The sequence below is a fragment of the Bacillus rossius genome, chromosome 6, assembly GCF_032445375.1.
Source record: "Bacillus rossius redtenbacheri isolate Brsri chromosome 6, Brsri_v3, whole genome shotgun sequence".
In the NCBI taxonomy this organism is placed as follows: domain Eukaryota; kingdom Metazoa; phylum Arthropoda; class Insecta; order Phasmatodea; family Bacillidae; genus Bacillus; species Bacillus rossius.
Genome location: NC_086334.1, coordinates 30,424,665 through 31,560,277, shown reverse-complemented (window position 1 = coordinate 31,560,277; position 1,135,613 = coordinate 30,424,665). Strand labels below are relative to the sequence as shown.

Sequence of the window (1,135,613 nt, the reverse complement as noted above, 5' to 3'; positions counted from 1 at the left end):
CATATTTACTTCATTATTGCAATTTCATGACAACTGGGTACACAGGTACTTTACAGTTCTTTAATTAGTACAGTAGTTTTGTTTACTTACATTTTACATAATAATTGCCAAATGGAAATGTGACTGATATTACTTAGTGGACAAATGTGGTAGTAATATAATACCTGTTTATTACTTCAGAAATTGTATTATCCAGTGCATATTTTACCCTTCTGGGGGGAGGGGCATGTGCTTTCGTGCCCCTTTCCCCCCTTTAAAACCGCCACTGCCTACCATCAGCACTGTCCTTGTTCTGGCAAGTGCATTTGTAAGATATTCTAAAAACTTGAAGTGGAAATTTTGGATATCGTACATTTTCTAACTGTTGATCATAGAAACCTGTATCTAATGGTATAAATTTCCCAGCCTCAATACCATTTTTAAATCCAAATTAAAACTTAAAGGTGCTTTAAGTATTTTCATGGCAATACTCATTAGAACAATGCTCTTCTAAAATAACTTTTTCTTTCTACTGAAAAAGAACAAAAATTACATTACACTTAAACAACACTTGCTGAAGTAAATCTGTAAAGGAAACATGAACTTTATCTTTCACATAGTGCTCCTTGCATCATCAATATGTTTTCTTTTCTGCAATTTAACAGATGTCGTTCACATTGTCAACCTTCACAGCTGCATTTTCTCAACAAAGACTGGAGGTCATTAGAAAGAATAATTTTAATATGTATTGATAATAGGAAAAGAATGTAACCATTGACCTCTACCACCACTATTCTTGTGCAGTGCACGTATTGTAAATTCTTTGGGTTATCCTGCTATGTCTTACGTATTGTTATAACCATTATCATTGTAGCAGGCCCTATGTAGTTTGAAAAGTGCGGAATCATCTTGCAAACAATCTCTTTAGTGCAACCAATATATCAATGTTCATACCCAAGGTACAGATATTCACAATGACTATATTTAAGGAAGTTTGTTGGATGTTAATGAAAAGAACAGCAGCAAGCATTAACTTAAGCAGTGTAAACATGATTACCGGCATACCATTGTAATGGTGAACTTTGCAATGGGGATACCAATTTTTATGCATGGTATCTGGTTATAAGAGAATTGTTAAAATAAATGGACGTTTTTATTTTGTGTTCAAATTATTATCAATAAAGAAATCAAGAATTCCAAATTTTTCTTTTTAAAAACAGGTTATCAAAAAAAGTGGATGAATTAAGTCATTTTTCTAGCTTAGTTCTTTAACTTTTTTGCAGGTCAGTTAGCCACCCTGTGATACTACTGTTGGCAAGTTTAGCATGGTACTTCTCACAGATGCTGTTACTTTCATTGTAAGCTAATGTTTGGTAGATTATAAAGAGGAACACAAATTCTGTTTGTGGCTGTGTTTGAATTCGCTTCAAATTTAAAATTACGTTTTGGTTGTTCAAGTTGGGTGAATTGCTGTATAGCATCCAATAAAGTTAGAACTACAGTTTTTTTCTCTCAGTGTTTGTTACTTTGCAACAGATCCGTAAATAATCATTTTAGGTATCTTATATATTACTGTGACCTATTGATGAAATAAAATGTTTTATTATGTTGAGCTTAATTTAGAAAATTTCTACAAAATTGTAGAACTCTGAGGAATTATATGCTATTCTAGCAGTGTAAACTAAGACAAAAAAAAAAAAAAAAAAAAAGAGCAAACTTTGTTATGAGGTTGATTTAGGCCCTAAATTGTGAATTCAAACTCAGCGTACCAATTTACCAATAATAATGAAACATTTGATGCCAGTTACTGATCGTAAGTCCTTGTAGAACTCATTGTAGCTGTATTTATTGTTTTCCTTCCAGTGTTAGATGGTGTCAACTTTGTGAGAATCAAACTTGAATTACTACATTTAGACCATTTGAAATGCATCTAAAGACCACGAGTCAAGTGACTTAGACTAGCATATTAAACTGCATGCTACACTGAAACTAGTCAGATTAACATCATTTCAAGAAGGTACTATGCTTGCAAGAAATGTCCCGCAGGACTTAACAATTTGTTACATTGTTAATGGACTGTACGTTGGAGACACCGGTTTCTTGTTTATACTATACAAGAAAATAAGCCATTGTTTTCCTAGTGCCTTTTCGAGGTTCATGATGTGGATGAGTGCAAATAATGTGAATGTAAATTATGGTTTGGGTGTCTCAAATATATGTGTACTCGAACCAAGAAAAAAATGTGCTGGTCTCTTGCCGGGAGACCCAGATGTAGATAAATAAATGCTTTTGAAATACATTTCGTTCACTTTGATGGATGAAGAATTAAATAAGTGTTGTGATTATTTTGTGTTCAATTTTATCAGTGCTGTCAACGATAATTGAAGTATGAACAGCTGTATCAATTGTATTTAATATCAATATATTATTTTGAATATATTTTATGGTATCTGAATATGTGGTTTTATATTTTTTTTTTCTCAATTTTATAGCCCGTTTTAAAATTCAGGGTTTCTAATTTGGAGCTACAACGCTATAGGTGTTAACTGTGGTACTGCATTGCTGCAACTGAATTTGTGTGGGAGTGGGTGGGTGCACGCACACAAAAGTTAAGAAGTGGGTTTATTATCTAATCATTAGGGTATTGCCATACATAACGTATCTTTTAACTTTACCCTACAAGTCTCATACTATTCACGAATGTTGGTGTTTCACATTTTATCTTCATGTTTGAATCTGCATGGTTTTCAAATGTATCTATCATAACATTCTAATGAAAGTTACTTGAAGGCATGACTGCACATTTATTTGCTCTTGAAATGAACCAATTAAAATTCTGGGATTGATGCCTGTGGTTGGTGTTAAGTTAATTAGCTATGGAGTAAATATGACTGGACTGATTGTGTTTTTGTTCATGAATAATTGACTTGTGTACCGACACATCATGTTTGTTATGTCATTTTTATTATTTAAAGACTATTCCTAACAATATATTACAATGTTGTCAAGCTATTTATATTTAGCACACTTTAATTTATTGTTAGGTGCAAATATTTGTCACCAGATTTTTTTTTACAATGTTACTTGTTTGCTGTAAAATGTCACACAAGTTATTAACACTTGCATGACATTTTACAGCTGTTAGATCACATAGTAAATACCTGGTGACAAAATAAAATGGAAGAGAGCCACCATGATAAGTTTAAAGAAAATATAAATTATTTGATTATAATGACCACAAAATTAAATAACAACTTGGTGTGAAAAACAGAGCCTTAGACAACAATTTATCAGATTTTATGTTAAAGAAAAGGATGAGGGTGAAAATATTATCTTTTTTTGTTTACTTTTTTAAAACTTTTGTATCCCATTTTCACAGTGCACTGATATGGTAATTTGGGGAAATTTTACACCCTTTTTTTTTTTTTTTTTTTTTTTTTTTTTTTTCAAATTTTGTAAGTAGTTTAAAAAGTACAATTTTGGGAAATGATTTAGTATATCTGGGGGAGTGGGGGGGGGGGGGGAAAGTGAATAAATACTTCCAAATTAACACATTAAAGTCTAGCAGACACAAAATGAGGAAATTTAACACCTGTGCTGTTCCAAGTACAGTTAATCCTCATATATCCAGACTAACTTGTATCAAAGGCAATGCGGACACTTGAAAATCCGGGTAATAAGCAAAGCAAAATCCTTAAATAAGCAGAATTACCTTTTATTACGTTTAAAAGTTTTGTAACAAAAATAGTATGCATGCCCTATATTTTATAAAAGACATTATAAAAATAATCTTTACATCAAAGAATTCATCCACTTTGTTCCATTTCAAACATGTATGGTGTTTGAATGGAACACAGTCGCACTAATGCTTTATCATTAATAGTTCAGCTGGAGTGATTTCTGGCTGATGCTACAAGTATGCCATAGGGTTTGTCATGGTGCGCTTGCTCAAACGTAACAAAAAATATTTTATTACTGTAATTTTCTACCATCTATGCAGGAACTGTACTTGAATCAAACTAAAAAATGAATATTTGGCATACTTAAACATTCTTGCTAACATAGATAAAAAAAATTTATGTGAACATTTAATAAAATGTCTACTAATCTGATTTGGATTATCCAGAGATCCAGATAAACTAGGTTTTGCTGTACCCAAGTGCAGTTATTAGGACAAAGCCCTTCAAATAGGGTGATGGTAATTTTAAATCATTCTGATTTACATGTAGGCGCATGTCAAAGCATGGCTACCAATTAATATATAAACATGTTATATCTACTCAAAAAACAAATCTGCTCCACATTGATATCAAGAGAATATGCAGATAAAGGGCATTCCTGAATACCTTTGTAAGGGTCGCTTTAGCTGCAAGGCTATTCTGAAAGTTAATCTTTGTGAATGTCTGCCATTTCCACTTACCTTTTCGTTATGATCCTTCTTTAAGAAACAATGATGCAGCCTCTTGTAAAAGTGTTGTGTATGTAGGGTAATTGTGGACTGGTGACAAATGTGGTGTGTTGGCACCACTGTTTAGGAGGCGGAGTTGGTGTGCTTGTTGTGTGGAAGACAGTTGAGTGAGGATGCATGATGGCGTTCGTTATGTATCGTGTTGTGTTGTAAACTGGCAAATAAATACCTACAATAAGGAATAAAATGTGTAACAGTAAACTCAACATCTGGCGACGAGGATGGGATTGAAGTGCCCCAGTGCTTAATGCATGCGTCGGTTCGCCCTAGTATTTAATTAACGAGTCGTTATATCGGCATCTCCGCAATGGCTTCTTTGTTAGGCAACATAGAAGAATTTGATGTGGCAAATCCGCAAGGTTGGGATGCCTATGCAGAGCGTCTTGAGTTTTACATGCAAGCAAACGAGGTTATAGGCGAAGAGAAGAAACGTGCAGTGCTTCTTAGTGTGTGCGGTCCGAAAACGTATGCGGTAGTAAGATCGCTTAATTCTCCAGCTTCTGTGGCCTCCACATCATATGCAGATATTATGAAAATTTTGAAAAATCATTTCTCCCCTAGGCCGTCGGAGATTTACCAACGGTTCAAATTTCATCGTCGCGATCAAAAGGACGATGAAAGTGTAGCAGAGTACATTGCAGAATTGCGTAGGCTAGCAGAACACTGCAACTTCGGCGCTAATTTGGACCTAACTCTCAGAGATCGATTTGTGTGCGGGATGAAGGACGAGACAGTGCAACGTCGGCTATTAGCAGAAACGGCATTGACATTCGCACAGGCACAGGAGAAAGCCCTTGTTGCGGAGGCAGCAAACCAAAATACCAGAGACATCCGGGGGGCTGTGTCCAAGCCGGTGTACACTGACTACGTAGGGCAAGAAGCACCACAGGGTAATGGGGTGCAACAAGCAGCGGGGGTCGACAGGGTGAGCAAGGTTAAGCAACCTCCCAGATACAATCAAGGGGTAAGATGTACTGGATGTGGTGGACAACATTTACGAGCTGCTTGTCGGTTCAGGAACGTGGAATGCTATTTTTGCAAACGGCCTGGCCATCTGGAAAAGGTATGTAGACAGAAGGTACGTGAGATGAACTCTAAGGGTAATGTTCACACAGTGGAGGAAGTCCCGGAGGTGCAGTTGGGCACAGTGACAGGTAGTACTGAACCAGATATTTACAACTTATGGAAGATAACAGCAGCAGGATGTGAGGAATTGTGCACAACTGTATTAATAGATGGTCAGGCTGTTGAAATGGAATTAGACACAGGGGCTGCGGTGTCAATTATAGATGAATTGACTTTCCAGGCAATTTATGCAAACAGAAAACCTGCACTGTCTAGAACCACTTGTGTGCTGTATGACTATAGCAAAAATTCTATTGAGACATTAGGCTCGTGCAGGGTTCAGGTGACATATGGTGGGCGGAGGTGCATGCTTACATTGATAGTTTCCAAGGGGCGTCATCGCTCTCTGTTGGGCCGAAACTGGATGCAACCGTTAGGGATTGAAGTGAAGGGGGTGTTAAAAGTAACGGGGGTGCTATCAGAGTTAGTCTCAGAATTTCCCGAGGTATTTAGTGAAGAATTGGGCGAATTTAAGGGACAACCTATAAGATTCCAACTAGACTCTAGTGTGGCTCCGGTGAGGTTAAAACCTCGTGCAGTACCATACGCCCTGCTACCGAAAATTGAAAAAGAACTGGAAAGATTAGTAACACAAGGGGTATATACGCCGGTCACGTACTCAGACTGGGCCACACCCATTGTTCCAGTCTTGAAGCCAAATGGTGATGTGCGAATATGCGCTGATTATAAAAGCACATTGAATAAGGCATTGAAGGAGGATCTATATCCTGTTCCACCAATCAGCCAACTGCTTGCAAAACTATGTGGAGGCAAAGTATTTGCAAAAATTGATTTGGCACAAGCATTCCAACAGTTACGAGTGGATGAGAGTGCGGCAGCAGCGCAAACTATCATCACACATAAGGGGGCATTCAAAGTAAATCGTCTGCAATTTGGGGTGCGAGTAGCACCAGGGAAGTTTCAACGATTCATGGAAGACCTACTGGCGGGGCTAGAGAACGTCGTGCCGTACTTTGATGATGTACTAGTGAAGGGCACATCCATGGAAGAGTTGCTCATCAATGTGCGACAGGTACTACAGCGTTTCAGAGATGCTGGTATACATGTCAAGGCAGAGAAATGTGTGCTGGGGGCTTCAGAAGTTACATTTCTAGGCTATGTGGTGGATCAACATGGGTTACGGCCCACCCCCGACAAGGTGCAGTCCATTCACGATGCACCAACACCAGCAAACAGAGATGAATTACAGGCATATCTAGGTCTTCTTAATTTTTACCATGCATTTCTGTTGGATAAGGCTAGTGTAGCAGAACCTTTGCATCAGCTTTTGAAGAAAGACGCTCGCTGGGAATGGACCACGGTGCAGGATGCAGCTTTTGCGGCTACAAAGGCTCTGTTAACCTCAAACTCTTTACTAGCTCACTACGACCCACAAAAGCCACTTATATTAACGTGTGATGCATCTCAGTATGGAATTGGAGCTGTTCTTAGCCAACCGAATAATCAGGGGGAAGAAGTGCCAATTTGCTATTATTCACGAACCATGACGTCAACAGAGCGGAAGTATGCCCAAATTGACAAGGAGGCTTTAAGCATTATAGCGGGGGTCAAGAAGTTCCATAATTATGTTTATGGTCGGCAGTTTGAAATACGCACTGATCACAAACCATTATTAGGACTGTTCACGACCGATAAAGTCACACCAAACATAATCTCGCCCCGAATGCTTCGCTGGAGTGTAATACTAAGTGGGTACGATTTTGTGTTGGTGTACAAGCCAGGATCTAGTATTGCGAATGCGGATGGCCTCAGTCGGCTACCAAGAGCAACCCCAGAGATGGAGGTACCAGCACCCATGGAAGTGCTGCTTCTGGAAGTGTTAGACACTCCCCCCCTCAGGGCACATCACATTGCAGGTATGACTAGGAAAGATCCCATTCTATCTAGAGTTTGTTCGTGGGTGGGAACTCGTTGGCCAAGTGACAAGTTAGGGGAAGAATTCCAGCCATATGTGAGGCGGCAGCATGAGCTATCACTGCACCGTGGATGTTTGCTGTGGGGATCGAGGGTAGTCATCCCAAGTGAGGGCCGAAATCCCCTTCTGCGAACTTTACATGCTTGTCACCAGGGAGTAGTAAGAACAAAGGCATTGGCTCGCAGTTATGTGTGGTGGCCAGGACTGGACAAGGAAATCGAAGAAATGGTACAGCAATGCGAGGTTTGTCAGTCCACGCGCCATGCGCCACCAAGGGCCCCAAACCACCCCTGGGAATGGACCAGGCAACCATGGTCACGCCTACATGTAGATTTTGCTGGCCCTGTTCAGGGGCAGGTGTTTCTGGTCGTCGTTGACTCGTATTCTAAATGGCTAGAGGTGCTTCCAGTGCCATCCACAGATGCTAGAAGCGTTATCACAGCAATGAGGTCTTTGATGGCTACCCATGGAATTCCAGACACGATTGTGAGTGACAATGGAACAGCATTCAGTTCGGCGGCATTCACTACCTTTGCAGATAACAATGGGATCAGGCTTATTAAAGTTGCCCCGTACCATCCATCATCCAACGGACAAGCAGAAAGGATGGTACAGTCGGCAAAAGAGATGTTGAAGCGGATGAGCGGCAGTGACCTTTCACAGCGTTTAGCTCGGATGCTGATAACACAACATGTAACACCTACAGCAGTTACAGGGACAAGTCCAGCGGAACTGCTGATGGGGCGTCGGCTAAGAACATGCTTGGATAAAGTGCACCCAGATCTGGCAGAGGACATGAAGCAAAGACAAGAAGACAGCATGACTACATCTCCACCAAGGAAGTTCAGGCCACAGGACCTGGTGTACGTCAGAAACATGGGGCGTGGGCAGAAATGGTTGCCTGCTAGAATCATTGAAGTAACCGGTCCATTATCATACAAGGTAATCACCAATGATGGGGTGTTGATGAGGCGGCACATTGACCAGTTACGGTCCAGACATGCCCACCCTCCGGAAGAAGCCATAGAAATGACCCCATATGCAGGCAGTGAAGTAAGGTCACCAATGGCAGTAGAGGAAGAAAAGGACCAGGCCGTACAAGGCCAGGGAGCGGAGGAGAGAGCAAGTCAGGACCTACCACCACCGTCTCCAGGTGAAGAAGCAGACTTCAAAGGGTTTTCGCCAAGAGTACCCATGGCTGCAGAACAACAAAGCACCTTCCAGTCTCCACTAGCTGCAAGGGAAACAAGCGAAGCTCGTACACCAAAACGGACCAGACCGGCCAGAGAATCTGTTAAGCCAGGCTGGATGAAGGACTGTGTCATGTAAAAGGGGAGGGGTGTTGTGTATGTAGGGTAATTGTGGACTGGTGACAAATGTGGTGTGTTGGCACCACTGTTTAGGAGGCGGAGTTGGTGTGCTTGTTGTGTGGAAGACAGTTGAGTGAGGATGCATGATGGCGTTCGTTATGTATCGTGTTGTGTTGTAAACTGGCAAATAAATACCTACAATAAGGAATAAAATGTGTAACAGTAAACTCAACAAAAAGGGTAAGTCATATCCTTGTGATGATAGTTGAACCAAGTATGGTCCATATTTAAACATATTTTTACTACTCAAAATTGAACAAAATACACTGGTAACTGCCTGAAAATAAATTGTAAAGTGCATTCACTAACCAATTAACAATTATTGCAATAATTGTATTTCTTTGTTGTTAAACTTGGACATTGTCAAAAGTATTAGGCTATCCTATAACAGTCAATTACATACTGACGAAGCCTAGACTTTTGGGTTAATGCTGCAATAGATATCATTAAAAACAGCCAGTTTATCAAAGCACATGTATCACTGGTCACTACGGTGGTGTTAAGTCATATTTGAATCCCCAGTTAAGTGGTTTATGCCTCCAGTAGATGTTTTCACAGTACAGTTTTTCAGTCATTTGAAAAGTCTCACTTCTATATATGTATATTTGTAAACAGCATAATATACAATTCCTATAGGTTCAACTAATTGAAAACTTTGTTATCCCGGGTAAGAATTAAAATTTCTGCTACTAACTTTATCACACACTGTAATATTTACCTCCACATACATTTAACTGCATATCTAGCCTATTTTAAGTTTCTTGAAGATAAACTTGTCATCTGTCAAGACATTTTACTGTGCTTAGTTTTTTCAACATTCTCGTATTGACTGGTTTAACAAAAAATACTGGCAACATCTACATTCCTACATAAACTCTAAGGTGCAATGTTTATTCAATTTTACTTCTAGGCTTGGTCTTATTCAGTGCAACTATACTCAACCAATGCCAAATCTGTTAGATCTGTGTTCATCAAATTTCTCTCAATGTTCAGTCAAAGTCTTGAAATGCTTATCAAAGAAGTAATTTTTCATCCTCCATTAACTGTTAATATATCCTTAGACTGTTTCCCCAACAGCTTGATACATTCACTGTATTAAGGAAAACAAGTACTTAATAAATCATGACAAAATCCAATGGACCCAAACAATCAATACTAAGTGCAATCCAAAAACAATTTGGCGTTAAGTTAATAATGTTCGCAGGCTTTCACGGCCATTGTCTGAAGTAGCTTGGCTTCTGGGTTGTAGCAGTGTCCTTGGCGAATAATTCACCCAGAAGCCAAGGTACTTCATTATGTTAAGTTAATGGAAGACTGATTCTATGAACAAATCTCACTAAAAACTAACGGTGTAACTTACAGTGACCCTATGGTGTTATCAAATGTTTCTGCTGAGTATTTTTCAAATGTACCTACTAATCAAGAAGTTCCTTTTAATGATACATGTCTTGAAAAATTAATCTTCCTATTATCACTGAATGTCTTGTTTCATGAGATTTTAAAGCCTTAAAATCCTAATCAGCCGGTCCTGATGGGATACCAAATTTTATTTTGGAAGGCTGTTACAACTTACTGGCTCCTCTTTTGAAACACACATATAATAGCCTACTAGTCTCAAATCTCAAGTTTTTCCTTACAAATAGAAAATGGCAAAAATTATTCCCCTTCACAAAAATGACTCTAAATAAACTGTTTCTTATCATCATCCAATTTCTTCAATCTATGGTTTTTAAAAAAATTTTGAAAAAATTATATTTAAATTTTGAATTTAGTAATAAACTATCACATAATCAACATGGTTTTATACCGGAAATGTCTATATCCACTAATTTAATTACATTTCCTAAATCCAATTTACACTGAAGTCACAGATAGGGGTCAGGCTGATGCTTGCTATTTCAATCTAGCATAGGCATTTGATAACGTGAATCATTCTTTATTACTTCAAAAGCTATTTTGGTGTAAATGTCAACTATGTTATTTGGTTTTCTGATTATCTTGAGAATAGAAACTTTTTGGTATTTATACATAATCATCATTCTTCTTTATTTAATGCAAGTTCTGTAGTTCCGCAGGGTGGTACTTGGTCACCGCTACTATTTAACATCTTTATTAATGACTTAACCCATGTTCTTAAGTGCTCTTCTGGTGTTCTGATGATCTTGAAATATTTAAGAAAATTATTGTTTATCACTCCAAAATGATATTATTGAAGTTAAAAACTGGTGCACCAGGAATATGGTTACTCTCAATATAATACATATTATATATATACAAACACACACACACACACACACACACACACACACACACACACACACATATATATATATATATATATATATATATATATATATATATATATATATATATATATATAAAGTTTACCCGAAATCATCATCCTATCAATTTGTGTGACGTAACAAGTCACAGCAGGATATTCAAAGCTGTCAACATATTTTATTCACCTATTATTTGTTTTCATATATTTTATTTATAATTCATTGATTATTGGACATTACACTGCTCTCTGGACTGATGGACTATGATATTATAACAGAAGCATATCAATAATGGTTTAAACAATATTCATTATTATAAGGCGGCCAATCAAAATCCCGCATTTGATTTTGGCACCTTTTTGAAAGATTTGTTTGGAATTTAGAAAAAAACTTCTGGTGATGCCATATTAAAATTGACATTCAGTTTTCTTGGTGCGTATGTACATTGAGTGCAATCATTTTGAAAGTTGTTTAAAAGTGTTATAAATGTTGATTCGGACGACGGAATGTACGAAGAAGTGAGTAAGCCTATTTTAATAACAGTAAATACACTTAAATCGGTAGTGCTTTACGTCCGTAAATCCATGAATGAACAGCCACTTACGATTGCAAACTGAGATTAATAGCTAGTAAACGTACTTTTGATGCAGGCCATAACACTATTATCAGAGTTAATCCTTTTCCTATCTCCCCAGAGGTCTGAGAAACTAACAAGATATCAAATCTACCCTGAGCTAAGCCTAATGGAAACAATTTAGGTTAATTGAAAATTTAACGTAAATTTTGCATTGTCTATAATATATATATATTTTTTTTCAAGCTGATAGAACTGTCCCTCGTGTGCATAAATAACATCAAGAACTTTTTCAATCCATTATTTGTTGTGATAATCAGATACAGAACATTTGCAGTTAAATCTGCACACGCCGTAAATTTCCGGCCGATTATCAAGTTGAGGCTAAACAGTTTTGCTGGATATAAATTTGTATTTTCTTTTTAAATATGTTTGTATATTTAAATAATATTAGTCAATACTGTCAATCAATGCAGGTGTTATTAAATTACACACGTTTAAGGTATGAAATCTGTGAGTTTGTTTACAAAAATAGATAACAGTAAACGGTATCTAAGATACCTGGTGCCCTAGCAATATTAGAGAGAGAGTGTGACTGTGTGGTAGGTTATGTATACACAATACTATTAAACCTACTACAAATCAGTCATGGAGTTAGTAATGTATGTATATGTATAGTAGTATATAACAGTCGCGGCATATGTTTATAAATTACATAATTTTTTAATTTGTAAAACATCCAGTATCAAAGATCTTGGAATCATTTTAGTTTCTAAATTGTATTTCATGTAGAATTTTTTATATTCTTCTTCTTGTAGAATCCTTTCCCTAAATAAAATTATAACTTTTTATGCCATTAATAATGAATCAATCCTTTCACTTATTTAGCACTAATCAGAACTAAACTAGAACAATGCTCACACAATAAAATAATTAGTTCTAAGAATCTTCCAAATTCATCATTGATTTTCCTTTCTAATGTATAATTCATTAGATGTTCTCTTTATGCAATAATTATATATGTACTTGACAATACTGGTACAGTGACCCTCAATTTAATAATTGTTTGCTATCTTTCTCCCTCCAAAGGAACATTGACCTAATTTATAGATGTCACAAACTTTAATAAACAAATAATGCAATTTAGTTAAGTAGCCTATTAATAATTATGCTTTATTGTTATTCACTACTCTGTTTTTGTTTTACTATGTAGTAACTTTTTGGTTGTAATCTCTGTAAATGTTTAGTTTTTCTGTGTAATTTTTTTTTGTATACAAATTAATGTATCTGTGTGTTTTGTCTTGTCCCTTTTGTGTTGTCCTTTTGGTGTTGTCCTTTTGTAGATGTCACGTCTTTGTAAATTTGTTGTGCCTGCTTCTTGAGTTTCGTACTGTTGGAAGGCATTTTACAAATTAAAATAAATTATAATTGATATAAATTATATATTAAATAAATTATATTGATAGTACAATAGAATGATATAGGCGAAAATATTAGTTTGTTTCAGTTTATGATAATTGCATGCCTACATGCAATGGTTCATTAATTTATTGAGATGTTTTAATGAGTTTTAGTACATGACATTTATAAATTTAAAAATAACAATGTTAAATTTTTTTAAGAGACAAAAGGCATTAAATAACACCTGCTCTGTAATTAACATTTGAAAAGTTAAAATACTATATACAGTCTCACTCTAGATTGCAGTACCTGGCTTATGGCGCACACTGTTGCCAAATCTCTCAACACACGAATTTCAAAAGATGTGTTAATGGAATTCTGATTGCACAAGAAGCATTTTAATAACTCATATTGTAATTTATAATTTATACTATCATACTTATCAATTTGTAAAAAAATCACTTTTTTTACTCTAACTTACAACAAGAAACTGTTCTCACACAATTGTTGGTACAAATTCAAACAATAACTATAAAGTAAACATGTAAAAAAATTAATAATAACACATATATATTTTAATCAATATCCCTACCGCTGACCTAAGTTGACCAAAGCTTCCTTTATTGATCTGTTCAAATTTATGTTTTTCAAAAAAAAAAAAAAAAAAACACACACTCTTTCAACACAATATTGCGCTCCTTCCTTCATTACCTACCAATGTAGTTTCTTTTTGGTGTAATCCACATAAAGGCAGAAATTAAACTCACAATTAACATCACCTGTAAAAAAAAACTGTGACTAGTCACCAGACACAACGTGTCTCTTAGTCGTGAGACACTGCACTAACTGGCATGCTGGTATTCAGAAATGTGTCGAAGGAAATAGATAAACTAACAAAGCCTTTATCTTTGAACTTGCTTGCAGGGCAAAACTCACTTCTCCAAACACATGGCCATGTTTCATCTTACAACAACAGCCTCTATTACAGCGTGCTCTTGTGTTTATAAGACATTTTTACAGCTATGGACATGAAAAATGTACAAACAATTGAGATGGTGTTGCTTTTAAAATCAAATGGCAGTCGTGAACATCTTTCATGCTTTCGACCCCATCTAAATTTAATAGCAAAAAAAAAAAACTTTGCAGCTGATCAACTTTTTAATGTGTCAGTTTCTGAGGAAATGCAATAAAAAAAAAATGTAACTGAAACAAAGAGCTTTTATGTATCGAGATTTATTCGGTGGCGTTCTAAAACAAGAATTTATCAACAAAAAAATCTGACTCAAATACAATTGTAGATTAATTTTTTTTTTATGCGTTACTTTTTGGAATACTTCAATACAGTTCCATTGAGGAAGTAACTTTTTTCATTGTTTTGGCTCCTTAAAATGCCATTGAGTATGCAAAATATGTATCACTTGATGCATATTTTGATGCTCTACAAAATGTAAAAAATTGCTTTGCCCAAAACATATAATTTTAAATTAGTATTATCAATGGCAAAAGCACACGAAGAAACCGGGACAGCGCTTCCAGCAGTCAAAGTGTGTTTTAAAGAGAGAGAAAGTGCCCATTTAGTTCCACACTGCAATCTAAAGTGGGATGTTCTATAGTAATGCACAACAGATTTTCTCCCCAGCTGTAAAGTAATCTACCCTTTCTTATAGGTATCTAAGTTCAAAATATATATCACATTGACTCTTCTTATAGTACTTAATAAAACTGCATTTATAACAATGCTACAGGGCCACAATTTGTATTCATATATGACCTTACAGCTGCAACAAATAGAGAATACAGCACAGGTTTTGAAAGCCTAAACAGCCTAGTTACATCTAGCTCTTTATGAGGAAGGAATAAAAAGTCTTGTAAAGTCGATACAGCAAGAAAAACACTTGGTTACCAGTGTGTACTACAAACATAAAATAAAAAACTAATAAAATAGTCACTGCATCATTCTGTAAAATTACCAAACAATATTCAGTTCAAAAAGTTTAACCATTAAGCCTATACAAGTTAACAAGCATTTATGAAATCCTTATCAGGTTAACTCAATCTGTGATGGGTTTAATGATTAAGCCAAGAATCCTGTGTTCATTGACTATCATCTACCAAAAAATCATGTGTAAGTACATAAAAAAAATCACTAACATATTTATGTCTATTTTTCTTCAATAAATCAGACCGAAGTTCTGTATCATGTACCCAAGTTTATCCCTTGATCCTGATGGCATGATCCTGTGGTACACGATGCTTGCTGTTTTAATTTAGTACGTCAAAAGATCCTGCACATAACAAAAACTTGTGATAACAATAAGTTATGACATTAAGTTGAATAAAAAGTAAAATATATTTTGTATTCAATTTAAGATCATTATTAATTATTATACCACAAGTTTTTTTTTTTTTGGGTCAGGATCTTTCAATGTACTAAATTAAAACAGCAAGCATCAGAACAAGACAATCAACAAATTCAAGATCATGCTATCGGGATCAAGGGCTAAACTTGGATGTGTGATTCGGAACTTTTACCTCAATCATTAATTTTAAGAGCAATGTCATGCAAAAGATAGTCACCAAGATGTCAGTCATGCTTTTTAAAATGGACATAATTCATTGGATACTTTAAGTAAAAAGGGCTTAAAAAGTCAGCATCATTACTTTTGCTTCTCTGTATACAGTTACATACGATAAACACTTGTACAATTTGTTGAAGGAAGAATAAACTTTTCGGAAATAATTACCATAAACAATATATGCTTAAAAAATAGTTCCATGATCTACCTTTTTCTCAAAAAAATTAGGATGAAATTCAAAATCATTATTTATGAGTGTACTGTAGGTATACTCAAAATCTCACTTTAAAGAATTCATGCTGCAAGTACATTTCTCATGGCAGTCATACCATTAATACCACTATACTTACAATCTATTTAGTCACATAAGTGTCACCAAGTCATTGAACAAAATACAAAAACCAGCACTATTATGTTACAAAAAACCTAAAATTAAAAGTAATGACATCATTCATGGCCAAGGTCTGCAGTCTTCACCTCTGCCTGCCTCTCACCACACAAAACCTAACTTTCGATATGTTCATTGCCTTTATCTTGGTCTTTGTCTCCATCAAAAAATTCATTTTCTGGCTCAATACGCTGATCTTCTTCTGCTTGGCTGACCCTTACATCTGGGTCAGGCTCTTCTTGGCCAACTGAGTTCCTTCGTGGAATATCTTCTAAAATATCATGCATCTGAACACTAGGAGAGTGCTGACACATTTTCAAATTGTCGTACACATGTTTGGTTATCGTTTCCAAATATTGTTTACTATTTGCATTTTCTTGCCTTGTAACTACATCTGGATGCAGAGTGAAATCTGGGGCAAAGTATTCAAGATATTCTGTGTAAGGAAGCTCATTGCTAATTGATTCATCTACGAGAAGAGAAGTTTCATACGTCCAGCACCTGGCAACGTTACGCAATGTGTATCCACCTCCGCCAACTGCCAAGAGCGGAACATTCAAGTCACGCACAAATTTTACGCACTCTCCGTGTCCTTTTGTGCTCAAACTGAAGCAGCCAAGGCGATCATTTGCCAAAGAATCAGCACCACACTGCAACACAATTGCTGTTGGTTGATAAAACTCCATTACACTAGATATAACTGGTTTAAATACTTGCACGTAACTTGAGTCATCAATCCCTTCCTTTAGAGGAACATTAACTGAATAATAACGCCCACTTTCTGCTCCTATTTCATACATATCACCTGTTCCAGGGAAAAAAAAGCTTCCATACTTGTGGAAAGACACTGTCATCACACGATCTGTAAGGTAAAATGCTTCCTGAACACCATCACCATGATGAACATCAATATCGATATACAGTACACGAGCATGATATTTCAGTAACTCTAATATAGCTATTACAATGTCATTCACATAGCAAAATCCTGATGCTTCAAACTTCTTTGCATGATGAAGCCCCCCAGACCAATTAATTGCAATGTCACAACAATTGTTATTAAGTTTCATCGCACCCTCTAATGAAGCACCTGTGTACATTGAGCAAAAATCAAACAATCCTTCAAATACTGGACAGTCATCACCTACGTTAAAATGGGTAAGATATTTTGTGTATCCTTGTAGATTCTGGGGCGTCACTTGCTGAAGGAACTCAATGTATTCATCAGAATGAAAACGACACATGTCATGAGCACTAGCTTTATACGGTCTATATATTTGCATTTTTTTGTAAAGTCCATAATTTAAAACCAAACTGTGAATTACAGATAATCTATGAGGCTTCATTGGATGCCCAGGCCCGTAATGAAAATTTCCAACATCCGGACTGTAAAAATACGACACGACTTTCTTGGACGACATTGCAAAACATAACCAATAATCTTAAATTTAAGGAATATTCGAATCTACACACATTCTAAAGAACGTCAATTCAACAACTACGCCTTCTACGTTACATTCGCATAATTTTAAAAAGTCAAAATGCATTTCCAGATAAAAGATAATAATACCAAAACTAACTTCAGTGCAAAACTTTGTTCACGTTGAAGGTACGAACTACAACATAATAAAACTGCAAAAATTGGTATGTTCGTGTTACCAAAATAAATTGAAATATACATTATCTATTCAAAAGATTTAAATCAATTAACAGCTTGTAACAAAATATGTATTTCACCCGCACTGCCATTATTATACTTACCGATAAACATTTTTATTGTAAACTAGCTTCCATAAAAAAAATCTGGCTATACTATATTTCGGACTACAGCCACCAAGAGTTAGTTTCATGAATTTCTATCGCGTTGTACGGGAATGCTGTGAAATAAATATTAATGATTTAACATAAATTATTCATTAATAATTAATGTACGAACTTAGAGCCACTCTCAGTTTCTTGTTATTAAAATAATTTCCGAATAACGGAACTTTAGCATCATTGGTGCGAGAAAAAGCTGATACATTCCTTCGCGCCAAGGCCAAACCCGAGTAGGTACCGAGCGACTCGCGGACCGGGACGGATGTGCGTTCCACAGGGAGCCATCATCCTTTGTTCACACTGAACAGTACTTCTGGTAATTAAGGTCATACAGCCGAAACCTATTTTCTTCGTCTACGTTAACTCCTCGTGCGTCCCCGGTCCTTTTACGGTGTAGGGGCTAACCCAGCCACTTAACTTTAAACTCCCTGCACAAGATATTACGTGGGGTAGTTCACCTTACAGCACGGGCCAACTCCCGCTACCAATGAACTTTTATTCAATGTCGAGTGCACAGGCGCCCATAACTACGTGCAAACTGTGTATCTAATTTCACTGCGGGCCGCGGTTCACACAGGTGAATACGGGCGCCGCCAAATTAGCAATTTTCGGGATTGGCCGCCTCCAATCAAATTCCCCCTTGACCTCAGTTGGCGTGAGGGCTTAACTAGTGACAGTGTGTCAAAGCACTCATATTGAATCAAGTGTAATTATGTAGGGTAATTACTTGTACAATGTGCAAGTGTAATGTCAGTGTAATTTGCGACTGTAATCGTCACCTGATTAAACGACTACTCCGCAGCCTCCAGCCTCCGTGCGCGACGTGTCAGCGACAGTATAAATATCGAGTTCGTGTTTGTTATTGTATTGAGTTTTCCTACCCCAGCTAGAAATCAGTGTATTATGCTGCACAGGTCCTGTGATGTGAGACCAACTAGGGGCCCCTCCAACCACGAACTTCGCCAACGGTCCTAGCGGGCCATGCAGGGGCAACGTACCCACGAAACCCAGATTTGGTTAGATGCTGAGCTAACCTGGCGCCCTCCCGGAACACAATTTCAATAAGAGCTAGTTTCCTGCTAGGATACATGCCCGGACTCGAACACGAGAACCCGGACGACGGCAAGGTAACGAAAAAGCATCTGTTTTAATAACCTGTGCCCAGCACGAGGCAATAAACAAATTAAATTGCATTGTAGCAGACATTTGGCAACCATCGATACAGTTGCTACATTAAATATCAAAAAGATAGAAGCACAATCGCGTTAATAAAATGCAGTCCAGAAAATTTTCCATGTCATACATTTTTATTTAGTACAACATGCTTGGGACATCCCTGCTATGAACATAAAAACTTACTATACACAAGTTAATGGTGCCAGATGCGGTTTGACATCTTCCCGACCATGGCCTCTAAGCCCGTGCTCTGCATGCTAGTACCAGATCCCGTTTTCGGAGCGCACACCTAGCCCAGTGGGAATGCGCCTCAGGCATGACCCCACTAGACTCAAATAAACTTTAAGTCACGAAACCCCGGGGGCTAGACCCCATAAAACAATTAAGGAACAAGACATTAGGACACAATTATTAATTCACAGGCATTAAACAAGTGCGTCGTAGCTACTGCGGGCGAGCACCGCAAGCACGGAGTAGACAACGAACCTCATTACCAGTCACCGCGGCCACTGGCCTTAATTAAAGGGCTCGTGAGAATGATCGAGTCAGATTAGGAGAAATCTAACTAAAACAGTTCACAGTGAGACAATATGTTAATAAATTTACAGTCGCCAACTTGATGCCACAATTAAAATAATTAAATACTCCAAAACAGTTGTTAAGCCTTAAGCACCCAATTACCAGGTGGTACCTTTTAATTGAGCACCTGGAACATGTTTTTAGCGTATAATAGAGCAAATTAAGCAAGTTGATATAAGTTTTTGGCACCGACTCACAAAGAAGATATAACTTTCCCTCCCTTACGAGGCGGCCATGTTCGGCAGTCTCCAACCACTCCTCGCCGGATCAAGACGTGTGTCCGTGAACAGCCTTCAATTTTGTTCCACCGAACTTTCACTCTGCACTTGATTTAATAACCAAACTTTTTTAATTCATTGTTGCTCACATAGACTCGGCGTGTATTTCGCGGACCTGGGCTTATCTCGACCGTTTCATTGGTGATTCCGCACCGCGTCGCGGACCACGCAATTTACGGCACTGGCCGACTCCAGCCAACTCGTTTTAGTTAAGATCGCCGCGCATACACCTGCCGACTACAACCTCACGTAAATGTAGAATCGAAGTTAGGACCACACTCATTGAGCCCTCCTAAGACAATTAATTTTCGGTGCTGATCGCTTCCAGCGAACTAGTAATCACGTCCCCGCGAGACTGCCACGGCAAATTCACAGTATGGTAGTGTCGTGTTTTGTAATCAGCGTGTGTTAGTGTAATAGTACAATGGCTCAGATGCCACAGAGCGCATTATCCTAGCATTTGTAGTGGTTCTGCCACCGTGTAGTGTTTGTGTAGGGAGTAGAACGTACCTATGCATACCACTGGAGATGTTCGTGGATTAAAAGCCAATTAAATATAAACTGTGTCGTCTACGATTATTCCGCACCATTCTGGCCTCCACATGGCCGAGTAGGGAGTTTCAGGGTAGATTCCCAGCTGCGTACCTGGCAAGGCACGCGACCCATCACCAACAGTCTAGTATCCCAAAACCCCCCCCCCCAACCCGTATACAGCAGCACCGCGACGCCTGTAGCACCCGTCAGGTACTTTCCGGGCCTTCTACAGTGGCCGGGTAATGGCAGGTTCAGCAATTATTAGATATTCTTTCAGAAACTTAATTTTCTGTCATTATTTATTTGCCTTTAAATGATAAGAAGTATTAGATAAAAAAAAATTCTGCAAAAAATTGTAAATAGTTTTAGTTTCCAACAGAAATAAAGTTTACTTTTTCATATAATCATAGATTATTCTGTTCCTCAGGCATGAACTATTACATATGTTTAGTTCATGAACTAAGGGTCTTTACCTATCTGAACTATTATTCAGCAAATAGTCTCTATGGACTATTATCTGAACTCAGGTGTAATCAGAAATAATAATATTATAAATAATAAATATTAACAGTAGTTCTCTCTCTGGTTATTAATTATTATGATTATCAATACACTGTCGAGTATAAACTCTTTGGTTATTTTAATTTTGTATCTGGGCGCCACTCTTATGCACAACTTAACTTCCTTATGACGCCAATCGCCGGTGCTCCCTCTGGTCCGCAAAGGTCGTTATGCCACAACAACACTTGCCCCTAAGTGCATCGAACACGCCCGAGCGTGAGTGTATGAAAGTGCGCCGCGACGAACACCTAAGCGACGTCAGCGCCCGGCCGGGTGTGTCAATGCGCCTAACTAATTATATATAATTATTTGTCAAGTTAAAACAACTAAATTAATAACAATTTAAAAGAGGATTCATGTAAGGGAAATTATGTCTAATTGTTTTATATGCATATATTTTGTAACTTGTCTTTAAGTCCAAAACTGGCCGGGTCGGTTTTCCCGCGTTTCACGTGGTTAGGCGCGAGGCCGCAGGGCGGTCTCGCGTTCAGTTACCGTTCGGGGCTCGAAGGGGTCGGACGCTCCGCGAACGTCGGGTCATCAGCTCTAGCATCTCTTCAACATTTCAGCAATAGTGTAAGTTTTCGGAAACCTTTAATTAACTCGGCGCCGACCCCAACCCAGTCGCACGATATTTCGTGCGGCTCTTAATTAATTTAAATTCTTCCCACCAGGGAACTTTACTTTTCATACGTAATCCATGTCCAGTTTAAGGACCGCGTAGTAGTGGTACGCAGTTTTCGGCTAATGAGCCAATTAATCGTTATCGTCGCAGATCCTCAGTAATAAGTGTTGAGAATAGCACTGACTAACTTTCGTCTTGTAACTTTCTCCGGTTTTATAGTGCAAACTGTAACGTGTATTTAAGTGACTAACTTTTATGTGTAAGGAACTTTTACGTGTACGTCTTCAGTCGGCGTGCCCACGTAATTTCAGAGACGTTAATTTTCGTAGCATTTTAGACTGCTAACTATCCTGAACATAGCATCTTTTCTACGTATTTACGTGCCAGCCTAAGTTGTGGCATTAACCATTCCTTTACATGCTAAACCATACATAGAGACGTGAAGCCACCGTCTCAGCTTGTCAATATAACTTTGCAATCTATCTTGGTCGCGCGAACCGATACGCGTGTCATAGCGGTCCGACAACGGACGCGGCCAGTCTCGGGGCGTATGAGTGTATTGATACTGAATAAAGTGCAGTGTCCTGTAAACCGTTTTCCATTCATTTACGAGGCGTCCTGGGTGGCCTAAACAGCCCAGGTAATTTTTGAACGTAATTTTCAAACTCCGAGACGCGCTCCTGCCTGCAGCCACGAGGCCGAACCCCCGCAAAACCCCTGAGATATTTCACATTATTAATAATTAAATAAAAGCTAAAAACAGGCAGCAGGAGTGGCGTCACTTACTAAGATAGGACTAATGTAGTGTGGTACATAAGAGAAAAATGAAATAATTTCACACTTTAAACCTATAATGGGCATGAGATTGGCAACATGTAATTTGAGATCATTAAGAAAACAAACATATACAAAAAGAAATAATAACAGGTGACACCACTCCCGCTGCCTGTTTTTAGCTTTTATTTAATTATTAATAATGTGAAATATCTCAGGGGTTTTACGGGTTTCGGCCTCGTGGCTGCAGGCAGGAGCGCGTCTCGGAGTTTGAAAAAACGTTCAGAAATTACCTGGGCTGTTAAGGCCACCCAGGACGCCTCGTAAATGAATGGAAAATGGTTTACAAGACACTGCACTTTATTCAGTATCAATCCGTTGTCGGACCGCTAAGACACGCGTATCTCTAAACGTGACGGTTCGCGCGACCAAGATAGATTGCAAAGTTATATTGACAACAGTGGCGTCTCGTCAGGGCAAGCAAGGCAAGCAGTGCTTGCCCAGGCAGTTTCCAGACATTGTATTTTTTAAATAAATATTTTATTCAGAATAGTATTTTACTTTGGCTCGTGCAGTTAGGTGTATGTATTTTTTACACTATCTTCTTGGAACCCAATACTGTGCGCTGTGCGCTATAAAAAAAGAACTCGTTGACACAAAAACATGCTGTTTTAGAAGCGTTGCTAGGTTTAGAAGAGCTGGTAGGATCGCTTTCAGCAGGAAGGCTGCCGCAGTAGTTTCCTTTCGGAAGGGGGGTGGCGTGGTACAAAGGTTCAGGGAGGGGACTGGCTGGAAAAATACGTGGTAGAAGCTACGAAGGTAACGCTTTCTTGCCGAACTGGAGCGAACATGGCCGAAGCAGACGGCGGAATTCTTCCGCCGACTGCTTCGGCTATGTCCGGTACAGTTCGGCACGGCAGGTGGCGATGTCGCGTTTCAGTCGGCGGTCGTCTCTCGGGGCGCGCGCATTTCTCCCGCGGGCTGTTGGCTGGCAGTGCGTGGGGGATTTGTGGGCGTACGATGATACTACACTCCCACTTAGTATATAAGTAATGTAGAGTAGGTATTTTACTATCAGAATAATGTAAGTCAATCATTATTTTTCAAAAATAATGTATTTAAAAAAAATGTCAATTTTTCTACCTGTGGAATAGTCAATGTTCAGTTAAGAAAACTACTTAAATAGCACCATTTTGTACCTTGAAATCCATATTTTCCCGGCGGAGGGCCCCCAGACACCCCCCCCCCCCCCCCCAACTTCATCATGTTTTGGTGTGAACGGAGTTATTGCTTCCCCTCATGTAAACCTCACGCCTCGCCACTGATTGACAAGCTGAAACAGTGGCTTCACGTCCCAATGAAAGGTTTAGCATGTAAATGAATGGCTGTTGCCGAAACTTAGGCCAGCACGTGAATACGCAGGCAAGATTCTATGTTCAGGATAGTTTGCAGTCTAGCCTGCTACGAAATATTAACGTCTCTAACAAAGACGTGGGCAAGCCGACTGAAGACGTACACGTAAAAGTTCCTACAAATAAAAGTTAGTCAGTGCTATTCTTAACACTTATATGGAGGATCTACGACGATAACGATTAATTGGCTAATCAGCCGAAAACTGCGTACCACTACTACGCGGTTTAAACTGGACATGAAATTACGTATAAAATGTAAAGTTCCCTAGTGGGAAGAATTTAATAAATTAAGAGCCGCACGAAATATCGTTCGACTGGGTTGGGGTCGGCGCCGAGTTAATTAAAAGATTTACGAAAACTTACACTATTGCTGAAATGTTGAAGAGATGCTAGAGTTGATGACCCGACGTTCGCGGAGCGCTAGACCCCTTCGAGCTCCAAACTGTAACTGTGCGCGAGACCGCCCTTCGGCCTCGCGCCTAACCACGTGAAACGCGGGAAAACCGACCCGGCCAGTTTTCGACTTAAAGACAAGTTACAAAATATATGCTTATAAAACAATTAGACATAATTTCCCTTACACGAATCCTCTTTTAAATTGTTATTAATTTAGTTGTTTTAAATTGACAAATAATTATATATAATTAGTTAGGCGCATTGCCACACCCGGCCGGGCGCGGACGTCGCTTAGGTGTTCGTCGCGGCGCACTTTCACACACTCACGCTCGGGCGTGTTCTATGCACTTAGGGGCAAGTGTTGTTGTGGCATAACTACCCTTGCGGACCAGAGGGAGCATCGGCGGTTGGCGTCACAGGGTAACATAGGATTAGTCAAATAATCTTTAATCAAATAAAATATAGTTAATTAATGGTTGGACCAGTGGTATACTATTATGTATAACAGGGAGTACGTTGCACACATGATAAACACAACAAGAGTTCATACAGTTCAAACTCGCCGTCGTCCGGGGTCTCGGGCTCGAGTCCCGGTGCGGCTCCTAGCGGGAATGGCTGTTGTGAATGTAAATTGGACCGGGTACGCACGGAGAGATAAGTAAACAGAGGTTTCGAGGAAGTGACTATAATTACCAGAAGTGAGTTCAATGCAGACACTAGACGATGTCTCTCCGTGGGACGTGCGTCCGCCCCGGTCCACGAGTCGCGCTGTACTGGCGTCATGTCATGGCGTCCGGCCGAGGCTCGGTGTCCCTTGCCCCAGGGTTGACCTCATTACGTTAGTTTCTAATGTGACATGTTAATAAGAGAATTTAAGGGCGTTAAATTCTTACATTAACTATTAAAGCAGAATCAAGATCACTCGTCCCGTCTACAAATTGAAGTTAGTATGTTTAGGAATTATTTCATTTAAATGTTACGTCACACCAGCGACTGTACGTCTCTTGCCGGACTGCTCTGGTGGGGGCAATAACGCAACACAAGGGGTTAATAATTATGTCACATGGATTAATTGACTAACTTAGGCAAAAGGCCGCCAGGGGGACACACACACACACGCGAGTGCCCGGGCACTCCTACGTCGCACTTTCGTGAATCAACTTTTAATGTATACATAATATTGTTTAATATTCTGCGTTTGTTTTTTGCAACGTGGTCGGCTGTAATGTCGTCTGTTTTTTAGGGGGCCGGGTTCTACCTTGGTTGCTGGTTGCTCGCTTGACTCGGGTGGGCCATGGCTAGGGGCGCGTTCCGTTAGCGGGGTTTAATACTGGCGGTTGCAGGTCGGGCTGTAGGGTGGCCTTCGGTCGGACGACGTTAGTCTTTTAGAGCCTTGTCTTCTTAATAGCCTGGGAGACAAAGTGGATCGGGTCTTTGCGGATACTTGAAATGTTTTCTACTCTAAGTCTTCCTTTGATTAATGCTACTCTCTCTCTGACACTCTTTTGGACTTGCCTAATTTGCAATCTGTTTGTGTGACATCAATACCACACTTACCTGGTACAACCGTGCCTGATGTGCTTAACTTGCACGACTCCTAAGTTGTATTCTTGGCCAAAACAGGGATTTAATGTGGGGGATTGAGCCCACGTTGATCATTGAGCAAAGCTTGAAGCCAGCAAGGCCTTAGTAGCACGTGCCGGTTCACGTAACTCATTCCTTCCTTAATTATGTCTTTTCACCCACCCTTAAGTGCCTTTCCCTCTGTGCAGTCACCCTAAGTTCTGATAATAATTGTATCCATTAGTTTGGAATATTTAAGTTTGAGAAAAGGCAAAACCCCATAATTAGAGATATTTCTTACAAATTAATATAGAGCAATTACTTATTGTTGTGTATTTTTTTTCTACAATACACCATCTAAGAGATAAAATATGAAACTTAACAATTTAGAAGGTGGGAGAATTTAACTAGGACCTTATAATATATTTTAAGTTTTCAAAATTCCACTGCATATACTCTTTAAAATGCAGCTTATATCAAACAAAAAAATAACTGATCTCATGAAAAACCTAGCAATATTTTGTAGTCTTGCATGTTTACAGTTTCACTCACTTCATAAAAAAAAACACAAAAATATTATCATACATATCCATTTCAAAAATTAATCTACTTACCTAATAATAAAACCATGTCTTATCATATTACACATTAGGATTACATTGGAAAGAGGTCAAATCCCAATTTTATTGATTTTGGGGGTTAAAAAAATAAATATAAATTAAGCCAATATAAACACAACCATTTAAATGTTCACTTCACAAAAAAAGTTCCCTAATTCCTACTGTAATTCAATTAACACATTAAATATTAAAAACAAAAAATCTTAAATGAATGGTAATAAAAGGTACTAGAATAAATTAATTTTGTGAACATTGCCAGGGTTGAATTTATGAAGTAAATAAATTTACCCACATATTTTTCTTTAAACTTTTCCCTTTAATCTCAAAACCTTTCACATACTACAAATTTTATAGTATTCAAAGATTCAACCCAGCCCAGATTTTATGTACTCTCACATTTACAAATTGGCCAAACAAAATATTATACTTTAAAGTATATTTTGTTTTTTTAGCAAGATGTTTCTCAAATTTGGAGTTGCTCAAACGGATGTAAAATCTGAAATTTGGATAACAGAAAAAAAAAAAAGGCACCACAGATTTCAACAGGCAAATCTTGCTTAGGCAATAATGTAGACTTCCTATGATACACCCCTGTAGGGGGACATATTACAGTAGAACCCTGTTATAATGTTCCTGCATATAATGTTTTCCTGCTTATAATGTCATATTTTTAAAGTCCCAATATTTCCCCCATAAGGACAATGTATTTATTTCCTGCATATAACGTTCATAAATAGTGTAATTTCCTGCTTATAATGTTTGCTTTCTAACATTCAATAAATGGGGAAAAAATGTTTTAAAACCAAACTATTCCAACACTTACGATAAAAAGTTTCCTTTATGTATGTTTATGTTTACAATCACTGCCATACAATACATGAAGTTTGTTAAAATACAATTTTATGCAATATATTGAAGGTACACAATGTTCATAGTTACGTGTCAGTTGGCACCCTTAGTCAACTCTTCCCTTCCTTGCCATTCCAGTGGGTATTCAGATGCACGTACATAGTCCTACGATATTTAAGTTGCCAACCATTGAGCGAGGGCATAACTAAAAGTGTTTTCTACTGCTTACAAATATTTTTTTTTTTTTTCATTCATACGTAGGAATCCCAAAATTAAACATTTTCCGGTGGCGAAGGAGTAGACGTTCTCACTCTTAATGTTATCATGTATTGTGAGACAATTTTACAAAAAATGTGGCAGTGTATCTTTAGACAAACAAAATTTAACCAGGGAACAAGACGAAGTTGAAAAATTGTTGGCTTGTTTCAGAAAATTAATGTATCAAGTATACTATCTTTGGTTTTAACATTAAAGTTGTTTACATAGCTTTGTGAGTCCATTGGCACAAAGCTCGAACATTGTTACGAGCTAAATTGAGATTTCCTGCTTATAACGTTTTCCTGCCTATAATGTTTTTTTATATTGCATTTCTTTCGAACTTCCCATTAAGCCAATGAATAGATACTAGTGGTGCACCGATATGACTTTACCGATTACCGATTCGATTATCGATTATGAGAGCAATAATAGGCAGATACCGATTATAATGAAGAAATTTTTTAAGTGTAATAATGCACACAAATTTTTTTATTCCCATGTGAATTTAATAAAAAGATTAGGTAAAATTGAGAATACAGTTATAATAGTATAAAAATATATAAAATACACTATTAAGTAATTCCATAGTGTAAATTAAATTAACTTCTATTTATATTTGTTATTGTAAACAACTTGAACTACAGTCTAATAATTGTAATTTACAATGGGTAAGTTTTTGTAGCGGAAAACTAGCATTATTATAGACTATCACATAAGGTTGCATCAAGAAATTACCGTTTAGCAATGTAAACATGCTGCTTTATTTTGTTCACTTGAGTTTATAGAAAAATGTTTCCACACTTCACTTTTGTTCTCCCTACTCGCCATCTCACTATAATTATATAAAAATGACTAAAAACCAATTCTAGCACATGTGATTTTATTTATGTTGACTGAATATATAAAATTATAAATACTTTTTCACTTTTCACGTCACATACAAATAACAAACGGATAATATTACCAAAGACGCCCATAACGAGTTTGTAAAACGCAGTGATAAAAATTAGAAGGTATCGGGACCACGATTTTGAACCGCTACTACGACTCGAAAAGATCGATTGTCATAGAATCCACTGCAACTGTTTGTGGTATTTTGATTGCGTGCCATCTATTTTACGTCTCTGGCTATAGGTAATGTACAAGGCCACTAAACAAAAGACAAAACGTAAATAAACGTGTAGAAAAAATTTATTTTTTATTGTTCGAGGCAATGAGATTTATTAAAGTTAACGAAATATCTATAATTATTATATGACGGAGTTAGATGAATTTTGTAATGTATACAAATATTACCGTATTTCGTCCTAAAATGTGTAACAAAATATTACACGGTAAAAACCTACTTTACGCCGGGACGTAAATAATCGGCAAAGTAATGGTTAAGATAATCGCCGATTACGATTAATCGGTAAGTACCCATAATCACCAATTACGATTCATCGGTATCCGCATCGGTGCACCACTAATAGATACTATCCACCAGAAGGAAAGATACAACCCAGAAAGTGTGTCAAACTAAACTGTATCTTTGGCGATTGGATATTGTATGGAGGTAAACTTATAATAGTTTTAAGAACTGAAACTGAACCAAGAACAATGGCAATCGTAAAACCAACACATCAATAATTAAAATACTTTCAATTATCAAAGTTCAAATTAACAAGTATACACTGAAATAATAAAATTGTTATCACAAGCCAACTGAGTGTAACATTCATGTAAAACTATTTGAAAGTGCATTTATTTAGTTAAATTACAAAAAGAATCATTTGTTCTATGCTACACACACATCAAAAGGTACTTTAAAGCAAAACACCTTGAGAAAACGTCCATGATTTTAAACACACATTAAAATTTTCTCTCTACAATACATAGAAAGAATAATCATAACACATGATTTTGAATAATGATGGTTCTGGAATGCTGTTTTATCAGTATGGTTTTGGGCGATCTCTGCCACCACGGTCACTGAAACAATACAAGAGACAATTAAGGCAAAATTAATCTGCTCTAGTAAATGTACATCTGATCAATAATGCATGTTTTTCAACACAGATGACGTACCCTCCTCTCATTGGGCCACCACGGCCACGCCCTCGGTCCATTCCCCCACCTCTAGAGAAACCACCGCCGCCGCCACCACCCCTTCCTCTATCACCACCTCCTCGACCTCTAAAACCCCCACGATCCATTCCGCCACCTCTGCCACCACGGCCACGGCCTGGAACACAAATACACAACACTATTATAAAGACTTCAATTCTGATACCAGAGACAAGTCACTGCCCAGTACCATACGCTGCTAAAAAGAATAATAAAAAGGAGAAAAATTTTATTGTGTTATACGGAGAAGAGTAAAACTATCTTGAAACTGCCAGCAAACAGACAAAAGTTTTAAACGTGTCTGTAAAACATTGCACATCACTGACCTATTTTCGTTCAAAATATGGCTAAGAAAATTGGATCAGGTAGAAAACACATCCAGCTATGAACATAAGATATACCGTATTTACTCGTGTATAGCGCACCCTCGTGTATAGCGCGCACCACGATTTTTGCAACAAATTACAAAGAAAAAAAATTGAAAATTTTTTTCCCCATAAATAAATTTTACTAACATTTTGTGGTACCTGATTATTTAAATTGATGTGTGGTGATGCGTCAGGAAAATACTTAAACTCTGCTGTGTAGACGGAAGATAATGAAGCGCTGTATCGTCACAACTGGTACATGGGAGGGAGGGAGGGAGGGAGGGAGGGAGGCGTGCCCCGCTACGTTGCTAAGCTGGCGCTACGTTGCTAAGCTGGCGTGGAGAACTAGATGACTCACCGGTCGCTGCTGGGACGAGGAATGGAGGAAGCGAAGAAATTTGTCAAGGGGGGGGGGGGGGGAAACTGGTGACAACATTCTCTCTTTTTTTTACTAGCTTCTGAGCTGGCTTTCTGTAAAGGGGGGAGGTCTAAAAATAAACAAGAGACCATGATGTGCAAGCTTGCGCGCGCACGTGTATGTGTGTGCGAGAGACCAGGTTGTGAGTCTGTGTGCGCGTGAAACAGAGGCCTTGTTGCTTGTGCGTATGTGTGGGGGCTGGCCAGAAACGTCACCCTGTCACCCGGCAGTTAACGACTTCCCCCAAACTTTTTTTCCCGTGTATAGCGCGCATCCTTATTTTTTCCCTTTACTTGTGGGGACAAAAGGGCGCGCTATACACGAGTATATACGGTACGTAGGGCCATGCAATTTTCGCGATCGCGAAAAAACGACGAAAAACGTGAAATATTCATTAAATCTGATTTTCCCACGAAATTCGCCTTTTTTTGACAATTCACGATAAAACACGCGAAAAACGCAAAAAATATTTATTAACTCCTTTGTTCAACACAACAGATACAGTGCCAACCTTACTACGAAAATAATATGCAATACGATTTATAACGGTAAACACGGCAAGAAATTTCAACAATCCTTAAAAATCTGACGTGAGTAGAGTATTAAACTTGTATTCTCATAAATTCATGCGGTAAGGGATGTGGATCGGAAATCAAACGGTATTTTTTTCCCCGTAGCAACGTTACCAATTTATAATATATTTTTTCTAACCTCAGATAACTTGTCGTATGTATAAAGTTGTCGGAAAAAATTAAATAGAACCATCCGTCGAAACGATCGTGATAATATATTTTATTAACGAAGTCACGCGCCATCTTCTTTGTTGATACTGCAAATTTGACCAAAGAGTCACAGACTCTTTCTATGCATAGATGTGTCCATCCAGATGTAGAAAGCCGCTCACCCGAACAGTTTCGAAGTTTTCCGATCGCAAGTAAAAAAGCACCATAATTAAAGGATTAAAATATTTTTATTTTATGGTCATTAAGTATTTTAAATAACGCCAACCTAACCTAAGATAATGTTTAACTTCGGAAGATTTCAGGTTGTGCTTGTGGTTTCTATTTGAACTGTAAGTTATCCATCCAATACAGCACAATGTTTTTAAAAGGCAATATCGCCACTATTCCAAAATGGCGCCGTTCTGGAAATGTTCAGTATTCACAATGAATGCAACACATTAGGTCCTGAAATTAAAAAAAAAAATTTCTTGGAAGTAATTAATTGTTGGTTAGTTCAACATGCCAAAAACGTGTAAAGGAATTTAAAAGTGATGGCTTTTCTTATTTTTGATGAAGGAAGTAAAATTATGATGTGCAAGTATTGCACAAGTATTGTACCTATATAGTGTGGAGTGGCTGCGAAAAGACTTGATTCCTGTAACTGCAGTCTGATACTTCAGGCCAACCATTTCAAGCCTACAACATTGTTGTACATTTTAAATAAATTATCAATATAAATATACCTATATATGTATATATTTTTAAAATTTATTGCAAGGTATATGCATTAAGTGGCTTGCATATAAATGCATTATATATTATATGCTAAGTTAATTAGTTTTAATATGCTATTCTAAAGTTAATAAAGTGTATATATGCATATTTGTATAGGAAATTCAATGGAAAAATAATTTTAAAAAATAATATTATTTGCAGGTATTTTTTTTTTTGCCAATTTTCAACACCACTTTTCAGTTTTTTTAACGAATTTTTATACCGCTTTTACTTGTTTATAATGATGAAATACCTCATTTTTATTCACCACTTTCAGGTGGCCCTAGATATACGGTATCTGTTATCATTAAATGCATTCCTTCACATGTTTTTCTACTAGATATTAAAGATTTGACTGGATACACTGGCCTAATGGGAAGTTCGAAAGAAATGCAATATACAGAGGTGTATCAACAGTTCCTGAGAATGTATTCGTAAAATTGTTGCTTCGTTACATCAGGGTTCTAATGCATTTTACATTATACATCTAATACAAAAACATCAACAATTCACAATAATTGTTGCAGCCAGAGCATTGCTGCTGGCTGAAGGGGGGGGGGGGGGGGGAAACTAATAAATAATAAAGAAAACCATTATAAATTTATCTGTAAAACAATTTCATGTTGACCTAAGCAATTATTTATTCGTCAGCAATAATACCAATGAATTCTATGATACTGTTTTCTACCATTTTACAACCAACATTTTATTGTCCTTTCTTACCACTATTACTTTTTAATCAGTACACGTTTCTTACCTGGGGGGTCGCCACCACCAACTCCTTCTGGTCGAGGTTGGTTGCAACGATTGCATTCTGTACGCCATGAAAAGTTAGTATTGCCACAATCTGGGTTGGGACATTTCCAGTCTCCATCACGACCAAAACCTGGAAACAGTACATTCAGGATTGATCACTGGCTTCCATGATTAAATGTGGAAAATGTGACATATGTTTTAAATTACTGTGTGTTTCTAGCTATAGTAGAATGGGGAGGAAGTCACTACTCAATTTATTTTTCTTCTTCTCACACTGCACACGGTTGCGGTTGATACGCGTCACAAGCCGGACTTGTCATGATGTTTCCGCTGTCGCCGGCAGGCACCAGCGAGCCAGAAGAGTTTAGTGCACTCCCACTTCAGAACAGTTTTTTTTTGTAAACGGAATGTCAGATTTTTTTGTTCTTTTTGTAGTATAATTGAGAGTATTAAAACCCATATGAAAATATGCTGTGCATCAAGCCTAGTAAATCTTCATTTAAGGTACACTATTGATGTCTTTCACTTTACCACCGGAGATGAATGCATACTAACAATAAGTAATAATGTCGGAATCTCAAATGAAAAAAAAAAAAAAAAGGCTACAAGTATTATGGCACATATGACAACAGCAGACCTGCCAACTTGTAAAGTTGCTTATCAGTAAGATTTTAAAATTTTCCGAAAAGTGCGTAAATAGGTCGCGGCATTTCATGTCAGTTATACACACCAGTTGTTCACCATAAATAAGTGGGAAACATGTGTTATACACATATTTACACACAAACATCACATATTATGCAAATGAATGCTATTCTCCGTAATTTAAACAAACAAGATGAAAAGTAATTTTCAAAACTTAATTTTCTTATGCTGAACATAAAATTCACTATTTATTTTAAGAATTCTTGAAAACCAACTTACCTACCAATCTTTTGTATGATGTTTGTTATTTTCCCCCCTGAATTTTGCCACACTCAAGTTAAAATTATGCCAATGCAAACACTTGTAAAACCTTAACAAAATATGTCACCACGAGGGGATAAAGTTTGGAACAAGAATCTGTGAAAGGCAAAATGACCCATTTTGCAAACAGTCAACAATATTAGAAACTACATCTAAAGCTATTTCATTAACAATGGCAGTTGTCTTAGTTCTACCACAGCTATATTGTTTAGCCACATCACACTTAGGAAACATTTTTCTAAGCAGTGGGCCAACATGATCTGCAATACTGAAGGGTATGTTGTGTTCCACAAAAGAACCAGTGAACAAACACTCAGCCTGAATAACCTCATTTTCAACACTATTTGTACCAAAGTAAGTGTTATATCTTTTTATTTTCCTGTTGGTATTTGAAATTACTTACATGTTTCGCACACTTGATATGGATAGTGGGTAAATATGTACTTAAGTGGTATTTGCGAAAGAAAATTTTAAAAATTTGAAAATACTTTAATTATATGCTCTTTAAATTCCTCTTTTCATTAAAGCCGGCGAAGATAAGAAATTCCAAATACTTTATGAGATATCGCCGTTCTTAATTATGCTATAGAAGATGTGTGTAATCATTCGACCGTTGCCATTTTTGTTATTTTGCCGTGTGTTCGTGAATGCCTAATTAATTAAAATGGTCCGCTGGCTTTAATGAAAAGAGGAATTTAAAGAGCATATAATAAAAGTATTTTCAGATTTTTAATATTTTTTTTTCGCAAATACCGCTCAACTACATATTTAAGCACATTTTATACCTTTTGTTGGCACATAAGTACTATTATTAAGAAAAATAATCGACGCCTTGACTCAAACAACTTTATTTCTTTCTCGCTTCACTACACAACGAAATGTATGTGAAACTCAAATACACTCCCAAACATAACTGTATCGTAAATATTTTGCTTTAACTGAACCACTTTAGTTTTTAATTAATGTACACCAAACCACTATTTGTTATCAAACACAACACTACACGCGTGGACATAACCTGCAATCTCGTACACGACGGGCCCATCTACACCAGTCCGAACCTGTGGCCTCTGGGTGGTCCGTGTCCTTATCCCATAGATAAAGGTTACTATCTTAAAGTGAATGAATGACGTCACATGTCGCACATACGACTGTCCAGTCTATAATTACGATGTCTGATGTCTGAATCTAACGATTTCTAAAGTATTCACCACAGCGCAGTAACGTGGAAGCGCGGCAAAAAATGTCGCCGGGTCAGTGCAAATATATGGTATTCTGTACTGTAAACTACAGTACATGTACCACAAAATGCGGTTAAAACAATCTTGCAGCACGTTAAAATCGGTACTTCCTTTCTTCTTGTCGTAAAAACCATTACAAAACTGTGGTATTGTACGTGACATTTACGGCACTGTTCCAACAAAAATACGGTACAAAAACTGTATATATGGTATTTACCGATGCAAGTACACTATTTTATGGCACGAGATTGAAAACGCTAGCCCGTGCCCCGTGAGTCAATGTAGAATTTCAGGCCAGAAGAAACGTAATGCGTAAAATTAATGCCGCTCCCCGTGAAAACGTAAGAACTGCAATCACCCGTACAAATTACGGCAGAATCGTACAAGTTGGCAGGTCTGAAACAGCCTTCTAATATCTCACCGCGTGTGTACTACATGCATGTGTTTGAAGTCAGAACTAACCTCCACCCCCACCGCCGCCACCTCCTCCTCCTCGGTCGTCTCTGCCGCCGCCCCCTCCTCTACTTCCCCTGTCCATGCCTCCCATACCACCACCTCCTCCGCCTCCCCCACCACGGCCTCTGCCACGGCCAGCAGTATAGTTGTTCTTGTGCTGGGCCATTTGAACCTTAATCACTGTCCCCTTGAAATCCTTGCCTGAAACACATCAACACAATAATTAAATATCTTCGCATTCAATTCCACAATTTCAGGTATAAAAATCAAAGGGGAAAAATTACCTTATAACTAACAAGTCAATTTCCACAACATACTTTTCATGCTAGGGCCATTGTGTGTTAGGAGGCCACGGCCATACAACTACAGTAAAACAATGCTCTCTTCTGTGAACAATATATCGACTGCTGCAGAAAGCTCAAGTTGAAAAACATGGCATTGCCAAAATAAAACACAGTATACTTGGTCACTATTACAACAAATAAAAGTTAATAACTAGAGTTTAAAATAAAAATGTAAATTTTAGCTGGTGACAAAAAAAAATTACCATCAAACCAATCAATGGCAGATCTGGCTGCATTTGCATCATCGTAAGTGACTGTCGCTTCTCCCTTGGGCTTGCCAGACAACTTGTCCTTGTACACCCATATTTTTGGTTTCATTGTCCTCTTGTCCATCTGGAAAAGAAAAACAATATGTTCAAACTGCAAGTCTTTTAACTGAACACATAGACAAATACATGCTATAATTAGGGACCCCAAAAAATAGTGGTAAGTGAAATTAGTGAAAATTATGAAATTATTAAGTTTCTAAAGCTTTTCACTAATATCCAAACAAAAATATTTAAGATTTAATGCATAGGCTACAAAATACAAATCCTAAAAGTACAAAATTTTTACAATGATGATTTGCACCACCTTATGTTTTAATAGACAACACCCCCCCCCCCCACAACTTTTATTCAATTTTATAAAATATTTTCTGGGATCCTTAGCCATAATTCATACAGCACACTTAACATTTTCAGTAAAATATTTTTTGACTTCCAAGTTTATGCACTATTCTCAAGCAGGCTTGCAGAGTCATGACATTGAGACAAAGTAAAGTAATGTTCCTGTAAAGCTTCTGGTTACTTGACTGCACATTATTTTATTTTGTGCAAGTAATATTGGTTGCTTAGGAAACCAAATTCCCCCACTTCACCAAAATAATTTTTTTTAATATAAATGATGTCCCTGTATTAATTACCTTGTATAATAATAAACTATAAGGCAACAAGAGGTATAACAACCTAAGCAGACCCCACTGTCACCGGGCAGTCACATGAGTGCATTGTGAAAGAGGAGGGGATTAGATGCCACCAGGCTGATGTCACTGTTCACGCAAGTATGTCTAGAGGTCCAAGTTACCCTATCCGATTTACAGAATGGCTTCTTCATTGAAATTTAAATCACTTCGAAATTTACAATAACCAACCTATTGGAGTGAAATTCTGATGTACTATGTTGGTGAAAATAGTGCTGCAATAGGGTTTACTATTAATAGAAAAAATTGTGATAGAATAAAAGGCAATGACACCCCAGGTAATGAAAACTGAGCACAGGATAGTAATTATAGAAGACTGAGAAAAATCAGTAGTTTTATTCTCTACAAAGAATCAGTCCCAAAAATAAAGTAGTTTGCATTGTAAGAACAAAGCGATTTGAACTGCAAAAAAATAATTAAGGAATTGTCTAGTTTTTCCCTGGAAAAAAAAAGGTCAAAGAGGAATATTTTGGTAAAAAACCTGAATTAGGAGTATCTCAAAAACATACAAACACACAAATTTCGTAACAATGAAGGTACCGTAGTTAATGTTGACAAAATAAAGTGCATACTACACAGTGAAATAACTTGTCAGTATGGAAATTGGCATCACAAAATCCATTGGACAGACACAAAATTAACGGTTGTGCATGAATATGGGGAGAAGGGCTTTGTTCTGAATGGTTAGATTATTTTAAAGTCACAGCAAAAGTCTGGAGATAGCCCAAATAATTTATTATTTATTATTATTTATTATTATTATTATTTGAGTGCCTACCAACAGTCAAAGCCTTTAACAGGTAGGCACTTAACAATTATTACATAAAGAAACAACAATAACATACACAAAACACAATGATAAACACAACAATAAAAATGGGACAACACAAACATAAACACATGACAAAGGACCCTTATAAGATTAAGTAGCTAAATTTGTCAAATTTAAATTAATTCTTATCAATGAAATAACAATAAAACATTATTTACATCAGAAGTTATCTTAACTGCAAGAAAATTAAGAATTCAAAATATCTTTCATAGAGAATTTTGCCCTTTGGAAAGGGTCTAAATCTTTCAAAATATCATTACAATTATCAGTACACCGTTTTGATAGCTCATTTTTTATGTGATACGTTCGAAAGGGTCGCATTGTTCTATGATTGAATGAAGGAACTCGAAGACCAATTTTGTTTAATATTTCAGTGCTGTGGTAAACATTTATAAAACAATTTATTACAAAAACCGTATCAGAAACTTTCCTTCTAAACTGCAGTGTATGCGTGTTCAGGGTTTCAAGGATTAGATCGTAGTTAAAATTCTCTGAATTATCATCTATTAAATTTTTGTTATAAATGTATCTGAACAATTTCTTTTGTATATTTTCAAGTCTATTTGAGTCAGTGGTAGTTATAGAGTTCCAGATGACAGAGCCATACTCTAATCTCGATCTTACTAAGGTAAAATAAAGACTAATTACAGAATAAAGAGAGCTAGCCAAATAAGTTAAATATTTTATAAGCCCAATTATTTTGTTTGCACTTGCAATTAAATTATCCACATGGTGATGAAAGTAAAATTTTGAATCTAAGAGAATACCTAGATCACGCATACAATAAGTTCTCTGTATCATGTTGTTGTTTATTACATAGTTAAAATTTTCTGTATATGTTTTCCTAGAATATGATATTATTTTAATCTTCTTAAGATTTAATTTCATTCCGTTAGTTTGACACCACTTAGTTACATTATTTATATCTTCTTGCAACAATAAACAATCACTTGGTGTTCTAATGGTACTATATATTTTTAGAACATCCGCATAGAGCAAAGCTCTCGAATGCCGAATAACATTAACTATGTCGTTTATAAAAATTTTAAAAACTTTTTAATGTATGTCAAAGTATAATTTTCTGGAGAAAGTTATATAGTGTTTAGTTCAACAAAAACCTACAGCAATTAACAAGGCATTCAAAACTAGTTGATAACCAACAATGATAAAAGCAAATTTTTTTAAACAAGCATGCCAACAAAATAATTAGTGTTATAATTTTTTCTTGTTCACACAGTGGTAAATGCTTCAATGAGTTAATAGGATACTTGAGAACTTCAGTAAAATATTTATGCAGTTATTTTTTAACCTATGACAATTATATTTTGTCAATAATACATAGTTTTTTCAGCCATTCCATTGCTAGGGGCTTTCATGACTATCTGAAAGAAGTTACTATATGTATTTGTATTACCTTGATGATGCCTATTGACCCAAAATGTTGTTGAATGTCATCTTCAGTGAGGTGTGGAGACATCCCAGACACAAACACAGTATCTTCCTGAACAATCATGTCACCACGATCACCAAAACCTGCACAGCACCAAAGCTGACTAAGTTTGGAAATATAACAAGGGAAAATAATACATCTGCACAACACTTACATGCCAAAATACCTTAACTTCTTCTACCCATGATTCACAGCAGTCTCACAACTAAACAGCTACCACGCAGGTAAAACTGCCCTGTTAAGGATGTCTAAACAAGCTGTTGAGATATTTTTACTATCCCCACCTCCCACCTTATGACTCCTAGACTAGAGATTTCACTGTTCAGGTTAGTTGATTAAAGCCTACTAATGTGCTTGTTTTAGTAGCTTAGGTTTCAGTGGTTTTTTCAATTTTCTTTATCTTCATTAGCTATAGCAAGGCACAAAAAAAGTCCAAGAGTAAATACATGATGAACCATAGCATAAAACAGTGCAACAAATTTCAGAAAAGATGAAAGTGACAATGCAGGATCAACTGTGGACTTTAACTAAGTACTATATTTAGTACTAAAAGTAAAGTGGTTCTGATGACCAGGATGAATGAATTAAATATTAGATGTCAGATTTGTGACAGAGGAACTGAAAGGGCATATCAAGGATGTAAAATTGAGAATGATGAGAAAACAAGCATTTATTTGGGCACCATGTGCAAAAACTCTTGGAAATACAACTTCTGAATAAAATAAATGCTGGAAACTGGAAAGATCAAAGCAGTAGGTACAATTACAATGAGAACAATCCTTGCAGTCAGTCAGTATTTCAACACTCTCATAGTCTGCCACCATGCATACAAAAATATATGACGTGTTTACTATTTAAAAATAGTTGAGTTTTCATTTACCACACTTTTCAATTTAATGTCACAGTTTAAATTAACTATTGGTTGAAAAATATGGGAATCCTTGAACTTTACCTTGAGAGATTACTGTACCGTAAACGGAAATGAGGCTGTGGCAGTAGAATGCAAACAGAAAAGTTTTTAAAGAATGGGCTAAAACATGGAGTTCGCACTTTAAAAGAATGAAAGACGATCATTAACAGAACAAAATAAACTGAAGCAATGACTTTCAAGACACACGGAAAAGTGATTAAAAGCACTTTACGTGGCTGATACAGCATGGTTATAGCAGTACTGCAGGCTGCCATTATAGACATGAAATTAAACCAATACATAAGAAAAAACTACACATAACTGACTTCTAAAAACTCAAATTTAATGACCAATTAAAACTGAACCACTTCATGGTTTTTAAGCATGATTCACAAATTACAATCAAATCACCATACTGAGTTGATCACTTTCCCCCTACAAATTTACCCCACAATAGCTTGTGTTACTATGTACTTATAATTAAAATTATTAAAAGTACAGCTTAATATACACAAGCCCAGGGAGTACTGCATGTACTAGCCAAGATAAAATTATGTCTTTTTCTTACAACTCATTACTTAAACACAACTTAAGTGTCACTGCCTCCACATACCCAACATCAAATTTTCTAATATAAAACTTGGCATTAAAAAAGGGCCCAAACAATATAAATATCACATTAATCTAAAATACTAAATTTAAGGTTTTTATTATTTCTCATGGGATTAATGCAAATGATTATTCAGAGGTGTCAGCCTGCATTATGTACGTAACTTACGAGCTAAGACCCAATTGTGACTAGTTAACTATTTAATAATAGAGTATGCTTCAAAAAAGTAAAGTGAAATCCCTCAAAAACATTTTCTACACATAGAATTTTTCCAAAGATAATATTTGTGTAAGCAATAAAAAAAGTGGTTTGAAGAGAAACTAGAAAAATGTATTTACACAGTGTTATACATTTCAAATATTTAATATGAAACTCATACAAATGCAATAGCGATTGCAGGTTTTTAAGGATTCATGAATAACAATGACACTGAAACTTAATAGTTAAAAAGGATTTTTTTTAAACCAATTGCAATACTTAGAAATTATTAAGATTGTGCAGCATACTTGGGGCATATACTAATATGCTGCACTGGTCAGAATAGAAGTCTGTAATTTATTGGAAACTTTCTCTGGAGGAAAAGAAATGGGAGGGGGGAAACAAACTAGCATTCAATCAAACTGCAAGCCTCTGAAAAAAAATATTTACAACATTTTTATGATATTATGCAACATGCTAAATGTGTAACAATTATCAAATTTTATTTTTTGTAGTGCTGTGCTTCCTTAAAAGTCAAATTTGCTCCACGAGTCAAATTTTAGGGCTCTGTCTCACACCATGTTGATTTAATTTTTTTATTTACATAATTAAAAGGGCTATTCCTGAACCAAAATAAATATAAAATTACTCACGAATATAGAATACTTATAAGATACTCCCAGTCTTCTATAAAACACCATAGCTCTTTGGAATTTGTGCCGCGGTCATAAATTTTGTCACCAGATAAGTTATTTATCAGTTGCAAAATGACCCTTTTTTTATAACTGAATAATTGCATATATTTTAACCTATATTTGACTAGACTTAATAAATATCTGATAGACCTATGAAGATTAACAAAAATATTTCAGAAATGCCAGCGAACTGTCTGTAAACCAGGAAACATCACTATGCTAGCTCGATGGTGAGGTGGCGAGCTTCATTGGAAACATTTATATATCTGGTAGGAAAAAATTGGGTCATAAACATAAAGAAAAACTCAGACATCTTGATATTCTACGAAATGTATATTTAAGTAAATATACATAGACCATCCCGATGCACACCCAACCCTACCCCTTAGCATTTAATTGCCGCTGGCAATGTTTATCTTGACAGCTTGGGCAGCTACAAAAACATCCACTCCTTTTAATACAGCACTGCACTTTCTGTACAGCTGACTGGCCTGTCCCCTGCATTCTCCCATTTGAAACATTCCAATGAAATTTCCTTAAATTTTTCCTATGAAATCAGAGCCAACTTATAGCTTGTTAAACATGTAGTGTGCTGTGTTAATGCTCACTTTGGTAACAAAAGGCCTAATAGTTTTTTTTTTAACATATTTTCTTTTCGGAAGTTGTATGCCACTATAATAAATTTATATTTAGTTAGGTAACTTGTCATTTTGTGTCAGACGAATGAAAATGACTTGGCGCATAAAAAGGTTTATTTTGATGAAGAGTGGATGGGGTGGGACAATTGCTTCAAACTATGAGGGGGTCGAAGGAATGGTGTTTCACTGTATTTAAATAAGAGTTCGTTTACATCACTATTTAGCAAACACAGTAATTTAAAAAATTTCACGCACTCGTGAAATGGAATGGATTTTGCTGTATTTTTGGTTTGCAAAAATATTCTAGGTCAAAAATGTAGAACAGCTGGTTTTAGAAAATAAGGCTAATAAAAGTTTAAGTGAAAGTTTTGTTTGGTTAACTGCATAAGAACTGTATCTCTTTAAATAATTGAAATATTTGAACATTTTACATATAATTATTGTAGCTAACTTAAACCAACCAACTTTCACTTCAGTATTACTTAATTTTCCCAAAAGCCACATTACATTTTTTTTCCCTTTTACTTTCATTAAGCAATTCTTATTTGAAGTTAATATTTTTTTTTTAAAACTGGATTCAAACAATTGTTCTGACTGCAAATTTGATATTTGTATTCGAGAATAATTTCGTATTCGCAAAGACCTAATATGGGTTAAAAACAGTTTACAACAAAACATAAAATACAAGAGAGCTAAATTATAATAAAATTACAGGAGTAGCCCTTAAATAATGGTAATGAAAAGAAAATAATTAAAATGGACGAGAGACCAAGCCTTAAGTAATTAAATGTCTAGAACTATGCACATTTTCATAATCACAAGGGTGTTAATTTTTTATGGATTACACAAATATACTACCCAAAGAATTTTTTTTATTACAACATACAAACAAGCATATCGCAGACAATCATAAACACATTAAATTATTATACCCCCATGTCAGCCATTGTGAGAGAATATCACAACTGAGAAATATTTATGGAGAACATGAGCAAATTACCTAAAAGATCTTATTTATTTGTAAAAACCTTAGGTGCCATTAATTTACTAAATTGGTGACATTACAGCTGTAAATATAATTCATACATTGGTATTTTAATAAAAGTTAATTATTGATATGCACAAGCAAATTAAAACACCAATTCATTTACAGTATCACAGCCAATGTGCACTAACCAAAGTATTTACAGGCGGCCACCATTTTAAAATCAGACAAAAAAAATTTTCAAAAAAAAAAAAAAAACTCATATACTAATTCCATTCTCAATTGAAATACATGCATGTTTTCCATTTTCTTTTATTTACAAATTTCAGTTACACATGTAGTTGCCAAAAGTATTATGTATATAAAGGTAACAAATTTCTTGGTGGTTAATACCAAACACAATAGCTGAAATGAGAGGGCACCATTAACGAATAACACATATATATCAGTTTTTAGAAAACCAAACTCTTTTCCTTCCGAACCCTAGCATCATGATGTCAAAATTAGTGGTGCACCGATATGACTTTACCGATTATTTTAAGTGTAATAATGCACACAAAATTTTTTATTCCCATGTGAATTTAATAACAAGATTAGGTAAAATTGAGAATACAGTTATAGTAACAGTATAAAAATATATAAAATACACTATTAAGTCATTGCAAAGTATAAATTAAATTAACTTCTATTTAAATATTTGTTATTGTAAACAACTTGAACTACAGTCTAATAATTGTAATTTTCAATGGGTAAGTTTTTGTTGCGGAAAACTAGCATTATTATCGACTATCACATAAGGTTGCATCAAGAAATTACCGTTTAACAATGTAAACATGCTGCTTTATTTTGTTCACTAGAGTTTATAGAAAAATGTTTCCACAGTTCACTTTTTTTCTCCCTTCTCGCCATCTCACTATAATTATATAAAAATGACTCAAAACCAATTCTAGCACATGTGATTTTATTTATGTTGACTGAATATATACAATTATAAATACTTTTACACTTTTCACGTCACATACAAATAACAAGCGGATAATGTTACCAAAGACGCCCATAACGAGTTTGTAAAACGCAGTGATAAAAACTAGACGGTATCGGGACCACGATTTTGAACCGCTACTACGACTCGAAAAGATCGATTGTCATAGAATCCACTGCAACTGCTTGTGGTATTTTGATTGCTTGCCATCTAGTTTACGTCTCTGGCTATAGGTAATGTACAAGGCCACTAAACAAAAGACGAAACGTAAATAAACGTGTAGGAAAAATGTATTTTTTATTGTTCGAGGCAATGAAATTTATTAAACTTAACGAAATATCTGTAATTATGATATGACAGAGTTAGATGTATTTTGTAATATATACAAATATTACGGTATTTCGTCCTAAAATGCGTAACAAAATATTACACGGTAAAAACCTACTTAATTAAGCCGGGACGTAAATAATCGGCAAAGTAATCGTTAAGATAATCGCCGATTACGATTCATCGGTATCCGCATCGGTGCACCACTAGTCAAAATCATTGCTCATGCAATTGCTTATTCACTCTATAAAAAGTTCACGATATTGTAGAAATAAAAATAACCAACCAAATTTTATCTCCTCCGCTTTTCAAATGTTTTTTCAATACACCATCTCAGGTAAATTGAGTTTATTTAGTTAACATAACTAAACAATTATACTTCTTTTTGAACTTTTGCACCCAGTTAAGTTTGTTATGGTTATCCGTTCCAGTAGACATCCTTTGTTTATACTTATCAGATAAGACACAAATAACAGATCCCCTCAATATGTTTTTTATTGCAGTGTTTTATTGCATAATCATTGCATATTTTATAACAAAATCAAGTTAGAAAAGTAGGGATGCAGTAGTTATGTGAAAAAAGGCACTTTTTGTTAGATAAAGTTATTCATAAAAATAAAACCAATTCACGGAAAGCACGTTTATTTAAAAAGTAGTGTATACAAAAGCAAGCTAAAAAATTTAACTTGAAAAGTGTGAGCTGGAAATAACGCATATCTATCGTCATAGCACACACCACAGAGTGCAGGCTATCAAATGTAATTATAACCAGGCACTAGAAAGAGTACACGCATTGCATGCAATTGGCGACCTATCGATGTTGATATTTGAGTATGTGCGCGCACTCTATACTGGAAACAACATAAACAAACATGAATGATGCCTACTAGAGCTGGCTACATTTTATAAGCGGTAAGCAGTGAAAGCATTGACAAACAGATAAAACGTATATCGTTTGAAAGAAAATTTATGCATCAGACAACTTTTGTGTTTCAGTTAATTAAATAAGTAAGCTGTAATACCTGAATAAATATCAGATTTCAACTTAAAAAAATAAATAATCGTATAAGGGAAAACTACCTATGCAAAGCGCTCGTAATTAAACAGAGGGACCAAAAACGTCATGCAACGTTTATATGCGATTAAAAACACTGTGTATTTCTACTTCAGTCCTTACCACTGTATTGTGTGGTCAACTAGTAACAAAACGTATTACTGTCACCTACCACTTCTTATCCATTTATTGAAGGTCCCACAAAATCATGGGTGTACCTTTATTAGTGAGAAGGGATCATAAGTGTGACACTCACTGGTACTTCTAGCGTACTGTCACCTCAAAGTGCAAGACTCTAAACTAGCACGCAGTTTTCGGGCTGTGCATAGGACAACTATGAAATTTGAGCGGTGACAGCAACATTATATTGCGGAAAAATGAAGATAAAGGTGTAATTCAAGTCCCTCAAGTGCTTTCAAGGCTCTCTACTGGTTGTTTCATGCATAAAAATTACTCTGAAAACACCCCTTTCAGCCATTTTAACTCTTCTAAAAATTCAGTTTAAAAACTTAATCAGGAAACAAAACTACCTAACCGCCGTCAGTGAATTCTTAAACAGACCCTACTAGGATATCTTGAGTAGTTTTGAAATCATGTGGTTTTTCCTGAAGCTCCATGCACAATGTGTGTGTTCCCGGGTAAGCAGGGCCCTCAAGAATGCAAACTCCTAGGATGAGCTCTACTGTTGTATTTAGCGCCAAGCACCTTTCATTAAAAAACTTAATACTAACAATGTCCACTTCTCTACTGACATATATATACTCAAGACAGCCTTAAATGTTAAATCTTAATTTTAACAAGATGCACACAGAAAATTCAAACCTAATCAAGTCAGCCAATATTTTAGCTTTTTTTCACATGTGCAACCATTAGCCAATATTTGTCGACTGTTTACTTTTGCATGGCATAATTAGCTGTTGACAGGAAAATGAGATTTATCAATATAATTAATTAAAACAGAAAAGGGTATTCAAAGTACGATTCATTACGAATGCAGATAGATACAAATAATGTAAAAATTTGCAGATACAGTATTTAAAAAAGTTAAATTATGATATTTAACAGTGATTTATTAAATATTAGGATTGCAGGTTCAAGTAATTGCATAGGAAATATGCATTTATTTTTCAAAAAAATAGAGGCAAGATTGTTTCTTAGGGCTCAATTGTAAGATTGAAGAAGCTGTGACAAACCTGATGACAGAAGTGATTTTGCAGATATTCTATCCATAAAATGTTGGTCAACATTATCCTAGCATAAAAGTGGTAGCCTCAACTTAATGATAAATAGTATTTTCCATTAAATGTTAGCAATAAATCTGTTGTAATGCAAGTAATTCATACATGTGCGTGTAACTTTTTCTTGAGAATAAAGCTTTCTGATTAATTGTTGAAATTAACTATACCAAATGATACATTTATTTTGGAATGGAAAAACATTGGAACAGCGGCAAAAATATGTACAGTAAGTCCTCTATTTACGTCGTACCAATTTACGTCGTTTCGGATTAACGTCGCTAATGTTTGAGTACTCATGTTTCAATTTAAGTTGTCGCCGATTCACAATAACGTCGTTTACAATGACCGTAAATCTTTATTTTAACCAAAACACAGTATATAATTCGTTTATAATTCTTTGTTTCTTTCGGTAGTTAATTTATGCTATGTAGCGTAAGCTACACGTTCACCGCCTTATCTTATCATACATCATGAGGGACGCTTCCTGCTCTCCGCTGCTCTCCGCGCGGTGATGCAATACTACCAGCCCGCCCGCTCGGCCACCCACGTATCTTGCACGTAGAAGTGTTATCTACTTCCCGCAACGACACAGCATTTTCTCCTACCCCTTTTCGTCCAACTCCTTGGCACTTCAGTCGCTATGATATCATTGAGTTGGCCGGAGTTTTAAACGTGCCGTTGTTAACTTTATCGTTATTAAATGCGTTTGTAGTAGGCCTACAGTATCAGCTCACTGCAATTTATGATTTTTTCTTCATAAGATGTCTTCCAAACGACTAAATTTATTTTCAAACGTAATTTCAAAAAATAAGAACAGAACACATGTTTCATTAGCCACGAAAATGGAAGTTTTGAGACGTTTTGATTCGGGCGAGAGGGCTGTTGAGATTAGTAAAGTGTTAGGTCTGCCACCTACCACAAATCGTACAATTAAATAACCATTCTATAAAGCTGAGAAGTACTAGTTGGACTTGTTTCCCACGCTGTCGGTTGTCATTTGCTGATAAAATTGCCCGTTGTCACGTCTGTATGCCAGCGCTTCCGGCCGACCTTGGGCCGTGGCCGGCCGGTGGCATGAAACATGGCTCATTTTGCGTTGTTTCTATTTACGTCGCGGTTTTCAGGAACGTAACCCCGACGTAAACCGAGGACTTACTGTATCAGCACAACCCTACTTTGAAAGGCACAATATCATGTATTTTGTACGTCTTCATATCCACTCTTTAGGACCGGGATAGCATTATAATACACATCTTTAAAAAAAAAAATAATGCCTTTTATGTAAAAGAGAAGAATGTAAAATTTAATGCTGCTTTACCAGAACTATTTCAAAAGTGAAATAATGTTAAAGGCTGACCAACTTTACTTTAATTAATCCCCTCCCCTTACCAAACAAAGGTAGGTTGATTAATTAGAAAAAATAAAATATTTCTTCCTGATAAAGTATATTTGGAATTGAAAATATAAAATGCTTTTGTATACTTTTTGCATCATATTTGTTGACTGTATTAGTGTTATCACATACACATTTTTTGTTCTGTAACAAAAACTTTATATTGCCAACATATTTTTTAAAACTTAATTTAAATAATTTAAATGAAAATTGAACAATTCAGTCACCAAATGAATATTCATTGTTGCCAAGATGTAAAACAAATAATAAATCCAAGATTGCAGCACTCTTAATGACATCAGAGTATGTAGAATTAGGCAATGCCTTTCCACCCCGTATTTTGCTTATTACTATTAAATAAACTCTCTGAATTTAAAAAATATATTTATACATGATTTGTATCTTAAAACCAAAACGTTGATACCCTTCATAGTTAACTCGTGTACTTCTTTTACACTAAATACAATGTCACACCATCAATTAACCTTAGTAAGCATAAGAAATCATGTGTGCGACCTAAATTACGTAATAAAAATAACAAATGGCACCAGGTTTAGACCTAGGTGCTTTTACCTTTGTTATAACCACCCCTGCCGCCACTGCTAAAACACAGAAGCATACACACTGAATCAGTACTGAGGTCGATCCCAAGTCTCTTCAATACAAGCAGGTCCATCTTCACTCTCCACAGCTCCAGTCAAAGTCACAATGTCACGTCATGTTATGTCAGTCACTTCCTAATGCTGGCGCTACAGTATGTTCACAGGCAGTCAAAATGCGAAGGAAGCCTTGTTTAAACTAACGTTTTCAGGTGTCTACCGTCTGTGATGTCAGCATATTATACCTTTACCAGGGGTGGCATTATGTACTTCGTTTTCCAACGGATAATACTTTGTTTACCAACGGCTAATACTTTCGTTTACCAACAGTTCTTACCACTGTTACAGTTCTACACTATTTTTACACCCGTATTGATACCTTACACACTCATTTGATATACCATTAGACCACTTGGTCTATCCACTGTTAGTACACCTTTTTAGTACATAATTTGGAATTCTGATTGCACCTGTTATATTTTACACGACAAACTCATTGGCTTACCAACAGACCAGTAAAACCATAATAGTACAATAACCCGTTTCCAATGTCATTTGCAAGGCTTACCATCCAAGATACCATTGGAATGAATTTTCAATAACCCAAGACATTCTGTACACCAGACGTGACCATGAACTTAACCAAAAATTACCCAATTTTAATTTTTTTTAAATAATAAATTAATTAAAAAAACTCTGGACCTTGAAATTTACATTAAAAAACCAGCCATAAAATGTGGTTGTGAAAGGCAAAACCAGTTTAAAATGCCCAACAACCACTTAAAATAAAACCAGCCTCTTTTTAAATATTTAACCATTAACAGTGACCTACTAGTTCTCATATGTCAAGTCAAAGAGTGATTTATGGAACCTGTTGAAATCTGACACAAGAAACAACTACTTGTCATTAATCCACAAATAAGTGCGCAATGCAGATAAAAATAACACCTCAATAGCAAGGCAATTCTTCAAAGAAATATCATATCTACTCACATCCCTCTTATCTTACTCTAAATTATAAAGCATAAATCACTCATTTATACACTATTTTAATGATAATCAACAAGTGATGAGTTGAAACGCTGCTTATCAACACACAACACTATTAAAACGGAGTTCATAATGTTTTTCCATAGTATAAAACAAGATATTCAATGAAATTGTCACTTATTTATCAATCTTGTTGAAAAATTCCTGCAATTAAGTCTGGTATAAGAATGTGCTATTTATTCATTACCTTCAAATATTGCGTGAGTAAATATGACATTTGTGAGTATAGAAAGTAACATGCAAATTTTTTTATATATGAATGCGTTTAAATTGTTCAAAATACACATTAGGCAAAGAGTTTACTTGTTACACATTGTTAAAATAATAAATCAACTTAAAAAATTTAAACAGAGCTGCAAATTATTTAATGCTTGAAAGACTAGTTATAGTAACATTTGAGAGCTTAAAAATCACAAAATTGATACCATCAAAGTTAATAGAAAACACTATTGTGGCCCATTATTCGGAATTAATCCTGCACTTATTTTCATTCTTCAGAAAGTGTAAACCTTACTTAATTGTACTAAAGAAATATAGGTACAAAAACAATTGTACCTTAATTGGTAAATGCACAGAAGCCTACCGGGAAAAAAATTTCTAACCCCCCCGCCCCCCAAAACCTTTGCTCAATTATCTACATCCACTATGTATGGAATATACTAATTCTGTATATGGAAGGAAAAAAACTAATAGATAATAATTTTAACCACTTAATCATACAATATTATTTTAATTAAAAAAATTACTTAATTAGACAAGTAAAGAATTTGGAAGTCTTTCATGCACAAAATAAGCAACAGCAAATGTTTTATATATATTTATCATTATGAAACTTCATTAAAATGTATTCCAAGAATAATTAAGTAGGAAAAACTAAAAAAAGTAATTTTCCATATATACTTGTGTACCAGTCATTGATATTTAAGTCATAAAAATAAAAATTTGTAAACAAATATATAGTAAGACAAACAAGCCATTTACAAACAAGAAACTAGAAGTATGTTTCTTATCAGTGATTCCATAACAAAAGAGTATCTACAGCATTATCTATTAGCCCATACACCAGAATAAAGGCCAATGTTTTTATTCACAACATAGGCTCACAAAAACATAGGCTAGTCTAGAAATCCACACCAAGGAAAAAAAGAGAAAAAAAAAAACATAAAAAAAGCAAAAGAATATAGGTGTCCATAAGATAGCATTAATTTAATTTCTTACATTGAGTTACCATGTGCATTGATTACCTCTAATTAATATATTGTAGTAAAATTACTCCCTTTATGTATACTACCAAAGGCCAACATAAACCATCCACTGATTATCATGCTTTTAACATAGGCAGATATGGCAATTTAAAATTAATAGTAAACCAATTATCAAGAAACATATTCCAGCCTACTCAATGAATAAATCTTTATACAGTTGTCAAAAAAATAAAATGTGCTATGCAAAATGTGCATGCAAAATGCTATATGAAATGTTTATGTAAAAAATTTAGTATTGCTGGTACCCAAGTAAATATGACAGTACATACAAATGAAACCTCTTACCTTTGATATTTTATATACAGTGAAACCCCTTATTACCATTTTTTTTAGACCACTATAAAAAAGTGTAAATTGCATGTTAATGATATCAATCATCACGCTTCTTTGTTTTTTATAAATAAAAATGTATTCTTTTAGGTATTATAAAACTACAGTGAAACCTCTATTTAACAAATCTCAAGGGACCAAAATTTGTAGTGTTTGTTGTACAGGGGTTTGTTGCCCTGTACAACAAACACTACAAATTTTGGTCCCTTGAGAGTTGTTAAATGGAGGTTTCGCACAATATATTTCTAGTCACCATAAAGCTTCACATAAATCGCTAGAACTGTCTTTCTGACTGTTTAATACGATATGAGGAATTAAACATGAAAAAGTACATAGAATACACTTGTTTAATGGCCAACCATTTGATGCTTGGAGATTATCAATTCCCATCCCCAGTGCTTCCTGGCATGCCTTTGTTGATGTTTGATGCCCTAGCCTCCATTAACAAGTCAAAAAGTATCTTGTCCAAATCATCATTTTTACATACTTTCACACGTTTTAGATTTGTCCCTACCAGAGAAGCGTTGTTTTCGATCTGTTCCCGGTTGGATAATATGGTCGAAAGTGTAGACGCCGGGATGTCGAAACGTTTAGCTATATCACTTTTTTTCCCACTTTCATCAACTGCATTTAAAATTTCTAATTTTATTTTAACGTTAATCTGTCTCCGCTTTTTAGGATTAGAATTCATTTTACAGTAATAACGTGTTGATTTCCGTAACTACGTGTGGAAATAAATAAACAACAGTGAAAACTGAAAAAAAAAAAAAAAACGGAAATTGTACTACACCATAGTTAAAAATATTTGCGTGTGCGCATCTTTAACCATAGAAACGCAAAATACACTAGTTGTTCGTCTTGCCAGAGCGATGGTACGAGAGGTTTCCGCCACTAGCGCTAAATGTACCCGCCATTTTGAACAAAGTGTGGCATGTATACACGACGTGTGTTATCCATGATGCTTTGTTTATTTATTGCCTTCCGCGATGCTGCTTATTATTTTAAGGTTATACACACGTATTTTTAAGCAGTGATTGCAAAAAAATTAGTGGATGTCTTGTAGGAGATGTTTATTTTTGCGTGTTTTTCAATAGCGGCAGTTCGTTGTAAAGGGAATTTCACTATTTCGGAACAAATAACATTTGGTATTTAGAGGTTAAAACAGCATTGATCTTATGGCGGTTCGGCGGGACCAAAATTTTATTTCGTTGTATGGGGTTTTTCATTAAATAGAATATTCGTTAATGGAGGTTTTTTCTGTATCCTGTTGGCACTTTAAATCACATATTCATCTACAGTCAAACCTCTATCGTTTTTCAGGGGACCAACAAAAAAATTCAGTAGATGCGGACATTCAATAGATGGAGAATTCACTCTTAGATTTCGAAAAAAAATATTTCAACCTCAAAATTAGTGTCAAAAATATATCAGTTATTTGTCATTAAAGTTTAATCAATTGAAAAAAAAAAAAAAAAAAAGGAAGCATTTTACTTCATTCAATTTACACTTAAAAAAAAAAACATACTCTATGCACAATAGACCTACAATTCAATTTCAATTTCTTCAATAATCCTAATTCGTTCATCAAGTGTTCTCACCTGTTTACTATGCCGAGACATTTTAATCGCTCTAAAACGTTAACCTCACTTTTGCACTTTTTATTAAGTCAACATTCACACACATGTAAAGGACACACACGTGCCAACAACACAGGAAGTAACATGTGCCATAGATTAGGATAGCATGCCCGAACAATGAAATACCGGCCAACAGAAATGCGTTCACGATGCTGCACAGGAATCAATAAATTTTTTCAATGCCACAGCGGACGCCATATTGGTTTCTTTGTACCTTATAAACGAGACGTCTCAATGCTCAGTCATAATAAGGGACATGTTTATTCTTGAAGTGATTTTATATACAGCGAAACCCCTTATTTACGTTACCGTTATTTACGTTTTCCCGTTATTTGCACTATATTCTTCAGGTCCCGTTTGGTTCCCATATAGTCCAATACAATACTTTCCCGCGAATTACGTCTCAAAAATCGAATCAATCCCGCTATTTACGTCACGTAACAACCATAAACAACCAGAAAATACCGTGGAGCTAGTAGGCAATGAACATTTTAAATAGCAAAATATACATATTTTATAACATGAAAAGTTGCTTTTATTTCTAAACATGTAATAATTTAAGCCTAGGCGTGTAAAAGTACGAGTAATTATAGCAGGAGACAATCTAAAATGCACGAGGGGAAAACGTAAACTCATGAATGTACAAACATGGCTGCTTGTAAGTTCTGATACTGTATTTATGTCACAACTTAGCCGAAATACTGGTACGAGACATAAACTTCACAAGATAAAATGAGCGGTGTCTTGGTAACTGTTTTATACGTCTTTTATAATTTGGGAAGTATTGTACAGTTGACGCCATATTTTTTAAACTAACCATTTATTTCTGGGGATCGTAAATAATTAATTATTGGTATCAAGACATCATGATAAACGTAAACTTGAACATGTCACGGCAGCGAGAAAACTGGTGCGTATACCAATAAACTGGTATTAGAACTGGACAAAATTGGTACACGGGAGGTGGAGCTTATATTTTTTTCCGCTAAGCTCGCATCTATTGGTTGGCGGCTGATGGCGTCATGAGTCTGGGCGGAGCATAGAGTGCGCATGCACCGCCGCGTCGTTACAGCAGCTGACCGAGTACAATGACCTTTCTCCGCGTTTGGCGCGCTATTGACGGTAAATATTCATCAATTTGCGGCCTTTTCTTAAAAAATTTTTTACTGTGAGCAATGTGTATGTAGCCCGTATTTGTTATAAACCCTGCCGGTTGCAACTGTATTTATAATTTGGAGAGGCAAATAATCTCCTTGAACAGCCAAAAAAGCAAGCAGAAGAAAATTTCAAATTTATTTTTTAGGAAGTAATCAGAAAAACATTTTGGCTTTCATTCTTTTTTTATTTTTGTCAAATGTGGTAAATTAATAATTGATTAAATACTAAAGTAAAATTTGTTGTTAGTGTGTTTGTACCTGCATTGTAGTATGTGCTATTAAACAAAAGGAAAAAAATTCTAAATAAGGTAAACTGTACTCCTTTTTATACTTTTCCCTTTATTTACACTTTCCCGCTTTTTACACTTTTTTACTTTGTCCCCATGAAAAGTGCAAATAAGGGGTTTTGCTGTATGTACGGTATAACATGTTTTGTCTTTTACGTTACCATTTAAGCCGACATGAAAAAGTTTCGCACATAAATACAAGTCAATAGTGTGGCAACGTTTCGTGATGAGTCGATTTCACGGAAATATGGCACCAATGTTAGCCAGCTACTGTTTGTTGACAGTTTACTCGTTGCTAATATAAAATGGCTGCAGATTTAAGGCGATTTTTACTACTTCTGTATACTATTGTTACTGTTTTTATGACGGTTAATTTCTAAGAAATGGTTATTTCTGCAAAATATTTATGGTTAAACAATCATCTATTATAATCTATAGTGACAGGACCACATATTTTGTACGATCAATGTGGACAAAACGATAATTCGAACATCTGTACAAGTGGACCTTTTTAACCTCAGTTGTATGGCAATTTTGACGGGACCGTAGAAAGTATACGATAAACACGGACAATCGACACATGCAAGTTTGTTAGGTAGAGGTTTGACTGTATTATACAATACGGTTTAAAATATGCATTTACATCTTTTTAACAAAAACAACACATCTTATACTTTACCTAAATAATCAACAATATGATGCTATAAATTTTGTGTTCCTAAACAAAGCACAAACAACAATATTCACTTTGGTGCCATACAACATTTGCACATTTGACATGTAAAATACACTTAACCCTATTAAACTGCTTAAATTGGAGGACAATGAAAATTTTGAGAATGGAAATTAAAGGTTTCACTATATATAGTTTCTTAACACTTACTTTTTGCCTGAATTTCAATGTTAATTATTAGGGTGAAATGGGCAATATATAACTAACAATAAGCTAGTTCACACCAACAGGTATGTACATCTCAAATTTACCGGGAATTAAAACCCACAACCTCTATCAAAACCACGAAATTAGCACTTGCAAGGTAAAATTGCTAAAAGCCAACCAAACATGGTAGAAATACAACCATCATTAATACGAGGCTTGTCTGTTTATAAGTTTTCAAATGAATTTATTTTTATTTTAAAGAATGGGCTGGGTAAGTCTGCAAAATACAATTGAAAATAAAACATTTGAAAATCATTTCATTTGTTTCTACAGCCAGTAAAAGAAAATCACTATTTAAAGATGTGTAAATAATTGTTGAAATTACTCATAACTATATCTATAACCACAGAATTTTTTTTTATCCCTGAATTTCAACAGCCACAATTAAAATCTTTTCTTTACATTCTTAATTTTTTTTCAGTAACAGCACAAGCCACTTGTAACACAGTAACTCATTCAATAGTTTTCTTTTCCTCAACCACAGAAAGATGAACTGAATACTGCAAGGCAAAATATTTAATTTTAACTTAGTTTGCAAGAATTAGATTTTGGTACAGTTTAAAAAATGTATTTTTTTTTTAAAATAAATAAGTAAATGGATAACATAAAAAAGATACATGTATATTATGAAAGTGCATTTTATTGTACAAACGTACTTGTAAAAAATTACAAGAGAAATTTTGCTGGGTAAGAGCTGCTGTTGTTTTAAAGATAATTGGGATTTAACTAATGCACAGCACAAATTATATCTTTAATAGCCATAAAATAAACCGGGTGTTTGCACAACATTCTGTAAATTTGATATTATTACAAATCCTCAGTGTGTTTACAAATACAGAATGAACCAATTTCAGCTCTTTTTACGAATCTTCCTTGTTTTATAAGTTTTACATAATCAAATGGTCATTTTTAAATACTATACAAACACCATTATAAAAAAGAAAAATAAACCCAAAAGAAAACTATTGCAAAAGGTCTACTGAAAAATAACAAAAATTTAAGTGCCTTAATCTTACTACAGAAATACATCCACTTAATATGTCTGGAAAATAGTTAATTGTTTAATATTAATAATAATGAGTAAAATTTATAAGTTACAAGGACCAACACTGCATAAGTGCACAGTATTAAAATTGGATTCAATTTTCACTCAACTAGTACTGTCAGTGAACAATACCTAGTAAATAATGGTCAAGATATTATGACTGGTATTATCTAAGAATATCGCAATTATATCTTATTTAAAACTACACTTAAATTAAATAAAACATAAAATCTGCGGAACTTACCCATATCCTCCACCCCTTCCACCCCCATAGCCTCCGCCGCCCCCACCAGGGTGTGAGCCTCCTGAAAAATACATTTTCCTTGACATTCGCACATCAAAGTATACAAAATAGGAATAAAAATTGAGCGAACATTATCAAATATAGTAGGAAGTAACAATCCACACCAATAACACACATCACAAATTTCTTTCTCTATGCTATTAGAGGTCAAGTTGGAACACTTAGGTATGTTTTTATTATTTGTTAATATCTCAAGCTTTTGCAGTAGATTTTATTAAATAATTATTTATTTTTTCCATGCATTTTATTAATTATGACTTTATAAACAGTATTTTGCTTTGAAATGTAATCCATATCTACGAAACCAAGAACTTATGAATATTGTTTTTTGAATGTCAACACAAAGTAAAGCACAGACCCCTCTCAGACCATTGGCCATGATATTTGTAAACTGAAATAGTTTTATATTATGAAATGTTAACACTTTTTTAATCTGTGTTATTTAATACTTCTCATCTTTGTTGACAGATTCTATTGTTGTATTGATTTGTGAAAACGTCTAATCTCACAACTTTCCAGCCAATCAGAAAGTAGCATTTTGTTAATTTAGGAACATTTTAAATTATTAAAAAAGAATGTTTAAGCACCCAATATGAAGTACAGTATTATGTGTGGTGTTAAATCTACTGAATTTTATGTGCAAACAAGGATTTTGACTATTAGAAATAATGGCAAAGTGTTTTAGAGAAGTTGTCAAATGTTTTCATATAAAACATTGTGATTATCTGCGATACTTTCGAGTGAGCGGCAATTTCCGCGAGTACACTGTTCTGCACGTCACCTCACTTATCCACATACGGACTACCACCGCTACAGCTAGCCGAAGTAAACCCCATTACTTAAAAATATCCGTAATCTATTAACAATGAGTTGTTATTTTCGAGGGCTTATAAACTGACCTAAATTGAATGAATGATTGCTATTTTTAACGTGTCTGACCAATATCTAGCAATTTACATTATAAAAGTAGTCATTCAGCCATTAAATAATTATTGTTTTAGGTATTGTGTGTAAAGGTTATATTGTAAATTTATTACATTGAAAGCAATACACATAACATGTTTAAAAGAGATCTAAAAGCCTTGTTTGCACTCTTTTTACAATAAATGTGTATGTTAATTATAAAACAATGTAATTTATTGTTATGTTCTCAACAAGGGCCTAGTATAATTTCATGATATCGGTTTTGTTTTTCTTATTTGAACATATAAGTTGCAAAAAAATATGTTTCCTACATGATAACATATTTAAATAAGTTAATCTTAAGTTTATTTTCTTCCGGAGTCTATAACTTGTATTCCGTAGTTGTCCATGCGCACGCACTCACACACACAAAATCCCCAATTTATTCCAGCAATTTAGTAATTTTTACAACCACTTTCTGTTCAGATACACACTATGATACTATGACTGATTGGTCAGACATGAAAACTGCTATAGAACCTGAGAGAACGCAATATTAGGAGAGGTGCAACTATCCAACTTGAACAAAATACAGCCATGCCTGGAGAGACGTCTCGTTATTGCTATAACAGGATTTGCACAAGCAAATACTGAATCACGCTTAGTATATTGTGTTTTATCACATGATCATCGCCTACAATATGTAATGTAAGTTTGATATGTAGGGTGCGCATTATGCAAGAAAAGCATTTTTTGTTGGAGTTATATTTTTCATTAAAATGAAACATTTTGCATGAAAAGTACTTTAAATTAAAAAGTAGATTATACAAATGCACAATTAAAATTCATTAGTCATGTAACAAAAACAGTTTTCAGTAAACTTATAATAGAAAACCAAAAACCATTACCAGAACCTGAACTAATAGTGCATTGTACCCATAACCATGGTCATAGTACACACTAACCATGATAGAGTGCAGGCTATCCAATCTAGTTTACTTGGCACAAGACAGAGTGCGTGCGTTGCATGCAATTGGCAATCTATCGAACAATGATATTTGACTATGTGTGTGCACTCTATATGGGCATCAACATAACCAAACATGAATGCTGCCAACTAGCACTGGCTACTTTGTGTTAAGTGCTGCATAGCAGTTTAAATTTAATAAGTAACCAGGGTGGCCACTCTTCTGGGATAATAAAATTACTGGTTTTTTCCAGGTTTTTTCAAGGGTGGTTTTTATCAATATTTGCATACAATTTGCATTTTTGTTACACAAAGCACACACAATATGATGTTTTATTGGCGTTAAACAATAGACAACTTACCTATAGGCTTAAAAATTAAATCAATGAACTTGCTTAAAACAAAACCTACCACCAACAAAAAATTTATAATCTCACGTCACAAAAATTACTTGACACCAAACGCACGTGTTTTGCCTCTCTTGCGTGGCTGGCTAATGCTGTTCTTCCCATCCATGCTACCGATATTGATTTTAACATTACACAAATTGCAAATAGCGTGTGTCCTGCACTTTGGATCTTTCTCCACCCATTCAAACTCTTCCGTATATTTGCCATTGTACGTGGTGACCGAACTCGTTGACATTGTGATAGTCTGCGCCAATTACATGTTAGATTAAAAAATTCAAAACAACGTCCCACACAACTAAACTTTTAAAAAAACTCTAGAAAAGTAACAACATGAGCGCAAAGTAGAAACAAATATACATACAAAACTAGTGCTACCAACATTCCGTGCGAGAAATTACTACCACCCTACAACATTTTCAGCCAAAATGCTGTTGCTTTTGAATACAGAAACATAATAAGTATGGAAGTCTGAATTGTTAACGGTTTCTTACGTACTACAAAAGTTTTTAAATGCAATATGAACAAATTAACTTTCACAAAATATAGCACACGAGCACGCTGTCGTGCTTCGACGGGTGGTGAACGTGATCATTTAACAGCCGTATGTTATTGCGATCGTTACTTCATAAAAAAATTCCCGGTTCTAATAAAAATTCCTGGTTGATTCCAGGTATTCCTGGTTTTTTTTAAGAAATCCTGGCTATTTCCCGTATTTCCCGGTTGGCTGGTCACCCTGGTAACGCGTAATATTCTAACGACTAATGGATTTCAGCTTTAAAATACATAATTTTTCACAGGAAAATAAGTTTATGGGCAACATCATACACGAGAAAAAATAATGCAAATCTTAAATAAGTTTTTAATTATTTAATTACTTTATTTTCCCATTATAACTAGTGATGCACCGATTCCGATACCGATTAACAATAATCGCTGATAATTACATTTTACCGATTAATCGTTATCACCGATTATTTAAATACTGATACCGATGTAAGTTGTATTTTACGCATCCTTTATTTTCTCGTCAGATTTCGTAGACATATTTCGCCGCATATCTTACGCCAGATTTTAAATAATAAAAAATTAGGCGCACACTCACTATTTTAATTTAGTATTCATTCCCGCCGCTATTTATTTTGTAAACACGCAACTAAGAACCATAGATACCTGCATACAGATAAAAGTTGTACTGCCAACTTTAGAATAAGACAGCATTTAAGTGGTTACGATTACGATCAGGTTTAGCAGCGCTAGCGATCATAGTGAGAAATAATGAAAACGTCCGAAAGGAGAGAGCGGTTGCTTTAGCACCAAATGTTTGCGTCTTTGTTGACATCATATAATCTATGGAAGTATTCCGAAGGTGTTGTGTTTTTAAACGTAAATGTTTATTATTGCGAAAACGTATTTCTGAAAACAAGACTGTTTTAAACAATGGCGACGCGGGAAAAGAGAAGTGAAGTGTGGAAACATTTTACTACAAGCCAAGAAGACGATAGTAAAGCAATATGTTTATATTGTGGTGCTGTTATATCACGTGGTGGTTCTTGCCGATCAAGCTACACAACCACCAACATGTTGCATCATGTTAAGACACGGCATCTTCAGCAATTTGCATTTGCAGAAAGTACAAGCCAGGCGTGTTCTACTGAGAGGGAACATTCGGTTGCTGGCCCTTCTCAGAAGAAAGTTAAAGTAAGTCTACTTCAACCAACACTGCAAGACGTAGTCGAAAAGAAATTACTGTACAATTCCAATGATCCACGAGCTCAGGAATTTACCACATTGATTGCTGAAATGATATGTGTAGACATGCAACCATATGATATTGTGAATAATGATGGTTTTAGGCGTCTCATGTCTAAAGCAGTTCCGAGATACAACATTCCTTCAAGGAAACACATGGCCGATACAGTAATTCCAAAAATGTATGAGAAAGTGAAAAATAAAGTTAGAGAGAGACTTTCTAATCTTGACAATGTTGCTGTCACAACAGATTTGTGGACAAGTGAGGCTTCGTCTCAGATGAATGATTTCATTAGTGTCACAGCCCATGGAGCAGAGCTGTCTCAGAAGGTACATTTCTGCCTTGAAGTTTTACCTTTTGATGGTGATTTGCACACTGCAGTAAACATTGCAGACAATCTCTTGCACATATTTGAAGACTGGGAGATAGGCAATAAAGTATGTGCAGTTGTTACTGATAATGCATCTAATATGAAATGTGCCGTAAGAGATCACCTCAAACTGCCTAATATTCCATGCTTAGCTCACAGTGTTCAGCTTGTACTCAAAGATGGGCTGCTGAATCAACGTCCAGTTCGTGAACTGCTTGCGGCATTCAGGAGCATTGTAGGGCATTTCAGTCATTCAACAGCAGCCAAAAAAATTCTTGTCAATGCACAGAAAAAGGTAAACGAACCTCAGCACGTACTTATTCAAGATATTGCGACATGATGAGACTCTACTCTTCATATGTTACGACGTCTTGTAGAACAGCGTCTTTCCATCACGGTTGCTCTCCAAAATTGCTCGAAGTTTAGGTGTCAGATTACAGCTGAAAATTGGTTGCTTGCCGAGCAATTAGTAGATCTTCTTACATACTTTGAAGATGTGACCAAGACAGTCAGCAGTGAAAAAGCATCTGTAGCAGATGCTATACCACTAGTCAACAGCCTAAATCACATGCTGGAAATGAAGATAATGGAGGTTAAAGCCGTTAAAGGTGCCACTAAATCTTTTGCAGCCGATTTGAAACATTCACTCGGCTCACGTCTTGGTGAATTGGAAAAGACTGAGATTTTCCTAGTAGCTACGATGCTTGATCCTCGTTATAAACACCATCCATTCCAAAATCCAGACAGCATTGAAACAGTGAAAAATAGTTTGAATGATAGCATGACACTGCAAAAATGTGATCAGACTTCTGAGTCAACTGGCACTTCTAGATGTGCCATTTCTTCACCTGGTCCTTCTGCTACACAGAAGGGAATTTGGCATATGTTCCAGAAAATGGTTGATAAGTCTATAGCTGCTACAACAGCTTCAACTAGGGGTAAGTACCACATACACTGTGCTACAGTCAACAAATCTTATTATTTAATTGCTAAACCAAATATTTGTCATTTTGTAATTTTATTATTTACAGGTAATGTAATTGAAGAACTGGACAGTTACATGAAGCAGCCAACACTCGATTTAGGGACAGACCCGATTGAATTCTGGTTAAAAGATGTAAATTACCCACATCTGAAGAAGGCAGCACTGAAAAATCTTATAATACCCCTTGGATCTGTGTGCTCAGAGAGATTGTTTTCATCAGCAGGAAACATTCTCCAAGAGAAGCGCAACAGGATGTTGCCTGAGAACTTAAGAAAGCTTGTTTTTTTAAATTCAAATTTGCCAGTGTTGAATTATGACTACTAAATGTCAACTGCGTGTTTCACATGATATATTTACTTTTAAGAATAAAAATAAATAATATAAGCCTGTGAAGATATTTTAATTCTTTGTATTGCTTGATATATTATTTTTGTTTAATTTAGCTGTTGGAAAATGAAAATGTGATAAAATAATCGGTAATCGGTTTGTATCGGTATCGGCCGATGTTTATGTTGGTTATCTGTATCGTTTCGGTAATCGGTAAAGCCTTATCGGTGCATCACTAATTATAACTACCACACAATTTGACACAACTTGAAAACTGATTGCTGTTGCATGGTGCTTTGACATGTGATCTAGGAATGGTCATGTTTACTAACTACACAAAGCATTTGGAATCTAACAGCAGATTTTTCCCCTTTCTAAATTTTGACGCCCTAAAATTTAGCTTTTTATGCTTTAAGTTCTGGAGTACTGTATGATAGAAATTAAGTTTGATGATTGCAACAAATAATTATTTGTTGAAATGATTTAAAACAATCCCAAACTTCTAGTTGTAGCAACATGTACTTATGTGATAAAAATCATGCTGCACCATGTATCAGAGATCTTGGTGGTAAAAACTGTCAACATTATCCATCAGACAGCAAATACTGTAATCATCATTTACAAGGTGCTAGCTGAAAAATTTATTTAATAATCTTGATCTACTTGACTAATTAAAATGTCATAAAATTGAACACTATGCACATGTGTCACATTTAGTGCTTAGAATAAAACACTTCTCAGTCAATAAGTTGGTTACAATTAGGAAACATGCTCTCTAGTCAATGTGGAAACCTTTTTGATAGAATTGCCACGCATCTCTCCTAAATCAGTTTGATTTGCATATGAACAAAATCAAGATTCCGCCCATTTGCACTTAACAGGCATGAAAATATCATGACCAAAAAGACCACCAATTGTTGCATTAAATTAGCCAATAAGCAAATAAGATTTAAAAATGCATACACGGTAGTGATTGATTTAAAGTAGCACTCTTTTTAATTTGAGAATTGTTCATTTCCATGCTGACAATTACAAAATAATCACCAACAATTACTTACAGCAGAATGACACCAATGACATGTAACATACACACACTTTTCTCTCTCTACGCTCCAAACACTCTTGTAAAGTCAAGATGGAACAGTCGAGGATGATGATATATATTCTCAAGCTTTTGCAGTAGATCTTTTAAAATATGGTTAAATACTAGGTTGTATGTGACAGAAAAAGTTCAACAGCAAAATAAAATGTTTGTAAATTCACCAGGAAATGATTTAAAAGCTTTTACTAGAACTTTTACAGTACGTAAACATGGAACAGTTGTTTAAGGGAAGTTTCCATGAACCAGATGATCATGATCTTGCATTTTTTGCAAGAAATTTCATTAAAGAAATGTAATTGTCATATCACCAGGAACATTATTCACCTGTTTTTACTGTAGCTACAGTAAATGCCTGTTAACTTTTCCAAGATATTAAGAAATTAACAGGGTTAAATAGTATGTATTTATAGGCTAAGTGCTAAATTCATTACAAAAATAATGCAGGAAAATTTAAGTGGATATTTCTCAAGACAGATACACTGCATTTACATAATTCATTGGCCATAGATAAATTCAACACGCCAGCATTGTCATGAGTAAATAATAATTTCTTGGTTAGTTCTGTACACAAGTAGTGTTACCACGTGAGATTACTGCTGAAGTATGTTCCTCTAGTTATGCCCACATTGACTTGGCAGTGCACCATGCATCAGAGATCTTGGTGATATAATACTGTCCACATCGTACCTCAGATGGCAAATACTATAGTCATCATTTACACGGTGCATTTGCATTGTTGGTAATAATTCAGTCTATGATTAGCACAATGTACATATTAAGTAGTCTACATTGTTGCACACCTTCGCATTTAAGGATCTAAATGTAAAAAAATTAACATTGTGCCACGACATTGGTGCCAAATTAATGAGAAATAGATAAAAGTAAATCTCAATATTTTTTACTGATAATACACCAAGCATGAAAAATTAAATGTCAAAATTGAAGTTAAACTTAAAGAGCCCTGACCACTGCTTCACATCTACTGTCTCCATTTTGTTTTCCATGTAGACGTGTGTGCCGTTATGCTACTCTCCGCCTGCCCATCGGCCCGGCATGTGACCACAGAGTGATGTGGCCGACTACTAGGCATTTGGCTGGAGCAAACGATCCAGAAAAAAAAGAAAGAAAAAAGCACCAGAATTTGTGGAGACAATTTTCACAGTATTATCTTGAGCAGTGTTGCCAACTTTCACTCTTCATCCATTGGAAATGACAGTGAACTAGCAACGTACATTCTGCATCTATCACGACAGATTTTAATAACGCCAAAAATATAATATTTTCTCGTAGCTTTTTATTTCCCACTTCATGACCAACACTGCAGCCATGGCTACACAAAATGTGCACGTATTGCTGCATCTATCTTTGATTCATGGAAACTTCCTTGTGTTAGGTCCGTAAAAGCACGCCTCAGAGCACTGGTGTATTGTGTAGTGCTACTTATTTATTCCTACAGCCTGGCACAAACCTGTGATAGGACAAGAAAGAAAAACTTGTCGCAAAGGGGTAGAAGAATTAAATACAAGGAAGAGTGCATAGGAATGGGTAACTGCCCCCCCCGGCCCCTTTTCACGCAATTAAGCAGACTAAGAAAAACAGCATAGTGTGACAGTGCCATATTGTTTACGTTCCAATAAGGTGAGAGCCAAGACAGAGAACACAAATACTTCACTTGTGATCATAATTCTACTGAAGACAAAATATATTGTTACATGCATGCTAGGAGGCAAGGCCACTCTTGTAAAGTTTACTGTATTTTACTTAAAACAAAATGTAAAATTTATCAGTACTGGAATCATCCAATGGCTAAAACATTTTTGATCATCTAAAATTATTGATAGAGATGTCAACACATCCTAACCTGTACACAACAATAATTAACCAAGTGTATAGGCCTGCTGTACTCAAGTGCGTAAAGTTTTTAAAAATACTGTTTTGTTTATATTCTCTAGAAATTAAATAACTTAAGATAGGTGAATGAAATTTAATATTAAAATATTTACACAATCCATAAAATAAAATATTACATCACTCTCTTTGCATTTTTACTACGTGAAAAACTAAACTTAAGCAGGGGTTCCACAAGTTTTCATTCAAAGAATTATTTTGTTGAAATAATTAGGCTATTTGGTATTTATTGTATTTCTGTAATTTTCACACAGTGCTACAAGATATTTGAGGGTCTAATCTTTCACTTGCTATTTGTACAAAAAAAATTATTTACTACAGTTTATATAGTGCAGTATGGTTTCATTAAATGTCATGAAGAGCACCACACACTCTGACAAAACAATATCATTGGTAAGGTATGAAAGCTGATATAGAATGTGGCAGAAAACAGTCAAGTTGCAATTACTTGGAACCAAACCCAGCCACACTCAAGAGGCCAATGCCATTATGGCTGCAACAAAATCCGGTATCAACCGCTGAACATGTTGAGGTAGCTTCACATCTTTTGCGCTTAAAAAAAGAAATTGACAAGAGTTTTATTTGACACTGAGGATCTCAATATTATGTCCTTCTTCACCAGGTAAACACATGCTCACACTCTGCATTGTGAGGTATTGTGAGAAAGCCTAACATTATTTTGCAGATTCTTTCATACTTCAGCATGCCATCCAATCCACAAACTTTGGATAACCGAGCCCATATCATAACAGTATTCTTCTTCTTCAACAAAGGTGGAAATATTCACTTGCAAAGCTGAGAACTGTTTTTGAGCCTCATCCATTGCAGACTCGCATGTTTTCATTTCTATAACTACAAATACGAATGGAAACTAGTGTACAAAAAAAATCTAATTGAGGAAAATTCAGAATTTTTAATCTCATTGGGCCTGGCAACCTCTGCATGTTTCAGCACTTCATTCTGCAGAGGCTACTTGTTTATAATGTAATCACAAGATGTGACAGTCTTATTCAACAGAAAAAATAGAAGAAATAGAAGAAATTTTTGTTTATTATTCAGCAATTTCACAAAGTTCATTTTGTTTTGGGTGGAATGTTACTTAACTTCAATGAATGGCAATATTCTTCAGCACCTTCCGCATAAATATTTTTAAGAGCCATTCTTCCAGTAAATCTAAAAGTATTTCTCTCAAAATGTGTACATGTGGTGATGATCGTTGAAGAATGACGTTTACTTTTTCAATGAGTAAAAATGCACAAAATAAATTTTTCTTCACAGTTAACACTGGGTTTTATGGTTTTTTTACAAGTCAAGTTCTGCTACCTTTTGAAGTGTAGACAACTTTCACGCTGACACGTGAACCTGAATCTGCATCTGCAGGTTACTTGCCGTACTTGTTAACTTCTTTCCGTGAATTTGAAGTGTGTGGAATTTCATTTTAGGAATTTTGTAAGTTAGGAGAATAGCAAACTGAAATGATGACACTTCCTCCTTGAAAAACTAAGCAATGGTTCCCAAAAGTCAAACTTGATAAGCTGCTACCATATTTTCAATACTTTTTTTGTTTTGTTACAATAAAGTTGTTGAAATTGTAGCAATAATTCACTTTGCTTTAAACTTATTTCCATATAATATATATAACAAGCACCTCAGCAACTTTTATTGGAAAACTCTTAGCAGCCTTTTCAGCAGTTCAACTTATCAAATGGCACAATATATAATAATTATTTATTATTAACTCTTTAAGTGCCTCTCTACACAGCTGCTACTAAAAAAATGTAGGCAAACTAATACTTCAGCACAAAAGATCTAGGCTAAGTGTAATATTTTAAAAGACTAGTAAAAAAATTTATTATTAAAAGATTATTCTTTTTTAAAAAAAAAGCAAAAGAAAAGAGTTTCAAAATGTCCCCCGTACTTCAAAAACCAATGTCCTTGAATAAATTATAGATTTTATGTTTATCCAACATCTCAGCCATCACCATTTCGCAGCATATTTACTCCTAATGCAACGATCCCAAGCTGACAACTAATAAAACAAAATGTAATGAAAATAACAACCAATACTAAGTAAGAAGTGCCTTTTGCCGAGTAACATAATACAATCATTTTAAAACAAAGACACTTGGCACGACAGTTAGACTGCCGCTTACAGAAACGCCTCTTTCTAATGCAAGTAAAAAATGGCAGACCAAATGACTCTAGCATACTAATACAATTAAGAAATTTTAGGCCAGAAATTGGTGAAAGTATTAGTATGCTTGTGGGAGGAAATTGGTTAAAATCACAAGACTACATAATTCATTGAAATCACCTACAAAAAAATTAATAAAATTAACGATGCACAATGTATCAGAGATCTTGGTGGTATATAGCTGTCAACATTATCCATCAGATAGCAAATATAACATTCATCATTTACAAGGTGCAGACTAAACTAAATTTTTTTAAAAAGATATATACTAACTAAGAAACAAAATTTATTTTTTCTAAAATGGGAAGGGGGTAAAAATACTTTATAAAATATTTTGTTGCCACTAAGACAATGGTACAAACCTCCATAGCCCTGATTTCCATAGCCTTGTTGGCCACCGCCCCCATATCCACCAGAAGGCTGACCATATCCTCCGGACGGCTGGCCATAGCCGCCGCCACCTCCTCCTCCTCCTCCCCCACTGCTCGGAGGTGGCTGATTGAATGATGAGTATCCACCCCCACCACCTCCTCCGCCGCCACCCCCGCCCCCACCAGCAGCTCCAGGCTGGTCATACGAAGGCTGCTGGGACGGATAATTCTGCTGGTAACCCTGTTGCTGGGTAGAGCCGTACGACGGCTGGTCGTAGGAAGGATAGGTGTTACCTAAAACGAGACGGCAATACTCGGTTGACTTGCTCGACAGGTTTGGGACATTTAAGGGACGTTTATGAACACTGACTGGGCTACGCTACTCACTTGGTGGCTGACTACTGTAATTAGGCTGGTCTGAGCTTGAGCTTCCATAATTGCTGTAGCCTTGCTGACCCCATCCTCCCCCCTGCTGATTGTAACTTGACTGATCGTAGCTCTGGGCGGGCGGGTAGGTGGGGGCAGCTGCAGCCGGCGGGGCCACAGCAGCTACGGGCGCTGGTGCCGGCTGAGAGTAGCCAGTGTAACCTCCGTAACCCCCACCACCACTGCCATAGTTTCCGTACTCTGTGAACATGCAGCCCAACCCCATTAGCGTACACATCAGTTCATCAACATCTTCCACTTCAACACAAATATATTTCTAAAAATATAATCAAACAATATTGCTACAAAAATTATTATTCCCACCAATCAGAAATCAATACCCCCTAGTTGGCTATTAGATAAAAAAAGACAATAACTTAAAATAAGTAATAAGCCCAAAAATGAAAATACTATCACCATAACACTATCAAAACGTCGACAAACAGACAGAAGTTTTCACAGCCACTCTTTATCTTTTACAGTTAGACAGAAAAAACCCACGGATATGTACATTAGCACATATAAAGTTAACAATTAATGGAACTTGCATTCTAAAAGATGACAAAATGAACACGCAAAATCCATCAACAATTTGGATTCAATTTGATAACAGCTCCAACAAATCTTGGGCCAAAACACCACAAAAGCAGACAAAGCCTTTAATAGTTAAACTATAAATTTTTCGTCAACTTTACTTTGTTTTAAATGTACAATAACACCCCAAGCCACATAAGCTGCAACTACTTAACTGTTGCAGTGATGAAAGCCTGGCCATCTGACCCATCAGCATGCTTGAATACTTCTGCTGCTTGTTATCTTGACTCATGTAGTTCACCTAGTTACGCATGAGCAATTTTTTTTGGTTAATTTGCATTCTCTGGAAATGCCAAATTATTTTTCAAAAGAATAAACGTGACCGGAAAACTTTTTCCAAGGTAATATTGATCTCAACATCCGTACTACCCAGGTGTAAGAACTTACAAGGCGAAGGTGCTAACTTAGCCGATTTTGACGTCCCTTCACGATAATAAAGTACTTCCCAATAGCCATCTACCATGTAAAGAAGAAAAATTAACTCTTAATCATTCTCTAAAAATAGCCAATCAAAAAACAAGACAACTTATATACCAATAACATTGCATTCGAAGTTAAGGCAGTGTGGCCCAGTAGTTATAGTGTGTCTGATTACTGCGCTGGCGAATCTGATTTGATTCCGCTTCGGCTACTTTTTAAATTTTTATTGTTCATCAATTAAAAATATATATATATTGTCATCTATTGAAAATAGAATAAAAAATTAATTTACCACAACATGGACAATCAACATGAAATTTTTGTGTGTTTCAATAAAACTCTTACTCTATTACAAGAACGGGAAACAGCATCGCGTGAAAATTCAGCCAGAATATCATTATTTCTTAACCAATTGAGCACTCTGTAAAGTGTAGTTCGTGTTACCGAACTCCACTTCTTTGCCGTTGTTAAAAAAAAGAAGTGACACAACACTGTCACTTTATAAAATACGCATGTGAACAAAATATTTTTACACGTTTTTATAAGTATAACACGCAAGTGTGCACCAAAATTGCAGAAAATGACTGTGACAGCAATGCGTAAATACTGTCAACCTTTGGAAAGTGTTTCAAAAATAAATCATGTTGTGCATTTAATGACAGCATTTTGCTTACTACAGCAGTTGAACATTTGCTGTAAAAAAAAAATCAATAACGAAATGAATTTTCAAATTACAAATAAAAAATCAATAAAAATAATAATAAAGTATCTATCCTAGTATCAAAAGTACAATTGTAGCATTGTAAGGTTCCTGCCTACTTAATGTTTTTTGGTGGTAACAAATATTATTACTGGTTTGGTTTTTACAATATTATTATACCAATTATTATTCCATTATTATTATGTATACAATAATCATAAGTTTTTTTCTTCAATGTAATTATTTGTTGATTTTGGAGAATTTTGCCATTAAATGTTAAAACAAGAGCCTTAACTAATACTCTACACAAGCGTTAATTTCAGCGATGAAGTGATTCACAGCAAGTTAATGTTTTGTGTATTTGGACAGTTATTTTTATGCATCAAAGTCTAGAGATTCAAATATTAAGTCCAAATTTATAAACTCTTTTTTTGAACTCTTTGTAAACTATTTTCAAGCGTAGATATGCATATATGACTGAATTCCTAGGAATTGTGAATCCTCATGAGTGAAAAATTTTTATTCTGCACATATGTAGATGTGATTTTAATATTTTATGTGGTGGGAGAAATTATGTGAGAACCATGTCAGATGCACAGTAATCTCAACTGCCAAGAACAAAACAATCAGCAAGTTTTTTTAAAGTGTAAATGATGATGATGAATTGAATGTTGTCAAGGCCAAGTGCCTCTTAATTTCTTTTTCCATGTAACATAATGTTCCACTTAGTGCTGCTGACTATGCAAGTTCGTTGTTTGGAAAAACGTTCCCTGCATTGTGGTGCAGCAAGTTAGAATCTATCATTCCTCCCATCTGTTGAAAAAAAGATGACTTTCTTCCAATTAAGATTGATTTTCAACAATCCATTATGTTATGATTAAAATACCAACTGATATTAAGACAATAATTAATATTTGACATTTAAAAAAAATTACTAATCCAGGTAAGTAATTAAATATTGTCAATATCCCCACATTTTCCAGGTTTCGAATGTATTATTTCAATTCCTTGAGTTTCCCCTGTTCTTCAGATTTTCTCTGCAGGAATCCTGCTCATTATCACAAAGTCTCATTTATGTCACCGCAGTGCTATAAGTTTATTTTCTGTGGCTTCTTACAATCATATATTATACATATATAAGGATTTTTAATAGATACATTTAAGGAATAAAATCACAGCAAAAGAGCAAATAGACATCCTAACATGTTGTGCCCAACCAAAATTGGGGGTTATCTGCAACTCTACTACCTTACTTGCAAAATGGAGGTATAACTAAGTGAGATAAGCTAACCATTCCCAGGCCAACTCTAAAAAAAAATGTATAAGAGACTAGTGTAGAACTAAAAGCCACTACAATATAATGCATGTATATGCCTGCAAAGCAGGTGGTGGCAAGTTCTTTTACCAAAATATTTTATAAACACCAATGACAGATTTCAAATTAAGTAATTATCCAATTTAATATTATGGTAAAAAAGAAGCGCAACTGCAAAAAAAAAACTTTTTCAGTTTAGGAAACCCGTTGTTGATTAATGTACATCATAATAAATTTTTATGTGCAAAATTTTTGGGAGCAAATGTGCCTATTGTGGGGAAAATACAGAAATGGTCAGCAGTTTTTCACATGTTTTTTAATACTCATAGGAACTTTTTGTTTATAATTATTGTTGTTGATTAGTGTTTTCAACATTAATGAAAATGGATTTCAATTATTAAACTGTAGCTCATGTGTATTTGTAGTTGCCAGAGCCATTTTATAAATGTCTACACCTTCAAAGGCTTAGGAGATTTTATGTTACGCAAATTGCATGGGTTTTATAGTGGTACTGATTATTTTTTAGAGCAATTTTTATATTTACTGCGATTAACGGAACATTATTTCAGTGTATCTATGTAGTTTTATTACATTGTGCAAAAGTTATCACGAAGAGTCTTCACAGTCTTCCAACATTAAGCACCCACTGCATTTCTATTTTAATTCAGAATTAATGTATGTATTAGGGTTATAGTGGGTATTTGATTTCTTAAGTTAGGTAATACATTTAAGAGGATAAAAATACAGTAGATAAATTGAAGGTGGAAAATACAGTAAATTTCCAAGGTTAGGTAATGCAGCACATTTCTGAGGGGGAGAAAATCCTAGGTTAAGTAATAGTCAATTTCCGAACTATTTTTGCACTCAATGTAGTAAAAACAAAAGGTAGGTTGATTAAGTGTCACATTAGAAGAGCCACGTTAAAAAAATCCTTGAAATTGAGCAAAAAATTGTTTTAAAATGCCAAAAACAAGTTTTTTTTAAATTGATTCTAGAATACTCAGTACAAGATAATGACGTTGAAATAGACAAAACTGACAGTTCACCAAGTTAAAAACAAGAATACATGGTAAATATGTAGTTGGGCGGTATTTGCGAAAAAAAATGTTAAAAATCCGAAAATACCCTTATTTTATGCTCTTCGACGTCCTCTTTTCATTAAAAGTGGCGGAGGTAAAAAATTCCAAATACTTGAGGAGATATCGAATTTTTAAATTTCATCATATGTAGTTGAGCGGTATTTGCAAAAAAAAATGTTAAAAATCCGAAAATACCTTTATTATATGCTCTTCCACTTCCTCTTTTCATTAAAAGCGACGGATATAAGAAATTCCAAATACTTTAAGAGATATCGAATTTTTAATTTTGCAATACAAGACCTGTGGAACCATTCGAGCGACGCCATTTTTGTTATTTTGCCGTGTGTTCGTGAATACGTGAATCGTCAATGCGTAATTAATAAAATGGTTGATTAGGTCAGGTCAGTTACATTATTAATACTTTCAAACTAAGCCGACATTAAAAATAATGTGAATTAATTTTAATTATTCTTTAGTTTTAAATTATTTATAATGTAACTGACCTTACCTAACAAACCCGTAACAAAGGATGCACAGTAACAACTCACGTAAATTTTTTTTTGTTACTTATTACTTGCGCAACAATATCAAAAACACAAATAAGACTTTAAAATTAGAAACTTTAAAAACTCACCTAAATTGGAGGCGGTAATTAAACACCGTTTTAAATAATAAATGAACTAAATAATCACGTATTCGTTCGTTTGAATTCTGGCCTATCACGAACAATCACGCGACATCATTATCCAATAAAAAAAGTAGATACTCGTACATCGTACGTAAACAAGAAGCAATGTTAACCGCCACATCACGGCACTGGTATTGTGATGAAATTTAAAAATTCTATATCTCCTAAAGTATTTGGAATTTCTTATCTCCGCCGCTTTTAATGAAAAGAGGAAGTTGAAGAGCATCTAATAAAGGTATTTTCGGACTTTTAACATTTTTTTTCGCAAATACCGCTCAACTACATAGGATAAAATTAAAAAATTCGATATCTCCTAAAGTATTTGGAATTTATTACCTCCGCCGCTTTTATTGAAAAGAGGAAGTTAAAGAGCATAGAATAAAAGTATTTTCGGATTTTTAACACTTTTTTCCGGAAATACCGCCCAACTACATATTTACCGAATACATTTATTAAAAAAAAAAATTTAATACACTGTAATTTTTTGGAGCAATTTTCATAATGCTTAAATCAATAATGACCAAGTCAGTACCATATAAAACCAGAATAGAAGGAATTAAAATGTCACTAAGATATTTTTACCAAGTTTCAATAACTACAATAAGAGCAAAACAAGCACGTGAATGTTCCCAGTCAAAAACCCCAATATTCTCATGCTTGTCCCGTACTTAATAATGTAGGAGTGGTAATGACATGAGCACCTCCATGTCGGTGATGTCTTTAATATTATAGCATCAGGATCTAGAATGCCACCAAAAGTTTAACCTCATGAATGGAATGCATTTAGAATTGATATGTGAATGCTGTTAAACACGACATTGTAAGAAGTATAAATCCTCAATAAAATTTTAGTGTCTCTGCTTTTCCAAAAATAAAATTCTGAAAATTTAGTTTTTCAGTACTACATAAATTCCTGTTTATCTTGAAAACAGAGTTTATAAATTCCTTCTGGTTTCTGAGAAATTTTTGCTTATAATTTATTTTACAAAGCCTGTGCATTGACGTGGTTGTTGCCATTTTGTGCTTTAATATTGTCACCGATCCTGTGGTTCTTCACACACACACATGAACATGTATATTTTGTATTTGATTTTTTTGATGCAGTGGAAGGTAAATAAAATTAAAAAAATATGACTCCCTATATAGCACTCAATCCCAAGCATTAATCCTTGACAGAGATGTTTTTGTGGAGCGCAGACTTACATGTGATTGCAAACATAAGGTACAAAAGGAGTTATGTTTGTTACTTGCAATAAAAATTAATTTCTTTTATGTACTATAGTACGTAACAAAACAGCGCTTTTCACCTCCATACTGATAAAAATCAGCCACAGATTGACACTTTGGTTTGGATGCATAGTAAGTACTAACTCCTATTTTTTAAATTTTTTATTTAACTTCCACTCCATCACAAAATCCAAAATATACATGTACTTATACAACGAAAGCCTTTATTTTTTCCCTTACAGCACGCTCTTACGTTCTAGACTCATCACAACCACACCATGAATCATTACATTGAAATTCACACATACATACTAACCCAGCCAACCAAATGAAGAATCAGTAAAATATAAATACAAAACTGCGACCTTGAACTTACATATTCATTGATCTCTTCTGAATGATCAAACATAATATTTATTTCTTTAACAAATACTTGAAAAAACTGGGGAGGGCAGGGTCCTTCAACATTACATTATCAGGGATATTTTTTCGTGGAAATACTTCGGCAAGTTTCTTGGGTAAAGTTCCTTATCATGTATCCTGATGGCATGATCCTGTATAATTGATCCTGTGGTACATGATGATTGCCATTTTATTTTAAAGATTTTGGACATAACAAAAACTTGTGATGTAAGAATTAATTATTATAATCATTAAATGTATACAAAAGAAACAATTTCCACAAAACCTGACACAATTTGTTTTTATTGCAATGTTCAATTTTTATGTCCAGCATCTTTTAAATAAATTAAATTAAAATGGTAAGCATGTACCACTAGATAAATGCATATAGAACATACTATCAGAATCAACAGATAAACTTGGATATGTGATAAGGAATAATTACTGTTATACAAAGGCAAGTATTCTGGCACGTTGGAAAGCCTTTATCCAACGGCGGTGTGGGAACCCTATGTGGAGAAAGAAATTGAGGAGTTGGAGAGGGTGCAGCGCAAGGCAGCGAGATGGGTGACATATGTGGAGGAGAAGGGAAGGCGAAGGCAGGATGGGGGAAACACACAGACCATCATCGGTGATGATGAAGGAGCTGGGGTGGGACACGCTGCAAAAAAGGAGGAAAGTAGAAAGGCTAGTGAGAATGCATAAAGTAATTAAGGGGGGGGGGGGGGGGGGGGGGAAGCTGGGAGCTAGGTTGAACAGAGGGCTATATCGAGGAAGTAGGGATCATGAGTGGAAGATTCAGACAGAATGGAGACGGACAGAGAGAGGATGGCAGGTATTCCTTGTGAGGACGGGGCAAGAGTGGAACGAGCTTGAGGGGAGGACACTGGATGTGGGAGGAGGGAAGTTTTTGCGAAGGAGGCTCCAGAGGGGGGAGTGAGGGTGGTTGGGGAATGAGAACTCCTTGCCACCGGGCGGATGCCCAATTGCAAGTGAAATATAAATATATTGTAGTTTTCCCAGAAGAACACACATACAGTTAACATAGCGCTACTGATATTCTGTAGTTAATACATCACTTCACAGACCGGAAGTAAAAATTTGAATAGAATTGCTAACGTCATTATTTTTCTGAGGAATGTGTGCTGTGCTCGTAAGTAGTAGACCCATTGAAATTTGCAGCATTTCCAAGGAATTCTTGGAGTTCAGTCATCGATAATTCTGTTTTTTGTGTTTTGATATGGCTCGTGTTTCATGTATCCCAGTTTATCCCTGGATCCTGATGGTACATAATGCTGACTTTTTTTAGTTCAGTACGTCAAAAGACCCTGCACATGAGAAAAATTGCAAACTAAGAAATAAATTGTGATTGTAGGTTGGAAAAAAATCCTTTTTATTCAACTCACGATCATAATTCATTAAGACAAATTTTTAATGTACAGGATCTCCAACGTACTGAATTAAAACAAGCATCATGTACCACAGGATCAAGCCATCAGGATCTTTCGATGCACTGAACTAAAACATCATATACCACAAGATCAAGACAACAGAATCATACCATCAGGACCAAGCCTACAGGATCCAGGAATAACTTGAACATGTGAAACAAAAGAATTAGTGTATTTCTTATTCTCCATAATTCGCCACAGATGTACTAAACAAACAGATGATACGCAATCACAGGTAAATATTGTATGGCGGCAGCAGTATGAAAACACAGGTATTCTAATGTAAGCTTTAAACCATTTGTTTTTATGAACTAGTAGGAATTAAAAAACAATCACTTCAGGGGAAGTGTGTATGTAGTGTGTGAAACCCATGTTTTCAGATTATTTCTTACCATTCTAAAAAGCTACAATGTCCAAGTATTACCATTTGTTGAAATTGAGACATATTTTTCTCAGTATTACCCAGTCTAGTTTATTTTGAATTATTTTGTTCCTCATAATTAATCACTTTTCTGGCAACTTTTATTTTTCAGCATCATTAATATTTGTAGCAAGTGAACCTCCACATATGTCTAAATACGTAATTTCTTTCATAACAAAATATCGGTATTGCAAAAAAAGTAGTACAAGTACGAAGGATAAGTGTCTAGTTTAAATATTAAAAAAGCAAATTACTTGGGAAAAAAGAGTAATATTAGAAAATTTCTCTATCTTGTTCTCCGGCCAAACATATATTCCCGCGCTTGAGGTGGTAATGACGAACGCCATCTTGATAACGTATTCAGTATTATGGAGTCGGTCTAGAATAGTCCCGGCAATGACACTGTAAGATGGGCATTTGATATAAAAAAAATATACTAAGTTTTAATTAAAAACTGTATTTTGGTAACACATTAAACAAAAAACCGAATTACAGAATACAGTTTCACTCATTTTCGAAACTATTTCAAACAAAAAAAATTGCCAAAATTAAATTATTGGAAAAAAATATTATATATATTAAACTAAACCAGAAACAAAAGTTTTTAAAACTAATAACCATGCCAAACTGTTTACACATAAAAAAAACCGCATCTAATTTTCGGTATTCAGTTTTCACATTTACTCAAAACAAAGTAGGATATGAAAATTATTTAATCAAACATAACATATATTCATTACAAAGTCAACGCAGTAATTACAATCTTCCATTGCACACAAAAAAATGTTACATTTATGTTAAGATTACATAGTAATAAAATGATATAATTTACTTACGACTATCAGCCATTTCGATGACAACGTCCCTTAAAACCGGAAAACGGCATAGATGCGAAAGAACAGTAGTACTCCTTGGGAATAACTATATATTATATAGTTATTTACTAACAACAAAAAAATTCTAAGAGAAAATTTAGTTACAAAACGAATTTCAAAAACCTTAAACTCTGAAATATTAACAATTGGATCTTAACATCTTTAATTTTTTTTTCTCTTATTATCCTAGTTAAACATATAACTATTATTATCCTAAATAAACATTTTAATGGTCTTACATCATTAAATACACTATTCACGCTGAATTTGGAGGTACATAAGTATCAAACCAGAGGATTGAGTAAATTACACATAAAGCATGGTAATACATCATCTTTTGGTACTAATAGTGTCACAAACAACCTAGTTAAGATTTATAATGAAGTATCTAAAAGCTTCTATAAAAAACATCACATGTCTCAGAAAAAAAAGAGATTATCTACTTGAATGTAACATTAACTGCAATAGTGACTAATAATTAAGAAAAAAACAAAAACTTAATAATTAAATAGTTTAATAATTATAAAAAACTAATGAAAAAACAGAGAAAGGGTTCTATTTAAAATTAATATTTTTGAGTATGATATGTGTTATTTCTAATGTAACTTCTTATGACTAATACCACTACATATTACTAATAATTTTATGAAAACCTGAATATGTTTGTAATGCTACCGCCTTGCTGCTTAACTGCCGAAACAGTGCGATTAGCAACTTTTCCCCACACTCATGCCCCAAGGCCAACCAAAAGTAAATGGGTACCTCTCCGCTTATTCCCCAGGCAATGTGTAAGTTCCATTTAAAAAAATAATAAAACAATTAATTGCAGTCATTATTTACTTTCATGGCTATTACTCATTACCAAGGATTACAACCCCCCCACCTAAAACATGAAATACATAGTTATCTTACCAAAGATATACCAATATATATATATATATATATATATATATATATATATATATATATATATATATATATATATATATATAATCTTTAGTTGAAAGATACTATAAAGTTTAAGAGATAAAGTTTTTATCAGTCCTGTGCGCGCACTGTCCCTAAACTCATTTGCTTGTGGGTGATACTGCAGTCCTCGTAATATTCAAACAAAAGTACGTGGACTGTCTCCATGCACTCCATCCAAATTAGTACCATGCGGGCCCGACTAAAATAACAAGTACATTAATGTTCATCCACCAAAAAAGTATTGACCGGCCCCGAGTAAAGTCAAATTACGTTGCTAGTCACAGTCTACTTCAGCAAGCATATTTCACAGCCCCGAGCTTCGCCTATTCTGGCCATAACAAGTATGAGCGTCGACTCCTTACTTTGAGCATGTTGACTGGGGTCCCAGCTGGTGGTAAATGCGCCTCTGCGCTGCTGCCACACCAAATGCCAGACGGTCTCACCGAACCATCCTCCTGCCGTGGTCTCTCGCTAGCAGGTCCCGTTCCGCACACTCGTGCGCCACAGCTGAGCGCATTACTCGGCTACGTCACCATCGAGCTTCTTCGGACGTCCTCGGGTACGCTCGTAACAACCAAACCCACACATCACTAGGAGGCTGTTGAGCAAACGGTTTCATTTTCTTTGTGTCCTCCTAATGCAATTTAATAATAAAAACCGAAAAACATAATAATATAAATTATTAATAATTAAATAACAATAACAAAAACAATAAATAAATAATTATTTACAAAAAAAATTCAATAATTATATTCAAAACTTAATAAACGCTTCTTAAAAAAACAAGCAACAGCCAACTAAATCGCAAAGAAAGTAACCAAAAATGGTAACAGTAATAATCATATTTATTACTATTATTAGTATTTGATGTGTGTGGTAAAACATAATAATGTATGTTGACGTCGTCCGGCTGAAGGCCACCCTAAAGCCCGACCTGCAACCGCCAGTATCCGACCCCGCTAACGGAACGCGGCCCTAGACATGGCCCACTCAAGTCAGACAAGCACCGAGGAACATAGGTATTATCAACGCCCTTAACTTAATCGGCAAGACAAACCGAGTCATGTACATGGTAAATTCACTACACTTTAATGAATACGCCACTTTGAATTAACAACACCGTGCAACACAAGTGCGACGTAGGAGTGCCCGGGTCACTCACCAGTAGTATTTTTTACTAAAACAGCTGTGAGTTCACCCCTTGCGGCCTTCAGCCTGAAATCAATAGTGTAATATGTGACTTAACTAAAACCGCCACAAATTACCATTTATCATTCGCCACTGGAGCAGTTATCAAGCAACGAACATTCTCCAGTGTGACTCTGATAATTCAAACTTATTTTATACAAACTTATTACATGTCATTTCTAAAACATATATATATATATATTAAGTTAATCATTAAGTTTTACTGTGTGAATTTAGAGCCACTTGCATTTTGTTATTAATATAATTTATTACAAATAACGTAACTTTAGAAACTCTGGCGGGACAGGGAGCTTACCACTCCCCTCGTGCCAGGGCCAGACACCAGTACAGCGCGACTCGCAGACCGGGACGGACCCACGTCCCACGGGGAGCCATCATCTCTTTGTCTTCATCGAACTTCCATCTGGTAACTATAGTCAGACTCCGAAATCTTTTTTAACTACTCCCCGTTTGCGCCCGGTCCTTTTCCGGTGTAGGGCCTAACCCAGCCGCATCAACTTAACACGCCCAACACAACCGTGCAATATACGGTACGGGCCGACTCCCGCCACAACAGACTTTTAATTAATCGCCGAGTGCACAGGCACTGGCTACATCTGATCGTAGACTTTACTTAATTTAATAGCGAGCCGCGATCCACACAGTTGGGCCTGCGCATCGCCATTCTCCAATTACGGGATTAGCCGACTCTAATCAAACTCTCTCCCTCAACCTCGACTGGCGTGAGGACGTAACTTTAATAACGGCACGTCAGAGTGTACTTATGTACTTTATGTAGGGAAATCGTGTGAATGTAATTGCAAGTGTAATTTGCCAGCGTAATTAAATGTCCACTCCGCACACTCCGTGCGCGTCGTGTGAACGACAGTGCAAAGCCGTGTACGTTATTTCTGAACCTCACCCATCCAGTTAGGGATCAGCGTCCTATGCTGTGTAGGGCCAGTGGTACAGCAGGCATTAGGGACCCCTAACATCATCACCACCGCCGCCATTCCTAGTGGGCTACGCAGGGGCTTTCGGACCTCACGACCCACCTGATGGCTAACCACCGTGTTAGCCTGGTGCCCTCCCGGACATGTTTACCCGCAAGAAAACAGCCTTCCCTCTAGGAACAACGCCGAGTCTCGAACACGAGAACCTGGGCGACGGCAATGTGTATAGGCTATTTTGTTATTGATAACCATATGGATACATGTGTTTACGTTTTTGTTGTTGTTGTTGATGTTCTTGTATATATGTTGTACATTGTATATATAGTCCCCCAGCATGAGCTTTCAGCTCTTTAGGACAAATTGCAATAAAGATGTGTCGACGTTAGGGCCGTTCCCGTGGTTCGGAGTCACTGCCCAGCTGCTCCGGTAGAGAGGGTACGTGCCACGTGGCAAGGGAACTACCCTAACTTGGGTGAAATAAAAGAGTTTATGACGTTAAGCTGGGTTTAATGCACACGTCACACACTGTACATGGGCTGTCACGGCTCCCCTCTGTGACAGTCCATCAGGGCGAGGCTCGGCTCCACGCACTTTGAGCGCGACACGACACTACCAGTGACCTGACTGGCAGTGACACGACAGTGACGCGACTGACAGTGGCGTGAATGATGGTGACGTGACTGGCAGTGACGCGAATGACGATGACACGAAAAACTGACGTAACTGCCGACGCGAACGACAGTGACGTGACCGACGGTGAGGTGATTCACGGTGACGTGAAAGACAGTAATGTGACTGACAGTGACGCGAATGACGATGACACGAACGACTGTGACGTGACTGACGGTGACGTGACTGACAGTGACGCGATTGACGATGACACGAAAGACTATGACGTAACTGACAACGCGAATGACGGTGACGTGACAACGGTGACACGACTGACAGTGTCCGTTCAACTCACACTCACAACTTCGCGACCGCACTCTCTCGTGCCACTCAGGTGACTGACTCGACCCACGCTTCGTGACATCTCAGCGGCCTCCCACCTTGCCACGCGCACATGAATCCCCCCTCTTCCCTTCGTGTGCGAGTGCGTAGAGCCACATGGTCACAGGCGGGGAGACGCGACTCAGACGCCCGGGAAACACATCTACAGGTACACAACAAGACAAATAGATATTTACACCCTCATATAATTACATAAACAAAACCTTTGTTACACTTTTGCGCACGGGCGCCGGCGCACACGCAAGCCTGAAGCAGCAACGGGCAATAATGGCCTCAGCGAGCCGGAGGAGCACTTGGGACGACGTCAGTTGAAAAAAACTACCTGAACCTATTGGAAATGACGCCAGCCTCCGATGCTCCCTCTGGGTCGCACAGGCCGTTACTTCCCAACAACACCTACTCGAATTGCGTGTGCAACGATGCGTGATGCGTAATGTGCGCCGCGACGAATGGCAAACCGACCAAAGAGCCCGGCGGGGTGTGGCATTGCACAAGTATGTAACTAAATAAGTAATACCTCTCTTCAAAACTAGAAAAATAAGAATTAATAGATACTGAAATAATATGAGAATAATGTGAAATTGTAAAATAATCATGTAATATCAAATTTAACAACTAAGTCCAAAACTGCTCGGGGCTGTTTTCCAGCACTACACGCGTCTTGGCGCGAGGTCACGCGGCACTCTAGCGCTAGTTGCCTTCCGGCGCTCACCAGAGACAGTTGCTCTGCACCCGTCGTGAATACATCAACGCGCCAAAGCCAGCATTTAGGTGACATGACGTAAGAGTATCTAAAGTAAGGACTTTTGTATTCACAATCCAGCCGCATCACGACAATCTACAGTAACTTTCATGTTTTAGCATTTATTATGAAGTTAGGCCTGTCTAGGTTCATAGTTTAACGTGTCCCGGCCACACGATTTCCCTACATAAAGTACACTGTCAATTATACATTAGGCACTCTGATGCGCCGTGACTAACGTTACGTCCTCATGCCAGTCGAGGTTGAGGGAGAGAGTTTTATTAGTGTCGGCCAATCCCGTAATTCGTGAACGGCGACGCGTAATGTGTTGTGCGGGGCGTGTTAAGTATACGCGGCTGGGATAGGCCCTACACCGGAAAAAGACCAGGCACACGCGGCTGACGTCGTACCGACCATGACCGTTTAGCCCGTGCTCCGCACCGCCAGTACCGTATCCCGTTTTCGGAGCGGGCCCTTTGCCCAGCCGGAATGAGTCAGGCGAGCGCCTCGGGCGTGACCCCAATAGATGTAATGAAACTTAAAGGTACGGAACCACGGAGGCTCGAACCCATAATTCAATTAAGCGAAAATCCATTAGTACGAAATTACTAATTACCCGACATGTAATAAGTGCATCGTAGCCACTCCGGGCAAGTACACCACGCACGGAGCAGACAACAAACCTCATTAACAGTCACTGCGGCCACTGGCCTTAATTAAAATGCCCGTGACTATGATCAAGTCAGACTAGGAGAAATCCCTCTAAAACAATTCGCAGTGGGACAATATGTTAGTAAATTTACAGTCGCCAACTTGATGTCACAATTTAAATAATTAAATACATTAAAACCATTGTTAAGCCTTAAGCACCCAATTACCAGGTGCTAAATTTTAATCAAGCACCTGGAGAATGTTTTTTACTCATCATGTAACCAATTAAATTATTATAAGTTTTTGGTGCCGACTCACAAAGAAGAAAAAGTTTCTCTTCCTTGCGAGGCGGCCATGTTCGGCAGTCTCCAACAACTCCGTGCCGGGAACAGACGTGTGTCCGTGGGCAGCATTCAAGTTTGTTTCATTGATTCTTTTTATTCTGTACTACATCTTTAAATTTAAAACCTTTCATTAATTCACTGCTGCCCACGTCGACTCGGCGCGTATTTTGTGGAACCGGGCCTATCCCGACCGTCTTCAGTGTGATACCGCGCGACATATCGTATCACGGAACGTACGGTACTGGCCGACTCCAGCGAAAGTGTTTTTTAATTAAGGACGTCGTGCATATGCCTGCCAGCTGCACTCACGTAAGTGTTTCTCCGAACTTAGGAGCCCGCTCATAGAGCCCCACCTGCACCCGTTAACTTTCGGTGCTGGCTGTCTCCAGCGAGCATCGACCCACGTCCCACGAGACTGCCGCGGTAACAATTAGTGTCGCGTAGTATTGTGTTTTTTTGTGTTAATTGTGTAACCGCTAGACATCGCCAAGTGTTGGTGAAAGTTTTTGTAGCGGGACTAAATTAAAGGTAATTCTCACCAACTCGTGTACAATAATTTTCCGTAGTCTTCCGTCCTCCACACTGCCTAGCGGCATTCACAGTCAAGGGGGAATCATTCAGGTTAGATTCAAGCAGTGTTCCTGGCGGGGCGCGCGGGGGCAGAGTACCCACGACCCAACATTAACGGCCTATCAGTCCGCTAGCCTGGCGCCCCTCCGGACAACCACAGCATCGCGATGCCCGTAGCGCCCGTCAGGTACCCCCCGGACCTTTCGAAGAGGTCGGGTGATGGCATGGGGAGTAGTTAAAAAAGGTTTCGGGGTTTGGTTATAGTTACCAGATGGAAGTTCGGTGAAGACAAAGAGATGATGGCTCCCCGTGGGACGTGCTTCCGTCCCGGTACGCGAGTCGCGCTGTACTGGCGTCTGGCCCTGGCGCAAGGGGAGGGGTGAGCTCCCTGTCGCGCCAGAGTTTCTAAAGTTTGTTATTCGTAAAAAATTATATTAATAACAAAAAGCAAGTGGCTCTTATTCACACAATAAAACATAATGATTAACTTAATATATATCTATATGTTTTAGAAATGACATGTAATAAGTTTGTATAAAGTAAAAGTGGCGTATTCATTAAAGTGTAGTGAATTTACCGTGTACATGACTCGGTTTGTCTTGCCGATTAAGTTAAGGGCGTTGATAATACTTAAGTTCCGCGGCACTCGCCTGACTCGGGTGGGCCATGGCTAGGGGTGCGATCCATTAGCGTGGTCGGATACTGGCGGTTGCAGGTCGGGCTTTAGGGTGGCCTTCGGCCAGACGATGTTTAACGCCCCCCCCCCCCCCCCCAAGAGAAGCACAACCTTGCGCCTTTAGTGACCTCGCCAAGTGGGGGCGCCCCTAGCTTCGGCAGCAGCTTCATCTAGGTGGTGCTCGCGTGGCCGCAGCGTGTAGGTTCTGCGCTCCGGTCCCAGGTCAACCCACATCGAACACCTGGGTGCTGGCCTGTTGGCATGGTCCCTCGGCGCCTGGTACAGCATGGATGGGTACAGCCTCCTCTCCCGTTCCGGTATGCCGTGCGGGTTTGGAGTAGAGGCCTCCTCGTCTTCGTCGTCCAGTTCCGTCACCATGGGGGTGGTGTTGGCGTGGTCGTTTTTCGGTTGTGCCCTAAGCACCTCCCCGGACTCGTTCTCAAGGGGTGACAGTTGTTCCGAGTGTGTCTGCGGTGTCTCGCAGCAGGCGGCGGTGCGATGGTGGCCAGTGTGCAGGCCGGCAGGGCCGGCGGCGACCAAGGTCAGGTGGCTCTCGGCAGGCGCGCAGCAAGCTTGGGCGGCACTCGGCACGGCCCGGCTCAGCCTTGCCGACATGCAGGCGTTTCGCGGCCCGTCGTGCCAGACGGATGACAGGTGTCATTGTCCGAGTGACGGTCACGTGTGGTGGTGGGGCGGTCGGGCGTCCAGGTGCAGTGGCGTTGACCTGCTTTGAGTCAGGCAGATGCAGGGAGCTCAGGCGACCCGGTATCCACGGTGACGTCACGGTGTGGTGGCGCGGTGGATTTGGGGGCCAGATTGCGCGATGCCTCGGTGGCTGTTGTGGCAGGCTGGCCAAGGGGCGGCGTGGAGGCGCCTGTGGCGGCCGGAGTGCGCTTCGCCTCGGTGGCTGCTGTGGCGGGCCGGCCAAGGGGTGGCGTCGTGGCGCCTCGGGCGTTTCTGATGTCGCCTCAGGTGGTGACGAAGACGGTGTCGGCGTCGTGCGAGTCTGTTGTTTTGTTCTGGCGGGTTGAATCGACTGAGCTTCGAAGCCAGGCGGGCACTGCGGGGCGAATCCAGGTGTCGGGGCCTCGCACAGGCGTCTCGGCATCATGGCCCTGGGCGTTTCGTTGTCCAGCATCCCTTTTGAGACCGCGTACTCATGTGGCAGTGACGATGGCTGCATGACGTTGAAGCTAGGCGGTGGCGACGGTGTGGCGCGACGTGTCAGTGTCGCGTCTGTTGGCGTCCTGGATGAGGCGTGTGTCAAAGACGATGCAGGTTGCGTCGGAATGGTTTTTCGCGGCACTGTGACAGTGATCAGGTGCGGTGGCGAGGCCATACTGGGGTCGTGAGGTGTCTCCGACACGAGGCGAGTTCGGGACAGCGGGATAGACTGCGGTGGGACGTTCGGCATCGGGCGTCGTTTGCACGGCTTTGGCAGGTCAAGCATCGTCACAGTCGTGCTGAGTGGCGTCAGGTCTGCGAGGGGTATTGAGGTTGATGGCTTTGGGCCCGGAGGCGGAGGGAGCAGGATTGGCGGCGAGAGGGTGACGAGCGTCGGTGTCGGGACGGAAGGCGTCCTTGGTACGTAGTGCGTCGGCATGAGTGGCATCAGGGCGATGAAGCGTGGTCTCGCTGGTGACGATGTTTCCGGACTTGTGTTGGGAGGTGTCAGGTCTACGAGGGATGCCGAGGTTGGTGGCTCCGGGACAGGAGGCGACGGGAGCGGGATTGCCGGCGGCAGGATGACGGTCGTCGGCGTCGTTAACATCGTACATGACGAGATGGATGTCTTCGGAGCATGCGTTTGTAATACTGGTGCCGGTGGCACGTCTTGCGTCGGCGTGAGTGGTGTCTGGATATCATGAATCGCTGTGGCGTATCGTAGGGGAGGAATCGTTAGCGTCGCTGCCGAATACTGCACCTGGGTGGCTGGTTTTGTGGTACATTGTGCGCACGTGAAGGTGAAGGACTCGCGTCGCAATGTCCCTTCACGCTCGTTGGTACAGTCATGATGCCATAGGCCGGCACACTCGTCACAGTGGTAGCTCACGCTACTTCCGCCGGGACATTACCGGTTTCCACAAATCATCACCTGATACATGCGGTACTCTTGACAATAGCCGCACTCGTACCCCGCGGCGGTCCTGCCATATAAGTACCAACTCGGGCAGGGGTGGTATCACCCAATGCATTCGTCCACATACATCTCTTGTTATGGTGCGTGTTTAGCTGTGTTGATTCGTCCTTTCATTCGTGGCGTTGTGCGCGCGGGTAAGTCTGCGCGCGGGTTCGCGCTCGCTGGTTGGGCAGGTGCCCGGATAGCCACATAAAGTGGAGGCTTAGAATGGCCGCGTCGCGGGCGGGGTTGCGGATGGGCATGCGAGGCGATGGCCGAGAGCGCTTGGACAGCCGCATAAAACGGAGGGCGGAAACGGATGAACTGGAAGGGAGGGAGTGCGGATGGGCGTGCGAGGCGATGGACGAGAGCCCTCGGACAATCGCACAAAGCGGAGGACGGAAACGGGCGCGATGATGGAGGGGTGTGGAGGGGTGCTGTTGGTGACGTTGGTGGTCTGCGTCACGAGCTGGGCTGGAATGTTCGCGTTGATGAGGGGGGGGGGGGGGGTGGTTATAGCCCCTTTGTCTCCTTGCTACGTCGCGCTGGTCTGACTGACCCTAATTCCCTTTTCTGCGCAAAGGGCCGTCCTGTGTCCGCGTTGTGACCGGAAAGAAAAAATGGACAGATAATGGCTAAAAAAAAATGTTGTTCGGGAAAGTTTTCTGTAACGCACGTGAAGTAAGTCTTGAATTTTCTGTTTTCGTCCCACGCAGTGGGTGCTAAATGCCGTCGCCTGGGTTCTCGTGTTCCAGACTCGGCTGTGTTCCTATCGGGAAGGCTATTTTCTTGCCGAGAAACGTTTCTGGGAGGGCACCAGGCTAACGCGGTGGTTAGCCACGAGGTGGGTCGTGAGGTTCGAAACCCCTGCATGGCCCACTAGAAAGGGCGGCGGGGGTGATGATGTTAGGGGTCCCTAATGCCTGCTGTACCACTGGCCCTACACAGCATAGGATGCTGATCCCTAACTGGATGGGTGAGGTTCAGAAATAACGTACACGGCTTTGCACTGTCGTTCACACGTCGTGCACGGAGTGTGCGGAGTGGACGTTTAATTACACTGGCAAATTACACTTGCAATTACATTCACACGATTTCCCTACATAAAGTACACTGTCTTTAAACACTGTGCGCTCTGACGCACCGTTACTAAAGTTACGTCTTCACGCCAGTCGAGGTTGAGGGAGAGAGTTTGATTAGAGTCGGCTAATCCCGTAATTGGAGAACGGCGATGCGCAGGCCCAACTGTGTGGATCGCGGCTCGCTATTAAATTAAGTAAAGTCTACGATCAGATGTAGCCAGTGCCTGTGCACTCGGCGATTAATTAAAAGTCTGTTGTGGCGGGAGTCGGCCCGTACCGTAGATATTGCACGGCCTCACGTAATGCGTTGTGTTGGGCGTGTTAAGTTGATGCGGCTGGGTTAGGCCCTACACCGGAAAAGGACCGGGCGCACACAAGGAGTAGTTAAAAAAGGTTTCGGAGTCTGACTATAGTTACCTGATGGAAGTTCGATGAAGACAAAGAGATGATGGCTCCCCGTGGGATGTGCGTCCGTCCCGGTCTGCGAGTCGCGCTGTACTGGTGTCTGGCCCTGGCACGAGGGGAGTGGTAAACTCCCTGTCCCGCCAGAGTTTCTAAAGTTACGTTATTCGTAATAAATTATATTAATAACATGATGCAAGTGGCTCTAAATTCACACAATAAAACTTAATGATTAACTTAATATATATATATATATATGTTTTAGTAATGACATGTAATAAGTTTGTATAAAATAAGTTTGAATTATCAGAGTCACACTGGAGAATGTTCGTTGCTTGATAACTGCTCCAGTGGCGAATGATAAATGGTAATTTGTGGCGGTTTTAGTTAAGTCACATATTACACTATTGATTTCAGGCTGAAGGCCGCAAGGGGAGCACTCACAGCTGTTTTAGTAAAAAATACTACTGGTGAGTGACCAGGGCACTCCTACGTCGCATTTGTGTTGCACTGTGTTGTTAATTCAAAGTGGCGTATTCTTTAAAGTGTAGTGAATTTACCATGTACATGACTCGGTTTGTCTTGCCGATTAAGTTAAGGGCGTTGATAATACCTAAGTTCCGCGGCGCTCGTCTGACTCGGGTGGGTCATGGCTAGGGGCGCGTTCCGTTAGCGGGGTCGGATACTGGCGGTTGCAGGTCGGGCTTTAGGGTGGCCTTCGGCCGTACGACGTCAACGTTAATATTACCTGCCTGTTTGTTATGGGTAACTAGCCACTGGAGCAGTCAGCAAGCGACGAACAGTCTCAGGGTGTGACTCTGAACAATGAAACTTAATTTACACATATTAATCAACCATAATTATTAAAGGCCTTCTGCCAATCAGGTTAATTAATAATAATTAATGTATAAATTTATAGGAGCACTCAGCTTATTATTATTAGAATAAATTCCGAATAACGGAACTTTAGCAAATTTGGCGCGAGAGAACGCCGAAACCTTCCCTCACGCCAAGGCAAGATGGCAGTACCGAGCGACTCGCGGACCAGGGCGGATGTGTGTTCCATGGGGATTTATCATCCTTTGTTCTACACTGAGCAGTATTTCTGGTAATTATAGTCTACAACCTAAGCCTGCTTTATTCTTTTTGCGTAAACTCCCCATGTGTCCCTGGTTTTTTACAGTGTCGGACCTAACCCAACTGCTTAAATTTAAACTCCCCGCACGAGCCATCACGCGGGGTTGTTCACCTTATGGCACGGGCCGACTCCCGCTACCAACGAACTTTTTACTTAATGTCGTGTGCTCGGGCGCCGACGACAGCTACGTGTAGAAAGACATTTTATCTAATTTAACTGCGGGCCGCGACTCACACAGGTGAGCACGGATGCTGCGATACTAGCAACTTTCAGGATTGGCTGTCTCCAATCAACTCCTTCCCCCTAACCTCGGCTGGCGCGAGGGCTTAAACTAGGGACAGTGCGTCAGAGCACTATTATTTAACCAAGTGTATTTTTGTAGGGTAATTCCTTGTGCGCCGTGCAAATGTAAGTGTAATTGCGACTGTAACTGTCCACCTGATTAAACGTCCACTCCGCACACTTCATGCGCGACGTGTCATCGACAGTATAAATCTTGAGTTAGTTTTTGTTATTGTATTTATTCTCCCTAACCCAGCTAGGTACCAGCGTATTATGCTGTTACAGAGCCTGTGATGTGATATCAGCTAGGGACCTCTCCAACCACGAGCTGCGCCGATGGTCCTAGCGAGCGACGCAGGGGCAACGCACTCACGGGACCCAAATTTGGTTAGATGCCGAGCTAGCCTGGTGCCCTCCTGGAACACAATTTCAACAAGAACCAGTTATCTGCTAGGATACACGCCCGGTCTCGAACATGAGAACCCGTACGGTGGCAGGATATCACTAAGCTCACTCCGGGTAAGCTTACCCTGGGCGCGGAATCTGAGAATTTAGTGATGGTGACCTGTATCTATATTATCTTTATAGTCAATTTTGTATCTGTTATACTTATAATACTATTTATGTTAATTTTTTATCGTTTAGTTTTAATATTTTTTTTTCTATCATTAAAATGAATTTTTTTGAAGTGTCCTAAACCCCTTTATAAGGACTTTTATTTTGTCAAATGTACGAATTAACATAAACAATGGCACACGTGTCACTGAACACAACAATTTTTAGAATATAGAACATATTATTACTGGATAATTTCTTAATTGCATGTATTAGCATCTATTTATTAAACACATTGTGATCTTTTATGTGTAAATGCCCGCTCCTAGCGGCTAAAGAAGTACTATTCATCTTGACTTTTTTCGATTTTAAATGCGATTGCTTGGTTACATACTTGTAGACAAATCCTTGCAAAATTGCGAACTCAAATCGAAATATTCACGTGGATATACGCATGAATGGTATTGAATTTTGTGTTCAGGCAAGCAGATTGTGTGATTTTATCCTTTTAATATATTTTTGAAGAAGAACGTGTTTCTTAACTTACATACGTGTTCGTGATTCGTAAGTAGCATGAGATTGTTTTGCATACACTGTTTTCGCAGTCAACTTTGATATTAGTTTTAACAATAATACATTCAAGTAAACAAATACTACCGGTATTTGACATTATGAAATGGTTTGGGTTGTAGGTTTGCATTTGGATTAGTGATTTGCTAGATCTTTGTATTGTATATATTACTATTTCCACCCAATACCCGGCTATTGGCTGATGCATGTGTGATTTTGAAAAAAAATATAGGCTTTATGTTAGTATTTCGTTTTTCAAGCAGTATTTGTTGAATTTCAATAGCCTGTCGCGTCCGTCCATCATGTGTCCACCCGCCACCCGTTCGTCCGCTTACAAGTTGAGCGATTTACAACACTCACACCTCTATCGTACATTTTAATTATGATGGTGCCTATTGTAAAGGTTAAGGTAGTTTGACGATTATGGAATACCTTTTGCACATGACGTAATTTGATTGGTAATTGATTTATGTGTAAGTTGTGCATTGTCAGATTGGATGACCACACAATGTCACATTCAGTTGCCAATTGATTAAAATCAGCCATCCACACTGCGCTATTTCACTTCCCAACTTCATTGCAACTTTGAAGCAGATGAAGAGGGCGTTGCAAACATGCCTACAGTTGTATCAAATAAACAAAATCTTGCGTTGGTATTAGGGTTCACGGTTGATGCCAAAGAGGACGAAAGAGGAAGAAGAACCTGGACAAAATAGTGACTCTCAAAAGAAAAAAAAACTTGGCCACATTAATCTTATAAAAGTGCTAGAATTTGAAGAATTCAAACATTTATCTGAATGAACCATGGTAGCCCTTGTAAGTTTATTTAAATTTGTAAAACCATATATTATTAATCAGCAGTGGGGGATCCAGGATTTTGGTTTGGGAGGGGCTTGACCCAGCTGAGGCTAGGCTTTATCGAGGCAAACACTTAAACAATAGTGGACCCAGATGCTTTTGGGGGGGGCTTGAGCCCCTTAGCCCCCCCTCTGGATCCGCTACTGTTAATCAGGATACAGACATGTGGGAAGCAATTTATGGGGTGGAGCGAGTAATTGTAACACTGAAATATGTAATGTCAGTAATTATTCCCAATACATATGAAGGTACGTTCACCAATACCTCCATCCCTTTCATATACAGCATTGGGTTGTTGAGACAAAGCTGGGCAAGTAGAAGTAGTTAATACATAGCTATAGTATTCATCATTGCATGAATTACCTGGCTTAGATAAAATAATAGGTTGTGTTTCGTTCTTACCCCAATTTTCTGGTATAGGTAAAATAGACAATGGGTGTTTGAATGAATCATTTCAGATGTTAAAAGCTGTCTGTTATTGTAATCTTTTGGGCAGGGATTGAATATGTGAGGCATTGTTGCTTACATAAAATTGCTTTTGGGTGCATACTGTGATAGTCCTTTTTGAATTAGGTATGAGAGTTAGTAAAATTGATACTGTTTTGGCAGTTCCTGTGTACCCTGGGGAAGAAGAAGGCTTAAATGTATGCGATGGGAATGTAGTTGGCCTTAGAATTGATTCTGGGAAAGGAAAATGGAATTCACGCTATGGAATGTATGTGGATGTTGTATTACGGGACTGAGGTCTGGGTGATGGCATTGATAATGATGAAGACTGTGGGGAAGATGATGGTATGAATATTGGTCTTTGAGAGTCACTATTATGTAATATTGGAAGAGGTGTTGGTGTTAACAATAGAATTAAAACTATTAGGTATTGTTTAACGATATGGTTGACTGAACTGTAAGAAATTCTAGCTTTATGTAGAACAATACTTTTGCAATCATCTTTTCAGCAATGCATCTTTGTAATTTAGACATGCCTTTTAATTGACTTGCAAAAGTAGTGTTATTAGTCTGCAAAAATATTTAATGGACGCAAAGGAACTGAGTCAGTGATATGACAACCTTGGTTTCTATTATTAATATTATTAACCAAAAAAAGCATACTCTTTACAAACATTACAAGGATATTGTAAAATACTCCTCTGAAAGGTATATTGTTATCATTCTACTTGAATCAATGAACAGAACAATATTTGTGCCATTAAACACTTAGCACATCACAACTCTTTGAACAACATCGAAATGACTCTTTTATTACCGTTGGAATACCCATTATCTTTAAAACCCTGACGTGACAAATTTACAGAATTTATTATTGGACAAGCTTTAAACATTAACATCCTGCTAACACAGGCTATTTACAAGTTATAATTAAAAGTTAATTATTTCTTTAATTACAAATCTTTACATTAAACTTGCCATGAAACTGTAGTATAAACTTTCTCTTTAACGAGTTTACTTGTTGACTCCAAGGGGAGTCTTCTATAAACTTATAATACAATTTACTCGCCACTGAAGGCTGTGGCTGGTGAATAAAAGTTTCTACTTGCCTTTTTTAAAGCGTCTGTCATCAACTTCCTCGGCAGTCCACGATACTCCAGGTGCGCTGGGTTTCCTCTTCCCAACTTGCTGCTTCGCCTTGACTCAAGGCCTGCAATGACTACTCTGCTATCGGCTACTTCACTCCAATACTCCTTCGGTCAACTCCTCCAGGACTCTCGTCTTGGAGCTCTGCCTGATGGACACCACACGCTAGCACCTGCAGGAACTCGGCAGTTGCAGTGACGAGTCATTGTTCCAAGTTGTCTCCAGCAGGAGAACTCGCACAGCGAGTTTGCATAGTGATTGTCAGCCTCTGGACACCTCCATGGGGCACCTTGGGTGAGTCAGTGACAGCATCAGTGACCAACAGTTGCAGGCTGCGAATCCTTTCCGCATTTGCTTAATTAGCTGGTAAATGGAGGCAACCACAGCGAGTTGGCATCCAACTTGTACTAGGTGGCTGCACGGTTGAGAGCACAACTTTTAGTAGACTGTACCAGTGATGTTGTTTAACTTGAACTGCAGCTCACTCGCCCAGCGAGTGCTCTACTTGGTTGCCTTCGGCTCGTAACCCACATGGCTGTAGTTTCAAACATAGGTTGATTTGATGCAACTCGTTAAGCTCACTCATTCAGATACTCGAAGCCTTCTCTTGTTGAATCGCAGTTGTCATTTGTGTAGTCTCATCATTGATATCTGGTGACTTCCTGTAGACTGGCTGAGCAATACCACAAGCATGACTGTCCGCCTGGGTATGATTGTATAGACTCTGTCGACTGTACTTTCTTCTGTACTGTGTCGTCCCCGCCAGCTGCGCCCATATTTTTACCTTTTCGCCTGTTGTGGTCAATTCGTCCTAGAATGTTACCCTGTTTTTTCGGCCATTGTGGGTTTCCACAAACTTCACAGGCTCAGGGGATGTTTACCTCTATCCGCACGTCAGTGGCCCTCTTCGCACGTGTGGTGCTAACATTCACTGACCTGAGATCAGCGAGTGGTTCCTCACATGATATGGGGAAATGCCCTGTAACAGAATCCTGAGCTAGAGTGTCTGTAGAATTACTATTGGATTACACATTTTTAACATCATAAGATCTTTTAATTTTTGCTGTAACGTCATACACAGCTTATTTCCATTTGTTTTAAATTATTTTTCAGATACCCGAAACAGAATTAGAATAGTTAGCAGAGACAAAAGAATGTGAGAATATGTGGCATTTCCATCACTGTTGGTGCAATGGATGGCAACCACATTCTTATCGCAAAGCCTCCAGATAGTGTATATTTTATAATTACAAGGGCATCTACAGCATGGTTTTGTTTGCGGTAGTTAATGCCAGTAGAATGGGTGAGTTGAAAAATTTACATATTCCACATACCTATGCTTGAAATATGTATTTTTTTCAACTCATCCATTCAATCACAAATTCCTTTACGTTCATACAGGAATTAAGTGAAGCACATCTGATGGCGGAATCTTAAAAAAATTCTAAATTCTACGAAAACTACCAAGAAAATCCATTTTACTTAATTCAAACACTTTAGCTATGTGTGTTTCCATGGTTATAGACGAAAGTGCATTTGGCTAGAATGCACACATTTTGAAGCCTCACCCACAAAAAAAATTTAACAAAAGAGAAGAAAATTTTCAACTACTGATTGTCGTAGGGCTAGGAGAGTTATGAAAAATACATTTTTGACATCCTGGCAGCACAATTTAAAATATTATAGAAACCCATGTATTCAAACTTTGAGAATTTTGACTAAGTTGTGATGGTCAGCTGTTTCCTGCATAATTAAATATTGAAGGCAAAAATCAAAGAGCTCTATGACGTCTCTATGCATGGATTACAAAGATATTGAAAATGGATCATTTCGTGAAAGAGAGTGTGGTGGCAACATCCACAATTATTGAATCTTCATCACACCCAAAGACAAATGGAGGTTGGCAAACATGTTCATAATATTTGTATAGCTTATTTTAATGTACCAGGTAGAGTACATTGTCAAGAAAAATGTTTTAGATAATAGTGGGAATAAAAGACAAACTTTCATCATCCTATGAATTTTTGTTCCCTATTGTGTCCATTACACTTTTTGACTTATGATTTTCCACAAAAAAAGCATGTCATAGTTCCACAATGTTGGCATATAAACACTGTCGGTTCTTGCACCCCTAGATTTGCTACTTTCCACTTGTTAATAATTATGTACATAGTAATTGTAATAAATTAATATTTAACAATGCCCAATAATACAAATAAATAAGTTAAAACAGTTCAAAATAAATAAGTTAAAACCGTTCAAAATAAACTTTTAGTAATATCAAACATTATTATTGTAAAAACTTAAGTTGTAGGCAGCTAGGTAAACAAAATTGTATTAACATACATACCTACATTATATGTGCATACAAAAACATGTTATCAACTTGCACTATTTAATAAATAAAAGGGTGTAAAAACTCACTATGTATATTTTGATGCACTTAACTTTCTTCCACAAACTATCTAAACAAATTGTGCACATATTTTCTAATTTCTTTTTAACTGTATCGAGGTTTGCATTTGGGTCTATTTCTTTTCATCTTTGTAATAATATTGATAGGGCTTCTTGCCTCACATTTTTTTCTGTGATACTGCTCGTTAGAGGCAGCCCACAAACACGGAAAGTCTTAAAAATCTAATACATCTGTAATGACAGTACTTTCCAGTTTTCATAACAGCCTCCCCACCGCAGAAACAATAAAATTATAACTTACTCTTGCAGCATTCGCACTGTGACTGTTGACTGAAAATTAACAATCAATATCCACACCACACAATCTGATTGGACCAATTTGAAATGACGTTCAATTTTTAGATTATCTTCAACTTCTCTCCACATGGTACAATTTGATTGACAATTCAACCAAATCGTCAGTTAAATAATTTTATGTGGAATAGGCCTAGGACTTGCACTTATTACCCACTAATCATAATTATTTTTTGATCTTATATTTATTTACTTATTTTTTTACAGTTAACATATGTATTGGATTACTCTTCTGTCTTTCATGCAGTTTCGTTTTACTTTAAAGTGTGTTCTAGTGGAAGTTAAAAATATGTTATGAAAGCTGCTAAACAAATAATCAAACTACAGGTAATACCTTGCAATAATTTTGATGGTTATAATTTCATAATATGCAGGTCACGTGAATTCTGCTTTAATGTGAGGCAACTGTATTTAACATTTAAATGTGGAAAGTTGTAAGATTCACAGAGACTGAATGCCAAAATTTATGCTAGGAAAGTACAAATATATATATATATTTTTTTTAAATAAGTACTTCTACAACATTAGGCCATTTATTTGTAATCTGTTGTCCCATGTAGTTCCAATTAAGTATGTTATGTCATATTGCAAATAATTTTTTTTTTAGGAAGGATCTACAGGATATTTACATGAATCAATAGCCCTACCTATCTTGTAGGAAAATTATTTAATTAAATAAATTTTCAGGCATTTAAAACTCTTACATAATGGTTGTGTATAGCAGTCTCTACTGTGTGATGTGAAGAATGTTAAATTGTCAGCCACCTAAGTTGGCAGTGACATACAGCTGCTTGAAGCAGAAGTCAATCAAGTTTTCTTGTACCATGTTGGTTAGGAAGATTGCTGGAGTATGTGGTTGCTGTATGGGACTTACATCTGGTGACTGAGAAAGTGCAACGAAGACTGGTGATGAATGAGTACATGAGAACACGGAAGGTGTGGCGAGGGATGCACACAGAATATCTGTGCTGGCTGCAGACCTCGGGTGGGGCACATTTCAGGGTAGAACAGCCATTCCGGTTGTCACGGATGTTACATTAGTACTAATTTTAAATTCAATATGTTCAAAATAGAATTTATTTTGCATTATTTTATTACTGGACTCCATGAAAAATATCTTTATCTTCATACAGCAAAAATTTTGTTGACTATATTTTACAAATTTTGCAAAAAAATTAATAAAAGGCTGTGTCACGGATGTTACAAAATTTGTGAACTCACCTCGGGCATTGTCAAATGAAATAAAAAAACTCTGGTCTCTGCCTCACACAAGAATACTTTTTTATCCATAATGTTTGTCTGAAAGCTATGGTAGTTTCATAACTATCACGAACGCAAAGAAAACACATTCAGTAAATATTTTATAGCTCTTTTTTTCATGTCACGGATGTTACACACATTTTGTCACGGATGTTACAGCTGGTATTATTATCCTAAATTTTCCCAAATTTACAGGCCAATTTGAAAATTCTAAGTAAAAATACTGAATATAACTGTTATAAACATAAAGAGACTAAAATTACTAATTTAACCAACTAAAGAAAACACATGCCAAGTATGTATACTTACACATTTAAAGCATTTGAAGTGTACAGAAATTTAAAGACATAATATATTGAACTGTAAGAACATCACATCACAAACAAACTTTGTCTTTGAATCTATACACCACTCTGCTTCCTATTTCCTTAATGTCTGGGATCGGAATAGTACATACCACCTGATTAACATGTACATCTCTCTCATCGTCTTCATCAGGAACAAATAGCTTTCCACTTTTACCATACTGTTTCAAGAAGAGCACACGTAGATCACCATTTACATTCAATGCACTTTGACATATTGCAAAATAATGATGGCTAGCTTTGGACTTTCCATGACCAGTAATGCATACTTTTACATACATACCAGCAGTAATATTTGCAATGTTAATGGGTCGATGATTGTCATCTGTGTTTGAGGAATGAAAGAGTTCAGTAGTATTATCTTCACAAGATTGCTCAAAATCTTCAAACTTTGACTCTGCAACACTGTTGTCCGTATCAGAAGAATACACATCACTCCACCTACACTTCTGATTTGTCATCGCTGCTTTGCCTCTGAAAGCAACTTGAACTTTACTTTTGGCAGACGTTGAGTTAAACCCAGCAGCAACATGCAAGTCATCGATTTTCCTGAAGTAATGAATTTCTCTTATACCCGTCGTACCTCTCACTTTCTCCCACCGATTGTTCAGAAACACTGAAGTCTCTTCTATTTCTTCTTTGCTTACGTAAAGTACCTCAGTGGACTTGCACTGAGCTTGAGCTACATTGAAGAATTCTCCAGCATTATTGACTGTAGTACGTCGAGCCTTGACAGTTGTCCAAACCATTCTTTTTACTTGGCCTCCGATGGCATCTACTGCACCCTTTCCGTGACCAGCAGCAAAGAAGTTCCACTCTACAGTCTTCACATTGAGATCGTCAGCCAAAAAGCACATGTTAAAAACTGTATACTTGCTCTTAAATTGGGAAGAACAGTTGTCTGAAAATATTATAAGATCACACAAAGACACATTTGGGTTCTGCTGAAAGTGAGAAATTATTGTTTTTATGAAAGTCCAAGCTGACTGTTTGGAATGGCTCACATCGTCACTTACTACCACATATGAAAATGCCATGTCCTCAAACTACAAGCAACACGTAAAAATTGTCACTTGGGAAATGATGCTGTAGTTCTCAGAAAAGTCTACTTGCATCACAGCTTCTCCTTTCCTTAAGTTATTCTTTTTGTCCTCAAAGTATCTTGCTTGCTCACATTTTACAAACACATGCTTCTTGAAATTGGGGATATATGTATTTAGTTGTGTTACAAGGTTTTGTAGACTTGAAGATACCTTTTCAACTACCAACTGACCCTCTGTTTTTATCCATTTATTCCATTTCACCTCCCTTGAAAAGTCAGAATGTGGTTCCAGCAGACTTTTTACATCATAATGGCAAACAGAGCATTTATTAGTCATGCATCGTTCTTCATGTGTATTACAACACATATTTGAATCAGCGATGTTGGTGTTAAAGAATTTCCTTGATAACCAATACAAAAAGGAGAGATAGCCTCAGCTAAAAATCTGAAATTTGCATGTTTAATGCATACACAAACATTATGTGGAGTATCTTTAATGGGTTTTACATGTTTTGGGCGCATTTCAAAGAATTTAGAACGAGATATGTGTATTTCAGGGTAGAGTTCAGAAAACTTTTGGTGAGCTTCAACAACACTCATCGTAAGGAAACGTTTTTGCTTCTTTTCTTTCTTTCCTGTGACTTCATTTTTCACTGTTATGCAGTCTCTTTTCCCAGAAGTTTTCCAGCTAATGTCATCATTCTCAAAAAAATTTCTTGCAGTTTCCAAATCTTCTTTTCTGTACAATTTTCCCCTGGGTGCTAGAAATTTTTGTGCTTTAAAAAGCTCATCCTCTGGAGTTGAAAAACTTTCTTTCATCAATTGCCTAACAACAGCTTGTTTCTTCGTAGGACTATTTGGCAAGTTCTTACGTGCCTTGTGGACAGCTTTACGAAGTGTGCTGGTAGAAGTGTAGGAACCCAGTGCTGAAAGGTTTGTAGGCTCCTTACAAATGTTGGTTACTAGTCTTTTCTTCTTCCTCCATTCCTGCACTCTAAGTCTTGTTTTTTCTCGTTTAGTGTTTAATAGCTTCTTATCATTAATGCACTTCTGTTTTTCTGCTTGCCTCTTCAACCAATTTCTTTCTGTCTTTTTTCAAATATTCAGCCCACCTCTCTGTATTTTCCGACCATTTCTGCTCTCATCTTCGCTGTTCTTGCAGCAGATGTGACAGGTGCCATTATCTGCAACAAAATGGGATAATGTAGGTTATTTACATCCATCACATACTGAAATATAGGTTATGTAGGTTATGATGATGTAGACTAAAGCCCAGAGACATTCTGACATATAAATACTGGTGGTAAAAATGCTAACACCTTAAATGTGCAACATCCGTGACACTTATTTTTTAAATATTAAAAACTTGTATAGTGACTTAAAGATAGTAGGCAGTCAGCACCTGACCTAGATGCCAACATGGCCTAATTGTTACAGAGGAATGAAAGTCCATTACTGAAAAGAAAAACATTTTCAAGTTTTCTGTCACGGATGTTACATTACAAACATGTACTTACTGTTTAATATATACATTTTGAATTTACTCACCTGTATCAATGAAATTTCCAGTGCACACACTTAAAACATCTCTTGAACCATAGCACCTTTCAAAACTTTGTTAAAAGCTTATCTTTTTATTCAGTAGGTACTACCAACGCTTAGAAAATAATGTAGTGCCATTAAAAAGTCAACACCACTAGATTCAATGCTTGTAAATCATGTTAAAATTTGTTTATTTCTTAAATTAAACAGTGTTATCCTTAAATTTTAAGTATTATCTACATTAAAAAAATTTATACATATTTCTTGAAAAAATAATTTTTTTTTAAAAGAATTCCCATTTTGGCCGGAATGGCTCAGAAGGCAGTTGGAAAGTTTGTGAATTCTATTCAGCAGGGTCAGGGAGAAGGGAGTGTTAGGGCAAGTTGGGAAACAGGGGCACATTAAAAAAAATATGAAAATGCATTTGTGTACTATGTATCATTTTTTCTAAATATTCTGTTAAAGGGCAAAGTGACAATTCTATTATTTCATTAACTTAGGCAGAATTACTCAACTCTTGGAAATAAAACAAAATATTTAATGGATTAAAAAACAGAATTTTCTGAATTAATTTTTTTCAGGTGCTGTTACTTTCATCATTTTCTACAGCACAGACACCATCCATGTTTCTTGGACCCAGTCATTTCTGAACAAGATTTTTTAACAAAAATATTTGATGATGTTTTCAAAACCATCTTGTCAGAAATCAGGTCTCCAGCAAGGAAACGTTAGGCCCCATGGCAACTTGGCACCAGGGCTTTGTAGAGCCCTGACTTAGTCTTATATGAAAGAGTTAATCAACATCATCTTTAACATGGCAAAACTCATTTGCAATAAATATTGTAAAAAAAAAATTATAAATTTGTAACATGTGTAACTGTTACAGTGTGGCAGTGTGATTTTCATGTGAATATGCTCACGAAGAGTTTACGTTAGTGTTATTATTATATAATTCTTGAATGTTCCAACTAGACACTCACTTGTGTATCAGCATTGTGAATCCATCATCTTTGTTTTGGATATTACAAATGTAGCATCACACATACAGTATTAAAATATAAAACTAAAACACAAAGGAGAAGTTAAAATTCATTGTTTTTCTGTTACCCCCTCTCCCTTTTTTTTATAATACCAGATTTCATGTAGGTGAAAGGAAGTGTATTACAGATAAGGCAAGAAATTGTCCATTTAAAAATTTACAATTTTTCAGAATAAAAATAATAAAAATCCAAGATTCTTTGTAGAAATATGTGCCTCACAGAATAAAAAAATAATTTACAGATTTTTAGTGAGTCATTTAAAATAAATTTAATAACTGGTTTTTAAATTTATGTACACAGAATTTAAATAACCAGTTATTAAATTTAATTGATTTTGCTATCACCGGTTTTTAATGTCAAGTATTGATTGATTCACGTAATGAAACTATTCATGAGCGTCTTTGCCATCTTTTATCAAGTTCAAAGCAAAGAGTTTACTATTAAAAAATTCAGTAGCATATCTTTAATTTCTATTCATTTTATTTAAGTTTGTTACGTGCTCACCAACAGTTGGGTTGTTTTTAGGTTGGGTATGACAAAATTATACAGAGGGCGACAGTGTAAGTTGGTGTAGGAAAACACAACCTGTAGGTAAAGCACAACAGGTGGGCACCGCAGCAGATAAGTACCACCCCAAACAGGCACCACACGGTTCCTTATAATTTATCGTGGCCAATAAATTCCCCATTATCACAGCAGTGTCTCTGAGTTTGCTAAAAGATTATAGTTCTCATAAAAAAATCTTGCTATGAGATACAATAAAAAAATACTTTTAGGAGAATATTCAAAATCAAGAAACATATGTATATTTTTGATTACATCTTTTAACCCATTATACAAATTTTACTTAATGGCTGGACTCTCAATTTTATGAGTCTGCAACAGATTTTTGTTTCGAAAAATATTCACTTCTCGATCAACTGTGTACATATTTTGGTTAATGAGTCATTAATAAATAAAATAAAACACACTATTTTTCAAAATCCATAAACTTACCTTATTCCATTGAAAAGTTACATTTGGGGTTGCGTTTTTTAGAGGACGCAATTTTATTTTTTTTTATGTGTAGGGGGGGTCAGTGTAAAGCTAAAACCAAGTTTGTGGGGTCGCCACCCTTGTCCCACGGCCGCCATCTTGAAAATAGGTGTTGAAATGGTTTTTACGATATATCTCTTAAACTATTTATTTGATAAACAAAATTTGTTAACATTTTTTGTTGCAAATTAAATTCTCTACAACTTTGGTCCAGTAACTGTTTGTCGTAGAACTATAAATAAAAAAGTTATAAGCGAAAATCTTAAGAAATTCGAGAAAAAAATTTATATTTTTCGATGTAACTTTTTTTTTATCATTTTACTAAAAAATGATATCTGACCATTTTTGTAGATCGTTTTTTGAGGAACAACTTTTATTCACAGCATTTTTTCATTAAGTCAATAGCTAAGGTATTACAGCGCTCCGAAGTGAGTACTCTTAACTATACCTATATTATACGTGTGTACTAATAATATGTCATCAGTTATTGTTTTTATTTTTTTTAATTAATTAATGTTAGCAAATTTTGTTTATCAAATAAATAGTTTAAGAGATATATCGTAAAAACCATTTCAACACCTATTTTCAAGATGGCGGCCGTGGGACAAGGGTGGCGACCCCACAAACTTGGTTTTAGCTTTACACTGACTCCCCCCTACACATCAAAAAAATAAAATTGCGTCCTCTAAAAAACGCAAGGTAAGGCCTAAAAAATGTAACATTTCAATGGACTACCTTTTAACTGGAGGTTTACTGTCTCACATTTATTATTGTGCATAATTTTTATGGTCAAAGAAAAATGTTCCCCATTTTCCAAATGTTTTCCAATTGTGAAATTTAGATCAACAATATAGAAATATCTTTGTAGGTTACACTTCACTTTGTAGCTTAAACTTCAATTAATACTTTTGTTTTATAAACAAACAACATTGTGTGCAGATCCCAAAGAATTAATATTTTTCTGATTAGTTGAAAATGGCTGTGCCTCACCAGGTGTATGGGTACCGTACTGCACTTAACTTCACTTGGCCAATGAGCACATTACCCTCCCCACCCCTACCCCTTCTCTATTCCCCCTTACTTTTCCTGATAGTGGGCTTTAAAATAATTTATAAAATATAAAAAAAACTCAATTCATTGTTTATTTTTCCTTGGAGAAAGTAATGTGACTATTATAGAAGAAACATTTCATTTACAGTCATTTTTTATTATTATTTTACGAACAGTTTTAGGACAGAGTAAATAAGTGAGTTTTTATACTGCGTGTATACAATTTATGCCCACTCGAGGCCGAATTCAGTAAGTGATAGACTTATCTCAAGCTTGTGATCATCTGATTACACTAGTGTCCTTTTTACCGAAAAACTGTTATCTTTTACGGAAGCCAAAGATTCACTGGTGATCAGTTACACTCCCGAAAGATGCAATTTTGATATGTCTAGAGATCAAAACTTAAGTGAAGATGTGGTTAGGTCAACCACAATTAGAATACAGAAAAATTGTTATGCTTCCCAGGAAACACAATTCTGAGTTTGCATGGTGGTGGTTTTCGGGTACGTAACTGAAGGACCAGTTAACCTGAGACTATATACCTTATCTCTTATAGTTGTGAAAATAACACTCTACATGGGTCCATTATAATATAAAAATATATATTAAATGAGATAATAACAAGTTGAACAGAGGAGGTTGTGTGAACATTATTATGAAAACCAAAATCTATTTGGATTAAATTTAAGCAATTAATTCAATAGCGAAATAATGAACTACAACTCAGTATAACGTAATTTTTCTCGAGTTGGACGGGTTTAAAGTTCGCCTAACCTCCCCTCTGTACTCCCCCTGCATCACAACTGCGTGCGCCTGTCAGTTTCACTGTTGAAGCTGAGTGTTGGCGAGTGTTTCGCCGCCGTGCTTTTACAACTCGCTCACGAATTCCCCTCTCACGACGTCTCTTTTTGTTATTCCACTTCTATCCCGTCTTCGTTTCTTTTCGTCGATGTACACCATCGTCTGCAACGTTTGCTGGCACCCGTGCCGCGTGTTGACAAACTATTTTATATATATATATATCCCTAACCTAATTTAAATCTAAGTTTTAATATGTTGAGGAGGGGTCCGGGTTAGGCAAGGAGCTAAGTACGTCTCAGGCCTAAGGCTATACGCCGTATGAGGCTGGGTATCAACCATGCAAGTGGCTTGCCATCGTGTGCGTTGTTTGGGCATTGGCAATTTCTTTTCTCGTAACCTAAGTAAAACTAAGTGTATTTGTTAGGGAAGACTAAAGTGCGTCTGAGGCCGAAGTCTATACGCCTAATCATGCAGGGTTTCAGCCATGCAGAAAGGGTAGCATGCATCATGCTTTTTGTTTGGGGATTGGCTAGCCTCGACAGCACTTACCCCATCTTAAATCTAGACTTATAGTTAGGTCAGGTAAAACCTGGCAGCAGTTGTATCCGTGACCAACTCGCCTATCTTAATTTTAAACCTGCGTAGACACAGGGGAACAACGTGGGTTCGGTTTTCTGGTAGCAGTCTGGTATAAGAAAGTTAGTCTATATTAGGTGCATTTGTGCACCTGGAAGTGACGCTGGAATCACAGTGGCGCATCGCGTTATGTATGGAAAACACGAGTTTCTCACCCGCGCGACCAACGAAAATAAACGATTGAAAATAAAATGTTTCGTGTCATAATAATGCGCAACAAACATACAACAGCCATAAACGCTTTCAAGTTTTATTTTAATAAACAAGCATAAACACCAATTTAAATATTTATAACTTGAAATTAATGAAAAAACTTTCATTTTCAAATATACTTTCTTGGTGCTCACCTACGGTGTATAGGGAACTCCTGTTCAAAATTTCATGCTTCTAGACCTACCGGTTTAAGTAGTGCGTTGTATGTCAGTCAGTGTTAAGAGTTTTATTAAGTAATACTTTTAGCGTATAATTAAATCAGCAAAAGCAAATTTAAGTTCCTGGTGAGCTCAGAGTTTGTCTAATTTTCCGAACCCCACTTTTTTTTTTTTTTACACTTGAGGGGCGAGGGCTATTCTACATCGTCCAGACCCCTCGGTAAGGATGCTCTCCGAAATATTAGGGCCCCGCTAAAAGTAAACAGAAGTTGCGTGGAAGATGGTTGAGGTGAACGCCAGCGCTCACGCCAAGTGGTTTGCGGAAATGAGCCGAGCTGCGGCGCGGGCGTCACTTCTGGGCGGGGCGGAGGGAACTTTCCCCCCTCCCGGGCTCCGGCCGTGTGACGGAAAGCAGGTCAGCCGCAGAAATGCGCCGCGGAGCGGTGAGCTCGAGTTACCTTCCCGTAGCGGCGCGGCGGAGGTACAGTCGGTCTCGAGTAACTTTGCCCCGAATTTGACCGTTCTCTGGAGCTGGAGTCACAGTGCCACGACGGACACGACAAATCCGACTGGGCTTCGTCCAGCGTTCCAGCACGACAAAAGTGAATAGCGCAGCGTCAAAATACCACGACCGATTCTAATAAATATGGCTGTCGGCAAGTCTTCAGTATAGAATGCGCTCAAAACAGCGCAGGCCCTTTTATTTCCTGCTCACAGTTGAATTGCATAACAATATAACATTTAGTCGTCTATTGCACAAAGTTAGATTGAGTTTATTTTAGATTCAAGGAAGGAAGCTATAGATAGGTATGTTGATAGGAACAGAAAATAATTCTGCTGTTATCTATACTAAAAATTAAAAATAAACGTAAACAAAACAGTCGAAGGCACACTGCACATGTGAAAGTATACCCAAACGTAAAAATGTATTCCGTTTTTAGCATAAAGATTTACCAAGTAGTTAAATAATTATTAAGTTCTTTAGAGTTCCCGTCGTGCAGCACGACAACGCAATTATAAATGGAATCCACTTCATGCGAGCCGTCGGGGCGCCTATTTCGTCGTGCTGACGTCACGGCGACCTTGTATTTCATTGGCTGCTGAGCGTGTCGGGTCGCTTATAACTTTTTTATTTATGGTTCTACGACTAAAAGTTACGGGACATAAGTAATAGATAATTTTATTTGAAACAAAAAATGTTAAATAATTGTTTTGTGAGAACTTTAGTTTGGCAGATAAACCGTAAAAACTATTTGAACCTCTTTTTCCAAGATGGCGGCTGTGGGACAAGGGTTGCAACCCCACAAACTTGGATTTAACTTTACACTAACACCCTCTTCATATCTAAAAAATAAAATTGCGTCCTCTGACAATCACAACCCCAAATGTAACATTTCAATGGACTATACTTCTTCTGGACACAAACCATTCTGTTCGTTTGGTTATTAAGAAACACCAGATTCCAGAAATTGGACTTGAAAAATTTCTCTAATACCCCATGTTATGAAAAAAAAGGGGGGGGGGGAGATATATGAATTTTTAAATATGCGGGGCCGCTGTGCCATTGGAACATAGTGTTGCTAGCCGAAGAAAGTTAATAAATCGGTATCGCAGCGACGCCCTTGTCGCGGTTATCAGTGCAGGAGATAATTCGTAAACGATGTTTTTTACCAGCTTCGTTCAGTACGACGGAAAAATATTTTCGTTGGTAGATGGTGGCAGGGAAAGCGCGTTTGGCCCTGTCTTTTGTCGTTGGTGTTAAAAATCTACTCGAGAATTGTTTGTCAGGAAAAAAAAGACATGTATTGATAAATAAGTGGTCATTATGCAATACAAAGTGGGAATTTGTTAGTAATTAAAATTGAAGAAATTCTAAGTGTCCTGAATTTGATCGATTTTAAAGTATTTGTGATCAAAAAAAATTCTTTAACTTTTTTTATTAGTATAGAAAATATTATTTACCATTCCATCGTCGTACATTACACGCAGAAAAGGTTGTATTGTCTTGATTGGAAATCACGTATCATTAATCGCACAATTTTGTTCTTTGAAATGTAAAATAACGAGATATTACATTAACAATGAATGATTGAAGTTATCTCGTCAGTAAATTGACAGTACTTTTAACAACCCGATTGCAGTTTCACATGTTACTAATACAAAGGATTCTAGGAGTTCCAAAAGCTGACATCGGCTGTTCGGTTCTGGGATAATTTTTTATTAAAATTCTTAACGTAAAAATGTTGGACTTACTGCATCAAAGTCGATTTTTCGTGTCGAGCGTCCATGGGACAGTACGATCAGAAAAGCATCGTCGTAATGCGATGTTCACACGGTACCGGCACCCATTCCTTAATTGACTTCCTTACCCCAAACAGGTACAGAGTATATAGCCTATCACTTGTGCGACTGATCGCTATTCTCAGAAGTGATTTAGCTATTGTTTGGAAATGTGAGGTTCCTGACGCCAGTATCTCTCGTAAACTTCACGCAGAATTCTTATAATTATAGCTAATCGCAAATCAAATATGTTTCTGGCGATTATGAAATACTCAAGAGCCGTGGTTTTTAAACTATTCAATGCTAGTTTATGATTGAGCACTTAAGAATTAACAGTAGGAATTAGTCCTGTCCTTAAACTATAACTGAATATGCGAGTGAAATGGTTTATGATCTTCGATGACATGACCATTCCATTAGTATACAGTCATATTTTAAGCACAGGACTAGTTTTTACTGTTAATTCTTAAGTACTAAATCGGAAACTAGCCTTAATTGCTAAAATAACCAAGGAAAAATAAAATTAAAATAAGTTTTTTCTTAAATCATGTAAAGTCGGTTGGGGTTTCCGGGTTTACTTTAGAATTGTAGCAATTATTTAATTACTTTTCTATATCGTCTGTTCTATCCTAAGTAAGGAGTTGAGCAGTCTCTTGCATATTAATAAGAAGCCTTAACGGAACACGAGCTATGGTTGGAGCAGAGCAGGGTTTTAGTCGAATCACTCTGAAGTGTCTACGCCGAGCAGAATGCTGATTGGTCGGTGCGCCGCGCCGCAATCGTGACTCGATCTCGATCCAGTGTGGGTCACGGCTGGAAAGTAACAGACGCCAGTCATTGGTCCACGAGAAGAAATTGTGACAGCCCGAGGTGACGCATCGATCTCGGCCGACGTGTGGATTGGGAGCGGACAAATTTCCGGCTCGTAATGAAATTCTGATCACCTGTTGCAATTGATTCCCTCTTCTATGTACGCTGTGATCATATTTCTGCTGTGTGGTTTCATGCTACGTTACTACCTTAAAAAAAAGTAAGCCGTGCTACGGTAGTTGGGTGGTCAGATCTTGCGTGGACGATTCTGGTTCGGTTCCGGAATTTTTCGGCAATCATGAAACGCGGCGGACGTTGCCTTGGGTTTTCTCTAGGTACTGCCGTTTTACACTAACATAGCATACTCTCTTATCCTGCATTTACACTATACTTAACCCCTTGAACAATGTAGACGAGAGGTTAGCACTGATTCATTCGTATCTTATCGGCGAAGGCTATGAGATGTTTGAGTTAGGACAAGTCTACAAATGAACCGTCAGTGGTTGAGAGGGTAGGTGGTAGGGATCACAACCAGCACCAGTCTTAACAGCATATTTAATTTCCTTTGTAGGCAGTATTATTTTTTTTTTTAGTAATCTTAACAAGTGTCGATATTTTTATTAAACCTCTTTGCTCTGACATATTAGGATACACCACTGTGTGTTGATTATTTTTTTACACGCTTTATTTAAATTCTTGGTTATGCTAGTGTGGACCATCAATCATGCATGGCAGATTGCGCAACACCCCTAGCTGTTACACAGTTGCATGTCGGTGTTACGTGCTATCTGGCGCCGTATGTACAGTTCACTTTTCACTTACCACCTATCACCTCGTGTTTCAGGAGCGGCCTAGCTGGGTGAGACGGCGGAGAGACGCGGGTGAGTCACGTACTACGTCCTCCGCGCAGTCGCAGTCGTCAACACTTGTTTCTTCATTGTTTTTAAAAAAAGTTTTATATCTGTGCAACAAAAAACCCGCGTTGTTATTCCTTACGTTCTCTGAGCTAAACCCAAGGACTCTTAAGCCCCCCGCCCACATGGGAAGACATACGGTGTGCAGAGCTTTAAAAGAAACCACGTGATTTGAAAACTGCTCAATACACCCGAGTGGTGTATGTTTACGAAAAGAATTTAAGAATGCGTTGAGGACGGATGGGTAGTTCTGTTTCCGAATTTAGTTGTCAAACTGTATATTTAGAAGACTGGAAATGGGGGGTTGGGGGGGAACGTGTGTAATAATTCTTGGACGTGAAACGCCTGTTAAAGATACTTGAAAACACCCAAGGGCCTTGCATTACACCTTTATCTTCGTTTCTCCGTCGTGTCTAATGTTATGTTCACCGCTCAAATTTAATATGTCTTATGCACGACGAGAAGCCTGCGCGCCAGTTCAGAGCCCTGTGATTAGAGGAGATAACCGCGCTATAAACACCAACGAGCGTCGCGCTTATCATCCCTCATCACTAACACAGATGCACCCCTGACTAGGTGGACCCCTTAACGAAGTGTGTGGTACGAACTGAAAAGAAGTGCTCACTCATTTTTCTCATATGTTGGGGCACATTGAGCTTAAAGTGTTGTCACCGTTTAGCTTACTTAAACGAATGAACTAAACTGTATAGTTCTCGTATTTTGTTCGTAAGAGTAACTATCTTATTCTTGTCTGAAAACGTGGAAACGTACTCTTCCCACTATTATCTTCTTAAGTGTGGTTTTGTATCATAAAAATAACTCTTGTCTTTTAAAATACTATTAAAATTTTTCTTAAGTAACTAAAAAAATCACTGCTGCTAATAGTTGAAACATTAAAATAAATAGTTTTCCTGTTGCTTGTATTATTGTTTTTCATTGACATGATTTGCAAAATTGCATTTTTTTTCTTTATTACTGCGGTCCGCTGCTCTCTTAATTTAAGATAGTAACAATTTGAGCAAGACAGTTGTATCCATGAAACTGACTCACAAACTGCTCTCTTAGTAAAAATTATTGGCCAGGTTGATCACGAGACGTGGCAGACAAACTTAGCGAAGTAGAAAGTCCTACTACGTAGGTTTCGGTAAATGCAAATGCTGGGATGGTTCTTGATTGAAGGCTGTGTGGTCTATTTCTTAACAGTGTCCTATGATGTGCGTTGCTGTGTGATTTAACCTATGATGACCTTAATTAAATACAAGCTGTAAAAGAAGCCGAATAAGTACAGATAAAGCGACCAATAAGGGTAACAAAGGATGGTAACCCTAATTTATTACTGTGATGGGAAGCCTACGTACAGAGCCTCTCCCCAATCCTCTCGAATCATTTAGTTGTGTGTATATATATATATATATATATATATATATATATGTCTCTAAAGAGTATACTACGAGTATACTTTCTACTCGTCTGCGAATAAACTTGCTGGAATGTGACCACGCTGACTCGTTAAATCGACGCTCTAGCAAGATAAGTTCGAAGACTGGACGGTTTACTTTTCTCACTTTTCACTTGCCATTTCTGTGTTTTGATTGGTTGTTGGTCTGAAGAAACATAGCATGACATCACCCAAAAAAAAAATATTTTTATTTAAATCTGAACTTAAATAATAGTAACAAATAAGTGGAAGCAGAAAAAATATCGTTATTCAAGAATAAAAACTAATGCATCACAGCAAACCTGTTTTGAACCAGTAAACGAGTATCACCTGTGAAATCCAACACACTTCGCAGGAAAGTAGCCAGTGAACTTGCTCAATCAATGTAATCTGCGCATATAGTCCAGCCATCTTAGTCAAAATTAGGCAAGTATCTCGGAATTTGAGATACCCAGCTATAAACTCGTATAAACTTGTATTTTGACATCCTAAAAGTTGTCTCAAAACCTACATATGGTAGGGTGTACGCGACTATTAAAATCTTTAGGTCAAAGGTCACAAAAATAGATTTTTTGCACATTTTTTTGCAAATGTTTCCTATGGGTTTTATCGCTATTTGTATTTATTATCAATATTGTAGAGGATTAAATTCCCTACAACATTTGTTTCAAACAATTTTTTTATACGTTGAATCGTTTTCGAGATAGAGGGCGGAGAGCGCGTGGTTAGAGCATCATTTGTCAACCGGTAGTCCCGGTCAAAAACACGCCATATATAAGGGTATCTCATTTTCCGAGGTGAACATACTGAGATGACTGGACTAATAATGGACCTCGTTGAGAACGACCCGTTACAAGCCGCATTCACACGATTGCCAATCGATTACGAACACTACCCACGGCGTCTACTTAAGTTTGCATTGCGCAGTGTACTGGACATTCACTCTTTCCAATACACGATTTCTGCCATTAGCGCCGTCCTTCGGTATGCACTGTTGCCAGATATAGGTCATAGAGCACAAACTTTTACACACAATTTTATAGTGTTTCAGAAAAATAAAAAGTTTCTGTAAGTTCATGAAACATTAAAAAATATATATATATTGTATGTTGTACAGACCTTGAGAAATAATTCATCTTTTTGTATTTCGTGATGCATAGTATAATATTTTAGTTGTAATGAGACAATATAAAGTTGCAATCTTTGATTCAAATGCCTTTGTTAACAACCTTTTTTGCATTTTAATACTAAAATTCTGGCTTTTTTTCGAGCATAGTGCATGATTTAATGTAATTCCCTTTTAATTGTGACAGTAATTTACAATGGCGCACAAGATAAAAGTTTTAGTGCAAACAAGGCATGTGGTTAATTATTGTTAATTCAACTAATCTGTGTCGCCGAGTAGTACAACTCTGGCGACAGCGCGCGCCATTTACTCTGGACTGCATAGCGCAAGCTAAGAGAGACGCCCTTTACCTGTTGACGCCTTCGCGGCTGTTTCAGTGAGAGCACAGCGCGGGCGCCAGGACGTGTGTTCCGCTTGCGCGCTCTTCCCTCTCCTGGGGAGTTCTGGTTGCGTCGACTAGACTCCCCTTCTCTTCTTCGGGGAAGCCTACATTTCACTGAACCCCGGTCTGCCCCGCACATTTCGCCGAACACGTCGCTCCTACGTGAGACTCGTTGGTAGAGACCTGCAAAATTCGCGGTTTCGATGGCCTTCAGGATAGACTGCACATACCCCTGTACACTCGGGCAAATAACGCAAGTTCATTGGCTGCCGATTTGTAAGTCGTCTCAGCTGGTTCGTCTGTGATTCGTTCCTTCTTTGGTTGAGGGTTATAACTGGTTGAGATTCGTCCAGATGAACAGTAAGCCAATAGCAAAATTATCTAAGAGGTATATGTGGTTGAATTCTAGCCTATCACCGAATGAATCCGCGAATTTTGCAGGTCTCTACTCATTAGTTGAGATTCCATACATTTCCACGATTTTATACCTTTAAACAGAAAAAAAATGTATGTGTGTACTTACATACGCATGTTAGAAGTTTTTCTTTATTTTTATGTGTAACAGCTTAGCTTTCTGTATACGGCATTTGGTGGAAGTAATTTCGTGAATGCGACGGCAGGCATAGAATGTATGTACCTAACAACCACGGTGCTATCATCTGTGGCGGATTGCGCGAACCAAAGTTCATAAAGACGAAGGGAAACTTTATAAAGAACCAAAATTCAAACTATAAGGGTTAGGAAAAGAGGGTGTAGTGGTTTTTATAAATCTCATGTGGACATTGAACATCCTTTCCTCCCCCCCTCTTTCCCGTAACAGATGTAGACAGTAATATTACTCATATTTTGGACGTCAGTTGTGAATAATTTCACCAAGAAGTACCAAAATTCATCTTACATGCATGGGTAGGTAGCCCATACGTGCATGTCCAGGTGAAATAGGCCGACAGTCGCGCAGGCATATTATCGTGTGGTCGTGTTGGTGTAGAAAGAAATCGACGAGGGCTAGCAACGAGTGGCTGCACTAGGTACGGATACTACTGTGTCCCCAAGCAGTCAGTAAAAGACAGGGCGAGCCAATATAATGTAGAAATTTCTCCCTCAAGGGTAAGCTAGCAGTAGACCTGGAACAGAAAAAAAATTACAATTTAATGCTATGTGCCTTGCGATGTGTACGTCGTGGGCGACACTTGAGTATAGCAGATAATCTTGGGAGCTGATTAGTTTGGTTAAAGTTCGTGAAAATTTGTTGCGGACGGTAGAGGAAATTTATCCGATCTGCAAGGTTATTTCTACTAGTTGGGAGTTGTAAAATTAACAAGTATAAGACTGTTTAGGTATATTTGGGTTTGTTTGTTCGGTGGATCGGAGAGCCCTTGTCAATATTATGTGTACTTGGTTTTAATTTTAATAATTTTTGTTTGATTTTATAAGTTTTTTCAATTATTTACATTTATTTAGAAAATCTCACATTGGAGGTGGAGGCCGGCGTCGTCTTATGTACCCGAGAAGTCGCGCCCTGGAAAGGTCTCGTAGCCCTCGGAAGTGTCGCGTCGTCAGAATTCCCGACTGACACTCGAAGCTGCGAGAACAATGGCGTTCTAGTAGCGCCACTTCACGCATACGGGGCTCTTGGGACGCGCAGAATGTACCAGGCAAGACAGTAAAGCGCCAAGACTATTTGTAAGGCTATGATGGATTTGTGGAAGGGGGGGGGGGGCACTACCTGCGTCGCAGCGGGCATTCCTTATAGATAAGCGCGGCCAGCTATAATTTATTTTTATGACACAGTTCATTAAATGCATTCCAGAATAGTTTGGTTATCTCAAAGATTTATCTGGCACACCGATACGGTTGACGCGTCCCCCTTATGTTCAGTAAGCGGATATGTACAGGTTCGTTATTGTAGGTTCCACACGCATTCGGCTATCTGGACGACTTTGGCACGTGGGTACAGCAAAAACGCGCGTGCGCTTTAGATCTCACGTTACACTTTCGTCCGTGGTGCGCGCGCACTTTGTTATTGCATTTCCGTTGCTTGCTTAAATTTCGTCCTCAACGCGCTTGAAGATATATAATGCTGGGATCACAACGTGGCGGCGCGATGCGAAGATAGCGATGCGACGACGTTCAGCAACATATCGCGTTATTGTGAACATTCAGTTTTCATCCGCGCGACAACCAAAAATTCAAGATTGTATATCAAATGTTTCTTGCTGTTACATGCGCACCAAACATACGGAAGCCATCCATTCTTGAAGGGGTTATTTAATAGCCATGTTTTGAGAGAGTAATTTGTTTAATTTAGATTTAAAAGTGAATTTTAAAAATCACTTTTAAACACATTTCATTAAATTTAGTAAACTAAACTTCAAAATTGTGAGACTCATTTCAGTAACACCGCGTCCGAGATGCGATGGAAATAAAAAAAAATATTTCTTATCAGGATTCTGTATCTTCCGCCAATTTTTTGTCGAGCTGGCGTCATATATGTGTCGAACTCATATGCGGATTTAGAGGGGGCCACAGGGGTACAGGGGCACGTGCCCCCCCCCCCTCCCCAGAATGGTAAAATATGCACTGGATAATACGACTTCTGAAGTAATAAACAGGTATATACCAGGTCGTCCAACCTACCGGTGTCCCACCCAGAAGTCAATCCTGGATCCGCCCCTGGTCGAACGTGATTGGTTAGAAATCTCCGTGTCGCCACTGTCGTGCTATCGTGATTCCATCATAACTTTAAAAATTCGAAGAATTACGAACACGGATTACATGGCGTCTTGACTCGGAGTGAGTGAATAGTAGGTTCCTTTCCCCCTCCCTGGATGCCCCCTCCTTCTCTTCTCCCGGTCGAGGCGCTCGACGCAGCGCGCATGCGCAACGAGGCCACGTGGTTCGCGCCCGGTCAGGCCCGCCGCGGTGCGCGCTGTCGGCCGCAGACGGAAACATCTGGAGCGCGGAGCCACCTCACCTGAGCCGCGTGTACGCGTGTGCAGTCGACACGCGATTTTCAGTGTGCGCTTTTTTTTTATTTTCTCCCGCTGTTCGGTTCATCGCTAGGAACAAAATGTGCCCGTCGGCGAGCTGCGATCATGTAAGTGTTGTGGCTTGTTGTTCGTTGCGCAGCTGTGTTTGAGAGCTGCAGGGTTTATTGACACCTGTGTGCTCACGCGCCTTGTTTGTGTGCATGTACCTGGTGCTGGGCGAAACGCTGAGTTTAAACTTTTTTTTTGCCCCCCCCCCCCCCCCCCTCGTGGTTACGAAACGAACCTGCCGGCGGACGGACGAACCGTCGACGCTGTCGGAAATGCCTCGTCCCCTCGTGGGTTGTTTTTCTCGCGTGGTGCTGACGGCGGCATGGGGTCACCGCGGCGGGTCGACACGAGCGACCGCAGCCGCATTCCCCGGCTCGGGAGGCTTTCGGAAGTCGTCCATCTGTTGGGTCGGCGACCACGTGGCCGCGCCGCGGTGCGCTGGCCTCGGGTGTGTCACGCGCTGAATGCCATTCTCATTGCCAGTCTCCGAATACATTTTTTTTTTAAAAGTACCACGAAGAGCTCATCTTTAATGATGTCCGCTAATTTTTGTTGAGCATCCGAATAGTTGCACAGCCTTTCGTGAAAGAAAGAATCATCGACGTCCTTTCACGAATCCTCGTGGCTTTTGAAGTGTTTGTAGCGTGGGCTGTACTGAAGTCGCCATTTCAGTTTCTATACAGCCCTGCGGCAGTTTATGCACCAGCGCGGAATAAACTCATTACACGCTCAGCATGTAACATTACTATTATAGTTTATTTTATCTAATATGAAACACTATGGAATCTGCTTTTTGACAGTCATTCCCGCATCAGCCTTGCATGTACATAATTCAACTAACACAGCCTGACTCGATCCTGTTACAACTGGCAACGTATTAATACATATATTGTCTATAACGCCTTCCTGCTTTAAATAAAAAACGAGAATTCATACGTGTTTAGATAACGTGGAAGTACTATAGCAAATAATTTAATGTAAGTTTTTCTTTACAGTATTCGAAGCAATAAGCAACGTGTTCAATGAACCAAATTAGTATTTTTTTTCCTCATTGCGTCTTTAAGAAAAGTAAGCGTTGACATAACAGTGCTTTGATGGGTGGCATTGCAATATTTAAACCAGTTACCATAATACCGTTACGTTTTTTATGTTTCCAGTCGTTAAATAATGCATGCTTTGCTAGCTTCCGTAGATTTTTTTCTTTCTAGGCTTCTTCGCTTCAAAATACTGCTGGTGTACATATGTATTAATGTATTGGTTGGAAACTTTACAAATGTACCCTGCAGTATGTCATGTAATGAAAAGCAGTGCCATTTAGAAACATGATTCATTTCGGAGGAAAATTTTTCTTTGGCCACGTGGAGATAATTTTATCTGGGATCAAACGTACACACACGCGCTGAAACAGTTGCCCACGACTGTTATCGTACATATCTTATGTAATACTCAGGCAAGTAGTTTACAACATTTTAAAAGGTCCGTATGAAATTGTATAAATTCTATGCTGTGATGTAAACCAAACTCGTAATTCGCATGGAAGTAAACTGTATGGTCGCGGTCCATTTGGCATTTTCTGGTTCTTTCATCTTGTTGGAAACCGGGTTTTAAAAATAATAGTTTAAAAAAAACTAAACCTGTTTTGTTGTTTAAACCACATTTTAGATAGATTTCGAAGAAACACTACCTATTGTAGCCGTTACCATGGTGTGACTTCCAGAAAATTTTTATATAGTTTTTCGTTTCCTGGTCCATAGACCCCACACCCACTGTCTACTCAAAAGTTGTATGTGTATATATATGTATATATACATATATATATACATACATATATATATATACACATACATACACACACATATAATCACAATTTTGTGGACACGATAACTACCGCAATTTTTCACAAATCTCTTCCAAACTGATTTATGAAATCTAATTGTGGAAAATTTCGGTCGAGTGACAATTTCCGACCAAAGGGGTAGAAATGGGGAAGGTTTTTTAAAAGCAGAAAAATCGCTGTAACTCCCATAATATGGAAAGTATCACATCAGTTTGAACGTATTATAATTCGTAGGAGTAATACCAAAAGCCTTTCTCTAAAAACATTTTTGATACGACCAACCATAACTGCAAGGGGTGGAAAAATCAAGGGCTGGAAGACAAAAAATTCATAACTCCCTTAGTAATTATATAATCTAATTAGTTCTATTTGTTTGTAAATCTTATAATTTTTATCTAAAACTGTTGTCTGAAACATTTTTTGATAAGATGGACTCATTGCTGCAAGGGATTGAAAAATACAAGGGTAGAATTTAAAAAAAATCATAATTTCCGTACCATGTACATGATCAAATTCGTCCTAATTTTTTTAAATACCTTTAATTATTATCTACAACATTTGTCTGAAATAATTTTTCATACGACCTACAAGTGGTGGAATAAACAGGGGTCGATTGACAAAAAATTCTTAAGTCCATTGTTAAGCACAGTATCAAATCCGTTCAAATTGTTTTTAATTTTTATAATTTTTATTTTAAACTTTTGTCTGTAACTGTTTTTGATAAAACAAACTATTATGGCAAGGGGTTAAAAAAAACCTGGGGTTGTAATAAGAAATTAAATAAAACTTTCCTACCATATACGCTACCGAAGTAATTCTTATTTTTATTTAACTTTCTAAATATTGACTAAAACCATTGTTAAAATAAATTTTTATCCAACCAACCATTAGTGCAAGGGGTGGAAATAAAAAGGCTTGAAATTAAAAAAAGAGCATTAAGTACTTGTTTTAATCGATTTACTATCAATCCGTTATAATTTAGTGTATGAATCCTAAACTTCATCTTAAAATATGGCTGAAACAATTTTTGATAAAACGAATTACTACCGTAAAAACAGGGGTTGAAATTAACAAAAATAATAATTTCTTATTATCAAAATCATTCTAATTTATTTTGAACAATCTTAATGAACAATCTTAATATTATCTTAAACTTTGGTGCAAAGCAAATGTTTATACGACCACATTATTAGTGCACAAAAGGGATGAAAAATAGTGGTTGAAAGTTAAAACAATAAAATAATTACCTTATTTTGCCTATAAAATGAAATTCGTTCTAAGTTATTCAATTGGGGATACATTGAGTTAAAAATAGTTGTAATATTTTCGCTGCATGAAAAATGAGGAAATAATCGATCATTTTGTAATATTGGAGAACATAAATATGTTATGTACATTAATTTCTTAATTTCCAGAAGTTAATAGAAGTTTCTAAAATATTTCTAGAAGAAATAGGTACTTCGAAATCTACCTACGCATGTAGGCTGTTCCGAAAGGGATTTTTTTTTACATATTTTTTTACGTTGTTTTGGTTCTCAGCATGTACAAAGGACAGCCACAAAACATCCCGCTTTCTGCCACTATGTTGGAACCAGATAATGTATAACATAAAAAAAAAAAAAAACTCAAGTCCCAACAGATCTGCACAGAAATTTAACTTTAGCAGCTAATTACGCAAAAGTATGCTATACTTTTTTTTTCACTTTGCGAAGGTTAGGCTAACCAAAAAGTAACAAGATGAACAGTGTTTGACATAATATTGATTATATGATGATCTGGAACGGGACCTTCTTCCGTAACGTTTTATGTGACTGGTCTTCTGGCGTGAGATACACACACTGGTGCGTTTGGTACATTGAACGACGAATGTGTTGTCGGTGGGTTATTCCGCGGAGGGGAACATTCAGATACTTAAGAGGAAATAAAATATCGCGGGCGAGGTCCGTGTAAGGATCCGGCCACACCCGATCCCATTATGTCACTCGCAAGTGGTGACAGGACACGACCTCGCATTCCAGAGTAGAAGGAATCTAATCACGTTCTTGCTATCCTGCCCTGCGTGGTTTCTGTTTTCCATACCTTTCCTGAAATCACCCCAGGCTATTGCTGGCGGTTGTTGGCTTAACCACAGTATATAATGGTTGATTTATTCCTAATTATTTATTCATTTATTTTATTGACCAATTTTATGTGGAGAAGTTAAGGCACGCCTTGTCTTCCACTTAACCTCGTTAATGTTTACAAAATAAGCGTAGATTGGTTAAAAAACTAAATGTACAGTACTATGTATACCTAAATGAAAATAATATCCAAGAAGAAGAAGAAAAAAATACAATACAAACTAAATAAACAAAGTACTAGTAAGTGTAAACAGAGTAAAAATTAAAACTAATAAGATGCCAAAAAGGGTTTAACGTAGCCTATAAATTATTAAAAACTAAAAGTAAAGAAAATAATTGACATAACACAAGATTCATAAAGAGAAAAAAAACTACTACAATTTTAACTATAGTAGATATGTTTTGTAATGTCCTTGCTGCAAAGATGTAAACCTTGTTAAAAATAAAATACGAGCGGAAAATTAAATGAACAGAAGACATTTGAAACGTTGAATTAGAGTTAGGTAGCTACCCTAATCTACGTCCCTTACAAAGGTAAAAAACGTGAAAATGGTTTGGTCTGTGTAATTGCCTAGCCACACATCTCCCATCCTCTCCTCTTCCCAACATTTTTACTCTCTTTTTCGTAGGATAAAAATTATTATTCGCTGGACTTCTAATTTTTTATATAGTGTAGTGCTGCGAAATATTTAGGCATTTAATAATCGAAACGCAACTTTCAGTTCCTGCCCTGAAATCGGAGATGATTTTGCATTCACCACCGAAAGCTTGTGTCATAATTTTTACCAGCTCAAGAATACATAATCTACTGGGTATACAGCTGTGCAGTAAGTAGTAGAGGAGAAGGTCCAAAAACGAGCTACCACTTTTATTTTTTTACCTACAGATTTACCTGCTCACTAAAATGAATTATTTTAGTGTCAGTTACTTCTAAAACATTCCTGAAAGTGATATCAATGTTCAAAATGCAAATTAACAGTTTTATTTATCCAAAACCACATGTTTATACAAAGAGGTAAAAAGGTTAGTTTTTCAGTGGTGGTCCAAATATGGGCTACTCCTAAAGAAAGAAGAAATAATCACATAAAAATTTAAAAAAAAACACAATTTTTGTTTAGAAACTCTATTAACTACTGTCTTTAAGCCACTAAAAATTTTAATTAAAAATAAAAGCACATTTTTCATTTTTTTTACTTGCAGAAGTCACAGATGTATATGTCTTTTTCCATTCCAGCACAATAAGAATGTGCCCAATCTTCACAATTGTAGCACTGAATCCACACTTCCCCTCTAACGTCATCTGAAAAGAGTCCATCACAGAAAATACATGCTGCATTGTCGTCACCAGGTTAACCCCCAGAGGAACCGCTAGCTGGTCATCACCACTGTTGTCATCAATTGGAGGGTGCCTGTGGTCTTCTTCCGAGTCCGACACATCTTGTTGAGCTTTCCTCTTTGACCTTTTGGGTTGGCTTGTTGCTTTTGACTTCTTTTTCTTTGCTTGAGCACTTGATTCCACGTTCACAATTTTTCGACTGTTGTTCAAGGCTGCACGCTCCACACTTTTCTTCAGTTCTTTTTTGTAGGGAGATCCAGTTATGATGCAAGTCTTTGCACTCTTACGACCTCGATTGCTCTTTTTCTTTGCGACAATGAGAATCGGAGCTACTTCATATGGACTAACCTGTTTGGATGTTGAAGCTTGAGGGTTTGGTTGTTTATCCGGGGTGCTAAAAAGTTGATGCTTATTTATTGATCGTTGATCCACTTTTTGTGTAGTGGAAGGGTCAGGAAAATTGACAGAAGTTGCCGCAGAAAGTGATGGGCTGCAAGTTTTATCAGCTTCCTGTGCAGCAGCCAAAAATTCACTGTCTGAGAAAATATGCTTATCAAGAGGGTATATCCCCGTTGCTCTGAAACCATTCACAGCAATCTCTCCAGTCTGAACTTTCAGGTAGGCTTTGCCAAAGAGCTCCATTGTGTCATTTGGTGTGACAGGGCGGTTAGAATGCCTTAACCATTTTATAATTTCCTCACTGTAGTGAGCCTTCAATGGACCCATGAAACTCTTGTCCAGTGGTTGGAGTTTATGGGTTGAGTGAGGAGGGAGACACACAATGGTCACAAAGTTAGCCCTTGCCAAGTCAATTACTTCAATATTTCGCACATGGCTGTAATGGCCATCCAATACAAGAAGCACAGGGGATTGTTCAGTTGGTTTAGTGCGTTATATAAATAAAGACAGCCATTCGGTGAACAGATGAGTTTGCACCCAGCCAGATGGGTGGGCCCTTCCAATAGTCCCAGGAGGAGCACCTTTCATAAGTGTTGTGGCCATATTCACCCTTGGGAAAATCACATATGGAGGAATGAAAATCCCAGAAGCACTCATGCAAACAATAACTGTGATGGTGCTACCTCTTTCAGCAGATGTCAAGGCAGCCACTTGTTTTTTACCTTTTCTTGAAATGACTGAAGGATTTTTACTCTGAACTATTGTCAAACCGGTTTCATCAACATTGAAAACTCTGTCTGGGGGAAACTTAAATTTGTCATAGAGCTCTTCCAACATATTGAAGAAGGCTTCAACATTTTCTCGGTTGAAGCCAAGGGCTCTAGCAAATGAGGTCCCACATGGTTTTCGTAGAGATAAACGATCTCTGTGTCTTTTCATGAACAAATCAAACCATGACCTACCAGCTTCCTCAGAATCTTTCCAGGGTGTTTCCAGGCCATTCCGAATGGCTAATTCAGAAGCCAGACGCCTCAAATCTTTAAGAGTGCATCCAAAAAAATTTTTCTCCATGTCGAGCAAGTAATCCACAATCTCAAGTTCCAACTCTTCCCCTAATAAGGTTTTCCTGCCCAGCTTGGCTTGAGCAGCTTGGGCGGGCTCAACATCAATTTTTTTACTCAAAGTTTGGAGAGTAGTTCTAGGAACATTAAAAATTTTACTTGCCTTCAAAGTTCCCATCTTGCATTCACGAACAGCTATGATGGCTTCCTCCATGTTGTGTGCATCCCATTTCAACCTCACATTCTTTTTTTCATATTTGTCCTTCGTTCTGGGCATCCTAAAAACAGAATTAAAAAAAAATTAAAAAAGTTAATTCTCCTACTTTGTGCTATAAATTGATTGTAACAAAACATTTTTTAAAACACAGATTTGTCTATATTTGCTCAGAATCGAAGTTAATATTTTTATATTAATTCAAGTCAATATTTTTTTGCCTTCGAATTCATTTAAAATTTGCGACTGCATGGTCTAAAAACGGGCTAACATTGTTGGTCCAAAAACGGGCTAGCCTGATTTTAGACCATCAATGATAGCCCGTTTTTAGACCATCCACTACTTCAAGTTGGAATTAATGGCAGCCATTAAAAAACAAACATATCAAGCACAGCAGCTGCTCTACAAGAAGCTTAGATCATCTACTTTCAGATGAGGTTGAATTAATATACCTAACTGAATAATTAAGAAAAAGAGAAATTTAAATTCACCTACCTTGAAAAGTTTGGAGTTCCTCAAAAGTAGGTTTTTTGATTAAACAATTCGCTACAAACCACGTGGGCCAAGGGCCGCGGCCATTTGCTCACTACTGTTTTCCCGCTTCTTACTGTTTCTTTTAGTGCCATTCCCGCGCATGCGCACAACTCTCTTCCCCCACTTTCAGCAGGTAGCCTGTATTTAGACCCTAGCCTGTTTTTGGACCTTCTCCTCTATATAATAGGGCATACTGGCCCGGGTTCAAGGCTCGGTATTGATTTGTCTCCGCCATATAAAACTGGAGTGCCCTACTCACATATGTTGAATTGTTCGTTAAAATAGAATCTTCCACGATATTTAATTCCGACATCACGTCCATCATCTTAGATTATGTCTTTACAGCCACTTTCTCGATTCTGATGTCGCAGCTGCCATCTTGTTTTCGTTTGCTCGAGGCCAATCTCTTGGATGATATTGCCGCCATATTTTTTTTTTTTTTTTGCTGGAGGTCGTCCTCTTGAATGATTTCATGTCCACCATCTTTGTTTCTGCTGATTGTTCCTAGAAAGCGCCAGCATCGCTCGGTCGCATGCGCTTAAGGACGAGGTTGCATTACCTAGCATTGTTGCTATGGTCTTTATTGATATATTAAATTAAATTTTTTATTCAAAATACATCGGAAGCACGGTGATTCGAACCACGAGAGCTCGTACCTCTGGGTTGGAAAACATACGCCTTTGACTACGCGGCTATAGAGACATTTACCAGTCAGAGAATTAAATAAGGCACATACAAAAAACATACATATTCGGACTTGTAAATCTTTTTAATTTGAAGAAATAACATCAATCATGTGAGACCAAGCTGCTGTCTTTATTTTCAGTACTTGCTCTGAGGATCGCTAGTACCATGTACACATATCGTCTGCTAGAGAGTGATGCCGCCACTTGTTTTCAATATTCAATACTATGAGCGTTAGTGCCATGTAGTAAACACATCATCTGCTAGAGGGCGCTGCTGAGATGTTGATTTAATTTTTACGGCGGCTGCTACATCAATCGAATAAAGTGGCTGCGATGTCATAATCAAAGATGGTGAAAGTGATGTCAGAAATCATTATGGCGGAGGTTCTATCGTAACGAAAACCGCAACATATGTAAGGCACTCGAGATGGCGGAATCCAAAATGGCGGACGAGGTCAAAGGTCAAGGTCTAAGTTTAAAGTTACACTGGTTTCCGTAACGAAAATTGCAACGGTGACAATTCAAGAGTCCTCAGTGTCGTAAGAATCAAGATGGCGGCGACAATCATCAGTCCCGAGCCTTGAACCTGGACCAGTATGCCCTATTATACCTTTACTACTGCAGTAGCAAATGCGAGTGTTTTTTTTCCCTTTGGTATGACTAGGCGTATTTATAAAACTATTAAAATTAATAATACCAGTGTAAGTTCAGAGAAACAAGCGTGCTTTTTAATTCATATATTATCTACCACATATAATTAGTTGCATATAAGAAGCAGCGATTTTGCTTTCCTGCTATGCACGAAGTAACCCACACATCGCAATGTCTTAGTCCGGTGTTCTATACGTTTCTGCCCTGAAACTTAACGTAGCTTTTTTTTTTGGCTGAATATTCCTTCCACCGCTTTTATCAGGGTGCACAATGCATATTTCTCAAGAATGCTCTAAGTAAATTCATCAAAATCGAACACGTAAACAATTGATGTAGAAGAAATCACCTAATATATACTGGTAAACGCTCCTGATCAACTGCATAGTAATGTTATTTTCGCGTACTGCGCGTTTTGACTGCAGCTAGTTGTTCGTCACGTGTGCCGTAGCATGTTCGAAGAGTTGCTACGCTCAGCGGAAAACTGCGTCGAAGGACGATCGGGACTCGGAAACTCGCAACTCGTTTGCGATTTGAGCTGTTTGGGCAGCTCTTCGCGAAACACGCGATGGTAACCTACCGCTTCGTCTGACCCGTGACTCCGCCGAATTCCTTTCTCCCCCCTGCCCTTTCACCCATCACTAGAGAATGGCAAGGTGCCCTTCGGAGCCCTGCGTGAAGGTCGTTCGCTCAGATCTGTCGAGTTACTGCACGCTAATGGCGTGAGATGGCAAGAATTCACTCAATGTCAACTTTATCCTTTATCGCTTCAGCTGTGAGGATCAAAAAGGAAAGGTGGGTAGGGGAGGTGGCGTTCCGTTTTTTGAGTTAATCTAAAATGACCACGTTCGGAAAAATAACGAAATATCTTAGAGACCAGAGTATTAAAAGTAATCTGTTTAATTTAACAAACATATCAATATAACTAACAATACTCTGTGAAAATATGAATATTGTCATATGAGTACTTTTATAATTATTTCACTTAAACACTTACAAAGCCGTGTTTTGAAATACAAAAAAACTTCCTTTCGGCATGTGACTGTAACCACACGTCGCGACGTTATACTGGTATGACGTCATGTCCACCATCTTGTCTACATCCGCTGGAGGCCACAATCTTGTTTTCATCTGCTAGAATACGCTGACGTCATGTTAGTTTAATTCTTACCTGCTAGAGTGCAGTAATAATTTATTATAACTGTGACGCCCACCGTCTTGTCATTTGGGTGCCATCTTGGAATTGTGTAATTATTTAGCTACAAATTCGGGAAAAATTCCAAAATTCACCAAAAAAAAAATTACAATCAATTTACAAATTGATTAGATCAGTTCCTGTCCTTGGTTAGATACTTGATCGATGCAATAATGTTTAATTTTATGTAAAAAATAATTATTTCAATAAATTTTCAATAAATAAAAATTCTTAGATACTTTAAATCCTCTACTACCAACTGACGATATATGCCTTAGTATTGGTGGTGGGAGGTTAGTCTGCCTGCGGCTACCGTGAAGGAAGTATCTGTCGACGAAATTTTTTATTTTTGTGCTTTCCAGGTTCGAAACGAAAACTGAAAGGAAAGAGTGCATTTTGAAATATTATTTTATTAAAATTTGATTAATAAATTTTTATTATTTTTTGAAATTTTTTCCAAATTTCTAGCATAAAAATTGCAGTTTTTCAATATGGTGGCCGTAACAAAAAGTGCAACATTCTAGAATCCAATATGGCGGATGTAATTTAAAGTGTAACGATGATGTAATAGTCATCCAAGATGGCGGGCATTACGAAAAATGCCAAATTTCTAGAATTTAAGATGGTGGTCGTAACGATATGTGCAACAGTGTTTTTTTTAAAAAAAAGATTATTAAAAATTTTTTAAATTTTTTTATAAATTTTAAAATTATTTTTCATTAAAATCGGATAATAAATAAAGATTTCCAATATGGACATGACATCATACTCGCTGACGAAATATATACCTTGACGTAAGTGGTGGGAAATCAGTCTGCCGGCGGCCTCCGTGGGAGAAGCACCTGTCGCCATCTTTTATTGACCTCGCCGGGTTCGAACCGATGACTCCCGAGCTCCATGGCGTAAGCGTACATTTAATTTTTTTTTATAATTTTTTAAATAATTTTTTATTACATTTTTATTATTCAATTCGATTGAATAATTTTTTATTAATTTAAATTTTTTTCCATTTTCTAACAAAAATTACGGATTTTCAAGGTGGCGGCCGTAACGGAATTTGCAACATTTGTTTTTTTTTTTTTTTAAATTTTTAATCAAATTAGGTTTTTAATTTTTTTTTATAATTTTGAACCCTTTTTTTCATTAAAATCAAATAATAAATATTTTCAAGATAGCGGCCGTAACTGAAATTGCAACGGTGACGTCATTCTATGATGACGTCAGGCTTATCGGAGGCTGTAGACATGGATGCTTAAGCCTATATATGCACATTTCTAGCCGCTGGTATTTTTATGGACTAAAAACGGGATGTTTTCCCTCGAAACGGGAATTTTTCTCTCGAAAAGAGAATTTTGTTATTTTTGTAATTTTTTTTTTAGATTTTTGGCGGGATTTTTTCCTATAAAAATGGAATTTTTGGCAATTTTTGAGGAATTTTGGCAAATTTTGTAGGTCAAGGTCATCCAAGATGGCCGCCTTGACGACAGAATCCAAGATGGCGGTCGGATCCCGGCTCACGCGGCAGCGCCAGTCCCAGGAGCCCCTTTTCTATACTACTGTCGTTAAATAAAATCTAGTCATTTTGCACACGCCTATTTGTAAAGGCTAAACGACGAACGTAAACTTCGGCTGAACTCGAACGTCCATTTTGTTGCCTGCTGTGCATTCCAGCTAATCTGGACGCTTGGGATCAGCTTTCGAAAGTCATCACTGTCCACAGCTACACAATGGTATAACTGGAAATAAGCTTGCAACGTAACGAGAACACTTTAAATCTATAGATAAGGAACTAGGAGTAATTAGGCATGGAATGAACAATAGTTTTGTCTCGTGCAACTAACCTCGAATTTGACACGTCTTTAACTTCTGCTTCTGTTGTTGTGTCGGCAGTTAATGTTAGTAATTTCTTATGGTTGTTGTCGGTGTTCTTAAGGGGGTCCGCTAAGTAGGGGTTTATTTGTGTTAGTGAGGCAGGATATCGCGCTTACTGGTGCCTAGCGCGATATCGCCTCTAAACGCAAGGCTGTGGAATGATGCGTAGTCTCTCGTCGTGCATAGGGAAACACAGATATGAGTGGTAACCATGACCTATGGCGGAGAAATGAAGATAAAAGTTGTATTCCGAGTCTCTTGAGTGTTGTCAAGAATATGTACCGGATGTTTCGTGCCTAAATATTATTTTAGCCATTTTCACTCTGCAATAAAAGTTTAAAAACTAAATGCGTAAACAGAAAGAACTACTCAACCGCCCCCAAAGTATTCTTAAATGCTTTTCGTAAACAGAGGCTCCACTCGGATGTCTTGAGCAATTTTTCAAATCGCGTGTTGTTTTCCTGAAGCTATGCATGTGTGAGCAGGTATGAGGGGCCTTAAAAAATAACAGTTGAGAAATTTGTGATAACTGTCAAATTTGAAACAAGTTACTTGAGTCAAATTTGATAACGCGATTTACGACTTCCGCCATTTTTTTTATAACCAGAGAACAGAGGACCCATGCCGTGCGGCGGTGCAGCTCTCCGGAGGCTTTTTCTTTCGTTTTGCTGCTCGCCGCTGGCCACGGAGCGTGTCCGCGTGGTGGTCTTGCCGGCGGCGGGCTTGGCACCTGGCCGCCGCCGCCGCCGCCACTACTATTTCGGGTAGCCGGCCCCGGCCCGCCGCCGAGAGAGCGCGCGCGCCAGCAGTGCAGCAGTGTCTCGTGTGCCGCTAGCACGGGGACGGCGTGGCGTGGCGTGGCGTGGCGTGTCGTGTCGTGTGTGTCGGTGGATGTCTGCCCTCGCGTTTCTCCGGTATGTTTGCCCTCCCATCTTATTGCAGTGGCACCTTTCGGGACCACGATTACCGAACGTCGTCATAGTTTCAAGGGAATGCCGGATGTGATATGTAAACCGCTCTGTACAGAAATGAAAAACCGACAGTTACGATGAACTATGAGCGAACCTGAAAACTCCGGCGGTGCAGCGGCCAATGTCGACTGGCAGATTCGAAAAAAAAAAAAAAATGTTCTTTTGGTGCCGGATTACAGAATGTGCCGAACCATAGAATACCGGATTATACTGGGGATCACGTGCTGCTCAGTTGTGTGATGCGGGGGAAGACTCAAATTTCAATAACCCTCGATCAGTCCCGATCGTTAACCCTAACAATAGCAAATAAAAATGCACGATCGCAGTTTATACGAACGTTTGACTCGGGGCCAGTTAATAGTTGGTTTTCCGTGATGCTGTTGTACGACCACGCGGGCACTGTAAATAATTTCTGATCAAACAATAGAAGTGACGGTTAATGCCCCCGATGATCTGCCATAACGTGAGGCAAAAAAAATATCAACTCTTTCTCAACTCTGGGAAAAGACCGTTTTCTACTTATTAAAGGGTAGAAAATCGCAATTATTTCTCAAAAGAGAGAGTGATGAAAAACTTTTGTTTCCCGTTTGTACCGCAGAGAATTTTGAGTAGACTACGCGTGCACTGTGACGTTTCTGGTATTTTGTAGACGTAAAATAGCCATTTACGTAAAAAGTGATTTGTGACAACATAAGAATGGGCGGTACGGCAATTAAGATACCTTTATTCTATCTTTGGGGCCCTTTTTGGCAGGAAACATTTATGTAAGTTTGCTTGGGGGTGAGGATCGGGGAGCAGTATTAGAATATGTACCTATATGTGTGTCTTTAAACTAAAATAGGTACCTATGTTTTTCATGTCCTTTAGTTTAAGAATAAATAATATATTTAAGAATACATAATATTTTTATTGACCTAACAAAACTAATACCTTTAGGCTCTGTTCTCAAACATTTTGCCAGAACGGAACCTTAAATCGTCAATATCCGCTCACAAGTCGTCGGGAAATCTTAATATTAATACAAATGTTTCACTTTTGAAATTAAAATCTTTCAAAATGCGTAGCTTTGTTTTTCCTCGGCAACGAAGTGTACGAAGTTTGAAGTTACGTATTTAATGTATGCAAGGTGTCGGGGTGTTTTTTTTTTTTTTTTTTCCGCGAAGGTAAATTTGGCCACTGCACGTCGTAGACGACCTCCATGACTAGTGCCCGAATAACAGCGGAATCAGGCCAAGGATTAACCCTGGCACAATTTTAAAACCTAAAAATAAGCCATTTAATTAGTATTGGGTAGAGTGTGGTTGGTTGCATTTCATACGTTTCATAGACGTTAAACGTTTGATAATTTCGATGAGACACTATATTGTCGGTGATATTTTCGCCTTCGACGTGGCTTCAACCCATAATTGAAGCAACAACACTTTAGATTTTTAATTTTTTAATCATTATGAAAATAATATATATTTTTGATCGCAACAGTCGAACAATTGATTTAAAACATGTTGATAGAATAAACTATGTTCTGCGTGAAGGCTAATTTTCGACTAGTGGTATGTTTTATATGCGCCTGCAATATCCTTGGTTATCCTACTAATCTAGAGGTAGAGCACGGATGGGACTGCTCAGTAGCGAATTTTTGTGGGCTTTACCTACCGTGCCTACAAACTTGGGACATGCTTGGTTTAGCAATCAACGTTACATATCAGATAATGATGTGTTTTATCTTGCAAATGATGTGTTTTATCTTGCAAAAGAAGTCATCGGAATACAACTTAAAACTGCTTTAAAAACTCATGTTATCTTATATTAATATTTTACCACCTAAAGAGAGGTCTACAAACACTCAACACTTTAAAAGTTTTATAGACCCTGAAATATACCTTATTTTCGCATACTGGCCTCGGATATCATCGTCGAAGGATTAAGAGTGGGAAAAGTTTTGTCTATACAGTGACCTACATCTTAGCACAGTGCTCAGAATTATAAACACACACTGTACCAGTCACTCCGTGCTCAGCAGTTTCTTGACCCTTCTTTCTAAGGTGTTAACGCGTCTTAAATTAGCCTACGCACGTCAATTGGACGGCGATTAGCTATGTGATCCAAGTCCCAGCAAGATGTGTGTTGTAGTGGTTGGTTAAGTGTGAATAATTATTGCACTTTCTGCTAGTTTTGGGAAATGTGGCCATCGTCTATCTCCTTTCGTTATTTTGGCACTTGGATCACCACTACTAATCGCCGCCCAAATGAACAGTGGTCTCTTGCGTCGCTTCTCTTTCCGTCGTAGTCCCGGATGCACGCTCTCGGGAATTTCCGTTTGCGTGACAAGTTTGTCATCAGTTATTTTTATCTTACAAGTCTTCTAATGCCTTTGGAATGATTTCATGTTTCGTTATTTTGTAGAACTAACGTTTCGATTGGGTTTTGCGTAGTGTTTGCCTGATTGTTCCGTTACTATATCCGTATCTACGTTTCTTGTAATTTTGGTTTAGAATGACACTCCAGATTATCTTCACTTTTGTATGGTTTCTTTTATGTGTACTTAAATGAGCATTACGCCTCTAGTCTTAACGTGCCGCTGTTAGTGCAGCCCTTTAGGGCCCGTGTAAGTTAGCGCCGTTTAAAGTTTTAATAAACACGGAGTTAGGTTATTTCTCGTAGGCTAACGTTTTAATGCGCCATTTTGGGAGAGTATTTTTTCTGCTGCTGAGTATTTTACGTGCCAAATAACTTTTGCCTTGAAATTATGCATTTCGTTATAACGAATTTTTTTCTAAATATTTTTAGCGCATTTTTTTCCCGTTCAGTTTTTATTCCACATACGTTCTTAATTGGTCTCTTCTAGCTTTACATACTTTGTTCAATTACCACAATAATTATTTTTGTTAATGTCAGATTTACGATGGCACTCGCAAAAACGAAATTATTTTTTTCTTTTCTTTTCGAATATCCGTTGTGTCGTCTGTGGTTAGTGTCGCTTATAAAATTGATACACCTGTTGAAATTATATGTAATGGGCTGGAGGTTATAACTAACAAAATATATTCTGTCTACTAGCCGGCCGTGAGTATTTCAATGTTAATAAGTATGAAAAATGTGACAAGACTTAACGTTTTCTTGAAACTTGCTGCTATCAGTTTACATTGGATTTTTATTAATAACGCAGTACCTATCCATGAGTGCAATTGATTATTTGCCATTTTAGAAGATTTGCCATTTTAGAAGATTATTTCTAAGTGACATAAGTAGTGGCAATAAATAAAACTGTAGTGTAATAAAATCTTTAATTGGGCTATCCTTTAAGAACCTGGTAAATCGTAACAATATTGTGTACATACATTTTTCCCCCATTTGTATGAGGTTGGTATAAAAACAATTTTTTTTTTAAACACCATGTGCTAGTTCAGTGTCACTGTAATTTACGTCGGGGTAACAACTTAATGTGTTGGTGAATACGACGTTATTAAAAAAATTATGTTTCTGCCAACAGCAACCCATTTTTCAAGGAAAGGCACTTACTGTTTTAATAACTCCAACTCCATAGACATCATCGTTCACCCGTTTGTATAGCCTTTTTCGCCATGTGTTCCGTTTTCGGAACTTCTGGGCTCATTAGTGTGTTGTCGCTTCATAGCATCACTCTACATATAAGGTTTATGAAGCTCCACATGCTCTTCGTATGTTCTTTGCTGTACCTAAACATCCCTCTGTCAATCGTAAATCCTGCTCTCTAAAAAAAAGGAAGTTATAATTTTACACCTATGTGTGTGTGGCAACACTAATGTTAGTGTATTTTTAAACTACATATGTTGTTTCTTTTCTCGGAAATTATGGTTGATCATTTATTTAATGAATGTTCAATAATTATTTTTACCCTGAAAATATTAGTTGCACAATTGAATTAATAAAGTACTTCATACAGTTGAATTAGGGCAGTTTTGACAGTATTTAAATTACTCACATTAAAAAATCTTCTGGGACTGTTTGGAAAAAAAATGACATGTATAATTACTATTTACATGCATTAATATAAAATTTGGCTGCTATAAACATATGTATTTCAGTGTGAACTATTTGGCATCACATATTTAAATTGGGTACATATGCTCTCAAAAGGTTCACGAATGCAATATTAAAAAAAACATAGGTAGTTATTTAGTTTTTTTTAACTTTTTTGTAAGATTTAAAACATGTTATGAATCATAATATAGGCAAGTTGCGTATCATATTAATCTAAAGAGAATCGCACAAATTCCAGCCCTCTCGCTCAAATAGTTTTAAAGATAGGACTTTTTAATGAATTCAAAACAATGCAAAAATTATTTTCTCAATTTTGAAAATTATTAACTCAAAAATGGGGTGTCAAAAATTCTAAATTTTCGTATTTTTTTTTAACAACGTAATGTTAGATACAAGATATATTGTGGGTGCAACAAATATGAAATTTTCTGTAGTCATTCACGAGGAACAACATGACTATTTGCTGGACACTTTTTGTCTAAAGAAGGATGTTGTATGACAGTATTGGGTGTTTGCCTCGAACAACACTGAAACAACTGTCCCGCGAAGAGCGAGAAGCACCTCACACTGAAACAATATATTATCTTATTTTGAGATATGAAGGTTCAGACCATTGGTTGATTTCACATGGACTGACCATCATATGTATTAAAAACAAATCCCGTGGTCTGTGGCTATCAAATAGTAATGCTGTCGATAAAATAAAATATAAAAAAATGTAGGGGGATTAAAATCTTTCGTTTGGGAAACGGGAGGGAATGTCGGGAAATGCGAGGAAGTAATGTGATTTGGAGGGAAGTTTTGAGCGAAATCTCTGGGCGCGTGGGACGAAAGACGAAATAGATATTGCATCGCGTGTCCATCGCGTGACGGTCCCTTCCTCCATCGATTGCGAGCTTAGTGTTCTTGGGTCTTCGGCGGCCCCAATCGCTTGGCGGGACGACGACCTGTTCCGTCGGCACTGGCGCCGCGACACGACAATCAGCTTGGAAGTCACGCCTAGTACTTGGTGTCTACAGGTCCCGAAAGTCGCGGAAAAGACCCGAAACAAACAGAAACGCTGCTAGAAGTCCCGAAACGTTTAGAAGTTTCCAACAGCCGTTTACTAACAAGCATTTTTCTGACGCCCCACTTCAGTTTTCTTTTTGTCATACATTAAATAGTCTATAAATATTTGGAGACTGTTCACTTATATCACGAGTGAATTATCTCTGGAAAAAAAATTTCGTTCTTGCATAAAAATCGTTACATTCGTGACACAAAAAGCTGTAGGAAAATTTATGGAACTGTCCCGAAAAAAGTCTAAATTGGTTTTACTAGATATTTGTGGACACACTGTGGTAGTTATGCTTGTTAATACAAGGTCTCAGTACTGACATGGTTTTTGTTCGCGATCTATGGCCGAAGTATTTCAGGCATCTTGGGTTCATATCCCGGACTACACATTGCGAAAATTTCTGATTGGACCCTGGCAGAAAATTACAGTTTTCATAAGTAAGTGTAATATAATGCTTCCCTATATCTCTGCCCCTGTAAACCTTCCAGCATATAATGCGTATTGCTATTTACAATAAAATAAAGTATCGCGATTACAAAACGCTTGCGGTGCTCTGTCCAGCCATTGCCAAGGCCCGGGCGTAATCGACATGGTATTTGCCAGTCCCCAGATTCTTCCCCGGGGGGGAGTTGTTGCGAGTTTACGTAACGCAACCTGCGCTGGCGAAAGATCGGCAGGTATTGCAGTAACTGAATCAACCCAGCCCAGCTCCAAATCGCGGCGTTGCGCAAGTCTGCGTGCGCCAGTTACCCCGCCATCACCTCTGGTGTGAGACGGGCTTCGACCGGCGTTGTTGCTACACGAGCGGTATTGCTGTGATGTGATTTCTGTGCTGGTCCATAGAATAGTCACGTGTAAAGATATATACAATTTATATACTAATTACATCATCTTAAATTTATGAGGGTTGTTTAAAAATTTGTAACATTTCGTTGTATAGTTGCTGACAATTTTTTTTCCAACCAGTTATAAAAAAAAGTGGTTGGAATTGAAAATAATTTTGTGCAATCGGCGTGAAATCACAATAATTTCAGACACCTGTGCATTATTTAGGCTTGCGGAATACCTTGTTTACTCTCCAATTGCTAGTCGTGGTTTCAGCGAGATTAAGACTGTTAGATAAGATGACTTTTTGACAGGTGATGCAAAGCCCATTCAGAATTGAACAGCTGGATGTTCTTAAAAAAAAAATTAACAAAACAATTATTGATAAATGTAAATCTAGTATGTGGGTACATTAATATGTTATTACATTACAATATTCGGCGCACAAATTCTGAATATTTTTCGCAGCCCTTTAAATATGTCTCACCTTACCTTTGAACGGAGTGTACGTACCATGGAGCCGGTTGCGATGGATCGTGTGCGACCCGGGACGCGGCATTGTCTGTCTCGTGGAAAAGCCAAGGAATCAGACTACCGGTACCTGGAATGTAGTAAACCTTTGTGTAAGCAACTCGTTCGATTGTTGGTACAAATAGTTTTCATACTTTCCGAAGAGCTGCGCTAGTCACGCGTCCGTAATAATTCCCTCATACGGGAAAATAGTAAAACGGTGAAAGCGTGCATATTTGCAAAGTTCGGCGGTGGTTTAGTATTACAGAATTATATAAAAAAAAGAATAATTAAAATATAATGCTTTTAATAGTTTGTTAAATTATTTCACAAAAATATGCCAAACCAATTTAATTTAAATAAGAAATTTCATCATACATAATCCTTCATGTACTGTGAAATTTAATACAAGATTAGTAACAGGAATCAGTGGAAATAAAATGTTCACGCCTATCTTTCCCCCTTAAACCTCTTGTCTCGCACGGAAATTTGCTACTATTAACGTAAATATCAACATATCTCTCTTGGATTTGTTGTCACAAATATTTTCAACCGAAATTCACTAATTGTAATACAATGTGTGTATGAAGTCGTGTTAGTAATTATTACTTGCTCAAAGAGAATAATTGTTTGTAACGGAACAGCAGACGTAAGAGCGGCATCGTGTTAAATTTACAGAACTAGCCCTATAAATGATACGAAAATAAAAGGAAAAAAAAAATCAACGTGGCGTGTTACGTTTTTCCCGCGTCGCTCGCTGCCTTTCACAACTGCATTCTTGTATCTCCCGTTGGAGTGCGCCCGAGGCGCGGGAGGGGCGGTTGGCGGCCTCCTGAGGTCGCGTTGCTCGGCTCGTGTGGGCTTTGAATATATATACTGTATAGAAGTCGCGAGTGCATAGGATTTACTCTACGTTTTTCAGGAGCGTATGATGAGCAGCTTGGGAACTTCACCGCTGCAGGGCGCTGCCGTAACGCCCTGTATCGCATTAGGTTGTTATTTACACGTTAGAGCGCAGCACTGTCGCCCGCTGTCATTCCCCCGCACCCCCCCCCCCCTCTCTCTAATCATTCACTGCAGCTCAAGGTCGTTCAACGGGAGGGGGAAGGGGTGTTTGAAGAGTTCGACACTTGTCCGCTAGGGACCACCACAAGTCGATGACCTAGAGATGGTGGCGATTGCGGCGGTGAATTAACCAACTACCTCAAACCGTATTAGAAATTTTAACCTGGGCTGGCGACTTATATACAGTATATATATTCAAAGGTGTGGGGGAGCCGTTGGAAATTGATCGCAGTTGACGCAACCTTTTCTGCTCAGCTTAGCGAATTCTCCTCGCGTGCGCTTGGTCGGGGATGCGGACCACTGACGCACCAGCTCCGGAACGCGGCCGTCATTTGTTGATTTTTTTTCGCCTTGTGTTACTAATTGGGGGGAGGAGATGGCGAGATACAGAAACTTAAGAGCATAACTTTTAACACATTGATTCGCTGGAAATAAGTACAAAATTTGTTTTAACTAGATTATTGGTTAGGTTTCGTCGGGAATTAAGTTCCGCTAGTAAAAAAAAAAGGAATGTTCTGATGTTAAAGGCCTATGTGGGCAATTTTATTGGTATGGTTTGCTATTAACTTATTTGCTGCCAGAAACAGATTTTTAAAAAAAATCCACACAATGTTAAAATATTTCATGTGTATGAATTCCATGCATACTTTAGAAAGTTCCCTCAAAACGTTTTACTTTCATTAATTTAACTCGTAAGTAGAATTGCATTTCGACAATGTGCCATCGACGGTGGTTCGATAAAATAATTGATAGTAGTCGCCTCTTGCAATGGTTGCAATGTGGTATGCGCGTGAGTCGTGATTTTTGAACTTGCATTTGTTGATGGTTATTGGCGACCAACAAAAATATCAGTGGTCAGGGAAAAAATATTTTTTTTTCCAAACCTGGAAAAGTCGGGGAATTTTTCATGATGGGTTAAAATTAAATAAGTGATGCATAGAGACCTGCAAAATTCGCTGATTCATTGACCTCTAGGATATACTCCACAGTCCTTTAAATACTCGCGAAAATGACACCTGTTCATTGGCTACTGACGCGCGAGACGTCTCAACTCGGCTGTCCGTAATTCGGCACTTTCTTGGTTTAGTTTTTCCCATTGACTCACAGTTCCCCGGATGAAATGTGGGCCAATCGCAGAAGCGGCGCGAAGGTATAGTAGTTGTTTTTGATGCTAGCCTATCGCGAAACGAATCCGCGAATTTTGCATGTCTCTAGCGCCTGATGCGATACGGCAAGGCTTTAGACGAGTATGTGCGACAAGCCCACGAAGCCCGAGGCACGTGAGAACTACGGAGAGCCGCGATGAGGACGGTCCGCCGGGAGGGGACCTTGGGGAACGCTGCAAGCGGTCGCGCAACAGCTCGGACCAGCGCGCCGCCAGCTGCCCGCGTGGGTCAAGGCGCCGATCACGGCCGCCGCGCCATTATCTCGTCGCCGCCCTCCCTGCCGGTCGCAGCGTTGCGAATGAGCGTCACACGTCACACGTCACAAGTTTCCCGAGGATCCGGCTCTCGGGGTGTCCCCCGAAGTCACTCAGGCATATGACTTCGCTAAGTAAATATGGGCGCACAATTGAAAAAGTGACAGTAGGTGGTGCGCACAAGATTTGAAAACCCATGTTTTTCGAACCTCCTGATTCACAATAGCTCATGGAATGACGTGTGCATGTGAGAGAGGTCGTGCGCACAGGAGGGAAATGGAACATGTTTTATTTCTGTTACGGGCGCATGGCGCAACAGCCAATGAGAGTAGAGTAAGATGCGATTTTGGCGGGATTAAAGAACTGTTTGTAATTAACATTGTGGGAATAAATTGTCGAGATAAACATTAATTATTGATATTACTTATAAAAAGTCCCAAGTAATTAATGTAATTAAAAATAAGTTTCGTGGGTAGAAAGGTAAAGTAAAAATTCTACCTAAACCAAATTAATTTTTATGATGAAAAACTGTGTTCACAAAGTGCTGGTCAGATGTTTTGGGATAAACATTTTGTAAATATAGCTACTTACTATCACTACCAACAGATGTCGGATATGTCGCGAAATTTCATGGCTGAAAGTAACAGTTAGATTTCAATTGTGAACTGATTTCGCACAGGTCGTTTGCGTCTTGCGCTTGGCCTGCTATGCACTCGCTTATGTTTTAAAATTGTGTATCCAGTTTAAGTTTCTCAGTGTCGTTTCCCCCTTCCTTAACACACTATGCATGAACGTATAGTGTGTTGAAACTTATTTGAACATATTGTAATCGACTCGGTTATTTTTATCAACAGTGGCACAAAATTCAGCTCTTAACGTAACCTGTCACAATTAGAATGAAAAGAGAAATGGGTGCGTGTACTTATGTACGCGCGTGAGAAGTTATACTTCTTTGGCATCATTAAAAATAGTTTTTAATTGCATGTAAATAATTGTTTACAATAAAATAATAAAAGGGCTGGAAAAAGATAGTCAACACAGTCAATAAAGTTCAGTTTAAATTTGAAAAATTAAATAAATAAAATTATATATATGACATAATTATATTCAAAAATTTAATTTGTTTTCATTTTTTAAATATTTATTATTTTCTTAATCTAATATTCACTTTTCATTTTTATCAAAAAGTTTTCATTAAATTTGTTCATTTATTTTTATACCTATTTATTATTTATTCAATTTAATATAAATATTAAAAATTTATATTTTAATTTGATGTTCGATTTAATTTTTATCACAAATTTTTTATTTAATGTTTTATTAAATTTATTTCTTTATTTTGTAAATATTAATAACCAATAATATATACTTAACATAAATAATTTAATAATATTTAGTAGTAATTATATTAAATACTAATATTTTAATTTATATCAATAAATAATACATACGGATAGTTAACCTCAATTATATTGGAGCACTTGAAAAAGTATAAAGGCACAATTTGTTTTACTAATATTTACGAATAGTAAATAATATTAATCAAAATATTCTATTTAAATCACTACTGAATATAATTTATTAGCACATATATAATTCGCACTTGTATGAAACTAAAACACGTGTTGTGAATGTAGAAACTAGAAACATGTGGATAAATATTATAAATATGAAAACAGTGATCAGAGGCGACGAGCGTGCCAACATGCGCGACTAATAGAGGTGCTATTTATATTTTGTTGGTAGCTTTTTTTCGAGACTTAATGAGCGCTTTAGCGGGCAGCTTCAACATGTTAATTTTGTGTTACAGTAATGCGCGCGCATCTTAAAATTTCACTCTCATAATTTTTTCATAACGTAAAAATACCGCGGAGTTTTGAACCACGGCCCTTCAGCATATTGACCGCGCAGTATAACCACTGCTCTGACAGAAGGTTACGAGGAAAATGTGTATTATATTTGATGTAACACCAAAATAATGTGTTTTTTTTTAAACCTTGGAATTTACTCTTTACTATGACTATTTTAGTTTACCAAAATAAATTCCATGGTAATTTCACTATCACAAAGTTTCATTTGGCACACCAATACGTTTGGTATGTCCCCTAATGTGGGTTTATATTCATACACGTGGGTCCGCCATCTTCCTGTGAAAATGTCGTCACATGGTGCGCGCGCAGCTTCAACCTGTTAATTTTGTTACAGTGATGCGCGCGCATCTTAAAATTTCACTCATCATTTTTACATAACGCGCCTAAAGAAGTATTAACTTCAAAAAGAAGATAAATTGAAATGTTTTCCTTTCAGTTGGAATGCGTCCATATTTTTATCGAGCGACATATCTAGTTTATACATGTTAATGTTGGCATTGAGCTAAGACGTCGTCTCGACACTTTTCTTTTAAGTGTAATAATCAAACGTTGTTTGACCACTAAAAATAGGATGGCGTTTTGCAGGCAGAAACACTGTGTTAAAACTCAAGTCCACGTGTGGTTTCAAGACTGTACTTGGAGGTCAGTGACCAGTGATCAACGTAGCGAATAAAACTACCTCGGTGTTGAACACTCTCCGAGGTTGGCCACCCCTGTGCTTGTAGCCGCCGACACACGACCTGTGCCGAGTCGACACGGACGAGACGAGGTCTGCAAGTGGAGCAACGGCGCAGTAATGAGCGGTTCGGGGGAAAACTGGGAAACTCACCACCGCCACGTAATTTACACCAGGGGAAAAAAAAAACTCGGAGTCTGGTTCGCCTTGCCGAGAGCAAGAGAAGTCGTGGCAGCGATGATGCACAGAATATTTTAAGAAGTTTGGCCCTCCGGTATTGTAACGGGCTCGAGATCAATCGATGCACGGAAATCAAGATGCGTCATAGGTTTGACTTGACACGATGCGCGATTCGTATAGGCAACATTATATGGTGGATCGCGATAAAACCGAAATACTGAAGTCAATTCACCGCAAATGCAAGGCAAAACACAATGCAGTGAAATTAACCTGAATTACCTCATTTTGTCCGTTAAAACATAAAACTCATTTCAGAAATCTTTAGTTTATGGTTTTATTAAAAATCCTAAAATATTATGCACCTACAAAGATTTTTTTTTTTTTAGATTCTATGTACAGTTTATTCATACCTGATACCTTACAGACATGGCTAAAGGCATACAAAGAAACATTACAAGGAAATTTATAAAAAAGTAAATATAATGATCTGAGGCTTTTAATACTGAATATAGATTTTTTGATTCATATAAAGAGTATGGAAATAATAAGATGGTGACAAAAACTATAATTTAAATTTGAAAATATGTTGGCACCCAAAATAAACTTAGATCCACATGCTAGCTCCAATTTTATTTTAAAGCTGCTTAAATATCATTGTAGGTGTACTAGTTGCAATAAAACCATTTCTTGTTTCGATATATATATGTTATTTTACATATTAATGCATAGTTCCTGAAAAAAATATATAGTATGGACACTGAATTCGATAAAAATGCTGGCAGTAATTTTTATTTGTATGTTTATAACTTTTTTTCGTAACTAAGGAACATTGCAGACAAATACTGAATGTCTTAGTTTTTTTTAATTTACTCTCAATATTCATATTAAGTATTGTTTTATGTACACATTTTAGGTATCTTACTAATAAGAAACAGTTTACATTGGTTTTGCGTGTTGATAAAAAAAAGTTGACAAGGCAATAAGACTTGGGGCTTATACAGCAAGGGCAAAATTAATTAAGAAATATTCTGATAAAACTAATCACAACTGTGTTGATTTTGGGAATTCTCCGATACGCGGAATGAAATGAGACAGATTCCGCGTCGTAAAAGAAAATCAAGTTAACATGTACAGCAAGCAGAAATATAACACAATCCCACAATCCTATACCGTAAATGTTAATGGATAGATCTCAAATGAAACGTAAACGATGGCATTAACAATGCTATCAATCACGAAGCATGACCGTTAGATAAGGCAAAGATACACCACAAGCAACCAAAAGTCTTGGAAATGTGTCATTTATATAGTTTACAACTGTATATATGAGCTACATTAGAGATATTCCACAGTATTACCTTATCTTTCCTGAAAGACTAAATGTTACAAGTGCACTTAAAAGTTATATAGTATAATGTAAGTACTGTATCAGTGTTCATAAAGAAAATTCTGCTAGCATAATTTATTATGCCTTTAGCTGTCCAAATGTTTATCACAATCTGTGCTAAACGATGTAGGCAACAGAAGAAAGCCATGCAATTACCTGCGTTCCTTTTATTCGTTTGCACTAGCCATTACTAATAATACTACATAAAGCACGGAGCGTTTTATCAAGGTTATTCTTGGACTGGGCTTAATAGAGGCTACTTCATACAAACTCACACGTGTAATGAACGTCGTAATCTTCTATAGTTAATTTTTAAAGTAGTTATTTTACAGCTAACAGGAAAATAAGTACGCAGTTGGACATGTAATTGATTCTTATAAAGTTCGGCTTTACCTGCTGTGTAGAAATGGTTTTGTTATTTTTATGTATTTCAAATATATATACATACATAGGTATTTATTTATACACACGCATGCAGCAGTCATGCATACCCAGCCATGGAAACCAAGAGAATGAACTCATAGCATTTTGTTAGACGTTTTACAAACAACATATAACGTGTAGCAGTTACATGGTAACTCACTTTGTTACAAAACAAAATCGCGGGTGTTTACATTCCAGAAAGTCAGGAAGTGTGAGTTGGTCAGGGAACACCAGGAAAATTATTTGACAACGTGGACAAGACATTTGAATTTCCAGTGGTAGTAATTTTAGGGGAAAATTTCATTCTGCAATCTGTCATCACTGAACTGTGTAAGATTTTTTTTTTTTTTTAGTTAAGTCATGCACTATAATATTGCGTAATATGCAAAGTTCTTTTTGAATTTTCATTTTTGTTATATAATTCTAGGTCAGCGATGGGAATGGCGGAGGCTGTATTCTCGTTATTTCAGAAATTCACAAAAAAAAAAAAAAGGAATTATTATAAAAAAAAATGTCCTCAAATACAAATAATGGCATCGAAATGCAAATAACCCAATATTTCGGGCGAAACTGTTCCTATCACGTCCGGAATTTTTATAAGATTGGCGCAGATTCCAGTTCAGACGTATTATTTATTTTATGGCTAGAAAATTCAATCGACCTATCATTTGAATCTTGTTGAGGTCATATTTCGTAACCTAGTGCAAATCATACCTGTATGTCAGTTCAGCCATTCGCGCGTGAAGTAATAAGTTATTTAGCTCTCAGTGGTATCTTAATTGATACCAGACGATTACAGCGTAAATAAAGCTTGGCCGGATAGTATGTATGCTTAGTGCCTAATTAGTGTATCTGAATCCCAAAGGAAAATAGCACAATTTCCATTTATTTTTATTAGATGGAGTTGCCAACGTGTCCACGGTATACATGGTGATATAGGGCACTATGTTCAGTTACTATAAATATAATTTAAAAAAATGAATAATACGTCCATTTTCGTTCGGAGGTAGAGAACAACATGCGGACGTGTCTCGAAAATTTTTATCTCCTGGAAAAATTTCAATTTTGTGACGTGGTGTTCTTCGCCTGCGGGGTTGCGGGGTTGGACCAAGTGTCGCCGGATGCAGTAACGACGGGCTGTGTCCCGCCCTTGAAGGTGGCCGTTCGTGCAGGCGCGCCGCCGGTTGGGTCCTGTTGGTCAGCGGCGACCTCGGCCGCCGCGCCGGCCGGTGGAAGGTTCGGCCTTGGGGACACTCGCGACTGACAACGAGAACCGTTACCTTCCTTCTCCTCGCCGGCCGCCGTCTTGCATCATACTGTCTGTACGTGGGCGTTGCCGATACTAACGGAACAGCCAATCTGCATAAATACAGGTGAGATACCTAAGATTTCACTTACCATGAGTCAGGCGCCCGTGAAATACGCGTACGTGACGGAGGGATTTTTTTTTTCTTTTGTAAAAGTAAAAGGATAAATCTTTGCAAAAAAGTTTTTTATTATTTTATTTTTTGGATGTTGACTGTAACGCCAAGAATCGGCGACATTAAAAAATACTCTAAAATCGTTTAAATTTATCAATTCTAACAGAATGGTGTCCCCCTTCCCCTCGTTCTACCAAGGTCGCGAAGTTGCATAAGCGAGCGGCGAAATTGTATGTCCGCGACTGTTCGGGTGAATCATAAGCTTCCCCATATGCAGGTGTAGGGAGTGCTGAGTTCGTTGTGCCGGTGCGATTGAAGAGTTGTGTCGTGGTTTTCAATTTAGACATTGTAAAATGCTGGGGGAAAAAAAATTAATGAGCCTTAGTTAACTGTAGAAAATGCGATATAAATAATGGTGTACATACCTACATACTTGCCTACAAGTAAAATTAATTCATTTTCGACGTAATTACATTTTTGTTGTTCATAAACGTGTAAGTAGATGTTTGGTTTACTTATGTCGGCAAGGTCATTAAGTGACCCTCCTAGTCGAGGATACTATAAGCGTGGCGCACGCTAGCTTCTCGTCGTGCATAGGTCAACTAAGAGATATGAGCGGTAACCTTGAACGTTATACGGCAAAGAAATGCTGATAAATGTGTAAGTGCCTAGAGCTTTAATAATCTTTACCGAGTGTTTAATGCCTAGAAATTATTATGAAAACATGAGTTTTAATGTTTTCACTCATCTGAAAATACAGCCTAAAAACGAATTACATTCATTCGCCCTCAGAGTATTCTTAAATTCTTTTCGTAAACGGACACTACTCGGATATCTTTCAGTTCTCAAATTGTTTGGTTATTTCTGAAGATCTGCACACTATGTGTGCGCAGGTAGGCGGGGCCCTTAAGACGGACAGGGATTTTGGTCAGTGCCCAGCATATGCCTGGAGTGATTTCGCTGGGCAATGGAAAACCGAGATCAGGGTGGATAACGGACGTGGATTCGAACCCGTGCCCCTCCCAAATGCTAATTTGACGTTCAACCTTTGCGTCACCTCGCTCGGAATGAACGTGTAGTAACAATGTCTAGTAACGTACGTAGTAGCTGTCCGAGAAAAACTAGAGAGTTGCTCATATCTTCTATGAAAATTATAAGTGAACACTAAAAATTCGGTCTTAACTTAGCATACGTAGCAAACTATAGTATGTCCACAAAAGAATGTCCCAGTTGTGAAATTTAATAGTATCAACTGTAAGCGTTGTAAGAGTTTTGGTTCAAGGTCGCACAGAGATAAGCGCCTGCGCGAGTACTGCTTTGTTGTTTTCTCGCTTTTAGCGCCACCCACGCAATATAGCGACTCTGGAGCTTAAAGCATTGTGTGTTCTGCAATTTGCTAGGAGTGAATCTGTAATTTCAGGTTCGAGCCCCTCCCCATTGGAGTCTCTTTCTTGTACGAGAGTGGTTGAACGTCGAAGTCCTTGACCGTTGGATTGGTAGTAATGGTCGAGACGTCAGAGCTCTTTTTCCGTGGCCTCCACGTTCAACTGACATAACTTCATGCGATTTTTTTCCCCTTGGGACTTTCTGAAAGATCGTGCCTACGTTCAGCCGCTACCTAATGATTTGCCAGAGTTGAGACACAGAACTGAACAGGCTATTTGCTTCCATTACTCCGAATTTGTTAACCAAAGTGTGGGAGGAATTGGACTATAACTAAAAGTGCAAATATTGAACACTTGAAAGAAAAAAAACTTTGATAGTTTACCTTCAATTTGATGTATGATTTGTTGTAAATAGTCTAAATTAAATTGCATCTGGGACATTATTTTATGGACATCCTGTATTAAAGCTTTCGCGCCTTAAAAGCATCTATCTATTCTGTCAAGTAAAACATTTCCACCTTGCCCTCTTTTATTGATTTTTTTTTTTGCAATGTGATGTTTAAACAATAATTTTTTTTTCCTTCTTTCTATTTTTCTGGTGAATATCACAAGGCAAGATTTGTGAAAAGAACTTAAGTTCATATGGCTCGCCAGTATTCATGTGATGCCAGTCTCGTGAATCATTTTTTCGTTGCGGTAAAATTTAACTGATTTCGAGCACTTTTTAATGTTAAATCATAAATACGTTGAAATGCTTTGGCTGTTTTTGAGATTACTTTTGAGAGAAATTGTTCCCCAAGCGATGAAGCTAAATTTGAGAATATGCACTTATCGAGCCGCCGGCGAGTTTCTGGGCCACAAATTCTGAGCAAACTAAAATTAAAACAAGCGTGGTTGAATATAGTAATATTCTCATTGGCTTTGATGTTTTAATATTCTATCTTAAAAGTAAGTTTCTAAAGGAATTGAACCTAGGTTGCAGGTGAAGTAGTATCTTTCAGAGGACCTTCAGTAATAAGGTCGAGATTACGTCACCTCGCGAATCGCTTAACGATATGTGTGCTCGTTCTCGTGTATGAAACAGTTGAGCGTCTCGGCGACCATATCATGGTGCATCAGACCATATCACAATTAATCACGTGATCACTTATGACTGATATCTTGTAGACAATGCGAGTAACACAAATGATACGCACATGTTGTTTAAAATTGGTTGTATTTCAGTTGAACATTGTCCTGGTCCGATAACTGTTGCGAATGTGTGGTGTTTTTTCAAGCCACGAAAAATCGACTCGACGATCAGATGGCCTCAATGCTGCGCGCACACGCACACACGCAGCGACATTATTAGTATATTTGATATTAAAAAATTAATTCGACCTTGTTACGTGTTTTTTTTTCTTTATGATCATTTGGTGGCATTTTTTTTTTTTGCCATTACGAAATTACGCGCTAAACACGAAATAATAGAAACAAAATGATTTGGGATACTAACTACCCCCGTAGGTTCTAGGTCGTGACCACGACGCTATGGAATATTTGCGTGGCTCTTCACAGATAGCAACGAGAACATGGCACCAAAATTTGGTACGGAACGCAAAATGCATTGATTACGCAGTGGAACATCCGGTCGGAGACGTGCCTCGTGCAACCGTCGGCGCGAAGAGGTGGGCGGGCGGGGGCAGTAGTGGGTCCTGCCGAGTCGTTGCTCCTCGCGAGACCTTGGGGGCGGCCATCGAGCCCCGCCGCCATTGAATATAGAGTGCACCCGTCCCTGTCCCCTGTACCCTGTACCTGTCCGGCGGCCTTCCCCGCGGTACGTCGCCTCCCGTCTTGGGGTCATCGCCGCGATGCCGGACTCCTGGACGGTCACGCCTCAGTGGCCACTGGCTCGACTTGTAATACAGCATCCAGCCACGACGATACATTGTCCATTTAGTGGTCAAGCGAACATTTTTAAAGAACCCGTATCAAGTGACAGCTTCACTCGCCATTTTGGATTTTTTTTTTGCCAATTTCGTATTTCTACAAAGACAACAGTTAAAACACGAGTAGGTAAAATCAATTTTTTTTTGTGTGTTACTCAGCCGTGGAAATTTAGAATATGATTACTAATGGGCGTTTCCGCGGACAGAGAAATTTCTGGAAAACAGGGTTCACTCAGGGAACTGAAAAAAGGTGTTTTGAAAACCTGAAATAACAGGGAAATGGACAAACTGGAGTGGTATTGTGTTTCTTTAATATTTCAAAACCAGCCTGTGATTTAATCACAAGTTAGTTTGTAGCTAAAAATCTGTTACAATCAATCTTTATATATATATTTCTTGTGTGCGTGTGTATGTCACTGAACTCCTCCTAGACGGCTGGACCGATTTTGATGAAATTTTTTGTGTGAGTTCACGGGGATTTGAGGATGGTTTAGATTCACAATTGGATATTTTATCTCGATTCTGAGTTAAGAAAAACTAAAAAAAAAAACACGCTTTAAAAGCAAAAATTGCAACGCATTATTAGAAGCCATTAAGTTTTGCTATTGTAAGGAACTAAGTAGAGAGTAAGAAAAAAATAAAGATCCTGACAGTTTATAGCGTCGCCATATTTGTTTCAAATTTAAATACCCTTTTTGTATATTACAATTTAAATTGCAGAAAAAAAATCATGTTTCATAGCCACACAAATAGTGAGGATGGTTTAGATTCACAATTGTATATTTTATCTCGATTCTGAGTTAATAAAAACTAAAAAAACACGCTTTAAAAGCAAAAATTGCAACGCATTATTAGAAGCCATTAAGTTTTGCTATTGTAAAGAACTAAGTAGAGAGTAAGAAAAAATTAAAGATCCTGACAGTTTATAGTGTCGCCATATTTGTTTCAATTTTCAATACCCTTTTTGTATATTACAATTTAAATTGCAGAAAAAATCATGTTTCATAGCCACACAAATAGTGAGTGTGTGTCATTTCTCTATGTCCACGAGGTCGTCTCGCCGCGTCAATTTTCTCCTTGGAGCGAACCCGTCCGCTTAATTAAATAAACAGCTTTTATCGTTGAATGATTTCATGATTTATTTAATGAAAATATGCTCTCATAAAAAAAATTAGTTAGATAGACATTCAATTGGTGACTCACTCTCTCTCTCTCTCTCTCTCTGAAATGTATGTAGCTTGCTCGCGGGTCAGTAATGCAGACAATCTTTACATTCTGACTCGAGACGGAAAAAACAGTAAATGTGGTTTACAAAGACATTTTATGAAGTGTCTTCCCGTCATTACATTTGAAAGTAGAAACATATTTACTCAAAATTTAGGTAGTAACATATTTTTATTGCAAAGACTGAAATAGAGGTGAGAAAAATTATCATTTGTGAACATAAGAAAACTACTACAACTGTATCAACTGTTATGTTATAATGTTTAAATTTCTAAATGGTGCAAGATAATACAAAATTCCATGCGGAAAAAGTCGTGGGCAGCAGATACGTATAGTTATAGGTGTGGGGCTATGCATGCTGATTTTTTATATACTGCATGGATGCGAACATGTAAGAATAATCTATCTATCTTACTATAATAAAACAGTACTTTTTCTGTCTGTCTGTTTGTACGCGATTTTGATGAAATTTTGTGTGTGAGTTCACGGGGATTCGAGGATGGTTTAGATTCACAATTGGATATTTTATCTCGATTCTGAGTTAAGAAAAACTAAAAATACACGCTTTAAAAGCAAAAAAACTAAGCATTGTTGATAATTAGCCTCCATGGCAACGGGCTTTTGCATTGTTGTTGCCTTCTGCGTAACCATGGGAAATGTTTTTGGTAACGGCAGTGGCGTGCCCAAGAGGAGGGGTATGTATAATGAGAAGATACAAAATGTCCAGCGTAGAAATACTTACCGCCATATCCATATCTCACAAAAAGTACATTTGGGCAGGACAATGTCTGTCGGGTCCGCTAGAAAGATATATAGAGAGATAGAGATATAAATAGAAAGATAGAGAGAGTTATAGAGATATACATAGAGAGATAGAGAATTAGAGAGATAAAGAGAGATGCTTAGTATACGTTTAAAAAATTACAAAAAAAAAAAATTGATTGAGGCATTGCAACGCATGCCGGGCATTATCTAGTTAAAATGTAAGAACCAACACCATTGAATCAACTGTGTATTGATTTAATGATTTGAATCAAGATAAAATATCCATTGTCATTTACATGCTCGCAATACTGTAATGTTTCAAAATAGATCAAATTTTGTGTTTTTAATATTACAGACTTACAGCGTTAGTAGCATAGCATTGGTGGAAATAGCAATGCAAAATGTGTATGGGGGAAAATGTTAAATGATATAACATGTTACATGTAGTGGAAACGTGTTTTGATACATATTTTTAGTGTAATTTATTTATGTTATCCAGCAAAATTTATTAATAATTCAGGGGAAAACGTTTCGTCAGATAGGGATACAAGGAAATTGTGTAAAGTAAAGAGTATGGTACCTACTAGTGAGTGACCATGGCGTTATTAGTCTGCACAAATTTGAATATTTATCTAACATATAAATAGCCTCATCACTGACTCGCGAACTTCGTAATGTTGTGTGAATTCTTTTTAATGCACCTACGGTGAAAAATTTTCATCGCTCTTTGCTAACCTGTTCCTCGTAGTATTGCTGTCGAATCCGTAGAGCAAAGATTATATGCATGGGGGCGTCATATTTTGACAAGGCCTATAGTTTCAGTATGTTTTCAGTGATAATTAGCGAGCTGTGGCTTAGTTTGCCATGTTTAGACCGCGTATATCTGTTTAATATAATTCAAGTTGTTGGCCTCCACTTGCAAGTATGAATGTACCAATACTGTTGTGTCAATTTTCCAGCACTAATGATAGGATTTGTTTGCGAATATATGATAAAGCAGATTTAACTGTAGCATGCTAATGTTGTTGCGAACTCTATTCAGTTGAGCACCATTATACGAATCGCACTGCCAATATGGTTGCCATCCTGGTGTATATTGTGTCTAATTCACAGCAAGGAAGATTATTGAATTATTACCAGAGAAAATTATCAAGCAATGTATTTTTTCAAGAGGTTCTTCATTAAAAACAATTTTTGTCAATTTTTTTTTCTATCTCGTGTGTGTGTGTGTGTGTGTCAGAAACAATTTTCACTTGCACAATATTAAAATTTAATTTTTAGTAAATATTTCGAAAAAAAAATAAATTAAAGTGTTGGTTATATACATTTTTTTTTTCAACGGGCACATTAGGCGTCTTACAATAAACTAGTTACGAATATCAAAATGCAACGCTTATATAGTGAAACTTGCCTAGAAATTCTACGTGATACAATAATTTTGGGCGTGAAGATTCAGTAAACCATAACTTAATTAAAAAGCCATTTATTAAAATGTACTTGCAGTTGGGCGTTACCTTCCGCCAAACGAGATGATCGTAACGGGAGTTGGCCAGACGACTCGTGCCTATCCTAGAGCGACTGGGTGTTGAAGGTGTTCTCGGTGTGTTTGCAGAAGGGCCGCCCGCCGGCTTTCAGGAGTAAAACAGATCTCCTAGAAATAGCGCGCGTACGTGCCTCGCCGCGCGGTTTTTGTGACCAAGATCCCTTTTCCCGCCGTCCACTGCTCGCCCCGTCTCTCGGTGGAGCGAGGTGGCGTGGTGGTAAGCCACTCGACTCCAGAGGACGCCGGCCATCCTGGTTTCGGTCTTCCGAAACCACTCCAAAGGAATGCTGGGATGGTTCCGTACCACAAGCCATGTTCGATGGGAAACCTAAGATGTACATCAAGCTCTGTCCCTGCCCGAATATTCACCTTCGGCCAACCTCGGTATTTGTTTTATTTTTGCGCAGGAAAAATGAATTCAAATATTAAAAGTGGTCGGTTAGGTTACGGTTATTTAGGTGAGTATAGCTACATTAAAATAAACAGAGAAATATAAATATATATAAACGAACCCGAGGTTGGCCTAAGGTGAATATTCGGGCGTGTTCGGGCAGGGACAGAACATGATGTACATCTTAGGATTCCCATGTTCGATTGCTTCCCCAGTTTCTCGGACTTGTTCCAACACAAAATAGATTAAAAATATATTATGATGCCAGACTTTCCTGGCTATTATCATGGGAGGCTAGCTGCATCCGGATGTATAGGGATGCGTCCACGGCACACACATTCCTACAACCCTTAGCAAATGCTGCCACAATGTAGAGGGATGGAATAGTAACCGAATACTTTCACTGCTAGCACCACCTGTTGGCAGTTCGTCTTACTAATGTGCACGTAGCAATTTTGAGTTGTGATATCTACGAATTTTCAGCAAAACGTAAATAACGACGACCAATTAAAAAAAAATACACGTAGTGAGACTGTTATAAAGGTCAGCGATTAAAATAAAATTTTGTTATGATTCTCAAAATAATAAAAAAAAATACTTAAATTAGAATTAAATACCCCTGTGAGTTATAAGTTCGCTTTTAGGTAATTTTATTAAGGTTTTTGTCCCTATTTGAGTTTTCACTTATGCCTATAACGTTTAAAAAATATAATGCCAAACGATTCCGAAGCTAATGGATGTAGGAACGCATTTGCGGGTGCGAGTGTCGCAACCCTAGAAATCCGAGTTTAGTGATCGCACGTTGGGCATCCCTTGTGAGGATCCGGAAGCAACGAAAATATTGCCGCGTATACTAGACGCACTTCTGGTGGATCTCTTGGCGAAGGTAATCCGTTAGGCTAGTATTCGGAATGCAGCTTCTGTGTTTTGTTGCCGCGATGATACTGACTGCGAGGTCCGGCGCAACGTCGACGTGGAAGCTGGGACACTGCCACTCGGGGCCTCGGGCCCCGCCGTGGGGGGGAAGTGTCCCCGGTCGTCGAGGGTGAGGTGTGATGTCTGACGTAGGCGCGCCGTTCTGGGCGCGGCGTGGGCGCGAGTCGACGACCGCGCAGGTGAGAATCCCGCGTCGCGGCGTCCATGCCAGGTCTCGTCGCGCCTCTGGGACGACAGAATTGTATCCCCTCGGAAAGGATACCTTTCAGGATTTTCTGTACAGTGACACTGCAGAAACTAAATTGGAAAGGTGCCCTTTCCGATTTCTTAAAATGCATATTATTTTCTGCTTTAAAATCGTGAAAGTTATCCCCTCTAACGTAACTTAACCTAACCCAACCTAACCTTTCCGAGCGGATACCTTTCCAGTGCATATTTGCATTAAAACTAAAACATTTTAAGAAATCGGAAAGGGTACCTTTCCAGTTTAGTTTCTGCTGTGTCATTGTACAGAAAACCCTGAAAGGTACCCTTTCCGAGGGGATACAATTCAGCCCCCCCCCCCCCCCCCCCCCCCCCCGTACCACGCGCCTCTCACGTTTGGCAGGGTAGGCTGTTCGTGAAGCGCGCGGCAGATGCCTAGTGCATAGTTTAAAGACATTGGTTAGTCCTAATTGTTTTTGATGGTTTTGTCGCCATAGTTATACAATCTCGGTACTGGTGTTTAAATATCCACCAGTTGTCTTAAATTTTCTACCACTATTGTCTATTCGTTAGGACAGGGTCGTTATGAAAATGAGAAGAGAGCACCCATATTTTTTTTTCATTAAAAAATTGTTTTATTACTTGATTCTTATTTTTAGATTATTAAAAAATTCATTTTACAGAGTTGTAGTTAATTCTGTCGCTGTTGAACAAATTGCTTAAATTTACCTTTTTTAAAAGTTTTTAGTTCGTACAATTAAAGCGTGTTTTTTATAACCTTTTTAAAATCTAATTTCATTTAGGGAAACATCCGACACTTGGTTTGACCCCACGTGAAGGACACAGTGGTGGCACACTGAACTCCTGGGTCCTTGTGTACGTGAAGGCGCGACGTAATCGCCGCGACAAAACAGGCCGGCAAACAGCGTGAGGTGGCGCAGCGCGACGGCAGAACACGTGACTAGCATGAGGCTGGGTGCATAAACCACGCCAGGAACGCAACGACGTAATAACGCAACACGCAACCGATGCAAGAAAGTCACTTTCTTTTATAAAGCGCGGAAGTCGCAAGACGTCACCTACCCTACAACTTCAAATAATTGTAAAACGGTAAAAAACTAATATCTTACCCGGGCTTCTTTTGTTGATTCACGTTTCTTATAAAAATGATGCGTGCGTTAGAAGTTATATCGTACTTACTTGAGTAATAAAAAAACTAACTTTAATTTTGCGTGCAAATAATTAATAGGAATAATAAAAGGACTGGAGTGATATAAATACAGTTGATAAAATTAAATTCAATGAAATTAATTATTTAACTAGTAAAATAAAAATAAATATTAGTTAATAATAAAAATCAATATATATTCTAAATGTTTAACCTGATTTATTAATTTAAAATATGTATTAAATAATTTATAATGCAAAAAATCACATACGGGAACATAATCTCACTAATATTCACAATAAATAAAAGTTTGAATTATGTGTACCAGCATTCAATATCATTCATGAATATGTTTTAAAAGTAAATACATAATTTTCTTTAAATTGTATGTACCCTTTTTTTCATCTTGTGAAAATTTCCTTGGATGGTGCGTGTGCCATATAAAAATTCGCTCTTTTTTTTTATTTTATAACGCGTCTAAATACGTTTTAACTTAAAAAATACCTATATGACTCTGTCAATTTATTTAAAAGTGTCTTAAAGTTTGTAAAGTGAAGACTATATATAATTAAAAAAAACATTGTATCTATTTATGCACATAACACTCCAATTGAGGAAGGCGGAAACGCAAGAAGTAGAAAGTCGGGCGATCCTTGCGTTGCGTTTTTTCGTGTTTGTGGTTTTAAAACGAGGATTCGAGAAAGAGTCGTTACTGAACTTGTTGCGTGGTTCGTAAAACCCCCCGGTGTCTCGTAAGTAGGCTCGCGGCCACATCCCGCGGGCGCGCGCGCAGCAGACCGTGTGTCGACGAGACTCGAGACCGCGGCGCGCCCTCGGCTGGAAGTTTCCTCTCCTCTCTCTCTTCTCTCTCTCTCTCTCTCTCTCTTTCTCTCTCTCTCCCTGCTCTCCCCGCGAGGGCGTGGTCACTCACCTGCGCCCGCCCGGCCGGGTGGCGACTACTCGCTGCCGGAGGAACCGGTCCGCGTGGCCTGCCACTCGGTTGGCCAACCGCCGCCTACACAAACCCGCCCGCATGCCAGTCATTAGTTCTCTCTTTTTTTTTGCTTCTGTCACTCCGCCCGAACTAGATTATTATTATTATTTTTTTATTTGTTTAGGTCCTTGCCACGAAGCTTGTTCTGCTTCGCTCAAAAGCCGCAGGAGGGGGCGAACTACGTGGTCAGCGAAATAATTAAGAGAGATAGCGTATGTACGGACGTGAGTTCAACGAACAGCAGGACCCATGTGGGTGGTAACACTCAACTTTTATCGACTTCAGTTTTGTACACAATCCCAGTTTATTGTTGTGACCGTGCAGTCGTTATAGGCTAAATCATTCTGAAATGGTGTGCAACACACAAATTTTTTTTTTTTTAGCACACAAAGAAAATTAAAGGAAATCTGTTCCACGCAGTTTTTTTTAAAATATAGAATTGTTTTAGTCTACTACTATGAGTTCGCGGGCTGAAGTAATGCCGACACATGTCAGGTTGGTGTGCATTTTGTAAGTTAGTGCTTGACATACAACGTCGAAGCAGGGAGATAAGTGATTTATTACGTGAAGCGCTTGAAAGTAGTTGCTGAAAGTTCAACTGTTATTCACACGTGACTTCAGTAAGCTTCCTGCAGTCAGTCGGCCAACAGTATTTTGTGTCCACCCCAACGTTTCGAAGAAATGTGAAGAGCAAGGATAGTGGTGTAGCTAGGATTTCTTTCTACGATGAGCGTTACTCCCACCTTCAACCTATTGTAAAATTATATTGGTGGCTTTGTATTTAAACATTTAAAAATATTATTTTGCAGTAAAAATACGTTAAGTATAAAAATTGGCACGTGTGTGTATACACACACACACATTCACACACACTGTGGTATAAAAAATGTAAGAAATCGATAGTTAAAGGTCCTGAAATTCCTGGAATTCAATAGCCAGGTATTTGTAGACATCATGGTGTATCAACAATTATATGAACAACTATTGTACAGTAATATTCTAATTTTTTTAGTACCTTAGTAATGTTTCGTCGATGCAAGATAAAAGTGAAATACGAAATGGCACGTGGACGGCACTCATGGAACGTGTGGTGTTGCTACCGGAAGTATCTGCTTGCGCAGCGCGCGAGGTGGGACAGAGGAGTAAATATTGCGTCGACCTGTGGCGGTAGTTCCGCACGTTCGGCGTGGAGACGTCAACACGGCCGGGTTCGGGCGTGACGGAACGCGCCACCCACCACCGCCAAAGGTTCGGCGTGCACGCAAACAAATGTGTCTCGTTGCCCCCTCCTTCGGGCGGGGGACGGCGAGCGACGTCTTTTTTGCGTGTCGTCGTGGGAGCAGTGTTAGCGGTCGTGACACGCTGTGTTCGCCATTACCTCTTCTTTGCGCACGGTTAGTGTGAGGTGGTGCCAACATTGCGCCTGATTGTTTTAAAACAAACTTCACGGACGTACGCCGCCGGATGCCACAGAAAAACATCAAGAACAAACAACAATATTGAATACGTAAACACACGGAGAACAAGCCAATATCAGCTATTGTTAAATTCCTACACAGCTCAAATCACAGCGGGCTGAAAACGACGAGATAGTTGCAACAAGAACAGCGAATACAAACTACGTTGGACAGAATAGCGACAAAACAGACTAAAAACGTTATATCTCCTGATGGATCTAATAAGTACTGCAGTGAATTAACGAATTATTGCCCTACCTTTTTTTAATATTTTTTTTTATGCAATGCACATTGCAGTTATGTGGTTAGCGTGTTTGACTTGAAAGTTCGATTCCGACCGTGAACGGTGTTTTTACACTCGGACGCTGCTCCACCGTTCTCATTGTGTGATCCGTTACTTGCAGACTTCAGTCTGGAATTCCCGGAACCCCGCAAGGTTTATTTAGAAACCAATAATATGGTTTGAGTTTTAAACGACATTTTTTGTGATTTAACATATATTACTGTGCCTTAACAGGCGATGAATTATGGTAGAAAAAAAGCATATTCCAAAAATACGTGACAACATTTTGCTGATGAAATCGGATTACGCGGCCGTTTCGTGCACGAGGCGTGCCTCGGTGCCAGTCACGTGTCGACGCCGGCGAACAATCAGCTGACGCGCGTTGCCGGCGCTGCCCTATTTGAGCAGCGTCTATTGTAGGGCCGGACCGGCGCGGTATTATTAGCCGCGTCGCGACGCGCTCGTGGGCGTCGACCGGGGCTCTCGCTCCCTTCGTCTGCTCATTTGGTGTTTTGGCGCGCGCCCCTCCCCTCCCCAGCGCTCACCTTACCTCGTGGGTTACACCGCGTTCGTTTCCCGGCGGGGTCCGACCTGCACTTTTCGACTTTTCCGCAATCCCTCCCCCAATCCAGTAGTTCCGCCAGTGATTCTCACATATTCTTTGTCTACAATGACCCTTCTTTATTGACGACCATCATCTTCATCGTCTACAATGGATTTTCTCCCCTCCCTTAATTTCTCCCTCTTCGGCGTAGACGGAATTCCTTCATTCGTTCACTCCATTCGACACTCGCCTGTTTCAATTTCGTGGTCCTGACTTGTGAATTCTTTCGAAACGCTCAATACTTGGTAAATATTCATTTGAAGCTCTTCCACTAGGTGAAAACTGGCATTTGCACAATGCCGTATCTGAAAATCATCTTACGGAACAACCTTAGATATATATACACACCGAGAACCAACCAGCACGCGCGCTTGTAGACGCAGGCTTCCCTGCTGCCCGTGACAAGTGTTTTGCGTCGCTTGTCTGCGAATATCGTCTGATAAAAAAAAGTTTTCCTCCGTCTCTCCGTCAGCGTGGTCATTGACGACGGAAGAACGTGCAAGCACTGGATCTGGGATGTATCGAGGAAGCAATCGGCCGTGACCCGCGTTCAGGAACCATCCCAGCGCTTGCCAGTAGCTGTTTCGGACCCGGTTATTACCGACCGCGTGTCCAGTGTTCCGTCGTTGCGCCACCTCGCGTGGCATCGAATTTTTTTTTAAATATCCGCGTGCGGTCGATGGTTCAAGGTCGGGTGGGGTCGCGAGCTGCGTGCGGCTCTTGTCATGGGATGTTTGCGGCTCTGCAACTCACTGCGCCGCCACAGCACAAAAAAAGAAGCAGAACACAGTCAAACGGCACAATCACGCCATGTCCTCGACCTTCGCTCCCAACCCTTCCATCGCACCGCCCCGCCTCCACACTCACCCGGCTGCTCTTCATTATAATAATTAACTAATTAAAATAATTTAGGTGTTCTTGTTTAATCAGTAGAGCTGTATTAATGACTACCATATATATTTACATTTATAGATTTTTTTTCTTAAGTAGCATTTAATTTTAAGACCTTATGTTGAATTTGTGAATAAAATATTTTTATTTTGTCTCGTTTTTTTAATTGCCTTAAAATTCTGTCTAGATTCAGAGAATATGCATGTTGCGGCTCTAAAAAAAAGAGAGAATCTGTTTACTTAATATTTGGCCCATCTCACCCGAAAGTGTGCCGACCCCTTCTCTAGGCAATTAAAACATACGCTGCAGTGGGTCTTGTAATTGGAGGCTCTGGCCCGTTGTTTTCTGTGGTAATTGATGTGTGCGGAGGGCTTGTCGACCTATTCTATAATACATAATTATAGAAGAAATGAACAGAACAAATCTCATAAACATTTGAGACATTCAGTTAAAACAATCAGTTGTTATAAACAGATATAAATAAGTACATATTCAATAAAATAAACAGTGCGCTCCATGGTCACTGGCGAGGATGTTTGGTTCTCGCCGGTTTGAGTGCAGCTGCGATCCAGTGGCGTGCCATGCAGTTCTTACGCCACGGCTTGCATAACCAAAGTAGTGCTGTGTTACGTCATGTTGCGTCCAAAGTCATGACATGTCATTACAATTGCAGGCTATTTTTATATTTACTAAAAATGGCTTCTTAATGTACCCTGGGTTAAATTTAATTATATATATATATATATATATATATATATATATATATTAAACGTGTGATACTCTCATCAGTTCGTAAATTTTAGTGTAGTTACCATTCGCTGTAAGCATTTGAAGGCTTGGGGAGCAGTATTTTCTGTCGATAGTTTTCGAAGCCCTGATTCCCCAAACACCTCACCGCCGTGTCTTGTCGCCAGCTGCTGCTGTGATTGCACCGTGTGGCGGCAGCAGCTCGGGTCTTCGCTACGCTGAGACTGCGCTCAAGGCCATTCAACATGCAATAAGAATCTACTTCCTCGCGCGGATTATTTTTTCTCACGAATTGCGGAATTTTTTTTTATCTCGCGAAAATAGGACGGTTTGTTATCTTTCATAACGCCGTGCATGCAGAAAAAAAATTACGAACTACACGCGCAACAATTCTTGTTGATGTTTGCAGAGAGGCGCGGAGATGGCGGCGCCTGATTTGCCTAGCGCCGCCACGTTCATGCTCCGGCGTCTATCTGGACCAACTCTAGAAGTATGGTAATTGCTGTGTGCGGAGGGCTTGTCGACCTAACCCCCCCCCCCCCCCCCCCCTCCCAACCCCCTTTGTAATCCGGGCTGCGTTTGTGGACGAGTGACGCGAGGAAGGAGAAGTAAAATACTCTAGAGTAGCGGTCCCCAAACGGTGGGTAGCGACTCGATCCTGAAACCATCAGAGACCATCAATAAACCATCAGAAGAGATAAGAAAAATCGAAACTAATTTAATTGTGTGCAAACACATATGTATTGTTAAATAAATAACTGTTTTGCTACGAAGTACGTATACTTTGTCAACCATTTTCAAATCAGAAAACAAATTGTTTATCAATAATCAATCGGTATCTAAAAATAAGCATATATAAGTATATATGCAATATTTGGTGGTAAATTATATATACATAAGGAAGGGATACGATACAAATAAGGTTTTTTACTCCACCGTGGAGGTATTCCTATAAGGAAAGGTGGGTCGCCAGCTGAAAACGTTTGGGAACCACTGCTCTAGAGACTAATACCGGACATCTCCTTACTAACAATACGGATGGGAGAGGTGTTACTCCAAAAAAAACAAATTGATTATGGATAAACTGTCACTTATATTATCTTGTTTCAAACATGAGTAACCCCTTTTTAAGAAATTTTAAGCACCGGAGGTATATTCCCCTTCTCTTATATCTATATATATAATTGTAAAAAAAATTTCAAGTGTAAAGAAATATATTTTCGTTGTCATAATGTTGGTACCACTTGCATTAAACTGAGATACATTGTTCATACTGGGAATACAGCCTGTCTGTCACTTATTGGACTGACGTGAATACGTTAGGTTTTCACACAAAACTCTTGGAGTCGTCGGGCGTTGAGTCTCTAGTGTACTTGGTAGCACAGTATTGTACAGTATGTCAGGGGTGCCCACAAGGGGGGGGGGGGGGGGGTAACGACGCAGACTGCGTCATTAAAATTTCAGGGGGGGGGGGTGGTGGTTAAAAGACGAGAAAAATGTATATATTATTTACATAATTATAGCTTCTAATGTGAAAATACGTTTCTGGTGCTTTGATAATTGAAAGGGACCTTGTAAATCAAATTGGCAACCCCGCACTTTCCTCAACAAAAGCAGTTTGGCATCTGTCGGTTCAGGATGGAAATATTACTTGATATGGCCAAAATTATTATTATTATTAGAAAATCAGTTTTAATTAATGCAAAATGTGATAAAATATAATACTAAAAAAGTATAATATAAAATAATTGAGTAAATCATTGAGAAAATGGCATAAAAATTTCGGGGGGGGGGGGGGGGGGGGGGGCACCTCTGAGAATGTAGTGTAGTATTCGCGGTCTTCAGCCTCGGTGGCCGTGACGTCAGGTTTGAGTGCTGGCACACCCGCGGCCCCCGCCACGTGGAGAGGCAGGGTGGCCAACCTTTGCGTGTTGCGGGCGGTCGAGAACAGACATTTCCACTGCCCGCGGCCTTGGCGTGCCACCGCTTCAAAGTAACCCCACGCCATCTTGTTATTCTTTGCGCGTCCTCCCGAGTGTTACTCGAGTTAGGCGATCTTAATGGCGGCAGCAATTAAAAATTTCTATACTTATCACGGGTTCTTGAATTAAACTCTTCGCTTACCATGCGTTCGCCGTTCTCTCAACTTGACCTGAAGTATGAACCTCTGCCCTTTCCTTCCCTCTACCCACTAGGTATTGGCTTCAGAGAAAAATTTTTTACCGAAGAAAATATTTCCTCAGAAAAAAAAATCACAGATAGTTTATTGATCTTGTAAATGATTCAGATTAAATTGTTTGAAAGTATAGTCAGCTCAGATAAAAAAAAGTAGCAATATTCTCGACGGTCAAAATAACATAAAATTTGTTAGAGGCCCAAATACCTTGTCTTAGAATTTTTTGTTACATATTATGGTTTAGTTGTCTACAAAACGTAAACAATGCAATCATCACATATTAATTAAATTCGCTTCCAACAGTAAATCAGTGAATGGAGTTATATCTTCAATGCTGGTGTTTAAAAACGATTGGTTTTAAGCCTTTCACGTTACGACTTGAGATTTAAAGTTAAGATAAAACTTAACTTCAACTTACAATTTTGGACTGTACGGGAAAAAAGAGTGTAATCCACAAAATAGCCACGGTGGGATCAAGTCAACTGTCTGTCTGATCATGTGGTCTTAGTAGTATAAGTCAGCAGTAATTAGTATTTGTGAGATAACATTTGGTTGTAGACAAGGGCGTAGCCAGGAGGTGGGTTAGGGGTTCAAACCCCCCTCCCCCTTAGCACCAAATATTTAATTAATTTCTTATTCATCACTCAAACAAATTTCATATTAAAATTAATAAAATTTTTACCATTACAATATTTAAATTTAAGAACCGAAAACTGCTAAAATAGCACTATTTTACACCTTAAAATCCAAATTTTCCCGGGGGAGGACCCCCGGATCCCCGCTTTAATACGCGGTTCCATGCTTCTTAACACCCCCCGTACACAAATCCTGGCTACGCCACTGGTTGTAGATAGTTTTCCAATCCTATAGAGAAAAGTAGTTTTAAGTCAAAACTTGTCGTTCTCTTCTTTTTTTCTTTCTTTCCCGGTAGCCTGTAAAGAACGACTCGGGTTAGTTTCAAGTGTGGGTCCGAACCCAGGACCGCGACTCGAAGGTGACCCGCAGCTACCTCGGCCATGGAACTGGCCCCGCTCCAGATATACGGAGGAATTGCCGGACTGCGAGCGAGGGTTCGTTTGCAGCATTACCCTCTTTGTTGCGAGTCCTTGGTGGGCTACGGGATACGAGTCACGCTCGCGGGGCTAAGGAGCTTATTATTACCCTAAATACACGTCCGAGCCATCTCGTAATGCGGAGATGATTGCTGATATCGAAGTGCTTCGCTAGCCCGTGAAATGAGGTTACCGGGACATGGGGCGCTCTTGTTACTTGGGTGGAAAGAAAAATTGCGATGCGATATTGATGAGCTCTTGTTCAGTGCGCACTTCATTTTATTGCGTAACCCGAATGCATGCTGTATTATCTGACGTAGCTTACGAAACTTCTTGTTTTGTCACTTATCTTAAGATAAGCATGGCTGCAATTACCATAATACTTAAGGCTCAAATTAGATTAAGACATGGGATTGTAACCACGTGATCTATTTTGAATCCTTTAGATTTTAATAGGGTTTTTTGATCCAAACAGTGGAGGGAAGAGACTTTTATGAATTATTCAATGATGGCGAGAGCACTTGACGAAGAGATGGGGGAAAAACGGGGTAATGAGGCCGACCTATCATGATAAAAGCTGTAGCGATCTACGTCGTAAAAAAACATAACTTACGTAGTATTAATGTATAAATAGTTTTATTTGTAAAATGGTTAAAAATTGCGTACACGTGCAATCATCGTAAGGATATCAAACCCGGGGAACGTGAAATTAAAATTTTAGATTTTGGAGCAAGAACCGCAGGATTGAGACGTAGACGAGTAAGTTAAAGGGAATTTTCGTTTTCGATTTGTGGCTACGATTATAAAGGATATTTTTTGTGTCGCTGCGATAGTTGTAAACAGGTCACCCAGCCCATTGCTGGTAGTGTGTCTTTTCACCATGTTTGTTCTGGATGTGGAACTTGACAGCGAGGTAGTCGGCAACCGGACACATACTTCTCAGTTCTGGAATATTCGAAGAATATAGGGTGAGATGCGCTCAAGTTTTGGTCCATGAATTGTAACTTGCAATTTTATTTCACAAGGAACTTGCGCTTTGGTAAAAAAAAAAAAAAAAAAAAAAAAAGTCGCGGGGGGTAAATTATATTGATGAGTAATTTTTTTACAAGCCATTGGTTGTATCCAATATCATTGAACTTAGTGCACAGTAGTCTATTTTACGAAACTCATATTTCGTTGGGATAGTTTAGTTTATTGTTACGTTTGGAAAAAAGGTCCAAAAAGGATAGCCCAATTAATTAAATACAGTTATATTTTTTACTACTATTTACCTTATTAATTAAATTTCAACACTTCAAATGTTTGTCCACAAATTAAATCAACTCTTTCGTTTAGTCCACAGTTCATTCTCCCCACTGGAGCTCGACTCGACAGTAGCTCTCTAACTGCTTCTTGGCTTTTGTGTAGATGCCACGTCCGTGGTAATGTTTGCCCGACGTTTCGGCTCGCCTTGTTGCAACCATCTTGAAGTGCTGAAAACACAGATGTGCAAGCCAAGAAGTAGTTACGCACATTGAGAACGTCGTACAGTACATTATCTCCAACACTGGGTTATCAGTACAAACGGAGATACTTTGGCTAATACAAACACAGCAGGCATTGCAGACGTGTCACTGTGTCTTAAGAGTGACATGTGTGTACATTAATAATTAGTGTCGCTACTCTCGCTGGTTATTTCCGGTCGAGTGCTGTCTTCAGGCCTGTGACTACGTTTTTTTAGAGTACATATCAGAAAGTTGTCACCTTATATATATATATATATATATATATATATATATATATATATATATAAACACTAGTTACACATTATTCAGAGATCCTCGTAAATTTACGGGTACTGAGGATATTTTCTTTGAACATTGAACGTGACTTACCATAAATCATCGTTGAGTGTTAGGAAAATGATTTTAAAAATTGTATAATTGTGCAACATACGTGTTTTCCTTCTACGTGCTTTTTTTTTTTTTTACGTTTTTTTATAAAGGAACGCAGAACTCGAAAATTGGAATACGGAGTATTTTTTGGAAGGCTCGACTACTAGTAACCCTTAAGTTTGCTTTTAATTCTTAGCTGTAAAGTCCATAAATTTGTTATTTCTAACAATGTCGTTGGCTTCGAATACAAACTGCAAACAACGAATTTTGAGCTAACAAGCTAGAGCAATAACACTCCCCGAATATTAGGTTATTTTACTGGCAGGTCGGCCGAATGTACCAGGACCAGTGTTCGGCAGTCCAGTTTTGTTGGCAGACGAACTTCACTGATTTTATTTTTTAAGTGAAAGGTATTTACGATCAAATAGAATGTTCGGATGAAGCAAATGATAAATGTGAACTGATGTAATTTGGTGTCGACATTTGCGGAATTAAATTTGTTCTTTGTTGCCGCGACGTGATTTATTTCCTTGTTTTTCATGTCGGGATTTTACAAGAAAAATACGTCTCTTCGAAATCCATTTAGTAATTTTTACGAGTTGGTGGAATATACAACAGTCATAAAAAAATATTGATTTGAGTATTAATTATTCTAAATATGTCCCATATTTAAATGTTTTGCTAGGTACATTCTATTTACCTTAAATGATTTCGTTATCTGTAGATGTTAACGGTTTCCGTGTAGTAAGCAACAGTATGTCTGAGGTAGAAACGGACAGAAGTGTCAGTTATTTGTTAAAAAAATTATTAAATAAAATAGTAGCTTTGGTGATCGTATGTTCGCAATATTTTATGTACTCCATATGCTCGTGTTTGTTTCGGCGTTCACGTATTGACCTGTTTATATTTACCGACACGTGCGTGCGATAAGGCGCCGGTTATCTGTGCGCAAGCCGTCGTGGCGACACGGGAGTAGCGGCGGAACGTCCAGTATTGCGGCTTGCGAGAATCTCTGGCATCGCTGTTGCATTCAAGTAACTACGTTTGCCGCGTACGAAAAATGCTGTAGGACTGGAGTGTGTGTGTGTGCGTGCGTGCGTGCGTGCGTGTTTTCGCGCTTCCTGGAGTGCGGATTCCGTATCTTTTCGCATATTCAACCGTTTAAGGCAGCAACGGGATATTTGGCAGGTAAAAAAAAAAAAATGTATGGCAATCGTAGCCGTAAGGAGCTAAAACTACATGGATTGGTTTCTTGATTTCAGTGATTCGAAGTGTCACAACTCCTGCTAGGGTAATTTGATAGAGATGGGCAAAATCGTATAAATATTACCAATATTCTGATGTGTATATTGATTCACGGGAGAGAAATAGTATTACACCCTCAGAAATGGGAAGTTATTTTTTTATCGCTATTTCTATCACCTACAAGCATAATTTTTCACGCCAATTTTGTTCGTAGTGTATTATTATTTTATGTAATTGCTACTAATCATATATATATTGTTTTTTGATTGCTTAACATTTTGAGACCACAGAAATTATTTTTTCGTTTATATATTTTTAAGAACAAAATCGTTTATGGTGGCGGTAGTGGGCCGGGGGCGGGGAAAGAAAAATAACTTTTTTTTCTCCAAGAATCTATACATCGATTACTGAGCGAAGGTTGATGCATCTTTTTTTTCTATAATGATTTTGGCTAGTACAAGTTTGGGAGGCGCGGGTTTATATTCCCCAGGCTGTCGGACTTGATAGGTAGTCTGATGAGTGAGTTAGTATGTAAGCAGTCTGCCAAGAAACCTGCAGGCTTAGTCTGATGACATAAATAAGCCCTCTTGAATAATCTCGCTTGAAAACTTTCTAAATGGGTGTTAGTTACACAAGGAAACAGCGAAGTAATGTTTGAATTGAGTAAGAATTTTTAGGTAGTTTAGATTTGAAACTTAACTAACATAATATTTGAGCATAAACCTAGGTGTATTGTTGCGATTTACCGGGTTCGTTACACACACAGTTTTATTTATTGCTACTATTTACATTACTAGCAAATAATCTAAAAATGCCAATTAATCAGTTGCACTTAAAAATGTTGCTTCCCCAGTCACTCGTTTTTACACACCGCACACCTCGCTGGGCCGCACCTCTGGCGCAACTCTCGCCGCAGCACCCCTCGTGGGTCTCCGCCGCGGGACTCCGTCGCCGCCGACACTTGCCTTCGCCGCCGACACTTGCCTTCGCCGCCGACACTTGCCTTCGCCGAGGATCCGCTTGACGCCTCGCTCGGAACTTCGCTCGGGACTTCTCTCGGGACTCCGCCGCGCCCGCGACACTATCGCCCGGAACTGAACTCTCTACCCTGGAACCTTCGTCCAGGGACTTCGCCGTTGTATCGCCCGGAAACTCCGCCGCGGGAGAACTCCCGACTCCACTATTACTCACTCACTCCCTGCCCTGGAACCTTCGTCCAAGGACTTCGCCACTCTGCCGCACCCGCGGCACTATCGCCCCGGAAACTCCGCCGCGGGAAAGCTCCCGCCTGAACTCCCACTCTGAACTCTCCACTGCTCTCGGAGGCCGGCGTCCCGGGCTTATGTATCACAGGCGCCGCTTCTCGAATTCACCAGCGTGGCTGGGGCCAGTTGCGTCATTCCGCGCCGACCCGGCGCGGCGGCAGAAATCTCTCGAAACACGTGTCGGCGGCTCGCGTAACTCCGCAGCTGTGAGGTGTCAGGTGTCTTAGCTATCAGTGCCGCGCTGGTAGCGGGTGGTGGGAGGGGGGGGGGGGGGGCGGAAGAGACAATCCTTGTAATCTTCCAGGCGCGCGAGGCGCATATCATGTTGCGGCAGCCGCCAGCCAGCTCTGCACCTGCACGTGTCGCGGCCTTGCTCGCGTTCGTAACAGTATGTTGTACTGTGTAGATAAAGTATGTAGCTAATTTTACATGATAAGGTAAATTAGTACCCAAGGTTAGGATAAATTTACGAAGCAAGTTTACGTCTTCAATGTTACGCTATTTTTACGAGGCTGAGTTACTTATTACATAGGTAACTGAAGTTGGCTCTTAAAACGTGTAGTAAATAAGTCTGCGCAGTGATGGAAATGTATTTTCGATTAATGTTTTTGTTAATTTTTGCCGTGCGGAATTTCTGATCATATGTGTATTTGCAGATCGGTCGCAAAAATTCGCAGTGCAATTTTTTTAATGCGTGATTTTCATGTAGACATTTAACGAATTATTTACAGGTACCCGCCCTAATGGTTGTATTTTATATTAACTGATATATAATAACTGTACAATGGCTCAAAAAATTGTATTTACATGAAAAAAACATTTTATATGCTTTAAATTTATATTAATTATTTTTCTAAAGTTTTTATGCTGATGTTAAATTAAAATTACAAAGTAAAAAATAAAATTTTAGAACACTGTTTCATTAAAAAAATATATATACACGTCCCTGTTTCGCTGTTCATTCACATTGTGTTAAGTAAGGTCACGTGATGTTACATGGTAGAAGTGCCATGATAAGAGCACGTCTGTAACTACCCGGTAAGCGTTGCGCCACGGACGCCGTAGCTTTCGGCGCGGCGTCGCGTCGGCAGGAAGGGGGAGCGAGAAGACTTCTGGAAAGTGGTGGATGACATCACCCCGGTGGCGTAGTTTCTTCCACGGGGGGTTGGTTCTCTAGGGTGGGGGGGGGGGAGGGGGCAGGGCGTCGTCGGTATCGACTGGCCTGCGGGCCGCGGTATCGACCCGCGCGCGCGCCGCGAGGCGGGCGGCAGTGTGGGCTGTGGCGCCGGACCGCGAAGACCATGTGAGTTGTTCTGCCTCGTCAGTGTGCGTCCTGCAGGGTTCAAGGTCAAGGTGGTTCGATCGCGAAGTAACGTCGCGCTGAACTCAGTTTCACCGCCAAACGGATCGAAATTCAACACCGTGACCATGCTCATCTTTGAGATGGTTTTATTTAGAAAACTGTGGTCTAAACTGCTATGGTTTTATGCTTAAATGGGTATTTTACAGTTGCCTTAAAATAATGCTCAAAAGTTCTGAGCTTTCGTCATTTAAAAATAAAATATTGTCTCTGTAGTATAATTAATAATAATAATTGTTTTAAGCAGAAAAAAACAGTCGTCACCATAGCTGCAATAGTTTTAAAGTGATTGTATTAATAAGACCGTAATGCTTTTCTCACTGTGGGGCTGCAGAACAACACCCTTTAGTCTTATAAAATACGTGTTTCATTTAGGCGATAGGTTTGAGATCCAATTAATTTTTACCCTTGTACTGTTTGTACGTGGAGGGAACTGTGAACAATGAATATAATCACTGGCAACTTACTTGAGACTTCTCATGATGTCAACGTGCGAGATATCTGTGGAGTCTATTCTAGAGATCATCGAATTCGCGAATTTCTCCCGTCAAGCAACTTAAAACTTGGCTTAAGATTTAAATTTAAAGAAAAGTGAGCTAGTCTTTCAGTACTACTAAGTAATGTGTAACATGTAACCTCGGTAACGAGCAAATTCACGCGTTATTATGATGCAAATACACTATAATACGAAACTCGGTTACGAAGAATTGTTAAAATAATGCCGAGCGTGTAAATATTAGCAAATAGTGTTTTCAGCTACATTTCTGGACGCGAATCAGACGTATAGTCTCCCTTTTTCAATGTGAATTCTTGTTCACGCCATCTGCCACAGACGGCAGCACCGTGGTTGTTACACAATTCCGTCGCATTCACGAAATTACTCCCACCAAATGTATATCGAGAGCTAAGATGTTAATACATCAATAAATCGTAACTTGTCGTGGTTTGGGGCCACGGAATAAGCTCTCTGGTATTTCTATTGGTATTTAGCGACGCACGTAATTTCTCGTGGGAGATAAAAAGAAATAGAACGGAATTAATCATATTCTTGTTGCTCGGATCCGAGTGGGCAATGCTCGAAGGTTTTTCTCTGCTGCGATGGTTTGCCATCGTCATTCGCAACACGCTGGCAAGACACATCACGACACAGCCCCGAGACCGTGAAGTAGATTTTTCTAACAAGTTAAAATAAAAGTTAGACCTGGCCCGGGAATCGAATCACAAGACCAGAAGGCCTGGTCACGATTTCCTACATATTACCAAATTAACAGGGCACAAACATGGATAGAAAAAATGCCTTTGGGTGGTTTTGCCCGTTTTCTGACATAGTCTTATGTTTAAAACAGGGGAGTAAACAGAATTTCATGGGTTTGAGCGAAAAGGGTGAGGGGGGGGGGGGGGGCTATAACCTTTTTGGTTTTTTGTGTGCTTTCAAATGGTTGGTGGGAATGATATATATATTTTTTATTTGTTGCTATTGGGAGGGGGAATTTATCTATCCTCTTCCCATCTCTACCCCCCTCCGTAAGTCCCTGATTAAAAATTATTTAAGTTAGAATTTTCAGAATTTAAATAATAAGGGCGTGTGTCCGCCGTGAGACGTTGGCGCAGGGCGTGGTCGTTTCGCCGGTCGAACTCACTGCGCAACACGTGAGTCTCCGCTCTCGCACCTGCCTATCTGCCTCCCTTCATTCGCCTCCTAACTTTACACCCCCTCCTCACTTTACACCCCCTCCTCACTTTACACCCCCTCCTCACTTTACACCCCCTCCTCACTTTACATCCCCCCCCCTCGCTTTACACCCCCTCCTCACTTTGCAATCCCCCCAACCAATGTTCCCCTTCACATGTGCACACAGTGGCGACATGATTTTCCACTAAATATGAGAAAAAGGTTTTTTGTAATTTGCATTTTGTCAACTCCAAACTTCCAAAATAACACCCAGTTAGTTAAACCTTGATTGGATGCTAAATTAAATACAAAGTAATGGCTTTATGAGCATAATTTAACATATTTGTCATAAATGTTATTTCATTAATAAGGACCTTTGCTTTTTTTTAGATGTATATATGTTTCTATTCATTATTTTAATTTTAATAATATTTTGATCTCTTTATGTTGATATAACAACTAGAAAATTAGTGTTATTTTATAATTTTTTTACTTAATTTTTAACTTCAGCTGTATTTTCCAACCACCAGTATGACAGTCGAAGCTTTCCAATTGAACACAACCTCTGTAAAACATTTGTGTGTTAGATGTTGATACCCAACATTATTGTAGCCATCAAACCTATTATTGCCCATTATTGCAGTATTAACATAATGTTTGAAAATTAAACTTAAACTATTTTTATCTCTTTATTTTCTGTGGGCTGATGTGTTGAATGAGATTTTGTATGGGGAATACCTTAACATTTTGGTTGCAGAGTACCTTAGTATTAAATACATTTGTTACCATTGAATTTCAGTTAGGTAATGCAATTTAGGAGTGTTAGATTGTAGTCATTCTAGACCTTCCAAATTAATTTCTGCTTAATCGTGTGATTAAGAAAAATTTTATTTTGTGGTATTGTTGGTGGGGTGAGAACAGTAAAATCAACAGCATTCTTAGTACTTTGAGAATTTTTTTTCTAAAGTGCTACTCTTCAGTCAAACTGTGTCAAAGTGTACTGTCTTAAAAATAAGACTGAAATTTTATACATTAATTAAAAATGATATATTTATGGATATTGTAGGCCATTTTTCTGGTAAGGTAAATTATAAGACAAGTCGGATTTTTAATAAGCAAATATGACCTCGATGGTGTTAAGAGAACCTACAACCTATTTAAAGTATCCTCACTTCTTTGAAGTTTTGCTTAAATTCTACTTTTGGGCTTCCCACTGTTTGTTCTTGTCACATCTAAACTCTGCCATGTGACATCTTTTTGTCAACTGTAAAATATTGGGGATCTCAAGCTTTCAACGCTATTGTCATGGCAGTATTGACTTTTGGTTTGAACCTGTTATGGTTTTGCGATGAATGGTTCGACTTCAACCCAAAAACCAAAACTGTCTTGTAAAATTTTTACAATGTTATGTATTTTTTGGAGAACAAGATGGTATGCCCATGTTATCTAGATGCATTGACTGTTATAAGACCTCAATTAAAATGAAACATGTTACAAGGGTGCAACTGAGGGGATGGTACTAAAACATATGTTGCTGCTACCAAAATCCTGAATAATGGTCTGGAAAAACACAAAAATTTAATACTATGCCACTTTTTATAAATATTATTTTTGTAATTGGATTTAATATTTTATCTACATTTCAACCTGTTCAAATATTAAATATTTCACTTACTGAATGTCTCAATTTCCCACCAGTTACTTGTAAATATTGCGTACCCAATTTTAAAAGAGCCCAACTTATTCATGATTTAATCATATTCTGACCTGATGAAAATTACCTTACATAATGGGCTGATAAACTTAATCCTTAATTTAATTGCGTGACTTTTTTTTTATAAATTCCTTATTGATCTAAACAATATCTCTGGTGATACGGGCATCCACCAATATTATATTGTCATTGTGACCTTGATATTTTATAACTATGTTTTAAGGTCATTAAATGTTAGTTTTTGATGCTTTCTGTTAAAACATTTTCTCGGTGTTGGTTTACAACCTATTGTACTAGATCCCAGCCTTGCCATCTGAACAGCAATAAGTTCGCTGCTTGTCAGTTTTAAAAGATCACATTGAAACCAAATGTGTGTTCATGTGATAAATTGACAATTTTATACATGTTAGTTTCATTCTGAACAGTGAAGATAATCTAAACATACATGTGAACATAGCAAATACAAGCCCAAATAGTATGTACTACTTGGAATTTTATATGGATGCAGTCTGGACATATGGTTACATAATAATCAGAATTACTAGTATGACAACTACTGAGTGATTTGTGATATACTATCTGAACAGATGAAATTATTTCTCAACGGTGGTGTTGATTGTAACCCTGAACGCTACTAACACAGTATCATCTCAGTTGCACACTCAAAATTTTGAATGATTAGGTTCTTAATATTTTATCATTTAAGTTAACTTCCATCCATAAACATGTTGTGTAATACTTACTATGTATAATGAAATAGCTAGAAAGTATGTATTTGTTAAATAATACTTATGTGTTTCTTAAAAATAGTTAGTAATTACACATTCTCATGCCCTTCTATGTTATTTTTAACATAATGCATTGAATTATTGATAATTACAATAGAAGACATCCATTTTGCTTTATGGTGGTAACAAGTTTTTAGATTTATGTCCATCGTGAGCCTTGCACAGAATATGCACTTTCTTGGTGGGACTGGACTTCAAGGAGATTCTGTATGTTAATTCACTCGCTCAGGGCTGTTGTGAGAATCCAAGGGCTCGGGGGTAAAGAATTTGTCGGGCCCCCTTGATATTATTTAATGTACAACTTAAAAAAACCCATATATTAAAAAAAATGTTAAGACTGTAAACTTTATCTGCACATATCTTATAACTTGTAACGTTTCCTATAAATTCTTCTTGCAATAGATAGTGATTTCTGTCCCATCGGGGTAAACCCAAGCATCAGTTGTATTTTTTAACCTTTGGGTGGTTGCCTATCAGCTTTGGTGCCATTGTATGCCATTTAACACTACAGTTACACGCACAATAAACTCCATTGCAGAAGCTTAACTTATTAAATAATTTATTAGAATTTGATATTGTCGGATAGTAGTGCTATAATTTACACTTTTAGTAATGTTTCTTTTTTCCTTCAAAATTTTTGTTTATTTTTTGTTACAGGTTTCAAGTTGCTGTTGGCATACGTGTCAAAGTGGAGAAAGAAAATGGCACCCAAGCCTTCTTATCAGTTACTAATTTGGTCAGTACCAACCGTTGCATTGCTGCTGACTTGCTTGTGGTATCGCAGGAAGAGGAGCTCATTGCGAAATGACCCTGGAGGAACAGCTAGTGTTGACTTAGCAGCTTTGCTGTCAAAGCGACGTGATCACGGTAGAGAACCAGCTGCCGCACAGGGTGAAAGTCAGTGCGAGAGCACTCAGCAAGTCGAAACGACTGCCACAGAAATAATAGAGCACAAAGAAATTGGCTCAACAAAAGATCAGTGCAAAAAAAGTGAATCTGATTCAGTTTCTTCAATTCAAAGACGAGACCTGTACACATCACAAAATAAATTAGATATAAAAAATAAAAGTTTGCTTCTAGAAAACAGCTTAGAATCACATCATATAGTTTCTTATTTGGGCTCAGAACCTCTGATTCTCAAAACTAAAGAAGTTGATAAGCTTAGTGAATCCAGTAAAGTATCTGGAGGTCAGGAGGAGATAACAGAAGAAACTCTGTGCAAAGGAAAAAGTGAAGAGAATAGTCAGAATAAAGAAATAATTGAATGTAAAGAAAAAAGTGACGAAACTTGTAAGGCTGAAACCGAAGATACTGAATCCAAGGTTGAAACTACGGATTGTGGTGCAAGAAGATCAGAAGAAGTTGTGTCAATTAATAATATAACAGTGTTATCAGAAGAGTTGTCTGAAGATATATCTGATAAGAGTATAGATATTTTAACTAATCAACAAGTTCAAGAATCAAATTCTGTCACCAAACCTTGCAGTGGCACTGTTTTTATCTCTGACAGTCTTTCACCCGAGCAGCCAGCAGAAGAAGCGTGTGTTTTCTCCAGTGACGAATGTGGTGTAACCAGCGGTTTAGAACCTGAAAGCTTACAAAGAGATCTCGAATGTACTGCAGTCCAGTCTTCTCTGTGTGAGAGTTGTAGTGTTAGTGACATAGTGCCAGCGAAACAGCGTTTCGAAGACAGTGGTGCGGTGACGTCTGCCGAGAGTGCCGTGAGCGCTAGCGGGTCGGTGGAGGAGGCAGGTTGCAGCAGTGGTAGCGTAGCAGGGAGGACTGTCATGGCGCGCAAGTCGAGCACAGACCTCGCGATGGAGAGGCCCGCGGACTCAGACGGAGCGGCACAGCACCGGGAATCCAAGCTCTCCGCGTCCGAGCACAGTGTTCAAGCGGAGAGAGACTCGGCCAATCACAGCCCAGCTGATGTGATGCTGGGAAGTCCAGCCATCAGCAACTATTCAGATGCTAATAGTGAGGTGAGTGCATTAAACACCTTAATGCTTTAGCCAAGGGGGTTTTTTAGGGGTTCAAAACCCCCCCCCCCCCCTCCCCTTAGCACCAAATCTTTAATTAATTTCTTATTCATCACTCAAATTTCATATTCATAAAATTTTCACCATTACAATATTTAAATTTAAGTACCGAAAACCGCTAAAAATAGCACTATTTTACACCTTAAAATCCAAAATTTTCCCGGGGGAGGACCCTCGACCCTCCGCTTTAATACAGGGGGGGGGGGGGGTTGCATGCTTCTTAACACCCCCCATACACAAATCCTGGCTACGCCACTGGCTATAGCCACTTAAATGTAACCTCACCATTTGGTTGGATCATATTTCCATGCCATACATATATAATCACACACAAAAATTTAATTATTGGAATGTAAATGAATGTTTTTTTTTTTGCAGAAAGTAGCTATGAACAGAATTTCATAAATAATACTTAAGCATGGGACATTTTAGCTGTTGTGTTTTAAGTCTGGTTTTTACTGGAATGTAATTAATTGTTTTAAAAATAATATTGTAGCATTATTATTACTATTATTATTAAGGATCTAAAATTTTTAAGTAATGTATTTTATATCTTAAGTACTCCATTATGCTATGAAGTGATAAAAGGCTGACTAGTCATCAAAAGTTTGGGTTACAGTAATGTAAGTAGTATAGGCACATTTAGGGACCTTAATTTTTAATCTTCTGCCATTAACTAAATCATTGCTTAAAAGTCCCAGAGAGTTGCATTACTAATTAGAAGACTGCATACCAGTTCAGTGCCTTGCACGTAGAGGCATGTGATGCATGGACCAGTGGTTCACTTAGCCCTCATGGCAGCCTCCTTGAAATACTAACAATTTACATTCAGAACATTAATCATTTTGCCACAGTTGCGTGAACACACACAGAGAAAGTTGACACTCGCAGTCCGGAACAAGGAAGGACATGCATGCACATCAAAACACAAGTGCATTGTGTTGTCTTTTTCATGTTTTTGGTATGTTCTCTCGAAATTATTGCCAAATCTATGTCAAATGTTTCACTATTTTTTTTTGTAGTTGTGTAGGAAAGTAGTGCATAAATATTGCCAATGAAACTCAACCACGTACCTCTAATTTTTTTTTCAAATTGATTCTGTGGGTCTGGTTTGTTCTTGTTTTCTTTTGATACTTCAAGTTTTTCCCAAACAAAATAAATTGGTTATTAATACACTGGAATAAAAATACACACAACTTTTGTGGAAACACCCTTCATTATTATTATTATCATCTTCCGCTAGATAGAAGCATGTAGCAGTGCTACGTAGGTTGCCTGAATGTGAATTATCACCACCACGAGAGAGAGAGATTAAAATATACTAAATAAACTTATAATTGTTACAGTGTTCTTGAAGAAAGTACATAATAAAAAAAATTATAATTTAATATTAATAGATAAAAAATTTGTTTAATTTTTTAAGACTTAAAAATGAAATTTTTATTTTGGGCATTGTTTTTTATACTAGTAAACAGAATTAATAAGCCCCTCACTGTCTGGGGCAATTGTAACTGTGAAAATTGGGATGGTGAATGTAATAACACCAAAACTATGTTTTAAGCTAACATTTTTGTTAAGTTTTTTTGATTGCATGCATTCATATAGGTCTAAATCCCCTAGTGAGATGACTTGCGAGTTAACCCCCACACACAAAACCCTTGGGTTATAGGTTCTACTTGCCCTCTCATGCAAATTTTTGAGATTTGCACCACTGCTTGTAGCCAGTCCAACAGAGTACAACCAGCTACAATGTCACTTTATGACACAATTTTCCATTGGGAAGGATTACATGTTACCACACTATTATGTTTGCCAAAAGATCTTATATTTGTCACTATATCTGCCAAATTTTAGTGAAGGTGAAACCAACTTTATGAAGGAACAAAATTTGAGAACCCCTGTAATTATATAAGTTGAGTCCCATTCACTTTTTTTTACTGTTACAGGTTTACTAGTCTTTTTATTTTTGTACTTTTAAATCTATGTTATCGCTGAAGTGTGTGAAGCTATAGTGGTGTTTTCTGTACAGCTTATGCCCGTATTTGTGTTTGGTAACAACGTAGCTCTTCCTACTTTCTCTGAGGAATGATTTTTGAGTGCTCTAAGATATGATGCTTACAACCTTTGATACCATTTTTATTTTAAACCAGAGTTAACTACTTAATTGAGACTTTTTTTTTTTAAATGGTGCTTGAATCCATTCTAAGCATTACAGCTGGGGAAAAGGATAAGTCAAGAAATTTGTAACTGCAGTATTTTTTTGCTGTTAATAAGCTGATAAGAAAATGTTTTGGGGACGTACGTGTGCAAGTTTGAGAATGGTGTGTTGAAGGGCTCAAGTGACAGTGGGAAGGGTTGCAGCGACATGGCAACTCCTCCCCCGCGTACGCCAGCCAGCGGCAGTTCGCTTGCCGGCGACGTGCCCTCCATCTACGAGTTCGTGCTGCCGCAGCATTTGGTCGGCCGTCTCATCGGCAGATTCGGCGCCTTTGTTCACCAGATCAAGGACAAGACGAATGCCAACATACTCATCAAAAAGCATCCGGACACGACAAAACTAAAAATATGCGCTATCGAAGGTTTGTTTGGTTTTTTTGCAAAAAAATATAATATAATGCAATATTGTTTCTTCATAATTGTAAATAAAATGGAATAGAATGTTTTTAAAATACGGACACAAATTTTTGCGGGTTATTTTTTTTTTTAAACTGAAGTAAAAATAATGAACAGCAGCCCATTTTCCAACTCAAATTTTTAAATCTGTATTAACTCTTTAAAAAGGGAGATGGAGAGGGAATTGTAAAATGAAACTGTGGGATATTGTGACAAATATTTTTCGTTGTAATTTATTTTAGAGGAAGCTATCCAACTTCATTTACATAGCAAAATCTTTGAGATTCTCTGAAAAAAATTCCAATTAGTCAGGAAGTAGCAGAAGCATTTAATTTAAACCTGAAAATCCCGGTGTGTAACATATTTAGTTCTCCTTATTTGTATATCTCTAATGTTGCATAGTTTATTTCGATAGCTAATCATGGAACATGTTTTATTTAAATAATTTTTTATAATACTTAAAAATCAAAACATTAAATATTAATTGTTCCATGTTAGTATTAAATAATAAACTAAAAATTTACTTTGTGCTCAATACATCATCCTACTGTGTTTCCAGGGAACCAAATGGGTATAGACAGAGCATTAGAAATGATTCGTGACAAATTTCCACAGAAGAAGTACCCGAATGTGACGTTGGAGCAAGTGTGTTTTGTACCAGCTACACCTGTTTTTCCTGTTCCTCAGTGTGTGCAGGTAGGTTGTAATTATTTATGTAACTGCAGTTGCACATTGTGATTATTTGAATACTTATTGAATCTAGTTTTATAGAGTTAAAGTAGAGTGTGCATATTAATAAAATGTAATACTTCAAAACAAAATAATACGTAATAAAATGGCAGATGCCAGGTAGATAATTCTACTTATTAAACTAGAACTGTTTTTTTTTAATTGGCTGTTTCTGAACGCCTAATCAACCACAGTTCTGATGTACATGGTGCCAAAATAAAATTAATAAACAAAATTTTGGTTATCATGAAGTTTTGTTTCACAGTTAATTCTTTATCTGCCATCTTCTTGTAATTAATGTACAAAATTTGATACTGAACAATGTAGTTTCTAAGGTGCCAAGAGTCCAGATCATTTTGGAGTAATTTTAGGTGGTGCCTTCCCACTCTCTCTATTAATTACAGTTTTTTTTACTTCTGTTTTGAATATTAAGTGCAACAAAAAGTTGCAAAAGTTATTTTAGCATGTTTTTTTCTTAAGTAAAACTACCATAAAAAACAGTATAAAATAATTTGTGCTTTCCTTTTGGATTAATAGTGCATAGTTTTTAGAGATTGGTCGAAACCACTTTTTGTCAAATATAAATCACACATTTGATTATGAAGATTGCATTGAATCTGAATCTAGATCCCAATAGACATAAATAAAACAACATATGAAAAAAATGCACAAACTAAAGTTTTGAAAAAAAAATTTAAAACATTTTACTTTTATTTTAAAATAAAAGAGTATTTTTGTGTTCAAGATGTAAAAATTTTCTCAAATGTTTCCTGAAGTGGTGAAAAAACATTCTGAGCATTGTAGTTGGTAGTACAAAAAAATATTTCTCCGAGTGTTTCTATAGCTAGATAAATAATGAAGTCCTTGTAAACTACGCAGTTGCTAGTATGTATTTGAATTTCAGAATTTCACTTCCACAAATATTTTCCTCCGAATATCTTTCCCCAAGTATAAAATATTTGGGAGAAAAAAGATTTGACTGGCACATTCCTAATGTACAAGTTTTAAAACTTGGATTTATTAAAATTTTTAACTAATACATAAGGGCATTTATTTATCACGAAATAATCTGACCGCTCATTAGACTGCAATAAGATATACGCAAGCTAACAATTGTTTCCTTGTAATTGGCAGCCATCTGCAAGAGAAGCCATCGCCCCGTTTGTCCAGGCCATTCGAGACGCATTTGCTTCCGCACTGGATGGTCACGATTGGTGTGCTGATGGCAATAAACATGTTCTTGAAATAAACTCGGTCAACCACAAACAAAGACAATGTTACAAAGTTTTAACACACAGGTCTGGAAATATGTTCGCGAAAAAAGTACATGGCCCTACTAGTATGTCCAGGGGCTTAGCCAGGAGGGGGGGAGGGTTAGGGGTTCAAACCCCCCCCCCCCCCCCCCCCCAATTAGCTCCAAATCTTTAACTAATTTCTTATTCATCACTCAAACAAATTTCATATTAAAATTAATAAAATTTGTACCATTACAATATTTAAATTTAAGTACCGAAAACTGCTAAAATAGCACTATTTTACACCTTAAAATCCAAATTTTCCCGGGGGAGGACCCCCGGACCCCCAGCTTTAATACAGGGGGGGGGGGGGGGGGGGGGCGCATGCTTCTTAACACCCCCCATACACAAATCCTGGCTACGCCACTGAGTATGTGAAGCATGCTTGTATGCGGTGGTAAGGAACGGTTGGTGCTGGTGTCGTTGGCAGTTGCGGCTCGTGGAGGGCGTGAACAACGACGTGATAGTGTCGTACATGGTGACGCCGGCGCACGTGTTCCTGCAGCAGCCGACGCACCCCACCTTCCTCAACCTGAGCGCCCTGGCGGCCTTCATGCAGACGTGCTACTGCGAGCCCGAAGTGCCCGCCCTGCCTCGGCCCGTGGCCGGTGAGACTCCCCGCACGCACGCGAGATGTGCAGCTGAAAGGTCTTTCACACCAGTGTTCTGTGGTCCGGCGCCAATCCACGTGCATTCTGGCCCGACAACTGGTCACCAGGTGTCCTCAGATCACTAAAGTCCCGAAAGTCACGGAAAAGTAAGGAAACTTGAGGACTGGTCGGGCAAGTCGAGATACGTCCTCAAATAAGCAGCAATGGCGATGGAAGTTGCGAAACTTAAATTTCGAGCAGCCTTTTGTCAACTTAACATTTTGTTTTGTTTTCAGACGCCTCACTTCAGTTTTGTCACGTGTGAAATCATCCCTGAAAATGTTGTAGGTTTTTAACTTAAAAAGTCGGTACGTTCCTGCCTGCTCATGTTTAATTTTGTTCATCTGTTTCGATTTAAAAACCACTTTTTGATAATAAAAAAAAAACTTGTAGGATAAATTTTGTTAAAACATTCTGAAAAAGTTCTGGAATTGGTTCACTAGGTATTTGTGGACTCCCTGCATTAATACACTGCCAACATTTTTAGTTCCTTTGGAGTTTGCTGTTGGTTTTCATTTCAGTACACTGTAACCCTTCTTCCTCCTTAATTGGAAGAGGGGTTGCGTCCCCGACTCACTCTGGGCGCGAAGGGAAAAAATAAATATTAAAACCAGGCATAAAAAGCTAAACAATATAAATTCCCCACACCACTGCCCAGGGGTCAGGCCAAAAAATTCAAAGGCTATAATAGCAGAGTACCCATTAAACAAACAAGAGGCAAGACTTTGGACGTATGTTATTAAAAAATAGAAATTTGCAAAAATAATTTTTACTATACATAACCATACAAGCTTAGTTACAAAAGCTGACGTTAATAATGGCAGCATCTTATCCCCATTTACGATACTAACAATAACCTTTAAAAAATCGTAAAAATATAAATACTGATAACAAGTATAAAAATATATAAGGGCGTGAGGCGTGGCCACTATAAAATATCAAAATTTACTGACTGCCCTAATACCAAAAATCAAACAAGACAATCAATACAAATATATAAGAAATCTACAAAAATAATACTGAAGTACAAACAAATTATTTAAATAAAGTTCTTAAACTCTCAATCAACGGTTTAGTCTTTCTTCAGATGTTCGTTGCTAAAGACTTGCCAAAAAAACAAAGTTAATATCCTAGGCGTGCGCTGGCTTCCTGACCTTCCTCACCAACTCCAGAGTCTAATGCCACGCCGGGCCATAGGTACGAATTCACAAAGGCGTGAACGATGACCAAAAAAAAATTATCTTATTTTTTTTTTTAAGGGAAATGTAGCAAAAACTCTTCACGTAACATAACTATGTTACCACCGAAGTTTTTATCATATACTTCAAACAAAGTCTTACTTCTTTATTAACTTGCCAATGATTTCATAAAAACGTAGAATGGCCGCACCAACCAACATCAGGCTGCGCATGTAGTCCAATACCGATCACATACTTTTAATAATACTGCACAAGCTGATATATTAGCTAAATGCAACTTTAAGTATGCCAATTCCGAAGACAAACTCTCAAAAACAAATTGCAAAATGTTCGTTTCTTCCAAACTTATACTTTTATTACAACTACAGGCAAACGGGCGACCTTTTTTAAAAAAATCCCACACTGGAACAACGTGTGAAAACAAATGGGCCTCTTCACCAAACTGGCTAATAAAAGTTCCGTCCAAATAAAATTTAGTATGGGAAAATACACAGTTCACTAGGTTTGCCAAAAACCACTGCAGCACCACGAGGGTAAAAATCAAAATTGCGGCCTCTCTTTACCTTGATAAGTTCAGTATCACAGGGCAATCCATTGCCCTGTCACCCAGCGTGGAGCCTCCATCCCAATACTCTTCGTCGCCCGTTGCCGTCCGGCACACCAGTCCGCTCCGTCACATGGCTCTGTCCTCGACGGTCGCTCGGCACGCACTCCCCGGCCCAGCTGATTTTTTCTTCCCGGCAAGCCGAATGTCTGACGTCATCAGCCAACCGCCGGGCGCTCACCAAGTGGTATTTACGTGAAACACAATCGATATTCTTAAACTCATAATCGATAGCTACCAAACTGCGTATAACTAATTAACAGAAACAAATATAATTAAAAAAATTTACAGATAAATTAACATTAATTAAAAAAAGGCGTAAAAATACGTGAAATAAAAAACCATATAAAACTAGAGACCAGCAACAAAAATAAATTACAAGTAAAAATGTGGCCCTGCCGGCCACAACACTTAAAATTTCACAACGGGTACAGTTCCATGATTTTTTTTATATAAGAAAACCAATGCTAATAATTTATTTTCTGTAGAAAACTTATTGCAAATTACTTTAATTACTATTGCACTGTATATTAATTTTTTTGTATTCCAGTTAAGACTTTATAGATGTTTGATGATCTGGCATGGTCGTGGTCCAGAACATACAGAATTAAAGACCTTTTGCTGTACTTCCAGTTATCCTTTTGCCACATGTTGGAGTAGCAACTTGAGTGTCTTGACCTGTAGGCATGTGTTAGCTAGGAAAAACTGTTGCATTGATGGGAACATTAAAATGTTGGCTGTTTTGGGTGAATCTTATTCTAATGTGCATAAATTAATATTTTAGCAGCCACCAATTTCAAATATAAATCCAATGATATTATAATTGTTCGAACGCAACATGTGCTAGTAAAAGTGGAGCTAAGCAAATCGAACCGTTGCCAGGCAACGACTGCATTTGGTTTTTTCTTAATGCGCTTCAGTTCTTGGCTTCACCCCCCTTGCCTACTATCGAACTTTTTGCTACCTCTGTGGATAAAACATTTTACAGAACGTTAAGTTGAGAAACTATTTTTCTTAATGTGCTGTAAACCTAAAATTGTACATCAGTGTGTGAACACGTAATTTTATTTCCCAATTACAAGCAAATATTTCTTTAACCCAAAAGTTATTACTCATCAGTAGGGACAGGAACTTTTCGGTGAGTAAAATTAGTGAAAAGCGGTGAGCAAAAATGCCAAAAGCGGTGAGGAAAAAAAAGCGGCGAAATGTATCTACGCGTACCTTTTTTAAGAAAAAGTTAAATGAACTCAGTAATGAATAGTCAAAATGTTTAGAACTAATATTTAGAAGTGAAAACCCTTCAAACTTAAAAGTAGCTACTCTTCCAGAATGTAAAAACTTTTGGGTTTAGAGGGAAGTTTTGTCAATAAAATATATTCCTAACTCAGGTGGTATGCTAGGCCAAAAAGTTAGGTTTCTTTAGTTTTAGGTTTGGTTGGTTTAGGTGAGTCTTATTTTATATTTGGTAAGTTTAGCTTAGGTAGGCCCTAAGTTTTAAAATGCTCATTTCCAACTAGCTTAAATTGGGTTTGGTTTTGAGAGCTTCTAAATTTAAGCCACTCCATGATTACAGATATTGATGTAGGCATAAATACAAAACTTCAACATATTTCTTCATCCAGCTTAAAATACTGGGGTCCTGAGGTTTATGAAGTGGGATGTTCGCTTTGAGGAACACCTCAGTGGTCTCCATAGCAAAACGATGCACTTCAGTTTTCCTTTTTTTTTTGCTTGCTGCGCACAAACACCACTAGTATGCTGCAGTGCTACAGTAGCGGGGGAAGAAGTGCGTGACTTTTTGTGCTTTTCACTGCTCATGTGCTTAACAATTGAGGGGTTGTTACCACAATGCCGAAATACCACAACGCCAAACGTACAATAACGCCGAATGTCAAAATTGACCACAACACCGACAGCTAGAAAACTGCTGTGTACCATAACGCTGAAATAACAACTGAATGAATTTGTGTGTGTTTCTTAAATGTACCCTAACGCTGAAATACCACAATCAAACCTAACCTTACCTAACCTAGCGTAATATAACCTAACCATACTTAACCTAGTCTATCCTAACATAACCTAGTCTAACCTAACCTAGTCAAACCTAACCTAATCTAACCTTTGTGGAAGTCCTGGAATGACATTTTTCGGCTTTTATGTATTTCGACGTTGTGGTAATTCGGCGTTGTGGTACACAGCAGTTTTATAGCGTGCCGGTGTTGTGGTCAATTTGGCATTCGGCGTTATTGTACGTTTGGCGTTGTGGTGCGTCCCTCAATTGAGTGTCTACGGTTCCAATTGACTCTGCAATAACAGTATTTACAAAATAAAACTGCCTTATCTGTCGAATAGAGACCATCAGAAGAAAATTCTTAGGCCCTATCTAGTGTGTTTATGTCATACTTCGTTCAGTTACCGCAACGAATAGCCACCGAACAATAATAAATGCACGCATGTGCAGTAACCTAACAACCGAAGAAAAAAAATCACATACATCCATCAATTTGTTTGTTGCAGTTTAAAATTGCCTAAAGTATTTTATGGTTAAGTAAATTATGAAGAAAAAACACTTGTCATTTTCGTTGATATCAAAATTTACGCGTTCTGAACGCGGTATTTTTTTTATCTACCGAACACGCTTGATTGTATGATTAAACAACAATTGATTGTTCGTAAACGTTCATGTTCTTTCTCGCATTCTCGTACTGCTACGTTGGTAACACGTTTATTGAGAAACTAGTTTTATTTTGATAACTTCATGGCACGAGAAACAAATGTTGAAGCTTGTAATGTTAAAATGCAAAATATAAATGGTCCTGGATTACCGTCATCTGTGGTCGTTAACCTCGCCGTGATTTATTGCCACAGAATGTGGTTTTTGTGGTTATGGTTGGAGAAAATAAATTGTTTACCTAGTTTTGCCTAGTAATGTTGCCGGCACGGTGAAATGTATTTTTATGTAGTGTTTTATTGTTTTATTTTTTATTGGTGCGCTGGTGTTACGAACGGAAGATGAATTATATCTAAATTATATGTGTTTGTGGCAATTTAAGCTTCAAATAATGAAATTTTGTCCAAATTCGCGACGAAACAGTGGAAAATCGCAAGATTCACATTTTCGTAAAAAAAAAAGAGCCAAATTCGCGAAATAACGACTGTGATTCGCGATCGCGAAAAGTACCTGTCCCTACTCATCAGGTAAGCTTAAATGGAACGTTCATTTCATAATTCATTTTTGAGGTACTTGAACTATATTTCCTTTGCCATTGCCAACTAACTATTGCTTCAAATTCATCCTGAACATTAGATAGATATTACAATAATAAATACATTTATATTACTGCACTAATCTGAATAGAAATAAGGTTTTTATTCATAAAAACTGCTCGCAAAAACACAGGTTGGTCTAGAGTTGCGCACCAAGAAAAAAACCTGAGTTGACTTAAACATAAATAAAACAAAATTGTGTAAATATACTTGACTATCCATAAAATAAGCATTAATTTTATTTTTATGCTGCTTGACCTTGTGTCTTGAATCATATTAGATATTAAGTTCCCAATCAAAAATCAATTGGTATTTCATGCAATTTTGTCCATAGAAGATTACTGTTTCTTGATGTGCTGCTAATAATTTCTTATTTTCTATTCCTTTCGTATTATATCTTAACTTGATCTCCTTAAGCAAACAGTATTTTGTGCCAGTAACACATTCTACTGTGCTCAGATTGGCGATTTCACATAATTCTTAAGAATTTCTGTTATTTCTGTTAATTCTTAAGTCAACAGCTGTCACCGACAACCAGACACAATTTTACTATATGTTTCATTATTAGCTTTATTTCGAGAATGCATTTTACACCCATGTCTTTATCCAGGACTTGAACCCAGAACCCCTTGCACCGAAAGCCGGTGTTGCACTATAACGGTTGGCAAAATTCCTAGACGACAATCATAAACAACATTCAGTAGTATAAATAGTAATATCTTAAGGATACTACTATTCTTAATGTTATTATGTTCTCAATCCAAAACTAGCCTTAACCAACAAACATAGAAAAGGATATGGCGATTGAATTAGGAGGTGTTTCATTACTTTTAACCGTAAGTTTCTGAAAGAAAAGCAAATAGAAGCACAAGTTTTTGCTTATGGTACCTAAAGAAATGTTATCTATAAATATTTCTCTTTTTGGGATGCTTGTCTACGCTTCAAAATATTTTCCTTCGTAAATGTAACATTAAGCTGGATTGTATGATTGGCATGTATTGCTAATCAAAAATTTACATTGTAGTTTATTGGAAGATCTATAATTACATACCTGTTATTTGTGTCTGTCACAAAACTTGGCACATCTGCATCTTAGGTTTCAAAAACAGAAAAATCTCTTTTCAAAAGTACTGATTACAAACTTAAAGTTGTAAACTATGCCAAACAGACTAACTACTGTGCAGCAGCTTGCCAGTATAGATTCTGCGAAAGGAAGGTGGAAAAATAAGTTGATTTAGAAAAGCGAGTGGGTGAGAATTCTGATGTAGAGGAAGAAATTTTTATTTTTATTTTTGGTAGATGGGCATTAAAATAATGGGGTGTCCTGGGCTTACGATAGAGGCAGTATTATAATATTCAGGTAAGTACAGTAAGTTTGAAGTCCCAAGATATCTGTGATTCGCTGACAGAGAAGGTCCAGTATATTTTTTGTTTTGTGATGTTGAAAGTGTTTGTAAGTGTTGAGGGTGTCACACAAAATCATTTCAAATCTTACTGAGAGTAATACTTTTTTTCCCCCTAGTGAAAGTAATGCATATTATTTACTTAAATTTTTTTTAAAATATTGAATACTTTATTCAATTATATTTTACTAATTAAAAATAATATATATATTAATACTTTACACCATGTAAATCAATTATACTTCTAATAGTTTTGTGTATTGCATATTTTATTATGTGCCTAAGGGATATTCATGTAAATTTATCATGATTGCTCTCTTATATACATTAAGTTGCAAATATTCTTACCAGTTTTGTTCTAAACAGTATTTGCAAGCTTTAAAATATCACTCAAGTGAGCTATGTACAGAAACTTGTGTGACTTTTTGTTGCTTTGAAATGTATAGTGATAAAATTTTTGGTGGAAAAAAAATTGAAAGAGATTTTTACAAATTTTTACAAATAATAAGTGACAATAAAATAAAATAATGAACCTGGTGTGAAAGACAGAGCCTTAAAGTACTGCACTTGGTAGTTATTTCTAATCTTTATTATCGGCAAGTGGCAGGGAAGTACACAACCTGATTTTCTGTGGATGTTTGTTTGCAGCGGATGTAATCTGCGTCGCTCCTGTGATGGGTGACTGGTGCAGAGCTCAAGTGGTGACGGACGAAGCGGAAGACGGCACGAGCACCATCCGTCTGCTGGACTACGGAGGTTACGACGTAGTCGACTGTTCCGTGCTGCGGCAGATTCGCCAGGACTTCATGCTGCTCCCCTTCCAAGCAGCTGAAGCCTACCTCGCCAACATAAGCCCTGCAGGAGGTGAGCTGCATCTGCATGTTGCATTTTGTATGTTTATTTTCAGGATGTAGAACATGTTTGGTAGTAAAAAAAAAACTTCACTATTTTACGTACTCTATCTGGCAGATCCACAGTACTGTTGCACAGGTTAGGTAGAGTAGTTTTGTGTCCTTACGTCTTATTAAGAATGAAATGGCCCAAATATGTGGCTACTTTGTGTGTTTTTTTTTTTTACTTTAAAACATTAAGATAGTAACTAAAATAGTAACTAATTTATATTTTCAGTTCAAATGATATAAACACATTGATACATCAGATGCCTTTATTTCACACACATATACATACGTTTTTTGTTTACAAGCATCTGTTATAAATGTTTAACTTTTACAAGATATATATAGTACGGACTGAAGCAAATATGATTATTCTTACTATGACATTCTTTCCTCGCAGACTTCCCCTCCGCTGCTGGGATGGCTAAAGGAAGATAAGCCAGTCCTCGGTTCTCTTTCACTGTACAGCCCGCCTGGCCTAGAACTGCTGAGGGACGAGTTTACATTCTTACTACATTTCAACAATCCATTTTGTGTATTAAGGATTTCAAAGACGTTTGCTGCAATAAGTCATTATTAAGTTAATGTTTTTACAACCCGCCAACTAGTCATGCTCTAGCGTGGACAGCATACAATGAATTGCAGCATTTAAGAGCCAAATAAAGAAGGAATGTTGTCTCAAAAATGTAGTGTGTGTTTGATGGAAAACTAGCAATTCTAACTGAAATAATGTATTCAAATAAATTCTAATTCTAATTAAAAGGGCATTTTATCCCTCCTGAAAGTAGGAGAACCATCTGTTCGCTTGGTTCCATTGAATATTTGCCTCTGGTTATGGTAGTTCCTTACTCTATACATACTCCTTCCCTAGTATGCCCGAATTGTGCCGTGCATTTTCATCTCTAAAGATCATGCTGTCTGTGAAACACAAGCTCCTATTCCCTTGTAAATAGTTAAATGCAGGCCATATGTGCTGTATGTAGGTCATTAGGCCTGTAGATGTAGTGTATTATTTATTTATTTATTTATTTATGTTTCCACAAGTCTAAAACAGATTTATGGCAACCTAATAAAATATGAAAGCTCATTTCTTAGCATTACTTTTCCTTGTAAATAGTACATTGTGGTTAGATGTGACATAGTTTTTAATAAATTGTGATTTTTGTTAATTTTTATATTTTATGCTTAACATAACTTTGACATAGGTACCTGCTTTTCTAGAATGTAATTTAACACTAACAACCTGTATTAAAATATCAGTATTATAATTAATGGATATTATTTTGAAAAAAACTTGTCTGAATAAAGTCAAAAGAATGCAAAAAAAAATTACTTTGTTTTAATGTGTGGCATGTACATAAATAATTAGTTTTGTCATCCCATTTCAGAACATAATTTGGTTATTGAAAAATAGATTTCAAGGTTTAAGTTTGTTGGACAAAAGTATTGTGTTAACATGTGATGAAATAATACATTTTATGTATTTGAATAATTTTGCTCTCTGTCTTTTCTCTCTTTCTCTCTCTTTCTCTCTCTCTCTCCCTCTCCCCATATAGGTGTGTATGTATATATATATATATATATATATATAATATTTGCAATTTTTTAAATGTGAGAGGTGAAGTTCCTTCAATGGTGATACATAACATACTGTAAGTGCGCAGTGAGATGCTAATTTTATTGACTGTTTGTGGCAGGTGTAGAAGAGGAATGGAGCAAAGAAGCATTTGATGTTCTGGAGGAATTGACCAAGGGTCAGGTGGTGGAGGCTCAGGTGGTAGGCTATGCGGAGAACAGTGTGCCCATTGTCTACCTGTTCTCTATAGTGAGGTCAAAGGTGAGTGTTTGCCATAGCTGTAGTTCAGAGTGTTCGTTAGTGGTTCCGGTTTCAATTCTTGTGTTTGCGGTTCCCTGCTTTTATCTGATTCCATTAACTTCCGCAGTCTTTTAAGATAATGCTTGTAAAAAACCTCATCTATAAACGTGGATACAAAAACATGTTTGTGATAATGCTTGTAAAAAACCTCATCTATAAACTTGGATACAAAAACATGTTTGTTATTTTACGATTGTAATTTCAGTTGATGTACGTATATTCATTTACAGTTACGAATAATAATACTAATAGGAAGAGTATTATAAAAGATAGTATAACTTCAGTTACTAGAGAGCCCCAAATCAACTTGCATGTTATGTTCACAATACAATTACTAACTTATTTGTTCAAAAAAAAATAATGTTCCAAGTGGATTTTTTTTACCATTATTAAATATTTCTCAAGTTATCATATGGTGACCTAATTTTAGACTGGTTATCTTTAGAGAAATAAACAATTTCTGCAATAGGTATTGTTTTTTTTCATTTATTACTATATATCCTAAAAAATTTTAAATAATTTTTGATATGTGCTTTTGTATTAAATATATTTTCAGATGATGGTTGTTTCATTAACAAATAATAATTTGAACCACTTTCTTTAATACCAAAAAGATCATAAATTATCGTTACACTCCGTGAAAGAGTTCAATTTTTTTTTTTTATATATAAATTGGTGACTGGTCCTGTGGGTATGTAGTAATAAAGTATGAAAAATGTAAATCGACATGTAGTTTCCTGCCTGAGGCAGGGTCTACATGGATGGAAAAGGGCTGACACTCATACCTGTAGGAGCTGGGTGCCCTACCTGAAGAATATACCAGTGTTTCCAGCCAGTCTGAAGAAAGCATGATAAGAGATGAGATAGGGTATGGATTAGTGACAGAATGAATAGATGGGGAAAACGGGAGTACCCTGAGAGATCCCACATGTCATGGAAACGTCCACCTTGTTTCCCACTTGTGAAAAATCCTGCCTGGAAAGGAACACCTGTGTGAGGATAGAGATCTGACCACTCTACCACATCATCTCTTTTAGTAGTGAGGTTATGTTGTTTCGTAAAAAGTAATTGAACATCTGCATTTGTGCATTGTATCCCATTGACCCTTTTATCTGTCTGCTTGTCTCATCACTTCATTGAAGTTTAATTGTTTGTTAAAGTGAACGTTTTATTAATTTCTTGTGGGTGCGTGTGTGTTTTTTCCCCCAGGCTATCTTTGTAAATTACGAGTTGGTAAAACGTGGCTTGGCGGAATGGACAGAGGGATTCACCATTATGAATGGAAGCGGAATTGCATTGGATGGTAACGTTGCAGAAGAATGTGGTCGACCAGTTGCAGCTGAACAGTGACTTTTCCTCATTTAACTGTTTTTACGCATTCAGAGTGGAAGATGTAAACGCAAGCACTCACAGGCGGGTGCTCTGTAGATTGGAGTGCACAGAGAAAGGCAAAGGCAACACGTTTAGTGCACTGTCGTTATGTTTCTCTGGTTGAATCATCTTTAGGCATGCAGATTACATGTATGTGCCTGATAGGAGAGTGCAAGAAAAAATTATTATTTGTTGGGTACCGATGCAACATGTCTGCTGCATGTGTGTCTCGAAGTACGTGCATGTGAGTACTTGAGTTTAATTTTTGACTTTAATTCAGTAGCCTAGTGGCCTGTTCTTTTGTTTTTACATATTATTAGTGATATGATACCGATTTCAGATGTGTGTTGATTTGTTTCATTTGGTATTATGATTTTTACTATATATGTAATAAAACAGTAATTTGTTTATAAGCTTTTTTTTCGGCTGTTAGCATAAAGTATGTTAGAAAATGTGGTGATAGTGCTCCAGAAGTGAATGGGGTTTTCTTTTTATTTTACCATGAATAACTACTGCTTGAGTGTTTGTCATTTGCAAAATAAAACTCTTGGTTTTTAGTGCAAATATTGTAAGTGCCAAACAGGAGGTAGCATCAATTTGTGGTAATCCTAACACAGATACGGCTGTTAAAATACTGTAGGAAATTTTACTACATCAGAACTAGCTATTTAGACGTTAGCTGATTAAAGTATGTTGACTTGTATGTATATGTTATCACTTTACTTTTATAAATATCACTGTGATTTTTATAAAAACTTCACCTGTGTAATTTTGCTCCCACATTCCATATAATTTCTTTGTCATTGGTGGTGAGCAGATGGTGATGAAAATAATTATTACATATTAATTTATTTTATAAATACATGTAAATTCTTCTCCTGTGTATTTGCACATGCATATGTTCTTTGTTGCTTAACCATAAGTACCAACAAGAAAGTTGTGTTTTTTGTCGTAAATTAGGTAATATCAGTTGTTTCTTAAGTTTTGCTAAGATTGTAGTTTTGTACATGATAATTGTCATTTTGTTAACTGTGGAAAACTTTTGTTATGATTGACAGTGTACAACTATGCATTTTCAATTTTGATGTACATAATTGTCAAATAAATATCTAGTAAGTTGGTTTAAATAAATGTGTTTTCTGTTAACTCATTTAACTTATCAGTTTATTTTCTTGAAAAAGGCATATGAGATACTTTATTAGTAAAGATACATTTGTGTCCTCTTCTGTTAACATTATAATTGAATAATATAGTGAACCCCAGTATTTACGTTAACGGTATTAACATTTTCCCGTTATTTACCTCCCTTGTTTTTGGCCCAATTTATTTTCCATAAGGCGGTATATGTCGTTTTTACGCTTGTTACGTCGGAAAAGTTTCTTCATTCCTGTTATTAACGTCTCGTTCAGCATTTACAAACATCTAAACATGGCCGCCATAGAAGAAAGATACATCAAAAGCTGCGAATGTGACAGCGTTCGCACCGTGAACAGTGCAAGTAACCTTGCACAATTCACAATGACTTCTATTTCCACAGCTTTCTGCTACGAGCGCTGGTAGTATCATTGACTATAGCGGTAAATGTATTTGACACATCGTTAACTCTTTGAAGTTATCTGTGAGAAAATGGAGAAAGTGAAACTGCGAAAAACTTATCACCATTGCCAATAAAATTAAAATAATTGCTAATTTCGACGAATATGTTGGATCACGTGTGGACCTTGCGAAAGAACTTTCAATCCCTGGGAGTATTACACTTAACACCATCATCAAAAGCCGAGAAATCATCACTGCAAATGCCGCACAATGTGGGCCAAGTGCTAAAAAACGTAAATATGTGAAGGACTCGAAATTCAAACAGCTGGAAGATATTCTTCTTAAGTGGTTTTCTGGTGCACGTGCCGCAAATTTACCAATAAATGGTACAATGCTGAGAGAAAAAGCACGTGTTATTGCCTCTTGGCTGGGAATTCAAGATTTCTCAGCTTCCAATGGATGGATTGATCGGTTTAAGCAGCGTCACAATGTTGTTTACAAGGTGGTTTGTGGTGGAACATTGGAAGGAAAAGCTACAGGAAAAAATTGCTGGGTTCGACCCGAAAAATGTTTTCAATGCTGACAAAACAGGGTTGTTTTTCAATGTTCTACCAGACAAAACCTTTAGTTTTAAAGGGGAAACGTGTCACGGAGGTAAGCTCAGCAAGCAACGGATTACTGTGTTATTGCTTACCAATGCAGATGGAAGTGAAAAATTCCCCCTTTATATCATTGGCAAAGTGAGGAAACCTCGATGTTTTAAAAACATCAAGTTACTCCCAACAAAGTACGAAGCAAACACCAAAGCCTGTATGACCAATTCTTTGTTTCAGAGCCAGTTGCATGCATTTGATTCAAAAATGGCTTTGCAAAATAGGAAAGTTCTTCTTTTCATAGATCAGTGCTCTGCTCACAAAGCAACCATCCAGCTTCGCAACACTGATATTGTCTTCTTCTCAGCAAACTGCACGAGTGAGCTACAGCCCCTTGACTTGGGTATCATTCAGGCATTCAAGTTTTTCTACCGCAGATACCTAGTTTCAAGGGCAGTAACAATGCTTGATGTTGGAAAAGACCCTTCTTTGATGAAGATAAATCTGCTGACTGCATTGCATTTTAGTGCAAGAGCCTGGAAAGAAGTGAAAACATCAACAATTCAAAACTGCTTTGCAAAAGCTGGATTTATGTTCCCAGAAAAGGCTTACACTCTCAGTGAAGATGATTACAGTGACATTGAAGATGTTGAAGGACATGAGAGGGTGTTGCAGGAGAAATTATTTTAAGATTACGTGGATGTGGACGTGGACAGTTAGGTGATCTCTTTGGAAGTGCAATATATAGAAGATATTGTAGAAAGCCATGTCAGTACTTCTCAATAGGATACTGACGAAAATGATGATGATGAAGTGACAACATCCACGAGTAAAGATGCTCTTGCTGCTCTTCAAACTCTGCGAGACTACATTGGAGTATCTGCTGGTGAAAACTGTGATGGTGTTTTTGATAATTTTTATACTTTAGAGCAGCAGATCATGTGCATGAACACTCAAAGATGCAAGCAAACCAAGATTTCTGATTATTTTACAAAGAAATAGGCCTAAGTTAGGCTTGAAAGTTTTTGCATGTAAGCCTACAATACGTTTTTTATGGTAACATTTTTATCATGGCACACATTGCTTCAATGCTGTATTCACACAATTTTATAAGTTATATGTTGTAAATTTATTTTTGTTTACATAGGCCTAATGTAGGATTTTTTTAAAGATATTTCGTTCATGGTGTCTTTTTTTGATGTCTCTGACTACTGAAGTAAAAGGAGTGCATTAAACCAGGTATGTTACATTTTAAAAATGTGTTTCCCTCAATTAACACTTTCCTATATTTACACTTTTTGTCTCTGTTCCCCTGAAAAGTGTAAATAAGGGGTTTCACTGTAATTTCTTATGTTAGTTGTGACTTCTGTAGTTGGTGAAAATTGATCAGTAAGCAGTAACTCTTAACTGGGATCAGAAATAGCATATTATGTATAACTCTCAATATACTTAGTGCATAAAAATGTAACTAGCAAAAAATGTTATTTTTATCGTTAGAATAACCTAATACTTGTATCAAAGATATGAACCTTTTGTCTATTTGATGAAATTGGGTTTCACACTCTTACTTGCATAATTTAGCCTTTTTTTAAGTAGTAGGTATTCACTTTAAAGTTTTTTTTAGTATTTCCCATAAAAAAAATTGGTTTTAAATTATAAAAAAACTTGAGTGAATCCTAAAATTTAAATTCTTAGGCAGAAAATGAAATCCCAACACCAAGAAAGAGTTGTGTTAGATAAACAAAATACCGGAAGCATGTTGACACATCTGAAATGCAGGGTTGGCACGTTTAAAACAAAATGTTTAAAACAATATGTTCAAAATTGTTTTAAACAATACACTCTGAATAAAACAAGTTTAAAACACAATGTTTAAAACATTCTGTTTTAAACATGTTTTTTTATGTGTATTTTAAAAAAAGTTTTATTCCTTACGAAAACGAAAACTGCATATTGACATTTTCATCGCAAGCATCACTGTCTCATTGTAAGTCACCAATTGTGATAAATATCCAGACTAGGATAAGAAGTTTTGAAGTGAAACACATTCCTCACGTAAACATAAAATACCAGCACTGCTTGGGGTCAAACCAGTCATACCTTTTAGGGTGCCAGTTCCACAGAAAACAGTTACAAGTTTGGCAGCCTTCTCTGTTCCTAGCCGGTTCCTTACAGAACTATGCACAAACCCGAATGTGGAGAAAAGACGTTCAATACCAGCTGACGAAGCCACTGCACTGTGTATCTGATGTGCCAGGTTCAAAGTTGCATGATGAGTACTTTTCTCCAAAGCCATCCACCATACTAGAGGTTTAATCTCTTTTAGTGTTACAGGACTGAATAAGTACTCCTTGAAAGGTGAACTTTTTGCCTTTTACTTAATAATATCCGGAATGGCTACAGTCAGGGAAAACCGGGCAATGTCAGGGAATTCCATATTCAAAAATGTGTAGCAATATACCTTACACCTGATGGGACTTCTGCTGAAACCATATGTGCAAAACATATTCTGGTGGTTTTGATTAATATTAATAACAAAAAAATGTTAAACTAAAAAAAAACTCTTTAAAACATGACAAACTGTTTAAAACAAAAAAAAACAGTTTAAAACAAAAAAAACAGTTTAAAACAATAAAAAACATGTTATTTGATTTTTTTTAAAAAAAAACTGTTTTTTTCCCAACCCTGTCTGAAAGATGACACCTATTCAAATTTGCGCGCTAATTGACGAAGAGTGGTGCTAAGAGTGCCGCTATAACTTTGCTTTAAACATTCCCTGTTGACTTGGTGAGAGTCATTGTCTGTTGGTGAAGTTATGAGGTAAGTGTGAGTCAAACATGCCTTTAAGGAAATGAAGAGGCAGTATCAGCAGCTTACCGAGTTTGAACTAAGCCGTTCAATAGGGCTAGGATAAGTTGAATGTTCTTTCTGTGACGTTGCAAAAAGATTTTGCAGGGAATATCCACTATGCATCAGTGTTGGCAACAATGGTGATGGGAAGGCACCGTCTCAAGAAGACCGGAGTCCGGCTGCACACGGGCCACTACAGAGAGGGAAGACCACAGTTTTTGCCGCATGACTGGGGTGGATCGTACTGAATATCTACAGCAGCCAATAGAGATTCAGTTGGCACCAGAGTGATGCAGCGAACTGTTACAGATTACTTGAGGGACAGCTCTGAGCCAGACATTCTGTATAGTTCATGCCACCAACTCTAATCACTGCCAATGGTGACTTGAGTGGTGTCAAGTTAGAGTTCATGAGAGGCTAGAGTGGAGATCTTTTGTGTTCTGAGATGATGGCCACTTCTGTCTTTGTGCCAGCTATGGCCGTAGTTTGGTAATGAGGCCAATTGAGCCAATCAACACTCTGGACCTGCACCAGGAGTTCCTAAGAATGGAAATGCAAATCCTGCAGTCTAGTGGTGATAAAATTAAGATAATTTGAAGGATTGTGTTGAAGATAACATTCACTTAAAAATATGTTATTATTACTATACAATGTTTTTAACATCTTGAATTTCAAACAAATTTAATAATTAATATATATTTTGGGTTTAACTCAATATATTTTGTGAGAATGTAGAGTAATTTGTATTTCAGACATGATGGAGCATGGCAAACGTACGTTCAAATAATTGAATGTTAAGTGGGAGTTTCATGTGACTTTGTACCAGAGAGAAAGACCATTAAGGTTAGCCTTACTATTTTCTCTAACAAAGTGCATCTGCAGTTTTGTGGCCAAAACACAATTGCAGTACAAATTTTTAGGTTAGTTTTTTTTAAATGTAAATTTAGAATGTATTGCTGTTAATGAAAAACAAGATTTTTCTAAACTTTTGAATTTTTTTTATTCACAGAACAGTTGCATATTATACTTGCACAATTGTTAAAGTTCTTTGAACACCTCATAAAAAAAAGCCTTGCCTGGACCAGGAAAGGACTGTCATGCAGCAACAAAACAATTGTCAATAAATATTCACTACACATTACTCATGATGGTAGATGTTTTATCAGGAATATTGTTCGTAGGGGCATTCTCATGGTCAGCATGGATTGAAATGTCATGGAGTGTGAGTGAAGAATTTCTAGATTATGCCCAAAAAAAAATTTGGAAGTATGGCATAGCACAGACCAAGTGTTAAATTTTCAGCACTGCAATATTTGAAGATTTGTAATGAGCCGTGTGATAAGACTTGCTGGTTGACCCGCCAAACAAGTTACACCCTTATAGAAGGTTACCACACCAAATATTACATGCATCTACTCTCAAAACTAAAAATCTGCATAAATAACTTTCAAGAAATTTTTCTCCATCAAGTTAGTGGTTTGTTTATAAAAAAAATAAATAAAATCAATAATGGTATCCCAGTTAGCATCAAACTCTATTCACTACGTTTACAATTCAAACATCTTCAGTTCTCCACTAAACTCTCCCATGCTTCCACACACATTCTCCACACCACTTTCTCTCTCACACACACTCACTCACTTGTCAGAATTGCCAACTCTCACAGTTTCACTCTTTACAATTTTGATCATCTGCTTATCAAGACTTCGACCAATAAAAACATATTGGCAAGCAATTCTAATTACATTAGCAAGTTTGCTTGAAACAAGTGGAGTCTCAGTAAAATAGCTAGTTAACTTGCTCGAAAAGCTTAAGCAACCAAAAATTTTACAGGGTGTCTACATTTTGGAAAGTCAGGGCAGTTGAAATTGGTCAGGAAAAGCCAGGCAATTCACTTTAAAACCTGGAAAAGTCATGTAAATTTCTCAGTGATAGTAATTTGAGGGGGAAATGGTATGCCTTCACCTAGACTTTAAACACATTCTTTTTTTCCAGACGGTGTTTTAGAGTATTGTCACAATCCCTCTAAAATGGTGTATGTAAGTTTCTATTTGAACTAGTACAGCTATAGGGATGGAGGAGGATGGATTGACTTATTTCTTTTAGAAAATTACAAAAAATGTAAATTATTTTACAAATTTGTAATTTTGAACATGGGAATGTCAGGGAAATTTTCTACAGATTTGTGAGGACACACTGAGGAAACCTATGTGGCACACAATGTAAAATGCAACCTTGTAAGTCAACATCGAGTAGAGTAATTTTAAGTTTGTACCTGATGTTGATGACCAAATACGTATATAAGTGCTGCTTTTTGAACTACAGAGATTAGTATAGCTGAGGGACTCTAGAAGTTAAGTCTTGCAATTCAAAAATTTTGCAGCTTTGAGTTAGCTACATATTTCACATCTGTAAATTTAAAATAATTGTTATTCACAAATTTTGACTCTCTAGCTGTAACTGCATAGATAGCTTTGTTGCACGAGTCTCACTTAAGTTTTCAATAAATGGTTAAAATAATTTGGCCATACGTCAACTAAGAACCCTTTTTTCAAAACATGATGCAAAACAATGAACCTTTCATTAAGAGGCAATATGTGCTTTAAATGGCTAGAAGGTGTCAAATGATTCACTTTAATACAGTCTTAGAAAATTTGTAATGAGTAGCACACATGAAGGCATTATGAAGGAAAGACAATTAATTTCTATCTTTCAACAGACACACATTCAGAAAATTTGTAATGAGTTGCACACATGTTGATGACATTGTGAAGGAAAAAATCAACAATTTCTATCCCTCATCTGAGACACATTCTGTTAAAATAAAAATCCAACAAACATGCCTAGCAATTTATTTTCACTGTATGGACTACAAACTATAAATAATAAAAAGATAATAGTCAATTATTTAATATCTTCTGGGACTCCTATGATGATTAATTTTTAATCCTCTTTTCCTTGCTTATAAAAGCTTCTAAACTAAGGTGTATAAAGCTGAAATTTTGAAACTGGTCACAAAGAATAAACACGTATTCATAAAATGTTTTCACTTACCATTGACAGCAGTTGATTCATTTTCAGGCTATTACCCACACTTTACATTAATCTTCGTTCTAATGAAACCTTAAGTATGAACCAAATCAGAAATTACACGTTCATTTTTCCTATAAGACTGTCACAGTAACACACAGCACTGTGTAAAGGAAAGGAAACAAAATCGCTTCCCTTACAAGCATGGGAAACATGAAAGTATGCAATTTTCAACTTCTTGATTTTTGACAATAGCATTCATATATATAAAATCTTTGTTCAATTTGTTTTATGGCCATCTGGGCTGTCTGCTGTTAAAAGTTCTCAATGAATTCAATCTCTATCAGTGTTACTGGAGCTTTACAGAAGGTACACTATTTGTTTATGGTCTCAGTCCATTTTAACAGCATGCAACTACAAATTATATAAAACTTAAATGCTTGCAAATATGGGCTTTAATCCCCAGGGGGTGGCCTGGGCCTCCCCCCCCCCCTCGAAAAAAAAATCCAAAACCTGAATGCCCACCTTTGCGTGCAAAATCTTAAATTGAAATGGGAATAATAAACATCCTATAGATTTGTTCCCATGTTTGCAAATAAGTATATTAAGCACTTATTGAAGAAAACCTAGTTTCAAATTCCTACCAAATGCTTTGTTTCATGGTGATGACAATAGGCATGACAGTGCGTCTATTTCTACCAGTCTCGTCGGCAAGACATTGTAAGAATAGCACAAACACTAGTAAGTATGTGCCACATAAAATTGCCATCATCAGTTTCACGTACTATGCTTATTTTTAAACTATTTTAAAACTACTATTTGTATCCAATATCAACAGTGAAAAATGTAGAAATAAGCAAGTTTATAGCATCAGATGGAGATTTGTCACCACAATCGGAAAATATATCTGTGTGTGTGTGTGTGTGTGTATTTTTAAATATGTGCAAATTTACGTCAACAGAATCTCAGATAAGTTGCCATTTCAAAATAGTAACATTTTGACTAGAACAAGTAAACAATACCAACAAATAAATTATACTTACACATCAGTTTTTGTTTATAACTTGACTTGAGATTACTATATTTTGCTTGCCTATAAACAAACGCATACAAAATCGTGAATTTTGAAATTGTTTAATCCAAAAGATATTTGATAGTTTTGACATAAAACATTATCAATATCTAGCAGTTAAGTTACCACAATGCATTTATAGCTGTGCGGACACAGTATGGCATTGTCTACTTTCAGGCATTATGTAATGTGCTGAAACTTTAGAATCCCTGTATTTGCAGTCAAATTTCAAACGTTTTCATTTTTTTGGACAATTATTTTTCCTAAAACTGATTTCAAGAATGAATACTGCTTCTGAAATAATAAAACATGTTGAACATTACATCTATACATTCTGTATTGATATTAATCATCCTTAAAACTTGATATTTAAAGGTACAAATTTTTAAAGTAAGAATTCTCTTGAATTTTAATTTACGTCAGCTGTAGTATCAATTGCCAATGTTTTTATATAAATCATAACAAACATCTATATTTGATTGAAATAACATTTTCTTAATGGTAACATCAAATGTTCATACATTAAAAAAAATGGTTTCAATATGCTGTGATATGCATAAAATTACTATTGTAAATATATATAAATTAAATTGCAAATACCCTAATGGCCTGAACTATCTGTAAGCATAGTATCTACATCACCTAATAAATTTATTTTTAATTGTTAGTTTGATGTATAGGCTAAAAGTGATAAATTCCAATATCATGGCTTCTACCAAACTGTAGTTATGAAACACTCAGCCTTTACCGGATAATTTGTTTTATTTCCCCCAGTTATTTGTAAGACTGAAGTTACGTATGTAATAGATGAGCATATATAACGCTGCGGGTCACACGTGATGAAACAGGTCATGGTTGTACACCACAACCCGTTCAGACGTCAAAACACACGGACGGACAAGATGCTGTATTGTAAACTCAACATGTAGTATGCCCTGTGGACTAAACAGGACAGTTGTTAAAATATTATATTTTGAATTATTTTAAAGATTTATTAAACTAGTAGTATATTTGCACAAACTATAAAGATCCATGTTTGTTAATTTTAATTCATTTCCCCCTCACTCTCTGAAATAAGTCCTAGTCACACCCATGCCTAGAGCACATTTAAAGACTTGCACCTAACTTGTATGCTGGCGGGCAAACAGCTCATTTATTCTAGCTAAAGGTTTCCACATGCGCAGGTCAACACGACATGTCGCATTCTTCATGACGGACCGTAACGTGTAGACTTATTTATTATTAACTGGATCTATGAAAACATTGCAAATGTAAATATTCATAACATTGCAAATGTAAATATTCATCGGGTGTAACCTAAGTGATATCTTTAATTTAAAATCTAAGTCATCACTACAGTTAGGATTGATTTTGTGAAGGTTTGAAAGGAAAGATTTGTTATGCCAATTACGCATGAGCCACAAGCACCACTGGTAGCCTTGACAATGATTATTTGTATTGACATACTTAGATAAATGTTGTAAAAGGACAAACCAGAAAAAACTCATCAGTCATTAGTAATACGATGCGCTGACCGCAAACAATTGTTATGTTTAATTCTCAGTTACACAGAAAACTAATATTCAAAGACCTGTTATGACCCTCATGTTTCTGGGGAATAGGTTCATAATAAACTTATGGAGTGATTAACTCACTCCCAACCCCTATACATCAAAATGAGCAATTTTTCACATCAAGTCTGTATTGAGTAATCTCTGGCACGAAGTCGACAAGTTTTCAAACTGAAATATAAATTAATTTTCATAGCAGACATCTTCTGAAAATAAAATATATCCAAGAAAAGCACACTGGACCACTAACAGACACCAAAATGAGCATAAATACGGCGGAATGTGTGGAGCAACTGTATCTTTTAATGAGTGCTAAGTCCATTTGCTACAAATTTTATAAAGAAAATGAAATAAATTTTTCTTAAAATGTTAGTTAATTAGATGTGGGTCATAATTATATACCAATCCAGAAACATTAAGAAGATTAAGCACCGTGGCATTGCTTCATCACTAGCGACCTTTTTTGTCAACTCGGGGGAAAATATAACTGTCTTAGCTGTCAACCGGTGGCTGTTAAAACATTAAGGAAGAAGGAGCGGGCGTGCATCCAGATATTTTTCTATCGCAATGCATCCTATGCATCACACCACTATGATTCCAGCAACATGCATGCACACACAAAGAAATTCACCATTGGCCTGGTAGCGTGTAACAGCAAAAAAATGAAGCGGCTTAAGACTCACCCGCCATAAAAAGGAAAGCATTATATCAAAACACCATTCCCAGAATTATCTATAAATTCACTTATTTTCCCTCTGATTAGTTCCTGGTAACATCAAATTCCCCCAACCTTCCCGGTTTTTTTTATGATTGGTAAACACCCTGAATAAATTTATAATACACTACATTGTTTTTATTTAATTTTGAGTATAATTTTAATCCTTTATTGCCACATTTTGATGCAATTAAAATTACACCAGTCCTTCAAAGTAATGCTGTTCAAATTGTGTAACAACATTAATGAATTAAGATATTATTTGAAGTATACAGTCATAGATTCCAAGTAGCACTTTTTTTTGTCCACGTGAATTCTTAACTTCCAAACAGGCACAATGCAAAAACTGTTTGCTCTGTCTCCAATAACTATTTTACATTATATGTGCAATATTAAAACTTGGTAATGTGTGTCTAAATCTATGTATTTTAATTGGCTCACACAAAGGTCCCAAATAGAAACTTTTTTAAAGCAAAAATATAGTTACATGCAACCAAATTATGAAAAACGCAGTTGTGCAAAACATTTTAAGGGCAAATGAAGTTACTTAGTCAAAATGCAGTTAAGCACAGCAATATTAGGCAAAACAGAGGTATGACAAAGACAGGTAGGTAGGCATAAAACCAGTCTGTTTCAGAGTAAAACTGTTAGGTAAAATAAAATTAGGCTAAACAAAGTTAGATAAAATGAAATCAGCCAAAACACATTTTCCTTGATTCATCTACGAAAACTAAGTTTTAAGAGCATTATTTGGCAAAAAATAGCTAAAGGAATCACAGTTATGCACAACACTTATACAAAAAACTTTTATGAAAACACAGTTACGCAAATTGCTAACGGAGAATGGTGTGTAATGCCAAAACTATAAATAGGTTAAACACACTGTCAAGTTTGCAGAAAATTATGGAAAGTAGTTTCTCATAAGTTATTAATGGAATAGTTTAAGTTTTTAGCTAATAAAGTAGTTGCTTTTTTGATGTAGATGCAGGGAGTGACATAGTATGTTGTATGTCTAAACGATTTCACTCTCTCAAAGGAGTGATGTGTAAAAGTAGTTTATTCCAGCTAATATAGATATTTTGAAATTAACTTCTGACAGATCATTCGTGTCAAAAAATGCACAAAAATTCAATTTGGCCACAGCTTGGTTTATACCTCTTTCAACTGACAATGTACGAGGGCTTTTGTTTTAACTTCCGATGGGCTATATAAAAAAAAGACAAATTTACATAACATGATAATTTTATAACCAAAAGTTCAGCAGGGTCTTACTTATTTTGCTACATAATTGCCAAAACGATTGAGGCATTCGTCAAATTGTACCACAAGCTTCTCACCAGTGCCTGGACTCTCTCCCCCTTACGACGCTGCCGTGAGGCAATTAGACTAATCGCGCGGTGCACTGGCTCCAGCGTCAAGACGTATTGCAAGAGATGCAAACAGTGCGGCAGAGAGGGGAGGATGTGGCAGGGGCAGCAGCGACACTTCTGTTTTAAGTTGCGTTCTGGGGTTTCAAGACTTTAGGTTACTGTGGTCATAACTGTAAATGTGAACTGCGTGTATTCTATAACAAGTCTATTACCAACAGACATGTAATTTCACACTACTATAAGGGTAAACAAGTGAATTTAAAAAAATCTTGCAACTCAGACAGACTTCTTTGGTGCTCAAATCCTGGGGATTTTCCCCTTTGCCCCTCCCTCTTAACGGCCCTATTTACCTCTACAGAGTTGTCTCAAAATTGGTGGAATAGCCCAACTTTACTCTTCTGTTAGAAACTCTTTCAGAAAAACAAGAATGTGTACATTTGTGATATTCTGAGAAAATACTGCAAAATATGAGATTTTAGCACCTAAAATTGCTTGAAAAATAACGGTCATGTGAAAATATAAGGAGCAAATAAAGCATAACAGACAAGCAACCTCTTACTTACCTGTACAATGACTGCCAGTAGTCAGGAAAAGTTCTATTGCCAATATAAAGAATTTTAAAGGTATTGATTTGCCATGATAAATCATGTTTGTTATGAACAAATTTTTTTTGCGGTTTAGTAAAAAAAAAAATATATATTCGTCAAAGATGACATACTTAACGTAACCTGCACAGTTATACTCAGAAAATGGGAATTGCTTTCATTTCTAGAACATATATTTTTTACAGTACAGTGGTTCAACTGAATTTGAACCATCCTATCAGGTCAAAATTCTAAAAAAAAATTATTTTTAAATTTATTTTAAATACCTGAAGGCAGATTGTTTGGACATTACTGTTATATTGTTAAAGTTCCGAAAAAAATTGTGTTTTATTCTTTCTTTCACAAATAGAAATGACTACACACTAAAAGTATGACAATCATTTGTATCCTTTTAAAAAAACTAAAAAACAACTGGCCTGCTAATACTAATTACATTTTTATAGGGCAAATCGAGTTTTAGTGCGTTGAAGCAGGGGCGTAGCCAGGGGGGGGGTTTAGGGGTTCAAACACCCCCCCCCCCCCTTAGCACCAAATCTTTAATTAATTTATTATTCATCACTCAAACAAATTTCATATTAAAATTAATAAAAATTTTACCATTACGATATTTAAATTTAAGTACCGAAAACTGCTAAAATAGCACTATTTTACACCTTAAAATCCAAATTTTCCCGGGGGAGGACCCCCGGACCACCCGCTTTAATACAGGGGGGGGGGGGGTCCATGCTTCTTAACACCCCCCATACACAAATCCTGGCTACGCCACTGCGTTGAAGAACACAAAACAGAACAAATCAAGATATTTAAACTTGGTTGGTGAAACCAAGAAAATGCATATCACTGCAAAATCTACTTTATTACCAATTTTCATTAAGTCAAGGCTTGGATATGAGAAATTGAACTTTGAATGCCTTAATGGGAGGCTATATCACTATGCAACTGTGCCCTGATGGTAGTAGGCCAATTAATGAAACAATTGTGGTTATTACTGTGGATTCATCCTGTAGAACTTTGCAAGGAAAAAAAAAAAACAGGTTTGTATAATTCTACATTTTGCACTCTTTTGCCCTTCATATGGAAGTTTGCCAAGGTCATTCCCATACACAAATAATGTTTCCAACTAGAGGCCTATATCTTTTAACTTAGTTAATAATAATAACAACAACAACAACAACAACCATAGCCTTCTCCGAAAAATTCCATATAATTACATTTGACTACTAACTGAAAAATATACCTATCTCTAGGTGGCATTATGTTAAGATCTAGGTATTTTACTTACTTCTAAGCTATATTTTCACCTTCATATTAAATCACTTTTGACTTACTTGAATAGAAAACTTGGTCTCAAAGTTTATTACATATAATACTTTGAATTTGGATTCAACTCTAGCCCTTTAAATAGCTCTAAGTTATATCCAAACTTGAATATGAATCAAAAATTTGGAACAGCATTAATAATTCTGATATTGAAAAACTCAAAAGTATCCAAATTAAATAATTTTTAATGCAAAAAAAAATAAAACACTAATAAAGCAGATTTAAATTACATCATAAATTCTCTTTCAGCTAAATAATTGTTATAATCTTAACTTTAATTGCAGTTACATTTTGGAAACTACGGCACTAAAATTCCATCTTTTATTAGTCATAAAGCACTTCTTCTATGTACCTTAAAAAATAATAATATTGTACACACTTATTAATCATGTCAACTAATATGTTTCTTACTGCAAACTGGAAATAAGATAAATCCTAAAAAAAATTCTATCTTCTGCCCATAAATAAATATATTTGAACTATCATTTCCCAAATTTATTTTGTGTTAGATTTTGTAATATCATCTTCAACTCCTGAAATGTTTTTCATAGAAATGTTGTTACTATTTTGTGTAGTGTTAACCAAGTTTGTATTGTTTAGTTTATCTGCTTATTGTTGTTGCCTGCCTTTCAGTACCAGTCTTATTCTGTTGTCAGTTTTTTTTATCTTGCCATTACTGCTTGTTCATTGTTGTTTTTTTACTACCACTATTGCTATTTTTTCTGTTTCTGTGTATATTGTTGTGTCTGTTTATGTCTACTACCAAGGTTTCAAATCCATTCGTAGGCATGTGACAAATAATGATTATTATAAAAATAATTACTTTCCACCTGTAAATTTTTCTATTTCCCAGTTGTGACAAAAATGGCCCTATAACTTTATCATGCATCAGGGCACACCACAGGTTTTTCTTAGGGGTGTTACATTCGTACTAAACGTAGGCACCAGGATTTTCAGCGACCCATATTCGGACGTTACGGCGATGAAAATGTCCACAGACATGGAATATGGCCTATTCGCAAACACAATCTTCTACATAAATTGTTCATCGTTGTCAATCTCACTAAGCATATCTGTAACAAACATGAAGCGTGTGGATCTGTCCGCCGGTTTGATAACATGCAACAGCTGCATTTTATAACATGAAAAACGGAGACGTTTCTTTGAAACCGCACGAAACGTAGTCTTGATTAGGCCTAATTCTGAAACAGTCATTAGTTTTTGACTATATTTTTAGTATTTAATTTTACTTTATCTTTGTTGTTATAATTTTTTGGGCTCCTTAGGTAGCTCTCCCGTATAGCCTCTACACACTCGTCACTTACCGATGGCCTACCAGAATAGGGTTTGTCCAAAAAACTGCCGGTAACCTTGAGCTGATTATCCCACAGATTGTTATTCCTATGTGGTGGCTCTTACTTGTACACACGACAATATTCATGTTGAACTTTGGCCACAGTTTCGATTTTAGCAAGCCACAGAACACACTGAACTTTCCTTTGTACCGTTCACATCTCGACTGACGTGACCTAATCCACTGCTGCTAAGCAATTCGTGGTGTTCGTAGTGTTTCATCATCGTGTTCGCGATGTTGCGTCATTACCTGCACGTGCACACTTTTGCACATCATACTACAGAAACTCTGCGATACTGTCCAATGTTGCACAAGTTTCAAGCTTTTGTTTCATTTCTGCTCACCACAACTGCAGCTTGACTTTATTATGAACATACTGTAGATGCTCCTACTTGATGTGTAAATGACTATGAAGCGCCAAGTTAAGTTGTGTTTTTCTATGATATTTCACAATTATTCAAATATGCAATTCCATATTTGTCATATATTTCCAGACAAATACTAGTGTTTGGATAATTTTGGGATCAATAATTGTCTAAGGATTTTTACATCCTACAAAGTGTATAAGTTTTTGTAAGTTTCTTTACCTTGCTAAATCTTGTTTACCTTTTCATTTTGCATTGCATTCACTAGCTATGGTTCTTCCACAAAGCATACACAATTCTACGGTTGTGTCCTGCGGTTCCCTATTTAATGGAAGAGATTGGTTAGGTCGTCAGCCTAATTAAGAATCACTACAAGCATGATTAAAAGCCTGCAAACACATGTTTTTAATTGCAACTGGATTCTCAAAAAAATAGCAAATAGAAAATGGCTATGACTGAAGCTTGTTAGATCAGTCTAACTGAAAAGAGGTTTTTAATCCTGACTGGAACCTAAAACTACTTGCGACTATGGGCAAAAAAAAGGGGGGGGGGGGGGGGGGGAATTGTATTGTTAGATACATTAATAAACTAACATTAAAATTCTTGAAAATTGCTATAATTAAACATATCTATAACATTATATAACTTTAGAAGAAAAATAAATTTTAATAAAGGATTTTAAGAGAAAGAAAAGAATAGTAATTGGAACGGTATCACAACTCTACATCACTCTGTTTCTCGAATCACAATCAGAGAGTGAGCACAGGCATAACCACCAACTTGTAGCATATTATTTTTTGTTCATCTTTTAAAATAAATTATTAAACAAAAGGGATAAGAAGGGATTAAAAAAGCTACAGGTAGACATATTTATACTCTTCTCTAGCTAATATTCACACTATTACTATTATCATACACATTTAAACAACTGCTAATTTTAGCTTCCCCCCCCCCCTTTCTTAGTTTCCAAATTCAATATTTTTATGAGAGGCAAAAGTTATCTGCAATGTCACATGCCTAAAATAATGAACCATTTGTACTATGATGACTAAATATGGTAGGGGCATGTAAGTTGATAGACTTGTGATGAAGAAACCTGACAAAATAATAACTATCAACTTTATAACTGGTAGTGCCTTGCAAAATATTATGGTCAGCAATGTCCCATACAGGATCCTTCTTATTTTATTTAGAAAACTTATAGCCTGATGCATTTTCCCTTACATAAATATCTCAGCCTTTTGATGTTAGAAGCTATGTAAATTTTCTAAGTACCATACTCTAAACCTATTTAGCTTAGCTTTAAAAAAGTTGATAATTTAATATGATTACTATAAAAGCTGGTAAAAAAAGAGTTATATACTCACATGTTTAAGGGTCACGAATTAGCAAAACATTAATTTGACAATCATACATAATTACTGCTAAAATTTAATTCATATTACTCTAACCTCTTTTATTACTGTTGATCCAACAAAATATTTATGTATAAAACAAAGTTCTAAAGAAAAAATTATGAAATACACTCACACCACCAACATAACACACACTTATAATGTTTATGCACTTTAAACTTACCGACAGAATCCCTGACTTCACTGGCACTGAAACCTTAATTACCACTGAACTCAACTTTTTGTAAAAAGAACTTAGTCGACACACAACTTACTTCCACTTGTTACACCTTACGAGAAGTTTTACACTCTATTAAGAGTACAACACCAGTGTCTGAAAACTATAATTTTCACTAAAATGCAAAACTGAGGCTAACCCAATGGTGTTAACTCTGTAGACACACTGCACCCAAACAGAAACATCGCACACCGAAAACCAACTAGTCATAACATTTTGGATTCACTTCTGCCTAACACTCTCACTGGACACAATATTTTCTGCATCGTAAAAAACAATTTAATTAAATTACAAAAAAAAAAAAACTTAATGTGGCTGAACTGAACATTTTAATCCAAAATGTTACCTCACCAACACACAACAGTCTTCTTTTCAGAGGCACTCGCTCACTCTGTAGCTTATTGAACTGGCGTTAATTAAACCCCTAAAAAAACTAAATTTCACACACCAAACTTAAAAGCTCACCAGGGAAATAAAATAACAAATTTCAATGCTGCAAGTAATATTTCTATTTGACACAATACCGAACTCACTACACTGTTCAACACTGGAGCCAAAAAGAGCTTTTACAGGCAAGTCAGACATCAGATGTATTTTGAGGCAAACAAAGCACTTGTCATTGGTGAAAACAAAAAAAAAGCACAAACTTTGTAATGGTACACACAACACTGATACACCGCATCATACGTTAACAAATATTTTTCAAATTAGGTCCATAATGTTCAAGTTTCACGCCACTCGCAAGTTCACTCATTCCCTCAAACAAGTTGGCACTACACACATTTTAAATTAGTTCTGGACACGTGGCTGTTGTCCCATGGAGCCTGGCTGATGCTAGGTAACTTGGGCAACAGGCTCAACATTTACAGTACATACTTGCAACACTGAAGAACATTTACAATCATTCACTACCACTTCCAGCACAACAGTTCACTAAGACAAAAATGAAACAATAAGAAAACATAATTTAAAAGTCTTGTGCTTGTTAACCAACAATGTAAGCATCCATACGTAATTATCATTATCACAAATGGTTAACCATAAATGTAACTAAACATGTGTTCAAAAATATGGCATTAACTTAAATTTTACCTCTGACTGATAAAAGATTAAAAATAGACTAATTTGAACATGTTATTAAATTAGATTATAATGTTCTTCAGTCTTACAAAAAAATTTATCTGATTTAAAATATTTATCAATATCAAAGATTTCCACGCTCAAATTGTTTCTCTATATTTAATTAACCATTGCAAAAAGAAAATTTAAATAAGCCCAATTTTTTGTAAACATAAAATTGCTTCATGTTAGTAGTTAACATGTGTGTAGATAAACATTGCAAGTAATACTCAAAAACATTGTATTTTATAAAGAAAATGAGACATAATTACAGTGGTAATATAATGAACATTACACCTAAACAAATAATCTAGCTACCTGCACCAACCAAAATATATACTATCTATTGTGCTACATTTTTTCAAGAATAGGTATAACAATACCCGAAGCATTATGCTTAAGATGTAGACAAATTATTGGCATATAAAAACATTTACTTATCAGCAGTTAGCAAGTTTCAACTTAACATGTGTTAGTAGTATTACGATGCATGTAAAAATTGTAATTAGGCAAATGTAAATGACAAGAGGATACCTGTTGCCTATGCACTGCCCCCTCGTACCACTACTATGACCAAGTGGTCCTCCTTCAAGCCCTCTTCTGACAAGTTGGGTGCCGTTCGCTTCAACAACTCTGTAGAAAATGCACATGGAGGAAAAGCATATAACACTCCGGTTGCATCCGTATCTTTATTTAGCAAAGAAATTACACCTGCTGCTTCCTTCTGTTTCAGATAAGACACAAGATTTCTCAATGGTCTGGTTTGAACAGTAGAATCTTCATTTGTTACAGAAGCAGTGGACCCAGACAAGCCTATGAAAATGGCGTGCGCACTTGACGATGCAATGCGTTTAGAAACATCTTCCAGTTTAGGCGGATCCAATCTCAGCCTCTGAGTGATTCGCAAATGATGTTTTCCTTCTTCATCTTTCATTAAACTCTCCACAATGTCTGCATCACCATCTGTAAGGTGAAACTTGGCAGGAAACAGCGAATTCTTCAAGATGAGCGCTCCATGCCACACCGCAGCACACTTTCTTGCTAACTCTGACAAAGTGCGTGCAGATCCCAGCAATCCATTGCGTCGGCCATCCGAGCCCGAATCGCTTTCTACAGAATGATGTCTCGGAGAATGCGACCTTGAACGATCAACACCTGGTTCTGCTGAGCCGGATCTCCTCGGAGGGCGCGGCACTTCAAACTCTGCATCTGGAGGCGGCCTCCTAACGACCCAATCAGGTTCATCTTTCATGTACATGTCCCCAGGATAACCTCCCGGCCTGTACATCCCCCGCCCACCTCCTCTACGATCGTGCCAAGGCATACCACGGCCTCTGAAACCTCCTCTGGGTGGCCCGTAGCCAAAATCTGCTTCTGGCCAAGGTTCATAAGCTGGATCATAACCAAAATCATCTCTACCTGGGACTCTTACTCTAAAATCCCCACCTGCACCCATGTCATCTTGAAAAGGCCTAGGCTTGTACACAAATGGTGCAACATCTGCAAAATCTGCTCGTAATCTGTGCTCTGGGCCCCCCAAAGGAAATCCGCGCATTTCTTTAACTGCTGCCTGGGCAGCATCAATAGAATCGTACAGAATGTACGCACACGTGTCTCCCTTCACGTAATCAATTTTTTTAATAGCACCAAACCTGTCAAATTCTCTCTCCAACTGTGAAATTGATGTCCATGGTCCAAGACCACCTATCCAAATTCTTGTAGTTGGAGTAGCTTTTCCGAAACCAATTTTGCACTGAAATTTACCAATGTACTGCCCTGAAAGCTCCACTTTTGCTCTATGAGCCATGTCAAGATTCTGAAAACGAACAAAAGCATAAGCATTTCCAGTACCAGGAGGTGGCCTTTTTATATCAATGTCTTCGACAACCCCGTAACGACCAAATATACGGCGCAGTTCTTCCTCTGTGATATTTATCTCCAAATTTCCTGCAAACAATGTTCGCGTTGCTAAGGGGTCATCCTCCGGAGGTACATGATGCAAATAATTTGGAAACTTATCTTTTTTGTTATCAAACTTATCAAAGTGAGGATGAGGTTTAAAAGCACCAGGCATCATGTGCCTAGGTGGCCCATAATGATGTGGTGGACCTGGTGGAATATGTGGAGGGCCATGATGGACAGGAGCCCTCAAAAAGTCATGATGTGGTGGTGGCGGACCTTCTCGACGAAAATCTCTATGAGGCAAACCAGGCGGTGGCCCATACGAGCGCTCATACCTGCTTTCACTGGGTCTATGCCTATCCGGTCCAGGAGACCTGGACCGCTGATGGTAATATCTGTCATAGTCAGGGGTCAAACTTCTTGGTCTACTGCTACCCCTACGATACAAATCACTTGCACTTCGACTTTCATACACTGCTTCAACCAGTGCAACCTTATCATAAATAATTACTCTAGGTTTACTATGTTTAGCATCACGTGCGTCTTCCGAGCTGCGAAAACAAATGTAAGCAACCCTTTCATCAACATCGTGAGATATTCTAATGCTAAAATCTCCATATTTTTTATATTCCCTATACAGCGTATCTTTAATAACATCGTCACTAGCTTTCGGATGTAAAGCACTCACACACAAAACCTTATAACTAGGATAACCTCTATCAGATATATCTCTCGAACGTCCATAATCATCCCGATGAGAGCTTTCGGCGTATCGACCTCTTGGGCTTGGTGATCTACCACGGCTGCGACGCCGTATTCTCTCCGGTGTAATCCTTTCATCCGAGCTGTCGTCGTACCTTCCTAAACTTGAACGAGATCTTTTGCTCCGTGGAGGTGGAGTATCACGATCAGAACTTCTTTTCATATTGAGGATTTTCACACAAATTCTTTAACCATTAATTATAACACACAAACACAAAACGGCAATGGCCGACAATCATAGAGCATAGAAAAGTAACTCATCATTCCAAAGCCATAGAACACTAACGTTGTCAAACGACAGTATTTGATTGTAAAATGTTATTGTTGGCTGTTATTTTGGAATAAAATTTATAGATTTCAAATTAGGAAACCACCCTTTGTTTTGGTTTATCAATTATTTTTTAAAACGTGCGTTACTGTGTGTTTGTTTAGGTTAATTTTAGTTTGGAATATAGACATAGTTAAGTATTCTAATTTTTTTGTTGTATTTAATGGAGAAATTTGTGTCGTCCCTGAAGCGATGCAAGAATGATGCTGTATTGTTTCATCCTCTTAGGAAAATTAAATACAATCAACTTAAAACAAAATTAAAGTAAGTGTCGGGTAATTGTTCTTCATTTGGTATCCAGTTTATATTACAGTTTTATAATTCATTTTTTCAATCAAATATATTTTTCCTATGTTACAGTTTTACATCACAAACACATTCAAATAATTACTTTATTTTAACATTTTACTTAAAAATGCAATTGGTTACGTTACACGGATCAATTGTTCCCGGGAATTATGTTAGTATACAGTGAACAGTGTACAGTTTATATCAAAACTTTATAATACATATCTTAAATTTTTTTTATTTTTATTTTATTTACATTTTCAAATTACAAACACAATCAACTATCAACTGCTTACTTTTTAAAAAAAAATTTCATTAAACTACAATGTGATATGTTCCACAGAACAATTATGGAGAGTATTCTAAATCACAATACCATAACAATATCACCATTAACACCTCTACATTCTTGCAGGACAAGCATGGGAATGTGGGGTTTTGGGTGGTGAGCATTTACATGCTTGTTTTGCACAAATTATGTTTATTAAATTAGCATTTGGGCATCATATTCTATACTACATCACTACTTATTTAAGTACAGAACATGATACGGAAGATATATTTCCCACATTGTGCTTAATAGAATCTCACGCAGTTAAATATATTTTGCAATACCACATTTTATAATTTAACTCTTTATTTTAAAAATTATTTTAACATCCCAGGTATTAAGTATACTATAGTCCAAAAATTTCGGTAAATATGTAGTGTACGGATTATCGTCAAAAAATTTTTTTTCAATCTGAAATAACTTTTATTATATGCTCTTTTACATCCTCTTTTCATTACAGCCTGCGGAGATAAGAAATTCCAATTACTTTTAGCGATATTGATGTTCTAATTTTGCAATACAAGATTATGTAATAATTCGATCGCCGCCATTTTATATTTTGCCGTGTGTGCGTGAATGACTAAATAACAGAAATTTTCCATTAGGTAAGGTTAGTTACATTATAAATACCTACTTCAAAATAAACGGAAATTAAAAATAATATCAATTAATTTTACTTGTATAGTTTTAAGTATTTATAATGTAACTGACCTGACCTAACAAAACGGGACAAAGGTAGATTAGGTCAGGTCAGCTACATTATAAATACTTTGAAACTGAACGGACATTAAAAATAATAAAATTAATTTTAATGGTTGTTTAGTTTTAAAGTATTTATAATGTAGCTGACCTGACCTAACAAACCGGGACAAAGGATGAACAGTAGGAACTCAGGTAATTTTCTTTTTACTTATTACTTGCGCAACAAATAAAACATTAAAATTTGAAACGTTAAAAACTCACCTAAGTTAGAGGCGGGTACAATTCCTTTGCCATTAGTAGAAAATGATGTAGTCGTTCACCTACGTCGCGAAAAAGAAAAATCATACTCGTAAACAAGCAACAATATTGAACTCCGCATGAGTGCACAGGATGAAAATTAAAAAATGTGATATCTCTTAAAGTATTTGGAATTTCTTATCTCTGCCAGGTTTAATGAAAAGAGGAAGTTAAAGAGCACAGAATAAAAGTATTTTTGGAATTTTAAAATTTTTTTTAACAAATATCGCCCAAATATGAAAATTAAAAGATTCGATATCTCCTCAAGTATTTGGAATTTCTTATCTCCGCAGGCTGTAATGAAAAGAGGTCGTAAAAGAGCATATAATGAAAGTTATTTCAGATTTTTAAAAAAAATTTTGACGATAATCCGTACACTACATATTTACCACAATTTCTTGTACGTACATAACACAATACCTACTGTTCATATAATATTTACAGTATATTCTACACTACATTCCCACTCAGTTTAATATATTTTGCATATCACATCTGTACATATTAATTGTTTTTTTTGTTTTTGTTTTTACTATTGTACTAATACAGTAGTACAGAGATCTAAAAACTATTTATTTATGTTCATTTCATCATTGATTAGCTACCAGCTGTGGAACTGCCTAGTTTGTTCACCTTGTAAACCTAATTTCTGAAAATCCTTTTATTTTTGCACAATATTTTTATATATTTGGAGCATTTAAGAGCAGTTCATGTAATTACACAACATGTGTTTTATGTCATTAGAGGCCGTTTAGGTCTCTGGTGATGTTTCTGAATGGCATCATGTGATTTTCCGTCGTTCCGGCAGCGTGGAGCTTCAAGCTTGCAAACTATTACATTATTTGAATCTTTGAGGCATCTGGTGAATTGCATGATGGGATTTAGAACACCATCTGAAAAATTGTTTGGTTCATCCCAGATGAGCAGCCTGTCTCACCTGGCAGTGAAGCAATTAAGCAGGGGTGCCCACAAGGGGGGGGTAACGACGCAGACTGCGTCATTAAAATTTCAGGGGGGGGGGGGGGTGTTAAAAACGAGAAAAATGTATATATTATTTACATACAGGGCTGCAACTAGGGGGGGGGGGGCAAGCGGGGCATACGCCCCGGGCGCAAAGCTGTGGGGGCGCCGAAATCGCTTGCACTGTAATTCCTACTACAACTGGTAACTAGTAAAACGTTTTTTAACTTGCATGCCAGAAATGTCTAATCTGATTTACAATATAACGTCTCAACATATTTAATGAACAAGTCTAGTGATTATACTGACTACTTTATGGACATAGTGGGTTCATGCATGGAAGTTACAGTAGCACAGAAACTGTTACACGTAGGTATGGAAAATGCTTAAATAGCACCATTTTTCCTCCGTGGGAGGCCCACCGGACCCCCCGCTTTATTGGTGTGGTATGTGCAAAAAAAGAGTGGTAAAGGGGGGGGGGGGGGGGGGCTCATGAATCCATTCATGCCCCGGGTGCCAGAGACTCTAGTTGCGGCCCTGTTTACATACTTATAGCTTCTAATGTTAAAATACGTTTCTGGTGCTTTGATAGTTGAAAGGGATCTTGTAAATCAAATAGGCAACCCCGCACTGTCCTCAACAAAAGCAGTTTGGCATATGTCGGTTCAGGATGGAAATATTACCTGATATGACCAAACAAAATTATTATTAGAAAACCAGTTTTAATTAATGCAAAATGTGACAAAATATAATACTAAAAAAGTATAATATTATAAAATCATTGAGTAAATCATTGAGAAAATGGCATAAAAAAATTGGGGGGGGGGGGTGGCACATCATTTGGTTAGGGGGGGGGGGTGAGTCATAGTGTTTGGGGGAGGTGGGCACCTCTGAATTAAGGACCTAAAATACTTAATAAAGTGTGCAAAGAGACACAAAATGTGTGTAATAAGTTGCAGTAGTATGTACATATGTGTGATGTGTACGTAAAAAGTGTGACATATACGACAACAGCGGACTATTTATTGTTACAAATCATGTAGTTAGGAATTGCCAGGAGATGGCATGCTGTGATGTAGGTGAAGTCCCTTTTTAACCTCACTATTACCATGTTGTACATGCCCAAAACAATCCGGAAATGGTGTTTGACCATGTCTGATGATGGTTAGTAAGTATGAATTATAATCTTTGTCATTAAAAAAAAGTCACTTTCACAAGAAAGTCTTTTAAACTGTTTCCACACTGCAAATACTAAACTGCAGCCAATTTTTTTGGGCATTTAACCAATGTGGTGCAACAATTAGCTGAAGGAATACAAAAAAAAAAGACTTCATGCAGTTAGCATGTAATCATGCAGACATGACCACCCCCTGTTACAAATAGAACTGTCCAGATGTTCAGTTGAAATGTTGAAAAGGTAGGTAGGCCATATTGGACAACTGTTTAAAACTGATTTTAATAATGCAAATTGGATTTAAGGCATTTATCACATCCGGATGCACATAAAATTGTGTTCAAACTCTGCCCAAAACCTCAATGTTGTGTTTTAGATTCAAGTTTTATGAATAGTCCGGTTATTTATTTATTTACCGTACATACAATATATCCACTTGCACTAACTCTCAAGACTAGAGATCTGCGATGCACACACTCGTGTGTCTACCAGTTTATTTAGCCTGGAAATTGATTGAAATTATTAATAGCAGTGAATTTAACTGATTTAAGTAACATTTTTCTATGTACCTGAACACAGATGTGGGCGAATGAGAATTTTTCTTGTGTTGTGTCCAGCAAACTGGCAATGATAGATAACAAATAAAATTTTAATTTGCGTATTATTTTTAACAGAAATAATGTTGGAATGGTTTCAATTAAATGTTTATTTATATAATATATATAAGTTGAAATAAAACTTTATGCTATGCTGGCCCCTAGTTGTGGTAGCCACTCTAATAAATCTCCTTGCCTTGTATTATATGGTGTTAAACACTCTCTAATTAATATGGTGTGTTCTCACGGGATTCTTGGCGCCTACCCTCGTCGCAGTAAATACCAGGAACGCTGCTACTGGATGGTCTGCCCAGACTGATAGTCCAGCTAGCACGTCACTGCCCTGTGTTACTGTCCAGAGAGTAATTAAGTAATTATTAAAAGGAAATTTGGTATTGTTGTGTGACTAGTGGAACTTTGCATATAAATGAAATAATAATAACTGAAAAACATATGATTTTAATGGGTTCTTGAATATGGGTGTGAAGTTACGGTTAACATGTGATTAAGCGAGAACAACCAAGGTGTCAAACCTAGGTGTCGGTAATTAGATGCAAATGACGTCACTGGAACACATTGAATAACATGCCGGGTCTAGCTATACGTTGTCGGAGGCTTGAGGCTCTCTTCACAGGACCTCCAGGTGATCTGCTGCTACACTGGAACACTGGATGCTGTAAGCTGTAATTGGCGAACTACAGAAGCTCTGAGGTAGCCGGGTATCTGGCTGAAGACTCGATTTCCCTCTCGTCCTAGAAAGTCTGGTTTAATCTGGATCGGTCTCACCAATCGTCGTGGCCGATCGCAGCTGGCGCTGACCTCAGTTGTCTGGAACCACTACGGGACGAAAACGGGACCGACGCGGAAGTTGGCACTCGATGTCGCCGATACTCCCTATCTAGGACTTATTTAGTCCAGATACAATTCTCTCAACTCGTAGAGCGGAGAATTCTAAGTAGTACACGATCGCGGATGACGCGAATCTTCTATTTCTCGGGCGGCAACCAAGGCTTTGGTTCGCCCCAGCCCGAGAAACGTCTTCCCGCTGCAAGATGGCGATGGCGTCTCCCTTCTTCCTCCTTATAACTCTTTACTTTCAGTCCCTAGCAACCAAGGAGCTATCGATATCAGCAAACATAATAAACTGCATAGTGAAATAAAACTTGGATGTTAGAGTGTAAGAGAATCGAACTAAGACCAAATGAATAAAGTTTCCAAAGAATAATTCTTAGAAGACCCTGAAGTTAAAAGTGTGTTATCTATGGCAATAAGATGTGTTATATTTGTTATACCTTGGTTGTTCTCTTTACAATAAAATAGTTAAATACATAATATTGGCCCATGAAATATACAATTAATGTTACAATAATAATAAAAATAATAATAATATAACTGTAAACAGTTGGACTGGTTACAAAGTAATATATTTTTCTTTTCCAATGTCACTACTTCACGGTTAATAAAAACTGGTTATTTTGGTATAAGTAACTGTTTGTGATTATTTAGTAAACAAAGCCAGTCAACCCTTTTTATAATTTATCTTTGTTTTTTTACAAGCTCAGAGTTATGTAGATGGTGCCTGACTACACAAAAGTACCATTATAGAAAGTAGATATTATTATTATTATTATTATTATTATTATTATTATTATTATTATTATAGTATTTTTATTCACTATAGAGAGAGATAGAGTGTGTGTGTGTTCACTACTGTTATATAGAGTGAAGGCACACACTATTACATTACTCACTCATTCACAGAGTACTGATCTATACAGAGTAGGTATTAGATGCATAGTAGCAATCTTCAGTTACTGTAATATTTACATTATGAATTAAATTCTCAGGTATTGTAAAGTATGCTTCAGCCTTACCTATTCTAGTGTAGAACACTATACGGAAAATATAGGTATTCCGTACTCTAATTTAATTTTCTCAAAAACAGTATCTTGTGCAAAACAAGTATGTTGAATCTTCCCCGTCCATAAAAGCCCATTTCCGCGCTTGTACCATAAGAACGTACAGGTCATAATTACTTTTGCACAGCCTTGATGACTCAATTAATATCCCTACCATATTGCGATGTAAACGTAATTAATTTTTTTATTAGCTGACTTACCGTTACCCAAACTTTCTCTTCATTTTTATCATTTCAACACTTACAAAACAATCCTATAAGAAGACGAGCTGTTTTTACATTACCTACCTAATAAATTTAATGATTCACTTAACCAAAGAAAATATTTTACCTAACATTGCAAATGAAACACACACAACACACCTCATACAGCAAAAAAAAAAATTCTCATCAAAAAACTATAAATCACAAACATTTAAAAGCCATAAAAACCACTTACTTTTTTTTGGTGTTATGGCAATAATAGTTTATTTTCAATATTTCTCTTGCATATATTAAATTTATGCCAGTAAAATTTTCCATTCTCAATTTAATTAATTATGTATTGTGAAACATGAACCATCGTTTTCCTGGTCACTACTACGATCACAACCACATATTTTTTCTCTACCATTATATTAATTTAATATTAATAAACACAACCTTGCTTTTTTATCATGATTACTACACTCATTACCACAAACATCCGTTATTTTTTACTACCTACTAATTAGGTACTTATTGTGTATTTATTTATTCACTTATTATAAAGATACTCCATTTCTCTTTTACTTAACTCCTACTCGTACAACTGCTGCTATTATCGCTCCAAAACTCACACAGTCATTTGTATTTATTTTTAAGGCACCATTTGACTGTCACTGTTGCCAATATTACATACCATATTTTCCTTCGAGCCTCCATTCAAGTTTGTTACCATCACCCAACTTCCATGATGTCAAACATTTCCTCATCTTACTTTCCAACCAATAGTAAGTATGGTATCGAGTTGTGAACTTGACCCCAATTATGTTCCTCAAAGTTTAATACATATTTTCAAAATTAAATATTTTTTCGTAATTATACATGTTTGCATCACAAACACATCCAATTCCTTTCTTTATTTTAATTTTTTATGTTAAAATACAAAACTGGATATGCAATAAGAAACAGTTACCCAAATATCATAAATTGCTCAAAATCACTTTTGGAAACTTATTTCATCTTTTCTCAATTTATCTTAGACTTAAATAATTTTGGTTAACAAAAAAGCATTCTTACTCACAGCTTGTTATGGCCAGTGATCTAGCATCATCAAACTCAGAAACATGTGGAATGGTAACAACAATTGATACCTTATCATATTCTTGTTTCTTTCAACTTCGGCATGCATTCAAACTTAGCTCACAGGGCCAAAAATATAGCTGATTAAATAAGTAATAAAAAATAAATAGATAGTGACAATTAAATGTACTTTCCAATCTCCCGTGATGGCTTAAAATTCTTCCAATATTAATATCCAATGAATAACTTTCCTTGACTGCTTATTGAAAATAATGCTACAATCTGCCACCTGTGTAGTACAATGCATTCATTTTTTTAGTTAGGGACAAAACTTAAGTAATTGTTAAGAATAGTAACTCACACTGGAAAAAAAAAAATAAAGAATTTTTTTTGCTTGATAATTACTGGATAATTTAGCTTCTTAATTATTTGGAATTTCATGTGAATTTGTGCTTCATATTAGAAAAATTTTTAGATGGGAGGGCTGTGAAAATCAGAAAACTCTTCGTGAAATTTTGAGTGTTTTTGTCATTTTTGTTTTGTGTTTGTGATTATAGTTTAAACTATTTTTGGGTTCTATCTTATGTATAGGCCCAACACATTGGTATGTCCTCTTCTCAAAAAATTACCAACAATCAGAACTTAAGTAATTTACATAGTAATTAAGTTATGTCATAAATAGTTTTTGAATTAAGATGTGAAATCTCCTGTCAATGGTAGTAAATTTATATCCATCAAAGATACAATTTAATAATTGTTTAAATATATTTTTTATTTGTCACTGCATTTATGGAAGTGTTTATGATGTTCTTTTATAGGCCCAAGTCACATTTGCCTATTTATCTTGATCAACTTATAAATTTTAGTAGGTTTTCAATTTAATTTCTATAATTATTTATATATATATTTAACAAAAAAAATCTGAATAATGTAGCTGGTAACTGGAGTGCTATGTCAGTTTTAACATGTTATCGGTGATGATGGTTACTAAGGTATCACACTTTAGGACTACAGCTACAGACCTACTCCTAGCATGACTTCTATTTTTTTGGGTAGCTGTCAGTGTCAGAGTGGTTCTGAGCTCACTGTAATTCTGTAGGTTTCTTTGAATGAAGTCTTCTGAATGTAAGCATGCAAGGTTAAAATCCTGCCTTTACTTAAAAATTTGTTTTAGTTTTATTATGGTGGGGTTATTTAATATATATTTTAATTTTTTTTTTATATTTAGGTCAGTGCTGAATGAAAACGTAATTTTTGGACAAGATGAAACAACAGACAAAAAGAAGAAGAAATCTTATTCTAATTTACAGCTAGAGAAGATTAAGAAAAGTAACTTACAGGAACTTGTCACTGTTGTAGAAAAAACACCCAAAAAAAGTGGAAACAAAGTCTCCAAATCAAAAAAGAAAAACAAGAATTTGAAGATAATTGACCAACCAGAGGCTGTCATCAAGAAACAGAAAGAGAAGTTGAAAAATAAGGTAAAATCTTCAGGTACTAATGTTAAGAAGAAAGAAAATGCAAGAAATGTTTCTGATACTAATAATGCAAATATTTTGGAAGTTCACGCCCTACAGAAAATTTTCCAGGACAATGAGTGTTTCACTCTATTAGACACAACAGCAGACAGTAGTGTTTTAGATGAATATTTGGAAAATGAACAGTCTTCGTTCGTAAACATGTATAGTACAAGTTCACCAGTAGTTGTTCGGAATAAGCGTAAACCGGCTGTCACTCACTGTATGTTACAAGACTTTAAAAAGAAACAGAAAAAGAAAGTAAAAACTTCAGGTTCTAATGTTAAGAAGAAAGAAAATGCAAGAAATGTTTCTGATACTAATAATGCAAATATTTTGAAAGGTAACAACAACCTACAGGAAATGTTCCTGGACAGTGGGTCTTTCAGTCTACAAGACACAACAGCAGATGGTAGTGTTTCAGATGAGCATTCAGAAAATGAGGAGATATATTTTGTAAACATGGATACTACAAGTTCGCCAATAGTTGTTGACAGCAAGAGTAGACCTGCTGTCACTCACCGTATGTTGCAAGAATTTGGAAGGAGCTCAAATATAAATCAAAATGATTCAGATGAGGAATTCTCCTCCGTTTTGTCATGTTTCCGCAAGTTTAAAAATAGCAGTAACGTTGTTCTGGAAACTTGTGAGTTGAGTCCCTCGTGCACCATACAGGTTAATTCCGCTCCGGATGAACAGAGTCCAGTTACGAAAGTGAAACAACCCATGGTAGTTCCAGACAAAAATCCACTGCTAAGGTTGCACAGATTGCCGAACCGTAGTTGTGCCATGACGATGAAACATCCCTGCGATGTGTACGTGCGAGGGCAGGTGAAAGTGACGGTGTTGAAAGGAGCTGTTGAGATACTGGGATTCAAGGCCACGCCGGAGAACAGCGAGAGTGGTCTGAACGTGTTCAGCCCTCAGAGGTGCATGTGTGTGAGTATAGTGTCGTGCAAGCCGCAAGAAGGGGCACAAGATAACAGCTACATCAAGAAGCTCGAGGCTCTAAAAGCGAGTTACAGCAAACTGCTCAAGGAGTGCGTTGCTAGTGACTGTGTGCTGTTGCTGCAAGAAACATCCAGTGTTCTCACCAAGTATCTGAACAGACATTTCCCCATTGATTTATTCCCAAAAGTTTTCTCTGGCAATGATAGGAAATTCTACAAGGAAGAAAATCTACTGCAGTGCCAATTTGAGTTGCCGGGCACTGGTGTGAACGTAAGCCATTTAACCAGGAAAGACGAGTGGGAACAAGTTATTTCAGATTCATTACTTTTTGCTGGTGGATCAAAGACTGGTATGTATATTTTTTATTATGTCTTATGTTACAAACAAATTAATTGCTGCTAGATGGGGATGCATGATTTTGACATGAAGTATGTTAGTCTGATTACTGCTGGTATCCAGCAGAATTTTAAATATTTCCCTGCTCTACAGGTAGTCAGCCATTAGAGTGCGTCTTTTTCAGAAATGATCAGCATTTATCTTCTCCTCCCTCAACTTTTTCTCAGACTGTACTTCATCAGAACAGATGTTTCTCAAATTATTCAGTACTGTAGACATACTGTGTTATTCATCACTCTCTACAGGAAATTTCATTTAAAATAGAATTGGGTAGACTCATAATGAAAATAATATTTTCTATCTTATGTAACTCTACAGCCATGCTATTAAAATAAACATTATTACAACATATTAATGGCACAAATTTTCTTTTATATTTATCTTTAAATAATCACATTAGGTATTCTCGAAATGAATTTTTGCAATTTCGGATAAGTAGGCCTAGTATTAAAAATTTTAGTACACATTTGCAGAGTTTATTGGTGCATTGCAGAAAAATTGGTTGGGTATGTAGTACCTGTTTTACATAAGAACATACAAACTGAACAAATAATTTCACACTAAAACCTTATGTAAATTAAAAAAAATTTTTTTGTATGATTTAATTAAGTCTATTGCCCTGGTTGCTACTGTATTCATGAAGTTCTTAAAACTAAACACTTTGAAAATTAGTTTTAAAACCTAAATTATTTTAGTTAAAATTGTTAAAAATTATCTCTTAAAGTTGAGGTCACACAGAAAGCTACGCTGTGTTCGCGATCTTCACAATGTTGGGATGTTCACTGCGTCAGGTAGTTAGACAGAATAGTCTAGTTCGTGATGTCGGAAAGATGCATGCCGTGGGATTCAAGTGATGATTACAACAATTATGATATTCTACTGACTCACACAGTATGTAAATGTAATAAGAAATAGGTTCCATGAAGTTAATCTAAGAGGAAAAGAATTTCATAATTTGATGATGCAGTTGCTTGAAGAAATGAAACCGAATTTATGGATTATTTCAGAATAAATACAATTCATTCCCTTGAAATCAAATTCCAGGCATTGTCCTGTATATCCTGCCTTCTATGTTTTTCCATTGATTTATTACATAAGCATGAACATTTTCGTAATCCTTGAATGAACAATTCCATCCACATGACTATTTAAAGCACATTAATGAGCACATTAAACTTCAAAAAAGGAAAAGTAGAAGTACAGCACAATTTCACACCAAAACATATGTTTTTGGTTATCTGCGCAAACACAAAGTCAGCAACATTAAAAAAAAATAGTTGAGAACCAAACACATGGCAACATTTCCAGGATCGCCAACATAGCAAACATAGTGAACACAGCTTGGTGTGGCCAGTGACACCATAGATGCAGCTGACTATATTTTACTTCGCGTAGCGAACATAGCAAGCTTAGCACCCTGTGTGGCCACGGCTTAAATCTGTCATGACTGTGATCCCTTACCAAATAATGCATATTAAATTAAAAAAATTAATTCAATAAATATAAAAAATTAATCTTTTCAGTTACAGGTTATGGCCATAGGTCATTCTGCAATTTGGTGTATTATTACTAGAGAATTTTGACAGGAATCTTAAATATGAATGAAAATAAAAACCACAAGTTTTATTTTTACTCTAGGCAGAGTTAACGAGATGGTATGACCTACTCTAGGGGCAGACCTTTTTTTCCGCCCAATCCAAGGAATGGATGAAGCATGATAAGGTGGGAGTGGAGCCAAATCACCTAGGGAGATTCAAGTGGTTCAATCACTACTTTACAGGGACTGTTCTTGGGTATAATGTGAAGTTTTATTGTTATGTTTCATGGGAGTTTTTTTTTTTCTCCCCTTGTGAGACAGTCGTACTAGGAGGGAAAGGTGTCGGGAAGTCAACATTCCTACGCTTCCTGGCCAACTCCTGGTTGTCGAAAAACGATGCTGTACTGTGGCTGGACTTTGACCCGGGCCAGGCGGAGTTCACGGTGCCAGGCTGCTTGTCTGCCATTTTGGTGAAGAAACCTCTTTTGGGTCCCAACTTCACTCATCAGACCACGCCGATCAGGTCAGTGCAGTTTATGCAGCCCATCAGAGTGTGAGGACTGATTTGCCATTGAAATGTACTCAGTTGTTGTGAAAACACTATTTAAGAGGCTCGCCTTGTCAGGTGTTGGTGAGGTGGTAAGATAAGTGCGACGCTAGGTGGTGTTTCAAGCACAGCATATCCTCTAAGCGCAAGGCTCTTAACTGGCGTGCAGTCTTCTCGTCATACATAGGACAACAACGAAATTTGAGCCATGACCATAACATTATATGACAGAGAAATGAAGGTAAAGATGTTTTGCAAGGCGCTTGGGTGCTTTCAAGAATCTTTGCCGAACTTTCCATGTGTAAAAATTATTCTGAACACTTGCGTTTTAGCCCTTCTCATTCTCCTAAAAATACAGTTTAAAAACTAAATACGGAAACAGAACTATCCATCAGCCGTCATAGCATTCTTGAATACTTTTCGTAAATAGACCCACTCGGATATATTGAATAATTTTCAAATCATGTTCTTTTCTTCCAAAGCCTCACACACCACACTGATTTTTTTTCCTATTGTTTTTATTTAAGACCTATTTCAAAAATTTTAATTTGGTATCGTCGCTGCATTTGGTGTTTAGTCACAAAAATATTTTCAACAGATGACGTCAGCCGGGGCTTTGCCTCGTAAGCCTGGTCCGACTCCAATGTCCAGCACCCCTCCTTTCCGGCATTTGTACCGCCGACGTACGTGCGCAGTGTTGTTAAAAGTACTCGGAAAAAGTAATTGGGCTCAATTACAATTACTGTGGTGACAATGTAACTAATTACAAGTAAAAATTTCTTTACATAGATGTAATCAGTAAAATTACATTTACAATTACTTTCCGCTACCATTTTAAAACTGACTTACAATTTTTTTTTACACACTTACATTAATATACACAGTGTTGTTAAAAGTACTCGGAAAAAGTAATTGGGCTCAATTACAATTACTGTGGTGATAATGTAACTAATTACAAGTAAAAATTACTTTGCATAGAAGTAATCAGTAAAATTACAATTACAATTACTTTCCGCTACTATTTTAAAACTGACCTATGATTCAATTTTTTTACACTTTGTTACATTAATAAACATACATATATATTTTTTTTAAAAAATGATTTCATGTAATGATTAAATTTATTATCTTTAATTAAATGAATAATATTTGAGGACAAACTTGTTTGAGTAACATCAAAATACTTCATACAAGTAGCTACCTGTAATAAAAGTAACACTCTTTAAATTTTGGAATTGACCTTACAAAACAATTGCATTTTAAAGTTCTCATCAGATAGATTCCCTCTCTTGATGGCAAAAACATCTTTACCAGCACTAAAAAGACGCTCAACTTGACGGCAGCGATGTGTTAAATTTTAAAAATGCAGATTTTAGGATAGGGTAATGTTGGAGACACTGCAAGTCACTTTGGCTCTTCAGTTTTGATTATAGATGTTGTGTATATGATCGTAGTACTACAAGCGTAAAAATATAAACTTTACTAATACAAAAATGTATGTTCTTCTTGTTCTTAATTGTATTCATTATACGTTCCGAGAATAAAAGTAACGGCAAGTAAATATAAAGTATTGATTACCTTATGTATCGATTACAATTAATGTTATGTATTCCGATTACAAGTACGAATAATTTTTTTTAAATGTAACTCGTTTCAAGTATAAATTACTTGAAAAGTAATCGTTACAAGTAATCCGATTACTTGTAATTCGTTACTTAACAACACTGTACGTGCGTGTGTTCAAATTGCGCGCCACGGATTACCGCAAGAGGACGCTTAGCGGCAATGCGATGTCACCCGAAACCAATAACAACAATTATTATTTAAGTATTAATTTATAAAGTAGCGAGTGTTTCATATTCTGAGTGTGTGTAAATTATAAGAGTGTTTTATCTCTTCTTTAAAACCAACCCTTGGCGCGGGGTCACAGAGGAAGCTGCCTGCTGCCCGCGCGCCCAGTTCTTCTTGATCACTAGCCGAGACCAGACGTGTGCGGAGTTACTAGAGACGTGTGGCCACGTGTCGCCCACCCTGTGGTATCCGTATGTTAAGTGGTGTGGCGTGCCCGACGCCTAGAGCAGGCCAGAGCTTAATAAACTAGCGCTTTCAATTAGGGGACAAGTATCTCGCCTCACACGAGCCACGTAACTCCCTGACCGGGAGTCTCAGCCGGGTCCTTAATATGAAAAAAAAAATGAATTAACGCTTAATGTCTCTTTGATGTAGAGGTATTCAGAGATGTTGTGATAATGGAGCGTTGATGGAATAAATGTATGAGGGGAATGGGAGTACCCCGAGAAAACCTATTGGCTCACAGCAACTTTCGCCACCTTTCCGAAATAAATATTTGGGTACAGGCTCACCAGGAATCTAACTCAGTTCACCTCAGTGGGTGGCATGTGATCTGACCACTAAACCACCGTTGCCACTTGAAAATATTATTTAAGGATTTGTAGAGAGGCTGCAATTCAGTCCTAAACCGGAGTACCTACGATTTTGGTTTCCTTACTGTAATGGTGTATTAACGTGAAGTTCTTGAAAGCAGCTGTCAGTGTAATTGTGTAAATTACAAGAAAATATTATGTTATGTTCGAGTAAAGTTTTTGGAAATGTGGAAGTGATTTCCTGTTAGTGTAGCAGGTTACTGCGCAAGCCTTTGTGGGCCAAAAATGGCCTGCAGGCAGTGGGTTGGCCGCCACTGATATAGGATTTTGCATTGCCATAGAAATAATTTTTCTCTACATATTTTGCAGAATGGTGTTTCTTGGTGATATTGACGTTTCAAGATGTCCATCAAGGTACAACAGTTGTGTTGAGCATATTGTCCAGTACTGTCTCTCTCAACCAGACTTGCAAAACATACCTTGGCTCATAAACACTATGGGATACAGCAAAGGTAAGATTCTTGTATTTGTCACTAAACTACCTAGTTCCAGTTGTATGCAATGTAAATTATATTAGGGTTAAGTTTTGACACTGTGATAATAATTATATATTTTTAGTGTTTATTTACTGATATTTATTAAACCAGGTATTTTAAGTTTGTTGACGTGTCTTTAATATGGGCATCTCTTTCAGAAATATAGGGTCATCGGAAATGATTGCCAGGGTTTTAAATGGTTCTTTAAAAAAGTATTTAATGTGTATACATTTGTAGCATCTCAGAATGTTGAAAAAGTTTTTAAAGTTTTAGACCTAGAGATAGAGACTATGCCAAATAGATTTTTTTATGTGCTGAAGTATTTTCTTTTATATGTACTGGATGTTTTTTTTATTGTCTGAAGTGATGTTAAACCAAGATCTATATAATGGGCTTAGATTGGCTACAAATAATTTAGTGAGGAGTTAATGTCAAATGCCTTTCCAAAATCAAAGTTTTATGTATCAGACAAATCATTAAAAAAAGTCACTGGTTAGAACTAGTAGTGTTTATTTTTTTCACAATTAAATATTATTTTTAGTATATTGTATTCTGTTCGATTTATTGTTTATGAAAATAGTGTGAATATGTAGAAGCTGTTAGCTTTATGCTGTAATGAATTTGTAAAGCTTGGAGGTAAGCAAAGTTTTGCTAGTGTTGAAGAGTAAAATGATTTTGTTATCATTCCAAGGTCTTGGCGTAGAACTAGCCATCAGTATGATTCGTGTTCTTCGCCCAACTACTGTGATACACATCGAGAGCCAGCGCAGAGCGCAGAACTTTGCCCAGCCGTTGAGGAGCGGCTTTGTCAACAACCACGTGTCCATTTGGAAGAGTGGTTTTACTGCGTGTGACTTGGACTATGCTACTTTCATCCTCCCAAGTGCAGTCAAGGACAACTCTAACAGTTCACCGTAAGAGAATATTACACCATTGGGGTTTGAAGTCTTTGTTTGCAGTCGTGGAAGCCAGCACTGTAGAGATTCTTTCAAGATAACTTTTATAATTTTTTTTCTAACTGTGACACTTATTTTAGTATAGATGTTTAAATTGTTGCACCGTGCCTAATTAGCATTCAAAAATGAAAATTTGGAAAGACAAACAACTTAGTTGCTAATCCAGCGGCTGTGGTGTTGAACCTACTGGATCAAAGGCCTTTCACTGTGTATGAATAAAAAGAAAAAAATTCCACCTTTTTGACTATGCAGCTTACTTACATGCAGAAATGAAAATACATTTACCAAAAAAAAAATGATAAAAGGAATCGGTCAGGCACATCAAAGACCATACGTAATTTGCTAGTTTTGGAAGTGCTAGTTTCATGTGAGTTATACACAAGTGCTCACAGCAGGGTGTTTGTGTTTCAGGGGCTTGAAGCCGCGCGATGGCCGCGAGCTCGCGGTCTTGGCGTACCTGAGCCAGGTGGCGCGCCCTCCGCGCTACTCGCTGCTGGACGCCGTGCCATGTAGCACGCCCCTGGCCCGCCTGACACTGGGCATCTGCCACGAAGCCGTGCCCCAGTCGCGCGTGCTGGGCGCCGTGAACGGCGGCCTGGTGGCACTCTGCGCCTGCGACACCCGGCCGGTGTGGACCAGCGGGGACCCCGACATGGCCGGGGTCCTCTTGGAGGCCCCGGTCGTCCCCTGCCTCGGCTTCGGTGAGTTCGGTTGCGTTGCAATTTCCCGAGTCACTTTGCTGTCTCGCGCACCATGCTGGGTTTCATCATTTTATTGACATTGTTATTAATTGAGGGCTTTTAATTTTTTAATTATAATTTATAATATCCCTTTGTTTTATAGTGGTATTTCTATGATACCACTTTGAAAAAAATGTTACTATTCGCAATGTTTCAGTGGTACTGCTGAAATACCTCGCGCAAGCCTTGTGCTGCTATCTGGCGATCATAACAAGAACAAGCAACATTTGCTACTTTAATTTTTCCTTCCGCCATGTCTGCTAAAAGTTACACAATAGATTCTAATTTATTTTTTAATATATTTCTGTGTGCCTCAAAGGGATATATTACAATAGCTCTCTTGCATTTTATGTTTTGTCTCAAAATTTTCTCAACATATATTTATTTATTTAAGTACTAGCTGAAGTACCTACCTGGTGTTGCCTGGGCTGAACGTTAAGTGAAGGGAGTATTTTTTAATCGGATGTAGACAGTAATAATCTTCTTAATTTGAACATCAAGTGTGCAGATTTTCATCGAGAGTTGCCCAAATTTTGTTTCAAAGGGTAGAAAAGGGTGAAGTTTGAGGGGGGAGGGAGTATTTCAGAATTGTCATCACTATAATTCTATCATATATCTAATTTTCTCTTGCTTGAAAATTTGGGATTATTTTTATTTAATGTTTTCATCCTCATATATCGACTGATACAATTGTACTACTAGCTCGCTGTAGGAAAGGTTTTGATGGAGATTAAAAACTGACGAAAACTAGCTTCTACTGCACAGCTTAGGTTCCCCCCTCCCTTCTTTGCGACAGAGAATTTCCGTCACTCCCCTCTCTGTCGCAAAGAAGGAAGGGGGGAACCTAAGCTGTACAATAGAAGCTATTTTTGTCAGTTTTTAATCTCCATCAAAACCTTTCCTACAGCGAGCCAGTAGTACAGCCACTTTTATTGTATGTGTAAGGAAGTTAGAACTCCCGAAATTGGGTGATTAAAGTTAAACCTGTTGCAATTTGTGATTAAACTTTAGCTTAAGTCATGAAATTGGGCCTAATATAAAATATATCATAAGAAATTTATGACAGTCTTGTGTTTTACACATTGAAAATACAAAATGTGTACCTATGATTGAGCAACGTTTAAATGGAAACTATTCTATCGTACCAGGTATCGTGCGGGGGATTGACATGGTCAATAAAATGCTGTACTTGACAACTCCACTGCCTGTCAACGACATGTCAAGAGTGAACTGCCTCCTGATGGGTGCCGTGAGCCTCCCACCGTGTGTCAGCCTTGCCGTGGAATCGGGCTCCGGACAAGTGCCGTACGTCGCCAAGGGAGGGGAGCAGCCCATGGGCCGTGCAATGCGTCGCGCTTTCAGGCCTCATCTAACCACCGACCCTAGCACTGCTCCGTAATTGTTCTGTGTGTACCTGGCTTCCGTGCAAGGCACGTAGCAGCGCTTGCCTTCTTGTGAACATGCCTATGGTTCATTTTGGGAAAGAACCAGGAATTGGGGCAAAGCAAAAATTAAAAAATATTTAAAATTACAAAAGAACGTATGTAGTTTTTATTAGTGCCTCGCTAGATGTTTCTGGTACAGCTTTTTAACTCTTAAGACTTTTCTTGCATACAGTGTCATTAGGTCTTCATTTCTGTCCTGATAGTTTTTATGCTCAGTTTTCTAGACTGAAGACTTCAGGTGTAAATAGTGATAACCCTCAAAAGAATAAAATTCCAGTTTCAAGTGGTGTTGCTTGAAGGTTTCTATTTTCTGACTATTTTACAATATATGTAATGGTTCTTGGAAAAATGCAAAGATCAAAGTTTCATAGTAAATTGGTCACTGACACTGTCCATAATTTATAAGAAATTTTATTGTCACTATTTACACCAAGGAATTAATATTATTGTTAAAACCTTCATGTGAGAAGTTTGGTAGTAAAAGCCATATTTAACACTTGTTTGGGGAAGCAATGAAGATCTTTATCAGCTATCCACTTTTACAGAGAACCAGCAATGTCAATAAACATAAAAAATCTATGCTTTTAGCAAAATTATCATAAAGTTGAAGGGACCACTTTCAGATTCATACACTTATTTTTTGGCAGTACTTAGTGGTTTATTTTTTTGTAGCACAGACCAGACTAGCCAATATGTCTTTCATTGCACTTGCACATGTGTTATAATTGCTCCTTGCTGGCCTGCTGCTGATTGCAAGATACAAGTTTGTCAACTCAACCATTTTGAGCCAATCAAATTTAAGGATGGTGAGCACAGTGGAGGACTGTTCTAATTTTAGCAAGCCTTTTATTTAATTGGTGCATATATGTGAACAAGTTGTGGGATCACATTTGCAGAAGTTTCAAGAATCAAGAGTTTGTTTTAATCACAGTTGGACCAAAAGTGAATGTAAAACCAAATGAACATTTCAGTAATTGTTTCTTGAGTGTGTACACTTAAGAGCATGTAGAATTTTTAGGTTTTAACTGCTACAGTTTATATAAGCAATACTTTTAAGGTGATATTATTAACTTAGTTTTAAAACCTTTTTCTTGTTCCAAAATTGATTTGAAGAATGTGCAGTGGAATTGAAGGGAAAAATTTGTCATATTTATGGAGTCAACCTTTTCAATGTTTCATCTAGCACCTGTTATCATTTCTATACAGTAGAAGCAGAGTTAAAATGTCCATAACACAAGGAATTTTTTTTTATTATTAAAATAGTCTGATTCAATTTTGTGAAGCGAAAATAACGTAGTTAAAATAGCAGAAAACTTGACCTTGGTTGAATAGGATTTTGATTGAGCTGTCATCAGCTGGTGTGAATTAAAAACGAACGGTTCTGTTCCCAATCCCACCATGACAGTCATAGTCTCATGAAAACAGTGTGTGTTGGAACATTACCATGATATTATTTGAAGGATTCTTAAAAACTCAAACATAAGTAATCTGGCATGTGTGGGATCACAGCATTTTCAGATTATTGAACATAATATAGTTAACATGAATATGAAATGTAAAAATATGAAATGTATTCCTCTATAAAACAGGAAACTGTACTGAAATGATAAACTCGGAGTGTACTAAATGCGCCAGCAGCGCATCAATGTAACCATTAATCAGCATGAAGAAATCTAGGCTGGATTGGTGTGTGGGCCAGGTAACATCGATAAAGTGATGGCTTGGGCAGTTCAAGTAGACAACATTTGTTATCTAAGTTAGGAATCTTGTAGAGAAAGGTGGATAGTAACAGCTAAACCATATAAAGCATAGTAAATACCTTTCATTATATATATATAAATTACAAAATACAACAGTGATTTGGGAATTAGAGGTGAATAAATGGGCAAGTGCCGACAAAAATTCATGGATAGAGTAAAATTGGTTTAACATGTTAACCATTAGGCTAACTAAATGTTTCTATAACATGTTTTGTATGTTTAATTTAAGTATCATGTATCTGGGCTAGAAAGTGTACTTAGAAGTGATAGTTTACTATTTCTCATTTGAGCTACATGATGGTATTGATGGTACAAATAAGAAAGTATTTACTCTCGATGTATAGTAATAGCCAAGACACTATCTAAAATGTGGGGATGTAACTTCAACTAATGTAGTGGCAAGCGCAAGTAACATTGCACTGTATTACAACATAATCTAAATTTATTAATTATGTCATGGTACAGTTTGTTTTATACCACAAAATAAATACAAAGTGCATAATATTTCAACATGAAATAAAAAAAATTACATGATCAAATGTTAAGCTATATCAGTACAGGACAAAATAATATATAACAAAATTGGACACAATACGAAGAAGAAAAATACATCTCTTTGTTTAGCATTTTATGAATATTTATATCACACACTTATTTTATCACTACTAGGAATTATTTTAACAGATATAACTGCATGGTTGCCAACTTTCTATGTCCACATTAAAATTTTATAAAAAAAAAGTTTGATCATCAATAATTCAGGCCAGGAAATAATTTCAATCAGTACAGTTTACACATGCTTTAGAGTTTTTTTAACATGTTTTATGACAGATATTTCACTTCCATTATGTGTACCTCTCATACACACAAATAAACTAAATAATAGTTCAAAGCCTAAGTAGGAAAGTATACATACAATGTTTGTGGTAACTTAGCATAACGTTTCTATGCAACATGTGTTTACGGCAGGTGTTCAAATGTTTTCAAACAAACCACATTTATGTTCTTCAAAGAAATTCTTGAAACTAACTGTAGAGTATCTTGAATGCTGCTCCGGTATCATACAAAATACTATTCACTTTCAAAAAAAAACTACATCAGAAAATCAAAGTCTCAATTCATTTATAAAAACTTACGTTAGTTTCACTATCACAATGGCCAACATATACACATAAAAAAGTCATTGTTTTGCATACACGAAGAGACATTTGCCCCCGTCCTGGCAGTGGCACCAACACTACACTAAATGTGGAATGAAGACAACTTGCAGTATTGTCGTGGATGGGGCCAAGCGGTGGTACGTGGAAGGCACCGGGTGATCATCTCCTCGTCTAGTATAGGGACTCGTACGTGTTAGGGAGGTACATACGGGGGTGGCTTGCGGTATATGGGCGTGGGCATGGGGCGGTTGTGACGGCCAGAGTCTCGGTTGGAAGTGAAGGGCGGGGGAGGCTGATAGGGAGCATCGTCAGAAGGAGGGTCCCCTCCCAAGAGGGGGTGTGCTGCCGTGGGAGGGGGTGAAGCCCTATCCTCATTTCCTCGCTGGTATTCGGGCGGTGGCAAGGGTGGCTTCTCCTCTTTCATGATCACCGGACTCTTGTTGCCCGGGTCTGGGCGTTCTTCCAGCTCGTCTTGGAAGATGACAGGTATGCCCTTGTTGCGGAAACTTTGGCGTTCATCTTCCTCCCCCACGTTCATTTTGCCGGTGCGGCGTCTCCGGTACAGAACGCAGGCCACCGCTCCAGCCAGCAGTAGCATGGCAGCTATTATCACCGCTGGAACTATGAACGTCACGAGGTATTCTTCGGAAGAGCTGACAGGTTGGGAGTCGTCAGGTGCTGTTTCGTCAACTGGCAAATTCCTATCCACTTCAGGTTCATGAACTCTGGTCGAGCCTCCTTGGCACAGTCCCATCGGTACGAGTTCCAAGTTCACGACGGGAAATTCCTGACCCATGACAATCGCCACACGTTCGGACGTGCTTCCATCGCCTTTTATGAGCATCTGTTTCAACTGCCGGATTTCCGAATGTGGACAGTGGTCCACCGGAAGTGAGCGATTGAACCACGATATGACCGTACTGCCTTGAGTGATATTTTTCAGTACCACTGTGCTCGTGTTGTGGTCGTCGAAAAGTTCACCAACTTTCTCGACAAACTTGCGTTTCTGTGCAGCACTCTGTACAAAAGATTCGTACGGAATGTTCAGTTTCATTCGGAACTCAACATTGTACAGCGACGCAGGGGCGGGGTGCACGACCACCACCAAGCCATCATTGGCCATCAGCCCTGCACTGTCCTCGCAAACCTGAAACAAATATCCAAAGAAATAAATGTTAAAATTTTGGTGAAAAGTGAAAAATTTTTTCTTAATGTGCTGAACATAAACAAAGTAAAATCAAACACATATGAACGACTCTACCAATAACCAATAAGTGGGACAAGCTCTGTCACATTTTGCTTGTAGCACATTGCTAATTAACAGTACCAGTGATTCAATATGTAATTTTATTAAAATGAAGTGCTTGTTTCTTTATCAACTATTTTGATAAAATAAAGGAACTAATAATATATTCAAAGGTACTGATAATTTTTAAAAAAAATTTAGATTATAGTTGCCCAAAATTTATACTTTTGCACTAAGTTAGTTTTACAAACCATAATGATTAAACTATTTGGATTCCCTAAACACAAAAACTGTGTCTAAAGGTGCCATGCTAGGTGGCCAGACAGATCAGTCTAGTTCACGATGTCGGAGAGACGATATTGACTATTATGATATTCAGCTAGCTGTCACAGTATGTAAATGTAAAAAGAAATAGTTTCATTAAATTAATATGAAAAAAAATATGAAGAATGTCATTATTTGATGAAGCAGTTGTGTGTGAGAGAGAAGCCAAAATTATTGATTATCTCAGGATAAATACAACTCAGTTGATAGCATTGACCTGTATATTCCTGCTTTCTATGTTCTTCCATTTATTCATTCCATAAACATGGATATTTTTGTACTACTTCAATGAAAAATTCCATCGTACAAAAGTACAACCCAATTCCAATCAAAAACAGAATTTTTATTTACTATCTGCACATGCACAAAGTCAGCTACTTTTAAAAAAATAGCCGAGAACGAAACACCTGGCAACGTTTTCTCGTAAGCAAAATTGTATTGAATGCTGTAACCAGTTTACATTCTATTTGAAAATTTTTAAATCTTGCAGATAAAATGTTTTAGAAGTTAGTAGTTACACAAGCAAGATGTAGTAAGTTAAGCTCAAAAATAATTTTTTACATTTGCCTGTAGATTAAAGCAAACCGCTCTACACATTACCAGTTGGTATTCTCTCCTGCCCTCATCATTTCTGGAGGGTATCCCATAAAACTCTTGGTTCTTGGCATCAAACTGCAGCCAGTGGGTGGGGTCGATCGGCATCCGGTTCATTGTCAGCAGCGACAGCTTCAGGTGACGGGCGCTGCCGTCCTCGGGATCATAGAAGGAATCCTGAAACAAGTGATCATTGATTGGTAAGTATCTATAGCAAAATAAAATGTCAAATTGCATCTCGTTGGTTAAATTACTTATGTAAATAAGAAATAATAGAGGAATAATTTTACATAAAGAGAAAGGAAAACCCATTTATTGATTAGTGTGACCAAAATTTTGATAACTTGATAGTTGAACTTATCACCCTGACTCTTGTAAATTATTTATTTCAAACTGTAAATTATGGAATGACTAAAAAAATTGTTACTCTCATACTGTAACAGGCGGATTGCCTGGTCCCCTGAGTTTCTTCGTACTCTTACCTTTGTCTTGACATGGAATTGTTTTTAACAGAGTGACTATAATGATGATATAGGGTATGTGTGAACCATAAAATGTTTGGGCCAAAGCATTTATACACAGAAGTACATAAATTCTTACCGTATTTGAGAAAGTAAATAGCAAGACAGGAACTATGTGCACATCTCTGCCTCCTAGCCCAGTTAACTACTACTTTCACTCAAACCACCCAGACAGTGCTGGACACACAACAAATCATTAAAATTCTCTCGACTAACAAAATTTAATGTGCCCAATTACTTTTTTAAAAATTCTCTCAGGTAAATATATGCCTATTTCAGCACATGAGAATGCTTCATGGTTAGAAAGCTTGAAATTCATTCTTGTCAGTCAAACATTAGTAAAAACTAACTAAATAGTAAGCAACTGGACTCGTTGCAAGCTAATGTTTTTAAGATAAAGAAAGGGCAGTATGATGGGTCAAGGGTATGTGGAAGAAGGAAAAGGCAGGGGGCAAGAGACATAGTTAGGGACACACATTTTTCGAGAAAAGATTTAGAGACTAGCTGAAAGTTAAATCACTATAGTATCATCTGTGTTTCATGTTTGTTTGAATTCTTCAGCGTCTAGTGGCTCGGTCAAATAAGGCAATGGCTTCTCTCGCATATGATCGCTAATTACATGGAAGAAACCGTTGGTATGGGTACAGGTACCGGCAGATATTTGTGCATGCGATTCCCCCTCCTACTTGCTAGACAAGTTCATCACGGCCCAGTCTGTGGACAGGCGACAACAGTAGGGCCTAATGACATATGCATTTTGGTATTTGTTCTTGAGTAACAACAGCAAACATTAGAGAACAGTACAGGACACAGAGACATTTATTAGGGACAACATATCTAATAGTGCATACATATCACTTTATAATTTTATAAGAAAAAAGTAAAAAACAGATACAATCAAATGAAATTTAAGAATAATGGTTTTGAACAATAAGACTTCTGAACACAATTTTCTTTAAACATAAACCATACTAAAAAAGAGTTCTCTTGTCGAAACTGTGAGGCTCAATACAAATTTTTGTTTTGTGTATGCGAATAAATTTTTTCTCATTACGTGAAATGCAACAAGAAAAAGTAAGTATCGTCAAAATGAAATTAAATGCAGTTATGATAAACATATCTTAGAAAGGAGAAAAGGACAAATTAATATTTATTTTCTATATTGTACAGAAATTATATGGATACAACATTCACGCCATCTAAAATATTTTTCAAATTAAAATGTTACCTTGCTCATAATAACTGCATTTTATTAGTGTGCATACTGGTTAGATTATTTCAACAAATTTGGTAGTGAATCCCTGCAGCAATGGCATTCAGCAAGACATTTTAAACTTGAATTTTTAAAAAACGAATACTGGCGGTGACTTAATTAAGTTTAATATAATTTTTTTTGCATGATTTAGACAATTTTTTCACTATATCATGCTTTTTCCTGGGGTTGTTTGAGGCTCATTTGACTGTTCTCTACTTGCTTTATGAATAATGCTCATGGCTCTTTCATTAACGGCAGTATATTTGGAAGCTCTTAATGTTGCCCTCTGAAGCGACTCTAAAAAAAGAACCTTTTTTAGCCTCTTCATCACAACACTGTCACATACTTTATAATTACGTGTTCACTGCTGTGAATAACTTACCCGTACCAGTCTAACCATCTTTTATACTTAACAGCCTTCCACGCAACTGAACTCGCCATAGCTGATGTTTGTAGAACAGCTGATAGCATCGCCTGACCTGCGCATGCATCCATCCCCCCCCTCGAGTAGCTTACCACCGATCCCTCCGCTCAGGTATGAACAAACGTCTGCCGGTACCAGTATACCTTGTTTGATGTAATGGACGTTAAAAAGATTTGTTCGCAAAAAATTCCAGCCCCAACACATAGTCTATCCATGATGGTCAAAGATTTGGGGTGAGGGATAGGTGAGTGAGGTTGTACATGGAGAGAAACTGGGAAGCTGGCTGCATCGAGGAAGAAGCGACCATGAGTAGAAGATGAAGAGGGTGCGGAGGAGAACGGAAAAGAGGTTAACACTAGTTTTATGAGCAGACCTGGTGGGAGTGGAACAGACTCGAGGGTAAAGTATTGGAAGTGAGGAAGAAGCTGAAAGGTGTAGAGTAAGATAGGATGGAAATGTCTCCTTGCCACCAGGTGGAAGCCCAACTGCAATCTGTTCAATCAAGCATATATGGACGTAGTTATACAAAAAGGAACCAACCCACATGAAACCTATTCTGAGTATTTTGACGTTAAAGTTAATTATAAATTGTAATTCTCCTGTTGATAATATAATGTGGGTATAATTTTAATGGTCTAGTATAAATACTGATATAATAATAGCAACGACGGTATGATCAACCTTGTATTATTTTAATTTATTTTCTAATAAAATATAAAAAAATTGTGGGTTGGTTCCTTTTTGCATAACTACGTCCAATTATAATCCAAGAAAGTTGCTGCCCGTGTAGCATCTGACAATCATCGGGAAATAAACGAGTGAGAGGCACGGCGTCCTACCTCGGGCACCTTGAACACCAGGAGCTGGCCGACCGTGGCGTTGATGTGGTCCACCTGGTTCCTGGCCACGGGGGGGAAGTTGTCCTGCGGAGTGCGGGGCGGGGCCGGAGGGGGGGCGGGCTCACACTGCCCGAGGCCGCGGTAGGTCACCTTCTTCACCCGCACCGACGGCAGCAGCGCGTCCTTGAGGGCGGTCGACGGGTCCCCATTATCGTTCAGCACCATCACCTGGAACCACATCCGGAGTAGGGTTTAACACAGTGCTGCCAACTTCCAGACACGTCAATCGGTAATCACATTTCTGCATGCAATTCAACTCGCACTACACAAACACTATGAATTGTATGCTAGATGCTAGATTACAAAATAATTAACACCACTTCTATACAGTAAATTATAATCCATCCATTAAGTAACTTAAAGAGGTTTATAAACAAACCCCTTAGTAACTTAAAAAATAAAATAAGATTCGGGATTCATATTTATGTTAAGTACTTTATGAAATATTTGTTTTATACACGAGCAATACTATTTACTGTAAGAAACGTTGATTTTGAGACATACATAAGGGTCTATGTTTATTTAATAAATACATAACATTCCTTAGTTCCGTAACTGGATGTCTAAATCAGTAATAATTAATGGAAATCAATATTACTTGGCAGTACTGGCTTGAACACATTGTCGAAATTGGTTCATTAGAGACAATTGGAGCATTGAGTAACCTGAGAACTCACAATGGCTTATTGCAACATTCGTTAACTTTCCAATCTGCTAACCATAGCACCAACGAGAGCAGGTATTTACTACTCAGTTCGTGGGTGATACACTCCAGAAAAAAGGTATTGTTTATTAATACTTCCCATTCCTTTTAAAAGATTTCTTAAGAGACAGAAAAATTCATATTAATGACCAGAGAAACTTCGTAAATTTTCAAGGTACTAACAGTTTGTACAAAAAATTATTAAAGCTTCTTCTGGTTCCATGTTGAGCACATTCAGGTGATGAGGAAGTTGAACCAATCTGCAGTATGTTAAATGATTCCTAATTCTGAATAAAGTGTGGGTTCACAACTCACTAAAACCTTAAGTGATGTCCCACCCTGTGCCTTGGCTTTTCATTTCATAAAGGTTTGAATTCATTTGTTTTGAACAAAATACATAACAAAAAAAAATTATAAAATTATCTTGGCTTTTGGGTGAAAATACATATTCTGTAACTTAGGCAATGGCAAAAAATATGGAATATATAATAAAACATCAAATGGTAAAATCATAAAAAGAGACTAGCACCAGAACTTGACTACTGTGTTGTTTATTCTATTGAATTGTATACAAGTTATCTTGAATTACTAAAATTATTGTGGCTCTACAAACATAAAAACTGAGTACACACACTATATAATACATTTTCAGCAGATAAAAGAATATAGAAAGTCACCTTAAAGAGATCATCAATTTCTTTTTTTGGGCAGTGGGTCCGTGGCAGCGAGTCATTCGTCCAGGAAAAGATGATGGGGTCCACCTGGAGCGAGACGTTTCGCACGGTGATCTGGCTGGTGTCTGCGTCTCCGTACAGTCGCGCCAAGCTGTCCAACACGTGCATCTCCCAGTCGACCACCGACGGGAACTCAAACTTCTTCTCCAGCCGCAAGTGGAGGGAGAACTCGTGGTGCACCGCCCTTGAGCCTTTATGCTGCTGGACCCAGACCACCAACTGCTGGGAAGTTTTCGCTCCTTCCCTGTCCGTCGCCTCCAGGATGTACGGCCAGCGGGACACGTTCTCATCGAGTGGCCTGCAAGGAAAAAACTTTTGTTTGGTAGGGTTTTACATCGTACAGTTATGCAAAAAGGCCTAAGAGCTCCAATGTACGAGTACCATAAATTTTTCAAAATTTATTAAAGGTGGTAGCAGGGGGAGCATTCCAGTCCAGCCATGCTGGTAACTATGGTACACCATACTGGAATTATGGTGTGCAATTGTGAAAATTGTTGTATGTTGGCTGTGAACAAGTGAGAAATTGTCATATGAAGTATGTGAGCAAGAAAGAAATTATGGGATGCCCTCCCCTCACTCCACCCAGTTTCGTCTGCTGTCAAAGACCACGTTGTATGATGTCATGGTCGCTGGTAGACACCGCTAGTGAACCAATAACTAGGGCCACCTGAAAGTGGTGAATAAAAATGAGGTATTTCGTCATTATAAACAGGTAAAAGCGGTATAAAAATTCGTTAAAAAAACTGAAAAGAGGTGTTAAAAATCGGCAAAAAAAATTACCAGCAAATAATATTATTTTTTAAAATTATTTTTCCATTGAATTTCCTATACAAATATGCATATATACACTTTATTAACTTTAGAATAGCATATTAAAACTAATCAACTTAGCATATAATATATATGTAATGCATTTATATTCAAGCCACTTAATGCATATACCTTGCAATAAATTTTAAAAATATATACATATATAGGTATATTTATATTGATAATTTATTTAAAATGTACAACAATGTCCCTAGTATGCTTGAAATGGTTGGCCTGAAGTATCAGACTGCAGTTACAGGAATCAAGTCTTTTCGCAGCCACTCCACACTATATACAATACTTGTGCAATACTTGCACATCATAATTTTACTTCCTTCATCAAAAATAAAAAAGCCATCACTTTTAAATTCCTTTACACGTTTTTGGCATGTTGAAATAACCAACAATTAATTATTTCCAAGAAATTTTTTTTTTAATTTCAGGACCTAATGTGTTGCATTCATTGTGAATACTGAACATTTCCAGGACGGCGCCATTTTGGAATAGTGGCGATATTGCCTTTTAAAAACATTGTGCTATATTGGATGGAGAACTTACAGTTCAAATAGAAACCACAAGCACAACCTGAAATCTTCCGAGGTTAAACATTATCTTAGGTTAGGTTGGCGTTATTTAAATTACTTAATGACCGTAAAATAAAAATATTTTAATCCTTCAATTATGGTGCTTTTTTACTTGCGATCGGAAAACTTCGTAACTGTTCGGGTGAGCGGCTTTCTACATCTGGATAGACACATCTATGCATAGAAAGAGTCTGTGACTCTTTGGTCAAATTTGCAGTATCAACAAAGAATATGGCGCGTGACTTCGTTAATAAAATATATTACCACAATCGTTTCGACGGATGGTTCTATTTAATTTTTTCCCGACAGCTTTATATATACGAAAAGTTATCTGAGGTTAGAAAAAATATATTATAAATTGGTAACGTTGCTACGGGGAAAAAAAAAAATACTGTTTGGATTCCAATCCACATCCCTTACCGCATGAATTTACGAGAATACAAGTTTAATACTCTACTCACGTCAGATTTTTAAGGATTGTTGAAATTTCTTGCCGTGTTTACAGTTATAAAACTTATTGCATATTATTTTCGTAGTAAGGTGGTACAAGTTGGCACTGTCTCTGTTGTGTTGAACAAAGGAGTTAATAAATATTTTTTGCGTATTTCGCGTGTTTTATCGTGAATTGTCAAAAAAAAAAAGGCAAATTTCGTGGGAAAATCAGATTTAATTAAAAATTTCGCGTTTTTCGTCGTTTTTTCGTGATCGCGATAATTGCATGGCCCTACCAATAACATTTAAAACGTTGCACTTTTCTATGATAGTTTTGTTTCATAGCTTTTGTTTTTTTTTTACATTTATTATTTAAAGGTCAAATGGCTAAAACTAATATTTTCACAATTTATTTTTTTTAGAATTCATTATTGTTAGTAGAATAAGGATTTTCAGAGAGCCTTCATATTCAATGTTATAGCATAAAAGCATAGGGTCACCGCTTTGAGCCTTACAGAAAAACATTACTACTGTGAATATTGTATGGCAGTTCCATGCCTGGCATGTGTGTACACACACTTTTAGAGTGCATACACTTAACCAGGCCTCCAAGATTACAGTGGGCTTCGAACCACTAGGATACCGGCTAGATATTCGTATATTTGAGTCATGCCGGGGTGTTAGGACTGAGTCCATGAGAAATAAGCATGAAGCGTTATGGATTGTGGCCACTGAGAAGCTTGTGAAAATGAAACAAGTTTTTAACTTAGTCAACTATGTACACTTGTTCACTAACTGTTATCACTAAGAATGTGTAACTGACACGAATAATGCACTTCATAGTACTCACAGCATTTGCAACATGCAACTTACATGAAACTAAAATTACAAATTTTTTTAATGCCACCACAAACTGCGAATTACTTAGTGATGGGTTTGTTTGGAGAAAATTATTGTTATTTCTTCATTTGTCTGGCTCAAATCCCTCTTTACTAGCAGACACATTAATAATTTGTTTTAATTATGCAGGCTCACTGAAGTTTCACCAAATGAATAATAACTATTGCTTGGTGGCATGTCTTAATGATGATAAAAACTCCACAAAACTGTTGTTGCTAACACATACAAACCATTTTGAGTGCACACAAATTTAATGAAAATTAGTAAACTAACATTTCAGTAAATGTCCGTTACGCAGTACTATTAGCTAAGCTATGATATTTAACATTTGTAAGCAAATATCCAATTAAATACATATATCTGCCAACCTACCAACAATAAACAATTGTACTTACAAACCATAAACCTCTTGGGTTTCTGGATTGAATTGAAGCCAATTGTTTGGTGAAATGGTACTGTTGTTAGGAGCCAAAAATGTAAGCTGGAGATTTCTTGTGCTACCATCTTCCAAATCTGAGAATGCATTTTCTGGAATAACATATCTGAAAACATAATAATAGATTAAGCAACAGATTTCCCCAAAGAATTCCGCTAAACATTTTCATCAAGAAAGATAACAGGAGATACTCAGAACATCAGTACTTATTGTTACATCTGTTTTGAAGAAAAGTTGAAATTGGAGTTAAATTATTTTAAACACCTAAAACTAGTATAAGAAACAAATTAATTTTTGTTCTTTTTAGTTTCATATTTAAAGTCACAGTGTCACCAAATAAATGAAGATTCCTGTTTTGATCCTGCAAATTAAAATAATCATAGCTGATGAAATTTATTTAGCAGTCACTATTACTTTTAGATGTTTGATTAAAAAAAATTACCTAGTACAATCACTTGTGATTTTTGCTGGATGTATAGCAAAATATGTTACAAATTATAAAACTATGTAACTTATGTTAAAAAAAAGTACCAGGAATTATGGATGGCTTAGATGCTGGTAGTTTTAATACCTAGATGTAGTTTAAGTGCTCACGCCTGTTTATTAATCTCACCTGATAGCTTTTCCAGCTGTGACCGGAAGACGGGGCAGCAAAGTGCCTGTGTTGGGAGGTATGTTCTTAACTCCAAACACAATCTCCTCATCAGGGCCAGGAGGCGTCGATGTTCGATGCGTTAGCGCCGGAGAGGTATTCGATGATGCCTCCTCGGTAGTTGAAGACTCCTCAGTGGCAGGCAAATCTTCTGTTGAGACGGTGGTAGTGGTGGTTATTGTTGTGGTTGTGGTAGTAGTGGTACCACTGCTGGACTCAGCTTCACTGCTGCTGACGCCACTGCTACCAACTGAAGGGAGTGGCTCGGTGACCTGAAAAATATGCTGGTATTTAAAATTTTAATTTACTAACCACAATATAACAAGTTAAGTAAAGAAGGCAAGACTTTATGTAAATTATCAAACTCACAATGTAACAAGTCTTAATCGTGCCTGGCTAAGACGATTGTTACTTGCACATACATAAATTTATTCTTCTTACTATGACAAACTTACATATTCTTTAAAAAATAGGTCCAACAGAAAACATTTTCGCCAATCATTACTCAGTCCTATGCCCAAACAAAATAATGTCCTTAGCGACTCCATCATCTAGGTACAAAGATACACGGGAAATAAATCCAGGTGGACATGTCTGGGGCCTAATTTCCAAATAAAATGTCATAAAAAGATAAAAACTGTGGCTAGTTTTGGCTTGTTGTGTAAAAAATCTAATTTTTTAGATTATTTATTGTTCAAGTTTAATTAATTCTATTTGTTATTTATTTTAGGTTTCCTTTAACAGATGTTTTGTAACTTAAGTTTTAAAGAGGTTTAGTCATAATTTTTTCTAAAAAGACTTTAAATTTCTTTTGCGTAAAAGCAGAACTTTATATCAGTAAGTGGGAGCTTAGCGGGAGTCACGGGTTCTAGGATGGACCATATTGAAACTCTATTGTGAGTGGTCGCAGCCCTTTGGTGGGCTGCGCTTACCCTGCAGGTGGAAGCGATACTGAGACACTGGGCGAATGGTAGTGGTGTGTGCAGCTCCGAGGGTGTGCTGTGACGTGCACATGCGTGCGTGTGTGGAGGATTTTGACCTGTGAAGTACGATGATGACCTGACTTGTGTTCTGACCGCGGCTAGAGTAAGGCGGACGACTGCCGCATGTGTGTGATGACGGCCTGCGAGCACAACTGCTCAGCCTTGCGGGCTGCGATGGAAACGAGGTGGCTGACGTTTACCGCCCATATATGATGGGTAGTGTGAAGCTTAATATTTTAAGCTTTGGCCTTGGAAGTGCTGTGGAACAAACTGAAAGTACTGTCTTGGCCATTTTTAGATGGTGTTGGTGCGTCAGATTTTGGGCAACTCCGCTTAAGAATAAGTAAATTGATTTTGGTGTGGAGTACAAACTCAAAAGAAACAAAGGGAATTTGTGAAATTCTTTGTGGTTACAACTTTTTTTTTAATAAACTTTTATCATATGCATCTAAAAGAAGAAGCAGACTTTTATAGCAAGCTAAAGTTGTCAAGAAGTAGACAATTAAGCATGCTTAAAAAAGCATTGAAGGCCAAAAAAACTCCCTGTTACGAAATTCATTTTAAGAAAAATTTTTAATAGAAAGTTTTTTATGGTCTTTGTTATTTTCTTAAGAATGAATATTTCTTTTCTATTGCTTGAATTTATGTCTTTTTTAATATTCCGCCACTGGAAATTTGTTTTAGTCTTAATGGTATATTTAACTAAAAATGGATGAGAGTACTTACTGTATCTTGCGGTAACTTTACCTTGTAATTATATTGACCTAATTTAGGTAACATTAATAACCTTATCAAGATTAGTCATGTTTGCTTCAGTTTGTAATATTTTTTTTTCAACCTTTAGCTTGATGTTGGAAGTAATAAGTAAAATAAATTTGTATTTAAAGTTTAATCAAAATATTATCAATTTGATACAAACCCCAATTCGAACCAAATTTTGCATTGAGTCTTTGTTTTGGTCGAGTTTTAAGCCAATTCCTAGTGTAGGTATTCTGATTAAAAATGTGGAAATTATTTTCAATTTATTAAAAATTATATTGGAGAATACTCACAGCTTGGTGTTCGAAATGTGTGATCAGCCTTTACAAGAGGGGAGGACACACAAAACAAAGGTTAAAACTAAATGTGACATGGCAGTAACACCCAGACATGAAAATGTCTTCCTCTTATTAGCACTCATAATATGTATTTTTCTGAACTGCCGCCCCCACACGTCCTTTCAACACAGTACTTGAACAATGACTGACGAGACAAAGCACACACCCTACAAGAACACACAGAGTAATAAAAACTGGAGACTTCCCCGGAATTGCTTCCTTCCTATTGGCTACAATGATTACTCTTACAGTTACGATTATGTGATTCCGCGGTCAGACAGCCTTCCCACGGTCCTGGCCTATGTCTCTGTCTCTAACACGCAATATATTATCTGTCATTTCGGCACCTCAGCGTCACACCTTTTTCTTTCTTTCAGAGAAACTACTGTCCAACATTCTCAAAACATCCCAAACACGCAACAAAATGTGTACATAAATATTATACCTAAAAAAATATTTAAATGAAATATTGAAAAATTACATTTACATAAATACTAACCTAGCATAAAAATAAAAACCAGAAAAACATCTTTTAAAGTCTTTTCAAAATAAAATAATGAACTATGAATGTTAATTACAGGAAATTTTAAAAAGGGAAAAATGCAAGTATAAATAACTAGGGTCACCATGACCCTGAACCATATAAATATAAATCAGCTGTAGTAGTGATAAATATAATGACATAAGAATACCCTGCAAAGCTGCGGAGGGCAGGTGTCTTGCAACGTTAAAACATGCCTCGAATGACACACACATACATACAGAAAATGGTTTGAAACTGGAAGAGTTACTTTACGTAATTAAATACATAAAATGATATATGGACTATTAATCACAATAATATATATTATTTATAAATATATAGAAAGTGTATGTACATCAGTATTTACAAAGGAAGCGAAATCTACACGTTATTGCAGATGGCTTCAAACGCCAAGCTCCCACCTGCATTGTAGGCTGCTCAGTGGTGACTGTGGGTTCCACCTCTGTCTCCAGCACCGGGGTGGCGGACGGAGTTATTTCTGCAAAATTGTTGTAAACTCTGGTTGCCTCCACAAGCACTTCACTCGCTAGCACCTGTGTAGGACGCACCGGGACCTGCGCAAGTTTCATCAACAAATAAAACGCTTATATTTTTGCAATAAAATTGCACACAACAAAGCACATTTTTGTAAGAGCATGCTAAATTTTTTGGCTGCTCTACATTTAGACACAGAGAAAACTAACAACCAGTTCTCAATACAGTTCCTTAATACAATAAATGTTTTTCAATCCATCTCCTGAATTCTAATAATAAAGTCATTCACTGGTATAAAATGAAGGTTCTTAATGACTGTGTTTGCTAAGCAATTGTTAATCTGTTTCAAAGAACTATTTTTACTTCCAAAAAACTAATAGTAGTCTATGTTCAGTATAAAATAGATTAGAGGTCATTATTCTTTCTTCTGCATTGCAAAATCATAAATTATTGAAGTTTTTTTTATTATTTAATTGTTTACCACAACCTGGGTATCACAGTATCCAAACCCATTCAAACAAAATAAAGTATATTTGCCTAATGAGCTTTACTGATGTAACTAAAAAAGGTTTAATATTTCAATCAGATAACTGTTTTAAGTTTTTGTGAGAAAGTAGGAAGCAGAAAATAGTTTCTCTTGTAATATGATTAGGGTGATCAGATTTTGAATAACTTAATAGAATTACTTGAAATATAAAACAATAGTAAAATTTTTTATAGTCTCAAATGCTATTGGTTTGCATTCTATTCCTTAACAAAGGCAAATATTGTAAAAAGAACAATAAAATTTTATAATGACGTAAAAATTTAGAATCCAAGATGGCATCTTTTGGCTTCTACATCCTCTCCATAAGATCATAGAGGGGTTATTTATTCTCATAAAACTGAATGCATGAACCATTATTCTCAAATTTATCACGATAATGTCAATATGAGATGAACATCAGACTGCATTATTAATGGTTGTTTTAAATTTGTAAATTGTTTTTATTCTGTAACCGTGTTCCCAAAAACACTACAACAGTATGTACTCACCAAGACTGGTGTAGGCAGTATAGTCCCATAAACTGGACTGGTAGGCAGGGTGTACGCAACTTCACTAGCCGACGTTATTTCCGCAAGAGTCTTTACAGTGTCATTAGGAGATTCTCCGTGATGATGCCTGTGCAAATGAGGCATGTCTGTTGGTTGTGGGTACGTTGGTGAAGACATGGTGGGGATGATTCGTGGTTCGGGCGTCACATCCGGTTCAGTTGCACTTTCTACGTCATCGCCGTAGTCGTAGTATTCGTAGTCATCTCCGTCACCAGACCCAGTCTGAAGGGGAAACAATAAACAAAGCCCTTACCACCAAGCACATTTGCAACAAGCACAAAATTTTCCAAATATGTTCACAAGTACAAGAAGTTGATGGAAACAAAAATAAAACGAATGCCATTTTTTTGTTGGTTACAGATCTTTAAGAAAAGTGTTTTTAAAATATGACCTTTAAATGCAAGAAAGTTGTATGCAAGTGCCCAATTTGGAAAAACAGAAAAATAATATAAACAGACAAAAACTAACAAAAATAAATAATGCTTTACACCTAAACATTTGTAGCGATTACAATAAAAGTTCTTTAAACCGGATAATCGGAACCACGGCCATACCACAACAGCGATTTTAGCAGCAGGCTCATCAAATGTCAACACAACGTACAAGTTTTAACGGAAATACAAAAAAAAAAAATTAAGAAATAATCTGCAAAGTTAATGTGCAGGCCTAGGCCTAATAAAGAAAATAATCTTACAATGTCGAAAATATTTATTATGATCATTAAATGGTTTGTGATGAAAACAATGGATTGTTTGTAACTGAAACACTGATCTACTTAAATAGTACAGTACTTTATTCTGAGCAGATTGGTACTTTAGAAGGGATGCACAACATCTCTGGTCGAAGATGGATAGTCGACGGAAGGCGAGGAAGGCAAGGAAGGCGAGGAAGGATAGGAAGGCGAGGAAGGCGATGGAAGGCGAGGAAGGCATGGAAGGCATGGAAGGCGATGGAAGGTGAGGAAGGCATGGAAGGCATGGAAGGCATGGAAGGCGAGGAAGGCGAGGAAGGCGATGGAAGGCGAGGAAGGCGATGGAAGGCGATGGAAGGCGAGGAAGGCATGGAAGGCATGGAAGGCATGGAAGGCGAGGAAGGCGAGGAAGGCGAGGAAGGCTGACCTGGACCTCTCGTCGGCTGCGCCGCGCGGCGGCCGGCTCTGTCCTGACGTGCCAGCCCACCACCGGCTGCTGCAGCACCTCGGCGAGCGTGCCGTCCTGCGCCTGCAGCTTTAGCCGCTCCAGCGCGCGCGAGTGCTTCCTCCAGACGTGCCCGTCGCAGCCCACCTGAACACCCGCACACACACGTCCCAGTACAGTCTCCAGCCACGCCCTGCGCCACAGCCTGCTCCACCGTTGAGGGGGGTTCGCCCTGCTCCACGCCAATACCTATTCCATACTTGCCCCTGAACACTTGTTTAAATTGTAGATTTCACTGAATGGCTCAATCTAAGAAACAGGGCCGGTGCAAGGTAAATTGGCGCCCTAGGCGAAAAACCTTAATCCCCCCCACCGGACACCCCAAAAAAAAATTTTCCTTGCCTCAAAATACATCACGTAAGCCTAAGATTTTGTCAACAATCAAATTTAAGCAGGTTTGTTTGTTTTTTTTTTTTACTTTTTTTACTTATTACAAATCATAAACCGGTCACCGTGGACTTTAAATAATTACTTATATCAATATAAACATTCCAAACTGTTACAAAAATCCATTTTCATCTAGTTTCAATAATCGTTAAACATATTATATCAGCTGTTATGTGTCGTGCTGTGCCGCCCCCAGCTACTTGGCACCCTAGGCAGTTGCCTAGTTCGCCTGTATGGACGCGCCGGCCCTGCTAAGAAAATAATTATATATCTAACATAGAAAAAATACCTACCTGCCACTGAAGTGCTGTAGAATATTTGCTGTTCTTTTTCCTGACGTTTCCTGGTCCAGCCATGAGCACGCCACTCCCTTGTAAGTCCACGCGAGATGGCATTGCTTGCAGGTGAAACAAGCTCTAAGTGGGGGAAAAAAAAATAACAATCCTTTTGTAGACAATAAATACCATTTTAAACCAAAATATAAATTCAAACATCAATTCAAAATTATACAAGGCAAAACCATTTTACACATATGCTAATTCAAACCACATGATTAAGGTTTTTTTTTATTTATCACTCCTTTAATGTAATCTAAGGTTATTTAAGTATAAAGGGAAACAGATCACTTGAAATTAAATCAAGGAGTGAATATGGGGGATAGGAGGGGAGATTAAAGAATATACAAGACACAAATTGGCCTGATCAATTTTTAGATTTTTGTATTTCTTTCATATGGATTGACACTCTGCAATAGGGCATCATTGTAAAATAACTGACAAAACAAATATGAGTACAAAACTTCTGGTGATGACAAAGTTAACTTGTCCCTACACGGAAAATAAACTATCAGCCAGTACTATGTAGAGCTTTGATGCCTACTGCCTTGATGGAAGTGGGATACTGATAGTGGTTGGGGTGACTCGCAAAGCACTAGCTAGTGAGGAGCCTTGCACTAGCCCACAGCGAACACGAGGTGGTGAATGTCCTTAGGGTCATGACGTCACCAATGGAAGTGGCTTAGGAAGTAGAGTTGTCACCCAATGAGGATACGCTGGATGTAGGCACCTAGGATACAGCTAACTAATTAACAAAGATAAGAACATGGGTTGAATGGTCGGAATCTAGCACAAAGGCTAAGTGCCTCGCAGGCGTCTCTGTCGAGAGTTGCGAACACTGCTGCTGTGCCTGAGGTCACCACTGACATCGCAACCCTTCAAATGTTCGTGGATTGATTCATTGTCGCCTTGTGACAGTGCATGTTCCCTCGACACACTATGCCTTGCTAGCACTGCGCATTTCACGTGTGTCAGTGGCTTGGCTGCACTCTGATTGAGAAAGCAACAGGTCATAACTGCTTCAGTGGACTCAATAGGACACATGGATCAATGTCAGCTTATTTAATATTCAATAAGTTAATTCGAAGTGAGATTTACATTCCCCATCACACCAATGCATACTGAAAGGGCTCAGACCACAAGGCAGTCCAAAGATGATGAGCTTCAAGCCACCTGGAAACAAACTCTGTACACATAAAGTCATGAGTCATGCAGGAAGTTGGATGCAAAATATCACTAGCCATAATAAGTATTAGATGTAAGCAGACGCTGTCAAAGTCTTACGTCATAAAGACTCTGTAGAAATTCTCTTTGCCACTTCAACACTTATCTAACTACAAACAACACACATTATACAAGGTAAAAATTATTACACAGTAAATTTCTTACTACACTTTCCTCTTCCTTGTGCCTGCATGCTCCATTTCCCTCTTACTCATTTTGAGGTTTCCTCACAGATATTCCCTTCTGTACCATGAAAGGCTAGAGGAAGCATATTCAACACTATTCCCTTGCACTGTACAATCCAGGCGGCCTAGATATAGCACCAATTTTTAAAATTTTAACACTACATTTCACGACTTGAATAAACAGATGTGTGATCTGGACAACGGATACTGAAATTATGTGCGAAGATCAATGTTTTAAACAACAAGCCAGTGGGGGTACCTACAGCAAATTAGTATTTAATTTTTTTTCCTGCGGAATTTTACAATTTAGGTATACCATCATTGTCTCATAGTTAAATCTTTTTCAGTTAATAAAGTTTTTTAAGTCTACAAGAGGTAGTTTGTAGCGCACTCCAGTGATCTGAAACGGGTATACACAGCAAGCTCACCTTGGGCTGCACCTTCGCCCTGGCTACAAGACAATGAGGAACACTGGAATATCACCCTTTTAAACGCTCTGTATGTTTTTGGACACATTTTTGGCTGTTTAAGGGCATATATCCCATTAAAGGACATTATTTTATTTTTACATTTAACACTGTTAAACTCGTGGATTTTTTGAGTGGTTGAACTTCAACAAGAGATGCTGAACAGTCCTGCAGTTTCTAGTGCACAAGTGCGTACTACGGAGAAGCAGTTTGTTTGAGGGGGAGAAAACAGTCATTTCCACTCGTTGGTCTGGTACACTAGGTCGCCTACAAACACAACCCAGCTTCTGCGCTGCATGCCAAACAGTCTGCTGTGAATGTGTTACGTAAATAACATATCGCATTCGCTACAACTTTTAAATAACTAACGTATGATTAGCAAATGTGTGGGGAGTTGACACATTCTGGTAACTCACCAGCTTACCAGCCATTATAGAAACTCCCCTTCCCTCTTTCACCTGTCTTCATCATGACATGTTGGTTTCATGAGCACTTCTACTCAGTGTCAAAGTTAAAGAATACATTTGGTGGTATCTAGCATTAATACTCACGTGATGAAGACCAAGAAAGCCAGAGAGGTTCTTGATGGCGGAGATGCGTTGCTTTGGTTTCATGTGTTCAAACTTGCCATCCATGACTATTGTTAACAGGGCTGGGTCTTCCCCCACATCACAAGTCACCTATTGAAAGCACATACATGAAATGTTTACATCACCCTCGTATGCAGAAATATCACGTTTTAAGGGTATCTCGTTCCAGGTCATTATTTTATTTTTATGTTTAACACGGTTAAACTTGTGGACTTTTTGATTAGCAGAACTTAAACAAAATGGATATTGTTGTACATCTGCCTTGCTCGTGATGGTTGGCATCACTGATAACAGGTGAATGTCAGTTCCGGTTATGGCGCCTGTATATGTACCACGGTAAACGGACAATAAAGAATATTAAGTGCTAACTACATGCACTTGCTTATCTACAACTTAAAACCTATGATCTCAAGTAAAACATGGCGCAGTCGTGTGGAATTGTGTTCATATTTCAGTTCGTCCATGTTCGTTGGATTTGTGTGCTATAGGTGATATAACCTGTAGGTGTGCGTTTGTTTGTCGACACGTGTTTGTCGGACGTCGGTGGTTAATAGTGAATATCGAACAATGTTGTTGACAGACTGAATCGTATAGTTTTTTTCTGTTTGTGCCATGGCAGGCCTCAATCTTGTAAAGCTCCCTGACTCTGTCGACTTGGAGAGTCCCACGGCCCGAAAAGACTGGGAAGTGTTTGAAGGAGATTTTGAAAATTATTTAATCGCAACGGGCCAGGATGAGGGCCCAGATAAGGTTAAGATCGCCCTACTCAAAAACATGTTAGGCTCCCAAGGACGAGCCCTTTTCGAAACTTTCGACATCCCACCGGAGGACAAGCTTGTGTATTCTAAAGTAAAGGAAGCGTATCGCGTGTTCGTGGCACCAAAAACAAATCCTTTGTATGAACGGTTTGTTTTTAACCAGCGTGTGCAACTTGAGGGTGAGACTTTTGATCATTTCTTGACTGATTGCCGCCGCCTGATTAAAACATGTGGCTATGAGCGCCCAGTTTCGCAGGAAGAGAATATGCTGGTTGACCGCATCGTACAGGGCATCAGAGATTCGTCCGTTCGGGAGTCTCTGCTGAGGTTAGACAATGCTACTCTTACTAAAGTTGCTGCACACTGCCGTCTGATGGAACAAAGTCAACAACAAGCAAAGGAGATTCAAGCTCGGAGTTCTACTCACGATAGTGTAAGTTGTGACTTTGTGTCCACTAAGGATAGGAAGTCGTCACGCCCAAGACAAAACAGCAAGTTTGGTGATAACGGTGAGTACAACTGCTCAAGGTGCCAGACACAGCACAAGGCCAGACAATGCCCAGCATATGGAAAAAAATGTGCCAAATGTGGCATTATGAATCACTTTGCTGCCTCGTGCAGAGTTCGGAAAGTTCGGGAGGTAAAAGCAAAGCATTCTTCTAGTGAGAGTCTATACTGTGATGCGGTGACAGTCAATTCTGTGTATCCTAGAGGGACTAGAACAACCCACATCAATGAGTGGAGGGAGCGTATACTGATTGAGGACAAAGCAGTGAACATAAAATTGGATCCCGGTTCTGAAATAAATATTTTGCCACTCAGTTTGTTCAGGATGGTTGACAAACAGTTCAAGGTCAGGCCAACATCCCTAAAAATTGAGGTTTGGGGTGGGACCATTCTTGCAGCAAAAGGAGTAGTTAATTTGTGTTGTTCTGTCAAAGGCCAAGAGTCTTATGTTGAATTTGTTATAGTTGACTCTGACAGCACTCCTTTGTTAGGGCTACAGTCTTGTGTTGACTTCAATCTTGTGAAAAGGGTTCACTCAGCTTGCCACGAGGCAAAGGACAGATTCATTAAAGAACACAATGAAGTATTCACTGGTTTTGGCTGTTTCCCCCAAGTATGTAGAATTAACATTCGCGACCATAGCAACCCTGTTTGTAAGCCTCCAAGAAGGGTCCCTAGAGCAATCAGACCTGCGTTAAAACAAGAACTGGACAGACTCGAACAGAAAGGCATTATATGTAAAGTTGACAAGCTCAGTGCTAGCGCTTGGGTGAGCAACCTAGTTGTTGTGGAAAAGTCAAGTGGGAAGTTGAGGTTATGTCTTGATCCGACTGACCTCAATAAGGTGGTGATTCGAGACTACCATGAAATACCGACATTGGAAGAAATGTCCGAGAAGCTCACAGGGAAAAAATTTTATTCAGTGTTTGATCTTAAGGAAGGGTTCCACCAAGTGCAACTAGATGAAGACTCGTCTCACAAGTGCTGCTTCTCGACACCATTTGGGTGCTATCGCTATCTACGCATGCCATACGGCATTGCCAATGCCCCAGAAAATTTCCAGAAGTTTATCGAAGAGAACTTTGCCTCTATTCCTGGAGTGGTGACATTCTTCGATGACATCCTCTGCACAGGCGAAACAGAAGGTGACCATGATACGTGTGCTCAGCAAGTGGTGGAGCGTGCAGCCAGCCTTGGCATCAAGTTCAACCCAGATAAGCTTCAATATAAGGTTTCCGAAGTAAGGTATGTGGGCCAGATCTTCTCCGTCGCAGGCATGTCACCTGATCCTGAGCGAATCCGAGCTCTAACTAGTCTACAGGCTCCCAGCAATCGCAAAGAACTTCAACGTACTTTGGGGATGTTCAATTTTGTTCGCTGTTATATTCCAGGTATGTCTAGTGTGTGTTCCCCATTGTATGAACTTCTTAAAGCAGATGTAGACTGGTTGTGGCTCCCGTGTCATGAAGAGGCTTTTTGTAAACTCAAGTCGCTCATCACTAGTGCCCCTGTTCTGGCAACTTTTGATCCCACAAACCAACTTGTTATACAGTGTGATGCATCACAGAGTGGGCTTGGTGCTACTTTGTTTCAGGAGGGCCCAAAGGGTCTCCACCCTGTGCACATTGCCTCCAGGTCCCTTACAGCAGCAGAAAAGAGCTACTCCCAGATTGAGAAGGAGCTCTTAGCAGTTTCTTTTGCCTCAGCTAAATTTCACTACTATATTTATGGTAAGCAGGTCCTAGTGCAATCTGATCATAAGCCACTTGTGAATGTTATGGTCAAACCAGTTCATCATATAGGCTCAGCACGCCTTCAGAGGTTACGTCTTAAACTGTTGAAGTATGACCTAAACGTTACTTACCTACCTGGTAAACTCATGTATTTCGCAGACCACCTGTCGCGGTCATATCTTGCAGACAAGGTATTCGACGATCCTGCAATGGTTGAGGTAGTACATTCCGTCAGTAAGCACTTGCCTATGTCAAACAAACGCTTGCTTCAGTTCCAGTTGGAAACAACTAAGGACGCGGCTCTCTGTCAAGTGTCCCAATTTTGTCAGTCAGATTGGCCCCCCTACAGTAGAGTTCCTCAAGTATGCAAACCTTATTACAAAATGCGGGATGACTTGTGTGCTGAAAGTGGTTTAGTCTTCCTCGGCGATAAGGTTGTTGTTCCTGAGGCTCTAAGACCATATGTTCTACAGCTGCTTCATGAAGGCCACTGTGGAGAATCGAAGACCAAGTCCAAGGGCCGTCAGTTGTTTTACTGGCCATCTATGTCAGTTGATATTGTGCAGTTCATTCAAAAATGCTCTGTGTGTGAGAAGTTTCGCCCAGCCAACTACAGACAGCCCCTCTGCCCACATCCCATTCCAAAGCTGCCATATGACACAGTAGGTGCAGACATTTTTGACTTCGCTGGGAAAGATTATTTGGTTCTTGTGGACAAATATTCCAAATGGATAGATGTGTGTGAACTTCCCAAAAAGACTTCCTCTGCCGTCATCAGTGCCATGCAACAAGTATTCAGCACTCATGGCCTCCCACGAGTGCTGATGGCTGATAACATGCCATTCAATTCTCATGAATGCCATCAGTATTATGCCCTGAGTGAAATTGAGCTACGAACTAGTAGTCCTCATTATCCACGCAGTAATGGGTTGGCAGAAATGGCAGTAAAGATTAGCAAAATGCTGCTACGCAAAAGTCAGGGCACTGATTTCAGAAACTTACTTCGTGAATATAGAAACACCCCTCTTCCTGGCTTAGACTGGTCCCCCTCTCAGTTACTATTTAATAGGAGACTTCGGAGTAAACTGCCTGTCTCATATAACACCCTCAGACCTAGAGTCATCTCCCCAGAACACGTGGTGAGAGCATTAATGTCAAAGGAGAAGCAGATGAGAGACGTATACAACAAAACGGCCAGGCGACAGGAGATAACATTCGTTAAGGGGGAAACTGTGGTTGTCAAAACCCACAAACATGACAAGTGGGAGCCGGGAGTCATTGTGGGCAAACACTCATCACCTCGCTCCTATTGGGTGCGAGGATCAGGTGATAGGATAGTGCGTCGCAATGTGATCCATCTGAGAAAAACCACTACCTCGCAGAAGCCCCACCAGTCAGCTCCACGCCTGCTCGAGGTTCCCAACACCAAGACTGATGGCGAGGAGGGTAACCGCCTGAAGCAGACTCCACGCACCTCATCATTGGAGCCTGACTTCCGGGGGTTTGAGCCTCAAACTTCGACGAATGCAGTGACTGATGTGTCTACTGTGCAGGGTGATAAATCTCAAGAAGCAACAGACAGCAGTGGTCATACCTTGGCTACCAAAAGTGGAAGGGAGGTGAAGCCTGTGAAGCGCTTAAATTTGTAATGTTGTCTGCTTGTCAATTAGTGTGTTGTAAGTGAGTTGTGAATTGCACATGTGTGTTTCATGCAGTATACTTGTTTTCTGAATTATAGTGTGTACTGTTAATAAGCAATTGCACAACTTTGTACGTAAGTTTGGTCTCAACAAGTAAACCTTAGAACCCTAGCAAGTGGTCACATGTCTCGCAGTATAAAGGGGAAGGTGTTGTACATCTGCCTTGCTCGTGATGGTTGGCATCACTGATAACAGGTGAATGTCAGTTCCGGTTATGGCGCCTGTATATGTACCACGGTAAACGGAAAATAAAGAATATTAAGTGCTAACTACATGCACTTGCTTATCTACAACTTAAAACCTATGATCTCAAGTAAAACAGATATTATATATATATATATATATATATATTGCATATTTTCTGCATAATTAGATGGCAAGGTTTAATTTTAATTTTTTTTTTTGCAGTATGGATAAGGAGAGTCAAACGGAATAAATAAATGAAAATTTTTGTTTTTAAAGGCAATGTTGGAGGTTTAAAATCATAATAATTGTGATGATTTTAAAAGACATGTAAAATGATTTTATTTTATTTTTAAAGAAATATAACCATCTCACATAGCAGCCAATAAAATTGACTTTAAAACTTAAAAAATCCAGTTTTATATTCCATTTTACTCTTCTTATCCATACTGCTAAAAATGTTAAAATAAAAAATCTCAGAAATAATAAAATGGCTGCTTTTGATTTAAACAGTAAATGTAAACAATAAAAAATTAATTGAGTATGAAAACTTGCTATTCATAGATTTTTAAATTCATGCCTGCCGAATTATTAATAACTTAAAAACATATTTGAAATTATGTAAGAGAAGTTTTAACTTGCAAATGTATGACGAAATACAGGATATCTCCTTACAGTTTTCTTTAATAAAAATGTTTGCAGAATGTTTGCAGACATAGTTAAAAGCCACTCTCTCTCTCTCTCACACACGCGCACACACATGCACACACGCGCACGCATATTTAAGCCAGGCTACTATCGTTCATTTGAAGGGTTTACTTTATCACACACTTTGTGAACGGTAACATAACACTGTCTTACCTTGTGACTGTCCAGAGGAGCAGCGAGCGCTGATATAATGTTATCTGCAGGGGACTGATCAGTCACTTCGATGGAGAACACGTCTTTGGCCCAGTTGTGGGGATCAGCACCGAGCGCCCTCACCGTGATGTATACTTCTCCCTCGTCCTTGGGGCTTGGAACACCTTCAAATATGCCCGCTGACCGGTCGAACGAGAGCCACCGTGGCAAGGGGGTGCCTCGAGGTCCGCTTGCCTGCAAAATAGTCACTCGGTCACATTCAAAATATCAAACTCAATGTTTACAAAAACAAATTTTAGTTACAATTATTTCTTAAATGGTTATATATATATATATATATATATATATATATATATATATATATATATATAAAAGTTGCGCGTGAGATTTAAAAACTTGATCAGTTCAGCAGATGCAACTGGTTTCAGAAGAGAAATAGAACACTTTTTTAAATCCCAGATTTGATATTTTCCTGCATTTTACACACTTTTATATAGAAACATTTTAAACTAATATGGTTCCTGAAATTTGCTTAATGTGTGTATTTGCATTTTTTATAGTCCATTGATAAAAATAAAAAATGGGCATCAATATGTAAGAAAAAATCAAGACTGTCTAGGTTATTTTATTTGCTAGGGACAAGACTATATGGTGAATAGTGATAAAACTGAAAATACACTATATAACCCCAAAATTCAAAATTCAAGATAATACACCAAAAAGCACTGAAATGCAACTAAAATCATTCAATTAATTAGTATTTTTAATCAAAACTTAACTCATACCACAAAAACATAATCTTCTAATATAGTTAATTCAATTACTATAATTTATCCAGCATGAAGTTTGTACAAATTAGATTTTAAAATTTTACAGTACTGATCTTAATTTTTTTTAATGATTCTAGCAATGGGAAATATTGATTTAGAACATTTTGATTGACACATGTCATTGCTAGTTTTCACAGTATGTCATAGAGAAACCACAGGATGGCCAAGGAATATTATTACACAAACACACAGTAAAACATGCCAAAATCAGCCAATGTCTCTACATTCATGCATTTTAAATCAGCCGACTTGTTTTTCCGTGTCTTCGCATCCTCAACTTTCTTGTACATCTTGTGGTCTCTCTATGACAAACAGTAAAAACCAGCGTATGTCAAAATGTTCTGAAACTGATGTTATCAATGCAGGGGCGCAACAACTAAATTTTCAAAGGGGGGGCAATATACCTTTTTATAAAGAATCATCGATCCCCCCTATTGAAGCGGGGGCTCTGGGGGTCCTCCCCCGGGAGAATTTGTATTTCAAGGTGGAAAATGGTGCTATTTAAGCAGTTTTATTATCTAAAAATTGATTACACAGCACTTTCTTTGCCCCCGTTTGCCCCCACTTCAAGGTTTCAGAGGGGGGGCAAAATACCCTTCCCCCCCCCTGTTGTTGCACCACTGTATCAATGTAATCTTACGATAGGCTAAGGCGGGAGCTTTGAATATATATACTGTATAGAAGTCGCCAGCCCAGGTTAAAATTTCTAATACGGTTTGAGGTAGTTGGTTAATTCACCGCTGCAATCGCCACCATCTCTAGGGCATCGACTTGTGGTGGTCCCTAGCGGACAAGTGTCGAACTCTTCAAACACCCCTTCCCCCTCCTGTTGAACGACCTTGAGCTGCAGTGAATGATGGGTGGGGGGTGCGGGGAATGACAGCGGGCGACAGTGCTGCGCTCTAACGTGTAAATAACAACTAAGACGATACAGGGCGTTACGGCAGCGCACTGCAGCGGTGAAGTTCCCAAGCTGCTCATCACACGCTTGTGAAAAACGTAGAGTAAATCCTATCCGCTCGCGACTTCTATACAGTATATATATATATATATATATATATATATATATATATATATATATTGAAAGGTGGGAGTATCACTCATTGTTGAAGAACCCCTGATCTGGCCCGCGAGGCAGCCGGCAGAAGGCGACGCACCTCGTAGCGGTCCACGTCCCCCTTGAAGGCGTCGTTGGGGACGGCGAGGTGCAGCAGCTTCCCGACGGGGGCGAAGGTGTCGGGGACCCCCCACAGCCTCTGCACGAGCGCCCACGACGGCCGCGGCCGGCCCAGCGGCACGGGGAAGTCAGACTCCTCGCTGGTGGACGGCTCGAAGGCGAAGTCCTCCTCGGAGGTCTGGTGGGACGCGGCGAGCGCGAGCAGGGACAGCAGGCCGAGACAAGACAGCCTGAGGGACGCCATGGCTGCGGTCACTCCATAGCAGTCGGCTGCAACAACAGCACACGCACGCTTAGCCCTGCAGCCGACGAGACGTGAAGAGACATCATCAGTGGCGGATGCAAGGGGATTTGGGGGGATATTTATCTTCCCCCGAAGTTATGAAAAAAATATGCAACATATCGGTGAAGGAGCAATGTGCAAAGTGGCTGTTAAAACATCTGGAACTACAAACAACACATAAAGTGATGCATGTTAAGAATGATAATGTAACTGTCCATACTCCTTACCGGAGTAAGTTTTTTTGAGAACACAATTAAATATTTTTTTTAAATAACCTCCTGGAAAAAAAAAATCTTGTATCCGCCACTGGATATTGTTGAGTAAACAAGTTCACTACTACTGAGTGCTAGAAAAACATCAGTTAAAAAACCACACATTCAAGGAAATAATCATAATTCACCATATTCTGTCAACAGCAATTGTTAACAATATAAAGAGGTTTTAAGTGTTTTTTTTAATGATACTAATGTCAAAATCGATGCAAATGTCATGACACGGATTATACTTATTTTAATACCTAAGCCTACGCGACTGATACACGCGGTCGGCAACAGGCCATTTTCTCTTCGCGTCGGTTAAGTCTTGTAACGAGAGCAGGACGAGACCACAAAACTGCTCCCCCTCTCGGGCCAAGCTGCCGAGAGAAAGAGAGAGGGGGCGATAGGGGCCTCGGGGCGTGGCGGGCAGTTCACGCTCGAAATGTCAACACAAATGCCACCCTCTCCCCTTACCGCCTCACGACCCATCTCCCACACGCAGCGCTAGATTACTTCCGGCCCTACGGGGGAAGAGCAGAGACTTCCGGCTTCGCCAGCGCCGTCCTTTAATAACCATGCATTAGGCGTGCTTCGACATCTTGATGAGCTCGCGACCCGCTTCTGCGGCGATACGGCGAACACCCGCACAATGTGTCTGCAGACACGCGCGTTTGCTGAAGATGGATGACCGCAACACGTGAACCGTTGCGGCGCCGCGGTGGCAGAGAGATATTCGAGGAAAATCACACAACGAGTACGATGACAAACGGCTGGCTGTGCTCACTAATGGCAGTTGTAATCGAGCTTCTTCGACATGGATGTTAATATCACTAGGAATATCGCATTTGGAGATAATTTAAATTAAATAAAGGGTACTGTCACGTAGTGTGCTTTCATCCTATTTGTAATTTTTAGAACTAAACGTGCCTGGTGCTATGTGCACAAATATGAATTTTTTTTTTAGCGGTAGCATTCACCATGTTGCTCTTATTCTTAATTTCTTATGAATGAATATTTCGAAACACAGACTATACCTAGCGCTTTTGTTGATCGCATTACTTTGCTGTGAAAACACTTAATATATACTTTTAAAACGTGAACACGATGCACTTGTTAATATGGGTTCGAATTCAGCCAAAGAACACTGCAATGACCTATAGTCCCCATTCCCAGGTGCATCTTTGCTATCAAATAGCTACCCTTGGCAATCTTCGTAAATACATCAAAGTATTTTCTAAATACCTAATAACGCATTATATTAGTTTTAATTTAAGTGCTATTAAAAAAAACCTTAATTGCGACAGGACAATTGTTTATTGCTGCTGCTTTAGTTCATTATTCGAGCAAAGGTAATAAAATCAAAAACAAAAATGTTTCTGAGTGCTTACAACCAACACGGAAAAGATAGGACAAAGCATCGACGACAAAACGGAGCATGGACTCTGGTTTCGAACCTCAGTTCGGTCATCCTGATGTAGACTCTCCGTGGTTCACCGAAATCTACCTAATTATTTCTGTCGCCTTTAACTTTGTTTATGGTTTCGTCTATATAATGAACTTTTTTAAAAAAAATGTAAGTTGCGTGTACTTATGTACGCGCGTTAGAAGTTATAATTACCTACTTGGCGAGATAAAAACTAACTTTAATTTAGGATGCAAAAAATTAATAGAAATAAAATATTAAATGGACTGGAGTGATATCATAAATGCGGTTGGTAAAGTATAAATTCAATCAAATTAAAAAATAATAATACTCAGTATTCAGTATTAATACAAGCAGGTGTATAAAATTATTTATAATTTTGATTAAATAATAGAGATAAATTTTAATTAATAATTAAAATCAATAATGTGCTGAATATTTAATCTAATTTATTAATTGTAATTTATTAAAAATAATTTAATAAATTATTATAATACATTATGCATACGGGAACATAACCTCACTTATATAAATACACTTGAAAAGTTTATGAACACAATTTCTGTCACTGAAATTCGCAATAAATATGTTTTTAATGATATGAACCACTATTCAATATAAATCACTTAATTAGGTGTAAGATTTAAACTCAAATACATATATTTTATTGGTATAAAAACATTTTTGTATGCAGCTTTTTTTTATCCTGTGAAAACTTCGTTGCGTGGTGCGCGCGCAACGTAAAATTTCACTCTCCATCATTTTTTTTAATAATGCGCCTAAAGAAGTATAACTTAAAAAAAAAAAGGAACATACGATACATCCTAAAACACTATTCCGCAAAAGCAAATATTTTTATTGTTGCAAAACATTTCACATCCTAAGAGCATACTATCAGTTATTAACATCAGAATATCAGGCTTCAGTGCTTTCTATCAAACAAATTTCGGCACGCGTTGGAATACACAATGTAAGTAAGAACTGTACACTTGAAACGTCCATGAAAGTTTCCGAGTCGTTCGTTGTAGACACACTGGGTATTAAAGATTCACACTTCGCAATCATTTTATTTGAGAAAAAAAACGATTGTGCGATTTCTTATATTCGATAAATAACAATTTAATCTTATTCTTCGAATCAGATATACTTGTTGCGACGTCACGATAGCACGCACCAGTAGCACGCCTATCATTCACGAATCACACAATAATCGACGCGTTATTTCATTAACGTGATAAATGAAGCTATTTTCCGGCTATCCCACCGGGCGTGCGCGCACATCACTATCGTTTTAGTGCAAGAAAGTGTTCATTCGTTGAGCGACCTGGCGATGTAGAACTTTTCAGAGTAAGCGTTCGGCTATATAATGTTGCATTTGAGATGCCGTACATAACCTCTAACTTTTTTTTTAAATTTAAAGCTACAAAACAATGTAATATATACAATGGTATAGCCGAGGTATACACCCATTTACGTCATAGATATGACCGCGGAATCGAAATAAAAAGGTGGCAAATGTGGCACCGCATGGACAGTCGACTGCCGGATCGAGAAGTCCTCGCACGATACGCACCCCTGGCGGTACAAGAATGCGGGAACCAGCCCCCAGGCAGGGGCGCTTTTGTTAAAAGAGGGTGGACCCGCGAGGAAGAACGGGAATAGCAGTCCAAGGAGGGGGATAAAAAGGTTCCCTTGTCTGAGGCAGTTGGAACACGACCAACAGCATCAACAGCGCACTGCAAGAAATAGTTCAAAATTTTACCATACCGATGTATGGGCGAAATAAGAAACTAAGAATGGAAAATATATAACTAACCCACTGCATCTCCTCTAATTTTTTTTTAGAAGCTAAGTTTATGTGATTGTTACACGTAATCATACATACTTATCTTACAATTGTTCTCATTATGTAAAATTAAATGAATGTGCTCATGTCTTGTGAATTAATACATTACGTAAGTCAAGATATTTTTATAGCGATCAAAACAACTCGATAAAAACATTAAATGCGTATTCTCATTGGCGTAAATCCCCCCCCCCCCTCCCCAGAATTAAGATGCCCCATACTGAAGGTACCGTTTGGGCTTGCAAATCGTTACTGTGAAACGGGAATAATAAGTCCACTGTGAATCCTACAGATTCTCGCCCTACGTGCTTTACAACTTTTAAAAAATGCGCGTGTGTTCTTATGTACGTGCGTTAGAAGTAATACTTACTTGGCGTAGTAAAAACTAACCTTAATTTTGCATGTAAATAATTAATATAAATTAAATAAAAGGACTGGAATGATAAAGAAGTATAACCAAACCTCATATATATAAATACTCTTGAAAATACACTTGCAAAAAAGTTTATAAATACAATTTCTATCACTACTATTAACAATAATTAAAGTTTTTAATGATATGGACTAATATTCAATATCAATTACTAAAGTATTGTTACGATTTATAATGTGGGGAGAACTGGGTTCGTAAGGGATAGCCCAATTAAGTTGTATTACAGTTTTAATAATTACTAATATTTACGTTAATAATACATAATTGTACTTAAAAATGTCCGAACTCAAATCACTGGCACTTAAAAAACGTTTATTCTCAAGTCACTCAATGTCTGTCAGGTTCTGAGGTTCGCACTCCACACTGGAGCTAGGCTCAACAGTGGTTCTCCCCTTACCACCGCCTGTCCACACACACACACACACACACACAGTCTCGCGCCACTCAGTCGCCGCACTCTCACGATTCAGTCGAACTCCGCGTCGCGCCACTCTCAGGGGGGGGGGGGGGTTGCGCTCACCCTCTTCGCCGATGTCGCACTTCCCTCCCTCGGAATCCGCTCGCGGCACTCACCGGTCCTCGCCGCCACCAGAAGATGTCGCCAAAACTGTCGCGGAGGTCGGCGTCGCTGCTCAAGTAGGTTGTGGCACCCTTCTCGAACCGACGAGAGCAGCTGTGACAAGTAGCGTCATCCCGGGCCGAGAATAGCGTCGCTTGCTCACGCGACTTCACGCGGCGGCCCGCGGAATTCCCAAGGCCGCTCAGCGATAGATAACGGCGACGTGGCAATACGTTGCACGGGGTGCGGAGGGGGGAGGGGGGGGGGGGAAACGACGACACTTGTAATCCGGCCAGGGACGCGTGGCATGCCTTACGTCAATGGACAGCGCATGACCTAGCGCGCGTCGCGGTCGTGTCTGCGTTCGTAACAGTATAATATTTAAAATACACATACATAATTTTCATTTGTATGTAGCCTTTTCTTCATCCTGTGAAAATTCCGTTGCATGGTGCGTGCGCATTGTAAAATTTCACTCTCATAATTGTTTCATTACGCGCCTGAAAAAAAGTAAAACTTATATTTTAAAAATGGAACTATTAGATTCGTAGGAATTTCGCCACATTTGTACGATAAATTTCCCATGCAATGTATACGTTTAGGAACTTCTGTTGCATATTCATGAACAGTAACGTTTTTTAAATTTATTTTTGCTGTATGGGCGTTGGGATATTTAACTTGTAAAAGAAAAAAAAAGCACACGCAGTTCCTTGAATGCGGCAAACCAAATACCTCCCGCCCACGCGCGGCCGACTTTACGCGCGCTGTCTCCTGAGCCGACAGCACAACTCACGCCGCTGCTGACAACACGTCAGTCACAGTAGCCCGCGCAAACAACTTGCCAGCTCTCGCGCACAGCTCCAAGTCCATCGACACGAACACAGCTAGGAGCCACCCAACTCGTCACTGTGACACACGTGGAGCTTCATGTTCGTTACAATCCGTCATTAGTTAATCCTTTTTTTTTTTGGTTTCCAAAGTTGACCATTTCAGCGGCCAGTAGGTACAGGCCGAGGCAATATAAAACTCCGCTTGAATCACGTCACGTTTGGGCGCAGGACTTTTCGAGAGAAAATTAAGAGCCCGGAAGCAAATAAACTTTTCGGTTCACCTTCTTATTACTCATTACACAAAATTTTAAAACCCGCAATTTAAAAAAAAATTAAAGACTGTAAACGTTGCCATGACAATAATTTTAAATATGATCTGCGCGTATCGCATAATTTGTAAGGTTTCCATTAAATTCTTTCTGCAATAGACTTGCAGTTTACGTGTCGTCCTATCAGGGTAAACTCAGGAATATATTTAAAAAAAAATAAAATTCTCGGAACTCAACCAGGACTCGGGGATTTTGTCTTCCCCCCCCCCCCCCCCCCCAAAAAAAATATTATTTTTTGGCGGCCCTGGTGCTAAGTATTGCTTTAAAAATAAATTTTAGTTCGAGTGATCAGTAGGGCAGGTAGTAGATATGAATTGTGACAAGTGATAAGATACACCATGCTTACAACACGCGATACTACAAGAGTGGTTCGTGACTTCATGATTAGCGCCTGCATTGCATCATTACACTTCTGTCAAGAAAGATTTGTCCGTAATCAGTGTGCGCGCTACAGATAACGGGCTGCGACCTTGGCAAGATAGCGTCAGCTACTGTCGGCGTGTCACAGAAACCAGGAGCAACACAGAAATCTCAATCTCCCCCCCCCTTTTTTTTTTGTAGAAATAAAGATTTCGAACAATTCATTTCGATATACCTTCTTTATATATACCTATTACCTATACATAATATTTTGCTCGTAGCGGGCGAGAGCGAGTGGGCATGCATTCCACGCGATGTGTGTGCAGGCAATTGTGGGAGGCAGCCGCTGCTAATACTACCGTACTAGCTCCACTACTTATTTTTAAAATTAAAAACTATCTAGGAGAGCAAATGTTTCCTAGTCAAACAACGCTAGTCAAAGCTGTTCTATGCCTCTCTTTTTACATCAACAGAAACTTTATGATTTTTTTTTATTTAGTGCTATTAAGAAATATTAAATTAAGAAACAAATTACAAACTCATTTGGTTTAATGAACTACTTTTAACAAAAAAAAATCATATATTCAACACCTACAGATTTTACTGTTTCAAAACAACAGAATTGAGAAATCTGTGCTGAAAAAATTGAATGAATACTTTTTTTTTTTTTTTCAAACGTGAGTTATGACCCTATAAGTGTAAATATAATATTAAATAACTGACAGTTTCATATACTATAATAATTTTTATTCCTATAAAAGTTTTTTTTAAATACTATAAATTACATAGTATATCAATAAAAATGTGAAAGTGTAAGAATTACTTATCTGTCAGAGACGTTTACAACACTAAAGTAGAGTTTTGGTTTTTTTCTTTAATATGTTTTTTTTGTTCGACAGACGTAAGGGTGTATCAATATAGTAAAAATGTATAAAAAGTGTGAAACAATATAAGATAACAAGCTAGTAAACCTGCCAGAGAAGGTGGGAGATGTGTTTGCAAGGGGGAAGAACCCCCGGGGCGGGAGGGAACTGCTCATCGTCGCGGACCACGCGGTCTTGGCGTGCTTCCACCGCGCCGACTGCCCGGTTGTTTCGACCCCATTACGTTCGGCGGTCGACACGAACATCTTCCGCTTTCATCTCGAAGGCTCCCGGCGACGGCGCTTCGCTGCGGACTGGACTGTGGACCACGGATGACGTCAGCACAAGGTCAAGGCCACTCCGTGCCGCGATAAAAAAGAAATGCTGCAAACGCTCTACACCAGCAGGGGGGGTCCACACACTATAACTGTTATAAAATTTCCCCGATCTCCCCATGAAATCCGGACTATTTGAAATTACACTTCTTTAGGCGCGTTATCGAAAATTGTTTTATGAGAGTGGAGTCTTTACGATGCGCGCGCACCATGCAACGAAATTCTACATACAAATGAAAATTATGTATGTGTTTTTAAATATTATACTTTAGTTATTGATATTGAATACTGGTCCATATCATTAAAAACATTTATTTATTTTGAATATTAGTGATGGAAATTGTGTTTATAAATTTTTACAAGTGTATTTCAAAGGGTATTTATATAAGTGAGTTTATGTCCCCGTACGTATAACGATGTCAGGTTGCTTGTCGCTTCCATTGTCGTTGGAAGGGAGTGTCTGTGGAAGGTTTAGTATTCTCCTGGCCTTTTTAATGTGAGTGTTTCTGAGGTATGTTCCCGTATGTATAATTTATTTGCATTAAAAATTATAACGTTATTATTTAGTAAATAATTGAAATTAATAAATTTGAATAAACATTCAACATAGTTATTGATTTTCATAATTAATATTTATCTCGATCATTTTTTTATAAATTAAATAATTAATTTTACGTGTTTATAGTAATATCGAATACTGAATATTTATGTAAATTTTAATTTAGTTTTTTATTACGCCACGTAGGTACACGCACACTTTATTTAATTAATATCCAATTTGCAATTTTCTGAAGGAAAAAAAAAAAACTAAATCCAGTCTTCATCATTCCCATAGCTGGCCTATTTGAAAGAGAATCATTTCATAAACTTTTTATAGTGTGTAAGACAGTGCACTAACAATAACATACCATCTGAAGGGGGAAAAATGTTTTCACAAATCTGGATAAATGTAGACTGCAGCACGAAATTTCCCCCTCAAATTACTAGCACTGGGGGGTTGTCCAAGAATTTTCAAAATATTCAAGTAAGTTCCCTGACTTTCAAATATGAGGCCACCCTGATCAGTCACGATTTTATCTTCCTCGACGCTACGGGCGCCTTGATGACGTATTCCTTGGCACATGTTGGTATTGTGTCCTTGCCAAGTTGAATCAGAGGACAGAAACAGTTTACAGAGTTAGTGACGGTAAATCAAGTGGTTAGGAGTCCATTAAATCATTCCAAGTCCATTCGTCTGAAAACTTTCTAGTAGAGCCGTACAACTACTGAAACTAACTTTTATCAACTAACTGAAAGTAAAAAAAAAAAAGAGAAAAGTTTACTCGCAAAGCAAAAAAACTTTCTAATTAGACCCCATTAATAGTTAGCGTAGCGGGGAGACGGTGAAATCTGGAACGTGAATTCTTCAGTTCTGTTTGCACCTTGAAGCAATTTTTTTATTTATTTTTTTATTTTTTAGAAATCAGTTAATTTTCTACCGATCCTTAACCACGTCTTATCGATAATATCCATGGCAACGGCTATCGACACACTATTGCTGGTAACATAAAGACGGATTTGAAGACCCTTGGAATACTGCTGAATGCAAGCTGGCGTTTGTATTTCTTCTCAGTTATATCAATTCTAACAAGTTTGTTTTATGAGTTTATTTTATCAAAATTCTATTCAGTTCATTCGGGGCGCGGCAGTGGCGTACCCACGCAGAGGGGGCGTGTGTAATGAGAGTTGTTCTACCGTAGCGAAGCGAGGGTGCGCCAACTAGTGGTTTAATACGACTGCTTGAGCCCAGGTCTGTGAACGACACCAACACTGTCGAAGGTCGGATCTGTCCCAGTCCACTCTCGGGCACAAGTCCGGGGGGGGGGGGGATAACTTCACCGCCAACCGCTGCTGAAATGTCGAAGCGCCGCCGGGCTTGCATCAATAAAACTCCAGCGTGACCCATTAATGCAGCATAAATGTCAAAGTCGCAAGCTTGGGCGTTGAAAATCTTTCGCAACTTCAGTTTGCAAAGCACAGCAAAATAGGAAGAAATGAAAACCAATTCAGAGGTTTTAAATAGACGAGATTCGGTAAAACTAAACTTTGCAGGCCAATGAACGTCCCTAAATAAGAACAGCGCTGTGTTCCACTAAATTCCCAGATAGTAAGCAACGTATGTACAGGTATGTAGAAGATTGTAATTTTGAATAAGGAATAGTTGTTTCTTCCAAAAATGGAGACGGAAATATCTTATCCTACGCATCCTTAACGCAGTTTAAATACGAAAGTCTATTCAAACATCCCTTTCTACACTTTACACTAAAAGACACGTAGTAATTGCGTACTTACGGAAATGGTGGATTTTATTTGCGCTGAGCTAGACAAAAATACCGTGTCAGAAGCTTATAAACATCATTATACTATCATGATTTAAATTAATTTAATAACACTCATATTTCACACCAGAAAGCTAACGAGGAAGCGGCTTATTGGACTACTCCTAAAAATGGCAAACATACGATGGCCATCAATTATTACAAGCTCTTTTTTTTTTAATCGACATGCTTAGAGAAATTCATGATTAAAAATTTAACATTTATTTATAAAATTCTCTGTGCGTGAACAAATTTAAGAGATTTCACTGAAAAACTTAAGTTACGAAAATCGTTAAAACTATAGGAATAGTGATATTGCCAGGGCACCAGTCTAATCATCTTTCGAAAACCACATTTTGACATGCGTTTCAGTTGTAACGTCGGGACCGCGAAATTTGTCGCGCTGACGTCACGGATGTGCCAAACGTGATTGATTATATATTATATATACACACACACACACACACACACACACACACATATATATATATATATGCGTTGCGCCCGTCACACTATTGTTGACTCCGGCTTCAAGAAACCCGTCCATCTAAGAACTTAAGAAAAACCACTCGATTTAAACGCTGCTCATGATGTTCCCGTGGGGAATGGTTATGAAAAGCATTTAAGAACTCGGTGATGGCGGATGAGTAATTCTGTTTCTGTATTTCGTTTTTAAACTCTATTTATTTGGAGAGTGAAAATTGCTAAACGCGTGTTTTCAGATTAACGTTTAGGCATGAAACATCTGGTACAGATTCTTGAAAGCACTCGAAGGATTTGCCATTACACCTTTCAATTTCTCAGTCATACAATGCTATGGTTACCACTCAAATCTCGCATGTCCCTATGCAAGACGATAAGACTGCGCGCCAGTCAGCCTTGTGCTCAGATGAGATGCCGCGCTAGAAGCACCAGCGAGCGTCGAAAAAAATATGCCTATGAGATGACCAGGCGAGCCAACCTAGCTTCATTGCGTTCAAAGAACATACTCTTAGATTGCAGTACAGAGCAAATGGCACCCACCGTTGCAAGGTTGATACTTCCCAGATTGTTAACAATAATTTTATTATTTTGCAAAATATAAATAGTTAACTATAAGTTTTTACAAATTTTAAATTTTACCAATTTGCGGATTTTTAGACCACAAGATTGTGCCTTTTGATAATTATTACAGTAGTTTCGGTATGTTAAGAAAGAAAAATATCCTAAACACCAATAATTATTTTACAAGAGAAACTATTTAGCAGCCGGTCACTATAAATAACAAGGCATTAATTAAAGTATATGGTCCAACAGAGGTCGTATTTTTAATATTGAAAGATATTAAAAAATCCATGACAAAAATGGTTGAAACCAAGATGACGTCTTTCTGATCAATTTTCTTAGAAGAGAAAATTGAATTTTATCAGAATATGCTCTTGTAGAAGTACAACAAGAAACTGTATTTTCCAAAAATATAATTCCTAATTTTACCCTTAAAAATGAAATTTTTCTTTAATACATTAATTTCTTTAAAATTATAAAGTTGTGTCTAAAACGTTTGTGCTCTTGTAGGTATCTGGCAAAAGAGCACACTGAAACAAGGACAGCACGGGTCGTTACCACAACGCCGAAATACCATAACGCCGAATGTTAAAATTGACCACAACGCCGACAGCTAGAAAACTGCTGTGAACCACAACGCCGAAATAACAACTGAATGAATTTGTGTGTGTTTCTTAAATGTACCTTAACGCCGAAATACCACAATCAAACCTAACCTTACCTAACCTAGCGTAATATAACCTAACCTAACTTAACCTAGCCTATCCTAGCCTATCCTAGGCTAACCTAACCTAGTCTAACTTAACCTAACCTTTGTGGCAATCCTGCAATTACATTTTTCGGCGGTAGTGTATTTCGGCGTTGTGGTAATTCGCCGTTGTGGTACACAGCAGTTTTCTAGCTGTCGGCGTTGTGGTAAATTTGGCATTTCGGCGTTGTGGTATTTCGGCGTTGTGGTGCGTTCCCGGAAGGCACTAACAGCAGACACGGTGCTCTGGGAAGAGAGAGAGTAAAAGCGCACTGCAGTCTGTGAGGTACCCGCGACGTCAGCAGCGGGTGCGATCGGCGCCACGCCACTTACCGCCGTCGCGTCGACCGACGGGGCGAGCAGCGCACCTGCTAACACGAGGTAACCAGCACAGGTGTGCGCTAGAGGCGCTAGAGGCGCTAGAGGCGCGGCGCGCAGCTGGCGGTAACAACAGCTGCTGTCGGCTCGCAGTGCGCATGTCCGCCGCAGGTATCGCACAGCTGACAAGTCTCGGGGCCAGACCTAACCCGAATGCGTCTACGTTTTTCTGTCCGAGCTAAGCCTGGTGTGGTTATCTGACCACGGACTTCAGTGGCGCAATCTGCGAGACCTTGTTGAGAACATGGCACGTCCATGGTAAGTTAGTCTCGTGCGGGCTTCCGCGAATCCGTTCAAGTTACACGTTTAGCACACTCCCGGGTCCAGACATGTTCCGATATAGCTTATCGGTATCCAACTTAGATAATTAGATAGATAAATGAACTTCCTTTGTGTATTTTTTTTCTCTCGTTGCGAATAAATACGTATCAGAAACTTCGGTGGGTAAATACAGATTTGAAAAGCAACTGTACCCGTCATCATTAACATTTCATCGAACGAATATCCCAGGAGAATATCATGTGACAGTTCCGTATATTGTGTTACAAACTCGGATCTTCTAGAATTCCTACTTATTAACTTTAAAAGGGTACGGAGAGAAAAAAACAGATGGCACGGACACGAAATCAACAATGGCTAGATTTTTGATAGTGACATTTCTAGGGCAGTGCACAAATGGCACTGTTTGAGGCGTAAATTGATAATAATATATTTTTTAAGATGTTTGCTGTTATGATTTAAAATCACCCAATGTACACTGAGAGACTTTGCAAGAAAGTGTTTGCGGAATGCATGGAATGCGAGTAGAAGATGGCGGATTGAACAGCCCGAAGGCTGGGGCGTATTAGGCGAGGTGATTCTGCAGTGGTTTTCCCTTGCCTTCCGCAGTATGGATGTGAAGCTATGGCGCAACGCGAGTCCTGCGACTCGAATGAAACACGCCCGAGCTAGGCAGGAGTGGAACCCGGAGCCTCTTGCCTCGCCGGCGGGAGCGTGACAACCCACGTCAGCGGTGTTTTGACTCTTCGGAAGGGGACTCTTGAAAATCTGGTTCTAGCCCTAATTTTGCTCATTTCATTGAATGTGACAGTTCGTGCACTAACGCGCCAGAATATAAATCCCTATTTTCAAGAAGCCGGCCCCTTTCAGCAACAACGGCGGTCCTATGGAGAGGTGGTGGGGACAATCTCCCCCCCCCCCCCCAAAGTAACCACCCTAACTAAAAGTAACTGGCATTATAGAAGAAAAAAACTTTGAAACAAGTAAAAAATGCGTTTAAGTATAACCTAACGAGCCATTACGAAGTTTCGAAATTCCTGACTCCCCATTTATCTGGGCGGTATTTCATACCTTCCGCCCAAAACCCTCAGGTCATCCGCTTTCCCTCCCTCCTTTTCCCTCAACCCCTCCCAATCATCCCTCCCCAAATTCTAAACTATGTCCGCCCTGAACAGCAACACAAATATGGCATAAGTGCGTTTGAAATGCGCCTAGTTCACGCGTATTAGCAATTACGGTCTTTTAATGATTAAGGTGCGAAAAAAGGGGGGAATTATAAAAGCCACCTTGAACGGAAAGTCGCCAAAACAATAGCGGGAATAAATGGACGGCGATTATCATTAGTGACCCGATTATCATTAGTGACCCGAATGCCAAACCTTAACTATTGAGAATTCATCGCCGTGCTTCAAGCGCGGAGGTTTTAGTGGTTCGTGAAGTGTAAATAATTACTTTAATTTCTGCCAGTTTTGAAAAAAAAATTGCTTTTGGGTACACAAGTTTATGATGAAAGGTTCTGTTATAATCTCAGTTCGTGATTTGAGCCCTTGAATCACTATTGCTAATCTCCGTCCAAATGAAGGAATAACGCTACTACGTACAAGTTTTTGCGAGTACGTTAATGCTCACTACTGTCACATAGCTGCAATAATGTTGTAACTATTTTGCTACGAATGAGAAAATTGGACTGATTCATGGTCCATCACCGTCCAAAACATTTCGAAAGCCTAAAAAATTTCTTACAAGTATACTGATTGGCAGTGCTGCAATTACGTTAGTAAAAATTCTCATCCATTAAATAATACTAAACTATTTGCAAAACTTTACAATAAGTTACTTCATCAACTAGATCCTCCTGCCATACTCGAGTACGTATATCCAAATCGTAAAATACACCTACCTCATAATTTGTAAGTCAACAGATTATAGCCTAATAAATAACTGACATCAGGAGTTAAAATGGCCTGAGGCTAGAAATCCTTCATTTATATCTTGCGGCTATTGATGTATTTTAAATAACAGCGAAATACGAGCTTGAAAAATTATGAAAATGAATATAAGTGATGACGGTTAAAAAAAATGCACTGAGTTAATTTTATACTTAAATAAGATTAGTATTTCGAAAGAGACTGCAATAAAAAGCATAAAAAAATTATACACACTGAAACAGTTTAATATAGGCTGGCCAGATTTTCAAATTCAATACTTGACAGAAACATAATTCATTGTAAAATATTCAAGAAAGATTGTCACAAATATTCTGTAAACAAATATAAGTAGAACATTAAGAAAATTGTATTCATTAGAATGAGTGGCACTTAGCAAAGATATTAAAAAAAAAAAAAAAAAAGGCACAGGAAATCTTACCAAGACAAGTTAGTGTAAAACCTACATAATTTAGGTTTGAGCATTACACTCTAAATATGCGAATCAAACTGGCCAACTGTTGAAAATGATCCAATTTAAATCTGTATGGAGCAGTTTAAAAAAAAAAAAAATTGCAGAGAATTTAACAGTTGATATTTTAGAGTGTGCCGAGTATTTCCTAACTATTGTTGATTCAATTTATACGTAGAGGCTATTCGTACTTTCATTAACGTGATATTACTGTTCCAAAAATAGTATAAATTATTCTGTAGTGGTACGTATAAAAAAACGGGGTTTTTCAGAAAACTTGGGTAAAGAAAAATAGTACTCGAGCGTGTAAGACCTTTCTCCTCCCGAACGACAACCCTGCAACTGTAGTCAGGGGCGCAACAACTAAATTTAAAAAAAAAAAAAAAAAGGGGGGGGGGAATATACCTTTTTATAAAGATTTATCGATCCCCCTATTGAAGCGGGGGGGGGGGGGGGGGCGTCCGGGTGTCCTCACCCAGAAAAATTTGTATTTCAAGGTGGAAAATGGTGCTATTTAAGCAGTTTTATTATCTAAAAATTGATTACACAGCACTTTCTTTGCCCCCGTTTGCCCCCACTTCAAGGTTTCAGAAGGGGGGGGGGGGCAAAATACCCTTGCCCCCCCTGTTGTTGCGCCCCTGACTGTAGTGCAAAAGTAGTCAGTCCCTCGCACTCCCATTTGTAACGGCTCTCCCGAGAAGACTTTGGACCCGAGCGACGATGGCTGATAACCCATGGCGGCGTCGGTCATCGCAGGAGGTTACGTCCGCGGAGCGAGGTCGGCGATGGACGTGCGACTGATGATTCATCGGCACCGAGTTGGTACCGACGTGCTAGAACCCATCGCGATGTAGCTGCAGTGTGCGTTTACTCTCTTTTTCCAATGCACCATTTCTGCCATTAGCACTGTCCTTGTTACTGTTTGCCATGTTGCCAGATATACACCAGAGAGCAACAATGTTTTAGACACAACTTTACGTGTTTTGTAAAGTAATATTTGGAACGAGGAATTTAGAAATAAATTTTCCTGTAAGGGCATCATCTAATTTATAAGTTGTCTTAACTGAAAGACGCCATATTGGTTTCAATTGTTTTTTTTTTAACGATTTTTAACACATTTAATATTAAGAACGTTTGCTCTCTTGAGCGTATCACATAATTTTATGGAATGCTTTGTTATTAATAGTGATCGACTTTTTAAATAATAATAATATGTTTAGCTTTGAACCTTTATTTGTCAGAATGACTAAAATTGAGAAACAAAACCCGTATATTAACTCTACTTTACGGTCTAAATAATTAAAAAAAAAAAAGTAAAACAAAAAAAAATATTATAACTAAATATGGCAACAAAAATATTTTAAGAAGCCGGCAGGTATCAATCTGGCAACAGTGGTCGCCACTTACTCTGTACTGCAATCTAAGCGTGGTTCAGACGTTTCAAGTCCGCGGCGAACAACCCGGCGGGTGAGTCCTAGAGCATGGGGGAAACTAAGGGGCGACGTTCAGCAAGTGTTTTTGTAACGGCCTGTACACAAGTCACGAACGTCAGCTACGATATCCCGAGTCAGGTTTCAAGGTTCAACGAGCAGGTCGAGCCGAAGGCTTGCGAAGAGACGGGAGAGGGGCCGAAGTCTGACTTACACAGGATGAAACGACCATTTTGTGGGTGCAGTTAGATGCCACGAACGATTGACATTTTCTCACAGCTAACTTTCTAGACGTTTTTAGTTCAGCAGCCAAAGATTCTTCCAGCGGTTCTGACCAGCCTAGTGCTTTGAAAACAAAACACTTTGATTTATTTAATCTAATAATTAGCATGGAATTACAGCATAATGAATTACACTAATTTGTAAAAAAAAAAGTAATCGTTCACGGCATACACAAAAAAGAACATTAATTTTTGGAATCCATCTCACGAGCTTCTGGATCCGCCACTGAAACTCTCATTACCAGCGGCGTACAAACCTCTTTCTTATATAGCTGAAACCTTTTCCCGTCAATCATATCTGTAAATCTCTGTACAATAATAATTTAAACAACCCAGCGTGACACCCATTCCAATTGATCACACGCGTTGGGACCAGTAATTTCACACTGAATTGACTTCTGACGGAAGGAACATACTTGGCAATAAATCAAAGAGTGTCCAGGTTAGCTGGGTTGCACTGCAGCGGGGGGCCAAGTGCTCGTGTGGGCGGGGAGAAACCAGATGTCCGCCCCCCCCCCCCCCCCCAGGCCGGACAAACTAGGCAACCGGGACGAGGAACCCAGAACCCAGAACCCAGGTGTGCGGCGCATGGACATTACTAAAACGGGACCGGTTTGCTCGGCTCCTCCCGTTGTCGCGAGGGGAGCGCATCATCGCACGCGCACACGTGCACGGTCGAACCGCCGCCGAGGCGTCCTCGCACTCGCTCAAACACGTCAGCACTCGCCACTTCTCATCCCTGGAGATCACGCACGTGGAACACACACGCTCAGCACGTCGATACGTGAAACATCCGCGGCTGTAGCTCCGTCCGCTACTGCAGAAGCCGTCAGTTGCATCTATCACAGAAGTCTTGTTCACGCTAGACAGACAGCCTCTTTGTACAAAGTTCCACCGGAACACCAGCCTTTAAATTCAGGTGTTAACTTTCGTTTTCCTAGTTACGAAGTCTAAAATAAGAAGCGGCGCACAGTTAAAACAAGCAGTCGCGAACGCGTTCAAAAACACACGTAAAACATCTACAAGAGTGGAGAAGAACAACTTACCAGCGAAAACTGGCTAATAGATCTGAAGTGTTGCGGTCCAAGCGCTTCGGAATACGCCGCTAATCCTCGGAGCGTGGATGCTGCAGAAACATTATTTTATATTCCCGTCACGCGCAGACAGACCAGACCACGGCGGACCGCACACAGTCACTAGCGCGCTCGCCAGCGTCCGGACGCACACTGTCGGAGGAGGGGAGAGCGGCCTGTCGGGGCGAAACATAAAAGGGAGGGGGGGTGAGGGGCGGCGAGGCGGGGCCGGACCGGCGCGCCGACTGGCGGCCGCCGCGCGAGTTACGGGCGGTGCGGGCGATGACGATCGCGTCACGCCACTCCCCTCGCGCGCTTCAGCTGGAACCGTTCCTCCGCGAGCGCTCCGCTCGACGGTGGCTGCGCCCGGGACTAGCACTCGCGTTATTAGCCGGGACCATGGCCGCGCGGACTAGCGATAATGCCGGAACTTTCAAATTCACTAAACATAGTTTCAACTAAAATAACGAAGAAAAATTCATATGATATGAAGTAAAACATATATTTTAAATAATGCTGCTCTACAGGAACAACAATAAACATGAGTTTTACAGTTTAAAAAAGTCGTTGATATCACGCTGCGTCAACCTAAATTCACCCAAAAATTTTTGAACGTTAGCGGATGAGCCGGAATAGTGCCGAAACCGACGAATGCTGAATCAGAGAGCGCACACTGGCTGAGATGCACACGATTATACACTTGAATTACACTAAAAATAGTAAATAATACTCTCAAATTATAATTAGGACTTATTTTTATAAATGATGTTTTTTCTTTCGTTATTGCTTATTATTGTGTGGCACCACGGACTCTTCTCCCCCATGAAATATATTGAATTACGAACAATTTACCCTCCCCCTCAAATCACCGGTTCCTTTTCCGTTTTGAGCTGGACACGCCCTTGGCTTTATGTACGGAAGAAAACCCAGGCGTGCATTCGGAAGTGACCGGACGGCCCGCTACAGACGCGCGCCTGGCCGAACTTCAGCGCTGCAACCCGCCGAGCAGGCGTGCGTCACTGGGCAGCGCGCGTGCCAGGCGGCGGAGTCGCGTCGCGCGTCGCGGCACTATTTTGGTCGCGGCCCTCACGCACGCACGCACACACTGCACCACGCATGCCTCGCCGCCCACCGAGGATTGCTCGCCGTCTGCACGCCCAAAGCTCGCGCCGACGTCCGTCATCGCAACAAAGCTAAATCATACCAAAGATTGGACGGCAATTTGTAATAGCGGAGAAGAGGGGTGGGTGCTATCACAACTTACACTTAATTTGAAATCAAACAAGTTGGAACATACAATTTGATTCTGTTTAAAGTTGTATGTTTTAAACTTAGCATAGTTCTAAAGTTTCGTGTTTCTAAGCTGTGGTTGTCTAAGTTGTGTTTCTAAGCTATGATAATTCCAAGCTTTCATTTTCTAAGTTGTGTGTGGGTCCCCAATAGCAATCCAGTTCGGCGTTGCGTAATCCTAAGTTACGTTTTTATAACTTATTATAGTATGAGTTGTGATAGTTCAAAGTTATAGTCTAGGTTATGACGTTTATAAGGTGTGTAGTTCCGCGTTGTGTTTTTAAATTACGTGTTTCTAAGCTATAACAAATCTAAGTTGTGTTTCTGGGTTGTAACAATTGCAATTTATGATTTTCTATCTAAGTGACGAAGTTAGTAATATATAAAAAGGAACTCCGTAAACTGAAGCCGGGGTGACAATTGGGATTGTTGGTCTTCATCTTGAATAGTGACGTCACGTTCGACATACTGGGTGACCTTGACCTTCAAAATGTGTAAATATTCGCCAATATTGGCCAAAAATTACCCCAAATTCACCTAAATTACTCATAATTTCCAGTGTTTTAACAAAAAAAAATCTAAAAAATATGAAATTTCAAAATTTTCTATTTTTGAAGAACACTTACAAAAAATATATACAAATTCGAAATATTAAATACCTCAGAGTATGTTTCCGTAAAATGAACTCAGTATCCTAAAAAAAAAGGCTTAAATATCTTTTTAAAAAATTTAAATTCAAGCCTCTGAGGCCATGACCTTGACATTGAACTGGCAGCAATGAAATACCCACGGGGTCAGGGGTGTGCCTACCTGTAATCACCTCCCGCAAGCCTCCTACTTACTGGTGGAGGAGGAGGAGGAGGAGGGAGGAGGGGGGGGTTGTCCTACGAGTGAGGGCACTCCCGGCGCGTTCTCGTCGACCGAGTAACTTGCAGGAACTTGTGCATTACCCGGACGAGAGGCCGCGAGGCGAACAAAAACAACGTTAAGGGGAAAGTTACCGCTCCGGGAAGCCATGGAGGTGCCGGGCAGAACTTCTTGGTCTTAAACGACCCGCGAGGAGAGACGAACCAGCGCATTAAAAAAAAAAAAATCAGGCAACCGAAAGAAAGTTCTTTTGAAGTTAAAAAAAAATCAGGCTGGGAAAACAAAGAATCCGAAGGGGGAGAAAAAAAGTTCGTTGTCTTTCTACGGCCTGGATGCATGGAAAATCGATTCCTTGTACCAACACACAAACCACGAGGAATGCCCTCTCGGAAGAAGAATTGGTGTCGCTTCTTACGAAAGAGTACACAAACGAACAAGTCACACGACTCAGCAACTCACCCACAATTCGTCACCGTTAGAGTTACGTACAGACAGGGTCTTGTGGTTGGTAGCCTAGCGCGATAAGGCATTCTAAGAGGCGCGCTATAAGATAAAAAAATATTTACTTATACGTACAAACAAATTATTGAAATCTAAAAATTTATTGAAACAAGTTGCCAAAAAGTAATTTATTACTAAAACATTTTAAATATGAAATAACGTTTTACCAAAGAGTATCATTTTTGTTTCAAAAATGTTCCACTGGCATATTCAATATGTCTCAGACTAAATGCTGAAAACAATGTGACATATCACTATATGATAGCTAGATCACTAACAATTGATAAGTAAGTTTTCCTGACATGATTATTGACGTCCTCTCTCTCTTCCCCCCCCCCCCCCCTCTTAATCGATAACACGCTTCTATGAGAACGTTTAGCACTGACTGTGGCTATTAGGCCTATTCGTTGAAATTCTGATGAAGAGTCCAATGCAGGTCTCAACACGTATTTTTTCTTAGTACATACGTTTTCAAATACAGTAGCTAAACAATGATGTTTTTTTTTTAATGTGTTCTAAAAAGAAGGTACGATAGGCAGAGCATTTTATAAGTTGTCATCTAGCACCGTATGAAATGTGTTTATATTTTCGTACGGAATGGAATTGTGAATATGATTACTAACAGTTAGTAGATGGAAACGATGCATTCGGAACGCAGTTGGCGTTATAATCCCTTGACGCTGTCACTTGCCGCCGCTGGGGCGCGGCTGCTCCCGTCCCGCCCCCGCCCCTCCCAGCCCGCGAGCAAACAGCGTCCCTCCCCGATAACCCCATCTGCAGTCCATCCCCCGGGTCGGGTCTTTCTCTCCACGTCGTCGAGAGATCCGAGGAGGAAGGGGGCGTGCCAGTCGCGGCGAAACCCAGCGAAGCGGTGAAGTCCAGATACACCGTACTTACGGCACACGTACCACACTATTGATTTTTTTTCCTACCGGGTATCACAATTTCGTCTCAGTCTTTATGACTCGCTCTCACACGCCATGATAAAAAGAATTTTTCATTACATGTATTTAAGTGCTATTTATACAATGTTAACTCGATACCTACTTTGAATTTGTCGTTCTGCCACAATATTTTCACCAGATATTCACGTCATGTAATATCGTGGGTGTAAAATGGCGCGCAAGTCTTTGTGGTTATCATCACTTGCGCGAAATTTTACACGCAAGATATCTATTGTTGCGGCCTATGTAATGTGGGGAGAACTGCTGGGTTCGTAAGTGATAGCCCAATTAAATTTTCGATTTCAGTTTTACTGAATACTAATCTTTAGATTAATACATAATTGAAGTTAAAAATGGCCAATCTCAAATCACTGGCACTTAAAAATGTTTATCCTCAAGTCACTCAATGTCTGTCAAGTTCTGCAGTTCGCACTCCTCACTGAAGCTAGGCTCAATAGTGGTTTTCTTTCCCCTTACCCGCCTGTCCACACACACAGTCTCGCGCCACTCAGTCACCGCACTCTCACGATTCAGTAGATATCCGCGTCGCACCACCAACAGGGAGGGTCTCTCACCCTCTTCGCCGATGTCACACTTCCCTTCGCTCGGAATCCGCTCGGAACTCTCGCCACATTGTCGCAGAACTCATCGCGGCTCTCTCGCGGCACACTCCGCCGCTGAACTCTCGCCGCACTCGCAGCACTCACCGGTCCTCACCGTTGCGGGGACTCTGTCACCAAAACTGTCGCGGAGGCCGGCGTGGTGCCCTTCTCGAACCGACGAGAGCAGCTGTAACGAGTCGCGTCATCCCGGGCCGACTCGACGCCCGAAGCATCAAGAATAGCGTCAGCTGCTCACGCGACTTCACGCGGCGGCCCGCGGAATCTCCAAGGCTGCTCAGCGATAGAAAACGGCGGCGAAGAAGGACGATGCGCGGGGAGCGGAGGGGGGAGGGGGTAGCGACGACCCTTGTAATCCAGCCAGAAGCGCGTGGCATGCCTTACGTCAGTCGACCGCGCGTGGCTTTTCTACCTTTACGTTGGAGAACTGAAGTCCACGCGCAGGCCTCAGCTGGACTCGTGACTAGAGACCTGCTAGAATTTCCTTAATATCTGGCACCAGGATAGACTCCTCAATATTGTGCACAACCGCCTGTCTACTGACGCTTCCACATTTTAACCTCTATCAGGACTAAATTAGATTCGTTCCTGTGATTTACGTGATTTTGCTATTCGCTTCTAGAAGCGAAGATAGGAAATGAGAGTTCTAGCCTAGGAACACACCGCCATCTTGTGTGGCCTTTAACTTGACCCTCGAACCTAGCGCTTGCCCTAGAACTCGCCTATTTCACTTCACTCGTATAACAGTTATAGGTTTGTATTTAACCTTCACACACTTATGCTATATTCATGGATATTTATTTAGCACAAAGCTGTATTTCAAAGAAACTCAACAACATCCAGCTGAGAATTGCGTGCAAACTCTATAGTGCGCTGATAAAATTAAGGCTTTCAAAAACGATAAGAACCTTTTTTTAGATTTTCAAACTTTAATTCCAAGGGCATTTTTACCAATATTCAATAGAACACAACCCCAGGATTATTATTATTATTTTAGTTAAAATTTGATGTGGTTATTGCGGGTATACAAACTCACTAGTTCTAAAGACGCCATGCCTAAAGTGGAACTAAAATCCAAGAGTTTCATAGTCAGAAGGTACGTACTCCGACCACAACACCACAGACACCAGCGCAAGACAAAGAGAGAAAAATCACTACGCAATGCAGATACCTCGTGTACGTCTGCATTATACATTAAAAAAAAAGCAGAACAGTGACATGCAAATCACTCGCTACTTGGGCAGGAGGGTACTTCACATGCAACTGCACACGGCTCTATGGGTACTGACTTACTCGCGTGAGTTCTGCTCGAGGCAGTAGCGGATCCAGAGGGGGGGTTAAGGGGCTCAAGCCCCCTCCAAAAGCATCTGGGTCCACTATTGTTTTAGTGTTTGCCTTGATAAAGCCTAGCCTCAGCTGGGTCAAGCCCCTCCCAAACCAAAATCCTGGATCCGCCACTGGCTCGTGGGTTCAGGCATGCGCCGGTTGCGAGCGCATTCATTCGAGGAACTACGCATCGCAGATGATTTTTAGGCGCGCACGCCCCTCCAACGCAGCGCGGCAACGGCAGATACATTTCAGGATGCGGCACTTTTACTCCCCCTCCCTCCCTCCCTCGAGCGGTAAATCCGGCAGTACGCAAATGGGACACGGGAGCCGCAACCCGCGCACACGGCGCGAGTGGAGAGGCCACTCGACCGCGCGTCCCGGAGCGACGCCAGCGCTCCGCCGCGCCGCGGCCAACCCGCGCACTACACTCTCTCGCTCTCTCCTCCCAAACATCACTCTACTGTTGCCACATGCACACTGCCCGGCTTAACTTTACAATCATTATTTTGTATACTATCGACAATAATAAATGTTAATATCACTTTCATTTTACTATTTGTAATTATTATAAGACAATAAAATAGTGTTCTTTGGTATTATTATTATTATTATTATTATTATTATTACTACTAGCTGCCCGACCCGGCTTCGCACGGTTATACCAATTGAAAAAAATTAAGCCACACCTCCCATTTACGGTAATGGTAAATAAAAAAAATTCAGTGAAAATGTATTACAATGCTGTATAATGTACCGGAGAGAAAATGAATAGCACCGATGGTTTCCCGACTCGTGCACGCAAGGTACAACTGATGTACCCGTACTTCGCTACGGCAGTCTACAGGCAGATCACTCTTGCGCCGCTCATTCTACATGCCCCTCCTTGTGGGTACGCCACTGCCGCGCGATGCCCGTTGCCATGGAGATGCAGAAGGCATGAACAATGCAAAATCCTGTTCTCATGCACACAAAGTACCCACTGTTGCCTTGTTTTAACCACCCATGGGATCTAATTTCGGAAAATGTCATCCTGTGTAACATAAGGAACATTACTGTGAAGTTACAAATCTGTAAAATATATATACTTGAAAAAAAAGGGCAATTTTTGATATTTAAAGTACCCGCAAAATTTCAACGGTGATGAGGACTGCACTAACAATGAAATTGTCTATGCCATAGAGACGAATGAAGCATCAACAAAGCAACAGCCGTTGCCATGGTGATTTCCTACCAAAAACTGGAAATTTTGATATATTACGCCCCCGAAACTCCCCTTGGGATCGGATTTCCACAGAATCTGTTCTTAGTGAGCGTCTACATCACAAAATGAGTAACTATGCTAAATTTCAAGTCAATCGGGTGTATAGTTTTAGAGATCTCGTGATGAGTGAGTCAGTGAGTGGTATTTCGCCGGCGCCATCTACTTAAAATGTTGGTTTGTCCTGAATTTTTCCTGAATTTTCTTTGCTATAAACCTCACGGAGCCCGAGACCTTTCCAATGACTGCAAAACCGTGGAAATCGGTTTGTGCGGTCTGGTGTTATAGCGTCAGGAAGGAAAACCCGACTTATTTTTATATAGTAGATTACCGTAAATGGGAGGTGTGGCTTATTTTTTTTCAATTGGTATAACCGTGCGAAGCCGGGTCGGGCAGCTAGTACAGTATATATATTCAAAGGCGTAACTGAAGTCCAAATATAAAACCGGTACCGTAAAACGGGGTGAGAATGTGACTGCATGGGTGAGAATGTGACAACACACATTTCTGTCCTTGAGTGCACTCCTGGTGAGTCACAGCAAAGTTATTTTTTCGATCGATTAATCGTTGAATTCTTTAGATTTCGATACATGCGATGGAAGTGTTTTTGTTGTCATACTATCTATGGCCTATTTGTATGAATTTTTTCTGCAAAGTTGGGAAATAAACGTGTTGTTTAAATATAGAAAAAGTGTTCCAGAAAAGGGATATTCCGATGTTTCATACATAAAGGTAAAATTGGTTTTTGTTAACTACAATTAATACCAAGTTATTTGCTGTATAAATTATCTGAATATTATGAAACTGTAATTTTTGAAAGAAGGTTAAGTAAAAAATGTGCATTTGAAGGGGTGAGAATGTGACATCAGTGTCACCAATTCCAATTTTAAAAAGTCACAAAATCCCTCATAACATAGACAAGATATTCAAATTATCAGAAAGACTAACTAAAATAAATAATTTAAGATTTTAGAAAGACTTATAACTTTATGTTAAATGCTTTATCAGCGACATTTTGTAAGATTGTTTATTTATCAATGTTCTTTGGTATTGATGTTTTTGTTCATTCTTTCAGAATTACCTACAGTTTTTACCTGGTAGTTGTTTCCAGTATGCCACGCAATTACAAAAAAAAAGTTGGCGGCAGAACGTATCGTAATTAGACAGATGACCAATTAAAGGCTGCAATTGAAGACATTAAATCTAAAAGAGAGAGTCTACGTTCAGCTTCTGAAAAGTCTGTTAACATTTGATTTCTATCATAATTAATTTTAAAGTTATTGTATAAAATATTAGGAGCACAAAGATAATGTTAATCGTTTAAATTTTCAGATATGGGATCCATAAAAACACTTTGTGGAAAAAAATGCATGGCGAATTGTCATCCAAAACAGGCGGACAACCTGTACTAACAGAGGAGGAAGAAAACGTAATTGTTGCTCATCTCATCACTGTTGCAACTTTTGGCTTCCCCTTCACCATTTTGGATCTTCGATTGGTGGTCAAATCATACCTTGACAGGTTAGGGCGAATTGAAAGAAGATTCCAACGTAACTTACCAGGTAAAGATTGGGCAGATTTGTTTTTGAGACGCCATAAAAAGGAGCTAACTCAGCGGACAGCTCGTCCCATTTCACGAGTTCGTGCTGCATTAGATAAGGATGTTATTGTTGAGTATTTTAACCATTTAGGCAACAGTATTGATGGAGTGCCTCCTTCTCATATATGGAACTATGATGAGACGAATATAACGGACGACCCTGGAAATAAGAAAGTACTCGTCAAGAGAGGAACCAAATATCCCGATCAAATTAAAAATTCCACTAAGGCTTCAGTTTCTGTAATGATGTGTGGGAATGCAGCAGGGGAAATGGCCCCACCTTATGTCACCTACAAGGCTGAAGGACTCTATCAAAGTTGGACTGAGGGAGGACCACGTGGCACACGCTATAATCGCTCGAAAAGTGGTTGGTTTGATGCTAGGATATTTGAGGATTGGTTTGAGGGATTGATGCTCCCTATACTAAAAAAGCAAGATGGTGTTAAAATTTTAATAGGAGATAATTTAAGTTCTCACATAAATTATCATGTTGTTGAACTGTGTGAAGCTAATAACATAAGGTTTGTAGCATTGCCTCCCAATTCCACACACTTGTTGCAGCCATTAGATGTAGGGTTCTTTAGACCAATGAAGGGAGCATGGAGGAACATTTTAAATGAATGGAAAGAAAGTGACCAAGGTAGGAAGCTGAGAACAATCCCCAAAGAGAGTTTTCCTGTTTTTCTAAAAATGTTAGTTGAAAATCTAAAAGAGAAGAGCAGCCAGAATTTAAAATCAGGTTTTCAAGCATGTGGCATAGTTCCTCTAAATCAGGACGCTGTTCTCAAAAAAAATGTTGGCAACGAGATGGCTTCAAGTGATCTCCGTGAACATGTGGCAGAGTCCTTTCTGAATGAGATGGAAAAGAAAAGAAAATCAGTTGTTTGTGTTGTGCAAAGGAAAAGGAAGAAAATTGATGTGCCACCTGGAAAAGGTTTCACCACCGCTGACATTCCTCACATGATCCAATCTCAACCTACCACTCTGATGGAAATTCAAGAGCAGCAACCTTCCATCTCTGGAGTAGTTCAAGAGATTCAGCAGAAGCCTCGTCAAACGAGCGGGACAAGGAAAAGGAAGGCCATAAAAAGGAAACAAAAAGATTTCTCATCTGAAGAGGAAGAGGAGAGTGAGAAAATAATTGATGATGAAAGTGAAGACAGCGTAACAAGCAATTTTTTTCAAGATTCTTCTAATTCTTCTGAGGAGGACAAGTCTGAGGATGAACAAGAACCCCTCACTCCAGCACCTGTCTCTGAACTGCAGTACGTAAAAGGAGATTATGTAGTGGTGACATATGAGGGAAAAAATTATCCTGGTATTGTCATTGACCTGGATGATGATGATATTCATGTATCGACTATGATTCCCTGTGGAAAGTACTGGAAATGGCCAGAAAAAGTCGATTCAATTTGGTACAAACGTCATGCTGTTTTATTCAAAGTTCCCCCACCTCGACAAATAAGTAAAAGAGCAGTGTTTTGCATAGACATGAAGCCTTAAATACACGTTGATGAATTGTAAACATTTTGTATTAACTTTATAATTGTATTGTGTCAATGTATGGTCTGTATCAGTAAATCACTGTATCGTAGTTCATTGTATTAAGCTAAAATGTTTTTGTGTATGTTTAACTTTATTTTTTCTTCAATGAACATGTGTTTTGTGGTCTAAAATACATTGATTACTTATTTTTGTAAAGCAAAATGTAATTTATGGGGTTAGAATGTGACACTACTAACTTAGCAGCAAATATAATACAATATTGCTAACGTCACATTCTCACCCCACTCATTGGGGTGAGAATGTGACAAACAATTGTTTTAATAAAAACATTTTAAATCCATTTTTGAAAATTGATATTTTCAGAAAAGTAAGAAAAAGGTGTTATCCATCATAAATAAAATTTTCAGTCCATAAATATAAATACTGTAGTTAGGGCAGGTCAAAAACTAAGAAACCTGTCACATTCTCACCCCGTGTTACGGTATAAAACATCCGTGTCGGGTCGACCATAATTTTTTTGTACACCTCCCGACATTAGAAGAAACACGAGTTTCCCGCAAGATAGCTCACAGGTATTACCAAAAATCTGATAACAAAAACGGTTGAAACCAAGATTACGTATTTCAGTTAAGTTTCCTTAGAAGTAAGAATTGAATATTATAAGATGATGCCCTTGATGAAATACAACCAAAAAATATATTTCCAAAATTCTTATTTCAAAATTTCCTCATAAAAGTAAAAAAAAAAAATTAAAAATTCAATACATTATAAAGTTGTGTCTAAAACGTTTGTGTTATTTGGACTTATCTGGCAACAGAACACACCGAAGCAAGGATAATGCTAACAGCAAATACCGTGCATTAGAAAGAGAGAGTAAGTGATCATTAAAACGCACAACGAAACCAAGGATGCGATTCAGCGGTGGACATGGACCGCGCTGCGCAGTAAACAATTGTGGCGCCAAAAACTGAACGGTTTATCTTCCAATATAACTGTCTAAAACGTGTGTTATGGCTGAAGCAGCTGGCGCGGTATTGGGGTCGTAAAACCTCACAGTAACTCTGTATGGACGAGTTTCAAAGGAAGTAGGTTTTTGAGTATTTCATAACTGGTGCAATTCGATATTTTCTGCGATGAATTACTACTTTACATTTAATAACTTGAACAGCCCGAAGAGGGCCTCAAGAAAGAACAAAGACGAAGTGGGAAGAGCAGATAGTTCAAGGAATGCACAAGAGGGGAACCGAGTGAAGGAGGAAGAATAGTGGAGGGACAGAGGAAGATGAAATCATTTTACTTTGCTAGACAACAAAACCATGCATTTGTTGGAATACAGTTCTTCAAAAAAACACATAGGTACAAATCATAAGACAGTGTTGGTCCCGTGCGCATAATTAGCCATACTTTCGATACCTAACAGACAAAAAAATAATGTTGATACTGAATTCACTATGGTGATACGCAGTGAGGCTAAACAACCATCGCATCTTTGCTTTCTGACAGCAACTTACGTTTTATGAGAATACCTAGGGAAAAACCAGGAAGTTTTGAACAATACTCCTCGTCTTTTTCCGTCAGCTCCTACTTCACGATCTTCTGGCTCCGCTACCGATTATAAGTGACGTAATTATTAGAGCCGATTTCGCCTGACGTGCTGAAGAATCAATAAGGCGAATTTGTCTGATAAGGTTGTAAGTGCCAACTACCGAAGCGTAAATAATTAAGGCTGGTCAAGACATTAAATCATTTCATGGAATAAAAAAGTATGGAACTCCTAGTTGATGTATACATGACACACATTTGTTTGGTGTATGCATTAAAAAATTTCAAATTTTTATAACATTAATTTTTTTGGATTTATTAAATTTTCAATTCTGTAATTGAATTCGTGCAAATGAAGAAAAATATTTAACTTCAGATGACAAGAAAATAGAATCTGGTGTACGATATTGTTTGCGAGGGTGATGTCAAATTTGTATTCAGTAAAAGCCATTAGATCATTTTTGGCATCATATTTAGTGTTACATAATTTTTTACAGAAAAGTTTGGGCTATATTCAACCTACGTTATAAAATTAATTGAGTTTTATTTCCAATTAATATTTAGCCATTGCCCTAGCCTCGAAAGTATAATTTCCAGTGGTATATGGTTTGTAAATGTACGAGTGAAAACGTAGTTGTGGTCCACGAATAACCGGAGGCATGATTGGGTCTCGCGCGAGACTTGGAAATCGCCTCCGTTACCAGCGCGCGACCTGTCAGCCTGTGACTGTACGCTGGCGCTCCAAGCGAGATGTCTTGAAACTACTACCAGCTCTCGCTTGGGCAGCCAGTCTCCCGGGAAAAAATTCCACTTTCGCGCGCATTTTGTGAAGTGTGAGTCGTACGAAGTGGTTTTGTAGGCAGAGTGGATCTGAAACTGTAAAACATGTCCAACAGAAAAAGGCAGCCGAGAAGCATTTTGAAGAAAAGTAAGAAATCTAAAATCATGCGGCAGTTGTGGAAGAAGAAAAAAGCCAAGGCCGAAACCGGAACATGTTTTACAAATTCGAGTTAAGTCATACGCTCGTTTAGGTGTATATTTATTCATACATTATTCAGGGTTTCAGTATGCTAATGAATTTTGAAAAAAAAAAGTTTTCTCAGCCAATAGCCTAATTTTCTTTTGCAACTGTGATTCAGGTGTATCGTACTTGTAAGTTTATAAATTATATAAAAAAAGAGAAACTGGAAATGTTTATGCTATATTTCGTAATTTTCTGTATGCAATAAGAAAAATAAATTATTCGAAATTTAAAAAAATTATATTTTAAGAAAGATGTAAAGAAACTTGAAAATATTCCGAATACGAGCTTGTAACTACCGAAATTGTAGAAAAATTATCTTTAAGTTATAACACAATCTCACTATCTAATTACTCTTAATAAATAATTAATTTATTCATTGAGTAAACTGCAGTTATATCTTTTTTTACCTCATTATGACAGTACTAACAAATCGCGTTATAATCTCTGCTAACTTTTTCGGGTCAAGGTTACGTAACAAAAAACTGGACAAAAAGTTACTCGTATGAGGTATCCAGTTACCATGTTTCCATTTCGTTTTCTAAACGATTTCGAAACACTTTTCGAATTGAATACGCTCATGTATACAGTACCTATTTAAATCGAACAGTCAAAGTCGGGCATCCCAAAAATGAGTAAATACCAGCTCGACTAGGGTGTTAAATTTACCTAACTCATTTGGTTATCGTATTGAAATCCTTTTGAAACTAAACGCGTGCATTTTTTTGCGTAAAAGATTTACCTTTAGCCATTAAAAATAATTTAAAAATAGATACTTATTGAATATTATTGAATATTATTGAAGTTTCACGTCATTTTCTGTCGTAGATAACAAAATACAACCGTGACAAACAGAAGAATCAGTACATTGGACGACAGTATTGAAACGTTATCAGATCAGATCGAAATTTCATATGTGAATGGGTATCGTACTCAGACGAACGTGAATAAACTATTTTTAATGCATGTAAATTTAGTAATTAAGCGCTAGTTTCGAGTTTAATAAACTGACAATTTACTAAAAATGGTCTAAAAATGATTTTGAAAAAAAAAATACAAAATTGCACAGTTTTCGTTACACAAGCAGATACAATTTAGAAAAATCCAGGCTTCAGGTTGCAAATCTAGAAGATAATGAGTTTGCAGCTGCAGCTAAGGTGATACTGAAATTTCGCGACCCATTACAAGGCACATGTGCAACAGTTGAAAGAATTAATCTTGCTGCTCCATTTAATGCCAATGTATTTTTCATGTCAGTGTAGAAATAATGTATGTAAACGCAATACAAGATACCCTATCTATGTTATAGAATAATCTGTCCAACACAAAGTACTATTATGTGTACTTCTATTTTTAGTTTTTGGTGTAAGGATAACAATTTTAATCACTCCACTGTACTACAGTCATGTGTGGTTGAAATTGCACAACTGCCTAGCCATTCGTTTGAATTTTTCGTCCATCATTCAAGTCAAATTTCCCTTGGCCAACGACTCAGTCTCATAATATAGCTGTGGGTTGGCTTGTAACGCGTAATGGCCTAGGTCTCCGCGGCGTGAATGACCTGCATATCAGCTGACGCCGGGTAGGGGCTGGGCGGACCGCCTCTCAAGGTCACCGTGGCAAGAATTACTAACCCCTCCCGTTGCAAAAGTTTCGTGCGGGAGAAATATTCACACCAAAATGCGCTCTGCTCGTCTCATGACAACGAAAAAAGGAGTTTTGGGGAGGAGGGGAGGGCGCGGCGGCTTTGTCTTGAATTATTGTGTTACACTACTGAGTATAAATACAGGAATCTTTAGAACTGTTTAGCTTGAAACGAAATTATCCTGAAACTATAAAATAAAAGTAAATACTGCATATTTTCTTGGCATCGTTTGATGTTTCGTTACTTATTATGGTGCGCGTTGTTTGCTAATGAATCGGATTGCCCCTCCCCCCCTTTATCCTTTTGTAATAAAATAATTATGGTGAACAAAAAATAATAAAAAGGCCGCGTTGGCTGGCGCTAGAACGCAGGTTTACCATCTATGCAATCCAGGTTAGATTCCCGTCGCGGCTTGGTCACACGGATTTCCGCATGTAGCAATCGCTATTGGTCGGCGGGGTTTCTCGGAGATATGCCTGTTCCCTGTCCCTGCGTCACGGCGCTCGCACCCTGTGCACCTCGACCATCTCGGGCATTATTCACGATTGGCTGGAAGCTGCAGGTCTTTTCCTCGCGTGGGTCGGCCCGCCTCACTAACGTGCCAACCTCCATTCACTGCATCCTTAGACTCCGCATCAGGCTGTAACTACAACACGATTTTCAAATTTAAACCGAAGTATTTGGTAAAGTGTAATAAAGACATAATTTTCATTAAAACATTTTATTTTTGCTGACTCTTGCAGTAGTTTGTATTGTAGTAATTACTGCGAAATCGTTGTTACTGTTTATACCCAGCAATTAGATTATTTTTTAAAATATTTGTGTTATTCTATTAACTGCATTCCTTTACACAGAATAGTTTTCTGATTTTGTTTTTTTAAGGTTAAATTGCAGCATATAATGTACTTGTACGTAAGTGTGTATCATCAACTGCGTAACTTCATTGGTTTTGTGTCCTCCCAAAGAAAAAGCCTTTATATGCCTCTGTAAAAAGGCAAGCTACACTCATATAGTTGCTGTAAGAATTTTGAAGCCTAACACGCACATAAATGAATAACGCAAATTTTCGTTGTTATTTTTTACCTCAATGTTGGAATGTACTTTTTTCTAGAAATAATTTTTTATTGGAACGCTTGAATAATTATACACCGTTTCTGTCACATTTATATTAACTTACTAATTTTTATCACTATACAGGTCAAACGAAGAATTACGCAGCGAAGAAACAATCTTGTCACTTACAAAAGTTTCTCTTGAAGAGCAAAAGCAGTCGTGTGATAATCAATTGAGTTTACTAGAAAGTAGTGGCTTTGAATATATATACTGTATAGAAGTCGCGAGTGGATAGGATTTACTCTACGTTTTTCAGAAGCGTATGATGAGCAGCTTGGGAACTTCACCGCTGCAGTGCGCTGCCGTAACGCCCTGTATCGTCTTAGTTGTTATTTACACGTTAGAGTGCAGCACTGTCGCCCGCTGTCATTCCCCGCACCCCCCATGCATCATTCACTGCAGCTCAAGGTCGTTCAACATGAGGGGGAAGGGGTGTTTGAAGAGTTTGACACTTGTCCGCTAGGGACCACCACAAGTCGATGCCCTAGAGATGGTGGCGATTGCGGCGGTGAATTAACCAACTACCTCAAAACCGTATTAGAAATTTTAACCTGGGCTGGCGACTTCTATACAGTATATATATTCAAAGGTAGTGGTGAAGAAAGCGAGTTTCCTGATTTTATTGTTGAGCACGACATTAATTACATTTTCTTGGAAGAGAGGCTTCGAGGAAACAGATGTGTGAATATTGCCCATCTAATGAAAGAAATGGCTCTACTGGAAGACCATAAGAAAATATGTACGTTAGGGAAATTTGTTTTCATGTCAGAAAGTCGCAGTGGCCTCTTTTCGACTTGGACATTCCAGTGTGATACATGCAACCAAACCAAATAAATTACATCTCACGAACCGGAGTATTGTGACGACATCAATGATGCTCTGGTTTGGGGTGCTATATCCATAGGGATTGGACACAGCCTAATCAAAGAGCTACCATCTGTGATGGACGTGCCTAACATTTCTGAAGAAAAATTTCGATCTCACGAATCTTCAATTGAAGAGGTAAGATTAAAATGTAAAACAATTCGCGTAAAATATTATTTTTCTAGAAAGGATGTTTGTTTTTTAGTGGTGCCATGTTATTCATTATCCCATGTCACTTTTTTATTGCCACATTAATGTGGTAGGAGGGCAAAATAGGATGCTCAGATATAAATACGTAGTTCTATAGTAGTATTGGATATATATATATATATATATATATATATATATATATATATATATAGAAATGAATGTTTTTAATTTCAAACAATACTTAGTTTCACACACTAACATGTGTTTGTTCTGTCCGTTCCTTTGTACGAAATAAAATATTTTAAAATAATTTCCTTATCCAAACATCTGTTTGGTTGTTCCTACATCATCGACATCGCGCGTAATAAACATCTTTGCAATAACAATTACGTACATCGTGGTAGAGGCAAATAAATATTTTGTTTTCAGTAAATAACGAAGCACCCTGTTTAGGGGTTTTGGTGACAACCAAATCAGTTTTATGAGTACCGGCCTGCATTTACATGGAAATAGTATTGGTCATTTTAAGTATCTTGGTTCGGATAGGCCTTTACACATTGAAGATTTGTTCGGAACTTCTGTGTAAATAAAAATTATTTGTTGTTTATTTATTTAAAAATTATTTATTGTGTTTGTCGATGTTTTTATTTAAACTTCATTAAATAATAAAATGGGAAGATGATATAGTTTCTACGAAAATAAGATAATAAATGAAACGTGGATTAACGTACACACGCTAATACCATTTAAGCGATAATATACATCCATTAATAACATTAAATTTTTAATAAGCATTTTAAACCGGCATTATCTCTTATAAACTGACTCCTAAACACGTGGTCCCAGACTAGAAGTTCGATTAAACATCCTACAGTTTATTTTTATAGTGATGCAACATATAAGGTTTATTTTACACTGTGTACGAACATGTATGGCCATGTTCAAATCCTTAATATTTTATGAGCATAAAATTATTTGTGAATGCAGCCATAAACATCACCTAAGCTGTGTGAAAACAAACATTCCATTTTTGGGGCAAATCATAATTTAATTTAAACAGCAATATATTTATTTCACACAATTCAACGTATTATTTTGTTGATAGGGAAAATTATGATCCTCGAAATCATTTCTTTCTCTCAGTGATGGTCAGTATTGTAGGTCCCATCGTTTTCCATTGCACATAATCATGCATGCCATGTAACATTGACATTTTTACTTACATTTAATTAAGTTAAATAACTTACGCTATATAGGCCTATGATAATAAAGTACTGACAAATGTAATTCTAACTGGAATCAACACATAAATAACATTAAATACGTCTGGTGTGTTTGGTTAATAATATATATATATTTTATATTTGTTATCTCTTGTTTGTCTCTTCGACGTCAGTAATAGCGTTTTGTAGTACATCTTGTGTGTAGGGTGTTTCTTTTCATTCTTTTTCTTTATGTTATCTGCATTGTGGGAGGCACTTTTTGTCTCACGCTGTTCAATGGCACCATATATCATAAAATAAATAAATAAGTGATTATTATTTTATCTGTGTTGTTTCTGCCATATTTGAATTATGCGGTTTGAGGTGAAAATGCTGTACTAATGGTTATTATCAAAGTTTTTCTACGTAATAAGCAGTTTCCACATGTACATATGTACATATCGCGTAAAACATTTTAATGTACTTGAGTTATTCCCTAAAAATAATAAAACAGGATCTAAAGAACTACTAAACTCATTTACAAATATCGTTATTAGTATCATTGCGCATGCGATGCTAAAAAAATTACAAGATAATTACAAGAAATCGCATTTGTTTAAAACAACGAGGTCTAATAGTTCAGTTAAATATTAACTCTCTTTAAAAATATGCTGCAATATTTTAAATGAAGCAGCATAACAATGGTAATATGTTCGTACAATTTAATACTTTTTAGATATTTTATTCCTTCATGGATTCGTTGCATGCTCATCAACTCAGAATTGTCACAGGCTATATTTAACTACCGGAAGGTGTCTTAGTGGAGCTACCCTTAGCTCTAAAACAAATTACTTACCATGAAACAAAACCATCTTTTAAACACATGTATATTGGAATATTCATATCTATTCCTTTCTTTTTACAGGCCATGCAGGAAACAAGATGTTTTAGTTGAGCCATTGCTATCCAGTAGTGATGTCGGGCATGTGTCGTTTTGCCTAAAGGCGTTTTGCCTAATTTTAGGCAAAACGCCGTTTAGGCAAAACGCCGTTAGGCAAAACGCCGTAACGAATTCATGTTTAGGCAAACCACCGTTAGGCAAATCGCCTGTTACTCGTGATGTCGGCTAAGAAATTGTTGACACAACAGAAAATGGGCACAATGACTTATCTGAGGAGTCTGATGGTGACTTACCTAAGTTGATAGTTGAAAAAGACGACTATCACATTCCTGTCACCAAACAGCTGTGTGATAATAGATGTGTCGATATTGCACATATAATCTAACAAATGGAATCACTTAAATCCCACAAAAAGGAATGTACCATGGGAAAATTTAATTTCCACAAAGAAACCCGTTCGGTTTTTTTTATACATGGCAATTTGTATGTGCATCCTGCGACCAAGTTCAACACATAACTTCTGACAATAAAAACCAGGCTGAAGATATCAATGATGCTGCTGTTTGGGGAGCTGTGACCATTGGAATTGGCTACAGTCAACTCGAAGAGATATTTTCCGTTATGAACACTCCCGTTATGACATGAGACATTTTGAAAACACGAAACTTCAATTGAACAGGTGTTACAATTATTATCAATGATGATTACGTTTCTTTGCCTAGTGCATTGCACACGTACTTTGCGTTTCCATGAAAGAAATAATACCAGGTTACATTCCATTGCATTATATTGTAGAACAAATATCACCAAACTACTAAGTGTAATAGCCTCAGCATTAATAAATAACGACACACTAATTAACACGAATATTATGAACGTTAAGAATAAGCATTACTTATATGAACTTAAATAAATGTAGTTAGCCAACAACAGCATTATATTTTCCTTCAATACTGAAATCATTTTTACTTTGATATTAATGACTTTCAGGCCTGGGAAAAATATCTGACAGCAAAAATGAACGCAGCAGGCGTTCAAAAAAATTGCTGAAGAAAACGGCCAAGATTTATCTTGCCAGTTATCCCAAAATAAGCAGGAAAAATATCAGTACCTCACTTTGCAAGTATGATCACCGGTTTTCCGTGTGCAGCACAACTATCACAGAGGGGAAATGTTGAATTGTCTGGTGCATTTGTTTTTTATTTACAATATATTTTCTTACTTAAAATATTTGTCAATGTGCCACTCTATATTAGTGTTGTAGTGACAACTACAAAGTACTTTTAATATTTTCAAAACGGCGCTGACGAGCGGCGAGATGCAAATGATGCGTCACCGCTCAGACTCACGGCGTTCACCGCGTCTCTCAAACACCAAACATCTCAAGTGGTATTTGTCCAGAAACCCGGATTGCCGCTGAGAGATGTCGGCGTGCTATGTGTAACTGACTGACACATCAATGATATCTCTAACTACCTTATTACATTAAATATGTAATGTATTTTCGTGTTAGCTTGTGCGCCATCCTCTAAAAATAGTTATTGCATAAATCGGGTAACGTTAATAAAACATGATTTTAAAAAAAATGTCATTACATGTATTAGCGTCACCCTGCTCACCTAGGCTAAATGCGATGACACCTCTGTAATATTGAATGTAGACAAAAAGCAAATAAAGAATTTATGCCTATAACTATAAAAGTTATATAAGCTTACATATTGCACAGGCCGTATGCGTGTGGATGAAGCATCATTAAAAAGAATCTAGGAAGTATGTGCGAGATGGTAGGTGTGGAGCAGGAACACGTGTGAAGCCGCGCACTGCTGGCCAGCGAGCCAGGCCACGACACGACAAGGCGACCAGCGATCAGTGGGCTCTGAGCTCCGAGTTGTTGTCTGTCACATCCTCCCCCACCCCTTGGCCAAAGGGCGCTCCCACAAGCCAGCGCGACTACCTGCTCCCAGCCTACAAGCAGTTAGCTTTCCCTCCGCTAGGAGTGATACTGTCCATTTTCATACGCGCGTCGTCTTTCCATTGTTCGGGAGCGGAGTGACACACCCTCCCCCTTTGGAGGCTGTCTCGCCACTGAATGCCCAGCGGCGCGACCCTGAGTCTTATACAGCGCTGTCAGGGTGTTCGGCCATCAGTTTTCATGCTATTGTGAGTGATGTATCAGTTTGAAGTCATTCTGAAGTAGGGACGATTTTTGGACCTCTTGAACAGCCTTAAACACAACTTACGGTTCACACTCGTTTTTGGGCTCGAATCTCCTGTTGTCTTTGCTTGTTGCTAACTTACTGATAATGATTCGTCGTCATAATTAATGTTTCTTGTGAATTTCCATGGTATCTTGTGTTTACATTTGTTTCTGTCATTTTTGCGATGGCTACTTCACTGCTAGGATCTCTATTGATTCCTAGGCCTTTCTGAATTTTGTTTTGACCTGTGGGTTTTAGTTACAAGGACGTAGAGAAATTATGTTTTTCCTTGGAATTTTTAAATGGTAACTGTACATTTTTGTGAATTACAATAATGATTGCAGTTTAAACTAGGTTACTCTCTAGAATTTACTCTCCTACTAAGAAACACATTTATTGGTAGAGAAAATTCCCAAGAATATAATTTTTTTTACACTTTCATTAGACCGTACATTTTACAAGTTGCATGTTAGAAATCTCAGTACTTTTCAACGGATAATGCGCCTCAAACAAACGAAGGCTTCTCCGGAGTCACAAATAACCGGATCTTTGAATAATTTACGCCAGATTCAGAAATTTGAGTTCCGTGATCTTGTAAAAATAAAATAGTGAACACGCATGTGGAAGGAAAATACGCAAATATTATTCTTGTTAATATTTTGATGGTTAATCCGTGTGCTTGCGATCATTCCTGCGGTTTCGGTCAAAGTTCAAGGTCGCACTCATCCATTATGGCCAGTTTTTTAGTTGTTTTTTTTGTAAATGCACCAATGACTATGATTGTTGTGGCGTTGAGACCACGTCGCTGGACAACTGGCGATGGTTCGCGAACGAGCTCCGGCGAGACTCGCCGACGACAGCAGTCGGCGCCCGGGCGGTCCCTTGCCGACGTGAGTATCGGAACACCCTTCGACCAAGGACTTCCAGCGCAAAACCTCGTGTTCTGCCCTCGCAGACACAAAACAATTCAGCCGTCGACAGTTTCAGAAAAGTCGGCCGGCGTAAGCACTCGGCGTGAGGCCAGAGTCGCACTGCAGTTCGGGAAAGAGTCAAAACAATATTTTTTTACAGAAGACCCACGTTAAAGTTGAAAAATAAATACATCTGTGTGCTACATTCAAACAATTTTGTTCTTAATCAAAAACAAGTCTTTAGGATTTTAATTTTGTTTTTTAAAAATAATCTTTGTTTATTATTTTGATACACGCAGAGTATTTGCATAAACAAGTCATTTATTTTTATTTCATTATGATATTACATGTATCAACTAAAATGTGCTGACATGTGCTAACATGTGTTGAGTAAACAACTTTTTATTGTATTTTACGCTGACTAATGCTGAACAGTCAATTAACTATCTAAGAGCTAGTCTGAATTATCGGAAAATAGATTACGTCACTATTTTTGTGAAATTCCCAGTGTCAGTCACATGTGTAGTTTTCTTCGCAACTCCGTGATAAAGATTTAAAAAAACCGGTTGCTCCTAATCTTTAAGACGAGTACATGAAAGACTACCATAATGAGAATACTTGGGACAAGTATACCGACTATTCAAGCGTATTTTTAGAACGTTGTCAACATTTGTACTGACAACGGTGTGGAACAAGGACGCAAATAGAGGACAGAAGGGAAGGAAGTCGCCATGGCCTGAGATTACGTATTTCAGTTAAGTTTCCTTAGAAGTAAGAATTGAATCTTATCAGATGATGCCCTTGATGAAATACAACCAAAAAATATATTTCCAAAATTCCTATTTCAAAATGTCCTCATAAAAGTAAAAAAAAAAAAAAAAAAAAAATTAAAAATTCATTACATTATAAAGTTGTGTCTAAAACCACAGCAACTGATGGGGGTGATTGAGGGGAAGTGGACCAATATTTGAATGCGGGGCCTCTATAACGCGAGTAGAGTGCCGATGCGTCGACTGCATTTGAAGAGCACGTCGCGTCACAGTTTCAGCGAGTGTCAAAGCACACAGCGCTAGTGAAACTCGTTTACTTGTTCACAGGAGGTTTGCTTTCAGATTATATATTTTCATTATTGAATCATGTTTCATTTTGCTGTTTATTACAATTTTGGACACAATTAAAAAATACATAATTGTTAGAGACCGGAAAAATTCGCGGATTCATTTCGCGATAGGCTAGAATCCAAACTAGTTCAATTTCTTGCTGCTTCAGTGATTGGACCACAGATTACCTTAATGACTCTAAGCCAATGAAAAATCCTCACAAAAGAAACAGCGAATCACAAGCATTCCAGTTGACAGGTGTCACGGATTAGTAGCCAATTCAGCAGGTGTAATCTGCACAAGTAGGTACATAGAGGATCGTGGAGTCTATCCTAGAGGTCATTGAACCCGCGAATTTTTCCAGTCCCTAATAATTGTTTATTTAAAAAAAATTATAATTTCAAATATTTATTGGAACTTAAAAAACAGTGCATTGAGAAGCGAGTAGCGCCGGAGCGAAGCGAGTGACGAGTTTGCGAGTGATCACACACTGAGCGAGTAGCTAAGTAAGCTCGATCAGTGTGATCGACGCTTTACTACAGCGCTACCTCGTCCCGTACGTGTACGAGTAGGCAATGAGCATTCTCGGCAGTGACATCGAAGAAAAAAAAAAAAAAAAGCTCACCGTAAACCAAGAGTCACTCCAAAAATATTTTTGTCAATTTTTTTCAAAAGGAAGCATAGTTATAAACCGAACATTTCAATTCGTAACAAAACAAAATAGTTAGGCTATTTTTTTCCACATAGCTGCCACCGTAATGGATACATTTGTCGGGCCGTGAAATCGATTTCAAGAAACCCTCCTGAATAAAACCATTGCCCTACGATTCCGAGCCAGTTGCACATCTCCTTCTGGAACCACTAATCCCACGAGCCCAGCCATAACAGCACGCGCTTCCGTTCGAGACCACACTTTCAGCGCACGACCGCCTCCCATGCTGGCCTGCACTCGACTGAGCCCGGGCACACAGGTCTGCTGCATCCCTCTGTTGTCGTGCATTCTGCGCATGCGCCATTCCTCCTCTGCTCTCACTCATTCCGCCGTGAATTCAGGAAAGACAGCCTTTTTTTTATGGCAAAGAAATTTCTCACTTTTGTGGTACAGCTTCCATTTATAAGTTACTAATCTTATTTTCTGAATGTTTCTCATTATAAACGGCACGTGTTAACGACGCTGTTCGAAATTACTCTTCAGTTACGAAGTTTGTTTGTTTCAAGAAATTTGTTTTTCATAGTTATAAAATAACTGGAATTTCGTGCAAAATATGCCAAGTTCTTGCTTCTGAGTTTAACGCAAGGGTAAAGCATGTACGTGGAAGGTAGAATGAATTTTTTTTTCTTCAAATTTCGACTTGGCATTGTTAGAGGGTTCTGCTAATTAGTTTAAAGATGATTCTTGTTGAGTTAGTGTTGAAAGTAAATTAATTCGGTAGGCGGCACTGGATAGTTCTGTGTTGTTGGTAGACCTCGAGTGAAGATGCTCGCCACTGCGCGGAGCCGCGAGCGGTGCTATCGGCCACGCCCCCCGCAGTCCCGGCTGGCTCTGCACTCGACGGCCACGCGCCCGCGCGCGATTCGCAGTAAATTTCGATCACGCGATTCGTCACGCCGAACTTCCCGCCCGCGTAAACAAACATCCTGGGGAGACGAATGCTCGCCGAAGAGAAAACGAAGAAAAATGAAAAGAAAAAAAAACTCGCTATCTAGCTTCCAAAGAAGTACCTCCCTTTGCGGTTCTGAACAGATAAGGCAGTGTCGTGGAGAGTTTAGTAGGTCGTGGACTTTTCGGGAAATCTCCCCCCCCCCCCCCCCCCCCAACATCCACCCTTGCGAGGAAAACACCAACTGCGCATGCGTGATGGAACCTCTTCCAGAAATCTCCGGAAGGACACCGACCCAGCAGACGTCACGCCATTGGCAACTCCGCACTCGGCGCGAACCGCTGACGGGCGGGCGATTTCAGCCCCCCGCCTTGGCCGCTGTCCGTAAACAGCGTGCACGCAAACTTTCCTCGAAGACAAAACTTACACGCTTGCGTGAGCTCTCGCTAGCTGTCTCGACAACTCTGGTCACAGCTGACTAACTGTCTTACAAAGAATTAAAGTAAAACAAAAAGTACACATAATCAACAAATATATTGAATTCAAGGAAACAGCATTACCTTATTGGTAATGCAGGCATACTACGTGCAGATCTTATACAGCAAGAACTGTCACAAAATACGTATGTTATAATTACATGAAAAATCACCAAATATTTTACTAACAAAAACCACTTTGGACTACTTAACCACCGGTGGCGTATTCATAAAGATCCTCAGACCAACTGTAACTGAGGAGTAATTCAAATGCTTACTGTGTTGATCTTGAACTAAAAAATAATACGGTTATAATCAACTCATTAATAATAAATTACTATATTTCATTTTGCATTTCGAATTTCAATTTTCCCCCCCCCCCACCCATGTGGTAAAGGTGGGTTCAGTTTTTACTTATAATGGCCAAAGATATCACCACAATGTTGACAAACATTTTAAAGAAATCCACTAATATGTAAGGACACAAATTGATTTTTATAACATAAGTACATTAAAAAAATTACAAGTGTTTACCAATTCATTTAAAATTTATTGCTAATAAAGCGCCAAATGGGAAATATTTGATTATATTAAGGCTCTGGAAGCTATAACCCACACGTAACCAACTATATTCTTACAGTTCTACCGACAGACACTGGCACGAACGAGCAGTTTTACACTAACCACTAAATTAGTTTATCGTTACCATAGAAAAATATAGCAGGGTTATAATGCTATACTTTATCTTGTATTTAAATCAATTGTTCTTTTTAACTTTAACATTTACAAAAAGTTATGTTAGAATTCTTAAATTATTATTATTTAATTTTCATGTTACAAATTTTAAAAGTCAAAATACCGCACGTAGATTAAAGTGACTAGATAAACTCAAGCTTGCTTTTGTGAGAGCTAAATTTTCCTGTTTAATTTAGTGAATTGTAGTCAAAGTGTAAAAAAAAAAGAGGAAATATAAATTTATTATTATTATAAATATTTTTTAAGCGGCTACAAAAACTTAGTTTTTCAGTCCTCCAGTAATCATATATATTCGTGGCTTAATACGAACGGCGAGCAATCTTCATGAAGACAAAGGCTTCGCGTTCAAGGCTCCTCTGCAAAGCCTAGGTCCGGCCAGGCGGCGCACATTGTCCGTTACTCCGAGAGCGAGTGTTTTCGCTGTCCTCAATTGCCGAAGAGTTCGCTAAGGGTAGGTGTGGAGGGGGGTTCTTGCTGTTGCGGCGCCTCACCCGAGGCGACCCAGTTTGCGTTTACGATGCCTTCGCCGCTCCGAGCAGCGACTCAGCTCCCGCGACGAGACAACATGGCCGAGGCGCGGTCACGTGACGTCGTTACAGCAGCGCGTAAAACATCCTCGCCGCATCGAGTCCCCCGGGGGGTGTTCGCCCCCGCGTCTCGCCGCGGAAGTTTCCACGATAACTCGTTTTCTCACCGGCGAGTAATTATTTTTAGTGCTTTCATTTACGTTCTCAGACTTTGGTGACGGCAAGCTTAAGTATAGAGATGGCTTATGTCTTTAACTAAGCTCAACCTACCAAGTCCGGAAGCTTAGAGTCCAACGTCCATTTTATTAGCAATCAATTTTAAATGAATTGGTAAACACTTGTAATTTTTCTGATGTACTAATGTTATAAAAACAAATTTGTGTCCTTACATATTAGTGGATTTCTTTAAAATGTTTGTCTACATTGTGGTGATATCTTTGGCCCTTATAAGCAAAAACTGATACCAACTTTGAAATTCAAAATGCAAAATGAAATATAGTGATCTAGTTAGTAAAAAGCTTGAAACCTTGGATGGGATACAGGGAAGAGCGCGCAACCGAGTTGTGCAGAAACTAAATTTTGGTCTCAGAATCGAAAGTTTCGTTTACCAATAGGACATTAAAAATCGCGTAGTTGACTAACATTATAGTTAATTAATTATTAAAGCAATTTATCTCTACAAGGTTGTGCACAGATCTCATTTATAACTAAAAAAAAAAAACATCGTAAACAAGTATTTAAAAATAACTATAAATACATAACACGTATCATGTAGTTTGTTCCACAAAACAAAGCTTCCATTTAAAAGTAACTTTTTTTTTCTTTCAGCTATAATTACGGCACAGTTGCATTTAAGTTTAGAGGAAGTGGTTTTTTTTATAGTGTGGGTCCGTAGGAATATCAAATATACAAAACGCAGACATTGTTTGACATGATAGGTTGGTAATACGCAGGCCAATTTTAAAATATACGCAGAAGACGAAAACCATTCTACCTCATCTCTGGACTTATTATTTGAAACGGCGCGTTCGAGTCACTCACTGTACCAACTTCACTTCTTCCGACAGAAGCATTTTGTCAGTTAAAAACTCGCAAGCTCTGGGGACCATAGACTCGCAACTGCCAAGAGAACCAGAGGGATTTTGGTAAAACAAAAATGTGTTACGACACGATCCCTCGACCCTGTTTTTGTTTCACCTCACGTCCAGTGTTTTAGCTGGCGTGCAGTCGCGCTGACAGTACGCAACACTCCTCTCGCTGCCTCTGTGCTACTCATTCCGAAAACGTCGACTGGCGCTGTTTGTGTACGTAATCAATTCCATTCCTAATGAAACGAGTGTGTATTTACAGCACGGATTACATGCGATAAAGCAACCAGCATGTCGATCTGCCTCCGCCTTGGCTGTTTTCGCTAAATAATTTTAATACAAATTTGTGTGACTGTTTCCATTTGTAGGATTTTTACTTTGTGCGCTCAATGTAACTACTAAGCATGTTTAGAAGATATATTTAATTATTATTTTAAAAATATGTATATTTAAAGTTTAAATCATGAAAATTGTAGTTTTATATTTTAAGATTGGTCCAGTTGTAAAGTGAACAACCCAATCCTTAACAATGGATGTTTCATTTTGATTTAGTTTAGTTTGGTTTTCATATATAGATTTGCATGGTTCGACAGTTGCAGAATTTTTGAGACATAAAGTAGCGAGCCGCGGCTTAGTTTGTCACGTTTTGGCCTCTGACGAATCCCAAGGTACAAAAAATGTTACACCACAACTGTATGTGGCGCAAGTCAAGTGAAGGTGTACACTAAATCGAATCCACAGCAAGGAAGATTATTGAATGACCAGCGACAATCAACACTCAAGATAATTTTTTTGAAGAGGTTCTCCATTTAATCATTTTTTTTTCAAATATTTTTTTTGTTATCATTTAGTGTATATCGGAAATAATTTTTATTTGAAACATGTTAAAATAAACCGAACTTTTAATAAATATTTCGTGTACCTATATTAAATTAAATTGTTTGTCATTAAGTTATTTTCATCATTTTTCAAAGGGGCGCCTTAGGAGTCTTAAAACTAACTAGTTAACCATAAATAAGCATTTTCACATTATGCACAGTATAAAAATAAAATAAAAGCAGCTATAAAGCAACATGATCTGGACTGAGCTGGCGGGGTCGGTCGACTGAACGACGAGAGCGCGTGGAGGTGGTCACGTGTGCTGCCCGGCTGCAGCGACCCGGCACGTGACTCCGCTCCGGGTTGCGGGCGGGCGGGCTTCCAGCACGAGGAACTGCGGGTCGCGGGCGCACGAAGAGGCGGCCATCTGCAGCAGCGCGGCTCCAGCGGCCGGCGCGACCGCGCGGGGGTCGCAGCTGACGCGCGATGCGGTCATCTCCCGTCGCGGGTCGCGGCAGATGCGCTTCCCCCGGGGGACACATGGCACCGCACAGCCCCGGGGGAGGAGGAGGGAGGGAGGGAGGGGTTCCCTCTGCGCGCCAGGAGCCTGCTCGCAGGGAGCTGGCCGGCCACGACTACGATCTCCAAGCCTACTGGCGCGAGCGCGTTTGTTTCAAGACTAATTTATATAGACAGCGAGGAACATTCGGGGGAACTTAGAGGAGCCCGCCTCGTCAGGAGTGTATGTGTGTTAGTCAGGCGGGATGATAAGCGCGATGCTCGCTGGTATTTCTAGCGCGGTATATAGCCTCTAAGCGCAAGGCTCTGAACTGGCGAGAAGTCTTCTCGTCGTCACAGGATTAACCGTGGAATTTGAGCGGTTGCCGTAACATTATATGGCCGAGGAATGAAGGTAAAGGTGTAATGCAAGTCCCGTGAAGTGCATTCAAGAATCTGTACAGGTTGTTTTGCGCCTAAAAGTACCCTGAAAACATGCGTTTTAGCCGTTTTAACTCTTCTAAAAATACAGTTTAAAAACTTAATCCGAAATCAAAAGTATTTTTCGGCCCTCAACGAACTCTTAAATGCTTTTCGTAAGCAGACCCCACTGGGATATCTTGAGCGGTTTGGAAATCGCTTTGTTTTTCCTGAAGCTCTGCGCACCGCGCCTACCCAGTGGTGTGTTCGTGTTAGGAGGCCGGATGATGATAAGCAAAAGCCCTGAACTGGCGCGCAGTCTTCTCGTCGTGCACAGGGCAACTGTGAGATTTGAGCTGTGACCATAACATTATATGGCGGAGATATGACGATAAAAAAAAAATAATAGTCACATGAGTGCTTTCAAGAAACTGTACTGGAAGTTTAATGCCTATTTTTTTCCCCTAAAAAATAAAACTCGTTTTAGCCCTTTACATCTCTCTTCTAAAAATACAGTTTGAAAACGAAATATGGAAACATAACCACTCATCCGCTACTCGGATATCTTGAACAGTTAAATAATCGTGTGGTTATTTTTCCAAAGCTATGGTCACCAGTTGTATGTCGTGTAGGCGGGGCCTAAAAAGCCTGTCGGTTAGAATGCACAGTCACGTGAGTACTGCCATTGAATATATATATATTATACATTATATATACAATGGTACTGCGCACTCCTCGTCAGTGGCCGCTATCGCGACGATAAACACATTTCACTAGCGGATGCAGATTGTTAACTTAAGGGGTTATTTTGTGACTGGTTTGTATTGGTTCAAATTAACTACGAACCGAAAGGTTAAAGAGGAAAGAAAAAAAATAAACGTACAAATATATGTGAGGTTGTAAATTTCAATAAATGAGCTCGTGAATTTTTATACCCTGCTCAGTTGTTTCCGATGAGATATGACTGCCCCACTAATAGATTTCAGAACGAACCATGTTATGAAGTCCAAATCAGGATATTTAAAGCGGAAATTAACGTTTTATTTTTCAATTTCAATTTGTTCTGCGGAGTCTGCGGAACCATCCAGTGTACCTGAACGATTGTTGAACGGTTCCAGGGCAGTCAAATGGAGGAATTACGGCTTAACGTCTCGTCAGCATCGAGGTTACTACAATGTCCATTTTATTTCGTAAATGGAACAGAAATATTTTCATGCAAAATTACAGATATTTTTAAAATATGTACATTGACGTTAAAACAACTGAATCACTAATAAATCACGTTCGCTGTAATACTGGGTTCGGATTCTCACCCGAGCATTTATGTTTTGTGTTGTCCCAGTACCTCCAGTAGTTAAACTTAGTTATAAACCGTTCTCTGAATAGCTTTTCAGTATTAACTGGAAACATTAATAAGCATGATTAAACAAAATAACGTCTAATTTTTAAATATTTTTGACACGGTTTGAAACATTTATGCTTGTATGAAACATCAATCAAAATTTAAAATTATATGACCAATTTTCGTAAGCGCAGCAAAAAATATTCAGTATTTTTCTTTAAATAACTTATTTCATACATACAAAAAGGGTTCAAGTGATGTGAATAGAGCATTGACGGAATACATGGGTGGGGAAAAAAAGGGAGCACCCCTAGAAAGCCCACCGGCACACCGCGACGTCCGCCACGTTTCCCACTTGCTGAAAGTTCCGGGTTACTTCAGACGGCCTTGGCACGCAGTTGGAAGTATGCACGTCACTTAGTCGTGCGATGAAAACATCACAATGCAGCTACCTCCTGGATCAAACTGGATTCAGAACCACTTGCGAAACCAGTGCTTGCAAGTTATGAACCGGTCCGGACTCGTTATAGTCATTACTATGAGCCCTCAAAAAAAAAATAAGTGCACGTTCAAGCGTTCAAGTTCAGCTTCAGATACGCATCTTTTGAGGCGTGAATTTTCTCGCGAAAAGATCTCGAGACTAGCTGAGAGTTAAAAAAAAAACTGTAGTGGTATCGTCTGTGTGTCGTTGTTGGTCGATTTTCTTCAGGTACATTAATATACGCTCAGCACACCAATCACAGTTATTCATTGCGGAAGCAAACGTGTCCTGAATGGCCTGGTCAAATAACGCAATGGCATCGCTTGCAGACGGCCACCAATTAAAAGGAGAAAATAGCTAGAGCGGGTATACCATCAGATTTATTTATTTATTTTTTTGCTAAAAATACCTTCCCCTACGCATCAAGTTTAGGTCTCACACGCAGAGTTAGTTATTCCATTTTCTTGTCACTACGATTAATCGAGGTCTTTTCCTGTGATTGTATCTCAATAGCTGTCTTTTATTTTATGTTCCGTCTCAAATCTTCTCAAAAAAATATTCAGTAAATACTAATTAATAGCAATAAAAAAAAGGTCATGCTAAATTATAATTTACGCGACCTTTTGCAGGTAATAAATTTCCGGTGAGAATGTTTGTGGTCCAAAAAAAAATTCAAGAAAGAGCTATCGTACTGTTACGAACGTGGCTGGCAAGGCCCGAAGCGCGCCAGGTGCCTGGCGACCCCGCACGGCCACTGACGTCACGCGCGCATTCCTTCCAGGATTACAGCGGCCCGGCCTCGCCACCCCCACCCACCGCCCCCGCGCCTTCCTTCCTCGGCGCTGCTATATTTCCCCTGGCGGGCCTGGGAGTTCCGCGTGGAGTGGCATAAATAAGCGTCGTGGTTCTGGATGCTTCCAGCGTGGGGTCGGCCTGGGATGACGCGACACGGGACAACCACTCCAGTCGGTTCCAGAAGGACTGCCAAGGGTATAAAAGCGGCGACGCCGGCCTCCGCGGCAGTTGAGTTCCAACAGGCGAGTTGAGCGAAGCGCGAGTTCGGCGAGGAGGACGAGAGACCCTCCTTTGCGAGTGGCGCGACGCGGAGTGACGGGACCGCGCGTGGTGTGACCGAGTGGCGCGACTCTGTGTGTGTGGACAGGCGCGAGGTAAGGGGCGAACCACTGTTGAGCCTAGCTCCAGTGAGGAGTGCGAACTGTTGACCGGACAGATACTTAGTGATTTGTGAACAGACAGTAAGTGTGGTGATTTAATTAGTAATGTAAATATATGTAGTAAATAAAATTGTATCAAAATTAATTAGCTATCCTTACGAACCCGTTTTCCCCACTCGTGACAGTATTAAATTATCAGAAAAATCCCTTTATTAATAGTAAGTACAAGAAAATGAAATAACAAACGGAGCCTTAAAATGCCGATAAGGAAGTAAAACGAAAATTGTGAGATTACGGACTTGTCAGCTTCATAACATCGTACCGCGGCAGCGTAGCTACGTGGAATTGCGGTGCTTGCAGCAGAAATAGTGTCGGTGGAAGTTACAAGAGCGGTAAATAATTTTCGTCGACTCAGATAACCCTCCGCACGAATTCTCTCTTTCTCCCCTCCCCCACCCTCTAACATGAATATCTTATTCCTTTTGAAACCTCCTCCATATCTGCTTTTTACATAATTCACCGGCACGCTCCCCAAAGGCAATACATATTCAGATCCTTAAGAGAGGGGTTGGCAGCGCGTGGGGGTTGGAACGGAAGACACGTCTGCAGGCCGGCCAACATTTCAGACCTCACTGACGTTTCCGGGAAGCAGCTCTGCGGAATATTGTGTCGGTGTTACATATGCAATCGTCCACTACGGGATTTCCTTGTCATGGTCCGCAACTTCTTGTGCAACAAAAATTTAAGGAGTTTTTAAGGACCCCTTTACTTCATCAACTTCACCACCATCAAGAGGTAAAAAAACTATTTGTAATATCATTAAATAGCTCAAGAAAATAACAATGTTAAATACTTAATGAACAAAAAAAATTTAGTGGGTTGGTTCAATTCTTACACATAAGCCCCTATTGTCTAGAATTATCCTTGGAACACATGTCCAACCCCCCAAAAAATGCAATCTGTGTCTATATGAAACTTATTGCAGTAACATTAAATTTTATAACTAATAAAATTTACTTCATAAGTTCAAATAATACAATAAAATCAACCTTTTGATTTTAAGGTGAACTAAAATATACAAAACTAATTATAAATAAGTATGTATAATATTTAATCCCGTGGCCCTAAATTTGCTAATTGTATTGCGTATGCGCAATGTGTTGTTTTCTGCTAATTCAAAAACAAAAGAACATTAAAATACATGTGTTTACCATTACTTGCACATAACCAGTCTTTGTTAAGGAATTTTATGGATTCTTAGTGATATTTAAGAACTTTATAGGGCCGTTATTAAATGTAAGACAAATTAAGGAATTTTTTTTAAGGATATGAAGGAGGTGTACGAACCCTGCGTGTAAATTTATTCCGTTAGCTATCTTGTATTTCTTGTAGAGTAACAAAATTCTCTCCCCAGATATTTACTAGTTATTTTGACAATTGTAATTCGCCACTTGTGATTTCCCACTTCCTAAAAATACGTGTTTTACCCCCGTCGAGAATCGGACCCAGGTCGACTTGATGGGAGGTGAATGAGTTGGCCGCATAGTTTATGTCAAACTGATTTAAGGCCCCCACACACTATCAGTCCAGCTTCCAGTTTGGACTCTTCAGTCCGAACTGTTAGTTTGGATTGAATTGAGGCCCTATGCACACACGATCAGTCTTGTGCTTGCTGTTGCTGTTGTATGTAATCATTTCATGTTAGAACGTGGAAGACACTTTGCAGGCTGCAGTTGCAGTTGCACTTTAAGTTAGACAAAGGAAAATAAACCAAAGAGTATAAACAAACATGTCTGCCACTACACTCAGCTGATGGACTGACGGACTGATTGTTTGGACAGACGGTTTGGACTGACCCAGACGCTATTCCCATGCACGTCAGTTCAGACTGAGGGCTCCTTAACCCACAGGCCGATTTCATGGGAAGCCATCAGTTCAGACTGATCAGTCCACCGTCCTCGCACACACATGGCAGTTCCGACTGATAGGTCCGAACTGTCATTCGGACTGATCGTGTGTGAGGGCCTTTACTAAAAGCGAAAATCCAACTCAGTCACCTCTGAAAGTTTTCTTTTGTTCCCGTGTGTTTTAAAGTAATAATGCGCACATTAGCACCCGCACAATGAAATGGGATGAAAAAGTGAAACAATGTTCAATTAACTGTGAACCAACGATACCACGTTAACTCAATTTACAAAAAAGGAAGAAAGAAAAGGGCATTACGAGCGCTGGTCCTTTTTTTTTTTTTGCGAGACTTGTGGGGCGTCGCGTGGGACGGGACCTTCGCCAAATTAAACCTGCCAGTTCGGTAGCGAAGTGCGAGCGCATGGCGAGGGGGAGGAGGGGGGCGTTGCCGAGTTCGGACACGAGACGAATGCGTCCGACAGTGACGCACAGCAAACGAGAACCAGCCAGCCAGTCAGAGTGCCTTGTCCCCGCACGGGGAGGAAAAAAAATATACTATTCACTGACATGGAGTCAGATGTCCGAGTAACCAGCATTTTTTTTTTCATTTGTAAAATTAAAAGTTAGATTAGGTATTAATGAAATTTTCGCGAATTTTTGTTCTTTAATGATTTTTTCCGGGAAGGTACGTTTTTCGCTCGTCTAGAGATTCTTTACTAAAATAAAAGGTTGGTTACATAAATAGTACCGTAAAATCGTGGTTAAAGTAATTAAATTCTCGCAAATATTAGTTTCTTTTTTCGAAAGTATATGTTTTAGCACGTATAGGTGATCATAACTAATATGAAAGGTTGCTTTGGAGGTGAGCAACATTAAAAATAATACTCTAAAGTGAACTCTCGCAAAAAAAAAAATTGTGTATGTACACATCTTAACCCTCGGTATATGGAATATAGTAGGAGTAATTTCGTGAAAATGTAATGGAAATCGATGAACGGAAATGTGACACAAATATGGCGGACCTACATGTAGCAACATAAACCGGTATATAGTCACTTTTGTCAACATTATGGTACATACCAAACGTATTAGTGTGCAAAATGAAACTTTATGATAGTGAAACTACCCTGGAATATATTTGGTAAACCAAAATAGTCATTGTAACAGGTAATTTCACTTTTTAAAATACGTAAATAAACTAGAAAGTTGTCTGTATAGTCCCTATAGATCAAATAATTTTTAAATCAACAAAATATGAAAATGCTAGACGGGGGTATGTCTCGTTTATACTTAGTTTTATAACTGTTCAACTAGGAGACTCTGTGAGTGACTCAAATCTCTCAAAATCATGAGGGATGTTTACACGAATAAAAAATAAAAAGTATTTTTTTTTTTTTAATAATTTAAAACTATATCAAGAAGTAGAAAGTAGCATTTTCTTTTAAACAAACAAATTGGTTCTGCATCTCTTTAGTTCTCATTTGTACGTCACAAAAAAAGTTTCAAATGCAACTTTGGCATCTATTAATGCAATATAGTATTTGCTTCATTTGTTTAATGATATGGCAGTAAAAATGCCTAAAAGTGTAACACTGTCTAACGTAAACAGACTTGGAACAAGACGCACCCCCGAGCGTGAACCCAGAGACATCATCTTCACAGAGGGCATAACCTCGCCGCGGTGGCCAGGTGACCTGGTAAGCCCCTCCCCCCCAAACCCCTCCACCGGCCAGGGATGTAAACAGCAGACCTCGGTTAGTTTTCACGACTCGCTTATCGCGATTTTCTGCAGTCTGCCAATTAAGGCATACTCTGCGCTAATTGGACCGACCATTACGCTGCATTATCCCACTATTCTGTTATTCGCGCGCTCTCTCTCTTTCGCTCTTTCGCGCTCTTTCCTCTTCCCTTCCGTCCGCCGTTTCCCGACTGCGATGACGGCGTTAACGGACGTCATTTTGTCGACGAGGCGCCAACGGATTACTGCAAGAAAAAAATTTCCCGTATAATCGGCAGAAACTGTTTTAAAGCCATCGGGCTCGCTTCAGAAATAGGCCACTCGCCTTGCTGCTGAGATAAGGGCATACAGTAAGCGAGGGAAGTTTTAAACCAGGTTTAAGATCAAAATAAAACGAAGGGAACTGAAAGCCGAGATTAGTTTTGAGTTTTAGTGCCAACTCTGCCTAGTGCTGGATAGATAATAAACATCATTACACTGTCTTACGTACCGTACACACAATTTAATTAAATATCTGATAATGCGGCGCAAGGCGTATTTTTTTTTAAGTAGCGCACTGAATAAAATATGTGTACGAACAATTTGAAAATTTGATTCTGAGTGTCTTTCACTCAAAACTGGCTTTTTATACCATGTTAAAAGATCAAGGTGATGGTTCTCTGAAAAATTCTTAAACTATGAAAAAAAAAAAAAAAAATAAGGAAAGTATGTTAAGTACAAGTATTTCAAATGTTTGATTAGTATAAGCTGTATACTGGAATTACAGATAAATAATTTCGGAGTTATTGCGGATGTTGGCTCATTTAGAAATCAAGTAACATGATAAAATGTAATTGCCAGCGTTTTTACTAAATTCTGACTAAAACAAGACACTCAAAAACCAGATTGTTGAGGGTAAGAAAATTTTAAGTGATTGGTTGCGCGTGAAAGCAGAGTTGGGGACACGCCCCCCCCCCCCCCCCCCCCCTCCTCCCCGGCCCGAATACACACAAACAAAGGTAAGTAATCTCTTAAGACTTTTAACCTGTGATAAAAAAAATAAACTCGAAAGTATCTTGAATGGCTTGGGAAAAAAATTACTGTGATTAATTTTTTGTTGTAAAAGGAAGCGCACCTCCCGATGAGTCATCTGCGCCCGAGCCGATGTTTGATGAAGGAATTCCATCATCGTCCTGCCGAGCCGGTGGCGCCCAGATCCTCCGGAGGGCTGCCAGGATACTGCCAGTGGTCTCGCAATAATACCCAAGGAAATAAATAATTGAAATCGGCCAAGCCGACCCGAAGACCAGCGCAGTCCTCGATAAATCGTGTGTCTGACGAATCGCCGGCATCGAGACGTGACGTGTTCTTGTCACACGAAACACACACACACATACATGGCATACAAAAAGGAGCAATATCTCATAACGTCGGCGAAAAAAAAAAAGTAAAATCACAGGAAACAATTCCACTGTGTTTGTAATAGCTTTTTTTTTTTCTGAGCAGGAAGCTGTGCACATGTTGGTCGGGACAGGATATTCGCGGTTCAGTTTCGCGTTCAGATTAAATTCTAACACTTTGTTTGATGTGTAAACATCCTAGCTTTCGGTGCACGGCATTTGATAGGAGTGATTTCGTGAAAATGGAACGGAAATCGATGAAAGGAAATGCGACACAAGGATGACCCACCCACGTGTAGCAAAATAAACACGTATATAGTCACTTTTGTAAACATTAGGGTACATACCAAACGTATTGGTGTGCCAAATGAAAATTTACGAAGTGAAACTACCCTGAAATATATTTGGTAAACTAAAATAGTCATAGTAAAAAGTAATTTCACGTTTTAAAATCAGTAAGAAAACTGGCACTACACTTATTATAATGCTTATTCTCTTAGTCATATACTAAGGGGCTCGGTAGCACCTCGGTAGAGAGCACGCTTGTTAACCTCAAACGATGTACATAGTTTGAATTTCGTCCCGGATTTTTTTTACTTTCTATAATAAGATTATAATATAGTGATATTTATTACTTAATTTCTATTCTACTACAGAAACACTTGCGAAAGTAAACAATCTTACAAACATTTAGGTCTGCATAGACGTGAAATAGCTAATTCTTATCTCCAAACGGTTTATACTAGACAGAGACATTCTCTTGGTCATCGAACGGAAACCATATAAACAGTCCAGCAACAAGTTATAATTTAAAGGTCCGTACGTTGTTACTTCATCAGTAAGCTGATTATGATCTGCCTGATATCCTCAAGAAAAATAAAAATGTCTTTGGCTCCAAATGCTGAATCAGCTCCACATGCTCAATTGGCTCCAAATGCTGAATGAGCTGCAAATGCTCAATCGGCTCCAAATGCTCCAACAGCTCCAAAGCTCCAACAGCTCCAAATGCTCCAACAGCTACAAATCTCCAACAGCTCCAAAGTTACAACAGCTCCAAATCTCCAACAGCTCCAAATGCTCCAAAACTCCAACAGCTCCAAATGCTCCAAAACTCCAACAGCTCCAAAGCTCAAACAGTGCCGATGCTCCAACAGCTCCAAAGCTCCAACAGCTCCAAATGTTCCACAGCTCCAAATCTCCAACAGCTCCAAAGCTCCAAGTGCTGAATCAGCTCCAAATGCTCCAACAGCTCCAACAGCTCCAAATGCTCCAAATGCTCCAAAGCTCCAACTGCTCCAAAGGCTCCAAAGCTCCAACAACTCCAAAGCTCCAACAGCTCCAAAGCTCCAAATGCTTCAAAGCTCCAAAGCTTATCGAACTCAACCAAGATGGCGGGCGTTACGAAACATGCAACATTAATATAATCCAAGATGGCGATCGTAACGATAAGTGCAACAGTGGTTTTTAAGTAAAATTTTATTAAATTTTTATTATTTAATTAGATTGATTAATTTTTTAATGATTTTTTAAAAAAATCCCGATTTTATAACATAAAAATTACGGATTTTTAAGATGGCGGACATGACGTCATACTAGGTGACAAAATATATACTTTGAAAAAAGTGGTGGGGGTCAGTCTGCCTGCAGCCACCATGAGGGAAGGATCGGTCGCCATTTTTATTTTTTTTTGCCCTCACCAGGTTCGAACCGAGGACTCCGAGCTCTATGTCATAAATTTATGTTTTTTTAAATATTTAAATAAATTTTAAAATAGTTTTCATTAAAATCGGATAATAAATAAAGATTTTCAAGATGGCGGTCGTAACGAAAATTGCAACAGTGACGTCATAATCCATGATGACGTCAGAGGCTTATCGGAGGCTGTAGACATGGATGCTTAAGGCTCTATATGGACATTGTGTTCTTTCTAAGGCAAAATGACTTTTGAGATTTTTCGTAATCCTAATTTTTGAATTTTCGAGGAAGTAAACGAGAAATTTTCCCTCAAAACGGGAAATGTTGAGTCATTTTGAGTCATTTTTAAGGAATTTTGAGGAATTTTTGAGTCCAAGATGGCCGTCGCGACGTCATCGGAGATGTAGGTTCCAAGGCAGCAGAAACCGCCACAAACCACACCCTGAGCACTGCGCCAGTAGCCCCTTTTATATACTACTCTCAAGTTTCTATGATTCTATAGTAAATCAATAAAAATTAGGTTTTCTCGAAACCCTGAGTAAACTCAGGTTTCTATAGTTCTAAAGTAAATAAATAATAATAATAAGGTTTTCTCGAAATCCTAACTAAACTCAAGTTCCTATAGTTTTGGGAAAATCCTCATTTTCATTGATTTATGAACTAAATACTTAAAAATAAATGGCCTCAAGTCTACAAAGTTAACAAAAGATTTCGCCCTAAATTAACTAAGAATATCCAGGGATTTATGAATTTCTTCTAAAATTTACAAGTTTAGTCTACTAATGTTGCCAGTGGCGGAAGAAGAAACATTTTTTTTCGGAAGGGGATCTTAGAAAAAAAATTAAACTATGATTTGTGTATTCAAAAAACTTACGTATAAAGGGGGTTTGGAAAATTACATTGTCGTTTTTAACATGCAACACTTTCTGTGTTGTTTGTAGTTCCAGGTATTGTAACAGCCATCTTGCATCATCCAAAATAACACACTGCCTTCACAGAGATCTCGCTTTTTTTCTATAACTTCAGGAGGGGCGGGGAGTATATACCCCACATAGTTCTCCCCCCCCCCCCCTTCTGTGTCCGTCAGTGAAGGTAACTTACTGAATATGAACTCAGACGAAACATATTGAAGTAAAAAAATCATTCAGAAAAGAAATCCTCAAGTGCTACAGCGAAAACACTCTTCTTCCTTCCATGTGGCTGTTTAATCTGGGTGCTACAGAACACAGAACTCTGAAGTAGGTGAAATTTGGCGTATTTTATGCGGATATCCAGTCATATGTAACTACGGAGAACGCTTCGTTTATCTGAGGTGCAGTGTTCGTTGCAAAATCCGTAAATTTAGCTGTGTTTCATGGGAAAGATACTAGATATATCTATATCCTCCCCGAGATTCTAAAAAAAAAAAAAAAAAAAAAAAGGAAAGAATTTGAAAGCAAGCAGCGGGCAAAGTGCCTCTGTCCCCTCCCCTTGCCAAGATGAAATTCACGGTGCGCTCTCGGTGGTTTGTAACAATCTTACCTCGCCGGGATGCGAGGCGAAGAGGCGTCTCGGCAGTTGCACACGCGTCGCACATGACATGATGCCTGCACAGACAACTACACTGTTAAAAATTACAGAACATTTACGGACCTTTCAACGATGGATTCGCTTCAACTAATCGAAGAGTTCTTCGTAACTTCACGCAACTGGATCTTCGTAGACGCTACGCCTTATTTCAACTTCCGGAATCTGTTTTTTTCTGTATAGACAGACTAAAAGCGCACGTGGAAGAAAAAAGTGTATTTTTACATGACTCTTAAACAGTTTTTGAATGTTTTTTTATATACAAATATTATTCATGTGGGTCCGTGTTTAAAGTAAGTGAGTGACCTTTGTACCCGTAAATTTAGATCACGATAAATTTATGAAGATCCCTGGTTAGTTTGTAACCAGCTTTATTTGTAAATTTAATACCTCCCACTGTTACGCTTACACTGTTAGAAATTGAAGTAAATTTACGGACTTTTTAAAGGAAGAAATTACCTGAAATGAAGAAAGTATTCTTCGCAATTCATGGTAACTGAATCTTATTAAAAACTGCGCCGTATTCCCACTTCCTAGCCTCGTGCTCCGCCGTACACAAAAGCAAACAGGCAAGTGTAAGGAAGAAGGGTGGTCTTGCTGTTGACTTTAAAGTTTTCGATTATTCTGCGGTACATCAAGAATATTCTTGTGAGTTCGTGCTCAATTCAAGTGAAATAGCGTTCTTCGTAAAATTAAGGTGAACATTTTTAACAGCGTAGACGCGCGGTCCACGGACACACGCACTGCGATGTGAGACACGGTAAATAACCAAGGTCCTGGGGATCACTGCAGCAAGAAGCTACGCGAGTTCGAACACGCCACCATTTTTAAAAAAAAAAAAAAAAAAAAAAAAACACCTCCGACTACTGATGACGTTGTGCCGGTATATACCGTAACCTCTGAGATGGTGTTTGTCGCACCGCTGTCACGTTATATCCCACGAGCGTATCAGTTGGTGGGACCTACGCAACTAATAAAATGTTAGCGTTGTAATTAACTGTAAACTGTAATAAGAAGGAAATAGCGAGAAACATAACAAAAACGGGTTTCTTTTAACATGGTTGTGTGTGTTGAGGAGGCCGAAAATATTAAAAATTAAAGTTTAAAGTAAACAATGTTTGAGGTCAGGAACTGTAACTGCAGTAGTTTGGTAACACCTCCGACTACTGATGACGTTGTGCCGGTATATACCGTAACCTCTGAGATGGTGTTTGTCGCACCGCTGTCACGTTATATCCCACGAGCGTATCAGTTGGTGGGACCTACGCAACTAATAAAATGTTAGCGTTGTAATTAACTGTAAACTGTAATAAGAAGGAAATAGCGAGAAACATAACAAAAACGGGTTTCTTTTAACATGGTTGTGTGTGTTGAGGAGGCCGAAAATATTAAAAATTAAAGTTTAAAGTAAACAATGTTTGAGGTCAGGAACTGTAACTGCAGTAGTTTGGTTTTGTTGATCTGTAGTTTCATATTAGCTGTGGCAATGCACATGTTCAGAATCATTGTCGACAAAAAAAAATGTGTACTTCATCTCTAATTTACATCAATATAAAACATACCAGCGAAAACATTAAACGTTTGAAACAATTGAATTAAAAGCTTAAAAATAAAAAAAATTATGAGTTAAACAAAACAGTTGTGTTTTACTGAGAAAAAAAAATAGTTTATTCAACAACCGCTTGGTTGCCCTTTGACGTCATTGGTCCATGCCGTGGGTCACAAGTCTCCTCAAACGCACACCGCATAATGGTCTGTAGTCATGGAATGCGGCATGTGCTCCGACAGTGCGCGGGAACACACCGTGTCTCCGCCAGAGTTCGCAGTCAGTCCGCTGTAGTCGCGACTGGGAGCAGGAAAACGGAGCTAGGAATATCCAGGAGACGACAATCCGTAGAGACCGGAAAAATTCGCGAATTCATTTCGCGATAGGCTAAAATACAAATAGTTATACCTCAGTGCTGCCTCTGCTATTGGCTCACAACTCACCTGGATGTCTCTGGGCCAATGAGAAACGCCCGACCAAAGCTTTATCGAATCACAGGATGCTACGTTGGGACGTCTCACAAGACAGCAGCCAATGAGTGGGTGGCATTTGACCGAGTGTACGTAGAACTATGGAGTTCATCCTAGAGGTCATTGAACCCGCGAATTTTTCCTGTCCCTAACAATCCGTGACGTAGTTGAAGTCACTTTTTTTTCAACTAACCATCGCCGTTTTTTTGACGTCCAAGACATTGCGGAAATGGTGCTTGACCACGTCTGATGATGGTTGTTGGATTAGAATCTTCGTCGTCAAACACAGTCACTTCCATAAAAAACACAAGTTCTCTAAAAAAATGTTTCCACGATGCAAACAATACAGTTCAGCCAGTGTTTTTGGGCGTCTATTCGTGGATTTATTTGGCGACAGGCTCAAATTCACAGTCCTATGTGTTCTGTACGCTTAGCTATTGGCTGATTTATCATGTGGACACTCACTCCCTTGATTTCGAATTGGGTCGATGTGACTCAGTTTCTCTATACTGCTAACTGGTGGCTGACTGGCGCCCAGTCGAGTAGGGGGGGGGGGGGGGGGTGTGACGGAATAACTGTGAACCTATAATAAAAAAAAATAAAAGGTGTAGGTGTTTGCAGTCCAACTGGCGACCGAAACATTTAAACCGGTCACCATGCAACCACGCAGACGTGGCCAGCCCCTGGAACCCAGGACGTGCTGGCGGTAGCAATGGCGGCCGAGTTGCCTGGCGCAATGATCCCCTCGTGCGCACAACTGAATCATCAGCAAGTCGTGATCCGACCTTCCTGATTTCGGTGTTACATGTCTTCCCGAAAACATTCCAGGAGAACACTGGGATGTGGGTCCTTACAATAAGTCATGGCTAGAGACCTGCAAAATTCGCGGATTCATTGACCTCTAGGATAGATTCCACAGTCCTTTAAATACTCGCGGAAATGACATTTGTTCATTGGCTACTGACGCGTGAGACGTCTCAACTAGGCTGTCCGTAGTTCGGCACTTTCTTGGTTTAGTGTTTCCCATTGGCTCACAGTTCCCCGGATAAAATGTGGGCCAATCGTAGAAGCGGTACGAAGGTATAGTTGTTTTGATGCTAGCCTATCGCGAAATGAATCCGCGAATTTTGCATGTCTCTAGTCATGGCCAATTCCTGCTCCAATTACTCTGATTTATGTTTTGTTTGTTTTCCTTTATAATTATACCGCATCAACCTCGCTGTTCACTTAACGTTAAACTCGATAAAAAGTATTTTTTTAACTTGGTTTGTTTTTATAAAAAATGTGATGCGACTATTCAGTACTCGCCGGTGATGTGTAACAACTAACCTCGCGGTAACGAGCAAATTCATGTGTTGTCATGTCGCAAATACACATATAACACGAAACTCTGACGATAAATTTAATTTAGAATTCTTAAAAATAATGCCAAGCCGGATAAATATACGCAAATTGTGTTTTAAACTATATTTATGGACGCAAATCACACGTAGTTTCCGAACCCGCCGCTAGAATTCGCTACCGGAGTAGCTACGTCGACTAGCTAAATATTTGATTTGTAGACCAAATTTTAAACTATATAATGAAACGGCTCCTATAAAAAACGATAAAGACTTTTAAAAAATACTAATCCCCGGTTTTGGACCTGATTCGACAAGGAATTTTTATTAAACTACCGCCTATCTTGTTCAAATGTACTAAACAGTTAATACTCTAAAGTTTCCCTTGGTCTTTGTGAATTTTGGTTCGCGCCATTCACCACAGATGGCAGCACCGTGGTTGTTACACATTTCCGTTCCTTGACTTCCGGTACATTCACGAAATTACTCCCACCATATGTCTTTATACTGAGAGCTAAGATGTTCCACACATTAATTTTCAAACACAAGACCTGCGAACCCATTTTAACAACATACGCTCGGCACCGTTGTATTCTTTAAAAAATACTTTTATATTAGGTATTCACGCACTTTTTATTTTAACTTTTAAAATTCACACATGTCAACTTAAACAAATCGTGATACGCAGTCAATTAAGTGATTAAAAGTAAAGTTGGGTTTTTAAAAACGCTGCTCGGTTATGCAAGAAAGTTTCATACGACCAAGATTAAAGTGGCCTCCAAAACGCTTGGGACATTAATAATAGATTAGGATTGCACCCCCTCCCCTTCTCAATTTCTTAACGCCTCATAACGAAATCCGATTATTTTTCGGTGATGTATGTACAAACAACAGGGGCGCGAATCTGTATGTTTCGCATGTGGGGTCCGTGCAATTAATCATCACCATATTCCTGTTATGTTGACCATATTCCTGTTATGGAATATTATGTGGTGTATATATCCTGTTGACAACAGCAATTTTTGCTTAATTTGTGTTTTTTGTCTTTTGGTTTTTTGTAGTTTTCTTCTACAGACATACATGTGCTTAGCAATGGCGTATGTCCAAAAGCTTACATCAAGTCATGCACTTCCATTGCACAAATCTTTCAAAGATAATACCATTAAACAGTTACGATTTTGCAAGCGCAATCTCTCTCACAGTATGGAGCTTTTTGAATACAGCCTCCCTTCCCTGTCAGGGGATCTATGCCCATGCAAATGGCGAATTAGTAACTTATTTGTATTTTTTAACTACTTCACCGTTTTAAGCGGGCCTAATCGGCGTTGAATACAAATAATTAGTCCCATAAGTCAAGTTGCCAATAATTTTTTCTGCAGGTTTTCGATACCACTGTCTCGATTTGATTAGGTTGTTTCTAACCGCGTTGAAGTTTCGGTCAAATGGCGCGTATGAAACATTTCTTTTTCTTTCTTTCAAAGCTACTTGTATAGTTAAATATGTTCACCTCTTTTCGACAAAAACTTGCAAAAATAGGAAGTTTTATAAAGTATGCTAAGATGTGTACTCATTCACAAAAAAATAATATTTCAGTATTACAGTTCTTAAAGATCAACCTAAACTCAAATTTTCCTTTTAAACCACAGAGATACCACAGTGTAAAACATTTAAAAATATGTCAAAATAGATTTTTCATGTTTTTTTTTGTTCTTCAGGGATTTAATATTGAAAACTTAAAAAAAAAAAAAAAAAAAAAAAAAAAACAAGGCGAAGGCATGATAGCGGCAGACTGTACAGGCAGTGATAAATACCGCCGAAAATAAATTTTCCTGGGACAACACACCAGAAGAGCCCGGGAAAATACCCGGCAAGTAGTAATCACCAGAATAACTGTCCAGGGCTGACACGACGCACTCACTAAAAAAAAAAAAAAAAAAATTACCGTTATTACTCTGGCGCCACGCAGCTGGTCGGTGGAGAGCAGCCGCGCACGATATTGCAACGTCCCCTCGCGATCCATCACGTTAAGTAACACTCCGAACTGATGTCGGCGCATACCCCCCCTCCCCTTCTCTATTTCCGCTCCCGTTGCCAACCGAGCGGCGATGAACACGTGACCGTTACGGCGTGGGCCCCGCGGCCGAGCTGGTGAAAACAGCTACCTCGTCAGTCAAATGCAGAACTAATATAGGTACCTACGGACTGTCAACATCAGGCTGCTGCTTCAAATTAATTAATTAAAATTTTTATTTGTCGTATAACAAGTACACATAAAAAGGGTGGTTCCGAAAATTACATGTAGTCCATGAAATCCTGTTGCCATTAAAAAAAAAAATGTTGACCCATATACTGAATGTCTATTATAAAATAGTGCTTGGATGTATATTTTTTATGCTTGCAGAACGGTAAAGTATAGTTATTTTCCGATTTTTTTAAAGTTAATTTTAAGTGTTCTGTAACGTGCTCATGTTACTTTGTGTGTGAGAAAGTTAGCCGTAAAGCAAAGAAAAGTTACAACCCTGAAAATTAGAAATATTATTTGAGATCCGTAAAACTAAATGGAGCTATGCTGATCGATGCATTACACAATTTTAACTCAATAAACACACACACACACACACACACACAAAACTGCATCACACGGAAAAATAATGATTTTATAAAAAAATAAAGAGTTTTAATGCATTGACATATTTTTAAAAAATGTTTAAAACTCGGATTGCGAAGATGAATTTCCAGGGCGAGACTCCAATCAGGATTACGTACAAAACCTAAACAAAAAAGTTTGCGGGCATGCAAGAAAGACAAATGGTAAAACTTCTCCGCGATCGTGTTCCAAGCAAACAACAAAGAAAGTTTTTCGTGGCCGAGAGAGTCGTTAAACAACTCCAATCCACGAGGTTCCGAGTTAGAATCCTGAGCCTTTTATATGGAAGCTTGAATACAGATAGCATGTGTACGCCACTTCCTAATTGGAGGGTAATGACGCCATAGAGAACTAGTTACAAAGTCCTACATGTTGCATACCAGGGCTTAGGTAAAAAATGCAAACTCATTTTGCCAACATCTTTAGTTCTTATACTTGGTTCACTATGACATACTTCAATTTAACTTTTTTTTTTCGAGAACTTCACTTTTTAACTCGGTCTTAATTTGATGAAACCACGACACTAGAGGCAAATAAAATGCGCCGACAACTCCGCATAGACAACCAAGTTGTGCCCAAGGTGATTCTCGGAGCTGCCACGCCTGAAGTTTCTCGAAGCCCGTGGCAATGATCGCCTGCGGGGGAGGGGAGGGTAGGGTTACAAACTCTCGGTTCTGTCTTTGAATATATATACTGTATAGAAGTCGCGAGTGGATAGGATTTACTCTACGTTTTTCATAAGCGTATAATGAGCAGCTTGGGAACTTCACCGCTGCAGTGCGCTGCCGTAACGCCCTGTATCGTCTTAGTTGTTATTTATACGTTAGAGCGCAGCACTGTCGCCCGCTGTCATTCCCCGCACCGCACATCAATCCATCATTCACTGCAGCTCAACGTCGTTCAACAGGAGGGGGAAGGGGTGCTTGAAGAGTACGACACTTGTCCGCTAGGGACCACCACAAGTCGATGCCCTAGAGATGGTGGCGATTGCGGCGGTGAATTAACCAACTACCTCAAAACCGTATTAGAATTTTTAACCTGGGCTGGCGACTTCTATACAGTATATATATTCAAAGGTTCTGTGGAACTCGAAGCCTCTGCCATTAACGTGACGCGCTTAGCGCTGGCCTGCCCCACCCATGGGAGACGCCACGCCGCCTTCGCAACTGCAGCTATCAGTTACGCGGAGATCTCCGGAGATGTGTAATCCCGGCGGGACCCTCGTTCATCAGGGAGGTAGAGCACATGATTTGGCTACGTCCAGGTTACACGAACAAAAAGAAGCCCTGTACAGATTGGTTGACATTAATAAGAAGACTGTTCCTGGTTGCTCGCCCTGGTACAAAAATATTTCATTCTCCAGGGAAACACGGTGATCCATCCCTGTTTCTTCGCGCATATGCATTCCGCCAGGCTCCATCCTCATCTCACCGCTTCCCATAGTCCACAGTGATCAGGGGTGTGTTTGTGTTGGTGAAGCGAGATGATAAGCGCGACGCTCGCTAGCGCTTCTAGCGCGGGATCTCCTCAAAGCGCAAGGCTAAGGACTGGCGCGCAGTCTTTTCGTCGTGAATAAGCCAACTATGAGATTTGATGTAGTAACCGTGACATTTTATGGAGGAGAAATGAAGAGAAAGGTGTAATGCAATTCCCTTGAGTGCTTTCAAGGATCTGTACCAGGTGTTTCACGCTTAAAAAAGTATTTTAAAACACGCGGTTTAACAAGTTTCACTTTTATAAAAAAAAACGTTTAAGAACGAAATTCTGAAACAGAACTACTCATTCACCCTTAACTTAACCTTAAATGCTTTTTGTAAATTAGACACCAGATGGATACCTTGAACTGTTTTCAGATCGCATGTTTTTAGCTGAAGATCTGCACACGGCATGTGTGCCCGGGTAGGCAGAGTCCTTGAGCTACAACCAATAAATTATATTTTCCTTTCTTCTCAATCGGTGTCACACAGCAATTTAGAATTTATGTTTTGTTTTTGTCTAACAGATTCACTGTGCACGCCGACACACGGGTGTATCCAGCGATCGAGGTTAAGGCAGGCATTAAAAGGAGCTAGTTAGGTTTTTCTAACTCTACAGTTCTTCCTGAGCAAATGAGTTTCAAAAAGTCCATCGATAACAAGAGAGCATGTAAAAAAAATTCGCTTTCGGCACAGCCTACACGGGTAGGTATAAAAAGTAAATCATTTTGTCTTTCTACCTTAGTTGTTTCCACCCCTTGAAGTAAAAGTTTGTTACATAACATTAACTTTAGACAAAAGTTAAAACAATATTTCAAAAGTTAAACAAAAATAAACATTAATTCGATAGAGTAAACGGTAGGGGAGTTTTATTTCACCAGGTTCTTTCAATCCCCTGCAGTAATGGTTTGTATTATCAAAAATTGTTTCAGACAAAAGTTTTAGATAAAAATTATAAAATTTACAAACAATGTGAACGGATTTGATGGTAAGCCTATTAAGGGATTTATTCATTTATTTTTTGTATTTTAACTCCTCTTTATCCACCCTTTGCAGCAATGGTTGGTTGTATCAAAAATTATTTAAGACAAAAGTTTTAGATAAAAATTATAAGATTAACACACAATCTGTACGAACTAGAAGTTGTGCCTACGAAAGGAGTTTGATCTTTCTTGTCCTCCATCCCTTGCTTTTTAACCCCTTGTAGTTATAGTTGTCGTATCAAAATCTTATTCCAAGAAGGAATTTTGGTATTACTCCTACGAGTTATAATACGTTCAAACGGATGTGATGTTTTCCATATTATGGGAGTTACAGTCCATTAACAAACTCGACCGAGATTTTTCACTACTAAATTTTATGTATCAGTTTGGAAGTGATTTGTGTGTGTGTGTGTGTGTGTGTATGTATGTGTATATATATATATATAAACAAACTTTTGAGCTGACGATGATTTTGAGGTCTATAAACCATGAAATTAAAAACTATACAAATTTTCTTTTCTGGAAGTCGCACCATCGTAACGGCTACAATAGGTAGTATTTCTTTGAAATCTACTTAAAACGTCTCCGTAGTTTAAAAAAATTGAAATTCCAGACGTATTTCATTATGCTATGACTATTTCAGCCTTTTACAAATTACTGGAGCAATAATGACAATACGCAGCCCATTTCGCAATAGCGATTTCCCTCCACAATCAACTCTCCGTCTCTCATAATATCGAAACCTATCACGCATCGCCGAAACATGCACGCAAAACAGAATCAATCAATAACGAGTCCTTTGAGCAATCAGGAAACAATCACGGACCATAACGAACCACTCCCACGTACATGCAATACAGGATACTTTCCCACAATAACACGAACCGTGTGGCAAATTGAAGCCCCTCCCTTCTGATCGTTTATTACACTGGATATAATTATGTTTTCCGATAGAAAAAAAAACTAATGAATAAAATGGTTTCTGAACACGATTTTTTTGGATCCGCCAGCGTGCCCAAGTACGCACTCGTTATCACAACAGCATCCTCAGAAACTGAGTACGAGCACGCACACACACACACACACACACACACACGGCCTAGTCTTACAACGTACTAATAATTTCTCAGACCCAAATCGAACTCCGCGTGTCTCTAGAGCGTAGCTGCTCAACCGCTAAGGCTTCTGTAGGTGTGTTTGCTATATTGTGGTAAATAAATATTATCTCTTTAAAAAATTGATTTGTCTCCATAATAACGGTTTTAAAAGTTTGAAAACCAAAATTCTAAATGTAAAAATAACAATGTGTAAAAGTAGGCACAAAACTATATAGAGTGTTTCAAATTACATCAATTGGTATTTATGGTGCCGTGATCCATAAACAAATTTGTAAAACGTTGCTTTAGACTATAAAAAGTAATATATATAATTTTTGCCTGTGATTTTAATCTAATCAAAAAAAATATGTTTTAATTGTTTTATCACGTAAATAAATTATATTTATTACTTTTTATAGTCTAGAGCAACGTTTTACAAATTTGTTTATGGATATATATATATATATATACACACACACACACACACAAATTAGGAATCCACCCTCTTAAGTAGCCTTCATTTTTGAAGCCGATACTGTCCGGAATATTATTTTTTCTTTTGCCGCCTCTGTAGCTGCCTAAAAAAATGACTCTCTTCCCCCTTCATGTTCCGTCAAGTCATAATTGAACAAATCGAGGAAGTCTGGGGGAGCCATTATTCATGGAGCGTCTAGCCGGGTATATATAAAAAAAGGGGGGGGGGGGGGGGGTCGGAGGGGAAGCAACTGATCCGGAAAGAGGCTGCGGTCCCGCCGACCGAGGCAGCTGTCACTCCCCCGCGCAGGGGGGGGGGGAGGCGCTGGTGACCTCCGTGTAGCCGCAGCCTCGTGCGCCAGACATGCTTCGCGCCGCAGTGAGGGCGCAGCAGCGGTGCGGACAGCGCGGACTGCGCCTGCCAAGAGAGTTCAGTCCTCCGACCCGCTGTTCCGATTCAACGCAATTTCTCGGACATGCGCCATTGCAGTTCACGCAGATAAGAATCAAAAAACGAGAAAACAAAGAAAAAACCCACAGAGAACAACCCTGAATCAGCTGATCTCAAGCGAACCTAAACATGTATCATGGACAAAACACAACGAAGACAGCACAGACGAACACATTCAAACTGAATATCGGACAGCACAAGAATTCCGTGGAAGGGACTTAGTAATGAAAAAAATAAAAAAATATTAACAGCACAGTTCGTATGGAGTATGTCCAAGATATTGTATTAAATCAAAATTCCCCATTGCATGAACCTCTTGAGCTATTGGTTGGTATTGTCAAATATACTTCTAAAAAAGTTTTTGATTAAACACTTAAAATGTATAACAACTCCTAACGGATGCAAAGATGTTTCATTTTGTCGCGTTCCTAAAATCTTAGGCGCGGCCGTCTTTAAATTTCTGTGTTTCTTGGTGTAGGCTCTGTGAGGGTTGCCACAGCTGCAGAGTGGCGCAGCTCGGTGACGGGAGCGCGTGGCGGGCCATGGTGGTGGTTGTGCTGTGGTGTCGCACATGCCGGTGTGTGGCGGCGCTACCCCGTGCTGATTGATGTTTCTGGGTCCCTCTGTGGTGAAGTTTTCTTAAACGGCCCTGGATCAGATTATGGATATGGACTCGTGGTGGCAGTGGTGCTCCTATCGCTTGGAGCACACTCAGAGGAGTCCCCGCTCTGATGACGAGTGGCAGTCGTGAGCTACTTTAATGCTCGGGTACTAGCCTGCAAAGCTAGCAGAGGAGGGTAGACCTCGGCTGGATCACGAGTATCTGGGTGACCGAGGGGTCCCAGTGATGTGAAAGGTATCGGCCGTGTCGGTACTCACCAGGCCCACAGTGGGGGGGCCTTGCACTGGTGGTGTCCTGGGGTATTCGGCGGCTGGAGGTCTGCGGTGGCGTAGCATGTTGGGATGGGTTCCTCAACCTCTGTGCGTAGCCGTTGGCCTCCAGAACTGTGCCGCGTCTGAATAACGTAAATATTCCAGGTCCATTGGGGCCCATGGGAGGACACTCCTGCCATGTAAAAAAGATCCACCTCGGGTGTCCCTCCGATTCAGCCCTTGGGGAACAGGTACGGAGCCTCAGGTGCGCGCAGCTCATAGATCTTGTGAAAAACTGTGGTCCCTAGCGGCGTGGGGTCCACTCAGGTAGTTTGCACCCTGATTGTGAAATTTAGTATCAACTGGGCTGAAACCTTCTGGAAAGTAGGAGTGGCCGAGAGTTTTTAAGGAGGAGTTAGAGTGAGCTCTTTCCTGGTAACAAGTTTGAAGAGATGCAACGTGTTAGGCTCACTGGGTGGGCTCCTGCCCGTCCTGGTAACGAGTTTGTTAGTGCGTGACCTACGAGATGTAACTTGCAAGTCTGTTAGGCTCAATGGGCGGGTTCCTGCCTGTCCTGGTAACGAGTTTGTTAGTGCGTGACCTACGAGATGTAACGTGGTAGGCTCACTGGATGGGCTCCTGCCCGTCCTGGTAACGAATCGATAGAGTTGAGTCAGGGATGTAACTGTCAGGCTCACTCCTAGGGAGAAGATGAGTTTCGCGTTTCGTGATGTAAAGTTTTACAATGACTGGGCGGGCACTGGCCACCCAGGTATCTATTTCGTTTAAGTTCACGGTGATCAGTGTTGAGATGTGAAACGGCAAATCTAATCCACAATGAGAACAGCGGCTGGGAGGCCCCAGAACATACGAGGAGTTCCAGTTCAAGGAAGTTTAAAATTTTTATTTAAGACTCAGTTGATAGTAACCTTATAATTAAGTATTTAGTTTTAAGTCTCTCTAAACGAATAATTTAGCAATGTCTACTTTACTAAAGTTCTGGTACTCCCTTAATCGTAATTGGTACCGTTATCGATAACGTAATTAATGAATGTAGACACCTTAAGTAATTTTTCCGAAACTGAAACGTATAAGACTGTTATTTTTATAAAGCATTATCTCTGTTATAATAAATGTTTTTATATCATTCAGTTTTAAGTTATTCTTTAATAGAAACCTGGCGATTAGTAAGTAGTCATACCTCGGAACCTCCTGTAGAGGAGGGAAATAGATCCCTCTCCATAAGTATAATGTAAATCCTCTCGCAGCTCTACCTTAATAATGTTTTAATTCTTTTTGTCCATAAATTACACGTTTTCTTTTTTCAAAGGAAGATACTAACTGTTCTTGTGTATCAGGTTGTAGTTTTTTGCTTGATTCTAATCAACCCCCAGTTTTAATTCTAAGCCCTGTTACATTTGGTGTAGGTTGGATAATAGTTCTCGCTTCTTATTTTTCCGTGAACGTATTCTGCGTTTGGATTCAAACGTATTTTACTTTATAGTACCCTGCAATTTTGTTTGGGTACACCTCAGTTAAAAATCCTTCAAACCCTTTCCGATCGACAAATCCTCACGCCAAAAGGATTTATCCCTCAACCTACAACACTGATCCCCACACGAATGACGCCACTCTGCCGCACACGACGCAGCCGAGCTACCACTTCGGTATTTCGAATTCACTCGCTAAAACAGCAATAAATTCACCCCTTGCTTGCACGTTTTGAGATTAATTGTGTTTGGCTTCGGTGTAGTTTTAAAACCCGTTAGATGACAAAAAAAAAAAAGAAACGGTCCCATAAATCAATAGCGTATATTAAACTGGATTTCAGGGATTTTTTATTTGACTGGTGGATTAAAAAAAAAATTAAACGAAAATGTTGAGAAGTATTCACCGCATGCACACACACACCAACATTGGACTTTAAATACCGATTTTTCCTTGATATCATTTTTTTTACTAATTATACAATGTGATTTTTATCTTATGATGTGTGAAAATGTGATAGGATGATATTTTTTTAAAAAATCTATGGTGTTAGGATAAAACTTGGGACAAGTTCATTGACGTGATGGTACCACGCGGATCAATCGGCGCTCTCCGTCCGGAATGGGTGGTCGGGATGTGGCACTTGTGTGTGGTCGGGGAGGGGGTGTAATGCGGCACTGCGGCCCGTCAGCTGCGCCGAAGACGCCGACGCGCTCGCTGCCACCCCACGAGGAGACGCGGGAGGGGGGGGGGGGACAACCATCCCTCATCGGCGGTCCCGCGGCAGAGGGGCGGAGGGAGCGGGTTCGCGCTCGGGGGGTCGTCCTTCACTCGCGCCATCCCCCCCTGGCCGACAGATCCATCAACATCTCCTCGGGACGGATCGCCCATCCATTGCTGCGCCTCCCACCGGCACACCGGCACACGCGCGCACACCTACCTCTCTCTGCCCGCGGATGGAAATGGCGTGGTCGATAAACCCTCTCTATCTCCCCCTCCCCTAGATCAGGATGGCTGTCGTTACCGCGACTATAAATCTACCCCCCCACGCCGCGGTGCGCCGGATACGGCTCGTGTGTCCGAGTGTGTCTCGCTGCAGCGGCGCGGTTCCGAATTGATTAGTAATGAGCGGTTACCGGCGTGTGCTCTGCTCGATGCACACGTCCCCAACAGCTGAGTTACCACCGATGATAACAACACCTTCCAACGTCCATCCCAACTCAGATGAGCACAGGACAGTAATTGAAAACTTCGCACTTAAAAAACACGGTAGGGCACAATGAAACTGACAATATACAAGACCGGGACTTTCGTTCCACAAGGGAATATTTCTTTGCATTGTGTGCCGAACGTTCACAGCAGCATTTACCTAAGGTTTTTTTTACATGAATTGCTTTTAATTTAATATTAGCGCTAGTTACAGATTCCCATGACAGACACTAAGACGCATTAAAATGACCCCAGAAACGTTTTAACTATCAAACTTGGCACCAATAAGCATGACCTTGCAAGACGCCTTAAAATGTGTGTTGTTGCAAACAATTCATATTGACGCAATAAATTAAAATTCTACAATTGGCGATCGCAAATGACTTACCTGCAAACAATTTTATTTTTTCACTGAGTGAAATGCGTCGTACAATTTTTTTTTATTTAATGCATCACCTCGAAGCAAATTACATAAGGATTTTTTTATGTAAAATACTCTAAAATTTTTAGTTACAATCCGAAGAAATATTACCTAATGTAGTTTTTTTGTTTCATGGTCCCAAGATACCACAACCATCGCGTACGTCAGTCTGATACATACAAAATAACAAATGGAAAAGCTCGGTAGTGTTCGTTAATGGATAAAATCGAACTCAGGGCGTGGAAATGAGAAGAGTTCTTTTTAAATCGAAAAAAATTACTATAAATATCTTAAAGTGAAAATTTTTGCATCCGTCAGATTTTATTGTTAACCTATTAAACTGAAATTTTGTTTGAAAAGTTTTTTGATGACATTAAACATTATTTCAAAGGGTTGGGAAAAAAAATAGAGGTTGAATTGCAAACAAATTCATAACTCCCTAAGTAGGCATATTATAGAATATTTTCCTGGTAACTGTAAAACTTATATATATATATATATATATATATATATACACTAGCTGATTCAGCCGTGCTTCGCTTCGGAAGTTAACAGGTATAACACACTCGCACTGCTCATTATGCATGCCCTTCCTCGTGGGTACGTCACTGCCACACTTCGAATGAAAAAAAAAAAAAAAACATAGCTGAAAAAAAAAGGTTAAGGGCCTTCAAAATCACATTTATTTAACACGCACACCCACACACAATTGTGGTCCAATATTCGTATCTATAAATGTCCGGAATCATAATATTGTAGACTATCTGCTTGGGTGGCAGCGCACTTGGAGGCGACGAAGAATGCCGACCGAGAGGCTGCGCCTTTGGACCACAATGGAACGGTATTTTTAAACGGAAATTTGCAAGGCAGCGGGAAAGCACGGGAGAGGCCCAGTGAAACTACCTGCTCGGGTAAAAAAAAAAAAAAAAAAAAACGTCTGGAGCGGTCTGCAGTTCCGGGAAAACCCGCGCCGACAAAGCTAGTCCGCTCCATCGATGGCAGTTCTAACATCTGAGGTGGCCGACACAACGGGTATTCACCCATGGACTTCTTCTTCTTTTTTTTGTGAAGGTACAGTCAGTGCCATGTAAATAAAAATGGTCCACGTGTCCTCTATTTAACTGTTGTTCTGTCAATAGCGTTAGTGAACAACTTCACGCGTTTGTCAGCATGCGTAAAAAAAAACATAACACGTTGTTTTGCAAGTGACATTAAGGATATGGGTACCACTGTTAGTAACATTTCAGAACAGTCGAATTTTATGCAAGTTACATGGGACATAACTATACGAGTAGCGACCTGGAGCCAACAGAAAGAATCTTTAGCTGTCACAAAGGACAACCTGTTACACATTCAAAATGCCAAAACTGGACACGCGACGAGGGTAAAGATACCTGCGCAAGACCAAGATTACTTATCTTTGATGAAATTAATAGTTTCAAACAATACGAAAATTTTCAGTTTCAAAGGGCACTAAGACTCATCTGTCAAAAAATAATGTAGGACTTAGACTACGAATAAATACAGCTGGTTTTGTTACATTATATTGTTTATTTTGTTGTAAAATAACTATATTATGCCAACTCAAACATATATATATATGTATATATGCATATATAGCTATATATAAAGTATAATTGAGATCTCGTTATAGGCTATTCTTGAAACGTTTCAACCTTACCGCGTTCCACATTTCTCAACCTCAACCCCTATTCCCCCCAATTCCCACTAAACACTCACAGATCAATTAGGGGAAGATCAGTGGTGGATATAAGAAATTTTTAAGGGGAAATTTGAAAACACTAGAAAAAAATTAGAACTCGTGTGTTCTAAAACTTACGTCAGAAATAATTTTATGAATCACTTGAGTCACTTTATGTGTAGCTTGTTTTGTTCCACGTGTTGAGACATCTTACCCTGCATCACCAAAAATAACAAACCACCTTCACCGAAATTTCGAAATATTTCTCATAGCTTCGGGAGTATGAGGGATATAGCCCCCAAATTCCCCTTACTTTTTTTTTTTCCAATTGCGTCCACCACTGCACTGTCAAAAATGTTCACCTTAAATTTACGAGGAACGCCGGTTACAACTCATCCAGAGATCTTCGTAAATTTACTGCTAACTTCGTAGACTTACAGACACTGAGTTCGCTTAGGTACTTTGAACATGACTACAAAATCTTGGTATATTAAAAAAAACATTCAAAAACTGGTTAAGTCTACAATAACAACACTCTCTTATTTACGAGAGTGGTTTTACTTTTCTTTAAAACAAACAAAACACATGGGTCGAACAACAGCCTAGTTTGTACGAAGATCCAGCTATCCGGAATTACGAAGAACTCATCGTTTAATTTATCTGAGGTGAATTCTTCGTTGGGAAGTGCGTAAATTTGTTGTAACTTGTGACAGTGTGGGGAGAATTCACCCCGGTGTTCTGACGTCTCTGCGGTCCACAGACGGCGCACGATTCCGGGTTCAAGACCGACGCGCAGGCAGTGACGCGCGACGCATCCTTCACCCGCGCGTCAAGGGTACGCGCGTCACGGCGCCGGCGCCGCGCAGGTGTCGTGACGTCACGCGGCGGAGCGCGGCGAGCTGTCTCGCTCGTGGGGCGAGCACGGGTGTATCGCCAGTTCAGCTTCTGAAGAGTCACGTTTCACGAGATATCCCCCGACGTGTTGCTGGTTCCCCATTTGGGGTAGGCAGAAACACGACAGTACCTCGGTAGGCAGTTGCCATCCTGAAGATGGCGACTACAATTTCGACCGAAACGTCGGAAAATATTTTGTCAAACTCGACTATGACAGTTTTTTTATTTTTATTCATATTTTAACCGAGCAAAGCAAGGTCTGTTAACACTCGTTTTCCTTATATTGCGTGTTTGAAAAAAAAATCTTTTCTATAGATGAAATTTGAGTATAAGATTTTAAAAAAAAGTTTAAAAATAGTTTTATTGTACCCTACGTGGTTACGTTCGCACGAATGCAGAAGCACGTTTTCTTCGCCTGTATCCTTGATTCTTGTTCGTCAAGGGAAAATGACATCCAATCTTGAAAGCGCGGTGACAGAGAGCACCGCTGTGGAGACACAAGAAGTATTTTCGACGTGGTTCAAACCTCGTCACTAGAAAACTCTTTACTGGATATTACAAATTGTGCTATAAGCAAACATATATTAATAATTGTTATTTGTTTATCTAATTGCAATTACAAAAGGTCTAAAGCCTTTATTTTTACTCAAACAAAACTAAATAAAATGTTCTCAAGTAGTTAAAAAATAATAATTCTCTAATCAAATCACCAAACGTTTACTAGGAAATGAATGCCAATTAATTATTACCGAATAAACTAACACTTAATTGGAACTCCACACCTGTTACCTTAGATAAAAATGCGAGATGATTTTCCTTTACTTAAAATTTAAGGTTATTATGGGAACCACTGCTGTCTTAAACTACGTGTGTTTCTTTGTCTTACTTGAAAACAAATTTATAGTTACAATTTCTCAAAGAAGTCTGATAAGTTGGTAGGTATTCAATTAACATATTCAATATACGTGAACACATAGCATTTTGAACTCGTAGAATGAAATTAGCACAATTAACACTATGAATTAGCTGGATGAGCTGTCTTATTTTATTTAGTATTATGAATAAACCATAAATAAACTACATTAAGGAAACCCCACATTATACGGCTGTTACTTTGTTGATGCTTCATTCGTCTCTATGGCAACGACTATTTCATTGTTAGTGCAGTGCTCATCACCGATGAAATTTTGCGGGTACTTTTAATATCATAAATTGCCCTTTTTTTCAAGTATATATATTTTACAGACTTGAAACTTCACAGTAATGTTCCTTATGTTACGCAGGATGACATTTTCCGAAAATTAGATCCCATGGGTGGTTAAAACCAGGCAACAGTGGGTACTTTGTCTGCATGAGAACAGGATTTTGCATTGTTCATGCCTTCTGCGTCTCCATGGCAACGGGCATCGCGCGGCAGTGGCGTACCCACAAGGAGGGGCATGTATAATGAGCGGCGCAACAGTGATCTGCCTGTAGACTGCCGTAGCGAAGTAAGGGTACATCAGTTTTACGTTGCGTGCACGAGTCGGGAAACCATCGGTGCTATTCATTTTCTCTCCGGTACATTATACAGCATTGTAATAAATTTTCACTGAATTTTTTTTATTTACCATTACTGTAAATGGGAGATGTGGCTTAATTTTTTTCCATTAGTATAGCCGTGCGAAGCCGGGTCGGGCAGCTAGTTGGAATATAAACTACAAATGCAAAATATAATGTACCTATGTTACATGTTTTAACAAGCATCCGTTCAAATATCTACAACATACAAGCTTATTTTAAACATCACTTATATTTCTTAGAGGATTTAAAAAGAGAGAAAAAAAAAAGAACATTACAACACTTAAGTGGAATTACTTTGAACGACTTCCTGGTAACGCGGTTTTACAGGAACTTTCTAAAAGGCTATTCCTTAAACTTAGTTAACGATAAAGAAATGACACTGACAGCAGCGAATTACTAAGCTGTGTTTGCCCTTCCCCCCTCCACCGGGGGTGATCTCGAGGCGGGCTGAAGCGGCGTGGTAAAAGCACAAAAAGCCGTTTTTACTAGCGATGACTGCCGTCCACAAGGAACACAAAATACCGCCGGCAAAAACTTAAATACCCTTCCTTCGGTCAACGGAGCACCAGAAGCTAACCCCCCCCCCCCCCCCCCCCCCCCCACTTCACCATCAAGTTTTCCAGAGCCGGAGGAAGCTGTCCATCTGTCGCCCGAGTGGCACCAGTGCTCACTGCCAGTGAGTGGTGATTGAGAAGGGGGGGGAATGGTGGAGTGAAGAGGAGGTTGAGTAGGAGGGTGGAGGGGAGGGGGAGGGCGGTATCGCGGCGCAAGTGACGTCAGAGGGCGGCTGTTTGCTGATGCCGCGGCCATTAAAAAAAAAACCTCGGTCTTCGACATCTCCCCGACAAACAGCGAAACGGGGCTTCCCCGTCGCGGCGAAGCCTCGTCCAAGGTTTTTACGTAACGTCTGCCCCGAGAGCCGTGGCGGCCAGCGCGACCATGAACCAGCGCTTGTCTGTTGCGACACCGCGGCGTCTCCCGAGGTCGCCGCGGCAACAAGCTGAACGACCGGGAAGTGATGTCTCAGCACCACCATCACTCCTTTACAAACCATGGAAAATAGAAAAAAAAAGATAAAATTACAACTAAATTATAATCCACAATTATTCACATATATACTAGTTTTAAAAACTCAACTGTTTACGACAAAGCGAAACTCTTCTGTTTTTTGGAAAACTATTGTGTTTTGTTTCGTCTTTTCGTTTTGTCGTGTTTTTGTCTCCTTTCAACTGTTGTGCTGAATTTTTTTGGGTTCAATATTTTTGTGCTGTCACCATTTGTGGGAGTTTTTACGTTCTGTTTGTCCATTTTTCTTTGTTTTTCTTTGGTTTGTTGACCATATTCCTGTTATGGAATTTTATGTGGTGTTTATATCCTGTTGACAACGGCAATTTTTTGCTTAACTTGTGTTTTTGGTAGTTTTCTTGTACAGACATACATGTGCTTAGCAATGGCGTATGTCCAAAAGCTTACATCAAGTCGAAACTCTGTATTCTACACAAACATTCACCGAACTCTTGGACGATGGTTATCCCCGATATTATATACTACAGAGTAAGTGAACGTAGCACCGTTTCTTGTCGAACATAGCGGTAAATTTACGCAGATCCCTGGATAATTTGTGACCAGAGTTCTCCATGAATTTAAGGTGAAATTTTTTTTAACAATACATTTCATTATACCCAGCAAAAGTTTTGCTATCCTGGTGTGAAAAGGGAGGTGAGGTTTCGTTCTCATTTTGGCTTCTATAATTAAGTGAAAAACATCGCACACACCCACTTCTTAACTCCATGGTTTGGATACCACAAAAATAAAGGCGGTATCCCACTTTCTGTGTTTCTTTGTGAAATAAAATGCCGCAAAGAATATTGAAACTTAATTTTTCTTTCGACGTTCAAGCATACGCAAACACTTCTGTTCACAAATGGCTTCACCATTCCAGAAGGTCTGTTGCACGCGGTAAAGTTTCAGGACGAACGACATGAGCGCCTGCAACTTGAGACGAGAAAAAACTAGATTTTTAACGGCTAATACAAGACGTGCGGTGCATTCTTCGCCGAGTGACATACTGACGGCCGGCACTCTGACCAGATACACACACCGGATTGTCATCACAAACCCACATGCTATTGCGCACTCGGCATGTGTATCATGTGTATCATGGTGCGGGATCAGCTAGAAAACGGATCTACTTCTGCCGCTGTGAAACTCACGCAATAACAGAGTTTTTTTTTCTTTCAATGAATGGTGAAAGAAACTATGAGCCACAATCCTGTGTTTTTTTTTTTACGTTTAAAGTGTTTTTATAACGCTAATCGTATTTAAAGTTTAATATCTAGGATTTACCCACAAAAACCTAAGCCAGTGTCAGGGCCATGGACATAAACCAAGGACGGGGGGCAAATATTTTTGTTAACCCTATTATTTAATGTACAACTTTTCAATACCCCTACATAAAATTTAAAAAAAATCTAAAGACTGTAAACGTTACTGTGGTAATAACTTATAAATGTGATCTGCACGTATCGCATTAAAGATAAGGTTTACTGTGAATTATATGAACAACAGACTTGTTAATTTCATCCTAGCAGGGTAAAGCTAAGCATTAACCCTTTTAGTCACACTTTGTCATTCCTAATATATACCTAATTTTAATAGTTTTTATTGTAACTAAACTATTTTTGGATTTTTTTTGTGTGGTAATAATCTTGCGCTATAATTATAATATTTATTTATTGCATAGCCTTAAAGTATGATGTCCACTAGAATTTAGGTACACATTAAACCATACATTCAAGGTTTGATATAAATCCCATGTTTAATTGAGATATAACTTGTCTATCTTATTAGATGAATACACAGGGGCTGGTTATCTTTGTGGCAGCACGCGCCGAGCTGCTGAGAATCTCGCTTCTCACGCAAAGCCGCGACATCGTCAGCGAAACCGTTCCAGGTAATGAGATCCCGGGACACCATATGAAACCTTGAAAATTTTCCCCTGAAGGTTGCAGGAGAAGGGTAAGAAATGCGTCCAATTTTCTTCGCATAGTTACCTCCCACGCTCGAGGAGAAAAGGAAAACATTTTCCTCGTTTTCGCTGGGGTGCCTCTGCGGCGTGTATAGAAAAGCGACGAGGCCCTCCCCCGGCCCAGGACCCGGGGTACTCGTCGTCGCTAATGAATATAAACACGTAAGCGACCCCGCGAACCGCCCCCGTCGTCTTGTTTAGGCGCCGAGAGCCGCCCTCTCCGAGGAAACGGGAAGACGACGCGGCGGGCAACCCGGGGAGGACAAGCGACGGCCGCTTCCGGCGCGCTTTCGTACAAATTTAATGAGCACGGCGGGAGAGCGGGCAAGAACGAGTCAACCCGGGAGCCATCGCGAGGGTAGGGACAGAGGGGGAGAGGCGCGCGCAGACACGGGGAGGGGGAAACTGTCCGGATTAACAAGTTAGTTCGTTTATGCACTGCCAGGGGCCCCCCGACGCTTCTTTGTAACAAGGTGGGTCTCGAGAAATAAAAAAATAAGGCTTGGAGCGTAAAATTGACGAGAGTGTAGACTGCGAAAGAAGCTTTATACTGCCGAGGGAGGGTTAGCGCGAGGAATGTCTGAAAGGTACGAAGAAAGGCTGAAGAATGACTTTCCTTTTCAGATGTCTTCTCGAAAGCTTTTGGCCAGTATTTAGTTTTCCGGGAAATCGTTTTCTGGGAAATCAGCTTCTGCCGTTCTTCATTAGCGAGGATAAAATTTGATGGTACAAAATGAAAGTGCTTGAAAATGAGGACCATTGCGGAAGTATTCTCAAATTAATTAAAATTGGCACCAGAGACAACTACGAAAAAATGTAAACCTTCTGTCAACTGATTCGTTGCTTTCACCAGAAGATAATATACATGGGAAATCATATGAATAAATATAACGTTTGGCCTACATTATTTTGATAATTTAATACGAGTATCCGGATATCAGAGTTTAAATATTCATTACAGAATTCGTCGAATAAGTGACACCTTGTCTCGAACAGCGTGTGGCTGTGCACGTTAGGGCGCAACGCCAGGTGGTGAAACGACACGACCGGTAACGTTTCGCGTCCAAGCTACGGCGTTGGCGGTTTTTTTTTCATATACTTCGGAATTACGCATAAACTCAACGTGAAATATGTTTAGCAATCACATCATAGAGTAGGCCTACTAGTTTATAAAACACGCAAGGCGCGATAACGCAGCACAAGTATCGTTCAACTTTCAACGTCCTTGCCTTTTTGCTTGCGTTTCCGACGGCCATATTCGAAGAGAAGTGTTCCGAAAACTTTTAAAGGCGGCACTCTTCAAGAATCGTAACTCGTTTATCCATTCAAGTATTCGTTACGTCTGGGCAGCTGGCCTTGTCGCCTGGTGGTGATCGTAATCTGATCGACTCAGATAGCTGAAATTAGAGATGTCTAGTTGTACAATCATTGTTACAAAAAAAAAGTGCGTGAACACAGCTCTCACAGATAAATATTGTAAACAAAACCTAGACAATAGATGAATAATAATTGCAATAACGCGATTTTTGATGAGTTGACAATATTCTCAATACCACCCCTTTTCTTTGATTAGTTATCTTTCGCTCTTGTAAACACGCTCACGCTACAATTACTGATTATTATGTCTTCCGACGTCATGAGTCACTTTACGAACGAATCAGACAGGCCGCTTCACTCCTCTCGTTCTCTCTGCGTTTTGTATTCTCCCGTATCGTGTTCACCTTTCGATCGATCGACTCTCAAAGAACCGATTCCATACATAGCGAACGAATTATATGCTTTAGTTCGCTCAAATATTCGTTCGCTTTTGGACGAATCGTTCACGAACGACACATCGCTACTTTCCTAGCCCCTGCCCGTCCTTCCACCGCGCCCTCTGCTCTTGTCTGCCCCACCAGCCCTTACCAGCCATTACCAGCCCTCGCCAGCCTTGACCAGTCTTAACCAGCTCTCACTAGCTCTCACCAGCTCTCGCCGACCCCGGCGAAGCATGATTCCGCCAGTCTGTCTTCGCCGGTCCGCGTCCAATTGCGATCAAGAACATTTTCTGATTCCTTTCTTTTTCCGGAACACCGTGAAGCTACCGCCAATCGTCCAAATTAATTGATTGTTTCACTGAACATTAAAAGTAATCATTATATGTGTATTTTTTTTTAATAAAACCACCAAACAAGTTAGTTGATGGAAGCCAATCCGCGTGTCGTATTCGTGAAACTATCAAAAACATTACACTTCCATGCACATTCTCTCTAAACTAAGGTTTGCCATCAACAAGTGTAGACCAGGTTTTGAAACGTCCCAGTGTATTCAAATAGGATTGAATGTTACTTTTTGTGGTTAATTTTCGCGCCACTTATTTTTCCACACGTTATATGCTATTTGTGAAGAGTTAGGCAAAGGCTCCTGACTGAAAATTTTACCTGAACAGCTGCGTTTACCATCCCTCGTTGTAAGTTCTTTTTCTGTTTTTTCCCACAGCTGGATAACGCAAAAAAGTTAAGGCACCCCGCCTAACGAGGCACACAAACGGTGTGCAGGTTTCAGAAGATAAAAAACACGAGATTCTGAAACTACTCAAGATGTTCACGAAAAGCATTTAAGGGGTCCGCCTAGTCAGGAGGTATATTTATGTTGGATAGGCGCGATGATAAGCGCGACGCTCGCTGGTGTTTCTAGCGCGGTATCGCCTCTTAACAGCATAGTTGTCATTTGCACGACGAGAAGACTGCGCGCCTGTCCCCAGCCTTGCGCTCAGATGCGATATCGCGCTAGAAGCACCAGCTAGCGTTGCACCATCACCACCCTGCCTCACCAACACTAATGCTAGGGTCTTGACTCAGAGCAACATGAATGAAGGACCAGCGAGCGAGCGAGGCATTGCGTCACTGCGATACAATCACAGTGCAAGAAGTGGGCGCTCGGTGTGGGTTGCAAGATATCTCGGAGGATCGGCGCCCCGTGCCGCCCACTCTTGTACCACACCTCCCCTCTCCAGCACGCTAGTTGGGAGGGGCTTATCTACACACGGGGTTCTCGTGCACGCCACGACAGCGCCACACGAACGGAAGAACGTACCGCGCGCTTTCGAGTTGGACGCATCACCAGCTCAGAATTTTTTTTTTAAGTTCGTACATTCTATGTTCATGGTGAAGTGCTACAGTGCAGAGGCGAGTCCGATGAGTTGAGAAGAGAGGGGTTTAAGGGAATGAACGCAACACTGTATAAAATTATGTTTAAAAAAATGTAACATTGGTTTTTGAGAAAAATATCTTCCTTCCAACTTTTCATTCATAAGATCTAGGATCAGTCACTGCTGCAGTAGTTGGCTGGTTCGTGTGGCCCTACTCACAAACTAAAATTATTATTTTTTTTATATCACGAGAAACAATGAACCATTACCATAAAGCGGGTTCAAGAATTATGTACGTCGTGATTAGGTTTGATTTGTTTATATTGTACGTGTTGAGTAGGTAATGCAATTTTTTACTCTAACATGATGGGATTAATCCTAAGTATATACCTCTTACGGAAGGACACTGGTGCTACAGGAAATCTAACAGTTTGCCATTTTTTATAACTTACTCTGTGATCCGTGCCGTGATCCTGTACCGTAGGGCGAAGAGGAACATCTTCAATTACTCGCTCAGTGACGTGTGCTACCCCACACCAATAACTACAAACACACTACACCCAATCATTCCAATTTCTGAAATTTATACTTGAGGTAAAGACGAATATATCACACCTTCGCGCAAATTATACTTACGTACACAGACATAAAAATAATTTTATTTAAAATGCAGGCATAACAATTTATTGCTAGCTTAACTTCGACTAATACTCCAGGAATGCATCCTTGGACAAATAAAAGGTGAATTTCCTGATAAACGAATATCGCTCTCATTAAGATAATAAATTAGTTCTCATAACAAACAAGCTCTTTTTTGTTCAAGCTGAAATGTGCCTACTCAATATTAGATCACGAACTTCGTGACAAGAAGCAATACTGCCACAAGCTGCAAGGGCGGTTATTTTTATTTTCAGTTTCGTGATAACGTTACTCTGACATTTGGGGCTTCATTTAAAAATAATAATACATTACCTGATAAACGTAATGATTGGATTGGAGAGTTGATAAGCTTTAAGCCATGTCGAGAACTTATAAGTTTCACATTAATTCTGCAGAATTGTAACATTAAAATCAACAATAAATAATTGTATTTAACTTAACTACGGTGTATCTAACTATTTACTTTAGCACTAGAATGCTCTAACGGTCAAATGCATTCGGCAGTAAATATATTGGTAGGTAGGTAATTGTGATTGTATGTCTCAACTGCTTTAACATAATACATTACGGACAACGTAAAATACAGCTAAAAAGCCATATCTGACAGCATGGATTACACCTATCCCTAATTGCGGATATCCGCAAAAGACTTGTTTAGTTTTTTAAGATTCCGAACACTAAAATACGAAACACATTAGTTGCCGCGTACTTTAACTCTTTGTTTGTTGCCTGTCGTCTGTCTGGATGTCTGGATGTCTGTCCTCGGTCAGAGGCTTCTAGCTCGTAAACTATTTTGAAAGTGAATGCATTAGAAGAAAGACACTCTTATCTACCAATAGCTATGGAAATACGCTAGGATTATATATATATATATATATATATATATATATATATATATATATGGGGATTGGCGGTTTATAAGTAAGGATATCGTGAAGTGCTTGAATACAAACGGTTTTTTATGCGAATGTTTTATAAATATCTGCAAATATTTGTATCTTTAAATTCTACTCTACGCTTTCGCCAGCTCGTTTATTAAACAATCCCTGTCCGTAGATCACGCAGATAGAAGTTTTTACTAAGTCAGGAAGATTGCTGATTATCCTGATTACGTCAGCTTGCATTATAAAATAAAGTGTTGATATAAATAGTCAGGCCATTTAATAAAAAATAAACCAAAACGAAAACACGCGCGGCTGCGAAGCCGCCACTCTGAGTAATTCCCAGTAATGAGGGCGCAGACGTTCGGGCAGTTCGCCCAGCAGCCGAGACTCTACAGCGATGGAGAGCTGTAGAGTAAACAAGGCAAGTAGGTGCCAGAGGGCCCGGACCGGATGCAACAGCGGGGCGGCGGAAAGGGGCTTTAAACTCCATGTTGTGAGGGGGGAAATGTGGGGGGGGGGGGGGGGAGAGAGAGGCTGCAGAGAGCGCAAAGCCGTTATCGGGCGGGGACAGCGCAACGCGTCTTCGCAAGTTCAATATTTGTTTAATTGTAATCTGCGGAGCGACCAGGCAAGGGGACAACCTCCCCTCCTCCTCCCCTCCTCCACCACTCCCCCGGCGAGCGGCGAACGAGCTGGCGAGCATCGGCGCAACAGAGGAGGGTTGCGGCGGCGACTCCCTCCAAGTGATAACGTCAACATGCGTCGACTACACGCGCGCACAACCGGCCCCCCCCCCCCCCCCCCCCTTCAGCGGCTGCTAATGAACGATTTGTTTTTGGTCTCGATAAATTGTTTGCGTGCGGTCAATCAAATTGTGTAGCCACTGGCGAATCCAAGAACTAGTTGGGAGTGAAAAAAAAAAACTCGTGTTCTGAAAGTAATGACACCAACCCCCTTTTCCGTCTCACCCTTCACCCAACTCTTTATTTATCCCAGAAAAAGTTATTTTAAACAGAGTAAGTGGGATCCGCCAAATATTTAAAGGCCACATAGTTTACCTTTAAAAAAAATTCCGTCAAACTCAAATATACAGAATTAAATTCTTCGTAATGATTTTTTAAAGCAAAAAAAAATTAAACATAAATGTTCGTTTAGAATCATACAGACATGTAATTCCAATTTTTTTATTACAGCTATTTGTCTTGTGTGATAAAACATAAAATTTTCAAATATAACAAGGGAAATCTATTTTTACTATTGGAATTTATTTTGTTGTAACTTCGACATATTTTATAACAAAAGATCATTAACAAAAAACACTCATACATACACACAAACATGCAGGTACATATGAAAACGCAAAAATTTAACTTTAAAATTAACAGTCCTAATCCATTTTTATTAACTTGAGCGTGTTTTTTGCTTTCGACTCCACCCCCGAGATTTTTCATTAACCGTCAATACACAAAACAATTTCAAGGCCCTATCACAGTGTCAAAAATGTCTTTAACTATATTTGACAATAGAGTTGGAGAGGTAGTATTGGACTGAAAATGACTTCCAATTTTCTCCATAAAATAAATTTGGAACACATAACCTCAACTATTTTTAAAATCGTGTCACAATATCAAAGTTTATTTTTAATCTGAGCTATCTCAGACTTCTCAATTTTAATCCAAAATAATGCATCACAGTGCTGGTTGGAATTTTTAAATTTGTTATGCTATTTGGGTGGTATTTTTTTTTTTAAATTTTTAAACATGAGTAAATTTAACTCACAGTAACATCCGTTTTATAATATAATAAATATTTAGTCATTTTTAAACATATTTTCTTTTTGCACGTAAAATTATTTCTCATACGATATTCATACTATAGTTATTTCACTTTTATAACCTCTTTAATCAACCACGTGCTCTTCGCCATTTTAAAGATTCGTTAACGGATGTCATTTTCCGTTTTCGCTAGACACGATTTTGATTGGCTGATTGCAGCCAGCATCCAACATATTTTAGAACCCGCCCTACGTGCAAAATATTTGATTTGACACTCAACTCATCCAACTTGTCAGAAACAAAAAAAAAAAAAAAACATGGCTGCGCGAAGTGACTTTTTTTTTTTCGATGACGTCATAACCCTCCAACTTAATTCAATAGAACATATTGGTGGGAGTTGGAAGATAAAAGTTTGACGGGGGGACGGGCGAGTTTGCATACCACCTGAAATTTATTCAATATCGAAATCGCTTGGTTCCAGAGAAGTCGAGGTATTATTCTCCCCCCCCCCCCCCCCTCACCAACCACCCAGTCATGGCTCACATTCACGTGGCACGTGGAGTGAAGGTTCCGAGTGTCGACCGCTCATTCGAAACGCTATTTCCGAGCTCGAGCAAAAAAAAAAAATGATAAAAGCGCATTGGCCGCGGACGGATAATTCCGCGCTGTCTGCCGCAGCACCGGGCGGGAGAGGGGTAGGAGGTCAGTGGGGAAGAGCGGAAAAGGGGGGGGGGATGAAGGGGTCGGTCGACCGTGACGGCTAGGCGAGCAGGCGACGCCGTGGCGCGCCCGGCGGCGATAAGCTCAACTAATAACCGCGGCTGCTGGAAGGCGCGCGGCCGCGGGTCGATGCCCGCCGCTTGCATTCACGATATAAAGTCCGCACTTTTTTCGGACGCGAAACCGCCGCCGCCCGCGAGCCGATAGCTGCTTGCTTGAATGCAAACAGAGCGCTGGGACTCCCGTGTCCCCCCCCCCCCCCTCCGACAGAGTATCGCCTGCGGTCGTGATTCATGTTAACGACCTCCCAGGCGCGCGTGCTTTAGGAACGCCACGCCAACCAGTTGGAGGTAGAAGGGGGAAAGGGGGAGGGGGCGGTTTTTCGGAAACATCGCACAACAGATTCGAACCAAGCAGCGAATAATTAACACAAGTGATTCGGAAACCACGATAATCTCGGATTCGCGACCTCTTCCCTTTGTTTGAGCGTCAGCTATTTTAATAGCTTAGTCTTTTTTTAAGTGATCACTTCTTTGTTCTGCTACTTAAGGGGCCCGCCTACCTGGGCACACATACGGTGTGCAGAGCTTCAGGAAAAACAACGCGATTTCATAACTACTCAAGATATCCGATTGGGGCCTATTTACGAATAGCATTTAAGAGTTCGCTGAGGGCCGAAAAGTACTTTCAATTTTGGATTAAGTTTTTAAACTGTATTTTTAGAAGCGTTAAAATGCCTAAAACGCGTGTTTTCAGAGTAATTTTTAGGCATAAAACAATCAGTACAGATTATTGAAAGCACTTAAGGGGCTTGCATAACACCTTTATCTTCATTTCTCCGCCATATAATGTTACGGTCACCGCTCAAATTTCACAGTTATCCTGTGACGACGAGACGAATGCGCGCCAGTTCAGAGACTTGCGCTTAGAGGCTATACCGCGCTGGAAGCACCAGCGAGCGTCGCGCTTATCATCCCGCCTCACTAACACCATTGAATATATATAATGTATAGAAGTCGCGAGCCCAGGTTAAATTTTCTGTCCGGTTTCTCAGAAGAATTGTTGTAGTTCCAAGCTCCGCCGCTGCGATCGCTTTCATCGCTGGGTATCGGCCGTATACGCCCCTGGTGGTATTTGGCAGAACTAGGTTAACCAGCCAAGTCGTGACATCATCCTTTCCCCCCTCCCCCCATTCCAGCCCCCCTTCGAAAATCCAAGACCAACGATTCAAATTACCCGGCAGGTCTTATCAGCATCGTTAGGCGACCTTGAAGAGGAGCTTCCTTTACCGTCGTTTGCGAATGATGAAATCCCAAAAGAAGCTAGCCATGGAAATCACTGAATGATGGGATTCTGTACCCGAGTGAAGTGAAAATTAGCTAATAAAACTTTGTACTGGTCAAATAGTCAGTGTTCCGTTCAAAATATGGTTTTATTTTAAAAGTAAAATACTTATTTAAACTATATTTCGCGTTTGTACAAATTTACTTTTAGATATTGGCAAGGAAAATCAACATACCTTAAACATTCTTCTCTTATTCAACGTTATCTATTAAGTAGTAAAAGGGGTAAATATTATTTTTAAAAAAAAATGGAACCCACTAAATCAGTATTCAATAATAAAATACGCATATTAAAATTTTTTGTATTTAACTTTTTTCGGTAATAAAAATTCAGGATGATTTTGGTTTAATTGGTTTACGTATATTGCTATATTTTCTAAATCACATAGAAAAGGGAAAAGAGTAGGTACATCAGTGAAAATTCCAAAATTTAGTTTAAGTAATACTAGCCATACAAAAAAATCAATATGCGAGATAAGAAATTTGGTAACTGCTCTACATTTCAAATAAAAATGCATTGGTTTCATGAATACTGAAATGTATGCGTAATAAGGCATATTGTGTTATTATCCTAAGCATGACTATAACTAAAAAAATTACCGTAATTTAAAACGATGGCAGTCTTAACATACAATAAGTGCGCGAGTCTTAGTTTATATTTTAATTGGCTTCTTCGTCAGATGGAAAAGAGTTAAGATTTCATCAAGGAAAAATATATTCTCAAATTCACTAAACCGGGAGATAGAAAATAAGGTAGGTACTTAATTTTAAATAAAAGTTAAAATAGGCTTACGCTAAAACATTTAAAAATAAGTCGTAAAAATATTTTTATTTATTAAATATTTTCTATACTTGACAGTTCTTTGGGTATAATTCTTCAAAAATCTTTGGAATTTAATACATACTTTTCTTAAAATGGTAGAGTATCAGCAATACCCGGAAATTACGTGAGCAAAGCCACGGGTTATTAGATATACTTTTACTATAAAATAAAAACAACTATACATTTGTAGTTCACGAATGTGATATTTTGTTTATTGCTTCACAACATTCATTTGCCAGTCTGAAATTTCATCGTACCACTTGTCAGAAATGTCACCAAAAATGATAGATAGATTTTTTTTGACGAATTTCAATTACGAGGAAACCTTTCGCAAGATTTTTTTCTTCGCAGTAGTCACTGGGACACCATTAATTTAAATCCACTAAGATAATAAAATTGTATGTATAATGATTTGTTTTTGTATATTTATATAACTTCCCAACCAATTTTTAATGATTTTCATGTGAGTAAAAACTTGTAAAGCAATTTAATTAACTGTGTCATAATTCTTCTGATTAGATGGAAATACAAACTTTTCATCCGTAATATACGATGATAAAATATATTTATTATTGCAAAATAATATTCACTGTTCAAATGCAAATTTAAATAGATTATTCATACATGTTTCCTGCTAATTAATGGTTTAACATAATAATTTTTAGTATAAAATCCTTTTTCTCTTGTGTTAAAATGGGTTGCTAAAATGAGGAATTATAAATATATCACTTACTAAGTCCGTGCACAGATTTACACAAAACAGTGAATGTAGATAATCTTTAATGGTAGTTTCTAATTTTCTGCCCTGAATAACATGAATTCGGTTGAATTCATACTAAAGTGAATTTTTTGAACAACTTAAATTGATGTAATAAATAAATATTTATTTTTTATTAAAAATCCACAAACTGTTTTTAAAATATAATATTTATCACGCCAGATCGAATAATAAACAAAAAATAGCTCTTATATGTTGTCTGTGTTTAAATAATTGTATTATATTTCATGGAAATAATATTTACCTTTCGGTTATTAAAAGAAAATATATTTGTATTCAAAATACTTGCGCATCGTTTTTACGAGCATAACTTGTGTATCTAACCTCAAAGCAAGGAATATAAAGAGTGGCAACTCAATGCTATAACAAAAACTCTTATTTTCTTTGGAGATCCGGGAAATGTGCGTTATTTATAAGCAACTTAACATAGTAAATCGTTAACTTTTCATATCAATGTTGGCAAAATTGATTTTTTTAGTGGTCATTCGTTACTGGGAATATTCACCATATAACGTTTAAGATTATTTATTTTGAATTACGAAACAACCAAAACATTATGTAAAAATGCTTCATCTTATGTTAAAAAAATTATAAACTGCATAGCCACAAAGTATGACATCATACCATTAGTTTCAGTTACTAATAACATTACGTGCACGCGTTTGAACAGTCATCGCAGCCATAGTTGTTTCATAGCTACCAAAATCATTCAACGTTGTCAAGCATTATTCCAAATTGTGTTTTGCCATTTTACTCAATGCGCCACTCCGTTAACACATTTTATAAATTCTGAACTACGAATGTCAGTATTTTTTTTTTTTTTTTTTACGTTATTACGTTTAAGAAATTTCTGTAGTTTTCTTATAATTAAAACTTAAATTTTGATGTTGGCATCTTTTAACCGCACTTTTTTTTTCGGTGGCCGTACTCCTCCAATTCAGTTGCGCCCGCCCGTATCTAAGCGCTCGGATTTCAACAAACGGCACCGCCTCTCGATAGAGTGAGACAGAGAATTACGCGCATGACCTTGAAAAAAGCGATGCTACAGCGCTCTAGCGTGGAAGCTGGTAACTACGAGTACCCTCTTGTGGAAAGAAGAGCTGTCTAGCGGCGGAGCTAACAACTACCACAGTTTTGGATCCGAAAATTGGAATAATAAATCCTATCCCCTCGCGACTTCTATAAGTTATATATATTCAATGCTAACACACATACACCCCTGACGAGGCGGGCCCCTTAATGTTTATTTTTATTTGTAAAAGTAATATATGTTTATAAATTGTATACATTGATATATTTTCTGTGGTTAAATATAAGAATGCGGTGTTCGCACGTGTAAAAATTAGACAAATAAAAAAAAACAAATAAAATAAAATCCTAGCCTTTGCAAGTCCTCAATGGAACGAGCGCGATGAGACATGAGGCCTAAGGCCGTGTTGAAAACTACGCTAAAATCGCAAAAAAAAAAAAAAAAAAAAAAGTTTATAAATTACTCAAGACGAAAATGCACGTGCTAATTTTTATGGTGACACTTATATTTAATCGTTCTTTTAAAAAAAATTATTTTTGTAAGCAAATACCTTAGATATAAATCGTGGCAATTTTATTCAAGTATAGGGACCGTACTGAATTTATTATGATAAAAAATAAGTTAACTTACTTCTGGACTACAAATGTTTGGACTTTAAAAATCAGCTAGTTGATTCAAGCATGCAGTTTTAAAATTTTGTCTTTTTAATTTGTATGTTATGTAAGTGATTTTTTTTTTAAAACAACTGCTCTGTGACGAGGAGGAAAGTTTGTTCTTTCGAACGACGTAGTAGCATTGAATATATATAATGTATAGAAGTCGCGAGCCCAGGTTAAATTTTCTGTCCGGTTTCTTAGAAGAATTGTTGTAGTTCCAAGCTCCGCCGCTGCGATCGCTTTCATCGCTGGGTATCGGCTGTATACGCCCCTGGCGGTATTTGGCAGAACTAGGTTAACCAGCCCAGTCGTGACATCATCCTTCACCCCCCCCCCCCCCCCCTCCCGAAAATCCCAGACCAACGATTCAAATTACCCGGCAGGTCTTATCAACATCGTTAGGCGACCTTGAAGAGGAGCTTCCCTTACCGTCGTTTGAGAATGATGAAATCCCAAAAGAAGCTAGCCACGGAAATCACTGAATGATGGGATTCTGTACCCGAGTGAAGTGAAAATTAGCTATTAAAACTTTGTATTGGGCCAATAGTCAGTGTTACGTTCAAAATATGGTTTTATTTTAAAAGTAAAATACTTATTTAAACTATATTTCGCGTTTGTGCAAATTTACTTTTAGATATTGGCAAGGAAAATCAACATACCTTAAACAACCTTCTCTTATTCAACCTTATCTATTAAGTAGTAAAAGGAGTAGATATTATTTTTAAAAATAAAAAAAAAAATTATATAACTTACTAAATCAGTATTGGCAAGATATATATAAATTCAATATTAAAATACGCACATTAAAAATTTTTGTCATTAACTTTTTTCTGTAATAAAAATTCAGGATGATTTTGGTTTAATTGGTTTACGTATATTGCTATATTTTCTAAATCACATAGAAAAGGGAAAACAGTGCATCAGTGAAAATTCAAAAATTTAGTTTAAGTAATACTAGCCATACCAAAAGATCAATATGCGAGATAAGAAATTTGGTAACTGCTCTACATTTCAAATAAAAATGCACTGGTTTCATGAATACTGAAATGTATGCGTAATAAGGCATATTATGTTATTATACTAACCATGACTATAACTAAAAAAATTACAGTAATTTAAAACGATGGCATTCTTAACATACAATAAGTGCGCGAGTCTTAGTTTATTTTTTAATTGGCTTCTTCGTCAGATGGAAAAGAGTTAAGATTTCATCAAGGAAAAATATATTCTCAAAGTCACTAAACCGGGAGATAGAAAATAAGGTAGGTACTTAATTTTAAATAAAAGTTAAAATATACTTACGCTAAACCAATTAAAAATAAGTCGTAAAAATATTTTTATTTATTAAATATGTTCTATACTTGAGAGTTCTTTGTGTATAATTCTTCAAAAATATTTGAAATTTAATACATATTTTCTTAAAATGGTAGAATATCAGCAATACCCGGAAATTACGTGAGCAAAGCCACGGGTTATTAGATACACTTTTATTATAAAATAAAAACAATTATGCATTTGTAGTTCACGAATGTGATATTTTGTTTATTGCTTCACAACATTCATTTGCCAGTCTCAAATTTCATTGTACCACTTGTCAGAAATGTCACCAAAAATGAGAGATAGTTTTTTTTGACGAATTTCAATTACGAGGAAACCTTTCGCAAGACTTTTTTCTTCGCAGTAGTCACTGGGACACCATTAATTTAAATCCACTAAGATAATAAAATTGTATGTATAATGATTTGTTTTTGTATATTTATATAACTTCCCAACCAATTTTTAATGATTTTCATGTGAATAAAAACTTGTAAAGCAATTTAATTAACTGTGTCATAATACTTCTGATTAGATGGAAATACAAACTTTTCATCAGTAATATACGATGATAAAAATATTTATTATTGTAAAATAATATTCACTGTTCAAATGCAAATTTAAATAGATTATTCATACATGTTTCCTGCTAATTAATGGTTTAAAATAATAATTTTTTAATATAAAATCATTTTTCTCTTGTGTTAAAATGGGTTGCTAAAATGAGGAATTATAAATATGTCACTTACTAAGTCCGTGCACAGATTTACACAAAACAGCAATGTAAATAATCTTTTTTGGTAGTTTCTAATTTTGTGCCCTGGATAACATGAATTTGGTTTAATTCATACCAAAGTGAATTTTTTGAACAACTTAAATTGATGTCATAAACAAATATTTATTTTATATTAAAAATCCACAAACAGTTTTTAAAATATAATATTTATCACGCCAGATGGAATAATAAACAAAAAATAGCTCTTATATGTTGTCTGTGTTTAAAGAATATTATTATATTTCATGGAAATAATATTTACCTTTCGGTTATTAAAAGAAAATATATTTGTATTCAAAATACTTGCGCATCGTTTTTACGAGCATAAAGGCCGGGATACATTCGCAATAGCACGCAAACAGCACACAGATAGCACACACGCACAGAGATAGCACAGAGCTTGATGCTACATTCACGCACAACACAACACAAAATAATACCGGAAGCATTCAAAAAAGTTTTTTAAATGTAAAACTCCCGTTCACAATTTTGGTCACTGAAGTTGGCATACGTGACGTTTGTTTAGATTCGTGTGTTGTTATTGTGGTACGGTTTTCGTTAAACCCAGAAATATTTTAAATATTTCAAAGTTTACGTACAAAACACAATGAGCATTCAAAAATATATATCACTGTTTATTTCAAATCCGGCTTCTTTAACACATTCAGACACAGACTTCCAAGCATTTAATTTAGCTTCTTCATTTTTGTATCCTGCGGATCCCCTGTCATACAAAATATTTTTACTTTCTATTACAGCTATCAAAAAGCTATCAAATGTGCCTTCCATTTTTATGTTATCGCGTGTTTGAAAACAATAACAAACTACTCAAGTCAAGAGCACCAATACTTTCGTGACAATTGTTCTTTTATAAGCCCACTCGAGTAGTACTTAAACTGTTTGCTGATTGGCTACCACCATGGTCGCGCACAGAAAATAACCTAAAAGTTAAAAGTTAATGAACTTTCTGTGCGCCGATCCTGTGCTATTTTTCTGTGCGCGTGCTATTTGCCAATGTGGCAGCTCATATCTAATAGTGTATGTTGAACTTCTGTGCGTCTGTGCTGTTTGCTTGTTATTGCGAATGTAGCCCGGGCTTAACTTGTGTATCTAACCTCAAAGCAAGGAATATAAAGAGTGGGAACTCAATGCTATAACAAACACTCTTATTTTCTTTGGAGATCCGGGAAATGTGCTTTATTTATAAGCTACTTAACATAGTAAATCGTTAACTTTTCAGATCTATGTTGGCAAAATTGATTTTTTTTGTGGTCATTCGCTACTGGGAATATTCACCATATAACGTTTAAGATTATTTATTTTGAATAACGAAACAACCAAAACATTATGTAAAAATGCTTCATCTTATGTTAAAAAAATTATAAACTGCATAGCCACAAAGTATGACATCATACCATTAGTTTCTGTTACTAATAACAACACGTGCACGCGTTTGAACAGTCATCGCAGCCATAGTTGTTTCATAGCTACCAAAATCATTCAACGTTGTCAAGAATTATTCCAAATTATGTTTTGCCATTTTACTCAATGCGCCACTCCGTTAACACAACATTTTATAAATTCTGAACTACGAATGTCAGTGGGAATGTACACTATACTATACATTCCAATCTGATACGCTTTAAGAAATTTCTGTAGTTTTCTTATTATTAAAACTTAATTTTTGATGTTGGCATCTTTTAACCGCACTTTTTTTTTTTTTTTTTTTTCGGTGGCCGTACTCCTCCAATTCAGTTGCGCCCGCCGATATCTAAGCGCTCGGATTTCAACAAAAGGCACCGCCTCTCGATAGAGTGAAACAGAGAATTACGCGCACGACCTTGAAAAAAGCGACGCTACAGCGCTCTGGCGTGGAAGCTGGTAACTACGAGTACCCTCTTGTGGAAAGAAGAGCTGTCTAGCGGCGGAGCTAACAACTACCTCAGTTTTGGATCCGAAAATTGGAATAATAAATCCTATCCCCTCGCGACTTCTATAAGTTATATATATTCAATGGTTTCAGTCAGTCCTCGTCCATTTTGAGCTGAAATATGTATAACACGAGTGTGAAGAAGTTTGACAGAGAACTCCAAATAGATTTTAAGTCGCTTGCAGATTCTGCAAAGGATTTATAGTATTTCTCCGAGTAGAGAAATTAATGAGGTTCGTAGGAGTCGTCGGTGGTGAAGACACACTTTACTGCTAGCTCAGTACGCACACACTGCAGGAAAACTACTTGTACTGATTTTTGAGCTGCAACGTCGAGTTATTTATTTGAAATTAGCAGTGTCCTCAAGAAATGATAGCGATTGCCAAGTTACAACCGGAAATTATTTCGCGATCAAGAAATTGGTGTCGTCAGCAATATGCCAAATTAAATTATAATCTTTTGATAGGGCTTGGACATTAAAGAGGCGCTATATATTATAACCAAGACTCGTGAATATACCGTCAGCTGTAATATGAGCGTGTAGTGTTCTATATGACCACGGAGTGCAACTTCCGCAGCTGATCAAGTTGAAATCGTCCCTTGGAAAAGTCACCTCGACGAAACTAAATGTCTAGCCGAGACTGTGAGAAGGACTACGATTACCAGGTTTAGTGGTAAATATTATAAGAAAAACAATTCAGGTGAAATTACTGTACATAACGTGTTTTGTTTAGTTATAAAAAAGTGTTAAAATTTATTGATAACATAACACTTGAAACATCATGTTAAAGAATGTTTTATTTTTGCATACGCATATGATTTTTGCTTTCATTTATTTTAATCTGCACTAACTTTATTATTTGTCAGAGGTACCTGTTAAGTGTAAAGAATCTCAATTTATTATGCTCTATGACTGTGCATAGCTTAGAATAAGTTTTATTTATTTTTTGACTTTACTAGAAGATTGTTATAAATGAAACCAATAAGATTAGCTATGTTTTCATCTACCTTAAATAAGTTTTTCAATTTTGGAGTTATTTTGGATGCTATGACCAAATAATTTGTTTTTCACCTATCTATATTTATAAACTGGGTGATTCGGCCTAAAAAAAATTTCACAGTGCATGTAGTGTCACAATGTCGATAGTATTGATATAATTTGCATCGCCAAATTATTATTGTCAATTAAATTTGGACAGATCACCTCAAATATGTATTAAATCATACCACACTATAAATTTCCTTTTTGTTTCGAGCTATCACAAACTTTTCCATTTTAATCTTAATTTGAAACAAAATAATGCATTACAGTGCTGGATAGAATTTTTGAACTTGTTATTCTAATTGATCATTTCTAAATTTTTAAAACATTTATCATTTTAACCCACAATTATTACCAGTTAAGTAATAAAATTAATGTTCAGTGATTTTTTAACTTTATAGACACATAATGTCATATTTACACATAAAATTATTTCGCACACATCAATATGAATAATATTTTAGTGATTTGAACTTCATAACTTATTTAGTGGCCCATGTGTTCTTCGCTATTTTAAAAATTCGTTGTGACGGAAACGGACCTTTTTTTTCGTTTTCTCTTAGGACGACTTTGATTGGCTGATTGTATCCAATATATAGAATATATTTAAAGCCCGTTCTACATGTGAAATATTTAATGTAAAATCATGTCATCCAACATGTCAAACAAACATGGCTGCGTTAGTGACATTTTCCGGTGACGTCATAACGTCATAACCTTCCAACTTTAACTGACACGACATCTTGAACGATGTTGGAAGAGAATTTTTTGACAGTGTGACAAGGCCTTTAGAAGCAGACCACACATAGGAGACGCAAGAACGTTATCTCTTTCTTGAAAATAAGTTCGCGAGTCACGCACCAGTCGGATTTCCAAGAAACACGATTCGACGTTTATCTCTTGTCGAGCGGGGAGAGCGCGAGATAGGAGCCGACGCGTCATCTTTCCGGCCGCTTGTCACAGTTATTTACAGCGGGCTCGGCAGTGTTTACACAAGAGCGCAGCTGCGACGTGACGCCTGTAGTTGTACCCTGTAGTTGCCGTGGTCACGGCGCCTGTGCCATCACCGAGCCTCGCGTACCTTAACGTAACTTAACAGTTGACCACGAGTTATGTAATTTTTCATGTGTAAACGTCTTGGCTCTCGGAATACAGCATGTATATTGCTATGGCAGCCATTTTGTTTTTGTCTGCTATATGGCGCTGTCACCATATTAGTTTAATTTTTCCCCACAAGAGTGCAGTATTCATTTATTACTGTGGTGCCTGCCATCTTGGAAATCTGTAATTATTAAGCTAGAAATTTAAAAAATCCATAATTCTTAAAAAAAATCAATTTGTTTAAATAATGATTGATTTGATAACACCGTTTTAAACAAAAATAATAATTTAATTAAAATGACTAATAAAATGACAGTTTCCAGAAATAAAAACACCACAAAATTACCAATAAGAAAATTATTACATAAAATATACACATACAAAACAAACAAATTACTAGCATTTCTCACTATAAACATTCTTCTTAGGGTATGAAGCAAGTACTTTGCATTTCTTGACATGTCTTTTCAGTGTAGTTCCTCATGACAGTTGATTACCACATTTTAAACACAGAAAGAGTTGTCAATTCCGTTAAAAGGGCAGTGATATATTTCATGATGCCTTGCAAGTTTTATGCATACAAATGTTTTGCCGCAGAATATAAGTTTGATTCTGATGATTGTTTAATCTGTCTCAACAGGCAGAAAAATGTCCAACTTTGGTTTTGCACGTGCAGACGAAGCGACTGCTTTCTCGATATGCTGGCTGGAAGGATCGTCCGCGATCTCATGTGATACACGGCACAGTTTCCAGGTTCGCAAACAATCTAGCAGCTGATGAGTCCGTTCGTAGGACACTGGAAAGTGCGAAGACCACCAGTGCTGAGCGCCTTCCTCACAGGTTTCCGTATATGTGCGCAGATATTCCGGAGTCCCAGTAGCTGTACTCGACACTGCTGAATCTGGGTCTTACTCTCATGTACATGCTGGCAGGATGAAACGAAAACATATTCTTGCAGGTCGGACGACAACTGAAACTGCGAATCGTTGCACGTCTTATATATATGCAGGCTCTACTCACACTGCGAGTACCCTTTCCGCATTAGCCGCACATACTCGTTCAGACTTGTATGGCTGCCCATCATACATTGCACTAAGCTTGCGCTTAACCATACCTGATTTGGGTTGGGTTAGGTTTACACCAAAGCATCGTAGTTGTTCCGAAACTACCCGGAGCGCATCAAATGCCCGTCTTTGGAAAAATTGTACTATTGGAAGACTAACTCATTTTATTTTTATGAAACGAGGAAGTAATTAAGTGGTTATTTAAAGTGGGCAAACAACTGGACTCTTAGAGCAGCACTGAGTCATCTATAGCTGCCCGCGCAAACTAATCAGTATTTCTTCCCAGCTTACATACGGGAACGAGTTAATTCCTGCCGTACTACATGCATACATGCTATTAGAGCTATTTGATTTATGCTCCACCACGAAAACAAATCGAATAAAAAGACTCGAAAAAAAATATAGCGAAAAATTGTCAAATCCAACATGGCGGGGGAGGGTAAGCTTAGTAAAAAAAATATGTATACTACAGTTGGAACCTCAAGCACGACCGCAAGAGGTAGAAATGAAATAAGAGTTCTCGAGAGAGAAGGGAGATAGAGGAAGAGAGTGATGACGTGAAGAGGGGGAAGAAAGAGGGGGGGGGGAGAGATGGGGAAATATTTGATGGAGAGAGGGTACAATATGGTGGGGAAAGAGGGGGAGATGGGGGAGAGACAGGCCAGAGATGAAAGTTGGAGAGGGGTAAATAGATAAGTGAGAGGGGAGAGAAATGGTAAAGAGAAGGTGAGAGAAATGTAGATGGATGTTGAGGGACGGAAGATAGGGGACAGAAAAAGTGAGAGAGTGAAGTGGCGTGTAGAGATGAGGATAGAGGGGATGATAGAGATAAGGGAGGGAGATGAAAGGGAGGGGGAGTTAGGATAGGTAGAGAGTTGGAGGGGGGAGGGGGGAAGTGTGTGTGTGAGAGAGAGAGAGAGAGAGAAAGAGAGAGAGCAGAATCGTGCACTGTTGCTGGAAGCGGCCGGCAGCGAGCAGGGATGTCCGCGGCTAATGTCGCCCGCGGCTACACGGGGACTGATGGCACCGCGTGTGAAAGTAAGACCACGCCACCCCCCGGGGTGGGTAGGGGGAGAGAGAGGCGCACCGTCGAGCTAACACGCGCGCGTGCATCATGCAGGTACAGCCCTCCACGCCTACCCGGGGTCGTGTTCCGCGCGTCGCGGTGGCGATGACAGGTCCCGCCTCCACGCGGTCGAGTTACGACGGCACTCGGACCTGTCACCACCCCCGCCCGGGAGCTCTGCACACCGGGGGGACACGCAGTACCGCAAGGTCGACCTTCACGTTCTGACATGGCGCCTCCTCGCCTTCATGACCGGCGACCGTAAACGTAATGCTCATTGAAAGAGATCTGCTCTGGATGATACAAGAAAATGCTAGATGGAAACATACTTTATTCCCCCCCCCCCCTCTTCTTTTTCTCAAAGCAAAGAGATGAATCGCTTTTTACTTGTTAAATTACATTTAATATTTTTCGAAGTTAGCAAACTGTTTAACCAGGACAATCGACACACATAAAATAACACATGTGTCCATGTTATACAGAATTCACTGCCGTAACAAATGGTTGGATCAACCTTTGGCGACAAAGAAATTTGTACTTATTTGTCGACGCTTTGAAAACGGTATAAAAGCTACTTTAAGCAGTTTGATATCTGAGGTACTCAATGAAATGCAAGGGAACATCAGTCCCCAAAGCAGTAGAATTCACTATGTATTAATCATCAGAAATAAAGTACGTAAAATTCAATTGACGTGTGTATATATATATATATATATATATATATATATATATATATATATATATATATATATATATAGTCACACAGTAGCAGTTTCAACTGCTTTGTTTACAAACTAGACTGATTTTAAACGTAAATGAAAAATGACTTTCCCGAAAACGAGACATTGCCAGTAACATCAACGCTGGTCAATTAGGTAAGTCACCAAGTATGGCCGAGCATTTCCGAGTTCCCTCGGGGTGCTGCCGTTTCCTCCACGACTACGCTTCGTCACTGCCCCCGTCTCTTTTCCACTCGTCACTCGGCTCTGGTGACAGCGATGTCCAGGGGATATTCTCGACTTCTAATAGGGTTCCGCCACGACACGTGAGCACCAGGCAGGCGGTGGTCGGGCGGCGTATACAGCCATTTTGTCAATGTAAGAGGGAATAGAGACCTCGATTCTGCTTTGCATGACCGTACATATAGAGGCTGTACCTGTTATACTCGGGAATTGCTTCCGTTTATCGCTGACTCGTTGCCCCGCACGAAGATATACACTGGATACCTGTAATTTGGAATTACATATGTTTATTTATTTGTCTTATTTTTACATGTGACGAATTTAATGCGTGGACACCGTCTTGTCTTAGACATAACCACACATTAAAATTAAATACATTTAAATAAATATGTTACTTTTTCAAATAAAAATAAACATTAAATAGAAAATAATAAATGATCCCTTCTAAAAAAAATTAACACACTAAGAAAATAGCTCACACTTAAACTACGGAAAAAAGTATAATTAATTAAATAATATTTTTTTTCAATATCTGCTCTTAAATGGTGGCCTAATTTCTTACAGAAAGAAGTGCACCATATAAGTATAAAATAAAAAAAAAGATAAACAATAACAAATATTATAACTTACAAAAAATAAAACTTATGTTAACTAAAAGTATTACTTTTAAAACTAAAAACTATTCATTTAACTACACATATTTAGCCAATTAACTTATCACATAAAATGTATAGGTCAACCAAACACACACACACGAACCTGAAGTTGCTTAAAATGTAATAATAAATTATCACATTCACTACCCATATCAAGTTACGATTTTTTTTCTCATATTTAAAATACAAAAAGCTCAGTAAGCTGAGTGTGAAATGTGTTGCCTTGCTGGCTCTTCGAGTGCATTCCGAGCACGCGCGCAGTCACAGAGAAGTATTTGGAACATGCGCTGGAGTGTGGCAACGGCGCGGCGCTCCTGTGCGTAAACACACAGGACAGTTAGTTGTGTATGTTGCCGATATGGTATTCCGTGCATACAATGTATCCCCTCGTACGTACACGGCCACAACTCTAAGCGGTAAACAGAAACATTTACGCACATTTGTTCATTGTCGTTTCTGCCTCCTCTACACGCCCTGAATGTGTACCCAAACTTTCGACAAACATTTGAGATACAGCTAAAGGTATAAATATCTAGTCATATATATTACAAGTGTGTCTAATATCCTGGTTGAACAATTTATTAACTTAAAAAAATTCTACACGAGGAAAGAGTGACAAATTAATTATACATGAATTATACTTCTGCATGAGCATCTTTTAAGCAAAACTCCTGACTGATGTTCAGGCTGGGAAAGCGGTAACATTTTGCCTGGATGTCCGAGGAATGTACAGTTGGTATCCCTGGGAGACGCGAAATCCTCCCGTCGCATGAAGAGGAGGTGAAGGAATTGGGTTGGGGAGAGACAGAATGAGAGAGTGAAACGAGACAGGACAGGAGTAAAGGTGGGAGATAGTAGCGCATATATAGTCTGTGGCATGTAACTTCTCAAAATTTGACATTTCTCAAAACAAGTACCAATGAATGGTCTACGTATCCTTCTGCCACCGCTGTTCTGTCGATGTCGTCATGAGGTTGTCAGAGTTGGTAAACAAACATCATGTGATGCTTTGCAAGTGAAAGTTCGGAAATGGGTACTTTGGAAACATTTCGCATTTGAGTCAAGTTACACGACCCAGACTATACCAGCGAAGAAGCGGTAAAGGGACGGGACAGTTTTACGACACGAGTATACGTCCAGCAAGATGAGGCAACCCAAGAGTCTGTTGGAGGAAGGGGCAAGGGGGGAGGGGGAGGGAGGAAAGTCGGCGCCGGCTGGGAGTCCAGTTGGCTAACTTGAAGAACACACAGTTTGCGAGATTGGCCGGGCCTCAACTGCCATGTTGGAGTCTTTTTTTTTACTCCAAAGTTAAGTCGTATGTATTACCCAGATGTTGAATCACAGAAAGTAAACGTGAGTGATCCCGAGTTATGAAATTATGCCTCACTCGTTACTAATACAAGATAAAGTGAGACTTTTTGTGCAGAATTATTTTGTATCAAACATTTGTAGGAAATTTCTTAAAACAAAAATGAAATTAAATGAAAATGCAATAAACCAAAGTTGGATAGATCGATCTTTGCTTTTCTGGTAGTTTTCGCGAGTACAAAACAGCTTTATGTTTGAAATTAGTTTTCCTTTGAAAAAGAGAATTAAATCCTCGCAGAAACCAAACATATCAAGGAATTAATTATCTTCTTTTTTGATGTACAACAAACAGGAAGAAAGGATTCTGAAGGAAGCTGAGACGGAACACTAGGAGTGACATCAATGGGTTCAGTTAGATTGTAATATTGCTGATCTCTATTACGCAGCTCGATCCCAAGCTGTGGCAAATCAAGAATTTCCCAGACGCGATATTTCATTTAGTCACGAGCACGCTTGTCATTAGGCATTTCTTCTGGATGTCCTATGTCCTGCCTACCTTCAATGCACCATTCTGCGACACTCCTACCATACTTTAAAAGCTTACACCTTCAAGCTGATTAGGCAACTGCAAATACTGCAAATAATGCAAATCCATTAACATTGTTTATTCGCGCTGATCCTGCCTCCCGTGCAAATCGCCAATGATTTTTACTACTTATATTCATTCCCGAAAGGTCTTCGTGCAACTATTTTCCCGCTGTTTGAAACTGGAGAAATCGCTGAAAAATTATTACTGCACTTAGTACGCCTAACCATTCACATGCCTAAATTGCAAAATTCCAAAATGCATTAGGTAATCTAGAAATAAATTCGCGAATAGCAAAAAAACTAATTTTAAAATAACTATACATCATACATAATAAATAGCGGAGGAAAAAGGTATGCATGTTTTAACACTCTCAGGTGTCCACTATATAAAAAACACATGCATCTAAAATTATCCTGGAATCACGGCAATGAAGCCCTTCTAGTAGGCAAGTCGTTAGGCAGCAAAATTATTGTCTTAATGATTGCGACGAAGCATAAGGAAATCCTAGGCACGTCCCCCAAAACAAAGAAGAAACAACGCGACAAGCGTAAACATGAAGCATAACATGGCGTGTATTACTTCGATACAAAACCTTAAATGTTCGGGAACACATCAAAACTACATGCCCACTGGAAAAAAAAGGTTTATTATTTGGTTTTTCCAAGGAAAATAATAGTAATAGTTTTATGCCATGTTATTGAACTGTAAACATCGAGAACCTGAAATAGGTAATAACGTTTTCAGTGAATTTTAGATCATATTCAATAGCGTTTTCTGACATTATATTACATTAAGTAATTTGTATGAACAAAGTTTCATATATGATTTTTCAGCCTAGTGATTGTTTTAAAGCTGGCAATGGTACAATTATGCTACTTTTCGTCAGAAGTTGTGTCTTGAGTTGTATGTATTTTACGGAGTGCCATATGATCCAAAACAGCTGCAAAGTGCGAAGCAGCGAGAGGAAACGAAACAGTCGCAATGCAAATGAGACGGTTTGTCCACAGGAAGTATAAGAACCACCAGAGGCACAATTATCGGGAGCGCGTGTTCTAGGTTTGTTTCAAGGCCTATCTCTGTGTTATCTATGAGTGACGGCTCCCGCGGAGAACAAATAAATCCACGAGAGCTTAGACGTAACCGCGCGTGAGGAACAGGCTAAACTCGTCACAGACCATTTAATTTATTTATTTTAATAATGATTTATGTAATTTAAGTAATTTAGTGGTAATTTATTCTGTCTGTGAATTATTCATTTGTTTTACTTAATATTTAATATAAATATTCCGTTGCGCTACAGCTTGGCAGAAAGAAATCTACGAAGGCGGCAGTCACGGGACAAGCTCCATTGTCACGAGACGCCCTGCTGGGTTGCTCTGCCACGCTGGACCTGACCCGTTACTTTCTTTCCTGCTGGCAAATGGCAGGACAGTATTTTGATACTAGTTAAACATGAAATTTAAAACTATTACCCGAAGTTTTCAATAAATGTTAAGTTTGATCAAATAATGTCATGTAACAGTGTTTAAATGTAACCAATACACAAACTCAAATAATTAACAATAACACTCTGTCCACAAGAATGAAATTCTGCTGCGGGGGCGGAGCCTAGGAGTTCGAGGGGCGCTGGTTGGTGGACCTTGGAAGTCCGGGTGCACTGAACCGACTCCCGCGAAGGGCATTGGGCGAAGGAGGAGGGCAGTCTGGATACCGCCTCGAAAGCGTGCTAACGTGTCCGACCTTCGACGGGTCACGACAGAAGCGAAACCGCCGGCCCCGGAGGCAGTGTATCAGCCAATGGAGAGCGTGGCTCGTTTTGAGCAGAATCTTAAGTACGTCCGCGATTTGACAGAACACATCAAACGTAATTAGCATCATGTTAAATTTGTCATTAACTGAGCCCCAGCAGCCAAGTTCAACTGTTGGCCATTTCCTAATTTAAATTGTGTTTTTATTTACGTCAGTAGCGCAACCACAGTATCGTGTTTCTGCCCCGAGCAGAGCCGCGGCAAGGACTGGAACAGTTCGAGAGACGAAGCGGACGTCTCTTCCACCAGGGCGGGTTACGCCTTGTGAGGAGGCGCCGCCAACAACTGGCTGTCAGGCACGGACTGAAACAAGTGAGGCCGATATTCGCCGTGAAACAAATGATGGAAATGCTGGCAAGATAAACGAGGGCGCCCTTGTAAAAAAGGATAAAAGGAGGGGAACTGTAAAGTCCCACCGGCCAACTGAAACATTTCCACGTATCCAACATGAAATGAATTTCCTTTTAATGTGACCAAAATTTCGATTTATCTTCTCCAGCTGTCAAGCTACACAATAAATGGAACAATGGGGGATGGAAGTGCTTCTGAACGCATTTAAATAATTCGAAGGAAAACATATGTCTGGGCCACGTTTGTCTTTTCTGACCATCCGTCAGTTATTAACTGTCAGTTATTAACTGTAAGTCATAAACGGCGAGACCCCGCTACGCGATGGTTGGAATTTTGAAACATTTACTGGACTTCAATAATAACATGTATTTTTAATTATTTGATAATTGAGGTCATTTCTATTTTTAATTCGGTAATTTTTATTTTTTCCTTATGTTTTTTGGGTTTGTTTGTTTTTAATTTTTTTAATTTATCGCGTTAAATTTACTATCGTAAAATTTGTTGTAAAGTTTGGTATGAGTTTTAAATTGATTATCTTTTTACAATTAAATAATTTACTTTAATAGTGAGCTAGGATTTGAACTTGAAGTTTTAAAAAGACTTTTACCAAGTGTCCGGTCTAATTAATTAGTTCACTTCACGGCCGCCAGAGGGGTGGCGTAGGGGAGTGATGACGTAGAAACTAGGACGTGTGAGTGCGATGTTTCGGCGCGCATTATAGTAGCCATCTAAAGAGCAACAGCAAGCTGTTTTCGAGTCTCTGTCTTCCTTTCCTGCCTTCATGTACCCCTGGGTGTCCAATCAGGAAGCAGTCCACCCCACTGTTAGCTCCCTGAAGATGGCGATTGAAATGTGCGCCGAAAAGTCGATCATGAGCGACATCCAGGCAAGGCTAAATCCCAAAAGACTATTGAGAATGGCCGTAAACGTCTGCGAACTGAAGTTAGATTGTATTGTAAACTAAGCCTGTGCAACATTCCATCCATGCGAGTGCGGAATAAAATAAAAAAATAAATATTATTATAAAAAATGATAAAGTTGCAGCGTGACATATAGGTTCAGAGTTAGAAAAATGAGGATTTATCACTGAGTGTTAAGTTGCGCCTTCGTCACGGAAAAAAAAGCGGCAGGCAAGGGGGAACCATTGCGGCATCATCGTCGGGCTCGGTACGGCAGTTGCTTGGTCCACCTTCAGCCCGCTATGAACATCGCGCCAACTGAGAACACAAACTCAGGATTGTTCTGACCTGGTAAAACAAATAGTTGCAATGTGCACTTCTTGATTTTTTTTTGTTCCACAGAACTTCACAAGCTTAGTATCACTGATAACTTATCACTTGAGATAAACACACTGTCATAACTCGAAGGTCAGCAAGTCTGTATGGTTTTTCTATAGAAGATAGTTTTCAAATTTACCTAAATTATTTTATTAAATAAAAAAAACCTTGTTCTAATTTTGAGGGAAAAAAAGTAAATAATTTTTATATGTAAGATCTTAGCTCTCAGTAAAGGGATTTCGTAAGAGAAACATCGTGAATGGAACGGAAGTCGCATGGAACGGAAATGTGTAACCACGGTGCTGCCATCTGTGGCGGATGGCGCGAACGAAAGATCACAAAGTGAAAGAGAAACTTTATAGTATTAACTGTTCAATGAATAACAAGATGAGCAGTATTTTAATAAAATTATTTGTCCAAAATCAGGTTCAAAGCCGGGATTGAGCATTTTTTAAAGTCTTTTTTCGATTTTATCGGAGCCGTTTCATTATACAGTTTAAAATTTCGCTCTGCAAATCTAAAGATTCAATATTTTGACGCAGCTGCTCCGACAACGAATTCTAGCGGCGGGGGCGGAAACTACGTGTGATTCGCGTCCAGAAATGTAGTTGAAAACAAAACTTGCGTACATATTTATCAATCACGCTCGGCATTATTTTAAAGAATTCTACATTAAATTTCGTGTCGGAGTAAGAGTATTAGCATAATAAGAACAAGTAAATTTGCTGGTTAACGAGGTTAGATGTTACACGTCTCTGCGGGAGTACTGAAAGTCTCACTCGAATTTTTTTTTTAAAGTTCCATTATTTTAGTCTTTTTTTTTCCGCTCCTTGTTCAGGGTGCGTGGTGATGACGCTCCATATGAAGCCCTAACCCGGGGCGTAAAGGATGGCGTCGAGGCTGTCCGCCCCCTATATTTCTACTAGACACTTCGCCAACTCCCCCACCCTCACGAGGACCCGGGGCAACGCGGGGGCCGGCTCACAACAGATCGTTGACGGGCCGCGGAGCGAGGGGAAATAAGCAGGATTAACGAGCGAATTAGCGGCAGGTGGACTCTGAATGCCGCGCGCTAATTGAAGCCCGTGCGCCCGGCCGCGCCATTGTGCCGGAGGGGCCGTCTGGGTCCGCGACGAGCGATGTGCATCCCCCGCAACCCCGCTCGCCCGCGGCGATGTGCGAGGCTCCTCCAGAGCAGCTCACGGCGAACAGCCTTCGTTTGCACGCTCGAAAAAAAAAAACACAAACTTTCGTAAATAAAAGCTCCGTTGCCCCATGCAAAACTCTCGGCTCAAATTACTTGATGCAGCACGTGGCATCAGCCAACTGTAGTTGGTGTCCGCGAGCCAAACGGTCGAACACACGGGTGTGGCACTGCCAGAAACTTAGTGCTCTATGATACTATTATGTCTATTCGCGATTAAAGTGCCACTAATTTAAAGACACAGTTTAAGCAATCCGCAGCGTACGCGACAGGATGCACGGTGCATTTTGCCCAAAAGTGTCTCATGCCTCCGAGGTACATAAATATGTAATACAGATTTGTAAAACTTACCTGCGGCAGTTAGTCAGCTCGAACCAACAGCTATTTTTGTTTTTGTCGAACCGATTAATGTTTCGCAGAAATAACGGTACTCAGTCAAAAATTAATCCGCGGTTATCAATAAATTTAAAAAATTATACTCTGTGTGTTAGCATCCTTTCTTTTTACCCCGTACGCTACGTGGAGGAAAAGAGGTCGCGTACACGCAAAAAACAAAACTAATGTTGCAGTTAGATATCGCGCACGTGCTTGTGACCGACGCTGTATACTCGGTCCCAGATCACGTCGCACGGAAACTGGCGTCGTAACGAATTGCGCCGCAGATGTTCGGCGCTACCAATTTATTCGACGCCGCGCCGAAGAAAAAGCGATCGAAGGACGAGCCACGGATGGGAGAGTCTCTCACAGCACGTGTCGCCTCGCAGTCGCGGCTGAAGCGTGTTTTACAGTAGCGCCGTGCGATGCGATGTGACGCGACGAGCGTCGAGTGCGTTGCACGAACGTCGGACACAATAAACAACGGATAGGCTGTGCGTATCTTTTCCACGAAAAAAAAAAGAGAACCTCGCGAAAACTCAGGGTTGGTTAACAAATGCTTGTAATTTAACATTTGCAGAGACAAATGTTTGTCCGATGATTAGGCACATTTAAATCTTATTTTAACCGAGACATCGTGGAAAGAAAGTACGAACGAACTTGGACAAAATTTCGACGTGAGAAGCATGATCCAAGATCAAGAATCTAGAACAAGGTTAATGGTAGTGATTAAAGAAGACCCTATACAGAAAACCAGTTTGAAGATTAGAACACGTAACCCCTATTTATACCCTAACAGGTCTTAGATATGGGTGGTGCATCAGGACGTGACATTAATTTGGGAAAATCTGTCAGAAACTTAAAATACTTCCGCAAGAGAATGGTCGACCACACGGTACCCTTCACTGGCCGAGAGCGGTGATTCATCGCAATTTAGTGAAACAATTGGAGGGAGGGGGGGGGGGAAATTCAGCAGGGAATACCGGCGTCGGGAACATCGCAACGCATCGCGACGCGTAATAGTGAAGCGTGCTTCAGGGACAGTGCAGTTCGCCGTGTTCGTAACGACCACTTCGGTGTCCGCGTCGGCCCGCCCCGGCCACGCCCATCCACTCGCGTTTCCCCGCGCCCCTCCCTCCTTCTTCCTCGCGACACTCCCTGCTCCCCCCCCCCCTCCAGAGGCCATCTTCCAGCCCCCGGACTGTTCTAGAGCGCTCGGAGAGCCAACACCCGAGGATCCTCCTTCCGCCGGTATCACGCCAATTATATCCCGTTCCCGTGCTGGACCTAATGCCGCTGCCTTGTACCAGGTCTGGTTCAGTGAAAATTATAACAGTATTTCAACATTGAGACAGTTACAGTAGGAAAATATTTTACAAATGTTGCTCTAGATCTAGGTAAATAAAATTAAATAATAATCTAAACAGAAAAATAGGCCGTATTAGAAAAAAAAAGAGCCCTTGATAAAAATTTAAAACAAATCGTTTTATTTTTACTGAATGAGATTAAAAATATATTTATGCGTTGTACGGAAAAAAAAGTTTTTTTTTTTTTTATCTGTGCGGGACGCTAGTGTCGGGTAGTTGCGTAAGACATACTCTTCTGTAGGCTAATATTTCTGGTAAAAAAAAAAGAAAAAAAAATAATGTAAGGTCAGCGGGAAGCTGCGAGGCTCGACCAAGATGACGCAGTACGCTCGACGCTCTTGTCAGCGGTCCACCACGTGACCACTCCCGCTCGGGCGAGTGAGAGAGAGGAGGAGGAGGCAGGAGCACGCTTCCTCACGAGACGTGGGCCGGCGGCGCGAGTGACTCAAGGAGGGCGACCTTCCCGGCCGGGCTCCACATGGACCGCGCGCGCCGCCCGCCGATAAGCCTGCACTCGGCGCCCCTGAGTCACCGCCGCCGCGCGCGGACCTTGGCCCCGTTCACACGCGCTGCAGCAGCGCCGCGTTGCGTCGGGGTGTCCACAGTTAGTACTTTCCTACTAGATCCAGTACTTTCAGAAGTTTTTTAGTGGTCTAGTACAGATCTAGTACTTTTTTCTTTAATATAATAATATCATAGTAACTCCAATATGTTTTATTATTAAGCGTAATTATTTTTAAAAACTATGGAATGTATGTGTGTGTTTGGTGTGATATATTTAAGTTAGAGCATTGGAATGTCATAATAACTTCCTAAATTGTTAAAACCATAACAAATTATAATTTAGTACTTTTTTTTCTTCAAATCTAGTACTATTTTCTCGCCTAAGTTGGTACGAAATATTTTTTTTCCTTGTGGACACCCTGGACGGGAGCAGTCTTCGTGACACGCCGCGACCAGCGACACGCAAGTCGCCGCTTCACGAGCTGCATGCTAGCAGGGACATCGGAACAGAACCTTGTTTGTAATGTACGTGTGTGTGTGAGATTTTAGAAAACTAATTATTTAATTGTGTGTTTTATTGTACGGAACCAGAAGCACTAAGATATTCAAGTATTATTAATATTTAATGTGTGACATAGATAATAATAATTTTTTTAAAGAAATGAAATTATGTATACTCAGAGAAACTAAATTAGCACATACGTTATCACCATTTTTCATTATGCATTTCCCCTAAACAAGCAAAACGTCTTATGTGATATTTTTGTAACTTTTAAAAATAAAAATTTTTTCCTGAATTTTTTTCCAAACATATTCTGCACATAATATATTATTGTTGAACACACAGGATCTGTGCAGTGCCCAGCTTCGGTACAATAAAATAGTGGCTTCTCCTTTTGTTCGTCGTTTCGCAGTAGACGATAACATTTTTAGGCTCGATTCACGTGTCATTTATAAAGAGAGTAACTGACCACACTCGTGTCGCTGGACGAGCAGCGCTAGGCGTGCCGAGGGGGTAGCTGCTCAATCTGCTCGACAGGTGCGGGCGGCGCCGTCACTATCAGCGACACGCCTCGCGCTGCTCCGCGAAAAAGCGACGCGACGTGACACTGTCGCTATCGCGGGTTGTGGCCCGGCCCTGTGACTCACGGGGTCAAAGTCGCGACGTGGCTGTCGCCGCGACTCCCAGGGCGCCGCCTCGCTGACAGCGGGGAACCAGACTCCCGCAGCTCGGCTCTTGTTACAAAATGCAGCGAGATGGTGCAGTGGTAACACCATTGAATATATATAATGTATAGAAGTCGCGAGCCCAGGTTAAATTTTCTGTCCGGTTTCGCAGAAGAATTGTTGTAGTTCCAAGCTCCGCCGCTGCGATCGCTTCAATCGCTGGGTATCGACAGCGCACGCCCCTAGCGGTCTTAGGGCGTACTAGGTTAACCAGCCAGTCACCCTCCCAAATACGGGAAGCTGGTATCAGCACCGTTCGGCGACCTTGACGATAAGTATTCCTTACCACTGCCTTTGAGAGCCACGAAACCCCGGGAGAAGACAGTTACTGGGATCACTGTATCGAGGGATTGTGTACCCTAGTAAAGTGAAAATTAGCTCCTAAGAACTTTGTATCAGGCCTTCAGTCCGTGTTGAGTTTAAAATATGATTTAATTTAAAAGTTAAATACCTACTTATTTTAACTTTATTTCGCATTGATAATTTTATAATTTCAGACATGCTGAAGGGTAATAAATGTGCGTACACGGGTTGTCAGAATACGAGGATCGGTTCACAAGGCACATCAATGTTCCGTTTTCCAGTTAAAAATAATGATAGGGAAGTTGTGAATTATAACTTGCCAATTTTGTTTTACATTATTTATCAGTTATATACTGTGTAAAAAAAAGTTGACGCAAGTATGCGAGGAAAGTCCTAATTATTTAATATGAATTAGTAAAGAATTCTTTTCTATTATATTTAAAATAGCCACGTTTTAATTACTTTAAAAAACTAATTATATTACAGCAACCACATATTTTTAATTTCATCATTTTGACTAAAACCGAGTGAACGCTAGTTAATTTTCGATGTAAATTTTAATAAACGCAAAGTTTTAGCCAAGTATTACCCACGTCGTCTGTCATAAAATGCATTTGTTTGGCAAGCGTTTCAACAAAATTTTAAGATAGATTGCAAAATGTGCTTAAGAAATAACTAAACAATTAATTATTTGTGAGTAGATAGACTGCAGCTGCATTAGTATTTTTTTGTTTATTACTTTACAATATTAAGATGTTAGTAGCTTAATGATCGCTGTCAAAAAACGTCATGTGAAAAATTTTGCGTTTATTTACCAGAGAACATACTTTTTAAGTGGATTAGTGTAAGAAAAACATAAGTTCGAACTTTTGTTTTATACAAAAATAAAAACAAAAACGTGGTAAACATTGATCCACACAACCACCTCCGTACTTTTTTTAAGTAGATAAAACTGTTTAAAATACTTTGAATTCTACCGTTATTACTTAAGTTATGAACAATTTAAATTCAAAAATATTTTATTATGTATCCAGAAAAAACATTCACCTGGAAGACACTTATATTGAGATTCTAAAAATTAGGTACTCATTTAAACACGAGGTGTTATAGACTTCTAGCCCAGTCAAAGTATATTTCAATCCGATGTTTATGATTTTGTGTTTCAATTGTTCAGTGGTCTGCACGGAACGTCACATCAACAGTCATGATAAATAGGAAATGATAATGTAATTGACATATTTTGGGCAAATAGAGGAATCAGTACCTCTTATCGGCTATATGACTGTGTAGTAAGAATCCACCATTAAGAACAAAGTCAGGGTTCTCCAAGTCCAAATTCTCCCTCGTCACATAAAACATGTACAGGGTTGCTTTCTTGGTTTTGCGTATCCCAGCTTCGTCAAAGAGAGCTAAATGAAATGGAGCCAACTCATACTGCATATACATGATCAAGTCATCCTATTTTTCTTCACTTATCGTTATCCTCTGGAAAACTAACAAATGATAAATGAGCTATTACAATTGAATGTAATAGTGAAGCTAATATTCGCCCGAGGGAGAGCTTGATCTTTTCGTGACAATGCTTGATTAGAATTTTTCCAACATTACTCTGTATTGATTGCTCGCCGATTACTATAGATTGAAAAAGGTAACTGTGGCATCCCCTACTAGTCCAGTTGCTATATAGATGATTTGCTGTGTTCCAGGAAATGGTGGGTGATTATTTAGCTAAGCAGAGATCTTATATTAATCTGTGGCATCCCTACTTCTTCGATATTGTCAGAAATCTAGTTGTTCAAAGATATAAAATGAGTAGCGCATAACTCTTCAATGATGAGCAGATGCAAATGCAGTCATTCCCAAGGTCCACTCGCTCAAGAACTTGTCAGTGAATCCTCGTCCTCGTGTGAGGCTTCCAACAATTTTCATGTTACGCATTTAAGTCTGTTCTGTGGTCTGTCTGACCAAACGCTATCAGTTCTTTTCTTTGAGAAGTAACCCTGACATGTAAACATGTTTAATTCTGGGGTCATCATGGACTCTAGTTTAAACATGTCTTGTAAAGTCAAGTGACAGCATTTGGCATACAAGAGGCACGGTTCACAAATATATAGGTCAGTTGCTATAGGAAAAAGGTTTGAGATAAATAAAAAAAACTCATTTTTTAAGTGAAACTATCTCAAACAATATTAGAAAAATGAAAAAGTGAAAATAATTTTTATAGGATTTTTAATACTCTTTCATTTTTTATTAAAACCTTTTTTCTTTTAAGGTTACTCATTTACGAGATATTGTTTTAAAAATCAAAAACAAATGCCTTTTTTTATAATCCTTTCTAGTTTCTGACTACCTCACTTCCTATTCATCATGACTTTTGATTTTAATTCCCCTGGACACTACTGAATACGTGCAAAGTGTAACAAAAATATCGGATTTAATCCGAGTACAAGCGAAATGTTAGCATATTTTGACTGGGCTATTTATTCCTTCATTAGAACTATTGCTAGTTTGAAAGCTTTCAACAAACGTTTCTGACAAATAATCTCAGTCCTGACATATGACAGTTGATTATTCCTCTGCGTTTTACACGATCATATTTTTACATATTTCACAGATGATGAAACAAACACGTACATTTTCTAACGAGTCATTGATTTATAAACTTTCCTCTATACGGGTCAGTGATTGCACGTGTGTAAGTCGTTTGCTAAAGCTCGACAATGAAATATTTTACTTAACGTATAAAACGTATACGTAACGAATACCTAGGGACAATAACACAATAGTTTTGTTAAATGTCATTAGATGGCATTGTGCATGTTTCGTATCGTTAAGAATGTACGGAAGTAAAAGGTAAAAATTTTTATACGCAATGGAAGAGTTTTATATACTGATATTTAGAATGAAATAATTCTTTGAAATTTATATTGTACTCTGTTTTTGTTTTTTTTAAGTTGTTAAGTGATATTTAAATTTATTATGCATATACATATAATATAAGGTAAATACAGCTGTGGTACATGGGAACTTGCACGATTACAATTTCGCTCAAAATTACTGGGCCTCATTTAGCCACAGTTTGTTTCACTTAAGATGGCTTTAGATTACATTTATTGCAACGGATTAAGTCTTTGGCCGCTGAATATTTTACTGTAAAATAAACAAAAGTTATTAATACATGATTAGCTAGTCTTGCACTACATGAATATGTGTTAGTTTTGTTTATTGCTTCACAAATTCTTAATGCTTCATATAATTCATATGTCAAAGTCACAAATTTCGTTGTACGAACTGTCAAAAATGTCACCTACTATGGTAGGATAATTATGTGGCTTTTTTTACATTGAAAGTTTTTGTGCATGTAAATAAACTCTTCAAACAACTCTAGAATACAGAGAACTGTTTTTCGCTAGAGTTTTATACACCAACTTAACTCAAAGTTACTGGGCCCTCATTATTTGTAAATTATAAAGATGATAAAATAGTACGTATAATCATTTGTTTGTGGTATTTTTATTTTACTTCCACCCATTTTTAATTTTTTTTTTATTTGACTTGAAACGCAATTTAATGCACTGTGTTGTATAATGCTCCTGAAGGAGAATTTACAAACCAACTTTACTTCTGAAAAGTATAGGTAGTAAATATTTTTAAAATTTTGTATAAACTTTTTTTAGATCTAGCCATGTTAATAAAATATTAATTTATCACTGCAAAATAATATTCACTGCACGTATGCGAACATAAATATTATGTATGTACATGTTTACTGTTTAGTTATTTCTTTGACATACAATATTTTTCCCCGATAAAAACGAGTTTCTTGTGTTAGAGCTTACTAAAGTTTTTATTAATGCATGACTAAGTTCGTGCACAGATTTACACTGATCAACTATTTATATAACAGTGTCTGGTATTTTATAATTTCCTCTTTGCGTACATTTGGTTGAATTATATTAAAGTGGATTCTATGAGGTACTTTAATTAATTTGGTGAATAAAATATTTATTTTATTTCCAATTGGACCGATTTTTATTCAAATACAATATTTATTACACCATCTGGAATCCAACACCAATGAAGTACTGATATATGCGGCTCTTTTTAAATAATTGTGTAATATTTCAAGGAATATTTTTTTTGCTTTCGGTTCTTTAAACAAAATACATTTGTGTTCAATATATTTACGTATCGTTTTGACGAGCATAACCTCCCGCCTTGTCAATGCGCTGGCCCTCCACACAGCAACGGAAACAAAATACAAAAGATAGAGAGATAGAGAGAGAGAGAGAGAGAGAGAGAGAGAGAGAGAGAGAGAGAGAGAGAAAGAGAGAGATAATACGCGCGCGACCTTGAGACAAGCGATACTATAGCGCTCTAGCGTGGGAGACACTAACCACGAGTGCCTTCTTTTCGAAAGCAGAGCTGTCTGGCGGGGGAGCTTGCAACTACCTCAGTTTTGATTCCAAAACTGGCAGAATAAATCGTATCCCCTCGCGACTTCTATAAGTTATATATATTCAATGGTAACACGCTTGACTCACGCTTCAGCAAACCGGGTCCAGTTCACCCTGGTTTTCTACTCCCCGCGCGCCCCTTAGCCCCCCCTCTGGATCCGCTACTGCTCCGCGGTGTCCCTACATCACTCCAGGCAACTGCTGGGTTGGTATCCCTGGTCTGTGACGAGGTTCTTTACCGTCTCCCAAGACCTAGCCGTCGACGAGCAAAAAAAAAAAAGTTCCAAAAAGGTTGCTCTACAAACTAATGCCAAACTAAATCAATAACACACACGATATAGTGAAAAATAACCAAGCGACAAGATGTGCTATTACGTATATTTGTAAACCAGTTATAGCTTACATATTTTTTATCTAGTGACGTATACCTACATTTAACACTCATAAAGAACTATGACGTAAGAAAATTTTATTTTATCACATCAAAGTAGAACATTGATAACAAAAGTTTTTTCTTAGATAAGGGGATTATGTTGGTACCATATTGAAAAAAAAATGCATACTTAATACTCGGTAATATTTACCGGCATGGCATGACGACAAAGCCAGGTTTTTCTCGCAAGCAGGGCTGACAAATTTGTATTTTTGTATGTTCAAAATCTTCGCATCTCCTTTATTTCCTAATTTTACTCAGTAGTTAGTTTTGTTATTAAACATAAACAAATGCATGTGTTATTTTTAATTTCAATTCACATAACAGTCAAATAGTGATTTCCTGTTAATGTAGCCGGCCACTGCTCGAGTCTTGGCTGCTAAAATAAACAAACAGACAACGTAAAACATTTCGAGCATTAAATAATAAACTTCAAGGAAATTTTTGAAGTTATACTTCTTAAGGCGCGTTATGAAAAAAATGATGAGAGTGAAATTTTAAGATGCGCGCGTATCACTGTAACACAAAATTAACAGGTTGAAGCTGCCCGCTAAATCGCTCATTAAGTCTCGAAAAAAAGCTACCAACTAAATAGAAATAGAACCTCTATTAGTCGCGCATGTTGGCCGCTAGACGCCTCTGATCACTGTTTTCATATTTATAATATTTATACACGTTTCTAGTTTCTACATTCACAACACGTGTTTTAGTTTCATACAAGTGCGAATTATATATGTGCTAATAAATTATATCCAGTAGTTATTTAAATTGAATATTTTGATTAATATTATTTATTATTCGTAAATATTATTAAAAAAAATTGTGCCTTTATAGTTTTTCAAGTGCTCTAATATAATAGAGTTTAACTATCCGTATGTATTATTTATTGATATAAATTAAAATATTATTAATAAATATAATTAATATTAAATATTATTAAATTATTAATGTAAATATTTATTATTGGTTATTTAATATTTACAAAATAAAGAAATAAATTTAATAAAACATTGAATAAAAAAATTGTGATAAAAATTAAAATCAACATCAAATTAAAATATTAATTTTTAATATTTATTATTAAATTGAATAAATAATAAATATTTATAAAAATAAACAAATTTAATGAAAACTTTTTGATAAAAATGAAAAGTGAATATTAAATTAAGAAAATAATAAATATTGAAAAAATGAATAAACTTAAATTAAATTTTATTTATTTTCTTTTAAAATATTAAATAATCAATAATAAATATTTAAAATTAAGAATCTTATAATATTTAGTACAAATTATGTCATATATATTTATTATTCTCTAAATTTTATTTATTTAATTTTTCAAATTTAAACTGAGCTTTATTTACTGTGTTGACTATCTTTTTCCAGCACTTTTATTATTTTATTGTAATTAATTATTTGCATGCAAATAAAAACCATTTTTTAATGATGCCAAAGAAGTATAACTTCTCACGCGCGTACATAAGTACATGCACCCATTATTTTTATTCATAACATATTTATTTTATTTAATAAATTCAAGTAACATAAAAATCCAAATTACTAAGCGATTAAATTATATGTAGCAAAAAGTATAAGTTTGAAAATTTAAAGCAACAAAAATTATTACGTACATAGCAAAACGAAACTAAGTAGGTGTGTCCTAGAATCGAAAAATTTTCAGGATGTTCTCGATTGTAAGATGCACCCAAGTTTTTTCTAGTTCGAAAAAGTGTTTTTTTTTTATAATCGAGTATATTCGCCACTGGTCTGGTGTTGGGTACCAGATCCCCGGCTCCTTTGTTCCAGCATGGCGGCCGCGGTGGGGACTCCTCGCCTCGCCGTCACAGCCCGGCAATATTGGCATTCCGAGCGTTCTGTCCGCGCCAGCTCCAGGGATGGGGGGAGGGGGGGGGGGGGGCTCTCGAGCACTAGACGTCAAGAAATGTTTGGAGCCCCGCATACTGTTCAATGTTAAAAAAATTTCATTTCAAAATTTACGAAGAATACTGGTTACGAAACTATAAAATGCAAGTGTTGTACAATACTTACTATGTGATGTCTCCATAGTCAGATACTTGGACTGTAGATAAGAGAGATGCTGGGAATATCATATCAATATCAATGAAGTTTATGAGGAGTATGCAGTTAATTACGAGACGAGACAGGACCAGGAATGAGATGATGCAAGCAAGACCAGGAGTCCAGGACTCAATTAGAACATGGAAGAAGCAAGAATGAGATGGTATGGCCATGTGCAGAGAATAGGAAATGAGAGGCTGTCGAGGATAACGATGGAGTGAAGTACACAGGAAGAAGACCCCCAAGTAAGTACAAGGAGGAGATGGGAAGAGAAGACAGTTAAAGGAGTCCAGGAGAGAAGAATATAATGGAAAAAAGTGAATGAAAAGGAATGGTGGAAAGATAGGGGAAGATGGAAGCATTCTACTCTGCTGACCTGGTCGCTGGCTGGAAGCAGTTGATGATGATGATGATGATGATGATGATGATGATGATGATTGGTTACAAATTATCCGGTGAACTTCGTAAATTTACGGATGTCTTCGTAAACTTATGTGTTCTGAGTTCGCTAGCTTTGAAAATGATTTCACAAGAACCATCACGGAGTTTAAACCAAATCTTTGATGTTTTAAGGTTCGGTCTCACGCCCATGATGATTTTAATTTTTTCTTCATTACTTTCTAACGGGCTATTTACAAAATTTTAACTCGAAACCTTCCTTGAATTAATTGTTCCGCCACAAATATTTTCAACAGATATTCACTTAGTTTAATATAATAGGTGTAAAAAAGGCGAGCAAGTATTTGTAGTTATTACCTCTTGCGCGATATTTTATACCAATAATATTACACTATGTGAATATCTGGTTACAATATTTGTGCCAAAAAAATGCAAGGGAATTATAAGAGTGAAAATATCATAAATAGCCCTTAAAACATGTAATGACGAAAAAACTCAAAAATCAACATGGCGTGAGACAACGAGCCTCAGGTCTAAAAACAAAAATACTCTTCTCACGTCAATGTGCATGTCCACCCTAATAGGTGATAATTAGACGCAGTTTCTACAGGGATCCAGTTATCTATGAGCATGAGCACCCTTCGTTTCTTTAAGGCACATTCTTAATTGAAATGTCCGTAAATGTACTATAATTCGAATGAGTGTACGCGCTGAGTGTGGACATGCATGGGTAGCTCACGCTTAAATGAAAATTTTGGAAGCCCTCCCCTTGGCTTCGCCCGCCAAATTGTAATTTTTTTTTTGCTGACTCCGGTATGAATGAAGAAATATTTCAAAAATGTTACTATGAAAGTAAAGTTTATGCATTACACAGCAGTGCAAACACACAAAATGAAACTTTTGTGAGTGACCACTATGCATTTATCAGGCAAACATTTTTACGAATAGTAGACAACGCAATGAAAATATTTCGTGTAAAAAATTAACAACAATAAGGAATTTGCAATTTAATATAGTGAAATATCCGTAGGAACTGAAATAAAACAACAAAATAACGTTAAAAGACAATAATTAACATGGAGGAAGTAAATATGACTGTCTTGGTTCTCCTAATTATTTTTGTTTGACCTTAAGGATATGTAGGTCTACCACACATTATACATTATGTAAGAGCATAGACCGCTTGTTATGGCAATACTGAATGCACTGCAGGTGGGATGAGCGATAATAAATACTTAATGTCTGGAATAAAGCTGACAATTTTTTCAAACTCCTTATACACAATGCATGCAAATTCACTATTACGGAGAAAGTTATCATACCAACGCATAATTAGGAGTGATGTAAATGCTTAGATTATCATGTGAATATTTTTAGAGCTGGCACAACTGTTTTAATTTCACACGAACTGATATCAAAATTATTTACTTTACAGAATATTCTGTTTTAAGATTTTTGTTCAGGGGGGAGATAGTAACCGAAATAACCCTAAATGGCTTCAAAAAACATAGTTTCCATTGACAGTATTATTTAGCTGTAATCATTTACAGATATTAATTTTAAGCTAAACGCTAATGACTTCTCAGGAGAAACTGTTTGTAGCAATTCTGCCATTACGTTAATTTATATCTATATTAAGCTTTAACAAAGCCAAATTCTGCAAATCAAGCGATAGAAAACTGCTGTGGACTAAAAAAAGTTTAAACCAAGATGGCGTCCTTTGGTTCTAATCTCACCTCCTTAAAGTGTTCAAAATATGCGCAATTCCGTTTCTTTGCTTTGTTCAGAACCAACGTACCGCGCGGTTGAACATCGTAAAGGTTTACTGCATTCCTGCTGGTATTTCCACCGCAGATAAAAATACCGCTACGTTCGTCGGCAACTGTGGGTGTGTGCATTCGGGCGTACGGGTGCTGCATGGAGGAATATCTGTAAACGGTTTGACGTACTGGCATTATTTTGAGGAATTTTCGTCCGCGAGATACGGCCATCCAATTCCGTCCAATTCCACGCTTTCGTAAACATCCCGAGAGGATTTGCTAGCGTTGAACGAGCAGCCGCCCGCTCCGCCAACACCGGTGGCAGGGGTGGCCAAACACGCGGGCAATCCCGCTCGGCGAGCGACCTTCGGATACATACAATCTGCACATCAGAACAAAACAAGCCTAAGTCACGACTAGGCAACTTCACAGTAGAGGGGAAAAAAATATACTTTATAAATGATATTGTTTCCTCAACCAATATCCATATGCATGTAACTGGCAAGATGGAACTTATGATTGATTTATTCCGAACGAGGGACTTTTCCGACAGTCACACTGAAACTGGACTTATGTTCAACGAAAGCTTTGGACTTTGTACTGGATGCTTTAGAACAATTTTTGAGTGAGTTAAGATGTTATGGTTCGATAGAAAACTAACTTTCAGAACTTGGCTCTGAGGTACAGATATTTCTGAGTTCTCGTTGAAAGACATGTATTAAAAGAGTACCGCGACAGTTAAAATAACAATGAGCGGATTCATTTATGAAGATGCGAGGCCTTGGTTCACCGCGAAGAACCAATATGTGTAATGATATAAAGGCTAATCTGCTCGGGAATCAGACGCAACCACGCACCGAAAGAGTGCCGAAGGCTCCGGGGCAGAGGGGACGGTGGAGTAACAGAGGGGCTGGCCCTACAGGACCAGTTCCCGAGGCGGCTACCGTGCCAGCTCACGGGCTGACAGACCCTACAAGCCTGCAAGTGCATGGAGAATCCAGGCAGTAGTGCGGGACGGCCCTTGTAGATGCTGGGAACCCCCCTCCCCCCTGCTGAGGTTCCCTCTACCGGCCCAGGGTCGCATTGTGAGCTATCGCACTGGCAGTTCGCCGCCTGAATATTGGAGTTTTCTATGTCCACTTTTTAGGTTTTTTATGCTATGGACACGAAATTAATATTAGTATTCATTTGTACTATATCCACACTTGTATACGCACGTAAAAATGTTTGTTCTTGATTTAAGACCAATATTATTTTGCTCTATGTCATGCTATTCATAGTTATTTGAACTTTCAAATGCTTATATCTCAGTTCCTACTTCAATGTACATAGAACACTCCAATTCTCAGGCGGCGATGTTGGTAGCTATAATCGTTTGGAGGACGCCCAGAGAGTCCCCTCTCTGACTTCGGAACGGACGCGGTAAGTGCCGAAACAGCTCCGGCACTAACTTGGTAAGCTAGCAGAAGTTTGGAAGCACTTCGGCCAGATCACAGGCTCTCTGGGTTGACTAACGGGTCCCAGCGATGTGGTGTAGGCCTACTTGGTTAAGCACCTTGTGATACTCTCAGTCAGCCACAAGTTAGCCGAATTAGGTGAAGGGGGGAGTGGATGGCAATGATGCTGGGATGGGCTGCCTCAGCCTCTCAATTGTAACTCCTCTTCAAACACTTCCAAACACTTGCGATTCCACGTGGCTCTTGGGAGCTTGTGTCAGTGGCGTTCCAGCCCTAACGGGAGTACATACCATCAAATTCGGCACGTTAAACCACTTGTGGCTTGTAAGCCAAATGATTGTTCACGAGAAGTCAAGCCTAAAAAATAATAATAAATATATAAAAATCTACAAACAAATTTCACGGCATTCTCAAAACTCTTTATTTCAGATCAAAGCGCAACATTTCACAGTCAAAACTAACAAACCTCTTCGTCCATAACACATAATTGACAAAATATTTTCGCAGTGGTCACAAAAGTGATCTATTCGGCGTTGAAATAGAATCAGCATCCGATTCCGTAGTTTACAAACCTGACTTGAACTAAGAGTATTGGATTGGGAGTGGCCCGGCTTCGGGAACACTAAGTGATGCGTCTCGGGTCAAGAGTTTACGCCTTATCATGCGGGGTTTCAACCGCAGGAAGAGTAGCACGCATCGTGTGCTTCACTACGGATTGCTCAGCTAAGGCAGAGATTGATGACATTACTCCCATGCCTTTAAGGATCGGTGTCACAAAGCCGAATTTGTTGTTTCATTTTCTTGTCATTACTGTCAGTTCAGATATTTTCTTGTAAATGTATTCTGATAATTATCTTGCATTTGTTGTTGGATAACAAATTTTCTCATTAGTAGGGACCGGAAAAATTCGCGGATTCAATGACCTCTAGGATAGCCTCCATTATCCTCTGCATTTCTCAAGTAAACACGCGTGTTCATTGGGTTCTAAATTGTGAGGCGTCTCCACTGGATAGCTTGTGATTCGACGCTTCTTTGGTCGATAGTCTCTCATTGGCCCAGAGAGCTCCAGTTAAACTGCGAGCCAATAGCAGAACCAGCAGAATTGTACACATGTTTGAATTTCAGCCTATCACGAAATGAATCCGCGAATTTTTCCGGTCTCTACTCATTAGATATTGAATAATAATTGTTTTTCGAGCTGTAAAGTGATCATGATTTTGCACTACAGCGTGATGGTTTACCACTATTAGATGACATTGGGTAAATATCTGTTGAGAAGATTTGTAGACGTAAATACAACATGAGAGGACGGCCCAGGGCTGGGGCAGACAAGTGTGTATGTACACCATGCAGGGGGTCGAGCACTCGGACCTTGCGGGGCGCCTCTTGATCATCGACATCTAGTGCTGGGATGGGGGGGGGGTGAGAGGGGAACCAGGGGAAGAAGACGTCGATGACGCACGCGGCCACCTCGCACACCCCTGAGCTGACGCACGAGCCCGGCATCGGTCCGCAATATTCCGGATAAAGAAAAATCCTAACTCCCCGAGGGGAGACAGGCAGACAGAGAGAGAGAGAGAGAGAGAGAGAGAGAGAGAGAGAGAGAGAGTGGGTTTGGGGGTAGAGTCGTGACGTCGCTTGGCCCCCCTAACCCCGCAGACCCCCCCCCCCCCCCCCTCTCTATCTTTCCCTGACATACACACTCGAAGCGCGTTCCACGATATTAAAATTCTCGGCCATACTCGCCGAGGCCCCAGGGATGCAACCCCGCTGCCAGAGCTTCTACTCAATCGAGAAGGATTTTCTCGGCGAGTTATATGGACGTACGTGGAGGGGGGGATGGAGAGTGGTGACCGGGAGGTTATACGTAATTCCCCCTTTCATCTGGGCTTAAATGCCCGGCCCCCGGTAGAGGGGAGGGACGAGCGGATTAGCAGCAGGAAGCAAAAGAAAAAAAAATTACGCGATAGGGCGTCCGAGAGGAGGCGGGAGACTTCCCATCCGCCGACGGCGCCTTATCCGAGCAAATAACCTGCACGGATCGGCGAGTGTTCTCTCTTCGACGGCGACCCCCAACCGTCCGCTTCCAGGAATTTAAAAAAAAAAAAAAAAGGCGGGAAATACAGCGACGCCTGACGGGGATTTCCCGCGCACGCTCCTTCCGAGCCGGGATCGCGCGAATGCAAAATTCATGCGGGAACCAAAACCCTTCAAAGTCTCAAGAGAGATCCGCACGATCTTCCCTTCAACGTTAGATCTCGCGAAGTATCGACGATGAGTAGAGGCACGGAGATTTCACGGATCAATCCTGCAGCAAAGTAGACTTGAAACACGTATACATCTGATTCGATTTGATGACTGACCCACATTCACATATACATGTGTTGGAAGATCCTGAGTCAGTAATAAACATGGAGGCACAGTTTTTTGTACCTCAGAACCAAACGAGCCTATGCCACCATTATGTTACATTATAGGAGAGTAATAAAAAGCTGCTCGTTAAATGATACTGGTTTTATTTTCCATCAATATCCATATTTCACTAACAAGGAGAAAATTATGGTTGATTTCCTCCAAATAACAAACCTTTACCAACAGCCACAGGTAAATAATATTGTAACTGTACGTGGTTTGTCTGACTCAACTAAAGCTTTGAATTTAGGCTCTTCCAACTACCCTTAAAAGCTCTGAGAAATATTTTAGTAGTTACGGTGTTATTGTTTGATAGAAAACGAACTTTAAAGACATAATCTAAATATAACAAAACGAATCACCAAATTTTTCACTAAGACCTATTTTTTAAAGGCCGGGTAAATTCCTCAGTTGTTTTGACTCGCTCTGAGGATAAGTAGTTAAGGCAAATAATAATAAAAAAGGATAACTGAAGTGTCAAATCACATTCAAGTCATTCAAGACTGAAATTTCTTCTGTCGAGGACAGTAGCCAATGAACAAGTGACTAAGGTCCGTTAATACTCAGCGCCATCAAGTTTAGACTTCAAGTCAGTGACCCCGCGAACTATCGTCTCTATGCAAGATACGAGTTCAAATGATCGGCAACGTATTTTACAAACATTTTGAAAAATTCAGAACCTTCTAAAACACACAAAACTAGTTGCAAAAATTAAAATTTAGTTATATTAAAATCCAGTATATTACATGCAAAACTCTAAGCGAGATTCTCAAAATTTTTAAACGTTTCAAGAAAGTCTCAAACGATTTTGTCTGAACCATAAAGCTCATTAAGAATTTATAAAATTATGCAAACAGAATCATTATCATTGAACGCTGAATAGGTACCGCTTGAGGATGGATAAAATGCCGTCTAAAATAATGACGGAGAAATAACCTTTTGATAGCCAAAGGTAAATGATTTTACTGAGCTGATGAAAGGAGATATATTTACATACATGCTCAATTCTTATATGATTATGTTTTAATGGTTTACGTAAACTAATCCTAAACCAGATGAATGAAACTACGCAATATTCGCAAGAATACTGCGAATATTGCGTTATTTTGTTCCGTAAATTTCTTAAGTAAAAATTACTAAATTGAACTTACTTACACAGAGACATCAAAACATCAGCACTTCCGTACCTGCAACAAATGATCAACAAGAATTAGAGGATAATATACAATTTCAACAGAAATGTTACAAATAACAGGTATAATACAAAGAATATTTACCTACGTTACTTTATACAATAAGTTATAGATATAATTTACTGCATAACATTATGTGCTGATAATTATAAATACACATTTTAAGATTCTATTTTATCTAAAACTTAAACTCACATATTTATAGTTTGTTTTATATTTTGAAATACTCTTAAAACAATATAATACAATCATGATAGCGATCTGCATTACTTTTATATACGACTAGCTGCAGTACCCGGTATTGCCCGGGCTGAATACAGGGTGATATATTATCCGCGAGTAAAAGCAAAATGGATAGCGCAATATGACAGTGTGGCGTACATAGAGAAACACCACACAGTTACTGTTTGTATGTCTATAAGCTATGATTTTGTTTACCCATAGCGATCGGTTTAACGGTTTAGAAGTTGATGCCCTGCAGCGCTATCTGGTGGCGAGTTACAAAAAAAAACACTTCGATGTGCCAACTTTCATTACAATCGGTCAAACATACATACCAACATCCAATTTTATGTATGTGTGTGTAGCGTGTGTGTGTGTTAGTAAGTAACTTAACCATGCGCACAGCAAAAAAAAAAAATATAGGTAACTGAGCGTCTGAAAGCATGGTCTGATGGTGCTAACCCTACAAATATTATAAATGCGAAACTGTGTTTGTCAGTTTGTCCTTTCACACAGCGACGGAGCAACGGATAGACATTTTTTGCAATTAGATCATTTATGGACCGGAAAGTGACATAGATTACATATAATTACGAAATTCCATCCAATTCCATCCTTAAAAAAAAGTGAAAAAGGGGTGAAATCAGTTTAATAATAGAAAATCACAGGAGGTAGGTTATACACCGAAACAGTAAGTTTGTGTCATTTCTCTATGTCCGTCACACCGTCATAAGGTAGGGTCTGGCAACTTCCTATCCTTCTCCTTGGCGGAAACCCATCCGCTTAGTGAAGCTCGCGGCTGCTAGCCAACTGAAGGCGCTAATAACAGTTTAGTTTAGAACTTTACAGTCAGTAGTGATGTTACTTATATATTAAGATGATTTTGTCCCGGGAAACGCCGGGTACTTTAGCTAGTTATATATACAATAAACGGGGGACTGCTTACAGCAACGGAACCAAATACAAAAAAAAAATTTGATGGTATTCGAGGATTTGTTTGTTCCATCCCTACTTGTAACGCCTTGTAATGCCTTCTGCAAGTGTCGGGGAATCTGCACTGAGCCATTCCCTTCCCTCTCCCCATTAATACCAATGGGCTTGGAAATCGTGGCGCGGCATGACGCAGCTTTCTCTGAAAAGTAATTTAATGCCGAACGGCGGTGATTACCGTGGCGTGTGAAAATTCCTTCTATTTTTAACGTGCGATTTTTCCTTTCCCCCTCCCGCCTTCGCTCTTCGACCAACCCCGGGGCGCCTGCCCAGCCCAACCAGCACACCACCCCCTCTCTATTTATCTCTCTCTCTCTCTCTCTCTATATATATATATATATATATATATATAAATATATATATATATATATACACACACACACACACACACTCACACATAAATATATATTTCTCTCCCTCCTCCCTCCTCCTAGCTGATGCCACGATGAAAAGAGCCGTGCGGGTTTTTAGAAAGAAGTTGTAATTAATTTTGAAAACTACTGAACATCCAACCGTGTCTACATCAAGTTAAGTATGAAGGGGCCCGCCTAGTCAGGGGTTAGTACATGTTAGTGAGGCGGGGTTTTAAGTTAGACTCTCGCTGGTGCTTCTAGCGCGGTCTTCTCGTCGTGCGTTACACAACTAAAAGATCTGCGAGGTAACCATAACACCATATGGCGGCGAAATGAATAAAAAGGTGTATCGCCAAGTCCCTTGAGTGCTTTCAAAGAATCTCTACCTGGAGTTTCATGCCTAAATATTATTTTTTTTCTAAAAAAATAAAGTTTGAAAATGCACTACTCGTGCGCCCGCAGGGTATTCTTAAATGCTCTTCGTTAACAGACCTCAGTCGGATGTCATGGTTTCTTCTGAAGCTCTGCACGCCTTACGGCGTGTAAACGGGTAGGCGGTTAAGAGCTTAACACATAACTCATCACGTACCAGTTTCGTTACTTTTTTTTGTGACTTTTGTGACCTGTAGACAACCTGAATAAATTCCTTCACGCTAGTAGAGGAGAGATTACAAGCAAAAACAACACGGTATTTTCCTCGGAACTCAAAATGGGATTATATAGGCTGAGTCTGAATTCGACCGAAAAACTTAGGTTTCCCCACAAAAAAAAAGTTTGAAACACCTATGCGACTTATGGTTTCAAGTGCTTTCCAAGGCTGGTATACGTAAATGAAGATGGGGCTGAACAACAGTTTTATTGTAAATAATAGATAAAGTATCTCAGATAGAATACTGAAAGTCTGAATCATGTTCAATTGAATTAAGTTCTACAACCACTGCGAATTTTGTGACTGTAACAAAATTATTTCATTGAAATAATTGCAAGTAAGACTGTTATTATCTACATTTTTATGTGACAGATACCAACCCAAATTATTTCAAAGAAATTATTTAGCTACAACGACACAATTCACGGTGGCTGTATATCTTCGTTCAATTAAACATAATCCACGGACGCTTAGTATTCTAACTTAGGTACTTTCTCTATTGTTTACGATAAAATTGTTGTTCGGCCCCAACTCCAAAGACGTCTACCAGCCTTGGGAGGCACTTTAGGCCGTAAGTCGCGCGCATGTTTGCGACTTATTTTGTCGTGGTGAACCTGCAGCCGAAGACTGTCGGTCGAATTCGGACTCTCGAAGGCCGCAGCTGACAGCGCAGTTGCGCAGGACTACGCCAGCGCTCCCCGCGGGGAACAACCTGCCGACCTCACGCACGCTCTTTGGCCATCAGACGCTCCCCGCCAACTTTGAGGGGGTAAAAAAATTCGCGAATTTCGCCGGGGGAACCCAGGGTGGAAAAAAAAAGGCTCGGGGGGGGGGGGGGGGGGTCTAGAGAGAAACGAAGCGAGTTATTTACGAGTTCCCCTGAATTATTCTGTGGCGCCGCGGGAATTTCGGTGCCCACGCCAACTTAGCTGCGGCACCATCCCGCTGGCTTTTTGGGCTCGTTTTTACGCCTGGCGAAATGAGATAACAGGGAGAGAGAAAGAAAAAAAATTCCTCTCCCACCGCGAAAAAAAAAGACACGGAGGGAGTGATAAAAGGGAGGGAGGAGGAGAAAGAGAGAGCTTACTCTAATATTTTCCTTTGCTTCTCCAAGCTCAGTTTAGAATTCATGCTTCCCACCACCCCAGGGCCACAGACGCCTTTTTTTTTTTTTTTTTTTTTGCGTTGTTAGGGGTTGCCTCATTCGCTAGCTCCACCCAAGACAGTCGAAATGAATTCAGAACGGCCTCGTTTGTTTACACGGCACCCAGCGAGGCGACGGCGGTATCAAGCGGTGGCGCGGCCAACTGCATTGTTCGTCCCTGCTAACGTCATTCCGGGATGGGGGAGGAAGGGGGGGGGGATATGCCTTTCGCAAAAATTAGCGAGTTCCCACTATAAAAAACAAAAAAATAATTCTACTGCGTTGTATTTTTTTTCCTCCTCAGCCTGAAGCTGTTCTAAAGAACGCCAAGTTTACGCATGAACAGATATGAGGCGAAAACACCGAGGGGAATGCTAGTGTAATCAACGGCGAAGGCATTGTTGTGCTTGCGTGAACAGTATTTTACGCCCGAGAGATCCCAAGCTACGATAAGCGAATACTAAGCTACGATAAGCGAATACTGCCTCGTAATCAACTGAGACAGATTTTTTTTTTTTTTTTGGCTGCTCGAACTACATTATAAAATACTAACGCTTAAATACAATTTTTTTTGTTATATATATTTAAGTGCATATAGATTTATTAAGTTGCAATGTGCTAGATTTCTTTCTTTCCTGAATAAACAGTAAATGACTAATTTCGATAACAACGTTTAGTCATATAACGTATTCAAATTGGAAGAAAGTACAAAAAATAAGTTTCAAATGTCTATTTAAATTTTATTTTCATATAAATGGACACGATTTACTTATTTTTAATCGCCTTTCCCTAATTCTATATAAGGAATATAACGCTTTCGTATGAAGTAATTGGGCTTTATTTACCTTAGATAAACATTTATAAATATCATCAATTTCAATATTTAGCGTGTAATTGTGTCAAAAAACTAAAATTGCAATCAAACAGGATTGCCTAATTTATTTAGGTTCCAAAATATATTAATTATTCATAGAATTCCTGCGAAATCAAAACAAAGATTGCCACACGACAATTCTATATCAACCTATTTTTTTACCATCAGAGTGAATGATTGGACTTAGATGTAAATCGAATAATTGCACTCATCCACGTTTAATAACTTGTCTATTAATTAATTTTCAGTAATTCAATATAATTTCACAACGACATTAAAATTTTGGAGACAGGAACCACAAAAACTCGCAAAATACTCATCGGGGTATAAAAAAAAACGCGTGGAACATAAAATGTGTTATTATAATGTTTGCCACTTTCTAAACCCTTGGACAGTTTACAGAATAGCTATCATCTAAACACGAATTTTTTTTTGTACTTGTGCTCAAGATTCCTTTGCAAACCAGTTTGTCAAGCAATAGTTTGTACAAGAAAAATAATCTAAATTTGTACAACACATTGCTATGGTTATTTTTTGATTTATAAAATACGTTTTTTTTTTTTAACAAAACTACATATATTTTGTCGCGTTTACGAATATTGGCGTATATTTTAAATTTTGATATATGTTTTTAAACAAGCATACATTTTTTTTAACAATGGAAAAGATAATTGAATATTTAAAAATTTTACTTTATTTTACTATGCTTGTATAATGTGCTCAGTTAATACAGGAAAGATATTCAGAGAACGGTTTACAAATAACTTTTTATATATCACTGTGACTTTTTTTTGTAGTGAAACCGTTGCTTTCATGCCACCTGATATCTCCAACCCACCCTCGGGTAGGGGAGGGGGAAGGGGGGATGAGATCATGCGAAACTCGGCTGGAATGTGTAAACCGAGGAAACCTACCGGACAACCGGCTTCGTCCGCCACTTTAACACAACGTGAAAATTCGAGTCTGATCTCGGCGCAAACCTAGCCGGACTGCTGTGGTGGGACAACTACCGATGTCACAATCACCCCTGGAACATTCGAAAAATATTACGTAAATTATTATTGCTCTCTCACATTCAGTCTCGATGTCAGTTTGCCTTTCTAAACATTGATTCACTTCCATTACGTGTGAGCTCCCGCAAACTGGTAATATTTACGCTAATAATGATTAAGAAATATTTAGGATAAAAAAAGTACCTTTAAAAAACCCACTTTCTAAATATGAAACGGTTAGAATTACTGTAAATCAGTTTTTTTTTTAAAAAAACGTAGGATTTCATTAATTGTAATTTATTTATAGTAGTTTTAACAGTTTTCCAGTGTACTTCCACGGAATTTCAGTAGTTTCGTATTTAGACTGCACACGTGTGAAAATAAATTTATGTCACGTGTAGCCTACTGCTAGTGAAATGGGTGACTCACAACACTCGATCACGGTGAGTAGCGATAAACGATGCTGAGCCTCCTCCGTGGGAAATGGAACAAAGATGCATGCAGCTGCAGAGTTTAAGCAATTCATATGTCGCTAAAGCAGGACGCATAATTATCCGTCGCGTCCGTTCGTCAACCCGTCCGTCAGTCAACAAGCCGAGCGATTCACAACGAATCGCACATAACATTTATCTACTCGGATGCTGCCAACAACTATTAAGGCTTATATTTTCGATAATTATCTCTTTTAAAGTTTTACCAGTCTGACGATCACGTACGCTAAGCACTTATAAATGATTAAACAAACTTTAAAATATTTATTTAAAATATATTTTCGAGTTACGGTGCATGAATAATTTATTTTGTGTCTCAAGACGATCATTGTTTCAAATATAAAACTTAAAACGCGTCAATAGGCAAGTTAAGAACATAATACGGAAGCGCCTACGTCAGTTTCCCGAGCACGTCGAGCCTGCAGCAAGCCTGAGCACACACGCCGCTGTGACTGGCGGGGGGGGGGGGGGGCTGGCTCAGGAGTTGTACGTTATTGTCCCGACCACCGTGTTTGCTTATCGTTACGCTGATGCCAGCCGATACTCGCGGCCCAGCACCCGTGCGCAGTTTAGGCCACGAGTTCTCCAGGTAAGCGTGTTTGCCCTCCTCTAACCATCTACAAAAATATTTTTAATTATCACTTGGCCTACTGTCCACCGACAACGCCGAAAATTTTTTTCTTCAATTTTTTGAGATAATAATTAACAGCATTTCGATTCTCAAAAAAAAAAAAATTATTTTATTTAAAACACGCAGTTATAATTTTTTTTATTAGAACTCTTTGCTATAAACAAATGCAAACGTCGACAGATTTCGACCAATTGTACGAACTGGCATTACGGATCAGGAAATGGCAAAATATATACGCGTAAAAGCAAACACTTTTCACGTGTGTGTGTGTGTGTGTGTGTGGCAGCCAATGGAAAAATGCACACCGAAAGTAAAAGTAACCTAAATATAATTTTTAATGTGCGGTATTTTTTTTATGTGCTGTATCTATGAATACCGCCGGGAGGGAAAATAGTGCGTGCACTGTGGACTATGCTGTGCGTGAAGCTTTCAGGAATTTCCGACTAGCATTTCGAATAAAAAAAATCAATCAAAACGAATAAGGTTAAATGATATTTGTTATCTCCAAAAATCTTCTTTAATGACATTCAAATTTGAGAGTTTTTTTTTTTAAACGGAAATGTAAACATACCAGCTGAAATAAAATGGAATAAACTATTGACAGTCGCACACGTGCAGAAAGCATATATACGTAATGAATACAGCAGGACAAAGCTTTGCCCGTACGACTTGCTGTTTTGAATAATGAGCTGAAAGTGTTGACAATTCCCACAGGAATAAAATCTTACAGTTTCTCAACTTCTCGCAACGAACCTCTAACCAAGTGTCTTCTTAACGAGTATATGACGCGTACACTGAAAACGAGGCCAAACAAATATTTCATCCCCAGCTTATCATGAACGGCAAGGCGACTGCACGAAATTAAGAAGAGCATAAAATAAGCATACAAAGTAGACGCAGGGTTGTGGTCAGCTTTTAACTTTAGGAAAACATAGCATGGCGTGAATGAAATTATTTTGCAAGCACTTACCCGACGCAGGCATAGATAATTACGTGGAATGTAGATAAATGTGAATGTTTAATGTGGTTACGTGTAAGAAAAGGCGTATCGCCTTAACTTAGTCACAAATAAAGACTATAAATAAAATTTAATAAATAGTGAGAGATGATTAGCCTACCACGAAAATGTTGCGTGTTAATATGGACTAAAAATACTGTAACTATTTCGTAAAATGTCGGTTTATTGAAATACTTTTGACATGATGTGGCTGTTTCCAGACTTTTGAAGCACACAACCGCTGTGTTCTCATTGGTTAGTATGAGGGTCATACAATCATCTTTAAACGGACATATAAAAAAAAGGTAAACAGATTGTGCAAACAGAACGAAGTGTATTAACACCTAACAAACAGTCAAATTTTTTTCAACAAATAATCATTTAGAGGGTAGACATTTTTTCGCGAAAATAATATGAACCACCATTAAACCACAAGTAGGTATCTCCGTGTCAGCGGTTTCTTCCTCGTAATTGGCGGCCGTTTGCAAGAGAAGCCACTGCCTTATTTGGCCGGGCCGTTCAGGATGTATTTGCTTCCGTACTGAAAAATTGTAATTGGTGTGCTGACAGTAGACATGAACCTAAAAGAAGCTCGACCAATCACGAAACACACTGGGTTGCTACAGTGTTTTAACTCTCAGTTGGTCTCGAAATCTTTTCGCGAAAAATACATGCCCCTAATAATCATAAATCATAATTCCTAACTATAGCGGATTCCTGCTTATGTGGGCATTTTTTTTAACCAACCTCTGACAGTAGTTTGTTTAACAACAGCACAGTATTGAACGTCTTACAATACTTTCAACTGAACATATTAATTATGACAAGACTTTTCATAGTTAGAGCCGCTATTATTTTGCGGATTCAATGGGTATCAAAGTAGACTTGAAGCACATATACATCGATAAATTTGCTTCACGTTGATGATTGGACTACAGTTCTCTCTACACACGCTTGATGACCCTGAGCCAGTTAGTTAAAAACAAGGAGAAGAAGTGGTTACCGAATAACGTGTAGGTAGCCCGTCAAAGTGACGTGATTTTGTTATCGACCAAGGCGCTTTCATAAAAGGTAAAGACCATGGGGAGGGGGGAGGGAGCGGATTACACTGTCGAAGTGCCTCACAAGTAAACAGCCAGTGAACAGGTGATGTTTGCCAAAGTATACAGAGATTCGTGGAGTCTACTCTGATCCCGCGAATTTTTCCAGTCCCTTCTAAAAGGGCTTGATCGTTCACAAGGCAAGTTATGTTTAGCCTGGAGTAATGCATTCGCGAAATTAACCATGTCTCTATTCGTAATAGGTTGCAATCTCGACTAAAAGAATACACTGTTGGCAAGTGATCCAAGGAAGAATAGCTACAATAATGTATTCCGTCCCCATTATGGCCCGACGTACCTCACACACAAAAGCGGCATTAATAGGGACACCTGTATTTCGCGAATACATTTCGTGTTTAGGTATTTCACAAAATACTGTAGCTTTTCTCCTGTGGTTATTGGCTGAGGTCGGTGAGAGGTGTCGTCCCGCTCTTGACGGGGCCAATGAGAATGTGGTCACCGTACTGCTGCACCCTCACAATTTGCCATGACTCTTAGAAAAAGCTACAGTGTTTTGTGAAATACCTTGACATGAAATGAAATCGCGAAATACAGGTGTCCCTAGGCATTAATTGTTTTTCCAAGTAGTCAAAGTGTAACTGTAAGCATGTATTACAAAAAAAAACTTGACATGCATGTATCATGTATTTAATTAAATACGTATAAGTATGTGTGCATTTATGAACTTCTCAGTTTCTTCAAGCAGAATCATCAATAAAATTGGGACTCGTGAAGAAGGTTGGGGCAAGCACGGGATCGCGCGACGGAACGCGACGGCCAGCGAACACGAACACGGCTCCGACTGGGAGGAGTTCGTAATCGGCGCGACCGCGGAGTTGCAAATCACCCGAGTCGTCGCCGGGTGAGTCAGGGCGGGCGGAAGTGACGGCGGACTGGGAACTCGACCCCACCTCAACAATGCGGGGGGCGTCGACCCGTCCAAGGATAGCCGCCGCGCGCCCTGGCGACGGCGAAGCTGTCGCGCAGTGAGGACACTGTCATGGCGAACAATGGTGCACTGGCGCGGAATAACCCGCTGGTACACTTTAAAAATTAAAAAAAAAAAATTAAAAAAAACCTATATTAAAATTCAAATCACGTTGAGTCAAATAAGTGGCAAAAAAAAAAGATATCCCACTAGTACCAAATGCATTGAGACCTGAAAAAATTCGCGGAGTTCATCTCGCGATAGGCTATCATCCAAACAAGTATGTCTTCATGCCGCTTCTGCGCTTGGCCTACAATTTTTCTGGAGAACTGGGAGCCAATGGAAAAAAGTGGCCGAGTTGCGGACAACCCAGTTGAGACTTCTCACGAGTCAGCAGCCAATGAACGGGTGTCTTTTCCCGAGTAGGTGTAAAATGAAAAGGACTGTAGCGTCTATCCAAGAGGTCAACTAACCCGCAAATTTTTCCAGTCCCTGAAGCCATGTATTTAATCTCAAGTAGGGCTGTCATTTCTATCATCTTCACTGCTTACGGAGAAAAAAAAAGATTTCTTATTTAAAAAAAAAATATAAGTTATATATCACATATTTATCTACAGTTCAAAACGTTCGCATCACTTACAAATACAGTAGAACCTTGATTAACCGTGGTAATTACGAGGGGAAGGGGGAAGGTCGGCACGGATAAGCGAAAATCACGGATAATCGTATGCAAATGTATTTAGGTTATACCATACAGAAAAATTTTGTAAGTAATTTAGACAAAACAAATGTACAAGTATTACTGACACTAAATATTATTTTTTTTAAATATGCATGACTGAAATTATTTGTAATGACCTAAAACACACAGTTACAATGAGAAATATGAATTATATTTGCAATTTGATAAGCATAGGTACGTGCAATTACACTTCGTGTTTCATTTTTACACGCTTTATATTAGCTTCACCTGTATGTTTGTTTGTATGTTTGTAACCGACTCCTTTGGGTGTGGTTTTGACCCACTTTAAACAGCCATATTTCATTCAAACTTTGTAGATTTATCGAGGACCGATGACAATACACTAATTTGATAAGATTATTCCATTATTCAATTTGCAAAATAAGATTTTTGTCAATTTATATAATTTCACAATATTTAGCAGGCTTTGTTTATATCGCGCCAAAAGACAAACTGAAAGAAAAGAGTTCGCACATTGTAAAGAAAACCATTTCGCTCACGTGCGTACTCTTTCCTTTCAGTTTGTCTTTGGCGCGATATGAACAAAGCCTACTACTGAATATTGTGACATTTAATTGAATGAAAAGTGAGAGTGGGTTATGATTATTAATTGAGAACTCAGTTAATGTAAGCGGATCACGGATAGTCGGAGGTTCTACCGCATGTTTGAGTTAATTCTCGCCGTCTTAGCTATGACACGATCGCGCGCCGCGGTGCAGATCGCACGCGGCACACGTGCCATGATAACGGCACATCCGACGACCCTCGGCTCCGCGCGGAACGCGACACGCGGACGGGACGGCGTCACGGGAACCCCCGCGCTAAGTGAGTTTCCCCGTAAAGGGCGGCGCATCACAGGCGCGACGTTTCGCTGGGGTAACAGGCCTCGTCACGCCGTCAAACTTTCTCTTTCAGGCTCCTGCCAGCTGTACGAAGTCGGATGTTCATGACATATAAGAAAACACCGCAGCTATGTTTGTTTGAAATTACAGTACACTCCCGATTATCCCGCGAAATTAAGTGGCAGGGCCACCGCGGATAGTGAAAATCGCGGATAATCCGCAAAGAACCGAAAATGGGGAAACAAAAAAAGGAAACATTCATTTCAACTTAAAAATCTAAAAATTTATGTACAGTAAACGTTACAATTAACAGTAAAAAAAAATTTTTACTCATGCTAATTTTTTTGTATTTTACTGAATAATTACGCATGCCAGCCTACTGTGTGAGTTCCGAGAAGGACTGTGGCGTTTTACTGTATACTGCACACAATACACTCGTCAGTACAGTTCAAATTTGCTCACTTGTAATAAAATACAGATTTACATATTTGCTGTATTTTTTCGTAGCATGTGCGGATCATCCGCCCGCGGATAATAGAGAGTTTACTGTAGTTCCAATTTTTTTTAGGGGCACGTATTTTCCGCGAAAATATTTCGAGGCCAGCTGTGTGTTAAAACACATATAGTATCGTGATTATTTCAGTTGCATTTCCACCGTCGGCACAACATTCGCAGCCATCCGGCGCGGAAGGCAACACTTTCCTGAATGGCTCCGGCCAAACAGGGAAATGGCTTCTCTCGCAGAAGGCCGCCAATTTAAAAGGGAATAAATCGCTAGCACGGGCATACCTTTTCGCAGTCTAATGAGCGGTCAGATTTATTCGCGAAAAAATGCCTGCCCCACACATATTTTATTTTTGCATAAGACAAACAGGAAAAGTTGCTTGCTGAGATAAGCCATCACAATCGCGCCCCGCAAAACCAGAAACAGAAGACGTTTACCTACTACACGGCGAAACTTTAAAAATGGTCACGACACACACGTTAAAAAAATTGCTAACGTTCGTACGAAAGTTGCATGTTACAGTGATTTCGCTGAAAAACAAATTTGAACAATATCACAAATTTTTTATATCGCAAAAAAAAAAAAAATTCACTCCAACACCCAACGAGAATCTATTTTATTTAAAATTTCAAAACACGTTAAAATCTTCCATCTTGCTCTGTGATGGACTTGAAAATTTAAACACAGAACTGGCTAAGTGTGACAGTTTTATTTACATTGTTTATGTTATATGTCCACTTTCGTTAGGTACAAAAATGTTTCGTGAAACACACTTATAGATGAAACTTCAACAGTGCGAAAGGGCCTTAAGGGGATTGGTGCACCAGCATCGTATTAAAAAAAACAATATATTTGGTAATTATTCAGCTGCTGGAGAAGATTTGAACCATTCTGGTGTAAATTTTTTTTTTAATTTTTTTATTTTAATTAAGTTATTGCTGATTTTCGGGAATTTTTAAAATTCAAGCTTTATTAAAAAACTATAAAGAATTCAGTGGTAAAACTTTCGCAGATAAATTTTCAGACACGGGAGATATGACTGTGACCATTATTTTATCTGTAATCATTATTAATTTAACGTATCTACAATTTGAATTTTAATAAATGAGCTGCTACGAAATTGCATGATATTCATTTGCGAATTTAATAACATTCGCGTTTTCATTTGTAATTCAAACGCCTACATATATGTCGGCTGAATGATTGACTTTATTTTAGTCTTTAGCTTATTGCAGTCGGACCTAAAGTAAAAACGTAGCTGTAGAAATTTGAGCAGCGTGCAATCTCGGATACGAGGAATTATGGAGCGCGCTGGACAGTAGTGACACCTTGCGACAGTTTCTCTAACTTTTTGCAGCCTGCCACAGCTGTCTGCTGTTTACGAAGGGGAGATGGGATTTCGCGGGAAACTGATATGAAGGTCAACGTACTCATTTTCAGTAGATAAGAGAACGTGTTTGGTCTAGCTCGGCGTATAATTGAATGGTTATTCTCTGTTATTATTTAGCACAGTGATTTAGTTAGATGTTTTTTGTTGTAAGCGTGAGATTTATTCAGGAATAAAATGCCGAAGAAACCTCCACCAAGCAGAGTACACAAAAGAACAAAACTATCGAAAGCCATTATAGCACTTAGAAAAAAGAATAAAGAAAGATAAGAGATTATTTTATTATAGCTTTTTTTTTATCATACATTTATTTTTCAGAGTTGCGTATGTACAACGCGATGGACGCGATGCGACAACAGAAAGATGTGTAAAATTGTAAACATGTTTTTTTATTTTCAGCAATGCGTGAACCATTAATAAACTATACTCAACATGTATCCGTATAATTACGTTTGAATTTTTTTTATGACAGGCATCAATGTTAACAAGTTTATTAAGCCACAGACTTTTTTCAGAAAAATAAGTGTAGCAGAAAACACTCAACATAGTCTCACACAAAATCAGTTTACATGAATGCAGTTTTAAGAAGTAAGCTACGTAAATAATAGTTAAACATTATTTAATATCTGCTGGTAACGTTTCCAAGTATCAGCTTCGCCTTCATTCACGAACAATATTCGTGAGCTTATTTATTTATTTTGCTGGCGTTTCGTTGGTGACTGTTAGGACTGCAAAATTAGTAAACATTTTTCACCCTATCCTGAGTTAAATCTAAGTGTGCGCGGTTAGATGAGGACCTAGATATGTCTCAGGCTTACGCCTTTACACTCTACTCATGCATTAACCATGCGCGTATGGGCGCGTTGCCATTGACCTGTAGGATAGTCTCAACAATCCTCTACGGACTCGAAAAATGTCACCTGCTCATTGGCTACTTGACTTGTGACAACTGTTTGTTGTAATACCGGTGATTCATCGTTGATTTTGTTGAGGAGTTTTCAGTGATTCAGAGCCTCCCATTTAATTGTGGCCGTATTGAAGAAGCATTACACATGTTACATGCTTGAATTCATAGCGAATGTAAACCACAAATATTTACTGATGTAGTGGTTGGTAAAAAAAATAATATTATTCGTATCGCGTCCATCGCTTCGCGCCATGTTGGCTCCTATATTATATGGATTTACAAAATATAACGATTCATTTACGACACTTAAGATAAAGTGTGTAGGATTTTAAGAATTCACTTGAATTAATATTTAAGAACATATTTCAGGATAACTTGTGAAGACGCTCGTACAGACGGCACCGGTTGTGATGACTCATTGTTACCAGAGCAGGGGCCATCTCGTGTACACGAAGTGGCATGCGAAACCTCAACACAACTCGAAAATCAGTGAGTGTTACATTGAAATGTGTCCGCTACAAATGTTCAGGAATTATAATTTTGAAATCGAGTAGAAATATTCCTGCAATTAGCATTAAGTATATTTTAATAGACATTGAAAGCGAATCATTAAGTAGCTTCAAAATCCAAATACCGGAATACAGATAGTCTGTAACAATACAGACCTCACCGACTAGATATGGTCCAGATTATTAATACTAACACATTTTAAAAAAAACTGACTAGTTAATGAATATGTTGAAATTTTGTAAACCTGTTACTTAAGATGATTGGTTATGTAATAATGTCTCTTGGAAACTACATAAGATTTTAACTGCTTTTATTTCTCCATAAATTTGCAAATCACCATGGCGGCCATTTTACGATCACGATTTAGTTCTTAAAGCACTAAAGCGATCCGAGCCGCGTAGTGTATACTACTGCGAGGTTGCCGAAGTAGGCTCGGGTCGGCACGAATTTCGCTGTGAAGAAACAAAGGTTTTTAATACATAGAAAATTATCCCAAAGCCGAAATTTGTACAGTAGTAGAATGAACATTTCTTAGTAACACGTCAAAAGTTTAAGTACTGCCGCAAACCTTGTGTGTCACACCGAAAACGAGCAGTTAAGTCCAAAATGAATTTTTTTTGCAACGATCCACAATAATGGATATTGCAAATGCAGTTTATGGAGTAGACCGTCAGTATGGAACCCAAAATAATCTAGAAACATTGCCCTATCTGAGGATAGTGATAAAAAGCACAAAGTTTAAACATGTTTCTATAAAATAGACCTTTTAAATCATTAAAGTTAACGAATTCACTTTCATTCAATTTTAAGGAAATATAAATACATCTTACATAAACTTAAAGAGCCCAACGTGGAAATCGCTTAAAGTAATCGTTGTTGCATATTTATTCATCTTTAAATTGGTATATTTTTTAAGTGTCTCATACAATTAGTCTGACCACTAAAGCGATCCGAGCCGCGTAGTGTATACTACTGCGAGGTTGTCGAAGTAGGTTCGGGTCGAGACGAATTTCGCTGTTAAGAAACAAAAATTTTTAATACGTGGAAAATTATCCCACAGGAAAAATTTTGTACAGTAGTAGAATGAACATTTCTTAGTAACACGTCAAAAGTTTACCGATGAAACCTTGTGATCACACCAATAAATGAGCAGTTGAGTCCTTAATGATAATTTCTACAATGATCCACAAAAATGTTTCGTAAATGTAATAACTTTAATACTTTTTTTAAGTCGGTTCTCATTATGGCACCAAAGTAATATAAAAGAATTTCCTACATGGTAACTGTGATAAACACCTCAAAGTTTAAACGTCCTATTATTAAATCATAAAAGGTAAGAAAAAAATATATTTTTTTATAGAAATTTGACTACATGTTACATAAATATGTTGAGCGTAACGTCAAAATCACTTCATAAATATTGTCTGTGTTTTTTTTTTTTTTAAGGTTTAAATGTGTATATTTTGAGTGTCTGGTACAATAGTCTGACCACTGATGTATTTCAAGCTGCGTAGTGTGTGGTTGAGCAGTGTTAAAGTCGCTCGTGCTGGGACGTTTTTTGCTCCAGAAAACTAAGGTTTTTAATGTATGGTAATTCCAGACTGAATTTTACTCTGAAAGAATAAAAGTTTCCTAACTGCAAGTGATTTTTGCTGCAAACGTAGATAAAAATCTTCCAGGATGCAATTTGCTTAGGTAAAAATGTTAGTATGATCGACTCTTTAATTTCAAAATTATAAATAAATAACAACAATAGAACTTTCCGGAAAGTTGTGATAAACTGACGATATTGCGCGAGTAGCAGACCCGTACGTGACTACAGAGAAAGGCTATTTTCCTTGACCGTTAGGATTTCTGGGACGAACACCCTCTCACAGCTAGGGTCATAAAATACGGTCAAACTCCTGCAAAAACATCCACCACCGCTCTTTGCCACTAGCAATTCAACGAAGTAAGCTAGGCGCAGCACTCCAATGAATTAACTTAGAAAAAAAATATACTAAATATGTAATTCTATCAGTACATTTTACAACACAACTTATGTATTATTTATTTTCTGGAAAAAAATAATATTATCATACGAATTATGTTATAAATGTGACAAAACTCAATAAGCACATTAACGGTGTATCGTTTTCTTCAATTGTTATATAGTAAACTAATTTCATACAATTAAATATATATATTTTATAATATAGGCTACATTAAAATTTTGCACAGTTCTGATCTAAAATAATATAATGTATTAGAAATAAAAAATAATTATATTTTTTGGTATTAAAATAATTTTTAATAATAAAATTTTTGTAACAAAATACGAACACACATATATAAAACAAGAGGTCCTCTAGAATTTTGATTTACAAGTTCCAAGCAAAAATTGTTTATTGTTAATTTTATTGTATCAAAAATCATTCATATATAAAAAAAATATGTATATCTCAATAGATGTAACATGAATACACCCTATCATATGCATTAAATATATTTTAAGTAATCCCTAATTAAGACCAAGTTTATTGAGTGTCGCAGTACGCAGCGTGTTTCAAAGCCCGCCGGCCGTGAAAGATCAGTACGGCCGCAGTACACTGCAACGCTCGGGCAGCTTTAATGAGGCAACTAATTATGCTAGACTCTTTATAAATATACTATCTTAAAGCTAAAAGTATAATTAAAAACATTTATTAAGACATTTTTTCGCATTGGGCTCTTCAAATCGGTGTAAATCGTATTTTTATCTGGGTGGCAAAGATAAAAAAAAAAATATGTCGTGAATTAATCGCTTTATATCATATATATTAAAAATTTAAATTTTTTCTAACATTAATGGGTGTATTACAGTTTCTAGATTATTTTGGTAAGTTTATGGACAGTCTAAATTAAAAACTGTATAAATGGGTAGCATTTTAATGGACTGATGCAAGTTGCTGTCACCTAGGACTTAAATGCAAATTTTCGGTGATAACGCACAAGGTCTACAGCGGTAAACTTACGGTATGTTATTAAGCATAGTCAACTCTACCACAGTACAAAAATTCAGCTTTGGACAAATTGTTCACAGGTTGTCTTGGTTTCCTGGAGTAACACGAAAGTCTACGCGGGGAAGGGCGGCTACCTGATCCGAGAATGAAGGATAGGGCGAGATGGGAAGCGATAAGAGCTGGTTGGGTGTCCGTGTTGGAGAGAGAGAGATAGAGAGAGAGAGAAAGGCGATATTGTGGAAGACCTTCGAAAGATTCCCGCTAGATGGCAGGCCTCAGAGCTGCAACATTCGACAACCTCCCCTCACAGAAGCTCTCTCGCCACTAACTTGCCAAATCTCACCCGCTAGCTTATATACGTGCTGGCTGGCCATACAGTAGTACTAAACAAGCATTTATGAAACACTTAAGCTCATTTCCAACAAATTCTGACGAATGACTGTTTTTTGTCCTGCACCAATCCCCTTAAGAGAAGCAGGATGACAGGAGAAGTAAAACCAAATGACTTGGCAGAAAATATGGCTTACGTACGGGGAATTCGTGGTACCCACGAAGACTTGTTGGTTCATTTTCATGTCGTCGTATTTGTTTTACACAACACACAGAAATTTCTATAAACTGTATTTTATGTTTAATTGCAAAGTTATTTGTATGCTAGCTGTAAAATGTCAGGAATGTGTCCATCATTCAAGTTGACGTAATGGCAGTTGCGCCAAAAGGCACACAATTAGTTCATTTAGTCTCTCCGAAGCTGGTTAAAACTTAGCCTACAACAAAAACTATGAAGTCTCATTTTTAAAATTTTTCCAAAGAACTCTGAGATTAGTAGAAAAAAAATTACCAACATGGTGGGTAAGGATGGGCCATAAACTGACAGTCCAAAAAATTGACATATATAGAGAAAAAAACTATCAGCATTATTATTATAAGTAAAGAGCACTTTTTGACCATTTTAAAATATCAGCAAGCATTTACAGGCTACACGTCTTCTTACTAGATCGCCTGTAGTATCCGATTATTCATGAGTGAATGCAAGTAAACTAGAAGCCATCACAGGAAATGTGCACGATCCCTGCGAGCGTTCAAATGATAGAGAGAAAAAAAGCGGATACGAATCAAGTAAACAAAACGAGTTAACAGGATATGGATGAATTTTTAAATGTTGCACGCTTTCAAAACACGGGATTAAACATTTAATTAAACTAACACATCCTGGCCTAGGGCTATTGATTGTAGGATTTTTTTTATTATACCTGGATTTATTTTCCGTTATTTTCCGTTTGGCGCTTTTGTTTATAAACATCATCAAAACACGAAAAAGTGGTGATTATAATTTTTTTTTTACATAAACATAAAATTCATTTACCAAATCATCGCTGATAAGAAATTTCCCGATACTAGCAAAATTTCGCACGGTTATTTGTAAATCTTAATTTTGAAACCTTAATCAATAACGTATCGAAGAAAATTAATATTTGTACAGTTATATTTTTTTTTTTACCTTTCGCGTTTCGTCCACGACAAGGTTTCTTGATTTTTTTTCCCTCCTCCTCCTCCTCCTCCTCCTTATTCTTTCTTTCTTTCTCTCTCTCTCTCTCTCACACACACACACACACACTCGCGGCTGCTACCTTTCGTGCGGACGTTTGAAATGACTCTGACCCACGCAGTGCTGAGCCAACCTGACGCGACACAGCTCACAAAGGCGGGCCAAGCTCTTGGAGGCTTAACAGTGACAGAAAAGGAGGTGTTGGGGGGCGGGGAGGAACACCGACAAGGAAACGGTCATGAAAACGGGCGGAGGCGCAGGAACAGCTCTCGTTCTTCTGCAGGCGAGGAAACCTCTCTTATTCCCGGCCAGCTGACGGTGCGGGGGGCGGTGGTCGCGGAGGGGAAACACGTTCTTCGCCGACCCACCGCGGGTGACGTCGATCTTCCGCCGCGGAAACTAGCTCATTCTCACGGCCCGCGCGCGTTACTTACTACATTTAAGGAGGGCGGTGTCCCGTTCCATTGTCATTATTTCATTTTTACTTAACACGGTTGACTGGTACACTTGTTGAGTAGCCGAACTTCAACTTAATGAAATTAAAAAAAAATACTGCATATATTGTTTGCATAATTAGCTGGCAAGGTTGGATTTTTAAAATATTTGTGCAGTAGAGACCAGAAAAACCAAATGGAATAAAAAAGTGAAAATTTTGGGTTTCAAGTCAACTGTGTTGTATGATTTAAAATTATTTAAGATAAATTTATTTAATTTTATTTAGCATTTGAAAATCGATTTTTTTTTTGATATTTTAAAATTTCAGGTAAAATAAATGATTTTTCTCAAATAAATCAAAACGTATCACATAGCAGCCAGTAAAATTGAGTATGAACCTAAAAAGTTACAGTTTTATATTAGGCTATATTTATTCTCCTAATCCAAACTGCACAAAAACGTTAAACATGCAACTTGGACATCTAGTTATGTCAAAATTATGTGATATATACATTTTTTTCGTTTTGGGAAAATTCAGCCACTCAAAAAAGTCGATGAGTTAAACCGTATGGAACGTAAATATAAAATAATGACCTATAACGGGGGAAATACGCCCTTAACGACAACTCGTACTGTCTCCGTGCACAAGACTTTGCTATCCCTATTTCCTAGAATAACTAGCAAAGCTGAAATATTGCATCGTAACATTGCCATTTGAATGTTATCGTTTTGCAGATGGATAGGTGTGGTGATGAGGTAGTAAATTTTTGCTCGAGGAGGAAGTTGGTGCAGTGGTAACACGCTGGACTCGCGCTCCAGGAAACCGGGTCCGGTTGAACCCTGTTTTTCTACTTTCCATGGTGTCCCTACATCACTCCAGGCAACTGCTGGGTTGGTATCCCGGGTCTGTGACGAGGTTCTTTACCGTCTCCCAAGACCTAGCCGTCGACGAGAAAAAAAAGTTCCAAAAAGGTTGCTCTACAAACTAATGCCAAACTAAATCAATAGTGACATAGTAAAACATAACTAAGCGTCCAGATGTGTTACTAATACGTATATTTTTTTGAAATAAAAAAGTTAAATCAGGTATAGCCTACATATTTATTTAGTGACGCATACCTACGTTTAACACTCTTAAAGGCACATGGGAACATTGATAGCAAAAGTTTTACTTAGATAAGTAGTTTATAAAGCACGATAGTCGCGAAACGTCATCCACTTTAAAACAATAAAAGTCTAAAAACATCCCTGGGATTATTTTCATAATTCATGTTTACATGAAAACGTGTGATATTTTTAAAAATAATTTGAATTAAAACTGATTTTTTTTCTTTGTGCATTTAAAAAGTGAAAAAAGTGAAGTATATAATACAAAAAATAATATTGTATCCAGATTGTTATATACATAACGTCTGCGTCATTAAAAAGTTGTCAAATATGAAAAAAGGAAACGCAGGAAGTCAAAACTTTCGTTGAGTAATTTTTAAACATGGTATTTGAAAATGTCGTTATTTTAACCTCTCGCGTATTTCGTTTCTTGCATTTAATTTTTTTTTTCAACCCCGGAACTAAAAACCAAACCGGAGTAAATGTTTTGCTCGTTAAGAGAACTGCGAATGTGATGAAGTGATTTGAGACGACTTAAGCCCGACTGCCGCCGTGTCACTTCTCGCCGCGGACTGTTCGACGCGGCGCGGCGGCCAGGCTTCCACGGTATCGACCGCGTTTTTTATTTCAGCTTCGACAACACCGACAGCTAGAAGAAGAGTGGTGGGGCGGTGAGGATGGGGCAAGGAGCAAGGGCGCCTCTTCGAACAGGCGAGCGAAATCTGAAACGCTTGCAGCGCTCCTTGCCCACTTGCCCCGCGAACACTCGTAACCCCCCCCCCCCCCCCCTCACCCAACTGCACTCCTTCAACGAACCACAGCGTCTCGCCGGCCAAGCGATACGCGAGCGGCAACAAAGCCAGCACACTCATCTGCGGTTTTTTTTATATTCTAAAACTGAGCTCCATCTGTGTTTTGAAAGTACCAGAGTTGAAAGCACGACAAACTGAACGTGAAGCTCTTAGCCCGCAGGGGAAAAAAAAAAATCCGGAGCAATAACAACAAATAACGTACTCTATGCCGCATCTGACCTTTTCAGTTGGAACAAGGTATTTTTTTGTAAAGATATACATTTTTCCCCCGTTTGTTTAGTACTACTGTATTGTGTGCACTTTAAACTTTAGCACTCTCAAAAATAAGGTTAAAAAGAGAATTTATTTATTTATATATATATATATATCAAGACGTCAGAAACGCGTTAAATTACTTAGCAATATAAGGGGTAATTATTTTTAAAAATTTCAGTCTCCCATTTAACTGTAAAGTATTCATACCATCCCAAAACATTCCACTCAAGATAGACATTACACAAGAGTTGACGTAAATTCCTAAACATTTTTTTTTTAATTAACAAGTCACTGTGAGATTTTGCATATTTATTGTTTCACTGTTATGACATTTTATAAATAAGTTACTTGTGTTGGGGGGGGGGGGGGGGGGGGAAGGTATTGTGTGCTTCACCAGATGAAAGTGAACAATTTACAACGAAAAGTTGTTAGACGGAAATTCCGATTACGTTTCGCATATTCATGAATATTTTAACCTAATATCTCGCGTCAAAATACTTTCAGGAAGTTATTTAATCAAGAAGTACGGCACCACCAGCTTCTACAATATTTCTTTGAAACACAGCATTAATCTCGTTTGTAATTACGGTTTAACTTCAGGCGATTCCAACATTAAATTTCAGAGAAAAACTCGAAAAAAAAAAAAAAAAAAACCACAGGCAAACCAAATACTAAAGGCAATACATAAAAAACTAAATCATCGGCCAGATTTTTAGCCGCAGTTATAAACTTATGCCTAAGGATCGTTTAGACGGGTAGAATAAATGGGATAGAACCTAGGGCAAGTAATGCCATCCCATTTACTCTACCCGTATAATCGATCCTATTACTTGCTTTAGTTTCTATACGCTCATTAAATCGTTACTTTGAAACAAGTTTAGTTAGAGATATTAGTTGAATATTTGAAAAATCACCTAAAACAATTTCAAAAATATTTTAACATCAAAGAACCTTTTAGCTCTGGTACTCGGCTTCGCAAGGGCAGATAAAGACTTTTAACAGACAAAATTTTCTTGAATCACTATAAAAATGTTATTAAAATTAATTTCAAGTTCCAATAAACTTTTATTCCGGTTCTTATCTTCAAATCCAAATTGATTTAACCAATAATGTGAAGATATTGTTACGATTTACTGCGGATTCGTAAAGGATAGCCCAATTAAAGATTTATTTCACACACAGTTTTATTGATGGCCACTACTTATGTCACTTACAATTAATCTTCTAAGATGGCAAATAATTAACAACACTTAAAGAAATGTCTATTCCCCAGTCACTCGTTTACACACACCGCACACCTCGCTGGGCCGCACCTCTGGCGCAACTCTTGCCGCAGCACCCCTCGCGGACCTCCGTCGCAGGACACCGTCGCCGCACTCCGCTGCCGCCGTCGCACTTCCCCTTCACCGAGATCCCACTTGACGCCTCACTCGGAACTTCGCTTGGGACTCCGCCGCACCCGCGGCACTATCGCCCAGAAACTTCAAAGCGGGAAAACTTCCGACTCACTCACTCACTCACTCACTCCCTGCCCTGGAACCTTCGTCCAAGGAATTCGCCACTCTGCCGCACCCGCGGCACTATCGCCCCGGAAGCTCCGCTGCAGGAAGGCTGAACTCTCTCTCTGAACTCCGACTCCCTGACCTGACGTCCTCGGGCATATATATAGGCCCCAGCGCAATTCCAGAACTCACAAGAGCGGCCGGGGCCAGTAACGTCATTCCGAGCTGTCCCGACGGCAGAAATCTCTCGAAAACACGCTTCGGCGGCTCGCGTAACTCCCAGCTGTCCGGTGTCAGTTACGTGTCAAAGGCAGGGTGCCGCGCGGGGAGTGTTAGAAAGGAGGGGGGAAAGCGACAATCCTTGTTATCTTCCAGGCGCGCGCGGTGCATATCATATTGCGGCAGCCGCCAGCCAGCTCTGCACCTGCACGTCCCGGCCAATGTCACGTTCGTAACAATATGATGGCAAATATAATTACATAATAAATATAGTTTAAAAAACTAAAGAAACATGCTTTTAAAGATTATCAAACTAAAAAGTAAAAAATAATTTTAAAATTAAATTTATGACAATAGTATATAAGCAATACTAGTATAAATGAGAAAAAAGCTTGAGGCGCTTTGTGCCATATTTTTTGAATATTAAGCACCCCATGCTTTTTTCTCATTTATACTAGTATTGCTTATATACTATTGTCATAAATTTAATTTTAAAATAATTTTTTACTTTTTAGTTTGATAATCTTTAAAAGCATGTTTCTTTAGTTTTTTAAACTATATTTATTTTTAACTTTTTAGTTTGATATTCTTTAAAAGCATGTTTTTTAGTTTTTTAAACTATATTTATTTTTAACTTTTTAGTTTGATATTCTTTAAAAGCATGTTTTTTTAGTTTTTTAAACTATATTTATGTATAATTATCATAGGGATATGAGTTACCGACACTACCTATTACCATCTGAGATAACTATTTGGAGTTGCAACGTCACAAAGAAATGGTAAAGTCTCTACGAATCATTTGCAGTTAGATGTATGGATATAATATTAGAATTTACCGGGGAAAAAAAAAAATTTTTTTTTTTTTCGGCGTGGCCGGGAGTAGAACCACGATCTTTGAATCCGAAAGCTGACGTCACAGAAGTCGCGCGCCTTAGACCGCTCGGCTAACGAACGTAATGAAATGGGTGGGACATTTTACTGTGATGAGTCACTCACTCTTATTCGAAAGAGTTACAGACGGACAGACAGAGTTACAGACGGACAGACAAACATACAGGTGAAGCTAATATAAAGCATGTAAAAACCGGATTGATATAGCGAGTGTTTACAACGTATCACATAACTCGGCGTAGTTTATACGAAGAACCAGTAATTCGAGATATAGAAGAAATGTTCGTTAATTTCGAGTTAGTTCTTCGTTTAAAATTACCGTAAATTTGCTGTAATTTATAACAGTGTAATGAAATGCGGTAAAATGTTTCTATGTTTCTTAAAATAACCTGGAATAAAGGGGCGTGTGGTTCTCAGAGTGTAGATCCTAGGCCTGGGTCTACATAACCACAGTCAACGGCTGGGGCTCCAGAAGATGCCGACACGCAGCGACACTAGCGCATCCTGGTGCGCGTGCGGACGCATCAACAAACAGCACTCGAGACGCGCGCCAGCCTGCTTCCCTCTCGCATCACACGACGTGTAAATAAAACCAACCGGTTCAATGAACCCAAGGATTAGCCGCCCGTCGTCCCCCCCACTTCACTCCAGCTGTCAGGAATTTCTCGCCAGTCCGATCTGCTCGCTCTTCAAATGTCTTGTTTGGATCGACGTCGCCTCCGGTTGTTTACATCACTCGCGCGGAGAACGCAGTCAAGAGACACTTGAACTTGGCACGCCGTGTGAATCCAAACAACACTAACCTAGAAGGCGAGTGTTTGTGCTGTGTTACAAACAACCGTGAATTGCAGCACTGCTAGCTAACAGCAAATTCTTTGCCCGATCTTCATGTGGAATTCACGCACACACTTTTACTTGCCATAAAATATTTGGTTAATCTGAAAGACGCACTACTAATCGTTGATATATTCAGACTTCTTTGATTTTGCTGCAGTCTATATAATCGAGATAAAAATCTAACTTTAAAAAAATTATAAATATTTTTGTAGCAACATCATCTTAAAAAATAATTAATCTGTTGTTTTTTTCACTCTACACCAATATTCATCCTGATGTCGCGTAGAGAGCATCGTCTGCAACCACTTTATTTGCCAGAGGAACTGTCAGAATCGCGTGTCATGGCGGAAGCAGTCGGTGCGTTGGTGACATCGTGTCTCTTTGTTTCTCGACACAACTAGTAGAAGTGGTTTGAAACTTTGACCATGAAATCCTATGATTAATATTTAAACATCCGTGTAAGTAGAAGATAGTTGCTGATTTCAGATAACTGGACAAGCCGAGCTTCTACTCAGCATAAATACTGATTGGCCAGATCGTCATCCAATAATGGCCACTTGCAGGGAATAATGACATCTCGCCTCTCATTGGCCCTATATTAATGCTTTGCCAGAAGACCACGCCTTCATTTATTCATCGCCCTTGAGAATGGCTGCAATATGGCAAGCCGAAACGTCAATAATTCATTATTTCATCGGACGTGGACAAAAAAAAAGGGCCAATCAATAGTTTAACATAGCTAGTGTTTGATATTTCATTACTGGTGAATTGTAATATGTTCAGCGTCTAATTGATACTTAATAGTAAATAACTTTAACAAATTGTTGAAATATTATTTGTTAAAAAATCGCACGTGTCACTGTTTACACACGTGATGTTGACAAGTTCTGATGGCAGAACCCCTCATGCGCATTTGATAATAATCCGTATATCTGATGCACTGAGTCTAAAGATGGAATCAAAATGACATGTCGCGTCCGTTCTGATTCCGTCCATCAATCACGTGACCTCACGCCAATTAGAAGGGCCTGGAAATTCCATCCGTCCGTCCGTCAAAAGCTTCCCAAGATTTAACTTTCTGACGGACGGACAGATGAAATTATAACCTCTAGTTAGCAAGGCATTGTTGGGAACTTTTTCTATCGTAAAAGGTTTTGAAGTTTATTTGTCTAACTACTTTCATTGAGAGTTTTTTAACTTACGTTTGAAAGCAATTTTTAAGTTTGATGTTTGGTACAAAAAAATTATGAGACATACGCGTGTAATTAATTACGTACGGCAAAACTGGAAACATATTGATTAATATCAGAACGAAAAAAAAAAAATAGTTGAAATATATAGTCTTTATGTTTCATGATCGTCATTCTAATTTCCTATACATAATATTTTTTTCACCACTTTTCAAACCGTGTAGTGAGTTGTAGCATCAGAATGAAAAAAAGTATTTGATGGACACGTGAATCATTGTGATTCGCTTGATTTGCTGACGGACGGACGCACGGATTACTGAGAGTCCATCTAACGGCTGCCACAGTGCACGGCCGTGCCATCCCTGGCCAACACGGCTAATCCGACCTACAAAAATAAAATTATAATTTTGATGTGTAAACATATTAGCTCTCAGTATACGGCATCTGGTAGAAGTAATTTCGTGAATGGAACGGAAGTCACAGGGAACGAAAATGTGTGACAACGGTGCTGCCATCTGTGGCGGATGGCGCGTACCGAAGCTCACAAATTCAAAGGGAACCTTTATAGTCATAAATGCTCAATGAATTTTAACAAGAGGGGCAGTATTTTAATAAAATTTCAGGTCCAAAGCCAGGTTTTAGTTGTTTTTTTTGTCTTTTTTTTAAGATCAGTTTCCTTATATAGTTTAAAACTTAGGTCTGCTAATCGAATTATTCAATAGTCGACGTAGCTTCTCCGGCAGCGAATTCTGGCGGCGGGTGCGGAAACTACGTCAGATTCGTGTCCAGAAATGGAGTTGAAAACACAATGTGAGTACATTTATCACGCCCGGCATTATTTTAAAGAATTCTCCGTTGACTCGCTCTCGTTCCTTTTTTCTCTGAGTCAGAGAAGGGGAGGGGAGGGGGGCGCTGGCTCGTGCGCAGCCTGAGACGAAGTCCATCTCTCGGAGACAGAGGCCTCGCTCATCACTAACACTCCCACGTGGTTCATGAAAAAAAAAATTAAAAAAAAAATGGTTGTCTGTAAAGTCGGTTTATGGACGATAGTTTAACGTGACAACGTCATAGCAAAACATTGATGAAATGATTGCATAATTTTATGAATAAAATTGAATCATTTTTATTGAAATATCACTAATTTGTATGGATACAAATAAGGAGTGAATTTAAATCTACAATTTAATTGATAAATTTACTTTTATTTGCACTCATTAATTCAAATATGTTTATAGTCCATTGAAATGTTACATGAGCTTTGCATTTTTTAGAGGACGCAATTTTATTTTTGGGACATGTGTAGGGGGTCAATAGAAGCTTAACCTCAAGTTTGTGGGGTCGCCACCCTTGTCCCCCGGCCGCCATCTTGGAAAAAGGGGTGCAAACACCTTTTTCGCGATATCTCGGAAACTATACGTCCTACAAAACATTTGTAAAGACATAATTTGTAGCAAATGGCTTTGCCTACAAATATGTTTATATAGGGTAGGGTGGGGCTATTTGAGTACCCTAATATTAAAATCAAAAATTTAACATCATATATCGATTTAAAAAATTTATTTTTGTTAAACATTGTAATTGCACTTATTGAATTACATGTATCTCAGTTATAGAAGTCGTATCTATCAAAATGCATAATACAGAAATCAAATTCAAACCCATTGTAAAATATGACAATAATAGAATATGTGGGGCTATTTGGGTTTCGCAAGGGGCTATTTGAGTCGCTAAAATTATATTTAATTCTGGAGTAAATGAGCTGTTAAATAACATAAATTGTGCTTCGAAGTTATCTGCAAGTCCCTTTAGGCAATATTTCGCGTACAAATGTTTCCTACTAAATAAAATGTCCACTAAGACCATGTTTAAAAAGTAAACAGAAACACGAATTTCCATAGGTATTAAATGCATTTCCCACAAACAAACATTTTCTGACCGACAGCTTCAACACAAACTTCATGATACCAGCGAGCACATAGCTGACAAGCTATCCCGTCACCTTTATTCAGCGATTCCAAGGAGTTATAACGTAGGCTCCAAAAACTACACGGTGTGTTATCAGTTCCTTCGCAGTGCATTGATACTTCGTTTGGATCATCCTCAGAAGATGAATTTGTAGATATTTCACGTAAATCTTCAGCTGGACAGTGAACACTTCTTGCACTAGAATTTTTCTTTTAGTTTCTTGCATCGTTGTCCTTTCAATAGTTTTATTTGCCTCTTTGCTCTACAGTCAGAAATATTATCTTTTGATGTCAAAAGTCGAGATTTTTGTTTTCTGCTTCCTTGTTTTTTGTTACTATTTGTTTTAACTGGCGTTGAGAGAATCTGTGAAAAATCTGGAGACTTTGAAGACAACTGCTTCGTTGTTAAAGTTACAGTAGATATCTCGGAGGAAATACGATATTTTTGTGTAGCAGCAGATTATCCAGAAAGTGGAGTCGATGGAATAGAGCTCTCTAGCCCAGGTGGTTCTTGCTGTGTGTAGAATAGTGTTGATGGTAAAAATTTCTCTTCAGGGATTATTTCAGGAATGTATGGATGTATTCCTGTGCATTTAAAACCTTTTTCTGCAAGAGATGAAGTTGCAGTTCTGAGCCAGGCCTTTTTGAACAGTTCCCCAAAATTGAACTTTCTGATTTTTCCACCTGCTTGACTATGGATATACTGCGTGGCTTCAGCATGATAGTGTGTTTTGAGAGTCTTAAACACAGTTCTGTCCATGGGTTGAAGCACATGAGTTGTGTGTGGGGGCAGACAAAGAAGTTCAATGTCATTTTGTTCACAAAACTCCAAGCATTCGAGGGAACAGTGAGAAGAATGTCCATCCAGCACGAGCAGACATTTTCAGGGAACCCTAAAAACATTAAAATGTTTTAACCAGAAGAGAAATATTTCCTCGTTTATGTACCCAGACTCCGACATTTTAACTACCGTTCCTGATGGCATGTGCTCGTTATACTCTTGTCGGAAACGAACACCCTTAAATATCACCATTGGTGGAATATACTGACCACTTGCACTGCATGCTGCAACTATTGTAATATTTTCCTCACGTACTAAACTGGTGATAGATGTTACTTCTCTTTTCCCTTTTGCAGCTACAACTTTGATGACTGGTCTATTGTTCATAGGTAGGCCACTTTTAACAACATTATAAATGTTCTGAGGTTTACAGTTGACTCCAATTTTAAGAGTTGTAGTTTGAAGCAAATAATAAAAGTCATTAACCGCACCTTTATTCACCCCTGCAGCACGAGCCTTTGAAAGTCCTTCGGGTTTTCTCAACGATAATTCAGGATGCCTTTTCATAAATGAAAGGAACCAATCTTTCCCTGCAATTCCAGATTCTCCCCATGGATGTTTTATACTATTTGACACAACATACTTGTAAACAGCACGACACTCTCCTTTAGAATCACATCCTAATCCTCCATTGGATAAGTTTATCAGTCTCAAAACAAGTTCCTTCTCTTGTTCGTCACTTAACACTGTTGGGTGGCCCATTTTTTTTAATTCTTGAAAGATATTCTTGGAGGTGATGCTCACAGTACGATTGTCGAAGTCTTTCTGTATACACACTTCTCCTCAAAGTTTCATATGGTATGCTGAAATGAACTGCTGCCGCTCTCACGCTTAAATGGCACTCCAAGACAGCTTTGGATGCTACATTAAGCTGCTCACTTGTCCACTTTAAATATGCACCAGTCCTTTTGTAAGTGCGAACCATCTTTAAAAAACAGTGAGATAAAATTACATAATATGGTGTGCAACAAAACTTTTTCATATAAATGTAATGTAATATAATAAATATTAGCAAAAACCATCTTTACATTTAATAAATGTATCCTTGGTATCACAACAATCACTTTTGTGTTGACCCAAATAGCCCCGTTGTTGACCCAAATAGCCCCAGAAAAACTACTCAAATAGCCCCAATTACTTTAAATCACAAAATTAGCAAAATATTCAATTCATTAAAAATAATTCTTGCTTTGAATATACTAAGAGACTCACAAATTCTTCTTCTTTCGTTTGACATATAACACTTACGATAAAGTTTCACGTTACACTTGGATATCACTATTTCCCCGGGTATTAAAGTTAGAGTTTAATTTTTCAAGACAGTGAGATGATTACCTTGCACCATTCGCCGCCCGTCCGTACACAAAATATCACATAACATCCGCACACAACATGTCCGTCTGCTCAGCACAACCTTCTTCTCGCTTCTGAAGTCCTGTCCGTGCCGATGATGCGTGGAGTTATTGCGCAGTAGCCGAAAATCTTATTTCGACTCAAATAGCCCCACGACCCAAATAGCCCCACCCTACCCTAACCTTTTGCCCTAAATTTAAAATTAAAGAAGTTATAAGAAAAAACGTAAGAAAATTTCTATAAAAATTTTCGTTTTTGCTCTATAACCTTTTCCCCCATACATTTTACAAAAAAATTACCTCAGATAAATCTTGTAGATCGTTATTTAAGGAAAATGTTTCTCTATATTTTTTTTTTTAATTTCATTCATTTAAAACGCTGTTACAGCGCTTCAAAGTTGATCGGGTTCGTCAATGCTCATGAGAATCCGGTCAAAACGAAATGTTTAACTTAGTTTGATGATTTTTTTATTATAAATATATTCTTAATAATTTTTTGTTAAATCCCTACCTACAACTTTACTTATTCATTGCTAACTCTTTTTCCCGCCACCTATGAGACAGTCTGTAGGCGCGTTTTTTAACTTTCCGCTAAGAAAATTGAAAATTTTCAAAAATCGGGAAGTTATTGGTTTTACCCAGTTTTTAGAAAAACGAGTTGTTATCAGATCTCGACGTTTTGAGGCCCTAGGAAGCTTCCCTGAATGTTTTCCCTCGTTTCCCTGTATGTAACCCTCTTATAACTTTTGAACGGCTTGACCAATTGGAATGAACTAAGTGGGGTTCCAAAGAATTCTACTAAATTTAGATTTCCTAAAAATTTGAACCGATTCGGACCAGTAGATTTTGAGAAATCTCAAAAATAAAAAAGTTGAAACACTTTTTTTGGAATAACTTTTTAACTGCTTGACTAATCAGCTCTAAAGCTTAAAAAACTACGTCGATCACTGCAAACCGGGTCAAAATCGGTTAATTCGTTTGTGGTTATCGTCGTTAAAAGAATTCGAAAAAACTGATTTTTGGGAATAACTTTTAAACAGCTTTACCGATCGACTCAAAAAACTAATCAACTCTTAACTTTAAAAAACAACGTTAATCGCAGCTAATCCGGTCGAAATTGGTTGATTCGTTCGAGAGATATCGTTGTCGGAAGAAAATCAAAAAAAGTGTTTTTTCGGAATTGCTTTTTTTCGGAATGTTGTACAGATTTAACAAAAAAAAATTAAAAAATGTATTTACAATAAAAAAAAAGATCATCAAACTAAGTTAAACATTTCGTTTTGACCGGATTCTCATGAGCATTGACGAACCCAATGAACTTAAGAGCGCTGTAACAGCGTTTTAAATGAATGAAATTTAAAAAATAGAGAAAAATTTTCCTCATAAGACGATATACAAGATAGGTCTGAGGTAATTTGTTTGTAAAATGTATGAAAAAAAAGTTATAGAGCAAAAAAGAAACTTTTTATAAACTTGTTCTTACTTTTTTGCTTATAACTTCTTTAATTTTAAATTTAGGGCAAAAAGTTATACAAACATATCTGTAGGCAAAACAATTTGCTACAAATTATGACTTTACCAATTTTTTGTAAGACGCATAGTTTCCGAGATATCGCGAAAAAGGTGTTTGCATCCCTTTTTCCAAGATGGCGGCCGGGGGACAAGGGTGGCGACCCCACAAACTTGAGGTTAAGCTTCTATTGACCCCCCACACATGTCCCAAAAATAAAATTGCGTCCCCTAAAAAATGCAATATTCGGTCCTTAAATTGTAACATTTCAATGGACTATTATTACTTTAACGAAGAGATTATTTTAACTATAACTTTTATACATGTTTGCTATTTAACTTCTTCCAATATGTGTTATTCTGTTAAGGATAGGACGATGATAGGAAAAGTAGGAAACGAATGGGAGTGTTTCAAGGATGATGTGAAGGAAACTGGCTTACCCAACACCAAGATGCAGTCAAAAATAATATATTTACGCCACGGACTCTGCAGCAATGCTAGGAGGAACGGGTTAGCAAAGAGCAATGGAAATGTTACATTGAAATGCATGAAAACAGAATTACGCCACGGACTCGGTCGCAATACTAGGAGGTTCAGGTTAGCAAAGAGCAATATAAAATGAGCGTAACGGGACACAGCAAAACGGGACAATGTGCGTAACGGGACACTTTTTCATGCGTGCAGCAGGTGTTTATCGATTTATTAGACGTTGTCACGTCAAAATATATATAATAATTCAAAAGTGATTCACAGTTAAAATATTGTGAAATGTTGAATGTACATCACTTAGAACCCGGTCTCACAGGCCATGTTGATTTTTTTTTGTCATTAATCTTCTTTTAAGGACTACTTCTAAAATTTTAACTCGTGACACTTGCGTGCCTTTTTACCACCATGATATTACACGAAGTTGAAAATATTTGTGACATAACAACAAATGAAGGGCGGTATCAAGTTAAAAGTTTTGAAATAGCCATTGGAAAAAAGTAACGAAAAAAAAGAAGGAAAAAAAACTTTTTTTAAAAGGCCAGGCCTTAAAATAATTTAAAAGCAACTATACTCAACACAAATAGTTTCAATTGTAATAGTTTAATTATTTAAATAATAGTGAACCAAGTATCGTATCTAACCCAGATTTATATTTATAATAAGTAAACAACATACATACAGGTTTATTTTAAGGGGTATAACCAATGTGTAATGTAAAGAGTTTCATTAGATACAAAATTAGAGGAACGAACCGGCGGAATAGGACACAACCGTTGAACTCACACACAACAGGGACCACGTGGAGACGCAGGGATGCCGAGCCGGCAGGCGCGCGGTTGCCGGCGCGAGCAGTCTGGCAACGCCGCCCTCCCGCGGCGACGGGCCGCCCGCCTCGCTGCTATTTACAGCTCCCCGCTTTGATGTCAACTGCACTCATTCACTTGGTCTTTTCGGCGTGTCGCTCCACACCCCCGAGCGTTGTTGCGTCGTCTTGTTCTCCCTGGAGGCCTAGAGTGAACGCGCCGACGGAAGAAAAAAAGACGCGCTGGGACGGGCTCTTCAGTGCAAGAGAGCGGCGAACATCCTATTGTGAAAAAAGTGTTTGCAGACACACGAAGCATTCTCAACACATCTTGACATTTTATAACAAAAAAAAAAGGGTTTGTTGTTTGATTGTTTTACCGCTACTGCACTATACAGAATGAGCCAGAATTCGGCCCACAAACTTCGGCTACAGGCTCATCACGTAAAAAAGAAGGGGGAAAAACCATAATTAGTTTAAAACATCTATGTAACAACACTTTTATTGCAAATAATGGAGAAAATATTATTTATTAATTTAACTGATTTCTAAAACCACCACAAAATTTATATCTCAGAAATAATTGGACGGTAACAATACGTCAGAAAAATGGAAAATGAAAATGGAAAATAAAACTCCAATTATTTCCGTGGAATTATTTTCGAACAGCAGCAAGTTCAGCGGTGGTTGTAGAACTTTTTCCAATTAAACATTATCCAGACGCTTAAGGCCGCTCGCAGAGGCAGGTAAGTAAAATCTAAGCAAAAACTTTGCAGGTTAATCAAATGGAGAAATACTTTACTTTGCCTCAAGTCATGACTGTGCAAACCGGTATATATAATTCTTTGCTGTTCATCTTCGACTTCAAAAGTTTAACCAGTATTGGGAAGCAATTTAGACCATAAGTCGTAAAATGATTTGAACTTTTTTTTTGTGATGAACTTGCAACTGAATTTTCTCGGTGAATTTTGACTTACTCCATAAAGTTAGTCCAGTCAACCCCGTTTTATTAAGGGTTAAGCCTTAATAAAATTAAAATCAAAACAGAGGAGTACAAAGAAAAAGTGTTAAAGACACTTAAATAACATTTTTTTAATTATCGAGTAAGATTAAGGCACATATTAATTAGTATTCACCAGAGAAATATCGGTGCACACTGCTGGAAGGAAGGCTAGTCGACTTATCTTCGCTGGGCGAGAGCAGAATCGTCGTTTGAAAAATTCCCTGTCAAAAAATAATAATAATAATATTTTACTCAGACACTGTTGTGCAAAAGAGTGGTTTTAGAAACGTATTCACGCCCTGAATTGGTTAGCGAACAACACATTTATAGTTTTAACTAATTTAAATAATCACGTGATTGATGCTTGGCTGCGATAATCGCAAAGCTTTTAAAATTAATCATAGCAATGAACCAAAATCTCCTGATGCAAAAACAATAAACCACGTGGGTGAATGACGGTTAAAATCTTTCCCGTGATCATGCACTACATGCATTTATTTTGAAAACTGGCGAAGTAATAAAACTTGGGCTTGAATACACGTAGTTCAGAACTACCTACATAATGTATTATTGAAGACACGAAACTGTTTGCAGTATCCACTTATATGCCTTCCAGCCCACAGATGAAGCTCATCACAAAACATTTTACTGCTAAAAAAAAAAACCCTTATTTCATTTCGAGAGTGCACGTGAGGTTAGAGCAAAATAGAAGAGCTTCTTTTTAAACTCGCGGTATCTCTCGGAATGTATTAAGACGTAGAAAAAAAAAGGACATTTCTCAGGGCTCATTCTTTAAGATGTAAAAAACTTGAGGATGAAAAAAAAAAGTTTAGGATGACTCTACTCTCCAGATTAAATTCTGCGCGGGATGTATCCCACACACCCTGCCCTCCACCTCTCTCCCTGCAACGCGCGCACAAATTGCTCTCGCGTGCGCTGCACACACAGGGGAGAATCACAGACACGTCGTAGCATCACTCACGAGGGGGGGAGGGGAAGGGGAGGGGGGTTCCCGCTCCTTTGAGGAGCAACGGGGTTCCCCCTGCAGCGAGGTCAGCGGGCGAGAGGGCGATGTCTTCCGACGACCACGCGTCTCTCGTCGGTCACAACACTGCTAACAAGCCTCAAGTTTACGAACGACTCTGGTCACATATCATCCGAGAACCGGGAAATGATTTCTCTTGACTCCGAACACGAACTAACAATGAAATCGGAGTACTAAGAAATTCAGAGTCTCTGCGTGTGTGTTATTTGTCAGTGTGGCATTCTGGTGGCCAGAACAGCCGGAGTAAAACCCTTCGTTCATCATACCTTCTGAACACCCTAACTTGGCCTTTAGGTGTCAAACCCCTGACCCTGAGTATTCTAGTGCCCCGACTGTGTGCTGGAGCACAGTCAGTTGTATATTATTCTCCAGCTGGCGCCCAGTAAATAGTAACTTAGCTCTAGGAACTTTAAATTGTTAGGGGAGGTAACAACACACTCTGAATATGTGCACCATTTTTAACTCTAGTGATGTCTAGATGGTAGTCAATCTACTGCACATCTTCTGAATTGCTGCTGCTTCCCTCTCATTAAGATGCTGGTAGTCGTTATTTTCTTAGCGTACATGATTTTTTGTGAAGTCTGAAGTCTGAAGTCTGAAGTCAAAAAAACCATTATTTTTCCTCACAAGTGCATGTTTTTTTTTTTTCCCCTGTTGACGATGGAACACAAAACACGGAAGTCGGGCTACGACGTGGTTTTCATGGAGATTCAGGTATCCGAATTTACTTAAAAACGCTTAGTTTATTTGAGATGGGTTCTTCGCTGGAAAAAAACAACAGTGAATTTACTTCAAATACTAACAAATCATCCAGGCAGCAATGTAAGAGCGAGGCATTCGTAGCGTTGCCCAAGGTCAGCAAGTCATTCATTCATTCATCTTGGGGACAGTAAAGTGAGAAGCGTGTACGGAGAATAAAGTGCCTCCTCTAAATCTTCAGTTTGAGCGTGGACAAAAAAAAATGTGAGCGAGTCATTCTGTACTCGCCAGAGATGTGTAACATGTAACCTTGGGTAACGAGCATGTTCATGTGTTCTCATGTTGCAAATACACTTATGATACGAATATCGTAACCTACATTTAACGAAGAATTCTTTAAAATAATTCCCAGCGTGATAAATAATCGTAAATTGTGTTTTCAATTACATTTCGTGACGAGAATCACGCGTAATTTCCGCACCCGCCGCTAGAATTCGCTGCCGGAGCTCCTACGTCAATTATTGAATCATTTGATTAGCATATCGAAATTTTAAACTAAATAATCAAACGGCACCTATAAAAGCGAAAAAGACTTGAAAAAAAAACTAAACCTTGGTTTTTGATCTTAAAATTTTATTAAAATTCTGCCCATCTTGTCAAAATGCATCACACAGTTATTACTATAAAGTTTCCCTATGGCTTTGTGAGCTCTTGGTTCGCGCCATCCACCACAGATGGCAGCACCGTGGTTACACATTTGCGTTCCACGTGACTTCCGTTCCATTCACAAAATTACTCCTACCAAATACCGTATACCGAGAGCTACGATGTTATACAAAAAAAAAATTGGTTGTCTGTAAATTCGGTTTACGGACGATAGTTTAACGTGACAACGTCATATCAAAACATTGATGAAATGATTGCATACTTTTATGAATAAAATTGAATCTTTTCTATTGAATTATCACTATTTTGTATGGATACAAAGAAGGAGTGAAATGAAATCTACAATTTAATTGATAAATTTACTTTTATTTGCTCTCATTAATCGAAATATGTTTATTACTTTAACGAAGAGATTATTTTAACTATAATTTTTATACATGTTTGCTATTTAACTTCTTCCAATCTGTGTTATTCTGTTAAGGATAGGACGATGATAGGAAAAGTAGGAAACGAATGGGAGTGTTTCAAGGATGATGTGAAGTAAAATGGCTTACCCAACACCAAAAATCAGTCAAAAATAATATATTTGCGCCACGGACTCTGCAGCAGTGCTAGGAGGAACGGGTTAGCAAATAACAATGAAAATGTTACATTGAAATTCATGAAAACAGAATTACGCCACGGACTCGGTCGCAATGCTAGGGAGGTTCAGGTTAGCAAAGAGCAATATAAAATGAGCGTAACGGGACACAGCGAAACGGGACAATGTGCGTAACGGGACACTTTTTCGTGCGTGCAGCCGGCGTTCATCGATTTATTAGACGTTGTCACGTCAAAAAATCTACATAAATGAGCATTCAAAGGAAAAGTTAAGTATAAAGAAATGATAGATAAAAGTAAATGCAGAGGTTTACGTCTAAAGGTAATGCACAAAGTATTAACAGCGAGAGTCCGAGCCACGCCTCGGGAGCCCAACACTTCCCTTTCCTTCTCGTTCATGCTCGAGCAGTCTCCATCAGTGGCCGTGAAAGAGGTAGAGGTGGGGTGGGTTGCGATGAGATGGTTCCTGAGTGCAGTCTCATGTTTCTGAGTATAATACCGCCATAATTCACCACACTGACTGTCTTGTCGACTCATCCAGATAGTATGTTTCACTGCTAGTCCAGCATAGGTTAATATCTACAAGTATATTATGCTGTTTTTTTTTTCATTTTCTTAATCATTAAATATGTTACTTGGACCTATTTATATGTAATGTATTAGCTAAAGAATTTTTTTCTTCTCCTCTACTTCACCTTTTAGAATTGTCTTTTACTTTCAACTTTCTATAATTCTCTAAAGTAAAAATTCCAATACTATGTTTTGTAAAACATACTTAATATGCTCGAAACCCTCCATCAAGATACGTTTAATTTTCCTATCTCAATGCATGCCGGGACATTTTCATAGGTACATCAAAGGTAGAGCTTGTTCATCAAGTTCACAGAGAAAAAAAAAACATAAGTCTGACAGGTAATTTAAAAAATACTTTCACAGGGGCCCTTTACGCTGAATTATTACTTTTACTAATTATTGTCTATTGCAGGTGTCTCGCGGCTCAAAAAAAGCCGCACGTTGCTGGTTCAAGGTTAACGAAGTCCACGTGCATTGACTGGCATGGGAACGGTCGAACACTTTCATAAATCGTAGCAGCTGACTCGTTGCCTGACGCCTTTAAAAGGTCATGACGGGACCGTCTAAAAGGCTCTCTGGCAATTTATACCCACAGCGAAGACTGGTTCGAACAAGTGACCTCAGTTGGTATCCCATTTGTGAGGTCCTTTTAAGCAGCCACGCTTTCTTTTAAGGGTCAACATGTCCATACGAACACACGCAACACACACAGGCGCGGGTAACATTTCACAAAATGGAAGGCCCTCCTTACCTTTAAAGGAGGAGGCGACCTTACTTACGTCCCGTCACGAGCTACGCGCGACTTCCTTGGACGTAACCTTATTTTCTTATGTAATCCTCGCGAACGGTGAAAGCTGCCGAGTTCTACTTCTGTATTTACGAGCAGCAACCTTGACCCACTCCAACAGAGGCGGAATATCCATCAAAACCACTTTCTAACGCTGTCGCCAGCGACGAGGGCATTATTTTTTACACCATGAACTTCGCAAGAGCAATAAGAGTACGTAACAAGATGAATTGCACCGCACACATGTGGCACGTGTTTCGTCTTATTCAACGCTCAGGATAGCAGACAGCGCTACCTGTTTATCTGATAACTGAAAATGCCGGATCTCCTTTTGGCGCTTGCGAAGACCCAACAACAGGAGTAGTTATCAGCAATAAACCAGGGTATAACCTTCCTAAAGTGCTTGCCTCTAACCGCAATACTCTGAACTGACGCGCACTATTTTCGTCGTGCATAGGGCAACTATGCGATTCGAGGTCTAGACATAACATATGGCGGAGAAATAAAGATAAAAATATGTAATACAAGTCCCTTGAGTGTTTCCAAGACTACGTACCGGGTGTTTCATATCTTAAACATTATTGTGAAAACACACATTTTAGCCATTTTTACTCTTATAAATGTACAGAATACGGAAACAGAACTTCTCATCCACCCTATACTATGTTTTTCATAAACAATCCCTACTCTAATATCTGGAGTAGTTTTCAAATCGCATAGTTTTTTTTCTGAACTCTGCACACCATATGTGTGCCTATAAGTTGGCGGGGGGGCCCTTAACATACGAACAGCGCTATATTTTTCCTGGAGTTATACCACATGAGCATACAAGTTGAAAGTCACATGATCCTCGTGGGATAGATAGTTAACCTTACTGCTCGTCCCCGGAGTATTCAACACACACACACACTCTCTCTCTCTCTTTCTCTCACTCTCTCTCTCTTTCTCTCTCTCTCTCTCTCTCTCTCTCTCTCTCTCTCTCTCTCGGCGGCAGTTAACAACTCGGCGGACCTGTTCTCTGTTTATGGAGGTGGTCATCAACCTGCAGTACCACGAATTAATCTCCGTGTTAATTAACACTCCGGCGCTTACGTATCCAGGATCTTAACGCAACTCGTGAACCTCTCCGGGACAGCTTCCGTACTAAATGATTAATTGGAAAACCGTCAATCATGTCTTTAATAGGTGGGCAGCAATTACGAAAATAGTGACAACTCACGATAAAAGTTACGTCGTATGGTGATGCACATAAAAAAACGAACCCGACCCCATCTTCATTAAAGTACGATGGGATCCAATTTCAAACCTAAAAAGTACTCATTAATTTCAAGACCTGACGAGGACTGGCTTCAAATAATAATCGGTTTAAGGACATTCGGATTGCTGGCAACACTGAGAACGTTACAGTCCCGTGAAATCTCCGTGTGGATGCATTATTCTGCTCGCCATCTCGCAAAGACACTACTTTCTGGAAAACCACTTCCAGCGAATAACTTCCTGAAAAAACAATTCGCTATAGACCACGCCGACACAGATTCGATCACACTGGATTGTATGCTTATTTGTGTGAGGTAGGTGTAGCCGTTTGATATCGCAATCGATGCATTTAGGTGCTTGGCACGCTTAGAAGCTCTATAAATAATACCGCAGTAAACAACGATCCAATCAAGACTGGGCTGTCATAAGTCAAATTTTGTTTATTTCTCACTTTCATAAATTGGCTATCAATTTATGTGATGTCGTTAGGGTATTTGTAAAGTAGAACTTCCAGCTTTGGATTGCAGGAGGAGGTAAGCACACTCCGTCAAAAAAAAATTAATAGTTTTTTTTTCAAGCAAAACTTATGCTGGTAAAATTAATAGTATACAATTATATGACGTTTAAAAATATTACAAAATATAATGAAAGAAGACTTTGACACAGCTGCACTGAAAAAAAAAAACGGTTTTCTGGTTTTCTAATTGCAATGACATGATATGTATTGACCCTGCAACATGTTTGATGGTAACACCACTTTTTGTAGTAACCACAATGTGAAATAGTTTTGGGAACACTGCGAGCAAGGGCGTACGCATAGGAGGGGAAGAGGGGGAGAGATTATTCCCCTTCCCCGAAAGTACACACTCACACACTATATATATATATATATATATCCGTTCCACCAAACAAATGGAAATAATTTGAAAGCAAACAGTAGGCAATGCTGTTCTATCAACCCCTCTACCTGCCCCCCCCCCCCCCCCCCAACCGAAATTAAATAATTCCCCGCTTCTGACTGCGAGATATTTTGTCGTCGTCCCAAACTATTCAACAGTCTCGAGTCTGCGGGCCGTGGACGGCGCGCCGCCAACCCGCCTAGTCAGGGGCGTATCTGTTTTGGTGAGGCGGGATGATAAGTGCGACGCTCGCTGGGGCTCCTAGCGCGGTATCGCCTCTACACGCAAGGCTCTGAACTGGCGCGCAGTCTTCTCGAAGTGCATGGGCCAAATGTGATATTTTAACGTTAACCAAAAATTAACTTAACGGAGAAATTAAGATAAAGATGTAATACAAAAAAAATCCCTAGAGTGATTTCAAGAATATGTACCTAGTGTTTCATGCCTAAAAAAACTATTCTGAAAACACGGGTTTTTAGCCATTTCCACTCTCCTATAAAAAAATACAGTTTGAAAACGAAAAACCGGTAACAGAACTACTCATCCATAGGGGCAGGCATTTTTCGCGAAAAGATCTGAACACTTATTAGACTGCAACAAGATATACCCGCATCTGTGGTTTCTTCCTCGTGATTGGCGGCCGTCTGCGAGATAAGTCGTCGCCTTGTTTGACCGAGCCACTCAGGACGCGTTTGATTCCGCATTGAATCGCTGGGATTGGTGTTGTTACAATCGATGTGTACCTGGGAGAAACTCTCCCAATCACGAAACACAGACGGTGCTACAGTGTTTTAACTTTCATCTGGTTTCGAAATCTTTTTCGCGAAATCTTCATGCTCCTACTCATCCACCCTCAGCGTATTCTTGAATGCTTTTCGTGAACAGATAACCACTCGGATATCTCGGGCAGTTTTCAGATCGCGTGGTTTCGCCTGAAGGTCTTCACGCCGTGTGTGTGTGTCCGGAAAGGCGGGGCTCGCGACGGCGAGGAACCCGAACCACGCAGACGTGACGCAGCCGGCGGCCAGCCGCGCGGAAGAAGGTGCCCGTCAGCGACCGCTCATTGTCGGCGAGAAGGGGGAGCGGGGGACGGCATCTCTTCCTCCGACAAAAGAAAGGGGGGCAGGCTGCCAGCGTCCATTCTTCCGCCGCGGCCGCCGACGCTAGCGGGTTTTCGCCCTCCTAGAGAAACCCCCCCCCCCCTCCCTTCCGGCGTCTTCCGAGAACTGCCGTCGGGAGTCGATACATCTTCGGGAATCTCTCTCCCCTTAGCAACTAACTGTCCCCCAGCTCGAGCCATCAATAGTATTACGTGGAACGAAATGTTTTGGACGAATGCCATGGCTGAGTTTCGCAAAAGACCCTACGTGTGACAACTACACACGCATACCTACACCCGAAACTAACTAAAACACATGGAGAGTCCCGAAAACGAATCAAAGACAAAAATACTAAAAAAAAAGGAAATAAGTGTTTTTTTATATTTTGTAATAGATGCATTGGTTTAAAGTACGCGGTTAAAAAAGCTCACGTTAAATTTACAAATTACAAATGTTACAAATTATGCAAGGATCTTCGTAAATTTTGGTAGCTAAGTCTTCATAAAATTTACGAGAACTGAAGTAACTAACTACTTTATCATGAACTCACAAGAAATGTGGGAGTGTTTACAAAAATTTACATTCCTTTTGAAGACTAGAGTCAAAACACTATTTTATCCTTCCGATATAGTTACTACGTTCGTAGAACCCGTCATAAAAGAAATATGGCTTATAATCTCCAGATAAGGCTTTAAATATCCTTGGAAACATTTATGGTAAAAATACTCAAATGGCAAAGATAATATTATATTGGTTCAGGAATTATTTCTACCGCACAAGCCGGAACAAATCATACCTAACGCGAAAAATTTTACAACGCGAAAATTTCTCACGCGTGATCAAGATACCGCTTTAAAAAAAATCGCTCAAGGCACGTGGAGTGCTGTTGACGCATTTCATTAATCAAATCTAAGATTTTTTTCCCTTCTGTTGTAAGATGCAGTACATGCTAATAGTATTGTTCTCTTGAGAGGACGCTGTGTGACTTTCTCTCTCTCTCTCTCTCTCTCTCTCTCTCTCTCGCCCCCCCCCCCCCCTCCAACCCGCCCACGGTTCCCACGACGTTTTGACATTTTAGGGGCTACCGAGTTTTCATCAATATCCGTTAAAGCATTTTTCCTCCAGAGGCAAGAAATCAGCCACTCCCGTCTCGATGGTTGCACCGACCTACAGGAGTATGTATGAATGCAGTGTCAGCCCCGCAGACACAAACCACGAAGCGGGATTCACGCACGCACGTAAACGACGCGCGCGCCCAGGCAGGGCGGGCGGTTAGCGACCGGCGGGCACGTTCGTCCGCGACCTCGGCGGGCGACGCGTGCCCCCAGCGCCCAAACACGCGGCGGCCGTCCGTCCCCGCCGGGCACGCGTCAGATCGGGGGACACCGCCCACTCGACCCCCCGCTGTCGCCAGTTCAACGTGAAACCGTTTATCCATCCTCTTCCACAGTCATCGCCACAGTGATCGGGCCTTCACTCCTCGCACACGACGAGTTAGTTCACTACACACGGACATCCAACTGCAGTGTGAATACTATTTTAAAGTTAGGATAGAATAGTGAAATTTATACGATGCAAGCGCAGCATGCAGTGAAATTTTCACAGGATGAAAAACGGAGACATCTAACGGATGGCAACTGAAATAGCACGAAAAAAAAAGGTTACATACAAATGTTACGATTTACCGCGGGTTCGTAAAGGATAGCCCAATTAATAGATTTTACTACACACTACACAGTTTTATTTATTGCCACTACTTACATTACTAGCAAATAATCTAAAATGACAAATAATCAATTGCACTTAAAAATGCTGCTTCCGCAGTCACTCGTTTTCAAACACCGCACACCACACTGGGCCGCACTTCTGACGCAACTCTCGCCGCAGCCCTCGTGGGTCTCCGCCGCGGGACTCCGTCGCCGCACTCCGCCGCCACCGTCGCACTTCCCCTTCGCTGAGGATCCGCTCGACGCCTCGTTCGGAACTTCGCTGGGGACTCCGCCGTGCCTGCGACATTATCGCCCGGAAGCTCCGCCCTGGAACCTTCGTCCAAGGACTCCGCCACTCTGCCGCACCCGCGGCACTATTGCCCCGGAAACTCCGCCGCGGGAAAGCTCCCGCCTGAACTCTCTTCTCAACTCAGACTGACTCTCGGTCGGCGACCCGGGCACATATACATAGGCCCAGTCACCTTCCAGAACTCCCGAGCGCGGCTGGGGCCAGTCGCGTCATTCCGCGCCGACCCGACGGCAGAAATCTCTCGAAACACGTGTCGGCGGCTCGCGCAACTCCCAGCTGTCCGGTGTCAGTTACGTGTCAAAGGCAGGGCGCCGCGCGGGGAGTGTTGGGAAGGAGGGGGGAAAGCGACAATCCTTGTTATCTTCCAGGCGCGCGCGGTGCATCTCATTTTGCGGCAGCCGCCAGCCAGCTCTGCACCTGTACGTGTCCCGGCCTTGCTCACGTTCGTAACACAAATAAAATTTATATATGTGCTTTTAAATCATATACTTTAGTGATTTATATTGAATACTGGACCATATCATTAAAAACAATTATTTATTGTTTTTTGTATTAGTGATATAAATTGTATTTATAAATTTTTCAAGTTTATTTATGTAAGTGAAGTTAAGATTACGTATATATTATTTATGTGTATTATAAATTATTTCAGTATTAATATTAATACTGATTATAGGGAACTTTGCAAAATTGTAATGGCCCAACTCAAATAGTTACGGCTCAGAAGTAATTTATGTAAATTCTGTCATGTTTCATGACCTACAGATGTGCAATTAGAAAGACAGCGTGCTGAATTTTGGCATTATAGATTTTCTTTCTGTGGAGAATGCAGAAATGCCTTATTTGAAAAGCTGGGTCTGGTATATTTTTTACAGCTGACTTCCGAAGTTACAAAAAAAAACTCTTCAACTCAAATTTTGTCATATTTTTAATGAATTTTTTTAAGAAATAACATTTTAAGGTTTCATAAATCACCTACAAGTTTAAACAATGCTGTAGTAACAACGCTCAGGAACATTATATATATATATACATCGATAAAGTGAAAACTTATTATTTTTTGGAAGCAAAATATCTAATATGGGTACTCTCCAATTTAATTGTGATTAGTATAATTGAAAAGAGCTGGTTTTCAACTTCATGGAACTTCTCATGCCGTCGTGGATCCTGTAGCTAGAGGCCTGCAGAAGCACTTTGAAGATGCTATAGATATACTCATTCATGCGCAATGTGTATTTGACTTTTAATCTCCGCTCAGCTGCAGATTCCATAGCAAGGAGGCTCTAAAGAGTCTGGGTTTCGACGGTCTAAACTGAAGTATTATCTGCTTCATGTGCGTGGCCGACTTTAACTGGTGTGGCGGAGGCAGCAAGACAAGCGACGAGCGAGGACATCTGTCCTCTGCAAGCCATTCACTCGTCTAAAAATTGCCCTCGATTGCTGGTGGGTATGTTACAAATAAATAAATCCAATAAATGAGGAACGTCGAAGAGTGTCTTTCGCATAGTTAGTTAAACACATTTTGTCGTCACGATAAAATAATTTGTGTGCACTATTAAGTGAAAGAAAAAGACTGTGTGTGGTGGTGGAGGAAGGGAGAATTTACAGTATATAAAATATACACGCCAGTACGGGCTGAAATCCTGCTTCGGTTTGCTATAGTTTCTCGAAATCGCGCCGTTGAAAATGCTCAGGGATCATGGCAGATTCCTTCCCAATTACTCTGTACATATCCGTAACTAATGACCTCGTTACCAATGAGACGTAAAGCCTATTTTGCTGGTTCGCGGTATACAGCCGGATCACGAATGTGCTCGCTCATTAATAGTAAACCGCAGTGACTTATTTCCCAGGGGATGAATTCTGTTCGGATTGGTGATAATACGCTGTTAGTGATACATGCGGCAGAGATGGCTTCCGCCCAAAGAATGAATGACCTGGCACGTAGACGCGATATACTGGCAAGAGCACACTTAGAGACGTAATGGTTCTGTAAAAGCAATTCCAGCAAGTGGCTGGTCTATTCACTAGCTCTCGCGAAGCGGACGTCTGTGATTCGCAAGGCCCAAGGAGCCTTTGTGACTCGCGGAAATGAAGACCGAGGTTTGAGTCGAAGAATAAACTCGGTCACAAAGAAGGAGATCGTCACGCGACGCACGTCCCTACCCACCAGTCGCGGTCAGTTTATAACTAGGTCAGTCGCACACATCGATAGTTCTTGATCACTAAATCTCCGAATATCCATTATGGTACGTGACATACAATGGACATTCCCGTAGAGTTCCACGGGGCTTCACCTGTTTTATCTCTCCTCTGCATCATTATCTCACTTGGACCAATACTACTGTGAAGATCACATTAGTCAGTTTCAAATATTGTAATCTCAACGTAAGTTGCGTCCACCCCACCTCTGAAGGCACATTTCAGCGGCTAAAGTTGAGGACTGTTCAAAAGGGTTAATTTTTCAATACTTCATGACACAAAAAATGTATGATTAATTTAGTCTTACACTTTTTGATTCAGGTCGATTTTACTTAAAACGATATATTATTATTGGATAAAGAAATACAGAGCATCAGAGGCTTATACATTATACCTGTAAGAAAAATAACAGGATATGTATGACGGATATGTATGACGCAAGACCTCTCGAATGCGAGAACGTAGCCAAACACGTACGGCAGTTTTTTTTTTTTTCCCACACGGACCTATTTCAATAGCCCGTTTTCTTGTTTTCAAGCCAGCCTTGCACGAGATAAATATTTCAGACGCCAAAATATCCACTACCACGTCACGTACACCTTGGGAGTTACGTGAAGCGCACGAATTCACTCACCGAAAGTCACTTCACATCCCGTAAAAAAAAAAAAAAAAAAAAAAAAAAAAAACATTTTGTTGAAACATCCCGTTTCTGCGTGCGCACTTAGAATTGCTGCGTGCATGACAGCTTAGTAACTCCGCAGCCGAAGACGAGGAACACCGTCTGCCGTGTCCCTGGGTTGACCGCGACGATGCGAATAGTGTTTACACATGGAAGCAGGTAAATGAGTTTCCCTTGTCAGTATGAAGCTTCTGACGTGGGAAGCCTACGATTCACTCATCCTTCTGGACATACCCGAATACTCACGTTGGCAAGCCTTCTTTCAACAGACGAGAGAGCCAAACGCCCGATCGTGCATCTTCGGTTGTTTTTTTTTTTTGGTTCATTGTAACTCATGATAACTAATGGTCGATTAGGTTAGGTTAGCTACATTATAAATACTTCAAAACATTGTGGACGGTTGATTTGGTTAGGATAGCTACATTAAAAATGCTGTGAAATCATGTAAACAGTTTCCTAGCGTTGGATAGCTACATATTAAAAAGTTATTTGCTAAGCAACCGTAAAATGATTTTACAGTATTTTTAATGTAGCAATACTTACCTAATATAACCAACCATCCACAATGTTTTAAAGTATTTATAATTACTTCTTGCTAATTTTAAGAATGACATCTTATAAGTTAAACCCGCGCATTTGGAGAATAAATGTCCGCGAATTCCCCCCCCCCCCTAAATAAATAAATACGCCTGTTGTGGCACGGAAAAAAAAAAAGCGAGCATGAACTTGGGAACATCGTGTTTGGCTCTCTTCTCGTCTGTGAAAAGAAGACTTGCCAACGTGAGTATTCGGGTATGTCCAGAAGGATGAGTGAATCGTAGGCTTCCCGTCTGATGACTCGATCATAAACAACAAACGCGTGTGACTGACAGGTTTTAAGATGTAAGTTTTCCCGCCGACACAGCCGCGAGCTCCTGGAGACGCGCGGTCCCCGAGGCCACAGTTCGGCGGAAGTCACGCGGCCAAGTGTTTCCTCGTCGCCTGCGTCACACGGCATCCGCGCGCCGTACCTCCGTTCCTAAACTCAGCTCGGGTCAGCAGCGGTGCTCACTCGACTCCGTGAAAAAAAACTTAACTCTGGACAAAATTAATCACGTATCGAGTTGACACTCTAAGTTTTTTCCCGATCCACAGCAACGTCTTTTCACTCTTGGCACATTAACATTCCTACAACGTTCTCCTTGCTGTTAAAAAAACTTTTTTTTAACATTCCTTTCCTTTCATTTCACGTTCCTCAGCTTTAGACAATCCCTATAAATGTATCAGGCAACAATTTTTTCCCCCTTTTTGTTCCTACACTCATTACATTCCATCATCCCTCATTATTTTACCTTTTCTTTTTTGCTGTATAATATTTCAAAGCTTTCGCTGCATTGGTGTTTTCTATAATGACCACACACATACACACATAGCCCAAATCACATTGAAACATTAGTTTAATACTTTACGGTAGAAAAAAATATGCGAACAAAATATGTTAACGTCGAATGACATGGAATGGAAGCAGTATAAAAACAGTAAGACCAAAATATCAATGGAAGGGTGGTTAATTTTGAATTGGGGCATGAATGTAAAAATATTGACTATAGTTAAAAAAATGTCCGGAGCATTATCAAAGTTTAGTATATTTTGTATATTATTTCAATATTTCTTTAAGGAAACAAAATAACAATTTCGAACAGTAACTAACACAGACAATTTTAATTTGGGATATTTACACATAGCTCACAGCTATGGGCAGATATTTATCGCGAATATATCTGAGCGTTCATTACTCTGCCAAAAGGTATGGCGATGCTAGCTATTGTTCCCTTGTAATTTGTGGACGTCTGCAAGAGCAGCCACTGTCCTATTTGGTCGGGTCAGTCAGGCCGCATTGGCTTCCGGACTGGATGGCTATGATTCGTTCGCCGACAATGAAAGATTTCAACCAATCAAGAAAAACACCCACGATTCTGCTGTGTTTTAACACACAGCCGGTTATCGAAAGACTTTCGCGGAGAACACGTGGTCCTACTCCCAGCTGCGCAGCCAGTCCAGAGGAAAGGTTTCTTTGGGATCGTCCATTAATCACGTGAGGCTCGAAGGGGGGGGGGGGGGGGGGAAATCACGAAATATCACAAGGTGGGAGGTGTAGAGAGATATCACGTGTATTTATTTTTTCGTGCAATTTCTACTAAACCGAAAAGCGACGCGTGAGGGCGTGACCTGACTCGCCGTAGCCAGGCAACAATAATAGCCCCGCCCGCCGCAACATGAACCACCCGGCTCGGCTTGCCAGTCGCCAGTAAGACTGTGATTTTGGCGCCGAATACATGCGTAAATCACATATAAGCCTTTCCTTTATTATTTTTATGCCAGTGAGAATAAACCTGCAACCTTAATGTGTGTCTGGACATTTTTATCACTGTGCTTAATTTTACAGAATTAAATTAGATCATACCTATATTTAAAGATAATATTCTGAAATTTTTAAAAATATTTCGTACCAAAAAAAATACACGTGATTTATTGGAGGAGGGGGGGGGGGTTAGTCTAAACCTCACCACAAATCACTAGGGGGGAGGGGGGGTTAAAAATTTGCTAAGAAAACATCACGTGATTAATGACGACCCCTTTGCGACTGGAGTTAAAAAGAAGAAAAAAAATCCACGCAGAAGTAAAAGCCGAGGATGGACTAATGCTGGCGGAGAGACAATGTGGGTCATCCGAAGGCTTCGTGGCCCAGGTTGTTTCCCCATCGGGCTATTCAACAGACTTCCGCCGAAGGGGAACACGAGACCGCCACGGTGCAGCTGGCAGCGACACAAAAGCCCGCGGAGGTCGCGGCTGACCACGCACGGCTGAAGAAAGCTAGGGGAATTGGGGGTTGACAAGGGGGCGGGGCAGTAGCCGCAGCTGCAGGGTCATCCGAAAGAAGCAAGCAAAGAAGCACGTAAGCTTCTAAAGAAACGACCCTCATCTCATGCCCCAAACTGATACGAAAGCTACGTGCGTGACCAACGTCAAATCTGAAATTGTGCTCTGCGCTTCGGAATTTCTTCAAGAAATACCACCAGATATGTTATTGCTGTTCCAAACAATAAAAATAAGACATGTTGAATCAGCCGTAAAAAAAGCTGCAAAACACGCTAAAAAATTTCAGACATATAAAACCACAAGCTTCGTGCCAAAATACTGCGTAAAAGCAAACCTATCTGCACTCTGCATGTAGTGTTTTCCTTTTGTTTTCGTTTTAACTATAACTCAACACACTAATGGAAGTAAAATTAATAACTGTGCTCCCCGGCTTCATTGGATGTAAATAAACACAATGTCAAGATCCAAGAGAAGCAGAATCGTCTAACTCAAGTTTTCAACCTGATCACGGAACCCGCTAATAGGGAATATCGAAATTTTGTAAAAAAATAATAATAAAAAAGACAGGCATTTCCTTCTTACTTACTCTTGATTTCCATACTTCAGCTTTCGTAGGACCGCACAGTGACCGCAACCCAAAAGCACAAAAAACATGCGAAAAACACGAGTGAGCGTCTTGTCACATGAACGGCGTGAGGTTGGACACACAAATAATAATAAAAAAATTAGGTTATGAAAACTAAAACCATAGGAACAACCAAACCAGCTAAGAGATTTAACAACTGTATACATTATTTACAAGAATAATTAACGTGCATACATTGAAATATCATACTTAGTTTTAAAGCAACAATTTTAGGAATTTCGAAGATTTTCTTTTAGGCATGTTGTCGTTATTATGCAGTTACTGTGACTATAGCTTTAAAAAAAATGACACAACATTTTACAGACAACTTTACACAAATATTCAATAAAATAAAAGTTTGAATCTATAACCTACATGAATTGCACTAACTTAAACTAGCCGGCGGCGGTGCAAAAGCCAATACCCGTTCCGCCGGGAGATTGAACCCAGGCAGCCAGATTAAGCTCAAGTGCCTTACCCCTCTCGACTTCAAAGGCTGCAGCTGTAGTGATAATTAACGCACGGACTTTTGATTGGTGGTGGTAGACTACCCGTTTAATACCTCACAAGACTGCCAAATGAATTGCTGGAAGGCAATAATGGCGGATATGCTCTGTAACCGTTGCAACGCGATAATGAGGCTCCGTCGATTTGCAAACATATTGCTCTCGCGCTCCGACTGCGAATTCAATCCCAATAATGGCACAAACAATTAGTCTTATTGGCATCGATTGTAATCAACTACGTCGCAATTAAGTAGGATTGGCTGGAAAGCCAATAACTTTTCACTAAGCCATCGTCCCATTTCCTCTTTTTCAAAATAGCTGAAAACAATTAAGTAATATATCGGTAATTATAATTCACCACTTGTCTCATTTTGTCGCCTATTGCCAATCTCCCCCTGTAAAAAAAAGTCCATAAATTTAAAAAAAAATGTCGGTACAAATTAAAAACTGCTTAAAGTTAAGTTTTTAATATCGAACCATGTCGGACTCACGACCGCACAAGCATCACAGTATAGTTTTATCAATTCGACTTTTTAACCGTCTCGCCCTTACAGAACTGCCGGGTGGTATTCTGGTTGCTCACAGACAAACTTTCTTGTATGCTAATAATTCACAAAATATCCTTTCAAAAATTGCGAATCAAAAAACACTTTAGTAATATTAATTTAATTTTTCAGTTTGCAACGCGGGCGGGTTTGCGTGTTTTCGCACAGTCGCTTCGCGGTTAACTTACACAATTTTTCACGTTTTTGCGTATGATTTTAAATGCATTCATTATGCAACCATAATTAATTGTTCATAAAAAATTTAACTACGAAAAATCCTTATCTTATATATATAAATTGAAGATGTTATAAATGACGTTGATAAACTCCGATATTGTTTGATAACCATGAAAGTTGGCACGCAGAAGTGTTTTTTTTTCCATGGAGATAGTTTTAATATATCCATTTTTTTGTAACTCTCCACTAGATGGCGCTGCAACGCATCAATTTCTATATCGTTCAACCGATCGCCATGGGTATATTCATTTTTGTAACAAAGAATCATAGATCATAGATATACAAACAGTGACGGTTTATCATTTCTATATGTCCGCCACACGGTCATATGGAAAGGTTCGGCCCAGCTCGCGGCGGCTACCAAATGAAGGGCGCTAATAACAGTTTAACTTTGAACTTCACCAATAAATGGCCCATACGACAATTCCAGACCAGCCCCCGGGTTGGTCAGCCCGTCATCGTCCCTACGAAATGCGAACAAGTAGAAGTTGTGGAGGGGGCAGTAGGTCGCAAGCGCGGAGTGGAAAAACGTGAATCCTGACTCGGATTGAAAAATAACCGCACACGAAAATTCCATCGGCTGACCAACGACGCCGACGGCTCCTCATTTTTTCACTCGTTATTCACGTAACACTTTTCCCCCCTCCGCCCTTTCACAGTCTGGATGTTTAGCAAGAGCGCGCGGGAACCTCTAAATAGAACCGTCGGGGTCCCAATTAGTGTCAGCTGTCACCTGCCCGTCACGGCCTTGGCATCGAACGGGAGAACGACGGACGGAAAATCAGCGTCCATACGAAACTGAGCAGCGGATTACATTATGGCTTTCGACCAGTTAGCACTGGACCTAATTTTAGCTACAAGGGGAACAACACAAGTTTACAGAAAGAGTAAAATCAAAAGAGAACAAAATAGGCCCTAAGTATAAAGTTTTATCTCCCGAGCAAAAAGGCACAATAAGACAGGGCCTGGTGCATAATAAAATGCGCCGCTAAAAATATCAGTGATGCATAAATTATGCTCTATTATTTCTTAACAAAACTTTAAATGAAAATCTGATAGTTGCAACCATAAAATGTTTTAAGGGTCTCTTATTTAAATGCACAAAACATGACGATATTTAAAACACGCACACAGTTAACAAATAATTCGGGCTGTATCCATGGCGTACACGTCTCTCATTATTTGTCGAACACCGCCCAATTTCAGTCTGCAGGGCCGTAAAAATGAAAAAAAAAAAGGTAAAAAAAAGGGGGGGGGGGAATCTTTGGGGCCAAAGCACCAAGGTAGAATTCAGAAATATTTTTCATGCTTTTGTTTATCCTGATACCAGGACAAAAATTACAATTCCATTTGCTAATAAAATTCAATCGAAAAATTACAAGTTATGCATTATTTTGTTTTCAGATCACGTTTACAGTTACGGCCACGGAAACTTTAGGTCTTTCGATATTATTTTTTAAATCGTGGAGTTTTTTTTTTTAAATTGCACAAAAAGGTAATTGGGAGGGGCCGAGACAAAAATTATTTTCCCTTGGACCATTTGTGTTTCGACGGGTCTTGCCGGTCAGAAGTCTGAACCAATCGGGACGTTAACGGCCGTGCGTACGGAACGTACGGTCGATTGACGCATCCCGCAACTGCACAGTTTCAGAACGAGCAGAGACACTTGAGGAGACCCGGGCGCTCCGGGCCGACAGAGAGGGAGAGGAAGAGGGAGAGAGGGAGAGGGAGAGAGAGAGAGAGAGAGAGAGAGAGAGGGAGAGAGAGAGCCGTTGACCCCCGAACGCGGCGCGGGCCAGCGGCGGCGGGTGACCTTTGTAAATATAGCTCGTTCGGCGCGAGAGGGCGGGCTGCTGGCCGCTCTCGGGGGCCTGGGAACACTCGTCCCGGGGTTACTCCCGCCGGCGGCGCGGCGGCGGTGCGCATGCATACTGCAGCGCCGTGCATTCTTAAACCCGCCCGCGCGGCCGGGCGAATCACGCCCGCACTCCCAGGGGACTTGCTCTTCCCTCCCCGCAGCACTCCTTCCCAGCCATCTATCGTCTGGCGTTCCACAATGTCCGAAACTAAACCTGGGTTTCCTCCTTCTTTCTTTTATTTTAACAGGAAAGGAGCCAAGATAGGATTGTACGTATTTTCTTTGATGTTCTTTGAACAACTTAAGAAAATAGTAAAAATCGTGTTTTTTTTTTTTTTTTTAAAGTTTTCAAAGCGTCACGAAGAGATCCGAAACCACACAACACCTTCCGTGCTCCGTTGCAAAGGTAATACGTGTTTAAAATCACATCGCCACGCATCAGTTTGAAGAGTTCGCGCGGAAGCATCATGCCCTTGCCCGCTACTCGCCAATGCAGTCGTCATCCCCGGTGCAAGGTACAGCTGGATCAAATGGTGATCGTTAAAGACGGACGAGGAGTCTATATCTGCAGGACTGAACACCCGTGGAAGAGCATTGCTAGGTATGTTTCCATCTCACCAGACCGTTATTACATATTTGCTTGTGTCTGGTAAAGGTTTACTCGCAAGCACGTAACTTACTAGGACACAATCCTACACCAACATTGCCCATAATCAGCAATAGTAATCACGGCGATGGCTCCCTGACATTTTTTTTCCTTCAAAATATCTAAACACTTAAATGTTATTTGTGAAACGGTTTCAAATAAGTTTATAATATATAATACTGAACTAATAAAATACAGAGAAGCGCTTCGAAAATTTAAAATTTGAATACTGCAAAACAATATCGAAGAGTGTCCTATCCCACAAATGTGAACACTTTTGGCATCAAAATTAGAAGAATATTCTAGTCGTGAAAAAAAGGTTATGTTCGGCGTGTTTCAATAGCAACCGAATTTCATAACAAACCTGACAGTAACCTCTACGCAGAAGTTACTGAAGCGCGGTCCGTGAGTTGCTTATCGCTAGAGATCGGAAAAATTCGCGGATTCATTTCACGATACGCTAGAGTCCAAACAACTGTACCTTTATATTGCTTCTGTGATTGGCTTACAGTTTATCTGAATGACTTTGAGCCAACGGAAAACCTTCAACCAAAAAAAAGTATCGAATCGCAAGCGTCCCAGTTGACAGGTGTCACGAGTCGGTAGCCAATGGGCAGGTGGCATTTGCCTGAGTGTGTAGGGGGGTTGTGGAGTCTATCCTAGAGGTCATCGAAAACGCGAATTTTTACAGTGTCTACTTATCGCGTGGTCTGAGAGCGCGCCACGACCAGCAGCGCGTGGGAGTGTGCTGCTATTGGCCAGCTCGACTCGAGAGGGCGGGGCAGTCCCGCCGATGCGCGGGGGGCCTGTCCGCGGGATCCCGACACCGTCTGTCCCCGGCACTCGGCGGCAATTACCCAGCGCCAGCCACTTCACAGGAAATTGCGTCCGCCCTCGCCTCCAGCCTTGTCTGGCCCGGTCAATACAATGCGCAGTTTCCGAGTGCTAGCAGCCGCCATCATTATCTACCCTGCCCCCCCTTTACCCTCTTCCATTAGCCTTCCGCCCTTCGGGGCACAGACGCCGCCACGACGATGGAACCTCCCCGTGCACGCCTCTCAGGCAACGCCTTCCCCCCCTGGCCGACTCCCTTTAATTATTGTGCCAACACGCCTTAAGCTGGTTTGATGTTAGGTGAACATTTCCGAAATCCCGTCTCCGCTACCTCTCTCCGAACGAATGTTTACTTTCCCGCCGAAGTGCAAGAGTAGCTAAAATTATGATGCGTCAACAACGTGAAACTGTTGCCAATATAGCCGTTTCACTACTGCACCCACAAGAATAAGGTTTGGTCGAAACAAACATTTGTTTGTGTGCGCCGTGTGTGGGGAAACCACCAGTTTCTGACACCGTCTCCCCCTTTTTTTTTTCATTTACCGGCCGTGCTTTCCACAGTTTCTGTATTCTCCACTGATAACACGTACAGTTTCTTGCGTAAAAGAGTCAACTATTTCCTTCCAAGCTGTTAGACGCTGGAGCCTGTTAATAATATTGTCGGACTGCAACACATGGAAAGAAAAAGGGGTGAAGTAAGAAAGCTTAGGAATATATTATTCGTACTCTGCCGTGCAAAAATATTTCTGCGAAAAATTCAAAATGGAAGTTACGAAAAACATTTAAATTCCAAATTGTCGGCGAGAAAGATGGGTATAAATCAAAATAAATCATCTTAAGTTCAAAAGTGTTTTTTTTTATGTAATTATAATTTTGTATTGCTTTTGAGTGAAAATTTGCCTTTGTTAAGGCAGAGAGCATACATTACGAGATTTCCTGAAACTATGAAATAGTGTCTATTGACAATATCATTATAGTTGGGTTAGTTATTCTCAAAAATGAATTTAATACGATCCCGCCAATGACTTGTCAGAGGTAACTTTTTGTTGCAACCAGTCACTAATAACTTAAGGTAGTCCATTATACTATGCAATTATGTACTTTGCTTTAACAAAGCTCAATTTTCCATACTAAAATATAAAAAAAACATTGTTTTAGCCTAAAATACTGTTGAGACCAAGATGGGTACGTTCTGTTCCTGTCCGCCCCACTTAACCACAAAATAAATAATTGCACAACATAACGAGGAGCGAAGACTTTCCGAAGCATGGCTTTGCTGTCTGGCAGATTGCGAGCTATTCACGTGGAAGCTGCATCTTGCCTTCCTTTCGTTGTTATTAAACTGCAGAAGAAGACAGAAGGGAAGGGAAGGGAAGGGATGGAGCTTCGCTACCGTCGCCTAGCAACGCCCCATTCTCCCAGCATGCTTTGTTTCCCGCCCACAGACCGCCGCATCTGTTTGCTTTGGCTCCTCAGGGTAGTAATCAAATGCTTAAGGCATACATTTTTTTCCTAACCCCCCTTCGAATAAATATTTCCATTGCCCGCGGTTACTTCTACTTGTTACTTACGCAAACATTAACAAAATTGCGGCAGAACCGTTACACGAACTATCCCGAGGCATGACGCATTTGTAAAAAATTTCGAAAGCCGAGTTTTATTTGCGAATTTTCCAAACAGAAAACAAACAATTGCAACGAATCCTGTGGGGAAAAAAAAGGGGGCATTATTTGCATCGGTGTGAGTAAATAAGGCCCAGTTTTACCAGGCATTTGAGTTGCTCCATTTTTATGCCATTTCTATTTATTCAGGACCATTTCTCCGGATTTTTCACTATTCAAGCTTTGCATTTGGTCTCCAGGTAAGTTGCAGACCCGCGCAAATCGATCACTGAAAGTCCGTATTAAACGGAATACAAGTTTTGGATTGGTAAAACTGTAAAAATTAAGGTTTTGGAAGTGAAACTTCTTTGCTGAGGCCTCTACAATTTTAGAGCGTTACGAAAATTCCGATCTTACGAGGGGAATAGTTAGGTACGTGGTGGGGGAACCGGTAGAGGAGGAGCCGGTAGGGGAGGGTAGAAATGACGCAACATGCTGCACAATTTACACTTGCATACTTGCACACACATACTTTCACTATTACATACTTGCACAATAACATAAATTAGCGTTCGCATACTTGCATATATTTTTTTATCTGTGACCTCGTCCAAAGAGAATTATGTTTCCTATAACTAATAATATAATAAGAGTTTCACTTCTGTAGGTTTTTTTATAATTACAACTTTTCCTAAATATTAGTTTTTTTTAATAGTATTGTATACGTAGGTCTAAGTATTTAACCTACGAAAATTAGTAAATCCTGCGCCACTCCTACACGCTATCTCACCTTTCTTGTGTTTCTAAGGTCAAGTGTGCAAAATTTCATAGAGATCGGATGAACGATGCGTTAACAATGAAATGGCGAAATATCGTCAAGAATAATTAAGTTCTAGAGGATCATCCAAAAGTATTAAAATAATTAAACCCACCAATAGTTTGGATTCAAATATTAGCTAGTAAACAGAAATAAATATTAATTCTTATTTACCAAAAAAAGAGTTTTCGATGTTTTCTTCGTTATTCGACGATCCCTTTGTTGCTCGGGCGTAGTGTATACGCAATATTTCACAGCGAATATGGGTTTACTTCCTTCTCAGACTGCAAACTCGAGAAAACACAATAAAGAGAACATTTTATTCCTCTCAGGAGAGCGAGCGAGTCTCTCCCCCCCAGTCCTCGCGACGACCGGATTAAAATTCATTAATCATGAAATTTCCGGCGTCCCAACGCGTAAACACACAAATATATCTGACATCTCCGACTCTCTCCAATTCACTCCCGCTTGGCCGTGTTCCCGCGGGCATTACGCCCCTCTCTCGGAAATATTTTTAGACCGCACAATGTCTGGTCCGCGACCCAGTTCTGTCGCAGATGAGTTTCCCGCGAAGCTCCCTTCGCCTAATTCATCTTCGTCCGCGACTGAAAAAACGACGAGAGGAAAATAGAGACGGCAACAGGAAGCAGTCAGATCGAACATAAATCTTTGCGACCAATTTGTCAGGCTGGATTTATGCGCAATGCAAAGTGACGGTATTTGCATCGAAACAATAAAAAAAAAGTGCAGTTGTAGATTCAGCGATTTAAAAAAAGAGGAAGTCATTGCGTAGAAATACGCGTTGAGATTTATTTTATTTTGAGTTTTCATTTCTTTTATAAGAGAACCAATACAATATGTATTGCATAATATAAAATCTGTTTACGTTATTTCAACCTTTTCCGACCATGCTATAGAAATTTTCTCTGAGAATTGCGTATTATTTTAGCGTATTTCTTTTTCAAGTTTGTCCAACATTACATTTTTAATTCATGTAAGAAAAAAGAGCTTGCAGTTCAATTTCACGAGCTTATTATTATTTTTCTTTTGAGGAACCAACAGAACACACAGTTTTAGTTGGTTGAAATGAACAATTTGTTGCACTTCATACTTTGACTAACCAATATAAGTTTCTGGGATCGTTTTCGTTCTCCTCTTTGTGCAATGTTTCGTCCCCCGGCCAAAAAAAAAAAAAGAGATCAATAGAAATAGACGAACGAAAGAATTTGTGTGCGCGCATGAAAATAGATACAGATATCCTATACAGTCAGCGCGCTCGCGTTACTCCTTTCTTTTTCAACCAGCTTCGTAGAGAGCACTGCTGAGATAGATAGTCCCTGCATTTCCCGCACAGATAGCGCTACATGTTATGAATTTCATATTTCGTTCAGAGATTTCCCGTGTTCCGAATTGCAGAATTATTTGAAGAAGCAGTAACGCGCACAGTTGTTCTTTGTGGTGTATTTCAACAGTGAGTAGTATTTATTGTTAATTAATCATTATTATTTATCAATCACGTGCGCGAATATTTTGCAACATTATCTGTACTGTGAATTCGACTGGCCAAATAAAAGTTATGTTGGTACGAAAAATATATAAATGTTCCTCCGTGCACGCGACATGACATCTGGCCAGAGCAGGCTGCGCGACAATCTCGACGGACACGGACATATTATCGTCGCCTGAGAATTGGAGTGTTCTATGTCCATTGAAGTCGGAACTGAGATATAAGCATTTGAAAGTTCAAACAACTATGAATATCATTACATAGAACAAAATAATATTGGTCTTAAATTAAGAACAAACATTTTTATGTGCGTAGACGTGTGTGGATATAGTACAAATGAATACTAATATTAATTTCGTGTCCACAGCATAAAAAACCTAAAAAGGGGACATAGAACACTCCAATACTCAGGCGGCGATATGTCGGCAGCAGTCGGGGCGACGTGGCGGGTCGAGAACCCGTGGACCTAGATTTTTTTTTGTTTGTAACCGACATATTCCAAGAACACAAATAAAAGTCCGTGGCGTGAAATTAACATTTTTTTTTTTAGCATTTTGGCCATCTACCCAACCTGAGAACTGCAACAAAAATATTCCTACATTGCTTGTTCCCCCCCCCCCCCCCCCTTCAAAATAACCGATTCCTGCATAAAATAATTCCAGTTTCTACGGGGGCGATTATAATCACGTAGCGAAGTTTCAAGCAAATTTGAATAACAACTACAAAAGTTTCACTTGTGTACTCCTTAATTATCGGTCCACAAAATATTACAAAAGTAAAGTGACTTAGTTCACAATTAGTTATGAATATATATATTTTTTAATTCCTGAAAGGTAATAGAACATCCATAATGCCCGATAATACCTGCCATCTTTAATTTATTTTAGTTAGATTCAGATATGTCTTTTTTTTTGTAAATGGGACCATAAAAGAAAAGTTATGTTCATTATCACCAGTTGTGGAAACACAGAAAGTGAACCTGTAGTGAGAGACTACAAAGCTATTAAGCTGGGGAAAATTTTGATTATTAATTATTTTAGATTTTTTTTTTTCAAATAGAAGATTACGCGTACAACATATCTCACAAAAATTTAAACTGCAAAAAAAAAACAAAAAACAATGACGTGAAAAAATGCAGTAAAGCGACACCGAGGGCAAAGCCGAATCTTAAGGCTCGCTGTCACATTAAATGCTGGCTATATATGTTTTCATATATGTATGCATTATCTTAAGTGCTTCCCAAGACTGGTATCCGCCTTCAAATTGAATCTGAACCGGTCATTTATTGAAAATAATAAATAAAAAATGTATGATGGGACGCTTAGTGTCTGGATATTGTATAATTTAGCAAAGTTCTACAAATGCTGCCAATCTTGTCAATGAATTAAAATTATTTAGTAAAAATAATTTAAGGTAACACGCTTATTTCCGATATATCAGTGAATATCTGCATTGGAAATACACGAGACGGAACAAAAAAAAATTCAAGGGAGTTATTGAGTTGGAATTTCATGTAAAGGTCTTAATGACGAGAAAATGAAAGGGAAAGGAAAAAAAAACAGCTTGGCGTGCGAGTGAGACCGGGCGAAATCTTGGGCCAAAAGACGGCAAACAGCAACAGGAAGAGGACGGATCGGGAACAGTTTTCAATTAACCGGCAGGGTATCTCGGGAGGCCGGCTGGATCGACGGGGACAATTGGGGGGAGTCCCGCCGCTCGTCTTAGGGAGCAGTTCTCCCGCCGTCTCTATTTCCAGCCCGCCCTGCCCGGAGCTGTTTATCACAGATAACTGCCGGGCTACGTGCGGAGGAGGGGAGCGGGCGCAGTAAAGGAGGAGGAGGAGACGGGACATTATCCTCCCTCTCCCTCTCTCTCTCTCTCTCTCTCTCTCTCTCTCGCTCTCTCTGCGCCGCCAGTAAATATTTCGAGAGAGTTTCATAAACCCGTAAAATAATATTCACACGGCGGCGCGCTCAGGAACGTACGAGCGGCATAAAGTACATCCTCCCCTTCCTCCTTCTCTTTCCCTTCCTATACCCATCCTTTCGCACGGGCGAAACTCCCACCGGCAACGCACCCGGGGGGGCCACCCACGCACGACTCACAAGAGTGTTCCGAAACGAGAAACTCCTGTGCGCACGGTGCGGCGGGTGAAATACGCAAGTCGTTACGGCTGCGTGCTCTCTTGCACCCTCGCACTCTGAAAACGTTTTTTTTTTTTTTTTACCTTCAGTAAAAGAAAAAGGACCCTGCATGCAGATATGCCGTCATTATCATGTATGGATCTCAATTCACCACGACACATTTTGAACGATTTCGCTAATACGCACTCGAATCTCAACCCGGAAGAAACAGGGATGCAACATAAACATTATATTCCTCTGTGAAGTGATATTTCCTTGCAGCAGGTTTAAGTAGAAGCGATGGCGTCATCAAAGAACAATAAAAAGTGCGTGACGAAAATGGCAGGCGAATCACACATGGCAACACTTTTACGGGGCCAGACACACACACACACATATAATGGAAAATAATAGGTTTGGACATGCTTCCCGGCTAATATAACACGTGAAAAAAAAATATCGTCGAAGAGAAATTTAATAAAACTACACACTTTGTGAAATTTTGTAAAAGTTATTACTGTTTAGCTCTGTAAGCGCATTAGAACAGAATCCATACTGCTTTACAGTCATAGATGAGCGTATTAATTATATTCCTATATATAAACTGAGAAGCGTTGGCTCGCTCATAGAGGGTCGTGTCTAAATAACTGCGATTCAATCATGAACAAATGCAAAAGTATGAAGTTTTAAATTCTAGCTTGCGACCGAATGAACCCGCGAAATTCCTTGTACCTCTACTCATCGGTCAAACTCTGCTCTACACCCGCTGTCGACCTTCTCTTAGGCTTCCAGTGCTAGTCCGTTTCGAACTCGAAGGGTCTCGGTGCTGCTCATTAGTTTGGAACCAGCCTCAGAGCTCGTGCCGCGGGAACGACTCTCCGCGCAAGAGTGACTCACGTCGGAAGAGCCGGGCCCGCGCCGCTAGCCTGCAGGAAGACACCCGCGGGGGAAATGTGGGCGAAATTAATGAGCGGTCCCCACGCGAGCTGATAAGCTTTGTGTAATTAGCCCCGCCCAGCCGCTGCGGGAGCTCTGAAATGCCACAAGAGGTTGGGGAGGAGGGGAGGAAAGAAATAAAATGAATTACGCCACATAGACTCAGGAATTTTATCATCAGCGTGAACACCAGCTTGGTTTACAACAAAACTGGCTGATTGCGATAGCCAAGGCGAGAGAGAACTTCCATTTTATTTAGCCATTCGACCGTGCAGTCGGAAAAAAAAATTTATAACCCGGCTCGTTATATATTTTTTTCCTTTTTTTACCTGTTTCCGGAGTGTTTTGGCGACCCGCGAATGGCAGCTTCATTAGGGGGGACAAAAAAAAAGGGGCAATAAGGGACGTGGGAATGAAAAGGACGCGACGATGCGATTCCGAGAAATAAAAGCAGGGGCAGAGATAGTCGCCATTTTTAATGCGTAAACTTTTTCGCAATAACTTTTTCTCTACATCGAAATTTTAAATTTCGCCTTCGTTAAGGCAAAGGAAATTACATTAAATAAACATTCAGAGATTGTTAAGAGAGTGTCTGTTGATAAAATTGTTAAAGTCTCACGAATTCCAACTTAAAAAAATTATGAATTATCTGCCGATGATTTTTCGCTACTCAGTTTCACCATTGGTAGGGACCGGAAAAATTCGCGGATTCAATGACCTCTAGGATAGCCTCCATTATCCTCTGCATTTCTCAAGTAAACACGCGTGTTCATTGGGTACTAAATTGTGAGGCGTCTCCACTGGGTAGCTTGTGATTCGACGCTTCTTTGGTCGATAGTCTCTCATTGGCCCAGAGAGCTCCAGTTAAACTGCGAGCCAATAGCAGAACCAGCAGAATTGTACATTGTTTGAATTTCAGCCTATCACGAAATGAATCCGCGGATTTTTCCGGTCTCTAACCATTGGGCATTCCAATAAATTACACACTATTCCTAAAAAATTATAATGAAAAAAAATTTACAAATTATTTGGGGATAGAAAAGACCACGAGCACCCGGCAGTTTGGCCGGACTGCAGCTACAGTCGGCCGGTCGCCGGACGACGAAACAGCCGGGTGATTGCGTAGTAGTAACTATACTGCGCAGCAGTGGTGCGTTCACACTTCCCTGCAGTATACAGGACAATTCGTCCGGTGACATTCTTCAACTCGAGTGAAGCGTTGTTCCAGAGTCGTATAAAATATGAGTGAACTTGACAGTGATGTCGACAAAATTAATCTGTTTCGTTCAGGAAAAGCCTGTTTTGCGGGATAAAACATTGGAGATTTACAAGAACAGAAATTGCACAAAAGAAGCATGGCATCAATTTTCACCGAGTTTGTTGAGATTTCGAAGGTACATTACCTAACGAAAATGGTTATTTTTTCTATAATTATTAATTTTTTATTATTAATAATATTTAAATATTAATTTTGGTTACGACTAGCTATTTCTCATTTATATTTATTGAAATTCTTTTTGAAGGCGTAAAGATTTTTTTTCTTTTAGAATTTCAGTTTATTACCTATAAAAAAAACATTAAATGTATTTAGACACACATTATTTTATGAGTTTTGTTACTTTAGTTTGCAATGGTACTCGCCGGAGTCATACAGCTAGTATTTATCTGGGCTGAATACAGCTTCGTGTTTTTACGTTGCATATTAACTATTGAGAAGACCATGAAGTCCATTGAATGTTGTCACTGACATACGAAAATAGTTTAAAAAAAAAAAAAAAACTATTTTCATCTTGTCTCAGTTCTGAAATAGAAGATACCTTCTCATTACAAGCGGACGTGCCCAAAAACAATATATTTCGTTGTTTTTTTTTTACGTCTTGGGACCAAACTTAGCACAGCGCATAGTTTTTTTTATCTTCTGCCCATGGACGTAATAATAGATGAAATACCGGACGAATAATGTGAATGGTGGAAGGGACTTAAAAAAAAAAAATTCTTTACCCGGCAATATTGCCGTACGGTTCCCGAATGACAAAAAAAAAACCGATAGTGTGTAAGGAGCCGGGTACAGGTGTAGCACATTGAACAATCAAACCATTATTTATGTGTCTTGGAATACCGGCCTCAGAGACTAGAAGCACTTATTAACACAAACACACCCCTGACCAGGCGGGCCGGGCATGTTTCGTTTTGCCTAAAGGCGTTTTGCCTAATTTTAGGCAAAACGCCGTTTACCAAAACGCCGTTAGGCAAAACGCCGTTAGGCATAACGCCGTTAGGGAAACGCCGTTAGGCTAATTGCCATTAGGCAATTCGCCGTTAGGCAAAACGCCATTTGGCAAATCGGAGTTAGGCAAAACGCCGTTAGGCAAATCGCCATCGGGCAGAACTCCGTTAGGGAAAACGCCATTAGGCAAATAGCCGTTAGGCAATTCGACGTTAGGCAAAACGCCCTTAGGGGGAATGACTTTAAGCAAATCTCCGTAACGAATTCATGTTTAGGCAAACCGCCTTTAGGCAAATCGCCTGTTACTCGGCGGGCCCACCACCAGCCGCGGTGTTCCGGGAGTCGACACACGGCGACGGCGAGGTGGACTGCGACTTCCAACCGTACCTCCCGACAATGCCCCGCTCCGTGGCCGCAGCAGCGGGGCGAGTCGAGTGCAGAGCAAACAGGCGGGGCGGCGGGGAGAGAGCGCGGAGGTTGCTGTGTTCCGCGGCAGGACGGCGACGCACGACGCACCGCCACGCCGACAGGTAAACACTGCCAAACGTACTCGGCTCACAAGCCCCCGGTGCCACGCGCCTTTTTTTTTAAATTCGATTTTCGATTTTCGATATCACTCAGTCGATTTCATATTCCGGTTTCGTAAACAAATGTATAATTTGTATGTAGTCTGTTTTCATCCTGTGAATTTTTTGCATGCTTGGGGCGCATCATAAAAATTCACGCTCATCATTTTTCCATAATACGCCCAAAGAAGTATAACTTCAAAAAAACATTTTATTAAATTTGAATTTAATATTTAATTCCTTGCATAGTTTTAGACAGCTATAGGGCGCCATAGGCACCCATGGAAAAATGATGAATTTAACAAACACTTGAATTTAATATACCTACATTAAATATTTATTAAAAATTATATTTATTTTGATGTATTTTAATATACTGCAAGCGCATTAATTGTCTGGTGATTCAATATACTTGCTGTTGATTAATTCAATATACACTTTCACTTGACTAGCAACTCTTGATCGTAACAAAGCCACATGCAGTTGGTCGTATATGTAGTCTACGCCATTCTCTGGCCATAAACTATCAATATGGAAAAAAAATGTCGATTCGTTGCTGCGTGAAAGAATGACAAACAGACAAATACAGTTTCGCATTTGTAATATTAGTACGGATAAGTTACAGCGTCAGCATCAGTCTGACATGTAACCTGTCTCAAAAGTGATAGTACTCAAAAGCAGTACTTAGCAGTTGTACACAGTTCCTAAATTTCACTTACAAATCATGAGACGATGTTCTTTAACGAATACTGACAACCATGTGATTTTTTCACAAGCACTATTGACCGAACAGCAGTGGAAGTAGAATACGTAGGCCATTGGTACTAATTTAGAGACATGTAAAATTTGAGTCAAGTTACACGAGACAGACTAAAGGCGTTAAAGTTTAAAACTGCTAAGCAGATGCATTATTTCTAGTTTTAAGTTAAAATTCAAATGTTATATATCAGCGCGCTCCTCCATCTCCGTCAGTTGTTTATTTATTTTATTGTCTTATTTTAAGTGGCCAAGTTACACTTAACCACATACATCTTTATTAAGTAGGTACACGCAAGATTAGCTTTACAAAAACTATAGCCAAGAAAGACGAAAAATACTTAAAAATACAATAAAATAAAAACTAAATTAACAAATCACAAGAAAATATAAAATTAGCAAAAAAAATAGCAAATAAGATAAAATATAATTTACCTAACGTACAATATATTGAAGATAAAATTTAAAAAAAAATGTGATTATTATCTACTTAATTCTATAGTTACAACGGGTTTCTTTAAATTATTAAATAATACTATTTTAAAAGAAACTAAACCGAGACAAATTTAAATAATTACAAATTTTAAAAATACTAATACATTTTCTTACAAGTCCCCAAACATGAAATGTCCTTTAAGTGATCGCCCGGTCGATTTAGAGCCCTGAATGAGGGATTTGAATTCGAACACGGCCCAAGTGTTCCGCGCACCGGCCCGGGCCCGCCGCTATCAATCACGCGGTATTGGCTCGGCCGCCATTTTTCCCTCCCCTTGCTGCGCCTCCCGCGAGACCACAACCCCCCCCCCCCCCCCCCCCCCGCCACCCATTCCCTCGAACAGCGCCGATTCATCACCGATCGGTCACGTTACCCCGGCCGTCATTAATAATGGATTTACCGGCTGTTCGCTGGAGAGTAGGCCTCGACAAGCCTCGCCTTTAAAAAAAAAAAAAATTGCACTCACTCTCTCTTCTTTAAAGAGGCTAACAAAATATTCTTGAACTCTCAACCTCTTTCTCTCTTCAAAATGATGCTGATAAATTTTCAAGCCTTGAGATCTCTAATGTACCTATTTAAGTGTATCAATACAACGAATATTAATATATGATAGTATTTATTTTTCGTGAGAAGTAGAGTCTAAAACTACTGGACCAATTTCAAAATTTCAGCACTGTTATAAAACTACATTATTCCACATGAGCACAGGCTATGTTGTATTAAAAAAAAAATTGTTACGCGATAAGTAGCAATATCTTTTAAATAATACCCGAAGGAAACGACCAAATCGACTGCTTTATTGGCGCACGCCGATTAAAGAGTTAAAGGTATAACATAACAACCACGTGAGCCAGCACGTGGTGTCACGTGCGTTCTAAATACGAAAACTCATAAATACTTATATCTTATGTAAATTTTCACAAATAAACATAATAAATTTTCAGATCTTAATCCAGTATTCCTGTAAGTAATTATCATGGCCATCATATCAACATATTATTGGTTAGATTCGATTTTTAAAGCCATGAACAAAAAAAATTGTTGGAACTTAACATAAATTAAATATCAGTTTTTTAAAGCCAGTCTCGAAAGAAAACAAAAAAAGGGAGCCAGTCTTTCAGTACTCGCCAGTTATGTATAATATCTAACCTCGGTCACGAGCCTTCAAGGCTTTTAACTCGTGAGACAGCGATGTAAACGTGTTGTTTTGTAGTATATTTTTCACATAAGTAAACAAATAAAATGGTCCACCCTGTGACTTGTAACGGGTCATGGCACAAGCAGGCCTAAGATGAAAATGTTTTCTTTTAGCAATGATGGTTCGAATATTGTTGAGCTAGGCGTGTCAACGACCAATGGGGTTCCCATGCCCTAAGAATTTTTTAATACAACACTTATAATATTATTCAACTTATATTATATATTATAAATTGTTATTTCACAACGTAGTTATAACGTTTTAGAAAATACACATGGCAATGCGTCACGCTGTTCAAGACTACTGTTCAGCGTAACGAACGCTAAACAACTTAATGTTTTCTCTTTTTTCTCTTTCTCCCTTCCTCTCTCTCTCTCTTTTCAAACGCCATGGAAATGTTTGCACTCGCTGATCCGCTGCAGTACAAGAGCCAACTGTAGGTCCCACAAAAAAAAATTGAATGGCACGCGCTTCTTCCTGCTTCCTGTTACACATTTCCGTCGCATTCGTGAAATTACTCCCACCAAATGCCGTATACCGAGAGCTAAGATGTGGCACATCAAAGATGGCCGAGCTAAAGACCGAGCTAAAGACCGAGCACCACAGCTAGTCTGTGATTGAGTGAGTGACGCCCCTCTGGACTGGACTGACCTCCAAGATGACAGTGGGCTCAAGACCCACTTGGATGCCGACTCCGTGATAAATCGACAAGAGTCACGAGCCATCAATCTCGCCACGCAACATGGGTGCGGCGTGTCGGAGGTCAGGGACACCACGAACTGCACCATGCGTTACACTAGACCCGCACGGCCGAACGGCAGGAATTACATAGTTTTAAAACTAACAGTGAATTTTCTTCCACTTATATCAGCCAAGCCAAGATGAATTTTGTACCTGATAAAATTTTAATTTACTTGTTTCAGGGTCATTTTAAATTAAGAGCCTTTAATCGACCATTTAATAAAAAAAAGGACTGTAAACAGTTTCGATATTTGGAATTATAATTTACGGATGGGCGTACGTTAACTCAGCAATACGCTGCGTAAAGATGTCTATCGCTATTTACCAGCCAAACGTTTAACAAAAAAAAAAAAAAAAGGCATAGAAATAATGGCTGATACGTGATCACAACTAAAACTAAAGTCTTGACGAACTTCATAAAACATTTCAAAATTCATAAATATTTCAGTGATCACCTAGGCCCTAGGGTTTTATTTTGATCCAAATGAATGACTCTTTTTTATCCTTCATGACTCGAAATGAGTAGGTACTTACACTAGAAATTACATTTATCAACTCATACACAAAGTTTTTTATTACAAAATATTGTTGTTGATTTATATTTCAAAAAGTACTCAAAATATTTAATATCTGTGAATTAAAAAACACATGTAAACTTCATTCAAAAATATTTAAAAATATAATTAACTACTTAAATTTTATTGAATAAAATATACTAAATAAATTTTTATAACCACTAAACAAAATTAAGTGATATTTATTCAACATTTTTTATAAATAATTGCACCCGTGATTAAAATTTGCAGTGCTTTGTAGTTCTTAAAAAAAAATTCTGAAACTTAAATGTTTCACTTTTTTACTATAATTTTTTTTAAAAAAGATTTTTGAATAATTGATTTTAAGAGTTGTGGGATAAACGGCTCTTTTATAGAAACTTTTTTCTTGAAATACAGTAGTCGGGTTTGAAACCATCACCTAATGAATACGAGTCAGATATGCAGCAACGTGATTAAGTGAACAAACATTATATGAAATCAATTAACATTTTAGCGGCTGCCATAAGGCCTTTCTTTCTTGACATTTTTGTTGTTTCACTCCGCAGCAGAATGAAAGACGGAACGGCAGTTGGTAATTCTCCAACGTGCTGCGATTATTCTTAACTTGTATGTGCTTTGAAAATTAATTTTTTTTTTGCAATAGTATCGTGGTCTAGAATGCATAGTCAGGTACGTAAAGCGCAGAATATCGAACTGCATTGCTATTTCCAAAATGTTTACTCTAAATCTCCCGTGCATTTTTTTTTACTCTACCACAAATATTTTCAAGATATAAACTCACTAAGTGTAATGCTTAGTATAATTATATCATGGGTGTAAAATGCGGGCAAATCTTCGTAATCACCATCATTTGCGAGACTTTTAACACCCATGATATTACAATAATGTAAATGAATGAATATTTGTTGAATATATGTGTGGCAGAAAAACAAATGCAAGAGGGGTATCGGGTGAAGGAATTTTATAAATAGCCCTAAAATAAAAGTAATGAAGGTCGAACATGGCTTGCGAGAGCACACGTTTGGGCCGCCCGTGTGAGCTCGGGGACGACAGTCGGTCGTCGACGAGTTGGCGCGAGCGACGCCCTTGGCTCGGGTCTCGGGACACGGGGGCGTCTTCTCCCTCCCGCGACGCAACAAGCGGCCGCAGATGTCACGGCCGTCGGAGGTCTGCGCGCCGCAAGCAACCAGAGGAACAACCGCAGAGCCGTCATCATCTCGTCTCGTGAGTGGACCGTGTGAGCTTAAAGTCCTTGCGGTGTTTCCGGGTCGCGTCGCTCGGCGTTGAACAATTACACTCCAGCGCGCGACACACACATTCCTGACGAACATCAACAAACTTGTTTAGGCCTCGCCGTCATGCAATCACAAATATTTCGATACCTACCACTTGCAATAAAGCTATTATGCTAATTTTTTTTTGGTTTGACATGGCATAGGACTTGGCTTTGACTACTTATTGAAGTCAACACTCGTGAACTGGTGTGATCATCATGATAGTTGTAGTCGCCCGCGTGAAATAATAAGTTATTTCCTCGCGGCGCTTATAGACTAGAGCCTGTTAGTAAATACGTGGTTGCAAAAAGGTGTAGAAGGTATGGGAGATATCATTTACGCCTTGACATGCCAAAATTTGGGATAGATCAAAATTAGAATTATAGCAAAAAAAAATTATAGAAAAATCCAATATGGCGGAGCCTAACACTCCCCCTTAAAGTTTCATACAGACTTCATGTTTCTCACTGCCAGACATAGCGAGTAATCATTTCTTCTCGCACACTTGAACTATCAAACTGTTAAAACTACTCCGAGTCAGTGAAACACACTGGGAAAAAAAAATCTGTTTGGAGCAGTTTTTACGGTTGTTCAGTAAAATTCCACTGATTTGCAGTCGTTTTTGAGAGTTTCTCATAGGCTATTTAAAGTGCAACACGCTGCAAAATCTGATGTATCCTTCTCAAGCAGATTTCGCACCAGTCTCCGATGCAGCACTAAAAGAGTATCGAGACAAGATCCCGTGAAGCACTTAGTTCTTAGTACTTGCTCTGTCTGTCAGGAGATAGAGAGTTGTTGACATATTGGTTAGTGAACACGACAGCTGAGCAAACTCAGAAAAATCGCACTCCCAATATAAATCCCATAAAACTACGCTGTGTTATAAGTACTTTTCACGCAGTCCGCCGGAGGATATGTATATGTTTTTTTATCAACTGCCGCCCTCGGCTAAATTGAAGTTAGCAAAGCAAGAAATCTAAGACTTCTGCGTTTTGTCGCTGGGCTACGCGTTCGATGTAGGGGAAACGTGATTGAGTTGTCCTAATGATTTTTGTTCAAGTAAATTAGAAATAAAAAAACTGTTGGCAATACCTTTACGTGAACTTGTTTACTAAAACATATCCGAATTGTTTTGGTAACGTTCATATCAATTATCAGATGTTACTAATCTTTATATTGTATGGAAATTTACTATACGTGTATGGCCTAAGTTTAATATTCTATTAGTTTAATGTTTTTCGTCAACAACTATTGAAGAGGAATATTTTCACTGCTACTTAAATCTTGCTACTAAAATACATTAGTACTGTAAATATTCCATAAATTTCTTATGGATAGATGTGCCATTAAACTTGTTTGCAAATTTGCATTATATATATGAATAAAAACAATTATTACACAATACTTTCAAAACTACTTCCTAAACCTTTAACTTAAAAGAAAAAAAAACACTAGTCTCTAATGTAATATGTTTAAATTGCGTGCGACCGTAAAAATATAATTTGTTCCGAAGTTCCATATGATATTTGAAATGCTTGAAATGATTTATACTTTACAGCTATACAACTCGGTATGATAAGACGCATGGATACAAGACGCTTGGGCCCATATTAATTTAAATGTTAGCATGTAACGAAAAATTCAAAGCGAGTTGAAAGAAGGTCGTTATCGTTCGTTTCTGCTTTCGAAACCAAATTATTCACCCCTAACGAGCACCCAAAATACGATTATGATTCCACTTTGTTGAAACGCTACGTCTGCAATTCACTGAAAGAAGCGTATCTGCGTAAGCGCGTCAGGTTTATCTTCAGTTAATAAGGCCATTAGCGCGCGAAACATTTTGTACCGAACATAACTAATGAAGGGGAGGGCGAAAGCGGGAGGGAGGATAGGAACGCGAAATTTGCGCTTCCGCGAGTTTACACGGCCATACATCAACGGCTCGGGTTATCTGAGCAGCATCGATGGCACGTTTTTGCCGACGTCTTCGACAACAAATCACCGGGGACAGAGCCCCCATCCCCCCCCCCTCCAAATCCCCGTCCCGCCCCTTTCGAGCTATGCGCATTATCGGAAATCTATTTATGTTGCTATCGGTGTCCGGCGAGGTCAGCCGATGTTTGGCGCGAACAAACGAAACGCCGCCGGTAATTCAAGGGCGCTGCAAGGGAAGGGAATGAGAATGCGTGGACGAGGGCAGACAGGGGGAGGGGAGACGTGGTTCCGGCCGCGGCAGATGGCGAGGGGCAGTGTTGCCAGATGGCGGTGATCAGATTGTTACCAAGCACCTTAGAATACCAGGGTCACTCAAATATAAACCAGAATTCAGGGTCGGGCAACCCGGGCAACTGTCCAGGGCCCCTAGCCGACCCGTTTTATTTCCGTTTTCCTGGTTTGTCTGGCATCCCATGAAAAAAAAATTGGAAAATAAACAATTAAATTGAACTGGCATTTAATTTTAAGTGCTGGTCAATTCCTTCCGATTTCAATTTGGTTTTCGTGATTTTGTATTAGAAAAAAAATCTTCATGCATCGTGTAATTGAGGCCTTACTTAAGGCGCTCGAGTTTGAAGTCGGAGATCGCAGAAGGGAGTACCAACTAAATGCAGTGAGAAGTACGGTCCCTAGGCAAAAAAGAATGACCTGGATAATAATTGAAAACATCACTGCCTGTTTCTATTTAATTTTCCCGCTTGGCATTGGCTTGGTACATTGAATACAGAACCATTTACACAAATCTGCAGATCTAGATCTCGCATTAAAGAAAAGGACATATAATGTAATCACTCATTACAAACACCATATTACGGGTAATTTTACAAACATTAAGAAAGCATTAGTTTTCCCTAACAGGTCCGTTGATTACAATCCTGGATGACGTAATTGTCTATAAATGTTGTTTAGGCACATTCCCAATATTTTGGTCAAACCGGTCTCTCGTTATGACGTAATTATGCGAGTCTAACATCCCGCACCACAGCAACGTGTTAAGTCTGGCTTGCAGTTTACGTAGTTTCTCACGTAGCGTAAAAAAAAGTAGAGTTTAATTCGCCACATCACGATTCAGGATGCTAGCAAGATAATGAATTTGAGTTTATGATCACTCAAGTCTCTCTGCTCATTGTTTTTCCTTGAAAAAAACCAACCCGGTCTCCGGTTGTTAATAACGGTTGCGTCGAGGCTTACTTGTAGTTGCGCAGCATGGTGGACGATAACCCGGGCTGGGCACTGGTCGATGCGTAGGTGAATGGAACAGCCTTTCCATTTTAGCAGCGGCGCAACACGCCTGCACCCGCGAGCCGAAGTCGACTCCCCCAGCCGCCAGCACCGTCTCCCCGCTCGCCAGCCGCAGACCGTCGCAGGTTAACGCCTCACCATGACGTCATAAGGCTCAGCGCGCAGCGCGGTGTTGGCTCGCGGAAACACACACACGCGCAGCGCCGCGAATGTCCGTAATGCTTTTGTTTTAATCAATCTTCAGGGCGAGAATGAACCAAGTGCCAAACAATCTATCATAACATATGATATAATTAATACCAAATCAAAAGGACGTTAAAACAAACAAATAATAAAAGTGAAGTTAATGGAGGCGTGGCAAACGCCTCATAATTACTCAGTTTCAACAAAGCTTGATCGCTAGATTTTTTTTTTTTAAACTAACCCCGAGTATAATTTATCAAGAAAGAATATTTAAAAATCTTAAAACCAAATTAGCAAAACCATGATCGAAATTTGTGTCCCGTTTTGGCTTAAGTATGTTATTTCAAAGAGTCGTCTAATTTGAAAATTTGTCCAGGGCAAGGCCCGAACATCAATTTCTCCGGGAGCTATTTCTTCCGCCTTACCATGCCCCGGTTAAGGCCTCTTTCCAAAATACTGAGGCCCCCTCAAAAGTAAATGGGCCCCGGGCTCCGTGAAGTCTGGGACCGCCACTGCCGGAATTTGGTTCCGACTGCAGCAGTGTGGTGAGCGGCGCAGTGGCGGGAGAATGGGGAGCAGAGCGCGCCCCGCAGGAGGGGGGGGGGATCCCGGCCGCACGCGCGCGTCTGGGGACCAGGCCCCTGCGGCGAGGCGCCTGCCCCGGGGGGGGGGGGGGGGGTTGAGGGGGACCGCGCGGCGGTTATTGTTAATCACGCCGTCCGTCGCCGGCGGAGCACGAGCCGGCACAACGTTAGCCGAATCAGAACGCAGTTAATTATGCGGTGTCGTGCCGCACGCAAAACATCGCGTTGCCAAGTGGAGTATTGGGCCGGCTGTGGAGCCACGCCCCGGAACAAGATAGGCACTGTTAGGGGGAGGGGGGGCAGTGGCAGGTCGGCTCCCACCGCCCGCGGCCCGCGAAGGAAATAAAAAAAATAAGAGAAACAAACCAACACAGGCTCTTTTCGTGCGCAGTGTCTAAAATACGACCAATATTCGTCCGTTAAAAAAATAAAAAATAAAATAAGGCTTCACGTATTTTACATAACAGACGTCGTACCGGAGAAGCCGCGTTGCTATTACGGCGGCGAGTGAAAGAAATATTCTTGATCAGCAGTTATTTACAGAAAGGCGACGTACGTAGCTATCAGTGGCTCGAAAGTCTATAGGCTAGCATCCAAACAATTGTTATTTCAAGTGCGAAAAATCCAATACGATATTGTTGGTTAAAAAAAAATTTATTATGATAAAATCTTACAGATTATTCTTCAGATTTGCTGTACATTAAAAAGGAAATTAAAACAATATTATAACTTACTCCGAGAATTAACTCATTTTCATCAATTTATTAAAACACATATTACAAATAATAAAAACTTTGGTGTTCTTTCCTGTTTATAGTTTGCTATTTTTAGCCTTGGCCATGGTGTAGCAGAACTTACATTTGTTTTTTAAAAAGTGACCAGTAATTTAAATAAGTTTAAAAAGTAATTTATAACACAGACGTTTTCGTCAATTTTTTTTTTCTTTGGCCAATACAACAACTGCAAACTCTAGGAGATTCACAGCCTGCCAGCGAACAGCCGGTGGACAAGCGACCTTTTCTTAGGCGAGTACATCAACACGTCGAACCCAGAGCCAGCTTTTTTTGGGTTAGCTTTTCAATGATTTCGCGTGGTCCCACCACTACAGGCCATGGTCAGTAACTTTTCAGAATTACCTCAGTAGTGCCGCTCTATGGACGGCTTCCACGGACAGGCCAGGAAAATATGACATATATTTTACAGGTTCATAAAATGGAATAACGCTTTCCTTTGCTTCTCTAATGACCTTGCTGTGTATGCAAAATAAACACATAAAATATCAAGAATATACAGACTGCAAGTAGCATATATATTATACTCTAGGCGACACTGAAAGATAAAGAATAAATTGAGAAAAAAAAAAGCTTCTGACGCTAGAGTTCGATAGGTTGAAATGTGTACGATCACCATTTTAAAGCTGATCAATTATTCAGTGCAGCGCAAACATGCACGCGTCTGATAACGGAACAACATTTCGCGGGCTCGCGAGTTCCTGCTGTCTCGCAGCGAGGAGGCTACAGAAAGAATAACACACCTCCCCTCTACTTTTTACTTTATGTATCCTGGTCGATAGAAACTACGACCTCCTGAATGCGAGTGACGCATGACAGTGGCCAGCCAGAGCACGGCGAAGAAACACGACCCAGGCGTCCGTCCTGGGTAACGAGCGTTGTTTGCACAATCCCTGGATTACAGACGGCAGTCCTGGGATCGATCCGCGCGGGCAGGATAAAAGAAACTCGACAACAAAGAGATAGATCGATAGGACGGGTCGATTCTTCTATCCCAGCCCTCGGCATAGCTCGTAATAATTTAAAAGCGGCGAGTAGATTCCACGTAACGCGTACGTATTCCAATATACTATTGTAGATACCGTTATCTCAAACTTTTCTCAGCATAACCATGCGATTTAAAAACCAAAAACTTTTATTTTTATTTTTTTATTTAAGCTGTCATGATCAAAACAACTATGTTATATAATTATCAAATAAAATCTGAATATTTCTTTAACTCAACATTATTTTTTTTATCTTTTAAGTTCTTCACATGATCGTATATAAATATAATTACGGCCGCAGCGCAAAAAAAAATCTGTTAATAAAATAGGAAGACAAATTCTTTCTACCAAATTTAATTCCTACCCTAAATTGCAAAACTAAACAATATGCTAACCAAGTATAAATTCTTTTAGAATATAATATAGCCACGCAGTCGCACATTCACATATTTTGTTAAAACACACACACAGAAGTGTTTTACTTGCTGTGTTTAGTGAACAATGTGTTCACGTACCCGGTATTCAAGGCACAATTAAGGGTTTAGGTTTTGGATATGTTACACTTGTACCCTAACCATATTCCTAGTGCACAGTGGTACATGGCCAGTCCCTTAATTTTAGGCAATGGATTTTGGTGTCTTATCCGTTGCGTTCTGTTGCCCAAATTCCGCGCATACGCAGAGCTTAATTTTTCGTTGCTTTCCTCCGGATGGCTGAACCGTGTCTCTCGCCATTAACTCGTATAAAGTCATTTTTGTGATCATCGGGGGATGTAAAAAGCGAGTTGGTTAGCCAAATTAAACTTTATGATAGCGAAACTATCCTGGAATACATTTTGTACACTTTAATGGCCATATAAACAAATAATCGCCAATTTTAAAAGTACTTAGGAAAATTAAAATTACACCATTTAATTCGCGTGATAGTGCTGATATCTATAGGATATTTGGTTTAGCAAATGTATCGATGGTTTCCAAACGTCCGCTAAAATGCAATAAAATCAGTTTCTAGCCTCGTGCGGGGCACAGTTTAATTAAACGGTTTATTTTTCGTTACCTATCGGCTATCAGGGATTGGGTTTTAACACGTTCTGGTATAAGATCTGTAAGTTAAGTTACGGGTTTATCCAACAAGGTAGTGCTTGTTCGCTAACTTACCCGAATGTCTTGGAATACCGTCCTTAGTAAGCATGAAGCCACGAACAATGCCAGCAAGTCTGTTTTCTTTCCGTAATTGGTAGATATGTAACCGAACTTATGAATAGAAATAAAACAACGAAAACGAATTACGGAACCACCGATCGCTCATGTTGATTTCATAACTTTCCGTAAAAGTTTTTAATTACGAACAGCTTGGACGCTGAGAAACTGCTATTATATTAAAGTTGTGCGCAGGTATTTAAGATTAACCAATCTTTCCCCCCCCCCCCCCTCCAAATCAAAGCCCAAACCCCCTCCCAACATTTCACATAATTTTTTTAAAAGATACGAGTAGTTATCGAATTGATTCGAAGCACTTGATACACGTGAAGAGCCGGTTGTTATCCGACTATATTCATGTGTGGTAAATACCCTGTACATAGAGACGGCGATTTTTCGCTAAAGCATGTCGTTACTATCTGTACGCCAAGAAACACTGTAGGATTGTCTAGGTATCGTGATTGGTTGAGTTTCAATCAGAAACATTTATACTTCAACCAAGTAGGGCAATGTTTCTTCTTGCAGACAGATGCAAATTACAAGGAGAAAATCTGCAGGCCCGAGCTTACCTTATCGCAACCAACTAAGAGTTCAACAATTCTTTTTTTTTAAATTACTGCCCCCGCCTATATAATTTCACGTTTCCTATCATATATGCATAGAGAAAATTGTGGTATTTTGCGAGTAAAAATTAATTATTGTTAGAATTAAGACGTATTTAATCAAATCTGCAACATTTCTTCTTTTATTGGCCATGATCGGCGAGAGGGAATGTTTCTACACCTGGCTCGTTCGTTGAGAACACAGTCGCTGTGCAACCAGACGGCCGTGGTGCGTCCAAAAACACTAGGCCCTTAAAATTGATTTTACCAAACAATTAAATAAATAAGCTACAATGTTTCGAAACTATCTTGCCACGTAACGTTATAATGAAATACAACTCTCTCTACACGGTAAGAAATTGTTCGGAAATTCACTATACGAATATGAAGGGGCAATAGTAAATACATATGTTAATAGTACATATTTCCCATAAATCCGTGGCATAAATGTCATATTTGGCTAAGAAAAAGTTAAACAGAATCATCATATATATTGTACAATAAGAACTCATTTTTTTTAAGCAAACCCCAAGCGATTAATACATAAAATTTGGCATCACTATGTAGATTTTTTATTATTAAGTAAAAATAGTATGAATTTTTAATAGTTTATTATTGAATATTTTTATTGATTTTATATATTATTATTGAATATTTCTCTGAAAATTTTTGTGTTTAAAACCTTATGATTATAATTAAAAACTGGTCTAAATTTTATATCGCTACAATGACGGAAATCAGAGATATAAAAATAAAACCACTTTTTTTTTCACAACCAACACCCACTTCTACAAATTACTACTTGTACCACATACACAATCTAATTTATTTATTCTATCACAATCAATAACTATTCCACGATTGATGATAACTTTATATAACATGATTTGATAGTTAAAGAAAAAAAATCACCGTGCGACTATTCGCACGGAGACACACACTAGTCGTTAACTTATTTTTTTTTAATATAGAAAACTAAACATACAATGTGCAGTAAGTAACTTCCAATGCATGCTTGGGAACAGTAGCAACAAATAATTTACAATTTATATCCGAGCCTGACCAAGTATTTGGACCCACAATCCCCTCTGGGGAGTGGTCAGGATTTTTTTTCGGAGCTTACTCTCAGCGATGTTCGGCAAACTAGAAGATGACAGACCGGCTCTGCCTTATCCGCGCGCTTTTTCATCCCTCGCCGCCTGGCAATGTTCAGATAGTGACGAGACGCGCGCTGCCATAAATTACGGTTATTTATAATTCCGTCGCCGCTCCCCTCCTCCCAGTCTGTTTTTTTTTTTTACGGTCCAGCACAGCCCGCGCGCATATGAATGCCAGCGATTATTGCATTCCCCGCTAGCGCGTCCTGTTTCGTAAGGCGCTGCACTGAGCTCAGGGCAAGACGTGGCTCAATGTCACAGGCAAAAAAAAAAATGGTTCAATCATTAAATTGCTTTAAAATCGAAAGCTGAATATATATTATATATACACACACCTGTCACAGGCAAAAAAAAATGGTTCAATCATTAAACTGCTTTAAAATCGAAAGCTGAATAGATATTAGGCCTATATATACACACACCTGTCACAGGCAAAAAAAAAAATGGTTTAAACATTAAACAGCTTTAAAATCGAGAGCTGAATAGATATTATATATACACACCTATGTATATCCCTACTTAATATTATAAATGCGAAAATGTGTTTGTCTGTTTGTCCTTTCACGCAGCAACGGAGCAACAGATGAAAATGATTTTTTTTTTTTTGCATTTAGATAGTTTATGGGCCGGAAAGTGACATACTATGTATAATTATGAAATTCTATTCCCTAAAACAGTGGAAAAAGGGGTACATTCAGTTTAATAATAGAAAATCACAGGAAGTAAGTTATACACACAAACAGTTAGTTTGTGTCATTTCTCTATGTCCGCCAGAAGATCATAAGGTAGGGTCTGGCAAAAAACTATCCTTCTCCTTGGCGAACCCATCCGCTTAACTAAAGGCGCTAACAGTTTAGTTTAGAAATTCGTCAATAGATGGCGTTGTCTTGAATTTGTAACGTACTATCGTTTTGTGCGTCCGTCACGTCTTGCCCAGGGGTTACCTGCCTTCCCTCAAAATGAAGCTGAAAATTGGCGTCCCGGTTTTACTGATGCATAGCCTTAATGCACCGAAATTGTGCAATCCATGGGACTTAAAATCATAATATCCCGTTTATCAAGTGTATGTCCTGCAAACTTGAAACTCGGTAGTGATATTCCTTATATTATGACGTCTTTAGCCCAGGAAACGCCGGGTACTTCAATTCAGCTAGTACTTAACAAAACTCCAAAACTGACTGCCAGACAACGCACATCTTAAACCTGTGGGCATATATATTTGAAATTTGGAGGAAATAATCCTTGAATACTTAACGGGTGCACTAAGGGGGGGGATATTTTTGTAGCTCCATCCCTAAAGGGGTGAAACGGATAACGTTTGTATGAAGCGAAATACCATTCAATGACTCACTCATAACGAATTCTCTGGAACCATGAGTCATACAGATTTGAAATTTGGCAATTTTATTCCTTTTGCTACGTAGACATCCGCTTAGAAAAGATTTCTACAAAAATCAGCTCTTAAGGAGGGTTGCGGGAGCGTTAAATATGAAAACTTCCCTATTTTTCAATGCCATTGTATTGTTGGTGCTTTCTTCGTGTCTGTGGCAACGACTATTACATTGTTAATGCCTCCTTCGTCTCCTGGCGGCGTCTTTTACATTTTAATTATTTACTCACTTTCAGATCTTAATCAGCTACCAAGACGGGTTGCAGGGGCGTTTAAGATTACAAATTACCCGTCTTTCAAGCGTACGTCCTACAGACGACTTGATGTGTAGAACCCGGGCAGCGCGGGGTAGTGCAGAGAGAGTGTGTGTGTGTTAAGTGTGTGTGTGTGGAGTGTATGTGTGTTTCTCGAAGCTAGCTAGTCGATAGCAGGTGGACGCCAAGGAGGCAACCAAAGGCTTTGGTCGGTGAAGCGATCTTCTGGATCGCAGAAGAGGGGAGCGGGGATCGGAGAGGATTGGTACACCCCCAACGGAGGCTGGAGGCTGGACGCAGATGTTCCAGGCCACCACAGGTGAACCACGAGGCAAGAGACGCCACAGCTCAGAACATAATCGTATTAACCAGAGCTGCAGGTAAGCGTATACGAGTGATTATAATTAGTTCAGCAAATTTTAGTGAGGAGAGTGCGTATTATTTTCCTGCATTTATTTATAAAAAAACATTCTCTTTAGAGAAAGTTTAAAGGGAAGAGATGGGAATCTGAAGACGCCACATTGGTCTCAAAAGTTTTTAAGCCATAACCATTTTTAGGTTATTTAATTTTCAAAATTTGGCTTCCTTGTAGCACACTATATAGTTGATTAGAATGCATAAAGTTATAATGTGACTGGCTGCTACAAATAGTTTCCCCTGCGAAGTCAATGACATTTAGTATAAAATACATTTGTTAGAGATAATTCAAACTCAAATAATACTGTCAGTAGACACTATGATTTGGCTTTTGAACATCTTCGAAAGCGTGGTTATCTGGGTTAACGAAAGCAAAATTTCAATATTAAACGATACAAAATCATTATGGCATAAAACTAATTGAAACCATGGGCGTAGATCCCGGGTGCCTCCCCCTCCCCACCTTCGTGTAACTAAGAAGTCTCTCACCGAGGGGGCTCGATTGCGATTGCAAAATGTTGACTGTGAAATGAGGTTGATAAACGTAAACGTCAAAACTTTGTTTTATGGGAAACTGTATGTTTTTAAGTTTTCTGCTTTTTGTGTGCATAATGGCCAAAATATGGTCAGTATTCAACACCGGCACCTATACAGAAATGACATGTGTCGGTTAAAACCCACGCCCAAAACTTTAGCTCCCTTCCCCCCTGCGAATTTCCGCGCCTCCGCCCCCCCGCCCCCTTCTTGTTGATCTACAGATTTGTGCCCCTGGTTGAAACGAACACGGCGTCATATCTTTCTCTTTTTTCTATTTAAAAAAAAATGGGGGGAGGGGCAGCGTTTCCACTTCAGCTGTTATTGATTCGAATGACGAGCACAGCACGACTGCCGAAAGATACTGCAAGCATTGCGGAAACGCAAGGAATTCGCGTGGACGCGTCCACGTCATCGAAGACCATGGGCCGCGAAGCGGATAAGAACGACTTGACGTTGGCCAATCACGGAGGAGCGCACGAGAGAGGCCAGATGACGCGCACTCCATCGTTGCCAACGCCGGAATTTCACTGTTGGAAATTACGGTACATTTACGGCCTTTTTGAACGAAGAACGGACCTCTAGTAAACGAACAGTACTTCGTTATTTAAAGTAAAAGAATCCTTGTAGAATCTACGCCGTATTCCAAATTTTTTTTAAAAAAAGGTGTTTCGTTGTAAACGAGGTAAATACACGCCTTGAACAGACAAGAGTGTCTTATGTGACACAAAGATGGCGGACCCACGTGTAGCAACATAAACCCGTATAAGGTCAATTTTGTAAACTTTAGGGGACATACCAAACATATTTGTGTGCTAAATGAAACTTTATGATCGTGAAATTAACTTGGAATATATTTGATAAATTAAAAGTCACACTAAAGGTAATCTCAAGTTTTAAAATATCTAAGAAAATTAGCATTAAAATGATTATAATACATATTTGTACTAAATGTGCCCTTAATTCAGCCAGTATAAATTTCTTTGTAATAATGAAAATAAGGTGTTTGTATCAAATTATATGTAATTCATAACTGCAACAGTGACAAATAATCCTTTAATGTTGAATGAAAAAAAATTAGAATGCCAGTATAAAATTACGCCATAATAGGCCTTTTGTAGGCTGTAATGGTGTTTTAATCGTTCTTTGCTATTTTAATAGTGAATGATTAAAAACAGACCTTCATGCCCAATAACTGATAATGTTAACCATCTAAATAACCAGTTATTCAATCGAAATCCTGCTATTAAAATAACCATTTCGCTCATCCCAATCAGACAGTGAATTCTACGGCGAGCGCAGGAAGAATGTGTGAGATTAGCATCCATACATCATGGTTTTTGAAAAGCGAATATTTTATTTATCAGTTTATTTATCACGCTCGGCATTATTTTTAAGAGTTTTAATTTAAATTTCGTGTCCGTTTTTCATATTATAAATTTATTTGCAACGTGAATAACAGGTTTACACATCACTGGCGAGTACTGATAGACTAGCTCACTTTTTTTTAATGCTTCCTGCTGTTCAATTTATAAAATCGTACAATCATAATTTATATATTTTTAATGATATTTACAGGAATCAATTTATTTTCTACAATTAAAAAAAAACACTTAGTTTCTAGAGTGTTCCAAGAAGTTGTAGAAGCTTCTAGAATGTTCGAGGGTGTAGGTACTGCCGGTTCAGAATAATCTACATGGGCATATAAAGCTGTATTTGTGCGAACCTTCCTTCAGTACAGACATGCAGTCTAAGCCGAAAGGTTTTTTTTTTATCTTGTAGTCTTAAGTTTTTCGTAGCTCGTTTCCAACCAACATAATTATTTCGAGACAGACCGATAGAGGAAAGAATTCCATATCGCAGTGGTGAAAAGCTGGCCTCCTATTCGGGGGACAACCAGTCTAGTGACGCACATTATAACGTGGGCAATGAACAGCGCTACGACGCAAGCAGATGACCTGCTGGTATCTGGAAATATGGGCCATCAGACGCACACGGAAAGCTCCTCTCAGCTGCGCCTAAAGTGGCGAAAGGAACTTCAAATGGCGCAGGTCAAATGGTTGGCCGTACATCCAATCTGCCAGAACGGTCTCACGTGATTTATGTCGTCCGTAATGTACATGCCCTAAGACGAACCACGTGACAAACGTAGATATTGTTACGAATATAATGTGAGGAGAACTACTGGGTTCGTAAGGTATAGCTCAATTAATTACTACAGTTTTATTTATTACAACTGTCTAAACTATAAATTCAATAACTGCACTCAAAATTTCTGTCCACAACCATTAGTCTTACACTGATCATTGAAACATTAACACTTTCCACTGGAGCTTGGCTCGACAGTGGCTCGCTCTTCTGTCCGCCTCTGTCGGCTTTCTTCGCACACTCACCCACGCCGCGCCGCAGCACAGTCCTCGACTATCGCTCGTCGCGCCCGACTGGCTCGCCAGGCCTTCTCGTCGCAGTTATCGCCTCCCGATAGGTCCGGTTCGCTCAGCCAGGGCCGCTTGCCCTCTTCACCGCTCGCTGATCGCACAGGTATCGCCAGTTATCACTCCCCGACGGGGAGACTCTCTCCGCTACTTACAGAACTCTCCGAAACCCTGGGAGCTCCCGCTGCGGCCGGCGTCGTCGCTTATATACCCGTGGAATCCTTCTCGAAGGGACGAGAGAGGCTGTGACGTGTCCCGTCATCCCGGGCCGACCCGACATCCGAAACACCCATAACAGAGACATTTTTTCACACCATTCCTCACGGCGGCCTCTGTAAGCCCGAGATTCCTAGGCCGCTAAAGGTGACAATAGCCCAAGGCAGGACTTTGCGCGAGGAGCGTAAAAAGGGGGGGGGGGGGGGTTTCGAGGGACCTTGTAATCCGGCCAGGCACGCGAGGCATGCCTCACGTCAATGGACGTCACGTGACGTCAGTGGCCGCCACCCGCTCCGAACCTGGCGCGCATCGCGGTATTGTCTCTCGCGCTCGTAACAATATGTACATCGACACATCGACGCATCGCACTGATACATATTTGGCTTAAGACACGGGATTTTCAATCAAATAACACTTGCAATTTTTAACATTCGTCAAAGCTTTTAATACATGCCTTATTAAATTGCAGAAAAATAATCTTTCACTTATAAAATCTACCCTGTAGTCAGATTAAAATATTTTTAAAGAAATAGTCGAAACAATTGTTTTCTGATTTTTTTCCGAAAATCAATCCAATTACATATAAAATAAAATCAAACAAATGGAAAATGAACACAGTGTGATTACAGCATGTTGTTTTGAAAATTGTTACTTATTTTTTTGGGAATGGTTTGAATCATGGTGGTCATTTTATTCGTGTGTGAGACAACAGTAGCAACCTTGAACGTTCTAGGGTTTCGCAGAAAGCGACACGAACAGAACTGCAGAAAGATAGTTGCGCTACTGAAATTGCTCGGTCACGAAACTGGAAAAGCAAACGCTGCGCCGACACGAAACACCACTTTACGTCAACAGAGAGGCAGAGCAAACATTTCGCAGAACAACAGAGAAACTCTGCGGGCTTTGTTGGTAGTCGACGAGATATCTCGGAGCATGCCCATTCTCTAACTCGGGCGTCCCGACGCTGCTCATATGACATGTCCTCGGGTCAAGGACGACGGTCGCCTGCAGCAAATAAATCTGACGACGACAAGGACTCCTCGCGAAGACAACGTCCTTCTGGTCAATGCTGCACCGTTAGGAATTAGCTACTACAAATACACGGGCGTTCATCGAATAATGCTACTTAAGGTTGTATGTCCCATTTCACGTCATTATTTTTTGTTTACGTTCCACGGGTTAAACTTGCCCAACTTTTGAGTGACTGCACTTTCACAAAACGAAAAAAATATATAAGTAGATTGAATACTTTTAGCACAATTACCTGGCAAAGTCGCATTTTTAACGTTTTTGTGCACTATGAATCAGGAGAATGAAATGGAATATAAAACTGGAACTTTTTATGTTTATAGTCAATTTTACTGACTTCTATGTGAAGTTGTTTAATTTCTTTCAGAAAAAAAAATTTAATTTTACCTAGTCTTTCAAAATCCTCATTAAATAACATTTAAACCATACCACGCATTAGCCCCCAGAAATGCCTTTAAACAAAAATATTTTCAGTTATTTTTTTTTTGTTTTATTTATCCATACTGCACAACAATGTTAAAAATTCAACTTTGCCAGCTGATTATGCAAAAAGTATGCACTACACATATATATATATATATATATATATATATATATATATATGTATATAGTTTAAGATCAGCCACTCAAGTCCACAAGTTTAAGCATGTAAACGTAAAAATACAATAATGTCCTGAAACGATACATACACCCGTAAGAAACGCATCCACTTGCCCACACACACGGCATGCAGAGCTTTAGGAAAAAAAAAAACACGTTATTTTAACATTTCTTAATATACCCGAGTAGCGTCTGTTCACAAAAAGTATTTAATATTACGCTAAGAACTGATGAATATCCCTGTTTCCATATTTGGTTTAGTTTACACAGTGTATTTTTTAGAAGAGTGAAAATGACCAAAACGTGTTCCCTCCAGACGAATTTTTAGGGATGAGACCCCAGGTACAGATTCTAGAAAGCACTCTCAGGGGATCTGCATCACACATTTATCTTCATTTCTCCGCCACACAATGTTATGGTTGCCAATCAAATCTCATAGTTATGGGCAGGCATTTTTACGCGCTAAAAAAATCTGAACGCCTATTAGACTGCAACAAAGTATACCGGCACCAGAGGTTTCTTTCTTGTGATTGGCGGCTACGAGATAGCATTGCACGAGTGGCAGGGGGGCGCCCCCTCTGGAATTAAGAAGCCTCTCAATCAGGGGACCCCCTTGCACTTGCGAAATCGTGACTGTGAAACGGGGTTGTTACACGTAAACGTCAGAACTGTGTTTTATGGAAAACTTTCTGACTATTTAAAACTTTTCTGTTTATTGCATGCATATAAACCAGCATATGGATAGTAAACAACATAAGTAGTATGTGAATGGAACTCCGGGCACAGGCGCCAGGCGGTGGTTTGTGGCAGTTTCTGCTGCCTTGGAACCTACATCTCCGTTGACGTCACGGCGGCCATCTTGGATGACCGTGACCTTGACCTTTTACCTTGACCCCGGTGGCCTTTTTAGATCAGCCATCTTGGGTCCGCCATCTTAGATGTCATTTTTTCATGTCGAACATTCCGCCATTTTGAATTATGACGTCACCATTGCAATTTCTGTTACGGCCGCCATCTTCAAAATCTTTATTTATTATCCGATTTTAATGAAAAAATGTTAAAAATCATTAAACAATTATTTGACCAAATTTAATACTAAAAATTTATAAAAAAACAATTAATTAAATTTTAATAGAAAATATTTAAAAAACATTCATTTACGACATGGAGCTCACAGTCCTCGGTTCGAACCTGGTGAGGGCAAATAAAAATAAAAATTTCGACCCATCCTTCCTTCATGGTGGCTGCAAGCAGACTGACCCCCCACCACTTTTTTCATAGCATATATATCATCAAATAGTATGACATCATGTCTGCCATCTTGAAAATCCTCAATTTTAGTGCTAAAGATTCGGGAAAAATTCCAAAATTCATTAAATAAATTTGTAATCAGTATACTGATTGATTCGATCGATTCCTGTCCTTGATTCGATCCCTGGTCGATGCAAAAAATTTAATATTATGTAAAAATAATAATTTAAAAAAATTCTTAAAGAGGTTTGAAATCCTATACTACCAGCCTCCAGTAAGCCGTTATGTCCACCATCTTGGAAATTTGTATTTATTGACCCATAAAATCAGGAAAAATCCAAAAATTATTCAAAAAAGTGCAAAATTCACCCCCTTCCCCTTGAGAATTTACACCCCTCTCCCCCTCCACAAATCGAGAATCTCACAAATATGCGCCCCCGGGTCTGAGCCACATCACGAGGTCGATGCGTCGAAACCATCGAGACCGACCTACAAGTCGAACTGCCATCGACGTGTGGAAATACGTCGTCGATCCGACATTTAGCTATCGACGTCATCTCGGTTATCGTTCACGTCGAAAGAGGAGGAAGATAGGGAGGGGAGGTGGGGTTGTAAATATCGCACGTGGTTGTTATTACCGCGGCGGGAGACGGCACAATGCGCGCCGGTCGCGGGAGGGGCGACTCCCCGCCCAAGTGCGTGCGCGCGGCCAGGGAACAATAGAAGGCCGGTGGGCGTGGCTGGCGGGACGTCCTGCCCGCGCGCTCTTCCCTGGTCGGGCCGCTAGGACAGGGTTGCCATCGTTCCCGGTAAAAAAAAAAAATTCCCGAGCTGAATTTGTAATTGTCAATTTTCATTGCAAAATGTTCCACAACATGTAAATGAGAAGGTCATATACATATATCCGCTCGCCAATGGGAGCAGGAGCATAAGGGAGAAAAAGGGATGATGAAACCCTTTTCACGTTGTTTACTTTCAAATTCTTTCGTTTAGTTGGTGGGAATGAGAGATATTTGTTTTTTTAGGATTTCGGAATACCAGTGATATATCTCCCATCGCAGCTCCCCTGCTTAGGCTCCTGGACGGGAATATATATTTTTGTGGCGTGTCGTGTTTATTTTTAATTAAGGATATTACTGAAAAAAATCGATACAAATGAAGAATTGTCGCTTCTGACAGCAGGTTGTATGTAATACAGGAGTAGCGTATTTAGTTTGTATCTTACTAACTAAAAAAAAAAAATAAAAAAAAAATTAAAATAAGCACGAAGGACGCCCTATGCATATGAATGATTCTTAACTGATAAAAAATCATTCGTCTAATTATAAAGCTGGACTAACAATGATCCGTCTCAATTGTCCGCCCGTCAAGAAGGCGAGTGATTCACAATGATCCACACGTCCGATGTAATATTTTTCTACATGGATGCTGCCAACTAACTTATAGCGATAATGTACACGCTAAGTACTTACAAATCTTCTCACTAGCTCTGAAATATTTATTTTAATATATTTTCGAGTCACAGTATGCGTTATTAATTACTTTTGTGTCTCAGTTAATTTAATGCGTCAAACTTCAAACTTAAAACGAAAGCAGCTAAATAAATAATAAATAAATAAATAAAAATAACCTTTTAAAATAAAGGCAATGCGTTTTAGACATTTTTTTTTGAGACTTATAATCTCATCAGTCCATCCGTCGAAAGTCGAAGTCCTAGTAAAGTTTTAACGGACGGACCATCTAACTGGCGGCAGGTCCCGTGGTTGCCTGGTGGGAACCCCAGGGAACGGGACAGACTACTCGACGTGGCAACACTGGCGTGGACGTCGGAGCTCCTCGCAGCGACACTCCTCCCCGCCGGCGGTCCGCCCACGACGACTGCGCCCGCGTCCCACACCGTCCACCGCTCGCATTGAAGTTTTATCTCATTTCCCTCACCGCAACAAACGTTGATTCGGTTTCGCATCAGTTTTTGACGTGACGTCTGATAAATCGATGAACGCCGGCTGACACGCACGAAAAAAGTGTCCCCGTTACGCACATTGTCCCGTTACGCTGTGTCCCGTTACGCTCATTGTACGCTTGCGCCGCATCTATCTCTCTTCCACTCGATTGGAACAACCATCGATTTTACTTTTTTCGAGGCACATTAAACTTGAAACACTCCCATTCGTTTCCTACTTTTCCTATCATCGTCCTATCCTTAACAGAATAACACAGATTTGAAGAAGTTAAATAGCAAACATGTATAAAAGTTATAGTTAAAATAATCTCTTCGTTAAATTAATAAACATTTTTGAATTAATGAGTGCAAATAAAAATAAATTTATCAATTAAATTGTAGATTTCATTTCACTCCCTCTTTGTATCCATACAAAATAGTGATAATTCAATAAAAATTATTCAATTTTATTCATAAAAGTATGCAATCATCTTATCAATGTTTTTTTATGACGTTGTCACGTTAAAATATCATCCTTAAACCGATTTTACAGACAACCAATTTTTCAGCATCGGACTGCTCCGAAAATATTGAAACACACGGATAAGTTCTTAGTTCTTCAAATAAGCTGCAGTTAAACCGAACTCTCTTACCATCGACCACCTGTCCACATTGGCAGGTTTTCTGGAGATAAAAAAAAGATCTCAGGGTCCTAAGACAAATTCATTTCAAGTTTACTGTCAATGTCAATGTCATGCATGACCTCTGATGGGTCTTCTGAGGAAAATTCCCCTCTATGAGGAAAATTGCCCCCCTCTGAGGAAAAATGCCCCACTCCGAGGAAATTTGGCCCCTAAGGATTTTTGGAGGGAAAAAAAATGGATATTTTCCCCTCGAAATACGGATTTGTTTAAAAGTCATTTAGGATATATTTGAATTTTAAGGAACTTTGATACCAAAATAGCCACCGTGATGTAAAAATCTAAGATTTCGAACCGGCGGCGCAGCCTGAAGCTTGTGTTCAGAGCCCCCTTTTTTACATTACTAGCGTGAGTTTTGCATCTGCAGTGACGTTATCTCTGACGTACTTCTAGTCGGCAATGAGGTAAGGATACTAGTCAGGAAGATTGGGGAAGAAATCTGCCATAGTCTACAGTAAGGAAGCATCCCAGACTTTCCCTTCGGGTGATTTCAGGGGAAACGTAGAGAACCGAAATCAAGTTGGCTACACCGGGATGCGAACATGGAGTCCACCCGCACGGTGTCGAAAATGTAAAAAAATTAAGGAAAATTTTAATTTGGTACTCGTTCGCATGGAAATAATAAACACACTTTCAAACAAGCAAAAATAACAATAAATTAGAGGTTAGGACCTTGCTGCTATACCAAGGCGATTAGCTGTGAACTGCAACTACCAAGGTGCCATTATTTTATGGAAACTTGTTTTTTTTTTACACGCTTTATATTAGCTTCACCTGTATGTTTGTTTGTATGTTTGTTTGTTTGTATGTATGTTTGTAACCGACTCCTTTGGGTGCGATTTTGACCCACTTTAAACGGCCAGATTTCATTCAAACTTTGTAGATTTATCGAGGACCGTGACAATACACTAATTTGATAAGATAATTCCATCAATCTATTTGCAAAATAAGATTTTTGTCCATTTATTGGTAAAATGAAACAAAGATATATATGTAAAGAACACCATTTCGCTCATGTGTGAACTCTTTTCTTTCAATTTGTCTTTGGTGCGATATAAACAAAGCCTACTAAATATTGTGACATTTAATTAAATGAACAGTGAGAGTGGGTTATGATTATTGTGAACAATATACTTTCTTGAAGAGAATATTATCTATATTTGTAAAAACCCCATATGCATAACCTCAATAGCTACACCTGATAAGCAGATTTTTGAAATTCCACTCGAACACCAACCTGCAAATCTACACCAAGCAGTTACAAATACTCCAAACTATGCCAAGGTCAGTAAATCATTAAATAAAATACATCAAACACGGAAAATATGAATAAGTTTGACAGATGATATATCCAAAAACATAGTTGGATAGAGAGCAAAACTTACAGTTTAAGGAATTTTACCTGGAAGAAAATGAGGAAAAAAAACACTTTTATAAATAAACCAAACTAAAAAGTAGAAAATAAATAATAGTTTAAAAAACTAAAAAACACGCTTTATATAGAAAACCAAACTAAAAAATAGAAAATAAATTTTAATAAATTTGAATTAAGAATAGTGTAATTTCTTTTATAAATATAAATTAATAATAATGTAAATAAGAAAATAATGTATTTAATTTAAAAAAAAAAGCGTGGGGTGCTTTTTAAGATATTATCGAAATGATAATCCTTCTACCCATATCTGTTAATAAAATATTTATAACTATTGACAACATGCACCCCACGCTTTTTTTTAAATTAAATACATTATTTTCTTATTTACATTATTATTAATTTATATTTATAAAAAATATTACACTATTCTTAATTCAAATTTATTAAAATTTATTTTCTATTTTTTAGTTTGGTTTTCTATATAAAGCGTATTTTTTAGTTTTTTAAACTATTATTTATTAGTAGGACCAGTCCATTCGAGAACGTTTCCTTTGATCTGAATAATACTCTTTTTAAAGTCGTTCACAATAATGCGATTACTGATACATTTAGCCGATTATGAACTGGAGAGCAAAACAAATATTATTTTGAAATGTTTCATAAAAATTCAATCAGAATGCGATTTTCATTCGGTATCTCTACCAAATTAATCTTTCTATGGTTTTTTTTAAGAATCTTAAAAGCAAAGTTAATTGTTGATTCTGGCAGATGGTGATAACGAACAAACATAGGGGAAAAGCAAGTAAGGTCACAAAAAATTCTTTGTTAAAAAAATAATTTTTCTAAAATGGGAAAAAGTATTTGGATGAAAGCAAATCTACATGCCCTTTTGTACCAATTTAATCAATATTGAATATATATATATATATATATATATATAATTTACCTTTTCTCCAGAAATCCCAAGATTATTTGTCTGTTTTGAGTGGGGGGGAAAAAACCAGAAAAGCTTACTGCCAACTCTTGTCACTCACGATGGATGGGCCACAATTCGCGATGCGAGAATCGTGCACATTTTCGTTTCCCAAGCGGGAGAAGCAGCTTAGTTCAAGTTACGAGAAATAAATATCTTTTACTTTTTATTTCTTGTTGCGTAGCTCCCCAGCCCCGCTTGGAATGCAATGACGTGCGCCACACAGAGAGAGGAAAAGAACAAAAAAAAAAAAACGAGTGTTGAAACGTCAGAAGAAGCAGTCCATAGCGTTCGGGCTGAAAACATCTCCCGCCATGCAGCCACACAGCAATAAGGTAACATAAACATTCACGTGGGCTACCTGCTAATGAGGTATCAACTTAAATTATTTTACAACGGGGAGAGATGGTGAAGTGGTAACACGCCGGACCCACGTTACAGAGGACTCCGGTATAGCCATCATGATTTACGCTTTTATTGTGGTTTCCCGAATTACCTTCAGGCTAATGTTGGGTAGCCGAAACATTCCCATCCAACTTGACTATTACCCGCATGGTAACGTGAAGATCCATCTCATTATTTTCCATGGGTTTGTGTTGCGAATTTCCATCTCCAATTACTTCGTTGTCGACACTGGCGGACGTAACAGAAGGATAGAGGGATTGCCCCCCCCCCCTCCTTCAGAAGTTATGAAAAAATATGTGAGATCTCGACGAAAGCAGTATGCTATCATGGGTGATGCAAGGTGAGCTGTTACAATACCTGGCATTCCTTAACCACATATGAAGTGATGCATGTTGAGAAAGGTAATGTAACTGCCCAAACTCCTTGTTTCTGACGTAAGTTTTTGCACACACTTTTTTTTATGTGTAAACATCTCATCTCTCGGTATACCGCATTTGGTAGGAGTAATTTATTCGTGAATATGACGGAAGTCGATTAAGACGTAAATGTGTTCCAAAATATGGTACTACCATCTGCGGAAGTGTCAGAAATCTGGAAGAAAAAAAAATGGAGGACTCACGTGATTCATCCGTGTATATTAACCATCGTGAACATCGGGGATGTACTAAACTTTATAATAGTACAACCATCCTTTCATACTTTATGTTATAATTTATACTCATAAAACTAAATGACAACTTAATACGCATTACAATTATGACAATCCTTAGTTGACAATGAAATGTCGAGATGGCGCAGCGTTCGTAATACTGTCGACACACAACCTACATATATTCGACGCCATTTTGAATAAAAGAATTTCGTGATTAAATTTTTATTGTTAAATCTAAATATTGAATCTGCTCAATAAGGTTAAGGTTTGTTATGTAGGAAGTATTACATACATTTCTTTCATTTTAGCAAAAACAAATATAAGTACATATACTTACTTTTAGAACATGTGTTTTTAAATTTTTCAGGTTAATTTAGTTAAAATGTATCTATAGGACTGCAACTTTTAGTTTCAAAAATTACTTAAAAGATAGCGACGCGTTCATGCTGCTTTAGAGAACCTAAAAAATGTTAAATATCTTTGACAGCATATTTGTTGCAAAACAATTTTCCTGGCTATATTATATTTTGTCATGACTATACAAATTTACAGTATGTACTCCAGGATAGTTTCACTCCCATAAAGTTTACTATGGCACACCAATACGCTTAGTAAATTCCCCAGTGTTCACGAAATTTAATATGTACGGATGCATGTTGCTGCTAGTGGGTCCACCATCTTGAGAACTTCGGCTCGTGGCTACAGCAGTTTCTGCACGCATGTGCGTTGGATTTTTAAACTGTCAAGCTTCCGTTGTGTAACACGCGCTTATTTCATTGCGTTTCTGGTGCATACTGAAATTTCACCCTCAACGCGTTTAAAGAAGTACCTATAACTTCAAAAACGCAGGCGATGATAATTCCGGTCTACGGGGGAAATGTCACATGTTTAGCGTCGAGACATTCACATGCGACGCGTTCGGTGCTCGTGCTGCTCGGCTAGTCCTGAGAAATCACTAGTACCACCTTGTTAAACAGAATTATAAACAGATTTCGAAAAGGAGTAAAAGAAAATAAAAATTTGACGTTCGTATATTTCTCATTCTCGACATTATTTTTATAAAGAATTCTACTTTAAATTTCATGTCCTAGTTTCTCATAATTTCAACATGAAGACACACGAATTTGCTCGTTGTACCGAGGTTAGATGTTTACACTTCACTGGCGAGTACTGGAAGACTCGCTCACGTGTTTATTTTTTTTTTAATTCTCATCCCAAAAAAAAAAAATCATGTATCCGTCGTTGGTTGTTGATGCCACGTTTAGCCAGCCTGATGCAGAAAAAAAATTGGTTGTGTGTAAAGTCGGTTTACGGACGATATTTTAACGTGACAACGTCATAACAAAACATTATTTAAATTATTGCATACTTTTATGAATAAAATTTAATAATTTTTATTGAATTATCACTATTTTGAATGGATACAAAGGAGTGAAATTAAATCTACAATTTAATTGATAAATTTACTTTTATTTGCACTCATTAATTCAAATATGTTTATTAATTTAACGAAGAGATTATTTTAACTATAACTTTTATACATGTTTGCTATTTAACTATTCCCAATCTGTGTTATTCTGTTAATGATAGGACGATGATAGGAATAGTAGGAAACGAATGGGAGTGTTTCAAGTTTAATGTGCCTCGAAAAAGTCAAATCGATGGTTGTTCCAATCGAGTGGAAGAGAGATAGATGCGGCGCAAGCGTACAATGAGCGTAACGGGACACAGCGTAACGGGACAATGCGCGTTACGGGACACTTTTTTCGTGCGTGCAGCCGGCGTTCATCGATTTATGAGACGTTGTCACGTCAAAAAAATAGGTTTAGAGCTATTTCGTCATTAGGTGACCCGCCGTTGCAAGCTGTTACTGAAATAGGCGGGCAATAAGATGACGAAGCCACCTCCGCCGGTCCGAGGACAGGAGGCCGGCCGAGCGAACCCGGCACCGTGCGGGAGGGAGGCTGCGCCAGCCGCACGCCGCGTGGTCCGGCGTGCGCTACAATTAGGGGCCGGCATTTTTCGCGAAAAGATCTGCACACCTATTAGTAGGGATAGGAAAAATTCGCGGGTTCAATGACCTACAGGATGAACACCATAGTTCTACGTACACTCGGTCAAATGCTACCCACCCATTGGCTGCCGTCTTGTGAGACGTCCCAACGTAGCAGCCTTTGATTCGATAAAGCTTTGGTCGGGCGTTTCTAATTGGCCCAGAGTCATCCAGGTGAGTTGTGAGCCAATAGCAGAGGCAGCACTGAGGTGTAACTATTTGTATTTTAGCCTGTCGCGAAATGAACCCGCGAATTTTTCCTATCCCTACCTATTAGACTGCGACAAGGTATACCCGCAACCAGCGGTTTTTTTTTCCCTCGTGATTGGCGTCCTTATGCGAGAGAAGTCGTTTTGCCTTATTTGGCCGGGCCATTCAAGACGCGTTTGCTTCCGCACTGAATTACTGTGATTGGTGTGTTGTCACAATCGACATGTACCTGGAAGAAACTCACCCGATCACGGAACACAGACGATGCTACAGTGTGTTTTCACTTTCGGCTGGTCTCTGAATCTTTTCGCGAAATGTGCATGGCCCTAGACCATGTAAGCGCGCGCCCCCCATTCGATCCCGTTCGCCTGCGGCAAGCGCCCGTCGAGGCGCGGGCCACGGAGCTGGTCCTTCACCGGGCAAGTCCGGCAGCGACCGTGCATCATCATTAGAGACCCGGAAAATTCGCGGTTTAAATGTCCTCCAGGATACACTCCAATATCCTCTACACACTCGGGCAAATGCCAACTGTTCATTGGCTGCTGACTTGTGAGACGTCTCGACTGGGTGGCCTGTGATTCGACATTTCTATGAGTGAGGGTCTCTAATTGGCCCTCAGTCCTCCAAGATTAACAGAGAACCAATGACAGAAGCAGCACTAAGGTATAATTATTTGAATTTTAGCATAACACGAAATGAATCCGCGAAATTCACGGGTCTCTAATCATGATTAGAGCCACGGAATTTTCGCGCATTCACTTAGTCGCAAGCTAGAATGCAAACCTCCACACTGTCGCACTGTGTTCATGATTGGACCGCAGTTATCTGGACACGCCCCTCTACGACCGTGAGCCAATGATGCCCAGCTAGGAGAGAAGTAAGCGAATCAGATAGTGCCAAATAACAAGGATAAAAATGTTCTCGCTAAGAAATCAATCAATGGGAAAGTAAAGATGGGTCGAGCACACCTATAACTTTGAATTCTATCCTGAGGCCAGAGGAATCCGCGAAATTTCCGGGACTCTAATCATCATCCCTACGAACATGCGAGGGCTTCGGCGTCTGTGGGCAGAACACACAATGCTCACACGGTGGACAATTCGTGGAAATTTGTCCTACATAGTAAATAATGGCACGTAAATATAACCGCCCTGCATGGCAGTTCGAACTGATGTGTAGAGACCTGTAAAATTCGCGGATTCATTTCGCGATAGGATAGAGTCCAAATACTTTTGAGATTATTTTGCTTCAGTGATTGGGCCACAGTTTATCTGAAGGACTCTGGGCCAATGAAAAATCTTTAACAGAAGAATTAGCGAATCACGATCATTCCAGTCAACAGGTGTTACGAGTCGTAACCAATCAGCAGATGTAATTTGCACGAGTGCATAGGGGATCATGGAGTCTATCCTTTAGGGATTTGAAATCACGAATTTTACAGGTCTCTTCTGATGTGCTTTCAAAAGCAAGCAAGAATAAAATAAATCACGTCAAATATGTAACCACTTTACATATTTTTTATTAAAATTATTTACCATTGAAAATAGACTTTGATATTAATCTATAAAACACTAGAAATTCCACTTATTTGTCCTACAATTGTTTACAAAATATGCATCGCATCAAAACCATTAACAATAAATAATTCAGAAATAGAACAAAAACCGATGTTTAGTAGCTTTACTTAGTTTTATTTTACTGAATAAATTTTTGTATGAAATGCATTGCCATTTTGTGGTAATGTTTTATTCATAAGTAAAAATATAAGTAAATATTCGTTGAAAATAATTACAACTCTACATAAGACATAAGATACTTTTTCTCTCTAATAACTAAGAAAAGATGAATCGCAACTAAGACACCATAGTAGGAAAAAAAACTTTTGACTATACAAATTGTTTGAACTGCTGTGGTTAAAAAAAGAAAAAGAAATTTTAATCACATTCAAAACACAAACTGTCATTTAAACCTTTATCAGCAAGAACATAGCGCATGCATTTTATTTACTGATTTTCCGTGCGAGATTTATTTTTTCCCCCAGCGAATTTCGTAATTTTTTTTCCCACATCGCAGAGGAAATTCGCTCATCGCAGCAAACATGTAATGCGTTATCGCTGATGTTTTCCGCTGCGCAGAAAAAAAATTAATAATAATTAAAGTTCCACTTTCGCACGCGTATCCTCTGCGTTCGAATTTTTTTTTTGTCGCCCCGAAGCTGCAGCGATTAACTCGCTGATTCGGAGCTGGCGGACCGCGCGGTGCGTGGCGACGATTTGCAACGCGAGGCCGGACCCAGAGGGCAGCAGCTGTTGCTAGCCGTGCGAGGAGCAACTCCGTGAAATTGTTCCTCCCTGGCCGGGGGCCCTCCAATAACCACGCTTCGTGAGCACACTCGCAGGCCAGAACTGACACGCGAAATTTACATAGCAAGGCTAAAGGCTATAGCAGCTCGCGTATATCGCCAGCGCCCACGTGGGGTTACGCTGTTTTACACGTACAATAATTCGTAAAAGTACTTCAAAATAATTGTATTTCTCTTTCTAAAAAAAACAAACATTTATTTTAAGTATTCTACAAATGCAAATATTATATATACATATATATATACACACACATACATGGATACAGAGAATTGTTGGGAAAAATTTAATTTTAACGATTTCACAAATTCTTTTACTGTTATACTGTATTATGGTTCTTTGTTCCTCCCTCAAACAAAAACAGCTAGCTGCAAACGCGTAATATTTTTATGTGGCTAGTATCAGTAATGTGTGATTTAATACAAGATGTGATGTATGTAAATTATTGTAATGAAATGTATTACAATTTTTTGGGTAGTTATGTCTTTGATTGGTTTTACTAAATCATATGAAAATAAAATTTTATTATAGTTAAAATTATAGTATTAGGTAGATTTAAAACTATTCTCTCCCCCTTTATGAATATTATCTGAAACAATAGAATTTTTTTTTTATTTAATTGTAAAGTTTTATGCGTCCAATAATGTTTAGTATCTTATGTTTCAATATTTACCAATTTTATACTAGCTAGCAATTTTTAATTTTTATATTGTATTTGTAAGTTGACTTCATTTTCCTGGTTATTTGTTATTTATATTAACTTAGTTGTATGCGTTTTGTGATATTATCACTTAACATGTACCTACTTTGTTAACATGTGGTAGCACATAAAATAAGTTAATAAAATGAAATAATAAATACAGCTATATTTTTACAGTTGAGCATAATTTATGTTTTATTTGAAGAAAAAAAATGCTTTCGTAATATTCAACAATAAATTTACATAAAAACGGAGGAAAACGACATAATTGACTGCACTCTTGATTTCGCTTACTCAACTGTTAAAGATATAACAAAATAACTCTGTTGCGTTAGCGATGTGTGCGTTCGAAATATTATATAATATTACTATATAACTTAATTATCTTACATCTACATGTACACATCAATTTTCGGATCTTAATCCAGTATTTCTGTAAATATATTTTCTAATATAGTGACATAGTTTTGGTTTTAAAAAATATAAATTTGGAGGAAATATACAAAAAAAATTATCTGGAACTTAGCATTAGTTTATATATAGGTATTTAAGGTAATTATAAAAATTAAATTTGCTCTGATGAAAACCTTTATCCACCCGTGCAAAGCCGAGTAGGTACCACAGTTAGTAAAAATAAATTAGTGAAACATTAAGTACCTCTCAATGCTAAACCGGCTTCAGTTAAAAGAAAATAATGATGTGATAAGAACAGATAAAATGAAATCAACAAGACTATAAATATGCTAGGTCAAGTAAGGTTATCGGGTTCGAGTCCCACCTCAACGACTGGTAAACGTGACCTTCGTAAACTTATGAACCCGTTCCTTAGGAGTCGGCATAACATAACATGGCACCACGTCTAAAATATAATATCTTCATTGTAGCACTATTATCCGCACGTATTCACGAAATTTTCATCCTTTAATGTAACCCACCCTTCAGTTGACCGATAAATTTAATTTTCAAAAAGTTAAAAATAAAAAAATGCAATTTAGCTTGCAACGACACACGGAATTTCATAATACTACTTATATCCTAAAATATACCATCTAGAAAGGATTATACGTGTCTGCATTAGTTGCCTGATTTGAGGTTAACGCTCAATGTAGTTATTTATGTAGTAAGGTTAATGACAGTGGCGTGAGGTTTTACTGGGCTCCGAACCGCTTGGAGTTGCACTCAAACCCGCGACCCTGGACCACTCGAGCTTGGCGCGTCACTGATCACGGCCACTGGGGCACCGACTGCCTTAAGACTCGCAACAAAGACTCAGCGGTTGAAAATGACAGCGTGCACATTTAAAGTCAATTCGTTCAGACAGAGTCTTGCACGTAAATGGCAATAGTCCAGTGGATGCACCGGCAAGCGCAAGGCCATTGGAGTCCCGTTTGTTTAGAGCACTACTTGGCATGAATGTCCAGCTAGGAGAGATACTTTACACACTAAAAGCTTTAATTTATATAATTAGTATGAAAAATAATATTAACAATGTAAATTTTAGTTTGTTTAAAACCTTAAATATCCAAAAGTTCTTCACCGATTGATTTTAAGTTGTGATACAACGTTGCATTCGAATACATGCGTGTTATATATATATATATATATATATATATATATATATATATATATATATATATATATAGCAATATTTTGTGGACACAATAACTGTCGCAATTTTTCTCAAATAACTTCAAAACTGATAAATAAAATCAAATATTGGAAAACCTCGGTCGAATGCGTTAATGGGCAATATCCGACCAAAAGGATATAAATGAGGAAGGTTTTAAAAAAAAATTCTTTCTAACTCTCGTAATATGGAAAATATTCCATCCGTTTGAACATTTTATAACTCGTAGGAAAAAAATTATAACTATGTTCGTAGGCATAACATTGAATTTGTAAAAATTATGTATTAATCTTATAATTTTATCTAAAACTTTTGTCTAAAACAATTTTTGATAAGACGAACCATTGTAGGGGGTTGAAAAAATAAAGGGGTAATTATAATTTAAAAAATTCATTATTTTGTACCATGCCAACTGTTAAATCCATTTTGTTTTAATGTAAAACCTTAAATTATTATTCACAACTTTCGTTAAAAATATTTTTTTTATACGAACAAACATTACTGCAAGGGGTAAAATAAACAGGATTGTATGACAAAAAAAAACACATAAATCCTTTCGAAGGCACAGCATCGAATTCGTACAAATTGTATATTAATCTTATAATTTTTATCTAAAACTGAATCAATTTTGATTAGACGAACTATTGCTGCAACGTGTTGAAAAAATGAGGGGTAGAATTAAAAAAAAATCATAACTCCCTTTGTAGGTACACTATCAAATACGTACAAATAGTTTGTAAATTTTATAATTTTTACCTAAAACATTTTTTTGAAACAATATTTGATAATACAAACCATTACTGCAAGGGGTAGAAATAACAATGGTAGAAAACAAAATATCTTTACTTTTTATAATACATTTACTTTTATTTCCATTAAAATTTATTGTAAAACGCCTAAATTATATCTAAAACCATTGGCTGGAAGAAGTTGTGATGAAACGAACTATTAACGTAAAAACAAGGGTTTAAATTTTTTAAAAAATAAACGTTTTTAGTATCAAATTTGTCAGAATTTATTAATAACTATCTTATTATTACCATAAACCTTTGTCCAAAAAAAATTATACGATCAAGTATTGTGAAAGGGATAAAAATAGTCTTTGAAGATTAAAAATAATTACACGACTATCTTACAAGGCACATTAGACATTAACGATATTACTATGCATATTAAGACATTCATGTTGGAGGCATTAAGTTAAACATGAAAAATATTTTCTCTGCGTGGAATATGAGAAAATGTTAAACCAATATGTTTTGAATATTGACAAACATATAAGCTATTATGTCGGCTACATTAAGTTTTTTAAATATTCCATGATTTTATAGAAGATTCAAAAATATTTCTAAAGAAATAGGTACTTCGAAATCTACCTACGCCTGTAGGCTGTGCCGAAAGGGAATATTTTATATACCTATGTCACACTTCTAACAAGTGAAAAGATAATTCAAAATATAGATAGGCAACGGTATTTTTTAAAATTTTCATTGCTATAGAGTGACATTCATAGAGATGTATAGATGTAAGTATATATAGTATATAGATAGAGAGATAGAGATAGGTAGATATAAGGTACAAATACAGAACGATACAGAGATATAGATACATACATAGATATAGAATTATAGAGAGATATGCTTTGTATATGTGTACCTACTTCAAAAATATTACAAAAAATTGATTGAGGCCTTGAAACCCATGCCGGGACTTAGATAGGATAAAATAAATAAGATCACCGAATGTATGAGAGCTACAAAAATAGACATGACTCATGTGTAACAGAAAAAAAAGAAGAAGAAAAAGTGAGTCTAATGAAATGGGTTTCTGTGGAAGCTTGAAAGTTTACAATCACAGCAGATCGACAATTGCGAAAGAAAAAAATATATATAGCGGACAGTATTTTTTTTTTTTTACTGCTAGAGGAACGGAGTTACAAAGGGAAAGAAACAAACCTAAGATGTTATCGTGTACAATTTCTGGTTGCCGACTGATAGGTAGGGTCAGAATCCCGTACGTCAGAGACGGCGTATCTCGTCGTGTTTGGTAGTTTTCGGAAAGCGGTCGCGGGGCCCACAGACCTCAAACACCGCTTCCCCCCCCCCCCCAACCCAACCAAGAAGGAGAGAGCAGGAGGAGCGAGCGGCGATAAAGACGCGCCATCGCAGTTCACGGGAGAGATACAAGCCCCCATCAACATTCTCCTCGACTGGCGCGGTCTTATCTGAATGGCTGCAGCTGCCAAATGAAAAACACTTTACCGTCGGCATTTTCCCCCGATCCTCTCGGAATCCCACCCCAGCAGGCGTCTTGCATCCCCAAGTTTCGGGAGAAGCGCGACTATCCGAGACGCGCATCGGAAATTCTCGCGTTCGCCCGAGACGCTTCTTTTACCTTCTTTCCCCCGCTGCTTCAGCCCGTAGCCTGCCTGCCCTTCTCTCTCCACCACGACTTCCACGACGGCGACACTCTTAATGCACATTCCATGCTGCTTCTTTCCGCCTCTTGTTTATTTTTTTCCCCTGGCGCGACGCTTGCACCGCGACTGAAAACACGCGGACGCTATAAAAGCAGGGAGCCCGCAGTGCGACACGCCCAGACGCTGCTGCCAACTCTGCGCAGTAACGCCCAGTCCGTCGCTCGACCGCAATCATAGGAGAGTCGAGGCAGTACCGCCGTGACGTCAGCAGACGAGATCGGAGACGAACTAGTTTCCTCCCGGAGTTAGAACTCATACCTAGTCTCCCCCCTTTCCCTTTTCTTAACCAACCAAACAGAAATCTTTCCGACAACACCTCATATCGCCAACACATTTTAATTCCATAATTACAAATATCTCTGATTCAAGTTAAATGATTAAAAAAAATTTATTTGCAGTCATTTAATAACACATCACTATTAGGAAACTACGCGAATAATACCAGTTTTTAAATATTTGACTATAGGTATACATGTGTGTATCTCTCAATACAAATAATTTATTTTTTTTGTTCTAACACTATGATATTCACATAAATATCTACAGTACAAATTACTCTGCTAGTTTAGCGTCCGTCTCTAGTTACGACCCTGAGCGAGATGCGGCTGAGTGAACAGACAAGTGAGCCCACATTTGCGCAGAAATTCACTTGGAACTGTTACGCGCAGAAAAGATTACGCCTTTTGAAATTGTAAAGACACCGCACCAACCGCACGTCGAATTGATTGACCCCATTCATCTGCTGTATGTAGTGAAATTGTGTCTTGCCAAAAAGACACGCGAGTGAAACAATCTAAAAGTTACCACTTTTTGGCTTTTGGGTTGAGCCCACAAGCCTATTCCAGAACGCAAGGCCTTCAGTTGTTCATCGCCCTTGAAGATGGCTTTCAAAAGACACGCCGAAAAGTTGAGATAACCATAATTTAGCATCCTAAATTATTTTTCTTCTAATATTTCATGATTTTGCACATGATTTTAAATTATTTCATAGTATAGCCATATTTAAATTATCTTTACTAAAGTTTTTTCTACCAAAGAAGTCTTTATTTAATAATTTTTATTTACTAAAAAACAAAATTTTGAGTCAGGCTTAACCTGTACGAAATCATGTGACATACAGTTTTGGATTTACCGTTCTTATGGAGCCTTCGCCTTAAAACTCTTTAGGGTTCCCAAAATCATATGAAACCGAGTTTTTCAAGGTTTTATGATTTCAGTACATGTAAAAACTGACATAACATTTTTTTTTCCTTTCAGCTAGTAAAAACAATTAAATAATAGTTTGTGCAGTAGGGAAAAAAAACTTTTTTATAAACAATTGAAAATGGTTAAATTAAGAATTTATTTAAAATCACGTGCAAAAACTGGAAATAACTAGAAGAAAGATAATTGATGATACTATCCTTCGACTCTCGCGGGAGCTGTAACATGGGTTATTTCGTCCAGCACGATTTAAGGACGCGACCCGTTCCGAGTATGCCAGCGCGAGGAACGGCGAGTGGGTCAGGGGGGCTGAGTCCTGATTTCCCCGCTTAGCGTCAGCTGCACTCGCTAAGCGCGTACGTGGCGACGCTGAGACCCCCTGGCACAGGCGTGACGGGCTTCCCGGCGTCAGTCCCGTTACAGTTCATCCCGCTAATGTTACAAATGAGAAAGTGTGTTTGTTTGTTTGTTTGTCCTTCTTTCACACAGCAACGGAGCAACGGATCGACTTGATTTGTTTTTTTTGCATATAGATAGTTTATGGGGAAGCCTTCTCTTCACAGACGAGAGAGCCAAACGCCCGATCGTGCATTTTTTGTTCATTGTAAATAAATACGGCGGTGTTGATAAAAGGACACTAATGGTCAATTAGGTTAGGTTAGCTACATTATAAATACTTTATAACATTGTGGACGGTTGATTTGGTTAGGATAGCTACATTAAAGATACGGAAAAAAAAACTTGAAATTCGGGGAACTTCGGGTTTTGGCTTTCTCGTCTGTGAAAAGAAGGCTTCTCTAGTTTATGGACTGAAGAGTGACATAGATTACATATAATTATGATATTCCATCATCCTAAGGAAGTGGTAAATTCAGTTTTATATCAGAAAATCACAGGAGGTAGGTGTCAGTGAGCTTGTGTCATTTCTCTATCTCCGAAACACGGTCATACAGTTAAGTCTGGCAACTTCCTATCCTTCTGCTTGGCGAAAACCATCCTCTTAGTGAAGCTCGCGGCTGCTAGCGAACTAAACGAATGCAACTTTGCCAGTTAATTATGCAAAAAATAAGCTATATATATATTATTTTGGGAAAGTTCAGTCATTCAAAACGTTAGCACATTTAACCTTGTGGAACGTATTTAGGTATAAAATAATGACCTGGAAAGGGACATACGTCCTTTACGAGAATTACATAACGGATGCATTTAGCTTTGTGTCATCTAAGCATTGCTCCATTATACGGATGGTCACCAGGTTTAATGAGAATTAGTCTATTATGTGTTGAAATATTCTCGCTACCTACCATTAATTTTATTTCCAATTACTTAAGAACTAAAATTATTAGCATGCATAAAATAAAAATACAGTAAAACTTTGTTGAGACGTTTATTAAGATACTAGCAAATTTAGGATTCTTAACCAGGTAAACGTCTCACTCAGAATGACAAAATCAATTGCAGGGAAAAAATATATTTGAACTTGTTAAGCAAAATGACTTCTCATCTGGGACAGAAAATAATTCCGACGTTAGCCATGCTAAAAATTAAAAATAAACGTAATAAATCAGTTGAAGGCACACTATACAAATGTGAAAGTGTACCCAAACGTAAAACTGAAATTTCGTTTTTCAGCAAAATTATTTACCTAGTAAGTAAATATTTTCGAAGTTTGGTTCTATAAGGTTTCCGTTTTGCTTCCCGTCGTGCGGCACGACACAACGAAATGAGAGATAGGATACAATTCAAGCGGGTCGTCGGGGCGCGTATTTCGTCGTGTTGACGTCACGGCGACCTCGTATTTTATTGGATGCTGAGCGTGTCGTGGCCGTCGTGTCGTGTTCGTCGTGGCATTGTGGTGAATGTATAGCTAGTCTTGGCAGACACGTGGCTTGCGGCGCATTTCACAGGGAATTACTACTCGACTGTTAACTAACTAAAAATAAATTTAGGTAACTCACTTTACACGAAATGTATATTTTCAAATTATAGTTTTCAGTTGTTACAGATTAAAAATATAATTTCACTATTGAACTGTCAGTTGCTTGTATTTACGCAGGCTACGTTATGTCGCAATTCAAAACGTTAGGAAGTTAGGTTTTTGATCTTGATACTTAATAGAACATAGAAGAAACAAATTGATCCGTTTGATTGAATTTTTTTTTTCCCCTGGGTCCTGACTAACTAAAGGCTGGCCCTCTTGGTCTAGGGTATAATGCACAGTGGGCGCCTCAGCGAGCATTGCCCCCGAGGGTCCTATCTGTGATTAGCAGCGAGGATGCGCCCCAGATGCGCGTGAGGTAGTTAGGCCTGTCGGCCACAAAATCTATAAAAAAAAAATGGGTGTGTGAACTTATGTACACGCGTTTTAAGTTATACTTACTAGGCGTAATAAAAAACTAACTTTAATTTTGCACGCAATAAATAAATATAAATCAAATAATAAAAGGACTGGATTGATGCTATAAATAAGGTTGGTAAAATATAAATTGAATCAAATTATAAAAAAAATTATTCTTCAATATTAATATAAATACATGTACAAAATTAATTATTTATTTTAGTAAAATAATCAAGATGAATTTTAATTAGCAATGAAAATCAATAAATATGCTGAATGATTATTATATTTATTAAATTTAATTATTTATTAAATAATAATGTGATAATTTATAATGAAAATAAAATTTACATACGCGAACATAACCTCACAAACACTCCCGTGAAAACGGCCATCAGACTATTGTATTAAACCTTCCACAGACACTCCCTGCCAGCGACAATGGAAGCTTACAAGCAACCTGGCATCCATGACCTCACTTATATAAAAAAAAACACTTGAAAATAGGTTATCAACTCATTTATACCACTACTATTCACAATAAATAAACTTTTTTTTAATTATATGAACCCGTATTCAATATCAAATACTCAAGTATATGATTTAATAGCACACGTATGAATTTTATTTGCACGAAGCTTTTTTTTCTTCTTCATCCTGTCAATTTTTTTTTGGCATGCTGCGCGCGCATCGTAAAACTTTTATCACGTAATTTTTTTCTCATAACGCGCCTAAAGCAGTATTACTATAATATCTAAATTTGTAGGCGAAGATGGTTGGAAACACCAGACCCTGATGGCAGGCATCTGCACGCCTCGTGACTCGCTGTCGTGCCCGCGGCTGATAACCTCCCGTGGGGGCGGCGGGGGCGGCGGGGGTCTTCGGGGAACGCCAGCCACAGTCGCTCTATTGTCGGGGGCCGCGCCGCTCAGGGCGCAGATTAATGGGGAATCAAAATAGATGTTTTGCCATTACGTCCCGGGGACTGGAGCCGAGAGAGGGGGCGGGAGGTCCACGGGATTAATATGCAAGCCCACAACGCCACAAAAGCCAACTAGCCGGGAGCCCGCCCAGCTAACAGGGCGAGTGAAGGGAGGATGAGGAGGAGGGAGTTATGGAGCGGTCAGCGCGCTTCGCCGCGCAAGACGGAACACGGAGCAATTCCTTTCTGCGCCCGCCGAGCGGGAATCTGACGGGAGTCGTTTAGAAGGGGAGCGTTGTGGTGGCGCTGGAGAGGGTCGCTGGGGCGGGCAGGGGGGGGGGGAGGGTGTTCATTTGGCCGAGTTCCCATGGCAACTCCGCCCGGCGAACTTGATAAACTACCAGCTCTCCCCTGCAGCCGGAAGAGATTTCCCGCGGCGCCCACTACTCGGGGGCACTACCACCCCCCCCCCCCCCCCTCCCTCCTCAGCCATTACTCGACAAGGCTAAGGGTTCGGCCGCGCACCTCAACTTCTTCCGGACCCTCCGGAAAGCTTCCACGACAACTATCGGACGTGTGAGGAACAAAACTCTCTCCCCGTACGAGCACTTCTCGAACTCCATCCTTTTTTCTCCAGACACATTTTTTTTTTTTTTTACGCTTGCAAGAAGTCTGTTAAGAATCCGCTAAACTTCTGGACGTTACGGCAGAGGGGAAGACGAACCCAAAAGTTATTTTGGCATAGGAGCGCTCAAATGTTTGGAAAAAGTGTGCGTGGAGCAAAATTTAAAAAAAAAGTTTTCTCTCTTTCTACATACCTATCTCTCTTTAAATATCTCTACTTACATATCGCAATGTCTCTCTCTCTCTCTCTCTCTCTCTCTCTCTCTATATATATATATATATATATATAAATATATAAATATATATATAAATATATATATATCCCTCATCTGCCAACATTTCTCTCTCTACACATCTTCCATCTTCATATATCTCTATTAATTTATCTCTACATCTATATTTGTTATCTCTCTAACTTCAACTATCGCTACATCTTTCACTACATATTGTTACGATTTACCTGCGGGTTCGTAAAGGATAGCCCAATTAAAGATTTTTATTACACACACACAGTTTTATTTATTACCACTACTTGTCACTAACAATTAATCTTCTGAGATGGAAAATAATTAACTACACTTAAAGAAATGTCTATTCCCCAGTCACTCGTTACACACACCTCGCTGGGCCGCACCTCTGGCGCAACTCTCGCCGCAGCACCCCTCGTGGGTCTCCGCCGCGGGACTGCGTCGCCGCACTCCACCGCCGCCGACGACACTTGCCTTCGCCGAGGATCCACCCGACTCCTCGCTCGCAACTTCACTCGGGACTCCGCCGCGCCCGCGACTCTATCGCCCGGAAACTCCACCGCGGGAAAACTCCCGACTCCACTGAGCTCTCTCACTCCCTGCCCTGGAACCTTCGTCCAAGGACTTCGCCACTCTGCCGCACCCGCGGCACTATCGCCCGGAAACTCCGCCGCGGGAGAACTCACTCAGTCACCGACTGACTGACTGACTCAGACTCAACCACCTTATATAGCCCTTGGGTTCCCGTCCAGAACAATCGGGCATGTCTCCGAGATATCGCGCGACCTTCGCCGTCGAAATGCCCAGAAACGCGTCGTGAGTCCTCGAAGGACGCGGTGGCTGCTCAAAGAACGCCGATAAACGTGTCTGAGTCCTTTTATTCCGCAGTGCGGCCTCTTTTAAGTAACTCGATCTGAGGCAGGTGCGCGCTGCGACGGTCAGGATGTTGCGAGATAGTATGGCACGAGATACCAGGGAGAGGATGCAGGTGGAAGGGGGCGCAGACAGGCCGTACGAGCGCGGCGATGCCAAGCACTGCAGCCAAGCGCGATCGGAACATTATTATCTCTACATTTCTCTCTTTATCCCTCGCTGAAAATATCTCCAACTCTCAATATCTCCCTCCTGGATTGTACTCGTAAGTTTAGTTGGAACAAAATTTTAAAATTAGGGTATATTTTTCCTTAAAAAATATGCTACCCCGGGAATTTACCGAATTGTCAATGAAAACTAAAAAAAACAGTATCTTTTATAAGATTGTAATGTCTATTTTTCGAAATAATTTGTCCGGCATGCAGCAATACAAGCTTCCTAACTCTCGTCTCGAAACCTGGTGCAAAGCTGCACTGCACAGTTTTACCGGAATTGCTACCGAACTTTCCGCCAAACGCAAGACTTGCTGCTGCCCTAAAGATAGCGACGGCAATGACAGTCGAAACCTGAATAATTTGCGTCTTATGTACAGTATAGAAGCGGCTTGGCTACAAAATCCAACGTTCACGTGATGGCCACACGAGTCTGAGGATCTTATCCATTCACTGATATTTTACTTCACCAGTTTATAGCATCCAAGTACGCTCTGAAACTGTATTTAGTAGCCAACATCACTGTTCAGCTATAAACGTTTTGAGGTGGAAACGACCTTTCCCTACATTCCAATCATTTCTTTTTTTCTCTCTCGTGATCCGACGAGTAAACTCCACCTCTAAGATAAAATACCTGGTGACATAACAGAGTGCAAACGAGTAAGTTATTCTCATCCTAGTACTGGTCACAGAACTTTATTTTGAAACAATGAATTAATAACTTTTGAAAAGAAAAAAAAAAGTTCAAAAAGGAAATGTCCTGTTCGAAGGTTACTCCAATTCAATTTTAAAGCTCTTCAATATTTTGCAGCATTTATAAATAAAATAAAAACCTTTTACAATATTTTCTATTGCATTTTTTTATTGTCGTTTTTAAAAGAAAGCGGTGGCTTATCAAACGGAACCGGTTTTATGGATGGTTCATGTTTGATGATAAAATAATAAATAAAAAAACAAGAAAAAATTCAACGACAAATGACAAAATTAACCCAGAATACTCCTTTATAAAGAATTTCATTTTGGAAAGCAATCTGTTCGACAGTTTGAAAAAAATTTCAATTTTTAATTAATCTGTTAGAGGAGGATTTGGAGGGGGGAGAGAGACAGACAAAGAGAGTGAGAGAGAGAGACAGAGAGAGAGAGACAGGAGCAAACCGCGCCTGCTACACCATTCAGTAAAAAAGAAAGGAGCTCAACTGGCGCCTAACAAGGAAATACTTTTTAATTGCGTTTTCTCACTTATTGGCTTTTTTTTTTAATTTTTCTTCTTCCTGCGAATATAACTTAACTTTGAAAAGTGCCCAGCAGTGCTATTATGTTCACTTTAAGAGTTTTTTTGTTCTACCAACAATAAAGAATTGCTCAATGGCACGAAAAAACACTTGATTTTACCTATTTTATTTGCGAGATAATTTTCAAGAGTTGCATAAACCAACGATTAATGTTGCGTAATTTTTGTTTAGTTTATATTAGTAGTAGTCAGCTATCTTTCAAGCGATCATTAAAACTTGAATTTATTTAATTTTAAGACGCAGTAATCGATAGGTGTCAAATAATTTAATTTTTAAAAAGCATTCATATGAACAAACACAATTACTGAATCGTAACGCACGCGTGTAGTATATAAATAAATGTATGTCCGGCTACGGGTGCTGATGCGTGGATAAATTTTGTCTGAAAATTACCAACGAACAGATCTTTAAAATATAACTTGTGGCTGGACTGTGCATTTGGCAAACCATATCCGTTAGAGAACAAAACGAAGAAGTGCGCATTCAAGACAGTGAATACTCTCTGTGAAGCAGTCTGTTAAATACAGTATCGCGAAAAAAACTCTGTCGAGAAGAAAAATACTATGTAGGAAAACTGGTAAATTGACGTGATATTTAATTAAATTCTATTTTGCATTGATCGAACCAAGGCCAGTAATGGATCGAATCAATCAGAAAATAAATAAAAGAATATTTTGAAGATGTTTGGAATTTTTCCCGAATTTCTAGGTGAATAATTACAGAATTACAATATGTAATTACTGGAGACTAGTATCAGAGGAATTTAACCTTCTTGTAGAATTGCACCATATTTATTAAAAGTAATATTTATTACATTTTTTACATTTTTTGTATCGATCAAGTATCGAACAAAGGACAAGCACCTATCGAATACATCAGTATATTAATGAGTGATTTTTAATGAATTTTGGTTGTTTATTTTTTCTCGAATTTCTAGGTGAATTATTACGAATTTCCAAGATGGCTGCCACGACGACTGACAAGATGGCAGCGCCTTGGCAATAAATACTAATGCACTCTAGAGGATGAAAATTAAACTAATATGGCGGCAGTGTACTCTGGCAGACGATGCGTGTGTTAAATGACACTAGTGCTCCTTGTATCGAGTACTGAAAACAAGATAGCGGCAGCACTGTCTAGCAGACGATGTGTGTATTTCGTCACACTAGTGTTTCTGGTAGCAAGTACTGAAAATAATGATGGCTGCCTCTAGCAAAAGAAAACTATATGGCGGACGTGATGCCATATCCAATATGGTGGTCTCCAGCAGACGAAAACATGATTGGTGTGATTTCATAATCCAAGCAAACTAAAACAAGATGGCGGACGTGACGTCATATCCAAGATGGTGGCTTCCAGCAGACAAAAAATGATTGTGGGTGTAATGTCATAATACCGTATGGTGGACTCCAGCAGACGAAAACAAGATGGCGGATGTGACATCATACTATATGCCTAAATATATCCATGCATTGGTTTTAGTGGTGGGAGATTAGTCTGTCGGTCGCCTCCGTGGAGTAAGGATCCGTCGTCATTTTAATTTTGTCCTCACTGGGTTCGAACCGAAGACTCCGAGTTCCATGACGTAAGTGCGTTTTTTAAATTACATTTTTTTATTAAAATTGTATTGAAATATTTTTTTTTGTAATTAACATTTTCCATGTGTCACTGTGAACGATCAAAACATTTTCACGGAACGCAACTCAGTAAGAATGTTAAGCACCAAAATGATTCTAGCTCTCAGCTATGCTTACAATAAGTAAACACCACGTTTTACACTGAAATTGCTAGATCAGTCATTAAGCCGAACGTGCTGTCTACTTCCCGACTAACAACGTAAGGTTTAATTAATAGGTAAGGTTATTTCCTAAAACAGCGATAAGTTCAGTAACAAAGTTGCGGTAGGTTTTACTGGCTTTTCATGAAACAGTGTTTTGGACACACGAATAAAAAACACGCACCTACCTGCATTTACCACAACATGAACGAGAAAACAATCAACATGAAATTGCTTGGAGTTTTCGTGTTCCCCGTGTGTTCGATGCCAAGGTCGCTACCCGAAAATTGTCACTTCCGCCTGCACGTTAGCGACAAAAAGGGACAAAGCCAATCTATATAACAAGGGTTGGTTTTTATCGGTACAGTGAAAAGTGAGGACACAACCAATTTCCCTCCCCCCCCCCCCCCTCCATTTTTTTTCTCCCACACCACAACCACCACCCGAACCCTGCGAGCCAATTCCCCCTTTTTTTCCCCCTTTCACAACACGGTAATGTCAATCGATGCACAGCTGGGAACAGCGCGCATGTATGTGTATAATCAGTTTGTGTCCGGGGAAGACCTGGGAAACGAGTCAACAAAGCTTCAGAAAATTGCCCTAGCGAACAAAAAAAAAGTATTTATGACTAGCCCGCATGCAGACCTGAAAGCGAATTGCGCACACGGGCCAGTACGTAAAATTAAACACTTTTGAGACGTGCAATGTACGAGGCGTGTTTCTTAAGTACGCGCCGTTTTGTAATTCGGCCGCTGCATCTGCGGTCGGCATTCTGCGCATGCGGGCTGCATACCTCCATCTGTTGGCCACCCACAGGCGCCATTATGCCTCCGCCGATTGAGCATCCCGCCGACTGTGAAATATGCGATGTGATTGTTTTCTTGGTGCCAAAGACGTGACAGCGGATAAAATTCATCGTCAGAAAGTGAAGTGTATGGAGAAAACATTCAGATAATGACGAAAACGTACAAAAAAAAAAGTCTGTTCTCTTCACTTTTTCGACAACTTTCAGCACAAAACCTTCAGTAATGACAGAAGATCGCCCACTTAGTTCATAACGAATATTCGTGCGGCCATCTTTTAAAGCTCCAACCCATTTCCGTACCATTCCACTGGTCATGATGTTTTCTCCATACACTTAACTGATTTGACGATGAACTTCAGCAGCTTTCACGCCTTTATCACTAAGAAAACGAATCACAGCGCGTATTTCACAGTCGGCGCGATTCTCAGTCGACGGAGGCATTTTAAATACAAACAAACAGACGTTAAAAACGATCGAATGTTTGCGTAGTGGCGTCTGTGGCTGTCCAACAGATGTAGGGGCACAGCCCGCGTGCGCTGATGCCGTCCGCAGCGCTGCAGCGGCCTAAATTCAAAACGGCACTTTCTTCAAAAGCACGCCTCGAATAAAAGTGTGAACCAAATTGCTGGTGATTCAGTAAGTAAGGGTACAAAGTTGTCCCTTACCTTATAATGATTATTTCTTCAAATGAGAATAGCGTAAGGTGTATAATAGTTTTTTTTTTGGGGGGGGGGGGGGGTTTGGAGAGAAAAGTATGTTACGTTTATATACTTATATGTTATTTTACATTATGACTAGTTTTCGAAGTAATGTTTAAGTTTTTAAGAACTTAGTAGGTCATATTTATTTAAATAAATTGTGTTCGCGATTGACTATCAAGGAAAAATTACGTTAAGAAATGAATATTACTGTATGTAATATAAAGCTTTATCGCAGCCCTGTAAGCCCTTGCTAAATGCGCCGTCAATAGAAATAAAAATGAAAACGTACTATCACCGCAACGTTAATCATCTGGCTCTAGAAATAGTTTTTAGCGCCTTCTATTAATCTTTTTAATGAGTCCGTTAAACAAAATCAAACTATTTCCAACGCACGTAATAATTACTTTAAGTGTTCCACTTTTACATTCCAGTAATTTGGCGTTTCGATTGCGACTGCTGAGAACGTGTCTAAGCTCGGTTGTGAATAGCTCCCGGTTTTTGCCTTATCTTTCTACCCGCACGACTTAGTGAGTGCATGGTATGTTACGTAACCTAGTTGGTATTTCATTTAGGGTTTCGACTATACGTGTTATCACTTAATTGATTTTTTTTTTTTTAGATTTTAATGTTTAGCATTTTCTCATGTATAGTGAAGTGAAACAATACCCGTCGACAGAAGAAAAAAAAATATGGGAAAAAAGTTCGTTCTTCTGATTAAGAGTTGGTTCAAATTTAAATTGACGTTAAACGTGCGAGGAAGACCACGTCTAAGCACGTCATCGCCTATGTGAGAAGCGGTCGCAGCCCTGCTATCTGTGTGAACTTTCAAGTTACAACGGAATATCATATTGAGAACTCATTTTGCGCTTAATTTCTGGAAAGTGATGTAAAATTTTTTCTTGGAATCAAAAACTATTTCAGTGAGAACTGCATCATACATCGATTTCATCGTTTCTTAAACCAACAAAAATTAATATATGCAGGTCTAAATATTTAATATTTGTGTAATAACGTATTATAGCGTCAGTAGTATCTAAATGTATGTCCGAGCAATGGCTCTTGGCTGAGGTGCTGGCTTCTGACGGAGGTACCGGATGTACAGACCGTTCTCTGACGTCACGGCGGCCATTTTGGTGTCAAATTTCATCAAAATTCCTAAAAAAATGACTCAAAATCCGTAGTAATTTATCTGTTCCGAAGGAAAAATTTCCATTTTTAAGAAAAATTTTCCATTTAATTCATGAAATATGCCAACAGCTTGAATATTCTTAAAAGCGGCTTAATACTCGTAAACGCAAGCCGCCCTAAGCCGCTGATATCAGGACCTAGACCTCAAGCGTCATCGTTGCACTTTTCGTTACGCCCACCATCTTGAAAAAAAGTAAATATCATCCGATTTTAACGGAAAAAAATTATAATTTTTAAAAATATTAATTACTTAAAATTTTAATTATATAACTTCCGCCATCTTGGATTATGACGTTACGGCCGCCATATTGGACCCGAAATATTGTTTTTGTCAGCTAGATGACAGACCGCATCTGTGTTAGCCGAAACGGCAGAAACGCATACGCACAAAAAATAATAATTTTCTGTACTTTTACGAAAGATTCATTTGTAAACTAGTTGCCAAGAAATAATTTGTAATGCTAAAAAAAAAAATATTGTAATTTTTTACAAAACATGGCTATGGTTATTTTTGCATATGTACCTTTTTTTGAGATAGTAATGAGTATTTCTTACGAAAATTGGAGCATAATTTTATATTTTAATTGATGCTTCCTTCAACCATATTTTTTTGTAAACCATGACTTTATTTTGTTTTATTATGCTTATTAACGTGCGCAGTTAATACTGTAAAGCTATTCAGGGACCGATTTACAAATAACTAACTATTGGAGGTACTGGGATATCTCAAAGCATAAATGCCCGGGTAAGAATCGGAACCCAGTATTACCGCGAAAACTGTTTTTTTGGTGCTACAGTTGTTTTCGTGTAAATGTACAAATTTACAAATACCTGTAATTTTCCATGAATATATATTTTCCATATACACAATCAAAATTACATTGTAGCTAGCGCGGCACCGGTCTAAGCAAAACCCAGCAAATGCATACTGTATATTTTTGAACTAAGAATTGTCGGTGTAGCTTCGAGACAGCAGTGCAGACGGACACATGTCGGCCGCCTTTGTCTCACGTTGTTTCGCTGTCACGTGTTCGTAACTCAGAATCACACATCACGTTCCGAAACAGGAGGAGGGAGGGGAAACGAACACTGTGGAAATATTTCGTTCGTTAGCCATTAACGGCTCGTGAACATGAGACTCTCACAACCGAGTTTTGTCGTGCGAGAGAGAGAGATAAAAAAAGGCGGACCGTTTGCAGTTAGTTCCCACACTGGGAAAAAAAAAACGAAAAACAAAAAAAAACGTATGGGGCGCAGTCATTAATTTGTCGTGCTCGGTTATACAACACCCTGAGGTCTCGCCATATATATATATATATATATATATATATGTGTGTGTGTGTGTGTGTGTGTGTTTGTGTGTGTGTGTGTGTGCGCGCGCGCGTGTGTGTGTATGTGTGTGTTTGCGCGTTTTCCAAGGAATTTCTTTGGAATCAAATTGCCAAAATTATTGTATTGAAATGCTACGAGTAAAATATTTTATATTTTACATTTTCTAACACACTGCTGTGGGATATACAAATAATAAGCTGTAACTCAGTGATCATCAGATCGTAAGAGACTGCACTTACAGTTATTGCTAATGGGGATAAATCATTATTAGGGCAGGCATTTTTCGCGAAAAATATCTGAACGACTTTTAGACTGCGATACAGTATGCCAGCGCCAAAGGTATTTTCCTTGTGATTGGCGGCCGTCTGCGAGAGAAGCCATTGCCTTATTTGACCGAGCCACTCAACACGCGTTGGTGTTTTAACATAAGACATGTATCTGTACATGCCCTTAAATCATCATTGGATAAAGTGATTAAAGGCGGGGAAATCTGACTGCTTGATAGGCTTCGAAACACTCTGTCCGCAATAGCAACATTTTGTTTCTTACTGGCTCTGATCGGCGAAAGAGGTTTTTGCCACTCTTAACTCAACCAACGACGAAACACGTGCTGCAATACAGAACATGCGTGATCAAGGGCGACTCCAGGAAGACTTCTCGAGAGGAGCTGTCCCACAAAAAAAGTAGGCAGTTACAAAACGTTACATTAAATAAATCAGAGATTGCCCATTGGAATATTTATAAAATCCATGGCCTAAATAATTCAACTTTAACAGCCCCATACAATTGTTTCTTGGCTGTAAAAATCGTAACAAATTTGAGAATATTGAAATGCCAGGTAAAATTATTTAATATTTTCTGAAAGAAATTCAAACCATTTCTTGAAGTAGCCAGTGGCATTGCAGTTAAACCTAAAAAGTTTCAGTTCTGCAAAAAAATTAAATTCTCCTTATTTGTAACACCCAAAAACGTTAAAAAAGTAACTTTGGCAGCTAAGTATGCAAAACGTATGCGCTGTATATATGTTTCATTTCGTGAAAGTTAAACAATTGAAAAAATCTACAAGTTTATCTGTAATTACTAGAGACCTGCAACATTCGCGGATTCATTCGGTGATAGGCTAGAATTCAAACACATATACCTCTTAGATAATTTTTCTATCGGCTTACTGTTCATCTGGACGAATCTCAACCAGTTATAAACCCTCAACCAAAGAAGGATCGAATCACAGACAAACCAGCTGAGACGACTTACAAGTCGGCAGCCAATGAACTTGCGTTATTTGCCCGAGTGTACAGGGGTATGTGCAGTCTATCCTGAAGTCCATCGAAACCGCGAATTTTGCAGGTCTCTAGTAATTACTGTAAATATAAAATCTTGACCTGAAATGGTAGGCACACCCCTTTAACTGTTTAGTGAATTTTAACAATACGAGAAGTGTTTTATTAAAATTCCTTGTCGAAAATTAGGTCCAAAGCAGGAGTTTAGTATTTTTTCAAGTCTTTTTCGCTTTAATCGAAGTTTGTTCATTGCACATAGTTTAAAAAATGTCTGTCTGCTAATAAATAGTCGACGTAGCTGCTCCGGCAGCGAATTCTAGCGGCGGGTGAGGAAACTATGTGTTATTCGGGTCCAGAAATGTAAGTACTTGAAAACACAATTTCCGTACGTTTATTACTCTCGGCATTATTTTTAAAGAATTCTACGTTAAATTTCGAGTGTACGAGTTTCGTATCATAAGCGTATTTGCAGCATGAGAACACATGAACTTGCTGAAAGAATCGCACACACACACACACACACACACACACACATATATATATTTACAGTAGACGCCATATGCGTTGTGCGCGTTGGAGAGGAATGCCTTTCCCCCCCCCCCCCTCCCGCGCTTCGTTAATTCAAATGGCGCGTGCAAAAAGAAAGAACAAAATTTAAAAAAAGCGACGCCACGCCGGCCGGCGCGTGGCAGGCGGTTGTGATTTACTGAAGCGCACACATCGCCCGCGCTGGTCGCTCCGCCGCGGCGGAGGCCAGGTAATGACCACCCGGCTGCAGTCGCCCCGCGCCGCGGTGCATACCCAGGTCTGGAGCTCGCGGCAGGGGCTCGTGTCGCGTGTGCCAGCCTCCCCCGTATCCCCCGCTGACGCAATCACCAACAGGCACAGCGACGCAAAAACAGGGGGCTCAGAATGAACACACGCACACTGTCAACGAATAACATACTTTTTTTAATTTTTAACATTAAACTCGGCAAGAATTCCAAGTCAAATAAATTGAAAAGCGATTCTTCAAATTTATTTTCACATGGCCAAATACACTTCACACACACGTTTACAAGGAAAGTCCTTGGAGACTCAGTTGACAACCTTATCACTTGAAAAACTGCAAGGCAGAGCTTTGTACCATTTGTAATTTTACCTAGCTCTTGCCTTGCAGTTTTAACAAGTGATATTATTGGCAACTGAATTTTCAAAGCTTTTCCTTGCAAAAAATTTTCTTACGGTGCATCCTTGGCTGTTTTTCAATAATTGGAACGTGAGAAAATATTTGCACTTTGAATACATCACTACATAAAAAAAAACAACCAAATACTAAAATATTAAATATTATGACAGTTACGTAGGTACTATTACGATTCAATTTAAATAACATAAAAAATACATTAACAAAAATTTAATGTTATCTTGAGTTAAATATATATATATTTGCAGTAGGAACGTGAAAGTGAATAAATGTATGACTTTCCCGTTAGTTCATTTCATGTAGGTGAAAGAACGCTAGTAGATAGATGCATGAAATTGGAGTACCTGAAACCGTTCTTATTTCTCGTGTTGTTATAATGAACGGAACTGAAGCTGACAAGAATGTCTGTCCCATATTTTGAAGATTTTTTGTCTATTACTATTTCAATTGAGTTGTTAAATGGTCAGGGGCAAGTATTTTCCGCAAAAACTATTTCGAGACTGGCTGAAAATCAAAACACTGTAGCATCGTCGAATTGTAGTGATAGGGTTATTTTCTTTCAGCTACATGTCTACTGTTAGAACACCAATCACAGTAATTTAATGCGTAAGGAAACGCGTCCTGAGCGCCCAAATTGGGCATTGGCTTCTCTTGCGGACAGTCACCAATTACAAGGAAGAAACCACCTGCAGTCTAACGTGCGTACACATTTTTTGCGCGAAAAATACCTGCCTCTCTAAAAATGGTAAAACATTTTATTTTTCATGTTCAGCCATTTTTCTGTGCGCAGGGCATTAGTTTTATGGTCCTGTTTTCTTTTGCGATTTTGTTGAGTTGTTCCGATATAAGTAGCGTAAACAAACCCGCGCAGTATAGTTAAATAATGTGCAGTGTTTCATCATAACATATATTACATTAACCACGTAGCCAGGTCGTAGCTACGGCCCAGATTGATTAAAAAAAAGAAACCAAAAAAATACGTGGCATCCTCAGTAAACGAGAAAACAAAAAAAAAATTATGGGGGAGGGGAGAATGTTGGGAAGTCTTTCAGTACTCGCCAATGATGTGTACCATCTCACTTCGGTAACGAGAAAATTCATGTGTTCTCATGTTGCAAATACACTTATAATACGAAGCTCGGACACGAAATTTAATGTAGAATTCTTTGAAATGACGCCGAGCGTGATAATATACACACCTATATCGACCATCAAAACACGAAGTGGCGTAACTGCAAAAATGCCGATGTTGAGATATACTGGCTACAGACATATCTTTACGTGGTCTATCATGTCACGAAGTGGCGTAACTTAATTCCCAATGGTTTTGAAGATATAATGCTTTTTCATTTCGTCGTAAGTGTTTTGGAGACTATTCAGCAAAACACGTACTGACTTAAGTTAACTTACGCCTGTTCGTGTTTTCCGAAAAAAAAAATTGTTGACTATTTCTCGTTTTACACGAAGTGGCGTAACTACATGTGGGGCGGTCGGAAAATGCAACCTAATTGTTTTGTTGCACAAAGATGGGAATAGAGGGAAAACACCGGAAGGAAGACTGATACCGCAATACCGCACTATCTATATACTGATCTGCACCACTATCTGCTCGTCTGTCCATCACAACACATGCTTTAGATGTAGAGCCCAGGTAAGCATTTGGTTAAAATATTACTTATTAGGCCTACAACCATAACTAACCCTTAACCACAGACGTGAAACTTTTGTGCGTATATACAGGCGTGAGGTCCCACGCTGCAAATAATGCTGACACTAACACAGACGTGAAGTCAGGTGTCAGATAACCACTTATCGCTCCGGCGGCAGAGAGAAGACTGAATGGTAGGAAGGTACTGAAGATCATGTGTCCACGAGGTTACTGGTTACTGATGGCAGAGGGCGTCAGAACGCTGTGTGGTCCCGGGGACCTCATGTCTGTGGTTAAGGGTTAATAAATTAGTCTGCATATAATTTGTACATCAAGAACACTTATGTTCACCTTTAAATGCATTGTTTGATAAACTGTTTATTAGTGAATTATTACTGCAGGTAAAATTAACTCTAGGCTATTTTGAAGTGGACGTTACAACATACATTGCAAGTTTAATTTTGTATATTTATAATACATTACTTATTGTATCTTACAGATCGACGTTGGAGTTTGCATGCAAGTAAGAAGTGGACTAAAAGAAGATGGACGCTTTAGTGAAGTGGACTGACGGCACCCGGAACGTGGTGAGATTAACTGATTTAATTCCAGTTGATAAGGGCAATGCTTTTAAAAAAGGCTCCAAAGTTAAAATGCTTTACAATAAAACATTTTATTTTGGAACAATAATATTGTTAGAAAACAGTGATTCAGATAGCATGTCTGATGAAGACGAACAGGCATTGGCCGAATTTGTGCCTCTTTCCCGCCTTAAGAGCAATAACAGAGATACCGAAGCTGATCACAACCCCAACACTTCATTTGGAAATACAGATATAGCCTCTAATGTAGACTTAAATTGTTTTGGTAGTGAACCCGATGACAGCGACGCGGATCCAGATTTTACAGAACTGTGCGAATTAAAAAAATGTAAACTAGTAGGTGTTCAAACATGTTGTTGTGGATTGCTTGTTTGCAAATCCCACTGGTCAAAAAATGAATGTGACCATATTGTTTTAACTGATAGCAGCGATGAAAGATTCATTGCTAAATCTCCAAAGAAGAAAAAGAAGAAACCCCAACCTAAGTTTGCAGAAAAGAATAATATTGATAATACAGATCCCATGCATTCTACATGTACTTCCAACGGTTGTAACTTAGAGATTTTTGCAGCTTGTGTGAGATGTCTTGAGTTACTATGCTTTAGACATTTTGAGGAAAGTGATGAGTGCAAAAACCATACAGATAATTTAGAAAAATTGGAAACGCTCATCGAAGAGCCAAGAGAGCCAGAAGATTTTGTTACAGAAGGGTCTGCACGAGAATTTCCCTTAGAAAAACGGTACAAAATAAATAGACAGAAAGAAAGAAAACAAAGGAGAAACACTGGTCACGGCTATACACAAGAAAAGTCTTACAATTTAGTTGCTCCAAGAGAAATTAAAGACCGTTGCATTGGTAGATTCTGTGAGAAAACCAAGAAGTCTTGTAGTAAATTTACAGATGAAGACAGACAAAATATTTTCAAGTCGTACTATGCTATGGGTAGTCTTCAATTACAACGAGAGTTCATTGCAAGACACATAGTGTCAGGGGCAACAAAACGCAAAACTACAGTTGGCGACAGTCGTAGAGCACAGTCAAAACAGTATTTTTTAACATTAAAAAATGAAAAAGAAGCAGTGTGCAAAAAGTTTTTTCTTAATACTCTTAGTATTAGTGAACGAACAGCAAGAACAGCTGTTGGAAAAGTAGCAGAGACAGGTGTTTTAGAACCAGAAAAGCGTGGAGGAAGACAGGAAACCCTAGCAGCTAGAGATGCAGATATTCGTAAGCGAATGACCGATCACATCAACAGATTTCCAAGAGTAGAAGCGCATTACTGCAGGGCTAATACAACCAGAGAATTTCTACATGATGATTTGAATATTAAAAAAATGTTTAACCTTTACCAAAGTGAAGATCCCAACGCCAACAAGGGCAGCATCGGGTTATACAGACTTATTTTTAGAAGTTTAAATTTAAGTTTTCATCATCGTAAAAAAGATATGTGTACTCTCTGTATGACTTACAAGACAGGCGATGGAGACACAAAGGACAGAATTAAACAGAGGTATGACCAACACATTGCGGAAAAAACAAAAGTTAGAGCAATAAAGGAAAGGTGTAAAGCAGCAGCAATTGAAAACAAAACTAATGTTTGTTTAGTATTTGACCTTCAGCAAGTAATCTTCTTTCCGAAAACCAACGAGAGCGCCGTATTTTATAAAAGACGCTTATCAGTGTACAACTTTACAATATACGACTTGGGAACCAAGGACTGTCATTGTTTTACTTGGAATGAGTCAATAAGTAAAAGAGGTTCATCTGAAATTGCTTCTTGCATATTCCTCATGCTTAAGGAGCATGATAAAAACAACGTAGGCAAAAAAGTGACTTTGTTTGCTGATGGCTGTTCTGGCCAGAACAAAAATAGTATTCTGCCTGCAATGTTCCTTTACTTTTTGTTCAATAGCTCTAACATTTCTGAAATTAGTTTGAGATTTTTTGAACCTTACCATGGTCAAAATGAAGGTGATGCTGCTCACAGTGCGATTGGCCATGCCATAAATCAAGCAGGCGATCTGTTTGTTCCTTCCCAGCTGGTACCAATAATTAAACTCGCCAGAAGGGCGCATCCTTACATAGTCCATCAAATGGAAAAAAGGGACTTTTTGGACTTTAAAAGACTCTCCAAAGAACTGCGCATTCTCACCATTCGAGAGGATAACGAAAAAGGACAACCCATAAATTGGCCTAACATGGTAGAGTATGCTTTTAAGAAAGACCATCCTACAACAGTTTTTTTCAAGAACAGCCATCTTGATGAAACGTACAGGTCATTTACTTTAAAACGTGATGCTGACAAGAACCTGAAGATGCCCCTAGATCGTCTCAACGTTCTACCGCAGGCTATAACAAAAGAAAAGTTCAAGGATCTGATATCACTTTGCAAAGGACCTACTCCCGTTGTAAGGGCTGCAGAGTTTCAGAACTATTACAGGTCCTTACCTAATTAACTTTTCAAAGATAGTTGTCTAGAAGAGATGAAACTTGAATATCGTTATTAGTGTTTCTTCTTTGTTATTGATATTTTATCAATCAATATTATTTAGTTAAGATAAGTTTTTTTATCATTTTGTATGGTTTTTAAAGCTAAACAGTACTGTTTTTATTGAAATTGACATCAGGTTATTTTATTTTACTTTTTTTTAAAACAAATTTTTTATTTTATGAAACCAACAAAGTTGAGTATCACTAAGTGGATATTGTAGTTCTGATAATAATTATTTTGCCTAGTTTTTGTTGTTTAGAAATTTTTGTTTAAGAGTGTAGATTTTTCAATGTATACATGTTAGTTTCACTATAGTAAAAATTTTTATGTAAGCAGTTTTCAAACCTCTACTTTTTTAAAACCATAACATATTATGTGAAGCTACTCGATTAAAAATTTTTTTTAATAATACACTGTGTGAAGAAGGCCCAATAATTAATGCTGAGTGATTGAGTTATTTACTGCTAATATGATATACTTTCCTAATAACCTTTAGTGTTTGTACTAACAAACGATTTGTATTGTTATAAGTAATAAAACTTCAACATTTTTCATTATTTAAATGTTTTATTTCGCGGCGTAACTCTGCAATGAATGAAAACAACAAAACACGAAGTGGCGTAACTACAACATTTTTTATATTTTATTATAAATCTTAAAATATAAATTTGTAATAAATAAAGTAATTATAGGTAACCCAAGTCAGACATCTTAAATATATATAAAAAATTAAATGAAGGGTTTTCTAGTTTGGGATTGTGCGGTATAGCACTTCAAACATAGGTGCTTTTCTTATTTTTGCTCTCCTGAAAAGTTGGCATTTTACAGATACGCCACTTCGTGTTTTGATGGTCGATATATACACACGCGCGCGAATTGTGTTTTCAACTGCATTTCTTGACACGAAGCACACTTAGTTTCCGCACCCACCGCTAGAATTCGTTGCCGGAGCAGCTAAATCAACTATCGAATCATTCGATTTGGAGAGCAAAATGTTAAACTATATAATGAAACGGCTCCGATAAAGGTGGAAAAGACTTGAAGAAAAAAAAAACCGACATTGGTGCTGATTTCTGAAAAAGAATTTTATTAAAAGAAAGTCTATATTGTTAAAATTCACTAAATAGTTGATATTATAAAGTTTCCATTTGGTTTTGTGAAATTTGGTTTCTCACCATCCGCCACAGATGGCAGCTCAGAGGTTACACATTTACGTTCCATTCACTGAATTACTCCTACCAAATGCGCCGTACACCGAGAACTGGACATACTATATTTGATTGGCGTATCAGGTTTAGAGACATGAAGGGGAATTTCATTGGCAGCTTGGCTTCAAATGACGGCGGAGCTCCAAATACTGCAACCAAGCGGGAATGGCGCTGCTGTCGAGTGTCAACAGAAGGAACTACGTGACGGGAATGTGTAGTGGACAGAGCAATAGCCAGCTCAGTTACGCAGTTCAGATACATCACAGCGGCTACTTTTATTTTATTTTTTATTTCTGCACTCTCGTCCTCATTTGTTATAAACTTCCATGATGTACCGTCGACAGCAGAGAAAATAGCGCTGTCACCACCGGGTCACCAGCACTGCGTGACATGTCCGCGTCAACGTTCAAATCCATTCGCGATGATATCTAACTATAGCGCATTTGTTTAAAACTGAAAACTATATACATACATATATGGCGTGCCGACTTCTAGACATTTGCCACGTAAAAAGTTATACTATCACATTTTTTTTAATAATAATAAAAATAAAGGCGTGACTTGAGTAGCTAAATAATTTTAAGATTCTGTACCTAAACAATGATCCCAGAAAACACTAAGTTTATCAGTAGCCAAATAAAAAAAACAATAGAAATAAAAAAAGGAACTTTTATAACTCAGGAAGTAAAAGAAACGTTTCTTGAGGTCTTACAGTTGGGAAGCCCTAATAAAATTTACCTCTTATCACCAAATCATTGCGCATTTTTGGTAATCTACGTGGCTGACACTCCTTTTTACTTCTATGAAAACTGTTTTAAAGGACTATTTACATAGAATATGTCGTGAGAAACTGCTTAATCGTAAAATACGTTTTACTGACCATATGAATACAAATGAGTATAAAAAGGTTTCGACAACACTAAACTTAACTCCTTTTCGATATTCGTGCGGACATTATCGGCGACTGGACTCTCACAGGATGAGTTTTAATACATTGCATGTGACCTTTTTTTTAAAAAAAGTTTAAATAAAAAAGTACAATAAAATGCTATTTAATGACCACGCACTCATCGTGGCTCCCACTTTCAAACAAAATACACCAACGGACACAACCTCAACGTGACAACTGACAACGTGAAAACGTTGAACGGTAAGAGTAAAAAAACGGAATTCTCTTGATCAGCAAGTTGTTGGTCGTAGTGCGAAATTCAGCCACCAACGCCACTTTGTGTTGCTGTTCTTTTTTCACTTTTTTTTCTTCGAGATATATACTATAATTTCATGCCCTCAAAAAAATTTCTTAAATAATGTAGGTACCTACCCGCTAAAAAGAAAATACCCCTAAATAAATTTACCACCTAAAAAAAGTCAAATCGATGGTTGTTCCAATTGAGTGGAAGAGAGATAGATGCGGCGCAAGCGTACAATGAGCGTAACGAGACAAAGCATAACGGGACAATGAGTGTAACGGGACAATGAGCGTAACGGGACAATGAGCGCAACGGGACAATGAACGTAACGGGACAATTAGTAATCCTTTTTCGTGCGTGCAGCCGGCATTAATCGATTTATTAGACATTGTCACGTCAAAAAACATTTACATCTTGGTTCCACCCCCAAGTTGGCATCCCTGGTGGACGGCGGAGGGTGGCGAGGCCACACAGAGAAGCCCCGGGCAGCCGGGCCAGGTCGCACTGACGGACCCACCCCGGGTCTGGCCGCGGTAATTGAACTGTCCGCCGCACAAGGGCGCCCTGCACGGCCTGATCACAAACACCGCCGAGACACTCGACGATCACGAACCAACATGCGGTTAACGATTCGCGAGACTTGTAAGCCACGGTGTGAATCAGATACGTCAAAGGGCCAGCAAACACTCAATAATTTATTACCGTGTGCGTTAAATAAACTTTTTTTTTTCAGTGAAAAATGAAAAAAAAAAAAAAACATTGTTTCACTGATTAATTAAATACATATATTTTAAAATTTTATTTTTACTTCGGGCATTTAAACTAGTGGACATTTGTTTGATAAATATTTTATTTAATTGTGGAGTAAAATAAATCTGAGTCGTCAATGTTGCAATACCTGTGTACTGTCAAAGCAAACACAAAACCATAGATCAAAATACTATATATCGTAACAGTTCGTAATCTCAATATATTCTACCCGAAATCTTTTACTGTAGTTTTAATTTGTTTGTTTCTTAACCATTTTGATTATTGAATTTTTTTAAGAATTACATTGTCAGTTTAATGTTTAATTTGGTCTGCAATCTGTTTATTTCCTTAACCGTGGTACGAGAGCATGGAGTGTGGAGTTGACCAAGTTTAAAGAACAGTGAAGACAAAAGGCAACACCACAAACGTGCATGCAAGGCGTTAATCTTCCCAGAAGCTGCAAGTATCAAAGTTGCGGATGAAAGACAATCTAAATAAAAACAGAAGAAAATATTTTTAATGACATACGTAAAATACTAATAATTTTTACAACGATGCAGTATCATCTGATTAAAATTCATACTTAACGTAAAGCTCAGTCTCATTAGCCGTGTTACGTATTTTTACGCGTAATTTATTTGAGTTATGGCAATTCTTGTAAACTTCTCGCTACACAGAAATAACATTTTAAGTTTTGTTGCTTATTCTGTGACACAATATTAACATACGTTATGTTCTTACAGAATAAATTAAATAAGATATTTTTCTCAGTAAATTTTTTCCCTCTTGTTTCGTTCCACAGATAGGAAACGCAAAAAACTTAGAATCTATACAGTAGCGGTTTTGAAATATATTTTCATTACTGTCTGGGGAGGAAAAAACAACATCGTAGGTGAAATCAATCCTACAAGGTTAAAACTGCAACAACGATAAATTTACATGTAGTTTGTTTTTGTGAAATATTTTGTTAAATAACCCCTCTAATAAACTGAATCGTTTACTGAAATCATATTTAAAACCAAAAAACACTATTTTAAGAAAATAAAAATCTAGTGATTGGTTTTTGACACTTCGTTTGGTAACACAAATGTAAAAAAAAAAAAAGTAATTCTCTACATATAAATTAAAAAAATAAACACAACACAGATAAAATGAAATATGAAAAGCACTGATATGAAAATCACAACTGAATCTGGGTTACCTTTCTCCCATCCTCCACAAAAAAACCACCACGATACTACAGACGTTTTAATTGAACTGTCAAATGAGATATACTGCAGATTTAGTTCTCTCCGCTTCCATTCGAAAGTGAAATTTAAAAAAAAAACTCTTAAGTAATTATTTATAAACAAACATTTTTATTTTGAAAGCGAATATTTGTAGGCTTATTTAAAATATAGAAAATTATATAATATAATTGTTCTCATAGACGAGTATTTGTGAATAATTATTTTAAAACAACAATCGGAAAAAAGTTTAATTTGTAACTTTTTAAATGTATGTGGAAAAGTGTAGCATTTTCATGCTCGATAGACATTATACAGAATAGATTTCAGGGTTAAAAACGTCGGAATATAGCCAAAAATGAAAGATAAAAAAATATAAAATATAAAATTGGTAGTTGATTGCAACGAGGGCTCGCTTAAGCAGCAGAATGTTTACGAATAAATTTACATTAGACAAAACAAAAGTGCGTAGTAGCCCTACTAAATAAATATATTAGTATTTACCACACGTTACTCAAACCTTATAATTTTAATGGCGTTCAAATAAGCTAAAAATAAGGCCATTTATTCAGAAGGGCGTTGGCGAATAGAATAAAACTTAATTTAAAAAATAATGTATATAGTAAAAATTTTCACGAATTTCTCTAATTATAAAAGTGTAGTGATAGGTAAACGTTTGTCTGAATGGTATGAAAGTGATTGTTTGACTATTACTTTAACTTTTTTTTTGCAGGACGTTAGAAAAAACAGAGAAAGCACCCAGCTGATAGCAATGTAAATTACTGTCATTATTACTATGCTAGCTTTAACTTGTAGCGCAATGTATACGTTACAGCTATATCCTCGCATCTGAATATTCATTATGGTTATTCGTTTACCGCAATAATACATTAGAACGTGTACATAAATAACATGGTATTTTTCTGTTCATGTTGGCGTGCGTGTTTAGGAAAATTTTAATTTCAAATGTTAAGAGCGATTACTTGTTAAAAAAATTCCTCTTTCCCTCCAAAAAACAAGCACTCCTATAAATAAAGCTCTCTGAACGACCACGCAGTAGTTAGCAGGTTCTGCAGGGGTTTTCATTCCAGAGAAACAAACCACCGTGCGCGGCTTACCTCGGGTTGTTTTGTTCCGTCTGCCCCTACCCCTTCCCCTCCTTATCTTTCTCTCACCGTTACCTTCCTCAAAATCTGTGCGGGCACAATCCAAGTGCTCTCTCTTGTAGTTAAAACCATTTTGTGTGTCTTTATTATATACCTGGTGAATAATCTAGGCAGTAGTGTCAACAACAGTGTCCAAAAGTAAACCAGCACACTTGCAAATTCAGTTTGGATACATAAACAAACAAAACTTAGTACGCTTTGTATGACGCAAGTGTTTTTATATGTTATACTTAATTTCAGTGCATATGCAAAAAACTGTGTCCATTGAGAGCACAGAACTGCTGAAATAAGTCTGTAAATACTTCCTACAAACCCCCCTAACCATATCGAGCGTATTAAACATTATTGTATAATATTTAAAAAGGCAAGAAAAAAATTACCGGTGACGAGATTTGAACCTCGCCCCATATGAATATCAAGCAAGCGCTCTGCCGCTATGCTGGTAAGCCTCTCGGAATTTAGAATGCGAATATGTATTATAATTATTGTAATGCCAGTTTTATCAGGTAATTTAAAACTTGAGATTACATTTTCATACAACTATTTTAGTTTACCAACTACTCCAGGGTAGTTTCACTATCGTAAAGATTAATTTGGCGCACCAATACGTTTGGTACGTACCCTAACGTTTTGCGAAATAGACCACGTGCGGATTTATGTTGATAGACGTGGCATTCGCCGTCTTTTGCGTCACACTTTCGTTCGTCGACTTCCGTTCTGATTTTACGAAGTTACTCGTACCAAATGTCGCGTACCGAGAGCGGAGATTGTTAAAACATAAATAATAATAATAGTAATGATAATATTTTTAAGTTAGGCGCGAGACTCCGTCCAGCCGAGGCGCTGCTGTGTACATTCAAGCGCTCGAACCACCTTGACCTCGGGCCGTATGCAGATTCGTAACGCGCGACATTGAGCCGCGACGCGCAGGTGAAGGACGTGACGTGGCCGGGCGGGGAAGCCTAAGATGTACACCAAGTTCTGTCCCTGCCCGAACACGCCCGAATATTCACCTTCGGCCAACCTCGGGTTTATTTATGTATATTCATATCCCACTGTTTATTTTAATGTAGCTATACTATCCTAACTAACCGTCCATGGTGTTTTAAAGTGTTTTAATGTAGCTAACCTAACCGACCACTTTTAATATTTGAATTCATTTTTCCTGCGAAAAAATAAAACAAATCACGAGGTTGGCCGAAGTTGAAAATTCGAGCGTGTTCGGGCAGGGACAGAACTTGATGTACATCTTAGGCTTTTCGGCCGGGCGCGCGCCGGGACGCAGTCACGTGCTTGCAGCGCAACGACCACGCATCTGAGAGACTGCCGAACTCGACGCGTGCAATGATCGACTGCACTGCCGGCTACGAATTTACAAATGAAGAAGTGCGTGACAAAATAATAATTATTGAAAAATCTAATTTCAACGGGTTTATTTATTTTTTCACTTTAACGCAGGTACAACATAAATATCAGTCTCGCATAGTAGAGTATTAATAATAACAAACACCTCAAGACTTGTTTATTGTCAGGATCCTCCACACAACTTCAGAACGCTGAAAAGGTTTTTTTTTAAATTCGTTATAAAAACGGCATTTCTTTGCATTATGAACTATGTTATAGCTGCTCATTTTATTTTCTCCAGTTATTATAGAAGCAATCAGGTGGTCACACACAATCGTAATATTCATATTTTTAATTCAGTCATAAATATGTCAATTAATATTTAATTATAAGTATTAACGCTCTCTCTGAATTTATTAAAGAACTGGTTAGCCACAGAAAGGCACTAGCGAGTGTTTCCTTGTGCTTGGCGGCCGCCTGCAAAAGAAAGAAGCCTTTGTCCTGTTTGGCCGGGCCATTCAGGACGCGTTTGCTTCCACAACGGCGGGGCGACGGAAGACTACCATAATCGCAGTATTCCGCCTGGCCTCTTCGAAAAAGACGGAAATGTACCATAACGGAAATCTGCCATAAGTCCAAAGGACGAGACGGAATTCTGCCATATTTTCTTACACCCTCCATGGAATGAGTACAGCAGCATTGTCCTCGAAGTAGTGTATAGAATACTCGGTAGGTAGCGCTGTCAACCCTCTAGTTTCTCAGGTTAACTTTAAAGGTACAGATAGCGCTTCAGACGGTGATAGTTGCAATAACATCACATCTCCAGATCCAAAAATGTTATATAGGTAGCACTGTATTCTTATTACGATTAAAAAAAAAAAAAATACATGTGGTACCTAGTATTCCATTCTGCCAAAATTTCTTATACATTCTACGGAATGAGGAAAACAGCCTTACTCGTAAAATTTGCACACTGGAATAAGTGCAAATTCAACGCAAATATTTAAGGATTTTCTTATGTAATGATTTTTCTGTGACTGAACACAAAAAACTCAGGTGTTAAGGTTTTTAATGTATATAATAAATTATTTAAAGTCTACAAAATGTGTTTTTAAGATGCTAAAATTCGAGGGAAATATTTTTGTGTAGTGTAGTTTGATGGCACAGGGCAAGCAGCACAGGCGCTCTATAGCCCGTCCCAAACTTAGATTGCAGTACACGGCTTATGGCGCGCGCTGTTGCCAAATCTCTAACACATTACGAATTTCAGGAGATGCGTGTATTTGTAATTTGGATCGAACAAGAAGCATTTTAAGAAATCATATCGTAATTTATAATATTTTATACTATTACACATATAAAATTGTAATAATACCACTTTTATGTAAATTTCAAATAAAAACTACCTATAGTAGACGAAAATTTCTTATAGTTTGCTTTTCTGTTCTAAAAATCCCATATATATATATACTAGCTGCCCGATCCGGCTTCGCACGGTTGTATTAATTGGGGGGGGGGGGGGGAGGGGGAAATGAGACCAAATCTCTTATTTACAGTTATAATAAATTAAATAAAATGAAAATTAATTAATTTTGACAAAAATTTAATACAATACTTTGTAATGTACCGAAGAAAAAACGAATAGCACCGATGGTTTCCCGACTCTCGAGCACGCAACGTTGTCATGGAGACGAAGTACCCACTGTTTCCCGGGCTTAAACACCAATCAACATTGATGATCAGTTTATTATTAATAATAAATTTTTAAGACCATTGATCGAAATAAAAACTACCCTATCTCTCAAGTTGGAAAACATTACACATAAATGCCCATTTTCATCGAAATCAGTTGACTTGGTGAAGGGGACCTTTTTAGAAATCAGATGTAGTTAGTAATTGTCTTCTTAATTTGAATAATTTATATCACTTTCAAATCCCGACCGACTTTGTTCTACCAGTGTATAGTTATTTACCTGTATATATATAAAAATTGGTGGTCTGTATTTAATGAGTGATGAGGACTACACTAACAATGAAATAGTCGTTGCCATGGAGACGAATGAAGCATCAACAATGCTACAGCCGTTGCCGTGGTGATTTTCTGCCAACTCATACATACATCACATTAGAAAACTCTAAAATTATAAGATTAAGACCATTAATCGAAATAAAAACTATCCTATCTCTCAAGTTGGAAAATATTACACCTAAATGCCAATTTTCATCGAAATCGGTTAAGTGGTTTAGGAGTCCATTGAGGACAAACATTGTGACACGAGATTTATATATATATATATATATATATATCACATTTTCATGGGCCCGATAAATGCCGTATTTTTGGACAAGTCATGTCCAAAATGATAAATAAAATACAGTAATGGAAATTCTCGGTCGAGTAAGTTATGGGAAAATTCCGAACAATTGGTTCGAAATGGGGAAGATTTTTTGAAAAACAGGAAAATCGCAACTCCCATAATATGAATAATATCGAATCCGTTTTAACGTATGATAACTCGGATTACCTAATGCCGAAAAATGTTTTCTAAATACATTTTTGATACGACCAGCCATAACTGCATGGGTTCGAAAAAAATTTTCACCGGACAAAAAAACGTAACTGCCTTAGTAGACACCTTATGAAATCTGTTTAAATTGTTTGTAATAATATCATAGTTATTTTCCAAAACTTTGTCTAAAACAATGTTTGATAAGATGCTTGGTGTTGAGAAGGATAGAAAAGTAATTCAAAATTTTGTACCATGATCGCTATTGAATTCCTTCGTATTTATTTCATACATTTTACATATTATGTTCAAGAATCGATTATAATATTTTTTGTTGACTAAGGAAGCCATGTATTTGAAATTGCTTGTAGGACAGGACCCCACTTATCTAAACACACGACCCTGTTTTCTCTTACGACGGCAGCGCGCGCTCTTGTACTGATAAGACACATCTTTAACAGCTATTTCCACGGAAACTGTAGAAGCAATTGAGATGGGGCTGCTTTTAAAAACTAATTCAATTCATTGTGAACATTTTTCTCGCTTTCGTCCTCCATCTATCTTTAATAGAAAAATTTTTTTCCGCGGGTCAACTTTTTGATGTTTCAGTTTGTGAGAAAATGCATTTCAATATATTAAAAAAAATATTTAAGTGAAACCTGTACAGTTTTTGTCTTAACATTTGTTCGGTGGCGTCCTAAGGCATTAATTTACTAATAAAAAAAATCTGAATGAAATACACATGTAGGTTTTCTTTTTTTGATGTGAAACATATCGGAATACTTCAAAACAGTTCGCAGCGAATAAGTTATGTTTTTTAATTTTTTCGGACACTTAAAATATTGTTAAGTATTCAAAATAAGCATTGCCTGATGCGTATTTTGATTCTATACAATATGAAAAAAAGCTTGGTCCAAAAATTAAAATTTTAAATTTCGTTTGATATTTGGCAACAACGCACGAAGAAACAAGGACAGTGCTAACGGCAATCGGCGTGTGTTAGAGAGAGAGAGAGAGAATGCGCCCATTTACTTCCACACTGCAATCTAAGAGTGGGATGCTCTATAGGAGAGACATAGGCTCGTACATTTCGAATGTTGATGGGGTTTGCACAGGCTTGCAGTCTTTCAAAAATAAACTATATATAATATATAAGGTATATAAAATAAATTATTTTTTATATTAGAAAATAAAAAAAATTACTATGCGTAGCATATTACCCTGCTTCATTAAAACAGTCAGATATAATTGAAATTCAGTTTTTGTGCCTTACAGCACCTATAAACGATTTAAAGCATAAAATAACAACAAAAACACATTAACACAAGATATACACTGATACACATCAATGCGACAAAACACGAAACAACACACAGATAGATAAAGATTGATAAAGTTCAGTTAACCAATTGGTTACTTTGGTTTTCACAAAAATCTTAAACCGAAACCAAAATTGTGTAAACAAAATAAATATGTAGATTACAAAAGTTTTACCAATGAATATTTGTAGATTATTCAAAAGGAGTTATAATTTTTTACACATATTATAGTTACTAATGGTTTTAAAAGTGTCACAAATTCTGTAATTGCAAGTTGGAATTCTTAATTAAACCGAGTCATTATGTCTGAAACAACAAAAATGGTAATAAAATGTTCATAATAAAAAGTGAATCACAAATAGAACGTATAATAAATAGACAATGCCTGAAATTTTTAAATATTAATTTAAGAACTTTTTCTGCATACTTTCAATTCTTTTCTAATTAAAATATTTTGATGCAGAGAAAGTTTTAAATTTAATAAGACCTAAAGATCTTCATGTGTTGCTAATAGTATTATCTACATGTTGGTGAAAAAAAGCTTGGGATCCAATATAACTCGAAGGACTTAAAAGAGGACACCACGTTTAATGTCATTACTTACTATGTGATAATTCTGATTAATTAAATTAGTTTTTTTGACTAAAGGTTATACAATAAATGCTATCGTAATTCAGAGACGTTTGTTAACTTGAAAATCAGATACGGACAGCTGAAATATATTGCTGAATAGTACAAACATATTTCCCAATTATATTTTTTTTTCATCAGCATCTTTTCTTGATCAATTCTGATTACAGTTGGAATATCATTTATTAAATATTAAAGAATAGTTGAGATAAACTACTACTTTGCGGAACACCTAATATCATGAAATTGCATTGGCAAATTTGACTGCAGAGCGTCTATTTGTAAGATAATTAAAACATATATACCATATAGCGTGTGTTTAACACGATATTCCTGATTGAAAACTATGTGGTTTTACAGAAATAATATTTTTAGGAATAAAATTCATCTGCCTATAAATATTGTTTTGTCAAAAACTGCTAAAATTCTACAAAACAAAGGTTTCTGACTAGTTTTTAACCGTCAATAATATTTCAAGAAAATATAAACCCATAAATGCTTGAACACACACTGACTGATGCACACTTAAATGAAATATTTTTTTTTTTTTACAAAAGTAAATGTCTTTTTAATGTTTTAAATGTTCGAGCGTTATTTATAACTTGTTGGAATGATAATGCTACAGTTAATAAAAACTAAAACGCTACAAACCAAAAAAAATATTTTTGCAAAACTCCGTTCCCCCGGAGAAACCCCCGGAATGGCCACCGCATGGGGAGCCCAAGAAAAGAAACGGGCTCCCCATTTGGAAGCCACCTGGAAGGTTTTTTTCTGTTCCACCCACCGTTTCTTTGGGAGCCTGACTTGTTACAAGGGATTGTATTCCTACCAGAGAAAATGCCACCATTTTGTCTGGGCAATCCGCCTTGGAGGAGCCGGGGCGCGAACCCGGGTCCTACAAGTCACAAGGCAGGCGCTCTACCCCAGAACCAGAGTGGTAGAGCAGATACTTGCAGTCTTCTTAACATTGACATGATGTTATTCCACGAGTTTACTGTATTTTCGTGTGTCATTAACACGTGCAGTTCGTGCAGTAACATCTAACCTCGGAAACGAACAAATTCGTTGTTCGTTCAGCATGAATTATTAACTGGAGATTTGCAAATTCAGAGGTTAAATAATAGTCAAAGAACGTAATAAATCGAAAATCGAGAATTGAAAAGAAGAGAAAATAAATGTCATCGTCATCTACGTGCGAAAACTGAACTCCAAGTTCAATTGTTCTATTCTCAGCAATGAAAAGCTATGAATAAGGAAAAAATATTAGATAAGATATAAATTTTAATTTATAATGTAGTGACAATTATAAAAAATATACTAGGTTAGCTAAAATCTTCTTATTTTTTTTTTTTCAAATACGTAAGACGCTGATTGAAATCAAATGCTGATGAGTTTATATACAAACAAAGAAGTGTGGTTATGTTTTTTACAACGCTTGTTCAATTTCTATAACAAAAGAATATTTCTGTCAACATCAGTAATCTAAATTGAACCCGAATAGAATCCTACATATTTATTTTATTATTCATTATAGCCCGAACTGTATTAATATATATTTTTTTTACTTTCATTATAACGCCCCCGCAATCCCCTTCGTGGATGGAATTTCGTAAAATTCGTTTTCAGTTGAACTCAAGATTACAAAAATAATAATTTCGCCAAATTAAACATTTGTAGGAGCTATAGATTTAAAGTTTTTTTGAACGCCCCCACGTGGCCCTTTGTGGGTGGAATTTCATAAAATTCATTTTTGGTGAATTTTAAAATGCCAAAAAGAATATTCCGGCCAAATTTATACATATAAGATCTTAAGTTTGAAAATATGGATTTTTTAAAATTAACTCCCCCGCAACCCCCCTTGCAGGTGGAATTTCGTAAAATTCGTTCTTAGCTGACCTCTACTCGGCGAAAGGAATATTCCTACGAAATTTCAAGTCTCTAGGACTTATGGTTCCAGAGACATCGTGATGAGTCAGTACATAGGTTGAAATCTCTTATATACACACATATATATATATAATGCAATATTTTACTTACTTAACCGTCGGTTGTCAGGGAATTCTGATTTTCGGTCACTACATTGCATTTCATTTAAACTAGTGACCTGGAGTTAAAATATTAACTAGAATTTGTATGTTTCTTATTTATTCAAATTCTTTTTAAGATAATAGACATAATTTACTCATGTCGTTCGAGTATTAAGACTGTATTGTCACGCTTTAACTTATGGTAGTTTTCTGTCGCCCCCAGACGGAATTCTTCCAGTATGGCAGTCTTCCGTCGCCCCACCTCCCCCGTCAAAACACGAGGAAAAGTACCATATTTTTATTTTTACAGATCGCGGCTATAAGTATACAGTGCTGCTTCCTATAACCCATTTTTTAAAACATTTGTTTCTATTAGTGCGCTGATTTATGACTGGAACTACAGAAAGTAACCATCAGAAGTGCTATCTGTAGCCTTTTAAGTTAACCTAAGAAACAGTTAGGGGGTTAACAGTGCTACCTAGCGACGTATTCTATACACTACTTCGAGAGTAAAGCAGCTGTACTCATTCGAGTGTATAAGGAAATTGGTAGAATTCCGCATCGTCCTTTTAACTTATGGAAGATTTCCGTTATGGTACTTTTCCGCCTTTTTCTAAGAGGCCAGGCGGAATACTGCCATTATGGTATATTTCCGATATGGCAGTCTTCCGCTCCCCCCCCCCCCCCCCCCCCCCCGCACCGGATGGTTATGATTGGTGTGCTGACAGTAGACATATACCTGAAATAAACCCAGCCAAACACGAAATACAGACAAACCTATAAAGTTTTAACACACAGCTGGTCTCTCTGCGAAAAGTACATGGCCCTACACACATGGACTGGAAAAATTCGGCAGTTTCAATGACCTTCAGGATAGACTACACAGTTTTATGTATAAACGGGAAAATAACGACAGTTCATTGGCTGCTGACTTGTGAGTCGTCTCAACTGGTTTGCGTTATTGGTTTATTGGTTGAGGGTTCCTCACTAGCCCGGAGTCATTCAAATAAACACTGGGCCAATAGGTAAAGCAGATTGCAGGTATATGCATTTGAATTTTGGCCTACCGCGAAACCATTCCACGAATTTTTCCGTTCTCTACCTACACATGCCCCTAGTTATGTGTTTGCAGAGGGTACATTCGCAAGCAGTGATATTTGGGTGTTTCAGAACTTTGTTTCGGAGTGAAAAGTAAGGCAGAGAAACAAATAGATACAGACTGAAAACATTCGCAGGTTCAATGACCTCCAGGATGAATTCCACGATTCTCTACATACTCGGGGAAACGTCACTTGTTCATTGGCTGCAGACTTGTGAGGCGTCTCTACTGGGTAACTCTTGATTCGATACCTAAATTATTGAGTGTCTTTAATTGGCCCACAATGCTCCAGCATTAACAGTGAACCAATAGCAGAAGCAGCACGAATGTATAATTATTTGAATTTCAGCGTATTACGAAATGAATCCGCGAATTTTCCCGGTCTCTCAAACGGAACCTTTGAGGCCACACATGATCGTGTAAAATGCACCTCGCCCATACTACTTGGAAAGCGTATATTAGCTACGCCAAAATCCAATTTTCGTATTCTTAGATCATCACACAGCAGTAGTTTTAAAGTGTCCACTCCTCAATCATAATCCTATCCAGAACTCAATTATAAAAGCAATCGTGCATTCGTCATGCCTACCGCGCCTGCACTGATGCGAATACTGCACTTCAATGCGCGCGCTGGCTCGTCTGCGATGGGCAGATGTGCAGATGCGCAGATGCGCCCAAATGTGCGCCCGGCCTACTCTGCCGCTGAGATTCCTCGCCGCACGCGGAGGTGAGGTCGCCGCTAACACAGCTCCGGGCAAGCGCGCTTACCTGCAACAACAAACAAACACTGATGAGTGTTTCACATTTAAAAAAAAAATTCTTACGAAGCCAATACAACATACAGATATTGATTATAAATCAAGTTACACAAGAATCAACATAAATACAAAAAGTGATTTTTTTTTAGGTAGGAAAAAAATTGTTTCCACTCATTACTGAACCAGATTGCTTGCCATGTTGAACTATTGTGTGCAGTTGGTTCATTAACACGAAGTTAAGTCGTGAAACTACTTTTCTCCGTTCGCTGCCAACTGGAAAGGATGGAAGCAAAAAAAAAAAGTGCATTATCTTATAAACGAAACAACAAAGAAAGTTAGTAAGCACCTATAACTGACGGTGGAAATAAAATTAATCTGAATGTGATGGGTAGAGACCTGAAAAATTCGTGGATTCATTTCGTGTTATGCTAAAATTCAAATAATTATACCTTAGTGCTGTTTCTGCCATTGGTTCACTGTTAATCTGGAGGACTGAGGGCCAATTAGAGACCCTCGCTGATAGAAGTGTCGAATCAAAGGCCACCCAGTCGAGACGACTAACAAGTCAGCAGCCATTGAACAGTTGGCATTTGTCCGAGTGTGTAGATGATATTGGAGTCTATCCTGAAGGTCATTGAACCCGCGAATTTTCCCGGTCTCTAGTGATGAGTAGAGACATGCAAAATTCGCGGATTCATTGACCTCTAGGATAGACTCCACAGTTTTTTTAATACTCGCGGAAATGACACCTGTTCATTGGCTACTGACGCGTGAGACGTCTCAACTAGGCTGTCCGTAATTCGGCACTTTCTTGGTTTAGTGTTTCCCATTGGCTCACAGTTCCCCGGATAAAATGTGGGCCAATCGCAGAAGCGGTACGACGGTATAGTTGTTTTGATGCTAGCCTATCGCGAAATCAATACGCGAATTTTGCATGTCTCTAGTGATGGGAGATCATAACAGTGTATTGCAAATATTAAAAAAAAATTTATGATTGGCATCCACGTACGACAGAAGTGAAACTCCTTGCTAATTAGGTATAGATAGATATATTTTATTTGTTTTTTTTATAGAATAAGAGATAATAATTTAGATAATAATTTCGAATAATTTAGCTTTAGATAATACGGATGCGGGTATGATCTCAAATAAAATAACTCTTTTCCACGCGAATAAATAATTTAGATTCTTGAAACGAGTGAAATGTACTAAACTTTTATATCATACACTTAAAACAAACTTGCAACAAGTACAACTAAATTTTATTTAAAATAATTTTTAAACTGAAGCTTACCGATGATTAGGTAGTTTATGCAGCTTAAATAATTGTCCATATGAACGCGTGGAGTCTGATGTAGGCCTCTGGCATGTGAAAGTGATAACATGGCATACGAACAGCTCAATGCTACTTTGTTGAGCCACAGTCACCCACAGCTACACTCCGATGGAGGAAAAAATTCACGCCTCTTAGTTTGAATTAATACATTTACACGCTCCTGGGCTCTTAACTATAATGGAGTGTGTGTTTCAGTTAATTAAATAATAATTCGTGACAAATAATTACCCATGTCAAACTAAAGCGTAAAAAGCATTATACCAGCAAACGTATTTAGTTACACAGCTAAACCAATACTCACATAACACTGTTCAATACTTATTTTTCACAAGTAATTAAAATAATAATACGTACACGAGATAATTATTTTTATTGCGATTATTGCCCGTGGCGCGGTACACAACAAGAAGATCGAACCCCGTTGTGTTGCCCTCTGTTCAAATACTCCTTAACGACAGGGTGGCGTCAGGCGCAGGCGGGTCCCTACCGCCGCGACCCGCCTATCCCTGCAGCATGGCGGGGTTCAACCTGAGCCGCACGCCGTCACGTGGAGCCCGCTCAAGGCTGCTCCAGCTATCACCGACCGCACCAACGGCCCCGGAGTGGGGATAGCGCGACGCGCCATCCCCAAGAAAAACCGCGCACGTGTAGGTGCGCATGCGCGCAAGTGCGCAAGATAACAAGAGCGCAAGCGTGCAAGTATGCTACGCCATTTCCACCTTTCCCTGCCGTCCCACCACGTACCTACTACTCCCCACCTCTCCCGGTTCCCTCACCACATACCTAGCTCATTTTCGTAACGCTCGAAAATTGTTGCCCCCTCAGCAAAAAGGTTTCACTTCAATAATGGCACATCAAACTAACAATGTAGTTGGTACAGTCTGTCTCGTGTAACTTGTCTCTAGCTTAATAGTTCCCAAAAAATAACCAGTGGTACCCATTTCTCAACTGTCACTTGCAGAGCGTCACGTGGTGTTTGTTTGAGAACAACATGGAGTTCACAACCACTTTGACGGAACATCTGGAGGCAGAATGATAACTGTAATATATCAATACTAATTTTTAGAGACGTATCGAAGCTGAGGCAAGTTAACACGAGACAGACTATAGCACGGGGCAGACAGCTGTTCCCGTGTCTGTATGCCTCGGGAGATACTCGAGTCTGCCCGCAGCTGTTCCAGACTGTGGCCCCAGGCCACAGAACCACTGGCCGAGTGTGGACGAGCGCTGACCGGCTCAAAGCGTAGTCACTGAGCGACGTACCGGAGTGCCGTCAGCCGCGAGGTTATCTGCACGGCCTGCTGCAGGGGTGACCAAACCTTTACTCACAAGTATCACAACATACAACGGGCCAGTCTTCTAACTTGTATCGTATTTTAAGGAATTCTAATTTTTTTTTTCTCTCCCGATGGAACGTGAATGGGCTAACAGCAACTGGGCAATCAATGTGTCGGAAAAAATCACGGCTAGCGTCAGTGGCATTTCAAAAATTGTAAATTACAAATTGGAATATTGTAAGTAAATTATGTTTTAAATTTATTTAGCCGTGGAGTAGAGTACTTGTGCAGTGCGGCGGATCACTTCTCGAATTGTCGGGCCGAAAATGGCCCGCGGGCCGTGTGTTGGCTACCACCGCCCTATGGTTACACACCACAATGCTAGGCATATTAGTAACCATGGGAAAGGGGGGGATAGAAGGAAGGGAGCTGTCTATGGAGTCCTCACAACTTTACATATGTTAAGAAAATATTCTAGCTGTGAAATAACTGGACGCAAACTACATCAATTGTAATGGAAAATTTTCCATAGAGCAATAACACCTTTTTTTTTTACGTGACAAATAAGCAGAGATTACTTTTAAACAGAACTACACGAAGAATGTATGCGAAAATTCAGTAATTTGTAAGATTATATATCCTATATTATCAGTAAATATACTGAACAAAGTTAAAAATTTAATCGCCATGTATTACTTTACCATTAGAACTATTTGTGTTTTCCTTAAATAGCCCACAGTGATAAACATATTTTAAATTTCACACTTACCGAAAGTGGGATTCGATCCACTAACATTTTTAGGATTTATATGCGAGTGTGCTAAGCACTATAATACGAAACGTTTGTTTATAAAACAAATTGCACTAACAGTAACAAAAATATTGAATTAATTCAAATTAACATCAATGAAACATTCACGAGAATGTCTAACTATTTTCAAGGTTTTAAAATAAATACGATTCAATAGCTGACCACATATTTGTTGATGACCGTGATTCACAGACCCTGAAACGTATTTAGTTTTGATTTTCTAAGTATACAAGGTGAGAGTAGAACTATTTGTAGAATTAACACCCCCCCCCCCCCCCTAAAAACGATACGGCACTGAGCCAGGCGTAATAACTCACTAACATTATTTAAGAAATTAACAGTTTTGTGATTTGCTTAAATTTTTAAGGGAATTAAAAAATTGTTTCTGTCAGTTTTTAAGTATATTTTAACTTCAATTAGGGGCAACAAAGTTATTTAATTGTATTAGACAAAAAGTGGTAAGATTATTCTTTTAACATGATGAAAATGAATAATAAACTAAAATTTCAAGACCACAGAATATTTTTAAATCTCTTGATACAGTAAAAAAAAAACTTCCTTACTTCATTTGACTAATGAACCATTCTAAATGAAGAATTAAGTAAAACTAAATGGTAAAATAAACCACGGTTTTACCATCTGTGTATCTCCTTTTTGTATTGCTGTAGCAGCGTGGCTCGCGATACGCGTTGTTTCTTGTCATATATCCGCCGTGAACTCTGCGTTACACAACAGCAGGAAAACTTCCCCCGCGCTGGACGTGACCCAGTGGAGCGGCGGCGAACTGCGGTTCTTGTTTGCGCTGGGACTCATAGCTGCTCTCCACCGGATACGAATTCGTTTAAGACCAGAGCAAGGAGAAAAAAAAATATACACGTCGTTGCCAACTGCGACGCGCGTAAAAGTTCTAACGTAGTTACACGAACGCCGCAGGGTTTTTTAACAAACCAGAACGGAAGAGCGAAGTCCCATTCCGTCTGCCCCCCCCCCCCCCCTTTTTTATTTTCATTCCGCCTCCTTTCACCCGGTGGTTTCTGCCGCTGCCACAAACATTTTATACCGAGACCTAAAACCACATTAATTTTTTTTTTCCACCGAGCGGTAGAGCGACCCAAAACCACTCCCCCCCCCCCCGACCCCCCACCCCCGTAGAATGGTTAAATGCTGCACTCGAATTTGAGAAAACCCGAGCTCCAATCCTGGTAACAGGCATACCGCTTGTGGTCTTCCATCATCGTAAAACCCGAAATCACGCCAGCCCAATGTTGAAATTGTTCCTTACCCAGAGGCCCTTGTTCAATACACGCACACACACACACACACATATATATATATATACACACACATATATATACATATACATATATATATTTCCAGTTACTCTGGCATAGAGTGGAAGGATGCAACTCTAGGTACTGAATCGTCGATGAAATGTAAAATTTAAAGAAAAATAATTATCTGCACGATACCGACAAATTTATACTTCGCATTTCTAAGTTACTAAAAAAAAAAAGAATAGTTCAAATTTGGCTTTGTTTGAGCATTTTATATAATTTAGCAAAAAGTCGGAAGTTGATAGTATTGGCTACAATAAATAGTTTTATATTTCCTTTGAAGTAACTGGCGTGTAGTGTTGAATTAATTTTTGGCAAATACTTAAAATATAATAACACTGTAAATATACCTACACTATCACTATGTTACCGGCTTCGTAAATATCTTAACGCCTTACTGTCTTAAGGTAAATTCCCAATTTTAAACGCTGAAAAAACTGTTATTTTTTTAAAACTCTTGAATCCAGTACGGCGCATTTCTGATCCCATCTCTCCCCCTTAAGATAACAACTCATAATCGATTGCCTTAGCTTGATAATAGAGTTCAATGTTGCTCGCGATCCACAACAACTTGCATATTCGTAACCGTTCTCATTAAGAAAAGGCGCCAAAAGCAACTTGACACGCGCAAGCAGCAAGTCACTATTGTACTGTATCTAGGCTACGATGCCTCTTTGAACAAGTGTCAGAAAAAGCACGCCCAAACGTTCATGTTCGCAGTTGCTCCTTGTTCGACACAGGGTTTCATGCATGATTTTTTTTTTTCATCTAGCTTATCAACTTGTTCACAACGAGGTCTGTAGATACGGACACCAAAAAAAAAAAAAAAAAAAAAAAAAACGCAACACAGCTAAGGAAAAATTGTAAATGACTCGGCCATAGTTTGTACCATACCAGAATTTGCTTAAAGTGACTTCAGGGGAGACAAAAGAGAACCACCAGAAACGGAATGGCTTAACTCGGGATTTGAACCCGTGTCCTCTACAATGCGAGTCCCGTGTCTTACTGCTTGTACGCCATGCGCAGTGACGTTTGCGAGTGATCCGCCTTGTCACAAATTTATATACAATTTTTTTTATTTTCTTAAAAGAATGTTGATAAACAGCGAGGGAGTGAGACAGAACGCATGGGTGTGAATTTAATGTTAATTTGCTGTTAAATTTATTTTCTTGGCATTACCATTAACCAAGAGATTTGCTCGTAACTGAACATTTACTTCCATAGCTCATTTGAATTGGTTGTTGGGTCACAAGTTTTCTAAACATAAATTCAGTGAACGTTATTTTCCAGCTTTGATCATAATCGCACGAACTCTCAGCACTATTATTAGACTATAATAAGTAAACATCTGTTGAGTGATTGTGAGACGAAACACAAATTGCAAGAGGGCTGTAGAAAAAAAATGCACGGTGTAAGTTCTTTTAACACGAGGAGGAAATTAAACAACTGACTCGGCGTAAGAGAGTAATATCATTTTCTTTGTTCCGTCCCGGGCAATCCCCCCCCGCCGCCACCGGTATAACTCGAGGTATTAACACAGAGGGCGTTCTGGAAGCCGGGAAGCGAAGCACAGCGACTGAAGCCGTCCACAGCGCGTGTGTCTCCGAGGCCCGCGGGATAACCCTCCTAAGACTGTCCCGCGGGCGGAAATTAAACGAGGAAGGCGGGGCAGCAGACGAAGGAGAAGGAAGGGGGGTAGGGGTAGACACGAGATCGATATCCGGCCAGGTGGGACCAAGAGCAGCGCGTGTGCACCCCCCCCCCCTTCCCCCCTCGCCCTCTGACACGCTTCTGCCCGCGGGGACGAGATTCGTGAAGTTGGCCACCCTTCGAAGATACCCGAGACGAGGTTCAAGCTTCTTCCCCGTCTTCTTCTGCGCGATGTCCTTGACGACGCTGATGCGTCACAGACTGCCGTCGCAGCAGTCGAACATCACGTGGTACAAAGAACACGAGAGGGTCTGTTTGAAAAAAAAAAAAAAAATACGCGTTGAGACGCACGCCACGCCGCTCACTCGCCAGTCAACTGCGTGATAGCTGCGAGTCGAAAGATCACGGCAAATAACGTTGCACAAAGATCGTTTCTGATGACACAGTAAAAGAGATGAAGAGTTCATTGATGTTACCAATGTCAGACATTGTGGCATAGTTATTTTTAAGTAACTGTACTGAAAAATTACTGAATTATGGTCGTTTTAGAAATCTTTCAAAAATGGATAGTTGTAAAAATAATTTAAAAATTAAACTACTGTAGGCGTTTCTGGAACATTGCAGGCACTCGTAGCATGATTAAGTGATTTTGGTACTGGGTCATGTACCCACTTGGAGTAGTTTGTCGACACGTTAGCCAACAGTATAAAAGAGCCATTAACAGGATGCTTTAAAACTTCAGACAAAACGCTCTAATACTTCCTGAACTCAACCATCTCCCTCCCCTAAATACTTAGTGCCGAGAGTTTTAGCAGTTGCATCGGCAAAAAAAGCCGTAAAAGCCGAGCTCAAATGGTTGTCACTGTATAGCCCGAATGTTCAGTTTATGGATGCGAATATACTGCGTTTGCACTTCTGTCCATCTCTCGCTTAAGGCGGAAGTTTGGGAATCGAAACACGACAGCTTGGTTTCGACAGATATTAGGCATATTTTTTTTCTATTGTTGGTTTTTCAAACTTTAACTACGTTAAAGCTTAGTATATATTTTAAGAGAAAATTTGAAGCTAATAGTGTATGGCTCCTGCAAATAGTAATTTCCCCTGTGACGTCATTGGCATTTAGTATTGATTAATTTGTTTTTGGGGATATACGAAAACTGTAAGTAATAATACTGTCACTTGATACTATATTATATTCTTTTTACATTTATTAATCTGTGATCACTGCATCTACGAAATAAAATTTTAATATTAACAGCACAAAAATTGTTATGGCATAAAAAATGTTGAAACCAATAGAGACATTTCGGTTCCTATCAGGAGCCCGAGACAATTAACAAATTGCCTGCTATAATTTGGGCAGCGGAAGAGATTGTTTCAAATAAAACATCGCCAGTAAATGAAAATACGACTTTTAAACAAAATATATATATATATATATATATATGTAATACACGACGAACGCCAGAGAAACGCGAAAGAAATTTCAAAACAATTTGCGCAAAGCGTGTAAATGGAGAAATATGACGGTTGAGTAGAAAATTATAATAAGTTGTGAATAAAGTGACAAAAGGAAATTTTTAACTATTAGGTATATTTGTGGCTATCGCAGAATATTTTGTCATTATAGATTGTACCAAATGTTTTCCAGTGACGTCAAAATCATTTGCACAGTCCAAAAAGTGGATTGTTAGTGAAGGTAATTAATTACACTTAGCTCCACTCAGAAAAACTAACTTCTAGTTGTTCCACAATAATCAATCGCTCATTAAAATCCGGAGTGAAATATGAATTCTTGGTCTTCCATATATTAACAGAGTTTTTTTTTATAATCAACCCTAACGACTGAAAGCTCGCAAACCCTAGCTAAACGTTTCTGCAGGAACTCATTAAATTAATCTTGCAGTCCGTGTTAGCACTTACTCAGAATAAGCTTTCTAGACGGTCCTTTATTCTGTTTATAGTGCTTTTCCGGTTAATTGAGCGCCTCTGAAAATATATCCTGTCCTTAATTGCACGTAATTTAACTTAAACGTTGCCCGGTATTCGCTAAGCTACTGTGAGGAAAGGAAGCAGAGAAATGACTACAGGATTAAACGGATTACAAGGAGGCAGTAAGCAAACTTAAGTACTCGCTATTTAGTACAACAATTAACTTAGGCTACTACAGTTCTACGTGTTTCCAGTATAGCCTAACCTAGAATATTGCCGTCTCCATAATAACCGTCTTGGATAGTTGCGGCTACATTTATTTGGTTTCAACACTCTTTTTATTTGCCACAGTTACTGACGTAATATTAGGACCTTAACAGTTTTAAGTGATTGATGTGTGACTGTACGAAAATTATAAACGTGCAATATTAATTTGACATGGTATGTATGGCTTATATCTCAGAAAGTTAACTCCAAATAAAAAACGGTTACAATTTTTCCCTTTTTGGAAATCTAAGTTTGCGTCACTGGGTATCTTTGATGATATTTTGAATTTCGTACTTAAGCCCTTACAAATATCTTTGGTTTTTTTTTTAATTTTTTTTAATATGCTTATATCTTTGAAGTTTATAATTTTATTTAAAAAACCGTTTGTATTTTTGTCTTTTATATATATAATATATTTTTGTATGTCCAAAAGTTTTTTTGGCAGCTTAGCTTTATTGTAAATATGCCCTTAGGCGCCTTACATCCTTCTAGTATCTACATAACCTTGATAATAACATTTTAGATAAGTACCTACCATGCAAAATTCCTCTTTAATAAGGCAATATGTATAATCGTCTTTTCACACTAAAATCATTTATTTTCTTCTTTTCGAACAACTAAAGTAATTTAACAAAACAAAACAAAATGTAAAAATTATAAATACTAATTGGCAATTTTATCCGGTAAAAACAAGAAAAAACACTCGAAGAAAATTATTTTGATTTGTCCTAATTTACGGATGTTCATGTATAGCAACAATTAATCATTCGGATTACTGTATAAAAAATGACGCTTTTATACATGCCCTGGCGACCCTGAGCTGGGAATAAACAAGGAGACGTGTTTTCCCAATTGGGAACGTGTAACAGGCAAAATGATGCGACCTTGGTATCGGCGAATGAGGACTTTGAAAAGTTTTTTATAAGAACAGGACAGTAATTTTAGTGAAATAATCGTAGCTCTACTTATACACTCCCTACACTGAATTTTTCACCGTAATACTTATACACACTTATAATTCACTGAAGTTCTCACAGTAATCTATAAAAAATAATCCTAACAGAGAGAATGTTCATTCACGAAGTTATCGTGCGAAGAACCGCGAAGAAGGGAAGGAATGTCAGCATGGAAATGTTCCCGGAAAACTCAGGGCCAAAATGGAGCGAGTGCCGAAAGTTCATCCAGCAGAGGGGGCGAGAAGGGAAAAATTGCAGGAACTTTCGCGAACACTCTCCAGTGCAAGTGAAATTGGTATCGGAAGTTGAGACCGTGGTTCGGGTAGTGCTGGGTCGGGGGAAAGGGGAAAAAAAGGGGGGGGGGGGGGGGAGGCGCTTCAAAACCCGAGGAAAAGTCGAACGAAATCTCCATAATTATTCACTGCTCAACAAACACGGCTGTCTCCGCTGCCGAAAAGACGTTTAATTCATTTCCTTGACGAGAAGTTGGCTGTGCAGTCCGGGCCCTCCTGGCGCGCCGCGGAGGGGCGGGGAAGTTTGTCTTCCCGTCGCGTCGTCGCGGAGGACGACCGGTCGCCCCCGTCGCGTCGTCCGCGGCAGCCTGCGGGAACACAGCGGGATTCTTCTCGTCGTGACGTCGGACGAAGACTGATGGACCAAAGTTTCGCGGGAACGTTCGCTGCTCCCGACCCCCGCGGGCCCCTCCCTGCTATTGTGCCGCCGGCGCCGGCTTCGATCAATTCCCGGGTCAAGCGGCTCGCGGGGGACACGATCCGTTTCCCCCGCGACGAGCACCGCGCGCACAGGTGCTGCTCGGCGAGAAACGGAACCGACGTTCGTGCGGCGAACGCCCTACACGGAACGACGAGCTTCTCCCCCGCAAAGTGATTAATGTAGCGTTCTGCAACAGGCTGGCAGCCTAGTGACGGACTTGATGTAGGCTTTTGGACATACGCCATTGCTAAGCACAGGTATGTCTGTAGAAGAAAACTACAAAATACACAAATGACAAAAACACAAATTAAGCAAAAAATTGCTGTTGTCAGGATATAAACACCACACAATACTCCACAACAGGAATATGGTCAACAAACAAAGAAAAAATAAAGAAAAATGGACTAACAGAACGAAAAACCCCCCACAAAAAATGACAGCACAAAAATACCGAACCCAAAAAATTCAGCACAACAGTTGAAACGAGACAAAAACACAGCTAAACGAAAAGACGAAAACAAACACAATAGTTTTCCAAAAAACAGAAGAGAACGAAAAAAAAAAAACCACAAATGATGACAGCACAAAAAAATTGAACCCAAAAAAATTCAGCACAACAGTCAAAACGAGACAAAACAAGACAAAACTAAAAGACGAAACAAACACAACAGTTTTCTTAAACAGAAACAATCGACGTTTCGGGAACTGCTATCTGCTCCCGTCCTCAGGCAGAGACGCACATGGTACGAAAATACAGATGCGACTCTGCGAAACTGTTGTGTTTGTTTCGTCTTTTCGTTTTGTCGTGCTTTGTCTCGTTTTGACTGTTGTGCTGAATTTTTTTTGGGTTCAATTTTTTTGTGCTGTCATCATTTGTGGGGTTTTTTTCGTTCTCTTCTGTTTTTTGGAAAACTATTGTGTTTGTTTTCGTCTTTTCGTTTAGCTGTGTTTTTGACTCGTTTGAACTGTTGTGCTGAATTTTTTGGGTTCGGTATTTTTGTGCTGTCATCATTTGTGGGGGTTTTTTCGTTCTGTTAGTCCACTTTTCTTTATTTTTTCTATGTTTGTTGACCATATTCCTGTTGTGGAGTATTGTGTGGTATTTATATCCTGACAACATCAATTTTTTGCTTAATTTGTGTTTTTGTCATTTGTGTATTTTGTAGTTTTCTTCTACAGACATACCTGTGCTTAGCAATGGCGTATGTCCAAAAGCCTACATCAAGTCATGCACTCCCATTGCACAAATCTTTCAAAGATAATAGCCTAGTGACGCCAATACGCCGCGGCTATCCTCTTCTGGAGCGAGGCACTGCACTTGCAGTCCATCGTCCCGGGTTCTGGCACCCGGTCAGACCATCACGGTTTACGGTTAGATCACTCCAGGCAAATAATCACAGTTTTCGTTTTTTTTTTCTTTCATTTTTTCACCGAAATCACTCCAGGCAAATACTGGTCTGTGATGATTAATTTTTTTATCGACAAAACGCGTCCTATTTCTTCTCCATTTCCTTAAACTGACAAAAAATTTCTGTAGCATCCAAGTAGGGTTTTCTTTTCCCTGGTAGCATATTTACATGTATTTTTCTTTATCGTTACTTCGGCTTTAAATATTACTCATTTAATTTAAGAGACAATTTTACCTTACTTAAAATAAATTTGCAGTTTTGAAATTTTTTGTAATTAAAATTGTTGATATATTTATATATTTTGTTAATTTGTTTTGTATTTTAATGATTTGTACTTTATTAAGATTGTTGTTCTTCATTATATGGAAAGTAAAGTTGAAATATCTCACGCAGAATAAAGATGTAAATAGTACTCGTTAAAAAGTTCGCTTTTGTGAGTGTTCATCAATTCCTGAAAAACTAAGTATGATTGGTTAAAAGATGAGAAAACAAAAGGGGAAAAAAATAACGTATCTAAATTTTGGTGTCGAATGTATCTGTCTCCAATTATTTTGAACAAAGAGACGTTACAATCGAGTAAAAATAATTTAAAAATAAAGGCGATTCGGTTTCGACTTTCGGGGCAAGTCAAATCCAGATTAATCCGTGAAGGAGGAAATTTCCCGAGAGCGTGTGGGTTTCCTCAGGGTGGTACACCGCTGCTGGAAGTCACCTAGGCACGCCACGTCCCCGCCACGCGGACCAGGAGCTAAACGCCAGTTAACGTGTTCATTGAGCCGCGGCACAAAAGGACGACGCGCGCTCAAACGGCCCGAGCCGGCGAGCGGACGAGGCCCGTAGACGGCGCCCCGGGAGATGGCTCATTGTCCCCGACCGGCGGCCTCCGCGCATGCTGATGTGCGCACGGGGGCGTGGTCACGTCCGCGCCGCTGCGGTGTTCCGGTCCTCTCGGCTGGGGACGCACCACAACGCCGAAATACCACAACGCCGAAATGCCAAATTGACCACAACGCCGACAGCTAGAAACTGCTGTGTACCACAACGCCGAATTACCACAACGCCGAAATACACTAACGCAGAAAAAAGTCATTGCAGGACTGCCACAAAGGTTAGGTTAGGTTAGACAAGGTTAGGTTAGACTAGGTTAGGTAAGACTAGGTTAGGTAAGACTAGGTTAGGTTAGACTAGGTTAGGTTAGACTAGGTTAGGCTAGACTAGGTTAGGTTAGACTAGGTTAGGTTAGACTAGGTTATGTTAGGCTAGGTTAGGCTAGGATAGGCTAGGTTAAGTTAGGTTAGGTTATATTACGCTAGGTTAGGTTAGGTTAGGTTTGATTGTGGTATTTCGGCGTTACGGTATTTCGGCGTTGTGGTAACGACCCCTCTCGGCTCGGCGGCGAACCAGGCACAACATGCTCTTTGCAGGGCGTTGGCATCCCGCCCACCCGGACACGCGTACAGTGTGCAGAGCTACAAAGAAAAAAAGAGCGAGTGCAACTTGGTACACGTGATAGAAGTGAATCTTATTTGGCAATTGAAACCTCGACTCATAATTATATCGTAAGGGGAGAGAGAGATAATGAGAGAATGATGATTTTTTTTTCTAAAAATAACACGACGCGGTTTTTTTTTAAGGTGTTCATTTCATTTTAAAGTATTTATAAAACCTAAACTTTTTTTGGATTAATTAGAAATTTTATTCAAATAAAAATAAATTAATAAACACGAATTAACAAAATAACTGCTGAGAATAACAATAATTATTTACCAATCAGTAATGATTAATGAACAATAAATATTACTCAATATTGAAATACACCGTAAAGAAAAGAAGAAAAAAATTGTCATTAGGAAAACGCCAAATCTCTGAACGAAATATGATATTCATAACAGTTAGCGCTATCCATGTGGGAATTGCAGGGACTGTCTCAACAGCGGTCTCTGCGCTGCTGGTTGAACAAGGAGGAACGCGAGCGCGCTGGTAACAAATACAAAATTCAAGGCATTCACAGCTCTGACTGTACAGGATACCTGCATCTGTTTTCTGAAACAAGCGCATGCGCACAATCTGTCTTAGTATTTAGGTTCTATTTTTTTTTATTGCGGGGGACAAATCATCACACAAAAAGTTTCAATTAAAAAAAAAACACATGATTTGAAAACTACTCAAGTGGTGCCATCTAACGAAAATCATATAAGAATGTTGTTCCCGTATTTAGTTACTAAGCTGAATTTTATGAATAGTGAAAATGGCTAAAAGGCGTGTTTTTAGAGTAATGTTTAGACACGAAACACCCGGTACTGATTCTTGGAAGCACTCAAGGGACTTGTATTACACCTTTATCTTCATTACTGCGCTATATAATGTTATGATCACCGCTCAAATATCACATTTACCCTACGCACGACGAGAAGATTGCGCTCAGAGTAGACACTGAGCTAGAAGCACCAGCGAGGATCTCACTTATTATACCACCTCATCAACATAAATACACACCCGACCAAGCGGGCCTTTTAATAACTGCACACACACGTTTTTCACTTTAAAACTTCACTGTTACACTTCTACAAATAGTGTTAATGTTTTCCAAAAAAAAATAAAAAATTGAAATAGTTTGTAGTGAGGTTCTCTTTAGGACGTGACTGGGACAATGTGCTACTAAACATCACGTTTCATTTTAGCAGTTTTAATATGAGCTCTAGTGTTTTAAAACATACCTTGATACGAAATATTTTCGTGATATTCGCTTATCTATATGAATAACGATTGATCTACCTTTTGAATTGAATGATTTTATCGTAAGTAGAGACCGGTAAATTTTGGGTTATTTTCTGGTACCACGAAAGACTACACAAACATCTTCATTATCAAGGAATTTTTTTATTGGCCACTGCCATATTTAAGGATTTTTTCCAGGTCACACATGATTCGGTCAGATAATGTCTAAAGATGTTGGCTTCTAGTACTTCGGAATGTGAACATCTTAATTTTACACAATTAATAGTTTCCAAAATATTTTTCAAGGAAATCTGAAATTAAAAGAAAGTTAATTATAAAACACAATTCTGTGGAGTATATTCAAATATAAGGTTAATCTGAAGAAACAAATAACTATAGTCTCATGAATTACCATGACATACATACCAATTAGTTACAGCCTATTTTTTCAAGTTCCGCATTAAGGTGTTATTAAATGTACAATTTATTTTCCCTTGTAGCACTAAATTAAATTATTTGACAGCTAAGATTAAAATAAATGTTTTTAATTATACGACATGTATTTACTATCAATCCTTAAAGCAAATGATTTAAAAAGCACCTATAATTTTTATTTGAACGAAGCCTTTTTTTCTTCATCCTGTCGATTTTTGTTGCATGCTGCGCGCGCATCGTAAAAAAAAATTGGTTGTCTGTAAAGTCGGTTTACGGACGATAGATTAACGTGACGTCATAACAAAACATTGATGAAATGATTGCATACTTTTATGAATAAAATTGAATCATTTTTATTGAATTATCAAAAAATAGGAGTGAAATTAAATCTACAATTTAATTGATAAATTTACCTTTATTTGCACTCATTAATTCAAATATGTTTATTACTTTAACGAACAGATTATTTTAACTATAACTTTTGTACATGTTTGCTATTTAACTTCTTCCAATCTGTGTTATTCTGTTAAGGATAGGACGATGATAGGAAAAGTAGGAAACGAATGGGAGTGTTTCAAGTTTAATGTGCCTCGAAAAAGTCAAATCGATGGTTGTTCCAATCGAGTGGAAGAGAGATAGATGCGGTGCAAGCGTACAATGAGCGTAACGGGACAATGTGCGTAACGGGACACTTTTTCGTGCGTGCGGCCGGCGTTCATCGATTTATTAGACGTTGTCACGTCAAAAAAAAAAACCTTGTTGGACTTACGAACTAAATGTCACGTCTTCATGGGATGTCTACGGAGCCAATCTCGAGCGTGTTCAGACGCAGGGGCGACCGTGGTCGGCTCGGACGGCCCCGCCGAGGTCCGCGGACCGCTTAGCCGCTCCGACTAGGGCGACAGGCGGCGGTGACCTTGGCGTGTTTATCATCGGGGAAGCACAAGACGTGACCCGGCTGTCTCGCCCGGCACGCCTCTCCCTTCCCGACGCCCCCAACTGCACACTCACTCACTCACTCACTCACTCACTCCACAAGTTTCCCATGAACGTCCCGAAGTCTCTTGACGTTCGGTCTCGACTCCGTGGACACAGCGTGTGGCGCGGGCCTATATGAACAGTTCATTTTTTCGAATTGCGCCGTTTTTTTTTTTTTTGTAAATTGGAATTTAAATATTCGTGTAAAATACCAAATTTTTCGTAAATATTTACATGAAAACAACTGCATCGCCACAAAAAGGTGTTCGCAGTAATATTGTGTTCGGATTCTTACCAGGGCATGTCTTCTTTGTGCTGTCCCAATTTCTCCAGTGGTTAAAGTTATTCGTAAACCGTTCTATGAATCGCTTTGCAGCATTAACTACGCACATTAATAAGCATAACAAAACAAAATAAAGTACATACAATTGTTGAATATTCATTTATATTTTCCAATGGCTTGAAAAATGATGCTCGAATGATACATAAATTAAAATATTAAATTATTTTTTCTAGTTTTCGTAAGAAGTACTCATTATCTTATATATGCAAAAAATAACCATAGCACGTTACAAAATCTTTCTCTTAGTATAATAAACTATTTCCTGGCAAATGTTTTTCTAAGGAATACTTTGTAAAAGTACAAAACATTTTTTTCTGTATTACATAATTTTTTTCTTCAAAATGTTAAAATACCAACAACCTACCTGTTTGTTGCCAAGTTATTAAAATTTTGTTTATATATATCAAATCTTCCCACTTCGAAAGGGAGCAGCTGCCACTCCCCCCCCCCCCCCCCCTCTTTCCCAGGAGGGTCGGGTCAGGCACATTTGGATACGTCCTTGTTATTATTTATTAAATAGCAAGTTATTAAGACGCAAACGTTCGTTCTCTATCAACAAATTAAATTTTTTTGTTAATTACAGATTTTAATGTCGAAATATTTAAGGGAAAATAAGTCAAAGGAGCAAAGTTGCTCGTATTACCCACAAGGTGAAAAACATAAAACAATCTTCTGGTGAACCCGGAAAAAAAATTAGGCTAGGCTGTGTCGGGACATGGCCGCAAGTTTTTAACGTAAATATTCTTACTTCGTGCAAACTGAAAGTTCAAATCCACTGTTTACAACGGCCCATATCACTGTTAGTTATACCTGCACTCGTATTAGGCCAGGCGACGTCCGCCATCTAAGCTTTCTTCCTCTCCCTGTGGAGTCTGGTGAGTAGCACCTTTTTGACATCGTCACAAACTGTTCTTCTTCCTCATCGTCGTTTCTTGCAATTCAGATTCTACAAATTCGCTACATGCCTTGACAGTGAAACTCTTCTCGCACTATTCTTCGTAATTTCGTCTCATAGATGTTAGGACAAAAAAACATTTTTATAACTTTTCAAACGTGGTTTAAATAGTTCACTATTTTGTTTATTTTATTTGATTCAAATTGGTTAACACGACTGTCCAATATCTGCTATCAAAGAAGATGAGTCATCCGGAATCGAACGATCGAGGAACTTGCCTGTTACTGTAAATAAACAAAAACGGTTTATGATGGCGCATGCGTAAACCCTTACCCTACCTATAGGCCTATGTATGAGTGACTCAAATAAGCTAAGAAAGACCTTTTTGTATTTTACGTTTAAAAATCTATCCTATTTTCGTTACACTCCACTTTTAAACTGGCATTGCGATTTATAAGACATATTCAAGTCAAAACAGCAAATAACGTAAACAATGTATCTGAAGCAAATAATTATTATAAAAGTAATATGCAATAATCCTTTATACACCATTTGGCGAAAAACAGTTTGTAATATTAGGAGAAAAATATGGTAAATTTTTACAACACATTGCTATGGTTGTTTTTGCAAATATATATATGAAATGTATATATGAAATACGTTTCTGGAAACAATACTGAATCTGTCTTGTGGCGCTTACGAAAATTGGCGCACACAATTTTAAATTTTGAGTGATGTTTTATACAAGCATACATTTTTTAAAACATTGAAACAATAATCAAATTGAATTTTCAATAATTAGACTTTATTTTGTTTTATTATCCTTATTGATGTGCGAAGTTAATACTGAGACGACACAAATCATAAATTCCCGGGAAAGAATTTGAACCCAACAATACTGCGAACTTTTTTTTAAGTGATAAAATTTATTTCATGTAATTGTACAAATTTACAAAAGTATAAAATTGCAAATGGATATTTCAGTTCTATTTACAGAAAATTTTCACAGTGAATATAGTGAAACATCCGTAGGAATTACCGAAAAATAAAAAAATAAAAAATTAGCGATGTAAAGCTGTGATAAGTAATAACCCAAAATGGCGGGCGAAGTCGTGGGGCATGGAATTCGAGGATTAATAAATACACTTCGTAAGGAATGCAGGATTCCAGTCGAAGCCCCGGCGCTGGTTGCTTGCTGCACGGAGGACGAAGACAAATTCTCAATATGATATAATGTAAAGGCACGGGATTCCTGTCGAAAATGCTGAACGCCAGCTTGGAGATAATCTCACGTGCGCCGTTCAGTTTCTTCGTAACGGGAACAAAATGAATCCGGCAACCCTCTGGCAACAGTAACATATTTTCAGCAGCCCGTCAAATTACATAAATCTTTTTTAACATAAGAAAAGCCAAACTGGTATTTGCATTAAAGAGCAGACAATAAAGAAATGTAAACATGCCCATCTGGTCAATTTAAGCGCAGTGATGCAAACTGACTAATGTAAATACAATTCAAGCATGCCAACAGCTCCACGTGAATTTTTAAACATCCACTCAGTGCTTACTTAATAGCAAAAAAATGGCGAGAGGGATAAACATGCAAGTCATTTGCAATGCTAAAAATAATTCCCTGTTGCCTTATCTTACAAAAAAAAAGAGCGGGTGATTATTAATAATATAGAAAATCCTTGATTATTTACGATATAAAACAAACCACGCCTTCTGCTTGTTTTAAATTATAAAAGTACACCAGGAGGTATGCATTTTAATTAAAATCTTTTATTTTTAGGAACAAAATTTTTTATGTTGATAGTATTTTACTTCCACGTACCAAACTCAATGAACAAATTCCCGTCGTTGCACTTATTTTTAATAAAAACTTAATTTTTATTTCCTGTATATATACGCTCATGCATATATAAATAAATATAAATGTATATTCGTATATATGAGGTAACAGTTAGTCCCATTTTATGCAGACAAGGTAAAAAGCATACAGATTAAAAATACTCTTGATGCGCGACGAATTAGATAAAATCCGAAAAAAAAAAAAAAAAGAACAGCCAGAACTGGAAAGTGGCGGAGAAAATTTCAGCTGGAGAAATAAACTTTTAAAAAAGCCACGCTAAAATGGTAATATAAAATTAGAGACAGTGCAGAATAATCATCTAACCAGCGATAGCTTCATAACATAACTTTTGGACTACCATTCTCCATCGCTATAGCACATACATACATATGTACATACATACATACCTACGAGCGTATGCCAAGATGGGAGAGAAACACTACCAAATGAAAAAATAAATATTTTAGGATGGAAAATTTTCCAAAAATTTCTGTCTTATGCTATTTTCCAAAATGTGTTTTTTTCCCTCTCAATAATACACACACACTCACACACACACATACACACACCAAGTTGCTAATTTTTCTGTTTTCACAGCTGGGTAGTTTGTACTTAAGCACCAGGCGTATAAAAAAATATTTCTTTGTAACAATTTGGAACCACAAAAAGAAAAAAGTACGAAAGAAGAAAAACTCCTTCACGACATATTCTGGCACCTAGCCACGCGAGACCGAGCTCTGCGGTGGACCGCAGGAAGGATCGCCGGGGAGCCGCGGCCTCGGCGACTGATACGGCCAGAAGGACCTGGCGCAGTTTTAATGAGGCGCGGAGGAGGACCGTGGGAGGGCGGCGAAGGCGCGCGCGCGCTGCTCTCTGGCGGGAACGCGACCGCGCGGGTCGCGACCGCACCGACTCGCGGGAACCGCAGGGCGACCCCGCGGGGGTCCTTGGGGGGGGGGGGAGGAGGAGAGGAGGGCAGTGTCCGAGCCAAAGTTTTAATGAACTGCATGATGTATGCGGCCCCGGCGTCGAGGTGGGTCTCTCGTCGGCGGTAAGTTTGGGGCTCGCTCGAAGCGCGGTGCACTCCAGCCTCATATGGAAAACGAACAAATTTTGTCGACTTCCCAGGTCATAACGCACTGTTAGACATCGCAGTAAAAAATTATTCAATCTGAAATAAACTAACCTGAAATAACTGGATCTTCGTGAAAACTACGCCTGACTGCGACTTAACAGTTAGTTGGGTGTTTCGTTGTGAACATGGCAAACACAGGCGTGGAAGGAAGATATAAGGTGTTTGCTGTAAATTTAAAAAAAAATTCTGAATGTTTTGTTAATTAATTTATTTTATTTATTTAAATTTTTTTCCATACCCACCAACAGTCCAGGGACTTTAGCGGTGGGCACGACAAATACAAAATACACACACAAATACATGAAATAACAACAAATAACTAGAAACAAAGGATAATACATACACAGAGACAGCACAAGGACAAATATAATAGTATAAAGTGCACAGTAACATGGCAAGCATCAAGACATTAATTTAATAGCGTGCAATAATGTTTAACTTGAAAGTGAAAAAAAAAAATATGTTGACTATCAAAATTCATATAAAATTTATGAGAATTTAAATTTAATCTATAAATAATACCGTTGCAATTTTAAATTGTTCACAAGGCTGATAAAAGGCGAATAATAAAATGGGGGCACTCTAAGGTCACTATTATCTAAAATATATTTGCAATTGATTTTTGAATTATAATAATTATATGCAAAACGTGAATCTAAATAAGTTGTACGATCTGAAAGGGATGTAAAATGTGGGTCGTGGGAAATTCTTTAGAGTTATTAACCTTATAATTTTTTTAAAATAAGATTATAATTGTTGATTCATGTTCAAAATACGTTATCTCAGTACCATAGATTTTCGAAGTTAAGTATTAAATTTACTAAGATCCCTGGATAATTCGTAGCCAGCGTTTTTCTTAAATTTAAGGTGAACAATTTTTAACAGTGTAGCTGTGTGAAAGGTGCCCCAGTGACAAAATGTATTGACTAGACGGGGCTATTCATTCCGGGATTTTTGGGCAAGTGGTTAGATGGTTCAGACGACCAAATGTGAGCCAAAGTGGATAACGTGGCTTTATTCCTGGGCGATATGGTAGCGTAAATGTACTTCACCTCAAATACAAATAAAAATTACAACCCTATATATAACACGAAGTAATTTTTACCGATGAGTAACTTGCTGATGGTGCATTCCAGCCGAACATTTTGGAATCGTCTTGTAACAATTACCCCGGTACATATGTGCCTAAATCTAACCTAAACATAGATGATCTTAAATTATACCCAACATACAAAATAAGACAAGTGGTTTCACATTTATCGCCTTCTTTACTGAAATAATACATCATTCCGATCAGCTTAAACGCACTATACGAGATGTGTTCAAAACGTTACGGGAATTTTGATTTTTTGAAAAGAAGTTTATTTATTATTCTATATTAATCCCCAATATCCCCTTCAAAATATTCCCTATCATACATTTATTCCAGAGCTTTTTCCAACCCCCTAAACACTTTTAGAACTCGATCTTTGGGATAGCGTTTAGTTTTTTCACCGATGCTTGTAAAACGACGACCATTGTTATTATTGGGAACATAAAAAAGTCCCGCGGGACCATGTCTGGCGAATATGAAAGCTGGGGCATCATTACAGTGTTTTTTTTTTTTGGCCAAAAATGTACGAACGAGCAATGAAGTGTGAGCAGGTGCGTTATTGTGGTGCAAAAGCCATGAATTGTTTAACCAATTTTTTCTTCTTTCGGAATGTTTCACGCACACGGGAAAAAGTTTTTTTAAAAATTATAAAAAAAAAATCGTATAAAATTGTTTTAGCCAATAAAAAAAATTAAAAAAAAAACGCCGATGGTACCAACACAAATGTAACCTTTTTGATGGCCGATAACAGACTAAACATCCAATATGGCCGACAATGAACACGTACTTTTCGGACATACATGTTTACCAACACAACGAAAAAAAATTGCGCGAATCGGGGATCTAATAAAATACTATAAATCCCCGGTACCTCGTGTGCAGTGAGACGCAGTGCTAGGCGCACCAGCACTCCGCTAACCTTGCACTGAGTGTACGTGCCGATAAGCCGCCTCGGAGACCGGACCTTTGAACCCGCGGTCACTTCTCCCGCCGAGTCACGGGGCAGAATACGCGCCCGGCTGCAGACCTCTACTTCTAAACCAGTTACGACAGAACGGGAAAAGAAAGGAAGAATAACTTATTATTTTAGTAGCGCCACCCCCCCCCCCTACCGCAAAAAACGTCTCCAGGAAATGTTCCATAAAAAGTAAACGTCACAGTCGCAGCTGTCCCGAAGTATGGTCCTGAATATCAAGTCGCTCACGTGCGTTAAGAGCTTTATAGTATTTCTGCATTGGCAGTTGTACAGAATAATAATCTATTCGTGAGAATTATAGCGCGGAGCCATCACGCAGTATGACTGCACAATATTTCGTTTCCTTTTTTATAGTAAATAAAAAACGGAGCAACTGCAATGCCCTTCCATAAAGTTTAATCCGGTAAGCATGTATAATACATCAGCGTGACAGTTTTTGAGAGATTATTTGGCAGTCGAATATAGTCGAAGATAGGTAAAACTATTTCAGCAATAAATTATAACTATTCATAAGTTAATTTTATGCAAAAAATTAAAAAAAAAACTTTATTATCCTTGATTTATAGTTTTCGTGCATTCTTTTTTCTTTCTTCTTCTTCTTCTTTTTTTTTTTTTTTTTTTTACTGAGGAATCAATACTATGACTACAAATCAACACGGTCAGGCAGGCTACCTCATGAAGTCAAGGGATAAATTTCACTATTGGGTAAAAATTTTCATTTTCTACTCTTAAGGATTTTTCCCTATGTTTTATTTTGTGATTTATCTGTACAACAAAACGTCATAACTAATTGGCCTCCATTATGTTAAAAATAAAATTCCAAGAACATAAGACAAGAAATATTAAGTTATGAAATTACATCGAAATGAGTAAATTTAGTCTTTTTTTTTGCACATTTTGTGCATCGATTTTTCACCGGCTACTCATTAACAGAAAAAGAAAACTTCAAAAACTTAAAATTAAGGGCTCGGTTCAAGGTCACGGTTGTGATTCTGTCCCGCTGGAGAGCGCTAGTAGTCACGATCAGTTGAACACTCGTTATCACAGACATATATTCTTCCCGGGCGCCGCTGTCATCCGGGTAGAAGCGGGGGGGAACACGATAATTACAACGCGGTGTTGCCAAGCGTTATCTGACACGTGACGCTCGCACCAAGGGCTATGGGCTACCGAAGACAGGCGGTTCCGCGGTCGCTCTGCTAGCTATCCGAGGGCAGCTAGGCAGTGCCTTCTGCTTCCGAATGGGCCCCAATTGGCGGCGTGTGCTATTTGCTTGCTGGTTTAACCATGGATATATTGAATAGCAGTCCGTGGACCATTTGGCCGGCTGGTGGGAAAGGCAGTCTGGTACGATTAAGGAAAAGTTAAATAGAATATTACCTACAAAATTATATTCAAATAAAAAAACACAGAACTAAGGGCAAAATCCTAATATAGTGATTCAAGAATTAAAACAGAATTATTTTTTTTGTGTATTCTCAGTTTAAAGTTATTTCCATAAAGGATATATATATTTATTTCAATGGTTTCGATTTTAGCAAACAATATTTTAATAAGTTAACGTAACTTTTTTTAGTTTCCTGATATCATCATCCAATCGGTACAATAAATATTTGATACATTCAGCAAAATACGTACCGTTTGTTTGTTTTAAATGTTACTATATTTATATAAATTTGAAATTGTACCGTATTAAACTAACACTGGATTGAAAAGAATATGTTGTGTGACAAACAGAAATTATTCAGTGCAATATATACTAATCCAGGCTAATACTTTTTTACCAATAAAAAATTTATATCTTTGAGGCATATTGACTCGCGTTTTGATTAGGCTGGGACAATGTGTTACAAAACGCAAGCAGAATTAATAATAAATAAACATTTTAGCATTTTTTCTACAGTTTATTTTCTTCTCGTGGTTCCGGGTTATAAATGTCCAGAACATTTAATGCAACACTTTACTTGACCCAATATTTTTCACCCAAGATATATGTAGCCCGCGATTGCCTTGAGATCCTTACAATCTGGAGCCTCGGATTATAACTTATATTGGACACAAAAATATTTCCTTCATTGCTGCGATGAACCTCCCCGTTTTTCACAGTCATTCGAAATGAAACTTGACATTTGACTACTGTAAACGTAATCACTGCTTTATATTAACATAATTCCATGTAAACAGTTTAGTATTTATCGAAATAATTTAGGCATTAAATAAATAACGCCCAAAAGTACCTCCTGTACTTTGAACCTCCGGAAAATCACGAATTCTACTCATTGAAAACAGAGACTTTACCACTCGAATCGGAACTACACATGCAGGTTTTATTTAATTCCAATAAATGTTTGATAGTAACTTAACCACGCAATGTTATGATTTATTTTCATTACCTACTTTCATTTTCTTACTAAATGATTAGCAAATTTTTACTTTTATAATGTTTTTATTGGCAATTCCCTATTAATCCGACATTTTAACCATCCGACTTTCTGCTGACCCGTTTATGTCGGATAAGCGAGACACTACTGTACCACGATACCGGGACGGCCTCTACTGGGTGACTGAGGGGTCCCAGTGTGATGTGGGCGCCAGCAGTGTTGCTCTAGGGGCTAAGCTGAGCTGAGCGAGCAGGGGGCCGAGGTGGTGGACATGCTGGGAAGGGTTCCTCAGCCTCTGTGCATAGCCGGAGCTCTAGCGGCTTTTCCGATTGCGTATATGTCGCATCCATATCCACGCCAGTGGGGGCCCGGGGCGGCAGGGCCTTATGGCTAAGAGCGCCGGGTCAACAAAGAAAAGGGGGGAAACCCCTGAAAGGTCTATGTACGACCACACCAAAGATGTATAATGATTTTGTTATAGGTATTCGATGAAACTCAAGCAATATTTAGTTTCCCAGGTAAACTTGTAGAGTTACAATGTAGATCGTAAAAACAATATATATTTCACCATGGTGCAATTTTGGTTTGTGATTATTTTAAGTATCACAATTGATTTGTCTACTATTTATATCAAATATGATGTATTAATTACACTAGCTTTATGCTAAGTAAAAAATTGGCATTTCAAACATATAAACTCTCGTCAGTGTTGTAATGTTACACAAATTTAGGTAAGTAAATATAAAGATTTACCGTGATAAATGTTTCAATTTTTCAAACATCATACATTTCACTGATTACAAAACCTAAATTCAATCACAGAATTTGATTTAGTCTCATATTACAATACATACAGCTACAGCTTCCTTAAAAATAGAATAATTATGGTAATAGTTTTAAGTTGTTTTCTAGGAATTGTAAGAGGCCTGAATCGGTCTGCACTTCAGAGTCAAGATAAATCTTCTACCTGTGTCGCTGTAGTTACTTCGGGATCAGGAGGCTGGAAGTGGGGTCAGTATAAGAAATACTGGAAAATTCGTGAACACAATGCACAGTGATACAAATAAGGCCACAACTGTGATTAATTAATTGCACAAGTACTGCAGTCTTCCTTACTTTACTCTCTAGTTTTGAGTTCATTTCAAAATCGTACTATATGGTAGCAACTCAATTAATAAACGTTACCCAGTAATTTTGTGAAGCTACGTAGTAAATAATCAATATCCATGTTTAACTTGAGTAAGTCCTATAAAGAATACATTATTATCAGTTAAAAGTAATAGGAAATAAATATTCTAAAGACCATGACGAATTTCTTTTTTGAACTGAATGGTTCCTGCAGTGCACTGTCTTGTGTGCTATTCTTGTAGGTTTAATAAATATGGTATTACATATGAGGGTCTGAATATCCTGTTTCCTTGTAAATTTATCCATGAAGAACTCTCAATTTGGCTGTTTTCAACAATGAGGTTTGGTAAATGCTCATTAAAATCTTCACAAACAGCCGAACTGTAAAATAAAAATAAGAATAAAATGTGCTTAACAATAATAAAATAAGAAATTAGTACAAATACATATTTTAACTAAATTTTAAATACATTACTATTGTTAAGAAAGCATGCTTATTACACAGTTATGATTTGGCATTTGATTCGGAAATATTGTTTTCAGACAAATACGTGTTAATGATGCAAAATGGTCATATGTTAATGAAATGTATCGCTACAAAACCTCGATATTGTATAATTCTATAATCTTATTAAACGTTTTTAGGGCTTAAAAAAACAAACTTTTTTAAAATGATTATTAGGTCCGATTTTACTTAAAGACTTTATTATTAATTAAATGCTCAGGATAACATGCTATATTTTGTTCTTATGTTGAGAATGACAATGGAGAATATTCTGTATGAAAACTAAAATTATTCATAAAATGTTTGTTCACATCGTAATTATCACTGGAGACAATAATGATTCATTTAAGTGCATTTAAAGTAAATCTTAATTTCCGCATCGTAATAATGTAAGATGTAAACTAGCCCTATTATGTTAAAATTTTCCGTAGCAGGTTTCCTTTTAAAAACTTACTGAGAAGTACATATAAATAGCCTTAGTTAAATATTTATAATTTTTTAAGTATTTCATGTATTAAAAATAGCAAGACGAATAGTGGAACGATAATAATGCTGTGGCTATCAGTCCTCGCGTATCTTTACATTATTACTTTTCTGTCGAGGTTTTCCCACTTCTATACCGAAACACACAAGACCTTAAAAATCACAGTGAAAACCTACAGCTATAACGAACATTTCTCTACTTCTTAAAAATAAAAGTAACTATTTTGTAGTGTTTTCTTCTGTGTATAAAAAAATTAAGAAGTTGTGGTTCCCAGATAAAAATGAAATAGCTTCACACGAATTCTTAATTCACACTTTTTTCCAGCTCTATTTAATTCTATTTTAGCTTTTTAACTAATTTCCTCAACTCTTTCAGCTCGAATATGTATTGCAGTTATATTTTGTATGCGCCGGCTTGAATATATGTTCTTTTTTGGGGTAAATAGTTATTTGCACTGATCTGACCTGAAGAATAAAATTAAATATACATTTAGATTTTAAATGCTCAGGCACATTATAAAATGTTCATAAACTAATTATATCAGTTAAATAGATCGTTCATGTTTATCTTTTTCAAATACATGGTGAATAGCGTGCGCTGTGGATGTTATAAACAACATTTATTATTTTATTTAACAGTCTTAAATAAAAGATGGAAATATTCAGTTTACATATATATTTACAATATTAAATGAGTTGTACAATTTAACTTGCTTTACATGTCATTTAAATGTTCAGTATTTTGAATATTATATATTCATAAATTAAGAGGTAAAAAAATCGCTGCTACTAATAACTGTCCAAGCAATGTCACAACGACTCATCCATCTAGTTGCTCACTCAATGGTCCTCAGAAAAGCACTGTTCACCGTAGCTTAAATTGCTAACAGCTCGGCTGTAAGCAGACTATTACCAAGATAACGACTGGACATTGAGTCTGAAGTTCTTTGATGTGGTAATGCACAACATCGTGAAAATTCGGCCGCTAAGAAGTTTGGCGCAAATTATACTGAAGATTATGGGAGAAAATAAACGTAATTGCAGTTACTAAGTGACCGCTTCACTACATAAACTTAAATGTAATATATATACATATTTATTCCAGCCTCATGAACCATATAAATTAACTTACAATTAACTTTCTTTAACATAGGCCTAATCAATGGCTACCATCTCGAAATTATTTTCAAGGGCCTGTCGAATTACTACAATTTCGTAAATATAGTATGTAAAGAAAAATATTTTTTTCCTGTTGTTTGAATCAAATACAACCATGTTATAAAAAGAGCAACATAATAACATTGTGCGTATTATAATTGTAGTCATTGGCATGATTGGTATTAAATTCTCTTGTAAGTAAGAAATTGTTTAACTGATAACAATGCATTAATATCCTAATTAGTAATATTCATTTTAAAACATCCAATTTCAGCACTGACTAGTTTAAACAAATTTAATACCTTATTTTATTTTACAGGTTCCCGTGTGCCTGCGGGTTTGTTAGGGCTCGGCGTATCAACTACCTAATCTTAGGAACACTAATGCCTAAATTTATTGGCCAATAAATGCACGACAATGGCCGCGAAAGCCGGCGGAATCTTTATTACTAATGCCTAAAATTTATTTCAAAATCTCTGATCCAGATTTAGACGTCCATAGGTTTTTTGATAGTTTAAATAGTTTCATCGCATTTTTATGCAGTAATTAAGCTTAGATAGTTTCTTGTGAAATTGTTGCTTTTCAACGCTCGCTCTTTACGTCTGCCAGTCGGGGGCGGATGGACAAATAAATTATATAAAAAAAATTATACAATTTTAACTAAATTCATGGCACACCCGAAATTCTGATCCAAATTCCTTCCAAAGGTACATAGCGACTTCAGCTACGGTCACCTGAAATAATACTGGGGAATATCGCATAGAGTGGTCATTTCATGTTGCACATTTAAACTGTATTCTTTCAATCTTTTAAAAAGGCTTGCTGAATTTATAGGCAGGCAAAATAATAAAACTTTAAAATGTGTATTGTTTTTCTTGTAAGGCTGCATTTACCATGCACAACCTATAAGGCCAATAAAAACATTTTACGAATGAAATATACATTTCCCGCTGGAAACCTTTAGCCCTAAGCCGGTTGTTCACTACAGAATTATATACTGTACTGACTGTGTTGATTTCAAAAGCATACTCTAGCCGTAAAACCCATAAAAATCATATGGACGAGTGGCCGATATGCGCGTTAGAAGTGATGTATCAATATATGTAAGTGATAGGGGAATAATAATGTCTACGAATGTGTGGATTGTGTGCAAGTATGCAAGTGAGCAAGTAGACAAATGCGCAAGTATTCATTTAAGCGAGTGTGCTATAATGCAAAAATTCCATTAAGCACCTCACTCCTGAGCCCCGTTCCCCTATCCTCCTTCGAGTACGACACTGCTGATAGTTACCCTGTAAGCGTTACGCTTTTGTTATGCTGATTACAACATCGCCTCATCTTACTTTACCAGCTGTAAAAAGGTTACAATTAAATTTTCTTAAAATAATTGTTGCATAATATAAATATATACCATTTACTTTGACGTTTAGGTGCTAGAAGAAGCTTCATTCGATTTTTCATGGACTTTCTACGGTGAGATAAAGGTCGCGAGATCTTGGAACACTTATGCCAATTTCTTCCCATGGATGTAGCGTAGCAACTGGAGAATTGAACCGAGGAACAAAAACACTTGAAGTGCGGGTTTACTGTCACGGGACAGCTGATGATAAGGGGTGGATGAGGGGGAGATAGGCGAAGTGGCAACCAGGCCGTTCCTTCTCTCATTCCACGCGGCCCTTATCTCTTGTCCGCCGCCGGCGGAGCACGTCATATTACCAGCGTGCATTGCAGCCTATACATCAGGCACTTCCACAATATACATTTAAAAATTTTGATGTTGCTTGTATATTTAACCAGATACATTGCCAAAGCCAAGGACTTTTCGTGAGATTGAGATGTGACAAACGTTGTTACGAGATGATTAAGGGGGTAGAACATACTGACTGATAATTGTGACAAAATTAAAACTTAATTTTACAATATCAACCTTAAAAAATTAAATTAAATTAAATTTTTTTCGTAGAAATCTGTATGCTTATAATATCTACAATCTGGTGTTTGTTTTAGTTTTCTATTACAATAACTGACGGAATCGCGTGCATTTAAGTTTAACCTGTAAATCCCTATCCCGCCATTCGGCTAGCATGGGCGTGAACCGAGCCCGTAACTCCACACTGCAGAAAGCGCTCTTTTGCTTACAAGCTCCGAATAACTCGACTCATGAACGAGAGAACCCGATGAGTGCTGCTATCTGTGTGATAACGGACGAACAACTGTCAATGTTGTGTTTTGAATGGGAAAGTAACCACTCGCCCCGATCAACAACTAGCCCCGGTCTCCCCATAAACTAGGAAATACACTGGCCATGGTTAACAAAAAAACTCGTTCCCTGCCAATGCTATAGGTCAGGGGTTGCCAACCTTGAAACGGTGTGGGGGGGCAGTTGCAAAAAAAATTAACAATTCCAAGAGCCAATTTGAATCTTGTTTAGTCACACAATTCCACCTTATGTCCATTAATTTATGCCATTTTGATTAGTAACGTAACGTAACAGAGGACGTTAAAATAAAACCAGTGTTCACTACACAGAAATAAATTTTCTGTACTTTTACAAAATATTATTTTGTGCAAACACATAGCTATGGTTTCTTTTTGCATATATGAATACGTTTTTAGAGATAATACTGTGTTTCTTACGAAAATGGGCGCATAATTTATATTTTAATTGATGTTTCATTCAAGAATATTTTTTAAAACCATGGAAAAATTAATAGAATATTCAATAACTTGTGCCGAAACATAGGCCCAGATTGTTTGTTTATATTTACGTTTGCAAACATTAAATTTAATATTGTGAATCATTACAAAACAGTATCGAGTGTCAATGTTATTTGATTATAAACAGAAAGCATTTATCTTTGTGAATGCACTCTATGACTCTGTGGACCGAGTCGTTTGTAACAATACATTTAAAAACTTATTTTTTATTACAACATTTAATAACACGTATTTTTCCTTGGTTAAGTTTTAGTTTGAAAAAACATTTAATATTTCGGTTATTGTTGAAATTGAAGAGGTGGATTCCAAAAGGGGCTAAGTCAAAAATTTCCTTTTTCCAGGAAACAATTTTTTTGGTGTGAATGTGTATTTTGATAATGTCAAGCACAAAATCCACATAATGCTAATGTTTTACATTAAGAAAATGTTCTCAGGCAGTTATTGTGATTATGAGTTCAATATATTACCTGTAATTAGGTTAAGAAAACGGAACATCAGTGACTTAGAGCTATTTGGAAAACTTGTCAGTGACTAAGAGCTTTTTGAAAAACTTGTCAGTGACTGAGGACCTTTTGAAAAACATGTAATTGAAGAGTATTAGTCCTACCAGATTGACAGGCCTAAGTGTGATGTTTACATAATACTGAACAAAATATGTATGTAGACTTATGTATAGTACAAAACAAAAGCAACAATATGATCTTTAAAATGTGTCAAGTCTTTTGAGTGAACATTAAGGTTACAATGTTTAAAGGAATGGCTCTTCTTCATCATATAGTACAATATTGTTGTCGTTATCTCCTTCTACATTGTTAGTCAGAGCAGTTTGGTAAAACTGTCTTGCACATTGACTGAGTGAAACAAACTGCAGAAGTTTCTTCACATCTTGTCGCTTCTTTTCACTAATATGGTTTTCTGCTGGCGAAACAGGAACGTTTGTGTACGCTTCTTTCAATACTGTACGTGATTTAGTCACCTTGACTGTTGTTGGCAGACCACAATATGTGTTTTGAATGTCAATAGTAGTGTCATGCATTCTTGAGTAGATGAGAACACGTTGATCACGCATTTTAAAGGGAAGTCTTTTTACTATGGCCTTCTTTGAAGCTTCCATAAAGTTTGAGACCACCCAATCTATGCCTAACACATTTACTGTAGCACCCGTCGCAAATACCTTGTGATATTCACTAGGCTCTAATATTGTTTCTTTTTTCCGTAACTCCTTTTCAAATCTTCCAAATACTCGGTCAGGGGGCATATAGCTATAATAGCTATGACCTCTGATTGGAAAGTAATATTCCACTTTTGCAAAGGTTCTTGATTTGGCAACGTAGTTGAGTAAGAACATCATAACATTGGTGTTTTTATTTTGCCCACTGGAGGCAACTGAAAATAATCTCAGAGTCAAAAAGATTTTTGGTACATTTGCCAATTTTTTCTCAAGATTTTCCAAAAAAATGACTCAATGCCGAACATACTTCATTAGAACCTCGACCACTTTGGTCTTCAGTCCAAGTGTACACAGATGTGTTGGAAGTGTTTTGTTGGTTTTCCATCAAAACAAACGTCAAATTGTACAGCCAGATTTGTCTGGTATAAAAGACCTCCCCAATGCTTAATTTGGCAGTGGTTGGTTTTGTTCCATGTCAAATGAAACACTTATTATATTGTTTTCTTGTTTCTTCATGATTTCATAAATTTTTTTAGCTCTACGAGTATGTAGCCTACACTGAGTCATTAATCGAGCCTTTTCAGCAAGGTCACGTGACGTCTTGATTTAGTTCTTAGTCTTGTAACAAAATGAGCACACATCCGTCTTTGGGCTTCCGAAGCTGAGATTGAAGTTGTTTTGAAACACCTTGAAAAACTTAGATAATGAAGCAATTGGTTTGTTTTCTATTTTTTGGTTATCTTTCCACATTCGCCACAACTTTTTAATAGAAAGTTCAGGATTAAGATAACCACGAACACTTTTTCCTCGGCCATAATGGCTTTCATTGCATCTAAACGTTTTAATGTATGCAATCATTGAGTCTTTTATCGCAGTGTGTTTGGATTTAACCTAGCCCCACCACGCCTTTCATGTGGGCATTCCCCATATACTTCCATGTGTTTGCTTAAGGTGTTTATTCTTTTACGAGAAAATCTCGTTACAGACAAAAACGTTTTGTTACATACATTTAGAATACGACCGCTCGTCTGTCGTATGAAATATTTAGTAACGGTACGGCTTCTAGGCTTATTTTTGTTTCTGGGCCTACGCTGTTTAGGCTCTTGTGCCACAATATACTTGAAAACAAAGCTATTCTGTTCAGCAGCTGTTTTGTGTTTATAGATTTTGTCATAAAATGCACTTATATCTACTGTAGACAGAAAAGCAGCCTTACAACTATTACCACCTTCTTTATGCGTGCATGCAACCAAAGGAGCACCATGGGCCTCACTGCTGTTTCTGGCAAACTTTTTATGGTTTTTAACCCACTTATCTTCATTTCTTGCTCGTTTTCGTGTACTACTTATATCTGTTACAGAACATGTGCTATCTTGTAGTTCACTTACATTCATTTTGGCATTTACTTATACATTAACTACTGACAAGACAAACCACCACAATAACAATAATAAACAGACATAACCTCTATGCAGTACAAAACCATGACAATACTTTCACCATAGAGTAACTAATACCTATTTATGCATGCGCATATCGGTGCATGACTAACGAAGGCTTGTTTGGAAAACACTGCTGACTTAGGACGTTTTGGAAAGAAACTCAGATTTCTCTACCGCATAACAGCTATAACTTAAGCGCTTTTGGAATACCTGTTACAGCCATAGATGCGAATAGTAAAAAGTTAGTTATTCCACATATAAACACAAAATCGCTAAAATGTGACTTAACCCCTTTTGGAATCCACCTCTTCAATTGTGTGTAATTGTTTTGGACTTAAAGCTTAAATCTTACGATTCGTACGGGCCAATAGGAATGCGCCATATGGACGTTTTTGAACGGGCTGGCAACGATCGAAAGAATGTTGGGGACTTTTTGAAGACCGAAGGACGCTCGAAGTTAAAGCCAATATAGTTTGTTAAATAAATATAACAATTGAAAGTAAATAGGATTGTGTGTATTTATGACACAAGTAGATGTGCAAAGCTACGTGTGTAAAAAATGTTTTAGGGAAACATGTAAAATTTTATTTAATTGTGGATAGAAATTGCGATTGTCGCCGATACCGTAAGTCACGCCATTGTGGCGCTTATTAATTCCCTGATTGTCACCGCTACCCAAAACACACATCTGACTTTTATGACCCTATAGACAAATGAACCCTAAAGAACTTAATAGAAATTCGTGACATAATTTTTATAAACATTATTTTTTTTTAAATTTATTACAAACTTCATTATCTCGTCTAACCCCAGGTGTCTTGTTTTTAAAGTTATCTGCTCACCCTGAACTAGCTAGCCAGCGCATTATAAATAGACTAACCAGTTAAAATAAAACTTTCAAGTGATGAAAATATTTGGTGACATAAAATCTATCAGGACTAACGAACTTTTGGTTTATGTGTGTGCCCTACATACCTCCGGAAATTACGAATTTAAGGATGATCTGTTAAGCTAATCTACCACTGCTACAGTTTTTATTCTGAAACCCTAACAGCCTGATTGTTGTACTAAAGTTGAAATTATTTATGTGGGATATTTGTCTAACAGTGAGGGATAAAGTTATTAAAAAATATGTGCAGTTTTCCAAACAACATAACTACATAGTGTGTTTTTTATTTGTCTACTGTCATTATTGTCCCATGTTTTTATGTGGTTTAAAATTGTCACCAATACCTCATTTGAAAGCAATAATAAAATTATATAGTCCAATAATAATGTAAAACTAGAAACTGGACTAATTTGTTTTAACTTGCTTATTAATGTGCGCGTTTAATACTGTAAACATTTACAGGGAACGGGTTAAAAAAAAAAAAACTTTACTATTGCAGGTACTGACTGGGACAACACAAAGCATACATGTCCGGGTGTGAATCCTAACGCAGAATTACAGCGATAAATATTTTGTAGTGAGACATTTGTTTTCATGTAAATATGAACATTTCTGTTCCACTTGCAAAAAAAAAATCACAGCGTATATTGAAAATTTAAAATTTGCCAAGAATTATTCAATATCTTTGATTTCAATTTATTTAGCATTTGATTATCGACTTCTGTTGGAGTGGCGGGCCACTGCCCGAAGCTTGCCTAAAGAGTACCTGGTTCATATCTGGATGGAAGACTGTCAAGGCCAGAGTCACTAAGGCCCAGTCTACAATGAGACAGAAACAGAGACGGATCACCTAAACGGAGACGGATCTAACGGAGCAGAGTTTATACAATTTTCACGGGGACGAAGGCGGACCCATACAGATTAGCTCGGCAACGCTCAACTCTTACGTTTACGTTGCTCCGGGCAACCAATAGAAACCGAGTACTTGGCTGCGGTGGTAGTCAGTCATGTTTGTTAATGTTTTAATTCGTTAAAATTGTTTTCAAGTACACTAGTATCTAGTGTTATATTACTAGTTTGTCGTTTAATTTTATTATTTATGTAAATTCTGCGCGTGCTATGGCTTCAAAGCATAATTTTTTAAAGTGAAACTTCTGTGCTGAAGGGGTAACAATTTTCGAGCGTTACGAAAATTTCGATCGCATGAGGAGAAATTATGTGGTGGGGGAACCGGGAGAGAAGGGGAATAATTAGGTACGTTGTGGGGGAAACCGATAGAGGAAACGGCAGGAAAAGGTAGAAATGACGCAGGCAGCATACTTGCGCCCTCGTGCACTTTCATGTGGCGCGGTTGTTTCCTGGGGGTGGACGTCGCGCTATCCCCACTCCGGGGCCGTTGGTGCGGTCGGTGATAGCTGGAGCAGCCTTGAGCGGGCTCCACGTGGTAGCGTGCGGCTCAAGTTGAACCCCGCCATGCTGCAGGGATATGCGGGTCGCGGCGGCAGGGACCCGCCTGCGCCTGACGCCACCCCGACTTTAGGGAGTATTTGGGCAGAGGGCAACACAACGGGGTTTGAACCTATGGTTGTGCACCATGCCACGGGACATATTCGAAACAAAATATTGTTCTTTAATGTATGTATTATTAATTTATTACTTGTGTAAATCGGTATTGTTAAACAATGTTATGTTAAAGGATACATACGGAACGGTTAATCGCAATTTGTACACCACGTGATTTTATGCTTTCAGTACATGCTACCACTGACATGATTTTTCTTTAAGTTTATAAAAACAATAAAATAAGATCATGATTAGTTAGAAAGTCATTAATAAACAATTAACAAAGGTTGTATTATGAATTAATTAAAATTAAAGTGGGGAAAAAAACACGAAGAAGTATGAGGCTGCTACTACTACTACTACTACTACTACTACTACCCCTTAGCACAAGGGGGCGACTGAATTGTTGCCCATTGGAAGGGCAGCCCTTCAGGATTTTTCTGACAGTGGTTTATTTGCACAGAGACTGGAAGGGCAGCCCATCCAATTTCTGAAAAGACGCTCCTTTAAGAGTTTAAATAATCCTGAAAACTTGCCCGTTGGATGGGCAGCCCTTCAGGATTTTTTCTGACAGTGGTTGGTTTGTAAAGTGACCTAACCTAACCTAACCTAAACTAACCACTGTCAGAAAAATCCTGAAGGGCTGCCCATCCAAGGGGCAACAATTCAGCTCCCCCAGCACGAGCACGTGCCAAGTTGGCGGGCGGGCGGCGCGAGTGAAGCACGCTACCCCCGCCCCGGCGCGTGATCGGGGAGCCGTTGCGCGCCGGCCCGAGGCGACTAGAGTTTCCGGGATAGTTCCGGTCGCCCGCGCCACTGCCTAACGAGGCGACCCGCCGGATGTTTACCCCCTCCCCAACTTGTTTTTTTTTTACCCCCCTTCAACCCCCCGTGCTGCGACGACCCCGCGCCGAACCCAACAACAACTCCGGCCCCAGAGGCGAGGTGTGGATTTTTCTCCTGCCCCACCGAAACCCCCGAGCCAGCCCCAAACTTTCGGCTTGCTCCCCGCTGTGGACTTCCAGGGCGAACTTGCTTGCGTTCACGTCCCGCACATCACGCCAAAAAATACCAAGTACTTACTTGTACGTAAGTAGCTCAACATCATCATGGAAATTACGATGGCCGCGGCCGACTCAAAGCCTAATTACCAAGGATGCTAACTAGCTCAACAAAGATTCCAAAAAGAACATGGCGCAAAAAAAAAAATGCAATCCCTTTCGGCACAACCTACATGCGTAGGTAAATTTCCAAGTACATGTTTATTCTGGAAATATTTTGGAAACTTCTATGAACTTCTGGAACATTTTAAGAACTAAATGTACATAACATATTTATGTTCTCCAACATTACAGAATGATGGATTAAATATTTGATTATTTTCCATGCAGCGAAAATATCACGAATATTTTTAACTCAATTTATCCAGATTATATGCCAACTAAGGTAATTATTGAATTTTTTTTTACCTTCAAACAGTACTTTTTTATTTCGTTCGTGCACCAATAACGTGGTCGTAAAAAAAATTGCTTTGCACCTAGGTTTAAGATAGTATTAAGGTGGTTTAAAATAAATTCAAACGAATTTGATACTACGAAAGTTTGAATTTTTTTTTTTTTTTAATTTCTACCCATGTTTTTACGGTAATAATTCGTTTCATCAACAAATGTTTCAGCCAAAGTTCTAGATGAAATTTAGGATTCATACAATTAATTATAACGGATATGATAGTGTATCTAAATAAAAAAGTAAAGATTTTTTTGCTTTCAAATCTTATTTCCATCCCTTGCATTAATGGTTCGGTAAACAAAAATTTATTTTAACAATTGTTTTAGTCAATATTTAGAGAGTTGAACAAAGATAAGAATGGATTCGATATTATACCGTTTAGGGAAGTTTTTTTTTATTTTCTCATTCCTACTCCAGATTTTCTCAACCCCTTGCAATAATGGTTTGTTGTATCAAACATTATTACACACAAAAGTTTTAGATAAAAATTATAAGATTTACGAACAATTTGAACGGATTCGATTGTGTCCTTACTGAGGGAGCTACCAATTTTTTTACTTCCAACCCTTGTTTTTTCCCACCCTTTTCAGTTATGGTTGGTCGTATAGAATATTATTAAAAAAAGTTTTAGTTAATATTTATAAGGTCTACAAACAATGCAAACGGATTTAACAGTACGCATATTAAGGAAGTTATGAATTTATATTGTCTTTAAACCCCTGTTATTATCCACCCCTTGCTCAATGGTTGGTCTTATAAAAAATAATGGATTTAATAGTGTAAACAGTACGGATTTTTTTTTTAATTTCACACCCTTTTTGTAATACTCCTTGCAGCAATGGTTTGTATTATCAAAAATTGTTTCAGGAAAAAAGAGATAAATAGTTTAGAAAAAAATATATGATTTACAAAATATCGGAACGAATTCGATGTTGTGCCTACGAAGGGAGTTGTGATTTTTTGTCCTCCAACCCTTGTTTATTAAACCTCTTGCAGTAATGGTTGGTCACATAAAAAAATTGTTTCAGACCAAAGTTGTATATAATAATTTAAGGTTTTACAGTAAAACCGAACAGATTTAACAGTGTTCATGGTAAGTACATAAATTATGATTTTTTTAAAATGCTACTTTATTTTTTCAACCCATTCCAACATTGTTCGTCTTATTAAAAATTGTTTCAACAAAAGTTTTAGGTAAAAATTATAACCTTAATACAATTGGCATTTCTTTAAAATCTACCTAAAATATAGCCACCAAAGCGTAGGTATTCATACTGGAAATGATTTCAACAAATATGCTGTAAATTTTGCTTATGATGACTCTTCATTCTTAAATATATGTTATTATTTATGTACTATATATATATTATGAAATGTACTTACTAAAATAACACTTCAATAATTACAACGCTAACATTTAATACATTTAAAATTCACAAATAAATTATGTTACTGTAATGTAGATAAAAAGTTAACCCTAACTCAATTATTTATTATTTTACCTCAATAGAAGATGTGTGATTCTTACAGGTTGTGCAAGGCGGTAGATGCGAAGACACATACGTGAGAAAACACTTGCCCCGCTAAGTAATATCCTTCCAAAGTCCAAACACCTTCCTATGGCGGACAAAGTGTACGTGCCAGGACATAGGCAACGACCAGAGCGTGCGAAGAGCCAAGGGCATCTTTGTGGCGTCCGAAACCTCCAACTGCGCCACATTCCACATCCAACATTGACAGTTGAATCATAAATCGACACTCGTGAGCGAAATAATTTAACTTCAAGGAGTCGGTGCTACAAAAATGGTTGTGGCACCTCGCAGGCTCTGGGCATTGTTAGGTACCGGAAAAATGCACGTATTCATTTAGAGATTAACTGAAATTCAGTGCTGCCTCTGCTATTGACTCACAAAGAATTTGGAGGACTCTGGGCCAATGAGAAACACTCACCCAAAGCTTTATCGAATCACAGGCTATTATGGTAGGACGTCTCACAAGGCAGCTGCCAATGAGCGGTGACATCTTCCTAAGTACACGTAAAACTGTGGAGTCCATCCAGATGTCATTGAACCCACGAATGTTTCCGTTCCTTGGCACGAAAACTTAAAATTATATTTATTTGATAGGCGGGCACTTTATTCGTAATATATGTGGTAAACAACGTAATGTACATTGACTTATTGTGTTAAGGGACGCTTGTAACCGGACACGTAACGATGCTGAAGCTTAGTACTTAAGGGGCCCGCCTCGTCAGGGGTGTATGTGTGTTAGTGAGGCGGGATGATAAGCGCGACGCTCGCTGGTGCTTCCAGCGCGGTATAGCCTCTAAGCGCAAGTCTCTGAACTGGCGCGCATTCGTCTCGTCGTCACAGGATAACTGTGAAATTTGAGCGGTGACCGTAACATTATATGGCCGAGAAATGAAGATAAAGGTGTAATGCAAGCCCCTTAAGTGCTTTCAAGAATCTGTACTGATTGTTTTATGCCTAAAAATTGCTCTGAAAACACGCGTTTTAGGCATTTTAACGCTTCTAAAAATACAGTTTAAAAAATTAATCCGAAATTAAAAGTACTTTTCGGTCCTCAGCGAACTCTTAAATGCTATTCGTAAATAGGCCTCACTCGGATATCTTGAGTAGTTTTGAAATCGCGTTGTTTTTCCTGAAGCTCTGCGCACCGTATGTGTGCCCAGGTAGGCGGGGCCCTTAACGAATAAGAACTGACTGCCCAGCCGTGAGATATACTTGAACTGCTACGGGCGGGAATCACATGCAATGTCTCGTGAAAGGTAGAGTTGCATGGTGAAGGATCTTAGTGAAGAGTGTAATAACTGGACAGAAGCTGTACAGACAACGCACATTATGAAGAGCGCAGGTCGATAAAAGCAGGGAGCTGGCAGCAAGATTATTAATGCACCGGAGCCAAGGGACAAAAAAAAAGTACGAAAGTACTTTTTAGTAAAGGAGGGGGAGGAGGAGGAGGAATAGAGAAAAGAGCAGGGAAAATCCCAGGACATAAAACGGTAGAGGAAAAATAAGGACATGCGGGCAACCGTAATCACAATATGAACCCTACCAGATGAACACAAGGGTATTAAAAAAAATGGCAGTGAAAAGAAATGGTGAGACTAACGATATTAAAAGCAACTTGTTAAGCACGGCTGCGTTTGGCTAAATGTTTCAAATTTAAATATAAAATTATATTTGGTGTTATATTACTCCACGCAAGTCTCTTACTTTCCTTCGGCCGTTCAGATACATATAAATTAGGTAGATATTCTTGCGTTAATGAATAAATGTTTGCAGATGAATTCTCATTGACACGAAACAAATAAAAACAAATAAAAATTATTTTAAAAGCAAGTATGTATGTATCATGTTGCGTGTTATAATGATTTAAAAGATTTTTCATAGGCATACGCAATTGCTGGCTTTAACTGTATGTCATAGAGAAAGAATGGACATGAAATATAAATACACAAACACACAGAAAATCAGCCGATGTCAAATGTTTAACACAGTGACATAACAGAGAGAATTTCGTGGAAGGAATTAGTCGAAGAAAATATCACAGCACAGACAGCACAGAGGGCAGACAACGAGACAGTTGTTACAAGAACAGAAAATACAGACAAACAACAATCTTGGACAACACATCAAAAAACACACGAACCCAACGATGATACAAGACAGACAATGTGGACAAAGCAATGAAAACACAGCAACGCACTGGCGAACCCAGCGATGAAACAAAACAAATATTCTGGACAAAGAAAAACTATGACAGCACAGACTAGCACAGAAGGCTTCCTAAGACAAGCAGTTGCGACGTTTTGGAAACTGAGATCTGTTCCCGTCACCAGACACTGTACCCGAAACGACGTTTCACTAAGCGGATGAGACACGCCAAGGCAAAAGATAGGAAATTGCCAGAACTATCTATATGACCGCGATCCAGACAGGTTCGAAAGAATGTCGACGCTGCCGTTGAAGGCACAGAACGTCTCTCCGTCAACTTTGCACGCGCACCAAAACTGAGTTCTTGTAGTTAAGTTCACCCCTGCGCATAAATCCTTATACGTGGAGGCACGAAGAATTCGCAGATTAATTTAGCAGTTAAGGATCACGTAATACATTTGCGTTTTATTTTATTCATTTATCTGGCTTTTTTGGCGCAGTTAGAATGTGTACGTGTACACTGAATTATATCGCATAAACAATAGACATCAAACATGAAACTACATAATTACAAATTACAACAATTACTGATAAATCATCCACATAACATCCAAGTTTAGTACCAATACAGAACACGCAAAAATTTGTTCAAATTAGAAAAATAATAAAATATTATGAAAAAAATTCTTCTTTATGATATTAACCATTCACTCACTCACGCACATATTTATTCAATATTTCTTTTATTATATACTCATGTGAATTTAAAAAAGCTAATGTTTTTATTATTTTTTTACTAATAGCTTGGTAGTCAGTTCATGTCGAGAATCCTGTACCAGTGTTCTCGATATGTCCCGGACAATCCTGAGCCAGTAATAGACAGGGGGGAAGACCTGTTACACAATTATGTAACACACCTAAGTATTCAGCTTTGGTATTGTTAGGAGTGGGAAAACGGTTTCGTAAGGATAACCCAATTAATTTCATACAGTTGTATTTGCTAGTAATTAAATCACCACAATTAATATCTGTTCACAAAGCACTAAGTATCTGTCATATCCACAGTTCACACTCCTCACTGGAGCTAGGCTCAACGGTAGTTCGCCCCTTACCCCGCACCCTTACAAACACACACACACACAGTCTCGCGCCACTAGGTCACACACGCAACGTCCCGTCGCTTCGCGCATGCGCCTGTTGGATCGCAACTCCCACGGGGGCCACTGTCCCGGTTTTTCTTTACCAGTTGGCCATCTTTCTGGAATAGACTGGAGTGGTTGTGACGTTCGCGTCATTCCGGGCCGACCCGACGCCCGAAGTATCCAGAAACGCGTCGGAGTCACGTCACTCCACGCGGCGGCCTCTGTAAGCTCGCAGGATTCCCAGGCCACTAAGGGATAGATGACAGCGCCGAGGAAGGAGGGGGAGCGGGGCAAGGGGGTGGCGAGGTCGGGCCGCTCTAATCCTCAAAGGTATGCGCGCGTGGCGTCAAGTGGCCGTGCGGGACCGCCAGGCCAGACCAACGCTGGAAAGCTCGCTCAGGTACCTGGCACGCGTTGCGGCATTGCTTCCCAATTAGGGATGGCAAAACTTTTCAACATATCGTCGATATATGGTTTCTTTCGATATATCGCTTGAATTGTATCGATACCAATAAAATATCGCTCTGAAAATATCGATAATTTTTTATATATCGGTATATGTTAACTCATGGTTTACTTATTATAAAATTATTATTCAATACCGTTTGATATATCTAAGCTAGCATGAATAAAAAATCAATTACTAGACATACGTCCACGTATCTACTTCCACGTCACCGGCCGCTGCTCTTGCCCAACAGTCGACCTGTCACTGCATTGCAGTGCTTTAACTTGTCAATCTATGGGATTCCCTACTGTGAACTCCAATATTTACATTTATTTCCCTTCCTTTTGAATAATAATTTGTACTTTCCGAATACGGTTCACAAGATTATTTTTTTCTGCAGAATTGTATTTACAAATAATTTTAATGAAAATTTTTTTACGTGAAAAATATTATTTTGTACAAATTAAATATTATCGAAACAAAATATCGATATCAAAAATTATCTTCATTAAACTATCGATATAAAATATCGATATTTTGGACCTTAAATAACAATATTTCCGTCGATACATCGTTACCATCCCTGTTCCCAGTGCGCTCGTAACAGTATCGGCCAATAAGCACTCTGAAATACTTGGTTATGAACAGGACAGTTGAGTCAAGCGTGGAGCGAAACGAATCAGCTAAATAATCGTAGATCTATGCACACGAGAAAGATTTTCGGTACTGTTCAAACACCCCACTACTTTGGGCAAGAAAAACACGATTGTCGCTTTATACTATCCAGCAAGGCAGCAGAATGACACTGATTTTCAAGCAACATTTACAAATTCATAGTCGAGCCTGTACCAAATACTTTCGTATACACATACGCGGAGTGCTCACCCTATGCAATTAAAATAAAGAAGGAAGATAAGGGAGAAGAGGGAACAGACAGACGGGCTTCGTTAACTGGAAATAATTGTGGCCGTTCGGAGATGAAAAAGAGAGAGAGTGTGTGAGTGTAAGAGTGAGATGCGAGATTGCGAGAGTGCGCGCGTGTACGTGTTTGTGTGTGTGTGTGTGTGTGTGTGTGTGTGTGATAGGGGTGGGTGGGTAGAGGGCAAGCAGGCGGACGGAAAGGAAATGGAAAAAATAAAATCAATCTGATTTTCCTCTCCCCACTCCGCAGCGGAGGTTTGCAAGACGGGTAGTGCGACTCGCCTCACGTCATGTGGCAGTTTGTTCAGACGCGGGATAAAAAAGGGGGGGGGGGAGGAGGACACACGACAGCTGACTGCTTCGGGGGGAGCTAGCACGCACATGCCACAGCAAGCAGACGGCCAGGGTTGTTACACGCACTGGCGGATCCAGAGGAGCGGCCATTGTGGCATGGCCCCACCTGAACCCTGAATATATATATTTTTTTCATTTTTCTCCTGATTTATTATCACTGTTCGCTAAATTTTACTTCAGTAATATTTCACTGCAGTAATATAGACTACACGACGTTTTTTTAAACCATAAATCAAATGTACTAAATATTTCAATACTAAATTTGGCCCTCCCCTGACCATCATTCTGGATCCGCCCTTGGTTATACGTAACATCATCACAATACTGTAGCATGTCTTTGATCCGGCATTATATGGTTCCGCACATTCTATAACGCTTTCGGGTTTTCCCCCGACTGTTGACCCAGTCCTAGGCCGGTGGGACGCATTGCTGCGCTGTCGGCGTTTATAGTTCGCTCAGAGCTTACAGTTACTGACCGTATTCATCCCAGTACAGAGTTTTCTGTTTGCACACTTGGTATTCCGATTAAAACTATACTGGCGTTCGATAATCCGTCAAAATCGCTAATCCAGCATGTTCGTGGAACTGAACATGACGAATTAAAGACATTTTACTTTACTTCTACCGTTATTGGACTTTGCGTACCCTTTACCTCGACGAATTCATAATCGTACACAAGTGTGCCATTAGTTTCCCTCAACGAAAATAAACAGTAAAAACTAAAGACTGAAAACGATTACTCTTGGAATATACTAGTATGGAATTTAATAACATTTTTTTTACAGTGACATGTTTGAATCTCCCTTGAGTACGTTGAGGCGTTATAGATTGATAATTTCAGGACTATCACATATTTTCCTACTTGCATGTTAGCTTTCCGAGACATGTCACAGCGTTAAGTGCCACAGGAATGAGAGAAATACTCAAAGAGAAACGCAGTCCGCGTTAGAATTAACTTAAATTTCTCGTCATATTAGTTTTTTCCAGATGCACAGTTATTTTGTGAAAAGATATGTTGTGAAAATGTCACATACTGAACATCTCATTAATTATACAATCAAAAATTAACAAATATATTAATAAAATCCGCTCGGCATTAGAAACTTAGCCACGTAAGAGACTCAGAATCTTTATTTACAGGAATTTGTACACGTTCGGATTTTCTTGCACATGGGCCGGAACAGAGCATTGCCGTAATTGGTACAGTTCCAGATTTTTAAGTGCCTCATTATCAACGCGGAAATCGTTCCAGAATCCCAACCTTCCTGAATGTCACTATTGCGATATTTTTTACATCGTCTTTGCAGGCACCATAAAAGCCACTCGAATTCCGTTTAGCCGGAATCGACGGAGTTAGGGATTTTGTCTTCACAAACCGTGGTGATTTTACAGACCCGTTAGGAAATGTAGAAAACAAGAATTTAGATAATTCTTGTATGCTCTTTCCCGGATTTATTTAGCTTTATGCACCGCCGCATCACACGAAGGACACGGCCGCCGTCGTATCAAAGAAGCTAAAACGAAGATATCATTTTTTTTTAAATATGGTATTATTATTTAAAACATCTGGTTTATTAACAACCTTATCCCATTTTATTCATGGTAATGATGGTTGATATATACCTTCTTTTTTTTTCCTTGCTGTGGTATATGTAAAGCATAATAATGTTTCCACTAAACCAGTCTACTATCTTAGTTCTTATCATCGGCGTAAAACACGTGGTCTTAAAAAAATAAAAACAAATGTCGGGAGAGGTTTGCCGATTCAAACCAGTCACACCGTTAAAACAAACCCATCGTCTGTAGCTAAACTAGAAATGTCGGCGCGGGCTCATTGAACAGTCGCTACATTCAGCGACGAAGTTTTCCTGAGTTGGCAACTCTGATAGGGATCGATCTCCGCGGGGCCGCACAACGGGGGAATGCGCGCGGCGCGCCAGGGTTGCCAACGGGCCGCACCTGGACCCGGAGGAAACGTAAATCTCGCGTCTCCTGCCCCGACTGGTGAAAGGAAGAGACGGAGGGGAAGAGAGAGAGAGAGAGAGAGAGAGAGAGAGAGAGAGAGAGAGAGAGAGAGAAAGGTAATAGCTATTCAACCATATCCTCGTCTTCTTCCCTCTCTTCAGAGCCCTCCGCTGCCGAAGGATCGGCGCGAACACTTTTGTTGTCGACAGCTGGTTCGAGCCAGGGCGCTCAAGAGAGCTCGCAGTAACATAACCTACGCGCAGATGTCCCAAGCTGCAGATGCTATAAGGCAGGTGGAAAGTACGCGTGTATATCCACATGTATACATATATGTATGTGCAATTCCTTATAAATCGCTCCAACTGCACGCACAGAATATTTCAAGTTTAAGCACGGTATATAAATACTATTACAGATTTTCTGATATTACTAGGAGCAAGTATTTTCCCGCGAAAAAAAAAAACTGACCGCTCATTAGAATGCAATAAAGTATACTTACGCCAGCGGTTTCTACGAGGTGATTGGCAGCCGTGTGCAGGATAAATACTTGCCTTATTTCACCAGTGATATGATTGGTGTGCTGACAGTTTATACGTGCCTGAAATAAAATGAACCAATCACGTAACACAAGACGATGCTTAAGTGTTTTTACCACACAGCTGGTCTCAAAATACTTTCGCCAGACATTTATGGCCCTAGGTATTGGAAAACATTGAGTGACTTCCATTTTTTCAACTTGAGAAATAATTAAAAACACAAAATAATTTTGTTTTGATTATCGGATGTAACGTAGGAAACTGCAGCTTATCGTCTCGAATGTCAAATGAAACGTCGCAATACAGGTTGTCCACAAAAGAATGTCAGAGTTTCAGTGGTATATTATAACAGTTTAATTTAGACTATTTACAACAAACCAAACATAAAATTGACGGTAAACTAATCTAGTTTTTTCTTACAAATGTTCAATGTGGGCCTTTAGTTATACAGCACACATCGAACCTAAAGACCAATTCTTCCCACAGTTTGGTTAACACGTCCGGAGTAATGGAAGCAATGACTTCTTCAGTTCTGTGTTTCAACTCTAACAAATCATTAGGTAGCGGCGGAACGTAGACACGATCTTTTATAAAGCCCCAAATGAAAAAAAAAACAGCATGTCAAGTGAACGTGGAGGCCACCGAAAAAATAGCTATGTCGTCTCGACTGCCCATACAATAGGCGAATTAATTTTTTTTTGCTACGTGGGGGATCACAATTAAACTTTAAACGAAACGCACATTGAACTGAAATTACAGATTCACTCTCAGAAAATTGCAGAACACAAAACGCTTTACGCTCGGGAGGCGTCATTTTGCGCAGATGGCTATGCAAGCAAAAAAAACACAAAAACAAAAGCAGTACTCGCGGCTGCGCTTATCTAAAACTGCTTGAGTTACTGTTTAATTGTGACCTTGAACCAACACTCTACAACGCTTTCAGTTGATACTATTATGGACATACTGTATTATGAAGATAAGGATGTAAAAAAAACTAAGGGAGAAAGAGAGAGAGAGAGCGGACTGATCTACCTGCGGTCAGATGGAAAGGGGGGCCTAAATAAATCTTCCAAGTCATTCCCAAAGCACAGCAGTCAACAGAGGCATAAACAATGATCCGGATGGCGTCGAGCAGCCGACAATGAAGAAAGGATGGAGCGAGGTGGCGCGGTTGTACGACATTTCACTGGCATTCCAGAGGGACAGGGTTCGAGTCCTTGTTTTGGGAATCTTTTTGGTTTACCCACAGTTTCACGAAATTACTCCCAGGCAAATCCTGGGATGGATTATCACTGCACTCATGACTCGGTTTCAGCAGATTATTATTTTTTTATGTGTAAATATCTTAGCTTTTGGTATACGGCATTTTGTTGGTGCAATCTCATTAAAATGGAACGGAAGTCGATGAACGTAAATGTGAAACAAATATGATGGACCCACGTGTGGCAACATAAACGTTATGTTATAATTTATAGTCATAAAAAGAAATGACAACTTAAAAAAAATTCAATACAATTATGACAATCATTAGTTAATGTAGATATAGCGCAACGTTAGGTACTACATTCGAGAGACAAAAAATGGTTAGTTTAAATATATTCGACGTCGTGTTTAGTAAAAAGATTTTGTGGTTAAATTTTTACTATTAAATCTTAAATTTTGAATCAGCTCAATTACGTTAAGTTAGTTTGACGGACATATTTTTTTCTGATTCCTAATGTTTGTGGCAAAATATATTTCAAAAAACGAATTTCTGAAGTAATGTTGTATGCATTATCCAAGCTATGGAAACAGATACAATTAAAATGAACTTAAAGACGAGCAAAAATTTTAATTGTGAATATTTGAGGACGTTATCAAATGACGAATAAACGTGCAAGTATAATATATATGGTGAAAAAGGAAAAAAACAAACAAAAAAAACGTAATATTCAAAGACTGGACCGCAAAGCAAAAGTTATAAATGCAATTAAACAAAAAGTTACAAGTAAGGTAATTTGTTCAAATAGCACACGACATATTTAACTCCAAGTATGCAGAATTAATGAACAAGGGTAATTAATTTCCTTTAGTTTCAGAATATTATTAGTCAGTATTCAATAATGTTACAATATTTAGATGATACTGTTTTTGAAGTAAGATTGTAAAATAAACTAAATTGTGTATTTATAATAGAAAATGGAACTTTGCTTTATGAGTTTGTAACACAGTTTTTGTGTGCTTTACGTAAAAATCGAAAACGAAAAGAAAAAAGTTCTTGGTAATTGGTGCTCAGAATAATTGGCAAACCCCCCACGCCCACTACCCAAGGTTCAATAAAGATTGCAAAGTTTAAAATCATCGAGAATGCGTTGTTCCGCGATCACTAAGGAAAGGTGGAGTTATTGAGGCGCGAGAACCGAGAGAGGTAATGCACTTCAAACTGCTCCACATCATTTGAACATGGCTGCGATTCAGCGGAAACTGTTCCACTAGAATAATTGAGATACTGCTAAAATGTTTGAATTGTATGAGTTCATTAATTTTGAGGAGATTCAATTAATCTCTAGGCAGGAGACGGCGGATCCGGAATGTTAACCTGCGACTCCAAAAAGTCGGAGAAGGAAGAACCCAAATATTTGTTAAACATTTCCTCTTCACAATATAAGGAAGTAATTAAAGAAAGTAACCAAGTACATTCGAAACTTAAATTTATAATAAATACTAGCTGAATTAACTGGCGTTGCCAGGGCTAAACACATCATAATATAATGAACATCACTATACCGAGTTTAAAGTCTGTAAAACGTACACTTGAAAAATGGAAAATTTTAATTTTAAAGTCCCACTGATTGCAAAATCTCGATGCATCAAGGCTACACATCAGCAAAATCGGGAGGCCAATCTTCAGCTTCATTCTGTGGGGAGACAGGTAACCCCTAGGCAAGACGTGTCGGACGCACCAAACGATAGCACGTTACAAATTCAAGGCAACGCCATCTATTGACGAAGTTCTAAACTAAACTGTTGTTAACGCCTTTATTTCGCTAGCAGCCGCGAGCTTCACTAAGCGGATGGGTTTCGCCAAGGAGAAGGCTAGGAAGTTGCCAGACCTTACCTTATGACCCTGTGGCGGACATAGAGAAATGTCACAAACATACTGTTTATGTGTCTATGACCTACCTCCAAATGGTTTTCTATTATAAAACTTAATTGACCCCTTTTTCACTCCCTTAGGGATAGCTTTTCATAATTGTATGTAGTCTATACCATGTCACTTTCCGGCCCATAAACTATCTATATGCAAAAATCATGTCGATTCTTTGCTCCGTTGCTGCGTGAAAGGACAAACAGACAAACACACTTTCGCATTTATATTATTTAATTTATAATATTATTATATTTTTGTATATTATATTATTATTGATTTGGGATGTACTTTTCTCCCATTGTAAATAGTTCAAGTATGAGTAATGTGGAACATTTCTGAACATTCTCAAAGAATAAATCATGGGTGCGCCCGGTGAATTATCTTTCGACAGCTTTTTCTTACATTGCACAAAAAGGGTCTTTCAAGAATTTATTAAATAAATGTATCAAAAAATAAAATGTGAACAACCGATCTACAAAAAAAAAAAGAATACAACTGCATAGTGTGACACCATCCTATAGCCTCCGTGCACAACCGTGCTAGATAAAAACACTCCTTTTACATCTCCCCCCCCCCCCCCTTTTTTTTTTTTTTCCACGCAATGATATTTTCGTTTTCAGGAAGTGCAAAACTGTACAGAAAGGAACTATTTGCCAAGCGGTAGGCTGCAAATTCCTCGAAAAGCAAACTGGGCGACATATTTTGGGACACAGCCAGGAAGGTGCATAGGTACAATTTCATTTCGAAAAAAAAAAGGGGGGGGGGGGTAGGTAGAACTTACTTACCTGCCGCTTGCTTTCAAATTATTTCCTTTTTGTTGGTGAAAATTATAGATTTTTTCGGGATTTCTTAGGATTCCCTTTCTTCCCCCCCCCCCCCCCTCCAACCATGTTGCGTACCCTGTGTGTGTGACCGTTAATGTCCCTTTTTTGTTCGGGCTGTCCATCCGAGGGAACAGTGGGTTTCGAACCACTTGGTACACCATCTCGGTGCTCGTGAACTTGTTTAATAACAATTATTATGTGTTTATTGCTTGTATTAACGAAAAGTGATCAAACACTGACTTGAGAACCAAATATTAAAGATAATTAAATAAAAAACCAAAATATAAAATGCTCCGTTTTCTTTCTTTTTTTCAGGCTAAATTATTACTTAAATTTCTATGCGTAAGTGTTAGAGTTTTCTTAAAATATGCTATTCCCTGTGATTTAAGTATGATAGATAGAGACCTGAAAAATTTACGGGTTCATTTCGTGTTATGCTAAAATTCAAATAATCATACCTTAGTGCTGCTTCTGTCATTGGTTCACTGTTAATCTGGAGGACTGAGGACCAATTAGTGACCCTAAGTGTCGAATCACAGGCCACCCAGTCGAGACGACTGACAAGTCAAACAGCCAATGAACAGTTGGCGTTTGCCCGAGTGTGTAGAGGATATTGGAATCCATCCTGGAGTTCATTGAACCCGCGAATTTTTTCCCTGTCTCTAATGATAGATAATCAATTTTCTTTTGAACTTCAACTACGAAGAACACCTACTCATGATATGGTTGTTATGCCGAGCCCCCTCCTTCAGGACGCTGCACGCCGGTGTGTCGGGATCGAAACCCGCGACCCTCGCCTTGCCGGAGGGGGGAGGGGAGGGGGGCGCGAGTGTCGACGGGCCGTCAGCGTCGCGGTGACGCGCGGGGGGAACCGGAAGTCGGAGCTCGTAACTCCTCCTCCCCCACCTCCGGGCGGGCGACGTGAGGCCACGGCGAGCTTTTGTCCCCGCGGCGGCCGTGACGTCACGCAGCCAGGGAGCCCGCGCGCACCGACGAGTGCGGCCGGAACCACGTGCCGGCGCCGCGCGCACGTGCTTCTTCGCTTCAGTCCGCTGCAGAGCGCGGCGGCAGCTGTCCGAGTCAAGCCCGGGACACACATATCCGCACCGTGTCCGCACCGCATGACGGCCGTATGTAGGACGACACACGGAGGAAAAGTAAACAAGCAGAATTGTACCCGTCAGTCCCCACCTTTCCGTGCCGTCACCCCTCCGCGTCATTCCTCCGTGACCGCACCGTGTCCGCACCGTGTCAAACTAGTTGAGTTTAGTTTTTACGCGGACACGGTGCGGAAGAAGGTGCCCTCGACGAAACAAAAACAATGGACGCAGAAAAATTAATTGAAGAAGTCAGGACGTTTCCAGTGCTATACGACCAGTCGAACTTAAAATACCGAAATGTTGAATATAACATTGTAACCTTGAATTTGTTGGGAAATAGTTTCGAGAAACGTGCAAACTGAGGATAAGTACTTTGTCTGTTTTCAACTCTCTGGAAATAGAGTAACTCTCCTATATTGGACCAGTTTTCAAGATGATGTTATTTCGTGTAATTAAACATATTCTTTCAAGAATATTATGCATGGTTATTATTAAGTTAAAATTTGCACAACCAGAGTTGAAAAACATCAGTCAATTTTGCAAAAAAAAAAAAAAAAATTCAAGAACCTGCAATTGGATCAATTTAGGGAACCTGTTTCCCAAATTGGACTGCCGGTCTCTCTAATTGACCCGTTTACATAATTATATTATTAATGTTTTTAAGTTATATTATAATTATAAAATGGTTTATTATCTATAACCCGCCCCCAAAATACTTTTTCGTTGATATTCTTAAAGTTTAACAAATATTCTAACATTGAATTTGTTTATATTCACATTATATAATAAATGCTTTTATTTATATTCACAGAGTATTTCTCGGTGGCACTCCTAGACCTATTTGCTTCGTCATCCACAGTCCAGTTGGTTGAATGTGTACATCGACATTCTATAATATTCGTAAAACTTCGTGTCATCACACTTCAGATGAGGCAGCAGCGAGACAAATTCCCCTTCAATGACCCTTTGTTTCCACGCATTGTGAACCCACATTTTTCTTCGGCGAAGATTTCGTCTCCAATCAATATCTTCTTCCTCTAATGCCAATGCAGCCATTCCTAACTCCATATTTGTAAAACTTCTCAACATGACTAACGTCTTGGAATGCAACACGAATACTGACCCGTCTGCACGGCCAACACTCGGAACAGTGTGGCCTCCCATCTCCGTCACCGTCACTCGGCCGTGTTGCGGAGACGACTCGGGGCGAGTGCGGTACGGACACGGTGCGGATATGTGTGTCCCGGGCTTCATCCGTGTCGGGCGAGACCGGCAAGCAACGGCACCCCGCGGGCCAATAGCGTTCGGGAAATAGCATTTCACCAAAATACGAAATGTTGTATGTTGCTTGTTGCACCGTATGTCATGGAGAAATCTCAACAACGGAGGTTTCTCTATGACACGCTGTGTAAACACTTCTAATAACGAAAATTGGCTCATATTTTTTATTTATATTTTATTCAAGCATTATTTTTTTTAAAACTATGGAAAAGATAATCGAATATTAAAAAGTTTGCCTTTATTTTGTTTTAGTATGCTTATTAATGTGGGCAGTTACTACTGGATAGCTTTCCCTGAATAGCTTTCCAGTATTAACTGCGCCCATTAATACGCACGGCAAAACAAAATGAAATCATAATAAATTGTTTAATAATCAATTATTCTTAAATGGTTTTAAAAAAAAATATACGCTTGAAAAAAAATCATCAGTTAAATAAAAAAATTTCTGCGCTAATTTTCGTAAGAAATACTCATCATTGTTTCGAAAAAAACATTTTCACGTATGCAAAAATATCTTTCTTGTAGTGTTACGAACAATTCCTTGGCAACTGGTTTCCAAAGGGATCTGTTGTGAAAGCAGAGAAATAGTTTTAAAAAAGGGTATTTGAAAAAAAAGTCGTATCATAAGCCCGGCCCGTCACCTTGGAGGTATGTCAAAAGGGGTTGTGAGGGGGGGGGGGGCACGAGGAGCCGGCAGCAAAGTTGGCACAGCTGGGGTCGCGCGGGGAGACCGCCGCAGCGCTACACCGGAGGGGTTGAGGGGTGGGGTCAGGGGTGGGTCAGGGGAGGGAGCCGGTAGGGCGCCGACCACACTGCGCTCACAAGCACAAAGGTGACCCCGCTCTGCAGCACAGAGGAGGGGGAGAGAGAGAGAGAGAGACTGCCTCACGCGGCACCGCAGCCATGTGACACTGGAGAGAGAGAGGGGGGGGTGTGGGAGGGGACCCACGAGTGGTATCCGCGCTTTTTATTGGCGGCCGCATTCCGTCGTCGGGGCGGGCGGACGCCCCGACGCGTCCAGCGCCGCTTTGAGCAGCTCGGAGAGACTCCCCTCTCCACCCTCCCAAGAGACCGACATCGCGACATTCCTCACCCCCCCCCTTCACCTTTTCCCTTCTCAACCACACCATCCCTGGTGGCAGGAACACTATTACAGCACAGCTCCGTGCAAAACAGCGCCGTGGTTCGTCCCGGCTAGCTCTCAACACTTTGGATCAAACTCCGGAAACGTCTACAAGAGGCAATGAAGTTTTCATTAAGCTTACTTTGGGATACGTCTACCACTGATGACAATGTGTTAGAACAGTTAATTTCATACTTTAACTCTTTACTGGCGGAAAAATAAAAACAACGCAAATAAAAGTGATTTTAAACATGTAGTAACTTTTCTTTAGCTATAAACTGAAAAAAAAAAAAAAAAATTGGTTGTCTGTAAAGTCGGTTTACGGACGATAGTTTAACGTGACGTCATAACAAAACATTTATGAAATGATTGATCCAGAAGAAAAGGAAATATCATATTCGGCCTGAGACTGAGCCGTAATAGGTTTTTGCAACCAAACCAGTTAGGCATAAAAATATTATATTCTTTGAGGAAGAATTTTTTTTTTAATTTTTATATCTTTTGTATGATAAAATCTACCTCTGCATACTTTTATGAATAACATTGAATCATTTTTATTGAATTATCACTATTTTGTATGGATACAAAAAAGTGAAATGAAAAGTAAAATTTAATTAATAAATTATTTCAATTTGCAATCATTAATTCAAATATATTTATTACTTTTGAAATGTTGCGTGCGCCGTATTTATTTTTACAAGTACAAAAAAAATTCGCAGCTGCCGAGTTCGAACCGACTTCCTTAGGATTGGACGTTAGCCTTGCTGACCGCACGGTCACGAGGCCATACTTCATAACGATAGTTTCAGTTTTTATATACATATTTATAAAAAATTTGTTCACGGTAGGGGAATAATATTATTTCGTTTTTATAACACGATTTTATAACAAATACGCATCCCAAATACACCAAACTTATTTATAATGTGTTACAATATTTTTTAAAACATTGTGCAAAAGATCCCGGGTGTAATTTGAATTATTATGTATATCTGTACAACACCATTGTTGGTTCAAAACGTATTTGAATACTCAACATTACTTTTAAATAACCGTACCGATTGTGCTGAAAATCGGTGGAAGATCGTTAAATTACATAATATTAATAATTCAAACGACGAAAATATGATTGAAAAGTCAAATCGATGGTTGTTCCAATCGAGTGGAAGAGAAATGCCACGCATGCGTACAATGAGCATGAAGAGAGATGCCACGCATGCGTACAATGAGCAAACAAGGCACATCCGTAGTGGGACATCCGTAGTGGGACACTTTTTCGTGCGAGCAGCCGGCGTTCATCGATTTATTAAACGTTGTCACGTCAAAAAAAGGAGTATCTACATTTAATGGAACTACTAAATAAATTTTCCTGGGAAAAAAAAAATATTTTACGCTTAAAAACAAGTGGCGTAGGAAGTCACATTGCGTTACAAGCAAAATCTATCAGTATCAAAATTCTGAGCAAGACGCAAAGTGAGAAACTAAACAAGGCGAAGAAAAATTAAAACAAACTAGAATAATAGTCATCCGTTTACCCCTGACAAAACTACTACAAGCTAAAGAAATAATCCAGAGTAAATATATTTTAAATGTGCTACGTACTATAAGCGTTGATAAAATAATTTAAATTGGAACTTTCACTTACGTATCTACTCTAGTCATAGCAGGCGTGCGACTATAGCCCAAAAAGTGAAAAAAATATGTACATTTGATACCTCCCCACCTTTTTTTCGAAGTTCGATTTTTAACTTTGTAGCTTTAGTTTCACTTTTTAATTTGCGTGTAACAAAATATGCAATAAAATACAGTCCATTAAATTTATAATTTTTTAATTGACACAAAGAGAGCACGTACAACTATAATGAAGTCGGTTCCAATTATTGGAGGAAATCACGTGGAAAAGATACATTGGATTGTCGCTAGATAAAGCATAATTTATTAGTAAAAATTATGCTTTTAATTGGCATACAATACACCTGAATGAATATTTGACAGTGCTGAAAAGAGGATGGAGTTGGTATAATTATCACATCGGTGGTGGGCCTACATAATTATATGCACTGGACAACTAAACGAATTCTGTCGGTAACCAGTTATACTTCAAAATGGTACACTCACGTCACCTTTGTAATGCAACGGCGATCCGGGTTCCATCCCCAGACCTTTGCATGTGGGAATCGTGCCAGATGATGTCGCTAGTCCGCGGGTTTTCTCGCTCTGCATCATAACACGCTTCGATAAAAGTATCCTCAAAATGCAATGTTTAAAATATAATCTTGCAATGAAAAAACTAAGAAAAGGAAACAAGCTATCAACGAACCAAAAGGCCATCGCCGATAATCCGTCTCGGTTTCAGGAAACGTGAGTCGATACTTTTTATCGCTCGCATGCCTGCTCCGCATTCATTCAAGGCATTGAATATTATATATATTCAATGTTCAAGGAGTTGGGGATAGAAGCAACATATCTCCACAAATAGATGTCCTTTTTTCATGAGAGAAAATATTTAAATTATTGAATTTTGATTACTAGTTTTACAGGATGATTATTATTCAAGTAATGTTCAGGTTGCAAATTACTATAGAACATGGTAAAGTGCGAGTCTAAGACATAGCTTTCTGTGGTATTTATGCTGCATTTGTTAACTGGAATCAAGAATTTATTTTAAAAGTGGCTGATTTTCCATATTTTTTTATTTAGATATTTCAAATTTTTAAAAAAATATGAAGTCTCAGACAGTTATGCGACATTATATTACTTACTTCCAAAAAGTTTATGGCTTTAACTTCATTCTCCCAAAAAAGATAAACAGCGGTACACATGTTTCCCACTATTTAAAACACCGTACCCAGCGGCCTTAAATATCTTTGTACTGTATATTATTATCTATTTAGGATTTACCCGTTAAAAAATGCATTGATGTTGCGATAACTCCAAACGTACCGGAACAAGGGGTCTGCCTGGTCAAGGGCGTATTTGTTGGTGAAGCGGAACGATAAGTGCGAAGCTTGCTGGTGCTTCTAGCGCGGTATCGCCTCTAAACGCAAGGCTGTGGACTGGCGCGCAGTCTTCACGTCGTGCGTAGGGCAACCATGAGATTTGAGCGGTAACCTTAACATTTTATGATGGATAAATGAAGATAAATGTGTAATGTAAGGCCCTTGAGTACTTTCAAGAATCTGTACAGGATATTTCATGTCTAAAAATTATTATTAAAACATGCGTTTTAGCAATTTTTCCCATTTCTAAAAATTCAGTTTAAAAAACCAAATTCGGTCTCAGCGTATTCTTAAATGCTTTTCGTAAACAGAGACCACTCGGACGTTCAGTTCTGAGCACTGAAGGTGGAGGGGTTCTAGTCCTGCCGTCATTCTCCTACGTGACGGCAATCTCCTTGAGAACGAATCCGTTTTGGCTCTGAAAACCTTTCAGGTTGCAGTACATTTTGACGCTAGCAATGCTCGGCCGTATACCTAAATTAATCTCACAATCAGCATAGTATTTATGAGAGAATTTTCACAAGCTTGTCTCGGCAGTTGTATGACGCAAGTCGATCTTGAAGCATCAGACGAAAAGCATGAGTGTTCGGTGGAATATTTGCGCTCGTCGATATCTTGCTCATACAGTCGATTATGCTTGCTCCCGTTTAGAAACGTCGAGCACCGTTAACGGAGCCTTGCGCGTGTGCCCGGGTAGGACCGGAGGCTGTGTGTGACGCCCAGGGACGGAGACCTGCGGACAGGTCTGGACAGGCTTCGCCCGCACAAAGGGACACTCCTCGCTCGGAGCTGCAGGGGGGAAGCTTGCGGTCGACAGGCGAACCAGCGACGATCCCAGCCTGTCTCCTCCACCCGCCGGAGCTGCGGGTCAGAGGTCGTGCCCAAAAGCGATGCCTGGCGACCGATCAGGGCCGCGGTCCGAGAACTGCTGCTCCAGGGGGAGATAACCGCACCCGGTTCGCGCCGGTGCGGCGACGAGCTGCCCCTTGCGTCGTCGGCAATTCGCAACACAGACGCACTGAGCGGGTTGCCCACACAGCTTACAAGGATGCACATCGCTTTCATCGCTTGCTTCACTGAAAACAAAACCTCGCGGTAAAGATACGACGAAATTTCCGCTTACAGGTATCACCCCGGGTTAGTTAGTAAGTCGAGATTAGCACATCGGCATATTTAGCTTTATATCTGAAAAAAATACAGAATATCCAAGCTATAAATTTTAATAGTATTGTGTTGGTTCAAGGTCACAACTAAAGAGTAACTCAAACCGTTTCAGATAAGCGCATGCGCGAGTACTGCTTCGTTTGTTTTTTCGTTTGTTTTCTCGTTTGCAGCGCCACCTACGCAAAATGGCGACTCCTGAGCGTAATAAGTAGATAGTCAACCTGTAAACTTTATTCGGCAACAGGATGGAGCCCCTCCCAATTTTAATCACTTTGTACGAGAGTGGTTGAAGTTGAACGTCGAAGTCTCTGACTTGGTCGTAATAGTAGAGACGATAGAGATATGTTTCGCTATCCTCCACGTTACCTGACATAATACCATGCGATTTTTTTTCCGTTGGGGCTTTATATTAAAGATCGGGTATACGTTCCGCCGCTACCTAATGATTTGCCAGAGTTGAGAACCAGAATTGAAGAGGTCATTGCTTCCATTACACCGGACATTTTAACTTCTTGGTGCATTTAATATGATCGCAAATCCAACTCCATACAAGTACCAATAACATCTCATGGTCCCATACTTCGTATAATGCAACAGCCTCCAATTTGTTACAACTTGAGGATATTACAATAATATTAGAATACAAATACTTAAAGAAACATATTTTTAATACTATCAATATTTACCATTAAACACCCCTTGCACGGCTACTCAAATAATATGAATACATATCATTTATAATGCAAATTAAACGATGAAACAATTAAATTGATAAACACCTACAGCACCATTTTTATTTAAAACTACAAAAAATACTTGATGCACGTTCGTTATAATGTAAATTTCACATAGTACACAAAAAAGGTTTATGCATTTAAATTTATCGCCTTGCGCTGCCTTTTTAAATGTTCGCAAAAATTGGCCAATGTAAAACATAACAGTTTAAAAAAGGTTGCCTTTATCGAGTCCCGCAGTTCAATGCGGCCGAAAACCTCCATATGAGTCCGCAGCGGCAAATTAGTCAGTAAAAAAAAAATTACGTGGCCATAAAAATAACCGTTAATTCGGCTTGTAAATGCACTCCTTGGTAACGTCGTGCTAAATGTTTTACCGGGACTGGGCGGTCCCTTACTTGAAGATGCGAAGGGAGTTGCGGCGGCGATCCTTGCCGCGGTCTGTAAAAAATTCTCCCCGCAATTTTACTCGTAGACGTGCACGTCACAGCCTCGCCTGGCACATAAAAAAAAAGAACGTGTCTTGTAGCTGAGCTGCTCAGCTGACGATTCACGACGAACACCGCCGGAAAATTTAAGGCAAATCAGCAAACCGCCAAATTTCCGATTATTTTCGTAGCCGGGCCCGTCTCATACTTTCGTAAATCTATGTTTTCGACCTGAAACCAGGTTACTCTAAGAAAAAAAACTTCAATGAGCCACCAACCACTCCAGGCCTTACGTGCAGGGTAAAAACGTTCGCACATTCGATGGCCCGGTCTACTTACGTCATGTTGTGCAAGAACTTAACTCCGCGCGCGGTCTCGCCTCACGCAAGCCCTCGCGGACACTGACTTGAGTTTTTTTTCTTCTTCAGCTTATTTTTTGTAAAATAACTGAGCTCAGGAGCCACGGGTCGGGTTCATGACCGGCGAGGTCCTCAATGGGAAGCGCCCGGCCGGGATGGCGGCTCCAAGTCCTCGTGTTGGCGCGGCGATGGGGCAGGAGGACGGCGGGAACACGTGTGTTCGAGCCGTTAAGTCCGGCCGCTTCCCCGGCTGGATTAGGGAGTCAAAAGGGCCGTGGATTGCGGGTCGGCGGACCTCTTGCAGATGAACGGCGCCACCTGTTGGCATCCCGGACAGGAAGGCGAACCAACACCTTCTCGTCTCCCCCCCCCCCCCCTGCCCGTCTCCAACGACGCTTTGATATCAACTGCCGAGTGAGTTAACGGTCGGGGGAAGTCCCAACGGTCGAGGGTGCGTGGGCCCCCAAGTGACACTTCACGCGCCAATAATAATCTATTTGAACGGTAGAACCGAGCCGTGTTCCAAACACTTCTCTGTGACTGCAGCTCGTGCTTGGAATGCACTTGAAGAGCCGGTAAGGCAACAAATCAAATCACACAATCAGCTTACAGAAGGTCTTATTTGAAACATTAAAAAAATAATAATAATATCGTAACTTGAAATGGGTAATGAATGTAAAACCAATTTTCATGTTTATTTTAATCAACTTCAGATAAGAGTGTGTGTATGGTTGCCGTATACATTTTATGTGGTAAGTTAATTTGCTTAAAATTTTGTTAAATTATGAATAGTTTATTATTATTTTTTAAGTAATGATGCGTAAATGGACACGTGGCATGTAGAAAAGTGTTATGGGTGTAGCCTTGACGTGTTTTCGAATGTTTGGTTCATTTTCCATTAAAATTCTTGCGGATTCATATTCAAAATAAGTAAACCAAAGTACTCGTAGATTTACGAAGATATCCGTAAATTTACGAAGATCCCTGGATAATTTGTAACCAGAATTCTTCGTAAATTTACTGTGAAATGTTTTAACAGTGTAGCATAAAAGTGTTAGACACAACTTCATAAATTAATGAAAAATATGTTTTAATCTACAGGACGGGTGGTATCAATATTTGCTGTGTACTGCAATCTAAGCGTATAGCAGTGCCGCCCGTGAAAGCAAAAACAACTCTAGGCTTGAAATAAAACCCCTACTCGAAATTGATATAGTCGTTCTTTGGCAAACCTTCTACGGCATGTTGGGTATATAATTATCACAAGTTTTAAGGCATTATTAGTAGCCCAAGGAAGCACACAAAAACAAAAAGTTTTCGTGGCTGATATACCCTGCCAATATTTTTTTTGGTGATAGCCAAATATTAATGTGTTTGGCCATCGAAACCATAACTTCAAAAAGTCTAACAAAAACACAATTATAGGTACCTATTAAACACTAAAAATAGCTTATTTAGCTGAGTGAAATCCCGCAACACAGTTCTGGCGTCGATAAGCATACCTGCTAACTAGCTAGTATAAATGTTCTTACGAACAGGTTTCTCGCTACATGTCCAAAACATAAATTATTATCTGAAGCTAAAAAAATATTAATATCTATATACAATAACCACAACCACGCTAGGGGCTTATCGTACTGTAGCTACCAAATACGACTACCAGGAATTAAAAGTAAACTTATGTTTGTATAAAGAATTTAAAAGACTTAAAGTATAAAATGACAAAAAATTCAAAAAGAAAGAAAGAGAAACACACAAAAGGGATGAATAATTTATTGCAACACTAACCCTAACCTAAAACAATATAAATATGTATCACAGCGTGAATCAAGCTAATGAAGTCGCAGTGTATGTTATAAGAATTAGGGCCCTATCAAAACTTTAATTATAACGTATCAAAAAGTATAATATGGTGAAACGAAGTTGGATACTCGTGGAATTATATCCAGCATGGTGGATAGAGTTAATAAAAATCATAAAATGAAGAAAAATAAATAAAAACACAAACTTCTGCAGCTAAATGAAATTCTGAATGGTTTGACATTGAAATTAGTGGTAAAAAATTCATATTTGTTTAATCTTTCACAATAAACAAACAAAAACAAATCAATATTTTTTTTATAAAACTCTTACGGCTGTTAAGCAATAAATATGTCCAGTTAAAAATAATACGTATAAAGTATTTTAAAATCCACATATAAATATAATGGGGTCAAATACGGTATTAAACCATTATAAAAGTATGTTAAAACGAGGGCTCCAAATGTCAAACAGAAATTTTGTGTGTGCATTATTATAATAATACATACGTAATAAATACGTTTTTATAAACAATGCAGATACAAAAATCCATTCATTTTAATCCCACTTTTCACATACTAGTAGAGTTTATTATCCTAAAAACGGGTTTTCAGAGGGAACAAAACTATGCCAAATAGAAATAACTAGTATCAGTCCATGCAGTTATTGAAAACATTACATAGATTCTCAGCTAATCGGGACATACTGTACACTGTAAATACATTTCGTAACGTTTGTAAACATATGATGGAAGTTATAAATTAACCTACACAACGTACGGAAAACATTTCCATGCAAATTTCGTACATTTATTACGCAATCAACATTTTCCTAAACCAATGTTGTAGATATATATGTTATGGATTCGTGGGGAAATCCTTATCAAATGTATACACACAGAAAAGATTTTTTCTACTTTAACAAAAGATTCTTTCTATGTCTAATTTTGTATTAATTAAATAGGTTTTTGCACACAATACTAAATATTTCTTGTCGCGCTTAAGGAAATTGGAACAACATTTTATAGTTTAAAAATGTTTTATACTAGCATTAAATCTTTCTTAAACTACGGAAAGGTAATCGAGTATTAATGCATTTGACTTTATTTGTTTAGTATGCTTATTAATGTTGGCAGTTAATACTGGAAAGTTATTCAGGGAACGGTTTACAAACCGGTACTAGGACAAGACAGAGCATAAATGAATGCCCGGGTAAAAATCCGAACCCAGTATAACTGCGAACATTATTTTGCAGTGATATTGTTTTGTTTTTTTCCGTGTAAATGTACAAATTTACAAATCTCTGTAATTTTACATGATTTCAGTTTCATTTACAAAAAAAATTACAATGCACCGTTAGAAATAACAGTACGTTTATGGCCTTATAAAAGCAGAATACGTCTGAAATAAATGTAGGAGTTTTCCGTGGATCCATATAACTGGATCTTCATATAAACTACGACTATTCCGACTTACGAATTCTTGCTGTAGACACAAGAATGATTTGAGGGTTTTGTCAACACTACAAGTTTAGTCTTGTGAGTTCACGACCAAAGTAAGTTAGCTCAGTATCAATAAATTTACGAAGGCATTCGTAAATTACAGAGGATTTTAACAGTTTAGGTTAATAATTTCCGTTATATTTAGGAACGCTATTAAATAATTTTTACAGTGTAAAATGTTTCGATGCCAGTTGTAATTCGACTTTCCTTGAGTTTCGAAATCGAAAAAAAAAAAATGCACGTAAAAGTTAACCGCCATTCTCAGAAACGAAGTGAAAAGCCATGACAGATCCGAAAGGAAAATCAATTGGCTTTACTCCAGTTGAAAGCTTTGCGAGTTGCGAGATGACAGGTAATTTGATGCGCGTAATAATCTCACGCTTCTCCGAATAACCTTTGTCCTTCCATTAAATAAGCACCTTTGATAGGGTTCATTGCCTGAGTGGGTACTGTTAGTTTTACGATGTGCCATTACTTGTAAGGAAAGGGGGAAAAAGTTTAGAGGCTGCACTAAAATCATGAAAACATCTGTGCTGACCTATCAAAGAAAAAATAAAAGAAAATGTTTTACACACTCAAAGGTGCTAGGAGTCCTATTATTCTTGAACATGAATACATGTATAAAGTAAAAAAATTACCTTAAAAACACCAAAAACTTTAAGAACTCGCGATAAAAGGTATACAACACGCATGTATATAAAAAAACGAGGAATTTAAAAGCACATATAGAACAAAAACCTCACCCACCCACCCACAAAGAAAAAGGGCACAATCACACAAATCGATTTCCCAGATATGGATATGTAACAAATAATTGTGCAAAACTTCAGTGCTGCATAAGTGCCAATATTATGATTCGACGATGTTTTCAGCACAATTCATAAGGATTGGGTAACTAACGGCTGAATATCTTGTCGTCAAGGTTCACCCCTTTACTGCTCATATAGCAATCACGTCGACGCGGTTTAATACGATTTACAACAATAGGGAATGATGGTGATATAGTTCGTATGCAAAAAACAGTTTTGGAAAAAAAAGTACTTATAAAGTACTAGAACTTTTTGCTCCTTTGTCGGTTATTGCGTGAATTTAGATTGTTAAAAAATGCTGTAAATTTTCGCTACTCAAGTATTTTTTATGCGTATATTACGTAAAAAAAACTGTCACTGAACTTAACGAATGCGGATGTGTCGTTCAAAAACTAATTTTCTTTCTTTAATACCAAATTATAAGTAAATGAAAAAAATTACTATGTAAATACTGTATTTACATAGTAGTTAGTTAGTCAAAATATAACAAGAAAAAGAAAATTACAAACAAATGTTTTTTGTAAAAAAATGAATAGTTAATTATATTTTAAAAAAGCATTTTTTTTGTTACCATGTTAGTGCAACAAGATGCACATACAAGCACTGTGTTGCAACCATTTACTCAAAAACTGCATTAGAGCCAACGTATTACTTTTAAAACTGCAATATACATTAGAGAAAGGTGACACAGAAAACCATGATGAACTTACAAGTGAACTGGAATGCTTATTTTCTTCTTCCTCTCACTTATCCTACAAACTATACCAATACATGTGCAGTTTTATGGGTTTCTGTTCGTCTCCTGAGATTTCAAAGGGGCGACTACTTTTATTTCGGTTGGAAGCTGCGGGGAAACTAAACCCGAACCAAGCTGACATTCACAGTTACCAGCCCTTTTAATCCACGGAGGTGTTAGTCCACAGGGTGGATGTCTGTTCTGAAGATGGAGTCACTCTGATAGGCAATTGGTTAGTAAAACTAACCGTAGCTGAATAAAGGCTAAAGCTAGAAGATTTTCTAGTAGCTTGAAAAGAACTCGCTAGGAATAACATGAAGTTGTAATATTCCCATTTAATTTATTTAATTTTATTTTGTAATTATAAATGTATTCAAGGTATCAGTAGGGACACCTGTATTTCTCGAATAAATTTCGTGCCAAGGTAATTTTACAAAATACTGTAGGTTTTTTCCTGTGATTATTGGCTGAGGTCGGTGAGAGGTGTCGTCCCGCTCTTGACGGGGCCAATGAGAATGTGGTCACCGTACTGCTGCACCCTCACAATTTGCCATGACTCTTAGAAAAAGCTACAGTGTTTTGTGAAATACCTTGACATGAAATGAAATCGCGAAATACAGGTGTCCCTAGGTATCAGGTATCATAAGTTTCATTTCAAGATTTCATGTAAAATACTCAGTAATTCGAACAATGAACTGCAGCTTGGCCGGACGGAATAGCTCTAGTTATCCACTGTCAAGGAACGTCCTGCTGGGCTTATTGCAGGAGCTGCGGCGAAGGTAACGGTCCCAGCCAGGCTAAAACCGTCTCTATCTTTCCTCTTGGCCAATGGAGAATCTGCATTTCAAGGATAGCGGAATATCAAATTCGAAACTATTTTCTAAAATAAAATACAAACAATAATTCTAATGTAAGAAATTCACGTGTTTAGTATATAAATGTAACAAATAAAAAAATTCAGAGATACAACGATAAAACTTCGCCCACAAATATGAAATTTGGTTTTGGGGGGGGGGGGGAGACTAGCTGAGAGTTAAACCACTGTAGCATCGTCTGTGTTCCTTGATTGTATGAGTTTATTTGGCACATAGGCCTATCTTCTGTTCGAACACCAATGAGAGTAATTCAGTGCGGAAGCAAACGCGTCCTAGTGGCTCGGTAGCCAATCACAAGAAATAGCTGGCGCGGGCATACTTTGTTGCAGTCTAATAGGCGTTAAAAGAATTTTTTTCGCAAAAAAGAGCGATAGTTAGGGACCGGAAAAATTCGCAGGTTCAATGACCTCTAGGATGAACTCCATAATTCTACGTACACTCGGTCAAATGTCACCCACTCATTGGCTGCTGTCTTGTGAGACGTCCAAACGTAGCAGCCTGTGATTCTTATAAAGCTTTGGTGGGGCGTTTCTCATTGGCCCAGAGTCATCCAGGTGAGTTGTGAGCCAATAGCAGAGGCATCACTAAGGTATAACTTTTTTGTACTTTAGCCTGTCGCGAAATGAATTCGCGAATTTTTCCGATCTCTAGCGATAGTGAGATGTTCCGGGAGATCATCCGTATCCGTTTCAGTGGCACTGCAGAACGGACCTAAGCGGGCGGAAAATAAAAGGGAAGCTACCAGATCTATCTGTACACCCGAGCTCCTGACAACTCCCCGACTCCACGGAGGCGGCGGGCTCGTTTTTATGCTGTCTCCAATAACGAAGAAGGCACGAACCACGCGCACAGACAAAAAACAGCCGCGCCGGAGGACGACGGAGGTGGATGCGGTCCGTCGCCGGGCCTGACGGCGTGGACGTGCCTCGCGTGCACGAGGTCGACCCGGGGGGAGACGGTTCCCGGAATGCGTCGTCGCCACGTGCGCCGGGCAGCTCGCCTCGACCGCTAGATGCACGACGTGAAGCGCGCGGCGGTCGACCGGCCGGGAAGCCTACAACTCACGCAGTTTCGGTTCCCTGCAAGAATTTCCGAAGATTTCCCGAAGTTTTGCGTTTTGGTACTAACGCCACTTCAGCCGCTAAATCAGAAGTTTCCAATGAATACAAGCATGTTGTGACTGACCTAACCTAACCTAACCCTTCGATATATTTTTTTTTAATTTCAATTTTTGAGAGAAATCCGAAGTTGCACGAACGTGGTAGGGAACCGAAACTACGTGAGTTGTAGGCTTCCCGTCGACGGCCAGACGTCGCGTCGCAGACTGCCCGGACACACACGCGGGGTGCAGGGCTCCAGAAAAGAACACGCGATTAGTAACCCGCAGTCTGTTTACTAAATAAATATAAGAATACATACTCCAAGGGCAGATGAGTAGTTATGTTTCCATACTTCCTTTATAAACGGTGTTTTTTTGGAAGGCGTGTTTTTCAAAATAATCTTAGCTCTCGGTAAACGATATTTGGAAGGCGTAATTTCGAGACTGGAACATAATCAGAATGAACGGAAATGTGTTACCACGGTGGCGGACCCACGTGTAGCAACATAATACCCATACATAGTCACTTGAGTGAACACTAGGGGACGTACCAAACGTATTGGTATGCCAAAATAAACTTGATTACAGTGAAACTACCCTGGAGTATATTTGGTAAACTAAAATAGTCACAGTAAAGAGTAATCTCAAGTTTTAAAATACGTGACCGAAATGGCATTAAAATGGTGATGGTAAATATTCTTCCTCGGTGGCACAGCTGCAGAGCGCGCGCTTGTAAAGCTCAAAGGCTAATTTTTTACGTTGTTCAAAACTCGTCACTTGAATTATTTTATTTTTTTAATCACATTATAAAATAATTGCATTATATAACCAGAGAACAACCCGGGGTTGTCTTGGCTTACCACATCGTGAAGAAATTAATTTTAGTCAAATTCAAAATTTATAAATACAACAATGCAACAGCCGACACTGTGCCAGCAGATATGCCCAGCATTTTCACGGACTTTATGTAGGCTGATTTAATCAAACGTAATTATTAGAGTATTATTTAAAAAGCGAAAAGTATCATAACGCTTTGCGAAGAAACGGAAATAAAACCAGTCAAAGACAGGTGCCACAGAAAGTATTTCATACAGGGAAATAAAATTGGGATACATTTAATCCATATATAACTCCAAACCATTCATGTTCTACTCTAAATATTTTTTGAGACGTTTCACAACATGTAATTAAAATTATTAATTAATACATCGAGTGGTTAATTTACCATTTAATAGAGGGGAATTTTCTATGGAGTCAACTTTTTTCCTAGACAAATAAAGGGTAGAAATCGTAGATTCATTGAAAATACATTTATGATTCGTAAGTTATTACTACTGCTATAGACAAATATGACGAATTTTCAAACACTTTCTTGCGGTATACAAAAATAATAATATTTTGAAAAGATAAAACAAGCTAGGGCTGGATTTTCTTAAAAGAGGTTTGCGGAGTTGTCAGAAACAGAAAGCAGCAGGTTTCGCACTTCCTAATTTGCTCTCAACTGCGAAGATTTACATTCGTAGTTTGCCGGCAGTAACTCAGGACAGCAGAGCGCCGCGGGGCCAGGGGGGCGCAACTCCCACAATGGCGACGGCGACCCGACGCGGCGCGAGGCCTCCAGCCCCCCCCCCCCTCCCCCCCCCCAAAACGACTAGCTCCCCTCCGAGGCCGCCGACAATAACCGCCGGCGCCGCGCGGTAAATCAGCTTCCGGGCGCAAGTTCAAACTTCCCGCGAACACCCGGGTAAACAAACATTCGCGCGCGCCCGAGATTTGCGGTTCGGTTCCCGGGGGCGGTTATGGACGTCGCAGTTGCAGTTTCACAAACACTACCTACCCCCCCTCCCCAAACAATCCCAAAACCACTCCTTATCCGGGCGCGAAACGAAAGCGACCGGAACTCCCCGAAGTTCCCCGAGCGGAAAAGAGTTGAAACTTCTCGCGCGTCGGGACAAGGAAGGCCCCCCCCCCCCCCTTTTTACACCATCCCTCGCCCTAAATCCCGCGACGCGCCGACAAAAGAGCCGCGGGAAGGAAGACGGAGGAAGAGTTTTCGCGGACGGCGTAAATTATTCCTGAGGCGCTCGCATTCGAATTTGCATTCGTGTGTTCTTCCTCCGAATTGTTCGACCCTCCTTTTCTGGTCCCTTCCCGGGTTACCTCATCCGACCCCGGACCAGCGCTGAATGCGAGGCTGGAGACCCGCGGAACTCACCCTCCCCCCCCCCCTCCTTTCCACTAACCAAACATACGCACAGTTCTCAAAAAGCTGTGGGGAAGGAATGCCGCCGTTCGTAAACAGAACGCGTCTTCCGAGACGTTGTGACTTTAACTCCCCCAGGCGGCTGCTACGGACCAGAGAGAGAATATGGGCGGACGGAAAACGAGTTAGGAAATTGAGGAGGTAAAAGGGAGGAAGATACAGATGCCATACCGTGCTACCGCAACGGAAGTAATAACAAAAAACTTTACATGGAGAGAAAAAATTTTTTTTTCCGCTTTGACAAATGAAGATGCTTTTTTTTTTTCCAAGTAATCCTAGCACACAAAATATTGCTGGTCGGATATTCATAAATTTACAATATTTTCCAATGGAAACTGGGAAGTAGGGATTTAGCGTAATTCCCAGTGTTTATTAAAGCGCTCGAAAACCACCTGGAGACACCATTTATAAAATATGATTTTTTTTTTCATTTTTCTTTTTAAGTTCTAATAATTATAAAGCAGCAACTTCCCACCGCAAAAAGCTAACTCCTACAATTACTTTACTATCTGTTTTTAGTCTCCTCCACTATATGTACACTCATTAAAAAATATTTATGCACGCTGTTATCTGTTAAATATACACCCTCCGAGCAAAATTAGCTTGACGCTACACAAGACCGAAAAATAATAATTTTTCAGCTTAACTCTTGTGCTGTGAAAGTTTAAAGGTTGCACATCGTCCACCATGTTAGTTTATTGCAGTTCTGCGTCATTATTTTTGTTTCATTGCAATTAATACGGACGTTTCAAGTCACCATTTTTTGCTTGAAATCTTTTGGCCGGATGTATTTTACACGGTATGCTATTCATAAAAAGGAAAGACAAATGTTCATAATTAAAATGTTAGCCTATTAATTACGTCACTAGGAGTTCATTGTCTGTGTTCCCATAGCTGGGTAATGTGTTTACTTTACTTCTACAGAATAACGAAGAATTCGACCGACGATAAACTTCAGCTGAAGGTTCATCACGAAAAAAAAAATATATATATATATATATGTTGAAAATATACATACGGCTTATGGTCTAAAGTGATTCCCAAGGTTTGTGTACATTGAAGTTAGAGCTAAACAACTTACTTAATGCAAATAATAGAGAAAATTTTAAAGACGGTACACTTAGCATCTGGATACAACTATCTACAACCCCAGCAAAAATTGTCGCTTTCGTAAAATGATTTCATTGAAACAAATAACCAGAGTTACCCTGGCTTCGCCCAGACAAAGTCAGCCAACTCCTATCAAACACGAAAACAGAAGTCCCTTCGAAGGCCAAATATTTCTGGGGCATTATAGCTCATTATCGAATATCCTGAAATATGATATAACATTATGGAACATTCTAGAACATTCAAGAACATTATAGAATTTTCAGGAACATTATAGGACTTTCAGTAACATTACAGAACATTCAGGGACATTCTAGAACATTCAGGAATATTCTGACCAGTCATGGCCACATCGGCACCTGATTCCCATCTTCTTCACCGACTTCCCGTAAGAAGTCCATTGGTGCGATGCCCTCTTTAACCACCCATATCTCCGAACCCAACCCCTGAAATTCCAAACCGAAATCTTCTTCATGGATGGGGGATGGAGTTAATAGCGGCACACAAGGACAAACTACGCTTACATTATTTAGTATACATTTTGAAAAGATGTAATTCTCTGGCGGTATGATGAAAGGTATCACATTGTTGTGCCTAACACGCCAGCCTCTTGATTTACTGAAATCTGTAAACCATGTAGTAAGTTTGACTACTGAAATCTGTAGTCTACACTAACCTGAAGAGATCCAAGAAGATCGAAACATGGATGCTTACAACATGGTTTACAGATTTCAATAAATCAAGAGGCTGGCGTGTTAGGCACAACAATGTGATGCCTTATACATGTTGACTTGGGGTAACACGATGTCTAGTAACGACCATTTTAGGAATATTTCTTCATAAATGTATAGAACTAGCAAAATTAAAACCAAAAATGTAACACGTGGACTTGTTGACCGACTAGCACGGGGCAAAGTGAGCGAGGCGGCGCGGTTAAGTCAGGCGCAGTTTCTCACTGAGCGACAGCTCGGTGGACCCGCAACACGGCCCGGGCTTCCCCTCGGACCGCGTCAACACCGGTGGGCCACTCACACGCACGCGGCGTGGCGGGGTCCAAGTTCACGCCGAGAGGTCGTGACCACCACTCTCCCCTGGGGCTTATCGCTCCGGGCGCACTGGCGCGGCAGAGAGAAAGAGCGTCCTTGTCTCTCGACTTCCCCCCTTTCCCATCCCACCCCTCAAAGAGCGAGCATCCCTGGTCCACGCTGACGGCGTTGACAGCAGCCATCTCGCGGACCCACAGCACGGCACCGCGAACTCCAGGCAAACATGTCTTCACTGCACTCCGCCTGCACTCTGTTCGTGCTTCAACTGCCAGCTGAATATATGTATTGTCCCATTTTCACTGCTGCAGACTAAAAGATGCAACTCCCACACCCGGCCCGGGTTTGCGTCTATTTTGCACAACATTTCTGATACCAAAATTTATTTAAATGGTGCGAAAATTCTGACTTAAAACCTATCATATTAGGGTGTAGAAAAATTTCAGAAAATATGTATAGTTAAAAATTACTTTAAAAATATTCTTGCAAAAAAAAAGGGAAAAGTTAGGTGTTTTTTGAAGCAGCAGTCCACACAAGATTAATGACTTTTTTGCATTTTATTTTTAAACCGATTTTTTATTTTATTTACAAACACTAAACTCACTAGAAAAACATAATTTCAAATGTAGAAATAACGTACCGCGAGCCAGGTTTCCTACATATATATAAACATTCATAAAAATTATATACGTAAATATATAAAAAATATATATAAAGGCTATTATTACAAGGTTCGAAGCATATCAAATAATATCTGCTAATACATTCACGTAATTCTACTAAAACTTGGCCACGCATTTAATACTAAAATAATATTACGATAAATTACAATATTAATGAATATGCACATAAAAACAATAATAAGGCCCAATATCAAAAATCTGGGAGCTTCTTTACTATCGCAAAACGTCTCGCTACTAACGTAATTTACGCCACAAAAAATTATAAACATTACTTTCTCTTTTGAAAAAAAAATCTGGTAACAGTTCTGTGCCGGGCAAAGTCTAAGTTCGTTAAGCGTGCCGTCAATCAGTTCACAAGGGCCGTGACGTCACTAACTCCGTAAGTTTATGGGCGCGTTACCAATGCACGGAATACAATCGGGCTAAGTGTTCCAATATTTGCATTATGTATACGAGCTTGGACTGCGGGATTTTTTGACAAAATCCAAACACACAATTGCGCACCACAACTTGTTCAATCAGTTTGTTTTATCACCGGGCTACCGACCCCGGGATCCAAACAACCATTACGTAGTGATACATAAAAGAAGCACATCTTGATGTAACACAGGACTAGCTAATCAAGCATCAGTAATTGTTTCGTTGAACAATATAATTAATATCCATCTGTCAAGGTCCGAATGCTCCTTGCAGCGATTGTCAAAAAGAAAGTGTCACTTAATCTTGAATTGAGTGCACCTAGAGTCATCATTATTTGGCGCGATGTAAGGAAACGCTAAGGACGACACCACCCTCTAGGCGCACGATAGTTGAGCGGAGGTGCTGTATAACAAAGTTCTTGCACACGCTTTGAGTTGTTTCACCACTATTCTGTTTTAAGAGTCAAATGTACACCAATGTCAGCGTATTGATACACCTGCGCGTGTAGGCTAAGTTTTTTTTTATACTAAGTGCTCCGCCATAGTCGTTGGATGTATATTTCCTCCCTGCTGTTTAAATTTTTACATGCAATGCGTGAACAATATTTCCATAACTGCCAGTTTATTATTACTTATAAATTTAATGAATTTTCACGGACTAAAAATTCGTAAAATATTTTTTTTTTGTTTATGTAGCTTATTCGTGTGAATCAATGGAGCATACTTGTTTAACTGTTGTGGATTAGTTACTCCTGGCTGAACTTACGAGAGCCAACGACTCTAAGCTTGCTCATGCACGGAAGATGTTGCGCAATCTTTGCAATGTTTATAATTGAAGTCAAAACTTGAAAGAAACCCCCCCCCCTTTTTTTTTCCAATTTGGGAGAGCAAAACATTTGTGGTTACAGAAAATTTAACGTTGATTACGTCCTGATATTGACGTGATAACGTCTTATAAATCCATGAACGCCGGCTGCAAGCACGAAAAATCGTCACGTTCCGCCTGAGCCGAGCGTGCAAGAACCGGCCAACCACCGTGCGAGAAAATCTTCTATAATATCAAACAGGTTAAGGCGGAATTTTTAACTAATTGTTCGTGATTATATTTAAACAAGTCATTTAAATTAAATTTGCAAAAACTGTAAATAATATTTGAAAATTAAAAAGTATGCAATTTTTCATCAATGTTTTCTTATGGCGTTATCACGTAAAATTATCGTCCGTAAACCGACTTTACAGACAACCACCTTTTTTTAAAAAAAAAAAAATCTTTGTTAAACAATAATTACTTCATGACGAGTTCTTTTGCCAAACCAATTTCTAACCAGTGAGTCTTGAACTAACACCGCCAATATATTTCCAAAATAAATAAATAACTCCAAAACCAAACGAAACGTAATCCGCCGGCCACAGAAATGTTTCCGACCACGCTGGGACGCACCGCTACCCCCCAAAACGTCCACGGCCAGCCCGTGACGGGTCAGATTACCAGGGACGGTAAGGCAGGGGAAGGGGGGAGGTTATGTTCGAGGACGATAAATCCAGAACGCGGGCAGGTAAGTCCCGCGAGCGGAGCGGGTAGGTAGGGGTGCCTACCTACCTACCTACCCGGTGCTCTAGCATTTAAATCCCCGACTAATGAAATCGCAGCGCCAGAGGCACACAAAGAGATCCCTGGCCGAGGGTGAGAAAAGTGGGGAAGGGGGTGGGGGGCCTAATCCCGGCGCAGGAAGTGACGTCACGCGGGGCTTTGCAGCGGTACAGTGCGCGCCAGAAGCTCGGGTAGCCGTGCGTTTCCACGCGGCGCTCCGTGTACCAAGCGATAACCAGGTGTGCGCCCCCCCCCCCCCCTACACGCCTCCTGAAACCGTATCCAACACCACTCCCCGGACGACATTCAGACTTGCTTTATTCGTGAGTTCGTGCATCGAGATATATACTGCTTTCTAGACTGCCACGCCAGCTTATATCGTCGTGACTCGGGGCAAATTAAAGTATTACTCCTACTTTGGGTATTTGCACAAACAATTATTAAGTAAAAAAAAATTAAGATAGGGAACCTCGTTTTAACTTTACATTGACTGAATTTGGACACGGTACAGGGGAAAATTTTTAATAATCAGCCTAGTTTATTTTTCAATATTATTTGCACCTCTCTTTTTTTCGTGCAAGTATTCCAGGGTTCAAATCTCGGGTAGAACAAAGATACATCATAATCTATTTTTTTTTTCAAATGGAAGTTAGGGATCACTTCTCAAATAAGCTGGTTCTACCCGCTTCAAAAGGTTACCTGTATAGAAAAAATGTATTAACAAAAATACGAAGTCTTGGAGGAGAGTTGTGAATATTAAGTAACAAAATCTATGGCAAATCACCAGGAAACTACCAAATAATACATAGAGCAGCCACACCAGCTTGAAACCATCGCTGTAATAATGCATGCTACACGCCTCAGCAAAATCACTCGGCAGTATCACGATATCACAGGGAAATTATACTTTTTTTGAGTTATAAACACGTCATTCTAAGTCTGCAATACGTACAGGTAAAAACCAATGGCAGGCGTACAGGCCAAGCGTCTCCGAACCATGACGCCGCTGTGCGCATTTACTGGGCATTATTTACTCTTACGATAAGATCCATTTCCAATAGACAACACAAGATTCTCTGAACTGTCAGGCCTACAATATGTTTACAACCTGCCGTGCTTAACCAATATCAATAGCTTTATTACAAACTTATAGACACTAGATAAGCATTGTTTACTCTTGCTATAATACAAAGTTTCCCTGAAATAATTTTTAAGCTTACAAGCGCAAGAGGCCCTGAATCATGATATACTCAATACTTGACTACGTACAATACATAAACATCATGTAGGACAGTGGCGCAGCGTGCCATCTTGGCGCCTGGGGCGGGAGACCCATTTTGCCGCCCCCATTCTATAGGTGCTTAATTAAAATTAGTGATTTCGCAGTTTTTCTTTTAAATAAATATTAAAAAATAGTTGGTGCGCAAAATTTTAGATAAAAATGGAACATTATAGTGTGTCTGACACATGTAATGAATGAATCATAGATCAGATCTCAACCCGCTTCACCGGTGACCCGCCCCCGCGGGCTGCCGCCCGGGGCGGGCCGCCCCCTCCGCCCCACCCACGCTACGCCACTGATGTAGGACACACATTTATCAAAAAGGTGAAATATGTGGACACACGTTCAACAAAAAAGACGTACATTCAACAAAAATTTCGCACATTCGTCACCTTGGATGCACATTGAAACTCGCATTAATCAAAAAGGAAGTACTTATAACTAAATGACGCATATTCATCAACACTTACGCCCATTTGGACGCACGTTCATCAAAAAGGACGCAAATTAGAAAAAAGTACGCACATTAAAATAACAGGACGCAAAATTGAATGCACGTTCGCTATTATGAATAAGCATTTTTTTAGTAGCGCACGAAAAAAAAAACAATTGGAACACTGATTTAATTATTTTTTTTATTTAGGAGTGGTGTTCGTTGTTTCTTCACGATTTACTCGTCAAATTATTGGAACTATGTAACTTCGTGTCTATCCGCCAAGAACGAACTCGTTACCGACAAGACGTAATGACGACGCGTTAAAAAAAAAATAAAAATTGCGTTTGCAAAAGCTCAAGACATCGCTGACCAGCACACTGCGCACTCTTGACAGAGAAATCCACGTTGAGTTTTTGGCAAAACTTCCATTTAAAAGAAAAAAAACAACCCCTAGACGTCATGCGACTGACGACCTGCCTGAAACCAAGTTCCGATAAAACCCGGCTCGGCTGACGGGCGGGGAACACCTTGGACGCACCTTAACGGGGCCTTAGCGCACGCCGCCCGTGTTGACAGTGCTGAGTGCTCTGCGTCACGAGTGTGCCGTGGGCGGGCGACGTCAGATGGTTCCGAGTAAATGCCAGTTACCCCGGCCGCGCGCAAGTCAAAGAAAGAGCTTCCCGCTGTTCCACACGCCATTGGTGGAAAGTCACGACGCGCCGTACTTTCTCTGTGCAGCTGTAAAGCGATTGGTATTAGAGACCTGCAAAATTCGCGGTTTCGATGGCCTTCAGGATAGACTGCACATACCCCTGTACACTCGGGCAAATAACGCAAGTTCATTGGCTGCCGACTTGTAAGTCGTCTCAGCTGGCTTGTCTGTGATTCGATCCTTCTTTGGTAGAGGGTTTATAACTGGTTGAGATTCGTCCAGATGAACAGTGAGCCAATAGCAAAATTATCTAAGAGGTATATGTGTTTGAATTCTAGCCTATCACCGAATGAATCCGCGAATTTTGCAGGTCTCTATCGATTGGTTGAAAGTTGCCGGTATATATAATGAATATAATAACCAAGGGTGGGCACTTTTGAACCCGCGCCTGCGGTTTCTTCCTTATATAATTGGCGGCCGTCTTCAAGAGAAGTCATTGTGTTATTTGACAACGAGCCACTCAGGACGCGTTTGCTTCCACGACCGAAATATCGTGATTGGTGTGCTGACGGTAGACACGTAAATGAAAGAAACTCATCCAATCATGAAATACAGTTGAAACAACAATAATTTTTAACTTTCAGCTAGTCTTGAAATCTTTTCGTGGAAAAAAAATGCATGTCCCTAATAATAATCAATACTTAACCCAATTCCTTTAAGATATGAAACAAATCTTCATTAATACACATTTGCCGCGTTGGTTTGAATAGACAAATATGGAATACTTGCCAAAAAAAAATTCCCCCCTCCCCCAAAAGATCTCAATCATGAAACCCTTGTGTCTTCTATTTCAGTTCAGAGGGTATTAAAGTACTTGACTACCTATAAACGTAGGCATAAATACAGCCTGTTTGGAAAATTCCCTTCTACAGAAAATGACATTAAATTTCTGTCGAAATAGGTATATAAACGCAAATCATTCTAATGAGACGGCCTGTACATGACCAACTATAAGGTTATAAAATTTGTTACTTATGTTGGTTCAGCAACACTTTACAAAAACAAATCTTGGAGTGAGAATAGTTAGAAATTGTCATAAGGCCCAAGGTAGTACACAAAAATACTGGAAAAAACATACTGGAAACTATTATCTATATTTCGGTATCGTATGTATTGTTTCATGGTAAATCTTGTTTTGTTTTATTTTTTGCCAAATACTATTTTTAAGAGAATTAGTTTCCATTTATGAATCACATGCGAATTATTGTATTTAATGGTAGTTATACAGAATAATACATTTAAAAATGTGCACAAGTCTTTCAGTACTCGCCAGAGAAGTGTAACATCTAACCGCGGTGACGATACAATTCGTATTACGAAACTCGAACACAAAATTTAAAGTACAAAGTATAATTCTTTAAAATAATGCCAAGCGTGATAAATATACGCAAATATCATGTTTTAAACTACATTTCTGGACGCGAATCGCACGTAATTTCCGCACCCGCCGTTAGAATTCGCTGCCAGAGCAGCTACGTAGACGATCGAATCATTCCATTTGCAAACAGAAATGCTAAACTATATAATGAAACGGCTCCGAAGAAACAAAAAAAAAATACTTCAAAAAAAGATACTGAAACCCTTGTTTGGACAAAAATGTCAACAAGGAATTTTATTTAAATTCATTAAACAGTTAATACTACGCAGTTTCTCTTTGGCTTTGTGAACTTCAGTTCGCCCCGTCCACCACGGATGGCAGCATCGTGGCTGTAACACATTTCCGTTCAATGCTCCTACCAAATGCCGTATACTGAGAGTTAGGTTGTTACAAACAAAACAAAATTGTTGTAAGGTCTTTAATACAAATTCACGTGTGTCTCTGGTCGTCGCATTAGTTTCATAGTTGATTATCTCTGGTCTTCGAAACGAGTGACGTTGTTCATCTCTGACACACGGTGTCGAGCACCTGCAGGAAGTGGAACATGACGTCACAGATCTCCTGGAGACACTCCCGGTTGTTCAGCTCCCGCTGGCGACGGCTCTTCGCCCGGAGAAGTATCGCCTCGGAGGCCATTTCGCGGAGAGACCGCTCTTTTTCCTTCCTTCCTCCTCTTTCGTACCCGCTCGCCGCCCGCGACCCCTGTTTTAATCATCCTCCGAGGTCGACGCCGACAATGAACCCGTCGCCCCGCGCCGCAGTTTGAGCAGGGCTGCGAAGCGGCGGCGGCGCGGTGTTTGGGCAACAGAAGAGCAGCGGTAAGTGGCTGGGCGCTGGTGTCGCCTGGGAGACGACTGGACGATGTACAGGATATCCCATAACTTACACGGGCGCCGTCTGTCCGGGCACACATACGGTGCGCAGAGCTTCAGGGAAAAAAAAAACGCGATTCCAAAACTACTCAACACATCTGTTTACGAAAAACATTTAAGAATTCTCTGCCGAAAAGTAATTTTTATTTCGGACTAGCTAAACCCGGCCACGCTTTGCTGTGGCACAGTTTAATATTAATTCATTGTTTAATTTAATATTTTACTGTGCATGGCTGTGGAATGTAATAGAAGAAATAAAAATGTGTCTAGCTTAAATATTTTTATTGTAAAGCTAATGGAAGGACTACATTCCTTGTTTTCCCATTTTTTGCATAAACATATAGATCAGATGGTTTACCGACTCTGGAGCACCCGACATATAACTGTCCATGAGAGAAGCATTCATTTTCTAAATTCAAACCGCACACTTGCAAAGATTGTCCTTGTGCTTTATAAGATAAGAATTATTTAATTTTCAAATGTATTGTACGAAAAGTATTTTTTAATTTAAACGTATTTTTATCAATAGAGTCGAAAGAATATACTTTCAAATTAAATAAAGTTTTTTATTCTTTCTTGAAATATATATATATATATATACATATTTGTGTAAATTATAGTCGTCAAGGCACAATGGTCGAGTAGCCTGATGTGCTTGAACTTCGACAATATGGTACAGCATCGTCGAGCGTGGTCACAACTAAGTTGGGTGACCATGATATTTAGTTATAGAAACTTTTTTTTCCGACTTTTCCGGTAGATTTTCCCAAACTTTTATTTCATATAAACACTCTTCTGTTAAGATGCAATGTTCTGTAAAAATTTCAATCCAAACCATCGTATACTTTCCGAGTTTTGCGGCCAAATACATACGGAAGCTAAATTTTTATATTTCATTTTCATTTCATTTCATTTCATTTATTAGCGTCCTATATTTGACAGTACATATGTCCAGGTTTTGTCAACAACATTATAAATAAAATACAACATCATAATACACTAACAAAACAATATATAAAAAAAATACATTATAACACAATAATATATGATACAATAAAAAATGATAATATAAAACAATGCAGCAATTTATGTAGATGAACTGAGGAATTCATTGACAGAGTATGGAGCTATTCGTAGTAGGTAATCTTTGAGATGTCGTTTAAATATGGTATGTGATTGGGATGCTGTATTTAACAGGGATATCGGTAGAACATTTATTAGTTTAAGGCCCATGTAAAAAGGGTTCAATTCGTATTTTTTTGTTGAATGAAAAGGAATATGATTCTTATAAATGGATCTGGTAAAGTGATTATGTATTTCATTATTCTTTACATACTTAATATTTTGAATTACATAAATGACAACCGAATATATATAAATGGCTGGAAATGTTAAGAGTTTGTTATTCAGGAAAATAGGCCTACAAGAATCTGTGTTACTAAGATTATAAATAATTCTAATAACACGTTTTTGAAGCTTAAATATCTTTAGCCAATTTAAGGAATTTCCCCAAAAAATAACACCATATCTCATTATTGAATATATGTTTGCATAATACATAGCCATTACTGCTTTATGTGAAGTTACAGTATTAATAGTTTTTATGGCAAAACAAAGAGAACTAAGTCTACGACACAGAAAAGATATATGATTATTCCAATTTAGATTCTCATCAAGATTCAGTCCCAGTAATTTTGCTGTTTTTACAGTATTAAGAATATTATTGTCAATAGTCACTTCAATATTATTTAATATATTTATTTGAGAGTTAAAATATATAATCGAAGATTTTTGAATATTTAGAATCAGTCTATTATCAGTAAACCAAGTTTGCATTTGGTTGAGGGTTATGGAAATTCTTTTTTGTAATTCCTGTAAAGTCTGGCCTGTTACTATAATGGAGGTATCATCTGCAAACATGATAGTCTGGCCATAATCTAGAAACAAAGGTAAATCATTAATAAAAAGCAAAAACAAAAGTGGACCGAGAATTGAACCGTGGGGAACACCAATACCAATTTTCAAAATTTTTGACCTAGAAGTAGTGGTAATATTATTATAAGTCACATTAATACTAGTAATTTGTGAACGATTTGATAAGTAAGATTTTATAATATTGTTTGCAACACCTCTTATACCATATTTACTTAATTTTTCTAATAAAATATCATGGCTTACACAATCAAATGCTTTGGTTAAATCTACAAGTATGCAAGCTGTCAAGACTTTATTATCTAAATGAGAATAAATACTATTGAGTAGAGTGAACAATGCTTGTTCCGTTGACTTGCCTTTAACAAAACCATACTGATTACTGGTAATTATATTATAACAATTTAAGAATGAAAGCAACCGTTTTAATATAATCTTTTCAAGAATTTTTGAAAAATTTGGTAATAAAGCAATTGGTCTATAATTATTAATGCAGGTAGTATCACCCTTTTTATGTAGTGGAATAATTTTCGCAATTTTGAGCCTATCAGGAAATATGCCATTTTCTAAGCATTTATTAAATATATAGACAAGGGGCTTTTTAATGTGTTCTGCACATGATTTTATTACAGAAATAGGAACATCATCAAGACCAACAGAATTTTTATTTTTCATACCTCTTATTATTTGAGTAATTTCATTTTCATCTACTGGTGTTAGGTACATTGAATGCAAATGCAAATGAATATCAAGTATTCTAGGTGATATTCCTGTATTTATAATGGTTGAATTGTTTTTTATTAAAGAGGCTGCAATTTCCGTAAAATATGCATTAAACTTATTAGCAATTTGGAAACTGTCAGTGATTGTATTATTATCATCATCAATTAAAGAAATGTTATGTTTATTATTGAAACATTTCATATCATTATTAATTATTTGCCACATTGTTTTACTTTTATTGGTGGAAGATAACAGTTTATATTCAATATAAAATTTTTTAGCATCTATAACAGATTTATAAAATTGTTTTTTAAATTTTTTATAATCATCTCGAATGTATGAATTTTTGTTGCGGAGAAGCTTCTCCTTATAATGATTTAAAATTTCAAATCCAGATTAATTTTTTAAACTGAGTTTTTAGAAGAGTGAACATGATTAAAAAGGTGTTTTTTCGGAGTAATTTTTAGGCGTAAAACTACCGGTACAGATTCTTGAAAGCACTTAAGGGACTTGCACTACTCCTTTATCTTCATTTATCAGCCATGTAATGTTACCGTCATCGCTCAAATTCCACAGTTTTCCTGTGACGACGAGAAGATAAACGGGCCCCTTAAAAATGGTCCGTACCCTCTTCTGCAATAAAAAATCAAGGAGTTTTTAAGGACGCCTTTACTTCAACGCCTTCACTCCCATCAAGAGATATGTCACAAAATCCCTCAAGAAAACATCAGTGTTGAATAGCCCATGCAAATAAAATATGTTGCTTAGTTCGATTCTTGACAGATAAGCCCCTACTGTACAGAATTATCTCTATAAATTCAATGTAAGTTGTAAAAAAAATTTTTTTAGTTTAATATTGATATCCAAAATACCCACAATAAACTTTAAAAAAAAATTATATGTAACTTATTATCATGTGGTCCGAAATTCGCAAACTGTACGGTGCAAATACAAACGTTCTTTGCTGCCAAGTTTTAACTTTTTTTTCAAAGGTTTTAAATCTTCACTCTGCACCAAATTATTGGATACTGTGACTAAACATTGTTTTCCTATGCAAACATAAACAACCCTACTATTGATATCAATTCAAAATAAAATCAAACACAATGTATTTGGGGGGAGGGATTTTTTTGCACGACTTATGAGACAACAATTTTAATCGGGTAACTTTGACTAGTTACACTGTAAAAAAATTACTTTGCTAACCAAGCAAGTATTTAAAAAAGGCTTATTAAAGGTTTTTAAGTTTCGCAAACAATTATTTTACAATGTGAACGATTAAAGTTGCCAGATTAAAGTATAGCACGCTTGATTTTATTTCAAATTGTTAACAATATTAGTTTCGTTACAATCATTTCTAGCCACAGTGTCTTATAAATTAGTGTAGGGTAAGGAGGATTTAAAAACTTTTGAAAAAAAAAAATTGCCGATACTCGAAAACTACGACACGTTTAGAATTCAAGGTTTTTTTGATCCGTAGCCGAGATTAATTGCCTTATCAACTGTTCTCGGCTCGACGTTGAGTTATGGGACACCCCTTATATAAAAAATGTAATCCAGCAGGCGGCGCGCGCGGCTGCAGAAGCAGGCGGCGATGCCGGCGGCAGAGGGCCTTGACCCTCGCGCCGCTATATATAGGACCATCTGGGCAGCCGGAAACACATCTCCCGGCCACACTGCCGCTGTCTGTGCTGTCGACGACATTCCCCGCGGGAGAGGCGCGCAGTGGCGTGGCCGGGCCCGCGGGCGGGAGGGTCACTGCTTCGACAAGCGAACCGTATCCTTCTGCCACTAACTGCTGAGACTGAGACATGGTTTCTGAAGTAGTTTTGGGCCCACCCGCTAGATTCGTTATAGACAGAGACTTGAAAACTTCGCGGGTTCATTTCGTGTTATGCTAAAATTCAATTAATTATACCTTAGAGGTGCGTCTACCACTGGTTCACTGTTAATCTGGAGGACTGAGGGCCAATTAGAGACCCTCACTCATAGAAGTGTCGAATCACAGGCCACCCATCCGAGACGACTCACAAGTCAACAGCCAATGAACAGTTGGCATTTGCCCGAGTGTGTAGAGGATATTGGAGTCTATCCTGGAGGTCATTGAACCCGCGAATTTTTCCGGTCTTTAGTTATAGATAGTAGCTTTCATAATATATACTAGCATAGCTACCTGGATTGTGAGACGTAATGCATCAGATTTTATCGGGAAAACATACCGTTGAAAATTAATTCACTTCATTATGGTAGCCACATATTTTGTGGTGTGGCGTACTAGAAATACTGCATCTCATACTCATTTATATTGGACATATTTTTTATTGCAAAACAGTATTAAGTTGATTTCCGCACAGTTTAAATTTCTTATATTGAGCAATTACTCGTCAAAGAGTTCAATTATCATTATAAAGCTAACACTTTGGATATGAACCTTACACCCGAGTTCTTCTTTTTTTTGCGTAGGGTTTTAGTTCGGGGTCACAATTAAAGAGTAAACTCAAACAGTTTTAGATAAGCGCATGAGCGAGTACTGATTCGTTATTTTCTCGTTTGCAACGCTACCTACGCAAAATCGTGTTCTGCAATTTGCTAAAAGTGAATCTGTAATTTCAGCTCAACGTGCGTTTAGTTTAAAGTTTGTCGAAGTCCCTGACCATTTAATTTGTCTTAATGGCCGAGAATCTTTTTCGCTGGCCTCCACTTTCATCTGACATAACGCCATGCGATTTTTTTTGCTTTGGGGCTTTATAAAATATCGTTTCCACGTTTCGCCACTACCTAATGATTAGCCAGAGTTAAGACACAGAACTGAAGAGGATATTCCTTCCAAACCTCCGGACTTGTTAAACAAAGTGTGGGAAGAATTTGACTTTAGGTTGGATATGTGTTGTGCAACTAAATGTGCACAAGTTGAACATTTTGTAAGAAAAACTACGTTAGTTTACCTTCAATTTTATGTGCGATTTGTTGTAAATAGTCTAAATTAAACTGTTATAATTAATGATTGAAACTGGGACATTCTTTTATATACACCCTGTGTTTTCCGCAAAACAATCAGAGCGCTCGTTAGACTGCAATAAAGTATACCCGCGCCACGAGTTTCTTCGTTGTAATTGGCGGTCGTCTTTAAGAGAAGCCATTTTGCACCTTTTACCAGGCCAACCAGGACAAGTTTGGTTCCGCACAAAAACCGCTGCGGTTCGTGTGTCGACAGAAGATGTGAACCTAAGAGAAACTCAACCAATGACGAAACAAAAGAAGATGTTTTTTAACACCCAGCTTGTCTCGAAATCTTTTCATGAAATATGCATGCCCCTACTTATACAAAATTAGCTTTGAAGATCTCGTTATTGACATTCTGAAGAACTTTCCATAACGACAGCTAAATATATTAAAGAGCTGTAACTTTTTGCGTTAAAAGCCAATGCTGATATCTTATTCATGGCATAATTTATTTTTTCTTAAGACTGTATTTTTTTAATAGGAGGCAAGAGATCAAAAATAGAACTTATACACTACAATAAAGTTTACTACATTTTTAGCTGGTTCGATGTAAAATCATTGCTTTTGAATTATTTCTGATTTGTTTCTTATTTTTGCGATCATAACGCAATCAGTCAACCCGAATATTTTGAATGAGAATACTTGCAGGTAACGAAAAAACATTTCTGACGACAATAAAGGAGAAAAATGGAGGGGGAGGGGTAATTTAGGAACGATAAAAGTAACCTTGGTTTCCAATGTTTTTATTATTTTATTATGTTTATAGTTTCATACTGAATGTAAGGCTCTGTTAATTCATAGTACATAATTTAATTGTCTGAAAGTTAATATAGACTAACTGCAACAAATAGTTTTGGGCCTGTAAAGTCATGAAGACATTGGCGTTTAGTAATGAATTTATTTATTAGAATGACCGCAACTGTAACAGTGGTTACTGCTTTATAGCGACAAAAAATCTCTTAATGTTTTATCTCAACCTAAAACAAATGGAATTTTAAAAGAACAAACATTGTTATAGCATAAAAATGGTTAAAAACGAAGGTGGCGTATCTCTGTTCCTGTCTCCCCAATAGTATATATGGTGAAAAATCAGTAGTAATTGTACTAAAGAGAAACTAATAATTAAGTGAAAGTGTAATAAACAAAGATGGCGAGTAAGCTTGAAGCCTCAAACTTGCTTTCCATTACTTAAGGCCACAATCTCCCCCCCCCCCCCCCCCCAACACCACATACTTCCTGGGCCCACATACGGTAGGCAGAGCTTCAGGAAAAAAAACACGCGATTTAAGAACTGCTCAAGATATCCGAGTGGTGTCTGTTTACAAAACCTATTTAAGAATACGCTGAGGGCGGCTGAGTAGTTCTATTTATAAGTTCCGTTTTTACACTGTATTTTTAGGAGAGTGAAAATGACTGAAACGCTTGTTTTCAAAACAATTTTTTGGCACGAAACACTCGGTACAAATTCTTGACAGCACTCAAGGTTCTTGCATTACGCCTTTAACTTCAGAATGTTACGGTTACCTACCGCTCAAATCTCATTTGTTTCCCTATGCACGACGAAAAAAAAACTGCGCGCTAATTCACAGCCTTGCGTTTAGAGGGTATATATACCGCGCTAGAAGCACCAGCGAGGGTCGCTCTTTTGTCATCCCGCCTCACCAACCCAAAGTAAACCCACGGATGCAGTATTTCTGGTATGCCGCACCACAAATATGTGGCTTCCACAATAAAATGAATTAGTTTTCAATGGTTTTGTTTGTCTGATAGGAAGCTGACGCATTAATTCTCACAATCATAGTAGCTATATTAATACACACAGATAGAGAGAGAGAGAGAGAGAGAGAGAGAGAGAGAGAGAGAGAGAGAGAGAGAGAGAGAGAGAGAGAGAGAGAGAGAGAGAGAGAGAGAGAGAGAGAGAGAGAGAGAGAGAGAGAGAGAGAGAGCTTACATTATTTTAGTCTCATACTTTTATAGCTTGACCATTCTGCGGGATTTTTTATACCAGGTTGCCCTTCAAACAACTGTGTGTTTCTGACCTAGATAACTTCGAGACAATGGCAACTATAGTTCTCGGATGAACGAATTCTGTGCGGCTCAAATCAAAGAGGACGTTGTGGCATCCTTTGAACAATTCACCATTTCTCGAGCAAGTTTATTACATTGCGCGCATATGTATTTTAGCCTGGTAGTCAAATATACTGCTAATGGTGCGGTTTCTTACGAGTTAATAAGCAGCAAAATAAAAAAAAAGTGACTTCATGCCTTTCAGTGCCTTGCATGAGTAAAAACATTATGAGATTTTATTTGCGTCTCACTATCGCTCTGATAACATTTCCCTCTGTGTCACCGAAAGCAGAACCATTTAAACAATGACTGTTTTTAAAGTCATTTTTAAATGGACATTAAAAGATTTAAACTTAACAGATATTGCCTAACACATTTCGGAAACAATGTTCAGCTTTGAATTTTATCAACGCCAAATGTTTATTTACAAAGGCTAGTATTTAACTGCTATGCCTGTGGGTTATTTGTCTTCAACAAACGTTTGCAGATTGCTTGTTTTCTCTGTAAACAGTCAGAGAGCTTTCGCGAATGACATGCAACTAACAGAAGCAAACAACACGGTTTAAAGTTTGATTCCAATTACAAATTAGCAGCGTCGCGATTAATTGTACTCGGCACAGTGGTTGGTAGCGCTATGGTGAAGAAGATAAAGCTACAGCTTTAAATAAAATAATGTTTAGATAAAAACACAGGCACAAAGGTTACAAAGTCTACACGAGTAAACAAATGATATATCAGCTTTCAGAATAATGTTAAGGGAACGCTAAGTTCCCTAATGAAATAAATTTTAAATACAACATAAGTAAAATTAATGTATGAGTTTTTTGAAGACTCAAAATTGTTTGTCTAACGTAGTTACTAAGTTCTATTAAATAAAGTATCCGCACATATATGTGAGTGTGACGTTGATAAACTCCGACACCGTTTGACCGATAACCATGAAAGTTGCCACAACGAAGTGTTTTTTCATGGAGGTTTTTATTTTGCTATAACTCGCCACTAAATGGCGCTGCTGCGCATTAACGTCTGCACCGTTTGACCGATCGCCATGGAAATGTGTATATGTAGGTATTTGAACATGGAGAATATTTTCACATTATCCATTTCGCTTTAACTCGCCTACTAGATAGCGCTGCAGCGCATTAACTTATATTCTGTTCAACCGATCGCCATGAAAATTGGTTTATTGTGATTTTTACTGTCCATAATACTCTATAACAACAAATAGTGATTGTGACTGTGATTAATATTAGTCGAGTGAGTTAAAAATGGAATACCTTTTCAAACGCTTTATAAATTCTAGATTACTTACAAACCATTTTTTTTATATATACAGAGGAAAATAAATAAACACTGGCAGGACAATGTCTGCCGGGTTCTGCCAGTGTTGTATAGAATAGCTTGACAATAATTCTAATGAACATGCTGCTTATTTAATTTTGTCATTACTATTATTTTATGTTATTTCCTGTGAATTAATCACAATAGTTTTCGAGCAATTTGTGTTTCAACTCATTTACTTAACATAACCTCATATCGGTAAAAATAAATAAAGAGTCACGGAAGTGTTCACAATTATTTTAGCACTTGTGCTGCAATAATGTTTAGTAGTAAATATCGGTGAGAAAATTTGTGACCTAACAAAATATGCAATAAATACAGTTTTTGGAATAATTTTACAAAAAAATTACAGATTGTATGGTAACCACAATAAAATGAAGTAAGCTACTCGTCGTGTGAGACCAAGCGCAAAGCTTTGACGCCACAATGAAAAAAAAAAATCATGGCACAAAGAAAGCTTTGTCTTGCAGTGCTACACGTGATATCGTTGAAACTGAGTTCCCAAGGTATTTCTTTTAAGAGTACTTTTTTTTTTTTGCTTCAGCGCAGAGCTGTAAAAATCAGCTGATGTAAACAATTACACATGCTTCCTTTGCAAATGGCACACCAACAAAATATTTCTGCATTTAAACTGCGAAGTGAATATTTAATAACCCGAAAAAGGCGCTGACTGCGCATGACGTAGTCGGTGGGATTTCTCGGGGTACTCCCATCTTCCCCTTTCAACTGCTCTTTTAGCATATAATTGCCTTTCGTCGTCTCTAATGGCCAACAAGTCAACAGGGCGTTTAGCTCAATCAATTTCCGTAAGTGTGTAGTTCAGGTAAATCACGTGTTCTGATTGTATACCTACATCCTACATTACTCATACTTTGGTGAGTAACACGCATGCGAAGCATTTTTTTACTAATGAAATGATCATAGACTACTAAATTTATTATTTAACCAAGGCGACTTTGTTGTAAACTTGTTGAAATTCAGAAAAGGAGTTTGCGGTAACTTGTTATCATGTCTTGGACTAATTGTAGTGGAAGTTCCAGAGGACGTAATTCACACATTTCTTAGCGAACAAAGATAATTTCAAGCAGACTAACTTTCAAACATTTCGCGACGTACTCGCTGCTTTTGGTTTAACAACGCTGCAGTTAGGGGTCCATTAATTCTCATAAAATTTTACTCCTCAGTTTGTAGAGGCAGCCAAAAATCGAATATTACAATAACATTCTTAAAAACACCAAAAATTAACGGCTTGTTTGTTCTGCGGATGTTAATTTTTTTTAAATTTGGAATCTCATTCGTGCTATCATTTTTAATTTTCAACGAACATGCCTGGGAGGAAAATATATTTTCTATATAAGTTCTGAAGTTCACGGTACAACACGTTTTGCCTAAGACGAAAGTTTAACCAAGGAACGATTTTAGCAGGACATTGGTAACAAATCTAAAAATATATAGCAAACAATGGCCTTCAATTTTAACCCTCAATCATCTCCTTTGTGGAGCCATGAAGATATGACCAAAAGACGCGGATAACATTTTTTTTTTTAAACCAAATGCACGTGAATTTGCAATCAATAAATTTCCTTTTTTAGGCAATTCTAAGTAAATTCTGAGAATGTGCTTTTATTATTGAGGTATAAACATTTAAACCAAAGTATAGAGTACAAAATTTGAATTTCAGACAAACACGCCGGACGATACTTCGTGAATATTTTGAACAACAGTTTACACCTTGGCTTCTTGGTGACGGGAGGAACGGGTGATGGGGGAAGAACAAAAGTGAGAATGTCTTCAGCGTCCGTTCCACGGACTATCACACCAGCCGCTCAATCACTGAAACGTATCTCACTCTTCGCCAGAGGTCCAGCCTGACAAGTCACGTGAACCAATAGAATTTACACCGAAAACTAACCCACTGCAAAGTGTTCTTTTTTTAAATTTGGAGTTCATTTGAGGTAGTTACAGCTGTTTAAAAATCACGCATTTTAAACAAGCGAAAAAAAGTAGGCCTACCAACCAGGTCACTGCTTTTACAGAACGCGGAAATATACAAATATTATTGGTAACCAACTGGCGATCTGGAAGAAAAAAATCTGGCTGGACGTACGGCAGTATTCCAGATCCATAATCACAATTTTGTCTACCTACACACCTTCACACATACACACACACAGAGAAAAATCTCTATTTTACAAAACTATGGCAGCACACGCACACTGCGTGATGTTTACGTAGCATAAAATATATTCCATACAGGTAGCGTAATCCGTTAAAGAATTATTCATTCAGACGAAACACACGAAACTCCACTCACAACTTTTACGATGGTATTTACTCCAATGCTTGGAAGCTTCTAATATATAAAACTATTATTTATCGAAGTTATACTTCTTTATGCGCTTTATGAAGAAAAAAATGATGACAGTGAAATCTAACGATGCGCGCGCACCATGCAACGAAATTTTTACAGGATGGAAAAAAAGGTACATACAAATAAAAATTATATATGTGCTTTTAAATTGTAACCATTAGTGATTGATATTGAATATTGTCCTTATAATTAGAACCACTTATTTATTGTTAATATTAATTATACAAATTGTGTTTATTATGTTTTTTGAAGTGTATTTATAGAAGTGAGGTTATGTTCCTGTATGTATAATTAATTTGCATTATAAATTATTACATTGTTATTTAATAAATTATAAATATTAATAAATAAGAATAAAATTTCAGCATATTTATTTTCATTATTAATTAATATTCATCTTGATTATTTTACTAAATTTAAATATTTATTTTATACTAATGTTTAAACTAATTTTGAATACTGAGTATTTATTTAAAAAAAAATATTTTATGAATTTATACTATACCAACCGTATTTATAATATAACTGCAGTCCTTTTATTGTTTTATTTTTATTAGTTATTTGCATGCGAAATTAAAGCTAGTTTTTATTACGCCAAGTATAACTTCTAACGCGCGTACATAAGTACACGCACCAATTACTTTATACTTCGCACTCCTAAAACATATAATTGTTATTATTTGTTTGATATTTACATAATTTTTTACAATATTTCAAATACTGCCAAGGTAAAGCCTGACACAATAATCCGTATTATCCGTCCGTCAATGACGTGACAGTAGCCTAAGCCAATTTGATAATCCGAAAAATTCCATCCATCCGTCAAAATATTGCCAAGCTTTAACTTTTGACGGACGGACGGATAAAATTTTAACCTCACAAATTTCTGCAAGGCATGGTCTTTATTTTAAAAGGTTTTTATTTAATTTGTTTATTGGTTAAGCTGTTTCCGTATTATGTTTTGAACTTGTCTATGAACACGTTTTGAGTTTGACATTTGAAACAAAAATTATCTGAGACACAAAAGTTGTTAATAGTGCACCATAACTTGAAAAAATTATATTTAAATATATATTAGAGTTGTTTAATAATTAATAAGTGTTTAACGTACATGATCGTCCAACTGGGAAATCTTTACAAGAGAAATTTTCCTCAAAAATATAAGCCTTAATAGTTGTTTGCAGCATCCGAGTAGAATAATATTATGACGGACGTGCGGATCATTGTGAATCGCTCGGCTTGCTGACGGACACGGCGGATCATTGTGAATCCAGCTTTACGTCCTAGAATTGATAATTCAATTAATACAACTGTTATGGCGGGACGGGATACGAGGTTTTAATGACATCGTACTGGCTAATGACCTGAAACAATCAAAAGCCATTTACAGGCAAGGCTGCGTCATATGCTTTACTTATTTACTTATTTAAGAGAAATAAATCAATTTCATACTCCAGAATGACATATCGTGTCAAAACGGGTAGAGTGGTATAAGAAGTGGCCTCTTTTTTCTTCCAATACCAGCAAGGTGGAATGTGGGGCGACAGGAAATTGCGAGCTCGACGTAGACTCCAAGACATGGTGTCTTCCGCAGCACGTTTAAAGTGTGATAAAGGTATAGAGGGGAGGGGAGGGGAGGGATGGGAGGGAGAGAGAGAGAATAGGGACAAAGGTTATCGACAGGGATGTGCAATACCGGGGAGGAAAGCACTTGGAGGGCGGCTGGCTTGCGTGGCAGCTGTCACCCCGGGGCTGTCGCGCGCACTAGCTCAAAGTTCAAGAATGGCGGTGCTCAAGAGGGATGGCCTAACAAGGGTAAGGAGAGCACCATTCCTCCTTCCATTCAAGACTCTCCTGCCACTTTCTACATTCGTCCTCGCCAATGGAGGTGTCAAAGGAATGCCTTCCAATGCAGAATCCAACAGTATCACGGAAAGGGTGCACAGAAGCAAATGTAAAGCCTTTCCGTAACAAGACAACTCACTTCCTCCTTGTAGTACCAAGAGTGTTTACAATGAGCTACGCCGGGGAGTCCTTGTCCCCCGACATCGTCAGATGTTGTGAAAGAGGTATTTGGTGAGGGGAAAAGCCCTCTCTGCAGGCAACGGCAGATGGTTCGGAAACTTTGCCTGGGCCTTCAAGCCACCGGGTCCCAAAGGCCTTGGCTAGTATGAAGAATCTATGGCGTAATGAGAAAGGCTGGTCTGGGTGTGGCTTCTCCAACCCCTTGAAGAACGGACGCAGTGAGCGGCGAAACAGTTCCGGTACTAGCCCGGAAACCACTTCGGCCAGATCACAGGCTCTCTGGGTTTTCTGAAGAGTGCCAAAGATGTAATAGACTTGGTTAAGCGTTGGTTGCGATGGAACTGTGTATCCGTTTTTCTGTGGCTCAAGGGAGCTCATGTTGGTGGCGATAGAGCCCTCACGGGAACAACTGCTATCAAATCCAGCACATTAAACAACTGCAGCATTGCTGAATAGCTCTATCCTAGCCACTGCTGGTAAAGAGACCTGGCTCTTTCGGGAAAAGGTGCTAACCTGTGACGCATCAGAGCTGTAGCCAGCGCTAGTATCTGAGGAATGCATTTTTCATGACTCGAAATGGGCGCGTGAAGCGAACACATAGCCTCTCCCGCCCACTGCAACCCTAGCCTCCTCGTAGCGCTAGTGGTGTTTACATATAGCGCACTGCCAGAGGGTTGCCACTTAGCTGACTCCTCGACGAGACTCGAACAGGTATCTGGAAGGTTAGTTAGTTGTTTCCTGGAACTAAACCAGACGCGCCAAACAACCACAGGGTGGGGTTTATGGAATCCCAAACCCTCAGGCTGTGTGTCTCAAGAAGGCACCAGGCTCAGTGTGAATAACCGCGGTGCATATGTTACTAGCGATGACAGGTGGTCGGCCTAGTGGCGGCCCTGTGCTGGGTCAACCCGAGCATTCATTGGTTGTTGTAACATGTCTGCTGGGAAATACTGAGGTGAGTAATCACGGGCTCAGGGCAGCCGTGGGGTCGGTTAGCAGAAGTCCTGGAAATCACCTGTCTTGGTAATATGAAGAGTGACACGGGTCTGATTCGCGATGTGACAGATCCCTCTGAGGTTTCCTCCATATGCCCTGGATAAGATAAGTGTAGGTCTCGAGGTTGGCAGTGGTAGCTCCAATGATTGGAGCACACTAATCAGGAGTCCTCACTCCTATGTCGAATGGCCGTAGTGATAGACTTAACGCTCGAGTACTAGCCCGCACAGCGAGTAGAGGGTGGATGGTCCTCGACTGGATCACGGGTTCTCCAACCGGGTGGTCGAGAGGTCCCAGGGAGAGTGTGAGAGGCATGATCCTGTAGCCCCCCCCCCCCTCCTTCAGAGCTCTTGTGGGGGCTATGCACTTGACTCCACTGGATGTAATACAACAGGCTGGTTGTGTTTCAGTGACATTGATGCTGGGATTGGTTTCCTCAGCCTCTCCTCAAATCTGGGCTTTTAGCCATTACCCTTGCTGCGACGAAATAGCGTATATGTTTCCCAATGGCTCGAGGGAGTCTGTGTCGCATGGGAGCCGGACCAGCACATGAAAGACCTGCTGGCTTAGCTCTGTTGGGTTGTACCAATAGTGGGGCAGGTACCGAGGCTAACCCCAGCTCAGCCAAATAGATATAGGAAAGCATGTCCTTGCCACTCCAGCTAAGTGAGCTAAGGGGTTCTCGGTAGTGACGATGCTAGGATGATTTGCCGCAGCCTCTCGTCATAGGCGAGGCTTTAACGGCTTACCCGATTGCGAATGTATCTCCTGGATGGCCCTTTTTATCTGAGACTGGTGGGACCTGGGAAGGTGCAGCCGGCCTGTGATAAGTGTAATGGCCAGTACAATGGGTTATGCTGGCTGGAGGTTTGATCTGGCGAAGTTTCAGCTCCATTCCCACCTACTAACATTCCAACGCTAAACTGATGGCGCCAGTTTTCAGGCTCTTAAGAGAACTGGGATGTTATGACGACCGTTATTTCCCAGTTCTACCCAAATGGTGAACAAACTGGGGTCCAGTTCTGTTAATCTTGGCGGGCAGAGATGGCCCGATATCATGTTCGCGCCACTCCGCGCTCTTCTGACGGCGTAGGTGCCTCCGCCAGGGACGGGGGGGAAAACGACGAAGTACGATCTGACGAAACATCCACTCAGGATGGTTCCACCGACACAAACAACCGACGACGTGAAGAAGGGGCAAACGTGACGGAATAACGAGTTGGGAGTGGGCATCGCTGGCGGGATTGCTACGCGCGGAGCTGTCGCAAGCCAAGTGCGCAGAGAGGCAAATGTTTACGCGCTGGGGCCGATGGGGGGCCCCGGGTCGAGGCGGCGCTCGTGTGATCGGCGCCGCTGTAAACGTCTCGGCGGCCCGGCGCAGTCGACGGCAAGACATCTCGAACCCGTCACAGCTGGCTGACGTCTGCGCTCGAGACACGACTGTCAACATATCTGCAGAGTTTAACGGCAAGATCGATCAAGATCTACACTGTAAATAAAATACGTAAATATACATATAAAATGGTTTAGTAATTTCACATTTTTGTCGTATTATTTTGGATAAACTAGTACAGTAGGCGTAACTTGGCAAAAAAAAGTGTTTCTAGAAAACAAAATTACAACGACAACCGAAAGCAAATAAAATCTTCTTGGGTCCCCTTACAAAATTTTACTTTCATTGAACCTCCAATTAAATCATGAATGCAATTTTTATTACATCACGGCCACCAAGGATTTGAGATTTAGTTTCTGGTGACAAAATTATGTTCACATAAATAATTAAACTTAATTTGTTTTTATGAACAGACCGTGTGTGACATAAGCTAAAATCATTACTGCATGTAAACATTTGTACCTACTACCATTGCCTAAAGGAACGGAAAACAGCCACGATGAAAGTGAAATTTCTCTTTAACAATTATTTCAAACTCATTACCTTATGTAAAAACAAAAAAAAATTAGGAAAGAACAATTTTTTTAACCTATTATATAGGTTGCTGTAAGTAGCTAAAATACATCTGGCGATACATCTCTTATGTATTACTTCACTGATACCCGTTGCATATAAAAACTCTAGTGGGGAGAATGGAGAGTGATAATTTGTGGATAGACATTTAAATTGTTATAATTTAACGAATAGTGTAAATATTACGTAAAATTTTTTTATTAATTATTTCCCACTCGTGAAAATATAAAGGACTTAACGGTGTAAATTTCTTCCCAAAGCTGGTATACTTGCGCATTTAAAGTTGGAGAGGACAAATTTTTTAAAATGAAATAATAGAGAAAGTTGAAACATCGAGTGTATATGTGTGTGTATATATAAATATAACTATATATATATATAATTTCATTGAAGAAAGTTCTAAAACAGCGGCAAACTTGTCGCCGTCGTAAAATCCTTTCATTCACATAGCAGTGGGTAACACCTTAATTAGTCATTCTTTTTTCTGAATTGTATATCCCCACACATTATTTGAAAGAAATCCTTTTTTACGACAGTGAAAAATTTTGCAATGGTTGTAAGAATTTGTTCAATTAAAGACTATAGATATGCTCAGTGTTCCATCTCAAAATACTTTATCTATTATTTGCAATTCAAAAATGTTGAAGCTACGCCTTTAATTATGTATACCAGCTGTCGGAAGCAGTTTAGACCATATATATATATATATATGTGTGTGTGTGTGTGTGTGTTTTCAACGTATATTATTCGTAATGAGCTCGACGCACGCTACACGCTACACTCTAAACATGAATGTGTTAAAACTACGAGGGATCTGTGAGATTCCAATTATCCTCAGTACCGATAGGCAGAGGCAGAGAGAGAGGTAGCATGTTTGTAAAAGAGGTATAAGTTGTGACGAAACATTTTGGTGCCATAAAGTATAGGTTCCACTAATGTTTGACTCCAATTGCCAAAACTTAAGTAGAGGAGCTCGTTTTGATATTATTTTTTTTAATGATGTTTCTTGGCGGTAGAGGGGAGAGGTGGGAACAAGGCAATCGCCCACTTCTACCACCCCCCCCCCCCCCCGTCTGCCCCTCAAACGCGTCCCTGGTAGCCTGCCGAGTGCAGGCCGGAGTAGCAGACCGCCTCCTCCTACTTGTCACGCGCTGCGGCAGATGTAAGTAATTGTCCGGCCGGTGCAGAACGACGCTTCCACACAATTCGCCGAAAATAAAGGTCCCGAAGAAAATGTCAGAAGGAGAGAGGGGGATAGGGGAGTAATTTTCACGGAGCGATCCATTATGCGCGCGACAAGAGCCTTCATCTCTGGCGCCGGATGCCGCATCCGAGATTGCGCGAAATCGTCGGTTGCGCTACACCAACTCCCCCTCCACTCGCCCAAGCCCCCTTTACGGGCCGGGCGGGAGAAGGAAGGGGGAGGAGGGGGGGTCGAAGCGTCTCGGCGTCCGTTAATGGCCGCCCCTGCCGCCGCGCGGGCCCAATCTAACTTTTAAATGGCGCGCGCGTCCTGCGGTTCGCGAGGGAAGACGATGTTCCCCCCCCCTCCATTTCCCCCTGCTCCACCATCCGACATCGTCACACGAGATGATGATCCATCGCTAAAGATCTGCGAGGATTCACGATGTTTTTTCGGCAACAAGGCACAGCGCATTCGAATGGCATCACCCGGCGGCGGATAAGGGTCACATGGCACGTCCTGAAGGAATATATACATTTTTAATTTGATAGTGTTTCACGTCGCACGGTCACGCTCAGAGGCTTCGGATGACGGGACATTTAACACTATAGTGCGCTCCGAACTACTTGGGAATCGAATCAGTAGTAGGCTTATCATAGATTTGAGCCATGCCATGCCATGGTGTGCGACCATCGCCTCACAGTCACAGTCAATCTGAAGTGTATGTTCAAACAAAAACAATATAACTAGTATTGCAATTTATAAGTTCTATAGGCCTTTTCCCCCCACGAATATTTTAAATCAATCATTTAAAAGTGTGTTATAACTATGCAAAAAAATATTTCAATATTTCAACCCCAGTGAAATATACATTTATTGGTTTATATAATTATAGTATGTATTGGTAGATTTTTATGGCAGGGGCATGTATAATTATAATTATACCCCCCCCCCCCCCCCGCCAATCACCGAAAACCTAAAAAGTACAAATATTTTGCCACCAACAAAAGTAAAGAATTTGAAAGTAAGTAGCGGGCAATGTGGTTCTAGCCTCCCTCCCCCCTCCTTTTTCCTACCGAAATAAAATTCTGCGTACGTTCTTGCTTGACGAAAGATATAGAACAGTTTTAGGGAGGGAAGACCCATAGCACTACAGGCCTATCTTCCCCGGGACTCCTCATTTCAATCCAGCTTTGTAACAATAACCTACATCGAGGTCCAAGTGGGAGGGCGGTTCTCTGGATGACACATGTTTCTCGGCGGTGCGGAGACGCCAAGGCGTTGGCAGCCGGGGGTTCGACGACGACCGCAGGGGTCAAGTGCTCGAAGTGGAGGGTCAAGTCGCTCACAACTAGGCGTAACCACAAGCCATCAAGGGCCGCGCCGCCTGCCGACACGCAGCCTCCGTGCCGCGAGCTCGTCGTCGGGCTACATTCCCTAGGATGACGTAGTGCGGAGCCCCGCGCTCAACACTTCTACTAAACAATACCATTTAATAACCACAGCACTTTCCTATGGCAGTTTCGTTTCATGCTTTCATTTTTACAAGCACATAATGAACAGCGAAAAAGGCGAAAACATAGGCTTTCATGGGCGTTTAAATTGTGTGAAATATTTTTTGCACAGTATTGCTAGTGGTATAGGTACATCAAGGGAGACTTTATCCTTAATACTGCATCGAGATCTTATGAAATATGTCAAGTTTTGTCTGGAATAACTGTAATAAATATAATGAGTGTTTCCGTAATTTAATCGCACACAGAAACGACAAGTTAAAAAATTCACAACACAGCAGGCGCGTTATCGACGCGAAAACTGCACGCCAGTTCGGTGACCAGTGCGTAGAGGTGACGAAGTGTGTGATGCGCGAGCCGGTATCGCCCCTAAGGACGCCGTCTGGTCGGGGTGTATGTGTGTTAGTGAGGCGGGATGATCAGCGCGACGCTCGCTGGTGCTTCTAGCGCATATTCGCCTCTAAGCGCAAGACTCTGAACTGGCGCAGAGTCTTATCGTCTTCATAGGAAAACTGTGAAATTTGAGCGGTGAACGTAACATTACATGGCGGAGGAATGAAGATAAAGGTATAATGAAACACCCTTAAGTTCTTTCAAAATCTGTACCGGTTGTTTTATGTATAAAACACGCCTTTTAGCCATTTTTACCCTTCTAAAAAAAGTTTACAAACTTAATCCGAAATGAAAAGTACTTTTCGGCCCTTAGCAAATGCTTAAATGCTTTTCGTAAACAGACCCAACTCGGATATGTTGAGAAGTTTTGTAATTGCGTCTCTTGGCGACACAGAGAGCAAGCACTGACCACCAAAGAGCCGCAACAGACGTGCAGCTAAACAGGAGCTAAAAGCCTGTTCAACAGAAGCTGGATGTGTCCACATACTTTCCACATCAAAGGTGAGGAAATGTCACAGTTACAACAGTTACAACAAAGTTTACTATCAGGTGATGAGATAATAGAGATTCCGATACAACTGATAGTTATAAATTGAAAATCGTGTACTACAATGTTGCAGGAGCCAAGCAAGAGGCACTTCTTTATTCCATTTCTACGTTCATTTTTATTTTAACAGTGACTAGAAGTATGACATCATTGTCACCTTGTTCCATATCACCCAATAAAACAAAAATATTAATACTTTTACAATAGTGGGGAAAATTGGGTTCAAAGGATAGCCTGATTGGTTTTAATCTGGCTTACTATTCAATAATATTCACACATGTTTTCTTCACTATCTTGCTTAGCTACACACTTAGACGCAAGCTAAAATCAGCTCAAAGTCTGTCCAAATAGTAATATTAGCATGATTAGCATTGGCTTAGAATGAAATCCAGATATATTAATATATTTTATTGCATTATTAGGTAGAAAAAGTCGTATCTCAACTACTAATTGCCAGCCAAAAAAAGACAATAAAAACTTACGTTCTGCGCTCTGCAGAGGAAGAAAAGCACGTAAGTTGCTGGGCTCCACGCATAATTTATGAAGTTTGTGATTTATAAGACACGAAAATTCATTCTAAACAAGCCACTGTAGACCGACACGACAGTAACTCACACTCTTGGTGATCCTTGTCTCTGCACCGCTGTTTCGTAACACACTTTCCCCGTTACCCACTTGCGCGCCACGTCAGAAACGTCTATCTCCAGATGCGAAGCCGCCCTCGACAGCCGAGCAGTCTTCTCTTCGCCACGGAACTGCAGTCGTCGCCAATACCCACACGCAAGGATCGCTAAACCAAAACGCGGAATCGAATGGGAAATCGATCCCGTAGCCGACCGTCTGTGCTGTGTACAAATTCCATTTACCTGCGGCCCGGAAGCTTCCAGAGACTCTGCTGTCCAAGGTCGTGTTGCCTGGGTTGACGGTAGAGGTGGGTTGCAGAGTATCAATCTGCTACTTTGTAACTGATACACGCCTGTATCAAGTACTGCAAACGAGTACACTATTCAAGTATCAAGTACTTTAGTATCAGTTTATAATTCACCTGTAACAACACCACGGCCAATGTGCGCAGAACTCGATCGCAGATGACGGTCACTTGGGCGGAGCTTGTGAAAGGGGAGGGAGCGGCACGACGAATAAGGGATAAAGAAGGGAAAGAATGTAGGGGAGGGGGAAGCCTAAGATGTACATCAAGTTCTGTCCCTGCCCGAACACGCACGAATATTCACCTTCGGCCAACCTCGGGTTTATTTATATGTATTTATATTTCTCTTTTTATTTTAATGTAGCTATACTAACCTAACTAACCGTCCATAGTGTTCTAAAGTGTTTTAATGTAGCTAACCTAACGTAGAATGAGAAAACTGATACATTTTTACGAAGAACGTGGAAAGAGAAAACTGATACCTTTTTACGCTGGTGATGACGGCACGGAGGATGTGTAACCTGTAACGAGAATGCTGATACCTTGTTGCTTCCTGGGACCGCTACTGCTTAGCTGATACAGAAGTATCAGATACTTGTAACCAGTACATTACTGTATCAGTAACTGGTTGGAACAGATACCGAAAATTGCTGTAACAACCCACCTCTAGTTGACGGTGGCCAGACATCTCGAGGGCGAAGGCGAGGGCGAGACACGGCGGCGACACGAACACAGAACGGGAGCTAGCATACTGGGGCGGGACCCGCCACCAGGGATAAGGTGTCTCAAAGACAGCCGGCGCCCCGCTGCGTGCGACAAAGGGAACACGATCGCCCGGCGAACAAACAGGGGCGTCGTGCCTCTCACGCACTGGCCCGTCGCTGGAAGTTTCGTCTCGCCACACTTATCGTCGTACATTATAATAAAGCAGTTGTGGTCAACGGACTGGTTTTTTGGAGACCAGCAAAGCGTTCTGCTGAACTGAAACAGGACGTTATTCATTTTCGTGGCTCCGAACCAGCGACCCTCGTCACATGAACGAGCCACTTTCTCACTCGTAAGTCGCCCCAACACTGGTTACAATGTTACCTACACATGTGTAACACTTTAACATCTCGTATGAAACCGGATATTGAAATGGTTGTATAAATAGAAGGTCGTCGAACCGCCAGCAAACGACCCCTTTCCATAATAGACAGTTCAGACGGAGAAGGAGTATTATTATTTTTAGATCATAACTCCCGCTATAGATCACAGCACGAACCAGCAAGTGAAAACGCTGAGCACCATACACGCCTGTTGTTGGCAATACGGCGGGAAACTGTTTCCACAGAGTTGTCGGAAGTTACGACCTAGATTACTACCGCGCTTGAGCAGGAAGTTCCGAGCTAAACGGTGGTTCCTGACTAAGCAATCAGCAGCCATTGACAACTTCTCAACCGCTGGAACGTGCGCCGCTAGTTTCAAGGACCTGACCTTGCAAGCCTGGGTCTGCCACGTTTCGTGACTGGTTCGACCTTCGCATCCTGTCGCTAAAACTAATACTAGTGCGGAAAAGACACCAATTAGAAGACTCCATGGCAATTTCCAAGGGGGAAAAAAGTAAAATTTAAACCCCGTAAAAATTGTACATTAAATGAAACGTCATATGCCTTGTCATTTTAACACGTGGTCTGACCACAATAATGTATGGCGGTCACCACATTACTGCATACACTGACGCAGACGTAGACTATAGCAATAGTCAGCCACATTTTACATGAATTAAATTATTTAAAAAATTAAAATTAAATTTAAAGCTTAAAAATAACCAATCAATCTGCAGAGAAATATTTTTTTTATAACAGAGGACATTTCAGGAGGGTATCAACGCCCCACTTAAATTGTACGTGAAGAGAAGCTGCTATTAGCACAAAAAAAATCCCTAATATTTACAATATTTCTTTAACAAAAACATTATTTAAAACTATGACTCAATTTCGACTACACTTTTTGTTTCAGAAATGCAATTAAAAATTTGGCTTTCTAAATGTAAGTTTTAGGATAAAATCATACGTATCCAAGTGTTAAAAATGATTTATTAAAAGAAATCGTCTTCAAAAAATAAGTGCAGCCAATCAAAAATCACATTCTTTAATTCTATATAAAGGGAATTGCTGTCACACCAAAAGTCAACTGAATATTTTTTTAAAGTTTATTATGCACATAATTTATATAAAAGTATTTAGTGGGTAACAAATCAAGAATCTTCATAAAGCGAGGCGTCGCGGCTTAGGGTCGCAACACATGACACAAGTTTCATGAGCAACCATTCGGCATCCAAGTCATTCAAAGCCTCCGCCATCCAAGTCGGATTGTTTTTGTTTTATCGCAATTCCCGCGAATGTTTTACTACATAAGCATTAGAAATTACTTTTTTGTTGTTATTTTTTCCGCTGGATATATTCCACACGTTACGTGCTATTCGTAAAAAGAATATGCCAAACAAATATTTATAGTTAAATTTTGCCCGAAGTAGCGTCATGGTAATTATCTTTAAAAGGGGTTCACCTAAGTCAGTGGTGAATCTGTGTTAGTGAGGCAGGATGATATCGCCTCTAAGCGCAAGGCTGTTTACTGACACGCAGTCTCCCTTCGTGCTTTGAAGAATCTGTACCAGGCTTTTTCATACCTAAAAATAATTCTTAAAACACGCGTTTCAGCCATATTCGCTCTTCTAAAAATACAGTTTAAAAACGAAATACGGGTCATCCACCCTGAGCGATTTTCTTAAATGTTTTTCGTAAACAACCTCTATTAGGATATCTTGAGCAGTTCTGTAGTTCCTTCTGAAGCTCTGCACACCGTAATTTTTTTTTGTGCGCCCTAGTAGTTTGGGTCGCTTGAATACAAAAGTTTTTTTTAGACCTCTTAGAGTTTAATACCAGAGCAAATCATGAAGGGGACCCTTTTTACGGGGTTTGTGAGAGCCACGTGAGCGAGCGGGAATCCGATTGGACGACGTGTGGTGAAGGCGAGGCGAGGCGAGAGATGTCCAAAGGGCACTAACCTCGCGCCCCCCCGCCAGGGTCGAGGGCGGAGAAATGGCTAGCGGGAGCAAGAGGGGGGGGGGGGGGGGACTCTTAAGCCCGAAGGCGAAAACGAGAAATACATGGCGACCGTGGCGTGATGAGGAGGGAGGATGTCAGGAAAGGAAGGTGGGAATAGTGTAGTCCGAAGGGGAGGGGGTGAGGTAATGAGAATTCCTCTCGGGGACCCCAGTATGCAAACTGTAGGCGAATAGGACGAGGACCTGGAGGGTAGCTTAGAGTGTGCTCTTCTCGACCGAAAAATAAACATCTACCCAGAAGTCACGTGTAATTAATTCTCTTTCTCTTTCTCGCCCTTCCCCTTTCCAACCCCATTCGGAAGGTGTTCCGCGCCTCCACTGACAATTCGTCGTTACGTGCGGTGGGAATTTACAGCCGTCACGGCGAGAGGCTGCGTGTGTTCCGGCAGAAGAAAGACTACCGCGCACGCGCCAGGGTATTCCAAAGTGGCAATCATGTTCCTCGAGGAGGGAAGGGGGGGGGGAGGTGCTGGAACAGAGCTGTTCTCCTTCCGCTAGACTGCGCGACGCTGAAGATCCTGCGAAGAAGGCTTCGTTCGCGTCTTCCCCGGGTGTCGAGAGGCGACAATGGCCGCGTCAACAAGCCATTGCCAGAAGACTTCTTGCACTCTCGAGCCCATCAGCTACCTTGACAGCTACCTAGATTCTACATCACACAGATATTTCAAAGAAACAAAGTCGCGACGTTATTCGCGAACTTCCAGTGTGCATCGCAACAAACATAAATAATTTCCTATTACGGTTGGCTCATGGAAACGAGACAAACCCAATATATTATCCATTATCTCAGTTTTCTCAGCTGTTTTTTGGACATACTACATTGCCGTTTAGCACTGTTTGTCATGGAAAAATTAAAATTAAAAATATGAAGATAAAAAATTACAGAAAACAAGACTGATTCAGTCCCTTCTCGGGAGGGGCTGTCATGCAAAAAGAAAGGATGCAGTTGCAAACACATGACACTAAGACTATGAAACCAAACAGAACTGTTCACACTGAGTGGCGCACTCAAGCCAGCAGTGTCCGGGGGTAGTGCACACTGGCGCGTTTATAATCAAGCCTCTTCCTGCCGTACAGCTGTTTCTTCGAGTGATTGCAGAATGAAGTTTCCACACCGAACGGTTTATTTTAGAAGTACAGGAAGGAATCGCAATATGTGACATGCCTCAGAGAGTTGGGAAAAAAAAATATTGCTTAGAAATCGTTATTGCCAAACAAAGAATCGCATAAATTAATACCTTCTGTTTTTACGGCATTTCTTTTTGTGTAACAACACAAACAATGCACTTGCTGCCTCCGAATCCATTTTTTATACCAGCAATTGTAAATTTGGCGGAGTGGTGCGTACGCAGTGGCTCGAGACGATTCTTGCGCGTTTTTTCTTACGTGCCACGCTCCGTGACTGTGGCGCATTTTGTGTGGCCTGGTGTAAAGGAGCCTAAGTAAGTCAGGGATAGGCTTGGCATATTTGCTAATTTATGGTCTCAAATATATTCATTACATCATTCATCCAATTTATATTCATTACGAACCTCCACCAGTTATTTTTCTATCGTACTCTCATCCATAGTATTTTTTTTCCCACCAAAAGAATCTTTTTTTCTAAATTTTTTGTTCCGGAATATTTTAATTTTACATTTTCGACACCTGGTTCCGTGTTGCAGAATTTGAGGGTTCGACAGACTCACTCTGCACATTTTATTACTATAGTGTCCAAGAGACTTCGCAGATTCATTTAACGACTATTTTATCTCAGACCGGCTGTATGTTAAATCGAAGACTTCAATCGGGCAAAAGGCTGTTTTATCACGCCCAAAGATAATTAAAACCCGACAGGAAAAATAAACTTAACAGTGGAATCATTTTCGGGTCTTTCAACAATTCTATCGGGAACAGCAGCCAATGTGACCAAAAATCGAGAAAACAGCGCCAGCCTGCCAAATATCCGGGCATCAAATTAACACATAAGGAACCTAAGTCCATTGGATTTGCAACACGTCGCATCAGAAAGAAAGTGGCGTGGACGGGCGGTTCTACAGCTGGTTTCTGGGAGGGATAGGGAACCTTATTGGAAAGTCGTCAGAGCGTTTAGGCACGAATGCGGAGAGCTGTGCGAAGTGGCTGGAGTAGCCGAGATTTTGTGGAACTTCGTTAAAGGTTCGCCTCAAAGAAACACGCGTGGGAAGAGTGCTGTGACGAAAGCCTGTACTTTGCGAAACACCGTCGCATCACAAATAGCTGAACGATTTCCAGCGAAATATGCTTCTTAAGATCACAACTACGGGACAAAAACGAATCATGAACGCTGTACCCGCCTAGTCAGGGTGTGTGTGTTAGTTTGGCGGGATAAGTGCGACGCTCAATGATGTTTCTAGCACGGTATCGCCTCTAAGCACTAGGTTGTGGACTGGTGCGCAGTCTTCTCGTCGCACATAGGGAAAATATGATATTTGAGCGGTAACAATAACATTACATGGCGACGAAAGATATTAATAGTGTAATGCAAGTACTTAGAGTGCTTAAAAAGTCGGTACGGTTTTTTCATGCCTATAAATTAATCTGAGAAGACACGTTTTTAACCATTTTCACTCTCCTAAAAACTACAGATTAAAAACTAAATCCGGAATTCTTAAATGCTTTAAGTTGACAGACCTCACTCGGATATCTTGAGCAGTTTTCAAATTTGGCTGTTTTATCCTGAAGCTCTGCATACAGTGTGTGTGTCCAGGTACGCGAGGCCTTAAACGCCCACGCGATGTACACAGCCAAATAAAGCGTGTGATATGGCGTCACTATGGAACAACGATGGGATAAAAGCTGGGGATAAGTTTTGGGCATCTCTTTGTTTACGAACAGAGACCCGTGACAAGCCTTACGAATGCTCATTAAAAATTTTCTGGGGAAATCAATGTGTAAATAACTGCGTGGAAATTAGTTTTCAGGAGCATGTAATAAAAAAGACAGAACTCTCCAGATGAGGGAAGCCGCACAAATCAAAGAAAGGCGTGTCCGCTCATCGGAGTATATTGCATCTTATTGGAACGGAAGTCGACGAACGGAAATGTGGGACAAAGTTATATATATATATATATATATATATATATATATACATATACATACATATACATATATATACTAGATAATGCCCGGCATGCGTTGCAATGCCTCAATCAATTTTTTAATTTATTAATAATGTAATTTTTTCAACGTATACTAAGCATCCCTCTTTATCTCTCTAATTCTCTATCTCTCCATGCATATCTCTATAACTCTCTCTATCTTTCTATTTATATCTTTCTACATATATATCTCTATATATCTTTCTAGCGGACCCGACAGACATTGTCCTGCCCAAATGTACTTTTTGTGAGATATGGATATGGCGGTAAGTATTTCTACGCTGGACATTTTGTATCTTCTCATTATACATACCCCTCCTCTTGGGCACGCCACTGCCGTTACCAAAAACCTTTCCCATGGTTACGCAGAAGGCAACAACAATGCAAAAGCCCGTTGCCATGGAGGCTAATTATCAACAATGCTTAGTTTTTTTGCTTTTAAAACGTGTTTTTTTTTTAGTTTTTTCTTAACTCAGAATCGAGATAAAATATCCAATTGTGAATCTAAACCGTCCTCGAATCCTTGTGAACTCACACAAAAAATTTCATCAAATCGGTCCAGCCGTCTAGGTGGAGGAGTTCAGTGACATACACACGCACACAAGAAATATATATATAAAGATATATATATATATTAGTTTATGTTGCTACACATGGGTCCACAATCTTCGTCTTGACGTTTTTGTTCGCGACTTGCCCAATTCAGCCGGCTACAGTGAGCATCGGTCCCATCTCGAAAAAAAAAAAAGACCTTGCTTCACGCAGCAATGAACACGTGGTTTTTAATTACCGACGTTTCGCACGAGCTGTTTCCGCAGGCACGAACCGACGTTCTCAGGCCGGGTAGTAGCTCGCTGTGCAACGAGGCGGCTAAGCACCGCGCCCAACGAGGCGACTCCCGGCCAGGTGCAAGGTGATGTCGTGAAGGAGGGGAGAAGTGGAGGGGAGGGGCGGTGCTCCTCTCCTACCTCAGTCTCCCCCTTATCCACAAACAACCCACCTCGGGCAGCAGTTTTCACACACGTGCCCGGATTCGGGTACACGTACCTAAATTACTGTGTCCAAGCCGGTACCCGCGAAAATCCGCTCGGGTACGCAAATATACCAGAATTTAGGACAGAGAAAAAAAATTAACACTACAAAAAAAATAACAATATTCGCTTGGAATGGAAAACCAATCATGGTGGAAAACAATCTTTGCCTTCGACGTAACGCACTGACATTAAACATTCTTGCCTTTTTGAAAACAGCTGTAAAAGATAAGGAGTTTGTGTGGTATTATTGACTTCAGTCTAATTCTCAGCCGGTTAGTAGCCGGGACTCGGAGCCGCGCTCTGAGTAATGCAGTTATTAAATATGTAGTCACGACTACAAATTGTCAGAAATTAAATGAATGAATTTCGGTAGTGTGGGTTCGAATTCCCGTGGAGAGAGTTTCATTCGTTCTGTCATTCACACATCAATTTTGTCACGTATACGTCTAAACGCCTTCCGTTTTTCACAAGATTATTTCTTTTTTTAGATTTTTCTTTCCTAACCTGACTAAGACTTAGTGTATTTGTTTGAGAAGGTCCGTGTTAGGGAATACTCTTAAGTGCGTCTCAGGCCTATAAGCCTAATCATGCTGGATTTCAGCCATGCGGCAAGGGCAGCATGCATTATGTGCTTTACTTGGGGACTGGCCAGTCACGGCAGCGATTTGTGCAATGAATGCCTCCCGTATCTTAAAATTATGTAGATCTAGACCATAAAGCCGACCCCACACGATGCCCATTTTCTGCTATAACTTCTGTTATACCCATGGGTATAAAAATTTTCATAAAAATTTGTATAGCAGAACCGCAGAAAGATTTCTTAACTCCATACACACGATACCTAGAATGCTAACAGAAAACCAGCCAACGCAAACATATCAGGGGAGGATAAACCTGTCGAAGTCAACTTATCAAAATACTGAAAAAAAAGTGAAAGTTACACCTGTTTGTGTTAAAAATTATGTAACTTGCGGAAATATTATTTGATATTTTATCTTATATTTTTCATTTGCAAATAAATAACAAAATTTGTTTAGTATTTAAAAACAAATTAAGAGCAATTTTGGAATTACAAATATATTTTTAAGTTGTAGGTTAATTTCAAAATCTAAAAATATATAAATTTAAATGATACAAGGGACATTGGGTTTACTAAATGTAGTTTATGTACGGTTTAAATTCTAATATTAATTTAATTATACAGTTAATCAAGCTAATTTCATTGTAATAGTAAAAAATGCTACCAATTCATATATGTTATATATAAGATTTATTGATTACTTATATATTTAACTACATAATTAGAGGAATTGTAACTAATATTTTTTGTAACCCAGTGAGACAAACACGCACATACCGCGTAATAAATTTAAATCTTAGGTGAAGAAAAACATTTAGCATGTTTTTTTTTACCCTCACAGGTGTGTCGCTATGAAGTATCAGTTTATTCATTATTAATTTATGGACACTCGTTTCTTAATAAACGTTGGCGTTTTAATTATAAAATTAACTTTTGGTTTAAATTATTTGTGAACATGTGATTTTACTTTACTTTTTTAAAAGTAAAAATAAATCTAGGTACGTAGTACTATGAATAAAATCAATGGACTGAGACACCTAAATGTAGTTAATAATATTATATCATAAATTAATTATAATAAATTATATTTGCAGAAAGCACAGTATGTACAATTTAATTATCTGTTATTTAAAAAAAACCAAAAAAAATTGGACTGATGAGGATTCGAACCACACTCAAAATCACCCTTCTACCGTTACCATCGTGCCCTTCGCCACTACGCTACCGCAACTTCTACGAATGTGATAGGAGATAATGGGTAATATAGAATGCAACGTATTTTCATAACGTGTTTTAAAATTTCCGATTACTTCTTTCTGTGGCAATTTCAGCTTAACAAATATATTCCCTAGTAGTTTTACTATTATAAAGTTTCATTTGGCATACCATTACATTTGTTACGTCCCTTAATGTTGACAATACAGACTATATACGGGGTTATATTGCAACACGTGGGTCCGCCATCTTGACGGCTCCAGCTCGTGGGTATAGCAGAAAAATAGAACACGTTCTATTACGGTTTTGGCTAAGACTTCTGTTATGAAAACTTTTATACCCAGAGCCAGACCCCTTGGAAGGGTGCTGAAATGTTACCCACACGGGAGCAGGCGCGCTAGCATAAAAATTACATGAAAACTGCTAAGGAAATGGGTGTCGTGTGGGGCAGGCTTAACTAGTTAAGTTGGGCCAAGGTGAAACTTGCATAGACACAGGCAGGGAAAAACGCTGATCATAATCGCTTACCCCCCCCCCCCCCCCAACAGCTTGTTTTCAATCAAGCGTGACGGCCGCTCCGCCACCTGCCGTCCCAGACAGTTGTTTACTGCACTCAATATGCAGGTCCACATTATTGCAGCCTCGGGAAACCTAAAAAAATATTCACAGATCCCGAGTCAGACGCCCGACGTTCGAGCACTCAGCATTTTTTTAAATTTAATTAATGTTTTTTTGTTTAAGTTAAACCTTTTTACAGTTAACAGAGCAAGTCGAGACTATGACTCATCCGAGGGTAACGAATAGTGCAAAGTCGCCTCACGCCTCACTGTCGGGCAATCTTTAGTGAAGCGACGCTACCGTGCTGCATTCCCGTTACGTTGGAAACGGAAAAAAAATTGGTTGTCTGTAAAGTCGGTTTACGGACGATAGTTTAACGTGACAACGTCATAACAAAACATTGATGAAATTATTGCATACTTTTATGAATAAAATTGAATCATTTTTAATTGAATAATAACTATTTTGTATGGATACAAAGAAGGAGTGAAATCAAATCTACAATTTAATTGATAAATTTACTTTTATTTGCACTCATTAATTCAAATATGTTTATTACTATAACGAAGATATTATTTTAACTATAACTTTTATACATGTTTGCTATTTAACTTGTTCCAATCTGTGTTATTCTGTTAAGGATAGGACGATGATAGGAAAAGTAGGAAACGAATGGGAGTGTTTCAAGTTTAATGAGCCTCGAAAAAGTCAAATCGATGGTTCTTCCAATCAAGTGGAAGAGAGATAGATGCGGCGCAAGCGTACAATGAGCGTAACGGGACACAACGTAACGGGACAATGTGCGTAACGGGAGACGTTTTCGTGCGTGCAGCCGGCGTTCATCGATTTATTAGACGTTGTCACGTCAAAAAACTTTTCTTATTTAAAAAAACAATGATATTCAAAAATATGGGTAGAGACATTTCCAGTAAAAAAAGTCGTTTCATTAAATTAAGAGGCACTATATTTTAAATAATAGTTTGCTGTTGAGACATGTCCGTTATCACATACCAAACCTTACATGAAATAAGTTTGTAGAACTCCTCCGCTATGCACTTTGCCCTGCTGACCGCCGCTCCTTGCTGGAAACACGGCGACACACACACACTCGGGCCTTCCACCAGGTGCGCATTCCGTACACATGATGGTATTAAGTACGTCATTGTGTATTTTATTCGTTAGTTTTATTGTTCATGTGAATCATTAAATATACCTACTGTTTTATCATTGAAGCGAAATAACGAAGTGTGAACTTCCACTTCTAACGGCCGTGATAGCAACCCTTTTTTTCTCTTTTTTTTAAGTTGGATGTAGGTTAGTTTAGGTTAGTTGTGTTACACAGATATTATTCTAACGATTTTTTTTCTCAGGGAAAGTAGATTTTTCGCACGTCAAGGTGATCGTAACCAAAATGAAAGGTTGGGTAGATTAGGTGAACAACATTTAAAATACACTAAAATTGTGGAAAAAAAGGTATAAAATGTCACAATAATGTAATTTTATTTTAATTTCCGACTAAGAGGTTGCGAGCACTACTGATATGTTCGGGGACCGATCGGAGGTCAGTGAAACATAGGCTTCCCTTATAGCCTCTCACGGTCTCTCACGCTTGAGCGCCCCCGATCCATTCACCCCGCTACACTCCTGACCACTTATGTCGCACATGCTCCGGCCAGGGTTACCTTAAACATTTTTCAACTTTACTGCTGATTCAAATCGAAGGCCGCTTTCTGACGCACGTGGCGAAACTGCGATTCACTTTGCGTTCAGCGGGCGGCTTGCCAACCGTGTGTTACGAAGAAAACATTTGCATTCGACCAAAATAAAATTAAAAAAGTTGTAGGAGGAAAAACTCGTGCCAATGTATCCAACGACTGTTTAACCAATAGTCCCGGTGAGATCCATGCGCCAATTAGTTTCTGTAACGATGCATAATGCTGTGCAGTAAAATTGCTCCAGTTTGTATGAAATGATTTCAGTTACCTACACATTCAAATAATACACTTTTTAAAAGCGTTAAGAAATGAATTTACGTTTAACTCGCTGCCTAGTCAAAGCTCGTATCAGACAGAAATGCATTATCTCACTGCTGAAGTACAATTATTTGATTTTAAATGTGAATATGTAGTTAACAAAATAATTATATAAATTTTGCTGAGTGGAAATAAATTCAGACATATGATAAATAACTACTCTACGAACAAAACTACACAGAAAATGTCACGTATTTAATTCTTTAGTTAGCAAATATGGGGAAAATGTGGAAACTACGACTTTCAAAAAATAACTCGCGGTTGAAAATAAAAACTAACGATTGTAAAATACGTACAGGAAAACAAAAGATTGGTTAAGCTCCAGTCATTTGTAATTTTAATTTTTTGACAGTAAAAATTTTCTTAAAAATGGGCCTTCAGTTCATAAGCGTATTTTGCAATACTTACAATATAACCACATAAAAAACTATACTTTTCAACGAAGTTACCACAAAATTACTAAGATTAAGTTGTATTTAACAGAAAATCTTTAACATTTACATTTTTAAGGCTGAATGTGAGTTGTAAGACAAAATACAAATAAATATCGATAAAATAAAAACCTTCCGTAGGTATACCTTTAAAATGCAATACTCGAATCAACTGGTTTCCAGCTAATAAGTAATATAATAAAATATATTTTTTTTGCTAGAAAATTCGAAATTATGACACATAATAATGATTGTTTGTATTCCTTGAAAAATAAGTTTTAACTAGATCAACACTAAATTGTAAACTTTTCGCTTGAACAACATACGTACCTACACAATTCCAGTTTTTTTTCTTCTAATGTGTGAACTTGCAGAATAGAGCACGATGATAATTTATAAAATTCCATATTTCACTTATAATCAAGCATTTATTACCTTAAAGTTCAAAAATATAACATGTTTTCGTATCTTGCTAGCTGACCGCATTTAAGGCACAAGGTACATGGGAGTAATTAAAGGTTGAATAAAAGGTATACCAAACACTTGTGGAAAGTTCGACAGTACGTACGTTAAAAAAACATCTGGCTGATTACATGTTTCACGAATCGTTCACGAACACACGGGCGTGCACATTCGTGACTGCGAGTGCGATAAAAGCCAATGTACAGTCCGTGTCTGCAAATGTCACCATCATCGACGACGCGTACAGCAGTGGAGTGTCAGCAGAAGAAACTGCGCAACAACGGCCTTGGGACGGGATCCGATGGAGCAAGATCGTCGCATTCGAGGGACACTAGAACACGCGAAAACTACAACTCACGTAACAAAAATACACAAGGGAGCGTTCTTCATTTGCACAGTCATGAACGACACCAACATACTCTCCCGCGACACTGATCTCACCGCGGAAGCTTTGTTTTGATCACGCAATAGCACGCACGCTCCACAGTCGTTGAGGAGTCCGACATGGTTTTCCATATCAATATAAGTGGCGGTTGTACTATTTACTGACAGTAATATTTGTAACCTTTCAAACTGAACCACTTAGTGGCTTATCTCACAGACTGTTCTTTTTTGAGGTGACAACGTCTAATAAATCGATGAACGCCGGCTGCACGCACGAAAAAGTATCCCGTTACACACATTGTCTCGTTACGCTGTGTCCCGTTACGCTCATTGTACGCTTGCGCCGCATCTATCTTTCTTCCACTCGACTGGAACAACCATCGACTTTTTCGAGGCACATTAAACTTGAAACACTCCCATTCGTTTCCTACTTTTCCTATCATCGTCCTATCCTTAACAGAATAACACAGATTGGAAGAAGATAGCAAACATGTATAAATGTTATAGTTAAAATAATCTCTTCGTTAAAGTAATAAACATATTTGAATTAATGAGTGAAAATAAAAGTAAATTTATCAATTAAATTGTAGATTTCATTTCACTCATTTGTATCCATACAAAATAGTGATAATTCAATAAAAATGATTCAATTTTATTCAAAAAAGTATGGAATCATTTCATCAATGTTTTGTTATGACGTTGTCACGTTAAACTATCGTCCGTAAACCGACTTTACAGACAACCAATTTTTTTTTTTTAAAAGTGAAGAAATGAAAAGAAGCTAAACTAATCAAATAAATTAAAAAGCAAATAAAAAACCGGAAAAACTAATTATGAATGTATTCTTGCCAGTCAACGAAAAACCATGTAAATGAATCGATTTTAGCTTCAGTTGTTAAAATAAACACTATTAAATGGCGTGAACAAGAAAGGGCTACACAAATATTTCGAGGATTATTTCACGCACCATATAACAATCGATTCTTATAGTAACGATAACACAACACATGCTCAAGTGTACCTAGCATGTTTACTTTATTTGCTTCGGAAATTCCAACGACTCTCATGTTGGAATAGTTTCTCCACCACAAAAAAATTAATAACAGCAACGAAAGCCTAGCCTTTCTGGGTTTTTCTTATATTGGGTGTTCCGCGCTGCTTGAGAATTCATTTGTATTGCCAGGGTCGCCGTTAACAGAGATTGCCGGTGCTTAAACTAACGTGACGAGGCGATGGTGTTTCAGTCAAGTCACGTCAAGTACAATGGTTGGGATCGAACCCACGGCTCTCGCCACATGAGAGTCAGCGATCTGAGTCACCCAGGAACTCGCGGCTAGTAATAGAGAAAAAAATAAAACCTGCTATTCATTGACTTCAAAGTCAGATACCAAAATAATACGTATTCGTACATCTTCGGATTATTATTTTTTTTTTATGTGTAACATCTTAGCTCTCGGTATAGGGGCATTTAATTGGAGCAGGGGCGCAAGAACATGGGGGTGGCAAGGGTATTTTGCCCCCCCCCCCTCTGAAACCTTGAAGTGGGGACAAACGGGGGTAAAGAAAGTGCTGTGTAATCAATTTTTAGATAATAAAACTGCTTAAATAGCTCCATTTTCCACATTGAAATACAAATTTTCCCGGGACCCCCCGCTTCAATAGGGGGGATCGATAATTCTTTATAAAAAGGTATATTTCCCCCCCCCCCCCCACCCGCCTTTTGGAAATTTAGTTGTTGCGACCCTGAATAGGAGTAATTTAGTGAATGGAACGGAAGTTGCATGGAACGAAAATGTGAAACCACGGTGCTGCCATCCCTTGTACTAACAGACCAGTGTTTTCGGGTGAAGGACGTTCGGGCTGTTTTTATCAGTTTGGCGTGCGGAAATGGCATAAATGACATAAAGATGCGAGCGCGCTGCGTGGCCGGGAAGATGAAGGGGATGTTGGGGTGGAGGGGAGAGAGAGGGGTGGGTGGAGAGAGGAGAGAGGGGGAGAGAGGGAGAAGGAGAAAGAGAGAGAGAGAGCGCTAACGACGCCGGCGTAATGCCGATCAGAGGCGCTGGGCCGTATTCCAGGCACGGACGGCACAGGAAAGGGATGTTAAAGGAGGGAGAGACGAAGGAGGGGTGGCCACAACGGTGGCGGAGCTCTTGAACCAATATTTTATATCGCATTACCCTCAACGAATACATACTAATAATAAATTTTATCAGGATCAAAAGTCTTATTTACATTACTTAGAACTCAAAAGTTATAGTTTATAGAATTATTGTATGTTATTCTGTTTAGTATTGCATCACACAAAAATTAAAAACGGATTTAATTAAATATTTTGGTTAGTATAGACTTTTGACTAACTTAAATACACTTGCACTGTTATACATTATCATAAAATTGCACCCCTTACAGAGTTTTAATAACAATTTTGGGAATTACAAGATTAGAAGTCTGAAAGGTGCAGGAAATGAGACGCTAAGACTGAATAACATGCATACCAGGAAGTGGGCATGAATAACACTCACAAAAATTGAACCTATCGATTTTATGTTTTACTATTTTGTAATTTTCATTTCTAATGAAGTATAATGGTTGTTTTAGTTTTATAAAATTTAAACATATGTCATAATGCACTTATCTTTGGCATTATTGTAAATTTAAAGTAAATGAAACTTTACTACCTAGGGTTTGTAAAGTATCCGAGGTGGTACAAAAAATTATAAGAGTTATTACCGAATCCACTGAAACGAGTGGTGGTATTAGTAATATTAATTTAATTTATATTAAAAGAAACGTTAACCTCTTTTTTAATTTCATGATTGTCAGGAATAGATGGATGGAGTGATGAAAATATTTCAGATTGGTTCATTAAGTCTTAACGCGTTAACAATTCCACTAAAATTAAAGTAAAATATTACATTGGTTTAATCTACGTTACGAATAAAGAAATATACGAGTGTTCCACAACTTCTTAAAAGTGTATTCCTAATGAAGAGGGAAAAAAAGAAAGTTTAATTTCATTAAGACTATGCAAATAGCCAAATAAAATAAAAGAGGAAGTGTTAATGTTAGCACTATCTGCATTAAAAAGGAAAGACTGGCTGTTGTTTTACTTTTTTATTCGTTCCTTATTGGGTAAAAATGAGGTGTGATTACATCCGGCTTAAAACTGGTGATATAATTGGGACATGCAATTATACAATTTTCTAAAATCCAACCTTAAATTTTCTTTGTGAATTAAGTCATACACAGACTTGACATTTTATTGTGTCTATAGTTTTACTCAAGAGCAAGTGAAATTGTTCAGGAAATGTCCCTACAAAGTTACAATATCACCACTATCCTAAAATTTGAGCGAATGGTTAGCCAGTAGATGAATGAAATAGAGTTTTGAGTCGTCAACTCAAAGATAATTACAAACTGATGAGTAGTAAAATGTGAGGGTGCAGCGACAGAACGGCAACATACGCCACGTCCACAAGTACCTATATTTGAGCTCTTTAGCACAGAGCTAAGATGCTGAGAAGAGAAATTCAAAACGAAGCACGTCATGTGCTGCGTGATTAGAACCAAGGGTTTTTAATTATCTTCCCTGGGCAGCTAGACGAGAACACTTAATTTTGTTTTCTACGTTTGTTCGAGAATTTTATTTTGGTGGTTCGGTGATGAACGTTGTCAACTGTTATTTAATAAACTTTATTTGCGACCTGGTAAAATTTCGTGCAAGTGAACATTTGTGTGGCTCTTTATCTATATTATTTTGGCGACGAAAGTTGTAACGAAATATAAAATGCAAAAGAGCTGTCGTGATAATTTTTACAAGAAAAGCCCTTCAATTGCGGTAATGACAAGAAAACTGAATAACTCACATGGCAAGAAAAAACCAACTCTTAAGGTAAATTTATTATGTCTGGCGATGACTTTTTCCACCTTCAGATAACTAAGTGATGTTCATTACAATGTGGCTACTACCACGGAGAAATAATAAAAACCGCCTCCGCGTGACCAGCGAGCCGGCAAAGTCAGTATTTGTTGCGACTCACCCCGAATACGAGATGGAACGTTTCCCGGCAGCGGTGCCGTTTCACTCGGAGATAGGGCCGGTGCCGAGAGAGCAGCCGACAACAGCACCCTTTCACGAGCCTAACGGGATAAACAACCCAGCGGCGATGGGAGCGAACGTCCGAAGGTGACCTTGAGACGGGACGTCGGGGAGGAATGCAAACAAACAGCGACGAGAACCGAAGAAACCTCGGTTGACAGACCATGACTCAGTGGCGGACACTGCATCAAATTTTTTGGGGAGGGCGGACGACCAAAGGTTTTGGGTGATGTATCTCCCAGTTAAAAATTAGTCACTTATTTAAAAAAAAACAATAGCCTCTTTGGAAAAAAAAGTGCGCGTACTCATGTACGCACGTTAGAAGTTATACTTCTTTTTTATTTATTTAAGACACTGAAATATTTTGAAATTTACAGTAAAATAATAATAATATAACTACTCAGTATTCAATTTTTATATACTTTATAATCCATCATTTACTGAGTGAGTAGCTTTGTCTCAGGCATGCTTGGTAAGTCTAGATTTATGAATTTCGCCTTTCTTTATGTTATTTTTGTGCTCTTTAATGCGTGTTGAAAGGGTTCTGACATTTTCACCGATGTATATGCATCCACACTCACAGGAAATCTGATAAACACAGTAATTGTTTTATTTTGGTAACCATGCTTTTGATAGTGGAATATAATTTGAAAACTGTTTTTAGTCCGTGTTTGTTTCCTAATAGTCTTATTTGTTCTGAGAGGCCGCAGACATAAGCAATAACCAATGTTCCAATTGGTTTTTCGGCCGTTGCTTGTGAATGATGTGGAATTTGTTGGCTGTCACGTGCTGTTTTATGTCGCCAGGTGGGTAAACATTTGTTAGGCGTTCATTTTGTTATACTAGAAGTTCATTACGTTCATTATCAACTGATTTCTTGTCAGAACAAATTATTTCTGTTTGGTTAATCAAAGTGTGAATTATACCAGTTTTGGTGCTGGTTGGACGGTTGGAATTGGAAGTGAAAAGTATTTGCCCGTATGTGTCGGTTTCCCGTATACTTTACTGGAGATTTAGCAGTTTTACTTGTAGATTAAGGCATCGTGGAAAGGAAGGATTCAAAGTAAAAAAAATAATTAATTGCTCGGACTACTAAAATTCGGCAAACTTATTCAACTACGATAAATATCAAGTCACAGCGGAACACTTTGCACATGGAACAATTCAGATTAAGTTACAGAACAATAATAAACGTAGTTTCTACATTTATCGACCATGAGCTGGTTGAGATTATCCTATGACAAACGAAAACTTAAAAAAAAAGGTGGGTTCAAATGTATGCGAACTATAAATTACGAAGTTCACTTCGCAAGACGGTTGCGGTAGGAGAAAATGTGGAATAAGCGGCGGCGCATTTGTACTCGCTACGTGGAATTTTTTTTTTTTAACTACTCAAGGCGGTTTAATTACCTGAAGCACGGAGGGAAGAAAATTTACTTGAAAATCTCGCGAGGTCATAAAACTGCAAATGTCGTGTTTCATTAACGAACCTGCACGATTCTTCAGAGAAACTTTATGTCCCTCTACTCCATCCACGTTTTCCACGGATCTAAAATTAACACGGCAGAACTAGGACACGCTTACCTGGAATTTACGGAACTTCATTTGGAGCTGGTCTTGAAGCAGCGAACGTCCGTTGTTTAAGTATAAAAAAATCCGTAACCGATATTAAAACCCATAATTAAACATCGTTTCTAATAAACATAGTTAATTGATGATGAGTGTTTAACTATTTACAGATATTACTTTACTGAATACGCTATTCCGGATACAATTTTAAAAATTTTTATTGCTTTACAAAGTTGATTCTAAATGATTTTTGCTCACTGGTGTATACCTGGCAACAAGCACACCGAAACAGACACATAGATAATGGCAAAAAAAAAATCATGCTTTGGAAAGAGAAAGTTTAAATGCAATTTCTTACCGACGCGACGAGACCAATTATTATATAACTATATCAAATGTAAGCGATTAACGAACGTATCTTAGGAGTGAACAGATACGTAGTTGCTCTGCTAAGAACAAAACTTTTTTTTTACAATGCACGGGTTACAAATTGCTTTCAGTCACAACAAAATAAAAATTCACGGTGTGATGGTTATAAAAACCAGAATCAATAAAAAGTAGCAGAACATTTCAAACAAAATTACCTAGGTTTTATAATATTATTTTAACGTAAATTTTTTAAAGTTATTTAAATTATCGCTTTAGGTCATTGAATTCTGAAATTAAGCCAAAATAACGATAAAACTGAGAATTCAACCAGTTTTATAACCAACACGCAGTTAAGCAATTTGAACAAACTAGTAAATTTTGGCAGTCAAACACCTATAGTGATGGCCGATACCGTAAGTCCTGCTTCTTTGTTCAAAGCTGATCCCAATACATCTCAAAATAAAAAAGGGCTAATTTCATGCAAGTGCTCTTTAGACTGTCTTACTTAATTTATTCTTCCAAAAACACGTTTATAACATAAATATAGTTGCAGATAAGTGCGTTAAAATCTTTCAAATTAAACATATATACATAATGAAACCTAGAAATGACTTCATTAAACCATATTTATAGAACAATTTATGAAATGGTTACTTAAAATAATGTCTACTTTCCAAAATTAGACAAGCAACAAATATTTGCGCTGACATTACATAAAAATTTTATTTTCTAAAGTATGTCCAAATAAAAATTCCCAGCGCTTAAATATTCTTCAAAAGAATTTACGAACAGATAATAATATTTAGCGAATTAATTAGAAAAGCTATCAATTGCGTGCGAAACTGAAAATAAATTACGTCTTATTACAGGAAAAAAATAAAAACAATTTTTAAATTCACAAACTATCGTGACAGCAAGCTTATTCGCTTCAATGGAAGATAAAGAAAACAATAAACATATAGTGCATTGGTAATCTTGAATATAAGACTGTTCCAGCTTTATATTTGATAAATAGGAAGAGGGGTGAATAAAACAGACGTCAATGCGCGCGTAAAAGCCTTTACACCGACGAAGCACTATTAAGAATACTAAAATTTAATAATTTCGTATAAATTACTGGCTTCAAACACGTACAGTGTAGGCGAAAGATGATTGATCAAACAGTTGCAGTCAGAGACGCCGTTACACGAAAGTTTTGAACGAGAAGACTCGCTTAAAAACGAGTGGAAGAAGCAGAGGACGAGGAATCTCGGCATCAGGGATTCGGAAGCTGTTTGACTTGGTTAATGAAGTTCTCCAGCTTTGGAGCACGCCACACGAGTATCTCATTACACGAACCCACTCGCTTCTGTTGCGAAACTGCGAACCAACTTCAAAACTCCATCGCAGGAAGGTCGAACAAACAAAGAGCGCGAGCAAACTTGGTTCACGTCTCGGCGAAAGATATTCTTGTTTCCAATATTTGCAATTCAGTTCAACAGATGTTAAGTTAGCGAACGTGATAAGCAAAATAAAAAAAACACAATAAAAAAACTTAACACATTAATGTAATCCATGATTACTATCATATCTGGCCATGTTCCTAAAGTGCACTGTTACGTATCAAAAGTTTTAATTTCTATGAAAAATTAAACGCAAACTTTTTTAATTTGCAAAATTTAAAAAATATATATTTTTGTTTCGTGAAGTTTTGGGGAAAACTGTACGTCTGGCAATGTTAGTTTGTAAAAGTAAACAGAACCACCAGTGAGAAAAAACACAGGCTTTTATTTTAGTAATTTGCATTCTATTAACTTCCATTTTTCGACTCAAAAGCGCGCATGTATATAGACCTACCTATGTAAGTATATGTATGTATGTGCAATAAATATTTAGTAAATACACAGAATACATAAATATAATGCATAAATAACATAATAACTAATACACAACATAAAGAAAAATTTCATTTAAGACTTATCACTGAGAAGTTCTGCATAGAAAATAACATTCACATTTGCTTTGCAGTACGATGATTTATAATATTTAAAAAAAACTGTAATCAATTGTCAAAGAGCGAACAGTCAATAAGTCCGTAGGTGACAAATAGTTACGTTTATATTCGATAAAAAGAAAAGCTCAAATAACATCTTACAATAAATGCACAATACAGAACGAAAGCGATACTAAACCTCGAGTATTTCTTTCTTCACTCACTAATCATGTCGTAGATTTGAACTCACAGGACGACGTCAACGTACCTGTAACCAAAAGTTAAAATTCATTAATTATATCAATATGATCGTGTCACAAGTATAAAAAGCAGTACCATATAACACATTTATACAAGAATGAATAAATATCACTTTTAAATTTAAAAAAATTATCGCATTTTAGGTATACATTTTTCGCAATAGTGTTTAGTAAAATGAAAAGTTTGATGAGTGCCATTTCCTGCGGTTTTTAACAAAAAAATTTTTTTAGATGATACCATATTTACCAAAAATTTGAAGGAAAAAAAATCAAATTATTACATTTCATCGAAATCGGTTACACAAGGGAAATTTGATAGCCAAAAGTAAACACACATGATACAAAATACACTCAGACAGGGTGATTTTATAAGATTTGTTAAAGAGATATTGGTCTTAGAGGATAATAATTCTCTGCTGTGACACTATATAACATCACACTGGAATAACTATTGTCTATTGTCAATCATCTTCTGTCTCGGTGTATTTTGTGTCATGCGCGTGTCTACTTTTGGCTATAAACTATTCTCCCGCGTAACTGATTTCAATGAAATGTAATATTGTGATGTAAAGCAGTTATTTTTTTTTCAATGTTTACGCAAAATCTTAAATTTAAACTTCGAATTGTATTTTTATTGATTGAAAAGTGATATATATATATATATATATATATATATATATATATATATTCATTTCTGTTTAATTTGTTTCCTCGCGCTTGTTCTTTTTTTTTTTCCTCTCTCCTCATTAGAGCGATACACAGTAATCCTATCTTCAACGGATACGACCGACCTACAAGAATATAACAGAACATTCGGCTCGCACTCAACACAACAATGACACCAACCAAAACATCCCGTCATAATTTTGGCCATTGAGTCAGGAAATTTAATTTCCGGTTTATTCGGTGCCGAAGTAAGAAATAAACCTCGCTAAGATAAAAAATTAACCCCCCCCCCCCCCCCCCCCCCGTTTCATCTTATGTTTTTCACGGACAAACGGACAATCGCGTAAGAATCTGGCGTGGTGGCTTTCCGCCTCTCCCCCCCCCCCCCCCCCCACCCAAACAACCGACGTACCGCACAAATGGCGCCACGCAGAACTCAATCATGTGTGGCGCATCAAAAAGGACGTGACTCCAATTCCGGAAGACAGCCGTTTTCGGGTTTCGGAGCACGTAATCGAGTTCCGGGGCCGCGCGGCTTGTGACCCGCCCGCGGGTCGCCGACGAGGCAGACCGCGAGATGTTTGTCCGGGTCGCGACGGTCGTGCGGCGAGGCCCGGACCCTGCGGCGGAGGGCAAACAGGAGGGGAGGGTTGGTTCCTTGTTGACAGGGCGCCACGACGCGAGGCCCGGAGCTCCGACTCCGGCAACCCCGCGGCTCGCCGATGTAGTGTAGTGCCCTTCTGTGGACTGCCGAAGAACCTGCGGCCTACGTGGGCTGCCATCATGCTTTCACTTACATCCACTCCTGAGCTAGATATCGTTATGTGTATCCCTACTTGTTTGTCCTCCTTCTTTTACGCAGCATCGGAGCAACGGATCGACATGACTTTTTCCATATAGTTTATGATTTTCCATCCCTAAGGGAGTGAAAAAGAGGTAAATTCAGTTTCATTAGGGAAAATCATAGCAGGTAGGTCACAGACACACAAACAGTGAGTTTGTGTCATTTCTCTAGGTCCGCGCCACACGGTCATAACCCACCCGTTTACTGAAGCTCGCGGCTGCTAGTGAACTTAAGGCGCTAAAAAAACAATTTAGTTTAGAACTTTGTCAAAAGATGGCGTTGCCTTGAATTTGTAACGCGTCCGTCACGTCTTGTCCAGGGGTTACCTGCCTTCCCACAAAATGAAGCTGGAGATTGGCGTCCCGGGTTTCTAGATGCGTAGCCTTGATGCACCGAGATTGTGCAATCAATGGAACTTTGAAATGAAAATTTTCCCGTTTTTCAAGTGTATGTCCTACAGACTCGAAACTCGGTAGGGATGTTCCTTATATTAAGATGTGTTTGGCCCGAGCAACGCCGGGTACTTCACCTGGTATATTCAAAATAATAAATATTCCTGCCGGCTATCCCTCCGGCGTTTTATAGTAACATATGCCCAGCTGGTTTGTGACTACTGCCGGATATTACAGCAGCGTCTCCGTCACACACACGCAGATGGACGCCGGCCTGGAAGGAATTCCTAATTGTCGTTGCGTTTCAAAAGATTGAACTTAGCAGTCCTTCTGCCAATGACGTCATAAAATTCTTAGCAAACATGTTTACGCTACAAACAATTTTCAGTCACAAACATTCACAGTTTAAAAACCATCATTATTGAGATTGTTATTTCTTAGATAAAAATATATTTGAAAAATTGTGCTTTTACGTGAAAAAAAAAACTGTATCACTACAAAATAGTGTTCGCAGTAATACTGGATTCGGATTCTTACTCAGGCATTTATGCTTTGTGTTGTATCAGTACCTCCAATTGTTTTATTTATTTGTAAACCATTTAATTTATTTGTAAACTCTGAGTAGGTCTCCCGTATTTACTGCGCACATTAATAAGCCTAACAAAACAAAATAAATCAAATTATTAAATATTCTATTATCTTTTCCATGGTTTAAAAAATAATGCTTGAATTAAACATCAAACAAAATATAAAATTATGTGCCCATTTTCGTAAGAAATTCTCAGTATTATCTCGAAAAACGTATATCATATGTGGAAAAATAAACCACGGCCTTGTGATGTACAAAGTTACAATATATTTCTTGCAGTACGTGGGTCATTCAAATATAAACCGGAATTATTTTTTCATTCGACTGCAGTAGCGAGGTGAGCGGCGCAGTGGCGGGAGAGCGGGGAGGGGACAGGCAGCACACGGCCCTCACACTCACGTCCATGTCAGTGTCGCGGGACAGCACCAGCGTCAGTTTCACAGCGCGTCGTTATTAGTTTTCTCGCCAACGAAGGTGTGAAACCGAGTTAAACTGTGAACAGACCCCAAGAACAGTTCAGCGATGGTACTCTGAGTAAAACCCAAGAGTTCGATCGGGCCCAGAAGTTTCGAGATGGTCGAGACAAAGTGTAAATTCAAAGCCATAAACGGCGACCAGCCTCAATGAAGACAATATTCAGGCCGCGCGGCAGCTTGTGGTAGGTCCGCTGAAGGAGGCATCAGGAGAGGAAAGATTTGAAGACGACGCTGCGGTCGAACAGTACGTACGTGTGCAATTGGCTACTGGGCCAGTCATCTTCTTATTTTCAGGAAGGGATCAATAAGCTGCGTATGCTGTACAGAAAATGTATTTCTGTTGAAGAAATCTATGTAGAAAAAACAAGGCATTTAATTTTCATTTTCGTAAATCAACAATAGATCTGTATAAAAATGTATTCCGGCTTATACTTGAATGTCCCTCGTGTTAACACACAATTTCTTGGCAAACTGGCTCTCCAAGGGAAACCAGTTTCCGAGTGTGATACCTTTGAATATATATATATACTGTATAGAAGTCGCCAGCACAGGTTAAAATTTCTAATACGGTTTGAGGTAGTTGGTTAATTCACCGCCGCAATCGCCACCATCTCTAGGGCATCGACTTGTGGTGGTCCCTAGCGGACAAGTGTCGAACTCTTCAAACACCCCTTCCCCCTCCCGGTGACCGACCTTGAGCTGCAGTGAATGATTGGTGGGGGGTGCGGGGGAATGACAGCGGGCGACAGTGCTGCGCTCTAACGTGTAAATAACAACCTAAGACGATACAGGGCGTTACGGCAGCGCACTGCAGCGGTGAAGTTCCCAAGCTGCTCATCATACACTTCTGAAAGACGTAGAGTAAATCCTATCCACTCGCGACTTCTATATACAGTATATATATTCAAAGGTGATACTGACGACCTATGCCACATTCCCCGGACAGCAGCGGCCCAGCCCCCTTCCCCCCGCGCCCTTCGCCCTTCGCCCTCGGACAGGACAGCCCCTGGACGTGGCGTCGACGAGCGCCCGACATCCTGCCCCGCGTGTTTGCCCCGGAAGGGCCGCCCATCAATCGTCTCCTTGTGTTCGTGTTTGATGAACGGGAGAGAGACTGATAAGGGGTGGAGAGGGGTGCGCACGCAACACGCACCGCGCTTATCACCTCCCCGACTCCCGCAGGATGTCGGGGATGACTCGAGCCCGTCCCTGAATTCTCCTCCGCGTCATGTCGCCTCTGCTTGTCGCAGGCCCGAGGTCGCCGGACGCGCCATTACATTGGCACTTGCGCCATTATTCCACTGCAACACCGTGTACAAACAAACCGTTGAAAATGTGTTTATTTTTCTCATTAAATAGTGTTTAAAACAATGATGTCAGCAGTTCAAGTTTACTCAGCCCACGTGAAATAAATACAATTCTAATTTTTTTCATAATCAAAATGCTCTCTGAATGCGGCATTTGTTAGGAGTAATTTCATGAAAGTGGAACGGAAGTCGACGAACGGAAACGTGTCACAACGATGGCGGACCCACGTGTAGCAACATAAACCCGTAAATAGTCGCTTTCGTAAACATTAGGATACATTCCAAACGTATTGGAGTACAAAACTAAACTTTATAATAGTGCAACTATCTTGTAATGTTTTATGTTATAATTTATAGTCATAAAAATAAATGACATATTAAAATCACGCAATAAAATTTTGACAGTCTTTAGTTAACATTTAAATATAGAGACAGCGCAACGTTTGTCATACTATTGAGAGACAAAAAAATTGTGGGCCCAAATATATTAGACGCCATGTTAAATAATATAATTTCGTGGTTAAATTTTTACTGTCAAATTTTAAATGTTGAATCAGCTCAAGATGGTTAAGGTTTTTGTGTAGGAAGTTTTTACACACAAATTTATTTCTTTTAAGCAAAATAATATAATTACACACAGTGATATAATGTGAGTTTTAAAAATTTTCAGATGAATATTGTTTTAATATATATATATATATATATATATATATATATATATATATATATAATTTGTATTTTATCTCAGTAATATGTCACACCGGCGACCACCATCAGTTAGCGCACAACCATAAAAATTGAATATACGTTTATATAACATGACACAACTGTCGGATGTGTGCGTTTATCCAGGAGAACAGCAGTGGGCTCGGAAACATTGGGCACCGACTATGGACTTAACAAATCTATGCATGACGTCGCGTCGGGAGGACCTAGTGGATGGAGCCACGGCTCTCCCTACCTCCTCGCCCGAGGATCGTAGCACCTTGACATCCAAGGTCACAAATAACTCACAGGGAAATGTAGGATTACAGTAAACTTTAAATAATTACGAAACCTATAATCATACTGCGTTCGAGTTAATGTGATCACTTTTGGATTCCTGCTTGGTGTTTTCTTTCAGACGAGAAGTCGTTCGATCCCAAAATGACCAGTTTGGCGACGGTACATACACACTAAAAAAAAGTTAGCGTTTATTTTAGTCTTGACAATTTTAATTGAAGGCCATCATCATCTGTTTCCAGCTTGCGACCTCTGTACCTCTACCGTTCCTCTTATTTCCCTCTCTCTCGCACTCCTTTTGATACCTGCTCGTCCTACCTTCACTTTGGTCTTCCTTGGGGCCTTCTTTATGCGTACTTCAACTCCATCATTTTCCCAGGCAGCCACTCTTTTCCCCAATTCTCTGCACATTGACACGCCATCTCATTCTTGCTTTTTGCATGGTACACGCAAGTCCTGTACTCATGCTCTTGCTTGCACCATAAATAATTCATCGTACGTTTTGAAGGTAGTTTCATTAAAATACAGCGTGCCTGGTCAAACGAAACGAGATTATTTGGGCCCCGGTTTTCGAAGCGAATGTTGAGTAACCTAATTCAGTTTCGCGTTTAACAATAAATATTATGAAACATCGGGACGGGGGAAAAAAAAAAAAAAAGGAAAAGGGAGCGGAGTCAATGGTTCGCGACCATCTACCAATTCGGCACCCAAGTCATATTATACCTTTCTTTGCACAACGAAACGTTCGATGTAAATCTTAACCTCATTTTCGTATTTATTGACTATAGCAACGGTCCAGCACTGAGTAAACTTTAATCTTCAATCAGTAGAGTAGTTGGAAATAGGGGGTTCAAGAACAGGCGGAGGATCGAGGATCCGGCGGCCATCTTGGATGACGTCATCTAATCCGTATGCTAATCCATGCTAATCCGTATGCTAATCTATGCTAATCTACGCTAATCTATGCTAATCTACGCTAATCCATGCCAATCTATGCTAATCCATGCCAATCTATGCTAATCCATGCCAATCTATGCCAATCAGTATGCCAATCTATGCTAATCTATGCCAATCTATGCCAATCCGTATGCTAATCTATGCTAATCCATGCCAATCTACGCTAATCTATGCTAATCCATGCTAATCTGTATGCCAATCCATGCTAATCCATCCGCCATTTTGTATTTCTAGAAATTTCCACCAACTTCGAATCATGACGTCACCGTTGCACTTTGTGTCACGGGCGCCATCTTGGATTTGAATTTTTTTTTTCGAACTTTGAAATTCGATGTAAACATCAACCGCCATCTTGTTTTCGTCTGCTGGTGGCCGCCATCTTGTTTTCGTCTGCTGGTGGCCGCCATCTTGTTTCGTCTGCTGCAGGCCGCCATCTTGTTTCCGTCTGCTGGAGGCAGCCATCTTGCGACGTCATATAGTTCTGTTGGTCGCCACCAGATAGCAGCAGGGATTATTTTATTTTTTTTCTTTAACTAAAATAATTTCAGTGACGAGGCTGGGATTCGATCCATGGGACGTGAAAACGTCCAGGATGTCGTGGTTACGAGGCAGACACCTTGACCACTAGACCACGAGACCAATTGGGATATGGTGGAATAAATAATCTATATATGCCACGTACTGACGTCAAGTTTTATGATAAAAGGGGGGAGGGTGTCTTTGCCTTCCCAAATGCATGAAATTCAAATTATTATTATACCATCGCCATCTTTAATTCCAGCACAGACTACCAGATGGCGCCAAATTCAAATATTAGTTAGGGAGTCGGCAGGCAGGTGTCGCATGCCGCCATCTTGGTTCTCAAGTTGGCTGGTAGATGTCGCTAGTATCGCGCGCCAAATTCAAAAATTAGTTGCCAGAGGCGCCGCCATCTTGGTTCTCAAGTTGGCTGGTAGATGTCGCTAGTATCGCGCGCCAAATTCAAAAATTAGTTGCCAGAGGCGCCGCCATCTTGGTTCTCAAGTTGGCTGGTAGATGGCGCCACCGTCACCATATTTTAGTTCATACAATCGATACCAGATGACGCCACCATCGCCATCTTTAGTTCCTAGTGTTGCTACCAGAGTGTGCCACCGTCGCCATCTTTAATTCTTAAAGTTACCGCCGGAGCGCGCCACCATCGCCATCTTTAATTCATAAAGTCGCTACCGGATGGCACCAGAAATTTTTTCAGAGACCTAACTCACAAGTAATATTCTCTTCTCATGTTTGCATACTCGTATTTAAAAAGCTGCACGGAAGCAGATATTTTTATTGTCTGCGTATAATTACATTTTACCATTCTCTAAGACATTTATAAGTATCAGAACATAAACTGAAACAGAAACTATACAACAAAATGAAAACTATAAAACAAAAAATGGAAACTATACAACGAATAGAAACAGAAACCAAACTACCAAACTATTTAAAAAAAAACTATTTACAGAAAAAAAAAATTATTCGTCGCCTCCGATATAGCCGTGGGGGACCGTGCGGATGCCGTCTTCACAGATTAAACGTTTGTCATCCTCCCATGTTATGGCTAGCTTATTGCTGTATTCGCTATACAGTACATGCTTTCTCGACCGTATGGCTCTAACACCTACCCTCCTTGTGCGATGGTCTTGCAGGGCATCCAGGTAATCACCGAATGTGATGTGGTTTTTGACCACACAACGCTGGATGCCCTTAGCCTTCTTCTCGACCTTGCCACCGCACCTGTATGCATAGAGTTTGGCCCGCAGACTGACAAACTCGCTCATTACTTCTCCCCCACATTCATCTTTGAATTTGCCAACAACTTTCTTGTTGATGGGGGAGAAGCATGGGTGGTCAGGAGGGTAGCAGCTGGTGTCGAATTCAGACATGAACTTAGGGTCGGCTCTTAGATCATGGTAGAAGTCCTGTGTCTGAATCTCATACACAAAGCTGTCTGTATCCATATATGCCAGATGAATATTTTCCTGGTATTTCGGTTTCATATTATTATAGTGGAAGTCGTACATGAGTGTTTTTGATAGATCAAGTACTGCGAGTCCGGCATAGATCGGCTTGTCGAAAACGATGGTCTCATGGTTCAGGTGGACAAGACTCAAGTTTGGCTCATACATCGTGCGGTCCTTGAAGGACGGACGGCACACCAACTTCTTAAATCTCTTCTCAGAACACACCAACTCCATTTTGAGCCTCCGCCTCTTGTTTTCCATCAGTTTGCCAAATGTCGAGTTCACAGCGAGCTTGAAGAACTCCTTCTCGAACTCGTTAGCTGCTTCTTTGCGCTTGTTGGTGTTCAGCCGAATATAGGGCTCCAACCATGCCGACTGCTCAAACTGAAGAACTTTATGTATACTTATGATTTTTAGACCATGCGATACTGCTTGCTGTAGGTTTTTGTAGTGAACGATGTAGTGCTCTTTATTTTCCAGCGTTGTCATCAGCTTTGATTGCTTTGAGCCGGGCGGACACTGATTTACGGGAAGAAATGGCAGGTCTTTGTGACTTTCGTGGAGTTCGAGAGGGTACTCCACATCACACTCGATAATGTAGCCTGGGGTGAATTTTCCGGAATAGACATGACATCAATTGATGTGTCTGTCCATTGGAAATGACGAATGGGGAGCGGCAGAGACATCGCCCACCCGTACAAGTTGTTTGCATCAATGTACTCCAGGAATGTGGATGGCTTGGAAGCATCATGTGTTTCTGGTACGTATGCGTTATTGGCTACGCAATGACGTTTAATGCTTTGTGCTACACCACCACGAATACCAGCCTCCACAAACATATACATGTCATAATCTGTGAGTAGCTCTAGCTGTACACCTGTGGTTCGAAGCATCGCGTCGAAAGCGAACCCAGGACAAGAAATGTAGTGAGACGGATCTAAACTATATGTTTCCAAGCAAAGACTGCGGAAATTCTCGAATATGTCCGCCAAAATCAGAACATCCGTCTTCAGGTACAAGTCAGCGTACTCCCCTAAGGTAGCACACTGAAACTTGTCCCAGACATTTTGTGCGTGAGCGTAATCCGCCTCGGAAATACCAGAATCAGTCAGAATATTAAAGAACTCATCGATGGATGGAAGACTAGTATCGTCTAGTCGAGCAAAAGAATCAACGAAGTCGTAGGGGAAGACTCCCTTGCGGGTAACCAACTCCAACTCATCAGGAGCGAAAAACTCAGCAGTACTTATAAACTTGTCTGCAGGCAAGAACTCGGCGAGCGAAGCAAGACCCCGACTCATAAAACGGAACGTATCGACAAACTGAATGCTGAACTTATCATGTAACTTTTTGGAAAAAGTTATCAGCTTCTCCTCTGAATTCGGAATGATGAAGATGTCTTTACTATCATACCCCAACTTCCTGATAATGAAGTTCTGGTCGTATGCCAGGTTGTGGAAGAACACAATCAACTTTTTTGGTCTGCGCCTGAGAAGGTTGCAGTCATTACATGCAGACCCAATAAATTCGCCGGTGAAGTGATTGTGGTCACGAACTTTCTTTACAGCCCCTCCAAACTTTCCCCCACAGTAGCAACAACACCTTGCTTGCAGAAAAGCAGTGTTCTGTGCATGTGTGAGCGGAGTCATAGGAACAGACGTAGAAAAGATTTTCTCGACATCCTGACCGATTTCGACAATGCGAGAAATGAATTTATCTTCTGCATCACACCCCCTGTATACTTCAGGCTGTGAAGGAAGTGAAGAAGTGAGGTGTGCAGGAATGACTGTATTATCTGCTTTCACGTAAATGCAGTAGCTGTATGCCTTATGCTTTTGGTACTGCAGCGTACATGACTCATCAGGATTCGGGTGACACGTATGGATTTTCTCCAGAATAGCTTCAAAGTCGCAATATACCACGATGGGCATCTTATCAGCATGATGGAAGTTTTTGAACTTCAGAACAGGAGGCAAGCCATTTTGATCGAGCGATGGCATTTCCATCCTAACAGCAGCATGCTGTTTGCAGAACTCACTGTGTTTTGCCAAACACTGAAGACCAGTGAGCCCACTAACCCTTTCCCGATCATCATAATGCTTGAAGCATCTTTTACAGACATGAATAGCATCATGATGTGAAGTGATTTGGGACCGAACCAGGGCAGAAAAATTAGTGATGTAGGTGAAATGGGACGAATTGTCATTAACCAAGAGCAGAAGATCGAAATGATGTTCTTTTTCTTCAGGAGCGACTCGTGCAGGTACAATGTTCTGGTTCTCATCGATACTGTAGAGGTTGATTGAGACTCCAGGGTTCTGTTTTTCGAACAGAGGTATTTGCCGGATTGTAGTAGGAAACTCGATGTTGTTGAAGTTGAATTTCTCTTCCAAGTCATGGTAACGCTGGTTCACACGTTCAGGATGCTCACCTTCCACATACTTGACCAGGATCGCCCACTTAAAGCACATGTGGTCTTCAAGATTTTGCGGATTTATCACTGCATGTTTTGTTTCGATGCATGTAGGTAATTCGATGTAGGAGCTTGCACGGAGTGGATCGAGCTTGTTTATTCGTAGTTGAAGTCGCTTAACGGCCGACAAAGTCCATCCGGACCCCTTTCCCAAGTATTCTTCCTCCTCCTTGCAGATCTTAGAGATGGACACAGTAACTGCCTCCTCCACCTCATGAACTGTGTAGAGGGGAACATTCATGGTTTTGAAGGCCCTCTTGTCTTCACTGGCATCTACTGGTTTTTCGTAGTCGCACTCGAGTACGATATTGAATTTGAGAGGTCCGTTCTCTTCAATCTCCTCCACAAGTTGGTTTATTATTTTGTTCTTGATGGAGTCCATGTACGTACAAATGTCCTTGGCAGAACTTGACGTATTAACAGCAATGTAAGTCTTCAAATTACCCTTGAATCCTACTTCAGCGGTGATGAAGCCATGGGTATTGACCAAACCCGTGCCGGTCACCACCTTTGTTCGGCTGGTCGATGGTTTAGGCAGTACTGCAGGCTTAACTGCTGCCATCCTCTGCTTCTTTGTCGGAGGCGGAGCAGGCCCCTTGCACACCTTGATGTGGGCTTTCAATTTGTCAGCCCTGACGAACTCCTTGGCACAGTTGTCACAGGTATGTGCTATGCGGTTAGGGTTGAGACCACAAGCAGACTTCTCATGACGTCTAGCAAAATCAGCACGGGCGAAGACCTTATAGCAGAAACTGCACCGCATGCCTGATGTCGTGGCGACAGCTCCAGCACATGTTGACAGGTGCTGCTGCATCTTGTCGCTGCGTGCGACCATCTTGCCACACAGATGACACTGCTGGAAGTCACGCTGCATGTTGTCAGCACACTGACGTTCGTGACGGTAGCGGTTGTGGGCCAGCGAAAACACGGCAGGACAGAAACGACATTTCTGCATGGTAGATGCCATCACAGCAATCGGTAGTCCGGTCTCAACGTACAGAACACGTGAAGGCAGCTCGATGTACGGAGAACTATAACAGAAGAATTAAGAATACAATGTAGCTAGCCATTACACGAAAACAAACATAACCTCAAAACTCTAGCCCTCAAGCTTACTAACCTAAACTCTTAGCAATGTTACTAAATATAAAAGTTGCAAAAATAACCTCAAAACTCTAGCCCTCAAGCTTACTAATCTAAACTGTTAGCAATGTAACTAAATAAAAAAGTTGCAAACATAACCTCATAGCTGCTCCTTCATGTACAATCCAAAAAATGGTATAATATTTAAAGTACTGGTAAAAGTTAAAGCTGAAAAAGTATTCAATGTTAACTAAAAATGATTGATTACATAACCTCAAAACTACTCTAATGCACAACCCAAAAATGCTAGAATATTTAAAGTACTGTTAAAAGTTTAAGCTAAACAATTCCTGTTTACCCACACATAAGTGTACAGAGAAAAAACTAGCTATCTTATAACCTACAAAAAAGCTGAGAAACATAAAAATATTAACGAAACATGTAGCATACCTCAAAAAACGATGAAGTAGAGCTGCAGAAGATGATGTAGCGTTGGCGGTAGGAATCGTGGTAGCAGCGAAACTCACACACGAACTAACTTACTCAATCTCTAAGAACACACTGAAGCTCCGACAGCTAATCCCGGCCTTTTATAAGCAGTTCTGCTTTTCAACAACAGATGACACCAGGTGTTGTGTTGAGTCATAATTTATTTAGTTCTTTTATGTGGTATGCAGGATGCTCACTAACGTTCGCAAAACAAGGATGGCTTCGCTAGACATCAAGGAGAAGGAAGTTTGTCTTTCATGTTAATGCTTCTCAGCTGTCTCAAATCATATTATTTGTCTGAGTAAAGTTATTATTTTTTAAATCCACCTGATAAAAATATTGTATGTTCTGATTTATTGACAGAATTTCACTGATTAAATGTAACTCTGAATAAAAATGACATGACTCAGTAAGTAAAAAATTCTCCATGCAGAGATATATCTCTAACAAATAATCAGGAGCACTCGGTGAAAACCATCAGATGTCTAGCCAGGAATAATCAGAAACACTTGGAGAAAGCCATCAATATAATATCAAGATTAATCAGAAGCACTCGGGGAAATCCATCAGATGTCTAGTTAGGTATAATCAGAAGCACACGGAGTAAACCGCCATAATATTGTCAAGAATAATCGCAAGCTCACGGAGTAAACCGCCATAATATTGTCAAGAATAATCAGGAGCACACGGAGAAAACCACCATAATATTAACGATAATAATCGGAAGCACACGGAGAAAACCACCATAATATTGACAAGAATAATCGGAAGCACACGGAGAAAACCACCACAAGTTTTCTTTGATATCATAAAAATACAGAAAAAAATATTTAATAAATAACAAAAAAAATTAATAAACAATTTTAAATGACAAAATAAAATACAAAAATACATAAACAGATTCTGCTAGCTTGTGAACTTCTCATTGTTGAGCAAAGATATAGTTCTAGTACAAGCCAGAATTTTATGTATTTTTGTATTTTATTTTGTCATTTAAAATTGTTTATTAATTTTTTTTGTTATTTATTAAATATTTTTTTCTGTATTTTTATGATATCAAAGAAAACTTGTGGTGGTTTTCTCCGTGTGCTTCCGATTATTCTTGTCAATATTATGGTGGTTTTCTCCGTGTGCTTCCGATTATTATCGTTAATATTATGGTGGTTTTCTCTGTGTGCTCCTGATTATTCTTGACAATATTATGGCGGTTTACTCCGTGAGCTTGCGATTATTCTTGACAATATTATGGCGGTTTACTCCGTGTGCTTCTGATTATACCTAACTAGACATCTGATGGATTTCCCCGAGTGCTTCTGATTAATCTTGATATTATATTGATGGCTTTCTCCAAGTGTTTCTGATTATTCCTGGCTAGACATCTGATGGTTTTCACCGAGTGCTCCTGATTATTTGTTAGAGATATATCTCTGCATGGAGAATTTTTTACTTACTGAGTCATGTCATTTTTATTCAGAGTTACATTTAATCAGTGAAATTCTGTCAATAAATCAGAACATACAATATTTTTATCAGGTGGATTTAAAAAATAATAACTTTACTCAGACAAATAAAATGATTTGAGACAGCTGAGAAGCATTAACATGAAAGACAAACTTCCTTCTCCTTGATGTCTAGCGAAGCCATCCTTGTTTTGCGAACGTTAGTGAGCATCCTGCATACCACATAAAAGAACTAAATAAATTATGACTCAACACAACACCTGGTGTCATCTGTTGTTGAAAAGCAGAACTGCTTATAAAAGGCCGGGATTAGCTGTCGGAGCTTCAGTGTGTTCTTAGAGATTGAGTAAGTTAGTTCGTGTGTGAGTTTCGCTGCTACCACGATTCCTACCGCCAACGCTACATCATCTTCTGCAGCTCTACTTCATCGTTTTTTGAGGTATGCTACATGTTTCGTTAATATTTTTATGTTTCTCAGCTTTTTTGTAGGTTATAAGATAGCTAGTTTTTTCTCTGTACACTTATGTGTGGGTAAACAGGAATTGTTTAGCTTAACCTTTTAACAGTACTTTAAATATTCTAGCATTTTTGGGTTGTGCATTAGAGTAGTTTTGAGGTTATGTAATCAATCATTTTTAGTTAACATTGAATACTTTTTCAGCTTTGACTTTTACCAGTACTTTAAATATTATACCATTTTTTGGATTGTACATGAAGGAGCAGCTATGAGGTTATGTTTGCAACTTTTTTATTTAGTTACATTGCTAACAGTTTAGGTTAGTAAGCTTGAGGGCTAGAGTTTTGAGGTTATTTTTGCAACTTTTATATTTAGTAACATTGCTAAGAGTTTATGTTAGTAAGCTAGAGGGCTAGAGTTTTGAGGTTATATTTGTTTTCGTGTAATGGCTAGCTACATTGTATTCTTAATTCTTCTGTTATAGTTCTCCGTACATCGAGCTGCCTTCACGTGTTCTGTACGTTGAGACCGGACTACCGATTGCTGTGATGGCATCTACCATGCAGAAATGTCGTTTCTGTCCTGCCGTGGTTTCGCTGGCCCACAACCGCTACCGTCACGAACGTCAGTGTGCTGACAACATGCAGCGTGACTTCCAGCAGTGTCATCTGTGTGGCAAGATGGTCGCACGCAGCGACAAGATGCAGCAGCACCTGTCAACATGTGCTGGAGCTGTCGCCACGACATCAGGCATGCGGTGCAGTTTCTGCTATAAGGTCTTCGCCCGTGCTGATTTTGCTAGACGTCATGAGAAGTCTGCTTGTGGTCTCAACCCTAACCGCATAGCACATACCTGTGACAACTGTGCCAAGGAGTTCGTCAGGGCTGACAAATTGAAAGCCCACATCAAGGTGTGCAAGGGGCCTGCTCCGCCTCCGACAAAGAAGCAGAGGATGGCAGCAGTTAAGCCTGCAGTACTGCCTAAACCATCGACCAGCCGAACAAAGGTGGTGACCGGCACGGGTTTGGTCAATACCCATGGCTTCATCACCGCTGAAGTAGGATTCAAGGGTAATTTGAAGAATTACATTGCTGTTAATACGTCAAGTTCTGCCAAGGACATTTGTACGTACATGGACTCCATCAAGAACAAAATAATAAACCAACTTGTGGAGGAGATTGAAGAGAACGGACCTCTCAAATTCAATATCGTACTCGAGTGCGACTACGAAAAACCAGTAGATGCCAGTGAAGACAAGAGGGCCTTCAAAACCATGAATGTTCCCCTCTACACAGTTCATGAGGTGGAGGAGGCAGTTACTGTGTCAATCTCTAAGATCTGCAAGGAGGAGGAAGACTACTTGGGAAAGGGGTCCGGATGGACTTTGTCGGCCGTTAAGCGACTTCAACTACGAATAAACAAGCTCGATCCACTCCGTGCAAGCTCCTACATCGAATTACCTACATGCATCGAAACAAAACATGCAGTGATAAATCCGCAAAATCTTGAAGACCACATGTGCTTTAAGTGGGCGATCCTGGTCAAGTATGTGGAAGGTGAGCATCCTGAACGTGTGAACCAGCGTTACCATGACTTGGAAGAGAAATTCAACTTCAACAACATCGAGTTTCCTACTACAATCCGGCAAATACCTCTGTTCGAAAAACAGAACCCTGGAGTCTCAATCAACCTCTACAGTATCGATGAGAACCAGAACATTGTACCTGCACGAGTCGCTCCTGAAGAAAAAGAACATCATTTCGATCTTCTGCTCTTGGTTAATGACAATTCGTCCCATTTCACCTACATCACTAATTTTTCTGCCCTGGTTCGGTCCCAAATCACTTCACATCATGATGCTATTCATGTCTGTAAAAGATGCTTCAAGCATTATGATGATCGGGAAAGGGTTAGTGGGCTCACTGGTCTTCAGTGTTTGGCAAAACACAGTGAGTTCTGCAAACAGCATGCTGCTGTTAGGATGGAAATGCCATCGCTCGATCAAAATGGCTTGCCTCCTGTTCTGAAGTTCAAAAACTTCCATCATGCTGATAAGATGCCCATCGTGGTATATTGCGACTTTGAAGCTATTCTGGAGAAAATCCATACGTGTCACCCGAATCCTGATGAGTCATGTACGCTGCAGTACCAAAAGCATAAGGCATACAGCTACTGCATTTACGTGAAAGCAGATAATACAGTCATTCCTGCACACCTCACTTCTTCACTTCCTTCACAGCCTGAAGTATACAGGGGGTGTGATGCAGAAGATAAATTCATTTCTCGCATTGTCGAAATCGGTCAGGATGTCGAGAAAATCTTTTCTACGTCTGTTCCTATGACTCCGCTCACACATGCACAGAACACTGCTTTTCTGCAAGCAAGGTGTTGTTGCTACTGTGGGGGAAAGTTTGGAGGGGCTGTAAAGAAAGTTCGTGACCACAATCACTTCACCGGCGAATTTATTGGGTCTGCATGTAATGACTGCAACCTTCTCAGGCGCAGACCAAAAAAGTTGATTGTGTTCTTCCACAACCTGGCATACGACCAGAACTTCATTATCAGGAAGTTGGGGTATGATAGTAAAGACATCTTCATCATTCCGAATTCAGAGGAGAAGCTGATAACTTTTTCCAAAAAGTTACATGATAAGTTCAGCATTCAGTTTGTCGATACGTTCCGTTTTATGAGTCGGGGTCTTGCTTCGCTCGCCGAGTTCTTGCCTGCAGACAAGTTTATAAGTACTGCTGAGTTTTTCGCTCCTGATGAGTTGGAGTTGGTTACCCGCAAGGGAGTCTTCCCCTACGACTTCGTTGATTCTTTTGCTCGACTAGACGATACTAGTCTTCCATCCATCGATGAGTTCTTTAATATTCTGACTGATTCTGGTATTTCCGAGGCGGATTACGCTCACGCACAAAATGTCTGGGACAAGTTTCAGTGTGCTACCTTAGGGGAGTACGCTGACTTGTACCTGAAGACGGATGTTCTGATTTTGGCGGACATATTCGAGAATTTCCGCAGTCTTTGCTTGGAAACATATAGTTTAGATCCGTCTCACTACATTTCTTGTCCTGGGTTCGCTTTCGACGCGATGCTTCGAACCACAGGTGTACAGCTAGAGCTACTCACAGATTATGACATGTATATGTTTGTGGAGGCTGGTATTCGTGGTGGTGTAGCACAAAGCATTAAACGTCATTGCGTAGCCAATAACGCATACGTACCAGAAACACATGATGCTTCCAAGCCATCCACATTCCTGGAGTACATTGATGCAAACAACTTGTACGGGTGGGCGATGTCTCTGCCGCTCCCCATTCGTCATTTCCAATGGACAGACACATCAATTGATGTCATGTCTATTCCGGAAAATTCACCCACAGGCTACATTATCGAGTGTGATGTGGAGTACCCTCTCGAACTCCACGAAAGTCACAAAGACCTGCCATTTCTTCCCGTAAATCAGTGTCCGCCCGGCTCAAAGCAATCAAAGCTGATGACAACGCTGGAAAATAAAGAGCACTACATCGTTCACTACAAAAACCTACAGCAAGCAGTATCGCATGGTCTAAAAATCATAAGTATACATAAAGTTCTTCAGTTTGAGCAGTCGGCATGGTTGGAGCCCTATATTCGGCTGAACACCAACAAGCGCAAAGCAGCAGCCAACGAGTTCGAGAAGGAGTTCTTCAAGCTCGCTGTGAACTCGACATTTGGCAAACTGATGGAAAACAAGAGGCGGAGGCTCAAAATGGAGTTGGTGTGTTCTGAGAAGAGATTTAAGAAGTTGGTGTGCCGTCCGTCCTTCAAGGACCGCACGATGTATGAGCCAAACTTGAGTCTTGTCCACCTGAACCATGAGACCATCGTTTTCGACAAGCCGATCTATGCCGGACTCGCAGTACTTGATCTATCAAAAACACTCATGTACGACTTCCACTATAATAATATGAAACCGAAATACCAGGAAAATATTCATCTGGCATATATGGATACAGACAGCTTTGTGTATGAGATTCAGACACAGGACTTCTACCATGATCTAAGAGCCGACCCTAAGTTCATGTCTGAATTCGACACCAGCTGCTACCCTCCTGACCACCCATGCTTCTCCCCCATCAACAAGAAAGTTGTTGGCAAATTCAAAGATGAATGTGGGGGAGAAGTAATGAGCGAGTTTGTCAGTCTGCGGGCCAAACTCTATGCATACAGGTGCGGTGGCAAGGTCGAGAAGAAGGCTAAGGGCATCCAGCGTTGTGTGGTCAAAAACCACATCACATTCGGTGATTACCTGGATGCCCTGCAAGACCATCGCACAAGGAGGGTAGGTGTTAGAGCCATACGGTCGAGAAAGCATGTACTGTATAGCGAATACAGCAATAAGCTAGCCATAACATGGGAGGATGACAAACGTTTAATCTGTGAAGACGGCATCCGCACGGTCCCCCACGGCTATATCGGAGGCGACGAATAATTTTTTTTTTCTGTAAATAGTTTTTTTTTAAATAGTTTGGTAGTTTGGTTTCTGTTTCTATTCGTTGTATAGTTTCCATTTTTTGTTTTATAGTTTTCATTTTGTTGTATAGTTTCTGTTTCAGTTTATGTTCTGATACTTATAAATGTCTTAGAGAATGGTAAAATGTAATTATACGCAGACAATAAAAATATCTGCTTCCGTGCAGCTTTTTAAATACGAGTATGCAAACATGAGAAGAGAATATTACTTGTGAGTTAGGTCTCTGAAAAAATTTCTGGTGCCATCCGGTAGCGACTTTATGAATTAAAGATGGCGATGGTGGCGCGCTCCGGCGGTAACTTTAAGAATTAAAGATGGCGACGGTGGCACACTCTGGTAGCAACACTAGGAACTAAAGATGGCGATGGTGGCGTCATCTGGTATCGATTGTATGAACTAAAATATGGTGACGGTGGCGCCATCTACCAGCCAACTTGAGAACCAAGATGGCGGCGCCTCTGGCAACTAATTTTTGAATTTGGCGCGCGATACTAGCGACATCTACCAGCCAACTTGAGAACCAAGATGGCGGCGCCTCTGGCAACTAATTTTTGAATTTGGCGCGCGATACTAGCGACATCTACCAGCCAACTTGAGAACCAATATGGCGGCATGCGACACCTGCCTGTCGACTCCCTAACTAATATTTGAATTTGGCGCCATCTGGTAGTCTGTGCTGGAATTAAAGATGGCGATGGTATAATAATAATTTGAATTTCATGCATTTGGGAAGGCAAAGACACCCTCCCCCCTTTTATCATAAAACTTGACGTCAGTACGTGGCATATATAGATTATTTATTCCACCATATCCCAATTGGTCTCGTGGTCTAGTGGTCAAGGTGTCCGCCTCGTAACCACGACATCCTGGACGTTTTCACGTCCCATGGATCGAATCCCAGCCTCGTCACTGAAATTATTTTAGTTAAAGAAAAAAAATAAAATAATCCCTGCTGCTATCTGGTGGCGACCAACAGAACTATATGACGTCGCAAGATGGCTGCCTCCAGCAGACGGAAACAAGATGGCGGCCTGCAGCAGACGAAACAAGATGGCGGCCACCAGCAGACGAAACAAGACGGTGGCTGATGATTACATCGAATTTCAAAGTTCGAAAAAAAAAATTCAAATCCAAGATGGCGTCCGTGACACAAAGTGCAACGGTGACGTCACGATTCAAAGTTGGTGGAAATTTCTAGAAATACAAAATGGCGGATGGATTAGCATGGATTGGCATACAGATTAGCATGGATTAGCATACAGATTAGCATAGATTAGCATGGATTAGCATAGATTAGCATACGGATTGGCATAGATTGGCATAGATTAGCATAGATTGGCATACTGATTGGCATAGATTGGCATGGATTAGCATAGATTGGCATGGATTAGCATAGATTGGCATGGATTAGCGTAGATTAGCATAGATTAGCGTAGATTAGCATAGATTAGCATACGGATTAGCATGGATTAGCATACGGATTAGATGACGTCATCCAAGATGGCCGCCGGATCCTCGATCCTCCGCCTGTTCTTGAACCCCCTATTTCCAACTACTCAGTAGTTCCTGCGAACGGTGTTTAATAACTTCCGAACAATATTAATTACAAGTATTATTAAATAGAAGCTTAAATAAGGCAGACCCAGCTTCGAATTATGTTACGGTCGATTTGGTGGGAATTTGGGGTGGAAGGGGGGGGGGGGAAGGGTGGCCGGAAAGTTTTGGTGGTATGTATGAAATACCACAGAGATAAATGGGGAGTCAGAAAGTCCTAAAAGGCTATTTTAATTAAATTCTGACGTCTTGAAAAAAAAACACACTATTTTTATGTTTCCAGTATTTTTTTAGTTATTGGAGGGGGGAACGGCCCCCTCGCCAGTCACATAACTCCGCTACTGAGCTTAAAAGACGTTGATTTACAATATTTATAAAATTAAGATTAAATATTTGTGAACTCCGTTTACTTGAATGAAGGAACTAGCATTAAATTATCGCTGTTAATAGACCCAATGGTTTGAAATAAATTGAGATTACCACCCTATATCTGTTCGGCAGTTGTGTGAACCGACGAATTTATTATATTTTCTGCATCTCACAAGTAACAAAAAATTCTTTCGAACTACTTGTCAAGACACAAAGTAAAATGATGGCGGTCTACATGTAAATTTTTATTCACGTTACGCTTAAATATTGCGAAAACAGTGATACAAAAAAACACGCACACAAGTTCAGAACACATTCTCAGTTTCACGTCGGTTAAGTCAGTAGGCCAATGGCGATGTTGGAGTTGGGTAGTTGACTTGACGCGAAAGGATAAACAACAGAATAAAGCGATAAGAGAACAGCGCGGGTTTTTAAAAATACTAGGTGACCCTATGATCAAGCTCTAACATTTGTTTCCGCAAGCGCCAAGTGTGTAGGGGAAAGAGGGGGTAGCGAAGGAGAAAAATAGAAAAATAGAGGGGCGAAAAAACATACAGAAAGAGAGGAAGAGAAAAAGAGAGATAGATAGATAGATGAAAGAGAGAATTAGAGATGAAAGAGAGAAAGAGAGTAAGAGAGAAGAAAGAGATAAGAAAGGAGAGAAAAATAAAATAAAAGTGAGAAAGAGAGAGAAGAAAGAGAGACAAACGAGAGCAAGAGAGAATAAAAAGAGAAGAGAGAAAGAGAGAAGAAAGAGATAAAAAGAATAACGAGAGAAAAATAAAATAAAAGGGAGAAAGAGAGAGAAGATAGATAGACAAACGAGAGCAAGAGAGAAGAAAAAGAGAAGAGAGAAAAAGAGAAGAAAGAGATAAAAAGAAGAACGAGAGAAAAATAAATAAAAAGTGAGAAGGAGAGGGAAGAAATAGAGACAAACGAGAGCAAGAGAGGGAGAAAGCAGGCACGCAATAGGCGCGCACTTGTTCGGACTCGTAACGGCTGCTGCAACTGCCCCCGGCCATACGTCGCCGCGAGCCACTGCCGGGCTCCCAGTAAATCACGCGCGCGGGCCACAGGGTAAACCCTGCAGGACGGCGGATGCCGGCGGATGGAGAAGCGGAGAATAGCGCGCCTTACACCGGAACACACGCCCAACTACTCGTTGATCAGCGTGTCGCCTTCGGTTCAAAGAGTTTCGGAATGTGTACGACCGGTGAAATCGGAACTATTCTCTCCGCAGAGGTTTGTTTTCGATATCATCAGACATAATCAAACGAAACAATACAGTTAATTCTTTTGAATGTTTCACAAAAATTCAATAAACACCTCAGCTATTTTACGATGCAGATAGTGAGTAGAGGGAAAAAAAGGGAGGAAAAAAAGAAAAGAAAAGAGGCGCATTTACAACTGAGCGTGTTCGCTAGCTGTTCGTGAATCCGCGGGCTTATGTAATCCCGCCCGGCAAAACCGACCTTTCGCGAAAGAGAGAGATATAGAGAAGGATAGAAGAGAGATATGCGAAGCGCGAGAGAAGCAGTAATGCGGAATGAAATGAAGGGATAGAGAGAGAGAGAGAGAGAGAGAGAGAGAGCGGCCCTGTCCGCGACGACCTGCGATCATTTCAATGTCACGCGCGGCGCCAGGAGAGAGAGAAAAAAAAATCTCCGCCGTCAAGTTGTCAGCGCAGCATCCTTGGACCGCATCTTGTTTCTATCCCCCCCCCCCCTTCCGCGCTTCCTTTTCCTCCCCAGGCCCGCAGCGTCACCTGCATCTCGTTTTAATCCCGCGCCGGGATCCTGGACTCGTTTCGGATGATCCGGGAGAAGAGGAGATCTCTCACGCGCGTCGGATTACGCGCGTCCGTCTGTGCGCAAGGCGGCTCCGACTGGAGCGCCGCCTGCGGCGGTCGTGAGAACTTAGAGGCATTTCTTAGTTCATCTTGGATTAGCGGCACGTTTCAATGCCTTTAATACTTAGACTTTAATGCCTATCTCTGCGATATAATTACTACCAGATTCTTTAATAATAGCTTAGACCTACATTTAACTCTGCAATTTGTCTTTTAGTTACACTAAAGACGTCATATTAAAATTGAATGAAGCAAAGTTTAATTTAAATACACGTAACATATAATATTCCTATAAATATATTCATATGCACCATATGTTGGCAAATAAAAAAGTTGGTGAAATTCACGATTAAATTTTGATTTTAATGCCACAGAAAACAATTTTGTTAGTACCAAATAACACCATCTATTAACTTACGGTGGTTAAAGATCTTAAATAATATATTAAAAATTGAATATTCTGTAAAAGCCCTCTTTGGGTACGAGTACTTGAAAAAAAAAAACACATTCATATATTGCTTAGTGTTTTTAATTAATTTACTCAGTTCATTTATATAACGAATTTTTAATTATGGCGAATACGGTTAAACAAGGGAGGATTGTAAAACAACAAAAGAGAAACTTTTGAATGATATGTATGGTATAATGAACCCTTTATCTTTATTTATATTTTACAAAGCAGGATTACAGTTTTATTGCTTTTCTAACTACGTACACGTGCTGGTCCAAAGTTGCGAGCACACTCAAGAATATCACTGCAGTCGGCATAGAAACACTTTTTTTATTTGCTTGGGGTCTTTCATCTAAAATAGTAGTTACCGGCATTTCAAAATAAATGAAATGAAAATACTACAACTTCAAACTAACTAGTCAGACTGGGAAAACCGAGGCAATACCGGAGAAGATAAAATATACAAAAACAGCAGTGACAAAAACTGTGGTAGTAAGGAAAATTCTAATAATAGAACGTTTTAAAGAACAAAGGATGAGAAACTTGACAAAATATGAAACGAGATAGAAATTTATCTAATATATGCAGCAAACGCTCAATTATTTTGCTTCAATGATTGAGAAGGTTTATCTCACGATTTTGAGTAATTCATTATAAAACTATCATTGATTCTTTATAAACGGTATTAACAATTCATAAAGTTTTCATTTAAAGGGTTTAAGATTTTTAAAAACCTACTTACATTGGGATACTAGCATGAACTGAGATCATGTATCGTGTAGTACACTGCTTTGAATTAACCGTTTGTATGTAGCCTTTTTCGTACAACATTTTAATTCTAGTATATCATTTATAGAGAAACAACAATCTGGTATTCTAAAACAATTCTGAATAACTAAGGTTTTTTTATATTATTTTTAGGAAACCAAATATGTTTTGGTTTATGACTGATATCCTAAATATACGAGTTGTAAGAGAAAACCATCACGTGTACGATTTGTTTAAAATTATAAATCACACAATTACATGAACTTAGTTCATTTTAGGGTATTATTCTGAAGAGATATAATAACTTTATACGGATGTATACATGTTTCGTATTAAGGGAATTATAGTCTTTTTTATGTTATTTTTTAACCTTCCCCATTTATAACCTTTTCGTCTGACTGGACCGAGATTTTCCACTAATTTATTTTATGTATCAGTTTGGAAGTGATTTGTGCAAAATTACGGTAGTTATCGTGTCCATAAAAATGCGATATAATTTTTGAGATGACGATGATCTTAGGGTCTATGGACAATGAAACGAAACACTATGAAAACATTTTCCGAAAGTGGCATCAAAGGATACTATTGGTATAGTCTTTTTTCGAAATCTACCTAAAATGTGCTGTTTCGAGATCTCGTAATAAACTGGTTTCTAAAAGTCCGTGTATTTATACGTACTGATTTTGTAACACGTTGCCCGTTTCAACAACTCGAAATAACGGCTTAATTTAACGCAAATTAATCTTGCGTCCGTGCATTACTAGTAATTTTATACCAGATGGCTCAATCGCAATTCTGCGCACATGCGTTTGAGCCACTGAGTCCGGCTTAGGATTAAAATACAATTCAGATTCGAAGTGGAATAAAAACATCTGCTTTAGTCCTTTAAAGCATCGAATACTCAGCTTAAGGGTGTGTGCTACATTTTTCACATCATCATTCAATAAAAACGTGAAACAATTTTCAACTTGTACAATTTTCAATAGACTTAACTTCAATGAAATGGAAAACAAACAGTTCATACGCTGTTTTTTTATTTGTTGTCAAAGTCACGTTTTTAGCATTTCAGAGGACGTCCGAATTGCGGAAATATAGCAAAATTACATAACCGATTTTTTTTTTTCAAGTTTCAATTCAGGCTACTTAGATTTTATTCTAAAAATTATTATTCCTTATTTCAATGTCAACATTCTCAATATTGCTATTGGGGGGGGGGGGGGGGGGGAGTGTGTGAGTGAGTGAGAGAGAGAGAGAGAGAGAGAGGAGGAAGTCAAATAAATTGGCGTCGAAGAAATTCTATGTCATAAAGTAGCAAAACTTTCATATCTACGAGTATATAAGCTTACATACACATTAACACACAAGAATGCCTGCAAGGATGATGTATAAACAATGAAGTACAAACGAAATTACTGTCGTATCATAAGTGCAAAGCTTTCCGCCCACTGCACGTTTCGCAACAGCACGAACCACCCTGTACGTCTCCACCGCGCTGCCGCGCCCGGCGATCCAAGATGGCCGGGACTACGTCTGTCTCAGCGCCGATTCAGGGCTTCTCAAAGCCGAGAGCCCGAAGGAAGGCCTGGATCACGCTTTTTTTTCCTTCTTCATCTCAGGGAGGAAAAAGAAAATCTTGGAGAAAAGGGCTTTCCTCTACCCGGAGCTGAAGGAGACAACACTTCCCCCTGACGGCGTAATGAGCACGCCACTCACTAGGAGCGCTGCCGTCGCTCCAGTGCCGGCAACCAAACACACTCAACTCTCAGAGCACAGCGATAGGGCGATGGGACGGCTAGGCTAAGCTATGCTTTCAATGAGCAAAAAAGGAAAGTTTTAATAAAATTTCAATACGCATTTTAATATGTATTGGTTTTATTAACGATCTTGCCCAGCGAATTACAATATCATGCATCATGAATATGATTAATAAGCTTCAATTCATAATAGATCAAAACATTTATTAAAATATGATGAAAATAAATTAACGTGCATATAATTGAAAGAGAATGCCAGTTTCTTCTTATTATATATACGCTGTTAAAAAGCATTCATAATCACATATATTTTTTCAACTCACAATATTTGTTTGTACACCGTCGACAAACATGCATTTCATTAGCAAAATAACAGTGTAATGACTAAGGAAAAATTTATCATAAAACATAATATGTGTGGGTACTAACTAAATAAATCTTACATTAAATCAACGATAATATTAAATAACTAACGTAATAGGTACTGAAATATTTTTTTTGTAAATATTTGATATATTTGGACAATAATATTTATTTGACGGCACAAGTGTCTAACAAAATGCCAGTAATTCATTAATTTATAGTTTCGTGATTAGGTGATAAACACGTCAGACGATACTACGAAAATTATAAGGCATTTTTTAAATAATATATTCGATTAAATGTTGAGGCATGTACCTCGTGTTATCATTTGCTATCCAAACACCTTAAAGCATTATCGGTCATGCGTTTAACCTTTCTGCCTACTGTTTCTTTTCTCTTATTATTTCCAAGCCCATTCTTACGTTTCTCAACCGCTCATCTTCATAACCCGTTTACATTACGTTTCTGACTAGTCACTGCGTGTGTAGGAAAAATAAATATTATCTTACCATTGTTTTCTATTCCTTCTGGGAATTATATTTTCATCGTCCCGATTGTTCACAGCAACCCTTCGAAATTCCTGCGCTCACTGTTATTTTAAGGGCTATTTCTTGGCAAAACAAACGAAAGGTAAAATTATTGTACAAAATTGTCAGCCATTGCTATGAAATACACTTGCTTACCTCTGTGTTCTTTTATTCGCGTAAATATTTATTTTAAATCGTCACTTAAATGTACGATTACAGCTTTTATTTAAGTTATATGAATGTCACAAAGATAATGATTTGAAAATACTCGACTCACCATCCATAATTATCAATACTGAACTTTGATATAATTTTATTTCTTTGCACAAACGCGAGTCTAAAAACAGTTAAAATAAAATAAGTTTCTTTGATCCGTTCTGAAATCCTAATTTATTATTTGTTTAAAATCACAGTCCAAAATTATTGATAAGAAAACATCCCTACATTTGTTTTCTACACTTCAAAATTCCATTACAAGTTTCTCAAAATAAGCAAATTTTTAAACTTTCTACACGTAGGTGCTATTTACACTGATCACGTACTACAAAAATATTAAACGCGGCCTTGCACTGGAAAGGTTTTGGACAACTGGACGTTCGCGAAGGCGATATCGTCCACCAAAATCAAACGCACATCTTTTTCGCTCACGACGCCGAAATGAAGTGGCAGCCTTTCCACAAAGAGACATGCACCTATCGTTCAAACTGAGAACTAATGTGTTATTTGTCACGAAGTCTGCAGGCAAGCAGAGACTACAGTGAAGTCGGCCGGACGAGTCTCAGATCCATCTGCTCAACCTGATATCCGTGACAGTAATCTGTGATGGCTGCCGCTGGCCGTGTTTGAGGGCAACACAAGATAATGTTGGATGTCCCCGCAGGTACGCTCAAAAAAGCTCGACCAAATTCTCTCTCCAGACGAAACTATCGCAGGATAGCCTACAGTTGGCAAGGATGAAAACCACGACCACAACCCGAACAGTCCCGAAGTTTACCGAAGTAAAATGTTAGGTTAGGTCAGTGTAATAAATAATTGTTCTTTTTTTTTCCCCCGGGAGGATAGGCTAGGTTAGGTAAGGTTATCGTAACTGAAGTGAAAATTATGTTATGTTAGCGTTATTTAAAATACTATATGACCGTACTTTTAAGATTTCAAATTAATTATGTTAGCAATATACTTGTAATTTAAGTCTTAGGGGAAACTCACGCATCAGAGATTATGGAAATATACATTTGGAGCATAAGGTCCGATTCTAGAAGGGGAGGGGGGATTAATCGTATCATTACATTTGTATTATGAAGATCCTTTTTTGGACGTTACACACACACACACACACACGCACCACATATATAAATATAATAACCAGTAATATTTTGACCTAATTTTTTCGCAAACAGCTTAACTACAGTCCTTGACAAATACAGGCTACAACAGCTGATACGAATATAAACAAACATGAGGAAAAAAATGGGGAGGGGGAAATGTTTCTCATCTGGCGTCTATTGCTCCATCTGCATCCTTTCCTCTGCTCTCGGCGGCCCTGCCGACAGGGGTATCGAACCCGGCCCCGCCCGGGTCACGAGCCCGCGGATCTAGGTCCTCGTCCCGTTAGCGCGTCACGACCACCACGGGTGATAAGGGAGGGGGGGGAGTGATGGGGTGAAGCTGCTCGACCACCTGCGCCACCGCGCATACGTACCTGCGTCAGGGCTTTGAATATATATACTGTATAGAAGTCGCGAGTGGATAGGATTTACTCTACGTTTTTCAGAAGCGTATGAGAGCAGCTTGGGAACTTCACCGCTTCAGTGCGCTGGCGTAACGCCCTGTATCGTCTTAGTTGTCATTTACACGTTAGAGCGCAGAACTGTCGCCCGCTGTCGTTCCCCGCACCCCCCATCCATCATTCACTGCAGCTCAAGGTCGTTCAACGGGAGGGGGAAGGGGTGTTTGAAGAGTTCGACACTTGTCCGCTAGGGACCACCACAAGTCGATGCCCTAGAGATGGTGGCGATTGCGGCGGTGAATTAACCAACTACCTCAAAACCGTATTAGAAATTTTAACCTGGGCTGGCGACTTCTATACAGTATATATATTCAAAGGTCAGGGGGACCCCACTGAATAGGCGGGATAGGGCCACTAAAATATTTGTGCGGTTGTGAAATGCCAACTTCAAAAACTACGTTTAAAATGTATGGAAATCTTAGAAATATCTTACACATGATGACTAGAGACCTGCGAAATTCGCGGATTCATTTCGTGATATGCTACAATTCAAATAATTATACCTCAGCGCTGCTTCTACCACTGGTTCACTGTTAATCTGGATTAATGAGGGCCAATTAGAGACCCTCACTCAAAGAAGTGTCGAATCACAGACACTCAGTCGAGACGACTCACAAGTCAGCAGCCAATGAACAGGTGGCATTTGCCCGAGTGTGTAGAGTGTAGTAGAGTCTATCCTGGAGGTCATTGAACCCGCGAATTTTGCAGGTCTCTAATGATGACTTAAATAAAAAAAAAAGTAATTTTACAGACATTATTAGTTCAGAATTCATGGAATGGTGTATTACCGAGGTAACGTATTGGGTATAATTGCAGACTATTATATTATGGAAATTATTCTTTGACAATGTTTGAATCATCAAGCTCTTGGTAGCAATGACATAAGCACGGCTGACATGTGCACACGTGGAAGCGTGTGCTCGATTGTATTATTTGGAATTCAAACTGAACTTATGATTTTCAACACTTATACCTTGCGGTATATGCAGTTATTAATAAGTTTTGAAACAAAGTGTTTGGGTTGTTCCGTATTGGAAGACAGAAAATATGAAACATTCATGGTGAATATTCCCAGCAACGAAAGACAAACAAAAAAAATTCAAGGTAGCCAACATTTTCTTTCTAAAAGTTACGACCTTTAGGTTGTTAGGCTGCTCATAAATACCACACAATTTTCTGATTTACAAAGAAAATAACAGCGTTAGTTACAGCATTAAGTTGCGACTTTTTTTTATCTTCCTTGCTTTGTGAGCCAGGAGGCCGTGACGGTTGGAGCGGCAGACTCCACACACAACAGACAGACCACGCAAGACCGTAGCAAGGAATTTGTGAAGGAGGGGTTCCGGTAAAACAATATTATATATATATATATATAAAGTTATATATAATTATACATGTATATTTTTTCTTTATTTATGAAATTTAAAATAAAATCTAAGGAAATAGCAAACTTTTAACTCCATCCTTTACAAGTAGAAACTTAAGCAATGAATTTGTTTGCAGAAACTGAACGTTTCATATTTTGGTTTTCAATGCTTTGTTCTTAAGTCAATTATTTGATGATTTCTTTTAAAAATAATTCATAAATATACATATACTAATGTTATTAAATGCATGAAACACACGTGCCAATGTATGATAGTCATGCCCTCTAGCGACTTTACTCGCCGACGAGCAGCTAGTCTGATCGAAACATAAGGGGGTGAGGCGTCTCCATTGGGTAGCTTGTGATTCGACGCTTCTTTGGTCGATAGTCTCTCATTGACCCACAGAACTTCAGTTAAACTAACTGCAAGCCAATAGCAGAACCAGCAGAATTGTACATATGTTTGAATTTCAGCCTATCACGAAATGAATCCGCAAATTTTTCCGGTCTCTACTAATGGCAAAAAGCTCGCGAGACCTCGAAACATGTAGCTTTTTCCTTCAAGAACGGTGGCGAGTATGAGAAACATTCTACCTCCCGCTTTCCTCTCCATCCCACCTTTCCCTTTACAAGTCTCTCTCTCTCTCTCTTTCTTCCACAGTCCTTACTCAACACGAGTGGGGTTGACTCGACAATCCGGCAGTGTTCGCTCTTCTAGGTATACACACGCCTCTAGAGGATGCCTGGTGTCTTACACACGTTAATACAATAATTTATTGTTTTGGTGTCCGCTACTGTGACGGCACTTCCGTGTACCGAGATGACCTGTTTCATTTCGAATGACTTCTCCTCGCTTTCAAAAAAAAAAAAACAACTGAATTATTTTTCCCCCCTTCCTGAAACGACGATCAGGAAATTAACAACCGGGGGAAATTTTCAGAGACAGGTGTGCGCCGGGCCGAACCAGCGAGCCTGATTGAGCTGGTAGCTAATCAGTGCCCCGGACGAAGGACGGGGTGATCAGCTGATTGACCGGACAGTCGCTGCTGCGAGGGGTGAAAACGCAGCCCGGCGAGGTCACGTGCCGGCGGCGGGGGACCCCGGGCGAGAGGCAGAGCGGCCGCGGATTCGCGGACTGACGGGGCGATAATGAATCAAGGTCCTGCTCGGGGTTCCCCCTCCCCCCCTCCCCCTTACCGCTGCGGCCGGGGGGCAAACATTAATGAATTAACCGACCATTTATTACCGGGACCTCCAGGGTCCCCTCGTGCCCGAGGGGGGAGATGAATGGCGCGTCCTGGGCAGAGGTGCGGGTTACCACGGGACGAGCCTCCTGCGAGCTGCAGAGACCTAACCTCCTGGGACGTGCGCGCCTGCCTCTGTCCAGACCTCGCCGTTGGTTCCACTGTCAAGAGCGAACCACACAGCGCGGGCAAGAACCTCCAAAGCTATTTCGAAAATCAACCTGTTCAACTGTTGTTAAATTTGTAGCACCTACGACGATAACTGTTAAGTTACTAGATAAAAAAATAATTGTTTTTTTTACATATCATGCAAAAAAAACTTCATGGAAGATAACTGTTGCGAAGTTATTTTTTTTTTAAATTATTTCCAAAACAAAAACATATCAAAGGTATCTGAGTTATTAAACATTAACGAAGAGTTAGGAAATAATACAAACGCTATATAAGTTTCTATTTTATGTTTCATGAGGAACTATATTATATTAGTCAACATTACATTGATGTAAGGAAGCTATAGTACGTTTACTTCTAATATAACCGTAGAAGTACGTAATCAACTCAGGCATAAACAGTAGCATCCTAAAAGTACTTACATATACACGTGAAGTAATACCATTTTTTTAAAAAAATAATTTCGATGGTAGTAAAAGTTACCAAACTGTTACTCCATGAATCAGAAAGGTCACTTGCACAACTTCGAATGTTTACTAAAAAATTACGGAGCCTTTTTCGATTGAATATATTATTTTTATTTAAAGATGCCCACAAACGTAAAACGATGAATCTGATAATAACTGTGTTCTAATCAAGTAAATCAAAGTTGAAATAAGTTTCCCGCACTTAAAACAAATTAATTAAAAAATACAGACATTCCTTATTACATGCACTAGCGGCTACCACCAGCAAGACAGCAGTTAGGTTAACATCAACAAACTCTTGTCAAGCACGAAGTATTCATAGTATTTCCCACGCAGTTCTGGCCAAATGCTTTATTTATGGAAATCCAACAGCGAGGGGAGAACCACTGAGCAAACATAATTACATAAAAAAATCAAAAACATGTTCCAACTGACTATACCCCAACATTAAATTAAACATATAAGTATTTTTAATCTTCATCCAGATTGTATAAAACAAACGCCGTATAAATCTTGAGGAGAAAAAATTATTCAGAAACATCAGCATATTTGTCAAAATAAAAAATAAATTAATTTTTTTTTTTTGCATTCTTGTACTTTTGTAACAAAAATTAAAACCTTTATTCGTATATATATAGTTTTGGCTGTAAGATTTTGTCAATCATATAGCTTTGTTTTTATTTTTGTAATTTTTTTCTTATTGAAACTGAATACCCACCAAGCAATATTTATTAATTGTGACGTGACGTAAATATTTTAAATCATATACACTAGGGTGTAATTCAACTTTCCCCAAGGTATTTTATATTACAGTGTTGTTGTTAGAAATGTTTAGATACATTTTATAAAAACGTTTAATAAAACTGAAATCGAATATATTGTGACATGAAGTAACATTATTTCGCAGTTTTTTTGCAAATTAAATAGGCCTGCAGTTGTTGAGGGTTGCCTTACAAATTTGAATGCAAAGCAACTCAATATTTTTAACATATACGGAGGACAAATTCTAAAATTTCGTTGCCCATTAAGAGCGATTAGGCCGCTATATTAAATTTTTCCGTCGTTTTGCTATAATTCTAATTCTAAAATACTTATCCCTATTTTTGGCTTGCAAAAGCATTACTAATATCTCCCAGTCATTCTATACCTTGTTGCAACCACATATTTACTAACAGGCTCTAGTCTGTAAGCGCCGCGAGGAAATAACTTAATATTTCACACGCGCGCGACTACAACTATCATGACAATCACACCAGTTCACGAGTGTTGACCTCAACAAGTGGCCAAAAGCTAAGACCTACCAGTGTTATATATATATATAGCAAGTTTTTTTGCAATCGGTATCAAAATATTTGAAATTGCAAGATGAATTAAGGGCTGTCTATTTACTGTAAAACAAAAAAAGGTTTGCGCGGAGTTCACGCGCGCAAGAAGTGAAACTTCTTGCTTATTATGTTATTAGGTATAGGAATGTATAATAATACATAGTTAAGCTGAGATCGCAGATCAAACAATATAATGCAAGTATGCGAGCGCTAAATCATGCTATTGCGCAAGTGTAACGTGTTCAAGTATGCAAATGTGCAAACATACAAGTATGCAAGTGTAAAGTATGCAAGTATGAAAGTCTGCAAGCATGCAAGTCTGCAAGCATGCAAGTCTGCAAGCATGAAAGTGTGCCAGTTTACTGCGTCATTTCTACCTATCCCCTGCCGTCTCCTCCTCTACCGGTTCCCCCCACCACGTACCTAACGATTCGTCTCCATGCGATCGGAATTTTCGTAACGCTCGAAAATTGTAGCCGCCCTCCAACAAAGAAGTTTCTCTTCAACTGTCGACAGCAAATTCGATTAGTCTCTACTACTGCAAAAGCGTCATTACATAGTTGACACACGAGAACACAAAAACGTAATTTCCTTCCGTGTGCAGCAGAGCTTGCGGAGCTTACGTCGCATTGTGACGGGACGAAGCGGAGCGCGGGACTCGCGGCCGGCGCAGATAACCCTTGTTACCTGAAACAAGGCCGACGCCCCCAAGAGGGGGGGAGGAGGGAGGATGCGAAATCCGCGCGGACCATTGTCCGTCGAAAAGGTTCCTGGATCCGCGCTCGCGCTCCGACAATCCGCGGCGCAGACGAAATGGAGGTCAAGCCGATTACGAGAGTCATAGCTCGCTTCCACCCTCAACAGACACGGATTAGTATTTGGGGTTGGTGTGGGGGGGGGGGGAGAGAGAGAGAGAGAGAGAGAGAAGGCTGGCGTGATTACCCGCCCTCCCATTGTTCCGCCGGACTGGCGCTTGACACAATGTGATATTGTTACGGCAGGCAGCCCCCGGTCCCGGGCCCCGAGCTGCGCCAGAAAGACCCCGCGTCGACCACCCCCGCAGCTCGATCACGGGCTCGATGTTCGTTACCGATTGTGCACATAGAACCAAAAATTACATAATGCTTCGCTAACGTACACAATGCACGTTTCATGAAACGATACGAGAGAGAAAACCCATTACTATAGAATTATGAATTACGCACTCAAAGCGATAATGAAACATCTTCGTACTCCGATTTTTTTTTTCCTTTCCCCATAATCTGGTAGCGAAATGTATTGTTATCTGCGTCGGGTCCCTATCGGTTTAGTGGCTAAAGAGTCTACGTTACGTCAATAGCCGGTTTGAGGACTTTTCACTTGTAGATTTTTTTTTTTTCCCACCAAACTTCAGGACTATCCATTCTGCGGGTGTGAACGGCAAACTACTGCGTTTTCATTCGAGACCCTGCGCTCAACATTGCGAAAAAAAGATCATCACTACAATTCATAAGAGGTTGTGAAAACTTAATTAAATGGCTACATTACGATTAGAATATGTTACACTTCAAGACAGTCACACATTGATTATATTAACCGGTCTCCATATTTCTTCAAATAACTAATATTTTTTTTTCTTTACTAAACCTAACAACTTCGCGAAAGTTTGTACGCGAAGTTTCAAAAAAAAAAAAAAACCTTAGTCACAACTAAAATAAATACGCAAACGCTTCACAATGTTGCCATGAAGATAACCAGAGTTTTTTTTTCCACAGATACGTCACACAACCCGTTAGTTGTTCTAGCAGCATTCCCAAAACTAAACTATGAAACACTACACTCCAATGAAACAGTAGCGCACCTTTCTTTACTCGTTTACATTGAACCAATTTAAGAGAAGCAGAATGAAGTACACACATGGGAAACATGAATTGGGAATTGAATGAAAACAAAAATTACATACATACGTTTCCATTTACTGCAAACATTTACAAACAGCTTCACTGCAAATGAAACGAGATCATAAACTAATAATGAGTAGAAACATTGTCTGGCTAGTAAATCTCGCAAATGAAATTTTGAAGTGATTAAACAACCACAATTTCACATAAAATTACTTTCTAATTTATGATACCAAACCTAATAATCAAAATTTCACTTAAAATTTAAACGATGTAAATGGAAATTTATGTGTAAACAAATTCTAATGAGATAGTCATTTTTAAGAAAAAAAAATTGGGTTTACAAAATCGACAAAAAAAACGCTATTTTTCTATGCAAGTGCACCTCGTTCGAATCCCATACACCTGGGCGCGTGTGTGCCGATTTTAGCACCAAGATTGTGAAATTAGTTAGCAAACTGCACATTTCATTCATCTCATGTAAGTAGGAACTTTAGACATTATAATGGGTTAAAGGTCAAGGGGGAAAATTTTCACATCACAGTTTTCGCAATACAGTTTAAGTACTGCAGCATGCGTAAAGTAAATTTTTTCCTCCCAACGGTTACATATTGGACTTCGTTAACTGTTATCAGACTGAATGAACCCAAAGATATTTGAAAGGAATATTATTTTTTCCTTGTTATGCTAAATATTTTGCAGAAAAATTTACAAAGTATAAATTACAGTGAAAATTTAACTGATTTTTAACTTGAATCAACGGAGTGTCTACCTGCGGATACCACGGGAAATTTGGGGGTCCAGCGCTCCCTCCCTCTTCTCAATATATACAGCCGCGGACACTTGACAAACTGTACCATTTTCTGACAGCAGTTCACATAAACAGCGAACCAAGTATGCATTAATTTTTTTTTGTGAATTAGTGTCCTACATAACACTGTCAGAACTGTCTGTTCGATCAACCCATTTTCATGAAAGAGTGGCCTATATGTTTCATGAAGCAATAAAAGGCAACATTTATACATAATTTTACATTTTTTGTACCTCATATCAGCAATATAACGTTTTGATAATTTAAAAAAAATAACATAATTTAAATATCATATTGATCTTTTCCACAAATGTACAGGAAAAGCTCTTGAATTCGGCACTTTCGGGACCATGGTCGTGCTGGAATACAGATTATTACAATCATCTAATAATTATAAATGAAAAATTTAAATGTTCGTTCGTTCAAAATCTTAAATCTCAGAAAGTAGTTCAACGATTGCTTTGAAATTGTGACACAACGTTGCATTCGATTATGCGCGTTTTATTTTATGTACGTATGTCACACCTGTGACAGGTAAAAAGACAAATAAAAAGATAGGCAAAACTTAGATTTATAATATTTTCATTGATATAGCATGACATTTATACAGATGTAGAGATATATAGAGATAGATAGAGAATTAAAGAGAGAGATGCTTTGTATATGTGTACCTACTTCAAACAAATTACAAAAAAAAAAATGATTGAAGCATAGCAACAGATGCCGGACATTAGCTAGTGTAAAATACAATTTTAAAGAGAATAACATAGAAAAAAAATAATATAAGTACAGTGGTTTTTAAAAAAGTTGTAATAAGCTTCTTTGTGGCAAAAAAAAAACAACAAACAAACATGAAGTTATTGTTTAAAAAAAAGTATCTGACATCACGTAGGTCAAGGTCAACAACCACCCGAATTATTCTGAAAAAATCCGAAGGTGTGCAACAAGATCGGTGCCGGATTAAAGAGTGCACCAGACCGCAGAATGCCGAATGAAGTGACGCTATACGTCAGGCACCGAGGAAGCACACCGCGACCCGCGAGCAGGCAGCGGCAGCTACCACTCCCGCCGCGCGCCGACGCCTGCCTTATCGCGGCCGAGAAGTGGGTAGGGGCAAGGGCAAAGCAGCACGCAACGACCTCCCGCACGGCCGTACATCACGGCATCAAACCCAAGCAGCGCCGTGTCGGAGCGAGGGAGTCCGGCATGCCATCTCCCACCAAACACGTATGGTCATGATACCCAGTTCAGGAAAAATGAACACTGCAACACTGCCTTGACTGTCAGGGAAGATGAACACTCTCCTGAACTGTCAGGATAGAGGAACACTCCCCTGAACTGTCAGGAAAGAGAAACATTCCCTTTAAATGTCAGGAAATAGGAACATTTCCCTTAAATATTAGGAAATAGGAACACTCCCCTGAACTGTCGGGATAGAGGAAACTCCCCCGAACTCCCAGGAAAGCGGAACACTCCCTTGAAATGTCAGGAAATAGGAACACTCCCCTGATCTGTCAGGAAAAGATCAGCATGATTTCTGTGAAAAGATGTCCATTGAAATGAATCCATACATTTTAATCGACGTGTCAGTGACCAGTTAACTGGGTGCAAAACTTAAAATAATCTTTTAAAAAATCATAACCAATTAGGCAAAATAGCATAACTAAAATCTAACCATTATCGGAATTGTGCCTGACCATGTCACTATAATTGTTTACATATGGTTTAAAGACCAAGATTTGACACTGTCTGACTTAAATATATCCAACCAGAAGAAGAATAAGCCAAAGAGGAGGGGGTAGCATAGTTTTCACGGTACGAATTCAGCTTTCATAGTCCCAACATACATTCTAAGCCCTTTGGTTGTGCACACACATTAAAACGGCAAAATTTATTTCAAACACCTTGTCTGCTGTTTTCATTTTCATTAAATATATTCTGCATTTTCACTAGCATTTTAAGTGTACGCGTGTTTAGTTCATATTTTAACATCTATAATACTAGCAACCTAATGCATAATTATATAAAAACGAATTTTTCTTAAAAATTTAGCCTTGGATTTTTTTTTTAAAGTTTTTGCTAGGTTTTTAAAAAACAAAAGTACAGAAAATGTTTATTGTACAGTATGGCCATAAAACAATGCCACAATTAAATAGTAGTCTAACTCAAACGTTTTAGGTAAGCGAATGCCAGAGTACTGCCTTGTGGTTTTCTAGCTTGTAGCGCCATCTACGCAAAACAGCAAATCCAACGTAAAGCGATTTGGGTTCTGCAATTTGCTAAGAGCGAATCTGTGATTTCATTTCAACGTGCGTTTCGATTTAAGTTTAATTGTAATCCCCCATGTGGTAAAAACATCCGCCGATGGGCGCAATGACAATAGCTCTTTTTGGCTTTCCTCCGCGTTCTCCTGACATAACGCCATGAGATGTTTTCCTTTTGGGGCTTTATAAAAGATCGTTTTTACGTTCCGCCGCTACCTAATTATTTGCCAGAGTTGAGACACAGAACTGAATAGGATATTGCTTCTATTACTCCGGACGTGTTAACCAAAGTGAGGGAAGAATTGGACTTTAGGTTGGATGTATGCCGTATAACTAATGGTGAACATATTGAATATTTGTAAGAAAAACTAGGTTAGTTTACCGTTAATTTGATGTATGGTTTGTTGTAAATAGTCTAAATAAAATTGTTATAATGTACCATTGAAACTGGGACTTTCTTTTATGGACATCATGTATTAGAAATGCTGTGACTACCACCTAGCTCTTATATTAGGATATCACTGGTATTTGAGTTTTTTTTTTCAATTAACAGATAAGTAAAGAGTGTTTTTCGCGGTTTAAAAAAACTTGTAATGAGTACTTTACCACTCAGATGACTGTACTAGCTTACAGCTCTAACAATTACATCGTATAGCTATCACTAGAAAGCCGATAACGTGCAGGTTCGTAAGTTTTACATAATTAAACAATATGGTAGGTGATTCACAAAAATAAAATTTTCAAATGTTAAATTAGTGCAATCTTAGTTAAATTAAATCGAAAGCTTGAATAAATTATAAATTGGCTGATGTAGTGAGTACTTCTACAAAGGTCCTTTACATAGTGATAAATAAATTTGTTTTAAGCGTGCAACCTCCACTTTCACATTAAAATTCACAGTTATTTAATTTAGAACAGGGTTTTCAGGATTATCTGTTTCTCAAAACCTAGTTAGGAAAAAATACGAGGGAGACGTGATAAAATCAAACATACATAGACCTTAAACTTAATCGAAGTTGCAGAAATTCAAAAACTCGCTGCAGAGAAAAATTTCATATACAGTCGAGCCGCAGAAATATTTTCTTCGTATTTCTCCCCTGACAGCTGTCTTCTCGGAAAATGCGGACTTGCCAAAAAAAAAAAAAAAAAATACCCAGAAAAGAAAGTTTCTACGAAAATATATTTCTAGTAACATGAAAAAGATTGCACAAACGACATAAGTCACTCACAATAACGCCTGGAAACTTTCAGTCCGCAACGAAATTCATACAGCACACAGCACACAGCACATTCAACTACCTCGAAAAAAGCGAAAGACTCGTAATTTTTAAAGACATAACTTACTGCGCTGGCTCCGTGTGTGACCCGCTGTACACAAACTTTATCTATACACGAGAGTCGGTGAAAGTGGAACAGAATATTTATGGGAGGCAATATCAATATCAATCACCCGACAGAACCATTCGGACGCAGAATATTTGTTCACAAGAGAGGCTGCAGCAAAGAATTGCGAAAACGCATTCACTTGCTATACATGAGAGGGAGAAAACTCTACGAGAAAAAAGAAAACTACAATTGATCACACCAAACTGGTATTAAAAAGCATTATAACAATCAGCACTACAACAACTGTGGACTCACAACAAGAAACGCAACGCCTAACTTGCGTGAAGTACATCAATGGGAGAAGCGTAATCTACACGGGTTATTTGCAGTTTTTGTTTTCTTAAAGTGGTGTTTTTTATTTTGATTTTTAAGGGCACACAACTCTCTTAATAACCAGTTTAGAAAAAATATCGTAAATATATTTTCGTTTGGTTTTCTCGTAAGAAATATCCTGGCTAGCGTACTTGTTCCGGATACCCTGCACAATGACTACCGTATATGGGAGAATCTACTTCACAGTGAAAATTATATGAAAAGACCGAGCCTTTAAAATCCATCTAATTTTTTTTATGTTGATAATAAAACGTACTTTTTAATGTTGCCAAGCAGTTTCTTTTTTTTTTCTGGTTGAGTGAGAATTCAGTTATGTCGTAAACTCAGGAGCTTCCAAAATATTTAGCTAGCTAGTAATTTAGTACAAATTATTTTAAACGTAAAACGCTTAAACAATACACAACTTCAATTTTTCTTGATAGGCTACGTTATATATATATATATAATTATCTTTTCCAACATCAATACAACTTCTCCGAAAATTCTGTGCGCTTTTACGTAAACTGTTGTGCTAGTTTGCGTGCGTCCCGCCTTTATCCTGTGAAGCACAAATGTTGGAGATATACACACACATTGTTTTACGACATCGATTTCATTAATAACTGACAAACAATGGACAAGTCAGGAAGATATAGGACTCGGTCGCGGCCTATTGTAAGCACCCAGCCCAGCTATTGGCGGGAATTATCCCGGGATTCGAACATGCGTCTCCTCGAATGCGAGTCCAACGTTTACCTGTCGCGCAACCTCACTCCGTGTGAAATGCACACAAATGTTATCACACGGCTCACTGCTCTTCTTCCACCTCTGAAGAGATTTTGCGTTTCTAATTATTTCAGCAATTTTTCATTTTCAGACGGTATACGTTATTACTTTTTAATTATTTTATCAAAAGCATGTATGTGTGTTACCCGTGAAAAAATAATCTTGATATTACTATTTAGGCCTAATAACACAAAGGAATATTACAATGTCGAAAAATGTTTGTGAATTTTATAGACAAGCAATCAGATTAACGAAATCATAGCATAAACAATATGGGAAGAGAAGTTGAGGATGAAAACCACGTTATTTATGTTGACGTAATGTATTATTACTGCGATGGTTTTTCAATATTACTCACTTTAGTTACAATATGTTACAGACCAACATTGTATTTCCTTATACTTACAATAAAAATAGTACTGACTGACTTTTCAAACTGGCAGCATATTGAAAACGTTACATAAGTGCACAGAAAACCGAGAAACATAAATGAAATGAAAATGAAAAATTCAAATTAGGTTTGACTCGAGTTTATTTGACGCGTGTCCAAGCGAGTTGTGAAACTAGACGTCCTTTTCCTGTGGCAATCTTCAACACACAGCATGTTTTCTCGAGCGAGGGTGGAAAAAAGCTAGGGGGAGGGAGGGGGAAACATATCATTAACTTGTTCGCTTCACCTTGAGTTATTTCCTCTGTACAACGAGCGATAATTTACCGCGTCGATGCCGGCCCGACAAAACCGAGCAGCCCCCCGGGTCGCGATGAAGCATTGGATCGCAAACACGCCGTAGATAAATTAATGCCGTGTTCGGCGGGCTTGACGCGGGGCGCGGGGCAGGGACATTCGTCACGGGCGGCGGGTGATTTCTGACGTCACGCTGAACTGTGGTAGGGTAGCGACGGTGCTGGAGGAGAAGGGAGGAGGGCTGAGCCACGCCCCTTGTCGCGAAACAAACTCGGGGGTCGCTGGACGGTAAGTTAATGCTGTCCGCGCTAGTGGCGTGGACCACTATTTACCACGGGTTTAACCCCCTACATCCCTTTTTCCCCTTTCCCACATACCAAAGTACACGGCGTGTTAGCTTTCGATTCGCGACGCTGCGGGAAAGGAAAGGGGGAGGAGTAAAAATAAAATAACCTACCGGCCGGGGGTTTGAAAGATTATCCGTCGCTAAGCACAATTTGCTACCCCTGCCGCGCACAGCTGGTGGCCGGCCAAACCCCAAGCCGCGAAACACACAGGTAACGCCACTTACAATGTAAAAATAGACTAAAATACAAACGTAAAAAAATTGTAGAACCTAAAACCTAAAGGCTTCGGTGGAGGAAGGGGTGTACATTTACTCTGTCCTCGTGGGTATGTCAGTGTTTATAAACTACACGCTACGCAAAGCATAGGCGGTTTATCAACTTCTTGTTGCATTTATGATTGCGTTCCCTCATTTCCATATTCCCGTGTTCCGCAACTTTTAAAGATGTACACGTCCTGTGGATATAGAAGGCTGCGATTTTATTTTTATCACACGTATTATGTTTCCACTCATTTATACCATACCGTGAAAACAAAAGACATTTTGTAAATAAAATATCACACGTTTTAGTGGAATATAATTATAAGAAAAATCCCAAAGATAAATGAGGTTTTTACTTTTTTACAATTCCATGTCGTAGGGTTGGTGATGGCTTGCTAATATAATACCGTGATTTTCTTGCGTTTGTCATGTGTTGCGGCCATGCGCTCTTGCGCTCCCTGCATTGTTTATAAACCCGGCCTAACGACCGCTATTGGTTCCAGATTTGTTTTTCCTGTTTCCATTAATTTATTGTATATTATTGAAAATTTTCCCTCGTTAAAGAAGAGGGCACACACTAAGACATTTTCTGAGACTATAATCTGAGACTATAAAATAGTGTCTATTAGATGTAGGTATTATTTTACTTGTAATCACGAATTAAATTTAATACTAAACGACAATACCCTACGATTTCGGGGAAGGAGGGAGGTTGCATATTTTGTAGCCAATGGTAACTTTAAACTCCAATAGTCAATTAAACCATAAATTATGCCTCATAAAAGTCAGATGTGAAATAAAATTGTTGTGGCCTAAGAACTACCTAAACAATGATAGTGTCTTTTACTTCCTATCTCTTCGACTAATGTATTTATTTTATTTTTACGTTTAACACAGTTAAAATTGTACACTTTTGCAGTAACCTACATATATATATACACATACACACATATACATATATAGTGCATACGTTTTACATGATTAGCTGGCAAAGTCGAATTATTAATATTTTTGTGCAGACCACCTGTGATCACATTAAAAAAACACCGAGATGAAAACACAGTAAGAGAATCACAAACGATGCATATTTGTTTAACAATAATTCTCGCCAATATTTGAAGGGGAAAAAAACGTTCGTTGGATTTTGAGCAACAGACTTCCCCTAGGAGAAAAAAAAACGAAGCGATAAAACCTCTATTGAATGGGACGAAGTGTTGCGTTCATGATGATTGTCTTGCATTTAACTATACACAGTAGGCCTATTTTGTATTTAAAAAGTCTAAAGCTTAATTTACTAGTATTAAATAGTTTGGGTTTTGTTTAAACAATACTTGTCCAAGCGCAAAGTCTAATCACCGTTTAAGCTAGCGTTGGTAAAGAAGAATAAAATAAATAATACCGATTACTTTTAATATTAACATTTAGTGGCCAGTCACCATAGGCTTATATGTGTTTTTGGTATTGCAACCACGTGCGCTGGGAGATATCGAAGCCAATGTTTATATTAATAACTATATAAAAAAACCTTAGATATAAAATGTTGTGGCAACACCATTTCCCTGGATAACTCTCGAGACACCGAGTGAAGAACAAAAAACAAACTAAATGCACGAAAGTTTAACCAAGTCGCAAAAAAAAGTGCTTTTGAAGAACATAGATCACTCTTCGTGATATAGTACGGTAAAAGTTGTAACGTATCTACTTCCTTCCACCACCACAGCTGTTACCACTTCCGAAGAGTATTCGAAATTCACTCTATATTGAACCCTCTTCCCCCCCCCCCCCTTATTTTTCATTTCATTTTCTCTCTTGTCTCTTTCTTTTTGCTTATAACTTAGAAACGTGGTCGCAAACAACAATTTACTAAATGGAAATTCTCTCAAACCTCCAGTGTTGAGTACGAACTTTCTATACAGTTGCAAACTACGTAGTAACGAAAGAAAAAAAAAACGCTAGTGATTGAACTAGTCCCTCTAGCGTATGTGACAAAACTGAATTCTTCAAACAATGTGATATTACGTTTTTGTAGCCAAAATATTTGTCTCGATGAACCAACAAAATAAGACCATAAAATCGCTGCCTAAAATCTTAGGAGAGTTCCAGGTTCGATGTCCGGGCGGCCATTATTGATACTATCGCGTTTTTAGGCTCCAACGAAGTATTTTTGTGTTGTTCATTATTGAAAATTTTACTTCATTTTTTTGGTAGTGTCCTGCTCGTCATGAAAATTACATTGTTATCAGTTAACCATTGATTTATATATATATATATATATATATATATATATATATATATATATACACACACACACACACATACATACATACATACATACATACATACATACATATACACACACGGAGTTTTTTTTTACTCCACTAAAAAGGCCTTGAAAGTACAATGCAACTTTTGATAAAGTAAACAATCTGAAATCATCATCAAGATAGTTGGAGTTTTACCGCAGCAGCGCATGCCGTGACGTCACGCTCACCGCGCCGGTCGGCGGTCGATGCCGCCCGCCTGGCGCGCGTGAATACTTCACGACCTGTCACCCGGACGACGGCCGCGAGAGTGCACTCTCCCCCCCCCCCCCCCCTGCTCTGTCGCGCCCGGCATGCAGTATGCACGGGGCCCCGCGCGACGCGACGCGGGAATAGCTGAGCGCACTGCGGCCGGGGCCAATCGCCGCTCGCGAGACGTTAAAACTGCGCCCGATCGATGTCCCACGTGCATCTCGCACCCGCTCGAAACCACTGCGGCGTTCCTCCCGAGACGCAACCTCTAGCACCCGTGCTGCACGGGGGGACGAGTGCTTCTAATGGCGTTCCAATGTTCCTCCGACGTCTCGTGAACCTATCTCCGACATTTGTGCCGCACGGCACAAGGGCGGGACGCACGCAAAATCACGAAACAGTTTGAGGAAACGCGCAGAGAAATTTTCGGGGATGTTACTATTGATGTTGGAAAAGAGAAATAAATATTTATAGACTGAACCATGCTTATACCTGGTAAAACTTCGAAAGAAACAAAATTCACTTCATAAACAAGAAGTCAAGAGCGAGGTTGCCAAACACACTCCTACCGACACGCCATCTTGAGAACAACTGTTTCGTAGTGGGAGCAAAGTAGGGAACCATTTTAAGTTAACCATGTATCGATGCGCACGGCATCACATGCACCATTCTTATAGTGTTCTCGAGTAGAAAACACGTTGCATACTAAACTGGTACTATTGCTATCATATAAATCCAAAAGGACGATTTCCATTGCCTAACGTAAGTATAGGTACAGAATTAAGGATCGACAGGATTAATGCCTTAAACCCATATTACAAAACCCGAGCCATGGTCACTTGTGCTGTGCTTTCATTCCTTATTTTTATACTCTCATGTTACGCAACAACAACAAAAAAGGGCAACTAAATTTATGTGATAGTAGATTAAATATAACCATAGCGAATCACTTTCATCAAACATAAGAAAAAATTGTGTGAGTTTTAAATTACCTAGCACATAATTAAGGACTGTCTGTAGTTGAGAGTGACTTAATGCTCTCATCTGTAATTTCGCTAACCGAATGACTCCAGATCACAAATTTGATGTTAGCAACAGCAGCCAAATTTGAAAGTCTTAAAAAAAATTCTATTCCAGCCAAATTTCAAAACTAAATTTTAAACAAAAAAAAATAGTATTATAACGATAAACGTGTAAATGCAACGTGGCGACTACCTGTCCTTCCCATACTGAAGCAGGTCTGTTTTGGCATCTGGTGCCGGCTTCTTCGAACCAGCGAGGTCAGCCTTACATTTCAGGTTATATGTTCAGCGCCACGTGCAGCAGCGCATGCGGCCAGGAAAAACAGGTCGCACGCCACGAAGGACCGCACCCAGCGACCGACAGGACTCTTAACTCACGGGTACCGAAGTCAGCGTCCAAGTTCTCCTGAAGGTCGCGTCTTTATATAACTGCCTGGGCGCAGCTGGGTCCTTGCTTCAGCTTTCTGTTCGTTGACGCAATACGTATATTGGTTACACGTTTGATTTAACAGGGGACGCACCACAACGCCGAAATACCACAACGCCGAACGTACAATAACGCCGAATACCATAACGCCGAATTCCAAATTGACCACAACGCCGACGACCCGAAAACTGCCGTGTACCACAACGCCGAATGACCACAACGCCGAAATACATTAACGCCGAAAAATGTCATTGCAGTACTGCCACAAAAACAAACTCAGAAGAAAGTCACTAAATATACTGAAAGAGAATTCAAATGTACAACAACGCCGAAATACCATAACGCCGAATGCCACAACAACGAATCTACAATATGACCATAACGCCGAAACCATTATATGACCATAAGGCCGAAACCATTATATGACCATAACGCCGAAATTCTAATATGACCATAACGCCGAAATTCTAATATGACCATAACGCCGAAACCATAACTTGTTGCCTACCTGCCAGGCATTGAAATTCTGTATTCGTAAGATAAGCGCACTCTCTTGCAACTGTGAAGCTAAACATACAGCCAACATGTTTATCTTTTTGCACATTCAATATCAGTACTGATTTTTCCCCTAGTTAAAACATAACACTTTATTATTTTTTATAGGGCAAATGGAACATTGATCGAAATGAAATATAGTTTTGAAAGAATAATTTTTTTTTTTTTACAATTGGACCCGGATCGCCTAGGTGGGAGGCTAATGCTGCAGCTAACCTCCACTCTTGCAGTTACTAATATATTATTCGATTCAGACTTACGTAGTTATAGCAAAAATGATAAGGTTACCGCTTAAAGTCCCGTAGGTACACGCTGCACAATGAAAACGCTGCATGCTCGTTCAATTGCTTGTGCGTGAAGGGCGACTCAGAGTTGGAGGCACCGAGGATAAGGGCGGTATATCGATTTAGTGTCTCATTCACACAAGTCACCTGTGAGTGGACGAGCGTCTTAAAACATTTGTCTCAATAAGTGTAGTAGTTTGTTGTTCGTAATTTACACATAAAGTATTTGATGTTTATTATAAATATCGTTAATTCTGTATACATTAGTTGTAAGCAAAGTTTGCATATTTTTCTCAAAACAGCTTGTTAAAGACAAAATATGCATGTTACACGAGCATACAATAAGTAAAAACCAATATTAAATTATTCAGAATGAAATTACATGCGATAGGCAATATGCTGAAATATACCCATAACGAAATAATTTCTTCTTTTTTTATAATTGCTGAGTTTTCGAATTTTTTTGTAAAATACGAGGTTCTTCTGGTATTCATGTGATATCTTTGGGTTATTATATCCAGTTACGTGAAATTATTTAAGGAGGTTGTTTAGACCGGCCACTATAAATACTGTGCAGAGCTTCAGCAGTTCACGTATCACACAAGTGTACCGCGTGTGTGCTCGGCACTTGCTACCAATACCACTTAACATATGTTACACGTGTTCCTAGACCATTGCCAGCTTATACAATCCTCTATATAAATAACCTCTTTTGGAAGCTGAAAATGGCTAAAATGGTTATTTTCACCGTCAATTTTAGGTTTGAAAATAAAGTTTCACTGACTTTAAAATGGTGTAGGAACGTGCAAAAAACCTTCACATTTAATATTTCGTCATAAAATGATAGGATCCCCACTGAAATTGCCTTAGAGGGGAGTCTTCGACAATGTTGCTGCATGTCAGAAGACCGCCTGGCGGATATAGGCGTTAGGACCTTGATGCGCGTGTCTGTATCGCTCTTAGCTCTCCCGCCCTTCCCACGCCTCGAACATTAAAAACATACCCGCTATCAGATGGCCACCTTAAATCGTTGCGCAATATTTAGGATTCCTGCGTAGAACTGTTTCACAGCGGAAAGTTTTAACATATTTATGTTGAAATCATCTAATAAGATTATATCTTCATATTTTTCTAACATGTTAAATAATTCATTTTCAAGGTAGGCCGTTCACGGTAAAGTGGACACTTTGAAAATCACTACTATTTGAATAACCTAACAACCAATATTATATTTCGTAGAGGTTTCGGACATATAATTTTTGTTGGGTTGAAAAAACAGACTATCCTGAATAGAAAAATATAAATATTTAGCATAAATAAGTAGTGAAAGGATACAAATTTATCGAGAGAAAAAAGTAACCAGGTGCTCAGAAGTGTTAAATTTACCATGAACAGTCTTCAGTTTAATTAGTATATGGAATATACCTACATATTATTTTTTTTTTTTGCTTGTACAGGACCCTTACGGCAATATCCCTGTGCTTATGACGTACTTCTGCTGATAAGTATTCATGCCTACCTGGCATGAGAAAGTCTAAGGCAGTCACTTTTATGCTTTTGTGTATATATATCGCTATTCCTACACCTGATATTCCAGTGATTCATTCTCATTTATGAACGTCTTTAAAAGCGCAGAGGGCATGCTAACGTTCCTTACACTGGACACATTTAAAATACACTTTCTTTTTATTGGTATGTTATTTAAAAATCAATGCTCAAACGATACAATTACATAAATGTTACAAATACACAAAAACACTCCTAAGTGGCAGACTAAGTACTAATATAAAAAATTACAATTCTATTACGTTCATGAACACTCACACCCACAATTATACAGATCTGAATAAACATTTTGCGTGATGTCAGTGTCATCCCCTCAGCCATGGGATGACTAATCTGATGTCGGTAAACTGTTCCAAGCTTATGACAAGGCATTGGTGGATGACTTTGAATATAAATTAGTCTTGCATAGTGGTGTTAACCATCTATTGTCACTAAGAGCGGTGTTTACAAGGTGAAAATAATTCAAATATGAAAATATTTTTTTTTTTAAGTTATCAAGCGTGGAAGAATTTAGTATTTTAGCGCCAGTGGTATGGCAGATCACAACCAGCATTCAGTATTTGCGTAAATCTGTAAGTATTATCATCATCTTTAGTCTATTATATCCCTCACATTGTTGACACACTACTAAATGAACGTTTATAATAGTAGTTATAGTACTTAGTAGTTGATGGTAGACGTTGTTTGTTTACAATGTGGGATATGTACCACCCCGCCCCTTCCCCCCACTTAAGTCCCTAAACAGGTTTATGGTAGTGTGAGGATGGTTCAACCAAATATTTTAGGACAATATAGGAAAGTCGTCGAAAAAACGGGCGACACTTTCATTAGCGCATTCTGGCGGCCTAGCCTGGACATACGTTGTAAGCGCATTTGAGACAATGTTATTTTGATAATTTTGAATGGACGTTTTTTCTTTGTTTTCTCCTGTTTAAGTTATTTATAATGACTGGAAAAGTTTGTGCAATGTTTGGTTGCAATAATTACGATGTATCTAGCTTTTAGAAGTCGTTTTTTAGTTTTCCGAAGGCTGAAACTATAGCCAAATATCTTAATAGGAACTACAATATTTGCTATAGCCATGTTTACTTGTGTATAGTTTAAATCAAATATTCCTTTTCCACTGTTTAAAAATGATAGTGTCTTATTGGAAACAATGATGCATATTTCAAAATTCAATGTTTTAAAATATTTTTTAATCTATTTTTAATATAATTTTGTTTTTAAATTTTTATTGTATATTTTTAAACCAGAGCATTACCTAAAAAATAATTTAAATATCCTCAAATTTGTATTTTTGCGCTCCACTCATTATGCTGAATGACTTAGTTGTCACTGTAGTATTTCAAGCAGTTTACCTAAATTATTGATTTCAAAGGTTTTATGTTTGGTTTTCAACATAAAAATAATGTAAATTAGTTTTAAGTGTTTGGTTATGTTAAATAAATTAAATTAATCTCAATTTTATAAGTGTTTGGTTGGTTGACTTCAAATTAGCAACATTAAAAATACTTAATTTTGGTTCGGGACAATTCATATTCAATTTTTAAGTTGTTTTTTTCACTGTAAGCAGTTCCTCGAGGAAATTTTTTTCAACTTTCACGGAATATTTATAAAATATGTGATTTATAAAATTTCAGGTTTAGAGTTAAGTATGTTTCATTATTAAAAACTGTCTGATTTGCGTCATTTGGTTGTCTGTTATGTTTACAGTAACACTATATTTAATGGTCTTAAAAATCAATATAGCTCTGTAAATTGGGTAACTGTTTTGAAATATGAATACTCTGTTTCAGTAAAAATATATTGACCGTAAATTTATTTCACGATAACAACAATATTTCAAGAGACGAGAGTAAATCTGTGCTGGTATCTCCCATTGTAATGCATGGGAATTTTAATTTCGCGGGCGTTCCTTTAGGCAAAGCCACCAGGGTCGCTGCTGTCGGGTGTCGCCAGCTTTCACCATGTTAAAAGGCTCGAATTTCCTATATTGTCATTCTAAAATATTTGGTTTAACCCTCCACCACCACCCCCACACTCCTACTACAAAACGCTCATTCCGCACAGTGACCTTGACTATCCAGGGTGGACGGCATAACCTCCCGCAATTTGTTTTGATTTATTTTTGTAAAATTTTTATTTTTTTATTTTTATTTTACAGAAACAAAATGTAAACAAGTTTTGTGATTTAATTGTTCGTGTGTTTTTCGTCGTGATGAATTTTAACGAACTGCTGATTTTCATGGTAAAATATTTACTATATATATGACAAGTTGGAGAAAAACTTTAAAATGAAATGTTTAAACGTAAGACGAGGAGATTTATGCCTTCCATTATTTCTGAATTCCTTTCCAAATGTCTATTTAATATATTTCCAGATATACTACCGTACATATACAAAGATTTAAAAAGTAATTAATTTGATACTCTTAGTTTTATGTGACGCCACGCTTGCTATTTACCGGCTGTTTTTCTTACGGGTCTGTGTAGTTGTAGAAAGAGAAAAATACGGACGGAACGGAACAACGATCCGTTTTCGTTTTCGGTTCCGTCTGTTCCGTTACCGTTGTATTTTAGAACAGGCCTTACTAGAAAAACGTAACGATTTTTCACTATACGCACAGTACCTACTGCATCACGGCAACGTAAATTTATGGCAAACCCAATAAAATATCTGACCTACGCTTTCGAACTGAACATACATATATTTAGTTTACATAAATATTCACACTGTCGACTACGAAGTTGTCACGTTTTGTGTTCTGGACTTTCCGGCGCACTTCGTTCACTTGGAAAAGAACAGACGAGTAAGTGACAACAGCGCGCCTTCCTTAGCACAATGGCCGCGCCAAGCACCTCTAGCAGAGCACTCCACGCATTCTAGCGGGCTCTTCGGAAGCAACGTTTACCCTCGCGGTATAGAGAATAGTTAGTTCTTGCGCTCCTGCACAAACCAATTACCTTTCTTGAACGCAGTAAACTTACGAACGGGACCTAACTCTAGCTCTATCAGTTTACATACATGCTATTTTACTAATTCGTCGCTACGCTTTAATAAGATAAATTTATAATTAGGTGCATACAATTTACAGTATCCAAGTAAATAATATTTAATTTATTATTTATTGCATCACACTAATTTCTATCTACGCTAGGCTCAAGATAAAGCCCCTGGGAATAAAAAAAAACAGCAAATATGTTCGCTAATTATACTTTCATAAAATCTGTAACATAAATACGAATGGTTCAAGAAAAAATTATTAGGTGTACTATGCTTATTTTTTTTGTTAAACACATTTATATCGCATTTAAGAACGCATTTGCGGCTAGAACAAGATTTATTCTTAACATGAAAAAATTCACAAACCCCTACGATATGTAAGGAATTTATGAAATGTAATTTTCAAGACCCTAAAAACGCCCGAATATCTCAACCGCGCCATTTCAGCATTATCCTTTCGGGAAACCATTGAAAACCGGAATCAATGGTTAAAAGTTGGACATTGTTTGGTACAAATATAAAACTACAACTATTATTGCGTCCAAACCACCTTAATATAATGCATAATTATGTTATGTAGTCATCTTGCAAGACTTAAATGTTTTCCAAGCATTTGAATAGCTACTTCAGCTATATGTACCTCCACAGTGCACAATGAAACTTAGGCATGCGGGTTAATAATGATACATGGAAGTGAGTTTAAATGCTATCATGAAATGATAACGAAGCATTAACTGAGGAGACAGCTCGAGAGGAATGATTTTATAAATAACTATTCCGTTCACCAAGTATCCGGGGCTACTAATCATCGCTAACAATTCATATAATAACTGACAATTATAACTTACTTTAATTAATTGTGCCACTTTACAACTACAGATAAGATTCTAAACTTTGCTGCTTTCGTTATAAAGAAAATAAGTTTCCAAATACTGCGTTTAGGTTCCTGGCTGGTAGGCAACACGTTAGGGATTCGGCGCTGTGGTCAAATACGGATTCGGCGTTGTGGTCAAGTATGGATTCGGCGTTATGGTCAATTTGTATTTCGGCGTTATCGTCAACATTTAATTCTGCGTTATTGTCAATTACCGATTCGGCGTTATGGCATTCGGCGTTGTGGTATTTCGGCGTTAAGGTACTTTTGAGAAACACACATAAATTCATTTAGTAGTTTTCAGTTTGCTCATTTGGCACTCCCGCAGCAACATTTTTCGGCGTTATGGTCATTCGGCGTTGTGGTCATTCGGCGTTGTGGTACACAGCAGTTTTCGGGTCGTCGGCGTTGTGGTCAATTTGGAATTCGGCGTTATGGTATTCGGCGTTATTGTACGTTCGGCGTTGTGGTAATTCGGCGTTGTGGTAACGACCCGATTTAACACTCTTGTGAATTGATTCACATATTAAAAAAAATAGTTTTGCAATAAGCTGTCGTTATAAATTTCCACCTGAACGTAGTTGCAAACGTTGTCAACTGAAGCACGTCGAAATCACTGTCACGAGTAAATAAATCGATGTTATGTTTGTGAAAGTTGCTTGGCTTTAGGGGTAAACCGCGTCGAGGCCAAAGTGTTGCGACGTTTCGGTCGATGTTGCTAATCGCCATCTTCACAGTAGCACCTTTACTGATGATGGCCACTGCAATGCAGACCAAAACGTTGCGTTGGTGAAACCTTCGACCCTCGACGCGGCTAAACCATGCAAGCCAAGACACTTTCAGACAGTGGGCGTGAAAGCCTTAGATCTTTGTTGCGTTGTGGCTACACGTCACTACAGCTCAGGACTGCAGCGGTCTCCACTTGCCTGCAGCTTCTTGCTGACCTCCGTGAAGCTATGGACCGACCTCGGTGCGAGAAATTCTAGGTTAGCACACCTGGCACGGCATTTTAAAACCATAACACCTCTAAACAAACGGTAAATTACATTTTATTTTTGATGTGTAAACATCTTTGCTCTCGGTACAAGGCATTTGGTAGGAATAATTTCGTGAACATAGAACGGAAGTCGATGAACGGAAATATGTCACCAATATGGTGTACCCACGAGTAGCAACATAAACCCATATATAGTCACGTTCGTAAACATTAGGATACATACCAAACGTATTTGTGTGCCAAATGAATCCCTATGATAGTTGAAACTACCCTGGAATATATTTGTTAGACTAAAATAATCATTGTAAAAAATAATCGCATGTTTGAAAATACCTAAGGAAACTGGCATTACAGTGATTAGGTATAATACATATTTCCCTTATTATTTCCAATAGGCTAAGTAGCACAGCGGTAGAGTGCGCGCTTGGTAACCTCAAAGGTAGTGGTTGAAATCTCGTCACTGGAGTTTTTTTTTTTTACTTTTTTAATAAAATTATAATATAGTAATGTCAAATCAGTTTAAGGTTAAGGTTTGCTGTAGGAAGTATGTACACACTAATTTCAGTCGTTTAAGCAAAAATAAATAAACAAACATATACTTAGTGTTATAATATGTGATTTAAAATGTTTCAGGTTAATACTTTAGGTAAACCACAGTAGTGTAACTTCTAACATGTGCGGAAACGTTACAGTATTAACTGATTAGTGAATTTTAACAAGACTAACATTATTTTAATAACATTCCTTGTCGAAAATCATGTCCAAAGCCGGGGTTTAAAGAAAGACTTTTTAATAGTTTAAATTTCGGGTTGTTTCGTCCTGCTAATTACTATCTAAGGGCGATGTTGACAAGTAACGTTTACGATTTAGGGAGTTAATTCTAGCGGCGGGCGCACAAAGTACGCGTGTGATTCGCATACAAAAATTTAGGTATTGTGAAAGCAACTTTTTTACCGAAAGCGACTATTTATTTATTTTATCGGCTACATTTAAAAAAAAAATTCTACGTTAAATTACGTGTCGAGTTTCGGTTTATAAGTTGATTTGCACCATGAACAACATGAGATCAAATGTATTTGCTCGTTACCGAGGTTAGATATTTACATCACTGGCGGGTACTGAATTTTATTTTTAATTACGAACGGGCTTTAAAATGCTCACGCTTTTGTGCCGGTTGGCTGATCAGCGGCGGGTGAGAAAGAAGGGCTTACGAACTAAACTACATTAAACTCACAATTTAAAATATAAAAAAAAATTCTCCAGGCAAATGCTGAGGTTAATATCTGTACGGAATTAAAAATTAGCGTGATTTTTACCAAGGATTCCTTTAGAAACTAGTTGCCAAGAAATTGTAATACTACAAGAAATATATTGTATATTATAATATATAGGTACAATATATATTATAATAAGCCGAGCGAATTAAAAAAAAGTACTTGCAATGTTATTTAGAACAATTTTTAATAACAATTTTTTTTTACACACACCTGTTTCACTGTTTATCTACACTGCCTTCAAATAATGCGTCATCGTGGCACAAGGATCGATAATGGTACACGTACGATTATCACGTACCGTGGTAACGGCACGAAAGCCATGACAATGGTACACTAAGGATTCAAGTGTCAACGCGTGTGACCGTGGTAAAAAAAAAAAAGGGAGGGGGAGGGAGGCGATAACTTTCATTCGCCCTCGCGGACGGTTGGACCGCCGACCCGACCCGCCCTCCCCGCTGCCGCGAGTCGTCGAGCTGGCACCGCGGGTCGGAATACAACCACGTGACACGGCGCGCGTGTCTCCGGGCCGCGGTCAGCGCCGGGGCAGTTACGTAAAAATGGGACGACCTGGTTCCAGGCTCCGAGCTGCGCCCGCGGGGGCCCTCGCTCCGCGGGGAGGGATGTTAACCGCACGAATGCACGTTTTCACCATTGCGAAACGACGCCGCAGGATCGGAAACGAAGCGGAAACAATCCGCCTTGTTGGCAGTTGCCAGCACACTCATACCTGCCGCACACTGAGACAGTACGCGTACATGGGCGTAGCCAGGGGGGGGGGGGGGTTAGGGGTTCAACCCCCCCCCCCCCCTTAGCTACAAATCTTTAATTAATTTCTTATCCATCACTCAAACAAATTTCATATTAAATTTAATAAATTTTTTGCCATTACAATATTTAAATTTTATGTACCGAAAACAGCTAAAATAGCAATATTTTACACCTTAAAAACCAAAATTTTCCCGGGGGAGGACCTCCGGACCCCCCCTTTAATACTTGTGGGTGGGGGCCATGCTTCTTAACACCCCCCATACACAAATCCTGGCTACGCCACTGTACGCGTATAGTGTATTGCTAGGGGGCATGCAGATTTCGCGAAAAGATTTCGAGACTAGCTGAAAGTTAAAACACTGTAGCATCGTCTGTGTTTCGGTGATTGGGCGAGTTTCTTTCAGGTACACGTATTTCGTAACGACACCAATCACGATAATCCAGTGCGGAAGCAAACGCGTTCTGAGTGGCTCGGTCAAATAAAGGCAACGACTTCTCTCGCAGACGGCCGCCAATCACAAGGAAGAAATAACAGGTGCGGGTATACCTTGTTGCAGTCTAATAAGTGTTCAGATCTTTTCGCGAAAAATGCATGCCCCTATGTATTGCGTGTCGAACGTCTTGCGAAGAGAAAAAAGGACCACACAAAAAACGGGCGGGTGTATGGGAGATTCTTTCTCTCTCCCCCCCCCCCCCCCCTCACTCTTTGCCCAAATCCTAAACGTCTGTCTCATTCCCACCAACAAAAGGAAATAATTTTAAAGCGAACAACGGGCAAAGAGGTTCTATCATCCTCCCACGAAATGAAATTCTGCGTACGCTCTTGGAGGGAGAAGTAAGATAGAAGGGGGGGGGGGGGGAGGAGAGTGAGAGATAAGCTATAAGTAAGGAGAGGAAATACGTATCAGTGGGGCGCAGCCAAGAAGGATGAAAATTCTCCTTTGGCGCAGTCTTTTTCTTAGAATGCTTTACTCGTTCGAATACTGGATGTCCATAAAAGAATATCCCAGTCTCAATGGTATATTATAACAGTTTAATTTATACTTTTTAAAATAAATCATGCAACGTATTGGGGGTGAACTAATTTAAGTTTTCTTACAAATGTTCAATATGTGAAACTTTAGTTATACGGCACACTTCCAACCTACAGTCCAAATTCTTCCCACATTTTGGTTAACAAGTCCGGAGTAATGGCAATAGCTTCTTCAATTATGTGTCTCAACTTTGGCAAATCACTAGGTAGCGACGTAACGTAGACACAATATTTTATAAAGCCCCAAAATTAAAAAAAATATATCGCAAGGCGTTATGTCAGGTGAACGTGGAGGCTAGTGAAAAAGAGCTCTTGTCATTGCGACCAACAGCGGATGTTTTTGCCACTTGCCACATGGAGGATAACAATTAATCTTTAAACGAAACGCACGTTGAACTGAAATTACATGTTCACTCTTATAATTGAATATATATATTCAAAGCTCTTAGCCAATTGCAGAACACAAATAGCTTTGCGCTCAGGAGTCGCCATTTTGCGTAGGTATAGAGCTGCGAGCGAGAAAACAAAGCAGTATTCGCGCATGCGCTTATCTAAAACTGTTTGCGTTTCTCTTTGGTTGTGACCTTGAATCAACATTCTACAACACTTACAGTTGATACTATTAAAATTTATAATTGGGGCATTCTTTATTGGACACGCTGTATGTTCACCAAGAGTGCGTAACGACCTATGGAGCCGAGCGGAAAGCATAGAAAAAACAACAATGTTTTTAGAACAGCCGACGTGTACCCTGGCCGTGTCGGGTTGGCACTATTTGGTTCCTTAGGCCAGTGTCACACTGTAAGGTTGTCAGCTTCTACGCTGTGATTTCTCCCAGATCAATAGTTAACATGCTCGAATTTTGATACATTTACTAAGTGCATTCTTGAGAGTGTGCAATGTGCAATCGAATTTCAGGTATTTTAAACTACTTCGGGGAAAACTGTGAGTATTCTCAGGTTTTCGGGTAAAATGATGGTATTTTTGTACCATAATAAATAACACTTTTTTTAATTTCGAAACAAAGGAAAAGGTTTCTGCCATAACCATTGGAAGTATGTCTCCCAGATCTAACATTTTCAATATGCATAGCTTGAAAATTTATCAGTGCATTTCAGCACAGGTGGTAATCATTTAGGTATATAATATATATGATTTAACTACTTAACCTCGAGCTATTTTAACCAACTTTTTGACGTTGACAGCTTTCAGTTCTTATAAAACAACCAAAACAATTTCACATAATTGGCTAGACTAATTTTAGATGTATAATAGTTTTGTTTATTTGATAAGTATATACAGCTATAAAAGCATAAATATATGTTCAAGAACTGTAAAAAATCAGTACATCTTATCCTCATTGAGTGTACAATTAATTTTCCATCCTTTCATTTGCATTAAGCGATCATAAAGGTGTAAGTCCGAAAAAAATTAGTTTCAGTACTACTTTGTTTAATTTTTGCCTGGCGATTTTTTTTAGAAGTGCGGGTAAAAGCGGGTATTTTGGGTTTCGCATAAAGGTATAAATGAACAACTGCATTGGCAACATTGCTCAGAAGCCCACGCCACCACGCGTGCTCTGCAGTGTAAGGCGGCATTTAATTTGGCGAAGTTTTTGGCTCAAAATTCAAAATTTAAGTTGTCATAATTTTTTTAACGACAGGGCATACACAATTTTTTCATGAGCTTCTAAAGTAGTTACATTTTGATATTTACGAACCGGATTCAGTTAATAACTGCCGGGAGGAAATAACTGGTTAGACAAGTGTTCATAATAAAAACATGAAGTCCATAAACACTGACTTCAAAGGATGTCCAAAACAAGATACCGTGCCCTGTCGAGGCATAAGATGCTGCATGGAAGCTGTATACTGCCAGCTGTGGCTTAAGAGACCCGCCGAGTCAGGGGTTTATGTGTGTTTGTGAGACGGATGATAAGCGCGACGCTCGCTGGTATTTATAGCGCGGTATCGCCTCTAAGCGCAAGGCTCTGAACAAGCGCGCAGTCTTTTCGTTGAGCTGTAACAATAACACTATATGGCGGAGAAATGAATATAAAGGTGTAATGCAAGTCCCTTAAGTGCTTTCAATAATCCGTACTGGTTGTTTTATACCAAAACATTTTTTTATAAACACACGTTTTTCCATTATAACTCTTCTAAAAATATAGTTTAAAAACTTAATCCGGAAACAAAACTACTTATCGGCCTATTTGACCAAACGGGTAGAAATGGGGAAGGTTTATTGAAAAACAGAAAAATCTCTGTAACTCACATAAAAAGTAAAATATCACATCAATTTGAACGTATTATCACTCGTAGGAGTATTACTAAAATCTTTTGTCTGAATACATTTTTGATTCGACCAACCATAACTGCTAGGGGTTGAAAAAACAAGGGTACGAGGGCAAAAAAAATTGTAACTCCCTTCGTAGGCACAACATCGAATTTGTACAAACTGATTTTTTATTCTTAGAATTTAAATTAAACAATTTTTGATTAGATGAACCGTTGTTGCAAGGGGTTAAAAAATATAAAAAGGTAGAATTTTTAAAAAAAATCATAATTTCCGTACCAAGTACACTATTAAATCAGTTATGTTTTATTGTAAAACCTTCAATCATCATCGACAACATTCGCCTGAAATAAATTTTTATTTGACCATCCATAACTGCAAGGGGTGGATAGGGAAGGGTTAAAATAAAAAAGAAACTAATTAATCCCATAGTATGCATACCATCAAATCCGTTCACATTGTTTGGAAATCTAGTAATTTTTATCTAAAACTTTTGTTTGAAACAATTTATGATAATACAAACCATTACTGCAAGGGGTTGAAAAAACCTGGGGTTGAAATAAGAAAATAAATAAAACTTTCCTACAATGTACTCTATCAAATTAATGTTTATTTTTGTTTAACTTTTAAAATATGGTTATAACTTTTGTCTACAGCAAATGTTATGTAACAAACCATTAATTCAAGCGGTGGCAATAACAAGGGTAGATAGACAAAATGGCATTTTTAAAAAAAAATAGATATACTATCAAATCCATTATAACTTACTGTAAAACTCCTAAACTTTTTCTAAAAGCTTTGGCTGAAATAATTTTTTGTGAAACTAACTATTGCCGTATAAACAGGGGTTGAATTTAAAAAAAAAATCAAAACTCAAATAGTATAAAATTCGTCTGAATTTATTTTTAACAATTTTAATATTACCTTTGTCCAAAAAACATTATATGACTAGGAATGAAAATAGTGTTTAAAGGTCAAACATAATTGCATAACTACCTTAGTAGGCATAATATGAAAATTCTTTAAGTCACGGAATGCTGGATTAATTGAGTTAAAAACATTCAAAATATTTTCGATGCATGGAACATGATAAAATGTTAATCGATCTTTTTTGAATATTGGCGAACATATAGTATGTTATGTAATATATTAAGTTCTTAAAATGTTCCAGGAGTTGATAAAATTTTCCTAAAATTTACATAGAAATAGGTATTTCGAAATCTACCTACGCCTGGAGGCAGAAAGGGATTTTTTTTAAATTAAGATGCTTTAAATAACATTTTGAAACTATCTGATGAACCTTAAGTGCAGTTTGCAAAACTTTAAAATCCTAAATGTAAAATGTCAGTGCATGTTTGAATATAAGGCTGCATATATAAGTTTGCATTTTCAATGGCTCTAATAGAATGTCATTTCAAACTGGTTAGTAATTTTCATTATTATTGATAAATAAATACAGATTTAGATAATGGGGTTCGGCACATCCCTACCCCTCCCTGGTTACGCCCATGTGTCCAAATGTGTTTCAAACGGAAACATTTCAGAGACCGCCAGAAAACTGAACAGATTAGTTTTTTTTATTTGAAAGTTTGGAAGCCAGCTTCTCCAACAGCGCCCTCCACCCGCGACAAAATCGACAGGAACAGATCGATCGTGCGATTCAAGTTCAACCGCCCGGCCGCATTGCACTCGCTGCATCGGTCGGTGGTCACGAGAATCTCGCACTCGCGCGTTTAACCCCCTCACCCCCCCCCCCCCTTTTCCCCACCCACACGGCCGCAGAGAAATGGGAAACTGACGCTCGACCCCAATAACTCATCACGAATGCGGCGCGTATGGGCGTCGGCGAGAACCCCCCCCCCCCCCCCTCGATCGATAAAAAAAAAAAAAGAAGTAATGGCTGGCGAGCACGCGTGACCAACTTCCCTCGCCGACGCCACAACTGACAGTAGAGTCTAGAGGTGTAAAAGTAACGAAAAAATGTGTACCCGTATGTATTCGTTACTATAACAATTAGTACTCGTTACTTTCGTATCGTTACTCGTTACTTCTGATACCGCATTACATGGCATATGCTATGTTATGTAACAGCATCGAATCGAGTCGTATTTCGCACGCGTACAGTATGACGTCGCGTAAATACAAATAAATCGAATATAAACAATTAAAAATATTTGATAATTAACAGCTTTTGTTAACCAAGAAACAATTAACTCTCATTAGAGCGGCTTTATTATAATATATCTTTTAAGATAAGAACATAAAACGTGAAAATACGCGATTATAAAATACAAAAACATACATATTTATAATTTGTAAAAAATACTTTCTTACGTTGTTTCTGTTCGAATCTAAAACTTTGTCTATACACACAATACCTTTAATAAACAGTAAAAAACTTGGACGACGAATTTCCAAATTATACTTTTATTAATAAACAAACATCGTTCTTTGTAACGAATACGCGCGCGCATGCGTGAAACATACGAAAGATGCGAGTAACGAAATGCATTCGTGTGTAACGTTTCGTTACTCGTTACTAGATGCCGCACCCGTTACTCAGTAACGAAAACATACGGTTTGCTACAGCTCTAGTAGAGTCGATAGAACACGTTCCTTCCGCCGAGCGCAACAGCGCCAGGATTGCCCGTGGTTGTGGGGAGGGGAGGTGCACACTGCACCGTGATTTACCGTTGACTTTGCTCCCGAAGCGTGTTTTCTTCGGCGTGAATTTCGAGGTCTCCCACACAGTACGTATCTAACTAGACTAGTATTCCTCCCGGGGCGAGAACATATCTTGCCCCCCCCCCTCCCCCCTTCCTTTTTTTTCTTAAGCGAAACAAACGAAAACCTTCCCCGATTACACCTCATATTGCCACCACACATTAATTCCGCTATTTCAAATAATTTTTATTCGACTTAGATGGTAGATAAATGGATTTATTCGCTGTCATTTCATTTTTAATACATAACAAGTTGGATAGTACGCGAAAGATACCAGTTTTTTTTTTTTTTTTATATTTGACGATTTGCATGTATGTATCTTTCAATACAAACAATTCAGATCATCTGCCCTACAAAATTATTTTGTGTTATAATAACACTAGCTACGATGTTCAAGTAAATATCTATAGCAAAAAATTATTCTGCCAGTTTAGCGTCCCCCAAATGCGGCGCCCAGAACACGATAACCGTCTGCCCCTCCCCCTTTTTTCTAGTTACGTCCCTACCCACACCCACGCGCTGGCGTCACAATGTCACGACAGCCCCGACACGCTCAGCAGCCAATGAAATGCAAGGTCGCCGTGAAGTCAACACTACGAAATACGCGCCCCGACCTCCCGCAAGAAATATATTCTGTTTCTAATTTGGCCGTGTCGTACCCCAAGACGGAAAGGCAAAACGGAAACATTACAGAACTAAACTTCAAAAATATTTACCTACTTGCTAAATTTTTACGGTGAAACACGAAATTTTTGTTTTACGTTTGGGTACTCTTTCACATTTTCACATTTGTAGTGTGACTACAAGTGATTATCATTATTTTTAATTTTTAGCATAGTTAACAGCGGAATTAATTTCTGTCCCTTATCAGATTGCATCCTCGTATCTAAAATAAAATTAATCTCACTTTTTGCAACAGACGACAATATGTTATATTGTTATAGCACTTCAGCTATCAAGAGTAAATAAAGAATTCCTATTGGGCCTACATTGTTTTTGGCGCACTAAATGCTGCATTTTTTTATGGACGGATTTGGTTTGGATTGATTTGCCGACAGCCATATTAGAGTTCGTCGTGTTAATGTTGCCGTGGTATTGTGACCCTACGCTATTAACTCTGTCGTGCTGGAACGACGTACGACGCCTAATCGTATTTGTCATGACGTGTTGCTTGTGGCACAAGGAATTTTCAATTGAATCTTAATATTCATTCGACTGACATCATCATTTTTGGAGCTAAGATAGCCATCATGATTCCTAAAGTTGTTGGTGATGTTCGGGAAAACTTTCTTTTCGAGATTTTCTATTGATGACTGAAGATGAGAGAAGTTAAGTTGCGTGTGATAAAAAAATATTTAATGTTTATTGACAGAGATAAGACGTCCAAAGATAGTTTGGTTGCGTGTGATACAAATTTCATTTGCCTACAAATAAAAGAATAATTGTTATTTATAGCTGCAATAAACGGCGTTGCCCGGACTGGACACAGGGTGATAGCGATATGTGACAGTGTGGTGGACATAGAGAAATGACACACAATTACTATTTGCATGTCTATGACCTATGATTTTCTGTTTACCCATGGCATTCGTTTGGTTTAGACTATAGCGCTGCAGCACCATCCTGCGACGAGTTACAAAAAAAAATGGATAGCATAAAAACCTTCTACATGAAAAAATATACATACACCCCCAACATCCAATATGTATATATACATATATATAACCACTATATTTAATTAAACTGTGAAACAATACGTTATTGTGCACGCGTGAATCAATAACAACATCTGGTTGAGCTGAAATTCATTGAATCGATATAAAAGTTTATTCATAGATTGTTTCTCTTGCGTTTAATTAAAACAGATGGGTTTACAACGAATAAATCTGTGTTTGAAATACAGACTGAATTTAAGATATCAAAGGAACCCACATGTCTTGAAAATTACTAATTGAGTTCGATAACTAAACATTTTGTCAATTTTTCTTGTTTCCCACGTTTTGACCTCACCTTTTAATTTCTAGAATCATCCCCAGTTTCCCCGATGTTCCCTGTCTTTTCGAAATGCTTGTTAGACGATAGAAACAATTGCACACGCATGCTGGGTCAGCGCAGCGTCGGTGTCTTGCGGACCGTGTAGCAAAGACCGAAATGAAAAGGGACGTCATAGCGACAGCTGTCTTCAGCTCATTCGCCCACATCCTTGACAGCTGTAATTGAAAAACGCGACTTGCTCGTCGGTTCTGTCACTGCGTCTTTTTGAAGTTATACTTCTTTAGGCGCGCTATGAAAGAAAAAAAAGACGTGCTATTAAAATCTTATACTTTAGTGATTGATAATTAAAACGGGTCCATATCACTAGAATTTATTTAATGTGAGATATTAATGATAGAAATTTCAATACAAACTTTTTCAAGTGTATTTAAATTATATATGTGCTTTAAAATCATATACTTTAGTGTCTGATATTGAATACCGGTCCATATAATAAAAAAAAATTCGTTTATTGTGAATAGTAGTGATAGAAATTGTGTTTATAAACTATTGGCAAGTATATTTACATAAGTGAGGTTATGTTTCCGAGTATGTAATTTATTTGCATTATACTCTATTACATTTTTATTTAATAAATAATTAAAATTAATAAATCACAATAAACATTCAGCAAAATGTACTGATTTTTATTATTAATTACAATTTATCTCGATTGTTTTACTAAATTAGATAATTAATTTTATATACGTGTTTATATTAATATTGAATGTTGATTATTCTTATTTTAATTTGATTGAATTTATAATTTACAACCGTATTGATAATATAATACCAGTAATTTTATTAATTAATTTCTATTAATTATTTGCAAAATTAACGTTAGTTTTTATGACGCCAAGTAAATATAACTCCTAATACGCGTGCATAAGTACACTAATTTTTGACGTGACAACGTCTAATAAATCGATGAACACCGGCTGCACGCACGAAAATGTGTCCAGTAACGCTCATTGTCCCACTATGATGTGTCCCGTTACGCTCATTGTACGCTTGCACCGCATCTCTCTTCCACTCGATTGGAAAAACCATCGATTTGACTTTTCAATCATGTTTTCGTCGTTTGAATTATTAATATTATGTAATTTAACGATCGTCCACCGATTTTCAGCACAATCGGTACGGTTATTTAAAAGTAATGTTGAATTTTCAAATACGTTTTTGTACGAACAATGGTGTTTTAGTTACAAATAATAATTCAAATTACACCCGGGATCTTTTGCACGATGTTTTAAAAAATATTGTAACACATTATAAATACGTTTGGTGTATTTGGGATGCGTATTTGTTATAAAATCGTATTATAAAAACGAAATAATATGATTCCCCTACGGTGCTGCCATCTACGGTGACGGACGCGAACCGAACGAATCGCGCTATCTATCCGCTTCCGCGGCAACCAGGCACTCGTTAATACATATTTACCTGTGTTTATCGCGAAGGGCGTTATTATTAATGAATTATAAATAAAAATTCGTGCCCGGGGCCACAATTGCATATCATTTTGAGCACTGGAAGACATAAAAACGTAAAATATTCTCGACGAATTTTAATCTCGGTCCCAGCGCACCACGAGCGTCTGGGTTGGAGATTAAAGCCGAAATTCTTTCTTAAACTTACTAATACTTATTTTATTAACTGCAAGGGCATTTTTATTCAATTCTACGTTTAATTTCACGACGAACAAACTTCGTCGTTAAATGTGTAATTGCGAAAAAGCGTAAAACATTCTCGACGATCTTGAAGTTAAATAGCAAACATGTATAAAAGTTATAGTTAAAATAATCTGTTCGTTAAAGTAATAAACATGTGTGAATTAATGAGTGCAAATAAAAGTAAATTTATCAATTAAATTGTAGATTTCATTTCACTCCTTTGTATCCATAAAAAATAATCATAATTCAATAAAAATGATTCAATTTTATTCATAAAAGTATGCAATCATTTCATCATTGTTATGTTATGACGTTGTCACGTTAAACTATCGTCCGTAAACCGACTTTACAGAGAACCAAAATTTTTTTGTAAGAAGACTCCGTTTAGACATTCAAATGCCGAAAAAAAAAAAAATAATCGTGAACACGTTCCAAGAAATGATAACACAATACTAAAATTCACATTCGACAAATAACCTATCCTAAGAATAATCGATTATGTTCGAAGCAATAGCATTAACCAGACCGCACATGAATGAGTGACTAAAAAACTGAAAACCATTACGTTACAAGCAGATGTAAGAAATGAATCAACTTTTCCTCGATTCACATAGTGAAACTAAAACGCCCATATGTTCAGACCTTTAAGACATAAACATTCAGTTCGTAATTAAAAACTAAATTTTGAAGAAAATCCATGGAGTATAAATAATATGACGAAAAAACTTAAAATTTACTGATCCGCTAAAAATTGCACTCCAAAAAAGCTCAAATGAAAATTTTAAATAGCTGTTTAGGTAATAATATCGAAATAATAGCGAAAATACATGATGCTGGGAAACAGCAGCGAACTCTTCATCAGCACAAATTTAACCCAAGTTCTCGGTAGCAATTGTGGTACGAGTCTATCTTCAAAGAGTAATGAATAATTTATACTTTAAACGAATAACAGTAAAAGGCTTTTCCTAGATATAGATTTGTTCCCATCGTTCTTTCACTTTTAATTTTTAATTATTTATGGTGCAAAGTAAAGTACTTTTCGACCTGTCATAGCTGAAATAGGAGGCGGGAGGGGGAGAGAAATAGAGAGAGAGAGAGATAGAGAGAGAGAGAACTTCATTGGTGTTGCTACAATAATTTATAAATTGAAAGATATTTCAGTCTGTAATGCATTGAATTCCTCCGGTACGATTCTTCGGTACGACGATACAAACACTCTTGGAGTCCAGTATGTTTTATTATCCTGGATAAGATTAGAGCATAGGCCTATAGGCATCGTAAAACCATGCGAAAATGGAAAAATTACATTTCTAAATGTCAAATTTCAATATTTTAAGATTAAGTTTGTATCCCAGTCAGTAGTGATCAAAACTTCACCGACTAGGGTACGTGGCGATGTGCACAACTAAGTGAGATATGTACTCGATAACCATAGAAATAAAAAAAAAAATAAAAAGTAATTTTTATTTTGCTATCACAGAATTGAGACCAATTCAAGAAATGGTAGTAGAAAAATATATACGTAATATAAACTCACACACGACTATAGAGCACAATATTTTTTAGATACAATTGATTTTAGCTATAATTGTATTCATGTATTTAATGTTAGTAAAAATATTTTCTAAACATTTTATTCAGCTTTTGTGATGCTAGTCTGTTCTACTACACATAATATCAAACTTAACAAGCCAAGAAAAATAACACAGTACGTTATGCTTGGTAAAATGCGTAGCATTTCGTCACGGTAGAACAACCAGCGGAATGATAATAATTTTGTTTTAGTGGTGTCAGGTAACTACTGTGTTGACTGCCTGGTGAATACCACTCCGCATGCGCTTGGTAGTTTCCGAACAGTCACCCAATGAATCCATTAGCGCAAGTTATTTCCACGCACGTGGCTCTATTTGCTTAGCTCCCGAATTATATCGCAAGGGATGCAGATGTAGTCCTCCCAGCCAAGCAAGCACACGAGGTCGTGGATTTGGCATTTGCATTCAGCGGAAGCGTCTGTGAATCCATTAGCTTACCCGCAACCTATTTAAACACGAAAGTTTATTTGCCACTTTCCAAGGGCGAAGCATTAACATGGAGAGGAGGGGGGATGGGAAAAAGCGTTGCGCTTCTTAGTTTGAAAGAAGGTATTTTCTACCACTTTATTTCTGATTTAAGGGGCCCTTCTGGTCGAGGTGTATGTATGCTAGTTGGGCCTATATAATTAGAAAAATTATAAGCAAGACGATACACACCTTTTCCTCAGACTTTTTCTTATACCCATATATTTCGCTGTGATTTTTTAAACGTTTCACGTCTAAATGATATGACAATTACCAGTCGGGATTTGAACCTATGTTCTCTGGAATACGAATATAGTGTCTTACGACTCGGTCCATAAACTTCGATAGTGTATCTTTTCTCATCATCATATTGCCTTGTAGTGATTCCTTATGCTACAGGCATGAGTGTACGATTATTGCATAACATTACAAAAACTTATTTTCAGACTATAGTAGGTACTCCATGTAAACTATCATCACATGTCTTGAAAAATTATAGACATCTAATATTATAAGTAAAACTATCAAATATTACGGTCTCCTAAATTTTAATTCACGTCTTTAGAGTATATCATGTTCTCGTGCGTGTAACTACATGTGATTTTGTTTACACATTTACCATGGGTGTAGACAGTATTTGTGGAAGGGGAGGGCAGAAGCCAGTCCCTCCTCCGGAAACTCTTTTACAAATATAATGCTTGAAAATACATTTTTAGGTTAGTTGACGATCCCTTAAGTACTTTTTAAAATTCCTACCACTGTAATTTTTGTAAAATTAAATTCCTTGTCTAAATAAATCTGGTAACCCTACTTTCCCCCTTTTTTTACTACGTTGTTGACACGTTTTGTTACAGAAACAGGTTCCTCTTTTGAGTAAGCTTCTCTGCACTAATACCTGTGCCTTGTTAACAGAAGTGTAAACAAATATACACATAAAACAAACAAAACACAAATCTTTTTAAAGAAAGTCAGTATCTATGTGAATATCAACAAATTCAGTATAGTTCATCAAATAAAATTTCCACTGACAAACAACATTTTAAATAATAGGTAAATTAATTCAAGATCTAGTTTCGGACAAACGCCATTACTAATTAAACTGTATGTCATGACAAACATCAGTATGTTTGTGCCCTAAGATCTTTTTACCGAAACGTCGCAACTGTTCTCTTAGGAATCATATACTGTGTTAGTCTGCGCTATCATCATTGCGGTTTTCAAAATATCTGTTGTTTTTTTCGCTCAACTGTTGCTGTCATCACTGTTTCTTCATATCGCTTGGTTCACCTGTGCATCTCTGTATTGTCGTAGTTTTTTCAATTTTTATCTGTTAAGTTTCATCGTTGATTTATTCTGTTTGCCGTTGTGAACCGTAAATTTTCTTTGTAAATGGAACAGAAATATTCATGTAACCTTAACTATTTGTTCATTTACATGAAAATAAACGAATCACTATCAAATAGTGTTCCATTTAAGGTTCGTGTTGCCCCAGTACCTGCGTATTTAGTTATTTGCATACAGTTGTTTGAATAGCTTTCCAGGGATTAGCTGTGCCTGTTAAGCACGATAAAACATAAGAAAGCCAAAAGTAATATAAAAAAGTTAACTTTTCTATGGCTTTAAAACCAAATAAATAAAATGTTTATACAATAACTTCATGCTTGTAACCACACGCATATTTTAACTAAACACACTCTTTTATATCTAACATGTATTTCAAATTAACTTTACCATCGACAGTGCAAGCTCTGTCTACTACTCTATCTACTGTCTACTAGTCTATATTTCAATATAATTATTGTAGAGCGGGATTGTAAGTTTGTTTGCAGTAAAGTAACTAAAAAATTGCCAGACTAGTTATACAAATTATATTTCACTGTTATGAAATTGCATAATTCATGCTGAACGAACAACATAAGAACACATAAATTTGTTCGTTACCGACGTTAGATGTTACTGCACGTGTTAATGACACACGAAACTACAGTAAACTCGTGGAATAACATCATGTCAGTGTTAAGAAGACTGCAAGTATCCGCTCTACCACTCTGGTTCTGGGGTAGAGCGCCTGCCTTGTGACTTGAAGGACCCGGGTTCGCGCCCCGGCTCCTCCAAGGCGGATTGCCCAGACAAAATGGTGGCATTTTCTGTGGTAGGAATACAATCCCTTGTAACAAGTCAGGCTACCAAAGAAACAGTGAGTGGAACAGAAAAAAAAAACCTTCCAGGTGGCCTCCAAATGGGGAGCCCGTTTCTTTTCTTGGGCTCCCCATGCGGTGGCCATTCCGGGGGTTTCTCCGAGGGAACGGAGTTTTGCAAAAATATTTTTTGTGATTTTGTAGCGTTTTAGTTTTTAGTAACTGTAACATTATCATTCTAACATGTTATAAATAACGCTCAAACATTTAAAACATATTTACTTTTGAAATTTTTTTTTAATTAAGTGTGCATCAGTCTGTGAGTGGTTGTGTGTTCAACCATTTATCGGTATATATTTTCTTGAAGTATTATTAACGGTTAAATTTTAGTCAGAAACCTTTGTTTTGTAGTATTTTAGCAGTTTTTTACGAAAAAATATTTATAGGCACATGAATTTTATTCCTAAAAATATTACTTCTGTAAAATCACATAATTTTTCAATCAGGCATATCGTTTTTAACACGAGCTTTTATCTGACTAGAATTTAACCGTCAATAATACTTCAAGAAAATATTTACCGATAAATGGTTGAACACACAACCACTCACTGACTGATGCACACTTAATTAAAATATTTTTGTACAAAAGCAAACATTTTTTTAATGTTTTAGCTTGGTATGATAATGCTACAGTTACTAAAAACTAAAACTCAACAAAACCACAAAAAAAAATTGTGCAAAACTCCGTTCCCCCGGAGAAACCCCCGGAATGGCCTCAGCATGGGAAGCCCAAAAAAAACGGGCTCCCCATTCGGAAGCCACCTGGAAGGTTTTTTTCTGCATATATATACATATATGTATGTATGTGTGTGTGTGTGTACCAGTATAAATCCAGAAGTAAATAAAATATTATATTTATTTCAACATGAGCATAGCCTTTGATATGTTCCAACATTATCTTATGATTAAAAAATTGTCAGTTTTAGGCCTCGTCTAGCAATGCGTGGTATACATGTTTTAATTATCTTAAAAATAGACGCTTTGCAGTCAAATTTGCAAATGCAATTTCATGGTATTAAGTGTTCCGCAAAGTAGTAGTTTATCTCAACTACTCTTTAATATTTAATAAATGAAATTCCAACTGTAATCAGAATTGATCAAGAAAATATGCTCAGAAACAAAATGTAATTGGGAAATATGTTTGTGAAACTATTCAGCAAGATATTTCAGCTGTCCGGATCTGATTTTCAAGTTAACAAACGTCTCTGAATTACGATAGCATTTATTGTATAACCTTTAGTAAAAAAACTAATTTAATTAATCAGAATTATCACATGTAAGTAATGACATTAAACGTGGTGTCCTCTTTTAAGACCTTCGAGTTATATTGGATGCCAAGCTTTTTTTCAGCAACATGTAGCTAATACTATTAGCAACAAATGAAGATCTAATTAAATTTAAAATTTTCTCTGCATCAAAAGATTTTGATTAGAAAAGAATTGAAAGTATGCAAGAAAAAGTTCTTATATTAAAATTTAAAAATTTCAGGTATTTATTTTATTTTGATTATGCTACATTCCTATATAACCTTTTTTGCATTTTCTTTTTATTAGACGTTCGATCAGTGATGCACTTTTTATTATAAACATTTTATTACCATTTTGTTGGTTCAGACATAATGACTCGGTTTGGATTAAGAATTCCAACTTGCAATTACATAATTAGTGACCCTTTTAAAACCATTAGTAACTATAAATTGTGTAAAAAAATTATAACTCCTTTTGAATAATATACAAATATTCATTAATACACCTTTTGTAATGTACATATTTATTTTGTATACACCATTTTAGTTTCGGTTTAAGATTTTTGTGAAAACCAAAGTATCCTATTGGTTTATCTATCTGTGTATTGCGTTGTTTCGTGTTTTGTCGCATTGATGTATATCTTGTGTTAATGTGTTTTTGATGTTATTTTATGTCATAATTCGTTTATAGGTGCTGTAAGGCAGAAAAACTGAATTTCAATTAGATCTGACTGTTTTAATGAAGCAGGATAATATGCTACGCACAGTAATATATTTTTATTTTCTAATAATAAAAAATACTTAAATTTTAGCAAAGTATTTTTTGAAAAACTGCAAGCCTGTGCAAAGCCCATCAACATTCGAAATGTACGAGCCTATGTCTCCCCTAGAACGCCTGTGCTGCTTGCCCTGTGCCAACAAACTACACAACACAAAAATATTTCCTTCGCATTTCAGCATCTTAAAAACATATTTTGTAGACTTTAAATAATTTATTATAGACATTAAAAACCTTAACATCAGTCACAGAAAACATTTCATAAAAAAATACTTGCGTTGGATTTGCACTCATTAAATAATTATCTACAATTACTTCAATTATTCCAGTGTGCAAAAATGTAAATTCTATGAAGCTAGTTACATTACAATTTTACTAGTAAGGCCGTTTTCCTCATTCCTTAGAATGTATAAGAAGTTTTGGCAGAATGGAAACTAGGTACCACATGTATTTTTTTTTTTTAATCGTCGTAATAAGAATACCGTGCTAACTATATAACATTTTTGGAAACATTTCTATATTCTCGTCCGCGAACAGCTAGAAGGTTGACCGCGTTACCTACCGTGTATTCTATACACTACTTCGATGACAATGCTGCTGTACTCATTCCATGGAGGGTGTAAGAAAATATGGCATAATTCCGTCTCGTCCTTTGGACTTATGGTTATGGTACTTTTCCGCCTTTTTCGAAGAGGCCAGGCGATTTGGTAGTCTACCGTCGCCCCCCACAGTGCCGTAGCGTTGTCGCCTGGCCAAAGATCGAGCCGTGAACTCAGTCTAGCCAGTGGCAGAGAATTCACTCAAACAAAAGCAACGTCTGCCCATTTTGCTGCCGGTAACTGTACGTGCTTGATCACTCATGATGCATATTGTTCAAGTATTTGAGACAAAACTAGAAGTATAACCCGCGCAGATTGTCATGAAGGCCACGCTTATGTTGGTCACACTTTAGTTTTAAACAAGTCAACTGGTTGTACAATAGTACGAAATAAGGACTCTTACTAAAATATTTATATACATAATTCTGATTCTGTTTGTTGCACTAGCGGGAATATATTTGACATTAGATACCGGAACAGAAATGAACAGAAGATTCACTTGGAAAGGTTGTTAAATGAATGTTGCAATGAAAAAAATAATCATTGCCCTGACAGGATTGGTGTGTACCAGGTGGTGATACGCGAATAAGCACTTTAATTGTTGAAAATTAAAATGTAATCATTCGGACAGTAATATTGGTTTCACTGCCAGTAAAGGATGGTTTGGAAAGGTATATAAGCACGTATCTCCCGTTACGCGGTGTCGTATTTGTAATACAAAGTGCGATGGGATGCATATAAAGATTAATGGTGTGACATAGTGATTGTTGAGTGTTATTCTACGCATATATATTACGTAAAGTATATTTTCCTACACAATTTTGGAACACATTAAATAAATTAGCCTTGCTAGTTATGGAAATGTATGCTTCAGAATACGCGATTTCGAATAACCCGAGCATTTTTAGGAACGAATTAGTCGTGCTAACTGAGGGATAGGTGTACTCCGAAAACACGCCTTTTGACCTTCCACTCTTCTAAAAACACAGTTTAAAAACTTAATTCGGAAACAAACCCACTTTTCGGCCCTCAGCGAATTCTTAAATGATTTTCGTAAACAGGCCACACTCTGATATCGTGAGTAACTTTCAAATCGCGTTATTTTTCCAGATGCTCTGCGCACCGTATGTGTGCCCGGGTAGGCAGGAGCACAGAAAGATTATGCCAGTGTTGTTTTGGACTTAAATTGATGTCACGGTTATATTTTCACGTTAGCACCGCGTTTCCTGACTCATTTATTTCCTTATAAGTTATAGGAAGAACGGGAGTTCAATTTTTTTCAATTACACTGCAGCTCGTACACTCGATTTTTTTTTAATTGAACAGAATAATTCATTTATAATTACAAATACTTGTAAATTTGTATATTTACAAAAAAACAACTGCATAAATACAAAATAGTATTCACAGTAATATTGGGTTTGGATTCTTGCCCGGGCATTTATTAATGCTTTGTGTTGTCCCAGTACCTATATCTATTAGTTAATTTTATTTGTAAACCGTTCCCTGAATAGCTTTCCAGTATTAACTGCGCATATGATACGCAAAATAATGTCCAATTATTGCATATTTAATTTTACTGTCAATGGTTTGAAAAAAATTATGCTTGAATGAAACATCAATTAAAGTATAAAATTATGCGCCGATTTTTATTATAAATACTCAGTATTGTCTCGAAAAAACGTATTTCATATATGCAAAAATAACCATAGCCTTGTGTTGTACCAAATTACGATATCTTATTTGTAGTATTACAGATTATTTCTTGGCAACTGGTTTTTAAAGAAATCTTTTGTAAAATTACAGAAATTTTTTTCTGAGTGTGGGGAAAAGTTGCTAATCGCACTGTATGCGGCAGTTACGCAGCAGAGCGGTTGCAATGTTTAAACACTTGCAGTGTTTTAACGAGAATAAGGCAATCCGACTACATTGGACGCACTACTAAAAGTCTTCTTAAGAACATGCCCCGGCAAAAGCAGCAGGGTTCATTCACTCTCTGGCGACGTTCACTTAACTTTTTTTTGTGGACTCGGATGGCTAATATGTTTTTTCAGTACCCCTCTCACTCCTAACCACTCTTCTTCCGGGACGTTTTACTTCTCCCGGGTTCCATGACCTTCTTCGTCTTCCTGACTACGTACATGTCTGACAACTATAGTGCATCCCTGCTAACACGAGCACTTTGAAACAATTACTGACAGCCATCCTTGTTCACTACGGATCAAAATTTAACTTAAACACACAGCCTGGCTTAGGCCTTAACCGAAAGATCAAATTATTAGGAAAGGAATTTTCAGACTTTAAGATCCAGTAAATTAAGTCAAAGACTTAATAATTAACACTTAACAATTGAAAAAAAAATTATAATATATATTGGCATAAATCCACTATTTGAAAACATATTTGTATTTTTAAACTTACAGAAAGAACTCCCATTTGGTATGTAAGATTCTCCTCTTCCTTTCTTTGTTTCGGGCATTACACACGTTACACCAAGTATATGTTTGTATATTTGTTTTTGCTTAAACAACTGAAATCAGTTTGTAAATACTTCCTACAAACAAATCTTGATTTCACAGAGCTGATTAAACATTAATATTATAAAATATATTATTATATTATAATGTTACAAGCGGAATTAGGTACCCAGCGTTTCCCGGGCTGAACACAGTATGAAGGAGTTTATTTTCGAAATCGGATGTAGACAGAAATTGTATTCTTAATTTGAACGTCAGGTGTGAAAAATTTCATCAAATTGTTAAAATTATGATTTAATGGGTTACAAAAGGTAATGTTATAGGGATGGAGTGTGGATAGAGACAAGACGGGGGACGGGAGGAAAGTAGTGTTTCAAATTCTCATGTTTCAATTTATTTTTTTGTTAAAATCATATGTAGATAGTAGTGTTCATATTTTTAAAGCAAAGTGTGAAATTTTCATCTAGGCTAATACAGCTTTAAGGGGCATGAAAGGAAATGGGGGTTGGTTTATCGTAATCTCTTGTTTTCAGTGAACTTATTTGTCTTAATTTCGATGCTGACGATGAATTCCCCCTTTTTTGTACATAAACTGTTCAACATTTCACCCGTTCTTAACATACAGACGACGGTTTCTATTTATATCAATGTTAAGTTTGCACGTAGAATTTTTGTCCCATTATTTGAAACGACACTCTCAAAAAATATAACGAAGAAAATGTTATTTGAGTAAAATATGTTTCTCATGATTACCACAAACACGGATTTGGGGGGGGGGGGGGGGGGGCGCGGAAACATTTGTGCTCAAATTTCATATCGTACAAGGGCGAGATTACTAAAAATGCATGACTGAAACAAAATTTAAAGAAATATCACAATGAGATGCCCGAAGTTATTATTTTGGTCCATTATTCTCAACTGTCATTTCTACATGCATGCGTACACTATCCCACGCGATGTGATTAGCATTATAGAGTCTGTATAATTTTGGTTTGAAAATTCATAGTGACAAGTAAATGTACATATTACATTAAATTGAGAATGCCCACTCCCATATAACTCGCACTGCAGAAGTGCATTATGTTTTGCATACTTACTAGGCAATGATTGGTTTTACGATCTTGGGAATGGTTTGGAGCTGTGTTACCCGCATAAAACCGATATGCCTTGAGTGTTCACATTCAAGCTAACTTTCAGTCTCTACTATATGTAATGATAGAGCTCTTTTTCTTTAAAAAAAAAAGTCATAAGTGACAAGTAAGCGTTCAGGAAAATCAATAAATTAGAAGGAAAATAGTAATATTACAATTGTTTGTATTTTTTTTCCTTGCTACAGTTAAAACGTTCCCTCACTTGGCCATTTTAAAAAGCGTTTGGTTACAAAAATATATGCAATGTACAATTTACTAAAATATTTATGGTTAGCAATTTAGCAGCGTTATCAGAGTTAAAATGGAGTAAAAATAATTTAAGATTACATCGTTTAAAACTTTTGTTGTTTCTGTTCACCTAAAACCAATTAAAAGAGAAAGCTTATAAAGACCATGAAAACATGCAGCTGTACAAGTGAGGTCAGAAGTCAATAACGGAATAAATATCTCAGCATAGTGCCCAGAAATGTCAAAGAGTCTGTGTCGCTTTCCCGATTTGGACAGCAACAAGGCAGAATAAATCTGAAACAAAAGAAATCAAGCAACTGAAAACATTTCAAGACCTTCAAATCTATCGTATCCCGACCGCACTTTCAACTTTGAAAAATTAACGTGTCTTATTGCTGAGTCGCCATTAAAGAAATAACGATCTCAGGGTGTGCATTAATTCTACAAGTTACGCGCAAAACGCATAAAGGCGAGTGGACTACGTTATTATATAAGGCGATAAACTCTCATTTACCTCGTGGTTGTGGCCTTGGTAGTTTATAGACCGTTAGTTCGAGTCCCACTCGGACATGGTGAACTTTACATTAGTGAATTAGTACTCCGTCCACTACTAAGTCTGCTGGTATAAGGCGCAGACAAATATCTATTAAAAAAAATTAAAGGGTACCTGATTCACTAGACCGAAAAACGTAGCTGACACGCTTCTTGCAAAATTCCAGGAATATGAAGAAAAAAAATTGCTAAGAGACAGGCAAGATTTAATGAATTCGTTTGAGTATTGCACGATTTCTAAATTATTTTGGAACTAATCGGAGCAATCTGCAAAGGTTTTTACTTTAGAGAAACTTTTTCACAATGTTCAGGAGCGCGCGCAGGGTTTCGCAATACGGTGCTCATAATTATGAGTCATGACGAGAGATGCGCTGCGACCACCGTCATCATCTCCAGCAGCTCTCGTCCTGACGCCGTGACAAGAACGCCCGTTTGGCTCATACACAAGAATTTGGCGTTGGCTTAAGGGGGACCCTGCCAAGGCGATGGTTGGTTCCTGAAGATGACAAATGATGAAGGACGACCTTCGCAAGCGGGTGCATGGAATGCCACCTCGTCTTCGTTTGTGGCGCACTGCAGTCACGTTCAGTAAATAATGTTTCCTCGCAGATTAGTTTATTACAAAAAAGAAAATTATATCTGCCGAGCATTGTAATACAACTTCAATATTTTACAACCTGACGGCTGCTAAAATCAAAAGGAAAAAAAAAGTTTTAATGTATGTCATCTGTCGGGCTTAGCATAGTTCGTGTTTAAAAATTACACACTGTACGTACACAACCGACGTGATAGGCCCACATACATCCCTCCTTTCTCCACACACTAGAAGGTTTTTGCAGTCATTTCTGTTGGGGGTTTAACCGTGATAAAGTCGTTGAGTACACCGAAGTTTCAACTAAGCCATATTTAAATTGGAACTTTTTTTTTTTTACATAAAACAGTCACGAGATCAGATTTTTCGACAAAGTCTGAAACGTATTTTCGCAGCTACATGTTTTCTTGGTCTTTAAGTATAAGCTTGCGTTTTCCATTTCGTCAAATTTTGAGGTTTGTACTCAAGCTGAACCTCCTGATCACAAAGCAAGATGCGAACAAAATACGATCGAAACGTTCCAATCGGAAGCTTCAAATACACGAAACGCAAAATGCAAATTACCGAGAGCCAAACCAGTTCGCATACGACCTGAAATAGCAGTGGTCAATTTCGAGTCAATGACAGTCGGGGTTCTAAGTTCTTCCTCTACAGACAAGGGCGATTTCGGCTCAAAACGTAAATGAAGGGGGGGGGGGGAGGCATTTTTTCGTAGAAGCTGTAATCTAATGAGGAATTTTACTTGTTGTAGTTCTAATAATTTCTCATAGATGACGCTGTTTACATTTCGTGATTAGTTTCTTTCAAAGTGTTGAAATACCAACAAAAAAATTGCAAATATTTTTTTTTCCTTAAATATTTTCCTTAATAGGAAAGGGCAGCAGTGACTCCCCTTCCCTTCTTTTCTCTAGCCACCTCCTGAATACGCCTCAGACTACAGACTTTCAGTTACGTAAGCCGGAACGAAACGGCACCATCCGTCAAACAAGCTGCCAACAGTCGAGACCAGCATGATGAAATGTGAACGAGCAGAGTTATAAATAAGAAGTTTCAATTTCAGAGAAATGAGAACAAGAAGTAATTGTGGCGAAAATAATCTTCCGAAAACAAAAGCTAACTTCCCGATTCATCTCCACGATAGGTCAGCAACAAAGGGAATAACTGTGCGAGGCAAACAACGGCGGTATTCAAAATATGCCAAGGTAAAAGGGCCTTCGGCACTTAGTTCACGAGTTTTAATGGGAGCGCAAACATCTAGAAAACTTCAAAATTAATTATGGTAATCTTTCTTTGTCGTGCCACAAAAGAACCTGGGAGAATATAAATTTCAATCTGTCAGATCATAAGATAAAATAAATTTTTGAAACTACACTTTGCACTGCGTCTTTAATTAGCAGTTTCTTCACCGAGTTGTTAGTGGAGTTCACTACAAGGAATAAGTTAATGATTAATTAATTTGATATCTGCATTATTGTAAGAGGTAAAACTTAACATGCTCCGACGTCATAAGAAACTCGTTTATAAGTAGCCAAGAAACGAATAAATTATAAATAAATAAGTAAAATCTAATGACTAGATATAACATCCACCAAATCAATTAATTTTTGTCAGCAGCCAAACAAATACGGATTAAACAACAAGCATGTATTGAACATTTAAAATCATTTTGCCTACTAAATTATATATAACCGCAGATAATGACACTACGTCAAATTATCCGTGCGGCAATACAAAAATTCCGGCAGAGTTTCGTTGCCTCTACGAACGCAAAATATGCAAAACCACTTAATTACAAAAATCAACGAAATGGCTACCGTGCAATTGGTTTTAGCATGGAGCAAGCCAAATGGAAGTCGGGTACATTTCAAAATACGGCACTATATGTTAATAACCTATATTACCGGGCGAGGTGGCTCAATGATAAAAAATTGTACTAACATTATTTGGGTCAACAAAATTCCTATTTCGTTTATCCATATTTTACCGTAATCACTACACGTACAAAAAAGCTTAACCAGAATGTCCACACAAATCTGTGAAAAACTTTCCTGTTTTCCATGACGTTCCATAACCAAAATTACAAATTTCCCCGTCATACTATTTTTTAAAAAATAATTTACCTATTATGGAATTTTCTAACAAATAGTCAATACAGCCGCCACCATTCCTATGGCTGTATTAGTTCAAACATAAACTTATATACGCCATTTTACAGTTTGTATGACTATGCACTATAACACCATCTGGAAAAAACTGTGTCCTGTGAGTCTAGGCAATGGCATACCGGAGCATTTACACTTCCCCTTCAAATTACTATCTCTGAGGAATTTCCAATACCTTTCCCGGCTTTAAAGTACTTTCCCTGGCCAATTTCAACTCCCTGACTTTTCTCTGGCTTACCCTGGCTTTCCAGAACGATGGACACCATGTTAGAAAGTTTCTTACCAAGGCCACGAAATATTCCTTCCCCAAATTTTCACTAATAACCTCGCTGTCGACGCGCAAAGCCAAAATAAATAGAGCTATATAAAACCCTTCGTCGTCGTCATCGCAGTTCTGCACATGTGCCAGTTGCTCACAAGCACGCGCTACCTCCCTGTTCGACCGGTTGTCTGAGTGGTTGCCGACCTCCGTGGCGCAGTAGGACGCTCGCCGCCATCTGTGCGAGTTGATCTAAGTCGAGTCCCAGGTAAGGTAAGTGTGTCAAATAGTATCATCTTCATTGGTTAAAAACAAGGGTCAAAGTCTATGAAACTGCCCAAACAAAGTGTCAAACTGTCAGGCACAAGTAATTAAAAGAGGGAAGGAGGACGATAGTTGACTCGATGAGCTAAGCCTTTTTTAAAAAAAAATAAAGTTAAAGCTTCTGGTTAGTGAGCCACACCAGGGTTAGACTCTCGGTCGAGTCGGAAATTTTCCACATGTAGTAAACGTCCTACCCGGCCGAGTCGGGATCTTTCACTTGTGGAAAACCTCCTCTACCAGGCCGAGTTGAAGATTTTCCACTTGTAGTGAACTTGCTAACAGGTCGAGTCGGGATCTTCCATTTGTGGAAAATCTCCCTCTTACCCGCCAAGTCAGAGATGTATCACTTGTAGGAAACCTCCTACTCAGTCGGGTCGGGATTTTCCACTTGTGGAAAACTTCCTACCGAGGTCTAGGTTTTAAAGTCATGGTGTCCCTTCACCATCACGGAAGGCAATGGCGAACCATTGCAGGATCACCTCGCCAAACCAGTATCCGGGGCGGAACGTCGCCCAATCAGCGACCATTGCCATTTCAGCCGCGTCGCCCCAAGGACGGCAGAGATGGCCGCGCGGCTGCGGGAACAAGTGATTGAGGAACCGGGCGGTGGTTTCTGTGATTGCTTAATGGCGACGCAGATTGCGCGACGCCGGGCCGCGCTGACCTCGGGCCGTCGCGGCTCGCGGGATTGGCGGGGGAACGGCGGGGGGGGGGGGGGGGGGGGGTCGCGCTCACGTGACCGGCCGCGCAGTGGCCGAACATCTACGGCGCGACGTGATGAACTCAATTTGTAATAAATACCACTCAACCAGATGTTTACTTACCTCACCGACCAAATGTTACAAGTTCTTTTTAAAAAAATATAACTGACTTGCGGTGAATTTAAATTTATCCAAGTAACTAATCGTATCTAGTAAATTTCACAGTTCCGTATATATGGAAATCCAAAGTAATACCTTAATTTACTAATTTAAAAATTAAGAAATAAATGACCTGTGGGTTGTACAATGACACTTTTTCCTTCTCCTACCACTCCTTCCGCCCTTCTTCGGGGGGGCCTAAAGTAAAATGCGAGTCGTGGATGAGTTCTTAGAAAGATGATGACTCTTGTATCGTTGCAAAGCAAAATACGTAGCGCATCGAGTCTGCCAGGACGAAAAAACGCCCGGGAACTGTCACCGTTAAAGGAAACGCCGAAGGGAGGACAGGAAGCGAAGAGACAAAAAGTTGCAGAAGCTGAGGAAGAGAGATTTGGGGCAAGGGAGAAGTTACTGGCTGGATCCGGGAGGCGAGCGCAAGAACCGTCTCCGGGCCGCCGTTTTCTGATGTTCGACGGCGGGAAAGTTGGCAACAGTCCTTTTGTAATTAACTCCCCCCCCCCCCCCCAAATCGCCCTCCCCCCTGAGTCGGCCACCCCAAACAACCATCAACCCTCGAGGCCCCGCGGGAGGGAGAGACGGGCAAGTTTGCCGCCGGCAGCTGAAAATATTACCGGGACGAGCCTCGGCGACCAAGTTGTCGTGACGAGGGGGCGGGGGAAGGGGAACTAAGGGACGCGGAGAAGGGAAGTTCGCCTCACCTCTGGCCGACTTCCGGGAATACCTCCCCGCTCTTCTGATGAAGCCGGCTAATTGCCACCTCGGCGCGTTGAATCATTGACTAGCAGCCGGGTACAGTTGGTCGCTCGCGAACACTCCCGCGTCCTGCGGCCGGAGTCATCTCGGGACGGAAGTGACCCTCGACGAAACAAGTGTCCCCCAGCAGTCACTGCTCTGCAAGCCGCGCCTACCTCGCACATCGCCTGAATCGCTGGAAGGCCTGATTGGCGTGCGGTTTCCCTTCCGCAACATTGGAAATTTCAGGTTGAAAGCATCGCGGTTAAGCAAAAAAAAAAAAAATACAGATAAGCCAACGACGTTGGGACTTTCTGGTTATATCGGGCTTTTGTCCAAGCTGAGTCGCTGTCTGATAACCCAGCTCCTTCTAACCACAGGCTAAAGAAACATCTCTGGTACACCTACTCAGCGTGATCCCTTAGCGGCTTACCTACTGTAAGAATTGGTGTGTGTGTGTGTGTGTGTGTGAGTGGTATTAATTAAACACTATCTCAATTTCTCCCACACTGGCAAATAACGACTTTTAACCTTCAATTACATTTCAGCAGGTGTTTGTGTCAATTTCGAGTTAGATTTGGATTGGTTTTCTGTTCATCTTTCAACTTTTTTTTTAATATTTAGTTAACATTCGAAGTTTGTTTTCATATAAATTATATTTTGCTATGCTTTACTATTTTATTTTTAATACGCAATGCGAATGAGGTTAAGAGTAAGAAAGGAGTATCGCCAATAAAGTCGACAAATAAAACTAACCCAGATGGTCAGGCGAACCAGTTACTTACTCTGACAACCTTCATAATCCTTCTCAAGGTTTTTTTTTTTCAGTCAAGAATGCGTGTTGTCAGGTGTAAAACAGGCTATGACTGTGTAGTTGTTGACATGCCTTAGTGTCGGAAGTCAATTCCAATACGTGTGGATAACCTGGGCTATTGTTCTACATCGTCCAAACGATCGCATAAAGCCAAGGGCCTAAGTGTTCCGGCAATGCTGCTCTCCCCCGGCGGGACACCGTGAGAGACTGCCCGAGGGGCGAAGTTGGCCCACCCCTGCTCGCTTCGCCGGTCGGCCATTCGCACCGGGAACAAGTGTGAGTAGCAGGAGGAGGAGGAGGAGGGGGAGACGGCCAGCGACCAGCAGGCGGGCGAGTTATTGACCAGCCCGCCCGCCCACCGGGTGCCGCCGGCAGCAGGGACCACCAGCAAATGGTCGCTCCACACGCCGCCCGCCGCGGCGCGTCACGAAGAGGAACGAGATGGGGCGGGCGCAGTGCTTCCTTTATACCGCTGCACGGGTTTAATTGCCCGGGAAAAGTAACAACGCCGCCGCCGCCGCCGCCGCCCGGGATAACTGCAGCCGACGACGGCGAAGGACTGTTCCCATCCCCCTTCTCAACCGAAGTCCTTTCTCCCTGCTGGTCCCTCGGTATATTGCAGCCGGACCCGTGGGGCAGGTTCGTTTCTAAGTAACGACGAAGCAAGAGGACGTAACACGGAGTTGGTTGACACGCAAGCCAACCGGAAACTCTCCCTCTCTCCTGAAGAACTGCCTCAGGCAACCGACAGAAAAAAAAAAAAACCGATCCAAACCATATTTTTTTTATATACTTGAGGGATAATATGCTGCGCTGGAAATTGTTGCACCGGCGTAAAATGACTCGAAACCAAGGGTAACTGTTTCTTGACGTCAGCGCTGGAGGACTGAAACAATCCACGCTTGGATTCAAACACGTTTTTTTTTTATAATCCCACTCATTTATTTCCTCACGCTTATTTATTCATCAAATTGCCCTCAACAGCAGGTGGGTTCGATTCCCTACCGCGATCCCGCAAAAAAAAAATAATTAAACAACTAAACACCTTAGAAGTAACTCCAGTATCGTGTTTTTTTTTGTTTTTTTTCCCCACAGACATCTACGCATAAACTCTATGTCACAACCAGAGGCAGTGGGCGGCATTCCGCGGCCAGGGAACTCCTCGCGAGTCCTTGGTTCGATGCCCGGTTCTGCCACACGGACCACGAGGTCCGCTATAGCTACAGTTTGGGGCATACCGTGTCGCAGTGTTGTCCGAGCAGCGCGGAGTGCCCCGCGCCCGAAGAAGCTATACTCCCAGCCAACTGAAACCAGAATCGGCAGCCTCGTACCCGACCCACGGGTTTCCAATTGGGTTTTTATTCAATGAAATCCAGTTTACAAAAAAAGTTTATGACCCACCTGGTTTTCATTTTAATACTGATAAATATAAATATTTTAATTATAAAAACTAACAAGTTTTATTACAATCTAGAAAGTTCGTGAGTAAATTTCAGATGCACATAAAAGTACAAACCACGGGCTGATTTCAGGTTACTAAAAATAACCCCTTAGACATTCATACATTTAACAGATAAATAATATTTAATTTAGATAAATAAGAATGTAGACAACTCTACATGAGGTTTTTGATAGGCTTAATATTAACAAATTTATTTTTTGAAAAAAAAAAAGAAGAAAAAAAAACATAATTTTTTTTATAAAATCAACCGAAATGCAGACTTCTGAAGAAGAAAAAAAAAAGGTTTATGTCGAAAAACCAGGTGTTATTGAAAAAAAAAAATTAAATAGGTTGGTTTTTTTCTCAAAAAAATCGCGAGTTTTTTTTTTCCAACCCTGATTTAAATTTTCTAGTTCCGCCTTTCCTGTCCCCACCCTGCCAGACAGCCATTCCGAGAGTCTTCCCCTTTTTCTGGAGCACAGTCCACACGCCAGCCACCAACAAAGGCGCGCTGATTTACGCAGTCCATATATTGCTTACTCCTGGCGGGAGTCCGGGAACCAAGGTTTTCGCAGAGGGCACTTCACAAAAATCGACCCTCGGCTATTAATCCACCCCCCCCCCACCCCCCACCCCCACATGCCTTATAAATATTAAGAGCATTATTACGGACAGACGTCTGCCGCGGGACCTTTATTCAAATTAGGAAGAGGAGAATTATTTTTTTTTTTTTACGGCTCCGACCTGTCAGGCGAGGGGAAATTAATTGCCGAAGACGTACAAATAATACCCGTCGCGGTACGTATTCCCCGCTTACGATAAGAAACAGCCTTCCACGCCGTGGACTAGATTAACTGCTGCTGGAATAATAATAACAAAAAGACTGTTCTCTTTTCACGGAATAATACAATATTTTACGAGTAGCGAAAAGCTGTAGGTACTACTGATACCTGAGATCACACTAATATTGTAACACATTATATAAAACAACTAGCTTCTCAAGATATAGGCCTGCATGCATGCATGCAACTGCAAAAGAGTTCGCTGACGTCACAAAAAAAAACATAAAACATGTGTATATTCGTCTCTCTCGCTCTACAGATACCGTTTTCTTAAATTCTATGTAAATGAACAACACACTTAGTATGAAACTGGGAAAACTACTGCGAAGCAATAAAATGAAGACTAAATATATGTTAAAACTTCTCCATTAAGAATCACTTTGGAGCAGTTTCTTTACAGTTTTTTTTTCAGTGAAACGGCTCTGGTTTTCAGTAGTTTTTTTTTAAGTTTATTAGATTAAAAAAGATCGCGTCCTGGTCCTTACAAATAATCGATCTTTTAAAGGAAAAAAAATAATATCCCCACTGTGTGCGTTTTATTCCTGCGCTTCTTGCATATGTGCACAGGTCCCTACATGCACTGTACACAGACACGTATGTGCGAGTTGTTAAGTAACCAGTTACAAACAATAATGTTCATTACAGCTCAGTAACGCTGGAAGGGAGAGCAGAGGCTAAGCCGGCGAGTGAAGGAATGACCGAGATGCCACGGGGCTGGACCTCCGATATAGACACAGCGACGCGTCGTCGATCTGACCTTTGATTATCGGGTGACTGACATCGCTTGCCTCCAATCAGAACACAAACAGCCCGGACAATCTGCCGGCGACGAACCGGACTGTTAGGAAAGCCACGGCGAGGGAAGAGACCCGCACACTCCAAAGCACGACTCGATGGAGTCCCGACAACTTCGACCAGACGACATGGGTGGCTGTTGTCTCTACAAGAATGCGATCCAGCCGAAAGCGAATGAAGTCAGTCTCTGCCACGCCCTTTCTAACCTAGAGCCCTTGGTGATACTCGACATTGCGATCTATTGAGTTGCTTGGCTTGTGGGTTGTGGCCGCGTCGAAGGCGAAGATATCACAGATGTTTCGGTCGACGTTGCAGTCACCATCATCAGAGAGCAGTTACCTATAACTCTTTACTCGCGCTCTCGCTAAAATATAACCATGCTTTATTCCTTAGTTCATAGGATTCGCAAAGGGGGCCAGCGAAAATTTCGTGGGGAGGGGGTTGGGGGGGGGGAAGGTTTTGCGCGTGGGGTCAACCAACACAAGTCATCTCCGGATGGACAGCTTGTGTGTTGTTTTGACGTTTACGTCTACGCAACGATTCAGAGTTACAATTTTGCACGGGCGAGTCCTCGCAGTGAGGGGTTTCTTAGTTCTAGGGGGGCTCGGGCCCCCTGTCCGGCCCCCCGGATTTACGTCCATGGTTAATTCTGCCCAATTACAACTGCATACGTCCTCCAACGTGACCTTCCGTCACCTCAACGCGGGCTCACGCGCGCTGACAGTCAGCCTCCCTCGGCGGCTGCCAGAGGGGCGACGAGCTCAGAGCCGACGAGGCTCGCTCGCCCAGACTACCTTACAATGAAATCCAATATTCAGTTCCCTTACAATGCCATTATTTCACTTCTCCGACCAGCAAGTTAACATGTCATTCACTCCACGCCGTGACACTCGCTTTATTACTTGAATCGTAATCCTAAAATGCGACAAGCACACCTGAGACGAAAAGTAGCCGGTACCCTCAAATAATTGAATATATTATAAAACGTACCCACATTATAAATATACTGTCGCGGGTTGAAATTTTGCAGGGTTGTTGAAATCAAATTTAGGGACTTTACTGACGGGACTCTGGGCTGGCTGCTCTGTTCACTAGTCAGCGCAAGTGGCGTGACCATGTAATTGGGGCACGGGGCCGGCGCGGCGCGCTGCGGGCTTGCAGAATTTTGTTTGTTTGTTTGGCCGCGCGCTGGCGCAGCCACGGGCCGCAGTTACTGGGGCGCGCTGTCGTAACAAGCCGCGCGGTGTGGCCTGCACATTGGGGTAGAGGGGGGGTAGTCTTCCCAGATGTTCTAGTTAGTTGTTTAGTAAATTTGACTTCAATAACGAGCTTTTGTTATGGTAGGCGCGGCAGGGCGCGCGAATTTAAGCGCAAGTGATTGGTGACTCGGGGCTCACTCAGGCGGAGGCTATGCGTCTCACCTGTGGTCACGAGTTGTTAGTTCGTTCGTGATGTAGGAATTCAAGCTTTCGGGCGGAAGCTATGGTCGACGCCAGAGGCCACGAGTCGTTTAATTTAAGTTAGGTCATAATGTAGTCATCTTCAAGCTTTCGGGCGGAGGCAATGGCCCTCGTCACTAGTCGTTTAGTTATAATTTTTAAAATGTAATGTTCGTTCGGATTTTAAGGGCAGGAGAGGCCCCTACGTTAGTTTTAAGTAATCGATCAAGAAAGGCTTTTCGGAAAATGTGAGTATGGACTTATCTTTGTTTTAATTTTAAGTATTAATTATGATTTGAGGTATTCGGAAGGACTAGGGAAGTGTTTAGTGAAGTTCTCTCATTCTCTCTCTTGTAAGGTCGTTCAATCGTTAAGGAAGTAAAGAGATTATTGTTTTAAATTGTAATCCCGCTATTTAAATGTTCTTTAAAATGATGTTGAGTATTTGACTTTAAGAATAAAATAATTTTAATTAAGTATTATGTTATTTTGCAAAATCTCCTTAGTTCAGCTCTCACCAGACATCCTGTACGGGATGACGAACCTATGATCCTAGGTACAGTAAAGTATTTTATGAAGTTAAGACTAGTTGATGCCAAGCGAGTTGTTTCTATGTAAAGAGCTACGATTCTCGCCCCCCCCCTCTGAAGGTGGATCGTGACAGAAATGGTAGAGTTCGCCGGATAGGTTCTATTTCTGGAGAGAGAGAGAGGTAGATTTTTATGTTTATTATTAAGTTAGTTTCAGCTTCTGATAGCAGGTTATTAAGAGTTTACTTGAGGAGAGGATTACGGAATTTTAGTCTATAGTGGAGGAAGTCTTTGAGATTTTTTTTTTGACGTAACAGATGTTTATTTGAGGATACTTGTAAGGATAAAGTTTATAGTGATAAGTTGTTTTAAGTCGTTGAATTTATTGTAGATTTATATCGGGGATTATTACGTGAGGAGAATACGTTATAAGTTAAATGCTTATTAGAGATAATGCAAGTGGTTTAATTTAATTGAAGTTCATTTTAAGATTGTAGGTTAAGAGAATTATAATTTAAAATAAAGTTTTTTGTCGTAAATAGGAATTATTTTCAAGAGAAGTTTGTTTTGTTTTCGTGCGCGTAGGAGACGAGACGTACGAATTAAATCAGTCGAGGGAAGGATAAACGTTAGAAAGGAATTAAAGAGAAAACGAGAGTTTATGTAAAAGAGAGTTATAGAATTTATAGTGATGTTTTGTTTTAATTAGAAAAATGTTGAGAGTTGTTTCAGAACGACACGTCAGTGGACGTGGCAGAATGAACACGTGACGGGGAGGTGCTGAGACCTAGCGGAGAACGGAGGAACCGCAAGCGAGGGTTGGCGCACCTGATGGAATTCGGTGACGTCACGGGCTCATACGGAGACGTGGACAGGCCGTGACCTTGTTTTGATCAGCTGTACGGTAACTTAGCGATAAGAAAATAGACTATTGGTTAAATACATTTAAATTTAAGTGTGTTTTAGGAGAAGAGGAACTTTCAGTATGTAAGTAATTTAATTTAAGAAGTGTATGATGTATAGGCTAGAAGTGTTTCGTTGTAAGTTGTTTATGTTTTTGTTAGTTAAATTCTACCTCGGTTTTAAAAATATTTTTTTGGGATTTGTAAACATTATTAAGGAGGTACACTATAAAATCGATAAGCATTGAGAAAACTGGGAAGGCTAGATTTTGTGTGTAGAGGGAATTTACTCCAAAAGAACAGAGAGACAAAATTAATGTTTTCATTAGGGCGAGGGACCCTAAGGTGAGGCGTTGTGTCCCTGGGAAGAAAGGGAATTGTAGCGCAGACCATAGGAGATGGGCTAACTACGGAATTAAGGGTCAGGAGAATCCTGAGAGTTGTGAGTAATTGGGGCAGGAGTTCCCCATGGTAGTACCGAAGTGGCTATCCTGTATGGGATAGGGTACCATTTCAATGAAGTTTGTTGGTGGGGTTAGAGCCCCCTGTGTAGTGGGCCTATAGCAGATAGGCACTACAGTGAAATTTTTGGTTATTTTGTGAGGTAAATTCCCTGGAGGTTAAGTAAGATTGGATTCAGTTAGGAAGGAGGGAAATGAGAAACATTGCTGTAGAGAGTTAGTGTACTTGCCTAATGTGAAATTGAATTTTACTAAATTAATTTAGGAGAAAGTTTTGTTCGGTAAATAAATAATAATGGAAGATAGCTAGATAATTAATTAATTTTTTTTTGAGTAAGGTGTTTTAAGTAATGAAATAAAATAAGGTGAAGTAATTTGAATAATTGGGGAGGAGTTTCTTTAAGAGTTTAGATAATTGTTTTTGAATTTATTGAGATATTCAGCCAGTGAAGTTTGAGTGTGAGAGATACAGTGAGATTTTAAGGAAATCGGTTGTTTATTAATTAGGACAAATGAGATTTTATGATTAAGAGTCAGTAAGCATAGTTAAAATTTACGACATGATATTTGTTGACAGTTTACAGTTATTAAGGAGAAAACAGAGTAATCTATTTATTTTTATTTTAATGGTTTGAAGATAAGATTATGAATTTTTTTTGGAAGTTTCTTTGGCATGTTGGAATAATTTTTTTTGATTTTTAGAATTTACAGAGAAAATTTAATTGATTTACATTAGTTTGGAAGTATGGAGGTTTAATGTTCGATTAGCCCTAACTTGATGGTCGGATCCCAAAAGAATGCCGTAAAACCGATAGCCAATTGAGAGGAATGCGGTAGGCGCTTGTGTAGAGAGGGGTTGTGGGAAAGCTCCTTGGGACTGATGGCAGATCAGGGGCCCTAAATAGTGTGTGATGCTGTAAAACCAGTGCAGGGAAAGCCTGGTATGCTTAAATTTTTGGGCACAGGTTATGTAAACCTGGGGTTCCATGGGATTTAGTCATGTTAGCTGCTGTGAGACATTAAGATTTCCAGGCTCCATAGTAAATTCAATGTAAATTTTTGTTTTCTTAAAATAATAAATTTGTTTTTAATTTTTTTGAGATATTTGATTTGTAACAGTGAATACAGACCCCGAGGAATAAGAGTTGTCATGCTGTGAGAGGAGAAGGTGGTAGGCCTAAAAGGGTACAGGCACCACAGAGGTTATGTGCATTGCATAATTTAAATATAAGGAAACTTGAGAATTTGAAATTTTGTTGTTGGTTTGTACACCCATAAGAAGAGTATAGGCAGAATTTTTATTGTTATGAGATGTCTAATTTAATTGAAAAGAAGAAAGTTTAAAGATGCAAGGTAACATTATTATTGTAATAATTGAAAGAGATTAAGAGGTAGAGAGAAATAGGCAGTTTTTGTTTGTAAGTACTAAAGTTTACATATAGAAATTTAGTAACTAAGAATGAATAATAAGTTAAGTCTAGTGTAAAAGTTTTTTTTTAAGTTTGTTAAGTTAAGAGTCACAAGTAAATTTTTTTTTAGAGAGAATGTCTTTGATAGGAAGTATTAGAAACTTATGGGAATTTTAGGGTAACATAAATAATGTAGGTAATGAATAATAAATAGATGGTAGGTCTTAAGTTAGGATTAACATTTGAAGCAGAATTTAATTAAGAAGAAGGAAAATAAATAGGCCTAATGAAAAGAACAAAAAAGGATTTTATGGTAAAGCATTTTTTTTAAGTAATAAACAATGAATAATAATGTTGTTTCAGGGTAATGTGTACTAATAATACAATTTTTTTTTTAGGACCAAAGAACAGGAATTATGTAATTTAAATTAACATGTATTTTTGAAACTGTTACAGATTCCTTAAGATGAGCTGAGCAGCAGTCCAGTTTACAAGATGACAAGAGTTCGAGAGACAAGATACAAGATCACTGAAACAAGAGCCAAGACTGAAGATTCAAGAGAAGAGAAAGCTGGCAGCCATGGACTTACAAGTGGAGATTAATAAGGTCATGTAAAGTTTTATTTTTTTTTATGGAAGACAGTAACTGGAGTTTTTTTTTGTTATAAACATTATTTACAGAACTTTTTAGGTTATAGTAATGTAATGGAACTAGTGAGTTGTGGTAGCTGTCAAAAAGAACTAATACCTTAAGTTTAATTTTTAAAGTTAATTTTCTTAATTTACAGAGGGATTAGTAGTTTTTTTTAAAACCTTATTTAGGTTGGAATTTAAATACAATAGCTTATTATAAATGTGTACGAACAGTTCAAGTTCACAGTACTGATAGGTAGGTCAGATGATCTTATTGATTTTGATGATTTGTTGTTTTGAGTTGATTTTTAAGTGTTGTGAATTAGACAATGAAATAGTTCTGAAAACTTAAATTATTTCAAGCTAAGAAATAGTAAAGTTAATTGTAACTCAAAGGACACCAGAATTTAATTTTTTTTTGAATTAGTAATGTTTGAAAATTTTATACTTTACAAGAAAGGTTATAAACAAACAGATCGGATGGAACAAGGATGCAGTAAATCACAATTTCATTTAGAATTATTGATTAGCTTTTGAGGTTATGAAGTAAAAGTAATTATAGTTTAAAAGTTTGAATAAAAAAAAATGTTTTTTTTTATTTGTTTCAAATAGAAAGTTTAAAAGTTAATTAGTCATGATCTAGGTGGGTGATGGGGTGGGAATTGGCCACTCTTTTTCCCTATAACCTCCCTAACATGGCCTTCTATTACAACTAACAGAAATAAAGAAGAAGAAAAATGAAGAATTATTAGTTAGAATGTTTCTTTCATGAAGATACCTGATGAACTTTTACTGTTTGGAAGAATAGAAGCAAGGTTAGTCAGATATTTTTACTCAGAAGAAGAAGAAGATAAAGCAGTTTTATGACTCGACAAGCCAGAGATTGGTGTTTCCCCTCTGCGCTTCTATTGACTACGTTGTTTACTCTCATGGGATAGCTGGTTCGGCACCATGGAGAGAGATTGGTGGGCATTGTGGTTGCCCCCAGAAGAAAAGAAGAGTAGAAGAGGTTATGGGTGGGTCATGTGAACTGACCTTCAACCCAGTTACTTCGTGGGGACTATTTGCTGTATAGAGAAGATCAAGACTCAAGAGTTAGGGAAAATCATTGGAGGTCATGTTTCCCTTCCTTAAGTTTTTCCTATCAAATTATTTGCCTGATTAGATTATGCTAAGGGTGGGATACTTTATGTTAGCAGTTGAATTAATTAATTTTATTTTTTTGTGTGTTTGCATCCTTGCCCATCGATTGCAGTTTAGTAGTTAGTTTTGTATTTGGCAGGCGTGATGGTAATGCCTGTTGATGATGTTTCAGAATTGTAATCTGTTCGTGATGAGGATGGCACAACTCCGAAGCAGATGTGGGGAGAAGTTGTGAGCTGCCCTGGAAGCCAGTCCAGTAGCTGTTGGAGTTGAGTGGTGTTTGCTGATGGCCAGCCCAGGGAGCTACTCTTCTCGACAACACTGACTTCGAGGAGTTGCACCAACCTTCACGAGATAAGAGTTTAATTAATTGAAACACTGTAAGGACACTTAATTTTTTTTGAAGAACGAAAGAAGTATGGTAATAAACGGAAACCGAAAAAAAAAAAATAATAATAATTATCAAGAATTTGCACATTGTTTAACGAATACTGAGAAACTAAGAACAGTAATTTAATTTGTAAAGAGAGCTTCACTAACAGAACAATTTTTTTAGAATTGAGAACTCGAGCCTCTGAAGGTTCCTGTGAGAACAAACCAGATAAAAGTTTTACATTTAATTTTATGAATACTTGTTGTTTTAAAATAAATCTTATGCAGAATCTAGATGTATGTTCAGACAGCAAGGAACTAAGAAAATTATTATTTTTGTGAAATGAGGAATTTATAGTTATGGTTTAATGGAAAAAGACAATTTGTAATTTTGAGGTAGCTCGATGGGGCTCGAGCTCTGTGATGGGAGGGTTATGTCGCGGGTTGAAATTTTGCAGGGTTGTTGAAATCAAATTTAGGGACTTTACTGACGGGACTCTGGGCTGGCTGCTCTGTTCACTAGTCAGCGCAAGTGGCGTGACCATGTAATTGGGGCACGGGGCCGGCGCGGCGCGCTGCGGGCTTGCAGAATTTTGTTTGTTTGTTTGGCCGCGCGCTGGCGCAGCCACGGGCCGCAGTTACTGGGGCGCGCTGTCGTAACAAGCCGCGCGGTGTGGCCTGCACATTGGGGTAGAGGGGGGGTAGTCTTCCCAGATGTTCTAGTTAGTTGTTTAGTAAATTTGACTTCAATAACGAGCTTTTGTTATGGTAGGCGCGGCAGGGCGCGCGAATTTAAGCGCAAGTGATTGGTGACTCGGGGCTCACTCAGGCGGAGGCTATGCGTCTCACCTGTGGTCACGAGTTGTTAGTTCGTTCGTGATGTAGGAATTCAAGCTTTCGGGCGGAAGCTATGGTCGACGCCAGAGGCCACGAGTCGTTTAATTTAAGTTAGGTCATAATGTAGTCATCTTCAAGCTTTCGGGCGGAGGCAATGGCCCTCGTCACTAGTCGTTTAGTTATAATTTTTAAAATGTAATGTTCGTTCGGATTTTAAGGGCAGGAGAGGCCCCTACGTTAGTTTTAAGTAATCGATCAAGAAAGGCTTTTCGGAAAATGTGAGTATGGACTTATCTTTGTTTTAATTTTAAGTATTAATTATGATTTGAGGTATTCGGAAGGACTAGGGAAGTGTTTAGTGAAGTTCTCTCATTCTCTCTCTTGTAAGGTCGTTCAATCGTTAAGGAAGTAAAGAGATTATTGTTTTAAATTGTAATCCCGCTATTTAAATGTTCTTTAAAATGATGTTGAGTATTTGACTTTAAGAATAAAATAATTTTAATTAAGTATTATGTTATTTTGCAAAATCTCCTTAGTTCAGCTCTCACCAGACATCCTGTACGGGATGACGAACCTATGATCCTAGGTACAGTAAAGTATTTTATGAAGTTAAGACTAGTTGATGCCAAGCGAGTTGTTTCTATGTAAAGAGCTACGATTCTCGCCCCCCCCCCCCCTCTGAAGGTGGATCGTGACAATACAGTACTCGAATTAAATGACCGATAGTGTTCGGTCATGTGGCTATGAGAGTTGAGTGACAAAAACAATGTGATTTCCATCTTGTTATCCCTACCACATTATTGTAGATACGGCACCATTTTATATTTTCGCACAAGTAAAATCAAATATTCCCAGATTTTTTTTTTCAAATCGATGCTAAATATTATTTTCAAAATGAAAACACACAACTTTGCGCACGTTTTTTCAGCTAACTTTCCAAATACAACCACGTAAAGAACGGTTATGGCCGCAGCATTGAATTTTCTTCGGTTTACAGAATCCTGCCGCCAGTTTTCGCGCGAGGCTCCCGAGCTCACGCCACATCGACCTCGTCCATTATAAAACACTTGCATCGACGGCACATGTCGGGTCTTACGTCGTGCGCTTATGCAAAGCTCGGCTTTAAACAAGGATTTCATCCAGGATTACGACGGGCCCCGAACTACTTAATCACCGGCTTGAGAATCACAATTTAAAACCATCCACAACCTCGTCTCCGCTGCACCACCATACGACGCCCCGACGACCGCGGCATCAGAAATATTTGTGGGTTAGCTTAACTGACACATTTTCCCTAATACTTCAACATTACATCTGAAATATATTATTACTAGCTTTTACCCGCGGCTTCGCTCGCGTTATGTAAAGATCACTGCAAAGAAAATAAAATAATATGGGAATTGTTTTTTTATTGCGTGACTGGAATCATTAGTATTTAAAAATTCTAACATCCAATTTAGCTTTAAAAAACTGAAAACATACTTTATTGAAATATGTTTCACTATAACAAAAAAATTTTAAAATTTTAAAACGTTGAAAGTATTAACATAGAATAAAAAAAAAATATTCTGCCCCAATTGTGTGATCCGAAGCCTCGTTCCATTACAAAGTCGAGGAACATCTAGATTTCGTATAAGCTTAACTTGTGCATTTAGTTTCATTTGAAGTTTATGTGAGGTACACCCGAAAGTTCAAGTGAATTTAAAAACTCCGCAGGATATGAAGTGCTTTGTTCTGTATTCATGATTGTATCTATTGACAAATACTCCTTAATTTCCTCTTGCACCTCTTTGAAAATATAAGTGTAGATTTTACTAACGATATAAATTTTTTGGCGCCAATATTTCCTTGCGTACAACCACCGATCACTATTCAAATTTTTCTGCAAGTCCGGGAAAACTTGAGTAATTAGATCCACATCATTTTCACTGAATTACAAAATTCTCTTGAAAGTAAAATATAACCTTCAGCATCAATGTCCAAACAATAATCACCGTAGAAAAAAGACACCTGACTTCAAAAATTAATAAGTTTAAGTATTGCTTGGCGGTGACAGAAAAATAAAATATTATATTAATAAATTGGCGAATTATTTAATTTACTTATTGAAACGCCAGATGGCGTTAAATTTCATTCAAATTACTCAAACTCGCAGTCGGAGGATCAAACATACAAAACATACAAATATTTTTTTTGCCCTTCAGAAAAAAAATATTGTTTTTTTTTTTTTTCAATAAAAAGTATCCTCTGTTACTTCTAATACCTCCAAGAAAATGTGTACAAAGTTTCATGATGATCGGTTAAGTAGTTTTCGCGTGAAAGCGTAAGTAACAAACTTACATTCACATTTATAATATTAAGTAGGGATTATTATTATTATTATTATTATTATTATTATTATTATAGTATGGATTCTGGTCATTTCCCACTATTGCGCTCAACACTTTTCACCTCAGTTTTTACGAGATTAGCTAGAGTAAGTAATGTCCGCTGTGAAGTGTATATACGCAATAAGGCTTTTCTTCAACCTATGTTTTTTTATGAGCGAAACATTCAGAACTTTCCAGAGATGTGTAACATCTAAAATTGGTAACGAGCAAATTCATGTGTTATCATGTTGCAAATACACTTATAATATGAAACTCGGACACAAAATTTAACGGATAATTCTTTAAGATAATGCCGAGTAAACTAGATCTCTGGACGTGAATCACACGTAGTTTCCGCAACCACCGCTAGAATTCGCTGCCGGAGAGCTACGTCGACCACTGAATAATATGATTAGCAGACCGAAATTTTAAACTATATAATGAAAGGGCTCTGTTAAAAGCGAAAAAATACTTTTTAAAAATTACTAAAACCCGTATTTTGGGCGTAATTTTCGACAATGAAATTTATTAAAATACTGCCCATCTTCTCAAGACCCACTAAAAAAATGATAATATAAAGTTTCCCTCTGGATTTGTGAACTTTGGTTCGCGCCATCCGCCACAGATGGCAGCACCGTGGTTACACATTTCAGTTCCATGCGACCTCGTTCCATTCATGATACCACTCCTACCAAATGCCGTGTACCGAGAGCTAAGCTGTTACACATCAAAAAGGCATTTGCGTGTGTTTGACAACAAGACAATTAACCATATAATAGCGCCGATGAATGGGTGTTTGTTAAAAAGAGAACCGTTGTAATGGAAAAAATGTTTGACTCGATATAAATTTAGCGCTCGTCGCCTGCGATGCAACCACCCAGAATGCTGTGATGGTATGTGGGCGGCATATCCACTAGGCGTTTCTAGAACAAACAATTACGTCACTTATTGTAGGGTCGATCTTCATCACGACACACATGTACGCTCCACCGTCTAAACAAAAATAAAATATGTACAAAAAAATGCCTGTTTATGGCAGTGCACTCGCGATAAGATGGATCTGTAGTTCGAATACCGGTCCACTCATCTCTATTTTTTACCAGTTTTTCCGAGAAATCAATTCATCACTAATATTCAGAATAAAAAAAATATTTCAATTATATGACCGGTATTCAATATCAATCACTAAATTTCTGAACGCGACTCACACCCGCCGATAGAATTCGCTACCGGAGCAGCGACTTGACTATCGAGTCATTCGATTTGCAGAACAAAAGGTTAAACTATATAATAAAAGTATATACATATACGTATAATATAAAAAAACTTGAAAATATAATAAATCCTTGTGTTACATAATTTTCTGACAAGGTATTTTACTAAAATACTGCCTATCTTGTTAAAATATTGTTAAAATTTATAAAAAAAAACGTTAATACTATAGAGTTTCCGCATACGTTATACGACTATAAATTTATAAGTATTAAATGATAGTTGTACTATCATAATGTTTTATTTTTCATTACCTATGCGAATTCATGGAAATTCAATTCTATTATAGAATACAATTAACAAATAAAATGTATATTTGCTTAAAGTACAATTTTTATAATCCAGTAATCTGTAATTCAAAAACAGTAAAAAATATTTCCACAGCCGAGTCTTGAAAACACGGTCCTTCCATTATAATCCGCGCACAATACCACTGCGCCATGAAGCCTGACTAAAGGATGTATGGAGAACATGTCAAATAATTGTTGTAATACCATTATAAAAAATGTTTTTTTGAAACTTTAAATTACTCTTTACTAAGACAATTTTAGTTTACCAAATATATTCCAGGGTAGTTTCACTAACATAAGGTTTAACAATACGTTTGGTATGTCCCCTAATTTTTTATGAAAGTGATTATATATGTATTTATGTTCATACACGTGGGTCCGCCATCTTCCTGTGAAAATTTCGTTACATGGTGCGCGCGCATCGTAAAAATTCTCTCTCATAATTTGTCCATAACTGCCTTAAAAATTATAACTTAAAAAAAAAAAACAATCGGCTATCACGTACGGCTTTATGCTGGAGTTGACTTCCGGGGAAATAAAGGAAAACAGACACCAGAATGGCCGTTCCGGAACTCGAACTCTTGTACACGGAAATGCAATTCCAGTGTTTTTATCACTCGTTACTTTTTTTTTTTGTGACACAACACTGCTCGCGGTTCCGCTGCATGCGCCCCTTACACTTTCCCTCTCCAGGGCATGACTTGGCCGATTAGCAAACATCACATAATTGGTGTCCAGTTACTATTAACTCGCAATCCTCCTCCACCCCTGGCGGGCACGCCACCAAACGCACACCAGAGGCCGGCTCTACAACTCATTGCATTGCCACAGCACAAAAAAAAAAAACCTAACACAGTCAAACGGCACAATCACCTGCGCTCCCAACCCTTCCATCGCACCGCCCCGCCTCCACACTCACCCGGCTGCTCTTCATTATAATAATTAACTAATTAAAATAATTTAGGTGTTCTTGTTTCATCAGTAGAGCTCTACTAATGACTACCTTTTTTTATAATAATTTACGTATTTTTTTTCCTAAGTAGACCTTATTTTTAAGACTTTATGTTGAATTAGTGAATAAAATATTTTGATTGTATCTCCTTAATTTTTAATCGTCTTAAATTTCCAGGCAGATACAGATAAAAATGAACGTTGAGGCTCTCTAAAAATAAAAATAAACTGGATAATCGGTTAACTTAATGTGTGGTTGAGGTCGCTCGAAGGCGCGCCGACCCCTGGATAGTTTTAGGAAAGTTGGCCCGCGAGTTGGACCGGCGGCGCCTCGCAGCTCCGCCCCCGCGTGCTCGCCGGTGACAATCGCGCGACACGACCGCCTTCCCCGCGGGCAAGTTATAATGCCAGGGGGGGCTCCCGCCGGTGATTAACAACCAGGGGGGAGGGGAGGGGGGGGGTTGTTCCCCCGGGGCTCACCTACGGCGAACTTGAGGGGCTGGCACTAGAGCAGGGCCGTCTGGCGGAGCTTCGAGCCGCGCAATTTCGCCAGTGATTAATGGAGACACTCGGCAGCCCCCTCGCTGATCCCTTGATATAGTGGATGCTGGATTACACCTGCCACCCGCCATGTGCCTTCCCTGCCTCCCCTCCCCCCCCCCCCCCTCGGCACCAACCCGGGGCCAACTCCGCCCGTCACAACGGCTCGCCGAGTATTTCTATATTCGAAGTGGCTCGGCTTCTGGGTTGCAACCGCGTCCAAGGCGATTATATATCACCGACGCTTCAGTCGAAATCGCAGTAGCCATCATCAGGGTAGAGTTACCTACTGGGGTTATTACAAGTTCTTCTGCCTTGGCTCGGCCAATCGGAAGATGAGAGGCCACTGATTTGCCAGCACCCCCCCCCCCCTCCTCCTTTTACCAGCCAATTACAGACGCCCAGCTCCGATTGGCCAAACAAACAAGGCCAACTATACGAAAGGAAAGGCTGTGACTTGCCCACAGCTGCAGCCAACAGGCAAACACTCCTCTCAGGCGAGAGTATTAAAGGCAGAAGAACTTGTATAATAACTTCAGTAGATAACTCTACCCCTGATGATGGCGACTGCAGTGTCGACCGAAACGTCGGTGATATATTCTTCCCGGACGCGGCTACAACCCAGAAGTCAAGCTACTTCAGACAATGGCCGCGAAAGCCTGAAATCTTTATTTTTATATTCCCTTCTAAGGGACCTGCCTCGCAGAGTGAAGAGAATCTACGACTGCGCTCGCTTGGAAGACGAACTGGAGTGGAAACCGTGTTGAAAGAAAAGGCGCGAACAAAGCAGGCCACGGCGAGATTTCAGTCGACGACCTACCTACACAGTTAAAAATGTTCACCTTAAATTTACAAAAAATTCTGGTTACAAATTATCCAGAGATCTTCGTTAATTTGCGGTTATCTTGGTAAGATTACGGAAATTGCACTGAACATAAATCAGGAAGAACCATCTTAGTATACCACCAAAAACATTAAAAAACTTGTTAAGTCAACAGCAAGGACACCCTTCTTCCTTACATTGCCTGTTCACCTTGTTCACAGTGGAGCACGGAACTAGGAAGTGGGAATACGGAGTAGTTTTCACGAAGCTTCAGTTATCTGCAATTTCAAAGAAGTCTTCGTATATTTGTGGTTATTTCTTCGTTAAAAAGTCAGTAAATTTACAGTTTTTCTAACAGTGTATAAAACCTGCTAAAGTATAGTACGCTCGCGTCCTTGCAAACTTGCATTAATTAAAGTGGAAACTGTTCACGCGAGCAATTCTTTTGCGAAGATTACACTTGGAATGTTTCTGACTAAAGCTTTGTATATTATAACATAATTACTCAATATTTAAATTATAATAACTAAAAAAAACATTAATGGGTTTATTCTCTATGTTCGATTCACTGCATTTTACAAATTTAAATAGCCAACATGGAAATTTTAATCGAGTTTAGATAAGGGTGTAAATATATGAAAATATATGCTGTGCAATGCACGCAGGCCAATAAAACAACTAAAATTAAGTGCTTGGATTGGAAGGTGAAGCTGCGTGTTTCATCAAAAAAGTTTAAAGGTAGGAATTTATTAACAGTCTCCTATTAGTCAGCACCAACTGAATTTTTCTGTCGCACACATCCACAAACGCAAAACATCATTCACCAAGCATTAATGGCCGAAAGGGTAAACTAATAACTTTGGGCATCGTACTTATCACAATAAAATTTGTTATTAGTTTTGGATAAACAAATCCATATAATACTATATATATTTTGGTAAACAATTAAAACATGTGGTATTTAAGAGGCTAAAAAAAATTACTAACTAGGAATTTTTTGTTTATAATGGTGAAAGAAAAAGAAAAATGTAATATTTTAAGAACATAGGTAAGTATTGAAGATAGTTTTAAATGAAAACCTTGTTTTACAGACGTTAAAATATAAATTGCAGATGATCTGGAATGTTCTGCACGTCGGAATGCCGTGGTCGTGTTTGCTCGTTCGCCTCACGGCCGTGGACCGCCATTTACTTTCCTCCAACGGCACAACAGGTTGTGCGTTTAGCATAAAGAAGGAATTTTACGAGCGCTACATGGAACATTAAACAGGCCCTAGCAACATGGCTTTTTAACGAACTTCCTTGGTAAAATGCTCCCGAGATCCTTCCAGCCTGTATGTTCTACCGAAACTAATAATTAAAGTAAAGCCGAGATTTACACTCTTTTTTTGTCATTTTATCCTACGCATTTCAATGGATGCCAAAAGTGTTTTGAATAAAATCCGGAAATGAATCTTGAAGTTCATACACGAAAATTAGTACAACTTAACCATTGTTACAAAAAAAATCATCAACGCTTTTATCAATTTTAAACAAAATTCTGTTACAGATTTTTTTAATTTTTAATTTTTAAATAAGAAACAACCCCTCAGAGGTAAATGGCGGAATAGTTCCTTACTGAACACCACATTCACTTTATTTTGGAGGTAGACAGATCGTTATTTTGTGTGCAGTCATGATTACGTTTTTTTTTTTTAAAGTTAATTTGAAAAGATAGGATTTCTACAGAATGTCAGAATGAAATCCTCTAATTTTATGTTAATAATTCGGAGTTTATAAAATATTAACCTTCTTTTATTTTTATTTTATAGTAAAATAGTTGTTGATAATCCAATAAAATGTGGAAACAAAAAGTATTAAATGTTAACCTGTTTTAAGACAAAGTGATTAAAAAAAATTGTAATTACAAGTTCCAACTAGCAGCGCATTAAGAAAAGTAATTTGGATATTTTAACGCCCTCTTAGCAGAAAGAAAACACTTCCCAATAATTCGAAAGCTTTCAGATTATCTTTAACAGAAAATACACAACAGCAGACGAGCAATTCTGGCATTAGAGAGTGCTTCTCCAATGCATTAAATTCTGGTTCTATTTGGTTATTCCATTTTTTTGTCATAGCTTTTTTTTTTCAGGGCTTATCCTGTAATTTTCTTACCTTAAATTCTCGTGATTTTATGTTCCATCTCTCAAAAAATATTTAGTAAATATTACGTATCTGTTAGCGGTAAAATTTCAGGCAAGTGTTGACAATAATAATTCAGAGCTCGAAAATGACTTTTAGTACAAATCTGGTGAGAAAATTTGTTCTGACACGACAAAAAATAAATAAATAGAAATGACAAGAAAACTAATTTTTTTCAAATGAGCGAGTGAGACCGGGTCTTAAATTTCCAATTCGAAAACGGCTACAGCCATGGGCGTTGATCCGGTGGGGTGGGGAGGGGTAAGGGGGTCCGAGCCCCCTGAAATCATAAAGCCCCTTTCTGAGGAGGCCCGCTACAAAATCGTAAATATGAAATGGGAATGATGAACGTTATCCTTCTTCCCCCCTCTTCGCGGAAACCTAAAGATTTTTCACCCATGGTACAACCACTTATTGGACTTTTACCTAATTTTGTTATTTTATAACACTTTAATATCTTAATATCTTCGGCACTGTGCCTAAATATTTGAGTGTCGCCGTGTGGCGACCGTGACGGTGGACTGTAGGTTCCGGAGCTGTTTTTAAAAGCAGAGCTGACCCCGCGAGGCGGGATCAGGGCCGCAACTATAGTCTCTGGCACCCGGGGCATGAATGGATTCATGCCCCCCCCCCCCCCCCCTCTTTTTTTGCACATACCACACCAATAAAGCGGGGGGTCCGGGGGCCCTCCCTTGGAAAAATGGTGCTATTTAAGCATTTTCCATACCTACGTGCAACACTTTCTGTGCTACTGTACCTTCCATGCATGAACCCACTATGTCCATAAAGTAGTCCGTATAATCACTAGACTTGTTCATTAACTATATGTTGAGATGTCATATCGTAAATCAGATTAGGCATTCCTGGCATGCAAGTTAAAAAAAAACTTTTTACCAGTTACCAGTTGTAGTAGGAATTACAATGCAAGCGATTTCGGCGCCCCCACAACTTTGCGCCCGGGGCGTATGCCCCGCTTGCCCCCCCCCCCCCCCCTAGTTTCGGCCCTGGGCGGGATCCATCTCTCACGTGTCGGGCAGGCCTGGCGCCGGCGAGCGGGAAGGCCACGTGTGTGTGACGGTCCTGGTTGACGTGGCGGCAGGAGTAGAAGGGGAAGGGAGTTGAAGGATCGATGCGTGGATCGTGTACGCAAACTGTCGCAGTCACACCCGACAACAACGACCCACCGGCGGTGACAGGAGCGTTATTATTTTTTTTTAAATTACCGTGCGTTTAAGATACGGTAGTACCATATATATATATATTTCTGCATGATTGAATTTATAACAATATAACCGTAAAAAAAACGGGTGGGTAAAGTTTTTTTTTTTTTTTTTTTTTTTAAAAAACCGTGAAGTGTTTATGACCAATTATTTATTTTCGTATTTCAACTTTGAATTCATCCAACCAATATTTAGTCGATATTATGCAAATATAATAAGAGAAATGCTGGATTAAGATTCGAATATTGTGTTCACTTGCGATGTATAGGTAAGTATATGATGGCGAATTTTAAAGTCTAGCACGATGTGGTTATTTTGTTATAAATGTAATAATTTAGTTAGCATAAACCAATAATGCAGTCAATTTAGTTGTTTCATTTCGGTTTTAGTTAGTAATATTGCTATATCTTACAGAACCATAATTTTATTTAAATAATTCATAGTCTATGTCCATCTGTAATAATGTGGCTTTATAATAGTGAAATAATGTTTGAAACAGGTTCAGAAATTTTAGAGCTTAATTCTTACAAAAAAACTTATAATGAAAATCATGCAGATCATTAAAGCGGTTCAGAAACTCATAGTACATCAGCGTACGAAGGGGTAGCACCTCAGTATGTATATCTTAATCTAAGTGTATGGGCCGCGATAAGCGTTCTTGTAACGTGAGCACGACACTCGTAGAAACGAAGTATACCCACGCTTACGACATATGTACTCACTAGCAAAATGCTCACGTGTAATGTAAAAGTCATCACAATTACTTCAATTTTACATCAATCGATATCCGTTTTCTGTGATTCCTTCATCTTTATTGTGACTCACAGTCGATTTTAAGTTCATTTTGGCATAGGCTTATTCATTATCGAGACGATAAACATATTTATATATATATATATTTCTTAATTGCCTATACATTTTTCTCTAGATGAAAAAAATCATTAAGCCCCTCAATTTACACTTTACAGCAGTTACGTGGACGAAAACAGAGAACAAACTGAAATATAATATAAGATCTCATTCATAATCATTTTAACACACTTGCTGATTTTAGAAGTATTTACACAGGAATAAAATACCACTGCGATTTCCGAGCAACAATGAGTATTTTCTGACCACGCGTTGTTACCCGCGCAAAAATATTCCTTTTTGGGTTTGAGGCTTTTGAGGCACACGAGTGCGGCTACATCCGCAAAAACGTGATCACGCACAATGTACACGTTTGCAGAGTGTGCAGTCCGCTTGTTGTTCTGCTTTGCCGACCACTTTGGTCACAAACACAACCACGAGGTCCTGACGAAAAAAGAGGCAAATAAATAAATATATACCTCATGAATATGGGAAAACTGACAGCGTTCAAACTGCCCCGTTTTAACATTAGCTGGATTACAAATCACGCTAAGTGGATTGGCTGAGAAGCAAAAAAGTATACTCCCGACTTAATTTACTATTCGCGAGCACAATAAACGATTTAAGAACGCAAAGAGCTGTTCAAAGGCTACAAAGACTTAAAAAAATCTTTACACATATTACATATTTTCTTGTTTATCACCAGGTACTAAAAAAAAATGCTAAAATAAATATTAAATTTCCCAAAAAAATTTTTTTTAGAATATCTGTCTTTATTCCCAACTTTTCCCTGTCATTTTCAGGCCCTAAAAAAATGTAAATGTGAACGGAACAAAAATTAATACATAAATGCAACAAAACTTTTATTAGACAGAAAAGTTTTCAACGATTGAAAATTAGTGAAAACACAATCTGAAATATAATAAGCTAGTAAATTAATGTCGTAGTAATTGAGCACAAACTGCCAAATCATTGCTTTAATGATTTACACTCCAAGTGCACCTGGAAATAAAATAAATACGGAAAATATAAAACGGAATACATGGCCGGATAATGCAGTATTAAAATCACAGTACATTTGACAGACTTTTCAACTGAGAATGCAGCCAAAACAATGGTAGTTGTAGATAACTGGAGCTCCGTATAGTGGTTCTTTTAAAGAACGTGTACAGTATTTTTTATGACTTAAAAGTTTTTTCTGAAAACACGCGTTTTAACCATTTCAGCCCTTCTAAAAATACAAACTGAACACGATATACGGAAACAGAACCACTCAAACGCCCTCAGCGTACCCTTAAATGCTTTTCGTAAAGAGACACCACTCGGATGTATTGAACAGTTTTCAAATCGCGTGATTGTATCAGAAGCTCTGCACGCGGCACGTGAGCCCGGGTAGGCGTGGGCCTTACCAGATCTCAAAGAACAGTTTGTCCATAAAAGAATGTCCCGGTATCAGTGGTACATTTACAACAAATAAAACATCAAACTGAAAGTAAACTCATCTAGTTTTTCTTACAAAATGTTAAACATGTGCACATTTAAATACACGGCACACATCCAACCTAAAGTCAAATTCTTCCCACACTTTAGTTAACACGTCCGGAGTAATGGAAATAATAGTCTCTTCAATTCTGTGTCCCAACACTGGCAAATCAAAAGATAGCGGCGGAACGTAGACTCGGTCTTTTATAGAGCCTCAAATAAAAAAAAAATCGCATGGCGTTATGTCAAGTAAGGTGGAGGCCAGCGGAAAAGAGCTCTGTCGTCTCGACCAATACAAACAATCCAACGATCAGAGACTTGACGTTCAACCTTTTTCGTACAAAGAGATACCAATTGGGAACGCACGTTGAACTGAAATCACAAAATTCACTCAGTAAAAAAGCAGAACACAAAACGCTTTATGCTCGTAGGAGTCGCCATTTTGCGCAGGTGGCGCTGCAAGCGAGAAAACAACAAAGTGGTAGGTACTCACGCATGGGGTAATCTAAAACTGATTGTTCTACTCTTTAATTGTGAACTTGAACCAAAACTCTACAACGCTCACAGTTGATACTGTTAAAATTTATAACTGGGACATTCATTTTACGGACATACTACTGTATTTACCCTAAGACCGTCCAAACACGGGGTATATCCGTTCCATATCACTTCCTAGGCGAAGAAGCGGGACGACCCCCCCCCCCCCCCCCAACCTAACGGGCCAGGATGAAAGAAACCAACTCCACTCACGTGATCAGGGCGACAGGGCAACCTGCAGTTGAGCGCAGTCCGTGCGACGTGATTCTCAATTCGGCGTGTCATTTAGGATCCGCGATGCCGTGGAAGAACATGGAATTTTATATTTCACTCTCACGGAGTATTCTAGGAAATACGTGACACACAAAAGGGGCGTGGCTTCAGGTGGCAGCAGAAGTCAAGTGTGTCTGGTATGAAGTGGTGTAGGTGTGTTGATAGCTTGAAAGGCACGAGTTGACTGGAAAAAAAATGTTGCCCCGTGTGCGAGTGAGTGCCCTTTTTTTCTCAGTTCACCGATATCGCCGATGTCACCGATATTACCAACATCATCCATCCACTTTAACTGCTTTCGAGTTTCCCCGCGTGTGGACGGCCTAATATGTTTTTTTTTTTATTCACTTTCAAAGTGAACTTAAACGTTTGAGGAGATATCGGTTAATTTACTAAGATACCGTGATGATTTGTCACCAGTGTTCGTGGTGCACAAACACGACTTGTTCGCGGACAAGCAGCTCGAACTCGCCGGCTGAAACGGCGCGCGCTACGGGCGGAACGTCGGAATGCGCCCTATTTTAAATCGACCGCCGAGGCTTTGATTGCCTCCGCGCAGCGTCTGGTTCTCGTCGACGCAGCGGCCAGCGCACGGCGCGCGGGCCGATAAACAGGCTCCGGAAATACGCGCCCGCGTCCTCGAACCGCGACACGCGGTCGTGGCAGGAGGGAACTACGCCAAACACGCGTTAAATTTCGTTTCGATTATGAAACCTCTTGTTTATCGTCACTTGAAAACCGAAACAAACAAAAAAAACTAGAATAATAACTTATTTTTTATTACGTTAAGATTATTGTTTTGTGCCATTTATAAAAAAAAATTGGTTGTCTGTAAAGTCGGTTTACGGACGATAGTTTAACGTGACGTCATAACAAAACATTGATGAAATGATTGCATACTTTTATGAATAAAATTGAATCATTTTTATTTGAATAATAAAATAATAAATACTTGAAATTATACTAGTAACAGATTTTTAAAATGCAAGAATAATTAACCTTTTTTTGCCGAAATTGTTGTTGTAATAAGCAATGAAAACCACATTAACTTTTCACTTCACTTTATAAACAGTCGACGAAACAGTTCACGTGTAGATGTAAGTTGTGTGCTGCCGCTGTCTTTTTTCTCCTCGGACGCATAGGCCAATCGAGTGGAAGAGAGATAGATTCGGCGCAAGCGTACAATGAGCGTAACGGGACACATCATAACGGGACAATGTGCATTACGGGACACTTTTTCGCGCGTGCAGCCGGCGTTCATCGATTTATTAGACGTCACGTCAAAAAAACACGTGATAATATCTTTCAGTACTTGCTAATGATGTGTAACATCTAACCTCCAGTGACGAGCAAATTCGTGTGTCTCATTTTGCAAATATGACTTACAATAGGAAACTTGGACACGAAATTGAACTTCGAATTCTATTAAAATAATTCCGAGCGTCATAAATATATACGCAATTTGTGTTTCAAACTACATTACTTGACGCGGATCACAAGTAGTTTCCGCACCCGCCGCTATAATTCTTTGCCGGAGCAGCTACATATGTCGACTATTTTATCATTTGATAAGCAGGCCGAGAGCTTAAACTGTATAATGTAATGGCTCCAATAATAGCGAAAAAGACTTTGAAAAAATTACCAAACCCCGGCTTTGGAACTGATTTTCGATACGGAATTTTATTAAAATTCTGCACATCTTGTAAAAATTCATTTAACACGTAATAATATATAGTTTATCTTTCGCTTTGTAAACTTTGGTTCGCGTCATCCACCACAGATTGCAGCACCATGTTTACACATTTCCGTTTCATGCGACTACCGTTCCATTCACGAAATTACTCCTACCAAATGACGTATGCCGAGAGCTTAAGACGTTACACATCAAAAACAACCTAAACCATCAGGAAATAGAAACAAAGAAAGTGAGAATAAACTGTCTTAAAGCATTTTTTGACAAAAACAGTAAGGAGTTCAATTTAATGCTATAAAATAACGCGATAATCCCTAACGCTTTTAGATGCATGTTTACTCACTTAAAATCTTGAACGTTAATAACTGGTTTGCAACCACCTAAACACAACCCTGATAAAATACACCGAAAGCTCAATCTCTAGCCAAATATATGAAGTGACTTGAACAAATAAAAGTTATTTTGAAAACTTTACATTATCCTTCCAACTTGGAAATTTTTTGGGCTAACGAAAACAGAATAACTTATTTTCATTTTTTTCCTCTCACGTCCTATAACCGTTTTCTAGCTCACCTGGACAAAAAAAAACATAGGGTCAACTTTCCAAGTTAAAAAAAAAATACCCTGTGCCCGGAACAGAACAGGAAAAAAAAAGTAGGGAAATAAAACACAGTCGCTCATTCAGTCGCCATTCCGCTGACTTGTACACGCGGGACCGGTGGTACGATAGACTCTTCATTTCCGCAGGCGACAACCGAAAGAGGTATGGAGAGGGGGGATGGGGAATGGGTGATGGGGAATGTGGGAAGGGGTGAAGGGGCGAAGGGGTAGAAAGGGGAGCACGAAAGAATCGATCACGCCAAGGACGAAATTGGTGCAGAAAGACACCCTCAGGGTGTTTTCAACTACAGAGCGCCATGCACTCAAAAGTTGAAACTCAGTTCCGCGGAATAAATGCGACACCTTCACCTTCCACGTGCCAAGGTTAAATAGAAAAAAAAAAAAGCCCTCCGAACTACAGAATACTCTTCCAATTTTGTTCGTGCAAACAATAATTCCTTCAGGCAAATGTTTCTATGTGAACTGAGCATATAAAACTCAACTATATTTTGTGACGCCCGGCATAATTTTATAGAATTCTAAGTTAAATGTCGTGTCCGAGTTTCGTATTATAAGTGTATTTGCAACATTAGAACACACGAATTTTCTCGTTACCGAGGTTAGATGTTACACATCTCTGACGAGTACTGAAAGAATAGCTGACATGATTTTGTTATTAATGGCTCAAAACAATAACCTTAATACAATAAAAATAATTTATTCTTCTGGTTTTTGTTTCATTCTTAAGTAAGAGATCAAACATTAAGAGATATTTCAAAGACGATGTCCATAACACAGTGCCTATTGACTGTGGAGGCATTCCGAAACATGAATTCAATACTATACGCCAATAACTTCGCAGAGGAAACTATTTGTAGCAGCCAATACTATGACTACAGACATTCTACTTATCGATATACTATGCTTAAACGAAGTCAAATTGTGAATATTATATGACAGAAAATTGTTTTAGCATAAAAACTATTAAATCCAATATGGCGTCGCTTGGTTCCTATCTCTACCCCTTAAGGGTACATGCTCAGGTTATGATCTTTCTGATCGGAAGAATAAACTCAACTATTAAATTAACTAAGATTTTGTAGCCAATGCTCAATATTTTCGTCCAGTGTTTCCCGTTTTTCCTACAGCTATGTCATTTTTCCAAGTATGAAATAAAAATATAATTTTTTTTGTTGCCACTTTACGTTGAATTATTTTTCATGTTTCCTTGAAATCACATACATAGCAGCCTTTTAAAAATTATAACTATAGATAGTACTTTCCAAATCCCACAGCATGGAAAGGGATTTTTGTACGTAAAAATACATTTAAGGGGGATATTTCTTTTCGATGTGGCCATCGCGAATAATAGTGTACGGTACGATGGCAGAATCTGTAATAGGAATCGGAGTCAGGTGATGGTGCCAATGTCAGCCATCTTGGATTGTGACGTTACGGACGCCATCTTAGATGACCTTGAGATTTGTCCTCACCTCAAATTTTACTTTCAAAATTCGCCAGAATTGAACCAATATTCGCCAAACTTCTCAAAAATCTTAGTTTTTAAAAAAATATTTTCACAAAGAAATCTAATATATATATATATATATATATATATATATATATATATATATATATATATATGCAATTTCAAACATTTCCATTTTCGAAGAAAAATTGCACATCAAAAAATAAAAAAATCTAAATATTAAATACCTCAAAGTGTTTTGCCATTCAAATAAACAACTCCCCTAAAACGAGGCTTAAGTTTCCTTGACCTTTGCCCTTGACCCAGGCCGCCATTTTGGATTTCGTAATTTTGTTTTCTAGAATACTCCTAAGCTGAGGAGTCGAAAAGTCCGCCGGTAGATTAAGAGTAGGCAAATGGACTTCACCTTTACAGTTTTTTTCGTATGTCGTCTCAAATTATCAATAAAAGTGAACCAAACATGGCACTTACCCCAGCAAAACTTCATATGAGTAAAATTATTCCCTCATTTGCTCCTCTCGTGTTTTCGTGGATCAGGTGCAAATGCAAACGACATATCGCAGTAGCTGCAAGGATGTCTAGTGAAGCGTGAAGAATCCTACTGATATGAAGTTTTGCTTCGATAAGTGCCATGCTTTGTTTACTCGTATTGATAATTTGAGACGACATGGGAAAAACTAAATGTGAAGTCCTTTTGTATACTGCTGCAAATTGTTAAGGAAACTTATGCCTCTTTTAACATATTTGGGTTCTTTAAAGGCAAAACATTTTGAGGTATTTAATATTTCGATTTTGTTTTTGATGTGAATAATTTCCTCGAAAGTGGATTTTTTTTCTAAATTACAGATTTTTTTTTAGATTTTTTCCAGGAATTGGTTATCTTGAAAACAAGATATTTTGAGTCAACTTGGGTTAATTGTGGCGAATTTTCAAGGTCCAATTCACGGTCAAGGTCATCCACGAAGTCGGCCGTGACGTCACAGTCCAATATGTCGGCCCCTGGCACAAACTCCTCACTCAGACTCCAGCCGCAGGACTGGCTATCGTATACTCCCGCCTAGTCATGGGATGTATGTGTTAGTTGGGCTGGATGATAAGTGCGACGCTCGCCGGTGCTTCTAGCGCGTTATCGCCTCTAAGCGCAAGACTCTGTACTGGCGCGCAGGCAGAACTACGAAATTTCAGCGGTAACCATAACATTATATGACGGAGAAATAAAGGAAAAGGTGTAATGAAAGACTCTTGACTGCTTTCAAGTAATTGTACTAGGCGCTTCATGTCTAAAAATTATTTTTACAACACACGTTTTAGCCCTTTCTACTCTCCTAAAAATTATAGTAGAAAAACCAACAACGGAAACAAAACTACTCCTCCGCCCTCAACACATCCTTAAAAAAATATTTTCGTAAACAGGCACCACACGGATATCTTGAGCAGCTTTCAAATCGCAAGTTTTCTTCTAAAGCTGTGCCGTTTGCGTACACAGATGGGCGGGACCCTTGATCGCAGTTTAACCACCATCAGAGGCGGCGCGGGGGCTTTTCATTTATTTATTTGTGTTCGTCAAGTGTTCTTTTAAAAATATGGACAATAACGGGAAATGGAAAATTAAATTATTGTTATATTGTAACTTAAAGGCTAGTCAATACCCATTTCAATTCATTATTTCGTACTAGAAAAACTTTCAGGTATTTTATTGCCACGTGTAAATGATGTGATTATACCAGAAAATCGATCTTAAACATTTATAAAACCGACCCGAGGATAATTTATTAGGAAATGATGTCAAAATGTTCCAAGATAAATTTAAATGGAATTTTTAGATCCAGGTTGGGTTAAAAGTAGTTGGAAGGGTACATTTTTTTAAATATTTCGGGCGAGGGAGGGGCCCAGGGACCCACAAGGTCCAGGGCCGCTACTGACCAGCACACGAGAGCATCAGAGGTCGGAGATGCGTGTCTACGCGGCAGTGGCGGATCCAGGATTTTGGTTTGGGAGGGGCTTGACCCAGCTGAGGCTAGGCTTTATCTAGGCAAAAACTAAATTAATAGTGGACCCAGATGCTTTTGGAGGGGGCTTGAGCCCCTTAGCCCCCCCCCCCCTCTGGATCCGCTACTGCTACGCGGGGACTGGAGAGGGGACCCGCAGCAGAAGCGACGGGAAGGTGCGGGAGAACACCCGACGGACGGCGCTGCTCCGCTCCCATTCTCGCGGGGAGGAGGCCCGCAGACTCCGCGGAGACGCCGCGTCCCGCACCAATAAACCCGGCGGTGTTTACCGGAGCCCCCCCCCCCCCCCCCCCCCCCGGAGGCGGCGATAACGACCGGCGCCGGCCGTCGCCGAGAGAGTTACGTCGCTGCCCTCTGGGGGCACGACACACCCGCTTCTAATCTCCCAGACGTCAATTTGCTCAACAAGTCGAGGAGGGGCGGAGCGCGATAGAGCCATCGAACGTGCATGTTGGAAGAGGGGAGGTTTGAGGAAGCCCGCACCCTCTTCTCCCCTCCTCAACTCGCAGGAGGGGGTCGACGCTTTTTTTTTCCTTCCCTTCTTCTTGGCCCCGCCAACAGACTACATAGCGATAGGGAGAGAGTCAACAACGACACTGCTTGCGCCGAGCGTGAATGGCGTCGGCGGATAAGGGAAAGTGATTGGAGGGCAGGGTAGCAGCCCCGAGCTTTGTGATCGATAGGGGCTGCATCATCCCCCTCGATCCCTTGGTAGGAGGGAGGCAGGGGGGTGGGCGCGCTTCCCGTCGACAATGCGTCCCTGGGACGAGCTCGGGGAGCACACACGAAGCCGAGTGTGTAGCAGCAGCTCCGTCCAACCCTCAGCTTCTCCTCTGCGCGGAAACCCATTTCCAGAGGAGTGCTGCTGCCTCGTCGTCGTCGTCGTCGTTGTGCGGCGCGACACACTTGGCTCGTCTACACGTCGAGTCTCTCTGCCGTAGTGGTCGAGTGGCCTTCCCAAGAGACACGCCAAACACTGCAAGGACTCGACGTGCCAGCCTCGGTGGCGTAGTCGGGTGCACCCCGGCTTTCGATGCGAGGGGTTCCGGGTTAGAGTCCCGGGTAAAGGCGAGGCCGCACAGGAAGCTAGGCTATGTTCGCGATGTTCCCTATGCTCGCTATGTATGCAATGTTTCGCTGCGCCATCACGTGGCCAGGCAGATAACTCCAGTTCGCGATGTCGGAGAGACGCATGCCGTGGAGTTCAAGTGATGGTTCCGACGATTATGATATTCTGCTGGCTCTCAAAGTAGTGAAAACGTAAAAATAAATGGGTTCATGAAGTTAATTTAAAAAAAAATGTGAGCGAGTCTTTCGGTACTCGTCAGTGATGTGTAAACATCTAAACTCGGTAACGAGCAGATTCATGTGTTCTCATGTTGCAAATAAACATATAATACGAAACTCGGACACGAAATTTAATATAGAATTATTTTAAATAATGCCGAGCGTGATAAGAAAAGTATTCATTTTAAGGAAAAACTGTAAAAAATGTTTTCCCCTCTTGAAACCTAACTCTACTTCCGCTTAACAAGACGGTAATAACCTAACCGAACCGAGACCACCCAGCCCAGGTAGGTTAGGCTAATTTTTATATATTTTCTACGATTTTTCTCAAAGTCGGTGCATTTGATGCGCTTCGGGTAGTTTCGAAACAGTTATGATGACGTTCGTGCGCTGGTGTAGGCAGGATGGCTTGAACGAACAAAAAGTAAAGTTAGTCCACTTGATGCGCTACAAGTGGTTTAGGAACACTAACGATGCTTTGGTGCACTTGGTGTTGGCAAGTTGTCTAAGTAGAGTTGGCTCGATTCTGTTATCCATGCCATGCGGAATTCTACTCACAAATGTCTCAATGGTCAGCGGGGAAAAAAAAAGATCATATAATATTTGTATAGCGAAAATTATGAAATCACAGAATTTTTCATGCAACAATTGACAAGCAAGTGCGCAATAATAACTTTAAAAAAAACATGCAAATTAATGCCAGATTCGAAAAGAATAAATAAAAGTGACTCGTGACATAAAAATAGAATTAAGGAAGGATATGTTTAAATGCAGGTTAGGACTACCTTATCTTGGTCTACACACAAAACCGTATGTAGTTGGTAACAACACCCGAACTAAAACTTCGAACGGACGTTTCCGTGAGACGGTGGGATTTCTGAGTGTATTTCCCCCGCTCCCCTTACACACACACACACACACATTTACTCCGTCAATCACTATTCTCATGCCATCGCGTCTAAAATAATCCCGATTTCGACGAGAAATTAAGCTATACTTCTTTCATTCATTTTTCCGAAGATGCCGCACAGTGACTGTTCAGTGGTAACAACATTTCACGCATTTTTTTACCGTGGTATTGAGACAACTTATTATAGTCACGTGCCAGTAATGTCTAATTCAGGAGCGTACGCATAATTTAATTTCAGTTATGTTTGGAGAAAACAAAGTAAACAAGCAACATTGCCCGAGCAGAAACAATTTGAAACTCAGAGAAGTGTCGTAGGTATCTAATGAGGCCAAAAGTAGCCGAGAGAAATGAGCCAGTGGGGCAAAACGAGCCCCCGAACGAGGCGCGAAATTTGCGCTCGAGCGAGCCTCAGCCGTCCACCTCGCGAGAAGCGACGGGGAATGCAGACAATTGTTAGGTAATGGACGTGGATATTCTCTCTGATGAATCTGATGTTGATAAGGAGTCAGTTGAGCCAGTGGTTGTGAACAATGGGCCGAGTTTTGTCGCGTTTTGGTATCGCAATTTCTCTGGCGTGGCCGCCACATAAAAAAAAAAAAAAAAAAAAAAAAAAGCAACATCAGTTTTTTTTAAATTATTTTATTTATTTCATACACAACATTCCTGTTCAGTACGATGGGAATTCATGAAACAAACTCTGGCGGTTGTAGTCTAAAATACAGCCTACCTAGAATTTTTTTATTAAAAAGATGTGTTATTTTACATGTTTAGTGCTACTGCACTGTGCTTATTTTTGTAACCTAGTAATATTGAAAATAAAATAAACACTTGGTATTGATAGAGACTTTTCAAGACGTCAGAAATGCGTTAAAATAGCATTTTAACAAAAAAAATTAGTCGTAGAAAGAAAATGTTAAAACAAAGTCGATAACCGAAAGCTGACCAGTTCGTAAAGTAAGGGGAGGTTGGCAACTGAAAACGCGACAACAAAGGACTGTGATGACGTCACCGGTAGCTGGGATGGTCGGCTTCGTCCCCGGCCGCGGCTGGCAACACAAGTCGCGCGGGGAATAAAACCGCAGGCTGCGGAGAAGAAAGAACTCGCTCTGTTCTCAGGCCCTCGCACGCCGCCCCTCCTTCCTTCCCGGCCAAGCATTGAGCCCGCAGTACTCAGGGGGCCACATGTCGGGCAGATGTTCGCGCCCACAAAACCTCCCCCCACCATCATCTCCAAGGGCTAGAGCAGGGCACTCCCCCCCCCCCCTCCTCAATTTAAAAGTTCGTCCGGCGACCAACAACACTGCAGCCCTGCCGCGGCAACGAGCCTGATGACGGCAACAGATGTCAGTTCCCGAAACGTCACGAAAGTTTTGTCATAGGAAACCTACTGTGTTCGTCGGTGCTATCGTCGTTGTGTTGTCCGTAATTCCTGTTTATTTTCATCTTTGTGTTCGTTGGTTTACTACTTTGTCCCGGTTTGATGTCTGTCTGCATTTACTGCTCTTGTTGAAACAGTCTCGTTGTTGTTAGCCCACTGTGTTTGCCTGCGCTGTTATTTTTGCATCAATAAATTCCTTTTACTGTAGGTACTGTCTGATATTTTCTGTTTGAATGTGTTCGTCTGTACCGTCGTCGCTGTTTTGTCCATAATGCCTGTTTAGTTTCATCGTTGGTTCCATCTGTTCGACATCAGCTTATTTAGGCTCGATCACTGTGGGTTTACGTTTTTTATGTTTATTTCTTATTTTGCATTCTTGAAATCTTTCCGTGACAAACAGTGCAACACTGCAATGGCGTACGTTAAAATAATTATATTAAATCCAAATTCCCAATTGCATGAATCAGTTCAGGTACTCAGTTCAGACCGAACAGTCCGAACTGACACTTTGGACTGAACTGAAGCCTCCCCACACCCGATCGAACTGACAGTTCGTACAGATAGTGTGTGGGTGCCTTTAAGGTTCGGCTTCACCTTTCATATTAAATATTTGGTTTTTCGCTCATTGCAGATTTCCAAAAAGAAATTGAAGGAAAATTAGATTATAGAAGCAATTAAGCATGTGTTAATCAGCTATGGAATTTTAGAAAAGCAACTTCTCGTGAGTGACCGCAACGCAATTAGTTGAACAGAAATTAGAAGTATATATATTTGTTTGCCTTTTTACAGAAGGCAGATAACCAGGAGTAGGTATATATTTCATGATAACATTCGATACTGAAAACAAAATGCAATGTCTATATAATGGAACATTTGAGCGAATCGGCCCAGATAAAAAAAAAATATATATATGGCATGAAAATGAGAGAACACGTCTTGAGGGGTAATCTCACATACCATGTTGATTTTGTTTGCGTTTATTTCGTCATCAGTTTTTTAAAGGGATATTTCCAAAGTTTTAACTCTATACCTCCCTTGTGTTTTGTTTTTCTGCCACAAGTATTTTCTACAAATATCCACTTAGTACAATATCATAATTGTAAACTGTCAAAGGTCGTGCAAGTGTTGATAATTATAAATACTTGCGCGCCTTTTTACAACCATGATATTTCACTAAATAATAATCTGTTGAAAATATTAGGACAGAACGACAAATGCAAGGTCCTTTCAAGAATCTTTACTGGGCGTTTCATGTATAAAAATTGCTCTGAAACCTCGTGGTTTAGCCCTTTTCACTTTCCTTAATAATAATATTTAAAAAAAAAAAAAAAATGTGGAAACAGAAACAACCCATTCGCCCTCAGCGGCGTGATCCGTTACCCACACCCATGAGAGCCCCGGGGCTTGGACAAGCACCGGGTTATAAAATAAATTCCCCCCTGATTTGGAGGTGAGGCATTACCTCAAACCAAGTATACCAAAATATAAGGACATGAGAAACCCCGGAGGGCTAAGACTAAGAGGGGTCAAAGAGCCATTCTTTCTTCCTTTCAGTGCATTCCTAAATGCTTTCGTAAACAGACACCACTCGGGATATATCGAGGAGTTTATAAACCGCGTGTTTGTTTCTGAAGCTCTGCACACAGTTCGCGGGAGCCTTTAGGAAGCCGCTGTTCGATCACTCGCTTCCCGCGCGATGAACCCTGGTTTTTTTTTTTTTTTTTTTTTTTTTTTTTTCGGCTGTGGAAACGTAGTGGACTCTTGACGTGCTTTGAGGGGTTTTCTCGGGATTACCCCTTCCCCCAACCCATGATTTCAGTTGCCGTTTCCTGTAGTCACCTCCCCCCTCAACCCGCCCATGGCCCTTTTTTTCCCCCATTTCAAATCCGTTTCTAAATACCACGATGTCGACGAAAAGTTACAGCTGTGTCATTCATTCATCCAAACGCATACAAACTGTCACAAACCGAATTGCATCTGTCGTAAGTTTAGATTTACGCACTTCGCAATGAATTTTTTTTATTATTATTTAAAATAGTGGCAACTGTTTTAACGATTATCTTCCCAGCTTTAAACTCTCCTACGGACTTGAAAGTTAAGTTACTCAGTTTGAAGATCTATCGCCCAGCTATCACAACATGCACGTCGAATTCGTCGCGCGCTGTTAACAAAGGCGATGTGGCAGCTGATGCACGAGGGAATCTCGCACTTATTACATCCCGGTAACAGGTACAAATAGTTCTGACGTTCTGAGCAACTGGACCAAGTAAAATAAAAATAAATAAAAGTTATTGTGTTCAAACTAATGTTTTATTTACTGATGGAAGGTGCGTCAGAGGTATATTTTCTGTCGTAGTTAGGCATTCATAACGAAAACAATCGAATTGCAAAAAAAAAAAAAAAAAAAAAAACGCGTCAGTCGGTCTGGGCGGTCATGATTCCACAACCACTCATAATAATTTGCCACTTAATGCACTGAGGACGCGCACTGAAAAAATCTGACTAAATAAATTAACGGAATATCTTTGGCGAGTTACGTTTTAATTAAATTTCTGAGCTGTCATTCTAAGAAGGTTCTGTACGGTGTATAAATTATTTAAAGTACCTACTGCAATCATTTCACGGTACCAAAATTCTTGCTGCTGTCAAGTTCACATAAAGACAACCAAAAATTATTTTGCTTGCACGCCCTACGCGCAGCAGTAATTTTAACTTACGAATAACATCCTATTTAACTCAGAAATATTATAAAAATTATGTGGCAGTAGTTACAGTAATTTTACTATACATAGTTTAAACGAAACAGACTTAAGTGAGTTCGCTATCAGCCTGCCATCTTTTTGGCAATCAACTCTCTCACTCTAACATTTTTTTTTTTTAAATCAACAAATTTAGTTCCAGGAATTTACAGTTTCACAGAAATACCATTTCATATTAACTTGTAAACGTACCTTGATACAATGTGAGACACATGAAACCTGTTCTATCAAATTTATGGAGCAGATTTATTAACAGCAGGGATTCCATCGCTATTCCGTTCTGCCAAATGAGTTTCTTTTCTGTCGCTACAAATAAGCACGTCCATTGAAGCACAAAAATGATTTGTCGTTTCGTAATTTTCAATTACGTGCGTTTTAATTCGAACAACAGAACAGTCCAACACTTCTTGATTACAAACATATGTTTGTGTACTTACGTGGCGAAAAATGCCTTTGACACACTGTGGTATTCGTATAAAGTTATAGCAGAGTAATTTATTTTACAATATGACCAAAGTTAAAAGAATAAATAATACACGCGATATAAATTTTATTTTCATTAGTTTTGATTATTTTATACTCCTTAAAAGTAAGATTTCTGTTACTTGAGTGTCTACTGGCGGATCTATAACTGCTCTAACTTTAAATAAAGTAGATACTCGCAGCCACCCTCTTAGATGAGACTATAGCTCACAGCCTCTACGTTGATAGGACAGGCATGCTGCGTCGGAAATGACAGTAGACCTAACGTAATATGCCTATGGTGAGTATGGCTTCTTGAAAATCCAGCCTAGAATAATCCAGATATGCTTATAAAAATCGCATATTCGATCCCCACCAGTTACTTTGTACGTGGTTTTCCATCTCCTTTTCCAAATGGTGGCGATACACTACAGTTTTTTTTTAGTTATATTTCTTTAATTAAAAAATTATAGACATGTTTATATTAATATTTAATACTGAGAATTTATTAAAAAATTTTAAACTTGATTGAATTTATATTTTACCAACCGTGTTAATAATATAACTCCAGTCATTTAATTATTTTATTTTTAATAATTATTTGCATGGAAAATTAAAATTAGTTTTTTTTATTACGCTAAGTAAATATAACTTCTAATGCCCGTACGTAAGTACACGCACCCATTTTTTAATACTTATCCTTTTTTTCTTGGTCCGATTTTGCTTATTAACAAACTCTACCGAGATTTTTTATCTTGAGGTAAGTTTTTTTATTACGACAAGTATAATTTCTAACGCGCGTAAATAAGTATACAAGTATACGCAACTATTATTATTATTATTATTATTTTTTAAGTTTTAACACATCGGAATCCGCGCCCATAAGTTTCAGACGCAGATTACAGTAAAATAACACTTAGTTTTTACCATACTCTGCGTAGTTAAAGAAGTGGTATTAGCAAAGGCCAAATCATAATTAGAAGGGCCATGCATATTTCGCGAAATGATTCCGAGACTAGCTGAAAGTTAAAACACTGTAGCACCGTCGGTGTTTCGTGATCGGTTGAGTTTCTCTCTCAGGTACATGTCTATTGTTAAAACACCAATCACAGAAATTCAGTGCGGAAGCAAACGCGTCCTGAGTGGCGCGATCAAACAAGACAACTTCTCTCGCAGACGGCCGCCAATCACAGGGAAGATATCGTTGGTGCGGCTATACATTATTGCAGTCTAATAGGTGTTCAAGTTTTTTTTTTCTCGCGAAAAATGCCTGCCCCTACTAATTATCCATCCAATGTCAATAATTTCATCATTTGAAGTTTTTTTAAAAAATAAACTTAGATGTAACGTACACGAAAAATACTTTTGAAATGAAATCATGATAATAACATTAAATATGTTACACGTAGAAAACATATTTATTAATTTTCTATTCGTGGGGCACATTTTAGGATAATACATCAGCACCCAGTCCCCCAATTTTTTTTTTTCAAGACGCAATATCCAGCAGATTACAGTATTTTAAAGTTTTTTTTTTTTTTGCCTAACAACGTCCATCACTTTATAAAACACACTTCAATTTTATATCAGCCTTGCACACATTAGTGACAAAATAGAAATTCCAATATTACTAAATAAGTCTGAAAAGCTAAGTTAATAATTCGATTAATCACTACAGTCGATATCACGAATGTCGAAATGGCTAATACGCATTTTATGGACAATTATAGGCAAATGTAGTCAAACAGGCTTAGAGACATGCTGTGGTGCTTTATCCTTACAGATTGTAGGTGGCTTGGGATGATACGAGAATACATTTCTGTTCGGCTATTGAAAAAGAACATGATAGCATGTTAGGAATATAGTTGACGGTAGGTAGAGGGTTCACCACTCACCTCTCACTAGAAACATGGTGGACGTTGACGTAAACTCGCCGGGATTATCCCTATTCGCCCACAATCTGCACCAACGCATTGTCGCCGTTTCACACCCCCACCACCCTCTTTTTTTCACGGCCACCACATACCTACCCATAACAAAAAAAAAAAAGTTTGTAGCTCGGAGCCACTGTTAAACTTCAAAATAATTACCACATGAATAATGTAGGCTATAACTAAATTAACTTTTTTTTATATACATATTCTTTCTTGTTTATATCATGCAATTTTATCTTACTCAAAAGGGGGGATAGGTTGAACAGTTTCGTAAAAAACTCTTTAAAAAATTAATACCGGTACAGGAAATAATTTATGCCTCTATTATTAAAATATGAAATATCAAAATTATTAATATACGTATATTCGTTTCATAGAAAAAGACTTCGTGTAAACACGTCGCATGTTCTTTCATATTTTTACCGGCAAAGTAGCAGCGTACATTAAATTCATTATAAACCACCCTACGTCCCTTTTCGTAAATATTCCCGTTCCTATCATTTACAACAAAACTCAAAAAATGATGTCAAAACTTGTGATATCAATTCACCGGTAAGCGATACTTTTAATTCAGTATTAAACAAAACGGCACAAAATTACCAAGAATTCTTGCCTATAATACCTTTAAATCGATACATTTTTTACATAAAAATAGAATTTTCATACAAAATAATGGTAAAATGCACTTCCACCTTTGAAAATTGGCTTAAAATAATTATTACTAGTTAGTACATTTTTAAAATAATATAAATATATAATAATAAACTTCAATAAATGCCACTGTACATAAACAACATACAGTAGTTGTCGCTAACCTTAAACGTGATGCAAGGTATTTCTGTAGACGAACACAATTTGGCTGATTCTGTTCATCTATCACACAAGGCACTACAAAGAACACTCTTTAGTAGTAAATCATCAATCTCCTATTCGAATGTACACCCCTCCCAAATTATACATCCAACACATAAATTCGAAAATGGCGTTTATGGAGCGCTGACGAAGAACAGGTAGTGACATCTATTGAGTTAAAAAGAACTACAGCACAAATTTACCCACCAACATGATAAAATAATAAAAAACATATTTACAAAACAATTTCCCTTGTAAGGTTTTGTATAAAAGAAAAAAAGTTATGTAAAATAATATTATTATTGCGACAAAAATTAAAGAAAATAAAAAGAGAAAGCTTTACAAAAACCTTACAATGCCAAATGAAAAACGACCCCGGAATTGCGGTTGATTAATATCTCTCCAGAGGTTGGGTGTTCAGCAAAATGGCGTCGTGATGGAGAGTACATTTTTCACAACTTCTAAGTCGTGGATAATTGTAAGTTGATTGATTGTTTGAAACTACAGTTTTCCCAGAAATAATTTTTTTGGTTAAAGTTACAAATGATAAGTGACAAAATATTTAAAAGATACTAATAAATAACCCTGTCCAATAATTATCATGGTACTCTTTCGCAAGGATGGTCCTCGAATGTGACATTTAATACTGCTCCCAGTTCAAAAGCAATTAGACCAGCCATTATGCTACAGAAACTAAGGCTGACTTTCATCTTTGAGGCCATCGGTAGGGCGATTACAGATTTGATATTACCCCAACATAACTTAAAAGTATCATATATTAAGAACATATTACAGAGAAATGTGATTTGCGATCGCCTTAATAATGACATTACATCATAATTTATGATACTCAATTTCGATGGTCATAAATAAAAAAGCATGTCTTAACACAGAGAAGATTTTCCTGAGTGTTTTATTAATATTTGAATTTATTTCCCACAAAATTAATTAATTAAAACAATTATAATACCTTACAGTCTCGATACAAAACTGCGATGTGTTTATACTCCATGATTAATGTGATTTTCAGGGATTATTTTCACTTTTTGGTGTACAAATATTATTAATACATTAAATTATTATAACATTTAAACTCGAATTTTATTACAAAGAATAACAGGAATAAATTGTATGTGTTTTTTCAACGAAGAAAACTTTGTCAGTGAATAATCGGAATAGCTTTGATTACATATTGTGACCTAACCTCATATCGTGCTTTTTATATTATATAGTAATTTCGTCAAAGTTGACGCCGACCGCCAATGCTCCTCTATGTCGCATATACCGCTATACCTCATCAACGTCTCACGAAAGCGTGTGCACCGAACGCGCTCGGGCGCACACCGGAGTGTAGGAAGTGCAACGGGGCGAACGCCACGCAATTAGTGCCACGTCGGCGGAGGAGACCGGCTGGGTGTGGCATATCCCTCCGCCGAACTACAAGAGTGTTTATGTATTTTTTCCACAGGAACATATTAGAATTTATTTTCATTGTTTAACATTTTATATTTTTCAAAATTATGTTTCACCATGCGCCTTGTCCCGTACCTGGCCGGTTCAGTTTCCCGCGAAAATCACGCATTTTGCGCGGGAGGGCTGGCGGAGAGGAGGGTCGCGCGCAGTGAGAGGGGCAGTATCCTTCCGGAGCCCATAGAGGCCGGCAGCCTCCGCGCGTCACGGGCCCAGCAATATCTTTATTTTTACCGACATGTAGTTTACCATAGTTAAGTAATTCTAAAACCTTTTCCTTCAGTCCCGTGGTCGGTCTCGATTTACCATATAGTATGTAAATTAATTAATTAGTGCTCCAAGACGAGCGTGCTACGTCATACATAAGTACCTTTGAATATATATACTGTATAGAAGTCGCCAGCCCAGGTTAAAATTTCTAATACGGTTTGAGTTAGTTGATTAATTCACCGCCGCAATCGCCACCATCTCTAGGGCATCGACTCGTGGTGGACCCTAGCGGACAAGGGTCGAACTCTTCAAACACCCCTTCCCCACCCTCCCACAAACATGCTTTGTCCTCCACCCACCCTCTACCACACCTCTCATCCCTACAGTATTGTGATGCACAAACTCCCATTGAACGACCTTGAGCTGCAGTGAATGTTGGGTTGGGGGTGCGGGGGAATGACAGCGGGCGACAGTGCTGCGCTCTAACGTGTAAATAACAACCTAAGACGATACAGGGTGGTACGGCAGCGCCGTGAAGCGGTGAAGTTCCCAAGCTGCTCATCATACGCTCCTGAAAAACGTAGAGTAAATCCTATCCACTCGCGACTTCTATACAGTATATATATTCAAAGTAAGTACTGTGAGAGGACTGCGAGATGGTCCGTCGGTGCCTCACGCAATATCTTAGCCAGTCGGCTACTTAGTTTTAGCCTGCACGAGGCAGCCAGTAGGCACCACGTAACCAACACTTTCTAACGCATCAGTATCTGGGACAATTCCAGTACTCATGTAGCGTCACCGGAGTAGCGGGCCTACACGATCCTAGCCTAGTGTAATACGTAATGTTATTGTGAAGTGTGATCTTACTTAGGGTTCCAGTTGTGTTTTGTTTAGAGTATGCATATGTAATCGTCGTATCGTGTCAGAACTGAATGACCTTACCGGGTATTAAATTCACGAGCCGCCACTGAGGGAGTGGCCGCGCGTGTGACGATTCGTTTCGGGACAACCATTACGACCAGGAGGGGTAGCACCTTGTAAAGGGCTGTGCCGGATTAAATGAATAAGTTTTAACACTGTGTTTTCTTGGACTTATCAGGCGTCCCGAGTGGCCTAAACAGCTCGGGGGGCCCTGCTGCGGCGAACCTCTGCCTCCCGCCACAAGGCCAAACCTACCCCGAGATTCCGGACAGAACATAATACTCTTAAATTCGCACGGAGGTAGCGGGGTTGGTGTCAAAGTGGGTTAGATTAAACCATGTAAGATGAACTAAAAGCCACTCTTCCGGCAGTGACCCTGCTGCTCCATGACGAGCTATAGCAGTTTATGCGCTTTTGCCGACCCACCTCGGTGGAGGACTTTATGCAACAAGCCATAACCACCGAGAGAAACTTGCATAAATTCCTCTTCTAGTAAACACCTGGTCACGAACCAACCAGACGGGGCACGCGGGCTAACCTATCCACTTAGGCGGCAACATGCATTGGCCAACTAGCAACCACAGGAGCGACAAAATGACCCGCAACAACGGAGTAACACACGACCACCACAGTGTCAATGGGGAGTCCCGCTGGAACTTAACACTGCCATTGTGACTGCCCTCGACAGCCACCACAGCGCCAACAACCACTGGCATCACTGTCGGGAAACGGAATGCAAAGGGCGCGGAGTTAGGAAACCCGCCCCTCGCACCAACTGATCCAGCAACTGGAGCTGCAGACGACACAACACCAACCTTGGGCCAGCTGTCTCGAGCTTACGAGCAGCTGCTCCTTGTTCCAGTGGCGGTGAATGGCAGACCCACAGCAATGTCAGTCAACACTGGCACCAGCTAAGTACATGTTTGTGAACCTGGACATCATACTATCTGACATGCTGCAACCTCACCGGGCTGAACTGCTTCTGGCCACAAGCACCCAAACAGGCATGACGATGGGCTCCGCAGATCTGGAGCTGTGGGACTTGATCACTACAGTAACAACCCTTGTAGTAGAGTATTTCCATGCATGATGACATTGTATTAGGTCAGCCATGGAACATGATGGATGGTAGAAATTAAACTGACCAGTGTATGTCTATGCCATGGGTCTCGAACCCAAGCCACCTGGTGAGATATTGATTTGAAAACAATTCCGTAACAATTTTCCTCCCCAGTACCAGGCAGCTCAACCGTGTATTGTGCGAGCGGCAAGATGTGTTTACTATGGCTAACCCGCTGCAATAAACCAAAGTAGCAGAGCACCGGATTCTGACTACCAATGACAGAACCGTTCGTGAGCTGCATCGGGACAATGTCTTTAAAGAGCAACGTACCATATGGAAGCAGTCTTGGAAATACTGCGAGATGGCATCATTGAGCCTTCTAAAAGCCATTACAACACGTGCGTCATGTTATAACTGAAGAAGGATGGCTCATTGTATATTTCTGGATTGACTTCCAGCCATTGAACGCTGTTACAGTCATATCTCTACCCCACAGATCAATGTTGAGCCCACCATAGCAGGTTTAGATCGGGCGAAAGTGTTTAGTAAACTAGACCTCGAAGCAATAAGCAATTGGTAGGTGCCCATATACTGAGAGGACCTAGAGAAGACAGAATTCACCATGCCAGATAAGCGGAGGTTTCATTTATGAGCCATGCCTTTCGGCTTGTAATGTATCCCAACCACCTTTCAGGAGATGATGACTCGAGTATTGAATGGCTGTGTGAGACAATTTGCAATAGCCTATCTAGATGATATTATATTCTCCGAAACGAGGGAAGACCACATCATACACTTATCGCATATGTTAGAGCGATTATCTACCCACCATTTCATAGCTACAATTCCAAAATGTAATTTAGGAACACGAGTTGGAATTCCTGGAACATGCCTGAGTGGGATAAGAGAGTGCGGTCGCGAAGTTGTGAGTGAGAGTCGAACGGACACTGTCAGTCGTGTCACCATTGTCACGTCACCGTCATTCGTGTTGTCAGTCACGTCACAATCAGTCACGTCACCGTCGTTCGCGTCGGCAGTTACGTCACAGTCTTTCGTGTCATCATAATTTGCATCACTGTCAGTCACATCACCATCAGTCACATCACCGTCGTTCGCGTCGGCAGTTACATCACAGTCTTTCGTGTCATCATCATTCGCGTTACTGCCAGTCACGTCACCGTCATTCACACCACTGTCAGTCGCGTCACTGTCGTGTCACCGCCAGTCAGGTCACTGGTAGTGTCGTGTCGCGCTCAAAGTGTGTGGAGCCGGGCCTCACCCTGATGTACTGTCACAGATGGGAGCCATGACAGCCCATGTACAGTGTGTGACATGTGCAGTAAACACAACTTAATGTCATAAACTCTTTTATTTCACCCGAGTTAGAGTAGTTCCCTTGCCACGTGGCACGTACACTCTCTACCGGAGCAGCTGGGCAGCGACTCCGAACCACAGGAACGGCCCTAACGTCGACAAAAGATACTGAAGTAGTATGAGAATTATGTGCAATTGTAAAATAATCATGTAATATCACAAAATTTAACAACTAAGTCCAAAACTGGTCATGGTTGTTTTCGTGCGCTACACGCGTCTTGGCGCGAGGTCGCACGGTGCTTTAGCGGCAGTTGCCGCCGGGAGCTCACATGGGTCGGTCGCTGTGAACGCAGAGCCTACAGATTTCGCGCCACTTTTCCAGTTCACCGCCATAGTCGTAAGTTTACCTAATCTTTTTCAATTAGCTCTGAGCCCGACCCCACTTAGCAGTACGTTCTTAAGTGCGGCTTTTCGCTTAATCATTTAAATCCCAACAGGGGTATTTCGGCGTATTACGTAAATTTAATGTTCAAAGTACTCGAGCAGCGAACTTGAGTCTTACGCATTTCTCCAGGCTTCGACACCAGTTCACCGTCGTTTGATTAGGGCTTCTGGCAAGCCTTTAGTGTCATGGTGTTCTTAAACTTTAATAAATGTGTTTTCGATTTAGTTAACTTTGACTGTGTAATATGTGTAATATTTGCAATCTACCCTCGTAATAAGAACTTTATCAACCTTTAAGGAGCTACTGTGACTCTAGTATAATTTTCATCTAGCTGCGCTTATGCAAAAGCTGAAACATTCGTATTGTTGTAGGTTAGATTGCACTCATGTTTAAGAACTTGGGATCGTATACATTTGCCATTTTGTGTTTAACATCAATTACAATATAAATATAGTTGTAACCTATCAGTTCCGCAGTAATACACCACAGTCTTAGTTTTGTCCAGTGGCTTAGCCAGGATTTGTGTATGGGGGTTGTTAAGAAGCATGCCCCCCCCCCCCCATATTAAAGCGGTTGCAGTCCGGGGGTCCTCCCCCGGGAAAATTTGGATTTTAAGGTGTAAAATAGTGCTATTTTAGCAGTTTTCGGTACTTAAATTTAAATATTGTAATGGTAAAATTTGTATTAATTTTAATATGAAATTTGTTTGAGTGATGAATAAGAAATTAATTAATGATTTGGTGCTAAAGGGGGGGTTTGAACCCCTAAACCCTCCTGGCTCCGCCCCTGGTTTTGTCAGTGCTGGCCTCAGGATAGAACTTTATACACGTGTTTGCAGCCTAACCTGTTCGCATTCAACGTCAATGTGTTAAACCGATCGTGAAGCGAAGGTCTGACGACAGACTCGGCCAGGCGTTGGACAAGCAAGTGTATCAAGCAGTAATAAAGTACAGTGTTTTCTCAGTCATTTTCCTTTTATTTCAAGGCGTCCTGGGCAGCCTGAACAGCCCAGGTAGTTTAAACTAACGACACACTCCTGCCTGCAGCCACGAGGTCGAACCCAACCCCCCCCCCCCCCACAGATCATTTTCAATTCAATATTTATTCTAAACATAATCAGGCAGCGGGAGTGTCATCAACCCTGTGCCACAAGCTGGCCCAAGTCGACCCCGAGAGATGTCTATATTTACAGACATATGCGAGCATCATCAGGGTGGGAGCAGTATTGTTTCATGTGAATTCCCAAGGGGATGTGCAAGTCATGGATTATGGTAGCGTGAAGTTTAGCCAGGCAGAGCTTCATTATCACACTAACGAACAAGATTGCCTAGCGGTCGTGTAGGTGATAAAGCAGTACCACCCACAATTGGAAGGAAAAACCTTCATGCTATCTACCAACCACACCTGTCTGATATGGCAGCACACTATGCAAAAACGAAAGGGATAACTGATGTGGTGTTCATTGTTCTTACAATTCTTTGACTTTGATGTCGAACATGTTCCTGGAATGGAAAATCACTTGCCCGACTTGTTAACACATGAACCTGATGAGCACAACGAGATAATCGACAGCGAGGACTGGGAGGATATGCTACCCCCTGTCCACCTGACAGACGAAGTGACTCACACCCTACCTGCACACAAATTACCACCGATTTGCAATGGGAGGAAGACCCACCCAGCACCTCCGTGGAGGTAGACAGACACGTGCTCTAGGCTAGAGGACCTCGCCAGAAGCAGACCGGTGGCACCAGTAGGCAGCCGCTGGACCTCAAGACCTGGTGCATACAAGAAGATGTGAAGATGAACCATACACCCGGGGAAAATGTGAAGTTGAAGACATACGTTCTACACGAGGCAGTACTCAGGTTCTTTCATGACCACGATTTGGCCAGCCATTCCGGCATGGACCAAACCCGATGTGCTATCTGCCAGCGATATTATTGGCCCAGCGCTGCTCGTGACGTAAACGAATATGTGCATGAATGTGAGATATGTCAATCACGAAAAGCGTGGAGATGAAACGCGAAAGAACAACTCTCATGAGAGCCCCCATGGCTTTTCAAACAATAGCCATGAATGTAATGGGCCCATATCCATGGAAACTCCATGGGTAAAGGTTCTTCCTAGTATGTAGTCACGAACCTGTTCACAAGGTGGACAGAGGCATATATCCATGTGGAAACGTATGGACTTCCATGATCATCATCATGATGCGGGAGTTTCTGCCGCGCTGCGGCTATCCACAGTCCATCCTCTCAGACAATGCCAGTCAGTTCCTGGGAAAGCAATGGAGAGTGCGGTGCGATAGCCAACAAATTGAGCTCCATATGATGCCCTCTCATCATCCATAGCAAATTCCACAGAATGCCAAAACCAGGATTTTAATGAGCAACTGCAGATACGCCTGGGAGCGGACCACACCCAGTGGGATAGATACATAGCTGATGCACTGTTTTGCGCCTGTCGTGTGTAAACACAGCCGACAGAATGATCTCTGTCGAGATAGTGCAAGGCCACAAGATGGCATTGCCCAACGAGTGGGTGACTCACGGAACTCCCCACACTGGCCGACATGCCTGCCTGCCTACCACTGCCTGGCCTGCTTGCCTGCCCTGCCTGCCTGCCTACCCCAGACTACTTGCCTGCCTGCCTGCCTGCCCCGTCCGGATGACCAATTGCTGGTTGACAGAGAGGTTAAATTGTAAGAACTACTCACACACAGTTATTTCTTTATTATATTATAAGGCACGGAGAATTGCCGAAACAAAACACATACACAAAACACAGACAAAGTGTTAGTTTACGTATCTTGCTCGCCGTCCATGATGCAAAAAAGATACAAAAACACTAACGATTTACATAAAGCACAAACCATAAAACATAAATAATAAGAAGAAAAAAGAGAGGATTGTGTGTCTCACTACAGCATCTGGCCTCGACAGCGTATCGCAAAAGAACCCCTGAAGAGAACGAAGAGAAAATGACATCATGTACAATGCCGTGATGCACTGCGACAAGGCTGGGATTTGGATTTTAATAGTGGCAAGAAGGTATTTTATATATATAGATGCCGCCAGTCGGTGCTCCCTCTGATCGCGCAGGCCGTTGTGTGTCCTCATCACCTGACTAGGACGAGTGCAATGAACGCGCCTGCGCGTGTCGTGTGGAACGAGTTAGGGCATTGTGCTAAACGCCCGGGAGTAATCCCAGCTTGCGGTGTTGTGTGATGCGCCCGGCCGGGTGTGGCATTGAGCTGTCAAAACATAGTGCCCACGTAATTTTATGTCAAACAAAAAACAAAAACTTTTTATATTCTTAAAAACTTTAATTAATAAAATCATGTTGATTCAGGCGCGTTTTCGTCATAATGCTGGCCGTAACCATCTTCCCATGCTCCGTATCCTTCCGCGGGAGGTCAAGCCCTCCTTGGCCGGGTCGCCAGGGAGCGGCAATGGCAGTCAAGCACTCATCAGAACCGGCAGCCCTGCATGCATTGAGCATTCATTTTCGCGCCAAAACCAACATGTAATGTTCAATAGGTTAATTTTTTAATCAGTTTTCATCTGTCCCACAGCCGGCCCAAACCGACAGTGAGATATTTCGCGTGGTTCTTAAATAATTGACTGTGGCTCAGACATGAGCATTTTCTTGTGTTACGTAATTTCTCTTTGTTAAGGGTACCACGCCAATGGGCCCGCGCTTCATGCCTTAGTAAATTCGCTAGGAGTCTGGACTTTGCCCATGTGGGGCTGCTTAGTAGCTAAACGTGCTCAGCGACATTTATTAACGTCTCAATTTCTGGGATGTGCAGCGGTCGCATGTGAGTTCTTTGTGCCTCCGGTACCGCCGCGTCTGCGCCCAGCATTCGTGTCTGCTACGCCACAGCGAGGACAGAACTCTGGTAAATATTTCCAATCTAACCTGAACTGTACTTCTGTAACGGATTCACTTCGCTCCTCGGAACGCTTCCATGTCAGGCTTTAGTCATAAGGTGGTAATTCTAGTGTTAGTTTCGGCAATCTTCCGCATGTGTTGTCTGCCTGTGCCAAGGGCGTGTTAAATGTGGAATCATCTGCCACATGTACCTTGCAACTTCAGAATTCTCTAGGTTAACTTATAGGCATTTTAATTATTTAGTCTTGTGTATTCATCTGCTCCACCGCCCGGCGAGTTCTTAACATTACCCTCCCGACGCGTCACGCGACGCCAGCTTTCGTATCACTAGTCTCAGGACAGCCTGCAACCCCTTGTTGGGTATTTCGCTACTTTCCGCAAAACTTTGACGTCGTCTGGCCGACGACCACCCCAGAGCCCGACCTGCACCCGCCAGTATACGCTCCCGCTAACGGAACACACCCCTGGCCATGGCCCACCCGAGTCAGGCGACCCGAACAGCAATTAAAGACAAAGCCGCGGAAACCTGAGTAGACAAGAGAAGAACCGTACCCATTCCTCCTGAAACATTAAATGAGGATTTTAGCGACAATAAAATCTCTTCCAGACACACCCGTTTGGAGTCTAGCGTAATGAGGTCACGCCTGGCGCGAGAGAGGCCGAGCCTCCCTCGGACGCCATGCCAGTTCGGCAGTTCAGCGCAGCTCATGGACCGGGGCGGACCTACGTCCCACGGAGAGGCAACATCCTTTGTCTACATTGAAAGTAACGTCCGGTAACAATAGTCACTAATTAACCAAACCCCTTTTATTACTTAACCTCTCCGTGAGTACCCGGTCCCTTTTTTCGGTCCCGGACCTAATCCGGCCGCATCAACTTAAGGACACCCCGCACCACACTTGGTCAACGGGGCTGCTCTTCAGCATACGGCACGGGCCGTCTCCCGCAACGTACAGAACTTTGTTTAAGGTCACGCGCACGGCGCTGACCACAAACCCGCAAGGGAACTTGGACAAACTTAATTGCGGTGCGTGTTTCACCACAGTGGGCACAACACCCGCACCGAGACATTTGCATACGGGATTGGCCGTCTCCAATCGCCCGCCCCTTAATTCAGTGTATTTTTGTATCCCGTATTTTGTACTGCTAACTTACGTTACCCGAGTAACGAGTGCCACGTAACTTGTGCGCGCCCCCTTAATCCAGTGTATTTTTGTATCCCGTGTTTTGTATTGCTAACGTACGTTACCCGAATAACGAGTGCCACGTAACTTGTGCGCACCACCTTAATTCAGTGTATTTTTGTATCCCGTATTTTGTATTGCTAACTTACGTTACCCGAGTAACGAGTGCCACGTAACCTGTACGCGCCCCCTTAATTCAGTGTATTTTGTGTCCCGCCTTTGTGTTACGAAATTACGTTACCTACGTACCCAGTGAGACGTCTGAGACATAACAGCATCCGAGGCCACGTAACGCGGAACACAAACAATAAGGCGCCACGGAATAACAAGTAAAAACCCCCCGGGGACCTCTGTAGAGTGTTGTATCGTGTACGACTCGCTCCTCTGAATAAAAGGTACGACACCACCACCTCAACTCCACGTCTCTTATTTAAAATCATCTCACGCAACACCGCCGCCGGCCCTAGTGGGCCACGCAGGGGCACATACATCCACGACCCCAAATTCACGACTAGAAACGAGCTAGTCTGGCGCCCACCCGGACAACACAGATCAAGAACCGCCTTTTCCCACTAGGAGCCACACCGGGACTCGAGCCCGAGACCCCGGACGACGGCAACGTTAATCAGTGCCGCCATTCGAGGGCTGCGTGTGTGGAGATTAAAAGGTAGACGATGATACGGCCAGTTGCATGACGGCGCCATGTACCATGTGACGTGTTAATAAATTCAGTTGTAGTCAAGTGTTTTCTCTGAATCATCATGGTGTCCTGGGTGGCCTAAACAGCCCGGGGAGTCCTTTGTCGACGCTTTCCTGCCTGCAGCAATGGGGCAAAGAACCCCGCCCTCAAGTTAAAATTCTAAATTCATTAATTCAGGAATCAGGCAGCGGGGACGGCGTCAATATAAAGCCAACCTAACCAACGTTAAATTTTTGTTATTATTTGGTTTATTTCCCAGAAACTGCTTCTCTGTGCATTAATATTAAAACATTATAATGTAGAATAAGTAATATTTGGATAAAGGTATATTTAAAATATAAACTGAATGTATACTCCATATTCCCTTTCCTACAAAAATGGACACATAATCTACTTCGGTTTAAGAAGACATTTTCTATGAAGAGATAATTTAATGATTTAACAAAAAAAAATTACCGTAAACATAGTTTATCAAATTAATATTGTCTTTTTCAAGGCAAAGTACCTAATTGTTGTTATTATAAGCTGCTAATGAATTCTTTACTTTAAAAATAAATCAACGAATATGTTCTAATTTCTTCTGATGATTTATCAACCTCTGCCTTAATGTTATGCCTCTAAATGGTTGCTGAGGGAGCCACTAGATTTAAATAAAAAATTTGGTCAACTAGTCTACATGTAGGCAGAAACTTGTCTCCAGGAGTGACATCGCCAGATGACTGAACTGGCAGCAGATGTTAAACGGGCAGAAGTCCCAAGGCTGTTGCAACCACCGAGGACACTTGGCTACTTAATTAAATTACAGTGACTACATTCCTAATATAACTGATTTTGTTAAACCCTTTGAGGTACACAGAAATATATTAAAAATAAGTTAGAATCTATTGTGTAACTTTTTAAGGAAAAATTAAAGCAGCCAATGTTACTTGTTCTTGTTAGGATCACCAGATAGCAGCACAAGGCTTACTCACGCGAGGTATTTCGGTAATAACACTGGAACATTGTAAATAGTAACATATTTATAAAGTGGTATCATAGAAATACCACTGTGAAACTGCCGTCGTCCGGGGTCTCGGGCTCGAGTCCCGGTGCGGTTCCTAGCGGGAGTGGCTGCTGTGGATGTAATGTGTCCGGATGGCCGCCAGACTAGCTCTGGTGCTAGTCGGTAGGTGGGTCGTGGGGTCGATTGCCCTGCGTGGCCCACTAGAACCGTTGGCGATGTTGCGTGGGTTTAAGGAATTCCCTACTCGGCGGTGGTTGGGAATCGTAGGGTTAAGTAATCATATGCTGAAATGAGGCAATAAATGATGTGCGTCATTTACTCAGGCGACTGTGGTCTGGGTGTAATGCCATTGGTTATACGCCACGTCGTACAACAGGTGACGTCACAAAATACAAAAAACTACACAATTACACACAAATAAGTCTGAAAGTTACTTAATAAAACATGGCACAAGTTTACAAAAGAAATGTTACACGAGGGTGCGTTGCACAAGTTTATGAATGATACGCGGAGGTGCGTTGCACAAGTTTACAAACGAAAACGATCAGTTTCAAGGCGCAGTACAAAGTCACTAACTATTACTTATGAGCGTGGCACTAGGCGTTTCTGAGCCTGGGTACTCACACGAGGGGTGAGGGTGATTGGAGGCGGCCAATCCCGTAAGTCTACGTATCGAGGCGGTGTTCGCGTCCACGGTAGTGGAGCGCGGACCGCAGCTAAATTCGTTCAAAGTTCCCTTACAGGTGGTGTCAGTGCCGGAGCGACTGATTTAAACTAAAGTTCTGTTCCTCGGGAGACGGCCCGTGCAGGATGCTGAACCTACCCCGCGGACCAGGTGTGGTGCAGGGGGGTTTTAGATTTATGCGGCCGGATTAGGTCCTGGACCGAAAATTGGACCGGGTACACACGGAGAGATAGTAAAAAAAGAAGGTTTTAAGAAGTGACTATATTTACCAGAAGTGAACTCGGTGTGGACAAAGGATGATATCTCTCCGTGGGACATACGTCCGCCCCAGTCCACGAGTCGCGCTGTACTGGCGTCATGTCATGGCGTCCGGCCGAGGCTCGGTGGCCCTCGCGCCAGGGTTGACCTCATTACGTTAGTTTCTATGTGACATGTTAAATAAGAGAATTTAAGGGTGTTAAATTCTTACATTAATTATTAAAGCTGAATCAAGATCATTCGTCCCTTCTTCAAATTGAAGCTATTATGTTTAGAAATTATTTCATTTAAATTTTACGTCACCCCAGCGACTGTTCGTCTCTTGCCGGATTGCTCTGGTGGGGGTAATAACGTAACACGAGGGATGAATAATTATGTCATATGGTTTCACTGACTAATTCAGGCAGAAGGCCGCCAGGGGGACACTCACACACGTATCGACGTATTACACACGTGAGTGCCCGGGCACTCCTACGTAGCACTTTCGTCAACCAACTTTAAATTAATACGTAATACTGTTTAATAATCTGTGTTTGTTTTTATAACGTGGTTGGTTGTAATGACGGTCTGTTTATTTGGGGGGGGGGGGGGTGGGGGCGGGTTCTACCTTGGTTGCTGGTGGCTCGCCTGACTCGGGTGGGCCATGGCTAGGGGCGCGTTCCGTTAGCGGGGTTGAATACTGGCGGTTGCAGGTCGGGCTTTAGGGTGGCCTTAGGTCGGACGACGTCAAAACAAAGGGTTAACACATGTCCCTCGTACACATTGTTGCCTCTGACATGATCTGTCTTATGCCTAGATCCATAGTTACTCGCAGCATATAATTGGTTCCACAGTCGAGGTTATGCTGTCAACATTTGCATAATGGCCTTCTGTCCTTAGGCTTTGTAGTTGATTGTACAGGTGCATACAATGCGCTGCCTAGAATTGACAAAGAATAAAGTGCATATTTGCACAGGAGCAGCGTGTCTCATGCATGGCTTGACCGAACAACAAACAAAGAAACTTAAGCTCAATGACTATCTACTAGCACATATGCAAACATGAAACCCTAAATTACATAATTATTGGAATACAAAGAAACTCACTTGAAGTGTGGGCAATTGATTAGGCAGAATGCATAAGTTATAATATAACTTACATATTATGTAAGTATATTAGAAAAAACACATGGGCTTAAAAGTGGGCCCTATAATTCATCAGGCCATATTAGAGCTAAACTGAGTCCATGTCACTATTCACTTAACGCGGTGGCCCCATGCAGGTAAAGCTATAAAACTTCTAGATGACTAGTCATTAAATGAAGTCTGGAACACAACTAGAGACCAAACTAAAATTAAAAAATTACATATGTAAACAAAATATTCTCGCATGGGTACACATGTATAGATAAAGCAGTTGGTGAGCTCAAGCCAACTGTTACGTCTGAGCAGGAGGTCCCTAATCAAGGTGCCAATGAACAAAGATTCAGAAAACTTACCTATTGCAGAAACTGTGTAAGTGATAATCAGAGGTTGAGAGACCTCCTGGTGCAAAAGCAGTCTATACCCAATGAAAGCATAAATCGAACTGCCCAAGCTCCGAGATATACCGTGCCGCTAGGAGCCGCCTTTAGGCGCCAACGTACAGTGAATAGCAGAGTATGCGTGACCATGTTTTGGGCATGATCATGTTAATCCAAAGAGTGGTCATATGTTAATACATGTTTAATGCAGTTAAAAAAATTCTAACATACCTTGATTAAGTAAAATAACAATCTACAAGTACATTTACAACCCTAGTTGATTGCTGCTTGGGCCACAGTGCACCCCTTCATGGGACCTATTTGGCCGCTAACACATCCCTGTGATGCAGCAAGGTGGCAAAACAGCCTGTGTGAGCGGAGGGAGTATCAATGGGTGTCATCTAAATGTACCTCAGTATTCGATTAATTAAGGGTCGAGGACTGTGGGTACTTGCCACATAAGTTTCCCTCGTGGCATGTACCCTAGTATTGTTAATGTCCGAACACAAATATGCTTTATTGTTCTTGATTTCAGTACCACAATACCTTGAGTGTTCTCACATCCGCATTAGGCTGTGCCACTGTTAGTTGGTTCACCCAATGCCACACGCACCCAAATATAGGACATTTGTAACAACTTATTACAGTCCCGTGCAGGGGACGAGTACCTATGTTATACAAGAATGGGGAGTCAATAAATTACTCCTACCAATGCATTGAATATATTTCGTGTTTTAGAAGCATCTCGTGGGATCTTGTTTGTAATACCCTTCTTTCTCACATGCCACGTTGTGACATCATGTCCCTAGCAAGCAGAATATTTATGCTCCATAAGTTGGCTCCTTGGTGAGACAGCACACCAATTAATTAGCCTGTGTGGGCGGGTCCACGTGTGGCCACTGTGTGGGCAGGTCCACGTGTGGCCACTCAGCTTATATCATGCTCGTGTGTGGTTTTGTTGCAATGCTGCAAATTGAAGTCCGTCGTCGTTTGCCGGTTTCTGCTGACAATCGAGATTGCTGGATGGAGGAAGGGTGTCATAGCAATGCTGCAAAAAAGTGAAAGGTGTTGCGGGTCATTCTACAAAGGAGAGTGCAAAAGTGAGTGTTTGGTCTGGTGCGGGTGGAGTGTGGAGAATGGTCTGTGATGACTTATGGCTGGGTAGCTCACTCTGCTGGTATTTAGCCAAAATATAATTATCTGGGGGCACCAAGCTAATTCATTTTTCTAACCAAAGTTATACAGTTCATGAGCTGTCAACCCCTGCATACTACCTTACATAATTTGCCACACTAGATAAGTAGATTTATAAAATAAATTCATGAACTCTGAGTGCTAAAAATTTTAATAGTGAGAGCCATGGAGTTCTATAATCTGCATGCAGGCTGACTTTGCACTGATGACCTGCAATGGCGTAGAGACATGCATATTTCGCGATTGCGATAAAACGAATTTTTATGCTAATTTGAGTACATTTTAAAGAATAACGCGAATTTTTCACATTTTGAATAATAACGCGAAATCCTTGAATTTTCGGCGAACAGTCAGAACATTTTTCTCATTCGAATACGGCAATTCGATTTTTAAATACAGTAACAAACGTGAAACAACAACAAAAAAACAAAGATAAATACGCACACAGTTTAACAAGTTGACGATAGAGGTGGGTCACAGAGTATCAACCTGTTACTTTGTAACTGATACACGCATGTATCAGGTATTGCAAACGAGTACACTAATCAAGTATCAAGTATTTAAGTATCAGTTTAGAATTCGCCTGGAGCAACATCACGGCCAATGTGCGCAGAACCCGATCGCAGATGACGGTCACTTGGGCGGAGCTTGTGAAAGGGGAGGGAGCGGCCTTTACGAATAAGGGATAAAAAAGGGAAAGAATGTAGGGAAGGAAGCGCAGGGGAAGGCATTGAAGGAGAGGCGCAGAGCGAAATTGTTATGAGTGGTTTTTTTTATTGTCCCACATCAAAGTACGCTCAGTGTGCAGTGCGTGCTTCTTGCGAAGACTGAAGACTCTAGCTAGTACGCTAATAGCGATACAAGACCAAGGACACTGGTTCTAGATCCATCATCCTTAGGTGAGATATGTGGATCTACGATCTAGGGAGCAAAGCTAAAACACAGTCTCGTTTAATAATAAAACTAATGAAATTTTAATATTAAAAAGTACATTAATAAAAGATATAATATTTATATTTGTGCACCTAACAGCTATGAAAATGCAAATAAATTCTCAGTTGACCCTAATAACAGATGTAATCAACACATGGACTTTCTTTTTTTCAAAAACAATTAGTAACTAGCGTTTTCATACATTAAAAGATTACGATTTTATCAAAAATTAAAAATAAAAAAACAGACAGGTACATTAGTGAGCATACTGTATCAATAGACATTTGAGTTACATCAGGCAGATAGCAGTGCCAATATCGATAAAAAAACAAACACTTTGCAAGTTCAGTCACTATTTAACAAATAAGTATTGCATTATTTTCTTAACTTACACGTTTGATTTTCGGGAACATCGGTCAGACACAATAAGTCAAGTTCAGTCACTATTTACAATATATCTTATTGGCATTTAGAAAAACAAGTTTCTTGACTTTCTCGCTTGATGTTCGGGAACGTCGATCAGACACAATAATTCCAGTTTTTTAAAACAATCGTTAACAAGGAACAGATGTAGCAACTGTAGCAAACTTCTCTAGGACTACTCTGTTGAGATGTGGATAGTTGTACGAGTGTCGATCATCGCTCCTACTTCTGGACAGTGATAGTGATAAACTATCTTTATTCTGATCAGGTAACTGTACAGTTGGATGTTTACGTTTCAAATGTTTCGTCAGATTAGTCGATGATGAATTATAACTCAGTTTTTGTTTACACAAATTACACATAGCAAACTCATTATTTTCCGTGAAAAAATTCCACACAAATTAAGTATTTTTCCTGCACTTATCCATTCCTTATTTCACTATAAAGATACTAACTACAAAGCATGACAGCCCGCAACAATGTGAGTATCTGTGAAACAAATTAAAGGTGTACAATAAACTTCGGCTAAAACATTAGGCCTATTAAAATGCCTAAAGTGTCTGTAACTGCAAAACAGCGAGACTCTGAATTTTCTCAACATGGACTTTATGCTAGTGATTCAACCACACTTTTTTTGTCGTCACTGCAATGTCACCGTCTCTTAGGATAGGAAAGATTCATGTGAAAAACATGTAGGCAGTGAAAAACACAAGAAATGTGTCTCTTCATTGCAAGGCTCATCTAGTACGTCTGAACGCCAGTCGTCAATATCTTCAGTGTTTCAGACAGCAAAAAATAATGTCCAAAAAGACAAAAAGTTGGAATTTATAAAGAAAACAACAGAGACCTTTATAAAGGCAAATATACCCCTTGAAAAGCTTGATGATTCTAATATCAGGGCATGGCTGAACAAATACATCGAAGGTGCTGGAGACCTGCCACTTGCGAGAACAGTCCGTGAGAAATATGTAGGGGACATAGCCAAATCCAGAATTTAAGATGCCAAAACTGCTGACGTCGTCCCAAGTGCTCCTCCGGCTCGCTGAGGCCATTATTGCCAGTTGCTGCTTCAGGCTTGCGTGTGCGCCGGCGCCCGTGCGCAAAAGTGCAACAAAAGTTTTGTTTATGTAATTATGTGAGTGTGTAAATATCTATTTGTCTTGTTGTGTACATGTAGATGTGTTTCCCGGGCGACTGAGTCGCGTCTCCCCGCCTGTGACCATGTGGGCTCCACGGACTCGCACACGAAGGGAAGAGGGGGGATTCATGTGCGCGCGGCAAGGGGGGAGGCCGCTGAGACGTCGCGGAGCGTGGGTGGAGTTAGTCGCCTGAGTGGGATGAGAGAGTGCGGTCGCGAAGTTGTGAGTGAGAGTTGAACGGACACTGTCAGTCGTGTCACCGTTGTCACGTCCCCGTCAGTCGCGTCTTCTTCGGTCATGTCACTGTCATTCGCGTTGTCAGTCACGTCACCATCATGCACGTTGTCAACCACGTCACCGTCAGTTACGTCACCGTTGTTCGCGCCGGCAGTTATTTCAGTCTTTCGTGTCATCGTCATTCGCGTCACTGCCAGTCACATCACCATCATTCACGCCACTGTCAGTCGCGTCACTGTAGTGTCACCGCCAGTCGCGTCACTGTCGTGTCACTGCCAGTCAGGTCACTGGTAGTGTCGTGTCGCGCTAAAGTGCGTGGAGCCGGGCCTCGCCCTGATGGACTGTCACAGATGGGAGCCGTGACAGCCCGTGTACAGTGTGTTACGTGTGCAGTAAACACAACTAATGTCATAAACTCTTTTATTTCACCCGAGTTAGGCTAGTTCCCTTGCCACATGGCACGAACCTTCTCTACCGGAGCAGCTGGGCAGCGACTCCGAACCACGGGAACGGCCATAACATTGACAAAATGGTGCCTAACTAGTGTGGCTGACCATGAGCTATTACATAGAAACGGACATGAAAAGTGCGGATTTTCAAATTTTCGGGAGCCGCGAGGATGCTGCAGGGAGTCGAGCGGGGACATGAGCGGTTTGGGGAGCGGAAGCTGACGCGCCAAAATGGTGTGAGATTGCACCGTCAAGCGATAAGAGCGCGTCACACAGCTATCGGGTTTCATTCGGCCATGCGAGTGAGTTCACTCTTCCCCCTTTTCCCCTTCAAGGGATCACGCCGGATGAGCGCAGGCGAATTGCACCCTTCGGGTCGAGCGGGAGCCGAGTCCACCGAGCGACGACGAGTACAGCCGAGTCGGACCATTCAAGATCACCGTGCCGCCGGGTCAACTTCTGCGGGGCGAAGAGCGTGCGGAAACGGGACCTCCGACCATGGAGGAGGGGAGGCGGGCCCCCCTGCCTGTCTTTTCCCCGCCACCTGACGTCCCGGTCCGCCGCTCGGGCCGGTCAGCCGCGCAGGACGCGGAATGTTACACACCTGTGCGCGTGAATATGGACGGGGTCTGCCAGGTGTGTCATAAGCCATATGGGGCGGGAAGCTTGCGAGGAGAGGGCACTACGCTTTGGTGCTCATGTACCCCTAAGGAAAAGACTGTAAAAAATGAAATATATAACCATGACACAGAGCGGGCCGGGATAAGGGAGCGCGTGACGTGCGCGATGGTTGGCTGTCCCGGGCGACCAGGCGAGACGGCGCGGTGCTATGTGTGCGGCATTGTCAGACACTGGATTTGCACGACTGCACGCGAATTCGCTAATTTCAGGGATGGACTATTTATATGCGCAGCCTGTAACGACGGTGTGCGGCGCTATGGGGAGGCACAACCGGAACCGGCACCGCGAAATGCAAGCATGGTGGTGTCACTGTCTGTATTCACGGGGCGAGCACATGAAGATCCAAATACATTTCTGCAAGCATGCTGGGACAGACTATCAAGACATGCGGTGCCCGAGGACGAGTTCACGGACAGAGTTAGTGGACAACTCCGGGACAGTGCCCAAGCCTGATGGCAGGCGAATATCGGATGTCTTGGGCCGAATTCGTTACCCGGTTCGAATCCCGTTTTGATGACGCGCATTCTCGTGCCAGCTGTCGGTACCAGCTGTACTGTCAAACACAGTGGGCCGGGGAAAGCGTGGAAGGCTTTATTTATCAAAAGCTACGCCTCCACCGACTTCTGACGACAAGCGGCTCCATCGCCGAGATTCTGCCATTGATCTTGGAGCTACTGTCACCGGAATTACGACCTTTCATGCGTAACACTGCGGGGAGAAGCATGGACGATTTCCTAGCCGTGGCGAGGGAAACAGAGAGAGACATCCAGGCCATACAGAGTGCAATGGAGACCACGATGCAGTGGAGGCCCAACCCCACCCCGGCGGTGCTGTCACCAGAAGATGCTGGAGCGGTGGTGCGGTACACTGGCCCGCCAGCACCGCCGGACAGATCCGCCCAGTCGCCGGGGACGCGGGGACGCAACCTTGAGCCACAGGGCCAGTCGCGGCTGACCTGGCGGCAGGCCGACCGAGGGGAGCGACGTGGAGGCCCGACAGCCCGCGAAGAGCGGCCTCACCGCTGCAGGTACTGTCCAACAGAAATGTACCACTGGCATCGTGAATGCCCCGTCAAGGCCGCCGGAGAAAGGGGAAACGGAGATGACACAACACTATCGGGAAACGCCTAGGTGAGGGCGATGAAACAGCTGGGCCCCGCTCTCCGAAACTCGAACCAGCCCCGCCGCCCCGCCTACCTAACGTCGGTGGGAGCGGTCAGCTTTGGCCCGACGGGCCGTGCACCGAGTCTTCGGCGAGCTCTACCGCTCGCCCCACATCGTCGGAGTCCCCGCCAGCAGCTGCGGGTGCCAGTGAGCTACCGCCTCGCCTACCTGACGGCGGGGGCGGTCCGCGCCGGCCCAACAGGCCGTGCCCCGAGTATTCGGCGAGCTATTTTGCTCGCCCCACGTCGTCGGTGTCCCCGCCAGCTGCTGCGGGCGCCAGTGAGCTACCGCCCCGCCCACCTGATGTCGGCAGGGGCGGTACGCGCCGGCCCGATGAGTCTCCGGCGAGCTCTCCCGCTCGCCCTACATCGCTGGGGGCCTCGACAGTAGATGCGGGGCTAGAGGACACGCTGTCCCGGCTCGGGCGCATGGGTCCCGAGGAAGGCAGTCTACTGCGCATACCTGTCCGGGTGGACGGCCGGGAACTGGAGGCGCTGGTGGACACCGCCGCCAGCCACAGCTATATTGCCGCCCACCTCGTCGCCGGTGCTGACGTGACGGCTGAGGCAGGGACAGTCCTGCTGGTCACCAGGGGAGCTTGCGTGCCTATGTCTGGGCGCGCCCAGGTAAAAATCCACATAAGGGACCATGTTAGCCAAACAGATGCCATAGTGCTGCATGAGCTACGAGAGGAGCTGATCCTGGGAGCCCCCTGGCTGGCACAGGTCGATGCTACAAAAGAATCCGTGCCGGGTGCTTGCACCTTAGTACCCTCGGTCGCTGGACTGTCTACGATATCCAACGGCCTATTCCATCCCCACCTAGCACATTTGTAGGTTTGGATGAGCTGACCGACGGAGTTCCAGCCGAGCACCACGTCGACATCGACGAGGTGAGAAGGGCTCGTTCGCAAGTGTTTGCAGCTGCGGACCAGTTACGGAGGACAACAATTACAGAGCATTGCATACCCCTGGTGCCCCATACCCCTCCGTTCCAGAAAGTGTTCGGGTTCGGACCCTGTGAACAGGATGCCATACAGGCGCAAATCGAGGAGATGCTGGCGAGTGGCGTAATAGAACCTAGTAATTCACCTTATAATAGTCGTATCATAATGGCCACCAAGAAAGATGGAACGCTGAGATTTTGCGTAAATTTCAAAGCAATAAATCACCTCACCATTCCGGCACCACCACCATTAATCAACATTACGGATGCCCTCGCTGGCTTGGGGAATGCCACCATATTTTCAAAGCTTGACCTCAAGTCGGGGTACTGGCAAGTGCCAGAATGCCCCACCGACCGACCCAAAACAGCCTTTACCGCCCCGGACGGCAGGCGCTTCCAGTTCTGCTCGATGCCGTTCGGACTGATGGATGCTCCTGCGACCTTCCAGACCATGATGGTACGTGTTCTGGATGGCTACATCGGCAAGTTTGCTCAAGCCTACCTGGACGATGTGATAATCTGGTCATGTTCGTGGGAGGAACACACACACCATCTGGCCTTGGTGTTTGAACGGCTCGCCAGGCATGGGCTGACGTGCGCCCCGAGGAAGTGCCACATTGGGGCGGAGGAGATCGAGTTTCTGGGCCATATTGTGGACACAGAGGGTTGCCGCCCGCTGCCCAAACAGCTGTCCATTATTGAGCGCAAGCAGGCACCCAAGACATGGAAGCAGCTCCAGAAACTCATGGGGCTGTTGAATTGGTTGAGGTCATTTGTTCCCCACTTCGCCTCGATAACCGCAACCATGACCGACCTGCTTTCACCAAAGCACAAATTCCGGTGGACCCAGGCTGCCGACCAGGCCCTGGGCGAGGTAAAACAACAGCTCCGCAACTGTCACACCCTGTCGCGACTGGTGTCGGACGAACCACTGTTCGTGCAGACCGATGCCAGCCAGGAACGCATGGGGGTGGTGCTGTACCAGTGGGACGGCCAAGGCCAGAGACGTATCGTCGAGTACGCAAGTGCCAAGTTTGGGCCAGCGGGAAGACGATACCATGTCAATGAGCAAGAGTGCCTCGCTGTGGTGTGGGCACAAAAATATATCCAGAGCTTCCACTTCAGGGTGGAACATGTTCCCGGCCGGGAAAATGTGCTCGCTGACGAGCTTTCCTGGCACCCGGACCCCAGAACCATAGTCTACAATGACCAGGGGTGGGACAACCTCCTGCCCCCGGTTCCGATTACCAACTATTCGAACCCGGCCCCCGACAATGCCCTACTGTACACGCTGCCTGGGCCTAGCACACCGGAGCCGGTCACCCCATTCGCCACAATGGCAGAGCTGGTGGCTCACATGCATGACGCCCAGCAGGACGACCCACAAACGCGAGCCCGACTGGCCGAGTGTGGCAACCAAGCATTTCCCCATCAGCGTAGTTTCGATGGCATGCTTCAGACCCGTGGTACTCGCAGAGGTAGCCGCTGGAGCATTCATGCACCCCCTGCTGCACGGCCAGCCATCCTACTGTTCTTCCACAGTCATGAGCTGGCGGGGCACCCTGGGGCTGAACAGACCCTGCGAGAAATCCACAGGATGAACCACTGGCTGGAGGTCATGGCCGACGTCAAGCGGTTCGTGCGTGAGTGCCAACGCTGCCAACAGTGTAAGGCGCGTCGACCTGATGGCGTGGAGCAGCAGGTTCCCCGACGCCCTGACCACCTGTTCCACGAGGTGGCCCTTGACATTATTGGCCCCTACCCACGCACCTCCCAGGGAAAGCGGTTCATCATTGTAGTCACTGATGTGTTCACACGATGGACCGAGGCATTTGCTGTCACCAATGTCAAGGCAGGAACAATCATCGCCCTACTGGACCGAGAGGTGTTCCCATGGTATGGGTATCCGCGAGTGCTGCTCACGGATAATGGAGTCCAGTTTACAGGTCACAGCTGGCGAAAGGCATGTGGGCGGTGGGGGGTCCATCATCACACCACCCCTACCTATCATCCCAGATCAAATCCCACTGAACACCGCAACAAAGACATTTAGACCCAACTCCATATCCGCCTTGATGAGGATCACACTAAGTGGAACATTCACCTCCCCACCCTCTTGTACTGCCACCGCCGGTACACGAATGAGGTCCCGGGATATTCTCCAGCTGAGCTGCTCCACGGTCACAATTTGGCATTGCCAACCGAACTGGGTGTCATTCAAACAGAAGAACCTTTCCCGGTAGAGTACCTACGGGCTGGGGCACGCGGGCATCAGGCCCAGTTTCTGGATCATCGAACGTCCCAGTCCTTAAATCAACCCCCACATATCATTCCAGGCCAGTTTGTGCACGTAAGGCTCCAGCATCTGTCGGCAAGGGGCCGTGGGTTTTGCGCGGGCCTCACGCCCAAGTGGTCCGAGCCCAGGGAGGTGGTGGCTCCGTTGGGGACGACCACTTACCTGGTGCGGCAGCCAAATGGCCGAACGGCCAAAATACACTGTGATGCCTTGCGGCTAGCCACGGTCCCGATGCCGCAGCAGCCGTCAACCGCAGGAGCCGCGGATGGTTTTACAGACCGGGACAGTCCCAGTGACCAACCAGAGACACCGCGGGGAGGCCGTTGTGCCAATTCTGACCCGATGCCCTTAGACACCGACCCAGGAAGAAACCACTGCAGTAGGGAAGGAAGGAGATCGGACTCACCTCAGGTGCCGACGAACTTCGGTGACGAAATGGTCACTGGCAATACCAACCCAGCGGGTTGCGAGGTTTCTTTAAACCCCGAAGCTCCAGTATTTTCCCAAGAAGCTACACCCACCCAACAAGCATATGGGTATGAGCCCAACGGTTTCACCATGGACCACCTGGATGAGCTTGCTGACAGGCTGGACTCCAGGGATGCCAAAAACTTTGTCGTTAACACATCCCTTACCCCAATCCCTGATGGAGAGGACCCTGAATTACCAGCCATTGACACCATCCCTAAAATCGTATTCCCCGAGGAAATAATGGAAGGGTTAAATGGGGATGGGTGCCACCACCACATAGGTTAACCACCTGAAGGGCCCTGTGGCCCCGAGGAAGGGGTCATCATTGAACTCCTTGATGAGGTGAAGGAAGGGGACAGATCCCCACCTATGCACCCAGACACCGCCCCGAATTCCCAGGTTCCGGAAATAGCCTGCCATTTCACTCATCACCGCAGGCCTCCCTCCTACCTGCTAGACTATTGGCCATGGGTTCCCACCCAGCGGGTTACTCCTACTTCCGCCCATGAGTCACCAATATGAACGCCCAAGTGCACGAATGTTAATGGTGAAGTGCGTGTGATCGTAGCATCAGCGGGCAAAATTGCCTCGAGGAGGGGGGGGGGGGGCATTTGACATCGTCCCAAGTGCTCCTCCGGCTCGCTGAGGCCATTATTGCCAGTTGCTGCTTCAGGCTTGTGTGTGCGCCGGCGCCCGTGCGCAAAAGTGCAACAAAGGTTTTGTTTATGTAATTATGTGAGTGTGTAAATATCTATTACCCTTGTTGTGTACATGTAGATGTGTTTCCCGGGCGACTGAGTCGCGTCTCCCCGCCTGTGACCATGTGGGCTCCACGCACTCGCACACGAAGGGAAGAGGGGAGTTTCATGTGCGCGCGGCAAGGGGGGAGGCCGCTGAGACATCGCGGAGCGTGGGTGGAGTTAGTCGCCTGAGTGGGATGAGAGAGTGCGGTCGCGAAGTTGTGAGTGAGAGTCGAACGGACACTGTCAGTCATGTCACCGTTGTCACGTCCCCGTCAGTCGCGTCTTCGTCGGTCATGTCACCGTCATTCGCATTGTTAGTCATGTCACCATTATTCGCGTTGTCAATCACGTCACCGTCAGTTACGTCACCGTCGTTCGCGCCGGCAGTTATTTCAGTCTTTCGTGTCATCGTCATTCGCGTCACTGCCAGTCACGTCACCGTCATTCTCGCCACTGTCTGTCGCGTCACTGTAGTGTCACCGCCAGTCGCATCACTGTCGTGTCACTGCCAGTCAGGTCATTGGTAGTGTCGTGTCGCGCTCAAAGTGCGTGGAGCCGGGCCTCGCCCTGATGGACTGTCACAGATGGGAGCCGTGACAGCCCGTGTACAGTGTGTTACGTGTGCAGTAAACACAACTAACGTCATAAACTCTTTTATTTCACCCGAGTTAGGCTAGTTCCCTTGCCACGTGGCACGAACCTTCTCTACCGGAGCAGCTGGGCAGCGACTCCGAACCACGGGAACGGCCCTAACGTCGACACTGCATTTACCTCCTCAGACCCAAACACCTTTTAACTAATAACACCTTCTCAGTCTGAATGTACAGATTAATATACATATATCTTTGAACAGTTGAAACACACATTAGAAAAATTTCCATGAATTCAGACCAAATGTACCCTATACCATACATGTATCATTGAGCTAGTCCTTTTGTCGATAGTGTTTTGTACTTGTTGGCTTTGTTTATTTGGTTTATTAGGTATACGATCTATTAACTAAATAACACTTATGATTCCAGAAAATATATTTTTGTTATTTGAAACAAGTGAAATATGATGTACACTATCATGTACAGTCGGTCTCAGCTGCAATTTGTAACATTTGACACTTAGCAGTCTGTAGGTTATGTTTGTTTATTGTGTACTTGAGACGAGAAGTATATTGTGATTGTTTATGGCTCCCAAGAAGTTAACTGCATCACAAATATTAGATTTGATTGAGAGTGGTGATGTGTCTGATGTTTATGGGCTAAGTGGAGAAGATGATCCTGTGATTGACGAAACAGCTGTAGTCAACGAAGATAGCGAAGAAGAGGTTATAGAGGATGATGAGAACTTTTCAGTGTTAGATGTACAGAATGTAGAAGAGGTTGCAGGTGAAGATGTTCATGACGATATTAGAGATATGTTGGAGTTGACCACAGCAAAACAAAATATAACATGGGGAAGTGGAATTTTTACCACCCGAGAACCACCAGAATTTCAAACTCAAGTTCCAGAACCTGTTAGAGCCCTACGAGTACTTCCAAAGGTTCATACCACTGGACTTTTATGAGAAGGCAGCCACGTTCACCAATATATATGCGCTTAAAACAAAACTCGAGCCTGCAACAGCAGTTAAGTAGAAATTTTATTTGCATTTCACATAGCTACAGGATGCCTGAACTTCCCTAGGATCCACATGTACTAGGGGTCTGTGTTAGGTCTAGGATTGTTCCAAGAGAATATGATGAGGGATTGTTTTTTCCAACTACGAACCAATTTGCATTTTGTAAATAATTTAGAAAAACCACTCGGATGCACTGACGTTTTTTTGGAAAGTAAGGCCAATTTTTGATATTGTTTGAAGTCGTTGTATACAGCTTCATGTTGAGCGTGAAATTGCTATAGACGAGCAAATGATTCCCTTCACTGGGAAACTTGGTGTGAAGCAATATGTAAAGGGAAAACCTAATCCATGGGGAATAAAAAATTTCGTGCTTTTTGGGACATCCGGTTTAGCATACGACTTCGTGCTGTATCAAGGTAGTACAACTGGATTTGACAATGGCATTCAGAAAAAATTTGGTCTGGGTTCAGCAGTAGTCCTCAAGTTGACGGAGAGATTGGTACAACCAGGACACATCCTCTTTTTTGACAATTGGTTTACTTCCTACAATCTCCTTCAACTTCTAAAATCAAAAATTATTTTCGCAGGTGGAACGACTCGTGAAAATAGATTTGCTAACCCACCATTCACATCAGACAAAAACATGAAAAGGAATCATGTAAGGGGCTACACTGAAGAGCTATTTAGTACTGATCATGACATAGTATTATGTAAATGGTTGGTTAATAGAACTGTCACAATGGCTTCCAATTTTTTGGGTATTGGGGCTGAAGATGAAGTGCGCAGGTATGAAAAGGCCACGAAAACCTATATCCCAGTTCGTAGACCTGAAATCGTAATATCTTACAACCAAGTCATGGGTGGAGTTGACCTGTACGACAGATTTGTGAGTTTTTACAGGATCAGTCTTCGTTCGAAGAAGTGGACACTGAGAATGGCATTCCATGCCGTGGACATGGCCATGGTAAATGCCTGGCTGGAACACAAGCATGACTGCAAGGGAAACAATATCCCGAAAAACAAGATTTTGGATCAGTTGGCCTTTTGCTTTCAAGTAGTTGATAGCCTGCTGAAAGTTGGTAAAACAGTAGGCAGGAAAAGGGGGCGGCCCTCTTTGGAAGATGTGCCAGAACTGAATGTCAACATTCCACGGGTCAAGAAGGAGAAAGCTCCTAGTGCCAATGTTCAGCTGGACAGTGTTGACCATTTACCCATTCATAACCAGAAGAAAGAGCCTACGAGATGTAAGAACACAAGATGTAACAGTAAATTCAGGTCTCACATCATGTGTCAGAAGTGCAAAGTGTACCTTTGTTTGACTCGCAAAAGGAAATGTTTTCGTGACTACCATACACCCAAGTAATGAAATGTTCAAAATAAAATTGAAAAACTATGATTTATTCCAAACTGTACATACGCAAAGTTTTTAGTTTACTGAACTCTTGATATGTCTTTCTTCAACTGATGTGTGTAAAATCTATTTAGCCAACTTTTATTGTAGTTTTATTATGCAATTGCAAATATATATTTGACGTCTATTGCTATTGATAAAATATTGTGATTGATTTATGCAGTGCAAGTTATACTTGTAGGCCTAGCATGCAACACTGAAACAGGGTATTTTTATTGCAATTTGTGTGTTGTATTTTCATTCAAATTTATTTCAAACTATAGGCTATTACACCTAAGTTAGTTTACTGATCTAACCCAAGACATCCAAATTAGTTTGTAGCACACAACACTAAAACAGTAATATTTTATTCCATTTTGCATTTTGTGAAACAAAAATTTGACAGTTTTCATAAAATAACTGCTGAGTCTGCTTGTACAGAATAGTGTACATTAAAAAAAATTATGTCCATATAAAAATATATAATGCATCTGGGTACTTTTGTATTATTTATGAGCTTACAAAGGCTAAAACCTAATAATTCAGGCCTCAAGTGTAGCTATTTTTTAATGTACATAATAGTGTACATAGGGTTTGAGGAGGTTTTAAAGTACAAAAAAAAAATTGACGTACTGTGCGACGAAACAATAGATAAAATGGGTAGGTGTGTATTTGTTGTTTTATTTTGAATTCTGAATCTTCAACAGGATAAACCAGAAATATTTGTTACAGGAGTTCACTTTCTTGAAGCTGCTAATGCCACAAACTGTGTGAGGGCAATTTTAGATTCACTCAAAATGTACAATGTACAGTATGGTGATGTGCTCTCAGTAGTAACCGATGCTGCTCGTTATATGACCAAGGCTGTTAGTACTCTCGAAGTAATCCTTGGAGACAAGTTAATGCATGTCCAGTGCTGGGCACATAAGTTAAACCTTGTTGGCAATGTCTGGGTGAAAGAGTTGCCTGAGTTGAACAATACCATGAGCAAAATAAAAAAATGTGTTCAACAACACCAGGAAAAGAAGGCACTTGTATGCTAGCTTTCTTGAAGAAAAGCATGGAGAGAAAGGTCTGTTGTTACTAGATGGAATTCCTGGTTCAACAGCATTTTTTATGTAGCAGACTACATACACGATGGATGCCTTCTGCAAACATTGACTGTGAACGATTTTTGTCCTCATATAACACAGTCCTAACAGACTGCAGGACAAATTTAAATGAGGCCAATTTGTGTATCATGGCTATTTTTGCTTTCGAGAGCTAAAGTTGAGGATTTTGTCCCATGCGTTAATGTCACTATTTTAGAGACTTCATATTTATTCTTGCTGGTTTAGATACTAAAATATTTTCAATTAGGTACTGTATGTAAAAAGTGATGTGTAAATTTGATTGTAAATTACTGCTGCTAGTGCAAATGTACAATGCAAGAATGTGTCCAAAATTTGAAGGTATGCTTAGCTTAATTTTTTAAATTTATAGTGCTAAAACTATTTAAAAAATAACAGCTTTTGATGTATGATAAACCACTTTTAAGGGTAAATAACAACAAATTTTGCTATAAAATAAACCCCAAAACTGCATGTCTCTAAATTGGATGACAAGGGAGTAACCAGAATATGAAATAGAGGGAGGCAGCCTTAGTAGTTAGGGAAGGGGGTGGGAAAAAGTCTAACACTCAATATTTTGAAGGAAAAAAAATTAGTCACTATTAATATATATTTTCTTTGTTATAGCATGCTGTAATTTTTTATTTCAGGTACCTACAGTTTTTTTTTTGGGCTAAAAATTTGTGTTGTGCTTACAGGAAATGTTTTAAAACTAAATTTTTTCTCCCATAAGTAATCCCACATGTCATGTTCTGCTGTGATTATATCACCCCAACTCTTAAGAGGCCGTGTCACAAATTTGCGCTCCTATCTATATCAATGTTATTTTAAAAGGCAGTTTTTCTCAAAGTCTATAAGAGGTAGGGGCCAGAAATTTTGCCTACTGAAAGTATACAATACATTTAACATAACCGCTTTTTTCAAATTTAGTTATCATATCATATATTATTTCTGTGATGAAAAAAATATAATCAATATTTTGATTTGTCCAGATACAGTGGAATTTTGCTTATATTTATAATTATTTAGCAAAAACTGAAAAGGCCATTGAAATGTATTGTACATCACCTTCCGATCAGTGTCTTCATGATCATGATGGGTTTAAAAACCTGGTTGTAATCAAGTCTTTAACTATTTCATGACAACATTTATACTTAATAATTTGGAGATAGGCCTTTTCTATCCTAAGCCCCTGAGCTTTCACTATCTGGTCTGGCGACCGACCTGACACTCTTCAACCACCCCAAGGGTCTCCGATTGCACATCCGATAAAAAAAAAAGCTGTTCGTTCATTTGTTTTTGTGTCACAGACTTCACACATTTATGCCAAGGGAATATTCCGCTGATGTGACGCCATACGAATGTATTATTCGCGACCATACAACTTTTTTGTTTGTCATCGGGAAGAAATGTTCATTTTGAATTGAGCATTTTTAAATGTCAGCGTAGAATATGCTTATCTGCCCATTTTGTTTCTTTCCATAATAATGAGTAAAGTTAACATTGTCATAGACATTTTATTATATTCGTTTGCCGTCCAAGTAAACCTGTCACTATATCGCACGTAATTATATATTTTACTAATTTGTTAGTTGTCATTTTATTTAAGTTACAAATAACAGTAATCAAAAACTATTACTTAATAGTCCAGAAAAGAGATTGAGTTATTATTCATTTAATAGGGGTTTAAAATATGGTACTACATACATATTATATATATTATATATATTATACATATTATATATATTATACATATATTATCTTGTTGTCTTCTTTGTAACTTTACTGGAAGAATGGCATTTGGTATGTATGTTAACTCACAATGAAAATACTTCAGAAGTACTTAACAGTGAACAACCTAGGCCCTATACTAATTTCATTATGTTCATGGAAATATAATTAAAATTACAAATAATGAACTGTATGTGTTTCACGTAGAGATATCGTACGAACTGTATGTGGTACAGACCAACACTTGCTAAGGCTCTGAAAATACTTAATTTCAGTTAATGTGTGGAGAATATTAAAAGTTAGAAATAATGATATATATAAAACAATGCAAAGTTATCAGCATAAAAATAGAAGTTATTTTTACGTAGCGCCTATTGGAATGAATATTTTGTGTTTAATTATGTGGCATGATTAATATTCTCTTATGGTATGTGTGTTTTGTTAAAATCTTATAAAACATAACTTACTGTTGAAGGATTTTCATTTTTTTTTGTTATGATCTTATTTAAACAAGTTTTAATTATATTACACATGTCTATTTTAAAATCATTTTAATGTATACTTATAGAATTGTAATAGGCTTTATAAGGACTCTCAAAATGCATGTGAGTATCTATAATTATCTACATCACCATTATGGCCGTTTCACAAGATCAAATATTTATTGAATTCAATCAGTTGCATTCATTGTACATGATTTTCAATTTGTACATTGAATTCAATACAAATTGAAGATGTTATTCAACTAAGCTTATTAACTTATAAGTATTTTGTTTGTCCAGTACATAAAAGTAAAAGATTCTTTATTATTTAAATAATGAGCATCTATAAGCAATAACGTTTTCTAAATATTTACATAAACATAATGAAATCTAATTTTTCAATACTTTATATCTACGATCACATCAACGGCAGTATTATGTAATCAATGAGGTAATGAAATATCTTTAAAAGATATTTTCTCCTCTGTAAAGTAAATTTGTGATACAGCCCTCTTAATGTTAGTCTAGTGAGTTATTTCGTCTTCTAATATGCTACAACAATATATAAAACTAAGTTTTGTTAGTGTTTTAGTTTTTTGTAATGTTAAAGTGTAATGTAATCAATTCATTTTTTTTTTGTAAATTCTTATTCATAAAGATACATATCATAATAAGATAAATAGTAATATTTGTAAATTTAGATTCTTTGAAACAACATCGATAAGAGGTTCTCTCTCCTACCTCTGTTAAACTGTATGATGGTGCATTGTAAAAAAATTAGGTAGTCTGACTTAAGTGAGATTGTATTTAGATTGTGTGTAATGCATATGCAATATCTAAGCATAAGAATTTATGTTATTATCCTTTTAAAACGTTACACTATGAATTTCGTATTCTTTTTAATGTCAACTACCATTATTTTTCACGGAATATTACATCCAGATAAAGAATAATTACCACATGTTTGAAGATTAATTGTATTCCGATACATTTAAAGTATTAAAATTTTTAGATACGACTCATACTACAGTTGTAAATGTGAGGTTTCTTGATTCTGAATTCCTGCACCGCAATTTCCTAGTGAGCCGCCGGTCAGATTGTCATTCTCTCAGATTGTCGAGGAACCAGATACATTTTTCGTCGAGTAATCTGGCGGTATAGTAGTTTTATCACGCGCTGCGGTTACAGTTACTTCGGTTGAATAAGCCACTAAATCTCACTGTTAAAAGAGAGAACTTCTAGACCAGAATATTGGAAATAAAAATTTACTGACACGGCCTCTTAACACCCAATGAAAGATTATGCAATTTTTTATGAGTCCCCAATACTCACTTTTAATATGTACCGAATTATGGGTTTTTGCTAAGGCATGCTCTGGGGGTATTTTCTTGCGAAAATTGAATGTTTAAAGATGATGTAAGAGAATGAATAGATTGTTTAATTAAAGGGCGTCTCCATTAATCATTGTCACAATCTGATGAAGCATTACTAACGTGTTTTGGCTTACGAGCAAGAGGAGGAACAGCAACTTTTACTTCCCCTTTCACTGCAACGCCCTGTGCTTTTTGCAGTAATTCATTGGTGACTTGGTCAGCATCCTAGCCATCTTATTTGTGTACCTCTGTCAAGAATTCATTTAACATGTTTTTCCACCAAAATGAGAAGCTATGTAAAGTGCAAACGTACCAACTGCAAAAGTATGAAGAGCCTTGCAATCATGTTGCAAATATGTTGCTATGTAGCTCATACATTTAACTATAAATTATCAAATAAGCTTCTTTTAATAGTTATAAAACTTAATATTCAAAGAATTTATTAAAGAATAAAATTGAACCTAAAAACAATTATGTTTTCTTCATGGAACTAGAACATTTGCAATTCTCCTATCTTGTTGTTAGCTCATAAGAACATTTTAATGATCTCATGACTTCAATCATAATAATTGTGTTAAAGATATAATTATTTTTTCACAAGCTATGTAACTATGTTATGAAATTCAAAACTTTGCCTTGGTAAATAAATATAATACATTATTAGATAATAGTTTGTGTATTTTATTTAAAATTACTTGCTATGCGATGCGGTGTTTACTCATGTATGGCTAGCTGATGTATCAGTGTTCGCTACTGATAGAACACTCTTGCACTGCTTATAATCCATGAATGGGTCAAAATATATATTGTGCTGTTACAGTGACTACATGAACCTATGCTAACTATTAAAACCTTTTTTATTTTGATATACAGTGATCAGTCAGTGAGTGCCTGCCACACTACTGAAGTCCACCTCTGCCCTTCCTTGTGGGCACACCACTGGCCGTTTGTATGTTACTACCCATTGATTGTCATCGGTACGCCACTGCCCATCCTCGTTGGTACACCATGCCTCGGTCATCGTTGGTGCGCCACTGTCCGTCCTTGTTGGTACGCTAGTCTGTTCTCCTGGGTATGCCACTGTCCATTCAAGTTGTACTACTCTGCCCCCCCCCCTTATGGGAACTCCACTGCTCCTGCTTGTTGGTATGCCACTGCCCATCCTCGATGATACGCCACTCTCCGTCTTTGTGTGTCCCCCACTACTGCACTACATTAGTTTCTATTGCAGTCAGTGAGTTTGACATGCTTACCAAGTTTTGTATCGTACATAAAGGTTTGCTATCATCTTGCAAAAAAAAAAATTGGTTGTCTGTAAAGTCGGTTTACGGACGATAGTTTAACGTGACGTCATAACAAAACATTGATGAAATGATTGCATACTTTTATGAATAAAATTGAATAATTTTTATTGAATTATCACTATTTTGTATGGATACAAAGGAGTGAAATGAAATCTACAATTCAATTGATAAATTTACTTTTATTTGCACTCATTAATTCAAATATGTTTATTACTTTAACGAAGAGATTATTTTAAGTATAACTTTTATACATGTTTGCTATTTAACTTCTTCCAATCTGTGTTATTCTGTTAGGGATAGGACGATGATAGGAAAAGTAGGAAACGAATGGGAATGTTTCAAGTTTAATGTGCCTCGAAAAAGTCAAATTGATGGTTGTTCCAATCGGGTGGAAGAGAGATAGATGCGGCGCAAGCATACAATGAGCGTAACGGGACACAGCAAAATGGGACAATGTGCGCTACGGGACACTTTTTCATGCGTGCAGCCGGCGTTCATCGATTTATTAGACGTCACGTCAATAAAACTAATGAAAGTAGTTTTAGGACAGTATTTATTTGTTGTTTTAATATAAAATATTCCCTATAATACAGTTGTATTTAAAGTGAACAGCTACCATTGTTCTCCTGTTACAGCCCTCAATTTAAAGGTTTAAAATCCAAATTACTCTGTCTGATGTGGTTAACATTTCAAAGAAAAGTTAATCCAAACAATATGAGCTCTTTACAATGATATGCCACATGCCTAAGATAATTTTCATTTTACTTTGCTTTTACATACATGAAGTATACCCCTTAAAATTATACCTTATTTCCAACAGAGTTTTCAAGTACTATACAAACTTATTTATATACATTTTGTTTTATCATTAAGTACTTTAAATTTCATTTGTAAACATTTGTGTGGTAAAGTAGGTAATTAAATTTTCCACAAAGAAATAAGAAATTAAAATAAAAACCTGTTTTAACAGTGGAGGTAGCGTGGGCAATAGCCCCTGTATTAATCATGTGCAGGCAGAAACTACACCTCTTTCCCACAACTTTTTTCCTCCTGTAATATTTTCCTCTAAAACCCATTGTATAACAATTAATTTATGATCAGATCTTGTAGAGTAGACTTGGTGAGGTTTTTTGAAAGCTCATCTTTGACTTTGGTATGAATAATAAAGTTATCTTAGCAGTTTTTGTTAAAATGTTGTGAAGTGTAATGTTTTAGTAAGGTATATTACCATGGTAATAAAAATAATAATTTATCAACTGTATGTTAATGTTTAAAGTCTCTTCCATCAGAAATAATAAGTTTGGCTTTTGCACTTTTCTCTAACTTTCTGACAACCTGGAACAGAACCCTAAAAATCACAAGTTTAAAATTAAATAAAAATTTCACTGTAGTTTGCACTCAAAGAATGTTCACAACAAACAACGCAACCACCTTCAGAACCTCAAAATTTGCAAAACTGCAAGAATTTTCTTCTCTGGGAAAGTCTGAAGAATTCATGTAAAATAAATTTGATTAAAGTAGAAAAAGTCAAACATTTATTTTCTTCAGCACAAACTACTTTTACAACTTTTCAATAAAATATACAAGCTAATGAAACTTTCCATTGGTGATTACTTTCAACATAAAGATGAATGTTCACTTTTGATAATTAGCTGTTATGAAGTAAACAAATCACATTTAACTAGACAGGAAACTAAATTAAGCTAAAAATATTTGTTTTGTGATATTTTTTTTAAAAGATATTCTTCAGTTTCTCCATCCACAATCTTCTTTGGTAAAATAACATATTTTCAGTAAAAAAAAAAAAAAACTTTTTCATTCTTAATACTTGAAGAAACTGAAATAATTTAATATTGCTTTATAAAACAATTATTTGTATGAAAGTACCATACGTAAAAACAATGCTCAGATACAACAGTCTTATAAACATATAGAGGGCTGCCAAACTTCCCACATTATTTAAAAATGTATTTTACACTGATAACAATAAAAAAGTTGGTGCTAATCTTCTACATACTATTAAACACTAGGAGTATAACAATGATATATTAAGTACTCCATGAATGAGCTGAAATAATAATAATTAGTTTACTATACATACGCACACATATATTTAGTTTATATGTAGTGTTTACAGGTAAAATAAATAGAATCAAACATTGTGTACACCTTATAAACATGTGGCACCCTACTTAAATATAACTACTGCAGCTTTGTATTTTCAACATCGCCCAATGAAACAATATGAATATACATACCATTATTTACACATGCTTGAGCTTACAAGGCAATTTCAAAAGACACTGTAAAACTGAATAGCCTTTTCATAATGAATAACATTATTTTAAAACGTGGTGCTTTTAGCAAACAACAAAGCTTATTTAATCAAGATTTGTATCTCTTTTTAATATGTTCTAGATTACTATATAATTTAAATCCTGGTAGGTTCCTAAACCAAAAATATTTGTGATATAAGAAAATAAATATGTTTTACATCCTACTTCATAAAATAATTAACTTAAAATAAAAATAAATAAACAACAATACTGCCCCCATGATCTAAGAGGTCTGGACAATAACCTTTCACTTCTGGGGTCACTAATTTGAAAATAAAATATCTAGGTTTTCTGTGGTCTATGAAAAAAGAAGTGTGAAGATTTTTTTATTTTTTTATTTTTTATACTCGCAAAGTTTACATGTGGTTCACCACTTTTGAAGTGAAACCTCTTTTCTGAAGGGGCTACAATTTTAGAGCATCATGAAAATTCCAATGCATGAGGGGGATAGTTAGGTACGTGGTGTGGGAACCGGTAGAGGAGAGTGCATCAGCACTGATGTCGCTCCAACACATGCACTAGCAGTCGAATGGGAAGACAAAAAATTGGAAGGGGGATAGGTACGTAGCGGAGTATGCTATATGCTAGTTGTAACGACCGAAAGGGGAGTCGGCAGGGGTAAGGTAGAAACGACACAGCAGTGATGCTACAGAATTATTGTAACGCAGCTTGTGTTTGTCTTCTTGTCAGTTTTCATAACTGCTAATGGTTGATGCTATCATATTTATTTTATTTAATTTGAAGTATCTACAATTTATTTATTTGTGTGGAAAAGAGTTATTGATTGTGCAATTTAATTTATAAGTATTATTCTTTTTTATGTGAATAGTATAATTGAAAATGTAAATAATTTATGTATACCTAATAAGCCAGAAGTTTCACTTTTGCAATGTGTGGACTCCACACACTAGGCCTACTTTTTTTTTCCATCCATGTGTGATTGTGTCAAAAACACAGCCTGAGGTCAGCTTCAAAGAATCCTGAGAACCCACTGTAATACCAACATTTGTTCTTACATTTATCTACAATAAATTCTGGAAGCAGAGAAAGAAGGATGTACATACGGTGAAGACTGACTTTGTTATCTGAGGCAGTGAGAGCAGATGGAAGATCAGATACAAAAATCCCTAATAACGGTCTTTCCCCACTAGATATGGTTCTTCATAATCCAGCTTCCAACTATAATTATTAGATGTTTGGCTTTCTGAGAAAGTGATCACATATTGCTATGCATTATGCTTCTTAAAAATATCAGATCAGTATTTACAGATTTTTTTTATATTTTAAGTTCTGTTGTTTTTCTAATAGGTTTCCTATTTGCTATTCAGTTTAAATAAGTTTGGTGCAGACTCTAGTGTTGTCAGGTAACAAGCCAATTCTTGGGTTTTTGGTGGCCAGGATTTTCCAAGCTCTTATGTATATGCTATATACATATATATAAACAGAGTCTTTCAGCACCTACTCACCAGTGATGTGTAAACTTATAATATGCGTTCCTTACATTTCTTGCAAAGTTTATAAACCTGGCCTTAGAAAAACCACAAGGCAATGCACCGTGCTGTTCAATGCTAAGCATGATAAATATTTGCTTGCCAAGTATATGTAGTTTCTCCACCCACCGCTAGAATTCACTACCTGAATTGTAAACATTGATTGACACCATCACACCAGTGGCGTAGCGTGCCATCTCGGCGCCTGGGGCGGGAGACCCATTTTGCCGCCCCCATTCTATAGGTGCTTAGTTAAAATTAAATTTCACATGCAATGAGGTACCTTTTATTGAAGTTAAAATAGGATGAGTGGTTTTACAAGCGGATTCTACGGGCCTTATGAGCAGCGAAGTCAGAAATAACTTTGTCAAAATCAATATTAGCAGCCAATTCTTGTTCAATCGACAATATAGCCAAGTTTATAGTCTAGCGGAGCTCATAGTAGATCTGAGGTAATTGTGCCACTGCCCCGTTGACCCTTTAGACCCCTGGTGCGAAACTATAATTTGTGGATTTTTGGGATTTAAATTAACGGACTAATAAAACTGAAACTGGGATTTTACGTTCAGCGTGTTTCATCCAATCCCTGCATGACCTAGAAGAAAAAAGGCGTCGACCGTTAGAAAATGATTTAACTGAGAAGGGCTTGTAAACCCATAATTTGTAATTTGCTAAATTTTTGGTATATTTATTTGCATGTTAAGGTGTGTCAATTTTTTGCTAGATTTCGCCTATGTTAATTAGTATTTACAGCGGTGATACGCCCGGTGCGTATCTATATTTGTATTTGTATTTGTATTAATATGTTCTTATATATTTTTAATGCCTTTTTGGTAATTATATTTAATTTTTGGAGCTCCGAAGTATATGATCAAATTATAATTTTTTCGGGGAATTGTTAAAGTATTTTTTTAGTATTATTATATAGCTATTTTTTTATAAGTAGTAATAGGGTAGGTATTTTATGATGGATGCGCCGATTTGTGATGAAACGATTTTATGATATATATATATTTATTAAATGTTTTCATATAAATTTTGCGTCTTTTTAACTTGCTGCCTCCTCTCACTGTTCGCAACCTTATTAGTATTTTTTAAGCCTGCTATTAGTTTGGGTTTTAATATTTTTTTGGGTTTACCTGCGCTCGCGGTACGGGGCAATATAGGAGTTTTACTGTGTCCCGGTTCGCGGAAGTTGTTTGGTTTGCCCTGGGTTAAGGTCAAACTTTACAGTACAATGCGTAGTACTAAATTCAATGAGTGCGAAAGAGAGGCATCGACACGGGCCGACGCGTGAAACAAAAGATTTTGTATGAGTAATTAACATAATAAGGAGTGCCGCTCAACTCGGCTCGCGCGCCGGGCGGCGCGGCGTGATGCGATGTTGCCGTTCGTATGTAAACAAACAAACGTTATAAAGAGCTCTGTCAGTGATTTCGCAGTTTTTCTTTTAAATAAATATTAAAAAATAGTTGGTGCGCAAAATGTTAGATAAAAATGGAACATTATAGTGTGTCTGACACATGTAATGAATGAATTATAGATCAGATCTCAACCCGCTTCACCGGCGACCCGCCCCCGCGGGCTGCCGCCCGGGGCGGGCCGCCCCCTCCGCCCCACCCACGCTACACCACTGCATCACACACAGATAGCAGCATTACACAGCACAAAAAAAGAAGGAAATTTTAAACCATATAAAGAAACGGCTCCGATAAAAGCAAAACAGACTTGTAAAAAATTTCAAACCTAACTTTGGACCTCATTTTCGACAAGGAATTTTATTAAAGTACTGCCCATCTTGTTAAAATTAATTAAACAATTAATACTATAAAGTTTCTGGTCATGTTAGGTAACTAAATTGTAAAAAATATTAAATAATAAGATGGGCATTAATTTCCTAAAAAAGGAATTAAATTTAATTTCAAGTAAACTTAAAGGATGTATGCTTGCCTAGTATGAAATAAATCAGTCTAATGGAGAACTATGTATTTAATAATATAATAGCAATAAGATAAACAAAATTATTTCATACATATTTGCTTGAAGCACAATTTGAATTAACCTGTAATCTTCTGTTATTAAAAAAGAAAGTAAAAAAAATGTTATCCAGTGATAAGGTTTTAACCACATCACAAATTACTGCGTGAGCTCATTAACTGTACATTCTGCCACTGCCCTATCGGAACAATTGGGGTTATGGAAGGAGGCTACGTATTATCAACAGTGTAATGTCAGATTTCTTAGGTGCTTTAAAACTTGGGATTACTTTTTACTATGACTATTTTAGTTTACCACATATATTCCACGATAGTTTCACTATCGTAAAGTTTAATTTGGCACAGCAATACGTTTAGTGTGTACACTAATTTTTGCAAAAGTGACTGTATACGGGTTTATGTTGCTACACATGTGTCAGTAATCTTTGTGTCACATCGACTTCCATTCAATTTTCATGATATTTCTTATATTAATTATATACTGAGAGTTAGGATGTTTACACATCACAAATTTGATACAAATAATTTTATTTAAATACAGCTCTTCTTTTTTTATTTTACTGTTAATATAATATAAGAATACATGCACAAACTTAATGTAGTCTGCTCAGTGTTGAAAACATGTTCTCGGAAAAGGTTTCTGATTTCCTACTGAACCCCTTTCTTTACTTTCGAAAAATGAAACAGTAAAAACACTTTCTTGGCCATTTTCTATTTTGGGGGGAGGGGGGGGGGGGAATTGGATTCTTTAAGCACTGAACGAGTGGTCTTGCAAAGCCTACTTGTCTTTTTTATCCTTGCCATTGAAAAAGAAAAAAATTCTCTACCTTTTAAAGTTCGAAATAATACCACACATTATATGGAACTTTTAAGTAATACACATTATGAGAGAAATTGATCTTGCCTACTTTGAAAGATATCTCTTAGATTTTAAACCTTCCAGTTACGTTATACACGTTACACACAGCCGTACTTATTTTGTTAGTATAATCATTGCTGGGTTTGCTTTGGTGCATAATTTTACTGAGACTCTTTGTAATCAAATCCTATTTTAACACTCTTTTAATTGTATATTATTTGACAATTAAGTAAATATTAACTTATATGGCACTGCACTAACCAAACAATTAAAAAATTTAGGTTGTGTCTATTCAGAATTGATGGTTTTTAAAACTATCCACAGTAAAATTGCAATAAGTCACATTGTGATTAGTGAAATTTGCATCAATAAGGTAAAACATATTCCTAAGCACAAAAATCTGTGGAATAAAAACATCACTTATTATCTGTTGACGATTAATGACATAACAACACAAACTCTGCCAACTCACAAAATTACTGTCAGTATAAATAGATCCGAAGCTTTACAATGTGCCAGTTTGGAGTAAATTTAAATGGCTATTATAATTAAACAGAAAATACATACTGTCATCTGGCATGTAAATCTTAACTTTATAAAATATTTTCAATTTAAGTTATTATTTCTTTGCTGCTATTTTGTTTTTAATCATTTAAAAGCAATAAACTAGTATGGCCCTACATACTGATTGATTACAAATATAGAGCAAATTATTCTGTATCATTTCCTGATCAGTAGAATACATGTCAGTATATTATTCTACAGAAATTACATTAGCTAGCAGCAGTCAAAGTAGAAAACAACCATGCCATCTCCTATATTTGTCCAAGTACGTTGTAGATGTAGTAGGTACCTTAGGAAATTTTGTTTGGCAGAACATTTATCACTCACTAGGTACATCAAAATACATTTAAAATAAAAATTATAACATGCATACATGTGGTAACAACACAGTTTTAGAGATCACCAATTTCTTTATTTTCTTAGTTTTTCCACATAGGGCTTCTTTCCTAAATTGACAAAAAGCTTCAAATTGTAGAACATTTAAATGTTTGTAGAATTCAAATTGGAGGTAAGTTAAAAAGATCAATGTTTAAAATGAATAAACAAAGAGTTCAGAAGTGAAAAAAATCAACTATAAAAAAATTGTTATAGATTATAAAATCTTTCCAAAGAGGTTATATTAATTTTCAAAGGAACCTCACTAAATTATCACTTAAATTATATCAAATTAAAAATAAACCCACCGTGTTGTTTTGTAATCATTGCTTTTATTAAATAAAGTTTAAAAATTAAATAAAAACAATGTATGAAAACAGTTCACACTTCACTAAAAAGATTTGGTACATTAAACACTGCAGTAAAATTCTTGAATTCTTCACTGCAGTAAAATTCAGAACATTGCACAGTAAAGTCACATCAAGATCTTGTCCATGAGAATATTTTTTTTTTTTTACAAATTAAAACCTTTATAAAAAAAACAAAGCCTTTGCATAAATACAACAAACTTGACAAGCCGCTGCAGCAGATACCTTCAACATATCCGCCATCCTTCAGCAGGGAAAGTTTATCCCGTCGTACATATGCCCCACACACTCTCAAGACACTGGCCGAACAGTCTTGTGACGGCGCGGGCGGCTGTCTGCGACACGCGATCACGTCATGTGAGTCCGTGTCGTCTGCGCGAACAGAACACCCTGGTACATGGTCCCGTTCAGCTCCATGCTGACCACTAACGAGTTGTCAGAACCGCTGCGAGCATCGCCTGCAATGCAGAAAGTGGACATCAAGCAACAGGATCAGATGATGTGCCTAGCTAACAAACCTTGCAACTCCCCCACTTTTTGACAGGTTTTACTTTTCTGCATAAAAAGGATAGGAAAGGTCACTTTGCGCATGAATGACGAGAATGTAATAACAATAATAGAATCTGAACGTCTTGACAGAATTAAATGGGGTTGTTTTGTTGGTTTTAAATTTTCATTACAAAGACCTGAAGGTACAGGAATAGTCAATAAAGTGTATAATTAAAAAAAAAAAAAATTGCAAACAGTTTCATACAATAAGTGCTTGATATCACAATATAAAAGAATATGTATAAAATTTGGACTGTAAAATTATTAAAATCACATAGGATAAGCTTCTATAACAACCAAATCTTAAAAACAAAATATATTTCAATTTTAAACAAATTTGAACTTATTTTAACATTCTATTTTTCAATTATAAAACAAAATAATTGAAACATATTTTGTTATAAGATTTGGTTATTATAGAGGTTTTTCTTAATAATTTTTTTTGTTTCAAAACCTTATATTATAAAAAACAGTTAACATTTTTTTTTTTTTTTTTTTTTTTTAACACTACAGGTATTTAAATTTTCTGTAAATTCAGGTTGCTGTAATTAAAATATCTAGCCGACTAAACCAAGCCCATCAAATTCTGTCAAATTGTTCAGATTCTTATTTTTTTTTTATATTCTTGTCATTCGTGAACAACACAACATTTCCTATTTTCTTAAGTTTCTTAGAATCATGTAAGAAGTATTCTTTCGAAGCCTTATAACTGATAAATTTCTCTTTGAAACACATTTCCCATTTTAGCACATCTCTCAACTCTGTCTAAAACAGTGAAGATAACCTTCACTCTTTTCAAGAGCCAGATATTTATGAAACAAAACCAAGGGCCTGACACATGAGTTTATATTAAATGTATTACAGCAAATTTTTAATGTTGAGTAACCAAAAAATGCAATATAGGTAGTCATAAGATTTTATGGTTTTATTTTTATACCAATTTTGTTTTTAAAACAAGAGATTTCTATGTTATTGAGTTTACGAACTCTGTTTATTTATAAACATAGCACAATTTTCTACAAATATGACACTTACTTCACAAAAAAAAATATCATTTTAACTGAAGGATGATGCACTTGAACAATATACTAATAATTTTTTATACACATGACTAAATACTGGGGGCAATAATAATTAATCAGCAAGTATACATGCGTTACTTCAATGTTCCAATGTCGTAATGTAAAAATTAGTTACTTATAACAGTAGAAATATAAAAAAAAATAGGGAAATTTTCCAATTTATTTAGTACATAAATTTTGTTACTAACATCATGCTAAATAATGTACATTCATTGAATTTAACATATTAAAAGATGACATTTTTTTCTAATATTTGTTGAGTTTTGTTTAAATATGGTGATTAATTTCATGATTTTTTGTTGCATTTCAGTGTTATATGGTGTACTGACATGTTTTTTTTGTGTTATTTCGGCTTCATTCCAATTCACTTTATAATCTTGTCCCTAAATATAGGACACTAGCTGCCCGACCCGGCTTCGCACGGCTATACTAATGGAAAAAAATTAAGCCACATCTCCCATTTACAGTAATGGTAATTAAAAATATTCAGTGTAAATTTATTACAATGCTGTATAATGTACCTTAGAGAAAATGAATAGCACCGATGGTTTCCCGACTCGTGCACGCAACGTACAACTGATGTACCCGTACTTCGCTACGGCAGTCTACAGGCAGCTCACTCTTGCGCTGCTCATTATACACGCCCCTCCTTGTGGGTACGCCACTGCCGCGCGATGCCCGTTGCCATGGAGACGCAGAAGGCATGAACAATACAAAATCCTATTCTCATGCAGACAAAGTACCCACTGTTGCCTGGTTTTAACCACCCATGGGATCTAATTTTCAGAAAATGTCATCCTGCGTAACATAAGGAACATTACTGTGAAGTTTCAAGTCTGTAAAATACATATATATACTTGAAAAAAAGGGCAATTTTTGATATTTAAAGTACTCGCAAAATTTCAATGGTGATGACTGCACTAAAAATGAAATAGTCGTTGCCATAGAGACGAATGAAGCATCAACAAAGTAACAGCCGTTGCCATGGCGATTTCCTACCACCAAAAACTGGAAATTTTGATATATTACGCCCCCGAAACTCCCCTTGGGATCGGATTTCCGCAGAATCCGTTCTTAGTGAGCGTCTACATCACAAAATGAATAATTATGCTAAATTTAAAGTCAATTGGGTGTATAGTTTTAGAGATCTTGTGATGAGTGAGTCAGTGAGTGGTATTTCGCTTAATAAACTTCTAGCGCCTGCGGCAATGTCAACACACACTTCGTACGTGTACTGCATGTTGTATCTAACCCCCACCAACGCATTTGATTCTAAATTGGACTTTTAGTACGGATCCCTAATGTTATTGATAATATAATATAGCCTATAGCCTTTCTCGATAAATGTACTATCAAACACTGAAAGAATTTTTCAAATCGGCCCAGTGGTTCCTGAGATTAACGCGTTCAAACAAACAAACAAACAAACTCTTCAGCTTTATAATATTAGTATAGATATCAAGGGAAAAAAATTGTTCTCCTAAAAATAATACTATCTAAAACACATAAAATCTAAGTAGTGGTACTGACGTGTGTGTATGTGTGTGTATATATATATATATATATATATATATATATATATATATATATATATATATATCTGTGTGTGTGTGTGTGTGTTTTTTGTTTTTTTTACCTTTTTTCTGTAAGTATTTCTGTGAAAATATCTTGGCTTCAAAGGGTGTCTTGTGACAGCTTATACACGATAATATTTCTTTATTGTAAGGTGTTGTAGGGTCTTCCGGTGGCCCACGTGAAACGATGCTGCGGGCCAGACACAGCTGCCATCGGCAATCCCCTATTTTCCCAACTTTTTAAAGGGTTGATATTAAATTTTAGTTTGGATTCCTAAAGGTCGGCTTCACCCATAATGTTGATTTTTTTTTCTCTTTCAAATTCATCTTGTAACAAAGAAATTTTTTGAATGTTTAGTCTATGGACACTGTGAAAATGACAAAGGTGAGAGAGCTCTAGTGGCCACTCTGTGCGGTTTTGGAATATGTCACTTCAAATACGGAAGGTGGAAAAGCGATACTAAAATGCAAGAAGCAGAAAGTTGGCTAGATCTTGCTTTGCCTTTTTTACATTTTGCACGAATTAAAAATAATTATTATAAAAATGTTACTTTACTTTTGGATCTTGTGTTTCTTGGTTGATTTATTATATTAATCTGCTCGTCAATAATTTTGACATGTATATAATAACATGTTATAAACAAGATTTTCATTTCCCTTTGTTTTATTTATTTAAAATATTACCTTGTGATGGTTAAACACATTGAATTATTTCTTTCATAAGTTGGATCAACTAAGCAGTGTGAATCATTGAAAAACAAAAATGTTCTAATTTTGACCTAGGTTTGCTAGCAATTTTCATCACCTGTTTTTAAAACTCATGTACATTTACTTGCATTGCAACTACAAAAATTAAGATAGCTTTAATTGTGGTCATTAGATCTGATTTTTTATAATTACACATTCAAATTAGATTTTTTTTAATGTTACTAATAGCATGGTCAAATAAAATGCCTGGTTCCTTAGAAACATATTAAAGATAGCTTTCTATTTTATAGTTTCACTTGAAGAAATACAATTCACTGTATCAGTTTATCGCTATTATTTAGATGTGGCGAGATTTGTTAATCATTATTTATTTTGCATATCGATGGCTTAGAATGAAAACCTTGTATCTCATAAAATGCAAATTTTACAGCAGAGACAAAAACCGTGCTACTGATATACGTGTTTCTTTTTTTCCCGATAGAAAGCAGTAGGATGCACATTTTATTTCTTTCAGCCAAACATTTTGTGAGATACGAGGTTTTCCAGCCAAAAACATAAAAAAGTATTTTCGTCCAAAAATTGAGATACAAGGTTTTCATTCCAAGCCATCGATATACTTTTTATGTCAAACAGTTATGTCTACACTCCTTGTATCAGTTTGATCAAATCTTAATTTTGCATTATGATAGTGTTACGATGTGTATAGCTGTAACGTCCTATCCCTAACACCATGCTGCAGTGAGACCAAAACATGGGTAGTTCTGGTGCAAAGGACTGAATAATTTGCTTAAAGTAAGTTGTACAAGGTAAGCTGGAACGCAGTGACAAGCAGCAAACAGATGAATTCACCGCAGCTCCGTAAGTATATAAACCCGACAAGCTGGCAGTGACAAAAAGGGGGTCCAACACCAGACCTAGGAGCGGTCGGAAACAATAAGACTAGGGCCTGGAGCGAGCAGAGGCTGTTCGGACCTAAACTCGCTGGGGGAGTACACAAGCAAGTGTTGTGACTCGCTGCTGCCATCCCCGTACCCAGAGAGTAACGTGACTTGCTGACGCCATTATTGCACCGGACAAGTGAGGTGACTCACTGCCACAATTCCCGTACTGTGCAAGTGGGGTGACTCACTGCCCATATCCCTGCACCGGACAAGTGAGTCGACTCACTGCCGCCATTCTCACACTGTGCGAGTGAGGTGACTCACTGCTGACATCTCTACACCGAGCGAGTAAGGTGATTCGCTGCTGACATCCCCACACCGATTGGAGTCTCGTGCTAGCAGGATGCTCGCCGAGTGCAAGTACCATAACAGGGACTAGGACACCTCTGTGAATGCAGTGGATCATGGCGGAACCAGGGGACTCGTCAGGTCCTGACAACCCATGAATAGAGTAACAACACTCGGAGCAGCACAGAACTTGGAAAACAAGTGTGATACTCGCTACCAATCTTCACATAACGAGGCCAGCATTAACTGTTTTAAATTCTCCGCCCTCAGCTTGTGCTAACCATGGCTTATGCCCAAGACTGTAAGTAATGGAGTGAATTAAAAAATTCAGATATTTGGACTTTGTTGTGAAGCAGAGGAGTTTAAAACTGCTGCATTAAAGATTTCTTTGAATGGACATGAAGTAAGTTTTGGGCAGTCATTACACGGACTCGAAAACACTTCCCATTCTAATGGGAAGTTTTTACGTCCCATTCTAATGTTCACACTCAATAATATGAACCTTATATAATGTTGAAATCATATTTTTCACACTGCTCATAGTTTTTGTCAATACTAAAGTATTTATTAATATGTTTAGTACATGTAGGCATGGCAAGTATTGCAGACGAAAGACCCAGTTACTGCCAACTTGTAAAAAGGCCTACACTTGTCATGATTTTTCATGTTATTATTATATTTACATTTAAGAAACTGAAGTTGCCTTAGATTGCTTGTAACCCTGTCTTTTACCAAATTTGTTGCTTACTATTCCAACAATTATAATTGAAGCCAAATAAAACTGCAATACTAATTTTTCTTTTAATTTGGTCTGCTGTTTGCCATTAAGTAAAAATTAAAATATTGATTTTTAAATCACATTTTCATAGGATATATGTATATTTTAGGGTGTTTAATTGAATTTTAAATTTACTAAAGATTTCAAGGAAATGAGTTTTTTTTAACGACTCTGAATACAGCTGCATGAGTCTTATGCATTTGAAATTATTTGTCAATTGAGGTTGGAAAAAAAAAAAATTATTAAAATAAAATGTATATAATGTGATTTGTTTTATCAAGATACCAAACACTAAATTGCTAAAAAAACCAAAACAAAATTTGTCAATATAAAATTGTTTTTTATCTAAAAAATGTATCATCTTACACTATCAGTTAAAAATAATCCCTGTTTTGTAATGGTACAGAACTTATACAGCCCTTACATGTTATACAAAACCTATTGAATTACTTAATAATAATTTTTTGTATCAATAAAATACATTTTTTTTAAACTATGTATTATAGATATACATTCACGTTGAGCGACAGGGAAAAAGTGCGACCTCACCTCTACTTGCTATTTTGATGTGGGTGCCAGTGACCGGCTTCAACCCTTCATCCTCGTCGGCCAGCGCCCTCTTGGCCGGGGGCGCGGTGCGGGGCTCCTCCCTCTCCCGCTTGACCGCGGAGTCCCGCGGGGCGGCCCGGGACTGCTGCTCCCGGACCCCCAGGTCCAGCGCCTCCCTCTGGGGCTCCGGGGGCGGGGGCAGCGCGGCGGGGGGGGCCGCCCCGTTGCCGTACAGGTTCCACAGCGTGAGCCGCGACATCTCCACGACGCTCAGCGCCGACTCCTGGGGCGAGGTGGACGTGGGGGGGGAGTTGGAGCCCTGCCGGATGCCGGGAGGCGTCGCCGCGGAGCCGCGGAACTCCTTGTGGATCATCTTCACGTACTCGGCCATCCGGCTCTCCAGCTCCGACGCCACGAGTCCCGGGATGGGACCTGCTGTTCACACGTGGCAACTTACACATGGGCCTCTTTCTTCAACATTTAAGATAAAACTAAACGTGAACAAGAAAGTGAAACTAATTCCAATTCTAACTAGTACACAATAAAGATACATCGACAAAACACACTATTCAAGTTTATGTTGTGTTAATTTCGGGCTAGATTACGAATTTTGTAACAAATTAAATTTAATTGATACATGTTTATTCTCAAAATGGGCTGAATTTAACATGTAAGAAGTAACAAATGTTAATTTTTTTTAATTTTGCTGATAAGAAACATGCATTTGTTTGTTTATTCTGAACCATCCCTATATTGTACCATCTAGTACATACAATTCCTTGGATACTACTCGCTGCCCATTTACAGGACACGTTCCCTACAAGTTCAGGTGTACAAGAAGGGGTACAAGGAGACCCGTGTGAATCGACTTAAAAAAAATCCAACTCATATAAAATGTAACTATGCTTTGTTCTTGTTCCTACATTAGATAACTGCCACTTACAAAGTTCCATGTGAGACCACTTTGTCAAATTTGTAAATGTTTGATCTGGTGGCCATCGGAACTAGTTTCTGTTTCAGAAAAATTAGAACATCAAATATTCTTACATTTATATGTTTGTGTTTCTAAAGAGCCTCTTTCTCTGATTGCATTATAGGGTAACTAAATTATTTGCGCTGTTGTCAGATTAAATTTTTTGTGGAAACCTTCTTATCTGAGTTATTGGTTGCATAAATAGTAAATTATTTAAAGTAACAGCTTAAGTATATAGCAAATTTTCGTAAGTTATAATTCTAAGGATCTAAGTGATGCCTGATGCCAAATACTGTAAGTAATCATATAAACATATGTATGTATTAAATTACTATTTACTAACATATACTTACATACCTTACTGAAAAGTACTTAGAATAATAATGATTCATTTATATGACTCAGTAATTTTTTTTGTAAGGGCTTTACAATGTTCATTTGTGCTTAAAGGCTTGGGTACTGACAAAAAGAGTGTCCTGCTCAAAACAGTTATTGGAGGGGGGGGGGGGGGGCATTTTTAGGTATTCAACAGAAGGGGAGCATGTTTACAAATTCAACCTCTTTCATGGGTGAGAAGGATCCAAGGTGTTATGCATTAATAAACAATAATACAAGGAAGAAAAATATCATCATCATCATTATGAAATTTTTTCTAACTACAGCTTCTTTCTCCTTGTTTTATATATTTTTCATTTCGTAAAGGAGGGCAGCTGCTCTCTCTCTCTTTCTCCCCCTTCCCAGATAGACTCTTGGTACAGACTGTCTTCATAAATTTTGAATCATGCCGGGTGTTGGGATCGAACCAACAAGCATTTAGAACTCTGGAAGAGTGGAACTCCTATGTTAAATTTGAGTCATAGAAGACCTCCATAGAGCGAAAGCGATGCATCCATGGTCCCATTGCTAAATTAGAACTAGCATACTTGTGCACATATAATTTGTCCAGTTTTTTTCTGCAGCCATCGGCTGTGGCAAATTAGTGTGCACGCAAAATAGAAACATATTCAGTACAAAAATATTTTAGTTGTGTATGCATATTTATAGGATTTGGTGAGTGTAGATAATATGTCTTGGTTGAACACTTTTTCTGCAGTTAATATAATTCAAATAAAAAGAGAATGAAATCAAAAATTACAAACATGTTTTTTTTTGTAGGTACCATGCTGTTTCTCTACACTTATAGCATTTGAAATAAATTTTTGGAAAATTCTGTATGACTTATTTGATTTTAGCAACAGTTGAAACTTTGTAGGTAACATTCATGGAGAAATGTTATTTAAAAATTAAAGCTTAGACACTCTTGAACACTCTTAAGCTCTTTTTAAAAAAGTTTAATTAACAATATTGACATTTGCATGACAGTCTGTATTAATATGCTTCCGTAAATTTACATTTTCAGCTTTTTAAACAATTCCCCACTTAATTATGAAGGGCTTCTTACAGACATCTCAGGGCATGCATGACATCTGTGGTGTCTCCTACCTTACGGAGCCATTAGAAAAGTTCGGCTACAATCTCTTACTGGGTAGGTTACGATGTACAGAGTGTACGTGTATATTAATTTCCTTTCGACAGATGCATTAATTTATTAATTACTAACGGCACTTTTTTGTCATCAATCCCAAAAACAAGAATAAAAATGGCCATACTTTATGTTTGGAATTACATCCAATGCTGCATATTTTCGTTTATATTCATTTTTAACATATGCACAACTCTAAATCACCTCACAAGTGAATATATACTACCACTTTCAAACAAACAGTTATTCAAAAACCAATCAGTGTTGTTACAAAAGTTTGGTTTTTTCAATTTTACAGTTATAAATCTCCAAAATTTCGCACACACAAACAAAGTACGGTATCATTTTACTAATATCATTGATAAATTGACTAAACAAATTCAAAGTATATTTGATGTGCTATAATTAGTCTAAAACTAAATGTAAATAATATATCAGGTATTCTGAGATTTGCTTACTCCTAGCAATTCTTCTATCTCATGAAAAAAAAAAAATTGGTTGTCTGTAAAGTCGGTTTACGGACGATAGTTTAACGTGACGTCATAACATAACATTGATGAAATGATTGCATACTTTTATGAATAAAATTGAATCATTTTAAATGAATTATCACTATTTTGTTTGGATGCAAAGAAGGAGTGAAATGAAATCTACAATTTAATTGAAAAATTTACTTTTATTTGCACTCATTTATTCAAATATGTTTATTACTTTAACGAAGAGATTTTTTTAACTATAACTTTTATACATGTTTGCTATTTAACTTCTTCCAATCTGTGTTATTCTGTTAAGGATAGGACGATGATAGGAAAAGTGGGAAATGAATGGGAGTGTTTCAAGTTTAATGTGCCTCGAAAAAGTCAAATCGATGGTTGTTCCAATCGAGTGGAAGAGAGAGAGATGCGGCGCAAGCGTACAATGAGCGTAACGGGACAATGTGCGTAACGGGACACTTTTTTGTGCGTGCAACCGGCGTTCATCGATTTATTAGACGTTTTCACGTCAAAAAAAAAAAAATAAGAAAAAAAAGGTGCATTATAAAATTAGTTTCCCCTACTTGGATTAAAAGGATTAAATAATGTCACTTCTTCATAACAAAAAACAATAAATAGGTATATGCAAGCAGTTTTCAATACTATGGTGCTGTAACTAACCAATATTCTTCCCTTAACCAGACAAAACTGACAATATATATTTTAACCTTTATTCATTTAATTTAAAACAGGGGCTATATTAGGAACAAAATATTGTAAGCAAAACAATACAATACTATTTCATTGAATTATTTATCCTTTAGCTTTATTTTCTATTTCAGTTTTACTTTTGTTTTAATATAATGGTGTTTAAGGATCTTATAGAAGAATTTAGCTTTTTAAAAGGTACTTTATTATTTTTAATATGCTATTTGTTTATTTTTGTGTTTTTCACTCACTTTGATTCGTTATGCTGGAATAAATGTTGAAGTTGAAAAGTAATAGTTAAAGCAAAAAAAAAAAAACATTGTACCTAACAATGGCACATCATAATAATAATATTAACATTTTTGTTTCTGAAGAATGATTGCAAAATAAGATGCATAATAATTTTGGAATTCACAACTTCATAATGTTTAGTAAGTATGGAATTTTAAATTTTCTCCGACATTAAAATACGGATTCCAAATGTTTTATATACGTTAGTGTCCAATCACTGCCAAAATTAACTAAGCACAAGACGGAAAGGATAGTAGTTTTTTAGCTTGTATCCTTAAGAGGCCACTCCAGTGTTTCAGGGGCACTACGCAACCCGCGTAAACCTCATAAGATTCAATGCTATTTTCATTTCGCTTATAACTAATTAACTAATATAGATCTCAAAATGATGCTTGCTTGATATGTAAGACAACGATGCTCTTATCAAAGCCCCTTTCTTCAAAAACGTGCATAAATTATGGTTCAAACCTAGACAATACACTTTTGCATATTAGTAAAGATTAGTATAAAACCATAATTTATGCACGTTTTTGAAGAAAGGGGCTTTGATAAGAGCATCGTTGTCTTACATATCAAGCAAGCATCATTTCGAAATCTATATTAGTTAATTAGTTATAAGCAAAATGAAAATAACATTGAATCTTACGATGTTAACGCAGGTTGCGTAGTGCCCCTGAAACACTGGAGTGGCCTCTTAAGTTAAGAATATTATTTTTTTTAAAAATTTCAAGTTAAATGCTGACTAATGACTCACATAATTAAAGCAAATTTAGAAATAAAACCTGTGACATATCTTTTTTCTCATCATTACAAGGATTAAATTTATTACAAAAATGTGTCATTACTAGGCACCTACAAAATTTGTGTCATTACATAGGGACAGCTGGACCCTTGATAGAAACTAAGGGCTCGGAGGCAAATAATTTTGTCAGGCCCATTACCCATTACATAATAATAAAATAAATGATATTGTACATAGACTAATTACTCATTTTAACAAATATGAGAGCTTCTTACAGCTAACTAGTAATAAGATACAACTTAAAATATTTTTATTAGCAGGTCATCCATAAATTTAAAATTTTCATACTCTTTAATACTTATCTTATTGTATTAATTAATTTTAATCATGTCTACTAATGTTTATTTTGTTTACTTATTATTGATATCTGCTTTGCAGAATCAGCTTTATAATAATATTATTCACTGTGTTTTGTTGTATGTTTATTATTGTTGTTTTTAGTATTTGTTATTAGTACTTGTTCATTATTTGTTGTTTTGTTCTTTTTTATTGTTTGTTTTTAATCTTGCTGTGGTTTCGTGTTCTTTGTGCCTACCACCAACGTTTATACTGTTCGTAGGCATGTAACAAATGATAATAATTTAATAAATAATAAATGGAAAACCTTTCAACCCCCACAATAAAAGAAAAAATTAAAGATTAAATCATCTGCATGAAACACATAACTTGTAAGGTTTTCAATGAATTCTTTTTTCAAAAGACTTGTAATTTTTGTGCTATTAGAGGAAAATCTGGAAACTCAAGCAGGGATTTCGACCCCCTGCCCAACCCTCTCGTGGACCTGGGGACAAGCTGGAATCAGGGGAGGCTTCAGGCCAGGCAAGACGGGCAATCGCCCAGGGCTCCGTGCAGACCCCTTTATTATCGAAGCATCCGTACAGTAAAATGTATCTCATTAAATTGTAGAATCCAATTATTTATATAACGTGATAGTAAATTATTCAAATTTTAATAACACCATCTTAATTGCTCTTAGCTGTACTTTTAACATGTAAATAAACTAGCGAAAAAACCATCAATGAAATTATTTAGTTTCTGGTTTTCGTACAAAAATTATTTAAAGAGTTTGCTTTTAAAATTTTCTGTGGGAAGGGCCTCCGAGCCATATTTTACTCTGGGGGCTATTACACACACCCCAGATCCCACGGTTAAGTCTCTTCTCCAAAATATTAGGACTCTGCAAAAGTATATTGCCCGCAAAGACTAGGGGCTATGATATATACCAATATTAATTTGCATGGCATTATCATAGTATCAGGGGTAGTCTGACATGCCATAGAAGAACAGGAAAATAATACAAAATTCATATTAAGGCCCAATTGTGTGGAATTCCGATTAAACGTAAAATGATAGAGCAGCCAGTCAACAGAAGTCGTTTAAGTAAAACTTCTTTACATCCTGTAAGGTAAATCAAGGCAATGACTCATCAGAGTAACAAAAAGCATTAAGCTCAGAAGTAGTGCACTATATGACATTGATGGGAAAAGGACAAATGAAGCAAAGAGTCAGACAACTGTAACAAACAATCTTTGACGATTTTTCATTGCCAAATTTGTCACAATTGTGTACCTCCATTGTGTAGTTCATATTTTAGTTTTACCATTCAAGAGAATTATTGAAGTTTGAAGTTTAACCTATCATTAGAGACCGGAATAATTCGCGAATTCATTTCGCGATAGGCTAAAGTACAAATCGTTATACCTCAGTGCTGCCATTGCTATTGGTTCACAACTCACCTGGATGACTCTGGGCCAATGAGAAACACCCAACCAAAGCTTTATCGAACCACAGACTGCTATGCTGGAACGTCTCACGAGACAGCAGCCAATGAGTGGGTGGCATTTGACCGAGTATACGTATAATTATGGAGTTCATCCTACAGGTCATCGAATCCGCGAATTTTTTCCGGTTCCTATTTATAGTGTGCATGGCAAGCACGTACAGATTTTTTTTAAATGTTAAAGTTTGCGCAGCCCAGTCTGGTACCAGTAAAAATGACTAGAGTCCCGGAAATTTCGCGGATTCCTCTGGCCTCAGGATAGAATTCAAAGTTATAGGTGTGCTCGACCCATGTTTACTTTCCCATTGGTTGAGTTTTTAGCGAGAACATTTTTGTCCTTGTTATTTGGCACTACCTGATTCGCTTACTTCTCTCCTAGCTGGACATTGTTGGCGCACTGGGGCGTAGAGGGGCGTGTCCAGATAAGTGCGGTCCAAATCATGAACACAGTGCGACAGAGTGGAGGTTTGCATTCTAGCTTGCGAATAAATGAATCCGCGAAATTTCCGTGGCTCTAAAAATGACATGAGTTTCAGGGCCGGTGCAAGGTAAATTGGCGCCTTAGGCGAAAAACCGTAATTCCCCCCCCCCCCCCCCCCCTTCGGCCCGTACGGACACCACAAAAAAAAATTTCCTTGCCTCAAAATACATCACGTAAGCCTAAGATTTTGTCAACAATGAAATGTAAGCAGGCTTTTTTTTTTTTTTACTTTTTTACTTATTACAAATCATAAACAGATGACCGTGGACTTTAAATAATTACTTATACCAATATAAACATTCCAAACTAATACAAAAATCCATTTTAATCTAGTTTCAATAATCGTTAAACATAGTATATGAGCTGTTATGTGTCGTGCTGCACCACCCCTAGCTACTTGGCGCCCTAGGCGGTTGCCTAGTTCGCCTACATGGACGCGCCGGCCCTGGTGAGTTTTGGAATGATCGCTCGCACCTGTGCCGAGGGGCTGGCTGAGCGGCTGCGGGTGGGACGGGTGGTGCGGCGACGGGTGGTGCGGGTGGTGCGGATGGTGCGGATGGTGCTGCGGGTGGTGCGGGTGGTGATGATGGTGGTGGGAGTTGCCGTTGACCGCCGCTCGGCCACCCGTCACCAGGCTCAGCGGGGACATCTGCGAGTGGTGCGCCGGCGGCATCCCGGGCAGCGACCCTCGCTGGATCATGTCCGTGTAGGAGCCGTAGCTGGTGCGCCGGCCCTCGCGCCGGTTGCCATCGATGGCCGCCTGCAGCTCCGCCGGAGTACTGAGCCGCCGCTTCTCGCACTCGTACGGGTACAGGTACTTCATGTACCTGTGAGCACACGAGTCGGCGCTTGAGCCCCGGCGCACATGCTCTCCAGCTGATCCGAACCTTAACATTAGTTATTATTATTGGAGACCTGCAAAATTCGCGGGTTCATTCGGTGATAGGCTAGAATTCAAACACATATACCTACCTCTTAGATAATTGAGCTATTGGCTTACTGTTCATCTGGACGAATCTCAACCAGTTATAAACCCTCAGCCAAAGAAGGATCGAATCACAGACTAACCAGCTGAGACGACTTAGACTACAAGTCGGCAGCCAATGAACTTGCGTTATTTGCCCGAGTGTACAGGGGTATGTGTGCAGTCTATCCTGAAGGCCACCGAAACCGCGAATTTTGCAGGTCTCTACTTATTATCGTTCATTCCAGATTCATGGGTCATTAAGGCTCTGCCTTGACCACTAGGTATGTGGGACATTTGATTTTATGTTAATTCTACATACTTGTTTCATGTAGACCGATTTTGAAAATGGAACTATAGAAGTATAATTGCAGCCATCACCCAATGACATTAGACAAATTTTCAATTATGACAATTGACTGATTTTTAAAAAGAGAATACATACATTGAAAAATTATCTAAAAAATAATTTTTAGAACTGCCATATAAGTTATGGTGAAAAAATGTGTAGGAATTTCAATAAAAAACATTAAAAAATTCCAATGATATAACATGGAGGTGAAACAGTTACTTAAATTGTAATTTCACACGAATTATTCCATTAAATAATAATAAAAAAATTTCCCTTCAAAGAACTAGGATAGCCCACTATATACCAGTATTTTTACACAGGAACTATGGTGGAATATTCAGTTGTCAAAATAAAAAAAAATAGGTGAATTTACCTGTCAAGAAAAAGCACTAATTCTGTGGGCTATACTATAAGGAGGTGGCGTTTGCTTTCAGTCAAAGTGGTATTAAAAATATAGGTACATTTTTTTTTTGTTCCTGATACAGTGAGACACGGTATCTAGCAGAAATCCTTGACTTATCCAGATCTTTTATAATTTTTCACTGACCAAAGCATGTAATATTTTAACAGAGCACACAAAAACAACCAATATAGAATTTGGCGCTTGGTACTAATTAACACTGCCATAGTAACAATATACTTACGCTTTTAATTATGTTGTGGCAAAATTGTTCACCAGAAACAAAAACTTGCATTACACCATCAGGCACCATTATAAACTGAATTTAACCTTTTGTGCCAAAGAAAAAATACAACCCAGCTCAAACAATAAAGACTGAACCCAAAATACAATAAATAATGATTAGTTCTGTTTTGATTAAGAAGTCTTTAAAAATAATTTTTAAGATTTTAAATAATTAATAAATGATCTTCAATAAAATTATTTTTATGCATATTTCACAATAAGTAAAAATAATATTATTCAAAATTCACTGCTTCAATTTTCACAAAGAAACGAGACAAACAAAGTGCATGTATGAAACATTGCTTGCAGCTAAAGTCTAAAACAAAAGAATGAAAAATCCACACACATCACACTGTTAATTTTTTGTTTTAATTTCTACACTATAGTGAAGCTGCCCAGAGTAGTCAGGGATCGAACTGGGGAACAGCCTGCAGAGGGGGAGGGGATTACAGGCTGAGGTCAGATCATGGGTGGAAGCTCCAGAGAGTTTGGAAAAGGACAGGAGGCAGATAGAGAGACACACACACATACACACACATGCACACACACTCTCTCTATCTCTCTCTCCTCTCTCTCTGCACCTCATCCTCCCACTCTACCCCCTCACCATCCCTCTTCCACTGCTCACCCTCTCTCTCTCCTCCTCTCTCTGTGAACTATGGGTTAGAGTGGCTTGAGCTTGAAGGGAAGGTTGTAGAGATTAAGGATTCGGGAGTTAAGGAGAAGATCGAGGAAAGTAATTTTGATGATACTCCATTGCATTGAAAATAAATTTTCAGGAAGTCAGGAATTGGTTAAAATAGCATTTTAAAGGGCTTTCATGGAATCTGTGTCCACCCATGTGCCAGAAGTAATCAGATTGTAAGTTGGGGTGAGAGACATGAATGAACTTTAATTGCGAGGGAGTGGTGGAATGTAGGGAAGGACCGCCGGGCAACAGGCAACAAACTCTCCCCCCCCCCCCCCCCCCTGGCAAAAGTTGAGTTTTGAGATATTTTTTTTTACTTCTTGTGTTTATCCTGATGTTAGGACGAAAATTACAAGTAAAGTATGTCCATAAAAGATTGCCCCAGTTATACATTTTAATAGTATAATAGTATCAACTGTAAGCCTTGTAGAACTTTGGTTCAAGGTCACAATTAAAGAGAAAATCTTAACAGTTTCAAATAAGCACATGCACGCGTACTAATTTGTTGTTTTTCTTGCGTGCAGCGCCACATACACAAAATGGCGACTCCTGAGCGCATTTTATGTTACCTGTACAATTTGCTAAGAGTGAATCTGTATTTTCAGGATGGTGCCCCTTTCCATTGGAATCTCTTGGTACGAGAGTGATTGAACGTCGAAGTCCCTGAGCGTTGGATTGGTCGTAATGGTCGAGAAGACAGAGCTCTTTTTCGCTGGCCTCTGCGTTCACCTGACACAACACCATAAGATTTTTTTTCTTTCCCTTTGAGACTTGTAAACCAAAGTGTGGGAAGAAGTGGACTTTAGGTTGGATGAGTTCCGTATAGCTAAAGGTGCACATATTGAACATTTTTAAGAAAAACTAGATTAGTTTTCCTTCAGTTAAATGTCTGATCTGTCGTAAATACTCTAAATTAAACTGTTACGATATACCATTGAAACTGGAATATTCTTTTATGGACATCCTGTAAATTACTGACACAACGAGTTGGAAACTTTACAAGTGATGTGATACGTGCAGGGCACGTCTAAAGTAAAAAATAAATAAAAAGGGGGGGGGGGGGGCGTGGTTGCACGGGGGGCGTGGTTGCACGGGGTGGTGGCTCTTGATGGCCTGGAGTGAGGGGAGGGGGAAGGGGCATTGGTTGCGCGGGAAGAGAGCAGCGTTTTCAGAGCGCGAGGGCGGTGACGTCATCCCAGCGCGCGTCGCTGCGGCAACAGGCGGAGGTGAACGGCGCGGCTCCACGTGAGTCCCTCACCGTCCAGACCGTTAGCAAGTTTGAGGTTAAGCGTGTAGTTTCCTTAATTAAAGACTTTTTAGGATCTCGGGGGGAAGGGGATATTCATCCACAACCCCTTTCCCGAAATCCTACAAGTCTGTCATTCCCACCACAAAATAGAAAGAATTTAAATAAGCGTACGCTCTTGGCTGTGGTTGACAGTTTACAAATGGTTTGTTCAATTATATAAATCAATAAATTAATGGTTTTAAGGACCTTATATACCAATATTATTATTTCAGCCCTAGTATGAACTGACAGAATGAAATCGTGTCGTGCACAGTTCTGAATTAAATGTACGTAAGTCTTTGTAGCAAAACTCTTTGTTTTTAGTATATAAATCGCAAATCATCAAAAATTAAGCTTTTACGACAAAAGCTACAGACAAACGGTAATTAAAAAACGGCATACTACACAATTTAATGTTCTTTTTTAATGCCTGGGTTGAAATATAAATTTCTACGCTTGATATAATTTATAACAATTAACCACACTTAGAACTACGAATTTATTCACAATCTCGAACAAAAATATCAATTATAGACTAAAAATAAATTAGCGTACCTACCTACTCCCTACCTCATTAAGGTGACTATCTATATCCTCTCCACCAAAGAGTTTTAAAATAATTTTTCGTGATTTATTTAATTTAATACAAAAAACAATTCAACATAACATATGGAACGACTTAATACACTCGTCTGGTATTCGTCCAAGCGAGATAAAAAACCTACCTACGAGTATTTTTTATTTAATTACGATAAAAAATAACACCTAATTTCATATGGTACATCATGAACGACGAAAGATGCAGCTATCTTTGACTAAAGGTGAGAACAGGGGTTCCTTGCATAAATTCGCAAGCAACCTTGGTATTAATAAACATATTAAGTTTTCTTTTCAAACATCCGTGTTTTGTAAATAAAACAACCAGACTCAATTTGAAATGCATAGTTATTCTTAAATACTCTCATTACCAACGCACTATGAACAATAAATACTGGAAGTGCACGCTGTCATTGCATTAATAGCTCAACGGAAGATCACTAACTACACTGAACGTCAGTCAAACAAACATTTACGAAACGCGCGCACATAAATTTTATGTCGTTAATAAAATGGGCATGAGTGCAGGTGTTCGTGGAAATTATACGGCCAGTGCATGTCAAAGTAAAATAATGACAAAAGGTAATTAATAAAAACGTCAAGAATAGATGCACAACGCAGAAAAAAAAATCGATGAGATTTTAGTTCTTCAGTTAAGGCACTTTTGTGGTCTTAACATTCGTCCTTTAACAGTCGCTCCACTGAGAATTACGACTATCGAGTGTCGAGGCCTGTGTTATTTACTATCGAACTCTTGCGGGCGTGTCTTATTTCTCTTGCAGGACCAATGCGAGCGACAGTTTAACGTCTTCGAGGTGTCACACGACGCCAAACACGCGAAAATATGGTTTATTGTATGGTGTGACTCTAACACGTGACTCCGGTTATGAACAAGACTTCAACACAAAACAAGCCCTTGGGATCATAACTATAAATATTTGAATAAAAACATTACCTTTCAATTGAAATTAAAACTGTGCCTGTGTGAGGCTAGAAACTGGTTTCAACACATTTGAGCGCACGTTTCGTAACCACGGATACAATTGTTACAGAAAAATACACAGCCTCTCTAATTTTTCAAGTAATTTTAAAGTTGTGATTATATCTTGTTATGACCATCAAAGTGTACAAAATGTATTACAGGATAATTTCGCTATTACAAAGTTTCATTTGGCACACCAACACGCTTGGTACGTACCCCGATGTTCACGAAAATGAATCAATACGTGGTAGTGGCGTCTGATGCGATTCAGCCATCTGTACGAAATCAACGAAAAAGTGAGCTCTGCAACAGATCGGCAACGTATAGGACACCAAAATCCGTTCCCTGATAATAAGGAACTGGCCGTGTCCTATCGTGCACTAGAAATACAGTTAAGGTACAGGTGTAGCATATTGAACACCTAAACCCTTATTTTTGTGTCTTGGAATACCGGCCTTAATAACTGGCTTAATATAAACCAGACTTAATGTATGAACGATTGGGAGCGTAGAGCAACAAGTGTTGCCTACCTTCTCGGCATCGCACTGTCTCACGAGGCAATCTGTAACACCTTCTGAGGTCTGTCCCGTCGTACTTTACAATTTTCTACCAGGGACTACTCTCTCTCTCTCTCTCTCTCTCTCTCTCTTTCTCTCTCTCTCTCTCTCTCTCTCTCTCTCTATTAGCCTTCAAGAGTCTGAGGTGCTAAGAATTCTGGAGGTGAAGACAAGCAAGCAATAAAACAGGAGGTGGTGGGGAAAACAAGACACACTGTACGTAGAGACCGGAAAAATTCGCGGTTTCAATGACCTCTAGGATAGACTCCGTGATACTCTCTGTACTGGGACAAACTGCACCTGCTCATTGGATACGTGACACACGTCAACTGGGATGCTTGTGATTTGATACGTCTTTTGTTGAAGGTTTTTCATTGGCTTAGAGTCATTAAGATAAACGATGGTTCAATCGCTGACTCAGCATAAAGGTGTACGAGTTTGGAGTCTAGCCTATCGCGAAATGAACCCGCGAATTTTTCCGGTCTCTAACTGTACGTCCTGCTGCGAAACTGCTGCGACGTTGCGGAAACAACAGAGGCGAACCACGCACGTGTGACCGGCAGGTGCGACACCCAGGGCAGAAGTGCGCTGCGTGACAGCGCGTATCAAACCTGCAAGGATGGAGCGAGGTGAAAGCAGTTGTTATAGACTCCATGGCCGACCATCGCGATTTACAGCCTTCCGTGGTTCACCGAAGTCGCGCCAGGGAAAATGCTGGGATGGTGTCTCCCCCAGTTTCCTAGAATAATTTTGGGGTTCTTGGGTTTATCCGTCTCCGATGACCCCTCAACGAGCTTTCGCGCTTTTGTTGTTCTGACCCCAATATTGACAACTTGTATTCTTTAAGTGTAATATAATAAGCGTAAAAAGTCGTGAAAGTGTTTGCAATTATCATCACTTGGGCGTCTTTTTACATTAATTATAATAAACTTAGTGAATACGAGTTAAATCATTAGTGACAAAACAAAATTAAAAGAGGCATCGTGTTAGCATTTCAGAAAGCACCCGCTAATAAGCACGAAGATAAAAAAAAGAAAAAGGAAATTAAAGTGGCGTGTGACATCTAGCCTTAAGCCTAGGATAGAATAAATTGTGTTTCGTTATCCATGAACATCAATCATTCTGGACTAGGATGATGCAGGGGCGATGGAATGAAGCGTGTATGAATCGGTAGCACCCCGAAGAGGAAATCAACGTGCACGAAATTTTCCCACGCGGGGAAATAAATTCTCAAGAGATGGCCCGGAAGTGGATCTCGGATCGCCGTGTCGCGAGCCCGGCGAGATATCAGCGAGGTCGGTGTTTGAGAGTGTTTGAGAGTGATTGTCACTCTCGGGAAGAGACCACAGTAAATAAGAGCACGGCAGAGGAGACGTGATAAATACAAGACGCTGACCGTGTCGCGCTATTTATTTCCCGTCGTGTCACCGCGGCGTGGCGTGCGGAGAGAGGGGTTTGCTATCTGGTCCAACCGGGACGCGGTATCGTGTTGGCGTTGGCCCGCCCCCAAGCCGCCGCCGCCACCGCCGCCGCCTCCACCTGGGGCCAAGAGTCGGAGGCCGAATTAATCAGGGACGGCGCGCTGAAAAACAGCCGCATGATTGATGGCGCATGGCGCGCACAAAAGGAGTATTTTTATGAGGCGCTGGTTCGAGGGAAGGAAGGAAGGGGGCGGGCGCTATCCCGTGATGATTGTGACACCGCGAGACGGGGGCCGGCCGGAAATAGACCCGTCAAGAGCCGGGCGACGTCGCCAGTGATGGGGCGGATCCGCGCCTGCTGGGGTGCTCCCGGCCTCGCGGTCGCGCGGTCGCGGGTTCTGGCCTCCGCGGGGCGCCACACCCCGCCATCTCAACGGGTCGTTACCACAACGCCGAACGTCAAAACTGACCACAACGCCGACAACTAGAAAACTGCCGTGTACCACAACGCCGAAATAACAACTGAATGAATTTGTGTGTGTTTCTTAAATGTACCTTTACGCCGAAATACCACAATAAAACCTAACCTAACCCAGCGTAATATAACCTAACCTAACCTAACTTAACCTAGCCTATCATCAGTAGCGGATCCAGAGGAGGGGCGAAGGGGCTCAAGCCCCCTCCAAAAGCATCTGGGTCCACTATTGTTTTAGTGTTTGCCTTGATTAAGCCTAGCCTCAGCTGGGTCAAGCCCCACCCAAACCAAAATCCTGGATCCGCCACTGCCTATCATAGCCTAGCCTAACCTAACCTAGTATAACCTAACCTAACCTTTGTGGCAGTCCTGCAATGACATTTTTCGGCGTTAGCGTATTTCGGCGTTGTGGTAATTCGACGTTGTAGTACACAGCACTTTTGCTGTCGGCGTTGTGGTCAATTTGGCATTTCGGCGTTGTGGTATTTCGGCGTTGTGGTGCGTCCCCCATCTCAACTATAAGCAATTTCAGCTATGGTTCAAGTTTTGAAACATCTTAACAAAGATCGCAGGCTTTCTCGTCCACTGTCTCGAGTTGTTCGGCTTCTGGATTGTAGCCGCGTTCGAAGGCGAATACATCTCCGACGTTTCGGTCGACGGTGCGGTCTTCTTCATCATCTGGGCAGCAGTTACCAAATGTACTCTGTAACTGCTACCCTGATGATGACGGACTGCACCGTCGACCGAAACGTGGGTGATATCTTCTTCTTCGACGCGGCTACAACACCCAGAAGCCAGACAACTTGAAATATCTACTCTACTTATTGACACAAGGATGAACTAATATCTTTCTTAGCTTTTTTTTTTTAAACCGGGAGGAAATCTCTGACGCTGTTGTAACATTCACACTAGGTGATGAATGAATACTTCCAACAAGGGTCCAAAGCAAGATACTGTGGTTTGTTCAGCAAGTACATCGGTACTTCAAGTTTAAGCAGGGTATAACAAGGGTTCCCACTCCCTTCCTCTAGAAAATTTCCCCGAGTTTACTCTGTGCAACCAACCATAATTTCCCTAGCTCATCAATCAATCTTGCATGATAACTTGAATTTATCAAACCACAAATACGTATCCAAACACATTTCAAACACACATAACACATGTCAAGCTGACCATAACAATTTTTACAGTTCAACACACAGTTTGCACTGCTAACATTTCCATCAATGCTATGCAACCAACTTTGCCAGTCAGTAACAATAAACCATTAAATTTGATCAAACTCTGAAATAATACATTTTATTGTGCTTCAAAAAAATTAAATAAATCATTGATTGTTCTTTCTTCGTGATAAAAACAGGTGGTTCTCAAATACGCATGAATTTGTGATTAAAATACAGGCTGGTTTTAAGACATGAGAGGAACATTGTACTAGTATTAAAAATTACGTATCCAGTTTGGTAACTGATATTTGGCTATTTCCATTGTTTTCCAGGTTTTGAAGATTTTTTCTTCAAATTCCTGAGTTCTCTCCCCCCCCCCCCCCTTTTCTCTCTCTCTCTCTCTCTCTCTCTCTCTCTGGGAACCCTAATAGTCTCTCCTTAATGTCATCATAGACTAAAAATACGTGTTTTGAAAGGTATGGTTTGGTGGGCACTCGCCCTGACACATTCCACCAGCTGATCGCGCGACATTAAACACGTTGACTTGATGTAAGTTTTTGGACATACGCCATTGCTAAGAACTTTTTCTGTTGAAGAAAAACTAATAAATAAAATAAATAAATAAAAATAATTTTTTTTTGAGTATTTTTATTTTTATTTATTTATTTTATTTATTAGTTTTTCTTCAACAGAAAAAGTTCTTAGCAATGGCGTATGTCCAAAAACTTACATCAAGTCATGCACTCCCATTGCACAAATCTTTCAAAGATAACATTAAACACGTTGCGCTGTCATTCAGCGAGCGCCTGTTGTTTTACAATTGACGTGCGCGGGAGGCGATGAAGGGAGTTATTTCTGACACGCCGCAACATTGGCAAGGGACGTAGAGCTGCAGGCGGCCTCCGTGCAGCTGTCGCGACCGCCAACAAAACAACACAACGCTCGGGGACACGCTCTCGCGCGGGTGGCAACACTGCTTCAAGCAACACGCTCACACGCTCGCGACAATGCAGTATGGACACTACAGGGAGCAGAGATCGTGGGGTTAGGAATATTGTCAGGCTACTGCGTGCTGTGGACATAGTTGAAGTCGCTTTTTAACCTCAACGTCGCCATAACGTTCCGCCCAACGGGAAGCCTTCTTTTCACAGACGAGAGAGCCAAAACCCGAAGTTCCCCGAAGTTCATGCTTTTTTTCCGTATCTTTAATGTAACTATCCTAACCAAATCAAACGTCCACAATGTTTTAAAGTATTTATAATGTAGCTAACCTAACCTAATTGACCATTAGTATCATTTTATCAACACCGCCATATTTATTTACAATGAACAAAAAAAAAAAACCGAAGATGCACGATCGGGCGTTTGGCTCTCTCGTCAGTGAAAATAAGGTTTCCCCCACCCAACACATTGCGGAAATGGGTGCTTGACCACGCTTTGTGATGGTAATAAGCATGAATTAGAATATCCGTCGTTAAAAACAATTTCTCAAAAAAAAAAAAATCATCTAGAACTGTACTGCAAACACTGCAACTCATCCAAATTTTGGGCGTCTAGCCAATATGGCGCAACAATTGACTGAAGGAAAAACGGCTTCACACACTTACCATGTAATCATGCGGACCTGGGCCCCCTGGCAGTAAGCCAGTTTTTCTAACAGCTCAACGCAAAATCGAACATTGGAAAAATAAATAAAAGTTTTCAAGCTCTTGTATTATTTTACTTATATTTAAGGCATTAAATATATTATATTAATTTACATTTTTATAAAACCCTAAGATTGTTTTTACTTTTAAATATAAGAAATATAAGTTTTATTAATTATTACTACGTGTGGCACCCGTTAAATCTTGGCAAAACGAAGAAGACAACATGGCGCGATGAAAGTGATGGGTGTGCTAGCTGGAAGTAATTTAATTCAGTGTTGATTTTTTTTTTGTTGATATATGCGTGAATTGTATATGTAAAGTGACAGCACACTAGAAAACATTGATACGTTTTTCTTTAATTTCCCAACGTTATATCAGTTATAAATAATATGTTACGTAGCTAACTAAAAAAAAATCCCCAGTTTTCTCAGAGATCTTATGTAGGCCTACATTTGGACTTTTTATTGTATACCTACATAGAAGGCTAGCTTTTAAACATACATATTATGAATGATACATATAATTTATTGATTTGCAACCCGTTTATTTGTAAATCAAAAGCTTGGAAAAACAGCATTCATGTTTGTCAAGTTTCCGGTATTGTAGAACAATCATAAATAAAAAATGTGTGTGGAATACACGTGTGACAGAAGTGAAATCACTTGCTACCTTATCTGCTTCTGCCTTTTTATAATTTTTAGGGATTATGTTAAATCACGATCTCCAGCTGAATAAAATGAAAGAAAAAACAATCTAATCTCACACGTGTGTAAGTCCTTTTGACATTTAAAATCACAGTGTTCACATAACAAAAATAAATTGCACTTATAAAGCTAACCTTTGAAGTCTATACGTCTTTTATACATTTTCAATCACAATATTCATATAAAAGTAAATGATACTTATAAATTTAATTGCGCAAATCAATAATTCTTTTCCACACGAATAATTAAATTGTAGATACTTCAAATAAAAGAAATATGGTAGCATCAATCGTTAACCGTTACGAAATCTGAGGAGTAGACATATACACACACACACACACACACACACACGACAGTGAATTCTCCTGCCAGGACAGGGACTTTGGTAACTGCACACGCGGAGGCATCAATTGCGCGTGTTCGCAATTAGATCATTACCGTATATAAATATTATTTTCGTAACATAGTTACAGGCCGTACATTAGTCATGCAAGATGAGACGCATGCGCACTTCGCACGATATACGAGGCAGTTTTAATTTAATGTGCCACAGTCATGAATGTTTTGGCACATACGTCGCATTAACTGCAGTTTACGGCTAGGTAAATATAGCCGTTGGCCTGATAATTACCTCCAGGGGTCGCAATAAAAATTTCTACTGCATTTTAAATAAAAACGAATCAAAGGTAACCATAAACATACATGTTTGAACTACTTGGACAATTAATCATTTCAGCAAGCTAACCAGAGTAGGTAGGTAGGTAGTGCTTCACCCTTGCGCCGACAAGATTATGGGCCTAAATGTAGCAGAAGGGCCGAATGAAACGCACGGTAGTACGACCAAATTAAAGAGTGCATACAATAAAGTTGCAACATGAAGCTATAAGTCTACGAAGTGGGTGTCTGTTCTAAAGCTGAAGTCACTCTGGTAAGCAATTGGTCAGCAAAACAAGCTGTGGCTGTAGAATGGCTAATTACTGAAAATTTAATAGCTTGGAAGGTAGAATCGTACCAAATGCCATCGTTAAGTAGAGTATTGTTAAACGAAGATGTTAACAACACATTAGTATGGAATTAGCGCTAAGCTTCGTTATAATGAAAAAATAAATGTTTTGCTATTTATATAGTTTACATGCATCAACTCCTTAACTTATTACATCCATGAGATGCAGCGGGAATGATTACCATAATTTCCGAAATTGAAAAAAAGAAAAAAAAGTAGCTCAAAATGAAACCAAGAAGACTACAGCTTTTCAAAAATAATATCGTCTGTTTTTCAGCAATTACCTTATAACACGAGAAAAACTAGGGCCATTCAGACTAAACTTCTTTCAGCCATTAATATTAAATTTTGTTTCTCACTGTAATTAATTTTAAACATAAAATATATTTTGATCTTTCATGCTGTTTGATTTTTGTTAAAGTAGTCTTTATATCGTCTAATCCTGTCGGGTTAGATAAAGGTTCGCCTTGAAGCGTTCTCGAGCACTTTACCGCAGTGCGTCATCTTTCAACATCCATACATCTATGAAAAATAACTGATATCACATGTAATTCAACTGTGAGATACACTCGTCTGTGAGCCAAATGATCACGCGTCAAATACGTCACAAACATTATTTCTGATCTGACACTAAAAGTGCACAGGGAACTAATAATATAAATATTTTAAGGCTGAGTTCACGAGAATTTGTGTGCATCATACTCTACAAATAGGTTCAAGAAACCGTTATTTATTTTTGTTATTGGGGCTTAACTTCTCGTCGACATCGAGGTCATTGGTGTGTGTATTTGTGTGTATATATATAACATTTTCTCTCCAATCAGAGTACATAAATAAATAAATAAATTAAATATAATGCCTTGTTATTCAAACTGACCGACTGCAGCAAATAGTTACTCCTGAGAAATAATATTGGTGTTTAGCTTTTTTTCCACAATAACTAAAACTGAAATAATACTGTCGTTGTGTGTTAATTTTTGGTCTTTGAAAAATCAACAAATAGTCCAATTAAAAAAAAAATATATCAAAACATATCATAACTAACCATGATTTACAAAATAATATGTCTAATGTTAACAAGCCGGGTATTATCGACGTGGCAACATTTACTCTGTACTGCAATCCACGGCTCAGCGAGATCGACGCTCGCAGAGAGCATGCCGACCAGCTGGGAGATCGATGCCAGCACAATCGACCTTTCCGCGACATTTCCTTCTCCCCCAAACGTCCGCAACGCCCCCTCGCGCTGCGGGGAATGTAATCCGGCGGACGAAACACGGTGGACAAGCGATTCCGAACGAAGGAGACACGCTTCCCCCCCCCCTCCCTCAGCCATGGGGCCAAGTGCCGGCGCTGGCCGAGGGCTGACGGAATCTTCAATATCCAGAGGCCGGCACGCGAGCCCTCCCAGATCGGGGAGGAGTGCATGGGGGGGGGGGGGGGCAAGGAGCGGAGTGTCAACACACAGCCCCCAGTGTTATGGTAATGCCGGACGACGGGGGGGGGGGGGGGGGGGGGGGAGGGGGGTCCCTTGTTCAAACCCGGTCGACGTGAGGCGGGTGCTAACGCGCCCAGGAATGCGCGCAGGGCCCTGCCTTCGCTTTTCCACCGCGGACAAGAGTCTAGCGGCAGGAATGCTACTACTTGCGCTGCTCACGCTCGCTCCGGGGCCGGCGACGCGCTCCGGACCTCGAGCGAGCACAATCATGCGCATGCACGATCTGGCGCCACACCGTAGTCTTCTCGATTTAGTTTATACTCCGCGTCGTCAAACACTGCCCAGTGTGTTGAAAAAAAAACTTTATACGAACATAAAACTAATTTTTAACAAAAAATGTTTAAACCTATTATCAGCACAATGTAAATAAAAATTAACTACAAAATGTATATAGGTAGACATGAAAATGTCATTCACTAAACACGTGACTTCAATCATAAAAAAAATTATGAATCAACTAAGTTGGAATTTTAACCTAGGATATGCACCAAAATAAAGCTCATTGGTTACCCTATACAAATGGATAGTTATAATTTGAGAAGTTTAGACCTTCAAATAATAACTTAATACTGAATTACGATGACTTCAGTGTAAATGTTTAACAAACTGAATAAATAATATGAGAACTATTAACATACCACTGAACGTATTAAAATTATTTAACTGAGATAAGTTAGGTTTGACACTTCAAATGAGATATCAATGTTAGTTGTTGTGCAGTAATGATACTGCGATGTCTTGAATCTCTGTTTCATTTGGTTTCGAAATTTCAGCGCGAAGAATCACTTTTCTTAGTTTTGTAGAAAACAAGTCTTCTTTGTGGCACCATATTTCGTTTGAGTTGATCTCTTCCCGGAAAAATTCATGTAAAGTTGTTCCAGCCCGCGGTTGGAACAGTACCAAAGACACTCGCTATACGACCCTATCGCATCAGAGAACAGGACCACGGTTGACCAAGATGTATTCTCATATTGACTGCTGTTCTTCAAGTAGGCTTACGAGCTACGAGCGAATAAAAAAAAGTTATATGTCTGTAAAGTCAGTTTACGGACGATAGTTTAACGTGACAACGTCATTAAAAATTGATGAAATGATTGCATTCTTTTATGAATAAAATTGAATCATTTTTATTGAATTATCACTATTTTGTATGGATACAAAGGAGTGAAATAAAATGTACAATTTAATTGATAAATTTACTTTTATTTGCACTCATTAATTCAAAAATGTTTATTACTTTAACGAAGACATTATTTTAACTAAAACTTTTATATTTGTTTGCTATTTAACTTCTTCCAATCTGTGTTATTCCGTTAAGGATAGGACGATGATAGGAAAAGTAGGAAACGAATGGGAGTGTTTCAGGTTTAATGTGCCTCGAAAAAGTCAAATCGATGGTTGTTCCAATCGAGAGGAAGAGAGATAGATGCGGCGCAAGCGTACAATGAGCGTAACGGGACACAGTGAAACGGGACAATGTGCGTAACGGGACACTTTTTCGTGCGTGCAGCCGGCGTTCATCGATTTATTAGACGTCACGTCAAAAAGATCTGCGCTTGAAAATTATCCTAAAACTCATAAAAATAACTATAGGCTTCTTATATTACGACTAGATAATGTAAAACCGCTACGAGACCAAATAGGGGACTCGGAAGGAAAGTCCGAGAAAATTCCGTAACTCGGATAACACGTCACTTCGAGCGGTCGTCATGCTCCAAGAACCGCCGAGCGAACCGTAACATGACTTGCCTTCCCAAGTAGGTTGTGATACGACCAAGCGTTCAAAGTGGCTACGATTTTTTTTCTAAAGTTTATTTACGACTACAGACACATTGAGAACAGTCATATCTGTAACCACTGCATGTAAGAATACGTGCCTCACACCAAAACAAGACGTTCGTTGTTAACAGTTATACCTACATGTGATCTTTCTTCTAAGTTTAAAGTTTTCTCCCAAGACTCTAAATTTCAACAGCTTGTAGGCAGCACTATAAAATTATGATAAACCTAAAATATCACAATATATATCTAACAATTTTTAACAAATCGAAACAACAAATTTAATTCCTTACTAATGTGTGTGTGAATGTGAGCCATGAATCACGATTGTTCTAGATCTTTCAATACAATGAAAAAAGTTGACGAATTTAGCTACGCAAAAAATATATGTGCAGGAAGAATACATAAAAACAAATAACCAATAAGTCTAACTATGCAAACGATTTAAGTTATAAAAATACCTCCAATTATATAGTGCACCAATGGATTAATGAGTTCTTAGTTGCAAAAATGCAAAAGAAACCAATAAATTGAAAGAATCATAGAAGTGCCTACTCCTTAAATCTGAAACTTAGTTCTACACTTTGAAACTAATGTCGGTTCTGAAGACTTAGGGCGCGGTTACACGGGAGTCTGAACTACTTCAGGTGAACATGTTCAGCTGTTGAGTGCGGTTACACACAGTCTGAACATGTTTCGTTCGAGGCCATTTCCCATTTAACTTAAACAGGTTGGCAAAGTAATTCAGATCGACATATCTTCTACATTAGCCTCTGATTGGCTGTTTAGAATATAAAGTCCTTTGCAGAAATTCAAGATGGAAAGTGTTCCTGGCACAAGTTCGAGTAATATTTTACCGAATGCAAGAAAAAAAAAAACCAACTGGTAATTATATATATATTTTTTTAATTGATCCTGACCTTAATTTTATTAAAACTGAGATGGGTACTCTCGCTCAAAAAATAATAAAAAATAAGTTTAAGAAATTTTACTGTGCATATTGTTTAAATTCCCGATTTGTAAAAAAAATATTGAGCAATATGAAAACACATTCCATTTCTGCTGATAATACTGTATAAACAAGTGAGGAATTCCCGCGTTTTCTGGATACAAAATAGAGAAGATCAACAACAGTCATTCGTTGACAGTAGACAATCGGTTTTAGAGCTGAACACACTTTTCAGCAACTCCGTGTAACCGTACATTTTCGCGTTTGTAAACGTGTGTACTTAAACATGTTTACCTGAAGTATTTCAGGGTCCCGTGTAACCCGCGCCCTTACACTGTTCAATACAAAAGTAAACATATCTTAAACAGAATTTTGAAATCAATGAGTTTATAACAAAAACTACTAGCAATAAACATAAGTGATCAAGTCCACAAAACCGGTATAATTTGAAAAATAACTGCGAATCATCGATTTTAATTGTCATGTTTTTTTTCTTAACCTAACTTTTATTAAGTTCTATTTCTATAAAACTGCGTTTTATTTATTATCTTTACTGTATAACATACTATCGTTGAAACGTAAATACATTTACTTTGGGAACAGTAATAAATAGTGGCAGTTGGTTCACGATGGAAAAGCCAGACACACGACAACTTTAAAAGGTTTTTCTCCGTTACATGCCCTCAATAATAAAATAATGTTCCATAAATGTCTATAAATGTCATTAATTTAATTAATTTGCAAGTAAATCCACACAAAACATGTTGGAGGCAGCATTAACGCTTGTAATCTTAGTTGCACTTGTTTGGTAGAGCAGGCTACAAGTTATTAACCTTTTCTTGTCTCAACAGTGTTTGTTGAAAGTTGTAGCCTTGTGCAAAGCTTTTGAGAACAGGTAGTACCAGTCATCAGCAAGACCATCTATTATCTGGTGCTGAGCCCTCCGAAGAAAGCAGTTTCGTGCAGATATGACTTACGATGACAACACCTCCTCCCCCCCCCCCCCCCCCACAACCAATTTGTCGGATCTAAGAGCACGTCTTAAATGCGCACAGTACAAAAAAGAAACGAAAAAAAAAAAAATTCAGGAAGACTATTCAAATCGCGTTCCCCCAAGAATGTACAAAGTTGCCCCGGTTGAACGGCCGCCACAACACAATGAACTTTAATAACTATTAACATGAGTTATAAAACTAGACATCGAGCTTTACAAACTGCCCACTGCCCGGGTCCTCTTTCCCCTTTCCACCCTCAACGACTTCATATTTTATGCGCCTTTTTTTTTTTTTTTTAAATTTAATATCTTTTCCTCTGCTTCTTGGCGTTTTCCTCTTCCTCCTGCGGGCTCGCACAATGCATTATTTTAATACATCCTGCGCTCACATTTTTTTTTTTAAATTAAAAATGCGTTTTGACCTCGAGCGCCGTGTGTTCGAAATGAGAATATTGCCAGCGCGGGCCGGCGCGCCATCAAACCGCGCAGTTTAATGCCGGCTGCAGACCGAGGCTGAACAGCCCGGGGGCAAGACGTGTGAAGAGGGGGGGGGGGGCTGAGAGGAGAGAAGCCAACCATTCGACGGGTTTTATTCCCCGAAAAATTTCTCCTGGTGGGAGAAGGAATAGACGGAAATTGGGGGAGGGGGGGAGTGGGGGTGAAGCTCGCGCATAAATCACAAAAGCTGCTGCGCGGCCCGCCATTAGCTGTCACGCCGATAAATTGGTTCCGGCCGCGCAATCAAAATGGCTCCCGCAAGCGACGCAGCGCTGCAGCGATCGCGTCCGATCGCCGCGCGACGCGCATTTTAACAGCATCACAAACAGGGGCGGGGGATATAAACGGACGGACGCGTAATGGATTTCGGCGCTCCCCCCCCCCCCTTACCACCGCCCTTCAACAAAGCAGCTGACCGGCCCTGTGGTCTGGCCTGCCTGCTCGAGTGTGAATGCCGCGTCTCGAAATATTTCTACCAGTGATAGGTCGAATCCCAATTTTCTCGAATCCGAATCTCGGAATTGAATCAGAAAGTAACTCAAACATAAGCCTCGAAACAGCATCTAGGTGACAAAGGACAAGAATAAAATAATTTACAATAAATGAAAAAAAAAAAAAATTAAACAGGATGTTGAAAAATTCTACCCTTTAAATGTTTGTTTCACAAACTAAGTTTCCGGAACAAATACATAATGTAATTTTATTTTTAAAAATTACATGTTAAAAGTACGATAATTTGCGGCAAAGTAACAGGATAGGTACGAAGGAAAAACTTTAACCTAGTAAACTTACGAGGTTATCAGAGATGAATTTTCGATTTACTTCATTTCCTTTAATGTTTTTACTCTAATATTTTCTTCTAATATCGAATCCTTCGAATACTAAGGATTATAGTACCTATATTTTTGGATTTGTTTTTACCATTCCTAATTTTTATTAAAGATTATCCAAGAGGTAAAAAGATAGAAAATAACGTTTAATAAATACCCTGTGAGAAAATGTTGAAACCCAACCACACAAACAATAGTATTATGGTAATACAATTGTGGAATAATACCTTAGTAAACACTCATGAAGGAAATGAAATAACCAACTCAGCATGTGAGACCAGCCTACATGGGCACACATACAGTGCGCAGAGCTTCAGAAACAATCCCGCGATTTGAAAACTTCTCAAGATATCCGAGCGGAGGTCTGTTTACGAAAAGAATTTAAGAATACGCTGAGGGCGGATGAATAGTTTTGTTTTCCGCATTTCGCTTTTAAGCTGTGTTTTTAGGAGAGTGAAAATGTTTAAAATGCTTGTTTTCAGAATAATATTTAGACATGAAACACTCGTTACAGATTCTTGAAAGCACTCAAGGGACTTGCATTACGCCTTTATCTTCATTTCCCCGCCATATACTGTTATGGTTAGTGCCCTAGTCTCATAGCTGCCAAACGCACTACGAGAAGACTGCGCGCCAATCTACATCCTTGCGATTAGTGGCGATACGGCGCTAGAAGCACTAGTAGGAGTCACACGCATCAATCCGCCTCACTTACACAATCCCACCCCATTTCTACAATGACACGCAAACGGAGACGGATCTCAAGGAACAGAGTTTCTGCAACAGTACGTAAACAGAGACCGTGCGACCAATTGAAACCCAGTATTTTGCTCACGTTTATGTTCTGAATACGTTAAAAATCGTTTCAAGTATAAGAACATCTAACGTTGTAACCAAATAAATCATTGGAAAGGACTGAAATGCGTGGAAATGTTGTCTACTTGAACATATTAATAGTGAAATAACCGAAATAATCTTAAGCGATACCAATGGAAATGAAATAAATCCACATATACCGAAATGAGTCGGAAACCTAATGCATCAAACAAAATCACCTGAGTTCTATTGTGTGTAAATTCTGCCCGTGCTATGATCTCGGCTCACAGATGTTATGTTTTTTTTTTGTTGAATTAATATTTGGAAACCTCGATGTTGCCGTGCGCTGTGGGAGCAGGGGGAACTCACTGAGTGCGGAGCGTGAAGGCGGCCGTGGTGATGGAGGGAGGGGGGGGGTAACTCACTGAGTGCGGAGCGTGAAGGCGGCCGAGGTGATGGAGGGAGGGGGGGGGAACTCACTGAGTGCGGAGCGTGAAGGCAGTCGAGGTGATGGTGGGAGGGGGGAGCGGGGGGAACTCACCTGAGTGCGGAGCGTGAAGGCGGCCGAGGTAATGGAGGATGGGGGGGGTACTCACTGAGTGCGGAGCGTGATGGCGGCCGAGGTGATGGAGGGAGGGGGGGGGGAACTCACTGAGTGCGGAGCGTGAAGGCGGCCGAGGTGTTGGAGGGAAGGGGGGGGAGGACTCACTGAGTACGGAGCGTGAAGGCGGCCGAGGTAATGGGGGGAGGGGGGGGTAACTCACTGAGTGCGGAGCGTGAAGGCGGCCGAGGTGATGGTGGGAGGGGGGGACTCACTGAGTGCGGAGCGTGAAGGCGGCCGAGGTGATGGAGGGAGGGGGGTACTCACTGAGTGCGGAGCGTGAAGGCGGCCGAGGTGATGGAGGGAGTGTGGGGGACTCACTGAGTGCGGAGCGTGAAGGCGGCCGAGGTGATGGAGAGAGTGTGTGTGTGTGTGGGGGGGGGGGGTACTCACTGAGTACGGAGCGTGAAGGCGGCCGAGGTGATGGAGGGAGTGTGGGGGACTCACTGAGTGCGGAGCGTGAAGGCGGCCGAGGTGATGGAGGGAGGGGGGGATTCACTGAGTGCGGAGCGTGAAGACGGCCGAGGTGATGGAGGGAGGGGGGGACTCACTGAGTGCGGAGCGTGAAGGCGGCCGAGGTGATGGAGGGAGGGGGGACTCACTGAGTGCGGAGCGTGAAGGCGGCCGAGGTGATGGAGGGAGGGGGGGGGGAACTCACTGAGTGCGGAGCGTGAAGGCAGTCGAGGTGATGGTGGGAGGGGGGAGCGGGGGGAACTCACCTGAGTGCGGAGCGTGAAGGCGGCCGAGGTAATGGAGGATGGGGGGGGGTACTCACTGAGTGCGGAGCGTGATGGCAGCCGAGGTGATGGAGGGAGGGGGGGGGAACTCACTGAGTGCGGAGCGTGAAGGCGGCCGAGGTGTTGGAGGGAGGGGGGGGGGAGGACTCACTGAGTACGGAGCGTGAAGGCGGCCGAGGTAATGGGGGGAGGGGGGGGGTAACTCACTGAGTGCGGAGCGTGAAGGCGGCCGAGGTGATGGTGGGAGGGGGGGGACTCACTGAGTGCGGAGCGTGAAGGCGGCCGAGGTGATGGAGGGAGGGGGGTACTCACTGAGTGCGGAGCGTGAAGGCGGCCGAGGTGATGGAGGGAGTGTGGGGGACTCACTGAGTGCGGAGCGTGAAGGCGGCCGAGGTGATGGAGAGAGTGTGTGTGTGTGTGTGTGTGGGGGGGGGGGGGTACTCACTGAGTACGGAGCGTGAAGGCGGCCGAGGTGATGGAGGGAGTGTGGGGGACTCACTGAGTGCGGAGCGTGAAGGCGGCCGAGGTGATGGAGGGAGGGGGGGATTCACTGAGTGCGGAGCGTGAAGGCGGCCGAGGTGATGGAGGGAGGGGGGGACTCACTGAGTGCGGAGCGTGAAGGCGGCCGAGGTGATGGAGGGAGGGGGGACTCACTGAGTGCGGAGCGTGAAGGCGGCCGAGGTGATGGAGGGAGGGGGGAGGTACTCACTGAGTGCGGAGCGTGAAGGCGGCCGAGGTGATGGATGGAGGGGGGGGGGTACTCACTGAGTGCGGAGCGTGAAGGCGGCCGAGGTGTTGGAGGGAGTGTGTGTGTGGGGGGGGGGGTACTCACTGAGTGCGGAGCGTGAAGGCGGCCGAGGTGATGGAGGGAGGGGGGGGGGGGTACTCACTGAGTGCGGAGCGTGAAGGCGGCCGAGGTGATGGAGGGAGGGGGGAGGTACTCACTGAGTGCGGAGCGTGAAGGCGGCCGAGGTGATGGAGGGAGTGTGTGTGTGGGGGGGGGGGGGGTACTCACTGAGTGCGGAGCGTGAAGGCGGCCGAGGTGATGGAGGGAGTGTGTGTGTGTGTGGGGGGGGGGGGGTACTCACTGAGTGCGGAGCGTGAAGGCGGCCGAGGTGATGGAGGACGGCAGGTGCAGTCCCTTGATGATCTCCTGCCACAGCTTCTTGTTGATGACGTCGACGAGCCCGCCGCGCGCTATCACCAGGTTGTACAGCTCGTACAGGTCCAGCACCGACTTGGCCATGATGGGCAGCCGGTTGATGGGCGTGCCTGCGAACACAGCGACAACGCGACCTCGTCAGCGAGCTGCGACCTCGGTCCGCGCGCCGCCACCGCATCAGGCCCCGCCATCTTGTGCTCTTACGTTTATTTCCTGTGATTATAATTCTGTGCTTGTTGCGTAAAAGGGGTTAAGTCCAAAAAAAAAATATTTATTTAGAAAATGGCAATCGAAAATTATCACTGTAGAGACCTGCAAAATTCGCGGATTCATTTCGTGATATGTATGCTACAATTCAAATAATTATACCTTAGCGCTGCTTCTACCACTGGTTCGCTGTTAATCTGGAGTAATGAGGGCCAATTAATTAGAGACCCTCGCTCGAAGAAGTGTCGAATCGCAGACACTCACTCAGTCGAGACGACTCACAAGTCAGCAGCCAATGAACAGGTGGCATTTGCCCGAGTGTGTGGAGTGTAGTAGAGTCTATCCTGGAGTTCATTGAACCCGCGAATTTTGCAGGTCTCTAATATCAGGTTTCTTGAAGTCAGTTTTTTTTAGCTTTATTAACTGCTTTATAACTTTGGAAATTCATCAATTGTTTTAAAATAATGTCTCTAAACTCCCTTATCAATTTTAAAAGTAAATAATTATATATATATATATATATATATATATATATATATATATATATGACTTAACCCCCTTTACGCAACAATCACAGAATTTTGAGCTATTTATCCCATTTTTTTTTTGTCAATTCAAGGCATAAATCCTAGCTCCCAGAACCACCATACATTGTTGCAAACACACATTACCTGACAGGTTCTAGTCTGTAAGCGCCGCAAGAAAATAAATTATTACTCCACGCAGGTAACTACCACTACCATAATAATCACACCAGTTCACAAGTGTTGACTTCAACAAGCAAGATAAGTCCGTTGCCATGTCTAACATGGAAGCTTCATTGCAAGCAGTAGGTATAAGAATACTTGGAATTGCAAGATGGCGGGGCCTAATCTCACCTTAAACGGTCAATTACTCTCTCTTTCAATGCACTTTTTCCGCCATTAGCACTGTCCTTTTTTCGATGTGCTTGTTGCCAGATATACGTCAAAGAGCACAAAAGTTTTACACACAACTTTGTAATGTAATGAAAACTTGTTTTAATTTATCCGAAACAGTTTATTTTGTAAAGTAAAATTTTGAATGAGTTTTTTTAAAATTATATCATGAGCATCTTCTGATTACATACTTTTTTTTATTTCTAAAGAGACTTAGTTACAGACGCCATATTGGTTACAGTTGTTTTGTTACTAATTTTTATATAAATTAACATTAAAAAGTTTGGCTCGTTTGATCATAACACATATATTTATAGAGTACCTTGTTATCAATACAAATAATTTCTCTTGTGAAATAATAATCGATATTTAAAATTGAATTTATTTTTCTGTAAAAATGACTACAACTGAAATTATAATGTCAATAGACACTATTTTATGGTCTTAATAAAAATCAAGAAATAGCAATATTAAAATAAAATATAAAAAATAATTAAGGGTGGTAAAAAAATTAAAATTGTAATGTTAATAAGGCGGAGGTTATCAATCTGACAACGGTGTACGCCATTTACTTTGAACTGCAATTTAAGCGTAAACCAAACTATTTTAGAGGTTTTATTGGACATTCGTCATTGCTGGTTACACTGTACGTCATAAGAAACCTCAGTAACGGACAAAAATATGAAAATTCAAACCTACAGAAAACAAACCAAATCATCCAAAGTCAAAAAATTAAAAACATAACACAAAAAACGCAAAAGAAGGAATTAGGCAAACAATTATTACAGCACAGACGTACACAAAGGGTTGACAACGACGATTAGTCTTCCTTGAGTTTTGCATGTACGTGAATTACAGCCAAAAAACAAATTACAAAGTTAAAATCAAAAAGAAAACTACAATAATATATTTTAACGTATTTTTTTAATAAGTTGGCGTGCAATGTAAGTTAAATTTATTGAGATTTCTTGGAGAAGGTGTGGGTGGAGGGGTTGCGTGATCTGGAACCCTAACTCCGAAGCCATGCACACGCCCGTGAGAGCACCTTGAGAAAACCCCATCGGCTCACGGCAACGTCCGCCACGTTCCCCACTTGCGAAAAATCCCGGGTTTGACCGCGCCAGAAATCAAATCCGCAATTCGTGGGATGCTATAGGGATCCAACCACCTTGCCCTGAATGGCTTATCTTCCAGCAAAACAAATAAAAAAATTTATAATTGCGGACTGCAGTTTGACGCGCTGAGGTTATACAATGGAATTTCATTGCGGTAGGGTGTTTTGTGCTTTATTATTATTCAAACATGCTCTACTTCTAATTACCTATTAAATTTAGACAGTTTGAAAAAAAAGTTCGTGTTCCGTGACGTATAGCCTGCAAAACAAATGCAAATTTAAATGTTAACACCAGATGGTTTTGACAGTTGTACAGGCAAGTCTCAAAAGTAACCCAATGACAAGACCAGGGACGTCGGAACAGGGGGGGGGGGGGGGGCAGCAGGGGCGAGTCGCCCCCGTGCTGTTATGCATGGGGGGGGGGGCGAGAGTATCATTTCGCCCCCCTCCTTTTTCCAGAATAAATGTTTGGTCCTAGTAGTATTTTTCTCAACCGGTAGTTACAAACGTTGCATTGGTGATCACATTGATAAGAAAATCAAATTTATGATTGTCAATATACTGCAAAATGATTGCAAATTCTAGATGGTATTTTATTTAAATTGTACTACATATACTGTCAAGAGTATCAAGCCATTCCATGACCCAGAACAACAGAGCTGCGATTTGTCGAGAGGTCGAGATATAGGGATGAGCGTTTTTTTAACGTAGCTGTTATATTTTAACCATCATACATCAACAGTTACATTATTGTTCTCATCGTTCATCATAACAGTTACCTCTTACACCAGTTACACTTGGATTTCAGTCCGCTGGAACTCATATCGTAGTAGTTTCAAATGTAGTAACATATTATTTAAGTTGAAAAATAAAGATTCAGTAAAAAATTTATTTTGAAAATTCCTCGAAATAATATGTTCAAGCTACCAATGTTCACAGGTTAAGGAAACAAAAAAATATATATTGACATTGAATTCCAAGACCGAAGCTAAGGGGTAGATCACATGGGTTAGGTTATTTGTCACCCACTACCCACGATATTTAAATCCATATTTAATACATACTACGTCATCAAAGTTTTGGAATGGTATATTTAATATTTTGGTTCGGAAACTCATTAAATAGCACTATTTTAGCCCCCCCCCCCCCCCACTCATGAAAACGTTCCGACGTCCCTGGACAAGACAATAACCGGTCCATAAGCATGATACATGTAATTTGTCTCAAATCTGAGTCCTTGAAAGTAGGAGCAGTGGTACCAAATTCCCAACTGTCACTTGCATGGCAAAATAGATTATGTATGTTTACGATTACCCAACACTGGCGGTTTTATGAGAGGGACGATGGAGGTGCTCCAACCCCCAAACCCACTTAAAAAAACTTTTAGCTTAAACAAAACTGGAGCCATAACAAAAATAATCTACCCCAGACCGCACCTAACTTTTGAAGTTCGATATTTTTTTTTTGTAAAATTATATATCTAAATATAAATTTCTTGAAGTTCTACTTTACAGTGGACAATTTTTTTTTTAAACTTTGTAAGGCGTCAGAAATGCGTTAAAACAACCGTTAAAGTGTATATTCCCCTCCCAATAATTTTTGAATTATTATTTAGTGGGAGGTATTGCCCACCTAAAGACCCTCTGATGCACGTGCACACCCAGTTTTCTACAGAACATTTATTTATTTTGTAGAGTTAAAAGTTCCTTTTTATCTACTTTTACCAGTGGCAGCTACCAGAGTTACACTCGTCGCTTTGTTTGCATCTGTCACGGACGTCTGTTTTTATTTTTTCGATTGCGGCGATACGGCAACGCTGTAGTGTTCACAATGGATCTGTGCACGAAACGCGCTGCCTGCATGCCTGCCTCCGCCCTTTTGCGCATGCGCACGAAGGAATTACGTCACCTCCTATGGGACATTTAACACTGGACGAGTGCACGACTCTGGTGTGCTCGTGATTGTCCTGGCGTTTCGTTGACCTTTGATGGAGTTCCAAATTTCAGCACGCACAGCAGCACTGATCAGAGAAGTAAGTCATAACTTATGAATCAGCCCGGTAGATGCCAGTATTGTCCACTCCAATACTATCACCCCTAACCAAACAAACTTTTCGTTTTAGTTTTTTACGTCCAGTGGAAACAAGTAGTTGCGTGTGGTTCAATGCGAGCGTAAATATCTTTAAATAATTAGTGTGCGTGTGCGTTTGTAAAATATTTTTCTGTGCCTTACGCAGGACAACATTTTTCTGAGGTATGTTTTAAAGTTTCCCTTTGTTGTAAGACTTTATAACTGTGAAAATGTGACTGTGTTATTTGGCGCGTACCGCAAACATGTACGATTTTCAAAAAATCGCCATAATGAATTCCGTACAAACAATTTTGGCGAACAGAAAACTTACGTACGAGGAAAAGTTAACAATTAAAAATTTAGGTCCTGATCAGCCTCATTTAGAAGTAACTACGGAAACAAAGTCACAAAAACGTATTTTCAGACGTAAATTTAACAAAAACATTTACACAAAACACAAGTGGCTATGCGGCTGTGTAAAAACAAATGCTCTGTTTTGTTTTCCGTGCCTGATTTTTAGTGCAGAAGTTAGCGCGCGGACAAAGTCAGGTTATAAGGACCTCGTACATTTGGGCGAGAAAATTAATAAAAATGAAAACTCTCTTGCTCACAAAAATGCCAATATTGAACTTACATTGTTAGGTAGAATAAACATCAGTACACAGCTGGACAGTGCTTACAGAGAGTCTGCTTTCAGGTGCAACACTTTGATAAACTTAAGCCCAGCCACAAATTTGAAAAATCAAGAGCATCAAACATAATTTGTTATTATTTATGTGAGGCTTTATCAGCGATCCACCATTTTGAATTACAATTTAAAATCTCTTAAAAAACAACTAGTCTGCTCAATAATCTTCGTTGTGTTAATTCGGGCTACAAATACAGACATGAGTTTGTGTAATAATAAACGAAATATATCTTTCACGACTCCAAGATAAGCAGTAACTGCTACGGTGCCGCACCAACACAGATAATCTGACACCAAAACAGGCTTCAAGAACGCAGTAAGGTAGGACGTCTTTTTTTCTTCGTGAGTGCTTATGTGTTCGCATGTGTGTATGTATGAATGTGTGAACACCCATAATATAACATCACCGGCCGCTACTGCCCTCTGGTCACCCGCCGCTCCCCTCAGAACTCGAGGTTGGGTCGGCCGCCGCTACTGACAACCACGTGAAGCTGTTTGCAAACACCGTCGGGAGAAGTGTCCGGTCCAGCCCGGGACAAGCCGCAGGACGCAGGACTGCAAACAGGCGTGTCCGCGGAGGGTCCGCGGGCGCCATCTTGCCGGGAGGGATAGCAGCGGCCTGGTTGGGCGGGCGGGCGCCGCTGCCGCCTGATTGATAACCCGCGCGCGACCCTCCGGGCGAGAGCCGCCTATGTCCGCCGCTTCTCAGCACGTAGCCTATCCGTGCTCTTTCTCTCTTAACGATTCAAATTCAAATTTTTCATAAAAATTTCCATACACCTATTGTTATCATGCGAAAGATAATATATATTCGATTGTGGTTCAAATAAGTACAGTATTTTTTTTTTCGTATTTCTTAAGTTTAATCTATTTCATTACAAAACACATATAGATTAACGGCACACTTGTGAAAACCTTTTCATAATGTAATTCCCCTTCAATAATGAAACAGGAATGGCCAACCATATTTTACTACTACGAGAAGTTCATAAGTGGAAATCCTAGGCAAGATTCGAGATATTCGATAAACATTTTCTTTCATGGTCAAATTGGAAAATTTTCCAATGGATATAACAATTTTCATACTTCCAACAGAAAGAGAACATAATTCCCAGGCTAGTATAGACTATTTTCTTAGGAAAAATGTTTCCTCATTCTAAAAAAAGTGCATTTTAACTACACCACTACTCAATTAAATTTATATTATATTATATTTAATTCAACATAAACCTTAAGAGAATTATTCATATATTAATTCAACAAAAATTACACTATCAATGTGGGTTGTCAATTGCAGCACATACATGCCATACTAGGTTTAAGTAGCAATTTATGCTGTTACATTGATAGCCGTTACTTTTCTATAATCATTACAAGATGCTCAGTTTGGCTACAATGCACAGTACGTATATGTAACCTATTCTAACGGCATGGAAACTCTTTATAAACGCTGTTTTCTAATAGTAATGAAACGTCCTTTAGGCCCGTTCAACAATGGAACGTAAACCGCGACGGGATTACGTAAACGGAGACGGAAACGTTTTTATGCATATTTTCATTAAACCATTACTTATGCCATTACATTCTGGGAAGGGAGAGAACAGCCAATAAATAAATGCTATTCTTGCATTACAGAGACTGCGAGATAAGAATTCGACAGGATTGTGGACTTGGAGACCGTGGGAAACACGGACTGATAGGGATTCCAGCACAAATACGGGTGAATAGAATAATGCAATTTATGTGTGGCCGATGCAAGAATCCTACTAAAGCAAAAGAAAAAAAAAAATTGGACAAGCCTTTCAGTACTCGTCAGTGATGAATAAACATGTAACCTCGGTAACGAGCAAATTCAGGTGTGCTCATGTTGTTCACGTTGCAAATAAACTTATAATACGAAACTCTGACACGAAATTTTAAGTATAATTATTTAAAATAACACCGAGTGTGATAAATATGATCTATAAAATTTCACTTTTCAAGCGTCAAATATTCTATACGCGAATCACAAACTTAACTTTCTACGCCTGCCGCCTGAATCGTAGGACGTCGCTTCCAACCATCATTCACAAATAGCAGCATGAAAAAGCCAGAAACTTTAAACTATTTGCAACAGCTACGATAAAAGCTAAAAATACTTTAAAAATCCTGAAACCTGGCTTTAGCCCTGATTTAAAAAAAATATATATTACATTAATGTTCATCTTGTTAAAATTAATCAAATGATAATGCTATAAATTTTCCGAACACGTTAGAAAGAATACTGCTATGACATTGCTAAAATATTAACAAAAAACATTTTAAAACATACATATTATAATACTAAGTACATGTTTGTATATTTATTTTTGCTTAAACGACTGTAATCAAACTGTAAATACTTCATACAAACAAACCTTAACCTTATTGAGCAGATACAACATTAATATTACATAATATTATATAATTAAAATATTATTAAAAGTTTTCTAGTGACGAGGTTTGAACTACGTCAAAAATTCATCCATGAGCTTTACAGGCGCCCGCTCTACCACTGGCTACTGAACCTATAGATACTTTAAAAAGAGAATATGTAGTATCATCATTGTAACACCAGTTTTATAACGTATATTCCAAGTTAGTTTCACAATCATAAAGTTTCATTTCGCACACCAATACGTTTGGTATGTTCCCTAATGTTTACGAAAGTGAATATAGGTATACCGGTTTATGTCGCTACGCCATTTTTACGACTTCGGCACCGTGGTTACACATTTCTGATTATTCGACTTTCGTTACATTCACGAAATTACTCCTACCAAATGCCGTATACCGAGAGCTAAGATAAAACGAAAAAAAAAAAAAAAAAAAAAAAACTCTTGGCTAGGCTTACAGGTGCATGCATAATATTCTTGAAAAATCACGTACAAAGTACCTTTCATTTTCTTCAAAATTCCAAAGGGATCGATTCTAACTTATAATTTTATTATCGTTGTAAAATATTACGTAAAATTTGTCTTACCTTAAAACATATGTTAGTATTAGTTTATTTACATATTTCACCAGTTACTTTCTGCAGATAGATGAACGCCTCGATTTAATTTTTAAAGTAGAAATTAACAGCAATGTAATATCGCGGCCATCTGTTGCCGCCATATGACTAATGAACTTAAACAGTTCCCGACTCCCGTCAAAATGACACCCTCTTCTGCTCTCATTGGTTGTTACACCACGTGCCCATAACACATATAGAATATATTCCCTTCTATGCGCGCCACATCTCTCACATGCACATGACCGTTCTATGCTTGATTATTGATAAGTAGTTTCGGAAACATGGTCGTTAAATCTTGAGCAAACTACATCATGAATTTTTAAATATTTTTGCTATATTTATAATTTTGAACTATTTACCCCAATTTTTGACATGCCAAGGATATCAATCATATTTTCCAGAACCTCCACACATGGTTGCAACCACATATTTACTAACAGACTCGTGCTGCATTATATACAATGGTTTTATGTTTGCTATGGCAATACACAGGTATTGCAACGGTGACCACGAATTTATTTTACTCCATCTTTGAAATAAATAAATTATTAAACAAATCACCGATAGTTTAAATGACCGAAATAAAAAAATCTAAAAAAAAAAGTATATTTAATTTATAAGTGAAACAATTTTTTTTTTTTCACCGACACTACAGTTTATTCATCGCACACGTTAATTATTCAGAGGTTGCTTACCCTTTTGACGTCACTGATTTATAACACGGCTCACGAGTCGTCGCGGACAATAACGTAACACCCGCGCCGCACGTTGGTTCCCACTCACCGGACGCGACACGTGTTCCGGTGGAGCGCGGAAAACGTCGCTAGTCTCCGAAGGCTGCGTGTCCCAGTCAGGGGTACCCGGTGCGACGGTTCCGGGCTCCGGGTATCCCACCTAGTCAGGGGTACCCATCCGGCGCGACCATACCCAGGCACCGATGTTCCGTGTGCTGCCTGGACGCGACAGGGAAGCCTTCTTTTCACAGACGAGAGAGCCAAACGCCCGATCGTGCATCTTCGGTTATTTTTTGTTCATTGTAAAAGGTTAGGTTAGCTACATTATAAATACTTTAAAACATTATGGACGGTTGATTTGGTTAGGATAGCTACATTAAAGATACTGTGAAATCATGTAAACGGTTTCCTAGCCCTGGATAGCTACATATTAAAAAGTTATTTGCTAAGCAACCATAAAATGATTTTACAGTATTTTTAATGTAGCTATACTTACCTAATATAACCAACCATCCACAATGTTTAAAAGAATTTATAATGTAGCCAACATATCCTAATCGACAGCAAAATTTAATGCCACACCGGTTTATACAATACGATAGAACGGAAAAAAAAAGCGAGCATGAACTTCGGGGAACTTCGGGTGTGGCTCTCTCGTCTGTGAAATGAAGGCTTCCCGAAGCGACCCGCGGGGGACCCCGAGGCACAGGAAGCGGCGGGCAGCTCATGGCCGAACGGATAACGCGGGCCGCGGAGCGAGACGTCGCGCGCATGCGTCCCGCTCGCGGCGTGGCGTCGACGGCGACTGCGCACATCGTCCCCGCGACCTGGCTCTGCCGGCTCTGCCTGCGTCCTCGCTGTTGCAAACGGTCGCTTTTACAACCGGGAAGAAGGCCGGTTACTATCATTTACCCGGGGATCTTTGCAAACTTGCGGATTGTTCTCGTAAATTCTGGAGCACACAATAATAGTCTATATACCCATAAAACGGTACCGCGATTGACTGACTTGCTGACTCACAGACAACGCACACTTAAACCGGTGGACCTATAGACTCACATTTTGGAGGAAACATTCCTTCAGTACTCTAGGGGTGCACTGATAAGGGATTTTTTTTTTTTTTTTTTTTTTTTTTTTTTTTTTTTTTTTTTTTTTTAGAAATTCCATCCTTAAAAAGGTGAAAAGAGGTAGCAAAGTTTGTATAAAAAAATACTTTGATAAAATTCGTAAATATACTCTTCAAAGTAGAAATAAATGAACATGTGTTTCATTAATTTTGATAATTCATCCACTAAAAGCTGTAAAAATTCCATACATAGGTATCTCGCTCGTTTCTACGTGCGGTTCCAGCCAGCTATAAAACAACTCTGCGTTCAGCGAGCAACAGAGTTAACCAACGATTCGCTAGCACGACAAGAATCGTCTTAAATTAGAGGCCCCCGCGTAGCAGTGTAGCTCGTTTGTCGTAATCGCGCCCAGCCTTTTGAAGTCTGATGAGCGCCTGCCAGCCTTCTACCCGCCCGACAATAAAAGTTTTGATCACATAATAGCCTTAATAACGTTTGCAGTTTATTGCGCCGGGGCTGTAAATCTCACAAGAAAGCAACAACAGTCAGCATCGGGCTTCATTATAAAATGAAATACACCCAGCTAACAAAAATTGGTTAATAATTTCCGTGCGCGTCGCATGTAAATAATAGTCAGGAAGGGGGGAGACGGCTCGGGAAGGGTCTTCGAGGGGGGTGAGGAAGGGGGCTAGAGAAATGTTTTCAGGTAGGACGACCGCATGAGTTGGTAATGCAGGTGCGCGATGGGAAATTGTTACGGGAAAGTTGGCAGATATACAAGCGGGCGGGGTTTTGCCGAGTCAGTACTGCACACGTCCATTTCACATGGGTATGCACAGTTACTCAAAGAAACATCTAAAGATTGGCAGTTTACGAGTCACGTAGCGGGAAATATACAGCAAGCAGTGTGAGAGATACCATAAAAGAAGGAAAAATAAAATAAAAATAATTTCTCGTCTATTCCGCTTGAACCATGGTGTTGAGCGTGGAATCAACTTAAGGCCTGTTCACAACAGCTCGAAGGTTAACTTCAGGCTCTTGTGTCGAGGATCGTGGGTTTGATACCGACACCCCGGAATAACTTAAATACTCGAGTGCGAACACGTGGACGCACGAGCTCTCAGAGCGCGGGGGGCGTTACGGGCGACATTGTCTCGCGCATTACCCGCCTCTTCGCCTCTACGCGCCAGGCACAGAACTGGCGTGCAGTCTTCGCTTCGGTAACGCGCCTCCGTGGGTATTTGAACGTTCACTCTATAGTTTTATGGTGAAAGATTAAAGATACAGGCTCTTCCCAATACCACTTGCGCAAAGTCCGGATAAAATAACGGGCATCCATCTTCGTTAGTGCCTGAATAGCTTTCCAGTATTAACTTCGTACATTAATAAGCACATTAAAACAAAATGAAGGCAAATTATTGAATATTCTATTATATTTTACATGGTTTGAAAAAATTATGCTCGAATTATCTATTAAAATATAAAATTATCCACCAATTTTCGTAAGAAATACTCAGTATTATCTCAATTTTTTCCCCTTCATATATGCAAAAATAACCATGTAGCCATGTGTGTGCAATGTTACAATTTTTTTTTGTAGTATTACAAAATATTTCTTTGCAGAAAGGTTTCCAAGTTTGTAAAAGTACAGAAATTGTTTATCAGTATGCCTAATTTGTTTCTTGCTCAGCAAACTACGCCAAAGAGCCTTCACAAGGAAGACAGGCATTAGACCTTCATTCAGAGGCATGTACACACACCATTATAATTATTATTTTACTATATTAATTTGTTTCAGTAGGTATTTGAGGATGTAACGCCGTGGCTGGCGTTTCACCCCCCTCCCCACGGGCAGATAGCACACGGCTGCCAACGCTCGGGCCGCTAGGGGCTGTCCCCCGGCCAAGGCGTCGCGGAATGCGATGGAGTGATGGATGACGCCTACTTGTGTTCTCTGGATCGGATCCAACAGGAGATCCGTCCCACCGACCCACGCCGCACAGAAAGGGAAAAAGTGTAAAAGGGGGAAAGAGGAGGGGGGGGGGGGAGACGAGGCAGGCGGGCGTGTCTCAACGCGAGCTTGGCAGGTTATAAAGTCGCAAGTATGTGCATCATATCGAGTACCAAAAATACTTAGTCACCTCCTCTCCACTCCTCCTCTGCCGACCTGGCGCTTCACGCGTCTGTGCTCGCATTATCCCGGGGTTCCGCCGCTCTTTTACGACGCGCGGGGAAGGCCGGCCACGACGCAACAGGAGGGGAGCGGGAAGAAGGTGATGCTTTCCTGGAGGGGGGGGGGGAGAATGTTTTGGGGGCGCTCACCTTATTTACAGCCGCTAGCTGGCAGGACGTAAGGCGGGCGTTGAAACACAAGCGTCTCGGCCGGGAGACACCCCCGCCTCTTCACTCGCCGTTGTCAAGGGGGTGACCTCATACCACCAGGTGTGCGAGACGTCCCTCCCCCCCCCTCCTACTTTACACTACCCCCCTCGCTGTGTGAGAGCTGGTCTCTGTTTTACCCACTATCATGATCTATGGCATTTCAGTGCCGTTATTTTTCATTGCCGCAAAATTATTGTTCAGATGCATGCTGCGCTTTATTTGGTATTTGAGAGGAAAAAAAACTTTCAAAAAAGTGGGAAAAAAAAACATATTTGTCTCGCTAATTGCGTCATGATAACTCAACAAAAAAATTTATTAGCAATGTTCCGCATAATCGCAATGCACACAAGTTATCATATTATATGATATTTCAACAGAACATCCCAAATGTAGCAAAATAACTGTATTGTGACTGGCCGTCTGGCTAGTCCACCAACTGGCGTGTGAGGCCACAAAAAAAAAGGGTCAATATTTATTAACTGTGCAGAATACCTGGTTACTAGAGACTGGAAAAATTCGCGAATTCAATGACCTCTAGGTTAGACTCCAAGATCCTCTATGTACTAGGACAAATTGCACCTGTTCATTGGATAATGACTCGTGACACGTGTTACCTGGGATGCTTGTAATTTGATACTTCTTTTGTTGAAGGTTTTTCACTGACTTAGAGTCCTTCAGGTAAATATTGGTCCAATCTCTGAATGAAGGTGAACGAGTTTGGAGTCTAGCCTACCGCGAAATGAATCCGCGAATTTTTCCGGTCTCTACTGATTACGAATAGCATACAAGAAGCATTACATCTACCTATATAAGTATTAGTTTGTTTGAATTTTTTTTCTGGACAGTAAAAAAATAAACACGGGTGTTTTCCCAAACGTTTTAATGTACACTATAAGAAGTATTGACAGGTGCATGTCCCCCTTGCTATTGAAATTAAACGATCGCGGCTCAACATTTCATACAGGTTTGGATTTCGAACTCCCAATGATGTTCGTTGGCGACGAAACTAAAGCCGTGTTTTTCGCCGGGCGAAGGGGCGTATGATGCGTGAGCTGTGACACACGAATCAAGCAGCGATGAACACCTCGGAGTGTTTTTTTTTTTTTTTTTAAGTGGAGCCACTGGCCGCTGCAACCCCTTCTTCCGTGAAAATTCCAACAGAAAAAAAATCACTTAAAACAGGTGTTCCTAACGTTTTAACAACTGCGTACCACTTGACATTTTTAGAAACGCTGGTGTGTGTGGAACTAGGCCTATTTAATATTTTTGTTTTATAGACTGGTATATAAACTAAGATTTTTTTTTAATTTAGGAAGAAAAAAATGTCTGTTGAAAAATGGCAGTTTTATTTCTAACACGTAATTCTGAAAACAAACAATTACAGACATTAACCGGTTGGGCAACCCTGACTTATAAGATTACGTTTCTGGGAAGTAGTAACCCCTGAGGTGTCGCGAAGCAAGTTTGCCGAGTCAAATTGAGCTGATGTAACGAATGACAAGTGCGTTGGTTTGCAAATTGTACTTCAACATACCGCATTTGTTTAAAATATTCAATGTATGTATAAAAAGTCACCAATAAAGACGATAAACAAAGTACTAAGTTCTATGTTTACGCAAAACATTAGAGTATTTTAACGTAGCTTCTATTCAGGAATAAAAAAGTTACTCCATCGAAACATGCAAAGTCATACACAACTTTTAAACTTCGAAAAGGTGCCAACTCTGTCCGCCATGACGTGCTACGACGTTGATAAACTCTGACACTGTTTGACGGATCATCATGAAAGTTGGCACATCGAAGTCTTTTTTTTTTTTTTTTTTTCGTGTGGAGGTTTATATGCTATCCATTTTTGTAACTCTCCATTAGATGGCGCTGCAGCGCATCAACTTTTATATCGTGCAAACGATCGCCATGGGTAAATTCACTTTTATAACAGAAAATCACAGGTCATAGAATTACAAACAGAGAGTGCGTGTCATTTCTCTATGTCCGCCACACGGTCATATAGTAAGATTTGGCAACTCCTATCCTCCTTGGTGAGAACCGTCCGCTTAGTGGAGATCGCGGCGGCCAGCTAAAAATGTACACTGGCAGAACAACATCTGACGGGTTCTGCCAGTGATGGCAATTATTTTGAACACTTGACGTTCAAATTAAGAAAGCAATTACTTCTACATCTGATTTCGAAAATAGTTCCCTTCACCCTGCGTTCAGCCTAGCCAACGCCGGGTACTGCAGCTGCAACTTCTGACCACTATTGCAAGTGAATAAACAAATGACGATAGATGCGTCCCAATTATTAAGAAAGAGTAACACTAAATTAAAAAAAAAAATGCGAACCACCAATTGCCAAAACAGTTGGCACGCGGCGTTGCAGACGCGTGGAGTGCTCGAGCGTGACAAGTGTGTAGAGGAGGAGGAGAGGGAGGGAGGAGTGACGAGGAAGAAGGAGGGGAGACGCGCACAGGGGCACCAACCCTCCGAGCAGGTCCGCGCACGAGCTGCGCCGAGAAAGGTCTAGTCCTCACGACAATGGATTGCGCGCGCGCGTCGCCTCTCCAAACAAACATGGGCTATATAATGTTTGGTTTGGGAAAAGGGAGGAGGAATATTCCAGAAGAGAGTAACGTATCTCCCCCCCTCCTTGATCTGCTTCTGATACCATTCACGGCCCGCGGAGGCAGGCGCACACGCGCCACAGAACTACAGATTGCAGCACTGTCGCAAAAAGGCAGCCGGAGGGACCACGCGACCCCGTGTTCCTTCCCCGGCCCGGTCCATTCATGGATCCGACCCCGGTGGCTGTCGGCGTACCAGTAGGCGGGTGGGGGAAGGGGGGATCGAATTAAGCAGTCCCGACCAGACTACCTGCGCGAGGCAAGGACATGGAGATGGTCCCCTCAGATTACCAAGCGATTATCACGGGCAGGGTCGGAAGGCAATACCTACGTCAAAAAGTTTCGAAATCATCAATGAAAGCGACTTACACTATTTGTCACACGTGAAAAAAAAAGCAAGGCGAATATTTTTATATATTCTTGAAATCTGGTTTTTAATATCTACGCACCAGCAGCTTAGGGTGATTGTGTTATTGTAAAATTTTAAATTTCAAGTGATGGGCCTTTGATTGAAACATCCATGGCTTTAATGTGCCCATGGTCTATTAGTTGTAAATAAGTAGGTAACGATTTTGAATGAGCCCTAAAGTTTTTTTTGAGAGCTCTATATTTGCTCGCGAGGCTAAAACAAGTTGTTGAAGGTACGGCTCAAAGTACTTTGGTATTTTTACTATAAATTATATTGGTGTGAATTTCCGTGTTCTAGTCAGAATAGAATGTGGCTTAAATCCCTACTTCTTACCTTGAGTTTATCTACTATTGGAGGCTGCTGCTACCAATCTCACAGTAAAAAGGAATAAGTATTACCTTTAAGGAGATGTTACATAATGTGTACGGAGTATTGTTCTTTTTAAGAATAAAATTTTATCTGAAAACGCACTCCCCACTCGTTCTTTAAGCTGTTGAGGTTAGGTTCACCCCCTCCCCAACAATTTAAAAGCACATATAAATTTTATTTGTATGTACAGTAGCTTTCTTTATCATTATGTGAAAATTTTGTCACACGGAGTGCGCGCATCGTAAAAAAATTATTCTTGTAATTTATTTTAATAACGCACTTAAGAAGCATAACTTAAAAGAAATATTTGTAGGTATATAATTATAAGTTTTGTAACTTATATTGTTATTTCAACGACTGTGAAGACAGGTAATATGTGTTCACAAATTAATAACTCCTTCGTCCATTTCACAGTTCACTCTCCCCACGCGAGCTCGGCTCGGCAGTGGCTATCCCCGCGGCTCGTCCCTTAACCACGCACCTCCGTCGAATACACGACCCGCACCGCGACACAGTCACCGACACGCCAGTCTCCGCGCGCGAAGCCCGTCGCTTTGTCATCCGGTCATCGCTCGCCCTCTTCACTTCACTCTCCACTCCACTGGCTGGTGTCTCCGCTTTTGTACCCCTCAGACCCCCCTCCTCGTTCTGGAAGGGTCTCGCATCCCTCTGACGTGTCGCGTCATCAAGGCAGACCCGGCGCTCGAAGCTCCCAGAACAGTGACGTCCTTGTTACGCCGCTCGAAGCTCCCAGAACAGTGACTTCCTAGTTACGCCGCTCGACGCGGCGGCCTCCGGGAGCCCGCAGAACCCTCCAGGTGGGTCGCGGGATCGAGGACAAGGCGCCGCGGGGGGAGGACAGCGAGGCCAAGCCGCTAATCCCCCCGAGGAATGTGCCGCAAGTCACAACACCCCACCCGGTGGCCTAAGGGTCAGCTGACCGCTAGCAGGACCACTGGCATGCCTCGTGTGCGCCCGTAACACTATATTATAATCTCTAGCATAAGAGCAATAATTCATGTACAAAAATTATATCAACTTAATTCGTGGTTGAAGGAATATCTACGGGCTTTAACCCATCCAAACGTGTTAGTAAAAACTCTAGCAGTTTCTAAATATCGCGAGGTCTTTAGAAAGTACGCACAGTGGTTCGATCGCCACGGACAGCTTGTCGCTTGCTACCTTATAGTGCTTTCAGACTAGCCTGAACACTTGCTATCAACTTTTTATAACTATTCCCGTCAAGGTATTTTCACTTCTTGAGTATTTTTTATTGCAATTCCTAAGGATATTTCATAAATGAGTCTTGCAATTTACTTTTGAACTGTTAGTTTTTGCGCCAGATAGTAATAATCAATGTTTCTGCTTGACAAATATCGTGATAACTCCATTGATGTTAATTTACCTGTGTTCCGTAAGCTAGTAAAGCAAAAGGCCTTCAGCATTACTTGTAGAGTCACATTTAGAAATATTTCTTCGTAATTATCAGGGAATCAGCAAAATTTATTAATTATATTTATTATTATTATTTGAGAGCCCGCCAACAGTCATAGAACTTAAAATATAATACATTTTGATATATTACAGAGACAAATCACAATAATGAACATAGGACAACACAAATATAAAATATGATGACAGACATACCGATCCCAAAATAACAAAAATTAGCACCATAATCATTAAGAGTAAAATAATAATAGTAACAATAATAACACGGTGGGTGAAGCCAATCTATAAACATAATCTGGCACCTGGTGGTAACATTGACAATTAGTTTTGTATTCTCGCGTAACAAGGGTTTCGAAAGTGTTGAGATCCGCTGAATCGCACCACATGTACTCGGGACCCTCTCAAGAGTTGCTATCGCACCGTCGACCTGGCGGTGGTCTCGAACCAGCAGCCTGCCGCTGGAGAAGTGTTACACGGGGGAAGGGGGGTCAGCAGGAGGAGAGAGTTTTACGAGCGAATGCGGCGGGAGGACGTCGTGGAAGAGGGAGTTGTTGTCGGGGGTAGGGGGGAGGGAACTGATCGGCTACAATGTAGACGGTTGTGTCTGCGGCTCGGCTCGCTCAAGTCACGTCCCCGACTGCGTATTTCAGGCGCAAGGGCGCGCGCGAGAGGGGCCGTTGGGCGCAACTGGTCCACACGAATTCCTAGTCGGCCTCTCCCCCTTCCACCCCCTCTCATCTACCAACTGCACCACGCCGTCACACCGCCGAGCCGTGTGTACCCCGCGGGCTATCGTATCACGTTTACTGCCTCCTCCCCCCAACCACCCGACTATCCAGCGCTCAGCTCCTAGCAGCAACAACGCAGCACTCTCGTTTCCGGCGATGAGTTACGCCCCACAAACACCGCGCTTTACGATATCCAAAGAAACAGCCCCCCCCCCTTCTCCCCCCCCCCCTCGCGCGGGCGTAACGCACAACGTTTCAAAACTGCGTGTTACTGTTGCCTTCTTATTTATTGTCCGGCGGGGGGAGGAGGGATGGCGGACCGAACAGCCTTCGCCTCCCATCGCTCGTTCCTGCGGCTCTCGCAGTTCACTTTGTTCTCCGGGGCGTTTCTTTTTAATAATGCCCGGGTTTATACGCCTGTTATTTGGGGGACTTACGTCCCATCTGTCAGCCGACGAGGGTATACACCTCCGGGGCCGGCGCTGGCTGGGTTCACGGGAGGGGAGTGGGGAGGGAGATCGTAAAGTGTCCCGTATTTTACTATTTCCTTGTTTTTAATGACCCCCCACCACCACCGAGGTGAGAACTAGCTCCGAGGGCGGCCTGTGTCGAAGAAATACCCCCGGTGCATGCGCTGAAGTCGAACCCCAGGCTTGCTTGCCATTGACAGGTGTAGATCACTTACATCAACCCCACTTATTCACCCCTTTTTTTAAAAATTATTTTGAAAGTACATAAATGTCTAAGACCTTCATGGCAACAGGCTTACGGGCTTCGGCTACAGGAATTTATACTGCTGTGGCGCTTTCCGGGAAATCTAAACCTTTATCGCCTCTACCTGAACTGGCAGTGTGCAAATTGAAAATGGGACAATTTTGAGGAAGGGCCTTAATGTATGTATTAAACTTCCACGTATATACCTTTGCTATTTTCACAGTTTTATGTATTAATTTTGTATCTTATAACATTAAGTGATCTAAAAATAATATATATAGGTATATATATAAACAATTTTAGCCATGTTGTTGGTTGTAGCGTAAATTTTTAATCACTCACCGTGTGTGTATAAGTATTTTCTTTTAGTGGATACACATTTGAAAAATATAGGTATGTAGTTGTGTCACAGGGCGGGAATTTTTTTTAAACCACTTTACAACGCACATAAAGAGTACGTCGGTTGTCCTTGTTAAAATTAGTTAACCAGCTCAGAAGCAGCGACACAGGCTTAACTCCTGCATATTTCATACATTACAGACAACATTTAGCCGTACGATCTGTAGTTACGTTCTTATCATTTTAATCTAAAAAATTGTAAAATATTACATGAATACATTGTAGGGAAACCAAATTTAAGTTTCTTAAGGACTATGAATTGAAATGCGTGTTCTAAGCACTCTATAAAAAACCAGGACATGACAGAAATTGGCGTATTTTGTCTCTCTCTCTCTCTCTATATATATATATATATATATATATATATATATATATATACACACACATATACACAATTGCTACGCAAGCCTAGCAAATTACGTTTTGTTGCAAATTTTGTTATCAAATATTAGCTTTTTGCTACAGATAATAATCCGTTGCTAATCACTCCTTGTTTTACTAAATTTCATCGTGATAACTCAATTTGTGTGTTTATGGAGTCTGGTAACGCATATAATTTAACACATATAATCGTATATTGAACTTGTATGTCTAACTAAAAGACGGTGGCATGCTTCTGCCGTCATTTTACTTCTTTGTGCGCCATTTTCTGCAAGCGCAGCTCAATGTGGTGGTGGGGGAGGGGGGGGGGAACAAACGCCTCTCACGAGACCGAATCATAACAATTTGTTAATTTTAGAATGTACTGATGTCTACTTAATCATTAAAATGTATGTGTTAAAACATTTTTTTTCCGTCAAAAATTGTATAGGAAACTGTTAAAGTATTTGAGACCATAAATTTGTAAGTATATTCCTAATCCAATCTCTGACACGCATCCTTTCTTTGTGCGATAGCCCCATTCGATAGCCGCCCCTGGTTCGCTGGAGCGCGAGCGGGGAGTTGAACGCGAATGCAGAGCAGGGAACGAGAAGTGCATCTCAGAAGGGTGAAGAAGGGACTCAGACAAAAGGGATGCGAGGAGAGGGCTGCGGGCCGGTCGTAAACCCGGCCCGCGCGAGATGGAGGCGCGGAAGGGTCGCCAGGACGCAGTTAGCTGCCGGGGAAAGGACGCCAGATGTCTCCTCCGCGTGTGTCTCCGCCCCCCACCTACCCGGGGCAACTGTGCCCACATTGTAGCAGAAGTCGCCCGACATCAAACGGCTCTGGCGGAGATAAACCGCCCCGGGCGCCTTTTATTAACGCACTCCCCGACACGTTCGCGAGAGATAAACCGCCAACCCGCCTCCCCCGAGGCCGTACCTCTCTCGAACCCGCGACCCTCGTGTGGTTTTTACGATCTCACGAGCGCGCCTCGGTGCGGGTTGTTCCCCGCTCGAGTGTCGTTCTGTGACGGCACAGAGACGGAGACGGATCCGCAGGAGTGTTTCAGCACCGCGTCCGCTGCTTCCGCGGTCCACGGATACCTAACAAATGGCAACCAATGAGATTGAATTTAAAGGTTACGATATATTAATCTAACTAAAAAAAAAATTGGTTTTCTGTAAAGTCGGTTTACGGACTATAGTTTAACGTGACGTCATAACAAAACATTGATGAAATGATTGCATACTTTTATGAATAAAATTGAATCATTTTTATTGAATTATCACTATTTTGTATGGATACAAAGGAGTGAAATGAAATCTACAATTTAATTGATAAATGTACTTTTATTTGCACTCATTAATTCAAATATGTTTATTACTTTAACAAAGAGGTTATTTTAACTATAACTTTTATACATGTTTGCTATTTAACTTCTTCCAATCTGTGTTATTCTGTTAAGGATAGGACGATGATAGGAAAAGTAGGAAACGAATGGGAGTGTTTAAAGTTTATTGTGCCTCGAAAAAGTCAAACCGATGGTTGTATCGAGTGGAAGAGATATATGCGGCGCAAGCGCACAATGAGCGTAACGGGACACATCGTAACGGGACAATGTGTGTTACGGGACACTTTTTCATACGTACAGCCGGCGTTAATCGATTTATTAGACGTTGTCACGTCAAAAAAAAAGAAACAATATTATGCTTTGAGATCATAGGACGGGCTGAATTTACACGTAATATATAAAATAAAACGACAAAGTGATAATAGAACCCTAGATATCCTTGTACTTGAAATAATTTTTAACATAATGTAGAAATTAAAACAAACATGGCTGCCACCGCAGCCAAGTACTCGGCTACGATTGGTCGCACGGAACAGCGTAAACGGAAGAGCCTGGCATCGCCGAGCTGACCCGTTAGCGTGCTATTATAGAAACTGTTTCCCGCGAGATCCGTCTCCGTTTACGTGATCCGTCTCCGCTTCCGTACCTTACTTAGTCCGGGCTTGTAAATTACCCAATGTGCGCAACGCAACAACACGCAACCAACGCAAGAACGTCACAGTCGTCTATGAAGCACGCAAGGCGCAAGACGTCACTAACCCTATAAATTAAAAATGTAAAACTGGGCTTCTTTTGGTAATTAATGTTTATTACTGAAACAATATACTCAATAATTTAATCTCAAAAAAGGTATTCTCTATCACAGTGTGACATTTCAATATACGTATATATAATATACGATATACGTATATAATAAGAACAAAATAAAAAGAACATTGTAGACTTCTATGCACATAATGTCCTCGTCGTTAAAATATTCAAATATGGCCGTCAGAAATGCAGGGAAAAAACGGAAGACAGTTGGAAGTTAAAAATACTTGCGATATTGCGCCTTGCGTAGTTTACAAAACCTATACTCTATAATGTGATTTGTTGCACAGTTGAGTTTCTTACGTAGTTTATAAATCTGGCCTTACGCTGGGTTTATAAAGATAAGGCCGGGGTGCCACGCCACGCCCGAGGTTCTCACGTCGGAGTGATCCTGCAGCGGTTCAATGTTGCCTTTCGCGACGTGAAGGTGGCACCCTGGGATCTTGGACCTATCAGCCAGGCCAAACGCTGCCGGACTAGTTGTTGGTATGTGATCAAATACTGATCTAAGTGCTTAACTGGTGCATCACAAAATAAAATGTATTGGAAACTCATTGTTTGTAGCAATATAAATAAAAATGTAAATGTTCGTTCAAATTCTTAAATCTACGAAAGTTCTTCACCGATTGCTTTGACAGGTAAAAAGATAGATAAAAATATTAATATGTAAAGATACATACATAAATTAATGTGTATTCGTCTTCTGTTTCATAAAGATAAAGGTAGGAAGATACAGCGATAGAGGAACTGAGCTACACAGATATATAGAAAGATATTGAGAGATAGTGTGGTAGAAATGCTTTGTACATGTGTACCCACTTCAAACAAATAATATTTTTAAAAAATTTAAAGAGGCATAGAAACGCATACCGGGCATCAACTAGTATGTTTATAAATGTACAAGTAAAATGTTAGAAGTGAAAAGTGGTTTAATGAATTTTTTTTATCTTCCATCAGCTATCAGGAGTTATTTCCGGCCATGTCGTGTACGGAAAGAACTTTGTGTCGAGTTAATAGCTCTCTCATTTTCTCAATGCAGTGCCGTCCTGAAATGGCGTTACTTGGGCACGCATTCGGTGTGCAGAGATTCAGAAAAAAAAACTACACGATTAGAAAACCGCTCGTGATATCAGATAGGTGTCTGTTCACAAATAAGCATTTCAGATTACGCTGAGGGCGGACGAGTAGTTCTGCTTCCATTTTTCGTTTTTAACTGATTTTTTTTTTAAATGAAAAGGACTAAAAACGCGTAATATCTAAATAATTGTTAGAAATGAAACGCCCTTGGAAGCCTTTGCATTACACTTTTAACTTCATTTCTCCCTCATATAATGTTATGATCTACGCATTACGAGACCACGCGCCAGACAACCTGGCCACGTGATAACGGGAGATCGTATCTTCCCTCTGGACCAGTTAATGCCTTCATGAGATATTCACGTACGGTTGTAAAAGCCAGCGGCGGTTGCCCGCTGGCCACAGGCGTTCATTCCTTCCTATAAAACTCTTGGCGAGACAAGCGCACCGAAAAAAATATGAAGAAAAAAGGGGGTTGTCTGTAAAGTCGGTTTACAGACGATAATTTTACGTGATAGCGTCATAAGAAAACATTGATGAAAAATTGCATACTTTTTAATTTTCAAATATTATTTACAGTTTTTGCAAATTTAATTTAAATAATTTGTTTATATATAATCAGAAACAATTAGTTAAACAGCCCACCTTAACCTGTTTGATATTATAGAAGATTTTCTCGCACGATGGTTGGCCGGTTCTTGCACGCTCGGCTCAGGCGGAACGTGAAAATTTATCGTGCGTGCAGTCGGCGTTCATCGATTTATAAGAGGTTATCACGTCAAAAAAGAGGAATTTAATTATTTGTTTATTTATTTATTGACTTAATGGAGAAGTTAAGGCTTTTAGCCTTCTCTTACACTTAACCATAGTACTACACAATTACACAAAAATCATACTTCATAAACTTATAATACTAAACTAACCTAAACGGTAGAAGCACCAGCAATCGTCGCGCTTATCAACCCGCCTTACTAACACAGATACGCCCCTCACTAGGCTGGTGGTACAGGGCTGGTACCTGCAGCGAAGACAAGCCCATTACACAAATAAGTGCAGCGGCTTACACCTCAGCAGCAGAGACCACGCTGAGTTAGGTGCTTGTTGAATTTCACCACGGGAAAGAAAAAAAAGTATTTGACGCGAAGACGGTTTTTTTTTCTTTCCTTTCATGTTCAAACGTAAGGTTGCGAAATAAATTGTTCAATGTCGCCAGTGATTCCACAACAACCCGCTTATGTGTATATGTAATGTTTGTAAACACTTGTATATCTGCTGTATTCCTGTTTTAAGTTTTTAAAATTTTTAATGTTTTTTTTGTTGTTAATGTTCTTTAATAGTGCAAATGTCTGGATTTTAGTTCTTAAGCTATTAGTTATGTTATTTTAGTATTGTTACGAACGTGAGCAAGGCCGGGACACGTGCAGGTGCAGAGCTGGCTGGCGACTGCCGCAATATGATATGCTTCGCGCGCGCCTGGAAGATAAAAAGTATTATCCCTTTCCCCCCTCCTTCCCTACACTCCCGCGCGGCACCCTGCCTTTGACACGTAACTGACACCGGACAGCTGGGAGTTACGCGAGCCGCCGACACGTGTTTTCGAGAGATTTCTGCCGTCGGGACGACTCGGAGTGACGCGACTGACCCCGGCCGCTCTCGTGAGTTCTGGAATTGCGCCGGGGCCTATATATATGCCCGAGGACGTCAGAGCAGTGGAGTTCAGAGAGAGAGTTCAGGCGGGAGTTCTCCCGCAGCGGAGCTTCCGGGGCGATAGTGCCGCGGGTGCGGCAGAGTGGCGAAGTCCTTGGACGAAGGTTCCAGGGCAGGGAGTGGGTGAGATCAGTGGAGTCGGAAGTTTTCCCGCGGCGGAGTTTCCGGGCAACAGTGTCGCGGGCGCGGCGGAGTCCGAGCGAAGTTCCGAGCGAGGCGTCAAGCGGATCCTCGGCGAAAGCGAGTGTCGGCGGCGACGGAGTCCCGCGGCGGAGATCCACGAGGGGTGCTGCGGCGAGAGTTGCGCCCGAGGTGCAGCACAACGAGGTGTGCGGTGTGTGAAAACGAGTGACTGGGGAAGCAACATTTTTAAGTGCCATTGATTATTTGCCATTTTAAATTTATTTGTAATTGACATAAGTAGTGGCAATAAATAAAACTGTGTGTGTGATAAAAATCTTTAATTGGGCTATCCTTTACGAACCCGTGGTAAATCGTAACAGAATTATAAGTTTATGGAGTTTATAACTAACATTCTGAGAAAAGTTTCTAGACGTTAAACGGCACGGAACCTAGCGGAGCCCAGCCTAAGTTTCCTCGACATTACGAGGCTTGGAGGTGAACAAGGGACTAAACGACGTTTCTGAGCGAGAGAGTCTTCGCAGTTTTTCCGGCGTGGGAAACAAAAATGGGACAAAAGAAAGGCGTCGAGGAGAACTGCCGCCCTCCGCGGCGGGGGCGCGGCTGAAAGACACTGGACGGCGGGTGACGGATGCGCCGGCCGCGACCAATCCGGGAGGGGGCCATCCGGCGGACAGTCCCCTCGGGCGGGACGAGCTGATTTACCGCCTCAAGGCCGGCCCGCGAGCGACAGTGAGTTACGGGCGCGGCGCGTCCCAGCCAATAGCGACACCTGTAAGGCCGGGTTTATAGAAAACGCAAGAACGCAGAAACGCAAGAACGCAGGACGCGACAACCGCAAGAAATTCACAGTCGTTTATAAAAAACGCAAGGACGCCGGCCATCACAAACGTCAAAAAATAAAATTTCAGGAATAAGTCATGATTATTTTTAAAATCTTTGTTGTATTTATCGTACAGGCAGGGAAAATTTTTGGATAAGCTGAACAAGAAATTCATCAGCTTCCTCCATTGCGCTGTATTCACTAGAATAATGCCAGCCCAAAACATAAATAAAGAAACACAAGCGTAACGATTAATTACACTCGCAGAGCCTTCTATATGCATTACATGACAGTTTTAGTTTCCACATACTAAAGCAATCAGTATAGAAGGCCGAAACGCAAGGAGAAAACGCAAGAAGTAGAAAGTTGAACAACTGAGTTGCGTACTTGCGTTATTGCGTGTCTTGCGTTTTTTATAAACGTGCTGGTAGAAGAGTTAAGGTTGGACTTTTACCGTAGTTGCGTTTCTTGCGTTTCTGCGTTCTTGCATTTTCTATAAACCCGGCCTAAGTCTATCCGCGGGCGTCTCCCAGCTCTCACCACAGCTCTTCAGCACACAGTGTTTGGTGGGAGTGATTTCGTGAATGCGACGGAAGTCTAGGAACGGAAATGTGTAACAACCGCGGGTGCTGTCCATATGTGACGGATGGCGCGAACCAAAGTTCACAAAGCCAAACGTACCCTTTTAGTATTAACTGTTTATTGAATTTTAACAAGATGGACAGTATTTTAATAAAAATGTATTGTCGAAAATCAGGTCCAAAACCGGGGTTTAGTATTTTTTTTTTCAAGTCTTTTTAGATTTTATCGCAGCCGTTTCATTATAAAGTTTAAATTTCTGTCTGCTGATCCAATGATTGAATAGTCGATGCAGCTGCTCCGGCAGCGAATTACAGAGGCGGTTTCGGAAACTGCGTGTGATTCGAGTCCAGAAATGTGGTTAAAAATAAGATTTGTGTATCTATTTATAACGATTGGCATTATTTTAAAGAATTCTACGTTATTTTTTGTCCGATTTTCGTATTATGTGTTTTTTTTTTCAATATGAGAACACTAATTTGTTCGTTACCTACGTTACATGTTACATTTCACTGGCGAGTAGTACTTGAAAGACTCGTTCACATTCTTTTTTGTGTCAGTTAACATATAATTCTGACCCATAACATCGGTCACTATATTAACATATTTTTAGAAGAATAAGTTTTTCTAAGACTTAATTAACACAAAGCTTCAAAATATCTCAAATCCTATAACTAAGAACTTTAATTATCAGAGTGACTAACGCAAATGTATGATAAAAAATTACCAAACTTAACCCCAAATTCTACGTCTTTGGAAAAAATTTATATTATTTAGTCACCAATAACTATCAAAAATTCAAATATAAATTCGGGACTCTTAGGCATAAACACATCACTATTGGAGTAGAAACTACCAATCATTTTATCGTTCTACTGTCGATAGCACTTGTAAATAAGCATTGTCGAAAAGTCCGAACAATACAATTTATATTTTAAAAAACTAATAAAACAAGCTTTTTGGTTTTACAAACCAAAAAATAAAATATAATCTTTAAATGTAAGTAATTTGTTCAACAGCGATGGAATAAGCAACAACTCTGTAAAACGTATTTTTTTTAATACGCTTAAAATAAGAATAAGTCATAAACCAAAAATTATTTAAATTTATAAAAAGTGAGGTTATCTCTTCTTTAATTTTTATACGATGTCCTAAAGAATAGCCTTTATTGGTAGAAAATTTATGACACTTCATAGAATAAATTATTGCATTGTCATCCAGATAACATAGTTACAATTGAAGTTAATAATAAAAAAAACGTGTTATTAAGGAATGAGAGGAGAACATTTTGGAAAGGGTTGGAAAGGGGTAATAAGGATGCGTACGGTTCTCCTAAAGTTTTCAGCTTTCCCCTGTTTGTCCTGTTGCTAGCCACTCTGATTAACACGTGTAGGCATGTAAGCACAACCATAAATATAAACTACAGTATCCATCTAAGGCCTTGAACTACAGCATTTTAATGCGTTTAATGAAATAGTCAAACTGTTGCCGCTTCAGAAATTACATGCTGCCTGCCTTATGTTTATAATTCATTATAATTGCAGCTACCAATAACGTATAATAATGGATAACGATGAATGCATCAAAGCTTGGTTCAAGGCACACGACAAAGAGTTGGTTTTTTCAATTGCCTTGGTGGCTGGGGGTGTGATCGGCTCACCCCTGGAGCGGGGGTTTATAAAACACTCTGAAGGGACGATAGGGGGCTGAACCCTTCCAAGCAGCTATATTTACACTAGGGGAGTGATCACCCTTCCAACAAACGAAAAAAAGGCAATAAAAAGCAACACAAGAGTTGCTTCCTTTGGGGATGTTGTATCTGCCATTAGCATCTCATCGCGCCCGCTCCAACACAATGGAGTATTACGGAGACGATTTGTCTCCCTTCGCGGCCCGTGTCACACGAGGCGAGCCGTCATGTTCCAAGCGCCAGGTAGTACGGTACAAACGACCTGGAGATATTTACTTACCTCAGCTTCATGTCGCAAAGTTTAGGAGTGTACTCCTCCCCCTGCACCGAACCAGTACTTAACAAACGAGATTTAAATGACACGAAATAATAACAATCATTATTTAAATGGATTAAAAACTAATGAATTATAACCATTACTGATGTTACTAGTGGCTACCTCAAACATTTAAGTTTCGTACTAAAGTAAACAATATTATTTTTTTAAATTTTTTAACAATATATTGTGGTTAAAATTTAGATTTATGATATTGCCTTTCAGACACTTACATCACTCACAATTCCGTTGGTTAGGTATATACGGATTTAGAGTACCAACCTTGCAATAAGTTCTGTTTGAATATTCGGTGGACCTCGGTGGCCGAGCTTCTGGTCGAGTCTGTTCCAGAAACGAGATGCAGCGACAGTGACTGATTTTGACACAATTTTGGTTTTATGCAAGGGCATTAAGGCCAGTTGTTCCAATACTTTACTGGCTGTTGCACAAACTGTGGAAGGAATAACTGGTCGATCACCACAGAATCACCTCACCCAGTCTGTCCAGACCACTCCGTGCTCACGTGACCGCGACGTAGACAGGGGTGGTACAAGTTCACCTTCGATAAGACGCAATTTTTTTATTGCTTCTGAACTGGTTTTACGATTGCATCTATTACCATGATTTAAAAACGGGGGAAGAAAAAAAAACTGATCAGCTGTTTCCAGGACATAACTACTTACATTGTCTCACGATAGGTACGGCCTACCAACCATCAGACAGCGTCTGTCTAGGTTAAGCGCAGCCTATGGGAACGCTCGCACCCTCGCAGACGGACGCCAACCGATGCTAGGGACGCCAGCCTGCGAAGCTGCATGCTTCGGCGGTGTCGGACGAATCTTCGCAACGTGTAACAGCGCACTTCACTTCACCGGCGCTGGAGCTAACGGCGAGTGGCGAATCAAAAATAAAAACTTTGAAGCTCTTGAAACGCGAAGCCGAGTCGAAGGAATAAAAAAAAAAATCTGCAGCTCGAGGTTCGCGAATGGCAATGGCAACACCGCACGTGCGTACAAGAAGAGGCGGAGTGCGAGAGAAGACGATGCTGGTGGGGTGGGGGGAAGAGAGGCGAGGCGGTGTGCGATATGAGAAGGCGACTGCTTCAAGGTCTCCCCTCGCCCCCCTGAAGCGAGCCGCGAGTGCAACCTCAGGGGAAGGCGTCGATCTGCGGTCGATCTGGTTTCCAGCCGCGTGGGTTTCCGTCCCGTGCGAATGGCACATTGTTCTGCCGCCGATAAACAACGCGAGACCGCAGCGGGCGAGCTCTGGCATCCATCGCCGGCCCTGTCTTCGTCTGCGCGGGGAAATGCAACTGAATAAATTATGAAGGGTTACAGATATTCGTACAATTGTATACCTACTTACATACATGAAAGCAACTGTATCGATACAAAAAAAAAAAAGTTCGCCCGGGAATATATGCTTTGTGTTTGTCCCAGTACCTACATTATTCAACTGTTCCCTGAATAGCTTTCCAGCATTAACTGCGCACATTAATAAGCATAATAAAACAAAATAGAATCCAACTGGCGAATATTCGATGGTTTAAAAAACTTACGCTCGTATAAAAATTAAATCTACATTTAAAATCATACGCCAATAACCCGCAAAACCCGACGTAAAAAACAATGTAATGTTTGCAAAAAAAAAAAGTTTTCATCTATGTAAAAATAACCATAGCAATGTGTTCTGTGTACATTTACAGTACTTTACTTCCAAAAACATGAATTTATTAACAAAAAAATCTGACTGAATGCACCTATACATAGGTTAACTTTAAGTTATTACATTTTGGAATACTTCAAAACATTTCCTAGTAAAGACATTATTTATTTTTATCTGTATTTTTACAGGCCTTAAAATTCCCTTAATTGTGCAAAATATATATTCCCTGAATCATATTTCGATGGCATACAATATGCAAAAAAAGCTTTGCCCAAAAAATACAATTTTATATTCGTATGATATATCGTAATCATGGGGGTGGGGGGTTTGTTGTTTGTCTGGAGAAAAAAAAAGTTGGAGGGGAAAACTGCCTTCTTTCCGAAGAAAGTAAGGAAAAAAAAACAGAAAACATAAAAATATGACACTGAAAAAAAAATACTAACAGGTTGTTTGTTGGTATTTCAATACTTTGAAAGAAACTAATTACGATATAGTCACACTGCGTCATGAGAACTATGACATTAAAAGTCGTTGAATTCCGCTGCGAGTTGAATAAACCCTTGGACCAAGTGATGCATACATCTACTATCTTATAATTTGTAATTTAATGTCTTAAGTTCGTTTTATTTTGCTCGTTAGTACTTTTAAATTATCGTATTTTAAGTTATAAGATTAAATAAAATTGGCTGCAGTACTGTCGCCAGGATCACTTTATATAAATCACCTAATGTTGTGGTGATGGTCGAGTATTATGTTGGTTAGTGAGGCGGGATGATTAGCGCGACGCTCGTTTTTTTTTTTTTTTTTTTCTTCTTCCCCCCGCAGTATAGACTCAAAGCGCAAGGCTGTGAACGAGCGCGCAGTCTTCTCGTCGTCACAGGATAAAAGTTAAATTTGAGCGGTGACCGTAACATTTATGGCGGTGAAATGAAGAAAAATGTGTAATGCAAGGCCCTTGAGTGCTTTCAAGGATCTGTACCGGTTGTTTTACGCCTAAAAATTACTCCTAAAAAACACGCGTTCTAGCCTTTTTTTTTTAACTCTTCTAATAATACAGTTTAAAAACTCAATCCAAAATCAAAGGTACTTCTTCGGGTCTCAGCGAATTCTTTAGATTCTTTTCGTAAGCAGACCCCTCTCGGATATCTTGTGTAGTTTTTGTAATCGCGTTTGTTTTTACCTGTAGCTCCGCGCACCGCGTGTGTGCCCGGGCAGACGGCGCTCTTATGGAGGGAGTTAAAGAAGGGAGTGGGTAGATGAATTTCAGGCGATGAGGAGGGATATGCTGTTCCATTGACCGCACCGCCGGGGTAGGAACATGGCCAGGGGGGCGGGAGGGAGGGAGGGAGGGAGGGAGGGAGGGAGGGAGGGAGGGAGGGAGGGAGCGAGGGAGAGAGAGAGAGAGAGAGAGAGAGAGAGAGAGAGAGAGAGAGAGATGGAAGCGTCTCGCTCAAAGCGGGCTGCGGGCAACAAGGGTATCGAGTATCGTCGTCTCCCCGACCCGCTACTTCGTTCCGGCCAAGTCGCCACGCGGTGGCATCGCGCCGCGTATTAATTAATTACCAGCCGATTAACAAGACGCCTGCGCGTGCCTGCGCCAACCGCGGACTCCAAGAAGAAGAAGAATAAGAAACCATTCGCCTCCCCCAACCTTCACATCTGCATGCAGCCCGTCAGCGTTGTTGAGATCAAGTTAACAGCATTCCACATACAAATCTGCAGTAAAATTTCCCTACTTTCCAATTAAAAATATTTATAATTTCTCGGAATATGTATATATTTGAAATAAGTTAGCTATTTTGCTGTATCCTAAAAAAAAATACACCAATAGCTGGCATAGAATTATATTAAAGTATAGTGTGAGTGAGTCCTCGTGCGAATAATCGCACTGTAATTTTTTTTATTTAATTATCACGTCATGTAATAAAAAAGTTATCATAAATCGTGAAAACGTTATTGATCGTGATAGAATAAATAAATAAAATTATGTATATGGTACATAGTAGTCGTAGTATTGGTAGAAGTGGGTGTTGGTATAAATGGGAGCTCACATTTAAATTGGTTGCACTTGGTTGTGAAAAAATATTGGCTTTATTGTTATATCTCTGGCACCCGTCATCGTAGCGATAGAGTTTACGCCAGTTTTTAATTTTAATCATAAGCTTTTAAGCACAAAAAATTTCATCAAAATCGGTATATTTGTTTTTTTACACGAAACTCGAATAAACAATCAATAATAATAATAAAATAGTATCTGCATAATGGTACCAAATTAATATGAATTAACTGCGTGGTTTTATGCTAAAAAATGATAAATACATTTGATTTCTTATTGTATTAATATATATGATGACGATTTAAAAACAGAACCTTACAAAATGTATGAGTGTATGACTATGTACTAAAACACCATCTGGAAAAAAAAATTCTTTCACAATCTGGGTGATGGCAGAATAGGGCATAAAAATTTCACTTTAAATGACTACAACCACTGAGTAATTTACATGACTTTTACATGATTTTTAAGTTAATTCCCTGATCAATTCCAACTTCCTTCCTTTTCCCAGACTTAACAGTGTCTATGTGTCTACCCTAATTAAGGCTCCCTTTCACCCGCCGCGTTTGATTACTGCATTTTGATGTCATTATTATGGATTTTTCGGAATTACTACTGAAGTTTCAATATATAAGCCTTGAAAAATCATTTTTTGTGTTAAATTTTACGCCAGACTTATTACACAAGTTATATAAACATTATTCAACGGTTTGGCGTAAATTCATAACATTAATTTTCTCCTTATAACGTCATTGTTACTCATGAGATGATTTCGCTCTATTGACACACAGCTGGGTAATGCATGCAATTTAATTCTATAGTCCGATTTTCAAAAAACGCCTTCAAAACTATCCGGAACTGGCAAACAAAAAACGGGGGTTGTCTGTAAAGTCAGTTTACGGACGATAATTTTACGTGATAACTTCATAAGAAAACATTGATAAAAAATTGCATACTTTTTAATTTTCAAATATTATTTACAGTTTTTGCAAATTTAATTCAAATAATTTGTTTAAATATAATCACGAACAATTAGTTAAAAAGCCCGCCTTAACCTGTTTGATATTATATAAGATTTTCTCGCACGGTGGTTGGCAGGTTCTTGCACGCTCGGCTCAGGCGGAACATGACAATTTTTCGTGCGTGCAGCCGGCGTTCGTCGATTTATAAGACGTTATCACGTAAAAAAAAATTCAGCATGGTTGGTGAAGCTGTGCCTTGAAGTTGGCGTTTCCACTCAGACGACTATGAGCAAATATGCTTAAGTCACACAGACGTCATTATTTAATATGAATAAATCAAATTAATATTTGTACTTTGTGGAACCAGCATTTCTGACGACTCCACCCACATCGAGTGATGGGTTACGCCGCCAGACAAATGTTTAAATCCGGGAAGAAAGATAGCGTGATTCTGGGAAACGGAATTAATTACAAAGAACTAATGAAAATAACTTTGAACTACTAATGACGTTTGTGAGAATACCTGTAAGAAATAAGCAGCATATGCCGATGTAACGGTTGATCGTTGCGTGCGCATCCGTTATACCACCTGAAAGCTCCTAATGCGAATGTTCTGACGAAAACCTTTGCACATAAAGATGAACGAACGTGCAAGAAAAAAAATAATAAAAAGAAACATTCGCCGCGCCTATCCGCCTCGTAAAGTAGCGGAGCCTTTAATTACCCAGAGTGCACGCGCAGCAAGCATCATGATCAAAGCAGTCGCAATAGTCTCTTCGAGGAAGACTATACCTGGTAGCCTATGCCAAGTTCTGGGTTTGGGTCTCTCTGGGTCACCCGCAGATTCAGAAAGTTTTGGCGCAGGCATTGCCGATGGCGGAGATATAGCAGTATTAGAGATTCATGTTGACGTTGCCTCAAACCACAAGCCGAGAAACAATGACAACTTCTGAAATTAACTACCCATTATATTATTATAAATTTAAATTTTAAGTATTATCTAAAAATTAAGAATTTTAATAATAAAAATATTTTTAAACAGGAGATTTATTAATATTTTCACTTATAATATTTTTGGCCATCAGTGAGAATCGAAACTTAACTAGCTTAAATAGCTAGCTCGGGTGAAACTTAATACGTAAACTGTGCTAAAATTTTCAAAGGTTTTTTTTCTCGGGATCGGATGGCCAGTGGGTTTTATTATTTAAGTGAGGGAGGTGAACTCCTTAAATGTATACTAAAAATACACCTGAGTCTCATCCCGAAGTGAATTTCCCAAGTCGTGCCCTCCCCTCGTTAGTATGGTACCAATACCATGGGATGTTCTCTCTCCGAATAAAGGGCAGCTAGTTGCTTGACCAGATTCTGATCATGTAAACTTTTTTCTGGTGTGAACATTAGTTAAATTGCAACTTTCTATCTCTTTACGAATTTTCGACTAGTGACAATTTTAATGTTGGTATAATAGTGTTTATGTTATTTATTTACGTATTTTAATTTCATAAAAATAATTCAAATGAAAGACAAATGCGTGTGAACTTAATTTTGAACCCCATAAAAACATTAGGTGAAATAAATAAGTATGTAGGCCTATATTTTGGTTGAGTACGCAGTGGAGAAACAACAAACGTTAAGTCAAACACACAGATTATTTTTTGATCGTAGGACAGGAAGAGCCGGGAGAGGGAGAGACCTGGTTCAACCGCCCATTATTGGAGGTCCTTACTTAGAGAGTGCGCCATCTCGGAGATTGTTAAAAGCACGTCGCACCGGTCGGTGATGAGCATTCAAGTAGCTGAATGGGCGAGGGGAAACGTGAGCACTCCGAGAAAACTCACCAGCTCGCGGCACATGCGTGAAAACAGACACAGAAATAACATAAATTTACCTAGGTATTCCTCTATTTCATAAAACAATTTCACGGAGTAAGTGATAATTTTTTCTTCCAAGTTGTGTGGCTATTCTTCCTGCACAATTAAAAACAACAAAAAAACTATTTTAAAATAAAATAGTCAATTTTTAGCTGTATATTTTAGCTGATAAAGAGATTTCTTTAACATTTAAGTAAGGTTTCATATACATACTGTTGTAGCTTATGTACTTGTACATTTTCCTATAAATATGTTTTTTTTAATGTATAGAACTTACTTCAAATTAATCTTGTATTAAAATTAATTGATCTTCATAACTTTCGATTTTATAAAAAAAACGTATGAAATATTTCTAAGTTATTATTTTTATTTATCAGTTTTTACCATTTTTGACAAATACCGCACGTAGATTAAATAGACTAGATGCAATCACAAACTTGTTTTGGTGAGTGCTAAATTTCCTGTTTAATTCAGTGAAATATTAACGAGTAAAAAAAAAAAGAAATAAAATTATATACCTATATATAATGTTGCTGACCCCGCCGGGAGTCGAAGCTCGGATCGCCTTGGGTTTGAGAAGTGCTTCCACTGGGGCGGGAAGGGTCTGACCCCTCTGACCACTAGAAAACCAGAGGCCCAGACCCCCTAGATTTAAAAACCCACTAACTCTCTGTTCAGGCAATAAATTGTAATTGTGAAATAGGGACGATGAAACGTAACTGCGACACCAAACGAATGTTTTAAGGAAATTTTTTTTTTTTTTTTTCCCAATATTATAAAGTTATCCGCTGTAGACCAGGTGACAGGGGAATCGAAAAACCTAGCTAACTTCAAACACAGGCTGCAAAAAAAAAAAAAAAAAAAAAACATGTTTGGAACAACTACTTACCATGTTCACTTCGCGGCTTATCTACTGCTTTTAATCTGTGTATCAATGACTGGTTTTAATCTAATACTTCTTAGTATTATCTTGTTTTGGAAAGGCCGGATTTTCTAAGCGTTTGTTACTTGCCTATGCTTAGTTTAAAGTTAACTATAAATTAGGTTTTCAGCTAATTTTTTTAATGTTTACCTTTTTATATTTGAACATTAAAGTTTAATTCTGCTTTCTTTCTAATTACCTTTTTTATCATTTATTATGTTCATGCTAAGCTTAGGCCTATTTTCTGTAAAATTTCAATGTATGATGTAACAAAAGAAAATGTGATTAAGTGCAATAAAATGAGCATAGTCTTAACTTAGCCCACAGTAAAGACGATAGTAATTGAACAAACAGTATAAATATAGGCGTGGGCCGTCTAAAGGCTTGGCCCAGGCTTCTGGCCCTTCGGCCGCAGTCCGCTCCAAGCCCGGGAAGTACGCAACCCTGCGGGGAGACATTCCCCCAGTCTCCAGTGAGGCCGTTTGGAATTGATAATGGTGAACCGCTCCTGTGGCCCTTCGCAACCTTAAAAGAGGCGGAGGACGAAGAAACGGAATAAAATCAGTATTAAACTCGGTCGCTTCACAGATCATAACTAGTTAAAAACGGCCCGTAAAAAAATATTTTTTTTTGAAGTTATAAAAACTTTACAGCCATTTTTTTTTACTCTTTCCCTGCTTCTCTCGTCGTCGGCGGTGGAAGTTGTTTGTGGGAGAACTGTGCTTCTAATCATAACAACAATATGAGGAACGCCTATAAAAATGGCTAAGATCTCCCCCCCATCCAAGATCCAATTATAAATGCGCTCCATTCCCAGAATCGGCGGGCGTAGGCAAGCGGTGAATTTGACGGCCCAGGGGAGCAGAAGAAACAGCGGGGAGTGGGGGAATAGGGATGTTTAGGAGACAGAATGACTTCTGGGAAAAGAAATGAAGTTAGAAGAGCGGGGCTGGGAAGGCGAGGGCAGTGGTGACCAGGGGTGGTCGCAGTGGGGGAGGGCAACCCCCAAGGCGCCACACGCATCACCTCTTCGTCGCTTCCTGCGGCTTTCCTCCCTTCCCGGAAATCACTCATCTCTCCCCCTTCCCCCCCAGCGACGCGATATTGAGCCATGTTCAAATCGGCCCACAATGGAGCACGTGGCGAAGCTGTTCCCCCAGGTATTTCCGGGTTTCAGGGTCTCCGTTTACGAAGATAAACTAACTCGTCAACTATCCAACTCGTCTGCTGCTGTACCTCTATACGAACAAATTATTCTAAATTAAATTTAAAATTAGGAGGTGGTTAAAAAAAATAATAATTTTTTTTCTGTTGTTACCACAGTTACAAAGCAGCTTCGAACTAGATTTGATTGTAGTTACCCGCTGCATCGTATCTAGCGGAGATATGCGACGCAGAACATGTTTACGTGCCCTGAACAAGGTCGCGATCCCGAATCGCCTCGGTGGAAGGCGAGTGATCTCCGATCAACGAAATCTCAACCCCTTTCACCCCCCCCCCCACCCCTCTTTTTTCCCAAATAATTATAAACTCAATAAATTATCTAAATGAAGCAGTCTACTGATTTCTATCCGGCTGGTGGGACACATATGTTATGGAGATCAACCGATATTAAAATTTTCATTTGAAATAGTTATGGCTGTTGCTGTAAACAGCGGCTAACGTCTGCAACTGTACGGTACATTTGACTTAACTCATGGGAAAAAAAACAATGCGGCGCTTGTCGGACCGAGGCGAGTTCATTGACCTTCCCGAAAATTAAGTGCGGTTTCGAACATACTGAGAGTCCAACATTTCACGCACAACATCACATTCGACACTGAGTTGAATGACGTTCAAATGGAATCAAATGTTTTACTGGAGTTAGCACGCTGCTTTCTAAGCAAACGCAAAATTTTTTCTCTGGACAATCCCTACAGATTCTGATTTCTCAAAACTCTGCAATTACTACATATCCCCCTCCTTTTTTTTCCTCCACTGTTAAGCTTTGAGTGAATAACCGTTGTGACTTGACACCCCAACGGTAAAGATATATTGCTGTACAAGGTTCTAAAATGTATCCCGTTAAATTTTTGAATACATCGTGTAGAACATTCCCGTAACAAACCATTTCTGTGTTCAGACCGCTCGAGAACGCATTGTGCAAACGAAGATCTGGAGATATTTCGCGGGACATTCGACGCCAGGAGCAGATTTGCACTCGGCGTTCAGTCACACTCTCTCAGATTCACGACCGACTCCCTCCTCCGAACCCGAACACACCCCCCCACTATTACTACAACAAATGAGCGCGTTGTGCGGGCGGAATTAGTGGGAGCCGGCCGCCACGCGCGTGAAAGACCGCTTTTGAACCGCGGAGCGGCGGCGCGCGGGGTGACGTCACCCGTGTTAGCGAGTTTTCCCACAACGGGGAGATTATGTTCCCCCGACACCTCCGATCTCACGGGTGCGCCGCTGCCGAAACCCGGCGCCAGGTGAAGTACGGCAACACCGCACACAACACACACGTTGTGATTATTCCTGGGCAACAGTCGGCAGGAGCGCGCAAAGAATTACATTTGGGGGGGAGGGGGGGGCAAGGGATAACAGAACCACTTTGCTCGCTGCTTGCTTCCAAATTCTTTCCACTTATTGCTAAGAATGATATATATTTTTTTAGGATTTAGGAAGGGAAGATATTATATCCCGCACTCATCGCCCTCTCCCCCTCCAGCGCTGACAGTCGACACTCTTTAATCCCACATTCTGTAATACGGCACCGGCCAAGCCGCTTGCGTCCTAATTTTTGTTGATAAATGCTTCTTTTTTTGTTTTGTTCCATATTGGCTGTTTTTTGATGTGTAACATCCTATCTCTCGGTATACGGCATTTGGTAGGACAAATTTCGTGTTTGGAACGGAAGTCCCATGGAACGGAAATTTTATACCACGGTGCTGCCATCTGTGGAGGATGGCGCGAACCACAGTTCACAAAGCCAAAGGGTAACTTTATAGTATTAGCTGTTTGATTAATTTTAAAAAATTTTAAACTATTTTAATAAATTTCATTGTCGAACATCATGACCAAAACTGGAGTTTAGTATTTTTCAAGTCTTCTTCACTTTTATCTGAGCCCTTTCATTATATAGTTTAAAATTCCCTCTGCAAATCGATGTTCGATAGTCGACGAAGCTGCTTCGGTAACGAATTCTAGCGGCGGGAGCGGAAACTACGAGTGATTCGCGTCCAGAAAGGTAGTTGAAAACACAATTTGCGTATATATTTATCACGTTCGGCATTATTTTAAAGATTTTTACGTTAAATTTCGTGTCCGAGTTTCGTATATAAGTGTATTTGCAAACTTGAGAACACATGAATTTGCTCGTTACTGACGTTAGATGCTATATAGATCACTGGCGAGTACTGAAAGACTTGATCACATTTTTTATAACAAAATATACAAATCACAGACGTAACGGGATATCATACCTTTACTAAACAGTTCGCTCATGCGCGTTTGCTCTTGCCATATAGCATCTTATTACACTTGTTTGGAATATAATTGTACTGTACCTGAACCCTTTTTTTTTTGACGTTATAACATCTTATAAGTCGATGAACGCTGGCTGCACGCACGAAAAATTGTCACGTTCCGCCTGAGCCGAGCGTTGCAAGAACCGGCCAACCACCGTGCGAGAAAATCTTCTATAATATCAAACAGGTTAAGGCGGGCTTTTTAACTAATTGTTCGTGATTATATTTAAACAAATTATTTAAATTAAATTTGCACAATCTGTAAATAAAATTTGAAAATTAAAAAGTATGCAATTTTTCATCAATGTTATCTTATTACGTTATCTTGTAAAATTATCGTCCGTAAACCGACTTTACAGACAACCCCCCCCCCCTTTATTTGTATTAGAATTAGCAGCCTTAGATACTAAGAACGTGTCTGAGTTCAAGTATACGGCTATGTACTTCGACTTCGCATTCTTCACTTCCATCGCGGTTCGCTAGAGCAGTTCGGTAGGATATAGGTACAGTTTCTGGCCTCTAGAAACGAAACCAAATTTAATCTGCAATGCTTACGCAGTTGGAATTCAACGGGGTGTTACAACAAGCGAACGTGAAGTGCAGTAGCCAAAACACAGCGTGTGAGACCGAGCCTTGACGGAAACTACGTGCCCAAGTCTGATACCAGCGGTTGCACCAGCGGACCACCGAGGCATGCAAGCAGTTTCGGCCGGGGCAGCTGCGAGTTTCTCGAGCCGTCGACAATGCCGCTGTACTCACCGGCCAGTGACATTGCGGGCAAACCAAACTTGTGTTATGTTTTACTTCAATTCAAGATGATAAACAGCTGTGTGTACACATCAGTTAAAATTGTAACATTGCTCATTACACATGCCTCACCTCATGGGTACGCCACTGCTGAGCCTCGAACGCAAAAAAAAATATATATATATAATTTTTAAAATAAACTCATGAATTTTTTTTTATAAAAACGAAGACAAACGGGAATAAATTACATATTGAAAAAGCGATCTATTTAAGGACCTTCAAATTCGCATTCATTTAACCAATACCGTGACGATTCGATGGCAAAGATAATCACAGAAAGACTGGATTACGATGCGAAAGCGGACGAGGCACCAACGTTGTGGCACCCGTTGCCATGGAGACGAAGAAAGCATCATCAATAATGTTACAGCCATTGCCATGGAGACGCAGAAAGCATCAACAATGTGTACACATGTACACATCAGTTAGGATGGGCTATTGTTTAGGGGGGGGGGGGGGGGGGAATGAAAGACCACATATTCCTGTTGAATACACTTCATCAGCGAAGTCAAGCGACATGCAAGCTCTGATAGTTCGGTGACTTCATGACAGCACATTCGCAACTGTTTTCTATATATGATTCTAGTTAGCACCAACGTTGCTAGTTAATTATTTTTTTAAATTTGAAGCATTTTAACGTGGAAAACAGTAAGTTTATTATTTTTTACGAATTGTTTGGAGTGGAGTCCATGCCTATTTATTCACTAATAGTTTAATAAGAATATTTGTTACACTACCTTGCTATATACACTTCACTCTATATCTTTAAATATATAACTCAGTACTAAATCTTACAAAAAGGAACAATAACTTACATGATTGTTCACTACTATTCACTCATGTCACTTGAGTCCGACTCCACAGTATGAACACTTAAAAATGTCCTGAGTCCAACTTATTTCTAAATGGATTGTTTGCAGTGTTTCAGATATCGGTTTTAAAAATACCCCCTTATAAAACATTCTAAAGCCCTAAATCCAATACAGTGATGAGTTGTATTGAAATTTAAATTGGCCCCACATAACTCCAGTTTGAAGTTTTTTTCGTTTTTTTTCTTATTTCCTGTAAAATTTTGTTCTTCGGAGACAGGGCTGTCTATGTTACTTGCGTGTCGCGTTGCAAAGTCGCCTCAGATCTTGCTCTCCTCCGCCGACGCAACAGTCGCTCGTCACCTCGCCATCGCAGTCGTCGCCCACACTTAAATGGCATGTCATGCATCGCTAAACCGAAATACTGACTAATAAGGGTTACTGATGCGCTTATATAGCTTTATAGTTTAAAAGGACGCAAAATGCTTTCAATTATTATTTTCATTTGTTTTTAATAAACCAATTTTTTCTTAACTGTTTCGCATTAACATGTTTCCCGAATTTAATAATATTAAATTTAACTGGTTGAATACAGTCAATTAATTGAAGGAGTGGAAAATACCCTTCCTTAGCCAAACGGTGCGACTATACGTTTCGTACTTGCAACCAATAAATAGATTCTAATTTTTAGTGAGACGTTGAAAAAAGTTTTAGAATTTTAAACGAGATGAAGTAAAAACTTTCAAGGTACATATTGTAATCTTTAACAAGAAAGGAATTTATTTTCTAGGAATATCTTTAAAAAGTGTTTCTTTAGAAGTACATAAGACAGCTATTTTTTTCTCAAAAGGGTGTACACGTTTGTTATGCTTCCTGGTTGACGACCTAAGCACGCGCAAAGAAAAAGAAAACCGTATCCTCGTAATTATAGTCTTATTTTATCACGCACGGCATAACACGTTTGTAATAAATTTTCCGCAAAATTAGCGTAAAACCATCTAATATGTAATTTAAGTTCGTATAAGGATGTGGGCGATTCGCGACAGTTCGCGCAAATTTCAGTAATTACATTATCGAGGCGATAAATATCCCCATAAAATGTAACGGAGGATTTAATGAATACGAAAACGCTGAAGATAAAACGCTAAATAATAACCATCAGAGGGGTTAGGGTGATAACGGCAATTGGTTCTGAGAAATGCGCGTCGTTTGAAATTGCAAATGACGACAAAGGCTGGCTCGTTTCATTGCGGCACTTCTGAACGCAAGGATCGCCGTTGCCACAGAAATTACACACTTATCGCGCCAAAATGATGCGCTATCTCATTCGACGGGAAACTTGTATTTCCCGTTTGTTTTGCAACTGGAAAGTGAGCCAAATGTTGAACACATTTGTGGTATAGTGACCCGTCATGTTGGTATTAGGACTAGCCGATTTGAGATAAACTTTTAATTTTCTGATGTTTTTTTTTTTTTTTTTTTTTTTTTCCGGTGTGTGTCTACCTGCTTCACCGTATGTAGCCACTCTGGAAGCTATTTATCGACAAAATTGGTCCAGGCTTATTTTTTACCGGAAAAAAAGTTGCATTTAATTTTTAAAAAAATTGGCCGAAATAACGCCTTGGAAGGAGTTTTATGTACTTTTTTTGTTTTAATTTCACACTACACTGGCAGGAAATTAAATAAAAATATTAGTTATGTGGGCTTCATGAGTGATAGAAAAATGATTGATCAAAAAATTTACCACATGAGCTTATTTACCTCACGAGCGTAATAAGAAAATACGAAAGGTAAAACTAAATAAATAAACGCGCTTTTTATCGAGGTCATGATGAGATGAAGGAATCAATCGGTTGGGGGAAAACTTGAGCACCCCGAGAAAACACACACCCTCAAGACAAAATTCGCCTCGTATACTAATTCCAAAATATTCGGGTTTGACCATCGACCTTCACGGAGCCGCGCGAACAATAAAGACACGGTGTCGCACTTGCGTGAGTTTCGGAAACTGCCAGATCAGTAGGGGATGAACGGGTTGTTGGTACGGTGAACATCGCATAGAGAGCGGCGTGATGCGGTCGCAGAAAAGGTTCCTGTTCGCTGGGGGAAGCGTGGCGCACCCCGGACCCAAACACGGCATCTGGAGGCCAGCTGCTCGCTCCACCCTAGGCCCGCGCAGAAAACCAGCCCCTGTTACACGGGCCGGGTCGGAACTCAACGAGAACAAGACACGCTTCGACCGCAGGTTCACCGCGGAAAAAAAATACCTTGAGCACATATACATACATCCGTATTGCGGTCTTAAGTCCCTTCCCCGCGCCTATGAAGTTGGAGCTAAACAACATTTATTAAAAAAAAAAAAAAAAAAAAAAAAAAATTAAATCAGTCGTATGCCCGATGAGTAAATATTTTATCCTAAACCTTGATGAATTACCAAACACGCCGATACAACTGACATTTATTCACAAACTAGAGCCTAAACATCAATTTCCATATTTCTAACTTCAAAATAATGACCAATTTCCCTACAAACTTCCATCCCCTATTTAACATCGGATTAGTTAAAACTTTCTTGGTGCTCACCTACTTTATATAAGAAACTCATATGCAAAATTTAATGCTTCTAGACCCACCGGTTTAAGCTGTGCGTTGTCAGTCAGTGTTAAGAGTTTATTTAAGTAGCCTACTAGATATTGGATAAAGTATTTAATATTGTACATTGGGCGTCTGAATGTTTATGTATATATATTTATAATTTTGTTAAGTTTTTAAAGGAAATCCTGGAATGAGCTAGTTAAGGAGTTCTTTGGGTTTTCTTTATTTTAATTGGTTTTCGGCCAGTTGCGCCTAGGGAAAGATACAGAGGATGAACTCCGTGCTATTGCATTGAGCGAGCGTCAATTACAAAGCGATGGTGAAACTGGTTTTATCCCTCACGAGAGTTCTTCTGTACTGTTAGGGCCTTATATAAATAGTTTTAATCTTAAGCCACGTTGCTTACTGTCTGTTCTTGTTTTAAGAAATTTAGTTTAGAATTAATTTAAGGCTACCTCTGTTGTACTTTGATAGTTACATACCATTTTCTTTTTTTGATTTATTAATAGGAGTTAAAATGTTTGCTACTAGTTAACCAATTACGTGGAGTTACTGGATTTCCTTATCACTATTTTCATTTTAAGGAAATTCCTTAGGATTTTCCACTATTTAAGACCTAGCATATTATCTTTTACTGCAAATTATGTTGCAAAATATATGCTGCGAGCTATTTGTTTTGTCTGGAAAGTTTAGGTAAGAATTCGCAATTTAATTTTTGGCTGGGTACGTCACGACCACTGACTAATAGTCTTTACTGTATTTCCACAACTGGGTAACGCATACAACTGAAATTATATAGTCCCATTTCAGAAATATTACTTACGGTGAATATTTAATTAACAAAAAACACAGCAATAAAAAAATTATGGGTCGCTGTATTTTGGACTACAGCCGCCAGGGGTTTGTTTCATGAATTTCCATCGCGCTCAACGGGAATGTTGTGAATGAAATAAATAAATAAATAATGGTAAGTGGCCTTGAAGACTGTAATAATCATTTGATAAATTTTTTTGTGGACTTAATCCATCAGCCTTTCTTCCATTGCCTCACGGGTCTCTTTTTCGAGAGTTTGGCGGCTCACGAAAATATTGCGATACCAAATCGCGACAAACTCCGCCCATCGTTGGCACCCACTGGCGTATCCACGTCCATTACCAAAATTACGCGAGGTAGACGGCGTAGGCTCGCTCGGGGGCTCGTTTTGCCCCACTGTCTCATTTCTCTCGGCTACTTTTTTGTCTCATTCGATACCTACGACACTTATCTGCATTTTCAATTGCTTCTGCTCAGGCGATATTGCTTGATTTCTTTCTTTTCTCCAACATAACCTGTTTTCGCTTAGGCTTTTTGCAATCAATGGCTCCAAAACCAGAGTTTTTGAAGTTATCATCCTCAACCAGCACCACGATCAACTTAAAGTTTAAATCACGCAAATCGGTCTATTACTTTAGGAGCTACAGCTCTCACAGACTTCTACGCTCCCCACCAACGCTCTTTACGTCATCTCTGCGAGTGTTAGCCAAGGGTGAGTCAAACGTACCGACCACGAGAAAAGTCTGCTCTACTAAGATGTATTTACTACAACTCTGTAGCTTTCGTAGTTTACGAGTTTTAAGCGGTGTCGAATCCTCAGCCGAAGTGACACCCAACCCGAGATTAAGAGGCCGTGTCACAAATTTGCGCTCCTATCTATATCAATGTTATTTTAAAAGGCAGTTTTTCTCAAAGTCTATAAGAGGTAGGGGCCGGAAATTTTGCCTACTGAAAGTATACAATACATTTAACATAACCGCTTTTTTCAAATTTAGTTATCATATCATATATTATTTCTGTGATGAAAATAATATTATCACTATTTTGATTTGTCCATATACATTGAAATTTTGCTTATATTTATAATTATTTAGCAAAAACTGAAAACGCCATTGAAATGTATTGCACATTACCTTCCGATCAGTGTCTTCATGATCATGATGGGTTTATAAACCTGGGTGTAATCAAGTCTTTAACTATTACATGACAACATTTATACTTAATAATTTGGAGATATGCCTTTTCTATCCTCAGCCCCTGAGCTTTTACTATCTGGTCTGGCGACCGACCTGACACTCTTCAACCACCCCAGGGGTCTCCGATTGCACATCTTATCAAAAAAAGAAAAAAAAGCTGTTCGTTCATTTGTTTTTGTGTTCGAGCGAAGGTTTACTTCTCCATAAGTGCCACAGACTTCACACATTTATGCCAAGGGAATATTCCGCTGATGTGACGCCATACGAATGTATTATTTGCGACCATACAACTTTTTTGTTTGTCATCGGGAAAATGACGCCGCAGTTTGATTTTTTGTGGTGATATAAAATAAATTTTCTTGCTAGGGAATGTTCATTTTGAATTGAGCATTTTCGAATGTCAGCGTAGAATATGCTTATCTGCCCATTTTGTTTCTTTCCATAATAATGAGTAAAGTTAACATTGTCATAGACATTTTATTATATTCGTTTGCCGTCCAAGTACAAATGTCACACTATATTGCACGTAATTATATTTTTTACTAATTTGTTAGTTGTCATTTTATTTAAGTTATAAATAACAGTAATAAAAATTATTTTTTAATAGTCCAGAATAGAGATTGAGTTATTATTCATTTAATAGGGGTTTAAAATATGGTACTACATACATATTTATATTATCTTGTTGTCTTCTTTGTAACTTTACTGGAAGAATGGCATTTGGTATGTATGTTAACTCACAATGAAAATACTTCAGAAGTACTCAATTAACAGTGAACAACCTAGGGCCTATACTAATTTCATTATGTTCATGAAATATAATTGATATTACTAATAATGAACTGTATGTGTTTTGCGTAGAGATATCGTACGAACTGTATGTGGTACAGACCAACATTAGCTAAGACTCTGTAAATAAGTAATTTCAGTTAATGTGTAGAGAATATTAAAAGTTAGAAATAATGATATATATATAAAACAATGCAGAGTTATCAGCATAAAAATAGAAGTTGTTTTTACGTAGCGCCTACTGGAATGTATATTTTGTGTTGAATTATGTGGTATGATTAGTATTCTCTTATTGTAAGTGTGTTTTGTTAAAATCTTATAAAACATCACTTACTGTTGAAGGATTTTCATATTTTTTTTGTGATGATCTTACTTAAACAAGTTTTAATTATATTACACATGTATACTTATAGAATTGTAATAGGCTTTATACGGACTCTCACGATGCATGTGAGCATCTATAATTAATAGAGACCGGAAAAATTCGCGGATTCATTCGGCGATAGGCTAGAAGTCAAATACATATACCTTTTAGATGATTTTGCTATTGGCTTACTGTTCATCTGGACGAATCTCAACCAATTATAAAACACCAACCAAAGATGGATCGAATCACAGACAAACAAGCTGAGACGACTAACAAGTCAGCAGCAAATGAACTGCCGTTATTTGCCCGAGTGTACAGGGGAATGTGCAGTCTATCCTGAAGGCCGTCGAAACCGCGAATTTTTCCGGTCCCTAATCTACATCAATATTATGGCCGTTTCACAAGATCAAATATTTATTGAATTCAGTCTTTTGCATTCATTGTACATGATTTTCGATATGTACATTGAATTCAATACAAATTGAAGATGTTACTCAACTAAGCTTATTCTTATTAACTTATAAGTATTTTGTTTGTTCAGTACATAAAAGTAAAAGATTCGTTATTATTTAAATAATGAGCATCTTTAAGCAATAACTTTTTCAAAATATTTACATAAACATAATGGAATATATTTTTTAAATACTTTATATCTACGATCACATCAACGGCAGTATTATGTAATCAATGAGGTAATGAAATATCTTGAAAGGATATTTTCTTCTCTGTAAAGTAAATTTGTAATGCAGCCCTCTTAATGTTAGTCTTGTGAGTTATTTCGTCTTCTAATATGCTACAGCAATGTATAAAATTAAGTTTTGTTAGTGTTTTAGTCTTGTGTAATGTTAAAGTGTAATGTGATAAATTCAATAATTTTTTTGTAAGTTCGTATTCATAAAGGTAGGCTACATATCGTATTAAGATAAATAATAATATTTGTAAATTTAAATTCTTTGAAACAACGTCGATAAGAGGTTCACCTACCTCTGTTAAACTGTATGATGGTGCATTGTAAAAAATTAGGTAGTGTGACTTAAGTGAGATTGTATTTAGATTGTGTGTGATGCATATGCAATATCTAAGCATATGCATTTATGTTATTATCCTTTTAAAACGTTACATGATGAATTTCGTATACTTTTTAATGTCAACTAACATTATTTTTCACGAACTATTACATCCAGATAAAGAATAATTACCACATGTTTGAAGATTAATTGTATTCCGATACGTTTAAAGTATTAAAATTTTTAGTTTTAGTTTTAGATACGACTCATACTACATTTGTTAAAGTGAGGTTTCTTGATTCTGAATCCCTGCATCCGCAATTTCCTAGTGAGCCGCCGGTCAGATTGTCATCCTCTCAGATTGTCGAGGAACCAGATACATTTTTCGTCGAGTAAACTCGAGCTGTCAACCTTCCCACTAATCCTGTGATAAGGGTATAGTAGCTTTATCACGCGCTGCGGCTTCATTTCCTTCGGTTGAAAAAGCCACTAAATCTCACTGTTAAAAGAGAGAACTTCTAGAGCAGAATATTGGAAATAAACATTTACTGACACGGCCTCTTAAATACATTCATATTCCTGTCGGAAATTCATGCCGAAAAGCGAGAAGTGAGAAGAGAATCTGAATCTTTACCCCCGCTAAACAAAAGCGAGCAGCTTGTACACTCACTCGTCCAACGCGCTCGACGCTTCACGGCGGGGGGCTCCTGAGCAGGGCCCAGGGCCCCGCGACCAGCGGGATTTTTTTAAATTTTTATTTTACTTGTTCGTCTAGTGTTCATTTTAAAACACGGACATAAATAAAATAAAAAATATTATCATGTTAATTAGTGCTAGTCAAAACAAAATTTCTATTCGTGATTTAATTTAGGAAAAAATAAAACTTTCAAATATTTTATTGCCACGTAGCCTATTATTACTCGAATCCACAGGAATTTGATCGTAAGCAATTATAAAACTGACACGAAGATAATTTATCAGGAAAGAATATCAACATTTCTTTATTTAAATTAACGAATCCATCGTTGAAATTTAAGTTCCAGATTGGCTTGAAAATTTCGTTTGAAAACAGTTTTTTTTTTTTCCCCAAAATTTCCGGAGGAGGGTCTCGGTAAAATTAAAAAGGCCGGGACCCCGCAAAGTCTAGGACCACCACTTCTTCACGTACAGTGGTGATATGATGGCTAAGGTGGCTGCCCTGCACGGTGCTGTGATTCGGCTGAAATTAGCAGTGTAATCGCCAATGCGAGGCTAAAGGACTCCTTGTCAAGCAAATTATCGCGTGCCTTCAGTTCCTGGAAATACTGCAGGTAATCCTCCTGGGTAAGAGTGTGTTTGTAGAGGTAAGAGGGAAGGCATTAGGGGCAACACAGCAGCGTCTAGAACATTGTAGTCGCGCATAATATAGCAGACTTGCTGGCAGGTAATTAAGGGCTTTAACCAACTTAATCAAATGGTTAATACGGTCGCCTGGGTTTGTTACAACCTTATGTTGACGTCTGCATATAAATACATCCTGCGGGGGTTTTGGAATCATTTTGCGACACTGAACGATGTATTTCGCAACATCACGTTCAAACCTTGGGAGCGTTTTTGCACCCTGCAACTCTGAAGAAAAGCCAGTGAAATGGTTGTAATGGTACTGCGTTTTTTTTTTTTTTTGGACGGGAATATAAAGAAGCTTTGTGGTCAGATTTTGAGCGTGAAGTTGAATCCGACAAAAAAATGGTAAAATAAGTTGAGAGTTCGATCTGGGAAGTGGGCGGAGGATGGCTGCCGCGCGTGGCGGGGCTCCGGGAAGTGTTGCGCCAGCCACGAGGCAACTGCACAGCCTGTAGCGGAGGGCGCGCCGCGGACTCGCACGACTCCAATTAAAAGGCCGGCCACCCTCCGTACCCTCCCCCGCCGCGGTTGACGGATGTGCCCCGGAATAATTTAATGTATTTGATTTACCGCCCCCCCCCCCTTTTCACCCGCCGCGAACCGCACGGCGCACGCGGCGCGGCTGAGATGTAATCTCGCTCGCCCAGCATCCCGGGTCAGGAGCAGGTGAAGGGGGTGGGGTGGGGGGGGGGAGAGAGAGAGGTGCGCGGGCCCCGTGAGCCCTCGGTGCACGCACCGATACAGCAACCCCCACCCTCCTCGCAGGAGGCCTGCCCGACTCGGCGGGGGTGGACGAGGGCGGGTGAAGTGGGGCATGCCTCCTGCGCGCTCACGAGGAACAGGGAGTCCTTATGGTCGGACAACACCGCTGCGATACTCTTATCGTCACTGCAGCACGCGGTCCCGAGTCCCCCCGGGCCGTCTAACCGCGGGCCCGCCAAAAGTCCCGGGTGACGCAATCGATGCCCGCCAGTCATCTCTGAAATAATAACGAGGTGAATCTAGGTTTTCGTGGTGGTGCAAGTTGCTGCTGTTTCTGTGTTCAGTTGAAATTAGCACTGGTAGCACTAGCGGGCTCGAACCCGCGCTAATTTAGTAGCAAATCTGTTACTCAATTGGGGAGTGGTTGGGCCAATATTTGAATTATTATACCCTGGAGTGTTGGTTTGGAACCTTGTGAAAGCAGCCGTACCTATTAGGGTGGGACCAAAAAAATCGATTATTCTAGTTACGAATTCTAATAGGGCTCTAAATTTGCCTATTGCATTTTAATCAACGAAAACATAATGTAATTCAGTTCGAGCAAAGCGCCTACGATTTGCAATGAAGTACGAAAACCCTAAATTTAAACTTAACGCTCAAAATATTCAGGTAACATTTTTGTTTTTTGTTTATAACAGTGTCCTAAGTACTTCATGTTATTTACCCGATAACATACAAAAAATTACAAATCATGCGCTTCAGTTTGAGTTCGTCCTTAGGGCTACAGTTCTAGTAATCTTGATGAGGAAAAGAGGAGGTTCACTATTTTAAAACCAGACGCACGGTGGCATTATAAATTATAAAACGCCAATTTTGTTAATAATTCATACATGTGGGTAATTTTATACATTCTATTTTGACAACAGTGCACAATTTGCAGCTCTTTACATATTTCCCAATTATTTATGAAATGACCCAGAGTTCCACTAACACCACACCGAACCAGTTAGTGTGTGATAAACCATGTTGATTCGGTTAAGGATAATTTTTTTCTGAAATTCATATATTTTTTTAAAAAACAAAATTTTGGTTTTGGGATCGTCTTAACTTAGAAACACGAAACTTTCCAAGTTTACGACGGCAGCCCGGCTCTGAAGACGTCACACTGCCTAGTCACACACTGCCGAAGATTTCCGAAGTTTTGCGTTTTGGTATTAACGCCACTTCAGCCGCTAAAATCAAAAGTTTCCAAATGAAAACAAGCATGTTGTGACTGACCTAACCTAATCTAACCCTTAGATTTTTTTTAATTTCAATTTTTGAGAGAAATCCGAAGTTGCACGAACGTGGCAGGGAACCGAAACTACGTGAGTTTGTAGGCTTCCCGGCCGCAGACGAAGTTTCACGTCAAGTCGATTGAATAATCGATCATTGCGACGCGACGGTGGGATTTTCGCGCGGGCGCGGGGCAGCGGGGCCCGGGCGCGCGCGCACAAATCACGCGCGGAGCCCGCGACGCCCGACGGTCCGGCTGTCCGCGCCGCCCGCCTCCAGTAATTACCGGGCCTAATATATTGGGGGAGGGGCAGCGCCCGCTCGGGGGAATAAATCACGGTCCGGGCGGCGCGGCATCTAATAAGATGTGTCGGGGGAGCGCGCGGGCCTCCATCGCGCGTGTGGCGTCGCAGGGGGACTCGTTACCATCACACTCCCCCCCCCCCCCTTCCTTAGACAGCATCCGGGGGCTCGTGGTTTACCTGATTGCCTCTCGCGCCGGCCGGCAACCTCCCATGGCGACCCCCCGCGCGACGACCGCCGCCCCCTCCCTCGGCAAAGAGTGAAAACAACGATGACCAGAGGACCCGGTGGTGCCACCTCGTCCGCGATACACGCACTAAAATAAATCAGTGTCATTTACGGGAAACAAAACGTGATGAATTGCTAATGCAGGGTGTCCACACACATCTTTTTCCTGATTTTCCTTAACCAAAATTTTTGAATTTCCCTAACTATTTTTTTTTGTGTGTTACATCTTAGCTCTCCACACACGGCATATTTGGTGGGAGTAATTTCTTGAGTGGGAAGGAAGTCGACGAAAATGTGTAACGACGGTGCTGCCATCCAAGTGGCGTAATGCGCGAAGCGAACCAAACTTTGCGTTGTAGTTGGCTTTTAGCGCAACATTCGTCAACACGACCAGTGCCCCGCGCGGGAGTGTGCGTGAGTGGTCAGCTGTTCCGGGCCTGTGGAGATGGCCTGGGTCCGGTTCCCGAGCACGCGCGTTCGTGGGGGGCTGCACAGAAGAAACTGAACAAGTAAGTCTTGCCCTATCCCAGTGATATTTTGAACTAACAACCTCATTGAATGGCGCGTTCCTTATCACAGATATAGCAACTCACGGACAGACGTATTATTTTCATCCAGTGGTTCGGCACCGTCGCGAGACTTAATGGGCCAGTTTAAATTTAAACTTGAATTTTTTTTATTGCTGTTTGAGAAGCGTGGAAAGTTAGTTTATTTTGGGTTGAAATAAACGCAAGAAATTAATTAATCATCCCGACACGTGAATTATTTGTTAGTTGAACTATATCGGCCATAATCAATTTTGATATATATATTTTTTAAGTGTAATAACGTTTATTACTGCAGTACTTTCTTTTTCGCGGTAAATTGTATTTTGTGTTCACGTTAAATTTTACGGTTTATGCTTAATTATATTTACGCAAATAGTTCAGTGCAGTTGTGTTAAGCTGTTTGGTCCGTGCGAGTTTTTGTAAACACAGTGTTCAGTTTATTTTGCAAATTAAAAGTAAGCAGCCTAGGGCCTCCTCCCTCGTATTTCTGCTAATTGATTGAATTTGAAGTTACGTATTTATTTGTTCGCCACAACCAGTTGTTAATGCTCAGAGTCACAATCTGATATTTCATGCGTATTTAACTACTTGGTGGCAGAGTACAGGAAAGTCTGATGGCGCGCGTGATAACCGCTACTCCCGGCGAGTTGTGGACCGTGTGGTCAAGTGCCAGGAGCAGGGCTTACGTCACACGACTTTCCTCACTGTGGACATCCTGTAATGGGGCATTTGACGGAACGGTTGTTTGGTGGCGAAACAGGAATAATTGCCCGAGAAAACCCACCTGCGCAAGGAAACATCCACCGCGTTTCCCCCGTTTTACGAAGGAAAAAAAAAAAGAGCGGAACGTCTTGGCAACATTTGTTATTCAGCCGTGTCGTGCCATCAACTAGAATAGATATTTGAAAGCAGAAACTCAGGTTTTCAGCATTTTTTTTTTTAATTCAGCCAATTTCACTGAGTTTTTGAAGTGAAAAATTCTTAAGCCGCGTTGAGCGAATTTGGTAGGGGCAAAACTTATGGGTTCGCGACACCGACATGCTAGTGACGTGTTGCGCCAGACTGGCGACGCGCAGCGGCCTGTGTACATGTATACGCATATATACACTAATACATTGTATATACTCGACTGTATCATGTGCGTGTTGGACTCTTTTTTTGGATGGGTAAAATCTTGTGAGTTCGCATCACCGACATGCTGTAGTAGCAGTAAGTGAAGTTAATTTGACCACGTGAATACATGACCTAGGTCTGACATCACTGGTAAGTCATAGCTAGGTAATGAATTTTTACGTAATTTTAACATACCACTGACATCTGTTGTGACTAAAAAATGATGTAAGGATAAATGATATCATGCTGACATCGTACTGACATAATACTAAAATAATTTTCTTACGTACATCTGACGTAGAAAATATGTCATATTACACATTTAAAAACAAAGTTTTAAGTTTTCTCTTCTGTCGACATACCCCATGACTGGTTTTTTTTCTTGTCTGGGCGTATTATCTAGCAAGATGACTGACATGGGCGTAGATCCAGGGGGGAGGGGGGCAGGGGGACACGATATCTCCCTCCTGATAAACGGGGTTGATAAACGTTAGCGTTGAAACTATGCTTTATGGAAACATTTCTGTATATTTTTTAAGTTTTCTGCTTATTGCGTGCATATAGGCAACACTTGGGAAGTATACAACATACAAGCACCCTATAAATACTTAAATACAGGTATTTAAAAAATATTCCCAACATGTGGAATCACCTAGAAAAATTTTACAGCACAATACAATATACAGTTGGAACTGTCTGGTTATATCCAGTGATAATACCAGACTGATAAAGGAATTTTATTTTATATTCAAACTTTAAAATGATGGGTTATTATTGGGATCGGGATAATGATTATAAATATATGATTGTGCATCTGTAGTTTGATTTTGGTAAAAATAAGATCCGGATTCTTAATGCCACCGAATTTACGACAAAAATACAACTAGATTTTGAGACATTAAGACACTACGTAATAAGAACTACTGGTACTGTTCTGTAACTAAGATTTTGTTCATTTCCCTGTATTTTCAAGGTTATGCAGATACATTTTCGATTCCAATCTCCCCCCCCCCCCCCTTTTCCTATTTGGATGTGTAACATCTTTGCGCTCGGTATATGGCATTTGGAAGGAGTAATTTCGCGACTGGAACAGAAGTCGCATGGGACCCAAATGTGTAACCGCGATGCTGCCATCTGTGGCGGATGGCGTCACAAAGCCAAGGAGAAACTATATAGTATTAACAGTTTAATGAATTTTAACAATATATGAGTATTTTATTAAATTCATCCGGTCCAAAGCCACGGTTTTGGGTTTTCCAAAAAATTTCGCTTTAATCGGAGCTGTGTTCATTATAAAGTTTAACATTGCAGTCTGCTAATTCAATGATCAAATAGTCGACGTAGCCGCTCCGGCAGCGAATTCTAGCGGCGGGTTCGGACACTACGTGTGATACGCGTCAAGAAATGTAGGTAGTTGAAAACACGATTTGCGTACCTATATATTTATCACGCTCGACATTATTTAAAATAATTCTACGTTAAATTTCGTGTCCGAGTTTCGTATTAGAGGTAAAATTTTCATACATGAGAACGCATGAATTTCCTCGTTACCGCCATTAGATGTCACACATCACTGGTGAGTACTGCCGCCGATCCATCATATTGCCAACCGGGGCAGTTAGTGTGTGCGAGACCAGAAACCGAAGTTTCTATAACTCGCTTAGTGGGTGTAAATTCAGTTGCACCCCACACTTTTGTAAAATCACTTGGATCAACGGGCGGGGCGTGTGTCTTGTGGGATAAGTTTGGCACACGGGCCTGTGTGTGCGCTGGTAGGTGGTGTAATGCTTTAAAAAGTTACGTGTACCTGTCACATGCGGGGGAGAGAAGCTCCCCGCCAGTTAGATCGGCTAACTGGCGTGATGTAGTGTCGTGTTGGTGTGGGCGAATAGTGACAGACTCGCTCACGTTTTATATCCTCCCCTCCCCTTCCCCTTGTGGAACTACGCAGTCCAAGAAACAAACAAACAAACAAACAAACAAGATGGCGCGGCGGAACAAGGCGTCAGGATGTGTGTCAACGTGGAGTAAACGAACGACCGCGCCCCGGAACGGCACGTAGCGGCGGCGGCGGGCGTGGAGGCGACACGACCGAGCAGCAGCGCCGCCGCCGCCGCCGCCGCCGCCGCCGCCGCTACGTGCTCCCGCCGCCGCCGCGGCGCTCCGTCGAGCAGGGGGCGGCGCGCGATAACCCGCGGCCCCCGCAGCTTCCCACGTCCAGAGGTGCTCTCCCCTCTCCCCCCCCCCCGGTCGACACTAAACCCTAGCTCACCCTCAACGCTTAGAGGCCGCGTCTGCCCCCTGCGTGTCTTATCTGCGGCCCCTGGCGCCTGTCTGTGCGCTTGGCTCGTGAGTAGCGCAGACAAGGTTTTCAAAGTTACGCTTCTTTAGGCTCGTTGCGAGAGAGAAAAGAAATGAGAGTGAAATTTTACGATTCGCGTGCACCACTCAACGAAATTTTCACAGGATGAAAAAATAATCTACATACAAATAAAAATTATATATTTGCTATTGAATATTAGTGATTGATATTGAATACTGGTCTATTTAATTAAAAAAAATTGTTGTTGTGAATATTAGTGATATAAATGGTGTTCATTAACTTTTTCAAGTGTATTTACAAAAGTGAGGTTGTTTTTCCGTATGTTTAATTTATTTGAATTTTATATTATTACATTACTATTTAATTAATTTTAAACATTATTGTTTATATTAACATCGAATAATGAGAATTTATTTACTTTTTTAATTAGATTGAATTTATGCTTTACCAACCGTATTTTGTAATATCATTCCAGTCCTTTTATTATTTAATGTTTATTAATTACATATTTGCATGCAAAATTAAAGTTAGTTTTTTACTAAGCCAAGTACATATAACTTCTAACCCGCATCAAAAGTTCAACCAACCATTTATTTTACGTGAAAACGTAAGTTTAGTCAAAATTTACGTTGCAGCGAAACTAAGATACAATCCACGAGACGATACACTTTCTGAAGAAAAAAAGAGAGAGAGACAGGCAGTTCGGGTCCGCACCGAAGATGTTTCGTGAAAACGTCAGGATAAATTCATGACAAGGAAGTGTTTTGAATTTTTTCATTTCCGTTTCGACGCCGAGAGCTACGGCACAAGACTTGTCCATCGCTGTGACGAGCGAATAGACGCATTCACGCCAGAACAATAAACCAGATTTGATTAATTCACACAGAATTGAAAACTCGTAATTTCGCCACAAAATGTGACGAAGATACATCCACAACCAAAGGAAACTGCAAGATCAAGAAAATACTTTTCAAGATGAACACAAACAAAAAAAAAAACAAAGCCCTCGCCGAACAATCTAGAGAGAAGCGGGAGCGCCGAAAATGATGAGCGGCGGAGGCATTTCTAACTGGCAGCGAGCAGCCGCGACAGACTACGAAGACGAAGGCGACAGACTACGAAGACGAAGGACTACGCACAGATGAGGGTCTCGGTGTCTCGGAGGGTCTCGGTGTCTCGGAGGAGCTAGAGGCGCCAGAGCCTGGCAGAGCTCGCCAGAGACTGTCAGAGCCCGCCAGAGACTGTCAGAGCCCGCCAGAGCCCGCCAGAGCCCGCCAGAGACTGTCAGAGCCCGACAGAGCCCGCCAGAGCCTGTCAGAGCTCGCCAGAGACTGTCAGAGCCCGCCAGAGACTGTCAGAGCCAAACAGAGCCCGCCAGAGCCTGTCAGAGCTCGCCAGAGACTGTCAGAGCCCGCCAGAGACTGTCAGAGCCCAACAGAGCCCGCCAGAGCCTGTCAGAGCCCGCCAGAGACTGTCAGAGCCCGCCAGAGACTGTCAGAGCCCAACAGAGCCCGCCAGAGCCCGCCAGAGACTGTCAGAGCCCGCCAGAGCCTGTCAGAGCCCGCCAGAGCCTTTCAGAGCTCGCCAGAGACTGTCAGAGCTCGCCAGAGACTGTCAGAGCCCGCCAGAGACTGTCAGAGCCAAACAGAGCCCGCCAGAGCCTGTCAGAACTCGCCAGAGACTGTCAGAGCCCGCCAGAGACTGTCAGAGCCAAACAGAGCCCGCCAGAGCCTTTCAGAGCTCGCCAGAGACTGTCAGAGCCCGCCAGAGACTGTCAGAGCCCAACAGAGCCCGCCAGAGCCTGTCAGAACTCGCCAGAGACTGTCAGAGCCCGCCAGAGACTGTCAGAGCCCGCCAGAGCCTGTCAGAGCTCGCCAGAGACTGTCAGAGCCCGCCAGAGCCTGTCAGAGCCCGCCAGAGCCTATCAGAGCTTGCCAGAGCCCACCAGAGCCCGACAGAGCCCACCAGAGCCTGTCAGAGCTCGCCAGAGACTGTCAGAGCCCGCCAGAGCCCACCAGAGCCTGTCAGAGCTCGCCAGAGACTGTCAGAGCCCGCCAGAGCCTGTCAGAGCCGGCCAGAGCCTATCAGAGCTTGCCAGAGCCCACCAGAGCCCGACAGAGCCCACCAGAGCCTGTCAGAGCTCGCCAGAGACTGTCAGAGCCCGCCAGAGCCCACCAGAGCCTGTCAGAGCTCGCCAGAGACTGTCAGAGCCCGCCAGAGCCCGCCAGAGCCCGCCAGAGACTGTCAGAGCCCGCCAGAGCTCGCCAGAGACTGTCAGAGCCCGCCAGAGACTGTCAGAGCCCAACAGAGCCCGCCAGAGCCCGCCAGAGACTGTCAGAGCCCGCCAGAGCCTGTCAGAGCCCGCCAGAGCCTTTCAGAGCTCGCCAGAGACTGTCAGAGCTCGCCAGAGACTGTCAGAGCCCACCAGAGACTGTCAGAGCCCAACAGAGCCCGCCAGAGCCCGCCAGAGACTGTCAGAGCCCGCCAGAGCCTGTCAGAGCCCGCCAGAGCCTTTCAGAGCTCGCCAGAGACTGTCAGAGCTCGCCAGAGACTGTCAGAGCCCACCAGAGACTGTCAGAGCCCAACAGAGCCCGCCAGAGACTGTCAGAGCCCGCCAGAGCCTGTCAGAGCCCGCCAGAGCCTTTCAGAGCTCGCCAGAGACTGTCAGAGCTCGCCAGAGACTGTCAGAGCCCGCCAGAGACTGTCAGAGCCAAACAGAGCCCGCCAGAGCCTTTCAGAGCTCGCCAGAGACTGTCAGAGCCCGCCAGAGACTGTCAGAGCCCAACAGAGCCCGCCAGAGCCTGTCAGAACTCGCCAGAGACTGTCAGAGCCCGCCAGAGACTGTCAGAGCCCGCCAGAGCCTGTCAGAGCTCGCCAGAGACTGTCAGAGCCCGCCAGAGCCTGTCAGAGCCCGCCAGAGCCTATCAGAGCTTGCCAGAGCCCACCAGAGCCCACCAGAGCCTGTCAGAGCCCGCCAGAGCCTGTCAGAGCCCGCCAGAGCCCGCCAGAGCCCGCCAGAGACTGTCAGAGCCCGCCAGAGCCTGTCAGAGCCCGCCAGAGCCTTTCAGAGCTCGCCAGAGACTGTCAGAGCTCGCCAGAGACTGTCAGAGCCCGCCAGAGACTGTCAGAGCCCAACAGAGCCCGCCAGAGCCTGTCAGAACTCGCCAGATACTGTCAGAGCCCGCCAGAGACTGTCAGAGCCCGCCAGAGCCTGTCAGAACTCGCCAGAGACTGTCAGAGCCCGCCAGAGACTGTCAGAGCCCGCCAGAGCCTGTCAGAGCTCGCCAGAGACTGTCAGAGCCCGCCAGAGCCTGTCAGAGCCCGCCAGAGCCTATCAGAGCTTGCCAGAGCCCATCAGAGCCCGACAGAGCCCACCAGAGCCTGTCAGAGACTGTCAGAGCCCGCCAGAGCCTGTCAGAGCCCGCCAGAGCCCGCCAGAGCCCGCCAGAGACTGTCAGAGCCCGCCAGAGCCTGTCAGAGCCCGCCAGAGCCTTTCAGAGCTCGCCAGAGACTGTCAGAGCTCGCCAGAGACTGTCAGAGCCCGCCAGAGACTGTCAGAGCCCAACAGAGCCCGCCAGAGCCTGTCAGAACTCGCCAGAGACTGTCAGAGCCCGCCAGAGACTGTCAGAGCCCGACAGAGCCTGTCAGAACTCGCCAGAGACTGTCAGAGCCCGCCAGAGCCTGTCAGAGCCCGCCAGAGCCTTTCAGAGCTCGCCAGAGACTGTCAGAGCTCGCCAGAGACTGTCAGAGACTGTCAGAGCCCGCCAGAGCCTGTCAGAGCCCGCCAGAGCCCGCCAGAGCCCGCCAGAGACTGTCAGAGCCCGCCAGAGCCTGTCAGAGCCCGCCAGAGCCTTTCAGAGCTCGCCAGAGACTGTCAGAGCTCGCCAGAGACTGTCAGAGCCCGCCAGAGACTGTCAGAGCCCAACAGAGCCCGCCAGAGCCTGTCATAACTCGCCAGAGACTGTCAGAGCCCGCCAGAGACTGTCAGAGCCCGACAGAGCCTGTCAGAACTCGCCAGAGACTGTCAGAGCCCGCCAGAGCCTGTCAGAGCCCGCCAGAGCCTGTCAGAGCCCGCCAGAGCCTTTCAGAGCTCGCCAGAGACTGTCAGAGCTCGCCAGAGACTGTCAGAGCCCGCCAGAGACTGTCAGAGCCCAACAGAGCCCGCCAGAGCCTGTCAGAACTCGCCAGAGACTGTCAGAGCCCGCCAGAGACTGTCAGAGCCCGCCAGAGCCTGTCAGAACTCGCCAGAGACTGTCAGAGCCCGCCAGAGACTGTCAGAGCCCGCCAGAGCCTGTCAGAGCTCGCCAGAGACTGTCAGAGCCCGCCAGAGACTGTCAGAGCCCGACAGAGCCCAACAGATCCCGCCAGAGCCCGCCAGAGATCCACAGGCGCCACGGCGACGAGCGTCGGCGCGCGCCGTCTGTCACTAAAATCATGTAAAGTTATCGAATATCGTCACATTTTCACATAAACTCCTTCGTCTTGGACCAACATCCCCCCAGACTACTTTATGAAAGTCCCTGTAACCTCAAATAATACCTATGTAAAATAGAATTTCTGTAAAAATAACATTTCTAAATAAAACGCAATAAAAACGAATTAAAAAACACTCAAAACTGAGTAATATAACCGCACGTCTATCTACAAATGATTGCTTGCGACGCGATTTCTGAATGTTTGCTGCAATAACTTATGGTCGCAAGAGTAAAAAAATTTGACAAATACAGTATAATATGAAAAAAATTAAAATGTTTCAAATTCTAATTTTTGCAGGAATGACAAAGATTAAGAAAAGCCCGAACACACTGTGTTTCTTTAAAAGACGACGTACATTAATTAAATAAATACATGTATCCATACAAATGGTTTGAGTAAGATACAAACTAGCAGACAGGCTGCCTGCTTTATTTATCTAGCATTTTCATTTCACTCTGGTCCTGGCAAAATGACCCTCAGTCCAACTTTTTTTCTTTCCCCCCCTTTGCACGAAAACTATCAATCTCTACTTCAACCAATGAAATTTTCCTGGAACTGGGCTTCCCTGCAGACCATTCCGGTCATTTATTTGGCGCTCTCGGAAGGTTTTTCTTTCCGCGGAGAAAGGGGAAGGGGGATAAGAGGCTTCCAGATCCTGCCGCTCCCCCTTGCGAGCGGTCACTCAAAAGAAGTTTCGCGCCAGCCCCCAACTTACACCCCTCTTTAACCCGGCAGGGGTGAGCGCTTTAGGAGGCGGGGTGGCCTCGATCTGGCGCCTTCAAAGGAGGACCTCGCTCAGGGGTGGTCAGGCTCCCCGGGAAAAAAAGAGGAGAGCGCTGAAAGAAAAGCTTTGGCGCGGAGTGGAAACCAGTGTCCAGCGATGGCCTACATCTTTTAAGAGTTTTCGTTCTCGGGCGAATAAAGGGGACAAATTCTTGAAACTGAATATACGTCCACAGGAACCCCCCCCCCCCCCCTTCCCTTTCCCAACGGGCAATCCCACAAGAAAAACCCAGTGCTGAGTGAATCAGAAACATTTCTGGCATGACGAAGCTAGAAGATCTAATTAGTAATTATGAAGCACATAACAGAATGCTTCCAAGATATTTTAGATAGAATTTAACGTGCCACACGTTTCCGTGGCATCCAGGCGTCCTTTAATTAATTTATTTTTTTAAACAAAACCAAATATTATAATGTACCCACGAGTTGGTTAAACGTTTTTTTTTTACCTTGTTATCTTTCAAGAAAGTACAATTATGTTTTGTCTACATAACTGTAAGGAACCCTGCCTGCCTGAAAATTATAGAGGGAACTGAGTGGTAAATTTTCTTTTACATTGAAAAGCATAGGTGAAAAATTACTGTATTATTAAAAAAGAAAAGCTAATTGGAGTACAAAAAAAAAGCAGTACTAAATATCCAATACTTGATATTATTATAACCTGGAGTATTACCTGAAATACAAATGCATGGAGTACGTGGGGAATAAATAAATATATACCTATATATCGCTAGGTATTAAAAAAACACGATGCTTTTCTTAAGAGGCCAGCACGCCATCTAGGAAAGAAACGCACAACTGCGGCTTGGAGCGTGCTTCGCTTTATCGCGCGGCCATGAGGAGTGTGATCGGCGAGGAAAAAAGTCACGTCATCAATTAGCACCGCGCGAGGGGAAAATTTCGCGATGTCGTGAGTCACCGGCGTGATGTGCGCATGCGCAGGATATCGCGTGATCGCCCGATCAGACGTCGCCGCGTCGACGCTCGGCTGTCGCCATCTTGCAAATTACAAATACACCGATTATACAATTTGCAATAAAGCTCCAGTGCTTTTAATGTTGGTTCAGTATGGCATTTAATAATGTTCGTAGGCTTTCACGACCATTGTCTGAAGTAGCTTGGCTTCTGGGTTGTAGGTAACTGCTCCCTGATGATGGCGACTCCAGTGTCGACCGAAACGTCGGTGAATTATTCGCCAAGAACGCGGTTACAAACCAGAGGCCAAGCTACTTCAGTATGGCATAAATGTCTTAGCTTTGGCTGTTTGTTGAAAGTCAACGCTTGTGAACTGGTTTGATTATCATGATACTTAGTTGTAGTAGCCCTCTAAGTTATTTCCTCGCGGCGCGTACAGACTAGTCTGTGAGTAAATATGTGGTTGCAACAAAGTATAGAATGAGGTACCTATATTACTCATGCCTTGACAGGACAAAAATTGGGATAAATAGTTCAAAATTAGAATTATAGCACAAATATGGGGAAAAATCCAAGATGGCGGAACCTTATTCTCCTTAAGGCCGCTGTCACACTGTGCGGGTGAACTAGAAACGTCACCAGTTTATACTCCGTGACTTTTTCACATCAATATTACGCATGTTCGATTTTGATACCTTTACTTAGTGCACTCGAAGAAATGTGGTCGAAGAAATATTTAGCAAAAAAAAAAAATAATAACGTTGCGGAAGTTTTAGCGTCAGTGGCAGGAACTCATCCAGGATACCCATACTCTTACATATTACTCTAGACAATTTCCAAGAGTTGACCCTGTCTATCAAAACTTCTGTGTCAATTAATCAATTTTGCAAGAAAGCATGAACATATTTCACTAAATATACCTATTGAAACCCGTTTCACTTAACATTGTAATCATTCCCATCAATGCTATGAAAACAACAGTGCCAAAATGTAAAATAAAACCACTTATTTTTTTCTTTCAAACGTTGAAACAATGTATTAGCATTATTGACTGCGGCATTTGATCGTGCTTTAAAACATTTAATAAATACCCCGTTGATTGACTGTTTGTTGGTCTTACGTTTAATTAACGATAACAGATAGGTTTTCACTTACACAAGAATTTAACATAATATGTATACTACCTTCTGAATGCCCCCATTTCTTTATATTGAAATACGTACCACTAACTATCCGCATTGAGGAGTGTTTACAACCGTGTGCTGTTTTGTCCAGAGTACGCTGCCTTGCAGTGTATAAGAGTTTATTGTTGCACTTGATAACAGAATATTTGCATAAGAACAGCAAGCAACACGGTCATATTGCTGCATTTGTTAGCCAGAGGGTCTGGGTAGCTGTAGTTGTCGTGTATACTCAAAATAAGCTGTGATTCAGGAACAAAACATGGTCTTCAGACATACTACGCACAAAAACGAAACATAAAACACATTATCAGATTATATATAAAAAATATTTTGCAATTTCAGTTATTACAGTACTAATAGAAAACTGGCGAACCAGTCACAAAAACCAATTCAACAATGATTACATGCAGCACGCAGAATCATTGTATGCCAGATAAAACGCCATTACAAACATGCTAAGGGAAAGTAAGGCTGAAACTAACACGTTACGTTGGGTTTTTATTTTACTTTTTATAGTTCCCGATAACTGTGTTTAAAACGAAAATAAACAAGGTAATGTAATTAGTTGAACAAGAAGTTTTATGTGCCAGCAAAAAATATTTAGTTACACAGCTAAAACAATACTCAAATAACACTGTTTAACAATACTGATTTACGCGAGCAATTAAAATAATACGTACTACTTGAAAGAACATAATTTTCTTCCGAATATGGCCAGTGGCACGGTGCACAACAATAAGCTCACCCCCCCGTTGTGTTGCCCTCTGCCCAAATCCTCCCTTACTAGATGCCAGCAAGTCGGGGTGGCGTCAGGCGCAGGCGGGTCCCTACCGCCGCGACCCGCCTATCCCTGCAGCATAGCGGGGTTCAACCTGAGCCAAGGGGTGACCATGCATACATCGCTACATGGACACTGCCTGAAGCCGCTTCTCATCCAGGGGAAGCCTAAGATGTACATCAAGTTCTGTCCCTGCCCGAACACGCCCGAACACGCCCGAACATTCACCTTCGGCCAACCTCGGGTTTATTTATACATATTTATATTTCTCTATTTTAATGTAGCTATACTAACCTAACTAACCGTCCATAGTGTTCTAAAGTGTTTTAATGTAGCTAACCTAACCGGCCACTTTTAATATCTGAATTCATTTTTCCTGCGCAAAAATAAAACATCCCGAGGTTGGTCGAAGGTGAATATTCGGGCGTGTTCGGGCAGGGACAGAACTTGATGTACATCTTAGGCTTCTCCTCATCCAGCTGATAGCCCGCGCCATGTTTGCCGGGCGCATCGGCTGAAGCGCGGTGTTTGCATTGTGGAAACATTATTAAAATATTATAGCTTATAGAAGTGACTGTGTTTAAATTTGGATATTCTAATTTGCACTTATTAACTACCATCAGACGTGGTCAAGCACCATTTCCGCAATATTTTGGGTGTTGCAATATGGCGATAGCGAGGTAAAAACGTATTGAACTACGTCACAGCATGTCTCCTAAGTTCTTTGTTCGATTCTTTTAATGGGGAATATTGATTTAAGATGTTTTTTTTTACACGCCCATCATTGGTTTACACTGTTTGTTACAGAGAAACCTCAATAACACATAAAAGTGCTTAGACACCACAGAATTAGAAAAATTTCCACAGCACAGACAAAAAAAGAGGGCTGACAGTGACGAAACAGTTGCAACAAGAACAGTAAAGACAGTCTGTTTGTGCCTGATGACGTGAGCAGAGGTCAAGATCACGAAACTTCGCAACTGTTTTGTCTTAGCCTTTTGTGTTCTTTTGTGGTTTCGTCGTTGTCGCGTCCACAATATATGTCAAGAAATTATCGTTTTGTTCATCTATTCGTCGCTGCGTTGTCCAAGATCTTTTTTTTTGACTATTTGCTCTTTTTGTTGCAAATATTTCGTCGTAGTCAGCCCACCAAGTTCGTCTGTGGTGTAATATTTATCTGACAAATTCCTTCCACGTGCTGTGCTGTCTATGCACTTAACTTTTGGCTTAGGCAGATTTTGGCTTGTTTTCTGTGAGTTTGTGAGTTCATCTCATTTTTTTTCCGTTATTGAGGTTTCACTATGACATAAAATGTAAACCAGCAAGGGCGTATGTCCAAAATAAAAATATTTTAAATCATGCCTTCTACTGGCAATGCTTAGGGGTGCGGTAACCGGGACCCTAAACTACTTCACGTAAACATGTTTCTACTTCTACGTGCGGTTACACACAGTATGAGCATGTTTCGTTCGAGGACATGTCTTATTAAACCTAAACGGGTAAAGTAGTTCAGAACGATTTCTCTTCTGCATAAGCCTCCGATTGGCTATTCAGTATTGTCATTTGCTAAAAAAACGCAAGATTTAGAATTTTCCTGGCACAAGTTTCGTGCAATATTTTACCAACTGCAACAAAAAAAGATTAATAGGTAGATATTTAAATATTTTAAAATTGATGCTCACGGCATTTCTATTGACAGAGGTACAGTTGCACGAATTCATTCGATGACGGCAGACGTTCGGTTTTGGAGTTGAACATATTTTATACCAACTGCCGGGAAAGCGTACACTTTCGTGTTTGTAAACATGTTCACTTAAACATGTTCACCTGAAGTAGTTTCGGTGTTCCGTACGACCGCGCCCTAACTCTGCGGAAACAACCAAAAATATGGCGTTCTCGTTCTTGGTTCCGTGTCGTGGAGTTACGGAGTTCGGTGGTGACTTGCGGCGACGAGGGTGGAGTCGAAGAAGCCCACAGCTCCGCGCACTGTCGCTATCGGGAAGCCTACGATTCACTCGTCCTTCTGGACATACCCGAATACTCACGTTGTCAAGCCTTCTTTCAAAAGACGAGAGAGCCAAACGTCCGATCGTGCATCTTCGGTTTTTTTTTTTTTTTGTTCATTGTAAATAAATATACAACTCATGATAACTAATGGTCAATTAGGTTAGGTTAGCTACATTAGAAATACTTTAAAACATTGTGGACGGTTGATTTGGTTAGGATAGCTACATTAAAGATACTGTGAAATCATGTAAACGGTTTCCGCCAAATAAATACACCTGTTGTGGTACGAAAAAAAAAAAAAAAAGCGAGCATGAACTTCGAGGAACTTCTTGTTTGGCTCTCTCGTCTATGAAAAGAAGGCTTGCCAACGTGAGTATTCGGGTATGTCCAGAAGGACGAGTGAATCGTAGGCTTCCCGTCGCTATCACACGCCCACGGGCATCCTACTGCGCTTTCACAGACCCAGAGTCATAACACCGAACAAACCGCGTTCAAGGATTCTGTCAAATATATATTTTCCCCCCTATAAAATATTTAATGAGTAAAACATCTTAGCTCTCGGTATACGGCATTTGGCAGGAGTAATCTCGTGAATGAAGCCGAAGTCGCATGGGACGAACGTGTAACCACGATTCTGCTATCTGTGACGATTGCGCGAACCAAAGTTCACAAAGCCAAAGATAAACTAAATACTGAACACTGTTCATTTTATTTTAACAATATTGACAGTATTTTAATCAAATCATTTGTCGAAAATTGGTACCAAAGCCGAGGTTTAGTATTTTTTTTTCAAGCCTTTTCCGCTTTTATCGGAATCACTTAATTATGTAGTTTAAAATTTATGTCTGCTGATCAAATAATCCAATAGTCGATGTAGCTGCTCCGACAGCGAATTCTAGCGGCGAGTGCGGAAACTTACGTGTGATTCTCGTCAAGGAATATAGGTGAAAACATAATTCGCGTACATTTATCACGCTAGGCATTATTTTAAAGAAATTTACGCACAATTTCGGGACCGAATTTCTATTATAAGTGTATGTGCAACATAAAAACACATGAATTTGCTCTTTACCGAGGTTAGATGTTACACATCTCTGGCGAGTACTGGAAGACGCTGCCTTGTCCAACCCCCCCCCCCCCCCCCCCCCGGCATCATTCATCACAGGATTCCAAGAAAAATAAATGCAACATACAGAAGCATAAACTAAAAAGGACAGAAATATATATGAACCATAAAACTGGAGTAAAAACAAGAAAAAAATGGGGACTGCATTTTTAACTGAAAAAAATTTTAAAATTGTTTTTATTTTATAAAACGGGTTTTTTAATAATGTGTTTTTTAATAATTTTAAATTTAAAATAAATAAAATAATAATCACATATTAATTGTTACATATAAAATGCATGCACGTTTATTGGTAACAAACAATTTAAAATAAATATTACATTCGAAATGTTAAATCGTATATCAAATTATTCACGAATGAAATAATTTTTCGAATACTCGCCAACTCCTACCGCTAACGGGCTTATTATTTTTTTCCACCCTTTTATGTTGTAAAAGGAGAACGTTCATTGTTTTGGGTCGCATACATAAGTAGTAAGATAAAAATAGGTAAATTATTACAATTCATGCAAAACATTTTACTTTTTTTTTATCGGGAGTGTAGATTTGCGCACGTGTAGGTGAACATAACTAAAATTAAAAGATGATTGAAATATTCTAAAACCACGAAAAATACGGATTTACGCCAAACTTTTTTTTCTTTTAATATACTCGTATTACGACTACGAAGTTGCGCGGGCGGATATGTTCGGGGGCTGATCGGGGGTCAGTGAATCGTGAAGCTTCCCCACGTCCACTCGACGGACGGATCCATCATCCACTCCACGGGAGAGGACGCCCTCGAAAACTATCGCCTCAGCGATGAAGCGACGACTTCATCTCCACCGCGAACAACACTGCTGCCAACGCAAATGGGACGGGCTTGCGCTACCAACCATGAAAATCGAAGAGCTTCAGCTACGCACGCAGACGCAGGAGGCACCCACTAAAATCAATCCGTACGATATATATATATATATATATATATATATATATATATATATATATATATATATATTAGAACATTGATTAACCGGGGGTAGGGGGGAAAGATCAGCTCGGATAAGCAAAAATCACGGATAATAGAATTCTAATGTATTTAGGTTATACAATACATACACCAAAATAACGTTAGAAATGTATATAAAACTAATTTACAAGTATTACTGACACTAAGTATTAATTTTTTTTAAATTATGTATGAATTAAATTATTTTTAATGACCTAAAAGACGCAGTTTCAATGGAAAAAATTAATATATTTACAATTTAATACGTAGTTTTAGTTTTTTGTCCCTTCCCTAATGAATTACACTTCGCGGACTTCGTTGTCCCCCCCCCCCCTCCAATAAATGTTTAATTTTTAAACTGAGAACCCGTTTAACCGAATGTCCGGTTAATCAGGTCACGAATAATCGAGGGTCTATTACGTATATTAAAAAAAATTAAGTAGGCTTTACGTCTTGTCAACTAACTACATTACACACGCCATTACAGTCGGCAAGACACGATAACACAAATCAGTGATATTAATAGGTGCTCGGCTATGGGCAATGGTAATTAACCATCCCAACTTTGACCCAGGCAGCGACCTAATCTTGACAAAGGGGCGTGGTGTCAGACACTCCCACTATATTATATATATATATATATATATATGTATATATATATGTATATATATATATATGTGTGTGTGTGTGTTGGTGTGTGTGTGGAAGAAAATTTCAGGAATTTAGCCACATAAGGTGACAGAGAGATTATTTTGGCAGGTTTTGTAATTCGTAATCCTTATTGGGTTACAATAATGTAGGTATTTCCTCCCCATTATAGCCCGACATGCCTCACACACAGAAGCGGCTGGAATTGTGTTTTCAATTTGCCTGTTTGCACGCGTGTTACTGTAAATATGTCTTTCCATAGAAACTTGACAAGAGTGTGTTCATGTATTTAATAACATTAATATACTTATCAAAATAAATTGTGCTGCGGCCAGAGAGAGTGAGCACAGTCATCAAGATGTCCAGAAGGGAATATTTTTTATTATTAATTTAGTTTTTCCCCCTTTATTATAAAATTTACATAAATACTGTGTTTGACAGGAAATATAACCTTCACTAAAACTAGCGAGGCACTCCGGCATGAAGTTCCAATGCGTTAACCACGGAGCCACAGTGAGTTGTTAAACCTGGCTGGTGCCTCGAGACGCATTCGTGAAGCCAGCCACACATTATACCCATTTCCTTAGCAGTTTTCATATTCATTTTCTGCTAGCGCCCTGATCTCGTGCAAGTAATATTTCGGCACCCTTCCAAGGGCTCTCGCTCTGGGTATAAAATTATCGTATGTATTAAGTAACTAATTCTTTCTTTTCGTTTGATGTACAAACTTTTATGTCCACTTTTATACCCATGAACACAAATAGGGCATCATGTGGGTGGCTTGGACTACCTTTCCTGACTTTGGTTCTCCCGATTTACCGAAATGCACTCCCTGTGAAATTCCGCGATGGTTACGCACGCACGGTAGGCCGAAGCATTGAGCTATGTATTTGGTATGTCTGTCTTCAATGACCTCATCGTAGGCGACTAGATTTCAAACTAGGAAAGAAAAAAAGGGAGCGAATCTTCCAGTACTCGCCAGAGATGTGTAAACATGTAACCTCAGTAAAAAAGCAAATTCATGTGTTCTCATGTTGTTAATGTTGCAAATAAACGTATAATACGTAACTCGGACACGAAATTAAACTAGAATTCTTTAAAATAATGCCAAGCGCAATAAATATACGCGAATTGTGTTTTCAACTACATTTCTGGACGCGAATCACACGTCGACTATTTAATCATTCTATTTGCAGAGCGAAAATTTTAACAACATAATGATTTGGCTACGAAAAAAAGCAAAAAGGACTTTTGGCCTGACTTTTTAAAAGAAATTCTATTAAAATACTGCCAATATTGCTAAAATATATAAATAGGGCTTCTATTAATTACTTGAAGCGATTTTTGCTATTTTTAGATCCCCCTTCCCCCCTGGGTGAGTTGTCGTGAGATTTAGCTCATCACCTCCATCTTAATCACACGCGAGATTTTTCAAAATTCGTATTTTTAGTGTAAATACGTTAATCTGTGCTTGATTGCGTTGGATTTAAAAATAATACCTAATTTGCTTAATTATTTGTAAATGAGTGCGCCGCAAAATTTGATTATTCATTTAACTTGTAAAACTTGTGTGAGTTCATAGTTAGTTATTCGGCAAGACGAAAGTGAATACTAATTAATTAATTCTTATCACACGGCCAAAAATGATTTCGTGCGTAACCCTACGGCCTTCTAGTCTTTCACGATAATATTCCTGTTTCTCAGAAGCTTGGCTTCCTATCACACAATCCATGCCTTACTGCTTAAGAGAGTATTTTTGAAATGGGAACACGAAACCGTAACAATAACGAGTGTTTTTTTTCTTCTAGGCTACCGAAGGACACATGCTGAGGCAGAATGTTCAAGGTGACCAACTTATTCGGAACACTGTTCACACCAGGGGCGCAAATCTGCAGGATTCTCAAATTGGGGAAGGGGCGAAAATTTCCTGAGAAAGGCGGGGAGAAGCTCGAGAGTTTGGCACGTGGGGTTAACCGACACGTTATCTCTGGATACGGTGCTTGTATGTTGCACACTACCCATATGTTGACCTATATGCATGCAAGAAGAAAAAAAATGTTGTCTGTAAAGTCGGTTTACGGACGATAGTTTAACGTGACAACGTCATAACAAAACATTGATGAAATTATTGCATACTTTTATGACTAAAATTGAATCATTTTTATTGAATTATCACTATTTTGTATGGATACAAAGAAGGCGTGAAATTAAATCTACAGTTTAATTGATAAATTTAATTTTATTTGCACTCATTTATTCAAATATGTTTATTACTTTAACGATGAGATTATTTTAACTATAACTTTTATACATGTCTGCTACTTAACTTCTTCCAATCTGTGTTATTCTGTTAAGGATAGGACGATGACAGGAAAAGTAGGAAACGAATGGGAGTGTTTCAAGTTTAATGTGCCTCGAAAAAGTCAAATCGATGATTGTTCCAATCGAGTGGAAGAGAGATAGATGCGGCGCAAGCGTACAATGAGCGTAACGGGACACATCGTAACGGGACAATGTGCGTTACGGGACACTATTTCGTGCGTGCTGCCCGTCGTTCATCGATTTATTAGACGTTGTCACGTCAAAAATAACAAAACAAAATAACTTTTCCATAGGACATAGTTTGGACATCAAGCCCGTTTCACTGTCACATTTTTGCGAGTGCAGGCAGGTTCTCTTGGTTGGAGCGGGTGCTCGGGCCGCTACGCCCCGCGGTCCACGCCACGTCCGTGACGTCAGAGGGTCGATGATCAGCGTCCGCCGGGACACAACACGGGCCGCCGCCGGCTGCAGACGGGCCGGGCAGCCCCCGTGGCGCCGCCTCCGGCCGGCGGCGATTAGCACCTCCGCCGCCGCCGGCTCCCGCCTCCGCGCCGCGCGGTTAGCACCTCCGCCGCGCGCCCGCCGGGCTAACGAGCGATCGATGGGAAACTCTCCCGCGGGGAGTGTACACAGATAAGAGGGCAGCGCCGCCAGGTAGAGCAGACGCGCCGACCGCCCGCCTGTTCTAACACGTCCCTCCGGCGCTAATGAAACAAGGCCGGACTGCGCCTGCGCAGACCCGCTGTCGGCCCGCCGCTTACCGGAGTCCCCGGGTCCGACAAGTAACAAACCTGTTTCACAAATTACATTAAGATGCGACACTTAAATGTTTGGAATCTAGTTTCTTACAATTAATTTAGCCACCACACACTTTCTCATGGTAATCAACACTAAGAACCATTTGCCAAGTCAGGTAAGTAAAATCCAAGCCAAAAAACTTCACAAGTTTTTCAAATACAAGAATGATTTTCTACACGACTGTGACGGCCTTGGTTCGGAAACTTAATATTAAGCTGGTTGATTAATCATGTCTGTTTTGTTTAAATTAAAATTATGATAGGCCTATATATACACACACACACACCCACACACACACACACACACACACACACACAAAGCTTCTACGTTCACACTGAAACCAATTTTGAGTCAGAAACAACTCAGGAGGTAAGGAGAGAAGCGCGTACGAAAACTCTCCTGAAAAATTTATTTAAGTTCTTTTGAAATAGTGATTTATACAGGCAGTTCCAAGGTACAGATCTCAACATGCAATATGAGGACATTATGCAATTTTGTTCCACTTGTTTACTGTTTATAATTTACAAAAAAAAACATAGCAATAATTCTAAATACTTAAATATTTTTAAACATTTTGTTATGTTTTGTCTCATAAAAAAATGACATGTAAAAATTTTAATCCCGTAATGTTTTGCATATGCCGGCATTTTAGAAGGATGTAGTTATGAAATGTAACATGTTTTTGCTTCTTTTTATAACTGGGAAGAGCGTAAGCAACATGCGGTAATTCACACTGTCGCAGGATTGGAGCGAATGCGTCTCCGAGCACTTGCAATGCGTCGCCGCTTCACGGACTGGAACAGCCCGCGCAAGTCGCGGGCCGCGCTCCGCTCGCCTCCGCGAGACACGCAATCACCTGTTTACACACTCGACGGGAAACCTAATGATATTGACTCGCACGGGGCTGTTACTTTTGTTGCCAGGCTGTCGTTTACTCGTGGGGCGAACAGCTTCAAACACTGCTCAATTAGGAGCTGGGCCCGTCGCTTCTTCTTCGCGAGAGATGTCGCTGCGCAGTAAGGGGGCATGTCCCGTTCCAGGTCATTGTTTCATATTTACATTCCACAAGGTTAAAACTTGCTCACTTAATGAACTGCTGGACTTCCACAAAATGATAATCAATATATATTGCAAACGTTTTTGCATACTTATCTGGCAAAGTCGCATTGTTAACGTTTCCGTGCAGTATAGATAAGACGGATCAAATGGAATATAAAACGGGAACTTTTTAGGTTTAAAGCCAATTTTACTGGCTACTATGTGACATAGTTTAATTTATTTCAGATTTAAAAAAACATTTATTTCACCTAGCCTTTTAAAGTCCCCAGAATTTTTATGATTTTCAAATCTTAAAATAAAAAATAAATAAAAATCTAAAAGAATTAAAATTATATCACGCCGTAGCCACCAACATTAACTTTGAACCCAAAAATTTTCAGTTATTTATACCATTTGGTTCTTCTTATCCATTCCGTACAAAAATGTTAATAATTCAACTTCCCAGTTAATTATGCAAAATGTATTATATTATTTTGTTTAATTGTGGTAAACTGCCGAACATGATCAAAAGGTATTAGTTTATATTGTTATTGGCCTAATCGTTTTATACCATCGTAAAATAGCATTTTCAATGAAAAAAATAAACAATTGCGGTAGTACTATTATAGTATTTGTAGGTTTTAATAAAATGGTAACCACACGCCGACTTATTTATTTACAAACATGTGGAGTTCATCCCGGTACCAGAAAAAAAAAAACAACGAAAACTTTTCAGGTCTCTAATGACGGCTCAACAACGGCACAAGCGCCGTGGATGATGATGTGGTCCGACAGGCGCGGAGCGGTGACGTCAGCGGGATTATTAGCCCGCCTGCGCGCGGAGCGACGAACACTCGTAGCAAAACCTTTTGATCACTAATACCGTAGAGACATGCAAAATACGCGGATTCATTTCGCGATATGCTAGCATCAAAACAACTATACCTTCGTACCGCTTCTGCGATTGACCCACATTTTATCCGGGGAACTGTGAGCCAATGGGAAACACTAAACCAAGAAAGTGCCGAATTACGGTCAGCCTAGTTGAGACGTCTCACGCGTCAGTAGCCAATGAACAGGTGTCATTTCCGCGAGTATTTAAAGGACTGTGGAGTCTATCCTAGAGGTCAATGAATTCGCGAATTTTGCAGGTCTCTACGAGTAATACGTAATACAATGTTGTTGCCATGATGAAAATTTAGTTGTGTGGGTGTCACTTGCAGTGCGTGATAGATATAAAAGAACGTGAAGGGGAAATTAAATTTATGTTCAGGCTATTTCTTTCACAATTTATTTTCAAAAAAGTTATTTAATTTCAATTTAAGACGCGAGTCCCATTCATTCCTTCGAACGCTACTTCCCCCCTCCCCCACCCAGGTCCGACAATGCTTGTATTATGACGTCCATTACGCTTGACAGACAAGATAAATCTCTTCATTGAGAAAGTACGAGTAACAAAAGAAAAAAAAAATCTTTTAAACGTTTTATGTGGCCGCGCCAACATGAAAAAGTTTGAAAACTACAGTTGCCAAGAACTACCCCCCCCCCCCCCCTTTTTTTTTTGAACTATGTAACCAATCAACTAATGGGCCGGCACAAGCCAATCAAAACACGGCGGCGCGCGCGATGGGACACGATTCCCGGACCGTGAGACTTGCAAGCTACGTGCGCTGAACACTAGTCCATCGAGGCTCGCAACTGATTAACTGTACGTGCGCTGAATACGAGGGCGTATCAATAAGTAACGCACATAATGTAGGAAAAAAAAGACCAAATAAGAGTACTACTTATTTATTACTATTCCACATTACTTCCATGCATGTTAATTTTCTTACCGCCGAGGAACTTCTTCATGGGGTCCAGACAGGTGGAAACTGAAGGGTTACAGGTCCGGGATGTAGGGTGGATGACCCAAAAACGTCCAACCGTATCTCTGAAATATTTCAATGCAGTCTTCTTCGTAAACTGCCATCCTCTCCGAATAGATCCCTCCAACTTTATTTCCTTTTGCAAAGAGAAATTATCTCACAGCTTGTTCCTCATCCACACTAACGCTATTTTACCGGTGACTGACCCGTACGCTATCGGTACGCGGAATCACGAGATCTTGCATTGCGTCCAGTTAGTAGAGCCCTCTTTAGTTCCGTTTTCAGTGGCCCGACTAGTCAAAGGGGTAAGCACAAGGCTGTGGACTGACGCGCATTCTCGTCATACATAGGACCATTTGTGAAATTTGAGTTGCGACCGTACCATTATATGGCATAGAAATGAAGGTAAAGGTGTAATGCAAGATCCAAGTGCTATCACAAATCTGTACAGGTTGTTATACGCCTAAAAAGTATTCAGAAAACGTCTTTTTGTAATTTTTTTTTAACTCTTCTAAAATTACAGTTTGAAAACTTATGTACCCCAAATGAAAAGTTATTTTCGGCCCTCAGCGAGTTCTTAAATGCTTTACGCAAAAAAACCTCATTTGGATATTACGAGTATTTTGAAATCGCGTTGTTTTTCCGCATGTACCGTGCGTGTGCCCGGGTAGACGGGGTCGTTATGTAAATAATTTAATTTTCACTCATTGTTTTCCTACTTAGAAATGGACACGTGCGTTACTTACTGATACGCCCTCGTACAACATAGTACGTTTATATAGTAGAGATGTGAGTAAAACATAACGGTCTCTGACGTAGCTCTTTCCGCCACCCTTTTGCAAAGAAGCGCGCGAGGTTGCAAGGAGACTGCGAACTGCCGAGCGCGGCCCCGTGGCGCAGGTAACGGAACGCAGGGTGAGCCGGCGGCCAGGATCTTGTGAAGGAGGGGTCCCAGCAAAACCATTAACCCCCCCCCCCCCCCTTTTTTTTTTTAGTAAGTTTTCATTTTAATTGAGTTTAAAAGAAAATTGTCGCACTAAAATCTCAGGGAGCAGTAGACTTGTAGAAATCCAACGTACGCACGTCCAACGTTTACGTACCTAATGAAATTACTTGAGAAAAGAACTAAAATTTTATACTTTGGTTTTTATCTAATTGTTTTAAATACTTCTATAAGTCAGCTGTTTGACGTTTTCGTTAAAAAAAAGTCTTAAATACATATATAAATGCTATCTAATACATTAAAAAAAATGGCCAATTTTGTATGAAAGTCATACAACTGACAAGTGTGCAAGCCGGGTTTGAATATAGACTTCTTGCAAACCATTCGTGTGTATGAGGCACGCTGGACTAGATGTGGGAGGCAATGGCATTTATCTGTAGCCAACTAATCCTTCCAAATAAAAGCTCTCTGTGACCTTATGTAGCCAAGCAGCTGTAATGTTGTTATTCTGTCCTGGACGGGCCCCCGCGGAGCCCCCACCTGGCTTCGTCGGCGGGCGGCCATCACTACCGCCGCGCGCGCGCGAGGCTATCGTAAACGGCGACAAACGAGCCACGAGGAGCTGCACGTTTTTGTAAGGGACTATAAAACACTTCTCTATCAACATTCGTGGAGCATGCTTGCGGGGTGTAGGGTGGGGGTATCTCCTCCCGTAGTGTACAAGCCTCGGGGAGGGGGCGCGCGCGTTATGAGACACACCGGAGATAACAAGAATTTTAATGGTAAAGAGCTTCCTCCCCTCCACCCGGACGAGGTGGGGGAGGTCTTTCTATCCCCCCCCCCCATCCTATCCCAAACACCCAAACGAGGCTGATGTCACCGCTCGCAGTCAAGTTTCGTGAACTGATAGGTTTACGACACGCGCCAACTGATTACCGTCGCCGAGTAGGTACGTCTCGTAAACACGGCGCCCGGCGAGCGCCCAGTGTTAATATTAATGAACGCCCGACTATAAAACACGCGCGCGTTATGGACGTGGCCGGTCGCCTCGAATGGGCTGAAAAAGGGTCGGGGGTGGGTGGGGGGAGAGAGGCGTAACGAGCCTTTTATTCTAATTCCTCTGTCTCGATAATTGGTTATTATTCCGGACGAACGGCGAGTGGCGCCCCCCCCCCTCCCCCCTTACCAATGATAGAGGGAGTGGTGGGGGGTAAATTGGAAAATATGGCCCTGCAGTACTTCTGTGTGGCATTGGCGTAACATCGCCCATCTGTCCCAACACCCCTACCCCCCCCCCCCCCCCCCCCTTCTTCGCTGTTTGCTTGTTGCTAGTTCTCGTAGAGTTACGACCAGTCTCGGCGTGGGGAGTAATAACTGATGGCCCACTCATTTCGTAGTCGCAGTAGATACGGCGAGGTTTATGGGATCGCGTTACTTATCCCCAAAACAATACACGTGTCAAGTTCAGCTACAATAAGACTACACGTTATTCAACACGTTTGCAATTCCTGCTTCATTCCTTTCTTCCAAATATTAAAATGCCCGCAGAGGTTTCATATATGCATAGTGTGAAATCTTATAAGTACAGTATGCCAGGATTAATAAATCATCTCTAGATAAATGTTACAAGATTTTCAATTGGCGCCTCTTATCTATAGGTGTTGAAAAAATTCACATAGTGAATGAAATAAAATGGTAATGTTAATCTTTAATCAAATAACATCGGAGCGTGATGTGTATATAACGAATGCCATGAAAATACATTTGTCATAATTTGTATTTTAACTCATATAAGATACCATGGCACAAAAATCCCTTATATTAAAACATATATGCAATTTTAGGAGTCATTATAATACGTTAAAAACCTATATTTTTGACGTTGCATGAAAGATTGCAGTTGATATACGTGATACCCGGCCAGTTTTATAAGTAATTTCATTTTAGAAACTTGTAACCCATGTGCTTATATATAGATATAATATATGTTATGTCGTAGAGACCTGCAAAATTCGCGGATTCATTGACCTCTAGGATAGACTCCACAGTTCTTTAAATACTCGCGGAAATGACACCTGTTCATTGGCTACTGACACGTGAGACGTCTCAACTAGGCTGACCGTAATTCGGCACTTTCTTGGTTTAGTGTTTCCCATTGGCTCACAGTTCCCCGGATAAAATGTGGGCCAATCGCAGAAGCGGTACGAAGGTATATAGTTGTTTTGATGCTAGCCTATCGCGAAATGAATCCGCGAATTTTGCATGTGTAACAGAATGTGAAATAAGATGCTCGCAATATTATTACTCGTAATACGTGCACGTTGCTACATGACCATGCTCAGAAAGAAATGTTCTAATTTAGGAATTCCAAGCTGAAACCAAATGGTGCCTATTCCGCTGAATTCAAGCGTGACTGTACATCTATTTATTGGAAAAATAGTTTGATTATTCACACCAAAAAAAAATCTAAATTACCAACGTAAGCGAGAAAAAATATTCGCGATAATTTTCGTTTATTTTATAGGGTAATAGTTATGAAACATCACAATTAACGCTGATTAAATGAATTTGCAGAAAATCAGACTTGATTATTTTACTTCCGAAGATTTTTTAAATTTTATTCATAAAAATGTCAAGCTAATTAATGCTTGAAATAGTTTTTTTTTTTTTTTTGCGTAGTGTTTATTTAAATCGCGATATCTGACTTAAGAGCGCCTGAAGGCCGAAACTCTTCACGTTTATACTCTGTGCGCGCTGCGTGAACTACTGGAGACTAGAACGCACCTGTAGACAGGAAGCTCCGAACATAAGCGGGAACAAATGAAGGAATCTGTTATTCATCACGCGGTGTATTCGTCGCCATGACCCCGCAGTTACAAAAGGCGCAAGGGGTGACGGGCGTGAGCCGTGGTCACCCATACAGTTAATACAGTCTGCAGGAAATCTTGCTCATTGCAGGGAGGAAATTCTTATTTGTCTCGGGGTTGAGCGTCTCACGATCATTCACGGTGGTCACAATGGCGGCCGGTCGTAAAGTTCGCTGGCTTGCAAAGCGACTGCGACAGTGCGACGCTGCCACAAACAGCAGCAATCAGTGAAAGCAGCCCTGCGTGAGTAGCCATTTCATTACTCGCAACCGCTATCCACGTCTCCGGACAAAACTACAGTAGTCTATAGGCTTTTCATTGCATATCGTCAAATGTTGCAAAATCGAATGATTCTCCAGATTTATATTGGCAATAAATTTGTTTACTTGGAGTAGTCACATAACTAGTTTTAAATTTCAAAAATTCATTTATTCGCCTCGCTTCAAACCATTTTTTTTTCTAACAAGAAATACTCGCAAAGCTTAGCAAAAGTAAAATAGGTAACAATAACTTTCGTATTTCCTTATTATTTTGCCCAAAAATTTCAGCACAACAGTCAAAACGAGACAAAAACACGACATTGTCACACGGGAAACTGCCCATGTTGCTATGTCCTGAATACTAAAGTATTCACTACGGTGCAGTAAATGTTTCTTGATTGTTTTTGTTTCTTGTTTTCATGCAGTTTTTGTTTTGTTTTGAAAACGGGAATAGGAAACCCAAATATCATGTCAAATATGTATCTAAGCTACCAAAGGACACAGATTGGGACGAAAAGTTAAAAGTTGACCAATTGAACATTAAGCTAAAATTTTAATTTGTTCTTTTAATATTTAGTCAACATCTGCTTATATCATGCTTAATTTTTAATATTCAACTGTTTGATGTAATTGCAGAAAAGTGGTTAAGTGTAAGAAAAGGCGTACCGCCTTAACTTCGCCACCAATAAAGACGATAAATAAATAAATAAATAAATAATTATTCGGACCCGGGAAATTCGGACTGTCACCCACACCACGGCCTGACGTCAAGAGAGTCACGTGGACAAATCAGCGATCAGTGTCCGTTGGACACAGTTTAGGACAGGGGTTCCCAAATTGCGCACCGCTTCGCTCCGGGGCGCTGTGGAGAGCAGACACGGGCGCCAAGAGGCCTCCTCGCTCTGCTCCGGAACTTCACTTACTTGTATTCGCAATAACACAATTCAAATCGCGAGCAGCATGCCCCACTCGCTGCGTTCGTCGGTACTCACGCTCGGGTTGCACTCGGAAATGAGATCACCAAGCTCACACGTCACATTAACTAACTTGACACTGTAATGTTTAGTATTTTCTGTAGTGATAATATATTCTTGTGTGTCAATTTTAATATATACACACACACATATACACACAAACACACCTATGTGAGCCTCATACTGTGGTATGCGATCATCAGATTGTAGTTGTTTTCATTTCTGTGCCTAGTGTCATAAAAAAAATTATCTTTATCTTTTTGGTCATCGTGCACTAGTTGGGGCGCCGCCATAAAAAAAAATACCAAACCTGTAAATGCGCCGCGAACTGAAAAAAGTTTGGGAAGCCCTGGTTTAGGACATTGCCAATGTAGACGGGCCTTAAGGGGCCTCCCTAGTAAAAATGTTTAGCGCGGTGGGCCACTGGCCACGTGCTACGGCCAGTGGTTGGGCGGGGCGATATACCTGAGCCTGTCGCCTGCGCCGGGGTGGAAGGGGGAGAGGGCGTTTCAGCGAGGGGGGGGGGGGGCGGAATAATGGGAGGGTTGTCATTGTGTGGAGTCCATTTACTACTTATACCTGCGTTATCTGCGAACAAGATCGTGGCAAGAAAGGTGACTGTTTTTCCCTTTCGCTACATTCAACCAAAAGGATAATGTTCTCGCATTGCCTTGCTTGCTTCCTGACAGTGTTTATTAACTTGAAACATTAAATTAGTGTTGCGATCCAGTCCATATCCATGAAATGCAAACAATCGTCAATTCTGTTTAAAACATGTATTTTTATTTTTTAATTAACGTTCTACATAATTAAGAGATTTACATACATTACAAAAAATGCCGTCACCAACAATCGATGTGTTAGCTTGTGTTTTCAGGGGGGAAAAAATGCAAAAATTATATCATTAAAAAAATTTCCAACATTATACTTTCGAACTGACATTTGTGTGATGAATGGTTTTGCACGAACAGTTATGCTTTCATTCATAAAAGTATTCCGCACCGCGACGAGAAATCACGTCCTACTAATAATTGAGTAATAAAACTGGGAATAAAATGATGAAAATAATATTAATTATTTTTACTCTTAGACACAAATCAACTTTTTAAATCGAAATAAAGACTAATAAATTTTTAACTTACTTCCTGAATAAAAAGTGCATGTCAAACTTACTTTTAAATTCTGTAAAGAAAAAAAATGTCAGGAAGAAACAAGTTTTCCCACCAACGACACATCGTCAACTTTGTATTCTAGGGTTCACGTCATATTTAGTTACACTAAATATTACTGCATATTATTATTTTCTGGCTCTTATTACATGTTTAGCATTTTATTTTATTTTTGCATATTTTTTTAATGACTTTAACGTTGCATAATATGATGAATAAGTATACACGAATGAACTGGAATCCCGTTTCGAGTTACATACAGACTGTTCACTACGAGCAGTGTACATTTCTTAGCTGTTGCAACAGCGGCCTACAGGTGGATTCAGACTGCAGGCTTAGTCAGTCACGCTGAATCCACCTGAGTTCAGATTTTATCGAAGACAAGTGCGGGTGGTATGGAAGAACTAAGTGTGCACTGACTGTTGTGCTTAAGGTGTCAGTGAAATGTATAGCTGGAATCACGGGCGAAAATTTGTAGGATTCCCATGAGGCCCACGGGATAACGTGAAGATTTTGCAAATGCAAGCGGGCCCCCTCAGACGGACTTTTTTATTTCAGGGAGGTTCGGGCCACCCTGAGATTCTCCCCTCCTCCCGGAATCTACGCATGCAGCTGGAATTAATTTTTAGCCAAGTACGTCATTTGGTGCTGTATTTAGGCTGTCAAAGAAGATACGAAATATGGCTGCTTTGATAATTGACGATAACTCCTTTTAATTGTGGAATAGTACCCATCTACAAAGAAATCCCTAAATATACCACCACTACTGTTGGGAATTTTCTATACAAACTATCAAAATAATTTTGGTTTCGTCACTGTCACTAGCTATTATTGTATCATACGAAAACATGTATGTTTTGTGTATTAATTTACGGTATTCATCTCTGTCAAAAAAAAATATTTTTCGATAATAGAGTGTAAGCAAGGTAGAATACAATGGCTAATTTTAAAATAAAAATGGAATAAAGTATTTTTTGCTTGCAGTAGTTCAAATTTTTGAATTAATTTAGTTGTTTGTTTAAAAAACCCTTCTAAAATCAAAGAAACTACCTACTTCCTAAATAGATAAATAGTACTTTAAGATCACACGCTTTCATAAATATTTAAACGCCAACATTTAAAATGTAGATTTCACATAATGATAAAATCTTATCTATTTTCATGGTCACGCCTAATGGAAATAATACACAACAATTCGTCATATATGTTTTTTATGCTTTTAATAACTACTCTACACATGAGCAAATTTCAATATACATAAAACTGAGGAACTCTGCATTACATTTTTAATCTGTGTACGACACTAACAGAAATTGAAGCATAAAACAACATTTTAATTTTTTAATTAATAAGTATTTCATCAACGTGAGCTTTGCTTTCATCTCAATGAAGCCACTCTACATAGAGGAAGTGCACATGTATTCAGTCTTAACATTAGACCCTCCGGATCACAGAGTAAACGAATGAATGGAATTCATAACATTACGCAGGGTTTTAAGACATATTTTCCCTTTTACTCAATCGCAACATCTCACTTAGCGCGTAAAATGGTTTCAGTAAACATAACATAAAAAATATTCGCCCCATGTACAGTAGAGGAAACTAAAATGTTTGGAACACTGTAAACTAATTGTATTGTCACTTCTGTAGTCGCTCGAAGTGGCAAACTATGTATCTTTGTTCAATAAAACGAAATATTAAAACAAACAAACAATAACATTACGTTCAGACAATTCGTTACGTGAAGTGAATGTAATAAAATACACAAGACAGTTACACACATCATTACCAAAACACAATCCCATAAAAATCATAATATTACATGTCGACTTAAAATTATTATTATTCACCATGATAATTTCTTGCGGGTAGCCAGCAACAAAGGGACACAATTTTTATTCATTTAATTAACTTTGACAAAACTTGTAAAACCTGGCATGAGCAAAGTAAGCTGACTCACAATTTTATTTTGCGTCAAAATATTAAACATCAACTAGTAATGAATTAAGAGTATGCTTCGCTTGGTAGAACACCGAATATAGTCATCTCCAGGTATTAAACTGAATTTTGAAAGAGGGACTCAAGTTTCTGAAGAAGTTGTTAACTTTCCTGATGATCCATCGACAGTTCGTAAACGGTCTCATCGTCGGGATGTCGAGCTTGGGACCTTTTTCCTCACCATAGACCCGTGGTCTGTTCTACCATTCGCACAGCTATCCCAACCTATACAAATAGCCGAGTGCTACTACTCCCGTTGCTTCTATCATGGAGCTCGCCGCAGTCATACTTCCCTATCCAGCCTGCGTAATACACGCGTCCTACCTGCTAGCCGCCAAGAACGCGTTCATTTGTGAAAAAGCCTCACCTGCCAACAATACTAACTCATTAATTATAATATGCAAAACATAAAAACATTACATATGCGATAAAACAAAATTTGCTGCTGTCATAAGCCGAAGAAAAAGAATCAATTTGAAATATAACATAGACAGATAAATCTAAAATGGAGTTATCGATAGTAATGTTTTAATAAACAGAATAATAAATGTCGTATTACACTAAATACGTGTTCTTACTGACAACCGAATTTAAAAATAGATTAAATTACTTTTTTTTTTCTTTTTAAACCATAACCGCATAGAAGAAACAATACTTTTGATACAATTTTTTGCATAACTATACGACAGGACTAAAAGTACATTGTACGTAATAAGTATTTGCTTATAGGAATTAATGCTGCAGAATATACGAATAGATTCAAATGCATAGAATTCAATATATTGTCAAATTTATTTGGAAATATGCATGTAACAAAAGATTGAATTTGAAATGAATTATCTGTTTTTAACTACAAATATAATTTTATCATATCTCACTTTCATTCAAACTTAAGAGTGTCATTTTCAACAACAAAATAGCCACAACTACACTTAAAAATATTTTAACTTGATACTTACATTGTATAACTTTTGATGAAATTAAATGTTAAGAGGTTCATTTAAGTTTGTAAGGAAACATAAATACAACGTTCAAAATAAATAACAAAAATTTTGTGTAGTTAGGAGCTCCGCGTCATGCAAATAAAGGAAAGTTAAACTTTTCAGTATACGGCTGCAATAATTATAGAGGAAAATGTTATTTATTCTTTACTTTTAATTCCCGTTTGGAGAAAATAAATCGAAAAGTGCTATACCGAAAGTATAAAGTTGAAGTTCAATATCGCTTGTCAAGTAAGTTCAAGAACAAAATTAAAAAAAAGAAAATTTGTTTTCTTGAATCTACTTTTTTCAGAAAAGTATACATACATACAATATTATTATATTATAAAAATAAAATTTTTTAGTCCTTAAGTATAAATTACTGAAATATTTTTTAGTTAGTTAATTTTTTCATGCGAAGAAGTATTTAATTGTTAAAATCACGAGAACATAATTTATTATATTTATGTATTCCAAAAGCTTATGTTAAAGCTCGACTATATGCTATTCAATTTGCCCAAAAATTTTACTGAAATAGGAGAGCATTACAAAAACACAATTTAACTAATGTAGGTATTATAACAATAAGTTATGTTCATAAACTTTATTAATGGGAAACAAATATTTATCATTTAATGATATGCAACTATTTTCCTTTGAGGTAAAAATTGAGGTATATTTAATGTAATAAGTAAATCCTCTCATAAAATTTACTGAAACTAATATTCTTCATTGTCCGTCATATTACGATTCCAAACAGTTTAAATCAACTGAAACATGAAATAAAATAGTAAGGTTAACCATGAGGTGTGGAAGAAATTAGAGATTACTTTGTAAAATGTTTTAAAAATTTCTCATGAAATATTGTGATTATTATGTTCGTACATAATGTAAAAAAAAAATTCAATACATGAAATTCAACACATACTTTGTATTGCAAGTTATTAAACATATATTTTAAAAACACATGTGCGTATCTAAGTCGAATTGTTATGTAATACATGATAAACATTACCGATACAACTTCCCTTACAAATAACTTTCACCCAAAGATAAGGCCGCGGACAAATTAGGTATACACGCTGGTCGCACGAGGAGCTGAAATAAGTCTTATAAGAAAGCCGTCCGGAGTAATTCTTTTCAAGCCAAAGCTAATAGTAATGGATGTTGTTTGTCTAAAGCAGGCAGTGAAATGACATACAAGTTTACAGAATAGCCATATAAGATCTTTGACGCTTCTAATCCCGTCAGTGGACTGTACGCGAAGAACCAACTGCATCATGGCCCGCCGCCAGTTTTATACTTACGTATGAAACACTTGTAAACGTTGGCTTGTATATTGTGTGTTCTGTATGTTGCCGACATCGATAGGTATTCTTTGGCAACTCGATGTGGATTCATTCGAACACGTTTGCGCTAAACACGACATATTTTTACATGAGAGTGACATCGCGCACTGAAAAAAGTTGCAGGTCTGTAACGCAACAGTGATACAAATATTACATAGTTCGAACATTTTCTGGAGCACGACATTCACTTTGGGTAATGCTAAGCTACTTGATAGGTACCCTTTACCCGCTTTAAAAGTGATAACTTAAAAAAAAAGTACATGAAAGCAGACTCAGCCATATGTTTATTGCTGTTGTATTTGTCATAAACCTACCCTACGTTCAATACGGCCTGTAAGTAGAACCATGTTTTTTTTACTTGTGTACAAGCTGTGGTTGTAAAGCGAATTTATATTCTTAGTTAACTAACGTCTATCATAACATATTTGGAATAAGGCTACCTTAATTTTTTTTCTAGATTGCTATATATATATATATATATATATATATATATATATATAAGTATTACTTAAACGGAAATATCTGTTAATAAAAATAAATGAAAAAAAGCATGAAAGGTTAAGGATTATTTTTTTTCAACAACAAATAATTTATGGTTTAACTGCTTTGTGTACTATATAAAAACAGAACAAACTTTCAAAATTTCAAAATTTCTTTGATTATCCGTTATAGTTATGTTTGGTTTTAACTCATAAATATTTAAGTTGATTGCCAACGTCACGAATGTACAATAATTTATTTCACACCGCTCCGGGTTGCAGGTAAAGTAACAGGCGTGCAATTTGATCAGAAACGCGTTCTACTTATTCAGGCCCTTTAATTGGGCGTGACGGACCATGTGCCAAATATGTAACAATTATAAGTAGGTGAAGTATAAAAAAATAAAGAACTTGTATGCAAAATAATGCATCTAACAAAAATAATTTGCAAGGTTCTTTCGTGGATGTTGTAATGTGTGGGCAATATTTACTTAATTTTGGTTTTTGGATAAATTAATTGTGGTTTAAAATTTTTTTGTATAATTTCTGTAAAAAATTTATTTCCTGCCCTTATTAATTAATTGAGCTGTAGAAATAAGTTTATCTGAAAATTTACGTCATCTTTATTAAACATTGCCACTAATTATACTTTTTAACTTCAAAATGGTTTTTGAATTTTGTAATTAATAACGTACCATCCATAACTACATATGTGAGCGATCGGTCACTGACCTCATCTTCAATCCTCCTCGTGATTCCTGCGCCAGGAGGAACATTTACATAATTCTGACTAGCTTATTTAATATAGAACTTCCCTAGTTTTTATTTTTTATTTATCATTCCATGAACATTTTTAAAACAGTGCAGACAATCAGATATCTATCTAACCAAAAAGCATAGCAAAATGACATTTAGTTTTCAAAATACGATTTTTCTTTTAATTTAAGATACATTTTATATAAAACCTACATTTTTAAGTATCAAAACTTTTGTAAATAGTTAACCATTTGGTTAATACCAGTATAAAATTTTTCCTTGGCGTTGTAAGATGTGTAAAATCATTTTGGAAAACTAAAATAATTTTAAAAAATATTGGGTAGTATAATAATTGTTTCTTGAATTTTTATTAAAAATAAAAGGAAAAACAATGAAGTGTATTTTCATGTTAAAAATTAAATATAAAATTTGTCGAATTAGCTAGCGAGACTGTAAAGCCACCAATAAATAGTTTGTAGGACAACTTTCAATGTGTTGATTGATTAGTTTCAATACTTTATTTCGTAATACATGATCTAGTATGGTAAGCTTTAGGATATTTGTAGTTTAAACAAAAGCAATGTTTTAGAGATACACGAATATAGTCACAGAGTAAGTCGAGCACATGGTACTGTGGCGAGGCACACTAAAAGCAATTCTGAGAATTTCTTTCGGTCACGGGATTATCTTTTACCGGTGCCGGTTGTGGGTTGTGGGTTGTCTCCCTCTCACGCACGCACGCACACACAGGTAGCCTGCCTCCCCTCCGGCCACGTGTTCCTCCACCCGGCTACCTGAGCTGTGTGGCCTGCGAGCTGGCTTCGCCGAGCGGCAGCACGAGACGGTGGAAAACTTTCAGGATTTGCAGAAATTGTGGAAAAGATATCTCGGAATTCAAAGCGATGACTATATGTTTTAAATACATGAATTTCTTCAGAAAAAAATTATCTTTTTTTCTAGACTTGTAATTTTTTTCTGTCATTCTCCTAAGCAGTATAAAATGGCCCCAAAGTTGGACAAGTTGGTGATTTTTTATTTCATATTTTGATAGAAAAAAACAAAAATGTAAAAGTATACAGACAATTCTTGTATTATCTTCTCGTGGGTGAAAAATTTTCAGATTCGTAGTGTCGATTAATAAAGTCCCATCATTATTTTAAAAACATAGTGTTCCGCTAACTTCTGATGCTACTAGGGAGGCCCCTTAACCCACGCATGGCTGTTTGTCCGGGCAAGAGGGTAGGGGTCGCATGCTCAGGGAGTTGTCTGCATCGGCAGCTTGAAAGATGTTGGGGGAGGGGGAGGGAAGTCAGGGAAGGGGCGCTGGCCCACTCGCAACCCCCCGGAAGAGGCACCCAGCGGCGACAACGCGAGGAGGGTTTCCGCCGACGCAGATTGATGCCAGCTGGGCGCGGACCCGATACGCGACGACACCCCATGTTTCGGCACGCCAGCTCCACGCCCATCCACACCCTGCTTTCCTTGCCCTCCCTTCATCGAAGGCTGCTGCTTCCGCACCGCACACGACGCGTCTCGTCTTCACCGTGTGCGTTTGCCCGCACCGTGCAACGTACTGGACTTTTCGAAACCGCATGTTCGCCACTTCATGCCTCAATCGGTTAGGCGTCAAACTCCTAGGTATACATTTCTGACGGGTTAACTGCGGACGTGAGGGCAGAGTTCGTACATCCACCAAGCGATGTGGGAAAGCGATAAAAAAATATATATGTAAACACAACAGTGATAAGAACTATATTAAGTGTGAATGTGTAATTGATGTTTGAATTAAATAATTATTTTTTAAGTATAGTGATTAATAAATAAGTGTTAAATTAAAGATTTTATTTGTGCCAGATCTTATTGTAAAATGTATGATAAATATTTTAAGCGTTAAATGTACAGCTGTAATGCTATTACCTGTGAAACTTATTATATCTGTATGCATTGTGTTCTGAAAAATGATGTGTCATATTATGCCAAGGTGACGTGTATGGTTCCAAAACAGAGCTATGTTCTCCGGAACATTGTAAAAATAAAATAAAAAAATAACCATAACATTATAAGGCAGAGATATGAAGATACAGTTGTAATGCTTTCAATAATATGTACCTCATGATTCATGTTTAAAAATTATTTTGAAAACACTCTTTAAGCAATTTTCAGTATTTAAAAAAAAAATTCAAAAACGAAGTATAGAAACAGAACTATTCATCCGCCTTCAGCGTATTCTTAAACGCTTTATGTAAACATACCCCACTCGGATATTTTGAACAAATTTTAAATTGCGTGGTTTTATTTAAGCTCTGTACACCGCATGTGTGTTCAGGTAGGCGGGGGACTTAATGTTTGATAACTGCTTTGACGAAGGCACGTTTTCACTATTATAAATTTTTGTTTAAACCAATAGGTATTTTTATGTTCATATACCTCCCCGTTAAGTCATATCTTATTTTTTATGCCATATTTTTTAATCCGTTACACTTTCTTAGATGTTCAATTATATGGACACTGCATTTTGTTTTCTGTGTAGAATGTTATCTCCATATACGTGCTATTTGTTGTCTGCCATTTATAAAAGATCTAGCAAACATTTTTAACCTTAATTTTTGTTTAGCTAATCGTGCCGTAATCATTCCTGAGAAGTCCTTTTCTGGGTTTCCACAGCTCGATTACACATACTTAATTCCTAGTATCTCAAATTAACCGAATGTAGTCAGCGCTCAGAAAATCTTTTCTTTCTGACGTCGTTGGTATTCGTTTAGCACGTGTTTCCGTTTAAGCAACTGCATTTGACATTATAAGAAATGTTCGTGTACTACTCGGCACTATGCTTACTCAATCTTATAGTTTTACATACTATTAATTAATATATAAGCTACGGTTTTTTTATTTAGGAAAAAAATAAAATGTCTATTGCGAAATGGCGGTTTTATTTATAACTCATAACTCTGAAAACAAACAATTATAGACATTAATTTAAATTAAACAATACAAAAAAAGTTTTAGACAATTATTTCAAATTGAGACCAAACATCAAGATTCATAAAAAAAGAACAGCTATTTTGAGTGGGAAAATTGTTGCTGTTTGTCCATTATCAAACTTCCAATATCAAGTTTCAATGGAACTTAAACTTGGACAGCATTTGATCGCGCACCACCTGCAACGTTGCCACGTACCTACCATTAGGAACCGGAAGCGAGAGGCACTTCTGCTGCGAAGTTGGAAGTCGAGTCGCCAGGGCGTGTGAACAACGGGGGGGCGGGGGGGGGGGGAGCATTATCGCCGCTCGCCAAGAGAACGCGGGGGTCGCCGACTGCCGCGCGCGATGACACACGGCGCGCGAGATCGCGGGCACTCGCGGCCATTGACGAGTGTGCTTCCCCTCCCTCCCTCACGCACAGTAAACCACAGCGACAATGGGCACCGCTAGCTATATATAGCTGCTGGCGACGAGCGGGAGCAAGAGGGAGGGGGAAGATGCGGTCGTGCGCCTCGACTTGGCCGACCAGCGGGGTCGTTCTGAAACGACGACCGTCCACCTAACGCCCCTCGCGGTCAACAGCCGCCGGCGCGGCGCCCGCTGGGTCGGCGCGGGGACGTGTCCGCCACAATGCCTGCACCCTGCCACGCCTCGCGGCTTGCAGCAGGTGAAGAAACTAAACACTCCCTCGCCGGTCGGTCGCTGTCCCGAGTCGGCCGCTACTTCCGCCGGCGCGGCGCTCGCCTAGCAACAAGCAGTGGCTTAGCCAGGATTTGTGTATGGGTGGGTGTTAAGAAGCATGCCCCCCCTCCCCGTATTAAAGGGGGGGGGGGGGGGTCCGGGGGTCCTCCCCCGGGAAAATTAGGATTCTAAGGTGTAAAATAGTGCTATTTTAGCATTTTATGATACTTAAATTTAAATATTGTAATGGTAAAAATATTATTAATTTTAATATGAAATTTGTTTGAGTGATGAATAAGAAATTAAAAGATTTGGTGCTAAGGGAGGGGGAACCCTTCCCCCCCCCCCCCCGGCAGCACCCCTGGCAACAAGTGCAGGCAAGACGTGGCATTCTAAATATACCGTTCATCTCTAAAATTCACAATCGCCGTATGTTTTCCCGTACGGATTGAACCATCCAAAAAATTGATATTAAAATCATTTTATATATTTCACATTTATAACCTCCTTCATCGCCGGTGTGTTATTCACTAATTTAAAGATAAATTATGATGGAAATGATTAAGATTTCCGTTTTCACTGGGCGCGATTCTTATTGGATGGTTCCGTCCAACATCCAACATATTTTATAACATGTCCCCTGTGTCCCATACGTAAAATATTTGATGGAAATTCAAGTCATGTAACTTGCCAAACAAACATGGCTGACTTTTTAGGTGACGTCATAACCCTCCAACATTGTATGACAAAATATGCTGAAAGGTGTTGGAAGCGAATGTCTTGACAGTATAACAGGAGGGGCCTTAAATTTTGCATGCTGTGTTCTTTAGCAAAATTCTTTTTCGCCAGGTGTATGGTGCATATCTGCTTCTTGTGAAAAATTCAGACATAAATTAAAGATTATAATTTTTACCTGAAAAACTGCGTCGTGTTAACACACCAGTTCCTTTATACTACAGTTCCCAAATTTGGGCAAAGAAAATTGGTTTCTTAAATCCGACTACCGGAATAATCTCTTCAATGAATTCTGAAATTAGCCGAGGTCCTTCAGTTCCAGTCCAAGATGGCGGATGGAGACGGGCCTCGTGGCGGGATACGCCCGACGCGACGTGGACAGACCGGGAGGGGTCGACGAACCGCGCCGTCGCGTCGGTGCGACGCCCGAGCGTGGAAGGCCGCCTCCGCGTGATGGATCGTAATGAAGCGGGGCCTTTTAGCCAGAGGGTGAGGGGGGGAGAGGGGGTTTACGTGTCGCCTCGCGGGGCGACGAAAATCCCGTCCTCATTGTGATGATAAACTGCTCTGACGGTTGTTAGTTAAAGAGCTGGAGGAGGGGGAAGGAGAGAGGGAGAGAAAGAGAGAGAGAGAGAGAGTGCAGGGAGTGGCCATACATCAGCCCCCACCTGAGACCGCGGACAATCGCGCCCGAGCGACGTGCGAGCCGCGCGCTGAAGACACGCCGTCAACACCCGCGCCAGCCTCGGCCCGAGACAATCCCCGACGGCCGTTCGTTTCCACGCACGTGAATGTCTGCTTTTCTTTTCCCGACGCTCTCCACGATGCCCGCCCAAAGGCCTCCTTGCCAAGATGGCGCTGGGGCGAACAGCAGGCTGCATCGCCCACCGCGTACGATTATTAATTACGCAGAAAATAAATAATTGTAATGAGTGACCGTGACGCAATTAGTCGAGCAAACAGTTTTGAAGTCATTAATGCTGGACCGTTTATTACAAATATCTGACAGTGTGACAAAAAAACCCTGCAGGTGACATGAAAATAGCGTACACATCCATACCATATCCAAGATCCTAACCCCAAGACTCGTTGATAACGTTCCAAGAACTATCGACACAGGAGTTATTTACTACTGGGGGATATGCTTACTATCGCCTATAAGGTCCCGGTGGCGCACACGAGAATGTAAAATGGAACATAATCAAAAGAAAGATCCAAGTATGCATGAAAATGCTAATATCACATAAGGCGGGAAAAATACAAATCTGAACACATTATCACAATGGATAATATTTTTAACTATTTTAAATTCTATTTTTTTAAAGAGCCGACTGATGTTGGCTGTGTCTTTTTCTTATTTTTATGTTTTTATATTTTTAGCAATTCCAGCAATAATTACATTTAAAATCACACTTGAAATTAAATTCACGTAGATACACATGTTTGAAAAAACTGACCATCGGCATCGGATGAATTATTCATCCAAACAGTTATACATACCTATATATAATTAAAATTAATTTTTTTTTCAGTGAGAATTTTTGAAGAAAAAATTCTAAAAATCTCTTAGTAATGGTTTTATATTTATTTTCTGCTAATACCGGTTGGGATAATTATGAGCCCCGCAAGTTAGCTGGAATCTGTTCCTGCTGCTGCTTCACTGTGCACACAAGGCATCCGCCGCACGCAGACAACTGTCGGCGCGGGACAATCCGCCCACGCCGCGGCTCGCGAGGCCGACAGCCAATTACAGCGCGCGTTGCAACACCCAAGAAACACTGTGTCGCTTTGTCGATAATTCAATCGCCGCGGTAATGGGCGGAGTAAAAATAATGGTGGGAAAGGGAGAATGCGGGAAAGAACGTCACACCGCAAGCGATTAATGTTTCGCCATCCGGCATTTAACTGTCCTTTGGCTGCGCTCGTTAAAACGTCAGGTGTGATTTCTTCCGCGGTGACAATCGCCACGAACGCCAGCGAGGGAAGTGCGCGGATTCGCCGCAAGGCGCGCCGCCTGCGTGAGTCGCCGAGGCCGGCGCCCGAGCTCCGGCCACGATTGGAAAAAATAAAATTAAAAAAATTGGGGTGTGTTGTACGCGAGTACGCGTACGTAACAGATAGTATTTTCTATACAAAATATGCTATTTTATGAATGTTATAATCATGTTTGAACACTAAGAAGTCATCATCCACTTGCATAATTTTAACCGCCCCAGCTGCAGATGTACTGGCACCGTCGTTGATCCGCTCGGCCGCATTCATTCTTTTACGTTCCCGGCACTGCTTCACTTGGTCATATGGTGTTTTATTGGTATAATTCGATTGCTTTTGGGAAGCGCTTTCCAACCTATACGATCTTTGTATTTGGATTTGACTCTTTGACGCGTATAGGCCGATATTATATATATTTTTTATTATTTTAACACCATATATATTCACTGTAACTATTTTACACTAGTGTTTTATACGTGCAATCGATAGATTTTGACGAGAACTCAAGTTTGAAACTCAAACGAACGTCAGAGCTTCTCCGAGTCTAAAGTTATACTAAATGGAAATCTCGAAACGCAGCAAAATGACCTCGAAATGGCGGTGCTTCCCCCTCCACCGCACGCGATGCATCACAGTCCTTACTTAGCGTAACGAATTATTTGATCCTTTAGCTATCCAGTGTTTTAATTAAATTTTGGATGGAGACGATAGATATGTAACTGCAACACCAAACGGTATCCCCCGATTTTATCATTGGTTTTTTGAATTGCCAATTGCAATTTTAAAGACGTATTCGCGTCAACAATAACAATAACATTCCGATTGGCTGCTGTTCCACGTGATTGAAGGACGGTTGAGACGGATCGTTTTGATGCCAGAATTACCTACCTGGCTACGTAAATGCATTATCGCGGAGAAATATTCTCCACGCAGATTAAAAAAAACAAAACAGAATAGGTAACGCGTAAGAATAACCTATGCGAAACCTCATTGAAATGACGCAAGCCACCCTCAACTCCTCCCACCGCCGGCGAACTCGCTGCGGCTGCTGCCCGCTGTTAAAACTTCAAAGAGACTGATCGTAAACCCCCGTGCGTCGTTTTGTTCTGCTATTGCGACAGAGATCACGACACTCATCGGCGGAAAATGACCGACAGCTCGGCCGTGTATCCCCGCGGGCTGCCCCCGACCACACACGACGTAAATTTCAGTCGACGAGGAATGACGGGAGGTGCTGTGGTATCCGACACCCTGGTTTAACTAGCTCACGCCGGGAAACCAATCCGAGGAGCCTTGGTATTACCGGGTGATTCTAAACAACACACCGCCAACGCGGGAAATTTTTCCAAGTCCGGGAAGGCATGGTTTTGGGCACTGTGGGACGTCGAAAGTTGAGGACGTCTTGGTAATTGTGATGGGTGTGCGTTCCACATTTGGTCAAGAAGCCAGACAAGAACATCACGTCGAACGGTAAATTGCAAAACGAATTATAAATGTTTACCTCTTTTTTTTAAAATTAAATTGACGGTGTAGTGACTCCGGAACATGGTAGTTTTGCGCCCAGAATTTCAGTCGCTGCGTGGATGCGCACGATAAGGTTTTCCTCTGATGTCACATGAGCAGACACCCTGCTATTTTTACGGACGCAAAATATTTATCTGTGGCCACTGTGCATACCTGGAATGGACTACCCGAGTCTGTCAGGCTTTAAATATCCCTTTAGATGTTGAAAAATCTGATATTTACTAAACTCCCACGTTCAGATTTTGCTGTGTTATCAGTGATGTGTGTAGTTGAATGTGTGTAAATAAATATTGGAAAATATAGAAGTCTTATAGGATAGATAATGTTTTTAGTTAATTTTTTTTTAAACTTCACACCATAAAAACTGTTTAACTTTAATTAAAATTATAGTTTTTATTATCAAAAATTGTTTCAGTCAAAAGTTTTAGAGAAAAATTATAATATTTACAAAATATCCGAACGAATTCGATGCTGTGCCTTAGAAGGGAGTAAATTAATATTTTTGTCCTCCAGCCCTTGTTTAATCTACTCCTTGCAGTAATAGTTGATCGTATAAAAAATTATTTCGAATGAAAGTTATAGATAATAATTTAAGTTTTAACAATAAAACAGAACGGATTTAACAAAGTACATGTTAAGAAAATTATGATTTTTGTTTTAATTTTACCCCCTTTGTTTTTTCAACCCCCTGCAACAATGGTTCGTCTTAAATAAAATTGTTTCAGACAAATGTTTTACGTAAAAATTATAAGATTTAAAAACAATTTGAACGGATTTGATAATGTACATTCTAAGGGAGTTACGTGATTTTTTAATTCAACCCCTCATTTTTTCAACCCCTTGCAGCAATGGTTCATCTAATCAAAAAATGTTTCAGACAAAAGATTTACACAAAAATTATAAAATGAATACTAAATTTGCACAAATTCAATGTTCCTATGAAGGGAGTTATAATTTTTTTTAGTCCTCCAACCCATGTATTTTGAACCCCTTGAAAGTTATGGTTGGTAGTGTCGAAAACTTATTCAGAGAAAATATTTTTTTGTTATTACTCCTACGAGTTACAATATGTTCAAACGGATGTGATGGTTCCCATATTGTGGGAGTTACAGCGATTTTTGCTTTTATAAAAAAAACCTTCCCAATTTCTACCACTTTGTTCGGATTTTGCCCATTAACGATTTCCCACTAGGTACTATAGATTTTATGTACCAGTTTGGAAGTGATTTGTGAAAAATTGCGACAGTTATCGTGTCCACACACACACACACACACACACACACACACACAATTGAGTTGACGATTTTTTATTTTGGGTGTATGGACCATGAAACGAAAAACTATATATAGTTTATAATAATTCTTCGGAAGTCGCACCATGGTAACGGCTACAATAGGTAGTATTTTTTTAAAATCTACCTAAAACCTGACAAGTAGATTTTGTTACATAAAAAAAGGTTATTTGTTAACTACCAAACTATTTAATATTTCAGTTTACTCAGAATTTATATAAATATATAGTCGTATGTTGGACATAAAAGTCATGTTTATAATCATCGCCAGTAAATCATACCCATAAACTGTCTAATAATGTCAAGCAAATTATCTTTCACACAGTTAAAAGGAACCTAAAAAAAAATACAAAAACAGCCATGTTGTTCTCGGCAATAACAATAACCCACATTTCTCTCAAAGAAAATATTTCCCTTGTATGTGTGGAGAGAATACTTAAAAATATCCTAAAAAATTTAGGTTGGATTTTCTGTGCTTACCCTTCAGTCATTCTTTGTCAAGCTTAAGATATATAAATACAACTAAACAATTGTTCGGATGTTTTATGTAGTTATGATCTTAAGCTTTTGTTATAGGTAATATTAACACATAATTATTATATTATTATTGGTATATCTTATAATAACATTCATTTCATTATCATAAAGTATGATGTTAACTAAAATGTACATAGTGATCCAAACATTCAAAGTTTGATAGACTCCATGTAACATAAGATATAAATTGTCCACTTCAGTGGACGAATAGGCGAAAGACTAAACCAACATCAGAGGGGGAAAAAAAATAACAACTCTGGTCCAAAATAATAGGTTTCCGTAATGTTCGATAAAGTCCGTTGCCAAATCATAGCAGTAATAAAGAGCTGACTTTTAAATTGCGGTTGTTTCGCGTGTCTCGAACAGAAAAAACCAGCAGCCCTCCGGCCCCTAGGCACGCGAAGACAGGAAGGAGGGGATAAAAGAGGCGGCGGAAGGGTGCTTTCAACCCTTAAACGTATCAGAGGGAGGAAGGGAGGCAAACATGCGGCCAAGCAGCTGATTGCGGAGAGGGGTTGGTGGTCGTGCGGTCAAAGAAGGGAGGAAGGGAGGCATATCATCCGGGGGTAGACCACACGTAGCCGCAGGGCAGGAAACACCTCCCACTCCCCCCAGAATCAATTACGGCAACCTCTGCACCCAACCAATCTTCTGCTATGTGTTAGGCCTATCTATCTGAAATGATTTTCTAGGCTGGAAATAACCTTAATATAATAAAGGCAAACGTATACGTTGAAATCCGTCGTATTAACTCATGTTCAAAACTCTTGTACCTGAGGCGTTAAGGAGGAAGTGTGCAACATTATTTTCCACGTTCATTTGTTTATTATTTTTGTTTTATGGATCCCACAATATTTTCAATAAAGAAATAATATAACCACATTGAATTGTTTATAAAAGAAATTTGCTACTAACAAAATCTTTATTTAATGGTTTTTATGAACTTTTGAGACAAATTATTAAGTCTATCGTAACATGTAACTGACGGCATTAAATCATATGGCACACAGTTAACAGTTCGTAAGTAGTCTTCATCTTCCAACTCTCTATTGCTCGTATATCACTTATAGTAATCCACAAACTATAGGAACCTGAGTTTTTCAGGGTTTTGAAAAAAAAATATTTTTATTGATACTAGCTGCCCGACCCGGCTTCGCACGGCTATACTAATGGAAAAAGAATTATGCCACATCTCCCATTTACAGTAATGGTAAATAATAAAAAATTCCGTGAAAATTTATTACAATGCTGTATAATGTACCGATGGTTTCCCGACTCGTGCACGCAACATAAAACTGATGTACCCGTACTTCGCTACGGCAGTCTACAGGCAGATCACTCTTGCGCCGCTCATAATACATGCCCCTCGTTGTGGGTACGCCACTGCCGCGCGATGCCTGTTGCCATGGAGACGCAGAAGGCATGAACAATGCAAAATACTGTTCTCATGCAGACAAAGTACCCACTGTTGCCTGGTTTTAACCACCTATGCTATGGGATCTAATTTTCGGAAAATGTCATCCTGCGTAACATAAGGAACATTACTGTGAAGTTTCAAGTCTGTAAAATATATATACTTGAAAAAAAAAGGGCAATTTTTGATATTTAAAGTACTTGCAAAATTTCAACGGTGATGAGGACTGCACTAACAATGAAATAGCCGTTGCCATAGAGACGAATGAAGCATCAACAAAGCAACAGCCGTTGCCATGGTGATTTCCTACCAAAAACTGGAAATAAAAAAAAAAATTAGGGGTGGACTACCCCTAACATTTAGGGGGATGAAAAATAGATGTTGGCCGATTCTCATAGATACCGGATAAGCACAAAAAATTTCATCAAAATCGGTCAAGCCGTTTCGGAGGAGTATGGCAACGAAAACTATGACACGAGAATTTTATATAGGTATAAGATATGAATTATAAACTAAAAATAAAAATTTATTTTGTGAACTTATTTAAAAAAATGTGCAAAACACGAAATATTAAAAGCAAAATGAGTTAGGATACTACCCTCTTAAGAAACTAAACGCATAGCCTACATACATGTTAAAGTCCGCTGTAGTAGCTCATTCGTCGATTCTCGCAACGATACGCCTGCAACTCTTGTAGGTACCTGCATCATAGATATCTGAACCAAACGTTTTCCTTTCTACTTTAATTTCCTATTGGTTTGCCCCATACGGTTTGTTGGTAGATTTTAAGTTAATTATGGCGGGCATAATTAGCCTAAAAATAAACTAGAAATCCATAGGTAAAAATTTCTCCGGGCTCAGGCTCATCGAGACGATTATCTGTGCAGGATATGCTGCAAACCGCTTTGTTACAATCGCAACAACGGGTGCGCAGTCCCAGGCGAAGCTACATCTAGTGATTAGTCGTAATTGAGTGGTAAGATAACTTCAGAATGGCTTGGAAGACAGTTAAAAAAAATTGTTGCGCCGAATAAGGGGCTCGAATTCATGCTTGCCGGGTTTCAAAGCGTTGGAAGGATAATGGAGGATTCAAAATGAGCGATATTATGAGATTTTTATTTGAATCCTTGTGGCAGTTTCAGCGTTACGTCTACAATTCCTCGCTCTTGTAATTTTTTTTTTTTACCTACGGCATATTTATATGTTATGTTAAAGCTGCTCATTTAAACACCGATGTAGGGGTTGTAAGTGATTTGGGGGAAAGGAAGGTGCTAAAGCGGTCAATTGAGACGCAATCCTTGTCCGGGCTGGTTATCTGCTGCGTCAGCAGACAAGGACCATGCCTTGTGCAGAGTCACGCAGCCCCCTTCTCCCCTTTTCGGCTCAACCATTAGCGGTCGACGATGAATGGCCACCGGTCGCCCATTCTCCCACTCCGGGACCGACCAATAGCAGCGCGTTTGAGATTATGTTCCTCCGAACGATAGACCCTGGCATCTAAACAGTCACCGGCGTTGTACGTGTAAACAACGTTTAAAAAAAAAATACTGGGCGTTTCTTCTCCCAGGTCTACAACATGTCACACCAGAACTATATTGTCAGCCATAAGTACCTTCGTAAGTCACGTGCAGGTTTCTGCTATTATATACTTTAAAAATACGACCTCCTAGTAACTTATTGTTACTTTCAGTTTACTACTTTCGAACAATGTACTCTTTGATGTGTTTCTTCTAATCTGTCTGCTAAGCTCGACACGCCCTTGGGATAATAAACGCATGAATCTACGTTAAAGTCCGTCGTAGTAGGTGTTATGTCAACTAACTGTGTGAATTAATATTTTTTCCCACTATTTAATGATAGCACAGCGTTTATACAACCATTACTGAAGGCTCTGTCACACTGTCAAACTTTCGCTCACAATACCTTCCAATACCTTGAATCCAATAAAGTTGGAGGGTTATGACACCATGCTAATTTGATAAGTTGGATTACTTGATTTTCCATCAAGTTTTTTGCATAGAGGATGGGTTTTAAAATATGTTGGATTTTTTATGCAATCGGCTAATCAAAATCGCATCTAGTGAAAAAGAAATAATATCCATTTCCGTCACACAAAATATTTAAAATAGTGAAGAGCACACGTGTGAGTGAAGATATTGTAAAAGTGAAATAACTAAAATAATGTTAATGTGAAATTCACATGCGAAATAATATTAAAAGTAACCAGGAAATATTGTTTCTATGATTTAAAAAAAACAGTGAGCATTAATTTTATTATTTAACAAATATTATCGTGAGTTAAATTATGACATGTTTAAAAAAAATTAAAAGCACAAAAAGCACACATAACAAATTCAAAAATTCCATCCAGCACCAGGATGGATAATTTCATTTCAAAATGAGAATAAAATTGAAAAAAGTTTGAGATAGCTCAGACCAAACTAAACTTTGATAGTGTGACATTTTTTAAAACATATGAGGTTATCTGTCCAAATTTATTCTATGAAGAAAATTAGAAACCATTATACTTCCAGTATAACCCATTCAACTATTTTGTTAAATAGAGAATGTCCATAAAAAAATGTCCCAGTAAGTGCTGTAGTGTGTTGGGTCAAGGTCACAATGAAATAGTAACTCAGAGTTTTAGATAGGCGCATGCATGTGCAAGTACTGCTTTGTTGTTTTCTCACTTGCAGCACCACCTATGTTGAAAGAATGGCTCTTTCCCCAATAAGTAGAGGGCGAAGGAAAACTTTATTTGGCAACAATGATGGAGCCCCTCCCCATTGGAATCTCTTTGTACGAGAGTGGTTGAACGTCGAAGTCCCTGAGCGTCGGATTGGTCGTAATGATCGAGAATACAGAGCTCTTTTTAGCAGGCCTCCGCGTTCACCTGACGTAACGCCATGCGACTTTTTTCCTTTGGGGCTTTATGAAAAATTGTGTCTACGTTCCTCCGCTACCTAATGATTTGCCAGAGTTGAGACACGGAATCGAACGGGCTATTTATTGCTTCCATTACTCCGGACGTGTTAACCAAAGTGTGGGACGAATTGGATTTTATGTTGGATGTACACCGTATAACTAAATGGTTGAACAGTTGACGTATGATTTGTTGCAAATAGTCTAAATTAAACTGTCATAATATACCTTTTAAATTAGGAAATTCTTATTTGGACATGCTGTACATCTGAAGACAGATATTTGACAGTGTGACAGGGAATTGAAGGAATGGATGTGTGAATAACATCGCAAAGCCTTTCGTGGAAACGATTTTGTTACTCCGGAGGAAATAGCATCGCGGTAACCGACCGCCCGACGGGATTCGAACCCGGGCCTCGACGAACAGTGGAAGCGCCCTCCAACCGCGGGCCGAGAGCGCGCGCTAGGGTCTAACCTCGTCACGAACACCTCGTCCATTACAGTCCGGAAAAAAAAAACCTAACTAAATGCTGGCCGGCAGTAACTCTTTCCAGTTCCATCCGATAGCAGTACCAAAGATTCGCCCCGGCGATAGGCACCCCCAGCGGTCAGCAGGAAGATTGTCTTGTTACGGGCAGGTTCCTTGCGCCGATAAATTTTGCGTGGAGGCACCGTGCAACGGCAACGTTCTAATTTTTCTCGAGTTGTAGGCCACAGAACTTTGTCTAATTCACATTTCCCAGCGTGTGTGTGATATACATATATATATATATATACATATATATATATATATATATATATATATATATATATATATATACACGCTGTGATATAAAGGACGATCAGCCTGCAAGTCTGAATCTCACAAAGAATTACATATGGTGGGATATTGGAAAACCTAATTAATAACCATGCAAATAGATTCAATGTCTTAAAATGTTCCAGGAGTTTATAGAAATTTCCAAAATATTTCCAAATATATAGGTACTTCGGAATCTACCTCCGCCTCTAGACTGTGCGAAAAGTTTTTTTTTTAATTTAAATTTATAAATTATTTTTCCATGTGCTGTATAAATAGAGTTGCGTGATTTTTTTACTGTTTTAGTATCGGTTGCATGTACCAATGTTGAATCACAAACCAAAATTTAAAAATAATAATAATAATATTCCGAGAAAATGGGGCTAGACGGGTGTGTTTTGTGGGAGGTGAATTAGTATTTTTTTTGACCGGCACTTGCTGTTAAAACTGACCCCTGCTAGGCTACACCCCATGAGTTACAAGTCTCACAAATACCAGTCTGCCTCCCTCCCATCCATCCCGACCCTGTCCAAGCGACTAAACAATGTAAGGGTCCACACTTTCAGTTAAATCAATGCCTGAGAAAGGCACCAATGGATTGTTCCGGGAAAATACCTATTCAAGCAACAATGAAATGTATCCAAGGACAAGAGCCCTCAGGCTTTCCAACATGATTCACGGCGGTGGAAAGAGAAATTTGTTCAAGGGCATGGGAACTTCTCCTGGTTTCGTTTGACAGGAGAAACTTTTGGAAGCTCTTCCTCCCTCGCACACCCCCAACGTCTATTCAATCACGTGCATAGGTTACAAGCGGGACGGTGCAGGAATGACCTGTAACTGCATTATATCCTTCCGCCGCATAGAGACACTGTAATACGGCGGGAGACTGGTTACTTGTATCAATGAGCCGATCACGACATTGCAATCAATGCTAATATTATTAAGGAAGTGTGAGCAGGCAAGCTTGTTTGTTAGTAAGAAATAAACTCGAAAGTAATTGGTCCGATTTCAAAACATTATTTCATTGTAATGAAGCCACAGAATTCCAGAAGGAAAATGACTGTTTCGCCATAAAAAAAGGTCCCTAAGATATAGTAATTTTATAACTAAAACCGGAGGGAAATATGTCTAATTTACTGCAATCTTGGCTTGCGCCGATTAAACAGCTACATATGTAACAACATATCCACGTCACGCCGGCACTGGTGGCGCACAGGTGCGTTCGAAATTGAATGAATTTAATGTATGTATATGTATGTATATGTGTGTGTTCGTTCGTTCAAAATCTTAAATCTCAGAAAGTTCTTCACTGATTGCTTTGGAATTTTGAAACAACGTTGCATTCGAATACGCGCGTGTTTTCATATATCTATGTAACATATTTACAGATAAAAAAGAAAGATGAAAATATCTATGGGTAAAACATAGATTTTTCTATTTTCATTGCTATAGTGGCATATAGATATATGTGTATAGAGGAGAGCTACAGAAATAAGGGAGATATAGAGATAGAGAGATAAAGAGAGATAGAGGTAAATGTATATGTAGATAGAGATATAGATATACATACATTGAGATAGAGAGATGCTTTGTATATGTTTACCTACTTCAAACAAAAAAAGGGCATTGCAACCATACCGGGCATTAGCTAGTGTGTGTATGTATGTATATAGTGAAGACAAAATTTCTGATCTTAATCAAATCGTTCTCTAATTAACTTTGCAATTATTTCAAAACAGTAGATATTGGTTAAATAAATTTGAATGCCAGATATCAGAAAGATATTTGGAACTTTATTTTAGCGTAATTTTCAAAATAAAGCTTTATCTACTAAATATCTTGCTAAAGTGAGTACCACAGCTTGAAATTATTATGCTAGCTGGCATTAAAACATGACAATTATCGGTTTTGAGCTACCACAAAATCAAACAATAAATTGCACTTTTGATAAGGGACCAAATACATGTGAGTAATGTTTACATCTCAACGCAAACCAAAATGGATTTAAGTAATTTCGTGAATGGAACGGACATGTGTAACCACGATGTTGCCACCTGTGGTGGATGACGCGCAGTATTTTTAATAAAAATCCTTGTAGCGAATCAGGTCCAAAACCGAGGTTTAATAATTTTTCAAGTTTTTTTTCGTTTGTATCGGAATCGTTTCGTTATATATTTTCTGTCTTCTAATAAAATGTTTCAATAGTCGACGTAGCTGCTCCGGCAACGAATTCTAGCGGCGGATGCGGAAACTACGTGCGGTTCGCGTCAAGGAATATAGTTGAAAACAGAATTTGCGTATATTTATCAAACGCGGCATTATTTTAAAGAATCCTACGTTACATTTCGTGTCCGGTTTTCGTATTATTAATTTGAGTATTTGCAACATGAGACAACGTGTTTACTCATCACTGGCGACTACTGAAAGACTCGCTCAGATTTTTAAATTTTATTTTCTCTTCGGGACTGCGGCAAGTTTCGAAAACCATATATTTCGCAGCTCGCGTTCCACTCTTCAACACCCGAAGCTGTGTGCTCTAGGCGGGCACGAGCGGATAGTTGTGGTAGGTACAAGAGGGGTGGGGGGAGGGGGTGGTGTGTCCGTGGAACACGCCGGCAGGGTAGACAACAATGGCGTTAATACGTGATATATACTAATGAGGCGCGCGCAAGGGTTTTCACTACACATCATCTTCACGGGTCGCGCTCGCTGCTCGCCGACTCACCTACACCTCTCGTAATTTACTGCCCCGAGAATACCCCCTTCTTCCCCCTTTCAAAGCCAATCCTCCCCCCCCCCCCCTCTTCAGGTGCAGGTGTAGTCGCCTGCCCCGCCGCCAGAGCGCTCCTCGGTCTCCGGCGCGATGCTATCAGCCCGTCGGCCGGTTCCCTCCTTTATCTCTTCCTCTCCCTCTCCCTCTTCCAACCTCCCACTCGAAAACAGCCGATGCATTAAGTCCGGAGTAATGGCAGCCAGTATTCACAGCTAGCGTTAAATGTAGCATTTGCATATGAATATGGCGTATTGAGACAGACTGCAACCGGGGAGGGGGGAAGCGGGGAGTGGAACGATTTTTGTTTTGTTTTGTCGGCAACGATCTATCGATCCACATCGCTCCTCCTACTATTCTCGACTATATATATATTTTTCTCATTACGCATGCGCCAAGAGAAGGAAATCTTTTTATTTTCTCTCTATTTTCAGTTGGCCACCCTCTCCCGGCGACTCTATGAACCCGGCGGACAAAGCAAAGGCGTAAGTTCCACCGAGCGCGCGTGTGTGTTAATATAAACCCTGGAAAACAAAATGGGTGAAGTTCACGCCGAGAAGATTAAGCTGGTCGCGATTTGCATAGTTCATCTCTAATAATAAGAACGCGAGGGTTTTTCTTAGGAGCAGGCCTGATGTTTTCACGGTCGCATAATTGAAGACGTTCTTCATGAGTTCTTGAAAACAACGAGTGTTTCTCCAGCCAACAAACTCTTTTGGGTGAGAGATGATCAAGGTTTGAGTTTGCCGTTGTTGATTTATTTATTTATTTTTGGCCAAATTCAGCTCTTATTTATTTTACAGTTAATATGTAAAGAAATTATTCGCACGATAAATGCTTCCACTTCATCAAAACAAATACTAAAATATAAAATAGTGAATCAGTTACATACAAATAAAATACAATTTAAAAATAAGAAAATTATAATAAATTATAACAGAGCAAAAAATTGCTTTTTAACAAAAGTTGTTTTGCAGAACGAACTTTTTTTTCTTGAACAATCACCATAAATATTTTTTTATTCTCCTAATACTTATTTCCACCTTTTGCTTAAATGATTTTATGCTGAGCTCAACTATGTTCTATTATTATTTTTCTTGTTATTTTAATATGTTTTTCTGCATGTAAGCTTTTGACTGATTGGCGGGAAGGTGAAAATAATTTTATAATAATGATAAGATTACGAATCCGGAATACTGTAACTAAAATGGCGAGAAACAGCAAACTTTTACGTTATTTACTCATTAATTAGCCACCCTTAGGTAACCACGCAATCAGTACGAATTTAGGAAGACTATTTATAATAAGTAGGTATATATTGGGATGAGAAATTCTTGATTTGTCCGACCGCAGTGCCATTATCTGACAGTGACTCAAAAATTGTGGAAAAATAAACCAAAGGTTCTGTGTAATGCATAAAAGTTTAACTCTCATCTATTTTTTTTTTTTTTACTGACGTATGTCTACACTGAAGGCAGGCTTTAGTTAAAATATAGGATATCTTCTATATTTGAAGATGAGCTTTATTTCCTAACTCTCTTTTTTTTACTCTTACAGCCATGAATACCTGTTAAATTCAGCCAACTTTGACGTTAAACATTACTCCACAGGCCTATGCAAACAATTTTTTTCAACCCTTTTGCCATTTATAACCTAAAAGCGTCTGAAACACGGACAGAAAGACATGTGGGGTTCCAGTTTGCGTAGAAAACTTTTCTTCAAAATAACGTTGATACACATGAGACCAAGCATGACTAATTACAAGACAACTGTAATCATTTTTACCTTTGACCCTTCCGTGGTGGATGTACAAAAAGAACCTAAAATTGAGCTGAGGAGAAATCTACATAAAAAAAATCCTAAGAGATACATGAGAGGAAAGGGTGGCTATACACTCTGAGACGACCGGACCGGACTATTATGAGTCATGCCAGCGCAGGAGAGCGACGCCTCGTGACCCGACGTAAGAAGACGCCACGGCGCGCTCGCCCACCGAGGACCCGCCGTGTTTACAGGAAACGTACACCGAGGAGCCCAGACGCTAACCCCTCCCCCCCCCCCCAAGTCTACCTCAATTCCCCAAATCAATTCCGAAAGCGTTCGAGTCACGGCGCATCACGCCCCGCGCCTCGGGACGCTTTGTGGAGGCCGGCGACAGTGCTGCCATCTAGGCGGCGGCCGCGCGCAACAGGCGCGGCGCTTCTTTTCTCATGCAAAAAAGGAAGGACAATGGCGTCCTCGACAACGACACGGTTGCCAGCACTGCGGGCACCGACAGGTGGAAGAACCGCCCGGGCTGGCAGCGAAGGGGAGGAACACACACACACACACACACACTCTCTCTCTCTCTCTCTCTCACCTGCAATCCGTCAACGACAAGTGCATGCGACGCGCGTGCGTTTCTGAGACGGAGGACCATATTTTTTTTCTCTCTCTCTCTCCCAAAGACGACCCCAAGGGGCCGCACAAAACTTTATGCAAATCGCGCCGACCAACTAATTATATCGCGGCACAAAAGAGAAACCGCGCAGTAGGAGGAGGGACGCGACGAACCTAGTCGGTTCTCACAGTCGCGCGCGGAGTGATCGCCTCGAAGTGCCTTCGACGTCAACGCTATCTCTAACCCGCGGTCGGAAAGGAGGGGACATTTCTTTTTTTCTTGCCGTCCCCTCTTCGGGCTGGCCTAGGTTCGAGGTCGGCGACCTTTCGCCCCGGAGACTAGGAACTGCTCCTGAATAATGGGAAGGATTGGGATCACGGAAACGTGACCCGTGCTTGCTGCTTGTTTCGTACTCTCGTGTTTTAGTGCAAAAACTACCGAAGAGACTAGTCACACGAACCCGCAAGGCAAAGCCAAGTCAAATAAGCGATTTAAAACTAGCTTACATTCGCAATATTTTTTTCTCTATTAATACAGCCATCATCCGTTTACAATTTCCGCCTCAGTAAATAATTGTATAACACAATTACAATTAAAATTAGAAGATACCAATACTGAGTATTTCTTACGAAAATTAGCGCACAATTTTATATTTTCAATTGATGTTTCAAACAAGCATATTTTTTTTAACAACGAAAAATATAATCGAAAATTCAATAATTGGACATTATTTGGTTTTAATAAACTTGTTAATGAGCGCAGCTAATACTGGAAAATTATTCAGGGAACGTTTTACAAATAGCAAAGCAAATATGCCCAGGCAAGAATCCGAATCCAGTATTACTGCGAATCACTATTTTGAAGCGATAAAGGCTGTTTTCATGTAAATGTACAAATTTACAAATATATGTGATTTTGCATGACGATTTGTGTTCCATTTACAACGAGAAAAAAATATTATGTTCAATTTACAACGGAAAAAAAAAAATTTACGGTGGGTGCACCCTCCGAATCCTACCCATCTTTCAAGAGTGAATAGACTGGGGGCCCCCGCCCCAAAAATGTGACATAAGTAAAGCGTGTAATCTTCGTAATGCGGGAACAAATTAGAGCAGTGTACATCATTGGCCTCTACACCCTCTGCTGCACGCACACGTTCCCCGTATCCCGTCCCTGACACAGCATACATTATTTGATTTATAAACTGCACCCAATATTGGGGTAGTCCCAATCACCTAATCAAGTCTGTCACGTGGGATATGGCGGCTCGGGAACGAATTTTTTTTTCTTCTCTCAATTGGCTCGGAGGAATGTGAAGCTTGCGCGGTTTTTGAGTGTCCAACCTCACGAGAAAGAAACCTATAACTGTTTTATTGAAGTATATTCGAATTTACAGTCGGAAATGTCAGCAAAGAAAGCTCCTCGAATTATAAGTATAGTTAAAAAAACTAAAGAAACATGGTTTTAAAGATTATCAAACTAAAAAGTAAAAAATAAATTTAAAATTTAATTTATGACAATAGTAGGCCTATATAAGCAATACTAGTATAAATGAGAAAAAAGCTTGAGGCGCTTTGTACCATATTTTTTGTATATTAAGCGCCCCATGCTTTTTTCTCATTTATACTAGTATTGCTTATATACTATTGTCATAAATTAAATTTTAAAATTATTTTTTACTTTTTAGTTTGATAATCTTTAAAAGCATGTTTCTTTAGCTTTTTAAACTATATTTATTTTTAACTTTTTAGTTTGATATTCTTTAAAAGCATGTTTTTTTTAAGTTTTTTAAACTATATTTATTTTTAACTTTTTAGTTTGATATTCTTTAAAAGCATGTTTTTTTTAGTTTTTTAAACTATATTTATGTATAATTATCATAGGGAAATGAGTTACCGACACTACCTATTACCATCTGAGATAACTATTTGGAGTTGCAACGTCACAAAGAAATGGTAAAGTCTCTACGAATCATTTGCAGTTAGATGTATGGATATAATATTAGAATTTACCGGGGGAAAAAAAAAAAAAAAAAAAAACATCTTCTTTTTCGGCGTGGCCGGGAGTAGAACCCACGATCTTTGAATCCGAAAGCTGACGTCATAGAAGTCGCGCGCCTTAGACCGCTCGGCTAACGAACGTAATGAAATGGGTGGGACATTTTACTGTGATGAGTCACTCACTCTTAGTCGAAAGAGTTACAGACGGACAGAGTTACAGACGGACAGACAAACATACAGGTGAAGCTAATATAAAGCATGTAAAAAAAGAAACGATATTCGAAGTTCCGGTGAATCTTCGCAGAAACTACCAGAACTCGAGTTGTGTGTTCAGTTGTAAACAGTGTTTTGTCTCTGCTCCAAGATTATTCTTAGAGTTCATGTTCTGAGAAAGTAAACTGAGAAAACGTAATTTTACCGAAGATACCCGAAAATTTACGAAGATTCCCTGAATACGATGCAACCAAAATTCTTCGTAATTTTGGGTGTAGGCTGCTAGTGAAACATAATGCGAAAATATATGACAGAGCCCAGAAAAATTAGGAAGTTCAATTACGCAACAGGCCAAGTTTCTAAACATTTTTACCTTTAGGTCTGCTTCTGAAATCGACCTGCATCTTATTCGAAGAAAACTGACCCGTAGGAAACAATTCACACCACGGTAGTATTTCACCATAAAATGATAGGCTCGCCGCTTTAAGTCCCATAGATGCTGGCATCGGCGAGAAGACAGTAATACAGTAAGTTTCCTTGCGCTTAGTGGCGAAGAGGCGTGTGATGCGCCAGCCAGTGTCACTCTTATCGCCACCCCTCGTGCGCCCAGCCAGGCGGTCCCCTTAAAATCACTAATCAGTCGTTTCTCTTTTTTGCTAACACCCCATCCGCCGCAAAACCTACTCAGATAAATATATTAAGTTTTTCCACTTGTGCCTACTCCACAGGTTTTCCCGCTGCTCTCTTCGTTTCCGTCTATTTTCTTGTGTCTAGGTGTCTTTTTTGTTTGTTTGTAATATCTTAGCTCTCGCTATACGGCATTTGTAGGAGTAATTCCGTGAATGTAACAGATGTCACATGTGACGGAAATGTGTAACCACGGTGCAGCTATATGTGGCGTGAACCAAAAAAAATTCATAAAGCCAAATGGAAACTTTATAGTAATAATTGTTTAGTGAATTTTAACAGGGTGGGCAGTATTTTAATAAAATTCCTTGTCTAAAATCAGGTCCCAAGTAAGGGTTTAATATTTTTTCAAGTTTTTTCTCTCTCTTTTATCAGAGCCGTTTCATCATATAGTTTGAAATTTCAGTCTGCAAATGGAATCATCCAACATTTGACGTAACTGCTCGATGGAGCATTGGTGGGACAAACGAGAACACCCTGAGAAGCACACCGGCTCACGACGACGTCCGCCACGTTTCCCGCCTACGAAAAGTTTCTGCTAAGCCTCCATTAAGAGGTGAAGCTATCTGACCATCTAGCTAAACACGGCGGACCCCATGTCTTATCTAATGTGTGTGTTAAGAACGAGTAAAGACGTGTTTGCCTAAAGTTTGTCGTGTCATGCAGATGAATGAAAATATTTTTATTTAATTTTTTTTCCTAGCTGAAAGTTAAAACGCTGTAGCATCGTCTATGTTTCGTGACTGGCTGTTTCATTCTTGGTACACAAAACGCGGTGTGGAACCAAAAGCTTCCGGGATGGCCTGGTCACCAATTTAAAAAAAAAAAAAAAAACGGCTGTTGCCGGGCGTACCTTATTGCAATACATATAGTGAGCGGCCCGATGGGTCGGTGATACCTTTGAATATATATACTGTATAGAAGTCGCCAGCCCAGGTTAAAATTTCTAATACGGTTTTGAGGTAGTTGGTTAATTCACCGCCGCAATCGCCACCATCTCTAGGGCATCGACTTGTGGTGGTCCCTAGCGGACAAGTGTCGAACTCTTCAAACACCCCTTCCCCCTCCCCTAGAACGACGTTGAGCTGCAGTGAATGATGGATGAGGGGTGCGGGGAATGACAGCGGGCAACAGCGCTGCGCTCTAACGTGTAAATAACAACCTAAGACGATACAGGGCGTTACGGCAGCGCACTGCAGCGGTGAAGTTCCCAAGCTGCTCATTTTACGCTCTTGAGAAACGTAGAGTAAATCCTATCCACTCGCGACTTCTATACAGTATATATATTCAAAGGTGATACGTACGTCGTCGCACCAACAGCTGTTGGTCCCCACCTTAGCCGCGGAGGTGCGTCGCGCGTCGAGGCGTGTCGCTATCGGGCGACAATGAAGCCTCATGCGGGCGCAATTAAGCACCGTCGCGGGGCCGGAAGACGCCGCCCGCTGCAAGCGCCCTTCCTTCCGCCGCGGGCTTAACCCTTGACAGCGCACTGCCTGCCACGCCGTCAACACTTCTTCGAACACAGCACGGGCTCGAGACCCGAGCGATAAACTTAAACGAAATCGATAAAAAACATCTCATTAACTCCACTACTTAGGACATTTTTGTTTTTGCGGACGCCATTGCTGGTTTACATCGTGGTATGTCACAGAGAAACCTCGCCAAAAAAAAAAAAAAAAAGATGAACGCAAACACACAGAAAACCAGACAAATCAGCCGATGTGTGAGGAATAAGAGAAAAATATCACAGCGCAGACGAACACTTTGGGCTGACAACGAAACAGTTTCAAAAAGGACAGTAAACAACCTTCCACAACACGGCGCCAGACATGCGAACCCAACGATAATAATATACAGATAATCTGAAGGAAAAAAACACCGACAACGCAGAGACGGGCGGGCGAACCCAGCTATGTGACTAAACAGATAATCTGTACGCCACGACGACGACAGCACAGACGAACAAAGAAGGTTTCGTAAGACAAAATAGCGAATATTCCCCATTGCAATAATCACTCAAAGAAAGTATCATAAATTGCTTGTCTTTCTACCACGATCATAACCAAAATTCTACACATCTTCAATAAAAGACACGCGGTTCGATGTTCGGAGCAAGAGTGGCGCAACTGTTGTGATATTGACACAGTTTGCGGCACACCCTGACTGCGGTGTTGTCTGATTAAGCTACTTGTAAGAGAAACTGCTCCTTGCCGCAACCAATAATTTGTTACGACGAAGGGGGAAACAAATTATTTTGATATGAACCACTGCAAAGTTTCATTGCAGAAAACTAATCCCCCTCCCCCTCCATGGAACAAAACTGGCAGTAAACGTAAGCTCGCATTTAGTTAAAATAGTGCAACAATGTTCTTAGTGGTTAAGCTGAAAATACCAACAAAAAAAAAAGCCACAAATTTCAAAGACAATTTTTATTAGCAATCTCATACTTTTTTTTAAATACTATCAATTTCAATTTATATAGAATTAATTTTAATAAAACAAAAATTCCTGCTAGTCTCGACGCTTGTGAATTCATACGCCAGTGACGAAAACCGGCGGATATTAGCGGAAATGTGACGCGCTCTCAATACATTGTAGCTCATACCTACGCTATTGGTTGATAGAAATTATGCTTTACAGGGCTTAAAATATTCGTACACCAATTAAGAACGGTCGGCAGCACAACGACCGCTTTCTTATTGGACGAGTTGAGCATGGAAAGGACCACTCTCACTGATCCTAACCAACTAGCAGTACCAAATAGACATTTAAAGTCCAACTTGCAGTAAAATTTTCCCATGATAGATAACCGTGCCTCTAATAATGTTCAAACTTCACTCTTACGTGGATCGCGTATATTTTCAAATTAAAAGTAAATTTATTTGTGTTTATACTTTTTGGAGTTATACTTCAGGTGCGTTATTAAAAAATTATGACAGTGAATTTTTTTAAGATGCGCGCGCACCATTATACGAAATTTTTATAGGATGAAAAAAGTTACATACAAATAAAAATTGTTTATGTGCTTTTTAATCTTATACTTTAGTTATTGATATTGAATGCTGGTCCATATAATTAAAAACTTTTATTTATTCTCAATATTGGTGATAGAAATTGCGTTTAAAATATTTTTCAGGAATATTTTCAAGTGTATTTATTGAAGCGAGGTTATTTTCCCATAGCCTATGCATTATTTATTTGCATTATAAGTTATTACGTTATTTTTAATAAATAATTAAAATTATTAAAACAAAATTAACATTCAAAATATTTAATGATTTTCATTACAAATAAAAATCTATCTCGATTATTTTAATAAATTAAATAATACTATAATAGTAGTACAATAATTGTACTGAGTATTTACTTGAAAATATTGGTTGATTCCATTTATAATTTACCAACCGTATTGATTATATTACACCAATCCTTTTATTATTTTATTTTTATTAATCATTTGCATACAAAATTAAAGTTGTTTTTTTATTACGTGAAGTATAGTATAACTTCTAACGCGCCTACATAAGAACACGCATTCATTTGGTTTTTGCAATTTTACGCTATTATAATCTATTTGATTATCCTGTAAGCCTGCAAACCAAAATTTATGTTAAACTTAGCGTGCTTAAAAGTAATATAATATATGATTGATTAACTTATGATGAAAAGCCTCTCATACCAATAATATATTATGATCAGTGAGATTTTTTTATTTTCTTAGGTGGATATGCGGGGACGAATAATGACTAATAAATGACATACACTTGCAAACAATTCCAGCTGAAGGTCAGCACTTTTATGGATATTTTACGAGATCTAGATGGAACTTTTCTTAAATCTCACTTTATTCTTTGAATTCTACCCGTGTTTAATGGTCCCCCCCCCCCCCTTCGAAAATAGCCAGCGCGTTTTAATCAACTTTATTTATCAGCTCTTGTTTCGTTTCCTGTGACGGAAAGTGTAAGACACTAGGGCATAAATAAAGTTTAAAATATTAGTGGAAACATTTAAGTGGGGGCCGTGTCTTAAGCCAGGATGTAAAAATAATACAATTACACTGAATATTAACGTTGATACATTAGAGTGCATCAGAATGAACCACAAGACTCAATTAATGATGTGGCACGTATGGCCAACTAGAAACCTCTGTCGTATATGAGCCCGTAGCTAGGGGCATGTAATATATATATATATATATATATAAATGTTAGTTCATTAGACTGCAATAAGGTACGCTTGCAGTGGCGAGTGTTTCTCTGCGAATGGCGGCCGTCTGCAAGAGAAGTCCTTGCCCTGTTTGGCCGGACGATTCAGGACGCGTTTACTTCAGCAGTGTGCTGGTCGTAGACACGTCACCTGAAATAAACCCAGGAAAAAACGAAACAAAAAATGAAATTAACCCAGGAAAAAACGAAACATAAAAAAGTTTTAAAACACAGCTGGTCTGGAAATCTTTCCGCGATAAATGCACGGCCCTAATTGTGACTTTTGCGCCACTCGGTTCGCATGTTTTTTTTCCCGATTATCGCCGACACCTGGGGCATGAGGGCTGCTCTCACCGCACCGTAAAAAAAAAAAAAAAAAACGGTGGAGTCGATACATTGCGCGGGGCCTATCTTGGATGGGCGCGTTCTCTCAAATGCGTGCGACCTATCGGGCAGAGAGACTCCGGCGGTGGCCGGCAGATAGCAGCCCGCATGCGGCGGCGTCCTGCGGCGAGCCAGCGCGGCACCGTGACGCCTGTCCCTCCTCGCTGCTCCCCCCCCCCCTCCCACACTCCACCCCCCCCCCCCCACCCCACAACACACCGCCCTCCCATCCACGACTACCGAGGCAGCGCGACGCGACAAATCCTCCTTGGTGCTCGCTCTGGCGCGCTCTCATCCACCAAGGGTGCCCATACACCCATGGGCAGAGTGGGCCATGGCCCCCCTCCCCCAGCTTTCAGGAACGGGAAAAAATGTATGGGTTTTTGAGGAATTTTGGCAAATTGTGAGTAATTTTTGAAAATTTTTGTCAATTTTTGAAGGTCTGCCCCCACCCCCCTTACAATCTATCATATAGTCTGCCCCCCCCCCCCCCCCCACAAACTGCCATATGGGCGCCCTTGTCATCTACCGACGTTCACTGAATGGTGTTGTGCGAAAAATTAAGTTCGCCAACAAAAGTTAAAAAAAAAAAAAAAAAAATGGGTGCGTGTTCTTATGCACGCGCGTTAGAAGTTTTTTTATTACTTGGCGTAGTAAAAAATACTATGATTTTGCATGCAAATAATTGTTAGAAATAAAAAAAAGGACTGCAGTGACATTATACATTACGGTTGGTAAAGTATAAATTCAATCAAATTTACAATAATAAAAAAAGGTAACTCAGTATTCAATATTTATAAGAACATGAGTAATAATATTTAATTTAAAACAATAGTCTTAGAAATATTTAATTAAAAATTAAAAACATTAAATATGATAAATGTATATTCAATTTCTTAATTTTAATAATTTATTGAATTATTATGTAATTTATAAGGCAAATAAATTATACACACGGAAACACAAACTCATTACATATACAAATATACTGTAAAATACTGTTGGGAAATATTATAAACACAATTTATGTTACTAATATTCACAATAAATTAAGTTTTTTTCTTAATTATATGGATCAATATTCAATATCACTCACTAAAGTATAATATTTAAAAGCACATTTATAATTTTTATTTATTATGTTTTTTTTTCATTCTGTGAAAATTTCGTTGCATGGTGCGCGCGCATCGCAAAATTCTCACTTGTCATTCTTTCATAACGCGTCTAAAGAAGTATAACTAAAAAAAATAGTTTTTGACACAGTGGTGTAAATAAAATAACTACATATTAAGAAAAACAAATTATCCAACCGACATTCCTTCTGTGGCAAGTAGCGGCTGAACATTAAATCAACCACTGCCACCATAGCGGCATTTTGTGTTCTACTTTGAGATCAATTTAGCCAATTCTAAATGATTGAAGTTTAACCCATTTTACATAATACCGACCAGTTCTTAGTATATTTTTTGTACATCCTGACATAAGGTATTGTCTCACTTAAATATTTAGGCTAATACGTAGGCCTGTAGCTTATCCCACAGTAACCAACAATGATAAATTACTTCAATTCACCAGTGTAGGTTTTTATCTAACCAAAGAAACAAGACCTTACAAATAAAATGTTTAAATGCACTAACTTTGGTAATAAAAAAAATTAATCAAGCTTAGGATTTAGAAGAAGGAAAACAGTAGAAAATGTCGCGCAAGTCTTCTGAATGTCAAATGTATCGAAAATTTATGTACTACAACCTTCAAACTTAAACTTTTTATTTCTTGTGACTGCGATTTTCACTGTTTCCGCTGTTGAGTAACACTACCTCCGGCACAGACAACCCAATTAAGGCCACTGAATGCACCAGTCAGCAACAGCAAGAAAAAAGAGTTGTCAGTTACTAATTCATGTAGATCATATTCCAATAACAACTCTGACTTATTTTTTTTATATGTGCACATGAGTACGACATTGAGTTGGTGACAACTGATCACATAACTGTCAAAATAAGGAAACGTGTGTTTGTTGACATCCAATATTATAAAAAAACTCACATTTTGTCCTAAAAATCAATAAACAATTTGATTACATTCATAATTTTTTGAACAACTTAAAATAATCGGCTACATCATCACTTGTAGGGCATATGGCATGGCGGCAGACTCACCTCGCTTCTGCATGTATCCAAACAGGTCGTCTAGGAACTCTTTCCGTTTCGGATTGTCGTCGATCTCGTACAACTGCAAAGGAAAAAAAAAACGGAAAACAGTTATGAACCTTTTTAAAATACTCGCTCTTGAGAGGAATTGTGTTAGGGAAACAACATGTTTTTTTTAATGTGTAACATCTTGGCTCTCGATATACGGCTTTTGGTAGGAAGTCGCATGTAACGGATATGTGTAACCACAGCGCTGCTATCTGTTGCGGATGACGCGAACTAAAGTTCACATAGCCAAAAGTACACTTTTTAAGTATTAACTATTTAGTGAATTTTAACAAGATTTGCAGTATTTTAATAAAATTCCTTATTGAAAATAAGGTTCAAAGCCGGGGTTTGATATTATTTCAAACCTTTTTCGCTTTTGTCGGTGCCTTTTCATTACATGTATAGTTTCAAATTTCGCTCTGCAAATCGAATGATGCTATAGTCAACGTAGCTTCTGCGGCTACGTATTATAGCGACGGGTGCGAAAATTAAGTGGGACTCGCGTCAATAAATGAAGTTGAAAACATAATTTTTATATATTTATCACGCTCGGCATTATTCTAAAGAAATATTCATTAAATTTCGTGTTGAGTGTCGTATTATAACTGTATTTGTAACATGAGAAACTATGAATTTTCTTGTTACCAAGGTTAGATGTTACACATCACTGGCAAGTACAGACAGAATAGCTCACTCTTTTTTTTAAATCTCCAATCACTTACGCATTCACAACATTTTACATAGTAGGAAGTTATACAGCCATAAAAAAACACTGCGCAATAGACTTATAAAAAATAGAAAACAAAATATGTCTTATATGTGTTGCATAATCATAAGACAATCAAAATGGCAATCGTAGAATATAATAGTTGCTACTGGCCTTATGTATTTCTTATGGGACTATGATATTGTGGTGGATTCTAGTGGCGGCTTGCCGATCGTAAGGATTCGGTCAAGTTCGAGCGTGTTCGCCTCTCTATAACTATAATCAGGAGGTCGGCAGCCATTTTAGATTCCTCCACATTCACCATCTTGGAGTACTCATTTTTTTAAAATATGTAGTTAATTAGCTAGAAATGGGGAGGTGGGGGGGGGGGGGGGGGGATGAAAAAATCAGCTGCGGAACTGCCCCACATTGAAAACAATATTTTTTCCTATATTCGGGAGGCGGGTGAGAATTGTCAGAAAAACTTATAAAGTGGGTATTGCCACGTGTTAATCACGCGATTCCACTTATAAAACTGACCGAAGATAATTTATCAGGAAAGAATCTCAACGTTTCTTAACATAAGTTAAAAAAAAAAAAAAACAATCGTCGAAATTTTAGTTCAAGTTTGACTTTATATTTTGTTTTGGAAGATTTAATTTTTTTTTCAAAATTTTTCCCGGGGAGGGTCTCATAAAAGATAAAAAAAAAAAAAGCGCGGGGCCCCGCAGAATCTATGGCCGCAATTGCATATGTTTTATGTGATTGTTAAAGCATCCGAGTGCAAATCACGGACTGGGAAGAGAGAGAGACCGCCTGGCCTGAATCTTCCCCCGCACGCTTGTCGCAATCGCGCGCGTCGGGGCGCGCGAAGGCGACGGTGGCGCGGTGCGGGCTCGCGCGGCGATAGCGGGCGACACTTCCAACGCCCGCTAAGTGCCGCCGCGATAAGCCAGCCCCCCCCCCCCCCTCCCTATACAACCAGACAGCTGCGAGCGTCGCCGGCCGACTGGATGAGGACACCGCGATCTCCCGACGCGCAGTTTCACTCGCTGAAGTGAATATGCTTTGTGGCGCGGCGGGAGAACCATCCCAAGGCCGAATTTCGATGCATCGTTTCCGTGGAACATTGTTGTGAAACAGTTTCCCCCCCCCCCCCCTAACTAAGTGTATTTGGGAGGAGTCCGGGTTAAGGGGCCCGCCTCGTCAGGGGTGTATGTGTGTTAGTGAGGCGGGATGATAAGCGCGACGCTCGCTGGTGCTTCCAGCGCGGTATAGCCTCTAAGCGCAAGTCTCTGAACTGGCGCGCATTCGTCTCGTCGTCACAGGATAACTGTGAAATTTGAGCGGTGACCGTAACATTATATGGCGGAGAAATGAAGATAAAGGTGTTATGCAAGCCCCTTAAGTGCTTTCAAGAATCTGTACTGATTGTTTTATGCCAAAAAATTACTCTGGAAACACGCGTTTAAGGCATTTTAACGCTTCTAAAAATACAGTTTAAAAACTTAATCCGAAATTAAAAGTACTTTTCGGTCCTCAGCGAACTCTTAAATGCTATTCGTAAATAGGCCCCACTCCGATATCTTGAGCAGTTTTGAAATCGCGTTGTTTTTCCTGAAGCTCTGCACACCGTGTGTGTGCCCAGGTAGGCGGGCCCCTTAAGGAGGGACCTGAGTGCGTCTCAGTCCGAAGCCTATACGCCTTAAGGCGTGTATTCACAGTGCGAGGCTGCTCGCTGCGAATGCCTCGCGCCATCTGCCTCAGGGTGAGGCATACGCTCTTCAGCTAGTTTGTAACCACGAACGCTCACTGCGAGCACGCGAACCACCCGCATTCGTAGTGAAGGCAGTATGCAACATGTCTCTTGGTTCTAGAAATGTGCAAGTTGCTGCCGCTGCTTATATTGTGATGGCGACGATTATTGGAAAAAAACAACGGAAAAAGCGACGTAAGCGTTGGTGGGTCAAAAAGTTGTATCAAACTCGGTTAGAATATGGGAACAGACTCCTAGAAGACGTGAGATTTGAAGAAGACGTGCCAAATTTCTTGCGAATGTCCAAGCAAGATTTTGACCATTTACTTACATTGATAGAGCCTGCCGTGAAAAAACGTGACACGTACATGCGACGTGCTATTACCACCAAGGAAAGATTAGCTCTTACTCTGAGATTCTTAGCTACTGGAGATTCATTTACAAGTTTGCAATACCTCTTTCGTATATCCAAACAACGAATATCTGTGATTGTTCCAGAAGTATGTGATGCACTGATTGAAGCCCTAAGGGACTACATAAAGGTAAGAAAACAATTTAGGTACTTCAAAAGATCAATATATTGTAATGTTTAACAATGTAGCTTGCATATTACAACATTTCATGTTATTATCTTTCGTCAGTCAGGTAGTGTAGTAAAGTGTCTTCTTGTTGAGGAGGCCTTGATTCAATTTCAAGTACAGCATCGGAAGGTGGAGGCGTAGGAGTTGGATGGTAGGTACTTCCAGACGAACGCTGTGTGGGCGTACTGAAAGAACTGTAGTACCCATAAGTATTAAGGACGTTGTGATTGGGGGTAAATTCTCCAATATCTGCTCTGAACAACACATCTGATATTGCCCTCTTCACATGAGGTAAAGTGTTGGAGTCATATTTCCTCAGTTCACTTGCTACATGCATTCCAAAGGTTTCATAGTGGTCAGTAGGAGTAGCCGATGTCTTTTTCAAAATGGAGTATGCATCAAGTAGCATTTCATTTTGTGCGTTGTCAGCATCATTACGACGTTTTCTTTTCCTAGCTTGGGAAATGTTAGAAGTAGGCGCCGTCGCTGTACTCGTAGACGCCGCCGTTGCAGTTACAGACGCCATTGTTGTATTTGTAGACGCCGGTGGTTCATCTTCGACCGTTGCGGGTTCATCGACAATAGATTCATCATTGTATGATTCTTCTCGATTTTCCTCAGGACCCCTTTGCGTATTAGCCTGTAACCAAAAAAAAATGTTGGATAGGGTGCGGCAGAATGAACTCCCCGATTAGCAAAGCTAATAAGGAATAGTCTAATTAAAATAAAGTATAATTTTTTAAACTCAAGAGCACATAATATAATGCTTTTACATGTTTTGGTTTTATTCAAGTCATTATACTATTACATCTATGATTCTGCAATAATTTGCTTCCAAAACGTCTTTCTTCCCTGCTATTGTTAATGGTGAAAGCTGTGTACTGTTCCAAAGGGTCTCTTCTCCATATGGCCAAAACAAACATGGCTGTTGAAGAAATATGGCTTTTTACATAAACAAAACGTCCTCTTTGTCATTACGGCTTCCATGTTGAATTGTTATGCTTTACGTATTAAGTGATTCAACGTGACCTTTGTCCTCTGTTTACAATGCCAAAATGTCTCTTATCCTCATTATATACTTTTACAAAACGTCTCTCGTCCTATTTACTTGTACAAAATGTCCTATGTCCAACCTATTTTTTCCTTTTACACTCACAGTTTTGAGCGTAATACATTGTCACTGTAAATACAAACAGTATTACAACCTATGTCAATGTTGTTCATGATTTAAATGTTACCAGGATCTAAATTATTTTCTAATACGTTTTGTGTGATTATCCACAAGTTTTGCGACATGGACAAGGGACATATTGGAATTGGTCTACTCAAATACTACCCACTAGCAGGTATCCCTGTTCTTTTAAATTGATAATGTATTTTTTTTTTAGGTACCCTCTTCTAATGAAGAATGGTTAGCTGTAGCAAAGGAATTCGAAGAAAGGTGGAACTTCCCTCATGTTATAGGTGCAATGGATGGGAAACATGTCCAGCTTCAAGCACCATGGAACAGTGGAACTGAGTATTACAATTACAAGGGTTTCTTTAGTATTGTGCTCTTTGCATTAGTTGATGCCAACTACAATTTTTTGTATGTTGATGTTGGCTGCCCTGGTAGATTTTCAGATGGAGGCGTTTTCAAACATACCCAATTGTACAAAAACTTAGAAAACAAGGAACTGAACATACCGAAACCAAAAGCAGTGCAAATTCCTTATAGTATTAACGTTCCTTATTTCTTATTAGGTGATCAAGCATTTGAGTTAAATGAATATACTATGACACCATTTAAAGGTACTCCACCAGTTGGTTCTATTGAAAGAATTTTTAACTACCGCCTATCCAGAGGACGTAGGGTCGTAGAGAATGCTTTTGGAGTAGCTAGTTCTGCATTTCGGGTTTTGAGAAAACCAATACTACTACAACCCGAGAAGGCTAAGAAAGTAGTTTTAGTAGTTGTATATTTACACAATTTTTTGCGAAAACGATCTATCACAAATCCTATCTACACACCGCCTGGTTTCTTAGACAGAGAAGAAAATGGTCAACTTATTCCGGGTACATGGAGAAACAACAATGAATACGGTGGCTTGATCCCAATTGGACAGACACCTCGAAGAGCAAATCTAACATCCAAAAAAATCCGAACCCATCTGGCTGAGCACTTTGCCACTAATGGCTCAATTCCATGGCAAAATGACTATTAATGTTTCCCGGGAACATGGAAGACCAACAAGGAATCCGGTGGCTTGAAAAAATATGAACCATCTGTCTGAGGACTTTGCCACTAATGGCTCAATTCTATAGCAAAATAACTACCTATTAATGTGTGTTGTTACATCCTTATTTTGTAAGCTTCAACTACAGAAATGTTTTGTAAATGTACTTACATTCTCCATTGTATCGAATGTGTCATTTGGCGTGTCCTTATCAGAAAGAAAGTCAAACAATGTATATCCAAACCATTGTGACTTGTAAACATCTCCTTGGCCTGTAACATTAAAACCTCAATTACGTTCTTGCCAATTTAACTTCCAAAATACATTGTATTATACAGTACACTAAATGATAACAAAACATCTGATCCTATCATTTGAGTTTTTAACCAATTCAACTCACATAGTAAAATTCCAAAATACATTGTATTATGTAGTAAAATAATGATTATAAACATACCAGATCCTGTAACTTGACTTTTCTTTTCCCTTGACCTTTCACGTCGGTAAGAGCCCAACAGAGACGTCATCTTCTTTTTCAGATCTTTTACAGAAACATTCATTGAAAGCGATATTTCGCGCCACAAGTCTTCTCTCTTGTGTTTGTTATAGTATTCAGGGTGTTTCGAGTCCCACAGTAAACGTTTCGTTTCATAACATTTAACTAATTGTCCGATCATTTCATGATTATCCATGATGACAGTTTCGTTGTGGAGGCTTGTTGAGTTTGCAGTGCAGAATTGTGTCTTGTACGATGCGAGGCAGACAGCGCAGGTATTCACTTGACGCACAGCTCGGGGCGAGGCACCTTTGAGCACTGCTCTTCTACCGACAAGCACACGGCTCGCCTCGAATTGTGCGACGCGAACGCCGCGTAGCGAGCACACCCGGTATTCACAGTCCGAGGCAAAGCCGAGCCTTCGCCACGAGGCATTCGCAGCGAGCAGCCTCGCACTGTGAATACCGGGCTTTATCCATGCAGGAGGGGTAACATGCATCGTGTGCTAGGAGGGGATTTGCCAGCCACGGCAGCGATTGGCGCCATGGCTAACTCCCCTCACTCTTAGCTCTAGACTAAATAAAAGTACTAGATTAGTTGGGCCCACGTAAAACCTGCATAGACACAGGTGGTAGTCTGTGATCTAACACTTCTTAGTTTGAGGGTTTCTTATTGGCCTAGATTCCTTCCCACAAACTGTGAACCAATAGCAAAATCTCCAAATAGGTAAAATGGTTTCGATCATAGCCTACCAAAGAAATAAATCCACGAATTCTTCCGGTCTCTATTAATGAGTACCAAATATTATAATGAGTAATAATGAGCAAATATAAATAGAAGAAAAACTTACATCGTTATACTACAGAATAAATTAGGACAAATTTAAATTGTTTGAACGTTCTCTCTTATTTAACATGCTAAGCTATGCCGAGAATTTTTATTTCCAAATAGCTGCAAAAGTTTCTTTAGACAAATGAAATTTTGCCTCCCGAATATAACTTTGTACCAGCAAATTTTACGAGATATTTTTTAAATATTTGTATTCCCTACCAAGTAATTATTATCTAATAGTTTTGGTCGCATTGCACTGCTATTTTAAATTGTAAACAAAAAATTTTTGGTTACACAGAGCTCGCTTATATTAAAACCATGGTAACACGCTGCACAATACACTGTTACGTTGGTAGAAACAATTGTATTTCATAAACTCGCACTTTTCTACCAACCATAAAATAAAATATTACCTTAAACGTCTTCACTTCAATACCTGAATGCAATCAGGAAGGTAGTTTTTATGTTACCATGTCTTAATTTACATTCTAATTAGGCTCCAAGGTCATCTGACGAGCAAGTTAATTTCTTTTAAAAAGCCAATCGTTCGTTTGAGTTTTAATCATAATGTTAATTTTATAAAAAAAAACTTTAATAAATACAGGATACCATAAAAAATTACATTATTAGTAAACAATACAAATTCTTAATTTACGCATAAAAAACAGAAATGCATTAAGAAATAACACAAGTATATTTCAGAGAAATAAACATAGTCCCTAATAAAAATATGAACAAATCTTACTACTCTCCGACAGTGACATGTTTTATTAAGTTTTTTAGTGCCATTCTAAATTTTACGACGACCGGAATATGCCAATAAATAAATCAAACGGCAACTGTCGTGAAGCAATGAAATTTACTACAGGGGCCTCCTAACTCAAGGAGTGAGCAAAAAAAAAAAAAATAAAGAAATAAGAAACAATCGATACACACATCGATAAACCGCAATCCTGGCGAGATTTGAAGGATTTATGTAGCGCGGTCCTGGAAGACGGGGGAGAGATTGATGAACATTTTATGAAAATAACAATTTTTTTTTTTACTCTCCCCTTACCCCTTTCGGAACGCGAGCCATAATGACCTGCGCGGGCCCGCAGGTAAACTGTTCATTAATGTAACGTGAACTGTTATTAAATCGGTTCGCTCTTATTAATTGCCCGTGGCAACAGCTTACGACGCCAGTCCGTAATGGGTTGTGGTCCGCGAGATAGCCGAAACAAAACACATGCCACGGAGAAAAAGAGACGGAGAGAGAGAGAGTGAGAGAGAGAGAGAGAGAAGGGGGAGGGCGCAGTGCAAATGGTACGATACGTGACCTTGAAAAGCCAGGAGAATAAGGTGGGTTGTTTATTATTTGTTTTCCGTCTCCCTCGCGCGAGCCATCATTCATGTTTTATACGCCCGGCCTTGTACAGGGAGTAGCTATAAGGCACAGGACGAAAGGGTTTCGTGGAAGGGGGGGGGGGGGGGGGGGAAGACTGAAAATTTTTACATACCTCGGTTATCATCATGCCTGCCCCTCCCTTCAACCGCTTTACGAGCAGCACCCGAATAATGACGGTAAACGTAATAAAGGAAGGTGGGGAGGAAGGGACGGCTCAGAAGTGGAGCGAGGCACCTAAAGAGTTTTCGTGATCCAGGGCGGGAGAGAAATGAGGGTTATCGGTTACCGTCCGACCCGAGGTCGGCGAGGCTCTTTAACCCCAATACGCCCTCCACCCCTCCCTCCAAGGCGCACACCTCGCCAGGGCCGGGGTTGATATAAAACCGCAACACACACCCCCGCCCCATCCTTCCCTACGGCCGGAACCCACGCGTTCATCTATCACGCCTTTATCGTGGGCCACGCTGACGGCCCGAGGAATTACAACAAAAAAGAGAGAGAGAAGAGGCGGTGAGTGATGAGCCCGCGGCTCGTCGGGGATCGAGGGAAAACGTGGCGGACGACTCTTGGGCGGCCATCGAGGCGACAACGCAGCCAGCACGGCTCGCTCTGCGTCCGGGAGCCACGGCGGAGCAGCAGCAGCAGCCGGCGTCGCAGTGCATCGCAGCCCATCGAATTTATTACTCACGTAACTGGGATTTAACATCTCGTCGAAATCCAGGACATTTAAGACGAGAAGTAATCACGCTATGTAAATGGCGTATCGAGGAAATGCATTCGGGTGCGAGAGATAAAGAAGGATAAAGTGAGATATGGAGTGAAAGAATCAATGACAAAAGTTTTTTTTTGTAAAAGGGAGGGGGGGGGGGGGGTGGATGGCAATTTTACATAAAAATAACAAATATTTTCTGTTGACAAAAAAAAAGTAGCAGATCAGTGCTAGAAATATTTTTTCATTAATAAGTTCTTTTAATGGTTTAATGGTGATGTTGAGACTTTTGTTTTTAGTTTTTACTACAAATATCTAGTATGATATAGCTATATATTGATATTTCAGTGTTGCCTCTAGAAAATGAACCCGAACCACTTTGGGAGCAGGCCAGTACTCTAGTTACTCAACTTAACTTGGTCCCAAATTAGAGTCAAGTCACATCATTTTTATTCCCGGATAAACCCTGAAAGATAAGTAAATAATGTTTTTTTTTTTTTTAGATGGACAGGGGCAAAACACGCAAATAAACATTTATAGCAATAAATCCGCTTTTTGTGCGAGTATTACCAGCCGCGTTATATCTATAATTGGGGCGTACATTTCTAACTGTTCTTATAGCGCATGAAAGAAAGGTTTGTTTGCCCTAGCAAAAATACTAGTTAGTATAGAACCAAATAGATAAACACGGTTGATTCAAACAAATATATTGTTGTAGGAAATATTTGGCTGACCCGAAAATGGTTTCGTCAACTCAACTATATAATTTGTTAGGTGTACAAAATTAATTAATTTTTGCTACGCATGAATTTTGGTATGGCCAACCAAATCTTTTGCTACATAAAGTAAATATTTGTTTCCCTTGACACGAACAAATTGTTGTTTGTCTCGAACAAACCTTTTTCCTATGTGCGAGAGGAGTGTTTGCTGGGGCTGCACCAGATGACACTGTGAGTCATGTCGCGCGGCGGGACGAAGTCGAAAGGTGACGTGTTTCAAACTTGTTTTGTTCAACAATACAATTTTTTTTTTCCTTCTGCAAGTACGTATATGTATGGAATTGGTTTTATTCTCAAAATCCCCGGTAAACATTGTTTTTTCGCTACCCTGGATTGGCCCCAGTTCCGAATGATTCGTCATAACGAAGTCCTTCGATGCGTTTATCCTCGACACTTTTCGTTTCGCCTTCTCGCGTTTTTGCAGGCCTCGGGGGCGGAGTGGTCATGCCACGTGCCTCCTAACCAACGCGATCAGCGTTCGACTCCTGGCGAGGTCAAACTCCGATTTTATGCAATCGTGAAACGTGGCGGACGTTGCCATTGAAAGGTGTGTTAAAGACTTTCCCCCACTCATTCAATCCCAACTCATCACTCCTCATCGTTTCTAATAACCCCGAGGTTGCCGTTAAGTTAACCGCTTATTCGTTCATTCATCCACTTCCCGGGAGTTGATCTCCCTGTGTTTATCCTCGTAGATTATTTCCTAAAACTTTTTTTGATTGCATTGTTGTGTCTATCTCGTAAAAATTAGTTTCCGAAGATGATTTGTTTAGCAAAATTATTAAATATCTTATAAAACACAAGCTACAGAACTTGCCTCCCAACAAGGCGGTCATGGTTCGACTCCCGCATGGGGCAGAACTGGGCGAGCCCTCCCACGTTCCGCCCAAAGCAGTGACTGCTCGTAGTCTCGGTCAGATGGCACTAGATAATTCGTTCCCGGCCCTTATTTCTGATCCAGGGTTTTCGGGACTGTGCACTGACAATCCCGGGTCCCGGGATAATACCGGTATTTGGGATGGCAAATAAAAACATACAAAAAGTACTGAAAATAAGTTTTTTAATTTTAATTTTGCTAACAAAGTAATTATATGTCCTTACACAATAGTCATTTATGATTAATCTTACATGAATTCTCACTATCACGAGAGTTTTTTCCACAAAAATCAACGATCTAGCCTTAAATAAAAGTAAACAATATTATATGAAATTAATTAACTAAACAAATAAGAAATTTCAAAGAAAAAGAGAAACAGAAGTATAATCTGAAAAAACGGGAGAGAAAAATGTTTGCAATTTTTTATCGAACGTAACACTATAACAAAAAAGCAACCTTGGATCGCAATAAATATTGTCTGTATTCAAACTTGTAAACAATAATATTCAAACTTGTAAACAATAATAAAAATGGCTTCCAAATTTAGTACATAACCATTATTTTAGGTAATTTATGCAAATTAACCAAAAACGAATAAATAATGCTACTTTCGATGCTAAGCTCAGGTTTTTTGACACCTTTTCACTCACATCACAACTCTCACAACTCACAATTTCTCTGTTTGCCGGCGCAAACGTGACTAAAATCAGCTGTTAAAACAATATGGCGCACAAGAAAGTCAAAGTGACAAGTGACAGAAAAAATGAGTGCGATTCGTTTGGAATTTTTTTTTTGTTTTATGATGTTTCATACCAATTTTTTTTGTCCATCACAAAAATCCCGGTGTTAGGAAAATTTATATCCCAAAATTTTCGGGACTGGAAATGGGCCGGGATCCCGGGATACCGAAAGTCGGGAATATGTGATCGAATCCACTAGATGTCACCCTTAAGGGGGTAATACAATATTGTTCTTGGTGTTATTTACCCTATCCAAATTTCATGCAAGATTAACGACACTACACTGGACCTAACACCGTAAGTTGTCTTACACAGTTACAATCTGACATTAATTAATGGTCTCCAGCTTTAAATCATTGCGAGGATATAATTTGGCGTACATTAGACTACGACAAGGTATATATAGACTTCAGAAAGTTCCAAATGCTGGATCCTACGGATATCTGGACAGAAAAAATAAGGTTAAAATTTCTGAATGCTAGTTGCTGTTAGGCTTAAAAAAAATTGAAGAGAGGAGGGATTAACTCTAGGTGAGGATCGACTCGGCTAGCGTACTCCCTGGAGACCAGCGGAGGGTTGGTCGACTTGCGTACTCGATGTGATCGATACGCCGTCAACGTGGCCGCGTTATTCTAATGACGGGACATTACGAGGCAGGGCGAGCGCGGGAGGAGGGTCAGCAATCAGCAGGCTGACCGGCGTCTTCCCACCTCTCGCCCGCTCTCGCTGCCCCGACGCAACCCTTCCAAATTATTTAGGGAGATCAATCACTTACGGGGCTAACGAGCCGCGCCGAAATAGAACTCATCTCCACCCCTCCATCACTCGTGGCGAGGGTCTATTAATCGTGCGAGGCGGCCCCCGAGATGGCCGCGGACGGCGCGCTCGCGGGTTGATAATCCCGGAGAACGCTGTTACCCTCGCTCGCTCCCGGCCCAGGTGATGTGGCGTGGGCTGATCGCCCCGCCTCGCGGATCCCGGCTGCGCCTGTCCGCCGCGCCTCTCTGCCCGCCGCGCCACTCTGTCCCCTGCGCCGCTCTGCCCGCCGCGCCACTCTGTCCCCTGCGCCACTCTGCCCGCCGCGCCTCTCTGCCCGCCGCGCCACTCTGCCCGCTGCGCCACTCTGCCCGCCGCGCCACTCTGTCCCCTGCGCCGCTCTGCCCGCCGCGCCACTCTGCCCGCCGCGCCACTCTGTCCCCTGCGCCGCTCTGCCCGCCGCGCCACTCTGCCCGCCGCGCCACTCTGTCCCCTGCGCCGCTCTGCCCGCCGCGCCACTCTGCCCGCCGCACCACTCTGCCCGCCGCGCCACTCTGTCCCCTGCGCCACTCTGCCCGCCGCGCCACTCGGCCCGCCGCGCCTCTCTGCCCGCCGCGCCACTCTGCCCGCCGCGCCACTCTGTCCCCTGCGCCGCTCTGCCCGCCGCGCCACTCTGCCCGCCGCGCCTCTCTGCCCGCCGCGCCACTCTGCCCGCCGCGCCACTCTGTCCCCTGCGCCTCTCTGCCCGCCGCGCCTCTCTGCCCGCCGCGCCACTCTGCCCGCCGCGCCACTCTGCCCGCCGCGCCACTCTGTCCCCTGCGCCGCTCTGCCCGCCGCGCCACTCTGCCCGCCGCGCCACTGTCCCCTGCGCCGCTCTGCCCGCCGCGCCACTCTGTCCCCTGCGCCACTCTGCCCGCCGCGCCTCTCTGCCCGCCGCGCCACTCTGCCCGCCGCGCCTCTCTGCCCGCCGCGCCTCTCTGTCCCCTGCGCCACTCTGCCCGCCGCGCCACTCTGCCCGCCGCGCCTCTCTGCCCGCCGCACCACTCAGCCCGCCGCGCCACTCTGTCCCCTGCGCCGCTCTGCCCGCCGCGCCTCTCTGCCCGCCGCGCCACTCTGTCCCCTGCGCCGCTCTGCCCGCCGCGCCACTCTGCCCGCCGCGCCACTCTGTCCCCTGCGCCGCTCTGCCCGCCGCGCCACTCTGCCCGCCGCGCCTCTCTGCCCGCCGCGCCACTCTCTCCCCTGCGCCGCTCTGCCCGCCGCGCCGTCGTCCTCCCCCGCTCCCCGCCCTCTAGTTCCTTTCAGCTCGTCGACAGTAAGGTCGTTGTTGACGGAGACACACAACAAAATCCAAATAGATCTGTGTTTGAATTGGCGCATGTCCTTATAGTACGTATTTTTTCTGGAAACAATGAGTCTAATGTCATGTGGTTCGGAGTCTCGTCGTAATCTTAGAGACCCTACGCTTGAAATCATTTTCCGTATTACCAAATGATGTAAATGTGAACTTCCAGGTACCAAAGTACTCGTTGCGACTACCGAGACAAGGAACTCTGTACAACTACAAGGACGTAACAGGAGGGGGGAAATGGGCTGGGAGGGGGGATGTCTGTGGAGTTAGGACTTCTTCCATCCAGGATTTTAAGGGGGGAAAACACAAGCCAAGATAGAAAATAAGAATTTTACATCAAGATATTGCAGATAAATTATTTTGAAAGTATTCGTAGTCCTTAGTGGACTACAACAATATATTTTCTCCCCATTACACGGTATTTGTTTTGTATGTGGAACAGAAATATTCACATCAAATTACAGATTTTTGGAAAAAGTTCTTTTACATGAAAATAACTTTATCACAACAAAATAGTGTTCCAAGTAATACTGTTTGAATTCTTAACCTAGAATTTATGCTTTTTGCTGTCCCAGTTCTTCCAATAGACAAAGATATTTGTAAACCGTTTCCTGAATAGCTTTCCAGCATCAACTGCACACATTACTAATCATACTAAAACAAAATAAAGTCTAATTATTAAATATTCGATTATATTTTCCATTGTAAAAAATTATGCTTGAATGAAGCATCAATAAAATATAAAATAATGCAACAACAACCATAGTAGTGTGTTGTAAAATGTAACAATATCTTTCTTGTAGTAATTCGAATTATTTCTTGCAACTGGTTTTCGAAGGAATCTTTTGTAATAGTGCAGAAAATTATATTCTGCGTATAGCCCGACGTGCCTTACACACAGAAGTGGCAGCAACTGTGTTTTCAAGTAGTCTATTATGTAACTGCGGTTTGCACATGTGTTACCGTATCTTGACATGTGTGTTTTATTTATTTATTAACATTAATATTACTTACTAAAGAAAAAATGACGTAATGTTTTACTGGATCCCACAAAGTCCTAGCTACGGTCCTGATGACTACTACTTCGCAAAATACTTAAGTAATTTCCTTAGGAAAAGAGCAGAAGGCTCCATTCAAAATCGACGACAACTCTTAGGAGAAACATTGAGGGAACGTAAGGTAGTGTTCCGCAAGAGTCAAACGGGTTCCTAGACGGTCAGTCATGCTTGACTCAATCGATTGACGTAACCTTTTGATCAAAAACATTTACCATCTAGGGCCTACTTAACACCACAAATTATTTTCATCCGAACACTCGAATAATCAATGTATGAGAGAAGTCATTACCAGGTGGTTCGGTTCTGAGCTGTACGCATTATTAAAAATCCCGTCGCCATAAGACACTGCATAAGCCAGGGTGACATGCCTCGGTGAAGGGTAGACGGATACGATCACAAGGCAATGACGACGGAGAACGACGAACTGGGCTAAGTAGGTGTCCGTAGTATAATTAAAGTCGACAGAGAGCTTCGGAAAGAAATACAGCCATATTCCACGAAACCCGTGAACAGTTTACCACACGGTTTTAGCCTTTTCGGAACCATGTCGCATTCTGTAGCGACCCTCGCGAGTGAAAAATCAGCTCCATGCAAGGGCGTATTCAGGAGTTATAAGGAGGGCAACTTCCCCCCCCCCCCCAACTCACCATTTTTTATCCCTTCCGAACTGGGAAAACATGAAAACAAGGCGCAAGAAGTTGTAGTAAAATAAATTAACACCAACTATATTAAAGAAAATGTTTGTTTTTTTGTTCTTCCGTATATGATTTCTATTAGTATGGCTCCATGTATTCTCCATTTCCCTTGAAAAATGTTCAATTTCCAAAAATCCCCCAAAAATACGGTTTTGAGCTGGATACGCCATTGGCTTTTATATATATATATATATATATATATATATATATATATATATATATATATATATATATATATATATCTCTTAAGGAAGTGATGTACAAAACATTTTGCTTACGAAACACACCGCACGAGGAATGAGCAGGGGGGGGGGAGGGCGCTGATATCCTTCGCCGGCATAGTCATTACGCCATATGACTTTCAGCTACGACCTGGATAAGGAAACTACCGGTATGATCGCTAACCTCCGGGCGCCCATTAACCATCAGAGCGGCTTGATAAGCTTCCCGGGGGGTGGTCCCGTGCCCAGTGCAGATACCACGGCGACAGCCGAGGCATTGCGCCCTGCCGGCGACACTGTCATTATTCATGTGAGGTCGCGAACCGCTGCCGTGTCTGCGTTCGCGAACACAATACCCGTGACAAGCTAACTGCTCGTTGTATTGCACTCTTCGAAAGCGGTATCGATACACAGAAAGGGCGCTATCTGGACGTAGGACAGCAGAGCCGTCGAGAGACACCAAGGGCCCGGGGCAATAAATACGCCGGGCCCCATCCCCTTTACTTCAAACACCAAAATAAAAAAAATATATAGGGGTGAAATTCATATTCCTCATATAAGCATTGCATCAAACAAGCGTTGCTTGTAAACATTCTTAAGTACTAATATTAATTCATAGTCACGGAAACAAGTAGTATTACGTTTTCCCAACTTTTATTTAATGCTTCATCAATTACCTATTAGAATTTGGACGGAAATGCATGAAAATGTAGCTCAAAATTACAAAGGTGCCTTATTGTATTTAGCTTCAAGTGGCTGTAACCTTGTGAAATCTTTTTTAAAATAATTTCAGAAAATATTTTACCATGATTTCTACATAATGGAGAAAATAAATATTAATTTAAAAAAAAGAGAATAACTAACCAACGAAAGTAAATCTAGTTTGATATTGCGAGCCCATGATTATATTTTAAGTTTTAAAAAAATCAACTATGTAAATTATGGTGATCAATAGTTAGAAGCTTGTTTTTAAAAAATACGAAAAGTAATATAGTGTTTGGTAATAACCACACATTTTTTACGTTAGTAACTAATTAGTAATACAGTTTATCGTAAAGCATTAAAAAACACTTAGCATAATAAATAACATAGTTAACTCGTAAAAGGTTATCTTTTAACTCAGTCATTAAATTTAAGCATCACTTCCATTGACATTTTAAATGATTATTGGTATTTTATTATTTTTAATATACATTGAAAAATCATTTATAATATTAGCAATAATAGTCTACATAAAACAGTAATGGTTGTACTGACGGAGGTTGGAACCTATGCCAAGAGAGTATCCTCACGTTGACAGTCAGATACGTCACCGACTTCACAACTGTACTTTACACATGTTAATGATGTTTCGAAAGAATAATTTGTGTATTACAGACGATTTTTTTTTCTATTAACGGACGAGATTTTATTACATTAAGCATGCTATCGAGAACGTGCAATAGGTTTACACTGGTTCAAACCGTCATGCATTTGTTACAGAGGCCTATAAGCACACGAGGCATGCCATCATGCTTCCTTCCACGAGGCGAGGAACAGCACAGAAACAGATGCGTGTGAAATAGCAACTAACGAACCCGGAAGGCTGAAATAGGCGCTGACGCTTACAGAACATAATTAAATAATCAACTACGCTGGGAATATTGTTCCGCATGATGCACGACTAACAACAGAGTTCAGTACAGCTACTTATACCGTTACTTCATCAAGTACGAATCGAGAAGTTATTAGCAGTGCTTCTTTCACCACTACTTAATCAAGAAGTACTTGTTTCAAAATTATGAATTCATCACGCGAGAAAACAAGGCTTATGTGATAGGAATTACTTCAAGATGTGACGCTTGTTTGCCAAAGTAAGTCCCCGAATATGAAATTGTAAACGTGACCTGCGCATATAGCATAACATGTAAGGATTCTAATGAATTTCATTGGCAGTAGACATGCATTTAAAAAATTTCTAAACTAAACTGGGCCTTTCAGATGTCCGGGCATCTGAGATCTCTCCCCCCTCCCTTTTATTTTTCAACCTCTTCACGCCTCTGTGTAGAAGTCTAAATCACCTGATGACGCGTGGGGCTTTCCTGCAGCTGACCTATTGTTTTATTGCAACATGTACAGATGAGTCGTTGGTGCATGCTAGTCCACCGTCTTGTGCCGACTTTCTTCATACCAAATAATTGTGAACACTTCGTGTTTACTTGAGAAGAAAAAACTTCGTAGCTCAAAAAAAAAAAGGGAGGGCGGAATGCTAGCTTTTAAAATAGGTAGTCTATGAACTGCTTTTCTAAGAAGTGCCGCTCAGATATATCTTGAGCAGATTTTTAACGGCCCGTGAACTCTTGAAAACATATTGTGCCCACAGACATTCCCTCATCTTTCCCAGAATTTGTAACCTTTCCTTTTCTTGAGTAAAATTATAATACAAAGTAGTGCAATTTACAAATTGAAATCTAAAACATATTTCAAAATAAATTAAAATAATAATATTGCGTAATCATTTATTGGTCAATATTAAGTTAGTCACTATCCCTAAGTTAAGTTGTTACTTTTGATCTGGCGATAGTTTTTCTTGCGGTGAGAACGTTTCATTAATTGTAAGGTGTCTTATTTTACAACTTACTGGAGAAGCGATATGAAATTGATTCTTCAGACAAAGTTTCTATTCATTGGATGGGTAATTTTACTCACCCACTGATTATATTTGACACAATTGTTAGGCTCTTTAATTTCGTGATTGGAACAACTACTGATGAGTTCTAAATGTTTCAATTAGAGGAAAGTATAACAAATATTGTTTAGAGCTTTGATTTTTTATTAAATCTGAATATAATCCATGATAACTTAAAACTAGGAGAAAACAAAATTTTCGGCATCTACCAAAAAAATTCAAGTTATGTAGCCAAGGTAAAAGTGGGAAACAATGCTTATCCACAAGTTAGTTACGTTAATTACAAGACAGTAATTAATTATACATCCAGAAAAGAGAAACTACGACTGCAATAATTCATAAATGAAAGACTGTCAAAACAAGACAAATGTCTTGAAATACTTTATTTTGGATTTATTTCTGGGAGTATTACGGATGGGCTTAAAACCCCCAACCCCCCCCTCCCCCCCTTTTTTCTAATACCCAAAAATGTTTGGTTGAAGCGTGATGTGACTATCATTAAAATAAAACTATTATCACTCAATATTCAACCAACATTCTGACTAATAATTATGCATATTCACAAATTAAAGGGCGCACTGTTATAATGCAAGCAGTGTAATATTGTGTGGCTCATTACACATAGTGCGTTATATACAAGTTCATATCATACTGTAACATAAATATGAGTCAGTGAAACTTTTTACTTCGAAAAGTTGACATGAGCTTGTCCTATCGGCCACTTAAATAACTATCTTGAGTTACAAGGAAGGCGATAATAAGGGATAATAGCCCATAACCCCTCCCCCCCCCCGGCAAAAAAAAACCGCGGAAGTGATACCGTCCACACCTTGACGCACTGGACGAGTCACAGACCTCATTTATCCGCAATAAGACCACACCTATGCCAGTACGGCGGATGAATACACTCCCCAGCAGTTTACTATGCAATCTTTAAAGAGGTAAGGCGATTGTAGAGGGTGTGAGGAACGTTCGGACGCTACTGTTGTCAGAACAATATTTAGCAATCAAGGCGAGATGAGAGCTGCTGTTGTACCTTTTGTCGCTGCAAATTGATGTGGAACGCCCTTATTGCATACATAACAATGACACGCTATATCATTCCAGAACACACACCTCGCTTCCTGGGTGCTTTTGAAAGCCATTCATCTAACTGGGGTATGTGAAGAAACAGCGGCAACTCGATAGATAAACAACTCGAGTGTTTAAACGATGCGACACGGTTTTTGCAGGTAAAACAAAATCCTGCTGTTTGATGAAAGCTCTGTTGAATTAGCACTTATTAAAAGAGATAAGATGCCATTACAAATATACTTATCCATAATTAGGATACTTATTGTTTATTGGTCAGGAGTGCGTGAACCATATTCAGTGCGAAGAGGTGAGAAGAGGACAAGCACTATGGACTGGCAATCCTTTTGAAAATTTCCATACAGGCCTAGTTACAAACGTTTTGGTTACTTAGCTCAATAATTGTTACATGCTCAATGGGATAATATAGTTTAAGTATGTATCCAAAATACGTGAAAAAGATGGATTAAATTTTATGGTTGCTTCATGTCTTGGATCTCTTACTAAATTCGCGAATAAAAAAAATTTCGTTCTCTCATTGTAACAAACGTTTTAAATGTCGAATGTGTGTGTTTTATCGACTTTCTGGGGGATTTATGTTGAACAAGTGTAACTATATTATATTAATAAAACAAATCAAGAGAGACAGCTCTGGGCAAGAAGTGTTGAGAAGTCATTTCTTGGACTCTCATCCCACGGAAAACCGGAAAAAGGAACATTACGGAAGGTCCTCTCTGCGAGTGGAAAATCGATGCGTCGTCGCGCGGGTAAAATTGACAGGAGGAAATAAGCCGTCGGATCTGTTGAAAGATTTCCCCCCACCCCCCAAACGTTTGATGAGGTCGCCCCAGTCCATTGATGACCCGGAGGGGATGAGCGAATACACAGATTGGATGGCACGTCCTTTGAGGAAGCTGCAGGACCGGATTAAGAAGAAAGAGGACGTCACTATGAAGAGGGGATTTATTCCGCTTGGTGGCCCTCGAGAAACATCATTGTACACCGGGAGGCTGCGAGCACCACCGCGCTGCAACACTGGCCATCTCAGGGAGAAGGAGGGGGGAACTTGCGAGGTCAAAGGTCAGTTCCCAGTTTCTCTCGCAGCGTACCGGCTAAATAGTGCCACAAAAAATAGCGAGTTGTTATTTAGTGTCTGCAGGATACGGCGAGCTGCTCAACAAAGGCACAAAGTATCACAGTTTTAACAACTGAATATCGGGGAAACTACGGAGGAACCTTTTTTTTCACGCCACATAGACCTAAAATTAACGATTATTTACAACGGTTATCGCAGGCTACAATCTTAATTCTTATACAAACATAGCCTACTTATCAATGGCGGGTAATGACTGAGAATTTGAAAATGAGACGTGTTGCCGCTAAATTTGTTCCTTGCCTTCTCAAACAGGATTAAAAAATTAAAAATTATATTTAATTTTAGCCAGGTATTGAAAAAAAAAAGCATTGAAAGTGATCCAAAATTTTTGACCAAGTCATTACAGGTGATGAATATTTGGAAGTTTTAAGAAGATTTCTAGAGGATGTACAGAGGAAACGCCCGGAACTTTGGCGATAATGTGACTAGTTCCTTCGTCACGACAACGCCCCCCGCACACACGGCCTTACGAGTGAACTGCTATTTTTTGGTCTCTGAGGGGTGGTCTGTCGTTCCAACACCCTAAGTATTCGCCTGACCTATCGCAATTGCGACTTCTTCCTGTTCCCGAGAATGAAAAAAAAAAAAAAAAAATCTAAAAGGGAGGCGTTTTGGTGACGCGGAGGCGGTAAAAACAGCTTCGTAACGGGAACACTGGAGGTTATCAAAGTTGAATAGTTCCAGAGATGCTTCAAACTGTGGGATGGGGGGGGGGGGAGGGGAGACTTGACAAGTGCATCGCATCTAATAGAGAGTACTTTGAAGGTGACTGAAATAGTTAATAAATAATATTTTTATGGCAAAAATCCTGTTGTTTTTTTTGCGTCCGTCTCGTATGCTCGAGCTGAGGAGGGCCCTTCAGCAACCACGCTCGTGCTTGGGCTCGCGAGAGCAGCAAACCTCGTGGCGCCGGAAGCGTCACCGGAGTCCCTTCCCCGGGGCGCGGGCCTGTCTCTGTGAAAGGATGTGCTCAGCCTCCGCGGCGGGAACCCCAGGGGTGAGAAGACCTGGCTGAAAGAGAGGAAGTGGAGGGGGTTGTCTTCTCTGCGCGCAGGAGCCCGAAACACGCTCCGACACCCTCGGACACAGGCGGGCCGACTCACGCTCCAGTTGACCGCCTTGCGCAAACACCTTCCGCATTCACGCGCCGCGCGCACAAAAAAGGCCCCGAAAAGAAAAACACGTTTGCGGCGAGAAAGAAAATTGATGTTTGTTCTCGGGAGTGAAAGGTGGGGGGGGGGGGGGGGGGGGGCGCTTCTTTTTCTCACCGGGTATCCTTCAACGGATGTCGATTGACTCCCCTCTTCACGTATTTTTTTTTTCCGGAAGGGAGGTTGGGTGGGAAAAGAAGACGGACTGGAAACGAGACAGCTCCCACTCCAAATGCAGGTAATCCACATGCCTGCTTAGCACCGGACCCCTCGGCGCTGCAGACTTAGAAGATAAGATACTGTTTAGTGAATACACCTATATTCACAGCGAATTTTTAAATTTTTATGTACAATATGTATTTTACGTGACCCACAAATAAAACATTTATAAATTCACAAAAAAAAACCTGTTATAGCTATGTCTAGAAAACTCCAACGGCCATTCGCGAAAGAAAAAAAATCTGTGCGTTTTCACGTATAAAACAATATAATAAGTATAAAGATTGAACACTAAGCGTCTTGATAGTGTTACAATTGGAATAGTTATGCAAACAAAACAAACGATGTCGCTGTCGTAAAAAGATTTCAATTATAATTGAGGAAAACACCGCGTAACTAAGATTTAGAGGAATATGAGTTCCGCTAGATTTCAACATATGATACACACACACACACTATATAGCAGCAGTGACTGCCTAATTCGGCTGGTGTCCGATGACTAGGGACCGGAATAATTCGCGCTTTCGATGACCTCTAGGATAGACTCCACAATCTCCAACACACTCAGGCAAATGCTACCTGCTCATTGGCTACTGACTCGTGACACGTGTCAACTGGGACGCTTGCGATTCGATACTTTTTTGGTTGAAGGTTTTCCATTGGCTCAAATTCCTTCAGATAAACTGTAAGCCAACCGCAGAAGCAATATAAAGGTACAGTTGTTTGGATTCTAGCATATCGTGAAATGAATACGCGGAATTTTTTCCGGTGATGACCAATGACCGTGATTCGTGTGAGAGCAGTTGATGTGAAACAGTAAAAGCTGTGTTTTTAAAATACAGCCTCGTAATCTATTTCGCGAGAGATAATCATCCCCTACCAGGTATTTTTTCACGGCTGGCAGCGGTGTTAACGACGCGTACACGCCGGCGCACAAAGGCGGGTTGGCCGCAGCGGAAAGGGCGCGGAGCTGGAGAGGGGGGAAAGAGGGAGCAGGGAAGGCGGGTAACGCACGCGCACTTCCTGGTAATTGCACGTGACGGCGGGATGAGTTGCGAGCGGAAACGCGCGGAAGGAAAGAGGACGCTTGCCCCGATGCGCGGTTCGGCGCTCGTCGTCGTTACCCGCCCTGATCGTCGAACCCCATTAATTTTTCAATTTGCAGCAGCGCGAAGTGCTTGGTAATTTCACGCCGCGTCGACCCCCCGCGGGCGCGCGGGCGCTACGACGTCTCACGGTCACGTGGGTGGGAAACAAAAGAATAACGCGGGATGGGGCAGGAGGATATTGCCTTGCATTACATTTCTTCTTGGCCCTCTCGGTCTTCGCCTTCTCGAAGTTGGAGTTATTGTATTTTTATCTTCGTTGCTGTTTCCTAGTTTAAGATAAGGTCTCACACGCCATGATGACTTTTTTCTTCATTTTCTTGTCATTAGTAATAGTTAAGATCTATTTTTGTAAATTTAACACTTTACCTCTCCTGCATTTGTTGTTAGTAGTATGTTCTGGGTGTGGAGGCGGAGACAATTTCCGCCATATGGATTCTGACGTCAAGGCGGGCATCTTGGATTACCTTGACCTTTGAGTATAACCTTCAGAATTTGCCAAAAATTACTCAAAATTACTCAATTTACAAACAATTCACAAAATCCGCCAAAATATCCCATTTTAAGGGGGGGGGGGGGAATCCTCCAAAAAATCTCAACAAATCAGAAAAATAAAAATTAATCCTATTCCGAGGACAAAAAAAAAACAAACAAACAAATAATTCAAAAATTTGCAATTCGAAAAACCTCAAAAGATTTTTGCCTTAGAAATAAAAACAAAATGTTCTAAAAGCGGCTTAAGAGTCTTAAAAGTAAGCTGCTCTAAGCCGCTTAGGTCATAACCATTGCCAATTCGGATTTTATGGCCGACATTTTGAATTGTGTCGACCCGTTGCAATTTTGTTACTGCCGCCATCTTGAATATCCGTAATTATTATCCGATTTTAATGAAAATATTTTTAAAAATTAAAATAAATAATAAAAATTTTAAAATTCGGCTATTTTGAAATTATGACATCATGGCCGCCATCTTGAAAATTCATAATTATTATCTAACAATTTATAAATAATTGAAATTAATAAAAAAATTAATCGATCATATTTTAAAAATTAATTTAACTAAAAAAACGCTCTTACAACATGAAGTCCTCGGTTCTAACCTGGCGAGAGTAAAAAAATGGTGACAGATCCTTCCTCATGGATGCCATAGACAGACTGACCTCCCACCACTAATGCCAAGGTATATAAATCGCCAGCTAGTAGGCCTATTATGTCAGTATTTATAATTAATGTGGCACCCGCCATCTTGACATATGGGCGGAAAGAAAAGGTTTCTTGACAACGACCAACACTACCTCTGGATGTCTTTATCTTTTCTAGCAAACTTGCTCATTGCATTCCTCACAGCCAAACATTTAGCGAGAAATGTTTTTAGCACATTCTCTCTTCTCTTGTTGACGCTTTGAACACGTTAAATAAAGGATTCAAAACAGAGGGAAAATGTATTAAAAACAGTAATTTTTTCAAGCATTAATAAGAGACTAAACGTAACTGACTAATTAAAAGGACGAGTAGGGTCATCCCCAATCACACTCGACTTTGCTTTCAGTTATATTTAAATAAAACATATATTTAATCTTATTAGAGCAAAGGTAGGCAAAACAAAGAAAACAAACAAAAAATGTTTTTAACATAGCATTCCCACAATTATGTGAAATTTTACGTAAAACTATCATTCAAGAGAATTTCAGTTTTCATTCCATGATAGCTTCCGCAATAAATATTTGAGTATTTAATACTCTCTGTTGATTATATTTATAATTAGATGAGCACGTATCATTTTATACAGCCTGAATTTGAACATGATTTAATCATAGTGTAATTCCATTCATTTGATTTGAAATATATTATTATAATTTTTCCTTAAGATCATTTAAATTTGAATTTCAGCAATACGGAGATTTAGTTATCTGGAACTATACGTATACGTCATGACTACGTAGCCTTCATCCAGTGCTGGTCTAACTGTGTTCGCCAACAACTTCATGTCGTAAACAACCATCGTGCGACGCTCTACAAGTGCATTGGGAAATGAATACCACCTGTGCTACTTTCACGAAGCATCCAATTTCAGCCAAGTTTCGTGACACATTCTGTACGAAGGAACTTTTCATTCATTTTGAGTCTTCGTTTAGAAGTCAGTATACAGTATACATACTGTAACTGCTAACGTCGCGGCGTCTTGGACAGACAAAGATCGGTCTACGTCAATAATTAGTTTATGGCGTGTGCGTCTATCACCATCACGGCTCGATCGGCGACAGCTCGTCTTTTAAATGCACGTTCCAAGCGGCTGTCATTGGAAGAATTTACCCCCTCCCTGCCCACCAGCAAACCCCTCCACCAGGGCACAAAGCAACCAATCTATGACCTGCGCAGTGAATAATTTACGCGCCTCGTCGGCGACGAATCCGTCAAGATCTCCCGACACGCCTTTCGTCCGTAAGAACGACCCTTCGCGGATGAATACTTAACGAGCCAGAACTTGAAGAGCTTGCCTCGCCCATTTCCCTAACCAACCAGAAGGAACATGGTTTTCTTATACTTATTGTTAACAGCCGGTAATTTTTGCGTTCACGTGAATGCGAGAGTGACTTGACTGCCTTTGAAAATCGACTGGCACTTTTACGTAAACAGTTTGTTTTTAATTTTGTTCTCAAATTTCTAATTAAAAAATAATAATTTTTCTGCTAATTTTGAAATACGGTTCAATAATATGCGCCAACGAAATGATACTGAATTCATATATCTGTTAATTAATTTGCGAGTTAGTGAATTAACTACCAATCTGATCCCATTGCTATGTGAGCGTCGCAGAATATCTTGAACAGGGGAGTTTTCTGATGGAGTTGCAGTTCTAATTTATCCCACTGTGAAACAAGTGGATGCTTACAACGATACCACGACAGAAGAAAATGCTAAAACACTTAAGAGTTTATACCATAAGCGCTGGAGATGAGTCTCGCGAAATAGCCACCAAAAATTGTCGTTCCAAACGATGTCAATAACTGCGGAAGTTTATTATCAACGCTGAAGTTAGTTGAAAGGCGAAATATATCGGTCTCAGCCGAACTTGTAAATGGACCAATGGGGATTTTCAAGAAATTAGAGTTATGCTCATTGGAGAGAACAATTTAAAGAATACGAATTACCTGAATGTGTATTAAAATATTTTATGGTTATTCGAATGGAAGAGAATGAAATATTATGATGGCTTGGTTTCGATAACTATTGTTGCAACATTTCAGGCGACTTAAGTATACGGAGACGTAGAGCGCCGCATGTTGGATTGCAACGATCGCCTCTAACACTAATGACAATAACAACAAATTAAAAAAAAAAAAAAACACTTTTCCTAAATTTCATTAGCTAAAATATAAAATGTCGCTATTTTTTTATAATTTACATATTTTGATGTTTTATGAAAGCAATAAAGAAAACACAACCTCTACCATCTTCGTAGCTTTCTCGTCACTTCGATTATTTATTTATATATTTAACATAACCTAGCATAAGACGTTTTATAATGTGTTTTACTACGCACGTAACCACAAATTGGAAAAAAAGAAGAAAAAAAAAGCTTTCACAGTCTTGGTGATAGCAGAATGGAGCATAAATTTTTCCCCTAAAATTCATACCACTGCGAAATTTCCATGATTTCAAATAAATTCCCTGTACGTCCCGTCCCACCCTGTTGAAACGAGTAACAGGCGATTTGCCTAACGGCGGTTTGCCTAAACATGAATTCGTTACGGCGATTTGCCTAAAGTCATTTCGCCTAAAGGCGTTTTGCCTAACGGCGATTTGCCTAACAGCGATTTGCCTAACGGCGTTTTGCCTAACGGCGTTTTGCCTAAAATGTTACTATGATGACAAAACCTCGTTTTGCCTAAAGGCGAATTGCCTAACGGCATTTTGCTAATGGCGATTTGCCTAACAGCGTTTCGCCTAACCTAACCTAACCTAACATAACCCCAGCTAACCTAACCTAACGGCGTTTTGCCTATCAGCGGTTTGCCTAACGGCGTTTTGCCTAACGGCGTTTTTCCTAACGGCGTTTTGCCTAACGGCGATTTGCCTAAACGGCGTTTTGCCTAAAATTAGGCAAAACGCCTTTAGGCAAAACGACACATGCCCGTTGAAACGACCGTTCCGTCGACTGTTCACGCGGAACACGGCGAACAGGCCGGCGGTGGCGGCCAGCATAGGCAGCGAGTGTACCGGGCCTTTACGAGGGTAGCGGGCGGGCTGGGGCTGGGTAAACTCTACCCTTAACCCCTGCCCTCAACCCCTTTGCCCGAGCAACATCAACCATTCGCCGAGGTAACGGCCCCCGCCTGCCCGCTCCGCTCTTCCTCCTAATTTATTTGCTTTTTATTTCCGTGTCTGGGAAAACCCAATTATCGTCTCCGAATTAAGTTTCTTCGTTTCTGGGGGTCCCCGCGCACAAAAGCTCCGGGATCCGGTTATAAAAGGGGATGGGATGTGGGAATTGGATTTGAAGAGTCGGTAGAGGAAAAAAGGGTAGATGACGGAGAGGGGGTGAGGGAGGTTAAGGTTCGCTACACGAGCGAAGCGAACAACTGGCCAACACTCCACGAGTATTCTTCCGGGTAGTTACTTTTCTTTATTTGGAACGTGGCCGAAACATCCACAATCAGTGAATGGATACGTGTAAAAAATAGTCAAAATATTTTAATTATATCCAACGATTACCCCATAAGATTGTGATACACTTTTTTCATGACGTATAAATTATTCATTTCCACAACTTTTTTTTTCAAACGACTTTTCAGTGAAACTTCCTTACAGCCGATAAGTCGAGGCAATGACTCACCAGAGCGTAACGAAAAGTGCAATCTTTGGGAGTGGGGTGCTGGATGACAGAAGGAGAGGGCCAACATGAACGCTCCACTCCTCAATCTCGGGCAAGTGCTGCATTTTACGTCACGCTGGAATCTATTACGTTTTTCTTTAAAAATGAAATTTAATTCTATTAGAATTGTTTATCTAGGCTACATTCGATTGCAATAGTATTATTTAATGCGTTTTATAAAGTATGTTAGAACTTTGTGAGATTCCAGTTCGAGAAGATATCGACAACAGTCTGCAATATATCATAAACTTACGTCCAGTTTGCGAAGTAAGAAGATAGTGTAAGACATACTCTGGCAACGAAATGGTGTCTAGTTGAGATTCAACAATGATTCTCCGATGGTTTTTTTTGTAAAGTGGCGATGGAAGAATAATGACTAACTACTTCAAGATGAAGTTAATATTTATAGTGTGCGCGTTATAAGTTTTTGTGAATTTTTAGTTATAGTTATTTGACCACCAATTTGAATCTGTGCTGACATTTTAAGTTAAATGATGTTCCGACGCTAGTAATTACTTAAACAAAAATTTTACATTTTTGAGTATATCAATTCAATTATATAATTAGCTAGCTAACTAGAGGTCCTATTTAGTAACTTTCTTAATTTTTTTAAGTTTTAAGCCAATAAGATCAATCTGAAATTCAAGATTTTTAACAATATCAGAATTCATATGTATACTATTAATAATGTTGAATACATACATCTTTTGGCGGATGTGTTTATCGCAAAATATGAAACATTACTATAGTTGATCTGAGTAAACTATTGAAACTTCAAACTCTCTATATCACTTTAGTCGTGTATTCAAATAACATTTTACTAGAGATCTTTGAATGCAAAAATAAAAAATTTCATTTGATATCTATATTTTTATATGTATGTAGTAATATTTTGGCTGTCGTTAGTTATTTCAGTCGAGGACAATCCTCCAGAAACCAACTAGAAACCTACAAAATTAACTTCACTAAGTAGCGCAGTAATAACACAATACAGTATTTCCATAGAAGAATGCCCCAGTTATAAATTTTAATAGTATCAACTGTCAGCGTTGTAGAGTGTTGTTTCAAGGTCACGACTAAAGAGTAACTCAAACAGGTTTAGATAAGAGCATGCGAGAGTACTGCTTTTTTGTTTTCTCACTTGCACCGCCACACCTACTCAAATGGCGACTCCTGAGCATAAAGCGTTTTATGTTCTACAATTTTCTAAAACTGAATCTGTAGTTTCAGTTCAAATGCGTTTCGTTTACTAAAGTATAATTGTGATCCCTCATGTGGCAAAAACATCCGCCGATGGTATAAGCAATTCGAGACAACAGAGCTCTTTTCGTTGGCCCCCACGTTCACCTAACATAAGGCCATGTGATTTTTTTACTTTTGGGGCTTCGTAAAAGAACGTGTCTACGTCCCACCGCGACCTAATGATCTGCCAGAGTTGAGACACAGAATTGAAGAAGCAATTACTTCCATTACTCCGGCCGTGTTAACCAAAGTGTGAATGCGTGCCGTATAACTAGGGACAGGAAAAATTCGCGGGTTCAATGACCTCTAGGATGAACTCCACAGTTCTACGTACACTCGGTCAAATGCCACCCACTCATTGGCTGCTGTCTTGTGAGACGTCCGAACGTAGCATCCTGTGATTCGATAAAGCTTTGGTCGGGCGTTCCTCATTGGCCCAGAGACATCCAGGTGAGTTGTGAGCCAATAGCAGAGGCAGCACTGAGGTACAACTATTTGTATTTTAGCCTATCGCGAAATGAATTCGCGAATTTTTCCGGTCTCTACGTATAACCAAAGGTTCACATATTGAACCTTTGTAAGGAAAACTAAGGTTAGCTTATCGTGGACATCCTGTATTATTGAACGGGTCCTCGGTGGACGCGGTTCGCTGGGAGCATCGCGCTTGTGTGGCGAGGATCGCGGGTTCGGAACCCAGCAGTCCCCGAGCACGAGACTAAGAAACGAGAAGCCCTGGCAGTTCGGAGCCCGCTCGTAACCTCGGAGGTCCGCGTCACCCGCGGCGCCGGTTGGGTCGTTGGACGGCAGATGGCCCCTCTTGACGCGGACCGCCGCAGTAACATCGTCTCGGCACGTTCGGAAATGGTTTTAATTCCCCGGCCACAGCGCGGGCGAACATCGAAGCTGGCCATTACCGCCTGCGATGAAGTTTCCAAACACTTCCCCCCCCCCCCCCCACAAAAAAAGAAAAGCTCCCACGGACATCATCTCTGCTACGGCTTCCTTGAAATGTCATAATCGTTCCCGCTTCCCCTCCCGCGCGGTCTCGCGAGCGAACTTTATTGGGAAGGAGCTCCGTTTGGGAAGGGGAGGGGAAATATGGGAAGAAGGGGTGGGGGGAAGTCGGAGTTACCATCCCCAGCGTCGGGAGAGAGAGAATTAAAAAAATAATAATAATGGGCGAGTTGGGAAGAAAACACTTAAAAAAATGTTTTGCTTTATTACTCGGAGGTGGGTTTCTAATTAAAAGAAGCGTCACACAACAGCATTTTTTTTTTATCTCTCTTTCGAATTGCCATTATAAAAACTGAGCTGCCGCATCAAACCCAAAGGCCATTTGAGAAAGTTAATAAATTTGCTCGAAGTTGTTGATGTTGTTATGGTCCGGGATTGCTGTTTTTAAAATTTCAGACATTAAAGACAGATACTGTATGAATTATTGCTATTTTTATAGAAATAAAATCAAATTGCTCTCAAGCAACTCAGTGTTTCGTCTTTTTTTATTCGGGGTTTCCGTTGATTGGGAAAATCTGGAAAATTGGGGAAAACTCAAGGAATCGAAACCGTGTTTCGAAACAACCTGGACACACAGGTAAATTGACAGTATTGTTTCATTTGTTTGATAAGTGTTTTACATCATCGCACAAAGGTTTGAGGTGAATGGACCTCCAAGGTTACAGCAGCCCAGAACCACTTAACTACCGACTCAGTGCTCATAATTCGAGTAAAGCCGGGTTGTTGGGACTCCTCCTGGCGTGGGAGAAAAAGAGAAACAAAGGTGGGTGAACTTGTAAGGAATGAATATTTTCAGGAATCCACTTTGCCAATCCATCATGACGATGATGGGTTGTCAGCCTAGAGGCACGGTTAGTTGACCTCAGACGATCCATATAGGGTCGAGTGGGCAAGATGATGTACACATGTGAGACGAAACAGCACCACAGCCCTGGAACCTTCCAAACCTTCCTCTAGATACATACACTAGTGATACACAGGAATTGACAAGAGCCATAGTTAAAACACGCCCTTATTATTCACTGATTGTCTAAGGACATGACTTACAGAATAACGTGATGAATTACTTCCTTACCTTAACTCCCCTCACAATGCCAAGAGAGTCGTTAATTCCACCCCGTTATCTTGTTATATCAGCAGATTGCAATCTCAAGAACGCGTCATTCATCACCTCACGACTTCAATAAGTGCTGTCGAGACATCTCGTTCCTTCGGCACTAATGTAGATCAACTCAAGTGCTAGAAATTTCTAAATTATCAGGGGCTTTACAATACAAATTAAAAAAAAAATTAAGGGTCTTTGTGAACACTTTAAAATAGCGAAAACGTTTAATAACAACTGAGAATACGTATCAAATAAAATGAAATATAAAAGACATTCAATTTTATTCACCAACATTGATTCTGTTCCAAATTAAAATTACCGCTGTAAGGGCGCAAGACAGTGTCACAACTTATTACTCTGATATGTGATTTACCACAATTTTCCCTTCCGTTCGTCCGTTATGAGTTACATTATATTTCCGTGGAAATGTGAATGTACTGTTCTTGGTTGAACTAACCCAGCACTGTTGAATTATGCCAAAATGATTTATTTCTGTCAAGAAGGAATTAAAATATGAAACAGTATGTCGCAATGTGTTGCTAGCTGTAAAAGCTAAAGGACAGGCTGTGGTAAAATATAAATTATTTTTAGACCAGTAAGAATTATGTTCCTTTACAGTTGAGCAACTGTAAAAAAAAACTGTCATTTAATAATCCTCGAAAGAAGTACCAGTTGACCCCTTTCCCAACTCTAACTTGCAAAACAACACCCCATGTTTTTTTATGAACACTGTCAGTCACGTGAAGTTGTTTACAAACACCCATGACAGAACAGCAGGAGCTGAGGAATACGTAGATCACCGGTATTATTTTTGACAGCTGTAAAATTTGAGACAAGTTACATGAAACAGACTATATAGCGAGGTCATGCATAAACTACGACTATTATCATTAACAAACAAAAACAGTAGTTTGAAGAAGGGTTCGGCAATAAAACCCGCGATCTCGCGTTTCCAGCAGTTTTGATTTATAACCGATGACGTGGCTGGCATTAATAAATGTGATGCCAAACAACACGAAAGTACTCTTACCTACTCCTCCTCCAGTGTCACAACACAGTATCTTCAGTGTGTGCTTGTGTGTGTGTGTGTGTGTGTGTGTGTGTGTGATGGGAGGAGAGAGAGAGTTACTAGAGTTTTTATGGTTTTGTTATTGATGAAGACTGTTAACATACATTAAAACAATATTTTTGCTTTCATTGGTCAAAGAGAGGTATTTTCACGTAGCCTAAACCTCACAGAACCTACCTTTTTTCCCTTACAAATAATTAAAAAAAAAAAGAACAGATGAGTTGATTCTGACGCACTTTATATCTGGGATATCGAAATTTATTCTTTATAAAATAATACGTTCCATTCACTTGATTCAAAAAGGCTAAAATTAAATTAGAAGATAAAAATTATTTCATCATCCCACGTTACAGAAATGTGTGTTTCCGAGCAAACAATTATCGCTTCCAAAATGTCTTTCCCTTTTTGTTGTGATTAAAAGATTGAAAAAAAAAATATCACACATGTTTTGAATATTTAATGCAGGCGTTAAGTTTTTAGTAAAATTATTAAAACCAAGACTCCATAACGAAGAAACTGCATGTGTTGGTTACGAAGAGAAGTAAAAAAAAACTCTCTAACTCTTCGCTTAAGCAATATGAGAGTAAAATAAAAGAGCGCCTTCCATTTATTAACGCTGTAAAAAATATGTATCTTCGAATGAGGCAACCAACCACATTAGACCCGACACATGTCCGGAGGGCATTCGCATTCAACACGTGTTGAAATACAGCAAGAACAATTCCACGTGTCCAACGCAATCAGGTTCCATTCATCAAAACACAGTCGTAAATTTTTACAGAACGTGCCAAAGCAATCGTGAGTACAGTTCGGACCAAAACGATTCGTTTTTAAGATTCAAATTTTTTTTTACAGCCGAATTCTCCTGCAAGGTAAGTTAACTAGGTCTGCTTTCGCCACGTGCGCACATTTGTGCCAAAGTATCGCGAATAATGGCAACCGCCAAGTCACAAGTCCACCGCGTCATTGGAGCAACTCGCGTCGGACGAATTGAGATGGAATAGTAAACTTGCCGCGCGTAATTAGGACTAAACAAGCGCTGGCGAGCGGGGATGATCACAGGACAAAAAAAAAAAAAGAAGAGAGTCGCCGTGATTCAGTAGTCAGGAGAACGGGCGTAATTAAATTAAACATGGAAAGGAGGGCGAGTGGTTGGGGGAAATTTGGGGGAGGGGGGGGGGGAAGAGAGAAGCGAGGTAATTGTTTGTTGACAGATGAGTCGTGGTGGTTGTGCGGAGTTGAAATACAAGGGGGGAGAGGGAAGGGGACTGCAGCCGATAGCAGGAGGATGGACAAAAGGAAAGGAAGAGTCGGCCAGCCACTCCTCGCCGCCACAGCCTACAATTGAGCCGATTGATCTGATATCGGCCTTCATGAAGACAACGCAGCTCTCCGCGCCTTTCAACGGGTCACGCCCCGAAAACTGCCCCCTCCCCCTCCCCTCTTTTCCCATTACACTCATCCGAACCCGGCCACCATCAGCGAGAGACCAAAATTATCATCAGCCTAGGAACCGGCAACCGACGCTCAATTACAGAAATAAATTGCCTTTTGCCCGGATACGTCATATGTTTTAGAGTTAATTTCAAAAACACATAAATCAAAGGGCCTGCCCTCCCGTGATAGAGGCTATACCTCATTTGCACACCCACTTCGAGCGTCGGGATGAAAGGAGCCTCTTCCCTGCCCCCCCCCCCCCCCCTCCTTCATCACTGCCCCAGTCTCCCGCCCCGGCTTATAAAAACGATCCGCCCCGGTGAGAGATAGCGCGCGGCGCGTGTTACACGATGCCGCGCCGGGCGGCCGGGCCGCGCGAGGGCGCAGACCGCTGGGCGTCGCCGCGGCGAGTGACACGGCCTCCTGGACGTCTTGGCCCGCGCAGCCTGTCGCGGGCGGACCGCGGGTTGCGGCGTGTAACATCGGCTCCGGGCGTATTCTGGTGGGAGAGAAGTTGCGCCGGGTTCGATTCGATTCAATTTAATGGCTTACTGCCCCGTTTCCCGCGGGGGAGGGGAAGGGGAGGAACAAAAGGCCGTGCCTTTTTTTTTATTTACGACATGCTACAAGAAAAACATTTTGCGGCTGTGACTATAAATTGTCTATAAAATTAATAACTAGGATACTTAATCACAGAAAAGAAAATTTCTAATTAACGTAAATCTACTAGGAAATTAACTGCACGTATACATAAACTTAAACGACAATGATTCAACATTTTGGCATGATAATAGAGACACACTCCATAAACATTATTGTGATGAGCTATTATCACTCACCCAGGTGGCCCTTGGATATAGTTAGGAAAAAAATGACGGTAGCATTACTATAGATTTGCACAAAATGATCGGTACAACCAGTTGGAAAACTACGCTAGTAAGATTGTGTAGCTACAAAAAACTATAGTCTAACGTTTCTTCGAGATACATGGTTCCTCAGTCAAGTAATAATTTTTGTCAGAATATTTGTTTCCCTCAATACATGTTTTGTGAAGAATGATGTCATTATAGTTAGTTTTTGTCCATTTCTTCTCTCTAGCATCTAAGAGACCAATTCGAGTCGTAACGACCCGATGATTACTAAGACGTGTTTCGAACCAAAAAATACCTGTTCAACCGTCGATGAAAGAAAAAGAGACACAAAATAGAGCAGCATTCGGCATTCACGCGCGATGAAATACGACTAAAGCGTGCCGCTAAAGCTCAACGTCGTAAGATGGGAAAGCGGAGGGGGGGGGGGGGAGGGTTGTTGCTGTTGTTTGTGGACTATTCTGCCGAAATCTCCCCCACCCTCTAAAATCCCCCCCTCACCATGCATACGAGGCCGGTCGTAAACGGGACGACGTGGCAACCTCAGCTCGCGCGCGTTGATGCTAGTGGGTTCCAGGGAATATATATCCCGATTCACTTTCATGGTTCGAACCCTCTTGGACTTGAGCAATCAAAAATTAAGGAGTTTTAAAGACAACTTTACGTCATCGCCTTCGCCGCCATCAAGAGGTAGAAAACAAATTACAATTATCACAAATCTCTCAAGAAAATAACGATGCTAAATAGTTAACGAAAAAAAAAAATTATTTTTGTTGGTTCATAAAGATAAGGCCCTATTTTCCATAATTACTATCTCTGGAACACACAGCTAACCCGAACACAGTTTCTATCTGAAATTTGTAGCAATAACATTTACTTTGATCACTAATTACTTTTACTTCAAGAGTTAAAAATAAGCATTAAAACGAGCTTTCTTATTTTTAAGGTGAGATACAAAATACGAAAAAGAATTCAAAATGTTTTTATACGTAAAATTTATTTTTGTGGACAGAAATTCACCAACTGTAATTCGTAAGTGTTGTTTGCTGCCAAGTCGGAAACATAAGAACATTAAATTACCCGTATTTATCCGTTCATTTCCCGCTATCAGTCTTTACTAAGGAGATTTTAAGGCTACTTAGTGAAATCAAAGGAATTTAAGGCCCTAATTTAATTTTTAAAAATTAAAGGACTTTTAAAGGATATTAAGGAGACGTACGACCCCTGACTTTCTGGAAGTCATATATGTCCACAATCGTATAAACCCTTCCTTGAACTTAGCCTGAAATACATCTAACTATAGTTAACATATTAAGACAGGATAATTTATTTTTTCCCCTATTTTGACTGTAACAGAACATGAATTAAATTTCGCTGGATTGTGATTAATGGCGGAGAACTATCTCCGCTAAAGATTTATAACAACACTTAATGCTCTTTTAAGCCAATTTTGTATTAGTTCAACACCTTGAAAATTACTATTTTGAAGTGCGACTGCATAAGCTGAAATACCTGTTTCACAGAATTACAAGAAAATATGTATCTCAAATCTCCCCCAGGATAAGCCCGTGATTTCTGACCACTGCTGTTAGCATTGGTGAGATGATTATCATATTTACTATACAGCCTTCACAATGACTAGAAGCTACGGATATTACCCTAACGTTTTACGGACTAATTCGAAAACATTCATGTCGTATAAGTGGCTGTCACCCACAAGTCACGATGAAAATGTCCTGAAATTCAAGTAGATGACAACGCTGTGCGTGAATGTTGTAACTTATTGCTGAAACCGTCCCAGATACCCAATAATTACAATATTATTTACAACCATAACGGAACGGTTTTTCATCAGTTCTTACTTTTACTTGGTTCGACTTGGCGCATGCTGCTCGAAGCCTCCCCAAACTTCGAACACGCTGTTATTCGAGTGACCGCGTGGACATGCAGATTCGCACATACGCAAAATGGCAGTCTGCGAGTTCTGCAAGTCGGTAAGTCAGGGACAGAAGCTTTAAAATAGCGATAACGCGCCCATTGCGTCGTCACATTTCCCCCCCTCCCGTCGAGTTTGCTCTTGCGCGGATAACTGCTGTCATTTCCCGCTTTGTTTCCTTCCCTTGTTCACATAACGCTCCCCCCCCCCCCCTTCTTCTCTAGAAAAATGTCAGCTAGCAGGTTGGCTGAATCTGGAACTGATTTTTTTTTTAAAAGCCGTGGCTGCTGATGTGTCCCTCGGGGCTTACTGCCTAATTATTATAAGATTATTTTTTGCGCGTCTTAAATTACTCCTGGATAACATCTTGATGGCACACTGACACACCCGGCGAGCGAATTGAACCGCGACGCAAATTGCGATGGCGTGCTTTCCACGACGCTGACGGCATAGCAGCCAATTATTACCTTGAGAAAAAAAAAATTTCAAATAAAAAATAAATAACCTTCGTGCGGAGAGTACCGTCTTTATCAAAGAACAGCAAGAATATAGTTGGGACGCATGACTTATTTTTTTTTTTCCTTCCCCACTTCTATCAGCAGTTTCGTCTGGTGTTCTCGGAAGCGGTTACACAATTACAAGGACGTCTTGTCCGCCGGGAAGCGCCGACAGTGGACACGGAGTCTTCTGCTGCGACTGTCGGACATTGACAAATTCTCCCGGTCGCTTGGATTCCACACGAGCCAAGAACCCCCCCCCCCCCCCCCCCTTTTTCTTATCAAGTGGAACGTCTTCACGGTCGGGAACGCAAGTCGAAGCGGTGACATCACCGGAGCGTAATGGAACAATGTAGGTAAACCTCGGAAAGTGACTAAGAGTGCAACGCGATTTGTGGATCGCATTACAAGCTATTAATAATTACTTGCCGAAATGAAGGAGTGTTCGCAGCGGCGCTCGATGGCCTTCTTACATTATTGCACACTGCACACTGACACACTCGCGTACGTCCCTTACTTGCATACTGCACACTGACACGCTCGGTTACCTTTGTAAATTCTTATAAATTCTCATACCTGTACACTCACATGTACTATTGTATACTGACAGGTTGTACACTTCCATGTCAACCCTACAGTTTATTTCATTATGTCTGTGAAGTTTCACATATTAACGTACGTGGCAACCACAAACCATTATATATATATATATATATATATATATATATATATATATGCGTGTGTGCGTGTGTGTAATTTTCCAGCCTTGCTATTTTTGTATTCCTCTCTTGCGCGACGAAATAAGCTCTACATCTCAGTAAGTAATATGCACTCAGTGAAATGACTAACTATAACTTTAGTTAACAAGCTTCTTTTGGATGAAACATCAGTGAATTAAACTGAAAATCAGCGGCTGGATTATGAATTTTGTTTGCAAATGATTATAACTATTCAACTAATCCTGAAGTAGAGGTTTCAAATGATTTGCATTCAGATCTTCTGATTCTGAGTAGTCACTATTTAGAATTTAAAGTGATAGTTCAACAAAAATTCAATGTTGAATAGACTCTTTTAAGGGTATTGGAGGTCTGTAACCATGAAATAAATTCACAAACAGGAGTGAAAGAATGTCAGTGAAAAATCGTGTTTTCGAACCACATTACAAATATTTGACACTAGCTAATTGCCGGCATAAGTTGAAATGCCTCAATTCTTTCTTTAATTTGTTTGAAGAAGGTATACACATTTACAGCATCTTTCTTTCTCTCCCTCTCTAATTCTCTATCTCCCTGGCTACCTCTATCTACATATATTTCCACTTCTTTATCTCTTTATATCACTATATCTCTCTACATAGCCATATCTATATCTCTTAACTATATACCTAATATCATTAAAAAAAATTTTTCCCGACAAAACTAGCACAAAAAATTGATTGCAAAACATCACATGAGTTTGCCAACACTCCCACATCAAGTTTATCCATACCATATTCGTTGAAATGCCAATTTAAAAAAAAAACATTTAAATACTGTTTTAGTAAATGAATTAGTTAAACAAAAAAAAATATATATTGCACAGAGCACTTTTACAGTTTTTGACTTTCGATATTTCTCATCCTTGGGTTTACCCTGATGGAAGGTTGAAGATTTGTCCGTTTCTAATAGCCTATAATTAATAGGAAACCTCAAAAGTTAATGTGATACGTGCGGAGCACATTTAAAGCTGTTAGGAGCACGGTGACATTTAAGAGCTTTTAGTTTGTTCTTTTGTTAAAATCGCGGGGGATGGAGGTTTAGGGGAGGGGCTCCTGGGACCTCGGCTTCTCTCGACGGCCATCATCCCCCGACGAGGACAGCGCACCGCCGGCCGGAGCCCGCCATCGCCGGACCGCGCGGTGGGACGGGGAGGGGGTATAATTACGGCGGCGGGCATGGCCGGGCATGCGCTCGGCGCTGTAATTGGCAGAGGAGCGTCCCCCGGGGAAGGGGGTTAGGGGGGGAGGGATCGCGGGCGGACACTAACTGATGCCCCGGCAACACCCAGGCATCGCTCACGGGACGTCAGCCACGTCGTGCGAGCGACGCGACGCGACCTCGCCGCTGTGGTACATTGCCGCGGGCGCGCCTCTCCTGAACACACCGCCAGGATCCGCTGGGACATCAACCGTTTCTCTTCGGAGATTTACACGAGGGACGTTCCGAAAGTAATTTTCGACATAAATATTTTTTTATTTCCCAAGGAAGCTGTATTACGAAGTCAATGTCATGACGAAATACAGTTTTTTGTCTTTTTTTTTGTATACATAGTTGCAACCGACCGACATGGATGAATTGGTTGTGCCGTGAAATTAATTTCAAGAAGCCCTCCCGATGAAAACTAATGTCCTGCGATTTCGATTTCAGGAAGTTCTTCAAGGCCTGTTGCACGTCTCCTTCTGGAACACCAGACCCGCCCATCCGTAGTACAATAGACCACACTTTCAGCGCACGACCGCCTCCCATGCTGGTTCGCACTCGACTGAGCCCGGGCACACAGGTCTGCTGCTCATCGCTGTTCTTCTGCACTTCTGCGCATGCGCCATTACTCCTCTGCTCTCGCTCTCCACGTTGTGTATTAAGGGAAGATTGTGTTTCTTTATGGCAAAGAATTTTCTCACTTTGTGGAACAGCTTCCGCGTGTAAAAAAAAAAGAAACTTATTTTCGGTACGTCCCTCGTGACGAATGATCGCCGTTCGAGCTAAACACGCGCGCGAAATCATACGCAACGCACCTCAATTCACATGAGCTGGATAGTTGCATAGTTCGTGCGATTTTTCACATCCTCGAAATGCCCGCGAATCGAATACACCATGACAATTAGTCCGCGGATTGCTGTTTGCCGACTGTCCGTGTCCTCCCCCCCACCCACCGATCCAATTTATCACGCCACACACGTTTTCTAGCTCCACTTCGCCATACACAGGAGAGCTGGAGGCGACTGTAGCGAGCATCGCACCGCTTGACCACGTTGCTTTGAACAAGATGGAGGCATGCACCAGCATCCGTTAGTATAAACTCTTTTAATATTCCTCAGCATACATTTCATGGAGAAAAATTCAACAATTACTATTTACACAATTGATTAAAATACAGCATTTTTTAATGTGTAAACATCTTAGCACTTGGTACACGGCATTTGGTATAAATAATTTCGAGAATGGAACGAAAGTCAATTGGAACGGAAATATGTAAACACGGTGCTGCCATCTGTGGAAGTCCCAAAAAATCTCGAAAAAATTGCGGAACCGCATGCTTCATATATATATATATATATATATATATATATATATATATATATAATGATTTCTTGAACATCGCAGTTTACACCGAGAAATGGACATAACTATATTAAAAATATCCTTTAATACTTTATTATAATTTACCGTCATAAAAATTACAACTTAAAAAATATACATTACAGTTTTGACAATCCTTAGTTAACACTGAAATGTAGAAATAGCGCAGCGTTCCGTGAAACTGTAGAATACAAAAAAAAAAGTTAGCCTTCATATAATAGAATAAAAGAATTTCATGAATAAATTTTTACTGTTAAATATTATATGTTGAATCAGCTCAGTAATGTTAATGTTTGTTTGTAGGAAGTTTATACAGAATTATTTCTGTCGTAGCAAGAAACAAATAGAGGCCAACATACTTATACTTAGTGTTACAATATATGTTTTAAAATGTTTCGTGTTAATTTTGTTTTACTGTACCTATATATTGGACTGCAATTTTTTAATTTGATTAATACTTCAAACATAGCGTCGCATTCGTAATACTTTAGAGAACCATTAAAATGTAAAACGTATTAGACGCCATGCTTGTTCCAATACTATTAATTTTCCAGGTTAAGTCATCGGTATTTTAAGCATTATTTTAAGAATTACACGTTAAATTCGGGTCTTGAATTTCATATATACTTCAGTTTATTTGCAACATAACACGTGAATTTGCATATTACCGAGGTTAGATGTTACTCATCCAAGACGAATACTGAAACTCGAAATTTTTTTCTTCAAATTTTTTTATCTAGGTTTTATGGAAAAAGTTGTATTTAATGTAGGAATCGTCCAGATAATTATATAGCAGTTCATTAACAAGAATGTTGTTCTATCTCAAGTACAGGTACCATTTCGATTGGATGGAAACTATGATGAATCACTTATCAACGAGCTATATATGCATATGCTTAAAACCACTAGGGATGTAACCCATTACCTCCATAATACATTCACCCCACGCCACCTCAGGATCCAAAATGCTCGCTTTAGTTAAGAAACCGACGCCACTTGGGTAAACACGTACATTAGTTCTAGATAACGACCGTTTGGAATAAGGAATGACATACGGGGTTACTGCAGATACCCGAGTGATTTCGTGTGTTTTCGGGAATTCCCGACGATGGAAGTGCGCCGATAGTTCGGGGGGAGGGGAGAAGCAAATAAGCTAAAGGGGGAAGGGGTGGGAGAAGGGAGAGGGAAGGCAAGGAAATCACAAAGGAAGACAGGCCAATTAACGGTCTCGTTGCGGCCGGACGCCGCCGTCATACTGCGAGCGGCGCAGTTTCAATACTCGGCGCCGACAACAATGTCAGTGAACCGAGGGAGTCACGATCGCGGCCGAAGGAACTCCCTCCCTCGTGCCGCGCCAACAATGAGCCTCGTAAATAACCATCCTCAATTGTAACGAAATAACGAGAGCAGCAACAATAACGGGGGAAAAAAAAAAATATATGGTAGGCGGTGCGCATGTCGAAATACACATGTCGCACTGAGATGGGAAAAGTGGTTGAAGGAGGATAAGGGGAGGAGGGGTTAAGGCCACAGCAAGAAAACCCCTCTCGGGTAAATCGTCCAATAAACGATGGAATCGCATCGGCAGATGTCGCCGTAATTACATACACACACCGCCGCGCGCATACGAGGCGCGGCATGCAGGTTAACTTTTCCTTCTTTTTTTATTTTGTTATTTTCATATGTTGTATCTCTTGTAAGTAGGGGGAAGGGGGTGGGGTTTGCATGTCGCCCTGCGGTCGGCCCATAATGACGGCCCGTCCCGCGGGTAAATTACCGTGGCGACGTCGGCCGCAAGCCGCGAGCACGTGACCTCTCCCCCCCGTGCTGCGCTCTGGCGGCCCGACGCCTGCTCTCCGGGGTGGCGGGTGCGCCTTAAGGCTCGGCCTCATCCGCCATTTTGAGTCATTGTTCTTGTTTTACCGCCATTCGTCGGTGGTAGACGATACTCTCGGTCTCACTCGCATTGTTCGTTTTTTTCCCCGTCATTACATTTATGTAACGTCTTTTTTTTTTTTAACTCGATACCGCCTTTGCATGTGTTGTTCTGTCAAGAATAATTTATCAGATACTATTTTAGTGTGATATAAGTATAGGATGGAAAAAATGTCGCCCAAGTGATTATAATAACGAAGACTTACACGACCTTTTACACCAACTATATAAAATTGAGTATATGTTGAAAATATTTGTAAATGAACAACCACTTGACGGAACGCATTGAGTTAAAAAAAAAAAAAAAAGTAATGAAAAAATAAAAGGAAAAAAGAAAAAAACATGGCTTGTGAGGCCGAGTCTAACATTCCAAAGTAGAAAAGAATAAACGAAAACGATCCTGCATATTTTAGTAACCACATGGTTTCGAGTTAGAAACCTGACAATTGAATAATCCTAAATGAAACGATTATGTAAAACGTCTAGCGTCTTCTTGTTCCATTGTTGTAAACGTGATTTAATTGAGTGACGGCTTTCTTTTGAAGTTAACTTGTACCTATAGAAATTGACTCTATAAATTTTAATGATTTTTTTAAGGATACCTAACAATTATGTTCCTTTGGTACGTAAATAATTGTTTCATGATTTTTTTTTCACTCTGAATATTCAAAAGTTTCATGCGACGTTCTAGCGTAATTTTCAAAATGTTCCCATCGGTTTTGTTCAAGGTCGCGCGCACGGGCCCTGCAGTTTAACGTGTGACTGTCAACAAGCCCGAGCGCGTTTTGCACCTACTGTTCTGTATTCTCGCCGCATATGTGCCCATTAACTACTGGATGCTTTAACTAACGCTGACCCGCGAGTATTCCGCAGACCACTTGCTAATATATACACATTTAGTTTCAAGCTAAACAAACTCACTGTTTTCCACTGCTTTATGAACTTTTGTTTTGGTCAGTGTTTACCTCAGGTGGAAAAAGAGTATATAAATATTAAGGGAAGTTCGCAAAGCTCACAAAGGGAAGTCCAACTCTTCTTCCAGATCCATCCTTCTGTTTCCCGTAACCAACCTGCTTGATATTAATGCGTGAAATTTTTGCTTCCCGCATGTCAGAGCCCAGGGTTTTCCCTGTGTCTATGCAGGTTTTACCTAGGCCCAACTTATCTAGTTTTAGTCTAAAATGGTCAGTGAAGGGAGTTAGTCATGGCGCCAAACGCTGCCATGGCTGGCCAATCCCCCTCCTAGCACATGATGCATGCTACCTCTCCTGCATGGCTTAAACCCTGCATGATTAGAGCGTATAGGCTTCGGCCTCAGACGCACTTAGAGTCTCTCCCTAACCCAGACCCCTCCCAAACACACTTAGTTTTAAGTTGAGTTAGGAAAAATAAAAAAGTATATAAAAAATAAATTTATTTTAACAAAAAAAAATCAAACTTACATATGCATCATTATTACACCCGCGCATAAATGCTATAGTTTCATTGTGTTTGTAATGGGTTTCGATCATTCTATATCGCTTTTAATGATTTTATGACACATCCAAAAATATTCAAAGTGGCCCTATTGTGCCTTACAGTAAGTAATGCTAAATATATCATTTAATTATTGTACTGTGGTTCAACATTTTTTCAATTTCTATAAGGAAGGTCATTTGCCATTCCTAGTTGAGTAGAGTAGCTACATATTGTAGTTGAATTGAAAATTATATTCACTGACGCCGTGTACATTAGACCATTAAAATTAAATTTGAAAAATATGACAATTACATCATGCCTGTAAATTTAATGTTTTCGCTTATGTTTTTTAAGTATAGATATACAAACATGTTGACGTGAAACTCCAATCTTTTTTACCTTACACAAATGCACATACACATAAGATAAGACTGCAAACAGTATCGCGCTTTACAAAAAAAATTAATTTCACACATCCCAAGCCGACACTGACGACCCAACGATTGCCTGCTATAACTAGTCTCTTTGAGTACTCTGATAGTGGCAGAGTCGTTTACACACAACGGTGATCAAGATTTCGAGTTCCCTCCTACCCCTGCCGGTACAAACATCAAGCATGTTCAGACAGCGGCAGCTATTTAAGACAAAAACAACCAATTGTCGGTTATTTGCCACATTAACAGCAAATCAAATTTATTAAAGACGTGAGTGCCATTTTTGCACAGAATTATTTAAAATAAAAATGGATCGTTTTTATTTACGATGCAAACAGAAAATTTGTTAAGGGGTATATATATATATATATATATATATATATATATATATATATATATATAAACTGGTTGTCTGTAAATCGGTTTACGGACGATAGTTTAACGTGACAACGTCATAACAAAACATTGATGAAATGATTGCATACTTTTATGAATAGAATTGAACCATTTTTATTGAATTATCACTATTTTGTATGGATACACAGAAGTGAAATGAAATCTACAATTTAATTGATGAATTAACTTTTATTTGCACTCTTTAATTCAAATATGTTTATTACTTTAACGAACAGATTATTTTAACTATAACTTTTATACATGTTTGCTATTTAACTTCTTCCAATCTGTGTTATTCTGTTAAGGATAGGACGATGATAGGAAAAGTAGGAAACGAATGGGAGTGTTTCAAGTTTAATGTGCCTCGAAAAAAGTCAAATCGAGTGGAAGAGTGATAGATGCGGCGCAAGCGTACAATGAGCGTAACGTGACAAAGCGTAACGCGACAATTGGTGTAACGGGACAGTGAGTCATCCTTTTTCGTGCGTGCAGCCGGCGTTCATCGATTTATTAGACGTTGTCACGTCAACAACCAATTGTCGGATATTTGCCACATTAACAGCAAATCAAATTTATTAAAGACGTGAGTGCAACTTTTGCACAGAATTATTAAAAATAAAAATGGATAGTTTTTATTTACGATGCATACAGAAAATTTGTTAAGGTGTGTGTGTGTGTGTGTGTGTGTGTGTGTGTATATATAATATCCAAGTACACATCACATTTCACAAAAGAACGTGGTCCCGGAACGATCGCACTCCGAAGAGAACCTACCGAACGAAAGACGCGTGTTTTCCACGGTTCCGAACAGAAGACAATGTGAAAATGCTGTCGAGTTATCTCCGCTGACGGGCGTGACACACAGCGAAGCTCTCCGCCGGGGAATTCGGGGTCTAGTTCGTGCAGGAAACCCTCGCTTTCAGGAGGATGTGGACCGCAATGATCGCGATGTTTCGTCATGGAGTCGCGTGGACGACGAACAGTTCGCTTCGATGATGACTTTGCCAATGGATATAAGTATATGAGGCTATTTTGGGAAGGCGAAACCCCTTCTAATAAAACACCTACACTTTGCGAAATTACAGCATAAAAGTGTGTACTAGCGCGACACATTTACCATGAAGTCCGTACACCATTCCTACTTCTAATCCCAGAACAAACAATGAAATATACAGTCTAGACCTAAAGAACTGACGATATATAACGTGAAAATACACAAAATGGTTATCGTGCTAACGTGCTGATAGTGATCGGTGAATCATTGTACTTAACACGGGAATACCTACTCAGAGTGGACTACAATGATAAATCCATAAATTTTTCCAACGCTGCAGGGCTTCACATATTCAAATAGGTAGTGCCGTTTTGACGGATTTTTCAACAAAATTTGACTGTTTTGAGTATAGTTTCCACGGTATTGAATTTCAAAATGGAGTCTGGGAAAAAAAAATTCTGTATACACAATACAGTGAGAACCAACAGGTGCAAGATAACATTATTCATGAAGTGAATTCATAAACCTTATGTGTCACTAAAACCGCAGGCCTATAACAGCAGCGCTTTGAGCGGTGGACGTAACATTTCATGGCGGAGAAATGATCATGAAGCTGTAAGTACCTTGAGTGCTTTCAAGAATCTGTACTGGAAGTTTCATGACATAATAAAATATGCTGAAAACACGCCATTTTCACTACTATAAAAAATACAGTTTAAAACCAAATACAGAAACAGAACTACTCATCCACCCTTCAGCGTGTTCTAACAGACTCCACTCTGATATCTTGAGCGTGGGTTTTTCTGAAGCTCTGCACACCGTATATGAATGTGCGAGTAGGCGGTGCCCTGAACTATGAAAACGGTTTATAAAAATTTAGGCAAATACTCATAACTAAACCTTTTTACTTGATTCATTTCTAGAGACTGGAAAAAAATTCGCGCGTTCAATGACCTGCAGAACAGACTCTAAAAATGTTCTCCACATTCGAGAAAATGTCACACAATAATTGGGTACTTACTTGTGAGACGTCTTCACTTGTTAGTCTCTGATTCGACACTTCTGACTGGTCCACATAACCCCGCACAAACTGTTAAGCCAATAGCAGACGCATCACAATGGTATCTTTACTTCAATCCTACCCTATCGCGAAATGAATCCAAGATTTTTTTTTCCTGTCCCTATTTATTGCGGAAATGTCTGAAACTAGTCTGGGTTCCCACAACTGGGTAATGCATGAAACTTAACTTATATGTAGATACCTGAAAAAATCGCGGATTCAATTCGCGATATGCTAAAATTCAAACAGTTATACACCTTTGCTGCTTCTGCCATTGGCTCACAACTCATCTTCAGGACTCTGGGCCAATAAGAAACACTCAACCAAATCTGTAACGAATCACAGGCTACTACGTTGGGACGTCTCACACGACAGCAGCCAATGAGTGGGTGACATTTGACCGAGTATACATAGAGCTGTGGAGTTCATCCTGGTGGTCATTGAACCCGCGAATTTTTCCGGTCCCTACTTATATGGTTCCATTTAAGAAATATTTCTCGATTAATTGTGGAATTCGCAGTAATAAAAATTAAAAAAAAAATTCCAACATGGCGAGTGCGACCGAGACGACATTTATTGCGAAAGGGAATGGGAGGGGAGGGAGGGTAGACGCCGGGAGCCAATCAGAGCCGGCGCAAGTGACGTCACGTCACAGAGGCGACGCCTCTCTCTGCTTCAGGTCACGAATGAAAAGCCAGAGCAGTGACTAGCGGGTTTTTGACGGGGAGGGTGGACGGTGTGGGGGCTGGGGAGGGAGGGAAGTGGTTTCCGGTTCAAGTCCGACAACCCTAAGCACGCGAAGGCACAATGCGCGGTGGGGTTGTGTTCCCGGGAGAGTGGAGAGCTCGCAGCCGGCTCGCGGGGAGGGGCTGATGTCCGCGCGCCCGCGAGTCCGTCGTCGCTCGCCGGTCTGCAGGTTCTTTCGGAACATGTCGGTCGGAAGGGCGCATTGTTTCCCCTGTCCCCCCCTACGACCAAACACCCCGCTTAGAAACAAAACACAGACGCGACGCGTCGAGTGTGCCGAGCGTCGGGAAAAATTCCGGGTAAAGGAGTGAAAAATGAGACCGGTTTTGGAATTGTGAAAAATCCTGTATCTGCGCGGACAACCAAGTTTCAAGCTTTAAAAAAAAATATATATATATACATGAAAAAAAACCTGCTGCAGCTTTTTACTTGCATCAGTTGTTTTGTACGTCCACACAATATGCATGCATAGTAAAGATGCTCTACAACGGACAGCAGGAAGCTGCAACTAATGCTGTGGTTTCATTTCACGACAGTATTTGAGTGACGCTAAGCATTTACGACAACAAAAAAATATATGACAGACTTCAAAAGACTCGGTATTGACAGTCCATGCGTGTTTTCACAATGAAGGGAGTGTTTTTGAAACATCTGCCGAGGTAAAACATGTTATAGCTACGTGGAACTTGTGAAGAAAGCGAAACCACTAGAAAATGGGAGAGAAAAAAAAGAGTACGCCATTATTCCCTATGTAATTACTGCTTTGCAGGATCTAACCTACCAAAATTTGAAACTTCACAACGAAATTTTTCACCGAGCAATGCTCTCTTCATTTTGATACGCAATATTCAGTGTAGCCCTAATATGACACTCGTCAAGAACATCAACGTTCTTTCAAAAGCGCAGTCAGATAATATTACTTTGGTTATCGGTCACTGGTACGAACACATAAAACATATTTATATTAGAAGGTTGAGTGGGAATAGGCGAATGACTATAGAAATTAAGGTGTCAGCAATTACTTCAATTTTCGACCAAATAGGTTGTTATTTAGTTTATTAATATGTTGGACAAACAAGCGTTGGCGTGTACGCATAAAATGAAAACGAACTACTAATTACTGCAGACGTCTCTTAAACAACATTTAAAAGCGGCACTTGCCAACATTGATATCAACATAACGAGAAAAAAAGACACAAAACAAAACGCATAAACTGAAAGGCTAACATTAAAAAAAAAAAAAAAATAAATAAATCAGTTTCGGCGCAGCCTATAGGCTTAGGTAGATTTTGAAGTAGGTACCTATTTCTTCTGGAAATATTTTAGAAACTTCTATAAACTTCTGGAAAATTTCAGGAACTTAATGTACATAACATATTTATGTTCTACAATATTACAAAATGATCGATTAAATATTTGCTCATTTTTCATGCAGCAAAAATATTACGAATATTTTTAACTCAATGTATGCAGCATTAAATAGTTTACAACGCAGCATTTTAAAATTTGAACGAATTTCATACTGTATGCCAACTAAGGCCAATAAGTTTTTTGACCTTCAAACACTATTTTTCATTCCTTGCACTATAAATTTGCTTTGCGCCAAGGGTAAGATAATATTAAGATGAATAATAATACCTTCAAACGAATTTGATCCAAAAAGGTTTTGATTTTTTTTTTTAAATTTCAACCCATGTTTTCACGGAAATAATTAGTTTCATCAAAAATTGTTTCAGCCAAAATTTTTAAATGAAGCTTAAGATTCATACAATAAATTATAACGAACAAGATAGATATTTTATTTTATTTTAAAACCTTGTTATTTCCACCCCTTTGCGTAATTGCGTGGTAAACAAAAATTTGTTTTAAAATAGCTTTAGCCAATAATCAATACTTAGAAAGTTAAAAAAATAATAAGAAAATATTCCATAGTTCACCGGGTAGGGAAGTTTTATTTATTTTCTCATTCCAACCCCATTTTTTTCAACCCCTTGCAATAATGGTTTGTGTTATTAAAAATTGTTTCAGACAATAATTATAGTTAAATTTATAACATTTACAAACAATCCAAACGGATTTGATAGTATGTTTACTAAGAGAGTTATGAAATTTTTTGTTATTCAAGCTCTATTTATTCCACCCCTTGCAGTCATGGTAGGTCATTATTTCAGACAATGGTTGTAAATGATACCTAATTCAAGGTTTTACAATAAATTTGAACGAATTTTATAGTGTGAGCCGGTGGGGTTTTCTCGGGGTTCTCCCATTTCCTGCTATAACATATCGTTCCATATAAGTGTGTTCGTGCTCATCAACTCACCTTTCATCGTCCCCCTAGTCAAAGGTGCATCTGTGTTATTGAGGCAGGATGATTAGAGCGACGCTCGCTGGTGTTTCTAGCGCGGTATCGCCTCTGAGAGCAAGGCTTCTCGTCGTGCATTGGCCAACTATGAGATCTGAGCGGTAACCATAACATCAGATAGCAGAGAAATTGAGATAAAAGTGTAATGCAAGACCCTCCAGTGCTTTTCAAAATCTGTACCGGGCGTTTCATGCTTTAAGATTATTTCTGTAAGCACGCATTTTAAATCCCTCTTGACTATCCTGAAAATACATTTTAAAAAAGAAATAAGGGGACAGAACTACTCATCCGCCAACAGCGTATTTATCGTGAACAGACACCACTTAGATATCTGGAACAGTTTTCAGATCGCGTGTTTATTTGTTCTTCCTCCTGAAGACAAAAAAAAAATCTAGCTTCCTTTAAGTACAGGCTGAAAAAACATCTTTGTAACACCTGCTTACCATGACCACTTCGCCGCTACCCTATTGCTTGAATCTGTGTGTGAATGTGCGAGTGACTGGTTTTAATGTAGTAGCACGTATCTTTTTCATACTATTTGATGTATGTTTAATCACTTTCCTTTTATGTATGTCTATGCTTAATTTTTAATTACTCTAAATTAGTTATGGTTGAATCTTTTGTAATAGTTAATATTTGAACATTAAGTTAGAATTTTAATTTGTTCTCTTAATATTTAGTCAACATCTGCTTATATCATGCTTAATTTTTAATATTCCACTATTTGATGTAATTGCAGAAAAGTGGTTAAGGCGTACCGGATTAACTTCGCCACCAATAGACGATAAATGAATAAATAAGCCGCGCACACACGGTGCGCGCCCGGGCAGACGGGACACTGGCGCCGCTGGCTCATCCTGGTGGTCGCGCGCCGAAGCGCCGGCTAGCGGCCGGACCGTGCAAATGGCGGCCGTGGATAGCGCAGCCACAGGTGGCGGCTGGCAGGGAATCCAATTACCTGCCTCCGTCGCACTTTCAGTAATTATCAATTACGACCGTCCGCGATCCACGGAGAGCCTTTCTCTCCCTCCCCCTTTCGTTCGTTTCGAAAATTAAATAAACGAAAACAGTCTCTTTTATTTATTTTTTAATTTTCCAAATGATTTTTGCGAGGCTCCTCCTAATGGGATCGGGCAGACATGCAAAGCTCTTGCTAACCAGATGTGAGTAATTATGTCACGGCTTCATGGCAATTTCGCTGGATGTAAATATGACGACGGAATATTCTGAAGGTCTTTTTAAAATTCCACCCAATCCGGGATGGTGGGAAAACACTTCGTTTATTGTTAAAGCAAGAAGATTTGGTTAAGCGTTTTATGTATTTCAGGAAAAAAAAAATATTCTGCGAGTCTTTCAGTACTCGCCGGAGGTGTGTAATCATCTAACCTCAGTAACAAGCAAATTCATGTGTTCTCATGTTGCAAATACACTTATAATACAAAACTCGGGACACGAAATTTAATGTAGATTATTTTAAAAAGATGCCGAACGTGATAAATATACGAGAATTGTGTTTTCAACTTCATTTTTGACCCGAATCACACGTAATTTCCTCACCCGTCGTTAGAATTCATTTCCGGAGTAGCTACATCGACTATAGAATAATTATAATTGCAGAAAAATTATTTTAACTGTACACTAAAACTGCTCCGATAAAAGCGAAAATTTCTTGAAAAAATACTAGACCTCGGCTTTGGACCTGATTTTAGACAATGAATATTATTAAAATAGTGTCCATTTCCTTAAAACCATTAAACAGTTAATACTATAAAGTTTCCCTTTGGCTCTGTGAACTTTATTTCACGCCAAATGTTACAGATGGCAGCACCGGAGTTACACATTTCCGTTCCATGAGACTTCCTTTCCATTCACAAAATTACTCCTACCAAATTCCGTATATCGAGAGCTAAGATATTAAAAATCAAAAACTTAAGAAGCAACATGATCCGCTTGCAGGTATCGGCCAGAAGCATATTAAGTTTGGGGATTGGTCACTGAAGGAAGAAAACACTGCATGTATTTATCTTGCATTTTGTGTTTTTTTTTTTTTAATCTTTTAATGTATTTATAACGTCGCAGAAAAGAACGTAAAAAAATCATGTAGTGTCAAGATTTGGGTTGTTTTCAGTTAAATTAAATGGAATTGAGTCAATAATATTTGCAATATGGTGATTCAATCTAAGCTGATGTTCAGATTTCTGTAAAGAGTAAGTGTTAGTATTCAAAGTTATTTATGTCGTTTTTAAGAAGGTCTACCCTCATACACACGGACATCTTTCATGAGCGCGAAAAATAATATGGAAGGGAAAAAGAAATTAAATATTAATTTAAATATTTTTATTTTGAGCAGTAAGTTCATTTTAGTACTAAAAATATTTTGTTCATACATTTATATAATGAAATTGGCCGGAATTTAAATAAATTAGGAAGCTGTGTACATTTTCTTCTGTGAATAATTTCCTGTTTGTTTGAAATGGTTTTTCACAAGAAAAAGAGTTAGGAAAATACGACCGTCCCTACATCGCAAAAGCTTGTACACAAGTGACTATATTAGTAGTTAGAATACACGCTCGTCGTTCACACAACACTAGTTCGTTACAAGTAGAGGTGTTGCAGAATGCGTGCACATTCTTGTACTACAAAGAGAACCGTGTCTACTGGACATTAGGTTATGCTTCTGGCGAGGAAACTCTCTCGCTTCTCCCTTACGGTGTAACGAACATCGTCATAATTTGCGTTGATGTGAATTTGCTAATAACGTTCGGCTTTTGAATCTGTATCCCCCGCAAGCATCTAATTTGATGAACCCGATCTCAAACCACTGATATATCTAATTTAGTTAAGAACATTGTTGGGAAAGGACGCAAAGTGGGTAGGAATCAGTTTACATATAAAAAAAATTATTTGTTGATGATTCAATTGATTTTCTGATAATTTAAAATCCCCCTTGCCGTAACATCATTTTCATTATACTATTTAATAAAATATACGTACGTCTAGTTATGTTTGTAATTCGATATTTTTATACAGTTAATAAACAGAAGAATCTCACATCACAACGTTCCAGCATTTTTAGCTCATCATGCAACCACAGAAATGTCAGGTTTTGATAACTCTGCATAGTTAGTTTTGTGCATACGCAGTCGCTTATGTTAATTGTCATGGATAAATGTTATGACTTTAAAACAAATTAATAACATTAACATACTTTAAAATTGTAAGGCACCTAAGGCACCCGTTGAAAAACACGTTTAGTTAACATACATGAAATTTTTACTAAAAATTATATTTCTTTTAATATTGTGCAAATGAAAATTATCTGATACATATGAAATTGTATAAAAAATTTGACAAAATTATATATAAAGTGAATCTGTGCTATTTAGCGATACTTTTAGCAGGAAGAAATTAAGTGACCATTAAGCAGAATATAATATAAAAAATACAAAAGGGCATAATAAAAAAAAGCAAATCTGCCAAAAACATTTTTGGGTATACAAACATACATTATATTCATAAAAGACAAAATTACCAATGTTTTTTAAATAAAATTATAAATATAGATATTATATAATATATTAGTATATATTATATAAATAAATTATATAAGATATAACAATATTAAAAAAACAGAAACATATTTTCGAAAGGGCATGAGTACAAAATTCAAAATATCACCAAAAAATTCCCAGTGACGCAAACTTAGGTTTCCGAAAACGGAAAATTATTCACCGTTTTTAGTTTAGAGCTAAACTTTCTGAGATACAGGTATAAGCCTTTATAGTAATTATGAGCATAGTTAATCGTAAGGTGCCCATTGAAAAATGATGAATACAACAAACAGTTTATTTTAACAATCAAGGCGCGTTCCACTTATGTAGCTAGCTGTATTTCAAATATCACTCTATTGTTACACTCCCATTTTCTATTTTATAGACATCTCTATGGAGTAGGCTAATATTTGTGCATCATGATACGCTTGTCTCCAAGGTATACATCTCTCTTTAGCGATACAGAGTCCGTGAGTCAGTGATGAGTGTAACTATATTAACATATTGCAACTTATGGTTTAACAGGTGAATCGTACAACTTTTAGGTATTAATTTCACTGCTGAGCGAACACACTGTCAGTTTGGCCATTGAATATATATATATATATAACATTATATATATATATATAACATTATATATATTCAATGGTTTGGCGAAAGTCATGTAGCTTAAGGCCTGGTCTCACACGCCGCGACAGTTATTTCATTTTTCGGTCATTGTTATCATTCAAGGGATTTTCCTGTAAATTGATAAGGAAAGCGCTCTTGCATATTATGTTTCATCTCGAATTTCCTCAGCAGATATTTACTAAAGATTGTCTAAACGCGGGGAAAAAATTTGAGTGGCGTTTTACAGCTAATAAATTTTTGGTAAATATCTGGTGAGAAAATTTGCTACCCAACAAAAAAAATCCTAGAGAAATATAGGAATATATTGACAGTTACATTCCCTAATAGCAATGACAAGAAAATGAAATTACTAAATGGGCGTGTGATACCGAGCCTTAAAGCCCTGCCTACCCGGGCATATACACAGTGTGCAGAAGCTTCAGGAAAAAACCACAGGATTTGAAAACTGCTCAACATATCGGAGTGGTGTCTGTTTACGAAAAGCATTTAAGAATACTCCTGAGGGAGCACGAGTGGTTCGGTTTCCGTCATTTTCTTTTTAAACTGTAATTTACGAGAGTGAAAAGGTCTAAAACGAGCGTTTTAGGTATTATTTTTAAGCATGAAACACGCGGTAGAGATTCCTGAAATCACTCAAAGGACTTGCATTTAAGCCTTTACATTCATCTCTCCGCCATCTAATGTTACGTTTGCCGCACAAATTTCAATGTTGCTCCAATGGACGAGACGAGAAGACCGCGCGCCAGGCCACAGCTTTGCGCATGGAGGCATTGAGAGTCGCACTCATCACCACTTCCTCACCAACACAAATACACCACTGACCAGGCAGACCCCTCAAGGTTGAAGTGTAGTTTGGGACTGATGTGTACGACCCGCGCTGATGTTTGCGGAACACCCGGTGCCGCGAGCACACACACACACACACACACACACACGTCATCACCGCGAATGAAGCCGTGTCGGGGATGCTGTTGTCGTTTGCTGGGGCGCCTTGTTAACTAGGTTTAGGGCCGGCCGAGGGTTCGCGCGCCCCAGTGGCGCGGGGGTTAATTTGGGCCGTGGGACACTCGCCACCTGATAAACATCTCATTTGGGTCCATTGCTCGCTCACACCCTCCCTTCTTCCATGTCCCACGTCCCCCCCCCCTTCCACACCCTTTGCGGTCCCTTTGTCCCGGGAATTATTTATTGGCTTCTCTTCAGCTGGCTGTACAAGCACACTCCACGAATCTCCCCTGGGTCGATGTTCGTGACCCACCGCCGTTCAAGGGAAAGGTGTTATAACACAGTTCCCTTCCCTGTAAGTTTCACATTAAAATGCTACAGATCGGGGAGACAAGAAAACAAAATTGAAAAATAAATAACTTCCCGCGTTTGCTTAAACTCTTGCTGATCAAATTGAATTTGCTGGATTTTTATGTTATGTTAAAAAATATCCGGTGAATTTTTTTTTGTCTGGCATTTACTTCCACTAATTTTAACTAGCTCACAATAAAAATATGCGCAAAAAAGGATATTGAATGCTCATGTTGAACGAAATAAATATAGGTAATTAATGACTTTTAAGTTTCTATTGGGTAACTGTCGTGTGTTTTTTTTTCATACGTGTGTTCTCCATTTTCATAAGTAGATGGAAATCTGATTGGTGCATGCAAAGTGGCGCGTATTCTTAGATCGGGTATGTATAGAAACTTAATGGCGTCCTTGATGATGGCGAATCTAGCAGTTTCAAGGTGGAAGTGCTCGAAATATTAAAAGGTCAAGCGAATTTTTAATTTTTTTACGTGGTTCGCAAATGACAGTCAGCATTGTCGATCACCCACTCCTCCTCCCTTTTCATTCAACGCTCAAAGCCGCGCGTGAAAATAATTCCTATGCCGAAACATACCACTGTTTCTATCGTACCATGTGCTTCGGGGACAGCTCTCTTTGAATGCGTGTATAATGTCTTAAAACTTCAGTTTCCAGCGACAAATAACTAGGATTTAAATTTTTAAGTGACTCGGTAAACCAATCACTTGAAACAAGTTACGAGCTGAATTACGTTCTTTGCGCTTCGTCTTAGAAAGAAAAGTTTCAAAAGAAGCTACTGATCATGATAGCGTGCCTTTAATAATAAATTTATAAAAAAAGAACATGTGAGCGAGTTTTTCAGTACTCGCCAAAGAATTATAACATCTAACTTCGGTACCGAGCAAATTCTTGTGTTCTCATGTTGCAAAATACACTAGTATTACAAGACTCGGACCCAAAATATAACGTAGAATTCTTCGAAATAATGCCGAGCGTGATAAATAATATATAAGCAAACTGTGTTTTCAACTACATTTATTGACACAAATTACGCGTGGTTTACGCAATCCGCCGCTATAATCCGCTACTGGAAAAGTTAGTTACTTCGACTATTGAATGATTTTATTATCAGACCGAAATGCTACAAACGGCTCCGATAAAAGCGAAAAAGTCTTTTAAAAAATACGGAACCTCGGCTTTGGCCCTGATTCTCTACGAAGCATTTTATTAAAATAGTGACCATCTTGTTTTGAATCATTTTCCCTTTGGCTTGTGAACTTTGGTTCGCGTCATCCGCGACAGATGGGAGCACCGTGCTTACATATTTCCGTCCACGAAATGTGAACGGATAGCTACGACGATACACTATATCTATATACATATAGCGTAGTGCAAGTAGGGCCAAGAGGTGTAACGTAGCAAATTCAAAGTGATGTAATGTAATGAACTGGTGTAAGTTCTCGAGCAGGTTAGGGCGCGAGGTGGTTGACGCGTGGCCGCACAGGGAAGCCTACAACTCACTTAGTTTCGGTTCCCTACCACGTTCGTGCAACTTCGGATTTCTCTCAAAAATTGAAATTTTAAAAAAAATCGAAGGGTTAGGTTAGGTTAGGTCAGTCACAAAATGATTGTTTTCGTTGGAAACTTCTGATTTAGCGGCTGAAGTGGCGTTAGTACCAAAACGCAAAACTTCGGAAATCTTCGGAAATTCTTGCAGGGAACCGAAACAACGTGAGTTGTAGGCTTCCCGGCCGCACAGGGGAGACCCGCGGCGACGAACATGGCGCTAAAGGAACACGTGTCGTGCTGCGAATCCCTCCCCAGCCGCTGACCCCTGACCCCCGCGCCGGCAGCCTGCGTGCGGCGCTACCCTACCCCTCCCCGCGGCGAGCGAGCCCGCCACTCGCACCATGAGACCAGGGGGGTCGAGATGTCTTCATCCAGCAGCGAGGGCAGGGGTGATAACTCGCCCCTCTGCGGTGTGCGGGGCGCGCCCGCGACATCTGGTGGGGAGGGGGAGATTACGTGAAAATTTGCCAGGAAACTTACCACGCGAGACCACAAAACACACTCCAGCCTGGACACACAAAATCGATCTGTCCGCAGATGAGCCCATCAGCGCGGACGTTATTCGAATACGGGTTGATGCCGGAAATATTAGACTAGTGTGATTTTTTTTTTCTTTAGTGAAATTTCTCGTACTCCGTTTCTAAATTTTAGGCTGCTAAGGGAAATGAGCGTAAGTCACAAATTGGCCAAAATGGTAATAATTGGGACTGGAAAATTTCGCTGTTTCAATAATAACCTCTATGATAAGACTTGCTCATTGGATACAGGCCGTGTTTTTGAGACTAGTATAGTTGTTTAAGATTCTATGCGTTTTCGTTGTTGATTTTTTCATTGGTTCGGGGTCCTAGCGAACTGTGGTTCAATCAGTTTACTACATTTCAACGATAGGCGTGTAGGAACTTGTCACAGTTATGAGCTGTTACTAAAACTACTGCCTGGTTGAGTGGCTGTTGCTGTAGGCGCTAGGCGAGCGACTGAGTTAGTGTAAGAGTGATGTTCGAAGGCGCAATTTGGCGTGAGATAGAGGAATGTGCAATCGTGAGATTGTTCACGGTGTCGGTTGAATTTTTTTTTGGGGGGGGGGGGGGGGAGAGAGAGAGTGGGTGTGTATGTGGTACGAGACGTAATTGGATGGATTCACTGGTCATGAAGTCATCACTTGACTGCGTCTGAAGACAAGCAGGTCCATCTGACACTGCTACCCTTGAGAAACAAAATAAAGGTTTCCGTTTTATGCGTCTACGTGGTCATTATGAGATAAGTTGTTTGTGCGGCTACTGTATAGTACTGGACATATAACTGAGTTGTATAAACATGTTTCCAATTGAAAAAAAAAATGCTTTCATACACACACTAAATATATCGCACGCGTAGTCTGCCAGCCCTGCTAGAAACTCGCGTGCGAGGAAACAGCTGTCCCTCTCCAGATGTGTACGTGCTCAAGATCAATGGGAAGCGATAAATTAGGATGTCAGAAAAAGTAGGGGGGGAACGTACCCAGGCGGCACCCTTTTGCGTTCCACGGTGCTGCGCTCTACTGGCACACCCCGACACCACGTCGATCCCCTGCCCGTCGGCGCAGCGAAGATTTCCAACCAATCACGTTCGACACATCTATGACGTAAGTGTGACAAAATAAGTACTTCCTATTTCCATCGTGTTTCGCGGCGTTACTGAGACCCGTGTCGCAATTTTGTTAGGCAACGAATTTTGGTGTCGTATCCGTTGCCGTTCTGTTGCTCAAATTACGCGCATGCGCAGAGCTGACTTTTTCGTTGATTTCGTCCAGATAGGCTGAACCGCATCTGGCGTCATTAATTCGTATATAGTCATTTTTGTGAACAACGGGGGTACGTGACATTTGGTACACTTTAATTGTCGTAACAAGAAATAATCATGACTTAAGTACTTGAGAAAATTAGAAAGGAGGTTATGTTTTTGTGTGATGGTGCTGCTTACTCTAATATTCTTGGAGAATCAATTGCATCGATGCTTGCGAAACTTCCGCTAGAATGCGTTGAAATCAGTTTATAGCCTCGCGCAGATAACCGTTTATTTAAACTGTTGCCCTTTTTATTCCTTATTGGGATTAGGTTTGGACACGTTCTGGAATACGGCCCGCGAGTTTAGGTTACGGTTGTATCACAACAAGGATGCCTTACCCGAACGTCTTGGAACACCGCTTCAAGTTGTCTCATTGACAAGCTCACCAGAGACAGTCTCGCATCGAGGACGGAGATACGGGATATCTGGGATCTGTCCCAGCGGTTGCCTGGAGTGGAAAACCGCGGGGAAACTGCGGGGTCCAGAGACTCGCCGGCTCGCTCCGTGGAACCGCTGACGGCATCGGAGGATAACTTCCGTCGACGAGAGGAGGGGGGGGGGGGGAGAGTTGGCCCGCTGTTGCGCGCGCCAGCTGGCCGACCCGCGATTGGCCGCATCAATCGAGCGCTGTCCGCACACGGCGAGGACAGGTGTTGCAAGATGAGCTCCGCCTTTTTATTATCCCCCCCCCCTCCCGGCCCAGGGGGCATAACCCACGGGCTCGCACAAAACAGTTCTAATTGTCTGGGAGTGCCTCTCGCCGGGTCGATAAATATACCTCAACCCTTCTCCCCTCCGTCCCTCAAGGGCCATCTAGCCCCGAGCCCGCGACGTCGATGCTACCCCTCCGTGCCCTTCCTGGCGGCGCGTGTAGCCCGGTAGGATCTCGGGCCCGAGTGCCCTACCCTCCTAGTCGCGACGCCATTTTCCTAGGGGGAGAGGGGGATGAACTAGGTGGAACAATTTGTAAACACGTGCTTATGGGCGTAGCCAGGGGTGCAGTCCGTGGGTTCTCGGCACCCTCACTCCCATGCATAGACATAATGTGGAAATCATAGCAACTTAGCTACGGGTTACAAAGAGATTATTTCGGAAGGGTTACTGTAATTATTATTGGGACACAATAATGTATTTACTTCCCGATATGTCTCGTAGACTGAAGTGGCAGAAATTGTGTTTTCAAGTGGTCTTATGTTTAATGCCATTTTGCACATGTATTGCGGTATGCATTTCTTACAAACATGACATGCTTGTTTCTCGTTTAATAAATTTAATTTATATGTATTTTTCAAGTGACCTAGAAACCAAGTACTTATTAAAATTAATTAATTAAAACCCAAAATATTCTTAGTTTACATTTTACACGCAAAATCATTACTACATTTATATAAATAAACTTTGGAATTATAAAAGTCTTCTACTCCTTCACATTTAAATGTTACAATAAATTTTATTTTATATTTCAACTGTAGTAGAAAACTTACTTATAAAAAAATGTTACCTATGCTTTGGTGGACCTCGCCATTCATAAAATTCTGGCCACGGCCCTTGTCGTGAGCTTCCCCTCCTCTTCCTTGGCCAAGGAACTTTAAATAATGAATAAATTAATAAATGTCGTGGTCTCCATCCTTCACAAGCTAATTAACGTTATCGGGATAGCATTTTTAGGGCTCAAACTCGACCGACTGCACGAACAAGTTTGGGCCCTAAACAGTTTCCTAGAGAAAGGGTCTGAATTAATGGAGTTCGCATGCAGCCCTGATACGTGAGCACTAATTCACACTCCGTAACAACCTACACATAAATCATTACGTTGGCAGAAATAAAGTGAAAATTTCCGAACACGTACTTTCTGAACCCTCTATTGGCAAAACAGACTTAAAATTTAAAAAACGCTTGTTTCTTTACACAAGCCTGTGCGAGTTTTAACTGTCAGACATTTGTCGTGAAAATATTTAAACACCCAGTAGACTGCATTATACTGTGTTCACGACAGTGGTTATCCCTTGCAATTGGCGGCCGTCAAGAGAAGTTGTTTTATTTGACCGAACAATTCCGGTCGGGTTTGCTTCCATACAGAATTATTGTGATTGGTTCGTTGACAGTAGACATGCACCTTACAGACACTTGACCTATCACGAATCACAGACGATGCTACAGTGTTTTTACTCTAAGCTCGTCTCGAAAACCTTTCGCGAAAAATACGACCCCCCCCCCCCCCCCCCCCCCCTCCACCCATGCTACTAATGTCTGAACCGGAAGTTTTCACAATCGATCTTTAGAGACCGGAAAAATTCGCGGATTCATTCGGCGATAGGCTAGAAGTCAAATACATATATCTTTTAGATGATTTTGCTATTGGCTTACTGTTCATATAGACGAATCTCAACCAATTATAAACCCTCAACCAAAGAAGGATCGAATCACAGAAAAACCAGCTGAGACGACTTACAAGTCAGCAGCCAATGAACAGGCGTTATTTGCGAGAGTGTACAGGGGAACGTGAAGTCTATCCTGAAGGCCATTGAAATTGCGAATTTTTCCGGTCTCTATCGATATTTTATAGCCGTGGAAAATATGGGAGGCAGCGCTGAATGTGGCCCAGGCCAGTGCAAAGAACCGTCGACGTTAGATATCGCTGCGCGCAATAAAATGGATTGCGGGTGAAAGCCTGGCGGAAATAACAGCGCGCCAGTTCGGTGCCTCGCGCGTAGAGGTGAGCAGCCGTGAATCGCGCGAGCCAGTGTCACCCTTATAGCGCTCCCGCGCAACTAGTTCTACGGGCGGCCACGTGGAAAGTGGTAAATCAGCTTAATACAGAATGTTTGTTAAATAATGTCCCAGTTTCAACGGTATACAAAAAAAATCATACATCAAATTGAAGATCAACTAACCTAGTTTATTATAATTATTTTTTAATGTTCAGTAAGTACACCTTTAGTTATACGCAACACATACAACTAATTCTTCCCACACTTTGTTTGTCAAGTCTGAAATAATGGAAACAATAGCTTCCAACAAAATTTAAGCGCGACTATAAAACGGTGTTGATAAACATCAATGCAAAAACCAAAATTCATGTTTAACGAAAAACTTTATATTTTTAAGTTTTTTTGCATATTGCATGCATATAGGCCACAATTTGATACAACACACGAATATCCTATCCAGAGATGACTTTTGACTTAACTCCACACGAAAAATCTCGGAATCCCCCCACCCCCCCAACCTAGCTATTTGTCAAAATCCCTTCCCCTCTTTACGAATCATACATATTTGCGCCCCTAGGTGTTTGTATATGATACGTTCGATAATTATAAGTAAAATTCAGAAACGGATTAATAGGGACCGGAAAAATTCGCGGGTTCAATGACCTCTAGGATGAACTTTATAGTTTTACGTACACTCGGTCAAATGTCACCCTCTCATTGGCTGCTGTCTTGTGAAGGTGTCCCAATGTAGCGGCCTGTGATTCGAAACAGCTTCGGTTGAGAGTTTCTCACTGGCCCAGAGTCATCCAGGTGAGTTGTGAGCCAATAGCAGAGGCAGAACCTTTGAATATATATACTGTATAGAAGTCGTGAGTGGATAGGATTTACTCTACGTTTATCAGAAGCGTATGATGAGCAGCTTGGGAACTTCACCGCTGCAGTGCGCTGCCGTAACGCCCTGTATCGTCTTAGTTGTTATTTACACGTTAGAGCGCAGCACTGTCGCCCGCTGTCATTCCCCGCACCCCCCATCAATCATTCACTGCAGCTCAAGGTCGTTCAACGGGAGGGGGAAGGGGTGTTTGAAGATTTCGACACTTGTCCGCTAGGGACCACTACAAGTCGATGCCCTAGAGATGGTGGCGATTGCGGCGGTGAATTAACCAACTACCTCAAAACCGTATTAGAAATTTTAACCTGGGCTGGCGACTTCTATACAGTATATATATATTCAAAGGCAGCACTGAGGTATAACTATATGAATTTTAGGCTGTCGTGAAATGAATCCGCGAATTTTTCCGGTCTCTACGGATTACTAACTTTGCAAAAATTATGGTTAAAATACGTGCTGTTATAATAAGTAAGAAAAATTACAGATTCTGTTTTGCACTTGGATATTAACAATTTCGCTGTGTACTCCAGGTATTTAATAAACATTTTTTTTATTCCCTGCGTGCGGGAACGCTGCCTACAGTCCTCGTCACTCGCGCTGTTCCGGGCAGGGCGGGCGCCTCGGCCTCCGCGCGGGACGATGTTTTCCGCGACAGTAAAACAGTATTTTTAACCCGGCCGCGGACGAGAGAGAGAGATGTTGTATCTCGCCGGCCGCGCGGGCGATAACAGCCCCCCCCCCCCCCTTTTCCCTCTTCTGGGGCCGCTCGAAGGACGTAAAACCGACTGTAAATGCCATTTTGTGTGATTAATAAATTTCGCCTCGGAAGTGAGCGGGAGACGTCTTCCCGTCTGCGCACGCGCGCGCATCTGTGTCTGCCTGTGTCTGTGTGTATGTGTTTGAGTAAGCAAAAAGGCCCGCCTTTGTTTCTGCGCCCGGGAGAGGCGGCCCCGTTGGGGAGGGGGAGGGGGGAGGGGGGCTAATTTTAAACCCCGCGGAGCTTTTCGGGTAACCGCACATCGCCCGTCTGTATACCGACAGCGAAGGGTTTTACTGCCATTATACGACTGTTCTAAGGAATAGCATCCATCCACAGTTGCAACATAGCACGCGGCCCGATAGTAATTCAACTGTTTCTTCTTTTTTTTTTCTATTTTCCTTTTGCCCCCCTCTGAGAGGCGGCGTTTACTCTCGGGGGGAGCCTCTTATAGCCACCGGCCACGTGATGGCGATCCATGCGCCAGGCCCGGACTGCTTCCGGCTGCGGCCCGGGACATTTTCGCGCGCGACTTCCAAGGACTTTGAAGAAGAAGGTGGAAGGAGGCGGGGGGGTTCTAGTTTTTACGAGTCCTTGTGTTTGGGGAGTTATCGCGGCGATCGAGGACTGACGGGCGGAAAGGGGTAAACACACCCCTCTCCGAGGGCCGCGCAGTGTACACACACAAAACCTGCGCGGCGCGTCGTCAACTTCTCGCGGAGGAATTACTCCGGAGAGCGCGTCGACCATATCTTATCCAAATACGCAAACCGGTAGGGAGGGGAAAAAAAATATGACCGCGTGTAACTCAGTACACGTGACAGAATTGGAAATTATTTTGGCAATTCAAACCCCGACTCGTAAGTATATCGTAAGGGGTAAAACGGCAGTGAGAAAGAGGAGGGGGGGGGGGGAGAAAGATTTTTTTTGTTCTAAAAAACTTAGTATTATTAGGATTTAAGGAAAGTATTTATTTAAAGGATCAAAATGAAAGAATTACAGTCAAAATATCAGTGAAGGATATCCATATTTCTAGGGTAGATATTTTAATTCCTTGGCTTAGTACAGTTTAACTACTACTTTCTGGATTTATTTCCTCTAGATTTACAGCATTCGGATGAAAGTACGGGGATTGCCAGCATAGAGTTGTGTGTGGATTAGATATATCATCGCGGCTTTCTCCACCGAGTGCACGAAACTGGGCTAGCTGGCGGGCGATGCTACTGGAACACAGCTCTATGGACACGGGAGGTCGCAGGAGGTGAGCGCGGCCAAGGTCGAACGCCTGTCGACGACCTGCGGCAACAAGCCATGGCGATATTTCCCCCCACCAACCCTTTCCACCTTCGGCAAAAAGGAAGCGCCGCGCCGGGTGAAGAAGGGTTGCGGAGAGAGGGGAAAGACGGCGGCCGGATAAAGGGAGAGGGTCAACCTGCCGGAAATAATGCCCGCATGTCACAGCGGCGAGCACGTGTACGTCTGTCGCCGTCCCAAGTGACGACTCGCAGGAAGCCACGTAGCATGCGCGCGGTGTTGCCAAACTGGTCTCGGTTGGTGGAATAAAGATTCAGCAAACAGCGGGAAACATACATACCTGTTTTAAACTTTATAAATGAGTAGAGACCTGTAAAATTCGCGGATCCATTTCGTGATATGCTACAATTCAAATAATTATACCTCAGCGCTGCTTCTACCACTGGTTCACTGTTAATCTGGAGTAATGAGGGCCAATTAGAGACCCTCACTCAAAGAAGTGTCGAATCACAGACACTCAGTCGAGACGACTCACAAGTCAGCAGCCAATGAACAGGTGGCATTTGCCCGAGTGTGTAGAGTGTAGTAGAGTCTATCCTGAAGGTAATTGAATCCGCGAATTTTGCAGGTCTCTACAAATGAGATACTGTTCGCATAAAAAAACACATGTATACATGTTATCTATCATTTTACAATATTTGTTTTAATGTCGGTGTTTTACCATTTTAAAATCTTGCTCATATAAATCATCGTTTCAAATAACTAAGATAGCTTACTATAGTTACAGTACAGTATGAATTATCAGTTACACGTTTAAACATTTTCGTCGCATAAGTCGTGTAAACATTTTCTATTCCCTCCAAAAGTATGGCATGTATGATTTTATTTTGAATTGTTATATCAAAATGGGTTATTCAAGACTGCAAAGCAAAAATTTTAACTCGCAGCATCTAAACAATTTGCTGCGTGATGGGCATTTTTAAACTTATGAAAAATGCATATGACCCAGTATTTTCCAAACTTTATAAGTGTTTGTTTATTCAAAACCATCATTATTGTCCTATCAACTTTTGTTATAACTTTTAATTATTGGGCATGCTATATATATTTATAGGAGATTATATATTGCATACACCAAAAACGGTAGATAGATAAATATATAAAAGAGTGCAAGAAAAGAGAGAACTTGTTCACTCGCGTGTACCATATTGCTTCCGCACACGTTATAAGTTATACTTCTATAACACATTAAAATATTAACCTGAAACATTTTAAAACACTAATTATAAAACTAAGTATATGTTTTATATTTTTTTATGATCAAACGACTAAAATCAGTCTGTAAAATACTTCTTACAAACAAACCTTAGTTAACATCATTGAACTTATTTAAAATAAAATATATTTTTTTTTAACATATTATTTTAAACAGTAAATTTCTTTTCCAGTGACAAAGTTTGAACCACGTCAAAAAATAGCTTTTAAGCTTTATCAATGCCCGCTTTGCCGCTGTGCTACCGAGCCTATTGGGCATTTAGAAGGAGAATATGTATTATCATATTGTAATACACATTTTATTATGTATTTTAAAACTTGAGATTACCAGTTACAATGTCTATTTTGGTTTACTAAGTTATCCGGGGTAGTTTTTTTTTTATCATAGTTTCATTTGGCACTAAAATACGTTTGGTATGTCTCCTAACGTTTACGAAATGGACTATATACTGGTTTATGTAACTACACGTGGGTCCACCATCTTGACTACTTTGGCACCGTTGTTACACATTCCCGTTCATTCGACTTCCGTTCCATTCACGAAATTACTCCTGCCCAATGCCGTATGCCGAGAGCTAAGATGTTTACACATAAAAAAAAATAATAATATTTGTTGTATTTTGTGTGTGCACGAACTGCGACTAGACTACACTCACAATGGCGCCCTGAGCCCTCGCCACGCATTTGAACTGCACTCGCGTGTTCTCGGAGGCGCGGACGTACCGGAAAGTTCTGTACTGTCTACACAGGCGAGTGTGGGGCAAATAGCCAACTGGCTTGAGTTGACACTAAAACATATATTTTTTTAGTTAATAGTTATTACCTTACGACAGATTATATTAGGGAAATTTTAAAGCACTGGAGGTTTAATTTTTTACAATATATTTGGAAAAATGTATATATATTTATGTATGTGTGTGTATATATATATATATTATGCAAAGAGGAAATAAAGATTATTTTTCATCTTAATGTTATCGTAAATTTTAAACAAATAAAGTGTTGATAACGCCGTGCTTATCATTTTGCCATCTATTGGACTGGCTGGTGTCACACACTAACACTGGAGGACATGGACATACACACCTGCAAGTTTTGAGGATCTCTCCTCCATTTTTGATAACCCAGCCTTCATATCCTATAAGGACTTCCAGGCTGGGGCCCCCCATGGGCATGGATGCGGATACGCCGCATACGCAACCAGGAAGAGCGTTAGAGCTTTTAGCTATACACAGAGGCTGAGGCTCTCCTGCAGTACAGCGGACCCGCACAGTGGTCGGGCCGGTGCTGCCTTCTCGCGGCCAGCTCGGGCGTCTTAGCTCCGCGCCACGTGTCCCCGCCGTGGCGACGGAGGTGCGCGACGAGTGCTCCCCCTTCTCCCACACCCTCCCCACGGGGTGCTGGAGGGGGTGGACCCGCGGACGGGAAGCAAGACCGTGGATGCGACCCGAAAGCTCTCCGGCTCGGCGGCGTGGTGCGAGTGGCTCCGGCCTTTCCCACAGGAAGTTGCATCCCCGCCCCCCAAACTCCCCCCTTCCACCGTCCCACTCGCTGCGATTGATGGCTCACAGATTGCAATCCCCCGCGCAGCTTCCCACCATTTGGCCCAGTCATTAGGCGAGGAGTGGGAGGGAGGTGACAGATTACCCCTCTCTCCCGCCCCAAGGACCTCTCTCCAGGCATAAGAAGACCCGCGACGGCGACTGCTTCCGGTGGCGAGCATGGAGATCCTCTGTCGCCAGGGCAGCAACCCCTGGGCGAGGTCGCACCCCTCCTGTCGCTAGTCCCCCCTCCCCCCCCCAATCTTGTTAAATCATTATTGGACGCCCACAGGCCATATGAAGGCTGGGAAGTCTCAGTTTCAAGTTCAGACCTACCCATGAGCGGTATTTAACCAACTGCAAACAGGGACAGGCGTCCACAAGAAAAATAAGGCGAGTCTTTCAAGAAGCGTGGTGGAGAGACAGATTGGGGGGGGGGGGGGGGTAAAGAAAAGAATCTCCTTTCTAAGAATTCGACTCTCTCTGAGTTGGTGTAGTGACGGCAGAGTAATCTTTACCATGAAAACCTTGTTAGGAACAAATATTATCGCTAAAATAAGACGGAATAAAAGGTGTCTTGTAATTATTCCCAGAGGTAAAACTATTTATATGAAGGTGAAAAAAAAATTCGCGACGTCTGCTGAACCATAGGCCTAACCGTTTTGTACCCACTACAGCACGCCACCACACACTAGTGCGCAAAGAGACGTGGGACAGCCGCTACCTGCACTCGTACACGTGTGCGCTGCGCCGAGGCGATTTGTCCAGAGTTGTTTATCGAGAGCGCTGGACGCCGAGGAAGATGAACACGCGTATACCACCTCCCCCCCCCCTTCACAATACTCCCATCACACCCTCTTCCACAAAACACAGGCTCTTCAACGCCCCAAACACCTTTTCATTTCGTCTCCGATTCATAAGGACATCGCGTCATTCGTTAATGTCGGCCACAGACCCCGCTCCCATGATGGTCCGCTTTCGGCTTTTGTAAGGCCAGCGGAAATTTTCTTTACGGGGGAAAAAAAATGATTGAGCGAACGAACGCAGTATATATATGTGTGTGTGTCCTCCCCCCCAACCCCCACCCTCCTGACACTTCCTTCACTTTCCCACCGAGCACATCACGCCAGCAAGAAGTATGAGTCGTGGAGCGTAGTGGGAATCTATTAACGAATGTACATAAATACACCGGCCCGTGTTTGTACGCTCGGTGTGTGCGCTGCCCTTTCACGAGTGCGCCGCGGTGCATGTGGGTGTGTGGATATGGTAATGAGCTTGCCTGGGCGTCTGAAAGCCCTAGTGCGCCCCCCCCCCCCCCCCCTAACACCCCCTTCAGAGACACAGGACGACAGCGTCTAGGTGCGCGGTGCTTGGAGACAGTGCGCCATCCGACCGCAGGTGCGCGAACACATCACACACAACCCCCCCCCCCCCCCCCCGTTTCCCCCCTCACCCAACGGCATCTCTGACAACCCTTCAAGTTTGGTTTACAAACTACGCAAGGAACAAACACGGCAAACACGCAACCAACGCAAAAAAAAAAAAAATCACAGACGTTTATAAGTCACGCAAGGTACAAGACGACGTCACCAACTTTGTAACCAACATTTTTAAACAGTAGAATACACGCCCCCCCCCCCCTCTCATTCTCAGCTTGTTTTTATATTTAGCTTTTATCACGTAATCAATAGAAAATTGCCAAAACTTGAGATAAAAAAAGGGTATTTTCTATCACTGCGTGTATGTAAAACAACCATCGCAGGTTCCGATGCACATAACGCCTGTGTCTTTAAAAGTTTTCGGAACACTTCTTTCTCTTCAAATATGGCACTCAAAAACTCAAGCCGAAACGCAAGAAGGTTGGAAATGAACGATATTTGCGTTGCGCCAATGCGCCTTGCATAGTTAGTTTCTAAACCGGTACTCTCGAAATGTAACTTCTGAACATTTTGCGTGTTTGCGTAGTTTATAAACCCGGCCTTAAAACCGTCGACAAATACACCCTTAGCTGCAGGAGAGTACGAGCAGTAAAATAAATGCATGCTCCCTGGAAAGAGGAACTATGCAAATCGATGTACCGGTTTCATACGGGGTTTGAGTGAATATGTTTATGCCGATATTTAAAAAAAAAAAAAAAAAAGTTAACACACCCGATTCATAATGCACACATTACCTTAAACGTAATCTAAAAATGTTTGACAACAAACGAGAATAACATCAAAGCGTGTCGATTCGAATCTATAATCTCAGGACGGCCGTAGCCAGGCTCTTGTGAAGGAGGGGTCCAGCATAACCAATATAACATTTGTCATACGTAATTTTTCTTTTTAATTGAGTTTGAAAAGAACATTTTTACACTTAAAATCTCAGGAAATAGTTAACTTTTAGAAGTTCAACGTTTACGCTTAAAAATTTTAGTAAGGTTTTTTTCTTGAGAAAAGAAACCTGAACATTCTATAGGTTGGTTTTTATTTCATTGTTTAAAATACTTTTTACTTAAGTCAATTGTTTGGTGTTTTCATTAAAACATATTATCTATATTTACACAGGTTATTTAATACACGAAACACACATGTCAAGTTTGTATGAAAGACCGGCTTACAACTAACACTTGTGCAAACCGGCTTCAAATAAAGGTACATTTCTTGCAGACAATTTTTGCTGCTTCTGTGTATGAGCCATGTTGGGCTAGACGTGGAAGGAAATGCTTTTATTATAGGACACCAAAAATATTACAACAATCTTACCAAATAAAGCACTATGTAACCTATGTAGCTAAGTTGCAGTACATTTCTTATTCTGTCTTCGCTTTAGGTTTCTTTTTATTTAAATCCTGGGAGGGAGTGGTCCTGACCCCACCTACTTCTCCCCTGGCTACGTCCCTGGTCTATGTCATTTAACTTACCTCAAAATTTGAGTTCTCAGAAGTAGTACTATATGGCGCATTCTGCCACTGCTGTGCCGTCAACAGTGTTGTTAACAACTTGGTGTGCTTGCGTGTTCACCAACAAGCACGAGGTGTTGCTTTGCAAGTGACAGTTGAGAAATGGGCACCGCCTGTGTGCTACTTCTGAGAACTGTCAAATTTCCCGACAAGTTAAACGTCACGTACTATATCGGCAGCAGTTGTGCTGAACGTGCAGGTGTGAGATACCTGCATGCTCTGAAGCCATTCGGTTACAGTCCGTCGGATCCCTTCACGGGAAAAAAAAAAGAAATTTATAAGGTGCGGAGAGAGGGAGAATGGGAGAGAGGAAAAATGGTAAGGGGGGGGGGGAAATGAGAGGGAGAAGATCATAAAATATGCTGCGTCCAATGTAACTATCTGCCGCTGAAAACTTTTACAGCGTATTTCGCAATAACGTCGGACAGGATCCGACCGCGTCCCGGTGCTCTTCGAAACTTTTTTTTTTTCCCCCTTCGTTCGAGCCGGGAATTGTGACAATCTGCAAATTGAGAACCCGAGCAATCTTCCCACCCCCTTCTCCGCAGGTTACCAAGGAATCGGCCCATAAAACCTCAGACAGCGACGCTGAAAGGCGCGGCCGACGTACCGCGAAGCGAGGGGGGCTCGCCGCCGCCCCGGCGAGCGAGTTATTCCTCCATCTTCTTCCTTTTCCCCCCGCACCCCTTTTCGAAGTCAACCCGATCCGCGAGGCCGACCACTCGGCTGCTATATCGGTCCGCATTTTTTACTGCCCAATAATCTTATTTCACCCGCCGCCGACGCCGCTGCAATCCCTTCGCCAGCCACCCAAGCAGACTAAAGGTCCTGCGCAATGAACATAATCCGCCGGTTTATTATTATTCCCGGCCGGCGGCTAGCCCGTAAATCACTCTATAAAAGCAAAGTTGCGGGCCTCTCCGACATGTGCTTCTACGTGCTTATATCTCCCCCTCCCCTCGCCCACTCGCCAACAACACCCGGGCAAGGCCATGCTCTCATCGAATTTTACTTGAGAATTCATATCAACTATCTCCCCTCCTACACGATACATCGCGTGCATGCGAAATTAAGGCTCACAACTCCGAGGTGGTTATTCCATTTTTCTTGTCATTATACTTCTGTTCTAGGGGTGTTCCTGTAAAGTTATCACGATATCTCTCATGCATCTGTTGTTGAGTCACAAATTTTACCGCTATGAGAGATATCGCGATTTACAGGAAAAACTACTCAAACAATAGTATGGACAGGAAAATTAATAAAATAAAAGTAAGCGAGTATTTCAGTACTTGCCAGAGATGTGCAACATCTAATCTTGGTAACAAGCAAATTCAAGTGTTCTGAAGTTGCAAATACATTTATAATATGAAACGCGAACACTAAATTAACGTACAATTCTTGAAATAATACCGAGCGTGATCAACATACGCAAATTGTGTTTTCAACTAGATTTCTTGACGCGAGTCACACGTAGTTTCCGCACCCGCCTCTAGAATTCGCTGCTGGAGCAGCTACGTAGACTATCGAATCATTCCATTTGCAGACCGAAAATTTAAATTATATAATGAAACTGCTCCGATAAAATTGAGGGAAAAAAACTTGAAAAATATACCAAAACCCGACTTTGGACCTGATTTTCGACAAGTAAATTGTGTACATATGATTTTCAAACCAAACCGTACTTAAAAAAACATCAATATTTGATATAAATAGCTGCAATAATATAATTATTCTCTTTGATTTGATTCTAGGTTATGTTTTCGAGCACGCGTTATGTTCTACGGCTTGAGCAATCAATTGCATTTACAATCGCTCGTCTGGAAGTGGTTTGTATTCTCAAACAGATAGGGCGCGGTTTGTTCATGGTGTGTTCGAGTGCATCCGTTGCCGAGTGAAAAATAAAAAGATAGCTAAAAAGTTTTAAACTGAGAAAACCACAGGATATAGATTTCATGGCGTAATGCTTTGGTTAAATTATTATTTTGAAAACCTCTACTGGGTGATACTACACCCATAACAATGGGTGTCGGCCGCCACGCACGTTAGAAAAGAAACTTCACTCTTAAATTATCCACTTGAACGATAAAAAATATTCTATAATTCTGTTGAACGAGAAAACCAAACAATATAGCACACCAGGGATTCCCAAAATTTGCGGCGCACTTACATGTTCAGTATTTTGTCGCGGCGCCCTACCTACAAAGTCGAAAATTGTGTACAATGACAAAAAAAGATAATAAATAAAACTTTTTATGACACTAGGTACGGAAATTAAAACAACTACAATCTGAGGCTCACATAGGTGTGTGTGTGTATGTGTGTGTGTATATATATAGGTATATATAGGTATATATATTAGAATTGACACAAGAGTATATTATTATTACAGAAAAATACTACAAAAATTCAGTGTCAAGTTAATCAATGTGACATGTGAGTTGGGGATTTGAATTGTTTATTACGAATAGCTAAGTTTCCGGAGAATAGAGAGCAGGGTTGCCGCGAGGTGCACACTTTGGGAACCTCTGTAGTACACAATGGAGGTTCTGAGTTTTAACACACGTGCCTACGAAAAACCTCCAAAGAATCTTACAGCTGCCCGGCACCTACTTCATTCATTATTTCCCCTTTTCCTCTCCCTCGAACCCCTTCGAGTGCATCACTACCGAGCGTTGTACTTTCCGCCACGCTCTGATGAGTCATCGTCACGTCTTTGCACAACAAGCTGCAAAGAATTATCGCTTCAAAAATTGGCGAGTTAGTTCTCTCACTCACTCTCTCTCTCTCTCTCTGACGTCACCGCTCTGCGCAGAGGATCGCGATGAGCAGACTGCAAGGGGTGCTTCACTTTGCTGCGCAGTGCTGTACCGCCGGTGCGTGGAGAACACCACAATTGTTCAACCCAAAGTACGAACTCAGTCGTCAAGGTCAGGGCGGTCCTAAACGCTGGCAGCAGTAAACCAGTTCGGGTTGAAACAGCGCCAAGGAATGGTGTTAATAATAATCATGCTGACGTATACTGCCTGGCAAACGAATTACACATTCTTTTTAAAATATCAATAAATAAAATTGAAACTATTAAATTACACGTTGTTACATTTTTTTGGGAACGCACTTGAAAATTCTACAGAGCCAAATGAAAATGGTAAACTATCAAGAACAATACTGTGCCGAAGTTTCGTTCTGTGCAGGCATCTTCAGTATTGAGGAAGCCACTTATACCTCTACGACACGGTTCAACATGGACGGTTTATTGGACTAGACAATGGCTGCGAAAGCCAGCAATCTATTTAAAATAAAGCCAAGCAGTGCCAACAGGATGCCGTTAAAATGTACCTACGTCCTACAAAAACAGTGCAATCCAGACGCTCGATGCGTCTCAAACTACCTTCATCACCGTTAGCAAACAAATTGCCTCAGTTAGACGTTTCGGAAGAGACCTAAATTAAGGAAGAACAGCGATTTTTTTGTTTCTAATGCCAGTAGCAAGTCCTTTAAATAATCGTCGATGTACAAGAGTTTACTGCATCCCCGCTGGAAACGTGTTATCAGCGGCAGTAACCGTGAACAGAACGACTCGGCAGGGCGAGCGTGTGAGGAGGGGGAAGGGCCGGGCGGCTAAGCGCTCACTCTCAAAATGCAAATGACGTCATAATTAACGCCCGGCCAGGGGGAGTGGGGAAAGCTGATGGTCGCCGTCACTGTAATTACCGGCAGTTCGGCTGTTCGGGCCACGAGGCGGCAGCACCGTCGCTCCTAACTGCCCCGAGCGCCGCCATGGTGCGCTGGTGCGCCCCGGGCCAGGGTGTCCACAGTTAGTACTTTCGTACTAGCTCTAGTACTTTTATAAGTTTTTTAGTGGTTTAGTACATTTACGCTCAGATCTAGTACTTTTTCTTTAATACAATAATATTACAGTAACTCCAATATGTTTTATTATTACGCGTAATTATTTTTAAAAACTAGGTATGGAATGTATGTGTGTGGTGTGATATTTAAGTTAGAGCATTGCAATGTCATAATAACTTTATAAATTGTTAAAACCATAACAAATTATAATTTAGTACTATTTTTTGAAATATAGTACTTTTTTCTCGCCTAAGTTGGTAAGAAATATTTTTTTACCTGTGGACACCCTGCCCCGGGCCCTGGACACGGCGAGAACCGATCAACTCGCGGGCAGACCTGATGAAGATTTCCTACAATGTCGAACTGTGGAAAATGCAGGAACTGAAATATGCCATATTGGTTTAAACTGTTTGTTTTATGCCATCAACGTCTAAAATTTAAATGTTGCCTTTGTAAAGGCAGAGATAACCACTAATAGAATTTTAAAGATGGTAACATGGTGTCTATTGACAGTATTATTACAGTTGTAGTCATGCCTAAAAATGAATAAACTACTAAACGCCATTGACTTCGCAGGGGAAAAATTTCTAGCAACCAATCAATAAATTAACTTCAGGAATGCCATTAAATTATATATTTTTCTTTGACGAAGCCAAATTTTTATAATTTAAACCAAACAAAATTTGTTATGGAATATCTGTAGCTCATATCTACGAGTAAACGGATACGCGTAAACACCTGAAGTTGTGCTGTGTACTACTGCTAGAATTAACCCCAAGTTAGGATTCATTCAAAATTATCTTTCGACAAAAATTTCCTTAAACTAATTGATATTCGCGACAAGTGTACTTTTATATTTTGATACAAGTGATCATATAATTACACCGTACCACCAGAACGCAAATTTCTGTTATAAACGAACCCAAAATTTTACCTTTGTTCTCATCAAAGTTAAACGGTGCGTTGAAACGTGACGGGGCCATACTTGATCCCAAGTGAGCACTTCCGCTGATACAGACAACTGAGACAGATAAGCCCCGGCTGAGGCGCAGCTTGAGAGTAACTTTAGAGTCGGAGCGAGTTAGTGAGCGAGTCTGGCTAGTGTCGGCCGCAAGTCCCGTTTCATATGAGTTGCAGGCGTAGACGTTCGGCGAACTAACGAAGTGACGATAGATGGTGTCGTCTCGGCGAGTGTGTGGCGACAACAAACTGTATTTCTATATCTTAGTACGCTTGCAAAGCCTGCTGTTGTTGGAATTTTTAAAAATACATTTAATTGGCTTTTTTGTGTGTAACATCTTAGCTCTCGGTTTACGGCATTGGGTAGGACTTATTTTGCGAATGGAACCGCAAGTCGCATGTGTAACCACGGTGCTGCCATCTGTGGCGGATGGCGCTAACCAAAATTCACAAAGTCAAAGGGAAACGTTATAGTATTAGCTGTATAGTGAATTTTAACAAAAGGGGCGCATTTTAATAAAATTCCTGGACGAAAATCAGGTCCAAAGCCAGGGGTTTAGTATTTTTTTGAAATCTTTTACGCTTTTAAAAGAGCCGTTTCATTATATAGTTTAACCTTTCGCTCTGCAAATCGAATGATTCATTAGTCGCCGTTGCTTCTCCCGGAAAGAATTCTAATGGCGGGTGCGAAAACTACGCGTGGTTCACGTCCAGAAATGTAGTTGAAAATACAATTTTCGAATTTTTATCACGCTCAGCATTATTTTAAAGAATTCTACGTTAAATTTCGTGTCAGAGTTTCGTATTATAAAGTTTATTTGCAAAATGAGAACACATGAATTTTCTCGTTACCAAGGTTAGTTTTTACACATTTCTGAAAGAATTGCTCACATTTTGGTTTTCGGTTAGTTAGTGTTAAGGGCCCTGCCTAACTGGGCACTCACACTGTATGCAGAGCTTTGGAAACAACCTTGCAATTTAAAAACGGCTTACGATATTAGAGTGGCGTGAGTTTACGAAAATGATTTAAGAGCACACTGAGGATATGTGAGTAGTTCTATTTCCGGATTTTGTTTTCAAACTGTATTTTTAGAAGGGTGAAAATTGCTAAAACGCGTGTTTTCAGAATAACATTCAGGTACAAAAACACGTTGGTACAGATTTTAAAAGCACTTACGGGACTTGCATTACGCGTTTATCTTCGTTTCTGCGCCATATAATGTTACGGTTACCGCTCAACGAGAAGGCGGCGCCCCAGTTCAGAGCCTTGCGCTTAGAGGCGATACTACGCTATAAATACCAGCGAGCGTCGAACTTATCATCCTGCCTTACTAACACAAATAAACCTATGATTAGGCGGGGCCGTTCCGTATGGATACTTGTTTATTAGTGATTAAGAGAATTAGATAAAAAAATTATGTCGATCAGATCATTAGAAACGGACGCATACAACACAAATAGGAGAGAGACAGTGAATGTACACGGCCATGGCCTATGATAAGGAGTAATCTTAGAGTGGTTTCGATAAATTTATGTTAAACTTACACAGAATGCATGAGCCGGGATTCGAACTAGGGTTCTCCAGAGTGCCACTTCGTTCGATACAGGAGTAATCAAGATTTTATACATTCTAAAGTGCAGTTTGGATTAAGTGTGATATCTCCAACCCCAAAGAAACTACTTGCTTGATTTTATTTTCCTTATTTTTTTGTAACAACTTAATGTGACTCACTCTGTATGATAATCTTTGTTCCGGCACTTTCACGATGTCAAATGCACAACCGTTTGTCACGCAGCCACAGACTGGGGCTGTCCTCCCAAGTGTTCTCTGTGGACGACGTGAGGATATGAAAGAAATGGAACTTCATCCATTACGTATGATGAATGCCCATCTCTTTCATGAATGGTTCGCAAGTCTATATAATTCCACAAGAAGGTAAATGGCAATCTATCCAGGTCCTAAGCAGCATCTGAGCAGGCCTGAACTTAAGTACTACTCCAAGTAGATCCATTTCAGACGAGGCGACTAGTTGATTCCACTATTTGGAACGGACGCGTGTCAAGGAGAGTAGCGGGGGGTAGCAGATGATTGGGAACAGCCCGAACCATCTTCACACACAGTCAGCTCCTCCGTCTCACATTCTCATCCCCACCAGTAGACTCAACACAAGACACTGCTCGGCATTCGTCCTTCACACCAGTCGCCTGGTCTACTCAACCCACGGCATTCCACCCGTCAATGTGGAGCAGTTCATAGAAAATAATTCCTAGTAGGTAGTCCCACGATATGGGATGAGGTATGAGTAGAGACCCAATTCGCGGATGCAATGACCTCCAGGATAGACGCCAATATCCTCTACACACTCGGGCAAATGCCAACTGTTCATTGGCTGCTGACTTGTGAGTCTTCTCGACTGGGTGGCCTGTGATTCGACACTTCTATGAGTGAGGTTCTCTAATTGGCCCTCAGTCCTCCAGATTAACAGTGAAACAATGACAGAAGCAGCACTAAGGTATAATTATTTGAATTTTAGCCTAACACGAAATTAACCCGCGAATTTTACGGATCTCTAGGTATGAGGAATAGAGCAATAATAAAAAAAGAGTGAAGCTTGGAAGGAGGTGGCCCGAAAATGCTATGCCGATTTTATCAGCCACGCTGCCGTCGGTAAGAACATTTCATTCAAACTATTAGAAATAATTAAGTAATTATATTCCCGCTGAGAAGAGGAGTTTATTCTTGAATCGGCAGTCAACTAGTTGACAGTCAGCCAGGCAACTTGGCTGAAGAGACCAACACGCCTCGTCTGGAAGGGACGCTGGTCTCGCTGGAACCCAACACGCACGCTTTCCACCGCCAGACAGAATCACAAGGTCGGGTCCCTTCCTCCCGTTTTCTTTCCTCCTGCGCGCAGTCGGCGGTTAGCATGCGACTCTCTCTGCAGCCCGGCCACGCGTAAAAAAATATATATATTTATGCGGGCAATAGTAATTGCTGGAGCCAATGGCAGCCGGGAAAAAGCGACGGAAAAATCGTAAAGCGGGCGTCAGAAGGAAATTGCGAGGCGTAAGGTCAACGGTGCGCCAGGAAATGTGTGTGTAGTAATTGAAGACATGAGTGGAATAAGGTCACATGGAACATGTGCTCATAATGCTTCCATTAGTTTTTTTAAATGCTTCTTTGACCTGAACTGACACCTTCGTTCGTTTGTAATTTTATATTTGAGCCTAATACACGTGATTTTAATGGAACATCATGCTTATGTCGACGCAAACATTTGTTATAAAATAAATATCAAAACAAAGTGTTACGTATAACCTTCATCCGCCCATGTCTTCAAACACGAAGTTTTATTATTGTTATGGCCGCGGTCACTGGGGTGAAATGTGTTCAATGGGAGCTGCGTGAACGAGGCCGTTTCTGTTATTTAAAAAAAATTGTACTTTAACTGCAGTGGTGAACACATAAATAATTGGTGGGGGGTGTTTGCGTTGATTGTGTTTCTCCGAAGAAATAACGATACAGATTATACACTGCAGAAGAAGAAAAGGGTGCGAGTCACGAAATACTAAAAATAGGATTAAAGCTAGCAGTAAAAACTTTTTGTGACCATAATATTCGGTTTTAATAGAAGTCATTGGGCCTAATTTGCAATCACTACAAGGTAACGTAGTAAATGCAAGATAAAACATGAGTTACACTCTTTTGTTTCTCCTGGCAGCCTAGAATCACCCTTTTCATTGTAGAAGTGATTTGGCAGGCCATGGCTGTATAGAAAAAAAATGTTCAAATGTAAGTACCATATACAATAAATCCGACCTATTGGCTCTGGAGCTCTGGATCCTGGCTTGTAGTTCACAGGTGCATGTTTTTTTTATTTGAGGGGAAATTGTGGGAAATTTTCTTCCTGTGTTCAACACTGCCTGTCCAGTTAGCCCGGATGCCGCCACTGCCGTCTCGCCGTAGCGATGAGTGAAGATCCGAGACCAGCTTTCGGTCCGATTACCCTTTCTTCATCTTCATCTCCGTTTTCATCTTCACAACCACCATCATAACCTCACCATAACTATCACCATCAAATAAACGCATTAAATATATAATAAATAATTCACTCAGTTTTGGATCTTTTGTCCTGATCTTTCCGGGTCGTTATGGGAGGTAAATAAAACGTTAAATTGGTGTTGTCGCCCGAACGTCAGAGAAAAAAAAATATTTAAATTATTTACGTACATTCTTCCCCTTTAAAACAAGACTTATTAAACCAGAAATCTACAAGCTTTGGATTTTGCAAATCTTGGCCCTATGTAATAAATTATCAAGATAGGCTAAATATAACATGTAGAGAATTTTGATTGGCGTTTTCATAACATAGATGTAAGTACATGATTTGGCCAGTTAAATAAGAATTTTCATTATTGGCAATACAAACTAACTTGAAATTCAAAGGCCCACAATGATTGGTAAAGAGTTTGCCATAAATTATAAGGATATTATTGGCACAAAAAAATAAACATTTAATATAAAAAATATTATGTACAATCTAGTCAAATTAAACAAATAGCCTCGGATTATAACGAAGTACACAGAAATGCTGGTAACCAAGGATACCATTAGTTGTGCAAATATCTAGTCTAACTGAAACCATTTACAACCACGATGGACAACTTCACATCAAGTTCGCACTGAACACTAGAACAATGGCAAGTACGTCTGAGAGGTGTTTAAATTCCTTTACCTAACAATGCCAAAGCAGCGAACGGTTCTTGCTTTTATTTTGGGCCGAAGCAATCCATCGTGGCTGGGCTCAGGTACAAACAAATGCGGTCGAATTCACACGGGTTCGCAACCGATTACCACGCACACAGCAAGGACAACACACAGCGAGTCATGTTCACACAAATATATTCCCGCAATACTGTTCTTTCCATACAAACAAAAACTGAAATAAATTGTATCTCCAAGATATTATAAGATTTGGCGTTCTTTAAGATTCGTACATGCTATATCAATAATTTTTAAATATAGGTACATGTTATAAGGATGGGAAGCAGAGGCGTAAGCGATGAAAAAGGGGGGGATTGGGGAAACATCCCCCAGCCCCAAAGTTATGAAAAAATTGTCAAAATATCAGCGAAGACATGTTATTTTGGGTGAAGCAAGGTGAGCTGTTACAACACCTGCAAATTCAACTCTGTGGGAAGCCATGTCGCTTAAGGATACTATAGGCCCATATGTCAGTGTGTTAGTGCCATTAGTAATGTTAAATTTTTTTTAATACACAGGTTGATGCTATATATATATCTTTGTTCAGCCCCTGGTGGGCAGTAACATTAATTGTGTTTGCTAAACCTTAATATGTTAATAATTGCCTGTAAAATGCTATTTTACATTTTAATTTGTGGTGAACACATCTTTTAAATTTGAGACTCATTTAATTAAAATTTTATCTAATGAGATGTTTTATACGTAACCAATTATGTTGAAAAACATTTGTATGACTCCAACAAAGAAAGCTATGTACGTTAAGTTCGTGCGCTAAGTGGCGGTCGTAAATTCACCTTAACCACGTGTACCAATGAAAACGCGTTTGTTTCTTGAAATCTCAGGTCATCTATTTTAGTCTAAGGCTGAAAAGTCCACATTGAATATTGGGTGTTGGTAGGGGGGGATGTTGTTTTGTCCACGAGCTGTATCAGAGGTGGCTGCGAGCGCGTGTGAATGCGACGGGGAGGTACAGGCTACATACATGTGTGTGTGTGTGTGGAACGGTACTTGCCTGACGCACCTGTTTGAACTGCTCCTCGAAGCTCCACGTCTGCTGCGAAGACGACGAGGACTCGGAGGAGTGCGAAGAGGCCGACGAGACGTTGTTGTGGACGGCGGCGGCGGCGGCGGCGCTGACGGGGGTGGGCGGCGGTGCGGGGGCGGGCGAGTAGGCGGCGGGGTTGGGCGGCAGGAAGGCGGCGGCGGGGTGCTGGAAGGGGAAGGGCAGCGGCATGGAGAGGGGAGGCGGCGGGAACATGGAGGAGGGGGGAGCGGGGCTGGGCGCGACCGGCTGCGCGCGAGGACTTGGAGGGGAGGGCAGGCGTGACTGAGGCTGCGAGTGCGCATGCGCGTGGGCGTGCACCGCCTTCAGCTCCCTCTCCAGCTCCTCGCGGTCGTCCCTCCCCTGAAACACGGTGCTGCCATCTGTCGAGCGCCGCTTCACACACCTTCTTGGCGCACCCTCTCTTAAGATCGGTCGGCGCGAACCCACAAACTGCTGTGCAAAAATTTATTTAAATAAACTACCTAACTTTTCGTGTAATATTTACCACCCATATGTATTGAACCAATGTCAGAAAGCAGTAATTACAATGTGAAAATTTTCGTTTTTCACAGTATTTTTAAATGGTTTGTAATTATTTAGCTCTATTTCATGGTGTTTTTTTTGTTACCAATTACCAATGTTGGGCAACTGAATATTCGAATAACAGTAGGGTGAAAAAATATTTTAATAGGTAAATTAACAAAACAATTAAAAAAAATATTATATTTAATAGCTGAACATGTTTTCATATACGTCAATGCATTACCCAATTCTATTGACAAAAGTATTCGAAATACCTAATTATTTTTAATATGACGTTAAAAGGGCTCAAAAGTGAGCTTGCAACACATTTGCCATTTAATTTACATTATTCATTAATAACTTAAAAAATACAATTAACACTAAAAAAATTAAAAACTCAAATAATTTCTCACAGATAATTGTTTTCTCTTTAAATGCTATGTTAATATTAATTTGCAACTATCTCAACTAATTCTGACTCTGCAACAGGTAACAAAGAAATTATGAAAAAGTTTTTTTTTTATATATTCAATGCTGTGTCGTGTATTTTGTTTGTTGAAAAAAGTAATTCAATTTTTCCTTGAAATAAACTATACTTATCACTGTGCCTTTAAATGCCTTAAGATATTCCCAGAAGGCCGTTGATAATCACACAACTGGCATCTGTTTCTCTGAAACAGGCTACGGAAGGTGTGAATAAATTGATGATTATCTTTATGTAGGCAAGTTTCTCAACAAGTAACAACGATTTTTTTAATGAAACTTGAAGTGGGTTGCTCGATTTCAATGAGTCAAAGATTATGGTCTCCTCTGTTGCACAGTTCGTTAAGCATTTTTGAAAGAAAGTTTAGGTTCTGTGAACACATGGGAAACAAGGGTCATATGGGTACATCATTGGTGCAGCAATAGTCCTAGTAAGTGAACACAAGTGCTGCAAAGAAAGAGGGGTGGATGGGTAGTGCGACAAGGTTCAAAAACGACGATTTGTAGTGCGGAAAATGTCATAAAGGTGAATGATGGAGCAGAAAGGTTCAGAAATGTGAATTATTGGAGCGTAGAGGTACACAAAACTAGGCGCATGGAGCGTTAAGGTACACAAAGCGGGATGCTTGGAACAGCACGGTTCAGAATTGTATGCTTGGAATGGCAAGATACAGAAAATTGGACGGTTGGAGCGACAAGGTACAGAAGTTGGACGCATGGTGTAAGAAGGTACAGAAAGTTAGACAAGCGGAACAACAAGGTACAGAAAGTTGTACACTTGGTATGGCAAGTTATAAATGTAGGATGCGATGTACAGAAAGATACAGCAAGGAAAATAAAGTTGGATCCTCGGAACAGCAAGTTTAGGGAACAAGAATGCTTGGAATTATAAGGTACAGAAAAATGGACACTTGGATCAGCACGGAAAAGAGAGTTGGATGCTTGGAACAGCAAGGTTCAAAAAGTTGTATATGTGGTGACGTGAAGGTTTTGAAATGTGGATGCGTGGAGCGTCCTGGTGCATACAGAATTTTAGATCCAGGAATGACATGTTTCAGAAACGTGGAACGTCAAGTTACTGAAAGGTAGGCGCATGAAGTGGCAAAGTACAGTACACTGAAGGCTTGGAATGGCAAGGTTCAGAAAGGTGGACGCGTGGATTGGCAAGTTTCAGAAAGGCGGAAAAATGGAACGGCAGGTTCAGAAAGACGGATCCTTGGAGCGGAAAGGTACAGAAAGCTAGATGTTTGGAATGTAAAGGTAGCTACAGAAAGCTGTACGTTTGGAGCGGCAAGGTACAGAAAGCTAGACACTCGGAAGGGGCAAGGTACAGAAAGGTGGATCCTTGGAGCGGCAAGGTACAGAAAGGTGGATCCTTGGAGCGGCAAGGTACAGAAAGGTGGATCCTTGGAGCGGCAAGGTACAGAAAGGTGGATCCTTGGAGCGGCAAGGTACAGAAAGGTGGATCCTTGGAGCGGCAAGGTACAGAAAGCTAGATACTCGGAGGGGCAAGGTACAGAAAGGCGGATCCTCGGAGCGGCAAGGCACGGAAGAGTGAACGAGTGTGCCGGCGAAGGTCCGGGAGGGGCCAGCTCACCCAGTCCTTCCAGGGCGGCAGGGAGCGCAGCACGGACTCGAGCTGGGACTCGACGGGGGCGGCCGCCAGGGGCGCCTCCTCGCACACCTCCTGCTTCAGTTTGACCATGGCGGAGGGAGGGTCGCCAGCCGCCGCGCCGTCCTCGCTCTCGTCGTCCTGCAGCTCGGCGTCGCTCAGCTCGCCGTCGTTCGACTGCAACACGTGCATGCTCCGGTTATTAAACATCTTTATAACTATAGCATTGGATATATTTAAAAAAAAAAAACATTTTTATAATATTTCTTTAATATATTACACTTTATGTAGCTCATGTGCACCTTATATGCTAATTTTTTTTGTTATTTTCACATTTGTTCTGATAGGATGTTAATTCAGTTTTTATTTAAATGCATTTGTTACAATTTTTGGTATGTCTACGCTATAATATTTATCAGGTTTATTTTGCATGTACCTAGTTAGTAAAGATGTATGTGGTTAAGTGTAAGTCAAGAAGTTAGGTACGCCTTAACTTCGCAACTTAAAATAAGGCATTAAATAAATAAATACATAAATAAAAACACGCGACCACCGTGGCACCGTTACTCGCCACTGCCGACCCCCTGGCCACCCAGGTCTATGATGTTACCGAAACAGCGGGATGTCACAAGTCGGGTTCGTTGGCGAGGCCAATGAAGTCTTTAGATTGTTGCAATTAAAGTCCTCCAGCGGCAACATGCGCCACAGTAGCGATAAGAATAGGATCTGGTCTACTGGCAATGTTTGAAGTCTCAAAAACATTTCGTTTGCAATACTGTGTAGTAAAATTTGATAATAATTTTATATTGAAAAAAAAAATCAGTCTGTGGCAGTTTTTATATTTGGTTATAGGCCTATTAATTAAAATTGCTAAAAACATAGTGTTCGTCCATCTGTGAGATTGTAAATTCAAAACAGTGAAGGAGTCTGTAAGGTCGGTTCAGTAGTATTTGAATCCATTTCTTGCAAACACATAATTTAATTTTCTAAATAAAGCCAAACTATCACGCGGGTGTTACTAAGAGGATTTTGATATAACGCAGATAGCTGCGTAGAATTTATCGGAGATAAGGAAAGAGAACCAGTTTTTTTGGATGAACAAGGGGGGGGGGGGGGGGAGTATCGGCGCCGAACATGAAAGCCCCGGGCCACATCACGAAGAACCGACGGCCCGTCACGTTTGTTGCATCGTCCAACTCGTCCCTCCTCATGGAAATAATAATAATAATAATAATATAAATTCTACTTCTAGGTCAGTTGAAACTCCACGACCAAAAACATTCATCCGAATGTTGGTGCAAAATGCAACAAAAATCGATACGTAGAGATTACAATCAACATCTGGCACGCGCTTCACATATCGTGAATACACGTTAGAAGAAAGTAGTCAGATGGGATGATTCTCATTTGGAGGAAGACATACACACACACACACGTATGTAACATGTATGTGCCTGGAGTTTAGGAATGCATGCATAGGTCTGGTGCGTAGTGATTTATCGTCGGGAACTCGCCCATGTAGTATTGTAATGGGTCCGCGCAAAAAATTAAAGATTCTGAATACAAAGATTTCCAACTAAAAGTTTTGATGATAACAGCAGTATTAGCCGCTTTAAGAAGAAGAAAAAAAGCACCATAGAGTTGGAATTGCAGGGATGGATGTAGACCGCAAGCGCAAGATGCGCAGTGGAAAATTTGTGTGTCCGACGTTGACCGGCCTATTTGCCTAAATAATTGTCAGGAAGTGTAATGGCGAACGCAGTTGGCAAGTTGCTGAAGTTATAAACTCTCTTTACCACTTTTTATGCCTACATTTCAGTAGTGTACAAAAAACTGTTTAGTAATTAATTACAAATTCATCAAATCTCTACCTTAAAAATAATACTTTTAACAAAAAAAAATTCAGTCTGTTGGAGTAGCTTTTGTATACAAACGAACATGGCCGTATCTACCTCAGCTGATTTTTAAAGTTCTGTAGACACATCGTTAAGCTCGGGCAAAGCAGACAGCATCTTAAAGTAGTGTTTTAAATTTGAAGAACATACATATATTTATTTATTTATAACAGTTATGACATGCACACCAACACCTCATAAAGAGGATACTAGGGTTTGCACGGGTATGCGTGTGTCTGTGTGTATACACACGCAAAACATTTTTCAAATTATGTTCGTTACAAATAGTTCAGCAATTTTCAGCAATTTTTTTTTTTAAATAAAAGGCTTTCTACTAAAGCTCTTGATTTAATTTAGCAGTGAGGAATGTATTAAAATATGCTATCGAATATTTTAAGGCCGGCGTCATGCTATGCGGTTGAACTAGAGAGGTTGCCAATTTCTACTCGATGATTTCTCCTAGATCATTGTTTACATGTTAGATTTCAATCTGTTTACTTTGTGAATTCCTTACAGATATGCATCTTCCACTCTTAAGAAAATCAGTCGAAAAAATGTTCTGCCAAAAACGAAAAATGCGGTGGACGTTTTGGCCTTAGCGGCAGAAAACAGCCTTAAGCTTTCAAGCGCTAAATTCTGTACGACGAATAATTTTTACTTGTACGCATCACCCCAGTGTTATTAACGACTACACAGGACGAGGGCGGAGCGTGAAAGCATTTAATTATATCCAATATCATGCTGAATCACCTTTCCACAAGACCGTAACTTCCCTAGGACTGTAAGAAGCCTCTTGCAAGCAATATCCGCTAGGTGCATTTTTAACAGTATCAGATATATAAAATTTTTAAAAAAATCAATAGGCTAGGCATACTGCTGGGATGAAGGGAAAAAAAACCGACGAGAAAGGCAAGAAATAGAAAAGTTTCTGTAATAAAGACGATTTATACGAGCGAATGTGCGACTGCTTTGAGCACCACTTCAACATGCCGTATAAGGGTGTACCGTGTCCGAAGATATTCAAACACTACGGGATTACCTTCTGGCGACCAATCTCCTTTAAAACAAGCTTTTCATGCGCAAAACAAGTCATTCCGAACGAATAAATGGCTTTTAGGAAAAGTAAACATATGAAGCAAACAAGAAAACGCAGTAATGCAAGCAGTGTTTACGAAAACTTTAATTTGTTCATGTAACTGCATTACCAAGGAAAGCTTATAACGACCACTTTAAACTGTACTACCTAAGAAAAAATTTATTACATTAAGTTAATAACGTTCCTTCGAAGTCACGGGTGAAAATTCAAACATAAAAAACCTGCATTTGAAATGAATGGAAAAAATAAAAGATCAAATTACGAATGTAATGCAAAATCTGAATAATGTATAAATTTATTTTCAGTTTCCTAGTGCTTACACGAGTTCTCACAAAATATCTACTACTTCAACGGATGAGAGTGGGAACATTTCTGGAAGAATATAAACACATTTTTTTTAAAATAGTTTCCTCTATTTTCGTTACCAACATAGATTTATATAACCTAATATAAGTTGATATACGTTATACAATCATATATTTTCTGCAGATTGGTAGGTACTGTTTAAACAACAATATTGTTCTTATCAGTTGGTAGAGGGTAGCATGGGTCTTACCCAACTCTTAAAATGCTAAATGAGCCATTGATTGTAAAAGAAAACAAAATATATTTTAATTTGGTTCGGTTTGTACAAAAACGTAGATACAATGTATATTTTTCTGTGAAAGTACAAATCGTTTATAAATTTACGGAAAACTAACATCTCTACTCACTTCTAAGAGAGATAAAATTGAATGAAAACAAACAATGTAACAATTCTTGTTTAAACACGTTGTGCGTGTACAACATAAACGACCACTAAAAATCTTAACCCCTTATAGTCCACCGTAACATATTTGATACATAATTTGTTTAACCTTATAAATATTATTTTTTGTCCAAATATTCATTATATCTCTTTGGTAATGTGTCTAGAAACACTTCAGTGATATTTTTTAGCCACAAGTTTTGCCATACTGTTGTTAGTGTAATCTATGGTGCTGTTGTTTTCCATAGCAGCCATCTTGTGAAGAATACTCTCAAATTGACTGAGTTGATATTCGCCAAACAAAGGTAATTATAATATTTCTCCTACATAAAAAATATCATCTTATACCTTATACTTTTAGCTAACTGTGTATACCAAGAAGTTTATAATTTGATGCAGTTTTATGTTCTGAAATAACAAAAATGTTTATGTATCAAATTAGTTACATTGGGCACCAATGGAAAATGTCCAATTTTAGGTTATGTAAATTTTTAAGATCTAAAATAATGAAATGTTCAAGATATGAGGCGTTAGTTTGATTTTGCATCAACTATTAAATAATTTCAATGTATTGGTTGATATTTGAATGTAAAGTGTACGCTATTTTGGCTCAATAACTGAAAACTATTTAGTACCTACTGATAAGATCTTGAAACAGATGCATATATTTTCATTTGCTTATGTTAATGACTTGTTTATTTACAGATGAGTCGTGTGCCAGATAAAGAACGTAGCAGTTCTGCCTGACAGTTCACAAGACGATAATTTTGACGATAGTGATGATGACAGAGACTGGATTGCTAACCACAGTGAATGTTCTACAGGTCACCAAAACTATTTGTTGTATTTTGACAATTGGTTTTCATCACCGGGCTTACTTGTAACACTCGGAAAGCTTGGAATTGGATCTCTCAGTACCTACTGTGAGACTAAACAGATACTCTGGTCTATCTTTTTTCCAGTGACAAGGAAATGAAAAAGAAAGGAAGAGGTTGCATTGAAGAGAAAGAAACAAACATTGATGATATTGATATCAGAGCAGTAAAATGGTGCGATAATCGTTGTGTAGTAGTTTGCTCAACTTTCAAATCTGCATATTATCCTGTTAGCAATGTGAAAAGATATGACAGCAAACAGAAGGCTTCAACTGAAGTTTCATGTCCTAGAGCAGTTACCACATACAATAAATTCATGGGAGGTGTGGACCTAATGGATGCTCTAATAGCATATTACAGAATTCAAATCCGCTCAAAGAAATTATACTTGCGTTTCTTTTTTCACTTTATTGACCTTGTGCTTGTCAACTAATGGCTTTTGTACAGAAGTGACTGCAACTCCCAAAATCTTTGCAAAAATGACTGCCTGGATCTTCTGTTCTTCAGAACTTATGTTGCTGAACATCTCTGCAAGCAAGGCATCGATATGAAGAAGCTTGGCAGATCATCTTCTCAAGCTGCAGTAGACACGAGTACATGAAGAAGAAGAAGAAGAAGAAGAAGAAGAAGAAAAAAAATCAGCCACTGTCCTGCCATCATTTGTGTTGAAGAGGTATGGTATCTGTCACTGGCCCAAGGTCTAAGAGTGCAGGCAAAGCTGTAAATATATCTTATGTAAATTCTCAAGCTGCAGTAGACCACGAGTACATGATGAAGAAGAAGAAAAAATCAGCCGCTATCTTGCCATCATTTGTGTTGAAGAGGGATGGTTTCGGTCACTGGCCCAAGGTCCAAGAGTGCAGGCAAAGATGTAAATTTATGTTATGTAAAGGCTTGACAAGTTTTTATTGTACCAAGTGTAAGGTGCACTTATGCATCACAAAACATAAAAATTGTTTTGTGGAATTTCATTCCTAAATGGGATTTCATACAAAACTTTTAGATTTGTTTTGTTACAATGAGCCAATGTATCATTTTTCATTTCATGGTGGACTATATTATTGCTGTGTTTCAAATTATGTCTAAGGGATGCCACAATGACATGTTCCTACTGTGCAACATGTTGTTTTAACTCTTAGCATTGTAATGACTTTTAAAAATCTGGGATGTCTTACTAATAAATGCCACAATGGCACGTTCCTACTGTATTGTATAATATGTTATACTGTTAGCATTATAATGACCATAGATATGTTATCATGTTCTTTCTGTTCAGCATTGTTTTTTCTACTATAAGCATTGATATGACATAAGAAAATCATTGATGTAATACTAAGAAATGCTACAACTATACATTCCTACTATACACAAATAATTTGCATTGTTAGCAACATTGGATGAATTACTAAGAAATGCTACAACAGTGTGTTCCTATTGTACTGTATTATTTATTGTACTGTTAGCATTGTTACAACCATAGTAAATCTTAAAGGCACACAAACCAAGTTATTCTTTTCAGTGTAATTCGGATTTATGAAAAAAATTCTTTTGTGTATTTATTACAATACTTATCTGGACAATTTTAGGAATTTATCTGCCACTAAATATTTGGTGCGACATTTACCACTTGTTGACCAGTGTATCAAATTTGATACATAATTGAATTTTATATAATAAAGTAAGAATAAACTTTGAACTCATATTTTATGTAAATAATATCCCTATTAAACAATAAAAACACTAGTGAAAATTTTTTAACTTTATTTTTTATAATAGTGGTCTTTAAGGGGTTAAAACAAATTAGTTACGATAAATATTAACGAACTCCAATACTGTAAAACAAGTGATATTTTGAAGAAATTGGTGACAGCGCGTAGTTACATGTGTGAAGGCACAGCATAAGTCACCACCACTGCGATCCCCTCTAGACCAGGCCAAACAAGTGGTGATAAAGGAAGTAGGTCAAAGTGTGGGGTTGTGTGTGATCAGCAAACATAGACACCCTTAGTAACAAGTTTATAACTTGAACCTTGATCGTATTTTGCGTGGGCAATCCTTATCGACACATAGCTGTCTTCCAGCATCACGCGCCGGGGTCAATCGACCGAGAGGAAGAAGTGTCCATATCACGCTAAACAGGTGCTTTGTAAAGCCAACTTCATACTGTTACGAGTGGGGGGAAAACGGTTCATAAGGATATCCCAGATAATTTTATATAGTTTTATTTGCTACCATTACTAATTAAATCACCACACTTAATGTCTGTTCACAAATCACTAAGTCTGTAAAGTGCACAGGTTATACTCCACACTGGAGCTAGGCTTAAGTGGTTCGCCCCTTAACACGCACATGTCCATACAGTTTCACGCCACTCAGTTGCACACGCATGGTCTCGTCGCTCCGCGTATGCGCCACTCGGAGAACTTGCACTGCACTTCACTCAACTCGCCTGTTGGAACTCAACTCCCGCGGAGGCCGGTGTCGCTGCTTTTATATCCTATGCAGTCTTTCTGGAACCGACTGGAAGGGTTCTGATGTATCACGTCATCCCGGGCCAACCCGACGCTCGAAGCATCCAGAATAACGGTGCATTGTTCACGCCTCTCCGCGCGATGGCTGCAGTAATCCCGCGGAATTCTGAGGCCACTAAGGGATAGATAACAGCTCCTAGGATGGAGAGCGCGGGGACAAGGGGGTGGCGAGATCCCGGCTGCCCTAATCTCCCAACTGTCTGCGCGCGTGACGTCAGAGTCATGAGGACCCTTGCCGCCCACGTTCGTAACACTATGATGAGTCGCTTCGCCCGGCACTGGGTGTCGTGAGCATCGGTAACGCCAAGGCAGGATGACTCCGCGGGACGAAGGTGACAGGGACATCACAAACACCCAGTCCTATAACCACTGAGGTTTTGAAAAACCTCCCTCCCCGGCCGGGAATCGAACCAGCGCCCCTTGGCCCACCTACCAGCCACTAATTAAACCCAGGGGGTGGTCAGTAGTAATAATTATGTTAAATTTAAATATTTGTGATTCTAATTTTAATTTTGTACGAATGCTAGGTTATAATCTGAAATGTTGCATATTTTTAGGTTCAATAGTTCACATACATTGTTTTTTTTTTTTTTTTAATGCTTCATTGAACCAATTATTAATCGGTTGTGATTACCGACCGAAAAATTCAAAATGCTGACGATAACTACAAATTAAAAAAAAATAATACGCTTAGGTATATAAAATGGCTGCATTCTCGCACGTTGGTTGGAATTAAAGACCACTAATTCAATTATAAACTGGAAATTCGCAGTATTACTTAATCGCATGCTCATAGGCGTATAGGTAAAGTTTACAATTATGTTTTTCAATCGTAAACCCTCCTTAAGGAGGCACGGCTTGAAGACCGCGGACGGCGGGTCACATGGCATGGTCTTGTCCGCCGGCCTGTGAATGAAGGGAGGGGGGAAGACAGAGAGGGCGGAAGAGAAAGAGAGGGTGGGGAGAGTGGGACAACTCTCGAGTGCGCAAACAGTCTCCGCGCTGTTGACCGCATCATGTGATCGCTGGATGGGCTTGTCTTTTAATGCCCGCGAGTAACGGGGCCCCGCGTGTGTGATGTCAATGTTTGCGCATGACTCGGCCGGGGCGGCCCGTGGGAGTGAACACACACAGAGAGAGAGAGACACACACACACTCTCTCTCTCCGTGGTTCCATCTCCGCAGCGACGCGCGCGCTCACACACACACACACACGCACACGCGCGTGTGATGTCTTTATCCATTTATCTACGGGGTGAGGCACGCGCGTCAATTGCCTCGAGCTATGGGCTGGTCACTTCCTGGGCAGGGAAATGTTTACGGATCATTTTCTTTTCCTTCTTTTTCCTCCCCTTCGTGAAGCAGCGCGGTGGTGGAAAAATCCGAAGCACCCATGATGATTCCACCATGGTTTCCCGTCACCTTTCGCAGCGCGGAGGTAAAGTATGTACATCACAACAAATTCTCTGTTGAACCCGGCGAGGGAGATTTTTCCACAACACGAAAATCCGCGACCAGCGACCGGAACAATCGGCTAGGAGTTCTAGCCAATGGACAAAGCGGCTGGATGATACAAGTGAGTAATCAAAATCTCACAAATAAACAAAAAACAGTAAAATCATTATTGGAAAACCAAATTATGTAGCCCATTCCTGTACCTTTGCGCCCGTAACGTGATGGAAACAGGGAAAAAAAATTTTTTTTCGTCATTTAAACAATAAAACTAAATTTTTCAGGACATTAACAAACACAAAAACAAGATTGTGTGTCAGTGCAGCTACTGCATTTAAGCTACGTTCGTCAACGGTGTTTTAATCATCCATGTGATGAAAAAGAAAAAATTCACAAATAAAAACTACTTTGATATTACTATTCCTGATTGTAAAGTACGTTGTGTTCGCGAATTTTGTCGTGATGACGTAACATATCTGTCTAACGTAACTGGCTAGGAAAACTGCTTTAGACGCGGAGCGTCCGTCGTGTCGCGCTATGTTGATCCCCACACGAGGAAATATGCAATATTTTCAACATTTCCTTTCCTGCAATTCTTCAAATAAGGCTGGCGTCTGCTTCGGCGACTTGCGAGTTTTCACAAGATAAAGGACGGAATGCTCTTCGTTCCCTGGAGTTTTTTTTTAATGTAATCGGATAGAACCACTGCTTTAATATAAAATGCCAATGTTCTCAAATGAGTAACTGGGCGCTGCTTCCAACCGGCTACAAGACACTTCCAAAATTGACTTCACTCGAACATCTTCCCCTTCGTTTCGTCGCGCTGTGTGCACGCAAGGAATTAATTGCACGAGCGACAAGAAACTCTCTGATTAATAAAATCTGGACTGAGGACAATAATATGATATTAAAAAAAAATGTAATTTGCGACGCAACAGTAGAAGCCATTATTTCGATTCAAGGTGATGCAACTCGCAAACAATAAAAACGCGAGAGGTAGGTATAAAACCTTTTTTAGAGTCAATAATAAACATGAATAAAGTTGCAATTTAATGTTAACTGAAACTATAACAAATTATTTACGCGTTTTATTCTAATAATGAAAAGTAAATTTTCGCATAATGTGGCATACAACCGTTTATTGCATCGCATATACAATGTCACATTAAAAAAACAATAGACCTCATTATTGGCGTATTTATATTTAACGATGTAATCGTGTACTCGAATTTTATAGCTCTAAGGGATATATACACATATATACATACAAGTAATGTAATTAGGTATAAATTCCGATAAAAATAATGGAGGAAAAAGTTTATTTTTCGGAAAAAGGTGGATTTACTAGAGAAATACCATCCCCTGTTTGAAAATACAATGTTACTTAAAATACAATGTTGAAAAATAAACCTTAAAAGAACCCCTATTCAAAAATTCCTCGTAATCAATTACAACATTATTAATATGCTTAAAAAGGCTTGATTTATTAGTTTATGAGCCATAACCATTAGTTAAAGACCAATATTCAAAATTATACTTTGATAAGTTATAGAACTCCCCACCTTATCCGGTTATAATATATGAGGGGGATCTACAAAAATCGGACTGAGAGCGCGCTGCCATTCGTAGACGTAGTAGAGAGTTATCCCGCTAGATGGGGTTGGTAGATGCCTTCACTAAACAACTGACCAGGTGGCATCAGTTAATAGGTTAACGTTTGATTGTAGTATTGTTTTTCTCTTACTGTTCTCGTGTTCAGCCTACGGAATCGTTATGGCAAATTAGAAATAACAAGGAGTGAGTTTGAAATTTTGTGTCCTGCTTGAAAAATCGGCAATGGAAACCTAACCAAATGATTCAACAGGCTTTCAAGGAGGATGCTATGAGCCACACACCACAAGTTTTCAAGTGGTTTGGGAGCTTTAAACGTGGTGATATGAATGTTGAAGACCATGCTCGTTTCGGGCACCCTTCAACATCTTGGAACGATTAAAACGTTGAAAAAATCCGTCAAAAATCAACGCCAATCGTCGTTTCACGATCGACGAAATTTCAGAAGAGACAGAAGTGAGTTGGAGCTTCTCCTAGTGGCTTTTGATTGGGGATTTGCAAATACGACGTGTTGCCGCTAAATTTGTTCCTCGCCTTCTCAAACAGGTTAAAAGAAAACAGTCGGCGTCAAGCCAGTGGAAGACTCCCAATTCCTCCAGACCAAAAAAAGGAAGGAAAGTGAGGTCGAAATTCAAGACGATAATCATTGTCTTTTTTTATGTTCGCGGAATTGTGCACCGGGAATTTATTCCCCCTCGCCAGACTAATAACCAGAACTTTTATGTGGAAGTTTTAAGACGTTTTCGAGAGGATGTGCGGAGGAAATGCCTGGAACTTTGGCGATCAGGTGACTGGTTCCTTCGTCACGACAACGCCTCCGCACACACGGCCTTACGAGTGAACTGCTATTTGGCTTCTCATGGGTGGTCTGTCGTTCCCCACCATCCGTGTTCGTCAGACCTAGCACCGTGCGACTTCTTCCTGTTCCCGAGAATGAAGAAAAATCTAAAAGGGAAGCGTTTTGATGATGTGGAGGCGGTAAAAACAACATCGCAACGGGAACTGGAGGTTGAAGAGTTCCAGAGGTGCTTTAAACGGTGGGAAAAAAGACTTGACAGATGCATCGCATTTAATAGAGTGTACTTTAAAGGTAACTGTAAAAATTATGTAAAAAAAAAGTAATAAATAATTTTTATGGCAAAAATCAGGGTTTTTTGGTCACCCCCTCGTAGAACCCCTTTCGGCACCAACACCGAACCCGCGGCTCCAAAATTGAACTACCAGCTCAGCAAAGAGTGTAAAAAGCGCGATCTATTTGTAAATGAAACCCTCGGGGAAGAACACTTTGCCACAAAGACACGGCGGAGAAAGCCTGCCTAACGATGGTTATAGAGCACGTGTAGAAGATGGCGAATTGAAGTTATAAAGCCCGCGTCACTTTGTATGTTCGAGTTTTAAGGGTCCCGCCTAATTAAGGATTTATCTGTGTTAGGCGGGATGATAAATGCGACGCTCGCTGGTGTTTCTAGCGCGGTATCGCCTCTGAGCTGGCGCGCAGTCTTCTCGTCGTGTAACCATAAAATTAGGTGGCGGAGAAATGACGATAAAGGTGCAATATAAGGTGCTTTTAAGAATCTTTACCTGGTGATTTATGTATGAAAATTACTCGTGCCAATCTCCTGAAAATATAGTTTAAATTCGAAAATTCGGTAAAGGAACATCCGCCCTCGGCGTATTTATTAAATGGTTTTCACAAACCGTTCATGTGAAGTTTTCGAATCGCGTGGTTTCTTCTGAAGTTGTGCTCACTGTTTTTGTGACTAATAGTTAAAAAGAAATCCCGTGTTCGCTGGAAGAGAATTAGTAAAAACAAATGCACATGTCAGTGTTCACAATAGAAATCGCAAGCCATCAATCAGGCAATCGCGTGCGTGGACGACTAGAAACCCGTCTACATCCATCATTAGTGCATGGTTGATTCACGCGAGGGACTCTGTAACGGTCCAAAAACAGTTGCCTCCTACTTGGCCCGGGCAAAGCAGCCCGCGTTTTTGGCAACTTCCGCGCAGTAACGGGTTTATCGCCAGCAAATGAACGATCATTACCGCAGAGGGCGCGCGGTAAACCGTTAAACCTCCCGCCCACCGCCGCGGGGTCCAGTAAACACGCAGCTACTCGGGTGACGCTGACAGGACGTGTCGTCAGACCACGCCGCGGGGAACTCCCAGAAAATATTTGCTAATCGGTTCCGAGAATTCACAACCATCTTGGAACCGAGGCAGAACTAATGTAGTCAATGCCATGTGGGGGAGGAGGATGATGTACATATCTGGCATAATAACACTTATAAAAAAAATTGAACGATTATCCAACTCCAGCCGATGGTAGTTCCGGTTATTCCACAACTGGAAAGGGGAAAAAAATAGATAATACTTTGGCAAAATATACCAAGCCACAGAGATAAATTATGCAGGTAGGGTGGCACAGTACGGTATATTTATGTATCACGTGGGAGGACATGCTAGCATATCAAGAGACCACACAGGCCCACGGCCTTGTTTTATGTGAAAGGTTATATTGTTTTCACTAAATCACACAGACAAGGTTCCCCCTGCTGGCTCTTGCTAGGTGATTATTCACCCAATAGAGGCGGGAGTGTGAGAAGTAAAGAGGTGGGGTGAAGGTACCAGAGGCTTCGCGGCGCGATGCGTTGTGCCGATGTCGGGAAGAATCATTTCCGGCGCAGCAGCGGGACTTACGTGGCAACGCCGCCATCGTCAACCCACCACCCGCCGCTTGCTATAGTGCCTCGCGCTCAGATCGCAGTACAGAGCAAATGGCTCGCACTGTTGCCACATTGACACTGCCCGGCTTCTTAATTTTTAAACTCTCGATAGCTAAAATAAGTTTTGGTATATTTTGATTTTTAAGAGCTTGAAATTATTACAGTTGTATACATTCAAAAGAAAATGTATTTAAATTTTAAATACTAATTATTATTTTATAGGAGAATTTATTTGTGGTAGTCAGTCACTATTAGTAACAATTATGTCCTACGGTCAGACAGAGCAAAAACTTTTAATATTAAAAAATTAAAAAAGAAATGACAAAACTGTTGTTTAAACAAATATAGCGACTGTCATTTACGTCTCACTGGACGTTAGAATTGAATATAAAATATTATGCCTTTAATTACATACAAAATTAATATATTTTCACAATTCTCATTTAAATTTTGCATTTAAAATTTTTTGAAAGTACCTACATTAAAAATTGCATTACATTATACAGTTTTGTTAAAACGTTTTGTGCTCATTTGGTGTATCTGGCGACAGAGCACATTGAAACAAGGATATCACTATTAGCAGATTGGAAAGAGAGAGTAGATGCCTATTAAAACGCACACTGCAAATTAAGGGCAAGAGACGCTATAGGGCAGGGCCAGGTGGGTTCTGCTCTAGGTCACTCAGCTCCAAACTGCTTTCTTGCTAAGGACGTTCTTCCGCTTACCCCTGCAGCCCTTTCTGGGTCGATGGGTTTCTCCGCTGCTAACTGATATTCCTTACAGCGAGTTCGCCGTAGTCTAACGAAAGAGTTCCCACACTCGCTCTCGAAATAATTTCTCGGAGATTTCCCTGATTTCCCCGTACAACAAAATTTTATTTCTTTGTCTCGATCAATATTGCAAGATAGGTAACTACAAACAATACTCATCGAAACGCTTATCGACCACACACAACATATCAAACTGACAAAATGTTTGCTCGAACCAGGTGAATGACTATAGACATATGATCGGACTTCAAATCGTTAAATCGGTACAAATTTGTTTCGTTGAATGATTCACTTAATGAATGATGAAAGTAATGGGTTTCCGACTACGCATGACTCAGTGATTAAAAACAAATTAATCGACTAGTTTTAAATTATAATAAGTCAAATTGGTATTAAAAATTACCAATTCAGTTCGGTACCCAACATTTTGTGGATGTCCATGTGTTTTTCCCGGTATTTAAGACACATTAAGTTCCCTGAGATTTCCCTGTATGTGAGAACCCTGGACTACCTTCCATTTGAAGCTGAGCCCACATTCTATTAACTGATAATGCCATTTTTTGCTTGCCGAAGTCCGATGTTACCGCTTGTAGTCAGAGCCTCGCTATTTGTTTGTTGGGTTGGTTAACTAACACAAATTACCTTCACGCCACTTCAATGAGCATACCTTCTTGATATATCATAAATGTCCGTGAAATTAAATATTTCAAAGATAACGCCACGATTTTCACGAAGCATTAAGATCTTCTTTTATTCGCGCACAATATAACGTTGTGATTCTTAGACAATACATGATTAAGTAAAACGATACTGACACTTAAAATTATTCCTAAGCGTAAAAAAAAATAAAACACCAATACCTCGGGATTTCGCGAAACCCTCGGTCAATAAAAACTCGCGTGAGCTCGATTTACGAACATAAACTACGAACTATGCTTGATATGCGACATGGTTCTCCTCCACACAGCTCTGAGATTTACAATAGGCTAATATGTTTATAACGATAAACGATCTGAATTGACGTGCTTAGTCTAAATTTATTTTTATAATATAAATTATTTACGTGAAAATAAATAATTATTACAGCACTCACTAATAGTTCATTCAACAACAGCTCTCTTTCTAACGAACGCAGTGCCTTAAAGTATAACTGAAGATATTAGGATGGCAAAAATTTTAATTTTCTTTAAAATAGTAAAATTAAGGCTTGTGTTGATCTAAAATATGTTTACTAAAAACCGTTCGAGGAAAGTTGTTGCAAAGATTTTAGTAGCAATTTATAACGTGAGCAGTTTCTTTCCACGTGATATTTTTTTTCATCCTAAGAAGAGATGTAGAGAAAGTTGACAAAAGTGATTTTTTTTAATATTAAAATAAACCGTAGAAGAATCTTCTTACAGAGAGTAGTGCGCGCAACATAATCAGAATTTATTGAACCTGCAAACCACGTACCTTGTAACGGAACCAGACAATGTAGCCTATGAGTTCATCCACTCGCAGTAATGTGAAACGACCTTTTTTTTTTGTTTGTTCCACAAAGCGAATGCGCTTGTAGTAGGCATTTCTTGGAATTTGGAATCACGTAGCTGTCACGGACTTTGCCCGCGAAGACACCCCTGTTCGTAGATGGAGTTGATGACGATTTTTGATTTCTTTGGGGGGGGGGGGGTCTTTGTCACACTGTCAAATATTTGTCTTTAACTATATTTGAAAATAGAATTTAGAGAGTTAGTACTGGACGGAGAATGGCTTCCAATTTCCTTTATCAAATAAATTGGGACAGATAACCTCAAATATATTTTATATCATGTCACACCATCAAAGTTAATTTTTTGTCTGGGCTATGTCAAACTTTTCAATTGTAATCTCATTTTTAAATTAAATAACGCATTACAGGGCAGTATGGAATTTGCGAACTTGTTATGATATTTATGCATTCAAATTTTTAAACGTATACAAATGTAACCTTCAATAATATTTGTTACATAATAAAATATTTTTTTTTAACTTACAGAATAATAATTTCCTCTTTACATGTGATATTAAATTAAACTTTATTTTAGTAATTTTTTTCTTTTATAACCTCTTTAATAACCTAAGTATCCTTCGTCATTTTTAAAGATTTGTTGTGCTGGAAACGATGTCATTTGCGTTTTCGCTTGACACGATTTTGACTGGCTGATTACATCCAACATATTTTAGAACCTGTTCTATATCCAAAAATATGGATGGAAACTCATGTAATCCAACTTCTCAAACAAATCTATCTGCGTTAGTATGTTTACCGTGACGTAAACCTCCAACTTCATTTGACACAACATGTTGGAAGGTGTCGAAAGCGAGAGTTTGACAGTGTGGCTAGGGCGAAGCGAGGCCCCACCCTGAACACAATGCCTGGCTACAGGTAGAAAAAGGCACGAGAAGGGACGAATCAAAAGTCCATCAAAACGCAAGGGAATGTAAACAAGGTCGCAGGGGCAAACAAGAGGGCTTGCACGTGTTTTGTTTGGCTTGTCCCTCTAGCGCCGCTTGTGCAACAAGGGCGTAAAATACGTCCTTGAGGGGGAAAAATATAATAGTACGAACTGGCAGGTATTTGTATATGGGCAGACTCAGCCCAAATTTTCTCACAATCTACTTAATTTACTTGTTCACAATGCCAGACAGTAACATAATATAAATAAATTATTGTAATTTAGTTACTTTTCATCAACATCACAATATATTTACATAATTTCACAGCTAATTAACTTCGTTTTGAAGAATACTGTCAAAAAAACCAACTAGCCTTCGTAGTCTTAAATGAATGTCATGCGCTTGAATGAACACTCATTATTGCGTTTGCAATGAAGTCTTGTAACAAGAATTTTTTCATGTAACTTAAGTGTTCTTTACCGCAATTACCGAAGGAACCTGTGAATGCAGCTCAAATTAAGACAAGCCTATGTGGTTCTCTCGAAATTATATGCATCTTATTTCAATCCCGTTTGGTAAATTCTAACAAAAATAAATCTCCACTACATAGTAAAGCCAGAGGACCAGAGAAACAAAACTGCAGGCTCTTAAACGTAGATTTTTCCTTAACCCCGTCATGCGTTGAATCAATTCAGGAAAAGATATTACGTACTATAAAATTTACGAAACTCACCCTGGTAACATTCAAAAAGCAATACACTGATTAAAAATTTCACAAAATTAACATTGCAGGACATGCAGATGTTACTGTAATCACCAGTATTAGTTAATTTAAGCCTACATACGGAAATGGGACAGATGCTTTTCAAGGGATAACATCGGTCACAATAATTTTGCACGTTTATTTCAAAAAGACACCAGATGAGACGCGTGTTTTTTTTTTGTTTGTATGGCTGCACGGGTTCCCGAAAATTTGCAGTTCCTTTTCCATTGCTGCTGCAGAATTTAACTGAAATATATATATATATATATATATATTTTAAATCCATTCTACAAATAAAGACTTTTCCTGTTATAAAATTATCATAGCTATACATTAAATTATGTATTGATCCATAACTGCATTTCAGGTAAGATAAGTTATTTTTTTGGTCTTAAGTTTTAACAAAATTTCTTCCGCTTCCCCTCAGTTCTTCACGTATTTCCTATAGCTGTAGCAAGCCTGCATTGAGTTGAAGAGCGCGACAGAAGCAACAATTTGTCATCCCGCATCAGACGGGGAGACGTGCGGGACAGACAAGGGTAGGCCAGGGGAGCTGCGCCCGTGGATGGAGGGGCGACCGCCTGCGATCAAACCAATAAGAGGTTCGGCAAACACGACAGCGACACCCGGGAGATCTCCCACCCGGCCCGGGATCTTCACCTCGCCATCGCAGGGGTGCCCAAGCAGAGGCACACGCGCACGCTCTGCTAACCTACCACACTCTCCCCTTTCTCTCTTTTCGCAGTGACCAGCAGCAGATAGGAAATGAGAGTTCTGGGGCGGGTGGTAGCGCGTGGAGCTGGCGGCCATCTGGAATCCACCATCTTGGATTTGTGACGTCATCGGCCACCATATTGGATTACTTTGATGTTGAAATTTTCCCGGCAGCCATCTTGGTTTCTTGAATCTTCCATCATCTTGTATCCGCCGTCATGAATTTGTGACATTACCATTGCACTTTTCGTTAATGCTGCCATCTTGGATTACCGCCACCATTTTGACATAAAAATTCAATTTTTTTTTTAATTTTTCAAATTTTATTTTCGCTTCAGCCGCCAATCGTACTCTGATGTTGGCTGCCATCTTGTTTTGGTCTTCTGGTGGTGTCCACTGTCAAGGCAATCCAAGATGGCGGCTGATGACGTCACAACCCCATTATGACGGATACGAGATAGCCGCCGGTTCCATGCGCCACCGCCTGTCCCAGAACTTTCATTTCTTATTAACTACCAGCTGCAAAATTCTGCTCTACGATCAGCAGCGATTGAACGATCTCAGCCAGAGAATGACATAGAGGTAGGTCATCTGAACATTGAGCCTGGACATTCGGGGGCTGCACGTTCTTCGCTCGCGGGAACTTAAGTTCCAGCGGCAACTGTTTCGAAGAAATGTTGGATACACTTCTATTGTTCGGCTGGAACGATTTTAAGTCGCTGTTCAATCAACATATACTGGTATTTGAAAGCTATTACAAAACTAACTTGTTATTAATAGAGTCTGAAATTTTGTAAATTATTTTATTTATTTACGTCTGATTACAATGATAACCTACATTAAGTCGTACAGAGTTTAGACACATATGCTAGCGTTGGGTCAGTCCGAGATCATTGTTATGAACCGCCAGTTCGGGTAGCTCGTTCGGCACTCAGAACACTATGATACAACAGAAATTGAGGTCGAACCATGGCAACACCGGTATACAAACCGATTTCATGCTTGGACTCTAATGGTGCGATGGCCATAAATGATGCATGCAGAGTGGTTGTCCCGGTTACAAGAAAAAATAATTTTAAAAAATCCATCAGGAAGCAGCTTGTTTGGTTTATAATACTAAGTGATTTATTTGCAATAATTTTAATTTATGCATATATGAAACTACTGAAACGTTACAACGGTAAGTTAATATTATTTTTCTTGCAGTCTACAGTGACTTGGCATGTTTTATTATTTATTGCCCGATGTTAAACGTCAAGATTTTAATTAGCGAGGTAGTATTTTCTAAAACGTAATCGCAATAATTATAATAACAATTGATAATTTCGTAGGTAGTTGAAAGTAACTTTTTAAAAAAATCTTCACACCGCAAATCATTTTTAAAATCTCTGGCCAATGAAATTATATATATATATATATATATATATATATATATATTCGATTAACTGCATCTGTACATGCCCGGATCATTTAGGATACTTGATAAGGCAGCTGAAAGACGTTCAGCTGTATACCAGATGAAACCAACAAAATTCAGTGGTTATTTATTCATACATATGCAGGATGTACAGGCAGAATACTTAGTCAGCGGTGTATTGTGTTAGTGAGGAGTATTGATAAGGTTGACGCTCCCTGGTGTTTCTAATATGATATCGCCTCTAAGCGCATGGCTCTGAACTGGCGCAATAGTCTTTACGTCGTGCATAGGGCAACTATGAGATCTGAGCGATAGCCGTAACATTATATGGCGGATTGCTTTGAAGAATCTGTACCTGATTTTCCATGCCACAAATTTTATACAAACAAGCGTTTTAGCCATTTTCACTCTTCTAAAAATACAGTTCATAATCAAAATACGGAAACAGAACTACTCATCCGCCCATACTGTATTCTTAAAAAATTTTCGTAACCAGACCCCATTTGGATATTTTGAGTAGTTTTAAATTCGCCTATATTTTTCTTAATCTCTGTACATACTGTGTGTGCCTAGGTGGGCGGGAATTGAAAGTATTTCAGAATGGTTTCTCTGACACTTACCAAAGTGGTTGGTGAAGAAACTGTTAGAAACACGTGCCGCGTAGTAAGCTGCTGTCACATTACTGGGGTAATGAATTTTTCCGTGACACTCTAAAAGGACGGAGTTCACAATGCATAACGTGTTTTTGATGCAGTTCACAATTCTTGCACTAAAATATGCACTCCGTTAAAGTTACAACCAAACAGCAAATTATTTAAATTATCAATTACGTTCTATTTAACAACTTCAACAAAAGCGCACGGTTTTTAAAAACAAAAATGAACACATTCATTTGTGATTGGTTACACAAGCTGATGTTGACAATATTACTAGCGAAGCGTAAGCAAAAGGTGGTACCCAACTCAAAAGACAAAAATCAAAAAGTCATCGGTAGTCCACGGAACAAACTGCACGCAAGAAGATAATATCTAGAAATGGTGACCTACCGCGGGAAAATGGGACTGTCTGATGTACTTCGCTACAATTGGTCCACGTTTGAAGCTGTTTTTTTTTTTTTTTAATTTTATTTGTATTGGCTCTGGTCGGTGAGAGGAAATCGTTCCGCAATTAATTAACTCAATGGAGAAACATGAATTGCAATTTCGGAACGTCAATGATTCGCCCTAAAATATTGACATTATGTGTGACTATTTATGAAAATAAGTATATAAATACAACCTTATGAACGAACAGAAGTTACATTAGATTTCAGACTATCATGATTGAAATATTTCCGTGAGGAATCACTATATCTACACTATAAGACATTACAATTAATTTCAAAAATGTTCAAATAAAAAATATGTTCTTAGAAACTGCTCTGCATTTCTAGTTCCGAATTCCGTGTAGTAAATAAACATGGCACTCACACTCGTTTAAGAAATAATGTTTTAGCTGTACGGAAACTTTTTTTATTTCGAAGTTTTTTTTAACATTCCAAAACTATTCTTGTGAATTCATATTCAAACCAAATAAACCAAATACTAGTAAATCAATTTCAGATCCCAGAATATTTTGTAAAAAATGTACTGCGTAAACATAGTAAGTGGAAATTTTGAACAGCGTACTACATATATCTCCCATCTCGCATAGCTACAAATCGTTAGGGCTCGCAACCTGACGATCACAACTTAGAAACCACGCAAAGCTGAAACACATCACGTAAGACACGTCGTAACTTAGAACTATCACAGCCTAGAAACACACAACTGATTTAACTTAAGAATACCCAACTCAGAAACGTCGCAACTTAAGATAATCGCAACTCAGAACTATCGCAACATAGAACGATCATAACTTAAACGTCGAATCACATGAATTTAAAAAAAAATTGGTTGTCTGTAAAGTCGGTTTATGGGCGATAGTTTAACGTGACAACGTCATAACAAAACATTGATGAAATGATTGCATACTTTTATGAATAAAATTGAATCATTTTTATTGAATTATCACTATTTTGTATGGATACAAAGGAGTGAAATGAAATCTACAATTTAATTGATACATTTACTTTTATTTGCACTCATCAATTCAAATATGTATATTACTTTAACGAACAGATTATTTTAACATTAACGTTTATAGGCCCTACATGTTTGCTATTTAACTTCTTCCATTCTGTGTTATTCTGTTAAGGATAGGACGACGATAGGAAAAGTAGGAAACGAATGGGAGTGTTTCAAGGATGATGTGAAGGAAAATGGCTTACCCAACATCAAGATGCAGTCAAAAATAATATATTTGCGCCACGGACTCTGCAGCAATGCTAGGAGGAACGGGTTAGCAAAGAGCAATGATAATGTTACATTGAAATGCATGAAAACAGAATTACGCCACGGACTCGGTCGCAATGCTAGGTTCAGGTTAGCAAAGAGCAATATAAAATGAGCGTAACGGGACACAGCAAAACGGGACAATGCGCGTAACGGGACACTTTTCGTGCGTGCAGCCGGCGTTTATCGATTTATTAGACGTTGTCACGTCAAAAAAATTTCTTTATCTTTGGAGAACCATGAAATACGTAACTTGGAAACACAACGCAGATCAACCACGTCACTTAGGACAGGCAAAAAAGAAAATTCTATGTCGTGTTTTTGAGCGGTATGTTTGAGAGTGATGACGACTGGCCTTCCTCGGCGAGCACGGCCTTGGAGGGGCCGGGGACACCGAGGGCAAGAGGCGAGGCGGCTCCCGGGAGTGCGGTCGGACGGTGTGCGTGTCGGGGTGTGCGCACACACCCGCACACCCGCGCACTGCTCGCCATATGGCGGGCCGGCGGTCGCCGCGAAACCCCCGCCGGACGCGATGTCCTGTCAGCGAGCTGCGGTCCCCGCCGCCATTGTGCGCGCCCTCGTTGGCGGGAGTGATCACGTCGTCACGTCTTCATTATTTCAGAGATTTCCTTTAACAAGTGTAGCGACATCGTGTTTGCAAACAGTTTTGGCTCGTTCCCACAAGCCATGTTGATTTTTGATTCATTTTCTCGTCATTACTACTATGTATTAATGTGTTCTTGAAATTTTAAGACGATGCCTCCCTGCATTTGTTATTGTGTCACTAATAAACCTATATTTTTAACACACATCATTAATAAGCTTAAAATAACGAATATATGGTTCCTCTTTAAACACGTATTAGAACACAATCATAACCACTAAATAGTAGTACACAGTGTAATGATCTACCGTTCAAAAGTATCACGTTTTATTTTAAAAATGTTACCTTTTGAAAGAAAAACAGGGACTTGGAGGTCATCAGATAGCAAAAAATGCGTGTAAACTGGACAGGCTGGTTTTTTATTAAATTGGGACTTGGCCGGGAAGGGCGGGGGGGGGGGGGGGGGGGAATTAAAAACCCCTGTCCAAAAACATGAATATCAAAAATGTATTCTTGTTATAGGTTAATATTTGGCCCCCCAAAATTCGTGGTCACGGATCTTGTACTTTATTTACTGTATGCCTCGACGATCAGCCGGTGTGGAGCTGGCGTCGCAAACAAGGCCCCGTTACCCCGCGGGCTGCGCGCCGATAGGCCACCGAGAGCCCGCGATAACATCTCCCCGCCGCGACGCGAACAACAGCGGCTCCCCCGCCGGCCCGGGGTCGAGCACTGCTCCTTCGGGGGAGCTGAATTGTTGCCCCTTGGATGGGCAGCCCTTCAGGATTTTTCTGACAGTGGTGTTTTTGAAAGGTTGTCTGAATTGTTGCCCCTTGGATGAGCAGCCCATCAGGATTTTTCTGACAGTGGTGTTTTTGAAAGGTTGTCTGAATTGTTGCCCCTTGGATGGGCAGTCCTTCGGGATTTTTCTGACAGTGGTTAGTTTAGGTTAGGTTAGGTTAGGTTAGGTTAGGTAAGGTTAGGTTAGGTTAGGTTAGGTAAGGTTAGGTTAGGTCACTTTAGAAACTAACCACTGTCAGAAAAATCCTGAAGGGCTGCCCATCCAAGGGGCAACAATTCAGACAAGCTTTCAAAAACACCACTGTCAGAAAAATCCTGATGGGCTGCCCTTCCAAGGGGCAACAACAATTCAGAAAACCTTTCAAAAACGCTACTGTAAGAAAAATCCTGATGGGCTGCCCTTCCAAGGGGAAAGTTTTCAGGATTATTTAAACACTTAAAGAAACATGTTTTCAGAAATTTGATGGGCTGCCCTTCCAGTATATGTACAAATAAACCACTGTCAGAAAAATCCTGAAGGGCTGCCCTTCCAAGGGGCAACAATTCAGTCGCCCCGCTCCTTCACTCGCGGGCGCCGAGTTACCGCGGGCACGCATCCCATCGCCCTAAGTCTCCCGTCACCGCTGAGGCGCCTTGCCTACGACGGCTCGGCATTCGGTAACACGCAGACGCTAGCATTGGATCTTGCCAATAATTGTTTTTCTTACGTCTTTTCAGATTAAGAGTACGGGTACAAAAGATACTCCCGTGAGTATCGGACGACGAACTGGAAAGTGCTCGAACACCTTTACGAAAACAGCCGAGCCGGCAGGTTTTCTAAATTCTTACGTGTTGCACAAGAGCAACAGCCGCTTGTGTCGATGGCTGCGCGCCTCCGCGGCGCAGTCAAGACGCACGCCGGCCATCGGTGGGAGGGGTTGTGGGTTCGAGTCTCGGGTAGGGCACGGGTGTAAAATTGGTCACACAAACGTCAAAGTCAATAACAAGTCATAAAAGGGGGGGGGGGGAATGGTTGGCTCGTTGGAGATCAGGGGCGTACGTAAGGGTAGAGAGATAAAATCCCCCCTCCCCCCCCCCCCAAAAAAAATCCTTAAAAAAAATTTATAACACAAAGAAAGAATTTGAAAGCCAACAGCGGGCTAAGTGAAACTATGCGTACAATACTGTCGGTGATAAAAACATCACCAATAAGCCAAGAATAAAAAATAAAAAAAGTTGTTAGAGCTTCTGGCTGAAGTGCCAATAGGTACTTGGTTCAATGATTACCAACCAAATCAGGGATTTTGATTTTTGTAAAATATCCTTCCCGGGCTAATGACAGTTTGTCGTATTGCCCCCCCCCCCCCCCTCGACCGTGTACAGCTGAAGGCCATGGCGGACCACTGCAGAATCGTCTCGCCTAGTACTCCCGAGTCACTTAATGACTATTTTTCCTTTGGGGGCCGAAATCAACCTTCATCATCATCATGAGGTGTCTTAAAAACTAAAAAAAATTAATTAAAATCCTGCGTTTTAACGCGTGGTTGCATGCAAAATAACTCGCAGTTGATTCAGCATAGTATCGTTTATCGAGAGTTAGTATGATAACGATTAAGTGATAGATTTTGGCACACAGCGACATATATAGTTGCGGCTGTAAAACTACAGTTCAGTAGAGTTGGGTTAAAACCGAAGCTGCTGAACGCAAATAATAATAGATGCTCATATTAACTGCAAATTTTTTTAATACACAAAGGTGTAACGTGCTACATGCAATACCACAAAACAAACATAGGTATATTAAAGTAATCATAACCAAGCCGAAATAATGTACTAAAAACAGCGAAATTATGCAATTTTCAGCAACTGACTCCCTTTGTCGTTTAAAATTATCAACAGTGGTGAAAAATAGGTCATGGTAGACAGAAAATGAAGTCAACTTTTAATTTTAGTATTCTAAATGTCTGATAAAGTAGCTTAATTAAAACTATTAGAAAGTTTTTATTACGTGTACAAAAACTGCTGCGATAAAAAGCTGCCAAGGTATCATTATATAGGCCTAGTATAAAGTTATGAGTGTCCGGAGTGCATGCTATCAGTAATTACACATAACGTATGTTTATGTGAAAGTCATTACTCGTATTAACTTATCTTTTCGCAGAATGACGCAAATGTAACCTCTATAGTTAGTTGGACAGCCAATATCGTCATTTCAAGTCAGTTTTCCTCCGTATGAGAAAAGTGTTGTGCCCGAGGGAAATACGATCGAAATACACACATCTACAATACAGCCAATCATCCACACGGATTTATATTTTCGATGCGATGGAGAGATGAGACGGCGAACGAAAACAATGTGGCATTTTGTTATACAACACGATACCGGAAAACGAAAAACATTTGATATCCACACATGAAATAATATTAATTAGTAACAGTCCCTGGAGCGAGAATAAATTATTAAAAATGCTTCAGTAATTATACGTTTCCCTGAATACACTCGCCCATGTTACATGCTGCAGGCCAGTTTCATTACTATAATTCCGTTACCCAAGAGAACTGAGACTCATCCTATACAATGACTTCGCAATTGCAAGGTCTGTGAAGAAGCCCGAAATTGTCAACAATGGAAATCAAAAACAGGGGGGTGAGGGGGGGGGGGGCGTGGTCAACTGATTCACCAAACATACTTGTGTGCCCTGTGCGAGTTCTCATTTGCTTCCACCACGAGACCGGCCTCAAATCTTTCCGTGAACATTAGACAGGAAGTACGACCAGGGATCACGGCACTACCATCCATCCGCCTTCAGCTGTCTCCTATCCAAACTGATGTCAGTAGCAGATTTTCACCCGCGCTGCCACTTATCTATCAGGACCCTCCAGACCAAGAGGATCGTAAAACCTGCAACAGGTTTCATATCGTCTCTTTCCTTCGTCCCGTCTCGACTACCACCGGTCACATGGACTTAAATCATTCTTAGCGAGAAAAAAATTCCGAACGCCCATTAGACGGCAAAATTGTATGACCACACCAGCTGTTTCTTCATTGCAATGGGCGGTCTTGTACAATAGAAGCAACTGCATTATTTGACCGGGCTAATCAGGAAGTGTTTGCTTCCGTTCTGAATTATTTTGATTGGTGTGTCGACAGTAGACATGTAACTGAAAGAAACTCGACCAATCACGAAACACAGACGATGCTACAGTGTTTTAACTCTCAGCAGTCTCGGGATCGTTAGGGCAAAAATATGTTCCTACTCGTTCACATTGATATTAGTTTAGTTCCATGAGTCCAGGCGGGCGGGCCACGCAGGCAGTCTAATGAACAACCTGTTGGTTCAGGTTATCATGTGCCATCTCCTCATAAAAAATTCGACTCGAATTATGTCAGCGTACACCCCTTGTCACTTTTGCCTCACACTGAAACTCCATCTCACCAGTTATGCCATTATTCATCTGTATTTTGTCCATCATACCAGTTTTATGCTATCCTGCTGCGGTCTGGCAACCCATATTATGCTTTAAGCAAGATGCATTTGCGTCGTCACACCTTCCAATTGCTCTTATGTTTTCTACCAAATGAAACCTTTTCATTCCGGTGCCCTTCTTAAAAGCTGGCGAAGTATTGTGCCTTTTCTCTTCTTCCCACATAACTTATCAATAGGGACAGGCATTTTTCGCGAAAAGATATGAACACCTAATAGCCTGCAACAATGTATACCCGCGCCTGTGATTTTTTCCTTGTGATTGGCGGCCGTCTGCGAGAGAAAGTCGTTGCCTTATTTGACCGAGCCACTCAGGACGCGTTTACTTCCGCACTGAATCACTGTCATTGGTGTTGTTACAATCGATTTGTACCTGGGATAAACTAACCCAATCACGAAACACAGACGATGCTACAGTGTTTTAACTTTCATCTAGTCTCGAAATATTTTCGAGAAATCTTCATGCCCCTACTTATCAAAAGGAACCGGAAAAATTCGCGGGTTCAAAGACCTGTAGGATGAACTCAATAGTTCTACGTACACACGGTCAAAATTCACCCACTCATTGGCTGCTGTCTTGTGAGACGTCCCAACGTAGCAGCCTGTGATTCGATACAGCTTTGGTTGAGTGTTTCTCATTGGCTCAGAGTCATCCAGGTGAGTTGTGAGCCAATAGCAGAGGCAGCACTGAGGTATAACTATTTGTATTTTAGCCTATCGCGAAATGAATTCGCGAATTTTTCCGGTCTCTACTTATCAATCTTTATAATGATCTCGTCTGTGAACAGTTACTTATTATACAGAGTCCGTTGCAGTTTGTATTTCTCATGCTGGTTCCCACCGCCTCCCCCAAGTGCACGGCGAGCAAACAGGGAGTGGACGGCGGTCATCGAACCTGACGACGGCGACACCGTTATGACGTCGGGGCGCCGTTAATTGACGCGCGCTGCGCTAATCCCGCCAGTTTTAATTACGAGGTGCGCGCCTTGTCGCGGGAGCGCCGCTTTAGCCGGGTGGGGTAGCTCGCGAGGTTCGCCCGATTAATTCCAATCAACTTCCCCCCCTCCCCCTTTTTTTTTGGCAAACGACCAGTGTCCATCCTCGCGCCACATTTTGGGGGTCCTTAGTGTCCAGCCAAGCTACCATAACACTGGCTCGAATCTACATTGCCTGATGCGCCAACCACACTAGTTAATACTGGAGTTGCTTGGCTTTAGGGATCTCACCGACGTTTCGGTCGACTTGGCAGTGCCTATCATCAGGGTAGTAGTTACCTACAAGTTCTCCTGAATTTTAATACTCTCGCCTGAGAGATGAAAGTTTCCCGATTAGCTGCAGCTGTGGGCCAATCAGACAGAGCCTTCCTTTCTTCTGGTTTTCCTGTTGGTTTCGCCAATCGTAGCTGGGTTTCTGTGATTGACTGGGGGGTGCTGGCCAATCAGTGACCTCCTCTCTTTTGGTTGACTGGGCTGTTTGGCCAAGCATAGGCGATCTCTCTTTAATACAAACTAAGCAGAATTTGGGAATCACTCTTCCGAAATCCTCAAAACCTATCTCAACAAAAGACAAATGTCGACTGCAACGTCGATCGAAACTTTGGTTATACCTTCGCCTTCGACGTAGTTAGAACCAAGAAGCCAAGCAACTCCGGACAAGGGTCGGGAAAGCTTGCTATCTTTGTTACTCGTTAACATTTTCGCTACTCAGACACCACTGTCCCCCTACACTGTCACAATTTTTAACCTAAAATTTACGAAGAATGCCGGTTAAACATTATTATCCAGGGATTTTCGTAAATTTACTGCTATTCTCTTAAATTTATGAACACTGATTTCCAAAAGATTTTTCTTGGTATATTAATAAATCGTTCAAAAATGTGTTAAGTCTTCAGTAAGAACATCATCTTCTGTCCACGTGTGTGTTTACCTTTGTTTAGAACGAAACCTACAACTCAGGAGACGAAATACGGCGCATTTTCTACAAAGGTTCAGTTATTTGAACTTACGAAGAACTCTTCGCTTGAGTTAAATTCTTCGTTGAAAAGGCCGTAAATTTACTTTAATTTCTAATAGTGGATCACTGCTGCTCCTCTACGAAACTTATTAACGCTCTAAGTAATATTATCTACATATGTAGCCTACATTTTAAGGTTAGTGACAAAACTGACATTAAAAATATCCTTTTTTTTGTACCAAATTGTCGCAATGAGCACTTTGGATACGTTCAACGTGGTTGAAGACTCTTCGCTTCACTTGTAGATTACTGCGAAAAAAGACCGAAGTCAATCTCCAAGATGAAACCTTTAACTTATAAGTGGTGAAGTTAATACTGGCTCGAAAATAAAATTAAAAATAACGGTGTCGTAAAAAAATCTGTCCCTACTGACGTATGGTAGTGAGGTCATTAAAAGAAGGTCATTTCAATTATATGGCCAAATTCTGTAAAAAAAAAAAAGGGGGGGGGGGGGGAAGAATGAAGCTCGTGTCATTATTTCTCATTGGCTCTGAATCATCCTTAGCGCGCGCGTGGTGTGTTATTTGAAAAGCTTATTCACCAGCTTCCTTTATAGCCGCGCTTTACGACTTTCTGCGGGCTCTTATAAAACATGACTCACGGCATCCGTCGGAAGAAAAGCGGCGAATCAGGAACGCCGGTCACTCAGCCCTCGCATCGAGAGCTGGTTTCAGGTGTCCATGTCGACGTTGTGCACTTACGCAGCAACGAAGCTAGTGTCTCACGTAAAGTCTGGACACTGAAATAAAACGTTGATTCTCTTTATGGCCCATTTAGTTTAACACATACGTTCGCAACCAAGAGCGCAAGTATAGCCATACTTTTAGTGCAGTTCATTCATGATTTCGCAACTTAACAGCGAGGCTGCAAAGATAGAAATAAAATCTCTGAAGGTTGCATGCACTCTATATCCTAACACTTAAAACCATAGAAAACATTAAATTATATTGACTCTTGAGAGAACATCTCCTGCAATGATCATGAGGTTCCTTACATAAAATGTTTCACCTTTTTTGAAAGTTATTGGGCAGGCTGGTAAATCTTACAACTTACTTCTTTATATGCCATTTAAGTTTCAGTTTTTATGAAAGATTCTTATTTATGTTTAAAATTTACTTTCCGAAGGACATTTTCAATTTCTATGAATGTGTTACGACACGAATCAAATAAAAAAAAAATTAAGAATGGCCAAAAACAGTATCATTTGCCTGTAAGTCACGCAGAGGATACATCTCTACTATAACGACTTAATTTGTGCCTCCTTAAGACCGGTTGCACCATCCAATCGTTCGAGCCAAAATTGAACGATAATAGATCCAGCTCAACCCTTGGTTCTTCGATCGAAGTTCCAATTGTGTACGTGTTGCACGAACGGAACTTCCCGATTTCACAATTTCCGATTCGTCGATCATGGTTCCTTCCACGTGTTGAGTTTGATAATAAGTAAGATACGTCCATTCTTACCGCTCCACAAAATATTGTCACAGAGAACTGTTTCGAAACAGATTTCTGAAAGCTTCTGCTGGTAGACTACTATCAACATAAAACAGTATCATTTCGTAAGCGTTGTATGCATTACTTTCTTGTGTACTTTTTTCTTTCTGTAAATGTATTTCTCTGTACATTAATAAACACTTACCAAGCACTTTGTTTGAAGAAAAATGTGCGCTCGGAAAATAAACTTGCTATTAAGTCTACTGCAGCTTAGTAAAACTTTTATGTTCCAACACGTAATTAAATGAAATACGTAAATCTTTAAGTTATGTGACCAACACAACCTCTGACCACCACTGCTCCCTGAATGGTGCGCGTGATCCTGTGACGTCATGTTTCTTGTCCCAACGAGCCATGCCAATTCGTGACACACGGATGTAACGAACTTTTAAATAAATTTGTCATTTGGACTCTTGTATCATGGTAGACGAACAGTGAACGAAAAAAAAAAAAAACCTTCATTCGTGAATTGTACAAATGTTGAAAATAAAAACCCACAAGTTATTGTTAAAAGATGGAACTTCCTTATTGTGTTTTTTTCTTAAATAAGTGATACCTTCTTAAGTTCATATTAACAAATTGTTTTGTAAATCGCTGTTAAGTACTTCAGGTTAACGTTTACTTGTACGAAAATGTAAATTAATTTAATACCGTACACTATGTTAACAATTCTCCTTAAATCTTTCAAACAGCATTGGGACTGTATGTTAATAAACAAAATCAAGGGCAAACAAATTGAGAAGGTAAGTAAGCTTGTAACCAAGCGCTGCGTGCACTGCTATCTAGTGACAGTTTCTGAAACTTAATAGGTAAAGGACAGAAGGACAAATCAATAATTATTGTAGAATGGGCCTGAATGGGTGAGCGTTAACGGACGAGCCGATGTCCACCACAGCACGCACAACACTCGCGCAGACTCCAGAATAAAGTCTACGTCTCGAATTAGACTGTTTTAATTGTGTCCCGGGGTGTGAGTCATCGGGGGAGGGGGGGACGGGCAGGTGGAGGGGAATGTCATTAAAAGCCCATTAAGACGAGCCGCGACATTCAGCACCACGCCGCGCCGCCGCGGTGATGGATCCGGGCTTATTTTCGGCGACGCCGCGCCTCCGCGCGCTCGCGCGGTCCTTCTCTCCGGACGGGTCACTCGCTGCTACGCTCGCCGCACGTCAAGAGGCTGACGTCTGTCACCGTTCCTGGGCGTTGTTTTATGATAAGCCTAAGACGTACATCAAGTTCTGTCCCTGCACGAACACGCCCCGAATAATCACCTTCGACCAACCTCGGCATTTTTATTTTTTATTTTTGCGCAGGAAAAAAAAAATTCAAATATTAAAAGTGGTCGTTTAGGTTAGCTACATTAAAACACTTTAAAACACTATGGTAAGGTTAGTATAGCTACATTAAAATTAACAGAGAAATATAAATATATATATAAATAAACCCGAGGTTGGCCGAAGGTGAATATTCTGGCGTGTTCGGGCAGGGACAGATCTTGATGTACATCTTAGGCTTTCCTTGTTTTATGTTACATTTAACACGGGTAGATGTGTGGATATTTTAAGTGGTCGAACCTAACAAATTTTATATATATATATATATATATATATATATATATATAGCATAAAACATGTTAAATTCAAATTTGCCAGCTAATTGTGCGTTAAATATAGTAGAGAAAAAAATATATATAATAATTTATGCATAATTAACTGGCAAAGTTGAATTTAACATTTTTTGTTCAGTAGGTATGAGATAAGGATAACCAAATGGAATAAATAATTGAAAAGTTTTGGGGGTTAAAGTTAATGCTGTTGGCTACTGCGTGATATGACTTTTTTTTTACCCTTTAAAATTATAAAAATTCTAAATGATTTCAAAACCACGTGTAAAATTTCATATTAGTTAAAATTGAACAGTAGCACATAGCAACAAGTAAAATGGACTTTAATCATAAAAAAAGGTTCCATTTTTATGTTTCATTTGATTCTCCTTCACCCATACTGCACAAGAACGTTAATTTTTTTTTAATTTTATTTAGCTTTGCCATTTAATTATGCATAGCTTGTTACATATGTGTTGTTTTCCCTGTGAAAGTTCAGCCACTCAATGAGTCGGCAAGTGTTTAACCGTGTTTAACGTAAATATATAAAATAATGACCTGTAACAAGACATATACCATTAAATTAACATCTCGGGGGTCAGGCCAACGCAGTCTCTCTCTCTCTCTCTCTCTCTCTCTCTCTCTCTCTCTCTCTCTCTCCCCCCCCCCAGCCCCGCTGGTCCCGTCGCACGCACACAACACGATGGGAGACGACATCGCCGACGGGCTAATGTCGAGTTCATCTTTAAGATATAACTTTAGGGTTGGGGATTTTTCGTCGGGACACGGTCGCTAATTTTTAACGTGAATACGTAGTGTGAATGGGAAGGTCAAAAAAATTGTATGCGCATACCTATCTATGTACGTGCGTTAGAAGTTATAATTACTTGGAGTAATAAAAAAACCAACTTTAATAATTGCATGCAAAGAATTAATATAAATAAAATAATAAAAAGTCTAGAGAGATATATTATAAGTACGGTTCGTAAATGATAAACTCAATCAAATTAAAACATTTACATGGATACCTACTCAATTTCGTAAAATGTTGGAGATGAAGTTTATAAATAATAATGAAAAAAATATGTTGAATGTTTATGTCATAATTTATCAATTTTATTTATTAAACAATAATGCAATAATTTACAATGCAGATCAATTATACATACGGTAACAACGCTCCAGGAACATTTACCCTACATATAGCCTATGTATGCGTAAATCGATCATACTAAGCCTGGTTCATATTTTATAACGTTTAAAAATACATCTTTATTTTCGATAACTCCACTTTTCAAAATGGCATCCCGCTTTGTAAGACATATCTATATCAAAATGAGTCGTTACATGGAATGTCACACCTGCGACCGTACGAACGGTACACGATACACCAAGATGCTTAATTAGTTGTATCTAACCGACTTGGCATTCCACGTAACAAGGATTCAGTGTATCTTCTCGTATATATCACAGCTCTCAGCAGCAGCTAATGGAAACCGGCTTCGAAGCACGCACTAGTTTAAAACATAATTGCTGACAATTTTAGTCTCATTTTTTGTTTTGTTCTAGTTTGATAGGAAATACGTAAGGAAGGCTTGGTTTTTTTTTTTGTTGCTCGCGAGAGACTGCCGCACAATGGGCAAGTTGGCGAAAGGGAAAGTGGTGGTGGCGGGGGTGGGGTTGAAGGAGAAATAGGGGAGGGAGTAGGAGTTTCAGGCCGGCAAACACAATCCCAAGTTTCCATTTATCAAAGTTGGCAAGTGCGGCTGCGAAGCGCCTCGGATCGATGGCAACCCTGCAGCTCATTACGCGTCCAAGTGGCGGCGGATTCCTGCGAGACACCGCTCGTTGGTGGGGTAGGAGGAGGAGGGGAAGAGGGCGGCGTGTGTCTCGTATCGGGCAGATTGATGGTGGCGCTACCGCCTGCCAATATCCGAGAGAAGCGCAACAAATGATCATTACAGCCCTGGTTCGGGAATGTAGACAGAAGGTGATGGGGATGGTGTGTTTGGTTGGTGGAGGGGGGGGGGGGGAGAGAGATACTCATCACGACCAGTCTCCTACACAAGTAGCGTGTCAGTGGCTTGGCACCCAGTAAGTACCAAGTACCGTGAGCGTACACACTAAAAAAAAAATGTACGTTTACAAAAACTTCAGTTGGGTATAATTTGTACCTAATAATACAAGAAAAATATTTTCAATTTGTCCAACACGCATATGAAAAAAAAATTGAAAAAAAAAAATCTAAATATTACTTGTTGCGCATGCGAAAACTGGCAAATTATTTCAAATTTTAATTAATGTTTCATACAAGCAAAAAAATTAAACAATGCTAAAAATATCATCGAATATTAAAACATTCAACATTATTTTGTTTCATTATGCTAATTAATGTTCCCAGTTAAAATTAGGAGGCTATTCAGAAAATGATAACTATTGGAGGTACTGCGACAACACAAAGCATAACAGCCCGGGCAAGAATCAGATCCCATTATTACTGCGGCCATTTTTTTTTTTAAGTTGCTACCATGTAAATGTACAAAGTTTACGAATATACGTAATATTACGTGATTATTTCAGTTACATTCACACAATTTTTTTTCACGGTATACCGAATTTTTTTCCGCAACCGTCAACCAACACGAGCAATCCATCAGCCAGATGTACGATGAATGTGCAAAACCGTTTTATTTTTTTTTTAATGATTTATCTAATGAATTAGTCCCAAGTGTCTCCTTCGACGGTGAGATCGTTTAGAGACGGGTGATGCGCGAAACGGTTGAGACGGAGCAGTGACGGACTGCAATGATGGGGTAAAACTGGAGTACCCGGAGAAAACCCATTGCTTTAAGATGTGTCCCCAAAATCCCTCCTTGTAAAATAAAAGAAAGAAAGAAAATTCACGTCACCTGGATGAAAGGCGAGATACGGGATCAATCGTCCACTGTGAACTGTTAAATAATTTTTTTTAACAATGAACCTTTAAAAGTTTATTCCATATCTGAGTAGGTTAACAGTGACGACGTGAACGGCCCGGAGAATTTTTGAACCCCAGGCCCTCGCTGCAGCGGGGGTTACCACTGCGGACCACGCGAGATGAGCCGGCGATGGCACACACCCTGCCTTCCGCAGCACGAAAGAGGAGGTACATCACCACGTTCAGGCCTGAACCAGGAAGGTAGGTATTCCACATGTGCGACATTTTCGGCCCAGCCAAGATAACTAACCAGGGACCTCAGGCCCATCTAATGTCACTGCTGCCAATGTCCCGGAGCATCCATCAGTAATAACTTTTATGCAAGCACTAAAACACGCGTAAAAAGAACGCATCAGTAAGTTTACAAAACAAATTAATCCTCACTCATCTAGAGTAACGAATTAATTCATCTAGTAATTAGTTTAAAACTACATTTGTTTCAAAAAGCTAAGTAAGTTTCAGGGTTCATACTTATTTATTTTAAGTACTTGACAGAACGTTCGATTTTTTACATTAGCTACATGAGCTGCTTGAGCGAGATATTTCAAACGTGTGATTATGTTTCTCTGCTTCCGTAATAAATAAATAACACTCAATGTCTCAAATCGGTAATAATTACGCGAAATTCGTAACGCTTGGCAGCACAGGCGACGACAAGACCCAAAGATCACAGCAGCGCGTCATGCGACTTGAGACACGCCTCTCTTGAACACAGACAAATCAGCAGGATACACGTGATCGACACACGGATACAAGTCACGTCTAGCGCTATGTAATTCTCAAGACTGCAGAAGCAATCACAGTGAATTTTTAAAGTTCTCAACCATTAGCCAACCATTTGATTACATTTTGTACATCAAAACCGATTATGGTGCCTCACTCGCGAAACCCTATAAAAAAAAACAGCTTTCTGGATGGTCAGAAAAATAACCAAACTTAAGGTGGATTAGGCTTCGCCATCTTGCAGTTTCAAATATTCTGACACCGCTTGCAATAAAGCAGCTATGCTATTTATTTTTTGGTTTGACATGGCATAGGATTTATCTTTGGCCACTTGCTGAAGTCAACACTCGTGAACTGGTGTGATCATCATGATAGTTGCAGTCTCCAACGTGATATAATAAGTTATTTGCTCGCGGCGCTTACAGACTAGAGGCTGTTAGTGAATATGTGGTTGCAACAAGGTATAGAAGGACTGCGGAGACGTGATTTATGCCAAACTGGGATAAATAATTAAAAATTATAATTATAGCAAAAAGAAGGAAACATACAAAATGGCTGGGCCTAATCCCGTTTAAGTTTGATGACTACTGCTTCGCCGCACATGCATTGAACATGCAAATTACCGAAACAAGGTTATCCATGCAACAAGAAATTTAATTCAATGCCATGATAATGGCCCTGGAAAGTGTTTCGTAATAAGTTGGCGGATGCTTGGTGATGAAATGATAGTTTTATTTTCTGAGAAAAATGTTCTGATGTTGTTACAAAAAAAAAACATACGAGATGGAGGTGGCGTGCATCACGCCACGTAGTTTATTTCAGTCCACAGCGGTCGCTGGGATTGTTACTAGATAGCAATTACACCGAGCACTTGGGAAAGTTAATACAGCACACACGTCGCATTACACAAATTATTATCTTAAGAAATGTGCGTTAATGTGTGTGTGTACGTGCGTGCGATTTCATTTTTAAATCAGCCTGTCCATGTTAAACATTTCCTGTTTCCTTTTAATTAGCCTGTGCTTGCCGGAAAAAAAAATTGGAATTCCGTGATTTTTATATAGACTCGTAATAAAATACAAATCTAGACCTGTGGATTAATTATCTTGTATTTTACTTACTGCTGCAATTACTAACTATAATGTTAACAGGATGTAAACGCAAATTTTCTAGTAATCTACGATCTCGAACTGTTTATGCATATCATGTGAGGATATAATCTAAGTCCAGTAATGTTCGTTGTAGTGTTTATTGAGACAGACATTTTTAACAACGCATCTTAAGTGATACTTATTGTTTCTGTATTGTGTATTCTATGTTGTTAATATTTAACAGAGTAATAAATCCGTGGTACATATGCTATATTAATCTTACAAAATTAATTTAATTTTTTAGTCTAACGTTCCTTTAATGAAACTTCAGAAATAATATTAGTCAAATTATTAATTGTTCCACAGCTTGAAGCTATATCCAAATGGGTCAACTATGTTCCGTGATCGAAATACCCAAATGACGTAACGCCAGTTCAAGCTAAAACGCTGTTATTTTGATGAATACAATATGTAGTATTTTAAAATCCCAGCTGATATTGTCTAAAAACTATAATATCACTCTGATACCTCAATCTGCTAGAGATCTCGCCTTTTATCGAATGCGTGGCTGACCATACAACAAATTCACGATCTTGTAAAAAATAGATACAGCCAAAAGGAAAGAATTTGAAAGCAAACAATGGGCAAAGTGGCTCAATTCCCCCCGGCAAGGAATGAAAAACTGCGTACGCTCCTGGTTACAAAGATTATTATCGTGTTTTCCCCCCCCCCTCTTCAAAACTAAATGCAAGTGTCATAAAGCCATGAATTAAAAAAACTTTATCCTATGACTTCGCTGATTTATTTTATAACTAAAACGTTTTCGGGCAAGCCGTAGCAGTTACGGCATTGCTCGAATATATCAACCTGATTTTCATTCCAAATTCCACAAAATGAAATCTCCGAAAAGTTGAGTGACCCCTTCAAAAGAATACGAAGTGCTTTTCCCGTTTAGTCATAAAAAAATCTTCACAAGGAAAATAATTCCCCCCCCCCCCCAACCACACCATGGACTGAATGAGCGAGAGAAGCGACGCGCATAAGAAAGCGGCGTAACACGCGCTTCCAGCAAAGAGGGCTGCGGTTATTCTGGTTTCCACTCCGGCGATAATTTCCTCGGTCAACGGAAGAAGAAAGAAAAAAAAAACAACCGCCCAAAGGTATTTTATTACAATTCGAGGAATAACAACCTCCGCGAGAGCGCTAAATATTCCGGTTCCGTTTATTAAAATAATGACACGTATGCATCCACGAAATAATGACAGAGATCGTGATACGAAATCGTTAGGTGTAATTTACGGCTTTTTAAAAAAAAATAATAAAGCTCCCGCTAATGACGACATGTAACCACGCAGCCTGATTTCGATGGCACGGAGTTCGTTTCATATATTTTTTATTTTTTATTCTTTTTACATGTCGTGAACATGGCGCCGATTCCGTTCGAAGCAGTCGTGAGTAATTTTTAACCCTGCAACCAGATCAACACAGTGCGGACTACTCGTGACTACTGGCGGAAAGAACGGTTGCGAGCGTGGCTGAAATGGCGGTGATGCGGACGAAAACTTACCCCAGAGCGACTGTTCTCTGACTGGTTTCTGGGGTCGACGGCCTATCGAAATTGCTATTAGCAGTTGGGGGAAGGGGGGGGGGGAGAGAAGGAGGAAGGAACGACACAGATATTGTTTATAGAAACTCGCGTGTTCGGAAAAGAAGTCCTGCGTGGTCCCATCAAGCATAGCATCTTAAAATACGTGGAACATCAAATTTAAAGCACAAAAACTAAATCATATCAAGATTAAGCCTTAGCAGTTGACGCATTCCTTACGTCGGCATGTAAAAGGAGTAACTTAAGTAAAACCTTTTATTTTTTTAACATTATTGATTTCTTCACAGAATAAACTATAAAACATTATCTCTGTAGCACCAAGTATGTTGCCTGCACAGTGACGATATGTCGGTTCGCTCTGTGCCTGTATTCCTCTGTAGCACCCAGTGTGTTGCCTGCACAGTGACGTGTATGTCGGTTCGCTCTGTGCCTGTATTCCTCTGCAGCACCCAGTGTGTTTCCTGCACAGTGACGTCTAGGTCGGTTCGCTCTGTGCCTGTATTCCTCTGTAGCACCCAGTGTGTTGCCTGTACAGTGACGTCTAGGTCGGTTCGCTCTGTGCCTGTATTCCTCTGTAGCACCCAGTGTGTTGCCTGCACAGTGACGTGTATGTCGGTTCGCTCTGTGCCTGTATTCGCTCTGGGGATGAGACACGAGGGGTTGATCTCCAGACGAAGCAGGCTGCTGGAGTGTCTAGGCCACCCCAGGGGCTCTCCAGCGCCGAGGGGTAGGAAATGCAGGGGAAAGGACGCCCGCTATTTCAGGATTGTTTATTTATATCCCCCTGATATACACATTTCAGTGCGCGGAGGGTGGCAACTGGCGATACAAACTAACCTAACCCAACATCCCTCTTCTTCGCCTCTGCCGGGACCTCGTTGTCCGCGGCGCGCACATCCCTGCATCCCTCAGCAAATGTAGACGACGCTTCTACATGGGATGGAATAGTATCCGGAAACATTTACTGCTAGCACCACCTGGTGGCAGTTCGTCGTACTAATGTTCGCGTGGCCATTTCGAGTTTCCGTATCTACGAATATTCAGAAAAACGCAAATAACAACAAATTAAAAAAAAATAATGTAGCGTTACAAATGTTAACGATCAAAATAAAAAAAGTTATTATTAATCTCAAATTGTAAAAAAAAAAAGTTTGCACCCAATCCAATGGATCACTTCATTTTGCAGGGTATTAAACATTTAGTTGTAACAGTTTTCTTTTTGGCCACGAACACACACACACACATATGTATATATATTTATGTATACATATTAAACAATATAAATAAAAAAATTGGTTTATTACACACTAAGTTTAAAAAATAATATTAATTAACGGACAAAGTAGGGCGGAACAAAACGAGTATTCTAATATTACCACCCTTTTCTACAGCCGTCGCCACGTCAACGTAGAAAGTTTTGTACCGAAATGTTCGTCTCCTTTGTTATTTCCACTTAAAATTACTTACTTACCTGCACGTAAATTATTTTATTTATTTAAATGTACGGTGCGCTGTGCCATTAACGTCGGCGTAATGCCGGGGCATTACGTCGAGCATGAATTACACTCCGAGATACGGCAACGGACGTTAATTACAACGGGCGTGCGTCGACCGAGCCCCATCATTTGACTCCACTCGTCCACGAATGCGTGCATACATATGAATGGGGAGGAATTGTGCCTGCGATGCGCCGGGTAAATGCGGCCCGATCCTCCGCGATGAATTAATTACGACGGCCCCGCGTGCGAAGCGATGCGGCACACGGGATTATATTACCACTAATTACAACGGCCCGTGGAACAATTACTCTGCAATCGTGACAAAGGAGGATATTCCTCTCTCTCCCCCCCCCCCCCTCTTTTTTTCCAGAACCATCTTTTGAAAGCACCGACCGCAAATTACCGCTGTCGGGTCGGCATGCTAAATAGAATAGGGGGGTAGCTGCGAGACAATGGCGCCCACACGCCGCACGGGACCTCTAGTTGGTCTTTATCATTTTTATTATTTTTTTTATTTTTCATCGTCGTCATGTAAACAGATTGATTGCGCTATCGTCTGCGACACCTCCCCCCCCCCCCCCCTTTCTAAGGGTGAGCGAGGCCCATCAAGGGCGGGCATCGATCTCCGAGTCTCTTTCGCTCGCTCGAAGCGCTTCCTTGCAGCGTGGCATTTCTGGTTGCGGGGGAGCAATGTGTGAGTGTACTTATGTACGCGCGTTACAAGGTCTACTTACTTGGCGCAATAAAATAACTTCAATTCTGCACGCAAATAATTGCTAGAAATAAAATAATAAAATGAATGGAGTTTACTGATAAATACTGTTGGGAAAGTCACTCAATAAAATTTAAATATTTAATTTAGTAAGATAATCGAGATAATTTTCAATTAATAATGAAAAAACATTAAACTTGCTGAATGTTTGTTCTAATTTATTAATTTTAATTATTTATTACATAACAATGTAATAATTTAGCATGCAAACAATTATACATACGGGAAAATAACCTGGAAATGTTTATAAACACAATTTCTTTCACTAATATTCACAATAAATAAATGTTTTTAATTATATGGATCAGTGTTCAACATCAATCACCAAAGTATAAAATTAAAAGCGCATATAGAATTTTTATTTGTATGTGGCTTTTTTTCCAACCTGTGAAAAATTCGTTGCATGGTGCGCGCGTATCGTAAAAATTTCAATCATTTTTTTTCATAACTCGCCTAAAGAAGTATAACCTCAAAAATATCGGCGGGGCTTAAGGCACAATTTAATTTTTTTTTTTAAATTTAAGATATGTACAGTACTAAAATGATTTTTTTTATTTCTTAACTCGCTACTTAAACTGTTTACCGTCTATTTTGAACTTACACAAAGGTTTTTATTATTATTTTTTTCTTTAGCCGAAATTGTAGCCACGTAACACTATATTTTTCTACTTCCATTGTCTTGAGACAAGAAGTTACAATTCGCGAACCACCTCAGACATGCTAATCGGGGAACCACTGCCACTCCTTCCGTGAAGTCAGAAGGGTTATGTGGACCAATCAGCGCATTACATCCTTAGAACAGAGATTCGAAAATCGCAACTGCAAACATGCCTTTTACTGTCGCAACAGTCAGCGTTGGCAATGGTCAAACAAGATCCAAGAATAAAAATGCTTTTAAAAAACTGCATACTTTACGTAGTAATTGCTACATATTCGCACTTTCATAGTACGTGTTGAGAAATGCATTTCCACCATATAAGTATACATCTCGAGACGAATGAAATTGAAATAACCGTAAGAAAAAAAGGGGGAAAGCTAATGTATGATACGCAAGACTTGCATTGTCAACATGCTCATGCGTGGTTGAATCCACATTTATACGCGTCTAGGAACCAAAATTCTGTAGCCACTATCCTTCCAGGATGTCAATAATAGGTACAGTATATATAACCTTTCCGGCAACGCATGTAATATATAAATATGGTTTGGGACGTGTTTATAATCGATGCAAATAAGGCAAGACACAAAAACTTTAAATAACGAAGTTTTCAAATGCTCGTTTATAAATTACGCAAGAACGCAAAAACATAAAGCAAGCAAGCATCGGCCAACTTTCCACATCTTGTGTTTCGGCTTGCGTTTCCGCCTTTCTATACTTGAAGTGAAGTGTTCCGAAAACTTTTTAAGATGCAATACGTTTTCACTTACTTAATAACCGCACAGTGAAAGCAAATTATGCATTATATACGAAAAGAATCCCGATGGATAAAATTACTTCTACAGTTTTACAGTTTCAAGATGTCGCGTCCTTTTTGAACTACCGTGGGGTGTTTTTTTTTTTTGCTACTGTCGCGTGTTGCATTCTTGTGCAGTTTATTTTTTTTTTGTTGCGAAAATTACAAACCCAGCCTTATAATGCTTGTAGCTGATACTGTAGTTTGGTAAATGGGGATTAGGATTATGGATTAGATTATAGGTTAGGGATTATGTACGAGAAAGACATTTAAAATCTTCGGAAGAGCTCCATAGGAAACCACCAGGCGTGCTTAGTGTTGACGATGCCGACCCCGAACATCCGAAGGACGAGTCTTGGCCGTGACGACATTATGCTGTCTACAGATGGGACTGCAGTTTCTTCAGTGAACAGACTGTTGGTGAGGTCCATCCGTTTCTGATTTTACCACTTTCCAAAGCCAGAAGGACGTCCAGTCGCGGAAGGAAGAGACGACGAATTCGCCGTAGCTTTGAACCCTCTTTTCAGTTCGAATCCAGTGTCTACCCAAATCCAGGAATAACCCAGTAGTCCTTTGTAGAGCTCTTGCAGGACTACCGACTGCTACACGTTGTTCCTCCTCTGTTCATTCTGCCCGGCGCAGAAGGGGCTGATGTAGCGCGCGTGCCTCTAGAGGGGTTGGGGGTCTATCAGACGGGGAGCTCGCTAGGGGTGCGCGACAACCCTCCGGGGGTCGGTTTTATTTTGGGCCGCCGAGCAGCAAGGCGGGGATGGCGGGGATCCCGGGGATGCGCGGGTGCTCGACGGGGGAGGAGGGAGCTGAAATAATCCAGGTTTGGGGAGGGGGTTATCTGGAGCCGTGGCCTAGGCCAAGATGGCCGCACGTGGGGCGGGTCGGGGGAGGCCTCTGCCTCCCTCGGCAGTCGCCGAGCTGGCGTCGTCCTCTCACAGGCCCGTCTTAAATAATTACTACGTCCCGAATTGTGTCCGACGGGACACTGATCGCTGAACGGCCCACGTGACCCTCTGACGTCATGGTTTTTTTTTTTTGGTGGGCGATGGTCCGAATACATTGGTCAACGTGAACTTTTTTTTTGTCCAAATATGTGTCCTTTGGAAGCTTGGAAAGAACAACATTCGTGATATTTGTTGTTTCCGTTCCCGTTTCGAAAAGAGATAAACAGAAAATAACGGACGGTGTGGTAAGAAGCTAACAACAGTCAACATTTTGATCAGTGCTGTTCGTGACGCAAAATCTTAGCTGCGTTCTCATTAACAATGCGTGAAAAAAAAATAGCAAAATCACTTTGGGAGAATTTACCCCCACCCCCACCTTAACATCCAAGTCCCATCACTGGGTATCCAACCCATGACCTACCAGATGCGAGATGGACATGCTACCGTTTGACCAAACACGCTTCTATTAATTTCCTACGCTTTGAATAAGAAACAGTATATATTATCATCAATTAAAAGAGCTAAGAAAAAAATATTCCAGCTGTATCTGCTGGATCAATCTGATGATACAAATATGAGAAACATTGTCAATCAATTGTTTACCCGTAAAAGTAATAAGGATAGGTATCCAAAATGCAACGAAAGAACATCACAAATATATTAATTTTAGCAAAGTTAGCTAATGCATATAAGAAAAGCAAAAAATTCTACAGCAGACACTTTCAACAATAAATTTTTTATTGTTGGCGTATCAATCATTTTTCACAATGAAATATGCCTTACGAGTAGTATACCTTGTAAACTATAATTAACCTATTTGAAAGAAAACATCTCAGATTTTATTTTCAATGCATAATTAAAATATATTTTTTTTCTGGTTAATAAATGACAAGTTAACAACAGTTAAAGAAGAATCATGAGGCTCTTCTACGTTGAAAAGCGACCGTAGTACTTCCGTATACCTCACCACGCTGTACTGAAAGCGAGTGTTGTGTGGTGAACCAGCTGCCATCTCAAGATGGTAGATATTTTTTCTTGTGAAGTTTGTTGGTGTTTGGGAGAAAGAAGGCGGGGGAGTTGTAAATCAGCTCCCTGACCTGCCCCAAGACGCGGGAGCGTTGCGTGCTTTGCGCCCCCCCCCCCCCCCCCCCCCCGCCCTTGCCGCCGCGACGGCTGGGCGTCGAACCCTGGAACGAACTGGCCGGTGACGCGGAAAATCTGATCGACTCCCCGTCTGATAGACCCCCAACCCCTCTAGAGGCACGCCAGCAACATCAGCCCCTTGTGCGCCGGGCAGAATGAACAGAGGAAGGACAACGTGTAGCAGTCGGTATCCCTGCAAGAGCTTTACAAAGTAGCTGTTATACCAAACTCCAGTATCAGCTACAAAATGATCCGTATTCCAAGCATTATAAGGCTGGGTTTGTATTTTTCGCAAAAAAATAAACTGCACAAGATGCAACACGCTACTGCAGAGGCGCCGGCGACACCCGAGACTTTCCTCCCTCCGCCTGCGCGCGTAACACGCAGTATTCAAAACATCACCGTGCACTTCTTCATGAAAGTATAGCGCTGAATCTATGAAACCTGCTCAGTCGATTATGACCATCTATATGTCCGACTTTTAGTGCTTAAGTTCTTTAAATGATTCATGCAATGGGAAATTCTGATTTTATACAATTATAACATACGCCACTGCAGTTTTGCATTGTTTGTCTAGAAAAAAAAATAGTGCAAAACTTCATTGTATATTAATAAACAGATCAAAAAAAATGCGTTTAATATTTTACTAACGCTTAACTTTCATGATTTTCAATCTAATCTACTTACATAAGGAGATATTTTCGCCACTATTCGAGCCTTCTAGTCTGTCGGCAGCATCGAAACGTAAAAGTATTCTCAAATGTGCGGATCGTTGTGAGTCACCCGGCTTGCTGACAGACGGATCACTGAGAGCTTACTTTTACTTCTCCGACCACATTCAGGTATATAACAGTGTTCTTTAAACTGTGTGAATTTCAGGAGATCGGCCTTTTTGTTTTGCCTTTCTCTGTACGTTGCCCGCTTGCAAACACTGCAGTTTATCACTGTTTGTCATTCCAAACAGTGGAAAACTGCAATGGTGCATGAGCAAGGAAATTTTATATCACCGAGTGCTTGATTTTTGCTTTAATAGTGTAAAGAAACGTACCATCAAATGTTTGCTAAAAAAAAAAAAAAGTTGAATTTTGACTGTTCCCAATGGCAAAACGTACGCCGCAAGACAGTAATCGTTTCTATATACATCATAAGTCTATGCCCGATGCGGCGGCGCTGAGCGATTCGCGAACCGGCCGTCGGGAGCTCTATTGCTGTGGGGAGAGAGAGAGAGAGAGGGGGGGGGGGGGGGAGGGGGAGAGTGTGTGTGTGTGTGTGTGTGTAGGAGGGGGTGAAGTGGGGAAGGAGCGGGCGATGACGCTCGACGATCGGCAAGCCAGCGACCGTTAACTGGGACGCGGACCCGGCGATGATTGCAAGGCAAACACGCCGATACAAATATCCCTCCCGACATCAATTAAGAACCAGCCGCTTACTTAGCTCTCCCCCCCCCCCCTCTCCCCGCGCCATACATCGCCGACCACACGGACACGGGGACACGTAGCGGGGAGGACCCAGTGCACTCGCCAAACAAGTATTATTAGCGAGGCGCTCCTAAGCGGTGATTTCCGGGTGCGGAGTTGATGCCCGCGCCGAGCTCCGGGAGGACTCGGCCAGCCACTCGGGACCTGCGCAGTCATCGTCAACATTCACCCTGGTTCTGCCTAAAAGCCTCTCGTCCTCCTGCCCCCTCCCCCCCACCCTAATCCGACGAGCCTCCTCAAGAGGCGCGCGTTCTTCCAGGACGCCCGCGGATCCGGAAATCCCTCGGCCGCCGCTGCGGCTCCGAGTAGACGGATGGGGCCGACAAGGACGGAGCTGAGGTCTTTGACACGACAGTCGAGCTCGATAACAAAAAAAATAATTATTATTATTGTACAACTGTATCTGTCCGTTCGAGCATCGTGCAAAAACTACTGGGCCTATTTTTTTTTATGAAACGTCTTGTATTCAAAAGCTTGTGTTCTTTTTTTTACTTAAAAAATGGGTGGATATTATAATCTTATTACTATTACGGGAGCCGAAGATATAAAATAAAAAAACATATTTTTGTATACATACTACGAGACTACGAGATTTATTTAATGGTGACCGCTGGCTCAGATTAAAGGCCCTCGATTTTTTTAAATATTTCGACTTTTTATAATGGGATCATATGATAATGAAATTACACTCTAAAGGAATGGGATAAAAAGGCGTAAATTCACTTAAAATATAAAATCATGGGTAAGTCACAGACAGTGAGAGTTTGTCATTTATCTAGAATAAATCGCCGCGTAGAAAATGGCAACACAACCGTAAGGGGGAAGGGGGCGCCTCGATGTCAGTTATTCCGGGTTTCCTAATTACTAAACCACAGTTTGCAGTACAGTTTCATTTCTTGCAATCTTATCTCTCGGCAGGCCATGGGACATAGCTTTGAACACTTGTTAAAGGTCGATATGCGCCCGGGTTAGTGCTACGTCTCGTCAAGTTCGAGGACACTGGAAACGGTTTTAGGTGTGGACGGAGTTGTGGCGGATTTAGAATGGGAGGGTGGAAACGGGAGTACCCCTAGAAAACCCATCGGCTCACGGCAACCTCGGTATCGCCTCGGGTGGCGCCGTTCGTGGGAAGGTGTAATTATTCTGAAAACAATTGTGGCAGCCCGTATTAAATAATTAGGTGTTTCCTCCCTGTCTCGTTCACAAACTCGAACCCGTTAGTAAATTTCAGATTGTAACCAAGGCTAAATGTTTGGGATGTTACTTCTTCTGCCAGGGCATGTCAAGATATTTGGATGTAAAAAAAATCTGAAAATTGAAGTTGTAGCAACAAATTGATACATCTAAGATTGTTACGCCAAAGGGGATGATATAGCCTAAATTATTTTGTTCCTAATATTTCGTGTTCTTTCATAAGATTAAATCGTTTATAAAAAACGATTTTTTTTACTAAAGAAGTCTTTATTTAACGGTTTTTTATGAACTTTAAAGGAAATTTTATATGTCAATCGTAGCATGTACTGGAAGTTTAAATCAATAAAAAAAATTGTTTTTTTTCCCAAAACCCTGAAAACTGCAAGTAAATGTTAATTGATTTAATGAATGATATACTAAGAGTAAAGAGTTTGTGATACGACGGCTTCACGCTAACGGTTAATCGAAAACTGTTTACCCCATGAGTTCACGCAAAAACACAAAAAAAAAAAAAAAACAGAAGAAAAATAATTGAGGTTACTACCACCTTAAACGTCTAGCTGGCAGCGCTGCCAAGCGGCGGACAAAGGAACTGATTGACCAGACAGAAGCTGGAATGGGAGAGGTGGGTGGTCGTGACCGCCCACGGCCCAGCGAGGGCTCTGCGTGGAATGAGCGTCATCCAGAGAGCCGCTGCGACGACCAGGCGGTGACGTTATAGACAGACGAGAAGAGGAATCAAGAAGCCGTTAGCCACACACAGACGCGCGGTGGGTCACTCACTCTCCCAGCCCGGCTTCACCCGCCCATCTTGCCATCCATTTCCACCCACGGCAAATTCCTCCAACAAAGGACTAAACGCAGAAAATGGAAACATAAGCCGAACACACAAGAAGACAGAATAAAGGGAAAAAAATGAAAAATACAAAGAATAAAGATAGCAATGGAAACTCAACACCAGATTTGCAGATCACCGATACATGCAAACAAGAAGGCACAGGATGAGGACACGCGAAAGACAGGATAGAAACAAGAAGGAATGTCACAAAATCTAAGACTATAGAAGCAGATCTATGCTACGACGAAGTTCAAATATGACTGAAGAATGTGGATGCACGGAAGCGGAGATGGATGAGATGGATTAGAACCCAACTAATAGCCAAGAAAATGTAATACAGAAGCTAATAAGAACTGACGATGATCACAGATATGGCCTTGGAAAACGAGCAATATGTATTAAGATGAATATTGGGAGTCAGAAAAGTGGTTGTAAAGCTAGAAACAAACTTCTAGTATACTTGCATTAGGGTTCAGTCCTAGGAGCAGATACATGATAACAACCGATTAAAGTTATATTAATATAAACATCAGTATTGCAGTTTGTACACCGTCACTTTTTTTTGCCAGATTAGGCAACTGTATATCCGTTGTGTTGTAGAAAATATCAGGCAAATATTTAGACTTTTAAATGTTTGCCTGACTTGATTGCTTCGTGGTCACTCACTATAGACTTTTAATTTATGCTTTTCCAGAAGTCCGGCATTGCGTACAAAATTGCTTTACTGATCTTGTTTTCGATAATTCGTCAATAAAATGACGCAATACCGTTTCTGTGTTAAATTTCATGACTCTACAGGGCATACAACTTGGCTTGGTCTGCTGGTGGAAGTCGGCATTTGTGTACTGGCGTAATTATTGTGGCATCTATATGTATCTGCTTCAGGCACGGGTGTTACACACAGGAGTACGAGTATAAAAATGAACCGTTACGAGGCATAAACGGGAAGATATTATTTGCGTCATGTAATGCCAAACAAAATACTTGGACTAATGAATCGAAATTTGAATTACAGTAAAAAAAAGTATAAAATTCTGAGAGAAGGCTCTGCTTCAGCCATGTAGCATTAATGTTTTTTTTAACTCAGTGCGTCTACACAAATGTGTATTAAAATTTTCCTGACTTGTCCCTGATTATCCATGACCGAAATTTGATATTTCCCTGACTAATTTTAATTACACAATGAACCTAATTTTAGTTTTTATGAAATAAATAAATAAAATCCACCCTCTACCACCCCCATAGCTGGCCTACTTACCTCTCCATCTTTTTATTTCTAGAAAATTCAATCAGAATTTTGCAAACGCCATTTAATAGTGTGTATGACTGTGCACTAAAACACCACCTTAAAAAAAATTAATAGTCTTGTGATGGTAGATTGGAGCATGACATTTCCCCCTCAAATTAATATCACTGGGTACTTTCCATTATTTTTTCATATTTCAAGTAAACTCCCTGACTTTACAGAATGTGGACACCCTGAATTGGAAAATTAACCTCCAATGAGTGACTACTAAGCAATTAGTTGAACGTTATAGGCCTGTGTACGGCGAATAAAAGTTTGCAACACATGACACGATATTGTTACACAGCGAACCGGAACTGACCCAACACAACAATATTACGACGCAGTATTACCCAACATGACCTCCAACACGTAGTCTCCTGTTGGCGGTCACTAAGCTCTATTATACACCAGGTAGTTCTTAATCTCAAGTCCGGTTGTGACACATAAGGAAACTTTGTGCCGAGGTTAACTGCACACTTACTAGTAATAAAGCGATGGAAGATTTGCCAGGAGTGTACGCTTGTCTCCCGACATCACTTTCCTGACAGATACGTTTCAACTTAGAAATATTTTACACTTTTCTCAAAGAGATTGCAAAAACCTAGATATTATTTTAGGTCCTATATGGAAAAAAATAAATAAATAAAAAAGTTGTGCTATTTACACAAACTTACATAAGCCCATACATTATAGGTTACTGACTGCATATTTTTTGTAATGACGAAAAACAAAAATTACTCAATTTGAATAACCTGCTAAGTATACACATACGAAGATAACTGAAAATATTACTGAACGAGAATTTTAATCCCTAAGTAAGCTAGAAGAATGAAGCTGAAATAATTACCATTTAGCATTGAATTTTAACTAGCAAAGTTTCAATTATGAAATAAATTTAATTAAGGCTTCTATCTATACATGTTAAAAACTTGTAATAAAAAGTTGATGTTATAATTGTACAAAATTATAATTAACAATTTTTTTTTATTTCATGAAAATTTAGTAGGTAAACAGCATGACAGGTACGTATTTAATAACTTAGTGTTTAATTACAAGAAAATTACGAGAATATTGGTAGTTTTCACTTGTATTTAATATACATTTAAAATATAACTAAAAGGGAAATATATAGTACAGAAGCGTTCTCTACTGAAGCTCTGCCTTTAAAAAGTACATCCAGACAGCCATCTTAACCAAAATTTAAAGCTAGACCAGTACACATTTTACAATTGCAGAGCCCAAAAAAAAAAAACTAATTATAATTTTCTGCACAATATTATTCGGAAGAATTATTAAAACACGGTCACGTTTAACGAAGCTTGCATAAACAGCATAATGGAGTACCACCGGGGGCATATCTGTGGATGGCTTATGGAAGATTGTCATCGCCCAAGGAAGAGGAGAGCGAACCTTCAATCAACACGCTTCTCCTCTATCAACCCCAATCACCCCTGGCCACACCCTCAGTCATTGTCGGATACTCGCCGTAACGGTCGGGATTTGCCGGCGAATGAACATGAACAATCTGCGTGGTTTGTGGACGGACAGCACAGGACGCAGAGCCGTAGCCAAGGGTCGGGTGCGTGAGTTCCGGTATAAGCCTCCCCTCCCCGGCCTATATCGCACTTAAGTCTTGCACCAAATACTATGCAGCGACTCACAAATATGTCCTCACAATTTAAATTACAATAAATGAAGCATTTAAATAGAGTAGATATATATTTCTTTTTATATTTTTAATTAAAAGAACTATAAAAGCAGCTAATAAAACTAACCAAATATGAGGGAAAAAAACCAAACCTAATCTTCAGTATGTTCACAAATGTCTCAATTTAAACTTTTTTTTTTTTTTAGGAACATTCTGTATTCTTAGAGTGTTCTTACAGCGACTTCTCCGTGTATTTTGTAATTTTTCACTGATTAAAAACACGTAATAACTTCCTAACACTGCTACACGCAAGTATTTTCTTTCACATTTATTCAATGTCGTAACGATACTGTTTACACATTAATAAAAATCATGGAAACCATAGACCTACACTAGACTGATGTTTCTTACATATCACTCCTATAACCTACTATAGCCACGAACAACGAATAGAATTTACAATATAAAAAATACAAATTAAATTAACAAATCACTAGCAAATATATATGTGTATATATAAAATTAGCACATACGCACGTAATTCAACATCACGTTGAAAAAATACAACTCCGCACAAAAATGCTTCACATGCCAGCATTGTCACAAATATTAAATCCTTTAATAAAAAAAACCTGACACAGTTGATTGTCAACTGTTATTTCATCTAAATTATCTGACCATACTAGTCAAAAATTCCTGACAAATCCAAATATTCCCTGTTTTCCCTGAACGAACACTCAAATTTTATGCGATTCAGATTAATTATTTTACTAGGCGAAATTGGTATTTATTACAAATATAAATAGCAAAGCTCTAGCTCGGCTTTAAGTCACTCTCTTCCATTTTTAATTTGAACTCCTCAGAAAAGAAAGTAAAACAAAAATGTATAAGGGTCTGACAGGGCGAGAGAAGAGAAAGAAATGGAGGGGAACAGTGTGACAGAGGGAGAGAGACTCTTGAGAGAAGGCGCCGTGAAGTAAATCCCCCCCCCCCCCCCCCCCCCCCGGGAAAGGAGACCCAGATGCCGAACAGCGCAGATGCCAGCCTCCTCTCGAGCCACTACCGTGGCTCGCGAACGTGACTCTGTTGAGCGACAACAAACCCTACGTCCTACTTCAGCTGCCCCACCGTTTTCTCCACCACGCCGATGCGTATTGTAAAGCTGTGGATGAAAATTTGGTATGTAACGTTTAATCTTTCTCAAATTAATTCCAAGAGTCGCCTTTAAATTTAGTTAGAAATGTAAAACGGAAGAGTAACAGGCCGTACTCAAAATTGAAAACTAATGCAGAGCTTCACTGTGGTAAAAAAAAAAAACACGATACGTACGGCTAGTAGTTTATTTTTCCGATATGACATTCCACGGGAAAGAGATCCAGCTTATCTCCTAGTACACGAAAACTCTAGCGATAAAAATACGTATTTCCGGACCAGAGTTCATTGGCTTTTCTCCCTCTTTCACACATCCTGATTACGTACCAAAAATTTTTACGTGTATTTAAAATATATTTAGTGTACTTTTCACGTGCATTTTGGATGTTAAAACGCACATATGAATATTAAAGTACCCCTGAATGCCATTAACGAGGAGCTAAGGTAGAATGTGAGTCGCACCATATGACAGAGAAGGCACCAAACGGAATTCAACGATACAATTCCTAATTTGGGACACGTAAACAGATATTTCCGTTCAACTCTCGTTTTCTCCTAGATCTTATCCATTGTATGGGCATAATATAAGTTTTGAATCTTATTATTATTATTGCTCTGTTCCATGCTGCCGTTTAATTATTCTTAATAATAATGCTGGTAGTATATTGGGATACGGGGTGTTCTATTATTTAATAAATATGATCTAAACATAGCTATAAGCACACAATGAATTACAAACGCTATAATAATCGTGTTAAAATATTATAATAAAATTACATATTATATGATTTCTTCATACTTCGGTTAAAGATTCATATGGCCAACTATATCTCATACAATGTCGTTATAAGTCTGTTGTAACACGTAAAAAGGTGGATGCGGGTACTCACACACGATGGTGTTAAGTGAGCACTTAGACAGCCTGCGCTCAACACTGCCATCTAGGAGCGTCGCGCGGACTAGCCGAACATCTGAGCGCCTCGCCTCTCTATAAAGTAGGTAGCCCCTTCTACACGTGTTTCCTCTCGCTTTTAACGGCGGCAACAAAACTCGCCCGACTTTTACGGCCGGCCGCCTTGAAATACAGTCGCGCGCTTTTATAACTAAATATATACAGATGAGTGCGAATGAGAGGCGGCTGCGTGGTTCGGGGGCCAGCTAACGTGTCCGAGGTGTGGACGGATGGGCGGCGCGCGGAACATCGACCTTGCGAGCAGCCGGGGAGGGTGACGTCACGGCGGCCTCTGCCAATGGCAGTCCGCAGAGTCCGTCCCAGAATACTTTTGTGTGCACACTGGGTGCAGTGTGTCTGAAGGCTTGTGCAAACTAAGGAACCACCCCTGGAATAAGGGCTACGTGTTTTAGCTTTTACGTAATTTACAAACATTAATTTATATAACTTAAGTTTCGTAGCTGTAATGCATAAATTAGTGATATGGAGAAGTGTTTGTTGTCCTTGTTAGGGAATAAATTCAACGCTGTCGCTAAGCTTTTCAGATACCCTGTGCATACTGTACTTCGGCTTGTCTGCCGGGAAGTGTGTTCCTCTGTTTTTTTTTTCTTTCGAGAACGACAACTATCCCTGGAATATGTAACACGTAAAGCTACGTATGTAGGTCACGTGCAAATTCCTTGAGTTTGTTTTTGTGTTACGTAAGTATTCAAGCATAGCATATCGTTGACAGCGAGATAAGAGACGTAAATTCCCTTGAGGTCGATTAACTGTTGTCGAGTTTAAGTCCGGCGTCACGCCGTGATCGCTAACCAGACACCCTCGTGCGGCGAGGGTCGTAGGTTCGATCCCAACTCCTCGGCACAAACCCAAATGAAAGAGCCTCAAGTGGTTTGGAGCCCATTTAAATCTTTGAGACCCCGTCGCCGTACGCCTCTGTGCGAGACCGTGTGACCATAAAAACCTTGGAAACGACCACGAAGTGCACGTGTTGGCAAGAGCTAAGGATGTAAGATCAGCGCCCTAAGGCTGGGTTTATAAGCTACGCAAGGAACGCAACGACACAACAGCGTGACACGCAACCAACCCACGAAAACCGCAAGAAGTCACCAACCCTATAACTTAAAGTTGTGACCAGCGTTCTTTGAGTAAATAATATTTATCACGAAAGCAAAAGAAATGGCCAATTTGATCAAACAAATTTGTTTTCTTTCACTGTATACGTAACTAGATTAATGTATATAATTTTTTAAAAAAATATCGTGGGCTTCTACGCACATAAATTCTGCGTCTTTAAAAGTTTTTGGAACACTTGTCTTCAAATATGGCCGTCAAAAACGCAAGCCAAAACCCAATTATGGTTGGAAGTTGAAAATTTCTTGCGTTACGTTACTGCGCAAGGGTGTAAAAAGGGAGTAAGATTTTTTTATCACAAAAATAGTCATATATTCATGGAATGTAAGAAACGTGGTATGAATAACGTAAACAATTAATTACATATAATAATTTTGCTATTTTTTTGATATTCGATCCCAAAGGAAGTGAAAAGGGGGGGGGGGGGGGTTATTTTTTTATAAAATAAATCATAAATCCGAGTAAATGTAGTTGCGTAGTTTGAACCCGACCCGAGCGAGCAGTGCGGTTTAATTAAGTTAAGGAGATCGCTATAAGAAACCCCGGGACGGCAAACTGGCGAGAATCTCAGCGCGGCCTAGCGCGCGCGAGCGAACTCCGTGGTGTGTAATCCTGTTTAGCGGTCGCCGGTCGACTAGGAGTTTTAACATTCCACGATCGACCGGTGTAGTAGGAAACGGCGCGCGGCTGGCCTACATATCAAGGGGCAGGCGGCGAGGAACTCGTGGAACAGGGGGGAAGGAAATGGGAAGGGGAAAAAGGATTGTGCCGTGTCTTGTTATATGAAAAGCAGTCAGTAGCGGTGGGGCTTCTTCCCCGCCGGGAAGACTGTCAACAACTTCCTTCACGATATCACCTCCTCGATTCCCTTTCTCATTCGATAAATCGTGGGGCTTCTGTCGAGGCTACCTTCCGCCACGACCACCAGCGCTGAGAGCACAACTTAACTCGGAAAAAACTTCAAAATTCATCAGCTTAATGCATTAAGTAATGCAAAAATATTCGTACATATCCCTATCCCTACTAATATGAATGTGAATGTAAGTTTGTTTGTTACGCTTTCACGCGAAAACTACTTAACCGATCATCATGAAACTCTGTACGCATTTTCTTGGAGGTATTAGAAGTAACATAGGATACTTTTTATTGAAAAAAAAATATATATTTTTACGAAAGATAAAAAAAGTTTGTCAAAAACCTCAAAATCTAGCTACTTTAACGCCATCTAGCATTCCAGTTATGAAGTTCCAACCCTGAGTTCTGTGATACCGTTGCACTGTATTATAAACGGTCAAAATTCAAAATTCAAAATTATTTATTTCTGTTACAGAGAAATATATTTTATTGATTCATTTCTATTGTAATGATCTCTGATACTTATGGCTTCAATGCAAGCGAAGCCGCGGGTAAAAGCTAGTATTTCTAATAAATAATAAGATAAAATCGCCATCCGTAGCACACACCAGTAATACTTTGTTTTGGTACTTTTATCATAAAATTATACATTCACGTGAAATAAGTAATATGAAGTACTTATTCCCCTTATAAGGCAGCCATTCACGAAATGTTCAAACTCTCGCGAGAGAAAAAAATCGAGGCTATAATAGTTTAGTCTAATATGTTTTTAAGTGCAAAGATACAGGGAATATTGTATTTCACACGAAATCACATTGACACTGCGTTTTAATACCACAGATTTAGTTTTAAAAAAAATTCATCATGTTACCCATAGACAAATAATACATAAAGTTTTCGATTTTTTATAAATGTGTCACGGATATTTCTTCAGTTAAATAATTTTTAATTAAATATGAGACGACGAAGTACGTTCATATTTCATAAACTCATGATTTTTCTCAGATACCATTTCCTTTCCAAAACTATGATTTTCGACCCTATTTGTACACGTTGATGCGTTATTTAAATTATGATTGTGGCTAGGCATACAGGAAGGAATTTTTTTTTAACTCTTGACTTCACCAGAGGGCGGGTTCTTGTTACATGTGCCTGCCGTGTTGAACAATAATTGACGCATGCGTGTAGGTACATACGCAGGAAAGAGAAAACCGTCAACCTCTCACGTGCTGTCGATTTCGTTCTACGAAAAAAAAAAAAAAAAAAAAAAAAATTCTGATCCGATTTATTTTTCTTCCCCGCAGCAAAGTTAACTTCTCGTTGCTCGAATTCTTCGCGAGAAACAGATCCTTCTGGATCCAAATGCTTCTCTCGCCCGACTGTAGCGGGTTTCGTCGGAAGGGCGAAGAATGCCAAATCTTTCGTCAGAGGAAGGGGGGGGGGGGGGGGGGTTGTGAGGGTTGTTTTGTCGACCCGCTGGCCCAGTACCTGACCCACTGACCGCCGTGGCGTCTCCGCTACCTGCCGCGATAAGCAGGTGTGCCTCGTCCCGTCACCCCGTCGCCATAATGCCAGTCCCCGCGCGCGCTTCCACGAATGCGATGCCCAGATAACCAAACATATAAAGCCATGGGCATTACCAAACTCACAACATGAAACCACTACCAATGTTTAAATCGTTTACTAGCAGGACTCTGAACTACGCGTGATTTCGACTAGTGTGCATTTGAGCGAAGATTAAAAAAAAAAAAAAAAAAGAGCGCGCGTGTAACACAATACACGTGATAGATGTAAATTTCTTTGCCAATTCAAACCTCAATTCGTAAGTATATCGCGAAATTGAGAAATAAGACAATTTTCCAAATACAACACAGCGCGGGATTTTTTTGGTTTTCATTTCTTTTTCAATTATTTACGAATCCTTACTATTTTCGCATTATAAATTTTACTAAACTAAAAATAAATTAATATTATAAACATTCCATCTACACCACAAAATCGAAAACAGAAACCTAAGAATATTACAAAAAAGTGAAATGTGGTTCCCAAACTTCAAGTAACACTTTTTTTGTTTGTTTTAGAATTTTAAAATTTGCTTAATATTAATGCGTTTATTTAATATTAATATTAATTTATTTAATATTAACTGCGTTGGCAGCGGCAAACGTAGGTATATAAATACCTTGTAAAATTTTAGTAACGCTTATCATATTATTCACTTGAAGCTACATATAATTTTTTTTTTTACTCCGAACTAAATTATTACAATTGTATTTAAACGCAAAAAGCTTGTTGCATAAACTAGCCATAAATGAGCAACTATCAATAAATTGCGGTGAGAACAAAACAATTCACTACGCCGGGAAATATGACAATTGCCGAGGCATTACAGGCTAGAGTCGACTATTACAAGCACAGAGATGACTGACAGTTGTTGACCTGAAGAAATACTAAGCATTAAAGGTTTAGTATATAAGGAAAAAAGTTGTACAAACGCAATCCTCTCAACAAAGTTACAGTATTGCGGAAAGTTACCAACAACACAGCAATATCGTGGTACATTTTCGTATTTTACTGCGGGATGTCCTTGCAATGAGCGTAACAACGACCTGTGTATCTCAAACTCAAACATCCGTGATCGAATGTCCGCACGTAGGAAACATGTAATCGTGTGCGTGTGCTACTGAGAACGCAGACAAACGCCAAATATAAAATATAAAATATCGTACGTGCGGTTTTTTGTGATTGTTTCTTATTTCTTAGCAAATAAAATATTTTAAAAAATACTGCCCGTAGGTATAAAACATATGATGAAATTAGTAGCGCGCTCTCACACACAAGCTTGCTTTAGATAACGTAACTTCATGCATGTACGTATTTACCTTTTTTGCATTTTTTTTTACAAATTTGGCTTCTAATGTGATTACGACAGGGAAAGAGGAAAGGCTTTGTGTTTAATTACTTTATTTTTTCTATATTTAATGTTTTTTAAGTTAGTAAATTTTTCAAACAGAGTAATTCACCCACATGAATGGTACTTGGAAAATATATGTATCATATAGGCCTACATGTAAGGCTTACATAATTTGGAAGGGGGGAAAAGTCATATTAAATGTGGATTCCATTCGCAATATTTACATAGTAATTCGAAGCATTAGGAAAATTACGAATACAACAATAACCCATTCAGACATTAAAACAGTTATACAATATTAGACACCATATAGATTATAATTGAGCATCAGGCAAAAATCTTACAAACGAGTTCAAAAATATTTCCGTCTAGTTCCATACACTTAGCCACACATAGTTGCACTACGTGGCTGCTCAAGGTTGTCTTTGATTGCTGTAGCGGCGTGCATGATACGTGTTTGTGAAGTCCCATATTGAATAAGCTGTCCATCGTAGGGCGTTACCAATTTGTCAAATTACTCTGTCATTACAGGGAATAGGACCCACGTTTATATGCAATCTTTTTCTCCAAATTATATAAGGAGCGGTAGCTCGAGAAACCTACTTCCCCCCCCCCCCTTTTTTTTTTTGTAGAAATGGAGATAAGGAATTTGTGGTGAGGGATGCTCACACATCGTTACCGCGACTGTTCTGTGGTTGCTAAAGGAATTGAAGTAGCAGTAGGGGATAGGAATGGCAACGATATATCGGAAATATTGACATTTCAGGTTAAAAATACAGCTAATTTTGTATCGATTGTTTCGTGTTTTGATACATTCATTTTGTTTCGATAATATCCAGTTTGAATAAAATAATATTTTTTCAAGTAAAGTATTATAAGTAAATACATTCGGCACAAAAAAAATTGGTAGACCGAAGACTTCGGAAAGAACAAAATATTATTTAAAAGGAGGGGTAAAGGGGAAATATTGGAGTTCACAGTAGGGAATTCCATAGGTTGGCAAATTGAAGCACTGCAATGCAGTGACAGGTCGACTGTTGGGCAAGAGCAGTGGCCGTTAACGTGGAAGTAAATACGTGAACGTATGTCTAGTAACTGATTTTATATTCGTATTCAGTCTTTTCAATGTTGTTATGTGATGGGGTGATTTGGTACTCAGTGTTGTGAAGGTATGGCTCCTAAAAGTGACACGTGGAGAAGAAAAATTTCGAGACCTATAGAGAAGGTATTATTAAATAATAAAAAAAATTAATAGTTAAAAATTAGTTGTATTCACTTTTGCTAGAAAGAGATAAACTTGTATTACGGTAGATCATTTGTATTAGCTTAGACGTATCAAGAACTCAATGTATTATAGACCGATCTATCGACCGATATTTGCATGGCGGTATTTTATCGGCATCAATACAATTCGAGCGATATATCGAAAGGCCGAAGTATCGAAGTATTAAAAGTGTTGCCAACCCTAGAATAGAAAGAGGGGGAGGAGAGGGGTGCAGGTTCACATCCGCTCGGCTCTAGCCGCTCGTTCAGCAGGAGGGGAAAGGAGGGGGATCCGGAGGAATTCCGGATGACACGCGGACCACTCCCAGCGCGGGGTCGGTCGAGTTTGTTTGCTAACCTCGAGCGTGCGGAGGAGGACCGAGGGCGGCAGGGGAAAGAGGAGGAAGAAAAGGGGAGAAATGTTTTTTTTCCCCACCAACCGTTTCCTTTTTCCCCTCCTGATCAAACTTGGCCTCCGCCCCGCTCCCCAAAGGTCCACTTCCTCCGCCCGCTAAAGGGCACGCCCGTCTGTGTGCCGCAAATCACCAGGAGACACATCCTGCACCTCCGACCAGCCCCGACTCGGACACCCCTGCACAGAATTAACACCGAGCAGAGGCCACACTGACTCTCGGTGACGAGAACCACCGAAGATGTCCCGACACCAACCCCTCAACCAAAAACTGTGAAAAATATTACTGCGTACAAGGCCGTAGACAGTATTTTGTTAAGGAAGGGGTATGTTCTGGGTAAGTTTTCTTTGTAGTAGAATTTTTAAAGAAAGTTTACTGTCACGCTATATTTAAGGGATGTTTAAATAAGGTTTTTGCTTGCAAAAATAAACTGACTATTTTATATTCTGGTAAACATTCAATTATTTTAAATACTTTTTTTCTTAAGTCGATTGTATCATGATTTCATTAAAATAAATCATAAATATATGTTTATTAATGTTATTAAATACACGAAAAACACTTGTCAAGTTTGTATTGAAGACATAGCTACTTACAGTAACACGTGTGCATACCGGCATTAAAAATGAACTACTTGGACACACAATTCTTACTGCTTCTGTGTGAGGCATGTCGGTCTATAATAGGGATGAAACAGATTATTGTAGCCCACTAAAAGGATTAAAATAATCCTAAAATAATATCACATGTAGCTAAGATGCTATAATTTTAATATCCCAATATTCTGGGTGTTAAATTAGTTGCGTTCTTTAAAAGATTAATGCAATGAGAAATTTTTATTTAATACACCTTATTGGACATAAGCTATTGCAGTTTCGCACTGTTTGTCATTTGAAAAAATTCATGAATGCAAAATAAGAATAAAATATGAGAACATGAACCACCAGAAAATAAGCCTAAATCAGCCTATGTCATAAACCCAACGATGAAGCTAAACACGTATTACGAAAAACAAAATGACGAACACAATCAAACTTAAATATCAGACAGCACAAGAATTTCATGGTAGGAATTTAGTCATAAAAAAAATAAAACCACAAACTAACACAGTGGGCTAACAATGCCGAGATGGTTTGAACAATAACAGTAAATAGAGACGGACAACAAAAAAACCTGGACAACGCAGCAAATATACGAACACGAAGATGAAGATAAACATATATTATGGACAACACCGACGAACACAGTAGGTCTTCTATGACAAACCAGTTGCGACGTTTTCGGGTTCTAGCATTTGTACTCGACATCAAGCGTGTTACAGTTGGGTGGGTATCACTCATGAATCAAACCCAGGATACTTTGACTGGGAGCAGGGCCGGTGCAAGGTAAATTGGCACCCTAGGCGAAAAACCTTAATGTCCCCCCCCCCCCCCCCCGGCCGGACACCACAAATTTTTTTTTTCCTTGCCTCAAAATACATCACGTAAGCCTAAGATTTTGTCAACAATCAAATTTAAGCAGGCTTGTGTTTTTTTTTTTTACTATTTTACTTATTACAAATCATAAACAGGTCACCGTCGACTTTAAATAATTACTTATATCTATATAAACATTCGAAACTGTTACAAAATTCAATTTTCATCTAGTTTCAATAATCGTTAAACATATTATATCAGCTGTTATGTGTCGTGCTGCACCACCCCTAGCTACTTGGCGCCCTAGGAGGTTGCCTAGTTCGCCTATATGGACGCGCCGGCCCTGACTGGGAGGAAGAGGTGGAATGAGACTCGGGGGGTATAAGCATTTCCAACCGTGCTGCCTGTACGGAGCGCACCTTGGCGACGGACTCCGGAGGCCGCGAGACTGGCAGTTGCCGGAACGGGAGCAGGCCCGCGGACGCACCTGCGTGGAAGGGCGGCTCGTGACGGGCGCCTGGCCCGCGGGGTGTCGCCCCCATGACGGGTCGTGACGGGGCGCGACGTCGCGTGCAGGCGGGCGGTAATCGGTGACCAGAGCCGCTGCCCCGCAGGGGGATGTCCGCCGAGACAGCTCAGGGACGCCGCGCGAGCCCGCAGCCAGCGCGTCCAGCGAGCAACACGTCACGTATACCGCGCGTCCAGCGAGCAACAACACGTCACGTATACCGCGCGTCCAGCGAGCAACACCACGTCACGTATACCGCGCGTCCAGCGAGCAACAACACGTCACGTATACCGCGCGTCCAGCGAGCAACAACACGTCACGTATACCGCGCGTCCAGCGAGCAACAACACGTCACGTATACCGCGCGTCCAGCGAGCAACACGTCACGTATACCGCGCGTCCACAATAGTAGGTATCAACTGTAAGCGTTGTAGAGTGTTGGTTCAACGTCACAATTTAAGAGGAACTCATCAAAGAGTTTTAGGTAAGTGCAAAAGCGAGTACTGCTTTTATCCCTTGCAGCGCCACCTACGCAAAATGGCTACTCTTGAGAGTAAAGCATTTTATGTCCTACAACTTGCTAAGAGTGAATCTGTAATTTCAGTACAATGTGCGTTTCGTTTGTACGAGAGTGGTTGAAAACGTCCTGACTGTTGGATTGGTCGTATTGGTCGAGACGACAGAGCTCTTTTTTTCGCTGGCCTCCACCTTACTTGACATAACGCTGAGAGATTTTGTTTTTTCCTTTCGTGTCTACGTTCCGCCTCTATCTAATGATTTGTCAGAGTTGAGGCACAGAATTGAAGAGGCCATTGCTTCCATTACTCCGGATATGTAAACCAAAGTGTGGGAAGAATTGGACTTTAGGTTGGATGTGTGCCGTACAACTAATGGTGAACATATTGAACATTTAAAGAAAAACTATGTTAGTTTACCTTCAATTTGATGTATGATTTGTTGTAAATGGTCTAAATTAAACTGTTATACCATTGAAACTGGGACATTATTTTATGGACAACCTGTCCTGATGGGTAGGCTGTGTTGTCGAGAACTGTAACAGTGGCATACTAATGTTCGTGAGGATATTTTGCAGCCACGAGCAGCAGGCTCTGGAACAAGCTAGACCAGGCGACAAGGCAGTATAATAACCTAGCTAATTTCAAATACAGACTGGAAAAAAATATCTTAGGATCATATAGGGGAGACCGGGGCTGGTTGTAACAGTTTCGCTATTTTATTTTTTATCTGATCATGGATAACATAAACGGCACTTCTGACTGAGCTAACTTATTCAGTAGTTATTCTACTTTTACAAAACAATTTTTACATAAATTTTCCTCTAGCATATTTTTCTGTACAAATCTAAAACCTCGGAAGTGTAAAGTGTTACAACCTGCCCCGAGGCGGGGCTGGTTGTAACACACATTGGGGTAGGTTGTAACAACATTACTACAAGGTAAAATATAATTTTTACTAGGATTACTTATAACAAATTACTACTTATACAATATATTTCAACAAAAATTATTATTTTTTCAATTGTTTAACTTCAGTTTGTCAAATATTAAATGAACAGTGGTCCTCACTCAGAGATTTCATCTGATTGGCAATTATGACAAATATACATTTTAGATTTTTTTGCACAAGAAAAATGCGACCATAACTGGCAGTTTAGACAACGAACCCACTCCTCTCCTGGTTTGCTTGTAGAGAATGATTCCAAACACACTAAACAAAAGCACTCGCTTTCTTCCTCTGATGAGCTGCACTCTGCTGATCTTCGTTTTAGAGAACGTTTGGGCGTGGATTTTGCAGGCATGCGCGTTTGTGATACATTCCCTTTTTTCTTAATCAAGCCTGGTGTTCCTCGTTTCGCAAATTCTTCTTCAATGGCTTTCTTCTCTGGAGTATCCGTCAAAATGGCACTTTTCCTGGTCTTTCTTCCTCCTTTCCTTTTCCTTGGAGCGACTTTAGGAAGAGGTAGAACCACTTCTGGAGAAAACTTCTCTGGTGTGTGGGAACAGTTAGAAAATGATTGAACTGGTGTTCCTTGTGAATCCCTGGACACATCGTGTGAACAACTTGGTGCTAAGTCTGGATCAGGCCTGTCTGTCACAAACGAAGGAGCGAAATCGGCATCCTGAAATATTTCCCTATTATAAGGATGTATTCCACATTTCTCAAATCCTTGTTGGATATTTCTTGGCGTTGTGGCAGTGGGAAAAGCTATCTTTAAGATTGAGGGAATATCATAGATTGACATAGGCTTAACTGTGCTCTCTGGTGTTTTGTTGTTCCTCAACCATGCATCCATTGCCGTATTGATCTGTTTTTTGAGTGGGGCAAAAACACTTCGATCAAGTGGCTGAAGGCGATGAGTGCAGTGAGGTGGGAACGATAACATTACAATGCCATTTTCTTTGGCAAAATCTAAACAGTCAGGAGCTAAATGCGACTGATGATTGTCTAGAAGGAGGAGGATAGGTTTCTCTGGGCTCGAACGAATACAAGAAACAAAATGCTTAAGAAAAAGCAAGAACTCTACCTCCGTAGTCCAGCCAGACTTATTTGCAGCACCTATACATCCAGTTGGACCATCTCTGATGAAGTGATCATAATACCTTACCCTAGGAAAAATAAACATAGGAGGGATAGCATTTCCAGCAGCATTTACTGCTACAGTTAGAGTAACTAACTGCCCTCGTTCAGATGATGTCATTGCTCCAATTTTTTTTACCCCCTTTCTTGCTACGATTTTTGAAGGATTCTGGACAGTAGTGACCCCGGTCTCATCTACATTCCAAATGTCATTAGCTGTGAAAGAATGGCGATCATAAACTTCAGAGAGTTTGTCAAAAAATTTGGAAACGTTGGCACGATTAAAACTAGAAGCCCTTCCCAAACTAGTTGCCTCTGGAGTCCGAATGGAAAGGTCTGGGTGGCGCTTTAAAAAGGAAGAGAGCCAATCTGCACCTGCTAGTTCTTTGTCACTCCATGTGTTTGGCATGGGAACATTATACTTCTTCCCACATAAGAATGCAAGATGACGTACATCACGTGGAGTGAGTCCAAAATATATGTCAGAACATGTTTTTATGTAGGAAACAAGAGCGATCTCTTGCAAAGGTGTAAATACCTGTCTGTTCCCATAATAACCAGCCAAAGGTTTCCACTCCTCTCGAAAATTAATATCGACTGCATTTAAACCTGAAACAATAGAAAAACCATACAGGCCTATGTTAATTTTGCTCCTGTTTTCACATAAGAAAATCTAAACTACGCAAAACCATATTTTTGTACTAATACAATAAAAAACGTTTACAACCCATTGTTGAGACGTATTTATGTTAGAAATCAAGCAGATGTAATCAAGAAAATTCATTAATGAATGCAACTTACGTTTGTTTTTCTTTTTTATGTACCTCCCAAGTGTCACATGGCAGATGTTGTACGTTTTCGCAGCATGCCTAACAGATCTTCCTTCTCTTACAACTTCAGCTGCTTTCTCCAACATGTCAATAGAATATTTTCCTTTGTCGGTTTTTCTTTTGTAGTTACGCGTCTGAAATTAAAATTTGACTGGAAGTTATTAATTACATCTACAAGATAAAACCGTTTAAAATGTATTTTTTTTCTTTCATAAAAGACTTAAAAGGAACAATAAATTAGGTAAACGTGGTCACGGGGTAGGTTGTAACAGTACGTGGGGCAGGTTGTAACAGATTAATTTCGCTGTTACAACCTACCCCATGTGACATCATTATAGAACACATTTAATTTTACCATATAGTTTGTATTTGTTTCCAATGCCAACAGAACATATCAGAACCTAAAGCTTAGGAGATTATTTTGCCCCGAAGACATTTTCTAAACTCCCTATACATTACGTACAATACGCATGTCAGTCTAACAAACAATATTTACTTACCTCGTCCAAAAACAAAATTTTCCTTCTTGTCGCCAGTGAAATCGTCCGACTGCCACAGTGTTACCACTCGCACTGAAGGCATCATAATGTGCCTTGATGGCTGAAACGATGATAAGCTCTTGTGGCTGGTCGTGGAACTATTCGCCCTGTTACAACCTGCCCCTGTTACAACCAGCCCCGGTCTCCCCTACTTAACAACACCACTTCGCAGCTTACCTACTGCTTGAATCTGTGCGTGAACGTGCGAGGGACTGGGTTTTAATGTAATACTACATACTACGTTGTTTTGGCAACGCCGGATATTTTTAAACGTTAGTTACTTCCCATTAAGTGTGCGTCTACGCTTAATTTTAAGTTAGCTGTAAATTATACTTTTGGTTACCTTTGGTCCTTGAACATTTAGTTAAAGCTTAATTCTGCTTTATATTTTATTACCGATTTCATCGTCTATTATGTTTATGTAAGGCTTATTTTTTAAATCTAAATTTACGATGTACAAGCAGAAAATGTGGTTAAATATAATAAAGGGCATATAGCCTTAACTTCGCCATCAATAAAGAAGAAGATAATAATAAGTCAAAGCTCAGATTACACCATCTAGAATTGTTACCTTTGAGCTGGATTTATGAACTACGAAAGAAACGCAAAGAGCAAAATTGTCATAAATAACATTTTTTAAGTAGTGCCGGTTTGAAAACTACACAAGAAGCAATAACACAATGCAAGTATTGTTCAACTTCCAACTTTATTGCGTTTTGGCTTGCATTTTCGACGGCAAAATTTAAATCTTTGGATAATATTTGGATAAATATCTGGCCATATCAAATCATTTTAATTGTTAAGTTCCATCTTAAAAATGGATTAACGTTGCGGTTTAGTTCTTTACCTAAATTAGAACAAAAGTTGACGGGATCGTAAAACCAATTGTTGCGATGATTGATTCCGTGTAGCTGAATTCGAGGGTCACGTGACATTTATACAATGTAAGATACTGAATATGGAAGCTGAATCGATTATCATCAGCGATGTACTTGGTATGTCTTCACATGAGCACAGTAACAGCTGACTAATCGATCACGTTTCTGGTGCCGATTCCAGAGACTGCGACTCACAAATAGAAGGGAAACTCTAGTGTAAAAAAAAGTGTCGTTTGTAGCGCCTTCTCTCACTATCTAAAATTTTGACACTGAAATTACTACAGCTTAGTTCATACGCAGCCCATAGTGAAATAAAAACACACTGCTGTTTTAGTCAAAGACCGTGAGCATGATTACCTAACTAAAACCAATTAAAGCACAGTGTTGAAGAACTGCATGCCAATAAAGATTTCTCAAACGTATCAGTAGAGTCAAAGAAACAATAACATTTTTGCAGGTAGATGGTTTGTGGAGAAGAAAGTGGCTTTATAAAATAATTTATTGGACATAACTATTTATAAAACAATAAACCAGAATTAAATCCGACAAAAATTGGAGATTTTGGCAAAAATTTGTTACTACAAGCACTTAACTGGAAATGATTTTTCCATATGAATTATTTCATAGAACTGTATTGAAAAATGTAACGATTTGCGTAAATCATAGTTTTAAATTCACACATGTCAACCGTAGAGTGTAGTGGTGTAACAGCTAACGAGGCGAGCACGAATTAATTTAGCCAAAGATGAAATTTTTAAATATTGACATGTGCATTTGGAACGTAGACGTTCTGTCTATCGTACTCGATGTAAAAAAAAAAAATTATTGTTGAAAGAGAGTAATATCCTCGTAATCAAATGACGGATGAGTCGACCACGTGGAACGAATAATACACAGACAGTTCGATGAAGTTTAGAGATCCCAGAGCTCTTTGAAATCTGTGTATACAAAACCTTCCGCAGCACAGAAACTGTTCGCCATAAACATTCCAGAAACACGACAAAAATAAACTTTTTTTTTAACGTGTCTGCAAACTTGTGAGGTCTTGTATTGTCAGATAATATGTTAGAAGAAGTAGGGGGAGGGGGGAGTCTCCTGTGAAGCGATTTCATGGTTCAGGGCAATTGGTCTACGACGCACATTAAAGTATGTTCTTGCTAAACTTTCTGAAAAGAAACGTTCCTGCCGAAATCAACTTTAAAAAAAAGGGTGCATACTAAACGAAACGTAATTCAACACGTCAAACATGTTCTGTTTAATTTTATGGGCTCAGGGTAAATCACAAGTGAACGAAAAAAAAAAGTTTTTCTGCTTAGACCATTCTAATAAAACTACTTTTCAGAAAACTTTTGTGTGAGTGGGATTTATGTCCCAGGAGAAACTACAAAGACAGTCAACTTTCAAGCTACTGTACAAATGAAGCAGTTGTTTTGTGGACTTTAAAGAAAAACACGAAGGGGACAATTTACGTCTCCTCTACTAGACCAACAAATCACGGTAAACGAGCAGGGTTTGGGAAGGGGAGGGGGGAAGTGACATTCTTGGGCAGGATTGACAATCGGGCCCACCCCCTAGGAAGCCTTGTTCTTGAAAGGTCCATACGATTCCGGCTATAAAACGGGCAGATACATCCCCGGGGTGTTAAGAAGAGTGGATGGGGGAATGAAAAGATAATGTCAGGGGTAAACAAGGACGTCCCTCGTGGGAAGGAGGGAGGAGGGGGTGGCTCCACAGATGATGTCCGCAGCTGGGAAAAGAGGAGGACAATGGCCGGCAGGCGCGGACAACGGCGACAGGTTGTCAGGAAACAATGCGAGGGAGGAGAGCGTCCTCCGGGGGGTCAGCGAGGACCTGCGACGGATCGCGCACAAAGGGACGAGCCACGGTCCTGGGGGCCGCCGCATTGTCCGGCCGCGAGAACAGCGCTGCAGTCGCAACATGGGTGTTCCCGCCAGGCCCCCAGACCAACCGTCATTCAACCTTGCACCGGCCCCGAGTGCCTTTCATACTCGTCAGAGATGTGTGACATCTAACCTCGGTAACGAGAAAATTCATTGTTCTCATGTTGCAAAGAAACGACTATAATACAATAAACTCGGGACACGAAATGTAACGTAAAATTCTTTAAAATAATTCCTATCTTTATGAATATATGATAACTGTGTTTTCGGCTATATTTATAGACGCTAATCACACGCAGTTTCCGCACCCGCCGCTAGAATTCGCTGTCGGAACAGCTACGTCGTCTTAACGAATCATCCGATTTCCAGAGCGAAGTATTAAACTATATAACGAAACGGCTCCGATAAAAGCGAGAATTTTTTTTTTTTTGGAAAACTACTAAACCCCAGCTTTGAACCTGATTTTCAACAAATAATTTTATTAAAATACTGCCCAACTTTTTACTTTTTAAAATTAATGAAACAGTTAATACTACGTTTCCCTTTGGCTTTGTGATTTTTGGTCCGCGCCATTCACCACAAATGGCAGCATCATGTTGATGGACATTTCAGTTCTTTGTCTTCTTTCTCATTCCGCATTCACGAAATTACTCCCACCTTATGCCGAGAGCTACGATGTTACACATAAACACCCCCCCCCCCCCCCCCCCCCCACCCCGCCCTTCTCCCAAGAGTCGATGGAACGCCATGAACTAAAACATTATTCTGTAACATTAACATTATTTTTAATGAAAATATGGAGAAATTAATTTTATTGCTAACTTAAGTTAATGACAGTTTTCTTCTCCTACAAATACTTAATAACAAGTGGCGTTAATTTTTCGCGAAATTATCTTACAGCTCATTGGACTGCAGTATGGTATGCTTGCGCTAGCGATTGTTTATTGCGAATGGCGGCCATTCCTAACTTGTTTGCTCCCGCACTACGTGACTATGATTGGTGTGATGACAGCAGACATGCATCTGAAATAAACCCAGTCAAATACGAAACCCAAATAAAGCTACGATGGTTTAACTCACAGCTGGTCTGAAAATAACTTCGCGAAAACTAAATGTCCCTATTAATTACTATTACTTAAATTAAAATTGCATTCCCTTTACTTATAATAAGATAAATTTGTAATGAAGTCCTGTATTAATAACAAAGCTGTAAATTTGTTTCGTGTTTTCTGTGCGGCAAAATAAAAACTATAGACGACGCAAGTGTTGACATTTGAACAAAAATTTACCTTGCGGTGTTCCTATATCTATCACTATAGCTGGAACCATACTTCTAATTAATTTTCTTTTTATTTTAAGAGACAATTATATGTAGGTCAAGAATTTCTATTTAAAAACATTCCGTTAGTTTAGATTTTTGACGTGACGTCTAATAAATCGATGAACGCTGGCTGCACGCACGAAATTGTCCCACTACGGATGTGTTTTTTCCCCCTAACCTAAATTAAAACTAAGTGTGTTTGGGAGGGGTCTGGATTAGGGACAGACTCTAAGTGCGTCTCAGGCCGAAGCCTATACGCTCTAATCATGCAGGGGTTAGCCATGCGGGAGAGGGTGCATGCATCGTGTGCTAGGAGGGGATTGGCCAGTTTGACATTGGTAATTATTTGTCATGAGTTATTATTTGATCAACTAAATCACACACCGTATTATAGTAATGAGCCCACGAGCGTGTAAATATTTCGAGTCCAACAGAGAATATGCTAGTTAAAAGAAATTCAAACAAATATCGTGCGTGGAATATTATTAATTTAAATCATCTGAAACTATTATTATCATTATGGTCTCGTGGCCGTGTGGTCAGCATGGATTATCAATCATTTCATCAATGTTTTGTTATGACGTTGTCACGTTAAACTATCGTCCGTAAACCGAATTTACAGACAACCAATTTTAAACAAAATTTATGCCTGCAAGTTGTTAAAATAAGGTACGTCCTAAAAATAAATAATATTTCTTATACCTGAAAGTTTTGAAAGGAGTTCGTTGCCAGCAGTTTGCAGCGGAACGATACCAACTTCGACTTTTTCTTGTATAAATTTCTGAAAACGTTTCTCAAAATTTCCGGAAAACATTGTAATTACAAGGACAATCACATCTTAATAATTCTGAGGTATAAAAAATACCTATCTGAACATAAACCTTTTTTTACATTTTAGTAAAAATGAGTTTTGGAACTTACTCAGTATTTCAAATCAAAACTCTAGAAATAGTTCTTCATCTAAAAAAAAATACCTTAAGACATATGTTAAAAGTATTTGTACTGTACTAATGGCATTTGATTACATCTGTGATATACAAAAACCAATTCTTACCCTATTGTCTGTGCACCTGGTAACGGGACCGAAATAGTTCGGAGTGCATTACTCAGGTAGTTTTCCAAGAAACTGTAAGAGTTGGAAGCTTGTCCAGAGGGATTACCATTTGAGTATTTCGTCAACATCGGCAGACAGGTATAACAGGGGGAGATGATTCTCTCTTAGAGGATGGCAACGGGACGAGAGACAGAAGTGCTGGTTCTCCACCATCAAGAACCCTTCTGAAACAGGAAAGGCTTGAAGGGGGGAAGGGGGTAGGGGTGTCGTCCCGGGGCGCATAACGGGACTGCGCGACCATCCCCTTTGTTTGGCGACAATGACAAGTGAGAAGTTGTAGGAGGGAGAGCGGGAAGAAGGGATCCCACTGACCAATCGTGAGATCGGCGCGCCTGATCTCAGGACCGGTATTGTTCGACGCCACTCCACCCCCCCCCCCCCCCAAAAAAAAAAAAAGGGCCAAGTGTCCGAAAGGGTGCGACGACAGCCTGTCCCCACCGGCTCCATGCCACCCCCGGCCGAGTAAACGCTGATCATCTTCGCTGAAAGATCCTCCACCAATTGTATTTGACTGATTGTTACTTGAGGCGTCCCACGTCCATATTTACAGGTATTTTTTATTTGTTACAAGCTGTGGTACCTCGTCGTTGACGATTTAGATTGACATTTCGTAGCAAGGTGTTCTCCTTACACTCAGCTACGCATATCACTACAGAAACTAATATTGTTTTGTCTTTTTATGTTTTACTAAATAAATAAGTCAGTTTGGTAGTTTTTCTACGTTTTTAGATCTAACGGAACATTTTTTAATCAAATATAGCTCGTCAATCTAGAATAATGAAGAATTGTTACGTTTGATACGCGTAATTATAATTTTTTTACGTTAGGTTACATGCTATAGTACGTAGCAAGTCGGTGCTTAACGCTTGCATACTGCTAAAATACATCCCAGTGAAGGGTTGACGATTAAGTTTGGATGCACAGTAAGGTTGCACGTATTTTCTATTTAATTTTTATTTACCTTCCACTGCGTCACAAAATCCAAAGTATACACGTGTTTATGTATCAAGAGCCACAGGATGAAGTCGCTTCGCTAAACACAAAAGGCAGAGGCCGCATCGCTGTACAGGATAACTAATGTAACCTATGAACGGTAATTTCTCAGAAAACAGAATTACTGAAAAGACGCAACGAGAGTATTTTACATGGAAAAGTGGGATCCGTACTATTTAGATTTAAAATGCGTCTCCAATGCGCAGAGCTATTCAAGTGTGAAATTCATTTAGTCTACCTTTCCTTGTGACTGCAAATAAAATATTCTCCGAAACTTTATTCTCTTCTAAGTTGCAGTTAATTGAGTGCTAAACAAAAGTCACGTTTGCAATATTAACATAAAACTTTACTGTAAAACTAGACATTGCTCAACTGCTACGAATGTGCCAAGGACGGTTGATACAATTCTACGCAAGGCAGTCTTCTAATAGTGCAGCTGTTACCGCGCACTTTGTCCTTGAACAGTCACGCAAATTTCATCGTTCTTCGAAATTTAACTTAATAAATATATTAATATTTGGAGAACTTGTGTTGAGCCTAAGAGGATTTACGTAAATTTAATGTACCGTCAGAAATCAAAACCCTTTACATAAGGGTTTTAATAACCGTTTGGGATGTGGATTTGGCGAGTTCGCTGAATTCACCAGGGTCTCGCAAATAACCTACGAGTATGCTATTAGCCTTATTTTGAGGGGGGACTGATTCGTCCATTCCAACTTGAGTGCACAGTAACATGTGCCTAAACTAAATGATCTTATGATTAAACTTAATGAGCGAGAAGGAAACTACTGCAGCAAGGCGAGTAACTCTCGCGGGCATAGCGAGTGCTAACGAACCCACACTTCTATTTGGGTGACAACGCGACAAGCAGTTAACTTTAGGTGTAAAAAGAGTTATGGTGTTTTGAAAATATTTGTTTATGAGCGTAACATTTCAAGAGCTTTGGCGAGAGTAATTAAGGTAGTAGAGAGACACCAGTGCTGCGAATCGCGGAAAGTACTTTTTTTTCGCTTATTTGTAATCTATGTATATATAAAATTGGATGTTGGTGTGTATGACGTCGATAAACTCAGACATAGTTTGACCGATCGCCATGAAAGTTGGCATATCGAAATGTTTTTCCATGGATAAGGATTTTATGCTATCCAATATTTTTTTTTGTAACTCGCCGCTAGATGGCGCTGCAGCGCATCAACTTCTAAAACGTTAAACCGATAGCCATAGATAAACAGAAAATCATTGGTTATAGACCTACAAACAATAACTTTGTGGCGTTTCCCTATGTCCACCACACTGTAACATTGCGCTATCAATTTTTCTTTAACCCGCGGATAATATATCACTCTGCGTTCAGCCCGGGCAACGCCCGGTACTGCAGCTAGATTTGCTATAAATACATAATTGTCTATTTATGTTGTGGCCTACCGCTTGGACAGTTGTATGGAACGTTGAGGGTGAATATGTGTTTACATTATTTGATAACTTTGTGTGTACTTCATCCGTAAATGCTCTCAGGTGCATAGAGCTTGAGCAAGCATTGAAATATAATGTGTTTGATGATGATGCAGGGCAACCCTGGTGTCACTATTTTGGTTTGAAATTTTTTTTAGTTACGTCTCATTCCGTATTTGACTTTCTTAGTCAGTCAAGTTAATTTAGCTTGTGCTTTTCAGTTCGGCCAGTGCAAGCTCTGTGATTTTTTTTACAGTAACTATCCAAGAACATTTTTTTAAAAAATTTTTTCCTTGTGCCGAACTTACATTAATTAAATTTAGTTTTGACGTCTAGGGAAGTTACATAATAAGTTATAATAGGTGTTGACAAAAAATATTGCCGTTATTCGTAATTACCTTTACACCCATTACATTAAACATCGTGAATATCTGTTGAAAGTGTAGGTGACAAATGCAAGGGAGGTATCTTGTTCGAATTTCACAAAGAGCCAATACGAGTAACGAGAGAAAACAAAACAATGGCGTGTGAGACCGAACCTTGAGGGGGTAATTTCCTAAATTATTTTGCACGTTCAATTTTGAAGTTTTGTTGGTTGTTGAAATTGTTTCAATATGGTGACTATAGTTGATAGTTTAAAAATTGTGTTTACTGCTTCAAAACGCGTTATTTAATAGTTCTGATTAGCTTAAAAGTTAAAAAAATTTTTTTCCAATGTTTGCATAGATTATGTGTTTTAATTACAATTCTGAATTAACCATTAGCAAAAAACAACACAGCGAACAAAATATTTTTTTTCTCCTGTCTCTTCGTTTGAAAAGGCGCGAGACCGTTACAACTTGACCGCGTCACCTCCGCCGCAATGGCGGCTTCAGGATGACTTTTCGGGAGGGGCTATCGCACAAAGAAAGGTCGTCGTAGTAAAAAAAAAAAAATGAAAGTGGTCAGATATTGGCCTTGGAATATTATTCACAAATTAAATGTTTCAAATACAGAACCTCAGTAGCTACATGCACAACTTTTGATGAGATGAAAGTTTAACATATTAAATTAAATATTTAAGTAAACATAAATATACACTAATCAATGAAATTGGTCTCGGGAGGGGCTATCGCCCCCACCGCACCGTCCCCCCTCCTGGAGCCGCGCTTGCTCCGCCGACACACTGGCGCAGTGTGATCCTCCCGCCGCTCGGAGCACTCCGTGGCGACGGTTGTTTGCGCGAGGGGAACTCCGCGTGCCACCCACGCGCGCCTCGGCGCGTGGGTGAGTCACTCCAGCGACGAGCGTCCCGGGCGATGTCACGGCAGTTCGTTCCTAAAAAGTTATCTTCATTCATGTAAAAACTCTCGTGAAATAAAATAAATAATTTGATTTAATTTAACAAAATTTAAAAAAAAATTTAAAAAGTGAACGAGTCTTTCAGTAGGCCTACTCGCCAGAGATGTGCCACATCCAACCTCGGTATCGAGCAAATTCAGTTGGTCTTGTGTTGCAAATATACACTTAAAATACGAAACTCGGTACATGATATTTAAGGTAGAATTTTTTAAAATAATGTCGAGCGTGATAAATAAACTACCTTTCTGGACGCAAATAACACGTTTTTTTTCTGCTCCTGCCGCGCTGGAATTCGCTTTACAAATTAGAACAAATATTTTCAAAAGGGTATAACTACAAAATTCAAAATATCACCAAAAGATTCCCAGTGTCGCAAACGTAAGATTTCCAAGAAGCGAAATATTTCCACGGTTTTTCTTTTAGAGCTTAACTTTCAAAGATATAAGAATTTTTAGTAATTATAAGCATAATAAACACACTGAATTTAAATAATGTAATAATTTATAATTCAAATAAATAATACTTACGGGAACATGAATTCGCTTATATAAATACCTACACTTGAAAAATATATAAATACAATTTATATCACTAATTTTCACAATAAATATTTTTAATTATATGGACCAGTATTCAATACAATTTACTAAAATAAGTATATGATTTAAAAACACACATATATATTTAATTGTATGTAGAAGGACATAAGGGAAGATAATGGGCATACATATGGAAAGATAATGGTCATTTATATGGAAATATAATGGTCATATAATCATTCACTTACAGAATTATACAAATCAACTAACCCACAGAATCATACATTTAAGATACTTAACTCATCGATGATGTGCAAGAAAATGGCTTACCCAACACCAAGATGTAGTCAAAAATATTTATTATCGTTCCGCCACGGACTCGGCAGCGATGCTAGGAGGAACGTGTTAACAAGGAGCGATAAAATTATATATCCTATAGCGTTACGCGATCATTAAGTCCGTGATGAACGTAACTATATATATATAGGCTTTGTTAGCCGACCGAAATTTTAAACCAAACAATAAAACGGCTGCGACGAAATCGAAAATGATTTTAAATAATACTAAACCCCCGGCTTTGGACCTGATTTTCGATTAGGAATTTTTGTTAAAATACTGCCTAACTTGTTAAAAGTAAAAACAGTTGATACTATAATCCACAGACGGCAGCACCGTGTTTTTTGCACATTTCCGTTCCTTTACTTACGTCGCATTTACGAAATTACTACCAACAAAATATGCAGTGTGCCGTTAGCTTGGATGTTAAACATCGAATTTAACGTTGTTTTTTTTTTGTTATCGTCCCCTCCACTTCCACCTCCCCCCAACCGTGGAACATCCTAGAATCCCGCCAGAGCGCTGCTTTATCACGCAGCACGTTTCACTCGCCTTCAGCGTCAAGTTCGCGACCGCCACTCCCCATCCCTGGAGAGAGAGCGAGAGAGAGAGAGAGAGAGAGCGAGAGAAAGGTGATGGAGAGGGAGAGGCGGAGGAGAGCAATCCGACACCGACACAAAAGGAGAAAAATAATAAAGTAAATCCCAGGGGGGGATTTGTTTAGTCTGCGCGCGGTCGATTAGCACGCGGCGTCGGGAGGCACGATCGCTGCTACACATTTTTATAGGCACTTAAAAAAAAAAAATTACGGCGATACGGCCGCGGCGATAGCATGTCGATTCCCAGCTGCTAGCCCGTACCACTCGGGACACTCCACTAAAGGAACAAAGGTACCCAAGGATAACAAACTATATCGACCTCCTCGTGCGAGCAGTATATTTCACGGCTTGCGTGAGAGCTCACGTCAATGCGGCGTTCGTCGCGCTCGTACGTGACGGTTATTGCGTACCTTTATGCCTTTCATCTCCTGGCAGTCCCTGCATGCCCCATTCTACACTTATATAAACAAGATAATTAAATTAGGTATATATTTTAGTACATATTTATTATTTAATACATTTTGTTACCAAACAACTGACCAGGCTTGGTTGCAATGAACTCATTGTAATTAGTAGAGACCGGAAAAATTCGCGAATTCATTTCGCGATAGGCTAAAATACAAATAGTTGTACCTCAGTGCTGCCTCTGCTATTGGCTCACAACTCACCTGGATGTCTCTGGGCCAATGAGGAACGCCCGACCAAAGCTTTATCGAATCACAGGATGCTACGTTCGGACGTCTCACAAGACAGCAGCCAATGAGTGGGTGGCATTTGACCGAGTGTACGTAGAACTGTGGAGTTCATCCTAGAGGTCATTGAACCCGCGAATTTTTCCTGTCCCTAGTAATTAGTAATAATCTCGTCTAAAGACTGCCGCAAGTAGATATATGTAAAAATAACGTTCTCTGGCCCATAACCTGGTTTGTTCTTCATTTTCTCGAAATTCCGATATGAGTAATGTTTTGCGATACCGCACCTCGGGATTTCTCGTCTAGTTATCTATTTTTGGTGTAAACTGACATGCAGTTGCAAAGCCCGCACCTCGAGAGCTCGGACTGCCGGCGAGAGAAGTCGAGACTGCGCTAGTTTCTCCGCCAGCGAAATGCCTCGAGAATAAGCCACGGGCGAAAAGAATGCGTATCTCAGGAACTCTGTTTCTACGTGAAAGTAAACGACGAGCCACTTTCCCAATTCCTCACGTCTTTGTTGAATAACAAATTTTTTTTTGGAATCACCCCTCTTGAATAACTGCGCAAAAAAAGCAAGCTTGGTGAATAAGTCGTCCTACTGTGCACCCGATGTTATCTGCGGGCATAACAACAGGAGGGGGGATGGGGCAAACCACAAATAGAATTTGAAATCTCACGACCACAGGGCTTGGGTTCGTGCTGGAGTAGAACTCATCATGTGCCAAAAAAGACAAAACTCTGCTCAAAAAAAATTAAACACGGCAGCATTTAAACATAAGCTGCATCCGAATGCTAGCCTAATGATCCCTCAGCTAAGGGATCCACTAGAAGTACATCATAGTGGATGCGGTCATTCTTGCGTTGCTTCCAAATTCTCAGAAGGGATGCCGATATATCTCTACATGCGTCCACTAAACTCTAGATTTCTATGGAACACAAGCATCCACTGATGCGTCCCTACATCCATTAGCTTCGGAATTGCGGTTTATTTAGTTTGCAAATAATATTACTTCCGAATTTTGGCATAAGATTTGTTCAAAAGGTTATAAGTGTAAGTGATAACTCAGAGAACAATAAAGGAGTAAATGAAAAATTATCTAAAGGTAAATTTAAACCTATTGGGATATTTAATGCTAAAAAGTATTTTTTTTTAATTATTTGAGATACATAACAATATTTTAAAATTGTCATTGGTATTTACGTTTTGCTGAATATTCGTAGATATCCCGACTCGAAATGGCTACGTGAACAATTAGTACGACCAACTGTCAACAGGTGGTGCTAGCAGTAAAATAATTGTGATACTATACCGCCCCTTAGAAATGCGTCCTTTACATTGTTGTTGCATTTGCTAAGGCACGTGTGTGCTATGGACGCATCTCTATGTACTCGGATACAGCCATTATATGCATGCCACAGTTGAAAGGCTAATGATACAAGATTAGCATATGTCCAGTCATTTAATTTAAATTCCCTGATCTTCCGTAAATTATAAATTCCCTGACAGTTACAGTTTTTACCTTGCAACAGCACCGGGTTGGCGGGCAGCGCGGCTAATCAAGCTGCCAATGCGACGTCGTCGTCGTTAAGGGGCCCGCCTCGTCAGGGGTGTATGTGTGTTAGTGAGGCGTGATGCTCGCTGGTATTTCTAGCGCGGTATCGCCTCTAAGCACAAGGCTATGAACTGGCGCACAGCCTTCTCGTCGTCAATGGATAACTGTGAAATTTGAGCGGTGACCGTATTTTTATATTACGGGGAAATGAAGATAAAGGTGTAATGCAAGTCCCTTAAGTGCTTTCAAGAATCTGTACCACTTGTTTTACACCTAAAAATTACTCTGAAAACATGCGTTTCAGCCATTTTAACTCTTCTAGAAATACAGTTTAAAAACATGATCCAAAATTAAAAGTACTTTTCGGGCCTCAGCGAACTCTTAAATGCTTTTCGTAAACATACCCCACTCGTATATCTTCAGTAGTTTTGAAATTGCGTTGTTTTTCCTGAAGCTCTGCACAATGTGTGTGTGACCAGGTAGGCGGGTGAGTGGGGAGTCGGGGGACCTGCCCCTTCTCGAGCAGCGAAGCGCGCGCGCCGAGCGTGATGCCTACACGCCTCCCTGCAGGGGCAGCTCGCTCGGAGAATACTCTACGAACACTATAGAAGTAACTCAGCATCATATTTTCACAGACATCCACACATAAACTCTATTTTAAAACAAGAGGTAGTGGGCGGCAATCCGCGGCCTGGAACTCTTCGCGGGCCCTTGGTTCGATGCTTTGTTCTGGCATACGGACCACGAGGCCCGCAACTGCTATGATGACAATACAGTTTGCGGCACACTGTGTCGCAGTGTTGTCTGATAAGCAAACAGTCTGAGCAGAGTATATAGCAGTCTACAAGCACGTGATTCGCCCACTAGTAAATTCAGCTTCGAAGGAACATACCGGAAAAAAAAAGACATCACGTAACTAGGAACTTGGAGAATTCACGTTTCAGTGACTTCTTGGATAGACTCCACGAACCTCCATGCATTCGGGATAATTACACCTGATTATTGGTTACTGACGCGTGACACATGTTACCTGCAATGTTTTGTAATTCGATACATATTTAGTTTAAGGGATTATTAATTGGATAAGCCGTCAGAAAAAAAAGTGTAGCAATAAGTTAAGTGCAATTGGATTCTACCGTAACGCAAAATTAAACTGCGATTTTTTTTTGGTTTCTATAAATAGTAAAATGAACTTAAATATTCTTTATTTAATTATATATTCGTAATTCATCGCATGAAAATAATGTATACAGTCAAAAAATATTAAAAAATAGGGGTCACAAAACTAAAAAAAAAATAAAAAAAATCCTTCAATTTAATACTTAGACTCGAATTTCACCCTCGCAAAATCACCCACGCAGTGCCGTATGTCTTGGCACGGCACGCAGTAGCCCAAAACTCGTTATTTATCTACATTCCTTCCCTCTGTGTGCCCGTCAGATTGCTCGGATGGCTTGTCCGCCACGTGGAAGTTTTCTTGGGAGATTTCACGCACTCTCTCGTGGTCGCTGCTGTGGAATGTACTCATGTCACCACTCCTCATCGCCTCTAATGACACCGACGTTAATCCATTAATTCACTGGGAATTATTACAAGCGCGATCCAGGGCTGCCTGCAGGTTCGGTACCAAACCCCGCGCGACCTCGGCGAGGGCAGGTGACCAACTGCAAGATGGCGTCGGAGGAGCTCGGGGGGCAACCCCCACGACCCCGCCTCGCCACGAACCGTTCCCAGGAAGCGAAAATGCTCCGTCGTAAAACTTGCGGCCGCAGCAACGAACGCTGTAATTTACGAACTACGAATTTCATCACTTCGCCCCAAGGCAACTACCCCCCTTCTCCCTTGCCGAACCAACCCCTTAAGATTAATGAAAACCGATTACAGGTTAGTACCTTTACTGCCTGCCGCCCGAGCAAGGGGCGTACGGGTGGATGTGCACTCTCACAAATAAAATAATCCAAGCCGTAAAACAAGTTACGATCGCCTGCATTTTTTTTTTCTTATCCTTGTCCTGCTTTGCAAATTACACCCCACCCCTTTTTTTCTCTCCCACTTTTCTTTTCTTCCCTCACAGCCATTTGGGGTGAGCGTCCCCGGCCACGGTGTATATTTAACGCAGAGAGTGCACCGTGTTTACGACTTTATACGATAGACGTCACGGAACACTCGGCCGTCTCCACCCCCCCCCCCCCCCCTTTTTACCGCCAGCCTCGCATCAGATTAACGTCGTGAGGTTGGCAGCAGCGAAGGACGGCGAAATTACAGCCGCGCGACCAGCGAGCGTGCGAGCCACGGGTATTTCAACCGGCGGCGGCCGCGCGGGGCCAATCAAATCGCACGAAACATCCGTGCGCGGGAGAGTCTTTTTATTCTTCTTCGTTCCGCCCTCCTCCTGCCAGGCCATTCACCTGCCGCTCTAAAACCAACCCCACCCATTACTCCTGAAAGGAGGGGGGGGGGGGGGGAAATGAAAAAAAAAGGGAAGGAGGGGGCACGCGAAATTGCTGCCGCCTTTCTTCCACAGGAGGTTTTACGAGCCCGCCACGGGAATTCGGCGGAAATTAAGTTTGAAATTTAATTAGTATTAAAACCGAGAGGATACGAGCGGGACCGTGAAAGGAGATGGGACGATAATCTTTACGTCCCTCCATGCACGAAGCCGAGAACTGACGACGGCACGATTAAAGGGGCGGGGGCAGTTGAACCCCCGTGAGAGGGGATAAGGAGGGAAGAAAAGGAAGAAGAGGAAAAGGGTGTTCGGGGTGGTGCTGCACAAAGCGTCCAGCATGAACTGTGACGTCACGCACCACGTCCCGTGACTAACACGCTACCTAATAACAAAAAGCAAATTAATTAGTTCAACCATCTAATTACGGATTCACGAATACGCTGGACTGTAGGCCTACACAACCGAAGTGAAAGTAGCTAGTGCGAATGGTAAAGAAGAAAAGGGGGGAGGGGGGAGAGTGTTATGTATTATGACACAAGAGGTACACGGAAATAAATACGCCAATAACACTTCCCAAGGGTTTCACTTGGGTTCTGTTAACATTAGGTCAACACTTGATAGTGAGATAAATCATTACATTATCTTTGCATTGAATTAAATTAATATTTGCAGCTACACTTTCAAATTTTCTGCTAATGTAAACTAATTAATTTCTCAACATTTACCACACCTAGTAGTTCAAAAGTATTCTTCAAATATCACCTTGATATTAAGCCTGATGTTTTATATTTACTAAACTGAATGATCAATTGCAAATACCGAATAATTTAACAACAAAAAATGGAAATTTTTTTGAACAAGCGGATACTATTTATGTTTCAAGTTTATTCGTGGTTTTGTTCCTTATTACCTGTTTTTATAAACTTAATAAAACCACGCGATGATTAATAATAATTATGAATAATGTTTGAATACGTACTTCACAAGTCATTCCTGTCAAAAAAGGTTTAAAATTTGACCAGACCGCGACCTGCTACATCGTGTCGTTACCAACTCAACTTCAACTTGAGCCCTCATTATTCTTCCTTTGGACAGCTCTTCAATGTCCTAGAAAGGCTGACCTTCATCACGAAATGAGCGCCGCCGAAAAACTCTCCAGGGCTTGTCGCAAGTAGTAGCTGCACGCGATCTCTGTCGGCAGTCTTCGAACTACGGTGTTTTAACTGAAAAAAAAAAGCAGGGAGGGAGGGGGAAAAAAAAGGGGGAGGGGGGAGAAAACACACTTGTCGCAGGTAAAAGACGTAGGAGTTTTTTTTTTCTTCTCCAGTTTCCTCTTGTGACTAGTGACTCACCCACGATAAACACCAGCCACGAAACAAATTATTTACATCTGTGTGCAAACAAAAGCAGCTTCAAACCGTTCACGAAAAAAAAAAAAAAAAAAGATTTTTTTTTTAATGCGTTCGGTAATTTTGAAGTGATGGCTACCACCAGTAGGGTATAGGGGAAAAAAATAATCATTACTTTAAAAAAAATTATAGATGTCGTTGCTAACAGAAGACTGCAAATTTATCTCGATTGGCATGTAAAAAGCACGACATTCTAAATCCGTTAATTGGATGAGCCTCTGCTGTTATTCAAACAGTTAAAATTTGCACTTATATATGTACATATTTCTCTATTTTAAAATCATTATTTATTTTAAATAATTTTTTGTGACGTTGCACAAAAATAGTTACCATATTTATTGCACCTTTAAAAACTGACCATTAAAATATTTCAAGAGAACGACTGCAAATGGCTTCAAAGACTTTACTAAATTATGTAACGTGCCTAATGAAATTCGATAGCAGTACGGTCGGTTGCTGCTAGTATTAGAAGAATCATCAAAAGTCATTTAAGTATATATGTACTTTTTAAAACTATAACCGCAGCGTGGAATCGCCGCAATGGCGTAAGTCCAAGCTTTTCTGTGAAGTCCGGCCCACCCCCGCCGAATGTAAGGGAGAACACTATAATAATAAAGTAAGTGCGCGGGGCGTACGCACCTCGTTAGCAGTTCAAGTGAGAGGATGGAAACCAAAGAGGCGATGGATGCCATTTCTGGTCAACCGAAAGGAAAAGAGCGTGGAATGCTTGCAGGACCACTTGGGACAGTTCTTTTATTCCTTTCTTTCCGCGATACGGCCGCCCATGCCGCACCCCATTCCTGGAAGAGCTGCGGAGGTATGGACAGTGTTGCCAGGTTTCCAGAAAGAATATCCCTCCAACTTACGTTCGAAAATATTTTTAAATACGGTTACCAAATTTGATGAAAACGAATTCTTGCTTATCAATCACACAATTCAGAAATTCATTATATATATAATTAATACATTCGAAATATCCCGTTTACAAAAAATCTAAATAAAAAATAGTTTTTCCCCTTTACACGAAAAAAAAAGTTAAAGGAAAAAACACTATACTTGAAAAATAATTCTTATATTCTTAACCTTGTGTAATAAAAATCCTCAATTCCATTTTCTTCTGAAAAAAATCCTTGCACCGGGGTAACTTGGCAACACTGTGAAGGAAATGACAATGGGAAAGGAGGGGGGTGGAAGGGAGAAAGGGGTTGGCCACAGTCGCCAACGTCTCGGATGGAGGGTCATGTAGAAGGGGATTTTGGGTGGTGAACAAGGGGATTTTGAGGAAGGAATGGACAACGCATTAAAAAAAAAAAGAAGGGAAGCGCTTAGTTTAGCTTAGCAGTCTCGTTACCCATATTTTTTTCTCACAAAACAAGTGTTTTCCACATTAAATTATTTTAATTGAATCAGGTCTTATTTTTTCCATTGGCAAAATGCCACTGAGCTTTAAAACAGAGTGTATTTAATAACAACTTTTTAAACCTTAAAGTAACTTAATATTTATAGTTTTTTTCATCTAATATGCATTATTATAGGCGTTAGTAACACATTATATATTTTAAAAAACTCACAGCTAAACTGTGAAAAAAATTTGCAAAAAAAGTCAAAAGAACTGGTAAGGATGTTCTTGGCTGACATGATTACTAGGGCGTCATTTACAAAGCTGCTCTCGCCACATTCTTCATCCTACCGCAACTGTAAGTCTGATGACTCGCATCAGAGAACAGCGTCTTGCCTACTGCATGAATGTGCGTGATAAATGTTCAAAATGTGCGTGTGAAATGTAAAAATGCAATTTTACTTTTTTACCCTCTTAGATCGTAGTAGGTATATCCTTAAACGTAACAGTATGACGCACTGATTGCACAGGGGAAGTAGCGTCATCTGAGAAATTTTGTCGCATCGCTACGCCGCGCCGGTCGCCACATTTCTTTAACATTTGCACCTTAAATTTACGAAGAACACCAATTAAAATTTTTTTGAGCAATCTTTGTAGACATTGCATACTTTATTCTGAACATGAACTCACAAGGATTATCTTGGAGCATCAAGAAAAAATATATACATATATATGGATATATATCTGAGACTGATGAATCCAAACACCGGTTGACCGATCATCATGCAAGTTGGCACATCAGAGTGACTTTTTTTTTTTTTCATTGAGAAAGGTTTTTATGCCATCCAACTTTTTCACCTGATGGCGCTGCAGCGCATGAACTTCTACGCCGTTAAACAGTTCGCCAACGGTAAATTCATTTGTATAACAGAAAATCATAGGTCAAGGACATACAAACAGTGAGGGTGTGTCATTTCTCTATGTCCGCCACACGGTCAAATAGTAAGGTTTGGCAACTTCCTGCCCTTCTCCTTGCTGAGACTCGAAGGAGACAATTACTGTCTACTTCTGATTTCTAAAACAGTTCCTTCACTTTGTGTTCAGTCCGGGCAACGCCGAATACTAAAGCTAGTACCTATATGTAACTTATGTATAATTTACAGAAAAAACCTCTTCCTTTTCTCTTGCCTGTTCGTCCGATTAAAAGGAAACACGTTATCCAAATGGAACCCACCGTGGTTTCTACAGAGGCCTGGTTACAATCTAGAATACGAAGAACCTTCCATTAATTTTAAGGTGCGGTTTTCGTTCGTACATATACTAACTGGGCTTTCTAACAGAGATGGAGCCGGTTGAAATTAGACACCTAGACATTGGAACCCATGCAGTGCAGAGCAAAGTACACTGTGATGCACTTTCATACCACACTTCGTACATGTATCCTTCCGCGTGTCGTCTGTCGGACTGTGCATAAGCGCAATTGGCCATATCCCGCACAGTGCTAAAATTTTTTAGCTTTAAAGTTTCTTTTCTACCATAGATAAGCAATTTATCATCAATTTTTTTTGTTATTGTCTTTTGATTTCTTTTGTAGCAGGCACCTCAGTAAGTTTATTAGTGTATGAATACCATATTTCACACTGATTATATGAAAACACACAAACAGTGTAAAATTCACTAACATATCCCTATAACCAGACCTACCAATCTATCTCACTTTTTGTCCCTTACCTTACACTCAAAAATATAATTTTTTATAACATTATCGTCAAAAGGTTTTCATAATTATATACATTCATAAATTTCTGAAAACAATAATATAAACTCATCAACTACAGTAAATATTAAACTCCTGCTATAAACAAACTGATTATGAAAACATATTGCATTTTCTCAATAAACAAAGAACAATAAATTTGCCTTTAAAAGAATAATGGGCACTACATATTTTTTTTTGTCACTACTTGTAAAAAGGTCACGCCAAGCATGACGGCTTCGTTTGAAAAACAAAAAAAAAAAATATATGTATATATTAAAAGTAGAAGACAACAGAATATCTAATAGTTAATGGCTAGAGACCTGCAAAATTCGCGGATTCATACGGTGATAGGCTAGAATTCAAACACATATACCTCTTAGATAGTTTTACTATTGGCTTACTGTTCATCTAGACGAATCTCAACCAGTTATAAACCCTCAACCAAAGAAGGATCGAATCACAGACAAACCAGCTGAGACGACTTACAAGTCGGCAGCCAATGAACTTGCGTTATTTGCCCGAGTGTACAGGGGTATGTGCAGTCTATCCTGAAGGCCATCGAAACCGCGAATTTTGCAGGTCTCTATGTAATGGCATTCTAAATAATCCTTTGTTATTTTTATGATTTTTGTTGTGTGTCTTTCTAATTTTTGTCCTGTGACTTTTATTAGTTTGCGCTGTACACCATTTTTAAAATTGAGATTCGTGTTTAGCGATGGAAAACGCTAATGTAATGAAGTTAAAATAATAAAGAAAACTGCGTGAACTCGAGGTTGTAATCATTAGCATGGCCATGATATGAAAAAAAAAGAAGAAGGTAATTGCACATCCCAACAACAGTTGCTGATGATTGTTCGCCAGCTGCTGTGCGCAGTGGAGTGACGTCTAGAACGCGGACAGCACGGATCGAAAAGACCGCGCGAGGCAATCGGGCCTGCGATCTATTTCGGTCACGGATAAAATAGTAGAAAGAAAGGTGGGGGGATATGCCGTTCTGTGACTTCCGAGAATTCGCGTGGGAGAGTCGAACCCATAAATCGCAACTTCACTGGGACTCGCGAGGAAACGGAGAAGCCACGCGGAAGTTATTCGATTCTGAACAATACTGCATCTCCCTTTCCATGCAGACAGCGCTCAAGAGGTTATTATTGGAAGTGGCGTGCATTTTTTTCGGACTAGATTTCGGGGACTAGCTGAGAGTTAAAACACTATAGCATCGTCTGGGTCCCGTGATTGATCAAGCTTCTTTCAGGTGCACGCCCACTGTCAGCACACCAATCACAGCAATTCAACGCAGAAACAAACGTATCCGGAATGGTTCGGTCAACTGAGACAGTTCTCTTGCAGACGGCCGCCAACGATTCGGTTTAACGATTTGCGCTTAACAGACAACACTCGCTGAAAACGCAACTGAGAAAAACAATTTCTACGTTTATTGATGAGAGTAAAGATTCTCAAATATTATACGTGTGATTAGGCAACGTAAAAAAAATGGGTGCGTGTACTTATGTACGTGCGAGAGAAGTTATACTTATTTGGCACCATTAAAAAATAGTTTTTAATTGCATGCAAATAATTAATTACAATAAAATAATAAAAGGGCTGGAAAAAGATAGTCAACACAGTCAATAAGTTCAGTTTAAATTTGAAAAATTAAATCAATAAAATTTTGAGAATAATAAATACATATGACATAATTTGTATTAAATATTATAAGATTCTTAATTTTAAATATTTATTATTGATTATTTAATATTTTAAAAATTAAATAAATACATTTAATAATAAATTCAAAATTTTAATTTAAGTTTATTCATTTTTTAAATATTTATTATTTTCTTAATTTAATATTCATTTTCCATTTTTAACAAAAGATTTTCATTATATTTGTTCATTTATTTTTATAAATATTTATTATTTATTCAATTTAATAATAAATATTATAAATTAATATTTTAATTTGATGTTAAATTTTAATTTATATCACAAATTTTTATTAAATGTTTTATTAAATTTATTTCTTTATTTTGTAAATATTAAATAACCAATAATAAATATTTAACATTAATAATTTAACAATATTTAGTATTAATTATATTAAATAATATTTTAATTTATATCAATAAATAATACATACGGATAGTTAACCTCAATTATATTGGAGTACTTGAAAAAGTATAAAGGCACAATTTTTTTACTAATATTTACGAATAGTAAATAATATTAATCAAAATATTCAATTTAAATCACTACTGAATATAATTTATTAGCACATATATAATTCGCACTTGTATGAATCTAAAACACGTGTTGTGAATGTAGAAACTAGAAACATGTGGATAAATATTATAAATATGAAAACAGTGATCAAAGGCAACGAGCGTGCCAACATGCGCGACTAATAGAGGTTCTATTTCTATTTTGTTGGTAGCTTTTTTTATGAAACTTAATGATTGGTTTAGCGGGCAGCCTCAACCTGTTAATTTTGTGTTACAGTGATGCGCGCATATCTTAAAATTTCATTCTCATCATTTTTTCATAACGCGCCTAAAGAAGTATAACTTCGAAAAGAGAGAGAGAAAAAAAAGAATGAGCACCTATTAATTCAAACATTTGGCGTGCCTTCAGTTTAAGAATTTATTTTTTTAGAAACTATACGCCGACAACTCCATGTAGCAACGCTAATCTTAGTGCAACATATCATCACGATCTTAATGGGCAGTCAACTAATTTAACAATGGAAATCGTAAATGTAAAATGGGAATGATAAACATTATCCCCCCCTACCCCCCGGAATCGAACAGATATTTTCGCCCATGAATTTAACTATTGCAGGTGGTTTTAAAATGTCTGATATCTTAATGAAGAGTTTAATGCATTAACTGGTCCAAAAGAAAAAAATAAATTAACACAGCGATTTTGCTTAGAGTCCACGAGCCACAAACTGTAGTAAAAATCGTCCAACTGCGTTCAATTCAATTTTGTTTGGGTAGGCACGTATGTATAGTTTTTTTTCCTTCATAAAGCGGTATGCAGTAACGTCCGATAGCTTTTGAGTGCTTCCCTGACAGGCGGGGCCACTAGTCACGGTGCAACACTGCAACAACGTGGGCACGCAACCAAGCGTGTCGAAGCAGGTTCCCCCTTGTCGCAGCAGACGGACGCGACTGTTCGCACGAGGTAAAAGGGAGGGGGGGGGGGGGGTGGAGAGGGGAAGCCGTTACCGCGACCCGCGGCCGTGACAGCACACGCGACCTTCGAGTTCCGCGACTGCTAAACGACGCATTCGCGATGCAAATAGGCTTCGCATGCGACGGCGACAACCCTTTTTTCTCCCCTTGGTCCTTTCTTCGCGCGGGACGTGATCTCAGAGACGTCACGCTCATGTGACGGCGGGAGGCCGAACAAGTGATTGTTCAGGTCCGAATCCTGGCGCGCAGATGAGGAACCAGTGGTTCGGAATCCTATGCGAGGAGCTCTTTGGCATACTTGGTTTTTTTTTTTTTTTTTTTTTTTTACGTGTTTACATGGACGTGATCACGGTCCCACTGAAATTAAAAAAGCCTTTCACTCTAGGCTTCATTTCCCATTTCTGGTCATTATTTTCTATTTATTTTCCACAGGTTAAACTTTGTATCGCATACTTTTTTTTTTTGCAAAATTAGCTGGCAGTATGGTTGTATACATATTTAGGAAAAAAAAAATAGTGCGTGGAGTCCCTCCGCGTGGAAGAAGCGAAACTTCTTAATGTGGAAATGAAAATAGGAAGGGGTAGAAATTGATTTTTAGTGAAATCATATTGTATCAAATCAAAATATAAAAAAACAAGTAAATTAAATAATGAATATTATAAATTAAAATAGAACAATAAAATAGAACAACAAGTACGTATTTCAGCTAGTTTCACGACGCTCACACTGTTTACTTCACTGCATGGCAAGAATACCACGCGCATGTGCTTGGAATATTGGACGCTACTCGTTGCTAACGCTCGCGCTGGCCTGTAACTGGTATACTACGCGCATGCGTTCGAGTGCCACGCATTCACTCTCGCTCTGTCTCTTTCTATTCCCCCTCCCCAGGAGCGTTGAACGTTTAACGCAACAGTGCTTTATACCCCCTCCATGGTAGCGTTAAACGTTTGACGCAACCTTGTTGGAAGTCGCATTAGAAGTTTCACTTCAAAAATATTTTATTTTACCTGGCCTTTTAAAATCATCAGAATTTTTATTATTTTAAAAAGCTACATAAAATTAAATAAAGAGTTCTGAAATGATTTTAAACCATGCCACGCAGTAGCCACCAGAATTGCTTTTAACCCCAAAATTTATTTTCGTTATTTATTCCATTTGGTTCTCCTTATCCATATTACACAATAGTTTTAAAAAGTCAACTGTTAGTTAATTTTCAAATGTTATGCACCAATTATATTTCTCATCTTGTTGAAGTTCGGCCACTCAAGGTCTTCAAGGTTAACCTTATTTAACGTTAAAATAAAAATGACCAGGGACGGGACGTACACACTTAACTATGAAATTGTAATTATAAAAGTAATTCCGCAGGTCCCAAACTCTTTGCCTTGGTAGAAAATTTAATACAAAACTCTCTGTGTAAAATTGGATTAGGACTGGATTTATTTTAATACTTAGCAAATAATAATGATACAGTCACCTACCCGAGAACTAAATCAGTCTGATTTACAACTGCGCTATTTTACTGGAGAGTTAAAAATTATATATTCCGCGAAAATATTAGAGTCTAGCTGAAAGTTCAAACACTGTAGCATCGTCTGTGTTTCGTGATTGGGTGAGTTTCTATCAGGTGCATGCCTAGTGTTAGAACACCAATCACAGTAAATCAGTGCGGAAGCAAACGTATCCTGAGTGGCTGGGTCAAATAAAGCAATGACTTATCGCGCAGACTTCTTTCTTATTAGTAGAGACCGGAAAAATTCGCGAATTCATTTCGCGATAGGCTAAAATACAAATAGTTATACCTCAGTACTGCCTCTGCTATTGGCTCACAACTCACCTGGATGTCTCTGGGCCAATGAGAAACGCCCGACCAAAGCTTTATCGAATCACATGATGCTACGTTGGGACGTCTCGCAAGACAGCAGCCAATGAGTGGGTGGCATTTGACCGAGTGTACGTAGAACTGTGGAGTTCATCCTAGAGGTCATTGAACCCGCGAATTTTTTCTGTCCCTACTTATTAGGTATAGAGATAAATTATTAGTAATTTTAATTGAACAATATAACAAGGGCGCGGGTAATATCTTAAATTAAAAAAATTAAAGATAGATGGTAGCGTCAATCATTATCCGTTACGAAAACTAAGGGAGTACGACATCACAAGCAGCGTTACGAGAATTCCGTAGCATCACTGCTGCGTCATTTCTACCTCTCCCCTACCGACTCTCCAACCGGTAGTTCCAGACTAGCATATAGCATGCCACGGTACGTACATACCCCTCCCTCCCCCTTGACGACTTCTCATTCGACCGCTAGCGCATGCGTTGGAGTGGCGTCGCCGTTACCGGTTCCCCCACCACTTATCTAACTATTCCCCTCATGCGATCGGAAATTTTCGTAACGTCAGTAAATTGTAGCCACCAACGACAAAAGAAGTTTCACTTAAAAAAAAATAAGCCAGTCATGGGGACTTTCAACAGAAGTGAAAACTTAAAACTTTGTTTTTAAAAGTGTAATATGACATCATTTCTACGTCAAATGTACGTAAGAAAATGATTTTGGTATTATATCAGTACGATGTCAGCATATCATTTATCCTTAGGTTCATAATTTTTTTTTTTCACAACAGATGTCAGTGGTATGTCAAAATTACGTAAAAGTTCATTACCTAGCTATGACTTACCAGTGATGTCAGACCTAGGTCATGTATTCACGTGGTCAAATTAACTTCACTTACTGCTACTACAGCATGTCGGTGATGCGAACTCACAAGATTTTACCCATCCAAAAAAAGAGTCCAACACGCAAATGATACAGTCGAGTATATACAATGGATTAGTGTATATATGCGTATACATGTACACAGGCCGCTGCGATTCGCCAGTCTGGCGCAACACGTCACTAGCATGTCGGTGACGCGAACCCATAAGTAGAGACCGGAAAAAAATTCGCATATTCACTCGGCAATAGGCTAGAATACAAATACATTTGCCTTTATTATGATTTTTCTATTGGCTTACTGTTCATCTGGACGAATCTCAACCAATTAAAAAAAACTCTCAACCAAAGAAGTATCGAATCACAGACAAACCAGCCGAGACGACTCACAAGTCGGCAGCCAATGAACTTGCGTTATTGGCCCGAGTGTACAGGGGTATGTGCAGTCTATCCTGAACGCCAACGAAACCGCGAATTTTTCCGGCCCCTACCCATAAGTAGGGACCGGAAAAATTCGCGTTTTCAATTACCTCTAGGATAGACTCCATGATCCTCTATGTACTTGTGCAGATTACACCTACTGATTGGCTACTAACTCGTGACACGTGTTTAACTGGGAAGCTTGTGATTCGATAATTCTTCTGTCGAACGTTTTTCATTGGTCCAGAGTCCTTCAGATAAACTGTGGCCCGATCACTGAAGCAGCAAGGAAGGCAAATGTATTTGGATTCTAGCCTATCGCGAAATGATAACCCGAAAATTTTTCAGGTCTCTACCCATAAAGTTTTACCCCTATCAAAAATCGCTCAACGCGGCTAAAGAAGTTTTAACTGAAAAATTCCGGAATTTTGATTTACGAGCGTGTAACAGGACGTGTGCACGCAGCCAACACCAGCGAGCGCCAGGACGGCTGGCTCGCCGCAGAAGGAAGCGATACTGTCCGCTTTCTCGTCGCCGAGGCGCCGCTCCGGAGGTGAAAGCTTGCGGTATCACACACACACTACAACTATTTATAATGTGCATCAAGGACACGGGCGCTGACGGCATGACGCGGCCTACTGCAGGGCGGGGAGGGGGGGGGGGGGGGAAGGGAGCTGATATGGCAAGACATTTATACCCGTCGCCGTTGCTGGCTTCTCGTGCCGCGGACACCCGCCCCTGCGAGAAAACCTCCCGACTGTTGTTACTCGTTAATTTTCCCTCGGCTCCCGATACTGTCAGGCACAGTCACGTTTTACCTGCTTCGGGGTTGATCATAAAACTACCGGCGGCTTCGTCCGCGCTGATATTGTAACACTGCAGGGAAAATATAAAAATATCCAAGAATCGTTAAATAGGTATAACAACACGCTCAATAAATGTCAAGTCAATACTGTATGATCCATTAAAAAATACTTAAGTGTTGAGAATTTTTTTTAACGTAACAAGAGTTTTGTTTCTAACGTAAAATAGGTGTTCGAATTTGTTTCCCGTTTTAGGTGTATCCGTAATTAATCTAATTAAAAACACACCATCTTTACACTTAGTAAGAAGAGCATTTATTTCTTTTCACAGAAAATGATGCATACGTCCACATTTATAGTTTCATTTAATTCGACTACAATCATACCTAATAAAATCAAACCTTCCCGTGATTGATTTCGGTATAAATAAATATATATATATATATATATATATATATATATATATATATATATATATATATATACACACACACACACACACACACTCACACACACTTCATTTTAGGTATTTTGAATGTATCTATATGAAATAAATAAAACAATATTTATCTTTCATAAAAGTGGATACATTGACTAAACTTACGAACCTCTCACCCCTTCCACTGTTTTCAGACTAAAAACTAACTAAACTAAAAATATCTGTCTTGTATTTATTTTTAGAGATTTCGAGTATTCACTGAATAACTTTCCAGTATTAACATCGCTCACTGATAGAGCACGATAAAACAAAATAAATTCAAATTGTTTAATATTTGATATTAGTTTCATAGTTTGAAAAATCTAAGCTTGGTAGGCCTATAGAACTAACTTTAATCAACATTTAAAATTATGGACCAATTTTCATAAACGCGGCAAGAAATATGCAGTACTGTTCCCAAAAACGTATTCCATACATACAAACATAACCATAGTATTTTGTTGTACAAATTTACCTTTATATCAAGAGTTATTACAAACTCTTTCTTGGCAATTGGTTTCCTAAGGAATATTAAAAAAAAAAAAAAAAAAAACTTTACAGTGTACGCGCTGTATGTACAATACGGAGACCTTCGTTTTTTTCTTTCTCCCTTCTCTCGTTATATTAAGCTTACCTTTAGCTATTCCGCATCCTCAGAGCCGGGAGGAGAAGCAACGAACGAGACAAATAAAAACTGAGATTTAATCTGGAAGATGATGATGGAGTGGCCGAGGCTCCTGAAATAAGTTGGCAAGCGTGCGGAGAGAGCCGGCGGAGATTGCGGACAGAGACTGATAGCATCCGAGCGCTCCCCGCGTATCAAGCCCGCTGACACGTCCTGCCGCTCGACTTGTCTTGTTAGGTCTTGGCCAGCCGCCACGACACCCCTCCCCCTCCCTCCCCAAACTCCACAGTTCATCAGTACCACCCCCCACCCCCACCGCCAAACCGAAAAGTCGCACAACCCGATACCGCCACCTCGCTCCAACACGACGGATCCAACTAAATAGATCACCGCGTACAAAATATGCCGTCACTCAAGCCGCGCGGGAGTTATTTTCCACGTCGTTTCCTCAACTTACGATGTCAGAAACGGGTAATCAAATGCTCGACACTCAGAAATGTTATATTTGTAGAAAAATTGCCCTGACTTTTCCAGCAATTTCTATGACCAAAATTACAAATTTCCCTAACAACGTTTTTATAAAAATAAATTCCTTTTTTTTTTTTAAATCTCTTCAAATAATAACTTTAATCTAGCATTCTTCATCCCTATAGCTGTATTAGATCAAACAGAGCCTTGTATACGCTATTTTACGGTGTGTGTATGACAATGCTCTAAAACACCACCTGGAAAAAAAGGTCTGGCTGGGTGATGGCATGCCGTGGATTGGCATTTACCTCTCAAATTACTATCACTAATTTCCATGACTTTTCAAACAAATTTCTTTATTTCCCTCGCCAATTTCAACTTCCCTGACGTTCCCTTACCAATTTCAACTTTCCTGACTTTCCAGAATTTGACTGCTTTTTTTTTCTTCATTTTTTTTTCCAACTCGGAAGCAAGTCGATAGTTAAGACACTGCCGACGGATTTATCGTTCGTCCAGAACTGTAATATCAATCTCATAACAAACCAATTACTAAAAAAAAATAACAGAGAGAAGTCGCTATTTTACGTATAACGGATTTGTGGGTTAAACTATGTTTCAACAGATTAGTACAATAACTAAGAAATAAACGGAGCAGCAGCTGAGACTCGAGACGACGAGACACATTTGGGGCAGCCAGCCGCAGGATCGGGAGGTGGAAGTCACAATGCTGCCAACTCTTGAGGTAGCAAATGAGACAAATGATTAATGACAACAAAAAAGCTAGCAACATAGATAATAAAACTACAAGAATCGCAATTTCACAGTTCGTTTAGCTTGTCTAATCGGCTACGGGGAATCCTTTATTTCCTAAGCTCTAAAAACAAAACAAAATATATATATTTATTTTACTTTACTCCAAAGAGAGGTCCTTACATACCGAACCGCACTGCATCACCAAACAATGCCAAAAAAAAAGGGAGGAGGAAGAATCGACAATGCGTATGGTTAGGAATCGTACAAGCATCATCCTGCAGTAGTGAGTTCGGGGGAAAAAAACACGCAAACCAAAATCAGGCTGAACGGACCGAGATTCGAAGACGGGCCCTACCGAATGAAAGTCCTGCGGTTAAAAACTGGGCCACCTCACTCTCAGTCTCATCAACTTGAATATATGTATGTTGATTTAATGTAACTAGAAAAATATTTTGTTACGGCATGCAAAATGATCGGGCATGTACATGTAGGTAAAACGATAAGGAAGCTGCTAAGTGCCATCTCTGTCATGTAAATATTTTAATTCATAATGATAAAGACTATCAACCCCTTTTCCCATCTGCACATCAAAACTATCTTGTTATTTATAATTAATTGTAACGCTAATTCCTAGCTGATGTATTGTTAACATATTTGTTTAACAGAAGTCACTTCACGATACGCATTTTTATGATTATTCCTAGCAAGTTTCTTTCAAGCTATTAAGAGCCCCCGCCTACCTGGGACAACATACGGTTGCAGCGCCAATTATGCAAAATGGCGACTCCTGAGCGTAAAGCGTTTTGGGTTCTGCAATATGCTAAGAGTGGATTTGTAATTTCAGTTCATCGTGCGTGGAAACAGGATGGAGTCCCTCCCCATTGGAATCTCTTTGTACGAGAGTGGTTGAACGTCGAAGTCCCTGGCCGTTGGATTGGTCGTAATGGTCGAGGCGATAGAGCTCTTTTTCGCTGGCCTCCGCGTTCACCTGACATAAGGCCATGTTATTTTTTTTTCTTTAGGGCTTTGTAAGAGATCGTGTCTACGATCTGCCTCTACCTAATGATTTGTCAGGGTTGAGACACAGAATTTAAGAGGCTATTGCTTCCATTACCCCGGAATTGTTAACCAAGCTGAGAAGAATTGGACTTCTAGGTTGGATTTGTGCCGTATAAATGAAGGCGCACATATTGAACACTTGTAAGAAAAACGAGGTATGTTTACCTTCAGTTTGATGTACTTGTGAATAGTCTAAATTAAACTGTTATAATTATCTTATGGACATCCTTTATAAGTACTTCCAGTATTAGCCTTCATGCAACTACGGTTTGGTTTGCTAAACAATTGGCTAACCAGGGTGACTTCAACTTCAAATTAGACAGCCATATCTCGATGGGCACCGATATATTGGCGACACTGACAGATGTCCGTCACGTGGTTCTCGACACCCTGCGAGCCGCGCCACGGGCTGCCCTTGAGAAGGCGGGCGACTGGGCAACGCTCGCGCTCTTGCATTGGCTGTTATAAGCCGTGCCCCGCCCACCCGCGTGGTGGCGCAACTGCTCCGCGCTATCACCTTCCGGTTGGCCGCAGGGGTCTTGCACGTACCACTATCTTATCTTAGTACCTGTACAATCATCACTACACCTGTACCATCATCAAGCCACGTACCACGTCAACTGACGAAGTGGTCATGGTACGTCAAATGTTCTATTATTGGACTGTAATAATGAAAATGAGCAATGGAAACGGCATAACTTTTTTTTGTCTACTATGCACTATATAATAGTATACTGAGGTTTGTTAGAAATGTAGTGTTGTTTTGAACGTTCTGTACTATGGTACATCGCCTACAGTTCATTCAACTCGGATCAGTTCCGAACATATCGTTAACTGTTTTGTGAGATTTCAAATATTTTCACGATTTCGGAGCTCTTTAAGTGTGACTTGCATACCTAACGAACCTTTCATTTTAGGTACGATGACTTGAAAGAGCAAAAACCTGCCCCACAAAAAAAAAACAACTTTATTTTAGCGAGAATTTTATTTATGTTACATATGATATCTCTTACTTTCACAACAGAAAAATAAATACACAAACGCGGATTTGTGACTCTGTAACAGTGAGGAAAAGTAGGTTTTCTTCAAGGTAGCCACCTAGCTGAGTCGCCAAACAGCTTACAGAGTTAATAGGTGTCAACGCGCCATTTAAATACTGCTCAAGATTTCTTGAAAGGTCTGATTACGAATAGCATCCAAGAGTCATTGTACTTGCCTATACAAGTTTAGTTTCAAGGTCTGGTTGTTAAAATGTATTTCCTGGTCCGTGAAAAAAAAAGTTAAAACAAAGATAACGCAAGGCGACACGGGCCACGATAGCGATAGGAATTAGGTTACTGCCTACATATTTCTTTTAGGTTAAAATAAATATTTGGTTCGCATTATTTACTTTAAAATTTCTTACGTAAATTTTTTTTATGTTTATAATACTACGAGTTCCAGTTATTTAATATAGATTTAGATAAATACGGAGCTGAGTGCATTAGAACAAAGTGTGACGAAACAAGTACCACTGCTTGTAAAAACCAAGTATATTTAATAAAAATTAAATTACTTTCCAAGATTGTCAAAATCAACGCTGTTATAAACTACATGCTAAATGTTCATAAATAGTGCATTCTCGAGCACGCACGTGTTTTTGTTGAAAATATTTAATGTAACGTGGTTATTTAAGTGCAGGAATAAAGAAAAATCAAACACGCATTGAAACTGAACACGCTAAGTGGTGTATGAATTGGTATTCTCGACAACGCACCAATTGCGTCCGCCATTGCACGTATTTCTGGCAGTTGTGTTGGCAAGTAAGTAGACAGACACCCCACGCACGCCTGTATTGCGCGAAATCTTTTCGTGTCAATATATGTTTATGAAAAAGTCACTTCGTCATGCTGTTATTGCAAATAATGAACGGTCAGCAAGATACCATTCATTGC

At 39.4% G+C, this 1,135,613-nt stretch overlaps 11 protein-coding genes, 1 long non-coding RNA gene and 3 other non-coding genes across 24 annotated transcripts; 4 read left to right on the top strand and 11 right to left on the bottom strand.

The window, feature by feature from the left end:
* The first annotated feature begins 6,503 nt into the window (after nucleotides 1-6,503).
* Nucleotides 6,504-8,837, top strand: LOC134533417 (uncharacterized). Its single transcript, XM_063370939.1, has 2 exons — nucleotides 6,504-7,449; nucleotides 8,047-8,837. The coding sequence occupies exons 1-2, from the start codon at nucleotides 6,504-6,506 to the stop codon at nucleotides 8,835-8,837; spliced, it is 1,737 nt and encodes a 578-aa protein (XP_063227009.1).
* Nucleotides 8,838-13,227: 4,390 nt separating this feature from the next.
* On the bottom strand, nucleotides 13,228-17,605 carry LOC134532979 (histone deacetylase 3). The gene has a single exon (XM_063370076.1). The coding sequence runs from the start codon at nucleotides 17,518-17,520 to the stop codon at nucleotides 16,216-16,218; it is 1,305 nt and encodes a 434-aa protein (XP_063226146.1). The 5' UTR covers nucleotides 17,521-17,605; the 3' UTR covers nucleotides 13,228-16,215.
* Nucleotides 17,606-29,264: 11,659 nt separating this feature from the next.
* On the bottom strand, nucleotides 29,265-77,495 carry LOC134532977 (RNA-binding protein cabeza-like). 2 transcript variants are annotated; one of them, XM_063370075.1, is made up of 11 exons: nucleotides 77,427-77,495; nucleotides 68,255-68,494; nucleotides 67,859-68,161; nucleotides 56,521-56,581; nucleotides 48,540-48,568; nucleotides 38,901-39,019; nucleotides 35,897-36,026; nucleotides 35,356-35,550; nucleotides 32,688-32,816; nucleotides 29,610-29,766; nucleotides 29,265-29,513 (listed from the first exon to the last, which is right to left on the bottom strand). In XM_063370075.1, the coding sequence occupies exons 1-11, from the start codon at nucleotides 77,437-77,439 to the stop codon at nucleotides 29,477-29,479; spliced, it is 1,413 nt and encodes a 470-aa protein (XP_063226145.1). In that variant the 5' UTR covers nucleotides 77,440-77,495; the 3' UTR covers nucleotides 29,265-29,476. The 2 variants fall into 2 exon arrangements, with proteins under 2 accessions (XP_063226145.1, XP_063226144.1); XM_063370074.1 differs by having other exon boundaries at nucleotides 29,265-29,766.
* On the top strand, nucleotides 61,871-62,354 carry LOC134532978 (uncharacterized). The gene is made up of 2 exons (XR_010075227.1): nucleotides 61,871-61,918; nucleotides 62,012-62,354. It is a non-coding gene; the product is annotated as an uncharacterized LOC134532978 (long non-coding RNA).
* LOC134533587 (small nucleolar RNA SNORD24) lies at nucleotides 62,842-62,915 on the bottom strand. Its single transcript, XR_010075350.1, has one exon. It is a non-coding gene; the product is annotated as a small nucleolar RNA SNORD24 (small nucleolar RNA).
* Nucleotides 64,040-64,114, bottom strand: LOC134533583 (small nucleolar RNA SNORD24). The gene has a single exon (XR_010075346.1). It is a non-coding gene; the product is annotated as a small nucleolar RNA SNORD24 (small nucleolar RNA).
* LOC134533586 (small nucleolar RNA SNORD24) lies at nucleotides 67,651-67,725 on the bottom strand. The gene has a single exon (XR_010075349.1). It is a non-coding gene; the product is annotated as a small nucleolar RNA SNORD24 (small nucleolar RNA).
* Nucleotides 77,496-90,519: 13,024 nt separating the features above from the next.
* On the top strand, nucleotides 90,520-189,553 carry LOC134532974 (A-kinase anchor protein 1, mitochondrial-like). 7 transcript variants are annotated; one of them, XM_063370067.1, is made up of 10 exons: nucleotides 90,553-90,711; nucleotides 93,143-93,462; nucleotides 109,014-109,050; nucleotides 171,119-172,443; nucleotides 174,833-175,079; nucleotides 175,673-175,809; nucleotides 177,568-177,745; nucleotides 184,909-185,124; nucleotides 186,854-186,993; nucleotides 188,242-189,549. In XM_063370067.1, exons 4-10 carry the CDS (start codon nucleotides 171,163-171,165, stop codon nucleotides 188,380-188,382), a joined length of 2,340 nt encoding a protein of 779 aa, XP_063226137.1. In that variant the 5' UTR covers nucleotides 90,553-90,711; nucleotides 93,143-93,462; nucleotides 109,014-109,050; nucleotides 171,119-171,162; the 3' UTR covers nucleotides 188,383-189,549. The 7 variants fall into 7 exon arrangements, with proteins under 7 accessions (XP_063226141.1, XP_063226135.1, XP_063226137.1 ...); XM_063370071.1 differs by lacking the exon at nucleotides 93,143-93,462 and having other exon boundaries at nucleotides 90,520-90,711; nucleotides 188,242-189,553; XM_063370065.1 differs by lacking the exon at nucleotides 93,143-93,462 and having other exon boundaries at nucleotides 90,551-90,628.
* Nucleotides 189,554-206,901: 17,348 nt separating this feature from the next.
* On the bottom strand, nucleotides 206,902-210,447 carry LOC134532976 (RNA-binding protein spenito). The gene has a single exon (XM_063370072.1). The coding sequence runs from the start codon at nucleotides 210,360-210,362 to the stop codon at nucleotides 208,077-208,079; it is 2,286 nt and encodes a 761-aa protein (XP_063226142.1). The 5' UTR covers nucleotides 210,363-210,447; the 3' UTR covers nucleotides 206,902-208,076.
* A 132-nt stretch (nucleotides 210,448-210,579) lies between these two features.
* LOC134532973 (polynucleotide 5'-hydroxyl-kinase NOL9) lies at nucleotides 210,580-230,302 on the top strand. Its single transcript, XM_063370064.1, has 7 exons — nucleotides 210,580-210,791; nucleotides 219,285-220,873; nucleotides 222,779-222,980; nucleotides 225,758-225,900; nucleotides 226,616-226,838; nucleotides 227,292-227,581; nucleotides 228,769-230,302. The coding sequence occupies exons 1-7, from the start codon at nucleotides 210,691-210,693 to the stop codon at nucleotides 229,017-229,019; spliced, it is 2,799 nt and encodes a 932-aa protein (XP_063226134.1). The 5' UTR covers nucleotides 210,580-210,690; the 3' UTR covers nucleotides 229,020-230,302.
* A 947-nt stretch (nucleotides 230,303-231,249) lies between these two features.
* LOC134532972 (dystroglycan 1) lies at nucleotides 231,250-762,633 on the bottom strand. Of its 3 annotated transcripts, none has more exons than XM_063370062.1 (14): nucleotides 762,441-762,633; nucleotides 258,806-259,095; nucleotides 256,819-257,052; nucleotides 251,038-251,166; nucleotides 248,569-248,691; nucleotides 247,811-247,975; nucleotides 246,633-246,914; nucleotides 245,525-245,677; nucleotides 242,461-242,771; nucleotides 241,807-241,953; nucleotides 238,629-238,983; nucleotides 237,189-237,416; nucleotides 234,156-234,326; nucleotides 231,250-233,132 (listed from the first exon to the last, which is right to left on the bottom strand). In XM_063370062.1, the coding sequence occupies exons 2-14, from the start codon at nucleotides 259,067-259,069 to the stop codon at nucleotides 232,179-232,181; spliced, it is 3,516 nt and encodes a 1,171-aa protein (XP_063226132.1). In that variant the 5' UTR covers nucleotides 259,070-259,095; nucleotides 762,441-762,633; the 3' UTR covers nucleotides 231,250-232,178. The 3 variants fall into 3 exon arrangements, with proteins under 3 accessions (XP_063226132.1, XP_063226131.1, XP_063226133.1); XM_063370061.1 differs by lacking the exon at nucleotides 762,441-762,633 and adding an exon at nucleotides 276,304-276,495; XM_063370063.1 differs by lacking the exon at nucleotides 762,441-762,633 and adding an exon at nucleotides 263,641-263,775.
* Nucleotides 762,634-804,933: 42,300 nt separating this feature from the next.
* On the bottom strand, nucleotides 804,934-956,128 carry LOC134533416 (protein dead ringer-like). Its single transcript, XM_063370938.1, has 5 exons — nucleotides 956,073-956,128; nucleotides 840,610-840,793; nucleotides 818,766-819,118; nucleotides 811,262-811,693; nucleotides 804,934-805,250 (listed from the first exon to the last, which is right to left on the bottom strand). The coding sequence occupies exons 1-5, from the start codon at nucleotides 956,083-956,085 to the stop codon at nucleotides 805,141-805,143; spliced, it is 1,092 nt and encodes a 363-aa protein (XP_063227008.1). The 5' UTR covers nucleotides 956,086-956,128; the 3' UTR covers nucleotides 804,934-805,140.
* Nucleotides 956,129-958,605: 2,477 nt separating this feature from the next.
* Nucleotides 958,606-962,306, bottom strand: LOC134533530 (uncharacterized). Its single transcript, XM_063371054.1, has 3 exons — nucleotides 961,828-962,306; nucleotides 961,542-961,642; nucleotides 958,606-959,794 (listed from the first exon to the last, which is right to left on the bottom strand). Exons 1-3 carry the CDS (start codon nucleotides 962,060-962,062, stop codon nucleotides 959,201-959,203), a joined length of 930 nt encoding a protein of 309 aa, XP_063227124.1. The 5' UTR covers nucleotides 962,063-962,306; the 3' UTR covers nucleotides 958,606-959,200.
* A 5,797-nt stretch (nucleotides 962,307-968,103) lies between these two features.
* On the bottom strand, nucleotides 968,104-994,796 carry LOC134533415 (PE-PGRS family protein PE_PGRS26-like). The gene is made up of 3 exons (XM_063370937.1): nucleotides 994,741-994,796; nucleotides 977,085-977,206; nucleotides 968,104-969,194 (listed from the first exon to the last, which is right to left on the bottom strand). Exons 1-3 carry the CDS (start codon nucleotides 994,794-994,796, stop codon nucleotides 968,104-968,106), a joined length of 1,269 nt encoding a protein of 422 aa, XP_063227007.1.
* Nucleotides 994,797-1,101,081: 106,285 nt separating this feature from the next.
* LOC134533528 (uncharacterized) lies at nucleotides 1,101,082-1,103,506 on the bottom strand. The gene is made up of 3 exons (XM_063371053.1): nucleotides 1,103,449-1,103,506; nucleotides 1,102,920-1,103,082; nucleotides 1,101,082-1,102,727 (listed from the first exon to the last, which is right to left on the bottom strand). The coding sequence occupies exons 2-3, from the start codon at nucleotides 1,103,032-1,103,034 to the stop codon at nucleotides 1,101,103-1,101,105; spliced, it is 1,740 nt and encodes a 579-aa protein (XP_063227123.1). The 5' UTR covers nucleotides 1,103,035-1,103,082; nucleotides 1,103,449-1,103,506; the 3' UTR covers nucleotides 1,101,082-1,101,102.
* Nucleotides 1,103,507-1,135,613: the final 32,107 nt, after the last annotated feature.

Bases quoted from the DNA above. Each gene is read 5' to 3' on its own strand.
- LOC134533415 (XM_063370937.1), bottom strand. From the start codon at position 994,796: ATGTACCACAGCGGCGAGGTCGCGTCGCGTCGCTCGCACGACGTGGCT. The intron at 977,207-994,740 runs GTGAGCGATGCC...TCCTGCGCGCAG, and splicing joins CACGACGTGGCTGACGTCCC to AGAAGACAACCCCCTCCACT. The intron at 969,195-977,084 runs GTGACGCTTCCG...CGCGGCGGGCAG, and splicing joins GCCCCGGGGAAGGGACTCCG to AGCGGCGCAGGGGAGAGAGT.
- LOC134532977 (XM_063370074.1), bottom strand. The intron at 35,551-35,896 runs GTAATTTTTTTT...GATGTGTTTCAG, and splicing joins TGCCATTGATTGGTTTGATG to GCAAGGATTTCAAGGGGACA. The intron at 29,767-32,687 runs GTAAGAAACGTG...TTTGTGTTCCAG, and splicing joins TGGTGGTGGCGACCCCCCAG to GCCGTGGCCGTGGTGGCAGA.
- LOC134532979 (XM_063370076.1), bottom strand. From the start codon at position 17,520: ATGTCGTCCAAGAAAGTCGTGTCGTATTTTTACAGTCCGGATGTTGGA.
- LOC134532973 (XM_063370064.1), top strand. From the start codon at position 210,691: ATGGAGAAATTTGTGTCGTCCCTGAAGCGATGCAAGAATGATGCTGTA. The intron at 220,874-222,778 runs GTATGTATATTT...CTTGTGAGACAG, and splicing joins TGCTGGTGGATCAAAGACTG to TCGTACTAGGAGGGAAAGGT. The intron at 226,839-227,291 runs GTAAGAGAATAT...TTTGTGTTTCAG, and splicing joins GACAACTCTAACAGTTCACC to GGGCTTGAAGCCGCGCGATG.
- LOC134533528 (XM_063371053.1), bottom strand. From the start codon at position 1,103,034: ATGTTGGAGAAAGCAGCTGAAGTTGTAAGAGAAGGAAGATCTGTTAGG. The intron at 1,102,728-1,102,919 runs GTAAGTTGCATT...CTATTGTTTCAG, and splicing joins CATAAAAAAGAAAAACAAAC to GTTTAAATGCAGTCGATATT.
- LOC134533416 (XM_063370938.1), bottom strand. The intron at 819,119-840,609 runs GTGAGTACCCCC...GTGTGCTCACAG, and splicing joins GCCTTCACGCTCCGCACTCA to GTACATGAAGTACCTGTACC. The intron at 805,251-811,261 runs GTGAGGTCGCAC...TCTGCATTGCAG, and splicing joins CATCAAAATAGCAAGTAGAG to GCGATGCTCGCAGCGGTTCT.
- LOC134532974 (XM_063370065.1), top strand. From the start codon at position 90,602: ATGAATGGTATTGAATTTTGTGTTCAG. The intron at 90,629-109,013 runs GCAAGCAGATTG...CTCGTGTTTCAG, and splicing joins GTATTGAATTTTGTGTTCAG to GAGCGGCCTAGCTGGGTGAG. The intron at 185,125-186,853 runs GTGAGCTGCATC...TGTTTGTGGCAG, and splicing joins CAACATAAGCCCTGCAGGAG to GTGTAGAAGAGGAATGGAGC.
- LOC134533417 (XM_063370939.1), top strand. From the start codon at position 6,504: ATGGAAGACCTACTGGCGGGGCTAGAGAACGTCGTGCCGTACTTTGAT. The intron at 7,450-8,046 runs GTATGACTAGGA...CTACCTTTGCAG, and splicing joins CAGGGCACATCACATTGCAG to ATAACAATGGGATCAGGCTT.
- LOC134532976 (XM_063370072.1), bottom strand. From the start codon at position 210,362: ATGAAAAGAAGTTCTGATCGTGATACTCCACCTCCACGGAGCAAAAGA.
- LOC134532972 (XM_063370062.1), bottom strand. From the start codon at position 259,069: ATGGCGTCCCTCAGGCTGTCTTGTCTCGGCCTGCTGTCCCTGCTCGCG. The intron at 247,976-248,568 runs GTAGGTATTTTT...GCGGGTGTTCAG, and splicing joins CTACAGCACTTCAGTGGCAG to GTGGGCTGCGACGGGCACGT. The intron at 242,772-245,524 runs GTGGGAGCTTGG...CATATTTTTCAG, and splicing joins CTGAGCAGCCTACAATGCAG to GTCACCGAGCCACTCCCTTC.
- LOC134533530 (XM_063371054.1), bottom strand. From the start codon at position 962,062: ATGGATAATCATGAAATGATCGGACAATTAGTTAAATGTTATGAAACG. The intron at 961,643-961,827 runs GTATGTTTATAA...TTAATGTTACAG, and splicing joins AAGTCAAGTTACAGGATCTG to GCCAAGGAGATGTTTACAAG. The intron at 959,795-961,541 runs GTAAGTACATTT...TTTTGGTTACAG, and splicing joins CATTCGATACAATGGAGAAT to GCTAATACGCAAAGGGGTCC.